At 39.0% G+C, this 1,123,603-nt stretch overlaps 1 protein-coding gene and 1 long non-coding RNA gene across 2 annotated transcripts; one reads left to right on the top strand and one right to left on the bottom strand.

The window, feature by feature from the left end:
• Window positions 1-183,215: 183,215 nt before the first annotated feature.
• On the top strand, window positions 183,216-1,042,398 carry PLCB1 (phospholipase C beta 1). Its single transcript, XM_081559124.1, has 32 exons — window positions 183,216-183,771; window positions 206,752-206,829; window positions 461,825-461,893; window positions 756,018-756,155; window positions 788,736-788,815; window positions 790,830-790,883; window positions 791,937-792,012; window positions 801,723-801,823; window positions 803,041-803,207; window positions 834,482-834,628; window positions 849,684-849,841; window positions 861,527-861,609; window positions 869,180-869,264; window positions 870,856-871,033; window positions 875,281-875,348; window positions 877,748-877,844; window positions 880,186-880,270; window positions 882,123-882,247; window positions 887,347-887,501; window positions 891,935-892,099; window positions 893,667-893,766; window positions 894,551-894,655; window positions 895,662-895,771; window positions 910,004-910,136; window positions 912,001-912,054; window positions 915,256-915,475; window positions 919,950-920,130; window positions 941,493-941,569; window positions 941,674-941,763; window positions 942,175-942,232; window positions 943,027-943,113; window positions 1,039,141-1,042,398. Exons 1-32 carry the CDS (start codon window positions 183,673-183,675, stop codon window positions 1,039,366-1,039,368), a joined length of 3,651 nt encoding a protein of 1,216 aa, XP_081415250.1. The 5' UTR covers window positions 183,216-183,672; the 3' UTR covers window positions 1,039,369-1,042,398.
• LOC145531198 (uncharacterized) lies at window positions 706,099-708,571 on the bottom strand. Its single transcript, XR_014072269.1, has 2 exons — window positions 706,945-708,571; window positions 706,099-706,551 (listed from the first exon to the last, which is right to left on the bottom strand). It is a non-coding gene; the product is annotated as an uncharacterized LOC145531198 (long non-coding RNA).
• Window positions 1,042,399-1,123,603: the final 81,205 nt, after the last annotated feature.

Here is a 1,123,603-nt window from a genome sequence, read left to right as displayed (position 1 = left end):
GTTTTACTGTAATGAAAAAAGAAGGGATGCGTTGGGCATCCCTTACTGAAAAGGAGAGGAAATTTTAAGTACTCTTTGCATGTGTATAATGAAGTAGCACTGCCTAGTAGTAAATAATGAAACCAGACCGTGCAGTTTTAATTTTTACAAAAATGAATTTGATTTCACAAAAAATTGTTTAAAGCATGGATACTGACAGATAAAATGAATCAGTTTATAGAAATAGTGCCAGTTGCAATAAAATGGACCTCGAGCTCCTCTTGGCTACACATTTGTCAGACCTAAAGTTGGAGTAACCTTTAATTCTTTCCAAATCTCTTTCCAGATACACGTTTGATGCATCCGTACCTTGAGATTACCACACCCAAGAATGTATGACAATTACCACTAGAGGCCGGGTGTGCTTTTACAAAGTGTGGTTTAAAAGAATTTATTGCATATGTAAAGCATAAAACTAAGTAGTGTGGTCCATTTATTATGAAAAACGGTAATTTCTGTCCTGGGCTTAAAGACAACTATACAACTAAGAGTATTGCAACGAACACGAGATCAATATCCAATCTGTACTTACAGGTGAGAAAGAGAAAGGTGAATTTTGCCTGCAGAGACAATCATACATTAGTTCAGTTCAGTTCAGTCGTTCAGTTGTGTCTGACTCTTTGCGACCCCACGGACTGCAGCATACCAGGCTTCCCTGTCCATCACCACTTCCTGGAGCTTGCCCAAACTCATGTCCATCGAGTCAGTGATGTCATCCAACCATCTCATTCCCTGTCATCCCCTTCTCCTCCTGACTTCAATCTTTCCCAGCATCAGAATCTTTTCCAATGAGTGAGTTGTTCACATTAGGTGGACAAAGTACTGGAGCTTCAGCATCAGTCTTTACAATGAATATTCAGGACTGATTTCCTTTAGGATTGACTGGTCGGATCTCCTTGTGGTCCAAGGGACTCTCAAGAGTCTTCCCCAAAAACAGTTCAAAAGCATCCATTCTTCAGTGCTTAGCTTTCTTTATAGTCCAACTCTCATATCCATGCTTGACTACTGGAAAAACCAAAGCTTTGACTAGACAGACCTTTGTTGGTAAAGTAATGTCTCTTTTTTTAATATGCTGTCTAGGTTGGTCATAGCTTTTCTTCCAAGGAGCAAGTGTCTTCTAATTTCATGGCTGCAGTCACCATCTGCAGTGATTTTGGAGCCCAAGAAATAAAGTCTGTCACTGTTTCTGTTGTTTCCCCATCTATTTGCCATGAAGTGATGGGACCGGATGCCACGATCTTCATTTTTTGAATGTTGAGTTTTAAGCCAGCTTTTTCACTCTCCTGTTTCACTTTTCATCAAGATGCTCTTCAGTTCCTCTTCACTTTCTGCCATAAGGGGGGTGTCATCTTCATGTATGAGATTATTGACATTTTTCCCGAAAATCTTGATTCTAGCTTGTGGTTCATCCAGCCCAGCGTTTCTCATGATGTACCCTGCATATAAATTAAATAGGCAGGGTGACTGATAGGGCCCACATGGGGTCTCATTGATAAGATGGCTCGTTATGTCAACCTTGCAAACAAAGAGTAAATCACAGTGTTCTGTGAGACTGACCAAATTGCCCAAATGGCATCCTGTTATCTCACTGACGCCTAACTTCTCAAAGCTGCAAGACCACCAGATTCCAGACCTCCGGCTATGTGATCATCCCTTCAGAGAATTTTTCATTGGTGGGGTATAAGAAGGACTCCGTCAGAAAGGGAGAACGCTGGTTCTCCTTAAGAGGAAATCACCCTCTTTTTTCCCTCTAAAAAATTTCGTTTTCTTGCCCGACTGCCCGGCTCACTCTCTTTTTCTCTGCACTCACCTTACAGTGACAATACAGCCTTGATGTATTTCTTTCTCAATTTGGAACCAGTCCACTGTTCCATGTCTGGTTCTAACTGTTGTTTCTTGACCTGCATACAGATTTCTCAGGAGGCAGGTAAGGCGGTCTGGTATTCCCATCTTTTGAAGAATTTTCCACAGTTTGTTGTGATCCACACAGTCAAAGACTTTGGTGTAGTCAGTGAAGCAGAAGTAGATGTTTTTCTGCAATTCTCTTGCTTTTTCGATAATCCAGTGGATGTTGGCAATTTGATCTCTGGTTCTTCTGCTTTTTCTAAATCCAGCTTGAACATTGGGAAGTTTTTGGTTCACAGATTTTTGAGGCCTCACTTGGAGAATTTTGAGTATTAGTTTGCTATCATGTGAGATTGTTGCAGAACCAGAACTCGAGAAACCAAGCCCTACACTCGGAGAGTTGGAGAACTCAGGTTTATTACACTGGCGGGCCCAGAGAAGTTAACACTCCAAGATCTGAACCCCAAACAAAGGAGTTACAGAGTTTTGACACATGGACAGGCATAATTAAGCAGGTTTGTGGGCTGGGTGATTGCAAAGAGCAGGACAAGGGTGAGTGAAATAAGCTCTAGTTCCTAGTATTGTGAGTCCCCATTTTCTGAGACCTACATGATCCAGGCTTTGCAAGGAGAAAGCTGAATTATAGAGGCAGAAGCAGCAGGAGATTATGTAAAATTTTAATTTTTCTTCTTCAAGATGAGTGCAATTGTATGGTACTTTGAACATTCTTTGGCATTGCACTTCTTTGGGATTGGAACGAAAACTGACCTTTTCCAGTTCTGTGGGCACTGCTGAGTTTTCCAAATTTGCTGGCATATTGAGTGTAGCACTTGTACAGCATCATCTTTTAGGATTTGAAAGAGCTCAACTGGAATTCCATCCCCTCCACTAACTTTGCTCCTAGTGATGCTTCCTAAGGCTTCAGACTCCAGGATGTCTGGCTTTAGGTAAGTGATCACACCATTGTGGTTATCTGGGTTATTTGGCCTCAGGCCAAGGAACAGGGAGGAAACACAGCCCCATCCATCAAAGAAATTTGGATTAAAGATTTACTGAGCATGACCCGGCCCATCAGAAGCAGACCCAGTTTCTCCCACAGTCAGTCTCTCTCATTAGGGAGCTTCCATAAGCCTCTTACCCTTATTCATTAGAGGGCAGAAAGAATGAAAACCACAATCACAGAAAACTAACCAAACTGATCACATGTACCAGAGCCTTGTCTAACTCAATGAAACTATGAGTCGTGCTGTGTAGGGCCACCCAGTACAGACGGGTCATGGTGGAGAGTTCTGACAAAACGTGGTCCACTGGAGAAGGGAATGGCAAACCACTTCAGTATTCTTGCCTTGAGAGCACCAGGAACAGTATGAAAAGGCAAGAAGATAGGAAACTGAAAGATGAACTCCCCAAGTCGGCAAGTGCCAATATGTTACTGGAGAAGGGTGGAGAAATAACTCCAGAAAGAATGAAGAGATGGAATCAAAGTGAAAACAACACCCAGTTGTGGATGTGACTGGTGATGGAAGCAAGGTCAGATGCTGTAAAGAACAATATTGCATAGGGACCTGGAATGTTAGGTTCATGGATCAAGGTAAATTAAAAGAGGTCAAACAGGAGATGGCAAGAGCGAACATCAACATTTTAGGAATCAGTGAACTCAAATGAACTGGAATGGGCAAATTTAATTCAGATGACCATTATATCTACTACTATGGGCAAAAATCCCTTAGAAGAAATGGAGTAGCCCTTATAGTCAACAAAAGAGTCCAAAATGCAGTACTTGGGTGCAATCTCAAAAATGACAGAATGATCTCTCTTCGTTTCCAAGGCAAACCATCAACATCACAGTAATCCAAGTCCATGCCCCAACCACTAATGCTGAAGAAGCTGAAATTAATCGTTCTGTGAAGACCCACAAGACCTTCTAGAATTAACACCAAAGAAGTGATGTCCTTTTCATCATAGGGGACTGGAATGCAAAAGTAGGAAGTCAAGAGATCATACCTGAATTAGGTGTTAATTGTAGTTGCCCAATTCTATGTGGAATCAGTCCTCATCCTCAAAATATAGGATCCTAATTTACCAACCATTGTAAATTTGGACGAAGTCCTTGAAATAAATGTTACCAAAAATCAGCTATTTCATACAGATCTATCCTATAAACTCAGTGGAAAACATTTTGTTTTTAAAAGAAATAGCATACACAGAAATTCTATCATTCTTTTCAGTGTACCTTATCTATGTAAGAGGCTTCACTGGTGTCTCAGATGGTAAAGAGTCTGCCTGCAGTGTGGGAGACCCAGGTTCAATCCCTGGGTTGGGAAGATCCCCTGGATAAGGAAATGGCAACCCACTCCAGTATTCTTGCTGTAAAATCCACAAGATGGAGGAGCCTGGCAGGCTATTGTCCATGGGGTCGTAAAGAGTCAGACATGGGTGAATGATTTCACTTTCTTTCTTTTGTATATGTATATGATTGGCAAAATAATTTTTTTCTTAAAACTATGATCTGATATTAGGGAATTATTATTAATTTTGTTGGATGTGATAATAGTGTTATGACTATATTTTCTAAAGTCTTTATTAGTTACAGATAGTGAATTATTTATGAGTGAAATGATATGATATCTAGAATTCACTTTAAAATACTCCAGAAATAAAATTTTGGGGGTTGGAAGAAAGATGCATGAAACAAAAGTGACACCACATCAATCAAAGCTGAATCTAAGTTCATTTTTGCTATTCTCTCTACCTTTGTGTAGGCTGGAAAATTTGCAAAGTGACAGAGAGTATCATGGCTGAAGCTCTTCCTTATTTCTAACACAAATGGCCTTCAGACTAGAGTCAGCAGGAAGGTGTCTAGCAAGAATGTGTGGGCAAGTAAATGCAGTGGGTTGGCATAGATGAGGGATGGCACTGGCCTGACACTTCTTACCTTTGTGACTTGGGGCTAAAATCGTTTAACACCAATTTTCTGTTAAAATGCAGATAATAATAGAGCCTACTTCAGATGGTGGCTGTAAGATTAAATGAGATAAATAAAATACCAGTGTTCAATCCTTTTTTATGTTTAAAGCGTGGGATCACAGTTTATAGAAGATTGTTACATGGTAACAGGAAAAAGAGTTTTTGTCCCTAGGATAGTTTCCAATGTTGGCACTATGAGGCAGCTATGGTTATACAGAAACACATGGTTCCTAATAGGAAAGGAAAGTGAGTTATCAAATAGTCTAATGGTAGAAAGTTTAAATACATGGTAATGAACAAAGACCTTGGTAAAAGGTAAAATTGGTAATGTAGGGCTTAGTATTACAAAGATAATCAACAAGGGTTGAGGAGATTGTATTCAGATTGTAAACTCTGTAATAATAGGGCATAGAAGTAATTCACAATGGTTTTCCTAAGAGGATGGGGAAACTGGTATGGAAATATTAAATAAGCTACACAGTGCTGTAAAAATTAGTCCATAAAGTAATAATAGTACAGGAATTTAATTACACAAACAGATTTGCTAAATGTCTTATAGGAACAAGAGGGAGAATTATTAAATAGGACACTTCCTAGAACAGATGGTAGAAGAAACCATACATGATTCGAATAAACTGAGTTGTCCCAAGCTAGTGACTAGAAATGAATCCATAAGGAGCCTTGATAGGCCTCTAAGAAACAGCAGCTGTTTCTTAGAGATGACCTTTTGGGAAAATCAATTAATATTTTTCAGAACTAATAAGTGAGTTCAGGGAAAGCTGCATACAACAGAAATAGACACAGATCAATTCTCTTCTTCTCTACCAGCAAGAATTAGTTTTAAAAATGTAATATGGACAAACATCTCATCAACAAAATCTATAAAACTACCTAAAGAAAGAAAGAAAGAAACATGCAAGACATATGAAGAAAGCTAGAGGATTTTGTATGGTGATGTCAATTTTCCCAAGTTAATCTATAAATCCAATGCAATAGGATTCAAAATGCAACCAAGTTCTTTTACATAGCATTCTAAAAATTTATCTTAAAAAGCAAATGCTTAAGTCAAGCTAACAGAATTTTGAAAAAATAGTGATGTAGGTCTTGCCTGAGTATTAAGTCTGCTATAAAGTTACAGTAAAGCAGGGAGGTATTGGTATAAGAAGAAGCAAATAGATAAATGGATTAGAGTAAAGACTCAAGAAATGAAACTATATGTATATGGATATTTATATATTGTAAAGGTGGTATAGTTGACAGGATAAGGTAGACTTAGGTTGCGTAAACAAATAACAAGCCTCCCAAATTTCAGAGGTTTGACTCAAAAAGCTCCTTTCTGTGTCGTGTAAAATCCATTTCTGTCTAAGAGACTCTGGGGAAGCTGAACATTACGCAAGCTCCACACAATCCAAGCTGCTTCACTCTCACAGCTCTGCCATCTCAATATAAGGCCTCTCCGTGATTATAACAGGGAAAGGGAAAAGAAAGACTGCAAGGAGCTTCTGGCTTCCTTAGTCCAGAAGTAGCACATCCTTGTTCAGCTCATGATTCACTGGCCAGAATTAATTATGACTGCCTCACTTATAGGATGGGCTTCCCAAGTGGTGCTAGTGGTAAAGAACCTGCCTGCCAATGCAAGACATTTGAGAGATTGCAAGTTCGATCTCTGGGTAGGGAAGATATCCTGGAGGAGGGCATGGTAATCCATTCCAGTATTCTTGCCTGAGGAATCCCATGGACAGAGGAGCCTGGTGGGCTACAGTCCCTAGGGTCACATAGAGTCAGACATGACTGAAGCATCTTAGCATGCACTTATACTAAGGGTGGTCATGCATGAGACTTGAATATTGATGCACACTAATAATGTCCAGAAATGGCATTTCAAATCTGTGGGAGCAATTGGATGAATCCACAATAGTGTTAGGAAAATTTCCTCTCCTTCTAGAAAAAAATAAATACCTCTGACTCAATCTATATACTACAATAATTTTCAGATCCACTAGTAAAAAAGTATACTATAATAAATGCTCTTGGAAAAGTTTTGGCAGGATACTTTTATGATCATCTGATGGGGAAAGCCTTCCTGAGTAACAAAAAAAACCCCGCTGAATCCATAAAGGGATTCTGGTAAATTTGCTATCCAGTTAGACAATTTTAATTAAAGCCAAACTGTAAAATGACCTGAAATATTTACAATACATAAAGGTTTAGTATCCCTGAAATTCAACAAATTCTACAAATAATTAAGAAAAAGATATATAGCCCAATAAGGAAAATAGAAAAGAATATAAATACAGAGAAGAAATCCAAATGCCAGATGAATATGAGAAACTGTAGATACATACTGCAGGTCAGAAAAAGGACATTTTATAGTTGCAAATACAGTTTATTTGATGATTCCCTGTGATTTCCCTTGGAATCCAAACTGCTATGATTAAAACCAGCCACCCCAAAATTATAAAAAATCTTCAATGAACTCTAAATACAATAGCTCCCTTTCTATAACTACTTGTCCCCTCACTGTTTGACTATATTCTCTGATTACATGATATTTGGGAACCTGGCAAGCATGTGTCAGTTTTAAAGTAGGATTAAGTGGAAACTGGAAAAGAGAGGGGCATAAATTTTATTCAAAGCAATTGTGTGTTACAGATCTGGCAAATTGTACATGAAAAAGAAAAACAAAACTGTCATGAATCAAATTTAGATATTATGTGTGATGTTGGGTAGTCTCTAATAATAATCAGGCCCCAGATATTGGAGTACACCAGCTGATGTCTTCATTTCAGTCAACAAATTTTGTGGAGCATGTATTGTGTGCAGGCCTTGTGCTAGGTTCCATGAGATCAATAAAAGTGTGTCTCCACTCTTAAGGAGCAAGGCATTAATAACGTTAAATGGTAACAATTGAAATAATGCTCAGAAAACACTAAATATTCAATGGTCTAAAGCATTTTGGGTATATCTTTCCTTTTCTCTTTGCCTTTAGTGTTTCCTCTTTTCTCAGCTATTTGCAAGTCCTCCTCAGACAACCAGTTTGCCTTTTTGCATTTCGTTTTCTTGAAGATAGTCGTGATCACTGCCTCCTATACAATGTCACAAACCTCCATCCATAGTTCTTCAGGCATTCTATCAGATCTTATCCCTTGAATCTATTTGTCACTTCCACTGTATCATACCTAGTGGCCTAGTGCTTTCCTTTATTCCTTCAATTTAAGTCTGAATTTGGCAATAAGGAGTTCATGATCTGAGCCGCAGTCAGTTCCCAGTCTTGTTTTTGCTGACTCAATATAAACTTCTCCGTCTTCAGATGCAAATATAATCAATCTGATTTTGGTATTGACCATCTGGTGACATACATATGTAAAGTCATTTCTTGTTTTGCTGGAAGAGGGTGTTTGCTATGACCAATGCCTTCTCTTGGAAAAACTCTGTTAGCCTTTGCCTTGCTTCATATTGTTCTCTAAGGCCAAACTTGCCTGTTACTCCAGGTATCGCTTGACTTCTACTTTTTGCATTTCAGTCCCCTGTGATGAAAAAGACATCTTTTTTGGGTATTAGTTCTAGAAGGTCTTGTAGGTCATCATAGAACCATTCAACTTCAGCTTCTTCACCATTAGTGGTTGGGGCATAGAATTGGATTACTCTGATATTGAATAGTTTGCCTTGGAAACGAACAGGGATCATTCTGTAGTTTTTGAGATTGCACCCAAGTACTGCATTTTGGACTCTTTTGTTGACTGTGAGGGCTACTCCATTTCTTCTAAGGGATTCTTGCCCACAGTAGTAGATATAATGGTCATCTGAATTAAATTCGCCCATTCCAGTTCGTTTGAGTTCACTGATTCCTAAAATGTTGATGTTCACTCTTGCCATCTTCTGATTGACCACGTCCAATTTACTTTGATTCATGGACCTAACATTCCAGGTTCCTATGCAGTATTGCTCTTTACGGCATTGGACGTTACTTCCATCATCAGTCACATCCACAACTGGGTGTTGTTTTCACTTTGATTCCACCTCTTCATTCTTTCTGGAGTTATTTCTCCACACTTCTCCAGCAGCATATTGGCACTTGACGACTTGGGGAGTTCATCTTTCAGTGTCCTATCTTTTTGCTTTTTCATAATGTTCCTAGTGTTCTCAAGGCAAGAATACTGAAGTGGTTTGCCATTCCCTTCTCCAGTGGACCATGTTTTGTCAGAACTCTCCACCATGACCTGTCCGTACTGGGTGGCCCTACATGGCATGACTCATAGTTTCATTGAGTTAGAGAAGGCTGTGATCCATGTGATCAGTTTGGTTAGTTTTCTGTGATTGTGGTTTTCATTCTGTCTGCTCTCTGATGTATAAGGACAAGAGACTTATGGAAGCTTCTTGATGAGAGAGACTGACTGTAGGGGTCTTGTTCTGATATGTGATGCCATGCTCAGTAAATCTTTAATCCAATATTCTGTTGATGGGAGTCGGGGGAGTACTGTGTTTCTCTCTGTTGTTTGTCCTGAGGCCTAACTATTGCAGGGTTAATGTCGATAATGGCAATCTCCTTCAAATGGACTTATCCATGCACTGTTGTATTCAGTGACCCTGACCCCACAGGAGGCCACTCTTGACCCATGCCTCCACCGGAGACTCCTGGAGTCTGGCTCACAGACAATTCTGGCTCAGTCTTTTGTGGGGACATTGCTCCTTTCTCCCAGCTCCTGGTGCACACAAGATTTTCTTTGTGCCCTCCAAGAGTCTGTTTCTCCAGTCCTGTCTAAGTTCTGCAATCAAATCCCACTGGCCTCCAAAGTCAAGTCCCTGGAGGTTCTCAGTCGCTTTGCTAGATCCCTGGGTAGGGAAATCTGTTGTGGGTCCTAGAAATTTCTGAACAGTGTGAGAATCTCTTTGGTATAATTGTTCAGCAGTTTGTGGGTCATCTGCTCAGTGGCTCTGTGGAGGGGCTAGTGGCAACCTCCTGCAAGAAGGTTTATGCCACACTCTGCATGTAACAGGTCTGCTACAGCTAGAGCCTCTGTCCCTGCGGCAGGCCATTGTTGATCCATGCCTCTGCAGAAGACATTCAAACACTCAAAGGCAGGTCTGGCACAGTCTCTTTGGAGTCTCTGGGTCCTGGTGCACACAAGGTTTTTTTTAAGCCCTCAGAGCATCTCTGGAGGGAATGGGGTTTGATACTAAAGGTGATTTTGCCCCTCCTGCCATCTTGTTGGGGCTTCTCCTTTGCCCTTGGATATGGGGTATCTTTATTTGGTGGGACCAAACTTTCTCCTGTCAATGGTTGTTCAGCTGAAATTTTGGAGTTCTCCCAGGAGAAGATGAGCACACATCCTTCTGCTCAGAAACGGAATGAACCTAAAAGAAGCAGAAGATATTAAGAAAAGGTGTAAGAATAAACAGATTAATTATACAAAAAAGATCTTATCAGTTCAGTCACTCAGTTGTGTCAGACTCTTTGAAACCCCATGGGCTGTGACACACCAGCCTCCCCTGTCCATCATCAACCCCAAGAGCTTACTCAAACTCATGTCCATCAACTCAGCGATGTCATCTAATCATCTTATCCTCTGCTAAACAAACTTCTCCTCCTGCCTTCAATTTTTCCCAGCATCGGGGTCTTTTCCAATAACTCAGTTCTTCACATCAGGTGGCCAAATTATTGGAGCTTCAACTTCAACATCAGTCCCTCCAGTGAATATTCAGGACTGATTTTCTTTAGGATTGACTGGTTGGATCTCTTTGCAGTCCAAGGGACTCTAAAGAGTCTTCTTCAACACCACAGGTCAAAGGCATAAATTCTTCAGAGCTCAGCTTTCTTTATAGTCCAACTATCCCTTCCATACATGGCTACTGGAAAAACCATGGCTTTGACTAGACAGACAATTGTTGGCACAGTAGCCTCTTTGCTTTTTAATATGCTGTCTACATTGAGCATAACTTTTCATCCAAGGAGGAAGCATCTTTTCATTTCATGGCTGCAGTCACCATCTACAATGATTATGGATCCCAAGAAAATAAAGGCTGTCACAGTTTCCATCATTTCCCCATCTATTTGCCATGAAGTGATGGGACCAGATGTCGTGAGCTTTGTTTTTTGAATTTTGAGTTTTAAGCCAACTTTTTCACTCTCTTCTCTGATGACCCAGATAATCATGATGGTGTGATTCCTCACCTAGAGCCAGACATCCTGGAATATAAGGTCAAATTGGCCTTTAGGAAGCATCAATACAAACAAAGCTAGTGGAGGTGATGGAATTCCAATTGAGCTATTTAAAATCCTAAAAGATGCTGCTGTGAAAGTGTTGCGCTTCAGTACGTCATCAAATTTGGAAAACTCAGCAGTGGCCACAGGACTAGAAAAGGTCAGTTTTCCTTCCAATCTCAAAGAAAGGCGATGCCAAAGAATGTTCAAACTACCACACAAGTGCACTCATCTCACATGCTAGCAAAGTAATGTTCAAAATTCTCCATGCAAGGCTTCAACAGTATGTGAGCCAAGAACTTCCAGATGTTCAAGTTGGACTTAGAAAAGGCAGAGGAACCAGAGATCAAATTGCCACCATCTGTTCGATCATCGAAAAAGCAAGAAAGTTCCAGAAAAACATCCACTTCTGCTTTATTGACTATGTCAAAGCCTTTGACTATGTAGATCACAACAAACTGTGGAAAATTCTGAAAGAGATGGGAATACCAGACCACCTTACCTGCCTCCTGAGAAATCTGTATGGAGGTCAAGAGGCAACAGTTAGAACCAGACATGGAATAATGGACTGGTTCCAAATTGGGAAAGGAGTACATCAAATCTGTATATTGCCACTCTGCTTTTTAATTCTATGCAGAACACATCATGCGAACTGCTGGGCTGGATGAAGCACAAACTGGAATTGAGATTGCCAGGAGAAATATCAATAACCTAAAATACGCAGATGACACCACCCTTATGGTAGAAAGCAAAGAGGAACTGAAAAGCATGTTGATGAAAGTGAAAAAAGAGAGTGAGAAAGCTAGCATAAAACTTAACATTCAAGAAACGAACATCATATCATCTTCTCCCATCACTTCATGGCTAATAGATACAGAAACAATGGAAACAGTGAGAAACATTGTTGGGGGGGGGCTCCAAAATCACTGTAGATGGTGACTGCAGCCATGAAATTAAAAGACACTTGCTCCTTGGAGGAAAAGCTATGACCAACCTAGACAGCATATTAAAAAGCAAAGCCGTTACTTGGCCGACAAAGGACCGTGTAGTCAAAGCTATGGTTTTTCCAGTAGTCATGAATAGATGTGAGAGTTGGACCATGAAGAAGGCTGTGCCAAAGAATTGGTGCTCTTAAACTATGTTTTTGGAAAAGACTCTTGAAAGTCCCTTGCACTGCAAGGAGATCCAACCAGTCAATCCTAAAGGAAATAAGTCCTGAATGTTCATTGGAAAGACCGATGCTGTAGGTGAAACTGCAATACTTTGGCCACCTCATGAGAATAACTGACAATGAGTTGGGAAAGACCCTGATGCTAGGAAAGATGGAAGGCAGGAAGAGAAGGGGACGACAGAGGATGAGATCGTTGGATGTCATCACCAACCCAATTAACATGAGTTTGAGCAAGCTCTGGGAATTGGTGATGGACAGGGAAACCTGGGGTGCTGCAGTACATGGGGTCACAAAGAGTCAGAAATGACTGAGCAGCTGAACTGAACTGAACTGGGAGCATTTTGTAATAGGCAGACTTAAGAATATGCCATATTGCACTTTAGAGCTACTTGGATATGGAGATAGGAATAGAACAGATAAAGAAGAGAAACAGAAAATTCCAGACGGTGATAATGCCTTGATAAAAAGAAAATATTAGAACTTCCAAACTCTCAAAGTAAAAAGCAAAAAACTAAGCCAAGTTTATTATAAACAAGTATCTGTTGTCTTTTGTATTTGAAACCTGGGAAATCAGGAACTAATTGGATGTATGCACTTAACACAGTTATTCAAGATATGTTTTTATTCTAAAGAAGAAATTGGAAAGCAGCAAAGATGTCCTTTGAGTTTATTGTTCGACTCCAAGGCAAGAAAACCTGCTAACTAAATCATCAGTTCTTGGTATCTATACAAGAATTTACTTTACAGATCTCATTTTGGTAAATATTCTTGATATTTGAACCATATATTTCCCAAAGACTTAATTTATGTATTTAAAAAGTATTTCCTTTTGTTTTGTTTACATTTCAGTGAAGGTAAAGAGACAACCGTTCACCATTTAATAAACTTTATATTCCTAAGCATAATTTTTGCCCATATTTAAAACTCCTCTCCCTCTGTCATTATGTACAATTTCAAAATCCAAAATTAGAAACAGACAGGGACTTTCCTGGTCATCTAGTGGCCAAGAAAATGCAGGAGTCCAGGTTCAGTCCCTGGTCAGGGAAAGAGATCCCACATGCCACAACTAAGATCAGGTGCAGCTAAATAAACTACTAAATATTTTTTAAAAATTAGATACAGATAGGCATTAAAATATTAGATAATGCAGGCCAGGTGTTGAATGTTTTGTTTTTTTACCTAACAAAATAATCTAGGATATTTGAAAGATGATAGTGAAAGACACTCAGTCATGTCCAACTCTTTGCAACCCCATGGAATATACAGTCCATGGAATTCTCCAGGCCAGAATACTGGAGTGGGTAGCCTTTCCCCTCTCTGGGGGAACTTCCCGACCTAGGAATCCAACTGGGGTCTCCTGCACTGCAGAATCTTTACCAACTGAGCTATCAGGGAAGCCCCTAGGATATTTACTATGCAGTAATTTATATGTTACTGATAAGAGTTGAGAAAACAGAGTACATTATATAGGAGAAAATACAAATAAAATTTGACTGAAACAAAAGTTGACATTTCACAAAAATTAGTAGTAGTACCACTAAAGAATTAACATAAAGAAAGAAAGTGAAGTCGCTCAGTCGTGTCCGATTCTTTCCGACCCCATGGACTGTAGCCTGCCAGGCTTCACTATCCATGGAATTTTCCAGGCAAGGAAAGGGTTTCCATTTCCTTCTCCAGGGGATCTTCCCGACCGAGGGATCGCATTGCAGGCAGACTCTTTACTGTCTGAGCCACCAGGGAAGTACAAAAAAGGTCCTAATGACCCAGATAACCATGGTGGTGTGATCACTCACCTAGAGCCAGACATCCTGGAATGCGAAGTCAAGCAGGCCTTAGGAAGCATCACTATGAACAAAGCCAGTGGAGGTGATGGAATTTCAGTTGAGCTATTTCAAATCCTAAAAGATGATGCTGTTAAAGTGCTGTACTCAATATGCCAGCAAATTTGGAAAACTCAGCAGTGGCCACAGGACTGGAAAAGGTCAGTTTTCTTTCCAATCCCAAAGAAGGGCAATGCCAAAGAATGTTCTAAGTACCATAGAATTGCACTCATCTCACACGCTAGCAAAGTAGTGCTCAAAATTCTTCAAGCCAGCCTTCAACAGTATGTGAACTTTGAATTTCCAGATATTCAAGCTGGATTTAGAAAAGGCAGAGGAACCAGAGATCAAATTGCCACCATCTGTTGGATCATCGAGAAAGCAAGAAAGTTCCAGAAAAACATCTACTTCAGCTTTATTGACTATGCCAAAGCCTTTGACTATGTAGATCACAACAAACTGGAAAATTCTGAAAGAGATGGGAATGCTAGACCACCTGACCTGCCTCCTGAGAAATCTGTATGCAGGTCAAGAAGCAACAGCTTGAACCAGACATGAAACAATGGACTGGTTCCAAATTGGGAAAGGAGTACATCAAGTCTGTACATTACTACTCTGCTTTTTTAATTCTATGCAGAACACATCATGTGACCTGCTGGGCTGGATGAAGCACAAACTGGAATCAAGATTTCCAGGAGAAATGTCAATAACCTCAGATATGCAGATGACACCACCCTTATGGCAGAAAGTGAAGAGGAACTAAAGAGCCTCTTGATGAAAGTGAAAGATAAGAGGCAAAAACTGGCTTAAAACTCAACATTCAAAAAACGAAGATCATGGTATCTGTTCCCATCACTCCATGGCAAGTAGATGGAGAAACAATGGAAACAGTGACAGATTTTATTTTCTTAGGCTCCAAAATCACTGCAGACGGTGACTACAGCCATGAAATTAAAAGACGCTTGCTCCTTGGAAGAAAAGTTATGACAAAACTAGACAGCATATTAAAAAACAGAGACATTGCTTTGTTGACAGAGGTCTGCTGTAGCCAAAGGTATGGTTTTTCCAGTAGTCATGTATGGATGGGAGAGCTGGACTATAAAGAATCCTGAGCCCCGAAGAATTGATGCTTTTCAACTATGGTGTTGGGAGAAGACTCTTGAGAGTCCCTTGGACTGCAGCAAGATCAAACCAGTCAATCCTAAAGGAAATGAGTACTGAATATTCATCAGAAAGACTGATGCTGAAGCTGAAACTCCAATACTTTGGCCAGCTGATGGGAAGAAGTGACTCACTGGAAAAGACTCTGAAGCTGGGAAAGATTGAAGCCAGGAGGAGAAGGGAACAACTGATAATGAGATGGTTGGATGGCATCACCAACTCAATGGACATGAGATTGAGCAAGGTACAGGAGCTGGTGATGGACAGGGAAGCCTGGAGTGCTGCAGTCCATAGAATCACAAAGAGTTGGACCGAATGAGTGACTGAACTGATACAGTAGACTATTAGCTATAAAAAAGGAACAAAATAATACCATTTGTAGCAACAAGGATGGACCTAGAGATTGTCATGCAGAGTGAAGTAACTCAAACAGAGAAAGACAAATAGCATGTGATATCACTTATATGTCAAATCTGAATTGAATACATCTATGCGGTGCTGGGAGCCATTGCAGTTTGTTGGAGAAGATAGGGCTGACACAAAGGCACCTCCCGTCCAAGACAGAGTCAGGCCGGATGGTGCCCACACCAATCCTCAAATCAAACTCTGTGCAGTGGGCACAGTGCTTCCCAACTCCCCAACCTTGGCTTGCCAGCGTTCAGATGTTCCCCACCAGCGAGCAGGAGGGAGATACTTCAAAATTACAGACGTGGTAGGATAGATTCTGTGTAACACCATTTAGCCCAATTGTCTGTGATTTGCTGGATCACTGACACTGCTAATCACTTGTGGGATCAACAACCAACGTCTCTGAGGCTGAGAAGCTCAGATTAGTTGAGTTTGCCAATTTCTGTGTGGTAAGTATTCCCACATGATTGATTTCAAACTGCCAACTTGATGTTCACCAACTAGTAGCATTTCTGAATACTGATCAATTGGCTCTTACAATCTCATGCAAGATGCCTCCAGAAGCCCACTATAAGCACTGATAATACCATGCTACCACTTAATACAATGCTTACCCTTTGTTGTTTTGAATACTAAAGAGGTGGATTTAAAAACTTTAAAATACTTTATATGAATATAGGTGTGTCAACGTGAGAACACATGAATATATGTTTTGCAGATTTGTGAACTTAAAATACTACACAGGATTCAAGTCTGTGTTTTGGGGCACTTATTAAATTTTTTTTTTCAGTTATTTTAAAACATAACTAAAGAACACATGTTTTTCAGTGAACTCTTAAAACTCTTTTAAAAAATTACAAACAGATTTTGACTTACTGTTCAAATCTGTTGCAGCACACACACACACACACACACCACTAAATTTTTAAATAACTCAATTTAGTACAGGTGGCTGGGCCATGGCAAAGACCCTGTTTCCAACATAACTAAATGATGCTTTTCCTATGTTACATGACAGATTTGTGATGCTGTCTGAACCCTAAGGAATTACAACAGTTTTTTTTTCTCAAAATGCATTTACATAAAAAACAACATGTACTTTAAAACATCTGTTATATACAACATGCACTGTGTTGTCAAGTTTTCAGCTTCAGCCTTAGTGAAAGTCGCTCAGTCGTGTCTGACTCTTTGCAACCCCATTGACTATACGATCGGAGAAGGCACTGGCAACCCACTCCAGTCCTCTTGCCTGGAGAATCCCATGGCCGGAGAAGCCTGGTAGGCTGCAGTCCACGGGGTCGCTAAGAGTCGGACATGACTGAGCGACTTTACTTTCACTTTTCACTTTCATACATTGGAGAAGGAAATGGCAACCCACTCCAATGTTCTTGCTGGAGAATATCAGGGACGGGGGAGCCTGGTGGCTGCCGTCTATGGGGTCGCACAGAGTCGGACACGACTGAAGCGACTTAGCAGCAAGAGCAGCAGACTATACAATCCATGGAACTCTCTAGGCCAGAATACTGGAGTGGGTAGCCTTTCCTTTCTCCAGGGGATCTTTCCAACCCAGGGATTGAACCTAGGTCTCCTGCATTTTAGGCAGATTGTTTACCAGCTGAGCCACCAGGAAGCCCATTCAACCTTATTGACCAATAAAAATGAAAATAAGCAACACTTTAAAATACTTATTTTTTCCACACCAAAGGGCTAAAATATTATCTGAGATTTATTTTCAGATGCTTAAATTGAAAGTATAAGCAATTTCTTCATTGGTCTTATTCTATGCTGTACAATGGGGAATTTCCATCACATCATTGAAGGTGATTAAAAAGTCTTCTTCTAAAAATTCTGTCCATTAAAACTCTTGCAAGATAAAGATAAGCTAGAAACAAACTCAGATTCAGGATTTAGATGAGCAAAAGAAAATATTCCTCTTAAAAGAAGGTACACAAATGCTCTACCATTTTTTACATACATTAAAAAGTGGTAAGTTCAAGTGAAAATTCATGTTGGTTATTTTGAACAGTAACCACCATTCTTGTATTCACAGAGAGTTCCATTGGAAAACTACTATATCAATGCTCCTTGGTGGATTTGAGGGTGACGTTGTCCCCTAGGGAACATTCAGCCATGTCTGGAGCCATTTTGGTTGTAACCACTTGAAAGGACATTACTTGCATCTAGTGGGTAAAGATGAAGGATACCGCTAAATATCTCACAATGTAGATGGCAGTTTCCCAAGCATTTACACACCTGGACATTTACACACAGGTGAAGAAATGGAAACTCACCAACACTAACAAAGCCCTTCATGACCTTTCTTATCACAACAACCTTCATCCTTTCTGCTGGTGACTTCAATCTTAAAGTATGTGGCAATCATTGCCTTGCCTATCTTCATAGTTTTTCTATCTACAAATGTATCACTAAACTTTAGGGATGAGTTTTGTTTGTTTTGAATTTTATATGAACACACTTCATACCTTCATCAGCTAGTCTTTTGCATCTTCTCTCATCCACCATTCTTTCTGTGAAGTTTATGTATTTTGTTGAATGTGGCTATAGTGTCTTCCTTTAACTGCTGCATATAATTACACTGTATGAACAAAACATGATTTAATTATTCAATTTAATATGGATTGATATTTCCATTGTTTCACCACAGACAATGCTGCTATGACTAATCTTACACATGAAGCCTGAGACACATTTATACCATCTTGGAATATTAAATCCCAGAATATGTGTGTTTTCAATTCTCCTAGAAGTAAAAAGTTCTTTTTCAAAATATTTGTACCATTAGATGCCATTGTACCATTGTATGCCTCTGTATTCTCATTCAGGAGTTTATGAGCATATGTGTTAAATAACATCTTCCCCAGTATTTGCTATTGTCAAACCTTATAATTCTACCACTCTTGTGGGTATGTAATGATATCTCACTGAGATTTCAATTTCTACTTATTTGACTGACAACAAAATTGAGACCCTTAACAGATATCCATGGGGTGACATATTCTGGAAATTGGTCCTTTACCAGTTACATATCTATAGTTAGCTTTTCATTAATTTTATTCTGTTACTTTGACTAGTAAAATATTTTCAAGTTTAAAAAAATTGTGTTTACCTATATATTTTTTCTTGTTAGTGTTTTTTATGGCCTATTTAAGAGATTTTCTCCAAATGTAAGACCATACAGCTATTTGAGATCTATTTCTGTTATTGTTTAGTTGCTAAATCCTGTTTGACTCTTTAGGACCCCATAGATTTTAGGCTCCTCTGTCCATGGGATTTCTAGGCAAGAATACTAGAGTGGGTTCCCATTTCCTTCTCCAGGGGATCTTCGTGATCCAGTGACTGAACTTGATCTCTTGCATTGGCAGATGGATTCTCTACCACTGAATCACCCTAGAAGCCCCTTTCAGCCTATATTATCCTCTAAATATTTTTCAGGTGTACCTTTAATATTTAGGTCTTTACACATCTTAAAATTATTTTTGGATATGATCTGAGAGTGAAGTCTGATTGTTTTTCATGTAAGTCCCCAAATATTCCAAAACCATGTATTGGTTGTCTTAACTTTCCCTAGGGATCTTTCATGCCACTATGTTGGTCATAGAGCAAGTATATGTAGTTCTATTTCTAACCTGTCCATTTTGTTTCACTGATCTATTTATCTTCCTTGCACTAATCCTATATTACTTCGATTAGTATATCTAATATATACATCAGAGTTATATCAAGAACCTCAGATATGAAGATGACATCACCCTTATGGCAGAAAGCAAAGAACTAAAGAGCCTCTTGATGAAAGTGAAAGAGGAGAGTGAAAAAGTTGGCTTCAAACTCAACATTCAGAAAGCTAAGGTCATGGCATCTGGTCCCATCACTTCATGGCAAGTAGATGGGGAAACAATGGAAACAGTGACAGACTTTATTTTGGGGGGCTCCAAAATTACTGCAGATGGTAACTTCAGCCATGAAATTAAAAGACACTTGCTCCTTGAAAGAAAAACTATGACCAACCTAGACAGCATATTAAAAAGCAGAGACATTACTTTGCCAGCGAAGGTCCAGTCTAGTCAAAGCTATGGTTTCTCCAGTAGTCATGTATGGATGTGAGAGTTAGATTATAAAGAAAGCTGAGTGCCAAAGAGTTGATGCTTTTGAACTGTGGTGTTGGAGAAGACCCTTGAGACCCCCTTGGACTGCAAGGAGATCCAACCAGTCCATCCTAAAGGAAATCAGTCCTGAATATTCATTGGAAGAACTGATGCCAAAGCTGAAACTCCAATACTTTGGCCACCTGATGTGAAAAACCAACTCATTGGAAAAGACCCTGTTGCTGGGAAAGATTGAAGGTGGGAAGAGAAGGGGACGACAGAGGATGAGATGACTGGATGGCATCACTGACTCAATAGATATGAGAGTAAACTCCGGGAGTTGTTGGCCTGGTGTGCTGCGTTCACGGGGTCACAAAGTGTCAGACACGACTGAGTGACTGAACTGAACAGAACGATATCTTATAACACATCTTGATATCTGGTGTATCAAGAAAATTGTATGCCTTTGTTGATGTTTTTCATGAGTTTCTTGGATAGTCTTATTTCTTGATTTTTCCGTATATATTTTAGAATCAGTTGATTTCAGTTCAGTTCAGTTGCTCAGTCGTGTTCGACTCTTTGTAACTCCATGCACTGCAGCACGCCAGGCCTTTCTGTACATCACCAACTCCTAGAGTTTACTCAAACTCATGTCCATTGAGTCCATGATGCCATCCAACCATCTCATCCTCTGTCATCCCCTTCTGCTCACACCTTCAATCATTCCCAGCATCAGGGTCTTTTCAAATGAGTCAGTTCTTCGCATCAGGTGGCCAAAGTATTGGAGTTTCAGCTTCAGCATCAGTCCTTCCAATGAATATTCAGGACTGATTTCCTTTAGGATGGACTGGCTTGATCTCCTTGCAGTCCAAGGGACTCTCAAGAGTCTTCTCCAATACCACAGTTCAAAAGCATCAGTTCTTCGGTTGTCAGCTTTCTTTATACTCCAACTCTCACATCAATACATGACTGAAAAACCATAGCTTTGACTAGATGGACTTTTGTTTCAAAGTAATGTCTCTGCTTTTTAATATGCTGTCTAGGTGGGTTATAAATTTTTTTCCAAGGAGCAAGTGTCCTTTAATTTCATGGCTGTGGTCACCATCAGCAGTGATTTTGGACCCCCCCAAAATTAAGTCTGTCACTTTTTCCACTGTTTCCCTATCTATTTGCCATGAAGTGATGAGACCAGATACCATGATCTTAGTTTTCTGAATGTTGAGTTTGAAGCCAATTTTTTCACTCTCCTCTTTCACTTTCATCAAGAGTCTCTTTAGTTCTTCTCTGCTTTCTGCCATAAGGGTGGAGTCATCTGCATATCTGAAATTATTGATATTTCTCCCGGCAATATTGATTCCAGCTTGTGCTTCATCCAGTCCAGCATTTCTCATGATGTACTCTGCATATAAGTTAAATAAACAGGGTGGCAATATATAGCCTTGAGGTATTCCTTTCCTGATTTGGAACCAGTCTGTTGTTCAACGTCCAGTTCTCACTGTTGCTTCTTTACCTGCATACAGGTTTCTCAGGAGGCAGGTCAGGTGGTCTGGTATTCCCATCTCTTTAAGAATTTTCCACAGTTTGTTTTGATCCACACAGTCAAAGGCTTTGGCATAGTCAGTAAAGCAGGAGTAGATGTTTTTCTGGAACTCTCTTGCTTTTTCGATGATCCAAAAGATGTTGGATGATTTGGACAAACCCTAAAAACAAAGTAACTAAAACTCCTGAGATTTTTCTGTGAGTGTGAGATTATACTGGTATATAAATCTGTTTACAAAACTTAACATTTTAACAATATCAAGTTTTCCAATCTATCAATGAGGTATAACATTCCTTTATGTCTTAGTTAATGTTTGTCATTGAAGTTTTATGATTTTCTCCATAGATAGCATACAATTTTTTGTAAAATATACCACTAATTACTCAATTTTAAAGTGCTATTTTAAGTGAGGTTTCTTATTCCCCCACCGCAACTCTGTTGCTGGGATGTATGTCTACAAATTATTTTAAATATAAATTTAATATGCACTTAATTGTTAAGCTCACTACTTTTGGAAAATAAATTGAAGCTTTATGACAGAAAAAATTTTAAGGTGGCCTCTGGTGTACATACTTTCTGAATAAGCCCTCCCTTTGAGTGTGGGCAGGGTCTATAAATATAGTATGACCCCATAATTAAGTCTGGTTACATGGCAAGGATGAAGGAACTTTGCAGATGTCATTAAAGTCTCCAATCAGTTGGTTTTGAGTTAATCAAAATGGAATTTACTCTAGGTGGGCCTGATCTAATCACTTGAAAGATCTCAGAAAAGGGATTGTCTTAAGGAAGAACACACTCCCACTGGCTTTGGTGAAAGCGGCAGCCATATTGTGAGCTGCCTGTGGAGAGGTCTGGTCTCGAGCAGCTGAGAGCCTCTTTTCCACAACTGTAAGAAACTGAAATCTATCAACTACCTGAATAAGCTTAGAAAAAGACCATGCTTTAGTGATGAAAACACTGAGGTCAATGTGATTTCAGACATGAGAGAATATCAGAGAAGAGTTCTGATGGGTCTTTCTGGTCTCATGGTATACACAAAAAGTGAGATAATAAATATGTGCTTCTTAAGCCATTCAGTTCAGTTCAGTCACTCAATCGTGTCAGACTCTTTGCGACCCCATGAACCGCAGCATGCCATTATGTTTTGGTAATTTGTCACACAAACTTATAGCCTCTCTATCAGATCAAGTAACTCCTGTTTAATCTCTAGTTTAAGAAACTTTTTTAAAAATAGAGGTTGACAGAGGGAGGGCCCGGAGAGCTGAAACAAGTGCACACAATCCCCGTGACACAGGTGAGCTCAGGGGTCTGATGGAAGCCCACATGAGTCTCTGCGGCACAGCGGGCATGATCGGGGAGCCAAGAAAAGACCCCCTCGAGCCCATACCTACAAGCTTTGGCCAGCAGTGCAGGGCGGGACAGGGGAACAGAAGCACTGGCAGTGATCCCAGGGACAAGTAGGAGGCTGGTGGCAGTAAAGATATGCTGAGAGGGCCACTTTGAAGTGGCTGTGGAAATAAATGTGTCCAACACTGCCAAAGCCAGAAGGACTGCCCAAAGACATACTGAACCCATTGATACCCCAAAACCTACTACTGGACACTACACTGCCCTTCAGAGAGATGAGATCCAGCTCCATCAACCAGAATACAGGCACAAACTTCCCCAATCAGGAAAACATCATAGGACACCAACCCAGCCGCATCCAAGGGGAAGACTCCACTATCAAGAACTATGACCTTAAGAACTTATTTTTCCCTCTTTTCTTATAAATCATACTGTTTATTCCCCCTACATGTTCCCACTTCCACATTAGCCTTTTGTGGTGCTGTGGAGCTTTCCTCTTTGTTTTTCTTATTTAAAAAGATTCACTTTACGATTTTTTTTTTTTTGCTTTTTATCTTTTTTCACACCCATTTTTTATGAGTTTTTGTTTGTTTGTTTGTTTTGTTTTTGATATATTCAACTACTTTTCCTACAGTTCTTTACTGGGTGTTGCTATTCCTGAATATATATACATCTTTTTACATCATCTGTTTATCTTTCTTTTTATATTTTTTCTTTTCTCTCTTTTTTTAACCCGTTTTAACCTTCTTTTCCATCCTCTGCTTCTCCTTCTCCTCCCTTATCCTCTTTTTTCTTCTCTCTTATTTTTTCTTCTCCCCCTTTTCATTCACTTTTTCTTTTCTCACCAAATAAGTTAAATTGCTGAGCTCCTTTTGCCATACTCCCCAGTTGGCACTCTGCTCATGCTCACCTTTCCAAAATGAGCATTAGCTAGCTCTGCTTTTAATTAGTCAATATGACTTTTGGTTTCCCTTGTTCACCAAGTCAATCTTCTGTACAGTTTTCTTTAGAATACTTTGATTATAACTGCATGTGTGGAAGTGTGTGTATATGTCACATTATTTCTGTAATTACCTGATTGATCTCCTTCCACTATAGCACAGGAACTAGTCACCCCTAACAAGAAATCAACACAAACCACTTAACCAACCAGTGGCAACAGGACTAGAAAAGGTCACTTTTCATTCCAATCCTAAAGAAAGGCAATGCCAAAGAATGTTCAAACTACCTCATAATTGCACTCTTCTCACATGCAAAAAGTAATGCCCAAAATTCTCCAAGCAAGGCTTCAACAGTATGTGAGCTGAGAGGTTCCTGATGTTCTAGCTGGATTTAGAAAAGGCAGAAGAACCAGAGATCAAATTGCCAACATCCATTAGATCATAGAGAAAGCACAAGAGAATACCAGAAAAACATCTACTTCTGTTTTATTGGATCACAACAAATTGTGGAAAATTCTTCAAGAGATGGGAATACCAGACCACCTGACCTGCCTCCTGAGAAATCTGTATGCAGGTGAAGAAACAACAGTTAGAACCAGACATGGAACAACAGACAGGTTCCAAATTGGGAAAGGAATACATCAAGGCTGTATATTGTCACCCTGCTTATTTAACTTATAGGCAGAGTACATCATGCAAAATGCCAGGCTGGACGAAGCACAAGCTGGAACCAAGGTTGCTGAGTGAAATATCAATAACCTCAGAAATGAATATGACACCACCCTTATGGCAGAAAGTGAAGAACTAAAGAGCCTCTTGATGAAAGTGAAAGATGAGAGTGAAAAAGCTTGCTTAAAACTCAACATTCAAAAAAAAACCCCAAAAAACCTAAGATCAAAGCATCTGGTCCCATCACTTCATGACAAATAGATGGGGAAACAATGGAAACAGTTATAGACTTTATTTTCTGGAGCTCCAAAATCACTGAGGACGGTGACTGCAGCCATGAAATTAAATGACACTTGCTCCTTGGAAAAAAGCAATGATAAACCTAGACAGCAGAGACATTACTTTGCTGATAAAGGTCCATCTAGTCAAAGCTATGGTTTTTCCAGTAGTCATGTATGGATGTGAGAGTTGGATCACAAAGAAAGCTGAGCATTGAAGAAGAGATGCTTTTGAACTGTGGTGTTGGAGAAGACTCTTGAGAGTCCCTTGGACTGCAAGGAGATCCAACCAGTCAATCCTAAAGGGAATCAGTCCTGAATATTCATTGGAAGGACTAATGCTGAAGCTGAAGCTCCAATATTTTGGCCAGCTCATGTGAAGAAGTGACTCATTAGAAAAACCCTGATGCTGGGAAAGATTGAAGGTGTGAGGAGAAGGGGATGACAGAGGATGAGATGGTTGGATGGCATCGCTGACTTGATGGACATGAGTTTGAGCAAACTCTGGGGGTTGGTGATGGACAGGGAAGCCTGATATGCTGCAGTCCATGGGGTCACAAAGAGTTGGACACCACTGAGCAATGAACTGAACAGAACTCAACCAACTTTTCCCTCTAAGGACAAAAGCCAAAAGGTAGAAGGAGTACAATCCTAAAACCTGGGAAAAGGAGAACTCAAGTGGAGCAAGTTAGAAAAGAAATGATGAAAAGACAGAGAAACATAGCACAAATGAAAGAACAAGGTGGAAACTCACAAGACCAAATAAACGAAGACGAAATAAACAATCTACCTGAAAGACAACTCAGAATAATGATAGTAAAGATGTTCCAAAGGCTTGAAAATAGAATGAAGAGAATACAAGAAACATTTAACACAGCTAATACAATCACCAAGGACATAGAAGAAATAAAGAATAAGGAAATAGTGAAGAATAACACAATTACTGAAATTAAAAATACTCTAGGAGGAACCAATAGCAGATTAGCTGAGGCAGAGGAACGGATAAGTGAGCTGGAAGATAGAATGGTGGAAGTAACTGCTGAAGAACAGAATAAAGGGAAAAGAATGAAAAGAGTTGAATAGCCTCAGAGACCTTTGGGACCATATTCAACACACCAGCATTAGAGTTTTAGGGGTCTCAGAGGATAAATTTTAAAAAAAGGCACTGAAAATTTTTGAAGAAATTATAGTTGAAAACTTCCCCAAGGTGGGAAAGGAAATAGTCAACCAAGTCCAAGAAGTGCAGAGAGTCCCTTACAGGATAAACCCCAGGAGAAACACACCAAGATACATATTAATCAAACTAACAAAGACTAAACACAAAGAAAGAATATTAAAAGCAGCAAGGGAAAAGCAACAAGTAACATATAAGGGAAAACCCATATGATTAACAGTGAATTTTTCAGCAGAAACTACAGGCCAGAAGGGAATGGCAGGATATATTTAAAGAACTGAGAGAAAGAAAATCTAGAACCAAGATTACTATACCCAGCAAAGATCTCATTAAAAATCGATGGAGAAATCAAAAATTTTATAGATAAGCAGAAGTTAAGAGAATTTAGCACTACCAAACCAGCCTTGCAACATACACTAAAGGGATTTATATAGCTAGTAAACACAAGACAAAGGAAAGACCTACAAAAACAAACCCAAAACAATCAAGAAAATGCCAATAAGAACATATGTATCGGCTGAGAGAAGATGGCGGAGGAATAGGACGGGGAGACCACTCTCTCCTCCACAAATTTATCGAAAGAACATCTGAACGCTGACCAAACTTCACAAAACTACTTCTGAAGGCTGGCTGAGGACGTGAGGCTTCCACAAAAACTGCGCATTATCTTCAAAAGAGTCCTCTATTACACCTTTAACTTTCATTTTCATAACCCACTATTAACTTGCAAAAAAAAAAAAACCCTATTTTTGAAGCAAACTACATACATATATCTTATACCTTTTGTGTTTTCTTTTTTTTTTTTTAATGTTTTTTTCCTGTTCTACATTTTTTTACTGTTTCTTTTTTTACTGTTTTACTGTTTTTTTTTCTTTTTACACTGTTTCCTTTTTTCTTTTCTTTTTTTTTTTTTAGATTGTAAGTTTTATAAGAGTCTAACCTCTACTCTAGATTTTTAATCTTTGTTTTACATATTTGATATCAACTTTGTACATTTAAGAACCCAATCTTTAGGACCCATTTTTACTCAGGAGTGTGATCACTGGCCTGATCACTCTCTCCCCCTATTGATGCTCTTTCTTCTCCCTCAGGGAACCTCTATCTCCCACCCTCCACCTTCTCTTCTCAACCCAATTCTGTGAATCTCTGAGGGTGTTCTGGGTACCGGAGAACACTTCAGGAGCAGGATACTGCCCAGATCTCTCTCTCTCGTCTTGATTCCTCCCTTTCTACTCATGCTCACCTCTATTACCTTCCTCCCCCCTCTCTATGTATCTCTGTGAACCACTCTGAGGGTTCCAAACTGTGGAAAGCACAGAGGGAAGTGCTTACTGGCTAGATTGCTCTCTCCACATTTGAATTCCCCTCTTCCCCTCCTGGTCACCTCAACCCCCCACCCCCCTCATCTCTCCATGTAACTCAGTGAACCTTTCTGGGTATCCCTCACTGTGGAGAATCTTTTCACCATTAACCTAAAAGTTTTATTATTGAGGCTGTACGGAAGGAGAAGTCTTGAGGCTACTGCAAGAATAAGACTGAAAGCCAGGGGAAACATTAATTAATAAGAGAACATCCAATAGCCTCCATAAATTCACTGAAACCAAGCTCCACCCAAGAGACAATAAGTTCCAGAGCAAGACATACCACGCAAATTCTCCAGCAACGCAGGAACATAGACCTGAGCATCAATATACAGGCTGCCCAGAGGCACACCAAATCCATAGAGATCTCAAAAATTAATACTGGTCACTCCATTACACTCTAGAGAGCAGAAATCCAGCTCCACCCACCAGAACACCGACACAAGCTCCCCCAACCAGGAAACCTTGACAAGCCACCTGTCCAACCCCAACCGCAGTGAGGAACCTCCACAACAAAGAGGAACTTCATACTACCAGAATACAGAAGGGCCACGCCTAACACAGCAATCTAAACAAGATGAAAAGGCAGAGAAATACTCAGCAAGTAAAGGAAAATGAGAAATGCCCACAAAGCCAAACAAAAGAGGAGGAGATAGGGAATCTATCTGAAAAAGAATTTAGAATAAGGATAATAAAAATGATCCAAAATCTTGAAAGCAAAATGGAGTTACAGATAAATAGCCTGGAGACAAGGATTGAGAAGATGCAAGAAATGTTTATCAAGGACTTAGAAGAAATAAAAAGGAATCAATATAGAATGAATAATGAAATAAAGGAGATAAAAGACACTCTGGAGGGAACCAACAGTAGAATAACGGAGGCAGAAGATAGGATAAGTGAGGTAGAAGATAGAATGATGGAAATAAACGAAGCAGAGAGGAAAAAAGAAAAAAGAATCAAAAGAAATGAGGAAAACCTCCGGGACCTCTGGGACAATATGAAACGCCCCAACATTCGAATCATAGGAGTCCCAGAAGAAGAAGATAAAAGGAAAGGCCATGAAAAAATACTCGAGGAGATAATAATTGAGAATTTCCCTAAATTGAGGAAAGAAATAGTCACAGAAGTCCAAGAAACCCAGAGAGTTCCAAACAGGATAAACCCAAGGCGAAACACCCCAAGACACATATTAATCAAATTAACAAAGATCAAACACAAAGAACAAATATTAAAAGCAGCAAGGGAAAAACAACAAATCACACACAAGGGGATCCCCATAAGGATAACAGCTGATCTTTCAATAGAAACCCTTCAGGATAGAAGGGAATGGCAGGACATACTTAAAGTAATGAAAGAGAATAATCTACAACCCAGATTACTGTACCCAGCAAGGATCTCATTCAGATATGAAGGAGAATTCAAAAGCTTTACAGACAAGCAAGAGCTGAGGGAATTCAGCACCACCAAACCAGCTCTCCAGCAAATGCTAAAGGATCTTCTCTAAACAGGAAACACAGAAAGGATGTTTCAACACGAACTCAAAACAACAAAGTAAATGGCAACGGGATCATACTTATCAATAATTACCTTAAATGTAAATGGGTTGAATGCCCCAACCAAAAGACAAAGGGTTGCTGAATGGATACAAAAACAAGACCCCTATATATGCTGTCTACAAGAGACCCACCTCAAAACTAGAGACACACACAGGCTGAAAGTGAAAGGATGGAAAAGCATATTCCATGCAAACGGAGACCAAAAGAAAGCAGGAGTCGCAATACTCATTTCAGATAAAATAGACTTTAAAATAAAGGATGTGAAAAGGGACAAAGAAGGACACTACATAAAGATCAAAGGTTCAATCCAAGAAGAAGACGTAACAATCATAAATATATATGCACCCAACATAGGAGCACCACAATATATAAGGCAAATACTAACAAGTATGAAAGGGGAAATTAACAATGTCACAATAATAGTGGGAGACTTTAATACTCCACTCACGCATATGGATAGATCAACTAAACAGAAAATTAACAAGGAAACACAAACTTTAAATGATACAATAGACAAATTAGATTTAATTGATATTTACAGGACTTTCCACCCCAAAACAATCAATTTTACCTTTTTCTCAAGTGCACATGGAACTTTCTTCAGGATAGATCACATCCTGGGCCATAAATCTAGCCTTGGTAAATTCAAAAAAATTGAAATCATCCCAGCCATCTTCTCTGACCACAATGCAGTAAGATTAGACCTCAATTACAGGAAAAAAACTATTAAAAGTTCCAACATATGGAGGCTAAACAACACGCTTCTGAATAACCAACAAATCACAGAAGAAATCAAAAAAGAAATCAAATTATGCATAGAAACGAATGAAAATGAAAACACAACAACCCAAAACCTATGGGACACTGTAAAAGCAATACTAAGGGGAAGATTCATAGCAATACAGGCGTACCTCAAGAAACAAGAAAAAAATCAAATAAATCAACTAACTCTACACCTAAAGCAACTAGAGAAGGAAGAAATGAAAAACCCCAGGGTCAGTAGAAGGAAAGAAATCTTAAAAATTAGGGCAGAAATAAATGCAAAAGAAACAAAAGAGACCATAGCAAAAATCAACAAAACTAAAAGCTGGTTTTTCGAGAAGATAAACAAAATTGATAAGCCATTAGCCAGACTCATCAAGAAACAAAGGGAGAAGAATCAGATCAACAAAATTAGAAATGAAAATGGAGAGATCACAACAGACTCCACAGAAATACAAAGGATCATAAGAGACTACTACCAACAGCTATATGCCAATAAAATGGACAACTTGGAAGAAATGGACAAATTCTTAGAAAAGTATAACTTTCCAAAACTGAACCAGGAAGAAATAGAAGATCTTAACAGACCCATCACAAGCACGGAAATCGAAACTGTAATCAGAAATCTTCCAGCAAACAAAAGCCCAGGACCAGACGGCTTCACAGCGGAATTCTACCAAAAATTTAGAGAAGAGCTAACACCTATCCTACTCAAACTCTTCCAGAAAATTGCAGAAGATGGTAAACTTCCAAACTCATTCTATGAGGCCACCATCACCCTAATTCCAAAACCAGACAAAGATGTCACAAAAAAGGAAAACTACAGGCCAATATCACTGATGAACATAGATGCAAAAATCCTTAATAAAATTCTAGCAAACAGAATCCAACATCATATTAAAAAGATCATACATCATGACCAAGTGGGCTTTATCCCAGGAATGCAAGGTTTTTTTAACATCCGCAAATCAATCAATGTAATACACCACATTAACAAATTGAAAGAAAAAAACCATATGGTTATCTCAATAGATGCAGAAAAAGCCTTTGACAAAATTCAGCATCCATTTATGATTAAAACCCTCCAGAAAGCAGGAATAGAAGGAACATATCTCAACATAATAAAAGCTATATATGACAAACCCACAGCAAACATTATCCTCAATGGTGAAAAATTGAAAGCATTTCCCCTAAAGTCAGGAACAAGGCAAGGATGCCCACTTTCACCACTACTATTCAACATAGTTTTGGAAGTTTTGGCCACAGCAATCAGAGCTGAAAAAGAAATAAAAGGAATACAGATAGGAAAAGAAGAAGTAAAACTCTCACTGTTTGCAGATGACATGATCCTCTACATAGAAAACCCTAAAGACTCTACTAGAAAATTACTAGAGTTGATCAATGAATATAGTAAAGTTGCAGGATATAAAATTAACACACAGAAATCCCTTGCATTCCTATACTCCAATATTGAGAAAACAGAAAGAGAAATTAAGGAAACAATACCATTCACCATTGCATCAAAAAGAATAAAATACTTAGGAATATATCTACCTAAAGAAACAAAAGACTTATATATAGAAAACTATAAAACACTGATGAAAGAAATCAAAGAGGACACAAACAGATGGAGAAATATACCGTGTTCATGGCTTGGAAGAATTAATATGGTGAAAATGAGTATACTACCCAAAGCAATCTATAGATTCAATGCAATCCCTATCAAGCTACCAATGGTATTTTTCACAGAACTAGAACAAATCATCTCACAATTTGTATGGAAATATAAGAAACCTCGAATAGCCAAAGCAATCTTGAGGAAGAAGAATGGAACTGGAGGAATCAACCTGCCTGACTTCAGGCTCTACTACAAAGCCACAGTCATCAAGACAGTATGGTACTGGCACAAAGATAGAAATATAGATCAATGGAACAAAATAGAAAGCCCAGAGATAAACCCACGCACATATGGACACCTTATCTTCGACAAAGGAGGCAAGAATATACAATGGAGAAAAGACAATCTCTTTAACAAGTGGTGCTGGGAAAACTGGTCAACCACTTGTAAAAGAATGAAACTAGAACACTTCCTAACACCGTACACAAAAATAAACTCAAAATGGATTAAAGATCTAAACGTAAGACCAGAAACTATAAAACTCCTAGAGGAAAACATAGGCAAAACACTCTCCGACATAAATCACAGCAGGATCCTCCATGACCCACCTCCCAGAATATTGGAAATAAAAGCAAAAATAAACAAATGGGACCTAATTAAAATTAAAAGCTTTTGCACAACAAAGGAAACTATAAACAAGGTGAAAAGACAGCCTTCAGAATGGGAGAAAATAATAGCAAATGAAGCAACAGACAAACAATTAATATCAAAAATATACAAGCAACTTCTGCAGCTGAATTCCAGAAAAATAAACGACCCAATCAAAAAATGGGCCAAAGAACTAAACAGACATTTCTCCAAAGAAGACATACAGATGGCTAACAAACACATGAAAAGATGCTCAACATCACACATTATTAGAGAAATGCAAATCAAAACCACAATGAGGTATCATTTCACACCAGTCAGAATGGCTGCTATCCAAAAGTCTACAAGCAATAAATGCTGGAGAGGGTGTGGAGAAAAGGGAACCCTCTTACACTGTTGGTGGGAATGCAAACTAGTACAGCCACTATGGAGAACAGTGTGGAGATTCCTTAAAAAACTGGGAATAGAACTGCCATATGACCCAGCAATCCCACTGCTGGGCATATACACCGAGGAAACCAGAATTGAAAGAGACGCGTGTACCCCAATGTTCATCGCAGCACTGTTTACAATAGCCAGGACATGGAAGCAACCTAGATGTCCATCAGCAGACGAATGGATAAGGAAGCTGTGGTACATATACACAATGGAATATTACTCAGCCATTAAAAAAAATACATTTGAGTCGGTTCTACTGAGATGGATGAAACTGGAACCCATTATACAGAGTGAAGTAAGCCAGAAAGAAAAACAACAATACAGTATACTAATGCATATATATGGAATTTGAAAGATGGTAACGATAAACCTATATGCGAGACAGAATAAGAGACACAGCATGGAACAATTTTATGGACTCTGAGGGAGAAGGTGAGGGTGGGACGTTCTGGGAGAATAGCATTGAAACATGTATATTATCATATGTGAAACAGAACACCATTCCATGTTCGATGCATGTGACAAGGGCTCAGGGCCGGGGCAATGGGATGATCCAGAAGGATGGGATGGGGAGGGAGGTGGGTGGGGGGTCCAGGAAGGGGAACACATGTAAACCCATGGCTGATTCATGTCAATGTATGGCAAAAACTATAACAATATTGTAAAGTAATTAGCCCCCAACTAAAATAAATAAATTTATAAACATTAAAAAAAAAAAAAGAACATATGTATCACTAATTACCTTAAATGTAAATGAATTAAATGCATCAACCAAAAGATACAGACTGACTGAATGGATACAGAAACAATACCCATATATATGCTGCTTACAAGAGACCCATTTCAGACCTAGAGACAAATACAGACTGAAAGTAAAAGGATGGAAAAAGTTATTCCATGAGAGTAGAAACTAAAAGAAAGCTGGTGTGGCAACTGTTATTTCAGATAAAATAGACTTTAAAATAAAGAATATTAAAAGAGGCGAAGAAGGACACTACATAATGATCAAGGGATCAATCCAAGAAGACATATAACAATTGTAAATATTTACGCACTTAACACAGGAGCATCTCAGTACCTAAGCAACCACTAGCAGGTATAAGAGGGAAAATTAACAGTGACACAATAATAGTATGGGACTTTAACACCCCACTTACACTAATGGACAGATAATCAAAACAGAGAATCAATAAGGAAGCACAAACATTAAATGAAACATTAGACCAAATGGACCTAATTGATATCTTCAGGACTTTCCACACAAATGCAGAAGAATACACTTTATTCTCAAGTGGACATGGAAAATTTTCCAGGATAGACCACATCTTGAGCCATAAATCAAGCCTCAGTAAGTTTAAGAAAATTGAAATTGTATCAGGTATCTTCTCTGACCACAATGGTATGAGACTAGATATCAACTACAGGAAAAAAAAAGCACTGCAAAAAAACTCAAACTCCTGAAAATTAAACAATACTTTACTAAATAACAAAGATGTTACTGAAGAAATAAGAAGGGAAATCAAAAGATTCCTAGAAACAAATGACAACAAAAACATGATGACCCAAAACCTATGGCATTCAGCAAAAGCAGTTCTAAGAGGGAAATTTATAGTAATACAATCATACCTCAAGAAACAAGAAAAGCATCGAATAGACAACCTAAGTCTACATTGCTGGAAAAAGAACAAAAACCCCCAAAGTCAGCAGAAGGAAAGAAATCAAATGATCAGAGCAGAAATAATTGAAAAAGAAATGAAGTAAACAGTAGCAAATATTAATAAAACTAAAAGTTGTTTCTTTGAGAAGATAAACAAAATTGACAAACCACTAGCCAGACTCATCAAAAATAAGGGAGAGGGGATCAGATCAACAAAATTACAAATGAAAAAGGAGAAGTTATAACAGATAATACAGACTTACAAAGGTTCATAAGAGAATATTATGAACACCTATATGCTACTGAAATGGACAACCTAGAGGAAATGGACAGATTCTTAGAAAAGTTCAAATTCCAAAAACTGAACCAGTAAGAAATAGAAATTATGAACAACCCAAGTGCAAACAGTGAAATCAAAACTGTGATCAAATATCTCCCCCAAAACAAAAGTCCAGGGCCAAATGGTTTCACAGGGGGATTAGATCAAAAATTTAGAGAAGAGCTAATGCCTATTTTTCTTTAACTCTTCCAAAAAATTGCAGAGCAAGAAACACTTCCAATCTCATTCTATGAGGCCACAATCACCCTAATACCAAAACTAGGCAAAAACAACACACACACACACACAAAAGTACAGACGAATACCATTGATGAACATAGATGCAAAAATCCTCAACAAAATTCTAGCAAGCAGAATTCAGCAACACATTAAAAAGCTCATACACCATGATCAAGTCGGGTTTATTCCAGGGATGCAAGAATTCTTCAATATATGCAAAAAAAATCAATGTGATAAACCATATTAACAAATTGAAAGATAAAAGCCACGTGATCATCTTAATAGATGCAGAAAATGCCTTTGACAAAATTCAGCACCCATTTACGATAAAAACACTTCAAACAATAGGTATAGAAGGAACCTACCTCAACATAGTAAAGACCGTATAAGATAAGCCCACAGCAAACATTAATCTCAATGGTGAAAAACTGAAAGCATTTCCTCTAAGATCAGGAACAAGAAAAGTGTGTCCACTTTCACCACTATTATTCAACATAGTTTTGAAAGTCCTACCTATGGCAATTAGAGAAGAAGAAGAAATAAAAGGAATCCATATTGGAAAAGAAGAAATAAAACTCTTGCTGTTTACACATGGCATGATACTATACATAGAAAAGCCAAAAGAAATTATCAGAAAATTACTAGAGCTAGTCAGTGAATTCAATAAAGTTCACAGGATACAAGGTCAATACACAGAAATCACTTGCATTTCTATATACTAACAATGAAAAATCAGAAAGAGAAGTTAAGGATCAATCCCATTTACCATTGCAACAAAAAGAGCAAAATATCTAGGACTAAACCTACCTAAGGAGAAAAAAGACCTGTAAACAGAAAATTGTAAGACACTGATGAAAGAAATCAAAGATGACATAAATGGAGAGATATTCCACGTTCCTGGATAGGAAGAATCAATATTGTGGAAATGACTATACTACCAAATGCAATCTACAAATTCAATTCAATCCCTATCAAACTATGAATGGCATTTTTCACAGAACTAGCAAAAAAATTTTCACTATTCGTATGGAAGCACAAAAGTCCCCAAATAGCCAAAGCAGTCTTGAGAAAGAATGGAACTGGAGGAATCAACCTTCCTGACTCAGACTATACTACAAAGCTACAGTCATCAAGAAAGTATGGTAGTGGCACAAAAACAGAAATATAGACCAATGGAACAAGATAGAGAACCCACAGATAAACACATGAGCCTATGGGTACCTTATTTCTGACAAAGGAGGCAAGAATATACAATGGGGAAAAGATAGCCTTGTCAATAAGTTGTACTGGGAAAACTGGACAGCTACATGCAAAATAATGAAATTAGAACACCTCCTAATGCCACACACAAAGATAAACTCAAAATGGATTAAAGATTTAAGTTTAAGACCAGAAACTATAAAACTCTTAGAGGAAAATATAAGCAGAACAATGCATGTCATAAATCATAGCAAGATCTTCTAAGACCCACCTTCTAGAGAAATGGAAATTAAAAAAAAAAACAATAGGGAACTAATTAAACTTAAAAGCTTTTGCACAGCAAAGGAAACTACAAACAAGGTGAAAAGACAACCCTCAGAATGGGAGAAAATAATAGCAAATAAAATAACTGACAAAGAATTAATTTCCAAAATATACAAGCAGCTCATACAACTCAATAACAGAGAAACAAACAGCCCAATCAAAAAGTGGGATGAAGATCTAAAAAGACATTTCTCCAAAGAAGACATACAGATGGCTAAGAAACACATGAAAAGATGCTCAACATCACTCATTGTTAGAGAAATACAAATCAAAACTTCAATGAGATACTACCTCCCACCTCAGAATGGCCATCATCAAAAAGTCTACACAAAATAAATGCTGGAGAGGGTGGGGAAAAGAGGGAATCTTCTTGCATTGCTGGTGGGAATGTAAACTGATACAGCCACCATAGAAGATGGTATGTAGATTCCTTAAAAATCTAGGAATAAAACCACCATCTGACTCAGCAGCTTTCCTGATAGCTCAGTTGGTAAAGACTCTTCCTGCAATGCAGGAGACCCCAGTTTGATTCCTGGGTCAGGAAGCTCCACTGGTGAAGGGATAGGCTATCCACTTCAGTATTCTTGGGCTTCCCTTGTGGTTCAGATGGTAAAGAATCCACCTGCAATGTGGGAGATCTGGATTCGACCCCTGGGTTGTGAAGATCCCCTGGAGAAGAAAAAGGCAACCCACTTCAGTAATCTGGCCTGGAGAATTCCATGGACTGTGTAATACCTGGGGTCGCAAATAGTCTGACATGACTGACTTTCACTTTCACTTCACAGACCAAGCAATCCCATTCCCAGGCATATACCCTCAGTTCAGTCCAGCTCAGTTCAGTTCGGTTCAGTTCAGTTGTTCAGTTGTGTCCGACTCTTTGTGACCCCATGAACTGCAGCACGCCAGGACACCCAGTTCATCACCAACTCCTGGAGTCCACCGAAACCCATGTACATCGAGTCGATGATGCCAACCAGCCATCTCATCCTGCCCTCAATCTTTCCCAGCATAAGGGTCTTTTCCAATGAGTCAGCTCTTCACATCAGTTGGCCCAAGTAATGGAGTTTCAGCTTCAATATCAGTCCTTCCAATGAACACCCAGGACTGAGATCCTTTAGGATGGACTGGTTGGATCTCCTTGCAGTCCAAGGGACTCTCAAGAGTCTTCTCTAGCACCACAGTTCAAAAGCATCAATTCTTTGGCGCTCAGCTTTCTTCACCATCCAACTCTCACATCCATACATAACCACTGGAAAAACCATAGCCTTGACTAGACGGACCTTTGTTGGCAAAATAATGTCTCTGCTTTTTAATATGCTCTATAGGTTGGTCATAAGTTTGCTTCCAAGGAGTAAGTGTCTTTTAATTTCATTGCTGCAATCACCATCTGCAGTGATTTTGGAGTCCCCCAAAATAAAGTCACCCTCTGTTTCCACTGTTTCCCCATCTATCTGTCATGAAGTGATGGGACCAGATGCCATGATCTTAGTTTTCTGAACGTTGAGCTTTAAGCCAATTTTTTCACTGTCCTCTTTCACTTTCAAGAAGCTCTTTAGTTCTTCTTCACTTTCTGCCGTAAGGGTGGTGTCATCTGCATATCTGAGGTTATTGATATATCTCCTGGCAATCTTGATTCCAGCATGTGCTTCATCCAGCCCAGCGTTTCTCATGATGTACTCTGCATAAAAGTTAAATAAGCAGGGTGACAATATACAGCCTTGAAGTACTCTTTTTCCTATTAGGAACCAGTCTTTTGTTCCATGTCCAGTTCTAACTATTGCTTTCTGACCTGCATAAAGGTTTCTCAAAAGGCAGGTCAGGTGGTCTGGTATTCCCATCTCTTTCAGAATTTTCCATAGTTTATTGTGATCCACACAGTCAAAGGCTTTGGCACAGTCAATAAAGCAGAAATAGATGTTTTTCTGGAACTCTCTTGCTTTTTCGATGATCCACCAGATGTTGGCAATCGGATCTCTGGTTCCTCTGCCTTTTATAAAACCAGCTTGAACATCTGGAAGTTCAGGTTTCACGTATTGCTGAAGCCTGGCTTGGAGAATTTTGAGCATTATTTTATGAGCGTGTGAGATGAGTGCAATTGTACAGTAGTTTGAGCATTCTTCGGCATTGCCTTTCTTTGGGATTGGATGAAAACTGACCTTTTCCAGTCCTGTGGCCACTGCTGAGTTTTCCATATTTGTTGGGATATTGAGTGCAGCACTTTCACAGCATCATCTTTCAGGATTTGAAATAGCTCAACTGGAATTCCATCACATCCACTAGCTTTGTTCGTAGTGATTCCTCCTAAGGCCCACATAACTTCACATTCCAGGATGTCTGGCTCTAGGTGATTGATCACATCACTGTGATTATCTGGGTCTTGAAGATCTTTTTTGTACAGTTCTTCTGTGTATTCTTGCCACCTCTTCTTAATATCTTCTGCTTCTGTTAGGTCCCTACCATTTCTGTCCTTTATTGAGCCCATCTTCACGTGAACTATTCCCTTGGTATCTCTAATTTTCTTGAAGAGATCTCTAGTCTTTCCCATTCTATTGTTTTCCTCTATTTCTTTGCATTGATCGCTGAGGAAGACTTTCTTATCTCTCCTTGCTATTCTTTGGCACTCTGCATTCAAGTGGGTATATCTTTCCTTTTCTCCTTTGCTTTTTGCTTCCCGTCTTTTCCCAGCTATTTGTAAGGCCTCCTCAGACAGCCATTTTGCTTTTTTGCATTTCTTTTTCTTGGGGATGATCTTGATTCCTGTCTCCTGTACAATATCACGAACCTCCATCCATAGTTCATCAGGCACTCTATCAGATCTAGTCCTTTAAATCTCTTCTCACTTCCACTGTGTAGTCATAAGGGATTTGATTTAGGTCATACCTGAATGGTCTAGTGGTTTTCTCCAATTTCTTCAATTTCAGTCTGAATTTGGCAATAAGAAGTTCATGATCTGAGCCACAGTCAGCTCCCAGTCTTATTTATGCTGACTGTGTAGAGCTTTTCCATCTTTGGCTGCAAAGAATATAATCAATCTGATTTTGGTGTCGACCATCTGGTGATGTCCATGTGTAGCGTCTTCTCTTGTGTTGTTGGAAGAGGATGTTTGCTATGACCAGTGCATTGTCTTGGAAGAACTCTATTAGCCTTTGCCCTGTTTCATTCTGTACTCCAAGGCCAAATTTGCCTGTTACTCCAGGTGTTTCTTGACTTCCTACTTTTGCATGCCAGTCCCCTATAATGAAAAGGACATCTTTTAGGGGTGTTAGTTCTAGAAGGTCTTGTAGGTCTTCATAGAACTGTTCAACTTCAGCCTCTTTGGTGTTACTGGTCAGGGCATAGACTTGAATTACTGTGATATTGAATGGTTTGCCTTGGAAACAAACAGAGATCATTCTGTCGTTTTTGAGACTGTATCCAAGTAGTGCATTTCGGACTCTTCTGTTGACTATGATGGCTACTCCATTTCTTCCAAGGGATTCCTGCCCACAATAGTAGATATAATGGTCATCTGTGTTAAATTCACACATTCCAGTCCATCTTAGTTCACTGATTCCTAGAATGTCGATGTTCACTCTTGTCATCTCCTGTTTGACCACTTCCAGTTTGCCTTGATCCTTGGACCCAAGATTCCAGGTTCCTATGCAACCCTCAGGAAGCCAAAATTGAAAAAGACACATGTACCGTGATGTTCATTGCAGCAATATTTGCAATAGCTAAAACATGGAAGCAACCTAGATGTCCATCAACAGAAGAATGGATAATGAAGCTGTGGTACATATATACAATGGAATACCTGTCAACCATAGAAAGAACACATCTCAGTCAGCTCTAATGAGGTGGGTGAACCTAGAGGCTATTATACAGAGTGAAGTAAGTCAGAAAGAGAAATATAAATATCATATATTTACACATATATGTGAAATCTAAAAAGATGGTACTGATGAATTTGTTTCAGGGCAGCAGTGGAGAAACAGACATAGAGAACACACTTATGGACACAAGGGGTGGGGAGGAAGGAGAGGGTGAGAGGTATTGAGAGAGTAACATGGAAATTTACAATACCATATGCAAAATAGATAGCCAATGGGTATTTACTGTATGACTTAAGGGTCTCAAACAGGGTTTTTGTGACAATCTAGAAGGGTGGAGTGGGGAAGGAGATTGGAGGGAGGTTCGGGAGGGAGGGGAAGTGGGTGTACCTGTGGCTGATTCTTGTCTATGTATGACAGAAAACCACAAAGTTCTGTAAAGCAATTATCTTTAAATTAAAAAATAAAAAGAAAACTAAAAAAAAATAGAGGTTGAATTTTATCAAACACCTTTTAAAAATATCATGGAATTTTTTTCCTCAAAAATTATCGTATTGCATTGTATTAACTGACATGTGAATATAAAAGCAACCTTTCATTCTTCGGGAGAGCTATCTTATATTTAGGCCTCCTATTCCTCTCTTCCTTCAACAAGGGCCCCTATAGTTACAGACTCAGTCAAAGATGAGAAAGAAAGTGAGACTGGAGGAGACATGGCTGACTTCACAGCATCACAAAAAGGAGAGAAAAATAGAAAGTCAGTGATAAGCTGTGGGCTGCCTGATATGCGTTGAGAGACTCTGCCATTTATAAAAGCCAATGACAATCTGATAACAAGAGCAACTATATGTACAGATGTAGTAATTTTCATGTACATTTTTGAAATTTTCTAAGAAAAATTTTCCTATGTTTGATTTGTTTTCTTTCAGGGTACACTTATCAGTTTTCTATGGAATACTGTTCCCAAGAAACAAAATTTTTACAAAATATACTGGTTTTTAAAGTATCATTTACTGGATTGAATGCCCCAACCAAAAGACAAAGACTGGCTGAATGCATAAAAAAAACAAGACCCCTATATATGCTATCTACAAGAGACCCACCTCAAAACAAGGGACACATAGAGACTGAAAGTGAAGGGCTGGAAAAAAATATTTCATGTAAACACAGACCAAAAGAAAGCAGGAGTTGCAATACTCATATCAGATAAAATAGACTTAAAATAAAGGCTGTGAAAAGAGACAAAAAAGGACACTACATAATGATCGAAGGATCAATCCAAGAAGAAGATATAACAATTATAAATATATATGCACCCAGCAGAGGAGCACCAAAATATGTAAGGCAAATGCTAACAAGTATGAAAGGGGAAATTAACAATAACACAATAATTGTGGGAGACTTTAATACCTCACTCACACCTATGGATAGATCAACTAAACAGAAAATTAACAAGGAAACACAAACTTTAAATGACACAATGGACTAGTTAGACCTAATTGATATCTATAGGACATTTCACTCCAAAACAATCAATTTCACCTTTTCCTCAAGTGCACACAGAACCTTCTCCAGGATAGATCACATCCTGTGACACAAATCTAGCCTTGGTAAATTCAAAAAAATTGAAATCATTCCAATCATCTTTTCTGACCACAATGCAGTAAGATTAGACCTCAATTACAGGAAAAAAAAACTATTAAATATTGTAACATATGGAGGCTAAACAACACACTTCTGAATAACCAATAAACCATAGAAGAAATAAAAAAAGGAATCAAAATATGCATAGAAACGAATGAAAATGAAGACACAACAACCCAAAACCTATGAGACACTGTAAAAGCAGTGCTAAGGGGAAGGTTCATAGCAATACAGGCTTACCTCAAGAAATAAGAAAAAAGTCAAATAAATAACCAAACTCTACACCTAAAGTAACTAGAGAAGGAAGAAATGAAACATCCCAGGGTTAGTAGAAGGAAAGAAATCTTAAAAGTTATGGCAGAAAGAAATGCAAAAGAAACAAAAGAGACCATAGCAAAAATCAACAAAGCTAAAAGCTGGTTCTTTGCAAAGATAAATAAAATTGACAAACTGTTAGCCAGACTCATCAAGAAACAAAGGGAGAAGAATCAAATCAACAAAATTAGAAATGAAAATGGGGAGATCACAACAGACAACACAGAAATACAAAGGACCATAAGAGACTATTGTCAGTAGCTATATGCCAAAAAAACGGACAACTTGGAAGAAATGGACAAATTCTTAGAAAAGTATAACTTTCCAAAACTGAACCAGGAAGAAATGGAAGACCCATCACAAGCACAGAAATCGAAACTGTAATCAGAGATCTTCCAGCAAACAAAAGCCCAGGGCCAGATGGCTTCACAGCTGAATTCTACCAAAAATTTAGAGAAGAGCTAACATCTATCTTACTCAAATTCTTCCAGAAAATTGCAGAAGAAGGTAAACTTCCAAACTCATTCTATGAGGCCACCATCACCCTATTAACAAAAACAGACAAAGATGCCACCAAACAAAGAAAACTACAGGCCAATATCACTGATGAACGTAGATGCAAAAATCCTTAACAAAATTCTAGCACACAGAATCTAACAACATATTTAAAAGATCATACATAATGACCAAGTGGGCTTTATCCCAGGAATGCAAGGATTCTTTAACATCCGCAAATCAGTAAATGTAATACACCACATTAACAAATTGAAAGACAAAAACCATATGATTATCTCAATATATGCAGAGAAAGCTTTTGACAAAATTCAACATCCATTTATGATAAAAACTCTCCAAAAGCAGGAATAGAAGGAACATACCTCAACATAATAAAAGCTATATATGACAAACCCACAGCAAACATTTTCCTCAATGGTGAAAAATTGAAAGCATTTCCCCTAAAGTCAGGAACAAAATAAGGGTGCCCACTCTCACCACTACTATTCAACATAGTTTTGGAAGTTTTGGCCACAGCAATCAGAGCAGAAAAAGAAATAAAAGGAATCCAGATAGGAAAAGAAGAAGTAAAACTCTCACTGTTTGCAGATGACATGATCCTCTACATAGAAAACCCTAAAAACTCTACCAGAAAATTACTAGAGCTAATCAATGAATATAGTAAAGTAGCAGGATATACAATTAACATACAGAAATCCCTTGCATTCCTATACACTAACAATGAGAAAACAGAAAGAGAAATTAGGGAAACAATACCATTCACCATTGCAACGAAAAGAATAAAATAATTAGTAATATATCTACCTAAAGAAACAAAAGACCTATATATAGAAAACTATAAAACACTGATGAAAGAAATGAAGGAGAACACAAATAGATGGAGAAATATTCCATGTTCATGAATTGGAAGAATCAATATAGTGAAAATAAGTATACTACTGAAAGCAATCTATAGATTCAATGCAATCCCTATCAAGCTACCATCGGTATTTTTCACAGATCTAGAACAAATAATTTCACAGTTTGTATGGAAATACAAAAAACCAAGCAATCTCGAGAAAGAAGAATGGAACTGGAGGAATCAACCTGCTTGACTTCAGGCTCTACTACAAAGCCACAGTCATCAAGACAGTATGGTACTGGCACAAAGACAGAAATATAGATCAATGGAACAAAATAGAAAGCCCAGAGATAAATCCACGCACCTATGGACATTTATCTTTGACAAAGGAGGCAAGAATATACAATGGAGAAAAGACAATCTCTTTACCAAGTGGTGCTGGGAAAATTGGTCAACCGCTTGTAAAAGAATGAAACTAGAACACTTTCTAACACCATACACAGAAACAAACTCAAAATGGATTAAAGATCTAAACGTAAGACCAGAAACTATAAAACTCCTAGAGGAAAACATAGGCAAAATACTCTCTGACATAAATCACAGCAGGATCCTCTATGACCCACCTCCCAGAATATTGGAAATAAAAGCAAAAATAAACAAATGGGACCTAATTAAAATTAAAAGCTTTTGCACAACAAAGGAAACTATAAATAGGGTGAAAAGACAGCCTTCAGAATGGGAGAAAATAATAGCAAACAAAGCAACAGACAAACAATTAATCTCAAAAATATACAAGCAACTCCTGCAGCTCAATTCCAGAAAAATAAACGACCCAATCGAAAAATGGGCCAAAGAACTAAACAGACATTTCTCTAAAGAAGACATACAGATGGCTAACAAACACATGAAAAGATGCTCAACATCACTCATTAGAGAAATGCAAATCAAAACCACAATGAGGTACCATTTCATGCCAGTCAGAATGGCTGCTATCCAAAAGCCGGCAAGCGATAAATGCTGGAGAGGGTGTGGAGGAAAGGGAACCCTCTTACACTGTTTGTGGGAATGCAAACTAGTACAGCCACTATGGAGAACAGGGTGGAGATTCCTTGAGAAAACTGGAAATAGAACTGCCATATGACCGAACAATTCCACTGCTGGGCATACACACTGAGGAAACCAGAAATGAAAGAGACACGTTTACCTCAGGGTTCATCACAGCACTGTAATAGCCAGGACATGGAAGCAACCTAGATGCTCACCAACAGACGAATGGATAAGAAAGCTGTGGTACATATACACAATGGAATATTACTCAGCCATTAAAAAGAATACATTTGAATCAGTTCTAATGAGGTGGATGAAACTGGAACCCATTATACAGAGTTCAGTTCAGTTCAGTTCAGTCGCTCAGTCGTGTCCGACTCTCTGCGACCCCATGAATTGCAGCACGCCAGGCCTCCCTGTCCATCACCAACTCCCGGAGTCCACCCAAACCCATGTTCATCGAGTTGGTGATGCCATCCAACCATCTCATCCTCTGTCGTCCCCTTCTCCTCCCGCCCCCAATCCTACCCAGCATTAGGGTCTTTTCCAATGAGTCAACCCTTCGCATGAGGTGGCCAAAGTATTGGAGTTTCAGCCTCAACATCAGACCTTCCAATGAACACCCAGGATTGATCTCTTTTAGGATGGATTGATTGGATCTCCTTGCAGTCCAAGGGACTCTCAAGAGTCTTTTCCAACACCACAGTTCAAAAGTATCAATTCTTCGGCGCTCAGCTTTCTTCACCGTCCAACTCTCACATCCATACATGACCACTGGAAAAACCATAGCCTTGACTAGACGGACTTTTTTGTTGGCAAAGTAACGTCTCTGCTTTTAAATATGCTATCTAGGTTGGCCATAACCTTCCTTCCAAGGAGTAAGCGTCTTTTAATTTCATGGCTGCAGTCACCATCAGCAGTGATTCTGGAGCCCCAAAAAATAGTCTGACACTGTTTCCACTGTTTCCCCATCTATTTCCCATGGAGTGATGGGACCAGATGCCATGATCTTAGTTTTCTGAACGTTGAGCTTTAAGCCAACTTTTTCACTCTCCTCTTTCACCTTCATCAAGAGGCTCTTTAGTTCTTCTTCACTCTCTGCCATAAGGGTGGTGTCATACGCATATCTGAGGTTATTGATATTTCTTCCGGCAATCTTGATTCCAGCTTGTGCCAGAAAGAAAAACAATACAGTATACTACCGCATATATTTGGAATTTAGAAGGATGATAATGATAATCTTATATGCGAGACAGAAAAAGAGACACAGATGTACGAAACAGTCTTTTGGACTCTGTGGGAGAAGGCAAGAGTGGGATGATATGAGAGAAGAGCATTGAAACATGTATATTATCATATGTGAAACCAATTGTCAGTCCAGGTTCAATGCATGAGACAAATGCTCAGGGCTGGTGCACTGGGATGACCCAGAGGGATGGAATGGGGAGGGAGGTGGGAGTGGGGTTCAGGATGGGAAATACATGTAAACCCATGGCTGATTCATATCAATGTATGGCAAAAACCACTACAATATTGTAAAGTAATTAGCCTCCAACTAAAATAAATGAATTAATTTAAAAAATAAAATAAATAGTTTATTTAGTATTTAAATACCTTACTAATAATTTTTTTTTGAATCACTGCCTTTGAGTGACTTATAGATGTCCTTGCCTGTTGTTGTTGTTGATCAGAGGCCAAGTCCTGTTTGACTCCTTGTGACTGACTCCATGGACAGCAGCACCCCAGGCTTCCCTGTCCACCATCCTCCAGAGTTTGCTAAAACTCATGTCCATTGAGTTGGTGATATCATCCAATCATCTCATCCTCTGTCATCCACTTCTCCTCTTGCCCTCAATCTTTTCCAGTATCAGGGTCTTTTCCAATCAGTCAGCTCTTTGCAAAAGGTGGCCAAAGTATTGGAACTTCAGCTTCAGCATCAGTCCTTTCAATGAATATTTAGGGTTGATTTCCTTTAGGATTGACTGGTTTGAACTCCTTGTAGTCCAAGGGACTCTCAAGAGTTTTCTCCAGCACTACAATTCGAAGGCATCAATTCTTTGGCACTCACCCTCCTTTATGGTCCAACTTTCACATCCTTACATGACTACTGGGAAAACAATAGCTTTGACTATATGTAACTTTGTCAGGAAAGTGATATCTCTGCTCTTTAATACTCCGTCTAGGTGTGTCATAGCTTTTCTTCCAAAGAGCAAGTGTCTTTTAATTTCATGGCTGCAGTCACTGTCTGCAGTGATTTTGGAGCCCAAGAAAATAATCTGTCACTGCTTCCACTTTTTCCTCACCTATTTGCCATGAAATGATGGGACTGGATGCCATGATCTTAGTTTTTCAACATTGAGCTTTAAGGCAGCTTTTTCACTCTCCTCTTTCACCCTCATCAAGAGGTTCTTTAGTTCCTCTTCACTTTCTGCTATTAGAGTGTTATCATCTGCATATCTGAGGTTATTGATATTTCTCCTGGCAATGTTGATTCCAGTTGATGATTCAGCCAGCCCATCATTTGTCATGATGGACTCTGCATATAAGTTTAATAAACAAGGTGACAATATACAGCCATGTCGTACTCCTTTCCCAATTTTGAATCAGTCCATTGTTCCATGTAAGATTCCCACTGTTGTTTCTTGACCCACATACAGGTTTCTCAGGAGACAGGTAAGTTGGTCGGTTATTCCCATGTCTTTAATAATTTTCCACAGTTTGCTGTGATCCACACAGTCAAAGGCTTTAGTTTAGTCAATGAAGCAGAAGTAGATGTGTTTCTGGAATTCCCTTGCTTTCTCTATTATCCGACAAATGTTGGCAATTTGATTTCTGGTTCCTCTGCTTTTTCTAAATCCAACTTGAACATCTGGAAGTTTCAGTTCATGAAGTGCTAAAGCCTGCCTTGAAGGGATTTGACCATAATCTTACTAGCATGCAAAATGATAGCAACTATACGGGTAGTTTGAATATTCTTTGGCATTGCTCGTCTTTGGTACTGGAACGAAAACTGAAGTTTTCTAGTCCTGTGGCCACATTTGAGTTTTCCAAATTTGCTGAAATATTGAGTGCAAAACCTTAACAGCATCATCTTTTAGGATTTGAAAAAGATCAGCTGGAATTACATCACCTCCATTAGGCTTGGAGCTATTACTACTTCCTAAGGCCCTCTTGACTTCAGACTGCAGGCTGCCAAGCTTTAGGTGAGTGATCACACCATCATGATTATCTGGGTCATTAAGATCTTTTTTGTATTGTTCTTTTGTGTATTCTTGACACTTCTTTTTAATTTCTCTGCTTCAGTTAGGTCCTTACTCTCCTCTATCATGCTCATCTTTGCATGAAATATTCTCTTGGTATCTCCAATTTTCTTGAATAGATCTCTAGATTTTCCCATTCTATTATTTTCCACTATTTCTTTGCACTGTTTGCTTAAGAAGGCCTTCTTATCTCTCCTTGCTGTCTCTGGAACTCTGCATTCAATTTGGGTATAGCTTTACCTTTCTCCCTTGCTTTTTGCTTCTCTTCTTTCCTCAGCTATTTGTAAAGCTGCCTCAGACAACCACTTGTATTTCTTTTTCGTTGGCATGGTTTTCATCACTGACTTCTGTATAATGTTATGAACCTCTGTCCATATTTCTTCAGGTACTCTATCAGGTCTAATATCTCGAATCTATTTGTCACTTCTACTCTATAATCATAAGGGCTTTTATTTAGGTCATACTTGAATGATCTAGTGATTTTGCCTACTTTCTTCAACTTAAGCCTGAATTTTGCAATAAGGAGTTCATGCTCTGAGCCACAGTCAGCTCTGGGTCTTGATTTTGCTAACTGTATAGAGCTTCTTCATCTTCAGCTACAAAGAATATAATCAATCTGATTTTAATATTGACCATTTGGTGATGTTCATGTGTACAGTAGTCTCTTGTGTTGTTGGAAAATGGTGTTTGCTGTAACCTGTATGTTCTCATGACAAAACTCTTTGCCCTGAGTCATTTTGTACTCCAAGGTCAAACCTGCCTATTATTCCAGGTATCCCTGGACTTCCTTCTTTTCCATTCCAGTCTCCTCTGATGAAAAGGACATCTATTTTTGGTGTTAGTTCTAGAAGATCTTGTAGGTCTCCATAGAATCATTCAACTTCAGCTTCTTCAGCATCAGTGGTTAGGGTATCAGTCAGTTCAGTCGCTCAGTCGTGCCCGACGCTTTGCGACCCCATGAATCGCAGCACGCCAGGCCTCCCTGTCCATCACCAACTCTCGGAGTTTACCCAAACCCATGTCCATCTAGTCGGTGATGCCATCCAACCGTCTCATCCTCTGTCGTCCCCTTCTCCTCCTGCCCCCAATCCTTCCCAGCATCAGGGTCTTTCCCAATAAGTCAACACTTTGCATGTGGTGGCCAAAGTATTGGAGTTTCAGCTTCAACATCAGTCCTTCCAATGAACACTCAGGACTGATCTCCTTTAGGATAGACTGGTTGGATCTTCTTGTAGTCCAAGGGACTCTCAAGAGTCTTCTCCAACACCACATTTCAAAAGCATCAATTCTTTGGTGCTCAGCTTTCTTCACCATCCAACTCTCACATCCATACATGACCACTGGAAAAACCATAGCCTTGACTAGATGGACCTTTGTTGGCAAAGTGATGTCTCTGCTTTTAAATATGCTATCTAGGTTGGCCATAACCTTCCTTCCAAGGAGTAAGCGTCTTTTAATTTCATGGCTGCAGTCACCATCAGCAGTGATTCTGGAGCCCAAAAAAGTAAAGTCTGACACTGTTTCCACTGTCTCCCCATATATTTCCCACGGAGTGATGGGACCAGATGCCATGATCTTAGTTTTCTGAACGTTGAGCTTTAAGCCAACTTTTTCACTCTCCTCCTTCACCTTCATCAAGAGGCTCTTTAGTTCTTCTTCACTTTCTGCCATAAGGGTGGTGTCATCCGCATATCTGAGGTTATTGATATTTCTCCCGGCAATCTTCATTCCAGCTTGTGTTTCTTCCAGCCCAGCGTTTCTCATGATGTACTCTGCATATAAGTTAAATAAGTAGGGTGACAATATACAGCCTTGACGTACTCCTTTTCCTATTTGGAACCAGTCTGTTTTTCCATGTCCAGTTCTAACTGTAGCTTCCTGACCTGCATACAGGTTTCACAAGAGACAGGTAAGATGGTGTGGTATTCCCATCTCTTTCAGAATTTTCCACAGTTTATTGTGATCCACACAGTCAAAGGCTTTGGCAAAGTCAATAAAGCAGAGATAGATATTTTTCTGGAACTCTCTTGATTTTTCAGTGATCCACTGGATGTTGGCAATTTGATCTCTGGTTCTTCTGCTTTTTCTAAAACCAGCTTGAACATCTGGAAGTTCACGGTTCATGTATTGCTGAAGTCTGGCTTGGAGAATTTTGAGCCTTACTTTACTAGGGTGTGAGATGAGTGCAATTGTGCGGTGGTTTGAGCATTCTTTGGCATTGCCTTTCTTTGGGATTGGAATGAAAACTGACCTTTTCCAGTCCTGTGGCCACTGCTGAGTTTTCCAGATTTGTCGGCATATTGAGTGCAGCACTTTCACAGCATCATCTTTGAGGATTTGAAATAGTTCAACTGGAATTCCATCACCTCCACTAGCTTTGTTCGTAGTGATAGCCCAATTGACTTCACATTCCAGGATGTCTGGCTCTAGGTGAGTGATCACACCATTGTGATTATCTGGGTCATGAAGATCTTTTTTGTACAGTCCTTCTGTGTATTCTTGCCACCTCTTCTTAGTATCTTCTGCTTCTGTTAGGTCCATACCATTTCTGTCCTTTAACGAGCCCATCTTTGCATGAAATGTTCCCTTGGTGTCTCTAATTTTCTTGAAGAGGTCTCTAGTCTTTCCCATTCTGTTGTTTCCTCTATTTACATTGATCACTGAGGAAGGCTTTCTTATCTCTCCTTGCTATTCTTTGGAACTCTGCATTCAGATCGGAATATCTTTCCTTTTCTCCTTTGCTTTTTACTTCTCTTCTCTTCCCAGCTATTTTTAAGGCCTCCTCAGACAGCCATTTTGCTTTTTTTGCACTTCTTTTCCATGGGGATGGTCTTGATCCCTGTCTCCTGTACAATGTCACGAACCTCTGTCCATAGTTCATCAGGCACTCTGTCTATCAGATCTAGTCCCTTAAATCTATTCGTCACTTCCACTGTATAATCATAAGGGCTTTGATTTAGGTCATACCTGAATGGTGTAGTGGTTTTCCCTACTTTCTTCATTTTAAGTCTGAATTTGGCAATAAGGAGTTCATGATCTGAGCCACAGTCTGCTCCTGGCCTTGTTTTTGCTGACTTTATAGAGCTTCTCCATCTTTGGCTGCAAAGAATATGATCAATCTGATTTTGGTGTTGACTATCTGATGATGTCCCTGTGTAGAGTCTTCTCTTGTGTTGTTGGAAGAGGGTGTTTGCTATGACCAGTGCGTTCTCTTGGCAAGACTCTGTTAGCCTTTGCCCTGTTTCGTTCTGTACTTCAAGGCCAAATTTGCCTGTTATGCCAGGTGTTTCCTGACTTCCTACTTTCGCATTCCAGTCCCCTATAATGAAAAGGACATCTTTTTTGGGTGTTAGTTCTAAAAGGTCTTGTAGGTCTTCATAGAACCGTTCAACTTCATCTTCTTCAGTGTTACTGGTTGGGGCATAGGCTTGGATTACCGTGATATTGAATGGTTTGCCTTGGAAACGAACAGAGATCATTCTGTCGTCTTTGAGATTGCATCCAAGTACTGCATTTCAGACTCTTGTTGACCATGATGGCTACTCCACTTCTTCTAAGGGATTTCTGTCCACAGTAGTAGATATAATGGTCATCTGAGTTAAATTCACCCATTCCAGTCCATCTTAGTTCGCTGATTCCTAGAATGTCGACGTTCACGCTTGCCATCTCCTGTTTGACCACTTCCAATTTGCCTTGATTCATGGACCTAACATTCCAGGTTCCTATGCAATATGGCTCTTTACAGCATCGGACTTTGCTTCTATCACCAGTCACATCCACAGCTGGGTGTTGTTTTTGCTTGGGCTCCACCCCGTCATTCTTTCTGAAGTTATTTCTCCACTGATCTCCAGTAGCATATCGGGCACCTACTGACGTGGGGAGTTCATCTTTCAGTGTCCTATCTTTTTGCCTTTTCATACTGTTCATGGGGTTCTCAAGGCAAGAATAATGAAGTGGTTTGCCATGCCCTTCTCCAGTGGACCACATTCTGTCAGATCTCTCCACCATGACCCAACCCTCTTGGGTGGCCCCACACAGCATAGCTTAGTTTGATTGGGGTATATACTTGGGTTATTGTGATGTTGAATGGTTTGCCTTGGAAACCAACTACGATCCTTCTATCATTTTTGAAATTGCACCTAAGTAGTGCATTTCAGACTCTTTTGTTGAGTATAAGAGCTTCTTCATTTCTTCCTAAGGATTCTTGCCCACAGTAGTAGGTATAATGGCCATCTGAATTAAATTCTCCCCTTCCTGTTCCTTTTAGTTCACTGATTCCTATGATGTTGATGTTCATTCTTGCCATCTCCTGCTTGGCCATGTCCAATTTACCTTTATTCATGGAGCTAACATTCCAGGTTCCTGTGAAATACTGTTCTTTACAGCATCAGACTTTACTTTCACCACCAGAAACATCCACAACTGAGCGTTGTTTCCGCTTTGGCCCAGCAGCTTCATTTTTCTGGAGCTATTAGTAGCTGCCCTCAGCTCTTCCTCAGTAGCATGTTAGACACTTTTGGACCTGAAAGGTAGATCTTCTGGTGCCATATATTTTTGCCTTATCATACTTTCATGGGGTTCTCAAAGGCAAGAATGCTGGAGTGATTTTCCATTCCCTTCCCCAGTGGACAGCATTGTGTCAGAACCGTTTAACTATGACCCACCCATCTTGGGTGGCTCTGCAAGGCATGGCTCATAGTTTCATTGAGTTATGCAAACCTCTTTGCCATGACAAGACTCTGTTCCATGAAGGGCATGTTCTTGTTTAAACTGTACTAAATACTAAAATCAGTAGGTGTGACATATAGCCTGTTGTCAACCATCTGAAAGATACTTAGAAACAGTTTGTGGCTTTAATTTATTAGAGGCTGTTGTTGCATTGAGCCATGTGCATCTATAGAATAGTTTCAACCTCACACGTATTACATTATAAACGCGTCACAAGCTCAGATTTGTAAGTTAGCAGCTGATGTTTTGGTAAGAAGAACATAGTGAAGTAATTTTCAGTTAATTTGTCATCAGAAAGTTATCCCTGACCCTATATTACAGATGGGAAATATTTTGAAATACTTAAAATACAAAATTTGTAATATATACAAATACTTCTATTTGTTAAAATGGGATTTTATTCCAAAATGACCAACTGTGAATTCATAAGCAAGTCAGGAGAGAGGATGTAGAGATTGCCATAGCTTTTGTAAAGTGAGTTTGTTCATTTTGTGACAATTCATTGGATTATACACTTCTGTTTCATGTGCTTTTTTAAAAATATATATGTAATGTTTAATGTTTATTAAGTATCTACTTGCATTTTCTGCCCCCTTTATTTTTTCATGGCATTTTTTGTTGTTTGTGTTTTATTTATTTATTTATTTATTTTTAGGCCATGCCATGTGGCATGCAGGATCTTAATTTCCTGACCAGGAATCAAATTCATCTTCCTGCATTGGAAATGCAGAATATTAACCACTGGACCTCCAGGGAAGTCCCTGTGTACTTTTTTATATGCATGTGTTACTGTACCTGAAGTATTGGAAATTTTCATATTCTTGAGTTTGTTTATCATATGACAATGTTGATCATGTTGGAAAATCAATACATTAGATAGGTGATAAAATACCACAGCGAGTCTATCTATAGAAGAGTTTCCTAGAAATAGAATTGCTGACTTAAGGATATATGCATTTGTATCTTTAACAGGCATGGCCCAATGGTCTTTCAAAGAGATAGTTTCAATTTTATGCTACCATAAGTGATACACAGAAGTATCTGTTTCCACATCACACTATGTATGAAAGTACTTTCCTGTCAATGCCATTAGTTTGTATTCTGTTCCTCACTCCCCAAAATTTGCTTAACACAGAGAATATTAAAGCTACACAACAAATAAATACTTTGGATGGTATTATAAATGATCACCTACCCCCCATTTTTTGCTTTGCTTTTTTTCTTGGATTTTCAAATTAACAAGAAAAATATCAAGCTATGGAAGAGTATGCATAATATACCACCATGTGTATAAAAATATTAGAAAAACGATATTAGTGTGTATTTATGTATGTTCAGAGAAGTTCTCTAGAATTTGAAATAGCTCATAAATTCACATTAATCAAAGAGTTATTTCCCAGTCCTGAGCTTTGTTTAGTATGTCAAGGGTCTATACAACCAAAATGCTGAGATGAAGCAGACAGGGGCCTGTGAAGTTACAGAGCCTCCCCTTCTACCCCATATCAGCTGGAGCTTCATTCTCACTGTGAGATCCCCTTCCACAGTGGGAGCATTTAATTAGAAAGCATCTCCATTCTATACCTTGATATAGCCCACCTGGCATTCTCCCTAAATGCCCACCTCTATGAAACTGGGTTCCATTTACTATAGGCTTTCGTTAGCCAGGACCATCCCCCAAGGGCCTTTAAGAAACAGTGCCTCTGCCTCCCAATAGGAATCAGTAACTCTGCTTACCTGGAGGTCCGGGAAAGGAGGTCCCTTACCTGCCTTTCCCATGAGGGCAAATCCTCTATAAAGGCATGAGCAGATCTCAAGCAACTGATTTAACTCTTTCTTCCTGAAGTTTACAATACCATGCCTTAAAAAGTTGAATAGCTGGGAATGGGGTGAGATGGCGGTTTTAAACTGAGTATCTTTTTTGTCCATGTAAATGTATTACTTATTAAAATATCATAGAAATACAAATAGCAAAAATAGTAAATTAGAAACATCCAGTTTATAACCATGAGAATATGATATTTCTGGATCTTTATTTTGTCTGTACTCACGGAAAATATTTCTGTGCTATGTTTAAACATCACTAATTTAATTCTGGTAATGGAATATTTGGCACAGGAAAATTGGAGAATGAAAGAAAGTGTAACAAGATTAAACTCTTTTGGCTAAGAACAGTACAGATCCTTGTGTTTGGATTTGAAGCTTTGCCTAATAATAGTCTATTTTTTCATCCTAAACTATATTAGTGGATTTTATGGGTGCTCTGGTAGATTAATGACATTTCAATTTTTAGGGGTGACCATTGTATTTTATTGTGCTTTCTTAAGTAATGGTGAGGCTTCACAACATTGTACTAGCCCTGTCCTTGTCACTTTATTGCCTTAGCAAGGCATAGCTTTTTTGTCTTAGTTGCAGATGTAATATGTTACAGACATAGAACTTGGGCCACTTCTTATTTATATGACTTCAAAGTTATTCAGCTTCTACAAATTTCACTAATAGTCTTCCCATCTGTAAAATGAGGAAGTCAATAACAGCTGTTTCAGCCCAGATCCCTAGAAAACAGAGCCTGAGGCCATATTGAAAGCAATGATGCTTAATGTGAGGAGTGCATGAAAGTCTGAGGCAGTATAGAGTCAGGAGGTACAGAGTCATGGTCATTAGCAGATGTATCCACCTGGCACAAATATCCTGAATAACAGAAAAAAGTATCCTTGCACCAGGTCAGTTCTTCAGAAGGAGGAAAAAGAGGGAATGCTTTGGTTAGGTGTCACATATTTCCTCTTTCCCACTGGAAAAAGTTCTCATCAAATGGACTTCAACCCCCTTCACTGCCAAGTGGCATCATTTGGCCTTTTCTGCTGCCTCTTGGGATGCTGTAGCCCACGTCCTGTGGTGTAATATTTTATCAAAATCCTCAAGTGTCTGGAGGAATCAGAACTTTAGATGGCCTGCCTGGCTACAAATTATATATTTGATCACAGGTTATATTTTTTGGAGATATCTATTCTCAATTCTCATACATCAAGTCAGATAAGATATGAAATTCAATGTTTTTTGAGAGAAATATTATTTGATTATGTCAAAAAACCCTACAGCTTTACCATCATAATTATGCCCAATATCTATACATTTTTCACAGCTTAGTTGTGTTCTATTAAAATAAGCTATTAATAATGAAAATGAATATCTCTTTCAAGTTTTTCTGTAGGCCTTTGATGTAATTCTTTAAATTATTTGTCTATCCATTAACTTAGTTACCTCTGAAGAATAAGAAATGTCTGCTATGATTTATTTTAAAGTATTAAAATCATTTAAAAATAATAATTCTCAACAGTTCATAAATGTTTTACTATATTTTCAAGCTATTTTAAAATAGCTGATTGGATACACATTTTTCTTGTTTCTCTAAAATAGATTCATCCTATTAGAATGCTGAAAAGTTCAATCTCTCTGTCTCTAAATATATATATATATATATATATATATATATGTATACATATCATTTATGTATACACATAGCATTTCTTTCTAAACATATGAGGTAGACCAAGTCATATAGCTATGTTTCAAGACTAATTCAGCACAAGAACAGTGAGAAAAGATGAAGAGGAAGTAATATTTTTAAAAGGTTTAAATGCAATAATAAGGCCAAGCCCATTCAATAGAAGAAAGAAAATCTTTTAAACAAATGACACTGGGAAAAGTGGATCCATAACATGCAAGGGAATGAAGTTGGACTCTTACCTTACACTGTTTTTTAACTCAAAACAAATTAAAAAGAACTAAACATAGGGATGAAACTATTAAAGCCTTAAAAGAATACAGGGACAGCTTTATGATAGTGGATTTAGCAATGATATCTTGAATATGATACCAAAAGCATAGTCAACAAAAGAAAAAAACTGGACTACGTCAAAATTTAAAATTTGTGCACAAAGGACACAATCAATAGAGTGAAAAGATAACCAATAGGATGGGAGAAAAATATTTACAAGTCATATATTTGGTAAGGGATTAATGTCAAAAATATATAACCAATCCCTACAACTTAATGACAACAAAATCAACCCAACTGAAAAATGAACTTTAATAGACATTTGTACAATGAAGATATACAAGTGAACAATAAGCATGGAAAAGATGCTTGACATCATTAGTCATTCAGTTCAGGTGTTCAGTGACTCAGGGTCTTTGTGATCCCATGGACTGCAGCATGCCAGGCCTCCCTGTCCATCACCAACTCCTAGAGCTTGGTAAAACTCATGTTCATCAAGTCAGTGATGCCATCCAAGCATCTCGTCCTTTGTCATCCCCTTCTCTTCTTGCCTTCAATCTTTCCCAGCATCGGGGTCTTTTCCATTGAGTCAGTTCTTCGCATCAGGTGGCCAAAGTATTGGAGTTTCAGCTTCAGCATCAGTCCTTCCAATGAATATTCAGGACTGATTTCCTTTAGCATTTACTGGTTGGAACTCCTTTCAGTACAAGGGACTCTCAAGAGTCTTCTCCAACACCACAGTTCAAAAGCATCAATTCTTTGGTGCTCAGCTTTCTTTATAGTTCAACCCTCACATCCATACATGACTACTGGAAAAACCATAGCCTTGACTAGACGGACCTTTATCAGCAAAGTAATGTCTCTGCTTTTTAATATGCTATCTAGGTTGGTCATAGCTTTTCTTCCAAGGAGCAAGTGTCTTTTAATTTCGTTCCTGCAGTCACCAACTGCAGTGATTTTGGAGCTCCCCAAAATAAAATCTCTCACTGTTTCCATTGTTTCCCCATCTATTTGCCATGAAGTGATCATTAATCATTAGGGGGAGGCAAATCAAAACTATAAGGAGATAGCATCTCATTCCTTTAGGATGGACTACTGTCAAAGAAAACAAAATAATAAGTGTTGAAAGTATGCAGAAACATGGGAACTTTAAGCACTATTTGTGGGAATGTGAAAGATGCAGACGCTGTGTAAAAAAGTGTGTAGCCCCTTAAAAAACTAAAGAGGAACTAAAGAGCATCTTGATGAAGGGGAAAGAGGAGAATGAAAAAGCTAGCTTAAAACTTAACATTCAAAAATGAAGATCACAGCATTTGGTCCCATTATTTCATGGCAAATAGATGGGGAAAAAGTAGAAATAGTGACAGATTTTATTTTCTTGGGCTCCAAAATCACTGCAGACAGTGACTGAAGTCATGAAATTAAATGACGCTTGTTCCTTGGAAGAAAAACTATGACAAACCTAGACAGCATATTAAAAAGTAGAGACATCACTTGGCTGACAGAGGTCCATATAGTCAAAGCTATGGTTTCTCAAGTAGTCATGTACAAATGTGAGAGTTGCACCATAAAGGAGTCTGAGCGCCAAGGAATTGATGCTTTCTAATTGTGCTGCTGGATGAGACTCTTGAGAGTCCCCTGGACCTCGAGGAGATCAAGCTAGTCAATCCTAAAGGAAATCAACCCTGAATATTCATTGCAAAGACTGATGCTGAAGCTGAAGCTCCAATATTTTTGGCCATCTGATGTGAAGGGCCAACTCTTTGGAAAAGACTCTGATGCTGGGAAAGATTGAAGGCAGGAGAAGGGGTCGACAGAGGATGAGATGATCAGATAGCATCACCAACTCAGTAGGCATGAATATGAGCAAATTCTAGGAGATAATGAAGGATAGAGCAACCCACTCCAGTACTCTTGCCTGGAAAATCCCATGGACGGAGGAGCCTGGTAGGCTGCAGTCCATGGGGTCGCTAAGAGTCGGACATGACTGAGCAGCTTCACTTTCACTTTTCACTTTCACGCATTGGAGAAGGAAATGGCAACCCACTCCAGTGTTCTTGCCTGGAGAATCCCAGGGACGGGGGAACCTAGTGGGCGGCCGTCTATGGGGTCGCACAGAGTCGGACACGACTGAAGCAACTTAGCAGCAGCAGCAGCAGCAGCAGCAGCAGCAGAGGAACCTTGCATGCTGCAGTCCATGGGGTCACAAAGAGTCAGACAAGACTTAGTAACTGAACAACAACAAAGTACTAAAAATAGAATTATCATATGATCCAGTAATTTCATTTCCAGCTCTATATCCAAAATATTTGAGAGCAAGGTCTTAAAAAATATTTGTAAACTCGTGTTCATAGCATCATTATTCACAATAGCCAAGAGGTGGCAACAACCCAAGTGTCCATCAACTGGATAAATGGATAAACATAATATGTTGTAAGTAACATAATATGTATGTTGTAAGCATAATGAAATATTATTCAGCCTTAAATGACAAGGAAATTCTGACAAAAGATGCAGCATGGGTGAAGCTTGAGGATATTATACTAAGTGAAATAAGCTAGTCATAAAAAGGCAAATTAGTATGATTCTAGTTATATGAGGTACCTAGAGCAGAAAAATTCATAGAGTAAGAAAGTTAGAATGGTGACTGTCCATGCTAGGGGGAGAATGAAAAAGGAGGCTATTGTTTAAGGGTACATAGTTTCAGTTTTGCAAGATGAAAATTCTCTACTTAGTGCACAGGACTGCACACTTGAAATTTTTAAATGATGACTTTTATGTTCTATGTATTTTATTACAATTTAAATAATTAGATGAAATAAATACAAATGCAGTTTCTAAGAAATTGGAACACATGTACATTGTGGTTGAGAATGTAAAATAATGCAGTTGCTGTGAGAAACAGTTGGGTGGTTTCTCAGTAACCTAAATATAAAATTATCAGATGACTCAATTACACTCATAGGTATATACTCAAAAGATTTTAAAACAGGGACTAAAATAAATATGTAAATTATCACAAAAACATTCAAATAATCAACAGATGGGAACATCTCAACTGTCCATCAACAGATGAATAGATAATCAAAAAATGGCATTTACATACCATAGAATACTCTCCAGCCATAAAAGGAATGCAGTTCTGTGAACTTTAAAAGCAATAAACTTCTCAAGTGGCTCAGTGGTAAAAAAAAAAAAAAAAAAATCTGTCTGCCGATGCACCAGATGCAAGAGATGGTGGTTGGATCCCTGTGTCAGGAAGATCTCCAGAAGAAGGAAATGGCAACCCACTCCAGTATTCTTGCCTGGAAAATCCCAGGGACAGAAGAGCCTGGCAGGGTACACTAAATGGTGTTGCAAAGAGTCAGACATGATTGAGCAACGGAGCATGGATACACAAGTGAAAGAACTCAGACACAAAAGGACAAATATTGTAAGATTTCACTTTTATGAAATATCTACGTGGGCAAATTCATAAGGACAGAAATGATTAGCATTTACCAGAAGCACAGGAGAAAGGAAGGGAGTTATTGTTTAATGGGTTGTTGTTGTTTTTCAGTCACTCAGTCATGTCTGACTCTTTGCAACCCCACAGATTGCAGAATTCCAGGCTTCCCTGTCCTTCACCATCTCTCAAAGAAGGCTCAAATTCATGTCCATTGAGTCAGTTATGCCATCCAACCATCTTGTAATCTATCGTCCCCTTCTCTTCCTGCCTTCTATCTTTCCCAGCATCAGCGTCTTTTCCAATGAGTCGACTCTCCACATAAGGTGGCCAAAGTATTGAAGCTTCAGCTTCAGCAACAGTCCTAACAATGAATATTCAGGGTTGATTTCCTTTAGGACTGACTGGATTTGATCTTGCCGTTCAAGGGACTCTCAAGAGTTTTCTCCAACACCACAGTTCAAAAGCATTAATTCTTCGGCGCTTACCTTCTGAGGTTCAGTTCTCACATCCATACATGACTACTGGAAAAACAATAGCTTTGACTAGACGGACCTTTGTTGGCAAAGTAATGTCTCTGCTTTTTAATAAACTGTCTAAGTTTGTCATCAGGCTTCCCTGGTGGCTCAGCTTGTAATGAATCTGCCTGCATTGTGGGAGACCTGGGTTCAATTCCTGGGTTGGGAAGATCCCCTGGAGAAGGGAAAGGCTACCCACTTCAGTATTTTAGCCTGGAGAATTCCATGGATTGTATAGTCCATGAGGTTGCAAATAGTCGGACATGACTGAGTGACTTTCACTCCTAGGTTTGTCATAGCTTTTCTTCCAAGGAGGAAGCATCCTTTAATTTTGTGACTGCAGTCACCATCCTCAGTGATTTTGGAGCCCAAGAAAATAAAATCTGTCACTGTTCTCATTGTTTCCCATCTATAAGCCATGAAGTGATCGAACTGGGTGCCATGATCTTAGTCTTTGAATGTTGAGGTTTTTATTAAATTTTAATTAATTAATTTTTTATTGAAGGATAATCGCTTTACAGAATTTTGTTGTTTTCTGTCAAACCTCAACATGAATCAGCCATAGGTATGCATATATCCCCTCCCTTTTGAACCTCCTTCCCATCTCCCTCCCCATCCCACTCCTAGGTTGATACAGAGCCCATTTGAGTTTCCTGAGCCATATGGAAAATTCCTGTTGGCTATTTATTTTACATATGGTAATGTAAAATAGATTTCCATGTTTCCAAAAATTTCCATGTTACTCTTTCCATACATCTCACCCTCTCCTCCCCTCTCCCCATGTCCATAAGTCTGTTCTCTATGTCTGTTTCTCCATTACTGCCCTGAAAATAAATTCTTCAGTACCATTTTTCTAGATTCTGTATGTATGTGTTAGAATATATTTATCTTTCTCTTTCTGATTTACTTCACTTTGTATAATAGGTTCTAGGTTCATTCACCTCATTAGAACTGACTCAAATGTATTCCTTTTTATGGCTGAGTAATATTCCATTATGTATATGTACCACAACTTCTTTATCCATTCATCTGTCGATGGACATCTAGATTGCTTCCATGTTCTAGCTATTGCAAGTAGTGCTGCAATGAACAATGGGATACATGTGTCTTTTTCAATTTTGGTTTCCTCAGGGTATGCCTAGGAGTGGGATTGCTGGGTCATATGGTGGTTTTTATTCCTAGTTTTTTAAGGAATCTCCATACCGTCTTCCATAGTGGCTGTATAAATTTACATTCCCACCAACAGTGCAAGAGCATTCCTTTCTCTCTACACCCTCTCCAGCATTTACTGTTTGTAGACTTTTTGATGATGGCCATTCTTACCACTGTGGGGTGATATCTCATTGTAGTTTTGATTTGCATTTCTCTAATAATGAGCGATATTGAGCATCTTTTCCTGTGTTTGTTAACCATCTGTATGTCTTTGAAGAATGTTTGTTTAGGTGTTTTTCCCACTTTTTGATTGGGTTTTCTGTTTTTCTGGCATTGAGCTGTATGAGCTGCTTGTATATTTTGGAAATTAATTCTTAGTTGTTTTATTTGCTATTATTTTCTTCCCTTCTGAGGGTTGTCTTTTCACCTTGCTTGCAGTTTCCTTTGCTGTGTGAAAGCTTTATGTTTAATCAGGTCCTACAATAAACTGTGGAAAATTCTGAAAGAAATGGGAATACCAGACCACCTGACCTGCCTCTTGAGAAACCTGTATGCAGGTCAGGAAGCTACAGTTAGAACTGGACATGGAACAACAGACTGGTTCCAAATAGGAAAAGGAGTACGTCAAGGCTGTATATTGTCACCTTGCTTATTTAACTTATATGCAGAGTACATCATGAGAAACGATGGGTGGGATGAAGCACAAGCTGAAATCAAGATTGCTGGGAGAAATATCAATAACCTCAGATATGCAGATGACACCACACTTATGGCAGAAAATGAAGAACTAAAGAGCCTCTTGATGAAGGTGAAGGAGGAGAGTGAAAAAGTTGGCTTAAAGCTCAACGTTCAGAAAACTAAGATCATGGCATCTGGTCCCATCACTTCATGGCAAATAGATGGGCAAACAGTGGAAACAGGGGCTGACTTTATTTTTCTGGGCTCCAAAATCACTGCAGATGATGACTGCAGCCATGAAATTAAAAGACGCTTACTCCTTGGAAGGAAAGTTTGACCAACCTAGATAGCATATTTAAAAGCAGAGACATTACTTTGCCAACAAAGGTCCATCTAGTCAAGGCTATGGTTTTTCCAGTAGTCAGGTATGGATGTGAGAGTTGGACTATAAAGAAAGCTGAGTGCTGAAGAATTGATGCTTTTGAACTATGATGCTGGAGAAGACTGTTGAGAGTCCCTTGGACTGCAAGGAGATCAACCAGTCTATACTAAAGCAGATCAGTCCTGGGTGTTCATTGGAAGAACTGATGTTGAAGCTGAAACTCCAATACTTTGGCCATCTTATGTGAAGAGCTGACTCATTGGAAAAGACACTGATGCTGGGAAAGATTGAGGGCAGGAGGAGAAGGGGACGACAGAGGATGAGATGGCTGGATGGCATCATCGACTCGATGGACAGGAATTTGGGTGGACTCAGGGAGTTGGTGATGGACAGGGAGACCTGGCATGCTGTGGTTCATGGGGTCGCAAAGAGTCGGACCGACTGAGAGACTGAACTGAACTGAAAGTCCCACTTGTTTAATTTTGCTTTTGTTTCCATTACTCTAGGAGGTGGGTCATAGAGGATGTTGCTTTAATTTATGTCATCGAATGTTCTGCCTATGTTTTCCTTTAAGAGTTTTATAGTTTCTGGTCTTACATTTAGGTCTTTAATCCATTTTGTGTTTATCTTTGTGTATGGTGTTAGGAAGTGTTCTAATTTCATTCTTTTATATGTAGCTGTCCAGTTTTCCCATCACCATTTATTGAAGAGGCTGTCTTTGCCCCATTGCATATTCTTGCCTCCTTTGTCAAAAATAAGGTACCCATGGTGCATGGGTTTATTTCTGGACATTCTATTTTTTTCCATTCGTCTATATTTCTGTTTTTGTGCCAGTACCATACTGTCTTGATGACTGTAGCTTTGTAGTATAATCTGAAGTCAGGAAGTTTCATTCCTCCAGCTCCATTATTCTTTCTCAAAACTGCTTTGGCTATTCAGGGTCTTCGTGTTTCCAAAAGAATGGTGAAATTTTTTGTTCCAGTTCTGTGAAAAATGCCATTGGCAGTTTGATAGGGATCACATTGAATCTGTAGACTGCATTTGGTAGTGTAGTCATTTTCACAATATTGATTCTTCCTACCCAGGAATATGGAATATCTCTTCATCTGTTTATGTCATTTTTTTATTTCTTTCATTAGTGTCTTATAATTTTCTGTGTACAGTTCTTTTGTCTCTTTAGGTAAGTTTATTCCTAGATATTTAATTCTTTTTGTTGCAATGGTGAATGGGATTGATTCCTTAATTTCTCTCTCTTTCTGGGTTTTTTTTGTTGTTGTTGTTCATAATTTCTATTTAATCTTGGTTCAGTCTTGGAAGATTGAACTTTTCTAAGAATCTGTCCATTTCTTCCAGGTTATCTATTTTATTGCCATATAGTTGTTCATAATAGTTTGACATAATCCTTTGTATTTCTACATTGCCTGTTGTAACCTCTCCCTTTTCATTCTAATTTTGTTGATTTGATTGATTCTCTCATTTTTTCTTGATGAGTCTGGCTATTTGTTTGTCATTTTGTTTATCTTCTCAAAGAAACAGCTTTTAGTTTTATTAATCTTTACTATTGTTTCTTTAATTTCTTTTTCATTATTTTTGCTTGGATCTTTATGATTTCTTTACTTCTATTAATTTTAGGGAATTTTGTTCTTTTTCCAATTGTTTTAGGTGTAAAGTTAGGTTGTCTATCTGTTGTTTTTTTTTGTTTCTTGAGGTAGGATTTTATTGCTATAAACTTCCCTCTTAGAACTACTTTTGCAGCATCCCATAGGTTTTGAGTTGTTGTGTTTTTGTTGTCATTTGTTTCTAGAAATTTTTTTCTTTCCCTTTTGATTTCTTCAGTAACCTGCTGGTTATTTAGAAATGTGTTGCTTAATCCCCATGTGTTTGTGATTTTTACAGTTTTTTTCTAGTAATTGATATCTAGTCTCATAGCACTGTTGTCAGAGAAGATGCTTGATACGATTTCAATTTTCTTAAATTTACTGAGGTTTGATTTGTGACCCAAGATGTTGTCTATCCTGGAGAATGTCCCATGTGCACTTGAGAAGAAAGTGTATTCTTCTGCATTTGGATGGAATGTCCTGAAGATATCAATGAGATCCATCTCATTTAATGTATCATGTAAGACTTGTGCTTCTTTATTAATTTTCTGTTTTGATGATCTGCCCATTGGTGTGAGTGGGGTGTTAAAGTCTCCTACTATTGTTGTGTTACTGTCAGTTTCTCCTTTTATGTCTGTTAGTGTTTGTCTTATGTATTGAGGTGATCCTACGTAGGGTGCATAGATATTGACAATTGTTACGTCTTCCTCTTGGATTGATCCCTTAATCATTATGTAATGTCCTTCCTTATCTCTTGTAGTATTCTTTACTTTTAGGTCTATTTTGTCTGATGTGAGGATTGCTACTCCAGCTTTCTTTTGCTTCCCACTTGCATGGAATGTATCTTTCCATCCTCTCAGCTTCAGTCTGTGTCTCTAGGTCTGAAGTGGGTTTCTTTAGACAGCACATACATGGGTCTTGTTTTTGCATCAATTCAGCCAGTCTGTGTCTTTTGGTTGGAGCATTTAATCCACTTACATTTAAAAAAAATAAAGTAATTATTGATATATATGTTCCTATTGCCATTTTCTTAGTTGCTTGGGGTTGATTTTGTAAATAGTTTTTCTTCTCTTGTATTTCTTGACTATATAAGTCCCTTTAACATTTGTTATAAAGCTGGTTTGGTGGTACTGAATTCTCTTAACTTTTGCTTATCAGAAAAGTTTTTTTATTTCTCCATCAACTTTGAATGAGGTCCTTGCCAGGTACAGTAATATTGTTTGCAGATTTTTCCCTTTCAGCACTTTAAATATATCCTGCCATTCCCTTCTGGCCTGCAGAGTTTCTGATGAAAGATCAGCTGTTAAGCATATGGGGTTTCCCTTGTATGTTACTTGTTGCTTCTCCCTTGTTGTTTTTAATATTCTTTCTTTGTGTTTAGTCTTTGTTAGTTTGATCAGTATCTGTCTTGGTGTGATTCTCCTTGGGTTTATCCTGTATGGGACTCTTTGTGCCTCTTGGACTTGATTAACTATTTCCTTTTCCATGCTGGGGAAATTTTCAAATATAATCTCTTCAAAAATTTTCTCATACCCTTTCTTTTTCTTTTCGTCTTCTGAAAGTGAAAGGGAAGTGAAAGTTGCTCAGTTGTGTCTGACTCTTTGTGACCCCATGGACTATACAGTCCATGTAATTCTCTAGACCATAATACCAGAGTGGGTAGTCTTTCCCTTCTCCAGGGGAACTTCCCAACCCAGTGATCAAACCCAGATCTCCCACATTGCAGGCAGATTTTTTACCATCTGAGCCACAAGAGAAGCCCTATAATTTGGATGTTGGTGCCCTTGATATTGTCCAGAGGTCTCTGAGACTATCCTCAGTTCTTTTCATTCTTTTTACTTTATTCTGCTCTTCAGAAGTCATTTCCACCCTTTTATCTTCCAGCTCACTGATTCATTCTTCTGCTTCAGATATTCTGCTATTGATTCCTTCTAGAGTATTTTTAATTTTAGTAATTGTGTTGCTTGTATGTTTATTCTTTAATTCTTCTAGATCTTTGTTAATTGATTCTTGCATTTTCTCCATTTTGTTTTCAAGGTTTTTAATCATCTTTACTATCTTTATTCTGAGTCCTTTTCCAGGTAGTTTGCCTATTTCCTCTTCATTTATTTGGACTTCTTTGTTTTTAGTTTGTGTCTTCATTTGTGTAGTATTTCTCTGCCTTTTTATCTTTTTTAACTTTTCGTGTTTGAGGTGTCCTTTTCCCAGGCTTCAAGAAAAGTTGAGTTCTTTCCTTGAAGGAGGTTGGATTCTTTCTTCCTTTTGGTTTCTGCCTTCCTACAGTTGGTCCAGTGGTTTGTGTAAGCTTTGTATATGGTGAGATCTGTGCTGAGTTTTTGTTTGTTTGTTTTTCCTCTGATGGGCAAGGCTGAGTGAGGTGGTAATCATGTCTTCTGATGACTGGACTTGTATTTTTGTTTTGTTTGTTGTTTAGGTGAGGCATCCTGCACAGGGTGCTACTGGTGGTTGGGTGATGCTGGGTTTTGTATTCAAGTGGTTTCCTTTGTGTGAGTTCTCACTATTTGATACACCCTAAGGTTAGTTCTCTGGTAGTCTAGGGTCTTGGAGTCAGTGCTCCCACTCCAAAGGCTCAGGGCTTGATCTCTGATCAACAATGAAGATTCTGCAAGTGGTTTGTTATGGCATTAAGTGAGACTAAAGCAAACATCTAAAAACAAGAAACCAAAGATGAACCCCAGACAAATAGCAGTTAAAAAATCAGGCAAATAATAATTAAAATAATGGAATATACACATATACATATACACCAATGAGCAAAGTAAAAACAGTCCAACAAAAATAAAGTACAGTAGATTGACTCAGCGAACAAAGGAAATCAATAATTATATTTACCAGTTAGGAACAAAACTAACTAAAGCACAAATGGGAAAACAAAACTATAGCAAAGTACCAAGTTGGGTATAAAGCACTGAAAACAAACCTAACAAATATGTTGAGAGGAAAGGAAAAAAGAAAGAAAGAGTAGATACACAAAGTTAAATAGAGGTAGATAAAGAAGATTTATATCCATTAAAAATTAACTGCAAGGGGAAAATAACAGTAGGAAAAGCATACAAAGGAATAAATGTAGAAAAAAATAATAGATTTTAAAAAATTAAAAATTAAAATTATAAAAAGGAGAAAAGAAAAAAAAGGAAAATGCCACAGATCTATAAAAGCCCAATGTAGAAGCAGAGGTTTATAACTAGAATAGAAAATGTGACTGAATATACACATATACATATACACCCATAAGCAAAATCAAAACAGTCCAATAAAAATAAAGTACAATAGATTGACCCAGGGAACAAAGGAAATCAAAAATTATACCCACCAGAACAAGAATAAATAAAGCACAAACTGGAAAAGAAAACTAAAGGAAGGTGCTAATAAGGTAATGAAGATAAAGCTAACAAATATGTTGAGAGGAAAGGAAACAAAGAAAGAAAGAATAGATATGCAAAGTTAAATAGAGGTAAATAAAGATTTACATCCATCAAAAATTAACTGCAAGGGGAAAAGAACAGTAGGAAAAGCAAACATAGGAATAAATGTAGAAAAAATAGTAATAGGTTAAAAAAATTAAAGTTAAAAGAAAAAAAGAAAAGAAAAAACACAGAACTGCAAAAGTCCAGTGTAGAGGCAGAGGTTTATAACAACAATAAAAAAATGTGACTGAGGAAAAAAAAAAGAGCTTAAAAGCTTAATTGGATTTCATGCTGCTGCTGCTGCTAAGTTGCTTCAGTCGTGTCCGACTCTGTGCGACCCCATAGATGGCAGCCCACCAGGCTCCTCCATCCCTGGGATTCTCCAGGCAAGAACACTGGAGTGGGTTGCCATTTCCTTCTCCAATGCATGAAAGTGAAGAGTGAAAGTGAAGCCGCTCAGTCGTGTCCGACCCTTCACGACCCCATGGACTGCATCCTACCAGGTACCTCCGTCCATGGGATTTTCCAGGCAAGAGTACTGGAGTGGGTTGCCATTGCCTTCTCCCTTGGATTTCGTAGTGCCAATAAAATCGACAACTACAACAGAGGGGGAATAAAAGAGGGGAAAAAAAGGAAAAAAATGCAAAAGAATATACAGAACAAGTCAAAACATAAGAATAATAAATGTTTTTCTTGAGTCACTGCTGTCAGAGTCCTTTTCCTCACTGGGAGTCATAGTCCACCTTACCTCCCTAGGATGCCCTCCAACACTGTACTAATCTCTAGACCTGCTGTGGGGGCAGCTCATATTCTAATCTGGTCCTACTCCTGTGTGTCTTGCCTCCAAGGTCCACAGCTATCAGAACTAGTGCGTTTTCTTTTGTGGGAGCTCTCAATGACCTTTTATATATTCCATAGACACAGAGTCTGCCTAGTTGATCATGCGGATTTAATCTGCAGCTTGTGCAGCTGGTGGGAAAGTTTTGGGTCTTCTTCCTTAGCCACACTCTGCGACGGCTGGGAAGGCCGGCGGGGAAGGTGGCTCCAGGGGCCCCCGTCATCCCCTCGCCCCTCTCTCTCTCTCTGGAGGGGCAGGGGGCAGGGGACCGTGGCGGCGGGCCCACACCCCCAGTGTTACAGCCAACCCCACCCCTCCACGCAGAGCTCATCGAATCCCGGGCTGAGGGAGCCAAACCTGTTGCTGCGCTCTTCCCCCTCCTGGTGCCCACCCCCGCAGGGTCGCTCCCATGAGGGGGTGTCCCCTGGCCTCGGCCAGGTTTGGGGGGCCGGGCCGCCCCTCCCATGGCACAACCGTGGGAGTGGGTTTCAATTGTGGTTTTATTTCCACCTCTGCATGTGGGTTGTCCACTGGGATTTGTTCCTGAGGCTGCCCTGGAGGGCTTGGGTTGGCCCCTGTGAGAGCCAGGTGTGGAGGTGGTGCAGCTGCTTGGGTCACAGGGGTTCTGGCAGTACCAAGTACTCAGGGGAGTTGGCGGCAAGGGCAGCAGGAAATATAGTGCTCTAGAAGGGTATAGCAACCAGTATTGGCCAATACACTCCAGTATTCTTGCCTGGAGAACCCCCCTCCCTGCCAGAGAAGACTGCCAGGCCACAGTCGACAGGGTTGCAAAGAGTCCAACATGACTGAAGTGACCCTGTGCACAAAGATGCAAGACATTTTTTTGCCTGTGGCAGCTCTGCCCCAGTGAGGGTTGGGTGTGAAGGTGGCCCAGATGCTTGGCTTGTGGAGACCCTGGTGGTGTCAAGTATGCAGGGACACGGACTGCCTTCGCTACAGGAGTTATGGCCCTTTCAGAGTCTTTTTTCGAGCCTCTAGTAGCTGGCGATCAGAAGGCCTCTTTGGCCAGTCTTTCTCCATAGCTCTGCCATTTAGAGCACTTAGAGGGCTCCCTTGCCTGGGGTCCATCTCTGGTGTTCACTCCATTGGGAACATAGAGGCTTGCCCCTTGGGTTGGGTCCTACCCTTCAGATCGATGCATCAGTCACTTAAAGGAACACCCTGGGTGGGGTTCTACTCTGTGGTTCAGTGCTCAGGCGTTTGATGGGCCAGCCTCTCTATTGTTCAGCTGCCAATGCTGGAGTGTGGGGAGAGAGAGGCTCTGGTGATGGCTCCACCCCCTATACGTGACTCAGCAGTATCGCCTTGCTTCCATGGCTGCCTGGCTTTCCTCCACAGGCATTTCCCACCATGATCTCCTCCCTCACATCCCCTTGATCCGTCTCTCCACAGTCCACAGCAGGCCTCGCCCTGGGATTGCTCCACAATCCCCAAACTCCAGCTCCCAGCCTCTGCGTCTTCCAGGGGACCCACATCCCTGTCTGGGGTATGTATGGCTGCGGCAAGGACTGTCTGATTCTCATTCCATTTAGGGTGCCACAGATCAGCTGTTTCACTCTCAGCCTTAAATGTTTCTCCTCTGACTTAGACAGTTGCCCCAATATGGGGATCGGACCCCTGCTTCAGTTCCCCCACCTGTACAGGGCAGATCCAGTCCTACTAACACTTGTTTTTCCCCCTAGTTCCTTCATCCTACTGAGTTTTGTGTGATTCTATGTATTATTTTCCACTGGTCAGGTATTCCTGTCTGCTCTCAGCTGGTGTTCTGCATGCACTTCTGTGCCTGAAGGTGTATTCCTGATTTATCTGTGGAGAAAGATGTACTCAAAGTCCACCTACTCCTTCACCATCTTGTTCCCCCTGAATGTTGAGTTTTAAGCCAGCTTTTCCACTCTCCTTTTTCACCTTCATCAAGAGGCTCTTTAATTCCTCTTCATGTTCTGCCATAAGGGTGGTGTTATCTGTATATCTGAGGTTATTGAGATTTCTCCTGGCAATCTTGATTCCAGCTTGTGCTTCACACAGCCCAGCATTTCACATGATGTACTCTGCTTATAAGTAAAATAAACAGGTTGACAATATACATCCTTGATGCACTCCTTTCCCAGTTTTGAATCAGTCTATTGTGGTTATGTTCAGTTCTAACTGTTGCTTCTTGAGCTGCATACAGGTTTCTCAAGAGGCAGGTAAGGTGGTCTGGTAGTCTCATCTCTTTAAGAATTTTCCACATTTTGCTGTGATCCACACAGTCAAAGGCTTTAGTGTAGTCAATGAAGCAGCAGTGGATGTTTTCTGGAATTCCCTTGCTTTTTCTATGATCCAACAGATGTTGGCAATTTGATCTCTGGTTCCTCTGCCTTTTCTAAATCCAGCTTGTACATCTGGAAGTTCTCGGTTCATGTACTATTGAAGCTTAGCTTGGAGGATTTTGTACATAACCTTCTGTTTAATGGGTAGAGTTTCTATTTCTGATGATGAAAGCTTTGGAAATAGATGATGGTAGTGATTGTACAACATTGTGGGTGTTACTAATGGCATAGAATTATACACTTTAAAACAATTAAAGTAGAAAATTTTTTAAATATATTTTATCATAATTTAAAAATATATTAAAAAACAAAAAAGTATTAATACTGTTCTTAAAATTGGCTTTTAGGAAGTGAATGAAGGGAAGGAATTGGTGATCACCCTAAGATTTTGTGGGATATGAGGCTACTCACGCTTTAAAAACTGAACCCATAGAAAGAAGAGGGATGGGATTGTGAAAATGAGAGTGAATCTGGCAATTTGATGATGCTGAATTTGAGATGATACATTAGAGAAATGAATATTTGGAAATCATTATCATTTAGTGGTAGCTGAGAAAAATAGCATATGATAATTAAAATGTGAGACAATTTCAGGAAAATTTAAGCCTCTCTTCTAGTCTAATAAGTATTATTACATTTTACTGAAAAAAAAAACTAATAGAAAACAGCTTCCTTCTTAATGGCAATCATAATTGTTTTCTTGACTGTTCTCAGAATGGAAAAAATCAGAGCGAATATTATTATACTACTTATCGCAACAATCTAATTTGATTTTCTTTTGATTACTGCCAAAAAATTTAATTAGATACATAATCCACGATCATTAATAGTTAGTCTATTTATTCTAGGACACCATGGGCTTTTGGAGGTTGATTCTGAGAACTATCTTACTTAGATACCCCCGTGCCCTCTGTGGTGGTATAGACTGTTGCTAAGACCCCCTAGATATATGAATTTGGACATTGCCAGCAAAGATTAATGGACTCGATCCTGGAATGACTTCACATTATAAAACGCTGAAGCCAAGATTCAAGTGGTGTAATGTGTGAAATGGAGAAGGAAATGGCAACCCACTCCAGTATTCTTGCCTAGAGAATCCGTGGACAGAGGAGCCTGGTGGGCTGCTGTCCATAGGGTCGCACAGAGTCGGACACGACTGAAGCGACTTAGCATGCATGCATGCCTTGGAGAAGGAAATGGCAACCCACTTCACTATTCTTGTCTGGAGAATCCCAGGGACGGAGGAGCCTGGTGGGCTGCCATCTATGGGATCGCACAGAGTCGGATACGACTGAAGCGACTTAGCAGCAGCAGCAGCAATGTGTGAAAAAAATCTTGAGCTAGTTTAAAGTTCTGTATAAAAATTATTCATTATTATTATTATTATGGTACAATAAGGCTGAGTAGTCTATCAGCTTACATCATTAGTATAAACATGTTAAGAAGAAAGCAGTATGATGATTTTTTTTTCACATGTGTAAAACTAGCTGGGTTTATGACTTAAGAACTCTGATTTGGTACCTAAAGCAGTTCCTTAAAAAAACACACACATTTAGTATATTCAACAGTATTGACATTTTGGACCAGACAATTCTTTTTTTTTTGCGGGGGACGAGGAGGGGGCAGGGTTGACCTGTGCACTGTAGATCATTTAGCAGCATCCACGGCCTCTATCCGCCAGATGCTGGTACCATCTCCCCCAGGGCTGTCAGTCATCAATACTTCCCAATTTGCCAAATGTTCCCTGGGAGCCAAAATTGCTTTTGCTTGAGAACCCCTGCTTGTATATACAGATATTTACATCTTAACACATTTATAATAATAAATCTACATAGTATTCAAAATAGAGCTCTCATCATTACATAATTGAACTACTGCCTTTTTTTTTAATAAATTTATTTATTTTAGTTGGGGGCTAATTACTTTACAATATTGTAATAGTTTTTGCCATACATTGACATGAATCAGCCATGGGTTTACATGTGTTCCCCTTCCTGGACCCCCCACCCACCTCCCTCCCCGTCCCATCCCTCTGGGTCATCCCATTGCCCTGGCCCTGAGCCCTTGTCTCATGCATCGAACATGGAATGGTGTTCTGTTTCACATATGATAATATACATGTTTCAATGCTATTCTCCCAGAACGTTCCCACCCTCACCTTCTCCCTCAGAGTCCATAAAATTGTTCTATGCATCTGTGTCTCTTATTCTGTCTCGCATATAGGGTTATCGTTACCATCTTTCAAATTCCATATATATGCATTAGTATACTGTATTGGTGTTTGAGAAATGCTAAGGAGAAATACTTAACTACTGGGAGCAAAGGAGTTATCCTAAGTGCAGCAGTAGATACCAGGTGCCTGACAACATAGATAGCCTTTGGAGCAACCAAGCAGAGCCACTGAATAGTGATTAGGTGAAGATTTTCCCCCCTCCCTGGAGGCTTTTGTCCACTAATTTCTAGCTTCACTTTCTTAGTCCCATCCCTCTCCCATCATAGCCACCAACACAACAGTACCACCATCACAGAATAAATCACCTTGGGAAGAGAATGCAGTTTGCCCTGCTCAGGGAGAGATGAGTAATTTCTTTCATTATTTTTCTTATCAGTTTCTGAGAAATCAATAGAATATCAAGGCAGTCATAAAAATTCTAAACAATAATCTCTTGGTTCTCTGGTGTAAGCAAGAAAACATACTGTGCATTTATGGATAATATATAAGCTATTTAGAAAGTCTCGGTGTTTTGTTGCTGTTGTTTTAGTACAAATGTGGAGTTCAGCTTAAGGTACATAGAAAACTGAGGAGTTTTCTTTTTAGTAAGTAAAAATAATATGAGCTAACAAGAGCACAGAATGTGAGTCCAAGAAAGGGAAAACTAGTGTTTAACACAGACACATATGCATAGTACATCAAAATGTATAGATTTTAATTTTGAAATGATTTTAGATTTGCAGAAAAATTAAAAAAGAACACAGTTCCCATTCACCACTTACCCAGATTTCCCTGATGTTAACACCTAACAGTGATCAAACTTGTGTGTTAGTCACTCAGTCATGTCTGACTCCTTGTGACCCCATGGACTGTAGCCTGCATTGCAGGCAGATTCTTTACCATCTGAGCTACCAGGGAAGGCCCTTGGATGGAACTTGGTTAGGAGACAATTCTTTTCTGCAGCTGAGCTGTGGGAAGGAGGGAAGGAATCTAAAGGTTCTGGGCTCCCCTGAGAAGGAGGCCACTCCAGGAGAGCTGACCCAGAGGTGGAGGGGGGCACTGAGCCTGATAACATCCCTGAGCTCCCAGACCTGAACAGGTCCTCCCACCCCCGGGCTTTTCATATGCGAAGCCCATCATAGACGATTCTGTCCTCACCACCTCAAGAGCTGACGGGACTCCAGATACCCTGACTTTGGCAGCGTCCAGACTAGGGGCTGGACACTTGTGGATGTGGGAGGCAAGCAAGCTTTCCCCTGGGCCTCTGTCAAAACCAGGATATAAACAATTGGTACAATATTATTTGCTATGTTGCTTTATTTGAAGTTCACCACTTTCCCCACTTATGTCCATTTTTCTGTTCTAAGATCTAATTCAAAACACTAGAATATATTTATTTAGCTGCCATGTCTGCTTGTTCTCCAATCTGTAACCGTACTGCAGTCTCTCCTTGTTTTTCATGACGCTGGCAAGCAGAATATTCCTTGATTTGGGTTGACTTGGTATTTTCTCAGGATTATCTTGAAGTTCTGCATCTGTGGCTAGAACACCACACAAGAGATGCTGTACCCTGCTCAGGGCATCTTATCAGGAGGGTAAAATGAAAATATGTCTTATTATCAATTATCCCTGTTCTCTTGGTTGAGGTGTTGTCTGCTAGGTTTCTGCTCCATAAAGTTACCATTTCCTTTTAAAATTAATATCCTGGGGAAGACTCTTTGAAACTATGCACAAAGCCTGCTTCTCAAACTTTGCCTACTACTTTCAGAATTTATGTTGGTGACTCTTGCCTGCAAAAATTATTTCTCTGGTGTTTGCCTTGTCATGATCTATTCCCTCATTTTTTCTATATTAGAGTCTTTCTATAGATAGAGCTTTCTGTTCTCTCCCACATATTTATTTATTTAGCTATTTGTTCTATCAGTAGGAATACATGGATATTTCCTTTATTCTGTGGGTTAGAAGCCAAACATATTCTCATTATTTATTTTTTTGCTCAAAATGGTGCAACTTTTGGCCTCTTCCAGTTGAAGCCTAGGTCCTCTCAACATGTCCACATCCTTTTCTGATCATTTTCTAACTTTTTGGCACCAAAGGAGATTCTCAGCCCATTTTGTAATTTCGTAATTTTAAAATGAGAACTTCTCCTTCGTTTGATTTAAAATAAGAACAATTTTCATGCAGTTAATAAAAATGACTGGCAAAAGCCAAATAATTATCTTGGAAGAAAAGTGATTTAATCTCCATACAGAAGAAAGATGGTAAGTTATACGAGAAAAGGAAGGAAGGAAGATACGGAAGAGCAATGTAAATGATACATTAAGAAAACAGATAAACTTGAGAAGAGAAACAAGGTGAGTAGAAAAAAGAGAAAGAGTTTTTAAAAAGTTTAAATGACTCTAAAGCACAGTAAATGGGGAGAAAGTAATGAAAACGAGAGGTGTAATGATGATTAAAAAAAAGTAATTTGCATTTGACTTTATATAACATTTGGTCACTTTATAATATTAAAATTAAATACTTTATGTAAAATTCTTATGAAAATTTAGGAAACTAAGTTTCCAGTCTTTTATTGCTCAAATTCTTTTGGTATAGGATTTATTAAATTTGTGGATAGTTTCTTCTCTGAGATAGAATATACTTTGGTTCCTTTTTTAACTTTTTAAATTTTATCATAAAAACATGGTGGAGGGGACAAAATTTCTTCCTTATCAATTGCAACATGGTTAGCTGCCACCCTCCCCCTATTTCTCTTTCAGTCTCTCCTTCAAGTTCTAGTTCTAGGCTCTAGAGCTGGTATTGATCCCCTGTCACCAGGAACTGATGGCACAGGTGTTGACATTCTCTTCCCAGCCTTGGGAACTGACACATATAAATGATTATGTTGATATGGTGTATGAGTGAGAATTTGCTATACTAGCCATATGTCAAACTTCAAAAAGGATCCCATTCTAGACCAAAGGTCTCCCAAGGGCTAGGACTCTGGTCTGTGAGCAAAATGCTGTTTCACCAGAAATGAAGAAATGTTACAAAACCATTGTACTAAAGGCAAAATTCTAGAACCATTTAGAAAAGTTAGAAAACAAACACATGTGTATATGGAAACTTAGCATAATATAGAGGTGACACTTCTAATCAGTAGGGAAATGATGACTTGTTTACTAGAAGGTGTAGTGTTGAGAAAACTGGATAAACAAATAAAAATAAACCTTCCTCATACTATACCTGCAACAAGTGTTGTGGTGGGTAAAAATGTCTTAAAAAACACTCTAAAAAAACACAAATCATAAGGCAAAACTACGGATGGATTAGCCTTACAAACACAGTTCAGAATTCCTGTTCAGTGTAGGAATCAGAGACAAAGTCTGGGGGAAGTGAAATGCACTAAAATCTATAAGTTATTAATATCAATAATATGCAAGGACATTAAAAATAAAAAAAGGGCAACCCATAGAAAAATAGGCAAAAAATATGACTGAGCCATTCTTAGTAGAAAAAAATGACTAGAAAGACTATGAGGAAATAATTTATCACCCTAGAGATCAGATTAATAGAATGTTACAATAATGACCCTATCTTTTTGAAAAAAAGAAAAAAATACACCAGTGATATACCAAGTGATAGCAAAGCTACAGGAAAATGTGTATCATATTGGACTTCAGGTACGGCTTTGGACAGTGCAACATTCAGCTTTGGACAGTGCAACATTCAGAAGAAAAATAATTATTTTCTGAAATTATTCTTGCAAAATCCTTATAAAATACCTTTGTGAATATAAATCAGAGAAAAACCTGCATAAAGGTCATATGAAAGGATGCTTATCTAAGGTCTCAGCAATGCCTTACTTGTGGTACCAAGCATAGAGACAATCCTATTGGCTACCATTAGAAACACAGGGAGACAAAAAAGTGATGGATACTGTGTAATTAGACGCAAAGAGCTAGAGCAGAAACAGCTAAAGGAGGATTTTAAAAAGAGCTTGGGGGTGAAAAGAAGAACTGAATGATATCTGGAGCACAATACTTGTGGTGCGAGGAGAGAGGAAAGTAAAATAAAATGAGAAAGAAGTTTTGCATGAAATGATGATAGCATCCTAAGAACTGTGTGCTTGTGCAACTAGCTAAGCAAGAGCAAACATTTCTGAAGTTTTCTCCACTGCAGATATGTAACCTATCCTATTTCATCCACTGTCTACATGATAAATAACAAGCTTCTCTGGGGCTCAGTTGGTTTAAGAATCTGCCTGCAATGCAGGAGACTTGGGATCAATCCTAGGATTGGAAAGGTATCCTGGAGAAGGAAATGGCAACCCACTCCAGTATCCTTGCTTAGGAAATCCCATGGATAGAGGAGCCTGGCAGGCTACAGTCCATGGGACATGACTTATAGTCGTGTCCAAGAGCCGGACGTGAATTGGAAGTAAATCACCACCACCACATGATAGATAAACATTAAAGCCATAGCCCAACCCAAATAAGTTTATATCTTATACATCTCCTGTTTTTACACTCAGAAAAAAATTTTAAACCATTTTTACTATAATCATTGATCCAAGTTCTTGTCATTTTTACATAAATTAGGAAACCCAGGTTGGGACATATTTATTCAGTCACACACATGGCCCTTCCCCCAAGGTCAAGTTATGGGTCTTCCAAAGCTTAATTGGTTTGTTTTCTTAATACAATGCTACACTAACCTTTTAAACAAAGAGTTTACCTTTATTTTTTCAGGTTGATCATTTCCCTAAATCTGATTATCATCTGTTATCAAAATCAGGAAAACAAAGTTTAGAAAAAAGTCGTACCTTCAAACAGTTTAAATAAATATCATTGATAATTCTTATATCTTTATTTAAAAGAAAATACTATAAGCACTATTTCTGAAGCCACATGTACCTTTCATACGAGAGGAAAAAATCAAAATTTTCCTAAAATGATAACTTAGTTTTTATGCTAAGTGAAATGGTGCAAACATGTTTTGTATTCCACTGATACAACTTCCTTCTGAACCATTCTTTTAGAATCTAAAAAAGGAACCTACAGCTAGCTCATATGGTAACTCTCCAAACCTGCATACTGGCTGGGAACAAAATAGATCACATTTTAGGACATTTGGTTCTTGAGAACAATGCCCTGTGCTCCTAGGCAGATGGGAATCTGACTATTCTGTGAATTGGTTCTAGCTAGCTTTTAAGATTTGCACCACAAGATGGCAATAAAGTCTATAAGTACACAGTCCTTTCTTGGCTGCTGTGGGATCTTTACAATGCTCCATTATTCGTGCATTTGATTTATTTATTTTAGATTATTCTTTATTATACAAACATAATTGTTACTCAGATACTTGAATTTCTAGATGACAGAAGCCTTGTCTCTATAGCTTTGTGTAAACTTTAATACTTCACCTCAGTAGTATATATTTTTTTAAATAACACATATTTAGTAGGAATCCATTAGAAGAAATGGAGTAGCTCTCATAGTCAACAAAAGAGTCCAAAATGCAGCACATGGGTGCAGTCTTAAAAACAACAGAATGATCTCAGTTTGCTTCCAAGGCAAACCATTCAACATCAGTGTAATACAAGTCTATGTTCCAACTGCTAATGCTGAAGAAGCTGAAATTGAATAGTTCTATGAAGACCTACAGGAGCGTCTGGAACTAACAGCAAAAAGAGACGTCCTTTTCATCTTAGGGGACTGGAATGTAGGAAGTCAAGTGATACCTGGAGTAACAGGCAAATTTGGCCTTGGAGAACAAAATGAAGCAGGGCAAAGACTAACAGAATTTTGCCAAGAGAACACACTGGTCACAGTAAGTACCCTTTTCCGACAACACAAGAGATGACTCTACTTATGAACATTACCAGATGCTCAGTACCAAAATTAGATTGATGAGTCAGCTGGCCAAGGTATTGGAGCTTCAGTCTCAGCATCGTCCCTCCAATGAATATTCAGGATTGATTTTCTTTAGGATTAACTGGTTTGATCTCCTCGCAGTCCAACTCAATGGACATGAGTTTGAGCAAGTTCCAGGAGATGGGGAAGGACAGGGAAGCCTGGTATGCTTCAGTCCATGGCTCCACGACGAGTCGGATATGACTGAGCAGCTGAATGACAATATTTACTATAGGCTTTCCTGGTGGCTCAGGAGTAAAGAATCCAGCTCCAATGCAGAAGATTTGGGTTCCATCCCTGGTCCAGGAAGATTTCCTTGGAGAAAGAAATGGCAACCCACTCCAATAATCTTGCATGGGAAATCCCATAGACAAAGGAGCCTGGTGGGCTACATACAGTCCATTGAGTTGCAAAGAGTCAGACATAACTGTGTGATTAAACAAAACAAAATATTTAGTATGTAAATTATATATGCCATCTATTATATAAATGTATAAACTGTAACATAAAGGCAGGTGTTAAATAGCAATATATGCTCCTTTGTTGTGTTGTTTTAGTTGTAAGTCATGTCCAACCCTTTTGTGACCCCATGGACTGTAGTCCACCAGGCTTCTCTGTCCATGGCATTTCCTATGGAAAAATACTGGAGTGGGTTGCCATTTCCTTCTCCAAGGGATCTTCCTGACACAGAGATCAAACCCACCTCTCCTGCATTGGCAGACGGATTCTTTACCACTGAGCAACCAGAGAAGCCCACGCTCCTTTGTTACTGTCATATAAATAAGGACTTGCTGGCTTTCATATTTAAGGAAGAAATTTTTTTGTTCACACTATTTATTCAGTCGAAAACAGCAAGAACCTAATAAATATTTATCGAATGAATGAATGTAGTCACTTGGCCCTCATCTTCTTCATTCTACCTAAACTAATAAATATCACTTCAAAAATATGCTATTTTTTTAAAATCACAATTAAATGACTATTGAATTTGACAATGGACAGTTACTACACTGAAACAACAGTACGTTGCATCTCCTAAAAGAATCGTGTTTTCCTATACTTATTTTAAAAGTTTCCCTGTTACAGTAATCAAAACACAGGGAGAGGGAAAAAAAACCCAAAACTATCCTTCTATGAGTGTCTAAAATCAAATGCAGCTGAAACAGACCATGTGACTATAAATGAAAGGCAGAGTGAATTCCACATCTGCTTGGCTTTTCCTGTGTAACTTTGAAAAGTCACTCCACATCACATAATAGCTATATAATAGAATAGGTCCACTTACTCAGATGAGAGACTTACAGAATGTTCAGTCAATGGCTATATTTTCCCTACATTGTCTTCCCCTCCCCAAAGACTAGGTCATTTCTGATCCAGTCCTGAATTTTAGAGTGAACTTTACTATGCACCCAAGTTTTTCTCACTCTCTGGGGATCCTCCTCTGAGCCCAGAGACCCCACCACCAGCTGCCCTGTTCCTCCAAACAAGTCTGGGTGGCAGGCCCACAGGATCCCTCCTCCAAGTCCAATTCACCAGCATCTTCTATGCAGACATCCGAGGTTCAGGTCCACAGAACCCCTTCTTTAAATGTCTAGTTTTGATTAGTCCAACACTTTCCCTTTTCTTAGCCCTATGAGTGCTAGTTGTTTCCTGCAATTTTCAGTTGAGTAACAGTTTTTTTCTTTTCTCTCTCTTTTTGGTATTCTTTCTTCACTGCTGCATTAATCATTCTTTGTATTGAATTCTCAGTGTCAACAAAACTGGCATGGTTTCTGTCCCCTGAATAGACACTGACCAATAACCCTTTTGTCAGTTGGAAGCATATTTCAAATCTTCCCTGTTGAAAATTTGGTAAATTTATCATCCAGGGTAATGAGATATGAATTAACACATAGCGAACTTTCATCTGTATTCTAAAATGAAGATAAGAGATATTGCTTATGACAATATAGAAAAAAATCCAAAAAGGCATCTAGCAAAGATGCTATTTTTGCAAAGTATATGCTTGGATTCTACACGAAAAGCATCTTTGAAAATGCAATTATTACTTAAACTGACTGGAAAATTACAGTTCAACAACTTCAAAAATGGGAAAGACACTTTGACCCTGAAACAGAAGCATCAGTATCCATAAAACAGTAAAAGAAAACTGGATATGTTTGTAATTCTGGCTTTTACATTGTCTGTACAGTTACCTCAACCCATTGTGTTTTATACATCTTCTTGCTTCTCAGAGTCAAAAGAAATCATTCAGATATTTCATTTTCATTCAACAGTATGCCTTTCTCAAAGGGCTGCTGCTGCTGCTGCTAAGTCACTTCAGTCGTGTCCGACTCTCTGCGACCCCATAGACAGCAGCCCACCAGGCTCCCCCATTCCTGGGATTTTCCAGGCAAGAACACTGGAGTGGGCTGCCATTTCCTTCTCCAATGCTGGGAAGTGAAAAGTGAAAGTGAAGTCGCACAGTCGTGTCCGATTCCTAGCGATCCCATGGACGACAGCCTACTAGGCTCCTCCATCCACGGGATTTCCCAGGCAAGAGTACCGGAGTGGGTTGCCATTGCTTTCCCTCAAAGGGCAGCCCCAGTTTAATTGGGAAGGAATTCTATCAAAGGAAAGTTAAATGAGCTGAGATTAAGATGCAAGGATTATGATTTCTTATCTGTTTTGATAGCTTCTGTTTATCTGTAACATTTCCCAGATAATGGACTAGGAGAGGTAGCTCAGATTTGTTTAGTTTTCTTAATGAGATGTCCTGGCTTGCTTTTCTTATTACAGTATGTGTTACCATGGCTACTAGATTTTTGAAGATTTGAGTTTTTTCTCAAGCAGATACCTTTATTGAGCTTTCCCCCCAGATTATGTAAATAATGCTTGCTTTAGAAAAATTCAATACATACATCAAATCACATGGAGAAAAGTAAAGATCATCTGAAATCTCACGACTCTGCCTCATTATTAATTTTCATACTTTTAAGTGAAATCTATGATAAAAACTTTTAAAATACCACTTTATAAAATTTTGTCATTATCTTGTAAACCTAAGCATATGCATATCCTGGCAATTCAAGCCTTAGGTATATACATGATGGGGAAATTCAGCAGACATAGACTGGGATGATCGTAATAGACTCCCAAAGAGAGAAAGCAGCACACTTTTTTATCACTATTTTCTCCAACTGACCTAATTTTATACAAAGGCACACATTAGAAGGTTTAGTATTCTTTAAAAACTATGATGGCATCACATATAATTCTATTCATTTGCTTCTGCCACTTAAGATAGTGTGGCTCTGGCTCCAAGTCCACCTTAGAGATTTAACTTGTTATTTTAATGGATGCACAACATTTGCTGGCATAGATGTCCCTCAGTTGATCAGTTGCTCCTGTTATGGGAATTTTTGTTTTCAGTCATTTTGCATTTCAAAGAGTGCTGCGATAAAAATATTTGTATATACAATGCACATTGTATATACATAGATGTACCAAACTTTTTATTTCAATGGGATATATTTTTAAAGGGCTTCAGAAAGTATGAACATGCATATTTTGAATTTGAACAAGTATTGCAGATTGCATTCGAAAAGTCCCTTATACAGTACACATTCTCATCGGCCAGGGGAGATGATACCCTTCTTCCACAACTATGCCAGAAGCAGGTGTAGTGATTCTTTTCCAATCTGAAAGATATAAAGTTTCATCTGCTGTTACTGATAATTCTACTCTCTAAGGGACTGGGGAAAATGAGCATTATTTCCATATGTTTATTGCTTATTTGTATTTTTTCTTCTATAGACTGACTTTTTATATCAATAGTCTAATTTTCCTATAATTCTTTAATTTGTTATAGCTCTTTGAGTATTATGTAGCATAACTAGATACATTTTATTTTTTTATTTAAAGTGTGGTTGATTCACAATATTATGTTAGTTTCAGGTGTATAACATGGTGATTCAATATTTTTATAGGTTATACTCCATTTAAAGTTATTATAAAATATTGGCTATATTCCCTGTGGTATACAATAAATCTTTGTATCTTATTTTATTTTATTAAAATTTTGTTTTTTGTAACACAAATACATTTTGTATTGGGATATAGCCAATTAACAACGTTGTGATAGTTTCAGGTGAACAGTGAAGGGATTCAGCTATACATACACATGCATCCATTCTCCCCTAAACACCCCTCCCATCCAGGCTGGCACATAACATTGACCTGAGTTCCATGTGCTATATAATAGGCTCTTGTTGGTTGTCCATTTTAAATATAGCAGTGTACATGATCTTCCCAGAGTCCTTAGCTATCCCTGCCCCCCAGCAAACCATGAGTTCGTTTTCTAAGTCTGTGTGTCTCTTTCTGTTTTATAAGTAAGTTCATTTGTATTATTTCTTTTTAGATTCTGATGTCATGTGATATTTCTCCATCTCTGTCTGACTTACTTCATTCTGTGACACTCTCTAGGTCCATCCATGTTGCTGCAAATGGCCTTATTTCATTCTTTCTAATGGCTGAGTAATATTTCATGTACATATATACCGCATCTTCTTTATCCATTCTTCTGTCAATAGATGTTTAAGTTGTTTCCATGTCCAATGTTTCCAACGTTTAGTTGCTGCCATTGTAAACAGTACTGCAATGAACATTGGGCTGCATGTATCTTTTCAGGCCATGTTTTCTCTGCCCAGGAGTGGGTCTGCAGGGTCATATGGTAGCTCTATTTTTAGTTTTTTAAGTAACCTCCATACTGTTCTCCATAGTGAGTATACCAATTTACCTTACACCAGTGCAGGAGGGTTCCATTCTCTCAACACCTTCTGCAGCATTTACTGTTTGTGGATTTTTTTATGATAGCAATTCTGACCAGTGTGAGGTGATATCTCATTGTAGTTTTGATTTGAATTTCTCTAATAACTAGTGATGTTGAACATCTTTCTAAGTGCTTTTTGGCCATCTGTATGTTCTCTTTAGAGAAATGTCTAAATAGGAAAAGAAAAATGTTACCCTTCATGCTTAAAGCCTCAAGTTAGATGGCTTTTTAAAATTTATTTTCAGTCCTTTTCACTTTATAATACTTCTTTGCTTTAAGGAGTTTCAATCAAAAAACTAAAATGAGTCTCAACTTAGATTTACCTGTCATCCATCTGTTTTCTGTTTTTCTCTCCCAGCTAGTTCCCACTGATACTGTCTCAGTAACTCTCATCAGCAGTGTGCTGGTTATAAGTGACTAGACATTCAGAGTTATCCACAGATACTTCAACAAGGGACCACAAAATATACACTTATTTGTCTACAGTGTTCATTTTTTAATTGGAATATAATTGCTTTACAATGTTGTGTTAGTTTCTGCTGTACAAGAAAGTGAATCAACCATATGCATACACATACCCTCCCTCCTGACCTTCCCTCTCCCTCCCCAGGCCATCTCTCTAGGTCAAAACAGCACTGAGATGAACTTCCTGTGTTTTATAGAAGCTTCCCACTGGCTATCTATTTTACACATGTTATACACTGTTCATTTTTGCACAATGGGAATGAAAGCAGATTCTATTATTTTCATCATCCATTAGACTGGTATTTATAAATAAGTACTTAACCAAATGTACTGCTTCATGGATCACAGTCTTGTCATGGTGAAGGGTTTTGCATAACTCAAGGAAGATATGAGCCATGACATGCAAGGCCACCCAAGACAGACAAGGTCATAGTGAAGAGTTCCGACAAAACATGGTCTACTGGAGGAGGGAAAGGAAAACCACTCTAGTATTCTTGCCACAGAACTCCATGAAAAGACAAAAATATATGACACCAGAAGATGACCCCCATAGGTTAGAAGGTGTCCAATATGCTAGTGAGGAAGAGTAAAGGACAATTGCAAATAGCTCCAGAAAGATGAAGCAGCTGGGCCAAAGTGGAAATGATGTTTGGTTGTTGATGTGTCTGGTGGTGAAAGTAAAGCCTGATGCTGAAAAGAACAATATTGGATAGGAACTTAGAATATTAGGTCCATGAATCAAGGTAAATTGGACATGATCAAGCAGGAGATAGCAAGAATGAACATCAACATCATAGGAATCAGTGAACTAAAATGGACAGGAATGGATAAATTTAATTCAGATGACCATTACATCTACTACTATGGACAAGAATCCCTTGGAAAAAATGGAGTAGCCATTATTGTTAACAAAAGAGTCCAAAGTGCAGCACTTTGGTGCAATCTCAAAAATGACAGAATGATCTCAGATCCTTTCCAAGGCAAACCATTCAGCATCACAGTAATCCAAGTCTATGCCCCAACCACTAATGCCGAAGGCTGATGTTGATTGCTTCTATGAAGATTTACAAGGCCTGCTAGAACTAACGGAGAAGGCAATGGCACCCCACTCCAGTACTCTTGCCTGGGAAACCACATTGACAGAGGAGCCTGGTAGGTTGCAACCCATGGGGTCGCGAAGAGTCGGACACGACTGAGCAACTTCACTTTCACTTTCATGCGCTGGAGGAGGAAATGGCAACCCACTCCAGTATTCTTGCCTGGAGAATCCCAGGGATGGAGGAGCCTAGTGGGCTGCTGTCTATGGGGTCGCACAGAGTCAGACACGACTGACGCGACTTAGCAGCAGCTAGAACTAACACCAAAAAAGATGTACTTTTCATCACAGGATATGAATTCAAAGTAGGAAATCAAAAGATACATGGAGTAACAGGCAAGTTTGGTTTAGGAGCACAAAATGAAGCAAAATGAAGGGCAAAGGCTAACAGTATTGTCAAGAGAACACACTGGTCATAGCAAACATCCTTTTTCAACACAAGAAAAGACTATACATGGACATTACCAGATGGTCAATACCAGAATCAGATTGATAATATTCTTTGCAGCCAAAGATGGGAAATCTCTATACAGTCAGCAAAAACAAGGCCTGGAGTTGATGGTATCTCAGACCATGAGCTCCTTATTGAAAAATTCAGGCTTAAGCTGAAGAAAGTTGGGAAAACCACTAGGAAAATCATGTAAGACCTGAATCAAAACCTTTATGATTATATAGTGTAGGTGATGAATAGATTCAAAGGATTCGGCCTGGTAGACAGCGTGACTAAAGAACTATGGATGGAGGTTCATAGCACTGTACAGGAGGCAGTGATCAAAACCATCTCAAAGAAAAAGAAACGTCAGAAGGCAAAGCAGTTGTCTGAGGAGGCTTTCCTGAGAAAAGTGAAGTGAAAAGCAAGGGAAAAAGGGAAAGATAAACACAACTGAGTGCAGAGTTACAGAGAATAGCAAGGAGAGATAAGAAGGCCTTCTTAAATGAACAAAGAAATAGTGCAAAGAAATAGAGGAAAACAATAGAATGGGAAAGACTAGAGATCTCTTCAAGAAAATTGGAGATATCAAGAGAATATTTCCTGCAAGGGTGGGCATGATAAAGGACAGAAATTGTAAGGACCTAACAGACACAGAAGAGATTAAGAAGAGGTGGCAAGAATACACAGAAGAGCTATACATAAAAAGTCTTAATGACCTGGATAACCAGGATGGTGTGGTCACTCACCTAGAGCCAGACATACTAGAGTGTGAAGTCAACTGGGCCTTAGGAAGCATGACTACCAGCAAAGCTAGTGGAGGTGATGGAATTCCAGTTGAGCTACTTAAAATCCTAAAAGATGATGCTGTTAAAATGCTGCACTCAATATACCAGCAAATTTGGAAAACTCAGCAGTGGCTACAGGACTAGAAAAGGTCAGTTTTCATTCCAATCCCAAAGAAGGGTAATGCCAAAGAATGTTCAAACTACCATACAATTGTTCTATTTTCACATGCTAGCAAAGTTTTGCTCAAAATCCTTCAAGCCAGGCTTCAATAGTACATGAACTGAGAACTTCCAGATGTACCAGCAGGGTTTAGAAAAGGCAGAGGAATCAGAGATCAAACTGTTAACATTTGTTGGCTCATAGCAAAAGAAAGGGAATTCCAAAAAAACTTCCGCTTCATTGACTATGCTAAAGCCTTTGACTGTGTGAATCACAGAAAACTGTGGAAAATTCTTAAAGAGATGAGAATATCAGACCACCATATCTGAAGGTCAAGAAGCAACAGTTAGAACTGGACATGGAACAACTCACTGGTTCCAAATTGGGAAAGAGTACAACAAAGCTGTATATTGTCATCTGCTTATTTAACTTCTATGAGGAGTATGTCATTCATAATGCCAGGCTGGATGAATCACAGGCTGGAATCAAGATTGCCAGGAGAAATATCAACAACCTCAGATATGCAGTTGATACCACTCTAATGGCAGACAGAAAAGAGGAGCTAAAGAGCCTCTTGATGAGGGTGAAAGGGGAGAGTGAAAAAGCTGGCTTAAAGCTCAACATTGAAAAAACAAAGATCATGGCATCTGGTTCCATCACTTGACGGCAAATAGATATGGAAAAAGTACAAGGAAATCAAACCTGTCGATCTTTAAAGGAAACCAACCCTGAATATTCATTGGAAGGACTGATGCTGAAGCTGAAACTCCAAAAGTTTGAACACCTGATGGGAAGAGCCAACTCATTGGAAAAATCCCTGATCCTGGGAAAGATTGAGGGCAGGAGGAGAAGGGGTGACAGAGGATGAGAGGGTTGGATGGCATCACCGACTCAATGCACATGAATTTGAGCAATCTGAGAGATAGTGAAAGGCAGAGGAGCCTGTCAAACAATGGGGTCACAAAGAGTCACTCATAACTTAGCAACTGAACAGCAACTACCACTAATTGTGTATAAGTGAAAGTGAAAGTTTTCGTCGCTCAATTTTGTCCACCTCTTTGTGCTCCATGGACTGTAGGCTGCAAGGCTCCTCTGTTCATTGTATTTTCTAAGCAAGAATACTAGAGTGGGTTGCCATTTTATATTCCAGGGGATCTTCCCAACCAAGGGATCGAACCTGGGTCTCCTGCACTGCAGGCAGATTCCTTACCATCTGAGCTTCCACGGAAGCCCAATTGTGTATAATTATATAAATATGTATCTATATTTATGAAATGTTTATCTAATGAATATACAGATGTACAGGCATACATATGTGTATGTATAATGCATAATGTCTATATAACTTTTGACTTGAATGTAAGCTTGTGGGATTCCCATAATGGAACCTTCAGTGACTCATGGCACCTGCAGGTCTCTGACATCGTCCCTTCCTTTCCTTCGCTGGCTTACTTCACTTTGACCTGCAGGCCTCTTAGCTTCTTAAACATATCAAACTAATTCCTTCATTCTTCTCTTTGTCCTGGATGTCCTCCACCTCAGGAAGCTCTTCCTCTGATGCAAGCAGCATCAACCCCCTCATGTCTTGAATATTTCAGCTGAGCATCACACACTGAAAACGACTTTTCTTTGCCAACTGAACAGAGCTATCCATTCATTCTAGTTCTTCTTTGTTTCTCTTGAATTTTTCTTTCTTCCTAAACATACTGCCAGTCCTCTGCAGCAGGGGTGGGCCCTCTAATTTCTCCTCCTTCCCATGTCTTCCGATTTGTGGGATTCCCACTCCAAGAACCCGATCTTTTCAGTCTGGATCTTCCTCTGGCTACAAATCATGCTCAGCATGCACAAAGGAGCTGGCCAAAGTGCCAGTGTGTTCATGTCCTATGAGCAGCTCTCAACCAATGATGGCTGAAAGCTGATGGGCCATGGGGTGGGACCTCTCTGAGCTGTACTTTGTGACAGCTTAGAAAGACAGAGCAGCACTGAGCCCCAGTTGCCCAGAGCACTAACAGCTCTTCAATATACTCTTGCCTGCTTTCCTTCCCACCTATCATCTTTCACGTAGGCCATTCATCCCATGTACTTGTTTCAGGTCTATTTCTGAGACATCCAGCCTAAGACATTCCCTAAAGCAGAATGTAAACCTCACTAAAAGCAGGAAACATCTGAAACTATTTATCATTATATTCACACCCCACACCCCTCACCCTGCCCCATCTCACACACAAGATAGATATTTGTTGAATGATAAGGGATTACATTTGTATGCACGTCTATGCAGTAGGGCATGATTTGTATATTAAGAGGCTTTGCTGTTGACCCTAGGGTCTGCCTATCTTCCAATATAAGAAAGTTCTTTATTGCCTGGGGCCTAAGTATTGGGGCTTCCTTCATAGCTCAGTCGATAAAGAATCTGCCTGCAATGCAGGAGACCTGGGTTTGATCCCTGGGTCGGGGAAGATTCCCTGGAGAAGGAAATGGCAACCCACTCCAGTATCCTTGCCTGGAAAATCTCATGGACAGAGGAGCCTGGTGGGCGGCAGTCCATGTGGTCGCAAAGAGTCGGGCACGACTGAGCAACTAACACTAACACTTAAGTATTGAAGAGAAAGCAAAAGCATACAGAGGAAATGAAAGGACAATGGGGAATTTGCTGCTGCTGCTGCTGCTGCTGCTAAGTCGCTTCAGTCGTGTCCGACTCTGTGCAACCCCATAGACGGCAGCCCACCGGGCTCCTCTGTCCACGGATTCTCTAGGCAAGAAGACGAGTGGGTTGCCATTTCCTTCTCCAATTTAGGGGATTCTAAATTGATATTTAACATGTGTCTGAAAAGTTGATTTGATTTTTCAGAGGAGGATATTTTTTTTGAGAGAGAAGAGGCCGTTTGAACATTCACCTTATAAGAGAGGTCCAGCTACATGGCCTGGAGTGAGGACCATGGGTCAGGGGACCTAGGAACTTCCCATTCCACCATCATCCTGTGCTATTTCTCCACCAAACTTTTTCTGCTTCAACTTAGAGAGGAAAAGGGGCAATTGGATACCTGGAGATAATCAGTGGCTTTAATAACGTCGTATGTTACTATCATTCACTCAGAAATAATTATCATGGACTTCCCTGGTGGTTAAGAATCCACCTGCCAGTGCAAGAGACACAGGTTTGATTCCTGGTCCGGGAAGATTCCATATGCCAAGGAGCAATTAAGCCTGCGCACCACAGCTATGTGCTCTAGATCCTGTGCTCCACAACAAGAGAAACCACTGTAATGAGAAGCCCATGCATGGCAAATAGAGAGTAGCCCCCACTCACCGCAACTAGAGAAAGCCTACTCATAGCATGAAGACCCAGCATAGCCAAAAATAAATAAATAGTTTTTTAAAAATAAATAATAGTTATCATAGACCTATTGTATATTTCCAGGAAATGTTTTAGGCGCTGAGGTTATTGCCATGAACCAACAGCAAAAAACTCTTTGTCTGATAGAGTTTAGGTTTGAGTGGGCAGAGGCAGTTCAATGAGCAACATTTTAAACAGCATAGATAAGAATTTCAGTGATGAAAATAAATGTAAGAGAGTAGGGAGGAATGTTGTGTTTTACATGTGGGGGTGAGGGCAGGTCATTCTGATGAGACGATATTTGAGCAGAAGCATAGAGGAAGTGAGGAAACAAGCTCTGCAGATACCTCTGAGGGACAGCTCCAGGCAGAAACCATGCAGCTCAGGGCAGAAATCATGCCTCCTATTTGGCAAGTTTAAGCAGCTGCCAGAAGACTTGAGTCTGGGGGGATGGAGAGTGAGATGCTGGGGGACAAGAGACAGAGCAAAGATCCTCTGGTGTGGAATGAAACTCTCCATTGTTTTCAAATTTACCTTTATTTGACCTCAAGTCAATTAACTCAACAATCGTGCGTTAATTGAGGAGTGAATGTAGGATGAAGTTGCTTCATGGTCACAAAGTGGCTGCTCTCCTCTAGCCTCAGGCCACAAACTTAGGAAAAACAGCAAATGTTTACTTTTTTGCATAAAATTTCAGTTGAAAACTGACAAGCATGTTAAAAAGTGCAAAGATCATGTTTGCAAATAGATGAATTTTCATGAACTGAACACATCCATGCAATAAACATCCAGTGGTGGTGGTCAGTTGCTTAGTTGTGTTAGGCTCCTCTGTTCTTGGGATTTCCCAGGCAAGAATATTGGAATGGTTTGCCATTTCCTTCTCTGAGGAATCTTCCTGACCCAGGGATTGAACCCAGGTCTCCTGCATTGCAGGCAATTTCCTGCATTGCAAGCAGATTCTTTTTACCAACTGAGCCACCCGAAGAAATAAAATGTGACTCAACTTCCCAAGGGTAGCCCTTATTCTAACTTCTAGCATTATCCATTGTTTATCTCTTTTGAACTCTCTATAAATGGGATAAATAATATGTATTCTTTAGTATCTGATATGTTTTGATCAACATTATGCTGTAAGATTCATCTGTGTTGTTGTATGTAGTTGTATTTTGTTCTTTTTTTTTTTGCTGTGTGTGAATTATTTGAGTTGAACACACTATAATTCATTTATCCATTCTGATATTTGTGGGCGTTAGTAGTTTTTAGTTTGGACTACTACAAATAGTGCTGCTATGAATATCTTTATATCTTTTTGGTACACATTTTTGTGTCTACTAAACTAGGAGTTGAATTGCTAGGTTAAAGAAAAGGCATCATTTTTTAGCTTTAGTAGATTTTGCCACATGGTTTTCCAGAGTGATGGAACAATATTTTTTTTCTCCCTTAAGCAATGTGTTAGAATTTCTATGGATTCATATCAGACAACTGATAATGTCTTTTTCTTTAATTGGGGAATTGGAGTATAGTTGCTTTACAGTGTTGTGTTAGTTTCAGCTGTGCAAGGAAGTAAATCAGCTATACGTATATCTCCTCCCTCTTAAACCTCATTTTAGCCATTTTATGTCAAAGTATTGAACTGTAGTTTTCATTTCTATTCCCTTGGTGATTAATGAAGTTAGCACTTTACATTTCTGTTGGCAATTAAATGTTTGTTTTAAAGGCTGCTAATAATTCATCCTACAAGTAGTTATGGGAATTATAAATGAAGATAATAATAGTATCTACACCACAAGGTGGGCGATAATTGCATGAAAGTATCCATGTTTAAACACTCAATATGACACCTGGCAGAGAGTAAGAGCACAATTAACATTATATATTAATATCAGTATTTTATTTGATAAACAAAGAATAACCTAAAAATGTGATGATCTTTGCTACTAAATATTCCACTTGAAGATGAAATCCAGAGGCACTACTGAGTGAAAAAAAAAAAGATGAATCACTTTCACGGAGCCAGTAAAAATGAACGGGCACTGGAACAGAAATAAACTAATCAAAGTCACTTCAGACACTGCACTATTTTTGTTTCAATGATAAATATAATCTTAAATGTCAAAGTGAGGGTCAAAGTAATGACAATATAAGGTTTTATCTTTGACAGCATAAATGTACTGTAATTTGATTTTTGACATATTTCATTGACCTAGATATTTTTATTTTTGGTCTGTGAATGAATGATCTTTTAATATCTATAAGGTACATTGGTAATACTCAGCACAATTAATCTTAGGCTTATTTACATATTTTGATATCAGTTGAACCATTAAGTGGAGTCTGGACTACACTAATCTACTGCATAGGAAGATGAAACAGAAATCGACATGGAGGAACTTTAATACTGAACTGGCATCTGATTTAAACCTTAAAGGATGAGTAGGATTTATTGGAGTTGAAGGCAAAAAGAACATATCAAGTCATTAAAAAATAACAACGGATAAACTGACAAAATATTGTACATGTAATGTTCAGAGGATCATAAGGTCTGGAAACACTGGTACACAAAAGGTAGTATAGGCATGCAGGCTGCAAAGATTATGATGGATCTTGACTGTCTTTCTGGGTTTTGTTTTGTAGCCTTTAGGGATTTGGGAAATGATTTTGAATTGAAAAAAGATATTCATATAATCTGGTAAGGTAACTTTAGAAACCTTGAAAAGAATGGATGAAATCACATTAAGTTTGGTAGCAAGAAAACCAGAAAGACTTTTGCTAGAGAAGAGTAGGTATATGATGTGAGCCTGACCATAGGTGGTGAGAGAGAAAAGGTGAAAGTGTTGATTCATTTGAAGTATATTTTTGAAACAAGCTTGATTAAACTTGATGATCTGTTGAATGAAGAGAATGGAAGAGTGGTTTAAAATTACACTGAGGGTTTCAGGTTACTGCCGGTACTTTCTAATTTTACGAAGTCCTAATAGGATTGGATGATACAAATTTGGGATGAATATAATGAGTTTACTGTGAGATGTTTTAATCTGATAATTTAATTCCTTTGAATTTATTAATGTAATGAGAATACTGATGAAAACAAATGTAAAACCAAAGATCAGAGCATTTGTGGGGGAAATAATAAAATAGAGAAAGAAACAGAAAAGTAAACAGAAAATATGGGGTAAATTTGGCTTTGGCTCATTTCTCTTCTTTACTTCCACTGTTTAAGTGTGGATCTTATTCTAAGTGTTCTCCTTTGCAAAAATATAAAAGGCATATTTTGTTTGCTTGTTTGTTTGAGAGGAGAATAGAATTTATTAGAGTGAGAGATGGGAAAGCAGACCCCTTTTGAGGGCTAGCAGCCTGTTTCAGTGGTAAAGAATCTGCCAACCAATGCAGGAGACACACCCCTGGTTCAAGAAAATACCCTGGAGTATAAAATGGCAACCTTCTCCAGTATTTTGCCTGGAAAATTCCATGGACAGAGGAGCCTAGCAGGCGACAGTCCATGGGTCACAAAGAGTCAGACTCCACTGAGTGACTGAACACAGACAAACACACAGCCAATTTTATAGCCTTAAGACAGAGAAAGTTCCTACTAGAAGGATGTCATTAGGTGATTGGTTAGGATGCTATACTTTAAATAAACTGCACTGATGCTTTTTACTATTATTTCCCCTTTGAATTTGATTCTGGACTTCTACATAGTTAAGTCATAAAATACAAGGCACTGAGGACACTTCATCACTGTGAGAAATCCCCATATACAATGTTGACTCACACTATTAAAACTGGCTGATGCTTAGTCCTGGAAAAGTTCCCAGGATTTGAAAGTAAATATATACTTTCTTCAATTGTCACTAAAAATCAAAACATTTATCACCAGGATGTTAGTAAATACTTATTTTAAAATCATATTCATACACAATTTTATCCTAGTTGAACTATGGCCTCTGTGTGTTATAAATCTTGCTTTGAAATTCATTATCATTGCTACTTTTATTTGGCTGCTTTGATTAACATAGTTCAAGGCTCACAGATGTACAAGTTGCCTAAAATACTAAAATGTAACCAAAATAAGACAAAACATTTCAAAATGGCCATCTGAAAGAAATCCAGAATTTAAGAAGATATTCTCACCTTGAATGAGCACTATTTTAGAGTAAAAAGATTCTGTTCATTGTATTTATAGATTTCACAGATGTCTTGAAATATGTGTTTTTCCTCTTAGAGAATATAAAGAAAGCTAAATATCTACCAGAAGTCTTGAAAAAGTAAGTAAAAAAACTATGTGAAGATGTTAAAAAAAATAAATAAAAGTGATGAGTAGATTTTTATTTTTCTTAATGCCAACTAGTTTCTCTTGAAAAGGTTCCAGCAGGGGAAATCATAAAATAAAACTATAAATAAGGTAGCTTGCTAAATTTATTTTGCATGAAAAGCTTCCTCTATGTGTGTTAGTCATACATTAACTACATAATCTATTCCTTGTCACTATGTAATCCACAATCTTCAGATTAGATCTTGAATCTTTTTATACATTATACCTCCAAGATTTTATTTGAAGTATTGGCTTAATTTTTCAAAACACTTGATTAAGTCGGCTTGTATGCACTTTTATTTTTAACACCACACTAAGTATATCTTTAGAAGCTTAGATGTGATTGTTGCATGAAAAATACTGACCGGTTTTGATTAAAGGAACACATGCAGAGTTTCTCTCTCTTTACTGGAGTTCAAAGTTTATTTCTCACCTTACTGAAGTTATGAGTTTATTTGTCACTCTACTGAAGACTGAAAGATATAAACAAATCTTTAAAAAAAATTAACTGCCAAGAGTGCAGTGGAGATGAGCAACGTTTTGGTATTTCTTTGAGCAAAAGTCGATCATGTGAATAGAACTTCCATAGTCTTCAAAAACAAGTGGCTTTCATGTGTTGTTCGAAATAGCTGAAAAATATTGAGGCACATACCTTTTGGCCATGACTTGGGATTTTAATAGTGAGCTAAAACCATCCTTTTAGCTTCCCTGGTGGCTCAGACAGTAAAGCATCTCTCTGCCTGCAAGGCTGGAGACCCCGGTTCGATCCCTGGATCGGGAAGATCTCTTGGAGAAGGAAATGGCAAACCACCCCAATACTCTTGCCTGGAAAACTACATGGACGGAGGAGCCTGGTAGGCTGTACAGTCCATGGGGTCGCAAAGGGTCGTACACGACTGAGATACTTCACTTTCACTTTTAAAACTATCCTAGTCTTGTCAACAATCAGATTGGTCGACCAAGCTGCCAGGAAGGTGTTCCTTAGTTTACGGCTTCTGCAAGATCACCATATTTTGAGGCTTTAGGACCTAGATCAGTAGCAATCCAGTTACTCATTTCCATAGTTTGCATCAATGGAGAAGGTAACAGGCTTTCAGCTGGGCATGGGAGGTGGTGGCAGGGAAAAGTCACTGTTTCTTTCTGAGAAAACTGAGATGTATAACAATTGACAAAAACTCTCAAACTTGCTTTTTACCAAGGCAATAGAAACATTTTCAGTTTTTAAATGGCAACATAGGTAAAATTCAGTGAATGGTCATAGATGCATTATTTTAGAAGCTTTTGATAAATATTGCATAGCTCAAAAATACATTTCTGCATTCTTAATTTTTAAAAATTATTTTTTCTAATAGAACTACTTATTGTTCATTTTATATTGGCTTTCTTCTTCTTTTCTAAGGACCCCAACTCTTTTTATTAAAATTAAAGGCAAGTAAATTTGTAATTCTTAGGTGTTAAACTTTGGGAACCGTCCATTTCCTTTATTTACAGCAAGATAAGCAAAGTATTTTTGGATGTCCACTAAGTGTTAGGTACTGGGATGTAGATATATACATCAAGATGTGAGAAAATGGGTGCATAAATGTATAAATAATATTACAAAGGAAAACATGGCTATTGCTAATAACTGGTACAGACAATAACTGGACAATAACTACCTGGATTTAAGGGAGACAGATTTCTTGATGTTAGGCAGTCAGAGAAGGTTTTATGGGATGAGAGAGAAAGCAGAAACTAAAGAGAAAGTAAATAATTAAAACATGTTGTGACAATTTTCTGTGATAGAGACATATAAGAGTTTTGGCATCACTGATAAGAGAGGTCTTGTAGGATCACATCTTTAGTGAATCACATTATTTCTCATTTGTATTTATTCTAGGACATCCTGAGACACAACTGGATTGTGGAGTAGATGTCACCAGTACCCTGTTACACAACTGGATTGTGGAGTAGATGTCACCAGTACCCTGTTACTTCCAAATATACTTCTTGCACTCAAATCTTTGTAATAGAGTCTGCTAATGCAGGAACCCAGATGAAGAGAGATGGGATTGGTTATGTTTAATTGACTTAGTGTTATCTGATGGAGTCATGTTTGAGTAGTGCCAAAAACTATGCATGCATATACATATAAGTGATATAAATTGCTAAAGAACAACTTACTGAAATGCAATCACTTTTATTAATTTTCTCTCTTAAGATGCTAAGTGCTCTGCTCTATCTTCACCAATAAATTTAGAATAATATTATATTTTGTGGGACAATGGTATTTCATTTTATCTCATTATCTTAAAATTGAAGCTTACTAAAAGTGATTTTAAAATGTAAAAAGATATAATCTGAAAAAATATACAATTCATATTGTATTGCTTTTTTTTTTTGGTCCAGACATTACAAGCTTAAGGTGGAACACGATGACAGAAGGATAATACTATTGGTGATAATATTCTGTGGTGAGAGAGCCATTAACATGAGGGAAAGGCCGTTTCCCATGTGTATGACTTGTTTCGTAGTCTTTTTCTTTTAGCCAGTGGATTTCCAGATAATCACAAATTTTATTTTATAAGACTGATCTCAGATTCCACTTAGTAACACTATTAGGTTTACATATTTTTGGTGAAATTTTAGTAATTCTCTCATCTCATGTTAAAGTTAGAAGAAAGGAAGTAGAATCAGACAGAAGCTATTACAGGGGCTGACCTGAGAAGGCATAGATATAACCTAGGGATTATAGATTACACAACAGGTAGAAAATGGACTTTTAGTTCAAGAATTAGACCCATCAAATTATATTCTTAAATTATATTTACTTACCTAGTAAAGCTCATATTCATTGCAAGTCACTTTATTACCTGCACTTTGTAGCTCCCTTGACATTAGCACACACAGAAGCAGGATACAGTGAACAGACCAAGTGCTGGCAAACAAATCACTCATCAAAATGACCAAGATGACCAAAAAGTAGACTGTGACTTCTGCCCTCAAAAAAAGAAAGGAGGAGAAAGATGATCTATAAAAAGTGTGATGACTTCACTCTTATCTTGGAATATACTCCTGTCAAAAACTGGATTGATTTCCTCCTTAGCTGTAAAATGTAATGCCTGCCTCAAATCAAATTGTAAAGAAACAATTTGTAAATATTAGTGACTCTTACATAACATAACCTAATTAAACAAATTACCTTTAGAAGTGAGCTGAGTCTGTCAGAGGTCCAATTTTTACAGAAAATGAAATTAAGAAACTCTCCCAAAATCTCAAAGCTGATAAATCTGTCTCTAGAAATTGCCCTTTACCATTATGGGATGGCTAAGGAGAAATAGGATCCAGGACAAATGTAAGTGATATAAGTTCTGTTCATTTGAAAAACTGGAGATTGAGAACTTGAGGTTCTCCCCTCATAAGCAGCTGCAACAGTTTTGAACAAAGAAGAAACTAGTGTTAAATTCATTAGAATATTCATAATTTATGTACTGTTCTCCAATCTACAAAAAGAATAAAAATTCAAAACAGACATTGTTATTAGACTTTGAGAATATAAGTATTTTTACTTCCTTTGCTGTGTCTTTGTTCTGGAGTCAATCACATATATTTTCTGGGAAACACAAACAAGTGAAGGGAATCTCATTCCAGAAACTCTGCTCAGTTCTTTTTCAACATTTCATTACTTAGGTCAATCTTGAAAGGAAAATCTCATATGGTAGTTTCTCTGTTAATGAATTAATTTACTGTGATGATATCTAAATAGTCATCAAAAGGGACTATAGCTCATATTTTTATTTAGTTCCCATTTTTCTTCTGTTTACTTGGCTATGTCTTTGAAATATGAGTAACTGGGAAGGAACAAGCCATGAATGGATTCTTAATCTTTTAGTGATATTACATAGTTCTTGTGTAAAGCAATTTTTGTAGTAAAATTGTGCCAAATCTACTGATTAAGCTATATCAAAATTTTCATAAGTTCAGGTAACTTTGTTCAGCAGGAGCTGCACACGTGTCAAAGAAAGAAGCATATTAAAATCATTCCAAGTAGGAACAATTATGTAAGTCCTCTCCTAGTAACTTTCTTCCCCCTAGTGACGGGAAGACTAGTCACAAAGATCCTTGTATCTCTACTCAGGAGTGTGTCTCAAATTGCCCATGGTATCAACAAATGACAGAGGGCCAAAAACTGAGCCCTGGGACTGAAACAAATTAGGTAATGACACTTGACTTAGTGCCTTTGTCACTATGTCACATTAAGAGAAAAAATACATAATCATTTTAATAGTTGTAGAAAATAAGCACTTACAAAATATATGCCCACAGTCCATGGGGTTGCTAAGAGTCGGACACGACTGAGTGACTTCACTTTCACTTTTCACTTTCATGCATTGGAGAAGGAAATGGCAACCCACTCCAGTGTTCTTGCCTGGAGAATCCCAGGGACAGGGGAGCCTGGTGGGCTGCCGTCTTTGGGGTCGCACAGAGTCGGACACGACTAAAGCGACTTAGCAGCAGCAGCAGCAGCAGCAGCAGCAGCATGTTTTTTAAAGGAAACAATTCACCAAAACTGGAGTAGAAGACAATTTTAAGTTCTGCCAAAAATTAAAAAACAAAATCTAAAACTAGATGAAACATCATTCTACATGAAGCAACATTTAAAATACCCTCTTAAAATTAATTATAATGATCTCTGGCATCATTACTTTTACATATTATATTGGAGGTCTTGTCTAGTGCAGTAAGAGAAGAAAAAGGAATGTGACACATTAAGGATTTGAAAGTTAAGAATTGCATTTTTCACTATTTACATGGGATATTTGTTTCACTATTTGCATGGGCCACAGAAACCACAAAAAAATCACAAACATATTATTAGATGTAATAGAGTTGCAGCTCAGCTAGTAAAGAATCTGCCTGCAATGTAGCAGACCCCAGTTCAATTTCAGGTCTCCTGCATTGCAGGCTGATTCTTTACTGTCTGAGCTATAAGAGGATCCCTTAAATACCTAGGAAATGTAATTAAAGAAAAAGATAACATACACAACAATATCAGAGAATATCAAGGACCTAGGAATAAATCAAACAGAGGATATGCATGACCACCACAGAGAAAATTGTAAAATTGCACTGAAATAAACCAAAGAAGTTATAAATAAAGGGAGAGATTTTTATGATTAAAATGTTGTTATAAATATTCTAATCTGTCCCCTACTCCAATTACCTATAGAGTTATTGCAATTCCAATTAAGATCTTTACATAGCTTTTCCTGGAAACAGATAAGATAAAGCTTCAATTTACATGGAAGTATAATAGGCTGGGAATACTCAGGACTTGTTTGAAAAATCCTTCTGAAGCAGAAAGAGCGGGCTTGCTGTACCAGGAATCCACATATATTTTGAAGCTATGGAATTTAAAACAAGGAGGTAATGACACAGGAAGAGAAATATTAAATGATGAAATTTAACAAAAATGCAGAAAGAGGCCTCAGTAAGCAATGAACTTTGGTCTATAACAGGAGAGAAATGGATGGATTGTTCAATAATATAACCAGGCAAAGTGGTTGGTTATTTGGAAAATAATGAAGTTGAATTTCTTTCTCATATCATACTAAAAAAATGAACTCATGCTGGATTAAAGTCTTGAATGTTTTAAAAAGTTTGAAAGTTTGAAAACCATCAGTAACTATGTTTTAAATATTGGGCCAGGGAGAGGAAATCAAAAGAAATTATGAACATAGGATTCAGGATAATAGTTATCTATGGCAATGAGAGGCAAAGGTGGGAAGGGAAGGGATCCTATTTAGATAGGTTATGATCAAAAGTTTAGCTTTTGGACTTCTTGGTGGTCCAGGGGTTAAGAATCTATCTGCCAATGCAGGGGAGATGAGTTCGATCCCTGGTCTGAGAAGATTCCACATATTGCAGGGCAACTAAGGTAGGGCAACTAACAACTACTGAGGTCATGTTCTAGAGCCCACGAGCTGCAAATCCTGAGCCCATGGGCAACAACTCCTGAAGCCTGTGCCCCAGAACCTGCACTCTGTAACAAGAGAAGTCACCACAGTGAGAACCCCGAGAAGTGCAACCAGAGAGTAGTCCCTGCTCAGCACAACTAGAGCAGGCCTGTGCATAGCAACAAAGGCCCAATGGAATCATAAGCAAATAAGCAAAATTTTTGTAAGTTTAGCTTTGGTTTTGGTGTGTGTGTTAATCCTCAGTCGTGTCTGACTCTTTGTGACCTCATGGACTGTAGCCCACCAGACTCCTCTGTCCGTGGAATTCTCCAGGCAAGAATACTGGAGTGGGTTGTCATTTCCTTCTCCAGGGGATCTTCTGGACCCAGGGATTGGACCCAGGTCTCCTGTGTTTCAGGCAGATTCTTTGCCATCTGAGCCACCAGGGAAACGCCACTTTTTTTGTTAGTTGGCTAATTTATTATTAAGTAAACAATATAGCCACAAGGGTAAGCTGTACATGAGAGTGTCACAAACCAGGGTTTGTGATTAATCCAATTCTAAATAATCAAGGTCTTAATACAAAAAATAATACATTGTCATTTTAAATATTTTTATGCTTTATAATTCAGAGTATATGAGCAAAGGAAACATTATAATCATACAATGCTTATAAGCATGGACTTCAAAGTCAAGAAGACATTCTGATTTTACCATTTCAACCTAGGATGCTAGTTTGTTACCAATTTTAAAGCCTCAGTTTCCTCATCTGGAAAATGGGTATCCAGAATTTTGCCTTATGTTAGTTTGCGATTTAAAACAGGAATATGAGATCACTGATGCCACTAATTCCCAAATATTTCATAAAAGTTTTCCAAATAGAAAAGGACAGAGAATGGTTATCTCTGGGTAGAAGAAAAAGCACCTTCCACAAGCATATGTTTTCTTGGGACTGTGGTCTATTACCTCTAAAATTTCATCTAATTTTGACTATTTTAGGTCCTCTTTATAAAATGTTTTAAATTACTTATCATTAGCAATAATAGGGAAAAATAAAATTGTGATAGAAGACCCAGCAAGAACTCAATTTATGAATGTGTGTGTGTATGTATGTGTGTGCAGGGATCAAACCTGCATCTCCTGCATTGGCAGGTGGATTTTTTACCACTGAGCCACCTGGAAAGTCCCAAGAGGTAGGTACATGATGCAGGTTGAATCCTTGGAGACCTAACTTAAGAGATCCTATCATCAATCTGAACATGGGAAGAATATGGTATAAGCCTTTGCAGGACCAAGAGAATCTCAGCACAACGTAGCTCAGTGGATTGGTGCATTTTCCACTAAGAACAAACACCAGCTAGAACCAAATTAGAGTTTAAGGTCCCATTATTCCTACCCACACAGGAGAAGAAGTTTGAGCTCCATAGCTCTGTAATGTTCATGAAGCCACAAGGATTTGATTCTATAGCTTCATTAGAGAGGGCCTGACACACATTCTAATTTAATTTTAAGCAATAAATTAAAATGAGACTCCTTGTACTTACATTTTCATGGAATAATTCTTATCTGTTTCTGTCCAGTTAATAAGAGAAATTATGCTGACTCAGTCTTCACATGCCAGAAAACTGGGTCAAACTGAAGAGAGCAGATACCTTATGCAGGCAATGAGTTTTTTCCATTTTTGTAAACTAATATTGTGAAAACCCAGATTTACTCAAACAGAAGATTCAGATTACATATATATGTGTGTGTATGTGTGTATAAATATATATATACATAATCTAAGTAAAAGATAATTCAAAATGGTAACAAAAATTACTAGGTATCTAAATAGATTTGAATAAATAATCTGAAACAAAAGCTATATAAGCCTTTTTTGAAGAAAAGTTGTTTTAAAAAATTAAAAAACCAAAAGAAAGACCTTATGAAATGGTGAAATATATCCTGGATGAAATAATCCAAAATAAGATTTCCATTCTTTTTGTTTCTAGCCATAACAGAGAATATAGTCAATTACAATAAACAGTAAACACAATTTATCAAATAACTTGACAAACTTATTTTAACATGTATAGAAGAGAAAAGTAATGGAATAACTAAGATCATTTTGAAAAAGTAGAAGAAAGATGACTTGCCTACCAATTATCAAGATGCATGATAAAGATACCATAACTAAGATAATTAAAAAAAAAAAAGCATAGTAGTGGTACTTAAATAAACTGAACGAAACAAAAGGAAACAAAATCATGCATGGGACATTGATATGAGAAAAAGTAAGGATTTAAAATTCTGAGTGGCAGGATGAATTAGCATATTTGGTTTCCTATATGGAAAATGTAATCCAAAATTCATATCATAAAATATGCTAAGTGGGTAAAGACAAACTTTGAAAAAAATGAATCTATAACAGTATTATCTTTCTTACCTCAGAATATGGAATGATTTTTGAATATAGAGTTAAAGGAAAATTTAAAACCTTAAACAAGTTATTATCAAAAATAATAGATTGACAGTTTGAATTACATCATAATTAAAAACTTCTGTACAAATAAGGCACTGAAGTAGGTAATTTCTAACATGGTCTCCAAATATTCATTTACCTTGGTATTCATGACTTTGGGTAATCTGCTCCCCTGTAGTAGCTTGTTTCTAACCAGCAGTAAGCCCCAACATACAGGCAATTCATTTCTATGATTGGATTACAAAAGGTTCTGACAACTTATCTTACAGGTACCTTCTCTCCCTTGATTGCTTTGATGAAACAAGTTGCCATGTTGTCTTTTCAACAGCCAGAAAAGAAGTTAGTCCCTTAGTCCAGCCCAAAGGGAACTGCATATTGGCAAAAATCATATCAGTGGGCAGAGTCTTCTTCAGCCGGTCCTTCAAATACGACCCTGACCCTGTGTGACATCTTGATTGTAACTTTGTAAGAAGCTCTGTATTAAGGCACATCTAAATTGCTGACCCATGAAAACTGTAAGATAAAACACATGTGTAGTTTTAACCTAGGTTTGTGGTCATTTGTTTTACAGTAATGGACAACTAATACAGATACCATGAACAAACAGACATGAGTCAGAGTGAGACAAGACATTGTAACACACATAACAGTCAAAGATTTATTACAGTATTCAGAAAGCGTAGTACATATGAAAATTATATCAATTAACATAAAAAGGATCACTCATAATGGGCAAATGAAATGATCAGGTACTTCACAGAATAGAAACCTGCATTGATAGTAAACAAATGAAACAGTGGTTATTTTCACTAACATTCAGGGAAATAAATGAAACTTAAAGAACAAGTAATATCTTATACCTATTTGATTGACACAATCTTTACAAGTGTGATAAGGTCAAGTATGGCCTGAGTATGTGAAAATGAGAATTCATATGCACTGTTGGTAAAAGTGTAAGTTATCACAACTTCTCTGAAAATCAATTTAGCACCATTTTGTAAAAATTAAAAGATGCATAGCTAAGAAACAGGATTGCCATTTCTAGGCATATTCTCAAGAAAATATAAACAAAGATACATATTTTGGGCTTTTCTGCAATAATGAAAAGAGAAAACAGCCCAAATGTCCATCAGTAGCCAAATGTTATAGTTATGCTTTGAAATTATATGTTAAAACACCAAAAATAATGAGATAAATAAAAATATATAATAGTAATTCTTTATTATTATTATTTGAAAAATGACCAAAAATATACACCAAATTCATGATAACCATCACCTTGCAAAGAAGAGAAGAAAGTGATTCCAGGAGAAACCAATAAAAATTTTATTGTTTTATTTTTAGGCCTATTTTTATTATTTCTTTAAACAAATTATTATTAATATAAAACATAATCATGCTTAAATGTGGGGTGAATGATATAAACATTTTTGTTATCCTTCTATTTTTATATTATTTTTCAAAATTAAAAATAGAAATGACTCTGTGTGGCAATTGTTTACTCTGTGAATAATGTTTGCCCAAGAGAGTAACTGGGGCTTCCTAGTGGCTCAGTTGATAAAGAATCTGCCTGCAATTCAGGGGACCCAGATTTGATCCCTGGGTCAGGAATATCCCCTGGAGAAGGGAATGACAACCCATTCCAGTATTCTTGCCTGGAGAATTCCACAGACAGGAGTCTGGAGGGCTACTGTCCATGGGTTGCAAAGAATCAGACATGACTGAGTGACTAACACTTTCACTTTCTTTCAAGAGAGTAACAAAGATTTTCAGAAAACTGCCTAAATTAATATACATGACAACATTTCTCACTGCTGTCAGTAAAAATGTCTATGATGAAATCTCTTTCCTTTGAAGTCTTATCACTTGTCACATCTCAGGCTGTAAAGGTGATGTGAGTTGGACTATTTGTTGCAAAGAGTTAGACACAATTGAGCCACTAACACTTTCTACTTTTCTTCACATATAAATAAACGAAGAGACTCAAAGACATATAATCCCCACTATCAGCTTTTTTAATTTAACTCATAGCTTTCTAGTTCATTGTTGTAATCTGATCACATGTAATATCACAAATTCCTGGTTAACAAATCACTCCAAATCTTAGTGGTTTAAAACAATAACCACTTGTTACTTTGTATGGATGTAGCACTCATCTTAGTAGGTCTGCTGATCTTGGCCAGGCTCACTTATGTGTCTGATGTCAACTTCTGTGTTAGCTGAGTACTGGATGATGCAACATGGCTTTGTGGGACAGCTCAGGTCTAGCCACATGTCTCATCCTCTGAAGCTTAATCCACACATGTTCTTGAGGTTGTGCATGGGTCCAAAAAAGAAAGTGAAATACCTAAGTGCTTTTTCAAAGCTCTGTTTGGGAGGGTTGGTGTTCTTTTAGCTCCTTATTCAAACATTTTCTCCAGGTCTCGTTAGACTCAGAATATTGAAGAGAGACTTGCTGTTGGATGCTCTTTGATGAAGACACTAGGAGACCCGACTGAGAGTAAGCACATGGATAACTTATGTGCAACTCACAAATCCACCATGGTTTGTAGGCCTGCAAGGATTCTTTAAATAATTGTTTCAGGACAGAATTTATCAGAAGCAGCCTTATTGCATACTTGGAAGAGATAACCAAGGTTAGTCAGCTCTTGGCTTTTACATTTGATGTAATTCAGATGACTGATTTTGCCAAAGTTATAAATAAAGAACAGAACCTTGAAACACATTTTATGATGAAGTGTAAGTTTTGTATCTTCTACTTTGGTAAATTTTACAAATGCCAACTAGAAGCAGCCATTAGGGAGAAAACCCATGGACCCAAATAACTTTTTCTCCCTACTCTTTTGAGTGACCCTTTATATACGGACAAAAAAACCTTTACCATTATTTTAAAGGACTGAAGTGCAGCAGTCAGTCCTTTAAAAGCGTATACAAATACTTCTAGAAAACATGAGACATTACACAAGAATGCAACTCAAAGCAGAATTAGTTCCCAATATTTAAGGAATTGATTTCAACATGTAAAGAATTGTGAACCAGTATAAATTTGTCCCCAGTAATTGATAATACACTTGGCAAAAATTATTTTTAAAAAATAAAAAGAGAAAAAGGCTGAGATCAGCCAACCGCTGGAAAATTTATATGGTCAGAAAAAGCAGTAACTCTTAGGATGCCTAATAGTGAATCAGGCTTGCATTTTTAAAATAATTTTATGTGTTTATTTACTTTTGGGTGAGCTTCATCTTGGTTGCTGTGAGGGCTTTTCTCTAGTTGTGGTGAGCGGAGCCTTCTCTCTGGTTGTGGCATGAGGGCTTCTCCCTGTGGTGGCTTCTCTTGCTATGGAGCACGGGCTTTAGGGCACGCAGTCTTCAGTAGTTGCAGTGCCATGGGCTCGGTTGTGGTTTTCAGAAGCACAGGCTCAATAGTGTATTGCACGGGCTTAGTTGATCTGAGGCATATGGGATCTTTCAGGATCAAGGATGGAACTGTGTTTCTTGCATTGGCACACAGATTCTTTACCGCTGAGCTACCAGGAAGACCTGGCTTGCATTTTTAGAGGCATTTTTGAACACATGGTTTGATATTTCACATTAAAGGTCTTTAAAAATGAATATGGTAATTTTCCAGGAGGAAAATTTTGTTTTGTTTTGAGATGTTTATTCTAGCAAGCAATAGGAAAATTGGGAATTACTTCATTCAATTCAGTTCAGTTCAGTTCAGTCGCTCAGTCGTGTCCGACTCTTTGCGACCCCATGGACTGCAGCACGCCAGGCTTCCCAGTTCTTCACCATCTTCCGGAGCTTGTTCAAACTCATGTCCATTGGGTCAGTGATGCCATCCAACCATCTCACCTTCTGTCATCCCCTTCTCCTCCTGACTGCAATCTTTCCCAGGTTCAGGATCTTTTTTAATGAGATAGCTCTTCACATCAGGTGGCCAATTATTGGAGCTTCGGCTTCAGCAGCAGCCCTTCCAATGAATATTCAGCACTGGTTTCCTTTAGGATGGATTGGTTGGATCTCCTTGCAGTCCAAGGGACTCTCAAGAGCACTTTGAGTAATCACCAATACTAGCATTCTCGCCATATATATACCCTCTCATCCTTTTTGTGATGTTTGTATGTGGGCGCATAAGAGTGTGTGGATGTTTGTGAATACATTCAGACCCTTATAGAAATATAGAAAACAAGTGCAGTTGAGTATATTTTCCCCATACTGGCCATTTGCATTTCCTTATGTATGGATTTCCCATTTCCTATGAAATTCAAAGGAAGACCTTATAGAAATATAAATATATGGGGATTTTTGATATATGAATAATTTAATATACTTGTATCTCTATCTGGGTTAATTAGAAATGCCTCAGAGTTCTTTCCTTGTCAGAACATAAAGAACTATTAATATCGTTTTAACCGCCACGTATAGTTGTTTCGGAGAAGAGATTGGAATGTTTTATTTAACTGTTCCTTTGTATTTTATGAAAGTAGTTTCTTGTCTAATTCTAAAAGTCATTTATATATCCTGAATATCTATTTAATTTGTGTGATATATTGTTTCCCCTATTTTCTGACTTGTCTTTTAACTTTAATCATCATATATTTTATAATTATTTTAATAATTAACTTTAAAGTTGTATGATTAAAATTCATCAAATTTTCTCTGCATAGCATTTTCAGCACTTTGCCAAAGTCTTAAACATATTCTGTCACTTTTACTGGGTTTTGTTTATATATTTAGATTTTAACCCATATGGAAATAATTTTTGTGAGTAGGAGGTAGGGTTCAAGCTTAATTTTTTCCAGATGACAAATCTATTTCCCAATATCATTTAGTTACTACTTCAGTTCCTCACTGATGAGAGATACCACCTAATTAATTCATGAAATTCTCATTTGCATGCATGCATGCTCAGTCACTTCAGTCATGTCCAACTCTGTGACCCCATGGATTGTAGCCCGTCAGGCTCCTCTGTCCATGGGATTTCCCAGGCAAGAATACTGGAGTGGGTTGCCATGCCCTCCTCCAGGGATCAAACCCACAGAAGGATTAGGAATTTAATTATGATTGGCAACGATTATGTTCTTTGTTCATTTATCAGAGTTTACTGAGTGCCTATTATTTGCCAGTCACCCTCTCCTATGCCCTGGGAGAAAGCAGTGAATGAAACAGGCCAAATCCCTGCACTCTGGCTCCAGCGCTCTGTGTGGGTCAGGGTGCCCAAAGATGCCACACAGCCAATGGCTGATGACACAGCAGATCTGCAAGATGTCAAGCTTAAAAAGTGGTGACCTTCTCTTAGGTAGTGTTTAACAATATAGATCCATTTTAGCTACACCAAAGTCTATGTAAGGTATTTGTTTGTTTGTTTGTTTTAATGACCCCACATCTAAACTTCACATCAGGAACAATCAATATGCAAAACTCTAAGACTACAAAAAAAAAAAAAAAAAAGCCATGGCAAGTTCTTGGCCCCCAAACAACTTAAACTCTATCTGGAGAAATGAGATATAAACAAGAAAAATGATATGACATAAATAGAAAAAAGTTAATAATAAATGAGGGGCTTCAAGACAGCACAGCATTAATTTTCAAATAAATAGAATAAGCCATGAAAACCATGTCTGTTTGGGGAAGCACATTATTGTGCTGTTGAAAGATTGAGCTAGACTCTGAACTCTGAAAGTAGCTATGGAAAGGCAAGTATGTGGACACAATGGGCATGCGGTTCCTGATCAGGGGAATTCCTCAATTCCTTGTGTCAGTTTATCTGAAACAGAATAAATGGAGGATGTGTAATTAGAGAATAGACTGAAAAAACAGTGTATATAGATAGAGTTTTAAACAGCTAAGGACTTTCTTGGGGGTCCAGTGGTTAAGACTTCTATGCTGCCAATCCAGGAGACATGGGTTTGATCCCTATTTAGGATACTAACATCCCACATGTCATGTGGCGTGGCCAAAAGTTTTTAAAAATAAAAAATAAATATTTAAAAAATTTTTAAAGTAAATAAAGAACTAAGAAGTTGGTCATATGTTATATGCATCAAGGGAAACCAGGAGAAAACTTTTAAGCAGAAGGAGAACTTGATCCCCTTGTGATTTCATAGACCTGACATACTTGGAAATCTTGAAATCAGGACTGTCCAAGACAGAAGACTGTCTTTACTCATCTTTCGTTTGAGAAAGTTGAGATCCTTTCTTCTCCTCAATGTGCTCTATGTTACTGGGCCAACCTTTTCTCCTGTTCAGTGGCCTTCCATATTTTGATTCCTCTAGAAATACTAACTATTCTCTGCTTTTCAACCCTAAAGAAAAGCAAAATGGCCTCTGTCACAGGTATAATGAACCTAAAGATATCTGTCCTCCTGACTTCTCATGTCTGCTCCTGAAAGTAACTCTCCTGTAAAACACACTGCATTTCATATAATTTGGGGATCAAGAGATAGAAAACCCTTTCCTAGAAAGTATGTGACAATATCAGCTTCTGGGACAGCCTGGGAGAAGAGATGCTTTAGTCTTAGGGGAATTTCAGGTCCTGCAGGAGCCTCTAGCATGGCTCCTGATGACTACTCCCTCTGGAGTTTCATGACTGATGTAATCATTCTTTTGAGTGTGGGCCAGGCCCAGTGACTTGCTTGCAGCTAACTGGATGTGGCAAAAGTGACAGGATATCACTTCTGAGATTAAGCTACAAAAGATTAATTTTCAACTTGCTTATCCATTCTGGCTTTCTCTTGCTCATTAGCAAGCCAATGCCATGTTGTCAGCTGCCCTAGAAAGAGGCCTGAGTGAAGAAGAACTCAAGAAATACTCTGTCCAACAACCTGGGACAGAATCCTATCAGCAACCATGCAAGCAAATTCTCCCAAAATGGAGCTCTGACTCATAACAGGATTGTAGTCCTGTGAGAAACCTTAAGATAGAAGACCAATTAAGTCACACACAGATTCCTGACCCACAGAATCTGTGAGATAATAAAGGTTTATTGCCTTAAGACTTATTACCTAAATTGCGGGTAATTTGTTATGCAGCATAGATAACCAATACAGGCCACCTCACAATGGAAAATTGTGTGGGTAGTGTAAAGTATCCAGAATCTTGGGATAGGAAGAGACTTTAAAATCAACTAGCTCCATGCCCCATTAAATGTTTGAGACTCTCTATAAAATTTCTGCTAATGATGGCTAAAGCACACTTGAATACCTCCCTTGTTCTGAACATTTTAGTATGAATTTCAGTTGGGTTTGGAAATTCCCCTGTAATCAGTTCAGTTCAGTTCAGTTCAGTAGCTCAGTCATGTCCGACTCTCTGCGACCCCATGAATTGCAGCACGCCAGGCCTCTCTGTCCATCACCAACTCCCGGAGTCTACCCAAACCCATGTTCATCGAGTCGGTGATGCCATCAAACCATCTCATCCTCTGTCATCCCCTTCTCCTCCCGCCCCCAATCCTACCCAGCATTAGGGTCTTTTCCAATGAGTCAACCCTTCTCATGAGGTGGCCAAAGTATTGGAGCTTCAGCTTCAACATCATACCTTCCAATGAACACCCAGGATTGATCTCTTTTAGGATGGATTGATTGGATCTCCTTGCAGTCCAAGGGACTCTCAAGAGTCTTCTCCAACACCACAGTTCAAAAGCATCAATTCCGTGGCGCTCAGCTTTCTTCACCGTCCAACTCTCACATGCATACGTGACCACTGGAAAAACCATAGTTGCTTGATAATGATAAAATTTCATAACTCTGTGATCAACTGTTATTGGGATAAAGCAAATTATATTACTGATTAAAGCTGATAGAAAAAGTATGTTATTTAGGAGAAAGTTATGCATATTTGGTCTAATGAGTTTTTCTGTAGTCATGTTTCCTGTGTAAAACATGTCACTTCCAGAAGATGGAAATGGAAAATGGTAACATTTTCGTGCTCTGAAAAACATGATAGAGAGTAAAAAATGAATTATCAACAGAGTGGTAATAAATACCCACAACTATTTTTTAAAATAGATAAAACACATGTGATAAGTTTGTCTAGACATGTCAATGATTTGGCTTCTTTAGGATGAAAATTTATACAATAATAATCCAGATCAGACTATTCAATGAACTAGTCCTTGTTAATAACAAGCCTCAGATAGCTGCAATGTATCTTGGAATCCTACAGCTTTCCCCAACTACATTACTAACCAATTGAAGTCATATGCCCAAATGTGGTGAAGCAATTCATCTAATAGCAGCTGGAAAAGATTGGTATCTTAAATAGACTCTAAAGATAATTTAACTGGGAAGGACACTTGAAGGAAGGCCACGTTCCTGCTTGATTTATGTAGCTGAGGCTGTTAAGAGCCTGCTTTTTCTCCCATGGGACTCAACTCTACACTAGGAAAGCTGTTTAGTGCAAACACCTGCTGCTCTCTGCCTGTTAGCTTTCATTCTGGCCCATGCTCTTGGCAAGCCAGAAATGCCAGAGGGAGGATAATGTTCTGGATGCAAGGTCCAACTGATGTTGGCACAGAGATTGGAAGACAGATGCACAATCTCCCTTGCCGCTCTGTTGGCATAATTCTAATATGTATTCTACAGTGTCTCCAAGAGTTCCCCAACTACACTGAAGAAGCAGTTACCCACAGTGGTAACTTATTTGATGATGTAAACTTTATTACCTGATTTCCCCACTCTGTGTCAGTTCCCTATTCCACTATCAGTGTTTCCTGAGATAACATCTAATAAAAATCAGCGTTCCTGGGGCCATCCATATCTGGACTCAACTCCACGTCTCAGGTTCAGTTGCTGGTTGGATTTGAATCACGTCTCAGGAATCCAATTTGACATCTTATTTGGCAATTTTGCACATTTAAATCAGATTCTACATTCTGAAAGAATTTGGGGTAGTTTTAAACCCACTGAAATGTTTTAAAATAGGACATAAAAAAGCAGTAAGTTTTCTTCATTTAGGAGCCAAATTCAGACTTGGGATGTCACTTTGATGTATTTATTAATTTTTGGTACATTTTCTCTTTCCTATCTTTAATTTTGAGGTGATCCCAGAAGGCCACCTGTTTTTCCTTCAGCAGAGATTACCAACATAGTCTCTAAACTTGCATGTAACTGGGGGTAAATATACAATTATTCAACCCAAGAGAATTGTGGATTGACCAAAACATGGTTCACAACACAAAAAAAAATCTAACTTACTGAAAACTTACATGAGTCAGGAAATATGCTAAGTGCTTTATATATGATTACCTATTCTATGGCTAATAAATCTTGAACTCTAGATACTGTTCTTACTGCGCTTTTTTGTGTTGTTTTTTTTAATATAAATTCACTGTTTACATGAAAACTGCACATATTTACAATGTGCAGATTTTAAGTTTGTATCTATCCATGAAACCATTACTACCATCCAGATATCCACACCCTTAGAAGTTTCTTCATGACTTTTTGTAAGGATTATTTAAAAATCCTTTTCTATAAGGATTATTTCCTTCTCTATTCCTTACCTCTTCTCTTCCTCAGAAAAGAGTCACTATAGATTAGTTTGCACTTATTAGAATCTTACATAAATGAAATAATACAGAATATATTCTTTTACTACATGGTTTCTTTCACTTAAGGCTATTTGGGGATGCATTCATATAATTGTATATATCTATAATTCATTCCTTTCCACGGCTGAGCTTAATCCATTATGTGACTATCTTACAATATTTTTGTCCATCCATTATTGAAAGATACCTGAGCTCTTTCCAGCTTTAGATATTCAGTTACGTTTGGTTCAGTCCCTCAGTCATGTCCAACTCTTTGCGACCCCATGGACTGCAGCACGCCAGGCCTCCCCGTCCATCACCAACTCCCAGAGTTTACTCAAATTCATGTCCATTGAGTCGGTGATGCCATCCAACCATTTCATCTTCTGTCATCTCCTTCTTCTCCCACTTTCAATCTTTCCCGGCATCAGGGTCTTTTCCAACGAGTTAGAAAGTATTGGAGTTTCAACGTCAGCATCAGTCCTTCCAATGAATATTCAGGACTGATTTCCTTTAGGAAGGACTGGTTGGATCTCCCTGAAACCCAAGGGACTCTCAAGAGTCTTCTCCAACACCACAGTTCAAAAGCATCAGTTCTTCAGTGTTCAGCTTTCTTTATAGTCCAACTCTCACATCCATACATGACCACTGGAAAAACCAGAGCTTGGACTAGATAGACCTTTGTTAGCACATTTGTTAGATATTACAAATGTGAGCATTTATGTTGTTGTTCAGTCACACAGTCGTGCCTGACTCTTTGTGACCCCATGGACTGAAGCATGCCAGTCCTTCCCTGTCTATGACTAACTCCCCGAGTTTACTCAAACTCATGTCCATTGGGTCAGTGATGCCATCCAACCATCTGGTACTCTGTTGTCCCCTTCTCCTCCTGCCTTCAATATAGGGTCTTTTCCAATGAGTCAACCCTTCGAATCAGGTGGCCGAGGTACTGAAGCTTCAGCCTCAGCCTCAGTCCCTGCAATGAATATTCAGGATGATTTCCTTTAGGATTGACTGGTTTGGTCTCTTCGCCGTCCAAGGGACTCTCAAGAGTCTTTTCCAACACCACAGTTCAAAAGCATCAATTCTTCAGTGCTCAGACTCCTTTAGGGTCCAACTGTCACATCCATGCATGATTACAGGAAAAACCATAGCTTTGACTATAGAGACTTTTGTTAGCAACATAATGTCTCTGTTTTTTAACATGCTCTCTAGTTTGTCATAGGTTTTTTTCCCAAAGAGCAAGCATCTTTTAATTTCATGGCTGCAGTCACCATCTGCAGTGATTTTGAAGCCCAAGAAAATAAAGCCTGTCACTGTTTACATTGGTTTCCCATATTTGCCATGAAGTGATGGAATTGAATGCCATGATGTTATTTTTCGAATGTTGAGTTTTAAACTGGCTTTTCCACTTTCAGCTTTCACCTTCATCAAGAAGCTCATTAGTTCCCTTTTACTTTCTGCCATAAAGGTCATGTCATCTGCATATCTGATGTTATTTATATTTCTCCTGGCAATATTGATTGCAGCTTGTGCTTCATCCAGCCCAGTATTTCACATGATGTACTCTGCATATAAGTTTAATAAGCAAGTACAATCTTGATATACTCCTTTCCCAATTTTGAACCAGTTCGTCATTCTATGTCCTGTTCTAACTGTTGCTTCTTGGCCTAAAACAGGTTTCTCAGGAGGCAGGTAAAGTGTTCTGCTATGCCCATCTCTTTAAGAATTTTCCGCAGTTTTTTTGTGATTCAAACAGTCAAAGGCTTTAGTGTAGTCAATGAAGCAGACGTTTTTCTGGAATCCATTGCTTTTTCTATGATACAATAGATGTTAGCAATATGATCTCTGCTTCCTCTGTCTTTTCTAAATCCAGCTTATATATCTAGAAGTTCTTGGTTCACACACCGTTGAAGTCTAGGTTGAAGAAATTGAACATTACCTTGCTAGCATGTGAAATGAGCACAACTGTACAGTAGTTTGAACATTCTTTGGCATTGTCCTTCTTTAGCATTGGAATGAAAATTGACCTTTTCTAGTCCATTAGCCACTGCTGAGTTTTCCAGATTTGCTGGCATATAGAGTGCGAAACTTTAACAACATCATTTTTTAGAATCTGAAATAGCTCAGCTGGAATTCCATCAATTCCTCTAGCTTTGTTGGTAGTAATGCTTCCTAAGGCCTAGATGATTTCACTCTCCAGGATGCCTGGCTCTAGGATAGTGACCACACCACTGTGATTATCTGGGTCATTAGAACCTTTTTTGTACAGTTCTTCTATGTATTCTTGCCACCTCTTCTTAATCTTTCTGCTTCTGTTAGGTCCTTACCATTTCTATCCCTTATGTGCCCATCATTACATGAAATTTTTCCATTCTGTAGTTTTCTGCTATTTCTTTGCATTGCTCACTTAGGAAGCCTTTCTTATCTCTCCTTGCTATTCTTTGGAACTCTGCACTCAGATGGGTATATCTTTCCTTTTCTCCTTTGCCTTTCAGTTTTCATCTTTTCTCAGCTTTTGTAAGACATCCTCAGACAACCATTTTGCCCCTTTACCTTTCTTTTTCTTGGGGATGGTTTTGATCACCGCCTCCTGTGCAATGTTGTGAACCTCCGTTCATAGTTCTTCAGGCACTCTGTCTATCAGATCTAATCCCTTGAGTCTATTTGTCACTTTCACACTATAATTTTGATTTAGGTCATACCTGAGTGGCCTTGTGGTTTTCCCTACTTTCTTCAATTTATGTCTGAATTTGGCAATCAGTAGTTCATTATCTAAGCCAAAGTCAGCTCCCAGTCTTTATTATGCTAACTGTATAGAGCTTCTCCATCTTCAGCTGCAAATAATATAATAATTCGGTATTGACCATCTGGTGATGTCCATGTGTAGAGTCTTCTTGTGTTGTTGGAAGAGGGTGCTTGCTATGACTAGTGGAATTCTCTTGGCAAAACTCTGTTAACCTTTGCCCGGCTTCATTTTGTACTCCAAGGCCAAACTTGCCTCTTACTCCAGTTATCTCTTGACTTTCTACTTTTGCATTCCAGTCCCCTATGATAAAAAGGACACCTTTTTTGTTGTTGTTAGTTCTAGATGGTCTTGTATGTCTTCACAGAACTGTTCAGCTTCACCTTCTTTGGCATTAACAGTTGGGGCATAGACTTGGATTACAGTGATGTTGAATGGTTTGCCTTGGAAGCAAACTGAGATCATTCTATTGTTTTTGAGATTGCACCCAAGCACTGCATTTTGGACTCTTGTTGGCTATGAGGGCTACTCCATTTATCCTATGGGATTCTTGCCCATAGTAGTAGATATAATGGTCATCTGAATTAAATTCACCCATTCTGGTCCATTTTAGTTCACTGATTCCTAAAATGTCAATGTTCACTCTTGACATCTCCTGTTTGACCACTCCCAATTTACCTTGGTTCATGGATCTGACATTCCAGGTTCCTGTGCAGTATTGTTCTTTACAGCACTGGACTTTACTTTCACCACCAGACACATCCAAAACTGGACGTTGTTTCTGCTTTGACTCAGCCTCTTCATTCTTTCTGGAACTATTTCTCCACTCTTCTCCAGTAGCATATTGGGCACCTACCGCCCTGGGGAGTTCATCTTTCAGTGTCATATCTTGTTGCCTTTTCATACTGTTCATCAGGTTCTTGAGACAAGAATGCCGAAGTGGTTTGCCATTCCTTTCTCCAGTGGACCATGTTTTGTCAGAACTCTCCATCATGACCCATCCGTCTTAGCTGGCACTACACAGCATGGCTCATAGTTTCATTAATGTTAGACAAGGCTGTGATCCATGTGATCCGTTTGGTTCATTTGCTGTGATTGTGCTTTTCATTCTGTCTGCCCTCTGATTCATGAGGATAAGAGGCTTGTGGAAACTTCCTGATGGGAGGGACTGGCTTTGGGGAAAACTGGGTCTTGCTCTGGTGGGGATAGCCATGCTCAGGAGATCATTAATCCAATTATCTGCTGATGGGTAGGGCTGTGTTTCCTCATAGCCTTTAGTTAAGGCTGAAAACTAGCTAATCTGATCACACGGACCACAGCCTTGTCTATCTCAATGAAACTAAGCCATGCCATGTGGGGCCACCCAAGATGGATGGGTCAGGGTGGAGAGGTCTGACAGAATGTGGTCCACTGGAGAAGGGCATGGCAAACCACTTCAGTATTCTTGCCTTGAGAACCCCATGAACAGTATGAAAAGGCAAAAAGATAGGACACTGAAAGATGAACTCCCCAGGTCGGTAGGTGCCCAATATGCTACTGGAGATAAGTGGAGAAATAACTCCAGAAAGAATGATGGGATGGAGCCAAAGCAAAAACAACACCCAGCTGTGGATGTGACTGGTGATAGACGCAAGGTCCGATGCTGTAAAGAGCCAATTGCATAGGAACCTGGAATGTTAGGTCCATGAATCAAGGCAAATTGGAAGTGGTCAAACAGGAGATGGCAAGAGTGAACGTCAACATTCTAGGAATCAGTGAACTAAGATGGACTGGAATGGGTGAATTTAACTCAGATGACAATTGTATCTAATACTGGGCAAGAATACCTTAGAAGAACTGGAGTAGCCATCATGGTCAACAAGAGTATGAAATGCAGTACTTGGGTGCAATCTCAAAAACGACAGAATGATCTCTGTTCGTTTCCAAGGCAAACCATTCAATATCACGGTAATCCAAGTCTATGCCCCAACCAGTAACGTTGAAGAAGCTGAACTTGAACGGTTCTATGAAGACCTACAAGACCTTTTAGAACTAACACCCAAAAAAGATGTCCTTTTCATTATAGGGGACTGGAATGCAAAAGTAGGAAACACCTGGCATAACAGGCAATTTTGGCCTTGGAGTACAGAATGAAGCAGGGCAAAGGCTAACAGAGTTTTGCCAAGAGAACGCACTGGTCATAGCAAACACCCTCTTCCAACAACACAAGAGAAGACTCTACACATGGACATCACCAGATGGTCAACACCGAAATCAGATTGATCATATTCTTTGCAACCAAAAATGGAGAAGCTCTATAAAGTCAGCAAAAACAAGACCAGGAGCAGACTGTGGCTCAGATCACGAACTCCTTATTGCCAAATTCAGACTTAAATTGAAGAAAGTAGGGAAAACCACTACACCATTCAGGTATGACCTAAATCAAAGCCCTTATGATTATACAGTGGAAGTGACAAATAGATTTAAGGGACTAGACATGATAGACAGAGGGCCTGATGAAATATGGACAGAGGTTCGTGACATTGTACAGGAGACAGGGATCAAGACCATCCCCTTGGAAAAGAAATGCAAAAAAGCAAAATGGCTGTCTGAGGAGGCCTTACAAATAGCTGTGGAAAGAATAGAAGTGAAAAGCAAGGGAGGAAAGGAAAGATATTCCCATCTGAATGCAGAGTTCCAAAGAACAGCAAGGAGAGATAAGAAAGCCTTCCTCAGTGATCTATGCAAAGAAATAGAGGAAACAACAGAATGGGAAAGACTAGAGATCTCTTCAAGAAAATTAGAGACACCAAGGGAACATTTCATGCAAAGATGGGCTCGATAAAGGACAGAAATGGTAGGGACCTAACAGAAGCAGAAGATACTAAGAAGAGGTGGCAAGAATACACAGAAGGACTGTACAAAAAAGATCTTCACGACCCAGATAATCACGATGGTGTGATCACTCACCTAGAGCCAGACATCCTGGAATGTGAAGTCAAGTGGGCCTCAGAAAGCGTCACTATGAACAAATCTAGTGGAGGTGATGGAATTCCAGTTGAGCTATTTCAAATCCTGAAAGATGATGCTGTGAAAGTGCTGCACTCGATATGCCAGCAAATCTGGAAAACTCCGCAGTGGCAACAGGACAGGAAATGGTCAGTTTTCATCCCAATCCCAAAGAAAGGCAATGCCAAAGAATGCTCAAACTACTGCACAATTGCACTCATTTCACATGTTAGTAAAGTAATGCTCAAAATTCTCCAAGCCAGGCTTCAGCAATACATGAACCGTGAACTTACAGATGTTCAAGCTGGTTTTAGAAAAGGCAGAGGATTCAGAGATTAAATTGCCAACATCTGCTGGATCATCGAAAAAGCAAGAGATTTCCAGAAAAACATCTATTTCTGCTTTATGTCAATAAAAAGGCTTTATGCCAAAGCCTTTGACTGTGTGGATCACAATAAACGGTGGAAAATTCTGAAAGAGATGGGAATACCAGACCACCTGACCTGTCTCTTGAGAAACCTGTATGCAGGTCAGGAAGCAACAGTTAGAACTGGACATGGAACAATAGACTGGTTCCAAATAGGAAAAGGAGTATGTCAAAGCTGTGTATTGTCACCCTGCTTATTTAACTTATATGCAGAGTACATCATGAGAAATGCTGGGCTGGAAGAAACACAAGCTGGAATCAAGATTGCCGGGAGAAATATCAATAACCTCAGATATGCAGATGACACCACCCTTATGGCAGAAAGTGAAGAAGAACAAAAGAGCTTCTTGATGAAAGTGAAAGAGGAGAGTGAAAAAGTTGGCTTAAAGCTCAACGTTCAGAAAACTAAGATCATGGCATCTGGTCCCATCACTTCATGGGAAATAGGTGGGGAAACAGTGTCAGACTTTATTTTTTTGGGCTCCAAAATCACTGCTGATGGTGACTGCAGCCATGAAATTAAAAGACGCTTACTCCTTGGAGGGAAGGTTATGGCCAACCTAGATAGCATATTTAAAAGCAGAGACATTACTTTGCCAACAAAGGTCTGTCTAGTCAAGGCTATGGTTTTTCCAGTGATCATGTATGGTTGTGAGAGTTGGACAGTGAAGAAAGCTGAGAGCCGAAGAATTGATGCTTTTGAGCTGTGGTGTTGGAGAAGATTCTTGAGAGTTCCTTGAACTTCAAGGAGATCCAATCAATCCATCCTAAAGGAGATCAATCCTGGGTGTTCATTGGAAGGACTGATGTTGAAGCTGAAACTCCAATACTTTGGCCACCTCATGCGAAGAGTTGACTCATTGGAAAAGGCCCTAATGCTGGGAAGGATTGGGGGCAGGAGGAGAAGGGGATGACAGAGGATGAGATGGTTGGATGGCATCACTGACTCAATGGACATGGGTTTGGGTAGACTCCAGGAGTTGGTGATGGACAGGGAGGCCTGGCGTGCTGCAATTCATAGGGTCACAAAGAGTCGGACACGACTGAGCGACTGAACTGAACTGAACTTTGAGCATCTCTGGGAGGTATGAAATTTGATTTTAAATGCAGTTGTGCTCCTACCATCTTCTTGGGGCTTCTGCTTTGCCCTTGGGCATGGGGTATCTTTCTTTGATGGGATCCAACAATCTCATTCTCCTGTTGATGGTTATTCAGCAGCTAGTTGCAATTTTGGTGTTTTTTTTTTTTTTAATTTTGGTGTTTTTACAGGAGAAGACAAGCACATGTCCTTCTACTCTGCCATCATCTGAGTGTCCTTCTACTCCGCCATCATCTGAGACACTGCGAACTTTGATATACAATATCTTTTATGCATTTATACTTTCATTTCTCTTGGGAAAATACTCAGGATTGGAATAAGTGTATTGTATGACAAATGAATGTGTTATAGTTTAATAAATGGTCATTTTATGTTTTATATTCCACCAGCAATGTATGAGCATTCTAGTTTTTTCACATTCTCACCCGTACTTTGTATAATTAGACTTTTTATTTCCAGCAATTCTTGCACGTATGCTGTGCTAACCTATTAATTTGCCTTTCTCTAATGACCAATGATGTTGAGCATCTTTCCATATGCTTATTTCATATGCCTTCTGTGTATCTTCTGTGATGAGGTGTCTGTTCAAATAATTTGCCCACTTTAATTTGGTTGGGTGTTTTATAGTTTGGGTTTCAGGGTCATTTACTTATTCTAGATACAAATCCTTTATCAGATATATGATTGGCAAACATTTTCTCACAGCCTGTGGTTTATCTTTTTATTCTTTTAAAACTGTCCTTTGGGAGGCGGGGCTAAGATGGCAGAGGAATAGGACGGGGAGACCACTCTCTCCTCCACAAATTTATCGAAAGAACATCTGAACGCTGAGCAAACTTCACAAAACTACTTCTGAATGCTGGCAGAGGACATCAGGAATCCACAAAGACAGCGCATTATCTTCAAAACAGGGCGGAAATTAGATACTGAAGAGACCTCCAAACAGAAGCCAAATAAACAGAGGGAAGCGCCTTGGAAATGACAGGCCAACAGATTAAAATCCCTCTAATTAATACCGACTGCATTGAAAGGGGCCTATAGATCTTGAAAAGTATAAGCAGGAACAAGGATCTATATGAAACTGAGCAGACCCCACACTGCTCACAACAGCTCCAGAGAAAGTCCGGGATATACATATATATTTTTTTACTATTATTATTATTTTTTATTTTTTATTTTTTTTCTCTTCTTTCCTTTTTCTTCAAGTCCTCTATTACACCTTTAACTTTCATTTTCATAACCCACTATTAACTCGCAAAAAAAAAAAAACCCCTATTTTTAAAGCAAACTGCATACATATATATTATACCTTTTGTGTTTTCTTTTGTTACTGTTTTTTTCCTGTTTTACTTTTTTTACTGTTTCTTTTTTTACTGTTTTACTGTTTTTTTTCTTTTTACACTGTTTCCTTTTCCTTTTTTTTTCTTTTTTTTATATTGTAAGTTTTATAAGAGTCTAACCTCTACTCTAGATTTTTAATCTTTGTTTTACATATTTGATATCAATTTTGTACATTTAAGAACCCAATCTTTAGGACCCATTTTTACTCAGGAGTGTGATCACTGGCCTGATTACTCTCTCCCCCTATTGATGCTCTTTCTTCTCCCCCAGGGAACCTCCATCTCCCACCCTCCTCCTTCTCTTCTCAACCCAATTCTGTGAATCTCTGAGGGTGTTCTGGGTACCGGAGAACACTTCAGGAACAGAATATTGCCCAGATCTCTCTCTCCCCTCTTGATTCCTCCCTTTCTACTCATGCTCATCTCTATTACCTTCCTCTCCCCTCTCTATGTATCTCTGTGAACCACTCTGAGGGTTCCAGACTGTGGAAAGCGCAGAGGGAAGTGCTTACTGGCTAGATTGCTCTCTCCACATTTGAATTCCCCTCTTCCCCTCCTGGTCACCTCAACCCCCTCCCCCCCCCCACTTCATCTCTCCATGTAACTCAGTGAACCTTTCTGGGTATCCCTCACTGTGGAGAATCTTTTCACCATTAACCTAAAAGTTTTATTATTGATGCTGTATGGATGGAGAAGTCTTGAGGCTACTGCAAGAATAAGACTGAAAGCCAGGGGAAACATTAATTAATAAGAGGCCATCCAATAGCCTCCACATATACACTGAAACCAAGCCCCACCCAAGAGCCAATAAGTTCCAGAGCAAGACATACCACGCAAATTCTCCAGCAACGCAGGAACATAGCCCTGAGCATCAATATACAGGCTTCCCAGAGGCACACCAAATCCATACACATCTCAAAACTCAATACTGGTCACTCCATTGCACTCTAGACAGCAGAAATCCAGCACCACCCACCAGAACACCAACACAAGCTCCCCCAACCAGGAAGCCTTGACAAGCCACCTGTCCAACACCATCCACAGTGAGGAACCTCCACAATAAAGAGGAACTTCAAACTACCAAAATACAGAAAGGCCACGCCTAACACAGCAATCTAAACAAGATGAAAAGGCAGAGAAATACTCAGCAAGTAAAGGAAAAAGAGAAATGCCCACCAAACCAAACAAAAGAGGAGGAGATAGGGAATCTATCTGAAAAAGAATTTGGAATAATGATAATAAAAATGATCCAAAATCTTGAAAGCAAAATGGAGTTACAGATAAATAGCCTGGAGACAAGGATTGAGAAGATGCAAGAAATGTTTATCAAGGACCTAGAAGAAATAAAAAGGAGTCAATATATAATGAATAATGAAATAAAAGAGATAAAAGACACTCTGGAGGGAACCAACAGTAGAATAACGGAGGCAGAAGATAGGATAAGTGAGGTAGAAGATAGAATGATGGAAATAAACGAAGCAGAGAGGAAAAAAGAAAAAAGAATCAAAAGAAATGAGGAAAACCTCAGGGACCTCTGGGACAATATGAAACGCCCCAACATTCGAATCATAGGAGTCCCAGAAGAAGAAGATAAAAGGAAAGGCCATGAAAAAATACTCGAGGAGATAACAGTTGAAAATTTCCCTAAAATGAGGAAGGAAATAGTCACAGAAGTCCAAGAAACCCAGAGAGTTCCAAACAGGATAAACCCAAGGCGAAACACCACAAGACACATATTAATCAAATTAACAAAGATCAAACACAAAGAACAAATATTAAAAGCAGCAAGGGAAAAACAACAAATAACACACAAGGGGATCCCCATAAGGATAACAGCTGATCTTTCAATAGAAACCCTTCAGGCTAGAAGGGAATGGCAGGACATACTTAAAGTAATGAAAGAGAATAATCTACAACCCAGATTACTGTACCCAGCAAGGATCTCATTCAGATATGAAGGAGAATTCAAAAGCTTTACAGACAAGCAAGAGCTGAGGGAATTCAGCACCACCAAACCAGCTCTCCAACAAATGCTAAAGGATCTTCTCTAAACAGGAAACACAGAAAGGATGTTTAAACACAAACTTAAAACAACAAAGTAAATGGCAACGGTATCATACTTATCAATAATTATCTTAAATGTAAATGGGTTGAATGCCCCAACCAAAAGACAAAGGCTGGCTGAATGGATACAAAAACAAGACCCCTATATATGCTGTCTACAAGAGACCCACCTCAAAGCTAGGGACACACACAGACTGAAAGTGAAGGAATGGAAAAACATATTTCATGCAAACGGAGACCAAAAGAAAGCAGGAGTCGCAATACTCATTTCAGATAAAATAGACTTTAAAATAAAGGCTGTGAAAAGGGACAAAGAAGGACACTACATCATGATCAAAGGATCAATCCAAGAAGATATAACAATTATAAATATATATGCACCCAACATAGGAGCACCACAATATATAAGGCAAATACTAACAAGTATGAAAGGGGAAATTAACAATAACACAATAATAGTGGGAGACTTTAACGCTCCACTCACACATATGGATAGATCAACTAAACAGAAAATTAACAAGGAAACGCAAACTTTAAATGATACAATAGACAAATTAGATTTAATTGATATTTACAGGACTTTCCACCCCAAAACAATCAATTTCACCTTTTTCTCAAGTGCACATGGAACTTTCTCCAGGATAGATCACATCCTGGGCCATAAATCTAGCCTTGGTAAATTCAAAAAATTGAAATTATCCCAGCCATCTTCTCTGACCACAATGCAGTAAGATTAGACCTCAATTACAGGAAAAAAACTATTAAAAGTTCCAACATATGGAGGCTAAACAACACGCTTCTGAATAACCAACAAATCACAGAAGAAATCAAAAAAGAAATCAAATTATGCATAGAAACGAATGAAAATGAAAACACAACAACCCAAAACCTATGGGACACTGTAAAAGCAATACTAAGGGGAAGGTTCATAGCAATACAGGCGTACCTCAAGAAACAAGAAAAAAATCAAATAAATCAACTAACTCTACACCTAAAGCAACTAGAGAAGGAAGAAATGAAGAACCCCAGGGTCAGTAGAAGGAAAGAAATCTTAAAAATTAGGGCAGAAATAAATGCAAAAGAAACAAAAGAGACCATAGCAAAAATCAACAAAACTAAAAGCTGGTTTTTCGAGAAGATAAACAAAATTGACAAGCCATTAGCCAGACTCAACAAGAAACAAAGGGAGAAGAATCAGATCAACAAAATTAGAAATGAAAATGGAGAGATCACAACAGACTCCACAGAAATACAAAGGATCATAAGAGACTACTGCCAACAGCTATATGCCAATAAAATGGACAACTTGGAAGAGATGGACAAATTCTTAGAAAAGCATAACTTTCCAAAACTGAACCAGGAAGAAATAGAAGATCTTAACAGACCCATCACAAGCACGGAAATCGAAACTGTAATCAGAAATCTTCCAGCAAACAAAAGCCCAGGACCAGACGGCTTCACAGCGGAATTCTACCAAAAATTTAGAGAAGAGCTAACACCTATCCTACTCAAACTCTTCCAGAAAATTGCAGAAGATGGTAAACTTCCAAACTCATTCTATGAGGCCACGATCACCCTAACTCCAAAACCAGACAAAGATGCCACAAAAAAAGAAAACTACAGGCCAATATCACTGATGAACATAGATGCAAAAATCCTTCATAAAATTCTAGCAAACAGAATCCAACATCATATTAAAAAGATCATACATCATGACCAAGTGGGCTTTATCCCAGGAATGCAAGGTTTTTTTAACATCTACAAATCAATCAATGTAATACACCACATTAACAAATTGAAAGAAAAAAACCATATGGTTATCTCAATAGGTGCAGAAAAAGCCTTTGACAAAATTCGGCATCCATTTATGATAAAAACCCTCCAGAAAACAGGAATAGAAGGAACATACCTCAACATAATAAAAGCTATATATGACAAACCCACAGCAAACATTATCCTCAATGGTGAAAAATTGAAAGCATTTCCCCTAAAGTCAGGAACAAGGCAAGGATGCCCACTTTCACCACTACTATTCAACATAGTTTTGGAAGTTTTGGCCACAGCAATCAGAGCTGAAAAAGAAATAAAAGGAATACAGATAGGAAAAGAAGAAGTAAAACTCTCACTGTTTGCAGATGACATGATCCTCTACATAGAAAACCCTAAAGACTTTACTAGAAAATTACTAGAGCTAATCAATGAATATAGTCAAGTTGCAGGATATAAAATTAACACACAGAAATCCCTTGCATTCCTATACTCCAATAATGAGAAAACAGAAAGAGAAATTAAGGAAACAATACCATTCACCATTGCAACAAAAAGAATAAAATACTTCGGAATATATCTACCTAAAGAAACAAAAGACTTATATATAGAAAACTATAAAACACTGATGAAAGAAATCAAAGAGGACACAAACAGATGGAGAAATATACCGTGTTCATGGATTGGAAGAATTAATATAGTGAAAATGAGTATACTACCCAAAGCAATCTATAGATTCAATGCAATCCCTATTAAGCTACCAATGGTATTTTTCACAGAACTAGAACAAATCATCTCACAATTTGTATGGAAATATAAGAAACCTCGAAAAGCCAAAGCAATCTTGAGGAAGAAGAATGGAACTGGAGGAATCAACCTGCCTGACTTCAGGCTCTACTACAAAGCCACAGTCATCAAGACAGTATGGTACTGGCACAAAGATAGAAATATAGATCAATGGAACAAAATAGAAAGCCCAGAGATAAACCCACGCACCTATGGACACCTTATCTTCGACAAAGGAGGCAAGAATATACAATGGAGAAAAGACAATCTCTTTAACAAGTGGTGCTGGGAAAACTGGTCAACCACTTGTAAAAGAATGAAACTAGAACACTTCCTAACACCATACACAAAAATAAACTCAAAATGGATTAAAGATCTAAACGTAAGACCAGAAACTATAAAACTCCTAGAGGAAAACATTGGCAAAACACTCTCCGACATAAATCACAGCAGGATCCTCCATGACCCACCTCCCAGAATATTGGAAATAAAAGCAAAAATAAACAAATGGGACCTAATTAAAATTAAAAGCTTTTGCACAACAAAGGAAACTATAAGCAAGGTGAAAAGACAGCCTTCAGAATGGGAGAAAATAATAGCAAACGAAGCAACAGAAAAACAATTAATCTCAAAAATATACAAGCAACTTCTGCAGCTGAATTCCAGAAAAATAAACGACCCAATCAAAAAATGGGCCAAAGAATTAAACAGACATTTCTCCAAAGAAGACATACAGATGGATAACAAACACATGAAAAGATGCTCAACATCACTCATTATTAGAGAAATGCAAATCAAAACCACGATAAGGTACCATTTCACACCAGTCAGAATGGCTGCTATCCAAAAGTCTATAAGCAATAAATGCTGGAGAGGGTGTAGAGAAAAGGAAACCCTCTTACACTGTTGGTGGGAATGCAAAATAGTACAGCCACTATGGAGAACAGTGTGGAGATTCCTTAAAAAACTGGGAATAGAACTGCCATATGACCCAGCAATCCCACTGCTGGGCATACACACCAAGGAAACCAGAATTGAAAGAGACACATGTACCCCAATGTTCATCGCAGCACTGTTTATAATAGCCAGGACTTGGAAGCAACCTAGATGCCCTTCATCAGACGAATGAATAAAGAAGCTGTGGTACATATACACAATGGAATATTACTCAGCCATTAAAAAAAATACATTTGAATCAGTTCTACTGAGATGGATGAAACTGGAGCCCATTATACAGAGTGAAGTAAGCCAGAAAGAAAAACACCAATACAGTATACTAATGCATATATATGGAATTTGAAAGATGGTAATGATAACTTTATATGCGAGACAGAATAAGAGACACAGATGCATAGAACAATCTTATGGACTCTGAGGGAGAAGGTGAGGGTGGGACGTTCTGGGAGAATAGCATTGAAACATGTATATTGTCATATGTGAAACAGAACACCATTCCATGTTCGATGCATGAGACAAATGCTCAGGGCCGGGGCAATGGGATGACCCAGGGGGATGGGATGGGGAGGGAGGTGGGTGGGGGTCCAGGGAGGGGAACACATGTAAACCCATGGCTGATTCATGTCAATGTATGGCAAAAACTATTACAATATTGTAAAGTAATTAGCCCCCAACTAAAATAAATAAATTTATCAAAAAAAAAAAAACTGTCCTTTGAAGACAAAAAATTTTAATTTTGGTGAAGTTCAATTTATAATTTTATAGATTATTCTTTAGGCATATTATTTAAGAACTCATTGTCTACCCTAAAGTCATAAAGATTTCCTCCTAAGTTTCTCTTAAAAATTTAAAATTTTTAAGTTTATTATTGCAGTCTACAGTTCATTTTGTGTTTATTTTTATATGTGGTAAGAGATATGAATCAAAGTTTAGTGTTTGCATATCAAATTGAGCCAGTACTGTTTGTTAAAAAAAAAGTTTCTCCACTGATTTGTTTTTTCCCTTGTTCCTAAAATCAGTTGTCAATATGTGTATGGATATCTTTATGCACTTTTTATTCCAATGTATTTATCTAACACAAAACACTGTCAACTATTATAGCTTTATGAGTATTAAAATAGAGTTAGTCCTTAATTTTGCTAACGTTTCTCCATTATTTTGACTATTCTACACCTTCTCATATGAATTTTAAAGACACTTTGTCAATTTCTCCAAAGAAGTCTGCTATATTTTATTGGTACTGCATTGAATCCATTGATCAAATTAGAAAAAAAAATTATCTTAACGATATTGAGTCTTCTGATCCATGAACATGGGATATCTGTTTTTCCATATATTTAGGTCTTTTTAATTTCACTTAGGAATATATTCTAATTAAGTCTAGTTTTCAGTGATTAGGATTTCTGCATGCTTTGTCAGTCTTATCCCCAAGAATTTAATATTTTGATGCTATTGTAAATGGTGTTATTTAATTTCAATTTCTGATTATTAATTACTAGTATCTTAGTCTTAGTCACTCAGTAATGTCTGACTCTTTGCCACCCAATGGACTGTAGAATGCCAGGTTCCTCTGTCATCACTCACCTAGAGCCAGACATCCTGGAGTGTGAGTTCACCTGGGCCTTAAGAAGCATTACTACAAACAAAGCTAATGGAGATGATGGATTTCCAGCTGAGCTATTCAACTACTAAAAGATGGGGCTGTTAAAGTGCTGAACTCAATATGTCAGCAAATTTGGAAAACTCAGCAGTGGCCGCAAGACTGGAACAGGTCAATTTTCATTCAAATCCCAAAGAAAAGCAATGCCAAAGAATGCTCAAACTACTGTACACTTGCACTCAGTTCACATGATAGCAAAGTAATGCTCAAAACTCTAGCTCAAGCTAGGCTTCAACAGTACATGAACCAAGAACTTCCAGATGTTCAAGCTGGATTTAGAAAAGGTAGAGGAACCAGAAATCAAATTGCCAACTCTACTGGATCGTACAGAAAGCAAGGTAATTCCAGAAATACATCTACTTCTGCCTTATTGACTATGTCAAAGCCTTTGACTGTGTAGATCACAACAAACTGGAAAATTCTGAAAGAGATGGAAATATCAGACCATCTTACCTGCCTCCTGAGAAACCTCTATGCAGGTCCAAAGCAACAGAACTGAACATGAAACAATGGACTGGTTCAAATTTGGGAAAGTAGTGCATTAAGGCTATATATTGTCACCCTGCTTGTTTAACTTCTATGCAGAGTATATCATGAAAAATATCAAGTTGGATGAATCACAGCTGGAATCAAAATTCCTGGGAGAAATGTCAATAACCTCAGATATTCAGATTACCCCATCCTTATGGCGGACAGTGAAGAAGAACTAAACAGTCTCTTGATGAAAGTGAAAAAGGAGAGTGAAAAAATTGGCTTAAAACTCAATATTCAGAAAACTAAGATCATGGATGGCATCCAGTCCCAACACATATGGCAAATAGTTGGGGAAAAAATGGAAGTGGTGGCAGATTTTATTTTGGAGCTTGGGCTCCAAAAACACTGTGGATAGTGACCGCAGCCATGAAATTAAAAGACACTTGCCCCTTGGAAGAAAAGCCATGGCAAACATAGACAGTGTACTAGAAAGCAGAGACATCACTTTGCTGACAATGTTCCGTACAGTCAAAGCTATGGTTTTTCCAGTAGTCATGTACAGATGTGAGAGTTGGATCACAAAGAAGGCTGAGTGCTGAAGAACTGATATTTTCAAACCCTGGTGCTGTTGAAGACTCTTGAGAATCCCTTGGACAGCAAGGAGATCAAACCAGTCAGTCCTAAAGAAAATCAACTCTGAATAGTCTTGGGTAGGATTGATGTTGAATCTGAAGCTGAAATACTTTGGCCGCCTGATACAAAGAGCTTACTCATTGGAAAAGACCCTTATGCTGGGAAAGATTTAGGGCAGGAGAAGAAGGGAGCAACAGAGCAAGAGATGGTTTGATGGCACCACTGATCGATGGACATGAGTTTGAGCAAACTTTGGGAGACATTGAAATACAGGGAATCCTGGCATGCTGCAGCCCATGAGGTCACAAAGAGTCAGACATGACTTAGAAACTAAACAACAACCAAAAGTCTCCTCTGTCCATGGAATTCTCCAGGCAAGAATACTGGAGTGGGTAGTCATTCCCTTTTCCAGGAGGTCTTCCCAACCCAAGAATTGAACCCAGGTCTCCTGCATTGCAGGCAGATTCTTCACCCTCTGAGCCACCAGGGAAGCCCCTATTACTAGTATATAGAAATATGATTAATTTTTATGTTGATCTTATATCCTGCAGCTTTGTTAAACTCATTTAGTTTGAGAAGTTTTTTTATAGATTCTTTTGGGTTTTCAAAACAGATTAGCTGATGTTCTCTGAATGAAGGCAATTTTGCTTCATTCTGTCTAATTTGGATGACTTAAACTTGTTTATCTTGCTTTATTCAGTAGATAGAATCTTCAATGCAGTGTTGAATATAAGTGATGAGAGTATACATCTTTGTCTTGCTCCTAAAGGGAGAAAGAATTCAGTCTTCACCATTAATTATGATGTTAGCTATAGTTTTGTCATAAATGTTCTTTACTGGGTTAGGAAACTTACCTTTTATTCCTAGTTTCCTGATTTATATTTTATCTAATAAAAATTTATTGTGGTCCACACAGTCAAAAGCTTTGACATAGTCAATAAAGCAGAAGTAGATAGTTTTCTGGAACTCTCTTGCTTTTTCAATGATCCAATGGATGTTGGCAATTTGATCTGTGGTTCCTCTACCTTTTCTAAATCCAGCTTGAACGTCTGGAAATTCATGGTTCATGTACTGTTGAAGCCTGGCTTGGAGAATTTTGAGCATTACTTTGCTAGCACGTGAGATGAGTGCAATTGTGCAGTAGTTTGAACATTCTTTGGCATTGCCTTTCTTTGGGGTTGGAATGAAAACTGACCTTTTCCAGTCCTGTGGCCCCTGCTCAGTTTTCCAAATTTGCTGGCATATTGAGTGTAGCACTTTCACAACATCATCTTTTAGGATTTGAAACACCTCAGCCGGAATTCCATCACCTCCACTAGCTTTGTTCATAGACATGCTTCTTAAGGCTCACTTAACTTCGCATTCTAGGATGCGGGATGCTGGGATGAGGCTGGGAAAGACTGAAGGCGGGAGGAGAAGGGGATGATAGAGGATGAGATTGTTGGATTGCATCACCGACACAATGGACATGATTTTGAGTAAACCCCGGGAGTTGACAATGGACAGGGGGGCCTGGGATGCTGGAGTCCATGGAAAGTTGTGGACCATGAAAGAGTTGAACATGACTGAGAGACTGAACTGAACTGAACATGAATTTACATAATTTATCAATGCTTTTTCTCCCTCTATAGAGAAGACAATGGAGCTCTTCTTTTTTAGTCTATTAATATTGATAGATTTTTTAAAAATTTATTTATTTTAGTTTGAGGCTAATTACCTTACAATATTGTAGTGGTTTTTGCCATACATTGACTGAATCAGCCATGGGTGTACATGTATTCCCCATCCTGAAACCCCTCCCACCTCCCTCCCCATCCCATCCCTCAGGGTTGTCGCAGTGCCCCGGCTTTGAGTGCCATGTTTCATGCATCGAACTTGCACTGGTGATCTATTTCACATATGATAATATATATGTTTCAATACTATTCTCTCAAATCATCCCACCCTTGCCTTCTCCCACAGAGTCCAAAAGACTGTTATTTATATCTGTGTCTCTTTTTCTGTCTCGCATATAGGGTCATCATTACCATCTTTCTAAATTCCATGTGTATGTGTTAGTATACTGTATTGGTGTTTTTCTTTCTGACTTACTTCACTTTGTATAATAGGTTCCAGTTTTATCCACCTCATTAAAACTGATTCAAATGCATTCTTTTTAATAGCTGAGTAATATTCCATTGTATATAGGTATCACAACTTTCTTATCCATTCATCTGCTGATGGACATCAAGGTTGCTTCCATGTCCTGGCTATTGTAAACAGTGCTGTGATGAACACTGGGGTACACATGTCTCTTTCAATTCTGGTTTCCTCCGTGTGGATGCCCAGCTGTGGGATTGCTGTGTCATGTGGCAGTTCCATTTCCAGTTTTTTAAGGAATCTCCACACTGTTCTTCATAGTGGCTGTACTATTTTGCATTCCCACCAACAGTGTAAGAGGGTTCCCTTTTCTCCTCACCCTCTCCAGCATTTATTGTTTGTAGACTTTTTGATAGCAGCTGTTCTGACTCATGTGAGATGATACTTCATTGTGGTTTTGATTTGCATTTCTCTGATAATGAGTGATGCTGAGCAACTTTTCATGTGTTTGTTAGCCATCTGTATGTCTTCTTTGGAGAAATATCTGTTTAGTTCTTTAGCCCATGTTTTGATAAGGTCGTTTGTTTTTCTGATATTGAGCTGCATAAGCTGCTTGTATATTTTTGAGATTAATTCTTTGTCAGTTGCTATTGTTTTCTCCCATTCTGAAGAATGTGAAAAAAGAAATTTCATTTACTATTGGTGGGAATGTAAATTGGCACAGCCATTGTAAAAAAATAATATGGAATTTTCTTCAAAAACTAAAAATAGAACTACCATATGGCCTAGCACTTCTAATCCTGTATATATATCCGAAAAAAAAAAACTAATTCAAAAAGACATATGAACCCCAGTGCCAGTGTTTACAGCAGCATTATTTACAATTGTCAAGGTATGGAAGCAGTCTGTCTATATCCATCAGTGAATGAATGGATAGAGAAGAAGTGGTGGAATACTACTCAGCCATAAAAAAAATGAAAAAATTTTCATTTGCAGCAATGTGGATAGACCTGAAAGGTATTATGCTAAGTGAAATAAGTCAGACAGAGAAACACAAATATTGTATGATATTATTTATTTGTGTTTTGTAAAAAACACAGCTAACTAATGAATATAATGAAAAAGAAGCATACTCACAAATACAGAGAACAAGCTAGTGGTTACCAGTAGGAAACAGGAAAGGAGAACAGTATAGTGGTAGGGGATTAAGAGGCACAAACTATCAGGTATAAAATAAGCTGTAAATATATATTATACAACAGCGTATAGTGTTTTACAGCAATTATAAATGGAGCATAACCTTTAAAAATAGAGAATCACTATATTGTACAACTGTAACATATAATCTTGTGCATCAATTATAATTCAATAAAAAGAAAAATAAAATAAATTTTAAGGGAAAACACAGTAAAAGTTCTTGCTTATAGAAGAGAAAAAAGGTGTTTAAATCAATAAGAAAGATAATCACTGTATAGTTACACATGTAGTTACCATTTCCAGGATACTTCATTCTTTTCTATAGATTTACATTTCTGTCTGTAGTCATTTTTTATTTGCCTAAAGGAATTTCATTAAGATTTCTTATAGTATGGATTAGTTGCAAGAGATTTTTTTTTAGTTTTTGCTTATTTGAAAAAATATCACTATTTTACCTTCATCATTGAAAGACATTTTCCTTATGCACAAAATTCTAGGTTGATAGGATTTTTCTTTCCTTTTCTTTTTCCTTTTCTGGCATGGGGATTGGGGTGGATAGGGAGGCTTCAGTATTTTCAAGATGTTGTGTCTTTGTCTTCCCATTTATGTTGTTTCTGACAAGACATCTGCTAAGTTAATTTAGTTTCCTTACACAGAACATGTTCTTTTTCTTTTTCTTTTCCTCTTGCTGCTTTTAAGGTTTTACCTTTATTACTTATTTAGAGCAATTTGATTATGCTGTACCTAGGTATACTTTTAAAAATGTTTCTTGAACTTGTTCACTGAACTAATTGGATTTGTTTTGTTTAATATTCATCAAGTTGGGAAAAATGTCAACTTTTCTGTCTTTGAATAGCCTCACCCTCTTTGGAGTCTATTTACACATACAAGTAGGGCAACTGACTTTGTTCCATGGCTCACTGATGCTACTTTCAAGTTTGTTTTTCTTTCCTCTCTTGGTATTTCATTGTGGATAATTTCCATTGCTATATCTTTGAGTCTCTAATATTTTATTCTGCAGTGTTCAATCTGCTGTTAATCTCATCCAGTATATTTTTCATCTCAGACACTATAGTTTTTATTACTGGATTTTTAATTTAATCTTTTATTTTTCTACTTACCTTTTCAAATGTATGGGAACTATGTTGATGTCCTTCTCTGCTAATTCTAACACTTGTATCAGTTCTAGATCCATTTCAATGGGTTAATTTTTCTTCTTATGATGAATATTACTTTCCTGATTATTTTCCTACTTAGGAATTTTTATTGCATGCTTCTTGCTGATTTCAATTTTACCTTTTTGGAAATGCTAAAATTTTGTATATTACTAGAAATATATTTGAATTTTATTCTGGAAGAAAGTTACTTGAAAACAGTTGGATTTTTTTTTTTTTTAGGGTCTTGCTTTTATAATTTGGTGCATTCATGGGATTCTTAGTCTAGGGCTAAGTATTCCCGCCTACTAAGGCCTAATACTGAGTACCTTCTAAGTACTGAATCCAGTGTCTTGTCCTGTGAAGCGGGAGGTAGTTGTTACAGCTACTATAACCAGTCCTGAATGAATGCCAAACAATGTTAATGTTAACACTTTCATATGATTCTTTTCCTGACCTTGGGTAATTCCTTTCTATGCACATACTGATCGATGCTCTGCTGAATATTCGAGGGAGGTCCTCTACATATCTCCAGGGTTCTCTTTCTGTTCAGCTCCCCCCTTTACAGTGCTCTCTCAAGAGATGTGAAGCCAACTTATTCTCCTTAGACTCAGCTATGTAGCCAATTCATGGAATCTGTTGGATCCTCCTGGACTTCTCCTTCCCTGTGCCAGAATATGGAAATTCTCCCAAGGCTGTAAACTGGGCCCATTTTAAGGCTCATCCCTTTCTGTTTCATGTCTCTTGAGGATTACGATTGCCAACAATATTACCATTGTTGGCAATGGTAATACTGATGCCCACTGTCTTGAAAACCATTACTTATCTACTTTTTCCAGTTGTTTTATTATTTCAGATGGAAAGGTAAATCTAGTCCCTTTTATTTCATCTTTGCTAGAAGCAGAATAAGGGATGAGTAATTTCTTATTATAATTTACCAAATGAATAAACTGAAACAAAGGGAGTAATTTCCTCAAGTGGTAAAGCTAGAATTCAAACATAGATTTTCAGACTCTAGAGCATTAATTCTTGACCCCTACTCCCTACAAATTATGTAAATAGTCTTCCAGAGCTTGCCACTTAGATAGAACTCAACAAGTAGTCCTTATTTTAATATAATAACAAAACTATTACATTGAAGTAAAAAAATTTAACGGAACCAGAAATATGATTGTAAGAATCAGATTAGTTACACACAGGCAAGGGATTCTAGATCTTATAAACAAATTATATGGAATTTGTGAGAAAGTAATTCAAGTGTAGACTTTAAAAAATTGTTTTGAAATAGCTAAGTTTGACCAAGAAGAAATAGATCTAAATCCTAGCACAAGGTATTCAGATTAAACTTTCAGAGGCTTTTATTTTTGAACATTTAAGAACTCTTGGGTTACTGAAAGTTGTGAATCCAGGATCTCTCTCTCTATATATATATGTGTGCATTTATATATAGAGAGAGATCCAAAATGGATTTCTCCAATGAGTTTTCCACTGAAAGCCACTTGTTTTTAATCTTATCAGAACTGATTTATGAGAAATGGGCTAAAATTTCTGATTAGTTCAGTTTTGGGAAATATGTGAGTGAGAGGCCCAGGTGATTATCAGAGTTAAGAGGAAAAAGAAGGTAGACTTCACCAATAATCTATTGTCACATATTTTTTATTTTTAAAAATGGGCATCTTTTATCATTTTGTTTTTGAAGCATGTATATAAAAGTTTGTACTGAATTAGTACATACATTTCCCAAACCCCAAAAGGCTGATAAACCTAGAAGTGGCATCTTAAAATCTTTTCTAGCCCTATGCTTCTGATTAATTCTAACCATTTCTCATGACTTGCTGTAGCTGACAGCTAATACTTTGCATTTGGCAGCTGATAAAGTGATGTTTATTGCAAACCTTGAAGTAGAAAAATACATGAAATAGCTCCACTTTTTCATCCCTTGTTGCCTCCATATAGCTAGAGAAACTTGCCTAGTGCCTGGTACAGAGTAGGTGCCTAATATTTGGCCCACTATGTTTCTATAAATGGACATTTGAGGGGATAAAAATATTATTGGAGGAGAGTATAATGTGAAATTTGAGAGAAAGGAAAAGAGTAAGGGAGGAACGTGTACTATGGCATTCAGAATAATTTAGTATTCACTCAGAAACAGGAAAACAGGCAGAAGGTATAGATAAAACAGTGGAGAATATAAGGAACCTGTTTTTCTTTTGGATCAAGTTAACAACTTATCCAAAAACCCTAAACGGAAGGAAATATTTAATGAGCATGGTTAACCACCATATCGACTGACACATGGGACAACCTTTATTTTCAAACTACTTTGGAGGATACTGAATCAGGAAAAGAAATGTAAGACTGAAGATTTCAACAGGATTGAGGAGCATGAAGGAGAGATGAAAGTGGAAGTGTTAGTCGCTCAGTTGTGTCCAGCTCTTCGTGATCCCATGGACCTCCAGATTCCTGTCCATGGAATTCTCCAGGCAAGAATACTGGAGTGGGTTGCCATTCCTTTCTCCAGGGGATCTTCCTGACCCAGGGATCAAACCCAGGTCTCCCGCATTGCAGGCAGATTCTTTACTGTCTGAGTTACCAGGGAAGCTCTGAAGGAGATATTTCTAGATAAATGATAGGTCAGGCTTGGACAACAGATGCCTTTCCCATCTTTGGTGATTCTATGTCACTCCAATGTTTTTTTTTTTTTTCCTAATTTACTTACTAATGCTTCAAAATTAAAGAAAAAAATGTTTTGCCTATTTAACATCACTGAAACAGAAATTGAGTATGTAAAATACTCCAAATATTTAAAGAACTATCTACATATTTTATCAGACAATTTTATGCAGTGAGCATAAACCTTCTATTACTTTTTCCTTTTCTTTAAAAAAAGAACTACTTTCAAATGTTTCATATCAACATCTCATGATTCTTCAGATGAGATTCACTCTTTCTTTGGGAATTTATTACTAGTTTTGTTTGCAAGCTCACTGTATTGAGTGGATTTTAACTCACATCTGTAATTCCTTTGTGTTCTTTTTCACCTTTTCAGGAAATAGAAATATGATTTTTGCAGGCAATGGTTTTGTTATCTGTAACTCCCAGAAGACACAGTTCCTTAGATATTTTAAGTATTTCATCACAGTCCCAACCAATGCACATTTAGGAGTGAACCGAGTGTCCACTTGAGCAAGATATTTCTGTGGTAGCAAAAATTATTCTAGAGAAATTACATTTTCCTCCTCCTTCTTATCATTTAATAGCATGCTATGAAGTGCATACACTTTAAGGGGAGATACGCTCTCTGTCCAATGGGGTTATTGCTGAAAGGGCCCCCACTGACCTTTTTCCATCAAACCGACATCAACTCTTTTTCTAAACTCATTTTTTTTTTTTAAAGAAAGAAATCATAGATGTATTTAACTCTGTATTGGAAAATAAATGGTATCCAGGGCTGAGTGACTTAGCAAACAAATGGTGCATGGAAATTGCAAAGCCATCTACTCTCTTGAATTGTCTCACAAAATTGGTTTAATGGGAAGGAGATGACAGCTAACTTTTTCCAATTATTTCGCTAATTCAACATTTGGTTGCTGAGTGTCAAAGGGAGCACCACAAATCATTCAGGGATCAACAATTAAACTCCATGACTAGAGTTTTAATGATCTCAATTTCTCTTTTTAAAATGAATTTGATAATCTTTTAACGTGCCTACTTCTTTTTTAAAATATCAGGGCTGTGGGCAGTGCCTCTCATTTATTCCAAAAACACAAGGGAAAGATAGCTTTAAATCCTGGGGCTTCAAAGAACTCTTATATCTTTGTCGAGACGAGAACAACCGCTGTTTGAGAACACGGCATTTGAGATCAAGAAAAACTAGATCTGAGTCTCAGCTCTTTCCATCCTAGATGTGACATAATAGGCAAGTTGCATAGTCTCTGGTTCCTCCATTCTCTAGAGATGCAATGAGGATTAGATGAACATGTAAAGTGCCTGAGAATGAATACATTAACACATGTAGTGTTTGAGAATGAATATCAATTCCTTCAGTTTTCATGATAAAGCACATACTGTGAGTTTGAATCATGTTAACTGTCAATGGTGGAAGAATCAGGGAAGTATCAATACATACCTTCCCAGATTTATGACTTAAAGTGATGTATGGGCTAATTTAATATTACAAGGAGTACTGTCCTCTCTTAGTAGATGTTTTACCAAGTAACTTGTATAATTCATCTTAGTATTTCTCACCTATCACAATCCTAAAAGCAACTAACTGCTGTGGTACATATACAAAAACTGGAAAAAAAAATCTATTCCTTGATCTAGAGCTTAACAGATCCTTTGAATCTTGCTAGGCTATGTAGAAGCATGCTCTGATTTAACTCTAGGAGGCCGTAAAACCATACCTTATCCTCAAAATTTGTGGTATCCAACATTTTGATCCCCAAATCAGTAAAACAATTTGTGCATACCATCTTTAAAGTAAACTTATTTATAAATGACATATATGCACTTCCACACTAATGCAGTGCACGCACTTTAAAACATAGATAAAAAACAAGTAAAGTGGAAGTGCTATGGGGAAACACTAACTGAAACCACCCATCCTAGCCAGATACCACAGTAACCATTTGTGTGTTACTTTACAACAGGAGATCCTGGTTAGGAACACAGAATGACAAGCCACCACTAACTGGAAGAATTTGGAAAAGATTAAAAGGAGATGCCAGTTCACATTTTCTATCAATTCATCTTTACTGAGCAGTGCTTGGTCCTTGGAAGGAAAGTTATGACAAACCTAGACAGCATATTAAAAAGCAGAGACATTAGTTAACCAACAAAGGTCCGTCTAGTCAAGGGTATGGTTTTTCCAGTGGTCATGTATGGATGTGAGAGTTGGACAATGAAGTGCTGAGTGCTGAAGGGCCACTGAGTGCTGAAGAACTGATGCTTTTGAACTGTGGTGTTGGAGAAGACTCTTGAGAGTCCCTTGGATAGTAAGGAGATCAAATCAGTCCATCCTAAAGGAAATCAGTCCTGAATATTCATTGAAAGGACTGATGCTGGCCAGTACTTTGGCCACCTGATGTGAAGAACTGACTCACTGGAAAAGATCCTGATGATGGGCAACACTGAAGGGGGGAGGAGAAGGGGCCGACAGAGGATGAGATGGTTGGATGGCACCACTGACTCGATGGACATGAGTTTGAGTAAACTCTGGGAGTTGGTGATGGACAGGGAAGCCTGGCATGCTACAGTCCATGGGGTTGCAAAGAATTGGACATGACTGAGTGACTGAACTGTACTGAACTGAGCTTGCACACACTACCAGGAAGAACCCTGTGTCAGAATGATTGGCCAGAGACAACCTAGAAACTAATCCTATCACCAAAACACCCAAGATGGTGCGCCACGTGACAGAGCAGCCCTCCTGATCTCCCTTACCCTGCTGCTCCCCTCCCAGGTGCCCTTCCCAATAAAGCCTCTTGCTCTGTCAGCACTTGTTTCTCCTCAGACAGTTCATTTCCAAGTGTTAGAGGAGAGCCCGTTCTCAGGCGCTAGAAGGGGTCCCTCTTCCCGCGACAAGAGTTCAAGTCTTTTCTTGCCAAGTTCCAATAGATCACCCTGTACTCTCCTTGGTGTGCCTTCCGTGTAGCTTGAGACCTTTTGCTTTTTCTGTTGAAACTTGTCCCATGGTGGAGCATGCATGAGGCAGGGCAGTGGATGCTGGAGACGAGCGTTGCTTTCTATCGGCCATATCTGCAGCATGGCAGCTTCTCCTGACTTCATCTTACAGGCAGCTGAATCAGGTTCCTTTACTTTGTCAACAAAGACGGGAGGAAACTGGACTCTTGGCCCAGGACCAGCCAACTCTTTTGTTGACTTTATAGTTTTCTAATCAAACATTACATCGTGTCCTTTGAGATTTACAAAACTGGCTTGAATTCCCACTACGAGTCTTGTGTAAATGTTCTTTCCCTCCCTAAGATTTCCACAAGTTTCCAGGGAGGGTTTATATTCTCACAGTTAGCTCTCCTGCCACTTTCTTGCTGCTGCTGCTGCTAAGTCACCTCAGTCGTGTCTGACTCTATGCGACCCCATAGACGGCAGCCCACCAGGCTCTGCCGTCCCTGGGATTCTCCAGGCAAGAACACTGGAGTGGGTTGCCATTTCCTTCTCCAATGCATAAAAGTGAAAAGTGAAAGTGAAGTCGCTCAGTCGTGTCCGACTCTTAGCAACCCCATGGACTGCAGCCTACCAGGCTCCTCCGTCCATGGGATTTTCCAGGCAAGAGTACTGGAGTGGGGTGCCATTGCCTTCTCCACCACTTTCTTATTCTTGCGAAATTCTCTATCTTAGAGTCTACTTTTGCCACTCAGCGGGGGTTCTCTTCTCTCACCTTGTGCCCCTCAGGGGAGGACAGGGGTCACTAGGATGGGACATGATTGTAACAACTGAAGAGGCTGTTACATCACAGCACAGAAGAGCAATATTTATAATTAAATATTGCCATCCTGTGATCTTTATTTTTAGATTCCCTTTGTCCTTATCTAAGGACTGAATGTCTTAGATATTTAGAGCTGAATTTCCTCTTAGATGTCTCTGGCTTTTCACTAAAATGATATGTCTGTCTCTCAAGATTATCCATCCACCAACCACTATCTTGGGTAAATTTTTCAGAGGTGGATTACAGGATAAGGTGGAGGGGCAAGACCAGACATACGTTGCAATACTTGATATAACAACTGTTTATCCTTGTGTCCTTGATTGATGCTTTTGAACTGTGGTGTTCAAAATTCTGTGGTGTTAGAGAAGACTCTTGAGAGTCCCTTGGACGGCAAGGAGATCCTAAAGGAAATCAGTCCTGAATATTCATTGCAAGGACTGATGATGAAGCTGAAACTCCAATATTTTGGCCACCTGATGTGAAGAACCAACTCATTCGAAAAGACCCTGATGCTGGGAAAGAGGGCAGGAGAAGAAAGGGACAACAGAGGATGAGATGGTTGGATGACATCACCGACTCGATGGACACGAGTTTGAGTGGATTCCGGGAGTTGGTGATGGACAGGGAGGCCTGGAGTGCTGCAGCCCATGGGGTCACAAAGAGTCAGACACGACTGACTGACTGAACTGAACTGCTCCTTGTGTCACTATATTGAGGTGTCACAGTCTATTGTGAAGTGAGAGCAAGTAATTTCTTACTATTGTACTGTGAATAATATTTATTATCAAGTGAGGATGGATTCAAGATTACTTCTGCAAAAAATGTCATTCTTATTTATTTGCATTGTAATATAAATTCTAGAGTGGTAGAGAGAGGGGTAGAGTTGCAAGTATGTTGGGAAGTGTGTATAAAAGCGGTACATCCATGAGAGTGTGCTCCTTATGTGAACATCAGTATTATTAAGGCTTCAACAGACAAGTGTTCTCGCTTATTTAGACCAGTGCATCTCCAATGTGGGGTCTGTACCCAAAGAAATGAGCAAGATGATTCAGTGGGGCAAAAAGAAAATATTACAGCTTATGTTGATATTTATTTTTATCTCATGGTTTTTAAATCTGTTTTTTGAGTGTATGTAATGTCACATGCAGAAAGGTTAAAGAAAAACCAGAAGTGCTTTGACATTTTTCCTATGAAGAGATGAGTCCTTGTCCCTCCTCTGAATTTGAATTTACTTTACATTAATAGAGTCTGGCAGAGGGAAGACTATGTAACTCCCAGGCTAGGTCACAAAAGGCCGTGCAGCTTGTATATTGTTTGCTGGAACATTTGCCCTGGCAAACCTGAGCCACTGTGGAAACCACTATGCTGTGAGGGAGCCCAAGCTATAAACACCCTGATCTTTCAAAAGTATCAGCTGAGCTCAGACAAGGCACCAGACATGTGATTAAAGAAGTCTTCTGATGATTCCAGACATGGGCAATTGAATTTCCCAATTGAAACTCCAAACATTACAGAGCAAAGAAAGACCATCATTCCCCATCCAAGTTTCTGATCCACGGGGTATAAGAGCATAAGAAAATGCTGTTTTATATTATTAGGTTTTGTGACAGTTTTTAATGCAATAAGTGATCTGAATAAAAATGTATAAATATATTAGTACATAGACAGATATGTTGTGATGGTGTATGAAAACAAACAAACAATTTTTACTGATGGAGTGCAAAGCCAAAATATTTGAAGATTACTGAAGCTAGACATTGGATAGTGATCATGGGCATACAGAAACTAAAGATAAGAAGTTTGCATAACCAGATAGTCTAGTTTGATACAACTATAGAGCTGAATGCTGCTGCTGCTAAGTCCCTTCAGTCGTGCCCGACTTTGTGCGACCCCATAGACGGCAGCCCACCAGGATCCGCGGTCCCTGGGATTCTCCAGGTAAGAATACTGGAGTTGGTTGCCATTTCCTTCTCCAGTGCATGAAAGAGAAAAGTGAAAGTGAAGTCGCTCAGTCGTGTCCAACTCTTAGCAACCCCATGGACTGCAGCCTACCAGGCTCCTCCGTCCATGGGATTTTCCAGGCAAGAGTACTGGAGTGGGGTGCCATTGCCTTCTCCGATAGAGCTGAATAGCAGAAAGAAAATACAGTAATTGGTCAAATAACTAGTCAGAAATCAAACTGGACAAATGTAAGAATCAAAGTCTCCACAGAGATTAGATAAATGCAATATATAGGTGAAGTAGGCAAAATACTTCAGATAATTTGCGGTGACATGGAGACCTAGAGCGGAGAAGGCAATGGCACCCCACTCCAGTACTCTTGCTTGAAAAATTCCATGGATGGAGGAGCCTGGTAGGCTGCAGCCCATGGGGTCGCTAAGAGTCGGACAAGACTGAGCGACTTCACTTTCACTTTTCACTTTCATGCATTGGAGAAGGAAATGGCAACCCACTCCAGTGTTCTTGCGTGGAGAATCCCAGGGACGGGGGAGCATTGTGGGCTGCTGTCTATGGGGTCACACAGAGTCGGACACGACTGAAGCGACTTAGCAGCAGCAGCAGCAGCAGGAGACCTAGAGGAAAATTTCAGTTCCATTAAGAGCTCCCATGAAATGTCTGTTAGGGTAGAAATGTAGAAATAAATATCAGGCCAGTGAGGAAGTGGAAATCAGTAGTGAATTCACCAAACTGGAAATGAGGACTGAGAGGCAGCACTAAGTTAGGATTTTCTTGATCAGAAGAGACCTGTTACTTTCTCCTCTGACTCTGCACATTTCCCTCAAAGTATTAAGACAATTCACCCACCATAAAGTTTACCCATTAAAAGTGTACAATTCGATGGTTTTCTGTATATTCACAAGTTGTACAATTGTTACCACTATTTGATTCCAAAATATTTTCATCATACCCTGCCCCCAACCCACAAAAAAACCCTTTGAAAATATTAAAGTGGGAGGAATTGGAATTGATCTGTTTGGTTTTAAAATTTTTATTGACAGAATAGATGTATAGATCAATGAAACAGAATAGAGATACAGTATGACTTTGATTTTGACAAATTTGTAAAAGCAATTCAGTGGAAGAAGGTAACTCTTTTCAACAAATGTTGTTAAAGCCATAGGCAAAACATTCATAAGCAAAAAAATAAAATGATATAAGAACCTTAGGTTAAACTTCACATTTTATTATAAAATTGCATCAAAACTGATCACAGACAAATATAAAATGTAAATCTATGAAATTTTAGATAAAACTTATGAGAGAATCTTTGGGATCTAGGGTTAAGCAAAGAGTTCTTAGACCAAAAAAAAAAAAAAATCATAAATTTGACTTTATTAAACACTGAAAAACAGTGTTAAGAAAATATAAAGTTAAGTTACAAGATGGCAGAAAATATCTGTAAATTGTACTTGTTAGTCCATTCAGGCTGCTATAATAAGAAAAACACAGACTATATGGCTTATAAAAAGCTGAAATTTACTGCTCATAATCTTGGAGGCTGAAAGTCTGAGTACCAGTACAGTACCAGTGTAGTATAGCCAGGTCACATATCAAAGGACTAGTTAGTATCTAGAACATATCTCATCTCAGTTGCTCAGTCATGTCCGACACTTTGTAACCCCATGGACTATAGCACGAAAGGCCTCCCTGTCCATCACCAGCTCCTAGAGTTTACTCAAACTCATGTCCATGGAGTTGGTGATGTCCTCCAACAATCTCATCCTCAGGAATGCATATTAATACTTACACCACCATCTAGCGATGTATAAATTAGTGACTGGGAGCTAGAGTTACAGGTTAGAAGATGAAAAAGAATGCAGAATTAGAGAGTATTCGATACAGCCCCCATTTTGTGCCTGTGATTTAGGATCTTGATTTCTCACAAATCCACAAGGGTAAAACACATGCCAATCTGTGCACAAGTCTTTTAAGTTTTTCTCAAGACTTTAGCTTTCCCAAAGGATCATCAGGACACTTAGAGGATTATCTTCTCATCTTGGGCTACTGTGTAAAGCAAATTTTTGCTTATTAAGTCTTGTATTCTCTAGGAGACATCAACAATTCTGCTTGCTTGAACTTGCTTAGTTGGATAGTTAAAATAATATACTCTCTATCCATTTTCATTATATATATGTAAAGGTTAACTCAGCTCCCAACAGAACAATGTGAATAATTTTCAAAGGTTTTGAGCTTCATCAAAGTCCTGAAGGTATCACAACCTACATTGCCAAGAGTAATGACTGCTACAGAGAGTTAAGAGAACAGGGAAAAGGACAAACAGAAGAGTAGGAGGGAAAGTAGGTGCAACACAGCAGGACTAGTGGTCAGCAAGTTGGAGATCTTGCCTTTCAAAGCTTTGTTCTGTGGGACCAGCCCAAGCGTCTTGCTGTTGTTTGTTTGTTTGTTTTAATTGGGGTATAATGGCTTTAAAATATTGTGTTAGTTTCTGCTGTGCAACGAAGTGAATCAGACATATGTATACATATATCCTCTCCTCAGAACTACCTCCCAGTCCAAGCTCCCATCTTACCCATCTAGGTCAGAAAAGGCACCAAGCTGGGCTTCCTGTGCTTTATATCAGGTTCCCGCTAGCTATCTATTTAACTCATGACAGTGCATATACATCAATCCAATCTCCCAACCCACCCCAATCCCTCTGCCCCCACCATGTCCACACATCTGTTCTCTACATCTGTGTCTCTGTTTCTGCCCTTCAAATGTGTTCACCTGTACCATTTTTCTAGATGCCACATATATGTGTTAATATACTATATTTGTGTTTCTCTTTCTTACTTACTTCGCTCAGTATGACAGACTATAGGTCCATCAATGTCTCTACAAATAACCCAGTTCCATTTCTTTTTTATGGCTGAGTAATACTCCACCGTATGCATGTACAACATCTTCTTTATTCATTTGTTTATGGATGTTTCAGTTGCTTCCATGTCCTGGCTGTTGTAAAGTGTGCTGCAGTGAATATTGAGGTCTATGTGTCATTTTGAATTATGGTTTTAAAAAATTACTATGGCTCTAAAACAATTGAAGATTTCCATCTACTCCCAAGGCTGCAAAGATATCTGAGGAGTATCTCCTCAGGGCCGCCCCTCCTGTCCTTGAACGTGGAGTAGCTCCTCTCCGCCCTCCTGCGCCTGGGCAGCTGCCGCTCCTTGGACGTGGGGTTGCTCCTCTCGGCCACTGCCCCTGACCTCCGACATGGGGTAGCTCCTCCTAGAATATATATAAAGAACACTAAAAATTCAAAAATAAAAGACCAAGAAATCCAATTAGAACATAGTCTAAAGATATGAAGAAACATTAGTACTTTGCAGCCTTGGGAGTTTACTCAGTGAAATTTGAATCTGGCTCCTTTTCTAGGAGGTCAAAGAGAAGAGACAGACTACTCTAGATTGGTAGATGTCAGGGTTTGGGGATTTTTTTAAAACAATTTTTTTAGTTGAAGTATAATTCATTTACAATGTTGTGTTAGTTTCATGTATACAGCAAAGTGATTCAGTTATACATATATATACACACATGTGTGTGTGCTAGTACACATATGTATTCTTTTTCAGATTCTTTTGCATTATAGGCTACTATAAGATATTCAGTATAATTTTGTGTGCTATACAGTTCAGTTCAGTTGCTCAGTCATGTCCGACTCTTTGTGACCCTATGGACTCCAGCATGGCAGGCCTCCCCATCCATCACCAACTCCTGGAGTTTACTTAAACTCATGTCCATTGAGTCTGTGATGCCATCCAACCATCTCATCCTCTGTCGTCCCCTTCTCCTCTGGCTTTCAATATTTCCCAGCATCTGGGTCTTTTCCAATGAGTCAGTTCTTCGTATCAGGTGGCCAAAGTATTGGAGTTTCAGCTTCAGCATCAGTCCTTCCAATTAACACTCAGGACTCATCTCCTTTAGGATGGACTGGTTGGATCTCCTTGCAGTCCAAGGGACTCTCAAGAGTCTTCTCCAGCACCACAGTTCAAAAGCATCAGTTCTTTGACACTCAGCTTTCTTGATAGTCCAACTCTCACATCCATACATGACTATTGGAAAAACCATAGCTTTGACTACATGGACCTTTGTTGGTAAAGTAATGTCTCTGATTTTTAATATGCTGTCTAGGTTGGTCATAGCTTTTCTTCCAAGGAGCAAGTGTCTTTTAATTTCATGGCTGCAGTCACCATCTGCAGTGATTTGGGAGCCCCCCAAAATAGTCTCTCACTGTTTCCATTGCTTCCCCATTTATTTGCCATGAAGTGATGGGACTGGATGCCATGATCTTAGTTTTCTGAATGTTGAGTTTGAAGCCAACTTTCTCACTCTCCTCTTTCACTTTCATCAAGAGGCTCTTTAGTTCTTTGCTTTCTGCCATAAGGGTGGTGTCATCTGCATATCTGAGGTGCTATACAGTAGGTCCTTATTGTTTACCTATTTTATAGATAGTAATGTGTGTATGTTAATCCAAAACCCCTAATTTAGCTCTCTCTCCCTCCCTCAGCTATTCCCTTTGGTAACCATAAGTTTATTTTCTGTCTTTGAGTTTATTTGTATTTTATAAATACGTTCGTTTGTATCATTTTTAAGATCCCACATATAAATTGATATTTTATGATATTTGTCTTTCTCTGTCTTACTTCACTTAATATGATAACCTCCAGACCCATCCATGTTGCTGCAAATGGCATTCTTTCATTCATTTTTTGGCTGAGTAATATTCCATTGTGTGTGCGTGTATACCTGCACACACACACACACCAAACTCATCTGTTGATGGACACTTAGGTTGCTTCATGTCTTCGATATTGTAAATAGCCTTTCTATGAACACTGGGGTGCCTGTATCTTTTTGAATTAGGCTTTTCACCTTTTCCAGATATACACCCAGAAGTGGGATTGTATGATCATATTATAGCTCCATTTTTAGTTTTCCAAGGAATCTCCATACTGTTTTCCATAGTGGTGGCTGTGTTAATTTACATTCCCATGAACAGTATAAGAGGGTTCTTTTACCCTCAACACTCTCCAAGTAGGTGTTTGTGTTTAATAAGCAAAGAACTTACACATGAAGCTTTTCTTGGGCCATCACAAGATAAGTAGGTCTGCACCTGCCTGCCAGAATCTTAAGAATTTATGTAGGTGCCTTAACTGAGTTCAATCATGTATCTAGACTAAATGGTCTCAATGACACGTTTGTCTCTTAAGGTTGTGACCTTGAAGTGGCTTCTAGTGCAGAAATGGTGGGTGAAACTACACTATAAGCATAAAGGAGGGAGTAAGCAGCCAGGTCCAGTGTGAGTTTGACCCAACAGTCATGTTCTCTCAGTGACCTCCTCCAACAGGCATTGAATTAAAAAGATATACAGATGGCAAACAGGCACATAAAAAGATGTTCAACATCACTAGCCATTAGGAAAATACAAATTAAAAATCCACATGTAAACCCATGGCTGATTCATGTCAATGTATGGCAAAAACTATTACAATATTGTAAAGTAATTAGCCCCCAACTAAAATAAATAAATTTATAAAAAAAAAAATCCAAAGGACTATCACTAGAGTGCTGTCACAATGGCTAAAATAAAAAATATTGATAACACCAAATGCTGTTAATAATGGAAAGAAGTTAGATCACTCAGCTGTTGCTGAATGGAAGGAAAATAGTATATCTACTCCTGGAAAGAGTTTGTTAGTTTCATAAAAAAACAAACATGCAACAACTATACAATCCTGCAATTTTATTCTTTGGTATTTGTCCCGGAAAAGTAACGACTTATGTGTATACAAAAACCTGTACACAAATGTATATAGAAACTTTATTCATAATAGCATTACACAAGGCAGATTTTCAACAGGTGAATGGCTATATACTTTGTTATGTATCCACACTATGAAATGTTGCTCAACAATTAAACTATTGATACATGCAGCCTTCCCAAGTGTCTCAGTGGTAAAGAATCTGCCTGCAATGCAGGAGATGTGCGTTTGATCCCTGCTTACGGAAGACCCTGTAGAAGGGAATGAAAACCCACTCCAGTATTCTTTTCTGAAAAATCCTGTGGACAGAGGAGCCTGCCAGGTTGTAGTCCACAGGGTTGCAAAGAGTCAGACACAACTGAGCCCGTAAGAACACACTGATGCATGTCATGACCTGGTGGACCTCCATGATGTCATGCTGAAGGGAAACAGTCAATCCCCAAAAGCTTTATATGATATGATTCTACTATATAGCATTCTTGAAAAGAATTTATAGAAATGGAGTACAGATTAGTGGTTGCCTGGGTTAAGGAAATGGTGGAGTTAGGAGGTAAGCAGATGTGTCTATAGCAAGACAACTTGAGGGATTCTTGTGGTGATAGAAGTGCTCTATATCTTCCTTGTATCAGTGTCAGTATTCTTGTTGTGATACTGCATTATTGTTTTCCAAGATTTTACCTTTGGGGAGAATTGGGTAAAATGTACAAAGGGTTTCTTTATACTATTCTTAAAACTGGATGTAAATCTTCAAAGGTGTCAAAATAAAAAGTTAAATTAAAAAAAATATAAAGATGGAACTGACACTCTTAGTTGAAGAATTGCAGGACACTTTAGCCTGGATTTGATCATGATAGCGTCAGGATGACATGATGCTTGTCAACTTGTCATTATACAATTCATTAAGCAAAGGAGGAAAAAGAACTAAACTTTCAGCCTCACAGGTGCAAAGCTTTTGTGTGAACAAAACAGATTTTTTTCCTCTAATGATGTAACCCACCGGGACACTTAGCTTGGCAAGGAGAAAACAGAGTAGATTTTAGTCCCCAATAGCTAACCACACAAGGGCAACAAAAGCCCTTCTGATCTTAAATGACAGGGATGAGACACATAACAGAAAGAGTGATCATTTTCAGTCAAAGAGAATGGCCAATCAGAAAAGTGCTGCAAAGGAAGCATGAAATTTCAGGGGGGTGGGGTTCTTTAGGATGCCATTAGTAGAAGACAATTTTCAAGGACAATTGAACTAGCATACCATGTTAAAAGTTCCTTCACTACGCAGTGCACACAGGCTGTTGGGGTTTTGCTTCTCTGTGACCCCATGGACTGTAGCCTGTCAGGTTCCTCTTTTCATGATTTTAGGGTGGAGTTCAGTGAAAAAAATTAGAAAATGTTTTTAACAACATTCACACTCCAGATACTCATGTGGTATTCATATCTTGTTTTTTCTATTTTAGTAAATTTATTTCTAAGCCCAGTCTTCCTCATCTGTAAAATGCCTATAAAGTATTTGGAAAAATGGAAAACATGAAGAAATTCTCTCTGAACAAGGATTTATTCCTGTTCTTATATATCTATTATATCTTACATATCTATATCCTTATCTTCTCTATTCCTGATTTTCTTAGTACTCAATAATGTTTGGAGTTATTCTCAGTGAAATTATCTTCTACAACTAACTGTGACAAGTATATGTTGGAGTATTGTGTGTATCTTTTAAACCTGTGTTGTTTTAGTTGCAAACTCATAGACTAATTATAGAATTAAAGTTTTGTTATTAGTTCAAATAACTAGTTATTTCCGCCCTGATTGCCTATTATATTCTATACTGCAACTTGACTTGGGAGAAAGTTTAAAAATTGCCTTTTTCATAGACAGACTTTTCTATTTGTGTTCCACTATAACAGATAACATTTCTGGTATTTATGAGTGGCTATCACATTCATACATTAGATATTGCACATTACCCGTGAAAGTTTTTTTGGCTATCTTTTCAAGACATTCTACTTAATTCTTTAAGTCTCAATGAAAATGAGAAACAGAAACCAAAAATTTAAATTTTGTTAATTTCTTATAAAAATAATATATACATACAGAAACAAAGTGTGAGTGTTAAGTCACTCAGTTGTGTCCGACTCATTGTGACCCTATGAACTGTAGCCCACCAGGCTCCTCTGTCCATGGAATTCTTTAGGCAAGAGTACTGGAGTGGGTTTCCATTTCCTTCTCCAGGGGATCTTCCCGACCCAGGGATTGAACCTGGGTCTCCCGCATTGTGGGGAGATGCTTTACCATCTGAGACACCACGGAAGCCCTACAGAAACAAAAGTTTAAATAAAATGATACAGTGCAAATGAAAAGTAATTATTGCTAAGAATAATGGAAACAAAAGCAAAAATAAACAAATGGGACTTCCTTAAAATTCAGAAACAAAGGGAGAAGAATCAGATCAACAAAATTAGAAATGAAAATGGAGAGATCACAACAGATTACACAGAAATACAAAGGATCATAAGAGACTACTACCAACAGCTATATGCCAATAAAATGGACAACTTGGAAGAAATGGACAAATTCTTAGAAAAGCATAACTTTCCAAAACTGAACCAGGAAGAAATAGAAGATCTTAACAGACCCATCACAAGCACGGAAATCAAAACGGTAATCAGAAATCTTCCAGCAAACAAAAGCCCAGGACCAGACGGCTTCACAGCGGAATTCTACCAAAAATTTAGAGAAGAGCTAACACCTATCCTACTCAAACTCTTCCAGAAAATTGCAGAAGATGGTAAACTTCCAAACTCATTCTATGAGGCCACCAGCACCCTCATCCCAAAACCAGACAAAGATGCCACAAAAAAAGAAAACTACAGGCCAGTATCACTGATGAATATAGACGCAAAAATCCTTCATAAAATTCTAGCAAACAGAATCCAACATCATATTAAAAAGATCATACATCATGACCAAGTGGGCTTTATCCCAGGAATGCAAGGTTTCTTTAACATCCGCAAATCAATCAATGTAATACACCACATTAACAAATTGAAAGATAAAAACCATATGATTATCTCAATAGATGCAGAAAAAGCCTTTGACAAAATTCAACATCCATTTATGATAAAAACCCTCCGGAAAGCAGGAATAGAAGGAGCATACCTCAACGTAATAAAAGCTATATATGACAAACCCACAGCAAACATTATCCTCAATGGTGAAAAATTGAAAGCATTTCCCCTAAAGTCAGAAACAAGGCAAGGGTTCCCACTTTCACCACTACTATTCAACATAGTTTTGGAAGTTTTGGCCACAGCAATCAGAGCTGAAAAAGAAATAAAAGGAATACAGATAGGAAAAGAAGAAGTAAAACTCTCACTGTTTGCAGATGACATGATCCTCTACATAGAAAACCCTAAAGACTTTACTAGAAAATTACTAGAGCTAATCAATGAATATAGTCAAGTTGCAGGATATAAAATTAACACACAGAAATCCCTTGCATTCCTATACTCCAATAATGAGAAAACAGAAAGAGAAATTAAGGAAACAATACCATTCACCATTGCAACAAAAAGAATAAAATACTTCGGAATATATCTACCTAAAGAAACAAAAGACTTATATATAGAAAACTATAAAACACTGATGAAAGAAATCAAAGAGGACACAAACAGATGGAGAAATATACCGTGTTCATGGATTGGAAGAATTAATATAGTGAAAATGAGTATACTACCCAAAGCAATCTGTAGATTCAATGCAATCCCTATTAAGCTACCAATGGTATTTTTCACAGAACTAGAACAAATCATTTCACAATTTGTATGGAAATATAAGAAACCTCAAATAGCCAAAGCAATCTTGAGAAAGAAGAATGGAACTGGAGGAATCAACCTGCCTGACTTCAGGCTCTACTACAAAGCCACAGTCATCAAGACAGTAGGGTACTGGCACAAAGATAGAAATATAGATCAATGGAACAAAATAGAAAGCCCAGAGATAAATCCATGCACCTATGGACACCTTATCTTTGACAAAGGAGGCAAGAATATACAATGGAGAAAAGACAATCTCTTTAACAAGTGGTGCTGGGAAAACTGGTCAACCACTTGTAAAAGAATGAAACCAGAACACTTTCTATCACCATACACAAAAATAAACTCAAAATGGATTAAAGATCTAAACGTAAGACCAGAAACTATAAAACTCCAGAGGAAAACATTGGCAAAACACTCTCCGACATAAATCACAGCAGGATCCTCCACGACCCACCTCCCAGAATATTGGAAATAAAAGCAAAAATAAACAAATGGGACTTAATTAAAATTAAAAGCTTTTGCACAACAAAGAAAACTATAAGCAAGGTGAAAAGATAGCCTTCAGAATGGGAGAAAATAATAGCAAACGAAGCAACAGACAAACAATTAATCTCAAAAATATACAAGCAACTCTTGCAGCTGAATTCCAGAAAAATAAACGACCCAATCAAAAAGTGGGCCAAAGAACTAAACAGACATTTCTCCAAAGAAGACACACAGATGGCTGACAAACACATGAAAAGATGCTCAACATCACTCATTATTGGAGAAATGCAAATCAAAACCACAATGAGGTACCATTTCACGCCAGTCAGAATGGCTGCTATCCAAAAGTCTACAAGCAATAAAAGCTGGAGAGGGTGTGCAGAAAAGGGAACCCTCTTACACTGTTGGTGGGAATGCAAACTAGTACAGCCACTATGGAGAACAGTGTGGAGATTCCTTAAAAAACTGGGAATAGAACTGCCATGTGACCCAGCAATCCCACTGCTGGGCATACACACCTAGGAAACCAGAATTGAAAGAGACGCTTGTACCCCAATGTTCATCGCAGCACTGTTTACAATAGCCAGGACATGGAATCAACCTAGATATCCTTCAGCAGACGAATGGATAAGGAAGCCGTGATACATATACACAATGGAATATTACTCAGCCATTAAAAAAATACATTTGAATCGGTTCTATTGAGATGGATGAAACTGGAGCCCATTATACCGAGTGAGGTAAGTCAGAAAGAAAAACACCAATACAGTATACTAATGCATGTATATGGAATTTGAAAGATGGTAACAATAATCCTATATGCGAGACAGAATAAGAGACACAGATGCACAGAACAGTCTCATGGACTCTGAGGGAGAAGGTGAGGGTGGGACGTTCTGGGAGAATAGCATTGAAACATGTATATTATCATTTGTGAAACAGAACACCATTCCAGATTCGATGCATGAGACTAATGCTCAGGGCTGGGGCAATGGGATGACCCAGAGGGATGGGATGGGGAGGGAGGTGGGAGGGGGGTTCAGGATGGGGAACACATGTAAACCCATGGCTGATTCATGTCAATGTATGGCAAAAACCACTACAATATTGTAAAGTAATTAGCCCCCAACTAAAATAAATAAATTTATTAAAAAAAAAAACTCAGATGCTTTTGCACAGCAAAGGAAACAATAAACAAAACAAAAAGACAACCCACAGATTGGGAGAAAATATTTGCAAATGATGTGACTGATAAGGGATAAGTCTCCAAAATTTACAAACAGCTTACAACACTTGATAGCATCAGAAAAAAACAAAAAATGGGCAGAAGACCTGAATAAACATTTCTTTAAAGAGGACATACAAATGGTCAAGAGGCACATGAAAAGATTTGCAACGTCACTAGTTATTAGAGAAATGCAAATCAAAACTACAATGAGATATCACCTCACACTCATTAGAATGGCCATCATCAAAAAATCCACAAACAACAAATGCTGGAGAGGGTGTAGAGAGAAGGGAACCATCCTGCACTGTTGGAGGGAATGTAAATTGGTACACTCACTATGGAGAACAGTATGGAGGTTTCTTAAAACACTAAAAATAGAGCTACGGTATGTCCCTGCAATCCCAGTCCCAATCCAGAGAAAACATGGCCCCAAAAGATACATGCACCCCAGTGTTCATTGCAGCACTGTTTACAATGGCCAAGACGTGGAAACAACCTTAATGTACATCGACATAGGAATGGATAAAGAAGATGTGGCACATATACACAATGGAATATTATTGAGCTATTAAAAGGAATGAAATAAGACTATTTCCAGCAACCTAGTGAAGTGAGTGAAGTAAATGAAGTAAGTGAAGTAACAGTGAAGTCAGACAGAGAAGGAGAAATATCATATGACATCCCTTATATGTGGAATCTAAAAAGAAATGATACAAATGAACTTACAAGACAGAAAGAGACTCACAGACTTAGAAAACAAACTCTTAGTGCTGTGGGGGAAGGGATAGTTATGGACTGTGGGAAGGTCATGTACACACTAGTATATTTAAAATGGATAACCAACAAAAACCAATCCTATAGCACGTGGAACTCTGCTCAATGTTATGTGTCAGCCTGGTTTAGGGGAGAATGGATATATGAATATGTATGGCTCAGTCCCTTCACTGTTCACCTGAAGCTATCACAACATTGTTAATTGGCTATGCTGCTGCTGCTGCTAAGTCGGGTCAGTCATGTCCGACTCTGTGCGACCCCATAGACGGCAGCCCACCAGGCTCCTCTGTCCCTCGGATTCTCCAGGCAAGAATACTAGAGTGGGTTGCCATTTCCTTCTCCAGTGCATGAAAGTGAAAAGTGAAAGTGAAGTCGCTCAGTCGTGTCCGACTCTTTGCGACCCCATGGGCTGCAGCCTACCAGGCTCCTCCGTCCATGGAGTTTCCCAGGCAAGAGTACTGGAGTGGGGTGCCATTGCCTTCTCCATAATTGGCTATACCCCAATACAAAATATTTTTGGTGTTAAAAATTTTTTTAAAACTTGATTTCAGCTATTAATCTTTTCCATTTATCCAAATCGCCATGGTGCTTCCAGGTAGAAGACTTGTGTTTTCATTTGGCATTGAGAAGTTTTTGCTATGATTATTTATTTACCCTGAGGTTTTTCATCTTCAATTTCTGTTTTCTTTTTTTGGGAACGTCTACTATGTAGATGTTATATTTCCTAAACTGAACTTTGATGCTTTTAACTGTGCTTTAAAATAATTTTTCCACTTTACATTCATATTAGCATTTTATCCAATACAGTAGCCAGAGTGAACTAGGCTTAATGTAAGTCAGGTCATGATGTTCTTACTCAAACCCTGCAGTGGGTCCCCATTTCTCTGAAAGCAAGCACAGTCAATCACAGTTCAGTTCAGTCACTCAGTCATGTCCGACTCTTTGTGACTCCATGGACTGCAGCAAGCCAGGCTTCCCTGTCTATCACCAACTCCCGGAGCTTGTTCAAACTAATGTCCATTGAGTCAGTGATGCCATCCAACCAACTCGTCCTCTGTCATCCCCTTCTCCTACCACAATCTTTCCCAACATCAGGGTCTCTTCCAGTGAGTCAGTTCTTTGCATCAGGCGGCCAAAGTATTGGAGCTTCAGCTTCAGTATCAGTCCTTGGAATGAATATTCAGGACTGATTTTCTTTAGGATGGACTGGTTTGATTTCCTTGCAGTCCAAGGGACTTTCAAGAGTCTTCTCCAACACCACAGTTCAAAAGCATCAATTCTTTGGTGTTCGCTCTTCTTTATGGTCCAACTCTCACATCCATACATGACTACTGGAAAAACAACAGCTTTGACTAGAAGGACCTTTGTCGACAAAGTAATGTCTCTGCTTTTTAACATGCTCTCTAGGTTGGTCATAGCTTTTCTTCCAAGGAGCAAGTGTCTTCTAATTTCATGGTTGCAGTCACCATATGCCGTGGTTTTGGAGTCCAAGAAAATACTGTGTCATTGTTTCTATTGTTTTCCCATCTATTTGATATGAAGTGATGGGACTAGATGCCATGATCTTCATTTTTTGAATGTGAGTTTTAAGCCAGCTTTTTCACTCTCCTCTTTCACTTTCATCATGAGACTCTTTGGCTCCTCTTCACTTTGTGCCAAAAGGGTGGTGTCTGAGGTTATTAATATTTCTCCTGGCAATCTTGATTCCAGCTTGTGCTTCATCCAGTTGGGCATTTTGCATGATGTACTCTGCATATAATTTAACAAGCAAGGTGACAATATACAGCCTTGACATACTCCTTTTCCAATTTGGAACCAGTCTGTCGTTCCATGTCTGGTTCTAACTGTTGCTTCTTGACCTGCATACAGATTTCTCAGGAGGCAGGTCAGGTGGTCTGGTATTCCCATCTCTTGAAGAATTTTCCACAGTTAGTTGTGATCCACACAGTTAAAGGCTTTGGCATAGTCAATAAAGCAGAAGTAGATGTATGTCTGGTTGCTTTTTCTATGATGGCAATTTTATCTCTGGTTCTTCTGCCTTTTATAAATCAGGCTTGAACATATGGAAGTTCTTGGTTCACACACTGTTGAAGCCTGGCTTGGAGAATTTTGAGCATTACTTTGCTAGCATGTGAGATGAGTGCAATTGTACAGTAGTTTAATATTCTTTGGCATTGCCTTTATTTGGGATTGGAATGAAAACTGATCTTTTCCAGTCCTGTGGCCACTGCTGAATTTTCCAAATTTGCTGGCATATTGATGCAGCACTTTTATAGCATCACCTTTTAGGGTTTGAAATAACTCAACTGGAATTCTATCACCTTCACTAGCTTTGTTCGTAGTGATGCTTTCACCGTCGTGGTTATCTGCATCGTTAAGACCTTTTTTTGTATAGTTCTTCTGTGTATTCTTGCCACCTCTTCTTAATAGCTTCTGCTTCTGTCAGGTCCATACCATTTCTGTCCTTTTTTGTGTTCATCTTTGTATGGAATGTTCCCTTGGTATCTCTAATTTTCTTGAAGAGATCTCTAGTCTTTCCCATTCTATTGTTTTCCTCTATTTTTTGCATTGATCAGTGAGGAAGGCTTTCTTATCTCTCCTTGCTATTCTCTGGAAATCTGCATTCAGATGGGTATATCTTTCCCTTTCTCCTTTGCCTTTCACGTCTCTTCTCTTCACAGCTATTTGTAAGGCCTCCTCAGACAGCCATTTTGTCTTTTTGCCTTTCTTTTTCTTGGAAATGGTCTTGATCACTGCCTCCTGGAACACCGACAGAGTGTCTGAGAAACTATGAATGGAGGTTTGTGACATTTGGAAGAGGCAGTGATCATTGGAGTCAATAATAGCCAATAAAATCTTACATGATCTTCCTCTGGTATCCGGCTTCACATGTTGCTACTTTTACCCGTTCATCCTAATCCAGCTACGTAGCCTGTTTGCTCTGTCTCTACCCTCCAAGGCACACTCCTGCCTTAGAGACTTTGTGCAAGCTCTTCCCTCTACCTGGAACTCCCATTTCCCCCGGATACTCACTTGCCCCGCTCTCTACACTCTCTCAAGTTTTTGCTTACATCTTAATTACACAGTAAGCTGAGCCCAGTGGTCCTGTTTAAGTTGCAAAAACTTCCCCCCTCCCATAGTATTCCCAAGTTTTTTTTTATGCTCTTGAAAGTGAAAGTCACTCAGCTATGTCCAACTTTTTGTGACCCCATGGACTGTATAGTCCATGAATTCTCCAGGCCCGAATACTGGAGTGGGTAGCCGTTCCCTTCTCCAGCGAATCTTCCTGACCGAGGAAATGAACCAGAGTTTCCTGCATTGCAGGTGGATTCTTTACCAGCTGAGCTACCAGGGAAGCCCTTCCATGCTCTTATTTGTTGCCTAAAACTCTGATGTTTATCTATTTATTATGTTTATATTTATTGTCTTTCTCCAGCAGCTAAAAGGTCAGTTCTGAAGGAAAGTGATCTGTGTCTGCTTCCACTAGTATAACTGAAGAACCTAATATATCCTATCAGAATGAGGCACATAGTAGATATTTAATTAATACTCATTGACTGAATGTGTCTTAGAAAATTAAATTTTTTTTCTTCCAGTTCCTCAATGAAACATTTCATTCAGTAGTTCTATTTTTAATTTACATGGATCCTTTCTTTTTCTCAAATTATTCATTGATCATAGTTTCCTATGATTGTTTGACAATTGCAAAATCATCTCATATTGCTTTGAAAATAGTAATTAGAATATTTCAAAGTTCTTTTTTCTTCAAAGTTTCTTAAGGAAAAAGGTGGATCTTAATTTCCAATTAATTCAGTTATTTTCATTTTAAGTTATATGGTGATATGCAATAATCAAGACTTGATGGTCACTGCCAGATATGTAAATCAAATTAGCTTAAGCAAAGAAAGGATTTTTCTCCTCTTCCTGCTGATATAATTGAAAAAGTCCATGTGTTTATTTGGCTTAATTTATGTATGAATCATCTATCTCACTCTCCATCTTCTGAACACTCTCTATTCATGGGAGCAAGATGCCTGGGGTACATGGGAGTCTTTCCAAGTAATCGCAGCAGAATCGTTTCAGTGAAGATTTGATTGTCTTGCCTTGGGTCACATGACAAATCTTAAGCCAAACTTTGTGGCTATGCATTTGAGATTCTCTGATTCTCTAGACAGAGTGCCTGACGAACTATGGACAGAGGTTCGTGACATTGTACAGGAGACAGGGATCAAGAAAATCCCCATGGAAAAGAAATGCAAGAAAGCAAAATGGATGTCTGAGGAGGCCTTGCAGATAGCTGGGAAGAGAAGAGTAGCAAAAAGCAAAGGAGAAAAGGAAAGATATTCCCATCTCAATGCAGAGTTCCAAAGAATAGCAAGGAGAGATAAGAAAGCCTTCCTCAGTGATCAGTGCAAAGAAATGGAGGAAAACAACAGATGGGGAAAGACTAGAGATCTCTTCAAGAAAATTAGAGACACCAAAGGAACATTTCATGCAAAGATGGGCTCGATAAAGGCAAGAAATGGTATGGACCTAACAGAAGCAGAAGATATTAAGAAGAGATGGCAAGGATACACAGAAGAACTGTACAAAAAAGATCTTCACGACACAGATAATCACGATGGTGTGATCACTCACCTAGAGCCAGACATCCTGGAATGTGAAGTCAAGTGGGCCTTGGAAAGCATCACTATGAACAAAGCTAGTGGAGGTGATGGAATTCCAGTTGAGCTATTTCAAATCCTCAAAGGTGATGCTGTGAAAGTGCTGCACTCGATATGCCAGCAAATTTGGAAAACTCAGCAGGGGCCACAGGACTGGAAAAGGTCAGTTTTCGTTCCAATCCCAAAGAAAGGCAATGCCAAAGAATGCTCAAACTACCGCACAATTGCACTCATCTCACATGCTAGTAAAGTAATGCTCAAAATTCTCCAAGCCAGGCTTCAGCAATACGTGAACCGTGAACTTCCAGATGTTCAAGCTGGTTTTAGAAAAGGCAGAGGAACCAGAGATCAAACTGCCAATATCCGCTGGATCATTGAAAAAGCAAGAGAGTTCCAGAAAAACATCTATTTCTGCTTTATTGACTATGCCAAAGCCTTTGACTGTGTGGATCACAATAAACGGTGGAAAATTCTGAAAGAGATGGGAATACCAGACCACCTGACCTGTCTCTTGAGAAACCTGTATGCAGGTGAGGAAGCAACAGTTAGAACTGGACATGGAACAACAGACTGGTTCCAAATAGGAAAAGGAGTACATCAAGGCTGTATATTGTCACCCTACTTATTTAACTTATATGCAGAGTACATCATGAGAAACGCTGGGCTGGAAGAAACACAAGCTGGAATCAAGATTGCCGGGAGAAATATCAATAACCTCAGATATGCGGATGACACCATCCTTATGGCAGAGAGTGAAGAAGAACTAAAGAGCCTCTTGATGAAGGTGAAGGAGGAGAGTGAAAAAGTTGGCTTAAAGCTCAACATTCAGAAAACTAAGATCATGGCATCTGGTCCCATCACTCCATGGGAAACAGATGGGGAAACAGTGGAAACAGTGTCAGACTTTATTTTTTTGGGCTCCAGAATCACTGCTGATGGTGACTGCAGCCATGAAATTAAGAGACGCTTACTCCTTGGAAGGAAGGTTATGGCCAACCTAGATAGCATATTTAAAAGCAGAGACATTACTTTGCCAACAAAAGTCCGTCTAGTCAAGGCTATGGTTTTTCCAGTGGTCATGTATGGATGTGAGAGTTGGACGGTGAAGAAAGCTGAGCGCCGCAGAATTGATGCTTTTGAGCTGTGGTGTTGGAGAAGAGTCTTGAGAGTCCCTTGGACTGCAAGGAGATCCAATCAATCCATCCTAAAAGAGATCAATCCTGGGTGTTCATTGGAAGTCTCATGTTGAAGCTGAAACTCCAATACTTTGGGCACCTCATGCGAAGGGTTGACTCATTGGAAAAGACCCTGATGCTGGGTAGGATTGGGGGTGGGAGGAGAAGGGGACGACAGAGGATGAGATGGTTGGATGGCATCACCAACTGGATGAACATGGGTTTGGGTAGACTCCGGGAGTTGGTGATGGACAGAGAGGCCTGGCGTGCTGCAATTCATGGGGTCGCAAAGAGTCGGACACGACTGAGCGACTGAACTGAACTGATTCTTTTAGACCTGGATCATGTGTTCCCAGGTGAAAAGAGGTAAAAGATAAGCACCCTAACCTAAACTATGTGAATAAAGTTGTCTCAAAGAGATACTAATATTGCTTTAAGAAAGGGAAGACCAAAGTTGTGCATCAGACATAACATCTGTATATTTTGAGGAAAACAACTGACTCTTAATTTTTTTTGTCAGATACTTCTGCTAGAAGTTTAAAGTTACAGAAGATCTCTTATCTTCATGGAAACCCAGCTGAGTACAACCAGCAAACTATTTTATTAATTACTTTCTAAATGAGTTGAAGCAATGTCTTCAACTCCTATCTGGGCAGATTTATTTGTGGCTCAGTAGGATTCCATTTACTTTGTGAGGTGTTATTTATCATCTATCATAAATACTGCTCGCTGAAAATGAGACTAAATTCATAAGGTTAGCTGTTTAAAATGTTTATTCTTACTTCTTTAAATTCATGCTAGTCAAAATTTTCCTGCAGAGAAGTAATATCTAAGTTTCTGATAAAGATGGGGAGGAACGAACACTATAATTATTTCATTTTAAAAGGATATGGCTTCCCTGATCGCTCAGCAGTAAGAATCTGCCTGCAATACAGGAGGTACAGCAGAGGTGTGAGTTTGATCCCTGGGTCAGGAAGATCAAGATGAAGTAGGAAATGATGACTCACTCCAGTATTCTTGTCTGGAAAATCTTCTGGACAGAGGAGCCTGGTGGATTACAGTACAGGAGGTCATAAAATGTCATAAAAGGATAAGGAGTAAAGCAAGTAACATAGTGATAACATGACAGTAATACTTCTACTAATAACTTCACTTTTGAATATTCTTAAATTTTTCAAGGTGTTTTCACCCATAGTACCAAATAACTTGTTTTCCCATCTCATGAAATCAGCAGGACAGATATCATTGTGTTCATTTACTGAACAAGGATACCGAAGGTCACGTTGGTAAACATAACACTTATACAAACCATCACACAATTTGCTCATACTGTATTCAAGATCTTTATGTCTATACCTCACCTGTTTGGATTATGAGCTTCACAGGGGTGGATATTTGCATTATTTATTTTTGTATTCCCAGATCCTGGCCAGTGCCTGCCATATGTCAGATGGCTAGAAAAAAGTTTTCAAAGTAGAATTTAATTGCCTGTGGTCACAAAACTAAGTCACAAAAGACTGGGATGAAAACCAAGTTTTTGTGCTTGTCTGTACAGCATGTAAATGGCTCATTAAATTGCAATCAATGTGTCACATGTGTTTCAAAATAAATGAACACAATAACCTTGAGTGGGTCTAGTGAGATGCCATCCAACAAAGAGTGAGTCAGGGGTCCCAGCTGGAAGTAGATGACACACTCAAGCTGAGTAAATGGGGAACGCTGATAAGAGGACTATTACATTACTATTATAAAGGTCAAGGAAGAAGACAAGGGAGAGTGCAGGACACTGGACCCAGTGATCAGAACTGGGAGTTTCTACCACTCCTAGACCTGGAGAGATAAAAAGGAGCTCCTGGAACCCATGGGGAGAGCATCACATAAGAGCAGCTTAGCAGGAGTGGGGTCTTCAGGAGACGGAACCAGCTAACTCACAGAGATCTAGGAGGCAGGGGACAGGAGAATAAACACCCTGACTTCACCTCCCTTTCTTCCTCGCATTGCATCCTGGTGTATATCACGGCAGAAGCCCACAAAACGAAGAGAAAGGTATTTCTGTTGATAAATCCGTCCAGATTAACACCCCGAGGTCCGGGGCAGAGGGCAGGAAGGAGGGTGGAGAGTGGGCCCGAGGGGGTCTACAGAAGACAGACAGCACGTAACACTTGTCACCCCCAGCCTTCAGCGACAGAAGTACTCAGACTCTGCCTGCTGGAGACTGGGCAAGCCAATGTACTTGGAAGGGTGTGCTGTGCTAACGAGGCTGCTGCCAGTCTTTGGAAGAGTGACTTGTTTTTGTCGAGGAACACAAACAGATGGGGTCCGCGGTTTAACTCACCACTTCCATGGTGTGCAGCTGTCAGTTGCAGCTACAGTCCCGGGTTCCAGAGAGTTGCAGACCGTAATCTGCATCGCAGATCTTCCAAAGAACAACGGGCATACTCTTTGCCCAGTAAGTACAGGCACAATCTAGCCACACTGCTAGTATCAAAGGATATTCTTCATTAATTGAATATGACAGTGCATTTACCCCTCCTTTTTTAAAAGAACAAAATACTTATTCAAAGATTGTTCTGACTATGAACTCCAAACAACACACAACACAGAAGCCAATTAATCAGTTTGGTCTATTTCTTCATGAATAGATTCTTCTGTGTGGTGTGTCCAAGTGAGTACAAGCTTGAAAATTCTCAACACTGCTCACCCAGCAGTAGTCTCCCCTTTAACTTACTTGGCATGACTTTTCCTCTTGGGCCATGATGATCTCAGCTGTGTTGGTGTGCAACTTGTACACACAGAATATTAAGGAAATGACCTGAATAAATCTCTTTCAAGCAAAGGATCAGACTCAAGCTTCTGGTAACAATGTCTAAAAACTGGGATGAAATACATCTGGTTCCACCACTGTGTGACCCTGTGAACTTGTTACCTCTGCAAAGTTTGGTATTTCCATCTATGGATAGGAGACATTTATTTTCCCTTCCTGCATCCTCAGGGTTTGGAAGTCTCTGAAGTGCTACCTAATTATAACACAATATAATCGCATAATACATAATTATTAAATAATCTATACTTATCAAACATAAATTTTAAATATTTGAAAGAGTTTACATTTGCCTTTTGTTTTCTCCAGAATAGGGCCTGGGGCTCATGAAGTAGCAATGTCTTAATTAAAATAGAGGATATGTGCTTTTATTTTAACCAGTCATGAAAAGTTGCATGATAAAGGAAAAATTACTTTTAAGATTTAGACTTTCTTTCTATGTGAGAAATAAGGGTAATTGGAATTTATTTCCTGAATTTTCTCTGGAACCAGAAGTGCTTTTGAAAAAATGAAATGTCATAAAAATGAAAGTTACTTTTTAGGTTAGTGCAGATGATGAGTCATAATATTTGAAACGTCAGTTTATTTTCATGTTGTGTAAATACTGTTGTGTTACTCTTGATCAATATTAAAGTCAGGATTCTAAACGGTGAAAATGGAATCTTTCAGGATTTCTAAAAAGGAAATATGAAAGTCATGACCTAAGCGACTTTGGTCAAGTGGAAGAAACCTGGATTTGCAAAGAGAAAGAATACTAAAGACATATATATATATATATATATATGTGTGTGTTTTTAAGTTTTTAATAAGTTTAGCAAAATTTTGGTTTTCAAGCTAGGGGTATGTGTACTCACAATTTATCTATTGCTGCTACAATTGTGTGTTATAAACCACTTCAAAACCCAGTGGTTTAAAAAAGCAGACATTTATGATTGCTTTGGGATATGGGGTCAGCTGGATTGGCTGGACACACTCATGTCTGCAGTCAGCTATGGGTTGAGAGGCAACTGTGTTGACCTTGGCAGGGTTCTAATGCATGTTTGGATGTGGACTGGCTCTAAGCTGATTTGGATAGGTTCAGCTGGAATTAATAAGCTTTTCTTCATTGGTTTCTTCCATGCATCTAGCAGGCTAACTGGGGCTTATTTTCATCATCGCTAGACAGGATTGAGGCTTGGGGTCAAAAGTGGTCTACTGCTACTTCTGCATATTTTTTTTCTGGGCAAAGCAAGTTATAATGCCAGGCTAGATTTGAGGGGTAGACAAAGACTCCACTGCTGGATGGGAGAAGCTCCAAAATCACACTGCCGTGTACGGACACAGAGGGAGTGAGAGAATTAGGGCCATTTGACATTCAGCCTTCCATACTACTCTACGTAAATTGTCTTGTGAGCAATAAGCAAAGGCTTATAAACATCTGGAAGGCTTCAGAATTTGGACATTGCTATGCCAACATGCCACTGCAACAAGCAGTCTGCATACAGCAAGCCAAATTTGTACTTAGAGGGATAAGACATGTCATCTATTTTTATGGATGTACAAGTTTGGCTGACTTACATTTTCTAACATCTGGAATATTTCACTTGTGCAAACTAAGCAATCAAATCAGATGCAGTAACTGGTGGTGTGACACCTTTCTCTGCCACATGTATGACAGGATAATTCTTAAGACTCCTATTTATTTTATGAATTGGATTTAATTTTCAGAATAAACATGTCATTTTCTGAAAACTTCCATCTTATTTGCTTATTTTTTAGAGGGAGGAAAGTTATCTTTACTTAATCATATTTGGAAATGCAGGCCTTTGTACAAAGGGCGGTTATATAGTGCAGTCATAACTTAACACTAAAAGATGTGTGTGTGGATGGGATTATTTGCTGGTGGATGTGCTGGTGAATTATTTGCAAGCCTTTGCTTCTGCAGTGTAGATACTTTCTTCATTTAAACATGGAGCTTCAAAGAGGAATTTAGATCAATAATATTGTTTTGCTTGGCCTTTGTTAATAACAAAGAAAAAAAATTGAAAATATTATTAGGGTAAAGAAGCTGTGGTACATATATACAATGGAATATTACTCAGCCATAAAAAGAAACACATTCAAGTCAGTTCTAATGAGGTGGGTGAACCTAGAGCCTATTATACAGAGTGAAGTAAGTCAGAAAGAGAAATATAAATGTCATATACTGAGGCATACATATGGAATCTAGAAAGATAGAATGCACTGGTCAAAGCAAACACCCTCTTCCAACAGCACAAGAGAAGACTTTACACATGGACATCACCAGATGGCCAACACCAAAATCAGATTGATTACATTATTTGCAGCCAAAGATGGAAAAGCTCTATACAGTCAGCAAAAACAACACCAGGAGCTGACTGTGGATCAGATTATGAACTCCTTATTGCTAAACTCAGACTGAAATTGAAGAAAGTGGGGAAAAACACTAAACCATTCAGTAAATCAAATCCCTTATGATTATACAGTGGAAGTGACAAATAGATTTAAGGGACTAGATCTGATAGACAGAGTGCCTGATGAACTATGGACAGAGGTTCATGACATTGTACAGGAGACAGGGATCAAGACCATCCCCAGGAAAAAGAAATGCAAAAAAGAAAAAGGGCTGTCTGAGGAGGCCTTACAAATAGCTGTGAAGAGAAGAGAAGCAAAAAAGCAAAGGAGAAAAGGAAAGATATTCCCATCTGAACGCAAAGAATAGCAAGGAGAGATAAGAAAGCCTTCCTCAGCAATCAATGCAAAGAAATAGAGGAAAACAATAGAATGGGAAAGACTATAGATCTCTTCAAGAAAATTAGAGATACCAAGGGAACATTTCATGTAAAGATGGGCTCAATAAAGGACAGAAATGGTATGGACCTGACAGAAGCAGAAGATATTAAGAAGAGGTGGCAAGAATACACAGAAGAAATGTACAAAAAAGACCTTCACGACCCAGTTAATCACAATGATGTGATCACTCACCTAGAGCCAGACATCCTGGAATGTGAAGTCAAGTGGGCCTTAGAAAGCATCTCTACGAACAAAGCTAGTGGAGGTGATGGAATTCAAGTTGAGCTATTTCAAATCCTGAAAGATGATGTTGTGAAAGTGCTGCACTCAATATGTCAGCAAATTTGGAAAACTCAGCAGTGGCCACAGGACTGGAAAAGATCGGTTTTCATTCCAACCCCAAAGAAAGGAAATGCCAAAGAATTTTCAAACTCCCACACAATTGCACTCATCTCACATGCTAGTAAAGTAATGCTCAAAATTCTCCAAGCCAAGCTTCAGCAATAAGTGAACAGTGAACTTCCAGATGTTCATGCTGGTTTTAGAAAAGGTAGAGGAACCAGAGATCAAACTGCAAACATCTGCTAGATCATCAAAAAAGCAAGAGAGTTCCAGAAAAATATCTATTTCTTCTTTATTGACTATGCCAAAGCCTTTGACTGTGTGGATCACAATAAACTGTGGAAAATTCTGAAAGAGATGGGAATACCAGACCACCTGACCTGCCTCTTGAGAAATCTGTATGCAGGTCAGGAAGCAACAGTTCGAACTGGACATGGAACAACAGACTGGTTCCAAATAGGAAAAGGAGTATGTCAAGGCTGTATATTGTCACTCTGCTTATTTAACTTATATGCAGAGTACATCATGAGAAACACTGGGCTGGAAGAAGCACAAGCTGGAATCAAGATTCCCAGGAGAAATATCAATAACCTCAGATACGCAGATGACACCACCCTTATGGCAGAAAGCAAAGAGGAACTAAAGAGTCTCTTGATGAAAGTGAAAGAGGAGAGTGAAAAAGTTGGCTTAAAGCTCAACATTCAGAAAACTAAGATCATGGCATCTGGTCCCATCATTTCATGGCAAATAGATGGGCAAACAGTGGAAATAGTGAGAGACTTTATTTTTGGGGGCTCCAAAATCACTGAAGCTGGTGATTGCAGCAATGAAATTAAAAGACACTTACTCCTTGGAAGGAAGGTTATGACCAACCTAGATAGCATATTGAAAAGCAGAGACATTACTTTGCTGACAAAGGTCCGTCTCGTCAAGGCTATGGTTTTTCCAGTAGCCATGTATGGGTGTGAGAGTAGGACTATAAAGAAAGCTGAGCACCGAAGAATTGTTGCTTGTGGTGAATTGATGCTTTGAACAATGGTGTTGGAGAAGACTCTTGAGAGTCCCTTGGACTACAAGGAGATCCAGCCAGTCCATCCTAAAGGAGATCAGTCCTTGGTGTTCAGTGGAAGGTCTGATGTTGAAGCTGAAACTCCAACACTCTGGCCACCTGATGCGAAGAGCTGACTCGATGGAGAAGACCTTGATGCTGAGAAAGATTGAGAGCAGGAGGAGAAGGGGACGACAGAGGATGTGATGGTTGGATGGCATCACTGACTCAATGGACATGAGTTTGGGTGGGCTCCAGGAGTTGATGTTGGACAGGGAGGTCTGGCGTGCTGCAGTTCATGGGGTCACAAAGAGTCGGACATGACTGAGCGACTGAACTGAACTGAACTGATGAATTTATTTTCAGTGCAGCAGTGGAGAAACAGACAAAAAGAAAAGACCAACGGACACGAGGAGAGGGGAGGAGGGAGAGGGTGAGATGTACGGGGAGAGTAACATGGAAATTTACAATACCATATGGAAAATAGATAGCCCATGAGAACTTGCTGTATGACTCAGGGAACTCAAACAGGGTTTTTGTGACAATCTAGAGGGGTGGGATGGGGAGGGAGATGGGTGGGAGGCTCAGGAGGGAGGGGACATGGGTGTACCTATGGCTGATTCTTATTGATGTTTGACAGAAAACAACACAATTCTGTAAAGCTATTATCCTTCAATTAAAAAATAAAGTGGCAAAACTATTATTAGGAAAGTAAAACTAGATGATTATAATAAATTCACTTAAATCAGATGGATAAACAACATCCTATTATATATAGGATGGATAAACAACAAAGTCTTATTGTATTGCACAGGGAACTATGTCTAACATCTTGTGATAAACCATAATTGAAAAAGAATATGAAAAAATACATATATATAAAACTGAGTCTCTTTACTCTATAGCAGAAATTAAACACAACATTTTCAATCAACTATACTTCAATGAAATTAAAAAAATAAATCAAAACAGAAAATTTTAAATTATATAATTGAGAAACCAGTGACTATAACCCCACTGATGGTTTTAGATATTTCAGAATACAGCCTGTCCATGGTCATTCCTAAGAGAAAGTTTGAAATTATAATAAAATATAACAGCCATAAAGTAGGAAAAAATCTTTCATGTTATTCTGCAACCTATAGGGCTTTTACTCATTCTAGTCAGGATTAAAAATGTCAGATAATGTATATATCATATTCTTAGTGGGTTATATGAGGAAACTACTGTTACTCTAATATTTCACTGTCTAAAGTTCTAACTAGAATTCTTGTTTCTCTCAAATTTTCCATCTCTTCAGCTTGTTGAACTGCCTTTGAACTCAAAGGCCTGTGACAATCTACTGGCTATGTTTGGAGATTAAAATCTTGTGTAGCCTTTTGTTTCAGAGTTCTGTTTGGCTTTTATTTACTGAACATTAACTGATTGTCTATTGTAACTTTTTGTTCATTGAATTCATGTATTGAGTGAGATATTTTTAACATTTTAAAATAATAATAATGTTTAAGGATGCAGAGGAGAAAGCTGAGTTTAAGAGTTAAGTCTTAGCGCCTATGCTGCTAATTTGATGACACTGATAAGGGGGTGAGCTTCCCTGGTGATTCAGTTCAGTTCAGTCGCTCAGTTGTGTCCGACTTTTAGCAACCCCATGAACCACAGCACGCCAGGCCTCTCTGTCCATCACCAACTCCTGGAGTCCACCCAAACCCATGTCCATCGAGTCGATGATGCCATCCAGCAATCTCATCCTCTGTTGTCCCCTTCTCCTCCTGGCCTCAATCCTTCCCAGCATCAGGGTCTTCTCCACTGAGTCAGCTCTTCGCATCAGGTGGCCAAAGTATTGGAGTTTCAGCTTCAACATCAGCCTTCCAGTGAACACCCAGGACTGATCTCCTTTAGGATGGATGGGTTGGATCTCCTTGCAGTCCAAGGGACTCTCAAGAGTCTTCTCCAACAGCACAGTTCAAAAGCATCAATTCTTCGGCACTCAGCTTTCTTGATAGTCCAACTCTCACATCCATACATGACCCCTGGAAAAACCATACGGACCTTTGCTGGCAAAGTAATGTCTCTGCTTTTTTAATATGCTGTCTAGGTTGGTCATAACCTTCCTTCCAAGGAGTAAGCGTCTTTTAATTTCATGGCTGCAGTCACCATCAGCAGTGATTTTGGAGCCCAGAAAAATAAAGTCAGCCACTGTTTCCATTCTTTCCCCATCTATTTCCCATGAAGTGATGGGACCAGATGCCATGATTTAGTTTTCTGAACGTTGAGCTTTAAGCCAACTTTTTCACTCTCCTCTTTCACTTTCATCAAGAGGCTCTTTAGTTCTTCTTCACTTTCTTCCATAAGGGTGATATCATCTGCATATCTGAGGTTTTTGATATTTCTCCTGGCAATCTTGATTCCAGCTTGTGTTTCTTCCAGCCCAGTATTTCTCATGATGTACTCTGCATATAAGTTAAATAAGCAGGGTGACGATATACAGCCTTGACGTACTCCTTTTCCTATTTGGAACCAGTCTGTTGTTCCATGTCCAGTTCTACCTGTTGCTTCCTGACCTGCATACAGATTTCTCAAGAGGCAGGTCAGGTGGTCTGGTATTCCCATCTCTTTCAGAATTTTCCACAGTTTATTGTGATCCACACAGTCAAAGGCTTTGGCATAGTCAATAAAGCAGAAATAGATGTTTTTCTGGAACTCTTTGCTTTTTTGAAAGAATCCACCTGCAATGCAGGAAACCCAGGTTTGATCTCAGGGTCAGGACGATCCCCTGAAGAAGGGAATGGCAACCCACTCCAGTATTCTTGCCTAGAGAATCCCAAGGACAGAGGAGCTTGGTGGGCAATAGTCCATGGACTCACAAAGAGTCAGACACCACTAAGTGAGTAAGCATGAAAATACAATAAGGGATTAGTTCACTTTCTAAACTTCATCTCTCAAGTTTAAATTGGGGATAGTAATGTTACTTATTTAATATGATTATTGTAATAATACATGAAGTAATATACATAAAGTCAAGTCATAGTGAGCTTTCAATAAATGACGATATCTAGAAGTTATGCTTTGTTTAAAATATACTGATAGTAACTTATGGAGAAATTTTTCTGAGAAATCTGACTAACATCAAAGGAAAGGTTAAAAATATTGATACTGAAGTTACACAAGGAAATATTCCAGTCTGATCACCCTACAGGGCAAGCCACATTTCCTAAGCTCTGCCCATGACTTTGGAAGTCTTAATTAGTTTTTATTTTTCTTTGCTGCTGCTGTCATTGTTCAGTTGCTAAGTCATGTCCAACTCTTTGTGACTCCATGAACTGCAGTAAGCCAGGCTCCCCTGTCCTCCACTGTGTCCCAGAGTTTGCTCAAACTCATGTCCATTGAGTTGGTGATGCCATTCAACCATCTCACCCTCTGTTGCCCCCTTCCTCCTCCTGCCTTCAATCTTTCCTAGAATCAGGGTCTTTTTCAATCAGTGAGCTCTTTGCATCAGGTGGCCAAAGTACTGGAGCTTCAGCATCAGCCCTTCCAATGAATATTCAGGTTTGACTTCCTTTAGGATGACTGGTGTGATCTCCCTGCAGTTCAAGGGACTCTCAAGAGTCTTCTACAGCACCACAATTCAAACGCATAAATTCTTTGTTGTTCAGCCTACTTTAATGGTTCAACTCTCACACCCATTCACCACTACTGAAAAAAAAACATACGGACCTTTGTTGGCAAAGTGATTTCTCTGCTTTTTAATACACTGTCTAGGTTTCTCATAGCTTTCTTTCCAAGGAGCAAGCATTTTTTAACTTCATGGCTGCAGTCACCATCCACAGTGATTTTGGAGCCCAAGAAAATAAAATCTGTCACTGCTTCCACTTTTTGTTCTACTCTTTTAAACAGACCAGCAGCCAGAAATCACCAGATATTTGTGGGAAGTTTCTGTTATGAAAGATAGACACAAAGCAAGCAGGAGAAATAATCAGGCAGGAACAAAGACCAGCCACCAGAAGACTTTAGAAATAAAAAGTCAGTTAATATCCTGGATGGAATTGGAAATGAAACCAAGATGTTATAAAAATGATTATTCAGAGGAAAAAAAAGAGTTCTTTAAAAGTCACAACATGATAGCAAGAGGAAAACTGAAACAGAAGAGAAAGGGAAGGTAAAGTTAGAAAATACCACAGAGTATAAAACAAAAGATAGAACAGGCAGAGAGAAAAGATAAGAAAATTACACAAACAACCCAGAAAGTCCAATATTCAAGTCAGGAGGTGTTTCAGAAGGAGAGAAATTGAGACCTGGAAGTAATAAATAAAAAATTTAGAACATTTCTCAGAATTACAACACTGGTTTTTAAATTGAAAGAACTCAATGGATGCCCAGTGTAGTGAATAAAAATAGCCCAAACCAAAGTCCAAAATTCCTGTAAATTTAGAACATTGAGGGCAGAGAGAAAGTCCAACAAATTTTAAGAAAGAAAAAAAAATATTCATAAGGAAAATCAAGAAAGAGAACTTTTAATGCTGGAAGCTAAAAGACAAAGCCTTCCAGATTTTGAGAGGAAATAATTTCTAAATTAGAATTTTCTGTTCAGCCCAAATATCAATTAAGTTTGAAGGGTTGAATGAAAATATCAATATGTTTATACAAATCAGGTCGCAAATAATATATCTCTCTTCCATACTTTCTCAGGAAGTGCATGAAGATAAAATTCTTGAAACCAAAGGGTTAAGCAAAAATGATGAAGAAAAGAATTGGAAGTTCCAAAACAGTAACAAGACAAAGGTAATCCACTCTCAACCTTCTCAAGAAAAAGCCTGAGAAGATAGTGGAACAAAGATCTGGACAGAGGATTCAGATTGGAGATGGTCAGAAGTACCAGGGAAGACATCTTTATGAAAAAGATTGAGAGACTATCGACATGTTTCCACATGTCATGAGGTGTCAGCAACTGAGGCTTGTAACTATATGGAATTAGCAATAAATAAAAAAACAATCTGACCAAATGATAAAACAAGGTATAGGGAAAATAATATTGTGCAGGAAATGTAAAGTAATTATGACAGTTGCTTGACTCAGCTATGATTATAATATATATATATATGCATACATATGTACATACATATATGTATGATTAGTACTGACAACATAAATATGAAATATAAAGCTAACCAAAGTTTAGATATACTTACAGTTATAGTGGGATAATGAGGGCAGAGGAAAGATGAGGAAAGGATGATGATAAAATGCAAATTCCTTATCTTCCATATTGAGAAGTCAACAGATAAGGGACAGAATGAATCAATTAGTCGTGATCAAAATGTATTGTTCAATGATATGTAGCTAACTGTCAAAAGAATCAGATGACACAATTAAAAGTACTTAAATTTGAAGATCGGGAAATTAGGTAGGGTTGGAACAGGAAGTTGCACCTATGAGAGGCTTTATAAATTCATTTGGCACTTAAAAACAGAATTTGTATAATTCGATGAACATAAAATCTAAATAAAAGCAATGTATCCACGACATTGATTTTATTGGGAAATGAAGACAAATATTTCCCTAAATAAGCAGGTTTTTGAGAGCTTTTAAACATGAACATTCTCTGTCTCTCTCTCTCACACACAGATAGTCATCACTATCACCAAGCAGTTACTAATATTTTCTAGTCATGAAACATATATTCTCCCCATGTGTGAGTATTACAGTTCTTTGTCTAACTTTTATCTGTAGATTTAATCCCACACTCTTGAGAACCCAAACGTGCCAAGCAACTTTTAGCTAAGGCTAGTCCACAAGAAGCAGTGACCAATCTTCTTCTGTCCCTTTCTCTGAAATAAAAAACAATTATGCAAATATAAAACATATTTTATTATTTAAAAACTGCTTCCAAAAATGAAACAAGATAATAATTGAGCTCATCAAAATATATATGTCTTTGCCCTAAATGAGGGATCAGAAATTAAACACATACAAAGGAGACAAATCCTTACGTAAACAGAAAATCTCAACACTTAAAAATTCAAATATCAACTATTAGCAGGTAGTGCATTGTTTTGAGTAGCACTGGTTATTTTACTATCAGAAAAAAGTCAATATTCCCAATGCTCAGGGATGAAAAAGAGAGATTGCATCAAGACAAATAAATCTCTGAGTATAGAAATTATGCAGCATGTTAGCTTTCTCATGTGGTGCAACTTTAGTTTTCCACAACAGCACCATTAAACATATCTTAATATCTGTAACCAGCCAGTTGGTATGTTGCCCATGGAGTGTGGAGTCAACATGGATATGTTGCTCAACTTTAACAGTCCATCCAAGTTTAAAATGTGACATTATATGAAGTTGACTTCAGCTATTCTGTAAAGAACACATATCTCAGGAAGTGAGACTAAAGATGTTTGCCTGGAAGGTGCTATGATTATTTAATATTTTATGTATAATAAAATAGATTCTCTTCAATGCCAAGATATTCCTGGGGAAGAAATTGGTTACTCAGGAAGTTGGAATCAGGGCTCCAGGACACTGGACAATCACTTGCCTATGACACTGATAGACTACAGAGGCACTTCACATGTCCCGTATGCATACCAATCCCTTGGGCTTTTGGATAAAAGCACACTATGATACAGTGGCTTGAGGTGGGGCCCAAGATTCTGTATTTCTAAAAAGTGCCCCAAGGCTGTTGCTGGTCTCTAGAGTACAAATTGATTAGTTAGGTGCTAAATGATATCATAAGATTCTCATCGACAAGATATCTAAGTTTCCTATTTTGGCATAAGAAAGAGAAAAATAAGTATAGAGTTTAAGAGTTTAATAGATTACACACAGTAGGAACTCAGTTTACATCTTTTGAGAGACTGTGCTTTCCTTGCGTAAGTATGGAGTTGAAGAGAAACCCCAGAGAACATATGTTAGCCATATTTAGTGAGAACTGAACTCTGTATCTCTACATGCTGGGTGCAGTCTTATATTTCATTTATTCAAATAACACTGAGAAGTGCTATTTTAACAACTGAATTTCTCACACATTTGCAAGAAGGGTTAATCTGAATAATTACAAATTAGATATACCAAACATTATTTTATGGGCAACACAATTTTGCAAGATGATTTCCTTAGATTTTCATTATTGCAGGTTTTGCTATTGCCAGTCTGTTTTTGTTGATAGGGGTTGTTATGGGCCACATTTTATATTCACTTATATTTACCTAGTTCAGACAGTTGCTTGTCTTCATGTATAAAATATATTTTGTTTTTGATCTGCTATATCATGTGGGCTTACTTCTTTATAGTTTACTAGTAGAATTTATTGTAGCTACACATTCCATGCCACAGAGAAATAAATGGGACATTTATGATGCAATAAATGCTCAATTACTTTTAAGGAAAGGTTCAAGAAGTCTTGAATATTTTTCTTCCTATAGAACAGGAGTTTGCAGACTACAACCTATGGGCCAAATCCAGCCTGCCACCTGTTTTGTAAATAAAGTTTTATTGGAACACAGACACACCCTTTTATGTACATACTGTCTATAGCTATTTTCAGTCTAAAGGGATGGAGTTGAATAGTGATAAGATCATGTGACCCACAAAGCCTAAAATATTTACTCTCTGACCTTAAAATATTTGCCCATCAATCCTGCCATACAACTAAAGACTAGTCTTCCTAATAAATTAATTTGAATAGGTGACAGGAGAGAATATTACTATCTTCAGTTGGTAAGATTAGAATTAGAATACAAGGTGATTGCAAATCTTACCTTGTTTCATCCTTTGGAAGGTGCAGTGGCAACAACATAGCTCAAATAACAAAATATGCATTTTATTTGAAAGGGGGAAGTTCCCTCCATTGTCTATTTGCAAATTAATTTTTCTTTTAACTGTTTCCCCAAACAAAAGTGACCACTTCTTTTTAGGGCATTTTCATTTTTTTTCTCTGTAGTCAAGTAAAGGGGGTGTTTTGCATCTTCAAATTTATAATCTGAATTTTTTTTACTACAATTTTAAGTAAAACATTTTCCAAGTTATTTTTCTTTTAAAATTTTTGACATAATCACTGCCATCTGTTCCTTGGCTGAGCTGTTCTCTACTCTTTGTACACATTTGTATAAGGGAATCTGATATTTAATGCATACCAGTGGAGGTAATCTATATTAGGGAAATGCATATATATTTATAAAATATCTGCATTTACCCAATAAATACATGTACAATTTGACTCAATTTTTTATCTGCCTTAAAGTGCTAACCTGGTGCTAATTTTGTGAATATAAAATTTCAGCTCAACATTATTCTTAATCTATGGTTCAGTTTGGCATTACAAAGCTGGATCAACAAAGATGTGGGATTATTTATTTATTTATGTCTTTAAAATTAAAAGGAAGCTGAAATGTATTTCTTTCCTTTCAGTCATGCTATTTAGTATGATAAAGAATGAAACCCTTATTCAGTCAATTCCCTGTATGTGTGCTCAGTCGCATCCAACTCTTTGCAACTCTGTGGACTCTAGTCTGCCAGACTCCTCTGTCCATGGAATTTTCCAGGCAAGAATACTGGAGTGGGTTGTTATGCCCTCCTGCAGGGGATCGTTCCAACCCAGGGATCGAACTCGTGTTTCTTGTGTCTCCTGCATTGCAGGTAGATTCTTTACTGCTGAGCCACCCAGGAAGCCCTGTCAAATCCGTGGCATATTATAATGTCAGCGTTAAAATAAAAGATGGCATGCAAGTTAGAAAAAGCACAAGTTCACAGTCTCTGTAAATCATCATAGATTGACATACATGGTGACACCCATCTCTAATTATGTAGCTGCTATAGTAGCATTGGGACTTATTTTTAATAAAATACATCACTATGCCATCCCTCTTATTACTTAACTTCACAAATCAGTTCAGTTCAGTCGCTCAGTCTTGTCCGACTCTTTGCGACCCCATGAATCGCAGCACGCCAGGCCTCCCTGTCCATCACCAACTCCTGGAGTCCACCCAAACTCATGTCCATTGAGTCGGTGATGCCATCCAGCCATCTCATCCTCTGTCGTCCCCTTCTCCTCCTGTCCCCAATCCTTTCCAGCATCAGGGTCTTTTCCAATGAGTCAGCTCTTCGCATAAGATGGCCAAAGTATTGGAGTTTCAGCTTCAACATCAGTCTTTCCAATGAACACCCAGGACTGATCTCCTTTAGGATGGACTGGTTTGATCTCTCTGCAGTCTAAGGGACTCTCGAGAGTCTTCTCCAACACCACAGTTCAAAAGCATCAGTTTTTCAGTGCTCAGCTTTCTTCACCATCCAACTCTCACATCCATACATGACTACTCTAAAAACCATAGCCTTGACTAGACGGACCTTTGTTGGCAAAGTAACGTCTCTGCTTTTAAATATGTTATCTAGGTTGGTCGTAACCTTCCTTCCAAGGAGTAAGTGTCTTTTAATTTCATGGCTGCAATCACCATCTGCAGTGATTTTGGAGCCCCCCCAAAAATAAAGTCTGACACTGTTTCCACTGTTTCCCCATCTATTTCCCATGAAGTGATGGGACCAGATGCCATGATCTTAGTTTTCTGAATGTTGAGCTTTAAGCCAACTTTTTCACTCTCCTCTTTCACTTTCATCAAGAGGCTCTTTAGTTCTTCTTCGCTTTGAGTATAATTCTTTTCCATGAAAACCAGTGTTTCTACCCTCATCCTGAATTGGTGGAATGACTGAAAACCAGCAATTTCTTCTGGAACAGAAACCTCGAGGAAATACATGAGAAAACAAAAGATATTTTTCAGAACATGTTGGCACAGAGCACTGAAAGTCATTTAGAGAACTGATGAGGAACAAAACTACAGCATCAGAAGCCACTAGAGTGTTCATGTTTGCTTCTGTATCAGTCAGGGCTGTTTGTGACTGCAGAGGTGGAAACCCATGCCCCCACCCCCAAATTGTAGGGATTTAAACAAGATAGAATTTTTTTTTTCTGAGTTAATATCTTGGTAGTCTTGGTGATGTGATTGTTGGAAGACCCAAGTACTTTCATCTTTCAGATCTACCTGTCTAGCTTCTGACTTCCAATCTCAAGGTCACCTCGTGGCTGCAAGTTCAGCCCTCAAGTAGGCATTCAGCGCAGCAAGAATCAGAAAGGAGGGCAGTGAGCAAAGCACACAGCCATCCCTGATTTGACTGGAGTCTGTTGCACGAGGTCATCAAGAAGATGTGACCTCTTTACTCACAAGCCAAATCTGAGCAATAGGAGACTCTTGACCTGTCCTGTCTCCTCTCCCTGAAATGCACATTCTGCCCAACGTTTCACAGCAGGAGCAGTCAGTTGTCAAGAATGCAGCCCCGGAAGGACTGAGTTGTTGAGACCATCTGGATGGGCCATATGACTGAATCCCGTTAAGTATAAAGTTTACGATTCTGGTGGGCCTGTGGGGAGATTCTACTTGTCTTCTAGTGCTGGAGACAAACCAGATATATGTTGGATTGGACAAAAATTTTGTTTGGTTAGTGAATATGTTGGTCAATAAAGTTCTTGGTGAAAAAAAATGTCTGTTACTTAAAACCAAATGAATTTTTGGCCAATCCAATAGGTTCCCTTGCTTTTTAACCTGCCACCTACCAATCTGGAGTATCCACCTCTTTCTTTGGTCTCTTCCTGCCCTCCGGTTTCAAATCCTACCCCCCAACCCCCCTCACCAGAAACTTTTGAAGTTTGGAGCCTAAAGAATCCTGCTACTTTTGATCTCTAGGAGAATGGATACTGGATAGGCAACCAGACTCTCTCTAACAGAGACTCCCTGAGGAGCATCTTTCCCCACTGCTTTTGTATGTTTTACATAATTGTATGATTGATTATAATGGAAACAGTTGCTCTTAGACCCCTAAGGTGGAGCAACCATAGTGAAATGAGAGAATGCAGAAAAGAGAAGTCCGGATGGGAACCAAAGTCATGTACTTGTTTGTTAAGACTGGGAAAATACGAAAAGATGGTTATCCATATTTTATGTATGTCAGTGTACCAGTAAATGGTGATCAAAATCTTTCCATAAGAAGAGGCTCAAAATTAGAGAATTTAACTTCAGTTTAATTAGGTGGAGAATTATTATCTGAAACTAGTCAGTAGGCCAAAATATTTTTTAATGTGAATTAATTCATTCATATGTTCAAAAGCTCAAAGTAACAAATTTCCTTTAAATTCTGGTGAGATATCCCCAGGGACCTAAAGACTGGTGGTTATGTTGATATTTGAAGTAAGAAAGAATTAAGGGGGTTCTGACATTACTTTATACAACAGAGAAGATAAAATGATTCATGAAGATTATATCTTGACCTGGGTGTCTCACCACTCTATCGGGGGCTCTGGAGATGGCAGGAGAGAAGGTGGGGTGCAGTGGTCCTTCTTTGATGCTTCCTGTCCTGAGGCATTGCTTCCGTGGACTATGCACCCTAGCACCTGCATCTTCTGTGAAACTAAATTCTTAGGCTGTCTCTTTAGACATTTTTGGATCTGTGCTTCTAAATCTTTTCCCCCAAAATGCTGTTTAAGATGATCAGACAGATTTCAATGAAAGCTTTTACTTTAAATGAAGGATAAAATAGAGTGTAAATGAATATCAGATCATTTTTCTTGTTTTCCAAGAAGGAAAAAAACCTACCATTTTTGTAACATAACTAAAGCAATTTGAAAGCTTTTTTTCTTTTGTGTGATAGAATTTAGAGAAAATGCATTGTGCTACTAAGAAAGGGTTCAAGCGAGAGCCTCCGGGGAAGGAAAAGCACAGCTTTTCTCCAGGCACTGGTGATAATTTTAAGTTGTCTTTTTTTTTGAGTCCTTGCCCATCTCAGGGTTTTACTTGATGATAGAACTCACTGAGTCAGAACTTGGCAATTTCATCACAATGCCCATTCTTACTTACCATCTAAGATGTACAAATCTTATTTCACATTGATGTGAAATTTAATAATGGTAATAATGATGGGAATGACATTTACTTCTTAGCTTGAGTACTCTAAAAGTTTAACTCTTATTTACAGAATTTTACTGTGCAAGTGGTTGCATGATCTTCATCCTGTGGTCCTTCAGGGACCTAGGCTGACTGAGGCTCTGTTTCTTCAACACGTGATCCTCAAGGTCACCGTGGGGATCATCTTCATTCCAGACAGTCAGGCAGGGGGAGGGGATGGAGCAGCACAGATGGAAGTTTTTATGTACCAAAGGCCACTTAATGTAACCCAGATATGATTATGAGAAAGTTGGTTCTGGCTACTTTTTCCTCCATATCTCTGCTTTATTTCCAAAAAGATAGAGGAACCCAATGAAGAGCTGACTCATTGGAAAAGACCCTGATGCTGGGAAAGATTGAAGGCAGGAGGAGAAGGGGATGACAGAGGATGAGATGGTTGGATGGCATCACCGACTTGATGGACATGAGTTTGAGCAAGCTCTCGGAGTTGGTGATGGACAGGGAAGCCTGATGTGCTGCATGCAGTCCATGGGGTCATAAACAGTCAGACATGACTTAGCGACTGAACTGAGCTGAGAGGAACCCTGATGCTTGGATGCAATTAGAACTCATTTATTGGTAATGGAAAAGAATTTTTGAATTCTAGAAGGTTAGATATGAAAATGGATATGATTAAAGTTTATAGAATCAGTGCAGGGAGAAAGAAGTTGACTAAATCACAGACCACAGAATTAGGGTGCTATCTTTGAATAATGCTCATGAAAAGTTATTCTAGGGCACATAAAGGCAATATAGTACAATTTTAGAATAATTATAAGTGCATAAACTATTATTGATTAGCACTATGTGATAGAGACTAGCATACATGATTTCATTTGATATTCACAATAACTCTTCAAGATAGCATAGTGTGGTATTTAAATGTGTCTCCTCCAGGGCCAAGTCACCTGGGATTTATTTCTGGTTCTTCCACTTACTAGCTGGAAAAATCTTGTACATGTATTTAATCCTTCTATGATTCAATTTTCCCTACTATAAAATGGAGATGATAATGATAACCTAGTTCCTGGGATTAATGTGAAGATTAATGCATTAAAAGTGTAAAACTTTAGAAGAGTGCCTGGCACATAGTAGGCTTTCATCACCATTATTAATTACCTATTAATATGTAAGGCTTCTGTGTTTCAGAAGGGGGTAGATATTTTCCCATTGTCACACAGCTAGTCATTGGTAGAGCTGGCTCTTAGAAAATATGTCTGTTTAAATCAAAACACCCTTCCTTCCCATGGCGGCATGCCTTGAGTGAGTGATGAACTGCTGAGAGACTGGGCTACATACTACAGTGTTCTAGAAGAATTGGGATTATTCACTGCAGTTCAATAAGGGAAAACTACTCAGATCTGAGTTGTTAGTTCTACAGGTGCCTAGCATGGTGGTTAAGAGTTAAGTTCTCAAGTCAGATATCATAGATCTCAAACCTGGTTCCAAGTTGGGTAACCTTAAGCAGGTTAACTCACTTCTCCAAGTCTCAATTTTATAATAGTAAAATGATCCCAGGCTTAAGCAATAAAGACACTTATTGCCTCATTTATCAGGAATTCTAGAGATGTTGAAAGGGTTAAGAATATCATGAAGGACTGATCAGGCTCTTTGCCTGTTTCTAGTTGGCTGTCCTCTTTACAGGGTGATGGAGACAGAGAGAGAGAGAGTCAGGGAGAGGAACATACTCTATCTCCCTTAATCTGCTAGGCATACTAGGGTCTCCTAATGGCCTTCTAAACCAATCATAGAGAAGGAGAAATGCGATTCTATAATTGGTTTAGACCAACAGACCTATCAGAGTTCATTTCCTAGGGAGAGGAGGAGCTCCCTCCCCTGAACACATTGCTACCTGACCAAATCATGGTTTGCTTAACAAGGAAAAGAGGGTGGGAGGGTGCTTTTGAACAGTAAGAGTTATGCTATTGAGTATCCGGGAAGTGCTTAGCCTAGTGCCCTGGTATATGGAGAATGCTCAATAATGGTTAGCTTTGCCAACTCCCCAAGGCGAACATTCCCGAGGGCAATTCTGTGCTCTCACATAAAACAGACCTTTCCCTGGTTTTAAAAACAGAACAGAGCACTGAACTTGATAGATCACAGGCCTGGCTCACACACTTTTGGATGTTCTTACCGAGCCTTTTTCATGGCAAAAATCCCCACCATTAGAACTACTTCTGTCTTGTATCTTAACCAGAGGTGTGGAAAATGAGAGAGTTGAAACAAGTTGCCTCAAGCCTTATCTTACATGTTGAAGAAGGTTATCCCACAGCTCTCCTGGATGAAACTACATCCTTCTGCTGGCAGAAGAAGCTCCCACAGTCCATGTCTGTCGTGAAGCCAAACACTGTTCAGAATTCTACAGCTTTACTTTCCTTACATTCACAGCAACAAGCAATAGCTGGGAAAGATCAGGAATGCTAGCTGGATGACTCAACCAGCTACTTCCACAGTAACGATGCATAACAAATGATCCCCTAGTTCCTGGCCAGCTCGGTAGACTCAACGATGAGCATATACTGTTATGCTCACAAGTCTACAGGTGGCTGGGTTTGGCAGACCTAAGATGGATTCTGCTGGATTTGCCTCCACGTCGGGCCTACATCTGCCCCATATGGCTCTTTGAGACACATTATGTCATGGCAACAATCAGAAACCCAAGAGGGCAAGTGTACTTCAGCTCATCCTCACGAGTATATTTCAAACCTTTTCTTGGGTCACGTCTTCTAACATCTCATTGGCCAGTATCAGTGGTGTGATACACAGGTCACTATAAGGTCACATGACAAAATGTGTGGATATACAGAGGGGCAGGGAACACAGAGATGACGCAATCTGTCACCACAAAGAGGCTGAGTTTATCTTCTCACTTAGCCCAGAGTCTATTTCTGATCCTCCAAACTCCTCTTCTAGAGGGCATATTTCTGATCTGTCTTACTTTCCTATGTCACTCTGGTGTAAAGCCTAATAGACCACTAATCTTTTCAGTAGATAACTGAGAAATTGTGGCAGTCAGTGGAGGAATAACAAATGGAAAAGAGAAAAGAACAAGCCTGGAAGGATGAGTTATAAGCACAATTGAGAAGGGCAGGAATGCTGCAAGTGGAGTTGTGTTGCTCTTCCTAGAGTAGAGAGGAGCCATGTGAGAATGTGATGGGGCTTTCTGCGTGTAGCAAGCCAAGGCCACTGATAGAGGGTCTTTGGACAATATACTCAGGTTTCAGTTTAGGGACATATGATCAAAATGAAACAAGTCCGTCTTTAAAGAGATTCTTTGTAGCAAGCGGCTTCCAAGAATCAGCCAAAACCCCCAAAAGAGAGCAGGAGTCAGGATGGTCACCAGGTTAACCTTGGTGATTATCACAGCGTCTAGCATACAGCTGCTAATCAATACATAGTTTTTGAATGCATTGACATATTTAATAGCAAATTTCCCCATCATATTTTGGGTAATATTTTGACCGAGTTTGTAAACACTGGGCCTTGGAAACCTTAGGGGCAGAGAAAGAAAGAACAAACGCTTAAAGAGAAAAGACTGTTTCTCTCCTTCTTTGTTCATATTCTGTTTCTTGTTTTTTAAAATTAACTGTATTGAGATATAATTTACCTACAATAAAAAGTACTCACTTTAGGTACACAGTTCTACAATTCTGTATTGTGTACACACACGATATGGAACATTTCCATAACCCTCACAAGTCCCCTGGTTTCCCTTCCCTGTCAGTCTCCACTCACTCCTAGCCACAGGCAGCCTCTCTGTGTCAACACAGACAGAGTGCCTGTTCTAGAATTCCTCAAATAGAACCATACTGTATGTAGATTACTGTGTTCAGCTTCTCTCACTAGGCTTAGAGTCTGTGTGATTTGTCTGTGTGGTTGTATGCCCATTCCTTTTTTTTTTATTACTGAGTACTATTTCACGGTTGGACATACCACATTTTGTTTATCCATTTACTTGTTGACTGACATTTGTAATTTCCAGTTCTAGGGTATGATGAAGAAAGCTAGCTAGGAGCATTACTGAACAAGTCTGTGTGAAGATACATTTTCATTTATCATGGGCAAATGCCTAGAAGTGGAACTTCTGGGTTTTGTGATAAGTAACAAGGTTACTTGTTTTGTTTAACTTCATAAGAAATTGTTTTTCCAAGTGGATTTACCATTTTATATTCTCTGCAGCAATGGATGAAATCGCCAGTTGTTCCTCACCCTCTCAACCACTGGTATTACATGTCTTTTAAATCTGATCTGTTCTGAAGGGGGTATCTCTTTCTTTGTTTTAAAAGAAATGAGCAGTGTTTGTTGAATGAGTGCAAAAAGCATCTTTACCCCTGTGTTCCTAAATGAGCAAGTTTCTATCTGTAAGACACCTCTCTTTCTTCCGCTGTCTGTCTCTCTCTCTCTCTCACACACACACACACTCACACTCACACTCACTCGGGGCCTTCTGCCATCCTGGGAAATAAAAGCATTGTTTCTCTTAGAACGGGCTTGCTTTCTCAGAAGCACAACTTAACCGCATGCCGGGGCTTCAAGACTAGGGCGCTGCAAACTCTCAGGCGCAGCGAGCTTTCCCCAAAGAGCTCTCACTCCAAGCCTCTCAACTGCTCCCTTCTCTACTAATAAATAATAATTGTCTTTTCAAAAAAGCTGGTTTGTGGCCAGCGCTGGAGAGCTCCAGCTCGAGAGGAACGCTGTGGGTTGCCTCTCCGCTCCCTCCCCATGGTTCCATTTTCCACCCTGTTTGGACCCTGAGACACTGAGGGCTCTGGCGCCCGCTCCTCAGCAAGTCCCCGGGAACCCGGAGCCCCTGACCCCCGGCAGCGCGGGCACCGCGCCACCGGGCACCGGGCATGCTCAGAGGGCGGCGGCGCAGGCGGCGGCTGCAGTGGGGCCCGGGCGCCGGGAGGTGCCGCTGCGTCCCCGCTTCCCGGCGCCTGACCCAGCGCGCAAAGTTGGGCTGGAAGCCGCCGGGGGAAGGAGGGACAGAGCGAGCGCGGCGGCGGGGAAGGGGGGCGGGAGGCACAGGGGAAGGAGCCGGCGGGGGGGCGCCGGGCGTGTGTCACTCGCGCGCTCCCTCCGAGTCGGGAGGATGTGCTGAGCGCGGCGCCGGGAGGCGGCGGGGACCCAGGAGCCGTACCCGGCGGGGGCCGAGGAGCCATTCCCGGAGGCAGCTGGCAGCCTGGGCTGCCGCTCGGCGGCTCTCCGCCCTCCGAGGCTCCACATCCCGCGTCCCGCTCGGGCATGGCCGGGCGCCTCGCCCCCGCGCGCCCCGGCTGCTGAGTCTCGCGGGAGGCGGTGCGGAGGCCGGGAGGCCGGGAGGCCGGGGAGGCCGGCGCCGAGCAGAGGCGAGCGCCCCCGGAGCCGGACAGGAGCCCGCGCCCCGCGCCCCGTCCCTGCCGCGCGCGCCCGGGTCTCCCGGAGCCCCGATGAGCCCTGATGGCCGGGGCTCAGCCTGGAGTGCACGCGCTGCAACTCAAGCCCGTGTGCGTGTCCGACAGCCTCAAGAAGGGCACCAAATTCGTCAAGTGGGAGGATGTAAGTGCGAGCGGCCGGCGGGGGCGGGGCGGGGGCCAGTTACGCAACGGGAGCCCCGGGCGGGCGCGGGGCCTCGGGGCGCGAGACGGCGGCGCTGGGCACCCGCTCCTGGGCCCTCGGGTCGGCAGTGGGCGTCCGGGCTGGGTCTGACCAGCGCACCCTAAGGGTCTAGGATCTTGGGGCCAGTGGAGCAGAAGCGCAGGAGGGGCCGGCGTTGCCGGGTGATGGGTCCTGAGAGTTTGGAAAGTGGGGAGGGTGAAGTTGGCACCCGCCGGAAATCGCTGGGATGTGAACAAGTAGCGCCCCGCCGGCAGATGCACCCCGCCTCCCCTCCCCCCCCACACCAGCACCTCCTTTGGCCCCTTTCCAGAAGGAGCTGCCCCGGAGTCTGAACTGTTGAGTGGTGGCTCACCACTTAGCGCTTTTCTGGGTGCCCACGCGGCAGAGGCAAGAGGACACGGCGGCCCAGCCGACAGGTGGTCAGTGATGCCAAACTTCAGCTCTGGGCTCTGCAGGGAAGGGCCCCAAGAAGGGCCGGGAGGACGCACCGGGGGAGAACTAGAGGGCACAGGGGGTCACTGAGGGGTCAGCGGGGGCTCGGTGGGCCTGCAGGCTACGGGAAGGCGAGTTTCTGAGAACTGAGCTGGCTGAGTCTTCAGTTCCAAATATACATAGAACACGAGACATTCCTTCGATTTACCTTCATCTTTTGCCAGGGTGGGCAAAAGCCCAGCCCCGGATCTCCAGTGACTGACATGAACCCTGGGTCCTAGGACTTAAAGTGAATCCCCCCATTGCTTTCAAACATTTAAATTAATAATGTTGTTGTATGCATGGGGATCTTCAGATGGAGAACAATAAGTTATGAATTTATGTCTTGGATGTCATTCAAGGTGTCAGTCCTTAGGTCCTTGAGCTGCTGGGTCTAAGGATATTTAGGTCCAAATGACTAAGGCATCTCTTAAACAGGAGAAATTATAGGAGAATCTTTTCTTGTTGAAAAGATTTTCCACCTAGTAAATTATAGTCTGTTATTCTCCAGGGTATTTTCCTTTAATCTCCTTAAGACATTTTCCAGTGTCTGAAAACAATTTAAATATTCCAGGTAGCAAATCCAATTACTTAGTAGAGTGGATCTGTGTCTATATTTTATCCATTTGGAAGTGCCAACGGGACTTAGAGGCTGAGTCCACAGGTTTCCTGAAAGCTTATACCAATTATTAAATGCTGTAGGCATCCTTTTACTATGGACTTTACACCTTTCTCCTCTGTCCTAGTCTAATGACTGGATGTTTTGTGTAAATGGAATATAGTAGAATCTAAATAATAAGTTCAGACACAGAGATGAAAGGCTTTATTTTTGTCAAGGAGAAACAAAGACAATGCAGTTCAACAACAAATAAAACAGTCTTGCCCTTCTTGAGATCCTTAGATAGAGAGCTAATGTGATGATGAGTTTACTGAGAAAAAGAATGAAGAGTGGAAGGAAAAGAGAGAAGAGAGACTTTGCAGGATAAAGAAGGATATTCCAGTATAAGTTCTGGATTTATTCACAGTCATGATTTTAAATTGCTTTTTAAATAATGATCCAGAATGTCTTGTTTGGAAGAAAATATGAGTGTCACTGAAAGTGAAGTTCTTCCCTAAAAACACATTTTGATACATCCAGGTAGATAATTTTTATTATGTGCATTTATGTCACACATAGTTCTTTCTTACCTACTAATGCCAGGCCCTGGACTAGAGCCTGGTGAGATATAGAAAGCAGTAACCCTTCTGCTGTTATAGATCTTATAGCCTAGGTGAAGGAGAAAAAATGTTTTCGAGAAGCCCCGTGATGTAGAGAGTATGAGGGATGCAGGGAGAGTGTTGGAGAGCCTGCTAGTTGAACACCGCCTGGAGAAGTTAAGAAGGGCTCCCCCTGAGCATTGAACAGTGAGTTTCTGGGACAGCCCTGAAGGAGGAATGTGGAGACTAAGGAGAGGGCCAGTGGAATCTCAGATTTTTCAAAGGCGAGAACTCAGGTTGCACCCAGGAGTCGAGTTATCTAGAATGCAGTGATGTCTAGGCAAGTTATCTAGAATGCAGTGATGTCTAGGCAAGTTCTCTAGAATGCAGTGATGTCTAGTCAAGTTATCTAGAATGCAGTGATGTCTAGCCAAGTTATCTAGAATGCAGTGATGTCTAGCCAAGTTATCTAGAATGCAGTGATGTCTAGTCAAGTATCTAGAATGCAGTGAAGTCTAGTCAAGTTATCTAGAATGCAATTCAAGTTCCTTGTTTGGTCTTCTTGGTCTCCATGGTGATCTGTGGAGTGAGATAACCCAGACTTTCTTAGGATGGTTTTTTCCTTCCCTAGATGTCACCCTTCTCCTCTTCCCAGTTCATATTTGTTCTTCTGGGATCAAACCAGTTTTGATTATCTGGCTAATTATATTGCATTTTAGCAAGACTGTGTGTTGAAGACGACAGAGAACTATATTTTTCAGTCCATGTGTACCTTCTGATTCTTTTACCAGTCAGCTGTGTGACTTTAGCTTAATCACTTAACCTCTCTGAATCTTTTCTGTCTTGCACAGAGTGAGAGTGCTACATTTCCTACCTGTTTCATCTAAAAGTTGGCAATAGCTGATAGTGCACTTCTCACACTTGAGCATGCTTCAGAAATGTCTGAGGGGCTTTATAAGATTCAGATCACTGGGACCCACCCTCAAGTTCTGACTCAGAAGGTCTGAAGTGAGCCTGGGAATCTGCATTTCTCATAGGATCTTGAGAATAGAATCATTTCTCACCAGATCTTGAGATATGATGCAACTGGTTTGGGGAACCACACTTTGAAACTACTGAGATAAGATTTGTGGGAAAAAACAACTAAAACTTGGAAAGTATGGTAGAGAGCATAATCTTGTTGGCTTGCATATATTTTCACTGGTTTGTTGATTTCATTTTATCTCTGTGTTTGCATTTTGAGAATTCTTCCACTGTTACCTTTCTGCCTACCTAAGAGGTAGAAAAACCTCAGTAACATAATCATGGATAATCTTTTTAGATCTTCTGGGATATTTTAGGAAAGGTCTCTGATGCCCAGGCTGACTGAACTCACATTCATGCATTTCTTTTGAATTTCTTACAGTCAGTGAAACATTTTCAGCATTTTCATCTGCTTCTAGTGGGAGTGTTAGAAAAGGAAAGGAAGCAGAGAAGCGTTCTCAGAGGCTGTCTAGTCTGACTTCCTGCCTTTGACGGGAGGCTGCTGTGTTTTTCCTTTTGGCTCTGACTTTGGGAAATACCTGCTGCCCCCTTGCCCCAAGGGTGTGCCCCATCTGCTAATGAGGAAAAGTAAATGCTGGAAATAATTTAAAATACCTCAAATATCTGACCTCACTTAAAAATTGTAAATCCTCCTCTCTGATCTTTAAGAGTAAGGATGGGCAACTCAGAACAGATTTTCGATAACCCATTAGAAAGTTTAATGGTACATTTGAAAATGATGCATTTGGGGCTATTTAGAATTGTGAAGAGATTCTCTCTTGTTCCTTGAGTGGCAGAAGCACCATAGTCACCAGCCCTACTGTCCTGACTTCCAAATAGAACAGAAGATGTCACCCAGAGGGTGCAGTGCCCTGCATAGTCTGTTGGCTACCTACCAATGTCATGGTTAGGCTGTGGACACTTTAAGAGTGGTAGTCAAAAGCTTTGACACTGACATTAACCAGTCACAGCAGACAGAAGGTGGGCAGTGGAGCTGGAGCGAGGTCCTGGAGACATTCTGTTCCATTAGGGCCAGGTATTAACCTTTCTTTTGCCCAATCATGGGAAGGCCTGGGGGTCCCTGGTGTCTCCAGGGGCAAATGGAAATACTTCCATTTTTGAACAACTGTTCTTGTTCAGTCTCTAAGTCGTGTTCGACTCTCTGTGACCACATGGACTGCAGCATGCCAGGCTTCCCTGTCCATCATCAACTCCTAGAAGTTGCTCAAACTCATGTCCATTGAGTTAGTGATGCCATCCAACCATCTCATTCTCTGTCATCCCCTTCTCCTCCTGCCTTCAATCAGGGTCTTTTCTAATGAGTTGGCTCTTCACATCAGGTGGCCAAAGTATTGGAGCTTCAGCTTCAGCATAAGTCCTGCCAATGAATATTCAGGACTGATTTCCTTTAGGATGGACTGGTTTTATCTCCTTGTGGTCAAAGGGACTCTCAAGAATCTTCTCCAACACCACAGTTCAAAAGCATCAATTCTTTGGTGTCCAGCTTTCTTTATGGTCCAACTTTCACATCCATACATGACTACTGGAAAAAGCGTAGCTTTGAATATACAGGCGTTTGTCAGCAAAGTGATGTCGCTCTCTAGGGTTGTCATAATTTTTCTTCCAAGAGCAAGCATCTTAATTTCATAGCTGCAGTCACCATCCACAGTAATTTTGGAGCCCAAGAAAATAAAATCTTTCATTGTTTCCATTTTTTCCCCATATATTTGCCATGAAATGATGGGACCAGATGCCATGATCTTAGTTTTTTGAATGTTGAATTTTAGGACCTTTTTCCACTCCCCTCTTTCACCTTCATCAAGAGGCTCGTTAGTTCCTCCTTGCTTTCTGCCATAAGGGTGGTGTCATCTGCATATCTGAGGTTGTTGATATTTTTCCTGGCAATCTTTATTACAACCTGTGATTCATCCAGCCTGGCATTTCACATGATGTACTCTGCATATAAAGTGAATAAGCAGGGTGACAATATACAGCCTTGACGTACTCCTTTCCCGATTTTGAACCAGTCTGTTGTTCCATGTCCGATTCTAACTGTTGCTTCCTGACCTGCATACAGGTTTCTCAAGAGGCAGGTCAGGTGGTCTGGTATTCCCATCTCTTAATGAATTTTCCTCAGTTTATTGTGATCTACACAGTCAAAGGCTTTAGCATAGTCAGTGAAGCAGAAGTAGATGTTTTTCTGGAATTCTCTTGCTTTTTCTATGATCCAGCGGATGTTGGCAGTTTGATCTCTGGTTCTTCTGCCTTTTAAAAATCCAGCTTATACATCTGGAAGTTCTCGGCTCATATACTGTTGAAGCCTGGCTTGAAGGATTTTGAGCGTTACTTTGCTAGCATGCGAAATGAATGCAATGTACAGGAGTTTGAGCATTCTTTGGCATTGCTCTTCTTTGGGATTGGAATGAAAACTGACCTGTTCCAGTCCTGAGACCACTACTGAATTTTGCAAATTTGCTGGTATATTGACTACAGCACTTTATTTATTTATTTTTTTTATAAATTTATTTATTTTAGTTGGGGGCTAATTACTTTACAATATTGTAATAGTTTTTGCCATACATTGACATGAATCAGCCATGGGTTTACATGTGTTCCCCTTCCTGGACCCCCCACCCACCTCCCTCCCCATCCCATCCCTCTGGGTCATCCCATTGCCCCGGCCCTGAGCCCTTGTCTCATGCATCGAACATGGAATGGTGTTGTCTTTCACATATGATAATATACATGTTTCAATGCTATTCTCCCAGAACGTCCCACCCTCACCTTCTCCCTCAGAGTCCACAAAATTGTTCTATGCACAGCACTTTAACAGCATCATCTTTTAGGATTTTAAATAGCTCAGCTGAACAACGAATAATGGTGTATAGGTATATATATAGTCTGAACATCAAGGCCAAGTCTGGCTGTCCAGAGCTTGGCCAGTAGATAAGGAACTAACCTACTGTGGCTACTTGTTTCATCAGTGTTTTGAAAGGATGTACCTTGGTTTTATTTTGCATTTGTATCTGATCAGACTCTGGTGGTAGGAGGTGTGTGTACAGGACTGGGCATTTGGGAGAGGTCTGTGAGATATGAGTTACTTTCTCCATCACGGCTAGGGAGTTTGGGAGATTATGAGCTTGACCCCTCTCATTTCTCCATGTTGGAGAGGATGTGGAGGGAAAGACAAAGGTTTCCCAGCCCTAGATTTGCCCCAAACTCATCATTTTCAAGTGGTTTCTAATGGGTCATTGGAAATCTGTTTTCTAAGTTTGCGCATTCTTCCTCTTAAAGATCTGTGTCTTTGTTCCACAAACTTTGGAGCATGGAGGGCTGCTCATTTGATTGTTTCCTTTCTCTACTCTCACCCTCCAAATTCAGAGCTCAGCTGTGGATGAATAGCTTAATGCATTGCAACCTCATTTTCCTCATGTGTAATGTGAGGCTTGTAGTATCTCTGCTGCACAGAGTAGCTGGTACCATTAAAAGAGCAAAGGCGCATGCACTGCTCTGTGTGGTGCCTGACACACAAGAATCAATAAAGTATGTTTTAATTTCATTTTATATATTTTTTTATTAATTTTTGTTGGAATATAGTTGCTTTACAACTTTGTGTTTTTTCTGCTGTACAGCAAAGTGAATCAGCTTTATGTTTACATATGTCGTTGTTGTTGTTCAGTCGCCCAGTTATGTCCAATTCTGCGACCCCATGGACTGCAGCACGTCAGGCCTCCCTGTCCCTCGCCATCTCTCGGAGTTTGCCCAAGTTCACGTTCATTGCATTGGTGACGCTGTCCAGCCCTCTGAAACCCTCTTCTTCTGCTCTCTATCTTTCCCAGCATCAGGGACTTTTCCAATGATTTCCCCTCCTTTTTTGATTTCCTTCTCATTTAGGTCATCACAGAACTTTGAGTACAGTTCCCTGTGCTATATAGTAGGTTCATAAACTATCTTTTTAAAGTGATGCATGCATACTAAGTTACTTCAGTTGTGTCCGACTTTGTAACCCTGTGGACTGTAGCCCGCCAGGCTTCTCTCTCCCTGGAATTTTCCAGGCAAGATTCAGGAATTCTCCAGGCAACTCTCCACTGGAGAGTTCTCCACAACTCTCCATGTCCTGCTTCAGAAATCTTCCCAACCCAGGAGTCAAACCCACATCTCTGGTGTCTCCTGCATTGTCAGGCAAGTTCTTTACCACTCGCGCCACCTGGGAAAAGTGGTGGTCTCCCAATAATCAGAGGGCCGTGAACTTTATCAAGGTGGTCAGTATGTGTTGGATGACAGTTTTATTCTCCAAGTGGGAGGAGCTACACCTTCTTTCCATTCCCTTTGATGTATATTTTGATTCTCATGCTTTATAATTTGAAAAGGAAAAAAAAAATCAATTTTTTACCCTGTTAAAAAATGTAAGTATTTCAGAGAAAATCCATTGAAAAATCAGCACTCTTTCTCTTTAGAGCAAGTCAATTTCCAAAGTGTTCTAAAGTTTTATTTCCACTTAAAAACCTTAAATATACCCCCACACACCCACACACAGAATAAGTACACAGGTTTGATGCCCAGAAGGAAGAAGAAACAGTTAACAAAATCCTTGTGATTTAGCAAGAAAAAAGTTATATATTAATAGATACATGTAAATCTCACATTTTACATTGTATCTCACAAGAGTAATCTTACATCTGAAAGTCATAATTGCTAGACTGGGTACGTTGTTTGGGAAAAAGGCTGAGGAACTGAAACAAGTAACTCCCTCTCCTCTCTACACCACTCTGCCCTCCACAGCAGAGAACCCGGCAGCTAAGACAGGTAATAATAACAAAAAACACATTAGTATATTGCGCATTTCCCAACATCCTACACAAAAGCTCAGTTAGAACTTTTGGATTATGTAGAATCTGCAGTTGCAGTTTCCAAAGTGATGACAAGATGACACTGAGGTATTATGAGGAAGAAGAGGGGAAGGTTTCTGAGGTGGGCAGTCAGCAGCATTCATTTTGAACAAGCTACGTGAGAGAAAGGGGAGAAACAGTGCTGGTAGGTAGATGGTAGATCCCAAGGTAGCCCCCAGAGGTCTGGCAGGTGCCCTTTCAGTGAAAGTTGCTCAGTTGTGTCCAACTCTTTGTGACCCCATGAAAAGTCCATGGAACCCTCCAGGCCAGAATACTGAAGTGGACAGCCTTTCCCTTCTCCAGGATCTTCCCAACCCAAGGATCGAGCCCAGGTCTCCCACATTGTGGGCAGATCTTTTACCAGCTGAGCCACCAGGGGCGCCCTCTAAGGCTAAGGTTAAATATGCCCAGATAGATCAGCTTTTCATTTCCAAAGAGCTTTTGTGAATTTCTCATTGACAGTGATTACTGCAGTCTAAGTGTAAGAGTATCACTTTTCCAAAGTGAGCCAATAAAACTGTTTTAAGCTGTTGATCAGAGTGTAACATTCATGAAGTGAAACTTGCAAATCTTGTGTCCAGCTGGATCAGTTTTCACCAAATGAACGCTGTGATCAGCACTAGATTGAGATAAACTGCTTTGCCAGCTCTCCCCTATGACCTCCTGAGCGTTCCCTTCCAGCCCCCCTATACCGCTCTTCTGACTTATAGCTGTATGGGTTGGTGTTGCCTCTCTTTGATCTAAGAAAGCTATTTTCCTTTTATTTTCAATGAAAACAAAAACCTAAAGCACTTTTATTACTGCTTTAGGACTTGCTTCAGAAATAACAAAAATGACTTATCCTGGGTTTAGATGGACCTTAATTAGGTCCTTATCTGTCCTAAAGCCTGGGAAGTGAAGCAGGTAAATGCCCCCGAGCAGAAAACAGTTAAACAAAACTCTGGTAATTGAGCAAGGAAATATAATGCCCACAGGCTTTTATTGGCATAGCAAAGCAGAGTAGTAGAGTGCTGTTTTTGGAATGTGTTTTTCTCTAGTAGTTTTTCTCTCTTATCTTGCCTGACCGCTATTCCCATCTATGGTACATTAGGATAATTTACTCTGGCTATTAGCATATCTCCAATCCTTCCCAGGAAAATTTTATCCTATCAGTAAATACCTTCAAATGATGTTTACCTGCAATGACTGTTTAAATGGGCCAGGAACATTTTGCTTTTTTTATATCAAGCTTTGTTGTCTTTGTTGTGTTTCTTATCAGGATCATTTCATTTTATCATGAACAAGGAGTTCTGTAGCAAATGGAATGGGATTGATTGTGAATTGTTAACTATCGCTCTGGGTCTCCACCTAAATGACAAATCTTTTGTAACTGAAGACCTTAGTTTTCCTGTTACTGGAGCTAATAGAAGGTCTGTTCAGCCTTTCTGGATCCTATCATAAATTCCATCTGCTCAGACAGATTTCATAATGCTCCCCTTTCCCCATCTATTTCTTATCAGACCCCACAATCAGAGCCAGTGCCCCTATATTGCACTAAGGCAAGGAACTAGGACATGTTTCTGAGATTTACACATGAGACTCTAAGGATGCCATCAATTTCTGTAATAAAAATAAAAAGTAAATAAAATAGAATATAAAGAAAGCTAGACTCTTGGAGAATTCTTCAGGTTCCCCTCTGACCACTTTGTGCTCTGAGATTTGATTATTTTCTTCACATGTTATTTTTTCAATTTGGGGAAATTTTTATTTTAGTTTTGTTCTGAAAAATTCTTAGGTAATGCTGAAATGCAATTGATGTTGACTAAATCTATGTGCATTTATCAAGAAACACAATTATTATCAATGGAGAAACATTATTATATAAAATTTTGAAAAATTTAGTGTTAAAGGGCAATTAAAAGCATCCTACATACGGTTTTCATTTCAAGGACTCTTTTTTTTTTTTCTTAATTCCAAATGTGTGTGTGTGTGTATTAAGTCACTTCAGTCATGTCTGACTCTTTGTGATCCTATGGACTGTAGCTTGCCAGGCTCCTCCGTCCATTGGATTCTCCAGACAAGAATAATGGAGTGGATTGCCATTTCCTTCTCCAGGGGATCTTCCTGACCAGGATTGAACCTGTGTCTCTTATGTCTGCTGCATTGGCAGGCGGGTTCTTTACCACTAGCACCACCTGGGAAGCCCAATTCCAAGTATGCTTTTATTTGTTTACTGTTATTTTTAAATTGGAATATAAGTGCTTTACAATGTTGTGTTTTTGTTGTGTTTTTGTATAACAACGTGAAGCAGATACACATATATCCCCTCCCTCTTGAGCAAGGACTTTTTTAGTTCACAATATTTGCTCTTTTTTTTTTTTTCCTTTTCATCACAGTGAAGTTTTATGAACAAGCTCAAGGAGAACAAATTAGTTAGCAAAGCGCTTTTACCTAAACTAGTCATGGTGGCTTAAAATATATAACATTGATGCACAGATTAAGAAATTATTTTGCTGTTAAAAATCAATTTTTCTTTGAAACTTGTTTACAAAATAGGTAAAGTTAATTTGATTCGTTTTGTAGTAGAGGCCAAATAAGCTGAAAAAGAAAGACCCCAGAGAAAGTCAGCAAGTGTCCAGTAGATTAAAAAATGATGAAGGATGCTGACCAGGATTCTTTGTCAGGTGTGCTGTTTGGTTGAGTGTCACTTTGCATCCATCCCCTTATCCTCTTTGTGGGACTTTTTATTTATTTATTTTTTTAATAAATTTATTTATTTTAGTTGGGGGCTAATTACTTTACAATATTGTAATAGTTTTTGCCATACATTGACATGAATCAGCCATGGGTTTACATGTGTTCCCCTTCCTGGACCCCCCACCCACCTCCCTCCCCATCCCATCCCTCTGGGTCATCCCATTGCCCCGGTCCTGAGCATTTGTCTCATGCATCGAACATGGAATGGTGTTCTGTTTCACATATGATAATATACATGTTTCAATGCTATTCTCCCAGAATGTCCCACCCTCACCTTCTCCCTCATAGTGCATAAGACTGTTCTATGCATCTGTGTCTCTTATTCTGTCTCGCATATAGGGTTATCGTTACCATCTTTCAAATTCCATATATATGCATTAGTGGGACTTTTTATAATACAGAGTCTGGGAATCTAAAGCCGTATTTACTAGACTTCCTTGACGTATCTAATATTCTGGCTGTAAATTCAGCCCCACTAGTATGAGATGCACTTATATGAGATGTGGAAGGCTGATATGTGAAGGAGGCCACTTCTCTGCCTTCTTTGAGCTGTTTCTGCAGACACGTGGGTTGTTGCAGGAAGATGTGTTGTCTTCTGTAGTCCTTTTCCTTTGTCTGATTGTAAAGAGGTGGTGGCCATCATGGCTGCTCCCTGTTCTCGGATTACTCTTCCTTTGTCTTCAGCTAAGCTTCTGTGTGTGTGACTTCAGGAGTTTCGTCTTGATTTCTCACCTTTCTGAATGGAGTGGAGGCAGCAGTTCCACTCCAGGGTCAGTGTATCACGTCCTGGGGTCATTCACAGAGGCCCAACCTGAAGCCTACTTCTCCGGTCCTTTTAATGATGCTGTCAAGTACCTGTGATTAAACTCAATTATGTACAAAGCTTCCAGAGAGGCTTCTGTTTCCTTCATTAACACCTGCCCAACATGGCCTTTTACAGTTCTAGGATTCCATGACTTTCAGTCCTGATATGCAATAACCATCCACACAGCCTATGTGATTTTCTCCTCCTATGTGATTTTCTCCTTCAATATTACATTTGAGTATAATGAGTTTTGCTATAATACTGCCTCTCAAGTTCAGTGTTGACAGTGAGTCCTAATAACATATTTATAAACCACTATCATTTATTTATGTGTTCTAAGTCGTCTCAGTTGTGTCTAGCTCTTTGTGACCCCAAGGACTGTAGCCTGCCAGGCTCCTCTGTCCGTGGGATTCTCCAGGCAAGAATACTGGAGTGGGCAGCCATTTCTCCAGGGGATCTTCCCAACCCAGGGTTTGAACCCACTGTTTCTTATGTCTCCTGCATTAGCAGGTGGATTCTTTACCATTGTGCCATTGGGAAGGCCCTTATTTATTTATAGTCATGACCATTCAGTCATCAAGACTACCTCGAGTGGTAGGGAAAGATCAAGTGTTACTATTCCCATTTTACTTAGATGTCAGCTGGGGCAAGTGGGTGGTGGGTTGCCCAAGTTGCCCACAACTAGTTAGAGGAAAGTCAGGTCTTCAGGTTAAATTATGGGCCTCTTCCAGTCTCTGGAGAAGGAAATGGCAACCCACTCTGGTATTCTAAACTGGAAAATCCCATGGACAGAGGAGTGTGGCCGGCTTACAGTACATGGGGTCGTGAAGAGTCAGACACGACTCAGCGACTTCACCTTCCAGTTTACTGTGGCAAACAGGTTCCAAACAGGAACCTTTGGGTAACAAAAGGCTTTTAATAGAATTCAAATAAGTACAAGTTGAAAGTGATTCACTGACTTTTCCAAAGAATCCCTCTGATTTTAGGATTCATACAAATGAGGCTGAGATCCTTGCAAACTCATCCCTCTTTGCTAGTGTCTTCATAAACAGCTGCAATAATTTTATAATGTATATACAAAGTCCATTTTTGTTGTACAACATAGGACTTGGAAATGTAGGAAAACTTCATTGCTGCCTTGAGGCACAAAGACATTCTAGTCTACAAATATTCTACATTAGTTAATATAAAACATGCTTATGGAAAGATATTTAAGAATGGTGTTTAAAACAAAGGTCATTTTTTTCATTACCTAATAAGTGACACTTTTGTATCTAACAAGACTCATTACATGTGCTTTTCCATCTTTTTCTCTTCCTAACATACTTGCAAATGTTGTCTTTTGTTGAATTCCCCTAAGACTGATCCCATGGCTTCCTATAGGAAATTTTTGATCTTGGAAGATGGAAGATAAGGTGGGCATGAGGGAAGTGTAGAAGTTGGCCCTCGACCCCAGGCAAGAGGCAGAATGACTTGGAATTCAAGGTGGTGTCAACTGAGAGGTCAGATGTAAACTGCTAGGACAGGAAGGTGCATCCAGGGAGGTGGTGATACCTTAACTGGACCGGGGCTTCTGTGTTATTCATCTTCTTTCCCTAGGACAAAGCAGAGGCTTGGCACTGACTTGGTGCTCAGGGAATGTTTGTAGAATAAAGGAATTATCTAGTGTGTGTCTCCCTCACAGTGGGCTCATGGGAAGAGAGGCAGGCGGTCTTAGGGAGACTTGGAGGGCAGTCACGCTCCCAAGACCCCTTCGTGCCATGTCGCGTGTGGAGCTGGGTCCACCCTTCCGTTCCCTCTGAAATCTCCCGGAGTCTGAGGGGCTCTGTGGCCTTCTTAACTTTGGTTTCTCCATGTGAGTTCGAGAAGCAAAACATTTACTGTCAACACATAGTTGATTGCTGTCACAGCACACATTTCCTGTGAGGGCTAAATATGGCTTAAGGTTGAGTGTGCACTCAATTGTGGTTCAATATTGTTTGAAAATTACGATGCTTAGTGTATTTACATCTCTTATTCTGAATGTTACCTGTGGCTTCTGTTTTCTGAAGAAGATACACATTTACCCAGATTTTGCAGGGAAAATTGCCCTTAAAGAAACTCGGAAGTGTTGGGAGTGATGAACAAAAGACTGACTGTTGTGAAAACATCCTCTCTATCAGGATAATGATTCACAAGGAGAAAAATGAATATGTGAGTTTTATTGCCAAAATGAGAAAAATATCAAGTAAAAGACATATAGTTTTAAAATATTATTTATACTAAAAATTCCACCTCCACTGTTTCTTCTGTATGGAGGGAATGGAGGTTACCAGGACAGTATTAATGCTGTGTGCCCTTCCCCACTCCTAGTTCAAGGTACTGGGATCTCCACCATGCTCCTGCCTGCTCTTCTGTTCCTGGGGAAGCAGCGTACCTGCTCCATGTCCAGGGGCCCATGACTGCTGGTTTCTCTGGATCCTAGATTCATAATTATCCTCCCCTTTGACAGTGTCTGTGAAAGATTATTCTCTGCTGAATCTCTTCTAAGAACATGGAAATACACCTTGTAGTCCTACAAATGCCAGCCTAGACTCCAGCACACAGTCCTCCGCCCACCTTCCTCTGCAGGGAGATGCCGCTCCTCCCCACCCTCTCGTCTCATCCCACCTGCCCTCCAGAGCCTTGTTCTGCCTTTGCCACTGCTTTGAAGCCTCTCTTGCCAGTGCTATTGGCAGCTGATATTTGCCAGCTGATATTTTTCAGAATTGACCTTGCTTCTTTTTTTTCAGTTTCCCCCCATCCACCCTTTTGTTCAGAGTTCCTACTATGTGTATTGATGTGTATTGATGCCTCTTATAAGCTGGACATTTTGCTAGTGTTGTGGACTGATGATGATAAATGATTTGGTTCCTGCCTTCATGGCATTGATATTATGCTAGGGGAGATAGATGTTCAACAAATAGAGGTAAGGAATGTCACTCTAATTGTGCTAAGTACTATAGAATAAAGTGAAAAAATACAAATGAGTGTAAGAAGCTTGGAAGGAGTCCCTAGAGAAATTCTATGTAGGGAAAGACCTGAGTTATAAGTGGTTCTTCAGCTAACAAGAGGATGGGAAGTGTGTGAGGTCGAAGGAACAGCACTTGTGAGCATCGCAAAGAGGGAAGGCACAGGGGACTTTGAAGGACAGAGAAGACTAAGCAAATGGGGAGCTCAGAGGCTTGGATAATGAGGAGAGAGGGCAAGGGGTTGCATATATGCTGCTTAGGCCGTTGCAGGATTTTATCATGAAGGCTATGAGAAGCCACTAAGTTGTGTTTCTCAACCTTGGCACTATTGACATTTGATGCCAGACGGTTATTTGTTAAAGAGGTTGGCCTGTGCACTGTAGGATGTTCAGCAGCATCCCTGGTGTCTGTTTACTAGATGCCAGTAAAAAAGTGCCAGTGTAACAACCAAGATTGTTTCTGGGCATGACCAGCATTTCCCTGGAGAGCAAAACTGCACTGGTTCACAATCCTTGATTAAAATGTAAACCACTGATTTAAATCTTAACTGATTAACTGTTGAGCCAGGATGGCCCTGATGGTTCAGTGGTTAAAGCCTTGTGCTGCCATTGCAGGGCCAGGTTTGATCCCTGGTCGGGGAACCAAGATCCCACATGCTGCATGGCACGGGCAAAGAGAGAGAGAGGGAGAGACAGAGACGGAGAGAGAGAAAGGGAAAGAGGACATTATCATATACAAAAAAATATTGGGCCACTATATGTGCATGCGCATGCACATGGCTAGTAGGCACATGAAAAGATGTTCAACATAATTTGTCATTAGTCATCAGGGAAATGCATTAATAAGATAAAACCACAGTGAGATGCCACCTTACACCCACCAGACCTATATCTATATCTTCCTGAAATGATTGGTTTACTCATCTGATGCCCCCACTAAACAATGAGCACTTTGGGTGATGGAGGATCTGAACGTTCATTTGAATCCCTAGTACAGACCTGCAGTACCTTGTATGATATTTGAAGGAGAATGCTTTCAATTTTTTGTTGTATTTTGTTAAAAGAGATATTTATACTTGTCAGTAAATGGCAGTTATTTTAATGGCGCTTCTCTCCACTGTTTGCCTGTTCCATCCTGGACTTTCTTCCCTCTTCTGCTTTCCTGTTCTTCTGGAAATTTCAAACTGGACAGACCCCGGGAAAAAGCTTCTCATGCATGCTGTTGCACCTAGAAGGTTTACTTCACTGATCCTAGTCTCATACTCAAACATCTAAGACCACCTTTGTTTTGTGTGTGTCTGTGTGTGTTTGTGTGGGTATTTCATAGTCAGGGATGCACTGCTGACATTTGTTGGGCATCACATCTGATTTTCTGTTACCCTAGGAATTCTTTTTCCCTCACACGACTCTCCCCCATCATATATGTATTTTCCACCTTTGGCTCTGCTGCTTGTCTCAGGCAAATCTTGGGTAATCCCTGTAGAGCACAGCTGGTTCTTTTCTCTTGTTGACTCTGAAACATTGGTTAGTTGAGAAGCACACATCTCTTGGACCGCAAGGAGATCCAACCAGTCTATCCTAAAGGAGATCAGCCCTGGGTGTTCATTGGAAGGACTGATGTTGAAGCTGAAGCTCCAATACTTTGGCCACCTCATGCGAAGAGCTGACTCATTTGAAAAGACCCTGATGCTGGGAAAGATTGAGGGCAGGAGGAGAAGGGGATGACAGAGGATGAGATGGTTGGATGGCATCACCGACTCGATGGACATGGGTTTGGGTAAACTCCGGGAGTTGGTGATGGACAGGGAGGCCTGGCGTGCTGTGGTTCATGGGGTTGCTCAGAGTCGGACACGACTGAGTGACTGAACTGAACTGAACTGACTGAGCACATCTCTTGCCGCTGTGTTCTCTTGCTCAATAGCACGAGGACATAGAATCACCGTGGAGTCAGGACCGTGGTCAACCTTGGTTGGTGCGTGGACTTTCTGACATTGTGGGCTGTGGGGCTGTGGGCTGGCCCTCGACAATAATGGTAATGGGTTACAGCCTTCAGGTTATAGCTTATATCAGTTTTCTGAGGTGTCCATAAAGTAGCATGGACTGAGAGGCTTAAACTACAGAAATGCATTTTCTCATTGTTTTGGAGGCTGCCGGTCTGAGATAAGGTGTTGACAGGGTTGGCTCCTCCTGAGGACCCTGAGGGAAGGACTTGTTGCCTCTCTTCTCAGCTTGTAGGTGGCTGACCGCTCCCTGGGTCTCACGTCATTTTCCCTCTGTATGTGTCTGTGTCTGAATTTCTTCCTTTTATAAGGACACCAATCCTATTGGATTACGGCCCACCTTTAATGAATTCTTTTGACTGAATCACCTCTGTGAAGATTGTCTCTAGATACGGTTGCACTCTGAAGCACTGCATAGCTCTTGAACATATGAGTTTGGAGAGGGACACAGTTCGGTTCATTGTGTGCCCGCCTGGTAGAGGAGAGCTCAGAGGGCAGCAGGGTATTGGCTCTATTCAGATACTTGAAGAATTGACTCTTGGAGAAGCAACTAGATTTTGGACTACTTAGATGTTAAAACTAAATGATAGCTGCATATGTAGAAAAAAAGTACTGAAACTTTCTAGCTAGAATTATCTGACCAAGTTTACTTGTGAAAAAGATTTCCCTATTAAAGAGAATACTTACTGTGAGCTGCACTGCCCAGTAGAAATATAAAATAAGTCACACTGCAAATTTAAAATTTTCTAGTGCCTTATTAAACCAAGTAAAAAGAAACAGGTGAAGTTAATTTTAGCAATATACTTTATTTAACCCAATACATTGATTTTCATGGGCTTCCCAGGCAGCTCAGGACAGTAAAGAATCTGGCTGCAGTGCAGGAGACCCTGGTTCGATTCCTGGGTTGGGAAGATCCCCTGGAGGAGGGCATGGCAACCCACTCCAGTATTCTTTCCTGGAGAATTCCATGGGCATAGGAGCCTGGCGGGCTATAGTCTGTGGGGTCACAAAGAGTCTGACATGACTGAGTGACTAATGCTTTCCCACTTTTATTGATTTAAGTGTATAATCAATATAATAACACATCTTAGCCAAGCTTGTCACATTTCAAATGCTTTGTGGTCTCAGGTGAGCCCATATTCAGCAGCATAGGTAGAGAGCATGCCTTCTCAATTGGGACCAAATCATCTCCAAAGAAATGAAAAATGGTCCTTGAGGGATAAAAACTTACTCTTTTTATTTTATATAAAGCACAGTATACACACAACATCTAAATAGATATTCAGGACATCTGTGATGTTAACATTTCATGGAGGATGATTAGAAAAATAGATGTCAAAAAAAGCTCTCAGCAGGTCAATAATGAAATAGCACTGAGTGGCAGTGGTGTAGAGTCTGTCCTAAAGGTTTAATCCCAGTACTACCCTTACTAGCTTGGACAAGTTAGTTAAATTAAGCCTTATTCTATTTATCTGTAAAATGGGGATAATAATAGTGTCTACCTCTTAAAACTTAATAAATACCAAAAGAGAAAATCCATTTAAAGTTTAAACTGCAGCTCAGACAAAAATGTTTAGGATGTGTCTGTTATTATTTGGTCAGGGAGTTTTGTAAAGAATATTCTGGTATCAGGAGGGAGTTTGGACTATTTTGTCACTGCTTACCAGTTTCTTTAGGACATTTTATTTATTTATTATTAAAATATAGTTGATTTATTATGTTAGTTTCAGGTGTACAGCATATTGATTCAGTGTTTTTATAGATCATACCCCAGGATATATAATTTATTTTATAGTCTCATTTTCACATTTCATCATTTTAGTGAGATGTAATTGTCGTATAACATTGTATTAGCACATGTTATTGATTTATATCAGCACTTGTTGTTTAGTCGTTAAGTCATGTCTGACTCTTTTGTGACCACATGGCCTGTAGCCCACCAGGCTCCTCTGTCCATGGGATTTTCCAGGAAAGAGTACTGGAGTGGGTTGCCATTTCCTTCTCCAGGAGATCTTCCCAAACCAGGGATTGAACCCATGTCTCCTGCTTTGGCAGTTGAATTCTTTACCACTTAGCCACCTGAGAAGCCCTTATATCAGCATACTGATGAGCAAATCATGAGCAAATAAAGATGTCGTAGGATTTTGTTGATTTTAGTATTGATTCCAGTGACTTTTTCTTGTTGTACTATCTTTCATTTTTTTCCCCTTTATATTGAGGTTTTATGGAGGCCTTTTACTTTGTTCCTTGACTGTCTTTTATTTGATCTAAAATCTTTTTCGGGAACTCATGTAAACAGCAAAACAGCAGCTTCTTATGTCATTATAATACATTTCACTTTTGAGGTGATAGGGTTGAGAGTGAAATGGTTTCTATCAAGGAAAGAGAGGTACATAGAAGTTTACTGTACATTATCCACAATTACTAACTTAAGACAGTGTGTTTATTAATGTTCTTTTCAAGGTGGAAGTTTATTGGAAAAAATACCTTATAACTTTAAATAAGCAAATTAAAGTTGAATTCCTAGATATAAGCCATTTACTTACAAGAAACAGTGATGTCTACATTTTAAGCTCACTGGTGTTTCTTGGCATTTGCATCATTGTATTCCTGACATCACTGAAAACTTAAGTTGAAATGCAGATTCTCAAACTCTATTCCAGTTTGAGAATATCCCCTAAATGAGAAACTTCAGAGAAAGGGCTCAGGAGTCTGTGTTTTAACAAGTCCTCCCTGTAAATCTGATGCACCAAAAGTTTGAAAACCACTGTCCTATGGAATAGACATATAGATATTGATGGGGAGAGAGAGAATAAAAACTAGACCATATAAGAGTTATCTCCATTATTCTGCAGTGAAATGCTGCAGTTGCCTTGGAAATGAAGGATGGCCATGTATTTCAAACTTCAAACTAGAGCAGATATTCTGACAATTAAGGATATTTGATCTCTGTGTCTGGTGTCTCTATTTCTGTTTTGCCAATAAGATAATTTATACCGTTTCTTCTAGGTTCAACATATATGCAATAATATACAGTCTTTGTTTTTCTCTTTGTGACTTACTTCACTCTGTATGACACTCTCCCGGTTCATCCACATCTCTACAAACGACACAATTTCATTCCATTTAATGGCTGAGTAATATTCCACTGTATATATGTACCGCAACCTTTTTATCCATTCCTCTGTTGCTAGACATTTAGGTTGCTTCCTAAATTGGCTATTGTAAATAGTGATGTTGTGGACATTGGGATGCATGTGTCTTTTTGAATTATGCTTTTCTCTGGGTATAAGCCCAGTAATGGGATCACTGGGTCATATGATCGTTCTATTTTTAATTTTTAAAGGAACTTCCATACTGTTTTCTGTAGTGGCTGTATCAGTTTACACTCCCACCAATAGTGCAGGAGGGTTCCATTTGCTCCATACTCTCTCCAGAACGTACTGTTTGTAGACATTTTGATGATGGCCATTCTGAAAATGGTGAGGTGATTTCTTATTTTAGTTTTGATTTCCATTTCTCTAATAATGAGCAATGTTGAGCATCTTTTCATGTGAAGCTTTTCACGTGTTCATTGGCCACCTATATGTCTTCTTTGGAGAAATGGCTACATATGCCATAGCACAGGGAACTCTATTTAATGTATTGTGTTGACCTGAATGGAAAAGAAATCCAAAGGGGAGGAGTTATATGTATACATTGACTTCCCAGGTGGCTCAGTGGTAAAGAATCTGTCTGCAATGCAGAAGATGCTGGAGACATGGGTTTGATCCCTGGGTCAGGAAGATCCCTTGTAGGAGGAAATGACAACCCACTCCAGTATTTTTGCCTGGAAAATTCCACAGGCAGAGGAGCCTAGAGGGCTACAGTCCATGAGATTGCGAAGAGTCAGTCATGACTGAGCAGCTGAGCATATATGTATATACATATAGCTGATTCATTTTGCTGTACAGTAGAAACTAACACAACATTGTAAAGCAACTATGTGCCAATAAAAATTAATTTAAAAAAGGAATACTTGAGGTCTGGGTTGAGTGGCTACTTCGGTGCGGGGAGAAAATAGACCCTTGCTGCTATGTGGGAGGTGCAAAAAAACCAGGTGGAATTGAAAATGGATATTCTTGTATTTCTGGGTTAGATCCTGCTTTGCATGGCAAGAATGCCAAGTCCTACCTGATCTTGGAATGTTAGAGGTGATTCTGGAGGAAGCAGGCAGGGAGCCGAGATAAATGATCATTTAGCAGAAGAACTGTGGCAGGAAGAGTAGGGTCAAAAAATATTGAACAAAGGAACTTTAATTTTGAAGGAGGAGAAGGAATAAGCTAGAAATAGCAGTATCTGAAGCAATGAGGCAGCCTAACACAATGTTCCAACATATGCATTTGAGCAGTTTTCCTCTGCTAACTTTAAGTATCTGGTGGTCTGGGATCCTGGCAGTGAACTGTCACCAAGATTTTGATTAGAATCTTATCAAATACTCTTGTCAGATACTCTGATAAGAAAAGGAACTGACATGAGAATGACAAGTTACATCTACAGGTTAATTGCAAATTTACCTGGAAATGGGGTTGTGTGTTCTGTGAAGCCTGATGGTAACTTTTATTTTGCCAAACTCTGGAAGAGTAGGTGATATAATGGAACGGAAAATATTGCTATGATTTATTGTAAATATTGCTCTGAACTTTTATGCATGTAATCTCATAGGAGAAGCCTAAAATGTTTTAAAATTATTCTTCCATTATAATATCACATTTGTTTCCAAATGTCTTTTTTTTTTACATTTAGAAATAATTTTGGAATTTTAAAATTCCAGCTGAAGTTCTATGCAACAGCACAAGCCTTGTAAAGGATATTTTCAGACTGCATGTTAAGCATGAATCTTAAGAATATCAGGATAAAACATAATGGCAGTTCCTCAGAAAATTAAATATAGAACTATCATATGATCCAGTTATTCCACTTCTGAGTATATATGGGAAAGAATTAAAAGCAGGGATGCAAACAGTTATTTGTATACCATTTTCATAGCAACATAGTTAACAATAACAGAAGGTTGGAAACAACTCAAATGTCCATCGATGGATGAGTGAATAAACAAAACGATATATACATATAATTGAATATTATTCAGTCTTAAAAAGGAAGCGCATTTTGACACTTACTGTGACATGGATGAAGCTTGAGCACATTATACTGAATGAAATCGACCAGATACAAAAGGAAAAATACTTGTATGATTCTACTTATGTGTGTGTGTTAGTTGCTTAGTCGTGTTTGACTCTCTGCAACCCCATAGACTGTAGCCCACCAGGCTACTTATACGAGTTTTCAAAGAGTAGTCTGATTCACAGATATAGAAATGGTGATTGTCACGGCCTGGGGCAAGGAGGGAATGGTGAGTTAGTGTTTATTGAGTGTGGAGTTTGAGTTTGGGAAGATGAAAAGTTCTGGGGATGGGTGTTGGGGATGGGTGTTGGTCATGGTTGCATAGCAGTGTGGAAGTACATTAAGTACTTTGCTTAATGAACTTAATGAGCCTTACACTTAAAAATGTTGAATTTTATATTATATATATATATATATATATATATCCCAATAAAAAGCATACTGTGATAATTATTTAATATTTTAATAAATCAACTTTTAAAAGTTACTACAATAATCTACTACAATAATAATAAATATTTTTATATGCCAAGAATTGGTCCAGGTGCTTTACCCAAATTACCCTATTTAATTCTAACTAAAAAACTCTGAGGGAGGTATAATTATTATCTTATTTTTTTTCCCAGTTGTTGTTGTGTAAATTGAGGCACAGGGAGGGCACAGGCAGTGATTTGAGCCCAAGGGGTTGGCCTCCAGTTACAAGTTGACCTGACTTTTAGAATAAAGCTTACCATGTGCACAAAGCCTTAGATCTGCTCTACCCATCAGGAAGATAACCCCAAATTCCAACATTATCTCTACAAGTTCTAAATTTATTACAGATCTTTTTGATCAAGAGGATATGACATACCACAGTTATAATGTGTATGAAAAAGTTGGAATAAACTGGTTATTTATGTCTCTTTAAAAAAAATGCAATTCCTGCAAAGACCTCAGTGTTTCAGTATAAAAATCCATATCCAGTGACATGTGTTTTTTTGTGCAGATGGTATGCCTCTCTGAAAATTGCCAAAAGAAAAGAACACATATTTTAGAAATGTTAAATATTGTAATTACAATGCAGGCAGTTTTTGCTTTGTAATATGCATGCTTTAAACTCAGAAGACTGTCTATGATGTTTTATTTTATTGTGTGAAATTTAAATTTGAAACAATTTTGTGTATAAGATGGCCTTATTTACTGTTACCTTGGAAATAGCAATACCTAAATGCTGTGTTAACTCTCTTTAGTACAATTAAGATCATTTTATAGAGCAAATGTAATTTAAAATAATATCCTCAAGCATGGATTTTAATTAATTTTAGTCATATAAAGTATGTAATGTTTAGTGTTATATTTGGAAAACTAAATATAGCTTTTTAATAGAAAACATGCCAATGCCTTTAAAAACGTGCCTCAATCAATAAATACGCGTATCACTGACCTTTTCCTTTTTAAATAATATTCTAATTATGAGTAGAGCATCTCCAGTTATGTAATTAATAATCCTATGATGTTAAAGATATCATGTTTAGTTTTTTGAAAGTTTTACTAATAATTGATGATCTTGGAGAAACTCTTAATTATTAACTTGTTAAGTCATTCCCAGATAAGACTTTCTACTGTGGCACATGTTGATATACACGTATTTTCTTACACTTCTAGGACTCTACTATTGTTACTCCGATTATTTTGAGGACTGACCCTCAGGGATTTTTCTTTTACTGGACAGATCAAAACAAGGTAAGAAGTGAGATATGTCTCTCTTACATTTTCCAGTGAGTTGTTGATTTGCAAAGTATTCAGGTTTCTATTTGTTTCATGGATGACTCTTTGTAATTTATTTAAAGATTCTACTTAAAAAGAACGCCTAAAATGGAAATGTCTGGAGAGTTTCCAAGGACTGTAGCCTGAAGTATTAGATGTGCTAAATCCTAGAACATTTGGCACTTTTCAGGACAAGAGCATGGAACTGTGAATTGCATTTGTTGTAGAGGGAAATTCGTTGGTATTGCTGCTCTAAGTCTCCCCCCAGCTCTATCCATAGGGAATGAAGAAAATGGATGCGAAAGCCCCTGTGACCCCATGACTGTAACTGTGACTTTCCCTTTCTCTTCCTTCTGCCATTTGTTGCTTATTAGGGTTCTCCCAGCCTCGGCAGGAGTTTGGCCTTGATAATTGGTTCAAATTAGAAAATCAGGAATAAAATTCCTTTAGACTATATCTTTCCATTTTCAGGAATTTTTTCCTGTTTTAGCTTTCTGTCCACCATATCATAAATTTAGAATCTCATTTATTATAGAACCAATTGAGCTGATTCCATATTGAATTATTAAAAAGTAGAATGTCTATAGATCATAAAATTTATTTGGAGTTTAACAGGCAGTTAGAACAGAATATTCATAGAAAGTGGTTATTATTTCAGTAGACAATGCTCTGGTTCTGCACTTGAACCTCCAAGGCCACCAACCACAGAATATTTTGTCCTGTAAGTTCTGATATTTGGAAAGATGGGGCAGCTTTTATTGAGAGTGCCAAAGTAATACTGAAATGATAAAATACCTGGACCAAATTATCAACCTTTTCACATCCTGGTGTTACTCCTCTATATCCAGGGTTACTGGTTGTCAGCCTAGCTTTCTGCCTTTGGGGGCAACCTGGACTTCAGTGAGTAATGGTATAGGGACTGCTCTGTACAGTGGCTCGTTTGGGATCAGGCTGGAGCCTGGGGAAATTCTTAGGGGGCTGGAAAGTAATATACGGCCCCCAGGGTCAGTCCTGAATGTGTCTCTTAAACATATCTTCCAAAGGACAGATTTTACCTTTGTTGTCCTGGAGTTACTTTCTGAATATGGGTGCCCTATAGTCACCTCTGGTGATAGACCACAGACATAAACCCCAAGCTAATGTCAAAAACCGGGTTTGAGTAAGATTTCGTACTGACTGTTCATGTTTATTACTGGGTGTGTTAATCACTTTGGCTTTGACATTCTGTTTGGTTTCCTGCTGTTATGTATAAAACAATGGCTTGAAAAGGTTTTTTTTTTCCTCCTAAAGGCTATTTTTAGAACTGTTGAAGCTATATTCATGAAAGATATATTTATAATGCCTAGAGCATTTTTAAAGTTGGGTATTTGTACAAGAGACTGGACTGTCAGTTTGATTTTTCAGCTTGTAAATCAAGCTTCTATAAAAGCAGCAGAAGATATTTTGGGTATTTTAAATAATTCATAGCAACTCAGTTAAGCTCCCCTTCAAAACCAATCATAAATATTTCTTTGTTTAAGAAAGAGAAAGTGTTTAGGACCAGAAGCTCTTTGATGTACATCTCTTGTTCCATGAACCCAGTATTTTGACTCATGCTTATTTTCAAATGTAGGAAAAAACACAGTTTTTGAATACAGACCATTTACTCTTGGTTGTATTGCAGTTTATGACCAGTTGAAACAGATGTTGTGGTAGCAATACTTCTGTCTTTTTATTACTTTTCTTTTCGTGATTATCAATCTTTCAGTTCTAGCCAAGAGATGGTAGTTTCATTTTTCACTTTCTAAGTCAACCATCAGTCATATATCAGAGTTTGGAGGTTTGTTTTTTTAATGATCATATATTAATATCTAAAAGATGAGGTGATTTAAGAAAAAAATGAAACTTTACATGATTCCAAGTTTGTAATCTTCTTCTGGCTTTAAGCCCAGTTCTAGAGCCAGAGCAAGTGATGAATCCACTTCTAGGAGATGGACCCCTGTGAGTGATGTATTGGCAGCTTAAATTCATGTGAGCAGAAACGGTGCTTATAGATGAGTGGTGGCAAGCAAACTTGAAGTCCATGTTTTTGCATAACATTATTTGAAGGGATGGGCTGAATGTTGCAATCATGATATTGCTTAGAGGCCCACTTTCTTTAAAATATTTTAATTGACAGTTAGTCTTGGTGATGTGAATCTATCACACGTACTACAGAGTTTACATCTCAGAGAAAAAATATGATACTTTTTAAAGTTTATCCCCTGATTCCCTCCTCGCCTCTGCTTGAAAGCTTGCATTGGTATCTGTGTGATTCACCTCTTCTCCCTGGAGCTTCTTCTTTCGTCTTTGTCCATGTTTCTCCTTGGTCCATGAAGCCTGTGCCAAAGTCCTTTGTTTTTTTAAATTTTTATTTATTTTTAATTGGAGGATAATTGCTTTACAATGTTGTATTGGTTTCTGCTGTACAACAACGTGACTCACCTTTAAGTATACATAGACCCCTCCCTCCAGAGCCTCCTCCCACCTCCCCCCTGTCTAAGTTATCACGGAGCACTGAGCTGAGCTCCCTGTTTTATAAAGCTCTTTAATTAGTGATCAGGTGAAGCCTAGTCTGCTCAGAGGTGAGCTGAGTGGCTTAAGAAATAAAGAATATTGTTACAGGATTTTCTTTTTATAGCCCTGGGGGAGAATCCTCACATTTGATGGGTTCTTATCCAGGTCCTCTCTCTGGTCCTGATCACACTGTACCATGGACCACTGATTTGAAGCCATTGGTTTCGCTCTCTGTGATCCTTGACACATGTCCTGTAACCCAGCCTTTGATTTGCCACCATAGAATTGATAGGTGGCAAAGAAGATTGATAGCCCAGATAACAGATTGAAGAACTTAAAAACCAGAGCTGGCAAGTAACTTTTAGGTAGCAGAAATGTGCTTTTGATGAAATATTGAAGGCATGTTTGGGGTTTGGTGGGGAGCAGATTAATATGAACATCATCTTAAGGGAAATGTTCATACTTGGTACCAGCCCTGGGCTTATTCTAATCATTCTTTCCCTTTTAATGTTGGCTCTGTAAATTTTATTGACTGTAATTAACAGAAATGAGTTTCTGAATATGACTGTCTTAAGCGTGGGTGTTTTTCTTATGTCAGTGTGTGTCATGTGAAGAGGATCAGTTTATTTGTAATCACGAGTGAGAAGGGGCCCTTGTACAGGCTGGGCATGGAAGAGGTTTCCTTCATTAAATTATGACTTTTCTTTGGAGCTATGCCATGTCAGGACCAGAAACCAATGTAGGAAGGGTTATCCATGAAAAACATGTGAACTCCAAGAGGAATCTGTATGGGAGCCAAAGAAGAAAAGTGGGGTCCATGTAAAAGGTGAACCCAAACATAGTCTGTTAGAATATGAAACAAAGTGGACCTCAGCCTTGCAACCTGAGGCCCTACTCCTGGGCCAAGATTGGTGTAAAAATAAAACTGGACCACCAGTTCAGATCCAAGAAGTTCAATATAGCTTAGTAAACTCTTCCCTGTACCCCTAAAACAGGAGCTTGGTGAAGGGGAAAGAGGACCACATGATTACATTAAAAAGGAAGAGGAGGAGAGATACACATTTTAAAGGAAGAATTCCTACTACTTGATCTTTTTCTGTTATAGATATTTATTTTTGTTTTTGTGGATAACCTACAAATATTAATAGGCTCTTTTTGTAAGAGAGTAAGGCAATGTTGATGTCCTCGACTCCTCCCCACCATTGACCACAATGTTAGTCTTGTCCAAAGTCAGCTGCTGGTGGGACTTGCCTGGTGGTCCAGTGGTTAAGACTCTGTGCTCTCACTGCTGAGGACCCAGGTTTGATCCCTGAACAGGCAACTAAAACCCCACCAACTGTTCAGTGCAGCGTGAAGTCAACTGCTGGTAACAGCTTCATGGTATCTTTTCAGGTCTCTTTTTAATGAATTTGTGTGTATATTAACTATGGAAATATTTTGTTTTGTTTATATCCATCTGTATCCTAAATAACATTGTTCTATTTTTACTTTTCCACAAACTTGATTTTCACTTTACAATATGTCTTACAGAACTTTTCATGTAAGTACATGTGTATCCATTTTATTTTTCTTATACCTCTATCATATCCCCTGGAATGGCTGTGTGTTTAGTCACTCAATCATGTCCAACTTTCTGCAACCCCATAGACTGTAACACACCAGGCTCCTCTGTCCAGGGAATGTTCCAGACAACAGTACTGGAGTGGGTTGCCATTCCCTACTCCAGGGGATATTCCTGACCCAAGGATTGAACCTTAGTCTCTTGCGTCTCCTGCATTGACAGGTGGATTTTTTGCCACTGTGTCACCTGAGAGGCCCAGGGAATGGCTGACCAAATTTTATTTAACAATAAAATATTCTCATTGGTGGGCTCTTGGTATTTGTTTCTAGTTTGGGGCTACAGGAAAACAATCTTGTACTTTGGAGTAATACTTCGTCTTATGTATCTCTCTCTGAGTATATGGGTCAGGCGTCCCTGAGGTAAATTTTGAGAAGTACAGTTGCTGATTGAAGGCTATATATATCCTAAATTTTAGTTAATGGTTGTGTCATTTTATAACTTTGCCAGTCTTGTGTGAGAGGAACTGTTTCCTCAATCCCCACCAACACTAAGAAACATTTTAATTTTTGTCAATTTGATGCAACCATTGTATCTCTGCTTTAATTTGCTGTTGCTTGCTTTGCTAGTGAGCTGTGTACATTTTCCAGCATTATGGGCAATTTCTGTTTCTTCTTACATCAGTAACCTGCTTAAATTCTTTGCTTTGTGTTGAGAGTTGTCCATTTATTCTGGATGTTAATCCTTTAGCTGTTAGGGATATTTCAAACACTTTCTTCCTGTCTGTGGCTTGTCTTTGAACTTCTTAACTTTTATGCGTGACAAAAGATGACTTGACATTTTCAAATTTGATATATTCACATTCCAACATTTTTTTTTGCTTTTTGCTTTATTCAAGATTTTTCTTATTCATCATCCTCTTATCCATCATTATTACTAGTTTATATTTTTAATTCATGTAAAATTGTCTTAGTCCGTTTGGGTGGCTATAACAAAACACTGTAGAATGCGTAGTTCATAAGTGATATATTTCTCACAGTTCAGGAGGCTGGAAGTCCAAGACCAGGGTATCATCATGGTCCAGAGAGACCCCTCTTCTGTGCCGCAGATTTCTCGTGTCCTCATGTGCTGGAAGGGGCTAAGGGTCTCTGTATTGGTGCTCAGTCGCTCAGTCGTGTCCAACTCTTTGCGGCCCCATAGAGTGTAGCCTGCCAGGCTCCTCTGTCCATGGGATTTCCCAGGCAAGAATACTGGTGTGGGTTGCTATTTCTTCCTCCAGGGGATCTTCCCGACCCAGGGATTGAACCCAGGTCTCCTGCATTTCAGGCAGATTCTTTACCACTGAGCCACCAGGGAAGCCTGAGGATCTAATCCCATCAAGGAGGACTCTGCCCTTAGGACTTAATCACCTCCCAAAGGCCCCATCTCCTAATACCATCCTTGGGCATTAGGTGTTCAACATAAGGATTTGGCATGGAGTGTGGGGACGTAAACATTCAGACTATAGCAATCATATCATGTATTTTGAGGACTGGTGTTCTCAGAAATCTAATTTCTTCAAATGGTTAGTCCGGTCTTTGGGTGGTCCCTGTTTTTTCTGGTTGGAGCTGGCTCTGATATCACTATCTCCCATGTAATCTTCTTCTGGCTGGGGTGTGGAGCATATGGGAAGTGTGAACTATGATGGCAGGTTGTCCTGATTAGATGGTCTCACTTTACTCCCAATGCTGACACCTCACCACCTGGTTTGGGTGGTCCAGATCTATTCCTGTTTTAATGCTTGTGAGTTTCTGGGGTGTCACCTCCTACTTTATTTTTATTCCATTTATCTTCTGTCTTCCATGCTTTCTGATTCAAGAAATACAACCCCTTCTGTTTACCCATGATCCTAGATTATAGACATATGTTTGTTTACACCTGTGTAGTCAGTCACTTCTAGGGAACAGAACATGGGGAGGACTCCACCATCTGCTCCCTCTGTTGTCTTGTTTTGGCCTATGATTTTGCATGAGACACCCATTGGGAATCCTTGCAAAGCGGTAAGTTTCTATTAATGAAAACTATAGACTGCCTCCTCTTTTAGTAACCTTATATTTCTAGACCGAGTTCAAATGCAAAGTTCAAAAATTAAATATTTACGTGTTACACAGTGATATTTTTCAGCAAAGAAGTCCAGAGTTTGTAAATATTTAAGCTGTTGTGTTATAAACCTCTATAATAAAAACTAGTAATATCATGTTAAAAAATAGTCTGGGCTCCATAAAGAACCACCAGGCACCACAGATTTTATTAATCATTGTTTATCAATAGCACTTCGTCTTTCACACACACTTCTCTAGAATATCCCAGAAACATCAATTTTGAACTTTCTTGTCTTTGGTAATTGGGGTAGGACACTCAGCCATCTATTGAGTGCAACGATGTGATTGTATGTAAATTAAAGGATCAAATCTACCCACTTTTATTTGATAGCTTCCCCTGAACCCTGAAACAACAGCTGATTTATCTCAGAAAACAGTGCAGAGCTGTGAGTGTCACTGCTGGAAGGCTGGTGTCATCACTAGGTCTGCAGCAGAGCGCCAGTCATTGCCAACAAGCAGCAGCATCTGTGGATTAAGTCTTTTCCTTCACCTTCCCCAGATTTCCTTCCCATAAAGAAGTTAATAGAAGCAATACAGCCCAAAATCTAAACCCAAGTCCTTACTGCTCTTGTGGCTGAGAGTTGGACCCCAGTGGCCAGCATTTGCATTCCTTTGCTTTTTCTGACCTCTGAAGCTCATAACACTGCCTGGGAGCTGACACCCATACAAGAGACAACTCTACACATGGACATCACCAGATGGTCAATACTGAAATCAGATTGATTATATTCTTTGTAGCTGAAGCTGGAGAAGTGCTATACGGTCAGCAAATCAAGACTGGGAGCTGACTGTGGCTCAGATGATGAACTCCTTATTGCAAAATTCAGACTTAAATTGAAGAAAGCAGGGAAAACCACTAGACCATTCAGGTGTGACCTAAATCAAATCCCTTATGATGATACAGTGGAAGTGACAAATAGATTCAAGGGATTAGATCTGATAGACAGAGTGCCTGAAGAACTATGAACAGAGGTTCATGACATTGTAGAGGAGGCAGTGATCAAGACCATCCCCAAGAAAAAAAAATGCTAAAAGGCAAAATGGTTGTCTGAGGAGGCCTTACGAATAGCTGAGAAAAGAAGACAAGTGAAAGGAGAAAAGGAAAGATATACCCATTTGAATGCAGAGTTCCAAAGAATAGCAAGGAGAGGTAAGAAAGCCTTCCTCAGTGATCAAGGCAAAGAAATAGAGGGAAACAATAGAATGGGAAAGACTAGAGATCTCTTTAAGAAGATTAGAGATACCAAGGGAACATTTCATGCAAAGATGGGTACAATAAAGGACAGAAACGGTATGGACCTAAGAGCAGAAGCAGAAGCTATTAGGAAGAGGTGGCAAGAATACACAGAACTATATAAAAAAGATCTTAATGACCCAGATAACCGCAATGGTGTGATCACTCAGCTAGAACCAGACATCCTGGAATGCGAAATCAAGTGGGCCTTAGGAAGCATCACTACCAACAAAGCTAGTGGAGGTGATGGAATTCCAGCTGAGCTGTTTCAATTCATAAAATATGATGCTGTGAAAGTGCTGCACTCAATATGCCAGCAAACTTGGAAAACTCAGCAGTGGCCACAGGACTAGAAAAGGTCAGTTTTCATTTTAATCCTAAAGAAAGGAAATGCCAAAGAATGTTCAAACTACCGCACAGTTGCACTCATCTCACATGCTAGAAAACTAATGCTCAAAATTTTGAATATTCTTTGGCATTATTTTCCTGGATCTCTTGCTTTTTCTGTGAGCCAATGGATGTTGGCAATTTGATTTCTGGTTCAAAAAGCAAGAGAGTTCCAGAAAAACATCAACTTCTGCTTTGTTAATTACATCAAAGCCTTTGACTGAGTGCATCAGAACAAACTGTGGGAAATTCTTCAAGAAATGGGAATACCAGACCACCTTACCTGCCTCCTGAGAAATCTGTATGCAGGTCAAGAAGCAACAGTTAGAACTGAACATGAACAACAGACTGGTTCCAAATCAGGAAAGACATCAAGGCTGCATATTGTCACCCTGCTTCTTTAACTTATGTGCAGAGTACATCATGCAAAATGCCGGGCTGGTTGAAGCACAAGCTGGAATCAAGATTGTTGGGAGAAATGTCAGTGACCTCAGATATGCAGATGATACCACCCTTGTTTCAGAAAGTGAAGAGGAACCAAAGAGCCTTCTGATGAAAGTGAAAGAGGAGAGTGAAAAAGCTGGGTTAAAACTCAATGTTCAAAAAACAAAGATCATGGCATCCGGTCCCATTACTTCATGGCAAATAGATGGGGAAACAATGGATACAGTGACAAGCTTTATTTTCTTGGGCTCCAAAATCACTGCATGTAGTGGCTGCAGCCATGAAATTAAAAGACACTTGCTTCTTTTAAAAATAGCTATGACCAACCTAGACAGCATACTAAAAAGCAGAGATATTGCTTTGCTGACAAAGGTGCGTCTAGTCAAAGCTATGGTTTTTCCAGCAGTCATGTATGGATGTGAGAGCTGGATCATAAAGAAAGCTGAGTGCTAAAGAATTGATGCTTTTGCACTGTGGTGTTGGAGATGATTCTTGAGAGTCCCTTGGACTGTAAGGAGATCAAACCAGTCAGTCCTAAAGGAAATCAGTCCTGAATATTCATTGCAAGGACTGATGCTGAAGCTGAAGCTCCACTACTTTGGCCACCTGATGCGAAGAGTCAACTCATTAGAAAAGACCCTGATGCTGGGAAACATTGAAGGCAGAAGGAGAAGGGGACAACAGAGGATGAGATGGTTGGATGGCATCACCTACTTGATGGACATGACTTTGAGCAAGCTCTGGGATTTAGTGATGGACAGGGAAGCCTGGCATGCTGCAGTCCATGGTGTTGCAAAGAGTCAGACATGCCTGAGTGGCTGAACTAACTACCTGACCAAACCACCTGACCAAACAAGTTTGATGGGCAAATACCACAAACTTCTGGATGGCATAACTCAAAGGTGCAAGCTTTCTGTTTTTTCCTAGTGCACTCCAGGGGCAATAGGCCCCTTTACCCTCAGAACACACTCTTCATGGGCTTCCTTCCTTTCCTGTCTATTCCACATGTGTCCTGGAGCCACCTCTAAAATAAACTCATTTTACTAGATTCCTCGTTTAGGAACTGCCTAACATGGATCCTTAATGTCTAACAACTTAATGCTCCATAATTAAGGGAATTAAAAAGATTTCTTAGTAAGAGGCACCATAACTAGAACCTGTTAGGTAAATTCTTTGTTTTAAGCTGGGAGGTTTTTTAGATGAGTCTTGATTTGGGAGGCCAGAACTTGAATCCTGACTGATGTGGATTGAAGTTCTAGTTCTACCTCATGTCCATTGAGTCATATCTGGTGAATCTCTTCAACCATCTGAGCCTCCATTTCCTCACCTGTAAGACTGAGTATTAACTTTCTCAGAGTTGCTATTAAATATGATACATGAAGTGTGTAGCACAATGCTTTGTTGTTGTTTAGTTGCTCAAGTCATGTCTTACTGTTTGTGACCCCATGGACTGTAGCCTACCAGGCTCCTCTGTTCAAGAACAATGTATGCTGAACATTGTCCAATAACAATGTTTACTGCTTTGTAGACTCAGTCTTTGTGGTGGCTTTTTTAAGATTTAATTTTTAAATTAAATCAAAACTTAAAATGTAAGTTTTTCCTTAAGTATGGTTGACAAATAAACTTGTAAGATACTTAAAGTGTGCCTTGTGGTGATTTAAAAAAAATAAAAGTAAAGAAATTAATATACATATCCATTGTGAAAGGATTTCCCGCATCCAGTTAGTTAGCACGTCCATCACCTCCATCACCTACCTCACTTATTTTCTTCTTTTTTTTTGTATGTGTGAGAACATGTAGGTTCTATTTTCTGCAAATTTCATTCATATAATACAGTATTATCAACTATATTCACCATATTACACATTAGATTCTCAGCCCTTTTTCATTTTATAGTTGAAAATTCATAGCTTTTTCCCAACCTCTTCCTAGTTCCCGTGGCTTCCCAGGTAGTCAGTGGTAAAGAATCTGCCTGCCAAAGAGGAAGACACGGATTCGTTCCCTGGGTCAGGAAGGTCTCCTAGAGAAGGAAATGGCAACCCAGTCCAGAGTTCTTGCCTGGGAAATCCCGTGGACAGAGGAGCCTGGGTGGCTGTAGTCTGTGTGGTGTCAGTCAGACACGGCTCAGTGACTGAACCACCATTGCCCTGGTCCCATTGTACCCCCACCCCAGCACCCACTTTTCTACTCTCTGTCTCTGTGAGTCTGACACCTCCCTACCTTTGAAGGTTTCACATGTATGTGATGCCATGTCATATTCATCTCTCTCTATTTGGCTTTATTTCACTTGACATAATGCCCTCAAGGTCCATTGTGGTAGTTTCTATTATTGGTATATAATTAACAGTTAGTCTCTGACTAAACAATTAGTCCCTAACTAATTTTTAGGGACTACAAACATTCTGTTTTGAAAGCCAAGTGACTGTCTGTTTACATATATTTTTTCTTCTTCTTCAAGGTAATAGTGGTTGTTTCCTGTTTAGACTCTGTTGTGGTCTTTGATCTAAAGTATTGAGCCTTAGGTCTGTTTGAGCAAACAAGGTGTTTATGTATTTCATAACATTTCAGGAGCAGAACTATGGAAGGCAAAAGAAGGGATTTATTGTTGAGAAGACTTTCCCGCTGAGGGTAATCCACTAATAAATAATGCATCATAGGTGAAAGGTTTTTGACCCTCAGGAATTGGAAGCATCTTGTGGAATGAGCTTAAAGATGATTTAAAAGTCTTGGGCAGGAGAAATGCTATTATTCACAAGCAGAATTGGTTTCCACCATGCTTGTCTGTGTCTTTTTTCCTAAGATAATCACTTTGGGATTTTTCACTGCTGTATTGGCACCAGGCAGCTCCTCCTTCTCCATTCCAATAAGATCCTGAGAGAGTAAGCTTGCAGTTATTTGTGAGTATAATTTAGATAGTGGTTTGTTGGATTACTGAGGAACAAGCCACTTTTCATCAATTTTGCTTCCAGATTAAGCTTTATTTATTTCCAACCTTTCCTTCACTGCTGCAAGTCCCAGAGTTTTTGCCTCAATGAGCTCGAGCTAGTGTAGGACAGCCAGATGCTATGATTGCTTAGCCTCTATGTAGATGCAACAGAAGAACAAGTTGTTAAAATGGAAGTCTTTACCAGGTTGTGATTCATGGTCTTTTAGTAAATGTATTTTAAAAGCAAGCTGATTATTATGAAATGGCATCATTGTACTTTCTTTAGAATCGTTTTTAGGCTGTTAGTGAATTAATCTGATTTTCGTGTCTCTATCACAGCACTTCATCAGGCCGATAACAACAGCAGTGCTCATTTTAATATGTTGTAACTAGAGTTTAGAAATATATAGCACCCTGCCTTTAATTCAAACTTCATTACCCCTAATATAATTTAATTACAGAATGATGCCTCAGTTTTACATGTTGCTTATATTTAGCTCTTCCTAGTCTTGTAGTAGCAATTAAATTGGATGCTTTCCATGCTATGAAGTTATTATGATGGGTTATTTCTACCTTTTGGTACAAAATTAGTTTGAGACACTGGATTAAAGGAATGTGTAGAGGAAGTACATCTGTATTGTTCATAATTCTATTTCTTGTTATGTGGAAAACCCATTTGCCCTTATTGTGAATAAAATTCCCAGACACTTGGTATTGACCCAATGTCCTGCTTCTTTGCTTTAATTATAGATGTTGTAGATAGAGTGAGCATATTTGGTTGTCCTCTAGTTCATTTTCTTGCCAATGCAAAATTGTTTGATTCTACTGATGGGGTTCTTGTCAACTCTTTCCATATTTAATCAGCATGACAAGCCTCTTTTTTCCATCTGCTAAAATAAATAAAGGTGGAAAATTGAGTCATTTAAGTATTTACCAAAAATAGACCAAAATAAAAATTTTCCATTTTTCACATTTTATCTTTACTTTGTTTAAATAACTTTAAAAGGTTAAACAATCTAATTATTAGGAACTTGGTGTCACATAAATCTCTTTTCATATGCACTAGTTCAATTTGCACACACCTTTTATCTATTGTTATTATTACTGTTATCATCATCACCAATAATAGCAATCACATATATGGGGTTTTCTGCATGGGGTTTTCTGCACACCAGTCACTGCTGTGGTATATGTGTGCATGTGCATGCCGGTGTATGTGTGTGTGCACACACATACACATTCAGTCATTTCCACGAACCTATGAGGCCAGGCCTCTTATCACTCCCATTTCCAGGTGAGGACATTAACATGTACACAGAGTGATGACCCTCGTTATACAGTTCATGAATAGAGATGGGAATAGAATCCAGGTAGCCTGGCTGTGTGTCCTGGCCCTTAACTTCTTGCTTTTTAAAGATCTTGTTTAATTTGTAAAGTTATTTTTCTCAGATTTTTTTCCCCCTTAGATCTGTCTGAAAAGAAATCTCAATAGGCATATTGCATGTGCAAGGAAAAGGCAAACAATGTGAAGTGGTTCTCAACTTGGGCTGCTCAGGGAAACATTAAAATCACTGCGGGAGCCTCAAAAATTGTTGCTGCCTGGGTCCCATCCCCAGAGAATCTGATTTAATTGCTCTGGGGTGCAGTCAGGACCTTGGATTTTTTTTTTTTTAAACGCTCCTCGTTTGATTCTAACGTGCAGCCAAGGTGAACACTGATAGGAAGCAAACTGACATCGCACATCAATTCAGTGAAGTTCCTGAGGGGTTTTGCTCACTCTGCCTTTCCTTCTGTGGCCTCATTTCTATCAAAAGTCAGACTCAGCTTAAGCACCCAGAGGCCCTACAAGACTCTGAATTATTTAGCAACAATTGAATAATATTCCCTATACTGTACTTAGAAAGGCAGGAAATTACTAACATTTTTTAGAAAGAATCTTAGTATCCAAGATTGAATCAAAATAGATACTTTTGTTATATTCAGTTGATTAAAATTCATTTAATTTTCCATTCCCTGGATGTTCTAAGTAATAGGTATTCATTTTATTTTTGCTGACCATGTCAGCATTCATGCCTGTTTATTAACCTTTATGTTTTTCTAGATCTTCTGTTAAACCAAGTTGCTATTTGAACATTTATTAAACTAGCTATACTTTTTTAAAATTTTTTAATTAATTAATTAACTTATTTATTTAATTTGTTTTGCCATACATTGACATGAATCCACCATGGGTGTACGTTTTCCCCTTCCAGAACCCCGCTTCCACCTCCCTCCCCATCCCATCCCTCTGGGTCAAACTAGCTATACTTTTGAATAAGCAAATGTGGTTTTAAAAATGACTTTATATAATTATATTATATCTCGAACTTGTTTTGTTAATACAAAGCAGATATCATCTTGGTAAATTATGACATCATGTCATTTCTTCTTAATTTGTAGAAATTATTTCTTTATTGACACATTAGCCCAGCAGGGAAACCAGAGACAATGAGGTCATATACAGGTGTGATAGGAAGCTGTGATATAATCAGTTCTAAATAATATATTTAAGTGGTAAAAATCCATGTTTCTCCCATAAGAATTTTTGGTTTTTACTTCAGTCTTCAATATGCAGTTATGAGAAAGATTTTGCATGAGACTTCTCTTTAGTGTTGTGCATGGTGAACAATGCACCTGGTGAAGTGAATGCCTCAATGAAAAGTTTTATGGGGCAGAACCAGTTGCTATACTAAGAAACTAAGTGTTGTGCTTATATACATAATGGATTCTATTTTTAGATGAACATATGTTCCTATAGCCTGGCTTCCTTATGTAAGAGGCCAGCAGTTTCAGCCCCACATTGTGAATATTGAGACTTAGATGATCAGAGGAGATGGGGCTTTAGGTTGTGAAATTTTCATCTATTTTAGCCCTAACATATTTCATGACTGGGGGAAAAATTAAAAACAAAAAAAACAGATTAACATATACACACTACTATATATAAAATAGATAACGAACAAGGACCTACTGTATAGCACATGGAGCTATATTCAATATTCTCTAATAACCTATAAGGACGAAGATTCTGAAAAAAATATATATGTATAACTTAATCACTTTGCTGTACACCTGAAACTAACGCAACATTGTAAATCAACTGTGCTTCAATAAACAAAACAAAAACCTAAACAAACAAAATTCTAAAACATTTTCAGCTTTTTGGTGTTTGTAGGGTGAGTTCTTCCAGAAGCTGACCTCAAAACAAAGATTAAAGTTCAAGTAGTTTATTTGGAAAGTGAGCTCCCAAAGCATGGACAGAGCAGTGGGGAAGTGAGACAGGCAAAGGAAGGCAGCGATAGAGGGTGAATTATCAGACACCCATTAACACTCTGGGCAACTAAAACTCCATCCCACTGGGAGCTCTGGGCATGGAGCACACCCCAGAATTATCTTGATTGAGGTAAGAGAGCTTGATATCTACCACCAGTTCCCACTTGTCTCATTTGAAGGCAGCTTTGCCCAGGGCTGTTCTGTCCGCCAACACCTCTGCCAGCTCCTCTCTGTGGCCAAGGAGCCTGCAGACCAGTGGCCCCAGACTTTGAGAAAGCTCTCAGACAAAGTTGCCTTTGGAAGCTGTCAGTGGGCCTGCATGGATACACGTGGCCACGAGCAGCAGCGACTACTCTGAAGGCTTTGATTTTAAGTGAGACTTAAAAACATCTCTACCACGAGTGCAGACAGAAGAGTTAACCAATTCACAGGCAGAGATCTTGCTTTGTTTGCATAACATATTAAAATGTAAAAGCCAGCATTTAAAAATCTGGAGAGTTCATATGCAAATCTGAATTTCTCAGAAAATCAGAAGGCTTGGCAACTTTTGTTGCCATACCACCATGGCCACGTGTGGCTACCTGCATCAGATAGGGCCTGTGGGATCCAGCCTCTTTCATTTCAGCTTTTGAGTGTAGAATATCAGGTGTCTATGGCAATATCCTTTACTGGAAGCTTCAATAAGCTAATGATTATGAAGGCTCCTGTGGAATGCAGTCAGTTCTGCTACAGTGGGCTTGTTGGATTACTGTGGCATAAAGACTGATTTTACAGTAGAAAATGGCTGAAGGTCAGCAAATCCAGGCCTTACTCTTAACTGCCAGAGCAAAGTAATTGATGCCCCAAGCCCATTTCTTCTCTATGAGATATGGATTTGAAGTGTGTGAGCTCTGAGGTCACTCTGAGCTTTAAAAGGTTATTATTCTAAAATGACTTTCACATGGCATTGTGCTGTGTTAGATTTATCAGTATGACTCCTTGGCAAAGGATTTCATGTTGAATTGGGCCATTAATCTATAGGAAATAAAAATGGTGGGCTCTGGGACACCAAGCAGAATGACTTTCCTTTGTGGAATGAATGGGGGTTGACTACATCACCAGCTCAAGGCAGTGGGCGCTGACTCGCTTAGTCAGCTAAACCCACCCTTTCCCCGCTGTAGATCTGCACTGTCCCATAAAGTGGCATGTTGAGTTTTACACTTGAATTATAATTAATTAAAATATGAAATGCGTTTCCTCAGCCGCACTTGGCCACATTCCAAGTGCTCCATAGCCACCTGTGGGCAGGTAAAGTTAAAGAACCTTTCCATCACTAACAGAAAGTTCTGTTGGGTATCACTGCATAGAGATTGGATCAGGAATGGTCTAGTCAAAGCCAGTGAAAAGTGAATGTTTCCTTGAATTTATGGGGAAAGACATTTCTTCTCTTGTGTTGAATCATGTCCTGTAAAGATGTTTTGTGGACCTGACTTTCATATTTTGTTCCCTTGGATGAAGATGTTCGGGTGCTTCAGATACCACTTTGGGAGCCTAACAGGTAGGCTGATCCCACAGAAGACAAACAAGTGAAGGACCAGATCCTCAGTGATGTCATTTGAGATGTAAATCATACCGTCTCAAATCCATGAGAGAATGAATCTCCTTCATTGTCTAAGCTGGTTTCAGATGGGACGTTGTCCCTTTTCAGTCAAGATTGCTAACTGAATCATAGGACATTCATGTATTTGAAGGAAGGCAGGGACTCGGATATCTAGGATCCAGCGCATCTGGCCCATAAATGTGAAAGAGGGAACAGAAGACAACGCTTCTGCATTTTCTCTACAATTCCCTGTGTGAGACATCTTTGTATGTTGTTTTGTGCATTTTTCTGTGTGGAACTGTAGCTCTCAGGAATGGTTGTAGTACATAATTAGAGAAGAACATATATTGAGAAACAAGGAGAGGGTGAAAATTTGTGCAGCAAATGGAAGTTTGTATATTGTATATTGAACTTTGAATACTGTATACTGTATATTGTATATTGTCTAATATACAAATTGGATTTCATAATTGGTCTCAATTGTACCAGAAGGACTTCTAGGGAAGGAAAGGAGAGCTTATTGGTAAACCACTGTATTGCACGCATCATGCCCATGTGCCTTCTGTAGACTGTGTTGTTAATTACTCTGTTGGTTTTCCCCATTTTGCACTGGGAAGCCGAGGCTGTGGCAGGGTAGCTGCCCCCAGAAGGCTTCCCACCCTGCCAGTCTAGAACTGGGCCCTTCCTCTGCCCCCCTGGCATGCCTCATGCTCACCTTCAGCTTAGCTCTCATCATGCTCTGCTGATTGTGTCTCATTCATTATGCTTGCCTAATGCCTCAGGAAGTCTTTGAATTCAAGTGCTTTATCCAGTATGGTTGGCATGTCTAGTCCACTGCTAGTATACCATGATTGCTCAATCACTGCTGATCAAATGAACAAGGTTTAGCCAGCCTGTGCCACTCACCTAGGACCACAGGCTGCCAGGGGGTGGGAAGCCAAGTCTGTCAGGACCCAGAGCCAGTGGTTTTCCTGACTCTTTCTCATTTATTAACACCTTCTCCAGCTGCCTCACCCCCAGTAGATTTTGTGACCGACTTCAACTTCGTGGAGGAGAGAGGGAGTGTGGCGGCGGGGGGTGGGCGAGGGGGAGTCTCGCTAGCTGCTTCCTGCTGTGAGTCCCCGAAACCCACCTTCACCTTCATCTGCTCTCTCCTCCCATTGCCCTCCTCCTTTCCCAGGCAGTTCCTACCTCTTTGGTCCTAGACCCTGACTTCCCAAAGATTTTGAACTAATATTTATCCCTTTTATTTCATGTATTATCAATATTCCCCCTTTCACCAGATCCATACAATCTGTCTTAAGCATGACAAGCCTGTCCCACCTCTAAAGAAAGCTTTAGGCACTCTCTTGACCCCAACTGGCTGCTTTCTTTTCTTTCTCCTTGTCATTCAATAAGCATCTTTAAAGACTTGCCTGTATTCTCTGCTTATCTTTCACTACCTCCTCTGTCCATAGCAATCTGGATTCTGCACCCATTACTCCAAACTGTTCTTTCTAAAGCCACCAATGACCTTTATGTCAGCATATATTGGCCAATTTTAGCTCTTTGTGCTTGAACTTTTATCAGAGTATTATTAGTATTGTTGATTGCCACATTTCTGTGAAACATTTTATTTTCTTGACTTCTTTGCTTTCATATAGGTTCCTCTCCCCCACCCAGTTTTCATGGTTGGCTCTAGGTTGCCGTTCTTCTCTACTCCCAGAATCACATCTGTACTTGCAGCTTCATTTACCATCTGGACATAAAGACTTGCAGATTTATGTCACCATCCAATATCTTGCCCCCTTGGGACCCAGAAGACAGAATTTCTGAGGCAGGTATTGATCTCTTCCTCCCTCCACCCTTGACCTGGTCCTGCTGCCTTACTGAAGGCACCACCCCTTTAGACCTGCACCGTCTGGATCCTGGAGAGCTTCCTTTCCCCTTCCTTCTCCACCTTCCATTCAAGCTCTTGGCCTCTTGCTTTCTGTGCTTCCATCACACTAGCCATACTAACAAGGCTACACCTTCCCACTTCCTTCCACCTGAAGCCTTCACAGTACTTCCCCTCTGCTTGCAGGATTGTTGTTGCTGTTTGCATCACTCCCTGCCTTGCTTTGCCACACTCCTCACAGCTGTCATAAAATATCTTGCACAAAGTTATGCAGTGTCTAGCATCCCTGTTAGAATATTGACTCAATGAGAGAAGTGTCCAGTGTCGTCCTGGTAAATGTTTTAACAACTGGCTCTCCTGCTGGGAAAAATGATTTGTTGGCATTTGCTGATTTCCATGGTGTAAATTTTTCCACTGTGTCTGATTTTAAGCTACCACTACATCAGCACAATGCAAATTTGGGAAGAGAAGGACACAGTTGCCTCTCATAAGCTTAGAAGAAAATTCTAGCATAGAACTAGGATATGGCCATCCTCTTCACTGCTGTATATATCATCATGACTTGGGGCTGTGCGGGGCACCTTGAAGATAGTGACTCTTAATTGGAGGGTTAAATGCAGTGTCTTTATGTCATCATAGAAATGTAGTGGTAAAAATGCTAATATTTCAGACAAAACGGCATAAAATCTTTCATTTTAGAATTGGACCTGGCCTTAATTAAGCTATCACAGCTAATCCCATCATTTTTCTCACTTGTAATTGAGGGTCAGGGAATGGAATCTGGCACAATCATGTAACTAGCTGGTAAAGTAACCCAAGTTAAAGTGCACATCTCTTAATTACCAATGCACATTTCTTTCAAAAGAAGTAAAATTTTGTAATACAAGTGATTTAATTCAGGTCATGTTATTATATAGTGGTGGGGTTGAACATATCATAAATAAACCACTTTACAAAAGAAAAGGCACTGTTTGATCATTCTTATTAAATTTTAAGTTGTCTGTTAAGAGAGATTTCCCCTTTATCATTCTCCCTTAATTATTTCTTGTAGTTATATACATATTAAATATATTAGTTAGCTTTTGCTGTGCGGCAAACCACTCCAAAATATATTGGCCTTTATTTCAGTTACTCCTGTGTGGGCTGACAGTGTGGTATAGGCTCAAGCAGACCCCTTTTCTGGTTTACCCAGGCTTCTCTGGCAACTGAAGGGAGCTAGGGATGGGTATGAAACTGTTGATCATGGCTGCCTCATGTCTGAGGCTGCAGCTAGGATGGCTGCTGACTTGGATCTGATCCAGGTGGTCCCTGATCCTTCATCTTGTTTTTTGGTGGATTGGCAGAATTCTGAGAGAGAATGGAAGTTATAAGACCCTAGAGTCAAAATTGCTATATAGGTACTTCTGCCCCAATTTATGTATGAAATAAAATCATTCATAGGGTGAGGAAATAGTTGCCAGCTCTTGATATCAAGGTCTGCAAAGCCATACTGCAAAGAGGCCTTGAAACACAGAAGGGAGTGATTTGCAATGGTTTTTGTAGTCAAGTACAGAAAAGGAATCTTTTCCTCAAATCATAGGAGACTCTAATAGTGAAGTGTCCCAGTGGGCAGAACTGACGTATGGCTTTGGAGGCTTCCTGAAATATTGAGGAAATGCTAAATATCCTAGCCAGACCATTGTGTTGACTGCATGCATGCAGCACTGAACCTTATACTGCTGTGAGGTAGGAGTCTCTCTTCATACCCTAGACTTGGGGCCTGCCATTGATGTTTGGAGGTGAAGGGATCCCTGTGAGGTGATGGGGAAGTGGAGCCAAATTTCAGCCCGTGATGACTTGGGAAGCACCCAGTTAGTGATAGCTCTCAAAATCTAGAAGAACACTGGGGAAGTGGAAATTAAACCTTAGGATTCTTTACTGCTGGAAAATGATTGTGGGGAAATTTCCATAGTGGAGAGGTGGAAATCTTTCCAGATCTCTTCTGTCCTAGGCCGCAAATGCATTTTTCTGGGATGAGAAACACATGAGTTTGACTGAGGGCGAGTTAGTCGGTTTTGTCAATGAAGCATAAGAAGGGATCAGTCTGAGCTCATCTTTTTTAAAGCTGAGCGTGCTCTGGGAAGACGCAGACATCAGCATATTTGTATCCAACTGAGCCAACAGAGCCTGCAGTGAAAGGCAAGGAAGGCCATTATCCAGTGAGTGTATATTGGGCTGGGAGCCACTGAGGTTAAAACATTCACTTTATTGCCATCTCTTTATCTGTACTTTATAAAATTAGTTCACAATCTCCCTAATTGTTCTTTGGAGTAAGATCTTTGGAATTGTTCTTTGGAAAAGATGCCCTGAGTAAGATGATGGACTCTGAAATCCAACCCCCTGGGTTCAAAACCCACCTCAACATTGTATGTGTCTCTGAGGAAGCTATTTAACCACTCTGAGCTTCAGTTTCCTCTTCTCTACAAGGAGAATAATATAGCTGCTTCGTAAGAATCTGATGAGGATTAAATGAGATCACACACCTGAAATGCTTGGTATAGCACACAGAGTAAATGCTCAATGCTTCAGTTCAGTTCAGTTCAGTCGAGTTCGACTATTTGTGACCCCATGGACTGCAGCAAGCCAGGCTTCCCTGTTCATCACCAACTCCCGGAGTTTGCTCAAACTCATGTTCATCAAGTCAGTGATGCCATCCAACAATCTCATCCTCTTTTGGTCCTTTCTGCTCCGCCTTCAGTCTTTCCCACTATCAGGGTCTTTTCTAATGAGTCAGTTTGTTGCATTAGGTGGCGGAAGTGTTGAAGCTTCAGCTTCAGCATCAGTCCCTGCAGTGAATATTCAGGACTGATTTCCTTTAGGATTGACTGGCTTGATCGCCTTGCAGTCCAAGGGACTCTAGAGAGTCTTCTCCAACACCACAGTTCAAAAACATTAATTTTTCGATGCTCAGCTTTATGGTCCAACTCTCACATCCATACATGACCACTGAAAAAACCATAGCTTTGACTATACAGACCTTTGTCAGCAAAGTGATGTCTCTGCTTTTTAATATGCTGTCTATGTTGCTCATAGCTTTTCTTCCAAGAAGCAAGTGTCTTTTAATTTCATGGTTGCAGTCACCATCTGCAGAGATTTTGGAACCCAAGAAAATAAAGTCTGTCACTGTTTACACTGTTTCCCCCATCTATTTGCCTTGAAGTGATGGGATCGGATGCCATGATTTGGTTTTTGAATGTTGAGTTTTAAGCCAGCTTTTTCACTCTCCCCTTTCACTTTCATCAAGGGGCTCTTTGGTTCCTCTTCACTTTCTGCCACAAGGGTGGTATCATCTGCATATCTGAGGTCATTGATATTTCTCCCGGCAATCTTGATTCCAGCTTGTGCTTCTTCCAGGCCAGCATTTCACATGATGTACTCTGCATGTAAGTTAAATAAGCAGGGTGACAATATACAGCCTTAACGTACTCCTTTCCCGATTTGGAACCAGTCCGTTGTTCCATGTTCAGTTCTAACTGTTGCTTCTTGACCTACATACAGATTTCTTGGGAGGCAGATCAGGTGGTCTGGTATTCCCATCTCTTTCAGAATTTTCCACAGTTTATTGTGATCCACACAGTCAAAGGCTTTGGCATAGTCAATAAAGCAGAAATAGATGTTTTTCTGGAACTCTCTTGCTTTTTCTGTGATCCAATGGGTATTGGCAATCTGATCTCTGGTTCCTCTGCCTTTTCTCAATCTACCTTAAACATGCGGAAGTTCACCATTCACGTATTATTGAAGCCTGGCTTGGAGAATTTTGAGCATTACTTTGCTAGCCTGTGCCTGTGAGATGAGTGCAATTGTGCGGTAGTTTGAACATTCTTTGGCATTGCCTTTCTTTGGGATTGGAATGAAAAGTGACCTTTTCCAGTCCTGTGGCCACTGCTCAGTTTTCCAAATTTGCTGGCATATTGAGTGTAGCACTTTAACAGCATCATCTTTTAAGTTTTGAAATAGCTCACCTGGAATTCCGTCACCTCCACTAGCTTTGTTTGTAGTGATGCTTCCCAAGGCCCTCTTGACTTCGCATTCCAGGATGTCTGGCTCTAGGTGAGTGATCACACCATCATAGTTATCTGGGTCATGAAGATCTTTTTTGTATAGTTCTTCTGTGTATTCTTGCCAATTCTTCTTAATATCTTCTGCTTCTGGAAGGAACATGGGAATTCCTTCCATGGAAGGAATATAGGAATATGGGCAGAATTATTTTATTTCTTATGCGTTTCATATTCAGACTTTCTTATGATGACTTTGTATTACTTGTGAAAACAGAAACTAATGCAATAAATAGGGTTTTCTTTTAAAGGAAAATGTCAGAGCAAACAGAAAACTAGGATATGCAAAAAAAAAAACAAAACAGATGAATTTGGAGGTATAGCTGGTACGCCAGAAAGCACAATAACTCAAAGAAATTTACAGTTTTACAGTTTACTTCATTTCCAAGCAGGACATATGAAGATTCTCAGTGTTGATTAAAGCAAATAGACTGGCCATTCAGAAGCTTTATGGTGACTGTAGCTAATAATACAGCTGCCATTGATACGGACTTTTTCCACGTCAGTGGAGAAAAGTGTTTTCTTCAAGTGTGTCCCTATAAAGAAGATCATGCCATCTCTTTTTTAGTGATTGATACCTGCAGTGAAATCTCTGTAAGACACAGAAGCAGTAGTATTCACAGTAGTATTCAGTCACAGTGAATATGAGTATTCACTCATATCTTTCTGAAATGTAGGACAAAAACTACTCAGCACTAGCAGTTCTCCAAGAAATAAAGCATGTGACCCATGTGTATAACAGCTACACTCTTATGGAGGATATGTAGCCTCAAATTTTCCCTTGTCTTCACACTTCTTTGTAATTTCATTTTGTTGGTTCTCCCATTAAAAAAGTGGAGATTATTCCCTCACCTCTTGGATTTTGGCTAGCACTGTGACTCTCTTTGTCCAATGGAATGTGATAGAAGTGATGCAGTGTTATATCTGAGCCTAGACTGCAAGGGTTCTTTTGTGCTTCTGCTTCTTTGTTTGTCAAGAGAACAAGCTCAGGCCAGCCTGATAGAAGCCTTAGAGCATGTGGAACAAAGGTAACCATATGTCGGCTAACCATATGACTTGCTAGTTGATTGCATGTGTGTGAGCAAGACAGCTGAGCTCAGCTGAGGCTGTCCCAGATCAGCAGGTCCATTCATCTACCCTTATGAACAAAGTTAGATATATATTCTGTTGCCTTGAGTTTTTATGGTTGTTTCTCATGCAGCATTATTGCAGATAACAGATACAGCTGGCTTTATCCATTACAGACAAAGAAATGGACTGTATAGCCTTTGGGGTTCTAGTTCTCCATTTAACTAGATATTTGACTTTCAGCAAATATTTTAATATCTCTGATTAGCATATGTAAAATGGGAAAAAAGGTTTATCTAGCTCACAAAATTGCTAGTGTGAAATAAAGAATATGTCAAAGAGTTTAGTAGCTGTGAATTACAATTCAAATTTAGGTTAACTTGAAACTCTCTAGTCTACACTTATATGTACACCATGTTTAAATTTTTTCCAATGCAGTTGATCTTTCATCTGATAAATAAAACAAACAAGCATAAAGAGTATTTTAAGGCCATGTCAATCAGTTTCAAATTAATGCAGGTATGTTCTGATATCTTGTTATCAAATATGAAGTTAGTTAGAGAAGAAAAATTTTGTAGTTTTTGTAAATATGGCTCACAGAAGGGGCCTCTTAAATAAAATAAAACAAAATAAGCTTTGATTTACTTTTCAGTTCAGGATGTGAAATATGACTATCAGGCTCCAGGTACATTAGGGTAAAATTTGCATGCTCTAGTCAGGTAATAGCATGTGCAAAGAGAGAATTAATTGTAAATTGGCTTTTTAAAAATACATTTTAGTTTTTTTACTTCATGGGTCACTGTATGATTTTGAAGTATAGGAATAATTTCTCAAATTAAATCTAAACAATATTCAGTTGTTTCATTTGTAGCCACATAGATAAAAGTGACTCTTGGTATCTGATTTATTTAATTTATTTTAAATAAAAATTAAATAAAAATTTAAAATAAATTTTTATTCTAATTAATTTATTTATTAGTATAACCAAAAAAATTACTGTTTTATCCTTATCTTTCCAAGAAAGGAAGATGGTTTTCTTGGTTTGACTGTAAATTACATATTTTGCATATATCACCTTGAAAGTTCTGACTACTTCTAGTTTTTAAATAACAGCTTTTTTTGAATAATGGTATAAAATCATTATAAAATTTAAAATAATAATAAAATTTTCTTCAGATATCTTCACCCAGAAACACATTAACTTTTGGAGAATATAATTCAGATATTGACCTGTGCATTTATACATATAGAAAAGTAACACATAAATAGGAATTCTTTTAGGACAAATGGAACATATGATAATTATAATTCAATTAACCTGTTAGATTTCATTTTACATCAAATTAGCATGAAAAATAACCTGAATATAACCTAAAGGGTTGAACTCCAGATAACAATTTCACTGCAAAGTAAGTTGTTTCTAAAGGATCCCTCTAAAATTAAAGAAGAAATGTTATGAAAGAAATTGAAGTTCAAATCAGTACTTATATAAACAAAATTTTGCCCTTTAACTGAATGTAATTATTGCCGTGAAAGATTAAGATACTAGGTAAATGTTGCATCTTTTTCACTTTACTCTCACAATCCTTAAGTGTATTAGTTATAATATTAATTATAAGAATTATAATAAAATATAAATAAATATAAAATATAAGATTTTTATAATATTAATTATAAAATATTAATTATAAATTTAATATTTAATAATTTAATATTAATTATAAATAAATATAAAATATAAGATTTTTATAATATTAATTATAAGAATTATAATAAAATATAAATAAATATAAAATATAAGATTTTTAAAGCTTCTACCATGTCACGGTACTCTGTGGTCATTAGTCCTGAAATTATTTAAAATTAATTTAAAAACCAGCAATCAAATTAAGATGGGAAATGCAAAAAGTGCTTAGGTATGACAAAGAAAACCCAAACATATTCATAATAGTAGAAATGCAAATTGTAACCAGAGTGAGTTTCCATTTTTTACCAATTGTCAATAATGGTAGTTGTCAACAATCAAGATTGTCAATAATTGTGAAGTCTGACATAGGCCTTGTATTGCTGGGAAAAGTGCAATTAAGTGCCACTCTTACAGACTGTAATTCAGTAGTATCTACCAGAACTATGAGTGCGTTTATCTTTCAATCCAGTAATTTCTCTTCTAGGTGTTTACCTTTTTTTGTATATCTCTGGTGTGTATGTGTTCTCAGTCACTCAGGTTTGTCCACCTCTTTGAGACCCATGGACTGTAGCCCACCAGGCTCCTCTGTCCATGGGCTTTTCCAGGCAAGAACACTGGAGTGGGTTGCCATGCCCTCCTCCAGGGGATCTTCCCAACCCAGGGATCAAACCTGTGTCTCTTGTTTCTTGTGAGTTGGCAGGTGGATTCTTTACCACTGCACCACCTGGGAAGCCATGTGTATCTGTACGTGTACAAAATGACATGTGTACAAGGTTGTTCATCTCAGAGTTGCTTAACAAGTCTATCTTAAAACATCGTAAGTGTTCATCCATAAGGGACTAGTTGACATAATTTATTCTTTCATATTTTGCAGCTAAGGTGGAAATGGGACAAGGAGGGGAAAGAAGCAAGGAGAGCTCTTTGTATTTACGTAGAAAGATCTCTGAGATATGCTAATCAGTAAAATGTTCATGTTCAGAAAGTGTGCAATAAACAGAGATGATAAGAATATTCCTTGTCTGTATTTGCATGTAGACAGTTCCATATGGCATTAGTGAAAATATTTGCCTGGTGTGTGAAGGGCTGGGTAGAACAGGCACTAGTGGACTCTAGGTCTTCAAAATCATTGTGACTTGTTAGTCAGTGACCATTAGTTATTCCAAAAAGAAAATTAAAGCGTTAGCTGAATGGATTCAATTCTCAGCATCACTTCTTTTGTCTCAGACTCTCCTTTCCTGACTTCTATCATTTGGTTTATTTTTTGGTTAGCTGTATTTTTGTCATGCAGCTAATTTAGGAGGATTCATGAGGATTCTATGTCCTCAATTGCTGCATGAATGAGAATATCTACCTATCACAATTTTTTTTTGTGAATCCTTACTTGAAAACACTTAAAATCCTCCAGTTTCGGTTGTTTCTACCTAAAATGTTGTTAGCATCATTTCACTTTCTTCTGGAATGGGATTGTGGTGTCTTTACCGAACTGGATTTTTTTTTTTTAATTAGTTTATTTTCTATTTTTTAACTTTACAATATTGTATTTGTTTTGCCATACATTGACATGAATCCACCATGAGTGTACATGTTTTCCCCTTCCAGAACCCCCCTTCCACCTCCCTCCCGATCCCATCCCTCTGGGTCATCCCGCACTGTTTATAATAGCCAGGACATGGAAGCAGCCTAGATGCCCATCAGCAGACGAATGGATAAGGAAGCTGTGGTACATATACACAATGGAATATTACTCAGCCATTAAAAGGAATACATTCGAATCAGTTCTAATGAGGTGGATGAAACTGGAGCCTATTATACAGAGTGAAGTAAGCCAGAAAGAAAAACACCAATACAGTATACTAACACGTATATATGGTATTTAGTCAATCGAACTGGATTTTTTTTTTTTCTTTTAACTTTCTACTTTTCTTCTGTTGTTGTAGTTTTGGAGACTTTTTTTAAGATGAAAAAATTCACTAAAAATGGCTCATATCCTTTAATTTTACCCAGAAGTTTGGATTTCTTTTTTAGGGTGTCTAGTATTGTTTCTTTATTTTGTGAATCTTAGTTTTAACTTTTGAGTATGAAATTTATTCACGAAGGAATTTTAGTTCTCAAGTGGTTTAATTACTATATTCTTCCAGAAATTATACACACACACACACACATATATATATATATGTATTCTCCATGAGTATGTGAGTGAACTACAAGAATAATCTGAGTTTTTGTGCTTGTTTGTATTGCATTATCATGAAACTGATGCTAATAGGCTTAACTCTTTACCAAACTGTTTTGAATTGTAGGAATGCTCTTTAATAGAGAGCTATGTTACTTAATAACTTTATTCTTTATTGACTGTGATATAAGCATTGTAGATAAATTTTTTCTATGTGCAGAAGGTACAAAATGTCTTGCAAACCTCTTTGCCTGTGTGATGCTAAAATAGTCTGATTGAAACAACAAGGGGAGGAAAGTCACCTGGGTGCCACATGTGCCTGCAGTAACCCAAATGATCTGAGAAGCAGATGCCAAGATGGGATTAAACCTGAAAAGGTTTAATTAGGGGAAACACCTCTGTGAGTGAAACTTGCAGAAAGCTGGGGAGGTTGGGAGACCCTTCACCCTGCGATGTAAGTTTGACACTGAGTGAAAGAGAGAGGGAGAAGGGGTTGGTTGGAAGTATCTTATACTGGCATGGCTTTTAAGGAAGGTACATCAAACTTGAAGGAGTCAAAGTCAACTGTCAGTGGAGTTTCCTCTCCTAGGAAAGGGTCTGCATCCATCTCTCTCTAGGGGTCAGGTATTGGTTGGGAGCACCAGCTGGGGCCGTGGCCACAGCATAAGTGTGGATGGCTTTCAGAGGAGCTAAGCACTCTGAGTCCATCTGTCCCAGGCTTACTCTGGGCCTCTTCCTTTTGTGTTTGTTCTTGGATGACCTCTTCCATTCCTAGCACATGGGCTGTCATTAGTTAGTCTCAGTCTGTAGTTTTAATCACGTGCCAAATTTATTTTCCAGTTGCCTTTTGTATATCTCCACTTTGCTGCCTTGCAGGCCCTCCAAACTCAACACCCCACAATGAACTCATATTCCTTCACCCCTCCCCTGTTCTGTGTCCCTATATCCCTGTTTCAGTTTATTACATTATCTTATTCTCCTTCCCAAGTTAAAACCTTGGAGTTATCTTCACCTTTTCCTCCTCTTCATCTCAACTATCCAACCAGCTGTCTGGACCTTTTTTGTCATGACCAAAATTCTAGATTTTGGTTCCTCCTTCCATTTATACTGTAACAGTGCTGATGTAGTCTACAAGTTTCTCTTCATAGTTAAAAAGATTTAACTTAATTTAATTTCAGTAATTTGATTCACATTTTGGTAAGCTAGACTTTTGTCATATAGCTAATTTTAAAGGAGGATTTATGAATGCTTCATTTCCTAAAAAATTGCAAAAGTGAATAGAATTGAATGGATAGGGCTTGCCATTCCATTTCTTTTATTTGTTTGGAATATAATTGTTTTACAATGTTGTGTAAATTTCTGCTGTGCAATAAAGTGAATCAGCTATATACATATATCCCCTTTCTCCTGACTCACTCTCCCACCTCCCCATCACACCCCTCTAGGTCATCACAGAATACTGAGCTGAGCTCCCTGTTTTATACAGCAGCTTCCAACTAGCTATCCATTTTACACATGGTAATGTATGTTTGTTTTTGTTCAGTTGCTTTGTCCTGTCTGACTCTTTGTGACCCCATGAACTGCAGCACACCAGGCTTCCCTGTGTTTCACCATCTCCCAGAGCTTGCTCAAACTCATACCCATCGAGTTGGTGATGCCATCCAACCATCTCAGCCACTGTTGTCCCCTTCTTCTCCTGCCTTTAATCTTTCCCAGCATCAGGGTCTTCTCCAGTGAGTCAGATCTTGGCATCAGGTGGCCAAAATATTGGAGCTTCAGCCTCAGCATCAATCCCCCCAGTGAAAATTCAGGACTGATTTCCATTAGGATTGATGGGTTTGATCTCCTTGCAGTCCAAGGGACTCTCAAAAGTCTTCTCCAACATCACAGTTCAAAAGCGTGAATTCTTCGGCTCTCAGCCTTCCTTATGGTCAAACTGTCACATGCATACATGACTATTGGAAAACTATTGCTTTGACTATACAGACCTTTGTTAGCAAAGTAATGTATCTGTTTTTTAATATGCTATCTAGGTTGGTCATAGCTTTTCTTCCAAGGAGCAAGCATCTTTTAATTTCATGGCTGCAGTCACCATCTGCAGTGATTTTGGAGCCCCCAAAAATAAAGTCTGTCACTATTTCCACTGTTTCCCCATCTATTTCCCATGAAGTGATGGGACCAGATGCCATGATCTTGGTTTTTGAATGTTGAGTTTTAACCCAGCTTTTTCACTCTCCTCTTTCACTTTTATTAAGGGGCTATTTGGTTCCTCTTTGCTTTCTGCCACAAGGGTGGAGTCATCTGCGTCTCTGTGGTTATAGATATTTCTCCCAGCAATCTTGATTCCAGCTTGTAATTCATCCACCCTGGTATTTCACATGATTTAATTTGCATATAAGTTAAATAAGCAGGGTGACAATATACAACCTTGGTGTATTCCTTTCCTAATTTGGAATCAGTCCGCTGTTCCATGTTCGATTCTAACTGTTGCTTCTTAACCTGCATACAGATTTCTCAGGAGGCAGGTAAGGTGGTCTGGTATTCCCCTCTCTTTAAGAATTTTCCACAGTTTGCTGTGATCCACACAGTCCAAGGCTTTAGTGTAGTCAATGAAGCAGAAGTAGATGTTTTCTTGGAACTCTCTTGCTTTTTCGATGATAAAATGGAAGTTGGCAACTTGATCTCTGGTTCCTCTGCCTTTTCTAAATCCAACTTGAACATCTGGAAGTTCTTGGTTCATGTACTGTTGAAGCCTAGCTTGGAGAATTTTGAGTATTACTTTGCTAGTATGTGAAATGAGTGCAATTTTGCAGTAGTTTGAACATTCCTTGGCATTGCCTTTCTTTAGAATTGTAATGAAAAGACCTTTTCCAGTCCTGTGGCCACTGCTGAATTTTGCAAATTTGCTGGTGTATTGACTGCAGCACTTTAGTGTATATATGTCCATCCTAATCTCCCAATTTGTTCCACTGTCCCCTTTCCCTCCCCTGTGCCCACATGTCTGGTCTCTCCATCTGTGTCTTTATTCCTAACCTGGAAATAAATTCATCTGTCCCATTTTTCTAGTTTCCACATATATGTGTTAATATCTGGTATTTGTTTTTCTCTTTCTGACTACTTCACTCTCTATGACAGACTCTAGGTCAATCCACATCTTTATTAATGATCTCATTTTGTTATTTTTTATGGCTGAATAATATTCCATTGTATACATGTACTGCATATTCTTTATGCCTTCCTCTGTTGTTGGATATTTAGGTTTTTTCCATCTCCTGGCTATTGTAAATAGTAGCATCTTTCCTCTTCCTAGAATTCTATAGCTGATCAGCTCCTTTTTGACAGTTCTTCAGCACTTATGTTTGTAATAAAGGCCAAAATCTACAATGATGAATGTGGCAGAGTTGTGGCAGATTTTGTACCTCTTTCATGTTGTTGTTGTGAATGATAATTTTTGTGTATCATGGGAAAGTTCCAGGTGCTAGAGCTGACAGTGCCTAATCCATATGTAGAAATACAGAAAATATCAAAAGTAGGTAACTAAATCAGTAAATGTATAATACTGTTACACATTTTATGGTGCCCGTGGTACTGTGCCTGTGTATAAATATATGGACAAGATAAAGCATTACATAATTGATTACTGTATTAATGAGGTATTTATGTAACAAACAACAACAGATTCTTTGTTGCAGACAATTACGATCAATGTTTCTAGCTCTCGTCTGTCGGTTGCTGGAGTTTAGCAGATTTAGGCTTGACTCAGCTAGGCTTGACTTCAAGTCCACTCCTGGGGCTTCCCTGATAGCTCAGTTGGTAAAGAGTCCACCTATGATGTGAGAGACCCCGGTTCGATTCCTATGTCGGGAAGATCCTCTGGAGAAGGGATAGGCTACCCACTCAGTCTTCTTGGGCTTCCTTTGTGGCTTAGCTGGTAAAGAATCTGTCTGCAATGTGGGAGACCTGGGTTCAATCCCTGGGTTGGGAAGATCCCCTGGGTTGGGAAGATCCCCAGAATACCCACTCCAGTATTCGGGCCTGGAGAATTCCGTGGACTGTGTAGTCCATGGGGTCGTAAAGAGTTGGACACGACTGTGTGACATTCACACACACTCACTGTGAGGCTTGACTTCAAGTCCACTCCAGCTCTGGCTGTGGGTTAGGCTCTGGTCTTTCCTACATGTTTTCACTGTGGAGCCCAAGCTCCGGAGCCAAGCCCACAGCTGTCTAAAGAAGGCTCTTCTCTTGGAGAAGGAACTGGCAACCCACTCCAGTACTCTTGCCTTGAAAATCTCATGGATGGAGAAGCCTGGTAGGCTACAGCCCATGGGATTGCAAAAAGTCAGACACGACTGAGCGACTTCACTTTCACTTTATACTTAAAAAGAATTTCTCCAGATATTCAGCAGCTTGAAAGTTATAGAGTTGTGCTGAAATAAACTAAATGATAAAGGTTTGTGGAAAGTGGACCCCAGGAAAAGGGTTTTGCGGATAGTCAGTATTGACTAATATTAGACTAAGTTTAATTGAGTAAATTAATTTTAAAAGCAAACTAATGCAAAAGTTGAATTCAGCTTTTATCTCTGTTTAAGAAGACAAATATACTTAAAATGTTGAACTGCATTTGATAACAGATTTTAAGTTTCTCTACATTTTAAGTGATCCATTATGAATTTTCCTTTGAAATCTTTTATTGTTACTTTGGCTAAGTGGATAGCAGTCACCATTCCATGGTAACCTATGATCCTATCAGACTGTATGTTCTAAACCCTTTAAATATTTTTCTGACAAACTGCTCAAATATAAAATTTTAATTACAGTTCTTTGGCTCTCCAACTAACTTTGAGATGCTTTAAATGGCCCATGAGGCATCTCAAAGAGAAATATTTAATTAAAATATTAAATTACATGGATTGTATTTTTACACATGTGATAAACACTTTAAAATAGACTATGTGGATAATTGTTATTAAAATGGACATTCTATAAATTATGTAAAATTCCTTAAATTCTAGTATGTCCTAGAAAATGTCATCAGTCATAATTCTAATTATTTCAAAATGTTGTATGTCAAAAAGTAGCCATGTTTCTTTGTCAATTGCATTGTAATCAGAGTTTTAACATGCCTTAAGTCCTTTGTTATTATACGCAATTGTGGTTTCACTCTAACGCCTTTGCAAAATGTTTCTTCTTCAATAAGATTTATAGAAAGAACCTTTGGATAAATAAAAGCATCTGACTTTCAGAGCAAAAAAAAAAAAGAAGGCTCTTCTCAGGGTGAAAGCACAACCCACTGAACAAGTACATTTGCAGTCTCTCCTTATGTCATGTCCAAGAACATTCCTTTGGCCAAAGCACATTACATGACAAACCCAAACTAGAGGGTCCAGTGAGAGGAAGTGCAAAGGAAATAGACAGGGAGGAGTGAAGTACAGGAAACAATAATGCAGTCTAACACAATTATAATTATTGCCTTCCATAAAAAGAAAACAGTTATAAAAACCCTGGACTCTGTTGTTTGTACATGCCTTTCATGCTAAATGTTTAATCTCGTTAGGAGAAGAGATTCATTTTCCTGTGAAAATTAAATTGAAAACTAAAAGAATGTCATTTAGGTTTTTATACAATAGATTTATGGCATTATTACATGCTAATTCTCTGATAAGAATAGCCACTGAATGACAAACTAGTTTCACAGTTCTTGTGGAAACTTCCTGGGAATCATTCATTTTCATTCACATTTGTAATCCCAGACCAATTCAAAGATTGAATTGATTGATAATATGATGTTTTTCACTTTTCAAACTAGTCTCAGCCAGTTATGTTAATGTCTCAGAAAATGAGATAAATAGTCAAACATTAACACATAAGCGTTGGATATTGATTCCCAGGAAATGGATTCTCAGAAGGTGAACTCATAATTCTTTAAGTATTATGTGGTTAACTGTTACAGTTAGTATATGACTAGTGTGATTGTGATTTGATTGGTAATTAAAATATTTTGTTAAGTGTTTCAGAGAAAAACTCTGCAAATCAAATGATTTAGAAATTAAAATGTGATGTGTCCCAAGAGGTGAGTCGTTGTAATATTTAAAAATAAGGTTGCCTAAATGAGCATGATTTAAGTTTCCTATTATTAGTATTAGGAAGAATTTTAATTTTCTTTGTAGGCAAAAAACACTTTCATTTGCATTTTATGTAGAAGGAAAGACATTACACATAGAAAGTGTCTCTTCCTTCTATACCAGAAGTGTTGGCAGGTATATTTTTATCCAGTCATAGGAAACACAATGAACTTGTGGTTGAATGTGCTAGAATTTTCTTTTAAGTTATGAAATTTGTCAGAATTGCAGTACGTTTTCATCAGTGCCTACTTATGAAACATGGATATGATAATGTCTTTAATTTTCAGTCACTCAGATTTTCTTCAGTCATATTATTCGTGGTGAAATTCATTCAATAAACTTATCTTTTTTAAATGAGAAGGATTCAAGAAGTGACAACTTCACACCTCTTTGATATTTGTCATTCTCCTCTTCCCTTAGCCGCACTATGTAACTGTTTACTGTGCTTTCATGGAATGTTTTATTAGGAAAAGAATTGTACAAATGTGGAATAAAAGAAAATATAAATTTGATCGTATATTTAAGAAAGGGGTCATGATGTGAAAACCAGGTAGCATGTCCTTCGCATGTCCTGAATTAATAATGAAGAAATGGCTTCACTGATCTTTTCCCTATATATGGATATATAAATATATGTAAAATATAGACCCCATACCAAGCAGTAAAGTCAGATTACTTATGTAGGTTAGTTTTTTTTAATACTGAATTCTGAATGGCAGCTGACACTAGTACCTCTGTGTTCTTGAAGTGTGGTCTGCATTCCCCATTTTGTTCATAACACATATTCCTAATCCCTTTTTGTGAAACCTAGTTAATTATTAAATAGTGTACACACTACTTGAAAGTCTCAGATAAATCATTTCTTAATATTTCTTTTGTATTTACTGTTTAAAAAAATTAGCAGTTTTTGCTTGATTCTGTGAAACTGTTCACTTTTACACTTTCTTTTTGAACTAATTGTTCCTGATTACTAATATTATAATTTTGAAGTTTGAAACACCATGGGCCTCCCTGTCATGTACAAATTCTGTGCTCAATGAGCTCAATACCCACATATAGCTCTGTGTTTATGAAGGCACAGCAAAGTGAAGATTTCAGACAATCATCTTGACAGTCAGCCCTCTGGGCTGGTGGCTGCTATGTTTATAGGCAAAGCAAAGTGGACACTGGGCTACCTACAAACATCCTGTTAAGTACAGAAACTCCGATGGCTTTCTCTTCTCAGTGCCCGAGTCCCTGGCTGGTGTAAGTTGGATATTTAAGGGTGAGCATTAACTCTCCAGGGTCACCGCAGAACCATTTAATAAGTAACCAGAGACCTGGAGATGTTCATGTAGTTCTTTAAATACCCAGGTTTTGTTAAGGTGCATTTCACTGAAGGTCATTCCACAGTTTCAAATATTTAATGTTCTTTCCCAAGGGAGTGACCTATGTCTGGTAGACAAGCTGGTTGATTGCTTATTTGTAGCTGGCCAGTACATAGTCAGCAAATCAAGTTGATGACTATAATAATTTGGCAAGGAAAAGCTGATCATTGGATGAAATAGAAGCTCAGAGAGGCTGAAATAAATCTAAGGTATAATATAGCAAACTCATTAGATCAGAGTGTATATACACATAAGAATTTTTGAACTGAATATCTTTTGAAGGAATACCTTTTGAGCTGAATATCTTTTTGGGTAACCTTTAATTCTGATGTATTTCAAACTTACAGAAAGTTTGCAAGACTAAAACAAGGAACAGCTCTATATCCTTCATACATATTCAATGATGTTTTATAATTTTTCCCACTGGTTTCATCATTCTATCTACCAAGCTATCAATCCACATATTTTTGTTTTCTGAACCATTTAGAGGTAAGGTGAAGACACAATACCTCTTGACCGCTAAATGATTCCATTTATACACACACACACACATATGTGTGTATATATATTTACATTACTAGAGAGTACAATTTTCAAAATCAGGAAATTTAATGATACATATCTAATTGTGTTTTTTAAATAAATTATATGACATATAGAGAAACAAGAAAATGCAAGTTAATGGCTTCAATTCTGACATTAGTTGCACTGGGGCAAACTGTTACGCTACATCACTGTGAAATAAAGTGAACTTAATTATTTAATGGTCACATACTAGGCTAAATTTCAGTTATAAACTTGCTAAATGGTCCAAAAGCTGATTAAATGAGAGTCGCTTATTCAATAACTCCTTTGCTTCTCTTAGTCACTTAGAAGTTTTCTCTTTTTTCCCAATGATTTGCCAGGGAAATGATTATTGGCACTTAGTCAAGCACAGTTTTTATACTGCATTTGTAAAGCAGGTTTGAATTAAAGATCAAGGAAGATTGACTTTGACCTTAATATCCAGCCATAACTGTTGTACCTCTTTGAAGCTGAATTTTCAGGTGAACTTCATTGCCAGTATCCTGGAATTTGATCACCATATTGGATTTCTAATTTTAAGTATGGAATTTAGCATAAATACAATTAAGATACAATAAAAGGTTGGCAAAATCTATCTAAAATAAAGAACACTCCTAATTTAACAATACAACCCGTGGGAGAGTCAGTGTAGCAATATTAAGTAATACAAACTAACTTTTAGGAAATCAGATTTTTTAAAATGTCACAAGTGTATTTAGACTTTCTAATGTAGCACTATTTTAGTAATAATAAAGAAGATTAAATCCTTCTACCTGATGACTTTAGGGAGATGCCTGCCCATTGGAATCATCTGTTTCTACTTGACTCTCTCATGTTCCTTTTTTAAGTCTGTGTTTCAAGAAATGGTATTATGCCAAGTGGAGTTCTTTTGCCTTAGAAACTAATTTAAAAAAAAAAACATATGACTGAAGTGTAGACGCCAAGTGGTGGGGTTACGATGAACACTGAAGAATCCCATAAAGGGCAGGTATAGCCAGGAGGACTGGTTTGATCCCTGGGTTGGGAAGATCCCCTGGAGGAGGGCATGGCAACCCACTCCAGTATTCTTGCCTGGAGAATCCCATGGACAGAGGAGCCTAGTGGGCTACAGTCCATGGGTCGCAGAGAGTCGCACACGACTGAGCAACTAAGCACAGCACAGCCAGGAGGATTACCCACCTGTGAGGATGGGTTAGAGGCACAGGAGGCGGGCTCATCATCAGCTGTATACCTCCAGAGTAATTAACATGAAAGCCTCTTAGTTGGCCCTCGGAGTTTTTGAAAAACAAGTGTAGCATCACCTGGATGATCAGGTGGGTTATGACGATATGACATGCATCAGTCCCAAGGCAAGTATGAAAGCAGAACTCATATCATGGACTGGAGGAAATGCCACCTGCCTAGCACCAGTGCAGTAACTAAGGGTTCAGGGGGTGAAGAGAGTGTCTTAGAGACAAACTGAGAAGACTTGGGAGGAATTGGACATGGAAAAAGGTGGGAAGAAAACTTTCTAAGAAACAGTGTAAATAAAATGATATAGCTATAAAGAAGCAACTAGCTACTGAGTCTAGCCAAACATGATGGGAACTAGGCATGAATGTGTATGTTGGAGATCTCCAGTTTGCTGTCAGTTCTAATGAAAATAAGGTGGAAAAGGAGGTGGTCGCTAACATTCCATAAGTATAATAGATTGTCCCTAATGGGTGAGTGACTTCCAAATATCCATTTTTAGTACCTTATGTATATACATTTTATTCCATCTATAACTCTGCTAAGATTTTTGTTCATGCCCATTACCAAAGCGAGGTCCAGCCTGGGAATTTCTGCCTTTGCATATAGAATTTATGATATAATACCAGGATACAGTAAGATGCTGACAAAAACTATCCAGGATAAAGGGGACTGTTAATTTGACACATATTTTGTAGAAAAGGCTGTGGGAAAATAGACACACTCACATGTTGCTAGTGGGAGTGAACCATAATGAAACATGTGGAGAATACCTTGGTGATATCCACCAGAATTACAAATATGCCCTTTGTGCTGGAAGTCTAGCTTCTATAAATTTTTTCTTGCAGATTCACTTATGCACAGGGTAGAAAAACTGCACTTGTAGTCCATTGTAACAGAAAAAGATAGCAGCTCAAACTAAGTGAAAGTTTGAAAATGGGGACTGGACAAATCAACCCTGGTAGATCCAGCCATGTAATTCTATGAGGTTGTAAAAGAAAAATTTAAAAGGGAAGGAATGAAGACATGTATTATGTACTGATTTTGAAATAGCTCCTAGAGGGAAGGCTGGGATAATCTCATTTGCATGTGCTTGCATGAAGAAGCTGGAAGTAAATATGAAAAATGAATAAAAGTGTTGTATGGTAGGTGGAAACTGGCAGATGGAGCCAGGGGTGGGTGTGAAAGTCTCCACTGTGTAAACCTTTTTATACTTTCAAATTTTTAAACTGTGTTCACACACTAGTTATTGAGAAAAATTAAAAAGAGGACTATTGGTTTCTTATAGGAATGGCAGAAACTGCTGATTTTCCATCCAAACATCTATTCTGATTGTTTTGATTTTAAACCAGAACATTGCCCTCTAGGGAATGTTTTCCCAGCTTCCCTTGCAGCTAGGTGTGGTTCTGTGACTAGTAAGATATCATTAGAATTGCTGTGTACATGTTAGTATTTTTACATGGATCTATTCATCCATGAGGGAGAGTCTTTCTCCCTTGCCTTTTTCTTCCTAAATATAAGTTTGATGTCCAGAGCCTCAACAGACATCTTGGACAGTGAAATGACCTTGAAATTAGAAACCATATGCTAAGGCAGCAGAGCAGAAAGATAGAATCATGAATCCCTGTGGGCACTGTGGGGCCAACAGAATATTAGCTGCTTCCTGTTTTATGTTACATGCAAAAGAAAAAAGCATCAAAACTAAAAACTAACTTGTATCTTGTGTGCATCACTCTTAACTTTGACCATTATGTTGTGGAGTATACAATCTAATCCAGTATTCACCCTCAATGTAGGAAAATCATGTTTGCCTTAAGATCTTTTCTTTTGTGAACTTCATTGGGGCACTCTCAGTCTCTGCCCTTGTTCCTTTTTCACATTTAGTCCTTCTTTGGGTTGAAATAATATGGTTTGTAATAGATCTTTCCAGAGAGTCATGAGATGTGACTCTTTTTTTAAAAATTTTTTTATTGAAGGGTAATTGCTTTACAGAATTTTGTTGTTTTCTGTCAAACCTCAACATGAATCAGCCATAGGTATACATATATCCCCTCCCTTTTGAACCTCCCTCCCATCTCCCGCCCCATCCTACCCCTCTAGGTTGATACAGAGCCCCTGTTTGAGTTTCCTGAGACATACAGCAAATTCCATTGGCTATCTATTTTACCTATGGTAATGTAAGTTTCCATGTTACTCTTTTGTACATCTCACCCTCTCCTATCTATCATTGTGTTCTACAGTCTGAAGTGCTGATCTTGGAAAAATTCCCATAAGTGCATCATGTCATTTTCTTAAATATAGATATACAGCTGCATTTTTAATATTTAATGGCAGTTAAAATAACCATACTTGCCATGTCAGAATAAATGTTCAGATTCTCAATCATGGACTTAAGGATGTGGAAATACATTGATTTTTGGAAAGGGACATGTCTGTGTTATTGTATACCTATAATTCAAGCAAAAAGTATAGTGAATGATAAAGAAAAAAGCATGGAGACATGGATGAAATTTATTTCTTAGATTCATGGGATATTTGTTTGATGGTGGGAAGGACTGATGTATTTTCACCAAGACATCTGTTAATGAGACTAAATATCTACTAAGTAAATATTAACTTTTTTTTTTTTAAGGTATATTGCTATCTCATTGCTGGAAAACTCATAGATTTTTTCATATCAGAAGGGACAGGCAGTTCTATCAGTGGTTACACAGTACCATTTGTCTAAATCAACTTCTGCTCACTAAAAAGTGTTGCAATAACTTCACTAAAGAGAAATCTAATAGATTGAAGAAGTAAACAAATTCAATTGGTATTTCATAATTTCTAATTTTCCTTAGACCTTGAGTGACTTCTTTTGGGGCCCTTATACTGATTCTAATTTGTACACACAATTTAGAAGCCACTTTTTCTGCTTTAAGTTGAAAGAAATATTCTACAACACATTTTTACATAATTGTTGTACATTATGGAGATGGGCTTTCCCACATGCTATTAAGTAAAAAATATTTTAGGCAAGTAAAGAAGAAACTATGCAGAAAGAAAATAGTTTTTGGGAAAGAAGCTTAGAAGATATAGAAATCATTTGTCTTTATATCATTGAAGATAGGGCTTCTTTTCATAACACAATAACTTAAACAGATAGAGATGATATGATATTTATACCAAGTATATTCTTTATTCATTCATTTCTGTACTCATTATTCTGAAGATACTTACTGATCACCTACTGTGTGCCAGAACCTTGGAGCTGGAGATAATAAAGTTGGTCCCTGATGTCATTAGAGATATGTAAAGGAGTCTTTATCATTCAGTGATAAAGTCATTCATTCAGTGAATGAATTCCTCAATAAATACTGGTGATTATAGACTGAGATAGGTGTTAGGGATGATAGACTATACTATAAGAGTGCATGACGAAGGAACCTGAGTTTGTGGGCTCAGAAAGTGTTGAGCAGGTGGGAGCTGCAGTCTAGGGAAAATGTGGCTAGAGGTGGGCTGCACCTCGTGTTCTAGGCAAATGAGTCCTTTGCTCGTCTGCTTTGCTTTGCTTTGTAGGGAAGCTTTACTCTTCCCGCACGTAGAGCTTTACAATGTGAGGCCAATGAGGCTAGAGCTTAGAGAGCAAGAGGAGAAACAAATGAGGTAAAGAGGGAGAGAGACTGAGCTTTAAAGACTTCCTTCTTTATCCTAAAACCCTATATATTTTGTAACCTTTTACTTGGACATAGTTTTAGATCTATGTAAAAGTTGCAAAGATAGTACAACCTCCTCTCATGTTACATCTCACATCATCATAGTATAATTTTAAAAGCTAGGAAATTAACATTGATTCAATACTATTAACTAATCTACAGACCTAATTTGAACATCACCAGTATTTCAACTGTTTTTTGTTGTTGTTCTTGTTGCAGAATCCAATCCAACATTCTGTGTTGCACTTGGTTATCTTCCTTAGCTTCCTGAAATCGGTGACAGTTCTTCAGTCCTCCCTTGTCTTTCAGGTCCTTGACACTTTCGAAAAGTATGGGTCAGTTATTTTGTAGACTGTATCTCCATTTGATTTTGGAGATTTGGGATGTGTTCTCTTGATTAGACGGAAGTTATGTGTTTTTGACAAGAATATCACAGAAGTGATCACGTGCCCTTCTCATCATAATCAGGGAGAAAATGACCTTTTGCAGTATCATTTGACAAGGGGCTGTTTGACCAATTTGCCTCTAATTCAAGTTCTGCATCATTATTGAGCAAGCTTGTGGTGACCTGTAATTTTAGCTGCCTACTCTCTATTTTACTCACAAATGCATAGAATAAGGGGGGAAAGATGGAATTACAATTTAGCATTTTAGTCTGATATTTTTTCCTATACATGTTGAAATAGGAAATTAAAATTTCATACCCAAATATTGCAAAGTATTCTTATAAGCTAGGGTAAGAGGAGGGGATAAAGACAGTTGCTCTGAAGTGGGCTTGGGGAAGGGGGTGCCTCTCAAGTGCACCTTCTAGGTGTTTTTAAAGTCTTCTTGTGACAGAAAATGAACTCATTTTGTTTTTCACTTTTCTAAATGTGTTATTCTAGTGTGTAGGAAATGCTATAAAGTCTTAGAATGTTGCTTTACTAACCTTGATCAATTGTCTTTTGCATTCTAATATTTTTTTCTGAATAATTTCTTGGATTTTCTATGTAGGAAAGTAATAAGTATATAATCTATACAAAGCGACGTTTTTCTTTCCAAACCTTTTTACCATATAATTTTTTTCTTGTCTTCTCAACTTGGGTCTCTGGCATAGTACTGAATAAAGGCAGAGCTGCCTGGATCTGTGTTTTCCTTCACCTTAGAGGAACTGCTTCTCAAGGTTACTGTTAAGCATGATGTCTTCTTTAGATTTTTAGGAGATACTCCTTAACAAGTTAAAGAAATTCCCTTTTATATCTGATTTGCTAAGGGCTTTAGAACAGTCATAAATATGTGTTAATTTTTGTCAGAGACTTCTCTGCATATATTCAAATCAATCTTTCTAATATGTTAGGATAAACTCTACTGCCCACTGCTAAAGTCTGCTTGCTAATATTTTGCTTCTATATTCACAAGTGAGACAGACATAGAATTATTCTTTTTTGTACTGTCCTTTTCCAATATCAAGATAACATAGCTTCATAAAATGTTTGAAATATTTTCTTATTGGTTTGTTTCTTTATTCATTGTTTACTTTTTTTTTTTTTTAATATTTCCAAATCTTCTCAGTTATTTACTTTTTAGCCCCTGGTTTGAGTGTTATTAAGAAAGAGCTCCCTTGCCAACATAATAAAGAGTCACCTCCCTTTTTCTTATATTTTGGATACTGTATTTCATTGTTAACCTTCGAAAGAAAGCGCAAGTTGCTCAGTCGTGTCCAACTCTTTGTGGCTCCATGGACTATACAGTCCATGGAACTCTCCAGGCCAGAATACTGGAGTGGGTAGCCTTTCCCTTCTCCAGGGAATCTTCCCAACCCAGGGATTGAACCCAGGTCTCCCGCATTGCAGGCAGGTTCTTTACCAACTGAGCCACCAGGGAAGCGTGTTAACCTTTAAATTTTAAGTAATAAGCTTTACTTCTTATCTGTTATAGGATTTCCTTCTTTATATACATGACCAAGATGAGGTTATGCAATTTTTATTTTAAAACCAGAGAAAAAGTTCAAAGCCATTTTTAGCAGAAGCCTCAAATATATTCTTCATGGCACCAGCTGGGATACCCAAGAGAATTGCTATAGTTTCAGGCTTAAAATAAATCTAGGTGTCTACCTAATTCAACAACATGATTCCATACTTAACACAGCCTTCATCTCAAAATATATTAAAAACAGACAAGAAAATTTGCTTCAGGAATCTTCCTAACTCATACAGACTATTACTCAGGTAGAGCTAAAGATTACTTTGCAAGCGGTTAGATTTCCCAAGTATACAGAAGCAAGGTGAATAGCTCAAAAAATGTGATGTTTTGCACATCTAGGGCAGCATTTTCTTTCAAGGATTTGCAAGCGATGATACCAATGAGATTATTTTAGATTAATGTTGAATAAATTGAAAATTGTAACAAAAAAAATGAGCAGATGCGTGAGAAATATAGTTTACCTACAGCATGAATAAAAACTCAGTTTTACCTGCACTGGGTTTTATAGGTCCTTCTTTTTTTTAATTAATTTATTTTTTAATTGAAGGATAATTGCTTTATAGAATTTTGCTGCTTTCTGTCAAACCTCAGCGTGAATCAGCCATAGGTATACACGTATCCCCTCCCTTTTGAACCTTCCTCCTATCTCCCTCTCCATCCTACCCCTCTAAGTTGATACAGAGCCCCTGTTTGGGTTTCCTGAGCCATACAGCAAATTCCCGTTGGCTGTCTAGTTACATATGGTAATGTAAGTTTCCATGTTACTCTCTCCATACATCTCACCCTCTCCTCCCCTCTCTCCACGTCCATAAGTCTATTCTCTATGTCTGTTTCTCCATTGCTGCCCTGTAAATAAATTCTTCAGTACCATTTTTCTAGATCCCATATATATGAGTTAGAATACGATATTTATCTTTCTCTTTCTGACTTACTTCACTCTGTATAATAGGTTCTAGGTTCATCCACCTCATTAGAACTGACTCAAATGTATTGTTTCTTATAGCTGAGTAATATTCCATTGTGTATATGTACCACAACTTCTTTATCCATTCATCTGTTGATGGATATCTAGGTTGCTTCCATGTTCTAGCTATTGTTAAGTAGTGCTGCAATGAACAATGGGATACATGTGTCCTTTTCAGTTTTGGTTTCCTCAGGGTATATGCCTAGGAGTGGGATTGTGCTGGGTCATATGGTGGTTTTATTCCTAGTTTTTAAGGAATCTGCAACCGTCTTGCATAGTGGCTGTATCAATTTACATTCCCACCAACAGTACAAGAGCATTCCCTTTTCTCCACACCCTCTCCAGCATTTATTAGTTGTAGACTTTTTGATGATGGCCATTCTGACTGGTGTGAGGTGATATCTCATTGTAGTTTTGATTTGCATTTCTCTAATAATGAGCGATGCTTTTGATCTGTGGTGTTGGAGAAGACGCTTGAGAGTCCCGTGGAGTGCAAAGAGCTCCAACTAATCAATCCTAAAGAATATTCATTGGAAGGACTGATGCTGAAGCTGAAACTCCAATGCTTTGGCCACCTGATGCAAAGAAGACCCTGGAAAAGACCCTGATGCTGGAAAAAATTGAAGGTGGGAGGAGAAGGGGACAACAGCAGATGAGATGGTCGAATGGCATCACTGACTCGATGGACATGAGTTTGAGTAGGCTCCAGGGGTTGGTGAGGAACAGGGAAGCCTGGCATGCTGCAGTCCATGGGGTCACAAAGAGTCAGTAATGACTGAGTGACTGAACTGAACTGAATAGTGAGCGATATTGAGCATCTTTTGATATGTTTGTTAGTCACCTGTATGTCTTCTTTGGAGAAATGTCTGTTTAGGTGTGTTTCCCACTTTTTGATTGGGTTGTTTGTTTTTCTGGTATTGAGTTGTATGAGCTGCTTGTATATTTTGGAAATTAATTCTTTGTCAGTTGTTTCACTTGCTATATTTTTCTCCCATTCTGAGGGTTGTCTTTCACCTTGCTTATAGTTTTCTTTGCTGTGTAAAAGCTTTTAAGTTTAATCAGGTCCCACTTGTTTACTTTTGTCTTTATTTCCATTACTCTAGCAGGTGGGTCATAGAGGATCTTACTTTGATTTATGTCATTGAGTGTTCTGCCTATGTTTTCCTCTAAGAATTTTATAGTTTCTGGTCTTACATTTAGGTCTTTAATCCATTTTGAGTTTATCTTTGTGTATGGTGTTAGGAAGTGTTCTAATTTCATTCTTTTATATGTAGCTGTCCAGTTTTCCCATCACTATTTATTGAAAAGGCTGTCTTTGCCCCATTGTATATTCTTGCCTCCTTTGTCAAAAATTAAGGTATCCATAGGTGCATGGGTTTATTTCTGGGCTTTCTATCTTGTTCCATTGGTCTATATTTCTGTTTTTGTGCTAGTACCATTCTGTCTTGATGACTGTAGATTTGTAGTATAATCCAAAGTAAGGAAAGTTCATTCCTCCAGCTCCATTATTCTTTCTCAAAACTGCTTTGGCTATTCTGAGTCTTTTGTGTTTCCATATGAATTATGAAATGTTGTGTTCTAGTTCTGTGAAAAATGCTGTTGGTAATTTGATAGAAATTGCATTGAATCTGTAGATTGCATTTGATAGTATAGTCATTTCCACAATATTGATTCTTCCAACTCAGGAACATGTAATAAATCTCCATCTGTTTATGTGTCTTATAATTTTCTGTGTACAGTTCTTTTGTCTCCTTAGGTAGGTTTATTCCTAGGTATTTAATTCTTTTTATTGCAATGGTGAGTGGAATTGATTCCTTAATTTCTCTGATTTTTCATTGTTAGTGTATAGAAATGCAAGTGATTTCTGTGTATTGATTCTGTATCCTGAAACTTTGCTAAATTCACTAATTAGCTCCAGTAGTTTTCTGATACTATCTTTAGGGTTTTCTATGGGCAATATCATGTCATCTGCAAACAAGAAGAGCTTTACTTCTTCTTTTCTGATCTGTATTCTGTTTATTTCTTTTTCTTCTCTGATTGCTGTAGCTAGGACTTCCAGAGCTATGTTGAATAATAGTGGTGAAAGTGGACATCCTTGAATTGTTCCTGATCTTAGGGGGAATGCTTTCAGTTTTTCACCATTGAGAATAATGGTAAATTATTAATAATGGTAAATTATTCTCAATGGTAAAAAACTGAAATTATTCTATAGGTGCTTCTTGATTCTTCCCAGTATTTAATACATATATTAGAATGAAAGTTTCCAACATGGTTGATCTTAACTTTATTTCTCAACTAGTATATTCAGAAAGGCAGTATTTTGGAATGTTTTTCTTTATTTCTTGGTATTTGGTTAGTTATTTTTTACTCTTGTTAATGCTTAGAACTTCAGCCATTGTTTACCTGCATAATGCTCACATTATTACAAAATCTATTTCTACAGTGATATGTATCTGTCTGTGGATATTTGCAACATATATGCAGACATTCAAATGCAGAAGATGTTTAGCTTTTTGGATGAAATTATTCTGATATCATACATAGGAGGTTGTTTGTCTATTTAATTCAGTAACACATATTGAGAGAACATTGTGTGTGAGGCAATGCATCGTGTTCTGAGGTTTCACATACAAATAAAAGGTTTATAATAGAGAGAGGAGATTGTTTACAACAACAATCACATCAGATAATATGATGACTGGCAATCTAGTATCATGAAAAATGTGTTTAAATAGCACAGGAGAGAAATCAGTCAGTTTTTCAAAGGTTTGGTGGTGGATGTCAGAGCAGATATGAGGAAAGACATACAGAGAAAGTAGAATTTGGTCTAGGCGTGGAAGGGAGGTATCATTCAGGTAGAAGGGGAGGAAAGCATTGAATCATGGACACTCTTTGCTTCTTTGGGGAATGACAGATTATATAGGGGTATGTGGAGTGCAGTGACATCAATTATGGACCACAGAAGTTTAGGCTCAAAGGGTTTATTGTGTTTTTTTCTGTATAGATTGATCTGGTAGTCATATGGAGAATCATGTACAATCTGGAAGAAGTTAAAAATTACTACCTAGTTGAGAATGCAGTTCAAAGTTTGAACAATGGAATACTAGGAATGTGGGAGACAGATGAAATTGATGGCACATTTAATGTGGAGAATAAGGAAGAGAAAAAATCAGAGATGATCTAGAGGTTTCTGGAGGAGGGAAATTGATGTCATAACTGGAATGGAGAATTGGGAAGAAAAAAAAAATTTATTCTTTTAAGTGATTTCCAGCGTGGTGATGAAGAGTAAAAATAATAGTGAATTCGGTTTTGAATAGGAGCTTGTCTATTTAGGTGAAGATGCCAGTGTGCAATGGAGACAGTGAGTTTGGAGCTCAGAAGAGTGAGCTGTACCTATCAGCAGGACATGGGTGACGGCTCTAGCAAAGGGAGAACAGGAACTTGTCCAGAGAGAGATGCACAAAGAGACCAGCTATCTGATCAACAGAAACTTTAAAAGCTTATAATGAGAAGGAGCCAGCTAGCCTCTTGCTAAAGAACAGTCAATGAGATGGAGAAAAGTTGGAGAATATTTTCTTGAAAATTGAAGAACAAGTGTTTCCAAGGGGAATAGCCAAGAGGATTGTGGATGGTAGTTGCTTAATAAATCCCCCAGTTCTTTGCCCTTCCTTTGGTACAACACTAAAGCAAATTCCACAGAGTCTTCAAGTATTCTCCTGCAAGATTCAGCCCCAGTAAATCAATTGTTCATTAGAACTCACCTTTCGTTACCTTCCTCCCTTCCATGACTCACTTCTCAACTCCCCTCCCTGTGGTCACCTCCGGATAACCAAGTTGCAGTCAAATCCTTGAGTTAAAGTCTATTTCTGGAAAGAAACAAACCTAAAACAAAATGGAAATAAGGGTTTTTTCCTCCTAAAAGTGAAAGGCTGGAACGGGTCACACTTGAGGTGTGGAGGTGTGATCATTCTTTTTTGAGGGGTAGGGCATGCTGCATGTAGCCTGTGGGATCTTAGTTTCCTGACCAGGGATTGAACCCTAGTGTTGGACAGTGAAAGCGCAGAGTTCTGATCACTGGACCAGCAAAGAATTCCTGAGGTGTGGTCATTCTTGATCATTTATTCTATTATTTCCTACAGAAAGAGACAGACTTGTGTATTGAATATACTCCAGGATAGTCTATTCATCCTTTGTGTATGATTATTATTCATTCAACAAATATTATTTATAAAGCACATACTATGTGACACACTTGTGATTTTCTGGCTTAAGAGACAGGTTCCCTTTCCATCTTTTTTCTTTTCTTTATCATTTATCTGATAGCACTGGTTGCTTCTACTTTTATGACACTGAACTCAGTTCAACTTTCTCTACTTTTACCACCTATGATAATAAAGTATTATCTTAGAAATATGTTTTGCATTTAAATTGAATATCCATCTTGGAATTCCCTGTAAATTCTTTGTAGTAAAATCCATTGATCATAATAATCAGGAAAGACAAAACTAAAAAATTAAATTATTTAAAACAGTTGATTTAGAAGTGTTGCTGTGAAATATAGAAGGACCATAGAAGGTATTAATATTCTAAAATTTGCCAGAATAAAGAAAAATGAATGTTTTTCTTATCTGATTTTCTTATCTGGTTCTTCTCTGACTTCTAACTTTATTAGCATACACATATTACCTTTTTATAACTAAAGGACATGTTGATACACCCTTTGAAGTAGTCTTGCCAAAAAAAAAAAAAATCAAACCTGACATTTATAACACCTCTAGGTCCAACTATTGATTCTTTGGAAATACTAAGAGGAGAAGCATGTGACTAGTCCATGGGGGATACAAAGGCACAATATAAACTACAGAATATAGGAAACTCATTAGGACAATCAGCCTGGTTTAGTGAACAAATAAATTGCAAGAAGAAAGATGACAGAAAGAAAAATTACAGGTTAAAGTACTTAAAGGAAAGTAAAGGAAAGTGAAGTTGCTCAGTAGTGTCCAACTCTTTGCGAGCCTATGGACTATAGCCTACTAGGCTCCTCTGTATGCATAGCTTTTATTTAGATTGTAGTTTAAAAAGAGAATTATGACATTTATGAGGTAATTTGGACATGGAATACTTGATGGTATATAGGAATTATTGCTAATTTGATGGTGTTTTATTATATTAAAAGATAGAGTCCATTGCAAACATTATCCTCAATAGTGAAAAACTGAAAGCATTTCCTCTAAAATCAGGAGCAAGACAAGAGTGCCTGCTCTCACCACTACTATTCAACATTGGTTTGAAGTCCTAGCCATAGCAATCAGAGAAGAAAAGGAAATAGAAGGAATCCAGATTGGAAAATAAGTAAAACGCTCACTGTTTGCAGATGACATGATCCTCTACATGGAAAACCCTAAAGATACCACCAGAAAATCACTAGAGCTAATCAATGCATATAGTAAAGTTGCAGGATATAAAATTAATACACAGAAATCCCTTGCATTACTATACACTAACAATGAAAAAATAGAAAGAGAAATTAAGGAAACAATCCCATTCACCATTACAATGAAAAGAATAAAATAGTTAGGAATAAATTTACCTAAAGAAACAAAAGACCTATACATAGAAAACTATAAAACACTGATGAAAGAAATCAAAGATGACACAAATAGATGGAGAAATATACCATGTTCGTGAATTGGAAGAATCAATATAGTGAAAATGAGTATACTACCCAAAGAAATCTATAGATTTAATGCAATCTCTATCAAGCTACCAATGGTAATTTTTTTAAATAAATTTATTTGTTTTAGTTGGGGGCTAATTACTTTACAATATTGTAGTGGTTTTTGCCATATCAAGCTACCAATGGTATTTTAGTTGGGGGCTAATTACTTTACAATATTGTAGTGGTTTGTGCCATATCAAGCTACCAATGGTATTTTTCACAGAACTAGAACAAATAATTTCACAATTTGTATGGAAATTCAAAAAACCTCGAATAACCAAAGCAGTCTTGAGAAAGAAGAATGGAACTGGAGGAATCAACCTTCCTCACTTCAGACTATACTACAAAGCTACAGTCATCAAGACAGTATGGTACTGGTACAAAGACAGATATATAGATCAGTGGAACAAAAGAGAAAGCCCAGAGATAAATCCATGCACCTATGGACACCTTATCTTTGACAAAGGAGACAAAAATATACAATGGAGAAAAGACAATGTCTTTAACAAGTGGTGCTGGGAAAACTGGTCAACCACCTGTAGAAGAATGAAGCTAGAACACATTCTAACAACATACACAAGAATAAACTCAAAATGGATTAAAGATCTAAATGTAAGACCAGAAACTATAAAACTCGTAGAGGAAAACACAGGCAGAACTCTCTCTGACATAAATCACAGGATCCTCTATGACCCACCTCCCAGAGTAATGGAAATAAAAACAAAAATAAACAAATGGGGCCTAATTAAACTTACAAGCTTTTTCACAATGATGGAAACTATAAGCAAGGTGAAAAGGCAGTCTTCCGAATGGGAGAAAATAATAGCAAATGAAACAATTGACAAATAATTAATCTCCAAAATATGGAAGCAGCTCATGCAGCTCAATACAAGAAAAATGAACAACCCAATCAAAAAGTGGGCCAAGGAACTAAACAGACATTTCTCCAAAGAAGACATACAGATGGCTAATAAATACATGAAAAGATGCTCAACATCACTCATTATTAGAGAAATGCAAATCAAAACCACAATGAGGTATCAGCTCATGCCAGTCAGAATGGCTGCCATCAAAAAGTGTATAAACATAATGGAATATTACTCAGCTATCAAAAAGAAAAAGAACACATTTGAGTCAGTTCTAATGAAGTGGATGAAACTGGAGCCTGTTATACAGAGTGAAGTAAGTCAGAAAGAAGTACACCAATACAGTATATTAACACATATATATGGAATTTAGAAAGATGGTAATGATGACCCTATATGCAAGACAGCAAAAGAGACACAGATATAAAGAACAGACTTTTGGACTCTGTGGGAGAAGGCAAGGGTGGGATGATTTGACAGAATAGCATTAAAACACATGAATTAACATATATGAAATAGATGACCAGTCCAAGTTTGATGCATGAAACAGGGCACTCAAAGCTGGAGCACTGGGATGACCCTAAGGGATGGGATGGGGAGAGAGGTGGGAGGGAGGTTCAGGATGGGGGACATATGTACACCCATGGCTGATTCATGTCAATGTATGGCAAAAACCACCACAATATTGTATAGTAATTAGCCTCCAATTAAAATAAATAAATAAATATTTTTTAAAAAGTGTACAAACAATAAATGCTGGAGAGGGTGTGGAGGAAAGGGAACCCTCTTACACTGTTGGTGGGAATGAAAACTGGTACAGCCACTATGGAGAGCTGTGTGGAGATTCCTTATAAAACTGGAAATAGAACTGCCATATGACCCAGAAAGATGGTAACAACAATCCTATATGCAAGACAGCAAAAGAGACACAGATATAAAGAACAGACTTTTGGACTATGTGGAAGAAGGTGAGGGTGGGATGATTTGAGAGAATAACATTGAAACATGTATATTACCATATGTAAAACAGATCACCAGTGTAAGTTCAATGCATGAATCAGGACACACAAAGCCGGTGCTCTGGGACAACCCAGAGGGATGGGGTGGGGAGGGAGGTGGGGGTGTTCAGGATGGGGGGACACATGTGCACCTGTGGCTGATTCATGCTGATATATGGCAAAACCCACAATATTGTAAAGTAATTATCCTCCAATTAAAATACATTAATTTTAAAAAACTAAAAAGAAAAAAAAGAAGCTGGAAATAAACGTATACTTGTGTTAAAAAAAAGATAGAGTCCACACCTTTGGAGATGCATCTTTAGTTATTTACAGATAAAATGACATGATATTTGGGATATAATTAAAACAGAATAGAGTAGTGGGGGAGAGGATGGTCTGTATATATGGTGCAGATGGGCCGTGCTTGGTAATTTGAGGATGGTTTATGGTTCTGAGTGTTCCTTATACTCTTCTGTGTACTTCTATGTATGTTGAAAATTATAACATGAAAATTAAATTAATTCTATAAGAATAAATCACCTTTGATGTATGAAAAGAACATGAGTTATATTTCTATGAAAAATGTCTGATTATATGATACCATGGATTTTTAAATTCATCTGTTTGATAGAAATAATTTTAAGTAGTTCAAGAATCAATTAAAATCATACTATGATGTTTCATTGCAAATGCAACTTTGACCTTTGTTCACAGAAGAAAAGAATACGAAAAGAACACATCGGTACATGTTCTTTCCCCTACTCATGGCTTGTATAGATATTAGCACAGTGTTATTTATTTATTTATTTTTTTGACTGAAGGCATTTCATCCCTCTCCCATCTTCCTGTTATCTTTCTTTATATTTTAATCATTACTATATATTGCCTGTATTTTGAATAAGATGTTTAAATCTTATGTATTGTCCCTCCATTAAATTTGCCTAGTTTTAGAATCGCTGAGTTCAATGAAATGAGGTAGAAATGTTGGATGTTGGGTGGTTTAATAATAGAATGTAGAAATCTTTGTTACATTTGTAAAGGAAATGTCCATAACTTGAGTTGGAAATTGTTACAGTCGCTTGTGTAATAGAGCAATTTGGCAAAATTCATATAATTTATTTTTGGAGCTGCATCTAGATTTTGCTTCTACCTAAAATATGAGATACAAAATCAATAATGCATTGTACTATGTCTTCACTAATACACTGTTTTAAATTATTTTTAGCCCTAAGAATGGTAAGCATGCAAAATTGTCAGAATTGCTATGCTGAATCATATAAATGTATCCCAAGAAAATATTTCAAAAAAGAAAAAATGTAAATACACATGAAGATCGTCACTATAGTATTTTCAAGACCAAAATAATTGGATATGAGTTGAATAATAAAAAGTTGCAGAAAGCAAAAGTAATTCATGGTATTTCAGCAAAATTAATTAGTGAACTACTCTGAGAAATATATTTTTAAAATGAAGCAATATGGAAATATTTAGATATGAAATGAGGGGAAAAGACAAACAGAAGAAATATTGTGCTTTCACCCTGATAATAAATACATGAAATATGTTCATTTATAGATAAAGACTGGGAGGGTATATTTACTAATGAAGCCAGCTTTTGCATTAGAGCTGTGGTATTAAGAATGATTTATTTTTTTCTTTACAATTCCCTTCTGTTGTCATAATGAAAAAAAGTTAAAGTGAAAAAAATGTGCATAAAACAAAAATTTCTACCATGAAAATCTCTAATTTTTGCAAATAAAGTTCTAAAGGGAAGAAAATGGAAGATTAATTTTAAGTTAGCACTAAGAAATACAATACACAAATTGCAATGGACGGGCACAGATTTTAAATCTAGTTTGTATTAAACGAGACAATGCAGGACTTATAATACATGGCTCCGGCCTTAAATAGAAAGGGAAACGCTCAGCAAATTTTGTACTCTCAATGAATCACTGCATCAATATAAAGATGAACTTGATCCATTTTCCCTTCTGCAGTGACCCAGTACAACACCTGGCCCCAGGAGGGCACTTGAACACTAGTGGGGAGGTTGAAAGCATGGTTTTGAGGCCTTGCATCTCAGAGTCAGTGCTTCCCAGAAGCAGTATTTTCTTCAACAATGTCATATTTTATTTTTCTTTAAAATTGCATTCCTTTTTCAGTAACTGCCTTCTTTCTCCATCTACATTACAACTTTGGAATTGTAGATAACTTTTTCAAGTGCTAGCATTTGAGTCCTACTCTCCCCATAGTCTTGAGGGGTATTTGCATTGCTGATGGATGGAAGAGGTTGGGGAGGGATTTGGCTTTTTGTTGGGGTTTATTGCACTCCTGGCATTTACAGAACATTTGGTGGTTTGTTTCCCATTGTCAGGATCCCAAAGAGTAGACAGACATTTGAACCAAACTGTGGAAAACTATTTTTCTTTTTGTCTTTCTTTCTTTTTCCCTCTGAGACACTGTAGGTGCTGTTCTAAGATCCAGTGGCTTGTTCTATTGACTGAAAGAAATTCTTGGAATGTAGGATCATAAGGCAAGATCATGTTTTGGAGTTAGCTAATACCTTTGCTGCTAAGTCGTTTCAGTTGTGTCCGACTCTGTGCGACCCCATAGACGGCAGCCCACCAGGCTCCACCATCCCTGGGATTCTCCAGGCAAGAATACTGGAGTGGGTTGCCATTTCCTTCTCCAGTGCATGAAAGGGAAAAGTGAAAGTGAAGTCGCTCAGTCGTGTCCGACTCTTAGCGACCCCGTGGACTGTAGCCTACCAGGCTCCTCCATCCATGGGATTTTCCAGGCAAGAGTACTGGAGTGGGGTGCCATTGCTAATACCTTTAGCTAATACCTTTTTTGAAAAATTAATTTATTTTTTAATTGAAAGATAATTGCTTTACAGAATTTTGTTGTCATCTAACAAACTTCAACAGGAATCAGCCATAGGTATACATATCAGTGCAGTTCAGTTGCTCAGTCGCGTCTGACCCTTTGCGACCCCATGAACCACAGCATGCCAGGCCTCCTGTCCATCATCAACTCCCTGAGTCCACCCAAACCCATGTCCATCTAGTCGGTGATGCCATCCAGCCATCTCACGCTCTGTCGTCCCCTTCTCCTCCTGCCCTCAATCTTTCCCAGCATCAGGGTCTTTTCCAATGAGTCAGCTCCTCGCATGAGGTGGCCAAAGTATTGGAGTTTCAGCTTCAACATCAGTCGTTCCAATGAACACCCAGGACTGATCTCCTTTAGGATGGACTGGTTGGATCTCCTTGCAGTCCAAGGAACTCTCAAGAGTCTTCTCCAACACCACAGTTGAAAAACATCAATTCTTCGGCGCTCAGCTTTCTTCACCGTCCAACTCTCACATCCATACATGACCACTGGAAAAACTATAGGCTTGACTAGACGGACCTTTGTTGGCAAAGTAATGTCTCTGCTTTTAAATATGCTATCTAGGTTGGTCATAACTTTCCTTCCAAGGAGTAAGCATCTGCAGTGATTTTGGAGCCCCTCAAAATAAAGTCAGCCTCTGTTTCCACTGTTTCCCCATCTATCTGACATGAAGTGATGGGACCGGATGCCATGATATTAGTTTTCTGAATGTTGAGCTTTAAGCCAACTTTTTCACTCTCCTCTTTCACTTTCATCAAGAGGCTCTTTAGTTCTTCTTTACTTTCTGCCATAAGGGTGGTGTCATCTGCATATCTGAGGTTATTGATATTTCTCCTGGCAACCTTGATTCCAGCTTGCCCTTCCTCCAGCCCAGCATTTCTCATGATGTACTCTGCATATAAGTTAAATAAGCAGGATGGCAATATACAGCCTTGACGTACTCCTTTTCCTATTTGGAACCAGTCTGTTGTTCCATGTCCAGTTCTACCTGTTGCTTCCTGACCTGTACACAGGTTTCTCAAGAGACAGGTCAGATGGTCTGGTATTCCCATCTCTTTCAGAATTTTCCACAGTTTATTGTGATCCACACAGTCAAAGGCTTTGGCATAGTCAATAAAGCAGAAATAGATGTTTTTCTGGTACTCTGTTGCTTTTTTGATGATCCATTGGATGTTGGCAATTTGATCTCTGGTTCCTCTGCCTTTTCTAAAACCAGCTTGAACACCTGGAAGTTCACGGTTCATGTATTGCTGAAACCTGGCTTGGAGAATTTTAAGCATTACTTTACTAGCATGTGAGATGAGTGCAATTGTGCGGTAGTTTGAGCATTCTTTGGCATTGCCTTTCTTTGGGATTGGAATGAAAACTGACCTTTTCCAATCCTGTGGCCACTGCTGAGTTTTCCTGGCATATTGAGTGCAGAACTTTCACAGCGTCATCTTTCTGGATTTGAAATAGCTCAACTGAATTCCATCACCTCCACTAGCTTTGTTCCTAGTGATGCTTCCCAAGACCCACTTGACTTCACATTCCAGGATGTCGGGCTCTAGGTGAGTGATCACACCATCGTGATTGTCTGGGTCGTGAAGAACTTTTTTGTACAATTCTTCTGTGTATTCTTGCCACCTCTTCTTAATATCTTCTGCTTCTGTTAGGTCCCTACCATTTCTGTCCTTTATTGAGCCCATCTTTGCATGAAATATTCCGTTGGTATCTCTAGTTTTCTTGAAAATATCCCATTCTATTGTTTTCCTCTATTTCTTTGCATTGATCTCTGAGGTATTCATATATCCCCTCCCTTTTGAAACTCCCTCCCATCTCCCTCCTCATCCCATCCCTCTAGGTTTGTACAAAGCCCCTGTTTGAATTTCATGAGCCATAGAGCAAATTCCCCTGGTTATCTATTTTACGTATGATAATGTAAGTTTCCATGTTACTCTCTCCATACATCTTAGCCTCTCCCCCTGCTCCCCATGTCCATTTAGCTAATTCCTTTTTACTGTACAATTAATTTAAAATTAGAAGTTCTGTAAAACCAGCTGAATTTTAAATGAAAATTATGGATACAACCTTTGATAAGGGTTGGCAGTGGAAGGGGAAGGGAGTAGGTGTCATTTTCCCACATATTAGCAAACACAGACATGCTTGGTTCATTCTACCACTCACATATTGCTGCTAGGAAGCAAATATTTCCCTGTCTCTTGTTTATGTAGTGCATTTTAAAAAAGTTAGTGAAAGGATTTAACAGACATTATTTCGCTAATATACAGGAAGGGCTTCCCAGGTGGCCCAGTGGTAAAGAATCCATCTGCCCATGTAGGAGACACAAGAGACTCTGGTTTAATCCCTGGGTCAAGAAGATTCCCTGGAGAGGGAAATGGCAACCCACTCCAGTATTGTTGCCTGGACAGTTCCATGGACAGAGGAACTTGGTGGGCTACAGTCCACAGATTCTCAAAGAATTAGACACAACTGAGTGAGCCCACTTACACACAGAAGTCTTAATAAAACATAGACCTAATATCATTATATCCATTTTAGGGTGTACTTTTCTTCGAGTATAAAAATATGGTCTCTGTCCCAAGGAGTTCATATGTATTTTTTGATATGGTTGTTGTATAGATATGAAATAATAGAAATTTGGAAATCAAATTAGCAATGAGGACTAAAGCAATGTTTTTCATTTATTTCATGGGATTGTTGAAAATAATAAAAAATGAAATACTGTTTCAGATAAGTTAGTGTACAAAATAAACATTTTTATCCATGAACTTAATTTATTTAATCAAATCCACTGATCAATTAAGTAAAATAGAGCATGCAAGAGATTTTGGTCCTGCTTGATATGAACATTTTCCTCAGCTTGTCTTGGCTTTTTCAGTGAAGATTATGATCAGGTAGTCAAGATTGAATTTATCTGTTTGTTTCTAAAAATGCTTTGCTGGCGGTTATCTTTGAAGAGGATGATTAATACTGGCAGAGATAATATTAAAGAAAAATTGGTTCTATGGACTGTATAGATGGTCTTTGAGGAACAGCTGCCCTGACTATAGGAACTTTGATTGCTATCTTAGTTAAACTTGGAGGGCAGAAAAAAAGAACCTTTAAAAAAAATAGTATTGAGGTTACACAATGTGTTTAACCTTGAGGTTTGTCAACAGTTGTAGAATAAAATGAACAGTTCACAGGAACCGGTATGCAGTTTTTCAGTTCAGCAACCAAATGACTTTTCTATTGTAAATAAAAGTAGGAAAGAACTTTCCTTGGCAAATGTAGCATTTGTTCTCAGAGGAGTTAAATATTGTCTTAAGACAATGGGTGTATGTAAAATATAATTTTGGAAAAGAAAAGGGATGTGTCATTTTATGGTAATTTTACTGTGATGTATTGTATTTTTTTTTTTTACTTCTATAAGCTTAAAAATGTGTTTTTGTCATTTTTTTAAAATTACAAATGTAGCACTTGCCTAATAAAAGTAGTTGATGATAGTCAAACTCCAAAGTCAAAATCTCTGTTGGAAAAGAAAAACCAAATGTATCTATATATGATATAAAAGTATAGTTTGTCTTCATTTCCTGACCTTCCCAGAAGATATGTTTGGGATCAGTTTGGTGTGTTGCTATACAGAATATTTTATTCTAAGTAAGAGGAAAACTTAGAAATATATATAATCATTGTATTTAACAGTGATGAGTGTTTACCCTAGCCCTGCCTCTACTTGAATGCTTTTGTAAACATTTATCATTTAAATTTTACAATCTTTTATGATATAGGTACTATTACAAGCCTCCATAATATACAGGGGAAAACAAAACAGGGAGAAATTAAAAGTAATTTGTGCAAACTCACCCGGTAAAATGCTGAATTGGAATTTGAACCCCGAGTATGTATACCAAGTCAGAATGCTTAACAATGACACATAACCCCCAAAATTAAACTGAATAACTATGTATGTCCAGTTGTATAATATTTGTTTTTGTAAAAAAAATAATACGGTCATTAAGTGCATCGGCTGCATCTTCCTTTTTTTATTTTACAATAAATCAAGCCCAACTTTCTGATGTTTGTATATATGGCTCTATTTGTATTGTTCCTAAAAGTTTTATGACTTTTTAATAGTTCCATAGTTGATATACACTATAATTTGTTTTAGAGATCTGCTCTTTTTTTAAGACATTTAGGTTGTTTCTCTTTGAGTTCTATTAAAAAAGTATGGGCTCTTTTTTTTTAATATACATCCTGGTGCTCAAGTTGGACCATAAAGAATGCTGAATGCTGAAGAATTGATGGTTTTCAACTGTGATGTTGAAGAAGACTCTTGAGAGTCCCTTGGACTGCAAGAAGATCCAACCAGTCCATCCTAAAGGAGATCAGTCCTGGGTGTTCATTGGAAGGACTGATGTTGAAGCTGAAACTCCAATACTTTGGCCACCTCATGAGAAGAGTTGACTCATTGGAAAAGACCCTGATGCTGGGAAAGACTGAAAGCAGGAGAAGGGAGTGACAGAGGATGAGATGGTTGGATGGCATCACCGACTCGATGGACATGAGTTTGAGTAAGCTCCAGGAATTGGTGATGGACAGGGAAGTGTGCTGCTGTCTATGGGGTTGCAAAGATTCGGACATGACAGAGCAACTGAACAACTACAACCACACTTGAAAATAATTTTGATAACCTATTTGTCTCTTCATAAGTGTTTAAGGTAATGTCTACATTTTAAAATCTGAGCTTAAGTAGCTGCAAAAGGTAAAAATTCCACCTTTGTTATAAATACTAAAAAAATTATCTCCCCAAAATTGACCCACCTGTTGTCTCCCATGGAATCCAAAAACATTTTTTTTTTATGCCAACATTATCCAACTGGAAAACACTTAAGCTGGGACTTCTCTGGTGGTCCAGTGGCTAAAACTCTATGCTCCCAGTGCAGAGGGCCCAGGTTCGATCCTTGGTCAGGGAACTATATACCACATGCCACAACTAAATATCCCACCTGCCTACAGTGACGATCAAAGATCCCATGTGCTGTAACTAAGACCTGGTGCAACCACATAGATAAATAAGTAATACTAAAAAATGGAAAACATCTAAGTCCCCTTCTAATAAGAGATTTATGATTGGTTTTTGCTTTAACTTGAACTTCTATACCACTCCTGTAGAATTTTAATCTAAGATATTTATATTTGAAATGCTTGTACTGATTATTTTATTATTTTTTTTGCAGCAGAAGTATATATGTATGTGGATATTTGTATGTGAATTTAAAAAATTCTGTGAACATAGTCTCCAAGTGTTGAAAACATTATACTGAATGGAATATTTTAATTATTATTAGTTATAATTGACAAACAGCTATTTCTTGATAAATGATGATTAAATATCTATAATTTATATATTATAATAATTCTAAAATAAAAAGTAAAACTTTATTGGAATTATATCTATTAGTGAGACAAACAAGGCTATCTTTAAAAAATTCATGCATCTGGGGTGAAAATTATGATTGCTAAAATGAAATAAGCTTCAACATCAAAAGTATTCCTTTTATTAACATACATACTGATAAGTATGCTCATAGATGGATGCTAATAGAAATACTTTTCTTATAGCAATGCCCCTCAAGTCTTTGGACTCCTATGCTATATATCAAAAAATGTTACTGATACATCACTAAAAGTCACTTTATTATTCTCTTTACTGACAGACAGTTAATAAGACCCTCTCTAAATTTTTTTAAATTATTGCAAACAGTTTTACTTGTAAAATGATTTATTTGCCAATTTTAAGGCCTTTTTACTTTCTGAATTTAAGGGAAAGACATCAAGAGATAATTTTCTACCGGTTAGTCTTTCACTTAGAGGCAGCAAGTGTAACCTTTGCAGGTTTTGGAAAATCAGCATGTTGGTAATCTCAATACACTTTGAATATATAATATTTTCTGAGAAAAGCTTTTATCATAATTTTATTTCTACCCAAAGCTTGGTACTACAGTCTTAACTGATTCAATTTATGGGAAATGTTCATCATGTAATCTAATTCAGAAACCTGGCCATCATTGTCAAAAAAAGTCTGATTTAATTTTACAATTCAAATAAACATGTTAATACAAATTGCCATGATATGCATCTAATTTTTGAATTCTCAGTGGGAGACAGAAGAGGCATAAAGCTTTGCTGTGCATTTTTGCCTTGGTGAAGGAGCCCTATGCTGCTGTTTACACGTATTTCCACTTTGTTTCCATTTGTTCTCATGGGATGCCCCCTCAGGATAGGTGCATTTATTCTCTCAGGTAGGGGATGGGAGAGACACGTGTGTTAAATGAATACTGTAGCCCTCAAATTGCCTTACTTGACAACATATCTGAGCTTAGAGTGTACTCATAACGAATGGTTCAAAGCACCGTTACAAGCTTATGAATGATGTCTTGGATGCAGGAGCCTGTTATCATCTCTTTATTTGGGTGCCCATGGGATAATACCTGTTAGTAAGATTCTGAGTGTATGAGGAGCAAGCTTTGCTTGGTAAAGAGTGTGTTTCTCTTGGAAAATGTGGATGTGCTCACACATCTCCATTTAAGCAACAGCATTCTAGATCACATGTCAGGAAGAGTTGGTTATTAAGAGGAAAATGCCAGTGATGAGCCTTAATATATTTTCTTGAAGTTGAATTTTCAGATTCCCTTCACATAATTATATTCAAATGAAATTGTCAGGGGTGTGTACTGGTTTATAGAAGTCTCCAAAAAAGGAAAAGATGCAGAACTGTGAATATTAACAATGAAATAAATTAGGAAAATATTGATCAAATTGTCTTTGGTTGCTGAAATTCTTTAAGTTTTTCTTAAGTTTGTATTTTATACTGGTACATATGTTTATTCCAATTCTTACTGAAATCTATTGCAGTTCTTCCATGAATTATGATTGGGAAACATTGCAAAATCTCTTGTATCAGTTTTCCTAAAATAAATTATTCAAAGCAGTTCATTATCTATAATTCTGTCCTGAGTTAAAATAAAAATCTGCTTTCTAGGTCAATCTTCATTAAGCTATTAATATCCTTTTCATATTATAAGACTTTTTGATTTCCTTTATTAGCAACTAAAAGCTGCTGAAATACAAATGTCATTGCTTTGAACATTAACTGATATCTGAATTCTCTTCAGCAGTTTTGCTCTGATGTTAGCAGCCTTCAGTCTGGTACACACAGGTACAAGATTTTTATTTATTGAACCATGGTTATGCTTTTATTTAACTTCTGATGATAGATGTGCCTCTTTTGTATAATTTGCATGACAGCAAGATTTAGGATTGTTACAAAGACACTTAATTAAGGGTACATTAGAAAAAGCTGCAATTTTATTACCCTACTTTATGTTCAAGAACATCAAAACCTTGAGCATAAATAAATGAGAAGCAACTTACAAAGTTTAAAACAGCATCTGAGTTTTTGGCTCACTATATTAATTGATAGGTTCAGTTCAGCTCAGTTCAGTCGCTCAGTCGTGTCTGACTCTTTGCGACCTCATGAATCGCAGCACGCCAGGCCTCCCTGTCCATCACCACCTCTCGGAGTCTACCCAAACCCATGTCCATCGAGTCAGTGATGCCATCCAGCCATCTCATCCTCTGTCGTCCCCTTCTCCTCCTGCCTCCAATCCTTCCCTGCATTAGGGTCTTTTCCAATGAGTCAATTCTTCGCATGAGGTGGCCAAGGTATTGGAGTTTCAGCTTCAACATCAGTCCATCCAATGAACACCCAGGACTGATCTCCTTTAGGTGAGACTGGTTGGATCTCCTTGCAGTCCAAGGGACTCTCAAGAGTCTTCTCCAACACCACAGTTCAAAAGCATCAATCCTTCGGCACTCAGCTTTCTTCACCGTCCAACTCTCACATCCATACATGACCACTGGAAAAACCATAGCCTTGACTAGACAGACCTTTGTTGGCAAAGTAATGTCTCTGCTTTTCAATATGCTATCTAGGTTGGTCATAACCTTCCTTCCAAGGAGTAAGCATCTTTTCATTTCATGGCTGCAATCACCATCAGCAGTGATTTTGGAGCCCCCCAAAATAAAGTCTGACACTGTTTCCACTGTTTCCCCATCTATTTCCCATGAAGTGATGGGACCAGATGCCATGATCTTAGTTTTCTGAATGTTGAGCTTTAAGCCAACTTTTTCACTACCCTCTTTCACTTTCATAGAAGAGCTCTTTAGTTCTTCGCTTTCTGCCATAAGGGTGGTGTCATCCGCATATCTGAGGTTATTGATATTTCTCCCGGCAATCTTGATTCCAGCTTGTGTTTCTTCCAGCCCAGCGTTTCTCATGATGTACTCTGCATATAAGTTAAATAAGCAGGGTGACAATATACAGCCTTGATGTACTCTTTTTCCTGTTTGGAACCAGTCTGTTGTTCCATGTCCAGTTCTACCTGTTGCTTCCTGACCTGTATACAGGTTTCTCAAGAGACAGGTCAGATGGTCTGGTATTCCCATCTCTTTCAGAATTTTCCACAGTTTATTGTGATCCACACAGTCAAAGGCTTTGGCATAGTCTATAAAGTAGAAATAGATGTTTTTCTGGTACTCTCTTGCTTTTTTGATGATCCATTGGATGTTGGCAATTTGATCTCTGGTTCCTCTGCCTTTTCTAAGTATAGCTTGAACATCTGGAAGTTCACGGTTCATGTATTGCTGAAACCTGGCTTAGAGAATTTTGAGCATTACTTTACTAGCATGTGAGATGAGTGCAATTGTGTGGTAGTTTGAGCATTCTTTGGCATTGCTTCTCTTTGAGATTGGAATGAAAACTGACCTTTTCCAGTCCTGTGGCCACTGCTGAGTTTTCCAGATTTGCTGGCATATTGAGTGCAGAACTTTCACAGCATCATCTTTCGGGACTTGAAATAGCTCAACTGGAATTCCATCACCTCCACTAGCTTTGTTCGCCCTGATGCTTTCTAAGGCCCACTTGACTTCACATTCCAGGATGTCTGGCTCTAGGTGAGTGATCACACCATCGTGATTGTCTGGGTCGTGAAGAGCTTTTTTGTACAGTTCTTCTGTGTATTCTTGCCACCTCTTCTTAATATCTTCTGCTTCTGTTAGGTCCATACCATTTCTGTCCTTTATCGAGCCTATCTTTGCGTGAAATGTTCCCTTGGTATCTCTAATTTTCTTGAAGAGATCTCTAGTCTTCCCATTCTGTTGTTTTCCTCTAATTCTTTACATTGATCGCTGAGGAAGGCTTTCTTATCTCTCCTTGCTATTCTTTGGAACTCTGCATTCAGATGGGAATATCTTTCCTTTTCTCCTTTGCTTTTCTCTTCTCTTCTTTTCACAGCTATTTGTAAGGCCTCCTCAGACAACCATTTTGCTTTTTTGCATTTCTTTTCCATGGGGATGGTCTTGATCCCTGTCTCCTGTACAGTGTCACAAACCTCTGTCCATAGTTCATCAGGCACTCTGTCTATCAGATCTAGTCCCTTAAATCTATTTGTCACTTCCACTGTATAATCATAAGGGATTTGATTTATGTCATACCTGAATGGTCAAGTGGTTTTCCCTATTTTCTTCAGTTTAAGTCTGAATTTGGCAATAAGGAGTTCATGATATGTAATTTCTTCAAAAAGAATATCTATATATTTTAAATATATTTTATTCTAAACAAAATTTATATCAAGGAAATATGATTGGTGTAAAGAGCACTGGAGTGAGAGTCCAGCTTTTCTTTCAGTTTTGTGTCCTTGCCCAACAAATCCATCTCTATGTCTGTTTGTTGAGTCTCTTTGCCTCAATTTATAAAACGAAATGATTGAATGATGGTAATTATTCTTATTCCAACCTCTGTATTTTAGGATCTCATGGAGTAGCAATTTTAATCATTATTGTGTCTTAGGCTTATAAGGAGAAGGCAATGGCACCCCACTCCAGTACTCTTGCCTGGAAAATCCCATGGACGGAGGAGCCTGGTAGGCTACAGTCCATGGGGTCACTGAGAGTCGGACATGACTGAGCGACTTCACTTTCACTTTTCCCTTTCATGCACTGGAGAAGGAAATGGCAACCCACTCCAGTATTCTTGCCTGGAGAATCCCAGGGATGGCGGAGCCTGGTGGGCTGCGGTCTATGGGGTCGCACAGAGTCGGACACGACTGAAGCGACTTAGCAGCAGCAGCAGGCTTATAAGTTCATTTCAGTCGCTCAGTCGTGTCTGACTCTTTGTGACCCCATGGACTGCAGCACGCCAGGCTTCCCTGTCCAACACCAACTCCCAGAGCTTGCTCAAACTCGTGTCCATTAAGTCGGTGATGCCGTCCAACAACCATCAAATTCTCTGTTGTCCCCTTCTCCTCCCACCTTGAATCTTTCCCAGCATCAGGGTCTTTTCTAATGAATCAGTTCTTTGCATCAGGTGGCCAAAATATTAGAGTTTCAGCTTCAGCATCAGTCCTTCCAATGAACATTCAGGACTGATTTCCTTTAGGATGGACTGGTTATATCTCCTTGCAGTCCAAGGAACTCTCAAGAGTCTTCTTCAACACCACAGTTCAAAAGCATCAATTCTTCAGGCTCAGCATTCTTTATAGTCCAACTCTCACATCTATACATAGGATTATATTTAGGATTATAAAAGTGATATCAAGTAGAAAGCACAAACCATATAGATAATATAACACAAAAGGCAAAATATATCCACAGTTTCCAACCTTGGATAAAAGGTTGTTCACTGTTTGCTTATGACAGATAGATGTGCCCTTACATGAACACACCATTGCTTATTTACCTAAGAAAAGTCATTTAGAGCACTTTTAAGTTTCAATTACACCCCACATGCAGCGATTCCTAAAGAATATTCTTTTATATTGTTTGGAGTTCTTATGTGAATTTTTTTCTCAGAGTATGTGAGAATTTAATTTTTTACTTGTGCTGCCACAAAAGCCATTCTAAAAACCAACATTATGAACTTTTCATTGTTTGCAAATTTGAAAATTGTAAAGCAAATCACTTCTTGTGTCCCTTCCCCCACTCTCTAAGGCTCTCCAGCTGCCCTTCAGATACCATGTTTCTTGCTGACATGTAAAGAATCTATATTGTCTTAAAACTGGATAGTGATCCAAGCTATATTCAATAATTCACCCAAGAATTTATCGGGTCCAGAATTGCACTGGAGGCTGAAGCCACAACGGTAAGCAAAAGCAGTATCTTCCCTAGCTTCCTTTATAAAACTTACAGTCCAGGTGGTCAGGGACACAGATGGTATAGAGATAATTGTAGAAATGCATGTGTATTTCTTATCTGTGGGAAGAGGCCTGGGATTACAGAAGGAGCTGGCTCAGTCTGATGCTGGTGGCTGGTGGGGAAGGGCTCACTGGGGACAGATCCTACTTCTGAAGATGCCTTAACAGAGAATTGCCCATCATGGTGGGGGGAGTAAGTGGTCTGGGAAGAGCTCTGTAATCAAAGAAGACTGAATGTGCAAAGGCTTTGTAGCAGGAGGCAGCCAAGTGAGTTTGAGGAGCTGAAAGCATGTTTGGGACTGAGCTCAGAACACCAGGTGAAGGTTGATGCAAGGTCAAGCCAGAACAGGGGCTAGAATAAAGACTGCCTGGTTGGCCAGGTTTATTTCTTCAGTGCAGTAGGAAACCAGTGAAGAATGTAAGCAAAGGTGGAAGTCAAGGTGGGGTTGATGCATGTATGTGTGTGTTTTCATAAGCAAGTAACATGATTAGATATATATTAACATATAAATTGTAATAAAATATGAAAATAATGCTTAAAGTTTAAAAAATTACTATCTTGCTCACCTTGTCCCAGTTACCCATGTTAGCTGATAGTTCATTATTCTTTTGGAACTAGTTCTTTTCAGTTCAGTTCAGTTCAGTTCAGTCACTCAGTCGCGTCCGACTCTTTGTGACCCCATGAATTGCAGCACGCCAGGCCTCTCTGTCCTGAATAGAAATAATACTAACATCAATTTCTTACTGGGCAGAGAGTCCCAGTCCAATTTAGTGTCCACAACTAACAGTGTCAATATAATTTAATCCTTAAGTACTTGACCAAAGGCAGGACATTGGTAACCGTATTTTTAAAATCCTCCTCATTAAGGCTGCTAGAAAGCACAAGTTAAGCAAAGGTGGTGGGAGGAAAGTACCATTTTGGATGGAATGTTTCAGCTTTGTGAACAATATACAAATAATATTGGTAGAAATAGGTACAGTATATGCTGATGAAAGTAGCTGTGTCTTTACTCATTAAAGGGCTCCTGAAATGTACCTTGTACTTCATTTTGCAGTATTGCTTTCCCCCCATTTAGGACTAATGTCCTTTGTTTTTAAGGACTAAAGTAGCCTCATTGCTATCTTATGTGATAATATTCTCTGATGTGGCCTTTGTGTTGACAATTAGGTGATTGTGGGGTTTGGATGGTGGTTTGGGGATAATGTGCTATTTAACTTGTCTTTTATTTTCTCAGATAAAAAGGGCCCAGGCACCGCTCCTGAATTATTTTGGAGACTCTTTGCACTTTCTTGCTTGAGGGTTGTGTCTGTGGAGTTGCTAAGCCTCTTAAAAAAAAAATGGAGCTAATTTGAAAATGGTGCAGTTATGGATGAAATATGTCTCTCATCATCTAATTTGTTTGTGTGCTACTAGCTAATAAAGGGAGAAGGCAATGGCAACCTACTCCAGTACTCTTGCCTGGAGAATCCCATGGACAGAGGAGCCTGGTAGGCTGCAGTCCATGGTGTCACTAAGAGTCGGAAACGACTCAGCAGCTTCACTTTCACTTTTCACTTTCATGCACTGGAGAAGGAAAAGGCAGCCCACTCCAGTGTTCTTGCCTGGATAATCCCAGGGACAGGGGAGCCTGGTGGGCTGCCGTCTCTGGGGTCACACAGAGTCGGACACGACTGAAGTGACTTAGCAGCAGCAGCTAATAAAGTCTTTTGTGTCTCCAACTGCACTTCAACTTCTTTATGACTGATTTACATCTAATCTACTAGGCCTAACGCAGGAGCTAGGGCTTCCCTGGTGGCTCCGTGGTAAAGAATCCGCCTGCGATGCAGAAGATGCAGGAGACATGGATTCAATCCCTGGGTCAGGAAGATCCTCTGGAGGAGGGCATGGCAACCCACTCTATTATTCTTGCCTGCGAAATCCCATGGACAGAGGAGCCTGGGAGGCTACAGTCCATAAGGTTGCAAAGAGTTGGACATGACTGAAGTGACTGAGCACACACTCAATGCAGAAACTGTGTGCTTGCCATGTGCATTTAAGGCCACTTAGAAGGCTGCTTTGTTTTTGTGATCTCTTGAACCCAGAAAGCTCCCTGGGTTAGGAAGATCCTCTGGAGGAGGGCATGGCAACCCACTCTATTATTCTTGCCTGCGAAATCCCATGGACAGAGGAGCCTGGGAGGCTACAGTCCATAAGGTTGCAAAGAGTTGGACATGACTGAAGTGACTGAGCACACACTCAATGCAGAAACTGTTTGCTTGCCATGTGCATTTAAGGCCACTTAGAAGGCTGCTTTGTTTTTGTGATCTCTTGAACCCAGAAAGCTCCCACCACCCTTTTTTCCTCCCACCTACTGCCACCAGATTATTAGCAGAAGCCAGCCCATAGACTTTCTACATTTATGAATCTTGTGAATCTCAAAAGGCCAAAAAAATCTGAAAACTTCAACAGCTAACAGAAAAAGGAAAGCTAAATTCCTGGATGACTTTGAAGCTAGGATGTTTGGGGAACATCATTGTCATTTGTTGAGGGCTTAAAGGTGGCAGGGTCCTGTCACTGAGCAGGACATACAGTCCCTTTGAATTACAGCCATACTCTGTTTTGTAAGGTGGTGAAGTTCAGTTTTTTCCCCCTTCAAATAGCTGACATTTCACTGCCTCTGTCCCCCTTGGAGCACTAGATTATGCAATCTGTTTGGAATTCTCCTTCAGCAGTCCTACTTTGAGGCTTAGGCAGGCTTGTGAACACTGAGAGATTTGGGTCTGTCTTGACAAACTTGAATTTGCTGGATGCTCTGTCTCTGTCAGCCTTGTTTTGATTATATAGACCAAGTGCTCTGGGCACAGATCCAAAACTTGCACAAAATGATCAACCCTGGAAACAAGTTTGAAAATCTTTGAGAAGGACTTAAATGGGGCAAAATATTGAATAGTCTGCCATATTTTAAATTTTATATATAGTATATGCTTACATAGATATATTTACATTTATATAAGGGAGCAATACACACACCATGAATATAAGAGAAATATCTATGTATGGTTAATATGATGATACTCTAAGCACTCAATAATTCAGTGAGTTATATCTTTTATTCTTCTCATTTAAACAGCTATTTACATGATTTTGAAGAATTTGTTCAAATTAGCTGATATTTTAAGATCCTCTGACATTTTGCATAATTCTAGAACGTGGGGACATAAGTTCAGAGAAGCTGGAAGGCTCCCACAGTCACAGAGCTGCCGTATTTGGGAGTTCTTGGCAAAGTGTTATGTAAACTGTATGTTTTTGACCCAGGGAGTCTTTATAACGGAGCTAAGTCCATATTTTGTACATAGATTTCTAGCCAGAGGATGAATATAGAAAATCTATTGGGGAAGATAGAATTTGAGGTTAGAGAAAGAGAACACTGTGCAGACCTAAGGGTGTGGTGTGTCTCAAGCTCAGCATCAGGCTGTAAGACTTTTTCTTGGCACTTGAAACAGATAGGAACCTGGGGCTACACTGGAATGGTGAAATTGTCTTCCAAAGAGCCAAAGCAGAGTTTATTGTGTTCTGTTTTGGTCTCTACAGTTTGAGAGGTATTTCTAAAACTGGGTTAGGGTTCAGAGATACATCTGAGTTTCAAAAGAAAATTTGGAGAAAACATAGGAAGTGTGTATATTTAAGTGGGAATAGAAATCTGATCAAAATTTATGGTGTACACTCTGCTCAAGATAGATTTCTGGGAAGTAGAAAATCTTTGTCATCAAAGAGGTCAATGTATACTATAGAACCATGCATGCAAAAGATATAGCATATAAGAGGGAAATTGAGATGATTCCCCTCGTTATACATGAACACAAAAATATCTGTTATCTATTATGAGTATAAAGATATGCACATACTTGGAGTTCTGTCTGCTACTGGAACATTCAGAAGCCAGAACAAAATGAAATTATGATAAAGTCAACCAGTTTCTCTGACCTGGCACGCTTAGGAATCAAACCTCCGTGTCCTCCTCCCTCCGCAGAGACATTCTTCATGACGTGTCACCGGTACACAACTTGCCTCCAATGCGGTTTGCCTCACTCCCTTTCTCTACATAATCCCTCTATATCATGTCTACATGATGGTGAGCAACTGCTGTGCAGCCTTGGTCTACTTCTCCTAAACCTTGTTTTAAATACACTGTACTTTACTAAAGGTGACATTATTCCCAGTCATTCCCGGACCACATCCCTTATCCTCATCTCCTTTTTACAGTAGTTGGGACCTTGACCCAGAAGCTAAAGTATGTTCTGTAATTCTGAGTAAAGACCCCTTATGATGCAAGGGGGCTAGGATTAGTATTAGCAGAGGGTCTCTACTGCAAGTTGGGGTGAAGAGACAGGGTTATGGTGTTCAGAGATGGAAAGAGTTGACAAACAGTAAGCTGACTGATCAGTTGACAGGGAAGAAAGCTCAGAGGAGACTGAAGGGATGTGGTTCTCAAAGGATAACAGTGGAAAGAAGCTGGGTGGAAAGAGAGCAGCACAGAGGGACCCACAGTTGGGGGAGTGGGTGGAGCTGTGCCGTAACCTGGAGCCCATAGGAAGGATTTGTGGGCTTTTGATGTCAATGACTGCAAGCTTCTTACTAAAGTAAGAGATGAAGACATGTGACAAGAGCATAAGTCATAAAACAGGATTCTGAGGAAAGTTGGAAAGAGCTGGATTAATTGTTGAGAGAGATGAACTTCTTCCCATTTACTCACCCATCCATTAAGCAGTATTTAGATTGCTCATTGTATGGCCAAGGCTCAGAGGGGCTCATGTGGTGAACAAGGCAGGTGTGTGTAGTCTTTGCTGACATCAGTGGGGAATGTGGTGTGGTACCTTGTTATTCCAAGTCTAATGAACAGATGAGCAGCATCTGCTTCCCTGGGATGATGTAAAAGATGGGCAGTTTAATGAACGTTAAAAGTGGGCAGCACTGGTGCAGAGTATTGATTCTAGGTTTAAATCTCAGCTTCCGCTTCTTACTAGTTCTGTGGTTTTGGTCAGGTTTCTAAATCTTTATTTTCCCTTACCTAAACTGGCAATAACAATACTTACTTCATAGAGTTTTGAAGATTAAATGAATTAGTATTGATATTTATAAAAATATCTTGGCACATAGTAAGCACAATGTAAGTATTGGTAAATAACAATAGGTCATTAGCTAGACAAAATCCGGAAAATAATAGAGGACACAGAGTATGAATTAGTGGGTCTGAGATAGTACCATGTTCTAGAATGTGTTTCAGAAGTTTGTGGGAGGTGGCTGTTCTATTGCTTGGGGGATATGATGGGAAAGGGCTAGCATATCCTGTACAATTTTCAAGTTTCCTAGCAGACATGCAAGTAGGTGAAAAAAAAAGCTTAGAATGTTCTGAAGTTACGTATAACTCCATCTTACATATAATTGCAAGAGTAAGGTGTTACGGAGTTTTATTATACACTGAACTTTCCAGGACTGCAACTGCCTTGTGAATTGAGGGATGATCATACTTTATTTGGTTCAGAACATTACCAAGAGTTATTCACCATTTCAGAATGTCACTAATGCAACATCAATCCCAGCATATGAATCCCGACGCAAGGCAGCCCCATCAGCTTGAAGCACTCGGTGTGGATCTCCTTATTTGTACAAAAATCCAAAGACTTCCCATGTCTTCTAGTGAAGCTGTGCCAAGCACTGATATGTTGAAATGCATGTAAGTTTCAGAGTAACTTACTTTCTTTTTATTTCTTTGTTCTTAAGCCATTTGTAAGTGGATGGCTAGATAATGGTTACATTCTAAACAAATTTTATTTTATTGCCAATATTTGTTAGATGGTGGCAGAACTGGGACTTATATGGGTGGGATCCACTGGTATAAGCAAGTGCCCTGGGGAAGTGTCTGTGAGAGGTGTGGAGCCTGGGCAATTGTTGGAGGCTGGACGGTGGCCTCTGTCCATGAGGAAGGTATTTGTTAAATGGGCACAAATTGTCCCATGAGGGATTTAATATAATCTTAGCTTGCCAAGCTCTGTTTATTTGAGGATGATGTTGATAATTCTCTCTGAACTTTCATATAAAAGGTAGAGGTTAATGTCTGGTGGAGAATAGGCACTTCACCTAAAGCAGGCTTGAATTTGTGTCTGAACCCATTCACACACTCACGCACTTCTGTACTTAAGCTCAGTTGCTAACACAAGATTGTTTCCCTAGATACTTTCCTTCTGCCTATGAGTCTGACATTAGACAGATAGAAAAGAATTTGAATTGTTGTATGTTAGAAACTTACTCTTTCACAAATGTAATACATTGTTACTTCTAATAAGTATATATGGTCAGCTTAAACAATCTGGATTTCACAAGTGATTTTTTTTTTTTTTTTTTTGGTCTAGATTGCAAGCTGTTTGCAGACAAGGAGTCAGTTTTGAATATCATTGTGCACCTTGTGATTAAAACAGTGCCTGAGGTAGAATAAGAATGTAGTTTCTTCTTTGAGGAGTGGATGAACCCTTGTGTGGGACACTGGTGGGCTTGGGAAGGTAAACTCAGTTGGAATCATGTATTATAGGTATCACTTCCAGATATGTCACTGAACTGAGTTTTGGGCTTTGAGTGACTTAAAATTTTGTTTTCATCATCCAAAAGCTGAAGCATATATATTTAAATATATTTCTTGTGTAGTTTATGTATAACATTTTTAAAATCAAAAGAGAGAAAAAAAATAAAAAAAAAAAGAGAGAAATCAGATAAACCATAAAGTCCTAACCTAACTTGAAAACCATGAAGTCCTAACCAAACTTTCAGTTAAGTTCAGTTGCTCAGTCGTGTCCGACTCTTTGTGACCCCATGGACTGCAGCATGCCAGGCCTCCCTGTCTATTACCAACTCCCAGAGTTTACTCAAACTCATGTCCATCGAGTCGGTGATGCCAGCCAACCATCTCATCTTCTGTCATCTCCTTCTCCTCCTGCCTTCAATCTTTCTCAGCATCAGGGTCTTTCCCAATGAGTCACTTCTTCTCATCAAGTGGTCAAAGTATTGGAGCTTCAGCTTCAGCATCAGTCCCTCCAATGAAAATTCAGTACTGATTTCCTTTAGGATGGACTGGGTCGATCTCCTTGCAGCCCGAGGAACTCTCAGGAGTCTTCTCCAACACCACAGGTCAAAAGCATCAATTCTTCGATGCTCAGCCTTCTTTACAGTCCAACTCTCACATCCATACATGAGTACTGGAAAAACCATAGCCTTGACTAGACGGACCTTTGTCGGGAAAGTGATGGCTCTGTTTTTTAATATGCTGTCTAGGTTGGTCATAGCTTTTCTTCCAAAGAGGAAGCGTCTTTTAATTTCATGGCTTTAGTCACCATCTGCAGTGATTTTGGAGCCCCCCAAAATAATCTCTCACTGTTTTCATTGTTCCCCCATCTATTTGCCATGAAATAGATGAGATAGGATGCCATGATCTTAGTATTTTGAACGCTGAGTTTTAAGCCAGCTTTTTCACTCTCTTCTTTCACTTTCATCAAGAAATTCTTTAGTTCCTCTTCGCTTTCTGCCATAAAGGTGGTGTCCTCTGAGGTTATTGAGGTGTATCTGAGGTTATTGATATCTCTCCCAGCAATCTTAATTCCAGCTTGTGCTTCATCCAGCCCAGCATTTTGCATGATTTACTCTGCATATAAGTTTGACATACTCCTTTCCCAATTTGGAACCAGTCTATTGTTCCATGTCCAGTTCTAACTACTGCTTCTTAACCTGCATATAGATTTCTCATGAGACAGGTAAGGTGGTCTAACCAAACATAAGGTTTAATAATTCCCACAGAAAGTAAGGAATTGAATTTGGGTTTATTGACAGAGGAATGGTGCATTCATAAGGAGTGTAGTGGGCTTAATAGTGTACAAAATTCACACATGCCTGTAACCTCAGACTCTAATGTTATATAGAAATATTATTGGTTTTTTGCAGGTTAATTAATTAAGATGAGGTCATCCCGGATTAAGATGGGCTCTAAATCCAATGACTGGTGTCCTTATAAAGAGAAGGGTGAGCAAACAGGGAAGAGTCCCATATAAAGACATTATAGAGATTGGCATGATTCAGCTACAAGACAGAGAATGCCAAAGTTGTCATTGACCTCCAGAAGCTAGGATGACTTCCTCTCTAATGCCTTCATAGGAGCATGGCCCTACTGACACCTTGACTTTGGGCCACTAGCTTTCAGAACTGTGAAAAGTCACTCAGTGTGTAGTACTCTGTGAAGGCAACTCTAGGAAACTGATACAAGGTGTTGTTGTTTTTTCTTCCTGTGAAGAATGGGGCAGGATCAGAGGTGACCTCATGCTTCTGGAAGTTTGCCTAGCGTCTTCGGCACCATTATCATTAACCAGACATTTGTGGAAAGAGAAGCAGTAAGCATAAGATTTAAAAGCATGAGCATTTGAGACTGACATAGATGGGATCTCGGTTCTACCACTGGCAATGCTATGGGAGCTTGGGTATACTCCACCTCTCAGGTATAAAATACAGGTGGTAATAGCTGTATCCTATTAAATGATCTGAAGATTAAATGAGGCTTGGAAGGTATGTGTACATGTCATTTGGAGTATTTTTTGAAGATTGCTGCTTATTTACTATACTGGGTAACTTGAGACAAAAATGAAAGTGAAAGTTGCTCAGTCATGTCCGACTCTTTGCGACCCCATAGACTAGTCCATGGGATTCTCCAGGCTAGAATATAGGAGTGGGTAGCCTTTCCCTTCTCCAGGGGATCTTCCCAACCCAGGGATCGAACCTAGGTCTCCCGCATTGCAGGCAGATTCTTTACCAGCTGAGCTACCAGGGAAGCCCAATAGTCCAATTCCATATATTTCTTTTCTACCAAGGTATCAAAAAAGAACTTAAACAAATGACATTTTCCATTTTGATTTCAGCGTTCTTGATCACCTTGCCTTCAAAGCATCAGAATATGCCTTTGTTGTGAGGATGATAGCCCAAACTGGTCAATTAAACTCATTTGACTGACTTCCATTTCAATTCTGGATGTCTTTTCATTACATTTTTAAAGTAATTGCAATAGCCTTTTGCCATTATTGAATAGGAGCCCAGGAATAGAAAGTTAGGAGGAATTTGAAAAAGTCCTTGACCTTGCAGTTGCTTTGAAGTCTTGGTTTATGTTTCAAAATAAAAGCAAGATTTTAAATGTCAACTCCCAGAGTGGCTTTTTGCAGCATTTTTGATTGAGAGAGGAGCAAGCCAGACCCTCCTCACGCACTCTCACTACCTTCTGTGAGTCAGGCCAGGTTCTCCTGTCCCTCTGTCAATGAATTGTTCTCAAACAGCGGTAAAGTCTCAAATAGCAACCTAAGACTTATTTACAAAATAAGTATTATGAGAAACTTATAGAGGAGATCAAAGTCAATGTTCAGATTCACAAAAAGTTTCAATATTTAAAGAGACCTGAAAATTCCATATTCCATAAGCTTGTATATTTAGCAATACTTCTGAAACATCTGTTTGCTTGGTTTGTTAGACTGAAGTGAAAAGATCAAACATCTGGAAATTTAGGCTTAGCTTAAATTTTTTTTCATTATTTTAATATTGTGCCATGTTGTATAGACACCATGCAACCCTATAGGCTCATTCATGTGGTTCTTGGTTCCCTAGTATTAATATAGTTGTGTGCTAATTACATCTACATGCATTCTGATCCCAACAGGATAATGCTATAATTTTTCTTGAGCAGTATTATATATTTTAAAGAAATTTGGAGAAAAACTATCTTTAAAAGAATTTACCCCCATATTTACCACTTCCAATGCTCATTATTTGTTCCTGAAGATTCAGGTTTACATTTTGTGCCACATCCCCTCACTCTGAAGAGCTTCCTTTAGGATTTGTCCTCAAAACATCAGAATTAGCCTTTGTCATATTGACAATAACAAGAAGTGGTCAATTAAACCTCATTTGACTAACTTTCCATTTCAATTCTAGATGTTTTTTCATTACATTTTTAAAGTAAGATCTGAAGAAAAAAATCTCAGTGTTTTTACTTTGGAATGTCTTATTTTCCTTTCATTCTTGAATAATACTTTTTTTGAATATAGAATTCTAGGGTGACATTTATTTTTTTCCTTTCAACACTTTAAAGGTGTTTGTCCAACTCTTGTCCCCATGATAGTAATTCAAATCATTGTTCATCTGTAGGTAGTATCTTGTTTTACTCTTTTAGCTTCAAGGTTTTTTTTCCCTGTATCTCTGCTTTTCAGCTTTTTGAAAATGAAGAGTCTAGGTGTATCTTTTTTTGTGTTAATTCTACTGAGGTTTTGTTGAATGTCTTTAACTGCAAATTCATAACTTTCACCAAATTTGGCAAATTTTAGCCATTATTATTATTATTTTTGATATTTTGATATTGATTCTTTCTTCTCTCTCTCTCCTTTCCTTTTGGGGCTCCAACTGAATGTATGTTAGACTTTTTTTTATATTGCCCCACTTTACATTATTTTAAGTATTTTTTTAACTTGTATCTTCAATATTGTAATCAGATACAAAAAAAATGGTCTTTCTCAACCTTGGTTACTCTGGCCTTCTTGGTGAAATAAATTCAATGCTTTCACTATATTCTTTTCATGTTGGGTTATTATTTCTTTGTTTTAAAAATACTGTTCGACTGTCCAACAAGTATGTGTGACCAGTCATTTATATAAATCAGCTAAATTACCGCTTTACTCATGAGCAATATATATAAGTCAATATTTATTGACTTTCTCAAACAGCTTCACTCAATTACATGATCAAGCTTCACTAATAGGTAAATGTTCCAATCTTACTGAAGCACTGAGCTGTGGTTCTTTTAAGTAGAGTTCTCTTCGACTCCATCTTCATTAAGCTTTCTTGTTTATGTTCCATATACAGACTTAGTTGCATTTCTACTGTAGAAAACATAGGGCAATTCTCAGGAGACTTACCCTTTTAGGATACTTGTCAGTCAAGTAAAATGTCTTCTTTGAACATTTATATTGTCTCACAGCTCTGTTTAGAAGGAGGCTATTAGACTTCTCTGTCCTGAACAAGACTTAAAGATTCATTCTTACCATCACATTGGCAAATACCCTGGAAGCCAGCCATTTGGGGGAACCTGAGTTTAGCATTCAAGCCTGAAGGCTTGGTAAAGTCCCGACACTGACCTTTCAGTCTGTCTTTCTTTTCTTAAGAAAATAGAAGAATGACTGCTTACGATTGATTATAAATAATGTGTATCAACTTTTAAAATTCAGCAGTTGAGCATTAAACTTGTTTTACTGTGCACATTTGCTTTTGTTGAATTAAGTCCAGGTCTCTTCATTTCCCAGGGCATAAAATCTTGGTTAAATTCCATGGGAAAGGATTAAGTTCTGGATATATAAACATCCAGTCAAATACTTGTAAAATTCGAAAAGAGCATACATTCTTAACAGTGACTCAATTCAAACACATGCATGTAGATTAAACTTCCTTTTCAAAAAGGCATATTGTGTTAATAGTTTTGAAAGTGACTTTTCCAAGTCTGATTCAAAGAACTCCCATCCTTGAGAATAAAATGCATGTTCAGTTCAGGTGAGGGAACTAGCATCACCCCTGAAGTACTCGCTTGAAGAGAGATAATTTTAGAAATCACAAGAGGCATAGAATCAGTACATGAATTTGTGAGACTCAGCATGTGTGATTTAGCATGTGTGAGGTTGATGGAATTTTTAAAACGAAACTATTGCTTACAGTTTCAAATTATTTTCATTTTGAGTTATTTCACTTAAAAACAGAAACCCACATTTAAGCAAACATTCTGCTTAATGTAAAATAAACATGTAACTTAATTTTCACATTTGATGGATGCTTGTTTTGGAAATCATTGTGGTGAAATGGAAATAGTCACATAGTTTTCTGAGCCAGGTAAGTGTGGGTTTGAATTCTGGATGACTAGCTCTGCGGCTTTGATCATGTCGCTTAACTCCTTTGAGTCACAAATTCCTTTTCTATACATCAAAAATGATGCTCACTTCTTAGGGTGGATTGAGGGGTTAGAAATTCAACCAGCACCCAATGGGTCTCCAATAAATGCTATCATGATTGGGAATAGACAAGACCAGAACATGAAAGCATTTTGTTTATGACTAATACTTTTTAAGTTATTTTGTTTATATAGTGATGATGTTAGGTTGAAACAACTGAGACTATATATTAAAATCTCTTAGTGAACTTTGTGCATGCTAAGTTGCTTCAGTGGTGTCTGACTCTGTGACCCTATGGACTGTACCCCTCCAGGCTCCTCTGTCCATGGAGTTCTCCAGGCAAGTGTACTGGAGTGGGTTGCCATTTCCTCCAGAGGATCTTCCCAACCCAAGGATCAAACCTGCGTCTCTTATGTCTCCACATTGGCTGGTGGGCTCTTTTCATCTAGTGCTGCCAGCAAGCCCACATAAATCATAAATGTATGTTTATGAATTGAATGGTAGCCAATACTCAGTGTTTCAGCTTTTTGAGGAAATTTTAAAATGTTTTAATGGAGTTCTACATACAGAAGAGTATATGGGTAATGAATACACAATTCAAGATAATTTTCACAAAATGAACAAATCCTATTACCATTGTCCAGATCAAGAAATACGACATTCTCAGCACCAACCATAATCCCTGTCTGCTCTCTCCATTCCATCTTCTCCTCACCATGAGTATTGTGACTTCTGTTACATAAGATTAGTTTTTCCTGTTTTTCAACTTTCTATGTGTGGAATCATATCATGTGTACTCTCTGATGTCTGGCTTTTTTAGCTCGGTATCATACGTTTCTGATATATATTTATTCAAAAATTTTTTTATTGAAGTATAGTTCATTTACAATGTTCTATTAACCTCTGCTGTATAGCCAAGTGATTCAGTTATATATATATTTTTCATATTTTTCATTATAGTTTATTGCAGAATATTGAATATAGTTCCCTGTGCTGTACCATAAGACCTTGTTGTTTATCCATTCTCTGATATTTATTTTAAAAGACTTATTTATTATGGAAAGTTTCAATGTACCCAAATAAAGAGAAGCACAACAAACTCTAACATGTTCACTACCTTTTAAAACCCAAACTTCAGTGATAAATACTTTGTTTCATCAGAACAGCCACCTAATTTCTGCTGCCCCAAAGCACTAGATGACTTCATTGAACTACCCTATCATTTCATCCATAAGTATTTCAGTATGAGTCACAAGAAGAGGATTTTTTTTTGTCACACCTAAAAATGTAACAGTAATTACATTATATCAGTATCCTGTTAGGAATCAAATATTTCCCCATTGTCTCAGAAGTGATTATTTTTTTCCAGTTGGATTTTTCACAACAGGGTCTGAATAAAGTATGCATAAACCTTTTTTTAAAATGCCCAGTGTAAGGTTTCCAATTGTGTTTTATTTATATACACTGAATATTTGAGTGGTTGTATGGTTCTTTTTGACACATATGAAGAGAGAAAAATTCTTAATATATTCAGATTAGATCAGTTACTGGGGTTTACAATAGCTTGGAGTCCTAAAAATTGAGCAAGTCCTTAATTTCCTGACATCTTATGTCTTTGCATACTTTAGATACCTCTTCAGCTTTGGAGGTGAGCTTTTTTGCATGTTTTTTTGCCTTTGGTATTATGGAGTCCTTTTTTTTTTTTTTTTCTGCTGTTTTACTCCTTTGATTTACCTACAAAGTGATAAGTACAATGGGCTATTTTAGCTCCACTTGTCTGAAGAGATTCCTCACTGATCCCTGAGAAGGTTCCTTGAAAGGAGCTCTGTAGAGAAAGCCAATGTGTTCTCACCTCAAGTTCTCACTTCTGCAAGTGGGGCTGGAATTTAAAAGTAAACCTGATTAAATTTTATCTTATTTTCAAGCTGTTAATATTCTTGAACACAGAAAACATTTGAAGTTTCCAATTAAATATCTCTCAGTTTTTTTCCAGTTTAAACTTCAGCTCACTCACTCATTGGTCTTTTTAAGTTTCTACTTCATCACCTGTCATTTGTGTGAGAATTTGCCTTTTTGTCCCTTCCATCACAAGATGCACTTGGGTGCACAGGGAGGGGCATCTTGCCCTTAACAATGGTCACAGGTTGATGGAGGGCTCTCAACTTGTTTGATGTGGAGCCAAGTCTTCTGTGGTCACTGAGAATTCAGTATCTTTTGGAGGTCACCCTGGACACATTGTTAATGACCTTCTCCATTGCCTCTACTCACAAGCTCCCCTCCTACTCTGGTCTTCCCCAACCCCAGTCCTTCATCTGTGCACTGATCCTTGGAACTTGTGTGCTCTTGGCTGCTGTCTCCTTTCCCTGTTTGGTATGCTGGGCTCTGTGAGGTCACCCTTTGGCTCAGTCATCTCTCTCACCTTTGCATTAGATTGTGCCTGGTTCATGCTGAGAACACTGTCATGGGGATGGCTTGTTTCTGTTGTTCAGTTGCTCGGTCGTGTCCAACTCTTTGCAATGCCATGGACTGCAGCACACCAGGCTTCCCTGTCCTTTGCCAACTCCCCGAGCTTGCCCAAACTCATGTCCATTGAGTCGGTGATGCCATCCAACCATCTCATCCTCTGTCATCCCCTTCTCCTCCTGCCTTCAACATTTCCCAGCATCAGGGTCTTTTCTAATGAGTTGACTCTTTGCATCAGGTGGCCAAAGTATTGGAGTTTCAGCTTCAACATCAGTCCTTCCAGTGAATATTCAGGACTGATTTCCTTTAGGATGGACTGGTTTGATCTCCTCACCATCCTAGGGACTCTCAAGAGTCTTCTCCAACACCACAGTTCAAAAGCATCAATTCTTCAGTGCACAGTTTTCTTTGAGGTCCACCTCTCTCATCCATACATTCAGTTCAGTTCAGTCTCTCAGTCATATCTGACTCTTTGCAACCTCATAAACTGTAGCACATGTGCACATCCAATCATGACTACTGGAAAAACCATAGCTTTGACTAGATGGACCTTTGTTGGTAAAGTAATATCTTTGTTTTTTAATATGCTGTCTAGGTTGGTCATAGCTTTTCTTCCAAGGAGTAAGCGTCTTTTAATTTCATGGCTGCAGTCACCATCTGCAGTGATTTTGGAGCCCCCCAAAATAAAGTTTCTCACTGTTTCCATTGTTTCCCCATCTATTTGTTGTTAAGTGATGGGACTGGATGCCATGATATTAGTTTGTTGAATGTTGAGGTTTAAGCCAGCTTTTTCACTTTCCTCTTTCACTTTCATCAAGAGGCTCTTCAGTTCCTCCTCACTTTCTGCTAAAGGGTGATATCATCTGTGTATCTGAGGTTATTGATATTTCTCCTTGCAATCTTGATTCTGGCTTGTGCTTCATTCAGCCTGGTGTTTCTCATGATGTACTCTGCCTATAAGTTAAATAAGCAGGGTGAAAATATACAGCCTTGATGTACTCCTTTCCCAATTTTGAACCAGTTTGTTGCTCCCTGTCCTGTTTTAACTGTTGCTTCTTGACCTGCATACGGGTTTTTCAGGAGGCACATAAGGTGGTCTGGTATTCCCATCTCTTGAAGAATTTTCCACAGTTTTTTGTGATCCACAGTGTCAAAGGCTTCAGCGTAGTCAATGAAGCAGAATTAGATGGGGATGACTAAGCTTAGATTATACACATATGGGGAAGCAGGCAACCAATAGCAATCAACCATAATCGAGTGCTTCTCTCACATCTTCTAGGTTATACTTGGAGAAATTTCCAGGACTCTTTGAGCTCTTTCCTCTTTATCTTCTTTACATTACAGCCTCCTACTTCTTTCTCCAGGGTTTGCTGTTAAACTCTGTGCTTTTCAGTCTTTCAGGATTGATTTGGTGCTTTCCTTAATTTTACATGTGCTTGCGAAGTTGCTCCAATTGTGTCTGACTGCTTCCCTACAGACTGTGGCCCACCAGGCTCCTCTGTTCATGCACTTCTTCAGACAAGAATACTGGCATGGGTTTCCATGCCCTTCTCCAGGGAATCTTCCTGATCCAGGGATTGAACCCATATCTTCTGTGTCTCGTGCACTGGCAGGTGGGTTCTTCACCACTAGTGCCACCAAGTTACATAGGTAATATTAAATATTCTTGTTGCTGCATTAAGAAAAAATAAAAGGAAATAAATGAAACTAATGTAAAAATATTTTTGATTCAACTGCATATCTAAAGTATTAATAATTTTAGCATGTAAATAATATAAAAAATAATTGAAGTATTCTACATTTCTTTGAACAGAGTCTTTGAATTCTAATGTGTATGTTTTACACATATGACATGTCAATTTGAACCAGCAGCATTCAGGACTAGTGGCCACCATATTGGACAGCCAAGGTTTAGATGACCCAAGTTCCCCTAGAAAATCTCCAGATAACTTAAAAGTAAAGCAAACAATAGATAAACTAAACAATTAGAATAGTGCTGTTTTCACTGCCTAACTTGACTTCTGAATGAGTACATTTTAGTTTTTTAACCCTAGATTCCTAATTCTGTACCTTCCCTTTTTTTGGTTTAAGGTTCATACAGCCACACTTGGAGAAGATTTCATTATGCAGCGTTTGGGAGTTAATATAGAGAACTTGAAGTTGTGCAATAAAAGTGGAAATTTTAGGATTCGAATGAAGAGTGCCTCAAGGATGTGGGAGTCAGAAGAGGTCACTTAACTACATATAAACCAGATAACTAGTTAGAACCTAGCGTGTAGCACAAGGAACTCTACCCAATGCACCGTGGTGACCTGAATGGGAAGAAAGTCCAAAAGGGAGGGATTGTATGTATATGTATGGCTGCTTCATTTTGCTGTACAGTAGAAACTAATACAACATTGTAAAGCAACAAAACTCTACTAAAACAATTAAAAAAATAAATAGTCACTAACTTTAACACTCACAGAAATTCAAGTAAAATATACGGTAGTAGCAAACTTTCTTGAACAACTTACTCAAATGATGATTTATCAGTAGAAGGATGAGACTATATTAACTCTAAACCTTATCTAAAAGTAAGTCTAATGTATGATGATGTATGAAAGTGATAATTCTAATTAAGTGTATTTCAATAAGACTGAGCTACTTTTACTCCACTAAGTAAGTCAGCTACATCTGGTGGTGGTGGTTAGTTGCTAAGTCTTGTCCGACTCTTTGCGACCCCATGACTATAGTCTTCCAGGCTCCTCTGTCCATCAGATTTTCCAGACAAGAATACTGGAGTTGGTTGCCATTTCCTTCTCTTCCACACTTGGGGATTGAATCTGGGTCTCCTGTGTTGCAGGTGGATTCTTTGCTGACTGAGCTAGCAGGGAAACCCCACGTCTCTTATGAGTGAGATATTACTCTAATTACAAAAAAGATTCTGCCCCTGTAGAGGATGCTGGGCTCAGTGACCATACAAGCACATGCCCTCCACCCACACTCATGTACTCAGTCACCAAATCTTGGAGATTATTCCCCTTCCATTCCTCTTGGAACTGCACTTGCTTCTCTATTCTCACTGTCCACCTGGATTTCTGGAATGCCTTCTAAAATTCTCTTTGACTTCTGTTTACATCCCTTCCTCCATGTTTGTCCTCAGGGCTAGTGATTTGCAAATGCTCACTGGAGAAGACCAATCTGTGGAGGAAACTTTGATTGGACAATGCTGATCTAGTCTCTAGTTTCAGCATCCAGAGGTCAGCATCATCTATCCCCTGCCTAACTCTCAAGCTTCAAATCCTGCAGTGCCCCAGGTTGACCTTCTCTCTGACATGAATGATTGTGCATCAATAGTTGAGTTCTCATGTGTCTTCATACCTGCTGATTCTTTGTCTTGAACATAATTGTTTCCTTCACTTCTCTCTACCAAAGTCCCCATATTCTTCAACTAACCTGTATGTTCATCTCATGAGTAAACTGCTCCCTTTTTGGAGCTTTTCTAGAAGCCATCTATATATCCCCCACCCCTACCCACATGCACAATTTAGATTATCCCATTTCATTTCTTAGGTATAAGGCATATATGCATATATTACATTCTTTGTTGTGGTTGATTTATTCTCTCCATTTAGATAAGCATATCTCAATCTTAATACTTTAAACATTTGGGGTCAAATACTTCTTTGCTGGGAAAGTAGGGAGCTGCTCTGTGCATTGTGCGATGTTTAGCAGTGTCTTTGACCTCTACTCACCATGTGCCGGGTAATATCCTCAGTTGCAGCCATCAAAAATGTCTCCAAACATTGTTGTCTGTTTCCTGAGTGACAAAATTAGCAATGATTGAGAAGCACTACTTAGATCTATAAACTCTATAAAGGGAGTTTCTCAAGGTGTATGTGATACTTTGAATCCATAACACTTGTTTCTGCACACGGCTGGTGCTATGTTGGTACAAATATTGAATGAATGATTGTCTGGAAAATCTATCATCAGATCTTTCTTTGCTTTCTTCCTCTGTTCCCTTCTTCCTTTTCCTTTTATTCCATTGTTTACACAGTAAGCAATGTATTCTCATGTCTATAATTTGATATCCTGAGTGAACTCACCAACCCAGAGGGAGGGTCCCACAGAAAGGATAGTCTCTGGTCAGATGTATCTCCTAAAGTCAGTTAGTTTGGTTGGCTGATCCACAGTAGAAGGATGGACAATCATTAGTCTCCTAAACTGAAGACATAGCCTGAAAGTGAATCAGAGGTGACAGTCCCCCTGTGATCCTCAGTTTTATTGTTTTGACTATGATCCAGAGTTGGCATATCTGTTAGCTTTTTAAGCAGCTCTAAGCTAAAGAATTTAGAATTTGGAGGAACCTCAAAGATCATGCCGGAGAAGGCAATGGCACCTCACTCCAGTACTCTTGCCTGGAAAATCCCATGGACGGAGGAGCCTGGTAGGCTACAGTCCATGGGGTCGCTAAGAGTCGGACACGACTGAGCGACTTCACTTTCACTTTTCCCTTTCATGCACTGGAGAAGGAAATGGCAACCCACTCCAGTATTCTTGCCTGGAGAATCCCAGGGAGGGCGGAGCCTGGTGGGCTGCCGTCTATGGGGTCGCACAGAGTTGGACACGACTGAAGCGACTTAGCAGCAGCAGCAGCAAAGATCATGCATTCCAGTCTTCTCATTTTATCTGTGGATGTATGGATGTTTTGTTAGGTCCTACTCTGGTCACCAATAGCATCCTAGATGAACACAGAGTTTTGTGGCTCCATCATTTATAGCCAACTAATACAAAGTTATAGGACAGTGAAATTCATGATCTGAAAGTCCCAAGCTTTGTATTCTGCTGCTGTTCTGCTCTCCAGGAAGGGCCCTAGCACTGGAGAAGGGTTATGGGATGGTGACCCAGCTTAGCTCTCTGCTATTGCTCCAGCCAAGCAGAAAGGACCCAGAAGTTATATCCCAAGTCTCCACCATCGCTGGGGTCTTTTTTTCTGCTTTGCTCTTCTTTCTAGAATTCTCTGAGAAGACTGAATCAGCCCTTCTCAACGTTCTGAAAACCTGGGCTTCATAATGTCTGTCCTTCAGGCTGGGCACTATTTCTGCCCAGAGGTTTCCCATGTCTTTATGCCAGGCTCTGATGGTCAAGACATTGCTGTTCTCTTGTTCTGGACTGTTGGGAAGATGATGAAGTCCTCTTCCCATCTTAGTTCATCACTTTTGCCACTGCCTCACGACTTGATCATGTTTGATCCCAGCAGACTCTGGGATCACCTTGCTGCAGCTTAGGTTAGCATCTCACTCTGACATTGCCTTGATGCTATGGTCAGAGCTCTAAATGGAAATGTGTCAACATTTCTTTTTCATGTATGGTGGGTAAAATACACATACTGTACAACTTACTATCTTTATCCTCAGTTCAGTGGTATTGTTGTTCAGTTGCTGCCCTGTTTGACTCTTTGCAACACCATAGACTGCAGCATGCCAGGCTTCCCTGTCCTTCCCTAATTCCCAGAGCTTGCTCAAACTCATGTCCACTGAGTCAATGATGCCATCCAGCCATTTCACACTCTGGTGCCCCCTTCTCCTCCTGCCCTCAACCTTTCCCAGCATCAAGGTCTTTTCCAAAGAGTCAGCTCTCTGCATCACATGGCCAAAGTATATTGGAGCTTCAGCTTTAGCATCAGTCCTTCCAATGAATCTTCAGAGTTGATTTCCTTTAGGATGCACTGGTTTGATCTCTTTGATGCCCAAGAGGCTCTCAAGAGTCTTCTCCAGCACCACAGTTGAAAGCATCAATTTTGGGGCTCTCAGCCTTCTTTATGGTCCAACTCTCACATCTGAAAATGACTACTGGGAAACCATAACTTTGACGATATGGATTTTTGTCGCCAAAGTGATGTCTCTGCTTTTTAATATGGTGTCTAGGATTGTCATAGCATTTCTTCCAAAGAGCAAGTGTCTTTTAATTTTATGGCTACAGTCCCCATCTGCAATGATTTTGGAGCCTAGGAAAATAAAATCTGCCACTATTTCCAGTTTTCCCCATCTATTTGCATGAAGTGATGGGACCAGATGCTGTGATCTTATTTATTTATTTTTTTGAATGTTGAGGTCCAAGCTAGCTTTTTCACTCTCTTCTTTCACCTTCATCAAGAGACTCTAGTTCCTCTTCACTTTCTGCCATTGAATTGCTGTCATCTGAATATCTGAGGTTGTTGATATTTCTCCTGGTGGTCTTGATTCCAACTTGCAATTCATCCAGCCCAACATTTTACATGATGTACTCTACATATAAGTTAAATAAGCAGGGTGACAATATACAGCTTTGATGTACTCATTTCCCAATTTTGAACCAGTCCATTTTTCCATGTCCAGTTCTAACTGTTGCTTCTTGACCTGCATATAGGTTTCTCAGGAGACAGATTAGGTGGTCTGGTATTCCCATATTTTAAGAATTTTTCAGTTTGTTGTGATCCACACAGTGAAAAGCTTTAGTGTAGTCAATGAAGCTTCTGATAAATCACCATTCTACTTTCTGTTTCTTCATATTTAACTCTTTTTTTTTTTTAATGATTTCACACGTAAGTGAGATCAGACAGTATTTGTCTCTCTCTGTTTGGCTTATTTCACCTAGTAGAATATCCTCCCGGTCCATCCACATTATTTTAAATGGCAGAATTTCCTTCTTCTTCTTTTTTTTTTTTTTTTAAGACTGAATAATGTTACACTGTGTTTGTGTGTGTGTGTGTGTGCGTGTGTGTGTGTGTGTATTCTTTACCCATTCATCTGTCAATGGACATTTAGGTTGTTTCTGTATCTTGGTTATTGTGAAGATGGCAATGAATATGACAGTGCACATACTGCTTTGAGATCCAAAGGAAATAAAATCCAAGGGAAAGTGAACTCCATCTCCAACCCAGGACATACCTTTCTCAGCCTGAGCACACTCTCATTTCTGGATGGCAATTTTTGCTTCCTTTGTAACTCAACCACATGGGCAGTTAAATGGACTGAGAGAATGACTCACATGTCACCTGGGACCTGCTAAGCAGTCCTGGAGCTTTGTTACAGACTTTCATTCTATCCCATCAAATACCCACTCTGTTCTAGCCCCTGTGGGTACAGTTAAGATGTTGTCCTGTGCTTCAAGCTGCTGATCATCTAGTGGGAATGGAAATGAAGCAAAAACATGATTACAGGACAGTGGCAAATAATTATACAAAGTGATATAAAACACAGATAAGGTGCGAGTTAGAGAAGGATAAGAATAAATACACTTTGGAGGGTCAGTCTTTATGCCAGGGTCTGTACTAGTCATCTTATGCAATATTTACACTTCTGTTTAAAGTCTCACAATCTTATGGTAGGTGGACAGGTGTCTGAGATAGGGGAAACCCCCTAGAGAAATTGATACCTGTCTGAGCTTTCTTCTTTCTTTCTTTCTTGTATATATTTTATTGAGATACAAAATACAGTTAGAAAAGTACACAGTTCCTGAACTTTTACAACCTGAGTACGTCCATGTAATCTGCACCCTGAGAAATTAAGATTAAGATTAAGAAATCTTATTCACCCAGATTAAGAAACAGAACATTCCCAGCATCCCAGAAGTCCTCGCTTACTCCCGATCTAACCCTCAGTACCCCCGCCCTCCTTAACCTGCTCTCTTCCAGATGCTACTGCCCCTCCCCACAAGGGTCACCTCCTGCCTTGAACAGCATAGATTAACTGCGTCTGCTTCATACTCTATATCAATGGAAACATGAGGCAGGGCCTCTTTTGTGCTGGGTTCTTTCACTCAACATACTGTCTGTAAGCCTAATCCATATTGTCATACGCAATTTTAATTCTCATTGCTGAAAAGTGTTCCACTGTGTGATTGATCCAATATTCATCTGTCCATTGTAAAGTTACGAGCATTTGGCTAGATCTCGTTTGGAGCTGTTGTTAATAATATTAGAGTGGATTTCCTAGTGCATGTCTGTGTTGCAGATGTGAAGAAAGCATGTCTTCTGGGCATGTCTGTAACTCAGAGTGAAATTACTGAGTTATAAGCTGTCGTGTACTCAAACGTAGAATGGAGAGGACATGTGTACAGTGTGCTCATGAGCTGGTGGATGCCAGCTTGCACACCGCTAATAAACAGACACTGCATATGTATAGTTTCAGTAAATATTAACAGTTTTCAAAAGTGGTTTTACCCAGTGCTCAGTTTCAAGATGCAACTAAGAGCCATAGGGTTAAAAAGAAAACAGGAAAGAGGTTTCCAGCAATGTGCAGTGTATGATTGTCAAAATTGGTTGTTACTGGTTTAGCCATGTGCATGAATTTGAAATCCTGCCATGAGTTTGCCTTGCTTATTCTTGCCTGAAAGTTCCAGCCATAATGCAATGTAATACTTTACCCTTTTTGAACTTCTTCCTTCTCAACACAGTACTACATTAAAGGTCAACTGTAAAATTTCCACATCCTATTAAATCCTGTTCCTGGAGCCTGATATAATACTTCACAATGCTACTCCATTCAAAGACATACACATACTCATTGTCATGGAAGGATCTAGTGAATGTGAAATTTTTTGTTTGAAAATCCAGGGTTTTTTGGGCCTCTGTTGTTATTGCTTTGACTTTGTGGATCTGGCAACAACTGGTAAAGTTTTTTGGAGTAGCGGTTTATTAGGTTGAAAACACTATTTTACTAAAAATAGACCTCTTGGCTGATTCTCAGTGTCTCAAGAGACAATGTGAGTGAGTGTCTGTTTCTGTTTACCACAATGTTAAGAATCACCGGGAACATAATGCTGACAGCTTAACCCCTTTTTGTCTATGATATCATGGTTAGAATTTATTTTTCTCTTTGTTAGAATATATCTTTGGGAGGTTCAGAATTATCTAGTGAATGTGTCAGGTGAATAATGATTTCTGATGTAGTCATTTAAAAAAGAAGTAATTTCCCCTAGAAGGAAGCCCTCCTTTAGTGCTATTTCACCAAGTCCAGTTTGTGTAACTTCTTTTGGGGTTAAGAGACTAGTTATTGGACATTTCTGAATATGTACTTTATTTATGATTTTCTTGGAAATCATTACCTATGATAATTTTATAGCCTTTGTTCCAAAAATGTTGAAATATATGTGAAGCATTGAGGAAATGAAAATATTACCTTCATTACTTCCTATTCATTCATATAATGGATTTCATTTATAAACCATGATGCAGAATTAGTCTGTTAGGTGAATAAGATTGAATGTGTCTATACATACAATTTAGCAGGATAAGAAGAATATGACATAATAAAGTAGAGAATGATCCTGAAATGTAAGAATATTCTAGTATTGGAAAAAGTATCCATATTAACACTACCTCAACTGACAAAAGGAGGAAAACCATGAGATCACGCTGTGCTGTGTGTGTGTGCTTAGTCGCTCAGTCGTGTCTGACTCTCTGCGACCCCATGGACTGTAATGTAGCCCGCCAGGCTCCTCTGTCCATGGGATTCTCCAGGCAAGAATACTGGAGTGGGTTGCCATGCCCTCACTGAGGGGATCTTCTCAACCTAGGGATTGAACCCAGGTCATACTGATAAAGTGACAAAAAGATGGAATAAAATTCAACATCTACTCCTGATAATCTTTAAGAGATCTTACAAATTAAGAATGGTAAGATTCTATGTCAAACTAGCAACCAACATCATATGTGATAGTAACATTCTGGAGACGTATTCCCATTAAATTGATAAGGAGACAAGTTTTTCACTGTCATTCATATTAGTGAACATTGGCCAATAAAATGAAATTGAAAACTATAAATGTTAGAAAAAAATGTATTTTATAATTTGCATATAGTATGTTTGTCTTCTCTAAGAATACAGGAACAACTAAAAAGATTAATGCTAATGAAGAATTCAGTAAAGAGAATATTTCCAGAATAAATTTATGAAATGAGAAGCTTCCTTATGTTTGGTAATGAAGAGTTTGTGAAGATGATAGTCAAAACAGCAACCCAACCCAAAAAATAAAATACCTACATTAAAAAAAAATCTTATGGAGTGGATGGAATCTATACATTAAAAAAAGAAACAAACAAACAAAAAACTAAAACATTTTCAAAGAAATAAAAAACAGTTTTAAATAGAGATACTATATTTATAGATATAATAAAATGTTAAAGATACACACCGTTCCCAAATTAAATGAATGCAAATTCAAAGTTAAAAAGTTATTTTATAAATTTGGAAAACAACTCAAGTGAACATGCAATTTTGTGGAGAAGCTACTTGAGAAACACTAAGAGGGTATGTTGCTGATTAAATTTTCAAACACAGTGTAAGACAGCTAATGCAGCATTTTATTGACAATGGAAATCAACACATCAGTAAAACAAAACGGAAAGTTCATAAACACACCTAACAACTATAAAACAAATAGACAAACAAAACTAACATGTAATAAAGATACTAAATCAGTTGCTTAATAGTAGATTATTCAATAAAAGGTAGAATCTACAAAAATAAAGTTAAATTTGACAGCATTATTAAAAAATACTTCCACATAAAGCAATCCATAAATTAGAAAACAAAATGCAAAGCCAATTTTTTTAAAAAAAGCAGACTGAAAGTAATTTTTGCAAAATAAATGACATTTAGAAGCTTTAAATCCTTATTAAGTATCTAGAATATAAGAAAAACAGAAAAATGGACAAAGACTATAAATGGGCAATTAATGAAAAAAAGAAAAAGAAAGGAAGAAGGAAACAATGCAAATATAGATAAGTATAAGAAAATTGTTAGTTTCACTCCTAACCAAAGAAATACAAATTATACAAATAATAATTATTTTCACCCATAGTTTCCTTTTTTCCAAAACTAAAAGAGCCAGTGGTTAGCAATGATGAGATTACATACAACTCTAAGCTATTTGCAGAGAATTTAAATTGATTCAGCTTTTCTGGGTAGTTTTGATATATTTATCAAAAGCATAAAAATCCTCAAATCCTTTGATGCAACAGTTTCACTTTTAATTCATTATTCTAAGGAAATTATCATAAAAGTGGGTAGAAATTATAGAGGTTAATCATGATATTGATCAATAGCATAATAAATTGGAAAATAAGCTATAAATATTCAACAAAAGGAAATCAGTTAAATTAGGATGATTAAAAATAAGGTTGCCAAATTAAATAATATATAAAAATGTTTTGTTCTAATGTCAAGAGAAATTTGCAGACCACAAAGGAAAATGAACAAAAAGATCTAATTTTTTGAAAAAGAGAAAATACCTAATAGCTATATGGATAAACACCAAAATAACAGTGGTTTTCTCTGGCTAGTGGGATTATGAATGATTTTAATTTATTTATTTGTATTTGTCTCACATTTGCAACTTTTTCTAAAGTGACTATACATAACTTTCACAGTTTATTATAATAAAATCATATTTTACTTTATAAGGGATGTGTTTTTGTTTTACAAAATTGAAACCAAGAGTTTAATGATTAGAGCTAGTTATTAAATTCAGAGTTTGAAAGTAGAATCTTTATTCACTGGTTTCTCCATTACTACTTTTTTTTTTTTTTGATAAATTGGCTTTTTCATTAGCTTCAGTGTTGACACAAATAGAAATCACAGTATGATCTAGGCACCAACCATAGAATTAATTAACTAAGTAGTCAAGTGAACTGAATCCCAATTTCAACGATCATGCTTATGCAAAGTATGGCTTTTTCTTTGCAAAACTAGTGAAGTACCAACTTGTAAAATGAATTCTGTTAACTTGTTATAAAAAGCTTGTGTAATGTCCTGAGGAAAGACTTAGGATGTACAAGTTGAAGATGACCTTTGAATAATAGGTAGATTTGAATTCAATATTTACTCCTTCTCTGAGGACATAAAATCTTTCTCAAAAAGAAAGCGAATGGTCCAAAGACTTGACAAAATACTTTCTGAGTTATGCCCTCAGGATGGCCCTGGTAGGAGTGAGTTGAATGAAGTGAATAAGTGATGATTTGTACTCTTGAGAAATTTATTGGAAAGAAAGGTGACTTCAAGTGTGTAGGTGGGATTAAGTGATGTAAGATTGGGATTTCAGTTAAGTTGATTTGAGGAGCTGGCAGACTACCCAGGTGGAAATATCCAGCAGGCATTTGGGATTATGGAACTGGCTCTTGAATCAGAAGTAACAGGGCGATGATCTTGGTGTGGGAACCAGTTGCCAAAAGTGATAGTGGACGCACTGGGAAAGCAGGGGTTCCAGGTGGGTTCAGAGACCCCTGATTGCACAAGTCCAAGGACAGCCCTTCTCATTCTGTTCTCTGAAGATATGCTCGAGGGCAAGCCACTCACATAAGCTATAGTAAGATCAGTGTCGCTTTATGCCTTCATCATGCCAGATGGCACATACTAGACGAGTTCTATCAACAGAGCAAGACAGAAGATGTATTAGGACTCTCACATTACATGTAAGATGAGAGAGGGGGAAACAGGAGTCAGTGAGCTGGGAAGGAAATGGGGCAAATTTCAGGGAGTGTTAGGACTGTGATGTCAAATGATCTTAAGCAGTAAGGACTGAGACAGGCCACTGGGCCTAAAGTATAAAGAAATGGACAGTCTTGGAGATAGTGGAGTCTACGGAGTAACAGGAAAGAAGACATCAAGGCACCCGGGAGCAGAAGCCAGTCCCTGGGGAAGGAGGAGGACGCTGTGTTCAGAGGGGAGTATCCTTGATTGAAGGGCCTTTATTTCTATTTAGAGAAGCCTGAGTGTTTCCATGTAGAACAAAAGGAATCAGGGGAAAGGGGAAATTGGAGGTGCAAGAGAAAGAAAGGAAGTTTCGTAATTAGAGTCCTGAGGAAAGCGGGATGGGATTGGATTATTATGTCAAGCTCAGGACTGAACCTAGAAAAGAGAAGAGACTCTCCTTTCTCAGGATGGGACTGAGAGGGACAAGGAGCTAACTTCTTCCAAAAGAGAAATCTGTTAGGTTAGGGAATCCAACTTGAAATCTAGTTGGAATGTGAAATAAAGTCAAGAACAAGGTCTCTAACGAGTTCTCAGACACTTAAATTTCTTGTGGTAGATGCAGACATACTTTTAAGCTGGTGCTTGCAGTGCTAATAATACTCTCATATGTCACCATCATTGGGTGTAAGGCCCCGGGGAACAAATTTAGAGAGTTTTGCGAATGGGCTAGGAATGTGCATGGAGACATTGGAGATTGTGCCAAAGGTAGTTTGCTAAAGTCTTACATTTTGCCTCCAGTAAGTTGTATTGTTGGAGAAGGAAATGGCAACCCACTCCAGTACTCTTGCCTGGGGAATCCCATGGACAGAGGAACCTGGAAGGCTATAGTCATGGGGTCGCAGAGTCGGACACGACTGAGCGACTTCACTTCACTTCACTTCACTTCAAGTTGTATTTAGTTTTACTAAATAGTGCTTCAGTGTTTTCTATAATTGTGTTTCCTCTCTCTAATACTTGGGGAAGAAAGAGAAAGTCAATTTAGGTATATTCTGAGATAAATCTTGAGAAAAGAATATTGAATGGATTACTGAGTTGATTGGTTTACACTTGAGAAAGATATGATGCTTTATAGCAGTCTTTTTTATTAAACACAAAATAGCATTTCATTCTGTGTGTCAGTAATTTGTGATAGAATCAGCAACATCAGTGTACTTTGAGCTCTTTCAGTCCAGGAGAGCCCAACACTGTAGCCACTAATATGCTATAAAGTGGGTCCTTTGTTGATGCTGACTTGGAAACTGTTAAATACCCTGCCCAAGGCTCTAAGAATTTGATTACAAATCTATAAAACTATTTCACATTTATGTCACTTCCTTTTGAAACGATAAGTAATTTGCAGCTGTTTGCTTATAAATCAGATATGGTTTTACAAAATACTAGACTCACAGATATTAAAGATTAGTTAAGTTTGGTGTTAGTTGCTTAGTTGTGTCTGACTCTTTGTGACCTCATGGACTGTAGCCCACCAGGCTCCTCCATCCATGGGATTTCCCAGGCAAAAATACTGGAATGGGTAGCTGTTTGCTTCTCCAGGGGATCTTTCCGACTCAGGGATCAAACCCAAGTCCTTGCATAGCAGGCAGATTCTTTACCATCTGAGCAACAAGGGAAATTTAGGTATGTTAAGATGTGAGATATAAGATTTCCAACTAAGAAATCATCCATACTTTCTCAACAACATGGAACTTAAAAAGGGCTTTGAGATTGTCTAGACTGAGACTTCAATTTTTTAAAAAATTATTTGTAATTATACATGGAATCTATGAATGCCTTCTTTGTCTAAAAACCGAAAGCAACAAAATGAAGTCATTGTCCACTTTGGCACTTCTCAGCTTCCCAAACAAGCACCAGCTAACTATGTGATCAGTCCACTCTGCAACCTTCTGAACTTGTCTTGAACATTGAGATACAAATAAATGTATCTACAGGAAATATGTATTATCATTTAGTGTATGTGCAATAAATAGCACCATGTTTTATGTAACTTGCTTTTTATATTTAATGATATGCCTTAGAGACCTCTGCCTATTAACAGACATAGAGCTATTTGACATGTTTTATCAGATGTGGTAACACCTGTTACCACATGTTTTAACACCATATTTCATCATATGGATGCCCCATAGTTTGCATCATGTCATTCTCTCAGATGGATATTTGGTTTGTTTCAGAATTTTCCCTGTTACACATAGTGCTGGAATGCACAAGCTTCCTTGCACTGGCCTTTTTAGGACACCAAAGAGAAGGGAAATGCTGATATTAAAATGTAAGAAGTTTATATGCATTTTACATTTTAATAGACATTGCCCAATTATCTTTTAAAGGGCTTCCCTGATAGCTCAGTTGGTAAAGGATCCACCTGCAATGCAGGAAATCCGGTTCAATTCCTGGGTCGGGAAGATCCAGTGAAGAAATAGGCTACCCACTCCAGTATTCTGGGACTTCCCTTGTGGCTCAGTTGGTAAAGAATCTGCCTGCTAATTTTCTCTCCCACCAACAATCTTTTAATTTTAGGAATGAGGAAAATGAGGCACAGAAATTATATAACTTGGCAAATATCCTAAGAATCTAAAGAATAGGAATCAGGTGTCCTATCTCCCTGATAGATTTTTAATGCCTGCACCAGCAAAAGGAAGTGAAAGTGACAGTCGCTCAGTTGTGCCTGCTCTTTGTGACCCCATGGACTGTAGACTGCCAGGATCCTCTGTCCATGGAACTCTCCAGGCAAGAATACTGGAATGGGTTGCCATTCCCTTCTCCAGGGGATCTTCCCAACCCAGGGATTGAACCCAGGTCTGCCACATTGTGGGCAGATTCTTTACCATCTGAACCACTAAGTAAGTGCATCAAACTGCCTCCAAATTTATAAAAGAGGAAATGTATGTGTGAAATTATTACAGGAATGTATGTAGGAAATTATTAACATAAATGTATGTTCAGTTCAGTTGCTCAGTCGTGTCTGACTCTTTGTGACCCCATGAACTGCAGCACGCCAGGCCTCCCTGTCCATCACCAACTCCCGGAGCTTGCTCAAATTCATATGCATTGAGTCAGTGATACCATCCAACCATCTCATACTCTGCTGTCCCTTCTCCTCCCAACCTTCAATCTTTCCCAGCATCAGGGTCTTTTCCAGTGACTCAGTTCTTCACATCAGGTGGCCAGAGTACTGGAGTTTCAGCTTCAGTGTCACTCTTTCCAATGAATATTCAGGACTGATCTCCTTTAGGATGGACTGGTTGGATCTCCTTGCAGTCCAAGGGACTCTCAAGAGTCTTCTCTAACACTACAGTTCGAAATCATCAATTCTTCTATAAAAGAGGAAATGTATGTTTGAAATTATTATAGGAATGTACATAGGAAATTATTAACGTTTGTAGGAAATGTATGTAGGAAATTATTAATATGTATTAAGCTGCTGCTGCTGCTAAGTTGCTTCAGTTGTGCCTGACTCTGTGCGACCCCATAGATGGCAGCCCACCAGGCTCCTCTGTCCATGGGATTCTCCAGGCAAGAATACTGGAGTGGGTTGCCATTTCCTTCTCCAATGTATTAAGCTAGCCTCCTTGAAACTTTGCTCTATAGTTCTCTTATTGTTTGCTAACTTGCAAAACCATTTCTGATTGGTCATTTAAATCAACAAGTTGAGGAATAATATAATTATAGTTTTCAATTTAGGAGTTATGGGAAACTATTAAAAACACAAGATTCTTTACTTATTGGTTTCATATTTTCCAGGTTGTGTGATCCTGTAATCTTGTATCTACTAAAATTTTCATGGTTGGAGTATTTCCTAATGTAATTGAAATTCTTCTGGTTTAGAAATTTCATTTTCATATACTTATCGACCAAGTCATCTTTATTTTTTCACTTCATGTGTTTCCAAGTGTAAGAAAATCTGCAGAGTGAGTTGATGGGAAAAATACAGACAAGTAATATACTTGAAAAATAAAACCTTAAGCTTCTAGAAAAAAAAATCATTTTAATGGAGTGGGGATTTACTTTCTAGAAGTCCTTTCATATCCTGGGGTTAGGATGGGTCATAGACACCTAGTGATCCAGGGTGGGCATTCAGTCAACCTCACTTGGGTTCTCTTTACTTTTTGATGTGGAAGAACATATCACTTGAGCTTTCCAATACTGGAAGAAAATTGGGCCCAATTCCTACATATTTCTGAAGAACTGCTTTGTCTTTGTTGCTGCCTAGTGGCAGCTTGATGTTGAAGCAAAAGTTCTATAGGAACCAAAAAATGCAAGAAATACAATGAACTTTCCAGTAGACCCTGAATGGAACCAGGAACTGACTAGGCATTTTCATGTATGTTGTCTAATGTAGGCTCACAAGAGACTCATGTAGGGAATTTTATTTTATTCAAGTTCTGTATTAGGAAATAGAGTCTGAGAGAAGGAAGGGATATATAACAAGTAAATAAAAAAGTTCTTAAGCCTTTTCTCCTTCTTTCTACCACCTTGCCTCCCATCTCAACAGAAATCAGTGAAAGCTGGAGCAAAGAGAACCTCTAGGAAGAAGTGGAGTGGAGCTTGAGTTAAGTCTGAAAAGACGCTGTTAAGAGTCTGATGAAGAGGGGTGGGTAGCAGTTAAGGCAGAGGAGGAGTCTTTACAAAGATACACAGCTGCAAGCAGATATGGTGTCAAACATGGCTTACTCAAATTATCAGTGAGGATCAGAACCCTGTGCGCCTGGCTTTGGGCAGCATGATTTTGGAGGATAAAGGGCTTTGAGGAGAAACCCAGTGGGGACTGATGAGAAATAGCAGCCAGAAATGCGGAGGTCAGAGCTCAGAAGACTACCTGTGTCTCCCAAGGGAAGTTAGTGTCTCTTCCCTCCTTCTTCAGACCTTCCTGCTACTTTCTACTTTGTCTCTCTAGAAGAGCTCGTTTGCTTTGCCCTGAGTATGGCTGCCCCCCTGCAGCAGAGGTGCCCTAGCATCGGTGGGCCTCGGTGCCAGATTCCAGGGGCCAGAGGTCCACCTCTGGTGCAGTCAGCTGGGGTGAGGGAAATGGCTTCCAGTGCTCATTTCCCTTGGCCTGGGAGCAGGATCTTGTATAACATGGCACAGGCAGCTTCTCTAAGAAGGAATGACTGGCATTTGAACTACACGAGTGAGAGAGATGGGAGGTCAGTGTGGTCAGACTTATGGAGTGTCTTCAAAGCCAGTGAAAACACATGCAAGTGCTTCTCTAACTGAGAGAGGAAAGTGTGCAAGGTGAAGGGGTTTGGTGAAAGGTAAGGTGGAAGAGCAAGAGACTGTCACAGAGATGAGCTAAGAGATAACAGAACAAGGCATGGCAACTAGATTTGGAGAGTTGGGAGAGGAGCGGGGACGGCAAAGTGGATGGAAGCTACTTGGAAAGGACAAGCAGGATTTATTGACTGGTTATAAACAAAAGGCAGCTTTCAGCTCCAAGTATAGACAAAGTTGGCCTTTGGGAGATAAAGGAGGAGAAGGAATATAATTTTGAGGAGAGGGAGAATGCATCTGTTTAGGGGAATGTGGTCTCAGATCTGTCTGTGGTGGGTGAACACTGGCCATACGCTACAAGGGCAGTGGGCAAAGGAAATTTGATGGAGTGGGAAGCCACGATAATTTGAAGTTAAAGAAATGAGATGGGGGATGGGTTTTAGAGGACAATGAGGAACTGAATCAGTGGCCAATTGCCTTCCATCCAAATTTGCTTCATTGTGCTGTCTCTGCGTTTGTTGATTGAGCTTCCAGGTGGATGGGTTAGTCTTGAAACACCTGAAAAATATCATGACCTAATATTGTACTGAAACAGTGGTGATAAATGAGGTCCCTCCAGTAGGGAAAAATCTAGAAGCAAGTCCAATGTTACTGTGAATAAGACCGAGGGGTGGGATGGTAGGGAAGTGAGGCAAGCTCAAGAGGGAGGAGATATATGTATACTTATAACTGATTCTTATTGTTGTACGACAGAAACCAACACAGTGTGGTAAAGCAGTTACCCTCCAGTTACAATAAAAAAGACTGATGCTGGAATCTGCTTTCATGCCTGTGCTAAGGCTGATGGCCAGTGGTTCCCAAACTGTGTCTTAGACTACAAAGGCAAACAGGAGATGGTTAAATTTTCCAATACAGGGCTAAACATTTCTTCTACTTCTACTAGTGGGACTTAGCTTACTGCAGATAACATTGGTCTCAAAAAATGATTGTGTTTTGGCCAAGACACGAACTCCTTTTTGAGATTCTGCCAGTTCCTGGTGGAAGCCAGGAAATGTATTTTTAGGTCTCTATAACTTGAGCTAAGAGAACTATGTACTGCTTAATGGTTGTCATCCGATGTATATAAATAGAACCTTTACGGAGACAAGCCATATGCTTTGTAGTGGTTACCTTATTTAACTACAGATCTGATTTACAATCACTTTCATTCCTAAAGCCACTCAATTTTATTCATTAAGATAGGAATGCTTTGTAATTTGGCTGTGAAATTAGAAACTAAGAATATTTTCCTCCTCAAACTTGTAATAAGGTCAAACACTAAAGGCTTGTAATAATAATTGTTTTTAGCTGTTCTCTTAGAATTGAAAACAAATGTCGTCTAGTTTCCAAAGAGTAGTGTATTGATAATCATTTATTTGTATAATATAGTTTCAAGTTCTTCATCATTTTTATGCATTATCTCAAAATTCAATGTGGCAAATGCTTTAGTTCTCTAATTTTTGAAGAATTAAAACAGTTGTCTTTTACTGATTAAGATCAGATTTATGCTTTGTATCTGAGATTTGTATGGATTTTGTGTGGTAAAAATTAATATAGCAAACTAATAATGATATACACTTTTAACCAGTATAAAGGTATGCTGCATGCCCACCAAAATGACAAAAAAGTTGAAAATACCAACAGTACCAAGTTTTGCAAAGATGTGGATAATTGGAACTCTCATGCATTGCTAGTGGGAGTGTGAATTGGTTAGGACCACACTGGAAAACTTTTTATTAGTATTTGTTAAAGGAAAGCACGTGTCTACCAGATGAATTTAAGACAAATGAACATATGTGTTCTTAAGGAGACAGTTATTAGAATGTTCATAACATTTTTTATTTGTAATAATCCCAAACTGCAAACACCCAATCGTCTATCAACAAGAGAAAGGATAAACACATTGTTAGAATGAACTATTAATATGTGTTATATTATGAATGAAATCTCATAAATGTCATATTGAATGAAAGAAGCCAGATGCAAAAGATACATAAGATTCCTTTTATATGAACCTCAAGAAGAGGCAAAACTAATCTCTGGTGATAGAGATAAGAATAGTGATTTACTTTCCTCCTGGGGAAGATAATGTTGGAAAGTGGCACCTGAGCAATTGGGAGTGATATAGAGATGCTGCAGATCTCAGTTCAGATGGTGTCTCCATGAGTGTAAACATATGTAAACATTCATCCAGCTGTGCCTTAGAGAACTTCACCGCAGGCATATTATACCTCAGTAAATGTATGGAATTCATGATGCATTTTCCTCTTTCCAATTTCAGTGAGCATGGACAAGCTAATTCTAATGCAGAAGGTTGCTACTTGGCTAAATTGAGGAGGAGATGGATGCAAATGAAGTATTGAGACAAATACAGGAGGCTTTAACTTCCTTGTATTTATTGCAAAGAAGTACATTGGTTCTACCGGGAAAGTAGCAAAATGATATGGCTTTGGAGAGATTATAATTTTTTTGGCCTGTAGAACAAGTAATAATATTTTTATATTTTATACCATATCACATACATTCAATAAAAGAATATTTTCAATTTCAGCATATTTTTACTTAAATTTTTTATATCTATGTATCCATATGTGAATGGGATCATATGCATACTTGTAGGATTTTTTTTAGTGCAGTTTTTTTGAGGTGGTTCTTCTCCCCATGTCACTTCCTCATTTGGTATCACAATCTACCATCTGTCTACAATGAGGGAGACCTGGGTTCGATCCCTGGGTAGGGAAGATTCCCTGGAGAAAGAAATGGCAACCCACTCCAGTACTCTTGCTTAGAAAATCCCATGGAAGGAGGAGCCTGGTGTCCATGGGGTCGCAAAGAGTCAGACACGACTGAGCGACTTCACTTTCTCTTTCTTTCTACTAATCTCTTTCTATCTTACCTAATTTTTGTATGCTCATATGGTAAGGCACATTTATTTTATATATATACTTAGATGTGTATATGTATGTATACGTATATGACCATAGGTACAAATTTCTTTGTCCTTGTGCTGCAAAAATAGTATAATATCATATACATTTTCCTACATCTTGCTTTAATCCTCCCAATAAAACTCCATGAAAATGCCAGCAAATCAAGTGATATGTCATGGTGCCTAATTGTCCATGGGGTGGATATGCCATAATTTACTCAAACAATCCTGTGTGCATGGGATTTGGTTGGGCAAGGTCTTTTGTGCACTGTGGTGAGAAAGTCTTGAACTCAAAAGCGTTGAGTAGGATCACTTACATTGTCTGAGCCTGTCTCTTCATCCATCAAAGGGGGATACATTTATATCTGCCCCCCCTACAATACAGGGAAGCTAAAAGAATAAAAAACATGATATATAGGAATATACATGTTTGATGTGATGGGAAGAGCTTTGTCATTGTTAACATCCCAATACACAGCACCAAGTGAGGTGCTGTGTGTTATTATTTTTCACATTTTCCAGATGAAAAAAGTTGGGGTAACTTATACAAGGTCAACAGGAGATGTCAAATTAGAATTGTGCATGTCCCATTTTGAGAGCTTATGATTTTAGCTACCATGCAACACTGCCTCGCAAATGTAATGTTCACTAGACATTTTATTTTATACATAAATATCCACAGAAAACATAAAATAGAACGGTTCTCAAAAAAACGTTGGAATTGCATTGTCAATTGTCAATGTTCAAAACAAAAGCAGAGGTGTGTATCAGATAACTATTTATGTGTAGGAAATCATCCAAAATTCGGTGGCTTAAAACAACAGCCATTTATATTGGTCATGATTCTGTGAGTCAGCAATCTGGGCTGGGCTTAGTTGGATGGTTCTTCTGGCTTAATCTGGGATCACTCAAGAATCTGTGTTAGCTGCTGGGTCCACTGAGCAGTGCAGCCTGGATATTTCCTGACTGTAACTGGGACTGTGGGGACAACTGGACCACGGGTGTCAGACTTTGTCAGGCGTATGCAAACAGTTACAGTGTAGTTTCAAGAGGGAGAATGGAAACGCAAACAAACTCTTGACCTACGCTTAGAACTGTATCACCATAGTTTTTTCCACATTCTCTGAATCAGAGAAAGTCACAAGCCTATCCCAGATCCAACCACTTGATGGGAATTACTACCAACTCCCAAGGCAGGGAGACTAAGATCTAGGGTGATGAAAAATTTCTCTCATCCAACATGGGGGAAAAAAGGAAAAAAAAAAAAGTCTTATTCCTTTTATCCCATGGAACTCGGCACTGATTTCTTATCAGTGCTGTGTTTGTGTTTCTGCTGAAAATCAGGTGTGTATTCTTTGGCTTGTAAACAGCTGGTTTTCTTTTGGCTCACTCTGTCTGTCTAAGCTGAATCAAATCTCTCAGCTTTAGAGGCGTCCTCATGTTCTTGACTGAAGTCCCTCCATCTTGAATGATTTTAATCTCTGTTTCTCAGGCAGCCAGAGGATGTGACATTATTTATGGCTTTTCAAAGGAATGGGACTATTTGGCTTCATGATCATTGTATCACAACTAAATTCTCTAATTCATGCGGCTTATAATGTATGTAAGTTGTGCATTTTCCAAAGAGCACTGTTATGCTTTCTTTGCAAGACAGGCACCCTTCCTACATCTTCAGTACCCTCTCATAATACTCTCAGTTCCCAACATCCTTGCCCCACTGTGCTAAAGAAGGGCATGCATTTAACAGTTAAATAACCTGAGGCACAGGAAAATACCTGTCAGTTTCATACAGCATTCATTGACCGAGATGCAAGATTTTCTCACTTCTTGGTTGTTGGTCATATACACTGTCTAATTTGATTTTCAGGTTGTTTGAGGATTTTCTAGGAACCAACTCTCTTTTTCTTTTGGAAGCTTAAAATGAGATATTTGTTAACTCACCCTTTCAACATGATATTTCTACTAGCTGCAGTGAAATGATGGAGGTATAGAAAACCATGTAAAATTTGTTGTTTTATTAAATGTTCCTTTTCTGTTTTAGTCACATGGCATAGTAGATGAAGGTATGGACTCAGGAATTGACCAGTCTGAGATTCATATTACAGATTTTCCACTTATAAGATGTGTGACATTAGGCAATGCACACACATATTAGTCTGCCACATTGTGGTAAAAAAAAAATCAGTAAGTGTTTATTATTATTACTCTTTCTTATTGAGGAATAGTTAATGTTATTCATTATAATATATAACACTATGTTAGTTATTTATATATATATAGCATTATGTTAGTTTCAGTATACAATATAATGATAAAATATTTGTATTTACTAAGAAATGATCACTATAGTAAGTCGTCCTTCACCATATATAGTTAACAATTTTTTCTTGTGGTAAAAACTTTTACAGTTTACTCTGTTCATTTCAGTTCAGTTCAGTCCCTCAGTCGTGTCTGACTCTTTACAACCCCATGAACTGCAGCATGCCAGGCCTCTCTGTCCATCACCAACTCCTGGAGTCTACCCAAACCCATGTCCATCGAGTCAGTGATGCCATCCAATCATCTCATCCTCTGTCATCCCCTTCTCCTCCTGCCCCCAATCCTACCCAGCATTAGGGTCTTTTCCAATGAGTCAACTCTTCGCATGAGGTGGCCAAAGTATTGGAGTTTCAGCTTCAACATCAGTCCTTCCAATGAACACCCAGGATTGATCTCCTTTAGGATGGATTGATTGGATCTCCTTGCAGTCCAAGGGACTCTCAAGAGTCTTCTCCAACACCACAGTTCAAAAGCATCAATTCTTCGGCGCTCAGCTTTCTTCACTGTCCAACTCTCACATCCATACATGACCACTGAAAAAACCGTAGCCTTGACTAGACGGACTTTTGTTGGCAAAGTAATGTCTCTGCTTTTAAATATGCTATTTAGGTTGGCCATAACCTTCCTTCCAAGGAGTAAGCATCTTTTAATTTCATGGCTGCAATCACCATCAGCAGTGATTCTGGAGCCCCCCAAAATAAAGTCTGACACTGTTTCCACTGTTTCCCCATCTATTTCCCATGAAGTGATGGGACCGGATGCCATGATCTTAGTTTTCTGAATGTTGAGCTTTAAGCCAACTTTTCCACTCTCCTCTTTCACCTTCATCAAGAGGCTCTTTAGTTCTTCTTCACTTTCTGCCATAAGGGTGGTGTCATCTGCATATCTGAGATTATTGATATTTCTCCCAGTTTACTGTGAGCAACTTTCAAATGTGCAGTGAAGTTTTAACTATATTAACCATGATATACATTACATCCTATGACTTTTATAACTGGAAGTTTGTACCTTTTCACTCCCTTCACCCATTTTCCCCACTCCCTGCCCACTGCATCTGGCAAAGAGCAATCTGTTCCCTGTATGTATGAGCTATTTTTGTTTTTCAGAGCAAAAATATGTTAGAGTGTATTGTATTACTTTGTCTGACTTATTTCACTTAGCACAACACCCTCCTAGGTCCATCCATGTTTTCACAAAGGGCAAGATTTCCTTTTTTATGGCTGGATAATATTCCATTGTATATCAGTGCCATATTTTCTTTATCTATTCATCCATCAGCCCACACTTAGGCTGTTTCCCATATCTTGTCTATTGTAGATAATGCTGCAATAAACATGGGGTGTGTATAGCTATTTGAGTTAGTGGATTTTTTTGACTTCAGATAAATATTTAGAAGTGACGTTACTGGATCAAATGGTGGTTCCATTTTTAATTTTTTTGTGAAAGTTCCATACTGTTTTCCATGGTAGCTATACCAATTTATATTACCAATAGGGCAGGAGGGTTCTCTTTTCTCCACACTCTCACCAACATTTGTTGTTTGTTGTATGTTTGATGATAGCCATTCTAACAGGTATGAGATGATCTCTCATTGTGGTTCTGATTTGCATTTCCCTCATGATTAGTGACTTTGAGCATCTTTTCATGTACCTATTGTCCATCTGTATATCTTTCTTAGTCTTACTCCTGAAAACAAGGAGCAGAATAGATGTAAGCCCTTCAGATGTGGAGGCTACAGGACAGTGGATCACTTGTGCAGATTTTCTTGTGCTTCTCTGTCTTAGGTTTAGAGTTTTCTTTTAAGTGTCCAGACAATCCATACATCATATTTTGGTAAGATCCAATGAAATAATGCATATAAAGTACCTAGTGCGGGGTCTATAAATATTGACTGTCTTTCTCTTTTACTCCTTCTGCTCCTGGCAACTGAACAGCCCTTACAACAGCCTTTTGTATTAGTTTGGGTTCCCCAGATTCAGACTCCAAGGTGCGGGTTTTGTGCAGGGGAATATCAGGGAAGCATCCCAGGAAAGAATGCAAAAGTGTGGTGGCAACAGGCCAGGGATGGGGACTAAGCCAAATAAAGCCTTCATTTCAGGGGTAGTTTCAGCCTCAGCATGATCTGTGGGGTGCTCTAGAGCGTAAATGTGTCTTGGAATTTGTCCTGCCTAGAGGCAAGAGAGCCTTCTTTTAAAAGTCCTGCACCAGTCTCTACTGGTCATGGGTCATCCTGGTGTAACCTCCAGGCCCTTTCAGCTCTCCATACTTCATGGGCAGCCCTAGTGGCCCCTCGCAAACCCCTGAAGAAGGTTATGGGCGCAAGTATTTAGAAACAGAGCAGATAGAAGCTGGAGGCAGGTGCATGGAAGTTACAGAAACGATGAAGGTGGCAGATCTCGGTGGGCAACAGCAGTGTTCACTGCACCCTCTCTAGGGAACAGGAAGACAAATCTCTTGTTAGATGGTGGCCCTCCAGTGGCAAAGGTAAGGCTATTGCTTAGGTCAAAGTCACGTATTATTCTGGGGAGCAGCAACTAAAGCAATATCAATCAGTAGGAACAGGTCCATCTCTGAATATCAAACACCCAGAAAGGCAGTGTCAAGCTTCAGTCTCCCCTGTTAATTTTCTGGCAGGTGTGATCTGAGTGTGGCTAAGGGTATTTGATGAGGGAATTAGTGATGAAGGAAGATCGTGTTCAAGAATCAGCTTTCTTTCTATTCCTTTTAAGGAAATAACTGGTGATTAGTTTTCAGGTCATATTGGGCTCTTCCTCCTAAAAGAATGGCTAACCTGAGAGATTTACTTCTAACAGAGTGAACTTTTAACTAGAGCTTTTAGGAATGGGCAACTTAGAAAGCAAAGAAAGTTTTAGGATTGAGAAGGAATTCTAAAATTCCTCTTTTGGAAAATGAAATATTAAGTTTCATGAATATTTGTTAAAATAAAATGAAATATTCTAGCTACAGAAATTTTCCAGTCCTTTAGATGAGAAAATGAAATAATAAAAATATCTGAGGGCTTGATTTAAATAAGAGAACTATTAGAAATGGGAAATTTCCAAAAAGTTGCTCATGGTGTTTGACATATTTAAATAGGTACTTATATTTGTGAAAAATGAGCTATTTAAGGTATAATTATTTCTAATGTTCCTTATGTTTGGGTCTCATGAGAAATTAGAAATTGCCAATAACCAATTTTGAGAATCTGAAGATAAATTAATAAAACACATTATCTGTGACTCATGGCTTTTGGTCCATAAAGAAGGCTGAGCACCAAAGAATTGATGCTTGCCAATTGTGGTGCTGGAGAAGACTCTTGAGAGTCTTGACAGCAAGATCAAACCAGTCTATTCTACGGGAAATCAACCCTGAATATTCATTAGAAGTACTGTTAATGAAGATGAAGCTCCAATACTTTGGCCACCTGATGTGAAGAGCTGACTCACTGGAAAAGACCCTGATGCGGGGAAAGATGGAAGGCAAAAGCAGAAATGGGCAGCAGAGGCTGAGATGGTTAGATAGCATCACCGACTCAATGAGTTTGAGCAAACTCCGGGAAATAGTGAAGGACACGGAGGACTGGCATGCTGCAGTCCATGCGGTTGCAGAGTCAAACATGACTTAGCAACTAAACAACAACAACATGATTTTTATTTCTCTTACATTATTCTTGTCTGAATTAAGGACTGGTCTATCACTGGAAGCAGCTGGAAAGAAAACTTTGTCTAAAGCTGCTTCACAACTGGAATCAGAATCTTAAATGGTGAATGGTGGCAAGATTCCAAAATTAATTATGAAGGCTGTTGAAATGATGTGGCATTTTCAACCTATTTTGATCGACAAAAGGTATCATAAATGGAGAGCTCATTTTCCATTTCCCCTTGCTTTGTGATTTTGGATCTCAGTTCAGTTCAGTTGCTCAGTCGTGTCTGACTCTTTGCGACCCCATGAATTGCAGCACGCCAGGCCTCTCTGTCCATCACCAACTCCCGGAGTCCACCCAAACCCATGTCCATCGAGTCAGTGATGCCATCCAACCATCTCATCCTCTGCCGTCCCCTTCTCCTCCCGCCCCCAATCCTACCCAGCATTAGGGGCTTTTCCGATGAGTCAACCCTTCGCATGAGGTGGCCAAAGTATTGGAGTTTCAACTTCAACATCAGACCTTCCAATGAACACTCAGGATCGATCTCTTTTAGGATGGATTGATTGGATCTCCTTGCAGTCCAAGAGACTCTCAAGAGTCTTCTCCAACACCACAGTTCAAAAGCATCAATTCTTCAGCGCTCAGCTTTCTTCACCGTCCAACTCTCACATCCATACATGACCACTGAGAAAACCATAGCCTTGACTAGACGGACTTTTGTTGGCAAAGTAATGTCTCTGCTTTTAAATATGCTATCTAGGTTGGCCATAACCTTCCTTCCAAGGAGTAAGCGTCTTTTAATTTCATGGCTGCAGTCACCATCAGCAGTGATTCTGGAGCCCCCAAAAATAAAGTCTGACACTGTTTCCACTGTTTCCTCATCTATTTCCCATGAAGTGATGGGACCGGATGCCATGATCTTAGTTTTCTGAACGTTGAGCTTTAAGCCAACTTTTTCACTCTCCTCTTTCACCTTCATCAAGAGGCTCTTTAGTTCTTCTTCACTTTCTGCCATAAGGGTGATATCATCTGCATATCTGAGGTTATTGATATTTCTCCCGGCAATCTTGATTCCAGCTTGTGTTTCTTCCAGCCCAGCGTTTCTCATGATATACTCTGCATATAAGTTAAATAAGCAAGGTGACAATATACAGCCTTGACATACTCCTTTTCCTATTTGGAACCAGTCTGTTGTTCCATGTCCAGTTCTAACTGTTGCTTCCTCACCTGCATACAGGTTTCTCAAGAGACAGGTCAGATGGTCTGGTATTCCCATCTCTTTCAGAATTTTCCACAGTTTATTGTGATCCACACAGTCAAAGGCTTTGGCATAGTCAATAAAGCAGAAATAGATATTTTTCTGGAACTCTCTTGCTTTTTCGATGATCCAGCAGATATTGGCAATTTGATCTCTGGTTCCTCTGCCTTTTCTAAGTACAGCTTGAACATCTGGAAGTTCACAGTTCACGTATTGCTGAAGCCTGGCTTGGAGAATTTTGAGCATTACTTTACTAGCATGTGAGATGAGTGCAATTGTGCAGTAATTTGAGCATTCTTTGGCGTTGCCTTTCTTTGGGATTGGAACGAAAACTGACCTTTTCCAGTCCTGTGGCCACTGCTGAGTTTTCCAAATTTGCTGGCATATCGAGTGCAGCACTTTCACAGCATCACCTTTGAGGATTTGAAATAGTTCAACTGGAATTCCATCACCTCCACTAGCTTTGTTCGTAGTGATGCTTTCTAAGGCCACTTGACTTCACATTCCAGGATGTCTGGCTCTAGGTGAGTGATCACACCATCGTGATTATCTGGGTCTTGAAGGTCTTTTCTGTACAGTTCTTCTGTGTATTCTTGCCACCTCTTCTTAATATCTTCTGCTTCTGTTAGGTCCATGCCATTTCTGTCCTTTATCGAGCTTTTCAATCTCACCCACTCTGAAATCTGAGCCTCCATGGAAGCTACGTCTTCATGTATGTCAGTCTGAAACACCAGTGATGAGATGGCTTGTCTATGTATCTGATTCCATCAATTCTCATAATCTGAAGGCTGCTGCTGCTGCTGCTGCTAAGTCGCTTTAGTCGTGGCCGACTCTGTGCGACACCATAGACGGCAGCCCACCAGACTCCACCGTCTCTGGGATTCTCTAGGCAAGAATACTGGAGTGGGTTGCCATTTCCTTCTCCAGTGCATGAAAGGGAAAAGTGAAAGTGAAGTTGCTCAGTCGTGTCTGACTCTTAGCGACCCCATGGACTGTAGCCTACCAGGCTCCTCCGTCCATGGGATTTTCCAGGCAAGAGTACTGGAGTGGGGTGCCATTGCCTTCTCTGATTCTGAAGGCCTTAAGCTCCAATTTGTTTCTTTTGATTATTGGCAGATTGCTGCCTGTGCCATGTCTCTGATGTGACTGCTTGAGCATATTAGCTATGCCCTCCCTAATTATTCATGCTTCCGGTGTTACCCATTCAAAATTTATGACAATGAGGACAGTGGATTAGAAGCCTGAAGAATTGAGGCTTAAGTCTGCTGCCAGAGAGTTATCATCATTGTTTTAGGTGCAGAGTATTAACAAACAGGTGAAATTACTCCAGTTTCTAGCTTGGTACGTTTAGTGTAGAATTATCTAAGAAAGAGTGCATTTTCTCTGATACACCAGAAAATCAAACAAATCGGGAATTGATGAAAACTAGGATTGAGGTCTAAGCCTATTATTCTGTATCCGATGGGCATCACCCTGTATATGTAAGAATCTGAAGCTAGGGATGTGACATGCAGGCTTTGACAGATGCTTTCAAGGTTTGTCTCAAAGGCTGTCTCACTCCTTTGTATTCCCTATTTAATACTTGGCAATTATTCATTAGTTGATTAAAAAGAAAATTAATGACTAATCACACAGCATCAGTTCCGTTCAGTCGCTTAGTTGTGTCTGACTCTTTGCAACCCCATGGACTGCAGCACACCAGGCTTCCTGGCCCATCACCAACTCCTGAAGCTTTCTCAAACTCATGTCCATTGAATCAGGGATGTCATTCAACCACGTTGTCCCCTGTTATCCCCTTTTCCTCCTTCCCTCAATCTTTTTCAGTCAGCATCAGAGTCTTTTCTAAGAGTTGGCTGTTCACGTCAGGTGGCAAAAGTATTAGAGCTTCAGCTTCAGAATCACTCCTTCCAATGAATGTTCAGGATTGATTTCCTTTAGGATTGACTGGGTTGATCTCCGTGCAGTCCAAGGGACTCTCAAGAGTCTTCTCCATCGACACAGTTCAAAAGCATCAATTCTTTGACGCTCAGCTTTCTTTATGGTCCACCTCTCACATCCATACACGACTACTGGAAAAACCATAGCCTTGACTAGATGGACCTTTGTCAGCAAACTAATGTCTCTGCTTTTTATTTTTATTTTTTTATAAATTTATTTATTTTAGTTGGGGGCTAATTACTTTACAATATTGTAATAGTTTTTGCCATACATTGACATGAATCAGCCATGGGTTTACATGTGTTCCCCTTCCTGGACCCCCCACCCACCTCCCTCCCCATCCCATCCCTCTGGGTCATCCCACTGCCCCGGCCCTGAGCCCTTGTCTCATGCATCGAACATGGAATGGCGTTCTGTTTCACATATGATAATATACATGTTTCAATGCTATTCTCCCAGAACGTCCCACCCTCACCTTCTCGCTCAGAGTCCATAAAATTGTTCTATGCATCTGTGTCTCTTATTCTGTCTTGCATATAGAGTTATCGTTACCATCTTTCAAATTCCATATATATGCATTAGTATACTGTATTGTTGTTTTTCTTTCTGGCTTACTTCACTCTGTATAATGGGCTCCAGTTTCATCCATCTCAGTAGAACCGATTCAAATGTATTTTTTTTTAATGGCTGAGTAATATTCCATTGTGTATATGTACCACAGCTTCCTTATCCATTCGTCTGATGATGGACATCTAGGTTGCTTCCATGTCCTGGCTATTGTAAACAGTGCTGCGATGAATATTGGGGTACATGCATCTCTTTCAATTCTAGTCTGCTTTTTAATATGCTGTCTGGCATATAGCATAAATTGCCACTATAAATACAGTCTTATTTATTTTACTTTATTATTGTATTTATCAAGATTGCCGGGAGAAATATCAACAATCTCACACGTGCAGATGACACCACCCTTATGGCACAAAGTGAAGAAGAACTAAAGAGCCTCTTGATGAAAGTGAAAGAGGAGAGTGAAAAAGAGAGTTGGCTTAAAACTCAACATTCAGAAAACTAAGATCATGGCATCCAGTCCCATCACTTCATGACAAATAGATGGGGACACAATGGAAACAATGGCTGACTTTATTTTCTTGGGCTCCAAGTCACTGCAGATGGTGACTGCAGCCATGAAATTAACAGACACTTACTCTTTGGAAGAAAAGCTATGACCAACCTAGACAGCATATTAAAAAGCAGAGACATTACTTTACCAACAAAGGGCTGTCTGGTCAAAGCTGTGGTTTTTCCAGTAGTCATGTATGGATGTGAGAGTTGGACTATAAAGAAAGCTGAGTGCTTGAAGAATTGATGCCTTTGAACTGTGGTGTTGGGGAAAACTCTTGAGAGTCCCTTGGACTGCAAGTAGATCCACCCAGTTCATCCTAAAGGAAATCAGTCCTGAATATTCATTGGAAGGACTGATGCTGAAGCTGAAACTTGAATACTTTGACCACCTGATACAAAGAACCTACTCATTGGAAAAGACCCTGATGCTGGGAAAGATAGAGGGCAGAAGGAGAAGGGGACAACAGAGGATGAGGTGTTTGAATGGCATCACCTACATGATGGACATGAGTTTGAGTAAGCTCCCAGAGTTAGTGATGGACAGGGAAGCCTGGTGTGCTACAGTTCATGGGGTTGCAAAGAGTCAGACATGACTGAGCGACTGAACTGAGCTGATTGTGATCTATTGGCTTTTGTATCCTAGTGCTCCAACTGCCTTTGCATCTATAACATTCTTAGTAATTAGATACTCTTCATTGTACCTTTTGCAATCTTTGAAATGGCTTTTTAATCCTTTTTTAAAAAATCCCTTAATCTGTAGTCTATGCAAACTAGGAAAAACTACCTATAAAATATACTTGCAGAAGTTCCATTAAAATTTTTTTAGTGAACTGATCAATTTAATCTTCCTTTCTCTGTGTCAGTCAACAAATGTTTATTGAGCCCAACAATATACTGGAGGCATTGATGGACACTGATACATTTCATCTTACTTTGGGGTTGTCATTCTTCAAATATTTATTGAGCCCTAACATATGCCAGGGACTTTGTTAGGTGCTGGGGATTCAGAGCTTGAAAGACACAGTTCCCTTTAGTCACTTATAGCAGAGACAAAAATAAAACAATATAGACTTAAGGTATATACTCTGATGAAGGGCTAGGCCAAGTACAGTGAAATTCTCATGGAGGAGGGTTTATATCTGTCAGGGAGAGTAGGAAGATAGGCTTGGAGCTGAGACTTAGTAGATGTAGAGGAGTTCACTGGGTAGATAAGAGCGTGGGGGGCATTTCAGGTAGGGAAGCAACACCAGGTCAAAAGAACAAAGCCCTCCAGAGCCACCATAGCTACCAGTGACTCTGCTTTATTGGAGAATGAAATGTAAGTCAAGGAGCAGCTCCAAAATAAGAAAAGAAAAGAAAAGTTAAGCAAAAATAAAAATAAAAAAGAGTAGCTGCAGTAGACGGTGGGTGGAGCTCAGATCATAAAGAGCTATAAATGCTGTTCAAAGTGGTTCCTACCTTCACTGCCTGGCAGATATTGAAAGGATGTGTCTCCTTCTGGAAGGCATCTGTTATGGTTCAGACAGGAAAGAGAATGAACCAGTAGCAGAACTTACATACTTGTGACTTATACTCAAACCCAGATCTTCTTTCCCCCTAAACCGTTAGAGGTGGAACAGATTTTGTGATGATGAAGTTTGAGCTCATTTGTTTGTCTCAGTAGCAATGATTGGATTTGAGAATGGCCATAAATGAATGATATTTATTGCCCTAGATGTAGGAATTTTGGTATGCGTGCTTTCTCATGGTTGGGTCAACATTGACAACTGCTCTTTGTAAGCCCTTTGCTCTTTGTAAGCCCTTTGAAAAGGCAGGAAGTTTTGAAGGGCCTGGATGATGTTGTTTGAGGGCTCAATTAGAGATCACTATTCAAGGCTAGAGAAGAAGGTAGTCCTCAAAATATTGACGATGAGAGAATAAGAGTAGAGTGATACATCCACCGTAGACTGGAAAGGGAAAAAAGAAACCTAAAGAGAACATGGGGCCTCCATATATAGCTGCTCAAAACACATGGAGATGCTGTCCTTGGCCAAGCTTAACTCCCAAGGTACAATGCTTGGAATCAGGCATCTGGCGGTCCTATGTCCAGTGGGAACACAGTTCTTCCAGTTTGTAAGGAGTGATATCCAGGTCTTGCAGATGGCATGAAATGACTGGCTTCACTTGGGAAAAACTATGTCTAATTCAACACAAGTGTTAGGGTTACTAACACCAAGAACACCTTATATGGTGCACGCATGCACATGCAGTTGCTCAGTTGTGTCTGACTCTTTGTGACTCCATAGACTGTAGCCCACTAGGCTCCTCTGTCCATGGGGTTATCCAGACAATAATACTGGAGTGGGTTACCATTTTCTCCTCCATCTTATATGGTACCTCCTTTCTATTATGCCTGAAGAGTGTTGAGGAAAATAGGATGAGAAGTGGGTCTTACAAATCTGTGATGGCTAATTCTGATCTCTTGATCTCATGTATCGATAGAGTAAATATGAGCTTCATTTTGAAGACATTTCAGATTTATTGAATAGCTGTTTTCATGCATAAGCAATACAGCTGGACTGCACTATTCCTAAGATTGCTTTTAATAATACCTCATTAACACACCAAGGCAAATTGAATTCTCACTTGATTAACTCTCCCACCATCCCTCATTTAACTCTGCAGTACAAAGCTCTGAGTATAGAATTCCACTAGCCAGTCCACTGAGTATTTGATGGAGAAGTGCATGAAGGGAATGACCTTTGTCTACAACCTGTCTTCCTGTCAAGGCTAAAATTAGTATCAATTCAATAGATGTGAGGTAAAACAGTATCTATGGTGCCATTATAGTTTTTGTTTGACTTTTTTGTATTTGTTTGTATTTCAGCTCAGTTCATTTGCTCAGTCATGTCTGACTCTTTGCGACCCCATGAATTGCAGCATGCCAGGCCTCCCTGTCCATCACCAACTTCCAGAGTTTACCCAAACCCATGTCCATCGAGTTGGTGATGCCATCCAACCATCTCATCCTCTGTCTTCCCCTTCTCCTCCTGCCCCCAATCCTTCCCAGCATTAGGGTCTTTTCCAAGGAGTCAATCTTTGCATGGGGTGACCAAAGTATTTGAGTTTCAGCCTCAACATCAGTCCTTCCAATGAACACCCAGGACTGATCTCCTTGAGGATGGACTGGTTGGATCTCCTTGCAGTCCAAGGGACTCTCAAGAGTCTTCTCCAACACCACAGTTCAAAAGCATCGATTCTTCGGCGTTCAGCTTTCTTCACCATCCAACTCTCATATCCATACATGACAGCTGGAAAAACCATAGCCTTGACTAGACGGACCTTTGTTGGCAAAGTAATATCTCTGCTTTTAAATATGCTATCTGCTGCTGCTGCTGCTGCTAAGTCGCTTCAGTCATGTCCGACTCTGTGAGACCCCATAGATGGCAGCCCACCAGGCTCCCCCGTCCCCAGGATTCTCCAGGCAAGGACGATGGAGTGGGTTTCCATTTCCTTTTCCAATGGATTGGTCATAACCTTCCTTCCAAGGAATAATGGTATTTTAATTTCATGGCTGCAATCACCAGCTGCAGTGATTTTGGAGCCCAAAAAAATAAAGTCTGACACTCTTTCCACTGTTTCCCCATCTACTTCCCATGAAGTGATGGGGCCAGATGCCATGATTTTAGTTTTCTGAACGTTGAGCTTTAAGCCAACTTCTTCACTCTCCTCTTTCACTTTCATCAAGAGGCTCTTTAGTTCTTCACTTTCTGCCATAAGGGTAGTGTCATCTGCATATCTGAGGTTATTGATATTTCTCCCAGCAATCTTGATTCCAGCTTGTGTTTCCTCCAGCCCAGTGTTTCTCATGATGTACTCTGCATATCAGTTAAATAAGCAGGATGACAATATACAGCCTTGATGTACTCCTTTTCCTATTTGGAACCAGTCTGTTGTTCCATGTCCAGCTCTAACTGTTGCTTCCTGACCTGCATACAGGTTTCTCAAGAGACAGGTCAGATGATCTGGTATTTCCGTCTCTTTCAGAATTTTCCCCAGTTTATTGTGATCCACACAGTCAAAGGCTTTGGCATGGTCAATAAAGCAGAAATAGATGTTTTTCTGGAACTCTCTTGCTTTTTTGATGATCCATTGGATGTTGGCAATTTGATCTCTGGTTCCTCTGCCTTTTCTAAGTACAGCTTGAACATCTGGAAGTTCACGGTTCACTTATTGCTGAAGCCTGGCTTGGAGAATTTTGAGCATTACTTTGCTAGCGTGTGAGATGAGTGCAATTGTGTGGTAGTTTGAGCATTCACCAAGTAGGGATATTGAATTGACAGATAACAATGACTGCTAAATATATATTTAAATCATAGGTTGTATTTAAGAAACTTTTTTTTTATGTATAATACTTTTATTCATTTCATAGAACCTCCCCCACCCCCCAAATATTCACATGACTTTTGGAAACATTTCTTTTAAGCCACTGGAGCATCTTTTGGAGTCCTCTAATTGAGTTTTGAGCTTCCCAGGTGATTCAGTGGTAAGGAATCCACCTGTGAGTGCAGGAGCTGCTAGAGATGCAGCTTCGATCCCTGGGTCAGGAAGATCCCTTGGAGGAGGAAATGGCAACCCACTTCAGTATTCCTGCGAGGGTAATCCTATGGACAGAGGAGTCTAGAGGACTACAATCTGTAGTGTTACAGAGTCAGACACAACTGAGTGGTTGAGCACACACACCGGCAATCGAGTTTGCCAGGATAAATCTATCCAGTTCTTTTTATATTATTTGAAATACAGCAATTTTTGAAACCCCAAATGATACAGCCACTGGATATTTTAGCCCAAGCCAAAAATATCATTTGCAAAAATTAGGATAGATGTTTTTGGCCATTAATCCTGCATATATTAGAGGAGATCTGTGAAACTACTTTCTGTGTTTGTTTTTAACATGATCCAGAAAAGGTCCCTTTAAATTATGTACAATATTTGCAATTGTCACATCATGCCCACCTAGGAATAATCTTACTTTCTGTTATACTAGTTCTATTTACAGAAACCTCTAAAGGTATCAAAACTGGATTAATAAGAAGCAATTTCAGGCTAAGTTATCATTCCCATATAGTGTCCTATTATTCAAATTAAAGTAATTAAGAAACCATGGTAACATTAGTGACTTTATTCAGTTCAGTTCAGTTCAGTTGTTCAGTTGTGACCGACACTTTGTGACCCCATGAACTGCAGCATGCCAGGCCTCCCTGTCCATCACCAGCTCCCAGAGTTTACCCAAACTCATGTCCATTGAGCCGGTGATGCCATCCAGCCATCTCATCCTCTGTTGTCCCCTTCTCCTCCTGCCCTCAACCTTTCCCAGCATCAGGGTCTTTTCAAATGAGTCAGTCCTTCACATCAGGTGGCCAAAGTATTGTAGTTTCAGCTTCAACATCAGTCCTTCCAATGAACAACCAGGACTGAGCTCCTTTAGGATGGACTGGTTGGATCCCCTTGAAGTCCAAGGGACTCTCAAGAGTCTTCTCCAACACCACAGTTCAAAAGCATCAATTCTTCAGTGCTCAGCTTTCTTTACAGTCCAACTCTCATATCCATACATGACTACTGGAAAAACCATAGCCTTGACTAGATGGACCTTTGTTGAAAAAGTAATGTCTCTGCTTTTTAATGTGCTGTCTTGGTTGGTCATAACTTTCTTTCCAAGGAGTGTCTTTTAATTCCATGGCTGCAATCACCATCTGCAGTGATTTGGAGCCCCCCAAAATAAAGTCTGACACTGTTTCCACTGTTTCCCCATCTACTTGCCATGATGTGATGGGACCAGATGCCATGATCTTAGTTTTCTGAATGTTGAGTTTGAAGCCAACTTGTTCACTTGCTGTATTTCAAATAGTATAAAAAGAACTGGATAGATTCATCCTGGCAAACTTGATTGCCTGTGTGTGTGCTCAACTGCTCAGTTGTGTCTGACTCTGCAGCACCACAGATTGTCGTCCTCCAGGCTCCTCTGTCCATAGGATTACCCTCGCAGGAGTACTGGAGTGGGTTTCCATTTCCTCCTCCAAGGGATCTTCCTGACCCAGGGATTGAAGCTGCATCTTCAGCAGCTCCTCTTTTACTTTCATCAAGGGGCTCTTTAGTTCTTCTTTGCTTTCAGCCATAAGGGTGGTGTCATCTGCATATCTGAGGTTATTGATATTTCTCCTGGTAATCTTGGTTCCAGCTTGTGCTTCTTCCAGCCCAGCATTTCTCATGATGTACTCTGCATATAAGTTAAATAAATAGGGTGACAATATACAGCCTTGAAGTACACTTTTCCCTATTTGGAACCAGTCTGTTCTTCCATGTCTAGTTCTAACTGTTGCTTCCTGACCTGCATACAGGTTTCTCAAGAGGCAGGTCAGATGGTCTGGTATTCCCATCTCTTTCAGAATTTTCCATAGTTTATTAAGACTTGACTATAAAGCAGGCCCTTTGTTTCTGAGGGACACTTGTTAAGAAAAAATTGCCACTTATATCTAGGCTTATTAATTGTTTTCTAACTACAGACTTATTTTGTAATTGGAAAATTGTTTCACAATGTTGTATTTGTTTCCACTGTACAACAATGCAAATTAGTCATAATTATATATATATAGGTATATATATATATAGATATAGATATATATCCCCTCCTTCATGAGTCTCCCCCCACCAATGTTCATTGCAGATGTTTTTAAAAATCTTTATTGAAATATAGTTGATTTACAGTGTTGTGTTAATATCTACTGTACAGCAAAGTGATTCAAGTTTGTTCACTGAAAAATTATTTTCTTATTTTTTCTACTATGGTTTATCACAGATTGTTGAATATAGTTCCTGTGCTACACAGTAGGATCTTGTTGTTTATATATCCTTTATGTAGTAGTTCACATCTGCTAATCCCAAACCTAATCCTTCCCTCCCTTTTCCCCCTCCACGTTGGTAAGCACAGCCTGCGACTATAGATCTTTAACTTTGAGAATTCTTTTGACCATGGTTCAAAGTAGTAATTTCTAAACAATTTTATAATTGCAGTCTAACATGGTTGACTTATTTTATATGGCTATGAGAAGCAGAAAGTGAAGAAGAACTAAAGAGCCTCTTGATGAAAGTGAGAGGAGAATCCAAAAGTTGGCTTAAAGCTCAACATTCTGAAAACTAAGATCATGGCATCTGGTCCCATCACTTCAAGGCAAATAGATGAGGAAACAATGGAAAACGTGACGGACTTTATTTTTGAGGGGCTCCAAAATCACTACAGATGGTGACTACAGCCATGAAATTAAGACTCTTGCTCCTTGGAAGAAAAGCTATGACCAACCTAGACAGCATATTAAAAAGCAGAGACATTACTTTGCTAACAAAGGTCCGTCTAGTCAAGACTATGGTTTTTCTAGTAGTCATGTATGGATGTGAGAGTTGGACTATAAAGAAAGCTGAGTGCCGAAGAATTGATGCTTTTGAACTGTGGTGTTGGAGAAGACTCTTGAGAGTCCCTTGGACTGCATGGAGTTCCAACCAGTCCATCCTAAAGGAAATCAGTCCTGAATATTCATTGGAAGAACTGATGTTGAAGCTGAAACTCCAATACTTTAGCCACCTGATGTGAAGAACTGACTCTTTTGAAAAGACCCTGATGCTGGGAAAGATTGAAGGCGGGAGGGGAAGGGGACGACAGAGGATGAGATGGTTGGATGGCATCACCGACTGACTCAATGGACATGAGTTTGAGCAAGCTCCAGGAGTTGGTGATGGACAGGGAGGCCTGGCGTGCTGCAGTCCACAGGGTCGCAAAGAGTCCGACACGATTGAGTGACTGAACTGAAATGATGAGAAGGGTTTTGGTTCCGAGACTGTATATTTCTTTTAGAAAATCCCTGTGCATGGCACATTCAAAACTAAATTACTATGACATGTGAAAATGGTATGAGATGTCTTACTTGCTGAAGGTTCACTTTATCTTGAATAATAAAATTACAGATCTACCACAATTAAACTTAATGGCACAATATTGTGTTTCATTTGCCAATTAACCCAATCAAGGTTTGGAGTAATATATATGAAAATGCTTTGTAATCTCAGAATCACTAGGCAGTTGTTAATCGTTGTCATTACTGTATTGATAAAACTGCCAGTGGCCACTCAGAGTAGAGAAAAAGTCTTAATTGTGAGCAAAGAACAGCTCAACCCTTAGGCAAGTACTTTATCATGAAAACATTTTCCAATGACTTTGATTCACAGCAGATGGAAACTAACTCCTAAGACAGTGTTTTTCAAACTAGAGGTCTTGAGTAGGTTGTAAAATCAGTTTATTGGTTAGAGGCCAGCATTAAAAGAAAAAAAAACAACAACTGTAGAATAGAATACATATATAACAGAGAATGTAAGTATAGATATTGTTTTGAGAAATATACACATATTTTTACATATATTTATTTTTATCTCACAGAAGAAACCAAATTATCATTTTACATATAGTGTATAGGGGGGCTTCTCAGGTGGCACTAGTGGTCAAGAACCCTCCTGCCAATGCAGGAAACATAAAAGACATATCTATGTAAATATATATAGATTGTATAAATATATATATATTTACTCAAACACTGGATGGAAATTAAAATATTCTTATTGAAAATCACTGCTCAAAAACAGCAAAATAAATCCAATAACAATGAATACAATTGCCTTAATTTTCATTTAAAAATTTTTAGTTTTAGACAATTATTTTATTAAATGTAAGTTGTGACAAAAAATCTTAAGGTATTTGTATGTCATAAGCCTATTATTTCTGAATCCAGAGTAAAGGTTATTTTCTTTCTTTTTTGTACCTTTTTAAAATTTATTTTTAATTAAAGAGTAATTGATTTGTAATATTTTGTTGATTTCTGCCATATATCAACATGCTTCCCTGGTGGCTCAGATGTTAAAGCTCCTGTCTGCAGTGTAGGAGACCCGGGTTTGATCCCTGGGTTTGGAAGATCCCCTGGAGAAGGAAATGGCAGCCTACTCCAGTAGTCTTGCTTGGAAAATCCCATGGACAGAGGAGCCTGGTAGGCTACAGTCCATGGGGTCACAAAGAGTCGGACACAACTGAGTGACTCCACTTTCACTTTCACTTTCATTTTTCATAAATCATTGAGTGATTGACAATCAGATATCCAGTTCAGTTCAGCACATTTATTGAAAATTAAGTATATATAAAAGTTAAATCAAGCCAAAGAAATTGAGATTATATAATTGTTTTCATGCCAAGTCGCTTCAGTTGTGTCCGGCTCTTTGTGACCCTATGGACTGTAGCCTGCCAAGGTCTCTGTCCATGGAATTCTCCAGGCAAGAATACTAGAGTCAGTTGCCTAGCCCTCCTCCAGGGGATCTTACCAACCCAGGGATCAATCCTGCATTTTTTATGTCTCCTGCATTGGCAGGCAGTTTCTTTACCACTAGTGCCACCTGGGAAGCCCCCCTATATACTATATGTAAAATGATAATTTAGCTTCTTCTGTGAGATATAAATATCTCATAACTAGATGATTTTAAAAGGCTGTTACAGATTTTAAAATATATTTGAATTATTTTTACATGTATTTTCCTGTGTCAGTTATTACTGTGTAACAAACCATCCCCAAACAAGCAACTGAACAACAGCCATTTATTTAGTATCAGCTCAGCAGGGCCATGCTTTAATCTTGGCTATCTTGGGCTGCTATGGTCTTGATTGGCTCCCTTGTGTGTATGGTCAGCCCTGAGCCTGCTAAGCTGCTCTGGTTCTCAGGGTTGGCTGGCTGTTGACTGGGGTGCTTCAGCTCCTACCCACCCCAGTTGCCTCTCATCCTCAAGAGAGTAGTCTGTTCAGAAGTCAGAGACAGGGCTGTGAATGAGAGAGAAAGAAAGAGGAACATAAATAATAGAAAGCATGCTGAGGCTAAACTGGACCTAGAATAGTATTCCTTTTACTACATCCTGCTGGCTAAAGCAAGTCACAGTTCAGCCAGTTTTAAGGGGAGAGCAAATAGACTCTACCTCCTGATAAGAGAAATGGCAAAGTAGTCACAGGGCAAAGGACAGAGATACAGAACGTCATTAATTGGAACCATCAGTGCAATCAACCTAACATTATTTTTCTCTTGCTATGCTGTTCTTTGGAGCAATATAAACGGATTTTCAGATAAATGTCCATAAGGACCATCTTTCCTGCTTCTGTCTGAACTTCTAGTAAAAAGAAGATAAATATGGAAATTAATGCAATTGATGCATTAATAAGTAGAATATTTACTTAAACTGGTCAATTTTCCTGTCAGTTTGATCATAATAAATATTATGCTTTAAAAGTCCTACTATTTCTAATGGAAGGACTGTGTTTGTTCTCAGAACATTATAAAGTGTGCCTTACTGAGTAAATGCTTTCCTAAAAGAGTGTGGGTAAATAGGCTTGTAAGTCAAACCAGATTTTGTATATTGAGGCTAAAATTTAAAGAGATCATTTTACGTATGTTCTCTTTCCATAGATGTCTCTGGAAGTCCTAGTTTTTGCAATGACACATTCTCCAAAGTGACCTTCACCTGTTGAACATAATTGCTATATTTAGCCCCAAACTTGGGCCAGAAGGGCTAATGTGTCATTTAAAACTTGCGGATAAAATGAATATAATCTGCTGAGAATAGTTTCATCAACTAAGTCTAGAAATAACTAGGTACTCGAGCGATTTTTACATAATCATTTGTTTCATTTTGAACAAATTAGAAAGAAAATTAGAGGCAACTAGAAGGGAAATTAGAAAGGGTGGTGCTAAATGCCTATTTATATGGCAATAATTTTATAAGGAAAACTTAAGCAAAATATGGCATTTGTGTATACCTGTCTTGCCTGTGAATGTTGTATGTAGTCTAATATAATTAGCAAGTTAGTATTATAAAGTAGAGGAAGGTGACTGATTCCAAAGACAGACTGCTTGGATTTGAATTTGAATTCTATCACGTGTTACCTGTGTGTCCCACATTATCTTATACACCTCCCAGTAGAATGGGGATTATACTCGTACCTGATTTATAAGTTATTGTGAAGATTCAATAAGGAATAGTGCAGTGATCATGTGTGGTAAACATTCAATAAATGTTAGTTCTCACTATCAATACTTCTAGTTCATTTTTATTTCAACCTTCATGCATTTTCACTGATTCATTCCCGACTTGCTTGAACTCTTGTGTTCTGTCCTGTATCAGGAGTCTGAGAGACAGAAACATAAAACAAAGGTATTCCGCCAAGTAGCTGGAAGCATTAGATGAGTGCCCCCACCCCCAACACAGGGGCATGCATGGTGTTGCCACCCACAAAGGGGATATTAAACTTGAAGGTCATTGAGAATGTCCATGAAACTTGTTTCTTTTTTAAAAAAAGATTTCACACATACAGTTCTCTGAACCAAGGTGCATGCTCTTAGCTGTTAACTAAACTATATTGAATTAGCTGGATTTACTGAAGTTTACACTCAGCCTCTATATTTCTCAGAAATATACATAAAGTATATTATTATATTATTAAATATTATATTATTAAGTATCTTAAATCATTATAGAGAAATGTCCCAATATTATATAAGGCATGCTTTTTACATAGACTATATTAAGCCTTGGACATGTGACTCATTCTTCACTCTTGCAGTGTTTAAGGACTTTAATCTTCATTTGGTGGTTTCTAATTATCCCCTGAAAATGACCCCTCCATGCCAAATTTAATATTGACTGAACTCTGCCACAAAGAAAAGGAAGTGATTATAATTCTCTTCATAGATCCTTGGACCCCATAAAATGCATTGGTTGGTTGTGGAGCTGGCCTGGATAACAGGTTATGTTAATACCATAAAATTTTTACTACTGACTTTGCTGCTCTTGATTTGGTTCCACCCCCTTCCCTGCTGTGGATTTGTTTTGAGAGTGGTGAGCTATGTGGTAGGAAAAATTGTGGAGCATGACTTTCATTTGCTGTTTGAAGAAATGGGTCTCGAGGTCAGTCCTTTCCTGCCAAATGCCCAGTCCCTGGGTCAGTCCCCAAAAAGTAGAGCCGACAAAGACCTCCTGTACCCCATGCCTGTGGAGAAATCAAAAGATGTGTTGACTTTGGCTTTTATCTGCTCCTGGTCCATGAGAACAGCATGCAGTGTCTGAACAACTTCCTTGTCAAAGAGGTATAGTGAAACAGATATTTAGATGGGATTGATTTTTTGGCGGGCTACTTTAAATGTTTTTTCAATAAATACTCCAACAATCTGATATGCAATGGATTAGGATTAATTAATTTTGAAGAAATATTCATTATAGATTAAAAGTAATTTTTGAGGACCCAGTGTTTTGGAATTTCTCTTAGAATTCAAGATTCTGATGCTCACAAATTAAAAACGGGCAGAGATTCTTAAGGCTATAATAAATAAATGAATTATGTTTTTTACTTTAATTATGTTATTTTTTGCATATATAACATTTTATTGGTAAACTGTGCATTATTTTTAAAAATTTAGGTATAATTTGCATAGAGTTAGATTTACATCTATAAGTCTACATTTCTATATTTCATTTATGTCTTAAAATACTAAATGTTAAGGTCTTGGAACTGTCACCACAACCAAGATATTGAACAGTTTTGTCATCCCTCTCTCCAAATTCCCATGGACCCATTACCAATTAACCCTTTCCCCCCAGCCCTTGGCAAAAACCGGTCTGTTTTCCTTCCCCATAATTTTACCTTTTCCAAAATTAGTATAAGTGGAAGCATACAGTATGCAGCCTTTTGAATCTGCCTCCTTTCATAAAGTATAAGGCTTTTGAGATTCATCTATATCGTTGCTTTTGTCAGTAACTCATTCCTTTTATTGCTGAGTAGTATTTCATTGTATGAATCCAGCACAGTTGGTTCATTCATTTTCCCATTTGAGGGACATTTGTTATTTGTTTCTAGTTTCTGCTAATAACAATTATGTTTTTACTCATTTGGGGAACAGTGAAATAAGATGGTAAAAGAAGTACTAATACTTTTTGTGAGGGGAGTGAGGGTTAGGGTGAGGAAGTGTCAGTCCAAAGGTGTTATAAGAACAGTATCTATTGCCAGCTGGTATAATCAGGTGCGTCAACAGTTCTCAAACTGTGCTCAACAATCACCACTGCTCCATTGTTGCTTAAGTTCAAAATTTGCTTCTCTTTTTCTGATTTTCACAATGTACTTAATATATTGCATTTTCAAAATCTTAAGTTTATCTCTAATGAATGGAGTGAAATACTTTTGTATTTCACAGTACATAAAATGATATCAGGTTTGACACAAAATCATTACATTGATTTTCTTGCAATTGCATCAAGTAATTTGGGAGTATACCACATAATCATGTAACTGCCAGGTGCTCTGTCCCTCAAAAAGAGGATGTCATATGGAAAATATTCTAAATTAGTTTATTAGGATGTTAAAATAGGACTCTTCCTGTGCCCTCTGATGGATAAGGATAAGAGGCTTATGGAAGCTTCCTGATGAGAGAGACTGACTGTGGGGAAGACTGGGTCTTGTTCTGATAGGCTGGGCTGTGTTCCCGCCCTGTAATTTGACCTGAGGCCAAACTATGGTGGAGGTAATGAAGATAATGGCACCTCCTTCAAAAGGCCCCATGCACGCACTGCCACACTCAGTGCACTCATCCTGCAGAGACCACCGTTGACCCACATCTCCCTTGGAAACTCCTCAACACTCATGGGCAAGTCTGGCTCAGTCTTTTGTAGGGTCAGTGCTCCTTTCTCTTGGGTCCTAGTGCACACAAGGTTTTGTATGTGCAAGAGTCTGTTTCCCCAGTCCTGTGCAAGTTCTGGCAGCTCTATGGGGGGGCGGGGTTAATGGTGACCTCCTCCAAGAGGGCTTGTGCCATATCCAGGTCTGCTGCACCCATAGCCTCTGCCCCTATGGCAGGCCACTGCTGACCCATACCTCCACAGGAGACACTCAAAGGCTGGTCTGTCTCAGTCTCTGTGGGATCTCCTGGTGTGTACAAGGTTTTGTCTGAGCCCTCTGAGTGTCTCTGGTGGATATGAGATTTGATTCTAAACATAATTTCACCCCTCCTACCATCTTGCTGGGCTTTCTCCTTTGCCCTTGGATGTGGGGTATCTTTTTTTGGTGGGATCCAACATTCTCCTGTCAATGGTTGTTCAGCAGCAAGTTGTAATTTTGTAGTTCTCACAGGAGATGAGCACACATTCTTCTGCTCTGCCATCTTGTAGTTCAGCCTTGTCTAACTCAATGAAACTATGAGCCATGCCCTGTAGGGCCACCCAAGACCAACAGGTCATGGTGGAGTGTTCTGACAAAGCATGGTCCACTGGAGAAGGGAATGGCAAACCACTTCAGTATTCTTGCCTTGAGAACCCCATGAACACTATGAAAAGGCAAAAAGATAGGACACTGAATGATGAACTCCCCAGGTTGGTAGGTGCCCAATAAGCTACAGGAGAACAGTGGAGAAATAACTCCAGAAAAAAGGAAGAGATGGAGCCAAAGCAAAATCAACACCCAGTTTCTGATGTGACTGGTCCAATGCTGTAAAGAACGATATTGCATAGGAACCTGGAATGTTAGATCCATGAATCAAAGTAAATTGGAAGGGCTCAAACAGACGGCAAGAGTGAACATTGACATTTTAGGAATCAGTGAACTAAAATGGAAAGAATGGGTGAATTTAAATCAGATAACCATTGTATCTACTACTGTGGGCAAGAACCCCTTAGAAGAAATGGAGTAGTGATCATAGTGAACAAAAGAGTCCACATGCAGTACTTGTGTGCAATCTTAAAAATGACAGAATGATCTCTGTTCATTTCCAAGGCAAGCCATTCAATATCACAGTAATCCAACTCTATACCCCAACCAGTAATGCTGAAGAAGCTGAAGTTGAATGGTTCTATGAAGACCTGCAAGACATTCGAGAACTAACACCCAAAAAAGATGTCCTTTTCATTATAGGGGACTGGAAGGCAAAAGTGGAAAGTCAAGCAATACCTGGAGTGACAGGCAGATTTGGCCTTGGAATACAGAATGAAGCAGGGCAAAGGCTAACCGAGTTTTGCTAAGAGAACGCACTGGACATAACAAAACCGTCTTCCAACAACACAAGAGAAGACTACACATGGACATCAACAGATGGTCAATACTGAAATCCGATTGATTATATTCCTTATAGCCAAAGATGGAGAAGCTCTATACAGTCAGCAAAAACAAGACCGGGAGCTGACTGTGGCTCAGATGATGAAATCCTTATTGCCAAATTCAGACTTAAATTTAAGAAAGTAGGGAAAATCACTAGACCATTCTTTCAAGTATGAACTAAATCAAATCCCTTACGATTATACAGTGGAAGTGACACATAGATTCAAGGGATTAGATCTGATAGACAGAGTGCCTGGAGAACTATGGATGGAGTTTCGTGACATTGTACAGGAGGCAGTGATCAAGACCATGCCCAAGAAAAATGCAAAAGGGCAAAATGGCTGTCTGAGAAGGCCTTACAAATAGCTTTGAAAAGAAGAGAGCCAAAAGGCAAAGGAGGAATGGAAAGATATACCCATTTGAATGCAGAGTTCCAAAGAATAGCAAGGAGAGATAAGAAAGCCTTCCTCAGTGACAAATGCAAAAAAATAGAGGAAAACAATAGAATGGTAAAGACTAGAGATGTCCTCAAGAAAATTAGAGATACCAAGGGAACTTTCATGCAAAGAAGGGCTCAATAAGGACAGAAATGGTAGGGACCTAACAGAAGCAGAAGATATTAAGAAGAGGTGGCAAGAATACACAAAAGAACTATACAAAAAATCTTAATGATGCAGAAAACTACGATGGTGTGATCATACACCTAGAGCTAGACATCCTGGAATGTGAAGTTAAGTGAGCGCTAAGAAGCATCACTACAAACAAAGCTAGTGGAGGTGATGGAATTCCAATTGAGCTGTTTCAAATCCTTAAAAGAGGATGCTGTGAAAGTGCTGCACTCAATATGCCAGCAAATTCAGAAAACTCAGCAGTGGCTACAGAACTGGAAAAGATCCGTTTTCATTCCAATCCCAAAGAAAGGCAATGCCAAAGAATGTTCAAACTATCACACAATTGCACTCATCTCACACGCTAGCAAAATAGTGCTCAAAATTCTCCAAACCAGGCTTCCAAAGTATGTGAACTGTGAACTTCCAGATGTTCAAGCTGAATTTAGAAAAGGCAGAGGAACCAGAGATCAAATTGCCAACATCTGCAGGATCATCGAAAAAGCAAGAGAGTTCCAGAGAAACATGTACTTCTGCCTTACTGACCACGCCAAAGTCTTTGACTGTGTGGATCACAACAAACTGTGGAAAATTTTTAAGGAGATGGGAATACCAGATCACCTTACCTACCTTCTGAGAAATCTGCAATCTGGTCAAGAAGCAACAGTTAGAACTGGACATGGAACAGACTGATTCCAAATTGGGAAAGGAGTACGTCAAGGCTGTATATTGTCACCCTGCTTATTTAACTTATATGCAGAGTACATCATGCAAAATGCTGGGCTGAATGAAGCACAAGTTGGAATCAAGATTGCCAAGAGAAATATCAATAACCTCAGATATGTAGATGACACCAACCTTATGGCAGAAAGCGAAGAAGAACTTAAGAGCCTCTTGATGAAAGTGAAAGAGGAGAGTGAACAAGTTGGCTTAAAACTCAACATTCAGAAAACTAAGATCATGGCATCTGGTCCCATCACTTCATGGCAAATAGATTGGGAAACAATGGAAACAGTGAGAGACTTTATTTTGGGGGGCTCCAAAATTACTGCAGATGGTGACTTCAGCCATGAAATTAAAAGATGCTTGCTCCTTGGAAGAAAAAAATGTAAAGTGAAGTCGCTCAGTTGTGTCCAACTCTTTGTGACCCCATGGACTGTGGCCTACCAGGCTTCTCTGTCCATGGGATTTTCCAGGCATGAGTACTGGAGTGGGTTGCCTTTTCCTTCTCCAGGGGATCTTCCTGACCCAGCAATTGAACCCAGGTTTCCCACATTGTAGGTGGATGCTTTACCCTCTGAGCCATCAGGGAAGTCCTTGGAAGAAAAGCTATGACAAACCTAGACAGTATCAAAAGCTGAGACATTACTTTGCCAACAAAGGTCCATCTAGTCAAAGCTATGGTTTTTCCAGTAGTCATGTATGGATGTGAGAATTGGACCATAAATAAAGCTGAGCGCTGAAGAATTGATGCCTTTGAACTGTGGTGTTGGAGAACACTCTTAAGAGTCCTTTGGACTGCAAGGAGATCCAACCAGTCCATCCTAAAGGAAATCAGTCCTGAATATTCATTGGAAGGACTGATGCTGAAGCTGAAACTCCAAAAATTTGGCTATCTGATGGGAAGAATTGACTCAATGGAAAAGACCCTGATGCTGGGAAAGATTGAAGATAGGAGGCCAAGGGAAAGACATTTCCTGCAAAGAGGATGAGATAGTTGGATGACATCAGGGACACAATGGGCATGAGTTTGAGCAAGCTCCCAGAGTTGGTGATGGACAGGGAAGCCTGGTGTGCTGCAGTCCATGGGGTCTGCAAAAAGTAGGACATGACTGAATTACTGACTTCTTGTGCCAGGTTTAGTCAAGGTGTAAAAACAATGGCTGTTACATTGCTTCATGAAGATCACCAGGAACAGCTGAGATGCTTGGAAAGGGTGAGAAAGTAGAGACTAGAGCTTGGAAGAAGATTTGTGTGAGAGCTCTTAATGTTCTCTGATTACAATCATACATGTCTAGTGTCATGAGACAGGGTTCAGTTGGGCTATTTTCAGAACAATCTGTGGCTAACATGGGGTCTCTCTCTATCTTTTCCATGGGGTTGTCAGGAGGGGCAATTGGAGCCTAGCAGAAAAGAGCTATCATTATCTATGCTTAGGGACTTCTCTGGTGGCTCATACAGTAACGAATCTGCCTGCAATACAGGAGAGTGGGTTTGATTCCTGGGTTGGGAAGATTCCCTAGAGGAGGGCATGGCAACCCACTCCAGTGTTCTTGCTGGAGAATCCCCATGGACAGAGGAGCCTGGCAGGCTACAGTCCATACGGTGACAAAAAGTCGGACTTGACTGAAGAACTAAGTACAGCACAGCGTGTCAATGCTTAATGTCAAGGAGGGAATAGAAAATGAGCTGCTAAAAAAAAAGAAAAGAAAAAAGAAAATGAGCTGCTAGATAATATATCGTGCCCATCAATAGAGTTGCAGGTAGAAGGGCTCTTGGGCAGGGGAGAGAGGTTGGCATGTGATAGTGCTCTATCCTCATCTTTACCTGAGAGGGTGCATGCATTGGCAGGCAACTGTGGGTACCAGCTGCTAACAATTCACAGTTGCTCTTATGCTCTGAAGGACCGCCCTGGTTGACAGGAGCCTCCTCGCCCAGAAGTGCCTTGTGGTTTATGGCTCCCATCAATCTGGAGGCTGCCCATGGCCATTGACTGAAAAATACCTAAGTTTAAAAACTCAGCATCTTTGCCTCAAGGCATTAGAGCCATGCTCCAGAGCTCTCCAGGGACCAGGCTGATAATAAACTTCAGCTGAAACAAGCTCTTTACCAACCTCCTCCTTCTTCTGTCTCATCTTACTCTTAGTTTTTATAGGTTTCTTTTGAGAGCTCTCCCTCGAAAATCATGTGTACAAGCTCAGGCTCTACATCTAGAACACCTAACCTACAATAGGGATCTCTGAAGAATCCACAAGAGCATGAGAGAGAAAGTGAGAATGAGAGAGAGAGACAGAGATGTGGATTGTGCGTTTTGAACATGTGCAGAGTTTACAGAAGTTAATTTCACCTTACTACTATAGCAGTTAGGGAAGAGCTGTCCTTCCTCCCCCAACTCGTCACAGTTTCTCAGTCGTCAGGAACCATGATGGAAAGGCAAGAAGGCAGTTCCTAACCAAGCTGCTCAGGGAAAGAGAGCATAACAAACCTTTCCTTCCTCCAAGATGCCAGTTTTGTCACTGGCCTTGTGCCATAGGAGGAGCCTTGACATGAAATCAGCATGACATTTTTATGATCCAAGGTACTGATTGGGGGCCCTTGGAAAGTGTAACTGAAAAATCCATGGAGTCTGCCTTAGTTTTCATCTAAGAGTGAGAGCATAACCAACTCACTCTGTTCACTTACGGAGGTAGTGGGGAAAAGTGAATCTTGACCATTTGGTTACTTGTTACCCTGGAATAATTGAAAGGACAAAGCCTAATGAATTGTTGAACCCTGACAGATGAAGGCAGACAACTTGCTTTCCTTTGTAAGCAGAGGGTATGCATATTCTAATTAGTACTAAAGTTAATTCTCAGTGAGATATATTCTATCAAACACACAAGTCTCTATGCCTTGGTCATCCTGGCAGACCCAGAGACCTCTGACAGGGAACTCTGTGGGTGTGGGAGAATGCTTGGGATCTACCCAGCACCCTTCAAGTGTACAGTGATGAATTATTAATTACAGCCACTGACAGGGCACTCTTGGTTGCTCTCTTCTTGATAGCAGCTGGATCTTTTCCTTCTGATAAGAATATCAGAAGAAATACCCAGAAACCTGGAGGAAAGAAAGAGTGGGGAATGCATAACCATGAGGCCCTTGTTTTATGAAAACCTCAGTGAAGGAAACAGGAAGACAGTTTGGAGAACAGAACTGAGCAAAATCAAATTTAGAATTGCCTTCAGTCATTGGAAAACACTTGGTGTAACTGATGTTCTTAGATACGTAGAAGCCCAGTTTCATTTTGTGAATTTCTTATGTTCCCCTGTATTTCTGGTTCTAATGCAGTATAGAAATAATAGAGTCAGCATTCCAATAATATACATCATACAGTCTTAAATTGACTACCTGAGGACCTTGAACAAGTTAATCTCTCTAACTTGATTCTATCGTCTGTTAAATGGGGAAGAATTAGCTAATGTCTACAGCAACTAAAATTGTGTCTGACACATGCTAAACATTCAATATTATTGTTATTTAGTCACTGAGTTGTGTCTGACTCTTTTGTGACCCTACGGACTGAAGCCCTCCAGGCTCCTTTGTCCATGGGATTTCCCAGGCAAGAATACTAGGGTGGGTTGCCATTTCATTATCCTGGGGATCTTTCTGACCCAGGGATTGAACCTGCATCTCCAGTGGCTCCTGCATTGGCAGGCGAATTCTTCACCACCAAGCCACTGTGGAAGCCCTGTTGTTAGCTTAGATTAAACCCTGGAGTAGTTAACTGAGAAATATTAATAACAATTATTTCATTTATAAGGAAATGCTGGACATCATATTGTCAACAAAATATTCAGTTGATCTAATATTTCAAATTGTGACATTAAATATCCTGAGATTGTTTCCTTAAATATGACATCAGTTGACTCAATAAATTCAGAAGAACTTTGACTGCCTACACTATGTAACTCAAAGTTGAGAATTCTATTCTCGTTTTACATTTATAAATATATAATATGTACATATATATATATATTTCTTCAGTTCAGTCGCTCAGTCACATCTGACTCTTTGCAACCCCATGGACTGCAGCACGCCAGGCTTCCCTGTCCATTACCAACTCCTGGAGTTTACTCAAACTTATGTCCATTGAGTCAGTAATGCCATCCAACCATCTCATCCTCCGTTGTCCCCTTCTCCTCCTGCCTTCAGTCTTTCCTAGCATCAGGGTCTTTTCCAACGAGTCAGCTCTTCACATCATGTGGCCAAAGTATTGGAGTTTCAGCTTCAGCATCAGTCCTTCCAATGAATATTCAGGACTGATTTCCTTTAGGATTGATTGGTTGGATCTCCTTGCAGTCCAAGGGACTCTCAAGAGTCTTCTCCAACAACACCGTTCAAAAGCATCAATTCTTCTGTGCTCAGCTTTCTTTATAGTCCAACTCTCACATCCATACATGACTACCAGAAAAACCATAGCTTTGACTAGATGGACTTTTGTTGGCAAATTTGTGAATTTGTCTCTGTTTTTTAATATGCTGTCTAGGTTGGTCATAACTTTTCTTCCAAGGAGTAAGCATCTTTTAACTTCATGGCTGCAGTCTCCATCTGAAGTGATTTTCGAGCCCCCGAAAATAAAGTCTGTCACTATTTCCACTGTTTCGCCATCTATTTGCCATGAAGTGATGGGACCAGATGCTATGATCTTAGTTTTCTGAATGTTGAGTTTGAAGCCAACTTTTTCACTCTCTTTCACTTTCATCAAGAGGCTCTTTAGTTCTTTGCTTTCTGCCATAAGGGTGTTGTCATCTGTATATCTGAGGTTATTGATATTTCTCCCGGCAATCTTGATTCCAGCTTGTGTTTCCTCTAGCCCAGTGTTTCTCATGATGTACTCTGCATAAAAGTTAAATAAACTGGGTGACAATATACAGCCTTGACATATTCCTTTCCCAATTTGAAACCAGTCTGTTGTTCCATGTCCAGTTCTAGCTGTTACTTCCTGACCTGCATACAGGTTTCTCAGGAGGCAGGTCAGGTGGTCTGGTTATTCCCATCTCTTTCAGAATTTTCCACAGTTTGTTGTGATCCACACAGTGAAAGGCTTTGGCGTGGTCAGTAAAGCAGAAGTACATGTTTCTCTGGAACTCTCTTGCTTTTCCAATGATCCAGAAGATGTTGGCAATTTGATCTCTGGTTTCTCTGCCTTTTTAAAATCCAGCTTGAACATCTGGAAGTTCATGGTTTACTATACAGAAGGTTAATATTTATTGGCATCAAAGCATGTTTCATCTTAGCAGGAGTCAGATACGAAGTCTCAAGCTAAAGATTTTTGGTACTTCCTTCGTATTTCCCTAGGAAAACCTAGCAATTCTGCATGAGTCACCAAGATCTATGATTGGGATGCATTATGAGAAATGATTAATAGGGAAGCCTTGAAACGTGGATACAGATTCTCCAACTCCTTGAGCAGAAACTCTTCATAAGGCCAGTACCTAGCCATGCCAAGAATAACTTATCGTTTCTCTAACTTTATACATAATTCTGAATGTTTAAGAGCAAACCTACTTGAGTTCAATCCTACCAGTCATTAGCTGTGTGATTTTGGACAGTGTCAGTTTTCTCATCCATAAAATGGGAATAGCAGTGTCTATCCTATAGGACAGTTGTGAAAATTAAAAGAGTAATGCATATAGAACAATTGGTCCTGAATCTGACATATGGTGGGACTAGAGTAGTTATTGTTGGAATTATCTAATTCAAAACATTTTCGTCTTAAAAGGGAATGACTAAATATCATTTGAGACTTGCCAAAGGGTGGGAGAGCTGTTTAATATCCAAGTAATGATATCACTGATAATTTCTAAGTTGAGGTCATTCCATAATTTTTAATACCAGGGATCTTTGATGGAATGTAGAGCTAGCTCTTTCATAAGTATTTTCATCCTTTCATCTATGCTTTCAAAAATATTTTTAGAGCACCTATTATTGTGGGTAAATCCCAGGTTTACATCTTAATGTTATTTTGTACTTAAACTTCTTTTGTTCTGTACTGCCTATACTTTAGTAATTTCTAAAATAGAGAATTGTGGAGCATAAATACATGTATTCATTTTCAATTATGTTGCTATGTCATCACAATATTATTAACAAAATCATAAACTTTTCACCATAACAGTGAATTAATAGGATGAGCATGTGCCAAGACAGAAGTAAGAGGTTTTAGTGATTTTTGAACCACTATTTTATTTTTTTTCCACAGTCACCATTAGGAAACCATGTGAGTGTTGTGGTAAAAATAAGTCATTAAGATTAGAGTGGAGAATTAATTTTTTAATTGTAAAAATAGCAGTATTGACCTGGATGTTTATGTAGTGTTTAAGTAAGATTGTCTAACTTTTAAAATTCCTTACTTTATTAAATGCTGTGTTAACATGCTGCCAAACCTCTGAATTCTCCTTGGTCAGCCAATGGCAATGCTGAGGCTTTGTGTGTTGGCAACTGAATTGTGTATCAGTTTGCTATTGCCTCAGTAATGCTGTGTAACAAGCTACCCCAAAACTCAGGGCTTAAAACAACAACTACTTGTTGCTTCTTGCAGTCCAAATGTGGTGGTCCTGCTGATTTGAGCATGTCTCAACAGCATACATGCAAGTATCTGCAGTCAGCTGTAGGTTAGCTCTTAACATGTGGTGTCATTGAACTTGGCTAGACATTCACATGGCCTAGCCTGACTGGAGAGGATTAGGCTTTGTTCCACATGGAGACTCATCCTCCAGCAGGCAATCTCTGCCTTTTTCTCAGGCTAGCCTGGTTATATTTTAATGGCAGTCACATAGCAGCAAAAGAGAAATAGAAATATTCAGACTTGGTACTGACACCTGAAAACATAGGCAGATCATTTGACTTGAGTTTTGATATCTTCATATGCAAAATAGGAATACTTTCCTATTGTGAGAGATAATGTTGAAAATTGTTATTTGTGATAATACATGTCAAAGGACTTTGTTGAGGGGCAACAGAGATGTTACTTCTATTTGTAGAGCACCACTAAGATAGAGTAATGGAGTAATAACGAAAACTGATTTTCTGCTTACTTTTTTTTTTTTTAAGTGGATTTTGTTGCTTACTATTTTTTTTTTTCCTAACGATGATTTTGTTGCTTACTAGTTCTATCATTCATGACTGAGCGACTTCACTTTCACTTTTCCCTTTCATGCACTGGAGAAGGAAATGGCAACCCACTCTAGTATTCTTGCCTGGAGAATCCTAGGGACGGCGGAGCCTGGTGGGCTGCCATCTATGGGGTCGCACAGAGTCGGACACGACTGAAGCGACTTAGCAGCAGCAGTTCTATCATTTAGTTGAAATTGAAAACATACATTTTGTATCTCTATCCAGGGGATATGAAGACAGATTTTTGGCTTTCATCACATCAGCTCAGTAAAATAAAGAAATGTTCATTTTATTTTAACATTATATTTTGACTTCCTCTCCTAAATGCTACTGCAAGTGTATGACAAAATAAACTTTCAAAATTAGTAAGCTTTGAGGAATAAATAATGATTTAAACATTCTTTTTGTGTGAAATGTAGAGACTTTTCTAAAAACAAGTCAGTGAGCTTTATTTTATTCTACTGAGCTGTAATAATTCTTGGATATTAAGGTTGGCAGAGTGTAGATTCAAGTTGAAAATGATACTTTTCTTGGTACCACATCAGTGGTAAAATTTATGTGTATTTTGAATCAAAGTAGGGTTAAATTGAACATAATCTTTAGGGTTGTGGCCAGGATGATTGGCAAACAATCTACAAAACCAACTGTTTCTTCTTAATGAAAATCAAATGCTAATGGGGATTTTTCAAAACACTGTGCACCAAATTCACATACTCAGATTGTCTGCAAGCAGATCTCCTCTTAAAATCACTTGTCTAATCACATTGTGTTGACTTATTCATTCTTTCTTTTTCCTCCCTTTTATTTGGTGAAATACACACTGTATGTCCTTTCTTAAATACCTTTTGTGTTCAGAAATAGTTTTTCAGGAATTTGAAAAGTTCAAGAGAAGGGAAAAGTGTTAGCAGACTTCGATTCCAAAAAAAGGTTGACACTGATTATGACATAATGGTGGATATATAATAAATGGGCTTGACAATCTCCAAGATTGTTGATACTGGCTAATATTTTGGGGTCTTTGGTCACAATTGTCCACATGTAGTACTGCATCTTCATTTAATGAGGGAAAAATACATGTTTAGGTCAAGCAATAGATTGCTTAATCTGGGGAAAAACAAGAGAATGGAATTTTGCAAAGAAAACCTTGGATTGAGAATTATTAAGATTTTAAAATTCTCTTTCCTTGAATCTGCTCTCTGGTGTGTGCTAATCTTGATGTCTATGACTAAAACCCAACGTTGCTCTTCTTCTTTTTGAAAATAAATACTGGTGGAAGAGCTTTGTTTCTTTGTCAATAATGTTTGGAATAAGTCATCTGTTTTTGGATGAAATGCCTCAGTCATTTAAAATTTATAGAACTGCTCTTGTATAACTGACTTCAGTCTCATCTTGTACCACTTCTGCTGATAGAGCAAAATGAACCTACGCAAATATGGAAGAAATTATCCACAGCGGACACCAACCCCTGTGCTACACAATAGAATGCATTGTTGTACCTAAACTCAAAATGAGAATATTGAACATTCTTCAGCCAGGACCATGTGTTACTTGCCATGCCATTGTGTTTTGTTTGCTATTTAATTTTTTTCTTTACAATAAGTTTCACTGAAGGTGGTAGAAATCATTCCCTTCAAAGCTTTGGTTTGCCCAGAAGAAATGTCAGAAAAAAAAAGAGAGAGAGAGAGAGATGGAAATAATAACATTCTGGCTAACTCCCATTTCCCCTCTGGGATTTGGTCTAATCTCCTCATCATTTTTTGTTGATTGTATAACATTAACATTTAAGGCATTCAATAGCAGGTTATATGATTGAAATTTCTGGCCATCTGTTGCATATATCTTGAGCTTTCATGAAGATTTTGCTACATCCCTCCCCAGTATAATCACAAAATCACATTGTTTTATTGCCACCCTTGAGACAATTAACCATATTCTAAAATTAATTAAAACTTGAAACTTAGGTTAAATTATTTTAAAGAAAACAATGCATGTTGCTTTAAACCATGGTTAGTCCTTGTTTCTTACATTGTTATTACTTTCTGACTCATTTGATCTAAGGTAGAGACATTTCTGCATAAGATTATTTAAGAACTATAGTATATAAAATAGCTGGGGCATAAGACAGCTTGGCTTGTGAATTTTTTGATTAATAGAAAAAGAGGCAGGGCAGAGTGTCTTGTATTCAAAGAAAGTTGTACTTAAACGTGTAAAATTAGAGCTTGAAAACCTTGGAATCAAAGGACAGAAATAAAACTAATATTAATGTAGGTGTATGGGCTTAAGTAGATCTTCCCTGGTGGCTCAGATGGTAAAGAATCCACCAGCAATGCAGGAGACCTGGGTTTGATCCCTGGGTTGGGAAGATCCTCTGGAGAAGGGAATGGCAATCCACTGCAGTATTCTTGCCTGGAGAATCCCATGGACAGAGGAGACTGGCGGGCTACAGTTTGTGGGGTTGCAAAGAGTCAGACATGACTGAGTGACTAACACTGCTGCCACTGCTATGGGCTTAAGTATCCTACAACCTGATTACATAACAGGGAGGAAATGAGGTGACTCTGGTATAACATCTTGTAAAAGAAGAACTGTAGTTATATAATTAGTCTACATTTATCAAGCAGCCCATTCCACCTAGCTAAGCTCTGAAGATGGAGGAGGTGGATAGAGAAGGATTTCTAAGGAATGATGACTAAGAACAGTTTGTTATGTGCATTGGTTTCACCCTTTCAAACTTTTTTTTTTTTTGGAATCCTGCATAATATTACTCAGTTGCCTGGTGATCTACAGTTTTATTCTTTAAAGTCCTTGATCAAGACAGCCTTTGAAACAAAAAAAAAGTGAGCTCAGTGATTTGAGAAACAGCCAATACTTGCCATTTAAGATCTGAGTCTAAGGAAGAAAAGCAAGAATCTCTACCTAAGAATGTATTTTATTTGGATAGATTGATTTTTGTTTTGGGCAGGAGAGGTACTAGGTATATGGAGAGCACGTTATTGTGCCTTGGGATGTGTGAGCTAGAAAACTGGACTAATATATTATTAGCAGAGTTAAAAATAATGCAGATAATGGTGTATGTTTTGTTAGTCAGCATCTTGGGAAGATAGAAAAGAGAGGAAAAAAAAGAAGATGATAATAAGAGGCTTTATTATAAGAATCAATGGTCCTGGTTCTAAGGGGCAATTGGTATAGCAGAATCATTCCAACTACCATGATTATTATTCTCCTATTCAGTAGCAGTCTTAATAAGACTTTTCTCTCTCCTGTGCTGTTAAATTGGAAACAACAGTAATTCCTGATGAAGATATGTTTTCCTAATAGTCCTTGAATACACTCAAATTGGAAAAATCTGAACCACTTTCCAGATTTTTTTCTACTATTTTCTCCAAAGTTAGAGTTTGTTGACAGTGATGAACCATCTAGAAATATGTCCCAATACCATTTCTGTCAGATACCAGGAGTTTAGTGCCTTTTGTTTGCCTCAAATTTTGGGTGACAATTTTAGTTTAAGAAATAAAAAATTAAAGTGTCTGATGAGTTAAATGTAATTGCTGAAATTGACAGCATTGTAATTCATACATAGCCATTTTACTACCTTCTACATTTGTGCTCCTCTGAATGCCAAACATCGGGTGATGAAGATACAATGCATCTGTGACTTCCCTGTTTTCAAGGGAATTATTCACTCAGTGATAGAATTTTGAAACTCAACAGAGAACAAATAAGAGTTAAGCAGTGACAATAAACACGTGAAAACAGTTCCTGAAACCAGCTAAAGAGGTAGTAATAAATAGAAAATAAAATGAAAAGATGCTCAACATCACTCATTATTAGAGAAATGCAAATCAAAACCACAATGAGGTATCATTTCACACCAGTCAGAATGGCTGCTATCCAAAAGTCTACAAGCAATAAATGCTGGAGAGGGTGTGGAGAAAAGGGAACCCTCTTACACTGTTGGTGGGAATGCAAACTAGTACAGCCACTATGGAGAACAGTGTGGAGATTCCTTAAAAAACTGGGAATATAACTGCCATATGACCCAGCAATCCCACTGCTGGCATATACACCGAGGAAACCAGAATTGAAAGAGACGCGTGTACCTCAATGTTCATCGCAGCACTGTTTACAATAGCCAGGACATGGAAGCAACCTAGATGTCCATCAGCAGACGAATGGATAAGGAAGCTGTGGTACATATACACAATGGAATATTACTCAGCCATTAAAAAAAATACATTTGAATCGGTTCTACTGAGATGGATGAAACTGGAGCCCATTATACAGAGTGAAGTAAGCCAGAAAGAAAAACAACAATACAGTATACTAATGCATATATATGGAATTTGAAAGATGGTAACGATAACCCTATATGCGAGACAGAATAAGAGACACAGATGCATAGAACAATTTTATGGACTCTGAGGGAGAAGGTGAGGGTGGGACATTCTGGAAGAATAGCATTGAAACATGTATATTATCATATGTGAAAGACAACACCATTCCATGTTCGATGCATGAGACAAGGGCTCAGGGCCGGGGCAATGGGATGACCCAGAGGGATGGGATGGGGAGGGAGGTGGGTGGGGGGTCCAGGAAGGGGAACACATGTAAACCCATGGCTGATTCATGTCAATGTATGGCAAAAACTATTACAATATTGTAAAGTAATTAGCCCCCAACTAAAATAAATAAATTTATAAAAAATAAATAAATAAATAAAATGTGTATTGTTTGGAGAATAAAATAAATAAATAAATAAATAAATAAATAGAAAATAAAGATGGTCAAACAGGTAAGAAAAATTGCCTCAATTTCTACCCTTTAGAAATTACCATCATTAATGTTGAATCAACTAAATTTTAACAAGGGAGGTTGGCAAATAACCAAATTCATATTTAAAGATATTTGGTGGGTAATATAATAATTTCATAGTATTTATCTCTCATTTTATTACTTGGCTTTTTATTTCATTAATATTAATGAACAGCTACTTACTTTTGGCTCCAATGGACTTCAATCTGAATGTCTCAGAAATTGAAACTGGCAAGAATGAATTGCTTTTTAAACTCATTTCTGATTGTTAATTTGACTCATTTCAAAATGGAGACTATATTTTCCATATATGCCATTTGGCAACAGTAATTTGCTTCTAAACTTTCACAGTGGAAAATAAATTACCAACTTGGTAGTAATACAGGGAGGCCCTGAATCAGTGAAATGCTCCCACTCTGCTGCTTCAAAGCATCCAGACTGAGAATGTTTGTTATTGTTGTTGAGTTGCTAAGTCATGTCCGACTCTTTTCTGAGCCCATGAACTGTCGCTTGTCAGGCTCCTCTGTCCATGGGATCTTCTTGGCAAGAATACTGGAGTGGGTTGCCATTTCCTTCTCCAGGGGATCTTCCTGATGCAGGGTTCAAATCCTTGTCTCCTGCATTGTCTGGTGGATTCTTTACCACTGAACCACCTGGGAAACCCTAAGAATGTTTATAAGCAGGCAAACTGACTGGTGGCTGAACCGAGGTAAAGAATTGCCTCCCTTCTATATGAATTTTTCAAAGCTCCTTCAAAATGTTGGATTTTATGAATATTAAAATTTTCCATTTATTTCATGAATTTGATTTTCAGTAGATTTCAAAGGTGTTAGTTTTCTACATGGATTCATTTAAAAAAATAGAGTAAGATAATAAATTGTTTCTAAAATGATATGGTATAAACACCATGGGCTGAGACAGATCTGGGTTTTGACGTCACTTCTTCTGTATAAGATGTACTTGGACAGACCTGTTTCCTGATCTGTGACATTCAGATAACAACAGTTCAAGGGGTAACAACATAGAAGATATAAAGATATCTCCATATATAAACACTGTTGAAAGTAACAGAAAAGGGAATACAGGACAAAAAATCCTATATTAATAGATGTGATGAGTGAAAACAGGAGAAACTGATTGAGATTTTTAATATAAAAACTTATTTTAGATGATAAATAGCCAGCATTAACAACATTCCACAATAACCTCAGATACACAGATGACACCACCCTTACGGCAGAAAGTGAAGAACTAAAGAGGCTCTTGATGAAAGTGAAGGAGAGTGAAAAAGTTGGCTTCAAACTCAACATTCAGAAAACTAAGATCATGGCATCTGGTCCCATCTCTTCATGGCAAATAGATGGGGACGCAATGGAAACAGTGAGAGACTTTACTTTTGGGGGCTCCAAAATCACTGCAGATGGTGACTGCAGCCATGAAATTAAAAGACACTTGTTCCTTGGAAGAAAAGCTATGACCAACCTAGTCAGCGTATTAAAAAGCAGAGACATTACTTTACCAGCAAAGGTCCATCTAGTCAAAAGTATGGTTTTCCAGTAGTCACATATGGATGTGAGCATTGGACTATAAAGAAAGCTGAGCGCCAAAGAATTGATGCTTTTGAACTGTGTTGTTGGAGAAGACTCTTGAGACCCCCTTGGACCGCAAGGAGATCCAACCAGTCCATCCTAAAGGAGATCAGTCCTGAATATTCATTGGAAGGACTGATGCTGAAGCTGAAACTCCAATACTTTGGCCACCTGATACGAAGAGCTGACTCATTGGAAAAGACCCTGATGGTGGGAAAGATTGAAGGCAGGAGGAGAAGGGGATGACAGAGGATGAGATGGTTGGATGGCATCACCGACTCAATGGATGTGAGTTTGGGTAAACTCCGGGAGTTGGTGATAGACAGGGAGGCCTGGCGTGCTGCAGTCCATGGAGTCCCAAAGAGTCGGACACAACTGAGTGACTGAACTGATACTTGTTTGGGTAAACTCCGGGAGTTGGTGATAGACAGGGAGGCCTGGCGTGCTGCAGTCCATGGAGTCCCAAAGAGTCGGACACAACTGAGTGACTGAACTGATACTTACTGTCAGTCCTTATTTAAAACATGGCATTATTTTTGTATTGCGCACATACGTATTCATTATGTATATATGTATATGTATGTCAGATAATAAAATAGGATAAAATTTAAATTTAAAAAATCACCTGAAATCCTAACACCCAGAAATAGCCATCATTAATAGTAGGTTAATGTCATTCCACATATACTTCTAAGCATATATATCTATATATAGATATAGATATAGATAGATAAAAATACAGCTAGAAGGATTAAAAATAGTTGTATAAAAATAGGATCATTTTGAAGAAACTGTTTTAGCGTGGAGTCTTAAAATTTCGATCTTGTACTGAATGCCTGTCTATGAAGCATGGAAACATTCACCCCCAGTGTGTCTCTCCCTTTCCACCTGGTCCCATGTCCCCGTATTTGTTACTTGTTACATGTTTACATTAAAACAATCAGATTTTTAAAAAATCACATTGTCCTAGGACTATAATTTCCATGTTTGATTAGTTTTAACCCTATATTTCAACGAAATCAACATTCTCCATCCATCATTCACCATGGCTTTGCATTTCTAAACTGTTTACTGTCCTCTCTAAATTGACTCTTTCATGGTCAAAGTCTATGTAAAGATATTTTTCAGAAGGGTTCAGAAGTGGATGTGTTTCATGAGGGCTTCCTTTTTTGCCAGTGTCACTCTTTTATGTTAAACTACACCTTGATGCGAAATTCTTGGGTCACATTTGTAGCCATTATTCCAGCATCTTCTAGCACTAGATGTTGCCTGGCAAAAAGTCTAAAGAGAACCTGATCTTCCCTGGCAAAAGGATCCAGTATTTGTTTTTGATGCCCAGATGTTTTAAACATTCTTTTCTTTATTTACCTCTAGCCTGGGATATTTTGCATTGTTGCTTTGCTCTTGCTTGAATGGTCTTTTTCAGACATTCTGGTTTTTTCCTAATAAAGTATTGGTGACGTCTGGACTTCCTTCCTTTATCTGAGACCAGAGTGTTTTCCTGTCGCAAGCTATGGTTTGAGAGCTGAGATTTCTGAGTTCTTTCTGTTTTTCTTCAAAAACAAGACTTGAGGGAGTACTGATGGGCCTATACATTCTTTCTTTGAATTCTAGGGTTTATTTTCCCTTCTGACATTTTGGTGAATGTCCTGTATCAAGGACAAGGGGTGCCTCCCTTTCCTATAGGCAGACATCCTCAGTCTTGAGATAGCTTTCTCAATTCATTCTGCAACACTGGATGGATTCCTTATTTCAGGGAGAATTATTCTCTATCATGTTCCTCACCCAGAGGCATGTCTGTATTTCTCAGACAAGGGAAACTATAAGGAAAACTTGTTCAGCCTATTTCTTTCGTGATTTGTGGGTATGGACACGAATTCCCAGTAAGTTTGGACTCCACCATTGACTTGTGGGAGGGATTGGTGTTTGAAGTTTAACAGTGACTCACAGCAATGCTCTGCACCAGAAATTTCTCTTATTTTCTTAGCTGTCTGAGCTATTGCACGGGGTCAAGCTTCATTTCTTGTTTATTTGCTTTGGTTGTATTTTGTGTTTATCTGTTTTTGCTCTTTTTAAAAAATGTGTTCTGCAAAGCAGCTTTCATCCTTCATCTTAACCTGAAAATCAGTGCAGGATTTTGACCTAAGCCCAGAAAGCTGCTTCTCTGGCCTTTGAAGGTGGTGTGTTGTCCCTGTGGGGAGGCGGTCTGGAGGAGTAGAGTCTCCTGTGTGAACTAAGCTTCTGAGAAGGATATTTAACTGAACAGCCTCTTTCATATTTTTACTCTTAACTCTTGCCAGTGTCAAGGGTCTCATATCTTTCCCAATTTTTTTTTTTATTGTTGTAACCACTAAGAAGCTGGATAAGAAAGAAAATTCACACCTCCTTGACTTTTCTGTGGTTGGAAATTCTTATTTTTTCCTCTTGGTTTATTTTTCTTTGCTGTGAGATTTATAAACCTAAAGGGAAATGGTAAGCAGTCAGATAAGCCATATTATCAAGATTGTTTAAAACTCCAGCATCTTTAATGCTTTGAAAGCAAAACTTTAAAAAAGAAGTAGCTAAAATAAAGTATGTCTAAAATTGGAAGATCTTTTTCTTTCTGAAATGTATTCTGCAGGAATTCTCACTGATTTGAAAGGCAGAATGACATTGGATTAGTATCTCCAGGTAAAGAGCTAGGACTTTCTGTACTTTCAAATGCTAATTGATTTTTTTTTTCCCTTGAGTATCCATCTTGTTCACGTGTGAGAATAACAGGGTATAGTTAGATTTTCTTCTCTTTTTTTCACTCTGTGTAGAGCACTGCTTGAGAAACCTGCCTCATACTGCAGCTATGAGAGTGAAGTGAGCAAATATATAGAATGCACTTGGTAAGTGCTTGATGAGTAGTATCTGCAGCAGCAACAACTGAAGTTTCCTCATTTGGCTTTGTTATAATAAAAACATTCTCTTTGAGGAGTTTTGACCTTCAATAAGATTTTGCATAATATTTAAAGTGTAAACTCTATAGATTTTCCAGTTGAACTTTTGTCTGGAACATGTTGGTTTCACTGGTTAAAACATGATGCAAGTAAAGTCAATGGATTCTGTTGGGGACAGACCTCAGATGCACTTTTTATCAATACAATGGTCCCCAGGAACAGGTTTAGTTTTCTCAACCTGTGTCCAGGTCCAGGGCAGTAAGGCAATCCCATATGTGACCACACACCCATGGCCCTTCCATGAAAAGTTGCTAGAGTTGAAGATTTGGGTTGCTATCTCCTTGACTTGATCTCAACCTCACTTAAGCATAGCTCACTGTTCATTATGTTGCATTTCTCCAATAGGTTTATTCCCTTTGTGCACACGGAAATTATACATGGAGTCATTTTTTTATGAGGATGCCATTGTACTTAGCTACATAAAATGAGAAGGTATTTTGAGTGTTGTCTTCCCTGGTTTGGGAAGAGCCCCTGGAGAAGGAAATGGCAACCGGCTCTAATATTCTTACCTGGGAAATCCCAGGACAGAGGAGCCTGGGGGGGAGGGGGCTACAGTCCCTGGGGTCACAAAAGAATTAGACATGATTTAGTGACTAAACAACAAAATTTTGAGTGCAGCATCTTAAATCTGGATTATTTTAAATGAATGACTGTTTTACGTGATTTGCTGTGAATTTCTTCTCTAGGTTGTTTGGAATGCATTGTACCATCCATGCTACTCAGGCGGGCACTTGGATCTGCAGTGTTAGCACTTCCTGACAGTGTGTCAGGAATACAGAAGCTCACGCCCCAGCCTAGATATTCTGAATCAGAATTTTCATTTTTCCAAGATTCACATGAAATTCATATGCACATTAATGTTCAATATTATATTTCCCGTGTATCGAGACCTTCTTTGATAAGGGAAGTCGCATCACTCAAAAGAAACCTGGATATAAAATGCTTAAATCTATGACATAGAAGCTCATAATGATAATGAATTGTATACTTAAAATGGTTAAAATAGTGTTATAGTGTGTATGTTTTTACCATAAGAAAACACGTTACAATCTATTCATGGAAAAGAACAGAGATGAAAATAAAGGTGTTACAGCTACACTCAGTATGATGAATCTCTCAAATCCAGTGTTGCATACAGAGAACTCTACAGAACATAATGCATAACATTAAATGTACATAGTCCATTTATATCAATGACAAAATAGGCAAAGCTAAACTACAGAGTGTAGGGGTGTAAGTGAAGTGATGAGTGTAGAGCAAGCTCTGCAGAAATTACAGCAGCAGGCAGGGTGGAGGCTGCGTTTTGTGAGGGAATAGGGTCAGGACAAATGAGGGGTCCTCTGAGGTGCTGCCAGTGCTCCGTTTCTCCAGGCATTCACTTTATAAAATTTTAAGTGTGCATTTTGAATACAGTTTTCTGTGTGTGTTATATATCACAATAATTTTTTTTACAATAATAAAAGTGGTTATGTGGTAAAGATAGTAGTGGAAGAACTGGGTGGAGTGAGTATGATTTTCTTAATGTTATGCCATTCTATTTAATATTTTAACTATGTGATTATTACATTCACTTTTTAAAAATTTAAATAGTATATCAATAAGCTGTCAGTAACCTGAATTAGATAACCACACACACAAAAAGATTCTTGATTTTACATATTAAATCTCTATCACTTTCCAGAAAATATAAAGACTTGTGCAAATTGTATCTCAACTATAAATATTTTATTTCTATTCAGAATCTAACTTTCTGTATTAAGTTCCCTTTGGAAACCCTTCTTGACCTAGGTCATTAAACACTAGGCATTTAATTATTACAAATAAAAAAAAAAACTGTGAAGGAAGATGGATTTCTTTGTCTCTTTTTCAGACTGAACACTGTTTGGCCAGGGCCTGAACCAGAGTAGCAGTTCTCCTCACAGAGAGAGAGGCCTCACAGCAAGCCAAATTGATTTCTTTGTTTGGATCACATGTTAAATTTCTGAATAAAGTCATTTTCCCTACTTAAAATGTCTCATTTTGCAGTAAGAGGGCATTGAAAGTTGAATTAAAAAATCAGGGTAAACAATGTTAGCATGTTTCTTTTGAAAATATACATTTAGCTCTGAAAGCAACATTCTGTTGGAAATCTACAGAACAGCTTATCAAGGACAGTCAGTTTAAGAAGAGGTGCAGTACTTTAGGAAGCTCAAGGATTATATTTAGGCAGCCATTCTTAAAATCACTGGGAATTTTTATTTATGTTTTTAAAAATATCATGTAAGTAAACCTAGGATTCTTTTTTTTTTTTCTTTTTTAAGTGTAGTTGATTTACAGTGTTTCAGGTAAAATGATTCAGGTTTATATACATATTCTTTTTCAAATTCTCTTCCCTTATAGATTATTACAAGACATTGAATATCGTTCCCCATGCTATGCAGTAGGTCCTTGTTGTTTATCTGTTCTATATATATATATATATATATATATATATATATATATATATATATATATAAGTACATGTCTATTAATCCCAAACTCCTAGTTTAGCCCCTCCCACTCTTCCTCTTTGGTAACCATAAGTTTATTTTCTCTGTAGCAATCGTTTAAAAGCAATTTATTCCTGTTTTTCTCCTGTGCTATGTGTTTGATTAAACTATTTTTGAAAATCATTTTGTTGTAGACACCATGAACCCTAGTCAGTAAAGAATTCTGCAGCAAAGATCAGATTTTTAAATGTGCATGTGAAGTGACGATGTTTGTTTACTGGATAACTTTAAACTGTTAGACTCATTTTACCAATAAATCTTCACACAGCAAAAATTAAATACCTACACGGAGATTTCAATTAGGTAACCCTTCTTTTTTCCCCTTAATTCATTTCTAAATTGACTTTGTGTCTTTGGCCTTAAAAATTCTCAAAAATATAGGTAGAATTTGGATAAAGATGTTGCCTGCTGTTATTTTCTTTTGTTTGGTTGGCTTTTTTTTTTTTTTTTTTTTGGTGGTATGGTTGTTTTAAATTATTCCCTTTTACTTCTGTCCTACTTTTCTTTTAAGTTAACAAATAATAACTGATATGCTTATCTCCATTTAGAATTCTCTCTTCCTTTTATCCTTTACCATTCTAGTTGTGAAAGGTATTGCATATATATTACTGTAACAGGCAGTATTCTAAATGCTGTCTACTTAGTAATTCAGAATTTAGAGATGTTTGATTTTTCATTTTATTTTTGTGTTTTTCTAGTGTGTTTGTTTCACAGCCACTAATTATTTTCATTAAAAAGAAAATTTTAGATAAACTATCATAGTAAAATCTAACCTGGAACTTTTAAAAAGTCTTTTAAAAATTTTGTGTTTAAATGGTCAGGTTTTCATTTCATATTTAATACCTTGTAACTATTATGTACATTGGTTTGCATTTGATGTGGGTTTCTGTGATCTCCTATCAGAATGTATCATTTTTATGCAATGCAGTTTCTCTGGCAGCATAGATAATAACTACTGTGGGAATCAGCTGTATGTCAAGCATTAATGTTGTCCTTCCTGCTGTTTTTAGTTATAATAAAAGAGGGAAGAGGATAAAGATGAAACAGAAGCAATCTAAAGTGTGTAAATCATGCTTTCTCCCTTATGATCCTAATCTTGGTTTTTATTGCCTCTTATGGGGACAAGGTTTTATAGATATATCCAGGCTATTTGACCTAGTTAGGTCAGCTAGCCATGTTGGGTAAAAGAGCTCTTTGGCTCTCAGCTTTAAAGTCATCTGATGTTTTAAATTTGCATTGAGAGACAGTCAAGAAGTATAACTCATATTCTCTTTTCCTTCTTCAGCAGGAAGCTGTTTTGTCAACTGTTTTTTTAGATATTTGGTTATCAATGAAATAATCTTCATTTTCTGCTACACCCAGCAAAGAAAATGACAGCAGTGATATGGAGGCAGGATGTAGATAGATTTTATTACCTCAAATCTACTTATTTAAGAAATAAACAAGCAAAGTAAGGAAAAATAATCTACCAAAAATTCATAATTTGCTTTATTTTTTGACTGTGTGCATCCAAGTTGTCAGACAAGCTGCTTTCAATTAAACCTCCATTTCTCTTTATTTTGATGCTATTTTTTCTCCCATAAAATTAATAAGGTAGAAATTTTGAAAAGCATGAATGTTGGTTAGAATATCATCTAGTTTCTGTAACAGAGATTCAAGTGTCTTATGATTAGAGTTTATTTCTGTCCCACATTACTCTGAGATAAACAGTCAAGAGCTGATGTGGTGCCCTGTGGTACGGAGAACCTGAACTCCTTCCATGTATTATGTTGCCCTCCTCAAACATTGCTTTTGCCTCATGATCTAACATGGCTGTTTCCACTCCAGCCTTCACGGTTACCTTTCAACGAGGAGCAGAAAAGAGAGAATATTCTGGACATTCTTAGAAGTCTTATACATCATTTCCATTTAAATTTCATTAGTATATGCTCAGTCACACAACAGAAACTGGAAAATTTAGTCTTAATTTCAGATAGTCATGTACTTAGGTACAGTTAGTGGTTCTATTACTACGAGAACAGCTGGTGATCTTTGCCACCATACATAAAAGACCATACATAAAAGTATAAAGAAGAAAATAAGTATCTCTCATAAACTCACCACCTAAACATAATCTTGCCCTTAACTTTTGGAACATTTCCTTTCATTACTTCAATGCATTCAATATTGTAAAACAGAATCGTACTACATGTTAAAATATACTGTGTTCATTTTTTTTGTAATAGCTTACTGTGAACACCTCTCCCCAAATTTAATGAACTTCACTATATTCTCTTAATGGCTGCATGATATTTACATACAGATTTGATAAATATATACCATATATTTAAATGAAATCAGACTTTTGAATATTTAGATTTTTCTAAGTCATCCATGTTTATAAATCTTTTCATGTCAAAATCATTAACTTAGGATGAAATGACCATTTTAAAATTAGTAATAGTTTCAGAATTGTGATACAAAGTTAGACTCTCACAGTTATATCTAAGAGTACATATTGTACCAAGTGTTTCCTACTACTTACTAGTATAATTTTTTAAGATTGAAAGCTAATAAGTGATCTCTTATTATTGTTTAATTTCAAATTCCTTGATAGTGAACAACAAAATTTAAAAAATTTTCTTGTCAATTTGAGAATATAGTTTAAATTTCCTCTTTATGGCCCATATCTCTTTTCATACTTATTAAATTATGAAAGTTCTTTGTATAGTAAGGATATTAACATGTCTTTCAGTTCAGTTCAGTTGAGTCATTCAGTTGTGTCCGACTCTTTGCGACTCCATGAATCGTGGCACGCCAGGCCTCCCTGTCCATCACCAACTCCCGGAGTCTACCCAAACTCATGTCCATCGAGTCGGTGATACCATCCAGCCATCTCATCCTCTGTCGTCCCCTTCTCCTCCTGCCCCCAATCCTTCCCAGCATCAGGGTCTTTTCCAATGAGTCAACTCTTCGCATGAGGTGGCCAAAGTATTGGAGTTTCAGCCTCAACATCAGTCTTTCCAATAAACACCCAGGACTGATCTCCTTTAGGATGGACTGGCTGGATCTCCTTGCAGTCCAAGGAACTCTCAAGAGTCTTCTCCTACACCACAGTTCAAAAGCATCAATTCTTCGGCACTCAGCTTTCTTCACCGTCCAACTCTCACATCCATACATGACCACTGGAAACACCATAACCTTGACTAGACGGACCTTTGTTGGCAAAGTAATGTCTCTGCTTTTAAATATGCTATCTAGGTTGGTCATAACCTTCCTTCCAAGGAGTAAGTGTCTTTTAATTTCATGGCTGCAATCACCATCAGCAGTGATTTTGGAACCCAAAAAACTAAAGTCTGACACTGTTTCCACTGTTTCTCCATTTCCCATTAAGTGATGGGACCAGATGCCATGATCTTAGTTTTCTGAATGTTGAGCTTTAAGCCAACATTTTCACTCTCCTCTTTCACTTTCATCAAGGGGCTTTTTAGTTCCTCTTCTCTTTTTGCCATAAGGGTGGTGTCATCTGCATATCTGAGGTTATTGATATTTCTCCCGGCAATCTTGATTCCAGCTTGTGCTTCCTCCAGCCCAGCCTTTCTCATGATGTACTCTGCATATAAGTTAAATAAGCAGGGTGACAATGTACAGCCTTGACGTACTCCTTTTCCTATTTGGAACCGGTCTGTTGTTCCATGTCCAGTTCTAATCGTTGCTTCCTGATCGGCATACAGGTTTCTCAAGAAGCAGGTCAGGTGGTCTGGTATTCCCATTTCTTTCAGAATTTTCCACAGTTTATTGTGATCCACACAGTCAAGGGCTTTGGCATAGTCAATAAAGCAGAAATAGATGTTTTTCTGGAACTCTCTTGCTTTTTCAATGATCCAGCAGATGTTGGCAATTTGATCTCTGGTTCCTTTGCCTTTTCTAAAACCAGCTTGAACATCTGGAAGTTCACAGTTCATGTATTCCTGAAGCCTGGCTTGGAGAGTTTTGAGCATTGCTTTACTAGTGTGTGAGATGAGTGCAATAGTGCAGTAGTTTGAGCATTCTTTGGCATTGCCTTTCTTTGGGATTTGAATGAAAACTGACCTTTTCCAGTCCTGTGGCCACTGCTGAGTTTTCCAAACTTGCTGGCATATTGAGTGCAGCACTTTCACAGCATCATCTTTCAGGATTTGAAATAGCTCAACTGGAATTCCATCACCTCCACTAGCTTTGTCTGTCGTGATGCTTTCTAAGGCGCGCTTGACTTCAGATTCCAGGGTGTCTGGCTCTTGGTGAGTGATCACACCATTGTGATTATCTGGGTTGTGAAGATCTTTTTTTACAGTCCTTCTGTGTATTCTTGCCACCTCTTCTTAATTATGTTCAAATAATTTCCCAGTTTCAGTTACTCTTTTGTTTCATGTATTTATATTCTTTGAAATGTGTTTTGTTACCATATTTACAAGTCTTTATTCACATTTAGTAAGCAATTAATAAATGTTTATTTAGAAATAATGCCATTTGCAGAAACATGGGGGACCTGAGATTATTATACTAGGCAAAGTAAGTCAGGAAGAGAAAGAGAAATACCATATATCACTTATATGTGAAATCTAAAATACAATGTGGATCACCATATATGAAAAAAAACAGACTCACAGATACAGAGAACAGACTTGTGTTTGCCAAAGTGACGGGGTGGTGGGGAAGGCCAAGGTTAAGAGCTTGGAATTAGATGTAAACTATTATGTATAGGATGGATAAAAAACAAGTTCCTACTCTATAGCTCAGGGAACTGTATCCAATATCCTATGATAAGCCACAATATGGAAGAATATGAAAAAGAATACATATATATTATATATATGAGTAATATATGTATAATATATATATGTGAAAGTTGCTCAGTCGTGTCTGACCCTTTGTGACACCATGGACTATATAGTACATGGAATTCTCCAGGCCAGAATACTGGAGTGGGTAGCCCTTCCCTTCTCTAAGGGATCAAACCCAGGATTAATCTGCCTGCAATGTACAAGACCTAGATTTGCTCCCTGGGTTGGGAAGATCCCCTGGAGAAGGGAAGTATTCTGGCCTGGAGAGTCCCGTGAACAGAGGAGCCTGGCAGGCTATAGTCCATGGGGTCACAAAGAGTCAGACATGACTGAGCAACTAACACTAGTATATATATATGTATATTTCACTTTGGCAGTAGAATCAAGTTACATAAAATCTGATAATAAATCTAATTGCTTACTCTTTCAGCCTTTCATTAAATGAACATTTATATTTTAAAATCTTATTCAATATAGTTGATTTATAAGGTTGTGTTAAATTTCTGCTTTACAGCAGTTTTTCATCTTTTTATCAGAATTCCCCCATTCTGAAGCTTTAATTTTGACTTGTATCTAGTTGACTAGAATATACATTTTAGTGATACTTTTGAGAAATATTTCATATATATTAAGCTTGATGTTCTCATGCATATCAAAATATCATTCTATTAATTTTACCCAAGTACTTGGATAATTGTATAGACTCCTTCATTATAGACATTTCTCTCTGAAACTCTGTGGACCTGGTATGTGATAAAAGAAGTGCAGGTATTCTGATTTTTATTTCTTTGTAAGAAATTCTTGCTGCTTTTATCTTCCTGAAAGTTCTAAGGACTTTTTTTAATCCCCTTGAAGTATTTTTGTAAAAATCAAGTCATTATCATATGTACTGACATTGACAATATTTTATAACTGTCACTTGGAATCTCAGGAATTATTTTAGATGGACAGATTTGGAAACGTTTCCTTCTGCTTTGTCTTTAATTCTTAATCATGCTGGATTTATCTGGCCTTAGCCTCTGGAGTATCGGTTTGCACTATTTGAGTGTACTTTTCATATGTGTTACCTTCTTTCTCATTGATTGTATCTTTTTAAAATAAAAACACTCTGAGTTTAAAAGATTTTTTTTTTCTGTATTAGTGATTCAATTTTTCTACTCTGACAATTAGGTACCCTATTTCTAACAAAGACTAATTTGCTGTGGTATTTTTCTTTCTTGATGTTGTCTTCTGTCTTCTTTGGCTCTTCAGCTCTGATATTGTTTCTGCCTGTGTCTTAGCTCTTGTTTTATCTCATCCTCTGGCCTTGTCTTTTCATTATTTATATACTTCTAGTTTCAAGGAATTTTATTGATCCCATAAAGCAGATGCTTCACTTGTTTTGCTCTGTTAATGTTTCCCCAAATATATGTTCCTTCTCTTTGTTTTATATGTATACATACATACATACATGCATTATCTTTAGGGATCAAACCTTTAAAACATTTTTATTTGTTTTAATATTTCTCCATCTTTGAACAAAGAGTCATCTGGATGTAGACACGACATTTGTCTGTAACACTGAAGTAATGATGGTTGGATCCTTTCCTGTGTTAACAGTAAAAAAGTTTTAATTTTTAAAAAAAGAATCCTTTTCTGGGTATTATATTAATATATTTATATTGCTAGTTCAGTGACTTAGCTACTTGAAGGTGTATTGCTGATCCTGTTCATAATTCCAATTGTCTTGCTGTTCACACTGTCCGCACTGTTTGCTGAGCCCAGGATAGGCAAGGCTTGAGCTAAGAGGCTGGAAAAAGATGCGAAGAGCCATAGGAACTGCAGACACGTTTATTCTCTCCTGGCTGGCACGACGGCCATGACACAGCCTCTCTCCTGCTGACTCAGCAGCTGTAGCAAACCATAACATAGCCATAACATAGCCTCACAAAACATAACCATGGTGCCGCTCCAACGTAGCCGCAGTGCAGCAGCAAAGCTTTCCAAGAGGGTGCCCATATAGGCGTACTGCACAAAGTAGCCCGCAACCAAGTGAGCACTTCGGGACGTGCTTGTGTAGTGCCATAAGCAAGCTCAGCTGTTGCACAACTGTGCACAGTCATTGCTTATAGAACATGGGGTGAGAGGGTGTGAGATCCTGGGGTGAGAGGGCCTGACTGACACAGTCTTGTTAATTTCCACACAAAGGACATGGTGGTTTTCTGTATTTAATTTTTCTCTTGGACTAGTCTCCTTGTCAGGCACACAATGGGTACAGACATGACATTCTGCTTGCTGCATCATCGAAATATACTGCAAGTTAGGAAGATGATCAAAATTTTGTTTGAGTAGACGATTCATAACACTGGGGAAGCTCCACTGGGGTAGGCTGCTCTTGCGGTGTCCTCACTTGTATTCACCATTTCTAGGATCACTTTCAATTATGTTGTGTTTGTTTCTCAAGATGGAAACATGCAAGGTAGCCCTTTGTGTTTTCCTTCAATTTCCCTTACCTTTATGTGTAGTGTAAGTTTAATTTTGAATATTGTTGGTATTTTTTCAGGGCTGATCTATTATTCCCTGCCTGTTATAGTCCATTGGTGATTTTAGATGGGATCTGAGAGACACAGCATAAGATAATAAAGTGTATTTTCTCAGGTTACCATCTTATATGTGTCATTTACTTAGACTATAAATATATTTATGGCCTGCATAGTATACAATGACCATGTGAAAAGTGAAAGTGTTAATTGCTCAGTCATGTCCAACTTTTTGTACCCATGGACTGTAGCCCACCAGGCACCTCTGTCCATGGGATTTCCCAGGCAAGAATACAGGAGTAGGTAGCCATTTCATTCTCTAGGAGATCTTCTTGACCCAGGGATCAATCCAGGGGCTCCCTCATTGCCGGCAGATTCTTTACCATCTGAGTCACTAGGGAAGCCCTATAATGACCATATTTCTATATTATTTGGTATTCTGGCAAAAATTATTTTAATGATTTCTTTCTAGTCTATGAAAGTATCATACATTGTTTTTCTACCTCCTCCTGTTGCCTGGACATCTTCCACCCAAAAGAGTCACTGACTAGCTGAGGTTCTGTTGGTTCTGGGTGAGGCAGCTCCCATTTGGTTGAAGGCAATTTTCAGAAAGGGCCACTAGGAGCTGTTAGCAGGCAACATTAAAGAGCTGGGTGATGGGGATCAGCATCACCTCCCCTGTAAACTGTATGTGTGTGCTCTTTACCCATTTCCCTGTTTGTTAGTTAAGTGTTAATTATTGAAAAAATAAGTATATGTTAGAGATCTTGAATATTCCTAAGAGATTTACTTTAGTGCAACTCCAGAGATCCAGAGCTCTTTATATTGAGAGGATCTCTTCACAATAATAATAATCCTTTTATCTGTTAGACTTGTAGTGAAATATCTTCCTAACTTCCTATTTTCTTTTTACGACATATGATGGTTTAGCCTAAAGAATTTGAAAAATCTTTTCCTGTTGAAATTATCTGTGGCTTTCTTTATAATTCTTCCATTTGTATTATGTATGAAAAAATATTCAAATGACCTATAAGACTGATATGTACCCAGATCCGTATTTTTCATCTTTTGTTTTAACAGTTACCTTTAAAAAAGTTCTATAGGATCTTATTGAATTTTTGTGATGAGTGAGATTCAGATGAATGTATTTTCTTCGGAAATCAGTAGCCAATTTTTACTGTGCTATTTCTTTTTTTTTTCTACCTGTTCATACAGTGTGACTTTCTTTATCCTGTACTCCAAAGGATCACACTTCAATATTTTATATATATATATATATATATATTTATATTTATGTATGCATATATTTCTGGAGAAGTCCATGGACAGAGGAGCCTCATGGGCTACTGTTCATGGAGTTTCAAAGAGTAGGACACAACTGAGCAACCAACACTATACACTATGCATGTATTTGTATATTGTTTATAATACTGGCATATAATACATCTATGATATAATATTATTTGATGTAATGTGAACATAAATTTATAAATTTGTGTATATATATTTAGCATTGTGTTGCAGGTGTCAGGAATGTTTAATAATAGAAAATTTGTGATGTGAATAAAGAAGGAGATAGGGTGTCCCTAGCTTATTGACGAGCACTGCCACCCAAAATGCTTCAGCTGTCCCGGGAGGCTTGCTGGGCATGTGGGGAGGTCAGGGAGCCAGACGGCGCCTGTGGTTCCATGCTGCTGATCCCTATGGGGTGGGGAGCAATCACTCAGCACTGGTCCCCTGGGAAGCTGCCGGCAAGGTGATCATATTCCCTGCATGCATCTCCACCAGGTGTAATAAGCCAACAGAATCATAGCATCTGCTTGATGGATGTACGGAAAATCAGCATGGACCCTCTCAACCTGTTCATCATCTCAGGATCACCTATACAGACTGGTAATTGCTCAAGGAATTTATCACATTTACATGTGACCATGAATTTTGACTCCCAACTGCTTGAGAAACCTAAAGTACTCTGGACAGTTAAAAACTTGTTAGTGACCAGTGAAGCTTAAGCATTAAAGGTTGAGATCTTCTCATCCTTCGAGAAGAGGACCATAGGTATGTGCTGCCTTTGGCATTTTGATACATATAATTGGCACCTATCTGTGTTAGCGCACTGTAAGCTAGAGGATTCCTCTCTTCACACTGTAGTCGTCAGTTGTGTGTCTCTCCATGACTCAGGCTGGTCACCAGTAAGCTGGACAGCAGGGTACCCGCCCAACCAGGACACTGAGAATTCTTGGCAGACCTTGAGGTCTGTCTTTTAGGTCTGCCTTTGTCCACTCCTGCCTTTCCATCAGGAGGCCAGTGCAAGTGGAAATGAGGCCTTTTGCTACCCTGATTCCTCTCCTGGAGGGCCTGGAGGCCATGAGGAAATGAGAGCAGTGGCTGCTCATTTACGGTTGGGACTCTTGCCCTGGGATGTGTAGGGAAAGAGAATTCTGGGGAGAAAAGAAGTGGCTGTCTTATGTCGGGTCCCCTGGAAGCAGAGTGGGATTCCCCCACAAGCTGTGTATTGAGGGGATCCTCTAAGGGGAAAGAGAGTGAGGGAATCTGAACAAAGTAGGGCTGGAAGGAAGAGAGGAAGGCGCGAGAGGAGTCTCGCCTCAGCCTGGTCCCTCAGCAAGCTCTGGAGTAGGAGTTGTCCTGCATGGACTCCAGCCCATCCTTGGCTCCCAGCAGCCTCTCTGACCCAGGGGTGGGTTCCAGCTGCCTCCAGCTAGAGTGGTGCTGTTCTGCCAAGGCGGTACTCCTCAGAAAGGGACAATTCTCCCCAGCAGAGTGTGGGTGGGGCTGGTAGCAAAAACTTGCCACATCTGTGGAGTTGAGGCTCCTGTCCAGCAGAGGGGATCTGCGTGGGGTGCTGAAGTTCCAATGCAGTTACCAGCTTCACTTCCTCTCCCTGGCCCAGAAGTCTGTCTATTACTCTGCATATACAATCTTAGCAGGTATCAGTGGCAGGAAGTATCTTGTATATCTGTGTGTTTACTGCTTATTATTGTCTGTCTGTTTTCCACTAGATTTCATAAGCCCCATATTTTATCACTACTCTATCACCAGTTCCTAAAACAGTACCTGGCACTTAGTAGATAATCGGAACATAATTTGTTGACTGCATGAATGAGTGCCTGGGTGTGGGGTGAGGTAGGGTGTCAAAGGGGCCCATTTGGGACCATCCAACGTCTGGGTAGTGCCTGGCTGTATTGGACTGTATCAGCTTCATGCCCAGATGGTCTTGGGTCCCTGCTTCTTGGTCCTGGGTTCCCATCCCCCTCCTTTCACATGCTTCACTCCCAACACCTGCTCCCTTTTCAGAAGACAGCCCTTGACTCCTCTTCAGAGGTGCCAGGAGTGCCTGGGAGTTTCCTTCTGGGGACGTTGTTGGCCAGCAGTTGACTGGAGTGTGAGGATGAATGTTCAGCTTCCTCTCCTCAAGGCTAGAAACACTGATGTAATCTACACTCTGATCCTATAGGATCAGGCAGAGGCAAAGGCTTTTGAAATCATAACTCAACTTGGCTTCCATATCCTGTATTTCTCCCTCCACTATCTGTTTCTCCTTCAAGTCAACAAATCACATGTCTAAGTACCTTCCCCTCAAGGATCTCCTTTTAGGAAATTGGATCTGTGACACCAGCTAATAAGTTAATGAGAAAGATGTGAATCAAGTAACTATGGAAAATATGTAAAAGGGTGACTGCAGCATGTGCCATGAAAGAATGGTTTCATAGAAGCACTTACATAGTTTTTGGAGATCACTAAAGACTTTCCTAGGGTAGCATCTCATTAGCTGAGATAATAATAGTAAAAATTGGGCACTTTTAGCCTGTCGAGCTCTGCTTCAAGCACTTGACATGTGTTAAGTCAGTGCTTCTCAAGCTTTAATGTGCACACAGTCCCCTCATGATCGTAAAATGCATCCTCTGGTGTAGGCAGTCTGGTGTGGGGCTTGAGGAATTGTATTTCTATCCAACTCTCTAGTGCCAATGCTGCTGGATGTAGCTCAACTCATTAATCTTTATAACAGCTCCATGATGTAGATTCTATTATTATTTCCATTTTATAGATGAGAAAAGTGAGGCACAGAGAGATTAAGTAGTTTGCTCAAAATTACACAGCTGGTTAGAGGTGGAACCAGGGTTTGAACCCAGGCATATTGACTCCTAAATATGCCATCTTAAATGCGATTAAAAGGAAGGTCTCTGCTGAAAGATGAAGTTCTGAGTAGGGTTGATCAGGCCAATAAATGAAGCCTATGTGTCTGATCTCAAGATGAATGAAGCCTTGATACTGCCCCAGAAAGCTCCGAGTCATTGAATAAGTGTGTGACTCAAAGAAAGAATTCCCAGCACTGTATCTTCCAACCTCCATGACTCGAACCCATTAGGTGCTGGGTTCTGACAGTGTTTCCCAGCTGCTTAAAAGGAACTAATGAGTGAGTGCCAGTGCCTAATAGAGGTGAATGATAACAGTTATAAATAAGTTCTCCAAGATCATTTGATTTGTCTTTTGTGGTATTTCAACATGTAATGTTAAACACAGGCAACTGGAGAGTTATAACCCGGTTCACTCTAATTGATTTCTTGGCTTCCTTGGGTCTCATTAACTTTTTCTGTGTACCTAAAATGGTGCAGTAGGCTTCCTGAAAGCTGTTAGAAGGCAGCTATATAACAGTTATGAAAAATTGAGACTTGCCTTTTATTTGATAGGTAAATAGAAATTGATTTTACTGTTGAGGTACAGACAGAAAAGAAGAAAATTGACTTCAAAACCTCAACAGAGCACCCTGGATCATCCCTGTCCTGGTTTGAGTTCCTCCGGCGGGGTGGAGGGGGAGGAGATTCTGAGATAAGGATCTTTGTGCATGTAGTTTTTTTGGAAGGCAATGCCAGGAAACCCCTGTAAGTAATGGAAGGAGAGAAAGGGAAAGAAGATTCTATAACACTCATTAACGTTGGGTTCATTGTCAAACTAGTTACCACTATGGGAGCTCCATCTCTGGGCTTCTCTGAGAGACAGCATAGATCTTCCACTTTAGAGTGATTCCAACTAAGGAACAAGTCTGCTAGGATATTAATTCACCCCTCCCACCAGCCATGTGTGGAGGGCTAGGCCTTGAGGGAAAGGTGTGAACCCCCAGCACTTCTGGGCATAGGCCTGGCAAGCTAAGGCAGCCAGACAAAACCATCAATCGAAGAGATGGAAGTGCTTTGGCACTTAGAGCAGTGGTCTTGGGCCTATGTGAGAATGGTCAGTGTTGAGGGGATGTGGGCAGGGCACCTTCAGCATCTGTTAGTGTCCATGTATCAAGGGCTTTGATCTTGTTTTGTGTACCAGCAATGCTCCACCTCCTACCAGTCCCTAGTCTCTTGCACCTAACCTTGCATAGTACCCAGAGTCTAGACTGTCACTGACTCGGAGACATTTAACTAGGGTTGTTACTTATCTTACATTTAATAATACAGCTCCCAGTCTAGAATAATAGAATTAGACTCCATCTATGGATGAGATTATACAGACTATAAAGTGCTCTGGGATTTTTTTTTTCATCAGTTTATTCAGAAAGCCATCATGATGGCAGCTTGGCTTCAAGTGGACCCTTGATAAAACAAAGTATTTCCAGCCAAACTGAAAATTGAATAGAAGCTTCTATGTTGTAATATTTTTAATGGGTTTAAAAATTAATCTCGCAAATGCAACATTTATGTTTAGCACTGTCAGAGGAGAAGGAGGAAGAACAAAGTACATTCCAGGCCAAGGAGAAATAAATTCAGCTCATTCCTAGGGACTGCCAGCTCTGCGGTGTCATGACCGGCTCTCCTGATGGGCACCACTTGGGCAGTCTTGCCACCTCTCCGACCCAGCTTCTGTTTGCCCACCTGTGTGCTTTGTCCTGTCCACAGGAAGAAAATAACAGAAGCAGTATGGTCTGACACCAGCCTCAAGGTTTGGGAAAGTCTCTCCCCTCTGACTTTATTGTCCCCACTGTGAAGCTACTCAGAGAGGCCAGGGAGCACTCACTGTTGACCTGTATGCTCAGCCACCTCCTAAGAACACGTGCCTGATGGGCCCTATGGACCGGAAGGATTCATGATCTCTCTCTGATTTACTCTGAGATATGGGAAATGAATGTTCATTTTTGTGTGCTTCATTGTGTAATTCAGTAACACAATTTCATTTTCATTACATTTTAATCAATAAAGCACAATTGCTCACCATATGCCAGACAAATATCCCAAGCATTTGTCAAATTATCCTCATTTCATCTTCATCACTTTGCCATGACGTAGGTGCTGTTTTTACCCCCGTTTTACAGTCATGGAAATTGAAGCACTAAGAAGTTAGCACTCTGGTATTCTCATGAAAACAGCATTATGACTGATGAAATGTATGTTTTAAATAATTCTGTTGTTGTTGTTTAGTCTCTAAGTCGAACCCAACTCTTTGTGGACTGTAGCCCACCAGTCTCCTCTGCCAATGGGATTTCCCAGGCAAGAATACTGGAGTGAGTTGCCATTTCCTCCTCCAGGGATTTTCCTGACCCAGGGATCGAACCCATGTCTCTACACTGGCAAGCAGATTCTTTACCGCTGAGCTGCCAGGGAAGCCCTTAACTCATTTTGACTCCTAGGTTAATCCTTCTGTCCCTCCTTACTGCCACCCCACAAGGCTTCAGCAGTGGTTTTTTTGCTATAGATATTAGAGGGTTTTTCTGTGTTCTCTCTGGATTATTGTAAGAGAACAAATGTTGCTCTGATTTAGTTATAGTGAAGGATGATTGTAAAATCAGTCCATAGGGGAGAAAATGCCACAGAGTCAAAATTGCCCTTGAACATGCTTCCAAATGTCTCCAAGCCATTTCTACATAATTTTAAGTGCACAACCCTCTGCAGTAATTTTAGGACATGCTGAAGCTCTAAAACAACAGAGCTCGACTAAAGAAAGGAACAAAAAGAAAATCTAGAGAGACTTTTGCGATCCCAGATCAGCAAATTTTAAGATAACCATCAAATCCCTAAGTATCAATGAAGGTTGGATGAATGAATCAACAAAGGTTTTGCTTGCCTGCCAAGTTAATTCCTTTCTATTTTCACATCAAGCTTCTCAAATCTTAATAACTGGTAATTGGTTTATTTGTCATTTCTGAGAATGTAAACCCAAGCACAATTGGACTTTACAAGAAAGTATAGCCTAATGGTTAACAAAAGGATCTCAAGGGGTAGAAGGGCTGAATTTAACGCTCATCTTCTTCTTAGGTATTTAACACTGACAAATTACATAAAGTTTTTTATTTTTTTAGTTAACTTCGTTTTTTTTTTTTTATATATAAATTTATTTATTTTAGTTGGGGGCCAATCACTTCACAACATTGCAATAGTTTTTGCCATACATTGACATGAATCAGCCATGGGTTTACATGTGTTCCCCCTCCTGGACCCCCCACCCACCTCCCTCCCCATCCCATCCTTCTGGATCATCCCATTGCCCCGGCCCTGAGCCCTTGTCTCATGCATCGAACATGGAATGGTGTTGTCTTTCACATATGATAATATACATGTTTCAATGCTATTCTCCCAGAACGTCCCACCCTCACCTTCTCCCTCAGAGTCCATAAAATTGTTCCATGCATCTGTGTCTCTTATTCTGTCTCGCATATAGGGTTATCGTTACCATCTTTCAAATTCCATATATATGCATTAGTATACTGTATTGTTGTTTTTCTTTCTGGCTTACTTCACTCTGTATAATGGGCTCCAGTTTCATCCATCTCAGTAGAACCGATTCAAATGTATTTTTTTTAATGGCTGAGTAATATTCCATTGTGTATATGTACCACAGCTTCCTTATCCATTCGTCTGCTGATGGACATCTAGGTTACTTCCATGTCCTGGCTATTGTAAACAGTGCTGCGATGAACATTGGGGTACACGCGTCTCTTTCAATTCTGGTTTCCTCGGTGTATATGCCCAGCAGTGGGATTGCTGGGTCATATGGCAGTTCTATTCCCAGTTTTTTAAGGAATCTCCACACTGTTCTCCATAGTGGCTGTACTAGTTTGCATTCCCACCAACAGTGTAAGAGGGTTCCCTTTTCTCCACACCCTCTCCAGCATTTATTGCTTGTAGACTTTTGGATAGCAGCCATTCTGACTGGTGTGAAATGATACCTCATTGTGGTTTTGATTTGCATTTCTCTAATAATGAGTGATGTTGAGCATCTTTTCATGTGTTTGTTAGCCATCTGTATGTCTTCTTTGGAGAAATGTCTGTTTAGTTCTTTGGCCCATTTTTTGATTGGGTCGTTTATTTTTCGGGAATTCAGCTGCAGAAGTTGCTTGTATATTTTTGATATTAATTGTTTGTCTGTTGCTTCATTTGCTATTATTTTCTCCCATTCTGAAGGCTGTCTTTTCACCTTGTTTATAGTTTCCTTTGTTGTGCAAAAGCTTTTAATTTTAATTAGGTCCCATTTGTTTATTTTTGCTTTTATTTCCAATATTCTAGGAGGTGGGTCATGGAGGATCCTGCTGTGATTTATGTCGGAGAGTGTTTTGCCTATGTTTTCCTCTAGGAGTTTTATTGTTTCTGGTCTTACGTTTAGATCTTTAATCCATTTTGAGTTTATTTTTGTGTACGGTGTTAGGAAATGTTCTAGTTTCATTCTTTTACAAGTGGTTGACCAGTTTTCCCAGCACCACTTGTTAAAGAGATTGTCTTTTCTCCATTGAATATTCTTGCCTCCTTTGTCGAAGATAAGGTGTCCATAGGTGCGTGGGTTTATCTCTGGACTTTCTATTTTGTTCCATTGATCTATATTTCTATCTTTGTGCCAGTACCATACTGTCTTGATGACTGTGGCTTTGTAGTAGAGCCTGAAGTCAGGCAGGTTGATTCCTCCAGTTCCATTCTTCTTCCTCAAGATTGCTTTGGCTATTCGAGGTTTCTTATATTTCCATACAAATTGTGAGATGATTTGTTCTAGTTCTGTGAAAAATACCATTGGTAGCTTGATAGGGATTGCATTGAATCTATAGATTGCTTTGGGTAGTATACTCATTTTCACTATATTAATTCTTCCAATCCATGAACACGGTATATTTCTCCATCTGTTTGTGTCCTCTTTGATTTCTTTCATCAGTGTTTTATAGTTTTCTATATATAAGTCTTTTGTTTCTTTAGGTAGATATATTCCTAAGTATTTTATTCTTTTTGATGCAATGGTGAATGGTATTGTTTCCTTAATTTCTCTTTCTGTTTTCTCATTATTGGAGTATAGGAATGCAAGGGATTTCTGTGTGTTAATTTTATATCCTGCAACTTTACTATATTCATTGATCAACTCTAGTAATTTTCTAGTAGAGTCTTTAGGGTTTTCTACGTAGAGAATCATGTCGTCTGCAAACAGTGAGAGTTTTACTTCTTCTTTTCCTATCTGTATTCCTTTTATTTCTTTTTCAGCTCTGATTGCTGTGGCCAAAACTTCCAAAACTATGTTGAATAGTAGTGGTGAAAGTGGGCATCCTTGCCTTGTTCCTGACTTTAGGGGAAATGCTTTCAATTTTTCACCATTGAGGATAATGTTTGCTGTGGGTTTGTCATATATAGCTTTTATTATGTTGAGATATGTTCCTTCTATTCCTGCTTTCTGGAGGGTTTTAATCATAAATGGATGCTGAATTTTGTCAAAGGCTTTTTCTGCATCTATTGAGATAACCATATGGTTTTTTTCTTTCAATTTGTTAATGTGGTGTATTACATTGATTGATTTGCGGATGTTAAAAAAACCTTGCATTCCTGGGATAAAGCCCACTTGGTCATGATGTATGATCTTTTTAATATGATGTTGGATTCTGTTTGCTAGAATTTTATTAAGGATTTTTGCATCTATGTTCATCAGTGATATTGGCCTGTAGTTTTCCTTTTTTGTGACATCTTTGTCTGGTTTTGGAATTAGGGTGATGGTGGCCTCATAGAATGAGTTTGGCAGTTTACCATCTTCTGCAATTTTCTGGAAGAGTTTGAGTAGGATAGGTGTTAGCTCTTCTCTAAATTTTTGGTAGAATTCCGCTGTGAAGCCGTCTGGTCCTGGGCTTTTGTTTGCTGGAAGATTTCTGATTACAGTTTCAATTTCCGTGCTTGTGATGGGTCTGTTAAGATCTTCTATTTCTTCATGGTTCAGTTTTGGAAAGTTATACTTTTCTAAGATTTTGTCCATTTCTTCCACGTTGTCCATTTTATTGGCATATAGCTGTTGGTAGTAGTCTCTTATGATCCTTTGTATTTCTGTGGAGTCTGTTGTGATCTCTCCATTTTCATTTCTAATTTTGTTGATCTGATTCTTCTCCCTTTGTTTCTTGATGAGTCTGGCTAATGGCTTATCAATTTTGTTTATCTTCTTGAAAAACCAGCTTTTAGTTTTGTTGATTTTTGCTATGGTCTCTTTTGTTTCTTTTGCATTTATTTCTGCCCTAATTTTTAAGATTTCTTTCCTTCTACTGACCCTAGGGTTTTTCATTTCTTCCTTCTCTAGTTGCTTTAGGTGTAGAGTTAGTTGATTTATTTGATTTTTTTCTTGTTTCTTGAGGTACGCCTGTATTGCTATGAACCTTCCCCTTAGTATTGCTTTTACAGTGTCCCATAGGTTTTGGGTTGTTGTGTTTTCATTTTCATTCGTTTCCATGCATAATTTTATTTCTTTTTTGATTTCTTCTGTGATTTGTTGGTTATTCAGAAGCGTGTTGTTTAGCCTCCATATGTTGGAACTTTTAATAGTTTTTTTCCTGTAATTGAGGTCTAATCTTACTGCATTGTGGTCAGAGAAGATGGCTGGGATGATTTCAATTTTTTTGAATTTACCAAGGCTAGATTTATGGCCCAGGATGTGATCTATCCTGGAGAAAGTTCCATGTGCACTTGAGAAAAAGGTAAAATTGATTGTTTTGGGGTGGAAACTCCTGTAAATATCAATTAAATCTAATTTGTCTATTGTATCATTTAAAGTTTGTGTTTCCTTGTTCATTTTCTGTTTAGTTGATCTATCCATATGCGTGAGTGGAGTATTAAAGTCTCCCACTATTATTGTGTTATTGTTAATTTCCCCTTTCATACTTGTTAGTATTTGCCTTATATATTGTGGTGCTCCTATGTTGGGTGCATATATATTTATGATTGTTACGTCTTCTTCTTGAATTGATCCTTTGATCTTTATGTAGTGTCCTTCTTTGTCCCTTTTCACATCCTTTATTTTAAAGTCTATTTTATCTGAAATGAGTATTGCGACTCCTGCTTTCTTTTGGTCTCCGTTTGCATGGAATATGTTTTTCCATCCTTTCACTTTCAGCCGGTGTGTGTCTCTAGTTTTGAGGTGGGTCTCTTGTAGACAGCATATATAGGGGTCTTGTTTTTGTATCCATTCAGCAACCCTTTGTCTTTTGGTTGGGGCATTCAACCCATTTACATTTAAGGTAATTATTGATAAGTATGATCCCGTTGCCATTTACTTTGTTGTTTTGAGTTCGTGTTGAAACATCCTTTCTGTGTTTCCTGTTTAGAGAAGATCCTTTAGCATTTGCTGGAGAGCTGGTTTGGTGGTGCTGAATTCCCTCAGCTCTTGCTTGTCTGTAAAGCTTTTGAATTCTCCTTCATATCTGAATGAAATCCTTGCTGGGTACAGTAATCTGGGTTGTAGATTATTCTCTTTCATTACTTTAAGTATGTCCTGCCATTCCCTTCTAGCCTGAAGGGTTTCTATTGAAAGATCAGCTGTTATCCTTATGGGGATCCCCTTGTGTGTTATTTGTTGTTTTTCCCTTGCTGCTTTTAATATTTGTTCTTTGTGTTTGATCTTTGTTAATTTGATTAATATGTGTCTTGGGGTGTTTCGCCTTGGGTTTATCCTGTTTGGAACTCTCTGGGTTTCTTGGACTTCTGTGACTATTTCTTTCCTCAATTTAGGGAAATTCTCAACTATTATCTCCTCGAGTATTTTTTCATGGCCTTTCCTTTTATCTTCTTCTTCTGGGACTCCTATGATTCGAATGTTGGGGCGTTTCATATTGTCCCAGAGGTCCCGGAGGTTTTCCTCATTTCTTTTGATTCTTTTTTCTTTTTTCCTCTCTGCTTCGTTTATTTCCATCATTCTATCTTCTACCTCACTTATCCTATCTTCTGCCTCCGTTATTCTACTGTTGGTTCCCTCCAGAGTGTCTTTTATCTCCTTTATTTCATTATTCATTCTATATTGATTCCTTTTTATTTCTTCTAAGTCCTTGATAAACATTTCTTGCATCTTCTCAATCTTTGTCTCCAGGCTATTTATCTGTAACTCCATTTTGCTTTCAAGATTTTGGATCATTTTTATTATCCTTATTCTAAATTCTTTTTCAGATAGATTCCCTATCTCCTCCTCTTTTGTTTGGCTTTGTGGGCATTTCTCATTGTCCTTTACTTGCTGAATATTTCTCTGTCTTTTCATCTTGTTTAGATTGCTGTGTTAGGCGTGGCCCTTCTGTATTCTGGTAGTATGAAGTTCCTCTTTGTTGTGGAGGTTCCTCACTGCGGTTGGGGTTGGACAGGTGGCTTGTCAAGGCTTCCTGGTTGGGGGAGCTTGTGTCGGTGTTCTGGTGGGTGGAGCTGGATTTCTGCTCTCTAGAGTGTAATGGAGTGACCAGTATTAATTTTTGAGATGTCTATGGATTTGGTGTGCCTCTGGGCAGCCTGTATATTGATGCTCAGGTCTATGTTCCTGCGTTGCTGGAGAATTTGCGTGGTATGTCTTGCTCTGGAACTTATTGTCTCTTGGGTGGAGCTTGATTTCATTGAATTTATGGAGGCTATTGGATGGTCTCTTATTAATTAATGTTTCCCCTGGCTTTCAGTCTTATTCTTGCAGTAGCCTCAAGACTTCTCCTTCCATACAGCCTCAATAATAAAACTTTTAGGTTAATGGTGAAAAGATTCTCCACAGTGAGGGATACCCAGAAAGGTTCACTGAGTTACATGGAGAGATGAGGTGGGGGGGGTGGGTTGAGGTGACCAGGAGGGGAAGAGGGGAATTCAAATGTGGAGAGAGCAATCTAGCCAGTAAGCACTTCCCTCTGCGCTTTCCACAGTTTGGAACCCTCAGAGTGATTCACAGAGATACATAGAGAGGGGGGAGGAAGGTAACAGAGGTGAGCATGAGTAGAAAGGGAGGAATCAAGAGGGGAGAGAGAGATCTGGGCAGTATCCTGTTCCTGAAGTGTTCTCCGGTACCCAGAACACCCTCAGAGATTCACAGAATTGGGTTGAGAAGAGAAGGAGGAGGGTGGGAGATAGAGGTTCCCTGAGGGAGAAGAAAGAGCATCAATAGGTGGAGAGAGTGATCAGGCCAGTGATCACACTCCTGAGTAAAAGTGGGTCCTAAAGATTGGGTTCTTAAATGTACAAAGTTGATATCAAATATGTAAAACAAAGATTAAAAATCTAAAGTAGAGGTTAGACTCTTATAAAACTTACAATCTAAAAAAAAAAAAAAAGAAAAAAGGAAACAATGTAAAAAGAAAAAAAAACAGTAAAACAGTAAAAAAATGTAGAACAGGAAAAAAACATTAAAAAAAGAAAACACAAAAGGTATAAGATATATGTATGTAGTTTGCTTCAAAAATAGGGTTTTTTTTTTTTTTTGCAAGTTAATAGTGGGTTATGAAAATGAAAGTTAAAGGTGTAATAGAGGACTTGAAGAAAAAGGAAAGAAGAGAAAAAAAAAATTTTTTTTTTAATTAAAAAAAAAAAATAGTAAAAAATATATATATCCCGGACTTTCTCTGGAGCTGTTGTGAGTAGTGTGGGATCTGCTCAGTTTTAGATAGATCCTTATTCCTGCTTATACTTTTCAAGATCTATAGGTCCTTTTCAATGCAGTCGGTATTAACTACAGGGATCTTAATCTGTTGGCCTGTCCCTTCCAAAGCGCTTCCCTCTGTTTATTTGGCTTCTGTTTGGAGATCTCTTCAGTATCTAATTTCCGCCCTGCAACAAAACGGTGGAGGTGATCTCTTTAGGTTCGCTTGTTCAATCGTGCTGTGGGGAGGAAGGAACACTGCAATTCTGGCGTGCGTGTGGTAAGCTCGCAGTGTCTCGGCCGCACTGGGTTCGCCCCCGCTCACGGCGTGTGTGCTTTCCCCGTCTACCCTGCTCAGGCTTCAGGTTACACGGCCGGGGAGCGGGCCCTGAGCTGCGTGCACTTCCCAGGTCTAAGCCGCTCAGGTTCAGGCTCCCGGTTACTCCACAAAGGCGCAGACTCGGTTTCGCCCGCGGCTTGTGCCGTTCCCGGTCGGAGCTGCCCCGGCGGCCAGGAGTTTGGCGAGCGCGGTCTCCCCTGTTGGGGCGGTGCGGCTTATCACCTCCCTGGTCCCCGCCTCGGTTTACGGGCGTGCCCGGCTCCGGTGTGCTTTGTGTCGGTTCTGGGGAGCTGGTCTCTGGCTGCGACCCTCCCGGCGGCTGTCGACCCTCCGGGATCTCAGGCAGTCTTTGCTTAGAAACTGGGAGCCTGTTTGCAGTTTGGTAGGGGGTGCCCTCTCTGGAGCCGAGTTTGCCCCTTTCCGGCTCTGGCGGGCCCCGCCTGCCCGCTGTGTCCGGCGGGGGATGGGGCGGTCCGCAGCCGGCTAGCTCTCCTCTGGTATCGCTCAGTCCTTTGTTCTGTGAGCGGGCCGGCAGTGCCTTAGAGTTGGGCTTTTCGCGGGATAGTTCTTTCTCTCTCGCTGTCCCACAGTTTAGGTTACTATCTCACGTTAGCTCCCTCAGATTGCCCTCGGGGCACTCGGGCCCGGTCCTTACCCTAGGCAATGCCGCCCGCTCCTCTCCGTTCAGCCCCCACTTGCTGGTGGCGGATGATGCGAGCGTCTGGGGTTCTTTGCTGGGAGTTGCTTTAGGCACGTAATCTGTGGATTTTATTTATTTTTTCCTCCCAGTTACGTTGCCCTCCGAGATAAAAAATCCTCCCCCACACCCGCCGGTGAGAGGGTTTCCTGGTGCTTGGAAATTCCTCCTCTTTTACGACTCCCTCCCCGGGACGGGTCTCCGTCCCTAACTCTTTTGTCTCTCTTTTTATCTTTTATAATTTCTCCTACCTCTTTTGAAGATAATGCGCAGTTTTTGTGGAAGCCTGAAGTCCTCAGCCAGCCTTCAGAAGTAGTTTTGTGAAGTTTGGTCAGCGTTTAGATGTTCTTTCGATACATTTGTGGAGGAGAGAGTGGTCTCCCCGTCCTATTCCTCCGCCATCTTATCCCCCATCCTACATAAATTTTTAAACCTCAGTTTCTTCACCTGAGCTATCAGGGCTCCCCTGATAGCTCAGTTGGTAAGGAATCCATTTGCAATGCAGGAGACCCTGGTTCTACTCCTGGGTTAGGAAGATCTGCTGGAGAAGGGATGGGCTACCCACTCCAGTATTCCTGGACTTTGCTTGTGGCTCAGCTGGTAAAGAATCCGCCTGCAAAGCAGGAGACCTGGGTTTGATCCCTGGGTTGGGAAGATCCCCTGGAGAAGGGAAAGGCTATCCACTCCAGTATTCTGGCCTGGAGAATTCATGGGCTGTATAGTCCATGGGGGTGCAAAGAGTCGGACATGGCTGAGCAACTTTCACTTTCACTTTTCACTTTCGCTTCATCTGTAAAATGGGCACATAATCTGCACTTAACTTCCTAGGATTAACTTCCATGAAGCTGTTTAAAGGGTGCCTAGAACTTACTAAGGATGCTCTGAATGTTTGATGTTATTGTTTTTCTAAAGTCAGAGGGTAATTTAAAGCATTTGTAGTGAGATTAAACTGTATCATATTGTCCTAAATAATAGTACTATGATGAATAGACTTAATAAGCTCTTATTTCCATTCCTTGCAAGCTTGTGACCTAATCAAGATACTCAACCTCCCTATGGCTCATTTTCCCCAACTGTAAAATGAGGTCATTAATACTGCTTTTCTCGTAACATTATTTTAAGCATTAACTTAATTAATATGTAAAGAATTTCTTTGAGGTATCTGGAATTTTTGTCTTTTTGGTATTACTAATCTATATCATAACCTAGCCCAGAGTAGGTGCTCAATAATGAATGGATGGTCAGTAGCCACAGTAGAGATGAACTTTTCATATTGAAGTATATTCTTTGGTTGTTGCCATAGTTCCCAGGACATATTATTTGGTCCTAGCATGAACTGATTTCATATATCAACCCATTCATTAACATTATTACTACCACTGATCTCATCAGAAAAGTGTATACACACTGAAAGCTGTGAAGCTCATGGTGATGGATACAAGTTTTTCAAAATAATTTTTGTTTAGAAGCTTGCATTTTATCTCTGGCAACAAATACTGTCAGTTATTTACCTCGAAGTGACAGACTCCATTCATTTTCAGGAAAATGTCTGCTATGTCCCCAAGTCTGAATAAGCATGATTTGCCTATCAGGCATTTTTTCAAGTAAAAGCAAGGTTTCACATGGGAAGAACAGCTTTATTTTGCAATTCAATCAACCCCATTATGCTTCAATATCCTACAGGAGTAATACTTCTGCATTCTTCCTGTTTGCCACACAAAATATTTTTTAAAACATGCTTTAAAGAGTCAAGTTTTAATAAAATTGATAATTTTCACTACTTCAAGAAGGACATATTTTCTAACAGTGTGTGAGAAAGAAGAATCCAGTGACTTCTGGTACCCTAGAAGCTGGTACCATCATCTTGATTCATGTGAAGTTACCAGCAGTATTACCCACTGTTGCTTTTGTATAAAAAGTGTGACTGTCAACATATTGAACAAAAGAAATGACTTCTTGGGATCCTTATGAAATATTTTTGACCTCAGGGATGCTCCAAAAGGATCTTAGGATAACCCAGTGTCTATGGACCATGCTTTGAGACTCACTGAGCTACAGACACAGTCAGGAGGTAAAACTGTCAGGATTCTACCTTTAATGAATGGTATAACAGAGTCAAGGTTATATGAAAGGTATACGAAAGGCATGAAAGGTATAACAGAGTCAAGGGTGACTTAGTGTTCCATTCTGAGAATGTGGGTCAGCACAGACAGCACCGCAGAGAAAGCAAAGGCTAGAGGAAGAGGTGGCTTGGGGTAGAAAAGATCATTTCCACTTTGGAGCGTGAGTTGGTTGGAAGATATCCTTTTTGAGTTGCTCATCTTAGGGCATCTTATGCAACTGTTCATTCATGAAAGATTTCATGATAGAGCAGCCACTGGTGCTAGGGACAATAAGAATGTACTTCATTCTGAACTTTGTTCATGCAGGAGTCATTTTCTTAGTGAGATTGTAAGCTTCCTTAGAGGATGACCTAAGTTATATATTTAGAAAAAAAAATTATTACCTGATCATGGTGCAAGGCAATGACAAGGTATTCCGGTTTGCCAAAGACAACATTCTCCTCCCTACCTCCCCACAGTGATGTAAATTTTTCCTCCCTCTCTGTCTCTAACCAGATCAATATATAGTCATTCTAATCTCATCATTAGTCAGAGAAATGCAAGTATCCCACGAAATGCTGTCTACTCAATAGATTGGTGAAAATGTAAAAAGTGGTCAGTCCCAAGGGTTGAAGATGGTGTGCATTATCAAGACTGCTTTTAGTCTTCCAGTTCGGTGAAGGGTTCACTCTTGCAATTTGGAAAACAGTTTCACAACATTTTGGAAATTGAACATTATATTCTGTACAATCCACAAAATCCACCAGGGATAGACTACCAGGGATAGCCTGGCACAGGTTCACCAAGATAACTACAAGAAAATGGATAATAGCATGCTCATGATGGCAACAGAAAAAAAGATGGTAGAAATCTAAAAGACCCTCAGTTAGAGATTAGTGATATAGTCCTACACCAGGATACTACACTACAGAGAAAACGAATGAACTGCTAAATGCAATAATATCTGTAAATCGAAGAAATACAAACTTGAAAAAAAGAAAATTCTAGAAAACTACATACTGTAGATACACTTTTTATAAAGTTCAAAGCAAACAAAACTTAGGTATGCTATTTATGGATATGTACCTATTCGATAAAACTGTACAAGAAATAACACCAGCCTGCAATCAACCCAGAATTTTAAGGAAATATTTTCTTCTGGCAGTTGTGTAAACAGAAAGATGTGATATGGAAGGCAAATATAGGTCATGAAATGGTATTGGTAGTCTACATTTTCAATTGGGGAGGTGGATAAATGGGTGTTTATTTTAATTATTTAGAGTATATGCATATATATAATATATATATTTATAACAAAACATATACAAATTTTATACATATATATTTGTAACACACTATTACATCATGTTGGAGAAGGAAATGGCAACCCTCTCTAGTATTCTTGCCTGGAGAATTCCATTGAGAGAGGAGCCTGGCAGGCTACAGTCCATGGGGTTGCAAGAGTTGGACTCAGCTTAGCAGCTAAACCACCATTATATCATGTAACATGTCATTTCAAATAAATATATATTTAGTAACAAAATAGTATTAACATGTAAAAAAAGAAAAGTTTCCTTATTAAGGTTGTCCCTCACTATTCAGTCATTTCGTGTTTTTTTCATTGTATTGTGAATTTGAGTTTATCTGCAAGTTTCCTGATGATTTCCAGAGCTTCCAGGGCAAAGACCTTATTTTAGTCGTGTTTATATTCTGCCTTAAAATAAAAAAGAAAAAAAAATTAGGATATATAAAGCACCAAATCTGTTTGTAACCAAAAATAATTAATACAGTATACATAAATACATAAATGCATAAATAAATAAATCTAATACATTTTCTGGGTTGATCTGTAAGGAAGAAATTCACTGATTTTTCAATTATGTCTTTGACCTAAAGATATTAGCTATCATATGGCTGTATTCAGAATATATATAAAATCCTCAATTATTTTTCCCATATAGGATTTCAGATAAATATTCTGTGGGTTATATTTTACATGCATTCACATAAGAAGGAATGTCTCTTTGTCTTTGGTTTAATACTATCAAATAGTTGTTCAACCTACTGAGACAATGAATAAATTTTAACATTTTTTTTAAAATAGAAATATTGCTGAACTGATTTTGACTGTTTACTGAGTAAGTTTGCCTTGACCAACTAAGTCAGGGAATTGACATCTATGCTAAGATAGTTACTACAGTTGTTTTCATGGTAAGACCATCCATCAGAACAATGCCATATTTTACAAACAAATATGTGTTACTAGTAACCAGCCATTGAATATGTCAGTCTAATTGTATCAGCTAAGCCTTCGTGTGGCTTGACATGAGAAATACACAGGTTTATTTAGTGCAATGCTGTATCTTAAATAATGTGTGTATATGTGTAGCATGTCCAACTATCTGGCAAAATTATCTGCAGTCATTCCCTGTAGCCCATCAGTGTTGTTTGGGCATCATAAGGATTATCACTGTCCTCATTTCTCTGTGTCCTGCCCTCTTAACCTTCATATAGTAAGGACAGTGGGACATAGAAACAAATACACACTCACCAAGAACCAGGAGTTCTCTACATCTTGTCCAGCTGAGGCAATAACACAAGCTTATTTGCCTAGCAAAGTTCTTCTAGGTCCCTTTTCCCATTAAACTTCAGTGTTATAAATACCAGTCTTGAGGTTAGGAGGAAGGGTGACTTGAGGAAACAAAGGAAGGGATGGAGGGAAGACATGAACAGTCATTTTCTCCTGTTTTGTGTTCCTTACTCTGGAAATTCTGTTAAGTCAGCCAAGGTGTGTCCAGCCTTTTATTACCCTGTTCTTCTCCCACCAATCATGGCACACATGGAAGGTCTCTGGAGTAGTTAGGTCTCTTCATAAAGTGTGGGGTAGGTGCAGAGAGAGGTGGTAAGAGTGTGTGGTAACTGCATGTGCTATGGCTTCATCCAGACATGAGCTGTAGGTGATGAAAGTATCATATGTTTGAGTAGCCATTTATGTAGAAAATGAGAGGGTTTTAATGTTTACTTTTTTTGTATATAAGTTCTATTGATTTCGGAACCAGTTAGAAGTGTCCTATTCTTTTAATTTTATGATTGTTGTCTCTTGGGTTGACTTCCCCTACCCCCAGATTTATTAAGGTATAATTGACAAGTAAAAATTGTGCATATTTAATAAAAATGTATGTATTTAATTATATATATTTAGTTGTGTGATAATTTAATATATGTATAAATCATTAAATGATTACCACAATCAAGCTAATTAACATAGCTATCACGTTATTGGTTCCCATTTGTGGAAACGTTTACTTTTTTGATACAAAATAATTTTTATTCAGATATAGCCTGTGTTATATTAGTGTACCAACTTTTCCCTTACTTTGAAAGGACATGGGTAAGTTTATTTATCTACATGTAAAATCAAGGATTAGATGGCCCTGGTATTGAACTATATCACTTGAGGATTTTTTCCTTATATTGAAAACTATCAGCCTTTTGCCTTATCTGCAAGGAAAGATGAAGCTAACTTCAAAAAAGGATAATAGCCATGTGAGTGGTAATAATGTCCAATATACAGAGATCAAATGAGTATATTGATGTTCAAGATTGTCAATACCAAGTAGTATAGAAAAAAGTATGCTAAATAATGTGTTCTCTTTAATTGTTTATTGATAAAAAAATTCCAAAGAGAAATGGGAGAAAATGGGGAAGAGCAATTTAAAGGCAAATCATAACAATGATGACCACTGAGGGATGGCTGAGAGAGGATGCTATTGATTGGCCAAAAAAAGCTTTCTTGGGACTCAGGATGTCAGTATCATTAGTACATGACCATGGGGAAGGATTTTTGACATTGTTCAGGAAGGTCTGAGGCATTCTGGTCAGTAAAGAGCTGTTAATTTCAATGCATTCTGCTGATGTTATATGAGCAGCTCTCATATGGGGCCACCTTTGATTTTTAACTTCCACGTGCGTTTGCTGTCTCACTACCCTAGGGGTGTCCTTTTTCATTTTGTTGCCCAAAGCTTCTCTGTGTGATATGGCAGGCTCTCACAGTCTTCATTTGTCATTTTGAATCACAATCCCACCAAACGCCTGTTTTCTTTAATAAGGTGAAGTAAGAATTTGAATCAAGATTGTAAAGCTGAAAACACAGAAGAGTCACTAATAGCTTCTGTTCTCCATTCAGCAGTCCTTGAAGCTCACAGGTACTGAGGAAAAAGTACATATTGTTTTCCTGTTCCTGAAAATTTTCATTATTTTAAGAGATAAGACTCAGTCTTAGTTATAATATTTGTTGTTTAAACTGATATACTTTAAAGTACTGAGAAAGGCTTTATTCAGTGACTGAACAGGGACTTTCATTTAGAAGTGTGGAATCTGGGTTTCTTTTTTCCCCATTGCATGAACCAGTATGAAGCACTGATTCTTTATTTGAGTATTTGAATTTTGTTCTTTTTACTCTTTGTATGTGTTATAATTTTTTGCTCAGAAAAATAAATCAGTTCAGTTCAGTTCAGTTGCTCAGTCATGTCCGACTCTGTGATCCCATGGACTGCAGCACACCAGGCTCCTCTGTCCATCACCAACTCCGGGAGCTTGCTCAAACTCATGCCCATTGAGTCGGTGATGCCATCCAACCATCTCATCTGCTTTGCATGAAATCTCTTTCCCTTTGCCTGCTGCCTTCAATATTTTCCAGCATCAGGGTCTTTTTAAATGAGTCAGTTCTTCGCATCAGGTGGCCAAAGTATTAGAGTTTCAATTTCAGCATCAGTCCTTCCAGTGAATATTCCCTTTAGGATTGATAGGTTTAATCTCCTTGCAGTCCAAGGGACTCTCAAGCATCTTCTACAGCACCACAGTTCAAAAGCACCAATTCTTGAGCACTCAGCTTTCTTTATGGTCCAACTCTCACATGCATGCATGACTACTGGAACCATAGCTTTGACTGGAGGACTTTGTTGGCAAAGTAATGTCTCTGCTTTTTAATATGTTCTCTAGGTTGGTCATAGGTTTTCTTCCAAGGAGCAAGTGTCTTTTAATTTCATGGCTGCAGTCACCATCTGCAGTGATTTTGGAGCCCAAGAAAATAAAGTCTGTCACCGTTTCCATTTCCCCATCTATTTGCCATGAAATGATGGGACAGGGTGCCATCATGTCTTACTTTTTGAATGTTGAGTTTTAAGCTGGCTTTTTCACTCTTCTCTTTCACATTCATCAAAAGGCCCTTTAGTACCTCTTCACTTTCTGCCATAAGGGTGGTGTCATGTGAGTATATGGGGTTATTGATTCCAATCTTGATTCCCACTTGTGATTCATTCTGCCCGACATTTCCCATGATGTGCTCTGCATATAAGTTAAATAAGCAGGGTGGCAATATACAGCCTTGACGTACTCCTTTTCCTATTTGGAACCAGTCTGTTGTTCCATGTCCAGTTCTAACTGTTGCTTCTTGAAATGCATACAGATTTCTCAGGAGGCAGGGAAGGTGGTCTGGTATTTCCATCTCCTGAAGAATTTTCCACAGTTTGTTGTGATCCACACAGTCAAAGCCTTTGGTGTAATCAATAAAGCAGAAGTAGATGTTTTTCTGGAACTATCTTGCTTTTTCTGTGTTCCAACAGATGCTGGAAATTTGATCTCTGATTCCTCTGCCTTTTCTAAATCCAGCTTGAACATCTGGAAGTTCACGGTTCACTTACTGTTGAAGCCTGGCTTGGAGAATTTTGAGCATTACTTTGCTAGCATGTGAGATGAGTGCAATTGTGCAGTGGTTTGAACATTCTTGGGTATTGCCTTTCTTTGGGATTGGAATGAAAACTGACATTTTCCAGTCCTGTGGCCACTTCTGAGTTTTCCAAATTTGTTGGCATATTGAGTGCAGCACTTTCACAGCATCATCTTTTAGGATTTGAAATAGCTCAACTGGAATTCCATCACCTCCACTAGCTTTGTTTGTAATGATGCTTCCTAAGGCCCACCTGACTTCACATTCCAGGATGTCTGGCTCTTCTAGGTGAGTGTCAGTGATCTCACCTTTGTGATTATCTGAGTCATGAAGAGCTTTTTTGTACAGTTCTTCTGTGTATTCTTGCCACCTCTTAATATCTTCTGCTTCTGTTTGATCCAGACAGTTTCCGTCCTTTATTGAGCCCATCTTTGCATGAAATATTCCCTTGGTATCTCTAATTTTCTTGAAGAGATCTCTAGTCTTCCCATTCTATTGTTTTCCTCTATTTCTTTGCACTGATCACTGAGGAAGGCTTTCTTATCTCTCCTTGCTACTCTTTGGAACTCTGCATTCAAATGAGTATGTCTTTCCTTTTCTCGTTTGCCTTTCACCTCTCTTCTTTTCTCAGCTATTTGTAAGGCCTCCTTAGACAACCATTTTGCCTTTTTGCGTTTCTTTTTCTCGGGGAATGGTCTTGATCAGTGCCTTCTGTACAATGTCACGAACCTTTGTCCATAGTTCTTCAGGCACTCTATCAGAAAAATAAATAATTGCATGTAAAACCATCTCTTCTTTAATTTCAGAAGTATTTATTCAGCACTAATTGTATTCCAAGCTTAGATGATATTACACAACACATGGAAATTTCAAGGCAGTGGAGCACCCCAAAGGGCCCAACAGATGCATGGGACATATGTTCTGCTAAAAGAGATATCTGAAGTACCACTCTAACTATAAACATGCTTCATTACAATTAGAGAAATGCTGGGAGGGAGAAAGAATAAAAAGAGAGAGCGAAGGAGGGAGGGAAGAAGGGAAGGCGAGGGGAGGGTAGAAAAACTGCATTTATTCATTAACTTTTACTGAAGAAATAGCAAAAGAGAGACTGTAAAACTTCCTCAGTTATCTTAGACAAAGTACCAGTGTTACAGCAGCTGTTCTTCCCATGATTCATTCCCACCACCACTGCTCTCTAGATCTGTTTTCTTCCAGGAGTGTCTCCATAACTTTTCTGAAAGAAATCTGTTTGGGCTCTTTTCATAGACTATGTTTTGCATTATGCTGACCAACTGTAATGGCTAGGAGCCAAGCAACCCAATAACTGTGCCTTAGAATGGTGTCTTTGAGTTTTTGGGTTTTGTTTCTGATTGAAGTCACAATAAAACATATTCCTCAACGTACCTCAATGTACAAATGAACAACAACAATGTGCTCACACGGGCGCACACACACACTCTTCTTTCAGGCCCAGACCTCCATTTATTTTCAACCAGCAGTCTTTCTCAGAGGCTTATCATTCAGTCTCACAGGTGGAGATAGACCTGCTGTCCTCTTGCAACCACACTTGTAGCGCTGTTCATTCTCATGCCCCTCCTGATCCTGAGGCTCTGACACTGCCGCTTGCTTGTCTGTCTCACTCCCTGGTTCCTCGTCTACCGCTGAACCCGTAGTCTCCACACACCCCAAAAGGCTGTTCCTCAATCCTCCTTGTAGCAAATGCCATAACTGTCTACTGAGTGGCCTACCCTGGATACACAGGGTCATCCCTGGGTGCCTCTTGTACTCTTATCTTCCACTACCTGATCTGTCACAACGTCCTGCTGATTTTATGTCCAATATCCATCTAGAATCCACACACGACCCTCCATTTGAACTTTCTCTCAAGGCCAAGGACTTCCAGTGGATTTTCTTGGCTGCCCCTTCCTTAGAGGTCAGCACCAATGTAACTTTGTATATCAGTGATCTCTTGCCACTTAACGCAGTTTTGTAACCATGAAGCCTCCCTGGCATGCAGTACCACAGTGGGCATTTGTTGTTCATGTATTTTGGGTGTGGTGTTTGCCCTGCTTACTCTGCCAGGCTTAGCTGAGCTCACTCGCCCGTCTGGTGCCCGGTGATGTGTTAGCTGATCTAGGATGGCGTCGGCTAGGAGGCTGAGATGTCTGGTCCTATGCCATGTCTCATCTTCCAGCAGTGCAGCTGGAGAATATTCTCCATGTGGGTAGCAGAGCACAAGTAGAGACCCCAAATCTGTTACTCTGGGTTATCACATCTCCTAGCATCCTACTCCTTAAAGCAAATCACATGTTTGAATTTGGGATCAAAGGGCAGGGTATCAGACTTTACTTCCTGTGTAAAAACCTGCAGATTCCACGGCGAGAGGCATGGATGGAGGGAGGAGGATGAAATGGGCCCATTAAAACAGTAAATCTGTCATACCAAAGTCAGAGATGCCCTTTCCCCCAAACTAGAGTCTTACCTCTCTAGGGCACCCTTTCAATTACATCATAGCCATATGTTTGGAAGTGGTTATTTTAAAATACCTGTTTACTACTTATATTTATTATCCCTGTGATAACGGGGAGAAATGAGCTTCCTTTTGTTTCTTCCATCTCAGAGTCTAGCACAATGTCTAGTTCATGGTAAGTGCTTGTTGATGTAGAATATATGACAGGACAGAATCAGCAGTGAGGGATAGGTCTCAATGTGCCCCATAGTAGGGTGCTGTTACACCCACAGGTAGAGATAAGGACTTCAGGCCCATGGTGAATTGGCCCAACTACCATGAGACCCTTCATCATGAGCCTTTGAGAAATGCCCCACTTCTTGTGGCTATAACTGTGATGTCTTTTCTCCCTGGACCAGAGATGCAGGCAGGAATCAGTACTATAATATTGAACTCAGAGGAGTCTTCCCCGTCTATTTTTGCCTGTTACACTCCTAGCTAAAATCACAAGAACCAGTCAAGGGAGCTGGAGAAACCCTACTGTTCCTGGAAATTCAACTCTCCTTCCAGGGAATGTATCCTAAGGAATGTACACCCTGCTAATGGTGAGTGAGGCAGTAGCATCTTCCATTGAAAGGGCAGCATTTTTGTTAGTAAAACTTTCTTGCAGTTCAAAAGCAAGCCATTTCCAAGAGCTCAGTTTGGTAACCCACAATTTAATAGTTAAGTCATCCTCTGTCTATTGTAAAGGGCTTTCAGAAGAATTCATTAAGAACTAAGAAGCCCTTGAAAGATCCATAATAATTTTTTTTTTAACAAATAACCAATGCAAACTTCACAAGTACAATTGAGCAGTTGCATGGATTCAAGAGGAATCTAAATCCTTTGAGAAAAAAGGCATTGAGAAACCTGATACTTGAGCCCCATCCACTGCTCTGCCAACCAGCCACTACGCATCCCATTCCACCCTCCGTACACTGAGCAAATGAAGCGCCTATTGCTGCTGGATCCTGAGCCCCATCATCCTGCTGCTCACACTGTTTCCACCATCTGGAATACCCTCTGCCTCCCTTCCTAGTCTATGCAACAGGAAGCACCAGATATTATGGAAATTTTGTGCATATGCTTTGGCCCAGTGGATTTGTTTTGAAGGATAGAATTGAGTCTGTTGCTTTGACATTCCATGGTAAGACTCCAGAACATCAGCAGTTTTTCTGTCATTTCCAGAGTGGAAATCTGTCAACCAGGGATGTGACTTTGACATCAGATTTCCTGGGTTCAAATCCTGGCTCTGCTATTGGCTGGCTGTATGACCTTGGCCAGATCACTTAACTTTTTTACCCCAAGTATCTTATACTTAAAATGAAGTTAATATTAGCACCTTCCTCCCAGGAGTAGTTGGGAAGATTTGACGTGTCAGTAAACGTGATATACTTTGAATGGTGCCTGGCACACAATAAGAAACTTTGCACATGTTAATACTTATTGTTTTCAGATATGTTTTCATTATTTGTGGATCTTTTTACTTTTTTTTCTTGCTGCAGTTGCTACTACTAACAGAATTACATCCTACTTTTTGTATTCTCTGAAACATTTTACCTGGGGCTTTGGCTAGTATAGATGTTATACAAATAATTCTTAATTTGTCAAGAAAAATAATGAAGGTCTAAAATTAAACTAATTTCTCTTAGAGGAATGCATGCCAACTCTCTAATTTGAGGAAACTACTTCTCTTTTTTTTGAATGGTCCTATGAAGACCTACAAGACCTTCTAGAACTAACACAAAAAATGATGTCCTTTTCATCATAGGGTACTAGAATGCAAAATAGGAAGTCAAGAGATACCTGAGTAACAGGCAAGTTGGGCCTTGGAGTACAAAATGAAGCACGGCAATGACTAAGAGAATTTTGCCAAGAGAACTCACTGGTCATAGCAAACACACACTTCCAACAATATAAGAGGTGACTTTACACAGACATCACCAGATGATCAATATGCAAATCAAATTGATTATATTCTTTGCAGCCGAAGATGGAGAAGCCCTATACAGTAGCAAAAACAAGACCGGGAGCTGACTGTGGCTCAAATCATGAATTCCTTATTGCAAAATTCAGAATTAAATTGAAGAAAGTGGTTTTTCTCTGAAGGCAGTAGGTCATTCCCTACAGACCATTCAGGATTAACCTAAATCAACTCTCTTAGGATTATACAGTGGAAGTGACAAATAGATTCAAGGGATTAGATCTGTTAGATAGAGTGCCTGAAGAACTGTGGATGGAGGTTCATAACATTGTATAGGAGGCAGTGATCAAAATAATCCCCAAGAAGAAGAAATGCAAAATAGTTGTCTGAGGAAGCCTTACAAATAGCTGAGTAAAGAAGAGAAGCGAATGGCAAAGGAGAAAAGGAAAGATATACCCATCTGAACGCAGAGTTCCAAAGAATAACAAAGAGAGATAAGAAAGCCTTCTTAAGGGATCAATGCAAAGAAATAGAGGAAAACAATAGAATGGGAAAGACTAGAGATCTCTTTAAGAAAATTAGAGATACCAAGGGAATATTTCATGCAAAGATAGGCACAATAAAGGACAGAAACGGTACGGACCTAACAAAAGCAGAAGATATTAAGAAGAGATGGCAAGAATACACAGAAGAACTATACAAAAAAAGATCTTAGTGACCCAGATAATCACGATGGTGTGACCACTCACCTAGAGCCAGACATCTTGGAATGTGAAGTCAAGTGGGCCTTAGGAAGCATTACTACCAACAAAGCTACTGGAGGTGATGGATCCAGTTGAGCTATTTCAAATCCTAAAAGATGATGCTGTGAAAGTGCTGCACTCAATATGCCAACAAATTTGGAAAACTCAGCAGTGGCCCCAGGACTGGAAAAGGTCAGTTTTCATTCCAATCCCAAAAAAGGCAATACCCAAGAATGTTCAAACCACTGTACAATTGCACTCATCTCACATGCTAGCAAAGTAATGCTCAAAATTCTCCAAGCTAGGCTTCTTGGTTAACATCTGGAAGTGAACTGAGAACTTCCAGATGTTCAAGCTGGATTTAGAAAAGACAGAGGAACTAGAGGTCAAACTGCCAACATCCATTGGAGCATAGAAAAGAGAGTTCCAGAAAAACATCTACTTTGGCTCTATTGACTCTGCCAAAGCCTTTAACTGTGTGGATCACAACAAACTGTGGAAAATTCTTCAAGAGATGGGAATACCAGACCACCTGACCTGCCTCCTGAGAAATCTGTATGCAGGTCAGGAAGCAATAGTTAGAACAGAATATGAAACAATGAACTGGTTACAAATTGGGAAAGGAGTATGTCAAGATTGTATATTGTCACCTTGCTTATTTAACTTATATGCAGAGTACATCATGAGAAATGCCAGACTGGATGAAGCAAAAGTTGGAAATAAGTTTGCAGAGAGAAATATTAATGACCTCAGATATGTAGGTTATACCATTCTAATTGCAGAAAGCAAAGAAGAACTAAAGAGCCTCTTGATGAAAGTGAAAGAGTGAAAAAGCTGGCTTAAAACTTAACATTCAAAAAACGAAGATCATGGCATTATGTCCGATACTTTATGGCCAATAGGTGGGAAAACAATGGAAACAGTAACAGACTTTATTTTCTTAGGCTCCAAAATCACTGCAGATGGTGACTTCAGCCATGAAATTAAAAGACACTTGCTCCTTGGAAAAAAAGCTATGACCAACCTAGATAGCATATTAAAAAGCAGAAACATTACTTTTCCGACAAAGGTCCGTCTAGTCAAAGCTATGGTTTTCCCAGTAGTCATGTATGGATGTGAGAGTTGGACTATAAAGAAAGCTGAGCGCCAAAGAATTGATGCTTTTGAACTGTAGTGTTGGAGAAGACTCTTGAGAGTCCCTTGGACTGCAAGGAGATCCAACCAGCCCATCCTAAAGGAAATCAGTCCTGAATATTCACTGGAAGGACTGATGCTGAAGCTGAAACTCCAATACTTTGGCCACCTGATGGAAAGAACTGACTCATTTGAAAAGACCCTGATGCTGGGAAAGATTGAAGGGGACAACAGAGGATGAAATGGTTGGATGGCACACCAACTCAAAGGACATGAGTTTGAGCAAGCTCCGGGAATTGGTGATGGATGGGGAGGCCTGGCATACTGCAATCCGTGGGGTTGCAAGGAGTCAGACACAACTAAGTGACTGAACTGAACTGAACTTCTCTTTTATGATAGCATCTGAATATTTTGTGACAGTTTTTCAAGGCCCTGGTGACTTGAAATTAGGCCCAGATAAATGGTCAATTTAAATAAGCTATTAGTCAATTTAAACTGGCTAGGTTGTCAAAATTAGCCTTTTAATTATACTGAATCTAACATCAGAAGTCAGTGTTGCACTTTATATATTTGAAACTTTGGCTTTCCATGAGAAATGTAATAGTAATGCATTGTATCTTCTCATTGCATGTGCAGAATATAGCTTTTTAGTTTTTTTCCTCCTTCCATTAAAGAACATTCAAATCACAGCTGCTGGCAGAAGTTGCTAGTTGCATGCTCTAATGCCTCTTTCAATTTCAATTTTCATTTCATTTCATAAACTCTTGTTTATTCCTATAGAGGATTGGTGCTATATGGGCCATACATATACAGAATGTCTTCCAGAAAAACCCAAACTTATGGCCAACCAAATATGAACTCTTTTCAAGACAAATTGTTTCTGTCTTCTCTTTCAGGGAAAACCTAGGGTCTTTTTTTTTTCCCCCAAGCAACAATTTCATTCATCAAATACCATATTATGTCATTAATATTGTATCTGGACAAAGGGGTAGAGGTTTGAAAGTGGTAGGAGACAGTCCTGGTATGAAAAGATGAAAAGGATAAACAGATATATAGAAATATAACAGATTATTTGGATTGCACCATTATGATGTGAGGTGGGTACACATGGCTTGGTAGACGTGGAGAGAGTCAATGGTCTCTACTAGGAGAACAAATAGAGGATATTCTTTCCTGGACCAGGCATGATTAACCCATCTCAGTATCCTGTGTATATGCCTGAAGTGGAAGGTCTGCTTCCATAGACACCCCCTGAAAATAGAAGAGTGTCTGGGCTGAAAGAAGGGTTCTTGTTCCCTTTATGTTACATTACTCTTTATATAGATCTGGGATTTCAGAGGAAAGATCATGATTTTATTTCCTGGGTTGTTTTGTCTCTTGGTCAGTTTGTCTTTACAGCAAAGGGAGCTGCTGCTTCCTGACCCTGCCAGGAGGGCTGGGCTTCTCCTCCTGAGCAGATGGACATAAACTTTAAAAGGGGTTTGGGAGAGAAATGAGGGAAATTCAAAGCAGATAAATCATTAACTTTTTACTACCCCTTCTTATACATGGTACATTACTTCTTTCATGAAAGAACTAGAGAAGCACAATATTAAGAGGGTCATTTTAAAATTTGCAAATGGGGAGTTCTCATATTTTTTCCTCCAAATTGGCCTTTTATGTCCAGTCTTAGGTAGACTTTTTTTTTTGGCAAAAGCAGCAGGGACTTCCAGGTGGCTAAAATCCACCCTGTGCATTGTCGCTGAGGACATTTATAGCACATTGTTCGGAACAGAATAGCTGAGAGCGACAGGGGCTCTTGAAATGCCTCTTTGAGCCCTAAATTGGAGACATGTTTTTGTCATTTCAAACTTTCAATGGTGGGGTCTAGTATTCAAAGCAAATACCACTCCTGTGGAACACCAGCTTTAATTAATTTCCAGCAGGAGATGAGCGATTGCCAATAAGCCATGAATTAAAATGAAATGGTGCACCAAAGGCCAGGTTCTCATCTCAAATGAATAGCATTTCTTGCTGTTTTCTTGAAATATCATCTCAGACAGAGAGGTGAGCAAGCTTCCATGCCAGCTCCCCAACTCTGAGGGGTGAGCAGTACCAACAAACACAAAGAAGCAGGTTTTGGTTCCAGCAGGAAAGGGGGAACAAATCTGATGGGCTCAAAGTTTTTTTGTCAGTGTCCCCAACATTAATAGCTGGGGTATTTATGGAGCATCTACGTTCCTGGACTCATTATTTCTTATATCGTCAGTCATAAACCTCAGGCTTGGGAGGATTCCTGAAGGTTGTCTATTCCCATCACTCTGTTGAGGCTTGCAGGGACCACTTCTGCCAAAGGCATGTCCAGTGCTGCTTGAATTCTCCTGTGACCTGAAACCTCCCCACTCCAGGAGCAGCCTGTTTCATCTCTGAGTGGCTAGGCCAGTTTACTTTTTTTTTTTTTTTTCCTTAAACTGGAGCCAAAATGAATCCCCTGCTGCTTTAATCCACTGAGGCTGATTTATCCCTGAGGGCCAAACACAATGAATCAAAACCCTTGTTATGCCCAATAGCTCTTTAATAAAAGAGAAGGCATGTCTCACACTCTCTCTCTTCTATGGGCAAAACATCCCTGAATCTTTCAAACAGGTTTCATGGGGCATGATTGTGTGTGTGTGTGTGTGTGTGTGTGTGTGTGTGTGTGTGTGTGTGTCCACCTGGTCTTGTGCAAATGATGATAATTATTATTATCATAAATGGTGCATACAGTAGGCCAGGCAGTGTTCTAAGAGCTCATATAAATCCCTACAGCAATCTTCTGAACTGATTACTAGGATTATCCCATTTTACAGATGAGGAAAAATGAGACAAGGAGAGCTTAAGTAACTTGCCACCAGGATTTGAATCCGGAATGCACACATTTCAACCTTTCCTGTGCTCTTATTTGTCTGTTTCAACCATACCTTTTTGGAAGACAGAAGCCATTTACAATTTCCTGTGGGAAACTCATGTTTCTAAATTTGTTCCACATGAACATGTGCTTGCAACTTGAAATGTGTTGTCCTGATTAAGCCTCTCAACACTCAGCAAACACTATCAGCCCTGTCTGTCCTGCTGAGAAATAGACTCAAAGTGGTTAAAGAATAACAATTTAGTAGAATCAAGATTTGAATCAGGCACTTCTGGGTCAAAACCGCAGAGGTTGCATTCTACTGAGGTTTGCCCTGGGCTCCAGCTACCTGTGGTGAATGAATAAGGAGCCCCTTTCTACAATGCAGAGCCAGGCCCCCCATGACTAGTGACCCCTAGCGGTATGAGAATGGGGCAAGGGGCTTTCTGGTTTATGGTTGGCTCTCAGGCATTCAGAGGCAAAATCACCCCCCAAACTGTTTCCTTAAACCTCCTTCAGCCTTGCTATTTATCTTTTCCTTAATCCTGAGGTCCTCACCTCACATGCACTGCCATGTAGATTCAGCCTTTAGAAACTGTCCAGATTATTTACTGCAATGCTCATTTCTATATCAGCGCAATGACTAGCTTTGATTTTTATAGAGCTGCATACAAAGAGAAAATCTGAATGTAGGAATCTTGATTTGTGGGTTGCTAAAGTAGCTTGGGTCTATGCATGTGGTCCCCTAATGATGAGGGCCCAGAAGTGGTAGGCAGGGATGCTCCCTGGAGTGAACCCCAGGAGTCTAAGTGAGGACCTATTCTTCCATGTCTACCATCAACAGGTTGGTTAAGGGTTTGTTGAGATTAACACATTTCTCTTTTGAAGTGTAAACACTCTCAGAGGATATAAAGCAAGTGGATAAATCTCATAGAATAAATTGCTTTATTGGGTTGCAGTTTACAGAGACTGACTGCAGGGAATAAGTGATTTGTTGGAAAAGGAGGAATCAGAAAGGGTGGAAAGATCAAACGGTAAGTGTCTCAGGCTTGTCTTCTCTTGTCTTTCTCCAGCTCTTTCCTGTCCATTCTAAATATAAATCATTAGGTCTAGAAGGTCCCACTTGGATTCCTGGACACATTCAGGTCCAGGTCACTGGTCACTGGTCATGCCAACCTGTGGAATCTTGTACATAAGGCAAGTGTAAGAAAGACACTCATTATCTTTTGATCAAATTTACCCAAGTGTTGGATTGAATGCTATGTCAGTTTCTCACTTTGGGCAAATTCTTCAGTGTCTGCAGTCCACAGTGTTTTCTTCTGAAAGTGAAGCTAATATTACTGACTTTTTGAGACTTGGGAATTGGGCTAATGTCTTGCATTGTCAGAGACAGAGTAATGCTTGACACATGGTAGATGCTCAGTAAAATACAATACCATTAAAATCATTGTTGTTTGAATATTAGATTGTGTATTTATTTGAAAGTGAATGAAGAGTTCTCCTTTTACATAGTTTTCTTTTCAATTTAAATAAACATTTGATTTGGAAACAGAGAATCCTTAAAAATTACATTGAAATGATACATCAGAGAACTGCCCCTGCAGTTTACAAGCATAAACCAAATCCTCAAGAATTAAGCTAGAACTGAGTGGTTTCTTAGCAAGGAAGTCTGGAGTTTTCAGACATATCTTTTTTCTTTTACCTCATTTGCAAATACTTATCTCTGATTTAAATCATTCAAATGACTTCAGAAACACAATAGAAGCAGAGCAGAACTAAGTGTTTCCAACTGTCAGGTCTAGTGAGGGATGATGTAAAATGGGACCTTTAGCTGGCATCCTGCAATGGTCTGTAAATAGAATAAACAAAGCATCCACATTTAGTGGTTAAAAATAGTGTTTCTTGTAAATGCACTGTGCCTGGAGACCTCAGAGTTGACGTGGGTGCCCGTGGGTCTGGGCAAATGTCCTTGCAGGCAGGGGCACTCCGATGGGTCAGGTAAAAGGTTCTTAGACTCTGGGTTCAACTTTAATTGGATAAAATGAAGTAAAACTGGCCTTTCTTCTTTCTCTGATGTCATCTTCAAATGAATTATGGACTGAATCTGCAGAGGTAAATCTAGTGGAAGAATTGAACAATCCATTGATTTACTACCAATTATCAATTGAAACAGTCCACTGAAGACCTGACTACAAAGGCAAGAGTACTCCCCTTTATCCTTCACAATATTCAGTGTTAATAAGGTTTTGCTTTTGTGTGTGTGTGTGTTTAGCAGATTCCCCTCACTGTCCTGTTAATCGTTAATTATGTTGTTAGTTAAGAACACATGTAGTCAACTCATGGTGCTTTATTTCTTTTCTACAAATTATATAGTAGAGCTATTTATTGTCTGTTTTACAGGGAGCTTTAAATATTAAAGTGGTTAATCCAGCAACTTTTGCTTTGATTGAACAAGCAAAATACATTACTACTTTATGCATGAGACCTTTCAATAAGGGGACAGTGTTTCACAGCCAACAATGAAAAGCCACATGAGATAGGAAGGCCATATCAATTTTTTTTTCCTGAGTAAAACATTTGCTTTTAATTTATTATTCCATGCATGTATATATAGCACTTACCATCTTCCGTGTAATCTCTATTCTTTGCAAATATCATTTAATCTGCATAATGATTAAATGAATGAAGCACTGTCAACTTTTCTATTTCACAGATGGGAAAACAAAAACACAGTGAAGCTGAGTAACTTGTCCAAAACTGTATAGGTAATAAGTGGAAGAAGTGGGATTTGAACCCAGACAGTATTCATGAGCTCAATCAGCACTCTGTCAGTACCTTTGTTCACACCTCTTAATTTAGTGTAATAAAAACTATAATAATCACAGTAATAAAGCCTGCCAATGTAAGCATTGTCACTCTTGTGCCTTTATAATGCTGTTCATTTTGAATCTCATATACAAATTCTCATCTATGCTTTCTTTTTGCTATGAAAATAGTATCATATTTGGTGATTTTAAATAAACATCCAAATAGGAAATTTTGAAAAGGTGGATCTAAAAGCAAGTAGTATTGGGAGAAAACATTGTAGACTTAGAACTGAGTGTTATTGGGAAAAGCTTTATGTTTTGATCTGTAGGGAAAGAACAGATTGGCCAAGATGGCCGTGGTCAGGCTCTCTCAACCCATGTTTTGTAAATACATGGTAATGTGACAGCTGAGATCACTTATTGCACTGCACATGCACATCACATGTACCTTTGCTCTATAAACATATATAAGCTCCACCTGAAAAGCCCTTGTGGCTACATTATGGCCGCATTATGGCTGTATTGTGGCTATGTGTACGATGGGTCAACCGTGAGAGAATATAGCATCTCTGCTTCTACTACAGCTACTGTGCCAGCCTGGAGAAAATAAACATGTCTGAGGTCCTATGACTCCTTGGGTTTTCTTGCAGCTTCCCCACTCATGCCTTGCCTACCCAGAGTTCTGTAAACAGTGAGATACAGCGAGACATGGTCAACAGTGTGGTCCTTGGGATCATCACCTGATGGGGCTGAAGGGTCAGTATTTTTTTTATCTTTATTTTTGGAGGTGAAGAGCCTGAAGTAGGGAAGGGGGAGTGACTGAACCAGAGTCATACATCCCACTAGTGACAGAGCTCCATCTGGACACATGAATTCCAGCTGCTAAACCAGCTTTTCTGTTGGACCATTCTCCTGAAATAGCTTCAGACATCACAGCCCAGAAGACAGGTCAAAGACATGCTGAAGTCTGAATCCAACAGATGCCCATGGTCTTTTCTATATTCTCCAAGCAGTTTAACAGTTTTTCCATAGGATCTAGAACAATATGTGTGCAAGGTGCACAGGTTGTCTGGCCCATCAGTCAATTCAGTTCAGTTGCTCAGTTGTGTCCGACTCTTTGCGACCCCATGGACTGCAGTACGTCAGGCCTCCCTGTCCATCACCAACTCCTGGAGCTTGCTCAAACTCAGCATCAGTTCTTCCAATGAATATTCAGGACTGATCTCCTTTAGGATTGACTGGTTTGATCTCCTTGCTGTCCAGGGGACTCTCAAGCATCTTCTTCAACATCACAGTTCAAAAGTATCAATATTTCAGTGCTCAGCCTTCTTTATGGTCTAGCTCTCACATCCATTCTCACAGGCTTCCCTTGTGGCTTAGCTGGTAAAGAATCTTCCTGCAGTGCGGAAGACCTGTGTTTGATCCCTGGGTTGGGAAGATCCCCTGGAGAAGGAAAAGGCTACCCACTCCAGTATTCTGGCCTGGAGAATCCCATGGACTCCATGGGGTCACAAAAAGTCAGACATGACTGAGTGATTTTTGCCTCACTCACATCCATACAAGACTACTGGAAAAACTGTAGCTTTGATTATACAGACCTTTGTCTGTAAAGTAATGTCTCTGCTTTTTAATATGCTGTCTAAGTTTTTAGAGAGTCAATTCTTAGGTAGATTGATAAGAAGTCTTGGGTCCCCGAGGAGGAGAAAGGGGTCTGGTGCTCTCAGGGAGGAAACTCTTGCCTGGAAAATCCTATGGACAGAGGAGCCTGGTAGGCTGCAGTCCATGGGTTCGCTAAGGGTCGGACACGACTGAGCGACTTCACTTTCACTTTTCCCTTTCATGCATTGGAGAAGGAAATGGCAACCCACTCCAGTGTTCTTGCCTGGAGAATCCCAGGGAAGGGGGGGGGGGGCCTGGTGGGCTGCCCTCTGTGGGGTCGCACAGAGTCGGACACGACTGAAGTGACTCAGGGAGGAGAACAGGACAAACATTTTTTCTACATTGCTTTGTCTTAATCAATATAGCAATGTATCTTGCTCAAGGACATGTTTCTCCTTCTTTACAGGAACCTTCTGACTAATCTTGTTATTTTAAGACTATGTTGTGAGAATGGGTCTGGTAAAACCTTTCTATTGCTAATTCTAATCTTGTTAACTTAGGATGTATGTTGTGGGAGTGGGTCTGGTAAAAGTGTATAAATAAGGCCTTGATAAGACTAGTGAGGGGGCACTCTCTGCTCCCCTTCTGATGTCTGTGTCAGAAGCTTTCTCTGTCCCTTTTTATACTTTAATAAAACTCTGCTACAAAGAAGGTCTTGAGTGATCAAGCCTGATCCTTGGTCCCAAAGCTAAATCTTTTTCTTCAGAGATTACGAATCCGACACCCTTCACCGTAAGCTATCATTTGTCTTAGCTTTTTACCCAAGAAGCATGAGTCTTTTAATTTCATGACTGCAATCACCATCTGCAGTGATTTTGGAGCCCAAGAAAATAAAGTCTCTCACTGTTTCCATTGGTTTCCCATCTATTTGCCATGAAGTAATAGGACTGGATGCCATCATCTTCATTTTTTTAATGTTGAGTTTTAAGCTACCTTTTCCACTCTTCTCTTTCACTTTCATCAAGAGGCTCTTTAGTTCTTCACTTTCTGCAATAAGTGTGGTGATGAGTTTTTTAAGGTGGTTCAGTTTCAGTTTCCTCAACTATCAATGATGTTGGATGAACTTCTAGAGTGAACCTGACTGGTACTTGATTTTGAAAAACCAGAGTGAAGATACCCTTTGGTGGAACACAATGATCATTGTCCCTTACCATTTTTCAGAGGTGGGAAGATTATTGCAGCATTGAGGGCTCCACTGCGCCAGGGCTCAGTGTAGGATGTCACTTGCCTTAGCTGGAGGGAGGATTTTCTCTCAATCCACCGTGGCTTTGTAAGGTGTCCAAGTATCCTATCCCATCTGTCTTGGGCTGGGGAGCGTGTGAAACACTGAGTCTGAAGAGGGTCTTGGGCTGTGGCTGAAGATTGTTCACACGGGATGGGCTAACCAGATGGGGGCCTGGAGAGACTCTCTGAACAGAGCTGTGGGTGCTTACACTGGGTCATTTATGAGATCTGGGCTCATTATGAATGATGAGTGGCAACTCAAGGGCCAGTTTGATGCTGATTTGCCTTTCCTGCAGCTCCAAGACACTGCTGGGAGATCAGGGGTTGTTAACCTCTTCTGAGTTGTTGGCCCCTTTGATGAAGCCCCTGGAATAATATTGTTGTTGTCAGCATTTTATTGAGGTAAATGTTCCTATTGTAAAATGAACATATGTTATGTGCAGTTGTGACAAATACATGCGTAATCACCTCGCTACCCTAGAGGCAATCACTGTTGATTTCTTCCACCAAAGATAGTTGAGAACTGCATGCTATCTGCAGTCTTTTGTGTGTAGCTTTTTTCCCTCCTTATAGTGTTTTTGGGCTTCTTCATGTTATTGTGCGTATAACTGTTGTTTTTATTACTGCATAATATAATAATATTTTTTTAAATAAGATTTTTAAATATGTAATTTTTTACATGAACAGGAAACTATTCTGAAATACAGTTGTCAGCATATTTTTGGAAAATATTAATTATGTAATATTTGGTAATTATGCCTCTTTCCTAATGCATTTGGTATGTATGCCTCTTTATTAATGCATTAATAATAAGCTCTAGCCATGGGTCTAATAGTCGAGTAACTACTGTAATCGTGAAGTAGCCCTGAGCATATGTGATGGACATCTGGCATATGTGTAATACCATATGAAAACATCTGTCATGTTTTTATTGGTGGCAAAATAACAAATATTACCAATATTAAAGTGGTTTATTATCTACACCCTTAATTAAAGAAATTACTTTGTTAGAGGATAGTTTAAAAAAAAGCTGTTTTGCCCTCATGAACATGGGCACCCTGACTTCCGTGGACAGCATGCTGTAAACCCTGGTGATTCATGGTTGTTACATGCGCTGGTTCTCTTGGCTGCACCATTTCTTTCACTGTGGTTTTGGCCTTTGAAATCTCTAATACAGTCTTTGGGGGCTGGACAACTGTCTTCATTAACTCTTCTCTTACATGTGGAACGGAGCTTTTAGTCAAAAGGTCTGTTCAGGTCTCTGGTTTCATAGGGCAGTAAGATGCCCACGGCGGTCTATGTGAGTGGACTCAGGGAGGCACTAGGGATGAGAGAAATACTTCTGTGAACAAGAGGATCACATACGGTTTTCTAAGAGAGCAATGATTAGTCCTTGGAAATATTCCTTCATGAGACATTAAGAGAGAAATTCTCTCTGCCCCCAGAAGAACGCCCAAGACATTCTTAGACCACAAGGGTCATGCCAGTAGAACCAAGGACAAGAGAATTCCTGTTGCCCACATAACAGTTGACATGGGAAAGCATTTATTTTATTTTTTGAATGCAAAATATAACAGTAGATTTCTATAAATATATTCCTTAGATCTGGAAATAGTAACTAAAATAATGTCACATCTGTATTCTAAATGACTAAGAATTTTGTCAGCTGAGGCTACAAATGAGAAATAGAGGCCCCATGATGATCTAGTCCACTGAAGTGTCAAGTTTAAGTTTCCTAGTTCAGAATTAAAGAGAGCCACAGGGTGAGAAGCAATCTGTGTCCCTAATCCTGTTGACAGCACTTTTCTTCAGGCTCTGATTCAGAGCTCATCTGCTCCCTGCAGATAGCCCTGAGCTCAGCATTGCCAGGCTGGTTTCCATGGTGCTGATTTGCATACCAAACCAAGACTTGTATTTTTGTGTTTGCCTCACACATTTCCAGTGCTAAGTGTTCTTCTAAGAAAGGGATTAGCGTGCTAGCCAATTAAGAGAGTATGCCAGAAATAAAGCACCCAGGGAATTATTCTTCAAGTTATATTACTGCCATTATGCCCAAGAATAGAAAAATGGTCAGTTGGCTTTCTTAGGCCAGCCCTGAGTCTTAAAGATAAAATGTCTCTCGTGAGATCTGGAGTGGCGTTTTTTCTTACTATATGTGTTAAGCCATTTTCAAATGATTAAAACAGATTTTGTGTGTGTGTGTGTGTGATCTTAATGTGGAGCAGGAGTGGACTTCTGGAAGGTTAACTTTCAAGATTTTGTTTGTTTTTGTGGCTGTGGGTCTCTCTAGTGGAGACATATTGCCCCATTCACTTTGAAATATTTTCTTAAAAGACAACACGTTTTTTAGAAATTACCCAAATTCTTTGCATCAGCATTTTTAATCAGCTTTAATCATCAGAACTATAGCTGGAAAATGTTTGGTTCTAGAATGTCTCCATTGAATACTACTTAGCAACGCAAAAGATGAAGTTATGATACAAACACATGGATGAATCTCAAAAACATGGTGCTGAGTGAAAGAAGCCTTTGACAAAAGAGTATATACTGTTTGATTCCATTTAAGTGAAGTTCTAGAACAAGGAAAATTAGCTGATAGTTAAAAAAAAGGAACAGTAATTGCTTTTCAGTGATGGGGCAAGGATTGGGTTGATAAATACATTTCATATTTTGATGGGGTTTGAGTTACCTGTGTGTACATTCAAAAGTCAGAAAGGTGTAGTTAAGATTTGTATGTTTCACTCTATATACATTTTATCTCAAAAGTATGCTTCTCTCATAGCTCAGTTGGTAAAGAACCTGCCTGCAATGCAGGAGACCCAGGTTCAATTCCTGTGTTGGGATGATCCCCCGGAGAAGGAAATGGCAATCCACTCCAGTGTTCTTGCCTGGGAAATCCCATGGACAGAGGAGCCTGGCAGGTTATAGTCTGTGGGGTTGCAAAGAGTCAGACATGACTTAGCGACTAAACCACCACCATGAAATAATAAACTATTTCATTGCAAAATCTGAGGTTATTGTATCAGATATTTAGAAAAACTAAGAGCTCCATGGTACAGTTGGTTAGCATGCAGTACTTACACACAAAAACTGGACTTTGAACTAAAGTAGCATAATTAGTGGCAGTTCAATCAACAGTACTTGGAAATTATGTGTGGATATGTTCATTCTGTTACTTCAGATGTTTACCTGAATCTCTAGATCTCTGTAGAAAGGTGTCTGCTTCCAGAAACACTACCTTGGTTTATAATTTTTATGTGCTCAACCATGATTTGATTGGATTGGAAAGTGGACCATTTGGCCTTCATTTTGATCCATCTTCCTTTTTAGGTATGAGAGGAAAGGTATCTGTGACAATGTCTTTGATTGCGTGGCATTTGATAACCCTGTTTCTCAGGGAAAGCTTAGTTTTTAATCTCTGTAAAATGCATCAGTTCTCAGACAGTGAGCTGACTGATGGTTCAGAAAATCTTTGCTTTCTAAAATGCTACTATAACTCTGGAGTGATCTTTCGCTTTTATCAATGTTTTGGCTTAGAAAAAAGCCACTTGAACTTGGCAAGGAACCTGAGGAAGTGGGACGTGAGGCAGATGGGTCTGATGGAAGTTGGCTCTGAGTTCTTGCCTTGAAGTTACAGTCGGTCTGTATTACACAGTTGACAGAAACATGGATGCACAGATGTGGGCTAGGAAAGTGAGCAACGGAGCACACCTTAAGTAATGTCTAGGTGCAGAGAGAAGGACTCCTTGCCCTCCGTCTCCTTGGCGGATCTTCTCCTCTGCTGATTCCTCTCTCTCCTCTGACTCCATGCTGCTGGAGAAATCACAGGGTAGCTCACCCACGCTCCCTACACAAGGCTGTGCATTTCCATCCCAGCTGTGATGCTTTCTGAGGCTTCCTCCCTCTGCAGAGAATTACCCTTGTCTGATGGAGCTGTCTTGTCAGAGAAATACAGATCCACCTCCAACACACACACACACCCCTCTCCCCTCAGCCAACAGGCCTGTTCTGTTGCCACAGGTAGTTCAGCTCCAGAGTTTCCTTGGAGATCAGGGCAAAGGGTGTGCTCAGACACTTGCCTTCCTATGTGTCTTCCCCATGAGAATGGTGACGGGCCTCAATGGAACTCTAAGGGAACTGATACTAATCAGGCTTCTTGGCCTTCTCCAGTCAATAAGTTGATTAGAGGCCAGTCAGGAACTTCAGGCAGGGCTTTACTGGGGCCACTGCACCCACAGGAGGGAGTAAAAATAAGCCAAGTTTCCTTTCCTAGCTACCCTAGGTGGGCATGGGAGAGCTCCTTACACGGGGTGAGGTAGGGGTGTGTCCAGGGGTCAGATCGGGGAGGGGGTGCTTGGGTGGTTTGCCCAGCTCTGTGGTGGTGGTGAGTGCAAGGGGCATGTGCAGACCCTGCTTTTGCTCCCAGCACCCTGTTTTTGCTCCTAGCTCTTCAGAAGTGGCAGTTGGTCTTTTTGGGTCCTTTCGTATTTTATTGTCCATAATTTGTCCCAAATGAACATGCACACAGTAATTTTTAGTCCCTTGTAGTTTCTTTGTATTTTGTTGCTTGAGGAGATGTTTTTCCAGGTGCAGGCACTGCAGCCAAGGGTCCCAGGTCCCAGCCTGACTCAGGAGCAAGGGACCCACCTTAAGGCAGCAGCACTGACTGCCTCTAATATGAATTTACATGTGGTACTTAGATCCGTGTAATTAGGTATTGGCCATTTTCATGTTTTTCCTGTCCTGAAACCAGCTGCATCTTATCCTTGGGGAGAGTGACTCTTCTTGTACGAAACAGAACCAAGAATAATCACCCTCCCACATATTATTAATAATATGGGAGAGAAAAACAGGAAAAGCATGTTTTCAACATTTTACTTATCTTGCTTCCTTACACCATCTGAAAAGGCTTCATTTATACTCATTCCATCTGTAGAACTTTCAACAGGAGGGACACATACAGAAGTATGAATCCTTGAGTCATTAGCATATTCATTCAGACACTTTGTAACTCCTGGGAGCCAAGAGCCTCTATGTTTTCTTTCTGGGGAAAAATGACTTCATTCTTCAGTCACCTCTTCTATGTCTGAAAGGGCCACCATTTCTTGCAAAGTGACTGTTCTTTTCAAAACAACTGTGATGATAGAGTCATGGAAAAATTTTAACTGTTTACTCTGCTTACTTACTTTACATTGAAAATGATGTTTATGCTTATTTGCATTTTAATGAAATGTGAAAGGAAGGGAAATCCATTTCTTTCTCTCTAGAGGAAAAGTTGGGGTGCCCTGGAGGGCTTCTCAGCCTACTTGCAGCATGAATTTTATTTAAAGCAGAAATCCCTAGCAGTTTCTTTTTTTAAGTAAGGAGAATCGACAACAACAGTAAAATGTTTCAAGCTACAGAAAAGTGCTGTGTGATGATTCAGGCGTCTGCGTTGCCCCCGGAGGGACGAGGCTCTACTGGCAGTTCTTCTGGTCCCGGCAGGCTTACTTGTGTGCCTGGTGGTCAGCTGGTTATTGTTTGGAGCCACAGGGACAGCTGAACCCCGCCCCCCCCCCCCCCCATTTGCCAGCAGCCAGCCTGATCATGTTCTCCTGAAAAACAAGAATGAGAGCAAGCAAGTTCACTACCCACTCTTCATGCCTCTGCCTGGGTCACATTTGCTGAGATCTCACTGGTCAAACTATGTAACATTATCAGGCCCAGGGTTACTGTAGGACAACCTGCAAGATTAGTGGGCAAAGGTGTGAATACTGGGAGGGACTAAGAATTATAGGCATTGATGCATCAGGTTTACACAACTCTGTAATTTTATCAAGTGAAATACAAATCTCCCTAGTTGGAACCCTAAAGCTCCAATTTTAACTTCAAATTTTCTTTCAGTTTTTTTTTCCTATCCAGACACCTGGTTCCTACTCATTTTGATCTTTTTCATTTACCATTAGAAATTTTACACAAATCATTTCTCTTCTTGGAATATCTTTTTCCCCTCTTCTGTTTATCTATTCAAGCCCCAAGTGCTTCTCAAAACCCAGGTCAAATTCACACTTGCCTGGAAACCAAATGTTGGTATCATTGCCCAACACTGACATACTACCTGATATTAATGATCATTTTTATGTGTGTAAATGTCTTATTACTTCAATATAAGTTCCAGTAAGTTTCTTAAATTCAGGGTCCATGTCTTATAATTATTTGTGTCCCCAAAATGTGTTTATTCTATATTGTTCAGTCACTCGGTCGTATCCGACTCTTTGTGACCCCATGGACTAAAGCACAACAGGATTCCCTGTCCTTCACCATCTCCGGGAGCTTGCTCAAACTCTCTTGCTCTCTTGCTCAAGCTCTTATAAGTAAGAGCTTAATAAGTATATTGATTAACTGGAGGTCTATTCTCCACATTCAGTGCCGATTCCCTCTTCCTTGTCTCTACCAACATTATATTCCTTCTCTGTCTAAGTTAGCTTCTTGAGTATCACTTTCAGTCAGTACCAGCTGCCTTAGCTATGATATTGAGAACAGCTCTACAGTTATACCCAGAGTACATCATGTGAAATGCCAGGCTGGCTGAAGCACAAGCTGAAATCAAGATTGCCAGGATAAATATCAATAACCTCAGATACGCAGATGACACCATGCTTATGGCAGAAAGTGAAGAACTAAAGAGCCTCTTGATGAAAGTGAAAGAGGAGAGTGAAAATATTGGCTTAAAGCTCAACATTCAGAAAACTACGATCATGGCATCCAGTCCCATCACTTCATGGCAAGTAGACGGGGAAACAATGGAAACTGTGACAGACTTTATTTTCTTGGGCTCCAAAATCACTGCAGATGGTGACTGCAACCATGGAATTAAAAGATGCTTGCCCTTGAAAGAAAAGCTATGACCAATCTAGACAGCATATTAAAAAACAGAGACATTACTTTGCCATCAAAGGTCCATATAGTCAAAGCCAAGGTTTTTCCAGTAGTCATGTATGGATGTGAGAGTTGGACTATAAAGAAAGCTGAGTGCTGAAGAATTGATGCCTTTGAACTGTGATGCTGGAGAAGACTCTTGAGAGTCCCTTGGACTGCAAGGAGATCCAACCAGTCGATCCTAAAGGAAATCAGTCCTGAATGTTCATTGGAAGATTTGATGCTGAGGCTGAAGCTCCAATACTTTAGCCACCTGATGCGAAGAACTGATTCATTGGCAAAAACCCTGATGCTGGGAAAGACTGAAGGCAAGAGGAGAAGGGGAAGACAGATGATGAGATGGTTAGATGGCATCACCAACTCAATGGACATGAGTTTGAGTAAATTCTGGGAGTTGGTCATGGACAGGGAAGCCTGGAATGCTCCAGTCCATGGGGTTGCAAAGAGTTGGACACAACTGAATGATTGAAATGAACTACAGTCTTAACCAGAAAGAGCTGGAATGAGCATCATCATTGATTAGTAATGTCCGTCATGGATGCAAGAAGGGGATGAGCCATTCGTGTTTGGTACCAAAGCAATTTTTAGTTCTTTGAGTGGCTTCATATTTTCTAAGCTCTGAAGGAAAGTAGTGATGACAATCATTAAAAAAAAAAAATTCATTCATGCAAGATATCTTCATAAGAGGCAGTAAAGTGCTAAGGGTGGGGCCTCAGTCGACCAATCCGACTATAGATTCTGGGTTTGCTGATTTCTAACTCTGTGTCTTTGGAAAAGCTATATAACCTTAGGTTTCCTGAGTTTCCTCATGTACTAAGAGATAACACTATATGACACAAAACGATTAGGGTTGTTCTTGGTCCCTAGAAGGCACTGAATAAATAAATACTAATTTATTATTAAGGAGCAGAAAAATTTTCAAATTAGTAAAATATACATTTAAAATGAAAATAAATACAACTCTTAAGTTGGAAGTCTTAGATGGTGGTAGTTGATGAGAAGAATGGAAGATCATTGAGTCTGGGTCTAACGGCATGTAAACCACTTGCAAGATACCAGGAACTACTTTGAGCAATGATTCCATCAGTACCTTATTTCAGTCAAGTTTAATTTCAGATGGAACACCACTAACTCAGATTTGTTATAGGGATTTATAGCAATTGTAACTTAGACAATTGTGGGGGCTACTACACAGTGTCTGTCAGTCCATCATTTGCATATCTGAAGCTGGAACTTGAAACCTACAAGGAAGGGAAGATGAGTGTAACATGGGGGAGAACAGTACAGGCTGGAACTCATGACCAGGAATGGGATGGATGCCACCAAAACAGACTGAACCTGTAACAATTCTCACTTCCTCTGACCTTGACGGGCAGGTATCCAGGAGAAGCCTCTTCATGGAGCCAGACACATAACTGACCAGGAGGCATGGAATGTAAGAGCAGAAAAAGGCAGAGTCATTGCCTGTCCATTAAGGGATCCATCAAATAAGTGGCAATGGACTTGAACTAGAAAACATGGTGTGTGTGACCTTCTGAGTATGAGGAACAGTATGGTTGCCGCTTATTTCTTCTTCCAGCTTCTGCACTGCATCTCTTGTGACCCACCCTCATCAGAAATATGCAGCGAAGGAAACTGGGGACTTTTGTTCAGCTCAGCTAAGGTGACGCATGACAGAGTGGCTGCTAGTGACTATGTCCTACAATAGGAAGAGAACCAGCCTTCAGCTTAGGAGATCTGTCTGTGTGACCTTAGGTACAACCACATAACCTCTCTCTCTTGGTTTTAGGTCTTAATTCTCTCATGTGTAATAGGGAATGCAGGGGTGACTTTTTCAACCCTCAAGGCCCCTTCCAGTTCTAAGTCTATACTTTTGTCATCCTGCCTTTGTTCCATTTCTTGTGTCTGTCAGTCTTGCTTCCACATTTACTGCAATTCTGTGAGCTCAGCCAGAGGGAAAGCCAGACAAGAACAATGGAAGGAGCCGGTGTGTTTGTCTAAGCTCCCAGAGCCGCCGAGGTAAATGCTGGAGGCAGAGGGCAATTGTCAGTGCTAGAATTAAATATTTACTGTGTTAACCATGACCATTCATGGATTTCCAGGGAAACTGACCATATTGGCTGAGGCGTTCAACTCCAGTTTTTCTAGTGATATGCAATCTTGACTCAGTTTGCCAGCTCTCGGGGGACTGCATGGTATTCATCTCCATTAATTTCTTCGCCTCTCTCCAGTTACAAGCAATTATCATCTTGGCAGTTTTACTCCTTGAGTAAGCACTGGCACACCTCTTGACATCTGGCAGGGCTGGAGCCCTCCGTGCAGATGCTCACTTAGGTTCTGACATGAACTCAACAGAGTGCTCCCACAGCAGAACCACACTGTGGGGTGTTCTGGGGGAAGATCCTATCATGGCATACTCTGGAACAGAAGATTCCAGGAAAGCTGAAGGGAACTGTTTTGGGGGCTTTTACTTAACATCTTTACCCTCTCACCCCAAACTGGTGAATTAACCAGTCCTAGTTACTGGTTCACAGTCTCCCCCTGGCAGTCCCCTGTCCAGGAATTAGTATTGTCCAGAGAGAGCTGTCTTGCCCATCATTACATCCTTTCCTGCTGCAGACATCCAGTCAGTGTTGATTCCAGTATATGAGGCCCCACCCCACCCCCCTCCAGTTCAGGACAACTCGGTAGGGTTATATCAGTTCATGGCTCCAGTAGGATTGGTTGAGACTTCTTTAGCGACTGCACCACAGACTAAGTTCTCCTTCCTGGAGCTGCTTCCTTCCCTTCCTTCCTACTTTTTCTCTTTTCCCCTCCCTTCTATAGGTGCTGATCCCATAGGTATCCCATAATAAATGCTTGTGTAAAAATCTCTATCTCAGTGTCTGTTTTCCAAGTAAGCAAAGCTGCATCTGCTGTAGCATGGACAGACATCAAAGTTTGGGAGGCAGAGACACATGGGATGAAGCTACCTAGTAACTCCTGGTTCATGGATGTTGAGTTTCTTTCCCCATTTATAAATTGGCTTTGTTGAGAGGATTAAAGGCCACTTGCTTACTATAGATCTCTCTAGTTCCTATTTGGAATATAAACACTCTCCTTTTAGCCCCTCACAACACTGGCCACGTAATGCGAAGAGCTGACTCATTTGAAAAGACCCTGATGCTGGGAAAGATTGAGGGCGGGAGGAGAAGGGGACAGTAGAGGATGAGATGGTTGGATGGCATCACTGACTCGATGGACATGAGTTTGAGTAAGCTCCGGGAGTTGGTGATGGACAGGGAGTCCTGGCGTGCTGCAGTCCATGGGGTTGCAAAGAGTCGGACATGACTGAGCGACTGAACTGAATACTTATCACCTTCCAGCCTATCTAATTTGCTCAAGTATTGGACAAGGATCTTTGTTTTGTTTGTTAATGTGTTACAAACACATAGTAGGTGTCAATAAATACTGAATGAGTAAATGAGTAAAAAGACAGACGCAGTGAGAGACTGCGATAGTAAAACAGGGGAGAGGCCACAGAGGCTGAATGACACAAGAGAATGGAAATGAGAAAAAGCAGAAAGTCTCTAAGGATTTGGAGGAAGTGCAACACACAGAGGGCTTCCCAGTCGGCACTGGTGAAGGAACCCAGCTGCCAGTGCAGGAGACATAGGAGACATGGGCTGGATCCCTGGGTTGGGAAGATCCCCTGGAGGAGGGCATGGCAACCCACTCCAGTGTTCTTTCCTGGAGAATCCCATGGACAGAGAAGCCTGGTGGGCTACAGTCCATAGGGTCGCAAAGAGTCAGATGTGACCGAAGCGACTAAGCAAGCAGCACACATGCAGAGGACACAGAAGAGCTTTAAAAACAACCTCAGTTTCTCAACCTTAAGGTGCATCCAGATTCCTCTGGAGGGCTTGCTGGGACCCACCCCGGAGGGTCTGATTCCAGAGGTCTGGGTAGAGCCTGATGATTTGCGTTTCTTGTGCATTTCCAGGTGAGGTTACTGTGCTGGTCTGAATTCACACCGGCTGAGAGCTGGCCTCTGGCTTCCCCCACGGTTTCCAGCCTTATCTTCTGCTCTTGTCCGCTGTGCTGACCCCACTCCACTCACTAAAGTCTCCGTCCGGTTCCTTGGACTTGTCAGTGTTCTCACTTGGCAGAGGTTGCGTCTTCTAATCTTCCTTTGGCTTTGAGACCTTCCTACCTTTGAGATCTCAGCTCACTTGGGGAGTTCTTGGGGAAGCCTTCTTGAGCCTCTCAGACTAGAATAGACCTGTGAGTCACTGCAATAGGCATTCTGTACTCACGACCTCATTTGAATAATGATGTCTTTAAGGAACATCCACCATCATGGAATAAGAGCTCCGTGGTGGGGGGGGGGCTGTCATGCTTACCACACTCTGTCTACTCTTACCTACTGGAATGCTGGGTGTAAGTATTCACTGAATGAGCAGTTTTACCACCCCTCCCCCCAAACCCATGCAAGTATGTGAAATTAGAGAAATTGCAAATCCTTTGTATCACAAAATTAAAATAACAGTTCTTATACCCCATTTGTTACCAGGATTGATATATAAGAGCTAAAAACCAACCCAGATGATTGTTAAAGCTGTACAAAAGAGAGGATCCTCAGCCTCTTCTGGTACCTGGTTTTTCTGTTAATTGTTTTACCCATCTTGGTTCAGTTTAATTTTGGTTATTTTGTTTATTGAAGACGTAAAGCATAAAATGTTAGTATTCACCTTGTAACAATAAAATTATAGTTTTAAAGATAATTATTAATAACTCATTCATTTGTTCTCTTTCAATCTATTTGAAACTCTCATTTCTTATTTCCTCTCAAGCATTATTAGCATTATTTTAATTCCAAGGAGAATACATTAAGAGTTATTTCTTTTTTTTCTTAATTTAGCATCTCAACTTCTATATCAGAATGCACAGGCCAATAGTGAACTTGGAATTCATAAATAAAATGGCAGTTATAACCAGGCATTATCTCACTAAAGCCTGAGCTCTGTCATAATATATCCTAGTATTCATTCTAGGACTTTAATAAAAAAAAATTTTTTGTACAGTTTATATGACCTTCAGGATTTTTATAAAATTCTTTAATCACATCAAAGATAAGTATTTGTATTTTCTTTTCTGGCCTTATAGTAACTCAGGGGAAAATTTTTACTGAATACAGTGCACCTGAATTCAGACCATTTTGACTAGTCAAAAGCAGATCTTCTGAACCTTTCATTTTGGAATATTTTTAAGGTACTAGGCTAGATGTTATTCTTTAGAAACTCTCCATTCTTTTTTTTAAAGTAACTTCTATGTTGCTACTCAGTTACACAGAAAAATCAGGAAAGGACTAAGGCTGCTTTTTTCATCCCTGGGTTAGCACAGTGCCTTCCACATGGTAAATGCACAGTGAATGTTTGACGATTGCCATTAACAAAGTTTTATTATTATTGCTTTACCCAAGGGCACTGTATTTTCTTACGTGTGTATTTTGTGGGTTTGCATGACAATATTATGTTCCTTGAAGAGCAGATAAGAAAAAGTTAGGAAAACATGACATTTTGGTGAACCAATAAAATGCTTATCTTTGTATATAATTCTGTGGTCTGATTTTCAAATAATATTGAGAGTCAAATAGTAAAATCCTTAAATATAATGCTTTATAATCTGTTAAGTACTGAAAGTGAGAGCTATGCTCTCTCGTTTTTAAAAAACTGTCACTTATTTTTTGTTTGGCCAAAGTGATATGTTTTTATTCTCCTTCCCACAGCTAATCCACCCCACTTAAAGTAGGTTTTGTTTAGTTGTACTGTAGTTTATTTATGTCTGCATGTGTGTTGAGTTGCTTAGTCGTGTCCGACTCTTTGCAACCCCATGGACTATAGCCTGCCAGGCTCCGCTGTCCATGCGAATTCTCCAGGCAAGAACACTGAGGTGGTTGTCATGCCGTCCACCAGGGGATCTTCTCTACCCAGGCATTGAACCCATGTCTCCTATGGTTCCTGCACTGCAGGTGGATTCTTTACCGCTGAGCCACTGGGGAAGCCATTATCTGTGTCTACTCAATATATATTTTTGTAATGTAATGTATTTTATATATACATACATGAACACATATTTTAATTATGCAGTGACTACTTTTGTACAGCTTCAAGGACATAGGTCTTGGAGTTATAAAAGCTACTATTGGAATCTTACCTTCACTATTGTATCAGTTATCTATTGCCAAATAATGCTGCATAACAAATTATTCCAAAACTTGGTTGCTTTAAACAATGAGCATTTACTTAGCTCCTGTATGTGTGTGTTGGAATGGGCAGAGATCAGCTGGGTAGTTCTGGTCTTCTGGTGTGGTTGCCTGTGTGTCTGGCTGTTGTCATCTCTATGTCACCAGTTGGTTGACTACAGTGACAGGGGTGAGTGAGTCACGGGTCTCCTCCTTCAGCAGGTTGGTCCAGGAATGTTCACACATTGGCTAGGCTGGACTCTGAGAGAGAGACAGAGACAGAGACACAGAGATAGAGGAAAATTGCAGGTCTAGGCTCCACATGACACGCTGTACCTTCTGGTGCATTCTCATGACCAAAGAACATCACAAGGCCAGCCAGATTCAAGAACTGTTGGAAAGAGACCCAACTTCTTGCTGTCCAACGGTGTGGGTACAGAGAGGCTGCTGACCTGGGGCCATGCGTGCGGTCTTCCAAGCTGTTCACGAGCCAGTGTGGAGCAATGTTCTCACATCTCATCTGGGTAAGGAGGAATGGTTAATGCTTTTCTTTTCCATATAGTAGTGCATTTCTGTCATGGTGATGCATTACTTTGATGAAATAAAGACCCTTCTCACTCACAACTAAGGCACAGAGTGAGCCCCATGCCCATGGTCACTGCCCATGCGATGTGATGAGGGGAGGAGCAGCTTATTGAAAGTATTAGCACCAAGTTTGCAGTGACAGGGTGACATGCGTGACTTGGTGTTTTGGCTGCTTGTGTACACCTGGATTTAGATCAGTACATGGAACTTTTTTTTTCAGAAGTATACAATGCATGAATGAATGTGCTTCTCTTTATATTATTATTGTGTTGTTATTAATACAGTAAATAAGTTTTCACTTTAGGATCTTTCAGAGGAACATGGACATACATACATACAAAACTGGGGATTGTAGGAATCAACTACAAATATCTGAAAGTCCATACCACAGCAGTTAATGCTTATGGAGTATCTGTTATATGCCAGGCTCTGTTCTAGGAACTCCCTGTATTATGACATTTGAGTTTTAGAAGATACATATCAGGCATCATGAACGTCCCCTTTTTGCAGATGAGGAAACTGAAGTTCATAGACATCGTGATGTTCCAAGTTACACAGCTCATAAATGGCAGTGGCGAGATTTGCTCTCAGACAGGATCATTCCAGGCTCAGAGCCCGAAGCCATTGCTCCAGTGAGGACTGCTATACATGGTCCCCTCGCTGTTCTGACTGCTTTCCTTTAAGTCACCTCTCAGGGAAACCCAGCCACGACTGGCAGATGATTCCCTGGGCACTGTTCGCCCAGCTCTGACTCTGCCCTGTTATCCACTCAGTGCCTAACCAATAAGACTTTCCTTTGCCATCCATTCACGTTATCAAGAAATGGAAAAGGTTTTTATTGAGAAATAGTTTCTTTCACCTTTACTGATTTGTGAGTGACAAAAATTAAATATACTTAGTGTACAGCATGATGTTTTGATATACAAAGAAGTGTTTACCATAATCAAGCTAATTAATAAATCCATCACCTCATATAATTGCCTTTTTTATGGTGAAAACATTTGAAATCTACTTTCTTTACAAGTTCACGTGTACGTTAGTATTGACTAGAGTCACCATGCATGCAGTAGGTCACAAGAATTTAATTGTCTTGGAGCTGAAAGTTTATATCTTCTGATCAATACTTTCTCTTTTTCCCTGCTTCCTAGTTTCTGGTATTCTCCATTAAAAAGAAATAAAGGAAAGAAATAAGGAAAAAAGGAAGAAAATAAAAATAAAAGGACAGAAGGATAGGAAGAGATGGAGGCAGAGGAAAAGACAAGAGAAGAAAAGCAAATAGAGTAGATTTCAGTATTTTTCTATTATCCTCAGTTTGGGGTTCATCTAGCCATCACTCTGAGCTTCTCTAAAAGCACACATCATTGAAATAAATTATTTAGGTAGTAAACTAGTTTTCCATGTTCGAAAGAAGATGGTATAGGTCTTGCAACTTGCGAAAGTATTCTCCTTGGTTTATTTTGTTTTTATGGTTCTGTGCTTGTTTCACTTTATAACAGGATGTAAACACATGTGAGAAAAATTCTAATTTAAAACAGATTTAAAATCAGGCAGCCCTTTGCCTGCTCCCAGTTGTTACTCATCAAACCCCTTATTGTTATTCTCTAAGTACTTCATAAATTTGTTTTTCAGTCCTCTGTTTTCCTCTTATAAACTTTCATGTTCTGCTGCCTGTGTGTTTGGCATATTTGTTAGTAAAAATAAACTTCTTCAATAAGCAGTTTTGCTGCCCTGGAGGTTAGGAGAGACTTTGAAGCAATTGGAGGGGTGATATGGGTCCTGGGATAGAAACAGTAGGCTTCTGATAATAAGCCAAAAGGGCAAGGGGTCCTTTAAATATTTTTATCAATACTCCATGGTTTTTAGAATATCACGTAAAATATATCTGTTGGTACTGGATTAACAATAAAATTAGACTGACTTTGGTAGCAATAGAGCTGTGTTAACCAAATCATCAAGATGTCTCTATGGAAGTGAAAATTCCTGGTTAACAATCACCACCATACTTCTGGTCTACCTTGCATATGGTGTTGGGGAGGAGATGCGTTGCTGCAGCAGAGGTGTTGGTTCCCCCACCCGTGGTTCCTTGGCAGTGTCTCTGCTTCTTGCTGTAGGTACTTGTGACTTCCTAGCTAAGAGATCTCTCGGGCCTCCGGAATGTTCTCAGCAGGTGCTGGGCAGGCTGAAAGTGTAGAGTTAAAGCACCTGGAAGCTGCCCTCTGCCAGTTATGGATGGGTTTGGTAGAAGCCCAAGTCCCCAGGCTCTCAGCTGGACAAACCCGTGGTGCTTTCTCCACAGCAGGATGGAGACCCATCACCAGTAACAGTCACCTGTTAAATAAGCACCGGCTTCTGGCTCCCTTCACCTTCCTGCCCCGCAGCCCCACTTTCCTAGACAAACTCCTGGCACTTCAGCCTTTATCTCAGGTGTGTTTCATAGGGAGCCTTACTGAAGACATCTACCATAAGATTCCAACAATTAAATGACTAAACCATCCTAATTTTTCAATTAATTTTTCTATCATTTTTTTCCCTCTGTCAACCCTTCTCCCTTTCTCCATTTCCCTTGCATTCTAAGATTATATAGCCTCATCCTATAAGGTAAAGATCATTGGGATAATGTGTAAGAACACTACCAGTGAAGGAATAATGTATAAATTAAGAGAGTAGGCAGATAGAATACAATGCTGTATGTAGAATGTGACACTGGAATCTTAATAATTCTTGTGGATGATGCCCTTAATAAAAAAGACAACTCATTAAATTATAAGATGGTTATAAAAATAGAATAAATAGATAGGAGATATTCTGTAAGCATTTCTTAAATTACTTTTAAAGAGCGTTTATGTCATTAGACATAAAGTAGAAAAACACTTACACTTAAAATCAACACATGGTATTTCTTGGAAAGTGGAAGTGCCCATAAATTTACTTCCAGTGTTTTGAATGAAAAATGACAGATGAAAGAGAACATTCAGGAAGGCTTCCTCAGAATTCTCCTACACTAAGTAGGGTGGGCAGCCTCCATGGTCTGTCAGAGGAAAGGGAGTCACTGCTACTGACCAGACAGATGTTGAATTGTTTGGGGCTGGACTGCATGTCAAAGTACGACAGACCTGACATTAAAAAACATACCTTGTGATGTGTCAGAATTGAAAGGAACTGTTTGTGTTCATTAGAGAAGTGAAGCTTTTCTGAAAAATTTTCTTGCTGCAGTCAAATATCTATCCCACCGAGTGAAAAGAGTTTCCAGTCCAGATCAAATCACCAAATGCTTCGGAAACTCAGTCCCAAGATGGACTCAATGCCAGAATTAACTTTGTTACACATGCATTTGAAAAATCTGGCCATTCTTTTCTTTCTGATATTTGGCATCCTTTCTAAAATACAGTCATAGGTACTTTAAAGTAGGACAATTTATTTACAGGTACACAATGTGACTCTTAAAGGAAATAAACCCTGGATAGTCATTGGAAGGACTGATGCTAAAGTTGAAGCTCCAATACTTTGGCCACCTGATGTGAAGAGCCAACTTGTTGAAAAAGACCCTGATGCTGGAAAAGGTTGAAGGCAAAAGAAGGGAGCAGCAGAGGATGAGGTGGTTAGATAGCGTCACTGATTCAATGGAAATAAACCTGGGCAAATTCTGGGAGATAGTGAAAGACAGAAAAGCCTGGCATGCTACAGTCCATGGGGTCACAAAGAATTGGAAACAACTTAGCCACTGAACAACAACACATAATGTAACAGTTATCTATGGGTATATAATTGTTGTTGTATTGTATATGGATATATAACATATCAACTCAAATTTAGTTCTGTAAAATAGCAACAGTTATTTGTTACTATTATTTATTATGATTCCAGGTCCCAGTAGGTAGTAATCATAGGAAATCTCTAAGGAATCCTCACTCAAAAGGTGCCAGGGGTCAGAATTACCTCAAAGGCCTCCTTTTCCACTCATACATTTTTCATGCCCCTTTTTTATTTTCTTTATTATTATTTATCTTTAAAAAGTTTTTACTTTTTGTCTGTGTCATACAGCATGTAGGATCTTAGTTCCCTGTCTAGGTATTGAACCTGTGTACCCTGCATTGGAAGCTGGGAGTCTTAACCACTGGACAGCCAGAGCAGTCCCTCCACTCAAACATTGGTTGTCTGGCGGGGAAGATGCCAACAGCTGGCGTGTGGAGCAGCTGGGGCTCCTGGGCGTGAGCATCTCTGTGTCTGTTCTTTCCATGTGGTCTTTGAGCAGTGTGGATTCAGGAGAGCTGGGCTTCTCACGCGGGGCCCTAGTGTTCCAAAGGGGCAACGTCAAGAGAGAAAAAGAGAGAGAGAGAACCAGGCAACCAGCTGATTTATGACCTCGGCTTTTGTCAGAAGCAAATCATTAAAGCTCATGTGTAAGGGAGAGACTCCACTTCTTTTTTTAAAAAATAATCATGTATTTACTTTTGGGGGTGCTGAGTCTTTGTTGCTGCTTGGGCTTTCCCTCTAGTTGCCAAGGGTGGGGGCTCCTCTCCAGTTGTCCTGCACAGGCTTCTCACTGCGGTGGCTTCTCTTGTGCAGGGCACAGGCTCCGGGGCCTTTGGGCTTCAGCGCTTGGGGCATGTGGGTTCAATAGTGGCAGCTCCCAGGCTCCGCAGAACAAGCTCAGTAGCTGTGGCACACAGCTTAGTTGTTCCATGGTATGTGGAATCTTCCAGGATCGGGGATTAAACCTGCATCCCCTGCGTTGGCAGGCAGATTCTTTACCCCTGAGTCACCAGGGAAGCCTGAGACTCCACATCTTGAGGGAAGGATTATCAAAGAATTTTAAGACTCTCAAAACCATGTGTGCAGTGCTCTTTCATCATTACAGGGCCTTATCAGTTTTGCAATCCCATTGCCTCTGGCCTAACACTGTGCTTGGTCATTGCTGAAAAAAATGGCTAATTTATCAAAATTATTATACAGCAATACTTTTGCTAATATGAATGTGGTGTCTAGTTGTTCTTTTAAATATATTTATCTAGAGGACAGTGTTAAACAGAAAAACTGGAGATTCAAAAGTAAGGTGTTGACTTCTAAATCAAGAAGAAACACATACTCTTGCTTTCTCCCTTGAATTCAGCTGACATCTTCAGTGGCTGCTACAAGCATAACACTGTGCTAGACTGCTGTGATGAAGACAGCTATCTAACACTGTAAATCAATACTGAAATAATTTTTTAACTTAAAGACCATTTATAATATAGAGGAGCTAAACACAAAGGAATGCTGGTGAGGACTAGGGAAACAGAAAGAACAAATAAAAATAAAATAAAATTATGAATAAAAGTAGTCCAGGGTCTTTCAGGAGCTCACAGTTGTTTGTCAGCTCATTAACAAAGATTATTTACTCATCACTGCAGAAGTCACACTAACAGAATATTACAGAAAAATGGATCTTAATATCCTGTAGAAGCACCAGGGAAAAGTTCCCAACATTCTCTCAAATCCATAATCAACCCAAAGGATGCTCTAAACAATAGACTTTGTTAGAGAGAGTACAAAAAAGGCTGATCACATCAGCCAATAATTACTTGGCTGATATTTTTCTGTCCTGTAAATTATAATTTATGTATCGCAAATGTTTGCTGAATGAGTGAAACTTTGCCTAGTATTATTGGACAAAACCTGCCATTGACAGGTCTACCTGGGGATCAAGGAATCCTGAGATCTCTTGAGAGAGAAGTGTTGAAAGAGAATAAGAGCACTGATTTCCTCTCACTTTGTTTTATTAAAGTGTATTTGATGTGAAGAGGCATTTTCTTATTGGTCTTCAGTGTTATTTTGGTCTTAAGAGTGGGTAGGCATCAGTATCCCAATCCATTTCCGGAGTCACTTTCTCAACGAGCAGACACGGGTTGTGTTTATTTCTTAGGTTCTTTCTCCTAATTATTTAAGTGCTTTTCCTTTTGGAGCTTATAAATGGACAGAGGATTGACTAGGCATAGTGGATGCCATCAGCACCCGCTCCCTTTCCCCTCAAACCTTTCAGTGTGCTCAGTCCCTTTCCAGCTGCTCGGATCTACAATGTATGTCTGAATTCTGCTCCTTTCATTTTTTCTCAAAATTCTGAATTGCTCTGCTAGAATGTGTAGCAGCTGGATGTGCCATTGAGTGTTGATAACCACAGGGAGAGGCCTCAAGCAGGAACTTTTGTGAATCGATGTGCAGGTGCCTGGCTCCCTCCAGCCTGGGGCGTGACAATTTGACACATGTTCTACTCTGGCTCTGAGAGTTCTAATGAGATCTTTCCAAAGGTCTGCAGAACCAGTCTTTCTTGATATCACACGTTTATTGGCTTTCAGTCCCTCCCTCCCTCTCTCTCTTCACATTCCAAGAAAAAATGACTGTGCTCAAATCCTTGTCACAATCACTGCTTCTAGAAGAAAACCCAAACTGTGATGCTATGACTGGGGTGCTAGGTATTTGCCAGGTCTCCTAGGGACTATCTATATGAGAAGAATTTTCTAAATGATTTTCAGAGAGTGAAAATACTAATTTTTTTAATAATATTAGACACTGACACAATAAGGAGACATGCTTTCAGTTACTTTTCTTGTGAAACATTGCCTTAAACAGAAGTTTTTCATGTAACAATCATGATACTAGCAGTTAGAAGGCACTAAGTATTCACTAACTTCATAGAAGTGGAAGTAATGGGAGTTAACAGGTGAGGCCAAAGAGAAGAGAGAGTTCAGATTTTCTCTGTAATAAGTAAATGACTTAAAACTACTACAACTTAATGTCTTGGTTAGCTATGTTAATGCTTTAAAGATATATTCTTTAAAGCAGTGTTTTAGATTTTAAGTCACAGGTCTTCAAAGGAAGGACAGACATTCTGAGCTAAGATTTTGCATTTTAGACCATCCTTCTGGAATCTACTCTTGAGATAATTTTGTTGGGTTGTGGCCATCCCAGAGTTTCATGGAGTTATGTTTCCACTGGGAAAGTTTTAAATATTTGAACAGCAATACTTGTTTGTAAGATTCATATCATCCTTGAAGCTAGCTTGCTATAGTGTTAATCTACCTTTAAGTTGTTTTTAGGCATTTGTGAAATCAGGAACTGATTTGAAAAAAACACTTATATGGCACTTACTATGTGCCAGTAATTTGTCTGAGAAATTTATTATTAATTCATTTAATCCTCAGACTTGCTTGCCAATTTAATAATGTCACCTGTTTTAGAGATCAGGCTCTGGAAGGTAAGGTAACATGCCTAAAGTCACATGCGTATGACTTGATGGAGCTAGGATTTGAATGCTGGTTGTCTTAAAAGTCCATGCTCTTGAACATCTAGAGCTTTTTTCAAGAAGTTCCTAGTTAAACGGGATGGTGGTGGACAAACAAATAATTACAAAATTAAGTGGTATAGCATAATGTTCAGAAAGTGCTTGAAAATGCAGAGGATGGAAGGCTGACTTTGCCTGGGGATTTGTGAGCTCCAGGAAGGACAGCACTCTTGACCTGAATTGCAAAGGACACACCATTTGCAGTGATTTTGGAGCCCAAAAAAATAAAGTCTGTCACTGTTTCCATTGTTTCCCCACCTATTTGGCAGGAAGTAATGCATATAAGTTAAATAAGCAGGGTGATAATATGTGTTGGATCATAGAAAAAGCAAGAGAGTTCCAGAAAAAACAACTACTGCTTTATTGACTACACCAAAGCCTTTGACTGTGTGAATCACAAAAAACTGTGAAAGATTCTTAAAGAGATGGGAATACCAGACCACCTTACCTGCCTCCTGAGAAATCTGTATGCAGGTCAAGGAGCAACAGTTAGAAATGGACTTGGAACAACAGACTGGTTCCAAATCGGGAAAGGAGTATGTCAAGGCTGTATATTGTCACCCTGCTTATTTAACTTATATGCAGAGTACATCAAGCAAAATGCTGGGCAGGATAAAGTACACGCTGGAATCAAGATTGCAGAGAGAAATATCAATAAACTCAGATACGCAGATGACACCACCCTTATGGCAGAAAGCAAGGAAGAACTAAAGAGCCTCTTGATGAAAGTGAAAGAGGAGGGTGAAAATGTTGGCTTAAAACTCAACATTCAGAAAACTAAGATCATGGCATCCAGTCCTATCACTTCATGGCAAATAGATAGGGAAAGAATGGAAACAGTGACAGACTATTTTTTTGGGCTCCCAAATCACTGCAGATGGTGACTGTAGCCATGAAATTAAAAGACGCTTGCTCCTTGGAAGAAAAGCTATGATCAACCTAGACAGCTTATTAAAAAGCTGAGACATTACTTTGCCAACAAAGTCTAGTCAAAGGTATGGTTTTTCCAGTAGTCATGTATGGATTGTGAGAGTTGGACTATAAAGAAAGCTGAGTGCTGAAGAATTGATGCTTTTGAACTGTGGTGTTGGAGGAGACTCTTGAGAGTCCCTTGGACTGCAAGGAGATCCAACCAGCCCATCCTTAAAGAAATCAGTCCTGACTATTCATTGGAAGGACTGATGCTGAGGCTGAAGCTCCAATACTTTGGCCACCTGATGTGAAGAACTGACTCGTTAGAAAAGACCTTGATGCTGGGAAAGATTGAAGGCGGGAGGAGAAGGGGATGACAGAGGATGAGATGGTTAGATGGCATCACCGACTCGATGGACATGGGTTTGGGTGGACTCAGGGAGTTGGTGATGGACAGAGAGGCCTGGCATGCTGCAGTCCATGGGGTCGCAAAGAGTCGGACACAAGTGAGCGACTGAACTGAACTAAGCAATTTATTAAAGAAGCTGTTTTTTCCAGGGAGCAAATCATTTTAGAATATATTGAAAATCTGTATGGAGCTATAAAGTATTTCTACTCACTTTTGTACTCTAGTTAAGAGTAATTAAAAGTTCATTCTTTTCAAAGAGATTTACCTTTTGGGATAGTGTAAGTAAATATTTTGCTCTCTGTTACGTGTTCCTACTTGGAAGTGTAAATATCTCTGCATGTGTTTACATGGGCCTCTCTAACTTCAGAAAGATTCCTAACCTATTTTCTTAAAACTCTTGACACTAAGAATTAATTCTCTGGGAAATGGTGGAGTAAATATTGACCTCTATGTATTAGATTTTCAATACAAAGCAATTTATGTGGTTTTATTTTGTATTGTTGCTCATTTGTCAGCTTATAAATGTTCACCCGTGTACCAAGAATAAGACTCCAGTGCTGGAAGATTTGCATTCCAGACCAGCTCCTGAAGCAGAGCAGAATGATAACCAGAGCTGGTAATTTACAAGTGTTCTAAGGCTTTCTAGGACTGATAGCTTATGGCTTTCCTTGGCCTATGATTTAACCAGTCTTTAAAAATACATTTCTTTCTCATGATTCAGAAAATTTTTCTTGGTGTAGGCTGTTTACTTCAAATTTCTACTCTGACTTAATTCAGGTACTAAACAATGGCATTTTGAAGCCACAGAGTACCTGTTACTAGACATATCTTCTGTCCAGGTAACCCTCAATGTCTTCTCCTTTTAAAAACAAATTTTAAAAAATCAAGAACAAGGTCACATCTTGTTTTTATTTGCTTCTGTGCCTTTCCAGAAGTTCCTCAAGTATACTGGATTATCAAGCCTGAAACATACACTGAAGCAAAAGTTAATATTTGATATTAAGTAAACATTGAATGTTGCCATGGTTACTTTCATGTGACCCAAACAAAATATGTAAACAAGATGGAAGGTTTCTTTCTTTTCCATGTTCTTTCCCATGTATGAAGCTATGGGCAGTTGAAGGTGACGCTGCCCCAAGTAGTTGTACAGATATGCTGCGTTCTTTTATCAGGATTCTGCCGTATGTGTGCTGGAGTAGTTATGTGGCCGAATGTGGGTCACAGCACCATATGCTTGTTCCAGCTGTGGGAAGGGAGAAGAAAGTGGAGGACAAGTGGTTGTCTTTTAAAGGCATGATTTAGAGTGTTAATAGATCATGGTGTTCACATACTCTCAGCCAGAATAGAGTCAAATGACCAGGCTTAGCTGCAAGGAAAGATGGGAAATGCAGTCTCTAGCTCAACGGCCAAGAGTCCAAGCAGCACTAGATATGCACTTACCGAAAGGAAGAAAAGCAGCCTGCGTATTGGAGACCAGTTAGCAGTCTCCACCAGAGAAAGCTTTCCCATCATAGTTTAGGTTGGTGGATAAAAGGGTTTTCCTAATTTGGCTTCATGCACAATTCTATATTCCAATTTTGACATGATCTTGTGGAATACTTAGGCCTCCAGATACTTTTCTGAGGCTTTTCTGTGGGCTTCCCTCTTGGTTCAGAGGTAAAGAACCTGCCTGCCAATGCAGTAGATGTGGGTTCAATCCCTAGGTTGGGAATATCCCCCAGAGAAGGAAATGGCAATCCACTCCAGTTTTCTTGCCTGGGAAATCTCATGGACAGAGGCAGGCTACAGTCCATGGGGTCGCAAAAGAGTCAGACGTGACTTAGCGGCTAAACAACAGCAAATTATTTAATAGATAGTTGAAAAGGTTATTGTCTTCTAGTTTTCACCATATAAAACCAGTTATCTTTAATTCATTTCACTAATACGTATTGTATATAATACATAAATGCTGGTATATATGTGCATATGTGGTAATACACTTGCATGCACACATAAACACACACATGAGAACATAATTAGGGGTAATTTTTCTTATATTGTTCACCGAAACCCTGTTCCTCTCATTGCTTTTGCTGAACTTCTTTGTCATAGCTAAAATTTGAATTCTGCTGCTTATGCAGAGTGCTCAAAATGGAAAGAGGAGGCAGATGCAGGAATTGCTGGTGTCTGCAGCCAGCCTTTCTTGCCACTGTGTTGACTTTTGTTATCTTAATTTTTAAGCATATGACTCGTGTTTCTTTCTTTCTTTTTTTTTTTTTTGGTGCATTGCTTGATAGTGGTCCTAGCCATTCCATTTTAATTTTTGTTGTTCTGCATCATTTCTGTTGGTTTGCTTTATTTATTATGTCTTTATTCTAGGAGGACATCTATTTTGTGCCTAGTGCCCAGTCATGTTCGACCGTTCATGACCCTGTGGACTGTAGGGCACCAGGCTCCTCTGTCCATGGCATTTCCCAGGTGAGAGTAGTGGAGCGGGTTACCATTTCCTCTTCCAGGGGATCCTCCTGACCGAAGGATCAAACTTGCACCTCTTGTGTCTTCTACATTGGCAAGCAGATTCTTTACCACTGGGCCACCGAGGAAGGTGTATATATTTAGGCATTATTATATAGGAATTATATAATTTATGAATTAAATACATAGACATGTAAAACCACAGCTTACTACAATTTTACTGCTTTGGTACCTTGGGCATGTTAAAGTTGATGCTATTTTGAGTTGTGATATGCTCTGAGATAGACTTCCCAAAATAAAATATCTCAAGAGAGTTCTTGCTGCTCCAGGGTTTCTAGAAGACTCCCTGGGGAAGGAGCAGGGAGATTGCTTAGAAAGAAAAATGATCCATACGCATAATATTATGCTATGATATCACCAGCTAATAATGGACATCTATTCAACTAATTTGGCTTCCCAGGTGGCAGTAGTGGTAAAGAACACACCTACCAATGCAGGAGATGTAAGAGAAGCGGGTTTGATCCCTGGGTTGGGAAAATCCCCTGGAGGAGGGCATGGAAACCCCCTCCAGTATCCTTGCTTGGACAACTTCATGAATAGAGCAGCCTGGTGGGCTACAGTCATGAGGTTGCAAAGAGTCAGTCATGATTGAAACGACTTAGCACACAAGCACACATTCAACTAACTAACTAGATACAAATAACTCAGCCTTGAGTGCAAAATCAGGAAATGCATTCAACCTTCAGTTCAGTTCAGTTCAGTCTCTCAGTCGTGTCTGATTCTTTGCAACCCCATGGACTGCAGCATGCCAGGCCTCCCTGTCCATCACCAACTCCTGGAGTTCACCCAAACTCATGTCCATTGAGTCGGTGATGCCATCCAACCATCTCATCCTCTGTCACACCCTTCTCCTCCCACCTTCAATCTTTCCCAGCATCAGGGTCTTTTCAAATGAGTCAGTTCTTTGCATCAGGTGGCCAAAGTATTGCAGTTTCAGCTTCAACATCAGTCCTTCCAATGAACATTCAGGACTGATTTCCTTTAGGATGGATTGGTTGCATCTTCTTGCAGTCCAAGGGACTCTCAAGAGTCTTTTCCAACACCACAGTTCAAAAGCATCAATTCTTTGGTGCTCAGCTTTCTTTATAGTCCAACTCTCACAATCCATACATGACTACTGGAAAAACCATAGCCTTGACTAGATGGACCTTTGTTGGCAAAGTAATGTCTCAGCTTTTTAATATGCTTCTAGGTTGATCGTGACTTTTCCTCCAAGGAGCAAGCGTCTTTTAATTTCATGGCTGCAGTCACCATCTGCAGTGATTTTGGAGCCCCCCAAAATAAAGTCTGCTGCTGTTTCCACTGTTTCCCCATCTATTTGCCAGGAAGTGATGGGATCAGATGCCATGATCTTAGTTTTCTGAATACTGAGCTTTAAGCCAACTTTTTCACTGTCTTCTTTCACTTTCATCAATAGGCTCTTTACTTCTTCACTTTCTGCCATAATGGTGGTATCATCTGCATATCTGAGGTTATTCACCTTTCTCTCAGCAATCTTGATTCCAGCTTGTGCTTCATCCAGCTCAGCGTTTCTCATGATGTACTCTGCATATAAATTAAATAAGCACAGTGACAGTATACAGCCTTGACATACTCCTTTCCCTATTTGGAACCAGTCTGTTGTTCCATGTCCAGTTCTAGCTGTTACTTCCTGGCCTGCATGCACATTTCTCAAGAGGTGGGTCAGGTGGTGTAGTATTCCCATCTCTTTCAGAATTTTCCACAGTTTATTGTGATCCACACAGTCAACCTTGAATGGCTCCAATATTTTCAAAATCCAGAGTCAAATAAGAATGGAAGATTCAAGTGATATCCTCACTCTATACTACTGCTCAGTTGAATAGCTTTGGGAGGTCTTAAATAACATTTAATTCTGTGTTCCTGCTCTTATAGCCAGTGTGCTATAAAGGGAGACATTTGATTTTACATGTGTTCCTGTTAATCTCAGCCTCTTTCAGAGATGACTTCTAGAATGTTTACTTGCCTTTCTACTAGATATTTTTGGAAATGATTGAAAATCTCTCAACTAGAGCTGCCAGATCTTTGAGGTCAGACAGAATTTTGTTCTACCAGCCTAAAATAAAGACTCATTTCTATCAGCCACATTTGCAGCCATTGTTTTCTTTCCACCTTGCATGCAGACAACAGGACCATTCCCTTCTTTCAACTGCAAGAAAAATCTCAGTGATCCAGCTTCCTCTTGAAGCTACCATATTTTGTCCTATATGCAATGATAAGACCACCAATGGCAATTACATCTTTCTCTGCTGGTGTAGCCCAAATCTAGATTTACAATGAGACTGTTTAGCGTCGTTCTTTTGTGAAAATCACCATTTGATTGGGTTGTGGTTCACTCATAGAGTTTGCCTCAGACGTGACCTGTACAATTCTCAGAGCTGTGTCCCAGCATGTACATTAGAGTTAGATCTGTTTAACTCTAGACTGGCTTACCATAGTGCCAAATCATTAGAACCCTACATTATGAATTTCATGATCTCTGACAGCAGAAACAGGCATTAAAATAAGCATTACTTCAGTGTTTGTAAAGGAACTGTGTTTCAGATTTCTTTTTTGTCATTACATGCTTTTTTTTGTATTTAAAATAGAAAAATAGGTAGGTGACAAGGTCTTCAGGAATAATTATTTCTTGGTTGCAAAACCCACTTAGTTAAAAACCCTCTCTCACTTCTGCTTAAAAAAAAAAAAATGTAGGATTCAATTTGGGGCCTTAGAATGAATGGAAATAGTGATATTAAATCATCAATAATAGCTATCATTTATCAATTGCTTATCCTGTGTTGGGCTATGTTCTTAGAACTTTACACTGTATTAACTCACTTCATCATTGAAGCAACTAGAGGGGGCAGACCTTATTCTCGTTTTCAGTTTTAGATGGGAAACTGGAGAAAGGAGAGACTAAGTAACTTGCACCAAGTCGCACAGCTACAATTATGAAGCTGATATTTGAGCCCAGACAGTCCAATTCCTGAGCCTATATGCTTAACAAGGACATAGTTCTTTCTTGTTGCATGTAAATAGTCAAGAGGATGAACTTTATAGCCATAGAAGAGCCATGATGCCTTAGTAAAGAGGGTTCATCAGAAGCCTCTCGAGTGTTAACGCTAGGTGACTGGATGGGGTTAACCAACCTCCTTTCATTGGCTCACTTGCATCAGACCAGTGCTCATATCTTATATCCACTGATTAGCTCTCAGTTCTGATTCTGATGAACATGTCATTGTTTAGAGCTTTCCTGTTTCTGTAGAAGAGACTGGTTCAGATTTCTATTTTCTCAATAGCATTCAAAGTTTCCTGCAGTCAGCAGAGTATTCTGTAGGCCTACTTTAAGGATAAGCTCATTGTCATGTAACAGATTCTGAAAGCCTGTGTTTGGTCATTTTGATAGCATTTGTTATTGGTTGAGTTGGAGGAATATTATCTGGATCTATGATAAAAACCTCTAAGTTCTTTGTGTGTCATAAAGGATGGATATAAAATAGAATGAACTATGGAGGAGAGAAGTAGAAAGTATGATGTCATATTCTTCTAGGGCATGAAGTAGGTTTTCAGTGCACATTGCATTTTTCATATATATTAGGCATTTCTTGAATATGTGGGGTTGAGCCCTAAGAAATAGCCATTTTTGTAATTCAAAAACAGTGGACTAGCAGAAATTTCACTCACACATGCACACATAGACACAGACCCACATGTACATACACATCAAAAGATATTTATACTGTAAATTCAGTCAATAAAACAAATAAACAAAGCTCAAATATACCTAGTGGGATTTTGTTTGACTTCCAGATGACATTAAAATCTTGCAGAGCTGAAATTAGGAATTGGCCCCGGGAACCAATTCTTAGGGTTTTATCTGAAAAGAATGTTTTTGACACTGAGACTTGCTTTTGGAATGTTTTGGTTGCTATCATATTCTCAAGGCCAGATTTATACCCTAAAAGAATCAGACTCAATCCATGTGAAATTTTTTCTTATTAAAATCAATAGAAGCATATTACCCAGAGCTGACATTTGAGATTTTTTTTTTTTTTTTACACTATTCTGCTGAAGACGAAGCCTCTGCTCTTGGCAGGCTGATGGCTGTTCATGAGCTTTTGTGGTTGGGGGAATGTGTTTGCCAAAGCTGTTTTTCATCCTTTTGACAGAAGTTACTGAGGTGTGACGTACACATCCACCAAACCATTTCATCTTTCGTTATCAAGCCTCCAATGGAAAGAGGGGCTTTGGAGTATTTTGATCCTTAACGAAGAGTTGTTATTGGAGTAAAGTTGCTGGTTTCTGTTTTGTTTTGTTTTTATTAAAGAAACAAGGTCAAATGCTCACAGAAGGTGGGGACTCACTATCAATTTGGGGAAAATATCTCTTAAACTGGAAGATATGTTTGTGTATGGGAAAAATTGACAGCTTCTGCAAAGTCACTGGGTAGACTTCTGTATTTGCCTCATGTGGCTTAATATAACTTCCCTCTGTAGAACGTGGAATATAAAGTAGCATAGATATGAAAGCAGCATAGATAAAGCAATTGGCCCAAGAATTAGCAAATGTGAGTTTGGGATTCTTGTCTCTTATTTAACCACTGTTCTGGCTGGGCCTTTGTTTCCTCATCTGCAAAACAAGATAATTCAAAACCATGAACTGGAAAGCGAGGTTGGGTGTGGGGTTTCTGTTCTCGGCCCTAGAGTTTCTGGCCAACGAATTGGCAGAAGAACACGTAGAGCATTTTACCTTGCTTGCATCTTTCATAATGCTTAGTTCTGCCCTTGGTATTTAAATGAACATGATTCTACTGCCTTGCCATTAGTGGGGCTTGCACTCTGGGTTGCATTCCAGTGGGGGGAGTGGATTTGCATTTATTCATCTGCACTTTCTTTCCCAGTTGCCTCCTCTCCTGGTTTATACTATAACTAGCAACTCTGCCAAAGTCAATGAGCCTTTACTTGTTCTTTGTAAATGTGGGCGAACCTGAAAAGTAAAAGGGAAAGTCGCTCAGTTGTGTCCGACTCCTTCTGACCCCATGGGTATACAGTCCATGGAATTCTCCAGGCCACAATACTAGAGTGGGTAGCTGTTACCCTTCTCCAACGGATCTTCCCAACCCAGGGATTGAACCCAGGTCTCCCATATTGCGGGAGGATTCTTTACCAGCTGAGCCACCAGGAAGCCCAAGAATACTGGAGTGGGCAGCCTATCCTTTCCCCCTGGGATCTTCCCGACCCAGGAATTGAATTGGGGTCTCTTGTATTGCAGGCAGATTTTTACCAGCTGAGCTACAAGAGAAGCCTTGTGGGCAAACCTAAATAAACTTCTAAATTCATAGAACTAATGTGTGATGTGCATTGGCCAGACAATTCTGTAAATTTATACATCATATATTATTTCTTGTGGCATAAAATCAATAGCCAAAATTTTGGACATTGTATTAAGTACTTTCTATATATCATCTCATTTAAAGTTCATCTCCACCTCTGTGATTATCCCCAGATGTGGAAATGGAAGTCTGAGGGACTGAATTACTTGTCTGATGGCACATGGAGCCGTTAATGGCACAGACAAGTCAGACTGCAGTGACAATGCTTGTAACGCCATTCCTTTTTTTAGCTAATGTCACGCTTTGTTACTCTTAATACACATCACCTGTCCTGTAGTTGTAAGCCCTCCACTGAGATTCTGGGGTTCTGTCTCTATGATATCACCCTCAAGTCACGGGAACTACCCATGTCTAAACTTCACCATATATAAAATGGAGAAATAAGACATATACAAGTGCAATCATATTTGTCTAACTTACAGGGTTCTTATTAGGCTGGAGTATTTATGTAGCTGCCTTTGGAAAATACAGAATTGTGGCACAGATGGCTAGGAAAACACTAAGAATACATATGCCTTTTCACAATGTTGGAAAAAGTTTTCTCAGTGCAGGACTGCCTGACCATTTTTCCCCTAAAGATGTGAGGGACTATGTGGATGCTTCCTGGTTGATGTGGTTACAGAGGATGTACCCTCCTCCCCATTCCCCACTCACTCTCACTGGCCACATAGAATGGAGGGGATTCCAGTCATGCGTTAAAGATGATGGAACCAAAGACCTCAGAAGATGGTGGTCCTGAGTGAGCACCTGGAGGAAAGCCATCTGACAGGCACACCTGCATTGGATTATAAGGATGAATCTTGCAATGAGTTAAGATACTGAGATTTTGTCTGTTATAGCAGCTGGAGTCACTTAGTCTATCTTCTATGAAGGCCCAGGACAAGGGTGCTGTTGCCTTAATCTAGGTCCAGAGTAAAGAACCAATGATTCTATTATTGTCCACCTTTTAAATTGCTGAGCAAGTCATTGAATTTAGCAGTGCCTTATGTCACTCTTTGTAGAGAAGGGGCTTCCCTGGTGGCTCAAACAGTAAAGAATCTACCCGTAATGCAGAAGACTCAAGTTCCATCTCTGGGTCGAGAAGATCCCCGGAGAAGGAAGTGGCAACCCTCTCCAGTATTCTTGCCTGGAGAATTCCACGGATGGAGGCTGGTGGGATACAGTCCGAGGGGTCACAAAGAGTAGGACACCACTGAGTGACCAACACTTCTGCTTACATTACTCTTCAATAAAGAAAATGTTTGTTTCGTGGCTTCAGGGCAGTGTTTCTCAAATCAGAGCAATTTTGCCCTCTCCTTCCCTCTGCAGGAGGCATTTGGCAATGTCTGGAGACATTTTTTGTTGTCACAACTTGAGGGAGGGCATGTCATGGGAGCCAAGGATACTGCCCAACACCCCACAGTACATGTGACAGCCCCTTACAACAGAGAGATCATACAGCCCCAAAGGTCAATAGTGCTGAGACTGAGACATTTTAGAAGCATATTTGGAGCCTCAGCTGTTAACACTGTTACTGTGCTCTGATGACGTGAAGTTCACAAGTACTAGAGATTCTGTCCAGTCCCTCCTCTGTCGGAGTCCTGTTTTCTAGGTCTGTCCCTCGGGGCATAAACACTGGGTGGGCTGAAAGACTTTGACTTTAAAGCTAGATCTTTCTGCTAATAACTGTATGATCTTGGGCAGGTTAATAATCCTCCTTAAGCTTCACTTCTTTCGTCTGTAAATGGGAATAATCTCATAGTTAATAAGCATTAAGTGGAATGATACATACTAAAACATTTGTTATAATCTCTGACATATAACAAGTATTCAGTGTCAATATTCATTTCCTTCCTTAGACTTTATAAATGTAAGAAAACTAACTTGTTAACAATATATGAAACCACACAGTGATATAAATCAGAAATGATTTAATGAACAGCAACCCCTATGTTTATATATTGTCACTTTACTGGTTGAATAAACAACTTGTTTCCAAAGGAAAACTAAGAAAAACTAAATTAAACTTAATATTCAGCTGCAACTCATATGGTTCCAGTTTTCATTCTAGGCCCTTGACAAAGAAGTAGGAAACCCTCTATCAGCAGTGACTTGGAAAAATGTTGCTATCCTGCCCTGTGGTCATTCTCGTTCTTTGTGGGCTTTTTGCTCTTTTGTTTCTCTTTCACATCCTAAGCTAGTCTGTGCCCATGCATCGCTCTGCTCCATGCTTTTCCATGTATGGCTGCTCCTGTTCTTATATGATGGTTGGTAAGCCCGTGCCGACTGTGCTCAGGTGCTCTTTGCAAGGGCTCCAAGTTCAGACACTGGGTTAGAATCCTCATCTACTTCCCACAGCCGTTGCTATTTCCGAACCCGGTGGTGTCAGCCCAGATTAACACAGTACTAGGAATCTTTCCTGGCAGCTCAGATGGTAAAGAATCCATCTGTAATGTGGGAGACCCGGGTTTCATCCCTGGGTCAGGAAGATCCCCTGGAGAAGGAAATGGCAACTCACTCCAGTATTCTTGCCTGGGAAATCCCATGGGCAGAGGAGGCTGGCGGGCTACAGTCCACGGGGTCGCAAAGAGTCAAACACGACTGAGTGACTAACACAGGCTTAATGAACAAGAGTCTACCCATCAAAGCTTGCACTATAAATGTGTCTTTCTGTTGCTTGGGGAATATTTTCTTTGCTCCACTGCTATGATATATGTTTTCAAAATAGCCATGAAAGTTGACAGGAAAAAAAAAATATCTTTTTGTACCAGGGTTTCTGAATAAATATTTTTGTGGGGGGAGGTGGATCAACATACATAGGAAAAATATAATGTGTCTGCAATTCCCTTGGTGCTAGAGGTGACCAGCTGGGGTCTTCAGCTGACCAGGCCTCACCCAGTTATGCCAAGAAGCAGACCTGTCACAGCCCATCTGTGTCACGCTGACTTGTTCTAGATTTCCTTGACATTGAATTAAGAAAAGACAGTTTCACACAAAGTTCTACATACCCACTTCTAACCCTTGGCCGCCTATTTCCTATTAAAGCTTTTTTCTTGGTTTATATTTTCTAGGCTGTTACATCAGTTGTCACCTTATTTGTAGGAACTCAATTAAATGTTCTCGACTGTTCCTGTTGGCTAACCTTGCATATGACCAGATCTCCCCCATGGCACCCCAATTCTTGCTCTCTTCCTATCTTGAAAATTGCAATATGCCCCTATATTGTCTTCCTTCAAGGACTGTACACAGGATAGTTATTCTTTTGCTTCCATTCCATGCAATTAATGTGTTCTAGGGCTCGTCCTAGCATTGCCAATACATTTGGAGCATCTCAAACGAAAATGACTCTAACCATTTATGTGATTTAGTACTAATTTCTATCATGGCTTTTAAAAATGACATTTCAAAATGAAGAAGTTATTAGCTGAGAAGAAAGCACTCCTGGAGATAAACTGATTGCTAGTGCTTGTGAACAAGACCTGGGTTCTGGTGTTGCTTCTAAGAGACCTGTTTTCAGCATGGAGGGATCTAGAATGGGGAGGTAAGGATGCTGCAACAGCAGGAGCCACTGGGAACATTTGGAATCTTTAGCTTGGAGAGAAGAAGTCCAAGGGGAAGCAGGGAGTTATTTCAGCTCTCTGAGGAAGAATTAATAGACAATTGATCTTGAGTTTTCCATTGAATAAGAACTAAGAGTAAAGGGTAAAAAAAAAAAAAAATGTAGTCACAGTCAGAGATTCAAAGAGCATATTTAAAAATTACTTACTGGTAGAAACAGTTGGGTGATATCTTTCTAGAAGTTTTTTTTTTGTTTTTTGTTTTTTTTTAACATAAACCTACATCTGCTGCGGCTGCTTCTAAGTCGCTTCAGTCGTGTCGGACGCTATGAGACCCCATATACGGCAGCCCACCAGGCTCCGCCGTCCCTGGGATTCTCCAGGCAAGAACACTGGAGTGGGTTGCCATTTCCTTCTCCAATGCATGAAAGTGAAAAGTGAAAGTGAAGTCACTCAGTTGTGTCCAACTCTTCACGACCCCATGGACTGTAGCCCACCAGGCTCCTCCATCCACGGGATTTTCCAGGCAAGAGTACTGAAGTGGGGTGCCATTGCCTTCTCCTAAAACTACATCTACACACACACACACACACACATATATATATATATATATTAACCTGATGTATGGATCTGTGAAATACACACTATTATCCCATTTTATAGCAAAATAAAGTGAGGTAGAGGGAAATTAATAATTTGCCCAAGGTCACCCAACTCTAAGTGGCAGAATTAGAATTTGAACCCAAGAAAGCTAGCTCTGCAGTTGGTGATCTCAACTATTATAGCCACATTGGGATAATTCATTAGGATGATCTGAAACAAGATAGTAATTTAAACTTGTATTATAGTGTGGGTTTTCATTTTATTATCAATAGAGTATATTCTTGTGTTACTTAGTCTTTTAAATATACTTTGCTTAGCCTTTAAGAGATCTGTGATGTGTTTTGTAAAATCTGATTTATTGGTGAAAAGGTCTTGAATGTATGGAATCTTTGCTGATATTTGCATCTCAGCATTGGTTTGAGTAATTTAATTTTTTTTTTTTTTTGCAAAATTACACATAATGCCTGAAGTATTCCATATCATCTTTAAGAAAGAAGTTAATTCAGATATGCATTTTTTTTCCCAAAGAGGCTTATTTTCTTAGTAAGTTAACTATGCTTAAAACTTAGTATTCACTCTTTAAGGTTTTTTTTTGTTTTGTTTTTTCCTGTAAGCAAGTTGAAAAGGAGTAATTAAATAAGAGTGAGTTCCTGGTATCATAGGGCTTCCCAGGTGGCTCAGTGGTAAAGAATCCGCCTGCCATTACAGGAGATGCAGGTTTGATCCCTGGGTTGGAAAGATCCCCTGGAGTAGGAAATGACAACCCATTCCGGTATTCTTGCCTGGAAAATTCCATGGATAGAAGAGCCTGGTATACTACAGTCCATGGGGTTGCAAAGAGTTGGACATACCTAAGCGACCAAGCACACACCCTTGGTATCTTAAGCCACAAATGTGTCCATAGCAAGGAAGTATACCCATTTCAACACATTGTGGCCACTGCTAAAAGTTGGAGAGAAAGATGAGAAGTGGAATAAGGCCAATGCCCCAAAGGTGCCCATGACGAAGATTCTGATGCTCAACAGTGTTGTTGACATGGGGACATTGGTGTTCCTTGTGAAGTGATTCATAGTTCTAGGAATTAGCAGGGGCTGTTTGTTTCTATTTTCCAAATACTTAAGTTTATTAAATTTTAATAACAGATAATACATTCCCATGATTCCAAAACCATTTAAGGCAAGATTTTAACAATGACAGGCATGTTGATTGTTCATAGAGCTCAGCACATTCTCAGGAAAGCTCAAGCACTGTCCTGTTTCTCTGAAGGAGGATAACCTGCCAATGGAGCCCCAACATGATAAATCTTTTGTTAATGTTAATGGTACATACGCATTTTTATCAATACCATCATATGGGGAAAAACTGATAAAATGATCCAGTGCAAGATTAGTTGTTGAGTTGCTCTGGTGCATGTGCTCTGAGCGTTGGTTTCGTTTGCATTTTGTGATGTGTGATGATGCTATGAACTTGATTAGCAGACCTGAAAAAGGGTTATAAAGTCACCAGGGAAGTCACTTAAAAGTCACCAGGGACGAGGTTTTCTTTCCCCAGTTCTCTGAACAAGGACAGTTTTTAATATTTTTATTTTACATGCTAGTGGTCCTTCTTTGAGACATAATTTATATCTAGCACAATGCACAAATCTCACATATGTCACTGAATTTTGACAAATGTATACACCTGTGTAACCATAGAGTAGCTCAAGATAGAAGACTATCTTGACCCCAGAAATTTCTATCTTGCCCTTTCCAGGCAGTGTCTCTCCTGCTGCTCCCACACATTCCTAATGACTCAGAGGCAACGATTGTCCAACCAGCCAGCTTAGTTTTACCGATTCTTAACCCTTTTTCTAAATGGAATCACACAGCATGCTTTTATGTGTCTGGCTTCTTTCACTCCACACATTGTTTTTGAGATTCATCCATGTAGCTGCCTGTTCTGTTGCTCATATTTATTGCTGTGTCATATTCCTTTGCGTAATTTTACCACAGTTTGTCCATTCTCCAGTGGATGGATGTTTGGTTTGTTTCCAGTTTTGAGCTATTATAAGGAAATTTGCTATAAACAATATTTACATACTTTTTGTGAAATATGTTTTCACTTCTTTTGGGTAGGGTACTTGTTAAGTCATAGGGTGGGTGTCTATTTAACTTTATGAGAAACTCCTAGTTTTCCAAAGAGTCTGTGTCACCTGTACTCTCACCAGTAGCGTGTGAACATACAAGGATGGTCCTGATCACAGTGATAAGCTTCCTTTGCTCCTAGTGTGGGCAGCTCCTCAGCCTTATGTAGCCCTGAGCTGGAGAGAGTAGGAAAGAGAGAAGGCGGGGGATGGGAGACCTGGAATAGAGTTAGTGCCCAGGAGAGGTAGCTGCTCTTCCCTGTCAGCAGGACAAGCTTGTTTGCTTCCATAATCTCTTCACAGCCCAGTGATGCCTGCCAGCCTTCCATTAAAAATGACACCATTGGCAGCCTGGCTGTGTTACAGAATTAATTCTGGGACTGGTTTCCATCCCACTTGCACCTTGACCTCATCTCTGCTTGTTCTCTCTCCACACCCACATTGCATTCTTTCAGCTTCACAAAATCCCTGTCCTTCTATTTTTGGTGATCAAGTTCATTGGCCCTGTTAACCCTGAAGCATTGGAGTCACACATTCACAGAAGCGTGTAATTTTGGGCGAGTCACTGACCATCTCAGTGATTCTGTGCCTCACCTGTGAGGCAGGGATGAGGATGCTGTGAGTGATGGACAGTGGGCCCAGGGGTGCTGCACAGGCCCTGGTGACACAGCCTCTGCTCAGTAAGTGCTGAAGGTGCTGATCCCTGCTCGACCCCTGCTGCTGTACATCTTATGTATGGCCTCTCCAGTCCCCGGGGTCTCCTTAATGATCATTCTTGTCAAAAGCCCTCCTTGGAACTGCTTTATGAATGCTTATCCAGGTCCCTCCCCTTTTCAAGGCTCAGCCAGAAACTTACTCTGAGAAATAAGACAAAACAGGAACCGTTTCCACTGCAGACTTTAAAGTTCCTGCCCATTTGATCTGGGGCCCTTCAGAGTTTCTCTTCCCTATTTCCCAGGATAAGGATTAAGTTTTAAGCACCTTAGGCTAAATATAGATCCCTCTTTTGCATTTTCTAGGATTTTAATATATTGGTTCACTCTGTTCTTGACATGTAAAGAGTACCCCCCCTTTAAAACTTATTAGCACATGCTGAGCACATGCACACGGTTACCCTACATTATCATCATCCTAGGATCACACAGATGCCAAGGCTGCCTTTCAGATGATGACAGAGGGGACTTGGTGAGTCCTGGGGACAGAGAGGTCATGGTTTTTATGTTGAACTCTGCCATCTAATAGCTACTCACTTATCCAAGCTCTTCATCTTACAGTGTTCAGGCAAGAGGCCCGTCCCCAGTTTGGCTCACGTGCTCACCCCCTGCTGCCTCCTCCTTCGGCTCTCCTGAGCCTGCGCGTGGACCTCTCTCCCTCCCTGTGATCCCCCACTCCACCCCACCCCCACCCCCTGGGAATGTGTCCGGCCCTGCGATTCTCGTCTCCGTGCCTAGGTCGCCTCACCTGCTTCTGGTTAGTGCTTCCTTCTCAGCGTCTTGGAGTCAGCTGACTTGCCCTATCCTTCACGAAAGGACTCCAGTGTGCCCGTATCTCACCCTTTCTACTCGCTCCCCTTCTGTTTCCCTCCCAACTCTGCTGGAAAAGGCCGTTTCACAATCACCCTTTCCCACGCCTTGTCACCTGTTTTCATCTCACTTGACGCCTTAACATCACTTGACGTGGGACGTAGCTCAGGGACCATTTCTTCCATGAAATTCTCTTTTCTTTATCATTTCTGTGGCACGATCCTTGCCACTTTTTCTTCCCGAATGCTCTTCTCCCAGATGGTCATGGCGATGTTACTTCTCGTGGATTTAACCTGCTTGCAGAGGCTTTCTTAGTTCTGGACTATCCTTACCAAAGCAGCTTCTGTTGTTCCTTTGCCTTACTTTCTACCTTTAAAAAAACAGCATTTATCTGTACTTGACACTTTCATTAATTGATATGCATGTTAACATTTCATGGCACAGTTTCTGTCAAATTGCATATCTGGCAATACTGATAGGTGACATTTATGACCTGCTGCATGCTGGTTACTGTTCTTAACACTTTGCATACATTCATCTGTTTCATATTCACAATGACCTTGGGAAGTAAGAACTATTATCTTCATTTTATATATGTGGAAACCGAGGTACAGAGAACAGAGGTACTTGTTGTCAATAACTGTAGATGTCAGAGCAAAGATTCCCATCTCGTCATTCTGACTCCAGGATCTGTCAGCAGAGTTGCTGCACTGAAAATCCCTTCATCACCCTGCTTCCTCGTGCTTTCTGAGAGGACGGAGAAGACTTGGTGGGTTAGAACATCTTCTGTGACAGCAACTGGGGAGAACCAACATTTTATGTTTCCTTGGGAGTGAGCGCTGAGATTTTCAAGGTTTGGCTTTATAGTGACTCAAGAAGAAATATATCAGACACCGAGAGGCATTCATCTCATTTTGCACTGAGTGTAGCAAAGAATCATTACATGATGAGGCAGTGCATTATAAGTCCTGTAACAAGTTTTCAAGTAAGAATATACATCTCTGAAACTTGTAGTTTGTAAATAACAAGATATATATTAGTTTACTTGTTAATGAATCAATAATCTAGGATGAATTGGAACTAGATTTTAATTAAAACAAAGTGAGAAAGATGAGCCGATCTCGGTTTTCTTCCCTCTGACTCTAGTTAATCATGAAATCCATGCTCTCCGTGAATTACTGGCATGGAGCAGCTGGCTGCAAGGCACTCTGTGGTGAGAGAGAGCAGGTGTTTACCCCCGTCGGGTTCTGTCTCCCAGGCTGGACTTTGCCTTCTCTACCTGAATCTGCAGCACACTCCCCTGGCTTGTTCGTGCTCCTGTGAACTGTTGACCTGTGGCTGGCAAGCGAAGGTAGCTCTGAGTCATGGCTCAGAGCTCTGAGCTGGCACCCAAAAACCTCAAACTGGGGCTCACCTGATCATAGCAAATTCCATCTCTGCCTCTCTGGTCACTCCACATGGCACCCTCCCCTTCTGCCTGCACTCCCCAAAAAAGAGATGAAAAACTCAGCAGATGTGTTGTATTAATGAATTCATATGTAACTCCCCCCAACCCCAAAATGTTTGCATTTGAGGCAAAGAGGACAATGACAAGGCTGATTGTGAATCCCACAGGAGGAAAAATCGCTGTCATTCAGCTCTGGTAGACCCTGGGGACCCTCAAGCCTCAACAGGCCAGCAAAGCCAGTCCCCATGGGTATCTGAGGGGTAGTTTTATATTTTGTATTAGACAAGATTATAAATGAAACATCAGTGCTGTTCACTAACCTCCCAAGACATTCTTTCAATCTGCAAGTCTTCTCCACACTCACAGTGACTCCTTCTAGGATCTTATTTACCACCTAGTCCAGGTTTTCAAACTAATAGACCAACCAAGCACCTGGACTCTGGATAAGACAGAGATGATAACTCAGCAGGTGTGGGGTAGGGCCTGACAGTCCCCGTTTCTAACCATCTTGCTGACTGGAGCCCACACATTGAGAACCACTGCCCTCAATTATTGTAGCAGCCCCTGACTTGTCTCTATGCCCCCTCTACTTCCTTTATCAAATCACCAGAGTTCTCCTTAAAATCCTAAAAATGAGGGTTTTTCTCACCTTGTTTATATAACTGCCAATGAAACTCAGTGGGCCATTGAATGCATTTCTAGACACTTCAGCATGATGTCACATATGGCTGGAGACAAGCATCCTGAGACAGGATTTTGTCAGAAGCCTGCCTCTTGGGCTATCTACTGGCAGGCATAGCCACTGTCTGCTTGGCATTCATGTCTGTATGTATCAGGGCCTCAGGCGATTCTTTATTTCAGGGACTTCTGCAGACAACAGAAGACTTTGTTGAGGATGAATAAACATACAGTAAAGAATGATGTCTGTAAACTTTTTAGTAATCTGTAATAAAAACAATACCAATGATGGGCTCATCAGACCATACATCAGAATTCTACTGTCAACCCTGAGTCCAATGTCTTGGGAAACTGACAAGTGTCAGCAAGAGACACTTTATCCCTCTCTCCTGACCTGAGCTGTTCTATGCTCTGCAGTAGTTTTGCCAGTTCTCTCCTGTGACACCCAAGGCATTTCTTTTCCAGACTGCTAGATGTGAGGCTTGTTTGTTGCTGCTGCTACTGCTTGTTTTGTTGTGTGGATCTTGGTCCTAATTCCTTTTCTTTGAACCTGTAAATACTCCAAGTGCAGCCCATAAAGAGGCTTGACAGGCCTCCAGAATGCACTGCCAGATGCAGGCTTCCAGCTTTCCAGCTTTCCTGACCTACCGGAGAGCTGGATTCCGTGGGTTTGTTTGGTCTTGCCGTCTGTGCCAACTGGGCACCCCGTCCTCGGTCCACCTTCTACTATGCACACAAGTAAAAGGGAACATGTTATTCTTTCCTGTGGGTGGAAACAGTCCCTTTATTTATGGAGTCATAATAAAATTTGATTTCCCGATGGCCTAATGCTCTGGCTTTGTCTGTGTCAAGTGACCTTCTTTCCTATGTTTCCATTTCATGGCCAAGTTCTTCTAGGCTTCTGAGAGCATCTGAGCCCTTGGTGGCCCTGGTCTTCCTCCAGCCCCTGGCACTGGGGTTCTGCTACCTGGGACCCCAGAGATGTCACAAACTGATACCCTCCTTGCCTCTGCTCTGGCTCCCACCCCAACCTGGTGACGCCCACATGTGCAGGCCTCAGACAGGACACTGGTCTTTCTAAGCCCGTTGGAAATCATGTGGTTTACCCCAAAAGGCAATAACCTCTAACGTGTACCTGTTTTTCTTTTGTCTGGTTTTCCTGGGAATGTGGGAGGGAGGGAGGAGGTATTTGCTGCAGGCGAATGTTTGACCATCCAGCAGACTGAGGGGAGCAGGATGTCAGGCTCTGTCACTGTGGGCACAGCTGACGCAGTCTTGGCATTCTGAAAGGAATGTTTGCCCCTTAATGATCTCCATGCTCTGTTTGTAAGACTTAAGGCAATTAAAAGTGGGAAACTGCTCTAACCAAACTGACGTTTATTTTTCAGTATATGTGGTACACTGTATACTCATTCTCCATATTTTGTAGAGTTTTTGAAAAGTAAAAACTTGCAAACTGTCAGAGCTGACTCTCCCTTTACTCTTCACTGGGCCTTAGAACAAAAAAGGACAGAGCTGGGCTGTATGTTCTGGGTTTTTTACGCGTTGACACAGATGCAATTGAAAGATTTGAAATGAATTGCAGGTTGAAATTTGAGTTTCTTTTACTCTTTATGTTCTTTTGTGTATTCACCCATCAGTACCCTTGTTGTCATACAGTCTTTCAGTCGTGTCTGACTCTGCAACCCCGTGGACTACTGCACGTCAGGCTCCTCAGTCTTCCACTGTCTCCCGGAATTTGCTCAGATTCATGTCCATAGAGTCAATGATGCCATCCAACCATCTCATCCTCTGCCGTCCCCTTCTCCTTTGCCTTCAATCTTTCCGAGCATCAGGGTCTTTTCCAATGAGTCAATTCTTCACATCACATGGCCAAAGTATTGGAGCTTCAGCCTCAGCATCAGTCAGTCCTTCCAATGAATATTCAGGACTGATTTCCTTTAGGATGGACTGGTTGGATCTCCTTGCAGTCCAAGGAACTCTCAAGAGTCTTGTCCAGTACCACAATTTGAAAGTATTGGTACCCTTGATTGATATTATATATTGTTCATGTCAGGGAACAGACTACGTGCTTAGGACTTTGATGCTTTTGGTGAATAAAGCAGAATGACCTTACCCCTAAAGGGAGCTAAAAATCATCACATCTGAGGTTTTGAGATAGTATTTTTTAAATTATGGACATATTAATGAGTAGTATCTTCATTCTTTAGGACTATAAATTTGGAAGCCTTGAGAAGCTGATGACATCAGTCTCCTGACCAGACCCCTTTGGGGTCAGTGCACTATCCCTCAGCTGGTACAGGTTCTGGCCTGGGCATTTGAGGAAGAGCAGCATTACCCATGTCCTTTACCCAGAGATGCCACTAGCTTGCTACCACAGTGGTAACCAAACTGTCTCCAGGCTTTGCTAAATGCCCAGAGCTTGAGGTAGGGGAGCGGTAGCAGCAAAACTGTTCCCTATGGACAACCACTGGAGAAGGAAATGGCACCGCTCCAGTACTCTTGCCTGGAGAATCCCATGGACAGAGGGTCCTGGTGGGCTATAGTCCACAGGGTCGCGAGAGTTGGACACGATTTAGTGACTAAACCACCACCACCATGGAGAACCATTGGTCTACTGAGAATCTAAAAGTGAGCTGGACAAAAGCCAGGTCTTTCCCTAGAATTTTTCTAAGAATGAAGGACAGTAGAGATAGTCTACAATTTCTGTCCTTTTCAATTTTAACCAAACTTTTACAATGATGATTTCCTCAAACATTCAAAATGACTGAAGAGAGAAGATGAGATACTTTCTACTTTGATGAGTGTAAAGATGTTAAAAATGGTCCTGATATAAAGTAGGGAGGCCAAGAATGTTCATGTTTTACGTTAGATTGTGGCAGGATACAAAATTTTAAAAGAGCTTTAATAGTGTCACAGACTTCTACAATATTTTCTGAAAGAAAAGAACTTACTAAATATAACTGCCTGGTATTATAAAGATGGAGACACACTATTCAATATGTTACCCCCAAATCTTGGGCCTGAATAAACTAATCTTAACCTTTTCCTGCTGATCAATTTCACCCTTCCATGTTCTTCCTTGGTTTTTATCTGCCTCTTCAACTCAATCCTTCACATTTATCCTGATGGAAGGCCTATACATGGTAGGGATAATTAAGCCAATCTGATTTTCAAGGCTTGAATAATTAATTACTATGAATTTGACATTTTAAGACTGTAATGTTGACCTTGTACTTTGCCCAGTAATGAAAATTAAATGTAAGAGATATGCATCAGAGCAAGGCCCTTCGCATAATAAAGATTCAGTTTATATTATTTCCTAGTGTTCTCTTCTTTTTGGTTTACACTGCCCACATTGTGCCTTTTCCCAAGGTAATCATTAGTTATTATTTGAACTGTTAACACACACCTCTGTCATTTTGTATTATGTTGTTACATTAATCAAGGCAGTAACAAGCAAAATTTTGTCCCCAAATCCTAACCTGCTTTAAAATAAAACTGACATTCACTTTTTAAATGAGCCATTAAACATATCCACTGATTTGGGGGGTGAAAAGTATTCTATCTTGGGAGCTCAAATTGCACTTGACAGTTGCCTTTGGAATGTGTTCCTTCTCCCAATGAGACAAACAACAGTAGGAATCGTGTCCTTGGAACACTTCTTGAGTTCCAAAAGGCAATTTCTGTCCTCTCCAGAGAGAAATCAAGGAGCAAAGGCAAGAATCATCTGGAAGAGAATTCAAAAAGGAAATGCACAGTAGAAAGCTGACCAGTGGGAGAGACAGAGGGAAGATACAGGATTATGAGAGAAAAGGGAATTTTCAAGTGTTTGTAGGGTGGAGAAAAGATAACTATAAACAAAGCCAAGACTCTAAATATAGAAACTATGGAAATAAATAGCCTATGCTCCCTGGATAGTCTTAGCTTTGATGTTAAGCAGTAAAAAACTCTGAATGGGTTCCTGTGTAAAGCTACAAATAGGAAAGGTTTAAGAATATGCTGATTAAGAAAAACAAATATATCTTACCTGTGAATTTTGCTATTTATTAAATAAAAGGCAAGAACGTCCAAGCAAGCGTTTTTGTATAATTAAAATTCTAGTGTATGGAGGGGGAAAAGCATACTGTCCATTGTCTTGAAATGTCTATTACGCAATTTGTTGCAAAAGAGTAGGTGTCTTATTTGAATTATCTGTGCTGACCAGGAAAGAAACCATGGCTGTGAACTCTGAGGAGCAGGGCTGAAACCAAATCCGCAGATAGAGCTGGACTAACGGCAGAATCTAACTGGAGCTAGATGACGAATCTGAAGTACATGTCATGCGTGCTTTTTTATTGCCTTGGATTGGTTTTCATGGAAATTTTCATTTGTTGGATGATACTGGGTACATGATGGATACAGGCACTTCTTTATTTACTGTTAGTTGAGAATGTGGCTATTTTAAGGGCTGTTGGAATGGTTGAAAAATAAATAGAACAACTCATCAAAATATTGTTACACTTACTGTTTCTTTTAGAGCTACTTCCAATGTTTATCACAGTGTTACTCTTACAAGGGACTGACTTAGACCTTAGAGTTAAGACAAAGCATAAGGATGATGAATTTTTTTTAAGTTAAATTTCCACTTAATTCTATGATGAGAGATGTATGAAATCTCAAGTTTCCTTTAGTTTCAAGTAGTTCGAAGACAGAAAAGTCACAGGTCCTTAAGAAACCAGGTGCTAAGATGGTAAATTTTTCCCCTAAGAGAAAGATTGGGAGTACTCTGGGGGGAGATGTGGCTGTAGGCACATTACAAGTTTCTGTTGGCAAAGAGGTGTTTGCAGTCATCTCTGAGAGATCATATTCTTGAGAAGTTCATAGGGCAATCCCAGAGAAAGGGGGGATTGTTCATGCAGTGACTCTATCGTCTTTTAGCAAATGCTTATTTCATTACTGTTGAACACACTGTATTAATACACACATGTGCAGAAATGTGCACACATTTCCAGATAGAGGAAATCAGCTAGTAACTGAGCTATATACATTCCCCCTTCACACTTCCAATGTCCCTTGCAGCTAGTGTGTGCCTGTGAGAGTAAGTTCTGGCTAAGAGGTGTAAGCAGAAGCCTGTGAGCCTTCGCGGATATTTTCTTAGAAGAGAGGGCATATGCTGTTTAACCCTCCCTCTTTGCTGAAGTGGGAGGGTTGAAAACTCCATCACATATTGGCTGAAGTGTTGCCAATATAAGTTGTGTTTGAGCAGTTATCTCTACCATGAGGTCTGTGTCACAAGCTGAGGATTGAGACACTGTCAGATAGAAAAGGAGGGACACCAGCCACCTTGCAGTGCAGCCCTCCCAGACTCTGCTCCTATCTGCAGGACTTCTTTTGCCTGAGAAAGAAGAGAGTCTCTAGCTTGTCTAAGCTACTGTTATTTTCACCAGTTTTTTAATTTATCGCTGAACATACATTCACTATGATTATAAGTAGGACTAAAGGACATTTATATTCAGAAATTTACATGATTTTCCCAGTTCATGCTAAAATTAGGGCAGCATCTTTTCTTAGAAACAGATACTAATCAATTAAATGTATTTGTATATGGATTGAAAAGAAGTGTGAAATGGAATTTTGGCCTTTAAGAGATTTTCTTTAAGATGAAAAAGCACTGAAAAATGTGCATGCACACACATACACACACACACTCACACACAAAGCAGTGGAAAACATCCCATTGTGTAACAATTCAATCCAATAGAACCAGTGGAGACAAGAGCAGAAGATTAGCACAGGAAATGAAATCCTCAGCAGTTCAGAGGAAACAGCTGAAAAAGACTGAAAGAGACCAGGGAATTTGGGCAGAGAACTAGATTTTGAAGATTAGAAGGAAAGATTAGATAGGTGACAAAAAGAGGAAATGGGATACAGTGAATATATTGTCAACAGAATGAAGGGATTTTAGATGTTTATCTTAGTATGACATGTTTTCCGCCGACATCCTGGTAAAGGATCTTTTGCTAATGCTCATTTCCTTCAGCTGGTCTTGATGGAGTGTCACGCTGCCATGATAGACCACGCAGTTCCCCTGGTAGTATTTTCAGGAAAATTTTGCAATTGGTGTCTGGATTCTTTCTATGAACAAACCTTACTGTTTCCATTTCAACTTGCAATTCTGTGGTCAAAGAAATGAGTGGATGATTGCAGTGTGATGACTGTATCTGCAAAGGAGAAAAATGAAGCAGGGTGCTTTGGTGGTGGTTGGCAGAATTTCTCATGGAAATTGGAAAGCTGGGGCATTTAAAATGATCAAGTGAGAGGAATAAAGTAATATGGAGAAATGTGACAAGCTGGTTTGATGGGACCAGGTGGAGAGACAGTACTCTGAGGAGAAATATGAGGTTGATGGGGATGTGGGAAAAATACCATTCAAGTTTTGGCTGTGTGTTGATATCTTTTAAAAAATGGTTTCTGGATTTTTAGTTGGGACTACATTAAATCTGTAGTTTAGTTGGGAAGAACTGTCATCTTTACTATATTGAATTTTCCCATTCATGAGCATGAAATATTTCCCAGTTTATTTAGAACTTCTTTGATTTCATTCATCAGTATTTTGTAGTTTTTCACATGTAAGATCCTTGACATAGATTGTTAGACTTAACCTGAAGTGTTTCAATTTTTGGTGTGATTATAAATTATGTGTATATGTATATATATATATATATATATGTATATACATATATATATTTTTAAACTTCCAATTTTCATTGCTGGGATATAGAAAAGCGATTGACTTCTTATACATTGATTTATATGCTACAATTTTACTGGCGTCCTTATCCAGATGTAGTTTTTTCATAGCTTCTTTGGGGGTGCCTATATAAAATATCTTGTCATTTGTGAGTAAAGACAATCTGAGTTCTTTATTTAATTTTTTTTTAATTCACCAGTTTTTTTTTTCCTCAGTTGGGCCATCATTGGTACTGTTTCCAGGCCCTTAGAGGATTTAGTGATACCCAGCCACATGGGGAGGGCAATGTGCTTCTCTCAGCCTGTGTGTGTTAGTTGCTCAGTCATGTCCAACTCTTTGCGACCCTATGGACTGGCGCCCACCACGCTCCTCTGTCTGTGGATGTTCCAGGCAAGAGTACCAGAGTGGATGGCCATTCTCTTCTCCAGGAGATCTTGCTGACCCAGGAATTAAACCTGGATCTCCCACATTGCAGGCAGACTCTTTATTGTCTGAGACTCTAGGTCAGCCTACTGATTCTAATCCTCATGTCATTTCAGAAATACCCTCACAGATGTTTGGCCAATATCCAGGTACTCCATGGCCTGGTCAAGTTGACAGCACATACGATTAAAATGACAATATGTCTCTGATGTTTTATGATCTGAAATGGTTGGGATTGTCTTTTATTATTTTTAGATAGAAAAGTTCATATAAGCTTTATATACCTGGAATATCCCAACTATTCAGTTCAGTTCAGTTCAGTTGTTCAGTCGTGTCTGACTCTTTGCAACCCCATGGACGGCAGTATGCCAGGTTTCCTTATCCATCACCAACTCTCAGAGCTTGCTCAACTCATCGAGTCAGTGATGCCATCCAACCATCTCATCCTCTGTCATCCCCTTCTCCTCCCACCTTCAATCTTTCCCAGCATCAGAGTCTTTTCAAATGAGTTAGTTCTTCGCATTAGGTGGCCAAAGTATTGGAGTTTCAACTTCAGCATCAGTCCTTCCAATGAATATTCAGGACTGATTTCCTTAAGGATTGACTGGTTGGATCTCCTTGCAGTCCAAGGGACTCTCAAGAGTCTTCTCCAACACCACAGTTCAAAAGCATCAATTCTTCAGTGCTCAGCTTTCTTTATAGGCCAACTCTCACATCCATACTTGACTACTGGAAAAAACATAGCTTTGACTAGATGAACTTTGTTGGCAAAGTAATGTCTCTGCTTTTTAATATGCTGTCTAGGTTGGTCATAGCTTTTCTTCCAAGGAGAAAGTGACTTTTAATTTCATGGCTGCAGTCACCATCTGCAGTGACTTTGGAGCCCCCCAAAATAAAGTCTCTCACTGTTTCTATTGTTTCCCCATCTATTTGCAATGAAGTGATGGGACCGGATGCTATGATCTTAGTTTTCCAAATGTTGAGTTTTACACCAACTTTTTCACTCACCTCTTTCATCAAGAGGCTCTTTAGTTCTTCTTTTTAGTTCTTCTTCACTTTCTGCCATAAAGGTGGTGTTGTCTGCGTATCTAAGGTTATTGATATTTCTCCTGGCAATCTTGATTCCAGTTTGTGCTTCATCTGGCCTGGCATTGCACATGATGTACTCTGCATATAAGTTAATTAAGCAGGGTGAAAATATACAGCCTTGACGTATTCCTTTCCCAATTTGAATCCAGTCTGTGGTTCCATGTCCGGTTCTAACTGTTGCTTCTTGACCTGCATACAGATTTCTCAGGAGGCAGGTCAGGTGGTCTGATATTCCCATCTCTTGAAGAATTTTCCACAGTTTTTTGTGATACACACAGTCAAAGGCTTTGGTGTAATCAATAAAGCAGAAGTAGATGTTTTTCTGGAACTCTCTTGCTTTTTTGATGATCCAACGGATATGGGCATTTTGATGTCTGGTTCCTCTGCCTTTTCTAAATCCAGCTTGAACATCTGGAATTTCATGGTTCACGTACTGTTGAAGCCTGGCTTGGAGAATTTTGAGCATTACTTTTCTAGCATGTGAGATGAGTGCAATTGTGCAGTAGTTTGAACATTCTTTGGCATTGCCTTTCTTTGGGATTGGAATGAAAACTGACTTTTTCTAGTTCTGTGGGCACTGCTGAGTTTTCCAAATTTGCTGGAATATTGAGTGCAGCACTTTAATAGCATCATCTTTTAGGACTTGAAATAGCTCAACTGGAATTCTATCACCTCCACTAGCTTTGTTCATAGTGATGCTTCTTAAGGCCCACTTGACTTCACACTCCAAGATATCTGGCTTTAGGTGAGTGATCACACCATCATGGTTATCTGGGTCATGAAGATCTTTTTTGTATAGTTCTTCTGTGTGTTCTTGCCACCTCTTCTTAATATCTTCTGCTTCTGTTAGCTTGATTGTGCTCATGTTTGCATGAAATGTTCCCTTGGTATTTCTAATTTTCTTGAAGAGATCTCTAGTCTTTCCCATTGTGTTATTTTCCTCTATTTCTTTGCACTGATCACTGAGGAAGGCTTTCTTATCTCTCTTTGCTATTCTTTGGAACTCTGCATTCAAATGGATATATCTTTCCGTTTCTCCTTTGCCTTTAGCTTCTCATCTTTTCTCAGCTATATGTAAGGCCTCCTCAGACAACTATTTTGCCTTTTTGCATTTCTTTTTCTTGAGGATGGTCTTGATCACTGCCTCCTATACAATGTCATGAGCTTCCATCAATAATTTTTCAGCCACTCTGTTTATCAGATCTAATCCCTTGACTCTATTTGTCACTGCCACTGTATAATCATAAGTGATTTGATTTAGGTCATACCTGAATGGTCTAGTGGTTTTCCCTACTCTCTTCAGTTTAAGTCTGAATTTGGCAGTGAGGAGTTCATGATCTGAGCCATAGTCAGCTCCCGGTCTTGTTTTTGCTGACTGTATAGAGCTTCTCCATCTTTGGGTGGATGTTTGGGTACTATTATAAAAGATAAAATCTAGAATGTCAAAGTATTAATGTAAGTATTCAACTGTTTCTCATTCACTTCAGAGTTCAGTGTCAGTATATCTGGTCTAAGGATGCCTATTCTCTATCGATGATCCAGGGACATAGGCTGTATTTGATCTTGTGGTTCCAGTATCTCTTGGGATCTCTTTGACCTCTGTGTAATGTAAGAAGGGGGACGAAAGGTTCAGAAATGATCCTCATCCCTTCCATTTATGTTCTGCTTATGAAAACTACTCATGTGACCCTCCTTAAATTAAAAGGATGCTCCAAAATGTGATTTATGATTAGATGGTGAAATTTCTGCAATTCCTTGCAATTTGTAAGTCAAAGTGCAGACTTTCAGTGGACAGTTATCCATGCTGCCATAGAGCCTGCTCTGCCCATTAATGCTGATCTTCAGGAGCCTACCCACCTGGGTACAGGGAGTAGTCAGTGCTATGAGAACACAGTCCTTCAGAAATCGCCAAGTGGCATGGTCCAGTTAACCCTTTAGTTCTGTGCCCTGTAAATGACTTAATAATAATTCTATCAGAAAGTGTTGTTACAGCTCTTCGGAATGCTTTCATATTACTAAAATAATCTTAAGGAAATCACTCACTCCAGTCTAAGCATCAAATGATATTTTATGTAACAAAGAACCTCTTCATGCTGTATTTTTCTTTTTTTCATACAGGCTTGCAGAATGAATATGAGATAAATGAGGACTGTCATGTCTGTAACATACTTGCCTTTGTGCTTGCACTGGTAGATTCTCTTCCTTCTCTCTCTCTCTCGCTTCCTCTCTTCCTTGGCATCTCAATTTTCGATTACTCACATATTTTTATTTTAAAATCGCATCTGATCATTATTAACATCAATGATTTTCTTTAAAGAAGGTGAGGTACTTTTTCTGTGCACTTTAATTTGAATATGAGCTTTTATACGTGAGGAAATTACAAGCGAGAAAGCCTGTCATATCCACATGCTATTTGTTTCCAATTTATGTGTGTCCATGTCAGTGTTTCTAAAACTTGAGAGTATATCAGGATCATCTGGAGGGTTTGTTAGAACATAGATTTCTGGATCCCGCTGCCGGAGTTTCCTCTTCAGTGAGTCTGGGATGGGACCCACAGATTTCCTTTTCTAGCAAGTTCCCAAGTGGTCCTGCTGCTGCTGCTGGCCTAGGGACAGTACTTTGAGAAAAATGATCTTTCTATCAAGTAATACCAAAGAGGGAGTGATAAAGTTATTGAATTTATGCAGTTTCTTTAAGGTTGGAATATTTGATATGTCCCAGCTTTTGTACTAAAAATAATAATAGTAATAATGCCGAAAGACATACAGTGCTTAAGACTCAAGTTAATTTAATTCCATAATCGTAAGGTAGAACAGTACCAAATTCAGTACATGGAGACTTCTGTACTTAATTTTGACTGACCCACATAGAACAAGTGTGATTTATCTGACTTAAAATTGAAAACCCAAATAAGCTAGGTTGGGAAACACAATATATTTTTATTATTGGGCCAAAAAGGAGACAAATTGGTTATTAAAACTGTAAGAGTGATTGGGCCAAAGTACAGGTTAGTAAGTTGCTCAGACATTAAGCAGAATAATCAGAAAATTATGCAAATTTTATGAACAAGCAAGGTAGAATATTTTCAATAAGCATGAGTCCAGGGTCTGAGCTATACAGATTTAAGAATTTTCTCCTAGGCATTTACTTTCTTAAGTAATTCTGAAGAAAATTTATTTTTAAGGCTTACTTTCACCTAAGCAAGAATAAATCTATTGTACAATAATGAAAAAAGAAAAAGAGCTCTATTCTTTGGATGTTCAACAGTTCTGTTAAGGATTCATAAGTTATTTATTTGGAAAATCATATACTCAGGGGCATTGAACCTGGTCCAGGTGGTGCTTGTGGGAAAGAACCTGCCTGTCAATGCAGGAGACATGAGGTTGGTTGGACCCCTGGGTCAGGAAGGTCCCCTGGAGGAGGGTACGACATCCCACTCCAGTATTCTTGTCTGGAGAATCCCATGGACAGAGGAGCCTGGCAGGTTATATTCCATGGGGTTGCAAAGAGTTAGATATGACTGAAGTGACTTAGCATGCATGCATAGAAGATTATAAAATTCAATTGTTCTATACTCTAGAGAATAGAGTAGTTTAACCTAACATGAAAAACTGTGGAATGACAGAATAAGAATTACATTGGGTTGCTTTTTTAAGTATGGAACCTGCCTAGAGTCAGCATATAGGACTCTCTTCAAAAGGTGACCAGTGATGACGATCACATGTGATTCTTTAAGGAGATGATCTGGAACAAAAAGACAATTTACACACCAGGAAGGTAATATTCAAGCAGCCAAGGACAATCAGAATATTTCTTCTTTTTTCTTTCATAAAAAAATGAAAAATTTTATGTAATTATTTTCTCTCAATTATATTTACAAAAGAGGCATTAGCAAGGAAAATGTCTTGATTTGAAGGAAGGAAAGGATACAAAGAAATTCTGCCCTGCCTTTTGCCAGTTTTATTTGGGATCTATTCCATTCTCCCTTGCTTCTTCTTTTATCACCTGATTTAACATTTCAGAAAAGTTATCCCAGGAAGGGTTTTTATGGTTGTTTTTCTTGGCACGACTCTACACTTCCTCTGTGTATTCAGAGTGTTCTGCCTTGAGGAGGGGGAGTTCATGCCTAAGCATGGACAGAAACCCAGGATCCAGTGCCCCTCCATGCCTCAGAGTCAGTTTTCAGGGAGTCATGTTGGCAAACTTGCTGTCAACTGTCATCACTCAGAGAGCTTGTCCTGGGACCCCTGCTTCTTTCCTCCTTCCCGATCTTAGTCTTGGGTTTGCCCATTCTGCTGTGACTCTGCCCAGTAATGGCCAGCCTGGGAGCTGACCCCAGCATATCTGATCTCCTGAGATGAAACGTCACATGAATTTCATGTAAAGGTCAAGACAAGGATGGGTTCGAAAAAGACAGTATCTTCTGTTAATTTTCATTCTGTCTTGTTTCTACCTGCTGTTCGGAAGCTGTAATTGGAGTAAACATTAGGCCTTGTGAAAGAAATTTTACAAAGTAGGAAGGAGTACCTCTTTTATGTTACGGAGTGCAAATGTGGAGGATATAGGTGTGTTGCTCCAAGCTGAAAAGGTTCAGCAAGTTCATTTACTCAAGCTTCCTTTGAACAAGTAGCCTACTTCCCACCTCCCAATTCTGTCCACATGTTACTCTGGTAATTTAAAGTTCTATAATCCCTCCTTAAAACATTTTAATGTTTAATGACCTTTCAGAGTTCATTACCTTTTGTTTAATAGAATTCCCTCCTTTCCATGTTAGCCACTAAAGTCTGATTCCTACAAATGTGTAAATCCCAATTTTATCTCTCTCTTCTAAATCTGTGCTATCTCCATGTTATCCCCAAATTCCTGTTGGATAAACTTCATGCAGCCACTTGCCTTCTTCTTGATCTTTATCCTTGTCTGACCCCTTAATGGTGGTCAGGTCTTTTCTTTCCCCTCTTCCTATAGGGTCTCCCCTCAAGAGCTGCAAGCTTTCAGTTTCACAGTCTCCCCTACATCGTCTTTCAGATCTGTCCCACACTAGGTCTTACTGTGCTTGCTTTTCATTTACTCCCTCACCATTTATAGAGAAGTAGTAATATCAAAATAATAGGATTTGTGAAAAATACCTAGAAAAGTGATGTTGTTCATAGAAATGTTTTTTAAAAAGTCATCTTTATTCACATTTAAAGTTTTGATAAAATCATGAAATGAATTATTTTTATTCACCTTTGGAGTAAAGTTTGTATGTTCTCCCTAGGGATATAGTTTTTAAAGAAAGGAAACCAGAGTAGGTAGTTGAAAATAGAATAAATCTTTATCAAAAAGAAAATGACCTAAAATATAGTGGGTATGAACATATTTATTTTCAGCCCTAAATATGACAAAAGGGAACTCTAGTTTGGAAATTAGGTAAGCTGATGTTTTTTATAATCTTTTTCTCACTAGGAAAAAGAGAAAACTATTTACACATTAGATTAGAAGATATATACTCATATAGCTATTTCCAGGAAATAATCAAAATATTTTAACACTGGATTAAGGGTGATACAAGATAAAATACACTGTACAGTGACCAAGAACTCACTGTTTCAAAAAATGCTCATTTCAGTAGATGTATCATGATAGTTCAGCCTGTTTTCAAAGAAAATTTAAGAATTCCAAAAGTACACAGAATATATCAAAAGCCAAAGACAATAATAAATATAAAAATGTGATTTAACAATTTGTATGCACATGAATCAGAATGCTTTTGAGTTTAACATTAATTTCTAAGTTGATTATTCACAAATGATAGCCAATTTGGATCATGTTCTCCAAACAGACCCAAATACAAGTGGTAGTGAGCAAGAGATTTTTTAAGATAGGGCCTCCCCGAGACAACAGGAAGAGAGAGGGAAACAGGACAGTGAAAGAGCAGACGCCGACCCAAGGGGAGCTTTGGGAGCAGTCCCGGCCTTGGCCTGGGAATATGCTCCACCCCAAGGCAAGGTGGCTGGGCTGTGATGCATCCGTCCCTCCTGAGCTCTTGCCCTCTGCTGCAATGGCTCCCAGGCTCTTCCAAGTCTCTGAACAAGTGGATCAAGTGCTCCAGGAGCCCAAAGACAGTCAAGGTCAGTGCTTAAGGAGAGACTCATGCAGGCACTGGGGAATGGTGTCCCCAGTAAGGGGAACTGGCAAGCATCAGGGTGGGCATCAATCAAGTTTCCTACAGGAAGTTTACTAGAATTTCCTGGTAAGTGGAAAATGACCCTGGATTTAGTGAACTTTTTCTGTTATTTACAGTTCTTGATATGAATAGCTGGCTTCTTTATGTGTACTTGCATTAGATTGATCAACAGTCAAATAAAAACGAGTTTACCTCTGATGAAATTAGAGCACACAGTCAAAACCTTAGGAATGATGTGTTCACTGACTCAGTGACTATTCTTCTTCTAGGGACAATTCATTAAGCATGTTACTCTTCATGTTACTCTTCATAAGGACATATCCAGTCCTTATCCCTACACATGAACATTGGAAAGAGCTTTGTTGGCTTCCTTTTGTCTTGCCACAAAATGAAAAGTGATCTTAAGAAGGAAGTCTTCTTTGAAAAGAAAATGACATGCTATTGTATACTTGTCAACTTCAAATATCTCATTTTAGAAGCTACATTAACTCCTTGCATGTTCAGGGTGTCACGTGAGATTAAAAGATCATCAAAACCCTAGGGTTGTTGCTTTTCCCACATCCCATACCTCCTGATATATTGTGTTTTCCTTCTGTTTGTTTTAAGATATTGTCTATCTTCACTTGATTTCCTCTTTGATTAAATTGTTGCTCAAAAGTGTGTTGTTTAATTTCCATGAATCACAGGTTTAAAAAAGCTTTAGAATGTCCTTCATGAAGCCATAAAAATTTTATTAAATCAAAAAAACAAATGTGTGGTTGCCAGAACACTGGGAGAGTCATGGCAAGATAAAAGCAAACTTTTGGAAAGAAACATTTGTGATAATGTGTTGGGATGAATAGCTGAGGCAGAAAAAAATGAGACTATCTGGTTAGATATTGTTAATACAGTGTGACTCCTAGGGAAAGCAAGGACAAATGACATTTTTGTATACTTCAGAAAATTTAAAAGTCATCATATACGCCATGACTGTGTGATTGAAAAGAAAAGGAAGTACCTCAGTTACCAACCCGGCTACAGGGCTGAATCACAACATCTGGCAATAGGCCAAGCATGTTTAGAACCTGTCCTTGACTTTGTCCAGGCTCTAGGGCACGATAAGGAAATCACTGCTTTAATCTATAATGATATTGATGCTACTGATAAACTCAGTAGTCTGAAGACTTTTCTCAAACAGTCTTATTATCAGTTCTCTCATTGCTTTTGGGACTCTCATGCAGTTATTTCATATTACATGGATATAGGCAATTTGTCCAGCATTCTACAGAATGTTTTACAAGTTCTAGCCCTGGTGAAGTAGCCTTCTCTATGGGCAGCTGTTGTCTCCATTTAATATCTAGGACAGAGGTTCTCAAACTTAAGATTGCTTCTGAATCACCCCAAAGCTTAATTAAAATACAGGTTTCTCGGCCCCACCTCAGAGGTTCAGATTCAGTAGGTCTAGGGTGGGACCTTAGAATTTGCATTTTGCACATATTCCAATGTGATGTTGATGCTGATCCTTCTGGTCCAGGAACCACATTTTAAGAACTACTGGTTCAGGGAAATGAAAGAGTTTAAGTCATGGAAGCAGATAAATGGTATACTCAAATATTCTAGTAGGGTAAGATTAAGAGACTAGAAGCAACTTGAACTACCAGATAAAAAAGCTTGGCTGGCTGTTCAGCCATAGGGAAATAGGTGTAGACCAGAGGTAACATTTTAAATGATTTAAGGGGAAAATCTGACTATGTTTAAATTGTCTGGACTTTTCAAGTGGAAACAGCTTGTTTGCCTGATTAATCTATATCACTTCCATATTTCTTTTTAAGAGACATTTTATGGAGATTGGATTTATGCTCACCTAAATATCCATAGAGATAGTTTTCTACATTTATGTAACTATTTGCCGAATGATAAATGCTGTTTCTAGTTCATCTGATTAGCCTGAAATTAGGACTTTTGCTGAGAAAAGGCATAATAGAAAAATTTCACAATGCAATCTTTATTACCGTAATACAATTTTAAAAAATCCCTGAGTCTTTAGCCAATGCAATATCATTATTTGTCCATAAAAATGCCATGAATCCCTCCTAGGGATGCCTGTTAATAGATATGAGCTAGGAAAATAAAACATATTTTTGTAAACTTTCATTATACTCCTGAATATATCTTTAGTATATGTATAGATTTTCCCTGTTGATTACAGTCTTTTTCTCAGTCTTTAAAATGATAATCAAATAAGTTTAAAGTAAATCCGGTTACTATCCATTTAAGTCTCTTCAGTTTTTCATTCATTATTTTTAAAAATTGCTAAGATATATTTCCTAATATGATATACTCTAGCTCTCTTTTCTCCCATAGTCTTATACGCATGGAGTTATAAACGTGTATGCTGTTAGAATTAAGTTTTATTAATGTTATATCTTAATAAAAGGTTTGGTGCTATGGATAAAATTTTATGTTCAGTTGCATTAACTTTCAACTTAAGCAGCTTTTTTATTATTAGATGAATATATCAAAGTTTTTCAGAGAGTTGAAGAAGGAAGTTAGAAGGAGGAAATTTGGCTGTTGCATAACAAGGGGCTGAACTATCTCTCCGGTTATGTACAAAGGAAAAGTTAAATAGGTATTTGCCAATATACTTCACATATTGTGACCTAGTTTCACAACCTCTTTAAACTTCTGTTACATTATATTTATCATGATTCTTTTTTTGTACATGAATAACGACACATGTTCATTTTCTACTTGTATTATTCTGTTAATATTCCTGCTATTTTTTAATACTGAAAAAGATTTATTTAATGAAAAAAACTAGGTCTGGGGGAAAATGAATTCTTTTCCTATCCTGTATTCAGTCTCAGTGATCTTTGGCAATGGATATATTTTTCTCTGGAACTCAGTTTCCTCACCTGTGATCTCCTCCAGTACCAGAAGTCTATGGTTACATTACAGTCATTGTTTCCTGTTGGATGTATTAAGAAAGGTGACAGCTTTACAGTCATTTTTATGCTGGGGAGAGTGCCAAGATATGTAAAGTCATTTACATTTTAATTAAATGCCTTAGAACGTGGAAACAATGGGATAGTGTATTAGTTATCCACTGCTGCATAGCAAATGACCACAAACTTAGTGGCTTGAAGCAACCCACATTTATTAATATTATCTCAAAGTTTCAAGTGGGTCAGGGTCTCATCTGCTTAGGGTCTCACAGGCTGCAATAAAAGTGTCTACTGGGCTGTGTTTCCATTTGGAGCTAGAGTTCCTTTACCAAACTCATTCATGCTGTTGCCACAGCTGACAAAGTTCTGTGGTTCTTTGTCACCATAGGACTGAGGCCCTTAGCTCTTAGAGGCCGTCCCTTTCCAGAGACAATACAGGACAGAGCCAGCACGTGAGCATCTCTACTGCTTCGAGTCTATCACTGCCGGTCACTCCTGAAGGACTCACCCAGGATGTCTTTGTTTTAGTTAAATTTAAGTAATCTGTTCAGAGATTTCATGACACCTGCAAGATTCCTTCACATTTGCCCCATAAGGTAACATAATTGTGGGAGGGAAGAATAGCCTTTGCTGTATTCTGTTGCCTTGAAGCAAGTTGTAGATCCTGACCACAGTCAGTGGGAGAGGTTTTCACAGAGGCATAGATGTCAGGGGCAGGAGTCCTGGTGGTCAGCTTGGAATTCGGCTCGCTACAGGTGGGCCAAAAGTTGAGATTCGTGATGCAGTTATTCAACTGATGAGCAATAGTCACTGAAGGTTTACGTTAGTTCTCCCGTCTTCAAAGTAGAGGAACATGATACTGATGTTACAGTGGTGCAGTCAAGACTAATGAGATAATATGTACAAATTTCCTTACAATTCTTGGCACATTGTCAGTTCTCTATTACTAGTTAAAATTATTATTATTGTTGTCATATTAATTATATTACTTGATTTTGGTTCCTTTTGTCTTATTCAATAATTTTTCAGTTTTATTTGATTGGCTAAAAACTATGTCAATACTTATAATACAATTCATAAGACATGCTAGTTCACATGTTCTCCATTTCAAATATTAATTTTATTTTGCATTTAACTGTGACACTGAAAGTAAAACCAACTTCCTTTCCAAGTTGACTCAACGTATAACGAAATATCTCAAGTACTAGATTTTCATTTTTGTTTGTTTTCTTGTTTGCTTTCTGTGCTTTTCTTCTAGGTGCTTTACTTACACTTTACTGGCTTTTCTCCTGGGGTCTCTTCCCTTTCACTTGGCATGGCAACTATTGCCAGCATAAGAATTTATGTGGATGCAGGAGTCCCTGCTAGCTAAGTGAAGATCTCAGTTTAATATCTCAGTAGATTAAACAACAGCCCACTGAGAAAGGTATTGATAGCACTGGCGTCTCTGTTTGACACACAAGGATTCAAGAACAGGCATCTATAGTAACTGACTTAATAGTACACAGATTCACAGCTTAAGTGTTCTGCCTTCTAGTTCTATGAAATTTGCACGATATTAAACCAAGAATTTTTTAAATAAAGAAATCCAGATGTGTCATCTTTCTCTTTCCTCTGCTGTGGCTGGTCTTGGTGACCTGGGCGTCTCATTTCCTTGTGTGTTTCCTGCACTGAGGCTCCAGTTCAGACTGTGGGGGGAAAGACAACTGAGGCTAGGGAGCAAAGAAAGCGAGAGACCAGGTGAAGGTGGGTGTGGGGGATTTTTTGTTGAGAGGTATGCTAAACAGATTTTCACTCCCTCAGGAGTGAAATCAAGTTAAAGAACACAGAGTCTATTTTATCTGCTTCTCTTTAAATTAAAACACTTCATTAAATGATGCTCAAGTTGCTTTATTTAAACATTGGACATTTTAGGGGGTTGGCAGCCAATAAAACATATTAATGTCTTCTACTTTTGGTAAATCAAGGTTGAACAACTTAATGAATATAACACATGGGGAAGTATACATACCCAGCCATTAATATCTTCCCTGTGTAATGTTTATGACTGTAATTGCTGCTCTGATTATATATTGTGTGAACTTGAAGCACATTATTGTATTTGATGACTAATAGAATTTGGTGGCAATGCATAGAAATTGGTATTCTGGAAGAGGGCTGAGTTTTAAATTGCATTCTTTTCCTGAGTTTGCAGTACATTTCATGACTCATCTACCTCACAGTGTGTTGGTGGCTGATGAATTGAAGTCCTTTTGCTGAATAGTAAACATCAGAGACAGTTTGGTCTTCTCCTAGCTTTTCTGTCTCGGTTTTCTCATCACTCATTCAAAGTATCAAAAATAAATCATTGATTACTGTTAATTGACTTTTGTCCATACTGACCTAGAGAGAAGGCACGTTTGTCCATATGTCAGTGTATGTACCGGGGGTGCTAGGAATGTGATCTCTAAGCTCTGCAGAGGCCATTGTGTGCCTTGGAAATAAAAGGGGGTCTATTAGTTCATTCTTCATTTACTGTTGCAGGTAGATCACAGGTCTTTGGGCACCCCAACCCTCTTTCCTTGTTGGGTGGGCTTAGAGGTGAGAGAGAAGGACACATTTTCTTCTTTTACTTTGCTAAATGTCTTTAATGTTACAAAGTGTAACACAAAAGTTGTGTAGTGTAGCAATTTTCATCAAAAATCAATGATTGCTTAAATTTACAAACAGGGACATTTGATCTATGGAGTAAAATCTAACGGTAAGGACACATTAGAATAGAAGTTAGTGGCTTTTGTCATTCAATAGTTTATCTTCAATAAATAAAATCTGAGCCTAAGTTATTCACCATTAGTCACACTTTTGCTTTTAATAGATGTAAATTCTTATTTGCCCATTCTGTATATAAAGAAGTGACCATTTTAAATTTTTCATGTAACATAATATAACATATAATGCATAGTTTTATCTCTCATGTTCACCTAAAAAGCCTTTTAATAGCAATTCTGTGAATTAGTATATCAGCATTTTTCATTATGGTCCATGGAACAGCATCACAGGAGAGAGCATGATAGAGATGTGGATTTTTAGGTGTACCTAAGTGCTGCTGAACTAGAAATGCTGATGAATGGTGCTCAACTGGTCTATGTTTTACAAGTGTTCTAGGTGACTCCAATGTAGTCTTTGAGAACCACTGATGAAGCAAATAGTATCATACTCATTGTATAGATGATACAGTTGATGCTCACTGTGGTCTGATGATTGCACAAATACATGGCTAGTTCATTTTAGGGCCCTTCCTCAAACCCAAGTATTAAAAATCATGGAGCCTCCCTCTCTTAAAGAAAATAATAAAGAAATAGACCTGGAAAATGGTCACTCTAAAATGAGTTGAGAAAGGGGCCATTTCCTTGCTTTCTCATCATGAAAGTGGGTTGTTAAAACTATGAACACTAGAAAATTAACCCAGAAAGAGTTTTAATGACACAAGTAACATTTTTGCAGTCCCTCCATTGTGTTCCTCATTTTCTTTTTAGTGGAGTGCAAATAGGATGTAGTTAAATCCCCGAGGGGTGGCTGTTGCATGTTAATAGAAGTGGGAGACTATTTTAATCATGTCTTCCTAGCCCAATGAGTCTGTGGATAGATTTCCACCAGGGTCTTTCGCATACCACATTACCCATGCTCAGAGTGCCCTGTGGTGGTTTTCCTGCACGCACAATTTTACACACGCTGCAGAGAAGTTTCTTAGTTGTGGTATCAAAATGAATGTTAACTACCCCTCTGTGACTTGGGAAATGAATGTTTCCTCTTGAGCTGAAAGCAGAAAACAGTGTTCATTATCTGTAATAGAAAAGTCTATAGAATGATGCCTGGTAAGGTCTATTTCTTTGTGAACTCAATTTGGGCTTTGTCTGTAAAACAAATAAGTAAAGTTAAGTCTATTGTTTATTCAACTAGGAGGAATTTCCTTGAATAGAAGACGTTAGTGTGCAATTAGATAAATGTACCATGTATTTGTGTATGATTTTTATTCTGCATACATATATATATATATAAAATATGATGCTACATTTATGGGGAAAAAAGCCTGAAAAACATGTCAGTATTTTATGAATAATTACAAAGAGAACATGCAGGTAGCAACTGCTAAGTTCGGAAGTGATTGGTAACTCTCCATGCACTTCTGCTCTATCCAGAGTGACTTGTTTTCTGCTCAGGACTCCTGCCTTTTGCATTTGCAACTGCTGTTTCCTCTCCCTGGAGCCCTTCCCACAAAACACAGAATTATAAGGCTGGCAAACTCCTTTTCATCCTTATGTGTTGGCTGAAAAGGTGCCATAGCCCTTTGTGGTCCATGTCTGCAGTGCACTTTGAAATGTCTCCTTTAGAGTATAATCATTAGCTTTGTGCATGAGTGTCTCTTTATATTTTGAGGTGTCATTCCTCAGTATCTAGTCTGTACCTGATACATTGCAGCATTCAATAAATAATGCTTCTGTGAATTAATGACGGGCATTTCCAAATGGATAAAGTCCTCAAACCAGCGTCTCCTCTATGCACTGTCATTTTGCCCAAACTTCCGAGTCCCAGTGAGGAAGCTGGAATCCCTAGAGCTGTCAATGCCTTCTCTCTTTACTTTAGTCAGTTCTACCTCCTATCATCAGTTCAGTTCAGTTCAGTCCCTTGGTCGTGTCTGACTCTTTGCGACCCCATGGACTGCAGCATGCCAGGCCTCCCTGTCCATCACCAACTCTCAGAGCTTGCTCAAACTCATGTCCATCGAGTTGGTGACGCCATCCAACCATCTCATCCTCTGTCTTCTTTATTCCTAACACCTTGACCTTCATCTGGTCTCTGTCTCTCAACATTCCACTCAGTTCTTGTCTTTTAGATTCAGTTTCTTCAAGCTAGGTTTTCTTCCTGTTTCTCCTCTTTGAGTAAATGTTTTGGCTGCTGTTGCCATGAAGATGAAGAAACCTGGGCCAGATGCCCCACCTCCTATCTCCTGAATCCTTTGTATGCCTTTGCCTGGGTGAAGTCTTAAGTCCCACATTTGATAGCTGTTTGTTCCTAACTTTCACCAGGTGACCTTCGATACTGTGGACAGTGCATCCTTGGGGGAAGCATGATGCCCACTACCCCATCCTGCAAGATCCTTGTTGGTTTTGCTATCTGTCACACACCAGGTTTTGGGAGGGTTTCCACAGAGTCACGCACAGTAATGGGTTAAGGAATTCACTAAAATGGAAAGCAAATTGTGAAGGCCAGTGTGAGCAAAAGAAGAAAAGGCATTGTTTGCTGTGCTCCCTTCTGCTTGTGGAGAGCTGTGCAGGGCCCGGGGTTCTGTTGGACCTGCTGTGGGGTTTGCACCCCAGTCCATCACATCTTTGACCCTTATTGTCCTGAAATCAAGAAATCAACCTTAGACTCAGGAAAATAATCAGACCATTTTGCACCAAATGTTTGGAGTTGGGAATGGCTGTTTGAAGGGATTGGTTGGGAATCCCAGGTGCTGGTCCTTGTAAAAGTTGGGGCCTATGAGAAATTATCGCCCCTCCTGTGAGGGTGCAACACCTTCCACTGGGATAAGGGGCTCAGAGGCCTGCACCCCAATGGCTCCTTGTCTAGCAAACAGCTTGGATGTCTCTGCTCACTGCACCAGTCTCATCTGGCTGGTGGCAGAGTTCTCTGTGTAACTCGGTGATGTGCACATCCCAGACTTCATGGCTCAGTGTCCCTCGCCAGACTTTTAGGGTTTCTATGCTTTTACCCAAATCCATTTCTGGTCTTCTCTCTCCCTTTTCTTCATATATTCTGTGCCCACAATGGAATTCTGCATGCCACCCGTGTGCGCCCCTCCCGCACTGCCATTGTGCCTTCCTTTGGGCTTTTCCTCACTCACTCTTTTTTTTTTTAATTAATTAATTTACGTTTTTTAATTGAAGGATGATTACTTTATGGAATTTCGTTGTTTGCTGTCAAACCTCAACATGAATCGGCCGTAGGTGTACACAGTTCCCCACCCATCCCTCTCTCCTGATGCCTGCCTTTGCCCTCCCCCTCCCTCCTGCTTCCCACATGCTGTCCTCCTCCTTCCCACACGCTGTCCTCCTCCTCTGAGCAACTAAGAGCCACAGAGGCCTCGAGGTTCTGCTCAAACCTCTGGTCCTCTCTTGGCTGAATGTTTGCCCATGTGGGACCTCCAGCTGGGGGAGACCTTTATCTTCTCACTTCTCTTCTCCAGTCTCAATGACTCCTCCACAGAATTTTTTTTCTGAGCCTCTAGGGGATAAGTAATCTTTTCTTTTTAACCCCCCTCCGTCATAGCAGTTAACTTTAAAGTTGGCATTAAGACACTCTCCCTTGTCTTATGTGTATATATATTTCTTTACTTTGCAAGTCCCTTCAGAGCAGCTGCCATATCTTATGTGTCTTGTATCCTGGAGTAACTTGAATATTATAGGCATTCAATAATATATAATGAATAAATGAAAAGATAGGCCCAAGCGGTGTGTGCAAAAGGCTTGGGGTGCAGGTATGGGAGGCATACCCATCGCTTTAGCTTGGCCACATGGGCTGGGTATGCTGTGAGCTGGGGGTGGCACCTCCTTCCACCCCCCACGCTAACCCCTCACCCCACTCACAAATCCTCCAAACACTCAGTGACTCTCAGGATTGTATTTCAACAAGGGAACAGGAAGGCCTGACTCATCATGACTTAGGAATGGCTTATAGGATAGACTGGGGACCCAAACCATTATACTTTCAAAATGTATTATGATATATGAAGCTGAGAACTAGCAGGTAGCTGTCTTTTCATTTCCATTCCCATTCCATTGACAGGCAGTGCATGTAAGAGGAGAAAAATATTTCAATCGCAGGGCAATTTTCAGGCAAGTCTCATGATAATATTATTTTTAAAGTGATGTCAATGCTATGAAACAAAAGAAAAAAGATCTGTGTGGATGCTTAACGATCTCACACTTTTGCCTTCCAGGAGACGGAGCTGTTAGATCTCAGCCTTGTCAAAGATGCCAGATGTGGGAAACATGCCAAGGCGCCCAAGGTAGGAAGTGGAGCATGGCATACACACCAGATGCTGCCTTGATTATTGAGCTGTGTCATGGTATCAATTAATTGCCCCAATTAAAAGTTTCTCTGTTGTAGATGTTGTAAAATGCAATAAAACAGCCAGTCCTTCCAGAAGCCAATATGTCCAAACAGTACCATTTTTGATAAAAGAGGGGAGCAATGAGCAAATATAGAATCAGTGGACATAGGACTTGCTTTATGCCCTTGGATCTTTTTTTTTTTTTGAAAAAAAAAATTATACAAAAGTTACTGGGTAATTCTAAATGCTCAAAATGTGCTTTAAAGTATTTGAAAAATTCCCTGAGCCTTATAAGCATACGTGAACCCACCTTTTAGACAGATAAACAGGATCTTTTAGCTCAAATGTTTTGTGGTTGGAGTCATTTCATCCCTGAAGCCAGAGTGTCAAATCTTTTTGCAAATGTTCCTAGTGAACATCCACAGACATTGGGATCAGTTATGTGCAATGTCAACTTACTTGGGTTTGAAAAACTTACTGAAGAAACATCTAAAGCAGTGTTTGCAATTTATTTAGTGTTGGGAGATTGTTTTAAAATGTTGAATATAGGACTTCCCTGGTGGTCCGGTGATTGAGACTCCATGCTTCCACTGAATAGGGCACAGACTTGATCCCTGATCAGGGAACTAAGATTCCACATGTCATGTGGTGTGGCCCCCAAAAATGTTGAATAAAACATTATGTATATTTTTAAATTTTAGATTATCTTGTAGGATATACTGACTTGTTAAGCAGGATGTACTAAGCAGGATGTACTGACTTGTTATCAAACTGGGAAACTATGCTTTAGCGTATTTAAATTTTAATACTTTAAGGACTTCTTCTGTAGCACAGAGAGAATGTTGGCAAATAGGGAAGTACAGGTGCCATTTAGGGACTCGCCTCCTTCCATAACTGATATAAAACCAGCAATTTTCTATTTGAGTATCTACCTGCAACTTTTGTTTTATTCCTTAAAAGTCAAAACACGTACTTTGACATCAAAAATTATCTGTTGCTGTGGAGATGTGGCAAGGAAAGTCACCTAGAGTGATTATCTTCAGATACCTAACAGTGTGGTAGTTGCTGGCAAATTTTGTCATAGAGCAAACAGCCAAATACTGCTTTATTGCTGAAGAGGTTAAAATGACCTACAGGAAAATGTGGTAAATGAAAAGAAAGAAAAATCAGAATTATTTTCAGAAAGGTTTCTGTGTTTCACCTGAAAATGGTCCATTATTTGAATCAATCACTTAGAAATATGCCTGCAATGCAGAAGACCTGTATTTGATCCCTGGGTTGGGAAGATCCTCTGGAGAAGAGAAAGGCTACCACCTACTGCAGTATTCTAGCCTGGAGAATTCCATGGACTGTATAGTCCATAGGGTCACAAAGAGTCGGACTTGACTGAGCAACTTTCACTCACCCTCTCACTCACTTAGGAATACAATGGTATTTCAATAGTTTGGTCTTTCATTTTTGTATCAAGTGTATTGTCTTTAATGTTTTGTTGATGATTCAGAATTGTTCAGTTTTCTTGATGATTCAGAATTGTTCAGTTTTCAGGGTAGACATTTTATTCTTCTCCCAAGATTTTAGACAGGTTTCACATAGGCCTATTAGTTCTAAGAACTATATTGATAACAATTACAAATGTTGCCTTTTAATGCAAATTCATTGGCCTAATTTGAAGTTTCATGGTCATTATTGGCTAAAGTCAGTTGCCTACGCTCTATCGGACCCTTTTTGTTTCCAGGCTTTGGGAGTTCAAGTCAGTTCCTCTGGCATACGGAGACCTTCTTTTAGGTTTGACTCTTTTACTGCAGTCCACAGCCTACTTAAGTTACATATTTCATATATGGACACAGTTTGATAAATGTCTACTGAATGTTGAGAAATGAACAGCACTAGGATATGTATTCTGCTTGGTTGAAAAACCACTATTAGATCCTAAAATGCTATCCTTCAGGACAGATTTCAACCTCAGAGTACTCTGGCTTTTAACGTTTGTTCAACCTAGGTTTGCGTTCTCTATTTTTTCAATCCACATTCTTGATTTTTTTTTTACTTTACATTCTTTGCTGGAGTTCAAGAAACTCAATATACTTTAACATTTCCAAAGCCAGTTTTTTTGCATGTTGTTGTATTTGTTCAGTCACTCAGTCATGTCCAACTCTTTGCAACCACATGGACTGCACCACGCCAGGCTTCCCTATCCTTCACCATCTCCGGAAGCTTGCTCAAATTCATGTCCATTGAGACAATGATGCCATCCAACCATCTCGTCCTCTGTCATTCCATTCTCCTCCTGCCTTCAATCTTTCCCACAATCAGAGCATTTTCTAATGAGTCGGCTCTTTGCATCAGATGCCCAAGCACTGGAGCTTCAGCATCAGTCCTTCCAATGAACATTCAGAACTGATTTCCCTTAGGATTGACTGGTTTGATCTCCTTGCAGTCCAAGGGACTCTCAGGAGTCTTATCCAGCACCAAAGTTCAAAAGCATCAATTCTTAGGCACTCAGCCTTCTTTATGGTCCAACTCTCACATCCATACATGACTACTGGAAAAACCATAGCTTTGACTATACAGACTTTTGTTGGCAAAGTAATGTCTCTGCTTTTTAATATGCTGTCTAGGTTGGTCATAGCTTTTCTTCCAAGGAGCAAGCGTCTTTTAATTTCATGGCTGTAGTCACCATCTGCAGTGATTTTGGAGCCCCCCAAAATAAAGTCTGTCACTGTTTCCATTGTTTCCCCATCTATTTACTAGGAAGTGATGGGACTGGATGCCATAATCTTCATTTTTTGAATGTTGAGTTTGAGGCAAATTTTCACTCTCCTCTTTCTCCTTCATCAAGAGGCTCTTTAGTTTTTCTTTGCTTTCTGCCATAAGGGTGGTGTTATCTGCATATCTGAGGTTATTGGTATTTCTCCCAGCAATCTTGATTAAAGCTTTTGCTTCATCCAACCCAGCATTTCACATGATGTATTCTGCATATAAGTTAAATAAGCAGGATGACAATATACAGCCTTGACGTACTCCTTTCCCAATTTTGAAACAGTCCATTGTTGCATATCTGGTCTGACACTTGCTTCTTGACCTACATACAGGTTTCTCAGGATGCAAATAAGATGGTCTGGTATTCCCATCTCTTAAAGAATTTTCCACAGTTTTTTTGTGATTCACACAGTCAAAGGCTTTAGCATAGTCAATGAAGCAGTAGTAGATGTTCTTCTGAAATTCTCTTGCTTTTTTGATGATACAATGGGTGTTGGCAATTTGATCTCTGGTTCCTCTACATTTTCTAAATCTAGCTTGAACATATAGAATTTCATGGTTCACATACTGTTGAAGCCTGTTTTGGAGAATTTTGAGCATTACTTTGCTAGTATGTGAAATGAGTCCTATTGTGCGGTAGCTTGAACATTCTTGGCCATTGACTTTCTTTGGGATTGGAATGAAAACTGACCTTTTCCAGCCCTGTGGCCATTGCCGAGCTTTCCAAATTTGCTGGCATGTTGAGTGCAGCAACTTAACAGCATTATATTTTAGGATTTTAAGTAGCTCAGCTGGAATTCCATCACCTCCACTAGCTTTGTTCTTAGTGATGCTTCCTAAGGCCCACTTGACTTCACCTTCCAGGATGTCTGGCTTTAAGTGAGTGATCACAGTATCATGGTTATCTGGGTCATCAAGATCTTTTAATAATTCTTCTGTGTATTCTTGCCACCACTTCTTAATAGCTTCTGCTTCTGGTTGATGCATACCATTTCTGTCCTTTATTGTGCCCATCTTTGCATGAAATGTTCCCTTGGTATCTCTAATTTTCTTGAAGAGATCTCTAGTCTTTCCCATTTTTTGTTTTCCTCTATTTCTTTGCACTGATCACTGAGGAAGGCTTTCTTACCCTTCTTGCTATTCTTTGGAACTCTGCATTCAAATGGGTATATCTTTCCTTTTTTCCTTTGCCTTTCACTTCTCTTCTTTTCTCAGCTCTTTGTAAGGCCTCCTCAGACAACCATCTTGCCTTTTTGCATTTCTTTTTCTTGGGGATGGTTTTGATCACCACCTCCTGTATAATGTTATAAACCTCCTTCCATAGTTCTTCATGCACTCTGTCTATCAGATCTAATCCGTTGAATCTATTTCTCACTTCCACTGTATAATTGTAAGGGATTTGATTTAGGTCATACCTGATGGTCTAGTGGTTTTCCCTACTTTCTTCAACTTAAGTCTGAATTTTACAGTAAGTAGTTCATGATCTGATCCACAGTCAGCTCCCAGTCTTGTTTCTGCTGACTGTATAGAGCTTCCCCATCTTTGGCTGTAAAGAACATAATTAATATGATTTCAGTATTGACCTTCTCATGATGTCCATGTGTGGAGTCTTCTCTTGTGTTGTTGGAAGAGGGTGTTTGCTATGACCAGTGTGCTCTCTTGGCAAAACTTTGTTAGCCTTCCCCTGCTTCATTCTGTACTCCAAGGCCAAACTTGCCTGTTACTCCAGGTATCTCTTGACTTCCTACTTTTGCATTCCAGTCCCCTGTGATGAAAAGGACATTTGCATAGAACCATTCAACTTCAGCTTCTTCAGCATTAGTGGTTGGGGCATAGAGTTGGATTACTCTGATATTTAATGGGTTGCCTTGGAAACGAACTGAGATCATCCTGTCATTTTTGAGATTGTACCCAGGTACTGCATTTCAGACTCTTCATTGACTATGAAGGCTACTCCATTTCTTCTAAAGGATTCTTGCCCATAGTAGTAGATATAATGGTCATCTGAATTAAATTAGCCATTCCTGTCCATTTCAGTTAACTGATTCCTAAAATGTCAGTGTTCACTCTTCTCATCTCCTGTTTGACCACTTCCAATTTACCTTGATTCATGGACCTGACTTTCCAGGTTCCTGTGCAATATTGCTCTCTACAGCCTCAGACTTTACCTTCACTACCAGCACATCCACAACTGAGCATTATTTCTTAGATACTAGATAATAATAATAAAATGAATACTTCATATCATTGTTGTAAGGGTTAAATCAAATAATTCACTAGCAAACCACTAGCACCAGAGAAGTTCTCAAATTTAAGTGCTTGTAGAATTCCTGGAGAGTTTTAAAAAATGCTGATCCTTGTTTTCTACTCCCAGAGATGCTACAAGAATCTAGTTAATATTTGTAGTGTGGACATTGGGTTTTGAAAAGTAAATTTGTCACAAAATTTGAACACCACTGCCTGAACTTATCACTACTATATAATAAGCACTCATTAAATAGTAACTGCTATCATTGCTATTATCATAGTTATTTTTTATTCATCATTATTTAAATTTCAAATTTACAGAAATCAGTTTCATTTCACTCAAACTGGGAAAGCTTATGTTGTAAAAACAGTTTGGAGCAGAGGCTTGGCTAAAAGGGACTTGGTGGATGGACAGGCCAGAAAGAAGTAGGTTATTAATACCAGATTTAAGATATTTAAATTGCAAAAGAAAATCTCATCTTGAACTGGATAAATGAAAAGTTAATTTATTAAAAATGATTAGAATGTGTTGAACAATTCAATGAAATTTCTGAGTTTGCATCAAGTCTCATCCAGCTGTTCAAGACTGTTACCAAGGAATAGATGTCTTTTTCTTTCGCCAGACTGGCTTCCAAAGTGCTAGAAGGAATTCCCCTTTCCTCCTCAGGATCCCCATGGTGGCCATCTCTGCACACCACCCCTGGCAGCACCTGGCTTTCCACACTGTAGCAATTCTGTGTAGCAGTCACCAAAAGAGAGGTTAGCTTCCTACAGAGTATTCCAGAAAGACTGAAGCATAACCGCCTCATAAAAGGAGGCGTCTGGTCCGGAGAAGGAAGCCTCAGTAGGAGGGGACCATTGTGTTGGTGAGACCAGACTCAGCAGGATGATGATTAGTGAGAAAAGTTGGGAAGTTTAGGATAAGAAGGCGATGCAACATGGAGACAGACTGAGTGGAAGACTTTCTGTGGGGACTTATGATCAGAGAAGAAGGCAGAACATGTGTGGAGCAGATACTGTTTATCAAAATATGCAGGCACCCCACAAATCTTTATCTACATATTCCTATTATTTTTGTTTTCCACAGCATCTCATTATAGAAAAATTCACAATCTAGTTGAAGATGAACAATTTCTATGCCTGCTGTGATTTGAAATAACATTTATAGGAAATGAAAGAGCATCTATGTGTTGCCCTGTTAATGAATTTTAAATGTCGACTCCTGATACAATGCATACAATTCCAGATGTGCTTTGCTGTATACAGCTTTTGTTCACTTTAGCAGGTCTGCAATTTCTCATTGGAGAGAAATCAGGAAACTTTTATTCAAATAGAAAAGCTAAACTAAAAGTACCTTATTTTTTGAGATATAAAATATATTTCTGCTTCCCTTTTTGTACTCTCCTTCCCCTCCCTTTCGCCTTCCCTCCCATCCCCTGCACCCCCAGATTTATGAAGTGCATGTAAGAGAAAGAGTCTACGTTACATGCATCTTATATATGCCATATACACACACTCACTGGATCTTCATTTCAAAAGGAGCTTTAATTTTTAAAGGAGTGTGTATCTCTGTAGTTTCTGATCTATTAGTGGTATAGCATTAATTAAATAAAATAGGCCTGACTAGAATGAAAAAGATCAGTGTCTTGCACAGAGCAAATTTTGTGATCCTTTTTTGTGTGTGTGGGTGTATGCTCTGGAACAGAATAAAAAGTATATTTTTTGTATGGGCGACCCCAAATCCTCATTGCATGCATGTTCAGTAGTGTCCAACTCTTTGCGATCCTGTGGATTATAGCCCGCCAGGCTCCTCTGTCCCTGGGATTTCCCAGGCAAGAATACTGGAGTGGGTTGCCATTTTCTTCTCCAGGGATCTTCCCAACCCAGGTATTGAACCTGCGTCTTTCTTTACTTGTCCCAGAAAGGTTTCAGAAATGCTGCTAAAAAGGTAATTCCTTTACCTCTTAGAAAGTATCTCATCCTTAGGAGTGTTGAAAAGTAGATGGGTCTAGGGAAGTGGAGATGATTTAGGTGCCTGCCCTGCCGTGAATGAGCTCAGGTTGTTCCATGCCTCTGCTTTCTTATGGATGAAATCAGTGTCGGGGAGCACATGATTTTATGCATGTAAGCTTTGTTATCTGCTTATTCCAACGTTTAAGGGCAGTTAATCAAACCAAGACACTCCATCTTACAGATTATAAAACTGAGGTGAAACTTCCTACCCTGGTCATAGCAAGTCATGTGAACTTAAGAAAGACATGTCAAATTTTGCACGTGTCTCCTTGAAAGCAGTTCTAAGATTGCTCTGGGCTCCAGGAGGAGCAACACCACAGTTACACGCTCCCAGGTTTATTCAGACCTCCCTCATGATATATATGCAGCAGTATCACTGACAAGGATTTCTATCCTACTCTTGAACTGTGTTTTAAGCAAAGAAAACTGCTTCTCTTGCTCAACGGACAATTACCCAGGAGATGTAAGAGATGCGGGTTTGATCCCTGGTTGCGAAAGATCCCTTGGAGAAGGAAATGACAACCCACTCACTTTCTTGCCTGAAAATGTCATGGACAGAGGAGCCTGGCGGACTACAGTCCATGGGGTTGCAAAGAGTTGGACACGACTGAGCACAGCATGACAGAACCTTGTATATATCCAGGTCACAGTGAAGTTCTAAGTGCCTGTACTGCAGTCCAGTGGTATAGCCCGGCAGCACAGCCCAGCAGCACAGTGCAGGGGCCCAGCAGTAGGCCACAGTGGCATAGGAACATAGCACAGCGGTGACGTGGTGCGGGACAGCGTCACAGTGGGACAGTACGGTACAGCAGTATAGGTACCCCATGCTTTTCCAAAGTTCAGTGTACACCACTGCATTTTATGAAAGACCTACATTAGTACCTGCTTTGGCTCAGTGGAAGAAATCTGAAGAGGATTTTCACTTTTACAAAAAAGAAAAAAAGCAAAAAGTGGAAGAATGACATTCAGCACTTGTTTGCATCAGAGGAGCCCTTACAGAGGCGGTATACTGTGAGCTTTGAGAGGGCACCACCAAGCTCCTTCCCTAGGAACTGTCCTCAGCAACTCAGCAAGCTTTGCACTGCCTCTGTGAGCACCTGTGCTTTATCTCGATTTATTTTGTGCCTGGCTTAGCAAGATGTGTCTGAAGGCCACTGCTTCTCCACTTTGTGCCATTTCATCTTATGGAAACTTTCACAGCAATGCTCTACTTTTGGATAATGTGGGGAACCTGTGTATATATCACCACAATCACATAAGGGAGGTTAGAGTAAAACTAAATATAAAAAGCTGATTGGGTTTTGTTTTTCTAATCCTTATATCAGAAAGATGACTTTTCAATTTCATTATTGTTTTGACACACGGCCATTGAGTATCTACTGCCAGGCACTGTTCTGGGCACTAGGAAAATAGCAATGAACCCAGAAGACAAACAACTCTGTTCTCACATAACATTCTTTTTAGAAGTAGGAAACAGGTGGTGGTGGTAAACTGGCTTTCCAGAAAAAAAACAAAAGAAAGAAAGACAGGGAGGGAGAGAGAGAGAAGGAGGGAAGGGGGAAGATAAAAGAAGGAAAGAAGGGAGGAAGGGGGAAGGAAATCCCTGATCTGCTGTGTTTCTTGATTTCCTTTGGGTGAATATTCCAAACCTGGAGGGTTTCAAACCACATGCTGCCATCACCTAGAGCTGGAAAGCAATATGAACCACAGCCTAGAGCCCTGTGAGCAGGCTCCCTCCAGCACCCCTTGGGGTGGGGAAACAGATGGCAGATAAGTCCCACTGAAGTGAATCAAGCAAGGATAAGAGGCCACAGATCATGAGTGGCAGAGATGGTTGCTGTCTTTTTGAGCCCTAGCAGAGTAAGCTCTCTTGCTGAGATCAGATGAGCAGAGACATGAGTGAAGGGAAGGTGAAGCATTCCAGGCAGAGGGTACAATAAGAGCAAAGACCCTGAGGTAGGAACAAGCTTGGCATATTTGAGGAACCAACTCTGTGGCCAGCGTGTCTACAGTGAAGTACAGCAAAGAAAAGCAGAAGTCAGATGGTTGGCTGTAGGTGGCTGGGGGCCACATATTTTGGGCTTCATACGCCATGCTAATGATTTTGGCTTTTCCTCTGAGAGACGTGAGCAAGGATCTGAATGTTCTGAGCAGAGGAGTGACAAAGATCTGACCTAGCTTTTAAAAGTATCACTGGCCACAGCCTTGAGAACAGACCACAGAGGACAAAGGAAGAAGGATACTAACCAAATGGCTGTTGCCAGTGCCCAGGCGGTGTTGATGATGATTTTTGACCAAAAGGTGTAGAAAAACGCCAGAATCTGAATATGTTTTAAAGGCAAAAGGTTTTGCCAATGCCTTGGGTGTAAGGGATGGGGTGAAAAAAGGATTCAAGAACAACTTTTAGTGTTTTGACTAGGGAAAGTGCAGGAATTGGGTTGCCATGCAGATGGGAAGGAAGAAGCACATTTAAACAGAAAAATTCAGTTTGGTTTTTGGATATTTAAAGCTTGAGATGCTTATCAGACTTCCACCTGGTATCATATTTGAATCTACAAATCTGGAGGTGGTAAAATGTTGGCCATGGAGTTAATAACTTTGATTCTTCAAAACTCAAAGTCAAGGGAGGTCTTTTAAGAAATATAGGTATAAAGGAAACTTCTGATATCTCAACCATGCTATCTCCAGCATTGAGGCTTCAAGGGGATGAGGAGGAGCAGTGAAAGAGACTGAAACTGGTATATTCCCCAAGGAATGGAAAGCAGGAACTGTAAAGATATTTGTATACCAGTGTCCATGGTGACATTACTTACAAAAGGTGGAAAAACCCAAAGGTCCATCAGTAGATGAATGGATATACAAAATGCCCTAGACACACACAAGGGAATAGTATTCAGCCTTGAAAAGGAATGGCATTTTAACTGCCACAGTAAGGATAACCCTAGGAAAAAGCATGCCAAGTGCAATAAGCCAGATGCAGAATGACAAACATCATGTGATTCCTCTCAGAAGAGGCGCCTAGAATAGTCGAACTCATAAGAGTCCAGAAGTAGCATGGGCAGTTTCCAGGGGCTGGATTGAGGGAGAATGGGGAGTTCCTGTTTAACGAGGACCGAGTTTCAGTTTGAGAAGATGAAAGATTCTGCAGATGAATGATGGTGATAGTGTATACCAATGTAAATTTGTTTAATGTCACTAAACTGCAACACTTGACAATCATTAAAATAATAAATTTTATGGTATGTGTATTTTGCTACAATAATAAAAATAGAGACTAAGAAGGAAGGAGAATTAGAAGAAAGTATACCTTGGAAGCCTCAAAGGGTGTTTAAAAGGAGGAAGGAGTCATCATTTGAATAAAATGGTAGTTTCCTGCTAGTCTTTTTCTTTTTACTTTTGCCTACTTGTAACTTTATTGAGGATAAAATTTTATATACATTTTAATATTTTCCCTATATTAGCATTCCTTGCTAATATTCAAAGAGAGATTAGCATTCCTTGCTAATATTCAAAGTAGGCTGTTTATTTAAGGGCTGTCAAATCTTAAATAGCTCATCATAGAATCTGGATGCCAATATATAAAATCTCATAATGAGCTGTTATTTGGATGTTATACAACAGTGGTTTTAATGAATCATCCTTGAGGCCTGGAATTGTGCTTTCTTTATTGTCTCCCTTTGGTGATTACAAGCTATTTCCCTGATTTTGAAGATTCCACCATTATGTGAAGCCACAGTCACAATTTGATGTAGATATTTGAGGTTTACTAAAGAATAAGAAAACCCTTTATACAACAAGATAAAGGTTTCTCTCTTTCCACTCAATTGCTGAGGAGATTTACCTTTGGCCCATAATCTTGGTTCCAACTGTTTCCTAACTTACCTGACATGGTGCCACAGCTGATTGGGGTAAGAGGAGTACAGGATTTTCTTCTGTAAACAAACATTTACCTAAATGTTTATTCACATCTTTATCAAAAGGAGAAAAAAAGGGTTAAAAATTCACAGAATTATCAATGTGTATGTAATCATTTTGATAGCTATTCACATTTATCTCCAGATGTAAATTATATGGAATAGCTCCTTTTTCATGTTCATTAAATTCCATAGATGTCAGTGGTTTCCTTGGAAACAAAAACCTTTATGTAACTAGCTGGAGATTTAGTAGCAGAAATATCAGGATGCTAAGGAGAGTAAGGAATGGTTCCTTTGGTAGATCTTTGTGTTTAAAACTTTTCGGTCTTTTCCACCTGTCCCTCAACCTCATGGACATTCTATAATGAATAAGTGAAGACTTTTAAAGCTACCATTAAATTATAGAATATCTTCTCTAATGGTTACAAGTTTTTAACTTCTTCATAACCAATCACAGATAGGCTAAGTCTCTTCTGGGATGTTGGTATAAATCACTAAATTTGCCAAGGGACTGGTGTGTCTCTTATCAACAATTAAATTTGAATATTTGAGTGATGCCTCCATTACTCGGTGTATATATGTATGTGTCCGTCTCTAAAACATGGTGAACTAAATATGTGTATGGCTGAGTAAAGATTCTATTTTTAAAAAATAATAGCAAGCCTCTATCTTAGTATCTACTGCCAAAGAGTTCAAAGGCCCCTGAAGAGTTGTTGAAGGGCCAGGAAGAGATCACAGTTCTGGCAAAGGCTAATAGTAGGTGAAAGACGTGACAGGTAAGAGCGTTCTCATTATGGCTAGGGTGGACCTCCTGTTGAAGGCAGGGTGACAGCATTAGTACTATGAGTTAACTAAACTTCAGGACTTTTTAGAAGGTTCTGACTCATTCTATCATTGCTTCTGTCTTGTATAACTTCAACCTAAATGCAGTTTGTTTTAGAAGCGATGGTACAGAGTCTCATTTTGGAAACATTTCTCAATTTTAATTCTTTCAAATGCCATAATACGCCACCTTGTGGATATATCTGATACTTTAATTCTACACAGTGACTTTCTCTCTAAACCAGGGTTTTCAAACTTTGATTGTAATATAAAGATATGAGAAACACTGGGGGAGGTTTGTTTTTTTTTTAATAAATTTATTTATTTTAAAAATCTCAAATGTCCAGGCCACACCCAGATAAATTAAATCAGAATATCTTATGTGGGGCTCCAGCGCTGATAGTTTCTTTAACGCTCTGCAGAGATTCCCATGTTTAAATTTCCTTGGTTAAAGTCTGCACTATTCTCATTAAAAAAAAAAAAAATCAGCTTAAGTAGATGTTTCTCTTTTTAAAATAAGGACTTTACACAGTGAACTCTCCTATAATATTCCCTCATAAAAAGTCTGGTTTTCAGTCTAGTCCTCCCTCAACTTTCCCAGCTGTACTTAACATAAAAAGGAGTGTGCTTCTTGTAGGAGTGTTTTCCAGCTGCCTGACGAAGTTCCAAAAATGGGGAGAATTAAACAATGGAAATTGGTATTCTCATTATTCTGGAGGCTTGAAGTCTGAGATCAGGTGCGGACAGGCACGGTTTCTTCTGAAGCCTCTCTTTTCGGCTTGTAGATGTCTGGCTGTTCCCTCTGTCTTCACATGGGCCTCTCCCTGTACTTACCTGTGTCCTGATCCTCTTCTTATAAGGACTCCAGTGTATTGGACTAGGGCCCACCCTAATGACCTCATTTTATCATGATTACCTTGAAGGATTAAGGACTTTATCCTTAAATAAAGTCACACATTGGTGTGGGTGGTTAGGAATCTAACCTATGAATACAGGGGAAAAGTGGGAGACACAATTCAGCCCATAACAGTATTTTCTCACTACATACAAAGGATTATTTCACAATAGATCTAATATAAAAAAGTAGATTTTTTTCTTTATAATCAGTTTGATTGTTAAAGTGGATAGAGATGTATAGTTGGAATTATTTCAGAAAAAGCCATTATTTATTGCTTTTGCAGAGGATCCGTACTGCAGCGTATGTTGTTTTTGTGTCATCATTACATCTGTGCCCTTCTTCTGTGCTCCAGGCCCCCGACATGTGTCTTTGCACATCTAAGTGCCTACGACAGTGTACTCATTACTGTACAAGTTTTTGGGTCAAATGGTCAAGCCTCAAATCCAATTACTAGCTATATATAACCCAGGAAGTGATTCCACATCTCTGAGATTTAATTGCCCCGTATGAATTATGGAAATAATCTCTATGTTTATCTTATTTGGTTGCTGTAAAGACTCAGTGGTAAAATGCATCTAAAGCACTTAACACAACTCTCATGTCCATTGTGTACGTTAAATACATTTTAGCTTTCACCCTTAATGACTTTTAGTAAGTAAAATGTATAATTGATGCTCATGCCATGTATTGTAGCAGGCAAAAGCAAATTAGTTACCTATTTACAGTAGAATTCAGGTACTGCTAAGGCTTACTCCACATGAGAGATTTATACTTTTGTAGCTCTACTTAAACCTATCTGTAAACATGTAGTTTTATATATTAACTGTAGAAAAATGAACTCGAAGCATACTTATCCTTGCAGCCAAACACGTGTCTGCAGTGGACCATCACAGCAACTCATTGTGCTAAGACTTAAAATTCTTATTTAGAAAACTGCCTAGATTTGTAAAGAGTTAAATAGATTTTCTCAACAATCAAAATAATATTCAGTTCAGTTCAGCTGCTCAGTTGTGTCCGACTCTTTGGGACCCCATGAACTGCAGCACGCCAGGCCTCCTTGTCCATCACCAACTCCCAGAGGTTACTCAAATTCATGTCCATTTGAGTCAGTGATGCCATCCAACCATCTCATCCTCTGTCGTCCCCTTCTCCTCCTGCCTTCAATCTTTCCCAGTATCAGGATCTTTTCAAATGAGTAAGTTCTCCACATCATGTGGCCAAAATATTGGAGTTTCAGCTACAACATCAGTCCTTCCAATGAACACCCAGGACTGATCTCCTTTAGGATGGACTGGTTGCATCTCCTTGCAGCCCAAGGGACTCTCAAGAGTCTTCTTCAACACCACAGTTCAAAAGCATCAATTCTTCAGTGCTCAGCTTTCTTTATAATCCAACTCTCACATCCATACATGACCACTGGAAAAACCATAGCCTTGACTAGACAGAACTTTGTTGGCAAAGTAATGTCTCTGCTTTTTTAATGTGCTATCTAGGTTGGTCATAAGTTTCCTTTCCTTTAAACGTCTTTTAATTTCATGGCTGCAGTCATGATATTAGAGCATTTTCAGTTAAGAACAGTTAAGAGTATGTTGGTATCTTTTTCTGCACTTTGAAACCATTGAAGTAAAATTGGAAGCGCTGTTTGGAAAGGGAAGACCAAAGTTAGTTAAAGAGACCCAGACTCAAATCCAAGTGCATATCTTAACTGAGAGATCCCAGGAAGGTTTCTTAGTTTCTCTGTGAGAATAATACTGGTTAGATATAAGGTTGTCTGGTGAGTTGAATTATCGTTGGTAACAAGACACACATCCTAATGTTGGATACACTTTAGGAGTGTACTCCTTGTGACTTAACTGCCTACCTGCCTTGGGTTCAATGTTGGTTTATTCTTCTTCATTCTCAGTGAATCTGATGGGTAATTAAGCACATATATTATTTGAATTACCTTCTTGTTGGAGATCAGCTTCTAATGTACTTTTCATGTAATTTAATATGTGCACAAACAGGGTGAAAATGTGGAATGTAATTTGACCCATGGTGTAAGAGAAGAAAAAGTTGGGGGGAGTGAAAGTAATGTTTATGACTACCACAGAGTCATTGTGAGAATTAAATGATGCATATACCTGAAATGACTTTGCCAGCCACAGTCATGAGTAGCTTGGTATAATGGAAGGAATTTGAAAATATGTACAAGATAGATAAACAAGGTCTTATTGTATAGCACAGAAAATTATATTCAATATCCTATGATAAACCATAATGGAAAATTGCTATATTTAAAATTGATGACCAACAAGGAACTCCCTATGTATAGGATAGGGAACTTTGCTCAATATCATGTAAAAACCTAATGGGGAAATAATTTGAAAAAGAATATATACATGTATATGTATAACTGAATTACTTGGCTGTACACCTGAAGCTAACACAACATTGTTAACCAACTATACTGCAGTATAAAATAAAAATTTTTAAGAAAGTCATCCTGAAGTTTAAAGAAAGAATGTATATAAATGTATAACTGAATCACTTTCCTGCACAGCAGAAATTAAGACAACATTGTAAATCTGCTATATTTCAATAAAAATAAATACAAATAAAGACTATATAGTAGAAATTCATTTGTATCACCCTTCATTGGAAAATGACTGAAAATTCCTTAATTCCTTTTACCTACCACAAAAGCACGAAATCCTAGATTGCAGATTTTTTAAAATTTATTATTTTAATGGGAGGATAATTATTTTACAATACTGTGATGGATTTTGTCATATATCCACATGAATCGGCCATAGGTATACATGTGTCCTCCCCTTCCTGAGAATGTGTCCTCCCCTACCTGACACAAAGGTATTTTCAGGGATGAAAGAATGTTTTCGCTGTAGTTTCCTCTTGTTCCTCAATGTGAACATGATTAACATTCTTGCTGTCTAAAATATAAAATTTCAAGTACCGGAAGAAATAGCCTTGATTTTGTGTAAAAAGTGACATTTAAAAGTCAAAATAACATAGCAAACTATTTGCTACTTAACAGATCATTGTCAATGGCAGAAATGAGGTTTCCAGAGGCTACTGAAAGTAACATCCATAGAGGTTTATGGAAGATAGAATAGCCTAACTAATTAAGCAAAATATTTGTTGTTTACCTGTGAAACAGGACCATTGGCCCTAAGAGGTCAGGAAATTTACCTTTTATTCTCACACCAGCACATCCTCTCAGTGCCATTTAATGTTTCAGCATCCAGATGTTTCCTGACACTGTAAGTTGTACCCAATCTTTACAGATTTTAGGAAGACCAGTGTAGCTGAAGAACTTGTTGATCACTGTTGGCCATGAATGGATAGATGTAACTTTGTGAAGTTGATGCACTCTATATTTTCTTAGAGAGAAAATTAAAAAAAAAAAAAAAAGGACAGTATTTGTCCAAGTGAGTTCTGGAATACTAGCAGTTGTTATGAGTAAAAACATCAGATAAACTTCATAAATGTTGAGTTTCTTTATTACAGGACTTCTCAGAGCCTTTGACGTGTTGGACATGGATTGGGGCCATTATCCTTTTTTGTTTTGTCTTGTTTTGAAACGGGCTTCTTTGTCAAGCATATCTCACAGGAGTAGTGTTCTTGCTGAATTAGCTTTGTTGAATGTTTTGATAGTTGGTTTTTATGAAGTTAATCACACTCCGTTTTGGGGCTGGAGCACCAGTTTAAGGGTGGTGTTTATTCCTATTCAGTAATGCAGATACCTAATTAGAGATGTTTAAAGATCAAGTTTTTGAGTGATCTAAACCAGTTAAGTCTTTCTATAGGTAAATATCCCTTGATGATATGCAGTTGAATTTTATCTTATACTATATCATGTATTATTTTTGATTTTAAACTTTATTAACATTATCCTCCTGGTTTTTAAAAAAAATGTAGACCTTGGCTTATGATAAAAGGTCATCAGTGGGGCTTCCCTTGTATCTCAGTGGTAAAGAATCCACCTGCAGTTGCAGGAGACACAGACTTCGAGCCCTGATCCAGGAAGGTCCCATGAGCCCCACTAAGCCTATGTGCCACAATTACTGGGCCTGTGTCCCAGAGCCCAGGAGTTGCAAACACTGCGCCCATGCACCGCAACTCCTGGAGCCCGTGTGCTTAGAGCCCCTGCTCCACAAGAGAGAAGCCAGCACAGTGAGAAGCCTGTGCACCACAGCTGGAGTAGCCCCAGCTCCTGCGACTAGAGAGAGCCTGAGCACAGCAGCAAAAACCCAGAACAGCCAAAAATAAAATTAAAGAAAAAAGTCATCAGCATTGCTAGTATTCAAATTGACAAAAGAATTCATTTATTTCCACGGTATTAGGGATGTGGTTTGGCATTTAGACAAATGCTTGTGTACTGCTAAGGGGATATTCCAGATCTACTGATAATTCTGTGTGTACTGCTAGTGGGTATTCCAGGTCTACTGATAATTCTGGAGATCAGTTTCCTACAGCTTTATATCTTATCACTTGCTTAAAATTGATACCCCTACCTAAGATTTTTGGAAGGATGTGAAGTCAAGATAAAGCTTGAATTGAGGTCAAAGTAAAAGTAAGTTAAGAATTACTTGGGGACCAATAATTTTTCAAATCATCTCTTTTTCTGGTTCCCTTATAGGGGTGTGTGTACGTGTGTGTGTGTGTGTGTCTGTCTGTCTGTCTATGTGTGAGATGACTATATAGTCACATAAGTTGACTTTAATGCTTTGAAGTGAGACTTTAATTCTGTTAACCTCCTGTTAAAGGGACAGCAGTGATTCAGAGCTCCAGCCAGTGTTATCTTTGCGTCTACAGTCAGAAATCAATTTCTCTGTATCTTGACTTCCTTATTAATAAAATGAAGTTCATAATACTATTTTTCAGTGTTGTTGTGAGGATTAAAGAACATGATGTGTGTTTCACAGTTGGGACTCTGTAACTGTAGCTGTTCTGATTCCAAAAGCTAAAGGTCTTTAGCACATACATTTAATAGACTTGAAGTCAGGGTCATTATTTGACAAATTAGACTCCTTGCTTGATCACCTATAGTTTCAATATGTTCCTTTAGATACTTGCATTTGCCATCCATATTATACAGGCTTTCCCCTCTCTAGCATTTTTTGTTTTAATCATATCTTGGACAACATGTTTTAAAAATAATTTTCTCTCATTATTCGTATTTTAAATATTTAATTTTTAAATTAAACATGTACTTACAAGAAGTTTTCAGAATTTGTAACATCTGGTCAAACATTGCCAAGCACAGGGCCTTCCCATGCAGTACAGTGGTTGAGACTCTGCTCTTGTCCACGTGTGCTCAGTTGCTCCGTCATGTCCAACCTTGTGACCTGGAGACTGTCATACTGAATGAAGTAAGTCCGACAGAGAAGCAAAACATTGTATGACATCCCTTATATGTGGAATCTAAAAAGATATGACGCAAACAAACTTATTCACAAAACAGAAATAGACTCACATACTTAAAGGACAAACTTACGGATGTTGTGGGGAAGGATGGCAGAAAGGGGTAGTCAGGGAGTTTGGAATGGACAGGTACACATTGCTGTGTTTAAGATGGATAACCAATCAGACCTTACTGTATACACAGGGAGCTGCTCCAGCCATGTGGGAGCCGGGATGGAAGGGAGTGTGGGGAGAATGTATTCATACATAGGCATAGCTGCATGCCTTTGCCGTCCACCTGAAACTATCACATTATTAATTAGCTATACTCCAAAACAAAAAAAAAAGTTTAATAAAAAAGAAAAAAACTGCTAAGCATAAATTTTATTTTTACAAATGTTAACTAAAAATTGAAATTCACCACTTTTAGTAGAAATTGTCATTTTCTATCTGTGCATGAACTACATTTGCTTTCATTATTGGAATACCTTAATGTGAATTTAATAAAGAAGTTTCCTGGATTAAGACACATACGATGATCTGAGAAATTAATCAATTATTGACTTGATTATTTTTCAGTGCAGTTCAGTCCAGTCACTCAGTCGTGTCTGACTCTTTGTGACCAGATGAACTGCAGCACACCAGGCCTCCCTGTCAGTCACCGATTACCAGAGCTTATCCAAATTCATGTCCATCGGGTCGGTGATGCCATCCAACCATCTCATCCTCTGTAATACCCTTCTCCTCCTGCCTTCAACCTTTCCCAGCATCAGAGACTTTTCAAATGAGTCAGCTCTTCGCATCAGGTGGCCTAAGTATTGGAGTTTGAGCTTCAACATCAGTCCTTCCAATGAATATTCAGGACTGATCTCCTTTAGGATGGACTGGTTGGATCTCCTTGCAGTCCAAGGAACTCTCAAGAGTCTTCTCCAACACCACAGTTCAAAAGCATCAATTCTTTGGCACTCAGCTTTCTTTATAGTCCAACTCTCACATCCATACATGACTACTGGAAAAACCATAGCTTTGACTAAACGGATCTTTGTTGGCAAAGTAATGTCTCTACTTTTTAATATGCTGACTAGGTTGGTAATAGCTTTTCTTCCAAGGAGCAAGTGTCTTTAATTTCATGGCTGCAGACACCATCTGCACTAATTTTTGAGTCCCCAAAAATAAAGTCTCTCACTGTTTCCATTGTCTCCCCATCTATTTGCCATGAAGTGATGGACCCGGATGCCATGATTGTAGTTTTCTGAAAGTTTAGCTTTAAGCTAAATTTTTCACTCTCCTCTTTCACTTTCATCAAGAGGCTCGTTAGTTCTTCTTTGCTTTCTGCAATAAAGGCAGTGTCATCTGCAAATCTGAGATAATTGATATTTCTCCCAGTAATCTTGATTCCAGCTTTTGATTGATCCAGCCCAGCATTTCACATGATGTACTCTGCATATAAGTTAAATAAGCAGGGTGGCAATATACAGTCTTGATGTACTCCTTTCCCAATTTGGAGCCAATCTGTTGTTCCATGTCCAGTTTTAACTGTTCCCTCTTGACCTGCATACATATTTCTCAGGAGGCACGTCGGGTGGTCTCCTATTCCCATCTCTTGGAAAATTTTGAAGTTTGTTGTGATCCACACAGACAAAGGCTTTGGCTTAGTCAATAAAACAGAAGTATATGATTTTCTGGACCTCTCTTGCTTTTTCGATGATCCAGCAGAAGTTGGCAATTTGATCTCTGGTTCCTTTGCCTTTTCTAAAACCAGCTTGAACATCTAGAAGTTCACAGTTGACTTAGGTTGAAGCCTGGCTTGGAGAATTTTGAGCATTACATTGCTAGCATGTGAGATGAGTGCAGTTTGAGCATTCTTTGGCATTGCCTTTCATTGAGATTGGAATGAAAACTAACCTTTTCCAGTCCTGGGGCCACAGCTGAGTTTTCCAAATTTGCTGGCATTTTGAGTGCAGCACTTTCACAGCATCATCTTTTAGGATTTGAAATAGCTCAACTGAAATCCATCACCTCCACTAGCTTTGTTCATAGTAATGCTTCCTAAGACCCACTTGACTTCATACTTCAGGATGTCTTGCTCAAGGTGAGTGATCACACCATCGTGGTTATCTGGGTCATGAAGATCTTTTTTGTATAGTTCTTCTGTGTATTCTTGCCATCTCTTCTTAATATCTTCTGCTTCTGTTAGGTCCACACCATTTCTGTCCTTTATTGAGCCCATCTTTGCATGAAATGTTCCCTTGGTATCTGTAATTTTCTTTGAGAGATATCTAGTCTTTCCCATTCTATGGTTTCCTCTTTTTCTTTTCATTAATCAGGGGGGAAGTCTGTCTTATCTCTCCTTGCTATTTTTTAGAACTCTTCATTCAAGTGGGTATATCTTTCCTTTTCTCCTTTACCGTTCACTTCTCTTCTGTTCTCAGCTATTTGTAAGGCCTCCTCAGACAACCATTTTGCCCTTTTGCATTTCTTCTTCTTGGGGATTTTCTTGATCACTGCCTCCTGTACAATGTCATGAACCTCTGTCCATAGTTCTTCAGGCACTCTATCAGATCTAATCCCTTAAATCTATTTGTCACTTTCACTGTATCAACATAAGGAATTTGATTTAGATCAAACCTGAATGGTCTAGTGGTTTTCCCTAATTTCTTCAATTATTATGATTATTATTCTTCAATTACAATGATTATCTTTGCCATAGGCAAACCCTGTTGTCTAAAATAGGAATTGAAAGAAGTTTATTTTTTGTTGAAGACTCTGAAAGCACTTCCACTGTATAGTCATAAGGGATTTGATTTAGGTCATATGTGAATGGTCTAGTGGTTTTCCCTATTTTCTTCAATTTAAGTCTGAATTTGGCAATAAGGAATTCAATACAAATAGCTGTGGGAAGAAGAGAAGCGAAAAGCAAAGGAGAAAAGGAAAGATATTCCCATTTGAATGCAGAGTTCCAAAGAATAGCACAGAGAGATAAGAAAGTCTTCCTCAGTGATCAGTGCAGAGAAATAGAGGAAAACAATAGAATGGGAAAGACTAGAGATTTCTTCAAGAAAATTATAGATACCAGGGGGATATTTCATGCAAAGATGGGCACAATAAAGGACAGAAATGTTATGGACCTAACAGAAGCAGATGATATTAAGAAGAGGTGGCAAGAATACACAGAAGAACTGTACAAAAAAGATCTTCACGACCCAGATAATCACGATGATGTGATCACTCACCTAGAGCCAGACATCCTGTAATGAGAAGTCAAGTGGGCCTTAGAGAGCATCACTATGAACAAAGCTAGTGGAGGTGATGGAATTCCAGCTGAGCTATTTCAAATCCTAAAAGATGATACTGTGAAAGTGCTGGACTCAGTATGCCAGGAAATTTGGAAAACTCAGCCATGGCCACAGGAGTGGAAAAGGTTAGTTTTCATTCCAATCCCAAAGAAAGGCAATGCAAAGAATGTTCAAACTACCACACGATTGCACTCATCCATCACCCTAGCAAAGTAATGCTCAAAATTCCCCAAGCTAGGCTTCAACAGTGCATGAACTGAGACCTTCCAGACGTTCAAGCTGTACTTAGAAAAGGCCGAGGAACCAGAGATCAAACTGCCAACATCCGTTGGATCATAAAAAAAGCAAGAGAATTCCAGAAAATCATCTACTTCTGCTTTATGGACTATACCAAAGCCTTTGACTGTGTAAATTGCAACAAACTGGAAAATTCTTCAAGAGATGGGAATACCAGACCACTTGACCTGCCTCTTGAGAAATCTGTATGCAGGTCAGGAAGCAACAGTTAGAACTGGACATGGAACAACAGACTGGTTCCAAATAGGGAAAGGAGTACGTCAAGGCTGTATATTGTCACCCTGCTTATTTAACTTATATGCAGAGTTCATCATGAGAAACACTAGGCTGGATAAATCACAAGCTGGAATCAAGATTACTGGGAGAAATATCAATAATCTCAGATATGCAGACACACCACCCTTATGGCAGAAAGCAAAGAAGAACTAAAGAGCCTCTTAATGAAAGTGAAAGAGGAGAGTGAAAAAGTTGACTTAAAACTCAACATTCAGAAAACTAAGATCACGGCATTCGGTCCCATCACTCCATGGCAAATTGATGGGGAAACAATGGAAACAGTGACAGACTTTATTTTGGGGGGCTTCAAAATCAGTGCAGATGGTGCCTGCAGCCGTGAAATTAAAAGGCTCTTGCTCTGTGGAAGAAAAGCTATGACCAACCTAGACAGCATATTAAAAATAGAGACATTATTTTGGCAACAAAGGTCTGTCTTGTCAAAGCTATGGTTTTTCCAGTGGTCATGTATGGATGTCAGAGTTGGGCAGTGAAAAAAGCTGAGTGCCCAAGAATTGATGCTTTTGAACTGTGGTGTTGAAGAAGGCTCTTGAGAGTCCCTTGGACTGGAAGGAGATCCAACTAGTCCATCCTAAAGGAAATTGGTCCTGAATATTCATTGGAAGGACTGATGCTGAAGCTGAAACTCCAATACTTTGGCCACCTGATTTGATGAACTGACTCATTTGAAAAGACCTTGATGCCAGGAAAGATTGAAGGTGGGAGGAGAAGGGTATGACAGAGCATGAAATGGTTGGATGGCATCACCAACCCGATGGACATGAGTTTGAGTAATCTTCCATAGTTGGTGATGGACAGGGAGACCTGGAGTGCTGCGGTTCATGGGGTCACAAATAGTCATACACGACTGAGCAACTGAACTGAACTGTACTGAAAACACACATCTATATTAATCTAGTTCTATCCATGTAATTTTATTTGAAGATTAAAGATTCTTTAGAAGTCATTGTCTACATATTTTTGCTTACAAATATGGATACCAGATGAAAATCTAAGTAAAATTAAGATCACATGTTAGTTTTGTCTCACCCATACACCTAAAAATGTGGAATAGCTGAACGATGAAAGAAAATTTCTTTCTTTACACATTTTAATAGTCAGTAATGCTTTCAAATAAATTATCAGTGCACAATATTGAAAGAGAAAAAGTTTCACATATGATAATTTACATGCTTCAATGGCATTCTCCCATATCATCCCTCCCTCTCCCTCTCCCACAGAGTCCATAATACTGTTCTATATATCTGTGTCTCTTTTGCTGTCTCGCATACAGGGTTATCTTTACCGATTTACTAAATTCCGTAGTCCAGGTTCGATGCATGATACAGGGTGCTTGGGGCTGGTGCACCGGGATGACCCAGAGTGATGGGATGGGGAGGGAGGTGGGAGGGAGGTTCTGGAAGGGGAACACATGTACACCCATCGTGGATTCATGTCAATGTATGGCAAAACAAATACAATAATGTAAAGTTAAAAAATAGATAAATAAACTAATTAAAAAAAAAAAGAAAAAGTTCTTAAAACATCAAGAAAGATGATTGCGTGAGACATTTCAGGAATTAATGATTGATGTGTATTTTGGAAAGAATGTTAAAGAATAAATTGTGTCAATAATAGCAAACTAGATTGGATATCTAATTTTATGGCTAGCTGCTCAAAATTTCATGTTTCTAGTTGATAATTCTTTGTCATATAATTTGTTTGAAGGATACTGTAGAGCATTTTAAATACTGGAGATGTACAACAAGAGCTCTTATTTTTTTCCATGAAAAAAAAGCAGAATAAATTATTATTCCAGTGCATGAAAGTGAAAGTGAAGTCTCTCAGTCATGTCCGACTCTTTGAGACCCCATGGACTGTAGTCTACCAGACTCCTCCGTCCATGCGATTTTCCAGGCAAGAATACTGGAGTGGGTTGCCGTTTCCTTCTCCAAGAGATCTTTCCAACCCAGGAATTGAACCCCAGTCTCCCGCATTGTAGGCAGACGCTTTACCATCTGAGCCACCAGGGAAGTCCCTGGTGCATAAATTACAAGAAATCATATAGAATGATTCTCTGCTCTGTAAATCTTTTGACTGATACTTAGCTTTGCTACATTACCCTAAATTATTTAGGTAAATTTTCAGAAATGCTCCAAGAACTGATAAATTTATCAAGCTTCTTTTAATTAGATTTTTAAATGTTCTGGTTTTAATTTACCAATTTGAGATTATGAATTGAGAAACTATGAAGTTGCAAGAGAAAAGTAGTATGTTGGAAGTTATAATTTTTTTATCAACCCATATGTCTGCTGAATTTTACTCTCAATATTATTCTCTCCTTTACTCTAAACTTCTCATAGAAAAATTATTTTGCCCTAATGCAATTCTTGTTTGTTTTATGTATTTTATGTAGTTATGACATGACTTTGCTAATTTTAAAAAGTTTAATTTTTTAATTTTATTTTTTTGAATCCCTAGAAAACAAAACAACATTATTATCAGATAAGCAATTGATATTGACATCTTGTAAATTTAACCATGAAATCCAGGAAATAAAAACAAGAGAACATATGTGGTTTTCTGCCTTACAATTTTGACTTTTAGAAAACTATGCCATCCTCGAGTTGTCCTTTCTATAATTCTTGAGCACATTTTATGTAAAAATAACTCCTGTGCATTATTCATGTTAGCAGGCCCTTTAAATAGCCATAAAACATGTGGGAGCAGATTAATGCTGCATCTGCCCTGTGCTTTTTAAGTCTGTCAATTTTATGGAATACAAATCTTGCATAAAGTCTTTTTTACATGTCCTTTTGCTTGTGGTGGCCCAGGGAAATACTGGAGCTGCATATGTGGATGAAAATGTCACATTTTCTGACTGGATTTTCATCTAAGGAAGGTGAGAGCCATCAGTTTCCCTTTCTAACTGTTAAAATGATGTTCCAGGTTGACTAAGTTTTCTTTTTAAAGAATAATAGGAGTAGCAAGTGTCTGTGACCTGTCTATTTGAGTCAGAATTTTTCTTAACAGTGATCATCAGGAACATAACCATTCTTACCTTTCATAACCTTTGAGGTGTGAGCATTCAAATGATATTAGTCATTTGAATAACAGTAGAATTGGTCTAGCTTAACATATTTAAATTGTTTTTATTTTTGGAAAAAAGCAATACACGTATCTAACTAAAAAAAAAAAATTCTAACAATGTTAAAGGTTATCATTAAAAAGTATACATTCTACCCTTATTTCTTCTGTTCCCTTCCCAGAAGCAACAAAATTCATACTTATTTCCTTCCCGACCACCCCTGCACAGGAAATCTATGCATCTACCAGCCCAATTAAAAACATTAAACTCTATATAAATGATGGCATACTATCAAATGTTATTTAACTCCAACAATATGTCTCAGAAATTATGCCATATATCTACTTCATTCATTTTTTAGAAACTCTATTTTATTTTATAGATGTACCAGCATTTATTTTTTGAGTTACTTCGTAATAAGTATTTCATTATTTCTAGTTTTTTGCTGCTCCAAATAATGCTTCAATATGGATTTGTTAAATATATTTTGGGATATAACATGAGTACATTTGAATTTCCTACAACTGAAAATCTTGTATCCACATGTATTTTAAATTATAAAATATATTACAAATTTGCTTTAGAAATTGGATCAATTTATACTTCCATCAATAACATTCAAAATTACCTATTTATTCACATTGTTGATAGTATTTTACTAACCTTTTTTGATTTTTGTAAATATGATAGATGAAACATTGAGAGCTCTTTATTATTTAAATTTGTGTTTCTCCCATGATGAGTGGAGAACTTTTTCTTCTATGCAGTATATTTGTATTTCTTCTTATAACCTTTGCCCAACTCTATGGACATGAGTTTGAGTAAGCTCCTGGAGTTGGTGATAGACAGGGAAGCCTGGCGTGCTGCAGTCCATGGGGTTGCAAATAGTTGGACACGACTGAGCGACTGAACTGAACTGAACCTTTGCCCATTTTCCAATGGATTATTTACTTTTTTTATTGCTTTATAGATATGTTGCTTTATAGATATGCTTTATTGATATGTTAAGAGTTGTCTGTCATGTGTTATTTCCAACTTTTTAATTTGATGTTGTGGAATTTTTGCTTTCCAGATTTCTTTGGTCATCAGATTTGTCAATCATTTTCTTTATGAGTTTCCAATTTGGAGTGCTACTTGTAAGAGTTATGCATTCTAAAATAATAAAGATAATTTTGTGATTTCTTCTGATTTTTTTATGTTTTAATTTTTTATGATTGTATCTTTAAGCCATCTGGACCTTATTTTATGACAGTGACAAAGGGATCTTCATTAGTCAAGATAGGCTAAGGTAGTCCCTGATAATAGGCAACTGCTCAATGTCAGTGGAATAGCACATCAGAAATTTCTCTCTTCCTCTGCTTGCTAGAGGTCTGAAACCTTCCAAACTACCCTCAGCAATATAGGATACTTCTATTTTGAGCTCTGCCATCTCAACAGAAGGCCTTTGCTTTTGCTGAGTAAGGAGATGAGAAGCAGCTGTCAAATCAAGAGGGACTTTTCAATGGGTCAACCCAGAAGTGACCCATCTTCCCTCTACTCATATTCCAGATCTAGTCATATGGTCCAGCTCAACTGCGTGGGGACTGGGAAATATAGTTTCCAATATGCCCAGAGAAGAAAGGAAGACCAAATATAGTAAGTCCACTATGTACAAACCTTCAAGTTGCTAACTTTCAAAGATCTGACCTTGTGTTTGCATGTCCAATCACGTAAGTTAGCCCATGCATCTCACACAAAACATCACGTGCATGCATCCTGTACAAGTGGTTGTGCTTTCATATACTTTGCAGTACTGTATATGACACAGTGGTACAGTGTCTTTATTTCAAGCCCAGGATGTCCAGAAGCAAGCATAAATACAGTGGTGATGTAACTGGTACTGCTAAGAACTGCAATATGTGTACCTATGGCTGATTCATGTTGAGGCTTGACAGAAAACAGAAAAATTATGTAAAGCAATTATCATTCAATAAAAAATAATATAAAAAAGTGAAAATAATTGAGAGATTGAAGTGAGGCAAAAAGATGATAGGCTTTACTTGTTCTCATAACATAAATCTTTCAACCATTGACATGATTCTAAAGAACAGGGACAAGATCATGGAACATGTGAAGTTTTCTGTGCTGCTTATGTCAGTAATAATACTGAAGAATAATGGAGAATGATGGAGGAGATGGAGAAACTTCTCAGTGTGTGGAGGCAGGATCAGCATCACCGTTGATTATTGCTCAACTTAATGCTGATTCAAGAGAAAGCTAAAAGCCTTTACAAAGACTTGAAGAAGAAACATGGTGAAGAATCAGAGTGTGCATCTTTTAATACGAACCATGCAGGTTTCATCAGTTCAAGGCTGTAACCAAACTTAATTATGTAAAAGTAAATGGCAAGGCAGCAGGTGCAGATATGGTAGCTGCATAGGAATTTCCTGAAATGCTTCAAGAAATTTTTGATGAAGGCATGTATTTACCCAAGCATATTTTTAAGGTGGTGAGACAAGACTGTACTGAAAGAGGATGCCAGACTAAAGTTATTATATATCAGTAAGGAGGACAGGTTGATGGAGGCTATGAAGCAGCAAAGGATAGGCTCAATCTGCTGTTTGGTGGCAGTGCTTCTGGCAATGTAAAACTGAAGCCTGTCTTAGTTTATTGTTCAGAGAACCCAAGAACCCTTAAAAATGTAGCCATGGGCTATCTTCCTATTGTGTGGAAGAGTAACCCCAAAGCCTAGGTTACATAGGCCATTTTCCAGGACTGGTTTTTCCATCACTTTATCCCAGAGATAGAGAAATATTGCCTGGAATAGAGCATCCTATTCAACATTCTTTTGCTGCCCGACAAATGGGCCAAACACCCTACACATGGCCTACTTTCATCCCAATGTCAAAGTAGTGCATCTAACACCCAATGCTACATTGCTCTGCCAACCTATGGATCAAGGAATTATAGTGACTTTTGAGAAATATTATTTATGTCACACTTTTCATCAGTCAGTAAAGGTAAGTGAAAGATCAGGAATAACCTTGCAACGATTTTGGAAGGACTATAACATCTACAAAGCTATAAAAAACATGGGCTTTGCTTGGTGTGAAGTTAAGGCCATCACCGTGATTGGAGTTTGTAAGAAACTTTGCCTGCAGTTTGTTCATGAATTTCAAGAATTTGCCAAGATGGATGAGGAGTCCAAAGAAGTCTTCAGCAGCTTAGTGACCCCCAGTGAGAAGCTGGAGCTGGACCTCCAACAGGACAACTTCACTGTACTCCTTGTTCAACAAGAGGAGCTTACGAATAAAGACCTGATGGAATTGGATCCCAGAGAAAGGAAGAAGAGAGACAAGAGGGAGAAGTAACTGAAGCACTGAAGAGATTCACAGTGCAGGAAATGGCAAGGGGATTTTCTTTATTTGAGGAGGCATTGTTAGATTTTGTGGCACAGGACCCAAACTTAGAACAACACACAAAGGTTGCAGCAGCCATTCAGAATGCAGTCCGCTGCTACTGTGTCATCTATGACAAGAAGAAAAAAGAGCTGCTACCTCAACATCACTGGATTATTGTTTCAAAGGGGTAGATGCAACTGAATCCAGCAGGGAACTAGAACCCATGTCGTCAGCATCAGGTGTGAGTGAAATCCCAGCTTACTTCGTGTCCTGTTGCTGCTGATCTCTCAGCTCCACCATCTCCCGCCTCCTCCCCCTCCTCTGGGCAGAAACTCTTCCTGCCTGTTCGCTCAGTGCCAGCCCCTGTATGCCAGCTGTTGTACTTTGCAAGGCACTGTACTGTAAAGTTAAAAATGCTTTCTTTGTTCTTGTGTTTGTTTTTTATGTATTATTTGTGTGAAAATTATTATAAACCTGTTACAGTACAGAACTATATAGACAATTGTGTTAGTTGGGTACCTAAGCTGACTTTGTTGGACTTACAAGCAAACTGAAACAGAATTCATTTGTATAATCTGTAGGGAACTTACTATATTACTGACCTCATAATGTCTACTACAATATCAATATTATTGAACTCTACATGGCTACCTTGTTGGCCAGCATTAATTATTGCATAATCTATTTTTTCTCACTGGTTTTAAATGCTATCCTGATTATATTCTGAAAGCCCTTCTATATTCTGATATCTTTGAACTTTCTATGTAGTTTAGACTAATACTGAAGTGTTTTAACTTTTATAGCTTTATAATACATGTTATTATTTAATGGAGATAGTCGTACTTCCTTAAGTTTTTTTTTTCACTTATTTTTATTTTCATATGAGTTTCAAGATCAATTTATATTAGTTTCCTAAAATTCCTATTGATTATTTAATCTGGTCTAGTCTGCATCTGTACTCAGTCATGTCCAACTCTTTTGCGACCCCATGAACTGTATGTAGTCCACCAGACTCCTTTGTTCATGGAATTTTTTAGGCAAGAATACTGGAGTGGGTTGCCATTTCCTTCTCCAGTGGATCTTCCTGACCCAGAGATTGAACCTGAGTCTCCTGTATTCCAGGCAGATTCTTTATCACTTAAGCCATCAGTAAAGATTATTTATTGGTATTACTTAAATGTTTAGATTAATATAGTAACAGTTTATATATTTAGCATACTGTTTCCATTCAAGTAGAGTATGTCTTTATTTTTATTCAAGTTGTCTTTTACATACCTTCTTAATGTTTTCAAGGCTTCATTCAGTGGTCTCCAATCTTTCTGGCACCAGGGACTGGTTTTGTAGAAGACAATTTTTCCGCAGATGAGGAGTGGTGGTTTCAGGATGATTCAGGTGCATTACACTTATTTTGTAGTTTATTTCTATTATTATTATATCAATTCTACCTCAAATCTTCAGGCATTAGATCCCAGAGGTTGGGGGCCCCATAGAACATACACATTTAAGTTGTTTTCTTGGATACTGCATCACTTTGATGCTGTTCTAAGTAGAGCTTTCATTCATATTTCTAAGTGCCTTGTATTTAATGAAGAAAAACTGATTTGGGGTATATTATTGTATATCCAGGAATTTCACCGAACTCTTTTTCACTTGATGTTTTTCTTTCTAACATGTATATAGCCATACCATATGTAACGGATGATAATGTTGTCTCCTCATTTTCAAATTTTATATCTATTTTTCTTTATATTTGAACTTAAGTATGCATTTTGATGATTTGATGAAATTCTCCTCCCTTTATTGCTGGGAAAAAATTTAATCAATGTTGTATCCAATATTTTACTAGATTCTAAACTCCTTTTGAATTAGAGCTGTCTAATTCAATAAAGGGCTTCTCTGGTGGCTCAGGTGGTAAAGAATCCACCTGCAATGCAAGAGACCCAGATTGGATCCCTTGGTCAAGAAGATCTCCAGAAGAAGGGAATGGCTACCCACTCAAGTATTCTTGCTTGGAGAATTCCATGGACAGAGAAGCCTGGTGAGCTACAGTCCATGGGATCTCAAAGAGTGGGACATGACTGAGCAACTAACACACACACACACACATACACAATTCAATAAAAATTTTAAACATCTTCCACTGGAAAATCTCTGTGATTTGTCCCAAATGATATAAAAAGAGAAATGAAACAAAGTTCTTCTCTCATGGTTCTTATACTTGAAACAAGAAAGCAGCAGGTAGTATGCAGATGTATATAATTCAAATTCAGATGTGGAAAATGATAAAATAGGAAGGCAAAGAAAGCATTCAGGGATAACACAATTTTAATTTTGTCCTTTTGGGCTGGGAACTGAGATGGCAGGAACGGGAGAAATCGGGCAAGTCTGCACTGCAAACATAGCATTTAAATGGAATCTCAATAGATGTTTGAAAAGGAGACAGGGGGTGCGTTGCTCCAGTGGCCAGTCTAGGTCCAGAGGTCAATCAGGACTCATTTTTGAAGGATAATTTTATTCAGCACCTAGAAACAGTCTGCCGGTGCACATTCAGGATCATTTGAAGACTGCATCTCTGTGGGGATGCTCACTAGTAGCTCATTTTTCTTAATTTGGATGTCCATTCTATTGGAAATTAGAATAATTTCTTTTTCATTAATTGAAAACCAGAGATTGTCTATAATTTCATTTACTGTTCATAATTTATCCTGAACTTTGACTTGTAAATCAGGCTGTTTTTGGTCTCACAGATGTTTATGTATGAACAGGAGTTTTCTACTTTTTACCTGTTTTTAATAAGTGAAAAGGGCAACATTCATTTTGTATGAGTAAAATTATTGTTTTCTTTGCAGACAAATTTTACTTTAAGGAATATTGCCAGCCTACCTTCATTAAAAGCAATGAGTTTTATGATTTTATGGGAAGAATACTCTGTGCTAAGAGTTCATTGACGTAAGTTTTTATTTTGGGGAAGTATCTGTGGGCATGAAACCAGTTGCCATCAGTTTCCTATTGTGTTCTATTAAGATATGGAATCATAACATTCCTAGGTTTCTTCTCTCCTGAGTGGTTTTAACCAACCCCAATTTTGCCTTGTACGTCCAATGTTTGATATTTCTCTATGCAGAGAAGTGCATAGAGAAGTTCTGGTGCTGACCTAAATATAAGAGATGGAAAAGTACCTTGTACAAAGGGCAAAAAGACAATTCCCAGGATTATTTTCTGTTATTGTCCTTCTTTGCTTTTTACCTTACTCCTCCCAGAAGCAAGGTATTAAGCTCTTTGGGAAGTTAAAATGTTTTGACAAATTATTAAACCTTCAGTTTATCATACACATGACAATCTTCTCCACAGCACTTGTATCTCTTAGTACTTCCTTTTTTTTTTTTAATTGGGGTATAGTTGCTTTATAGTGTGTGTTATTTTCTGTTGTACAATGAAGTGAATCAGTTTTTTGTATACGTATACACCCTTCCTCTTGGACTTCCCTTCCACCCCCAATACCATCCATTTAAGTCTCTTAGTGTTGTTCGAGACATACTTTGCCTTTCCATGAAAATGTCTTAGCAAGACAATGCATAACAATCTGCAAAGATACAATCATAGAAGGGAGCTTGAGTATTCTAAGACTTTGCTGTTAGATATTTGAATTTATTCCTCATCACACTGTTTATTTCAAAGCTTAAGACATCTAATCTTCTTTGAGATCAATTAAAATCACTTGTTACTTATTTCCCTTTCTGTTTGAATACTCTGCACGATAAGAAAATGTGTATTGTAGGAAGAAAATCTAAGGAGTCTTACTCTTCAAAAATCATACCATATTAAGAAAGAATGGATGAGGCATTTTCTTTTATTATGTCATTTTTACTACTAATGAGGGAAATGGTGCATTCTGAACTAACATATAACCCAGAATTCGCATATCTGGATATATACCCTGAGAAAATCATAATTCAAAAAGAGATGTGAACCCCACCATTCACTGCAGCCCTGTTTACAATAGCCAGGTCACGTGTGGTTCATGTGCTCAGTTGTGTCTGACTCTTGGCAACCCCATGGACTGTAGCCCACCAAGCTACTTTGTCCATGGAATTTTCCAGGCAAGAATACTGGAGTGGGTTGCCATTCCCTACTCCAGGGGATCTTCCTGACCCAAAGATTGAACCCACATCCTTGTGCCTCCTGCATTGGAGACAGATTCTTTACCACTGAGTGACCTGGGAAGCCCCAAGCCAGGACACAGAAGCAACTATATATATATATATACATATACACACACACACACACACACACACACACACACACACACATGTATATATATACACACATATACACACACACACACACACACACACACACATACACAGTAAAATGTTACTCCAGCATAAAAGGAATGAAACTGGATCATTTGTAGAGACATGGATGTACCTAGAATCTGTCATATGAGTGAAGTAAGTCAGAAAGGGAAAAACAAATATGGTATATTAATGCATATAAGTGGAATCTAGAAAAATGGTAGAGATGAACCTCTGTAGGGCAAGAATAGAGATGCAGACATAGGAAATGGGCATTTGGACATGGGGAGGGGGCATGATGAATTGGGAGATTGGGATTGGTGTACACTGCCATGTGTAAAACAGCTAGTGGGAACCTGCTGCATAGCACAGGGCATTCAGTTCAGTGTTCTGTGGCAACCTAAATGGTTGGGGACAAGGGTGAGGTGGGAGGGAGGTCTGAGAAGGAGGGGAAATATATATATGCTTAGAGCTGTTTCACTTCATTGTTCAGCAGAAACTAACACAACATTGTAAAGCAGCTATACCCCAATTTAAAAAATATATATCCTTTTAATTACCCTTCCCCTGAAATACTAGTATTTACTAATGGTGTTTCTTAAAGAGCAGGTTTTAGTTTTCATGAGCTTTAAATTATATCAACTTTAAAGAAAATGCATTACCTTGAAAAAAGGTAAATTTACTAAATAAAAAAAGGTAAAATTATTAAATACCCCTACCAAGTCCTGCTTATTTTTATTATTATCTATGCTCTCAATGTTATTTACAATTATAATATCTAGATAGTGGAAATGCCATATAATGTATCACTATTGCATATCACTACCCAAATCTGTAGAGATAGAGACCATCATGTTGATGGCTTGAAATTGGCCACAGAAATACTTACAGCTCTGGAATTGACAGACACTACTAATCAGGGCCCTTTTTTTTGATATATACTTTTTAACATTTACCAACACATCGGTGACTGTAAGTGTGATGGAAGATTTGGAGGCTTAAGTCAAGTCTTTCATTTGTAGCATGACTTACAAATTCACCTTATCTATTTTTTTGTTTAAATTGAGATATAATTGATATAAACATATTAGTTTAATATTTGTATGTATTGTGAAATGATCATCGCAATAAGTCTTTTTAACATTCATCGGCACATGTAGCTGTAGAATATTTTTCTTGTTATGAGAACTTTTAAGAGATAATCTCTTACGAACTTTCAAATGTGCAATACAACACTATTAACTATCCTCTGCAGTAACCCCATGACTTAGTTATTTTATAACTGGAAGTTTGTACATTTTGATCCCCTTTACCCATGTCATCCACCTCCCAGCACCACCACCCACCTCTGGTAAGCACACGTCTGATCACTTTTTCTAAGTCCGGCTTTTGTTTTGTTGTTGTTGTTTTAGACTACAAATACAAGGGAGATAAAATACAGTGCTTGACTTTCTGTCTGATTTACTTTACTTAGCATAATACCTTCAAGGTTCACCCATGTTGCCACAAATTCACTTTATTTATTCTTATATGTTCTATTGCTTCAATTTAAGAAAGCAAAAATACAGAGTAATTGCAGAAACTACATCTCCTAAATGTGCAGTTTAAAATCAATGAGGACCATAGTGGGAAAAACTGCTTTTGTCTTTCTTTGGTGAACTCTAAGGTTTAGAAATGAAAACATAAATTAATTCAAGTTACTAAGGTACAAGCCTAACATTAAGGTTGTATAGAGGAATAAGGTGGCATTATTTCACATGATGGCCACCATCATAGCATAGGGTATGTATGCACTTGCAGGAGAAAATTGCCTTATATTAAGTGTTTTCAACACATTACTTTAGGATGAGTTTTATGCCTTAAGATCAACAAAAGGCAAGTTATTATGTTTTATCTCTTTGTAAATAGAGACCAGGTCTTACTTATTTTCCCAAGTCAGATGGGTTGACATTTGCCTTCCAGTATTCCTACACGGCAAAAGGTCATTCCATCTACACAAAGCCTGTCAAGCAGAAAGCCTTTTTAGAAAGAAAACTCACTGAAGAAGCACTAGAAAATAGATGAAATACAAAAAGTAAGGCTACTCAAATCCTATACTTTGGTTGTATCAACTTCATTGTGAATTCCCAGAAAAAGAAAGAATTGTAGCAGTTCTGTGTGAGGATCAGCTTCACTGGGCTATTCATTCTTTTAAAAAATCCTTTTATTAGGAGTGCTTTGATGAATTGTTGGACTATGGTATTGCATGGTGAGAACTTAGGATAAATGATATGATGTTTTAGAGTGGGAAAATATAGACTGGTAACTAAGTAAAGAATCAAGATTCAGTTTCTAGCCTCTAATAGCTCTTAAGAAGGTCATTTTCTTAACTTTCAGTCCATTGGATCGCATGTGTTTGCTCAGTCGTATCCGACTCTTTGCAACCTTATGAACTGTAGACCACCAGACTCCTCTGTCCATGGATTATCCAGGCAAGAATACTGGAGAGGGTTATCATTTCCTTCTCCAGGGGATCTTCCTGACCCAGGGATCAAACTTGCATCTCCTGTGTCCCCTGCATTGCAAGCAGATTCTTTACCATTGAGCCATTAACTTTCAGTCCATAATCTTCTGATATTTTAATTGTTACTATAGCCAAGGGTGCAAGGTAGAATGAATCTTGTGATACTAGAATGAGACATCGGTATGAATCCATGTTTACCTTAATATAGATACATATGATTAATAGGTAAATAATTATAGATATGTGTACATAAACAATTTTGTTTATATATATGTGTGTGTGTGTGTGTGTGTGTGTGTGTGTGGTGTGTGTGTGTGTGTATATATATATATGAGTGTTTTATATATATGTAAGTTGGGAAGTTCCTCTGGAGAAGGAAATGGCAACCCACTCCAGTACTCTTGCCTGAAAAATCCCATTGATGGAGGAGCCTGGTAGGCTACAGTCCATGGGGTCGCAATGAGTTGGACACAACTGAGCGACTTCACTTTCACAGAAGTCTATATATATACATATGTGTGTGTGGTAAAGAATCCACCTGCCATTGCAGGAGACCTGGGTTTGATCCCTGGGTTGGGAAGATCCCCTAGAGAAGGAAATGGCAACCCACTCCAGTATTCCTGCCTGGGAAATTCCATGGACAGAGGAGCCTGATGGGCTACAGTCCATGTGGTTGCAAAGAGTCAGGCACAACTTAGTGACTAAATAACCACCACAACAACACATATGTATTTATATGTATACACATACACACATATATTCTCAAGCTCTGCCCACTAACAAAACTTAGGAGAAATAATACCCCCCAGAAGCAATAAGAACATCAAGTTCCCAGAACTTGGTTTCTAATACCATTCTCTAATAAAAAGAACAGGGCTCCTTGGAGAAGTAGCTGATCCTGGAGCTGTGACAGAGAATTTACATGATAAGCTTGGCTCATTTCTGGGTCCATAAAGTAAGTAGTCAAAAAAGTAAACAATGAGCGTGTATCAAAGGAACACCAGAGCAATCTGAAATAGCTCCCAATGGTCATGCTGGAACCATCTGAGCAAGAAAATAAATACTGTAATATTGGCTTATAACCCAATGTATTAAATAAATTTCCATGAGTATATAACAATATGATTGAATAAAATTTTAAAATGGGAAATAATAGATAATAATAGAAAATTCTCCCATAGAGAAGATTCAAAATAATTGATGTAAATAATGATCCCTTAATATGGTAGAATATTAAGACTTTAAGTGTGGATTCACATGGTGCCTGCATTCCAAAGAGAAAACTATGGAAAGGGAGAGAAAGAGAAACTTTACGTTAGGGCAACCCACCAACCACTGCCTCAAAGTAGTCAGGGTCAGCATATCAGCACTGAATCAGGTTGATGACTGCTGTTCTTCAGTCACTCAGCTGCGTCTGACTCTTTGAGACCCCCCTGGACTGCAGCATGCCAGGTTTCCCTGTTCTTCACTATCTCCCAGAGTTTGCTCAAACTCATGTCTTTTTGAGTCGGTGATGCCATCCAACCATCTTATCCTCTATCCCCTTTCTCCTCCTGCCCTCAAGCTTTCCCAGCATGACGGTCTTTTCTGATGAGTTGGCTGTTCGCATCAGGTGGCCAAAGAAGCATAAGTCCTTCCAATGAATACTCAGGATTTATTTCTTTAAGGATTGACTGGTTTGATCTCCTCACTGTCCAAGGGACTCTCAAAAGTTCTCTGCAGCACCAGTGTTTGAAAACATCAATTCTTCAGTGCTCAGCCTGCTTTATGGTCCAAATCTCACATCTGTACATGGCTCCTGGAAAAACCATAGCTTTGACTATACAGACTTTCATTGCTGAAGTGATGTCTCTGCTTTTTAATATGCTGTCTAGGTTTGTCATAGCTTTTCTTTTTTTTTTTTTTTTCTCTTCCAAGGAGCAAGTGTCCTCTTTTAATTTCATGGCTACAATCACCATCTGCAGTGATTTTGGAGCCCAAGAAAATAACATCTGTCATTATTTCCATTTTTTCCCCATCTATTTGCCATGAAGTGATGGGACCAGATGCCATGATCTTAGTTTTTAGAATGTTGAGTTTTAAGCCAGCTTTTTCACTCTCCTCTTTCACCTTCATCAAGAGGCTCTTTAGTTCCTCTTCACTTTCTGACATATGTAACCTTTATATGATGTCATAAAGGTGACACTTTAGCTAGTTGTCTTTCTCCTTAAAGTTGACAATTTCAGTCCAGTCATGAGCAAAACATCAACAAAACATATTTTTCAAAATGCCTGAACAGTACTCTAAACTGTGAAAGTCATCAACAGAAAGGAAAATCTAAGAAACAGTCAGAAGAGTACACTATGGAGACTTAGAGGCTAAAGATAATGTAGTATCCTGGGTGGAATCCTGGAACAGATTAAAAAAAGTAGATAAAAATTAAGAAGATTTTATTGAAGTATGCACATTAGTTCAAAAAATGCATCAGTATTTGTTCTTTGTGTCTGTGTGTGTGTCATTCGCTTAACTGTGTCCAAGTCTTTGTGATCCCATGAACTGTAGTTCGCCAGGCTCTTCTGTCCATGGAATTCTCCAGGAAAGAATACTGGAGTGGGTTGCCATGCCCTTCTGCAAGGGATCTTCCTGACCCAGGGATCGAACATAGATCTCCCACACGGCAGGCAGATTCTTTACCATTTGAGCCATTTTTTTAATTAGTTTATTTTTTATTTTTTATTTAATTAGTTTATTTTTTATTTCTTAACTTTACAATATTATATTTGTTTTGCCATACATTGACATGAATCCATCATAGGTGTACATGTTTTCCCCTTCCAGAAACCCCCTTCCACCTCCCTCCCCATCCCATCCCTCCGGGTCATCCCATTGGTTCTTTATTTGTAACAAATGTATCATGCACTTATAAGATAGTAACAACTGGGGAAACTTGATGTGGGGTATAGTAAGATTTTCTCTACCATCTTGGCAACAGTTTTTGTATGTCTGTTGACAGAAATCTGACATAGTTGCTATAAAAATATGCCAAATTGGAAATTTTTTATTTTATTGACATATAATTGACATATAACATGTCATTAGTATTAGGTGTATAGCATAATTGTTTGAAATATCTATAAATTATGAAGGAAATTTTATTAAAAAATTACAATGATATATGGGACTTCCATGGTGTTCAGTGGTTAGGAATCCACCATGCAGTATAGGGAACACAGGTTCAATCCATGGTCAGGGAACTAAGATCCTGCATGATGTGGGGCAGCTAAGCCTGAGCGACAACTTAGAGGCCCACATGCAGCAACTGTGACTCAACCAAAGAAAATAAATATTTTTTAAAAATTGCCGTGATAGAACATCTTTAAAATATAAGAACATTTGGTAATGCTAGGCTTCCATTACCAAATGTTCTTATATTTTAAAGAAGATGTTTGGATATATTATCTTGTTCAGTTTTAAAGTTAAGTGTAGTGTAAATCTGTAGGTAGTAGATGATAAGACACACTCAGTACAATGATGCTTAAATTGGGGAAGCTTTACACCTTGAAGCATATCAGCACTTTAATCTAAGTAGCTGAAATCACACTGTAAAAAAGACAGCTGTGTTACAGTCTATTTCTAGCTGTGCCACTACCAAGCATGGCAGCTGAGACAGATTTCTTAGTCTCATACTCATCAGCTTTTCTGCTCATGTTCTTGTTGTTCAGTCGCTCAGTCATATCTGACTCTTTGCGACCCCATGGACTGCAGCCCACCAGGCTTCCCTGTTCTTCACCAACTCCCGGAGTTTACTCCAACTCATGTCTATTGACTCGGTGATGCCATCCAACCATCACATCCTCTGTCGTCCCCTTCTCCTCCTGCCCTCAATCTTTCCCAGCATCAGGGTCTTTTCAGATGAGTCAGCTCTTCTCATCAGGTGGCCAAACTATTGGAGTTTCAGCTTCAACATCAGTTCTTCCAATGAACACCCAGAACTGATCTCCTTTAGGATGGACTGGTTGGATCTCCTTGCAGTTCAAGGGACTCTCAAGAGTCTTCTCCAACACCACAGCTCAACAGCATCAATTCTTCAGCGCCAATTCATAGTTCAAAAGCATCAATTATAAGATTGATAATTGTATGGAAATAGCTATTGTCAGTCTTTCCCAGCATCAGGGTCTTGTCTAATGAGCCAGCTCTTTGCGTTAGGTGGACAAAGTATTGGAGCTTCAGCTTCAGGTTCAGTCCTTCCAATGAACACTCAAGACTGATTTCCTTTAGGATTGGCTGGTTGGATCTCCTTGCAGTACAAGGGATTCTCAGGAGTCTTCTCCAACACCACACTTCAAAAGCATCAATTCTTTGGTGCTCAGCTTTCTTTATGGTCCAAATCTCACATCCGTACATGACTACTGGAGAAACCATAGCTTTGACTATATGGATCTTTGTTGGTGAAGTGATATCTCTGCTTTTTGATACGCTATACTTGTCATAGTTTTTCTTCCAAGGAGCAAGCAAGTATCTTTTAATTTTGTGGCTGCAGTCACCATCTGCAGTGATTTTGGAGACGAAGAAAATAATAATAGTCTGTGAAGCAGTGGTAGATTATTTTTGGAATTCCCTTGCTTTTTCTATGATCCAACGGATGTTGGCAATTTGATCTCTGCTTCCTCTGCCTTTTCTAAATCTATCTTACATATCTGGAAGTTCTCATTCACATACTGCTAAAGCCTAGCTTGAAGGACTTTGAGCATTACCTCACTAGCATATGAATTGAGCTTAAAACTCGACATTCAGAAAAATAAGATCTCGGCATCTGGTCCCATCACGTCCTGGCAAATAGATGGGGAAACAATGGAAACAGTGGGAGACTTTATTTTTGGAGGCTCCAAAATCACTGCAGATGGTGACTGCAGCCATGAAATTAAAAGACGCTTGCCCCTTGGAAGAAAAGCTATGACCAACCTAGACAGCATATTAAAAAGCAGAGGCATTACTTTGCTAACAAACATCCATCTAATCAAAGGTATGGTTTTTCCAGTAGTCATGTATGGATGTGAGAGTTGGACTATAAGGAAAGCTGAGCACTGAAGAATTGATGCTTTTGACCTGTGGTGTTGGAGAAGACTCTTGAGAGTCCTTTGGACTGCAAGGAGATCCAACCAGCCCATCCTAAAGGAAATCAGTCCTGAATATTCATTGGAAGGACTGAAGCTGAAGCTGAAACTTCAATACTTTGGCCATGAAGAACTGACTCATTTGAAAAGACCGTGAGCTGGGAAAGATTGAAGGTGGGAGAAGGGGATGACAGAGGATAGGATGACTGGATGACATCACCGACTTGATGGACATGAGTTTGAACAAGCTCCAGGAGCTGATGATGGACAGGGAAGCCTGGCGTGTGGCAGAACATGGGGTAGCAAAGAATCAGACACGACTGAGCGACTAAACTGAACTGAACTGTATGGTAGTCTGAACATTCTTAGGCATTGCCTTTCTTAGGAATTGGAATGAAAACTGACCTTTTCCAGTCCTGTGGCCACTGCTGAATTTTCCAAATTTGCTGGCATATTGAGTGCAACACTTTCACAGCATCATCTTTTAGGATTTGAAATAGCTCAGCTGGAATTCCATCACCTCCACTAGCTTTATTTGTAGTGATGCTTCCTAAGGCCCACTTGACTTTGCAGTCCAGGATGTCTGGCTCTAGGTGAGTGACCACACCGTCACGGTTATCCAGGTTGTTAAGATCTTTTTTGTATAGTTCTTCTGTGTATTCTTGCCACCTCTACTTAATCTCTTCTGCTTTTGTTAGTTCCTTGCCATTTCTGCCCTTTATTTTGCCCATCTTTGTATGAAATGTTCCCTTGGAGAATGCTGCTGCTGCTGCTGCTAAGTCGCTTCAGTCATGTCCGACTCTGTGAGACCCCATAGACGGCAGCCCACCCGGCTCCTCTGTCCCTGGGATTCTCCAGGCAAGAATACTGGAGTGGGTTGCCATTTCCTTCTCCAGTGCATGAAAGGGAAAAGTGAAAGTGAAGTCGCTCAGTCGTGTCCGACTCTTAGCGACCCCATGGACTGTATCCTACCAGGCTCCTCTGTCCATGGGATTTTCCAGGCAAGAGTACTGGAGTGGGGTGCCATTGCCTTCTCCGCCCTTGGAGAATACAGACCCATTATTTAACAGCTTCTGCTTCCTCATCTTTCAAACAGAGATAACACCGTGCCTGTCTTATAAAGTTATCAGGAAGATTCATGTGGTTAGACCTATGAGGAATGTGCACAGCACCTGACACAAAGATTATAGCTCTTGTCTGCATCTGTTTCCTTGTCCACTTAGCTAATTAGTTTGCCCTTAATTTAAAATAATGAAATATATGTATATGTTTATGAACTTTTCAAAGAAAACCAATACAGAAGAAATACACTAGGATGTTAATAGTTCCTATATTTGAGTTTTGCCATAATGATTTTTTTTTAATTTTTATGAATTTATGTAGTTTAAAATATTTCCACAGTGATCTGTATACATTTTAACAGATAATTTACCCAGTTTATTGAATCACATAGGGAAATTCCAGCTCCAATATTGTTTGTTTCCTAAAGAATTTCACCAAATTATGTAGATAATCATGCAAATATTGAAGCCTGTTTTGTTTTCATAGGTTGGATTCTCTAGAAAACTTTTATTATGTACATATATATATGTGAATTTGATTTCTAATAATTGATTCAAAGTTTATTTTATATTACATCTTTTCAACTCTGTAACCAGTAATATCATCCATTTCTTTCTTGTTTTACCCTCTTGTTTAAAATGGTCCAGGATTACTTGGTTTCCTCTATTGGGCAAAGATGGGTATACTGCCACAGTAAATCTTTATTATAAGTAGATTCTCTCAGCTTTGTTTTAACTGTTAAAATTTAAAAGCAGTAACATAGAACAGTGAACAGCCTGGGTTTTTCTGTTTTTCAAGTTGTCAGTATAAATAAATTAGGACCTTTGAAAATATGAGGTTCTGCTTCCACTACCAGTCTTCGTAATTAACGTGCAGGAGGTTTGTCAAACACTTGAAATAGGCTGAGTATTTTGCTGAATTCGCTCTAGATCTTGGAGTCGAGTTGATGCCTACTTGCTACTTTTCACAGGCTCTTTCAAAGTACTCTAACTAAATATGAAAGGACTAACATTAGAAGGTTCCCATCACTGCTGTTTGACCATGAAGGTTAAAGACAACCAGGAGACAGCCCAGTTCTAGATCCTTCTCTATTTGCAGGATCAGAAATATGTTCTAAATTTTTTTATTTTTTGAAACCTTTCCTGTCTCAAATTTGATTTTAAAACTCAAGAGCTAGAAGGATTGAACTGGTGCCATTTCTAGCACCTTCCATAGAAGAGTTGCTTACAGCATATTCTGCCATCTGTTGTAGTTTTCTAAATCTAAGTGCTTTTCATTGAATCAGCCAATTCATGCTGCATTTGAACTTTGGGTGTATCTTTATCTTCTAGAAAAATTGTTATCCAACAGCCAATCCTAACTTTTTGAGACATTAACAGATTAACCAAGAAACAAACAAGTATATTTCTGAAGCATTTTCAGCTATTAGAGAGATAAATTACAGTATGAGTCAATTAAAAGTATCATCTTTATGAAAAGGTAGTTTGAGAGAGTACTATCAGGACAAAGGCAGAAATCTTTCTTTTTTTATTAGAAGTGCTCTATTTTCTCAGTCTTGACACTAAGACATGAATGACTTGTGCAAATATTGTATTTTGGTTAATAAAACTGAGAAAGATTATTGCTGTGGCTAGTATTCTGAGGACAGTTAAGCCATATCAAATTTAATGTGTTTGCCCCAAACTGTCTAACTGAATATGTCATTCACTAAATCTTAAAAAAAAAAAAAAAAAACAGACTAGAAATAAGATAGTTATGGAGGGTCCATTGTCTAGATGGCCTGTGGAGTTTCAACAAATTCTTTGAGAAGAAATGTATTCAGAGAATGCCTGTGAGTCCCACATTGCAGAATTCTTATGAAAGTGTAAAAAACAAGAACAAAGACTCCACAGACAGTGTAGAGAACTGGAGGGGAGCAGGGAGTGGGGAAGGTAGGAAAGAAAGATTAAAAGAGTGATAAACAAAAGACATCTGAGAACATCTTTCCAATGTTTAAAGTAATGTATCCGATGAACTTTTTGCACAGCTGGAAATGTTCTCTGTACTCTCTAGTGTGGAAGGGCCACTTAGCCTCATGTGGCTATTGAACACTTAAAACATAACTAATGTGGTGGGATGATTGAGAGAATAGCATTGAAGCATGTATATTACCATATGTGAAACAGATCGCCAGTCCAGGTTTCACTGGACTGCATGAGACAGGGTGCTCAGGGCACTGGGATGCATGAGACAGGGTGCTCAGGGCACTGGGATGACCCTGAGGGATTGGATGGGGAGGGAGGTGGGAGGGTGGGGGGACACATCCTGAACAATCCGTACATCTTTGGCAGATTCATGTCAATGTATGGCAAAACCACTACAATATTGTAAAGTAATTAGCCTCCAATTAAAATAAATTAATTAAAAAAATAACTAATGTGACTGAGGAAAATGAATTTTTAATTTATTTAATTTCTAATTTAAATAAGCGCATGTAGCTAGTGGCTGCCTTAGGGGAAGGCACAGGTTCACAGCTTTACAGCTCAATGTGTGGTCTTTGCATCAGAAGCATAACATCTGGGAGCTTATTAGAAATGCAGAATCTTGGCTCCCACTCAGACCTACTGATCCAGAATATGCATTTTAACAGCATCCTAAGGCAAGTAGTATGAAAGCTTGAAAGGCTCTGCCCTGGAGCAATTTTCACTTTGCTATAATCACCCATTCAGAAAGAAACTGGGAATTCTATATTTTACCATGGGCTAAGACACACTAGGAACATGCTCATTTTACCCATAGGAGAGTGACGCAGTAGGGATGAGCTGTAATAGTACTGGAACTGCTTACTTTAAATCTTTTCCAAACGTGAACAAAATGTGCCCCCTTGAATGATCCGTTGATTAATCCGTTTATGAGAGAAACACAAAGTCTTTATATAGGAGGTGCTGATATTTATTGAGCATCTTCAGTTAAATCTGAGTGTGTTCTTTATTTCTCTGCAGTGAAGGGAAAGGGGGGAGAGAATAAACACGTTACCAGTTTCATTCTTAGGACTGAGATTTTCAAGTTATCATTAAAAAATTCAAAGTAAGAAAATGTCCTAAGAGCTGGAATTGGAGAATGATGTTGGTTAAACAGTTTATTGTATTTGAGCCCTTACTATGTGTCTTACTTTGATTTCCACTAAATCTGACTCTGAGACAAGAACTTGGGGACGTCTGTTTGACAGTGATCCCGAGAACCACAATGAGTGCAGTGGTGGGAGTGAAGCAGGGATAGGAAGGAGGGCAGTGCAGGGCACACTGCTGCCTGGGTCACAGATGTGGGCAACTGGGGTTCAGTCCCTCTGGGGGACATCTGAGAGGCTGTGGGTGTTTGAGGGAGGAAGACGCCAGCATATCTGGGAACTGTCTGCCTCAGATTTGGGTGACTTCCTAAGTGGTGATGATGGTGGGGAGGGGCACTGCAGAGTCTTGACCATAGTGGACATTGCTTCTGTAACAGGCTGTTACCCTGCAGAAAGATGATGAGAGCTACTGGGGAGTGAGGGCTAAGAACCAGAACATTTGAATCTCACTTAGGTCTCCTAGTCTTTAATTATTTGGCTTAGGTATGTTTCTGTGGACCCCAGAGTACAGCAGGTTTTGTAACCCTAGAGAGTATTCCCTGGCTCTAATGTAGCTATTCTTCTGTACCCTTTCTCATCAATATCTGTGTTATCTGTTATCTGAGATATCTGTTATCTGAGATAACCGTTATCTGAGATAACCTTCAGTATCAGTTATCTCTATTTTACTGAGACTAACCCTTTCCATCTCTTCCCCTACTCCTCCAGAGAACACAAAACAACCTATATGCTAATGAATGTCAAAAAGCATAGGTATGATTTGCTTGAAGTTGCATTTGGCCTGTGTGTATTTAGGCACTTCTAAGTTCAAGATACTGTGTTTGAATTATACCTGCAGAATCAAGAGAATGGATCTGCATGCTATGGTAAAGGAGTTCTTTATTCCTTGTGTGCCTTCATTTATATTTATCTCAAAAATTACTGAAAACCATTTACATAAGTGCCTAGTACAATACGTTCTGGACGGGTAGAAAATAAGGGCAAGTATTTATGGAAAAAAAGTCCTTTAGATTTAAAAATATTGCATAAAGTCAAATGTTGTTATATATTATCAGGTTGACTTTGCTACATATAACACAATTCTGAAGGCTCAACAATAAAACCCAGGACAAGTAGTCCTACTAATTGCAAAGGATGCAAAGATACATTCACTTCCTTTAAGCATTCTGTTGTCCCTTTGGGAGGTAAGATATTAATATATCCCTAAGAAGAAGAAACATGACCTTTAAGTGAATATATTTCACCCACAATCACATGAGTAGGACCAGAAGGAGATTCCGTGGCTATTTGGGAGTATGTGTGTGTGAGCAAGCCCAGGGGAGCAACAGGCCTATCTTTCAGCATCCTCAGCAAGGACTTTTCTGGACATGGGAGTGTTTGAACCAGTGCTTGAAGAATTAGATATAGAGAGTTCCAGGAGGATCATGCAAACCGAGCTGGGTTTGATTATGTCGGGTTTAGAAGGCTGTGTGTAGATAGCCTGACTGAAGGAGACTATTTGGCAGAAAAGGCAAAGTTGAACATGCCATGGGGAGCATGAGCACCAGGAGTAGAACTTGAGTGCTGTAATCCTTGGAGCCTCTTGCGCAGCTGAAAGGACCCGATTCTCTATACATATAGTTTTTGCAATGTGGACTTGATCGTGGTAATAGGACGTTATTGTCCCAATAGTTCTTATTTTTTTGGTCGTGTATAAGACCAGTGTGTGGGGGTTATTCATTAAAGATTTCATCCATTTATTTACTTTTGTTGAGTCCTTGAACTAGAGCTGCAACACTGAACAGAAGAGCTCACCCTACAGGTTGACAAATGATTTCAGTTCAATGCAATAAACCTAAATAAAAAGTGTCCATGAAACTGTATACAGCCTAATTAGATTCTCTAATTGATTTGTTATTTAATTCCTGTTTTCAATGGAGTCCCATATACTTTGCAACAAGACAGAATGTCTGAGCAGAAAATCTTACAAGAGAAAATCCAGTTTATCAGATACTAAAAGCCCATTTTTATTCTTTCATAATATTTCTTCTAGAAGGATATTCTGAGGCATGCTTAAATAGCCTGCAGACCTACCTCTAGGAAAGCCAAGCTGCCCACGAGCATTATACATGGGATGTCACTAGTCTGCAGTTGCCCAGTTGGAATGGGCAGCAACCTGCTGTCCTTGAACTCTGGCTGGATTCTTTTCATCATGTTCATGCCTGAAGCTCATGGGTGTCCCTGTGAGGGATGCTGGGGTCTTCTGCAGGTCCACTGAATGTAAGGTTGAAGGTGCTGGGGGTCAGACATAGATTCCTGGTTGCCCTCACTGTCTCCTACTTCATTCCCATCTGTCTTTCCAAGTTGCCTGATGTACAGCTGTGTGGGTCCCAACCAGTAAATGCAAAAGCACCAATCTTTCAGAGATCCCTTCCCCAGCTCCCACAGTTTTGTGAGATGGACTTGCTCTAGTAACCCTGCTTCTCTGTCACTCTGAGTGGCTCTGCCTCCTGGATCTTGTGCCAGCTGCATTAGAATCTGTTCCCTCCACCCCACTCGTCAGGCCTCCTCCAAGCCTTAAAGCATCACGTGATCAGGGACGCTTACGAAGTCACAGACCAACTCTGGATTGAATATCTTCAGAACATGTAGATCATGGCTTCTGTTCACATGCCCTAAAAAGAACTTAGAAAAGATCATATGCAAGTTCTTATTTTGTTGAAATCTATAGTGAGTGATGAAAGGCAGTCTCTTATCTATCAATGGAACACCTTCTAAAGCTTTCTTTGTTCTTTCAAAGATGATCGTTGGGTTTTGAAAAAGTAGGCTATAATGAGAAAATAAAAATCTTTACATTTTAGAAAAAGGATAACTACTTTGTGACCTTCTTCTCTAATTATAGTTGAATTTTCATACAATGACTAAATATTTTTGATGTCTGGGTTGACTCAAACACACTGATGACTCTGATTATCTTAACCCAGCCATCCTGGAGAGAGACTGGAAGAAATGGTTTTGGGTTTCCCCAAAACCCCCGAAGCCACCTTGCCTACACAGATAGGAGGGAACAATAATGAGCTTTCTAAGGGTCCCACGAACCTTAAAATCCCCATCAGTATAAAATACTTTTAGGGTGTTTCCATTAGCTCATTAATATAATTTTCACATGGTAATTGCAGTTAAGCTCATTAGTGTAATTTTCACATGATTATTGCAGCTATTGTTTATGTAAGCATCCCTGATCATGTGGAAAATTAAAGATGTTAAAATATTGACACTGATGATAGTAAGTAGTGGTTGTTTATAAGATGTCTAAGTTTTGACAGCTTTTTTATGTAATCTTTAAAAATCAAAGTTAACTTGTCTTTGGTGTATAAAATTAAACTTGTGACACTTATTTTGAACTTCACACAATGTTTAGCAGCTTCTGTAATACTTTTTTCTTTTTTTTAAGTTGAACTACAGTTGATTTACAGTGTTGTGTTAGTTTATGTATGCAACAAAGTTATTCAGTTACATATATGTATATATACATATATACATATATACACATATATATGTACTTTTTTCAGATTCTTTTCCATTACAGATTATTACAAGATATTGAATATATTAAATAGCTCTCTGTGCTGTACAGTAGGCCCTTGTTGTTTATCTGTTTTATATATAGTAGTGTGTGTCTGCTAATCCCAAACTTCTAATTTATGCCTCCCCCTTTCACCCATTTGGTAACTGTAAGTTTGCTTTCTATGTCTGTGAATCTGTTTCTGTTTTGTAAATAACTTAATTTGTATCATTTTTTGATTCTGCATGTAAGAGATATCATATAATATTCATTTTCTTTCTTTGCTTTACTTAGTATGATCATGTCTAGGTTCATCCAGTTCAGTTCAGTTCAGTACCTTTCAGTCGTTCAGTTGTGTCCGACCCTTTGCGACCCCATGGACTGCAGCATGCCAGGCCTCCCCGTCTATCACCAGTTCCCAGAGTTTACTCAAACTCACGTCCATTGAGTCGGTGATGCCATCCAACCATCTCATCCTCTGTCATCCCCTTCTCTTCCCACCTTCAATCTTTCTCAGCATCAGGTCTTTTCCAATGAGTCAGTTCTTCGCATCAAGTGGCCCAAGTATTGGAGTTTCAGCTTCAGCATCAGTCCTTCCAATGAGTATTCAGGACTGATTTCCTTTAGGATGGACTGATTGGATCTCCTTGCAGTCCAAGGGACTCTCAAGAGTCTTCTCCAACACCACAGTTCAAAAGCATCAATTCTTCAGCACTCAGATTTCTTTATAGTCCAACTCTCACATCCATACATGATTACTGGAAAAACCATACCTTTCACTAGACTTTGTTGTCAAAGTAATGTCTCTGCTTTTTAATAAGCTGTCTAGGCTGGTCATAACTTTTCTTCTAAGGAGCAAGTGTCTTTTAATTTCATGGCTGAAGTCACCATCTGCAGTGATTTTGGAGCCCCCAAGTTGAATTTTAAGCCAACTTTTTCACTCTCCTCTTTCACTTTCATCAAGAGACTCTTTAGTTCTTTGCTTTCTGCCATAAGGGTGGTGTCATCTGCATATCTGAGATTATTGATATTTCTCCCAGCAATCTTGATTCCAGCTTGTGCTTCATCCACTCCGGCATGTCTCATGATGTACTCTGCATATAAATTAAGTATGGTGTTAAAATAAGTTCATCCATGTAGCTGCAAATCGCACTATTTCATTCTTTTCATGGCTGAGTAATATTCCATTGTGGGCTTCCCTGGTAGCTCAGCTGGTAAAGAATCTGCCTGCAGTGCAGGAGACTTGGGTTAGATCCCTGGGTTGGGAAGATACCCTGGAGGAGGGCATGGCAACCAACCCTAGTATTCTTGCCTGGAGAATCTCCATGGACAGTGGAGCCTGGCAGGTTATAGTCCATGGGGTCACAAAGAGTCACACATGACAGACCAACTAAGCACAGCACAGCACAGTATTCCATTGTATATATCTACATCTTCTTTATCCATTCCTCTGTTGTTGCACATTTAGGTTGCTTCCTTGTCTTGGCTATTGTAAATAATGCTGCTATGAAGTTGGGATGCATATATCTTTTCAAATTAGATTTTTCATCTTTTCCACATATATGCCAGGAGTGGGATTGCTGGATCATATAATAACTCTATTTCAGCTGTTTAAGGAACCTCAATACTGTTTTCCATGGTAGCTTCACCAATTTATATTTCCACCAGCAGGGTAAGAGGTTTCCCTTTGTTTCACACCCTCACCAGCATTTTTTATTTGTAAACTTTTCAATGATGGCCATTCTGGCCAGTGTGAGGTGATACCTCATTGTAGTTTTGAAGTGTGTTTCTCTAATAGTGATCTTCAGTACCTTTTCATGAGCCTGTTGGTGCTTCTGTAACACCTTTATGTGGCTTTTGTGTTTGTCATGAGAAACGTCTTTTTACTAAGTAAGCTTGTATTTTAAGAAATGTGACTTAAATAGGCCTGGGACAGTGCTTGGCTTATAAAAACCATCCAAAAGCGTTAGTGATTATTAGGGTAATTTCACAGGGAAGTAATAGGAAATTGGACTATTTGTTCAAAAGTACAGTTTATTTCTAACTCAGATATTTATGTATCCAGTTTGCTTATAATGTTTGAAAATTCTGAGATAACTATTCTCTTAACACTGTGGTAGGTTTGTCACTGTCTTTGATTTGTAGGCCTTGGGTATCTACGTGAGCATCAGTTTGTATCTGAAATTATTATGAATGTATTTGCATATTATAAATGAGCCTGTCAAAGTTCCATTATTTAATAAGGTCATAGCAGTAATTCTGATTAATGGAGCTGATTCTTGACAACTCTGAGGATACTTCTAAGACATTATAAATATACATTTTCATAACAGAAAATGCCCTTCATTTTCTTGCCTGTAAAAAATGGGTAATAACATCTACCTTATGGATAATAATGAAAATGAGAGAGGTTCCTGAATTAGCTCAATGAGAACAAGTGAGCAGAGCTGAGCTGCAGGTACTGGGCCATCAGCTGGTCACTTTCACTGGTCTACATGTCCTGTTCCTTCCCCTGATCCTTGCAGAGGACATGACTCCAGTTTATAATTTTTAAATATTCTGTGAACCCCTCAGGTTTGTTTGGGAGTATTTGAAATATAAATATGAAATCTTAGAGTAACCAGAGTTTACTGAATAGCTTTAGTGATGTTTTTAATGTTATCTTCAGTAAATACAATTTTGAAAGCCTGTGCATTAAATCAGTGCACCTAGGTAGCTAAAACAAGAATGTCATAAGACAATGCAAGGCTGTACTTCAGAAATTCCAAGTGTGTCTGTGAGAGTAATAGAAAGATTCCAATCAGAAAGAAAAATTTGCCATCACAATTCTGAATTTCTTAAGCTTACTAGAAGTGCATATTTTTAAAGTCTGGTTTGTGTTTTATATACCTCAATAAGACAGACCAGTTTGACACTCTAAAAGAAATTTAAAAACTCAGCTGTCAGACAAATATCATTTCCCTAGTAAGAGACATACTGAGGGAAAGTCATTATTTAGAGAAATGACACAGGACCAAGTTTCCCAGTTAAGCTAGTGAGAGGAATGTATAGAATTGTTACAATGTGAAAAAAATGAATCCTCTAAGCTAACCATTATTTGTGAAGCTCATTTTTTATTTATTTATTTTTTATTAATTTATTTATTTTAATTGAAGGCTTATTACTTTACAATATTGTAGTGGTTTTTGCCATACACTGATATGAATCAGCCATGGGTTTACATGTGTTCCTCATCTTGAACCCCTCTTCCACCTCCCTCCCCATTCTGTCCCTCTGGGTCATCCCATTGCCCCAGCCCTGAGCACTTGTCTCATGCATCGAACTTGGACTGGAGTTCTGTTTCACATATGATAATACACATGTTTCAATGCTATTCTCTCAGATCGTCCCACCCTCACTTTCTCCAACAGAGTCCATAAGACTATTCTATGGATCTGTGCCTCTTTTTCTGTCTTGCATATAAGGTTATTGTTACCATCTTTCTAAATTCCATATATATGCGTTAGTATACTGTATTGGTGTTTTTCTTTCTGGCTTACTTCACTCTGCATAATGGGCTCCAGTTTCATCCACCTCATTAGAACTGATTCAAATGTATTCTTTTTAATGGCTAAGTAATATTCCATTGTGTATATGTACCATAGCTTCCTGATTCATTCATCTGGTGATGGACATCTAGGTTGCTTCCATGTCCTGGCTATTATAAACAGTGCTGCGATGAACATTGGGGTACACGTGTCTCTTTCAATTCTGCTTTCCTCGGTGTGTATGCCCAGTGTGTGCTTGCTGGGTCATATGGCAGTTCTATTTCCAGTTTTTTAAGCAATCTCCACACTGTTCTCCATAGTGGCTGTACTAGTTTGCATTCCCACCAACAGTGTAAGAGGGTTCCTTCCCTTTTTTCCATACCCTCTCCAGCATTTATTGCTTGTAGGCTTTTGGATAGCAACCATTCTCATGGGGATGAAATGGTACCTCATTGTGGTTTTGATTTGCATTTCTCTGATAATGAGTGATGTTGATTATATTTTCATGTGTTTCTTAGCCATCTGTATGTCTTCTTTGGAGAAATGTCTGTTTAGTTCTTTGGCCCACTATTTGATTGGGTCGTTTATTTTTCTGGAATTGAGCTGTAGGAGTTGCTTGTATATTTTTGAGATTAATTGTTTGTCCGTTGCTTCGTTTGCTATTATTTTCTCCCATTCTGAAGGCTGTCTTTTCACCTTGCTTATAGTTTTCTTTGTTGTGCAAAAGCTTTTAATTAGGTCCCATTTGTTTATTTTTGCTTTTATTTCCAATATTCTGGGAGGTGGGTCATGGAGGATCCTGCTGTGATTTATGTCGTAGAGTGTTTTGCCTATGTTTTCCTCTAGGAATTTTAAGGTTTCTGGTCTTACGTTTAGATCTTTAATCCATTTTGAGTTTATTTTTGCGTATGGTGTTAGAAAGTGTTCTAGTTTCATTCTTTTACAAGTGGTTGACCAGTTTTCCCAGCCCCACTTGGTAAAGAGATTATCTTTTCTCCATTGTATATTCTTGCCTCCTTTGTGGAAGATAAGGTGTCCATATGTGCGTGGGTTTATCTCTGGGCTTTCTATTTTGTTCCATTGATCTTTATTTCTGTCTTTGTGCCAGCCCCATACTGTCTTGCTGACTGTGGCTTTGTAGTAGAGCCTGAAGTCAGGCAGGTTGATTCCTCCAGTTCCATTCTTCTTTCTCAAGATTGCTTTGGTTATTCGAGGTTTTTTGTATTTCCATACAAATTGTGGAACTATTTGTTCTAGTTTTGTGAAAAATACCATTGGTAGCTTGATAGGGATTGCATTGAATCTATATATTGTTTTGAATAGTATACTCATTTTCACTATATTGATTCTTCCAATCCATGAACACGGTATATTTTTCCATCTGTTTGTGTCCTCTTTGATTTCTTTCATCAGTGTTTTATAGTTTTCTATATATAGGTCTTTTGTTTCTTAAGGTAAATTTATTCCTAAATATTTTATTCTTTTCATTGCAATGGTGAATGGTATTGTTTCCTTAATTTCTCTTTCTGTTTTCTCATTGTTAGTGTATAGGAATGCAAGGGATTTCTGTGTGTTGATTTTATATTCTGCAACTTTACTATATTCATTGATTAGCTCTATTAATTTTCTGGTAGAATCTTTAGGGTTTCCTATGTAGAGGATCATGTCATCTGCAAACAGTGAGAGTTTTCCTTCTTCTTTTCCAATCTGGATTCCTTTTATTTCTTTTTCTACTCTGATTGCTGCGGCCAAAACTTCCAAAACTATGTTGAATGGTAGTGGTGAGAGTGGGCACCCTTGCCGTGTTCCTGACATTAGGGGAAATGCTTTCAATTTTTCACCATTGAGGATAATGTTTGCTGTAGGTTTATCATATATAGCTTTTATTATGTTGAGGTATGTTCCTTCTATTCCTGGTTTCTGGAGGGTTTTTATCATAAATGGATGTTGAATTTTGTCAAGGGCTTTCTCCGCATCTATTGAGATAATCATATGTTTTTTATCTTTCTATTTGTTAATGTGGTGTATTACATTGATTGATTTGCAGATATTAAAGAATCCTTGCATTCCTGGGATAAAACCCACTCGGTCATGATGTATGATCTTTTTAATATGTTGTTGGATTCTGTTTGCTAGAATTTTGTTAAGGATTTTTGCATCTATGTTCATCAGTGATATTGGCCTGTAGTTTTCTTTTTTTGTGGCATCTTTGTCGGGTTTTGGAATGAGGGTGATGGTGGCCTCATAGAATGAGTTTGGAAGTTTACTTTCTTCTACAACTTTCTGAAAGAGTTTGAGTAAGATAGGTGTTAGCTCTTCTCTAAATTTTTGATAGAATTCAGCTGTGAAGCCATCTGGTCCTGGGCTTTTGTTTGCTGGAGGATTTCTGATTACAGTTTTGATTTCCGTGCTTGTGATGGGTCTGTTAAGATCTTCCATTTCTTCCTGGTTCAATTTTGGAAAGTTATACTTTCCTAAGAATTTGTCCATTTCTTCCAAGTTGTCCATTTCATTGGCATATAACTATTGGTAGTAGTCTCTTATGATCCTTTGTATTTCTGTGTAATCTGTTGTGATCTCTCCATTTTCATTTCTAATTTTGTTGATTTGATTCTTCTCCCTTTGTTTCTTAATGAGTCTGGCTAATGGTTTGTCAATTTTATTTGTCTTCTCAAAAAACCAGCTTTTAGCTTTGTTGATTTTTGCTATGTTCTCTTTTGTTTCTTTTGCATTTATTTCTGCCCTAATTTTTAAGATTTCTTTCCTTCTACTAACCTTGGGGTGCTTCATTTCTTCCTTCTCTAGTTGCTTTAGGTGTAGAGTTAGGTTATTTATTTGGCTTTTTTCTTGTTTCTTGAGGTACGCCTGTATTGCTATGAACCTTCCCCGTAGCACTGCTTTTACAGTGTCCCATAGGTTTGGGGTTGTTGTGTTTTCATTTTCATTCATTTCTATACATATTTTTTTTCCTTTTTTAATTTCTTCTGTGATTTGTTGGTTATTCAGAAACGTGTTGTTTAGCCTCCATATGTTGAAATTTTTAATAGTTTTTTTTTCTCCTGTAATTGAGGTCTAATCTTACTGCATTGTGGTCATAGAAGGTGATTGGAATGATTTCAATTTTTTGAAATTACCAAGGCTAGATTTATGGCCCAGGATGTGATCTATCCCGGAAGATTCCGTGTGCACTTGAGAAAAAGGTGAAATTGATTGTTTTGGGGTGCAATGTCCTATAGATATCAATTAGGTCTAGCTGATCCATTGTGTCATTTAAAGTTTGTGTTTCCATGTTAATTTTTTGTTTAATTGATCTATCCATAGGTGTGAGTGGGGTATTAAAGTCTCCCACTATTATTGTGTTATTGTTAATTTCCCCTTTCATACTTGTTAGCATTTGCCTTACATATTGTGGTGCTCCTATGTTGGGTGCATATATATTTATAATTGTTATATCTTCTTGGGTTGATCCTTTGATCATGATGTAGTATCCTTCTTTGTCTCTTTTCACAGCCTTTATCTTAAAGTCTATTTTATCTGAAATGAGTATTGTGACTCCTGCTTTCTTTTGGTCTCCGTTTGCAGGAAATATTTTTTTCCAGCCCTTCACTTTCGGTCTGTATGTGTCCTTTGTTTTGAGGTGGGTCTCTTGTAGACAGCATATATAGGGATCTTGCTTTTGTATCCATTCAGCCAGTCTTTGTCTTTTGGTTGGGGCATTCAACCCACTTACATTTAAGGTAATTATTGATAAGTATGGTCCCGTTGCCATTTACTTTGTTGTTTGGGGTTTGAGTTTATGCACCCTTTCTGTGTTTCCTGTCTAGAGAAGATCCTTTAGCATTTGTTGAAGAGCTGGTTTGGTGGAACTGAATTCTCTCAGCTTTTGCTTATCTTTAAAGCTTTTGATTTCTCCTTCATATCTGAATGAGATCCTTGCTGGGTACAGTAATCTGGGTTGTAGGTTATTCTCTTTCATTACTTTAAGTATGTCCTGCCATTCCCTTCTAGCCTGAAGAGTTTCTATTGAAAGATCAGCTGTTATCCTTATGGGAATCCCATTGTGTGTGATTTGTTGTTTTTCACTTGCTGCTTTTAATATTTGTTCTTTGTGTTTGATCTTTGTTAATTTGATTACTATGTGTCTTGGGGTGTTTCGCCTTGGGTTTATCCTGTTTGGGACTCTCTGGGTTTCTTGGACTTCTGTGACTATTTCCTTCCCCATTTTAGGGAAATTTTCAACTATTATCTCCTCGAGTATTTTTTTATGTCCTTTCCTTTTATCTTCTTCTTCTGGGACTCCTATGATTCTAATGTTGAGAAGTTTCATATTGTCCCAGAGGTCCCTGAGGTTTTCCTCATTTCCTTTGATTCTTTTTGCTTTTTTCCTTTCTGCTTCATTTATTTCCGCCATTCTATCTTCTACCTCACTTATACTATCTTCTGCCTCCATTATTCTACTGTTGGTTCCCTCCAGAGTGTTTTTGATCTCATTTATTGCTTTGTTAATTATATATTGACTCTTTTCTATTTCTTCTAGGTCCTTGTTACATATTTCTTGCATCTTCTCAATCCTTGTCTCCAGGCTATTTATCTTTAACTCCATTTGTTTTCAGGATTTTGGATCATTTTTATTATAATTATTCTAAATTCTTTTTCAGGTAGATTTCCTATCTCCTCCTCTTTTGTTTGGTTTGGTCGGGATTTATCATTTTCCTTTACCTGCTGAGTATTTCTTTGCCTTTTCATCTTGTTTAGATTGCTGTGTTTGGGGTGGCCTTTCTGTATTCTGGTGGTTTGAAATTCCTCTTTATTGTGGAGGTTCCTCCCTGTGTGTGGGGTTGGATGATTGACTTGTCAACGTTTCCTGGATAGGGAAACTTGTGTTGGTGTTCTGGTGGGTGGAGCTGGATTTCTTCTCTCTGGAGTGCAATGAAGTGTCCAGTAGTGAGTTTTTAGATGTCTATGGGTTTGGCGTGACTTTGGGCAGCCTGTATATTGATGCTCAAAGCTATGTTCCTGCGTTGCTGGAGAATTTGCATGGTATGTCTTGCTCTGGAACTTGTTGGCTCTTGGGTGGAACTTGGTTTCAGTGTAGGTATGGAGGCTTTTGGATGAGCTCTTATTGAATAATGTTCCCTGGAGTCAGGAGTTCTCTGGTGTTCTCAGGTTTTGGGTTTAAGCCTCCTGCCTCTGGTTTTCAGTCTTATTCTTGCAGTAGCCTCAAGACTTCTCCATCCATACAGCACTGATAATAAAACCTCTAGATTAATGGTGAAAAGATTCTCCACAGTGAGGGGTACCCAGAGTGGTTCACCAAGTTACATGGAGAAGAGAAGAGGGAGGAGGGAGATAGAGGTGACCAGGAGGAGAAGAGGGGGACTCAAATGGGGAGAAAGCAATCTAGCCAGTAAACAATTCCCTATGTGCTCTCCACAGTCTGGAACCCTTAGAGAGGTTCATGTAGTTACATAGAGAAGAGAAGAGGCAGGGAGGAGATAGAGGTGAGCAGGAGGAGAAAGGGGGAAATCAAGAGGAGAGAGAGAGATCTGTGCAGTACTCTGTTCCCTAAGTGTTCTGTACTGCCCAGAACACCCACAGAGATTCACAAAATTGGGTTGAGAAGAGGAGGAGGGGGGAGATAGAGGTGCCCTTGGGGAGAAGAAAGAGAGTCATAAGGGGGAGAGAGTAATCAAACCAGTAATCACACTCCTGAGTAAAAATGGGTACTGAAGATTAGATTCTTAAATGTACAAAACTGATATCAAATACTATAAAACAAAGATTAAAAATCTAGAGTAGGGGTTAGACTCTTAAAAAATACAATATTAAAAGAAAACAAAATCACAAAAAATATAAGAAATATATATGCAGTTTTCTTTAAAAATAGGGTCTTTTTTTTGGCAGGGTAATAGTGGGTTATAAAAATGAAAATTAAAGGAGTAATAGAGTACTTAAAAAAAAAGAAAAAATTTAAAAAATTAAAAAAAAATGATAATAGTAAAAATATATCCAGGACTTTTTCTAGACCTGTTGCAGGCAATGTGGGATCAGTTCAGTTTCAGATAGTTCCTTGTTCCTGCTTATACTTTTCAAGGTCTATAGGCCTCTTTCAGTGTAGTCGGTGTTAACTACAGGGATTTTAATCTGTTGCACCTGTCACTTTCAAAGTGGTTCCCTCTGTTTATTTGGCTTCTGTTTGCAGGCGTCTTCAGTGTCTAGTTTCCGCCCTTACACAAGGGGGCAGAGGTGGTCTCTTGAGGTTCACTCGTTCAGTTGTGCTGTGGGAAGGGAGGAACACTGCAAACTAATATCACTGGCGTGTGTGTGGAGAACTCACAGTGTCTCAGCCACACTGGGTTTGCCCCTGCTCAAGGTGTGTGTGCTTTCCCAGTCTACCTTGCTCAGGCTTCAGGTTATTCTGCTGGGGAGCAGGCCCTGAGAGGCGTGCACTTCCCAGGTCTAAGCCACTCAGGTTCAGGTTCTCGGGTACTCCACAAAGGTTCAGACTCAATTGGGCCCGTAGTTTGTGCCTTTCCCCAGATCGGAGCAGCTCAGGCAGCTAGGTATTTGGTGACTGCACTCTCTTCAGGTGCAGTGCGTCTTATCACCTCCCCGGTCCCAGCCTCGGTTTCTGGGTGCACCCGTCTCTGGTGTGCCTTCTGTCTCTTCTGGGGAGCTGATCTCTGGCTGCGACCCTCCCGGCGGATGTCAACTATCCAGAATCTCAGGAAGTCTTTGCTTAGAAACTGGAAGGCTGTTCACAGTTTGATAGGGGATGCCCTCTCTGGGGCTGAGTTTGCCCCTTTCCGGCTCTGACTGGCCCCGCCTGCCCGCTGCGTCTGGTGGGGGATGGGGCGGTCCGCAGCCAGCTAGCTCTTCTCTGGTATTGCTCAGTCCTTTGTTCTGTGAGCGGGCCTGCAGTGCCTTAGATTTGGGCTTTTCGCGGGTTAGTTCTCTCTCTCTCTCTCTCTGGCTATCCCACAGTTTAGGTTGCTATCTCACGTTAGCTCCCTCAGATTGCCCTCAGGGGAGTCAGGCCTGGTCCTTACCCTAAGCAATGCTGCACGCTCCTCTCCGTTCAGCCCCCACTTGCTGGTGGCAGATATGAGCCTCTGAGGTACTTCTCTGCTAGGAGTTGCCTTTAGGCACGTAATCTGTGGGTTTTATTTATTTATTTTTCCTCCTGGTTATGTTGCCCTCCAAGATTCGAAAACTTCCCCCAAACCCGCCGGTGAGAGGGATTCCTGGTGTTTGGAAACTTCTCCTATTTTACGACTCCCTCCTCAGGATGGTCTCCATTGCTAACTCTTTTGTCTCTCTTTCTATCTTTTATATTTTGTCCTACCTCCTTTCGAAGACAGTGGGCTGCTCTTCTGGGTTCCTGATGTCCTCTGCCAGCGTTCAGAAGTTGTTTTGTGAAGTTTGCTCAGCGTTCAAATGTTCTTTTGATGAATTTGTGGAGGAGAAAGTGGTCCCCCCATCCTATTCTTCTGCCATCTTTGGACCATCCCCCTGTGAAGCTCATTGATGCCAATAATTTACTTTCATAGGTTATATGTTACACAGCTTTCTAGGTACCCACTTTTCTTTGTTTTTAGGCATTAAGTTGCCAAAAATGTAGAATGTTAGCCTTCTGGCTCTGAAAGTTTGTGGAATCTGTAATTTCAAAAAGGCAGAAACAGAAATAAGGAATATGGAACAATGGGAAGTTTTGTGTTTTATTTACTTTGTCAAGATAATCAAATCCTTGAGAGAGCTTCCTTAGAAATAATAGAAGTTTAGGTTCAGAAGGATCTACAAGTTCTCTTCACCCTACTGGATAGACAGTGGACCCATCAGATGTTCTTCAAGAAAAGTGCTACTTGATCTAATAAACATGGAAAACTTCATATACCATAAGTAACAATTTGCATTAGCATGTTATGGGTTCTATGAGTCCTATATTAAAGAAACCATTTTAAATTTAACCCAATAACCCTTAAATTTATTTTAGCAGAGTCCCTTTTATGCCCTAGAACTTTGGCACATTGGTAAATGTTTATTTAATCTGACCTTAAATTTGTCCTGAGTACTCAACTTGTGGTCTTTGGACTACTAGCATCAGCATCACCCAGAACTTTTTAGAAATTCAATCACAGGCCCAGCCCCCTACCTGCTAAATGATAATTTGCATTTTAACAAGATGCTCAGATAGTCCATAGGCACGTTCAAGTTTGAGAAGCACAAGCCTATTTTCATTCTGATTTACCACCTTCACTTGGCATCTGGTCCCATCACGTCATGGGAAATAGATGGGGAAATAGTGGAAACAGTGTCAGACTTAATTTTTTTTGGCTCCAAAATCACTGCAGATAGTGATTGCAGCCGTGAAATTAAAAGATGCTTACTCCTTGGAAGGAAAGTTATGACCAATCTAGACAGCATATTAAAAAGCAGAGACATTACTTTGTCAACAAAGGTCCGTCTAGTCAAGGCTATGGTTTTTCCAGTGGTCATGGATGGATGTGAGAGTTGGACTGTAAAGAAAGCTGAGCACTGAAGAATTGATGCTTTTGAACTGTGGCATTGGAGAAGACTCTTGAGAGTCCCTAAAGGAGATCTGTCCTGGGTTTTCATTGGAAGGACTGATGTTGAAGCTGAAACTCCAATACTTGGGCCACCTGATGCGGAGAGTTGACTCATTTGAAAAGACCCTGATGCTGGGAAAGACTAAGGGCAGGAGGAGAACGGGACAACAGAGGATGAGATGGCTAGATGGCATCACTGACTCGATGGACATGAGTTTGGGTAAACTCCGGGAGTTAGTGATGGACAGGGAGGCCTGGCATACTGTGGTTCACGGGGTCGCAGAGAGTCAGACACAACTGAGTGACTGAACTGAACTGAACTGAACTGAACTTCGATGAGTTAGAGATCTGCTGAGAAAATACCTCCTGTGCAGATTTTAAATAGTTTGGGAACTTCAGGGAAGGTGTGGAACCCAAGTAGTATCTGCATGTGCTTTCTCTCTAGATTTTAGGATGGTAGGACGCATTTTCAGAGATCTGCTCCATGTTCAGTGGGTTTTGTGTGATGAGTCTCTAGATTACAAACATTGGCCAGTGGAGTCCAAATCTTTGCCCAAGCACTGTGTCAGCAGGTAGAGTGTGTGGAAACCGATGTATTGAACCAAAATCAAAGCACAACTAACACTTAAAAAGAAGACATGCATATGAATAGTATGAAAAGGCAAAAAGATATGACACTGAAAGATGAATTTCCCAGGTTGGTAGGTGCCCAATACGTTATGGGAGAAGAGTAGAGAAATAACACCAGAAAGAATGAAGAGACGGAGGCAAAGCGAAAACAATGCCCAGTTGTGGATGTGACTGATGATGGAGGTAAAGTCGCTGTTGTACAGAGCAATATTGCCTAGGAACCAGGAAAGTTAGGTCCATGAATCAAGACAAATTAGGAGATGGCAAGACTGAACATTGACATTTTAGGAATCAGTGAAATAAAATGGACTGGAACAGGTGAATTTAAGTCAGATGATCATTATATCTACTACTATGGGCAAGAATCCCTCAAGATAAATGGAATAGCTATCATAGTAAAGAAAATAGTCCAAAATGCAGTACTTAGGTGCAATCTCAAAAATGACAGAATCATCTCTCTTCGTTTTCAAGGCAAACAATTCAATATCACAGTAATCCAAGTTTATGCCCCAACCGGTAATGCTAAAGAAGCTGATGTTGAATGGTTCTATGAAGACCTACAAGGTCTTCTAGAACTGACACCCAAAAAAGATGTCCTCTTCATGGTAGGGGACTGGAATGCAAAAGTAGGAAGTCAAGAGCTACCTGGAGTAACAGGCAAATTTGACCTGGGGGTACAAAATGAAGCAAGTCAAAGGCTAACAGAGTTTTGCCAAGAGAATGCACTGATCATCACAAACACCCCCTTCCAACAACGTAAGAGAAGACTCTTCACATGGACACCACCAGATGGTCAATACCAAAATCAGACTGATTATAGTCTTTGCATCCAAAGATGGAAAAGCACTATGCCATCAGCAAAAATAAGACCAGGAGATGACTGTGGCTCACATCATGAACACCTTTTTGCCAAATCCAGACTTAAATTGAAGAAAGTAGGGAAAATCACTTCACCATTCAGGTATGATCTAAATCAAATCCCTTACGATTATACAGTGGAAGTGACAAATAGATTCAAGGGTTTAGATCTGATAGAGTGTCTGAAGAATTATGGATGGAGATTTGTGACATTGTACAGGAGGCAGTGAACAAGACCATCCCCCAAAAAAAGAAATTCAAAAAGGCAAAATGGCTGTCTGAGGAGGGCTTACAAATAGCTGAGAAAAGAGAAGACATGAAAGGCAAAGGAGAAGAGGAAAGATATACACATTTGAATGCAGAGTTCCAAAGAACAGCAAGGAGGATAAGAAAGCCTTCCTCAGTGATCATTACAAAGAAATAGAAGAAAACAATAAAATGGAAATAGAGATCTCTTCAAGAAAATTAGAGACACCAAGGGAATATTTCATGCAAAGATGGGCACAATAAAGGACAGAAATAGTTCAGACCTAACAGAAGGAGAAGATATTAAGAAGAGGTGGCAAGAATACGCAGAACTATACAAAAAAGATCTTCATGACCTAGATAACCACAATGATATGATGGCTCACCTAGAGCCAGATATCCTGAAATGTGAAGTCAAATGGTCCTTAGGAACCATCACTATGAGCAAAGCTAGCAGAGGTGATGGAATTCCAGTTGAGCTATTTCAAATCCTAAAAGATGATGCTGTGAAAGTGTTGCACTCAATATGCCAGCAAATTTGGAAAACTCAGCAGTGGCCACAGGACTGGAAAAGGTTAGTTTTCATTCCAATCCCAAAGAAAGGCAATGCCTAAGAATGTTCACGTTACCACACAATTGCACTCATCTCATACACTAGCAAAGTAACGCTCAAAATTCTCCAAGCCAGGCTTCAACAGTACGTGAACTATGAACTTCCAGATATTAAAGCTCGTTTTAGAAAAGGCAGAGGAACCAGAGATCAAATTGCTAACATCCGTTAGATCATCGAAAAAGCAACAGAGTTCCAGTAAAAATCTACTTCTGCTTTATTGACTACACCAAAGCCTTTGACGGTGTGGATCACAACAAACTAAATATTTTGTTATATTTTAATTACCCTTCAATAAAAAAGTAAAAGATTTTGTCTTATGAAATTTAAATACAGTTGATTTTAGATGCAGTGATCCATTTTCCCTTGAAAATGTGCATTTGGTAATGCCCTTTACTTGGTATAGGGAAAGTATTTCATTGGAGGGCATAGTCACATGGGTTGTGTAGGCTGGTTTATGTTAATGTTTTAGGCAGGCCAAGTGGGATGCCAGATCTCCAGGGAAGCCATGCCTGGGTGTTAGAGTTCATGTATAAAATGGCAGTGATAAATGTATATTTTGGTAGTCATATTTTCAAGAATGAATAATTTAATATTTTTAAAGAACTTAGAGTAGTCCTTGTTATTGTTGTTCAGTAGCCAAGTTGTGTCCGACTGTTTGCGATCCCATGAACTCTAGTATGTCAGGCTTCCCTGTCCTTCACTATCTCCCTGAGTTTGCTCAAACTCATGTCCAGTGAATCAGTGATGCCATCCAACCATCTCATCCTCTGTCACTCTGTCTCCTCTTGCCCTCATTCTTGTCCATCATAAGGGTCTTTTCCAGTGAACTGGCTCTTTGCATCAGGTGGCCGAAGTATTGGAGTTTCAGCTTCAGCATCAGCCCTTCCAATGAATTCCAATTCAGAGTTGATTTCCTTTAGATTGACTGGTTTGATCTCCTTCTTGTCCAAGGGACTCTCAGGAATCTTCTCCAATACCACAATTCGCAAGTTTCAATTCTTTGGTGCTCAGCCTTCTTTATGGTCCACCTCTCACATCCGTACATGACTACTGGAAAAACTATAGCTTGACTGTACAGACCTTTGTCAGTAAAGTGATATCTCTGCTCTTAAATACCCTGTCTAGGTTTGTTATAGCTTTTCTTCCAAGGAGCAAGAGTAATCCTCAGTCAGTTCAGTCGCTCAGTCGTGTCCGACTCTCTGCGACCCCGTGAATTGCAGCACGCCAGGCCTCTCGGTCCATCACCAACTCCCGGAGTCTACCCAAACCCATGTTCATCGAGTCGGTGATGCCATCCAACCATCTCATCCTCTGTCGTCCCCTTCTCCTCCCGCCCCCAATCCTACCCAGCATTAGGGTCTTTTCCAATGAGTCAACCCTTCGCATGAGGTGGCCAAAGTATTGGAGCTTCAGCTTCAACATCAGACCTTCCAATGAACACCCAGGATTGATCTCTTTTAGGATGGATTGATTGGATCTCCTTGCAGTCCAAGAAACTCTCAAGAGTCTTCTCCAACACCACAGTTCAAAAGCATCAATTCTTCGGCGCTCAGCTTTCTTCACCGTCCAACTCTCACATCCATACATGACCACTGGAAAAACCATAGTCTTGACTAGACGGACTTTTGTTGGCAAAGTAATGTCTCTGCTTTTAAACATGCTATCTAGGTTGGCCATAACCTTCCTTCCAAGTAGTAAGCGTCTTTTAATTTCATGGCTGCAGTCACCATCAGCAGTGATTCTGGAGCCCAAAAAAGTAAAGTCTGACACTGTTTCCACTGTTTCCCCATCTATTTCCCATAGAGTGATGGGACCAGATGCCATGATCTTAGTTTTCTGAACGTTGAGCTTTAAGCCAACTTTTTCACTCTCCTCCTTCACCTTCATCAAGAGGCTCTTTAGTTCTTCTTCACTTTCTGCCATAAGGGTGGTGTCATCCGCATATCTGAGGTTATTGATATTTCTCCCGGCAATCTTGATTCCAGCTTGTGTTTCTTCCAGCCCAGCGTTTCTCATGATGTACTCTGCATATAAGTTAAATAAGCAGGGTGACAATATACAGCCTTGACGTACTCCTTTTCCTATTTGGAACCAGTCTGTCGTTCCATGTCCAGTTCTGACTGTTGCTTCCTGACCTGCATACAGCTTTCTCAAGAGACAGGTCAGATGGTCTGGTATTCCCATCTCTTTCAGAATTTTCCACAGTTTATTGTGATCCACACAGTCAAAGGCTTTGGCATAGTCAATAAAGCAGAAATAGATGTTTTTCTGGAACTCTCTTGCTTTTTCGATGATCCAGCGGATATTGGCAATTTGATCTCTGGTTCCTCTGCCTTTTCTAAAACCAGCTTGAACATCTGGAAGTTCACGGTTCATGTATTGCTGAAGCCTGGTTTGGAGAATTTTGAGCATTACTTTACTAGCATGCTCTTTAATACACTGTCTAGGTTTGTTATAGCTTTTCTTCCAAGGAGCAAGAGTAATCCTAGCACATAGCAAAGGTTATATATGTTAGGTAAGTAAAATGGCTCGAGTAAAGTAGCTACTATAACCACCATTTCTCTCATCTTCACCAGTTTTATTTTCTTAATAGCACTTTTCACTATTTAAAATGATCCTTTTGTGAACTTTTTTGCATGTTTATTGTCAGGTATGCACCCAGCTATTCCGTGAGCCTCATGATATAATGAACCAATCTTACTGTTCACCATCCCCATCCACTAATACCACAACTCAGCACAGAAGAATGCCTGACACATAGTAAATGCTAAATATCATATTAAGTAAATGAATATGTGAATAAAGTTTAAACCAAAACAGCTCTTAAAGAAGTTAATTCTGAGATATAATCTCATTTTCTTCAATACTGAATAAATTATTATGGACCTATCACATGTACTTAGTGATAATAGCTTCCTGAAGCTGAGGAGTCTGTTTTGATAGAATTAAGAAAGTATCATTAATGGAAGAGGCAACATTTGGAAAAGCCAAGAAATGAGCATTTCAGGTAGAGGGAAATGCCATTGCCAAGCCCTGAATCTCCAATGGTAGTAGCTCATTCCAGAATCTGAAGAAATTGTGTTTATCAATATTTAGAATAAGATTTTATTTGTCTCAGAGAAACAAAAACTTCTGCTTTTCCGAATACATAAAAGCTTATCTAAGACATTTATTATAGCATCTAGTTATGCTATATTTACCTTTTTCCCCTTTAAGATAATACATCATCTAAGATTAGGTGGTTTATATTATGATTGGCAGTAAAGCCAAACTAACAACAGAAAAGTTTTGACCTTCAAATTTGGCAAGTGCTATATTTCCATTAATCTCTGCACCTGGCTTCAGACTCCAAGAGTCATTCCTCTGTGTACTTTTTAGAAGCTTCCCAAAGTACTTTGTACATCATAAACACAATTAATATATAATGAATGTATATGAATTAAATTTGAAAATGTAGACCACAGGCCCAAGAGCTTGAGACCCAGGATTTACAAAGAAAGATTTAGTGTTTTACTAAGATTATGTCTACTGGGAGGACAGAGGGGTCACCCCACAATACAGGAATTAGACCCACTCCTTATAGCTTACAATTTTCTTATTGACCCTGCTTCACCTGTAGATTATCCCCCTACTCTCAAAACACCAATCAAACATCGTAATGAGCATGGATTTGCTTCCATGACTATGAGTTATAAGATATGCTGCTAGAGGCAAGAGTTTACAACACGGCAGAATATATTGTGAAGATCTTTGTTTGAGTCAAAGAACAGGAACTCAAACATTTATTTCCACGGAGCTCAGATAACACACTTATGTTTGAAAAACAACAAGATATTTGTTCCATAACACATTTATTATTTTGTTGAGACAAACTTAATATCTCTGATTTCCACTGTGATAGCATCGTTTTAATACAGGAGGTGTAGCGGGGCTCTTTTCAGCATTTGTGGAATGTTTTAGGAAAAAAAATACTTGAAATAAGACCAGCTGAGTGTTTCTCCCTTTTGACTCTCTCCCCTGACCTGAATTTCTGAATATTTTTATGGTATGAATACATTAACCCTCTAGGCTGTCTTCCAGCTTCACCAATATCATTTTTAATAGCCTGAATTAAGCAAAGATGGTTTAGTTTAGCAAAGCTCTTCCACCTCTATACTTACCAACACTTAGAGAGACCCCATCTAGTCAGCTAGGACAACTACAAAGTGTATCCAGCTACTCAAGCTATAAAGTGCATCCAGATCCCCTGGAGAGCCTTTTAAAAGGTCCTTCTGCTTCCACAAGTCTGGGCTAGACCTGAGATTCTGTATCTCTAGGAAGGTCCCAGGTGATGACATGGACCACACTCTGAATGCAAAGGTGTAGAAGGAAATACATCTGTCACTCATCTGGAACTGATCCCTTTTTCTTTTTTGTTTTTTAAAGAAATCTCATCTTCATCCTTGAAACATCATTGCATATCCTTTGCCTCTGAAATGGAAGCATATAAAAATCCTAGGCAATGTGTGCAAAAGTCTTACACACCATCAGCAGCTATGTCCAGAAGAGCTTAGCCCTTAATTTCTGGACTTTCCATTTCACTGAGCGGTGTGTTATGTCTACACTACACAAGTTTAGGGGGAAAAGAATAGTTTTTGCAAGTTTTTCAAGAGAGAGCCCTTCTGTGCTGTTTTTAAAACTTCGTTCTCATTTTTCTGGTATCTTCCAGCAGGCAGTGGGGAAACCTGCTTAAGCTCATCCCTCTTTCACTTTGAATTTCATGGTGACACTTTTCTGGCACCACTGTCAGCAGATCCTGCTTTTATGCAAAATTGAAAAGACCATGGGAAGTACTGCTTCTTCTCTATCTGGAAAAACATGGGACTTGGTGACAATGTGATTTCTTTCTCTGAAATATGGAAGGATGATTGGAGAAAATGAAACACAGCACAGAGATCGTTCTTCACTGGGGACCAAATCCATGAGCTATGCACTACTTTAACTTTCAGTAGTTTCTGGACAAGGTTTAAAATAAATCATAATACTAAGGAAGGAAGAGTTCTATTTCTTTCCAGTGGTATTTAAGAAAATAGGAAATCTATGCAATTTGATTTTCACTCCATTCATGAAAACCAAAGAAGTTAACTAGTTTCCTTTGTACACACAAGCTTGTATATGTACACACACACACACACACACACACACACACACACCAAATTTGAAGCTCAAAAAAGAAATGAGGAAAATGGAATTTAAATGTAAGCCCATTTACAGTCTAAGCTTCAGACTGTCACATAGGCTGAGACGTTCAGAACACAGAGGAAAATAATAAGGATGAGAAAGTGCCCAAAGTGGAAAAAATGATTATTATCACAAGAGAATAATGAAGACCAGGAACTTTGATATACCCAGACTCTCGGTGTAGACTCATGAAAGATGAAAGTCCAGTCTGTTCTTCCAACTAGAGGGTCTAAAGGAAACCTGGTGTCTGAGCACCTTGAAATTTGATTTGCTAATCATAATTGATCTTCACTGAGTTAGAGAATAAAGGGGGACAGGGATCAGATGGAGCTTGAGTGGGAGTGAGGGGTTCTCAGAGAGCTGTCTGAAGAGGGAGGAGTTTAAAAACTGTTTGAATAGGCAGAACACTCGATGACATAAATCAAAATAAACATAAAGCAAAATCTTCTATGGCCTACCTCCTAAAATAATGGAAATAAAAACAAAAATAAACAAGTGGGACCTAATTAAACTTAAAAGCTTTTGCACAGCAAAGGAAACTACAAACAAGGTGAAAAGACAACCCTCAGAATGGGAGAAAATAATAGCAAATGAAACAACTGACAAAGAATTCATTTCCAGAATATACAAACAGCTCATACAACCCAATACCAGAAAACAACAAAAAAAAAAACAAAAAAAACCCAGCCCAATCAAAAAGTGGGAAAAAGACCTAAAAAAAGACATTTCTCCGAAGAAGACATACTGATTCTTGTTGATATATGACAGAAAATCACAAAATTCTGTAAAGCAATTATCCTTCAGTTAAAAATATATATATACATATATAGTGGCAAAAAAAGCAACAAGTTCCAAGAAAAAAGAAAAAAAAAACTGTTTGAAATAAAATGGAGGAAGGAAGATAAGACCAGAGACGGGCCTAGATGGACATACTCAGCTGAAGCTTTCATGTCCTGAGTCTCAAAAAGTAAATCTGACATCAGTGGTAAAGGTTTTTTATGACTATGTTTAAATTTTTTTTAAAAAGAAAGAAATTGCACAGTAAAAAAAATGTGTAGTGTCAATAGAATGTGCAGTGGGATTATCCACCTCTGGTTTGTATTCTGTATCCTCCCAAGACACTTTTAAATTGCAAAGACATACTGAGCATTATGAAGTAGGAAGTGTGACACATTCAATAATACAGATGAGTTCAGAAATCTTAGTGAAGTGGTGACTGTGGACTCAGGCAGTCCAGATTGTCTTTGAGAAATCATGGAGAATAAAAGTGTGTCAGAAGTTAGGAGCTTCTTTGACTTCCATCTAGAATTTTGTTTGGCATCTTTGTCAAATAGTTCTCAAAAATATCAGAATTAAAGTGGGAAAAGTTTTCATTCTGTGCCATGGAAGTTAATAAAGAATTTGTATATGGTGGGTTAGATTTGTGATTCAGCCATCAGGGGCTCCTAAAAGAGAAACCTTCATAAAAAGCCGCCAGGACATGACACCCAGTAAGAAAAGAGGATGTTCCGTGTCTATACGAGCATTGTCTATGGATCAAAGTTGTAAACAACTTTACTCATTTATTTTCTATCCTCTTCTGACCTAGGAACATGCTTCAGGTAGGAGATGTCTGCATACTTTCCTGTTTGTCTTCAACATTTTAGGTGTGTGCTAGGAACATCGAGTAGCTACCCAGTTATTATTCATTCAATTTTAATTTCCAGAGGAGGAACAACTGTCTTGGATTTTTTAAACTTTCTAAACTCTTTAATAACTACATGAAATAACTCACGGTTTGAAGACAAGTGGATTTCCTGTAGCTTTTCTGAAGCAGCACTCATAGATTTCAGTGCCATCTATGTCTATGGTGAGGCAATGGCACCCCACTCAAGTACTCTTGCCTGGAAAATCCCATGGACGGAGGAGCCTGGTAGGCTGCAGTCCATGGGGTCGCTAAGAGTCGGACATGACTGAGCGGCTTCACTTTCACTTTTCCCTTTCATGCATTGGAGAAGGAAATGGCAACCCACTCCAGTGTTCTTGCCTGGAGAATCCCAGGGACGGCGGAGCCTGGTGGGCTGCCGTTTATGGGGTCGCACAGAGTCGGACACGACTGAAGCGACTTAGCAGCAGCAGCATGTCTATGGTGATACAATGAGGTCAGTGCTTTTCAGATCCTGACCTATCTGTGGGTTAAGGATTCAATTGTGAGGGTTGTCTTTTAAAAAATGAAATAGAATACAATGAGTATAATATAGTAGAAAATAACACAGTGTAACACAGCTAATAGGGTTAAGTGCTAGTTTGTGTATGTTTCAGGTACATATATATCTATACGTATCAGTGTACTCAGTGCTGATGTGCATTATGACTGAGGGGGATGATCAGAAAAATGTAAAAGCATTGACAAACATCAACATATTTCAGTTGGGAGGATTTTTAAATGATGCTCTTTAGAGTAAAAGGAAAGAACACTAAAAATGGGAGGATCTTCTCTACAGTCCTTTTAACCTCTACTCTCTAATCCTCTTAACCTGTGATTATTAGGTATTATAAAACCTAATAAATACTAAATGGACTGGAATGGGTGAAGTTAACTCAGATAGCCGTTGTATCTACTACTGTGGGCAAGAATCACATAGAAGAAATGGAATAGCCATCATATTCAACAAAAAGAGTCTGAAATGCAGTACTTGGATGCAATGTCAAAAGCAACAGAATGATCTCTGTTCATTTCCAAGGCAAACCATTCAATATAACAGTAATCCAAGCCTATGCCCCAACCAGTAATGCTGAAGAAGCTGATGTTGAATGGTTCTATGAAGACCTATAAGACCTTCTGGAACAAACACCTAAAAAAAGATATCCCTTTCATTATAGGGGACTGGAATGCAAAAGTAGGAAGTCAAGAGCTACCTGGAGTAATAGGCAAATTTGACCTGGGAGTACAAAGCGAAGCAAGTCAAAGGCTAACAGAGTTTTGCCAAGAGAGCACACCGGTCATCACAAACACCCTCTCCCAAGAAAACAAGAGAAGACTCTACACATATACATCACCAGATGGTCAGTACCGAAATCAGATTGATTATATTCTTTACAGCCAAAGATGGAGAAGCTCTGTGAAGTCAGCAAAAACAAGACTGGCTGCTGACTGTGGCTCAGATCATGAACACCTTTTTGCCAAACTCAGACTTAAATTGAAGAAAGTAGGGAAAATCACTAGACCATTCAGGTATGACCTAAATCAAATCCCCTACGATTATATAGTCAAAGTGACAAATAGATTCAAAGGTTTAGATCTGATAGAGTGCCTGAAGAACTATGGATGGAGATTCGACGTTGTATAGGAGGCAGTGATCAAGACCATCCCCAAGAAAAGAAATGAAAAAAGGCAAAATGGTTGTATGAGGAGGCCTTACAAATAGCTGAGAAAAGAAGAGAAGCTAAAGGAAAGGAGAAAAGGAAATATATACCCACCTGAATGCAGAGTTCCAAAGAATAGCAAGGAGAGATAAGAAAGCCTTCCTCAGTGATCAATGCAAAGAAATAGAAGAAAGCAATAGAATGGGAAAGACTAGAGATAAGTTCAAGAAAATTAGAGATACCAAAGGAACATTTCATGCAAAGATGGGCACAATAAAGGACAGAAATGGTGTGGTCCTAACAGAAGCAGAAGATATTAAGAAGAGTTGGCAAGAATACACAGAAGAACTATATAGAAAAGATCTTTATGACCCAGACAACCACGATGGTGTGATCAGCCACCTAGAACCAGACATCCTGGAATGTGAAGTCAAGTGGGCCTTAGGAAACATCACTATGAGCAAAGCTAGTGGAGGTGATGGAATTCCAGTTGAGCTATTTCAAATCCTAAAAGATGATGCCGTGAAAATGTTGCACTCAATATGCCAGCAAATTTGGAAAACTCAACAATGGCCACAGGACTAGAAAAGGTGAATTTTTCATTCCAATACTGAATAAAGGCAATGCCCAGGAATTTTCAAACTACTGCATAATTGCACTCATCTCACATGTTAGCAAAGTAATGCTCAAAATTCTCCAAGCCAGGCTTCAACAGTACGTGAACCGTGAATTTCCAGATGTTTAAGCTGGATTTAGAAGAGGCAGAGGAACCAGAGATCAAAGTGCCAACATCCGTTGGATCATCAAAAAAGCGAAAGAATTTCAGAAAAACATCTACTTCTGCTTTATTGCCTATACCGAATCTTTTGACTGTGTGGATCACAACAAACTGTGGAAAATTCTTAAAGTGATGAGAATACCAGACCACCTTCCCTGCTGTTTGAGAAATCTGTATTCGTGTCAAGAAGCAACAGTTAGAACTGGACATGGAACAACAGACTGGTTCCAAATTGGGAAAGGAATACATCAAGGATGTATATTGTCACCCTGCTATTTAACTTATATGCAGAGTACATCATGTGAAATGCCAGGCTGGATGAAGCACAAGCTAGAATCAAGATTGCCGAGAGAAATATCAATAACCTCAGATATGCAGATGACACCACCCTTATGGCAGAAAGCGAAGAACTAAAGAGGCTCTTGATGAATATGAAAGAGGAGAGTGAAAAAGTTGGCTTCAAACTCAACATTCAGAAAACTAAGATCATAGCATCTGGTCCCATCACCTCATGGCAAATAGATGGGGAAACAATGGAAGCAGTGACAGATTTTATTTTGGGGGGTTCAAAAATCACTGCAGATGGTGACTGCAGCCACGAAATTAAAAGTCACTTTCTCCTTGGAAGAAAAGCTATGACCAACCTAGACAGCATATTAAAAAGCAGAGGCATTACTTTGCCAGTAAAAGTCCATCTAGTCAAAGCTATGGTTTTTCCAGTAGTCACACGTGGATGTGACTGTTAGACTATAAAGAAATCTGAGCACCGAAGAACTGATGCTTTCGAACTGTGGTGTTGGAGAAGACTCTTGAGAGTCCCTTGGGCCACAAGGAGATCCAACCAGTCCATCCTAAAGGAAATCAGTCCTGAATATTCATTGGAAGGCCTGATGCTCCAATACTTTGGCCACCTGGTGCGAAGAGCTGACTCATTGGAAAAGACCCTGATGCTGGGAAAGACTGAAGGCAGGAGAAGGGGATGACAGAGAATGAGATGTTTGGATGTCATCACCCACTCGATGAACATGAGTTTGAGCAAGCTCTGGGAGTTGGTGATGGACAGGGAGGCGTGATGTGCTGCAGTCCATGGGGTCACAAAGAGTAGGACACAACTGGGCGCTGAACTGAACTGAACTCATTAGGTATTGTTTTACTACATTTATGGGTGAACCCTTAATGGCTTATAAAGGTGAATTAATATCTGTGGCTTAAAAAACTATGTTAACTTTAGTCTTTTTAGTTGCTTGTGTCAGAGCCTGAATTCGAACACGGATCTGCATTAGCTGCAGTAAATGGGTTGTTAGAGTTCAAGATTGAGCAAGAGATGCACAGATCAGATTGAGAAACTGGAAGCATATGATGAGGGCTGAGAGTCTGAAACCTGGAGTAAAGCCAAGGGTTATTTACTTTGTGATTGGGCAGTTAAAAGTGTGAATCTGAAGACAGGTCTAAACTAGAAGGTTAGTCCATGGGAGAAGCAGAAAAATGTGCCATGTGTTTTCAGTTAAATTTGCAAAAGAGCAAAGTTGAGTTCAAGATGGAAGAATTTCTGAAGTAGAGAGGGTAGAGGTGATCAGCAAAGGTTTAGGTCACTTGAGAGAGGCTGCAGGTGATTTGAAAATCAGACATAGTTAGAGGCAAAGGAAACAGGAGGTTTTTCCAGGTCACTCTTAAGGCTGAGGTTATACTTCTCAGGAAAACGGGGCACATGGCTGGAGCAGGCTGAGGTGGTGCTCCTGTGAACAGTAACCTCAGGACCAACTTGCCAGGGAACAGAATGGACACAGAGCTGGGCTAAGAATGCAAGTTGCAGGTAACATGTTTGATGAAGCTAACTGAGAGCATTAGGGCACCAAGGATATTAGGACTCAAACTGGCTCTGATGTAAGAATTTCCTTTTCACAAACTAAGCTAACAGAACTATAGCAGTGCTGATGATGGACATTTCTATTTTACTTTTTCATCAAAAGTAAGATGAAACAGAGGAAGTTAGGAAAAAAATATTTTCCCACAACTTCTCATTGGTTATTGATTGCTGTTGTTGTTTAGTTGCTCAGTTGTGCCTGACTCTTTGAAACCCCATGAACTGCAGCACACCAGGCTTCCCTGTCCTTCACTATTTCCCGGAGTTTACTCAAACTCACATCCTTTGAGTCGGTGATACCATCCAACCATCTCATCCTCTGTCATCCTCTTCTCCTCCTTCCCTCAATCTTTTCTAGCATCAGACTCTTTTAAAATGAGTTGGCTGTTAGCATCAGGTGGCCAAAGTATTGGAGCTTCAGCTTCAGCATCAGTCCTTCCCATGAGTATTCAGGGTTGATTTCCTTTACATTTAAGGAATGATTGGTTTAACCTCCTTGCTGTCCATGGACTCTCAAGAGTATTCTCTAGGCCCACAGTTCAAAAACATCAATTCTTTGGCCCTCAGCTTTCTTTATGGTCCAACTCTCACATCCATACATGACTACCGGAAAAACCATAGCTTTGACTAGATGGACTTTCTTGGCCAAGTAATGTCTCTGTTTTTTAATATGCTGTCTAGGTTGGTCATAGCTTTTCTTCCAAGGAACAAGCATCTCTTAATTTCATGGCTGAAGTCACCATCTGCAGTGATTTTGGAGCCCAAAAATCTAAAGTCAGTCACTGTTGCTGTTGTTTCTCCACCTATTTGCATGAAGTGATGGGACCAGATGCCATGATCTTCGTTTTTTGATTGTTGATTTTTAAGCCAGCTTGTTCACTCTCTTCTTTCTCTTTCATCAAGAGGTTCTTTAGTTCTTCTTCACTTTCTGTCATTAGGGTGGTGTCATCTGCATATCTGAAGTTATTGATATTTCTCTTGCTTCCAACTTGTGCTTCATCCAGCCGGCATTTTGCACGATGTACTCTGCATATAAGTAAAAGAAGCAAGGTGAAAATATACAGCCCTGACATATTCCTTTCCCATTTTTGAACCAGTCTGTTGTTGCATGTCTGGTTCTAACTGTTGCTTCTTGACCTGCATACAGACCTCTCAGGAGGCAGATAAGGTGGTCTGGTATTCCCATCTCTGTAGAATTTTCCAGTCTATTGTGATCCACACAGTCAAAGGCTGTAGTATAGTCAATGAAGCAGAAGTAGATATTTTTCTGGAATCCCCTTACTTTTTCTATGATCCAGTGGATATTTGCAATTTGAACTCAGATTCCTCTACCTTTTCTAAATCCAGCTTGTACATCTGGAAGTTCTCAGTTCACATTCGGTTGAAGCCTAGCTTGAAGGATTTTGAGCATTACTAGCATTGCAAGCATGGTAGATTGCTTGCTAGTTTATTGGGTAAAAATATTTTAAAAAATTATTGTGATTGATACATATTATGTATTGTTGTTGTTCAGTCTCTTAATCATGTCTGACTCTTTGTGACCCTATGGACTGCAGCATGCCAGGCTTTCCTATCCTTCACCATCTTCTGGAGCTTGCTGAAACTCATGGACATTGAGTTGGTGATGGTTTCCAACCATCTCATCCTCTGTTTTCCTCTTCTCCTCCTGCCTTCAATCTTTCCCAGTTTCAGGGTCTTTTCTAATGAGTTGGCTCTTCACATCAGGTGGCCAAAGCACTGGAGCTTCAGTTTCAGCATCAATCCTCCCAATGAATATTCAGGGTTAATTTCCCTTAGGATGGACTGGTTGGATCTTCTTGCAGTCCAAGGGACTCTCATGAGTCTCTTCCAACACCACAGTTCAAAAGCATCAATTTTTTGGTGCTCAGCCTTCTTTATGGTACAACTCTCACATCCATATATGACTACTGGAAAAATTATAGCTTTGACTAGACAGACTTTGTCAGTAAAGTAATGTCTCTGCTTTTTGGTATGCTATCTAGGTTTGTCATAGCTTTTCTTCCAAGAAGCAAATGTCTCAATTTCATTGCTTCAGTTACCATCTGCAGTGATTTTGGAGCCCAAGAAAATAAAGTCTCTCACTGTTTCCATTGTTTCCCTATCTATTTGTCATGAAGTGATGGGACTGGATGCCATGATCTTAGTTTTTTCAATGTTGAATTTTAAATCAGTTTATATAATTGTATATTGATTTAATATGTATTGTTTTTATTATGTGTTAAGCTTATATATTTTTAATTTACTTAATTCTGTGTTTCAAATGAGGTGGAAAATAAAACCAATCAAAGAACCTACTCAGTTTGAAGCACTCTTCCAAATGTTTAAGTTCTTTATGTGAATAACAAAACCTCTAAGATTATCATTAGGCTATTTTCACTGTCATCAGGTAGACATGAACACTGGGTTATTAGCATCATCAAAATGCTACACTGGAAGAATGTTTACCTAAGTGGGAGTGTCACTCTTTTTTACTGTTAGAAAGAGAAACAGTGGAAAAGCAGATGGAGAGGGAGGAGAAAAAAGAAAAATTTTTTCCAACAAAATGCAACAGATGTATGGAGCCAAGTGTGATTTTTAAGTACCATAAATTATTTTTCATTCTTTCTTGATAAGTTTTGCCACCAAGTGAATTTACTGAAAACTCATGGCCATATTTGTGGTTTTCAGATATTTTAGAATTTCCAAATTTTAAGTGGGGGACTTTAGATCTGTATTTGGTATGCACAATGTGGGGAGGGCTTCAGTGTGATGTCCCCTTTCTGGGTTTTTCTCTGTGTTGGCATATTCTGCACAATGGTATAAAGATCTCCTGATAACTTAGTGTCAGGAAAGATTACTTTGGAGTTCAAATTTGCATGTGAAGGTTTTGGAAAGAACAAATTCTTAGATGAAGTTTAATTTAACAGTTTGATTTGAAAGGGCTTGGATGCTGTTATTAGTCTGCTTGGGCTGCCATAATGAAATACCAGAGGATGGAAGATTTAAAAAAAGAAATTCATTTCTCATATTCTGAAGGCTGGGAAATCCAAATTCAAGGTGCCAGCAAGGTGAAGTTCATTTGCAGGCTCCTTACCTTGACTGGCAGATGGCCACCATCCCCCCGTGTGTGCATTGTGAGTATTGTGAGTACAGAGAAAGAAAGCAGGCCTTCTCTGGTGTCTCTTCACTAAGACTACTAGTCCGACAGCCCCGGCACTGCACTCTTATAGTTGTTTGATTTTCATTACTCCCCTGTTTATAGTCATGTTGGTGGTTAGGCCTTCAATGTGTGACTTCGGGGAGTCACAGTTCAGTCTGTAGGGTATGCTAAAATTCAGAAGTGGCTTTCACTGTTTGTCAGATGATTAGGGGCTGTGGTTAATGTTAGTCTTTTTAAAATCCTATTTTCTTTCAATTCCATGTTTGCTTCTTTTCTAAGAAATTCTTTCCTGCATGATCAGAGAGACAGGAACCTAGAAGTGTCATTTGAAGTTGCCAACATTAAACCTTTGATAGATGGTACCTAGCTGCCTGTAGAAAAAGGAGGAAAGATATCACTCAGTCATCTAGAGTCACAGCACAGAGGCACAGAAATTCAGTTGGCATGGAGAATATTCCCTGTCCTGAGTTAAATTTAGTACTGAACCCACCATTTCTGACTGATTTCTCCCAATGGTGTCCATAGGGGTGTGCAGTGTCACTCCCTTTGCCTGTGCCATCTGCAGGCTTTTCTCATCACACATGGGATCCATTCACCAGCCCTGGCTAGAACAAGTTTCCTGGAATGATTGGATTCAGCATCATGGGTACAGTCAGCTGAGGTTAACCAAACTTCTAATTAGACCCAGAATGGTTTATTAACACAATTAACTTTCTGGAGGACAGTTACAATAGGAAGTAAATTCCTTGCAACATACTCTCCTTTTTTTACACAATATTAGTTGATCAAGAGAGAAAACCTCAGGCCTCAGAATCAGGAGTGTAATTGTTAACATCTGGGAACTTAACTTTCTAATAACTGTAAAATTTTAACTATAAACTTTCTAGTAACTGTAAAGGAAAATCTAACTTTCTAAGAACTGTGGAGCAAGAATGGATTCTAGAAAAATTTCCTAGAAATTAATTGTTAAAATACTGATGGTTTTAAATTTGGGGAGAATATGATTATTTTGATTTGCAACATGGAAGACATTTTTGCCTATGCTTTCTGAAGGTCTCTCGAAACGAGAGGACCTATGAATTGCGAAGTCAAGCACAGGTGGTGTGGAGTGACTTTGCTGGTGTCATATTCAGACATCTGTGTGAACTTTGGCAAGTTTTCTAATCACCTGTGCCTCCATTTCCTAACTTTTAAATGCAAGTAGTAAAAGCAACTGTCTCCCAGGATTGTTGCAAGGATTAAATGAGAAAATATACAAAGAACATAGAGGAGGAGTTGGCACTAAGTGAGTGTTCGGTAAATGATGAATACACCATCATCATCATCATCATCATCATCATCATCTTCTGTATCATCAGCATTATTATAATAGGTAGGTTTTATCAGATGATAATGGTTTTATCCATCTTATAATGTTCCACTGCTTATTGTCCCAGGAAATAGTGTGAAAGAAGCCTGTATATAGATGCTAAAAGTGTTTAATTCTAACACTATGAATCTAGGATAATTGTGGGTGGCACCAGGGTATAAGCTGATTCTCTGGAATAATAGCAGACTTCCTTCTATTGAAAAAGATGTATTAGTCAGCCCATCATGTTTTTTGTTCTTGCCCTTATTACCAGAAAATTACAAGATGATCTTCAATCACAGTGACTATTAGTTTCTGTGATTAACATGTTTATTTCTTTTCCTTCTTATGAATTTGATTTTCTATTCATAAACTAAAAAGCACACACATTCTAAAATGTATGTCCCTGGAAAAGACAGAAAGTTAGTTGACAATTTTTTAATTTCTGAATTTATTCCAGTTAATTAGTGTCTGCACTTCCTTCTGAAATTTAAACAATTTTGAAAGCATGGTCTCTTTTTTTTTCATTTTTCATTCATATGAAACTTGGATGAATGTGTCCAAAACACTAGACACTAAGGTTGCACAGTAACGAAGTACCAAGCCTCTATCTTTAATGGTATAGCATATAGTAGAGGACACAGTTAAAAAATAATAGTAATAATATCTATACTCTCTGTATGAACATGTAGGATCAGGACAGTGGGCATTTCTTTCTTATTAACTGCTTTATCTCTACTCCTGAAACAGTGCCTTGAATAGATACAATGCTCAATTAATATTTCTTGAATAAATTACTATGCCAAGCATTTGCATATATTAAAAATATAAGAGCTAACGTTTATTGTGCAATTCATATTTATACATGATGCACTGTATTTGGCATTTCAGCAATACTATGACTCAAAAGCCATTATTAATGTTATAAAACAGAAGTGAACATCAAGGTCTTGAGAGGTTGTATAGTTCATGCATGATCATACAGCTCATAAGAGCCAGAGATCACTGACTGGTTCCAGAATCCATAGCCTTAACCATTACTGCCATCTTTCACACTGTCTTACCTTGATACCACAGAGGTGGAGGGACTGTCCCCTTCCCTTTATGGGTAATGTAGCTGAGACTTCCTAAGGCAGGACTGTTTAGTGGAAAGGATGTTCACACTGACAGTGTCAGGACTCCAAATATGCACTCTTTCCACTCTATCTACCTAGCCTCATGGACACTAGACACACACACACATTCTAGTGAAACTCTGTACACATTGTACTGGGACATTGTCATGTAGTCACAGCTCTTGATCCTATGACATGTGACATGTCTGCAGTAGGATACCTGTTGAATTAAGCTACACCATTAACCCATTGGGGATGGAATTTGGCGTGAAACTTACAAGCTACCTGCTGATTTGAATTGGCCACCCTTTGCTACTCTGCTTAGTTCTTGCGTAGTTATCCTCTAAAGAGTAAGACAGTTTGTATTCTTATACAAAACTGTAGAACATAGATGTGGTAGGTGGAATTCTAGATGGCCCCCTGGCCTCCACTCTCTGTTTCCAAATCTTCCATAATTTCTTCCCACCCCCCGGAGGGTGGGCAGAATTAAGGACTTGGTTGTAGAATATGACAAAGATGAAGAGATTCTGAAGACATAATTAAAGTCCCAAATCAGCTGACTTAGAGTGATTTAAAAGGGAGATCACACTGGGTGGACTTGACTTGAGTGGAAACCCTTAAGAAAGAGACTGGGCCATCCCTAAGTTCATAGACTGTCCTTAGAGACTTGATGAAGATTGTTGCCATGTTGTAGGAGGTCCATATGGTGAGGGCAGGGCAGATTCTAGGAACCATGGGCAGCCTCTGGGATCTATGGAAGCCAGAAAAAATCCAGGGCCTTCAAGCACACAGGTGATGAAATTGAACCTGACCAACAACCTGAATGATCGTGGAACAGAGTTACTCCCCAATAAAGCCTCTTCTTGATAATTCAGCCTGGCTGATACTTTAGTTGCAGCCTTGTGAGAGTCTGACAGAGGATTCAGCAAAGTTTTTGCCCATGCTCAGACATGGAAACAGAGGAAACGCGTGTTGTTGTAAGCTGCAAAATTTGTGGTAATTTCTTACACAGCAATGGAAAGCTAATACTTGTGCTTTAGTGACACATCAGTTGTAATCCCCTATGGTTAGCCAATATCACCATTATGTCACTGGTTTTATTCTTGTGGTTCCATTTCTCACAGGTAAGCTTTTGGATTCAGTGAGAAGTTAATATCCCATTTCCCCCTATCAGATAGACTAAAATTCAAACAGGTTTTTCCAGAGAAGCCTTGTACTTGTTTTTCTTTTTAATTAATTAATTTATTTTAATTGGAGGCTAATTACTTTACAGTATTGTAGTAGGTTTTGGCATACATGGACGTGAATCAGCCACAGGTATACATGTGTCCCACATCCTGAATCCTCCTCCCACCTCCCACCCCACCCCATCCCTCTGGGTTGTCCCAGAGCACCAGCTTTGAGTGCCCTGCTTCATGCATCAAATTTGCACTGGTCATCTATTTTACTTATGGTAAAGTACATGTCTCGATGCTATTCTCTCAAATCATCCCACCCTTGCCTTCTCCCACAGAGTCCAAAAGTCTGTTCTTTATATCTGTGTCTCTTTTGCTGTCTCGCATATAGGGACATCGTTACCATCTTTCTAAATTCCATGTATATGCATTAATGTACTGTATTGGTGTTTCTCTTTCTGACTTACTTCACTCTGTATAATAGGCTCCAGTTTCAACCACCTCATTAGAACTGACTCAAACGTGTTATTTTTTATAGCTGAGTAATATTCCATTGTGTATATGTACCACAACTTCCTTAAGCATTTGTCTGCTTATGGGCATTTAGGTTGCTAGATGATGCTAGATGATCACTAGATGAGTTGGGTTAAATTTCATTTCCATATGAGAAAGATAATGATGTGTTTCTCTACTCCTTTTGAAAGCTCCTTCATTAAGAATATTGAATATGTGAGTACATTAATTTTTTTTGATCAATGCCTATTTCTGCTTCACTAAATCTAGAAGCCTCACTTTACATTCAGAGAAACAAGCAAGCAAGCACTTCAAGGCAATGGTTTTGCTTTGTTATTACATGGGAAGAGGTTTGTAATTTTAAAAAAAATCTGTTATCATCTGTTATGTTTCTGTTCCTTCTCTCCTTCTTCTCTCTCCCCTCCCCCATCATCTCTCAGATCTTAATATCTGTTAGTTCCCCTCCATGCAGTCTTCCCCAATTCTAGACTTATATACTTCTAGCTCCAAATTCAAGAAAGAGCCCTGGTTCCTTTTGCTCTAACAAGAACCCTGGTGTACCTTTCCTTGGACCATCTTATATCATGGGCCAACCCTTGACCTAGTCACTCTGGCCATGGGCTTCGATGATCTGGTAGCCTGGCTTGAAATCCAATCCTTTCCTTGATTAATCCTTTGATTAAGCAAAGTTGCTTAATCAAAACCATGTGGACTGGAGTTCTGTTTTCAAATAAAGGGAAATGAATGAAAAATTTCTTTTACTGAAAAGACTTCAAAAAATAGAAGTTTTTTCAAGGAGTGGAAGTTGAAAAACATATTTAGAATCATTTGAAGGTTCTGAGGAAGTTAGGGTTAGAAGAAACAACATTCCAAAGAGCCTATTTACTAAAATATTAATATCACTCACTAGTATAGGAAGAGAAAACTAGATTAGTGGAGTAGAAGAGATTAGAAACTATTCGGATAGGCATGACTCATTTAGAATGGCTGCATTGAATGCTAATTCATTGTAAACTATTGGCTTAGAAATGTTTTTAATAAACTATATACACACACATGAACACACATCTTATTGTCCTTAGTGCATTTAATATATATTTCTCAAATAGCCAGTCATCTAGTAGAGTGAAAGCCTATTGAGTTCACATCAATTTATTCTCTCTGATGTGGTGTCTATTTCTAGTAGTATTTTGTATTATCATGAACATTTCTGAGCCAAGATGGCTAGTAAAAACGTGCATATGTTAGCTGTGGCAATGTGCACAAAAATGGAAAAGACAAATATCCAATTTGATGTTAAATACCACTTTTACTGGGCCTTTGGGCACTCTCAAGATGATTATCAAAAATATTAGGTAAAATTACAGTTACATAGTTATTAGGTATTAGGGAAAACTTTGAGAACTTAGTAGGTCATATACACATTTTTGCAACCCTAGAGGATTGACAGCTGGAGGAAAAGAAATTACCCATAAGTGATACTGAGATCGCATCTCTTTACAGACTATACAAACTATGCAATGTTTGAATGTCATGCATTCAAACATAAGTAAATTACATGAATAATTTTATACACTTTAAATATTTATAAATATATTTTATTTAATATATTTATTTATTATTTATAGAATTATTTTATTTATGTATTTTATATCTCTATATTACATTTTATTTTGTATAGATTAGTATTTTATATATATATGCATGGAGAAGGAAATGGCAACCCACTCCGGTATTCTTGCCTAGAAAATCCCATGGATGGAGGAACGTGGTGGGCTACCTTCCATGGGGTCACAAAGAGTCGGACACAACTGAATGACTAACACAACATATGTATGCATAATTTCATATATGTTTAGTTTTGGTAATTAAGCATGAGATGGTTGGATGGCATCACTGATTCAATGGACATGAGTTTGAGCAAACTCTGGGAGACAGTGAAGGACAGGAAGCCTGGTGTGCTATAGTCTATGGGGTTGCAAAGAGTTGGACATAACTGAGCAACTGAACAATGACAACATAAGTGACATTTCCAGTTAATTGGGAAATTGTATCTTCTGTTAGGGTTTTGGGCAAAACCTTTATATTTTGTTATGTTTATATGTAATGCAATTAATTTTGGCACCCTGCCTTACACTATGTAAATAAATAAGTTCCAGAAGGAATGAATGTCTAAAACATTGAGGGAAATCCAAAATTACTAGAATATGTAGAAAATATGCTTTATATTTGTGGAGGGGGAGAAGACATTTCTAGACATAATATAAAACTCAGAAATCAGAAAGGAAAACACAGGGAGGTTGTCTGCTTAGCATTGTTGAATGTTTAGCCAGTCACGCTCAGGCGTGTGCTCAGTTGTGTCCGACTATTTGTGGCCCCGTGGACTGCAGCCCGCCAGACTTCTCTGTCCATGGAGTTTTACAGGCAAGAATACAGAAGTGGATTGACATTTCCTATTTCAAGGAATCTTCCTGACTCAGAGATCAAACCCACATCCCAGCCCAGAGATTGTCTCCTGCATTGACAGGCAGGTTGTTTACCAATGAGCCACCTGGGAAGCCCAAAGATGGAGCAGACACAGGTAAAAGATAAGTTATAGATTGAAATAAAACCTTATGAGATATATAGATAGATACAGATGTATATGGGTCAAATCAACATGAAAGGAGGTTCTTTGGCATCTCAGGGAAAGCCTCACTGTCTCCTGGCCACAAGGTCTTTCAGGAATCAGTTCCTTTTGCCTCTGGCTGGATGCTCTGAGGTCTGCCTTTCTATGGCTTCTGTACAGGAATTCTTCCCAGAGGATCCTTGGGACCCAGCTCATCCCCTTGCTTCTTAAGCAGCCACAAAATTCTCAGTCCTCACCCCAAACAACAAGGAGAGTGTCTGCTTACTCAGTGATCACTGGCTGTCTCATCTGGCCCTGAGGTGAAGGAAACCAAATCCCCTGCTCTTCCTAAGGAACTTGGCATAGCACTCCTGATCTTACATGTGCCCTCCAGACACTGGCTGTTTACTTCACTCCAGAAAGAAAACTGGGGAGAAAAGAGGGTCAGAACACACTCTCAGAAGACCATGTTCTTCAGATCCCCCCTCTCAACAGTAATTTCTGAGCATTTCTTGAGAGCCTGTAAGGTTCCCTTAAACTACCTTAGCATCCCCAGTGCTTTGCATAGAGCCAACATGCAGTCAATATTTTGGCAAGGCTGAGCAAACAATTTAACCTTTAACAGAGAGCAAATTGCCGGCTCCCTCTGTCTTTTTCATCCACAGGATTCAGAGTCAGTGGCTGAAGTAGTTGGAGTAGAGATGTCGGGCTTTGAGGTGGACATTAGTGCACTAGTGTGTTTTTTATGACTAAGGAATTCTTTTACTGAACCTTTCCAAACAATACCTAAAACAAAAAGGTCTTCTTTTAAAGCCTTCAAGAGATGGCAGGATGTAATTTTTCCCTAAATACATAAATACAATCAACATAAGCTTACTATTTCAGAAGAAAAACTGTGCTACATAAATACTCAGATACTTAACCAAGGAAGTTGGATTTTCTGTCAGAAATTTTTTTCGAAGGCGTATATGGCTCATACTATTCAGATCACATCCCAAGCAGACCTTTATTACTCTTTAAAGTCACAACTTGGCATTTGGATATTTAGAATTATGACATTTAGATATTTAGGTAGATGATATGTGGATAGGAGATCTGTAAATAAAACTTGAATCTTTTCTGATATTATCCTCTTCTACTATGTTTTCTAAATTCTGCCTTAAATTTGATTTAAATCTTTTCCCACTTCTTTTGACTGGCTAGATTTTTTTCTTTTCTTTTTTACTTATCATGTACCAAAGTTCTTAAAGTTTTAAAAATTTACTTTGACTAAATCATCTGTTGTTCACTTTTGAAACTATCATGACCTTTACTTTCTATTTTATTTTGAAGTGTCTTAGAGATTTGCTAGTTTATTTGTGGGGACATATATATTATCTTGTTAAGTGTATAGGACTGATTCGTATAAAGGATTATGTTAGTTTCAAAGCATGTAGTGCGAAAGAACCGATGGGATCCTGAAAAGCAGAATTTCACATATTCAGAGCTTTCATTAGAGCATTTGAAATATAAGCTGATCACATCAAGGTCACCATGAAATGGGATGATTTAAATTAGCTGTATTTGGACAGAAATGCCTTGTACTTGAAAGCCAGCAATCAGTGACTGGAAAACATACCTCTAAAGATGGAAAATCATTTTAATGGTAAACAATATTTTGCTGGTAAAAAAAGCCTTAAACATTTGAGAATCCCATAGTTAATATTGTTATAGATGATGATAAATAAGGATTTATCATTTTTATTGTTGTTTTCATTCTTCAAAAAACTTTGAACTATTTTATTCACATTTTATTGTCCAAGAAAGCTGCTTAACTGTTATAGCTGGTACACTGAAAAGAGAAGGAAAACACAAAGCAAAGGAGTCCCTGGAGAGTCCTCGTTTTCTGGACTTTCCACAGGAATTGATTGCTGTATGTTGTTTCTTCTCGCCCTTTTAACCAGTAAAATACTTGTCTCTTCAAGGCTTACTTATGTTTCCAAATATCTGGGAAGTCTGTGTATTACAACTAGCACACAGCTAAAAAATTAACACAGTTGCACTATTTTATAGTAGAGAGACTTTAAACAGGACAAATTCAAAAGTCTTTGCTGTCATTCAATAGTCTTTACAAAAAGAGCATCTGATACAAGAAATCTGATTGTATCTGTGCAAATAAACAGCTACATCTCTTGATTATCATGTTCCAATTATTATTATTGTACACAGTTCAGTTCAGTCACTCAGTTGTGTTCAACTCTTGCAACCCCATGGACTGCAGCATGCCAGGCTTCCCTGTCCATCACCAACTCCTGGAGCTTACTCAAACTCATGTCCATCAAATCAGTGATGCCATCCAACCATCTCATCCTCTGGAGTCCCCTTCTCCTCCTGCCTTCAGTCTTTCCCAGCATCAAGGTATTTTCTAGTGAGTCAGTTCTTCGCATCAGGTGGCCAAAGTATTGGAGTTTCAGCTTCAGTATCGGTCCTTCCAATGAATATTCAGGACTGATTTCCTGATTGACTGGTTGGATCTCCTTGCAGTCCAAGAGACTCTCAGGAGTCTTCTCCAACACCACAGTTCAAAAGCATCAATTCTTCAGTGCTCAGCTTTCTTTATAGTTCAACTCTCACATCCATACATGACTACTGGAAAAACCATAGCTTTGACTAGATGGACTTGTTGGCAAAGTAATGTCTCTGCTTTTTAATATGCTGTCCAGTTTGGTTATAGCTTTACTTCCAAGGAGCAAGCGTCTTTTAATTTCATGGCTGCAGTCACCATCTGCAGTGATTGTAGAGCCCAAGAAAATGTTTCCCCATCTATTTACCATGAAGTGATGGGACCGGATGCCATGATCTTAGTTTTCTGAATGTTGAGTTTTAAACCAAAGGTAAGTCATTGTTTCTAACTGTTAATGATGCAATTAAGGCAGTATCACCTTTTGTTCATTGACTTCGAGCATGGTTAGTTCTGCCGAATTTGAGTGAAAATTTTTACCCATGTGATTCTCTTTAATAAAAAGAATAAATTCAGAATTAGATGGTAGTAGTTGAAATCTATAGGAAAGTATCAATTTCAAGCTTACACACCATAATAGGATACTTACAGAAGAGCCTGATAATAAAGGCCATCAACCGAAGACTTCCTGAATATGACATAAATTTCTAAAGGGTAGAGAGATTGGCTAAAAGAGAGAATTGCTTTGAGTGCATTTTCCAACCAAGACTTTTGATACCTTGCAGTGTACTGGTTGCAAGATAATCTGATCACAGAGTAAGGAATTTAATCAGTGTAATTCCAACTCATGTTAATAGGAAATAATAAATACTCCTTAATCTGGAGGTTTGCTGCGTAACTTAACATTTCTCTAAATGTAGATGGTTATGCATGAACACTTGGAAGTATGTTTCCTTACTAATGAACCAAGCAGATATGAAACATGAGCAGTGACCAAACAGGACAGAAGATGGCTCTGAAAATATTCATGTTTCCAGTGGGAGTAAGAATTCCTAAAGGGGAGGTGGGGGATGGGATCGTCTTCAAATTCTGGTTAGGAAGAAGGACCACTCCCCTTGGCTTGCTCAACTATGAAGCTCTTTGTATTGGAAACTTTTCTTAAACCAATTTAATTATCAGTACAGGGGGATTTACTGAGCAGTAGCAATAAGGTACCTTATCTTTACCTGTTATATAATTAATATAAGAAAGCACTGTATCAAGACAAATGAATGTGGAAAAAAATAAAAATTTGGTTTTAAGAAATACACTTTGTTCTAGTTCTGATTTCATGTAGAAGAAAATAAGATAAGACACACTGAGTATAACTGAATTTTATTTTGGGAGTTTTCTAAAGAAGTCTGTATGTATCTTAAATACTTAATTTTCCTCTTTATTTTTAAAATAATTTTCTGATTTTTTAAAAAAATTAAAGTCTAGTTCAACAAATAGCTATATTAAAAGTTTAGTGGAAACTCAAATCAAAATTATCTTCTTTTACAACTAATTCAGTAGATTTTTCTTGACATCAGTTATCAAGATATATAATATTATCTATTCAATTCTTCTTGGTTTTATTGATGAAACCCAGGAGATTCAAGTACTTCTGCCTTGCTGTAGAAAAACTAGTAAAACAGCCAAAATAAAAAACCAAGCATGCTGGGATAATACTATTTAATTATGAAATAGCTACTGAGTCATCTTTATTTTCTTGAACATTAGTACAACCTAAAAAGACTCAGGAAAGCTGCTTTCCAGAGGACAGGAAAAAATTGCGTTTGACATTTTGATTCTAAAAGTGCATTGTGAAGTTTAATGCAAATAGCACTTGATGGTGGGTCCTGGCCTTGGCTTATATTTTTCTCTAGAAGTGTTGGCTGGTGTGGAAGAGGCCAATTCGTGCATCTCAATGGGATGAGACCCCTGATTTTTACCTGGTAATGGAAGAGGATGTCATTCAATATCAATTTAAAAATCACATTTACCAAAGTGATAAAGAAATTGGCAAGAAAGTTTTTGACCATTAACCAAACTGTAGAAGGGAGAGATGCTGATTTTTCACTCTTTGCTGCCTCCCACTCATTTCGCTTGCCCTGAAGTCAAGTCTCCACCATTGTCGTCTCGGCTGCTCGCTCTGGGACGGTGACTCTTGAGGAAAGTTTGAGTTTGGCCAGGAGGAAACCCATCAGGCTATTGGAGGGCAGAGGGACGGAAACGCAGGGTGCTTATCCTCCACTTCTCTCCACTTCAGCACCACATTTCTGCCACTGGTGAAATATCTCCTCACCTATATCTCCCCAAAGGTAGCCCGTCTTTTATGGCTCCAGCTCTAACCACATACAGTCCCTCTTTTCCCATCATACCTCTCCTTCCACTTCACCCCATCTGTTCAGACCCAGCTCCCCACAGGGGCTCATCCTGCCTATACCACCTTCCCTTATTGGCTGTCCTAACCTGCCTAGAACACTGAGTTATATATCTTCATTAAAGTCTCTTCAGTTCAGTTCAGCTCAGTTCAGTCGCTCAGTCGTGTCCGACTCTTTGCGACCCCATGAATTGCAGCACGCCAGGCCTCTCTGTCCATCACCAACTCCCGGAGTCCACCCAAACCCATGTCCATCGAGTCGGTGATGCCATCCAACCATCTCATCCTCTGTTGTCCCCTTCTCCTTCTGCCCCCAATCCTACCCAGCATTAGGGTCTTTTCCAATGAGTCAACCCTTCGCATGAGGTGGCCAAAGTATTGGAGTTTCAGCTTCAACATCAGACCTTCCAATGAACACCCAGGATTGACCCCTTTTAGGATGGATTGATTGGATCTCCTTGCAGTCCAAGAAACTCTCAAGAGTCTTCTCCAACACCACAGTTCAAAAGCATTAATTCTTCGATGCTCAGCTTTCTTCACCATCCAACTCTCACATCCATACATGACCACTGGAAAAACCATAGCCTTGACTAGACGGACTTTTGTTGGCAAAGTAACGTCTCTGCTTTTAAATATGCTATCTAGGTTGGCCATAACCTTCCTTCCAAGGAGTAAGCGTCTTTTAATTTCATGGCTGTAAACACCATCAGCAGTGATTCTGGAGCCCCCCAAAATAAAGTCTGACACTGTTTCCACTGTTTCCCCATCTATTTCCCATGAAGTGATGGGACCAGATGCCATGATCTTAGTTTTCTGAATATTGAGCTTTAAGCCAACTTTTTCACTCTCCTCTTTCACTTTCATCAAGAGGCTCTTTAGTTCTTCTTCACTTTCTGCCATAAAGGTGGTGTCGTCTGCATATCTGAGGTGATTGATATTTCTCCCGGCAATCTTGATTCCAGCTTGTGTTTCTTCCAGCTCAGCATTTCTCATGATGTACTCTGCATATAAGCTAAATAAGCAGGGTGACAATATACAGTCTTGACGTACTCCTTTTCCTATTTGGAACCAGTCTGTTGTTCCATGTCCAGTTCTAACTGTTGCTTCCTGACCTGCATACAGGTTTCTCAAGAAACAGGTCAGATGATCTGGTATTCCCATCTCTTTCAGAATTTTCCACAGTTTATTGTGATCCACACAGTCAAAGGCTTTGGCATAGTCAATAAAGCAGAAATAGATGTTTTTCTGGAACTCTCTTGCTTCATATATATTCTGATTAAAATCAGGAGGGGCACATGAGGGGCTGGGATCTTGACTGATATGGGGTTTTTAAGTCCCTTTTTTGGGAATACTTAGACAAGAACACAGAGAAGGCAATGGCACCCCACTCCAGTACTCTTGCCTGGAAAATCCCACGGACGGAGAAGCCTGGTAGGCTGCAGTCCATGGGGTTGCTGAGAGTCGGACACGACTAAGCGACTTCACTTTCATGCATTGGAGAAGGAAATGGCAACCCACTCCAGTGTTCTTGCCTAGAGAATCCCAGGGACTGGGGAGCCTGGTGGGCTTCCGTCTATGGGGTTGCACAGAGTCAGCCATGACTGAAGCGACTTAGCAGCAGCAGCAGCAGCAGACAAGAACAAGATGAGCATAAAGAGACTGCAAGAGTAGGTCATTTAGCCAAGTAAATTAGTATCTCTTTGTATAGTCATCCCTAATGAATGGGTGTTTATGATGGCTTATATCTCAGGAGTATAACCTTCTTCTTCTTCTGATCAATTATTTTTACCAAGAAAGTCTATGAAGACATCATGGAAGATGTTATTTTCAAATGTTATGTGATACACAATTTTGGAGATGCAGTTAATTCAATGAAGATTCAAAGAGGTCTCAATGATCTAGAATCCTGGATATATAAAGTTGGAGTTGCATTGAAACTGGACACAAATTACAGTGTGCATATATGAATGTCAACATACTGAGTGAACTGTTTTGATCATAAATCCAGTGTGAAGTAACTGTGATTTGGCTGTTTAGAAGTATTCATCACATTCTAAGCATCATTAAAAGAAATCAAAAGCCAGCTATACTGAGTACCAACCAGACCACAGCTGGAGACATATTTCTAGTTTGGCACACTCCCATGAACAGGTAAACAAACAAGAAAGCTGTAAAGCAAATTGTTCCAAGCAGAGAATTTGAGTGCTGGATTTTAGTGGCCTAAGTTTTACTCTCAGCTCCCTCACTTACTGGCTGTGAAATTTGGGACAGAAGGATACCTCATATTCTTCTTCTCTGAAGATCCCAAGACATAATGATTATTTACTGAGAAAAAAATTAGATAAAGCTGTGCTGACCACATATTCTACAAATACTCTACAAATTATACCAAGAATACTACTGATAATCACTAGGGTGTGAATGGTCTGCAAACCAAGTTACATGAGAAACAGTCCAGGATACTGGGGAGAGTTTTGTTTCTGGTTGAAAAGACATACTGAGGAGTGAAGTTGGCTTTATGAAAATGTGAAAGATTGTTCAATAGGAAAGATGTTCTAGAGAGTCAGAAGGAGTCACAGTGGAAATTACAGGAATGTCATTTTGCCCATCATCACAAATACCTTTCTAGTTTACTGATGTCCAACAAGAAACAGACTAATGAAAGTCTTTTTGTCATTGTCAGTAAAACTGGATAATTACTATGTGGAATATGATTTTAGCAGGAAATCCTATAATAAAGATAGGACACAGAAAGATGAACACCACAGGTTGGTAGGTGCACAATATTCTACTTGAGATCAGTGGAGAAATAACTCCAGAAAGAATGAGGAAATGGAGCCAAAACAAAAACGGTAACCAATTGTGGATGTCACAAGTAATAGAAGTAAAGTCTGCTGCTGTAAAGAGCAATATTGCATAGAAACCTGGAATGTTAGGTCCATGAATCAAGGCAAATTGAAAGTGGTCAAACAGGAGATGGCAAGAGTGAACATAAATATTTTAAGAATCAGTGAGCTAAAATGGACTAGAATGGGTAAATTTAACTCAGATGACCATTATATCTACTACTATGGGCAAGAATCCCTTAGAAGAAATGGAGTAGCCCTCATAGTCAACAAAAGAGTCCAAAATGCAGTACTCGGGTGCAATCTCAAAAACAAAAAAATGATCTCTGTTTGTTTCCAAGGCAAACCATTCAATATCTCAGTAATCCAAGTCTATGCCCCAACCAGTAATGCTGAAGAAGCTGAAGTTGAACAGTTCTATGAAGACCTACAAGACCTTCTAGAAATAACACCCAAAAAAGATGTCCTTTTCATTATAGGGGACTGGAATGCAAAAGTAGAAAGTCAAGAGCTACCTGGAGTAACAGGCAAATTTAGCTTTGGAGTACAAAATGAAGCAGGTCAAAGGCTAACAGAGTTTTGCCAAGAGAACGCACTAGTCATAGCAAACACCTTCTCTCAACAACACAAGAGAAGACTCTACATATGGACATCACCAGATGGTCAATATTGAAATCAGATTGATTATATTCTTTGCAGCCAAATATGGAAAAGCTCTATACAGTGAGCAAAAACAAGACTGGGAACTGACTGTGGCTCAGATCATGAACTCCTTATTGCCAAATTCAGATTTAAAATGAAGAAAACGGGGAAAACCCCTAGACCATTCAAGTACGACCTAAATCAAACCCTTTATGATTATTCAGTGGAAGTGGCAAATGGATTCAAGGGATTAGATCTGATAGACAGAGTGCCTGAAGAGCTATGGACAGAGGTTTGTGACATCGTACAGGAGGCAGTGATCAAGACCATCCCCAAGAAAACAAAATGCAAAAAGGCGAAATGGTTGTCTGAGGAGGCCTTACAAATAGCTGAGGAAAGAAAAGACATGAAACGCAAAGGAGAAAAGGAAAGCTATACCCATTTGAATGCAGAGTTCCAAAGAATAGCAAGGAGAGATGAGAAAGCCTTCCTCGGTGATCAGTTGAAAGAAATAGAGGCAAACAATAGAATGGGAAGCACTAGAGATCTCTTCAAGAAAATTAGAGATACCAAGGGAACATTTAACGAAAAGATGAGTACAATAAAGGACAGAAATGGTATGGACCTAACAGAAGCAGAAAATATTAAGAAGAGGTGGAAAGAATACGCAGAAGAACTACACAAAAAGATCTTCACAACCCAGATAACCACGATGGTGTGATCACTCACCTGCAGCCAGACATCATTCCAGGATGTGAAGTCAAGTGGGCCTTAGGAAGCATCACTAGGAACAAACCTAGTGGAGTGATGGAATTCCAGCAGAGCTATTTCAAATCCTAAAAGATGATGCTATGAAAGTTCTGCACTCCATATACCACCAAATTTGAGAAACTCAGCAGTGGCCACAGGACTGGAAAAGGTCAGTTTTCATTCCAATCCCAAAGAAAGGCAATGCCCAAGACTGTTCAAACTACCACAGAATTGCACTCACCTCACATGCTAGCAAAGTAATGCTCAAAATTCTCCAAGCCAGGCTTCAATAGTATGTGAACTGTGAAATTCCAGATATTCAAGCTGTACTTAGAAAAGGCAGAGGAACCAGAGATCAAATTGCCAACATCCGTTGGTTCATTGAAAAAGCAAGAGAGTTCCAGAAAAACATCTACTTCTGCTTTATTGACTATGCCAAAGTCTTTGGCTGTGTGGATCACAACAAACTGTCGAAAATTCTTCAAGAGATGGGAATACCATACCACCTTACCTACTTCCTGAGAAATCTGTATACAGGTCAAGAAGCAACAGTTAGAACTGGACATGAAACAACAGACTGCTTCCAAATCAGGAAAGGAGTACATCAAGGCTGTATATTGTCACCCTGCTTATTTTATTTATATGCAGAGCACATCATGAGAAATGCTAGGCTGGATGAAGCACAAGCTGGAATCAAGATTGCCGGGAGAAATATCAATCACCTCAGATATGCAGATGACACCACCCTTATGGCAGAAAGCAAAGAAGAACTAAAGAACCTCTTGATGAAAATGAAAGAGGAGAGTGAAAAAGTTGACTTAAAACTCAACATTCAGAAAACTAAGATCATGTCATCCGGTCCCATCACCTCATGGCAAATAGATGGGGAAACAAAGCAAACAGTGGGGGACTCCAAAATCAGTGCAGATTGTGCCTGCAGCCATGAAATTAAAAGATGCTTGCTCCTTGAAAGAAAAGCTATGACCAACCTAGACAGCATATTAAAAAGCAGAGACATTACTTTGCCAACAAAGGTCCAACTAGTGGTCTTTCCAGTAGTCATGTATGGATGTGAGAGTTGGACTATAAAGAAATCTGAGCGCCAAAGAATTGATGGTTTTGAACTGTGATGTTGGAGAAGACTCTTGAGAGTCCCTCGGACTGCGAGAAGATCCAACCAGTCCATCCTAAAGGAAATCAGTCCTGAATATTCACTGGAAGGACTGATGTTGAAGCTGAATCTCTAATACTTTGGCCACGTGATGGGAAGAACTGACTCATTAGAAAAGACCCTGATGCTGGGAAGTATTGAAGGCAGGAGGAGAAGGGGACGACAGAGGATGAGATGGTTGGATGGCATCACCGACTCAATGGACATGAGTTTGGGTAAACTCTGGGAGTTGGTGATGGACAGGGAAGCCTTGCGTGCTGCAGTCTATGGGGACACAAAGAGTTGGACATGACTGAACGGCTGAACTGAACTGTACCTGTAATCAAGGCTGGCATGGGGGAGGGGCATGACAGAAGGAAAAGGTGACAAGATGACCTTTAATTTCCTCTTGGGACTCTGTGGTTTACGAGTCTAGTGTGTTGGACAGAATATCAGGAAAATGGCTGCAAGCTTTGTTTGTATTCATGTTGCCTTCTTCACATCAGCCCTTTGGCAGTTGTCCTGAGGCATGTTGTCCCATCAAGACCTGACAATCCCAGTTATATTTTCCCATGAAGAGGATTTTGCCTGCTGGACTTTGCCTTTGGGTGGCACACAATGGCTTCTGTGTCACCAGCTTTGCAGACTTATTCAAGAAACTGTTTTGGGGGCTAGTATCTCACTCACTTGGAATAAACCCCTTTGAAAAGGGATTTCTTTTCTTGACCAGAATGAAAAACGTATTGAGTGGGAAAAACACCTCACAGTGTTTGTGTTTTCCTTTTGCCCTCACCAGGTATTTTTACCCTGACGGAGCAACCTCTGGAAACCTGCAGCACACGCCAGTCTTGCATCTATTTCTGTTTTTTCCATTACGAATTGATAATTACAGCTTTTCAAAGATACTCAGCACATGACATATTTTTGGTGAAAGCAGAGCTTTTGTGTGGATAAGTGGCGAATATACTTTCAAGTAAAGCTGTAGATGTGTTATGTTCAGGAGGCAGCAGTAGAGATCTGAACTGGCAGAGTAATTGCTGTGCTAGGGCACCACTGAAGACAAATAGTGCACCCAAGACCGTGAAAACCCTGTCTTATATAAACTTGTTTCATCATCAGGATGGAAATAGCATGTCTACCATTTCTGATCAAATCTGGAGAAAATGTCAATGTAATATCTCAAGGATAATTCATTTTTGAAAAATGAATGTCCTTTCTACTGACTACATTTTGGAGGAACATTTTTAGCTTTTCAAACTGCGGTTTGCTGCCCAGTCTGGATTTTAGCTGTTTATATGAGTGGTGATGAAAACAAAGTAAAGAAATGGCTCTCACACAAATCAGTCTCAATTACTGAGGTCAACAGGCTGCTAGTTAAGAAAGGAATTTTCATCTGTGGAGAGGCAGGGCACAAGCCTCTGGTTGGGCTGGAGTTGGAGCTCCCTTTCTTTCCTAATCTTTTCTGACTCCATAGCATAGCAACTTCCAGGGAATGTGACATTTCATAACCCATCAATAGGCTATTTCAAATGCCGACTAAAGGGAAAAGGAGCGTAGAATAGACTTCAGGGAAAATTAAAGTAAAAAGACTAAAAGAAATTGGATACATTTTCTTGGCTTGGTGAACATTTCTGGTGATCAAAAAAGATGTTTAGAAATGTTTCTATAGGAAAATGAAAGCAATTCATTTCTCTTGAATGCTTCCTACATGCCAGGTCCTCTATCAGACATTTTATATGCATAGTAGACTCTATTATTATCACCATTTTATTGATGAGGAAACTGAAAATTATAGATAATCTGTAACAGTGTCATGGAATTGACACTAAACAAACACTATTTCAGCTACTATTTCATCCTTCATCTCTATAACTGATGGTAGTGATTCACTATGCATTCGTGGCCCCTAGATATTGGAGGAAATGTCACAGACAGTTCATTGCATATCACCAGCACCTCACCTCTAGTACATGTGGAAGGAGATTTAGAGACCAGTCAGTGGGCAGGTGCAACATAGAATACAGGAAAGTTAACATCCGCAAGGGACAGCCTTCAACCAGTGGAATGATAGGGGATATTTTTTGGATAAACTCACAGGCGGTCTATCCCCTAAGAGAATACTTCTTAGGCACAGTTTCTGAGAATGTTACCAGTAGTACTAAGCCACCAGTCAATGCACAGTGGTAATAAACTCATTCTTGTATCCTTCATCAATAATTTTTCTTTCCCTATCTTATTGTCCACAGCCCTCTTTTCTACTTCTGAGATCACCTCCCAAATAAACTTCCTGCACTCACATGCTTGTGAAGATCCTATTCTGGGTAAAAAACTAAGGCATACCTTGATTACATGTGACTGCTATATTTGTCACAGCCATAGCCCCACTAATGGACTACAATGTCCATTGCACCGTGGCGTCGACTTCACAAAACCTTAGTTAATGGGGGATTATTTCTATGGCATCAAGTCTCTAATCACATAATAGAAGTTAATATATTGAATTTTGCTCTTTGGAATTCAATTGTTCAATAAAATAAAAGAGAATCTTTACCCTTTGAAATCTTCAAAAAGCCTAATGATTTGGCAGGGATATTTCAAGATCATTTTTCTAGGCTTCCCACCAGCCCCTTCCCGAAAGTGTCTGGAGTTTATTTCCTTCGTGGTCTTAGATGAGTCAGAGATTGTAGGTGAAATGATTGTGTTCTCATTTCTTTGAAAAATTGCATGCCAAATCTCTTTCCACATACTTCAAACCTAATATTTAGATCTAATGGATTAAAACAGCTACAAAAAGTTTTATTGAAAGTAGTGAACAAAATCTCACATATATTTTTCTTTCAATTTCTTGTCAATCTCTGAAATTAATGAACAGGTAGAAGCATCCATTGGGACCATTTATTTTCTTTTAAGTTTCTGGGCTCTGTGTTATCTTCCATTGCATTCGGACCATTTTTAAATGTGTTTTTTTTTCTTACATGAAAAATGTACAATTCTGGAGTGATAAAGCTTGTCCACAATTGTCACATCAGAATTCTACAAATGTACCACTATTTTCATCTTTTATTTCTTTAGTCTCTGCTTCTCTGGTATCTGGTGACTTTGCTTTATGCTTCAAGAAGAGTACTGGATTATGTATACCTTTTTCCCTTAGACTTTAGAAAGCATGCTTCTTTTTAAGGACTCTGTTTTTAGTAAAGCAGCCACTAGAGATTCTACATTTTGTGCCAACTGTGAATCTAGCTGGAAGATTTTCTTTGAGAAATTCTACCATCTTCCACTAATCCTCCACTAATGACTCAGTGAAAGTGAAAGTGTTAGTCACTCAGTCATGTCCTACTTTTTGTGACCCCATGGACTGTAGTTTGTCAGGCTCCTCTGTCCATGGGATTCTCCAGGCAAGAATACTGGAGTGGGTAAAAATAAGAACTGGTTCCTGGTATCTATGCTATCTCAGACAGTTGACAAACATTTTGTGAAGGAACTGTGGTACTAGAATACCCCCCAACTTGTAGAAGCCCCCACACTAGACTTCTTCACTTCACTGCTAAGTTGTAAAGAGAGACTTTGTACCTAAAGGAAATACTTCACAGATTTGGACGCGATGCCCGTGGGAGATGTGTACCAAAGGGCGAGGTGAGATAAGGTCCTCATGCTGCCGTGCTCTAGACCTATCCCAGCAGTTGGATGAATGCTAAACTTTGCAATAATACAGAAACCATAAGCTTGCTTCATACCAATGACAACACAGTCTTCATTTTTGAAACACGGTATTCATTCATGGATTCTGTTTTCAGCTATATCTTTTTGTGTTCATATCAAGCGTTATTTTCCTTTTAATAATGCACTCTAACCTTGTGATAAGAAATAAAAGAGTTAGTTACAAGAAACAATTGCAATTTGTATTTAGATACAAATTTTAAGTGGACTTGCTTATTTCTGACTCATCCTATAAACCTGCAAGAGCTTACCTTCTTTAAAAAAAAAAGCATATACTTCTTATGAGCAATTTCTTTCCTTTCCTCTTTACTTATTTCTTTCCCTAATCTAAAAAAAAAAAAATCCTGTGATATAGATGTTTGGGGGAATTGATATCCTCTGCAAAGTTCCTTGCGAATTCTGTTTTAAAATTTCTACCAAGTATAATGAGATCTATTAGGAAAATTTGAAACAATTTCAATGGTGAATTTTTGCTTAAATGGTAATATTTATGAAACAACTGTACTTCAGATCATTATTAATTTTCAAAACATCATTCCATGTAACTTTAACTCTCTTTCTTATGCCTCTGCTAGGAAATAAATATTCTCTGGTAGAAAGAGATTATTCTTTCTTAAGTTTTCTTTTCTAAAGATGATTTTCACTCAACTCTTAACCTTCTTTGCCAGAGCCAGAAGTTCAAGGTGAAAGGTTAGTAGGGCCCTCCTGGGAATTTATTAGCCCTGTGAGAATATATGCTGAAATGACTTTAAAAGATGCAATATAGCCTACTGGAAAAACATTGAAATTTTAGGAAGAGGAATTAGATTCATCTCCCAGCTCTGCTATTAGTTAATTATCTTGGGCAAGTATCACGATTCTCATTTGGAAATTGAAGTTCAATTTCCAAACACTTATGGTGTTTCTCAAAAGTGCTAAGCATATGTTGGCATGCTGAAGATGTAAGTTGAATTAACATATAGGTGGTGTATTTCAGGAATATCACAGAAGAGAGTCTGAGCTAAAACAAATAATGGTTTATGTGCCAGAACAGAGCCAGCTTCTACAGTGGGAAGCTCTGTTAACACAGTTCAGTGAACCCTGGAAGAGTAGCATTTGTTTCTGCACAAAGATGAAGAGGCAGAAAAAACCAAAGAGAATAAATATTTCTAAGCCCGCAGTGTCCACTTCTGGTTGAAATTATCTCAGACCTGTAACTCTTAGTTCTGTGGCTCTGTGGGTATGTGGTGGGGAAGAAAGTGGTGAGGGAAGTGCTGTGGATCGTCTTTATCCTTGGGTAGCCCCCACTCACCACCATCATGCAGATGGATGCTTATGCAGATTGCCTGCTTCCTTCATAGGCACTCATCCTTGTGCTGAGTATTAATTCTCATCTGTGTTCAAGGATTGTAATCAAGCCAGGACAGTTATCAAAAATGATGTGTACAGCAAAATCAAGGCTTTTTATATCAAAATCAAAATTGCATGGTAAATTAGAGGAATACATATTATGGTTTAATCAACGACTCTGATCTTGCTTTCACGATTGATGCAGAAGAAACCAAAGATTAGGTTTTAAAGTGGCCAAGAGGAAAGTATTAAGAATTTATCTCATAATCTTAGCTTATTAAGACTGGTTTTTAAGAAAGAAAGATTTTGCTGTATGTCTTACCATACTATCCTTCTCCTTTGAAACATGGGGACCCCCCAAAAAATCCATAAAACAAAAAATTTTTAGTATCTATCTTTACTTAGTGTCTTACAGAATGATCTGCACCCTCAAGGCAGAAAAAGTTGTTTACAAGTGAAATGATACAGGCATGAGATAAAAATGGCTAATATGCTTATTCAGAGTGTTAAGTAGATTCTTGTCTTTGCTGTGCTTTTTGAGCAAAAGATTTGAGGTGAATTTTTTGTTTCTTTCTGGTAAGTGACAGTGTTGATAGTTTGGTGCCAGTGCCTTATCTTCACAAGTTGCATTGTTGATTTTCTTTTTACCTGATCACCCCTTTGGCAGTAGCAGTTAAGGAAAAGGTTTTTCTGTTTTTAAAAGCATGTACTTCACCTAGGGAAAATTAAATAAATTCTAATATGAAAGAAAAGAATTAACATGCATAGAAGGGAAAGGGAAACATCTTACTATCTTTATATATGGTGCATTTTATCCAGAATTATCTTCCTTGGACTTGGTAGAGATCATTAGATTTCTTAACCAATTATTCTTTTATACAAGGACATGTATTTATGTATATATCATCTCCACCAGCAAAGGGAAAGAGAGTTCAAGTGTAGTGCACTGTCCATTGTCATTCAGCATCTAAGTCTACCTGGGATGTAGCCTGTTCAGGGGTGATGTGAGCTTTCCAGGCTTCCATCATTTGGACCTTGTGTCCCATCTCCACCACTTAGCAGATGTTCTTAGTTATCGTTGGGATTTACTTCCTAAGCTTTTATTCTCTATGAGCACGTGGACTAGAAACCTGGAGTAATTCTCGGTTTTCTTGGGTCCACTCTACACCGTGACAGTTGTGTGGCTGTAACTTAAGTATCATCTCTCTCATTCTGTTCTCATTTCTATCACTACTGCCAATGTTTAGGTCTTTACTATCTGTCATCTGGACCACCGTGATGATCTCCTAGGCATGCTCACCCCATGGATTCCCTGCCATCCATCCATCCTCCGTCCTGTTGCTAGAGTAACACTTTATAAATTCAAGTTAAATCCCATTAGTTCCTATTTAAATGTTTTCACTCTTCCTATAATTAGAGGATAAATGTATAGACTTGCAAGTTTGTCATTAAAGTCCTTCATGATCTTCCTGGCTTCTTTGTTCAAAGTCATCTCATGCTTATACTCTCAAGCACACATACACACACACACCTACACACCTCTTTACCCTCCAGATACACTCAGCTATCAGTGCTGTCCTTAGCATGCCATCACGTGTATCACTCTGAGTGCCTTCCCTCTTTGCAAAATCACTCTCTTCATTCACTGTCAGGATCACTTTATAAAGTTGTTTTAAATATGTGTTTGTGGAAATAAATGAACACCATGCAAATGTGAATAAACAAAACTATTCATTTAGACCTTGCAAGGGTGTCAGCAACAATTACTTGTATTTGGCAGAGACTCAAAGGCAGGCAGAAGAATAGGAAGCCTTTACAGTAAAACAAAGAAGTTTTCAGGTAGGGTTTTCTAGAAGGATTTGGGCATGGGGAAGCTGGAGTTCAGCTGACTAGAAGTGGGCATCTGATGTGCTTGAGAAAGCATACTTGGCTTCCTCTGATAGTTAAGTATGCTTTTACGAAATAGGTGTGTGATAGTTTAATTAGTTTATTTTCTATTTTTTAACTTTACAATATTGTATTTGTTTTGCCATACATTGACATGAATCCACCATGGGTGTACATGTTTTCTTCTTCCAGAACCCCCCTTTTCACCTCCCTCCCCATCCCATCCCTCAGGGTCATCCCAGTGCACCAGCCCCGAGCACCCTATATCATGCATTGAACCTGGACTGGCGATTTGTTTCACATATAATTTACATGCTTCCATGCCATTCTCCCATATCATCCCGCCCTCGCCCTCTCCCATACAGTCCATAATACTGTTCTATTTATCTGTGTCTCTTCTGATGTCTCGCATACAGGGTTATCTTTAGCAATTGACTAAATACCATATATATGTGTTAGTATACTATATTGGTGTTTTTCTTTCTGGCTTACTTCACTCTGTATAATAGGCTCCAGTTTCATCCACCTCATTAGAACTGATTCAAATGTATTCTTTTTAATGGCTGAGTAATATTCCACTGTGTATATGTACCACAACTTCCTTATCCATTCATCTGCTGATGGGCATCCATGTCCTGGCTATTATAAACAGTACTGTGATGAACGTTGGGGTACACGTGTCTCTTTCAAGCCTGGTTTCCTCAGTGTGTATGCCCAGCAGTGGGATTGCTGGGTCACATGGCAGTTCTATTTCCAGTTTTTTGAGGAATCTCCACACTGTTCTCCATAGTGGCTGTACTAGTTTGCATTCCCACCAAGAGTGTAAGAGAGTTCCCTTTTCTCCACACCCTCTCCAGCATTTATTGCATGTAGTCTTTTGGATAGCAGCCATTCTGACGGGCGTGAAATGGTACCTCATTGTGGTTTTGATTTGCATTTCTCTGATAATGAGTAATGTTGAGCATCTTTTCATGTGTTTCTTAGCCATCTGTATGTCTTCTTTGGAGAAGTGTCTGTTTAGTTCTTTGGCCCACTCTGTGACTGGGTCGTTTATTTTTCTGGATTTGAGCTCTAGGAGTTGCTTGTATATTTTTGAGATAATTGTTTGTCTGTTGCTTCATTTACTATTATTTTCTCCCATTCCGAGGGCTGTCTTTTCACCTTGATTATAGTTTCCTTTGTTGTACAAAAGCTTTTAAGTTTAATTAGGTCCTATTTGTTTATTTTTGCTTTTATTTCCAATATTCTGAGAAGTGGGTCATAGAGGATCCTGCTGTGGTTTATGTCGGAGAGTGTTTTGCCTATGTTTTCCTCTAGGAGTTTTATAGTGTCTGGTCTTATGTTTAGATCTTTAATGCATGTTGAGTTTATTTTTGTGTATGGTGTTAAAAAGTGTTCTAGTTTCATTCTTTTACAAGTGGTTGACCAGTTTTCCCAGCCCCACTTGGTAAAGAGATTGTCTTTTCTCCATTGTATATTCTTGCCTCCTTTGTCAAAGATAAGGTGTCCATAGGTGCGTGGATTTATCTCTGGGCTTTCTATTTTGTTCCATTGATCTATATTTCTGTCCTTGTGCCAGTACCATACTATCTTGATGACTGTGGCTTTGTAGTAGAGCCTGAGGTCAGGCAGGTTGATTCCTCCAGTTCCATTCTTCTTTCTCAAGATTGCTTTGGCTATTCGAGGTTTTTTGTATTTCCATACAAATTGTGAAATTATTTGTTCTAGTTCTCTGAAGAATACCGTTGGATGCTTGATAGGGATTGCATTGAATCTATAGATTGTTTTGGGTAGTATACTCATTTTCACTATATTGATTATTCCGATCCATGAACACGGTATATTTCTCCATCTATTTGTGTCCTCTTTGATTTCTTTCACCAGTGTTTTATAGTTTTCTGTATATAGGTCTTTTGATTCTTTAGGTAGATATATTCCTAAATATTTTATTCTTTTCGTTGCGATAGTGAATGGAATTGTTTCCTTAACTTCTCTTTCTGTTTTCTCATTGTTGGTGTATAGGAATGCAAGGGATTTCTGTGTGTTAATTTTATATCCTGCAACTTTACTATATTCGATGATTAGCTCTAATAATTTTCTGGTAGAGTCTTTAGGGTTTTCTATGTGGAGGATCATGTCATCTGCAAACATTGAGAGTTTTACTTCTTCTTTTCCAATCTGGATTCCTTTTATTTCTTTTTCAGCTCTGATTACTCTGGCCAAAACTTCCAAAACTATGTCAAATAGTAGTGGTGAGATTGGGCACCCTTGTCTTGTTCCTGATTTTAGAGGAAATGCTTTCAGCTTTGTAAAACACCCCATTTAAGATTTTAAGGTTCATAGGAATCACTGGGGGCTTTTGCAGTTGTTCTGATTCAGTAGGTTTGGTTTGGGGCCTGAGATTCTTCATGACTAACCAGCTCCCAGGTGATGAGATGATGCTGACAGCAACCCATAAGTCTCAAGCCCCTCAAGCAGTGCCTTTTCATAGAACTTTCTGCAGCAATTAAAATATTCCATATCCGCATTTTCCAAAGCAGTGACCACTGCCCCATGTGAGTACTGAGCACTTGAAATGGGGCTAGTGTAACTGGGAAAATGAAATTTTATTTTACTGAATTTTAATTAGTCTGTATTTTAATGCTGCCCACAATATTTGAGTATATCAGAGGACTTACAATAAGGTCTTTATAGTTCATTGGTTTTCCCCAGTCTCAAGAAGCATGATCTCAAGATTGAGAGCTTTTTATTAATATTTGTCTCTGAACTTCCAGAATCTTGCATAGGGCTAAGAACATTATGTGTCCATATAAACAGCATCCCTCATGAGAGATCTATCTCCATTTATGAAAGCATATTCATAGAACTGTCATACAACAAAAAATTATTTCACTTTAAAGCTACATGGCATAGCGTGTAGGTAGTTCTGCCTCCACCAATTACAAGATAATTTCTGATGAGTCACTTAATCCCTCTAAGCATCAATTTACTCATCTCAAAATAGTAATCATGATTATGGTAATACCTATCACATAGAGTTGCTATTCACAGGTGTTATTCACATGGAATTATTGCCAAATCACTTTTTCAAGTGGTATTTGTTCTGGAAATGCTAGTTTTTGTTGTCATATTAGCATGTGTTCTTTCCCTCCCCTAACCGGATGGCAGTCTTAATTAAGAAGTGAAATGATACCACAAACTCATGTGCAGTTTGTATATTTCTTCATGTGGAGAAAACAGTTCAGATGGTCAAGGAGGAAGGCTTTGACAAGTTTCTCTCACTGTATGGCATTGCATTGCTTTTTTTATGGAAATGGATGTAGTATTTTTGTTTGGGGATTGTGTGCTCTTTGATTTAATTAGCTAATAAATATGGGTCATAAATGTCTTGCTAAGTGTAATTGGAATTGTATGAATCCATTTCATCTTAAATATACCCCACTCTAACTTGCCAAAAACCTAATGTCCCACTTGTTTATAGTGATGAAAAGAACAACAGACTTATTTTCTTGAGCAGATTGGCTTTGGAATAGCCTTTTTTTTCACATCCTTTTTTGATAAAGCATTGTTTGCTTCATGAGCATAAGAAAAATCACAATAGCTAACATTGAGCAAGTGTGCAGACTATTCTAAACACTTTACACATATGAACACATTGAGTTGCCATTGAGACTGAATAAACTTTTTAAGCTCTTTTTTTTGTTTGCAGATGTGTTGAGTTCTGAAAATATTGATGGCCTTCTTATTACTGGTGGTGGCAAGGAGCAGCCATCCAGTGACCTTTGTACAATCATGATTTATAAATGCGTTGAACTGAGAGCTTCATCAGAATGATTTAAGAATGATTGATTAAGACAAATCAAGGCATATCTGAAATAGGATGGATTGATTTTATGTTTCTCAGTTAAAGTGTTTATAGCTTGTAATGCAACTGTCTGATTTTATATATTCTTAAACAAGCTCCATGAAAGTGAAAGTAAAAGTTGCTCTTTGTGACCCCATGGACTATACAGTCCATGGAATTTTCTAGGCCCGAATACTGGAGTGGGTAACCCTTCCCTTCTCCAGGGGTTCTTCCCAATGCAGGGATCAAACCCAGGTCTCCCACATTGCAGGCAGATTCTTTACCAGCTGAGCCACAAGGGAAGCCCATAGACCTTATTAAATAATTTAAGTATTTTGTTTAAAACTCAATATTGCAAGTGAATTCATCTTCCTCTTTGCATTCATCAGTGTTTCTTTATAGACATTTTGCCTTCACTGTGCATTACATTTTAAAGTAAATCAGCGAGTCTGGATAAAGGTAAAAACCAAAATGGTGTGTTAACTGTTAACAATTTCTCAAGACTGAATCAATCCTGGCTTTGGTCTGAGTTTTATGGCAGGAAAAATGACCTAAACTCTGACTCTCTCATCATCACTGCAGTATGTTTTCTTCCCCACCTCCCTCCACAGTAAGACTTGGATGAAAAATAGTTTATTTTCCTAATTATGTCTCAAATGTGATAAGCAGAAAACACGGGAGAACTTCCTTCCATGAATGAAAAAACAAAGAATTCTGAGAATACCTTTCTGTGTTATTCCAATCTCATTTAAATGAAAAATGGAGGTCTGGTAACCATCTTGTGATCATGGAGACAAAATCCACAGTGTGAAAATATCAGAGCAGAAAAACCTAAAGAACCCAGAACCCTAAACAGCTGTAACAGCCCTACAAACCTGCAGACATTGTTATGTAAGAAAAAGAAAACCTTATATGTTTGCTGTTTTTTCTGCGTCAAGCATCCATAATTAGGAGTTCCACTATCAAAGAGAAAACCAGAGAATTGCAGGCTATTGTAGATATTGTAGAAATATCGTGTGAAAAATGACCATATGGGTGTAAAACGTGACCATAAAAATGTAAAATATAGTTCTGGACAGCCTCCGAAAGCCTGATACCTGTAAAGCAAGAGAGATGTTTCCATGAAGTATAAAGTGACCCAAAGGGAAATTTTCACATCTGAAGATTGGCTACGCATGCATGCATGCTAGATCGCTCCAGTCATTTCCAATCTTTGCAACCCCATGGACTATAGCCCTCCAGGCTCCTCTGTCCATGGCATTCTCCAGGCAAGAATACTAGAATGAGTTGTCATGCTTATCTCCAGGAGATCTTCCTGACCCAGGGATCAAACCCGCATTTCTTACATCTCCTGCATTTGCAGACGGGTTCTTTACCACTAGTGCCACCTGGGAAGCCCGAACGTTGATTATGTGCTCAGTCTCTCAGTCGTGGCCGACTCTTTGAGACCCCATGGACTGTAGCCGCCAGGCTCCTCTGTCCGTGGAATTCTCCAGGCAAGAACTGTGGAGTGGATTGCCCTTTCCTTCTCCAAAGACTGAGTATAAGATGTTTCAAAAGTTATCTAACATCAAAAATCCCATAAGAAGGCTAAATTTTTCCTTATGCAAATATTTTAACTCTTCCTGAGTTGCCAAATTTCAGCTCTGGACCATGTCTGAGATAGAGAGCAGAATGTCTGCCCTTTAATAAACCTGAATCTATATGACTTCATAAATTGCCATGGATCAATACTAACTTTTTCCATGGATCCATCTAACCAGTTGACTACTAAAAGCACCCAAATGCTATAAAAAGCATCCTGAAGCCATTTAACTTCTCCATTCTTTGATGGAAAAACTGCCATTAGTTCATTTAATATTTCCAGTGCCCTCTGATTTCTAGACACCTCCCTGTCATGATGACTTTTATTTTTTCAGATTGTGTTCATTTGTCTCCTTAAACTAAGGTTTCTACAAATAAAGGCATTTTTCCAGGAGCAATCTGACCTGGCACAGAGCAGCATATTAGTGTGTGTGTCTGTGTGTTTGTACTTGCACACACATGCTTTTAATTGTGTATTGAATATATACTGAAATGTTTATAATACATATAAAATATTCAAAGAATGATGATAAAATGGGGCTTCCCAAGTGGTGCAGGGTAAAGAATCCACATGCAGTGCAGGAGATGCAGGAGATGTGGATTCAATCCCTGGGTTGGGAAGATCCCCTGAAGAAGGAAGTGGCAATCCACTCCAGTATATTTGTCTGGAAAATTCCATGGACAGAGGAGCCTGGCAGGCTACAGTCCATGGGGTCACAGAGTTGGAAACGACTGAGCTACTAAGCACACCAGCTTGCCCTGTTTTGGAAGCTGTCTGTGTATCCCACCCCTTCTCCAGCTTTTCTTCTCCAGCAATAACCGCTGTTGTGAATTCCATGCTTGTTTTTCCCATCCTTCTCTTTATAGTTGTACTACACACCAAAAAGCTCTAAAAATATGTTGTTTAATTTTACATGTTTTAGGAGCCTTTGACAAAAAAATCACACTGAATATAAATGAAATCATATTGTATACATTCCTGAGAAACTTGATTTTTCATTCAGTATTGCTACTTGCGATTTATTTATATTGATGCAATTAGCTACAATCATTCATGTTTCATGCTCTATATTTGTCTCAGTTTTTCCAGGTATATTCTTTTTCTTTTACCTGTTGAGTTAGTTTGAATTTGCATATTGTAATCTTTTCTCTAATCTCTTGGTTATCCTGGAAATTTTAACCAAATACTTAATTCTTATTTAATCAACATCTTTATATTTGTCTTAAATACTAAAAATGTTAAGCATTCAAATTTCAGCTATTATCCAATATTTATTTATTTTTATCTTCTTCCAGCTCAGTTCAGTCGCTCAGTCGTGTCTGACTCTTTGCCACCCCATGAATCGCAGCACTCCAGGCCTCCCTGTCCATCACCAACTCCTGGAGTCTATCCAAACTCATGTACATCGAGTCGGTGATGCCATCCAACCATCTCATCCTCTGTCGTCCCATTCTCCTCCTGCCCCCAATCCTTCCCAGCATCAGGGTCTTTCCAAATGAGTCAGCTCTTCACATGAGGTGGCCAAAGTATTGGAGCTTCAGCTTCAACATCAGTCCTTCCAATGAACACCCAGGACTGATCTCCTTTAGGATGGACTGGTTGGATCTCCTTGCAGTCCAAGAGACTCTCAAGAGTCTTCTCCAACACCATAGTTCAAAAGCATCAATTCTTCGGTGCTCAGCTTTCTTCACAGTCCAACTTTCACATCCATACATGACCACTGGAAAAACCATAGCCTTGACTAGATGAACCTTTGTTGGCAAAGTAATGTCTCTGCTTTTTAATATGCTGTCTAGGTTGGTCTTAACTTTCCTTCCAAGGAGTAAGCGTCTTTAATTTCATAGCTGCAAACACCATCTGCAGTGATTTTGGAGCCCCTCAAAATAAAGTCAGCCACTCTTTCCACTGCTTCCCCATCTATTTCCCATGAAGTGATGGGACCAGATACCGTGATCTTAGTTTTCTGAATGTTGAGCTTTAGGCCAACTTTTTCACTCTCCTCTTTCACTTTAATCAAGAGGTTTTTTAGTTCCTCTTCACTTTCTGCCATAAGGGTGGTGTCATCTGCATATCTGAGGTTATTGATGTTTCTCCCGGCAATCTTGATTCCAGCTTGTGTTTCTTCCAGCCCAGCGTTTCTCATGATGTACTCTGTATATAAGTTAAATAAGCAGAGTGACAATATACAGCCTTGACGTACTCCTTTTCCTATTTGGAATCGGTCTGTTGTTCCATGTCCAGTTCTAACTGTTGCTTCCTGTCCTGCATACAGATATATCAGGAGGCAGGTCAGGTGGTCTGGTATTCCCATCTCTTGAAGAATTTTCCACAGTTTATTGTGATCCACACAGTCAAAGGCTTTGGCTTAGTCAATAAAGCAGAAATAGATGTTTTTCTGAAACTCTCTTGCTTTTTCGATGATCCAGCGGATGTTGGCAATTTGATCTCTGGTTCCTCTGCCTTTTCTAAAACCAGCTTGAACATCTGGAAGTTCAGGGTTCACTGTGAGCTGTTATCTTCTTTAGTGATACAAATAGATATTTTAATATAATCAATGCTTATTTAAACTCACTCGTATGTTTATTAGTTTCTTAGTTTGCCTCTCTATGTGTCTCTGACTTTGCATTTGCATTTGGAATTATTTTCCTTCTGCCTGGGGCATTCTGTACAAATTTCTCTAGGTAGGATCTGTTGTTAAACATTTACCTTTTTTTTTTTTAATGAAAATAACTTAATTTTATCCTTTATACTGAAAGTTAGATTCACTGGGCTCTGGTTCTTGGTTGACACTGATTACCTCTTGGCACTATGACAAGAGTGCCACAGTCTGGGACCCACTGAAGCTGTTGACAAGTTGGTTGTCAGTCCAGTTGCTCTACCTGAAGTTACCTTTTCTTCTGGTTGCTCCTTAGGAGAAAAGCTATGACAAATCTAGGCAACATATTAAAAAGCAGAGACATCGCTTACCGACAAAGGTCTGTATAGTCAAAGCTTTGGTTTTTCCAATAGTCATGGATAGATGTGAAAGTTGGACCCTAAAGAAGGCTGAGCGATGAGGAATTTATGCTTTTGAACTGTCCTGATGGAGAAGAATCCCTTGGACAGAAAGGACATCAAACAAGTCAATCTTAAAGGAAATCAATCCTGAATATTCTTTGGAAGAACTGATGCTGAAGCTGAAGCTCCAATGTTTTGGCCACCTGATGTGGTGAGCCAACTCATTGGCAAAAACACTGATCCTGGGAAAGATTGAGGGCAGGAGGAGAAGGGGGCGACAGAGGATTAGATGGTTGGATGGAATCATCAATCCAATGGGCATGAGTTTCAGCAAACTCCAGGAGATAGCAAAGGACAGGGAAGCCTGGTGTGCTGCAGTCCATGGGGTCACAAAGAGCTGGACACAACTTAGTGACTGAAAAACAACATTTTCACGGTGTCTTGCTTGTTCTGCAGTTTCACTGTTATGTCTCCAGATGTGGGTTTTCTTTTAGGTATCTCTCAGGATTTGTTCACCTTCCTAAAATAAGGATGGCTCAATCAGTACTGAAGCATTTACATCTGTGATGTCTTTGCTGCCTCTCTCCCATGTCATTTTTCCCTGCTATATACCAAGGAATGTGTCATATGGTAACTCTGTGTTTAAATTTTAAGGAAGCTCCAGATTGTGTACAGAAAGAGTTACATTTTTTAAGTTCTTATCAGCAGTCAGTGGGGTGACAAAGAGTCAGACATGACTGAGTGACTAACAGACACACACATTAGCAGAGCATTACAATTCCAGTTTCTCCCTATCCTCAGTCACACCTGTGACTATTTGTCTTTTTGTTTATAACCATTATACTAGATATGAGTTGATGTCTCCTTTGCATTTACCTAACCTCAGATATGCAGATGACACCACTCTTATGGCAGAATGTGAAGAAGAACTAAAGAGCCTCTTGATGAAAGTGAAAGAGGAGAGTCAAAAAGATGGCCTAAAGCTCGACATTTAGAAAACTAAGATCATGGCATCTGGTCCCATCACTTCATGGGAAATAGATGGGGAAACGGTGGAAAGAGTAGCTGACTTTATTTTGAGGGGCTCCAAAATCACTGCAGATGGTGATTGCAGCCATGAAATTAAAAGACGCTTACTCCTTGGAAGGAAAGTTGTGACCAACTTAGACAACATATTAAAAAGCAGAGACATTACTTTGCCAACAAAGGTTCATCTAGTCAAGGCTATGGTTTTTCCGGTGGTCATGTATGGATGTGAGAGTTGGACTATAAAGAAAGCTGAGTGCCAAAGAATTGATGCTTTTGAACTGTGGTGTTGAAGAAGACTCTTGAGAGTCCCGTGGGCTGCGAGGAGATCCAACCAATCTATCCTAAAGGAAGTCAGTCCTGAATATTCATTGGAAGGCCTGATGCTGAGGCTGAAACTCCAATACTCTGGCCACCTGATGCGAAGAGCTGACTCATTTGAAAAGACCCTGATGCTGGGAAGGATTAGGGGCAGGAGGAGAAGGGGACAACAGAAGATGAGATGGTTGGATGGCATCACCGACTCAATGGACATGGGTTTGGGTGGAATCTGGGAGTTGGTGATGGACAGGGAGGCCTGGCGTGCTATGGTTCATGGGGTTGCAAAGAGTCGAACATGACTGAGCGACTGAACTGAACTGAATCTTAGAAATGGTGAGCATCTTTACATGTGCTTATTGGTCATTTCTGTTTCTCATTTTGGAGATTATTTATTCAGATCCTTTTCTTATTTTTTTTTTTTTTAGAACTAGGTTATGTATCTTTATAATTGAGTTGGAAAAACTGAATCATGATTTTTGTAGGTTTGTTTACTTTGCTCTGGTTAACCATTTGCTTTTGTTTGAAAGTGAGTAATTAATGAAATGATCACAGTGAAAGAATAAAGAAAGGGGTAAGGGGAGGGGAGGGTTTTCCCTTGTATCTCAGCCAGTAAAGACTCTGCCTACAAGACAGGAGACATGGGTTTGATTCCTGGGTTGGGAAGATACCCTGGAGAAGGAAATGGCAACCCACTCCAGTATTCTTGCCTGTAGAATCCCATGGACAGAGGAGCCTGGCAGGCTACAGTCTATCAGGTCACAAGAGTTGGACACGACTTAGCAACTAAACCAACACCACCAAGGGGAGAGGAGAGAGACCTAAATAGTACGGAACACGTGCAAACATGATAATTTTGTTGCTGTTCTGTTGCTAACTTATGTCCAACTCTTTGAGACCCATGGACTACAGCACATCAGGCTTCTCTGTCCTCCACTGTCTTCTGAAGTTTCCTCAAATTCAAGTCCATTTAGTAAGTGGTGCGATCTAATGGTCTCATCCTCTGCTGCCCCATTCTCCTTTTGCCTTCAGTCTTTCCCAGAGTCAAGGTCTTTTCCAGTGATTTGTCTCTTTGCATGAGGTGGCCAAAGTACTGAAGCTTTAGCCTCAGCATGAGTCCTTCCAATGAATATTCAGGACTGATTTCCTTTAGGATCGACTGGTTTGATCACCTTGCAATCCAGGGGACTCACAAGAATCTTCTCCAGCACCACAACTTGAAAGGATCAATTCTTCGGCACTCAGCCTTCTTTATAGTCCAACTCTCACATCTGTGCATGACTACTGGAAAAACCATAGCTTTGACTATACAAACTTTTGTCAGCAAAGCAAAGTCTCTACTTTTTAATATGCTATCTAGGTTTGGGGCTTCCCAAGTGGCACTAGTGGTAAAGAACCTGTTTCCCAATGCAGGAGACACAAGAGACATAGATTCGATCCCTGGGTCAGGAAGATCCCCTGGAGGAGAGCATGGCATCCCACTCCAGTATTCTTGCCTAGAGAATTCCATGAACATAGGAGCCTGGTGGGCTATGGTCCAAGGTTGCAAAGAGTCAGATATGACTGAAGTGACTTAACATACACACAGGTTTGTCATAGCTTTCCTTCCAAGGACCATAATCTTTTAATTTCATGGATACAGTCTACAATGATTTTGGAGCTCAAGAAAATAAAATCTGTCTACTGTTTCCCCTTCAATTTGCCATGAAGTGATGGAACTGGGTGCCACAATCTTAGCTTTTTGAATGTTGAGTTCAAGCCACCTTTTTCACTCTTCTCTTTCACCCTCATCTAGAGACTCTTTAGTTTCTCCTCATTTTCTATCATTTGAGTGGTATCATCTACATACCTGAAGTTGTTGATATTTCTCCCATCCGTCTAGATCCCAGCTTGTGATTCATCCAGCCTGGCAGTTCATTTCATATAATCTGCGTGTAAGTTAAATAAGTAGGGTGACAGTATACAGGGTTGTCGTACTACTCTCCTGATTTTGAACCAGTAAGCTGTTCCATGTCCAGTTCTAACAGTTGCTTCTTGACCCACATACAGGTTTCTCAGGATACAGGTAGGGTAGTCTGATACTCCTGTTTCTTTAAGAATTTTCCACCATTTGTTGTGTTCCACACAAAGACTTTCAGTTCAGTTCGGTTCAGTTGCTTAGTTGTGTCCTACTCTTTGCTACCCCATGGACTATAGCACACTAGCCTTCCCTGTCCATCACCAACTCCCAGAGCCTACTCAAACTCATGTCCATTGAGTCGGTGATGCCATCCAACCATGTCATCCTCTGTCATCCCCTTCTCCTCCTGCCTTCAATCTTTCCCAGCATCAGGGTCTTTTCCAATGGGTCACTTCTTCACATCAGGTGCTCAAAATATGGAAGTTTCAGCTTCAGCATCAGTCCTTCCAATGAATATTCAGGATTGATTTCCTTTAGAATTTACTGATTTGATCGCCTTGCAGTCCAAGAGACTCTCAAGAGTCTTCTCCAACACCACACCTCAAAAACATCAATTCTTCAGTGCTCAGCTTTCTTTATAGTCCAACTCTCACACCCATACGTGACCAGTGGGAAAACCATCACTTTGACTAAACGGACCTTTGTTGGCAAAGTAATGACTCTGCTTTTTAATATTCTGTCTAGGTTGGTCATAGCTTTTCTTCCAGGGAACAAGCATCTTTTAATTTCATGGCTGCAATCACCATCTGCAGTGATTTTGGAGCCCAAGAAAAATAAAATCTGTCAGTATTTCCATTGCTTTTCCATCTATTTGCCATTAAGTGATGGGACCAGATGCCATGATCTTAGTTTTCTGAATGTTGAGTTTTAAACCAACTTTTTCAGTCTCCTGTTTCACTTTCATCAACAGGCTCTTAAGTTCTTCATCGCTTTCTATTATAAGGGTGGTGTCATTTGCATATCTGAGGTTATTGATCTTTCTCCCACAAAAACTTTAGTCAATGAAGCAGAAGTAGATGTTTTTCCGAAATGCCCTTGCTTTTTCCAGGATCCAATCAATGTAGGCAATTTGATCTCTGGTTTCTCTGCCATTTCTAAATCCAGCTTGTAAATTTAGAAGTCCTCAGTTCCTGTACTGCTGAGCATAGCTTGAAGGATTTTGGAGCATAACCTTGCTAGCATGTGAAATGACCGCAATTGTATGGTAGTTTGAACATTTTTGGCATTGCTCTTCTTTGGGACTGGACTGAAAACTGACTTTGCCAGTCTTGTTGCCACTGCTGAGTTTTCCAAATTTGCTGACACACTGAGTGCAGCATTTTAATAACATCATCTTTTAGGATTTTAAATAGTTCACCTGGGATGCTATCACCTCCACTAGCTTCATTTGTAGTAATGTTTCCTAAGGCCCACTTGACTGCAGACTCCAGGATGTCAGGTTCTAGGTGAATGACCATACCATTGTGGTTATCCAGGTTATTAAGATCTTTTGTGTATAATCTTCTGTGCATTCTTGTCACCTCTTCTTAATCTTAATCATGATAACTAAGATTTGCCAATTAGTAACAATAGGTCGATATTTGGTTTACTAGAGTAGGGGAGGAAAGCGTTTTCTTTGACCTGCTCAGAGTCCCTGGCTAGATCTGAAAATTAAAGTGATAGAGACAGATTAACAGGAGAAAAGCATACAAATTTATTTAATGTAAGTTTTACATGATGCAAGAACCTGCATAGGAAAAAAACAAGACCCAAAGAAATAGCTGATTAGTATTTAATGCTAGATTTGCTGAAGAGTGACAGGTGTAGAGACATATGATAGATCCAGGAGTACAGGTAAGTGTTATAAACTGGGGCAAACTTAGGAAGGCCTGTTTGTTCAGAATCTTCTGGACATCTCTTTATCTTTGGATATAAGGATGCTCCTCTCCTCCAGGAGGAGGGCACTTCCCTCTGGGGGGTTCTATAACCTGTTGCAGGGAAGAAGAGCAGAGGAGAAGTCAGAATTACCTTCCTGTTTATGCTACTTTACAAACTCCTTTCATTTAAAATATTTAGTATGTCATGGTCCCATATTTGGTGTGTCCTGAGCACCAGTATTAATTAGAAAGATATCATGTGCAACCTCCATATTAGTTTTAATATAATAATTAATACATATCTTCCATCGTATTTTTGATATCAACATTTCCCAAATTGTTTAATTGAATGTTGTTGTTGTTCAGTCCCTCGGTTGTGTCTGACTCTGTGTGAACCCATGGACTGCAGCACACCAGGCTTCCTTGTCCTTCACCAACTCCTGGACCTTGATCAACCTTATGTCCATTGTGTCAGTAATGCCATCCAACCATCTCATCCTCTGTCAATCCCTTCTCCTCCTGCCCTCAATCTTTTATTTTTTTTCACTTTTATGCTATATTCAGGACAACATGAATATGACCTACTGTTTAACACATGACAGTTTTTTCATTTTCATAGTTGTAGTCTTGGAATGTTTGAACTGGGAACTTTTTTATAGTTACTCTTGCAGTGTTTAAACTTCCACTTAGGTAATATCACAGCAACAGTTCCAAAGAAGCAGGTTTTACTTAATGTCATTACCTAGAAAGGGAAATAAATATTCCATAGATTTTATTTTTAATCATCCCCAAATAAGCAGCTTGTGATTTTTGTCCAAAACTTCCTTCATGAGTCTTTAGAACTTCTGCAAGAATTTAAATAAAGGGACAAAATAGGTAGAAAAATTCCATAATATAAATAGTTTAGATTTTGATAACTTCTACTCATGCCCTAAACACTTGATAATGATTCTGGAGACAATGGGATTGATTGTTGTTGTTATTCAGTCTCTCAGTTGTGTTGGACTCCTTGGAACACCATGGACTGCAGCTCACCAGGCTTCCCTGTCCTTCAGCATCTTCCAGAGCTTGCTCAAACTCACATCCACTGAGTCAGTGATGCCATCCAACCATCTTGTCCTCTGTTGTCTCCTTCTCCTGCTTTCAATCTTTCCCAGCATCAAGGTCTTTTCCAGTGAGTCAGTTCTTCTCATCAGGTGGCCAAAGTGTGGGAGCTTCAACTTCAGCATCAGTCATTCTAATGAATATTCAGGACTGATTTCCTTTAGGATTGACTGGTTTGATCTCCTTGCAGTCCAAGGGACTCTCAAGAATCTTCTCCAACACCACAGCTCAACAGCATCAATTCTTCAGCGTTAATTCATAGTTCAAAAGCATCGATTATAAGATTGATAATTGTATGAAAATAGCTATTGTCAGTCTTTCCCAGCATCAGGGTCTTGTCTAATGAACCAGCTCTTTGTATCATGGGGCAGAGTATTGGAGTTTCAGTTTCAGCATCAGTCTTTCCAATGAACACTCAGGACTGATTTCCTTTATGATATCAATAACCTCAGATAAGCAAATGACAGAAAGTGAAGAAGAACTAAAGGGCCTCTTGATGAAAGTGAAAGAGGAGAGAGAAAAAGTTGGCTTAAAGCTCAACATTCAAAAAACTAAGATCATGGCATCCGGTCCCATCACTTCATGGGAAATAGATGGGGAAACAGTGGCTGACTTTATTTTTCTGGCATCCAAAATCACCGCATATGGTGATTGCAGCCATGAAATTAAAAGATGCTTACTCCTTGGAAGGAAAGTTATGATCAACCTAGACAGCATATTAAAAAGCAGAGACGTTACTTTGCCAACAAAGGTCTGTCTAGTCAAGGCTATGGTTTTTCCAATGGTCATGTATGAATGTGAGAGTTGGACTATAAAGAAAGCTGAGCATTGAAGAATCGATGTTTAACTGTGGTGTTGGAGAAGACTCTTGAGAGTTCCTTGGACTCCAAGGAGATCCAAACAGTCCATCCTAAAGGAGATCAGTCCTGGGTGTTGATTGGAAGGACTGATGCTAAAGCTGAAACTCCAATACTTTGGCCACCTGATATAAAGAGCTGACTCATTTGAAAAGACCCTGATGCTGGGAAAGATTGAGGGCAGGAGGAGAAGGGGACTACAGAGGGTGAGATGGTTGGATGGCATCACCGACTCAATGACATGGGTTTGGGTGGACTCCGGGAGTTGGTGATGGACAGGGAGGGCTGGTATGCTACGGTTCATAGGGTCGCAGAGTTGGACATGACTGAGTGACTGAACTGAACTGAGACGTTTTTCTGGAATTCTCTGGCTTTTCTGTGATCCAACAGATGTTAGTAATTTGATCTCTGGTTCCTCTGCTTTTTCTAAATGCAGCTTGTACATATGAAAGTTCTTGGTTCACACATTGTTGAAGCCTGGACTGTAGAATTTTGAGCATTTCTTTACTAGCGTGGAGATGAGTGCAATTGTGTAGTAGTCTGAGCATTCTTTGGCATTGCCTTTCTTTAGGATTGGAATGAAAACTGACCTTTTCTAGGCCTGTGGCCACTGCTGGGTTTCCAAATGTGCTGGCATATTGAGTGTAGCACTTTCATAGCATCATCTTTTAGGATTGGAAATAGCTCAACTGGAATTCCATCATCTCCACTAGCTTTGTTCGTAGTGATGATTCCTAAGACCACTTGACTTAACACTGGAAGATGTCTGCCTCTAGGTGAGTGATCATACCATCATGGTTATTTGGTCATTAAGATATTTTTTATAGTTCTTCTGTGTATTCTTGTCACCTCTTCTTAAAATCATCTGCTTCTGTTAGGTCCATACCTTTCCTGTCCTTTTTTGTGCTCATCCTTGCATGAAATATTCCCTTGTTATCTCTAATTTTCTTGAAGAAATCTCTAGTCTTTCCCATTCTATTGTTTTCCTCTATTTCTTTGTATTGTTCACTTAGGAAAGCTTTCATATCTCTCCTTGCTATTCTTTGGAACTCTGCATTCAGATGGGTATATCAGAATGAATGTTACTGTTGTTAATAGCCATTCTGTAGCTTGAAAGTCTGTAGAACCTTAGATTCAATAAATAGAATTCAGTGTCTTAGTTAAAAGCTTCCTAGAAACTTTAATATGTAAATGAGCATCATAAGTGTTTTGGGTGGGGGTTGGACTTGAGTCTACAATAGTCTTCCCTTATCCTCGGGGAATATGTTCCAAGATCCCCAAAGATACCTGAAACTTATATATATTCTTTTTTCCTATATATATACATATTATAGTTGTTAGTCTCTTATGATGTCTTATTTATAAATTATACTATATGTATAATTTCTTACTGTAGATCTTAGCAACCTCACCATACATTTTTTTTCCCTTTCTTTAGGAAGTCAAGAACTTTTATTAATTCCTTTGCATGTAAAGGTAGCACTTTACCATATAATTTATATATAAATTATACCACAAATATAAATATACCTGTGGTATAATTTATAAATAATACATTATAAGAGACTAACAACAATAACTAATAATAAAATATGACAATTAAAGCAATATATTGTGAAATAATATATTGTAATGAAAGTTATGAGAATGCAGTCTTTCTCACAAAATATCTCATTGTCCGAATTTAATCCCTTTTCTCTTTTAACTATGCACTGACCAAGCACTGTGGCTATTACTGTTGCATTGTTACAGCAAAATTAGCACAGATTCCTTTTTCCTTCTTCACAATTTCACAGGTAGCATATATCTTCCTGAAACCTGAAACTGCTAGTCGCTAGTCGTGTCCGACTCTTTGTGACCCCATAAACTGTAGCCTGCCAGTCTCCTCTGTCCATGAGATTTCCCAGGCAAGAATACTGGAGTGGGTTGACATTTCCTTCTCCAGGGGATCTTCCCAACCCAAGGATAGAACCCAGGTCTCCTGCATTGTAGGCAGATTCTTTACCATCTGAGCCACCAGGGCAGCCCTTAAAGATACTAGATTCTGTGAAAGAAAGGGACTTGCTATTGGGAGCTCTGATGGTGATCATAGGACAGGGATGACAGCCAGGTGGAGAAGCAGCAACTGATAAGTTGCCTGTTACATTATTATAATTAATATTGGAAGGAGCCTGAGATTTTACCAAATGAAAGTTAGTATTAATTAAGCAGAAATGAAAATAACTGGGAATTTTTGAGACAAATAGTTTGTGATTCCTCTCTGTTAGCTGCCATGTTGATTTTTCACTAAAGTTTGTGATTGACCTCCTGGTAAGTGAATTGGAATTTGCAGGCCATCTTTGTTTGGTATTTCAAAGAGCTTGAAATTCAATACATGCTGATTTTCCAGGTGTGAGCTTTACCAACCCTCTACTTATGGGCTGTAGTATAGCTGGGAAAGTTTCTCTGTCTCCATTAAATTAGACCAAAAACTTCTTTTTAATGAAGCCAATGTAATTCTGGGAAATATCATTTACATAATATTTTGGTGAACCTGAAATTTTCTCATAAATGTGTAGGGAATAGAGCTATTTCTGGAAATAGGAATTGAGAGTTTATTTGTTCCTGACTCTCCTATTGCCCTCACCCAAAGCACAAAAAATAGCTTTTGCCAGTTACTGTTGCTTCGGGTTGAAGATATAAAAGATTTTTAAATGATCCCATGTTCATAATACATGCAAAAATGATCATTTAACAGATTTCCCCTAAGGATACTAGTGATGAGCTCTTTAGGAAATGTGGCTTTTATTTTTTGTTTTATTTTTGGCAAAGTAGTTGAATTTTTGTTTCAAGGCAAATTAACCACAGATAACTTGATTCTAAAGATATTATTGTTTGGAAACCTCTGTGGAATTTATTTTTGGCCAAAATAAACCACTACATATAACTCAGAAAAGTTTTTTTTTTCTCTTGTTGTTATTTTATTTCATTTAACTTTAACATTTTGCCTATTTCATGTATAATTCATTTTATTTTTGTGCCCGTGGTACTAGTGATGGTGTTCTGGTGATTAGTTTTATTATTAAGTAGAAGGTAGATGTTGTGTAAACCAAGCTCTGATATAATAGTTAAAGCCATCTCAACCAGCTACACTGATCCCATGTATACCATCATTTTGTAGAATGACTCTTTCTGGAATAAAAAAGTTATCTTAACCATTGAGATTTGTTGATTGAAAAAAAATTGCACAACCTAAAATTTGAGAATCTGGACTTTCTGAGGACTTTAAGCCCTGGAGACAACTTCTCAGAATAGCTCTGAGAGACTGCTCCAAAGATGTAAGAGGGGAACCAGAATATGTAGGGGGTTTTGCATCAAATACCAGGTAGCTGGAACATCAAAACATTAAGATTAAAGAAAACCAGACATCTCAAGATGATGAATTTAACACTTTTCTGTGTTTGGGAAGATGCAAGTGTCTGGGCTTCTTGAAATCATTCCTTTGATCTGCACCTCAGCTGTCTGGGGCTAGTATCTTGTTCTTTCTCATTCTGAATCCCCCAGGGTGTACTAGTGGGGGTGGGTGGCCTGGCTGAGGGCTTGGCAGCTGGCAGCCCATTTGTCTCCATCCTGAGTCCCCTCAGGGCTCACTCTGGGGGAAACTGTAGTGACTTGATGGCTGTGACATTCTTTGTTTACTGATATGGCAGGCAACAGTTTTCATTTACAGATCTTATAGTGATCACTCAATTATTCTAGATGATTAAAGAATGACATCAAAGCAGGGAGTCCATTGTCCTCTCTGATGCCAGATGCTAGAAAACATGAACCTCCAAATCTCAGGAACTTGACTCTACATGTGTTGTTTACAAAATGCTCCAGATGGTGGATTGTTCTTTTCAGGCCATGACTGACAGACCCAGTATTCTTACATTTTGTAGCTCATTGTCTTCAAATAGAGACTTCTAGTTGAAGTCTTATTCAACTGGAATAAGGGTTGAATAAGCAGGCCAAAAGGGAAAGGAACATGGGGGATCATCAACGGAAGTTGGTTGTGAGCACACACTTTAGCTCTTATTCCACTAGCTAGAGGTCGGTCACTTGACCACATCTTCCCTCTGGAGTATGTACCCCATGGGGATTCCTAAAAGAGGAAATGCAACTGTGTTTGCCATAACTCTCTCTGGATATTTGCTTTTTTGTATTTTTTCATGGTGTTGAAATTAATTTGAGTTATAAAAAAGAGTTAGTTATCTACAAAGGAAATAAAACATACACATTAATTACACATTTAAAATCAGCCTAATAATTAATATATACCATTTTAAGTAATTTCCTAAATAAGTTTTTTCCAAATTGCTTCAAAGATTTTTTTTTTTTTTTTTTGGCACTCCAGGTAAGGCAAATTTTATTGAGCAAAGGATCTAGTTTCAATTTACAAACAAATAACTAGCTCCTTTTTGTATCTCTGGAATCCCTTACAACATCAGACTGAGTAGCTGAGCATCACACCTGGCTAGAGAAAGGATTTTGACAGCCCGGACTTGTTATGATCATTCAAGCCGTTCAAGCCACCTGCCATATCTCCAGTATGCTAATGGAAGTAAAGACCTACCCAAGCACCCTGGCCTCCTTTCTGAAATAGAAAATGATGTCATGTAATTGGTTTTGTCTGAACAGCCCAGTGGCTGAAAATGTGATTCTGAGGAGTTAAGGCATGATGTCATTATTCCCAAAGCAGATTCTCAGGGAGGCTGGGCACTCAGCAGCCTGATTCTTGGAGCCAGAAGCAGTACATAAACCTGGTGAAGAACTTTAATCTCTTTTGTACAATGTAGTGACTTTTTTCTCAAGCGGAAATGTTACCGAATCCACATTTTGTCTGCTCACCACACGACTGGCCAATAATCAGATGAGGTGTTGAGGCAGGGAATAGTAACTTTATTCAGAAAGTCAGATATTCCAGAAGATGATGGACTAGTGTCCTAGGTCACCATCTTACCGGGCTTTGGATGACAGTTTGTTTCATAGACAGAGAGGGTGAGGAGGTGAGACTGTAAAGTAAAAAGGCCATAAATTTTGCAAAACGTCTCCTGGCTTGGCTAGCATTGGGGGAAGGGGTATGCTAATTTCTTCTTTTCTGCAGCCATTCACAGGTGAGCAGGGTCAGAACGTCTCTCTGTAAGCTGGACAAAGGCACTTTAGCTTAACATTCAGGCAGAGGGGCAGGGTTCCTGAGGCATGCCATTATATGCTTACAGCTATAGACAGAATCCTTTTGGTGACTGTATTAACAAAAGCAATGAAAAGCAAAGGTTAAAGTAAAGGAAACAGATCAAACATGTAGTCAGATTTTGTTCCTCCCTATTACAGGAACATGGTGGGTTATTTTTAAACACAGGAAATGTGCTCCAGAGCACCACTGATGCCTCTAAGAGAATTTGTTGGACTGAAAAATTATCTATTATGATGCTGACTCTGGTCAGTGTCTCACCTGAGCACACATTGGAGACTAGGTAGGCATATCATGACAGCCTTCATCTCATTCCAAACCCAAGTGGCAAAGAAGGACAGAATATGGAGTCGGTTTTTAGTTACATATTTAGCAATAATGACCACCTGCTCTGTGTCTGATAGTAACCTAAGTGCTGGAGATTGAGTAGTGAATAAAATAAAATCTCTCTTCTTATGGATAATAAGCAAATAAAGCTGTTGTCTAATGCCAGGTAGGAGGTACATGACAGGAAGAAAGATCAGTGGAGTGCTCACTAGCACTAGTGTGGTGTGGAAAAAGTGGTCTGAGAGTATGACACTGAGGCAGAGAGACCCAAGGAAGTGAGGGGAAAATTATGTGGAAATCTAGGGGGAGAAGGTTGTAGGTGGTGGGAACAGCTGGAAGACAACTCCGTGGGCTGTCAGTGTGCTTAACAAGTTTATAGATCAGCAACAGGGAAGGACAGAGAGAGGGGTCGGGAGTCTGCTTGGGTAAGGCAGGACACGAACAAAGCCTGTAGGTGCTGCTACGCGAACAAAGCCTGTAGGTGCTGCTGTTGACCACCGTGAAGACCCACAATGCTGCCGCACTGAGGCTTCTCTTTCATGACTGAATACCAGGAGTGATGATAATTTGTGCTGACCTAGCTGAGGACTTGGCTGAGGACTGCAGTTTGTCATTTCTGGACCTTGGATGATTGGAGAAGGTAGAGAGGGCTTGGATTCAGGCAATAAGGACATACATCGTCCATGAAGAATTTAAAACAATTATAAGTGGTCTTAGAGTTGGTCTGCTCTTTATTATCATAATGCTTGAACAATTCCAGGAATAAAATACTCTTCCCCTCAAAGCCAGACCACTGCCATCTCCCTGCGTCCTTTGGTATATCACTGCTTTCTCCTGAAGATTCCTGTCATAATCAAACATTGACTAAACAAAAGCCTCCAGACATCTAGCAACAATATATAGTTGTTTAAACAAAGAAGACTATATGCACACACACATACACACACAAACACATACACATATATTCTTTAGCATATGTAGCAAGGACAAATCATGAAGTATTAATATAGAAATTTAAAATGAAATTTAAAATATTTGGAATCAAAATATTGTACATGGAAAATGTGAAATTATTAAGATAAACTAATATTTACTCAGTACCTAGGATGTGCTAGGCAGGCTTTTTCCTTACATTTTGATTTGTTCAAGAACCATTTTGTGACCTGTGGACATGGGAAGAGGGCAAGAGGGAGAGGGTGCGATGTATGGAGAGAGTAGCATGGAGACTTGCAATCCCACATGTGAAATAGACAGCCAACGGGAACTCGCTGTATGGTTCAAAGAATGCATACAGGGCCTCTGTGACCATCCAGAAGGGTGAGCCGGGGAGTGAGGTGGGAGGGAGGGGGCATGGGTGTACCTATGGCTGATTCTTGCTGATGTTTGACTGAAAACCACAAAATTATGTAAAACAATTATTCTTCAACTAAAAAAATAAAAGTGGTGAAAAAGGAAACCATTTTGTGGAACTTACCTGAGTTTCTGAAGAAATAAAGAACAAAAGCAAGGTGCTTGTATCACACCACAAAGTATGGCTTGATGATTCCAATTTTACAAACGAGAAAACTGAGATTTGGAGGACTTCAATCTGTACTCAATCCACAGAGCTGATAGAGTTGGACCTCAAATGCTATTTTTTCTACATGTTTTCTTCTGAAAATAAAACAGAAAAACAAAGTTCAGATACTTGCACTAATTTTAATTTTTTGCGATAATTGGCATTGTGAAATATCACTATCCATATAGAATGGGTGTATATTTGGATGGGTGTATAACATCTAAGAAGATATAATTAACATCCATTTGGGAGCATTGTTTATATGCAGTATAAAAACATATAGGATAATCCAATACAAGTAGAATCAGCTCACACAGAATTAATTAATACTGGGATATATGGCAAAGCATACATGATTTTTTTCTTTAAGAACAAGTCTTCATCCCCCTGTGATACCTTCTATTAATTCTGTGACTCAATCATACATATGGCTGCTTCACCACACCTCTACCTGGACAGTATCTAACACTATATCATGTACCACTGCTTCTCAAATTTTAAAATATTTGTGACTCTCTTAGGGATCTTGTTAAACTGCAGATTCTGATTCATAGGACTCAGCTGGGGCCTGAGATTCTGAATTTCTAACAAGTTCCCAGGTGACACAGACACACTGGTCTGGACACTTTGAGTTAAGGTGGTTACAATCATTTCTGGCACCAACCAGAAACTCTATCTGGGTCCGCATCTCCTCCACTGGTCACTTTTGCAAGAGTGTTTACTGGGCAGACTGTTGGGTAGAGCAACTTCCAAGATTTGAAGAGAGTATAGAGTAATGGGAAAGCGATAAAAGAAAAGGTGTAAGTGTACAAAAGGAAGCTAGACCTCACTCCTGAAGCAACCACACCCCAGTCATTTACTTCTTGTTAGGACAGTCAGCACAGCTGATCTGAAGACATATGCCCTTAGGTAGTAAAGCTGTGTGTAACCTTGAGGAATGAATATTCTGCTCTTTGCTGTCACCTCAGTTTTATTTTGCTGAAGCAAGACAAGAAGCAGCCAACAGTGCATTCCCTCATATTACTCATTCTGGCTGGATGCTAAAGTTAATTTTCTTAAGTGCTTTGGCCCCTATATTAAAATCATCCCATTTGTGAAATAGATTAATGTGAATCATTTGAAAACATGCAAGAGAATTTCTTCATTTGAACACTGTTTCTGAAATTTTAATGAGCAAACCTATCACCTTAGAATCTGGTTAAAAATATAAATTTTGATTCATTGGGTTTGAGGTGGAGATTGAAATCTTGCATTTCTTAGAAGCTCCTAGGTAAGGCTATTCTTGGGTCACTATGAGAAGAGAGGCCTTACTTGACCTTGTCTTGCATTAAAATGGCTCTTGTATCTATGAATGTGTATGTGTGAGGTATTCAAAGTGGTGAGGAAGTTATATACTGACAAATAGTTTGAAATGTTGGAAAGGAGGCATCCTCCTTATCACACAGAGCAATGATCAAAAGTTTCACAATCACATTATTTTCTTACCATGAAAGACTGTTCAAATACTAGTGTTACAAAAAAAGATTTTTGTTAGTAAGATGAAAGTACATTCCAGTTTTTCTCAGTTCAAGATCTTCTTTAGATCACTCAGCATGTTCTAAGAGCATAGATACTCAGGGCCCCCCCAGACCACTAACTCAGAATCTTTGGGGCTGGATCTAAGAAGTCATCTCTAGACCCACAGCAGTGATACCTCTAAGCTTATTACGCATAAAGACTCACACCCCATCCAGATCTACTGAACATGAATCTACAGTTCAAAAAGTCCCCCAAGCATTCTAATCCACGTTCAATTTCCAGAGACACTACTGAGTGGGAGGCAAACCTGGATAGTTGCCACACAACATAAATGTAAGGTATTCAGTTCAGTTCAGTTCAATCACTCAGTCATGTCCAACTCTTTGTGACCCCATGAATCACAGTACGCCAGGCCTCCCTGTCCATCACCAACTCCCGGAGTCTACCCAAACCCATGTCCGTTGAGTCGGTGATGCCATCCAGCCATCTCATCCTCTGTCATTCCCTTCTCCTCCTGCCCCCAATCCTTTCCAGCATTAAGGTCTTTTCCAATGAGTCAACTCTTCGCATGAGGTGGCCAAAGTATTGGAGTTTCAGCTTCAACATCAGTCCTTCCAGTGAACACCCAGGACTGATCTCCTTTAGGATGGACTGGTTGGATCTTCCTGAAGTCCAAGGGACTCTCAAGAGTCTTCTCAAACACCATAGTTCAAAAGCATCAATTATTTGGCACTCAGCTTTCTTCACCGTCCAACTCTCACATCCATACATGACTACTGGAAAAACCATAGCCTTGACTAGACGGACCTTTGTTGGCAAAGTAATGTCTCTGCTTTAAAATATGCTTTCTAGGTTGGTCATAACTTTCCTTCCAAGGAGCAAGCGTCTTTTAATTTCGTGGCTGCAGTCACCATCTGCAGTGATTTTGGAGCCCAAAAAACTAAAGTCTGACACTGTTTCCCCATCTATTTCCCATGAAGTGATGGGACCAGATGTCATGATTTTAGTTTTCCGAATGTTGAGCTTTAAGCCAACTTTTTCACTCTCCTCTTTCACTTTCATCAAGAGGCTCTTTAATTCTTCTTCGCTTTCTGCCATAAGGGTGGTGTTATCTGCATATCTGAGGTTACTGATATTTCTCCCAGCAATCTTGATTCCAGCTTGTATTTCTTCCAGCCCAGCGTTTCTCATGATGTACTCTGCATATAAGTTAAATAAGCAGGTTGACTATATACAGTCTTGACATACTCCTTTTCCTATTTGGAACCAATCTGTTGTTCCATGTCCAGTTCTAACTGTTGCTTCCTGACCTGGATACAGGTTTCTCAAGAGACAGGTCAGGTGGTCTGGTATTCCCATCTCTTTCAGAATTTTCCACAGTTTATTGTGATCCACACAGCCAAAGCCTTTGGCACAGTCATTAAAGCAAAAATAGATGTTTTTCTGGAACTCTCTTGTTTTTTCGATGATCCAGTGGATGTTGGCAATTTGATCTCTGGTTCCTCTGCCCTTTCTAAAACCAGGTTGAACATCTGGAAGTTCATGGTTCACGTATTGCTGAAGCCTGTAAGGTATTAAATACCTCCTTTCCTGTCTGATAGTTTGGGCCTCTGCCTCATACTAAGACTAAAAGAAGACAGACAAACATAATGGTACTTTGAACGTGAAACCTCTGGGATGGTGTAAAATAATGGGGAGAAGATACAGAAAGTGTACCTAGGTCACTGTAACTAGTGTCTCTTTTTAGCTCTTGTTTTTCATGGTTTTTCCTCAACTTTTTCACAGATATTTTCATCACTTGCTTTCAGCTTCAAATCTACTGAGTAGAAGGTAATCCAAAGGAAACTGAATAGACAGTTGAAGCCTGAAATTTCTTGTCCATAAAGACAGCTATGCTCATATTCTTGCTACTTTGCAGGGAGGCAGTTCCTGTCACTGGGCTAAAACCCAGGAGAGGCAAGGAGTGATCAAGCATTTGCTGAGCAACTTCTTTGTGCCTGGCATCATGCTAAAGATGATAGAGACGAATGGGAATAGTCACCTGCTTGAAACTTGTTGAAGTCATGAGTATTTAACTAACAAACAATATGTAAATAGTGCATTATTAAGTTCTGAAGTATTGAAAAAACATCAAGGAAAGGCTTAACAGCAGAGCATAGATAGTCTGAGCAAAAAAATAAATAAATTAGAGAAAGGCAATGTCAGGTTTTTTGTTTTTATTTTAAAATTTTTGGCTGCTTTGGGTCTTCTCATTGCAGTGACTTCTCTCTTGTTGCCGAGTACAGTCTCCAGGGTGCATGGGCTCAGTAGTTGTGGCTCAACTGCCCATGGCCTGTGTAATCTTCCAGGGACCCCAGATCAAACCCATGTCCCCTGTACTGGCAGATGGATTCTTAACCACTGGACCACCAGGGAAGTCCAAGGTGATGTCAGTTTGAGCTGAGCTGGTGGGCCTTGACTTCAGTAGATACACGGTAGAGGAAATTCCGTTTAGAGGCAACAGTTTTAACAAAGGCAAAAGAGTTAAACTTCCCTGGTGGTTTCCCTGGTGAATCAGAGGTTAAAGCATCTACTTGCAATGTGGGAGACCCGGGTTCGATCCTTGGGTTGGGAAGATCCCCTGGAGAAGGAAATGGCAACCCACTCCAGTACTCTTGCCTGGAAAATCCCATAGAGAGAGGAGCCTGGTAGGCTACAGTCCACAGGGTCACAAAGAGTTGGACACGACTGAGGGACTTCACTCACTCAAAGAGTTAAACAGCACATGATGGTAGGGAACAAATAGTATGAGAAATTGCTCTTAAACACGTAACATTATTTTATAGCTCACATTTTTAATTGTGGGTGTAGAATTTTACACATATTGGGAAAATTGTAGCTGTTTTTCTAATTTTTATTAAGGAAGGGAGTTATTTCTGAAATTAAGCATATTTTCAGTAGTTATAACTTTCATTATCTTTTCCTCAAGGGTATGGGTTATGGTGTTTCCTGGTAATTTTTGCTAACTTCAAAATGGAAAATATAAAGATTCAATGAAATATTAATTTTTTTTAAAGTTTTCCTCTAGTAATGATCTAAAAAAAAGCAAATATTAATTTGAGTAGGTTCTTTATATAAATTAAAATTGCTCAATATTGCTTGGATGTTATGGACTGATAGTTCATGAACTTCATTCTGTTATACTTGTAAAATCTTCACTATGTTGTTTATAGAGGCAATTTTGCAGTCTGGCACTCATGCCTAATTCTTTAGATAAATGCTATTTGGAATTTCTGTTGTCATCAACTCTTCCATGTAGAAAATGGGATTTATAATTCCAATCTAAATAAGTATTCTCTATTTTGGGGTAATAATGTGTTAATAAGAAGTGCATGTATTCAAAATAGTACAGAATGATATGCCCAATAAATTCACATGTTTGTTTCATATCTTTTCTTTTTTATTATCAACTGTTCTTATTTTACCTTATCTACTTTAGAATGCTAACAGTAACAAAGTATACTATTTATAGAATAGATGTAGGCCACCAAATTGTGTATTTATATGCAACCATTTTTATTTAGGCTGTAGATTAGATAAATGCAGTGTGGAGAAGGAAATGTCAGCCCACTCCAGTATTCTTGCCCGGAGAATCCCACAGACAGAGGAGGCTGGCGGGCTGCAGTCCATAGGGTTGCACAGGGTCAGACACAACAAACGACTTAGCACTCACGCAAATGCAGTGTATTCTCAACAATACGATAGTGCTGAAACGTATTTCAGGAGATACAGGATTACTAAAATTCACAAGAACTTGTAAAATACTGGCTTACATGAAATAATTTCTATGTTGTACCAGCTTTGATCTTATAAAATCTGTGACTATAAACTGACAGTGGGAAGTTGTAGGAGGAAAATGGCTGTGTGCTGTATCTCTGCCTCCACTAACAGAAGATGCTACAGAACGCACACAGTGGCTCACTAGACTGCAGGCTTGTTGACAACAGACTTGTTTATACGCTTCTTACTCTCACAGCCTGAACACCCATGTAAACAGCATCATGAGTTCTCAACTCTTTTGCTCCCTATCTCTGCTGTGGTTGGGTGGGTGGAATAAACAGTAGCGGATCCCACTATAGTATAGGTCCTGCAGACACCAGTCTATACCCAAAAGCACCTGCATGCTGTCATAATTCTGGGATTTCTGTGAACGGGCATCCCCTAAGCTGAGCTCTAGCATGTGATGCTGGTAAGGAAATACCTAAATATTGGTTTCTAGAGGTTTTATGAGTAGTGAGACAGTCACCAAGAAACAGAGGAGAAATTGGCCAGGCCAGCAGCCTTCTCCATCTCTGGGGCTCCAAAGTAGCTCAGTGATACAAAGGGAAAACGTTGAGGTCAAGCACTTTCTACCAGAAGATTCCACAAGCTGTGAATTGGTGCCTGAGTGGGTGGCAAGTCAGAGTCCCTGTCCAATGCCCAAGCTGGGCCAGGGGTAAAAACTCAGGGATGCCATCAAGCTCATATGCAGCAGTGCAAAATGAACAGAAAAATACCAATGTAAGTTTAGCTGACAGTTGGTAGTTCAAGGGGTAAGGAACAAACTTAAAGCACTGGGAGAAGGTTAGTCCAGAAACTGGAGGTGGAGGAGGTGGAGAGGAGCTGTTCCAAAGGAGATTACTGAGAAAGGCATGTTTATCCTTGAAGGAGTCCTCTGGGGCCTGCCTGCAATTTTACAGTAGTTTTGGTGTGGACAGATTACAGTCTTTGTGTACAACCTGTGTCACAAATGGAAAGGGGAAGGTTCCACATCTACTGATAACTGCTATAGAAGAGGGGTTTCCTATAGTCCTCCAAATTCTACCTGGACAATGATCCCGGGGAATCGGACAGTGGCTGGGTGGAGGGAAGCTTCTGAAGATAGCTGAGAACCACAACAGGAACTGTGTTAAGGTTGGCTTTAAAAGGTAAAACCAGGGAACTCTGCTCAATACCATGTAACCACCTAAATGGGAAAAGAATTTGAAAGAGAATAGATACTTATGTACATATAACTGAATCACTTTGCTGTATACCTGAAACTAACATAACATTGATAATCAACTATAGTCCAATATAAAATAAAAAGTTAAAAAAAAAAGAGTAATCTGTGAGAATACAATAGGAGACTTATCAAACTGTCTGCATTTGGGGAATTGAAATTGAAAGTTTACTTTTACATACAGTAGAATTTCAAATGCATTTGTTATTTGAAAATTTTAAATTGTAGTGCATTAAGGTTTTGTACATGTTACCACCAGGAAGACAACAAAAATATCCACACATATTACTTTCAAAGAGTCTTGTGGCATCTTCTGATATTAATTGATAATAAATTCCTAGTGAAATTGAACTAACTTGAAAATACTAAAAACTGTGAATTTTTGGATGAATTCTGAAACATATATTTTATTTTGAAAGTATTGTTTTCTTTCCTTTGTTAATGTTAATAATACTAACACTCAATATTCATCTTATCTTTCATTTATAGCTGATTACGGCATGCTGTTTGCCTTGTACTTAAAAGGTCATGCTTTAGGAAGCCCAGTTGCTGCTAGTGGGGGTTGCATTTAGTCTGACCAAACTGAATCCTTAGTAAACTTTTACATTGTTCTTTCTTGGCTGTGCAATGAATTTAGTTCATTTTTGTTAATTTTCTCAAATGGAATCATAGACTACCTTATAAGTGCATGCATGCTAAGTCTCTTCTGTCGTGTCTGACTCTTTGCGACCCTATGAACTGTAGCCTGCCAGGCTCCCCTATCCACGGGATTCTCCAGGCAAGAATACTGGAGTGGGTTGCCATGCCCTCCTCCAGGGATTGAACCAATGTCTCTTACTTCTCCTGCATTGGCAGACACATTCTTTACCACTAGCAACACTGGGAAGCCCACCTTATATGTAATAGTCCTTAATTACTATTTTGGATGGAACTATTTTTTTTATTCTATTTCTTTTTTCCCCACTAGATTGTGCCTTATTTGTCCTTTTTCATCCTTTATTTTGATAATATTATTTTGAATGTTGTAGGCACTAAACAAATAAATAATTTGAATTGGTTCCTTGATCTGAAATTCACAGATAATAAAAGCAACTGAAAGCCAGTACTTTTGTGAATAATATTTTACTTTAGTAAAGTAAGAGTTAGTGTCTACTTCTCTTATGAAAGAGGAAAAATTAAATATCAGGAAATATTTCTGGCTTAGAATTAAAAGAAAAAAATAAAGCTTAATAGTAATATGAATTTTCATGAACAGCCATAGCTAAGAAATTATCTACATATGTCATTTATTCACAGGTCAATAAAAACTGTTTTTCTGCAGCTCAATTGATTTTGTGCTTGAAGGAAATGATTTTAAAACTGTGATTCTGTAAGCCTAGGGTGAAATGTGTGTCTTTTGTCAAGCTTCACAAAGCAGTATACCCATTAACCTATAGCAGTGAATTTTAAAAAGTTATTTCTCAATATATTTATATAACATACAATTTGTTATACATACTATAACATACTATTTGTATAACATACTAACATCCCCCTAATTGAAAGTGATAAGAGCAATATTTTCAAAATTATTTAGCTCTCCAGTCAACCACATATAGTCTTGATTGTAGAGAAATGTTTGAGAATACTGCCTGCAGATCTCATTTACACTCAGAAAACCAGAAAACAATTTAATTACAAAGGACTTGACTTTATATATTGGAATATATATATTTCAATATATATATGTGCTGCTGCTGCTGCTGCTAAGTCGCGTCAGTCGTGTCCGACTCTGTGCGACCCCATAGACGGCAGCTCACCAGGCTCTGCCGTCCCTGGGATTCTCCAGGCAAGAATACTGGAGTGGGTTGCCATTTCCTTCTCCAGTGCATGAAAGGGAAAAGTGAAAGTGAAGTCGCTCAGTCGTGTCCGACGCTTAGCGACCCCATGGACTGTAGCCTACCAGGCTCCTCCGTCCATGGGATTTTCCAGGCAAGAGTACTGGAGTGGGGTGCCATTGCCTTCTCCGATGTATATGTGACTGCTTGCCAAATGGCACTGTACATAATAAAGTGGGTTTTAGAAACTTATGTTCAAAACATAATCAGAAAGTCACAGAGTGTGAAACGGTTATAAATGGCAAATAGATATTTGGCCGATGTAAACAGAGCAGGAAGTTTAACTTTCTTTTACCTCTTTTTCTAAATGTTCTCTACTGAACTGAGTTAAGTTATCTAGGGCTAAGGAAATGGTGGTGGAAACAGTGTGAGAGAAGCTTTCTCTCCACTTATCTGAAACCTATAACATCACACTATTCATCTACACAAACAAAGACAAGTAAGACTGGCTAAATCAAACCTTAGTTGATTAACCAGACCAGTATTCTTTGAGGGCACAATCTTCTGCACCAGCCTTCTTTTTTCATCTAATATACACTAAATTCAAACACATAAAAACATATTTATTCTCTTTCTAATTCTGCTGTAAGCTCGAGATAAAAAGTCTTCTACTTTGTCCTCTTGACCAACAGCTGATACAATATTTTATCCACAGAAAATCCTCCAGAAATACTTTCTGTTGTGATTATTGATCTTACTTTTCCTAAATGTGTAGTTCTGAGCATTTAACCAGCCTCACACCTCAGTCTGTTCAACTGTAGAATGAGGATAATACATGTCACCTGCAGTTAGCATTGCAGATAATGGGTGCAAAGTAACTGGTATATAGGAGGGCTCCATGACTGATGGACCCTCGGTCTCAGCGTAAAGTTTCCTGATTATTCTTGTTCCATCCTTTCCCACTGTTTCATCTTCCCTGCTCCATAATGTGGCACTCACACAAACGTTATATAAATGCACATATAATTTATTTTTAAAATTTTATTGTATCAAAGTATAGTTGATTTACAATGTTGTGTTGATTTCTACTATACAGCAATGTGTTATTTGATGCTTTATTATGCAAAGTGATTCAGTTTATATATATAATATATATATATGTATGTATATATATATACACACACACATTCTTTACCTTTATAGATTATAATAGGATATTGAGTATAATTCCCTGTGCTATACAGTAGGACCTTGTTTATTCATCCTATATATAATAGTTTGTATCTGCTAATCCCAAACTCCCAACCCATCCATTCCCCCAACCTTTTCCCTTTGGTAACCATAAGTGTGTTTTCTATATCTCTGTCTGTTTCTGTTTCCAAAATAAGTTCACTTGTGTCATATTTTAGCATCCACATATAAGTGATATCATACACATATATTTTCATAGTTTCATTAATTGCATGCCACATGCTAATATAGCAGCTTAAATTTTTCATTAACTTGTTAAAGTTAACATTAGTGATATGAAGTTGGTCCTCAAAAATATGGAACATATTTTTTTCCAGTGATTTACTGTCCAAGATTATCCTCCCAAATTCCTTCCAAGTGATTCACCTGATCAAAGCACTTGAACAAATAGTTCTTTGAGGTCTTCCTGATTAAAATTATTGAGTTAGTACCGGTCAGTTTCCCAGATCTTTTGATCGCTCCTTTATGTGCCATGTGTCTCTTTTGAGATACCAGTTTCTCAGAAATGGTGTCACTGACCACCTTGTCCGCATAAGCTTTTCAGTCACCTTTGTCACCTCCCTTTGCTTTATGTTCTTTGGAGCATTCATCAAAATCAAGTAATTTCTTGTTCACATGTGTGTTTATGTGTTGTTATGATTCTTCCCCAGTTGAAATACAAACTGCAGGAGAGCAAGGGTCTTGCTCACTATTGTATACTCCAACTTTGAAAAATGTGCCCAGTACAAGAGGACTCTATAAATAATGTTAAGTGAAGGAATGTTCTTATGAGCTGCCATGTGGCCCTAAGCTTTCTGGAAGTCAAAACTGAGAGAAGGATGCTTCCCAGAGCTCCTATTGCATAGGAACCCATTCAGGGGGAACTGACTGAGGCAGTTATATTTCTACAGTAAACATGGAAACAGAAGCCTCCCAGCTATTTCTTAAGGTTTCTTCAAATAAAAAATAAAAGGAATGTGAAAGGCATAACTGTCACATATACATGATCTGCATCTGAAACTTTCTGCTAGGCTGGCTTTGTCTGAACATAGAACTTGGATTAAAGGAGTAAATAATTGCATATTCCTCAGCTAACCCTCCACAAATCTCATTTCTCACTACTAAAATTGTGACAGAAGCTGGAGGAAAAACAAACAATAACAACTGAAACAAAAGAAAGGCTATTTAATATTTAACTTTTTGAAGTTTCCTTTTCTTCTTGCAATCATGATTCATTTTAATGCCTCAAATAAATTGAGGCATTGTATAGCAGAAACTATAGCATATTTTATATTTCTTCTTATTCCTAGGACATAAAATAGTCCCTATAGTTGACCAGTATTAATTGAGAATCATGGTTTGCTTTAGCTATTATATGGATTCATTAGTCATATAGAAATCCATTATGTGCATAAGCAAATTTTATTATCTGTACCTTTTCAAGCCAAGTTCTAAGAAACAACGTGAACCAGGGTGGGGCCCAGAACTTCAGAGCCAGAGGGCTTCAGCCAATGAATTTGGACCTGAACAAGCACAACTAATTATTGACAGAGGCTCATTCTTCTATTCCAGTGTTAAAAGACAAGCTGGAACATATTTAAAAAGTTAAGATTTTATGAGCAAAAATCAATTTGAATCAGCAGCATCAGTTGGAAATGGTTAGGAGTACTCTACTAACAGGAGCTGGGGCAAAGACTTTTATAAAGAAGACGTGGAAGCGAAGTGAGGAAATTATTTGATTGGCTGTAGTGTGAGTGGTTGCCTTATTTGGGAAAGTCTATTTGGTGTTTGTCATGGGTTATAATTAGGTTTCAGTTTCCTAACTTTGAGGCATTACAGGTTTAGGTTTTTGGTTTGCTGCTAAGGCATTAAGGTCACCTCAATCTAATACCCTTATTGTTTAATTAACTTAATACCAGTGATTCTTTAAAGTTAATGTACATCTAAGTTACAGAAGGAAAGCATTAAAAATGTAGATGTCTGGACTCTACTCCATATTCACAGATGCAGGATGTACAGAGATAGCCTTTAAATTCTCTCCAGATCTTGGAGGAATACACTGCAATTCAAAAAAAAATAGATAAAGTATCTGGGAAAAGTAGAGAAACTTAGATAGAAGGATCTAATTAGCTACTGCACATAAAAAACTACTCCAAAACTTAAAGACTTGAAACAACTGTTTTATTATTGTTATTGCCACGGCTGTGGGCAGAGTATTGTGGGCAGAGACTTGTCATAGCTCCGCAGTGTCTGTTCCGTCCTGAGCCAGAGAGTGGAAGCAGCTGGGAATGGTTAGCATCTCTGTTTTCCTGGAGGCTAAGACCTCTCTAGATGTTTCTCAGGTGACACTCCCTCCCAGCATGGTAACTTCAGGTTGTCTGACTTCCCTTGGCTCAGGGTGTTCTGAGACAGGAAGAGGAAACTGTCAATCACCTAAAGCTTGGTCTCAGAAACTAGCACAGTATCGCTTCCACTGCATTCTGTTGGTCAAAGCAGAGCCCACTGAGAACTGTGGGTGGGAGTGAGAAACAGAAACATCTCCTCTCCTTGGGGGAGGTGTCAAAGATTTCCTGGTCTTCAGTCCACCACAGATATCTTCAACAAGTACAACTACCTTAGTTCGACTTCACAATTTTAAGAGTACATTTGTTTTTCCACCTCACTGAATCAAGAGCAAGAGTTGAAAAAGTTTCTAACAATACAAAATATTGCTTTTACGCCATAAACCTTAAAGTATGTGGGACTTTAAACACTTTTAAAGTTAGACTTAAAACATTTGTTAAATTTTTTTGAATGTATATAATATAGGATTAGTAGAATGATTAGTCCTATTTTCATTTATTATAGATTAATTTTTTATTTGACTTTGTAGCACAGAAAGGAACATTTAAATGATAGATAAAATGTTTCAGTGTTGTGTTAGGAAATAGAGGTTTTGTTAAAGCAGCTATTTTAGGAGTTTTTTCAGTTGTTCAAGCCCAAAAAATGTTACATTGTTATGAGGAAAGAAAATATAGAAATTAAACTTTACTGAATTGAATGCAAATGTCAACACATTCAGTGTTTATAGTATAAGTGTCAAGTGGGAAAATAATCTGGGTGGAGTTAGAAAATTTAATTTCAGTGTAGGCATAAAAAATCTGGAATATTTTATGCTGAAAATAAAATGCCAAAACATTTCAAGGCCAATGAGAATGTTATTGTTGCTTGCCTGTGTCTTCTGTTCTACCCAGTCCCCTCCCTGTACCTTAAATTCAGAGTTTTCACAAGCCTGAATAATCATTTATTGTCTTAAACTTGCAGGGTACTTTTAACTCAGCAAGATGTTTTACTAGGGATGGTTCCCTGGCCATTGCACTTTAGGTAACTTTAGTCCACTTTCTCACACTTTAATCTCTTATCAGATTAGTCATCTGTAATGGGGAGATTTTTGTTTCGATTTTTGGTGTTGATATTTCAGTTCTTTCATTAAGAACATGTTTTAGAGCACCCTTAAATTCCCAATTAAGTGCCTGACTCACCACTTTCATACCTCTCCTGTCTTTAACTGTAGGTGACTGGTATGGTGCATTGTTGTTTTGTTTTGTTTTGAATTAATGTTAGTTTTATAACTGGCATAGGCTCCCTGTGTGGTTTTGAGATTAGAAATGAGATAAAAAAACACTGAAGTAGATTATGTGGGTTAGACAAAAACAATCATTGCTTCCATTGGAAATGCAATAGTTGTAGACTTTTATGAGAAGTTTCTGTGTACTGTTTAAAAGTGGCTAAACACTAGCTCCAAATTCTCATCATTTGGAAATAAATGATGTGCTACTTGGTAATGCAGATGGCTTTTTAAATGAGGACATATGACTTGGATTTAGGAAGAGTCAGTGTGAACTGACTCACTGTGGAGTAGATGCCAAATACAGTAAGATCTTGGTTGTTCCATATTGGAGCTCAAATTATTGCCATTATCTGTAACACATTCATTTTCTCTAGCTGACTTCCCCATTTTATCCAAAATCCTTTGCATCATATATTTCTCTATCAGTTACTTTGTAATAACCAAGTAAACATTTATTATTCACCCTTATGGCATAAACTAAACATGTTCTTGAAAGATGTACTATTCTCCCAGATGGTAACCGATGGAGATCAATCACATCTAATTTGCTGATCAAACCATACAATGAGCACTTAATAGTCAATCAGATTATATTTATTAAAGTCCTGTCAAAGACCTTCCCTCTGAAACACTAAAGGAACTATAGGCTTTTAGTTCTGGAGTTTGTTGTTAGTGGCATATTTAGAAGGATCTTTCTTTTGATGAATAATAAAAGATAAATTTCCATACAAATCAATAAACGAGAAGTAGCTTGATGTTGTTTGTATACCCATTACTTTGAGTTTCTGAATATTTTCTGGAAATACAGAAATTTGTTATGAAATTAAATAAATAGTCAAACCTGTTTTGAACAAGCCAGTGCACGTACATTCCAGAAAAGCAAGATGGTGGGGAGCGGCAGGTTTCCACTGTGGCGTCTCAAGAATCTAAACAAATGCCTAGCACATAAGTGCCCACTGTCTGTTGGACGAATGACACTCAGTGTCCTGGCAGTGGCAAAATCTGGGTGTTGCTATTCTAACTCTATAATTTAGCTATGATACGAGGAAGCACATTTGTTGATCGAGCTTTTCTTGTCCACTAATTTAAAAGAATCTTAATCTATTCAGGAAAGGTAAAGCAGACAAAAGGCAAACTCCAACCGAGTATCTCAGATGTCTGTGATTCTAATCCATCCAAATCTATACCTTTGTTCAACGCCGTAGTTACTTTCCTAGTTTAGACTTTCAAGGCGAAAAAAAAAATTGAGATTCAGAAAGATAAAATCGCCATATAGCAAATGCATTTTTCATTTTTTCTTCTCAATTGTTTCTATTCTAAAATCTCCAGAGTTGCTGACACCTGTGAAGGTATATGTTAATAAAAGAGAAATGATATCTGTTTATGAACATTCTCTTTCAAAGTGCCTTCTAGAGCACTTCTGTAATTGTGATAGGAACAGTAGAAATAGATCATTGCATCCTAGTCAGGACTGGATGCAAGTGACATTGGGTTTGCTATTTCATATAATCCTTGCCCTCTAAAGGAAAATCCCATGGACGGAGGTGCCTGGTAGGCTGCAGTCCATGGGGTCGCTAGAGTCTGACATGACTGAGCGGCTTCACTTTCACTTTTCACTTTCATGCATTGGAGAAGGCAATGGCAACCCACTCCAGTGTTCTTGCCTGGAGAATCCCAGGGGCGGGGGAGCCTGGTGGGCTGCCGTCTATGGGGTCGCACAGAGTTGGACACGACTGAAGCGACTTAGCAGCAGCAGCAAACTCTACATGGAAAGAAATCTTGTTGCATATGCAGCAGTAGATGTCTTTACAGAAATGTGAGCATTTCAACTGCTTTATGTTCACAAGTCCTTCCTAATACTTCTCTTTCATATTAAAAAAATGAGCCATGTGACTTTGTGTGCATGTGGATACATTTGCATGTGCACACGTGTGTGTGTGTGTGTGTGTGAATTCAAAATCTTACCCAGTTACAAGATATTAATAGAATCAGAAGATGGACTCCTTGCTATTCTCAGGTTATTTTTTTCTTTGTTAATATATATTTTTAAAATTTAAGTAGAAATACTTATGCAACACATGTTAGAGATATTTTGTGAATAAATCCCCAAAATTGCAAAATAGGTCCAGCACGACATTTTTTTTCCCCTTTGGGTACTGGTTTGGCCATATCTGATTGGATTTCTGGAAGAAAAGAGTGGAGGATTTCCAGCTACACCTTTATTAGTGCTTCCAGAAGACATAGCAAAGACTCCAGATACTCTCATCCTGGACTTCTCCAGGAGAACAGCACTTGCCCTGCATCATCCGTGTTGATGACCCAGATTCAGAAGGGTTTAAAGAACTACTTTGTAAGATGAGATTGGCTGTCTTCTACTTCCCCTGGGGTGACTGGCATTTTTCAACATAGGACAGGCACCAAATCTTTCTTAATGGGTTTGATCATATGCAAGGGGGATGAGCAGACATACGGAACTTCCAAGCTGGAACTCTTCTTACATTCCGCAGAGAATTTCTACAGCAACCCATGGCCCATCTCTTTGGACAAAGGAGACATGTTGATGAAATTATCTGTTTCAATAGATGACCCATTTCAGAGGTTGGCCTGGAAAGGTGGAGTAGTTTTTAAAGATAACCATTTATTTGTTTACCAGCTTTCTTAAGGTATAATTTAGACACGTTTTTGTAAAAACATTTGAAGACTGAAGACGAAGGACCTATTCATTATAGAAAATTTGAAAAGTACAAACAAATATAAACTCACAATTCTCAGATAATCCCCTTTTAAAAATTTGGTTATTAACACCATTTTTTTTCTCTATCAAACTGTGTGTGTGTGTATACACACACACAAACACATTAAAAGTTATTGGGATAGTATTTTATATAGATTTTTGTAATCTGAGTTTTCATTTAAAACATTAAAAGTTTAACAGTTCATCATAAATTCTTCAAAAATCTTGCATTAATGTTTATGATGAAAACATTCAGCTTGACATTTTCTCCAGAATAATCAGAGAAGGGGAGTGAGGCCAATGAAACAGGGCTAGAGAAAACTGTCTAGCACTTGGTTGATATTTATTGAGTGGTAAGTACTCGTGGGATCTTTATGTGCTTCTTCTGTACACTTGTAGGCTTCCCTGGTGACTCAGATGGCGAAGAATCTACCAGCAATGCAGGAGACCTGGTTTCAATTCATGGGTTGGGAAGATCCCCTGGAGAAGGGAATGGCTACCCACTCCAGTATTCTTGCCTGGAGAATCCCATGGACAGAGGAGCCTGGTGGGCTACAGTCCATTGGGCTGCAAAGAGTCAGACATGACTGAGCAACTAACACTATCACCTTTCTGTACACTTGCATAAGTTTGATATTTTCTATAATAAAACAATATAAAGCCTTGTTTTGAGTAGCTATGCTATACTTCAATTTGGATGTTTATTAGAGATTTAGATTGTTGATAGTTCCTTACTATTGAAAACATCACTATCATAAACACACATGTTTTTTAAAAAGCAGCAAATGTGTTAGTGTCCAGCCCACATCCCTTTCACTAGGCTGTTGCTCCCAGCTCTCAATTAGACCCCTTGGATCTTTTAAAACTTCACGGTTCTGTAAGTAACCAATGGACATTTTTACAGTTTCTCTGTCTTCTCATCATAACATAGTGTCAAGATTTATTGAACTGCATTTGGTAGCTATATTTTTGGTGTTAAACACAGTAAACCTCCAAATAAAGGAATTCAGTGAATCTATGTAAATTTCCTAGATTTAATGACTCTGGTTTCAACAGTGTTGTCATTGATACGAACGTTTAATTGATAGCTCATATAATGAAAAATGCAACATGGCAAAGACTCATAGTCCTGTTTAATCTCAGCAGTGGCATGTTAAGAAGACAGATGGAGATTAGGAAACATTTTCCTAAATAAAATACCTCATTTTACATGGTTCTGATAAGCAGTGTTTACAACATTAAATAATTTAGTGCTCATATATTTATTGAATACCTTAAAAGTATGTACACTCTGGTAAGGGCTGGGGGAAACGAGAAGAAGTAGAATATGGATCTTCCTCCCAAGAAGATAAAACACACAGTCTGCTGGGGGAGGGGGGGGTGGTTGAGGATGATCTCAGATCTGTAAATAATTTATAAGTAAACATCTGTACATCAGACTTGTCTATAGCATGGCAAAACAGAGAATATGAGCAAAGTACAAAAGGAACTCAGAGGAAAGTTCTGCTAGGAACTGAATATTATTTTTCTCAAGATCAGTATTACATAACTAAAATATTTCAGCTGAATGACCTAGAAAGATAAATAGTCATGGGAAATGAAAACGTCTTCATATCTTTACATAGCTGCTCATTTTGTAAAACACATAACTTGGCACACCTTTTCTATTTACCCTCTTCCTCCAATAAATTCGTGGAGTTCAAAAGCTATCTTTGATTTAGTAGGTTTTTCAAAATGTTGATATTGTATCAAGTTATGGATTGGGTCAGGGAGGTGGTAAAAACCATAACCGCCTCCAGAAATCAGGTAGGCCCAAGCCGTGGACTGGTGGGGTTCTGGGTGAACTGAGGTTGGACGGAGCACAGGCGCAAGGCAGTGGATCATATTAACAGCACCAGGGTAGCTCCAAAAAGCTCTCGCTTTGGGGAAGTACTGGTTTGAAAGAGAATTTTGTAGAGTTATCATGTTCACCCTGGAACCTTCCATATCTGAATCTAAAGAGGAACCCTTTCTTCTCTGCAGATTTGGAACTCTCAGATGGGGCTACAGGAGTTCCACTGGGGTAATCCAGTTCAGTTCAGTCGCTCAGTCATGTCCAACTCTTTGCGACCCCATGAACCACAGCACACCAGGCCTCCCTGTCCATCACCAACTCCCTGAGTCCACCCAAACTCATGTCCATTGAGTCGGTGATGCCATCCAACCATCTCATCCTCTGTCATCCCCTTCTCCTCCTGCCCTCAATCTCTCCCAGCATCAGGGTCTTTTCAAATGAGTCAGCTCTTTTGAGTCAAATGAGTCAGCTCAAATGAGTCTACCCCAGTGGTGATGCTACCATTGGGGTAGATATTTGGCTTATTTGATTAAGAGTCTTGCCTCCTTGCTGGCATCTGAGGACTCATTCACAGTGATCCAGTCACCTCTGGAGGTAAAATAGAAGGAATCCAGGGAGAACACTATAGAAAATGCCTTGAACCAGGCAAGAGAGGATTCCAGTACTGTAGTGAGTTACATTATTGTCAGATATTTGCTGCTCCTTCCATCTGTCGTCCCTGTTGAGTCCCTCCATTTTAAAGGACTATTCTTCATGCCCCATTGCTGTAAGGATGGGACGCATGTCTTGCTTTGAACTCTGATATGTAGGAGAAGCAGCATAAACCATTTTCTCGCAAAAGTTTTAAGAGGCAATTAGTGATTCAGCTGTGCAATTCCATTGGTCATGGATTTTGATTGGGATTGTGCTAACTATATAGATGAATTTAAAGAAAATTTACAATTTAAAAAATATTGAGTTACCTGACCCATGAACATGGTATGTCTTTCCATTGATTTGGTTCTTCTTTTTCAAAAAAATATTTATTTATTTTTGGCTGTGCTGGGTTTGTTGCTGCACTAGCTTTTTTCCAGTTGCGGAAAGCGGGGGCAACTCTGTGGCTGCGGTGTGCAGGCTTCTCGTTGCGGTGGCCTTTCTTACGGTAGGGCTCTGACTCCAGGGCTCTCAGGCCTCAGCAGTTGTGGCCTGTGGGCTCGGTAGTTGCATCTCACAGGCTCCAGACAGAGGCTCAGTAGTTGTGGCACACTGGCTTGGTTGCTCCGCGGCATGTGGGATCTTCCCAGATGAGGGATTGAAAGCTTGTCTCTTGCATGGGCAGGTGGTTTCTTTGCTATTGAATCACTAGGGAAGTCCCTATTTAGTTTTTCTTTAATTTCTTTCAATGGTGTTTTTTAGTTTTCAGTATGTACATTTTTGCACCCTTTTTTTTCAAAGTTATCACTGAAAATTACATGCTTTTATGCTTTTGCTTTTTTCATTTCAATTATATGTTCCCATATACAGAAAAAAAAATTATAGAAATAAAATTGATTTTTATGTTGTTCGTGAGTACTCCAATTATGCTAAACTTATTTGTTATAATAGTTTTTAATAGATTCCAGTAAATTTTCTACAATCTTGTCATTCTTTCTTTCTAATCCAATTACCTTGCCTTATTGCATTGGCTAGAATATCCAGGACAATGCTAAATAGTAGTGGCACGAATGGTGATGTTTATCTTGTTCTTGATCTTAAAGGGAGAGTATTTAGATTTTCATGATTAAATATTGATATTACCTGTAGATGCTCTTTATTTAAGAGATAAAAATCCTTATTTTTCTGAGGGTTTTTTTGTTTTTATCAAGAATGTATGTTGGATTTTATCAAATTTTTGCATCTATTGAGGTGAGCATATGATTTTTCTTTTTAGTTTGTTATTATGATTAATTACATTGATTAATAAGTCCACCTTTGCATTGCTAGAATAAAGCCCTCATTTGATCATTCACTATTGTTTTTTGCATGTATTATTAGATTTAATTTGCTAATATTTTGCTTCCAAATTGGCATCTGTACTGATAAAGCATATTGAACTATGATTTTCTTTTCTCATGATTTTGTCTGATTTTGGCACTAGGGTAAAGCTGGCCTCTTGAAATGAGTTGGGATGTTTAATTTTCTTTTCATGTTCTATAAGAGTTTGTAAATAATCAGTGTTATTCATTTTTTGAATGTTTGATAGAATTCACCAGTAAAGCCATCTGGGCTTCAAGTGTCATTTGCAAGAAGATTTCTCATCTCACATAGTGTAATTTTCTTTCTAGAAGTTTGACTGGGTCTTTTTTTTTTAATTTATATATTTTTAAATTGAAAGATAATTGCTTTATATAATTTTGTTGTTTTCTATAAAACCTCAACATGAATCAGCCATAGATATACATATATCCCCTCCCTTTTGAACCTCCTTCTCATCTCCCTCCCCATCCCACACTTCTAGGTTGATACAGAGCCCCTGTTTGAGTTTCCTGAGCCATACAACAAATTCCCGTTAGCTATCTGTTTTACATATGGTAATGTAAGTGTCCATGCTACTCTCTCCATACATTCAGCCTCTCATCCTCTCTCCCCATGTCCATAAGTCTGTTCTCTATGGGTGTTTCTCCATTGCTGCCCTGTTAATGAATTCTTCAGTACCACCTTTCTAAATCTATATATATGCATTAGTATACAATATTTATCTTTCTCTTTCTGGCTTATTTCAGTCTGTATAATAGGCTCTAGGTTCATGCACCTCATTATGACTGACTCAAATGCATTATTTTTTATGGCTGAGTAATATTCCATTGTGTATATGTACTACAATTTCTTTATCCATTCATCTGTTGATAGACATCTAGGTTGTTTCCATGTTCTAGCTATTGTAAGTAGTGCTACAATGAACAATGGGATACATGCATGTTTCTCAGTTTTGGTTTCCTCAGGGTATATGCCTAGGAGTGGGATTGTGCTGGGTCATATAGTAGTTTTATTCCTAGTTTTTTAAGGAATCTCCATATCATCTTCCATAGTGGCTGTATCAATTTACATTCCCACCAAGAGTGCAAGAGCGTTCCCTTTTCTCCACACCCTCTCCAGCATTTATTGTTTGTAGACTTTTTGATGATGGCCATTCTGACTGGTGTGAGGTGATATTTCAGTTGAGGTGATATTGTAGTTTTGATTTGCATTTCTCTAACAATGAGCGATGTTGAGCACCTTTTCATGTGTTTGTTAGCCATCTGTATGTCTTCTTTGAAGAAATATCTGTATAGATCTTTTTCCTAGTTTTTGATTGGGTTGTTTGTTTTTCTGGTATTGAGTTGTATGAGCTGTTTGTATATTCTGGAAATCAATTCTTTGTCGGTTGTTTCATTTGCTATTATTTTCTCCCATTCTGAGAGTTGTCTTTTTTTAACCTTGCTTATAGTTTCCTTTGCTGTGCAAAAGCTTTTAAATTTAATCAGGTCCCACTTGTTGACTTTTGCTTTTATTTCCGTTACTCTAGGAGATGGATCATAGAAGATATTGCTTTGATTTATGTCATCGAGTATTCTGCCTATGTTTTCCTCTAAGAGTTTTATAGTTTCTGGTCTTACATTTATATCTTTAATGCATTTTGAGTTTATCTTTGTGTATGGTGTTGTGTATGGGTCTTTATCTTCCATGTCTCTACTTGAGTGGCTCAGTGGTAAGGAATCTTCCTGCAAAGCAGGAGACACAGGTTCAATTGCTAGGTCAGGAATATCCCCTGGAGAAGGAAATGGCAACCCACTCCAGTATTATTTTAGCCTGGGAAATCCCATGGACAGAGGAACCTGGCAGGATACAACAGTTCATGGGGTCGCAAAAGAGTTGGACACAACTTAGCGACTCAACAATATGTCTCTACTTAACATTTTGCACATGTTGTAATACAGTCATGAATGCTGTTTAATATGTCCTTGTATGCTAATTCTAACATTTGTATATGGTCTGAGTCAGTTTCAATTGCTTGATTTTTCTCCTCTTTATGTATTTTATGTTTCTACTTATTTGAAAATCTGGCAAGGTTTAATTTGATTTCAGACATTGTGAATTTTACATTGTTAGGTGCTGGAAATTTTTCTATTCCAATGGCTATGGCTTTGTTCTAGACACAATTAAGTTACTAAGAAACTACCTTGCAGGTATTGCACTTAAGATATTTTAGACCACAGGAGTAGTCATTCAACCTACTGCTAGGTATTACTTATTATTAAGACAAAAACCTTTTTGCTTTGTTTCTCTCTGCAGCTCTCCTTTCTCCAGTCCTCTTGACTTAGTCTGGCTAGTTACTCAGCTCTTTGTCCTCAATTAAGAGAATCCCTGGAATCTGCGTAGGTCCCTTCTCCTTACACCACAGACTGCCAGCTCTCTCTAGATGATAGCTGGGTTATACTAAGACTTGCCTCATTTGTTTACCATCACCCAGATACCACTGTTTTTATTTGATTTTCTGTGTCTTAGAAAGAGTGGCTTCATGCATTTTGACTGTTGTTGTTTCAGGTAGGAGGGTTACTCTGATCTCTGTTACTCCATTCTGCTTAGAAGTAGAGATAACTAAATTGATTAGTTTTATTTTTTTAACACCAAAAATATTTTGTATTAGTGTATCACCAATTAACAATGTTGTGATAGTTTCAGATGAACAGCGAAGGGACTCAGCCATATATACATATATACATGTATGGTGGGCGAAAGATAGGGTCAAATTGTATTATTTATCTTAGCCACACCATTTACTAGCAAATCTCATTTTTAATGAATAATTGCTTTGCCAACCATTTTTATCCATCCAGCACTTCTCGATTTGTTTTTCTTTTAAAAACTTGTTGGCAACTTCCTGCTGACTTACATACAGCTCCATTATTTAGAATTCTGAAAATAGTCTTTCTGTCGTGTAAAGAACGTATTTGACTGCATGTGTGAGTTACTCAATTTTGTGTAGTTTGGATAACCAACTGCATCTTCCAAATGGTGATTCCAAATAGAATTCTGGTGATGTTGATAAACTGTTCAAATAAATCTTTTTAAAGTTTGCGTCAAAGGAAGTTTTATAGACATATTTGGCATAACTGTCTTTTGTTACCTTTTAAAAAATAGCGTGGCATAATGGTAAATAATTTAAGCAGGAAATTTTCTTTTTTAGTCAGATTTCCTCCTGTACCAATGTTAAGGAATAATTTTAGCAGCGTATAGTTTCAGTGTTATAAAAAGGAGGAAAATGATGCATTTCCTCTGGGCTCAAATTATAACGTAGACATAAGTCAGGATCTAAGAATATCTGCTTTGCCATACATGATAGGATTAAATTTAAGCACAGATATTCCCAGAGGTAGATTTTTTTCATGTAATGACTTAGTCTTAAGTTGGGACTTTGTTTTCATGCCTTAATTTCCATAATACAAAGGTTATTTTATATGTGCTCATTTTTCTGTTTATTTCTTGAATTACATTTTTGACTACATATGTACATGAGTAATAATAGCATTCTCATTGTAAAAAAGTCAAAAAATTCAGATAAAATAAAATTCCCTTGTATCTTCTTATCTCCAATATCTTTCTTTCCCAGGAAGTCATCATTGAAATGAGTTTGATGTGAATAACTCCCAGTGGCAGTCCCCAAATCCCATTCTTCATCCATACCTGCCACCTTTGAGGTGTGAATTCTCATGGGCAGCTCTCTTCTTTTGTAAAAGTCTGTTCCTGCATTATGATTTTTTGTTTCAATCAGTTCTATATGTCATTCATCTTTCACTGATTTATTGATGTTTCTGATCATCAAGGGCCCTACATGTTCTATTGCTTGGAAGAGAAAGTGGCAAAAACGGAACACAAAGTTGGATTATTACAAAAGCAAGTTTTGAATTTAGAATGAAAGTAAATATATCATTGATTAAATCTTGTCTTTAAGTTGTACAATGAATTTAATTTTTATCTAATCCAAAGATTATGCATCACTAGAGTTTAATTAATGTTTTGATTTTATGACAGTTTCCAATTGTGGCACAGTTTAGGATAGATGAAGGACTCTGGTTTATTCTGGGTGTCTGGATAAGTTCTTAAATCTCTGTATGACTTTCAGGACCTAGCAAATAGCAAGCTTTTGATAGTTCATTTCTCGTACAGTTTTCAGAGTGCTGCATGTTTTGGCATGATTAAAAGGTGAACATCAGGTAGTCCTTACCTTGGTCTGCCTTTCCACTTTAGAAGATTCTGAAAATGAATTAACAATGTCTTGAGCATTTGACACACTGGAAAATAATAGCATTTTGGAAAACTGTTTTCCTTCTAATTTTTAAACGTTTCTATTCTGTTTTCTCTAGATTTTTCAGTATATATTCAGCAGTATTTTGGTTTGAACTATTATATGTTTCAGGAATTTTAAGATGATAATTATCAGGAAATTAACTCAAATTATATAAGAATGAATTCGAGACAAGATAGGTCTTGTATTGTTGTAGTAGGGGAAATGCCAGGATCCATCAAAACATGTTAAAATTAGTAATGTATTTTAAGTACTTGAATATTTTCTTTCATCTCAGAAGCTAGCTTGCTCTTAAATCAGAAAACAAAGGCCAGTTGCCACAGTGAAGGAAGTACTTTATGAACTAAAAGAGGATATAAAATAGACCTTTCTCAGGCTGTGATTCTGGGTGTTGCTTCAATGTGTCAAAATGCTCCCCTTGCTGATTTTTTATGTGAATTTCTACTTCTTTCTTTATTAGGCAGCTTTCAGTAATGCTTCTCCCCCAGAACAAGTGGCTTTCTGGCCCTCCCTTCCTCCTGTCTCCCTCCCTCTCTCTTTCTCACTTTCCTCCTCCCTTCCTCCCTCATTTCTTTCATTCTTTCTCTTTCCTTCTTTCCTCCCTCCCTTCCTTCCTTCTCTACCTCCTGTGGTTTACAGACCAGCTCTACTACTAGATTCTTTTGGAGCTTGAACAGTAACTTAACTTTTCACTTTCAGCCTCCTGATCTGTAAAATGCAGATGATAATTTTCTATGTCAGAAATTTCTTATGATAATGACTGAGCCACAGTAATTGAGAAAGCCCAACATGATATTTAGTACCTAATACTGTGATCACTCACCTAGAGCCAGACATCCTGAAATGTGAAGTCAAGTAGGCCTTAGAAAGCATCACTACGAACAAAGCTAGTGGAGGTGATGGAATTCCAGTTGAGCTATTTCAAATCCTGAAAGATGATGCTGTTAAAGTGCTGCACCCAATTTGCCAGCATATTTGGAAAACTCAGCAGTGGCCACAGGACTGGAAAAGGTCAGTTTTCATCCCAGTCCCAAAGAAAGGCAATGCCAAAGAATGCTCAAACTACCACACAATTTCACTCATCTCACATGCTAGTAAAGTAATGCTCAAAATTCTCCAAGCCAGGCTTCAGCAATATGTGAACCGTGAACTTCCAGATGTTCAAGCTGGATTTATAAAAGGCAGAGGAACCAGAGATCAAATTGCCAACATCCTCTGGATCATTGAAAAAGCAAGAGAGTTCCAGAAAAACATCTATTTCTGCTTTATTGACTATGCCAAAACCTTTGACTGTGTGGATCACAATAAACTGTGGAAAATTCTGAAAGAGATGGGAATACCAAACCACCTGACCTGTCTCTTAAGAAACCTGTATGCAGGTCAGAAAGCAACAGTTAGAACTGGACATGGAACAACAGACTGGTTCCAAATAGGAAAAGGAATATGTCAAGGCTATATACTGTCACCCTGCTTATTTAACTTATATGCAGAGTACATCATGAGAAATGCTGGGCTGGAAGAAGCACAGCTGGAATCAAGATTGCCGGGAGAAATATCAATAACCTCAGATATGCAGATGACACCACCATTATGGCAGAAAGTGATGAAGAACTAAAGAGTCTCTTGATGAAAGTGAAAGAAGAGAGTGAAAAAGTTGGCTTAAAGCTCAACATTCAGAAAACTAAGATCATGGCATCTGGTCCCATCACTTCATGGGAAATAGATGGGGAAACAGTGGAAACAGTGGCTGACTTTATTTTGGGGGTCTCCAAAATCACTTCAGATGGTGACTGCAGCCATGAAATTAAAAAATGCTTACTCTTTGGAAGGAAAGTTAAGACCAACCTAGATAGCATATTAAAAAGCAGAGACATTACTTTGCCAACAAAGGTCCGCCTAGTCAAGGCTATGGTTTTTCCAGTAGTCATGTATGGATGTGAGAGTTGGACTGTGAAGAAAGCTGAGCGCCGAAGAAATGATGCTTTTGAACTGTGGTGTTGGAGAAGACTCTTGAGAGTCCCTTAGACTGTAAGGAGATCCATCCAGTTCATCCTAAAGGAGATCAGTCCTGGGTGTTCATTGGCGGGACTGATGCTGAAGTTGAAACTCCAATACTTTGGCCACCTCATGTGAAGAGTTGACTCATTGGAAAAGACCCTGATGCTGGGAAGGACTGAGGGCAGGAGGAGAAGGGGACGACAGAGGATGAGATGGCTGGATGGCATCACCGACTCGATGTACATGAGTTTGGGTAGACTCCAGGAGTTGGTGATGGACAGGGAGGCCTGGCGTGCTGTGATTCATGGGGTCACAAAGAGTCAGACACGACTAAGTGACTGAACTGAACTCAATAAACACTATTTTTCCTTTTCCTTTCTCTCTCTCTCTCTTTTTTTTTTTTTTTTAACTCTACTCTGAGATTTTTTCCCCCTCATCTGAGATTAGTTCAAAATCTTTAAAAAAAGGTTATGGAAAAAAAAAAGGTATGAAACCATGAACAGAAGGAAAAGAATAGCACCAGCCGCTGAGAATTGAACACTGGCTCACCATTTTAAGCCCTTCACTTGCAAAAATTCATTTTATCGTTGTCTGTTTTATACTGAAGGAAACAAGATCTTAGGGAGGATAAGCCAGTAGCTAGTGGAGTCAAATGTGACATTTTGGTCTCAGACCCTACAGTCTCAGCTCAGCTGAGCTTGGGTAGAATTGATATCTCTACAATGTGCTCATGCTCTACTCGGCCAGGCCTTGCCTGCCTTTCTTATCAGTCATGCCACTGACCTGCACTGGCCTCAAAATCCAACTTCTTTCCTGCCTCAGAGCTTTTGTATATGCTATTTGATTCTCACCACAAATTTTCCAGATCTTCGCAGCTCAGCAAAATATTATTTTCCCAAAAAGCTTTCTGTGATCACTCTCTTCAAAGTAATAGAGTCTCTTCCCAGCAACCACTCTGATGTTTCCATGGTTTGCTTTATTCAGAATACTTATCACAGTAAGATATTATCATCTGTGTTTACTAGATTTTCTTCCTTGTCTTCTGTCTGCCCTCTGAAGGAGGGTGTAACAGAGTATGGATTTTGCTTTTTTGCCTCCTGCTTTATTTTCAGTGCCAAGTATTATCCCTGGCATATAATAAATGTCTGTTGCTGCTGCTGCTTCTGCTAAGTCGCTTCAGTCATGTCCAACTCTGTGCGACCCCATAGACGGCAGCCCACCAGGCTCCTCTGTCCCTGGGATTCTCCAGGCAAGAACACTGGAGTGGGTTGCCATTGCCTTCTCCAATGCATACATGCATGCTAAGTTGCTTCAGTCATGTCCGACTCTGTGTGACCCTATGGACAGCAGCCCACCAGGCTCCTCTGACCACAGGATTTTCTAGGCAAGAATACTGGAGTCGATTGCCATTTCCTTCTCCAAATAAATGCCTACTGTGAATGAAAAACTGAGAGGCTTGTATTTTACACTTCAGTGATGATTTGTCCTAGACTTAAAACATTTAAGGAGAATTTACTCTTAAAAATATGGGGTCGTTTATATGTATCACAACTTTACCATAATTAATAACTAGAGATTTCCTCAGTTCGATCTTTGTTCTGGGCCTTTTAAAGAGAAACTGATAAGCAGTGTCAACAGACAGCTTAAGGCCACTTATAGAAGTAGATTTTCTTCCAGGGTTACTTTTTGGCACAGAGTTGGCTAAGGGCATTTTTAAATGTTATCTACATTGATGTAACTTGGAAACTGGTCAATGAAAGCCTGTGGTAGAGTGGACCCTAAGTAAAAGAAGGAACACCACAACATATAGTCTTTTGTTCATACCAAACTTTCATTCTCAAATGGATGCCTCAAAAATTATCCTTCATTTTTGAGAATAATGCTGAAGATTAAGCTAGAGATTGAAGGCAAAAGGGGAATGGGGCAACAGAGGATGAGATGGTTAGATAGAATCACTGACTCAATGGACATGAATTTGAAAACACTCCTGGAGCTAGGGGAGAAGAGAGGAGTCTGGCGTGCTGCAGTCCAGGGGGTTGCAAAGAGTTCAGGCACAACTTAGAGATGAAACAACAATAATAGAGACACAATGTAGAGAACAGAAGTATGGACATGGGCAGAGTGAGAGGGGTGGGTGAATTGAGAGACTGAGACTGACGTATGTTCTCTGCCATGAGTAAAAAAATATATAGCTAGTGGGAACCTGCTGTAGAGTGCAAGAGGCTCAGCTCAGTGCTCTGTGATGGCCTAGATGGTTGGGGTCGGGGGTTTGGGGAGGGACGTTCTCAAGGGAGAGGATGTATGGATACATATAGCTGATTGACTGTTGTACAGCAGAAACTAACACAACATTGTAAAGCAACCATACCCCAACTGGAAAAAGAACAGTGCCTGGCACAAAGCAAAAGGTACATAAATGTTAGCTCTTTAAAAAAAGAAAAAAAAAATGCTAGCCTGTACGAGATCTCTGTGTACTAGGTGTGAACTATTTTGAAGATATTAGAAGCTTGCTTGACATAAGGTTGTAAAGGACCATTCTATTTCCAGGGATATTATATATAATATATATGTCTCTGAGGAATCTGATACCTAATTATACATTAGATGTGCTAATGAATTTAATTGCTTGGAAATGAAGGAAAAGATCTACAAACTTGATTTAATCTCATGCATTTTATGTAGAAAAAACATTTAATTTTGGAAGCAAATAGAAAATCTGCATATTACTTTGTATATACCTGCTGCTCCAATGTTAACAGCAAAATATTTTAACTTATTAAATGCATTATCAGATATTTGAAATAGCCATATATTTGTTACTGAACTTAAAAATGATATGTAAGGATTAATGTAAATGCTGTCTGTCCAAAAGTAATTTTGGAAAGTAATTTAGAAGATAATATTTTGAATACAGTTCTGGCAACAGTTACTAAATACGTTTTGAGGAGAAAATTACTATCCAAATTATCCATCTTATCCTTGGCCTTTTCTGAAAAGCAAGACGATTTTTTTTCCCCATTTTGGAAGGTTGCTCACAGCAGTAACAAGTCAATTAATTATAAATGATTCAGCCGTGCACTTGACCATAAAATGGATTGGTTGTGACTGCTGGATTATACTTTTAGATGATTTTATGAAGATCTGAGCATTACTTTGACTTCCTGATGATTATGATGATTATCTGTGCGTGCCTACTCAGTCACTGAGTTGTGTCCGACTCTTTGTGACCCCCTGAACTGTAGCCCACGAGGATCCTCTGTCTGTGGGATTTTTCAGGCAAGAATACTTGAGTGGGTTGCTGTTTCCTTCTCCAGGGGATCTTCCTGACACAAGGATCAAACCCATGTCTACTACATTGGCAGGCAAATTCCTTACCATTGAGCCACTTGGGAAGCCCAATTATCTGTACGAATGGTCAAAAAAACCCAGTAAGATTAATAAGATATTTTTCTTGGTAAACAAACTATGTTTGAATAAATAAAGTTAAATGAATAAGGCATGGAAAATATCTAAGCTCTTTATGAATTTTTAAAATTAGTTAATAAATAGTAAACAGGCGAGAAGATCATTAACTACAGACATTTAGTCATTCCTTAGGGAGTGTTTCTCTTTAATCACTGCATTCATTTGCTCATCTAGGGCATTGTATTTTTCACAAACATGTAAGTTCTGTCTGCATTTGTCTTTTTATGTGATAGGGACTGTCTTGTGTGTGTGTGTGTTTCCCCCCACCCCTTGGTCACTAGTTATCTTTTAGGAAGATCATGAAGTCTATAACAAAAATCTATTCTTATAGTAAGCTAAATGCCAAGAATTGAAATGTTCATTTTATAGGTTATTTCTTTTAACCTTCAAAATAATTCTATGAAATAGATACATTTTTTTCACTCCACAAATGTTTATTGAGCTACTAATAATTATGAACTCTTTTAAGACTTTGGGGCACATGGTAAAATAAGGTTACCAAGGGCCTCTGTCCTTATAGAAATTATGTTCTGAAGGGAAGAAACATCCAGTACAGAGGATAGTTAGGACATATGACCCTGTAATAGTCACCAATGCAGGTATGCTTTATTGCATCACAAGCTGTCTCAAAATTTAGTGACTTAGGACAGCCCTTCATTTAGGCTCATTTCAGCTGGTTGCAGTGTGGCTAGGCTTAGCTGTCTGGCTCTGCTGATCGAGGCTGGGCTAAGTTGATCTCAGCTGGAGCAACTTCTGAGTGCTGTCAGTTTCCAAATCAGCTGGAGACTGGCCAAGAGTATCTTCAACTGAAATGGTTCATGTCTGCTTCTGATGGTCTCTCCTGTTAGGTTTTTCACATAATGGTGGTTAAAGGGGTTTCAAGTGCAGCAGAGATCCTTGGGAAGGATAACATTCTTGCCTTGGTTTCATTCTTCTGAGTGTATGCTGAATAAAAGCAATCAGGTTATCCACAAATCTTCCTGTTTCATTTGTCAGGGTTGAAAACCCATGAGAAAAATAAGACTCATTCTGCTGATGGAGTGGTAGAAGTGAACTTTTGAAATCTACCCTTGTGCCAAGATATATATTTGTTGAACTTCAAACCAGTATGTGATTTTCATTTAGAGAAAAACTATTTTACTATGACCACTCCAAAGAGTCAAGTCTATAATAACAGAGACTTATGTGATATTCCAGGTAGGGGTTAAAAAAATAATTAGGGGAAAATACAGATACTGCTTTTTTATAATGTTCTCCTATGTATTTCTCTTGTACATGTCTCAGTGAGGTGCTTTCTCATCTATCCACCTGGCCTGTCAAACACTGATGCAATATTAAAAACACAACATTGAGCAGGAGTTACATTGGGGGAAATCCAAAAACTATGCAATTTTTATTATCATAGGGAAGCAAGAAAGATACACAGATATCCTTAGAGATACTGCAGATTTGCTTCCAGACCACCACAATAAAGAAAATTCAAAATAAAGTGAATCACACAAAAATTTTGGTCTCCCAGTGCATGTAAAACTTATGTTTAAACTATACTGTATTCTACTAAGTGTGCAATATCATTATATCCAGAAAACAATCTACATAACTTAATTTTAAAATATTCTGTGCCAAAATATGATAACTATCTTCCTGAGCGTTCAGTGAGTCATAATCTTTTTGCAATCAGAGATCACTGATCACAAATCATTATAACAGATACAATCAAAATGAAAAATTTAGAATAATGATGAGAATTACTGAAGTGCAAAACAGAGACACGAGGTGAACAAATGCTGTTGAAAAATAGTCCTGAAAGAAATTGCTTGACAGACCATCTCAAACTTGCAATGTGTAAAAAGGCAGTAAAGTGAGATACAAGGAGGTATGCCTGTACAAAATCAGTGCCAGACACTTCATATCAGGTGTTCAGTGAAGAGAAGGTACAGAAGATCATCATATAGGGAAGAATCATATCTCCACTCTAGAAAATTTAGAGTTGTTTTGATCCTTATTTGAATTCATATAACATATAAAATAAAATATTTTATTGTGTGGAAATGCTATAAGGTGGAAAATACTGTAACGTTACATTGGAATTAGAAGTATCAATATTCACTCATGTATAACAAAATTACTTCTTAGTTCTGTCAAATAATCATCATATTCCAGCAGCAACATCATGCCTAGCATCCAGATCTTGATTTCTCATATAGCCACTTGTAAATCTTCCATTGTGAAATGTCTGCTCAAATCTTTTCCCTGTTTTTATTAGATTGTTCCTGTTTCTTATGATGGAGTTTAAGGACTTCTTTCTGTATTCTAGATATGGGTTCATTATCACATTTATATTTGGGAAATATTTTCTTGATGAGCACTTCTTAATTATGATGAAGTCCAATGCACTTTTTAAAAATTTTCTTTGTTGTTCAGTCGCTCAGTCGTGTCTGACTCTTTGTGACCCTATGAACTGCAGCACCCAGGCTTCCCTGTCCTTCACAATCTCCCAGAGCTTGCTCAAACTCGTGTTCATTGAGTCGGTGATGCCATCCAACCATCTCATCCTCTGTTGCCCTCTTCTCCTCTTGCCCTCCATCTTTCCCAGAATCAGAGTTTTTTCCAGTGAGCTGGCTCTTCGCAGAAGATGGTCAAAGTGTTAGAACTTCAGCTTCAGCATCACTCTTGCAATGAATATTCAAGGTTGACTTTCTTTAGGATTGACTGGTTTGACCTCCTTGCTGTTCAAGGAACTCTCAAGAGTCTTCTCCAGCACCACAATTCGAAAGCGTTAGTTCTTTGGCATTTAGGCTTCTTTATGGTTTAACACTCACATTTGTATATGACTACTGGAAAAACCATGGCTTCGATTGTATGAACCTTTGTCAGCAAAATAATATCTCTGCTTTTTAATTTGCTGTCTAGGTGGCTACAGTCACCACAGTGATTTTGAAACTCAAGAAAATAAAATTTGTCACTGCTTCCACTTTTTCTCCTTCTATTTGCCATGAAATAATGGGACCGGGTGCCATGATCTTAGTTTTCTGAATGCTGAGTTTTAAGCCGGCTTTTTCACTTTCTTCTTTCATCCTCAATCAAGAGGCTCTTTAGTTCCTCTTCACTGTCTGCGATTAGAATGGTATCATTTGCATATCAGTGGCTGTTGATGATTCTCCCAGCAGCTTGATTCCAGCTTGTGACTCATTCAGCCTGGTATTTCACATGATGTACTCTGCATATAAGTTAAATAAGCAAGATGACAATATACAGGCCTGGTGTACCCTTTTCCCAGTTTTGAACCAGCCCATTGTTCTTTGTCTATTTCTAACTGTTGCTTCTTGACCAGCATACAGGTTTCTCAGGAGACAGGAAAGGTCTAGTATCGACATCTTTTTAAGAATTTTCCATAGTTTGTTGTGATCTACACAGTCAAAGGCTTTAGCATAGTCAATGAAGCAGAAGTAGATATTTTTTCTGGGATTCCCTCACATTTTCTATGACTGATGAATGTTGGGCAATTTGATTTCTGGTTTCTCTGCCTTTCTAAACCCAGCTTGTATATCTGGAAGTTCTTGGTTCACTACTGCTGATGTCTAGTTTGGAGGATTTTGACCATTACCTTGCTCAATGTGAAGTAAGTGCAGTTGTACCATAGTTTGAACATTCTTTGGCATTGCCTTTCTTTGGAATTGGAGTGATAACTGGCCTTTTCCAGTCCTGTGGCCACTGCTGAGTTTTTCAAATTTGCTGGCATATTGAATGCAGCACTTTCACAGCATCATATTTTAGGATTTTAAATAGATCATCTTGGATGCCATCACCTCTACTAGAGCTTTTTTCATAGTAATGCTTCCTAAGGCCCACTTGACTTCACACTCCAGGATATCTGGCTTTTGGTGAGTGACCACACTATCATTGCTTTCTGAATCATTAAGACCTGTTTTGTATAGTTCTTCTGTGTATTCTTGCCACTTCTTCTTAGTCTCTTCTGTGTCTGTTAGGTCCTTACCGTTTCTGTCCTTTATCATGCCCACCCTTGCATGAAATGTTCCTTTCATATCTCCAATTTTCCTGATGAGATCTCTAGTCTTTCCCATTCTTTTGTTTTTCTCTATTTCTTTCCATTGTTCATTTAAAAAGGCCTTCTTATCTCTCCTTGCTATTCTCTGAAACTCTGCTTTAAGTTGAGTATATCTTTCCCTTTCTCACTTACTTTTCGCAGCTCTTCTTTTTGCAGCTGTTTGTAAAGCCTCTTCAGATAACCACTTTGCCTTCTGGCAATTCTTTTTCTTTGTCATTATTTTGGTCATTGCCTCTTGTATAGTGTTATTAACTTTAGGCCATAGTTCTTCAGGCACTCAGTCTACCAGATCTAATCCCTTGAATCTATTTGTCACCGCCACTGTATAATCATAAGGGATTTGATTTAGGTCATACCTGAATGGCCTAGTGCTTTCCTCTACTTTCTTCAATTTAAGCCTGAATTTTGCAATAAGGAGCTCATGATCTGAGCCACAGTCAGTTCCAGGTCTTATTTTTGCTGACTGTATAGAGCTTCTCCATCTTTGGCTACAAAGACTATAATCAATCTGATTTCAGTATTGACTATCTGGTGATGTCCATGTGTAGAGTCTTCTCTTGTGTTGTTGGAAGAGGGTGTTTGCTATGACCAGTGTGTTCTCTTGGCAAAACTCTGTTAGCCTTTCCCCTGCTTCATTTTGTACTCCAAGGCCAAATTTGCCTGGTTACTCCAGGTATCTCTTGACTTCCTACTTTTGCATTCCAATCCCCTATTCTAGAACATCTTGTAGGTCTTCACAGAAGTGATCGGCATCAGCTTCTTTGGCTTTCATGGTGGGAGTTCTCAAGGCAAGAATACTGGAGTGGTTTGCCATTCCCTCCTCCAGGGGACTACATTTTGTCAGAACTCTCCACTATGACCTATCCATCTTCGGTAGCCCTGCATGGTATGCCTCATAACTTCATTGAGTTATGCAAGTCCCTTTGCCATGACAAGGCTGTAATCCATGAAGGGGTGTCCTTTTATAGTTATTGCCTTTCTGTATTCTGCACAAAACTCTTTGCCTACCAATCAGTTACAGATATTCTTCTTATGTTTTATTCTAAAAGCTTTATAGTTTTTCTTTTCATGTATAAGTCTACAATCTATCTAAAATAAGTTTTGAATGTATTTCTTTTATTAAATACCATCAAGTGCTTAATCAAAAACATAATAAATTCTTATAATCTTATATTCTTGTTATGTGTTCCAACATCTCTCCTTTAAAGTCTACTGTATTAAAGTATTTCAAAGAATGCAACTATCCTATACTTGTAATAAGTGAATAGTTATATAAATTTGCTGTGGTTTAACAAAAATAGAAATACACATAAAAGTAAACATTTGTGGAGATTTTTATGTGATTCACAAAGATTTTCTCTTTACTCATATTTTTCATTAATTAACAAATATGTGGTAAATGTTTATTATATGCTTAGCATTGTTTTAGGTGCTAGGAACACATTGATAAATGAGGCAGAAAATGTTCCTGTTCCCTTTAGCTTACATTAGTTGGATATTAAGTGGATGACTCAGATTTTCTATTTTTTAAAAACAAGGTACTGATATTTTTTAACAAAAATCATCATATAAGAAATTTACCAAGGAATTCAGAAAATATTGCATGAAAGTTGAGCTGAATCGAGTATTCCAGTGCTTTTTTAAAAGTAGTTTATTCATTTAGGAAAAGGTCACTTTGATCTGAAACATCTATTAAAATCAGGCCATGAGCTATAAAGAAGCTAAAGAAAAAGAAGCAGAGTCTAAGCATTTACACAGAACATGTTAGAGATTTTGCAGTTTTCTTTCTTACCATACAAATTGTTCTCTCGAGAGTTCAAAAATTCAGATATTTTAACCACCAATACAGCAAATGTTTGGGTATGGGTTCTATATACTCTTCTAGGCTTTAGGATTTAAAGACATTTAAGATATATGAAAGACCAGTCCTGTTGACATCTAGAACTTTGCACGATCCCTTGTCCCATGAGCAGTAATGGTACCTGCATGCCAAGTCACTTCAGTCGTGTCCAACTCTTTGCGACCCCATGCACTGTAGCCCGCCAGCGTCCTCTGTCCATGGGATTTTCCAGGCAAGAATACTGGAGAGGGTTGCCATGCTCTCCTCCAGGGGGATCTTCTGAACTAGGCGGGTTGTTTACCACCAGTACCACCGGGGAAGCCCAAGGAGTGATGGTAGAAATACAAAATGACAAGGATCATGGAAGTCATACTTAGAATTCTCTATGTGCACAAAGAGTTCATAGTCTTTAAGTACTGTTTTTTTTCTGGCAATTTAGGATAGTAAACTTCCACCAAATCCTTTATTCCTTTATTATATATCTCTTATTAGTGATTACAAGCCCATGTGCAGATCAGATGTTCTTTTTGCCTGAATCCAAGTTTTGGGGTCACTTTGACTATTATTACCACCTTGGGCAAGTGGCTTAACCTCCCTAAGACTTAGCTTCCTCCTCTGTAACATGGAATTCATAGGGTTGACTCTGACTTGCTGGTAGAGTGATTTTGAGGCTTAAAGGAGATCATGCCTGAAATAGTTTACAACAGTGCCAGGAGCATCACAAGGTGAAACTAACACGACACTGTAAATTAACTATATCTCAACTTAAAAAATTTCAAGATATCCTAACCTTCAGATCCAGACAACACATTGATACCTCAGGCTGATCCCAGTCCCTTCCCCCTTTCTCACACTGCCAGCTGCTCTGAGAGAAACGTAACGTGGACCAGCCAGCCAGAGGGCATATTCCCTTAATGCCTTTTCCATGGCAGAGACCAACCTCTGCCAAACCAAATCACTTGGCATAATTTCCAACTCAAAATTCACTTCTTCACCGATTTGCTCAAGAACTCCCTTCTGGGCAGTCAGACAGCCTGGGAGAGACAGTGAATGTGCCGTGCACACAGCAGGTCCACGACGAAGTGCCCTCTGCGGTCGGACACAGTGTGCTATTCAGGCCACCTCCACTGCGCCCCCTGCGAAGGCCTCTGGATGCTGCCTGCCTTCGGGGCTCACTCTGCAGAGAAGGCTGGGCCAGCCTGCTGCACAGCCCTTCCTGAGCTTCTAGACGTGAACCCCAGCCCTACAAGACTTTCAGGCTGAGCCAAGTGGAATGTCAATCTGTGGTCATGTCCCTGCTGTGCTCCTAGGCTGCTGCATGAGTCTTCTGTGGAGTCGAGTTTCCCATAAATGAATGCTTTTTGCTTGGTAGTGGACATGCTTAAGGTCTTAACAAGTATTTCCAGACAGTCTCCTTTCTAAAAGATATTTAAAAAGTACAGCAGTGTTTGTCATATGCTACTATTTGCAGGACAAGTTATATATATATATATATATATATATATATATACTCTGGGTTTGTCTTACTTCTATAATGCCTGTGTTTTACCTCTTCTAAGGTTGGTACTGTCTTCTAAGGCATGAAGAATACAATTCAAAAATAAATAAACAATCAAACATAAAAGGATATAAAATTTGTAGTCAATGACTTCCCTTCCTTTGTTGAATGAATTTAACATTTATCTTCTTTATTACTGATTGTTCTCTTATTTTAATATACATAATGACTACTGCATAGAAATACCATTATATAAGCTAAAATTAACAATGCTTATGCTAAAGATAGCATAACTATGAATACATATATATTTAAAGTATTCCAAAAAGGAAAAATACTTGACATGCACTGTTCTGACATTTAAATCTTTTCTTACTCCTGTCAGCTCTGTCATGGTGAATGACAAAGGTAGTATTAATAGCCATAAATTTTTCTTAAAATTAATTTCCTAACATATTTCTAACATTTTCTAATTTTCTAACATTGACAAGGCAGATGTATATGTTTACACTTTGAAAATCTTTAATTTACAGTTATATATCATATTTTACATACATATGTGCCCTTATTTAGAGGAAATAAAATGTTTATTTATTTTTTGGCACACTGATTTGCATTTAATTAAGTTAATTTTTCCATATCTAAGTGCATTTATCCATTGAACATTTTCAAGTTCTTGTTATTCTTTGAACAACTGCATTCTCATAGATTATAAAATTTGCAAAGTTTTGGTTAATATTAACTCTGTTGTTTGTTGTGAGTAGTTTTTCAAGTGCTAGTCTCCAGACCTTGGAGAAAATATTTTGTTCTGTGTGCATTTTGCAAATTTCTTGGAATATTTCCTGGTGAGTGTGTACAGATCCCAATCCAAGACAATATTTTGCCATTTTGTTGGTAATTATTAGAATATGTTCACAAAACTATTTAATTTTATTTTATTACCATGTCTCATGTTTTCCTATTTCCTTTCCCCGAGTTACAGAAAACCCATAAACCTTGGGCATATTCAATGTCCTCTACTACTCAATTTCAGTCAGTCGCTACACTTCCACAGTCCTGGGCGGGGCTAAACAAGAAGGAGTGTGTGACCCTCTACTGACCAACTATGTGCTGGGAAATCTTGGTACCTGAGCTGACCATTATCTGAACAATGACAAAATGAGATCCACCTTAGAGCTTAATATTAAGATCAAATTAGTTAATAGAGAAGAGGATACATTGGACACTTAACCATGAAAGCCACCAACAGTAAAGGAATACTAAGAAGTAATCTTTCCAACCTCCAGTTGATGAAATGTTTCCTCCGACACACCTCCAACAGTACAATGTGTCCAGACTCCTTAGAACAACATCCAGCTCTCTAACCGTGGTGGTAGCTGCTCAGATCAGCTATTTGTTTTATTTCTAAGAGATGCTGCCTATGATTCTTCCTTTCCCTGGGATTCCTGGCAAGATGCTTCTGTCCAACTCCTACATGTAGTTCAATCCCATCCCCTCCTTGACATCACTTCTTGCCTCCAACTCGGTTAATTTCTCTCTTACCTGAAGGGTCAGTAGACAGTCTATCTGCTACATCAATGTACATGAAAAATACTTCACAGACCAAACCTTAAGAATATCAGTAAGCCAGAAAGAAAAACAACAATACAGTATACTAATGCATATATATGGAATTTGAAAGATGGTAACGATAACCCTATATGCGAGGCAGAATAAGAGACACAGATGCATAGAACAATTTTATGGACTCTGAGGGAGAAGATGAGGGTGGGACGTTCTGGGAGAATAGCATTGAAACATGTATATTATCATATGTGAAACAGAACACCATTCCATGTTCGATGCATGAGACAAGGGCTCAGGGCCGGGGCAATGGGATGACCCAGAGGGATGGGATTGGGAGGGAGGTGGGTGGGGGGGGTCCAGGAAGGGGAACACATGTAAACCCATGGCTGATTCATGTCAATGTATGGCAAAAACTACTACAATATTGTAAAGTAATTAGCCCCCAACTAAAATAAATAAATTTATAAAAAAAAAAAAAAAAAGAATATCAGTTTTTGTCCCTTCTCTTTTCTTACCTAATGGACAGCTTTTTGGATGAATATGGAGAGAAAGAAAGCTACTTCATTTCTTATCTCATGAGCTTTTAATCAAATTCTAATGGTTTATTTTCCTTTTTTCCTCATAAGTTATAATGATTTAGGTTGCTATCACATATTTACAAATAGTCTCTCTTAAAAAAGATATTTAATATGACAGTGTATGGGGTCTCCTTCATTGCAGACGGATTCTTTGCCTTCTGAGCTATCAGGGAAGCCCTGATACTACCACAGACATAAAAAGTAAAAGTCTCTGAAAGGATACATGTGTATATTTAAAACAAACAAACAAACAAATGAACAAGGACTTCCCCGGTGGTTAAGACTTCACTTTCCAAGGCAGGAGGCGTAGATTTGATCCCTAATTGGGAAACTAAGATCCCACATGCCTCCTGACCAAAAAACCAAAACATAAAACAGGAGCAATATTGTAACAAATTCAATAAAGATTTTAAAAACAAATAAAAAATAATTGAGAGTTAGGATTGGGCTGATAGAATCAGGGCTTGGAAAAAGACTTCACTGTTTACATTTTTAAAATTTTCAATGATGGGAGTGTATTTCTCATTTAAATATTAAATAATGAACATTTAACATAAAGTTTTTTTTTTTTTATTTTTTTTTATTTTTTTTTATAAATTTATTTATTTTAGTTGGGGGCCAATCACTTCACAACATTGCAATAGTTTTTGCCATACATTGACATGAATCAGCCATGGGTTTACATGTGTTCCCCCTCCTGGACCCCCCACCCACCTCCCTCCCCATCCCATCCTTCTGGATCATCCCATTGCCCCGGCCCTGAGCCCTTGTCTCATGCATCGAACATGGAATGGTGTTCTGTTTCACATATGATAATATACATGTTTCAATGCTATTCTCCCAGAACGTCCCACCCTCGCCTTCTCCCTCAGAGTCCATAAAATTGTTCCCTGCAAAAGAAACAAAAGAGACCATAGCAAAAATCAACAAAACTAAAAGCTGGTTTTTCGAGAAGATAAACAAAATTGATAAGCCATTAGCCAGACTCATCAAGAAACAAAGGGAGAAGAATCAGATCAACAAAATTAGAAATGAAAATGGAGAGATCACAACAGACTCCACAGAAATACAAAGGATCATAAGAGACTACTACCAACAGCTATATGCCAATAAAATGGACAACTTGGAAGAAATGGACAAATTCTTAGAAAAGTATAACTTTCCAAAACTGAACCAGGAAGAAATAGAAGATCTTAACAGACCCAGCACAAGCACGGAAATCGAAACTGTAATCAGAAATCTTCCAGCAAACAAAAGCCCAGGACCAGACGGCTTCACAGCGGAATTCTACCAAAAATTTAGAGAAGAGCTAACACCTATCCTACTCAAACTCTTCCAGAAAATTGCAGAAGATGGTAAACTTCCAAACTCATTCTATGAGGCCACCATCACCCTAATTCCAAAACCAGACAAAGATGTCACAAAAAAGGAAAACTACAGGCCAATATCACTGATGAACATAGATGCAAAAATCCTTAATAAAATTCTAGCAAACAGAATCCAACATCATATTAAAAAGATCATACATCATGACCAAGTGGGCTTTATCCCAGGAATGCAAGGTTTTTTTAACATCCGCAAATCAATCAATGTAATACACCACATTAACAAATTGAAAGAAAAAAAACCATATGGTTATCTCAATAGATGCAGAAAAAGCCTTTGACAAAATTCAGCATCCATTTATGATAAAAACCCTCCAGAAAGCAGGAATAGAAGGAACATATCTCAACATAATAAAAGCTATATATGACAAACCCACAGCAAACATTATCCTCAATGGTGAAAAATTGAAAGCATTTCCCCTAAAGTCAGGAACAAGGCAAGGATGCCCACTTTCACCACTACTATTCAACATAGTTTTGGAAGTTTTGGCCACAGCAATCAGAGCTGAAAAAGAAATAAAAGGAATCCAGATAGGAAAAGAAGAAGTAAAACTCTCACTGTTTGCAGACGACATGATTCTCTACATAGAAAACCCTAAAGACTCTACTAGAAAATTACTAGAGTTGATCAATGAATATAGTAAAGTTGCAGGATATAAAATTAACACACAGAAATCCCTTGCATTCCTATACTCCAATAATGAGAAAACAGAAAGAGAAATTAAGGAAACAATACCATTCACCATTGCATCAAAAAGAATAAAATACTTAGGAATATATCTACCTAAAGAAACAAAAGACTTATATATAGAAAACTATAAAACACTGATGAAAGAAATCAAAGAGGACACAAACAGATGGAGAAATATACCGTGTTCATGGATTGGAAGAATTAATATAGTGAAAATGAGTATACTACCCAAAGCAATCTATAGATTCAATGCAATCCCTATCAAGCTACCAATGGTATTTTTCACAGAACTAGAACAAATCATCTCACAATTTGTATGGAAATATAACATAAAGTTTTAAAAGTCCAGGGGAGTCTAATATAAAACTCTTTTTGAAATTCATTCAAAAAGCCTGTAAATTCCCTAACTCATAAGTTTGCAGGAGAGAAGACAATGTAGCTGGTTTTGTCCCTGTTTCCACCCTTGTCTATTTTCCCTACATTACGCAGGATGACACTCTGACATCTCTAAAGGGCTGGAGCTGGGACAAGGAGAGAAATAAGGGACATGAAGCTTTACTTCAAAGGCATAGTTTTAATTGCATGTTTGACAGAAGAATTTAGTACAAAGCATATTTCTCAGTCAAGCTGCACTGCAGTCAGGTTCTGCCTGTAGACAGGCAGGTGCTGTGCCATCTGCACTCTGAGGACCCTGTGACAGAGCAGCCACCATTCTTTGCATCAAATTACTCTGCCAGTTACTGTAGCAGAAGGAAAGGGCCAGTGACAAATCATGTCGTAGTTCTTAAGTGTCCACTCAGAAGTGACCCTGGCCACTCCAGTTGACATACCTTGATCCAAGTGGGTGGAGACTTGCAGTTCTTCCATGTGTCCAGAAATATCAAATTGATGGCAAACACACTGATAAATATTTTCTTAGAAATATCAATCAAAAGTAGAAGTCCTTTTAAGTACTAATTTAGTTGTTTCCTGAGCCCCAATATTTTGGGGGTTTCATATGAAATTCACATAACTGAAAAATAATATGCCTGTGCCGCAGCCCCTGCTCCAAACTCTCTCCTCTGCCTCTGTTCTTGTTCTCCTTCTTTTGAGTTTCTCATATCTTTTTCTTTGACCTCACCCTAAAAACAGTTTTTCCCATAACTCACCAAGAAAACAATAAACAACATAAAATGATACTATCTGGAGGCTCTCTAAAATCTGAATTGTCCAATATTGCCAGAACAGCATTGAGACCTGAGGAGCTGTGCTCTTTTGTAGCTTTTCTCTCCAGAAGAAGGATACAGGGTAGTTCCTACTATGAAAATGAAGCTACAAGCCTTTACTCAAGGAGGACCAGTGGCAATTATTTTTGCCCTATGCTTTTTCTTCCACTGTTTCCCCATCCATTTGCCATGAAGTGATGGGACCAGATGCCATGATCTTAGTTTTCTGAATGTTGAGCTTTAAGCCAACTTTTTCACTCTCCTCTTTCACTTTCACCAAGAGGCCCTTTAGTTCTTCTTCACTTTCTGCCATAAAGGTGGTGTCATCTGCATATCTGAGGTTATTGATATTTCTACCAGCAATCTCGATTCCAGCTTGTGCTTCCTCCAGCCCAGCGTTTCTCATGATGTAGTCTGCATATAAGTTAAATAAGCGGAGTGACAATATACAGCTTTGACATACTCCTTTTCCTATTTGGAACCAGTCTGTTGTTCCATGTCCAGTTCTAACTGTTGCTTCCTGACCTGCATACAGGTTTCTCAAGAGACAGGTCAGGTGGTCTGGTATTCCCATCTCTTTCAGAATTTTCCACAGTTTATTGTGGTCCACACAGTCAAAGGCTTTGGCATAGTCAATAAAGCAGAAATAGATGTGTTTCTGGAACTCTCTTGCTTTTTCAATGATCCAGCAGATGTTGACAATTTGATCTCTGGTGCCTCTGCCTTTTCTAAAACCAGCTTGAACATCTGGAAGTTCCCAGTTCACGTATTACTGAAGCCTGGCTTGGAGAATTTTGAGCATTACTTTACTAGCATGTGAGATGAGTGCAATTGTGCGGTAGTTTGAGCATTCTTTGGCATTTCCTTTCTTTGGGACTGGAATGAAAACTGACCTTTTCCAGTCCTGTGGCCACTGCTGAGTTTTCCAAGTTTGCTGACATACTGAGTGCAACACTTTCACAGCATCATCTTTTAGGATTTCCAAAATCACTGCAGATGGTGATTGCAGCCACAAAATTAAAAGACACTTACTCCTTGGAAGGAAAGTTATGACCAACCTAGACAGCATATTAAACAGCAGAGACATCACTTTGTCAACAAAGGTCCATCTAGTCAAGGCTATGGTTTTTCCAGTAGTCATGTATGGATGTGAGAGTTGGACTATAAAGAAAGCTCACCACCGAAGAATTGATGCTTTTGAACTGTGGTGTTGGAGAAGACTCTTGAGAGTCCCTTGGACTGCAAAGAGATCCAACCAGTCCATCCTAAGGGAGATCAGTCCTGGGTGTTCATTGGACGGACTGATGTTGAAGCTGAAACTCCAATACTTTGGCCACCTGATGCGAAGAGCTGACTCATTTGAAAAGACCCTGATGCTGGGAAAGATTGAAGGCATGAGGAGAAGGGAACGACAGAGGATGAGGTGGTTGGATGGCATCACTGACTCATTGGACATGGGTTTGGGTGGACTCTGGGAGTTGGTGATGGACAGGGAGGCCTGGCATGCTGCGGTTCATGGGGTCACAAAGAGTTGGACACAACTGAGTGACTGAACTGACTATGCTTTCTTCCAGGGTTATTTCTTTTTCTTGTATCTGTTGCCTCTTCTCTAAGTGAGGAGAAGACACTCTTGAGACTCAGTAGCTTGCTCTATGTCAACCCTCTGTGACTATGAGGGAAACATGGGCTGGGATGTATGGAATGGATATTGGTTTTAGTTATCCCACTGGAGACATTTTGAATTAATGCAGTTGGTGAATAAAATAGCAATCAAAGGTTTTTGTCCTTTTCCAATTAGTGGAAGAAAGGAGTAGAAAGAATAAAGAAATAGAACCTTATAGTTTGTTTGGTGTGTTTCAGATATAAATTTAAAAGCCTATAAAGTCTTTACAATGACGAATTTCTCATTGCTGGGATATCAAGTGAAAAGCTCTTTAAATATATCCTGTTTTGCTAGATTTGATGGAGACAGTTTTCTGAAACTGTCAAATTGCTCAGTGAGATTAACTCTTCTCCAAGAAACCATGGAAATGTTAGCATCTAAAAGAGAGAGGAAGCGAAATACAGTGGGCTCAGCTGAGAAGCAATCTTTTGGAGCTGGTAATTATGTCACATCTGTTTGGAGATACAAGTTGGCCTTTAAGAGAGTGAATGGGATAACAACTTAATTAAAGATGGGTTAGATTACATACAAATTACTTGCTATTATTACTGGAGAAATCTGTTAAAACAGACAACTGGGAAAGCACTGTTTTTCATTTTTCTTGAGGGAATAACTCAACACAGCAGGAAAATTTAACTTGCTTTCCTGGATATAAGTTTTAACTCTGGTGTGTGGATGGATATCATCTGCATATCTGAGGTTGTTGATATTTCTCCTGGCAATCTTGATTCCAGTTTGTATTTCATCCAGCCTGGCATTTCGCATGATGTACTCTACATGTAAGTTAAATGAACAGGATAACAATATACAGCTTTATCATAATACTTTCCCAATTTTGAACCAGTCAGTCATTCCCTGTAAGTCTTTAACTGTTGCTTTTTGACCTACCTACGGTTTCCCAGGAGACAGATAAGGTGGTCTGGTATTCCCATCTCTAAGAATTTTCCACAGTTTATTGTGATCTACACAGTCAATGGCTTTCACATAGTCAATGAAGCAGATGTTTCAGTGGAATTCCCTTGCTTTCTCTATATTCCAACAAATACTGGCAATTTGATCTCTGGTTCTTCTGCTTTTTCTGAATCCAGCTTGTACATCTGGAAGTTCCCAGTTCATGTACTGCTGAAGCCTAGTTTGAAGGATTTTCAGCATAAACTTACTAGCCTGTAAAATGAGCTAGTAAGGTAGTTTGAACATTCTTTATCATTTCCCTTCTTTGGTATTGGAATAAAAACTGACCTTTCCAGTACTGTGGTCACTGCTGAGTTTTCCAAATTTGCTGATATACTGAGTGCAGCACTTTAACAGCATCATTTTAAATAGGATGCTATTATTGAAATTTTATCTTTAAAATAGCTTCAATACAGCTGTTATATATGGCTATTAATAGAATAAATCCTACTCCTTAATCAAAATCCTTTTAGTCTCACAAGTGTCATGGTTTGAACAATAAATTATAAGATCATGGTCATACTAGGTAGAAATTTGTTGACCTCAGTAAATTTGAGGTTACTTCATGGCTGATCTGAGAAAGTAACAGTTGTCAAAATCATAGTAAGTAATATGTTGCAAACCCTTTGGGATAGTGAAAATGTTAAGGAGTATGTTTTCCCACATGCTGCAATCCACAGTAAGCAATTATTAAAGTCAAGGTAGAATGAGAATATATAGTTAAATAAATATTATGACCACATTATTGAACACTATTCACCATCATTTATGGCTATGATTATAAATTCAGACCCACAGTTGAGAACTGCATAATGCTTTGATTGACTAATTAATGTAGAGCTTATGGGTAATAAAGAGCAACGAGTCTGAGAAGATTATCTAGGAATGTAAAAGTCATCATTTTGTCACTATGTTGAGAACCAAATAAATACATACAGTTCTATATATAGAGAGAGAATTGTATTTCATATGTGTATTATGAAAATTCAGCAGTAAGGTCAGCAATTGTTTGAGCCAACAGAGTTTTCTTTTGCTGGGGAAGGGGGGAGGTGAGAGGGAAGTATTTTATCACTGACTTTGTTAAGAATTGCCAGGAAAGGATGACAGTAATAATGAAAAAACTTGTAGTTATAGATGTTTAGAAGTTCTTAAAGATAATCCATTCCTCCATTATCTGCTCCTGGGGAAGACAACTTCCTCCAATTCACCCTTGTCTACATGACTGCCTATATATTTATATTTTAGTATTTTCTTTAATGTCAGTTAAAAATTATAATTAATTGACTATCAAAGTTTTGTACTTTTTCAGTAGTAGCAATTCAGTGTTTAAGCTTCACTGGTTATTACTAATGTTTGGGGTCTTCATGCTGTATTGTAGCAGAAACATCATAGGAATCCTCTGCTTGGGTCTGGGTAGACAATGACAGTGGTACCTTGCTTCAGAGTGCCTCCAAACACATATTACAAGAACAAGCACTAATCCTTGTAAGACAACTGGAAATGAAGTCATCATTTTGAGCTGAAAGCAGGGAGGTTATTGAACGCATTTGCCATGTGCTTTGTAAATAAACACAAATTCAAATGAAAAATCCTTCAGTGAGGTCTAATCAAAGGCAGTTGATGGTTACCATTTTGCTTATATTCTAACAGAAAGCTAGTTAATGCTATTCATTGAACTATATTATTCTTTCTGCTTATAAAATATTATGAAGAAAAAGTGACAGTGGCTGTAGAGTTAATTAACATTAAGTTGGTTTAGTTTTTAGACAGTGGCATCCTCTACTAAAGACACTGGCATGAGAAAAACCATTAGAAATATTGGATGTCAGTTAAAAAAAAAAAAGTTGTTTTGTCAGTATTTAGACTGTTGAGGTGACTTCAATCTAGCTTTGCTTCTGAAGACCCAGGAGTAAATATACATTTTCAAGTGAAGGCTTGGGATACCGTTGCTCCATTAAGCCACTTAAGGGCTGGTCGAGGCATGAAAAAGCATTGCCATCTGCTTTGTTGCTCATCTCCTTGTTTATATTTCTGCTTTCTTTTGAGGAACTACATTAGGGAACACTTACTCACCATCATTTCTGGCAGTGACTATAATTTTATGATCCACAGTGCAGGACTGAATAATGCTTGGCTAATTGACTAATACAAATTTTGTGGATAACAAGGGACAAAGAGTCTGAGAAGATTTTCTGGGTATGTAGAAATCATCATTTTGTCTACTACGTCTGAGCCGTAAAGATTTGGTGATATCAGAGGGAGTTTAGTGTCAAGTATAATGAGGATCTTGTTTGTTCTAGTAACCAAATGATTTCAGAACTGGGACAGGTTGCTTCCAAGTGAGAAATTTCCAGTAGCCAAAATGAATCCTCTATATTCATAACAAAATTAATTGTGTGAATTATATCTGGGGGGATAATACTGATCTTTTTTAATATGTAATTTTTAAATTTACTCTTCTCACAGAAGAAGTGAATTAATTTTTAATTACTATTCTGCAGAAGTTAATTAAACTTCAGCTGGACTACTTCTAAAGGAGAGGATTTTTACCATGTTCTCACCTAATTTTTTTCAGATAGGACAACCATTATTTTAAGTAGAAACAGAAAAAATGTTTTGTATTCTAAAATTTCAGTCCATATGATTTAAATTTTATTGGATTTGTGGTTAAGTAATTTTGGAATTAAAAGAATGATGAAGTTCTAATCACAAAACTATAAAGTGTGCAATCATCATTTTTAAAATATTTTTTATTCATTGAGATAGTATGCACATTTACAGAAAAATATGTAAATAAACTATAAATAAGTTACTGTTTCATAACAAAAATCACAATTTAGACATGGGTGATATAGTTGCAATTTGTTGTTTATTCAGTTGCCGGGTCATGTCCAAATCTTTGTGATTCTACGGACTGCAGCCAGGCCTCCCTGCCCCTCACCATCTCTCGGAATATGCCCAAGTTCATATCCATTAAATCAGTGATGCAATCCAACATCCTCTGTCGCCTTCTTCTTCTGCCTTCAATCTCCCGGCATCAGGGTCTTTTTAAGTTCTTTTAATCATTTCATAGAATTTAGTATTACTAAATAATTTCTTTTCTTCACTGTGGTTGTGTTCGGGGAAAGTATTGAAGCTGTCTAAATATAAACCTACTACAACTTCTCCAAAATATTCTTTAAATGATTGTTTTAGATTTTTGAAGAATTTATATCAACTTTTCTCCCCTTTTTTATTTTGTGGCTTCTTTCTTTAAATGTTGAAACAAAAGGGTTCAATATATAAATCTGACCTAAACAAGTCCGTATAGTCACAGCTATGGTTTTTCCAGTAGTCATGTATGGATGTGAGAGTTGAACCATAAAGAAGGCTGAGCATGAAGAATTGATGCTTGCAAACTGTGGTGTTGGAGAAGACTCTTGAGAGTCCCTTGGACTGGAAGGAGATCAAACCAGTTAATCCTAAAGGAAATCAACCCTGAATATTCATTGGAAGGACTGATGCTGAAGCTGAAGCTCCAATACTTTGGCCACCTGATGAGAAGAGACAAATCATTGGAAAATACCCTGATGCTGGGAAAGGTTGAAGTCAGGAAGAGAAGGGGATAACAGAGGATGAGATGGTTGAATGGCATCACCAACTCAAGGCACGTGAGTTTGAGCAAGCTCCGGGAGATGGTAAAGGACATAGAAGCCTGGCGTGCCGCAGTCCATGGGGTCACAGAGCCAAACATGACTGAGTGACTGAAATGAACTGAACTGTATTATTCTATGTATGTGATGGACGAGAACAGGCAAAATTAATCAAAAAGAAGAGACCAGAGGAAAACTTCAGGAGTAGTGGAGATTTTTTTTTTTTTATCTAAGAGAAGGTCACATGAGCTATAGATGGGGACAAATTTCTTAAGCCATGAACTCAGTTTTAGAGCCTCTGGCAGTAATGAAGGGTATACACGTATACTCGCTCATTTATTCCAGGAAAAGTAATCTATTAAATGACAGTAGGGTGTAGAATGTGTTTCATGTTAAGTTTCAGTAAGACAAATTACATTTTATTATAATATAAACAGTTATCTTTGTTTTAATGCACTAAGTGTGTTAGAATGTCCTGAACAATTCAAAACGTTTGAATTGAACTATACTTACAGCAAGTGCTGAAAACAAGAGTTAAATACTCATTAAAGTCTTGTAAAAATTCTATTCCCCCTACTGCCAGTTGCTGTCATTAAATAGGATAATGTTTCCTAAAACTTACTGGGTGAGGATAGGGCCAAAGTAATTAATAGTTTCAGATGAATGTAAAGGATACAAGAGGTGAAAAAGCAAAATCATTTTAAATTTCATTATTAAAAAGAAAGATAAAAATAAGAAATCTTATCCCTAAGCAATATTGTGCCTATTTTCCCACATGTTGTTTCTGCCCTGACAAAGAAAACTATGTTAAACATTAAAACAGTAAATTTTAGTTTATTCATGCTATAGCCCATATAGTATGGATGAATGAATATTCCTATAGTATTATATTTTGCTTCAGATGTAAAGAAATTCTTTAGAAAGGAAACACAAAGCTCAGCTTCTCAAACTGTAATATTCATACAAATCACCTGAATATCTTGTTAAACCTGAGATTATTCCACAGTCCTGTAGGGATGGGCTGAAGCTGGGTTCCTAACAATTCCCAGGTGATGCTAAAACTGCTACATAGACCACATTGTTACTATTGACTTTGATTCACTTATATAGAAATGACCCCTGGATTTTACCATGCAACTTTGGATATTAGATTTTAATACATTTTTGTGATAAGAAGGAGCTATTTTTACAGCAGTTTTGCATATTTTAATGTGCATATGAATCTTGCTGTAGTCAGATTCTGGTTCTGCAATTCTGGGTTGGGACCTAGAGATCACATAGCTAGGTCTTAGGTTAAAAGATACTTCCACTTACTGACATGAATTAACATAACAGTCAGGGATGGCGGTGAGGGAGAACCAAAGACAAATGTTAGTCAAGACAGAAAATGCAGTTGACCTTTGAATAACATGAGTTTGAACTGCTTGGGGTCCACTTATGTGCAGACTTTTTTTCAATTAATGAATAGCCACTACAACTTCACATCCTTCGTTCCTTGAATCTGTGAATGCAGAAACACAAATGGGTGCCACTAACCCCCACACTGGTCAGTAGTTAACTGTATTGCTATGTAAAAACTGGTAGATATTTAAATATACTCCGCCCTAGAGAAACAATCCCACATTTTTAATAGTACTACCACTTGTTTAATGTTCCTGTTTTAAGGTGATTGTAATAATAGCCCTTCAATTAAAAAACTGTTTCAGTAATAGCATCTGCTTTATTAGAGCAGTGATTTTATTAAACTAATAACTGTTAGCATGAAGACACCATTACTGTAATTGTATTTGTAATTATGACAGTAAATATACTCAAGTCGTATATAATTATTAGAAATGTTACCCTAATCATTTATCTCTCCCACAACTTTTTTCCTGTCATACATTCTGAATTTGTGCCAATGTTGGCCAGCTTTCAAATGTAGCTGTTTTCCTGTTTCCCATAGAGTTATGCAAATTGATGCATGCTCTGTCCAGAAACTTATATCACCCCTTCAGAGAGTAGTTAATTAAAACTTCTTTCCCAATTTCTACTTCCCCCAGTGTGGATCAGGTCAGTGTTTAGGGCCTCAATCAGAAATAATTTGCTGTCTAGCTGGGCATGACTTTGGCTTTGAGGGAGGCACCATATAAAGAAACGTCTTTATAGAAAATGCACATATTAAGTGTTAATGTGTAACAAACACCCCTAAGTGCAGCGGTGTAAACCAAAAACATTTATTCTCACTTCGTCAGATCAGCTGGGCAGGTCGGTGGGGAAATTGGGGCGTTTGGGTGGAGGGGGGGTGGTCCTGCTCCTCATGCGTCTCCTCTGAGCCTTGCCCTAGTGATGGCTGGTCCATAGAAGAGCACTTCCAACCCCAGAGGCACATTGGAAGCCGCCTCCGCATCACGTCTGCTAGTATTATTACATTGGTCAAAGCCAGGCTCACAGTTCAGCCCAGTGTCTAATTCCTCTGCTCCTGATGAGGTTAAACCAAGTAACATGACCAAGCCCAGATTATACGGAGCGGAGAGATGTCATCCTTCCATGGGATTGAAGGGTAATGAGTGATCCTTTCAGGACAACAATCTAACCCACCAGAGGCAGTTTTCCTTTTACATGTGTAAGTACAAGTCATGTCTAAAGTCTGTGAGTCAGTTAATTTTATAATATACCAAATAATCATAGCTATATTTAGCCAACTTAGAAATACTAGGATTGCCTTGTTTCTTTAAGAATCTCAGGGTTTTTTTCTGGAATTCAGCTGCAGGAGTTGCTTGTATATTTTTGAGATTAATTGTTTGTCTGTTGCTTCGTTTGCTATTATTTTCTCCCATTCTGAAGGCTGTCTTTTTACCTTGCTTATAGTTTCCTTTGTTGTGCAAAAGCTTTTAATTTTAATTAGGTCCCATTTGTTTATTTTTGCTTTTATTTCCAGTGTCAATGTATGGCAAAAACTACTACAATATTGTAAGGTAATTAGCCCCCAACTAAAATAAATAAATTTATTTAATAAAAATATATATATATATATATAAAAGGTAAAAAAAAAAAAAAAGAATCTCAGGTTTGTATAGGCAGAAAGAAATTAAGGCCCTAACAGCCATTTATGCATTCTTTTTTAGTTTAATTTCCTATATTACTAGTTACAAATAAGAGTTTTACATTTCAAAATTCTGGTGACTAAAATCTCAGGCAAGATAGATGTAATAGTCAAGTCATAGTCAAGGTGGCAGGTCATTCATTCAACCAAGAAACCATTCATCAAAACTTTTCTACGTCCCCTTTTTATGGCCACAGAGAGGAATTCAACACAGTTCCAGGCTTCACAGTTCTTACAGTTACAGATGAATGAATGACACATTCAGTAAAAGGTGACAGGTCCTATATACTGTGTGTATGCCACTTATCACAGAGAGTGAGTTTAACCCCTGAAAGGTGGGGACTGGATCTGAATCTTGAAGCGGAAGAAAAAAATCCATCAGGAAGTTAGAGGAGTTAGGCATTTTGCATAGAGATGATAGCATCACACTCCATTCAGGAAACTGCAAGAAATGGATCAGGAGTATTTTGTTAGGACTAACAGTCCCCAGCCTTATTGGCACCAGGGACAGGTTTCATGGAAGACGATTTTCCCACGGACTAGGGTGGGGTGGGAAGATTGTTTGGGGATGATTCTCATAAGGAGAACGCAGCCTAGATTGGTCGTATGCTCTGTTCACCGTAGGGTTCAGGCTTCTAAGAGAATCTTGTGAACCCGCTGAGCTCAGGCAGTGATGTGAGTGATAAAGTGGCTGTAAATGCAGATAAAGTGCCTCTCCCTGGCCCACCACTCACCGCCTTCTGTGGGGCCGGGTCCCTAACAGGTCACGGACCTGTACCGGGGGCTGGGGACCCCTGAGATACTTTCTCCCTGGCCTCTTGTCCCGAGGGTGTCAGACCCTGAAGGGACCTGTGTCAGAAGCCTGCAGCCTAGGATTGCCAGAACATGGGAAGACTTGAAACAGAGGTAGATCCTCTCAGAGGCACCGTTTACATTTGGAACTGAAACCAGTGCCAGGCTGATGAGACCACAGGGTTACCGGTCAGAGCCATGGGGTCTGACAACCAGTAAGAGTTCCCCTTTCTATCAGTGGTGTTAGTCCAATTCAGGATGGAGAGCAGTGAAGTTAGACGACCCGGTGACTCCTGTGTTGCAGACATAGTTTCAGCAGCTCCAGCAGCACTCACATCCTTCTCTCTTCTTCCCAGGCACACATTAAGCTGCATTTCAGGCCTGCCAAGTAGTTATGGCTGTTGTCCAGTCACTATGTCGTGTCTATTTGCGACCCCATGGACTGCAGCACACCAGGCTTCCCTGTCCATCACCATCTCCCAGAGCTTGCTCAAACTCTGTGGCCTACTGACTTCACACTCCAGGATGTCTGGCTCTGGGTTAGTGATCAAACATCATTGTTAATCTCAGACTACTGATTTATCCCTCCCTCCTTTCTGCATTTGGTAACCATGTTTGTTTTCTATGTCTGTGAGTCTGTTCTGCACACAATATTTCTATTTCATTTAGTATGATAATGTCTAGGTTCATTCATGTTGCTGCAAATGTCATTATTTCATTCCTTTTTGTTTCTAAGTAGTATTCCATTGTGTGTGTGTGTGTGTATACCATATTTTCTTCATCCATTCATCTGTCAATTAAAGGAACTATTAGAAAAACCATCTGGGTTCCTGTATTCATTCATAGAAATGAAGTTTTACACAGACCTGAAATTTTATTTAAGTATTGGCTGCTTCATTTTAATTGATTATGTAATGTTTTCTAGATGCATGCATTTTTATCAAATGCACTCTAACATTTTTTTCCGTTTTTTTTTTTTTTAAACTGGGACCTTGTTTCTGTAATACAAAACCTGTTTGCAATTTCCAATATATTATACAAATTAATATCATCTTACCATTTGGGATTAGAAAATCTCTTGGTTTAAATGGTGCCCCAAACTTCCAGCTACCTTCACCTGTAAGCCTTAGCTCTGATTTATCTTTGTATCATCCATTCCTGGGCAATGAACATCTTTATTGTCCTCCAATATGGTGAAATAGTGTGAGAGTTGTCTTTACTGAAAGTATACTTTTGAGTCCACGCTGCTCTTCCAGGATTGGATACTCAATTCATTACATTCTGTATAATTTTGTATACTGATGTCTTGGGGACACTAGTTACATTTTAATGAAAAATGGCCCCAGTTAGCAGTAATATGATAAGCTGTGTTAACATTCACCCGCTGTTTCAGTTTTCTAGTAAAGCTTGTGGTGACTGAAGAAAATAGTCAATTCTGAAAATCATGCCTGGCAATTATATCTGTCATTAAATTGGCTTCTGATTCTTCATCTCTGGTGCCGTGTCTTTAGCTTTTATTGAAGAGTGTTGAAAACCAGGGCTAGTGCAAGCATCCTCTGAAAATTGTTTAGATTTTTACCTGGTGCTCAAGTATTTGCAGTTCTAAAGGACTGGTCTCAGGTAATTGTTAAGGCATGGACAGGGATATCAGAAACAGCTGCTGCTGCTGGGGCTGCTAAGCTGCTTCAGTCGTGTCCGACTCTGTGCGACCCCATGGACGGCAGCCCACCAGGCTCCCCCGTCCCTGGGATTATCCAGGCAAGAACACTGGAGTGAGTTGCCATTTTCTTCTCCAATGCATGAAAGTGAAAAGTGAAAGTGAAGTTGCTCAGTCGTGTCCAACTCTTAGCGACCCCATGGACTGCAACCTACCTGGCTCCTCCGTCCATGGGATTTTCCAGGCAAGAGTACTGGAGTGGGTTGCCATTACCTTCTCCGCAGAAACAGCTAGATGATGTCAGATACACCTGGGTATGCTTTGTTGATGAGTCACATAGTAGCCTTGTGAGATGTGCAATCTAGTTTCCACTCAGCCTCAGATTTATTATCAGAAAATGGGCATAACTGTACCTTTTTTATTGGGTTATTGAAAAGATCAAATGAGATTAAGGATGTAAATTTCTTAGACAGCACCAAGTGTACAGCCCTGAGCTCAACAAATGGTGACCATTATCTTTATGAAATACTATACGGTAGCTCATTCCAATCAAATTAAAAATTAAGCTCTACTTTGTCTTTTAAACCTTGCATATGAGAATAAATAGGTATAAATAGTATGATTTAACTTTTACAAAGTTTAAAAAGAAGCACAGTCATTTTATGGGATCAGTGTCAGAGTAGCAGTTGTCTCTGCGAGCCCTGGTATAGCCTATGAGAGATGTAGTTTATAAGGTGCTAAAAACATTCTTTCTTGATCTAGGCCATAGCTAGTGAATTTTATATTTGTAAAAAATTCATTGACCTGTATACTTCAGCTCTATCCTTGTTAAAACTCATTAAAATAGAAAGAAATGACTTAAAAACAATAGATTTCTCAAATTTTGAGGTAGTGTAAATTACTGCAGATTTTTGAAAGTAAAAAGTCATGATAATACACTAACTCTTCCCCTGTTATCTCAAATAAATATTCCAACAGCAGAAATATTCCAGCAACAGATAAAAATTAATTGCACAACGGCATTAATTGCAATATTTTCTATTTGTTTTAAGAAAATAGTATTGAAAACAATATAAATTAATTGTCCAACAGTATAGAAAAATTACATATTTGATGATGAATCAATTCCAGAATTGAAAGTGAAAGTGAAAGTGAAGTCGCTCAGTCGTGTCCGACTCTTTGCAACCCCATGGACTGTAGCCTACCAGGCTCCTCCATCCATGGGATTCTCCAGACAAGAATACTGGAGTGGGTTGCCATTTCCTTCTCCAGGGAATCTTCCCAACCCAGGGATCGAACCCGGGTCTCCCGCGTCAGAGGCAGACGCTTAACCTCTGAGCCACCAGGGAGGCCTTAATTCCAGAATTATGCAGTCATCAAAAATAACTGCAAAATAGTGCTGTAGCCATTTTAGAAGACTCCTTAGCAATATTTTGTAAACCTAAACATACATTGGCCCTATGACCCAACAATTCCACTTCTGGATTTTTACCCAATAGATATATGAGTGCACACAAAGACTTATGCATGAATGTTCATAGCAATCTTATTCACAGTAGCACAAAGCTGGACACAATCCAAATACCCATCCATAGGAGAATGGATAAAGAAATTGTAGTATATTCATATCATGCAATACTATTCAGCAATTACTGTAATGTGAATGAATCTCCAAAAAAGTTAAAGAAACCGAATATAAAAGATTACATACTGTGTGATTCCATTTATATGAGATCCAGAAGAGGCAAAGTTAGTCTGTAGTAATAGATACTAGAACAGTGGTTGCCTGTAATTGGAAAGTGCGGAATTGCCTGATGATGCAAATAGTCTTTATCTTGTTTGGCAGAATCTGCAGCAGCCATATTGTGACCTTGACGGTCTGCCCAGCATAATTATAAAGACACCAGTCCTGAAACTGTTAAGCTGGTAAACCGATGACAGAATCCATATACTTTCATACTTCTCATGTAAAAGAAGATAAAGTCCTATTTGTTTAATCATTGTAGCTGATAACATCCTATAAGAGAAGACTCAAGGAAATGCTGTTTTGATTTGTGTCAGTGTAAAAAGGAGTTATTAATGAGAGTTGCAGGAATTCTAGAAGCCTCTAGCGGTCACTCTGGCATTATAGAATAATAGACATAGAAGGGACATTATCATTTACAGAAAATGACACGAAACCCCAGAGAGGTTATGTGTCTTCCTCGTGGACACATATGGCCAAGATTAGATCATATAGTATTCAATTCTCAATCTCCCGAATGAGAAAAAAGGAGATTAAAAACTGTGAAAATTCCTATAGAAACTGAAAGGGCATTTCCTATATAACTCTAAAAGATCACAACAGATAAGAGAAAAAAAGTTTGAGGAGATTCTGCTTAAGTTGTGACGGTTTGGCACTGAAAATAGAGCTCCACACACCAGCCTCTTAATGATTTCTCATTGTGGAGGCACAGGTAGGTCCACGTGTGGATATTTGCATGTCCAGTCTCTTTAATAATAGATTTTTATCATATCTCAAGCTCACATCAGTTCAGTTCAGTCTCTCAGTTGTGTCTGACTCTTTGCGACCCCATGGACTGCAGCACACCAGGCTTCCCTGGCCATCACCAACTCCCGGAGTTTACTCAAACTCATGTCCATCGAGTCAGTGATGCCTCCAACCATCTCATCCTCTGTCAACCCCTTCTTCTCCTGCCCTCAATCTTTCCCAGCATCAAGGTCTTTTCAGATGAGTCAGTTCTTCACATCAGGTGGCCAAAGTATTGGAGTTTCAGTATTGGAGTTTCAGCTTCAGTATCAGTCCTTCCAATGAATATTCAGGTCTGTCTCTCCCATGAGGAAACGTACATAAGCCTCTTATCCTTCTCCATCAGAGGGCAGACAGGATGGAAACCACAATCACAGAAAACTAACCAATCTGATCACATGGACCACAGCCTTGTCTAACTCAATTAAACTATGAGCCATGCTGTGTAGGGTCACCCAGGACGGATGGGCCATGGTGGGGCGTTTTGACAAAATGTGATCCACTGGAGAAGGGGATGGCAAACCACTTCAGTATTCCTGCCTTGAGAACCCTGTGAACAAACTCACATACTTGATGTTTTTACTTTTCACTGATTTATTTTGCCTGTTTTTTCTTGTTCTATTTTAAGAAGTGTTGATAAATTTTAAATTGTGTTCTCATCAAGAAATTTATGAAAATCTGTAGTAATTTCATGATTGTATTTAATTATGTCTCCATTTATCATTTTTCAAAAGACTAAAGTATACACAAATGTGCCCCTCTGTGTTCTTTATGGTATTATTAACAGTTTCTTGTATCTTTGAGAAAAAGATAATTTCAATTTTCTCTCCAGTTATTTTAAATATATTTTACTCCTCCTCTAAGACACTATGAACAACAATGCGTCCCGCACAACTTCTGACATATGGCCAGGGAACATTTGTAGGGGTTTTCAGTAACCCTATAGCTTCTTGTGATATGCTTTTATAGATCAGGAAAAGCTCCATCTTTTAAGGAAGTGCCATTTCTATGGTATTTGGCTAATCATTGAGTTTTTTTTGGTTCAGTCTCTTAACAGAGTCCTAGTGAATGAGAACTGGATGGCTTTATTTTTATTTTTTACTGGTCTTTTATTTTATCAGAAGTTCATATTAGTGTTGTATTGCAGTCACAAAATTCAAAAGGAACAAATAAATGATGAATGATAAAAAGAATGTGAGTCTCTCTCACACCCTTCTCCAGTCCATTCTGTTTTCTTCTCCAGAAATAACATTTTCAAATAGTTCAACATCTGTTTGTTGTCTACCTGAAGCTATCACAACACTGTTAATTGGCTGTATTCCAATATAAAGTGAAATGTTTTTTACAAAAAGAAAAATGTATAAAATGATGCAGAATAAAAAGTTCACTCTTACCTGTTTCCCATCCACCCTGTTATTTTCCCATCAAACAATGATCTTGATTTTTCACATACTTTAAAATAATTTTAAATTTAAAAAATATATATATTTTCATCCTATTTTATGCATATGTTGTTGACATATTATATACAATGCTTTAAATCTTTTGTTAACAGTGTCTTTGAAGTCTTCATGCACTAAGTCATAAAGCACTTGAGCTATCTTTTGTATGGCCCCACTGTATTTCATTGCACGGATGAACCATAACTGAATCAACCAGCCCTCTAATGATACAATTTAGAATGTTTCCAGTATTTTACTATTACAAATAGGGCTGCAGTGAATTACCTTAGATGTACATTATTATGTACGTGTGGGGTTATTTTTGCAGTACTTATTTTTATAAGAGTATGTGCTTTGGCAACTTTAGTAGATATTAGCTTGTTCCATGGATTGGGAAGATCCCCTGGAGGAGGAAATGGCAACCCACTCCAGTATTCTTGCCCAAGAAATCCATGAACAGAGGAAACTGGTGGGCTACAGTCCATGGGTCACAAAGAGTCGGACACGACTGAGTGATTGCGCTCAGGCATCTTGCTCTCTGTAGGGTGATTCTGGGCTATCAAAGAATGTCCCTGGAACCCTAGACACTCCTCGCAGGCCCCTCCAAAAACCCATCCCGATGCTGCTCCCACCTCCAGGAGACATAGGCACTATCCTGAATTTGAATTTATGATCCCCTGTTTTTTCTTTATATTTTTACCGCTTCTATGTATGTGTATATTTACAAGTAGCATAGTGTAATGTTAGTCACTCAATCATGTCTGACTCTTTGTGACCCCATGGACCGTAGCCCACCAGGCTTCTCTGTCCATGGAATTCACCAGGCAGGAATACTGGAGTGGGTTGCCATTCCCTTCTCCAGAATAAGTAGAGTAGGTATACATATATATATATATATTCATTCATTTGAATGAATATACATATACATATACATACATACATACATATATAGTTTCCTAAATAATGTATTATTTTAAAATATAGGTACCTAAATGGAACCATTCAGTATAAATTCTTCTGCAATTTGCTTCTTCCTCAGAACATTATATTTTTGAGATCATTCATATTGATCCGTATATGAGTAGTTCTTTTGTCTTTGCTTATATGATGTTCCATTGTAAGAACACACTGCAGTTCGTTTATCCATTCTAGTAGTAGATGTTTTTGTACCAATCAACATTTTTACTATTTCTGTATTGCTATGAATCTTCTTGTCAACGTCTTCCATTGTACATGTTTTCAAAAATTCTGTAACTTTTGGAGTATAACTAAGAGTGAAATTTCTGCATTATGTACTATGAGCGTTTTCAACCTAGCTATGTTATTATTAACTTTTCCAAACAGGTGGTCTAATTTATCTTACCATCGGGAGTGGGTGAGAGTTGTTGTGGAACCATATCCTTGCTAGTACTTAAAGGTTAAGCTTTTCAGTTGAGTGAATGAAATCGTATCACTTGTCAGTTATATTTTTTAAATCTCTAAATTGGATGTAGCACTTCTTAATTTCAAGCCTATTTTATTCTCTAATGTAAATATATAAGACTAGTTAATTTTTCTTGAAGTGTTATTTTGTCTCAGTCTTACAAACCTTAATGCTTGGTACGTCTGTAATTCATCTCTTCATTCATATAGTCTACTTCCCATTAATATTTCCGCTTTGACTCATGAACTGTTTAGAAGTGTGTTTTTGTACCTATAAAAAAAGTGGGGCATTTCTTGTAATTTAAATAAAATTAAATTGCATGTAGTCAGAGAATGTGTTCAATATGATACTAATACTTTGAAATTTGATAACATTAGCTTTATTGCTAATATGTGATCATTTTTCAAAAATGCCTACATATGCTTGAAGACAATGTATGAAAAGGGCTTCCCTGGTGGCTCAGATGGTAAAGAATCTGCCTGCAATGTAGGAGACTTGGGTTTGATCCCTGGGTCGGGAAGATCCCCTGGAGAAGGAAATGGCAACCCACTCCAGTATTCTTGCCTGAAGAATTCCATGCACAGAGGAACCTGGTGGGCTACGGTCAATGGGGTCACAAAGAGTCAGACATGACTGAGTGACTCACACTTTCACTTTTGTAAACACAATGTATATTTTCCTCTAAATCAAACTTTAAGATTGTACTTTTAAACTATTCTACATCTTTACTGTTAGACCAATTATTAAAATGTCTTATCTGTCTGTTATTAGCATAACTAATGCTTTCAGGTTTTATATACAAACACATTTGGTTGTTCTGGGTTTATTATGATATGAAGTGTGAGTTTGAGATCCAACTTTTGTTCCAGATACTAATAATGATAATAACTTTTGTAATATATATATTTATATGTAGAAAATATAAACAGTTATTTAATATATTTTATGTATAAATAATATATGCATATAATAAATAATATTTTATAAAGTATATTTATGCAATAGTGGAATAATTCATCATCTCCACTTCCTACTTGTTATGTCAACTTTATTATGTACAAAATAATTGTGTTTTTGGTTTGCTGGTGAATTTCTATTCTTTTCTACTGATCTATTAATCTTTTTGATTAGATGACAGTCAGCAGTAAAAATTAAAACTGAGCTTTGATGGAATGATACACTGAAGGGCTAAGGATGGACAAGTGAAGTAGAGACTATAGAAAGATAGGTAGAACCATAATCTTTTTGCCTAAAGAGGAGTGAACCAAGAATGAATGAAAATGCAAGTTTAATCAGAGGAAAGTACATACTGTTAGCAATTTATTTAAACTGTATAACAAAGGACTCTGCAATGCTTTCCTCTTTAAAAAGCATGATGTTAGGGAGATCATAATAAATTACACTTGAAGCACATATTTATGTCTCCAGAAAAACGGTGAATAAGGTTAATGCATGTTTTATGCTGTTTTGACTCTAGTATAAACCAATTAAAGAAATTTACTTATTGGACAAAAATGGCAAGACATAGTAGCTGCAATTAGAATGTGATGTTGAAGTTAGTGTACCTGTAATCCTCATTCCTAGAACACAGTTCAGTTCAGTCACTCAGTCATGTCTGACTCTTTTCAACCCCATGAATCACAGCACCCCAGGCCTCCCTGTCCATCATTAACTCCAGGAGTCTACCCAAACCCATGTCCATTGAGTCGATGATGCCATCCAGCCATCTCATCCTCTGTCGTCCCCTTCTCCTCCTGCCCCTAATCCTTCCCAGCATTAGGGTCTTTTCCCATGAGTCAACTCTTCGCATGAGGTGGCCAAAGTATTGGAGTTTCAGCTTCAACATCAGTCCTTCCAATGAACACCCAGGACTGATCTCCTTTAAGATAGACTGGTTGGATCTTCTTGCAGTCCAAGGGGCTCTCAAGAGTCTTCTTCAACACCACAGTTCAAAAGCATCAATTCTGCGCTCAGCTTTCTTCACCGTCCAACTCTCACGTCCATACATGACTACTGGAAAAACCATAGCCTTGACTAAATGGACCTTTGTTGGCAAAGTAATGTCTCTGCTTTTCAATATGCTATGTAGGTTGGTCATAACCTTCCTTCCAAGGAGTAAGCGTCTTTTAATTTCATGGCTGCAGTCACCATCTGCAGTGATTTTGGAGCCCAAAAAACTGAAGTCTGACACTGTTTCCACTGTTTCCCCATCTATTCCCAATGAAGTGATGGGACCAGATGCCATGATCTTAGTTTTCCGAACGTTGAGCTTTAAGCCAACTTTTTCACTCTCCTCTTTCACTTTCATCAAGAGGCTCTTTAGTTCTTCTTCGCTTTCTACCATAAGGGTGGTATCATCTGCATATCTGAGGTTATTGATATTTCTCCCGGCAATCTTGATTCCAGCTTGTGATTCTTCAAGCCCAGCATTTCTCATGATGTCCTCTGCATATAAGTTAAATAAGCAGGGTGACAGTATACACCCTTGACATGCTCCTTTTCCTATTTGGAACCAGTCTGTCGTTCCATGTCCAGTTCTAACTGTTGCTTCCTGACCTGCACACAGGTTTCTCAAGAGATAGGTCAGATGGTCTGGTATTCCCATCTCTTTCAGAATTTTCCATGGTTTATTGTGATCCACACAGTCAAAGGCTTTGGCATAGTCAATAAAGCAGGAATAGATGTTTTTCTGGAACTCTCTTGCTTTTTTGAGAACACACCCTCCTAGTAAATGAGGCCGACATTCCACATTTGTATTTATAATCTATTCTCTAGGATGTGTGGAGCTCATGTAAAATTAACGCTCACTTATGTAATTTCATCAAGGCTTCTTATACCTCTATTTCTCCCCTCATACATTAAAAGAATTCATCCTGACCACCCCAGTAGGGGCTTCCCTGGTGGCTCAGTTGGTAAAGAAGCCGCCTGCAATGCGGGAGACCTAGATTCAATCCTTGGACTGGGAAGACTCACTGGAGGAGGGCATGGCAACCCACTCTAGTATTCTTGCCTGGAGAATCCCATGGACAGAGGAACCTGGTGGGCTTCGGTCCATGGGGCCGCAAAGAGTCAGACAGGACTGAGTGACTGAACACACACACACAGCACCACCTGGGTATGGCTGAATCCCTCCGTTGTTCACCTGAAGCTAGCATAGCACCTGAGTAGACTGTGGATAGAAGGGCAAAAGATATAGAAAAAGTGGTTCACCAAGATTTTATAAAATTTTCTAGACTAAAAAATATATATCTTGAAAATGTGATGATGTTATATCAAAAACAAAATCATTACCACTTATCCAAGATTTTAGGACCCATGAAACTGTGAAAGCATAAGTCATTTTTAAAAAAACTTTTAGTTTAATTTCATTTGACTGTATTTTTAAAAACTAGAAATTAAAAATAATATATATAGCAATGTTCAAATAATAGTGGATTTAATGGTAAAGTCTGATCTACTGGGCTCTGCTTAACCTGTAAGTTGGGGTATAGAGAGACCCATTATGTTTTCTGAGACATTATTATTTTGTTTCCTTTCTTAGTCTAGAAAGTGCCTTATTTGCCAATCTAATATATTTTATGAACCAACTTTGTGTTGCCTACATTTATTTCTATTTAAATAAAACAAAATGAGCATCTAAACTGGAAACTTAGTGAGTTCTTCTGAGCTATTGGTAATATTAGATTCTTCAGCAAGAAAGCTGTTTTATCAGTTACTAAATACACAGACACTATATAATCTTGCCCATTAAAAGGCAGATAAGGTACACGTTTTGGTTGCTAGGCATCTGTAGGAGAAGCAGGTCCTCCCAGACCCGTGGCTCACAGGCCTGCCCTTCACACCAGGCTTCCCAAACTTGCCAGAGAGTCGCTAGTGAGGTCCTGGTGTCCCTTCCTTTGTTTGTCATTTCCCTGGCATAGACACGCCAATTGTGTGTCAGCTTTTGTCAAGGACATTCCTGGGTGAATTTACATGGTAAATTTATATTAACTGATTATGAAGATTCACAGTGAACAGAAATAGAATAATGCCATAAAGCCATTTGTGGAATTTGAGAGTATGGATGAGAATATATTAAGATTTAAAGACAATCTATGTTTCAGTTCTATTTTCATGAAATTTGGCAAAAAGTCCTTAGAAGAAAAGGAAAAAATGGGGCAGTGAAGGGGAGAGAAGAAAACAAAAGAAAAGAGGGATTTGGGGAAAGAAGAAAGGAAATGCAGGAGGGAGGAAGGCAGGGGAGATGGAAGGACAAAATGCACCCTGATAAGTCCTATATGTGAACGTGAACGGTCGTGGAACATTCTTACGTGCAGACTTTTATGCTGCTTGTCTACCTGTACTATGTCAGTTCCTTTTTTCAAAACACATTAAAAGCCATTCAGTTTTTTTAATAAACATACATTAATTTCACATATAGTCTAAATAAAATCTTTCACAATCCACTGTATGATCCTCAATCAAAATTCAGATCACAGGAATTCAGAATCATTCTTGTTCTTCTGACACAATAATCTGAGAATTGTGAATTTTATGGTTTACATAACAGAGGCTAATCGTTAAGCAAATTTGGAAGTGTACATTAACTTTGTGATCTCTTAGGGGAGGATTACCTATATTTTTCTTGGATATCTGTGAATATGTCTTTATTTCAACAATGTTAACTAATATTCATGACTTCTATCTATTGCTTCTATGAGTATTTGTCAGAAATTTGATGAACAGTCATCTTTTCATCTTAAAAAGTAAATAACACACTCTAAAAATTTAAACAGATCCTCTGTGTGCAGGCTGCAGTCCATAGGGTCACACAGAGTCGGACACAGCTGGTGACTTAGAGTTGGACACAGCTGGTGACTTAGCACGCATGCACAGCCTTACTTTAATACAGAGACTGATTCCTTGAACTCTTACCTAATATTCACCTATAGGAATATTTTAGATCAATCACAGACATCATCTCCGCTTAGCTTTTCACCGGACACCCCACCTACCCAGTGGCTGAGGGCTTTGGCCCTCATAGCTGAGCAGCAGTGGAGTGAGGAAGGCAGGCCTCTGGGAGGGGCTTGTGGCCTCCTTAGAGACAAATCCCATTGGGGCAGGCAGCTGAGAGAGGCGTGTCCCGCTCCTTAAACATTGGGAAACTGGAGTAAAGCAACAGGAGGTAATGTTTCCAACATCTGGGAAAGAGAGTCAGGCTTGAGAGCTTTCTGTCAGACACAGATGTTCACAGCAGGCATCAGAATGAGCAAAAAAGCCAAGTTTTAGATGCTCTTCCTGACACTTAAAGAGTGAAATTATGGACTCTGAGGGAGAAGGTGAGGGTGGGACGTTCTGAGAGAAGAGCATTGAAACATGTATATTATCATATGTGAAAGAGAACACCATTCCAGGTTCAATGCATGAGACAAATGCTCAGGGCTGGGGCAATGGGATGACCCAGAGGGATGGGATGGGGAGGGAGGTGGGAGGGGGGTTCAGGATGGGGAACACATGTAAACCGATGGCCGATTCATGTCAATGTATGGCAAAAACCACTACAATATTGTAAAGTAATTACTCCCAACTAAAATAAATAAATTTATAAAAAAAAAAACAATTAAAACAAAGGAAATTATAAAAAAAAATAAAAAAAGAATGAAATCTTTGTTGATCTGTGGGGTTGGGGGTGCAGGGGGACCGCAGAGCTGCAGATCATTTCCACCTTGAGGTGGAGACCCAGGCTGGGGAGCCTGCTCTCTCTTTCCTTGCAGGGAGCGAGCGGAGCAAGAAGCCTACAGTGTCCCCACACCAGCAGGCCCGCCACCCTGGAACAGCGTTCCTACTTGCTTTCTGAATTCACATACGGGCTTTCCTTGCGAAGAGCTAAACTGAGCAGCTAGTGAGGAAAACAACAAACTAGAATGGTATTTTCAAGTCCCTTCTCCTGGTTGACAGAAATAGAACAATTCTGTTCCAAAATATAATTTTTTTTACTTTTAAAGTAGGAAAAAGGGGAAGAGTCAATTCAGAATTTCTTTGCTGAACATTCTATAGGAGGGTAGATTCTCAGACAATAGTTAGAATTTATTAGCAAGATAACTGACTTAAATGTAATCATATAACTATATTGTATTGCTTAAACATAGTATTTTGTTATTCATTATAATATATAATTATATGATGAACCTACATATATACTAACTTGTGTTTCCCTATAATTAAGATAATGGGAAGGGAATTTGACACTATACATCAAAAGCCATGTTAGTGCCATTCTCTTTAACATAATAATTCCATTTCTAAGAGTTTAACTTAAAAAGTTAAAACTTGAACAAAATTATATTCATGAAAATGCTTCAATTATAATGGAAAAAAACAAAATAATATAAGTAACCAGAGTAGGAGTTTTATTAGGGCAGTGGCTCTCAAAGGGAGGGGCAGTTTTGCCCCTGAGGAGACATTTGGTAATGCACAGGACTGTCCACCTCAACAAAGAATTACCCACCCCCAAATGTAAACATCAATAGTTTCAAGGTTCAAACATTCTGCCTCAGGGCAAGTAGAGGACAGTAACTCAAAAGGAAAATATGCAATCTTTAAAGCTCATATCATAAAGGTTAGGCTTTGACATGGAAAATTATTTTGATATATACTATGAGAGAAAATAAAATATAAATGTATGTATGTATTCATTGTGTGCATGCATGCTAAGTCACTTCAGTCCTGTCCTACTCTTTGCAGCCCTGTGGACCCAGGCTTCTCTGCCCATATGCTTCTCCAGGCAAGAATAATGGAATGTGTTGGTAAGAATCCACCTGTCAGTGCAGGAGCCATAGAAGAGGCAGGTTCTATCCCTGGGTCAGGAAGATCCTCTGGAGAAGGAAATGGCCATCCACTCCAGTATTCTTGCTGGGTAATTCCATGGACAGAGGAGCCTGGTGGGCTACCGTTCATGAAGTTGCAAAGAGTCAGGCAGACTGAGACACTGAGCACACGGCACTAGTGTAAGCTAAGCTACAGGGCCTTTCATTTACACAAGCCCCTCCAAAAGCTCTGAGAGACTTTGTAGCAATGTGTTTCATATGGTTATATATTTTTGGAAAGAAAATTTTCAAGTAAAAGTATTTAAACTTCCTCTAGAACTAAGATTTTTCTTTCCCCCCATCCAGATTACATTATAAAAGTTTCAGGCACCACTAACCTAGATCCACCCTTGATTACAATGCTAATATCACAAAATGCACATGATCAAGGAAAAAAAAAATACTGATGGTAATTTCCCAAAATAGCTAACTGCAATGATGTAAGCCTGGTGGGATTAGGAGAATGCTTTTTTCTTTTCCAGTTTCCAAGTGTGTTGCTAAACTGTTGTATTAGTTTATGATGGAAGAAATTATTTTTAAAAGAAAGATAATGTATAGATATATAAAAAGAAAAATGTGGAGGAAAATCACCATTTTAAGCCCCTAATAATTTTTTTTAAGGTTTAAATCATCAGCTTCTCATGCTGTCCCTTCTGGCTTATAGTTTACCTTGGTCTCCATCAGTCATACTAGTGCTCAACTATTTCTCTAAAAAGGCACGTGGTCCAAGTTACCTATTGCTATATGGCAAAGCACCCCACAGTCTATGAGGTTTGACTACTTTGAGCTTCCTTGGTGACTCAGACAGTAATGAATCTGCCTGCAAAGAACGAGACCCAGGTTCAATCCCTGGGTCTGGAAGACCCCCTGGAGAAGGGACTGGCAACCCATCTTTGAACATCAGCTGCCACTTCCTGGAATTGCCACAAAATAGACAGGGATCTGCAAGCATCTTCCTTACAGTAAGGATGTGATGAAAATGCTTATTACCATACGGTGATATCCTCATGCCCATGAAATTCAAAACTTTTCTTCCTACATCCAGAAACTTTGCTTAAGAAAAATATTTAGGATTGGCAATAACCTCAACAGATGTCAGATTCCCTTGTTTCTCAATAAATTTGGGTGTATTTATTTAAAATTTGATTTACTTGAAATACCTCTCTTGTTTGAGCAAGAGATTCTTTACTGTCTGAGCCACCAGGGAGCCATAGCAATCCTACGTATATCCACTTCTTTCTCAGAGTCAGGCATCCATATCAGGAAATGACTTCCACAGCTGGGCACTACTTTTCCTTGTACTCATGCCTGCCCCTTGTGGCTCAGCTAGTAAAGAATCCGCCTGCAATTCAGGAGACCTGGGTTCAATCCCTGGGTTGGGAAGATCTCCTGGAGAAGGGAAAGGCAACCCACTCCAATATACTCACCTGGAGAATTTCATGGACTGTATAGTTTGTGGGGTCACAAAGAGTCAGACACAACTAAGCAACTTTCACTTTTCATGCCAGTTCTAAAGATTCTGTTCTTAAGCCTGTGTTATACTGTCATCAAATATGAGAATATCTTTAGAAGTCAGTTGATTTATGAGAAGAAAAAATGAGAGAGTCTTACACTGAAGTTCACAGTTCCCTTCTTCCTCAAGTGTTTGTGTGCCACGGTGTGAGGAATTTTGATTAATGGGTATTGCAGATCCTCCTGGGCATTCAGAGTGAATAATAAATTATATGTAGAACTGAATTGCATTCTCAAAAGAAAAAAAAATAGTGTCAAGATATGCATGGGAGGGGAGTTTGTGGGAGAATGGATACATGTATGTGCATGCGTGCTAATTCACTTCAATCGTGTCCAACTCTTTGCAACCCTATGGACTATAGTCTGCCAGGTAGTCTGCCAGGCTCCTGTGTTGAGATTCTCCAGGCAAGAATACTAGAGTGCGTTGCCATGTCCTCTTCCAGGGGATCTTCTTAACCCAGGGATCAAACCCACATCTCTTACGTCTCCTCCTGTTTTTTCAGATGGTAAAGAGACCGCCTGAAATTCAAGAGACCCAGTTTCTATCCCTGGGTCGGGAAGATCCCCTGGAGAAGGAGATGACAACTGACTCCAGTATTCTTGCCTGGAGAATCCCATGAACAGAGTAGTCAGGTGGGAGGCAGTCCATGGGGTCACAAAGAGTCAGACATGACCGAGTGACTGAACACACACACACAGCACCTCCTGGCATGGCTGAATCCCTTCATTGTTCACCTGAAACTATCACAACATTATTAATTGGCTATACTCCAATACAAAATAAAACGTTTTCAAAAAGACATATCCATACTTCAGTTCAGTTCAGTTCAGTTGCTCAGTCGTGTCTGACTCTTTGCAACCCCATGCACACCAGGCTTCCCTGTCCATCAACAACTCCCAGAGCTTACTCAAACTCATGTCCATCGAGTTGGTGATGCCATCCAACCATCTCATCCTCTGTCATCCCCTTCTCCTCCTACCTTCAATCTTTCCCAGCATCAGGGTCTTTTCCAATGAATCAGTTCTTCTCATCATGTGGCCAAAGTATTGGAGTTTCAGCTTCAGCATCAGTCCTTCCAATGAATGTTCAGGACTGATTTCCTTTAGGATTGACTGGTTGGATCTCCTTGCTGTCCAAGGGACTCTCAAGAGTCTTCTCCAACACCATAGTTCAAAAGCATCAATTCTTCGGCACTCAGCTTTCTTTATAGTCCAACTCTCACATCCATACATGACTACTGGAAAAACCATCACTTTGACTAGACAGACCTTTTTCAGCAAAGTAATGTCTCTGCTTTTCAATATGCTGTCTAGGTTGATCATAGCTTTTCTTCCAAGGAGCAAGCGTCTTTAATTTCATGGCTGCATTCACCATCTGCAGTGATTTTGGAACCCAAGAAAATAAAGTCTCTCACTGTTTCCATTGTTTCCCCATCTATTTTCCATGAAGTGATGGGACCAGATGCCATGATCTTAGTTTTCTGAATGTTGAGTTTTAAGCCAACTTTTTCACTCCCCTCTTTCACTTTCACCAAGAGACTCTTTAGTTCCTCTTCTTTTTCTGCCATAAGGTGTCATCTGCATATCTGAGGTTATTGATATTTCTACCAGCCATCTTGATTCCAGCTTGTGCTTCATCCAGCCCAGTATTTCACATGATGTACTCTGCATATAAGTTAAATAAGCAGGATGACTTAATGCATACTTAAAACATTCATAGTTAAACACACAGAATATCTGACCATCAACTATAGAAAGTGAAAACTCTTAAGCAGCATTTTGCCAAGTAGAAGGCTCTTATAAAAGGACCTTCCTGACATCCTTCAGTATAATTTTAAATTATGGAAATTAATCACAGTAGAGGAATAGCATTTAGCTTAAATTTTTAAATATTTACTTATAATAACACACACATATAGTTAAATGGATAGCAAACTAATATTTGGATTGGAAATTTTTGAAAGAGAAGATACAAATTATTTTCTACTGAAGATAAGTTTCTCAACCTTAAAAGCATTGTCTTTCTGTGATTGTGGTGTGCCTGTAGAATAAGTGAGGAAGCAGAGCTCACTAAAGGCCACCTGCATCAGCACTGAATCAATCAAGATTAGTGACTAGTGTTACTCTTTGCTGGATCACTGGAAATTTGTATTATGTTTCTAAATGTATGAGTACATGGTATTTTGTTTGCATTTGGGATTGATATTCCATGGATTCAGTTAGTCTTAGTTGTAATTAATGAGCAAATAGTTAATTAAAATATGTACATGTGGTGAAACAGACAATTTGCAAGTATCAACACAGAAGGACAAACACAATCCACTTATTAGAAGCATGCTAGTACACCACAAATTAACCAGCACTTAGCTGTATTTTCCTTTCTTTGTATCATATTTCATGCGACATCTGACATTTTGTCAAAGCTCTCCAACAATCCTGTTTCTTGATATCAAAGGCCAGTGCCTCAATTCTGGGACTGTAAGAGAATAAATTTAAAATATCTTACTTTTACCAGTCCCCCATTTCATTTCATGGCTAGCTTCTTAACCACCTCACCCTAAAAAAAGTCATCAAATATTTTTAATTCATTAAATAATTTTAATCAAAAGTTTTTAATTTAATTTATATTCTTCAGATTCTCTTAATTCTCACAGCTGAAGCAGAAGTGCCATTTACAAAGAACAGACAACTATTTCTTTAGTCAATTTTATGGCAAAAGAAACCATTTAGTAAAGTGCTAGGCCTGATGTCATGAAAACTCTAAAGAAATGCTTCCGGAAAAATAATTTGAAATCATATTTCTCTGATTTTGGATGCATTTCAAATAAACCTGTGAAATATGTTTTCCCAGTCTTTACCATACCAGTTCATGTTCATTTATTCAAGGACCAAATCAGGGACCCACTGAACATAATTTAGTAACTATCTTAGGTGCAATGCTGATGCTGAGGATAAATAGAACTAAAGACGATAAATTACAATCTCTCCATTGGAGAACAGGAAAAGACTCACCTGTCTTGTTTGCTGTTATATTGCCAGTGTCTGAGATTATACATGACACAGAGCAGATGCTCACAATAGTCTTTTCTTCCTCTCTCTCTTCCTTTCCATCTTTCTCACTTTCCTTCTGTTTGTCCCTTTTTCTTTTTGTTGTTTAATTGAGTGACATTTTAAAGACACAAACACCAATGGAAATACACAGAGATAAGAATGTAATAAGCTTATCAGACTGAGAGTTGACCAAATGGTCTTCGATATCTTAGCAGCCCTGATGAAGTTGAGGTCATGTCACTCTTATTCCCTACTGAACCTCCAGCGTTACCCCAGTGCCTTGAAAAAGAAGTAATCAATTAATAATTGATAGTAAAAGGAATGATTCAATATATTTTCCATCTGGGACAGCATACTCATGGATGCTCATAGAATGATATTAGTTTATTTTTTAACATGTTAAGTGCTCTTTATACTGTACTCAAGGCAAAAAAAAAAAAAGGTTTACAGATTTTTTTCATTCATCTGAAAAATTCATTTATACTGAAGCTCTTATTTAGCTTTGGTGTCCAATGAATGAGCAATTCCTTGATATTCTCTTTCTCTGTCAATAACCATCTCATCCAGAGAGCAGAGTGGGATTTTTCATCTCTCTAGCTTTCTTGATGTGGTGAAGCTTCTGTCAAAACATGTTATCTCACTGGGAACACACGCCACAGTTTGCAGAGGCCCACAGGTGGTTGAAACCTAACCCAGTTGTAAATCACAACATGGAAAAAGTCTTGCATATTTTAGAAGACAGAAAAGGAAATAACTTTTCAGCCAGCAATTAGAAGCACATTGTGTCTCAGAAAGCCTGTGCCTTGTACCTGTCAGGCTAAATGGCTCCTTTCACACAAATCTTCCTCCTGATTCATTTGGAACCTCCAAACAACTCCCTCACTCTCCTCTCTCAAGTTACCCCTGAAGTCTTAATGACTCCACAAGCCTGTTTTCCTTTAAAATGTTTCCAAACCACTGGAGCGCACCCGGTCATAAACCCCCATTGATGAAAACTGGGATGGAGGTTGTGTCAGATACACTAATGACTGGAATTATTCCCACCTTCTCCACATTGTTGACAGACAGTGAATAAAGGCAGCATTGTTACACCTTCAATTGAGCTATTGAAGTTAGTATTTGTCTTTGGCTCATGAAAATACCACTTTTTTCCAGGGCTGTTACAAGCCAATGATTTAGAACCCTGATTCCTTATACTTATTTGTTTTTTTTTTTTTAATAATTCTTATACTGCTCATGCAATGAGGCATGCTATTATTATTAGGACTACCTGGCTTTGGACAGTGCACGTGTGTCATATGTGCAAACACATGACAAGAAAAGGCACTACAGATCCTGCATTCATATTGAAAAGCAAAGTACACCAACATTGTTTTTGTTCTGTCTCTTCTATTTTAAGTAATGGGGTTCTTGCCTCAGTTGGGTAGTCGCTCAGTCGTGTAGTCGCTCAGTCGTGTTCGACCCTTTTTGACCCCGTGGACTGTAGCCTGCCAGGCTGTCCGTCTCTGTCTGTGGAATTCTTCAGGCAAGAATATAGGAGTGGGTTGCCATTCCCTTCTCCAGGGGATCTTCCTGACCCGGCAATCAAACCCAGGTCTCCTGCATTACAGGCAGATTCTTTACCATCTGAGCCACTTTAATGGATCCCTTATCTCAGTTAAGCACTTCTAGATTAAACACAGATTGTATGATAAGCTGTATGATTAGAAATTAGTTGTTAAGGCTTTAGAACCAACCCCGTGAGGAATGGTATCTGGGCGCCATCATTTAGTAGTGATGTGACTTCTGGCAAACTGCTAACTCTCTTCAAACCTTGAGGGACGTTTTGAAGGTCATGCCAAGATGTTTAGACTTTCTTGAGGGCTGAGCCTTTGGCGGTCATGGGGCAGAAGTGTAACATGCTAGGAGGGAAGACTTGTGATGACTTGCAAAGGGGAGATGTCAATACCAGGGTCACTAAGCCCCATTCTTCTGGACACACAAGCGTGCTCTATGTCTGGCACTGTGATCTTACTCATTGTATAAACAAACAAATAAAAAGTGCTGTAAATGGCTGTGATGATTGAATAATTAATCAACAAATCCAAGTGAAGAAAGAAAGATGATGAAATGAGGGTGTGTACTGATGAGCATTCAGGACAAGGTCTATAATCTACTGTTCTTTTGGATGATTTATATTCATTTTTTGAGAAGTAGCTGAGTAAAAACATACTTTGCTCCATGCCTCATGTAATGGTTTAAGAATCCAGTACTGAATCAACACTGACCTTTAAGCAGTGTCTCAAATCCAGAAGCCACAAAGACTTCTGAGATGTAATTTTCCCTTCAAATTTCCCTCCCTTTATATTTGCATAAGATTTTGAAATAGCAGTACAGTTCAGATCAGATAAATAGGAATGAGGTGGCTTCGGCTAGCTACTGAACACAGATGTGACTTTGTTACCCAGCTGTGAGTAATTTCCCTCCCAATCAGAGGTAGAATTTTAAAAAGACTGAAAGCACGTTCTGTAGCAGGAGCACTGCACGCAAGATGCCCTGTCAATGCAGGCACTCATTTATTTAACTCATATAGTAGTCTCAGATGGTCCCCCTTCCTCTTCTTTCTGCCATGCTGAACATGGATATGAATGGCCAGGTCAGCATTTCAGAAGTGAATGGTCTCCAGGCTTCTATGTTTGCATGACATTTTCTTTCATAGACAAGAATTTGACCATGTGACAATCCATTTGTGCCTCAGGTATTCACCTAATCTTTGCCTAAATGGAAAGGGTATATTTCTTAAACCCCAGCAAGCAAAACACAAAAGCAAGCATCAGTGGGAATACTGACAATGAGCTGGTGAAACTGGCAGCCACTTTTGATAGTTTTGAGCACAATAGATGTGTTCTTCCCACATTTTCCACATTCATGGATCACTCTTGTCAAATGTCTCACTGGGTGTTATGTAGATTTGCCTAAATATCCTTGTGGCTGTGAATATGGTCTGGGACTTTTTCTTTTTAAAATCTTCAGCAGACACCTGTTCTGAAATCACATGATGGAAGCTTTTGACCAGAAATAGTGGAGTACAGGGGAAAGAACAACAGAATAGAAGGACTTCAGTGCCATGAGCAAAATTGCCTTCCTTTCTGATTTGATTGGAAAATTATTATTCAGATTCTAGGGAGTTATTGGTCTCATATACTTCATATAATAACATACTTTGAACCAGAAAGGTCCTTAGAGGTGATGTTCAGTGTCTTTTGCACAGATCATGACATTGAGACCCAAAGCTAATTGACCTGCCCTACAGTTGTAAATGCAAAGCACAGCTTCAAATGTTAGGCAGACAGACAGAGAATCAGTGGTGGCCTGGAAATGGGACACAGGCTACAAAGGGTGATGGAAACAGTCTATATCTTGTAACTATGGTAGAAACACACATATCCATTTGTCAAAACCCATCTATGCATCCATAGAATGAATGCATTCTATGAAAATTATCCCCAAAAGTTAAAAATAAAAAAATGTCAGGCACATCCTACCAAGGATAAATTTAAATTATGTAAAATAAAGCAGTGAGATAAAACCTTTTACAAAGTGTTACAGTTGAAGCCACACTTCCCTCCAAACTTGGGCAGAAACAGCATGCGTGGCATGTATAAGATTGTATGCTGCAAAAAATCATTCCTGGATCCCCAAAAGCTTAGGAGTTGGCAGAATAAAAGAAGAGAGAATCCAATGAGATACTCAAATGAAGAAACACCTAATCAGCATCTAGAAGACAGATTCTATTTCTGTTTTCACTTCTATTATTTCCCAGCTTTGTGACCTTGGGTGAGTCACCTCTCCTTGGGAAGGGACTTTCTCCTCTCTCAAGTAGTGTTCAGAACCCCTGTTCCCACTTTGCTGCTTAAGGGTCAAGTGTAGCATAAGAACTGGGAAAGTGCTTGAAAGTTCAAAGTAACCATATACATATGAGTGATTACTAACATTTCCTTCCCTGTTTACATTCATGTCAATGAGACCAAGAAGCTGGAAATGACTCCAAATATAGGGTACTAGTGACACTGACACAATTTCAGGCTGTGAAATTTCAGCTTTTATTGATGTTCATGCACATGTGCTAAAGTGTTCCCATACTAGATCCAGCATACCCACTTCTAATACACATTTTAGGTAGATTCTTCCAACAAAATAAAAAAATGGTGAAAGGCAAAAAGGTGTTTAGTAAAGAAAGGACACATGTAACAAATTTGAAAGTCACAGAGTAGACTTGAAATAGATATTTACGTTCATGTATTCAATGGCATTTTTTGAACATCTAGCATGAGCAAGGCCTGGAATTATGTACAAAAATGAATCAAACACAGTCAAGGAAAAGATAAATAAAACACAGATTCAGTGTCATCTGGAAGGATGGATCATATATGTCTAAAAGTAATTTGAATGCAAAACCATATGTGAAAAATATCATAAGATAAAACTTAGTACAATGAAGTTGGAAAAGGGATAAACACTTGTTTCTTGGAAGACTTCATGAGAGAGGTGGTGTTTGAAGTGAGCATTAAGGAGTGAGTAGGGATCCCCTGAGAACAGGAAAGGAAGCTCTGGTGGAAGAGTAGATTGAGCTAGGTCATGGAGTCCAAAAAATACAAGGCATTTTAGAATGGTGTTCAGAGAGTACTAGAGCGGGAGACCAGGCTGAAGAAGGGGAATTGAGGACAGGACCCTGGAAGGTTTTATGTGCCAGCCTTTGTTGGCTGGAAATGAGAAACCACTGGAGATTTCTGAGCAGAAGTAGGACTTGAAGTGTGCCAGTGGAAAGTGAATTTGGCAACTTTGCTGTGTGTGCACTCGTGTTGGGAGAGACCAGTGCTAGGGAGGCCAACTAGGAAACTAATTTAATGATCAAGGGGAGAGAAAGTGAAGCTTGGAACTAGTATAGTAGGTAGGGAGAGGAATGTAAGTGTTGCAGGAAACTGAGGTGCAAGAGGAGGGTCAAGTCCCAGGTCGCAGGTGAGTCCCTGGCATGGGCCACCACATGAGGGTCCTTGGTTTCGTGCAGGAAAGAATTCAACAGTGAGTCATAAGAAAGTGAAAGCAAGTTTACTCAGGAAGATACATACTCCACAGACAGTGCGGGCCATCTCAGCAGGAGAGAACGGTCCCAAGGTGAAGGGTGGTTGGATTGCATGGGCAGGGTTGTTTCATAGGCTAAAGAGTGGGGGGAATATTCCAACTGCTATGGGGAAGGGGCGGGGATTTCCAGGAGTTGGACCACCATCCACTTTTTTGGCCTTTATGATTAGCCTGGGGATAATCATAGCCCCTGTGGATGCATCATTTAGATTCTAATGTATTACAGTGAGCATATAATGAGGCAAAGGTCTCCTGGAAATCAAATCTTCTGCCATCTTGGGCCTAGTAAGTTCTAACTGGTTTTTGTGGTATTCTGTTTTTCTTAGTGGTTGTGTAATATTTTTTAATGGTTGTGCCCTGCCCATTTCCTGTCTCATAAGCACAAATACTAGTAATATTGATATTAAAAAGGGGCTGGACTTTAAAACTTCCTGGGTGTGGGAGGTAAACAAGAAGTATCAAAGAAGATGCTCAGATTTCCAGCCAAAATGAAAATCCTTGGAAGAATGCATTGGATGAAAGATAGTGTATTTATTTTTAACATGTACCAAGTTAGTTGTGCCAGTGGGACAGCTAATATTATTGTGTATTTTTTCTATACTGAATACATATGCATCTGTTATCTTATTTAATCTTCAAGATGGCTTTGTGAAAAGAGTAAGGTCATGTCAGTTGTACAGATAGAGGGATTTAAGCTGAAGAGTTAAAGTAACCTACCTAAGGTGGAAAATTATCAAAAAAAGAAATCTAAATGTTGCATTATTTGCATCTCACCATTGCAGAAAATCTAGCAGACAGCTGTATGTGGAATCCACATGGTGGCTTTACTGGAAATTATTGAGAAAATGCAGTTTTCTCCTTCCTGACACAGTGCAGAACACTAGAAAATCTATTCAATACATCTGCATAGTCTTACAAAATCTAGAACGTAGAGATGATTTCCTGGTCCAGTGATCACTTCAGATGGATATCAAAGATCATTCCAGTGAATTTCTAAGTTGTATTTTGTTAACATATGATACATTTACAAATTAGTTCCTAAATTGTGTTTTGAGAGAACACTGTGATTCAGGACATTCTTATAATGCCAAGAATGCCACTCTGATTCTACACACAAACTCATATCATATACTTAAGATGTGGGGGAAAGAGAATATAATGCAACCTGTGTATCAAAGCTCAATCACCCCCTAAGCAGACCTTACCACAAAAATAAGTATATTCAGAACACAGATGACAAATCTCAGATCTGTGGCTGAAATTAGCAGTTGATGATATTTTAATAAACATCATTACCATTGTTGTGGGCTGGCTGCTTCTTATTCAAGTTGTGTGTTTGTAGGAAATGACTAGTACCATAAAGCTTCCTGACAAAAATCACATTTCTATTTTGCAAATAAGAGGTTTTTATTTTTTTAATGCCGCAGCAAATGAGTTCTTCTTTGAAATTTGGCTGTGCTTTTCTTAATATTATCTGCTGGCAGTGGCTTTGCATACTTCACTGTTTCCACAGAACATATTTTGCTATATGTATCTGAAGCTGTATAATTGCACCTCCTGGTTGTAAATCAAGAGTTGGCATTAATTAACAGTTACTGCTGTAATGCCCCACTGAAAAAAACAAATGTACCCATTTCTTCTCTGAAGAATCGGAAGGGGCAGGCTGTCACTTCACAGAACTTCCTCATTTCCCTGAACTTGTGGTACCCCCAGCACAGTGTCTCTCCAGGCTGCTCAGCATCCAGCAGCTTGTGTTCTGTGCTCATTCCGTGTCTACTCTCACACTTCTGTTTACTGAAGCTCTATAGCTGATTTCAGGATCACTTTTTAAAAATAAACAATTACAGTACTTTCGAATTTTGGGTTTTACCCAAAAGAGCATCTAATTATCCATCACAGATTTGGACCAGACATTTACTCCTTATGAAACCTAAGGTCGATTCAAAAGAAGTTGTTTCTGCATGGGGACATGTGTCAAGTGCATTATAACAGCACTGCCTCCTTGGTTTATATGGTCTCCCCTCCTTTCATCCAGTTTTGTAGGCTGGGGATTTAAGCATCATCTTTTATACTTTGTCCTTCCAGTCCATTTCCAGACCATTCAGTGTTCTTGAATATCACCTCTGAAATCTATTCTAGCATGTCCTGGATGCACTCATTTTTCTCTTTTCCAACCATCCCCGCTTTGTCAGTTATTGTTTCACAGTGACTTCCTAACTTGTCTCCCCGCCATTCACTTGTGCTCTTGTCTAGCATTCTCTCCACATTATAACCAAAGTGATATTTTCAGATTAACTAGTATATCAAGTGAGGCCCAGATTTATACCCCTTCAATAGCTTTCGTTACTCTAAATAAATACCAAGACCAAAGTCCTTATTGTGACCTTGAAAGTCCTGTGTGTTCTAGACCCACTTACTTCTCCAGACAATCTGTTACTATTCTCCTCTTCTCTGAGAGAAGGCAAGCCCCTCCATCAAGACTGCATTTTCTCTCCTATCTCTTCTCTTGGTTCATTCTTTTCCTTCACCTTTATATCTCAAGTGCCAGTTTCTTAGAGAAGTCTGTGTAACCACCCAGACTCTGCCTCTAGGATCAATCTTTATCTGTGTGTCTGTCTGTCTATTTATCTATCCCCTATTTATCCTATATGCACATGTTCAGTAGGACTGCCTCTGGGAGCAGTCTTTATCTGTGTGTCTGTCTGTCTGTCTATTTATCTATCACCTATTTATCCTATATGCACATATTCAGTAGACTGACTCATTGTACTTCAGAGCCTTTATTTCCATTTGTAAATTTATGTTTATTTGTGTCCACAATCTCTACCACTAGACTGTAAATTCCATAAAAACACTGGTTGTATCTATTTAACTTTATATATTCAATATCTAATTCAATATCTGGCCCAGGTGGGTTCTCATGAATATTTGTAGAATAAGTTAAAGTGTTTTGCTGTGCTTTGAATGTTGATCAAGAAGACTTAATGACTGGAAAAATATTGGATTCCAAGAAAGTGAAGTATTTTACCATTTCTCAGCAAATAGTCTTCAGTGATGCAGAGAGGAAAAGGAAGACATATTTCTTGAAGATCAAAAGAAATTAAAAGGGGTGTGAGGAATAAATTAAGCACATAAAAATTAAATCCTTCCTTTAGCTACTCTTATATTTGCGAGAAAGTGGAATTGAAGAAGAAAATCTAGGACCAGTTGTCAGTGGTTGCTTTTATGTATTCTTACTTATTTTAAGCCAATTAGTAATTAAAAACAACTTAGGAGCAGTTCAGGACCCACTAGAAAGTCCAGATGGCAAAGTGACATTTGACTTTTTAAATTTATTTTATTGAAGTATAATTGATTTACAATGTTGTGTTAATTGTGTAATCTGTGTAAAGCAAAGTGATTCCATTATACATACCATTTGGCTCTGATTATTAAAGTAAGCCCTAGCTCATACTCTTCCCAAACCTCCCTGCATTCTCTGGACCATCACAGTGCTTTGAGTTATTGTTAGTGTCAAACTTTAAACCAATGGTTTGCTTTTAAGTTTTTTCTATGGTTTCTGGTGCACCTTTAATGAAATTCATGATGTATAATGAATTAAAAGAATAACCCTGAGCAGTTAAGATGTTGGAGAATCCCAGCTTACAGCTTATCCATTCTTTCTCCCTCTCTTTCTTCCTCTGAATGATGAAATTTTTTACCAGGACTAGACTAAGAGCTATACCAATTTAGATTCTATGACAGAGAAGTGGAGTGGACAAAGAACAGACATTAAGACTTTGCATTAAATAAGATCTGGGCTGATTAACAGGAATAATTTGAATTGAGTGTAATATCAAAATTATCTTGAGTGTAAAATATTAGTGACTGCATTTCACCACAAATCACTCATGAATTCCTCTCTTGCTAAATTGGGATTTTTTTAGTTTTATACTACTAAAGGGTAGAAATTTTACCTTTAAGTTGGCTATAACAAACACTACAAAAAAATCTTTATATGAGAAGAGATCTACTGTAATATTTTTTTTCATGAGTAGATCAGAGCAGTAAATATCTGGTTTAAAGAGAGTAAATATCCTCAGACTCTTATTCTAATTTATAAGAAACATTTTTTGTATTTCTAAACACTTGGTCACTTTTCTTGGTTCCAGCTAAAATGTATACTCAGCTTTCCTCTTCCATGGGCCTCATGTCTTCAAAAGGCCTGATGGAGGTGTTCTGGGGGATGACCTTTCCTGTCTGATCTGCACTCCCTGCTGTCTTCTGGCCCTGTAACTGGACGTTTTTGCCCCAGGGCTTTCTCTGATGGACAGTGCATTTGGGTGCTGAGGGTGAGCACTCCTAGAGCAGCCTGCAAGCAGTGCTCTCCGGGAGGTAACACTGGGTTCCTCAGCCCCAGGTGGGCCCCTCATGATGCAGGTCCATCGTCCGCTGCTCTCACTGCTGCACACCATTGTCTTACTGTCCCCCTTCCCTTCTCACTTCCATTGCCCACCAGTATTTTCTGAATAAATTACTTATGTTAGAATCCTTGTCTTGGGCTTTAGATTTTTCTATGAAAGGGAATGACTTTGGATTTCTGTAAGAAGGTCTACTTCTGAAAGAACAATCCAAACTGAGAGAGAGGGCTTGGTATTCTTGAAAAGCTGAGATTAAATTGAGATTTGAGGCTTAAGGTCAGGCTTTTTTCTTTTTCTTTTTTTTTTTTAAGGTCAGGCTTATAAGACAATTCTGTCCACCTAATTATTAAAATATTGAAGTACTTTTATATCAGTTAGTAAAGAGCTGCTTCTTCAGAGTCTCTATAGGACTTGGCCACTGCCCTGGTACCAGTTCCTACCCCTGATTCTACAAATAAGGGTCAACAAAGGCCATGACAGGAGATTCCAAGACCCTCGTCTGGTGTTATAGACACCAACTGTTCCAGGTGATCTGCTTGCCTGCCGTGTGGGTTACCAAATATTTTAATATTATTTGTGATTAATTTGGCATCTGCCCAACCCAGATTCAAAGTAAATTTCTTCTGAGGACTTCTCTTGTGGTACAGTGGCTCAGACTCAGTGGTGCCAATGCAGGAGCCCCAGGAACTCAATCCTCACCTGTCACAACTAAGAGTCCTCATGCTACGACTAAAAAATAAATACAGAAATAAAATCCCATGTGCCACAAGGAAGATCTGTGTGCCACACCAAAGACCTGGTGCCACCAAATAAATAAATAATCAGTAAAATAACTATTAAAAATGTAAATGCAGTTAAAAAAATAAAAGTAGATTTCTTCCTTTGCTTACTGTGTAGAGAAGACTTTGAAGTTCTATTTCCCTAACTCAATATTTATTACTTCTCTGAATAGACATCTTTGGCTCTTGGTGTTCCACCATATTTGCTAGATTTTTAGGGATGTGGATAGAGGAGAGAAACAGGAGAATGAAGGATGGGGAAAACAATCAATACCTGATTAACTTCTGGGAAATTGTGTCAGCATTTCAGGTTGAACTACCCTTACAAAAAACAGGATGCTGACTACAATACAATGGATTGGACTTTGCGGGGATTACATTTCTGCCTCTGCTTTGCTTTCTAAATTAAAAAAGTTCATGAGGAAAGAAATATAAGGCCAACTCCCCCGCACCACACACATACATGTGCAATTCCATAGTGAATACTTGCTCTTTGACCAGATAAGTGTAGTGAACTAAATTCCAAGTGCATAGCCAGATGCCAGAGCCACTGCCTGCATCACCACCCCCAGGCAGCAGACATTTCACATCTGGCCCAGCACTCCCAGTTCCCCGTCCAGGTTGTAAGTTTTATAGCTGGAAAAGCATTTTCAAGCTGATTTCATAGTGATTATGTATTAATCACCTTGGGGAGTTACTAAGAATCCAGGATAATCTTAGGTTGATAAGCAAGGAACATGTGTCTTCCTGAGCTGCACACTCATAGATGCAATACCCCCCAAAAACAGTCCTATTTGCATCCATAGCTGCCTTCTGTGGTGTGGGGCTGAAGCTTCAGAGATGAGTTTTGTTTCAAATTCCCAAGTGTAGGCCATAGTTATGTCAGATATTAGGACCAGGGTGATTTTATAACCTGTGTGTATTAAATAGTTTCTCATGACACACACAGTAATCACAAAACTCAAAAGGCATACTCGTTACAAGTACAAAAAAGGCAATTTCAGGGTTCCTTTGGGTTTTTGCTGTTGTAATGCAGAATGTGGACAGTTTCTCACTGTTTAGATTTGCCACTGAAGTTTTAGTGGAATGCCAAAAATCTCAGTTAGCGAATGTTGGTAAATGACGGCAACACAACTGAAAGTTCAAAGTGAAGTAACTTCTTGAAATAAAACAAGAATTTGATGCCTAGAAATCTTGTTTTAAGATCCACAAAGTTCTCAATCTTTGAATGCTCTTTATTAAAATAACAGGACAACCAGACTTCCCTATGACTCTGCTGTCCCACTGCAGGTGTTGCAGGCTCAATCCCTGGTCTGGGAACTAGGATCTTGCAGGCCTAGAGGTGCAGCCAAAAAAGAAAAAAATACAGATCAACCCCCCTAAAAACACCAACTCCAGATTCTTATACATATAGAGGTATACTTTCTGCCGTGTACCTGTTTCTAATAGTTGTACACATAAACAATGAAATGTTTGTTTTTCTAATCTTGTGTGCATAATCTTTTTCTTATTCTTGTGTGCAAATGTTGATAGCATTTGGGATGTGGAAATGTTTTAAAAAACAAAAAAATAAGCAAATGAATCTAGAGAAAAATAGGAGCCTTAATAAAATCATTTATTGACCCCCCAAAAAACTATTCTACAACTATATATTCACTAAAGTGGCTTACATTTTTAAAGATACTCACAAGATTCAGTTCAGTCGCTCAGTCGTGTCTGACTCTTTGTGACCCCATGGACTGCAGTATGCCAGGCCTCCCCATCCATCACCAACTGCTGGAGTCTACCCAAACCCATGTCTATTGAGTCAGTGATGCCATCCAACCATCTCATCCTCTGTCGTCCCTTCTCCTGCCCTCAATCTTTCCCAGCATCAGGGTCTTTTCAAATGAGTCAGCTCTTCACATCAGGTGGCCCAAGTACTGGAGTTTCAGCTTCAACATCAGTCCTTCCAATAACATCCAGGACTGATTTCCTTTAGGAGGGACTGGTTGGAACTCCTTGCAGTCCAAGGGACTCTCAAGAGACTTCTCCAACACCACAATTCAAAAGCATCGATTCTTCGGTGCTCAGCTTTCTTCACCGTCCAACTCTCACATCCATACATGACCACTGGAAAAACCATAGCCTTGACTAGACGGACCTTTGTTGGCAAAGTAATGTCTCTGCTTTTAAATACGTTATCTAGGTTGGTCATAACCTTCCTTCCAAGGAGTAAGCGTCTTTTAATTTCATGGCTGCAAACACCATCAGCAGTGATTTTGGAGCCCCCAAAATAAAGTCTGACACTGTTTCCACTGTTTCCCCATCTACTTCCCATGATGTGATGGGACCAGATGCTATGATCTTAGTTTTCTGAATGTTGAGCTTTAAGCCGACTTTTTCACTCTCCTCTTTCACTTTCATCAAGAGGCGCTTTAGTTCTTCACTTTCTGCCATAAGGGTGATGTCATAGTGATAGCTTAATTGACTCTGGAGTATAGGACAGTTGATTGGAAAAGAGCATGAGGAAAATTTTCTGGAGAAATGAAATGATATAAAACATTTATATCTTCATTTATATCTCCTTGTGCTTCATTTATATCTCCATTTATATCTTCATCCAGATTATGATTATATGTCCTCTACAATTGCCAAATTACTGATATGTATGCTTAAGGTGTACATTCAGTTCTGTTCAATTCAGTCACTCAGTCGTGTCCAACTCTTTGCAACCCCATGGACTGCAGCACACCAGGCCTCCCTGTCCATCACCAACTCCCAGAATTTGCTCAAACTCATGTCCATTGAGTCAGTGATGTCATCCAACCATCTCATCCTCTATCATTCCCTTCTTTTCCTGTCTTCAATCCTTCCCAGCATCAGAGTCTTTGCCAATGAGTCAGTTCTTCTCAACACGTGGCCAGATTTCTGGAGTTTCAGCTTTAGCATCAGTCCTTCCAATGAATTTTCAGGACTGATTTCCTTTAGGATGGACTGGTTGGATCTCCTTGCAGTCCAAAGTACTCTCAAGAGTTTTGTCCAACACCACAGTTCAAAAGCATCAATTCTTCAGTGCTCAGCTTTCTTTATATTCCAATTGTCACATCCATACATGACTACTGGAAAAACCATTGCTTTGACTAGACAGACCTTTGTCAGCAAATTAACATCTCTGTCTTTTAATATGCTGTCTAGTTTGGTCATAGCTTTTCTTTTAAGGAGCAAGCGTCTTTTAATTTCACCACTGCAGTCACCTTCTGCAGTGATATTGGAGCCCAAGAAAATAAAGTCTGTCACTGTTTCCATTGTTACCCCATCTATTTGCCATGAAGTGATGGGACTGGATGCCATGATCTTCATTTTTTTAATGTTGAGTTTTAAACCAAATTTTTCACTCTCCTCTTTCACGTTCATCAAGAGGTTCATTAGTTCTTCTTTGCTTTGTGCCATAAATGTGGTGTCATCGGCATATCTGAGGTTATTGATATTTCTCCTGGCAATCTTGATTCCAGCTTGTGGTTCATCCAGCCCTGCGTTTCTCATGATGTACTCTGGCATATTAGTTAACTAATCAGAGTGACAATATACAGCCTTGATGTACTCCTTTCCCAATTTGGAACCAGTCTCTTGTTCCATGTCCAGTTCCAACTGTTGCTTCTTCACCTACCTACATAATTCTCAGGAGGCAGGTAAGGTGATCTGGTATACCCATCTCTTGAAGAAATTTCCAGTTTGTTGTGATCTACACAGTACATTATCTGTATATCAATCACATCTCAATAAAGGACTGCTAACATTAACTAAAGATATTGCCCAGCTTCTGAGTTCCTGATTGACAATACTGATATTATCTGTTTGTTTTTTTCTACTTTAGCTTGGAGGCTAAATTCAAATTCAGCCTATGGTATAATCTAATTCATGTGAAGTTACTGGGATCAGTACTGTTCCATTTAAGGAAACTCTCCAGAAAATTGAAACTTCCCCTGTCAATGGCCAAGTTAAAAAAAAAAAAATTAATCAGTTTCTTGGTAAAATCTGTAATTGCTTTTGTTTTGTTCCCTTTTAAAGTAAGGCCTCATATTGAATATCTAAAGTTGCATTGAGAAAAATTTTCCCACATTTTAATATCCTTCAAAGTAGCCAGACAAGTAAGTTCTACACAGTAAGACATGTCATACATTAGAAAGATTTTCAGTATGTGGAATATACCATAATTCCCTTTGTGTCTTTCTCTCGTCCTATTGTCCTATTGCTTAATGTTAATGAATAGGCTGAAGTGTTTGTGATTTGAAAAAAGCAAAATGATTAAACTGGAAGAAGAGAGATGGATGTGATCACAGGGTCAGGTTGAAGGAAGCTGACAGATACCCAGAGATTAGACACATTAACTAAAATAATTTTTCTTCTTTTTTCTTTAAAAAAATAAACCTTATTGAAGTATAGTTGATTTATAATATAGTGTTAATTTCAAGTGTACAGCAAAATGATTCACTTATTTATATACATATATCCACTCATTTTTAGACTCCTCCCCCATATAGGCAATTACAGTGTTGAGTAGAGTTCCCTGTGCTATAATTAGATTCTTGCATGCATGCCTGCTAAGTTGCTTCAGTTGCACCCCACTCTTTGCAACCCTATGGACTATAGCTTACCAGGCTCCTCTGTCCATGGGAGTCTCCAGGCGAGAAAACTGGAGTGGGTTGCCATGCCCTCCTCCAGAGGATTTTTCCAGACTCAGGATCGAACCTGAGTCTCCTGCAATTCCTGCATTGTAGACAGATTCTTGAGCCACCAGGGAAGCCCAGCAGATCCTTATTAGTTATCTCTTATATATAGTACTGTGTATAAGTCAATCCCAGTCTTTCAGTTTTTCCCTCTCCTGTTTACCTCCTGTAACCATAAGTTTGTTTTCTACATGTGTAACTCTATTTCTGTTTTGTAGATATGTTCATTTGTACTCTTTTCTTAGATTCCACATATAAGCAATATTATATGATACTTATGTTTCTCTGTCTGACATACTTCACTCAGTATGACAATCTCTAGGACCATCCATGTTACTACAAATGGCATTACTTAGTTCTTTTTTATGGCTGAGTAATAGTCCATTGTATATGTGTACCAAATCTTCTTTATCCATCCCTCAGTTGGTGGGCATTTAGGCTGCTTTCATGTCCTGGCTATTGTAAATACTGCTGCAATGAACACTGGGGTGCATGTACCTTTTCCAATTATACTTTTCTCCAGATACATGCCCAGGATTAGATTGCTGGATCATATGGTAGCTCTATTTTTGGTTTTTTAAGTAACTTCTATACTGTTCTCCATAGTAGCTGTACCAGTTTACATTCTGAGCAACAATGTAGGAAGGTTCCCTTTTCTCTACACCCTCTCCAGCATTTATTGTTTGTAGATTATGTGATGATGGCCATTCTGACCAGTGTGAGGTGATACCTCATGTACTTTAGATATGCATTTCCCTAGTAGCATCTTTTCATGTGTTTTTTAGCCATCTGTATGTCTTCTTTGGAGAAATGTCTGTTTAGATCTTCTGCCCGGTTTTGATTGGTTTGTTTGTTTTTTAATATTGAGCTGCATGAGCTATTTATATGTATTGGAAATTAATCCCTTTTTGGTTGCCTTGTTTGCAAATATTTTCTCCCATTCAGAGGGTTGTCTTTTCATTTTATGATTTCCTTTGCTGTGCAAAAGCTTTCATGTTTAATTAGGTCCCATTTTCTTACTTTTATTTTTATTTTCATTAACAATCTCTTCAATACATGGTGCTCAGTAAACTAGACAGCTACATGTAAAAGAATGAAATTTACTCCCTAATACCACACACACACACAAAAAGCTCAAAATAGATCAAAGACCTAAATGTAAGGCCAGATACTATAAAACTCTTAGAGAAAACATAGGCAAAACACTCTTTGACATAAATCACAGCAAGATCTTTAATTCAAAGAATTTTTCAATCATAACATTAACCTAGATGTTTTGGTTATTATCAGATAGACCTTTGATCCTGCAAAGATGGGCTGCTCAGCATATCCACAGACACTCATGGTCACTGGTTAAATTTCTCTTTATTTAAAATTCATTCTTATGACTGACTCACTGTTCTTTCATGTAATTTTGGTTGGGTCTATAAATTACTCAAAAAATTCTTTCTGAAAATAATATGCTAATTTTTGATGGAATAGAGAAAATTGGATTTATCTTTATTGGCAAAAATTGTCTGAGTTGTCAGTAACTGATTATTTGGGGCAGATACGGAAATTATAGTCTATTCCCCTCCAACTTAAGCAATTTTTCTGTTGCTTGTGATGAAGCCCTAACAACCAATAGCTCCTGTAGCATTTATGATGACAGCACGCACTATAACCTACCCTTATATACACACTGGATCCAAACTTACCATTAAAGCAAATTGTTTCTACTTGCTTTATACTTATCACATTTGAGAGAAACACTTAAGAATTAAAAGACAGCCAGAAATGTATAGAAAATGCAAGTGCATGACCTTTCCCAAGAAGTCTTAAAACCAACTAGAAGGGAGAAAGTATGTCTTAGAAGTACTTACATCATAAAAGCTGCCTCAAATAGCTCAAGCTAAGTTCTTACATTCAGTGAGGTGCCACCCTCCAGGTGGTGTGGATGGTCTTAGACTGTGAGTTAGTGTTTATCTTGTGCTTCTGAATTATATGATGTAAGTTGGGATGAAGGGAAAAAGGGAGGGGATGCATGTCCAGATTGTATCAGAGCTGCCTCTTTTACTTCAAAGCTCATACGACTGGCTTGACATCATGATCCTTTGCTTGACCTGATGTTTGAATCCCATTCAACACTATTAAAAAGGTTAAAACCAACTGGAAAAGGTCAGTTTTCATTTCAATCCCAAAGAAAGGCAATGCCAAAGACTGCTCAGACTACCACACAATTGCATTCATCTCACATGCTAGCAAAGTAATGCTCAAAATTCTCCAAGCTAGGCTTCAACAGTGCATGAACCGTGAACTTCCAGATGTTCAAGCTGGATTTAGAAAAGGCGGAGGAACCAGAGATCAAATTGCCAACATCTGTTGGATCATCTAAAAAGGAAGAGAGTTCCAGGAAAACATCTACTTCTGCTTTATTGACTACGCCAAAGCCTTTGACTGTGTGGATCACAGTAAACAGTGGAAAATTCTTCAAGAGATGGAAATACCAGACCACCTGACCTGCCTCCTGAGAAATCTGTATGCAGGTCAAGAAGCAACAGTTAGAACTGGACGTGGAACAACAGACTGGTTCCAAATTGGAAAAGGAGTACGTCAAGGCTGTATATTGTCCCCCTGACTATTTAACTTATATGCAGAGTACATCATGAGAAATGCAGGGCTGGATGAAGCACAAGCTGGAATCAAGATTGCCTAGAGAAATATCAATAACCTCAGATATGCAGACGACACCACACTTATGGCAGAAAGTGAAGAAGAACTAAAGAGCCTCTTGATGAAAGTGAAAGAGGAGAGTGAAAAAGTTGGCTTAAAACTCAACATCAGTGTGAGAATATTAAAAAGCGGAGACATTACTTTGCCAACAAGGGTCTGTCTAGTCAAAGCTATGGTTTTTCCAGTAGTCATGTATGGACGTGAGAGTTGGACTATAAAGAAAGCTGAGTGCCAAAGCATCAATGCTTTTGAACTGTGGTGTTGGAGAAGGCTCTTGAGAGTCCCTTGGACTGCAAGGAGATCCAACCAGTCCATCCTAAAAGAAATCAGTCCTGAATATTCATTGGCAGGACTGATGCTAAAGCTGAAACTCCAAAACTTTGGCCAGGTGATGCAAAGAACTGACAAATTTGAAAAGACCCTGATGCTGGGAAAGATTGAAGGCGGGAAGAGAAGGGGACGACAGAGGATGAGATGGTTGGATGGCATCACCAACTCAATGGACACAAGTCTGAGTAAGCTCCGGGAGGTGGTGATGGACGGGGGGTGTGGGGGTTGGGGGGGCGTGCTGTAGTCCATGGGGTCGCAAAGTCAGAGACGACTGAGAGACTGAATTGAACTGAACTGAACAACCCTATTAAAAGCATAAAGTTATGACTGTGAGGTTTAGTGGTAAAGTCAGAAAAAATAGTAGATTGGGAACTTCAAGGGTCCATTCCTCCACAGAAACACCAATAAAACTAGTAAAACTTATCATAACCAAATCTGAAAAATGATCAAAGATTTAAAGGAACCAAGCAAAAGGTAAATCAAGGCAAAGGCCTCTTAAACACTATATGAGAGCTCTGTGACATTTAACCTAGCCTTGCCACATACCCCTCCTCAGCATGGTGGCAGTGGTAAAGATAGCAGCCCATTTCTCAATATGGGTTTCTGATTCTAGAAGGAACAAGTGATTTTGTTATCAGGGAGTTATGCTTTTCTATTTTGATATGTCTGGAAGTTTCCTGAAGGAATGACACAAGGTGTCTGCCTATTTTTGCATAATTTGGGGTTCTCTCAGGACAAAAAGGAAGTTATGCAGGGGACATTCCTCAAAAATACTGAAAGGCAAATGAACAAGCTGCTGCCACCAGGGGCAGAAGATTCAGTTGGGGAAAACAGTAGCCATGTCTAAAGCCTGGGGGGAAACCCTGCAGAGAGAGTTACTCTGAGAAATGATAGTTTAAGAAATACCCCAACATAACAAGAAATCTAAGAAGCCATGCAGATACCCAGGGTAGGATACATGCTCAGAAAAGATTCAAGAAGATTCCATAACTTTCACCTCCAACTGATCTTTAGGTTCCATGCCAGCAGGAAGTCATAGCTGCGATAGAGTTATATTTACCTATCCAAATATTGAAAAAGTGTCTCAAAGGACTTGAACAGAACTTTCTCAAGAAGAAAATATACAAATGGCCCATAAGCACATAAGAAGATGTTCAACATCACTTATGTGAGGGTACCTCACTTATGTGAGGTAGCACTTTACACCCATAAGAATGACTACTGTAATCAAACAGAAACAAAAAATAACAAGTGTTGGTAAGGATGCAGAGAAATGGAAACCCTTGCACATTGCTGGTGAGAATGTAAAATGTTGCAATCACTATAGAAATAGCATAGCTGTTTCAGAAAAAGATAAACATAGAATCACCATATGATCCAACATTTCACCTTCTGGCATATACCCAGAAGTGTTGAAAGTTGGAAATATAACAGATATTTGTACAGTCATGTTTACAGCAGCATTATTCACAGTAGTCAAAAGGTGGAAGTAACCCAAGTGTCCACTGATGGATGAATGGATAAACAAAATATAGTGTGTAAATACAATGGAATATTATTCAACATAAAAAGGAAGGAAATTTTTACTTGCTACAACATGGATAATTATGCTATGTGAAATTAGCCGGACACAAATTCCACTTATATGAGGCAAATATAGTCAAATTCATAGAAGCTGTGGACTTAAAATATATTCACAACCCAGAAGTTGGGAATTATATTTTCTTCAGTGGGAATTTTTAGGACTTCAAGCCTAGGAGACAGCATCTCAAGTAACCCTGAGAGAACTGCTCCAAGGAGGCAAGGGGGGAAGCCAGATATAAAATCAGATGTAAAAGAACTTTTACAACAAAGGACAGGTGTTCCAAACTTCAAAAGGTTATTGTTAATTAAAGAAAACCAGATATCCCAAATTAAGGAATTTAGCACTTTCCTATGTATGTGAAGATACAAGAGCCTGAGCTCATTGAAGTCACTCCTTTCACCGGTACCTCAGCTATCTGGTTCCAGTATCCTGTGTTTTCACATCCTGAGTTTCCTCATGGCTCACCATAGGGAGTGGTTGCAGTCTGATGGCTGCTGGCCAGCAGGTATTCTTTCCTTCCTGAGTTCCCTTAGGGCTCACCAGCTCACCATCTGTGATGGCTGCAATTGCTGATGACTGTGCCATCTTTGGTTTACTGATATGGCAGGCAATATGCCATTTCTCAAGGCAAAAAGTAGAGTGGTAGTTTCCATGGGCTGTTGAGGAGAATGAGGAGTTATTGATTAATGAGGACAGAGTTTTGGTTTGCGAAAATAAAAACAGCCTGGAGATGATGATAGTGATGATAGCACAGCACAACAGTATGACTTAACTTAATACCACTGGACTATATACTTTAAAATGGTTAAAATGGGAAATTTTAATATGTATATTTTACCACAATACAAATAGTTTATAAAATTCACTAAACAAAAAAACAATTCCAACCCATAACAAGCAGCAACAATAAACACTGAGAAGGGGAAAGAATCTGATTTTCAGAGTCATCACGTAATAATATTCAAAATGTTTAGTTTTCAACAAAGAGTTATGAGGGAGGCATGCAAGGAAACAAGAACATCTGACCATTCACAGGAAAAAAACAAATTAACTGAAATTCTTCCCGAGGAAGAGCAGATATTGAACTTATTAGAAAAAGACTTTAAATCAACTCTTAAATATGCTGAAAAATATTAAAGTAACCATGATCAAAAAAAGAGCAAACTAATCATACACTTTTTTCCACCCAATCTTTGGCCATATGCGTATGTTTTATCCAGATCATACATGTTGCAATTTCAAATTCTATGAGAATATCTGTAAGTAAGCCACAGGATGATCTTCTTTTCACCATGTTCATTGAGGGATGACAATAATAATAAACTCTCGTATCAGCAGGATAATTAGGGTTTTTCACTAGAAAGAGTTTAATGGTCAGTAGAGTTAAACTGTCCAAGAGATGAATGTGCTGATTAATCAAGTTATGGAAGACATGAGCAGAGTCCTGTCTAAGAGGCCAAGTGATGGGGAAATTCCCATGGAGACATGACCTGGGATTTGTCGATGATGGTTTCAGGTAGAGTGTTGAACACTATGGGTAGAAATTATTTGCCTATTCATATATCTTTTAGTTAGATAGCTTTCTGTGTGTACTTTACAATCTTGTTGTGGTGGGTGGCTATATCTTCTAGCCTAAGGTAATGGAACTAGATTTACATTTTCTATTGTAAAATTTGGTATCTTTAACTTAGAACATAATATAGTTGTGACATGTAAATAAGATTTGTAGTTTTGAGCAGAGGAATGATGTTTAATTCTAGAACCCTCATTCTTAGTCTGTACTTCTAAGACAGTTGGGACATAAGCAGTTTGAAAATATGTTTATTAGTTAGCTCAGGATGGCACCAAGCCCCCAAAACACTGGAGACTTGAAATGTAGTAGGTTTGACATTTCAGGTAGATGTCTAAAACCACTTTCTGTTCTGTCATATTTAAATAACTGCTAAGGCTTAATTCTGTCAGTAAAAGTAAAGTGTTTTGTTTTTTTTTTAAATTTTTTCCTCTCCTCATTACCTTTCATCATTTGTGTTCATAAACTTGTTTCAGTGCCTCAATTTACACAAAGATTAACTTTCTTTCTTTTTTTTTTAAATAAATTTATTTATTTTAGTTGGGGGCTAATTACTTTACAATATTGTAGTGGTTTTTGCCATACATTGACATGAATCGGCCATGGGTTTACATGTGTTCCCCATCCTGAACCCCCCTCCCACCTCCTTCCCCATCCCATCCCTCTGGGTCATCCCATTGCCCCAGCCCTGAGCATTTGTCTCATGCATCGAACCTGGAATGGTGTTCTGTTTCACATATGATAATATACATGTTTCAATGCTATTCTCCCAGAACGTCCCACCCTCACGTTCTCCCTCAGAGTCCATAAGACTGTTCTATGCATCTGTGTCTCTTATTCTGTCTCACATATAGGGTTATCGTTACCATCTTTCAAATTCAATATATATGCATTAGTATACTGTATTGGTGTTTTTCTTTCTGGCTTACTTCACTCTGTATTGTAGAACTGATTCAAATATATTCTTTTTAATGGCTGAGTAATATTCCATTGTGTATATGTACCACAGCTTCCTTATCCATTCGTCTGATGATGGACATCTAGGTTGCTTCCATGTCCTGGCTATTGTAAACAGTGCTGTGATGAACATTGGGGTACACGTGTCTCTTTCAAGTCTGGTTTCCTCAGTGTGTATGACCAGCAGTGGGATTGCTGGGTCGTATGGCAGTTCTATTCCCAGTTTTTTAAGGAATCTCCACACTGTTCTCCATAGTGGCTGTACTAGTTTGCATTCCCACCAACAGTGTAAGAGGGTTCCCTTTTCTCCACACCCTCTCCAGCATTTATTGCTTGTAGACTTTTGGATAGCAGCCATTCTGACTGGTGTGAAATGGTACCTCATTGTGGTTTTGATTTGCATTTCTCTAATAATGAGTGATGTTGAGCATCTTTTCACGTGTTTGTTAGCCATCTGTATGTCTTCTTTGGAGAAATGTCTGTTTAGTTCTTTGGTCCATTTTTTGATTGGGTCGTTTATTTTTCTGGAATTCAGCTGCAGGAGTTGCTTGTATATTTTTGAGATTAATTGTTTGTCTGTTGCTTCGTTTGCTATTATTTTCTCCCATTCTGAAGGCTGTCTTTTCACCTTGCTTATACTTTCCTTTGTTGTGCAAAAGCTTTTAATTTTAATTTAAAGATTAACTTTCATTAACAGATGCAATTAGAGAGTGTAATTTATAGAATAAACATGCTTTATATTGTAACCAAATCGACATCCAGATCATCAATGCAATTGATCAAAAATCTCTTAAAGAAAGTCAAGTCTACAGTTAATGGAATTTTTTCTATAAAATGAAGAATATTCACTACAATCAACATACATGAACTAATATGTCACCCCTCCCACACACACTGCATCACTTGAAATTATAGAGCTAGGTCAATTTGATATCCTTGCAGCAAGAAATTCTCCCTGGTTTGAGATAAAACAAAGTGTGCTTCAGCATGCTTTCTGATTTCCTTTTAGCAGATTTTCCCCTGGGTGAAGAAAGACGGAGGGGAGGGAGAGATCTTTGCTCAGTTAGCTCTTAGCCTGTTTAACCACACTTCATCGTAGCTAAGTAAGGAAGGGCTGCCTGAGTGGGAAGCAAAAATTAAACCCACATTCTACACACATCTTGAACCTTGTCCTTTTATAGCAGTGGTGCTCAACCATGGCTGCACATTGGAATCACGTTGGGTGCCTTAAAAGTTTTAATGTCCAACCCCACTCCAAGATCTTGATGTATTTGGGATGGAGTGAAATCCAGGGACTAGGAATCTGAAAAGCTATTCAGTGATCCAAATGTATGGTCATCTTTGAGAACTTCTGCTTTATAGAAAGCAGTGCTTTATCTGTGGCCTGGTAAAGCAAGAGTGTACCTGAGAATTTGGGAAAGGAAAGGCGATTGTTTCAATAAGAGCAAAAAAGCAGACTAAGTGTCCCTGCTCATTGAAATATTTTTTGCTTTTGCTGCATATTTAAGTAAAGACCGTGCCAAAGCAATCTAGTTTGCTCTGGCTGCAATAATTTGTGTGAAGCCAACTCTCCCAACAGAATGGTATGCAGTCTTTTAGCCAAATGGTACACCGACTCCTCTGTGGACAGGAAATAGCTCTTCAAAGAAATGGGTGGCATTTTTAATAAGCATAACATGGATTTAAATTAGGCAACATTGGGGGTAATCTTAATATTAGAAATCCCTGAAATGAAGTAATTTCTAAAATATTTCTAATCTCAAATTACTAACTTTGGGTGGCACTCTATTTTTACTAACTAGAATAAACTCTAAATCAGGAAAAGTACATCATGGAGATCTGGATTGTTAAAGTAAACATCCTTTCACCTTTATGAGAGACACATTGCTGGCCAATCTGTGGACCATTAATGACATTACCTCTCCCACTTGCCTGAAACTGCACCTTCCTGCTGGCTTATAATGTAGACCTCTGAGGCTGACAGCCAAAAAAAAAAAGGAGTGTAATAATATATTAAACCAAAGGTAGAAAAGTAGACAATTTGTAAATGATGTTCGTTTGTAACCATCCTTCTGTAAATTGGAAAATAAGACTTGCATTCACATAATGAATTGAAAGTTTGCTTAAGAATTAGAAAGCAACTACTTGATTTTCTTAAAATGGTGTGGGGAGGGGGAGTATAACTTTATCAAAGGAAGAAGACAAATCAAGTTAAAAGATCTCATTTGAAGAAGACTATTCCTAGTGATGTAACATAAATTTAGTGCACAATTAGCTATGATACATGACTATATAGTACTCAAGGGTGCTGGAGCCTGTTTTAGAGTTTCTGGACTTCAAGTACCTAGCTTGAGCTATCTTCAGAGTATAATTCACTTCTGATTTTTAAAAACCACACATCCAGGAAACATAGCATCTATATAGAAGATCGTTTCTGTGATCCAGTCAGAATACGCTGTACTCCAGCTTTGATAATGTCATTTGTACTTGGGGATTCCTCAGATTACTCTGCAATAGACAGTTTAGAATTGCTGGGAGAGCTGGAGCAGGAACAACAGCACTTGTGACTCTGGCTCTGCATCGGATTACTTGATCAGTCCACATCTAGTTTTTCACAATGAGGATATTATTGGTATTTGGAGCCATTGTGTGATATGGACCTAGGAATTTGCCTCATAAACATTGGAAAGGAGTAGACTTTTCAGCCAGCTAAGCTGCTATAGGTTTCCAGGGAGCCTCTTGATTGATGTGTTCTTAATCTTGAGCTCCGATTAGGATGGGCCAAACCTGGAGTCAAGTATTTCAGGTACAATATAAACAGAAAGACTATTAAAACAGCAAATCTGGTGGAGGTCTGTGGTGATTTCATTCAGTCTCCCCCTCTCTCTTGAACCCTTTCACTCAATTATACTAACAGCTTTTAGCTTAAATTATCTGGACATCCCAATCTTTACACCTCATTTTGGCCTTGTAGAAAGCCTGAGTCTTGAGCATATGATGTTCATAAGTGCAATATTCTACAACAATGTTAAAATCTTGATGGTACATCTCTCTAAATTATAATGACAAAATCTTCCTTACACGTTTCATACATTTTGAGTGAGTATTATGATGTCTATAAACCTGTAACTTCACTAGTATACATCAGAAACAATTTCATTATGCTTTAAAATAAGTTAATCAATAATCATTGTTAGTAGGTGGTACATGCTCCTATTCGCCTTAAAAGCAACCAGTGCTGAAATGCCCATTGAAGTTGTAAAAATTTCTTTAAAAATATTATTTAGAAGTTGTGGCTTAGCAATCAAAGACATGACTTTGGAGTAAATGTGTACTTTAAAGGGAATTTATGATCAGTTGAATTATGGATCTCATACTGAAATATCCGAAGAAGTTAGAAGTTCTACAATGTAGTAGTTGGAAAGGATATGCATGTATACCCATGATATTGTCTTAGCAACAAACCCTCTTTTGAAAGAAGAATTTCTTTTTATGTTATGAATCCTTAGAACAGGAGGTCATATATACTTGGAAAACAGGCTCTCCTTAAAATCTGTAAAACACCATCTAAATTCCAGGTGAACTTTAAATAGCACAAACCAAACATATTCTGGAAAAAGTGTATTGTGGTTGTTGGAAAACTTTAAAATATGAAAAGTTCCCAGTATTACTCTTGCTATTTTACTTCTGAGGATTTCCTAGCCAAAGCTCTGTTTGAACTGAGGTCAAAAATCAGTTACTGTGTGGGCTTTTCTCACAGGATAAATTTAATGAAAGGGCCTAGTTATTGCAACAGATGCTGCCTTCATTTCAAAAGATTTCCTTAAAGCATGATGATTAAAGCCTAGGGAGAAAGAAATTTGTACTTATCAAAAACTCTAAGAATTCCCCCAGAGTGGGGGAAAAAAAACAATTAAACTCCAAAGTTATGATATAATAAACAAATACTCCTTTTAGATGAAAAATCATAACAAATCATTAGTTATTTTTACTTTTTATTCTTGAATGTGTTTTAAGAATTTTTAAAAGCTGATGTACATTGTACAAGCACTTCTGTTTATTTCTAAAGAAAAGTGAACTGCTTTATTTTGAACTTGTGGAGTTCTAATGTCAAGTAGGGAAGGTTTCATATTCTCTGTAAGCATTAAGTTATTATACTATAGTAAATCTCACGTGATGTGTGTCTTAAGTTGGATACTCTAGAGAGAGAGACTGGGAGAAGAAGGTTTTGAGTACAGAATTTATTTGGAATGTGATGTCAATAAGCACCAATATAGGAGTGAGAAATGACACAGGAAAGGGAAGGCAGCCAACATAATGTGAATCATCAAGCAAACTAACAATGTAGACAACTGGAACTTAATCCCACGGAGGTGCTCTGAGCGAGATGTAACGACAAGGCCTTCCTGTTTTCCACACGAGGGAGAGGAACCTGGGGTATTTATATGCCAGTTCCTATCAGGTTTTGAATGATGGATGCTTCTGCTTTGTGTAAGGGCACTTGAGTCAAGTACTTCATGCTCGTCCCATTCTTGGATCAAGTGAGCACCAGTGACAAATCTCTTAGGCAAAGAGCTTCTGTTGTTTTCTGTGAAATTCATTTATCTGGTACATGGGAGTGATGAGAACTCGGAAGATATTGCTAAGATACTGATAGCATCGGCTACAGTGAGTCTGAAAAGCTGACTATAAATTCCAACTATAAAGTAACAAATGTTTCCCAAAAGAATAAATATCAATAACAAAATATATATGAGAAATTATCCAAACACTAATAATCAGAGAAAATTCAAATTAAAATGTACAAGAAATCAATTACTAAATGCATTTAAATTTTTGTAAAAAGTAAAATTGTGACAAAGTCCAATACAGGCAGAATGCTGATAGTATTAAATATTTAAATCATTTTAAAAAGCAATTTGGCATTGTCTTTCAAGAAGAAAACCAATTTCCATACATTATAACCTAATAATTAAATTTCTGAGAAATGAGCATTAAAGAAATTAAATTCAGTTCAGTTCAGTCACTCAGTCATGTCCAACTCTTTGCAACCCATGGACTGCAGCATACCAGGCTTCCCTGTCCATCACCAGCTCCCGGAATTTACTCAAACTCATGTCCATCGAGTCAGAGATGCCATCCAACCATCTCATCCTCTGTTGTCCCCTTCTCTTCCTGCCTTCAATCTTTCCCAGCATCAGGGTCTTTTCCAATGAGTCAGTTCTTCACATCAGGTGGCCAAAGTATTGGAGTTTCAGCTTCAGCATCAGTCCTTCCAATGAATATTCGGGACTGATTTCCTTGAGGATTGACTTGTTGGATCTCCTTGCAGTCCAAGGGACTCTCAAGAGTCTTCTCGAACACCACAGTCCAAAAGCATCAGTTTTTCAGTGCTCAGCTTTCGTTATACTCCAACTCTCACACCGTACATGACTACTGGAAAAACCATAGCTTTGACTAGATGGACCTTTGTTGGCAAAGTAGTGTCTCCTTTTTAATATGCTGTTTAGGTTGGTCATAGCTTTTCTTTCAAGGAGAAAGCGTCTTTTAATTTCACCACTGCAGTCACCATCTGCAGTGATTTTGGAGCCCCCCCCCAAAAAAAAAGTCTGTAACTGTTTCCATTGTTTCCCCATCTATTTGCCATTAAATGATGGGACCGGATACTGTGATCTTAGTTTTCTGAATGTTGAGTTTTAGGCCAATATTTTCACTCTACTCTTTCACTTTCATCAAGAGGATCTTTAGATCCTCTTCACTTTCTGCCATAATGGAGGTGTCATCTGCGTATCTGAGGTTACTGACATTGCTCCTGGCAATCTTGATTTCAGCTTGTGCTTCATCCAGCCCAGCATTTTGCATGATGTATTCTGCATATAATTTAAATAAGCAGGGTGACAACATACAGCCTTGACATACTTCTTTCCTGATTTGGAAACAGTCTATTGTTCCATGTCCAGTTCTAACTGTTGCTTCTTGACCTGCATACAGATTTCTCAGGAGGCAGGTAAGGTGGTTTGGTGTTCCCATCTTTTTTTTTTTTTTTATGTTTTTAATTTATTGTTACTGGTTCCAAATAGGAAAAGGAGTACGTCAAGGCTGTATATTGTCACCCTGCTTATTTAACTTATATGCGGAGTACATCATGAGAAACGTTGGGCTGGAAGAAACACAAGCTGGAATCAAGATTGCCGGGAGAAATATCAATAACCTCAGATATGCAGATGACACCACCCTTATGGCAGAAAGCGAAAAAGAACTAAAGAGCCTCTTGATAAAATTGAAAGAGGAGAGTGAAAAAGTTGGCTTAAAGCTCAACATTCGGAAAACTAAGATCATGGCATCTGGTCCCATCACTTCATGGCAAATAGATGGAGAAACAGTGGAAACAGTGTCAGACTTTAGTTTTTTGGGCTCCAAAATCACTGCTGATGGTGACTGCAGCCATGAAATTAAAAGACGCTTACTCCTTGGAAGGAAGGTTATGACCAACCTAGATAGCATATTTAAAAGCAGAGACATTACTCTGCCAACAAAAGTCTGTGTAGTCAAGGCTATGGTTTTTCCAGTGGTCCTGTATGGATGTGAGAGTTGGATGGTGAAGAAAGCTGAGCACTGAAGAATTGATGCTTTTGAACTGTCGTGTTGGAGAAGACACTTGAGAGTCCCTTGAACTGCAAGAAGATCCAACCAGTCCATCCTAAAGGAGATCAGTCCTGGGTGTTCATTGGAAGAACTGATGTTGAAGCTGAAACTCCAATACTTTGGCCACCTCATGCGAGGAGTTGACTCATTGAAAAAGACCCTAATGCTGGGAAAGATTGGGAGCGGGAGGAGAAGGGGACAACAGAGGATGACATGGCTGGATGGCATCACCGACTTGATGGACATGAGTTTGGGTAGACTCTAGGAGTTGGTGATGGACAGGGAGGCCTGGCGTGTGCAATTCATGGGGTCGCAAAGAGTCGGACACGACTGAGCAACTGAACTGAACTGAACTTTACAATATTTGTATTGGTTTTGCCATACATTGACACGAATATGCCATGGGTGTACATGTGTCTCCCTTCCAGAACCCCCGTCCCACCTCCCTCCCCATCCCATCCTTCTGGGTCATTCTGGTGCACCAGCCCTGTGCACCCTGTATCATGCATCAAACCTGGACTGGTGATTCGTTTCACATATGATAATTTACATGCTTCAGTGCCATTCTCCCATATCATCCTGCCCTTGCCCTCTCCCATAGAGTCCAAAAGACTGTTCTACACATCTGTGTCTCTTTTGCTGTCTTGCGTATAGGGTTATCTTTACCAACTTTCTAAATTCCATATATATGTGTTAGTATACTGTATCGGTGTTTTTCTTTCTGGCTTACTTCACTCTGTATAATAGGCTCCAGTTCCATCCACTTCATTAGAACTGATTTTAATGTATTCTTTTTAAAGGCTGAGTAATATTCCATTGTGTATATGTACCACAGCTTCCTTATCCATTCGTCAGCTGATGGACATCTAGGATGCTTCCATGTCCTGGCTATTATAAACAGTGCTGCGATGAACATTGGGGTACACGTGTCTCTTTGAATTTGGTTCCCTTGGTGTGTATGCCCAGCATGGGATTGCTGGGTCATATGGCAGTTCTATTTCCAGTGTTTTGAGGAATCTCCCTAGTGGTTGTACTAGTTTGCATTCCCACCAACAGTGTAAGGGGATTCCCTTTTCTCCACACCCTCTCCAGCATTTATTGCTTGTAGACTTTTGGATAGCAGCCATTCTGACTGGCATGCAATGGTACCTCATTGTGGTTTTGATTTGCATTTCTCTGATAATGAGTGATGTTGAGTATCTCCATGTGTTTGTTAGCCATCTGTATGTCTTCTTTGGAGAAATGTCTGTTTAGTTCTTTGGCCCACTTTTTGATTGGGTCGTTTATTTTTCTGGAATTCAGCTGCAGGTGTAGCTTGTATATTTTTGAGATTAATTCTTTGTCCATTGCTTCATTTGCTATTATTTTCTCCCATTCTGAAGGCTGTCTTTTTTCCTTGCTTATAGTTTCCTTCATTGTGCAGAAGCTTTTAATTTTAATTAGGTCCCATTTGTTTATTTTTGCTTTTATTTCCAATATTCTGGGAGGTGGGTCATAGGAGATCCTGCTGTGATTTATGTCGGAGAGTGTTTTGCCTATGTTTTCCTCTAGGAGTTTTATAGTTTCTGGTCTTATGTTTAGATCTTTAATCCATGTTGAGTTTATTTTTGTGTATGGTGTTAGAAAGTGTTCTAGTTTCATTCTTTTACAAGTGGTTGACCAGTTTTCCCAGCACCACTTGGTAAAGAGATTGTCTTTTCTCCATTGTATATTCTTGCCTCCTTTGTCAAAGATAAGGTGTCCATAGGTGTGTGGATTTATCTCTGGGTTTTCTGTTTTGTTCCATTGATCTTTATTTCTGTCTTTGTGCCAGTTCCATACTGTCTTGATGACTGTAGCTTTGTAGTAGGGACTGAAGTCAAGCAGGTTGATTCCTCCAGTTCCATTCTTCTTTCTCAAGATTGCTTTGGCTATTCGAGGTTTTTTGTATTTCCATACAAATTGTGAAATCATTTGTTCTAGTTCTCTGAAAAATACCGTTGGTGTTCCCATCTTTTTAAGAGTTTCCCACAGCTTGTTGTGGCCCACACAATAATAGGCTTTGGCATAGTCAATAAAGCAGAAGTAGATGTTTTTCTGAAACTCTCTTGCTTTTTTGATAATCCAACAGATGTTGGCAATTTGATCTCTGGTTCCTCTGCCTTTTCTAAATCCAGCTTGAACATCTGGAAATTCATGATTCATGTACTGTTGAAGCCTGGCTTGGAGAATTTTGAGAAGAAATTAAAGCATCAGTGATAATACCTTTTGTGTCTGAAAACTGACAAATGGTTAAGTTATAGTACAGGCAATCAGTGGATATTTATATAACCAACAAGACTATGGTTGTTAAGCTAAGAATTAGCACAAAAGTCAATACTTATACTATAACAATAATTAGAAGAAAATTATACGAAGCTATATGTGCCTTCTGGTACAACTATCTTACCTTTTAACAGCTTTAAAATTTACTGGAAGAAAATATACCAAAAATGCTAACAGTAATTAGAATTTAGTGCCATTGTCAAGTACAGTGTTTTATTTGCAAGTAATAGAAAATCCAATTTGTACTTGCTTGAGCAGTGAATGAATGGATCCAATGCCCTGTGTAACTGGAAAGCTCATGGTTGGGCTTCAGGCTTGATCCAGCATGTCAGTCAGGTTGTTGAATCTAATTGGTTACTTTCTCTTCACTCTGCCTTCCGGAATGTCTGCTTCACATGCAAGCAGGCTCTTCTCTTGGCTGTGACTTTGATACCAGCAGAAACTAGAACTAGGTGCTGCTTTGGTCATGCTGAGGCTCAGAATAGGACTTCTCTTCCTCAAGCACTGAACAAAATCCCGAAGTTCTGAGTTATATGCACACCACTGAGTTATATGTGAGAGTTGAACCATAAAGAAGGCTAAGCATCAAAGAACTGATGCTTTCAAACTGTGGTGTTGGAGAATACTCTTGAGAGTCCCTTGGACTACAGGGAGATCCAACCAGTCCATCCTAAAGGAAATCAACCCTGAATATTCATTGGAAGGACTGATGCTAAACCTGAAACTCCAACACTTTGCCCACCTGATGCAAAGAGCTGACTCATTGGAAGAAACCCTGATGCTGGGAAAGGCTGAGTTCAGGAGGAGAAAGGGATGACAGAGGATGAGATGGTTGGATGGCATCATCGACTCAAATGGACATGAATTTGAGCAAACTCTTGGAGATGGTGAAGGACGGGGAAGCCTGCTGTGCTGCAGTCCATGGGGTTGCAGTCAGACTGAGAGACTGAACAACAACATGACCATCACTGAATCAAAAATATGGTCAGATGATAAGACTGACATTAAGGCGATCAGGACACTGCTCTACAACTGTAGGTAGGTTGATTCCATTCTAAATCAGTGGCTATTGCACAGTGAGCATAAGTGCTGAGGAAACAATGCCAATATCTACTATGGTATGCAAATATACATGTATACATGTAGGTACATATATGCACAGATATAGACACACATACACACCCATCTCCAGAGGAAGCACAACTGAGCCACCAAGCTGATTCATTTGTTCATACACATTTACTATAGACATATTCACTAAGTACCAATCTGATTCCAGATACTATTCTAGCCACTACATACACAGCATTAGATGAGACAAGTAAGGTCCCTGATCTCAGGGAGCTGATATCTCCGTGGGAGAAAACCGACAATAAACAAATAAATGAATAAACAAGAAACATGATGTGAAGGAGTTAAAGAAAGATGCCTGTTGGAGTAACAAGACGAATTTTTTCTGTTTGGAGACGTTGGTTAAAGGACTCTTTGAGGAGAAAACATGTAAGTTGAGATCTGTATGAAAAGAAGAGTTTCCCAGGCAAACAAAGGTCATGGTATAGATCAAGAAGGTCCATTAGTATATTTTTTAACTTTTTTTTGTATTGGGTTATAGACGATTAACAATTTTGCTATAGTTTCAGGTGTACAGCAAAGCGACTCAGCCATACATATACATGTATCCATTCTCCCCCAAACTCCCCACCCATCCAGGCCACACATAACATTCCAGCAAGTTCCCTGTGCACAGGGACCTTGTTGGTTATCCGTTTTAAATATAGCAGGGAGAAGGCAATGGCACCCCACTCCAGTACTCTTGCCTGGAAAATCCCATGGACGGAGGAGCCTGGTAGGCTGCAATCCATGGGGTCGCTAAGAGTCAGAAACGACTGAGCGACTTCCCTTTCACTTTTCGCTTTCATGCATTGGAGAAGGAAATGGCAACCCACTCCAGTGTTCTTGCCTGGAGAATCCCAGGGACGGGGGAGCCTGGTAGGCTGCCGTCTATGGGGTTGCACAGAGTCGGACATGACTGAAGCGACTTAGCAGCAGCTGCAGCAGTGTAAAAAGGTCCATTAGCATAAGAGGCCTGGCTTCCCTGGTGGCTCAGACGGTAGTGGTAGAGAATCTAACTGCAGTGCAGCAGACCCTGAGTTCGATCCCTGGGTTGGGAAGGGATCCCCTGGAGAATGGGATGGCTACCCACTCCAGTATTCCTGCATGGAGAGTTCCACGGAGAGAGGAGTCTGGCAAGCTATAGTCCATGGAGTTGCAAAGTGTCGAACACAACTGAGCAACTCTATCTTATCTGATCTCTTATCTAAAAGTGCAGAAGAAACACAGATGTAAAGAACAGTCTTTTGGACTCTGTGGGAGAAGGTGAGGGTAGGATGATTTGAGAGAATAGCATTGAAACATGTATATTACCATATGTGAAATAGATCACAAGTCCAGGTTCAATGCATGAGACAGGGTGCTCAGGGCTGGAGCACTGGGATGACCCTGAGGGATGGGATGGGGAGGGAGGTGGGAGGAGGTTCAGGATGGGGAACACATGTACACCCATGGCTGATTCATGTCAGTGTATGACAAAAACCACCACAATATTGTAGAGTAATTAGCCTCCAATTAAAATAAAAAAATAAACAAAAGTGCAAAGGATCCTGAGATTCTGGAGAAACAACAGTCCTGTGAAACAAAGATATGGGGTATGAAAAAGAGTGTGGGCTGAGAAGAGTTTGGAGCAGTTCATAGATACCAGGTTATGTAGAACTTTGGAAACCATAGTAATTTCATCTGAGTTTCATGCAAAGAACAATGAGACACACTGGAGTATATTTAGCAGCGAAGGGCAAATCTCTGTGTATGTCTTTAAAAGATCTCTTGAACCTACTGCAAATTGTATATATCTTTTCTAAACCATTGGACATTTGGAGTATTTCTAAATATATTTTTTCTATTTTAAACAAATATGTGTATGGATGCTTACACATACATCTGTTTTTCAAAGTGGTTGTACCAGTTTACACTTCCATTCTAATTTATGAGTGTTAGACTATGGCCACTTAATCCTTATGATCCCTCTGTAAAAAGATCAACATCTAAATGGTTTCACTTTGAGTTTCATGTCAATCTCTGCTAATCAAGCCTTGCTCCAAGCTCCCAAAAGTATGAGTTCTTTTTTTATTTTTTAACTTTTGTTTATTGTTTCTGTCTGAGTGGAACTCTGGAGTATCAGTGGGTGATTACAGCAATATTTTCTGTCATGACTTTCAGGGAATGATCATAGATGAAGCAAAAAGCCAATAATTCCACTCCTTTTTAAGCCTATTTTTTCATGATAATTGAGCACTTACATTTTTCTGTCTGTAGTTGATGATCATCATTTTGTGGGCAAAAGAAAAGTAAGATAAATGTGGATTTTTTAAAATTCCCTCTAAGACTTTGTTTTTATAGTCTGATTCATGTTTGAAGCATATATTAATAGATCTCAGAAAGTCATAGCAATCAGTGTAACACAGCAAATAAGAAGAGAGCCAGAGTTGAGGAGCAATCTTATTTAAAATGCTAAGGTTAAGACTAGGGAATCTTCAGATCATAGAATGTCAGAGTCAATGGAAAATAGAAAAATAAAGATTTATGATTCTGAATTATTTTCACTGCAAAACACTTACTGGTGGAAAGTATCTTAGTTTGTTGCAGGTCCTAAGTGAAGGATTTGAATGGAAATAGTTTATTCTGAAGGAATTCTCAAGAAATAGCACTGGAGGTTTGGGGAAGTGAGACAAGGAAGGAATATAGTCAATAAAGGATGTTTTATTGAGGTAGTTACCACCGTGGGCAACCAGAATCAATCCCACTGGAAACTGGGAATTGGGATTGAGTACAAAGCTCAGGTTTCCCCACCTGAGATGCAAGGGAGCTAGAGTATTTATCCACCAACTTCCTTCAGTCACTAGTTGAGGGCATTTCTAGGGGATACTAATTCTGTGGCACTTCCAGGCTGCTAGAAACTAAGCAGTCTCTGGACACAGAAAAATCACTCCAGCCGAAAAGATACAAAGGCTGGCAGTTGAGGTCAAGTCTAAAAACACAATAAAATGGTGACGGGGGAATGACCAGGAGGCCAGCAGAGGTTTGGTGGAAGGAGACACGTGGAAGCTAAAGCAGAGCTCCTCCAGTGCTCATTGCTAATAGTGCAGATGAGGCCTCCCACGGCCCCACTGGAAATCAGCCACTGAGGAACTTCCTTGGTGGTGCAGTGACTGAAAATCCACCTACCAGTGTAGGGGACACAGGTTCAATCCTTGGTCACGGGACAGGATCCCTCATGCCACAAGGCAACCAGGCCTGTGCGCTACAAACGGAGAGCCCATGCCGCAGCTACTGAGCCCACAGGTTACAACTAGGGAGACTCATACACCACAGCAAGAGAGAGCTCACACACTGCAATGAAGACCCAGTACAGGGGAAAAAAATCAGCCATTGAGTCTAAACCACTGATCAACATATTGAGGTCATAGTGACACTTAGTGACTTGCTCCAAGATGCACAAATGTGACAGAGAAATAAGACATCACGATTTTTAATATATGAGTCTTATGACAATCAGTGAATTGTGTGTCTTCAAATATTTAGAGAAGAAGAAAATAGCTGTCTTGGACTTTCAAGTAAAGCATTCAAGGTGGGAACTCTTAACTTATATTTAGTCCCAACCAGAGTCAGAAGCAGATGCAGAGACCTGAGTAGACAGCATCAGGACCCCATGGGGGGTTCTCAGTCCTCCTCTTACCATGAAAGCTGATTATTGTGCCCACAGAATGTGTCTGGGGATAGATAGATTTTCTGTGACTGCCATATTTTTGTTCTTGACTCTGACATAAATTGGGCAAAGACAAGTTATAAGAAGTGGGGCTAATATTCCTTTGGTCCTTTGAACTAGACCTGAACCAAGTGGCAACCCCATCTTAGCACTTTATCTGGAAATAAATTCTCCTGGATTGGTGTTTTGGTCATCTCTTTGGTGGACAGAACTGATTCACTATAAGTGGGGAAACTCTTGGTTGTTTCTCAACTCACCTGAGTGCTCACAGAGGGGGTCATGTTCACCTGCACATGAGGATTTCAGTTTGAAATTTTGAAATTACAAAGTAAGACTGGATTTCAGGTGGAATTCTGACCTGTAATCATCTTGGTTTGATCTGCCTTTCCTCCAACATTGTATGAAAGTTGATATTCAACCCATCTTCAGAAATGGTCCATGCTGCTTGTTTTATCTCTTTATTTTACAGCAATATCAAGTTTAGAGATATACATCAAACACCATTTGAAACAATTGTTCAAATTGAGTGGAGAACAAATCTTCCTGCTTCATGGGGGATACCCATACTTCAAACATATGCATATTAACTAAGTCATTAACAAAGTAGACTAATTTATACAATACAATAAAAATATCATCCCAGTTAAAATCATATATGCTCACATATATTCAGGGGCAGAATGCTTTAAAAAAAATTGTTTAGGAAATATAATTTCTTTAATTTTATAAATGACTTCCCAATTGTAATATTTAAAAACATCTGATTGTTGGTGGGGATTTCTATCTAATTTTCATGAAAGGCAAGTAGCTTAGCTTGTCCTCCTGAAGCACTTAACCTGATTTCATATCTTAATTTTTAAAAATGCTATTTAGGAGTTCAAAGACTGTGCCAGACTGCTAAAGGCATTCCTATGAGCCTATTTTCATTATTGATGCAATTCCTCCAGTCTGGGATGAGCAGAGTATAAAGCAATAAGACACCAAGGAGAATAAAAGAACTCCCTCTGGCTAGATATTCTTAATTTTAAAACAGAGATTAAGAATCTCTTTTTTCAGTTTTAGCAAAAGGTTTGTAAACAACATAACACTGACATACTTTCAAACAGTATTTCCAGACAATAATTTAAATTTATGATTTTCCAGTTTTTCATGTAATTATATGTATATTTACTTTCATAAGTATATACACATAGACACATATATGTATATACATATATATACACACTTAAATAATGGACACTCATTTTAGAAATATTTGTATAATTTGGATCTATAAGGATCAGAAAGAATTCATTACTCATATTTCTTAGTAATATTTTTAGGCATTCATTCATTTTTCACTTTATCTAGCCAAACTAAAATGGAATGTGGGATCATATTTCCTGCCATTTCTTGTTTCAATTTTTTAAGTGGTAGTCATCAATGAACTACATAATATTCTATACATCTTCTAAATTTCTGAGATTTTAAAAGCTATGTGTGATGGTGAATGATACCTCTAGTTGAGATGAAGACCAAACAGAGGTCACAATAGGAAGTAAATAATATTGCAGAATTGATCTTAATTCTATAAGACCAAGTCATGGAAAGAAAGTAGAGAACCCCATCAGAGGAGATGGGGATAAAGAATGAATGGTAAAATAAATTTGGTTAAGGAAATACCAGCAATCAAATCATGTATTATCTGTAGATGTATCACAGATAAATATTTTTCAGTCTTGAAGACAACACAGTCAATCATAAGATCGTTTCATGTATTCTTTGATGAACTTCTAGCAAAAGAAAAAATTAATTAAAAATTATCTTATGATATAGTGTTCTAGTTTAGTATCTAAAGAGTCTGGTGAGAGCTAGTATTTTAAAATGAAGCTTAAAAGATAAATTTAAAAGACTAAAAGTAAACACATATACAGAAAAGCATAATTCTCTTCTCTAAACTAATTTATAGGTTATTAATTTTGTTTTCAAAGTTAAAATGCCAAGGAGCTCATTATTGCTAACTGTATTTAACTGTCCTGTGAAAACTACTTGTGCTTTTATATATACCAGATTTTCATTACAACTAGGTCCATGCAGTCTGGGCTGTGGGGCCTCCGCCTTTGTGATCACTTCTTGAAAACTTGCTCCAGCAACTAATAAACCTGGTCCTTTAGGCCATAGAGAGCTCTTTCATCTCTTTATTCTAATAAAACTTACTAACAACTGTAATCTTAACCTTTGTAATCCTTTGTAATTTACTTTGGTGTACTCATTTCTTTGTCTTCACTGATGAGTAGCTTAGTCAGGGCAAGGACAATGCCAACACTGTGCGTGTGTGTGTTGTGTTTTCCAGAGGCCAATCCAGTGCTTGGTATATATGATATCTGCCATTAATATTTTTGCTGAATGAACCAACTTTCTTTGGATGGATATGAGACAGTCACTTCTATAAATACCTTTTTCTCTGCAGGATGATTAAAGCAATATTTTGGTGAAGGTTATACATGATCAGAACTGAACAGTCTTCAATCTGTTGAAGCACAGTGAGTGAAGGGAACAAAGATATTGACCCCAAAAAATTAATTAACAAGAAATGCTGCTGCTGCTGCTGCTGCTAAGTCGCGTCAGTTGTGTCCGACTCTGTGCGACACCATAAACGGCAGCCCACCAGGCTCTGCCGTCCCTGGGATTCTCCAGGCAAGAATACTGGAGTGGGTTGCCATTTCCTTCTCCAGCGCATGAAAGGGAAAAGTGAAAGCGAAGTCGCTCAGTCGTGTCTGACTCTTAGCGACCCCATGGACTGTAGCCTACCAGGCTCCTCTGTCCATGGGATTTTCCAGGCAAGAGTACTGGAGTGGGGTGCCATTGCCTTCTCCGTAACAAGAAATAACCTCTCCTAAATAAGCAATGGAACACAAAGGCTGTGTTAACTGGTCGAAAGGACCATGATTAGAAGTTATGACAGAGAACATATCTAAGTTATTTGTAAGAGGAGTAAATATATTACAAAGTTCTATGCAAATTTGTCCCAACCAGTATTGTTTAAAGGACTATCCAGAGTGTAGAAATGAGATTAAATTCTTAGGTAAACTAGCCCTTCCTTACTCTTCAGTTTTCTCTAGGTTTTTAAACACTATACTTTTCTTCTATGTCCATTACCACTCACGGTCATCTAAAAAAGAACTCAACTGTGACCTGGATTCCTGAGAAATAAATCACAATTTCATGCAATGATGCTCTTGATTCAAACTCTTCTTTAAGCAATGATTCAAGCTCTCTTTAAGCCTCTTATATATAATCACAAGAGAGTAGATCAATAATAAGATGGAGCAGTTACAACATCTTGATAGGAATAAATATTAGTTCAGTGGAATTAATTTAATAAATATAAGTCTGTATTCCCAAGCACTCATGAAAGATGGTAGAATATTAATCTAGTTTGTTTTCAGAGCACCTATTTTCCTTTAGATATTCTTGCTGCTGTTTGCTCTGTTGGGAGATTGATTGCTTTCCTGGCCGCAGCTCTCCACTGTCATGCCCTCCCTCCCCCTATAGCCATGCCCTTAGACATGTAACTTTATAATTGCCTTCTGCTCTGACTTTGAGCTCAACCAATGTGATTCACAGTGGCAAATAAAATGCTGGCTAATGTGAGATTCACAGACATGAATTCACAGTGCAGTCAGGTTTATTCTTAGAGTTGCCCTCTGATGCGATGAGAACTTGCCCAGGCTAACTTGCTTGAAGAGGAAACACATGGAGTGGAGCTGGTACCCACAGCTGTCTCAGCCAAGACCAGCCTCAGTCAGCTGACAGCACTTCTACCTGCAGGCACATGAGCATGCCAGGTCGGGACCAGCAGAACCACACAACACATCTACAGAAGTGAGAGCCAAAGAGCTGCCTGTTGTTTTAAGCCATTATTTGCTGGGGCGGTTTGTTACATAGTATTAATACGATAATTCCTACCGATGCAATTTGATTTCTCAATATGAAAATATAGAATTAATTGTCACTTGTTAATTATAAGTATAAAAGCACCTGGGCAATGAACAGAGATTCTTCAAATATGCCCATGATTCTATTTTAAGGATATGGTATCAAATTAAAGTAAAAAATACAATAGATTTTTTTTAAAGTTCTGAGAATGTTCAAACTATGATCTCTTCATTTTTTTCCCATAACAAGAATTGAGCAACTACAGAGGAAAGCACCTGGCCTGCCTCTTGAGTTCTCTAGAATTATATGCAGTGTTTCCAATTGCTAGTATGACTGTAGACTTAACAATGCTCTGGAAGGCAGTCTCCTCAGCTGCATGTAATAGAATGGGACAATAAATGCTTATTATTTCTCACTATTCTACAGATTGACAAGGCAGATCTAATCTGAGGTAGCATCTTGACAGGCAACAGTGACCTCACTCACATGTCTAGGCTCTCAGCTAGGATAGCTGAGACCTCTTGCCAAGAAATCTTTATCTTCCAGTGGGCTGACTTGAGTTTGTTCAGATGGTAGCAGAAGCATTCCCAGCAGCAAGGGAGGGTACGACCAATGGGCAGAAGGTTTTAAAACCTCTGTTAGCATCACATTCACTGCTGTCCCATTAGCCAAACCCAGAGTTAGTTGTTGGGGCGGGAGAGACTGGCATGAGGGAAGGAAACCTTGCAACGGCCTTGTTACAGAGAGCAGAATCATGACAGCCATTTTGCAGATTATCTACCTCTTATATCACGCCTGTATCTTCTTGATGGGGGACTAGAACCCTACATGTCCTACATGCCTGTAAGTCCTTCCTACATTCTGGCCCATGGAAGATGATCCCACCCCTGTTTGACAATGTAGGTTTTACTATTATTAGTTATGGTGAGACCAACAGTTGGAAGACAACTGCCACTGGAAAGAGAGTTTGCTACTCATAGTGCCCGAAAGGAGGGCACATGCCATGCCACAGTGGGCCTTATGGAGCAACAGCGGGGTCAGTCAGGAGGAGAAGACGGAAAAGGAAAAATATAGACAAGAACCATTACTGTGGCTTCTGCTGGAAGGAATGGGTGAGGTGTGGGGTAAGCAGGCCAAGAATTGGCTGGTTTGAATAATTTCAGTGGGATCAGGGGTGAAAGCGTTAGCTCTGGGTGATCAGGGCAGGGAGTAGAAGGACCCAACAGAGGAAGTGGGGTGGGCTGGGGGTGTGGCTCTGAATTGGTTGGTTTGTATATGGACCTTCAGCATGAACTGTTTACTGTTCTAGGCCTGCAAGGGGCCAGGAAGTTAGGCTGGGAAGTTAGCCCTGGAAGGGGCACTCCCTTCAGTGCCATCAAGGTCTGAGGAGATGTCGAACATCAGAAAAGTAGAAAATAAAAAGGCATGGTTAATATAACCCCCATTCAGTTCAATTGAGTTCAGTCGCTCAGTCGTGTCCGACTCTTTGCAACCCCATGAATTGCAGCACGCCAGGCCTCTCTGTCCATCACCAACTCCCGGAGTCCACCCAAACCCATGTCCATCGAGTCGGTGATGCCATCCAACCATCTCATCCTCTGTCGTCCCCTTCTCTTCCCGCCCCAAATCCTACTCAGCATTAGGGTCTTTTCCAATGAGTCAACTCTTCGCATGAGGTGGCCAAAGTATTGGAGTTTCAGCTTCAACATCAGACCTTCCAATGAACACCCAGAATTGATCTCTTTTAGGATGGATCGATTGGATCTCCTTGCAGTCCAAGGGACTCTCAAGAGTCTTCTCCAACACCACAGTTCAAAAGCATCAATTCTTCGGCCAGGAAAATTATATTCCTAAACCAATAATACATTACTGTCCTGAGAAAGTTCAGTAAGTCTCAACTTTATTTCATAAAATCATGTAAACTGGCCCTGCTGGTACTACAATGACCACGGCATTCTCAAAATATTTTTAAAGGATTTCTCAGTCCCATTTGACTTCTGGCTATCCTGTCTTTTTTCTGGGATTTTCTTTCTGGTGTTCAACATTAACGCAGGACCATCTTAGCATTCTGCTAAATGTGTGTGAAAAATATATGACATACTCTCTGAATGGACCAGGGGAAGCTACCTCAGATAAGTAGAAGGCAGTGTCAGCTAAATACACTTTAATGATGATTTATTTAGTACCTGCTATGTGCCAGGCACTGTGATAAATGCTGTGGGATTTTAATCAAATGGCACTTAGACTCTCAAGGGGCTCACAATTTACTGAGCACAAATTATAGGAAAACAAATGATTGAGCTACAGTTAGAAGTCAACTCTGTTGAAATGAGTCACAAACAGCTTTGGATAGACCTTCAAGATGGACCTTCAAGGATGAATTTGACACTTGAGTGTGGGTAATATCTCAGGCAGTGGGAACTGTATGTTCAATGGCACAGAAGTAGAAATTAGTGTGTCATAAGGAGCTGGAAACCCTTCCTGTATGACCAGAACCTGGGATACCTATGGAAAAGTGGTGAGAAATTAGGCTAAGCAGGAAGTTCACAATCAAGGAGGGTCTTAAATGCTGTACTAAGGAATTTACTCCACCAACAATAACGGACAATTTATGAGTTTTAATTGGAAAAATAATATGAAAAAGCTTCATTTTTGAAAGGTTTTGGGGGCTCTACTATAGAGGACCCTATACTCCCTGAGGGTAGGGATTCTATCTGTCTTTTTCCCATCTGTTCCCCAGCACCTAGTGCAGGGCCTGGTCCTTAGTACACACTCATGCAGTTGAAACCACTGTGCTAATTACATGTCCCACACGCTTTCCCGCATTTCCCAGTTTTCCTTGCAGTTAAATTGGAGCCGTGTAATTAGCTCTGGCCAATGACTGTTAACAGAAGTGATTCGGTGACCATTTGGATATGGAATGTGAAGATCTCAAAATCTTGCTTGGATCATTAAGAAATGATTATAAGGAATAAGTTTGGGGATAAAGATAATTGGCTCAATTTTGGATATCTTGAGTTCAAATGACTATGAGATGAACTTTTCATCAGAATAGAACTAAATGTTTCAATGCATAATATAGACAGTTACTGTGGGCAATCAGAAAGAACAATATTAAAACATATAGCACTTTATGGGGAATGCTAGATTGGCCCACCAGCCAAGGTTGCCTGTCCAGGATTGAGTTTCCCTTGGATGCAAGAGAAAATTTCTGTGCCAAAACTGAGATAGCCCAGGTAAACAAGGATGGCTGGTCACCCTTAGGTCTGCTTTGCTATACCACCTGCAAAGACATGGTTAACGAGTTGTTCTCCTCTGAATTCAGAAATCTGGATTAGAGAGATCTAGACTCTTCCAAACTTCTGTATCTCAGCTACCATTCAGTTCCAAAGACTGTGAATCTTGATTTGGCAGGATAAGGAATAAAATGTGAATGCTGTAAGCCAGAGTCATGCTGGTAGCAACTCGCATCAGCTCACAAGAGCTAATTCTGCTCGTTTCTTCCCAGCTCCATATTTAGGGAGTTAGGCTGACAGGTCAGAATTGGCTATGCTGGTAGAATTCCTATGCTAGAAATTGGCAAGTAGTACTACAAATCGGGGCCACCCCAGAACTGGGTTTTAAACGTTTACGAGGACACCACTGCCCAAAGCTGAGTTGAAAAAGTGTAACAGACATTGCTTCATGGGCCCAGTCAATGGAGGTTCAGTTGTTGCTCTACACCATACCTTTTCTACGGTGGTGCATCTATCCTCCAGATGCTGTGTGTCCTGGCTGCTAACAACTCTTAGCCATCCCCTTCAGCTGAGAAGTGTCCTCAGCTGATGGGAGCTGCCTTGTCTGGAAAGGCCTGGATGGTAATATCCTGTACCCAGTGGTGGCCTGTAGCCAATGACTGACTCACAGGAGTAGCATCCAAGGTCAGCTCTCCTGCCACAAGCTGGGACAACACTGTGATACCCTGTGTGTCCAGTACTCCCTCTGGGATCATGCTGAAACTAGTCACAGATGAAATCACGTCCTTGCCCACCTGCTTCCCCTTCCCCATCTTGCTTCTCTTATGTCTTTATGTGTTTTTTCCTAAGAGTCTCTTTTAAAAAATCATTGGCATTTATTTCTGCCCTAATTTTTAAGATTTTTTTCCTTCTACTAACCCTGGGGTTCTTCATTTCTTCCTTTTCTAGTTGCTTTAGGTGTAGAGTTAGGTTATTTATTTGGCTTTTTTCTTGTTTCTTGAGGTGAGCCTGTATTGCTGTGAATCTTCCCCTTAGCACTGCTTGTACAGTGTTCCATAGATTTGGGGTTGTTATGTTTTCATTTTCATTCGTTTCTATGCATATTTTGATTTCTTTTTTGATTTCTTCTGTGATTTGTTGGTTATTCAGAAGCGTGTTCTTTAGCCTCCATATGTTGGAATTTTTAATAGTTTTTTTTCCTGTAATTGAGGTCTAATCTTACTGCATTGTGGTCAGAGAAGATGATTGGGATGATTTCAATTTTTTTGAATTTACCAAGGCTAGATTTATGGCCCAGGATGTGATCTAACCTGGAGAAAGTTCTGTGTGCACTTGAGAAAAAGGTGAAATTGATTGTTTTGGGGTGGAATGTCCTGTAAATATCAATTAAATCTAACTTGTCTATTGGATAATTTAAAGTTTGTGTTTCCTTGTTAATTTTCTGTTTAGTTGATCTATCCATATGTGTGAGTGGAGTATTTAAGTCTCTTACTATTATTGTGTTATTGTTAATTTCCCCTTTCATACTTGTTAGTATTTCCCTTACATATTGTGGTGCCCCTATGTTGGGTGCATGTATATTTATAATTGTTATATCTTCTTCTTAGATTGATCCTTTGATCATTATGTAGTATCCTTCTTTGTCTCTTTTCACAGCCTTTATTTTAAAGTCTATTTTATCTGAAAGGAGTATTGCGACTCCTGCTTTCTTTTGGTCTCCGTTTGCATGAAATATCTTTTTCCAGCCCTTCACTTTCAGTCTACATGTGTCCCTTGTTTTGAGGTGGGTCTCTTGTACACAGCATAGATAGGGGTCTTGTTTCTGTATCCATTCAGCCAGTCTTTGTCTTTTGGTTGGGGCATTCAAACCATTTACATTTCAGGTAATTATTGATAAGTATGATCCCATTGCCATTTACTTTGTTGTTTTGAGTTCGTGTTTAAACATCCTTTCTGTGTTTCCTGTTTAGAGAAGATCCTTTAGCATTTGTTGGAGAGTTGGTTTAGTGGTGCTGAATTCCCTCAGCTCTTGCTTGTCTGTAAAGCTTTTGAATTCTCCTTCATATCTGAATGAGATCCTTGCTGGGTACAGTAATCTGGGTTGTAGATCATTCTCTTTCATTACTTTAAGTATGTCCTGCCATTCCCTTCTAGCCTGAAGGGTTTCTATTGAAAGATCAGCGGTTATCTTTATGGGGATCCCCTTGTGTGTGATTTGTTGTTTTTCCCTTGCTGTTTTTAATATTTGCTCAACATAATAAAAGCTATATATGACCATTGCAACAAAAAGAATAAAATACTTAGGAATATATCTACCTAAAGAAACAAAAGACTTATATACAGGAAACTATGAAACACTGATGAAAGAAATCAAAGAGGACACAAACAGATGGAGAAATATACCGTGTTCATGGATTGGAAGAATTAATATAGTGAAAATGAGTATGCTACCCAAAGCAATCTATAGATTCAATGCAATCCCTATCAAGCTACCAATGGTATTTTTCACAGAACTAGAACAAATCATTTCACAGTTTGTATGGAAATATAAGAAACCTCGAATAGCCAAAGCAATCTTGAGAAAGAAGAATGGAACTGGAGGAATCAACCTGCCTGACTTCAGGCTCTACTACAAAGCCACAGTCATCAAGACAGGATGGTACTGGCACAAAGATAGAAATATAGATCAATTGAACAAAATAGAAAGCCCAGAGATAAATCCACGCACCTATGGACACCTTATCTTTGACAAAGTTGGCAAGAATATACAATGGAGAAAAGACAATCTCTTTACCAAGTGGTGCTGGGAAAACTGGTCAACCACTTGTAAAAGAATGAAACTAGAACACTTTCTAACACCATACACAAAAATAAACTCAACATGGATTAAAGATCTAAACATAAGACCTGACACTATAAAACTCCTAGAGGAAAACATAGGCAAAACACACTCCGACATAAACCACAGCAGGATCCTCTATGACCCACCTCCCAGAATATTGGAAATAAAAGCAAAAATAAACAAATTGGACCTAATTAAACTTAAAAGCTTTTGTACAAAAAAGGAAACTATAAGCAAGGTGAAAAGACAGCCCTCGGAATGGGAGAAAATAATAGTAAATGAAGCAACAGACAAACAATTAATCTCAAAAATATACAAGCAACTCCTACAGCTCAATTCCAGAAAAATAAACGACCCAATCAAAAAATGGGCCAAAGAACTAAACAGACATTTCTCCAAAGAAGACATACAGATGGCTAACAAACACATGAAAATGTGCTCAATATCACTCATTATTAGAGAAATGCAAATCAAAACCAGAATGAGGTACCATTTCACGCCAATCAGAATGGCTGCTATCCAAAAGTCTACAAGCAATAAATGCTGGAAAGGGTGTGGAGAAAAGGGAACCCTCTTACACTGTTGGTGGGAATGCAAACTAGTACAGCCACTATGGAGAACAGTGTGGAGATTCCTTAAAAAACTGGGAATAGAACTGCCATATGATCCAGCATTCCCACTGCTGGGCATACACACCGAAGAAACCAGAATTGAAAGAGACGCGTGCACCCCAATGTTCATCACAGCACTGTTTACAATAGCCAGGACATGGAAGCAACCTAGATGTCCATCATCAGACGAATGGATAAGGAAGCTGTGGTACATATACACAATGGAATATTACTCAGCCATTAAAAAAAAATACATTTGAATCGGTTCTACTGAGATGGATGAAACTGGAGCCCATTATACAGAGTGAAGTAAGCCAGAAAGAAAAACAACAATACAGTATACTAATGCATATATATGGAATTTGAAAGATGGTAATGATAACCCTATATGCAAGACAGAATAAGAGACACAGATGCATAGAACAATTTTATGGACTCTGAGGGAGAAGGTGAGGGTGGGACGTTCTGAGAGAATAGCATTGAAACATGTATATTATCATATGTGAAACAGAACACCATTCCAGGTTCAATGCATGAGACAAATGCTCAGGGCTGGGGCAATGGGATGACCCAGAGGGATGGGATGCAGAGGGAGGTGGGAGGGGGGTTCAGGATGGGGAACACATGTAAACCCATGGCTGATTCATGTCAATGTATGGCAAAAACCACTACAGTATTGTAAAGTAATTAGCACCCAACTAAAATAAATAAATTTATTAAAAAAAAAAATCATTGGCTTAAGAGCTCCCATCTTGACCTGGAGATTTTCATACTCAGTGAAGTAAGCCAGACTGAGAAAGACAAATATCATATGATATCATTTATATATAAAATCTTTAAAAAAAGATACGAATGAACTCATTTACAAAACAGAAATAGAGCCACAGACATAGAAAACAAACTTACAGTTACCAAAGGGGAAAGAGGCAGGGAATAAATTAGGAGTCTGGGATTAACATATGTACACCCCTATATATAAAACAGATAACCAACAAGGACCTACTATATAGCACAGAGAACTCTATAATAACCTATAAGGGAAAAGAATCTGAAAAACAGCATAAGAGACTCCCCATTTTAGGCTCTGCTTTTGGGAACATGACTTATCATACCCATTCCAGAATAACCTCCGTTGAATGAACAAAGGATCCCTGGTTTATCTCATGTACTAATTAAGGAATTGTTGAGAGAACTTTTGATCTTCATCCTTCCTCTGAGCAAAGAGCATCCTTTTGATTCTTGAGCTTTCTGGAATCTCATTTGTAATCCTCCCTCCTTCCTTTGTACATATCTAGTAGTAACCTCAAAATGTTTTTGAGGGGAGTTTTCAATTTTGCATTTTGAACTTTGGATCCTCCTTTATTTAACTAAGTTGAGAGAAGGAGAAATGAAACTCCAGTGTATTCGCATGACATTTAAGGTAGAGCAATTTAGTGGCAGTAGGCAATCACGTGGAGCAGCCATTAAGGGCTGAATTATACCATCTGTAGCTACTTAACATGCTGAACCATTCTTCTTAACATGCTGAACCATTCTTCTCCATCTAGAAAAATCATAATAAGGGGCCCGTCAGCACTCTGAGTCACTGCTAAGAAGCTTATGCATCCTCACACCTGCATTTAAATGAGTGTTTCCGGGGCAAAACACAAAGACCTTAGACAAATGAAATGAAGCACTTTAGCAGTGAAAAATAATATTAGTTTCTATTTGCATTTGTAAGTTGACTGCAGGAAGAACACTTCTGAAATTAGTTTATTAATAAGAATCATTTTGAATAACTATTTAAAAAATAACACAAATTTTTAAAACATGGACAGATCATATAAGAAGGATTATAAACAAGTGGCAATATTTGATGATATCCAAAATATGAAGGAATAGTAACTAGTAGGATGCATTGTTCCATTCCAAATAGGAATTCTATAGATATGGAAACACATAAATCATATCAGCAGTAGGATTCAGAACCAGAAATTGTGAATATCTCATCTTTAGTTTCCTCTTTCTTAAATTTTGGACGGAGGAATCTGGTAGGTGACACTCCATGGGGTCGCAAAGAGTTGGACATGACTGAGCAACTTCACCTTCTTAAATTTTATTAGGGTATAACTTACATTGAGTATAGTGACTAAATCTTAGGTGTATGTCTTGATAAATTTATAGACACATGCACACACACAATCATCACTTATATAGAGATAGAACATTTCTAGTACTCCAGAAAGCTCCCTCAATTATCTCCCCATTAAAAGTAACCACCATCTGACCTTACACTATAGATTTTCCTAGATTGTAATTTATCTGTGGAATAATTTTTTCCCTTAATACTATGCCTAGTAAGTCATAGTACCTTTCATTGCCTATTTTAAACATCTCTTTCATCCACCATTATCTCAAGACTCATTACCTTTTGCTACTTGGAAGAGCTCACCCTCTCATCATCCCCACTGGGCACTCTTACCCAGGTGATAGTCACAGTCTCAATGTGATACTTGGAGATTTTGCCCACTTTCTGGAGCAAAACACATCCCAAACTCTTAGCACTTCTGTTCTGGATGAATATCTGCAAATTCTAGGACCAAAATCTAGATCCTTTCGGGATCTCTTAGCTGCCAGAAGTAAGTCACAACTCAAGCCAGTGCCACCATGCCATCATATGAGCGAGGGCCATAAGGGGTGGACTCCATTGCCACTCCTCAAGTTTACTAACTTAAATACGCACGCCTTAGAAGATGTCACTGTTTGACTCATCCTTAGACCAGCCTCTTGCAGAATTGTTCAGGATGAGATGGAGTGGGAAAAAACTACAACCTCTTCTCTTTGCATGGTGCTGTATACACATTTTACTCCGTTACAACCCAACAGTGTCTAATTTCTGGTATACCATGTTGGTTCATGTCTCCACACCTTTAATCATATTCATACATCTTTTTAGAACTACCAAGTTTTTACCTTTCTTGACTTCAATTCTTTTCCTTTCCCTCAAGTCTTGGGTGAATTGTCACAACCTAGAATGCCAAGTTTCTTCCTTTTCATACTGTTCCCGGGGTTCTCAAGGCAAGAATACTGAAATGGTTTGCCATTCCCTTCTCCAGTGGACCACATTTAGTCAGAACTCTCCACCATGACCCGTCTGTCTTGGGTGGCCCTACATGGCATGGCTCATAGTTTCACTGAGTTAGACAAGGCTGTGGTACATGTGATCAGATTGGTTAGTTTCCTGTGATTGTGGTTTTCAGTCTGTCTGCCCTCTGATGGAGAAGGATAAGAGGCTTCTGGAAGCTTCCTGATGGGAGAGACTGACTGAGGGGGAAACTGGGTATCATTGTGATGGGCGGGGCCATGTTTAGTAAATCTTTAATCCAATTTTCTGTTGATGAGCGGGGCTATGTTCCCTCCCTGTTGCTTGACCTAAGGCCAAACTATGGCGGAGGTAATGAAAATAATGGTGACCTCCCCCAAGAGGTCCCATGCATGCATTGCTGCACTCAGTGCCCCTGACCCTGCAGCAGGCCACCACTGACCCACGCCTCTGCCAGAGACTCCTGGGCAAGTCTGGGTCAGTTTCTTGTGTGGTCACTGCTCCTTTCTCCTGGGTCCTGGTGTGCACAAGGTTTTGTTTGTGCCCTCCAAGAGTCTATTTCCCCAGTCCTGTGTAAGTTCTCGTGGCTCTATGGTGGGGTTAATAGCAACCTCCTCCAAGAGGGTTCTTGCCATACCCATGCAGGTCTGTTGTACCCAGAGCCTCTGCGGCAGGCCACTGCTGACCCATACCTCCACAGGAGGCACTCAGACACACTTCTGGCTCAGTCTCTGTGGGTTGAGTGTGCATTTTGTGCCTTCCCAGCTCTGAGCAGCTCAGGCGACCAGGTGCTTGGTGAGCGCACTGTCCCAGGTGGGCTGTGTGTCTTAATCACTTCCCTGGTCCTGGCTGCTCAGTTTCCCAGTGTGCCGCGAAAGCACCATCTCAGGTGTGCTGTATGTCTCCTCTGGGGAGCTGATCTCAGGCTGCTAACCTCCTGGAGGACATCAACCATCCAGGATCTCAGGAAGGCATAGATAGCAGCTGGGAGCCTGCTCACAGTTTGGTGGAAGATGCCATCTCTGAGGCTGAGATTGTAGCAGTCCCTTGCCTTCTGACTCTGGCTATCACAAGCCTGCCTCTCTGTGGAGAGGGCCGATACCCAGCCAGGTAGCTCTCCTTTGGTAGTCACTCAATCCTTTGTTCTGTGAGTGTGCCAGGCTGCCCATTAGGTTTTTAGGTTAGAATCTTTCATGGGAAAGTTCTCTTTTCTGCATTTGTGGTTAGCTGTGTATTATGTGGGTTTTTTGTGTTTTCTCCCAGTTATGTTGCCTTCTGAGATCCCAAAACTCCCCACAGACCCGTCAGTTAGAGGGTTTCCGACTGTGTGGAAACTTCTCCTTCATGACTCCCTCCCCAGGACAGGTCTCTATCCATAAGTCTTTTGTCTCTCTTTTTGTCTTTTATATTTTTTCCTACCTCCTTTCGAAGAGAATGGGCTGCCTTTCTGGGTGTCTGGTGTCCTCTGTAAGTGTTCAGAAGTTGTTTTGTGGAAGTTGCTCAGCATTCAAATGATCTTTTGATGAATTTGTGGAGGAGACAGTACTCTCCCCATCCTATTCCTCCACCCTCTTGGTATGAAAAGGTAAAAAGGTATGACACTGAAAGATGAACTCCCTTGGTCTGTAGGGGCTCAATATACTGCTAGAGAAAAGTGGGGAAATAACTCCAAAAAGAATGAAAAGAAGGAGCCAAAGCTAAATCAATACCCACTTGTGGATGTGACAGGTGATGGAAGTAAAGTCCAATGCTGTAAAGAGCAATACTGCATAGGAAACTGGAATGTTAGGTCCATGAATCAAGGCAAGTTGGAAGTGGTCAAACAGGAGATGGCAAGAGTAAACATGGACATTTTAAGAATCAGTGAACTAAAATGGACTGGAATGGGTGGCTTGAACTCAGATGACCATTATATCTTCTACTGTGGGCAGGAATCCATTAGAAGAAATGGAGTAGCCATCCTAGTCAACAAAAGAGTCCAAAATATAATACTTGTATGAAATCTCAAAAATGACAGAATGATCTCTGTTCAATTCCAAGGCAAACCATTCAATATCTCAGTAATCCAAGTCTACACCCCAACCAGTAATGCTGAAGAAGCTGAAGCTGAACAGTTCTATGAAGACATACAAAACCTTCTAGAAACACCACCCCCAAAAGATATTCTCTTCATTATAGGGGACTGGAATGCAAAAGTAGGAAGTGAAGAGCTACCTGGAGTAACAGGCAAATTTGGCCTTGGAGTAAAAAACGAAGCAGGGCAAAGGCTAACAGAGCATTGCCAAGAGAATGCCCTGGTCATAGCAAACACCCTCTTCCAACAACACAAGAGAAGACTTTACACATCGACATCACTAGATGGTCAATACTGAAATCAGATTGATTATATTCTTTGCACCCAAAGATGGAGAAGCTCTATACAGCCAGCAAAAACAAGACCAGGACCTGACTGTGGCTCAGATCATGAACTCCTTATTGCCAAATTCAGAATTAAATTGAAGAAAGTAGGGAAAATCACTAGACCATTCAGGCATGGCCCAAATCAAATCCCTTACAATGGAAGTGACAAATATATTGAAGGGATTAGATCTGATAGACAGAGTGCCTGATGAACTATGGATGGAGGTTTGTGGCATTGTACAGGAGGCAGTGATCAAGACCATCCCCAAGAAAATGAAATGCAAAAAAAGGCAAAATACTTGAATGACGAGGCCTTACAAATAGCTGAGAAAAGAAGAGAAGCTAAAGGCAAAGGAGAAAAGAAAAGATATACCCATTTGAAGGCAGAGTTACAAAGGACAGCACAGAGAGATAAGAAAGCATTCCACAGTGATCAATGCAAGGAAATAGAGTAAAACATTAGAATGGGAAAGACTAGAGATCTCTTCAAGAAAATTAGAGATACCAAGGGAACATTTCATGCAAAGATGAGCACAATAAAGGGCAGAAATGGTATGGACCTAACAGAAGCAGAAGATATTAAGAAGAGGTGGCAAGAATACACAGAAGAACTACCCTACATGCGAGACAGAATAAGAGACACAGATGCATAGAACAGTCTTATGGACTCTGAGGGAGAAGGTGAGGGTGGGATGTTCTGAGAGAATAGCATTGGAACATGTATATTATCATATGTGAAACAGAACACCATTCCAGGTTCGATGCATGAGACAAATGCTCAGGACTGGGGCAATGGGTTGACCCAGAGGGATGGGATGGAGAGGGAGGTGGGAGGGGGGTTCAGGATGGGGAACACATGTAAACCCATGGCTGATTCATGTCAATGTATGGCAAAAACTGCTACAGTATTGTAAAGTAATTAGCCCCCAACTAAAATAAAAAAAAGAAAAGAAAAAAAGAAATGGAGATAGAATGACAAAAAGAAAAAAAAAGAAGAACTATACCGAAAAGATCTTAACAACCCAGATAACCACAATGGAGTGATCACTCACCTAGTCAGACATCGTAGAACGTGAAGTCAAGTGGGCCTTAGGAAACATCACTATGAACAAAGCTAGTAGAGGTGACGGAATTCCAGTTGAGTTATTTCAAATCTTAAAAGATGATGCTGTGAAAGGGCTGTTCTCAATATGCCCCCAAATCTGGAAAACTCATCGGTGGCCACAGGACTGGAAAAGGTCAGTTTTCATTCCAATCCCAAAGAAAGGCAATGCCCAAGAATGGTCAAACTACCACACAATTGCATTCATCACATAGGCTAGTAAAGTAATGCTCAAAATCCTCCAAGCCAGGCTTCAATAGTATGTGAACTGTGAACTTCCAGATGTTCAAGCTGTACTTAGATAAGGCAGAGGAACCAGAGATCAAATTGCCAACATATGTTGCATCATCAAAAAAGAAAGAGTTCCAGAAAAACATCTTCTTCTGCTTTATTAACTATACCAAAGGCTTTGACTGCATGAATCACAACAAACTGTGGAAAATTCTTCAAGAGATGGAAATACCAGACCACCTGACCTGCATCTTGAGAAATCTTTTTGCAGATCAAGAAGCAACAGTTAGAATTGGACGTGGAACAACAGACTGGTTCCAAATCGGGAAAGAAGTACATCAAGGCAGTATACTGTCACTCTGATTATTTAACTTATATTCAGAGTACATCATGAGAAATGCTGGGCTGGAGGAAGCACGAGCTGGTATCAAGATTGCCAGGAGAAATATCAATAACCTCAGATATGCAGATGATGTCACACTTATGGCAGAAAGCAAAGAAGAACTAAAGAGCCTCTTGATGAAAGTGAAAGAGGAGAGTGAAAAAGTCGGCTTAAACCTAAACGTTCAGAAAGCTAAGATCATGGCATCCAGTCCCATCACTTCATGGCAAATAGATGAAGAAACAGTGGAAACAGTGACAGACTTTATTTTCTTGGGCTCCAAAATCACTGCAGATGGTGACTGCAATGGTGAAATTAAAAGATGCTTACTCCTTGAAAGAAAAGCTATGACCAACCTAGACAGCATATTAAAAAGCAGAGACATTACTTTACCAACAAAGGTCCATCTAGTCAAAGCGATGGTTTTTCCAGTAGTCATGTATGGATGTGAGAGTTGGACTATTAAGAAAGCTGAGCACTGAAGAATTGATGCATTTGAACTTCGTGTTGGAAAAGACTTTTGATAGTCCCCTGGACTACAAGGATATCCAGTCACTACAGTTACTCCTAAAGGAAATTAGTCCTGAATATTCATTGGAAGGACAGATGCTGAAGCTGAACCCCTAATACCTTGGCCACCTGATGTGAAGAACCAACTCATTGGAAAAGATCCTGATGCTGGGAAAGATTGAAGCTGGAAGGAGAAGGGACGACAGAGGATGAGATGGTTTGATGGCATCACCGACTAGATGGACATGAGTTTGTATAAGCTCCGGGAGTTGGTGATGGACAGGGAGGCCTGTCGTGCTGCAGTCTATGGGGTCACAAAGAGTCAGACACAAGTGAGCAAGTGAGCTGAACTGACCTGAGAATGCCAAGCTAAGTCCTTATCCTCTGAGTCCTCATGCGATTTTTTTTAAGTATTACTTCCACTGTTTCCCAAACTTGAGGCAACCCCTGTTCATTAACAGCTCCTGCTCCTTGAAGCTCCATGTGTTCAATATTCTCCATTCTTTAAATTCAAATTTGGACACTACCTCTTATTTCCAGTTCTTCTCGAATGAAATTTATTGCTTCCTCTCTATACAAATTTGACAGTTTATTAATACCTCTTCATGGTTTTCACATTTTATATTTCCTGCCAAATTGTAAAAATTCCTTGAGAGAAGGAACCATGTCTTATTCAATATTGTATTTCAATTCACTCTAGCACCCAGCTCAGCACCCCCAGATTCAATTAACACCCCCTGAATGCATGCAGACCTAGTGAGTAAACATGCCTCATTGATTAATCACATCAATTAAACTGGGTCAAAGACATTTTATGATATTGTTTCCACTGTCTGACTTTTGGAAAATCAGTATGATTTACAGAGTTGACATGTCCTTGATACCACATAAGATGTGTCTGAAGAGTCAATTTTCTGGATCATTTCACCAATCTCAGTCTTAGGCTTTTATTCTAGGCACATTTTTCACAAAGAAAACATGTTAAACAACTAAATGTGATGTTGGAAGATTTCTTATCAACATGATACAGAGTAGAAAAGGAAATTTGCCTTTAAAAGCAGATGCCGGGCCAGTGGCTAGGCAAGGCTTGCTAATTTCCCTACTCCCTGATGGCCTTGGATAGTCTAATACTCACCATGACAAATCCCAATGTGCCATAGACCCTAGTGATCACTCTCAAATAGGAAAAACTTGTTATATTAAATTTGCAGGTTCAATAGGTCTCCTTTTCACATTTGTTGCAATATTTGTTTTGATGAAAATTAGATTAAGAGCAATTTAAGTTTCCCTCTATACCTTTTAAGCAAACAGCACTCACAAATTTAATTTGTGAGTCCAGAAATCCAGAACCATGATATTAACTCAAAAGTCTGAGCTATAAAAACTGAGACCCTTATATAAACACACTGTGGAATCTTTGAGACATATGTCTGCAGCATCACATGGTATGTTTTAGTTTAGGAGTTCATAAAAGTGTAGAGGATGAGCTTTCAGAAGTTACATAATCATGATATTTTTATTAAATTTGCAGGCCTAAAAATATCTTTTAGTAGACGAAAGTATTTTTACTTAGCAGAAGCATTATATAGTTTGTAAAACTGTGCCAAAATTTTAAGAACAAAAAGTGATCTGCTTTCTTTACTATTTTAGAAGACTAATGTCAAAGATATCAAATATAAAAACTGTTGGGAACTCCAAAAGGGGATTGATGAAAGATCCACTGAGCTCTGAGCATTACCAATAGAGAATTCTCCTAGGGCTTATACTAAATGAGTTGGGTTATTATTAATTGGTAGAAACTAAAACAATGATCTGATCATGCACAGCACTGTTCTTACTGTGCACCCTGCCCAGGGACTCTCTCGAGAGGGAGTGTGGTAGTTTAATTCTATTCTTTCTTATATAATAATATCATTATGGTTCAAGTAAGGGGGAATTCCATCAAGAATATATTGCAGGGACTTCCCTGGAGGTCCAATGGTTAAGACTCCACACTTCCAATATAGGGGGTATGGATTTGATTGCTGGTTATGGAAATAATATCTTGTGTGACTGAAAAAAATACATACATCACAGCCCATCCAAGGGAGAACTCCATGACATTCCAAGGAGTTAGAAAAAACAAAACATTAGGTAGCAAAATAAATCTGAGAGCAGAAACACCCCTTATTGAACACCTCAGGAGTCTTTTGTTTTTCTATTTTCTAATTTTTCTTTCTATTTTTGAGAGTACTTGCATTCATCCTGCAAGCTTGCATGGGGAAGAAATAACATAGTTGTACATTTTCACCATTGTGTCCCCATGGTGTGCTGCAGTCCATAGGGTTGGAAAGAGTGGGACACAACTGGGCGACTGAACAACAATAACGACATTTTTCACCATTGTGTCCCAGTTAGTAACACTCTTACCTGAGGCTGTAAATTTTTCAAACCAGTGGAGTATTAATACAGAATTGCTTATACTGGCATTTGTGTATGTAGCATAATAATTAAAACCCAAGAAACAAGTCGCACATGAAGTCAGAGGTCCTGGGTTCTTTTTTTTTTTTTTTTTTTACTTTACAATATTGTAGTAGTTTTTGCCATACATTGACATGAATCAGCCATGGGTTTACATGTGTTCCCCATCCTGGACCCCCCTCCCACCTCCCTCCCCATCCCATCCCTCTGGGTCATCCCACTGCCCCAGCCCTGAGCATTTGTCTCATGCATAGAACATGGAATGGTGTTCTCTTTCACATATGATAATATACATGTTTCAATGCTATTTTCCCAGAACGTCCTACCCTCACCTTCTCCCTCAGAGTCCATAAGACTGTTCTATGCATCTGTGTCTCTTATTCTGTCTCGCATATAGGGTTATCATTACCATTTTTCAAATTCCATATATATGCATTAGTATACTGTATTGGTGTTTTTCTTTCTGGCTTACTTCTCTCTGTATTATGGGCTCCAGTTTCATCCATCTCAATAGAACTGATTCAAATGTAATTTTTTTAATGGCTGAGTAATATTCCATTGTGTATATGTACCACAGCTTCCTTATCCATTCGTCTGCTGATAGACATCTAGGTTGCTTCCATGTCCTGGCTATGGTAAACAGTGCTGCGATGAACATTGGGGTACATGTGTCTCTTTCAATTCTGGTTTCCTCAGTGTGTATGACCAGCAGTGGGATTGCTGGGTCATATGGCAGTTCTATTCCCAGTTTTTTAAGGAATCTCCACACTGTTCTCCATAGTAGCTGTACTAGTTTGCATTCCCACCAACAGTGTAAGAGGGTTCCCTTTTCTCCACACCCTCTCCAGCATTTATTGCTTGTAGACTTTTGGATAGCAGCCATTCTGACTGGTGTGAAATGATACCTCATTGTGGTTTTGATTTGCATTTCTCTAATAATGAGTGATGTTGAGCATCTTTTCATGTGTTTGTTAGCCATCTGTATGTCTTCTTTGGAGAAATGTCTGTTTAGTTCTTTGGCCCATTTTTTGATTGGGTCGTTTATTTTTCTGGAATTCAGCTGCAGGAGTTGCTTGTATATTTTTGAGATTAATTGTTTGTCTGTTGCTTCATTTACTATTATTTTCTCCCATTCTGAAGGCTGTCTTTTCACCTTGCTTATAGTTTCCTTTGTTGTGCAAAAGCTTTTAATTTTAATTAGGTCCCATTTGTTTATTTTTGCTTTTATTTCCAATATTCTGGGAGGTGGGTCATGGAGGATCCTGCTGTGATTTATGTCGGAGAGTGTTTTGCCTATGTTTTCCTCTAGGAGTTTTATAGTTTCTGGTCTTACGATTAGATCTTTCATCCATTTTGAGTTTATTTTGGTGTATGGTGTTAGGGAGTGTTCTAGTTTCATTCTTTTACAAGTGGTTGACCAGTTTTCCCAGCCCCACTTGGTAAAGAGATTGTCTTTTCTCCATTGTATATTCTTGCCAACTTTGTCAAAGATAAGGTGTCCATAGGTGCGTGGATTTATCTCGGGCTTTCTATTTTGTTCCATTGATCTATATTTCTATCTTTTTGCCAGTACCATCCTGTCTTGATGACTGTGGCTTTGTAGTAGAGCCTGAAGTCAGGCAGGTTGATTCCTCCAGTTCCATTCTTCTTTCTCAAGATTGCTTTGGCTATTCGAGGTTTCTTATATTTCCATACAAACTGTGAAATGATTTGTTCTAGTTCTGTGAAAAATACCATTGGTAGCTTGATAGGGATTGCATTGAATCTATAGATTGCTTTGGGTAGTATACTCATTTTCACTATATTAATTCTTCCAATCCCTGAACACGGTATATTTCTCCATCTGTTTGTGTCCTCTTTGATTTCTTTCATCAGTGTTTTATAGTTTTCTATATATAAGTCTTTTGTTTCTTTAGGTAGATATATTCCTAAGTATTTTATTCTTTTTGATGCAATGGTGAATGGTATTGTTTCCTTAATTTCTCTTTCTGTTTTCTCAATATTGGAGTATAGGAATGCAAGGGATTTCTGTGTGTTAATTTTATATCCTGCAACTTTACTATATTCATTGATCAACTCTAGTAATTTTCTAGTAGAGTCTTTAGGGTTTTCTATGTAGAGGATCATGTCATCTGCAAACAGTGAGAGTTTTACTTCTTCTTTTCCTATCTGGATTCCTTTTATTTCTTTTTCAGCTCTGATTGCTGTGGCCAAAACTTCCAAAACTATGTTGAATAGTAGTGGTGAGAGTGGGCATCCTTGCCTTGTTCCTGACTTTAGGGGAAATGCTTTCAATTTTTCACCATTGAGGATAATGTTTGCTGTGGGTTTGTCATATATAGCTTTTATTATGTTGAGATATGTTCCTTCTATTCCTGCTTTCTGGAGGGTTTTAATCATAAATGGATGCTGAATTTTGTCAAAGGCTTTTTCTGCATCTATTGAGATAACCATATGGTTTTTTTCTTTCAATTTGTTAATGTGGTGTATTACATTGATTGATTTGCGGATGTTAAAAAAACCTTGCATTCCTGGGATAAAGCCCACTTGGTCATGATGTATGATCTTTTTAATATGATGTTGGATTCTGTTTGCTAGAATTTTATTAAGGATTTTTGCATCTATGTTCATCAGTGATATTGGCCTGTAGTTTTCCTTTTTTGTGACATCTTTGTCTGGTTTTGGAATTAGGGTGATGGTGGCCTCATAGAATGAGTTTGGAAGTTTACCATCTTCTGCAATTTTCTGGAAGAGTTTGAGTAGGATAGGTGTTAGCTCTTCTCTAAATTTTTGGTAGAATTCCGCTGTGAAGCCGTCTGGTCCTGGGCTTTTGTTTGCTGGAAGATTTCTGATTACGGTTTCGATTTCCGTGCTTGTGATGGGTCTGTTAAGATCTTCTATTTCTTCCTGGTTCAGTTTTGGAAAGTTATACTTTTCTAAGAATTTGTCCATTTCTTCCAAGTTGTCCATTTTATTGGCATATAGCTGTTGGTAGTAGTCTCTTATGATCCTTTGTATTTCTGTGGAGTCTGTTGTGATCTCTCCATTTTCATTTCTAATTTTGTTGATCTGATTCTTCTCCCTTTGTTTCTTGATGAGTCTGGCTAATGGCTTGTCAATTTTGTTTATCTTCTCGAAAAACCAGCTTTTAGTTTTGTTGATTTTTGCTATGGTCTCTTTTGTTTCTTTTGCATTTATTTCTGCCCTAATTTTTAAGATGTCTTTCCTTCTACTGACCCTGGGGTTCTTCATTTCTTCCTTCTCTAGTTGCTTTAGGTGTAGAGTTAGTTTATTTATTTGATTTTTTTCTTGTTTCTTGAGGTAAGCCTGTATTGCTATGAACCTTCCCTGTAGCACTGCTTTTACAGTGTCTCGTAGGTTTTGGGTTGTTGTGTTTTCATTTTCATTCATTTCTATGCATAATTTGATTTCTTTTTTGATTTCTTCTGTGATTTTTTGGTTATTCAGAAGCGTGTTGTTTAGCCTCTATATGTTGGAATTTTTAATAGTTTTTCTCCTGTAATTGAGGTCTAATCTTACTGCATTGTGGTCAGAGAAGATGACTGGGATGATTTCAATTTTTCGGAATTTACCAAGGCTAGATTTATGGCCCAGGATGTGATCTATCCTGGAGAAAGTTCCGTGTGCACTTGAGAAAAAGCTGAAATTGGTTGTTTTGGGGTGGAAAGTCCTGTAAATATCAATTAAATCTAATTTGTCTATTGTATCATTTAAAGTTTGTATTTCCTTGTTAATTTTCTGTTTATTTGATCTATCCATATGTGTGAGTGGAGTATTAAAGTCTCCCACTATTATTGTGTTATTGTTAATTTCCCCTTTCATACTTGTTAGTATTTGCCTTATATATTGTGGTGCTCCTATGTTGGGTGCATATATATTTATAATTGTTACATCTTCTTCTTGGATTGATCCTTTGATCATTATGTAGTGTCCTTCTTTGTCTCTTTTCACAGCCTTTATTTTAAAGTCTATTTTATCTGAAAGGAGTATTGTGACTCCTCTTTCTTTTGGTCTCTGTTTGCATGAAATATCTTTTTCCAGCCCTTCACTTTGAGTCTGTATGTGTCCCTTGTTTTGAGGTGGGTCTCTTGTAGACAGCATATATAGGGGTCTCGTTTTTGTATCCATTCAGCCAGTCTTTGTCTTTTGGTTGGGGCATTCAACCCATTTACATTTAAGTTAATTATTGATAAGTATGATCCCGTTGCCATTTACTTTGTTGTTTTGAGTTCGTGTTTAAACATCCTTTCTGTGTTTCCTGTTTAGAGAAGATCCTTTAGCATTTATTGGAGAGCTGGTTTAGTGGTGCTGAATTCCCTCAGCTCTTGCTTGTCTGTAAAGCTTTTGAATTCTCCTTCATATCTGAATGAGATCCTTGCTGGGTATAGTAATCTGGGTTGTAGATTATTCTCTTTCATTACTTTAAGTATGTCCTGCCATTCCCTTCTAGCCTGAAGAGTTTCTATTGAAAGATCAGCTGTTATCCTTATGGGGATCCCCTTGTGTGTTATTTGTTGTTTTTCCCTTGCTGCTTTTAATATTTGTTCTTTGTGTTTGATCTTTGTTAATTTGATTAATATGTGTCTTGGGGTGTTTCGCCTTGGGTTTATCCTGTTTGGGACTATCTGGGTTTCTTGGACTTCTGTGACTATTTCCTTCCTCATTTTCGGGAAATTTTCAACTATTATCTCCTCAAGTATTTTTTCATGGCCTTTCCTTTTATCTTCTTCTTCTGGGACTCCTATGATTCGAATGTTGGGGCGTTTCATATTGTCCCAGAGGTCCCTGAGGTTTTCCTCATTTCTTTTGATTCTTTTTTCTTTTTTCCTCTCTGCTTCGTTTATTTCCACCGTTCTATCTTCTACCTCACTTATCCTATCTTCTGCCTCCATTATTCTACTGTTGGCTCCCTCCAGAGAGTCTTTTATCTCCTTTATTTCATTATTCATTATATATTGACTCCTTTTTATTTCTTCTAGGTCCTTGATAAACATTTCTTGCATCTTCTCGATCCTTGTCTCCAGGCTATTTATCTGTAACTCCATTTTGCTTTCAAGATTTTGGGTCATTTTTATTATCATTATTCTAAATTCTTTTTCAGATAGATTCCCTATCTCCTCCTCTTTTGTTTGGTTTGGTGGGCATTTCTCATTTTCCTTTACTTGCTGAGTATTTCTCTGCCTTTTCATCTTGTTTAGATTGCTGTGTTAGGCGTGGCCTTTCTGTATTCTGTTAGTTTGAAGTTCCTCTTTATTGTGGAGGTTCCTCACCGTGGGTGGGGTTGGACGGGTGGCTTGTCAAGGTTTTCTGGATGAGGGAGCTTGTGTCGGTGTTCTGGTGGGTGGAGCTAGATTTCTTCTCTCTGCTTTCGAAGATAATGTGCTGTCTTTCTGGATGCCTGACGTCCTCTGACAGCGTTCAGTAGTTTTGTGAAGTTTGCTCAGCGTTCAGATGTTCTTTCTATAAATTTGTGGAGGAGAGAGTGGTCTCCCCATCCTATTCCTCCGCCATCTTAGCCCCCTCCTCCTGGATTCTTGTTTTCCTGCGCTAAGTGGCCATGGACTAATTATTAAACATTTCTGAATGTTCCAGTCCATGACTGTAAAACAGAAATGTTGAATCAGGTGACTTTTCAAGTCACTTTTTAAATTGTAAAATTTCACATAACCACTTCGATCTCCACCAAAAAAAAAAAAAAAAGATTGAAACCAAGCTTGCTTGTCCTTTTGGACAAAGTTCCTTCTAGTCAAAGCTATGGTTTTTCTAGTAGTCAAGTATGGATGTGAGAGTTGGACCATAAAGAAGGCTAAGTACAAAAGAATTGAAGCTTTTAAACTGTGGTGTTGGAGAAGACTCTTGAGAGTCCCTTGGAGAGCAAAGAGATCCAACAAGTCAATCCTAAAGGAAATCAATCCTGAATATTCATTAGAAAGACGGATGCTGAACCTGAAGCTCCAATACTTTGGCCACCTAATGTGAAGAACTGACTCACTGGAAAAGACCCTGATGCTGGGAAAAATTAAAGGCAGGAGGAGAAGGGGATGACAGAGGTCGAGATGGTTGGATGGCATCACTGACTCAATGGACATGAGTTTGAGCAAGCTCCAGGAGATGGTGAAGGACAGGGAAGCCTGGTGTGCTACATTCCATGGGTTCATAAAGTGTCAGACACGACTGAGCAACTGAACAACAACAATGGGGCAAAGCCAAACTCACCCAGGGGGTCATTTCTAAACCAGATGACTCTGAGCTAGTTTCCTTTGTATCAGAATAAAGTGGAGGAATCCATATTTGTTGGAAAGCTTTTAGATGTTGATGGAGAGCCAAGTTTGAAATGACAAGTCATCTAAACCTCCTTATGTTAACTGGTGTGATCTCCCCTTACTTTGAGACAAGGTTTGTTCTGAACAATGTGTTACTTTCATGGTTCTATTTATATCTCTCACCCTCCTTCCCTTTTTCCAGCTCTACCACCATTGCTACTACTATTTAATCTCCTACGATTGTATAAGTTCAACTTTAAGGAGACCTGAAGTTCATCTAATTTCACATTCTCAAAAACACATTTTAGGGAATTCCCTGCCAGTCCAGTGGTTAAGACATTCCCTTCTAATGCAAGGTGTGTGTGTTCATTCCCTGGTCAAGGAACTAAGATCCCATATGCATCACAGCCAAAACAAATAAACAGAAAAAAATAGAAGCAGTATTGTAACAAATTCAATTAAGATTTAAAAAATGGTCCACATTAAAAAAAAATTTTTAATTGTAAACACATTTTCAAGTGGGGCATCACCTTTTCTAAGATAAAAATTCAATTTGTCTGATGACACTGGTTTGAAAACTGATCATAGAAGACAAAGCACAGCTTTCTAATATCCATATGGATGTTCTATATAAAGGACAGTGTTTGACACCAAGTTTTGAGGCTTTTTTATTTTTTTGATTAGACAAACACAAGTTTGACTCTGGCAAATCCCAGAAGAAGGCTTCTTAAAACAGACCTCAAACAGCCTTAATTTAAAGCAGGTATGTAAACTACAAAATGGCGTTTAAAGAGGGTTAGAGATACTAATTAAAATGGGTTTACTGAAATGCCAGGAATATCATCACTTCTGAAAATTGAATTAAACACTGAATGTCAATGGTGAATTAACATGAATAGACTTATCTATCCCTGTCCAAAAGTACTTTATCCACAAAATGTGTAATACACAACCATTAATCAGAGGTCATGGATTCTACCTGAAACCAAATCAAAGTTTTTAGAATTCTAATAGAGGAAAGCATTCAGGTCAAAGAATATTAACAGAAAAGTTTCCATTGCTGAAAGGGCAAACAGAGGAAGTCTTTAAAGAATCTTAGAAATTATGCTTAATTGTTCTCTTGATCTATTGTTCTTGATGATTTAGAAAACCTGTGTGCTGTGAGTTACACTACATTAATTACAGTAGTGTCAAATATGTAGGCCTTTCTTTTTTAAAAAAGAGCTTAATTTCTGTGGCTTCTAAAAGTGAACTGAAGGCACAGTTTAAAGCTGTTATCTCAGCTGAGATTTTTCCTTGCTCTTCCCAAGTAGTAGAATTTTTCTAAAGGCTTGCCTATTGGAGAACCGGGCTCCAAAAGCAGTTAAATCCCCAGTTACAGGTCCAGCATATAGCTTTTGTTTTGTTTTTGTCCACAGCACACCTTGGCTTCAAAAACCCCAGATATATAAAACTCACTGTTAAAGCACTACATTGTTTGTATTATAGGATCATTTGAACTGTATTAAGAACTCTGAAATGATAAAGAATGAAAAGATTTTATTGTCTATGGAAAACAGGATAAGTGCTCTAGCAAGAAAGAAATTTTAATTTTCACGTATTTTGAAAAACTGAAATATTCCAGATGCTTTTGTTTATTTTTTATTATTTTTGCTCGTTGACTTAACTCACTACAAAAGGAACTTGTCACTAAAAATACATTTCAAGAATCAAGTGCCCTTTTTTTGTGTGTGCATTCCTCTAAATCCATGACTAAGCCCAATGTTTAAGGTTTTCAAAATGGCTCAAATCCAAAATCAAGTTAACATTTGCACTTTCCCTGAAGTGGAACTCCCAAGATAGTTTTTTGAGCTATCCCTGATGGTGGGTTTTCGCATCACCAACTGGCTCCGATTGGGCCATTTGCTCTCTCTACGAAGAGCCTGCTGCTGCTAAGTTGCTTCAGTCGTGTCTGACTCTGTGTGATCCCATAGACGGCAGCCCACCAGGCTCCTCTGTCCATGGGATTTTCCAGGCAAGAGTACTGGAGTGTGTTGCCATTTCCTTCTCCAATGCATGAAAGTGAAAAGTGAAAGTGAAGTCGCTCAGTCGTGTCCGACTCTTAGCGACCCCATGGACTGCAGCCCACCAGGCTCCTGCGTCCATGGGATTTTCCAGGCAAGAGTACTGGAGTGGGTTGCCATTGCCTTCTCCGCTCTACAAAGAGGAGGGAGTCTTAAACACTGAAACAAGAGTCAAAGTTTGTCAGTTCAACTGTTTCTGAATTCATAGATTAGTGGTTATCAAATTTTGGTCCCAAGACCAGCATCCTCTAGGAACTCTTAGAAATGCAAGATCTCAGGTCTCACATTGAAACAACACTGCTGGGATGGAGATTAGCAATGTGTATTAACAAACCCTGTAAGTGATTCTGATGCACATATAAGTTTGAGAGCCACTTTTGTAGTAACAGATACTTGTTTCAACTTGATACTAACCAATAATTCCATCGTTTGGAATTAGCAGCTTTCACTTTTGCTATTTTTTTAATTTTAATATTTTATTTAACCCAGCATATCCAAAATATCATTTCAGCATGTAACTACTTTTTAAATAATTACTGGGTATTTTATATTCTTTATTACAGTGTTTTCAAAATCCAATGTGTACTTTTTTAATTTATTTTTTATTGAAGGATAATTTCTTTACTGAATTTTGCTGTTTCCTGTCAAACCTCAACATGAATCAGCCATAGATATACATATATCCCCTCCCTTTTGAACCTCCTTCCCATCTCCCTCCCCATCCCACCCCTCTAGGTTGATACAGAGCCCCTGTTTGAGTTTCCTGTACCATACAGCAAATTCCCGTTGGCTATCTATTTTACATATGGTAATGTAAGTTTCCATGTTACTCTCTCCATACACCTCACCCTCTCCTCCCCTCTCCCCATGTCCATATATTTATTCCCTATTTCTGTTTCTCCATTGCTGCCCTGTAAATAAATACTTCAGTACCATTTTTCTAGATTCTGCATATATGCATTAGAATACAATATTTATTTTTCTCTTTCTGACTTACTTCACTCTGTATAATAGGTTCTAGGTTCATCCCTCTCATTAGAACGGACTCAAATGTGTTCCTTTTTATGGCTGAGTAGTATTCCATTGTGTGTATGTACCACAACTTCTTTATCCATTCATCTGTCAATGGACATTTAGGTTGCTACCATGTTCTAGCTATTGTAAACAGTGCTGCAGTGAACAATGGGGTTCATGTGTCTCTTTCAGTTTTGGTTTCCTCAGGACCATTTATGTCGTATAAGTAAAAGTGACCAATTTCAGCTACTTAGAACACCAGGTTTTATTCTGGGGTGCTGAAAATGTTTTAGAGCTAATTAGAGATTCAGTCAGTCACTCAGTCATGTCCTACTTTGCAACCCCATGAATCACAGCAGGCCAGGCCTCCCTGTCCATCACCAACTCCCGGAGTTTAACCAAACCCACGTCCATCGAGTCGGTGATGCCGTCCAGCCATCTCATTCTCTGTCGTCCCATTCTCCTCCTGCCCCCAATCCTTCCCAGCATCAAGGTCTTTTCCAGTGAATCAACTCTTTACATGAGGTGGCCAAAGTATTGGAGTTTCAGCTTCAACATCAGTCCTTCCAATGAACACCCAGGGCTGATCTCCTTTAGGATGGACTGGTTGCATCTCCTTGCAGGCCAAGGGACTCTCAAGAGTCTTCTCCAACACCACAGTTCAAAAGCATCAGCTTTCTTCACCGTCCAACTCTCACATCCATACATGACTACTGGAAAAACCATAGCCTTGACTAGACACACCTTTGTTGGCAAAGTAATATCTCTGCTTTTTAATATGCTATCTAGGTTGGTCATAACCTTCCTTCCAAGGAGTAAGCATCTTTTAATTTCATGGCTGCAATCACCATCTGCAGTGATTTTGGAGCCCCCCAAAATAAAGTCTGACACTGTTTCCCCATCTATTTCCCATGAAGTGATGGGACCAGATGCCATGATCTTGATTTTCCAAATGTTGAGCTTTAAGCCAACTTTTTCACTCTCCTCTCTCACTTTCATCAACAGGCTTTTTAGTTCCTCTTCACTTTCTACCATAAGGGTGGTGTCATCTGCATATCTGAGGTTATTGATATTTCTCCTGGCAATCTTGATTCCAGCTTGTGCTTCTTCTAGCCCAGCGTTTCTCATGATGTATTCTGCATATAAGTTAAATAAGCAGGGTGACAATATACAGCTTTGACGTACTCCTTTTCCTATTTGGAACCAGTCTGTTGTTCCATGTCCAGTTCTAACTGTTGCTTCCTGACCTGCATACAGGTTTCTCAAGAGGCAGGTCAGGTGGTCTGGTATTCCCATCTCTTGAAGAATTTTCCACAGTTTATTGTGATCCACACAGTCAAAGGCTTTGGCATAGTCAATAAAGCAGAGGTAGTTGTTTTTCTGGAACTCTCTTGCTTTTTCAATGATCCAGCGGATGTTGACAATTTGATCTCTGGTTCCTCTGCCTTTTCTAAAACCAGCTTGAACATCTGGAAGTTCACGGTTCATGTATTGCTGAAGCCTGGCTTGGAGAATTTTGAGCATTACTTTACTAGCATGTGAGATGAGTGCAATTGTGTGGTAGTTTGAGCATTCTTTGGCATTACCTTTCTTTTGGATTGGGATGAAAACTGACCTTTTCCAGTTGCATAACATTGCAAATGTACTAAATATCACTGGATTCTTCAACTCAAAAAATGGTTAATTTTGTTATGTGAATCTTACCACAGTTTTTAAAAGATACAATATAAATGAAAGCACTTTGAAATGCAACTGCTTAGTTATACCAATCTAGACCATAAACCTAGAGATTAAAAAATTCTCTAACTCATAATCATTTGATATGGGATACACTGTAATTTTAATATTTTTTCTAGACACATGTGATACAGTTCAATTGCATGATTTTTAAAGTTTTCTGAGTATACAGTAGAACACAGAGTATTCGTAAAACTGATTTGAGTGCTGGCCATGGAAATTTTCTTACTAGAATTTCTTCATGAGTCAAACAATATTTTGAACTATAAACAGAACAAGGGAAATTTTTTGTTGCTTATCATCATTAGCATGAGGATTAGAAAAGAGGCAGAAAGGATAAAAATGGGGCTTTAAAAGTTAAATTTCAGAAAATGTTCTACAGGACCCCCCCTTCTGATACTGTAAAACAATTATATAAACATTATATATATTCCATGATTAGAGTTTTATTCCTTATGGAATCTACTTGTTTTAATTTTTAATATTCTTTTCCATAGTGATTTATCACAGCATGCTGAATATAGTTCATTCACTGTGCTGTAGAGTAGGACTTTGTTGTTTTTTCTCTTTAAGGACTCTAACATAGATGTTATCTTTTATGATATGCTCTCAGAGTATCCCCTGCAGTTATGCATCATAAAATTCTTGAAGTGTTGTCTTTTGTGGGTAAAGGATTTGTTAGCTACTGAACATATTTCAGTTTCATTAGGAGATTTTTTTCAGTAAATAAAAAAAATCTTATGAAGATTCCCTTAAAGTGAAAAACAAAGATCAATTAAGGCTTAAATTAACATTTTATTATATGAACCTCCCAACTTTCTATTTATTTATATATCTCTGATATAAAAACATATTTTATATTAGAAATATGATAATTTATATATTAGAAATATTATAGAGACAAATATAAAAAATAGAAAAAAATTTTCCTGAATCTTCACAACTGATAAATAACATCTGCTGTGTCTTGTGAGCACAGAGCACACATGCACGCACAGACTGTTAATAATACACAACATATTCAGTTTGAAACCTGTTTTCCCCTTAGCATATCATATTTCCCTTGATAGGAAGTGTTCTTATGTATTATCAATACCACTTTAAAGGCTGCCTAGTATTCCAGCCTATAGATTTAATTTACTGGATTAATTGATTGCTGCTAAGTCACTTCAGTCATGTCTGACTCTGTGCAACCCCATGGACAGCAGCCCACCAGACCCCCCTGTCCCCAGGATTCTCCAGGCAAGAATACTGGAGTGGGTTGCCATTTCCTTCTCCATATATAATCTTCATACTTTAATTAATTGATTAATTCTTTAATTGATTAATTAAAAGGATTAATTGATTAATCCTTCACAAATGAACATAATCATTGTATCATTGTGAACTAACATCTTTAGTTGTCGTTGTTCAGTTGCTAAGTCATGTCCAACTCTTTGTGACCCCCATAGGCTACAGCATGCCAGTCTACTGTGTCCTCCACTATCTCCTGGAATTTGTTCAAATTCATGTGCATTGAGTCAGTAATGTTATCTAACCATCTCTTTGTCTGCCACCACTTTCTCCTTCTGTCCTCAGTCTTTCCCAGCATCAAGGTCTTTTCCAGTGAGTCAGCTCTTCACATCAGGTGGCCAAAATGTTGGAGCTTCAGCTTCAGCAATAGCTCTTCCAATGACTATTCAGAGTTGATTTCCTTTAGGACTGACTGGTTTGATCTCCTTGTTGTCCAAGGGACTCTCAAGATTCTTCTCCGGCACCACAGTTCGAAAGCATCAATTCTTAGGCACTCAGCCTTCTTTATGGTCCAGCTCTCACATCCCTTACATGACTACTGGAAAAACCATAGCTTTGACTATAAGGACCTTTGTTGGCAAAATGATGTGTCTGCTTTTTAACACAGTGTCTAGCTGTATAGGTTTGTCATAGCATCCTTATACTTATGTTTTTGTGCTTTTACTGATTATTTTTCCACTATATTGATATGTAAATTCTCTGTTTACTCTAAAAATATGAACCTTTCTCTTTATCTATCAAATATTTTTTCCAATTTGTTCCAATATTCTTTTTAATATTGTCTTCCTATCTGAATATTATATTAAAAATATGTCTGATGCAGAATAAACACTTGATCAGCATTAGATTACCACTACTGCTATGAGAAGTAATATTTAATTATTATTGCCCTCTCCAGCTTAAAATGCTACTATTTTTTCTAGGACATTTATATATATATATATATTCAGAAGTCAGTGGTCTGTTTTTTGTTTATGTTAGCTTTGTCAGGCTTTTAATAAGGAACTTGGTAATTTCATTTTTATTTCTAATTATTAATGTAAAATTGATTATACATTACATTTGTATTTCATTTACATTACAATTGACAGAATTCCTCTCAAACTTGTATGAGCCCTGAACCTTTCTTTAAGAAGTTGAAAACCATTTCAGGGTTTTCTTTGATTTGGAGTTCTGTTAAAAATTTTCTCTTCTTTTAGATCAGCTTTGGTAAGTAAGATTTTTGTCTAAAATGAATTGCTAGAAACATGCCCAAAGGTAGACATCACTAAGGAAGTTTTCCTAACAGTCTATTCAGGTGATATTGGTCCTGTCTCCTAAATTCATCCTTTTTTGTAATGTCAGTCTCAGTAAATGGCAACACCTTCATCCCTATTAGAAGACTCCCTGGAAACCTCCCTAATTCCTTCCTTTCTTCAGTGCCACCTGCCACTATGAGTATATCCCATCCCTCAAAGGCCTGTTGCCTCTTGTCCAGATCACATCCAAAATGACTCCACTGCCATCTCTATTGATTCCACGTTAATCCAACCACCATGAAATAGACTGAAATAGCTTCCTAACTGGCCCTCCTGTTTCCAGCTTTTCACATGGCAAAGTGAATTTCCAAAAATGTAAATCAAATCATGTCGACCCACTGCATTAAGCTTAACAGCTTTCCTGTGTTTCAAATAAAAATCCAAACTCCATCCCAACAAGAACCCACATGATGGCCCAGCCCAATTCACCTCACCACAGGTCACTGTGACCTTCTCCTGCTGTATTCCAGCCTTTTTGATCTTTATGTTCCTTGGGTAAGCCAATGTTTTCCCACCTCAGAGCACCGCCACTGCCTGGAACATCCTTTTCCAGACTTTTGTGTGGCTCCTCCTTCTGCAGTCTGGGCTTTGCTATGGATCTCTCACTTGTCACCCCATCTAAAATTGGCCCTGTAACCCCAATCTACTTGCTATTTCACCTTGTCTCACTTTAGTTTCTTCATAGAGTTATCTCTTCCTGGAATTTTCTTATTCATTATAGTTGTTTGTCTATTGCTCTTCTAAACTATAAACGTTATATGTGTTGTTTACATGTCTCTGGCACATATTTGCCTTCAATAAATATGCACTGAATGAATGAGTGAATGAATGAATGCAGTCAGGATGATAAAACATGAGTGAATTTGAGAGACTGAAGAATGAGAATATTTTAAAAATAGATATAAATGTGACTAGAAAATATGTATATCAAGCTCAACACTTAAAATTAATGCACTCTGTACTCTTTAATGTGTGTAGGTTATCTCTTAAAATAAATTCATGAATGTTTCCTTAAAATAGTTAGAGAAAGCACGAAATGTAAGTAGCATGCCTAACTCAGAAGATTCCATATTCACATGCTTTAGGACCTAATAGCCTCCTGTACAATGTCACAAACCTCCTTCCATAGTTCTTCAGGCACTCTGTCTATCAGATCTAGTCCTTTGAATCTATTTGTCACTTCCACTGTAAGGGATTTGATTTAGATGATACCTGAATGGTCTGGTGGCTTTTCCTACTTTCTTCAATTTAAGTATGAATTTGGCAATAAGGAGTTCCTGATCTCAGCCACAGTCAGCTCCTGGTCTTGTTTTTGTTGATGGTTTAGAGTTTCTCCATCTTTGGCTGCAAAGAATTTCATCAATCGGATTTCCATATTTACCATCTGGTGATGTCCATGGTTGAGTCTTCTCTTGTGTTGTTAGAAGAGGGTGTTTGCTATGACCAATGAGTTATCTTGGCAAAACTCTGTTAGCCTTTGCCCTGCTTCATTCTGTACTCCAACGCCAAACTTAACTGTTACTCCAGGTAGCTCTTGACTTCCTCCTTTTGCATTCCATTCCCCTATAATGAAAGGACATCTTTTTTGGATATTAGTTCTAGAAGATCTTTTAGGTCCTCATAGAACTGTTCAACTTCACCTTCTTCAGCATTACTGGCAGAGGCATAGACTTAGATTACTGTGATATTGAATGGTTTGCCTTGGAAACAAACAGAGGTCATTCTGTTGTTTTTGAGATTGCACCCAAGTTCTGCATTTTGGACTCTTTTGTTGACTATGAGGCTACTCCATTTCTTCTAAGGGATTCTTGCCCACAGTAGTAGATATAATGGTCATCTGAGTTAAATTCACCCATTCCAGTCCACTTTAGGTCGCTGATTCCTAAAATGCCAATGTTCACTCTTGCCATCTCCTGTTTGACCACTTCCAGTTTATCTTGATTCATGGACCTAACATTCCAGGTTCCTATGCAATATCGCTCTTTACAGCCTTGGACTTTACTTCCATTACCAGTCACATCAACAACTGGGTGTTGTTTTTACTTTGGCTCTGTCTCTTCATTCTCTCTGGATTTTTCAAACCTTCCCCAAGGTAAGGAAATACACAAGGGCAAAATGGTTGTCTGATGAGGCATTACAAATAGCTGAGGAAAGAAGAGAAGCTAAAGGCAAAGGAGAAAAGGAAAGATATACCCATTTGAATGCAGAGTTCTAAATAATAGCAAGGAGAGATAGAAAGCTTTCTTCAGTGATCAGTGCAAAGAAATAGAGGAAAGCAATAGGATAGGAAAGACTAGAGATCTCTTCAAGAAAATTAGAGATATCAAGGGAACGTTTCATGCAAAGATGGGCACAATAAAATACAGAAATGATATGGACCTAACAGAAGCAGAAGATATTAAGAAGAGGGGGAAAAAATACACAGAAGAACTATACAAAAAAAGATCTTCATGACCTAGATAATCACGATGATGTGGTCACTCACCTAGAATCAGATATCCTGGAAGGCAAAGTCAAGTGGGCCTTAGGAAACATCACTAAGAACAAAGCTGGTGGAGGTGATGGAATTCCAGTTGAGCTATTTCAAATCCTCAAAGATGATGCTGTGAAAGTGCTGCGCTCAAGATGCCAGCAAATATGGAAAGCTCAACTGTGGCCACAGGACTGGAAAAGGTCAGTATTCATTCCAATCCCAAAGAAAGGCAATGCCAAAGAATGCTCAAACTACCACACAATTGCACTCATCTCACACGCTAGCAAAGTAATGCTCAAAATTCTCCAAGCCAGGCTTCAACAGTACATGAACTGTGAACTTCCAGATGTTGAGCTAGATTTATAAAAGGCAAAGGAACCAGAGATAAAATTGCCACCATCCACTGGATCATCGAAAAAGGAAGAGAGTTCCAGAAAAACATCTACTTCTGCTAAAGCCTTTGACTGTGTGGATCACAACAAATGGTGGAAAATTCTTCAAGAGATGGGAATACCAGACCACCTGACCTGCCTCCTGAGAAATCTGTATGCAGGTCAGGAAGCAACTGTTAGAACCAGGCATGAAACAACAGATAGGTTCCAAATTGGGAAAGGAGAATGTCAAGGCTGTATATTGTCACATCTGCTTATTTAACTTATATGCAGAATACATCATGCAAAATGCTGGGCTGGATGAAACACAAGCTGGAATGAAGATTTTTGGGAGTTAGTAACATCAATAACCTTGGATATGCAGATGTCACCACCCTTATGGCAGAAAGCGAAGAAGAACTAAAGAGCCTCTTGATGAAAGTGAAAAAACAGAGTGAAAACGTTGGCTTAAAACTCAACATTCGGAAAACTAAGATCATGGCATCTGGTCCCATCACTTCATGTAAAATAGATGGGGAAACATTGGAAACAGTGACAGACTTTATTTGGGGGTTCTCCAAAATCACTGCAGATAGTGACTGATCCATTAAATTAAAAGACGCTTGTTCCTTGGAAGAAAAGCTATGATCAACCTAGACAGCATATTAAAAAGCAGAGACATTGCTTTGCCAACAAAGGTGCATCTAGTCAAGGCTATGATCTTTCCCGTAGTCGTGTATGAATGTAAGAGTTGGACTATAAAGAAAGCTGAGCACCAAAGAATTGATGCTTTTGAACTATGGTGTTGGAGAAGACTCTTGAGAGTCCCTTGACCTACAAGGATATCCAACCAGTCAATCCTAAAGGGTATCAGTCCTAAATATTCATTGGACTGATGCTAAAGTTGAAACTCCAACCCTTTGGCCACCTGATGCGCAGAACTGACTCAATAGAAAAGACCCTGATGCTGGGAAAGATTGAAGGTGGGAGGAGAAGGGGACCACAGAGGATGAGATGGTTGGATGGCATTACCAACTCAACGGGCATGAGTTTGAGTAAGCTCCAGGAGTTGGTGATGGACAGGGAAGTCTGGCGTGCTGCAGTCCATGGGGTCACAAAGAGTCAGACACGCCTTAGTGACTGAACTGAACTGAAGACCTAATAGCACATACAAATTAAATATTTTTTTGAGAATAAACCTGGGGATTTTGTGAAGATTTTGGATTCTACCATAAGGTTGATAAACAAAATTCCTCACCTTACTCAAGGTAGTAAATGGGCCTCAAAATGTAATCATCTCTAGCTTAAAATGAAAGGATATACCCACAGGACAAACTTGTTTCAGCCCCAAAAGGACTTTATCATGCTCACCTTAAATTAGATAGCTCTACATTACCATGTGATATTTGCTAAATATCCAAGTGAAATATTTTCCTGATGTTTAGAAAATTATACTTCTATTAGTAGAGTGGTTTGTTGCATGAGACACTAATGCTTTTCATATGATGCTTCAAAAACACATTTTATAAAAACATAAATATGAGTCATTTGGCATAGAGAAATGCACACTGTAGAAACTCAAATATTTTCTGAATAAATAAGTAAGTGAAGATAATTTTTTTTAAAACTAGAGGTAGTTATTTGGGGTTCCAAACAAAGCTTTGTTTTATTTAAAGATTCAAATATTTGAATGAATTCAATTTTCACTTAATCATAATTGGAAGACTGCCACAATTGTTGATCAATTGTACAACAGTGGTGAACTGTGTACTTTAGTATATTTGTTCCTAAAATGTTTTGAAACATAAATAGACACCCTAGTCTTTTAAATATACCCTAAAGACCTGACCTCAGCATTCCTAGGACTTTTAAGTTTAGGGAAAGTTAAATACTTTTCTCTGATTCCCTTCCCAATGAGAGAAACTTTATTGGTTGGTAAGTGTTCTTTTCCTCCAAATTTTTGCATTTTTTCACTCATTTACAGAGCAGGCTGGTCAGTAGAACAAAAACAATGTTGGTTACTGGGAATTAGATTCCCAGTAGATAGACATTGGCAGTGACTGTATATTTCCCAAAGAAGTTAGTCCTAGTTTGAGCATTTTTACCTGTGGCTTAGAGCTTAAGAATGAGGAGATTGACAGTTTAGAAGCTCCTCAGCATTTGGAAGAAGTGGGAATGGTGAGGATCAGCCTAAGGGAGTTAAGTCATTGAGCTAGGCTAACAGTATCCATCAAAAGCTGTGGTTGTTCTAAATGCTGACCCAAGACATCTTCCTAGTTAGCCTCCATTGTTTTAAGCATCTTCTTCCCCTTCAATTTACAGTCCAAGAAAACTCTTCACTTATCAAAAATAACAATATTTTGATGCTTTCTCCAAAAACACTAAATTCCATATTTACTCATGTCTTCTGTCTGAGACATAGAGCCAATCTTTTCACAGCACCATGGGGGTACACAGATACTTTATGGGGCACTTGGGTGAACATTTGTATTCTCATACCAATTAACTCACCCAAGAATATTCTCACCACTATAAAAAGAAAATCTGTGCTCATGAACAATCACACCCTTTCCTGCCTCCAACCAGACCCTGATAATTATTAATCTACTTTCTTTCACTGTAGATTTGACTGTTCTAGAGATTTAATATAAACAGGATCATACAATACGTGGTCTTTCATGATTTGATTCTTTAGCTTAGCATATTATTTTCAAGATTCACCCATGCTGTGGTGTGTAAAATACGTTGTTGCTGTTCATTGCAGTATACTATTTCACTGTGGAGACAGACCACATTTTACCACCAGATGGACATTTACTTTGTTTCTACTTCTTAGCTGTTTTGAATGATGCTACTATGAGCTTTCATGTACAAGATTTTGTTTGGACATGTTTTTATTTCACTTGGATGAGTACGTAGGAGTGGAATTGCAGGATCACATGATCATGCTATGTTTAACACCTTGAGAAACTGCAAACCTATTTTCCAAAGTGACTACAGGATTTTCCATGGCCCCCAGCAGTGTATCTATTAAATTTCTTACCATATATAATTTAAAATATTTTCTTTCTGTCTATCTGTTATCTTTTTACTTTTACATAGTGTTCTTTGAAGCACAAAGTTTCAGCTCTGATGAAATTCAAATTATCTCTTTTTTCTTTTTTGTTGTTTGTGCTCTCAGTGCCTAAGAAACCAGTGCTGAATCAAGGATCACATAGATTTTTCTTCTAAGATTTTTGTAGCTTTATCTTTTACATTTCAGTCCAGTTCAGTCACTCAGCCATGTCCAACTCTTTGCAAACCGACGGACTGCAGCACACCAGGCTTCCTTGTCCATCACCAACTCCTACAGCTTACTCAAACTCATGTCCATTGAGTCAGTGATGCCACCCAACCATCTCATACTCTGTCCTCCCCTTCTACTCCTGTGTTCAGTCTTTCCCAGACTCACTGAGTCTTTTCCAGTGAGTCAGTTCTTTGCATCAGGTGGCCAAAGTATTGGAGTTTCAGCTACAGCATCAGTCCTTCCAGTGAATATTCAGGACTAATACCCTTTAGGATGGAATGGTTGGATCTCCTTGCAGTCCAAGGGACTCTCAAGAGTCTTCTCCCACACCAGAGTTCAAAAGCACCAATTATTTCGCGCTCAGCTTTCTTTATAGTCCAACTCTCACATCCATACATGAATACTGGAAAGACCATAGCTTTGACTAGATGAACCTTTGCTGGCAAAGTAATATCTCTGCTTTTTAGTATGCTGTCTAGGTTGATCATAGCTTTCTTTCCAATAAGCAACTGTCTTTTAATTTCATGGCTACAGTCACCATCTGCAGTGATTTTGGATTTAGTGATTTTACATTTAGATCTCTGATTTATTTTGAGTTAATATTTTTTATATAGTGTAAGTTTTAGGTCCAACTTCATTATGAGCATGTTAAGAAGTTTCATTTAAGATACTGGATTTTAATTTAAGAAATTTGACAACCAAAAAAAAACCTTAAATGAAAGCTAAACTATAAGTGTCTAAGACATATATGATATTTTTTAAGCTTTATAGAAAAATCAATCTATGTTCCATATTACTGAGGGAATTTATACTTAAATTTTTACTTTATTTTTATTTTAATTTATAGAGGGTTATGGTGGAATAGAGAAGTATATGTACATATATATACATGTGTGAAGCTCTGTGTTAATGCATAATTTTATTTTAAAGTAAAAGCCCTTGTGTTTTAAAGGTTAGGAGAACATGTATGCAAGATGGCCTCATCAGGCTCCATCTTCTTGAGTTATTAGTTCAGTTCAGTTCAGTTCAGTCGCTCAGTCGTGTCCGACTCTCTGCGACGCCATGAATTGCAGCACGCCAGGCCTCTCTGTCCATCACCAACTCCCGGAGACTACCCAAACCCATGTTCATCGAGTCGGTGATGCCATCCAACCATCTCATCCTCTGTCGTCCCCTTCTCCTCCCGCCCCCAATCCTACCCAGCATTAGGGTCTTTTCCAATGAGTCAACCCTTCGCATGAGGTGGCCAAAGTATTGGAGTTTCAGCTTCAACATCAGACCTTCCAATGAACACCCAGGATTGATCTCTTTTAGGATGGATTGATTGAATCTCCTTGCAGTCCAAGTGACTCTCAAGAGTCTTCTCCAACACCACAGTTCAAAAGCATCAATTCTTCAGCGCTCAGCTTTCTTCACCGTCCAACTCTCACATCCATACATGACCACTGGAAAAACCATAGCCTTGACTAGACGGACTTTTGTTGGCAAAGTAATGTCTCTGCTTTTACATATGCTATCTAGGTTGGCCATAAGCTTCCTTCCAAGGAGTAAGCGTCTTTTAATTTCATGGCTGCATTAGTTATGAAATAAAGAAAGAATTCCATTGTACTCATTTCATTCACATCAAGTTACCTTGTTGTCTATCTGCAAATGTTAGAAGCCTCTATTAAGGCTTTATTTTAATGATAAATAAACTTATGATTTCCTCAATTCCTAAAAACATGATTTCCGTATGTTTTTCACTTGTAGAAGCTATAAAACAACTTTTTAATGAGGCCTAGGATTACTGTGAGAGCGAATAACATGAACTGGAAGTAATTTTATTGGTCAAATACAGTTTAAAGAGTTTTATAGGCTGAGTGTGCAGAAAGCACTGACTCTTTGATCAGCGTTCCAAGTATTTCTACTGGTATTTTCAGAACAGTTACTTAACATTATTCATGTGTCTGCAAACTCTTAAGAGCTACAGTCTTGAGACAACTTTTTTATGTTGATAAACCAGCCAGCTTTATTAGAGACACCGATGTAGAGAACAAATATATGGACATCAAGGGAGAAATGGGGCGATGGGAGGAATTGGGGGATTGGGATTGACACAGATACACCACTACGGATAAAATAGATATGAGAACCGGCCGTACCGCAAGGGGGCGCTACTCAGTGCGCTGTGGTGACCTGAATAGGACAGAGGTCCAGAAGGGAGGGTGTGTGCACACATAGTTGGTTCATTCTGCTGAACAATAGAAATGCATACAACACTGTAAAGTGACCATACTCTAATAAAAATTAACTTAAAAAAAAGAAAAACCAACCAGCTTTAAAGCTGATTTTAACTTCCTTAAATACAGTTGGTGGCCTTCTTCAGTGCTCCCGAAACATTTCTCCCGTTATACACTAAGCATCCATGTACGTTTCTCCTCTACTTGATTATTAGAACCTTGAGAGCAAAGAGTATGCCTTGATACTAACATAGCACTAATACAGAGCAAACTCTGGGAGATAGTGAAGAAAGGGAAGTCTGGGGTGCTGCAGTCCCTGGGGTCGCAAAGAGTTGGACATGACTGAGTGACTGAACAACAAAAGTATAGAGAAGGGAAATGCAAGCATAAAGTTTGTTTAATGGAGAGAGTGCAACTGAAAGAATACCTCAAAAAAGTATTTTTGTGATTATTTTAAAGCTCTCAGAATATTGATTTGTACATAGGTGAATCAATTCTTATACTAAAGGTCACCAGAAGTAAATATTCACAGTTTTCTTGGGATTCTGTAATATAAAGATACAAAAAGCAGTTTTGAAGGAGGCTGATCCGAAGGCCTCATCTTTATTGCTCATTGGATGGGCACGGTAGAGAAAAGGTGATGTGTAAACCAGAGCTAGCTGACCCTCCTCAACCCAGTACCCTATACATTCCAGGTCCTGTCTTCTCGTGGCCTTATTTTCCTGTAGCCGAGAGCTCTCTCCTCTACCATGGCCAAGCGGAGTTCTAGAGTTGGAGGAGGGCCATCACCCTCTGCTTATAGATCATGGAGGCATTACATGGAGCACCCTGTGTTCCTTGAGTGCCCTGGGTTATCATGGATCCACTGAATACCGCAGCTCTGCAGGTTACTACTGACCCCTCTGCCCCAGTTACAGCTGGGTGTCATGTCTCTGCATCTGTGGACCCCTGTAGCCTGTCCTGTGAGCTTTAACCCCCTTCCTGGCAGAGCTTCATTATGCAAAAATGAAACTACCAACTCAATTAATGAAAAAGCCACTTTCTTCTGAACAAAGAGCATTTTCTAAGATGATCTGGAGAAAGTTACCTTCTGTTAACGACCTTCCAGGAAGAATGTTTGGGTCCTACATGGATGGTGCATTCATGTGTGTCTCCCAGACAAGTCAGGGCTTCACAGAGAAGCCAAACAGAAGTGAATCTGGATGTGAGGTGGCTGCATGCAAGCCCATTCTATTTGCTTTCTTTTTAACCACAAAGCAATGAAGCTTGAAACTGTGAATATTGGTTTCACAGTATTGGCTCTACTGTATGTATTAAATGTCTAAATATGAGTCTCTTTATTTCTCTAAAAGACAAAAGATGTTTAAAGGTCTTCAAGGTATGTCCAATACTATGTTGAATTTGTAATTTCCCCTGTGCATTATAAAGCTGTGTGCCACACACATAGGAAAAACAGCAGTCATATAAAATGACCACTATCAAGTATTTTTTTTCAGCAACCCATCTAATGCTTAAAAGCTGTGTATGCGCATACATGTATACACTTCAAGTACTCAGGTATTAGAGCATGATCATTGCAGAGCCACTTCAAGGACTTCTAGAAGCAATATATTCAGCAATGATGACATTTGGGTACTGACTTCAGGGACATTAGCTGTATTCATTAAGCATCCCTATGGGTATTGCAGTAACCTCAAAGGGGAAATTCAGAATATATGTTCACAGACTGCTCCCTTCTATACTAATATGTAACCTTCAGTCAATAGCATAAGATTCTCTTACAAAGTCTAACATTTGTAAATCCTCATCTATCAATGGAAAAGAAAATGGTAGCACAAGTTCCCATTTAAAATAAAACTTGATTTTTAGTTTTTTTAAAAAAGCATTTTCCTCATTATATTTTTCTTGTTATTACAGTAATGTATTAAGAATGCATGATTCTTGTAAACATTTTCAAATTACAGAAAGGAGAGAGAAAAATAAATTCTTATAAACTGATTATTTCTGTAATATCAAATTAAGGAAGCCTTTTCACACATGACAGTATATCAGAAAATAAGTAAAAAGACTGATAGATATGAATATCAGAATCTGAAAATTTTCTATCAAGGAAAAATGCATCATGACAAGCATTTACAACAAATGGCACATTTGGAAAAAAACATTGCAACATACATACCAGACAAAGTGTCAGTAAAAGCAAAATCTTCTTATAAATTAATGAGAAAGAGAAATATCCTACTAGAATGAGGAGATAACAGCCTGGACAAATAGTTCATACTATAAAAGACATCTGAATAGCCAATAAATAGATAGATACTTATCCTAACAAATTATTTTTAAAAACCAAACAATAACAATATATTGTCTTTCTCTGGGAAACTATCAAAGATGAAATTGCCAACAACCCATGTTTGAGATCTCATCAGGCATTTTTGGAGCTATAAACTAGTAAAGACTTTAGAGGGCATCTAGCAATATGCATCACAGTACAGATCATGTATTGCCAATACCCGTGACCCTGCCTGAGAACTTACCTCAAGCAGATCTTCAGTCAAATACATGATAATGTAGATATAAAGATGTTTGTTAAAGTATTGTTTATAATAGTAAAACCTATCCAGTGATGAAAGATATATTAAATAAATTTGGTACATTTATATAATGGAATATTGTGCGATCACTTCCTCAGTGGCTCACTGGTAAAGAGCTCACCTGCAATGCAGGAATTCTAGAATTCTCCAGGCAAGAATTCTAGAGTGGGTTCCCATACCCTCTTCCTGGGGATCTTCCCAACCCAGGGATCAAACCCGGGTTTCCTGCATTGCAGGCAGATTCTTTACTGACTGCCAGGGAAGGCCCAAGTATTCAGTACTTGAATACTAATTGTGGCTAATGGCCACCATACTGGACAGCACAGATACAGAACAGTGCCATCAACACAGAAAGTTCTATTAGGCAACACTGATCTAGAAAGGTGCTTTCCGACATATTTTTAGTGGCTGCTTCAGGCTGGTGGAATTTACAGTTAATTTAATTTCATAACCCTTTTCTGAATTACTTGAATTTTTATGAGTATGCAACATCTTCACATTCAAAAATTATTTTCATCTGAAAAAAATAGCATCTCACAATGTAGGCATGAGCACTGCTGATATTGGGTTTGCCAAAAAGTTCATTAAAGTTTTTCTGTGACACCTAATGGAAAAGCCCAAACAAACTTCTTGGCCAACCCAATAGTTGGTTATAATTCCTTTGAGTCTGTGCTTTCTGTAATCTCAGTTGCACAGAATTAACATCATGTGTATAACTTCTTAGAGTTGCTTTTACATATAATATTGAATCATAAATATGACTTTTAAAAGCTGCATAAAATTCCATTCTATGTGCTTAAGTGATTTTTGTTTTATATGTTTCCTTGAAATACTACTAAAATGCTTAAGAGTTTTGCAAATCAATTGGATTTTGGAAAATCAAATTCATAATAAAGACACTAATTCATAGTTCTTTTGTTATAGTTACATAAACTTCTAATATATCACACTTTGAAGATGCTTTGTTTATTCTAAATCACTATTCAAAATGACCCTCATAAAACATAATGCCCTTAGAAATCAGTATGTTTGATGAAGTGCTTTATAATTCAATCATCCACTTCACTACTAAATGTAACAATGCACAGAAATCTTTGTTAACATCTATCTTGTGTGGAAACTTATTCAAAATGTGTCACCTCTCATTAAGTCACTTAAAAATTGTTCTTTAAATGTATATACTTCATTTGGCTTCCTTAGGCTACATTTTTATAAATATAAAATGCTTTTAATGATATGAACCAAAGGAAAAAAATATCTGAAGGATTAAACAACAATGACCTGAAATCTATGGAAGAGGAGAAAGTGTAACAAATCCATTTGACATCTTGCTCTGCAGGTTGTTTTGCTGTATTTAGAATCTAATCCAGGGTAAACCTGAAATCAGGGGCTTTCTTTCTGTAGCCATTCTCTGGTAGAGATGACTCTGGCAATCAGATTCCTTCACAAGGAGGAATGATCTCCAAGGCACTGCAGACTTATGTACTAAAAACCCAGTTCGTGACCTTACCATCTACTCCCCCCAAACCTATATTTGTTACTGGTTATTAAACATAGCCATTATCATAAATTTAAAAAGATGAATTTACAAGTAAAGAAATTATATTAAAAACAAAGGTAATAAATACTCAAAACATTGCTTTCTATTTTTTGTTGTATTTTATGATTATCTGTGATCTTGAGGCGATTTATAGCTCTTATATCTGTACAGTGAAATATTATATAGTAGTATGCTGCTGTACATCTCTTTCCACTTCTGAATTCAGTGATGTTATTCACACAGCTCACATTTGGCTGTAGTGATAGTATTCGCACTATGAAAAGCAGGAAACGCTACAACTCAGGGCTGCGGGGGCTTTGTTCTTGTTTGTTTGCTTGGGTTTTGTTTTGTTTTTGTTTCTTTTTTCCTTTGAAACCCTTAAACGCATACCATGAGAGGCAACCTATTCCTGCATGTGTGTGTGTTAAGTTGTTTCTGTCGTGTCCACTCTTTCTGACCCTATGGACTGTAGCCCACCAGGCTCCTCTGTCCGTGGAATTATCCAGGCAAGAATACTGAAGTGGGTTGCCATGCCCTACTCCAGGGGATCTTCCCAACCTGGGGATTGAACAAGCATCTCTTATGTCTCCTGGATTGGCAGGCGGGTTCTTTACCACTAGCACCACCTGGGAAGTCCAACCTATTCATGGTTCAGTGTAATCCATTTTTGTCCTTGATTGTTGAAATTTGCCAACAATGCTAGGAAATCACTAGACTGAAATGAAACTCTGAAGAAATCTTCCAGTATTGTCTAAAGCATATTTTGGAAAAAAAAAAAAAAATTGAATGGGAATCATTAAAGAAATAAAAAGGAAAGTGCATCAATCAATCCTCTTGATTCTATTTTATATACTGCTCTATTTTTGAGCCCCCAAGTCAGTTTGTTATGAATTAATCATAAAGCAAATATTTGAATGAATTAATTAGAGAACTCAAGAAGTGGAATAATTTGAGCTAATCCTTGACAATAAGATGGTTTCTCTTGATATGAAACTGGGTTACTTTAAAATTCATCCTAAAACAGTCCATGCATTAAATGTTAATCTTCTTAAGATGATGTCAAAACATTTAGTTTGCCAATTTCCAAAGGATTTAAAAAAATCCCCCCAGGGCCTACTTTGATAAAGAAGAGAAAAGATGACTGAAAAGAGTGGGAAGGAGCAGAAAAGATGAAAAAGAGGGTAAGTAATATTTGAGAACAAAGTTAAAGTAAATTACTTTAAAATTGATCAAGTGGTGCTGGGAAAACTGGTCAACCACCTGTAAAAGAATGGAATTAGAACACTTTTTAACACTATACACAAAAATAAACTCAAAATGGATTAAAGATCTAAATGTAAGACCAGAAACTATAAAACTCCTAGAGGAAAACATAGGCGAAACACTCTCTGACATAAATCACAGCAGGATCCTCTATGACCCACCTCCCAGAGTAATGGAAATAAAAGCAAAATTAAACAAATAGGACCTAATTAAACTTAAAAGCTTTTGCACAATGAAGGAAACTATAAGCAAGGTGAAAAGACAGCCTTCAGAATGGGAGAACATAATAGCAACGAAGCAACCGACAAAGAATTAATCTCAAAAATATACAAACAGCTCATGCAGCTCAATACCAGAGAAATAAATGACCCAATCAAAAAATGGGCCAAAGAACTCAACAGACATTTCTCTAAAGAAGACATACAGATGGCTAACAAACACATGAAGAAATGCTCAGCATCACTCATTATCAGAGAAATGCAAATCAAAACCACAATGAGGTACCATCTCACACCAGTCAAAATAGCTGCTATCACAAAGTCTACAAACAATAAATGCTGGAGAGGGTGTGGAGAAAAGGGAACTCTCTTACACTGTTGGTGGGAATGCAAACTAGTACAGCCACTATGGAGAACAGTGTGGAGATTACTTAAAAAACTGAAAATATATCTGCCATACAACCCAGCAATCCTACACTGGGCACACACACCGAGGAAACCAGAACTGAACAAGACACGTGTACCCCAATGTTCATCGCAGCACTGTTTACAATAACTAGGACATGGAAGCATCCTAGATGTCCATCGACAAATAAATGGATCAGAAAGTTGTGGTACATATACACAATGGACTATTATCCAGCCATTAAAAGAATGCATTTGAATCAGTTCTAATGAGGTGGATGAAACTGGAGCCTATTATACAGAGTGAAGTAAGCCGGAAAGAAAAACACCAATACAGTATATTAACGCATATGTACAGAATTTAGAAAGATGGTAATGATGACCCTATATGCAAGCCAGCAAAAGAGACACAGATGTAAAGAACAGACTTTTGGACTCTAGGAGAAGGCGAGGGTGGGATGATTTGAGAGAATAGCACTGAAACTTGTACATTACCATATGTGAAATAGATCACCAGTCCAGATTCGATGCATGAGACAGGGTGCTAAGGGCTGGTGCACTGGGATGACCCTGAGGGATGGGATGGGGGGGAGGTGGGAGGGGGGTTCCGGATGAGGAACACATGTACACCTGTGGCTGATTCATGTCAATGTATGACAAAAACCACCACAATATTGTAAAGTAATTAGCCTCCAATTAAAATAAATTAATTAATTTTTAAAAATTGAGTACAAGTGGACAAGTAAAATGCAAAGAACTGGCAAATAATGTCCTGGGAATACTTAATTGCTTTTTTGTACAATTTTTGTAAAGTTTTGAGAGCTTCAAACTCATTGAATTCTCTTTTCATTCCTGTTTAGAAATGTACTAACAATCTTGGTGATATCATAATGGCATGGAGATATTATTGACCTGCCTAATTTTACTGGCTAGAAACATTCAAATAACTCTCAAGATAATTGTTTTCTCATTGAAAGTTGTAGTCTTAGAGATGACAACTTTGGGCTTCAGGTAAAATGTTGGATTATTTTGAAGGATATATAGCAAAGAGCTTTAGAAAACATTTTCTTACTTTCAAAGAGAAGCATGTCTAATACAGGACTTATTTAGATGCTATTAGTTGTTTTTTATAAAAGTAGGCATCAAACCTCCTCCAGACTTTGAATTATAAAGAGCTTTATAGTTCTATGTTCCTGAATGAATAATACATTACTGATCTTTATTCATTATGGAATATAGTTAATTTATCTAGAATAATGGAAAAGAGAAGAGATATGAATAAAACTAGGATGTAAATTTGAAATATTTTTAGAATCTTTAATAAACACATATTCACATCTATTGGATTGGCCAAAAAGTTCATTTGAGTTTTTCTATAAGGTGCCATGGAAAAATCTGAATAAACATTTTGGCCAACCCAATATAGTTGTGTTCTAGATAAATTATCCAGTTTACTTCAAACTCCTTCAGTTTCCTATAACAAATTGACAGGAAAATTTCTCTCCTATAAACTTCTATGTGTGCATGCTAAGGTGCTTCAGTCATGTCTGACTCTGTGCTACCCTGTGGACTGTAGCCTGCCAGGCTCCCCTGTCCAGGGAATTCTCCAGGCAAGAATACTGGAGTGGGTTGCCATGCCCTCCACTAGGGGATCTTCCCCACCCAGGGATCGAACCCTCATCTCTTATGTCTCCTGCACTAGTGCCACCTGGCAAGCCCCTAAGCTTCCTACTCCTTTATAATTTTAATAAAGAGAGATAAGGAGATAAGCAGCTTACAGTCTTTTCACTGCTATTTTTCATGTGATACTTAAAATAAGTTTATTATGTCAGTCATCACAAGAAATATATGAATTATTTCTTTACATGTGACACAGTACAGTTGCAGATTTAATTTTGATCACCACACTAATACTTTCAGGTGAGTAGGCATCATTATCAAGCATAATGAGTAAAAATTAAGCTGAAGCTCAGAAAAAATAAGTTAAAGCTGGTTAAACATAGGAGTCAGAAACATAAAAGTTGTAGAAGTGTCTTTTAGCACTCTTTAAATTATGCTTCCTGTGGAAGAGCAAGTTAAGGAAAATATAAAAGTTAAGTGTGTGTGTGTTTAAAATATAGGTAGAAGCTGTAAATGTATAAATATAAATACAAATATATGTCTTTCTTGGTAAGTCACAAAGTAGGTAAATATATATATATATATATATATATATATATATATATATATATATATATATATATTAATATGTTCTGGTGCCCATGAGAAATTAAATTATCCAGTAGATGCCCCCATATTGTATTTCATTTTCAGGCTGTTGATTTCTTTTTCAAGTACTCACAGCTTGTTATGTGCTGCCCTGAGCACTTAACATATAATTATTCATTTATTCCTGTAACAAAGAAACTGAATCACAGAAGGGTTAAGAAAACTCAGGAAGTTGCATTACTTTTAACTGGCCCACCCAAAACTCAGTCAGTGAAACAGGATACAATTTCCAGGGTCTCCCTCCCACTGTCAGAAGTCCTTAGCATCTATGCTATGCACCCGGATTTTCCAGAAATGGCAAAGGGAGCATTGTTTGTGTTTGTCATTAGTAGGGAATTGTTGGACCTTTTTTTTGTATATATGCTTAATTTCAACTTACATTCTGAGGTGTCAGAAACCTCTTGGGTGCCCTCTGTGTCAAATACCATATAAGGAGGCAGATCCCATAACAAAATAGGAGAAAAAAAAAGTCTCACCAATAAAGGACTCATGGCCTAGAGACAACTTAGTAAATGTTATCTGCATTCTTTTAACAAACAGGCCTCATTATTCTAAAACTTGGGCACAGTGATAAGGAAACTTACCCAGAAGGAAACTTACCCAGAAGCAGCTCACACACACAAAGCTGAAGGGGACTGTAATGCATGTCCCCTTTCTATGGTGGAATTTAAACAGGAAGGAAGATACGGGGGCTAGTTGCCTGATTTGCACAGACCACTAGCCCTCAGGACATGTGGCTCTTTATTGGAGTGGAAATGACTGTGCACATGAATTTAGCTGACAGTTAGGTGGTGGTTGTATGTGTCAAAGAAGGCCATGGAGAGAGTTTGAAAAATGAATGACAAGCTATCTATACTTAAGAATTTTTAAGTTTGATAAATACTGGCTAGATGAGGAAGAGGAAGCTCACTACTTTTCCCACTGACTTTTCAAAAAAAAAAACAACTGCTATGTATTTCATGCACTTTGACATTCCATAAAGATGATTGTACTAACAATGACTGAACTTGTTTAGCTTCCATTCTTTCCAAGCAAGACAAGAGGTGCCGTTAGACCATATTTCTTTCCTATTTTAATTTCACTTTTGGATTATTTTGTATTTTAAGGAGCTGCCTAAAATATCACTATGAAACATGACTTGAATGGATGCCAGTTTATTTGAGCTTATTCTTCCATTTGAACTATTTGCTCAATTTTTATATCAACTCCATCAAATTGTATTTATATTTATATTTCAACAGTTTGTTAGTTTTTAGCTCAATAAACTAATATCTGGCATCTTCAAGGCACTTTATTTTGGATGGAGATGCATAGCCGGGCCAACTAAACTTTCTCTTCACCACTGAAAGATTTCTTTACTCATACATGGAAATTTCCCATGTGCAGTAGAGATTGTATGCAACTTCATCACTGCTATATCCAAACAAGCATAAGGATTCTAGTTATGATAATGCCTCTGTAAGATAAGAAGGTCGTACCGGTCTTTTTCTTTCTAGTATTTGCTGATAGTTACTTTCCTTTGCTGTGCTGCTAAGTCACTTCAGTCGTGTCCGACTCTGTGCGACCCCGACTCTGTGTGACCCCATAGATGGCAGCCCACCAGGCTCCGCCGTCCCTGGGATTCTCCAGGCAAGAATACTGGAGTGGGTTGCCATATCCTTTGCTATAGTCAGTCTATTATCACTTAATTCTTCCTTCCATCTAAAAGAATGGCTGAAAATATTCAAGCTCCCCCATTGTCACTTACAGGATAAAATGGATAAACAACATTCACCTGGGCTTTCCAGGTGGTGCTAGTGGTAAAGAACCCACCTGCCAATGCAGGAGACATAAGAGATGCAGATTCAATCCCTGGGTCAGGAAGATCCCCTGGAGGAGGGCATGGCAACCCACTCCAGTATTCTTGCCTGGAGAATCCTATGGGCAGAGGAGCCTGGCGGTCTACAGTCCATAAGGTTGCAAAGAGTCAGCCTCACTGAAGCAACTTAGCGTGCACGCACAGCTTGCACATACTCCAAGTCTTCCCCTTTGTGTAGGAGAGTGTCCATGGCACTGCATTTCAGTGTTACAGTCCATGCAAGTGGTAAGTGTTTTATCCAAAAAGGCTTGCTGGCTGTGTAAGCTGTCTAAACTACTGGTACATCCTGAAGAAGAGAATGGTATTCCTCGTGACATTTGTAAAAAAGAGAGCAAAACCTTACAGTGAGAATAAGTACTGATTCCAAGGGGAATTATTCACCTATTTTTTTATTTTCCAAAAGTCAAAAATTAAATTCAAGACTTTGATGGAAAACCATCTGGGACATAAGTTTATATCTTTCCTTCACAACAGATTTAAATAAAGCATAAACATACTAACGTCACTTTAGTTTAATACCTAATCTATCTCTTTCATTTCCGATTGCTGTACTGAGTTTTAATAGACTTTTATATACCTGGCTTTTATGTAAATGATGGATTAAAGTTACATCCATTTAACTGTAATTCAGATTGAAAATGCTGTTTTAAGTGATAGGAATGAAATTAACCTAATATGCAAATTGCCTCCATAAGCCTAACATCCAGTCAAGATGTATTTTATGGGGATAAAAAATAAGTGAGATATGTTTTCTGCACCAAGAATGTTTTCTTGTGTCAAAATGAAATCTAAAGGTATTGAAAAGATTTTTTATTTTGTGAATATCTGAACTACAAATAGTTTTTCTTTAAAAGTCATATAAATCAAAGAATGAATGTTGAAACTGGAATTTGACTCTTTTAAAAATCATCCTTTAGCTTGTGATGCTCTCTTTTATTAATTTCAACCATGTTGAATGATATAATTATAGTAACACACACTATCTCAGGTGTAGACTAGTCTTGACTTCTTCAGTTGCCTTTTACCTGGAAATGGGAATCATTAATCTGAGCAATTTAGCTTTCTTTGCAGTAGAACTAAAGTAATTTAATCATGAATTCTGATGATTGAGAGAAAATGAGTTTATTTAGTCAGACAGTCTCTATTTTATAACTTTTATGGCAATAGCACTTAACTTTAAAAGTACACTTAACTTATAGCTGCCAGGAGTCTTTGTTGGTCTGGCTAATTCCAGCTGTGGACACATGTGGGGGCTGTTCTCTGGAGAGAGTAGGCCTGAGTGACAGATTACTGAAACTAGAAATTGCAAGTTCACCTCACCTGATTTTTTTCTGAGCTATACTCTTTCAGGCTCTGCAACAGAGAAATTTACCATTTTTATAGAGCTGCGGAGATAGCTTGCTTTTTTTCTTTGTAAAAATTTCAAAGAATGTTTATCATTTCAGGGACTAAGACATATGTTTGAATCTAATAGTAACCCATGTAAGTAAATCCTTTTCTGAAAACTGGTCAGGAGATTCCATCAATGAGAAGCAGATATAAATTTCCTTAATAGAATAGGTTTTGGGGAGGGGTTTTATGCAAATTGTCTGTAGGTTTTTGTTATTGTTACAGCATAGTTCTATTTTGTTTGTTTTTGAAATGTAGCCACTCATACCCCCAGATCTGAGAAACAGTCCCCCAGAGACAACCATAGTTTAGACATGCTTATTTTATTTTTTGTTTGTTTTTGTTTATTTGTTTGTTGGCTGTGCTATGCGGATCTTTGTTCCCAGACCAGGGATTGAAACTGGCTGCAGTGAAAACAGCCAGTTCTAGCCACTGGACTGCCAGGGAACTCCTTAGACATGTCTACTTGCAATCCCTTCCACTTAAAATTTTCTGCAAGCATTGGGTGCCTTTGCTATTTATCCTTCCAGATAATTTCCCCCCTTTGCCTATTCTCTGAGGTTTTCCTCTGCAGAAAACAACTGAAGGCAACTTTTGGTACTTGAAAGAATTGATATCTTTTTCGAGAATATCCTTCACATATCAATCTGCTCAGGAATGAAGAATGAGACTTGAAACCACCACATCAGCTTGGACTGTTCTGTTCAAAATGAGAAAACTTAGAGTTTAGGGAAAAAGAAAAGTGAAGTCGTGTCTTCAAGAAGGCATTTCTAATATAACCAGGTGTGGTGTTGATAAAAGTGAAATAGATGAAGAAAAGGGTCAGTTTTAAAGAGAAATAAAATGATTAATGATGAAAAAGAAAGATACAGTTTAAAAATTTGGATCCATCACCAAGAAAGGGTATTAAAAAGGAAGCTGCTTCTTATATATTTAAATGATTTCTCTGTTTACTTTCAGAACTACATAACTCTAAACTAGTGTGGTTTCCCTTGAAAAAATAGTTCCAAAATGTCTTACTTCTCCAGTTCATGCTCAATAATCATTTTTTAATTTATTGTATAATTGTTAACTGGCTTCCCTGGTGGCTCAGCTGGTAAAGAATCAACCTGCAACGTAGGAGACCTGTATTCTATCCCTGGGTTGGGAAGATTCCCTGGAGAAGGGAATAGCTACCCACTCTAGAATTCTGGCTTGGAGAATTCCATGGACTGTATAGTCCATGGGGTTGTAAAAAGTCATACATGACTGAGCGACTTCACTTTCATCTCAGATACGTAGAGTAATACATCCTCAAATAACTACCCCTCATATTCAATCATCACTGTCATTTGCCAGCCTGCATTATCCTCCCAATCCTAGATATCACTTCTAAATACTTCATTACAAATTTTTAGTTACATAAAACCACTAGTTTTTTAAAATATATATGAACAGTCATTAGTGGGAAAACTTATGGAAATTCCACAGAGTCATCTTTCTTATAAATTCTGTACCTAAAAGTGTTGTTAGGGAGAGTGGGAATTCTAGAAGTCTTTTTCCAGAATGATTTTTTTCTGGGCACATTCTCTGCATGCTTTCTACTTGCCTATTTCTCAAGGGAAATTCAAATGAATCCATGAATCAATCAACTATTGATTGATATAATCAATATTCAACTACTGATTTAATAAGTGGGCAAAAGTATTTTTAATGGACATGTGAGTCAGGCAGGAAAGTGTATAGAAGGAAGAGGAAATACTTGAGAGAGAAAAGAGCCAGAGGATGGATCACGTGGCTCTCACTGGAAGGAAGGAAAGGTACAAAGTACAGAGCCCTTTCATTTCCCCAAATTGTCCCATTCAGTGTAGAAATAAGGATATCAATGAACTCTACAATCACTGGTTTAACACTAGAGATTTATGACTACAAGCTTCAGGTGGTTTCTGAAGATTATAATTTTCTTCACTTCAGTTCAGTCGCTCAGTCGTGTCCGACTCTTTGCGACCCCATGAATTGCAGCACGCCAGGCCTCTCTGTCCATCACCAACTCCCGGAGTCCACCCAAACCCATGTCCATCGAGTCGGTGATGCCATCCAACCATCTCGTCCTCTGTCGTCCCCTTCTCCTCCCGCCCCCAATCCTACCCAGCATTAGGGTCTTTTCCAATGAGTCAACCCTTCGCATGAGGTGGCCAAAGTATTGGAGTTTCAGCTTCAACATCAGACCTTCCAATGAACACCCAGGATTGATCTCTTTTAGGATGGATCGATTGGATCTCCTTGCAGTCCAAGGGACTCTCAAGAGTCTTCTCCAACACCACAGTTCAAAAGCATCAATTCTGCGGCGCTCAGCTTTCTTCACCGTCCAACTCTCACATCCATACATGACCACTGGAAAAACCATAGCCTTGACCAGACGGACTTTTGTTGGCAAAGTAATGTCTCTGCTTTTAAATATGCTATCTAGGTTGGTCATAACCTTCCTTCCAAGGAGTAAGCGTCTTTTAATTTCATGGCTGCAGTCACCATCAGCAGTGATTCTGGAGCCCCAAAAAATAAAGTCTGACACTGTTTCCCCATCTATTTCCCATGAAGTGATGGGACCAGATGCCATGATCTTAGTTTTCTGAACGTTGAGCTTTAAGCCAACTTTTTCACTCTCCTCTTTCACCTTCTTCAAGAGGCTCTTTAGTTCTTCTTCACTTGCTGCCATAAGGGTGGTGTCATCCGCATATCTGAGGTAATTGATATTTCTCCTGGCAATCTTGATTCCAGCTTGTGTTTCTTCCAGCCCAGCGTTTCTCATGATGTATTCTGCATATAAGTTAAATAGGCAGGGTGACAATATACAGCTTTGACGTACTGCTTTTCCTATTTGGAACCAGTCTGTTGTTCCATGTCCAGTTCTAACTGTTGCTTCCTGACCTGCATACAGGTTTCTCAAGAGACAGGTCAGATGGTCTGGTATTCCCATCTCTTGAAGAATTGTCCACAGTTTATTGTGATCCACACAGTCAAAGGCTTTGGCATAGTCAATAAAGCAGAGGTAGATGTTTTTCTGGAACTCTCTTGCTATTTCGATGATCCAGCGGATTTTGGCAATTTGATATCTGGTTCCTCTGCCTTTTCTAAAACCAGCTTGAACATCTGGAAGTTCATGGTTCACGTATTGCTGAAGCCTGGCTTGGAGAATTTTGAGCATTACTTTGCTAGCATGTGAAATGAGTGCAATTGTGTGGTAGTTTGATCATTCTTTGGCATTGCCTTTCTTTGGAATTGGAACAAAGACTGACCTCTTCCAGTCCTGTGGCCACTGATGAGTTTTCCAAATTTGCTGGCATATCGAGTGCAGCATTTTCACAGCATCACCTTTGAGGATTTGAAATAGCTCAACTGAAATTCCATCACCTCTACTAGCTTTGTTCGTAGTGATGCTTTCTAAGGCCCACTTGACTTCACATTCCAGGATGTCTGGCTCTAGGTGAGTGATCACACCATTGGATTATCTGGGTCGTGAAGATCTTTCTTGTACAGTTCTTCTGTGTATTCTTGCCACCTCTTCTTAATATCTTCTGCTTCTGTTAGGTCCATACCATTTCTGTCCTTTATCGAGCCTATCCTTGCACGAAATGTTCCTTTGGTATCTCTAATTTTCTTGAAGAGATCTCTACTCTTTCCCAATCTGTTGTTTTCCTCTATTTCTTTGCACTGATCGCTGAGGAAGGCTTTCTTATCGCTCCTTGCTATTCTTTGGAACTCTGCATTCAGATGGGAATATCTTTCCTTTTCTCCTTTGCTTTTCACTTCTCTTCTCTTCCCAGCTATCTGTAAGGCCTCCTCAAACAGCCATTTAGCTTTTTTGCATTTCTTTTCCATGGGGATTTTCTTGATCCCTGTCTCCTGTACAATGTCACGAACCTCTGTCCGTAGTTCATCAGGCACTCTGTCTATCAGGTCTAGTCCCTTAAATCTATTTGTCACTTCCACTGTATACTCATAGGGGATTTGATCTAGGTCATACCTGAATGGTCGAGTGGTTTTCCCTACTTCCTTCAATTTAAGTCTGAATTTGGCAATAAGCAGTTCATGATCCGAGCCACAGTCTGCTCCTGGTCTTGTTTTTGCTGACTGTATAGAGCTTCTCCATCTTTGGCTGCAAAGAATATAATCAATCTGATTTCGGTGTTGACCATCTGGTGATGTCCACGTGTAGAGTCTTCTCTTGTGTTGTTGGAATAGAGTGTTTGCTATTACCAGTGCGTTCTCGTGGCAAAACTCTATTAGCCTTTGCCCTGCTTCATTCTGTACTCCAAGGCCAAACTTGCCTGTTACACCAGGTGTTTCCTGACTTCCTACTTTTGCGTTCCAGTCCCGTATAATGAAAAGGACATCTTTTTGGGGTGTTAGTTCTAGGAGGTCTTGTAGGTCTTCATAGAACTGTTCAACTTCAGCTTCTTCAGCGTTACTGGTCGGGGCATAGACTTGGATTACCGTGATATTGAATGGTTTGCCTTGGAAATGAACAGAGATCATTCTATCATTTTTGAGATTGCATCCAAGTACTGCATTTTGGGCTCTTTTGTTGACCATGATGGCTACTCCATTTCTTCTAAGGGATTCTTGCCCACAGTAGTAGATATAATGGTCATCTGAGTTAAATTTACCCATTCCAGTCCATCTTAGTTCGCTGATTCCTAGAATGTCGACGTTCACTCTTGCCATCTCCTGTTTGACCACTTCCAATTTGCCTTGATTCATGGACGTAACATTCCAGGTTCCTATGCAATATTGCTCTTACAGCATCGGACTTTGCGTCTATCACCAGTCACATCCACATTTGGGTATCATTTTTGCTTTGGCTCCATCCCATCATTCTTTCTGGAGTTATTTCTCTACTGATCTCCATTAGCATATTGGGCACCTACTGACCTGGGGAGTTCATCTTTCAGTGTCCTATCTTTTTGCCTTTTCATACTGTTCATGGGGTTCTCAAGGCAAAAATACTGAAGTGGTTTGCCATGCCCTTCTCCAGTGGACCACAATCTGTCAGACCTCTCCACCATGACCCATCCGTCTTGGGTGGCCCCACATGGCATGGCTTAGTTTCATTGAGATAGACAAGGCTGTGGTCAGTACACACAAAAAAATTTTAAGTACTGATCAATTTGTTTTCTCTTTGAACCTTGCCTCAATGGTGTTCAAAACCTAGGATGCAGTTAACTGTCTCACAAAACAGCTGGTATCATTCTTTAATTAGCCTTCAGAAAAAGTTCATTCTTTCTGAACATTTTTCTTTAATCTTTCATTAATGGTAAAATGAAAAATATTTCCCTTTTTGCTATGATTGTTTGTTTAGTATTTTTTTTTTTACTGTATTCCTTTCCTTTTCTAGGTCATGCAAATTTTGTTTTTCTGATAGTGTTTGATCTTTCAGAGAGGCCTGATGTTCTTGATAAATTATCAACGGGTTAGTCAAGTTGAAGTTTCTATTATATTGAGTGCAGCTTTGAAATGGGATTTTCTCTCTTCATAACTTACCTGAAAGGGTTCCTCTTCATGCAGCCAAACAGAGGAGAAAGTTTATTAAGTAAAGGGAGAATTAATGTCACCAAATAAAATAACTCAGCTGGAAAGATATTGCTTTCTTTTTGTTTGTTTTTCTAGTTCTCTATTTCTTTACAAGAGTGCTGTGTATAAAAGCCTCAGAAGGAAGATCAGAATAACCAGCCTAAGTCATTAAGCTGTGTGGCCCAGCATGTAGCTAAATAAATAAGAATGTAAGTTATTCCTTGCTCAGAAGCTGGCTGCAAATTTGCTAAGCGATTCATTTGAGGCTAATTTTCTGCATGACCCTCTCATTTTCTTCAGGACCTGTCTTATGAAAGGAAAATAAATTCAGCCAAACCAACAGAGCCCTATGGTAGATTTTATTATGAATTCAGAAACTTTGGAAACATTCTTTTCCCAGCAGGTTTCGGTCTCCAAGAGATACATGCTTCTGATGTCCTAAAGAACACCTGCTCTGAAAAGACTGAGAATTTCTCTGTGTCCAAATCCCAGTATTTTTGAGGCTAGAATAGAGATACCAAGGGAACATTTCATGCAAAGATGGATGCAATAAAGGAAAGAAATAGTATGGACCTAACAGATGCAGAAGATATTAAGAAGAGGTGGCAAGAATACACAGAAGAACTGTACAAAAAAGTTCTTCATGACCCAGACAATCACGATGGTGTGATCACTCACCTAGAGCCAGACATCCTGGAATGTGAAGTCAAGTGGCCCTTAGGAAGCATGACTACGAACAAAGCTAGTGGAGGTGATGGAATTCCAGCTGAGCTATTTCAAATCCAAAAAGATGATACTGTTAAAGTGCTGCACTCAGTATGGCAGCAAACTTGGAACACTCAGCAGGGGCCACAGGACTAGAAAATGTCAATTTTCATTCCAACCCCAAAGAAGAGCAATGCCAAATAATGTTCAAACCACCATACAATTGCAGTCATCTCACATGCTAGCAAAGTAATGCTCAAAATTCTCCAAGCTAGGCTTCAACAGTATGTGAGTCAAGAATTTCCAGATGTTCAAGCCAGATTTAGAAAAGGCAAAGGAATCAGAGATCAAATTGCCAACATCCGTTGGATCATAGAAGAAGCAAGAGAATTCCAGAAAAAACATCTTCTTCTGCTTCACTGACTATACTAAAGCCTTTGACTACATGAATCACAACAAGCTGTGGAAAATTCTTGAAGAGTTGGAAATACCAGACCACCTCACCTGTCTCCTGAAAAACTTGTATGCAGGTCAAGAAGCAACAGTTAGAACTGGACATGGAACAGCAGACTGGTTCCAAGTTGGGAAAGGAGTACGTCAAGACTGTATATTGTCACATTGCTTATTTAATGTATATTCAGAGTATATCATGCAAAATGCCAGGCTGGATATGTACAAGCTGGAGTCATGATGGCCGGGAGAAATATCAATAACCTCAGATATGCAGATGATACTACCCTTATGACAGAAAGCAAAGAGGAACTAAAGAGCCTCTTGATGAAAGTGAAAGAAAAGAATGAAAAAGCTGGCTTAAAACTCAACATTCAGAAAACGAAGATCATGGCATCTGGTCTCATCACTTCATGGCAAATAGATGGGGAAACAATGACATACTTTACTTTTTTGTGCTCTAAAATCACTGCAGATGGTGACTGAAGCCATGAAATCAAAAGACACTTGCTCCTTGGAAGAAAAGCTCTGACAAACCTAGAGAGAGTATTAAAATGCAGAGACATTACTTCGCCAACAAAGGTCCATCTAGTCAAAGCTATGGTTTATGGATTTGAGAGTTGGACCATAAAGTAGCCTGAGAATCGAAGAATTGATGCTTTTGAACTGTGGTGTTGGAGAAGACTCTAGAAAGTCCCTTGGGCTGCAAGGAAATCAAACCAGCCCATCATAAAAGAAATCAATCCTGAAAATTCATTGGAAGGACTGATGCTGAGGCTGAAGCTCCAATACTTTGGCCACCTGATGTGAAGAGCCGACTCACTAGAAAAGACCCTGATGCTTGGAAAGATTGAAGGCAGGAGGAGAAGGAGATGACAGAGGATGAGATGGTTGGATGGCATCACTGACTCAATGGACATGAGTTTGAGCAAGCTCCAGGAGATGGTGAAGGATAGGGAAGCCTGGCGTGCTGCAGTCCACGGGGTCGCAAACAGTCAGGCACGACTGAGTGACTGAACAGCAACAATCGCCTGTGTTGCTATTTTGGTGAATCTAACAGCCTCTCTTTCTCTCATTGCTGAATGTTGGAGAAGGCCCATGCTGTGCCCTCAGTTAGGTTTCTGCCCCAGCCCTAGATGGCATTGCTGTGATTCTGCCAGAACCACGATTTTCATTTAAAATGTTTTTATGAGGAGACAGATGAGATTTTTGCATTTCAATTCATGGGATGATTGGAGGAAATAGAGGGAGAATTGTGACACATAAAAATGTGTTACTGAATGACAGTATGATCTTGACTGAGGACGTCTTTGTTCCAGTTCTATTGAGATATAACTGACATAACCTTGTGTAAATTTAGGTGCATAGCATGTTGGTTTGTTACACTTATATACTGCAAAATGGTTACCAGCTGTGTGTTAGGTAACACCTCCATCCCCTCACATACTTATAATTTCTTTTCTTGTGGTGAGAGCATTTAAGATCTACTCCCCTCCTATTTTTCAAGTATGTAATACAATATTATCAACTATAACCACATGCTGGACAATAGATGCTCAGACCTTTTATCTGGAAATTTATACCCTTTGACCAACATCTTCCCATTTTTTTCCCATCCTCCAGTTCCTGTTAACCACCACTCTATAATCTCTGTTACTATGATTTCAGAACTTTTAGATTACAGGTAAGTGATATCATGTAGTATTTGTCTTTCTCTTTCCGACTTATTTCACTTACTATGCTACTGTGAGGATCATAAATCTTGATCCAGAAATCCTTTATCCACAACCTTTGGGCAAGTTATTTCACCTCTGTGGACTTTTTGGGGTGAGAGACTTCAAGTCATACCAATTTCTGTTAAGAATAAAAGGAAACTTTGTCCTGAGATTATCATACTAAGTGAAGTAAGCCATACAGAGAAAGATAAATATCATATGATATTGCTTATATGTGGAATCTAAAAATAAGATACAAATGAACTTATTTACAACACAGTCATAGAAAACATTTCATGCATTGGAGAAGGAAATGGCAACCCACTCCAGTGTTCTTGCCTGGAGAATCCCAGGGACGGTGGAGGCTAGTGGGCTACCATCTGTGGGGTCGCACAGAGTCGGACACGACTGAAGCAATTTAGCAGCAGCAGTGGCATAGAAAACAAACATGGTTACCAAAGAAGAAAGGAAGGAGGAAGGATAAATTAGGAGCTTGGGATTAACATATACACACTAGATATAAAATAGATAACGAACAAAGACCTACTGTGTATCATAGGGAATTCTACTCAATATTCTGTCATAACCTATGAGGGAAAAAAAAAATCTAGAAAAGAATATATATGTACATGAAAAGTGAAAGTGTTAGTCACTCAGATATGTCTGACTGTTTGCAACCCATGGAGCCCTGTCAGGCTCCTCTGTCCTTGGAATGCTCCAGGCAAGAATACTGGAGTAGATAGCCATTTCCTTCTCCAGGGGATCATCCCAACCCAGGGATCAAACCTGGGTCTTCTGCATTGCAGGCAGATTCTTTACTGTCCAAGCCACCAGGGAAACTTTATATATATATATATATATATACCAAATCACTTTACTATACACCTGAAACTAACGCAGCATTGTCAATCAACTATACTTCAATAAAAATTTTAAAATTCAAAAAAATCAAAGAATAAAAGGAAACTTTGTTTTGAGGGCATCCTAGCTCTAATTCTTCTGAAATTATGCTGCCATGTTGGAATCTCTAGCTGACTAATTTTTTCAATCTTTGTTTATTATCCAGGACCCTAAATTACGTGAACTTCTGGATGTGGGGAACATTGGGCGCCTGGAACATCGCATGATAACAGTGGTGTATGGGCCTGACTTAGTTAACATCTCCCATTTGAACCTCGTGGCTTTCCAAGAAGAAGTGGCCAAGGTATGGTGGATTGAAACCTCTGAAGCTGATCACCTCAATCTGAATTTGTATGATATTATCCTGATTCGTTTGAAAGACTTTGAGTTTTAATCATATTTATCTTGTGTTAAAATTCCATCAAAAATCAACTCGCTGCCAATTAGAAGTGTGATTCAAACACTTTCAAATAATGGCGTTGACTTAAAATTATGGATTTTTTCCTTAGAAATTAGGCATTTGATATCATTTCTTTTCAAAAGAAAATATAGATGAAACCACATTGCATGTCACCTAAACATCTTATCCCAACTCATTTTCTCTTAACCTTACCATCTTCTTTCCATCTGTCTCCTGGAAGGTAGACATTTTCAATACTTATTCAATTTCTTTTACAATGGGCAGCACCTAATCCATGATTATGTACATAGTAACTGCTCAATTAATATGAGAAAGGATGAAAAATTGTTAAAAATTTAAATAAAAATATTAAATAATAAAAAATATTTATTCAGCCATGTACTAGAAAGATGAATTAGATATGGATTTTTCATTAAAGAGTTGCTAATTTACTACGATAGTGGGCCTTTCAGACGAATACAGAAATAATCAGAAGAAAGGCAGGGTATATCAAACAAGAAGCTATGAACTTCTGGGCAACTTGGAGTCAAGTAATTTGATGCTTTCTCTAAAACTGTTCAATTGCCATTAAAAGAGCTTGAAATGAACATATTGAAAGGAAAGATTTATTTTTCCATGATTACAGTTTGTAAGATACTAATGATGGTCCTGGGGCTTCCCTGATAGCTCAGCTGACAAAGAATCTGCCTGCAATGCAGGAGACCCCAGATTGATTCCTGGGTTGGGAAGGAAGATCCGCTGGGGAAGGGATAGGCTAGCCACTCCAGTATTCTTGGGCTTCCTTTGTGGCTCAGCTGGTAAAGAATCCACCTGCAATGTGGGAGACCTGGGTTCAATCCCTGGGTTGGGGAGATCCCCTGGAGAAGAGAAAGGCTATCCACTCCAGTGTTCTGACCTGGAGAAGTCCATGGACCATATAGTCCATGGGGTCACAAAGAGTTGGACACGACTGACTATGCCAAAGCCTTTGACTGTGTGGATCACAATAAACTGTGGAAAATTCTTCAAGAGATGGGAATACCAGACCATCTGACCTGTTTCTTGAGAAACCTGTATGCAGGTCAGGAAGCAACAGTTAGAACTGGACATGGAACAACAGACTGGTTCCAAATAGGGAAAGCAGTATGTCAAGGCTGTATATTGTCACCCTGCCTATTTAACTTATATGCGGAGTACATCATGAGAAACGCTGGGCTGGAATCAAGATTGCCAGGAGAAATATCAATTACCTCAGATATGCGGATGACACCACCCTTATGGCAGCAAGTGAAGAAGAACTAAAGAGCCTCTTGATGAAGGTGAAAGAGGAGAGTGAAAAAGTTGGCTTAAAGCTCAACGTTCAGAAGACTAAGATCATGGCATCTGGTCCCATCACTTCATGGGAAATAGATGGGGAAACAGTGTCAGACTTTATTTTTTGGGGCTCCAGAATCACTGCTGATGGTGACTGCAGCCATGAAATTAAAAGACGCTTACTCCTTGGAAGGAAGGTTATGACCAACCTAGATAGCATATTTAAAAGCAGAGACATTACTTTGCCAACAAAAGTCCGTCTAGTCAAGGCTATGGTTTTTCCAGTGGTCATGTATGGATGTGAGAGTTGGACGGTGAAGAAAGCTGATCGCCGCAGAATTGATGCTTTTGAACTGTGGTGTTGGAGAAGACTCTTGAGAGTCCCTTGGACTGCAAGGAGATCCAATCGATCCATCCTAAAAGAGATCAATCCTGGGTGTTCATTGGAAGGTCTGATGTTGAAGCTGAAACTCCAATACTTTGGCCACCTCATGCGAAGGGTTGACTCATTGGAAAAGACCCTAATGCTGGGTAGGATTGGGGGCGGGAGGAGAAGGGGAAGACAGAGGACGAGATGGTTGGATGGCATCACCGACTCGATGGACATGGGTTTGGGTGGACTCCGGGAGTTGGTGATGGACAGTCATATCTGTAGCCTTATATAGCTTCTCACATCATGGATGACAACTATGGGGTCATATCAGGCCAGTGTTCATTGTCTGAGCATTATGATCTATAATTTTTTGACCTTCAGTGCTCTGACATTTTTCTGAGCTACATACACCAAATAATATATCCCGACCTCTAATTTATTAGTGATTACTTGTTGTTGTTCAGTCGCTCAGTCATGTCCAACTCTTTGCAACCCCATCCCCATGGACTGCAGCATGCCAGGCTTCCCTGTCCTTCACCATCTCCCAGAGTTTGCTCAGGCTAATGTCCATTGAGTCGGTGATGCCATCCAACCATCTCATCCTTGTCATCCTCTTCTTCTCCTGCCTTCAATCTTTCTCAGCATCAGGATTTTTTTAATGAGTCAGCACTTTGCATCAGGTGGCCAAAGTAATGGAGCTTCAGCTTCAACATCAGTCCTTCCAATGGATATTCAGAGTTGATTTCCTTTGCGTTTGATTGGTTTGATCTCCTTCCAGTCCAAGGGACTCTCAAGAGTCTCTTCCAATGCCACAGTTCTAAAGCATCAATTAGTGATTATGGTAGAGGTTTATTTCCAAAAGTTGCAACTTCAATTCTTACAATGGAATAAATAAAATACTACCTAGTTTTGATACTCTGAAGTCTTGAGAAGCTACTTTTTAAGGCTGTTTTACAAACTCAATCTATTTTATATCTTCAAGAACTAAGTCACCCATTTACGTCTATGGTATAATTTGCACTTGGAGAGACTTCAGTGCAGTGAAACACTGTCTGTGTGGCTGCATTGTACTTGCTTTGCAATCATTCTTATTCCGGTACCGGCTGATAATCTGTTGAGTGTATACACTTCACTTCTCAGTATATGTATGGATGATTGGATGGATGAATGAACATAGATAAATAAATACTAAATATTTCTACAATAATTTTAAAATATCACTGCTAGAATACAATCATATTCAGTTCTTAGTAAAATGACCAATTTATAATATTCATTAACTCTCAGAAGGATTTACTAAATGACAGTAACTTACAAGGAGGCTTTTACTATGAGTGAATATAGATTTTATATTACAAACCAAACTGCATATTTTATGTTGCATTAAACCTTTGTGCACTTGTGTTCTAAAAATTTTGATTTTCTCCTCTCTGTGGTCTTCTGCTCACTAATTTCCTTTAGAGATTGTTATTACCAAGCCCTGTAGTATTCCTGTCAGAACTGCATCTATAGACATTTTTCCAGCAGCTACTTGCCTGGTATAATTAATGAAGCTACAGAATATGTTTTGCCTTCCCTGACTGTGATATTCTGTAGGGTATTTTTCCCCCATTGAAATTGCTGATCCAGAAGGTTTAGATTTGCAAACACCATGTGCTCTGAAAACTTAATTTCCACCCTTCTAATTGTCCGTACTGTCTCATAACATCACACCTTCTATTTATTCTCGGGAGCCAGCATACGTAGTACCTTGTGTAGTGCCCGCACCGAAGGAGACAGTTTGCCTCATTATGTAGAATGCCCAACAGGAACCTGAGCTTCTCTGAAAGTCAAATGTCTCTGGAAGAAATTGTTTACAAAGGGATTCAGACTCATTCATTCATTCAACACACATTTGTCAGATGCCTTCTCTGTGCCAGTGTCAGGGACACAGCATTCTATAGAAAATAGATACATCATGACGATGAAGCACACTGATTGTGGGTCAGATGGAGGTCTGTGTTGAGGGATAAAGCAGAAGAAGAGTGTGTAAGAGTGGAGGAAGGGAATTATTTCTTGATGGAGTGCTCAGAGAAGGCAAAAATCTGAAGGAAGTTGCTCAACTGCAACAGTATCATAGATTTCTGAGAAATCTCTTGAGTTAATTAATTTTTTTTTGTCAGAACCAGGACTTCAACTTCCCTAAATATGTTTTTCAAGATTTGCATGCTTTCTTTCTTGCATAAATCACTTGAGATTGAATTTTTTATTTATTCTTTTAGACAAGTGACTCCTTTCAAAGGTGGATTGGGGAGTAAACTATGTCTTTCAATTTTTTCCCTCTGTAGTTGGACTACAAAAGTGGTATCTTTTGCAGTTAGACAATAGTATTCTTCTTGATATGCAGCACAATTTGCCAACCCTGTGTGTCCTAAGGATCAGATCCTTCTGCTCCCTCAAGGGATACCTCCCTTTTATAGACTTGGAAAATAGGAGGTTTGTTTCACATTTGTCCTCTGAGTCTTCTTCCTGCATCTCCTACTGCTTGAGGACCAACAAGCACATCCATGTTTGTTACCCCTGGACTTCAGTCCCCCTTTCTGGGATGCCCTGATTCCTCCTCAGAGCTACAGAGAGAGGGAGGGTATCATCATCCTTCCATTTACCCTCCACTGTTAACTCCCAACAGTCCTCCACACACAGGTATTAATACAGGACTCCTGGCAAAGTGGAAGGTACCAGCAAAGGAAATTAGCAAAGGCAATAGAAGTTGATTTCTTGTTTTGTGGTGTAGGCTTTTGAAGGACTTTGGCTTTTATTTTGAGGGATATGGAAGCCACTGGAGAGTTTGGAGCAGGTGATAGACATGATCTGACTTAACTCTTCAGTCAATGATTGACAGCAAGGGAAGAGGCAATAATGGAAGCAGGGAGATCAATTAAGAAACTATAGAAATATTTTAATTGGATTGTTAGTGTCTTGAAGGAAGAGGGAGTTTGTAGAGATAAGAAGGGAATCTGAGCATCTCTATCTACATCTACTTAAGGGTATCATCAAGAGCATGAACAATTGTGATTGTACGTTGCATGTAAGAGAAAGAGAAGAATCAAGAATGATGTTAGAGTTTTGACCCAACAGACAGGAAGGTTGGAAGTACCACATACTCCATAGGGAGAACTTAAAGTAGAGCACATTTGGTGGTGTACAGCAAGGGTTCAGTTTTGATTATGTTTGGTTTGAGATTATTATTAGATACCCAGGCAGATATGTTGAGTAGGCAGTTAAATATATGAGTCTAGCATTGAATGCCAAATATAATGCATCAATTTGGAAGTCATCAGGTTATAGACAGTATTTAATGAGCCAGAATGAGATCAGCCAGGAAGCAGCTGTAGATAGAGAAAATGTTCAAGGCCTGAGTCATTTATACTCCAACTTGAAGAGACTGAGGGGATAAGAAAGGATCAGAAGAAGCAGTCTGACAAGCAGTGGTCAGTGACCTGGCAGTGAGGCAAGTATGTGAGTTGGGAAGTCAGGGGAAGAAAGCATTTCAAGATGAGAGTGATCAACAGGGTCAGATGTTGCTCTCAGGTCAAATAAGATGAAGGTTAATAATTGACTGTTGGATTCAAGGATATGGAGGTCATTGGTGACCTTGATTAGAGCAACTTCTTGGAATAGTGGGATCAAAAGTCTATTGGAGTGGGCTCTGGGGAATCAGTGGAGAGAAATGAAGAAGACAAAAGAGATTGTTCTTGTGGGACATTTTGATGTAAAATGCAGGGGAAAGATGAGAAGATTGCTGAAGAGGGAAGCAAGATCAAGAGATAGTTTTAAGATGGGAGAAACCACAACATGCATGTATGCTGGTGGCAATGATCCTGTGGAGGGTAAACAATGCTAGAGAGTTGGAGAACTGCTGGAGCATGTCCTTAAGTAGGCAAGCGTGGCAGAATCTAGTAGAGGATTCAGGAAAGTACAGCCTTAGGCCAAGCCTGACCTATCACTTGTTTTTATACAGTTGTATTGAAACACAACAAACCCATTTATTTACATATTGTCTATGGCTGCTTTCTCTAGACATAGTTGAGTCATTATGACATAAACCATATGGAGTACAAAGCCTAAAATATTTACTCTCTGGTCCTTTGTTAAAAAAAAAAAAAATGGTGGAATCTGTCTTAGTTCACAAATAGAGGGACCGGGCTCAGACAGGAGCAAGGACGCTTAATTGATAAGAGGAGGAAAAGTGGAGTCCATCAGTAGAGATGCTGGTAGGTGGTCCATGTGGTAGAGGGAATGATAGAGGTTTTCTGGTTGCCTCTGTTTTCTCAGTGACAAAAGGAATAGAAGTCAGTAGCTAAGCATGAGTAAGTAAGTAACCTAAGTAACTTTTAAATCCTCAAGGATTTTTCTGCACCAGTTAGTGAATTTCTTTAAAGATCTGACTCGTGAGGACTTTGCTGGTAGTCCAGTGGTTAAGACCCCATGCTTTGAGTGCAGGGGATCTGGGTTCAATCCTTGGTCAGAGAACTAAAATCTCACATCCTGCAGAGTAACTAAGCCCATGGGTCACATCTGCTGAGCCTGCATGCTCAGCTAGAGAAGCCAGGTGCTGCAATGAAGACCCAGTGCAACCAAAATAAATAATTGAAATAAAATTATATGTAAAAACGATCTTACTGGTAAGGTTAACATGGACTGCAAAAGACAGATCATTTACATCAACCCAAAAATCTATATCATGTGAACAAGTTAACAATTTATCAGGTCAATGCAAATTTTTCTATTGGTCAAGGAGTCTAAAGATAAAATAATTTTCTTCTTCCTGTCCAATTCTAGTGCCTCTTTCTAATATTCTGCTTTCCTTTCAGGTGGGAGGTGACACAGAGGCATCTAGTTGTGCTACTTCTTCCTGCAGTCATGCAGCTTAAACACCATTGTGTGGGTTGGGAAACAGGGGCAGGATTCACATGATTGCATTACGTTGGTGTTTGCTGTCAAGTCTAAGGGATCCAGTGGGAAACCTCTCTTCATCAAAAAAATTTCAATAAGAAATGGAATCCATCTCATGATTAGTGAAGAAGAATCTCTGTGTGCAAAGGCAGCAGAGGTGGACCCTTCCCTATCTGGATTAAGAAACCTAAAATTATTTTCTGCATGTCTTCCTCTGGGTTCAGGTCCCTTTCCATGGCTGGGTTCCTGGATGCTCATCCACCTGCCCAGTTCCTATCCCAGATCCTTGTTCAATGCACTATAATAGCGAGATAGCCCATCACCCCCAAGAGACAGGATTCAGCTTTGGCATGAATACTGGAATGGGTAACCATTCCCTTCTCCAGGGGATTTTCTCAACTCAGTGATGGAACCCAGATCTCCTGCACTGCAGGCAGATTCTTTACCATCTGAGCCACCAGGGAAGCCCAAAGCTTAGATGGATATTGTCAATTTTCCAAACTATTTGAGTCATTTAGTTTTTAAAATGTTAACTCACTCATGCAGAAAAAAAAATTTTTTTAATAGAGGATCTCTGTTAAATTATTAGCTATTGAAGTAGCTGTCACAAAATAAATGAGCACTCCAAAAATATGTTTTATATACTGACATCAGCCTTCAGGGGATATTTTAGAATTTGGGGGTAACATCTGTTACTTCAGCAGGTATGAATATCATAGAGAGTCTAGTTCACTCATTTGGGGAGTGTGATCTGGAAGCTTGACTTAACTTCGTCCACACCAGTTGGTTACCCTCCATCCAAATATGTTGCAAGCTCTCTGAATTTCCTAATTAGCTCCCACATCTCTTTCCTCATCCTGCTACCCTCTCCCATCTTGTTCAAGTCCATGACAGATCTTCTCTGTAACTACATTCTACCTCCTTTTCTAGAATTCCCTCCTTGTTCTCCAACTCTGCGTGTCTATCTGCTAGCAATGATCCTTAAAAACCCTCAAACCTGATCAGACTTCAAATCATTTCAGTGACATTATTACCTACAAAATGAAGTTTTCTGTCTGTTTCATTATCATTCATTTAGTGAATAAATATTCTTTGAAGGTCTAGTATGTGCCAAGCACTAGGGATTTCCCAGTGGTGAAAACAAACAGCCTCTGCCCTTCGGTGCTGCTGAATCACCACCTGGACCCCAGCACCATTCTGCCTCAGCAGTTCCTAACCACTTGCGATTCCTCCTGCCTTTATAATCTGAGTGCCTTCGGACTTACGTGCTTTCCTAGACGTCCTTTCTCCACTCTGTCCATCATCAGAATTTCCAAGCCTCCTTTAGGGACTCACCATATATACAACTCACCTGTCTCCCCTCTGTCCCATGATTTTCATGAATAACTGACAGTTTCTTCCTTTTCTTTGATCATCCCATGCCTATTTTCTATTGCATTTATCACACTATAATTATCTATCTGTATGTCTGACACCCTATCCTGGATTTGTGAGCAGCTCAAAGTCAGAAAATATAGTTTAGTCATTTGTGTTCTCAAGATCTATATTAGTCTCAACTGATAATAGGTACCCAATAAATGTGTGTTCTGCGGGGGCAGAGGAGGACGTTTAAAAAAGGAAAGAGGAAAGGAAAACAGGACAGAGTGCAGGAACAGAAGGACCAAGAAAGGAAGAAAAAAGCTTATAGGCCCTTGAAAACAGTTAATAGCTCATGGAATATTATAGAGCTCCAGAGACTTTAAACATCATGTGCTCTAATCTCCTTGTTTTTGAGTTGAAAATATTGAAGCCCTTGAGCTAGTTGTTCCAGATTTCTCCCTCTGAACATGGGCCTCTTCCCAAGGTCTGCCAGGACGCTCAATGGCTTCCACTTTCTTCATCCTTCCAAGCACAACTCAGAGTCATTGTTATTGTCATCCTCCTCCTCTACCCATCAGTTGCCACATTTTTCTGAAGAAAAGGAAAAATATCTTCAACTGGCCAAATAGTTGAGATGGTTCAGGGAAAGGAATAAGAGATTGTGCCACAAAAGGGGGGCTTTTTAAGAAAAAGGAATTATAGTCTACTAAGTGAAATAGAAAAGGGAAAGAGGGACTAGTGAATGGTCCTGCTTCAGTCCCCTGACCACTCCTGATATAGAACTTGAGTCCTCAAAAACTTTCCACTTTTCTTAGACTTCCCTCCAAATTAATAGTATAGATATTTAAAAATAACCTCAAGAGACATGAAGTTCATATATTTCTTTTTATTCTGGGGACATATATGTTGAGATAAGAATTTTCAAACACTAACAGGTTTTCTGTACATAATTAAGTTTATCTCACTTTCTTTTTGAATTTAGCACCAACTTATGGTGGATGAGCAGTGGCTATAAGTTTGACTTTTTAAACAAAAAATGATGAAGAAAAAGAGAATAAGGTACCATATAGTCTTTTCGGCAATATACTTTGGGACATAATGGAAAACTGCTGATCTCCTTCGGGGTAGAATATACATGCCAAAAATATTACTGTATTGAATATACATTGCTTTTTACACATGTGAAAGGTTGGCCCTCTTGGTTATTGTGTTTTATGAGATCTTCATTCACTGGCATTCTTGACTTTCTCATATTAATAAGACATACCTATGTCATCTTAGGATATTCCTCCATCCAATCATAAATAAGGCCCAAGTTCTTACCAGGTCCGTATATTGCTCTGTTAGTCTTAGGGTTTGATAGTCGTGGGTGTTCTTTGTTGGAAAACGACATTCACCCCACCTTCTGCGGTTGAGATTCAGATGATTATGGGGCAGATAAAGGACATATATTTTAAATTTTGAAAATGTCACCTGTCTGGAATATCTATATAAAGGTTAAAGTTCAAAGTCACCCCCCCCCCAAAATTCATTTTAAAAAAGGAGGGAGAAAAAAAGGCAATTCAGAAGTTAATCTCTTCTTACATCCAAATAAGAACAACCAATTGCTGTTCTGTTGACCATGGAAGAAATCATACCTACCCACCTTCCCCAGTGGCTTTCCTGATTCCTTAAACGAGAGCTTCTTTGGAGCCAGGCAGGTTTCAAGAGTGCCACAAAGAGGAATCAAGGCCCAACTTAAGGGAGGATACATATGCCAATACTCAGAAATAATCATGATTTCAGGCTGTGGGCTACAGTTAGTGCAAGTCTGCGTTTCCCCAGGAAAAAAGTCAGAAAAATGATTAAGCAGCAGCATCTTCCCTTTTTTCCCAGCCACCCAATAACACAGAAATAAGCTGCATCCTCCTCATTCCTCTGCCTCTCTGGCAGCTGAGAAGGCCCTGATTGTATTTCCTGTGTATCTAGTCTTAAAGAAGACACAACAATACTTTTTAAAAAACTATAACTTTTGGAAAGGAAGAAGAAATCTAAGAAAATTTGGCTCCCATGCTTAATTACTATAGAAAAATACCTGACAGCCTTTGAAAGTGTCAGGTTGATCTGTTTCATCTACTGCCTTAATATCAGTTGTGATGTTTATGTTTCCAATGCATCAGTGCTCCCAAGGAATAAGCTGCCCTTAAGAATAATTTTTTTAATTACATTTTAATGTATTGGCTATATAATAATAATCATTCTCTCATTCACTCAACAAATACTTCATTGCCTACTCTGTACCAGCCACAGTTTTGAGTGCTGGGGATAAAATAAATAGACAAGAATGATTGTCTTCATGAAGCTTACTTAATGGTGGGGTAGGGTGATGATAAACAAAATAAATAAGATGGTAATAGGAGCTAGGAAGGAATATAGCAGAGAAGGGAGATAGGAAGCATTTGGGAAATACATATTCCAATTTTAAATCAGTTGGTCAGATACAGTCACACTAAGATATGATGATATATGAGGGGAACCTTGCAGGTGGTGGAGTGGGTCAAGTGGTCATCAGAGGAGGTGGTGCTGAGGCAGGTGTGACCTGGCACATTGGTGGAGGGAGTGATGAGCAGGGAGAGAGGAGAGGCTGGGCATGGTGGCAAGTGACCCAAATAGCGGTAGGTGGCCACTGTGAGAATTTGATTTTACTCTCAATGACACAAGTATCTATTACATTGTTTTGAGCAAGGTATGGATTTGGGGTGACGTATTTTGACAATATTGTTCTGGTTGCTCTGTTGAAAAGCTGTAAGTAAGGGTATAGAAACAGAGATAGGGAGAGCAGAGTGCCTGGAATAGAGGTGGTGAGAAATGGTTAGGTTCCTGATACATTTGAATGTGAAGCCAAAAGATTTACTGAATGAACCAGATACATTACATGAGAGAGACAGAGCTAAGGATGATCTCAGAGGTTCTTTGAATTTAATTTGTTGAAATAAAAAAACCCAGATATTCCTAGCTGGGAAGATCAGAAATTTGGTTTTGGACACAAATTTTAAAATAGCATTAGCCCAAAACAGCAAAACAGGCACAGGTATGACATCTTATCTCTCTTGAGGTACTGTGAAAATAATGATAAAGGAACATAACTACACAATGATGAAGAGAACAAGATAGGTCACTATGACATGACATATTTCACTAAGTTTGCAGGGGGAAAAAAATGAAGAGATGTCACAGTGGAGAAAACCAGAGTCTAGGTTATATAGAGAGTAACAGATGAGTAAGTCCCTGACCTGCTCAGAAACAATCAAGAGATACTCCAGGCTTGAGTTCTATCAGCCCAGCAGAACATGGAGTAAGAAGTGGGAGTAAAAAAAACAGCCTTTCATTCCCTACTCCTTATCCTCATATAGAATAATCAATAATCAATTACTTCCTGTGTCAAAAATTTGAGTGGTGTGTCTTTTATGAAATTGAATAAATGATTGAAAAGTATCATTGTGGGTAGCACTGGAGTTCAGGGTCCAGAGTAAAGTTCTTCTCATTCTAACATTGTGGATACCACACCATGGTGGCTGGAACCCACATGCTCACTGGAAATAAGTCTGCTAGCTGGTCAACCCCACTCCCATACTCAGAGCTCCTAGCCAGCACTTCTCTTACCCCATCTAAGATGGGAACTGACAATAAAATATCCACAAGCTATTGAAAAAAGCTACAATACTGATTGATAAGAGCTGCAAAGATGAGCAAGAAATAGAGGTAATAATAAAGACTAGAATAATTAAGTAAACAGTTTTTTAAAAAATCTAGGAAGTGTCTTCAGAGAGAATTTTAAATATATTTTACCCTTAAGAAAAGAACAAGATGCCATGAAAAATGGGTAACAAAAATAAGAAAGTTCTCTTAGAAATAAAAAATAATATAATGGAACAATAATAAAAATTCTACTGAACTACTAAAAGAGGAGGTGAAGGAAATCTCTCAGAATGCAGAACCAAGCAAAACAACAATGAAGGCAGCAAACAAACAACTAGAGATTGAAAGATTAAAAAAAAAAGGATAAGAAAAGTGAAAATATAAGAAAAATAGGTGTAATCAGTCTAGCTAGGGTGGCAGCCAATGAAAAGAGAAAGCAGAAGAGAGGAAAATATGAAAAACATAATACAAGAAAAGCTAAAGGAAGGTGCTGGTCTTGAAGCTGAAATAGAAAGTGTAGGATTGGAATAGGTTCAGGAAATATGAGTAGGAAGCTAGAAGATATAAGATAAATGCAAATGACATGCAGAAATCCCTTGCATTCTTATACACTAACAATGAGAAAACAGAAAGAGAAATTAAGGAAACAATTCCATTCACCATCACAATGAAAAGAATAAAATACTTAGGAATATATCTACCTAAAGAAACAAAAGACCTATATACAGAAAACTATAAAACACTGGTGAAAGAAATAAAAGAGGACACAAATAGATGGAGAAATATACCGTGTTCATGGATCGGAAGAATCAATATAGTGAAAATGAGTATACTACCCAAAGCAATCTATAGATTCAATGCAATACCTATCAAGCTACCAATGGTATTCTTCAGAGAACTAGAACAAATAATTTCACAATTTGTATGGAAATACAAAAAACCTCAAATAGCCAAAGCAATCCTGAGAAAGAAGAATGGAACTGGAGTAATCAACCTGCCTGACTTCAGGCTCTACTACAAAGCCACAGTCATCAAGACAGTATGGTACTGGCACAAAGACAGAAATATAGATCAATGGAACAAAATAGAAAGCCCAGAGATAAATCCACGCACCTATGAACACCTTATCTTTGACAAAGGAGGCAAGAATATACAATGGAGAAAAGACAATCTCTTTACCAAGTGGTGCTGGGAAAACTGGTCAACCACTTGTAAAAGAATGAAACTAGAACACTTTCTAACACCGTACACAAAAATAAACTCAAAATGGATTAAAGATCTAAACCTAAGGCCAAGAAACTATAAAACTCCTAGAAGAAAACATAGGCAAAACACTCTCCGACATAAACCACAGCAGGATCCTCCATAGCCCACCTCCCAGAATATTGGAAATAAAAGCAAAAATAAACAAATGGGACCTAATTAAAATTAAAAGCTTTTGCACAACAAAGAAAACTAAGCAAGGTGAAAAGACAGCCTTCAGAGTGGGAGAAAATAATAGCAAACGAAGTAATGGACAAACAATTAATCTCAAAAATATACAAGCAACTCCTGCAGCTCAATTCCAGAAAAATTAACGACCCAATCAAAAAGTGGGCCAAAGAACTAAACAGATATTTCTCCAAGGAAGACATACAGATGGCTAACAAACACATGAAAAGACGCTCAACATCACTCATTATCAGAGAAATCCAAATCAAAACCACAATGAGGTACCATTTCATGCCAGTCAGAATGGCTGCTATCCAAAAGACTACACACAATAAATGCTGGAGAGGGTGTGGAGAAAAGGGAACCCTCTTACACTGTTGGTGGGAATGCAAACTAGTACAGCCACTATGGAGAAGAGTGTGGAGATTCCTCAAAAAACTGGGAATAGAACTGCCATATGACCCAGCAATCCCACTGCTGGGCATACACACTGAGGAAACCAGACTTGAAAGAGACACGTGTACCCCAATGTTCATCACAGCACTGTTCATAATAGCCAGGACACGGAAGCAGCCTAGATGCCCATCAGCAGACAAATGGATAAGAAAGCCGTGGTACATATGCACAATGGAATATTACTCAGCCATTAAAAAGAATACATTCGAATCAGTTCTAATGAGGTGGATGAAACTGGAGCCTATTATACAGAGTGAAGTAAGCCAGAAAGAAAAACACCAGTACAGTATACTAACACATATATATGGTATTTAGTTAATTAGTAAAGATAACCCTGTATGCAAGACATCAAAAGAGACACAGATAAATAGAACAATATTATGGACTCTATGGGAGAGGGTGAGGGCAGGATGATATGGGAGAATGGCATGGAAGCATGTAAATTTTCATATGTGAAATGAATCGCCAGTCCAGGTTTGATGCATGATACAGGGCACTCGAGGCTGGTGCACCAGGATGACCCAGACGGATGGGATGGGGAGGGAGGTGGGAGGGGGATTCTGGAAGGGGAAAACATGTACACCCATGGTTGATTCATGTCAATGTATGGCAAAACAAATACAATATTGTAAAGTTAAAAAATAGATAAATAAACTAATTTAGAAAATGCAAATGGCTTAAGTTTCTTCTCCCTAAAAGAAAATTAAGGTTGAAAAAGAGGTAAATGTATAAGAAATGCATTATCTAAACTCATACCATGCTGAAAATATACAGGATTTTCAACAATACAAGGAGCAGTCAAAAAAGATCCATATTGCCTTGATATTAGGAATGTTCTCTTTTGAAATTCATGTAGTTCATGGTGTTGTAACTGCAGCAAGTAAAATAATCAAAGTCTAATATCTGGCCCAATAGAAAATTATATTTGCTTTTTATATAGTCATGTAAATTTTTATTTTTATTAGTTTTAAACTTTTAGAATCAATCTATATGAAAAATATTAAAGTCAATTATGGATACTGGATAAGACAAACATATTTCAAATTTGACAAGTTAGAAAGTAAATTTAAACAAGAATCAGAGGTGAAAAGATTTGCAGGTAAATGTCCTCCTTCCACAGACGGAGAAGCCAAATGATACTATCTTTAATTGGTGGATTATGAAGTGGTTTGAGTATGTTGCTTGAAGTTATACTGATGGGGAAAAACAAACTAGTGATAGCAGTTCTATCAGGAGGAAGGAGAAAGGGGAGATGTGAGATATGGTAACAGATTTAAAACCTCATCAACCTCATCAGTGCAGAGTGAAGTCAAAGAGAGAAAGACAAATGCTATATATGAACACATATATATGGAATCTAGAAAGGTGATACCAATGATCCTACACACAGGGCAGCAAAGGAGACATGGATGTAAAGAACAGACTTTTGGACTCAGTGAGAGAAGGAGAGGGTGGGATGATCTGAGAGAATAGCACTGAAATATATACATTACTATACGTAAAATAGATGACCAGTGGGAGTCCGATGCACGAAGCAGGGCACCCAAAGCCTGTGCTCCATGACAGTGTAGAGGGATGGGGTGGGAAGAGAGGAGGGTTCAGGGTGGAGGGGACATGTATACCTATGGCTGATTCATGCTGATACGTGGCAAAAATCATCACAGTGTTGTAAAGTAATTACCCTCCAATTAAATAAATTAAGAAACCTTCATCAACCAGAGTGAAAATCAATCAGTCAGTCAGTTTAGTCACTCAGTCATGTCCGACTCTTTACGACCACATGAATCTCAGCAGGCCAGTCCTCCCTGTCCATCACCAACTCCCAGAGTCTACCCAAACCCATGTCCATCGAGTCAGTGATGCCATCCAACCATCTCAATCTCTGTCGTCCCCTACTCCTCCTGCCCCCAATCCTTCCCAGCATTAGGGTCTTTTCCAATGAGTCAACTCTTCACATGAGGTGGCCAAAGGTTTGGAGTTTCAGCTTCAACATCAATCCTTCCAATGAACACCCAGGACTGATCTCCTTTAGGATGGACTGGTTGCATCTTCTTGCAGTCCAAGGGACTCTCAAGAGTCTTCTCCAACACCACAGTTCAAAAGCATCAATTCTTCGGCGCTCAGCTTTCTTCACCATCCAACTCTCACATCCATACACGACCACTGGAAAAACCATAGCCTTGACTAGACGGATCTTTGTTGGTAGAGTAATGTCTCTGCTTTTAAATATGCTATCTAGGTTGGTCATAACCTTCCTTCCAAGGAGTAAGCGTCTTTTAATTTCATGGCTGCAATCACCATCTGCAGTGATTTTGGAGACCCCCAAAATAAAGTCTGACACTGTTTCCACTGTTTCCCCATCTATTTCCCATGAGGTGATGGGACCAGATATCATGATCTTAGTTTTCTGAATGTTGAGCTTTAAGCCAACTTTTTCACTCTCCTCTTTCACCTTCATCAAGAGGCTCTTTAGTTCTTCTTCACTTTCTGCCATAAGGGTGGTGTCACCTGCATATCTGAGGTTATTGATATTTCTCCCAGCAATCTTGATTCCAGCTTGTGCTTCTTCCAGCCCAGCGTTTCTCATGATGTACTCTGCATATAAGTTAAATAAGCAGGGTGACAATATACAGCTTTGACGTACTCCTTTTCCTATTTGGAACCAGTCTGTTGTTCCATGTCCAGTTCTAACTGTTGCTTCCTGACCTGCATACAGGTTTCTCAAGAGGCAGGTCAGGTGGTCTGGTAGTCCCATCTCTTTCAGAATTTTCCACGGTTTACTGTGATCCACACAGTCAAAGGCTTTGGCATAGTCAATAAAGCAGAAATAGATGTTTTTCTGGAACTCTCTTGCTTTTTTCATGATCCAGCAGATGTTGGCAATTTGATCTCTGGTTCCTCTGCCTTTTCTAAAACCAGCTTGAACATCTGGAAGTTCATGGTTCACATATTGCTGAAGCCTGGCTTGGAGAATTTTGAGCATTACAGTTCTAAAACCAGTCAATTAAGAAAAAGCACTGCAAATATATTGTTTATAAATATGAAAGACACCCCGCAAAATTTAAGAAGAGGAATGCCTCTGCCACTCCAGCATTCATTTGTGTTCCCAGCAGCAAAAAGATAGGACCCCTACATCAGTAACCACACTTTCCCAGAGCCTCCCAGTAGACTCCTGACGGCACGAGACTCACCATGTGTCACCTTGCCAGTCTCACTGCTAGAGATGTTGGAAACAAGTAGGTTTTTCAGTTATATTTTCTGGCCTGAATGTCAGATTTCGTTCAGGACAGAAGGAGAAAATGGAAATTAGGTACCTCTTAGCAGGGGGTTCCACAGCTAGACAGTGGCAGAGTAGGGTTCTGAAACCCAATGAAATATATGTTTAGATAAACTAGTAAAAGCATAAACAATATAAGAATCAATGAGAAGCATTAAATAAACAGGTGTCAGTATTGTAAATTTAAATCAAAAGACAAGCACAGATTGTGTTTAAGACTCACCCTTCCTTTGCCTTCATAGGCAGTGAGAATTGACCGAAGGTGAGGCAATCAGAACCAAGGACAAAGACTAGTTATCAGAGAGAAAGGACTAACAGGTGGAGTCAATTACCAGGGGCCAAATACTCCTTCATTTAAAAAAGAAGAATCTGGCTTGAAAAAAGTTTTAAAATAAACGTGGAGGTGGGCATAATTAAGTTTATTTAAAACAAATTGGTTTCCAATTGAGAAAATTATATTTTAAAATTATGTATACTAAGTTTTAATGAGCAAGTACATGCGTGCAGTTACTAATCAGTTTCATGGAATGCAGTTTTGATTTAGTCAAACAAATTCCATTTAACGAAAAGCAGCACCACTTAACCCCCAAGAAATTGTGATTGCTCCTCTTTTTTCAGCCTTGATATGCATCTTACTAAAGAAATTAGCTGTTGTTGTTTTTTTCTTTTAAATTTTTTTCATTTGATCTCCTCAAATAGACTTGCTTAAAAAACAGTATCAATTATAATTTCAGAACCTGCTTACATACATTTTTATTGTCTATAATACATAATACCTTGGTAAATGCAATCAAAGTAGTAATTGGCATGGATAATGCTAGGCTTAGAGTTCATAATAGCAAGTGTTTTTGTAAAAGTGAGATGAGCGTTTTGGACAGAACCACTTCAAGAATATGGTGGAGTGACATGAACGCCATGGAAACAAAGCTTTGGAAATTTCATCTGCGGCATTTGATGGACATTTTCTCAGGTATACAAATAAGCAATGACTCAGGAACTAGCTGGAGAGAGAGGTGGATGTTTCCTCAGCTAATGCTCAAAAATACATGAGACTCACAGTGATACAGCTGAAAATCTCTCATCATGAAAACATAACCAAAGCAAACATTTTTCTCTGTTCTTCCACTCTGTACCAAGTCTGTTGCTCTTTTGGGTTTTTTTTTTCCCCCTTTGAAGAATTCTCTTAAGATTTTTTTCAATTTGCTGTTACCACATTAAGCTTTTCCCATTGCTCAGGAGAATGTCAAAAGGAATAAGAGCAGGATTAGGAATATACTAGACTGTTAACTCTCAAAGTGTGGATTCTTATATCCATATCTTGAACACTGCACTTGAACACTGAACTCTTCCTTAGACCATCAGGGTACCATTTATTACAGCAGTGCTTCACTTATCCAGGGAAAAATAATTGAGGAACAAGTCTTCAGAAAACAGCCCCAAACAGAACAAAGCATAAAGCATATCTATAAAGCTAATGTAGATGCTCTAAGCCCTAAAACTAAAGCTTCTGTACTTTATTAATTGGAAATTGCTACACAAAGGATTCTGAGTTCTTATAACCTATTCTAGCACAGTTCAAATTACAATAGGAAATGTGTGAAGCTATTATTCAACACACCAAAGTAAACCATGGTGGTTTAATACTTATAACAAGGGAGACATAAAAATTAACTTCACGAAGCATAAATTATATAGCATGGATGTAATTCCCTTTCATTTAAACATTCATTCACTCATGCAGTCAACTCAGGTCATCAAGTGCATAGCTATTTCTTGGGATATAAAAAGAATGGTTACAGAACTATGAGATCCCACACAGGTTGTGGGATAACGCATATCCTTTTTTTCTACCTGCTTTTTCATATACTCCCATGAATGGCTATATGCAGTGTTTTCCATATTCTTCATGCTTCCACTCACTGCTTCTCCTCCAGGTCCAATGATCTGGTTCTCACGGACATCCAGATGGATTGTTCTAGAGGTAGAGCAACCAGTCAGAGACCTTTCCCAGGATTTTTCATTCTGGGAGTAGGAAATCAGTCAGACTCCCTCTAGTGATGAGACGAGCCATATGTGACAATTCTTAGTGCAATTGGTGACCATAGAGAAGAAGCTGGACAATCAGGAAGAAAGTAATGATATCAGGAAGAGAGAGAAGTGAAAAAGCAATGAAGAAAGTCTTTCTGCCATTCAGGCCCCTGGTTCCTTATGATCTTATAAATACACAGTTTTTTGCTGCAGTTTGTCAAATGTTTCCTCCAGTTACCGGAATGATCCAGTGTCCTTGGCAAATTCTCATATTTCCTAGGCTAATTTGAGTTGTGGTTTTGGCAACTATAGACCAAAGATATTTGCATCACATGGTCTGAAAATAACTATGCACCTTTCCTTGATATTATGTCATTTGAGTAATATTATTTTCTAGTGTCCCACCTCTGATAATATTGGGTTGTTATATGCTTCCTGGCTTTTGTTTTGTTTTGGTAATTATATTTGTATGAGGTGAACATTTTGAATATAAGGTATAAGATCATCACTGCCACCTAAAACAGGGGAACTGTATCAGAAATTTTGCCAAAATTCTAAATACTCAGTATAGACCCATAAACTCAGTTACTACTCAGACAGTTTTTTCTGCTTTTAATGAAAGTCTTTGCAGCTCATACACCATCTTTCATGATGAAAACATTCTTTACTGTGCCATTAAGACAAATGCATGGCAAGATGAATTCTGGTGCCTGCCAGCAGGTAAGAGAAACATGCTCAGCCAGGCAATGCAACCCTGAATGAGCCATGCATTGTTCTTTCTTACTCAAATCCCAACCTGCTGCCTACTGATGAGCAGAAGTAATAGAAATGACACCATTATCAATGATGGCAATAGGAGTTTGCCAACAAACTAAAAAATAATGGAAAGCTATTAAAATTGTTAGGACTTTCATATATCTCACAAATATTAAAATATTCCATTTTAAATTATTATTTATTCCAAGAATCTTTTATTAAAAAAAAAAAACCCATAGATTGAGGTTTCCAAATCAGGTACTTTGAAAATACTTGCTTTTAGATTATCATTTGTGACTCCTTTTATTTCATTAGGGTAACCATTGGCTCATAATTGGTTATATTCAATATATACAGAGAGATCGATTCAGTATTCCTTTAGAATATTTTTATTTCCCCAAAGAACTCACTGAACAAATACATGCTTCTGAGGACAGAGTTCACACTCTGCCTTTTCTTTGTGACTCCAGCTGCTTGATATCAGGTCACAGCCGTAAACTGGGTACCTGGCATGACACAATCATAGGTGGCATTTACAGGATAGTCACTATGTGTCTTTTTGTCAATAAGACTGAGACTATCACCCTGTGTTTGAGCACAAACATCAAACAAACAAAACTTTCTTCTTTTTAAAGACAACAAGCACAAATAGCCAAAAGAAAAATGAATATTAACAGGAAATTTGCAGAAAAGATTAGGTGGAACAGCCCTGACAGGTATTAAACAAAGCCAACCAGACAGGTAAATCAGTGATGACAATTAAGGCCAATCCAAGGTCCCACATTACATCTATCAGATTTGCAAAAATTTTCTGAAAGGCTGATAATAGCAAGTGTTTTTTAAAATGTAGGAAAATACAAGCTCTCCTACACTGCCAAGAGGAATATAGAAGGTCCTTACTGCTTTGGTGAGCAAGCGGCGGCATCTAGTACTGCTGAAGCTGCTGCATCCAAAGAAAACATCACGATAGTAGTTACCCGAGAGAAACTTCTGGATGTGGCTTGAGGCAGCAGGAAGTTGGTTTGTGCAAATAAACCATGCATGTCCATCAACAAAAGAAAGGATTAATAAATTGTATATTCTTATATATATAAGAATATATAAGAAGCAACTGGGGGGCTTTCCAGGTGGCTCAGTGGGTAAAGAACCTGCCTGCAAGGCAGGAGATGCCGGAGATATGGGTTCAATTCCTAGGTTGGGAAGATCCCCTGGAGAGGGGTACAGCAACCCACTCCAGTATTTTTGCCTGGAGAATCCCATGGACAGAGGAGCCTCCCATGGGGTCGCAGAGTCAGACTTAACTGAAGTGACCTGAGCACACATTCTTATAGTGGAATAGTTTAGTAGTTAAAATTAATAACTTTGATCTAAATGAGAAGTAGGGACATGTTTTAAAGACATAATGTTGATTGCAAATAGCAGCTGGCCAAAGAATGCATACAGTTTGATTTATGTAATACTTTATATAGCCATATAGGAGTCCATACCAGGACTGGCAAATTTTTTTTTCTGTTAAGGGCCAGTCAGTAACTACTTTGCACTTTGGGAGTCTCTGTTGCAACTATTCAACTTGGCCCTTGTAGAATAAAAGCAGCCATAGACAATATGTAAATGAATGAGCATGGCTGTGTTGCAGTAAAACTTTATTTACAAAAACAGATGGCAGGCTGGATTTAGCCTTCAGGGGTTTGTTGAACTCTGATAAAGACCATTGTCCTCACAATATCATATGAAAATAGATATGCTTTAATGTCTACTTTTCAAAATAGAGCTTGCTCCTGGGAAAGCAAGAAGAATGGAATCAAGCAGAAAAGCAATAGAGAAAGAGTCTATACCACAGTGTCTTAAGTATATAATAGTTAAAAAGCGCTAAAGCAAATATCGCAAAATGGTAACATTTGTTAAATTTGGATATGTGTTAGTTACACTATTCTCTGCATTTTCAGGTATGACAGAGATATGTAATGCTGAAAAAAGGAAAGATTAAAAATACATTAAAAATAGCATGCATCAGAACAATGGGAAGCAGAAATATCTGTATTTCAAACAGAAGTATTAGCTTGTGTTCATAAGTTGAGCCAAAAAGTTAAGAAGTGTGAACTGCCAACAGGAGAAATGTCTCTCTGGTCTCAGAACTATGAACACTTGTAGAACAACAGCATGACTAGATCCAGAAGTTTGGACTGAATCTCTTTCTTCACATTAGTTCAGTCAAGTTCGAGTTGAATCTGTGACTTCCACTATCAAAGTTCTAAGACTTTTGACTGACATTTTGTGATCAACCTCACCCCTCTCTTCCTCTTATCATGTCCCCTCTACCATCATTATCATAACATAGTGGTAAGATATTTATCAACTTTGCAGTTTGTTTCATCATTGTAACATAGTGGTAAAGTGTTCAGTCTCCGGAGACAAACTTCTTGGTTTCAAATCTCAGGTGTGCCTGTAACTAGATGTGGGACTTTATACTTGAATTGAATGCCTCTGTGTCTCAGCTCTCTCATTGGTAAAAATGAAGTTATAATAACATTATATATCTCACTGTGTGATTGTGAGGATTAAATGAGTTAGTTGTTTGCAAAATGCTTAGAACAGTGCCTAGCCCACAGCAACTGCTAAATCGGTGTTTTAAATACAGTAAAGTGGACTATCTTTTTTTATCTTGTTCAACTGTATGTTCAGCTACCCTAAAATTATCTAGGACAAAATGATAAAAAGCATAGTATCTAAGAGTATAGGATTTGGATCCTAAGAAACCAGTGATCTAACCCCAGACTTGTTATATTAGCTCTGAGGATATAAATAAGTTTTATAAGAGCTTTGAAACCTTAAATTTTCATCTGTAAAATGAGGCTAATAACAATACCTGCCTCCAAGAGAATTACTATGAGAATTAAGTTGTTGGATGCAAGGTATCTACTAAATAGTAAATAGTAGGTGCCTCAGTACCTAGTAAATACTTAAACAATACCAATGAGAGTAACTGAACATCGTGAAACAATTGTTAGTAATATTAAGCAAACACATAAATCCTGTGGCAAGAATGACAGAACTGAAATAACTTTAGAAATAAAGGTATAGTAACTTTGTGAAGCAAAAGACAAGGAAGAGAGGGAAAGGTGTACCAAACTGAAAGAGTTCCAAAGAGTAGCAAGGAGAGATAAGAGAGCCTTCCTAAGTGAATACTGCAAAGAAATAGAGGGAACCCATAAAATGATAAAGAGTAAAAATCCCTTCAAGAAAATTGGAGATACCACGGGAATATTTCATGCAAGGATGGGCACAGTATAGGACAGAAACAGTAAAGAGCTAACAGAATCAGAAGACATTAAGAAGAGGTGGCAAGAATACACAGAAGAATTATGTAGAAAAGGTCTTAATGACCCAGATAACCACAATGGTGTGGTCATCCACCTAGTGCAAGACATCCCAAAGTGTGAAATCAAGTGGCCTTAGGAAGCATGACTACAACTCATTGTAAAAGACCCTGATGCTTAGAAAGATTGAAGGCAAAAGGAGAAAAGGGCAGCAGAGGATGAGATGGTCATATAGCATCACCGATTCAATGGACAGGAATCTGAACAAACTCTGGGAGACAGTGGAGGACAGAGGAGTCTGGCATGCTGCAGTCTATGTGGCAAAGAGTCAGATGTGACTGATCAACTGAACAACAACAACTTTGTGACAGGTTTGGAAAACATAATAGTGTCAAGACTGGGATCTCAGTAACGACCCCAGGGTGAGGGAATTGCAGAAGTCATCTTACAGAATACATGCATTTAAACTCCAGATGAAATTCCATGACAGGTGATCTTTAGATTTGTTTTCTCTACTTCAGGCCTCTGTAGTCCTCATCAGGAAAAGAGATTGATCATAAGGCAGAAAATTTAACTTAAAGAGCTTCAAGATTTAGACAGCAGGGGCTGAACCCAGCTTAATGGTAATCATCAGAACTTTGCCTTTGAAAGTTGAAATACAAATCCTCCAGATAAAATAAGAAGCCATCTTTCCAATGCTATACTAACTAGGACCCAGCAATGGATTTATTAGAACACTACCAGAGTAGGATCCATCTACCCTGAAGCAAAGCCTGTGTCATAATCTCATGATAAGCCAAGGCTGTTCTAAGCTGCTTTGGCCACATTTCTTAGTCACATTGTTCTTAATACAGCTGTAAGGGCTTTTTGGTTATTCTAAAACTAATAGCCAAAATAATTTCCTTCTTTGCTTGGGAAGCAAGTAGACAAAGATTAGACTAATGCTTCCTAAGTCAGGTCCTGGACCAGGTTGCTCCTCAAAGTGCTGCCCCTGTCCCAGAAGAATGCTTAAACTTTAACATGCATGAAATATATAAAGGCTTTTTGGGAAAATGCAGAGTTTGAGTCAGATGATTCAGTGTGGAGCTTAAAGTCCAACATTTCTATCAAGTTGTTGGTCAGGGCTGTAAATCCTCCTACATCCAGCACGGCATTCTGATGGAATGTGGATTCTCTGCTGCCCAGTCCCCAGCATCCACATCAGCATCTATCTACACAGCAACAAAAATGATTGTTTAAGTGATCTGTATGCACATGAAAGTCTGAGAAGCCTGGTTTGAGAACCTGTGTGAACCAGTTCTCTGATCCTGTGGTTACCCATCTCCCATTTACACAATGTAGTTACTTCTGGTACACATACCTCCTGGAATTTGTTATCCTGCTGCCCACAGCAGTGCTCTGCCCAGATCCCCTCCAACCGGTTCACCAATTTCACACACAACACCTCTGTGGGGATTGGCTTTAACTTTCAACAACCTGCACCCATGTCTCTTTGTTGGCTGTGCCCTCTGGATGCCAGAACCCCCTTTGCTATCAAGGAAAGCAGAAAAGGCCTAGGGATTGCCATCCCCTTCAGCAGCCCTGACCCAAGACTGACAGGCACAGTTCAGTTCAGTTCAGTTGCTCAGTTGTGTCCAACTCTGCGGCTCCAAGGACTGCAGCACACCAGGCCTCCCTGTCCATCACCAACTCCCAGATCGTGCTCAAACTCATGTCCATCGAGTCAGTGATGCCATCCAACCACCTCATCCTCTGTCGTCCCCTTCTCTTCCTGCCCTCAATCTTTCCCATCATCAGGGTCTTTTCCAGTGAGTCAGTTCTTCCCATCAGGTAGCCAAAGTATTGGAGTTTCAGCTTCATCATCAGTCCTTCCAATCAATATTCAGGACTGATTTCCTTTAGGATTGACTGGTTGGATCTCCTCGCAGTCCAAGGGACTCTCAAGAGTCTTCTCCAACACCACAGTTCAAAAAAATCAATTCTTTGACGCTCAGTTTTCTTTATAGCCCAACTCTCACATCTATTCATGACTACTGGAAAAACCATAGCTTTGACTAGACGGACCTTTGCTGGCCAAGCAATATCTCTACTTTTTAATATGCTGTCTACGTTGATCATAGCTTTTCTTCCAAGAAGCAAGTGTCTTTTAATTTCATGGCTGCAGTCAACATCTGAAGTGATTTGGAGCCCCCCCAAAATAAAGTCTGTCACTGTTTACATTATCTCCCCATCTATTTGCCATGAAGTGATGGGACCAGATGCCATGATCTTAGTTTTTTGAATGTTGAGTTTTAGTCCAACTTTTTCACTCTCCTCTTTCACTTTCATCAAGAGGCTCTTTAGTTTCTCTTCACTTTCTGCCATAAGGGTGGTGTCATCTGCATATCTGAGGTTATTGATGTTACTCTTGGCAATCTTGATTCCAGCTTGTGCTTCATCCAGCCCAGCATTTCTCATGATGTACACTGCATATAAGTTAAATAAGCAGGGTGAAAATATACAGCCTTGACACACTCTATTCCCTATTGGGAACTAGTCTGTTGTTCCATGTCCAGTTCTAACTCTTGCATCTTGACTTGCATACAGATTTCTCAGGAGGCAGGTCAAGTGGTCTGGTATTCCCATCTCTTGAAGAATTTTCCACAGTTTGTTGTGATCCACACATTCAAAGACTTTGGCGCAGTCAATAAAGCAGAAGCAGATGTTTTTATGGAACTCTCTTGCTCTTTCAATGATCCAGTGGATGTTGGCAATTTGATCTCTAGTTCCTCTGCCTTGTCTAAATCCAGCTTAAACATCTGGAAGTCCACCGTCCATGTACTGTTAAAGCTTGGCTTGGAGAATTTTGAGCATTACTTTGCTAGCGTGTGGGATGAGTGCAATTGTGTGGTAGTTTGAGCATTCTTTGGCATTGCCTTTCTTAGGGATTGGAATGAATGCTGACCTTTTCCAGTCCTGTGGCCACAGTTGAGCTGTCCAGATTTGCTGGCATCTTGAGTGCAGCGCTTTCACAGCATTATTTTTTAGGGTTTGAAATAGTTCAACTGGAATTCCATCATATTCACTAGCTTTGTTCTTAGTGATGTTTCCTAAGGCCCACTTGACTGCGCATTCCAGGATGTCTGGCTCTAGGTGAGTGATCACACCATCGTGATTATCTGGGTTGTGAAGATCTTTTTGTATAGTTCTTCTGTGTATTCTTGCCACCTCTTCTTAATATCTTCTGCTTCTGTTAGGTCCATACCATTTCTGTCTTTTATCGAGCTCATCTTTGCATGAAATGTTCTCTTGGTATCTCTAATTTTCTTGAAGAGATCTCTAGTCTTTCCCATTCTATTGTTTCTTCTATTTCTTTGCATTGATCAGTGAGGAAGGCTTTCTTGTCTCTCCTTGCTGTTCTTTGGAACTCTGCATTCAAATGGGTATATTTTTCCTTTTCTCCTTTGCCTTTCACTTCTCTTCTTTTTACAGCTATTTGTAAGGCCTCCTCAGACAATCATTTTGCCTTTTTGCATTTCTTTTTCTTGGGGATGGTCTTGATTACTGCCTCCTTACAATGTCACAAACCTCCGTTCATAGGTCCTCAGGCACTCTATCAGATCTATTCCCTTGAATCGATTTGTCACCTCCACTGTATAATCATAATCATAAGGGATGATTTAGGTCATACCTGAATGGTCTAGTGGTTTTCCCTAGTTTCCTTAATTTAAGTCTGAATTTGGCTCATGATCTGAGCCACAGTCAGCTCCTGGTCTTGTTTTTGCTGACTGTATAGAGTTGCTCCATCTTTGGCTGCAAAATATATAATCAATCTGATTTCAGTGTTGACCACCTGGTGATGTCCATGGTTGAGTCTTCGCTTGTGTTGTTGGAAGAGGGTTTTGCTATGACCAGTGCGTTCTCTTGGCAAAATTCTGTTAGCCTTTGTCCTGCTTCATTTTGTATTCCAAGGCCAAATTTTCCTGTTACTCCATTATTTCTTGACTTCCTACCTTTCAATCCAGTTCCCTATGATGAAAAGGACATCTTTTGGGGGTATTAGTCTAGTAGGTCTTGTAGGTCTTCATAGAACCGTTCAACTTTAGCTTCTTCAGAGTTACTGGTCAGGGTGTAGTCTTGGATTGCTGTGATATTGAATGGTTTGCCTTGGAAACGAACAGAGATCATTCTGTCATTTTTGAATTGCATCCAAGCACTGCATTTTGGACTCTTGTTGACTATGAAGGCTACTCTATTTCTTCTACAGGATTCTTGCACCAAATAGTAGATAAAACGGTCATCTGAGTTAAATTCACCCATTCCAGTCCATTTTAGTTCATTGATTCCTAAAATGTCAATGTTCACTCTTGCCATCTCCTGTTTGACCACTTCCAATTTGCCTTGATTCATGGACCTAACATTCCAGGTTCCTATGCAATATTGCTGTTTACAGCATTGGACCTTGCTTACATCACCAGTCACTTCCACACCTGGGTGTTGTTTCTGCTTTGGCTCCATCTCTTCATTCTTTCTGGAGTTATTTCTCCACCCTTCTCCAGTAGCATTTTGGGCACCTATCGACCTGGGGAGTTCATCTTTCATTGTCTTATCTTTTTGCCTTTTCATACTGTTCATAGGGTTCTCAAGGCAAGAATACTGAAGTAGTTTGCCATCCCCTTCTCTAGTGGACCATGTTATGTCAAAACTCTCCACCATGGCCCGTCTGTCTTGGGTGGTCCTACACAGCATGGCTCATAGTTTCACTGAGTTAGACAAGGCTGTGGTCCATGTGATCAGATTGGTTAGTTTTCTGTGATTGTGGTTTTCAGTCTGTCTGCCCTCTGATGGAGAAGGATAAGAGGCTTATGGAAGCTTCCTGATGGGAGAGATTGACTGAGGGGGAAACTGGGTGTTGTTCTGATGGGCAGGGCCATGCTCAGTAAATCTTTAATCCAACTTGCTGTTGATGGGAGGGGCTGTGTTCCCTCCCTGTTGCCTGACCTGAGGCCAAACTGTGGAGGAGGTAATGAAGATAACGGCACCTCCTTCAACAGGTCCCAGGCATACATTGCTGCACTCAGTGCCCCTGACCCTGCAGCAGGCCACCACTGACCCACGCCTCTGCCAGAGACTTCCCCACGGGGAAGTCTGGGTCAGTCTCTTATAGGGTCACTGCTCCTTTCCACTGGGTCCTGGTGCACACCAGGTTTTGTTTGTGCCCTCCAAGAGGGTTAGGCACAGGGATCGTCAAACTCCAGCTCCCTTTCTGCTCATTGGAAAATTCAAGTTTGGATAGTTTTCTACATAGGGAAGGATTACACCAAAGTTACCATCTGCAGAGTTTCCTTGGTGCCTCACCCTTCTGCCTTCTTCCTTTCCCAGTCCTGCTCACTTCCTGATAATGTTGCCTGAGAACACTTCATTATAAACGCATTTCTCTTAAATCTTGTCTCAGGGACTTGGGAGCTCAAAGTAAGCATGCTGTTTTTTTGTTGTTCCGTCACTAAGTCATGTCCAACTCTTTGTGACCCCCTGGACTGCAACATATCATGCTGTTTTAGCTCCATATAATATGGACTGACACCAGTACCTAATCAAGGATTGTGTTGTTTCTAAAGTTGTCTTGGTCACTGCTTGAGACCCTGAGTCTTTGATTCAGGCTGGATCAGATCTTCTGTGTACCTCAAAAGGCTACAGGAAATCAGTGGATTCTAGGAATTCCATACTTGGATATTTAGATACTCACATTCTGAGAATGTGATGAAATAAATTATGCCTTACTTTCTGAATGAGCTGCGGCTGTGCAGTGAATGTGGTAATGATGCAGTCCTTCAACTGGCTTTATAAAGGACCCATAGAAAGAGCAGGATCTAGAAGACATGTGCTGACCAATAATGCAGCCACAACTCCCAACTATGTGTGGCTGTTGAGCCCTTGAAAGGTTGCCAGTGCAAATTAAGATGGGCTGTAAGTGCAGAATGCATACCTCATTTCAAAGATCAAGTGTATAAGAAGAAAAGAAAATAGCCCAATAATCTTCTGTTGATTATATGGCAAATAATATGTTTGAAATATTGGGTTAAATAAAATGTATTATTCAATTCATTTCACCTGTTTATTTCTACCTTTTAAAAAAGTGGCTACTGGAAATTTTAAAGTATTTGTGTACCTCCCATTAAATTTTTATTGAACTGAATGTAATAGAGGTCTTAGCTTTCAACCTTAAATGTCAGACCAAATTAAATCTCCCCAGGTCTTCATAATACCTTCTCTGTACCTATTTCTGGTGTGCAATTGGCCACCAGTAAATATACAAAATGGTACACTGCCCTTAATTATAAATAATTTTACCAATGCATAAGGTTGCCATGGACTTCCTTGGTGGCTCAGATGGTGAAAAAGAATCTGCCTGCAATGTGGGAGACCTGGGTTTGATCCTTCATTGGGAAGATCCCCTGGAGAAGGAAATGGCAACCCACTCTAGTATTCTTGCCTGGATAATTCCATGGACAGAGGAGCTGGCAGGCTACAGTCCATGGGGTTGCAAAGAGTTGGACATGACTGAGCAGCTAGCACACACACACACACAAGGTTGCCTTGGAGTTGGAAAAGTCTACAGTTTGACCCCTAACCTGGAAAATATTGAGTATTATACCAGAAACACATTTTGAAAATCAGTGCCAGTAATTATTACTCTTAGTTTAAAATAATCTAATATGAGGACATTTAATTTTAAAGCTATTAATAGTTATCCCAAAGTTTTTGTCTGTGTCCTTCAAGTTTACTTCACTAACAGCTCTTCTGTACTGCCTTCTCCAAGCCCTCCACCAACAATCTATTATAGAGTATCAATACTTCTCACCTGGACTGTGACAGCTTAATAATTAAGCCCCCTCTGTCTCATTTCTCAGCCTCAAATCCACCTGCATTGGCTGCCAGATAACCTCGTTAACCCACTGTCTAGCCCTGACTCTCCCTACCTTCACCCTAAAAGAAAGGCCTTCAATGATATTATACTTTTTGCCAAATTCTCTCCAAAACACTAAACAGACATTAAATGCCTTCTATACTCTCATGCCAACTCTACTTTTTTTTTTTTTTTTGACTGCACCCCACAGCATGCAGAATCTTAGTTCCTAGCCCAAGGATAGAACCCACACCTCCTGCAGTAAAAGCATGGAGTCTGAACCAATAGACCACCAAAGAAGTCCTCAAACTCTACTTTTCTTTTCTTTTTTTTTAAATTTATTTTTCCCCCAACTCTACTTTTCTTGTTACAACTTCCCTTCTTTTTTCCAATTCATTTTAGGCTACTCTCTATTCTCACTAAATCCTGCCAGTAAGTTATAACCCACAGAATAATGTGAATCTTTTTACAGCACATATAGTATTGTTATCTGAGATTTTTCTTTGCAGTCCAAGTATTTCAGGTGATAATTTAAGTGACTTAATCACATTTATTTGTGCAAAATTGATCTGTGTTTAATGTGAATGTTTTGTGATTAATTTTATACAACCTCAGAATTTAAAAGTCTTCAAGGAAAATTCAGTTCAGCTCAGTTGCTCAGTCATGCTCAACTCTTGGACTACAGCACACCAGGCTTCCCTGTCCATCACCAATTCCCAGAGCTTGTTCAAACTCATGTCCATTGAGTCGGTGACGCCATCCAATCATCTCATCCTCTGTCATTCCTTCTCCTCCTTCTGTCAATCTTTCTCAGCATCTTTTCCAATCAGTCAGTTCCTCACATCAAGGGGCCAAAGTATTGGAACTTCAGCTTCAGCATCAGTCCCTTCAATGAATATTCAGGACTGATTTACTTTAGGATTGACTGGTTAGATCTCCTTGCAGTCCAGGGAACTCTCAAGAGTCTTCTCCAATGCCACAGATGAAAAGCATCAATTCTTTGGTCCTCAGCTTTCTTTATAGTCAAGGAAAATTCAGTTCAGTTCAGTCATTCAGTTGTGTCTGACTCTTTGGGACTCCATGGACTGCAGCACAGCAGGCCTCCCTGTCCATTGGCAACTCCCAATTTACTCAAACTCATGTCCATTTAGTCGGTAATGCCATCCAACCATCTCATCCTCTGGAGTCCCCTTCTCCTCCTGCCTTCAATCTTTCCCAGCATCAGGGTCTTTTCAAATGAGTCAGTTCTTCACATCAGACAGCCAAAGTACTGGAGTTTCAGCTTTAACATCAGTCCTTCCAATGAATATTCAGGACTGATTTCCTTTAGGATGGAATGGTTTGATCTCCTTGCAGTCCGAGGGACTCTCAAGAAAATTAAAGCTCTTTAATTTAAGGAGTTACATATCTATACTTGAATGGATAGGAGTATCTGTCATTGATAACTATTTGTGTGGCAGTTTTTACTGTGCTGATTTTTTTAAATAAACTCAATATTTAAAAATAAAAACAAACACACAAAACTCTGCTTAGAGTGTCCCTTTCCCTCTCCCATCACTTGGTGCCCAAGTTTTACCTCATTTGTTTCTGTGTTACATGATGGCATATTATTTGCATATGATCATAAAACAGGAGGCAAAACACAAAATAACAATAAAAACTATAGTAGAAATAACAAAATTAGATGGAAAAGCTGTTGAACATTGAAGAGGGAGCCAAGTCAACTACAACATCAGATGATTACATTACTTAGCTCTTATCTCATCTTCTCTTAGAGACATTTTTTTCCAGCCCAGAAGGTTAATTGAGTGTTCAAAATCATCACCCAGAATGGAACTTCAACTTTTTTGGTAGATGTGTTCTTTTCTGGTTTTTTTTTTTTGGATGCCAGGAGCAATCAGAGGTGGATCGTGTGGGGTAGGGACTGGGATTAGGGCAGCAGCAAGGAATGGATAGAGCTGGGGGGAGGGAACGGTACTGAGTATTTTGTGACACTGGGACTGCAGCTAGTTGAGAGGCTTCTAGAGCTGTAATTAACATTTAAAGACTTCCTGGTGTAGCTGTTTTGACTTGAGCAGTAAAATAGGAAAATCTTATTTGCAGATGTGTTGAAAATATGCATATGTGCCAAGTCACTTCAGCTATATCTGACTCTTTGCTACCCTATGGACTGTATAGCCTGCCAGCTTCCTCTGTCCATGGGATTCTCCAGGCAAGAATACTGGAGTGGGGTGCCATTTCCTCTTCCAGGGGATCTTCCCAACCCAAGGATCAAACCTGCATAGGCAGGTGGGTTCTTTACTACTAAAACCACCTGGGAAGCCCCGTTGGAAATATAATTGACTACATTTTAAAATTCTTTATGTGTTTATAATGCAAGGAAAAGAGTGAGACATACTTGGTTATTAAAGGCAATATATCAGTTCTCTATTTGTAAGTATTTTAAAAAACAGATAAAATTTTGTTTATGGGTAAAGAACATTTCCTTAGGAAAAGAGTAGTCGTTCAGGGATTTGAATTTAATTATGTCATTTTAACAGGGGGGAAAAAAAGGGAAAAAAACCCTTAGGCATACAAATTGAACTAATTTGTCTTCCTAGTAGCCTCACTAAAAACGTATGTCTAATGACTGCACAGTATTTAACCTAATGAAAGTGTGATTCACATTTTTCAGGAATGGACAAATGAGGTTTTCAGTTTGGCAACAAACCTGCTGGCCCAAAACATGTCCAGGGACGCATTTCTGGAAAAGGCGTAAGTAGCTCTAATTTTATTGCAGAGGGTGTTGCTTCATCTGAGTCAGTTTCCTTTCTCCTTTGTGAGTCTTTTGTTTATGCTGCACTGGCTTCTCACATTGATAAACACAAATTTCCCTCTAGGACTTGTTAGAGAACTGATACGTTCACTGCTTGGAATTGGAAGACTTCCAGTAAAGATTGCTCTTTCCTCTGAGCCCTACATCTGTGTTACACTGAGCTTGCCTGAATGTCAATGCCTTTGACACGCAGTAAGGAGACACTTCTAAATCCTGGCAACTATGCCCAGAATCAAAAATTATTCACCTCAGAGAGTCTTCAGCCCTACATCTGCCTGCTACTGCTAAGTCACTTCAGTCGTGTCCGACTCTGTGCGGCCCCATAGACGGCAGTCCACCAGGCTCCCCCGTCCCTGGGATTCTCCAGGCAAGAATACTGGAGTGGGTTGCCATTTCCTTCTCCAGTGTATGAAAGGGAAAAGGGAAAGTGAAGTCGCTCAGTCGTGTCCGACTCTTAGCGACCCCATGTACTGTAGCCTACCAGGCTCCTCCGTCCATGGGATTTTCCAGGCAAGAGTACTGGAGTGGGGTGCCATTGTCTTCTCCGTTGTATCAATTATTAATCTGAGGAAGAGAACGAACAACATGTGGGACTCAATTCTCCAGAGTCTAAGATCTCTGATAGATGCAACTTAAATCAGTAAGCTGCTGTCCTGATTCCTGTCCTTCTAGACAATCACAGCAACTGTTAGTAAGAAAAGAGAAAAAGAATGTAAAGGAAAAAGCAGAATGAAAAGGAAAAGAAAAAAAGCAAGTCAGGAGTACCCAATCACTCTTGAATTACCTAGTCTTTCTGAAATTTATTTGACTGAGGAAAATAATGATTTCTGCCAGATGAGCAAGTAGGAAAGCTGGTTGTGATCAGTTTCGACACTGGATGTTCAGGAGATTGGAAAGCCTTGAAATCAAAACCACAAATGGAAACATTACTAGGTGGTCCTCTGTTTTGATTTAATAACTTTCTGTCTTCCCTCTTCTGTAAGACATACCCATCATTCCAAACCAAAGACTCCAGTCCACATTTCTTTCATACTCTTCCATGAATGTCTTTTGCTGTTAGCCAGGACTTCGTGGGTTTACTCAAATGCTCTTTTGTGTCATCCTCTCATCTCATTACTTTGTCACCTTCAGGACCCTTCCTACATGACTTGCCCTCTCCTCCTCCCTTTATTCCGCTTTTTTGTTGTTGTTGTTGTTTCAATTGTCTTCTTACCATTCTTCATCTAACAGACTTTCTGGAAATTCTGCTGTGCAACACAGAATGTTCGTGGAAAGTGACACCTAGACATAGCACTTTACAGCTAGTAAAACAGCTAGTTGGCTCATCATACCTATTGCAAATGTTCACTTCCACCAGGCATCTCCCTATGAATAGCTGCTATGGTCATTCTAGAGCATGACTTTTGGGGAACACACTGTAAGCATTTCTGTTGCATCTACACCTAGGAATGGAATTGTTTGCATGAGCGAGTGGTGGTCCCAGTTTATATACCCATCAATAGAGTTTGTAAGCTCTCCTGTGCCTTCTCTTTGTCCACACGCCCAAAAGCAGTGGAAGAGATAAGTGTAGTTTTATTTTCACACAATGGCATACCATACAGCAATGAGAGTGAAAGATTCACAGTGAAATGCAAATATATGAATGGATCTTGAAAACACTTTTGAGTGAAAGAAGCCGTAAAAGAGTATGCAAAATTAATCTGAATGTTTAAAGTCAGGATAATGGTTTGCTCTTGGGGGACCAGCTCTGGAAGGGGCATGAGATGGGCTTCTGGGATTCTGTTAAAATAAGAATATTCTTTTTCTTGATCTGGTTGCTGATTGCAGAAACTTGGACAATAGATGAAAATTCAGCCAACTGTACATATGAAAGAGCCTTTTTCTATGCATTTTATTCTTCAATAAAAAGCTTTTTTTTAAAAAATTAAACACTGTTTTCTTCTTCTCCAACAGGTATACTAAACTTAAGCTGCAAGTCACTCCAGAAGGACGCATTCCTCTCAAAAAGTAAGCTGTGTGAGCAATTCCCATTATTGTTTATTTTTGTTTCCTCCAAGATCTGAATCTGTGCCGTAGCTCTGCTTTGGTCCACGGGAGCCTGGAGGTGCGTGGTAGCCCAGTCCCCCCACGTGCACCGTGTGCACATCACCTCAGCTGGTTTCCTCATACAGGTTTCTTGGGCTTCCTCCTTCCCTGTGGCATCACTTCCAAGAAACACTAAAGCAGGAAGGGGGTGGAAGGGATGGGAGACCTTTGCTGGTAAAGCTAAAAGAACATCTGAGACTCAGATCTAGTCTAGGAGTGGAAATTAGGCAAGCTCGATGCCTCTTTCTTCCAAGATGACACTAGCCTTGAAGCAAGGGTTGCAAACTCAAATGTCAATAGAAGTTAGGCAGGGAACATCCATAACAAAGCAAGCCAGGGGCAAGAAGGAAAACTGAAGAATGAACTCTGTCTCAAAGAGACAAGGATAACTCAGGTCTACCAGATTCCCCATGGGGCTGGTGGTTTCCAGGTGATAGATTTCCTAATGTTTCAATAGAACCCATAAATCCAAATTATTAAACTGTCCGTTATTTAAGTTATATATTTTAAAGCAAAATCACTGACCAAAAAAAGTGCAGTTCTAGACCATATTCAGTCAAAAGCCTTCAACTTTTGACAGCTACCAGTGAGCTTCTGCTCATAAAAAGTTATTTATTAATAATAATATTACCAATGTACACTTTCAGAGCAGTGGGTAGCAGCAAGGAGACAAAATTGTTAAGATATTTATTTCAAAACTTAATGCTAGAAGCATTTTTAATGCAATGTTTTTTAACTGGGTCATCATCATTGTCTCAAAATATTGATTTTCTATTAGACACTTTGATTTTGAAAAGCACACACATAGATCTTTCAGAGCACACATGCTGATGCTGGAGCGATTGTTATGTTGTCATTCTTTAGGGATGAGGGGTGACGAGCTTTGAGAGAGTGGGGTGTTGCGGCTGGCATCATCTGCAGTGTGACCCACAGGCCTTCACAGCCTCTCTCTGGCATGCTTTCTTTCCTCCACAGCATATACCGCTTGTTCTCAGCAGACCGGAAGCGAGTCGAGACAGCTTTAGAGGCTTGCAGTCTTCCATCTTCACGGGTGAGCGTGATGCCTTCCTAAAATTAGCACTGCTTAATAGTTCTGGATAATCATACTAAAATATATCATGTCCCAATATTATGCAAACATTTTTAAAATTAAGAATATGACTTATTTGTTAATATTTACAATATATGGGTCACTATATATCTTTTTCAATCCCGTCATTCCAGTGTTTTCAATAAGAAAGCCCCTTGTTGTTTGTAAATTTAAAAAAAAATAACCAACTAATGCCAAAAATGTATTGGCCAAAAAATATTAATGTTGTCAAGAATTTAAGCTGCTCATTAATGACAAATCCTTTCTTGATGTTCCTTGAGATATTAACTGATGATTAAGAATTATGATTAGGAGGATGTTAAAATATTAATTTCATTTTATCCCCCTTTTAAAAGTCTAGGTTTAAGACTGATAAGTTAATAAAGAGAATGGCAGTACATTTTTATAAATAAATGTTATTTATGTACTATGTAGTTTAGTGCTCAAAAGGCTTTGTCTGGGAAGGGTGAAGGATCAAAACATTTTGGATATTGCCTACTTTGCACCTAAGTGACAGATAGATGAGAGGACAAGGATGTGAGATGCTTTTGATTTTTCGCCTAGTGCATTTGAGGCACTTAGTATACATTAACCTCCTAAAAAAATTAATTTGCCTTCATTTCAGTGCATTTCTACATACCTGGTTCTAAAACAATTTACTGTTGTTTCTGGGGTAACTGGGTATATTGCATAAAACCTTTTTCTTGTCCTCTCTATGCAGAACACTCCTTTCTGTTACGAATTATTTTTATCCTGGTATCTAAGCAACAAGTAAGCAAAAATAACACTTACACCCAAGGAAGAACCTCTGAGTCTCTTGAAACATACTGGCAACATTGAAGTTGCACTGAATGAAGTTGAGAAAACATTCTTAAATTGTGAATAAGTTATGAAAAGTGTCAAGAGTTGCGTTGGCCAGTTCTTCTTGAGAATATTTTTGAAAAAATGAAATGTATTAAAGACTTTTGTAGGTAACAGAACAGAGAAGGCAATGGCACCCCACTCCAGTGCTCTTGCCTGGAAAATCCCATGGACAGAAGAGCCTGGTAGGCTGCAGTCCGTGGGGTTGCGAAGAGTCGGACATGACTGAGCGAATTCACTTTCACTTTTCACTTTCATGCATTGGAGAAGGAAATGGCAACCCACTCCAGTGTTCTTGCCTGGAGAATCCCAGGGACGGGAGAGCCTGGTGGGCTGCCATCTATGGGGTCGCACAGAGTCAGACACGACTGAAGCGACTTAGCTGCAGGTAAAAGAAAAGAAAAGAGTGACTGCTGTCAGTTTCTTGCTGTCTGTGGAAAAAGTTGCTGATGCTGCAAACACTGGACAGAACTATGGAAGGGCTCCCCAAACATTTAAGCTTCACTTTGATCAGCAAAAGAAAATGATCAAGCTTGTTATTATTGGTCTTTTGTTTCATGCTTTGGAGCCAGAAAGATGTAACAGTTAAGATCCTGTCCTTAACTAAACAAATTTTTTTTTAAATTTGACCTGTAGTATTTTTTCTTATTTTTTTAATTGAAAAATCATTGATTTATGTGTGTTGACTTATGCTCTACAGCAAAGTGATTCTGCTATGAATATAGTTTTTTCCTATGCTATACAGTAGAACCTTGTTATTTATTTATCCTATATATTAATATAATAGTTAGCATCTGCTAATCCCAAACCACTAATCCACCCCTCCCCCATCTCCTCCTCACCTCACCTTTTCCCTTTGGTAACCCTAAATTTGTTTTCTATGTCTCTGAATCTGTTTCTGTTTCGTAGGTAGATTCATTTGTGCCATATTTTATATTCCACATATAAGTAATATCATATAGTATTCTTTCTCTGTTCTATTTCACTTAGCATAATGCTCTCCAAGTCTATCCATGTTGCTGCAAATAACATTATTTCATTCTTTTTTAAGGATGAATGGTATCCCACTATATATATATATGTATATATATATATGTATGTATGTATGTGTGTATGTATATATACCACATATATTCCACTATATTTTTATCCACACCTTCTTTATCCATTCAGACTCAAAGAATATCTCTTGAGCTCTTACTGTGTGCCCTCCATCCCTGAGAATATGGTAGAGGAAAAAATGAAGTTCCAGTCCCAGGATTCAAGGACTATACATTCTCTGGGGGTGCTAGTTAAATACTTCAACTGACATATGTAAATTGGGGGAAATGCCATGAACAAATGGAATGGAGCATTGCTATTGAGAATGAGAGAAATTCATTCCAGAAAAAGAAAACTGTGTGCAGTACCCTGAGGCTGGAAAAAGTTTCCCAGTTTGAGTAACTGTAAAAAGATCACTGTATTTAAGCATGAAAAAAAAAAGTGTGAAACATGAATTTAGAAAGATGTGCAAAGAATTTGTTTCCTCTGCAGTTGCTCCTGATTTGACCTAACATCTTATTGGGGAGTGGGGAGGGGGAGGGGGAGATAAACAATGTTAACTTGTTACTATAAATCCAGCTAAGGGAAAGAAGGAATAGAAAAGGCTGAATAGAAAATCAAATCCATCAATCAGTTCTCTGTAAATTACAACTTTCTAAACAATTGGATTCTGAGGATTCAGTCAATAAATACAAATTGAGCCTTTATAATCCACTGAGTCTTTTATTTATAGGTTCACACTTTCAAACCAGTGTCAACTGGAGACATTTTTAAAGGAAAATGAGATTCAAATAGCAGGAGTTGGGTTTAAATTGAAACAACATTTATCTTTAGTAAATTAAATGTTATGACAATTCTCTGAAAACAAATTGGAGATTTAAAAAAAATCAACCTCCGTCATAAAGTTTTGAAAGCTCATTATTCACTGTAAACTATACTCTACTTGGAGGAGTGGTAGAATTAGAATGCTGTAAAAAGATCTATAAACCAAAGTCAGTTTCAGAGCTAGGAAATACATGTTTCCTGGAACTGGCTATATATTTTGAATCTTTGCTGTAATTTCATACCTATAGAACAGTGGCTCTGGAAAATATCCACTAATTACCAAAGGTATACTGACAAGAGGTGTTTTAAACACTTCACAGAAGAAAAGGTTACACAAATGGTAGATTGTATTAATTACAGTACATATTGGGGAGCCTCATATAGCCAGTGGTTGTGCAAACTCATTTGAAAGGACCCAGATGCTGGGAAAGGTTGAAGGCAGGAGGAGAAGGGGATGAGATGGTTGGATGGCATCACCATCTCAATGAACATGAGTTTAAGTAAACTCTGGGAGTTGGCGATGGACAGGGAGGCCTGGCGTGCTGCAGTCCATGGGGTGGCAGAGTCAGACATGACTGAGTGACTGAACTGAACTGAACTGTTCAACTAGGTTTAATTGTGTTCTGTAAATAGATACATTACCAGAAATACTGTGGACATCCTGTTGTGATTTTTTAAACATTATCTTCGTGCACATTGTTAGGGATAATTAATGTGCTTGAACTCATATCCTGACCAACATGAGCCACTGAAATAACACATTCCTGAATGGGTACTCCTTTAGCTATTTCAATTGCTTGTTAAAGTTACCTTAATTGTTAAAAAGTAGTACTGTATGTAAAAAGAGAGGTAAAACAATGACTGTCTTCTATTAATAATCCAAATATATATTTCAGTGAGAACTTTGAGACCTTTCCATATTCATAAAACTGCTACGTTGCCAACAAGCTTTCTGAGAACAGAAAATAATTTACTTGCACCAAATTCCCTTTGATTTAAGGCTTTTTTAACTTTAAGAAAAACTCAGTGACATTTGGAATCACATTATAATCTTGGCATAGCACTGGCCTTTTAATGAAGAAGATAGAAATAAATCTATATATTTTTTTCAATAATGAATTTTACTATAGGTATCAACATACATGTAATACTCCCCCCCCTCCAAAGTGATTATTTTGGATTTACAGAATTTGATCACCTAGGGCCAGACATCCTGCAATGTGAAGTCAAGTGGGCCTTAGAAAGCATCACTAGGAACAAAGCTAGTGGAGGTGATGGAATTCCAGCTGAGCCATTTCAAATCCTGAAAGATGATGCTGTGAAAGTGCTGCACTTGATATGCCAGCAAATTTGGAAAACTCAGCAGTGGCCACAGGACTGGAAAAGGTCAGTTTTCATTCCAATCCCAAAGAAAGGCAATGCCAAAGAATGCTCAAACTACCGCACAATTTCACTCATCTAACACACTAGTCAAGTAATGCTCAAAATTCTCCAAGCCAGGCTTCAGCAATACGTGAACCGTGAACTTCCAGATGTTCAAGCTGGATTTAGAAAAGGCAGAGGAACCAGAGATCAAATTGCCAACATCCGCTGGATCATTGAAAAAGCAAGAGTTCCAGAAAAACATCTATTTCTGCTTTATTGACTATGCCAAAGCCTTTGACTGTGTGGATCACAATAAACTGTGGAAAATTCTGAAGGGGATAGGAATACCAGACCACCTGACCTGCCTCTTGAGAAACCTGTATGCAGGTGAGGAAGCAACAGTTAGAACTGGACATGGAACAACAGACTGGTTCCAAATAGGAAAAGGAGTACGTCAAAGCTGTATATTGTCACCCTGCTTATTTAACTTGTATGCAGAGTACATCATGAGAAATGCTGGGCTGGAAGAAGCACAAGCTGGAATCAAGATTGCCAGGAGAAATATCAATAACCTCCGATATGCAGATGACACCACCCTTATGGCAGAAAGTGAAGAAGAACTAAAGAGCCTCTTGATGAAAGTGAAAGAGGAGAGTGAAAAAGTTGGCTTAAAGCTCAACGTTCAGAAACCTAAGATCGTGGCATCTGGTCCCATCACTTCATGGGAAATAGATGGGAAAACAGTGGAAACAGTGTCAGACTTTATTTTTTGGGGATCCAAAATCACTGCAGATGGTGATTGCAGCCATGAAATTAAAAGACGCTTACTCCTTGGAAGGAAGGTTATGGCCAACCTAGACAGCATATTTAAAAGCAGAGACATTACTTTGCCAACAAAGGTCCATCTAGTCAAGGCTATGGTTTTTCCAGTGGTCATGTATGGATGTGAGAGTTGGACGGTGAAGAAAGCTGAGCACCGCAGAATTGATGCTTTTGAACTGTGGTGTTGGAGAAGACTCTTGAGAGTCCCTTGGACTGCAAGAAGATCCAACCAGTCCATCCTAAAGGAGATCAGTCCTGGGTGTTCATTGGAAGGACTGATGTTGAAGCTGAAACTCCAATACTGTGGCCACCTCATGCGAAGAGTTGACTCATTGGAAAAGACCCTAATGTTGGGAAGGATTGGGGGCAGGAGGAGACGGGGACGACAGAGGATAAGATTGTTGGATGGCATCACAGACTTGATGGACATGGGTTTGGGCATACTCCGGGAGTTGGTGATGGACAGGGAGGCCTGGCGTGCTGCAATTCATGGGGTCGCAAAGAGTCGGACACGACTGAGCGACTGAACTGAACTGAGTAAAGAATACTATGAATGAAATTTACAAAAGAACTTCTCTCAGGATAACTGCAATATGTTGCCTTTCTCCTATAGATTATACCCAGAATGTAAATCAGAAATATAGTTTATTCAGCTGTGAATCTTAAAATCACTAATACACAGTTTCATTTTAGAACTACATTTAAGTATTCGGTTCATTATCAGTAGCTTATGTGTAATTATTTCATGTCCTTTCTGGCTATAACTTTTGTTTTATCTCTTTAGAACAAAAATATTAAGAGTATTAATATAAAAAAAACAAAATATTAAAAATAAAAAATATTAATATTTCAATTAATATTGAAATCCTGAATTTGCTGGAAAATGATTCATTGATTAGTCAAGATAAAATCTGCATGTGGACTCCTTATTCATTAGAGTACACTGAGATAAATTAATATCTTTTAGAATAACATTTCTGAATGTTAAATACTTGTTTATTACAGAGTTTTTTAAATCTATAAATGTATAAAGAAGAAAATACAAACAATACCCAAAAACTGGCATGAAATTTAGTTTTCTGGATTACAGCATAGTTGAGGAATCAAGAAACCTTAATTTAAAACATAGCAAACCTGCCCCCACCAACTTGATGCCACAGACAAGTTTTGTAAACTCCCATCTCCTTAGTGTTTGTATGTGTAAAAGGGATCACTAACCATTCCAACCTCATAGAGCTGACAAGGAGTTAAATGAAAGCATTCAAGTAAAGCTCCTGGAACTATATGCTCGGCATATAGTAAGTGCTCAATAAATATTTATTCTTATTATCCTCTGAGAATTATTTATATGCATATACATGACTTTCTCTTTTTTATGTACATATATTTTTTCCAGATTCTTTTTTTCCCTTATAGATCATCATGAAATATTGAGTACAGTTGCTTGTGCTATGCAGTAGGTCCTTGTTGGTTATCTATTTTACATACAGAAGTGTGTGTATATTAATCCCAAACTCCTAGTTTACCCCTCCTCGCCTTTCTCCTTTGGTGACCGTAAGTTTGTTTTCTATGCCTCCAGGTCTATTTCTGTTTTGTATATAAGTTCGTTAGTATCATTTGTTAAGATTCTACATATAAATAATATAACATTTGTCTTTGTCTGGCTTACTTTACTTTGTTATTTTTAATTCAGCATGTAGATATTTCATAACCTGTTTTTTGAATCTGGAAATGTAAACACCACCAGTACTACCTTCAAGTTGTAGTGAAGGTAGATTATTTATATTCAACCATAGCATTGAAGCAACTTCATTTTTAATGAAAATACTTTGTAGTTTCTGGAATAAATGGGCCTGATTCAGACTGTATTGGCCTTCTTAATTCTTCCTCCAAAAAATTTTGATAATAATGGCAACAAACAATCATTGATAATCTGCTTTGTGTTGGAGGCATGTTGAGGTAAATGAAGTCCTGGACCACAAGACAGATCTAAGGTCTGATGCCATATCCTGAGTGAATTCAACAAACATTCATTAGGTGTATATTATATGCCAGGCATTATTCTGGAGACACAAAGGAATTAAATAAGAGATAGTGCGCTTTATTCAAAAACACACAGTTTAGTCGATGATCAGAAATATAAAAACTAAAGGAAAATTGTGTGGTGGATGCTATAAAGAAGGTATATGAAGGTGGATTGCAGACACACAAAAAAAGAATGTGTCATCTCTACCTGGTTGGTTAAGAAGTGTTCACAGAAGAGTATTTGACGTTTTGGTATGCTCTTGAGCATCGTCCCTGGGTTTCGTCCTGCTTAAACATGGCACAATGAGTCTGTTCTATCCACTTTAACAAATCATGAGATCTAGGAAAATCAAATATGTGAATGAGCTTTGCACATTTCAGCCTTATTTAAAATGTAAGGGATTACTGACCATAGCTTTTCCCTCAATATCTCCTCCATATTCTTTCACTTTAGCTTTCAGTGATGCTCATTTCAACTACTTATTTCTCCAAAATGTCCTTCCCTCATTTTCACCCACTGACCCCAAAGGATATCCTCATCAGTCAAGTTGGACAAGAGAAAAATGAAACTGTATTAAAACATTTTCCATTTTCTAGGTACTAACATCCAACTGGTAATAGAAGTAATATTGTGTTTATTCAGATTATTTCATCAATGTGTCCCCTCTAATGAGAAGTTCTAGTTTATAGCTGGTAAATAAAAAATAGTTTTAGTAAAGCATGTCATTTTATGAAATGATGTGTATGGACTCTTTTGTAAATGGCTTTAGTTGTATCTGATGTCTTATGGGAAGCATATTTGCTATCAGCTTCCACCTTTTTCATAAATTACATTCATTTGTTTAGTAAATATTTATGTGGACCTGCTATATGTTACAGAGACTGAGCAGTTAAGAAGCAACACACAAGTCCTAGCTTGTGTCAGTCTGCAGGTTAGCAAGTAACACAGAAGCACAAAACAGTTAAGTAAGACCGAAACAGGAGACAAACATGGTGTTATAGTAGCACAGAATGGAAATTAAAACCTGGTGTAGGAGGAAGAGGTTTTAAGCTAAGACAAGAAGGGAGGAAAATAAAGGAAGTTGGATAAAAAAGGAAGACAATGATTGATATCCTTAGACAAAATCTGCTTGTATGCTTTTAGTGAGATCGGGAGGAGGGGAAGTAGAGTGAGCTGTAAATAGTAACTAGACAGTGGGGAGTATAAGAGAACAAATTTGGGGTTCATCAACGCCAATAAAGTCTGATGCTTGAGTTGGCCAAACAAGGCACTTAGTATTTCCTTGAGATTTGTTTTTAAATCTCTCTTCCCTGTATCTCTCAGCCAGAAAATACAATAGCAATGCTCATTTTTGGCTATTTTCAAAGCTACTTATATGAGACATGGGTGTCTAACTCAGAGAATGTGGCAATCAAAAAAGTGTACATCTCCAGTCAAAAGGATTTCTCTCACTTTGTAAATTAAATGGAATTTTGGAAATCTGTTCATAGGTTAAACTTTTCCCCATTTTATGAATGGCAAAACATGAAACAATATGTTGGAATTTCCTTCTGGGAACTGGCTGCTTGTACTCATGATTTCAAAGTTAGTATCCAGTGAGCTTAACTGTTTAATGCTTCTTGCTACATATAAATGATATTTGTTGTTTGGTTGTCTCAAAATGCTATTTTGCAAAATGGATTTTTTTTCCTGCTCTATAAATCAATTTAGTAAAGAAAATGTTATTTTATTTGTTCATGTGTCAAATATAGGACTCCTGCTGTTGCCAAGTGGTGAGCTAAGTTTTCTTATCTGTTAGCAAGCAGTGTAGTCTCAGACCATAATTCAGACAATAATCGTTAGATACTTCTATAAAGTTATATTTACAAAAATATGAATATGGTAAAAGGAAGGATGTTTTCTTTGATTTAAGGGCTTAAAAATAAAAATAATCATATAAACACATACCCGAAATAGGAAAAATGGCATGAAGAATGTCCTTCCTGTTAACAAACGCTTGAATACATGCTTCCGGTTTCCATGGCAGCCCCACTAAACAGAAAATTAAGTCACAGAAGTCAGTTTTTATCAGTGACTTGCTTTCTAAACAATAGGACTAAGAGGAATCAGTGACAAGTAATGACTGGTGTCCTACTTACGAAAACTGTGTTGCAACTTATCAGTTTACTTAAAAAAGAAAGAACACTGTTTGAGAAAAAAAAAAAGGACACAAAATTGGAATCTTATGTTTTCATTTTGAAAATGTCTCGCTCCAGGTTCTTGAAAGAAAATTGCATTCATTTAAAAGTCTGCTAAACAGCACATAAACAATGGGAATGCTCTTCATGCCGCTGATTTGTACACTTAAAAGTGGTGAAAATGATGTTTATGTTGTGTATATTTTATCACAATTAAAAATGAGATTAAAGTCACCAGGAAAAGCAACCTAAAGAAAAAAATTGCTGAACAGACCATGTTTTCACTAGGTCTAACTTACTTTAGAAATTGCCTTTAGAAGGAGAAAACTCTTAAGCTTAAAATATAATGAGAAAACAGAAAAGGAGCTTATGATACCTCAAAAACTAGTGTCCTTATAGTGCTAGCCTCGTAGATGCTTTCTGAATGCTTACCCTGAGCTCTTAAAAGAAAACAAAGAGGAAAGAAGGAGGGAAGGAGGAAAGAGAGAGACAAAACAGGGAGGAAGATAATGAAGAAAAAGACCCTTTACTGACCCTCTTATTTTATTCCCCAGAATGATTCGATACCTCAAGAAGATTTCACTCCTGAAGTGTACAGAGTTTTCCTGAACAACCTTTGTCCTCGACCTGAAATTGATAACATCTTTTCTGAATTGTAAGAGAATACATTTTAACCCATTTGTTCCTGCTTACAGTAGTACTCAGTGTGGCTGTCGCAGCATTTTGAGTGGTAGAGGGAGATGTCAGAATCTCTTTGTACAATGAGTAACAGCAGTGCTTCTGCGTCATTTGTTGGAAACAATCACGCACTCCTACCTCTGAGATTCAATCACTGCTTGTAATGAGTGAAATTTGCTGTGACTTGTTGCAGGGTGTCATTGTCTTAATATTCTCGGGGGTCTCTGCATGGTTTGAAGACTGTGGCTAGAACTGAGAGGCAAGAGTCTTTGCAGAAATAGACTCATGTTGAAGAAAGAACGCTGAACTGGGAACCCATCATCATACTTCTCTGCATTGCATCAGTGAAATGAGAATTTCAGATCACTAAGAACTCTCCTAGCTGAAAATTATTTGCTTTTATATTAGAAATTAAACAAACATTACTTTTTTAAAATGAATTTTTTTTTAAAAAAGAAACAAAACACCAAGGCAAATATGGGGAAGTAGCAGTTTAACTTTCTTGACATACTGAAATCTACATGTGACAGACCAATCCAAAATTGATAAGCTAAATAAAGATTTTTTTTGTCATATGGAAATCAAGCACAGTACTTTGCTGAGTTCATTGCCATTAGTTATTGATAGAACATCTGCAACATCTGTACCATTGAACTTGTCTTTGAGTTGTCAACAGGATTGAAATGGGCAGTTTGAATCACACTTCATTGCAGAGTTATAGACTCTTGCTGAAGCATAATTTTAATGAAAAGGAAAATGTGCCCAATCATATTGGTTCTTTTTAGTAATGAGTAATAAATACATCTTTAGGATGATTAAGCAGAATATGAGAATCTGATGACTAAACCAGTTTAGCATCATAATCAATAAAGCAACCCATAACCTGTGTTCCCTTTAGAGTGCTGCACCTTCACACACAAAATGCATGTTCCATGCTGTGGTTTTCTTTTGCATCTGGTATAGTTCAAGGGCATTGGGATTTGGTGGCAGTCATTGCAAAGTGTTTGCATCCCATAGAGATACAGCAGTTGTGATGGAGCACCTCAATGTGTTTAGGGCAAGATAGGAATTCCAATATAGCATGTTCTTGCCAGGTATGGCAGGAGTTTATTTCTACAGAGCTGCTAAATGCAAACACATGAATGAGACTTGACAGAAAAACCTGCTAATTTCCTGGTGTTTAACTGTTTTTAGTGGTGCCAAAAGCAAACCATACCTTACAGTTGATCAGATGATGGATTTTATCAACCTCAAGCAGCGAGACCCCCGGCTAAATGAAATACTTTACCCACCTTTAAAGCAAGAGCAAGTCCAAGTGTTGATTGAGAAGTATGAACCTAACAACAGCCTCGCCAAAAAAGGTCAGTTCACTTTTTCCCACATCATCAGTTCTTCCTTTATCACTAGTGACCAAGTCTCATCTGGATTGAAATACCTTCACTGAGAAAATTAGTATGTTATTATTGATGTTATTGTAAATTGCCTAGATATTGTCCAACTTGGACAATATTCCGTAGGGAGTAAAGAAAATAAAGTGCAATTAAATAATTATTAAGAAGAAATAGATTGCCTGTTAATATGCAAGTAATTCATAAGTAACAGACAGCTCTGGCAAGCTTATGGTCATTAATAAGAATAGTTATCATAAAAGTAGATTAAAAAGTTTTTTTAACATATTGCATTTTTTCTGGAACTAGTCCTCTAAATGAGAAAGGGAAGTATTTATTAATATCAAAGTAATATCTTATCATTAATTCTATTCTACGTGTTATTAGTTGGGAATTTAGAGATGATTTACTTTAGTTTTTATTGTTATTATTTTACATATTTTCATTCTAGTCTAAGTTTCTTTGTCAGGTACTTTGCCTTTGTGTAGCATCATTCTTATTGTTGCTGACATCAAAAGAAACAACTGGCCCAACAGCACATGTTGGTGTTACCAGGCCAGCACTCCAACCTCCTCGGATCTGATGCTCTTTCTTCCCTGGTGCCATAGAGTTGGGATTTCTCCTTATCATTAAACCAGAGACTCCTTGGAAATTTCTCATGGATAGCTTGACAGTTCCCTTCTGAAATCCAAACTTTGCCAAAAATAACTAACAGTATTTTAACAAGTCCGACAAGACTTCTAAAAGCAGCCCATGACACAAAGGAAGCAAAAACCAATGAGGCACTTCAGAATCTAAACTGTGTCCTTTTCTCATCCCCTCACACCACATTGCTGATGTTCCATACTTCATCTAGTGTGTGACACCCCCATACATGACTCAGACAAAGTAGAGGATACAAAGGAAAATATTCTGATAGGTTATTGTAAAACTTCTTTCATCCTAGAATAACCAATTTTGATTCTAATGGAAATTAAGATTAGACTTTTGCAGATGCAAGAGTGTTTAGTGCCGTTTTACAGCCATACTAGATATAAATTCCATAATCATGCAGACATATGTAATTCAGGTATATTTAATACAGCAACTCTGGGGATTTACCTGGTGGTCCAGTGGTTAAGACTCCATGCTTTCACTGCAGGGGGTTTGTGTTCAATCTCTGGTCAAGGAATTAAGATCTCACAAAACAAAACCAATAAATACATAAATAAAATTTAAGAAATAAAATAGCAATTTAATTTATTTTTCTACAACTTTATTTTTTCTGCACCTTAATATGGTAATTGACTGTGAAGTCCCCAGGTCAGCCTTGATGTGATTCTTTTTAACCACAGTGTTCATTTCTCAATCCCAAAACTTCAGTAGGAAGATGAACTTGTAATGTCTCACACCGAGTCATTTTGTTTGCTGTTTTGGCTCTGTTTATGTGAACAACAAAGATTAGAGAAGATTGTTTTGTTTTTCTAGCAACTGTTGTAACATTGTCAAAAGGATAACAATTTTGAAATATGTGTTTGTAGGAATAAGAAATAGTTGGATTAGAGTAAAATTTAATTTTTTAGTAACCAAGACTTTGAGATATTTTTCCCAAACTTTTTCAAAGTTTAATTTGACTTTGCAGTTCATATTATTTGATGTTTGACTTTAACATATTTTTAGGAACTCCTTAAACAACTCCTTTGTTGGACTATGTCCAACAAAGTACAATTTAATAAAGTATTTATTATATGGCTTCATTGATTGACATGCAAGGAAATTAGCTTTCATTTATTATGTGACTTTCAAAATATACATGATCATTTCTCAAAGAAGGAAGCCAAGTCTTCGAGATCGAATGACTTACTTAAGATCTCATACCAAGATATTCTTCAAAAAAGCCATTTTTAATTTTCAGTCAATGACCTAATATCTTTTTTTAATTAATTTATTTTTTATTGAAGGATAATTGCTTTACAGAATTTTGTTGTTTTCTGTCAAACCTCAACATGAATCAACCATAGGTATACATATATCCCCTCCCTTTTGAACCTCCCTCCCATCTCCCGCCCCATCCCACCCCTCTAGGTTGATACAGAGCCCCTGTTTGAGTTTCCTGAGACATACAGCAAATTCCCATTGGCTATCTATTTTACATGTGGTAATGTAAGTTTCCATTTTAATCAATAAACACCTAAGAAAATAAGTAGTGAAGTTTAATATTATATTTTTTTCTGTTGTACTTTACATTTTGCCTAGTTCTTCAAATGTGTTCAAGCATTAATTAAAATGATCCCCCAAACTCAGTCTCATTAATCTGAGAAAAACACTTCCATATTGCCTATATTTGATATAAAATGATGGGAATAAGATACATACAGAATATACAATGCATGCATGCTAAGTTGCTTCAGTCGTGTCTGACTCTGTGACTCTGTGGACTGCAGCCCATCATGCTCCTCTGTCCATGGGATTCTCCAGGCAAGAATACTGGAGTGGGCTGCCATGCCCTCCTCCAGGGGATTTTCCCCACCCAGTGATCGAACCCACATCTCCTGCGAATCTTGCATTGGCAGGTGGGTTCTTTACCACTAGCACCACCTGAGAAGCCAGAATATACATATGTAATAACAAAAATATACTCTCTGAAATCAAGAAATGTATTTTAAAGTTAGATGTAAAACAAATAGACAACACACAAACTTGACCTATGCTAATGTTTAGTATTATGTGCATTTTATATAATTTCAACATAGAAGGTAATTTTCATTTAAATGAAAAATTTTAAATGTAGCTAAAAGCCTAACAGCTAAGACTGAGCATAGGTAAGCTGGCTGATGGCACAGCACATGGAAGTATGAAATGAAAACCCGGAAGAGCTGACCATCGGTGATGTTCTGTGAGACTGCTGTCATCAGTATGGTATCTACATTCCACACTGGAATTTCTGTTTCTGTAGATATACATTGGTTATAAATAATTGGAAGGTTTCTGTGCTAAGGCCAAATGTTCATGTGTTTGGGTTGCACAGAGCTGGAATCTTGTTGCAGAAGCTACTGTTCTCAAGAAGGGAGTTAGATTTATTTTTACAATTTAAAATCACACACTAAAAAATTCATGCAGCCCCAAGTCACCAATGTTTCTTCCTTACCATGTTGTTTGCACTTTAGGCCTAACTATGCTTAACATAGGGCTACACAATGACCACTGCCTCTATTGAACGGTCATGAATGTAAGTTTGAAGACTAATGTTTCTTAAACTGTTAATTTTTTTTATCACTTAAACTCTTTAGAAGGAAGGCAGTGAGTAAAATTCACATGAAAAATGAAATATTTGATTTGGTGCCTTAGGTAACAGACTACAGACCTCTAGATTCATCAGTTATGTCTGTGAAAGAAGACCAAATACTGCTTAAACTGCCAAACCAAAAGAAAACAGTTTAATTTGTTCATACTTTTATTCTTCTGTGAAAAGCAGGTGTTCGTAAGTATTTGTTAAACAATTGAATTAATATAATAGGTTATAATATTAGCAAATGTTTCAAGGTAATTTTCTTTTTTAACGTGTTCTTTCCCTTAAATTTTTACAAGGTGTGGCATATGAAAGCTTCCCTGCTTTGTTGCAATTAAATTATTAAAATACTGTGTTAATAGTTTAATAGGTGAACTCATAATGAATAATAGCAGAGCTATTTTGTTTTAAACCAAGCAAATAGAAGTTCAGGTATAGCAAGCATTTTTGTTCCAAATCCACCTACACTAATAATGATTTGCATCACTAGAAATAACCCCATTGTATTTTCAATATCATTTTAAGAAACTCCTGCAAGTGAACTATTGTGTCATTATTATCAGCAGCAAGAAGCACTCAGAGTGTGCTAGATTGGGCACTGGATTTGGGAGTCTTGCAGCCTGTAGTATTAGGTGGAACTCCTTCAGTTGAAAAATGACAAACTTAACTGAAACTGAAGCACAGAAAGGAATTGATGCACGTAAGCATATATGCTTATAATTGGTGCATAAAGGCAAAAAGCGAGGCTATTAATGACTTGCCGCATAACTATATCCAGGGGCTCAAATGATGTCCTCAAGACCCGTCTTTCATCTCCCAATGACATTCTCTGTTTACTGACTGTAATTCTTGGGCAGACTCTCCTGGTAAGAAAGCCACCAGCAGCTCCAGGCCTGCCAGTCTCAGTATGCAGAAACTCCTCTTACTCATAGTTCCATCAAAATACCAGAAACCAGAGCATGGTAAAAGCCACCCAGGACCACTCCTGAACTAGGATCCCTGTGGCCTGGAGGATGGAATATACCAATTGAACAAACATTGGTCACATGACTCTCCCTAGAGCCAATAAAGAGTCAGTTACCTAAACTACTTGGACTGAGACTGGGAGAGAGGTGGTTCCCTGAAATTCAGCCTGGGTGTGCTACCTGGAAAAAAAACTAGTCACCAGGCAGATAAAACAGCAGGTCTCACTAAAACTGGTCAGAAATCAACAACTTATCATCACTGTTTATCCACCTATTATGATACCTTATGAAGCCATTAAACCCTTTGACCATTTCCACCCCTTAGTTTGCTCATCTTTGAAAATATTCTGAGAGATTTACCGGAAGAATTAAATAAGTTGCTCACGATAAGAATGTTGCATATATTAACTGTTTCCCATTGATTTCTTGTTGATCTGAACTAATGAAAAATAAGAATTAGTATTTATGCCAAATAATTTCAACCCATTTATGGGTCTGAAAGTGAGATTCAGAGCACTGGGCAAGACTTTCCTGAATGCTGCTGTGTCTTGGCTAACAGGCTTATTTAACTTATTGCAATTAATAATAAATTAAACTCATTTGATGATGAAACCTGAAAAAATATGGCAAGTCGTTTCTGTGCAGAAATGTTCATTTCTGACTCAATAAATACTTTATTTATATTTTTATTGAAGTTTAATTATAATTACATTTTAAAGTATAAAGATTTATACTGGAATCTTACTGTTTACTTTAACACTTAATTTTCCTACTAGAGTTTTAAAAATCATTATTTTCCCAGCGCCGTTTCTCTTTACTAGGTAGAATTATCAAAATGATGATTATTTTTATAAATGTGTATTATGTATCCTCAAGAGTGAAACATGCCATAATTTACAAAAGAACCTGGTGTTGTGTTATGGTTAAGCCAGTTAAGTGACTTTGACTTGTCTTGTTGAACTTCAGGTTCCTCATCTATAAAATGGGATGATACCAACACTAGTAAACATCAGTGCTTATCCCATATCCCTTGGCATTCACAGTTCCAATTTAGTCAACAGCATCTTCTGCAACTCTCCAGGTCTTTCTCTCAACCCAACTATAGCCAGCCTACAAGTGCTCAGGACTTCATGACCCCAGGAGTAAATTTCCCTCAGGAGGCAGTACCTCTCTTCCTTGCTCACTGTGTGGGACAGTTGAATAAGTATTCTCCATATCCTTCCAAAGCTCTCAAGTAGGTTTGAACCCCAGTTGCCAACAACTGTAACCTACTTTATAACATTCCCTTTATTAGCTGCCTTTTCTTCCCTTCTCGTGTCTCCACTCCCCTAACTGTTAGTTCCTAGGTTACCTTCCACTATGTGCACTCAAATTCTTATCTCAAAGCCTACTTTTAGAAGAACCTAAATTAAGACAAACACTTTTCTACAAATAACCTTAACAGAATCTAAAGTGAAAGATGGGTAAGGTCAGTGTAGCTGAACACTCAGAGTTAAAAAATAAAGGGCTGTGCTCATGGGTCATCCTTTCTAACCTGTCACTAACCTTTTAGCTGTTATCACTCCTGAAGTCTGGCTGGAAGCCTCAAAATCACGGGATCTCTTGTCTACAAGCAACTTATCCATTTAGCCCCAACTCACAGGTCGTAGAAGAGGCAGCTCAGGAAGTGACAATGTTGAGAGTAGAACTGTATTTTCTATGTCCCAGTGCAGAGTTCTCTGCACTGCTCTGGACTCCACGTGGAGCCCTCTGTTAAGACCTACTCAGAAAAGGCAGTGTCATCTATTTAGAAGTTAGCAATTTGCATCCATAGCAGCAGTTTTCAGACTGCCGTTGACACAGCATACTTTTATTTGTGTCTGTTTCTTCTAACAATGTCTCACTGGATTGGTCAACGTGTAAGAAAAACGTTTTGGTTTTTCCAACCAGTAGAAGCACTATTTGGTTCAATTGGGGACCATGCCTTGTAGCTGATGACAGCTGCCCTACTCCTGTTTCCTCTTCTCCATACCTTCCTCTGAAGGCACTTCTGCCAAACCCCAGGATATTCAAGATGCTCAGTTTAAAACCACTCATCTGGAGGAGATATTGACTAGCCTAATGATCTGTCTCACCATTAAGGTGGCATTCACTTAAATATTTTTATATGGATGATCTGTGTAGCAATATAAGAAATAAAAGAACAGAAATGAATGAACAGAGTCAACTCAAATAAGATAGGTTTTCTTCCCAAAAGACAGACAGATAAAAGCTGTGTGATAAAGCCAGTTCTTTTCATGCCTTAATTAAGTTACTATGCTGAGAAAGCTGCTGAAAAGGCACTGTAGTATTTTACTGATTATGATCCCATTTAAATCCCACCTATTGACTTTCTAGCCTCTGTGGAAGGTCATAGAAGAGTGACATTAGCTTCTGTGAGTATATTCCAAGCTCCTCTTAACTCTGTGTTTCATTTGTCCATAGACTTCTCTTAAATATTTGAGATTGGCAGAAATGAAAAAATATATATATTATTTTCAAGAGAGCCATTATGAGTCCATTGTTTGTTAGTTCACTTGGTAACTTCCTTGGATTTCCTTTTTTGATTGCATTTCCTCGTTTCCCAGGAGGCAGGAAGTGGGCTTGAGGAAGGCAAATGCCTGGCCCAGGAGTCCTGGTCTTTTTCTCTCAGTAACCTCAGTGTCTGCTAAGAATCACAACTCTAGCCAGAAAGCCACAACTGGGTTCATTCACAGCTGAAATGGCCTCTGTTCAGAAAACAACCAGTCTGGTTGTTTATATGATAAAAGACAAAAACAAATGCAAGTTTTAAGAGGTGGGGAAGGGAATTGGTAGCGTATTCCACCCTAGTCTGCCAAGTCTTTTTAAAACCTCTTTCCCTCATCAGACTATGCCTTCCAAAGATGTGTTGCCATTGCGTGTGAGAACTATTGGGACAAAGCAGATAATGGCTATTTTCCTCTAAATCTCTAGACCTCCCATCACAAAAAAGCATTAGCAATCAGTATTACACCATTTCCCTTCTCAGCAGGGGTAGGGATGGAGGCCAATGACTCAGAAGAAACAGCTTAGCAGTTGCACCCTGCTGTAGAAAAGCCTTGAAGCCACAGGCACTTGGCCCCAAAGTGTGCCAGAGCTGAGTTTGGCGGATAGTTGATTTTATACCAAATAAGTGGGAAGGAAACTGAATGCAAAGGGAATCAACTTCATGGAAAATATATGATGACCACAAGGAAGCCAGATGAAGTGAGGTGTGGGCTGTCTACCCTAATGCTTAACAAGAAAGCTGAAATATATGCCATGGCAAGGGGTGAATTAATGTCAGGAAGCTGAGACTGACCAATAATTTCATTCATTCATTGTAGAGATGGCAGGAGTCCTGTCTCTCCGAACCAGTGCCATCTGTAGGACTCCAGTTCCAGAAGCAAAATTACCTGCAGAGTAGGGATAGCACAATTTTAAGAGGAAGACAACTGAGGATGTTTGAAAAAATCAAACTCCTCACTTAACACTCTACCTTACATGTAGAAAAGGAGCCTAAAATGCTTCTTATTCATGTTACTACTTCTCTTTGTTTAGATTCTTCCAGAAGCCAACTCTGGGAGAAGAATCGACAAGAGTTTATTTGAGATGTGATCCCAGATAGCACAAACAGAGTAATTTAGGAAGTGAGAATGAGGAGAGTAGGCAGCCATTAATATTGCATCATCTCAGTTCAGTTCAGTTCAGTCCCTCAGTCGTGTCCGACTCTTTGCAACCCCATGAACCGCAGCACGCCAGACCTCCCTGTCCATCACCAACTCCTGGAGTTTATCCAAACCCATGTCCATTGAGTCGGTGATGCCATCCAACCATCTCATCCTCTGTCATCCCCTTCTCCTCCTGCCCCCAATCCTTCCCAGCATTAGGGTATTTTCCAATGAGTCAACTCTTCGCATCAGGTGGCCAAAGTATTGGAGTTTCAGCTTCAACATCAGTCCTTCCAATGAACACCTTTAGGATGGACTGGTTGGATCTCCTTGCAGTCCAAGGGACTCTCAAGAGTCTTCTCCAACACCACAGTTCAAAAGCATCAATTCTTTGGTGCTCAGCTTTCTTCACCGTCCAACTCTCACATCCATACATGACCACTGGAAAAACCATAGCCTTGACTAGACGGACCTTCATTGGCAAAGTAATGTCTCTGCTTTTAAGTATGCTATCTAGGTTGGTCATAACCTTCCTTCCAAGGAGTAAGCGTCGTTTAATTTCATGGCTGCAATCACCATCTGCAGTGATTTTGGATCCCCAAAAAATAAAGTCTAACACTGTTTCCACTGTTTCCCCATCTATTTCCCATGAAGTAATGGGACCAGATGCCATGATCTTGGTTTTCTGAACGTTGAGCTTTAAGCCAACTTTTTCACTCTCCTCTTTCACTTTCATCAAGAGGCTCTTTAGTTCTTCTTCACTTTCTGCCATAAAGGTGGTGTCATCTGCATATCTGAGGTTATTGATCTCAGTCCTGGGCAAAGCCAATGTCCATCTTAACCAAGGAACATGACATTCTGGTGGAGGATCTAGAACATTTTGGGTTCCTTTGTGTTATTGTCAGTGGGCTTCCCTGGTGGCTCAGATGGTAAAGAATTTGCCTGCAATGCAGGAGATCCAGGCTCGACCCCTGAGTTGGGAAGATCCCTTAGAGAAGGGAACAGCTACCCATTCCAGTATTCTTGCCTGAAGAATCCCGTGGACGGAGGAGCCTGGCAGGCTACAGTCCATGGAGTTGCAAAGAGTTGGACATGACTGAGATCCACTGTGAAAGGTCTCCTCTGATGGAGCAATGTGATGGTGTACTAATAAAATGCGATAGACTGGTTCCCTACCCTCTGTGAACCTCTAGCTTTAAATGATCAATCAGCCCTTACATAAATTTAGTAAAAAAAAAAAAAAAAAATCCACTCCAAACCCATGTTTAAGAATGTGGAGTTTTAATCTGGATTTTGTTCTTATCTAATCATGTCAACTTAAAAGAACTGTTTAATCTCACTCTGTCAAAGTTTATCTTTCGTGTTAAATAATAAAATGTCATCTTACCTACCAAGTAGAACAGTGAGATGCAAAGAAATTGCACATGTGAGAATACTTAGAAAAAGGGAAAGTGCTAATTCAAAGTGAGGTGTTATTATTAAGAACTTTCATACAAACCACATTAACAAGTTCAACTGAATGCAGGTAGAACTACATAGAGGGGCAAAGAAGCCATGACAGCTGGGTCATGAGGTTGATCTGCAGAACACATATCCATTTAGTGGATATTATTATGTGGTATCTTGGGCTTGTATTTATATATAGTTATGGTTATAGAGAGAAGGAAATGACAACCTGCTCCAGTATTTTTGCCTGGAGAATCCATGGACAGGGGAGCCTGGCGGGCTACAGTCCATGGGGTCGCAAGAGTCGGACACGACTGAGCGACTAAAGAGAGACAGAGCAGTTTTTGCCATCAAGATAGATGAAGAATGCATGACACTTTCCAGCCTAAGATAAAATAATAATGCATGAGGACATTAGTAGAGTATACTAACTCCAGGAGTGGAAAGAAATGGGTAAAATAGACAAAGAAGCCAGCAAAGTTCACATACTACACAAAAACACAGCTAGTTGGCAAACATAATAGGAAAGTTTGTGCCTGAGAAAAGATAATTAAAAAGGGAGCAGTTAATAGATTATTTCTGAAATCAGGCAAGTAGATTTTGGTGAGCCCTGGGATATTGAACCATCTGCACTTACTTTCTCCTAGCTGATCTAGCAGAACACGCATCACAGTCACAGCACTGAGAACCAATATGAGCCAAGGAAATCACTTCTCAGGGCTCTGCTTGGAAGTGGTTTTAGGAGGTACTAAGCCATTGGACCAGTAACTTTCCAACATGCTCTGGTATCATTACAGTAAGAGCATGGATTGAATGATGATGAATGGCATTTCAACCGCCTAATCCCAGTGACATCCAAACATGTGAGTGCCAGAGCCTGCCTAATTGGCATTTGACTCAAAAAAGTGAGGCTGGTGGCCACGTTAGCTGGCAGACATATTGTCCAGTTTGCCCATCTCAACTGTGTGATGACTCGATGAGGATTCTTAGGCCATCTGTCTTCCAAAGCGTACTTTGTAGAGATTTCTCTGTGCTTCCAGCCTTGAAAGATAATATTTGCATGCATTTGGCTATTCCTTTTAAAAGGTAACCTGCATATTTTTTTTCAAAACCCGCAAAGCATTATCACAGCTTCTGTTTAGCACTTCTGCTGTCCTTACCTTGGTACAACATGTTTTTGTTGTGTTTTGTTTTTCTTTCTAAGAGTTAGACTCATGAGTGGGAGAATAAAAATGCTAGCGGGTGCCTCTAAATTACTTGCAGAGAATAGAATGTAAATTAAGTCTGGAAAAGAATTTTAGACCTTGAGAGACAAAGCCAAATCAAAGAGCTAATCCTTCCTTATGCCTCTGCCAGATGGGTCATTTGTCCTGCCTGAGTCCAGCTTCTTTTAACAGAAAGATTAAAGTCACACGTTTTGGAGAGATAAGTAAATCATGGGAAAAAATGCTCCCTTAGTCACATTCTGGGCTATTTTTAGGACTAATCTGTGGTGCCCAGATTGAAGCCAACTGCTACAGAGGCAGAGTTTTCTCCTTTTCACCATCCTTGTTTCTCATCCAGGCCAGTGCTGGGAAAGTTATGGAGATTAAACATCGTCAGTCACACTCACTACCATCTGCCTTTCTGTTGCCCTGGCACTGCCTCCAGCACTCACAACTGAGTACCCCTGTGGCCTTAGACAAGTTGCTAACCTCTCTAAGCCTCAGTTTGCTCAACTGAAAATGGGAATTAAAAAGTGCCTTTCTTATAGGATTTCTGTGCCTGGCACATGATCACTGCCCAGGTAATGCTAGCCCTCCCTGTTGGGATGATGATGATGGTGATAGTTTATTGATGACTTTTTCCAGTACTAGAGTATTGCTCTACAGCAGGATAGCATAGTAGTTAATGGCATGGAACATGAAACCCGGCTTTGCATTCAAATCCCATTTTATCCATTTGTAAGCCATGTGACCTTGAGCAAGCTACTTGCCTGGAGTTTCTCATTCATAAAATAAGCATAAAAATAGTACCCACTTCATAGAGTTACTGTGAAAATGGAATGAATATTTGCTTATAGTAAACAGTATATGGGCTTCCCTGGTAGCTCAGACTGCAAAGAATCTGCTGGAAATGCAGAAGAACTGGATTCAGTCCCTGGGTCAGGAAAATCCCCTGGAGAAGGGAATGGCAATCCACTCCAGTATTCTTGCCTGGAGAATTCCATGGACAGAGGAGCCTAGCAAGCTACAAATCCATGGGGTCGCAAAGAGCTGGACACGACTAAGCGACTAAGCACACAAACAGCATATAAAGATTTGTTAAGTAATATGCAGGAAATAGACTAAATTCACTAAACTCTTCAAAAGCTGGTTCTCTTTTTCTTTACCATCTTGCTTGTATATATATATATATAGTATATTTCCTTTCAAGTCAGAATACATTTTTTTTTTTTAACATGGCCATATCTTCTTTCTTTGGCCCTCCACAGTATTATCATTGTTTTTTACTTTAGCACTGTGCCACTGTTGCCTTATGTCTGCTTTCAGGATGAACTCAGCAGCAGTTCCATGATGAGGTCATTTCCAAGGTAACCATCCCAGTAACACACATACACTGAACAGAAAAGAGCCTGACTGGGAACTTTCGAAACAAGGCACCTTAGTGATAAATCATGAATTCTGTTTAGAGATTAGCTTACAACCATTCCATGCTGTCCTTTTCCCTCCTGGTCAGAGAGCCCATATAAAGTATCATGAGTGAGTCTGGTGCTACGGACTTGCCATCAGCCTCCTCATCAGTTCAAGGAGGACCATCAGCTTTTGTTATCTAACCTCACTGAAAGTCACTTTTATAAGCTTCTGGGTAGAAGGCAAGGGCCTATGGGTTTTTCAAATAAACTTCTTACTTGTGAATTTCAAAAAAAAATTCTAGCAATGCTGAACAAAGAAGTTAGGAGGAGAAAGTATTAATAGAGCAGGTAACTTATGTCAGTGTCAGGCAGGACAGTCAACTCTTTTATTGTTTGAGGATTGACTTACTCTATTGTGAATTATTTTAGTCCCCTGCTCCTATTTTCATGGTTTTAGACATTTAATGCTGTCTGATTAGTGCTTCCACCAGGGGCTAGGCAGAGGGAAAGAATAAAGATAAAACTTTCCCTGTGGTCCAGTGGTTAAGACTCTATACTTCCAGTACAGGGGGTGCAGGTTCGATCTCTGCTCTGGGAACTAGGTCACTGCAATGCCAAAGGGCCAAAAAATAAAAAAAGTAAAACAAAATAAAACTCTTCTGCTTTTCCAGCTGCTGGGGAACATGAGGGCTTGGAAATTTCTGGAGCATCTCTGGGGAAAGGAGCCACAGGCTTCTCTCTTCAGGACTTGGGATGTCCCCTAGACTTGGGGACAAGGAACCCAATAGAGTATCCTCAGAACCAAATAGAAAAGATATTCTTTAGTTTTCCTTCTCCTCTGTCCTTCCATTCCCTGAGACAAAGTTATTATGCTTTGTTGCTGCCTGTATTAGAGAAGGGTAAGAGGGTCTTAGAAGAAAAGAAATCTCTCGCCTGTTAAATACTCCCACCTGATAAGCACCTGGGAGCTCAAGCTGCCTTTATGACTGACATACTACCTGGGAAAAGATACAGCATGGAAAATATGGCTGACAAATTATTCATACAATGCTGTCTGTGGTGATATGAATCACTGCATACTTTTCACCAAAAATATATGAATTAAAGAAAACCAAGGAGATTCATCATGAACCCCTGGCCAGGCAAAGCAGATCTATGACAGAAAGCCTTCAGTTTCTCTCATTTGATTTATTTTTGCCTAAAAATAGTAGGATTAAAGAACAAAGCATATGAAATCTAACTTTTTAAACTTAATTAGTAAAATTTTGCAGTCTGGTGTAGTAGAAAAATCATGGAACATCAGGATAAATAGAATGGTCTAGACATATTCATATAATTAAATTCTCTCTTAAAACTACATGAAAATTGCATTAAAAGAGATATTTTAAGGCATAATTGAGCAAAGGTGGAAATAATAATAGGATGATAGACAATAACCTCATAATTTTGGGAGCTACATATAGGTTTATAGCTATATCATATCTGAGAAAACTGATCATAGCTTACTGTATGAGACTTTGGGAACCAACCTAAGTTATTTTGTCAAAGCCTTAAAAGTCTCAGAAATTGATCATGTTAATTTCCTCTGACGTGGGTTTAGAGCCACAGTCTAAAATAAGGAGAATCTGTTGACAGCTGTTTAAGGAATAATCAGAACTCCCTGAACTTGCTTGAAAAATTCCATGGACAGAGAAACCTGGCAGGCTACAGTCCATGGGGTCTCAAAGAGTCAGATAAAACTGAATGACAAAGCATGCACATGCACGTGCTTGTGCGCGCGTGCGCACGCACAAGCACACACACACACACACACACACACACACACACACACACACACACACACACACACAACTCCCACCTGGGAGGAGACTAAAGGTTCACTTATTGGAGACAAGAAAACAGAGGGTCTGGGGAAGACAAAGCTCCAGGTGAAAGCAGAGCTACCTATCATTTGAAAGCAAAGCAATATAAGGATCATAAACATACTGGCTACCTCTTCCCACATTTGTCTCTGGAAGGCTGGCATCCAGGCTTTTATTCTCCCTGCAAGTAATTAAACAGATTTCTCAGGACTTGATCAGCTCAAGAAGAAAAACCTAAAGGTATTGACATTAGGGGTTACTCCAAAGAGACAAAGACTGATGATCCCTATGCAATAATGCCTTATTAGCTCTCATACTTTAAAGATTCACATTCAGATATATTAATGCTTTGAAAATCCCAATTAACTTTTTAGTCCACCAATTTGAAATATGAACAGACAATTAAAAATCACTAGATATATAAGGAAAACTTCCTTAAAAAGTAGAATTAAGTAGGAATAAAACTACCTTGGGGAAAACAATGAATATGTAGTGAGAAGAAAGCTCCATATATACATATATCATTAATATCCTTAGAATGATAACAGAATATATTGAGCCATTGGGAAAAATGCTATTTTTAAAGGAAATGTCAGAGAACATAAACTGACTTTTAGATATTAAATAGAGGGTAACAGAAACAAAACACTCAAAGAAGAATTGGAAATAAAGTTGTGGAATGCTCCTAGAGAGTAAAGCAAGGAAATAAAAAGAAAACTTGAAGGGAAATGTATAATAATGTAAATTTTGATCAAATATTCCAGAAGAGAGAGAACAGAAATAAGTACAGAGATAATTTATAAAAATATTTCAAATAGGAAAATAGCTTTCCAACTCCAAAGGCTCCAAGAATATCCAGCACTAGGGATAAACTGATAACAAAGCACATCATTGTGAATTTTAAGAATATGGGACTGAATAAGATATTTGAAATTTCCAAAGAGACAAAGTAAACAAACAAGAAAGCAGGGCATATATGTTTTTAGGATGATCAATCAATAAGTCTTTAAATATTTTAATAGCCATACTAGAAGTTAAAAGACAATGAAGCAAATTTTCTGTCAAAAATCTAAAAGAAAATTTTCTCCAACCTACAATATTTTACCCAACTAAACTATCAGTAAAGGATACAAAAGTCATGAAGCAATTTTTAAACATCCAAGGCTCAAAAAATTTAAAAGTCAGGAACCCTTTCTCAGGAAGCTACTGACAAATGTGCTCACAGTAAAATGAAAAGACTAACTATGAAGGAGGAAGACATGGTCTAGAAAAAGTGAAAGAGATTCAACAAAGAATAGAAGTGGGAAAAAAGTGACTGAAAATGAAACTGGGAGAACATTCATTGTGTTTGAACAAATTGCAAAGAGGTTTAGATAACTGTGTCTTCTTGCTAGAGAGACTTAAGCTGAAATATCTTTTCTTAGATGCCTGGAACAGGAAGTCAAGCTGGAAAGTTCTGTGGGAAGTAGGTTTCTAGAAGTTAATAGATAATGAGGGTCAGGACTTGAGAAAATGAGAAAACAAGTCCACAAAGCTCTTTAGGTTGTTCACTCTGTTCTTCAGAGCTCCCTTTTCTGGACACAGATCTTCCTATTCTTAATTGTTCCCAAGGTCTACAGGATGCTTCCAGGTTTAAAGAAGGCAATGGAATAGCTTGTTTACCAGTATATATTTAAAGGCCTTGGCATGCACTTGTAAACATCAAATGCATCCAGCTGAATGTCTTAGATTTACTGTAAGATATAAAACTTCTGTTGTGGTCCAGTGGTTAATAATCTGCCATCCAATGCAGAGGACATGGGTTCAATCCCTGGTCCAGAAACTAAGATCTCACATATCATGGCTCAACTGAGCTCATGTGCCACAACTGCTGAGCCCACACACTACACCTACTGAAGCCCGTGCCCTAGAGCCTGTGCTCTGCAATGAGAAGCCACTGCCCTATAAAAAGCCCTGCAGCTAGAGAATAGCTGTGCTTGCTGAAACTAGAGAAAGCCCTAGAACAGCAACAAGGACCCTGTGCACCCCAACGAAGACCCAGCAGAGCCAAAAAAAAAAACACTTTTTTTAATTAAAAAAAATAAAAGCATCCCTGGAAGGTCTCCTTTTGTCACAACAGAATTTCAAATTTCTCTCTTCCTGGCATGTTCAGGAAGACCCCAGTGGAGCTTCAGTCACTATCTACAAGGGGACAGAGAGAGGTCAAAGGAGGCAGAGGTCCATTTCCTGGCCATGGCATTTGACATTCCAAAACCACCTGACATTTGACAGTTTCTTTGCAGTAAAGATATTGCTGAGAAATGACAGGTCGTATAAATGGCCATCAGGGACCATCATTTTGTCATTCCACTTTCCTCTCGTATCCCTTTATAAGATGGTCCCTCCCCATTGAAATCAGATCTTTTGACTTTTGATCACCAGCCTTTTTTTTTCAATATACATGAGAACTTCTTTTGAAAAAAAAGCTTTGTAGAGCATTGTTTCCCCATTCTGTGAGAGACATATTTTTCCTACTTTGGTTCTAAGAAGTTCCAATAATGTATATGCTTATAAAGATCTTTAGGTGCCATTATATGACTGGCATGTCCACTTGGAAGCATATCAATCTTTTATTAAGAAAATATGTAAAGGGATTTATTTTTAGCCTTTGCCAGCTGGCATTATCCTTCTTAACTTAACTACTTTTCCTGTTGATTTTATTCCAGAAAATCATCACATTGCTTTCAATTTTAGTTTGATGTTTCATAATCTCATTCTAATACATGACATTTTGTTTTATCTGATAATTATCCCTAATATATTTAACCACTTGAATTCATAGAATTTTAGAACTGAAAGAAACGTATGAGCCCATCTAGTTTTCTCTCCTGTAGTTGAAGAATTTGTCACTGATCAGTTACTGCTGGCTGGAAAAGAAGCCACATGTCTTGTACTGTTACTAATTTTGACAAATTTGTTTAGAAAAACACTGTTTTTCCCATCTTAATTCGCAAGGCTTTTCTTTTGTCTGCATGCCTCAGTGGACCTGAAAGAAACAATTGTAAGCAGCTTTGCAAAAACAGTAAGACATTGGTGGAAAAGTACTAGTGCATTTAAGTCAACAGCAATAGCAATATTCCAGCTGTCGGTTATATTCAAGAAAAGAAAATCCTCTAAGAGTGTGTTTTCTTCTGAAAGCCTTTACTAGTCAGAACTTTATTTTTAGGCTAATTCATTATGCCAAACACATCTACAATTTTGCAAATGAGCTTTTGACCCCTTTAGCTGATGCCTTGTAACTTACAAACCTCCAAATTCCTGTCTTTACTTTTTCATTGGCTTTTCTTGATTTCAACATATCCCTGTCTAATCATTTGACACATTAAAAGTCTTGCATATTTGCTCCCTTAGTTAGCAAGGCAAAGCTTTGGGGTTGAAAAGTTACTCCCAGGTGTCCGCCTACTTGCAGTCTGCAATCATGTTCTGAACTGTCCTCCAAACTCACATGTCCTTATTCAATGAAGGCAAATTCCTTCACGGTGGATTTTTAAATTATTTGATATAATTAATTGTAAATAATCCTTACAAACACTGACTCACTTAACTCTGTTTTTTACTAATGTCTATCTATGCTAAAAATTATGTTAAAATCTTCGATTTCCAGGAAATAATAAAGGTAGAGTAGATAACCCAAAGGATACATTTAATTAACCTATATTTTAACCAGGTTTACATTGAATTTAGCAATATTTTATAAGTTTGTTTGTCTGTTTGTTTGAGGGGGTGCTGACATACATATATGTATGTGTCAATATTTCATAGTCTCTATTGAAATGGATTTGTCATGTTCCTGATTTCCTCATTAATGAATTAAATAAAATTTTGACACGTGTTCTTTGGCATGTTTCAGAGCACAAATTGACCATAATTTTAATATACTCATTTGGGAATAACTTTTCTATCCTGTACCCATGACTGACATCAAAATTAATCACAAGCATGGTTCAGAACCTTTCTCAACATAAGGTACTAGAGGCAATATATAGAAATTGAGGCTAAAAAGTTAAAATTAACTTATTACCCGTACCATATTGGCGTACAGTTTGTTTTAACTGCTTTTACAAGTTGCTGATAAGATCAAAGGATGTTTATTCTAAAGATATCAGACGTAAACACAACCTCAGGGTCCACTGCAGCATCATAAAAAGTGATATTTCTGTCACACCATATTTGCATGCCTTTAGAAGGAGTGTACACTTGTGAATTTTCCTTGGGGCACACTTTATTCCAGGAGTCATACTTTCCTTCGTTGGCCCCAAAGACACTTGCATTTACTGTGTGCTTTGAGGAATAGCAGTAGAGATTGAGTTGTATGAAACTGTCATTTATGTAGGTTAAAAATGCCAGATTTTAACAATTTCGTATGATTCAACCTAAGCAGATAAAAGAATCAAAATTATGCCATCCTTGGTAATCTTCCAGTTTCAAAACCATTTCTCTTCTATTTTGAATCACTAATCATCAAAGTAAGTGCTGACTTTGTACCAACTGTGCACAGAGGATTGTGGTAGTTCCCAAGGATGACAAAGAGACATGCACATCCTGCTCTGGAGTAGTGCATGCCTGCTGTTCCAGGGGTGAAGGGTCTTATTTTCTGTTACATTATGATCTATTTGAAGGCAGAGGCTTTGCTCTGCTTTATGTTTCTGTGTATTCATTACACTGCAGAGGTTCAATAAATGTTAAGTGAGTGGAAGGTAAGCAGACAGAGGAGAAGGACGAGATGAGGGAGGGAGAAATGCAAACTCATTTGAGAAGAAGCTGGCAAAATGGCATTAATCAGAGTGAAATGATTATTGTACACAATGCAGATGAAGGATCACCCCAAACTTCAAATGACAAACTGAAAATCACTTTACAAAAAAATAAGTAAAAATAACACCCATTTTTTCTATTTTAAAAAGTCCCAGTGAGGCAGAGCATGCAAAGACCCAGGACCTGGCGCCCCAGTAGCCCTAGTCTTAGCAAGGCTGTTTCACCCTAGGTTCTAAAGCTTAATTTAAGCATCCCAGATCTTCATCTTTTGTACTCCTGCTATATGATCTTTGTTCCTACTAATAAAAGGGATGAAACGGAAAACTAGGAAGAGATTCAATTTTTTTTTAATGTTTTACCTTTACATGTTTTAAGTTTCAAAATATTGTTGAAAACTACCTACTGAAATAACTTTGGCCATAAGTGGCATTGACTTTGGTTTGCTTTCAAAAATTGAAACCAGTCTGAAAGAATATAGGCATTCCACTGTAAATAAATTTCAAAGGAAGGCTTCAAAGGTAGTAACTGAAGAGTACTCATCAATCAGCGTGATTGAAATGATCACCTTGGTAGGTGATGGTTATTTGAAGATATAAACTATTGCCTCTATTAGAAATTGGTCACACAAATATACCAGTGTGAGGATTTTTCTGTCACATTTCTCATTTCTAATGCAAGAGAAACAATCTTAGCACTTTTTCCTTCTGTAATTATTGATATTAATCAAGGTACATGTTAGAGTAGATTTTTCAAGGAATTTGTAGTGCAGATAATTTTTCCTGTGTAAGATTTCCATTTAAATAGCTCCACTCATTCAAAGCCAATAACCACATTTCTTCTTTTCATTTATTTATTAATTCCTGGAAAATATAAAAGACAACTTAACTATAATGTTTCCAGAATTAGGGAATGTACTCATCAGCTATTTTGAGAAATTTATTGGATATAAAAAGCTTTACACTGTGAGTAAACAGTTTTTCCATTTACAGGTGATGTATCTCTTACCATTCAAGGGAAAATAATGCTCAAATCAATAAAAATAAGAATTACTTGCTATCATGCTTTTTTTCCAAAAAAAAAATTTAATGAGTGGAATTTGTTTATAATTTTGTTCGTCTCTTTAATTTGTAATATTTTATAATCTGGATTCTTACTTCTGCTTCTTTCCTCTTTTTTTTTAATTAATTAATTTATTTTACTTGGAGGCTAATTACTTTACAATATTGTAGTGGTTTTTGCCATACATTGACATGAATCAGCCATGGGTGTACATGTGTCCCACATCCTGAACCCCCCTCCCACCTCCCTCCCTCCCTATCCCATCCCTCAGGGTCATCCCAGTGCGCCAGCACTGAGTGCCCTGTCTCATGCATCAAACCTGGACTGGCGATCTACTTCACATATGGTAATAAACATGCTTCACTTCTATTCTCTCAAATCATCACACCCTCGCCTTCTCCCACAAAGTCCAAAAGTCTGTTCTTTACATCTGTGTCTCTTTTGCTGTCTCGCATATAGGGTCATCATTACCATCTTTCTAAATTCCATACATATGCATTAATATACTGTATTGGTGTTTTTCTTTCTGACTTACTTCACTCTGTAAAATAGGCTCCAGTTTCATCTATCTCATTAGAACTGATTCAAATGCATTCTTTTTAATAGCTGAGTAATAGTCCATTGTGTATATGTACCACACTTTCTCATCCATTTGTCTGCTGATGGACATCTAGGTTGTTTCCATGTCCTAGCTATTGTAAACAGTGCTGCGATGAACACTGGGGTTGATGTGTCTCTTTCAATTCTGGTTTCCTTGGTGTGTATGCCCAGCAGCGGAATTGCTGGGTGGTATGGCGGTTCTATTTCCAGTTTTTTAAGGAATCTCCACACTGTTCTCCATAATGGCTGTACTCATTTGCATTCCCACCAACACTGTAAGAGGGTTTTTTCTCTGCACCCTCTCAAGCATTTATTGTTTTGATAGCAGTCATTCCAACTGCTATGAGATGGAACCTCATTGTGGTTTTGATTTGCATTTCTCTGATAACGAGTGATGTTGAGCATCTTTTCATGTGTTTGTTAGCCATCTGTATGTCTGCTTTGGAGAAATGTCTGTTTAGTTCTTTGGCCCATTTTTTGACTGGCTTGGTTATTTTTCTGGTGTTGAGCTGCATGAGCTGCTTGTATATTTTTGAGATTAATCCTTTGTCAGTTGCTTCGTTTGCTATTGTTTTCGCCCATTCTGAAGACTGTCTTTTCACCTTGCTTATAGTTTCCTTCATTGTGCAAAAGCTTTTAAGTTTAATTAGGTCCCATTTTTTTAATTTTTGCTTTTTTCCCCCCATTACTCTGGGAGGTGGGTCATAGAGGATCCTGCTATGATTTATGTCAGAGAGTGTTTTGCCTATGTTTTCCTCTAGGAGTTTTATAGTTTCTGGTCTTACATTCAGATCTTTAATCCATTTTTGAGTTTATTTTTGTGTATATTGTTAGAAAGTGTTCTAGTTTCATTCTTTTACAAGTGGTTGACTAGTTTCCCCAGTACCACTTGTTAAAGCGATTGTCTTTTCTCCATTGTATATTCTTGCCTCATTTGTCAAAGATAAGGTGTCCATACGGGAATGGATTTATCTCTGGGCTTTCTATTTTGTTTCGTTCATCTATATTTCTGTCTTTGTGCCAGTACCATACTGTCTTAATGACTGTAGCTTTTTAGTATAGTCAGAAGTCAGGAAGGTTGATTCGTCCAGTTCCATTCTTCTTTCTCAAGATTGCTTTCACTATTCAATGTTTTTTGTATTTCCATACAAATTGTGAAATTATTTGTTCTAGTTCTGTGAAAATTACCGTTGGTAGCTTGATAGGGATTGCATTGAATCTATAGATTGCTTTGAGTAATATACTCATTTTCACTATATTGATTCTTCTGATCCATGAACTTGGTATATTTCTCTATCTATTTGTGTCATCTTTGATTTCTTTCATCAGTGTTTCATAGTTTTCTATTTATAGGTCTTTTGTTTCTTTAGGTAGATATATTCCTAAGTATTTTATTCTTTTCTTTGCAATGGTGAATGGAATTGTTCCCTTAATTTCTCTTTCTGTTTTCTCATTGTTAGTGTATAGGAATACAAGGGATTTCTGTGTGTTAATTTTATATCCTACAACTTTACTATATTCATTGATTAGCTCTAGTAATTTTCTGGTGATGTCTTTAGGGTTTTCTATGTAGAGGATCATGCATCTGCAAACAGTGAGAGTTTTAGTTCTTCTTTTCCAATCTGGATTCCTTTTATTTCTTTTTCTTCTCTGATTCCTGTGGCTAAGACTTCCAAAACTAAAAATTATGTTGAATAGTAGTGGTGAGAGTGGGCACCCTTGTGTTCCTGACATTAGGGGAAATGCTTTCAGTTTTTCACCATTGAGGATAATGTTTGCTGTGGGTTTATCATATATGGCGTTTATTATGTTGTGGAATGTTCCTTCTATGCCTGCTTTCTGGAGGGTTTTTTTTTATTATCATAAATGGATGTTGGATTTTGTCAAAAGCTTTCTCTGAATATATTGAGATAATCGTATGGTTTTTGTCTTTCAATGTGTTAATGTGATGTATCACATTGATTGATTTGCGAATATTGAAGAATCCTTGCATCCCTGGGACAAAGCCCACTTGGTCATGATGTATGATCTTTTTAATATGTTGTTGGATTCTGTTTGCTAGAATTTTGTTAAGGATTTTTGCATCTGTGTTCATCAGTAATATCGGCCTGTAGTTTTCTTTTTTTGTGGCATCTTTGTCTGGTTTTGGTATTAGGGTGATGGTGGCCTTGTAGAATGAGTTTGGAAGTTTACCTTCTTCTGCAATTTTCTGGAACAGTTTGAGTAAGATAGGTGTTAGCTCTTCTCTAAATTTTTGGTAGAATTCAGCTATGAAGCCATCAGGTCCTGGACTTTTGTTTGTTGGAAAATTTTTGATTACAGTTTCAATTTCGGTGCTTGTGATGGGTCTGTTAAGATTTTCTATTTCTTCCTGGTTCAGTTTTGTAAGGTTTTACTTTTCTAAGAATTTGTCCATTTCTTCCAAGTTGTCCATTTTACTGGCATGTAGTTGCTGATAGTAGTCTCTTATGATCCTTTGTATTTCTGTGTTGTCTGTTATGATTTCTCCATTATCATTTCTAATTTTGTTGATTTGATTCTTCTCCCTTTTTTCTTGATTAGTCTGGCTAATGATTTGTTTATTTTATTTATCTTCTCAAAGAACCTGCTTTCAGTTTTGTTGGTTTTTGCTATTGTCTCCTTTGTTTCTTTTTCAATTATTTCTGCCCTTATTTTTATGATTTCTTTCCTTCTACTAACCCTGGGGTCCTTCATTTCTTCTTTTTCTACTTGCTTTAGGTGTAAGGTTATTTATTTTATTTTTCTCTTGTTTCTTGAGGTAAGCTTGTACTGTTATTAACCTTCCCCTTAACACTGCTTTTAGTGAATCTCACAGGTATTGGATCGTTGTGTTTTCACTTTTACTCATTTCTATGCATATTTTTATTTCTTTTTTTATTGCTTCTGTGATTTGTTGGTTATTCAGAAATGTGTTTTTTAGCCTCCATATGTTTGTATTTTTAATAGATTTTTTCCTGTAGTTGACATCTAATCTTGCTTCATTGTGATCAGATAAGATGCTTGAAATGATTTCAATTTTTATGAATTTACCAAGGCTGGATTTATGGACCAGAATGTGATCTATCATGGAGAATGTTCCATGTGCTCTTGACAAAAAGGTGAAATTCATTGTTTTGAGGTGAAATGTCCTATAGATATCAATTAGGTCTAACTGATCCATTGCATCATTTAAAGTTGTGTTTCCTTGCTAATTTTCTGTTTAGTTGATCTATCCATAGGTGTTAAAGTGAACGTGAAGTCACTCAGCTGTGTCTGACTTTGTGACCCCGTGGACTGTGGCCTACCAGGCTCCTCCATTGATGGGATTTTCCAGGCAAGGGTACTGGAGTGGGTTGCCATTTCCTTCTCCAGGGGATCTTCACGACCTAGGGATTGAACCTAGATCTCCCACATTGCAGGCAGACACTTTACCATCTGAGCCACCAAGGAAGCTGGTTTATCCATAGGTGTGAGTGGGGTATTAAAGTCTCCCACTATTATTGTGTTACTGTGAATTTCCCCTTTCATACTTCTTAGCATTTGCCTTACATATTTGCAGTGCTCTTATGTTGGGTGCACATATATTTGTAATGGTAATATCTTCTTCTTGGATTGATCCTTTGATCATTAGGTAGTCCTTCTTTGTCTCTTTTCACGGCCTTTATTTCAAAGTCTATTTTATCTAATATGAGTATTGCTACTCCTGCTTTCTCCTGGTCTTCATTTGCATTAAATATCTTATTTCAGCCCTTCACTTTCAGTCTGTGTGTGTGTCCCTTGTTTTGAGGTAGGTCTCTTGTAGACAGCTTATATAGGGGTCTTGTTTTTGTATCTATTCAGGCAGTCTTTGTCTTTTGGTTGGGGCATTCAACCCATTTACATTTAAGGTAATTATTGATAAGTATGATCCCATTGCCATTTACTTTGTTGTTTTGGGCTCGAGTTTATAAACCTTTTCTGTGTTTCCTGTCTAGAGAAGATCCTTTAGCATTTGTTGAACAGCTGCTTTGGTGTTTCTGAATTCTCTCAGCTTTTGATTTCTCCTTTATATTTGAATGAGATCCTTCCTGAGTACAGTAATCTGGGTTGTAGGTTTTTCTCTTTCATCACTTTAAGTATGTTCTGCCATTCCCTTCTGGCTTGAAGAGTTTCTATTGAAAGATCAGCTGTTATCCTTATGGGGATCCCCTTGTGAGTTATTTGTTGTTTCTCCCTTGCTGATTTTAATATTTTTTCTTTGTGTTAGATCTTCATGAATTTGATTAATATGTGTCTTGGGGTGTTTTGCCTTGGGTTTATCCTGTTTGGTACTCTGGGTTTCTTGGACTTGGGTGGCTATTTCCTTCCCCATTTTAGGGAAGTTTTCACTATTATCTCCTTGAGTATTTTCTCATGGACTTTCTTTTTGTCTTCTTCTTCTGGGACTCCTATGATTCAAATGTTGGGGCATTTAACATTGTCCCAGAGGTCTCTGAGATTGTTCCCATTTCTTTTCATCCTTTTTTCTTTTTTTCTTCTCTGCTTCACTTATTTCCACCATTCTATCTTCTACCTCACTTATCCTATCTTCTGCCCCCATTATTCTACTGTTGGTTCCCTCCAGAGTGCTTTTGATCTCAGTTATTGCATTATTCATTATTGATTAATGCTTTCTTATTTTTTCTAAGTCTTTGTTAAACAGTTTTTGCATCTTCTCAATCCTTATCTCTATTCTATTTATCTGTAACTCTATTTTGTTTTCAAGATTTTGAATCATCTTTACTATCAATATTCTGAATTCTTTTTCAGGTAGACTCCCTATCTCCTCCTCTTTTGTTTGGTTTGGTGGGCATTTATCATGTTTCTTTACCTGCTGAGTATTTCTCTGCCTTTTCATTTTGTTTAGATTGGTGTGTTTGGGATGGCGTTTCTGTATGCTTGAAGTTTGTGGTTCCTCTTTATTGTGGAGTTTGCTCCCTGTGGGTGGGGTTGGACTAGTGGCTTGACAAGGTTTCCTGGTTAAGGAAGCCTGCATCAGTGTTCTGATGGATGGAGCTGCATCTCTTCTCTCTGGAGTGCAATGAAGTGTCCAGTAGTGAGTTTTGAGGTGACTATGGGTTTGGTGTGACTTTGGGCAGCCTGTATTTTAATTCTCAGGGCTATGTTCCTGCATTGCTGGAGAATTAATGTGGTGTATCTTGCTCTAGAACTTGTTGGCTCTTGGGTAGAGCTTGGTTTCAGTGTAGGTATGAAGGCTTTTGGATGAGCTCTTGTCAATTAATGTTCGCTGGAGTCAGGAGTTTCCTGGTATTCTCAAGTTTTGGATTTAAGCCTCCTGCCTCTGGTTTTGTCTAATTCTTACAGTAGCCTCAAGACTTCTCCATCCATACAGCACAGATGACAAAATATCTAGGTTAATGGTGAAAAGATTCCCCACAGTGAGGGACACCCAGAAAGGTTGGCAGAGTTACATGGAGAAGAGAAGAAGTAGGAGGGAGATAGAGGTGACCAGGAGGAGAAGAGGGTGAATCAAAAGGGGAGAGAGCAATCTAGCCAGTAATCAATTCCCTATTTGCTCTCCACAGTCTGGGACACTCAGAGAGGTTCACGGAGATACATAGAGAAGAGAAGAGGGGGAAGACAACAGAGGTGACCAGGAGGAGAGGAGGGGGAGTCAAAAGGAGAGAGATCTAGCCAGTAATCAGCTCCCTAAATGTTCTCCACAGCCCGGAACACCCAGAGAGATTCAGAGTTAAAAAGAGAAGAGAAGGAGGAGGGAGGAGATAGAGGTGACCTGAGGAGAATAGGGAGAGCCAAAAGGGGAGAGAGCAATCAAGCCAGTAATCACACCCCAAAGTAAAAATGGGTACTGAAGAATTAGATTCTTAAAGGTACAAAATTGATAACAAATACCCAAAAGCAAAGATTAAAAACTAGAGTAGATGTTAGACTCTCAAAAATACAATATTAAGAATACAAAATGAAATCAATCACAAAAATTATAAATATATATATATATGAAATTTGCTTTAAAAATATGGTCTTTTTTTGCGAGGTAATAGTAGGTTATAAAATTGAATATTAAAGGAGTAATAAAGAACTTAAAAAATTTGAAAAATGATAATTCAAAAAATATATCTAGGAATTTCTCTGGAGCTGTTGAGGGCAGTGAGGAGTCAGTTCAAATTCAGATAGTTCCTTGTTCCAGCTTATACTTCTTCTCAAGGTGTATAGGCCCCTTCCAATGGTCAGTTCAGTTCAGTTCAGTCGCTCAGTCGTGTCCGACTCTTTGTGACCTCATGAATCGCAGCACGTCAGGCCTGCCTGTCCATCACCAATTTCTGGAGTTTACCCAAACCCATGTCCATCGAGTCAGTGATGCCATCCAGCCATCTCATCCTCTGTCGTCCCCTTCTCCTCCTGCTCCAAATCCTTCCCAGCATTAGGGTCTTTTCCAATGAGTCAACTCTTTGCATCAGGTGGCCAAAGTATTGGAGTTTCAGCTTCAACATCAGTCCTTCCAATGAACAACCAGGACTGATCTCCTTTAGGATGGACTGGTTGGATCTTCTTGCAGTCCAAGGGACTCTCAAGAGTCTTCTCCATTACCACAGTTCAAAAGCATCAATTCTTCGGCGCTCAGCTTTCTTCACAGTCCAACTCTCACATCCATACAGGACCACTGGAAAAACCATACCCTTGACTAGACGGACCTCTGTTGGCAAAGTAATGTCTCTGCTTTTAAGTATGCTATCTAGGTTGGTCATAACCTTCCTTCCAAGGAGTAAGCGTCTTTTAATTTCATGGCTGCAATCACCATCAGCAGTGATTTTGGAGCCCCCCAAAATAAAGTCTGACACTGTTTACACTGTTTCCCCATCTATTTGCCATGAAGTGATGGGACCAGATGCCATGATCTTAGTTTTCTGAACGCTGAGCTTTAAGCCAACTTTTTCACTCTCCTCTTTCACTTTCATCAAGAGGCTCTTTAGTTCTTCACTTTCTGCCATAAGGGTGGTGTCATCTCCATATCTGAGGTTATTGATATTTCTCCCGGCAATCTTGATTCCAGCTTGTGTTTCTTCCAGCCCAGCGTTTCTCATGATGTACTCTGCATAGAAGTTAAATAAGCAGGGTGACAATACACAGCCTTGACGTACTCCTTTTCCTATTTGGAAGCAGTCTGTTGTTCCATGTCCAGTTCTAACTGTTGCTTCCTGACCTGCATACAGATTTCTCAAGAGACAGGTCAGATGGTCTTGTATCCCATCTCTTTCAGATTTTTCCATAGTTTATTGTGATCCACACAGTCAAAGGCTTTGTCATAGTCAATAAAGCAGAAATAGATGATTTTCTGGAACTCTCTTGCTTTTTCGATGATCCAGCGGATGTTGGCAATTTGATCTCTGGTTCCTCTGCCTTTTCTAAAACCAGCTTGAACATCTGGAAGTTCACGGTTCACGTATTGCTGAAGCCTGGCTTGGAGAATTTTGAGCATACTTTACTAGCATGTGAGATGAGTGCAATTGTGTGGTAGTTTGAGCATTCTTTGGCATTGCCTTTCTTTGGGATTGGAACAAAAACTGACCTTTTCCAGTCCTGTGGCCACTGCTGAGTTTTCCAGTTTTGCTTGCATATCGAGTGCAGCACTTTCACAGCATCATCTTTCAGGGTTTGAAATACCTCAACTGGAATCCCATCACCTCCACTAGCTTTGTTCGTAGTGATGCTTTCTAAGGCCCACTTGACTTCACATTCCAAGATGTCTGGCCCTAGGTGAGTGATCACACCATCGTGATTATCTGGGTCTTGCAGATCTTTTTTGTACAGTTCTTCTGTGTATTCTTGCCACCTCTTCTTAATATTGTCTGCTTCTGTTAGGTCCATACCATTTCTGTCCTTTATCGAGCCCATCTTTGCATGAAACGTTCCCTTGGTATCTCTACTTTTCTTGAAGAGATCGCTAGTCTTTTGCAATCGGTTGTTTTCCTCTATTTCTTTGCATTGATTGCTGAGGAAGGCTTTCTTATCTCTCCTTGCTGTTCTTTGGAATGTAGTCTTCCAATGTAGTCAGTGCTAACTACAGGGTTTTAATCTGTTGCACTTGTTACTTCCAGAGTGGTTCCCTCTTCTTTGTTTATTTTGGCTTCCTCTGTTTGCAAGTCTCTTCAGTGTCTAATTTCCACCCTGACACAAGGAGGCGAAGGTGGTCACCTATTTAGGCTCACTTGTTCTTTTGTGCTGTGGGAAGGGAGGAACATTGCAAACAAATATCACTGGCGTGTGTGGGGAGTGCTCACAGTGTCTGGGCCACACTGGGTTTGCCCTCACTCACTGCGTGTGTACTTTCCCGATATACACTGCTCAGGCTCCACGTTGCTCTGCAGGGGAACTGTCCAAAGCAGGCTTTGGATTGCATGCACTTCCCAGGTCTAAGCTTTTCAGGTTCAGGTTCTCAGGTACTCCACAAAAGCACAGACTCGGTTGGGCCTGCGATTTGTCCCCTTCCCAGGTCCGAGCAGCACCAGTGACCAGGTGCTTGGTGACCCCACTCTCCCAGGTGGTCTGTGCATCTTAATCACCTCCACGGCCCCAGCTTCTTGGTTTCCTGGGTGCACTGGGAGAGTGCTGTCTCAGGTGTGCCCTGTGTCTCCTCTGAGGAGCTGATCTCTGACTGCGACCCTCCTGATGGATGTCAACTGCCCAAAATCCAAGGAAGCCGTGGTTAGCAACTGGAAGCCTGCTTGCCGTTTGGTGGAGGATGCCATCTCTGGGGCCGAGATTGCCCCTCACCTTCCGGCTCTGGCTGTCGCCCACCTGCCTCTCTGCCTCTGGAGGGGGATGTGCCGGTCCTCAGCTGGATAGCTCTCCTCTGGTGATGGCTCAGACCTTTGTTCTGTGAGCGGGCCAGGCTGTGCCTTAGATTTGAGCTTTTCGCGAGAAAATTCTCTCTTTTTTCTCTCTCTCTGGCTACCCCACAGTTTGGGTTGCTATCTCACGTTAGCTCTCTAAGATTGTTCTCAGGGCATTCAGGCCCAGTCTCCCTGTTCAGCCCCTGGTCTCTGGTGGTGGACACGAGCGTCTGGGCTACTTCTCCGCTGGGAGTTGCAGTTAGGCATGTAGTCTGTGGGTTTTTTTTTTCCCCCTCCCAGTTATGATGCCCTCTGAGATTCCAAAACTCCCCACAGACCTGCCAGTGAGAGGGTTTCCTGGTGTTTGGAAACTTCTCCTTCATGTCTCCCTCCCCAGGACAGGTCTCCATCCCTAACTCTTTTGTCCCTCTTTTTATCTTTTATGTTTTGTCCTACCTGCTTTCGAAGAGAATGAGCTGCCTTTCTGGGTGCCTGGTGTCCTCTGCCAGCATCCAGAAGTTGTTTTGTGGAAGTTGCTCAGCATTCGAATGATCTTTTGATCAATTTCTGGGGGAGAAAGTGGTCTCCCCATCCTATTCCTCTGCCATCTTAGGACTGCCCCCCTGCTATCATGTTTTTACTTCTGAGTTTGACATCAGGATGAAGAGAAGGCAAACTATTGGTGAAAGAGTAAATTGCTAGAACTTTTAATAGAAAGCAATTTGGTTATGTATACTAAAAGTCTGAAAAATATGCAGTCTTTGAACCAGCAATTATATTGCAGAGAACTCATTCTGAGGAAAAAGTTTGTACAAAGATTCAACTACCAGAGTATTCAATACAATATTATCTATACTAGTGAAAAATGAGAACTCCAAAGATAATGGAATATTAGTTAGTCATGTTATAGCTCTATATATTTTATAATATATAAAATAAAAATATTAATATTATATGATTATCATAATTTATTTTTCAGTTAATATATACATATATATATATATATGGTTGCATCTTCATAAAAGAACTATACATACACATACATACACACATTTCTTCTTCTGGAAATGCATATACTAGGATTTTAATAGTAATTCTCTCTGAAGGAAGAGTTAGGCATGTTCAGAAATTTTTCAGTTTTCTTCCCTCTCTGCTCATGTCATTTCCTAATTTTTCTTCCATAAACATATACTACTTTTATATTAATACAAAACTTTTTCAACAAGGAAAAAGAAATACTGTCCTCTAGCATTTACCAGAAAGATCTTCACTATTCACAAATGCACTGGTGGTTGTGTTTTGTTTCTTGGTTGGTTGGTTGGTTTTTGAGGCTTTGATTGTTAAGATTTAAGAAACAAACTATGATGATGAACCAAAATCATGAAAATGGCTCTCTCCATGTATTATATAAAAATTACTTTAGTAACGGTAAAGAATTATCTCAATATTTAGTATTAGTCACCTCAGAAAGATTACAACAAAAGAAAAATGCTGAACAGAATCTGAGTAAACTAAACTGTGAGTCACATTTCTTTCATTTGAAGTAAAGCCATTCTAAATCAGAAATGTTAAGGACCTTCATTTTTATGAACATTCAGATTTTTATTCCTCAGTTATGGTCATATTTATTTTCTTTTCAGAGGAAAAAGATTATCATTTGAAAATATTTTCACTTTATTTTAAATAATAAAACCATGTGTGAATAAGTCTTTTGATTATAAAAGTAACATGTTTTTATGAGAGAACATTGGGAAATGTACCCTTAACTTTACTACTCAGAGATAAGCACTAAAAACATTTTGGTGTCCATGCATGGAATTGTAACCATTCTTATATTTTAAAAACAGTTGATCCATGTTTAGATATTTAAATTCTCAGAAAGTCTGTGAGACTCATGTAATTACATTTTTCTCTATTATTTCTAGCATTTGGGGATAAATATAGTAAAGCAGCATGACCCTAGACTACTACTGTTTATCCACATCAAATTGCAATTGGGGCTAATGTCGTCCATCTTGGCTACTACCAGAGTTTTCTGCAAAATAGTAATAATAATATAATATCAGAAACCCATAAAAATAATACATTCACATTACTCTTAACTCTTCATTTCCTCTAGGACAGATATCAGTGGATGGATTTATGCGCTATCTGAGTGGAGAAGAAAATGGAGTCGTTTCACCTGAGAAACTGGATTTGAATGAAGATATGTCTCAGCCCCTTTCTCACTATTTCATTAATTCCTCACACAACACCTACCTCACAGGTATGAGTTTATAGTTCTTTGACAATTATTGTAGCCAGTCTCACCAAATGTCACCAACCTCTGCTTTCTGTTGTTCAGAAGTACAGGTGGATTTCCTTTCACTTCCTGTGAAAATCTTCTGAGAACTGGGGGTTCCATGACTAGAGGCTCTTCCCAAAAGTAACAATATCACTTATTCACATGTCCTTCTTGCCTGGAAATCACCATGGACAGAGGAGCCTGGCAGGCTACAGTCCATGGGGTCGCAAAGAGTCAGACACGACTGAGCAACTAATACTGTAACACACTTCCTATGTTTTCAACTCATCTAAAATGTATCTATGGCTGATACCTTCAGTTCAGTTCAGTCGCTCAGTCGTGTCCGACTCTTTGCGACCCCATGAATTGCAGCACGCCAGGCCTCTCTGTCCATCACCAACTCCCGGAGTCTACCCAAACCCATGTTCATCCAGTTGGTGATGCCATCCAACCATCTCATCCTCTGTCGTCCCCTTCTCCTCCCGCCCCCAATCCTACCCAGCATTAGGGTCTTTTCCAATGAGTCAACCCTTCGCATGAGGTGGCCAAAGTATTGGAGCTTCAGCTTCAACATCAGACCTTCCAATGAACACCCAGGATTGATCTCTTTTAGGATGGATTGATTGGATCTCCTTGCAGTCCAAGAAACTCTCAAGAGTCTTCTCCAACACCACAGTTCAAAAGCATCAATTCTGCGGCGCTCAGCTTTCTTCACCGTCCAACTCTCACATCCATACATGACCACTGGAAAAACCATAGTCCTGACCAGACGGACTTTTGTTGGCAAAGTAATGTCTCTGCTTTTAAACATGCTATCTAGGTTGGCCATAACCTTCCTTCCAAGTAGTAAGCGTCTTTTAATATCATGACTGCAGTCACCATCAGCAGTGATTCTGGAGCCCAAAAAAGTAAAGTCTGACACTGTTTCCACTGTTTCCCCATCTATTTCCCATGGAGTGATGGGACCAGATGCCATGATCTTAGTTTTCTGAACGTTGAGCTTTAAGCCAACTTTTTCACTCTCCTCCTTCACCTTCTGATATCTTCAGACCAATGGAATTTTTATGTAACTGAATTCATTCTTCAATGGACTTCAATCCATTTGTTATCCTGTCTAGTTCTCTGGACTGTTTTCATCTACAGAAAAATTCCAAAACCCTAACTTCGGCTTTAAGGTGAATTAATAATTTTGCTCAATGTGGACAGTGCTTTATTATTGCTGTTGTTTAGCTGCTAAGTTGTGTCTGACTTTTGTAACCCCATGGACTGTATCACAGCAGTCCCTTCTGTCCACGGAATTTCTCAGGCAAGAATACTGGAGTGGGTTAGTGGGTTCTCCATTTCCTTCTCCCAGGATCTTCCCAACCCAGGATCTTCCCAACCCAGGATCTTCCCAACCCAGGATCAAACCCGCATCTCCTGCTTGGCAGGCAGATTCTTTACCACTGAGCCACCAGGAAAGGTACAGGGTTTTAGACATAAACAAATTTCTTGTGAGCAACAAATTATACTTTGTTTTAAATATTATAATAAAGAAAGAAAAAAGCAACACTATATTTCCTAACTTGGCCCTAAATTGAGGATTGTCAGTTTAGTAGATTGACAATCTAGTTTTTAGTAGATTGTTAAATAGAAAAAAACATTAAAACATATATATATATATTATCTCTACATAGTTTAGAATTAAAAGTTTAATAAATACCAATTTCTATAAGCTAAAAATGTTTTTATAATCAAAATATATTTCTTGCAGAATACTCTCCGATTACTAGTTTTGGAAAGACTTTATTAAAAAAGATCTACTGGTTTTGAAAAAAAAGAGAGACTTTTAAAAACATTATCATGCTCTTGCTTCACATAATCCATTATCCAAATGAATATAAGATAGTCAGACCTTAAGACCCGTAATGCAAACAAAGTAAAGTCTGGGGTCTCATTTGGTATCTGTAAGTGGTAACTGCTCGCCATGCATTAGGTGCATTTATGGCTTATTGCCTGGGGGCATGTGGTTTGTGTAGCAAGACAGACCAGCAATGCCATGCACGTATTGGCAGTGAGATCCAGGCACTAAATATGTGTGGGGTTTTCACAGGGTTCAGCCATCTGACAAATAAGCAGTTCTTTCTTTAAATTCCTTAAAGGAATCCATTCCTCTAGACACAAATGTATGTTGTGCTGGCATCAAATCCAGCATTGGTCTGATAGCCCATACTTGGTGAAAATAGCTTAGAGTAGAAGTGCCTCTTAGACAGATATGTGGCCCCTGGACAGCTGGAATGGGCACTCTCAGGATGGTTCTATATGATCCTAGACCATCTAGTCGGAATCATACACTGAGTTCTACCATCAGTTGAACTGCAACAGCATGATTTTCTTGAAAATTGGATGGCTCTCAGACTACTTGTGGCCTGTTTTGTTTCAACCACATTACCTGCTAAGAGAGATTCATGGTATAAAACTAATTTGATTCGTGTTTGGCTCATCATAAACCCATTCTGGTCATCTCTTCTTGTATAACCAATCACATCAAAGCTCATGGGCATAAAAGAGCCACCATTTTATTTTGGTCCATATCCTATAGGTCAAGAACTCAGACAAGGCACAGAGCAGATGGTTTTTTTCTGTTCTCTGTCATCTTGGGCTCCAGCTGGGAAGCCAATGCCTGGGGTGATGCAAACACCTTGGTTGTGGAAATCATCTGGAAACTTCTCCACAAGCATGTCTGGCACTTGGGCCAGCAACACAATAGCTTGTCTTAGTTAGGACTGCTGACCTAATTGCCTATAAGCCATCCCCATGTGGCTTGGACTTCCTCCGGTTAGGTGGGCATCTTACATGGAAGCTTATAGCTGCCAAAACAAGTGTCCCAAAGAACACGGAGGAAACTTAATTGTCTTTGTGCACTTAGCCTCTGAAGTTCCACACTGTCACTGCTTTATTTGTCAAAAAAGTCACAAGCCTACCCAGTTTCAAGGTAGGGGACATAAACCACAGCCCTCAATGGGAGGAATGTTAGAATATTTTTAGTCTTCTTTTAAAATTACTACAGGTTTCATAGCTTCATGAAGAGAGTCTCCACTTAGCCCACTTTCTTGGATTCAGTTTCCTAGGCTTATTACAAAAGTTTTGCAGCTCCCACTCAAATTGTTAAGATTTTGTAAAGGATTTTTTTCCTTCTCAGAGATCCTTAATCTTATTTGGTGTCATTGATGTATATGGCACTCTGTTGAAGCCTATGAACCCTTCTTAGGATGTTAAATGCATAAATGAATGTACATAAAATTAAAGAGGAAATAAATTCCATTGAAATGTTTTTATCAAATATCAAAAAACAAATTTGTGATACAATTGTGTATCTTTTATTAACACAATTTAAATCATATGTATTTTATTAACACAATTTTTAAAAATCATAAATAATGCATATGATATTTGTAACAGTTGAAGTATGATATGAAAATGTCTGTGATTTCTAGTAGTTACAAAGTCACAGTCCCACTAATACTACAGTGATTTGTGACCTACATTCATAACTGAAGAGAATGTTAAATTGCACATGGTGGTTTGAGTTGAAGATGTAATCATTTTTCTCATTTAAGTTTGAGGAGGTCTATAGAAGCTCAAGAATTGGCCTGCAATGTAGGAGACCCCGGTTTGATTCCTGGGCCAGGAAGATCCACTGAAGAAGGGATAGGCTACCCACTTCAGTATTCTTGGGCTTCCCTGGTGGCTCAGACGCTAAAGAATCCGCCTGCAATGTGGGAGACTTGGGTTCAATCCCTGGGTTGGGAAGATCCCCTGGAGAAGGGAACGGCTCTATCCACTCCAGTATTCTGGCCGAGAGAATTCCATGGACTGTATAGTCCATGGGGTCACAAAGAGTCGGACACGACTGACTGACTTTCACTTTCACTTTTATGGAAGCTCAAGTTAAGAGTCTAGATCTTTGACTTAATAGGATACTAAGAAATGTAACTGTGAAGACTTTGCCACATGATTGAATCTTGCATTCATCATATACTTAGGACCACAAAACTCATAAAAATGTATGTTCAGGTGAATTCTAGATGTTGTTTCATCTAGAAGTCACAATATGCAGTAATTTTACAAATAGTCCCTTTTAAGTCCAAAAATGAATATATTTACATCCAGTAGTATCTATATTATTTGCCATATAATAAAAGAGGCAATGGTACCAAAATAATTGACTAGCAAGATTGACTGGGTGTGTGTGTGTATATATATATATCATTATGGACTTAAAGTTTTCAGAGTTTGTGTAGGTTCATTCAACCACAGCCTCTATTCTCCTTTTGATGTCAGATTGTCTCAGCTGTGGTCAGTGGGAACATTTTTTAGGTTGGCTGCTCTCTCTTCAAAACATGATCCATTGATCTTTGAAAATGTCCTTATTTTCTGGCACATAGAGATCTTCCAGACTCACCTTCTTCCTTCCTGCACCATGCATGGAATGAGACTATTCCCTCAATGAGCCCTTGTTGCTTTTAGTGTGAAAAATATGTGTATGGGTAACAGCAATTTGAACCCTGTGCTATGGAATGTTGTTTCTGGACCATTTCAGTGAACAAAGCAAGAAAAGATACTTTTTGTTTTCTTGTGAAGGCACAAGAGTTCACTTAATGATTTCTATTCCTTCCAATTTAAATTCTTGATTCTATAGCTGTGCTTCCTTTATCAGTCTTGATACCTTGCAAATTATGCATAATCACTCATTTTCTTTACTGGCAACACAATAATAACAGTAAGAAAACTGTTCAATATCAATGCAAACAATAAAACGACAAAACACTGTTAAATTTTTCTCAGCAGCTCTGTTTTTTTAACTGCTTTTTACTAAGTATTTTTAATCCAATTAATTTCTTCATTTGCCCACCCTCTGATTAACTTGTTTAAGCACATATGAGATAAAGAACTTGGCTCCTTTGTGTCAGTTGGGTTTGGGATGTTAGCATATTAATGGCCAATAGTTTTCAGAAAGTGGGTCTTTCAGCTACTAAAAAAGTGAAGGATCCACTCTATTTTTCATTGAAGAAAGAACTCCAACAGCTATCTCCAAATTTCTGAACAATGATTTCATATCACCACCATCTGATATACATGATTTCTGACCAAGTATACCAACTTTCCCCAATTTTTAACTTTCTAGTAGTATTAGAATTCACATATTTTTAAATATTCAATTTTTAAAACTGTTACCTACATTAGATCATGTTCTGATCTTTAAGGTTGTTTTTAAACTCACCTTCTTCACTTTTCAGAGCCATGTATTGTCATACTAAAGTTTGCATTATGTAAATTTCCATGCTTAAAACATTACTTTGTCCCAATACCAGTCAAAATTTCTTTATTTTCCTGCTGGGGAATTAAGGAGAATTCCATATTATTAATTTTAAAAACGACATATAAATTCTAATATAGGATCTTGAGATTTTGACTGAAATCTTCTTTTGAAGTAAATTTTGGTTTTACTTTGTATGCTATTCATATGATATTATTAGTGTCCTTGTTTTAAATATAGATAAACCTCATGTAGAACTCACCTTTCAGAAATCTTTGGGTAAATATGAACATCTGTAATATAGAAATTCAAACTTCCAAAAGCGAGTCATGAATATTATAAAATTTTAATAACACCATAGAATCCAGTTAAATGTTAAAATCAGTATCTAGAAAATGAGTTAGATTTTATACTTTACAAGCAGTTCCAGAACAAGTAAAAACACTTTCTATAGAAACATTATTTCATAGAAGGTGTATTTGGTGGAAAAAGAAAAGTTTTTCTATTCAAATGAGCCTTTAAAATTCTAGGCACAAAGAAAGATTGGCACCTACTGCTGCTACTGCTGCTGCTGCTAAGTCGCTTCAGTCGTGTCCGACTCTGTGCAACCCCATAGATGGCAGCCCACCAGGTTCCCCTGTCCCTGGGATTGTCCAGGCAAGAACACTGGAGTGGGTTGCCATTTCCTTCTCCAATGCATGAAAGTGAAAAGGGAAAGTGAAGTCGCTCAGTCGTGTCCAACTCCTAGCGACCCCATGGACTGCAGCCTAGCAGGCTCTTCTTCGTCCATGGGATTTTCCAGGCAGGAGTCCTGGAGTGGGTTGCCATTGCCTTCTCCCGGCACCTACTGCAGTATGTTTCAAATACAGGAAAAAAGACTGACAGAGACACTCTCACTAAGGTTAAGATCAATCCTCCCCACCTAGTCATGACCACATTACTTATTTCTTTGGAGCATTTTAAGAACTTATCTCCTTGGAGTATTTCCTGAGAAATGCCAGTCTAAATTCAAAGGAGAATTTCAATATTTCAAATGTTTTCTTTTGAGCATTCAAAGGGACTGTAAAAATTAAATATGCAGTATAAAACCCAATCCATTTAGCAGTGCATTATTATTAGTATGTCTATTTCCCTGCTCATTATTGCCCCTTTGTTGACTATCAAGACACCCAAAAGGAAAAACAAAATCGGATCATGGAAAGAAATACACACACAGAATAAGTAGATTTTTAATTACGATGGTCATTTTCTAGGGTTTTAGATAGACTTGGCAGTATATCAAGTAGTGACTATGGTTTAAATTATTGTTTTTCCTTGAGGAATTTACCCTTATGACTCAAAACAAGATTGTCTCAGGACTGAACAGTGTCCATTCATTTCAACCTAAAGTTTTTCAGCTCTAAGTAAATCTTTCCATACTCCAAACAGTTTGGGAGATGTTGTTGTTCAGTTGCTAAGTCATATCTGACTTTTTGAGGCCACAAGGGCTGCACCCGAGACTTCCTTGTCCTTCACTATCACCCTGAGTTTGCTCAAACTCATGTCCACTGAGTTGGTGATGCCATCCAACCATCTCATCTTGTCACCCCCTTCTCCTCTTGCCCTCAATCTTTCCCAGCATCAGAGTCCTTTTCAGTGAGTCAGCTCTTTGCTCAGTTGGCCAAAGTATTGGAGCTTCAGCTTCAGCATCAGTGCTTTCAATGAATATTCAGGGTTGATTTCCTTTAGGATTGACTGGTTGGATCTCCTTGCAGTCCAAGGAACTCTTGAATCTTCACCAGCGCCACAATTCAAAAGCATCAATTTTTTGGTGCTCAACCTTCTTTATGCTCCAGCTCTCACACCCATACATGATTACTAGAAGAACCATAGCTTTGACTATACGGACCTTTGTCAGCAACATGATGTCTCTGCTTTTTAATACACTGTCTATATTTATCATAACTTTACTTCCAAAGAGCAAGCATCTTTTCATTTCATGGCTGCAGTCACTGTCCACAGTGATTTTGAAGCCCAAGAAAATAAGATCTGTCACTGTTTCCATTTTATCCCCATCTATTTGCCATAAAGTGATGGTGGCAGATGCCATGATCTTAATTTTTGGAATGTTGAATTTCAAGTCAGCTTTTTCACTGTCCTCTTTCACCCTCATCAAGAGGCTCTTTAGTTCCTCTTCACTTTCTACCATTAGAGTGGTATCATCTGCATATCTGAGGTTATTGATATTTCTCCCAGTAATCTTGATTCCAGCTTGTGGGAGGTAATGGCTCCATATACTCAGGAAAAGCAAAGTGAGGTTATCTCTGAATAATTAACATTTTTATTCAGCTTAGGAAATAAAGCATTACATTGGAGGTTTTAGCTATCACTCTAATGAATTAAGCTATCTGATTATTCAACTCCTAAGATGTATGTTCTTGACTGCAGAAAAGCTCTAAAAATATACCTATACCCTTTAAGGTAGTTTCACTCTTGTCAGTATCAGTCATTCCAACCTCGGTTGGTTGTCAGTCACTACCAACCCTGGCTTACTGTCACTCCCTCTCTTCATCTCTTCTACTCATTTAGTCCTTGGCATATGCAAACTTTCATAATTTATTTTTTGTTTAAAGAACACATATGTCAATTGAAAAAATGCACAAGATGGAAGTTGTGAATTAAGTTTTATTGGGGGCAAAATCAGGACGATTGCCTGGGAAACAACATTTCAGATAGCTCTGAGAAATTGCTCCAAAGAGAGAGGGAAGATAGTATTATTTATGATTTTAGTGAAAACGGGTATGTGTGGTCAGAGGCTTACGAGGCTTTGACAGAGGCTTGCTGCTAGTCACAGGAGCTGATTCCACTGTTAGACATTTTAGTGCTTTTCTAGGGATGAGAAGATGCAACAATTGGGCTCATAAGATCTTCTCCTGAAGATATCTAACTATCTGAAGACTAGTTCTGCCAGTTTTTTCCCAGAGCATAGAGTCATCTCCACCCTGAACTCCTTTTAGTGTGTATTGAAGGTCTACAGTGACTAGTAACCTAATTCTTGTATAGGCAGATAGCAAGTGCCAATTTTTAGTTAGCACACAGACCAATGAAAGTTGGGTGGTAGAATGTAAAGAGGAGCTTGGCAAATAAACAGACCAAGTTTAATTTTTGTCTTTAAGTAAATGAACTCTTCTAAACTTTAACTTCTTCATTTAGAAAATGAAAGGAAGTTGAAACAGCCAGTATGTTTTGGGCTATGAGTGTGTGCATGTGTGCCAAGTCACTTCAGCCATGTCTGATTCTTCGTGACCTGATGGACTGAGGCTCACCTGTCCATCCCATGGGATTCTCCAGCCAACATTACTGGAGTGTGTTGCTATGCCCTCCTCCAGGGGATCTTCCCAACCCAGGGATGAAACCCATGTCTCTTATGTCTCCTACACTGGCAGGTGGCTTCTTTTCCACTGGTGCCACCTGGTCATGTAAAAGGAAACTATTACTCAGTGGTTTAAACATTAAGGAATTTATTACCTCATACAACAAGAAATCCAGAAGCAGAGTGATTGAGGGTTGATTAAATCAGGAATTGCTGGTGTCATAAGAGACCCAGATGCTTTCCATCTTTTTGCTCCTCTTACAGTTTCAAGACAGCTGTGTACCCTGGGCATCACCTCCTAAGAAATAAGCTCCATGTGTGGCCCAGGGACATCTCTGTCTTATGGCCCTTTGTGTGAGTGAGGTTCCCCACACCCCACCCAGTAGACTTTCCTTTATTCCCTATTGGATGTAGACCAGAGTTACACCACACAGCAATGACCTACAAATAGCATTAGCAGGGGCCACAGAACAACTGTGACTGGCTGAGAAGAATAAAGATTTACCCTAGACCTGGGAAGGAGACCCTAAACCTTATCAGAACCTAAACAGATTATTCTGTTGGCAAGGAAAAAGAGAAAGAAATGACAACCAGAAGTGTGATAGTGGGGTGAGGGTTTAAATTCCCTAACACATAAGAATGTTCTCCTTTCTTTATACAATACTTACCTCCCTGCCTAAATGGTAAGGGTAAGTAAAATGTCTTGTGTCATTTTTGTATCCTAAGCCACCAGTATTTACCTCCCATGGAGAATGTTTGAGAATGTGCATAGACCCTAGTGGTGAGGCTCCTATAGTCAATAAGGCATAGGCCTAAAGTTGTTTTCCCACTTGCCTAAGCCATCCCATGACAATTGGATCTATTTCAAAAGAGCTTCATGGTGATAAACCATAACGGGAAAGAATGTAAAAAAGTATATACACACACATTATGTGTGTGTGTGTATAACTGAATCACTTAGCTGTACCATTAACATGGCATGATAAATCAACTATACTTCAGTTTAAGTATAAGTTGGCAGATAGATAATATGGAAGAGAGAGATCAGATCAAACCAATGGTCCTAGAGATGGTCAGGATAAACAACACATCCTCTGTATTTTGAATAGTTTTCTCAAGTGTAGCTGTTGGTTTCACAGAATTCAAAGCAAGGAGAAATGGTCCCATCTCCATTTTTTGAAGGAGACAGTGTTTATTGAAGAAAGCCACTGAATTAACAAATGCATCACATTCTATAACCTTCTTTCCCTGAGGTTGAAGAGAAGACAATAAATAATAGTAAATATAAATATAGGCAATCAATCATCACAGTCCACAAGATGAAAAATTTCTCAGAAGACTGTGTTAATGGAGGAATTGTTATTTTCAATTTTCTTGTCTCTTCCATCTATGGATGCCTTGGATAATCTGAGACAAAGCTCAAGTGAATGGAACCAGCTGCCCAAAATGAATGCTGTCAAGTGAGAAGTTGCAGAGCTATGACTCCAGGCGGTATTATGAATTAATCTGAGATAGAGTTTCAGCTCCAAAGTTCAATCATGGGCTTGGAATGTACTCCAAAATATGTTCACAGCCAGGCAGAGATGATGTCAGATACTAGTTTCAGAAACAACAAGGGTTGAGTGACTCATGACATATCATTAATCCCAACCCACAGCAATCCCCTGGCCCCAGAAGGTCTATTTATTGGATCTAATCAAATGAAAATATAATGAGTGGATGGACTATAATAATGAGGAGTTAGAAATGTTAGAGAAGAACAATAAACCAGCTTTGAGGCTTTAAGCAGAAATGAAGTAGTGGAGAATGTCAGTAATAATTCATATATTTGGAAAAAAAGCTCCATAAATGAAGGAAAACACAGAGAACTAAATATGCATTCCAAGCAATAAGACAATTATGGATTGGTTTTTAATGCTTTCTTTGAGAGATTCCCATTTCATATACAGATTGTTCATTTTGAGAATGAACCAAATTACCTTAGAGAAAGTTTGGGAGTTTTAGATATTGAACAGTAAACACCACACAGACACACACACTCACAGACAAACACATATACACTCTCCCCCTTCCCTTTATTTGTTTTGATTTGTTTTTCTTTTCAGAATCTTTCCATCTCACAAACTCAACTCCATGCCTTACCATGTCTTTCAAAATATTAACTGATCAAAATTCAAAACGTATATCAAATCCCTTCTATTTGAATGATAAAAAATATATATGCAGCAAGCAAATCCAAAAAAAAGAAACTGTTTTGGAAACATTTTGAATCTTTTATGACAAACACTCTGCTGTGGGTTAAGTAATATATACCTTCAGTGTGAAACCATGCAACTCAGATTGTAATATGAACCCACAGTCTTTTAACTGAGATCACCCACCTGGTCTCAAGACTTAATGAAGTTCTGGTTCTTGATGTCTCATTGTAGAAAGAATTCAGTGACAGACAAAGTGATAGGTAAGAAGTGGACTTATTTAGAGAGAATTACACTTCACAGACAAAGTGTAGACCATCTCAGGAGGCAAGAGCAGCCCTGAAATGTAGTATGGTTAATTTTTATGGGCTGGGTAATTTCATGGGCTAATGAGTGGTAAGATTATTCCAACTATATGGGAGAAAGGGCAGAGATTTCCAGAAATTGGGCCACTGCCCAGTTTTTTGTCTCTGATGGTCAGCCTTGGATTATATCATGCAAAATGCCAGGCTGGATGAAGCACAAGCTAGAATCAAGATTGTGGAGAGAAATATCAACAACCTCTAATATGCAGATGACAACATGCCTATGGTAGAAAGGGAAAAGGAACTAAAGAGCCTCTTAATGAAAGTGAAAGAAGAGAGTGAAAAAGCTAGCTTAAAACTCGACATTCAAAAAAAGAAGATCATGGCCTCTGGTCCCGTAACTTTATGGCAAATAGACGGGGAAACAATGGAAACAGTGAGAGACTTTATATTCTTTGGCTCCAAAATTACTGTGGATGGTTACTGCAGCCATGAAATGAAAGGACACTTGCTCCTTGGAAGAAAAGCTATGACAAATCTAGAGACATGGACTTCCCTGGTGGTCCAATGGTTAAGAATTGGCCTGCCAATGCAGGGGACATGGGTTTGATCCTTGGTCCAGGAGGATCCCACATGCCGTGGAGCAACTAAGCCCCAACTACTGAACTCATTCTCTAGAGCCTATCCTCTGCAACAAGACAACAAATGAGAAGGCTGTGCACCACAACTAGACAGTAGCCCCCCTCACCACAACTAAAGAAAGCCAACACACAGCATCAAAGACCCATGCAGCCAAAAATAAATAAATAAAATTAAAAAAAAATCGGAGACATAACTTTGCTGACAAAGGTCTGTATAGTTCAAGCTATGACTTTTCCAGTAGTCATGTAAGGATGTGAGAGTTGGACCATAAAGACGGCTGAATGCCCAAGAATTGATGCTTTTGAACTATGGTGTTGGAGAAGACTCTTGAGAGTCCCTTGGACTGCAAGGAGATCCTAAAGTAAATCAATCTTGGATATTCATTGGAAGGACTGATCCTGAAACTCCAATACTTTGGCCACCTGATATAAGGAGCTGACTCATTGGAAAAGACCCTGATGCTGGGAAAGATTGAAGACAGGATGAGAAGGTGACCAAAGAGGACAAGATGGTTGGGTGGCATCACCAACTCAAGGGACATGAGTTTGAGCAAACTCTGGGAGATAGTGAAGGACAGAGAAACCTGGTGTGCTGCAGTCCATGGGGTCACAAATAGTCGGACATAACTGAGTGACTGAACAACTTCTTGGAGCTGTCATGGTGCCTGTGGGTGTGTCATTTAACTTGCTGATGTGTTACAATGAGTGTATTCTGAGGTTTGAGGTATAGTGGAAGTGGACTTTTCTACCATCTTGGACGTGAACTGGTTCTAATCAGTTTATGTCATGTCCTTGGGCTATGTCATTCTTCTAAAGGTTGTTTCCTGCCAACAACTTCCTTACCGAAGTTAGTAACACTTAACAAAATATTAATGAAATTGAACATTATGTAACAGTATTGGATATAGTCAGTAATATACTTAAAGAATATCCTAGGTAGTACACAAGAAAATCTGCTCTACTCTTGAATAGCTGTGCAATTGTCTGCAGGAGCTAGCATTTTTAATGAGTTAACCTGATTAATTATTTGAATTCTTCACATCTTTAGCTAAAGTAGCCCTCCCTTAAGTTTGAGAATAACATATAAATGACCATCATTTCTCCTTCACTCCCACACTCCCTTTTTCATTTATGCAGCAAAGACCTTTATTACAACAAACTTTGAAGCTATTATAAATGGCAAATTAATTATCTAGCATCAGAAACTTTCTAGCTTATTTTGTTAGCATTTCTGCTTTTGCAAATATTTGTGTATTTAAAATGCCCTATCTTTTCCAGTAAAGAAAAGTGATTTTGCAAACCTACTTAATCAGCCTTTCCATGCATTTACTAGGGCTCTACAGAACTGAAAAATGTCACCCTATTGCTGTGCTGATACTGGATGTTGTGAGATGCATATAAAACTAAAATTAAGCCAATAGGTTTAATCCCATTTTCTCTGTACTGTGTGTCTCCACTGAGCAGATCTTGTCCATCTCAAAATCATTTTGACAGTTTTCATTGATATATAAGTTTTAAATGACTGCTTAAAAAATGGAGGCTTATAGAATATAACTCACAGGAAATCTTTAATGTGGAAAGCGAAAAACTTCCATTTGTGTGTTGATGGTAGGCTTGTCTCAAAACTTATTTATTATTAATCTTTAAAAAATATTTATCAAGGAAATTTCCTGGCAATCCAACGGTTAGGACTTGGAGCTGTAACTGCCATGAACCAAGTTCAATGCCTGGTCAGGGAACCAAGATCCTGCAATCTGCAAGGTGCAACCATAAATAAATAAATAATTTATCAAGAAATTACAACCTTCTGTTGACTTCTTAAGTGAAATGGAAATAGTTGGGCTTCTACTCCTGCCCACAGATTTCTCAAGTGCTTGTTGACTACAACTCATATCACTTTACTAGAGAATTTCAGTTCTGCTTCCAAGGGTTTTTAATTTTGGTAAATTTTGTCCATTTTCTTTCTTTGCTATTTGTACTTTTGTGTCATATCTATGAAACAATTGCCTAATCTAAGTCACAAAATTTACCTCTACATTCTCTGTTTAGAGTTTTATAATTTTAGCCCATACAGTTAGGAGCTTGATTGATTGTGTGTATGTGTGTGTGTTGTGTATGATATAATAGGAATCCAACTTCACTATTTTCCATATGGCAATCCAGCTGTCCTAGCACCAATTCTTTAAAAGGTGATTTTCTAAAGTGAATTGTTTTAGAACCCTAGCTGGCAGTAAGTTTAACATAATTGTGAGGGCTTATCTCTGGAGTCTCAATTTTATTCCATTGACCTATGTGTCTAATCTTATGCCAGTATCACTCTGCCTTGATCACTGGAGTTTGTAGTTAAGTTTGAAGCTGGGAAGTCTTTCAACTTTGTCCTTATTTTTCACAATCATTTTTGCTATTCTGGGTCTTTTAAACTTCCATATGAATTTTGGGATCAATTTGTACAAAAAAGACAGATGATTTTTATGGGAATTTAATTTGTAAATCAACTTGAGAAGTAGTGCCACCTTAACAATTTTAAGTCTTCTGATCCATGAACATGGGATGTCTTTCCATTTATCTAGGTCTTGTTTAATTTTGTTAAACAGTGTCTTATAATTATTAGAGTACAAATTTTACACTTCATTTGTCAAGTTAAATTTATTTCTACAAAGTTATTTCCATTTTGCAAAGATAATGTTTAGCTATGCTAAGTATTTGTGCCTTGGACAAAACTGACAGAAGGTTTGACTTGTATAATACAATAGCCTGTCAACCATACTTCTTCATAGGGAGGGTCAGAATGAAAAGACTGAGTTTTGAAGTCATAATCCTGATCTTCCACTTACCAGCTTTAGGAACTTGGACAAATAAAATGTCCTATGCCATTTTTATTATCTGAAAATAGACATTTAAAAACAAAGATGTTTACATTAGGCAGATTTTTTTGAAGATTTATGTAGTAATATATATAAAGTTCAAAGAATTATAACTGGCATGTGGTTAGCAGTTAATAAACATGAGTTGCTATTATTGTTACATATCCTTCTAGTCTCTCTTCTCCAAACCACTGCTAGGGGGCCACATTTCCATTTAGGATTATGTTACTACCTTCTGGTATGTTGAGACAGAAGAGAGGCTGAGCACTACTCAAGGTCTTGAACTCTTTGTTTTTCCATTGTTGAAGATCTCTTCTAGGAACCATCAGTGTGTTCCTCGGTTTGTGCGAGTCTGAGGTTCATTTTGTTGACATTTTACAGCTGGCCAGCTGGCTGGAAACTCCTCTGTTGAGATGTATCGCCAAGTGCTCCTGTCTGGTTGTCGCTGTGTGGAGTTGGACTGCTGGAAGGGACGAACTGCAGAAGAGGAGCCAGTCATCACCCATGGGTTCACCATGACCACAGAAATATCCTTCAAGGTAGAGTGAATGAATATTACTAAGAGAAGAAGCTAGTGAGACCTGACCCCCTTTTTGGGTAAAACCTGCTTTGGCAGGTTTAGCAGTATAAGGGTCACAGTTAAGTCCATAGGCTTATTTAAAATAATTTAAAGTAATCATATTTGCAATTTCTGAGGCTAAAATTTAGCAGTTTTTACCTGAGTGATTGGCATCAGGTGAACTGATCACCAAAATCTAAAGAAACTGTCTTATAAAAGGAAATATCAATTTATTTGCCTATTTAGCACATTCTTTTTTTTAAATTGTATTTTGTCATTGTGAAATACAACATATATAAAGAATGTGCTGTGCTAAATCGCTTCAGCCATGTCTGACTCTTTGCAACCCCATAAACTATAGCCCACTAGGCTTCTCTGTCCATGGGATTCTCCAGGCAAGAATACTGGAGTGGGTTGCCATTTCCTTCTCTATAGGAGTAGCATTGGGAGCAAAAAATTTCCAATACCCAGCTTTTAGCCCTGGAATACTTGGGATGTGATAAAATGAGCATCTATCATTTGAGAAGGCAGCAAAAAGAACCAAGATTTTCAAGGGACAGCCAGGATTCAGTTTAGACAAATGGATTTCCTGATATTTTACTTGACAGCAAAATATATATATATGTTCAGAAGGAATATTTACACCTTCAAATGTATTTACTATGTTGTGAAATAGACTTGTCATGATTTCTGAAACTTCAGTTCAGTCACTCAGTTGTGTCTGACTCTTTGTGACCCCATGGACTGCAGCACGCCAAGCTTCCCTGTCCATCACCAACTCCTGGAGCTTGCTCAAACTCATGTCCATTTAGTCGGTGATGCCATCCAACCATCTCATCCTCTGTCCTCCCTTTCTCCTGCCTTCAATCTTTCCCAGCATCAGGGTCTTTTCCAATGAGTCAGTTCTTCACATCAGGTCGCCAGAGTATTCTGAAACTTAGGTTACTATATAGCAATTACCCACTCCAGCATTCTGGCCTGGAGAATTCCATGGACTGTATAGTCCATGGGGTCGCAAAGAGTCAGACACGACTGAGCGACTTTCACTTTCACTATATTTTACAACAATGTTTAATATGGGGTTGACCTTAATTCTGATGAAAATCTTCAGAAGTTTTATCTGCTCTTGAAGTTGAGCACTCTTTTTTTTTTTTTTGGTATCTCACTGATCAGAATTTATTGAGCTGGTAATCAAAGAAAAGCAATAGAAAACTATTCAATTCTGTCTCACTGTGGAGCAATGAATTTGGGCATCAACAGAGCTAAGTTTGAATCTTGCCTTTGCTTTTATCAGTTGGGTGTCCTTAGACAAATTATGTTAATTGTTCTGTAAATTAACTTTTCATCTGTAAAACTGATACAATATTACCTTCACCAGGTCATTCACGGAGTGAGCACTCAATGCCTTTTGGTTTTTCTTTAATGGAAAATCCACGTGTTTTTGTTCCATTTCTGTAGTCCCCCACCTTCCCATCTCCTGCCATGGTCCCTTGTCAGCTAAGATACCAGCCCTAACCTGTTGGGCTCTTTTTAAAAAGTGGGGGACACATAACTGTTGTGTGGAGTGGATGCAATTTGGGCTCATCCATCTGTTGATGGATGGAGAGGATCATGCAATGGGGGACAGCACATCCAGATGGAACCCTTGTGAGCAAGGGGACCGATGGACTTGTGCATATACCCACTGCCAAGAGGGCCATTCACAGCCCTGCCCACCACCCTCTCATGAGTCCATGTGAGGAGCAATTATATTTTCTTAAACATTTATAATCCTCAAGATTGTTTGAGTTCCTTTAGGGGTAAGGGGGACTATAGGGGGAATATAAACACCAAGCACATTCTAAGGCATATTTATTTTATGTGAAGCTTTTGCTTCTTGCCTCAGCCATCAAGTCAGCTTAGAATGACTCTCTCTGTTCACTTGAACTTACAAGTGGTCCTTCAATCACATTTGTGATCCCAGAGTCACAGGCTGGTGAGCATCTATTCCTGGGCTCCAGAAGCACAAATTTTCAACCACATGCACACACTTGTTGACAGACTTAGAGACTAAAAAACTAAATCTAGCTCAGAATTCTGCTTCCTCTCTCTGCCTACTGCAGTTGAGGGTGAGGTGCAGCCAAAAAAGAGCAGGAAACTCGTTATTCTGGCGGTTGGTTCTGCTTCCTGCTATTGTGTGTTTGCAGGATAGATAATTCTGTCAGAGATGTGAGTGAGTGTGTGGTGGTGGTGCTGGGTGGGGATGAGTGTGAGGAATAGAAATGCCAGCCTGTTTTGTAGAAACAGAGCAGGAATTCTCTGCATCAGGATTAGGACTAAAGAGAGGTGAGTGAAGTGTCTTACATCCAAAATTTATGGAGGTGTCTATTCTCACTGGTGTGTAAACGCAGACGTGGCACCTGAGATTGAGCATCTCTTTAAATTTTGCACTTAGGCACCTCATCTGCCTCACCCAAGTCCCAGCCCCACTCTGCCTGATTATCAGCATGCAGCCTGCTTTTCCAGAACCCACTGTGTACAGTGACTTTTTCATAAAGGGTAAGAAGAGAAATGGGGCCAAGGCCCTGTGTGCCCTCTCATCCTCAGTACCCCTGCCTGTGACTCCCCTAGGCTGCAGCTCCACTGGCCTCTGTGCTATTTCCCGACCAAGCTAGGCAGGTATACCTCACAGCCTTTGCCAGTTTGCACCTCTGCCTGAGACAGTCTTCCCCCAATTATCTGCATGGCTCACCTCTTAATCCCTTGAAAGTGTTAGTCGCTCAGTCATGTCCGACTCTTTGCAACTCCATGGACTATAGCCTGCCAGGCTCCTCTGTCCTTGGAATTCTCCAGGCAAGAATACTAGGGTGGGTTGCCATTCCCTCCTCCAGGGCATTTTCTGACCCAGGGATCAAACCTGGGTTTTTTGCATTACAAAAAGATTCTTTACCATCTGAGCCACCAGGGAACTCCTTGAAGCCTTTCTCAAATGCCACCTTCTCAAGGAGGCCTCCTGGGACCTATTTAATACTGTGACCAGCCATCACACCCACTCCCACCTTCCTGGTCTGCTCCCCATCACTTTATTTCTTCCATTTACCAAATGGCACTTATCACCTCTAACACTCTGCTTAATTTACTCAATTATTTATTGAGATCCTTCTTTATTGGCTGTGTGTGTATGTGTGTGTGTGTGTGTGTTCACTCAGTCATGTCCAACTCTCTGTGACCCATGGACCGTAGCCCACCAGGCTCCTCTGTCCTTGGAATTTTCCAGCCCAGAATACTGAAGTATGTTGCCATTTCCTTCACCAGGGGATCTTTACAACCCAGGTATCGAACTTGTGTCTCTTACATCACCTGCATGGGCAGGCAGATTTTTTACCATTAGCACCATTAGCTGTGTCCTTCTAATAGCACTTAGCACCATAAAAATAGGGATCTTTGTTTTGTTTTCTAATCTGTCACAAGCACTTTAAAAAGAATCTGGCATAGGGCCTTCCCTGGCAGCCCGGTGGCTGAGACTTTGCCTTCCAATGCAGGGGATGTGGATTCGATCCTTGGTTGGGGAGCTAAGAGACCACATGCTCATGGCCAAACACCAAAACATGAATAGAAGCAATATTGTAATAAATTCAATAAAGACTTTTAAATGGTCCATAAAAAAGTCTTTTAAAAAAATTTTTAAAAGAACTGGCATATAATAGGTGCTGGTGAAGGGAAGCCTGGCATGCCACAGTGGGGTCACAAAGAGTCAGACACGACTGAGCAGCTGATCAACAATGAATTTTTTAAATTAATTTATTTTTTATTGAAGAATAATTGCTTTACAGAATTTTGCCACTTTTTCCATCCCTGGTGGCTCAGACCAATCTGCTTTCAATGTGGGAGACCTGGGTTCGATCCTTGGTTTAGGAAGATACCCTGGAGAAGGGAAAGGCTACCCACTGCAGTATTCTGGCCTGGAGAATCCCATGGACTGAGGAGCTTGGTGAGCTACAGTCCATGAGGTCTCAAAGAATCAGACATAACTGAATAACTGACACTTTCTCACTTTATTTCCACCCCCAAGCAAATAGACAAATTATAGTGAAGACTTCATTTTTAGTCTTTCTTGCCTCTGTTCATCAGGTAGATGAATTTTGTCTTTTCCATTTTTGCTGTAAAACTCCATATGTTGATAGGTGGTGAAAAAATTCTCTCAATGTTTGCCTGCATGGGCTATCCTGCATATTTGGACCTGATTTGCATGGTGTAATTAGACTATATTCTATAGCCACAGTGTGTATTGCAGCAGCAAAATAAACCAAGTGCAAAAGTCCATCATTTTTATGTCGCACAGTTTATCTGCTCTCAGTCTATGTGATCTGGAAAGCTTTGTGAGGTCTATGATATATCCCCACAGCAAAAGTTCCTATTGGCATTTACCACCTATTTATTGTTGGGGCAAAATAAAAAGGTGTGTTCTGAGAAAAGTGGACATGCTGTATTTCAGCCTCTTTATGAAGGACTTTTTATTTTGTACTCTGGATTTATTTATTACACACCCCATATATCTACCCATTGGTGTCTTTGCCTCACTGCCTTATTCTCTCCAATGGTTATGACATAGTAATTCGCCATTTGGTCTGCATTCTCTCTGCTCCTGAGAAGTCTCCTTCCTCTCACACTGGATGCCCACCTGCCTCCTCCACCCCCAAGCTGCTCCTTCTGCCCTACCCCAGGTAGCTCCTTTGTAACCAGCAATTATATAAGATGGAAAACAGAGTAAAGTGATAAAATATATAATGAAAATATATTAAATTTGAGTATGTGGTTAAATGGAGCATTTCTGGAAATAAAGCATCATTCTCTGAGAGAAGTAATAATAATTTAGGATGCAATTTAACTGCTACATAAATGCTCACATAAAATGGATATCCAAATACACCCTGTTATTGTCTGTCAAGGATAAAGGATTTCAAGGGCAATTTTTCCCACTGGAAGCTAGTAATTGAGCCATATAGTGCATAGATTATTGGATCCAGTATTAGAAATCTATGAAAAAAATGATTTTGGCTTAATAAGGGGCAATCAAGCAGTAAGGTACTTTCAGGCCCATGGTCCACTAAGGACAGCTTATGTGAAAGAACCAAACTTAAAAATTATGACTAGTCTCGTCCTCAGCAATCAGATGCTCCATTAAAGTATTCCAAAGGTATGAAAAACCAAAAGCCCTCTAAGGGAACTTGTTTTTTAAGTTCTCTCAAGTAAAATTGTTAGGGTTTCCCAGGTGACTTAGGAATAAAGAATCTTTCTGCCATGCAGGAAATGCAGGTTCAATCCCTGGGTCAAGAAGATCCCCTAGAGAAGGAAATGGCAACCCACTCCCAAAAGGAAAATCCCATGGACAGAGGAGCCTGTCAGGCTACAGTCCCTAGGGTTAAAAGAAGAGTCAGACACAAGTTAACGACTAAACAACAACTAGTAAAATTGTAAGATGAAATTCAGTAAATGTTTAAAGGTTCAAAAAGGTTTCCAGGGCTAGAGTTATGGTAGAGATGGGGAGAGGGAGGAGGGCGAGGCTGGGAGGAAGAGAGCAAGGAGAATGTTGAGGTTCAGAATGCAGTTCTGGAGCTGCCAGCCGGGGTTCCGGCACTGACTGGCTGCACTACCAGGGGAATCTCCTTACAGATCCAGCCTCTTTCTCAGGAGCATATGAGGGTGATAACAGTGCTTACCTCCTAGAGGTGTGCTGAGCATTCAGTGCTGTGTTTAGTCGTTCAGTCGTGACTGACTCTTTGCGACCCCATAGACTGTAGCCCACCAGGCTCCTCTGTCCATGGGATTCTCCAGGCCAGAATCCTGGAGTGGGTTGCCATGCCCTCCTCCAGAGGATCTTCCCAACCCAGGGATCGAACCCAGGTCTCCCACATTGCAGGTGGATTCTTTACCAACTGAGCCATCAGGGAAGAATTCAGTGACCCTACTTAATATACAACATGGCTTAAAATGATGCATGGTACATAGTGAGTACTCTATAAATGTTAGATACTTACATTATAATTGAAATTTTTTAAGCCACACTTTTAAATAGTAGCAGTATTAAATATGCAAGAAGTTATTAAGTTGGGGTGAAGGTGGGGGGTTGAATGAAGTCATTTGTAAAGCTGTCATGATAGAGGATGTGGGGAGTGCCCAGACACAACGTTCGGCCTCCACTTCACCTCTAGGAAGAGGCCAGAAGGCCGCACCACATGGCAAGTGAAACACAGCCCAGTCTTGGTAAGAGGCCCAGCGGGAACTGAGAAGGGTGTGACTGGTGGGTTTGGAGGCTTCAATGCGAACATGGGGCCCTCATTCAAATGCAAAGATGAAATGTGTACAATATCAGGACCAGGAAAGGGGGAGGCAGGATACATGAGGGGCTTCCCCGGTGGATCAGATGGTAAAGAATCCACCTCCAGTGCAGGGTGAATCCCTGTATGGGGAAGATCACTTGGAGAAGGGAATGGCTATCCACTCCAGTATTCCTGCATGGAGAATTCCATGGACAGAAAAGCCTAGTGGGCTACAGTTCATGGGGTCATGAAGAGTTGGACACGATTGAGTGACTAACACTTGCACTTTCTTCAGGGTAAATGAGTCAAGAAGGTCTAGGCAACCTAGAATTCAACAACATTTCAGGGCACACCAGAATCTTACTGTGGAAGTAGAGAGAATGCCACCCAGAGAATGAGAAAGACAGATGGGGACACGGACTCGCTACAAATGTGTGTGAGAGCAGGCCCCGAAAAAGACACGGGCATTTCATTGGTCAAACACAAAGAGAGATAGCCCCTTGGGCTTTCACTCACCTTCAGGCCTCTCATTGGCCTAAATGGTAATAGAGCAGGTCTAGAATTCAGTTCAGCTCAGTCGCTCAGTCGTGTCTGACACTTTGCAACCCCATGGACTGCAACACGGCAGGCTACCCTGTCTTTCACCAACTCCCAGAGCTTGCTCAAACTCATGTACATCAAGGCAGTGATGCCATCCAACCACCTCATCCTTTGTCATCCCCTTCTCCTCCTGTCTTCAATCCTTCCCAGCATCAGGGTCTTTCTAGTGAGTCAGTTCTTTGCATCAGGTGGCCAAAGTATTGGAGTTTCAGCTTCAGCATCAGTCCTTCCAATGAATACTCAGGACTTATTTTCTTTAGGAGGGACTGGTTGGATCTCCTTGCAATCCAAGGGACTCTCAAGAGTCTTCTCCAACACCACAGTTCAAAAGCATCAATTCTTTGGCTCTCAGCTTTCTTTATAATCCAACACTCACATCCATACATGACTACTGGAAAAACCACAGCTTTGACTGGAGCTTTGTTGGCAAGGTAATAACGTCTCTGCTTTTTTACATGCTATCTAGGTTGATCATAGCTTTTCTTCCAAGGAGCAAGCGTCTTTTTATTTCATGCTGGCAGCCACCGTCTACAGTGATTTTAGAGCCCCCCAAAATTAAGTCTCTCACTGTTTCCATTGTTTCCCCATCTATTTGCCATGAAGTGATGGGACCGGATGCCATGATCTTAGTTTTCTGAATGTTGAGTTTTAAGCCAACTTTTTCACTCTCCTCTTTCACTTTCACCAGGAGGCTCTTCAGTTCTTCGCTTTCTGCCATAAGGGTGATGTCATTTGAGCATCTCCCAGCAATCTTGATTAAAGCTTGTGCTTCATCCAGCCCAGCATTTCTCATGATGTACTCTGCATATAAGTTAAATAAGCAGGGTGACGATATACAGCCTTGACGTACCCCTTTCCTGATTTGGAACCAGTCTGTTGTTCCATGTCCAGTTCTAACTGTTGCTTCTTGACCTGCATACAGATTTCTCAGGAGGCAGGTCAGGTGGTCTGATATTCCCATCTCTTTCAGAATTTTCCACATTTTGTTGTGATCCACACAGTGAAAGGCTTTGGTGTAGTCAATAAAGCAGAAGTAGATTTTTTTCTGGAACTCTCTTGCTTTTTTGATGATCCAACAGATGTTGGCAATTTGATCTCTGGTTCCTCTGCCTTTTCTAAATCCAGCTGGAACATCTGGAAGTTCACGGTTCATGTACTTTTGAAGCCTGGCTTGGAAAATTTTGAGCATTACTTTGCTAGCGTGTGAGCCGAGTGCAATTGTGCGGTAGTTTGAACATTCTTTGCCATAACCTTTCTTTGGGATTGGAATGAAAACTGATCTTTTCCAGTCCTGTGGCCACTGCTGCGTTTTCCAAATTTGCTGGCATATTGAGTGTAGCACTTTCACAGCATCATCTTTCAGGATTTGAAATAGCTCAACTGGAATTCCATCACCTCCTCTAGCTTTGTCCGTAGTGACTTCCTAAGGCCCACTTGACTCTGCACTCCAGGATGTCTGGCCCTAGGTGAGTGATCACACCATCGTGGTTATCTGGGTCATGAAGATCTTTTTTGTGTAGGTCTTCTGTGTATTTTTTGCCACCTGTTCTTAATACCTTCTGCTTCTGTTAGGTCCATACCATTTCTCTCCTTTATTATGCCCATCTTTGCATGAAATATTCCCTTGGTATCTCTAATTTTCTTGAAGAGATCTCTAGTCTTTCCCATTCTGTTGTTTTCCTCTATTACTTTGCATTGATCACTGAGGAAGGCTTTCTTATCTCTCCTTGCTCTTATCTGTAGTCCATACAGAAAAAGCAGCTCCAACCTGAGATATCACCAGGCTCCTTGCAATCAGAAAAGAAAAATGCCAAAAACCAAGATGGCTCTTTTAAGACCTCGTTCAACAAAACCATGTGTCATTTTCACACGCATTTCAGCAATCAAAACAAAACACAAGGCCATGCCCACTATCAACAGATATCACAGCAAGGGGAGTGAATATATGGGGATGATGACAAAATATACACCAGCAGTTATTACAAGGATTTTTGGACCAGAATGATAGAGGTAGAGGTGCTAATATTTGGTTATATTCCAAATATATATTTGGACATGATTACAGATGAATTAAAAGATGTGATAGAAAGAGGAATCAAGAGTGGCTCTCATGTGCTTTGCCTGTGGCCAATAAAACAGTGCCAAATTTAGAAAATAAACAAAACCTAGCCCCTTTTTTCCCCCATACTTGATACCCACTTCCCTTATGACACCTATTTGCAATTCTTTTTTTTATTATTGAAGTATAGTTGATTTACAGTGTTTTGCCAATCTCTATTATACAATATGACTCAGTAATATACATATATACATTCTTTTTTTAGATTCTTTCCCATTATGGCATATCCCAGGAGATTAGATACAGTTCCTGTGCTATACAGTAGGATCTTGTTGTTTATCCATTCTATAAGTAATAGTTTGCATCTACCAACCCCAAATTCTCCATCCACCCCTCTCTCTCTCTCTTCTCCCCTTTGGCAGCCACAAGTTTGATCTCTATGTCTGTGAGTCTGTTTCTGTTTCATAGATAGGTTCATTTGTGCCATATTTTAGACTCTCTATATAAAGTGATATCATATGGTATTTGTCTTTTTCTGATTTACTTAGTACTATAACCTCTAGTTGCATGCATGTTGCTGCAAAAGACATTATTTTGTTCTTTTTATGGCTGAGTAATATTCCATTGTATATACATACCACATCTTCTTTATCCATTCATCTGTCAACAGACATTTAGGTTTTTTCCATGTCTTGGCTGTTGTGACTAGTGCCGTGCAATTCTTTTGATGGCTTTGATCTTAGCTGGCTAAGGTCATTAGCTTCATGGGAGTTACCAAAATAGTTAAGAGCACAAACTCTACAGTCAGACAGACTTTCATGGGTTTCTTGGACTCTCTTCTCTGTGACCTTGGGCATATTGATTAATATCTCTGAGTTTTCATTTTATAATCTGTAAGATGAGGGCTAGTATTTTCCTTAGGGACTGTTTATGGCATGAGATAAGATCTTTGTCTGGCATGTAACTGCTTATCTAATGGCAGCTATGTTTGTATTAGTTGGGTTTAGGGTGAATGGAGAGGGAGGCATCAGCAAGGTGAGTAACCTCGGTTCCCTTGAGATTATCTGCCCATCACGAGCTGCATCCTTTACCTCCTCTCTCTGCATCCTCACAACAAGGTTGTGGAATGAGGCTTATTACTCCCACTTTGCAGGCCAGCAAGCTAAATGTACAGAGGTATTAAGTGATTTTTCTCAAGGTCACACAGCTTGTAAGTCTAAGAAGAAGGATTCAAATACAAGCCTGTTTGAATCCAAAACCTACACTCAAATAAATCAAATAAAGAGTTTAAAATCTGACCATTGCTTGCTATTTATAGTACACTTATTTTTGATGGTATCAACTAAAATAATGTATGAAAGGCAATCTGTGAATTCACTCTTAAGAAACAGTGAGTGATTCTTTTGCTCCATGCAGTCAATTCCTTCTTAGAGGATATATGCAAATGCAGTCCAGAATTAGAAATCCTTATTTATACTCTGCAGCCAGAGAAATAGCTTTCTGGCATGGATAGCAAGCAAGCTATGATTTCTTTAAGGAAGGTAGAGAAGATAATGGAAAGGCCTCAGGTATAAGAAATCAGAGTGAAAATTCCCACTTGGAAGAAGAAGATGTGAAGAATAAATGCAATCAAAATTAAAAAAAAAAAAAAGGATGTGAAGCCACAAGAGTATTGACAGTGATAAAATTAAAAATAAATGAGATCCATCCTTTAATACCTACTCAATAAGGAAGACATTTTGAAAAAAATAATGTCCAAAGTTTGTGAATATGCATTGAAAGCTGATCTATTATTCTAGGCAGTCTAAGATGAAAAGTAATTTGGAGAAACACAGGAGACTGGAAAAAATTCCTATTTTTAATTTAATAATTCCCCTTCTGAGAACTCATTCTTTAAAAATAATTCAAAATTTAAGGGAAAAAATGAAGAGGTTCTTTGGAGACCTATTTGAATGATAGCTCTTAAAATATGCCTGCCCAACAATTGGGTAATGGTTAAATAAATTATGATATTGCCACTCCCTAAAACTCTATACAGATAGTAAAGCTGTGACCTATACATTAAAAAAAAAAATAGATTGAAAAATGAAGTACTGACACATATTACAGAATGGATGAACCCTGAGAGTAGGCTCAATGATAAAAATGTGGCTCAATGATTTGGTGATAAAAATGTCTTAACTTAGATTGGGGTAATGATTGCAAAGTGTGAATATTAAAAATTTTCAGCTGTATATTTTGGATGAATTATGTCTCATAACAATATTAAAATACAAATAAAATATTTACTATAATTAAAAAATAAGTTATGCAAATACATGAGAAACAAACATAGAAATAAATATAACAAAATGCCTGCAGTGAATTTATGGGTGAAAAATTTTGCCTTCTCTTTGTCCAAAATACTTATAATGAGATTAGATTCCTTTCATTATTTTTTTAAAAAAATGTAATTAACAAAGAGGAGAACAATTCCTCTTCACAATTATGACTCCCCTCCACCCAAATCCAGTTTTCTTTCTTTTATCTTGCTAAGATAAGAGTAATAAAATTTACAATCCAGCAGCCTGCAAACCCCCTCTAGCCATTTTAGGCCATTTGATACAATTCAATGAATGAAAAAGACAATGGTATTAAAGGGTATAACTTAAAAAAAATAGACACATTAAACTTCTGGCTTATTGAATATATATGTTCTCATTTTCAGGAAGTGATCGAAGCCATTGCTGAATGTGCATTTAAGACTTCACCTTTTCCAATTCTGCTTTCATTTGAGAACCATGTGGATTCGTAAGTATTCAGCACATTCAATAGGGGGTCTTTTCTCCAAATAGAGCATGTTTAATCATTGTTAATCAGGTTTAAGATATTTGCCATTATTAATGGTATTCCCCAGTTAAGCTGTATATTAAGTGGCACATGTTCACCTGTATATGATGGGATTCATTGGTTTAAATTTTATTAACATTAGAATGATCCATTGGACTTGTAGAATCTATTTTCTTGCCAGGATAGGATTTTAAATTAAGGACTCCTCTTTTTACAGTGAAATGAAACCCATTTCCTTATATAATACATGTCTCTATTTCAGTAGCTGCTCTTATAACCCTCCTTCATTAGCTCTTTCTACTGTGTGCAAATTTATAGTTAGTTTTGCCACCCTAACATGGCTGGTTCTGTACACACTAGAGCTGATGGAGGGTGAGTTAAATATATTAATTATATTTTGCCACTTTGGACTTACACAGAACTCAGACCACTAAATTCTCCCTCCTTCCTATTTTTGTTGGTTTCCCATTTGCTAATATTTGTAAATATTTTATTTCAAAACAACGTGAGTTTTTTGCTGAGCCACATAAAAAATAGGTAATTTTTACTTACCTCTTTCATTCATTACAAAGGATCACAGTTAGGCACCTTTACATCAGATATATGCATATTAATTTATCATACAGTTACTCAATCTAAAGAGCCTCAACATGAAAGATTCTCATCTACATTGAGTCAAAATTCAAGAAACTAAAATACTAGTCTTTGGAATTAATGTCTGAAGGCTAGTCAGACACTATGGTCACTAGTAGTGACCATCACTGCCCAAAAGAGCATTTGGGAAGCTCTCTGTTTCATTCAACCACCTAAGCTATCACCTAAGCCAATTTTCTCCACTAAAAGCCTACAACACCTATCCCAAGTTGGCCCACAGATTTCTTAGATCCCTTTTGATCCTCCATGCAGTAGAAAATCTTTTCCCGGCCACTGATTCCCTTTGTCCCACTGATTTGCAAAACAGGCTTCAATTCACTAATTCTTAAAGAATTCACTAAACCTTAAAGAACCAGTTCAGTTCAGTCGCTCAGTCATGTCCAACTCTTTACAACCCCATGAACTGCAGAACTCCAGGCCTCCCTGTCCATCACCAACTCCCTGAGTCCACCCAAACCTATGTCCATCGAGTCAATGAAGCCATCCAACCATCTCATCTTCTGTCATCCCCTTCTCCTCCTGTCTTCAGTCTTTCCCAGCATCAGGGTCTTTTCAAATGAGTCAGCTCTTCGCATCAGGTGGCCCAAGTATTGGAGTTTCAGCTTCAACATCAGTCCTTCCAATGAACACCCAGGACTGATTTCCTTTAGGATGGATGGGTTGGATCTCCTTGCAGTCCAAGGGACTCTCAAGAGTCTTCTCCAATGCCACAGTTCAAAAGCATCAATTCTTTGGCACTCAGCTTTCTTTATAGTCCAACTCTCACATCCATACATGACCACTGGAAAAACCATAGCCTTGACTAGACGGACCTTTGTTGGCAAAGTAATGTCTCTGCTTTTCAATATGCTGTCTAGGTTGGTCATAACTTTCCTTCCAAGGAGTAAGTGTCTTTTAATTTCATGGCTGCAATCACCATCTGCAGTGATTTTGGAGCCCAGAAAAATAAAGTCAGCCACTGTTTCCACTGTTTCCCCATCAATCTGCCATGAAGCAATGGGACCGTTAGGTAGTGACCAAATTTCAGCTTCAGCAATTTCAGAGTAGTTAAATCATTGTGTATATATGTGGAGAGAGATCTTATTTAGAAGTAACCAAATTATAATTATCTGTATTTCTAGTTTGCCCTCGGGAAATCCATACTACATTTACCAGCTCATGACTCTATTTCATTAGCAAACAACCATCCAGTGAATAATGTAATCATTTGGCACATAGTTTTTCTAGCACCCCTGCATTCCTGAGGGGCAACTGGAGAGAAAAGCATTTATCCTGTTTCATTGCAATTTCTTTTCTAATAAAAGGAGAACCTCTCTAGTTGTATTTAGTACTTTACTTGCTGTGACAACTCTGATGTGCATGTGACTTTCCTCATCACAGCCCATCTATTTGTTCAGTTCAGTTCAGGTCAGTTGCTCAGTTGTGTCCGACTCTTTGCAACCCCATGAACCGCAGCATGCCAGGCCTCGCTGTCCATCACCAACTCCCTGAGTCCACCCAGGGCCATGTCCGTTGAGTTGGTGATGCCATCCAACCATCTCTTCCTCTGTCATCCCCTTCTCCTCCTGCCCTCAATCCTTCCCAGCATCAGGGTCTTTTCATATGAGTCAGCTCTTTGCATCAGGTGGCCCAAGTATTGGAGTTTCAGCTTCAACATCAGTCCTTCCAATGAACACCCAGGACTGATTTCCTTCAGGATGGACTGGTTGGATCTCCTTGCAGTCCAAGGGACTCTCAAGAGTCTTCTCCAACACCACAGTTCAAAAGCATCAATTCTTTGGCGCTCAGCTTTCTTTATAGTCCAACTCTCACAACGATACATGAACACTGGAAAAACCATAGCTTTGACTAGATGGACCTTTGATGACAAAGTAATGTCTCTGCTTTTTAATATGCTGTCTAGGTTGGTCATAACTGTCCTTCCAAGGAATAAGCATCTTTTCATTTCATGGCTGCAATCACCATCTGCAGTGATTTGTAATTGGGCTATTTTTAACTGGGCTCTAACAATGCCTTAGCACCTTTTTTTCAAGAACCGTACTTCCTGGAAAGATTGATGTGTCATTTCCTTTTTGCAGAAATATCTCTAAGTCTAGTGCATTCATTTTCTTCAAGAAACATTTCTATATAAACTAGACAAAATGAAAAGTTCTGGTACCATCCTTGAATGTCATACCCTTGAGTGTCCACCCTCAAGTGTCACTGGGCTTTGCCATGTAGCCAGAGAGGCATCAACAACCACCAGCACCACAAACAAAACAACAGCTAATATTTATTGACTATATGTTATGTGCCAAGCAAGGTTCCAAGCATTAGCTCATGTAAACTCACCACAAACCCAGGTGCTCCTAGGAATAAATATTTTATCATTATCCATATTTTACAAGTGATGAAACTGAATCCCAAAGAGGCTGAGTACCTTGCCCAAGGCCATGCAGCTACAATGTGAGAGTGGGGATTTAAATTTGGTTAATGTGGCTTCAAAACTCATCTGTTTAAGCAACACCACCCCCAAGCCTAAACCAAAGGATCGTGAGCATTCCAAACATGGATAAAGACAAGCAGAGTATCCCACAAAGCAACAGCCTGCAAGTGGTCACGTATTTGTGGCTCATGACCTTAACCACAGCATATTTAAGTCTTCAACCCCAATCATACAGAGAGCCAAACTGAGCATGAAAACTAAATCTACATTGGACATAAAATAAAAAAGATTGTCCCCTAATACAGCCCTTTCAGGTTGAAAAAAATGAGAAATTGAGCTGCTAAAAGTTCATTAATAATGAATGAATAACAAAAGAAATCAGGAAAACAGCCTTCCTAGGATGCTATGATATTGATCCCAAACCACTGAGATGATGGAATGGTAGTGAAATCCTGAGATGCTGAATTCTATTGTGGGAGGAAGTTTTCTGCTTCCTATTTCCATTGTCCTTGAGCCTCACACACATATCAACATCATTCAGCTACAATTCTTTCCTGGGAGGACTGTCACACACCCAGAGAAAATTGAACATCTGAAACCTATATGCCATCTCTAGCAACAGTTATTTTTTTCTCCTTTGTGCTGTGTATACAAAATGCCAGAATCAGAACCCTGGACCCAGCTCACTTGAGCCATGTCTTCAAAACAAACCCACATTGGAAAAAAGAAGGTAACCTTTGAATTTTTTTGGTTTTCTCTCCCAATATTTGAAACTACCTATCAATGAGCAACAAGGAGAAATCTGCCATGAGCAGCTGACAACTTGTCTTCCACCTGCTATATCACAGTCCCATAAAATGCAGAATTCTTGAGCTTCACCTCCACACCTGTATTTGAATTTGTATAAGTGAGACTTTGAATCATATTTTTTTACAAGTCCCAGTTAATTGATGGGCCACCTAATTTGTAATTTGTAAACTAGCATTTTCACTAAAAGAATTCTCCACTACACTCAAGTGAAGAAATCACCACATCTGGTTCAGCCACAGAGAATGTGAGATTTTGGATGAAGTCCTTAATTGGCAGCAGTTGTAAATCCTTCATATATAGGAAGTATTTGTAAATCCTTCATACATATTTCATATATAGAGAAGGAGGTTGGTTTAGTTCAACTTGGATGATGTGGGCTTGCTCCTTTGTCAGAAAACTGATCACCTTGCTGATGTTTTAACATATCCATATGGGTCTGGTGTGGCCTGAACCTCAAAATGTATTTGTGGATATTTCCTCTCCCTTTATCTCCATGGTAGCCAGTGTTGATGTTCTAAATGCTTTAAGATTTTTTTTTTTTTTTTTGGCTCTCTCATGGCAAATGTAATGTCTTGTTTCTGCAATTATGACCCACAATTAAAGTTGCTTTGTCCTCCTCTGAATTCTTCTGCTCAGTTTGCTTTCTGTTCCAGTTAGGTTCCCTGCCAGATGGGCATGTGTGTTTGATCTTCAAACACATCAAACACATTTTCCTTTATCCTTGGATACCTGCCTCTTGTTCTCCCCATCTTGGCTTATGGTGAAGCAGCTTTTAGAGTTTAGGTCAGACACAGATCCTTGCTCTCCAAAGTGTGGTTGATCCATAGACCAGCAGCATCTACATGATCAGGGAGCTTGTTAGAAATGCAGGATCTCAGCCCCCGCCCCCAGTCTTTGCCTTGGAATCTTCATTTTCTTAAGACCCCAGGTGATTTGGTGAAGTGTTAGAGCACATCTCTAAATACCAAGGTTCATTAACCTGCAGGCTTATTACAAATGCAAGTTCCAAGGCTCTACTGCCAGCTCAGTGAATCAGGGGCCTGGGGACAGGGCTCTGGCACCTGAAGCATTAAAAGCCCAGGTGGAATCAAGTAAGATTTTGGTTTAGCAAAATCCTCCCCAGGGTCTGATTTAGGGACTGCATGACAGAGGACAGAGTCTACCTGCCACCTGTTTAGGGACACCTGGAACATCACCCCAAAGTTCCTCTAAGATTGAGAATACAGCTCCACTAGAAATCCCAAAAGCAGGCTGTTAGGGAATAAATCCTTCCTTTTCACTCTAGGCTTCTGAGCGAAGGAACTTGGGGTTCTCAAGTTCCAACCCTCAAGGAAAGTGACATCCTTGAGGAACCTGGTGAGTTAGTTCACCCATCACAGTGGTTCTCCAACTTGAGTGTATATGAGAATCCTCCAGAGGGGTCCTCTTGAGACCCCAGAGCCCTGCTCCCTTCTTTCCCTCCTTTCTGACTCAGAACCTGAGATTCCAACATGGAACTTTCCTGTCTTCCCAAGAGGCCTTGAATCTGCTTTTCTAACCAGCTCCAAGCCGTATTGATGCTGCTGATCTGTGGACCACACTTGGAACAGCAAAACTCCACTTAATAGCATCATTCCATGAAAGTGAAGTGGAAGGGTTGGACAGTTTCTTTTGTGCAGCCTGGAAAGTATAGTTGTCGTTGTTATTCATGTTGTTATTGTTCATGGACCACAGCCTTGCTGTAGTGTAGGGGCTTGTGTAACTCAATGAAGCTGGGAGCCACGCAGCGCAGGGCCACCCAAGACAGACGAGTCATAGTGAAAAGTTCTAACAAACTGTGGTTCACTGAAGGAGGGGATGGCAACCCATTCCACTCACCTGGACAACCCCAGGGCAGCATGGAACATGTAGGCCCAGACTCAATGGGCTTGTCTCATCTACAGCTGCAGAGCCCGCTGGCTTGGTGGAGCCCTGGGACCAGCTGTCTTTTGGGCAAAGGTGTCTGAACTGTGAATGCCTAGGGATGCTCTGCCAAATCAGCCACTTTTCTGCTTGTCCCTCAACTATAACACGTTATCCTTTAACAACCACTCCCCGTGCTTTTTAGGATCAGTTCTTCAGTTGGCAGGGTTTCCTCCATCGGTGATACTGCTGGGAGAACTGCAGGATATTCCAAAGGCTGCGTGAGTCGCACAGGATAATCCCCAACTGGCCAAAACGGGTGTGATGAGAATTTGGGAGTTGTCATGTAGAGTTTTGCAAGTTCTGTGAAGCTCTGCTTTGCCTTCCCTTGCAGTCCAAGAAGGTAGTGAACTTGAGCTTGAATGTGAAGCCCAGAGAACTCATTTAACACCTCCTCCAAATACATGCTTTTTAGAAAGGGGATATGAAGAGTGCTTTCCCTATGGATCCACTGCAATATGATTTGAAACCCCAAAACATCCCCCTTCCCAGGAAAAAGCACAGTCCATGATCCAGGTATAATAGTCATGGTAAAAGGAATGAAAATTAGAATTACATTTGTTAATCAATTTGAACTGTAGTAAAGAAGTTTTATCACTTACTTATTCTTACTACAGCCCCAGTTCTGCTAAAATGTATTAACATTGCAGCAGGTAGAAACAACTATTGGAAATCAAGTCCAACAGCCTGTAGATCAAAATCACAGTCCATAAAACCTGATGGAATTGGATACCTTTATAATGATATTTAACATCCTACAGAATGAGAATGGCTTTTTAAAAGGTCAAGGGAAGCAGTTTTGAAAGATTATGGATGTTCCCTCCTATCAACTCTGTTTATACATGAGCAGGCTCTCATTCATCCGGTCTAGCTGGCAGAGGCTGCCTTGCAGCACTGGGATCATCTTCCACTTCAAAGGTGTTTGCATCTATTACTTCACTTCATCACCTCAGCATCCTCTGCCCCTTTCCAAGAACAATTATTTTCCTCTACTTTTTATAGATCCTGAGAGGTTGAGAGCCTGGAACTCAGCTCAACCAACTCAACAGCTCCAGCCTTTTCCCATCAGACCGAGTTCTCCCTGGCACCTCATCAGGCTGACACCACCTTTGCTCCCCTCTTGTGCACAAAAGGGCTGCAGACACCCTTCCCCAAGATGCCTGCTTCTCTTGTCTTTCCTTCAGTGCCCTTTCCCAAGTGGACACACTTCTGCCTGTCAGCCTTTTCGCTTCTGCATTTTTAGATTCTCTCTTTTTCTCTGTCTGCCTTCCTCCCTCTCCTCTGTTTCTTCACCTCCTTGTAAATACTTCTTTGCAGTGCAGCTCTGTCTGTTAGACAAATCTCACCCAAAAATTCACAAGAGTCATGAATGAGTTCTACCCCCGAGTATCTGGCAGACTTAGAATTGGGAAGTTAACCAAAAGGGACTGAGTCTCTGACACTGAGACATTCAAGCATCCCGGAAGAGGCAGGTGACCTGCTGTCCCCTCCATCTGTGTCCACGGTGGAAGAGCCTCCTCTCTCCACCTGCCTGTGGCATTCAAGTCCACACAAGTGGGAATTGCAAGCAGGGATTTAGAAAGATGAAAGCCGTCCCGGCGGGTAAGGGGAAGAAATGCCGTCTGTCTGTGACTGGTACCGTGCAGCCATGCTGACGCGCCTCTTTGCATCACCCGCCCGCTTCTGCCTCTCTCCCCTCAGGCCGAAGCAGCAGGCCAAGATGGCGGAGTACTGCAGACTCATCTTCGGCGACGCCCTTCTCATGGAGCCGCTGGACAAGTACCCGGTAAGCGTTCTGAGCTCATCCAGCAGGAGCGCATGCCTCCCTATGACTGGGTTAGGGGGCTCCCTTAGCCCGCTCCGTGTGTCTGTCTCTTGCTGTGAGTCACGCAGTTGACCGTGAGCGCTCTGGCCAGGGAGGCTGGCAGGGAGCCCTTGAGGGGGGCAGACCCCCGTCTGACTCCTCCACTGCCCTCACCCTCCTCCACTCCCTGCCCCTCGAGAGCCAGCTGGGCCTGCAAAATCCCCACCACACCATCCGCCCACAGAGGGAGACCCAGGGCGCAGGCTCTGACCTCCAGGAACGTCACCGTGCCCCTGTGAAAGACGCGGGCCAGATAAACAGGAGTTGAAGGCGGTGCAGGGACATTCCAGCCTGCCCCTGCTGGCCACGCTTCTCTTTCTTGCATGTGCCCAGCAGAATCCAGGCTCTCTGTTGCTGTGGTCGTATCCCTGCTTCGGGAAGGAAAGCAGCAGAAAGATGGTCTCGTAGCCTCTTCCCTCCTCAGCCCCTTCCCCAGTCTCCACCCATCTCTCCTGTTTTCACACCAGTCCCCAGACTGGTTGCAAGTGAAGAATCGAGGACCCTCTTACAGGAGCTCATAGACTTTCTAAAAATAACCTGTCTTGAGACTTGCACACATGATCTCTGGTATAATATATAATAACCTTCTCATGGGAAATTGATTTTTCTCATTAGATGTACAAGCTGAATACACTAGAAAGAAGGCTTGCAAACAGCTTGAATCTCAGGGCAGTTGGTAAATCTGAAGCCACCCAGTCCACTTCTGCTGAGGCCAAGAAGATGTGCCACTTAACAGTCTCATGCCAGGATGGGGACTTTTCTGCTTTTAAACTGCATCATGTGAAAAGTGGGTTCTGATGAATTTCCCAGAAGCTCCTGCCTGTCTTTGCCATCTTCCTGGCAGGAGTCACACTGTAACTGGTTGCCATCCTTTGATAATCCAAGCCAAGGCCTTCCAATCTGTTCTAAATCAAAATAGTTGGATTCATGCTGCTAAGTCGCTTCAGTCGTGTCTGACTCTGTGCGACCCCATAGATGGCAGCCCACCAGGCTCCGCCGTCCCTGGGATTCTCCAGGCAAGAATACTGGAGTGGGTTGCCATTTCCTTCTCCAGTGCAAGAAAGGGAGAAGTGAAAGTGAAGTCACTTAGTCGTGTCCGACTCTTAGCGACCCCATGGACTGTAGCCTGCCAGGCTCCTCTGTCTATGGGATTTTCCAGGCAAGGGTACTGGAGTGGGGTGCCATTGCCTTCTCCGATTGGATTCATAGGGTCCATCAGAAAACTCATGAAACTTTAGGCTAGCAGGCCAAGTCACCCAATACATGTCTATGGCTGTATTCGTGTAGATTTCGTATGGAAAAATAAAGGGCACAGTATTTAAAATATACCTTTCATGTGAAAAAAGGAAGAGCTATGAACCAGCCCCTACATAAGATATTTTAATGAGCTGTGTTGAAGGTAGTAAAGAACAATCTAGAAGCTTGTGGTAGCTAATGCAGTCCTTGGGTTGGGGGAGAGAATCTGAAAGGAAAGGCCAGTGTTTTTAAAAGAATGTGCGTTTCTTTCTGTTAGTTGGAGTCTGGAGTTCCCCTTCCAAGTCCTATGGATTTAATGTACAAAATTTTGGTGAAAAATAAGAAGAAATCACACAAGACGTCAGAAGGAAGTGGCAAAAAGAAGCTCTCAGAACAAGCTTCCAACACATACAGCGACTCCTCCAGTGTGTTTGAGCCCTCATCCCCAGGAGCCGGTGAGGGGCTGGTAGACTCTCATTTCTCTGTTATGTGTGGGTTTAAGAACTGCTGCTCTGGAGGTAACTTAGAAGGACTTTTAACATTTCTGCCTGGGCACAGTAAACTGTGTTGGTTTTCTATTTCTGTTTTAAAGCCAGTGGTTTAAAACTGCACAAACATATGCGTCCCCAGTTCTGAGAGGCAGAGGCCCACGTGACCTCACCAGGCTAAATTCCAGGCATTAGCAGGGCTGCCTCTCTTTCTGGAGCTTGAGGGAATCTTATTCCTTGCACTTTCAGCTGCCAGAGGCCACCCACATCCATTGGCTCATGCCCCCCTTCCTCCACGTTCAAAGCCAGCAAGGTCCTATCTCACTTCTGTCACCATGTCTCCCTAGGACCACAGTTGGAAAAGGTCCTCTGCTTTTAAGAACTCACTTTACGGTTGGGCCTATCCAGATAATCCGGAATAATTTCTCCTGCTTCAATGTCCTTAACCTAATCTCATCTGCAAAGTCCCCCAGGCCGTGTATTCACAGGACACAGGAGATGTTCACGGACATGGGCATTTAGGGGAGGTCGCCATATAAGCCAAATAATCTCTGGAGGAGCCAGGTGATTTTAAGCTTCTCAGGACAGTGATCCCTTGACATTAACTACAGATCTGGACACAAGATGTTCACCAAATGCATTCTCATTGTTGAAGAGTTCTGAGTCATTCAGTTCATCCATATTTTCCAGAACTCTTTTAAAATGTAAATGGTAAGGTTACTTGAATTATCTACCAGAGCTACTAGATGATGTTTAGTATCATTTATTTTCATATTAGAATTAAGTTGAAATAGACTTTTGTGATTGATGAAAAAAGAATTCAAAGCAGTCATCCATTTCCTTTGCATTATTTGTCATTTAGTCTAAGCTCTTTTCCAGTTCTAGTCAGAATCTTGGCAGTCTGAAAAGATCTGAAGTGATGGCATTATGAAGATCTCCTGATTGCAGGCTGAATATGTGAAGCAAACTTTAAGCTTGAATCTAGAAAGTTCTTCAATAAAAATTTAGCTAACATTGGGACAATGGCTTTGGAAAAGTGTTTGGCAGCATCTACAGAAGCTAAACTGAACAGATGCATATGAAGCCCCTGTGCCCCAGAGAATTCCATTCCTAGGTATATAGCCAACAAAAATGCATGTAGACGTTCACCAAGAAATATGGACAAGAACTGCTTAACACAGCACTATTCAGAATAGCACATCAGCAGATAAATACGTTGGGCAATATTCACCTCATGGAATAATGTGTAGCAGTCACACATTAACATGTGCACACAACAACATAGATGAGTCTCACTTAGAAATATATTTAGAAATATAATGTTGAGGAAAAGAAGTCAAATGCAAAAGTAAGTATCTACTGTCTGATCCCATTTATATAAAGTACAAAGATGGCAGAACTAACCAGGACTTTTAGAGGTCAAGAGAGGGTTACTCCTGGTGAAGGAGTGGCTGGAAGGGACCCCAGGAGGCTTCTGAACACTGGTTATATTTTGTTTGCTGATCTGGGTTCCATTTCCTAAGCTCTATTTATGTGCTGTACACATGTGGTATGCATACTTCTCTGTATATCTATCATATGTCAATTAAAAGATCTAAAAATAATTTTAAAAAATTAAAATATAAACTCTAGGTAAATCAGGAAAGAAAAAGATTGATCAAGAGCCCGATTTATCTTTTCTTCTATTTTTCCATCATAGTTACCAATTACTTTTATTGTTTACATTAAAATCCTTGTCCACAGACATTATGTAATTCCTAGAAAGATTTTTTTTTTTTGGTAGTTTTAAAAAATGTGTTTAAAACATAACTACACAATTCTGATTCTTTTTTGAAAAATAACTTCTATTCTCAGTGAGAATGTTCTTTTTGAAGTTTTGGAAAGCAAGTCACTAACAGGCCACCGATTTCCCAGCATGATTCTATCCCTTGAGTAAACCAAGTAAACCAAGTCTTCCCTTGTGTGTGGGAGCTTGTTGTTTTACCATCTGCCTTCGCCAGTTCTCTCCCTGTTATTAACTGGATGCATAACACAAATGACGATTTTTACAGGCGATGAACATTATTGCTTAATTCAGAGAAAGAGCCACAATTTGTTAGTAATTCAGTGGATTTCCTAAACTAGCCCCATATTCTGTTGTGCAATCTTTATTTATTGTGATGGAAATTTTTTGACATTTATATACATGGGTAGACCCCTGAATAAAGACCACTACTAATTTGCCATTTGGCTTGTAGATGTGCTCAGTATTGGGAACTCAAGTAACTTGAAAAACTTGAAATATTTCTTATACCAAAGCTAATCTACTTTTCTTAGCACCTATTGGCGAGACCTTTCCTCAAGAGATCCAGCCCTTTGCCTGTATGCTTGTCTTAAAGAACTAGGATAATTTATTATAACTATTGCACAACAGGATTCCTCCAAGTTCCCTCCAAAAACTAAGGGAGAAACCAGGGCCTTGCTCATAGAGTAAAGGATGACAAATTCTTTCTTTCCCACATAAACCAGAGAATGGCATGATCATTTGAAATTCTGGTGTGTTGTACCATGAAGCACACTTAAATTACTTAATAAAAAGAACCTCTTCTTTAATTTAAAAAAAAAAAAGTAGTTACCAAAACTTGAGACAATAAATTTGACTATAAGAAATTTTGCGTCAACCTCTTAAAAGAGTGTATCTCTATAGAATAAGCAATGTTTTCTATTCAAAGTGGAATTGATTCACCTTTATTAACTAACATAATATTAGCTTCATAAAACAGTTATATGTGGCTTTCTTTAACAAACAAGCTGTAAATAATAAACCATGTTGGTCCCAGACAACTTTTTCCTCTAAAGATTATTTCATGAATACTTTGCCCACTGCTCTGGTTGTCAGCCAAATGAAATCATTAATAAGCTTCTTGGAGGCACTGGCAGTGTCCTTTACAGAGCCGGAGCGGGGGAGTTCACTTACGATGGCAGGAAGGGGAGGTACTGGCCCATGTAAGCTGCCTCATTGTTGAGCCAAGATTGCCCTCTACTGGGCTTATTATGCTATTGCACTGTCTGGACACGACGTCAAATCAAACAATTTAGAAGTATGCTTTCATTACTTTTTACTTGAAAATCTTGCTATGTAACTGATATCACTGGGTCTAACTGAATCCCAGAGCTGTGAAGAACATAATGCTGCATGCCAATATGACTCTTTAAGTATGTAATGATGATTAAGGATGTAAATATCCACCTAAACTTTGGAGAGAAAAACAATCTACTGAAATGACAGCATATTGGCTAAATATGAAACTGCATGGGATCTGATTGAGGGAGGTTCCCATGCATAATTATTTTAAGAGTTCACCCATTTTATTTTGCCCTTTTAAATAGAATATGCCATTTGTAAACATACATGGACGGTTTAGACAACATGCCTGTGTGCCTGCTAAGTTGCTTCCGTCGTGTCCAACTCTTTGTGACCCCGTGGACTGTAGACCACCAGACTCCTCTGTCCGAGGGATCCTCCAGGCAAGACTATTAGAGTGGGTTGCCATGCCCTCCTCCAGGGATCTTCCCAACCCAGGGATCGAACCTGCATCTCACATCTCCTGCATCAGCAGGCAGGTTCTTTACCATTAGTGCCACCTGGGAAGCCCTTAGACAACAATGCCTCCATCAAATAAGCCTGCAAGCAAATCACAGGATACAGTTGGTACCTTACAGTTCTAGAGAATCGGGTTGCTGCTATAGCCCCCGTTCCTGTCCCAGCTCTTGTCCTCTACTTCTACTTCCGTGAGGCCCTCTCTGGCCAAGGTCCCTGAGCGCTAGCCAAGAATCACATGAAGAGTTAGGGCTGAGAAGAAGAGGGAAAGATGGAAAAGTGATAGCTTATCTGTTTTAGGGTCATAGAGACCCTGAAAGAGGATGTATACATCAAGATGGGATATGTGCCCCAGAGAGAGCTAACTGTATAAGATGCCATATGCTTTGCAAAACATAGATAAAAATGCTAAGACAAGCATCTTTTATAGAGTTTGGAGATTTCACACATCAAATTTAGAAAAAAAATTCAAACCCAGTATAACCCTCTATAATTAATACAATTTAAATATCCAAAAGGATAATTTTATTGAAAGGCCAACTTTCAAGGAAATGTTTGATAAATGCACATGTCACAAGTGCTTCAAACCTGTAATTGCTTCTTTACTTCATGATCTGTTATTAAAATTTGACAGGAGAAGCTGATACAGAGAGTGACGATGATGACGATGATGATGACTGTAAAAAGTCTTCAATGGATGAGGTAGGTTTCTAGGGCTTGACTTCTGATCTCAGAGACTTTCCACCAACTTGCCATTCCAGTCCGCTCGCTCTGAATGTAGTTCCTGGTCACCTTCTGCCATCTAGTGGTAAAAATAGTTTAAAACTGAAAATGCAAAATTGATCACTAAACCAAGTATTGTGTTAAGCAAAGTTCTCTCTAAGGAACAGTTTTGCTGAGAGTGTCTTTCATCAAATGTAGTATCTTGAGGGTGAATTCAAAATTTGTAATCTCCATCTTCCCACTTCAGTGTTTGAGGCAGTTAAATGGATTGTCAATGGTCCAAAGTCCAGAGAAGACATGAGGTTTGGAGAAATGTTTGTAAATATGACATTAATTTCCTCGTGGTGATTTTGACCTTTGTTTGGCTGCCTTGGCTTGTAGGATCTTAGTTTCCTGACTAGGGGTTGAATCCAAGCCTCGACAGTAGAAGCCTGGGGTCTAACCCCTGGACCTTCATGGAATTCCCCATTCTTATAATTTTGGAACCACTAGAGATTTCTGCTGAATATTTGGGTATATTTAATATTTAGAAGCTCAAGTTTCCCCAAATAACTTCATCAGCTCAGAAATATTAATTGCACAGACTCTAGAAGCAAATCAAGGATAGGTCAACTGAAATTTTAAAACTTTTAGCAGGAGTCCTGTTCAAAAAATTTATACTGAATCTGCTTTCAAACATATTGAAAAGTATGTCTCGGTAGTTGTAGCTTTACGATTTAATTAATAAAGATAAATAACAAATAATAAGCTGTTCTGACATGATGTTCTTCCTCTTCTAATTATTTCCTTTAATGTAGTCTAAATTCTTAATTATGTTTCCCCCACTAAATTTCAACTTAATACCCAGAAGGAAAACTATTACAAAGTAGCTTTTCCTGAGAATTATTTCAATTGTGTAAACTTTTTATCAGTAACTTTTGATCATTTTAAAACTATCTTACTAATTGGATGACCATTTACAAATGGATATTTCCTAATTAGCATTTAATCTGAGTCTTGCTACAGAAGTTTTCAAAAGAAACCTTATCTCCATTGTATTCTGCCTTCTAAAAGTGGGAGAAAATGTTAAATCAGCCTACAGAGGTCTGCCCATATCGGTACTGCAGTATAGGCTTTCTTCTTTATTAAAAGCTTTATCAAAATGGTATTAATATAATAGCTAATATTAGCTAAAGTAACATGAGGCTTTAATATGCCAGGCACTGTTCTGAGCTCTTTCACATAAATTGACACACTTAATAATCACAAGAATTCTATATGTTATTGAGACTAATTTTTTCCTGATTTTATAGGTGAGCAAACTGAGGCACAGAGCAGTTAAGTAACTTGCCCAAGACTGCAGAATTTCTAAGTGGTGGGCTTGGGATTTTAAATCAGACATTCTGGCTCTAGAACCGAGCACCTGACCTTCTATATATTGTTATGTAGTCACTAATTCGTGTCCGACTCTTTGTGACCCCATGGACTGTAGCCCACCAGGCTCTTCTGTCCATGGGATTTCCCAGGCAAGAATACTGGAGTGGGTTGCCATTTCCTTCTCCAGGGGCTTTTCCCAACCCAGGGATCTAACCTATCTTCTCCCACATTGCAGCCGGATTCTTTACCACTGAGCCACCAGGGAAGATGCATTGTGCTGCTTGCTTAATAGGCACCCAAGAGCTAGGAAGGGAGGTTGTCCTCCCCAACCCACTTTCACTGGTGGCCCTTTTTAATAACAATTTTCCATTCATCCAGTGGTCACCTACATACTCATTTTCGTATTGTATGATGACTTCTTTTTTAACTATTTTATTGATTTGTTTGGCTGTGTCAGGTCTCAGTTGTGGCCTGCAGGATCTTGGTTGTGTCAGAGGGAGTATTTCCTGGCAGCGGACAGACTTTCTAGTTGCAATTCAGGAGCTCCAGGGTGAGCGGGCTTCAGCAGTTGCGGGGAATGGGCACAGTGACCCCTGGCATGTGTTGTACAATGAATTCTTGATATATTAACTTCAAACATCACCTGCAGACTCCCTGCTTTGACAGATGAGACACAGCTCAAGGCTTCTTCGGCTTTGCTGTGCATGTGAGTCACCTTAGTAAATTACAGATTCTGGTTCAGGAGGGTTGAGAGGCTGCTCTCTCGTGAGCTTTCCGGTGGTACTGATGCTGCTGGTACTGGGTGCTCGGGGAGCCGCCCAGAGACCTTCCTCCTCCCACCCCTCACTGTGAGGTGCTGCTTTTCCTTTCTCCTCTAATCCATTTTCTGTTGGAAATAATTGTTTTCAGAAAAGGAGTGATCCTTTTCTGCCCTCATGGGTCATTTGATCATTGCCCTGGGAAAACAACCCTCACTAACATAATGCTGACTCTGGGAACATTATTTTTACTCCTGCTTCCAGGGGACCGCAGGGAGCGAGGCCATGGCCACAGAAGAGATGTCTAATCTGGTGAACTATATCCAGCCAGTCAAGTTCGAGACATTTGAAATTTCAAAAAGTAAGTTTTCCCTGGAGAAAAACCCCTAGTGTAGTATATAACGAGTATATTATACACACAAGATAATTAGACCAAAAAAAATTACCCTTATTAGAACTATTCTATGAGGTTTTTAATATATGCATGTCTTTACTATCTGATTTTTATATATCTAAATAAACATACATGGTAAGTAGCTTCATCATGTCCAACTCTTTGAGACCGTATGGACTGAAGCCCGCAAGGCTCTTTTGTCCATGAGATTCTCCAGGCAAGAATACTGGAGTGGGTTTCCATGCCCTTCTCCAGGGGATCTTTCTGACCCAGGGATCAAACCAGAGTCTCTTAAGTCTCCTGCATTGGCAGGCAGGTTTTTTTTACCACTAGGGCCACCTGGGAAGCCCCAAATATACATAAGTATATATTTATATATATTGTATACATCCATATAACCATATGAGAACATATTCCATGATATTATCCCCAAATTCTTAATAGACCTACAGGCTATACATGATTATCTAAAAGATACTAGACCAGAGTACAGTTAATTAAGGATTTTACATTGTTTTTCATTCATGACCACACAGTGCAATTATATAAATGACATGTTGAAATAAACTATTTAGCCATCCTTTAAAAGGAAGCAGAGACTTCATGGATCCTGATAAATAGAAATGGAACCAAATCAACTGACCCACATTTCATTTGTTCAGCCTATGCTTTATATACTTAGGGGAATATATAATTAACTTACAATCACTTGATGTTTTACTTCATCCAACAACCCATCTATATTGGATGCAAATTATATATATATACATCAACTTTCCACCACCTAGAGAAAGGAGCCCTTTTATCAAAGTGCTCAGTCATGTCTGACACTTTTTGCAGCTCCGTGGACTACAGTCCACTGGGCTCCTCTGTTCATTGAATTCTCCAGGCAAGAATAGTGAAGTGGATAGCCAGTTCCCTTCTCCAGGGATTGAACTGGGGTCTCTTGCATTGCAGGAAGATTCTTTACTGTCTGACTTGCCAGAGAAGCCTGACTTCCAATAAGATTTAGACATAAAAATTTCAACAGTTTTTTTTGATGTTATAATTACTAGTCTTCTTACCACAAGCTGTGAAACATCCTATAAAGTAGTTATTTTTGTATTACTATAACTGTCTTTGGCTGTTAAATGTTTGCTTGATTCATGATTCAAAAGCTCCCAGGCAAGTAGCCAAACTGAGAAGGAACTGGTACATTTAGGACCTTAAGAACCTGATAACAACAGCACCAGCCAAAGATTTACAAACGAGTACTTTCTCCTTGTATTTTATATCATTTTCTCACTTTTTTTTCCAAAGAACACTGCACATAGTTTACAAAGAACCTATTAAAGTGACTTAATTTTAATTAACAGCTGTGCTTGAAATATTCATATGAAAGTAGAATTTTGATGGACCAAAATAAGAGAAGCAAGTGTTTCCTTTAGAGTTGATTAAATTGGGGAAGGTGAAGAGGTGGATAAAGGAGGAATGTGGGAATGACTAGGAAGAAAAATGAGGCTTTAATTATGGAAAATGGGCATCAAAGAGGGAACAATGCCTAACGGTAACTCAGTTTAAATCACTGAGCTCCAAATGACATGTCTTTATATGTAGCAGTATGATTTCTAGTTGGAAAGAGGTCAGAGAAGCTGTTTGGCTCTTTGCCTTTCTAAAGTAAGATGACTTCTTTTGGTTTCTCTCACTCTAATTGGAAGCTTGGCTTTCGCTTTCAAGATGTTGCTCTGTGTCCAAGAATATTGAGACCTTCTAGGACATTCACCTCTGTGGCCCCCAACATGTAATCTAAAAATGAGGCCATCTGACTGGAAAATGTTCAAGGATCCTTCTGCTTTAAAATAACAAAATTCCAAGGTCACATTAGTTGTTTCAACCAAAAGGGTACCTGCAAGCTTGAGGTGATGACAATATGGAGTCGAGTGAAGATAGTCAGCGTCTGGCAGGAATGTACATGTGGTCGTGGTCTGTATTGTTATTTCTCAGTGATGGCTTCAAGAAACCAGTCTGAATGGATTTAGAACAAAAGGTCCTCTTTTGACAAATTAGCTTACCTGGCCACACTCTCCACATCTAAAATTCATTTTCCAACACTGAGGACACTGTGTCCCTAACTTGCACAACACCTAACCAGGTAGCAAATATTAGAATACACAACTAAGACTGAAAATTAAAATTAAAACAAAATTAAATATAAAGGTTATTTGAGGGTCTTTGCCCTCAGTTTCATGGGACATTTGCCTACTTCTTATGTGCTATTATTTATAACACTGAATTTTATTTCTCACTTTTTTTGTTGTCATTAACACAGAAAGAAATAGAAGCTTCGAAATGTCTTCCTTTGTGGAAACCAAAGGTCTTGAGCAACTTACAAAGTCTCCGGTGGAATTTGTTGAGTATCCTTGATTTGACGGACGTGTGCCGAATTGACATTAATGAAGTCTTGTGCTATTGGTTTAATTTTTGTTTTTAATAAGGAAAAGGTGCATGAAATGGCTAAAGTCTGTCACTTGGGAGTGATAAATAGTTTCAGGTTTCATATGCAATGGTGAGAGGGATAGTCTGGCCCATGGAAGAGAACTGGCCTTGGAGTAAAGGAAGATTTCAAGGTTACCTTCACACTATCAAGCTCTTTATCCCTTGGAAATTCCAAGTCTTCTCACCTGTAAAACGGAAATGATGATACCAGCTTTGTGGCTTGCTGTTTGGGTTAGGGATCACATATATAAAATGTGTGTGTGTACTTTATACATAGGTAAAATATGATGTACATAAAGTGTATATTATATATATAATAGAGACACCTTTCTGGTGTCTCACATGCTTACATGTAATAGACGTCCAATCAAAAAAATAGTTGGGATGATGAGGATATAAATATATATTACTAATAATATAATAATATATAATATATATAATTAATATATATTACTAATAATGGCTTTGTTGAGACTCCTGATGGCAATTTTTTATTTTATTCCTTAATTAAAATAAAATGGCACAAACATTTGAATTTTTTTCATAAAATTAGTATTAAATGTCCTAGTTATATAAAAGAAAAAAACTCATCTTTAAAGTTCATTAACAATAGGAAAGGAAACAGATGTAAACTCTATAAACAAAGTGACGATAGACATAATCATTAGTAATCAATAAGTACTAACTACATGATAGACCTTTGTTATGTCTTAGTGTAATCCTCACAACAGCCCTATGATGTAGGAATCATATATCTTTTATAGATGAAGAAACTGAGGCACAGAAAAGGGAAATAACTTGTCCTAGATCATACAGCTAACAAGTTTCAGAATTAAATTTCAAACCCTCTTTGGCCTAAGTCCCCTGTCAAGCCCAGAACCTGAGCTAACCTCTACCAAACTTGGTAGTGTGTGTGTGTGTGTGTGTGTGTGTGTGTGTGTGTGTGTGTGCGCGCACGCACGCTCAGTTGCTCAGTCATGTCTGATTCTTTGCAATCCCATGGACTGTAGCCTGTCAGGCTCCTATGTCCATGGGATTTTCCAGGCAAGAATACTGGAGCAGGTTGCATTTCCCACTGCAGGGGATCTCCCCAACCCAGAGATCTAACCGATGTTTCTTGCATTTCTTGCATTGGCAGGAGGATTCTTTAAAGCTTGGTAATAGCAATAGTTAATTGTGTTTTAAAGACATAGCATCATTCAGTAACTAAAAGGTTCTCAGGATGGAAAACTGATAATGGTAGGAATCAAAATATGAGTCAAAATCTTCTGTGCTGTATTAACCTTGTTATCAATCATAAAGAGTACCATAGTTTTGGCAAAGAGCATTCCCTGAGAAGGTTAAGAAAATGAGCAGAGAGCATTTCAAAAATAGCTGTACAGGTCATGTTATCTGCTTCTGCCAAGCACAATATCATCCTGTCCTGTGATTCGCTACATTCGGATTTCCTTTTATGTCCTTAACCACTAAGCCAGTCCTTAATGATCTCCAAAAAATTGCATTGACTCAACCATTTTTGCTGCTTCATTAGTTTTTGTCCACAAGGCTCTGCAAAGATGATGCTCCATTTGTATTATAAAAGCACATTTATTCTGTTTGTTCAGAAAGCTTTTTACATATTTCACTCACTAGTTCAATGAGATTATCCATCTTTAATTCATTTCCCCCTCAGAGAAAGATGGGAAGCAGCTTCTCTGATGGGAAGCAGCAGTTAATATTATTGGCTAATTCTTTTTGTAATTGTATTCACTACTTAACATGATGGTCCAGATATAACAAAATGCAGCTTAGCAGGATATATCCAAAGGGAACACGCGTGGATTCATCCAACTATATGCCTCAGCTCTTCTGGAATGCAGGCTGCCAAATGGTTGCCCTTAATTTCCAAACAGTGGGTAAGTCGCACAGTTAGTATTCATTTCTATCCTATAAAAGCCACATTTCCAAGTGTCTGAAAACCATCCCAAGGAGGAGAAAGACTGCCAGACTGGATTGAAAGAACAAACAAATCACATTTTCGTAAAGAAAATATGATTACAAAAAAAGTCAAATTTTGAATATTGAGGAATTATCTCTGATAGTTTATTGATGTCTTTATTTTGATTTTACTTATTTTCAAACAAATTTTTACACTTTTAAAAGTAATACACATTTATTCTAAAAAATATTATAAATTAAAATAAGTATAAAGAAAATAATAAAACTTCCAGGAATGTTACCACTCAGAGATTCTCTCAACATTAACAATATGCATGCTTTTTCACTTAATACCTTGTTAAAATATATATCTTCATATATATTTAAATATTATGTGGATACATGAATTTTAATGGCTGTATATTAAGTACACCTCAGAATTAACTAAAGCACATTTCCTATCACTGAACTTTAGGACATTTTTTTTTTCTGCTATAAATAATGCCCTGAGAACAGGCTGAAATATAAATTGTCAAGTTTATCTCTTAATGTTCTTTTGGAAAAGTTCCTAAAATAGAATTAAAAGAAGTGAAAGTTTTAAGAACCTTTGTACAGGGCCAAATTGTACATCAAAAATGTGGCACGAGATTTCTTCTCAATCAGCAATGTAGGATATGTTTTTCCTTCACATTTGTGATCTTGGTTAAGTATTATTATTAAATAATAGTAATACTCAGACAAATATCTCCTTGTTCTTTTTCATTTCATTTCTTTGAGTGTTGAAGTTGAACATTGTAAGTTTGTGTTTTTATTTTTATTGTTGTTAAGTCGCTAAGTCTGTGCAACTCTTTGCAACCCCATGGACTGCAGTACCCCAGGCTGTCCTCCACTCTCCTCACTGTCCACTGTCCTCTGTTATCTCCTGGAGTTTCTCAAATTCATGTTTGACTTACACTATTTCCTGGAGTTTGCTCAAATTCAAATTCATCATAGTCTGTGATGCTATCTAACCATCTCCTCCTCTGCTCCCCTTCTTCTTTTGCCTTCAGTCTTTCCCAGCATCAGGGTCTTTTGCATTGAGTCAGCTCCTCCATCAGGTGGCCAAAGTACTGGAGCTTCAGCTTCAGCATCAGTCCTTCCAATTAATATTCAGGACTGATTTCCTTTAGGATTGACTAGTTTGGTGTCCTTGCAGTCCAAAGGACTCTCAGTTCTTTGGCACTCAGCCTTCTTTATGGTCCAACTCTCACATCCATACATGACTACTGGAAAAACCATAACTTTGACTATATGGACCTTTGTCAGCAAAGTTATGTCTCTGCTTTTTAATATGCTGTCTAGGTTTGTCATGGTTTTCCTTCCAAGGAGCAAGTATCTTTCAATTTCATGGCTGCAGTCACCATCTGTAGTGATATTGGAGCCCAAGAAAAGCAAATATGTCACTGTTTCCACTTTTTCCCCTCTATGTGCCATGAAGTGATGGGACTGGATGCCATGACCTTAGTGTTTCAATGTTGAGCTTCAAGCCAGACTTTTCAGTCTTCTCTTTCACTTTCATCAAGAGGCTCTTTAGTTCCTCTTCACTTTTTGCCAGTAGAGTGGTACCATCTGCATATCTGAGGTTGTTGATATTTCTCCCAGCAGTTCTGACTCCAGCTTGTGATTCATCCAGCCTGACATTTCACATGATGTACTCTGCATATACTTTAAATAAGCAGGATGACAATATATAGCTTTGTCATACTTCTTTCCCAAATTTGAAGCAGTGAGTTTCCATGACTGGTTCTAACTGTTGCTTCTTGACATACATACAGGTTTCTCAAGAGATAAGATGGTCTGGTACTGCCATCTCTTTAAGAATTTTCCATAGTTTGTTGTGATCCACACAGTCTAAGGCTTCAGCATAGTCAATGAAGCAGAAGTAGATTTTTTTTTTTGGAATTCTCTTGCTTTCTCTATGATCCAATGAATGTTGACAGTTTGATCTCTGGTTCCTCTGCCTTTTCTAAACTCAGCTGGTACATATGAAAGTTCTCAGTTCACATACTGCTGAAGCCTAGCTTGAAGGATTTTGAGCATAAACTGACTAGCATGTGAAATGAGCACAATAGTACAGTAGTTTGAACATTCTTTGGCATTGCCTTTCTTTGGGGTTGAAATGAAAACTGACCTTTTGTAGTCCTCTGGCCACTGCTTAGTTTTCCATATTTGTTGGCAGATTGAGTGCAACACTTTAACAGCATCCTTTTTTAGAATTTGAAATAGCTTACCTGGGATGCCATTACCACCACTAGCTTTGTTCATAGTAATGCTTCCTAAGGCCCACTTGACTTCACACTCTAGGATATCTGGCTCTAGGTGAATGATCACACTATCATGGTTTTCCGGGTCATTAAGACTTGTTTTGTACAGTCCTTCTGTGTATTCTTGGCACCTCTTCTTAATCTCTTCTGCTTCTCTTAGGTCCTTACCATTTCTGTCCTTTATTGTGCCCATCCTTGCATGAAATATTCCCATGATATTTCCAATTTTCTTGAAGAGATCTCTAGTCTTACTCATTCTATTGTTTTCCTCTGTTTCTTTGCATACTTCATTCAAGAAGGCCTTCTTATCTCTCCTTGCCATTGTCTGGAACTTGCCTTTCAGTTGGGTATATTTTTCCCTTTCTCCTTTGTCTGTTGCTTCACTTCTTGTCAGCTGTTTGTAAAGCCTCCTAGACAACCAGTTTGCCTTCTTGCATTTCTTTTTCTTTGGGATGGTTTTGGTCACTGCCTCCTGTATAGTGTTATGAACTACTGTCCATAGTCCTTCAGGCACTCTGTCTACCAGATCTAATCCCTTGAATCTATTCATCCTCTCCACTGTATAACCATAAGGGATTTGATTTAGGTCATACCTGAATGGCCTCATGGTTTTCCCTATACTTTTCAATTTAAGTCTGAATTTTGCAATAAGGAACTGATGATCTGAGCCCCAGTCAGCTCCAGGTCTTGTTTTTGTTGACGGTATAGAGCTTCTGCGTCTTTGGCTGCAAAGTATACCATCAGTCTGATTTCTGTATAGACCATCTAGTGATGTCCATATGTAGAGTCCTCTTGTATTGTTGGAAGAGGGTGTTTGCTATGATCAGTGCATTGTCTTGGCAAAACTCTTTTAGCCTTTGCCGTTTTCCTTTTGTACTCCAAAGCCAAACTTGCCTGTTACTCCAGGTATCTCTTGACTTCCTACTTCTGCACTGCAATCCCCTATGATGGAATGATATGATTTTTATTTTTGCATTTCTGCTTTTATTCAGGACTGCTGTCAATTTTTCTGTTCATTTATAACAGTACTTTTTATATAAAAGTCATGTTGTCCTATTTTGTGGAACAGATGAGATCGGATTGATTAATGTTTTATTTTATGGAATCTTAGTTTACTCTCACAATTACAAGCTCCACATCTGAGAATCAATCCATGCTATACTAGAGGTTTCCTTTTTCATTGTTAATTTGGGTCCATTTTTTCAATTTATAAGTCTTCTCCATTAATACATTTTTCTCCTTCCTGGAGCCAATAACTTTGTTATTATTATAATGTTTCATAATACGGTTTAATATGTGGAAGAGGAAATTCTCCTTTTCTATTACTGTTCAGTGTTTCTTTGGTTTGGACTGACTGTTCTAAAATAATATTATCTAATAGTATTAAGAGTGGGCACTTCATCTTGACACTAATGAGAATTTTACATCATGATGCCAATGAGTAGATGCTGGTTGTGACTTTGAGACAGACAGTCTTTTATACACTAAAGGAATCTACACTTGGCCTAAATGACAACACTGATTTTAGGAATTTATGTTGAATATTATTAAATGTCTCTTTGACATCTATTGGGATGATATGTTCATTTCTTCTTTGTGAGAAAATGTGATAAATTTTATTTATATATCTCCTAATATGTAAGTATCCTTTTGTTCCTGAGAAAAATTCTACTTGCTTATGTATTATTTTTTAGAAAATATGACTTACAATTAATTTTTAGGCATTTGAAGTTAATTTTTTTCAAGCATGATTTTAGTAGTTTATCCAATTTTGGTATCACAGTCATAATAACTTATAAAATGATAGATAAAAATTTACTTATTTTTCCCTGCTCTAAAAATGATTTGTTACATGAAACTTTGAAATAATTCTACTATCACTTCTTTATTGTCTGTCTAAATAGAGATGAGTTGTAACTCAGGCAATCTGAAACAAATTGATAGCTTCCCAAATTCATTATGACTTTAAAGCTTGTTTGTTTAACTCTAGCAATTGCAAATAATGTAGACATTTATTTCATATATTGATCAAGTCTTAGCAAACTTTGACCAGGAATCTTTGTCTGTTAGAAACAAGTCAATGTGTGATTAGATATTGGTAGTAAGTAATCAAACAAATAAAAAAATTTAAAAGAAAATCTTTTTCCTATAAATTAAAAAAAGAATTATAGTATCCACTGTTGGTTAAGTATGAAGAAGTCCATCCTCAAAAACATGGATTGGAGGTTTAAACTTTCTGAAGAGCATCTTAGTAAGAATTACCAAAAGGCTTTTCCAATAAACATATTTTCTGACCTAGAAAATTCACTCCTAAGAGGGTCATTAGTGATGTCTTCAAAGATTTCACCACAACAGTGTGGTAAAATCAAAACATTATATATAAATGATAAAAGTTTGGAAGAGACAAAAATATGTCCAGAGTGGAGCCTGGCATAGTCCATGTATTCAGGTATATCTATTCAAAAGTACTTTTTACAGTTGTTAAAATTAAAGCAGATGAATAATGAAATGGACATACTGCATACAATTTATATATTCAAATATATGAATATGTTTTAAATAGAAAAACAGAATATACACCAACCTGTTGGCAATGGGTTACCTCTGGATTTGAAGATGACAGCTCAGTTTTTTTTTCTTGTCTGTTTCCTAAGTTTCTATAATGATTAAGTCCTTTTTCTTAAAGAGGGAGCAGAAGTGTACTGTAATACAATCTTAGGTTCTTGCTCCAAATGTAAATACAGTCTCAATAAGGTTTTGTCTTTTATATACAGACCTGGCTATGCAGATAAACATGGGGATGTATGAATACAATGGGAAGAGTGGCTACAGGCTGAAGCCAGAGTTCATGAGGAGACCTGACAAGCACTTTGATCCATTCACAGAAGGCATCGTGGATGGCATAGTGGCCAACACTTTATCTGTTAAGGTATGTTCATCCCATCACACAGCTGTACCCAGCAAAAGTCTTCAACAGTACCTATTTTGTGTAAAGTAGTTTAGTCATTAAGCATTTACTTCCCAGTAAAGTCTTCACTTCCTTTGTATATTTTTTTATTTAAAGACTGAATTCATATTAAAAGTTTTCAAAAGCTATATGCACAAGATAGAGCAACTAAGCCTCACTTTTTAATAGACTAAAAATCAGATCCAAAAATCAATGAAGCAAGTTGCTGAGATTCACCATGGCTAGTCCTTTCCACTGGTGCAAAGATCCTACAGAGAAATGTACCACGAAAATTGTGTGTGTGTGTGTGTGTGCGCTTAGTTACTCAGTCGTGTCCACCTCTTTGCAAACTCATGGACTGTAGGCTGCCAGGCTCCTCTGTCTATGAGTTTCTCCAGGCAAGAATATGGACAGGCGATTCCCTTCTCCAGGGGATCTTCCCGACTCAGGATCAAACCCAGATCTCCTGCATTGCAGGTGTATTTTCTACTGTCTGAGCCAGCAGGAAAGCCAAAATCACAAAAATTAGTGACTCATGTTGGAGAAATCTGGTCTTCCCTCCCACCGTTAGTTTTAGAAAAATAGCCACACTGAGCAAAATGAGAGAAAATAAAGGTATTCTCTCAATAAATTATTAAATATTGAATAAAAGTTCTCCAGCTACCATAGCATGGCTTTTGAAAATCTATCAGAGTATTCAGGAATTTATAACACATAGTGAGTAATGATATTAAGGGCTTTCCTGGTGGCTTAAATACAAGAATCATATCATCAAACATACATCTGACCCTCAAAAAATTAATTGCAAATGATTTCTGCAGTCTTTGAAATTGATTTCACAGGAGATACAAGGTATTTTTTTTAGCTGTGAAAAAATATTTTTAATACTATAAATGGGAAATCATTTTTATAAAAAACTTTTTTATATGAACCCTATAAGCCATTGGTTGTTGTAGCTAAGTTTCATTTACTTTTTAGAAGTTCCATTTCTTTTCTGTTTAACTGGATAATTGCAGCACTAAGAAAACTTTTTAATAAAGCATAAATGCAATTTTCCAGTTGACCCTAAACCAAAAGCATATAAAAAACTGTGTAAAAAAAGTACTCTATACAGTCCATGAGGTCACGAAGAGATATGACTAGTGACTGAACAATAACAATAACAATTTCACTAATTTATATCTATTCTAAGCTTGTTGAACCCATTTTTACTTTAAAATTTATGTCATTTACACCAAAGATTAAAAATAAAGTTGCACTGGAGTGTCTCTCAATGATATCATTTGAAATTATTTCACCCCATATATCTGCCAAGTGGAGTTGGCAGAATTAGAACTTCAAGATTATATTTAGTTTAGGAAATTGTTTTCAGCAAAGGATGTTTAATTCCTGTCAAGTTTGATTAAGATAAACTCAAGCATCACTCACAGATAAAATGATATTTTACAACTGTAGTTGTAGTCAGGTCAAACTGATAGTAATATTTTATCAAAATAATCTTTTGTCCTTGTTTGCCACTCATCTCATTTTATATGTTTGCTTTGTTGTTTATTCTTTCTTGAAAATTCTACCATGACAGTGTAAGTGATTATAAACAATCACATAGAGAAACTGGGGGAAACAGTTGAGTCCCAGACAGGTGTACAGTGCTGCCCAAGTCCAGAGTGGAGACACTGCTCTGGAGATGTCAGTGTCCTCTGAATGAACAGGCCATGATGCCTCAGAGACCCTGCAACAGAATCCTGCCTTCACCATGACGGCTGGAGCCAAAATGCAGCTCACATCCCCCCAGTATTGCCTTTGTTTTGATCCCCTAACATATCCTTTATAATGCCAGAATGGACCTCTGAGTTCTGGTGGTGTTCCATGATCCTATTTTGCTGATGAGAACATTGAGGCTCAGTGTTATTAATTTAGTTAAGGACTCTGTTTTAATCAGAATCTTAAGCATATTGGCACTTCCCTGGAGGTCCAGTGGTTAAGATGCCACACTGCCAATGCAGGGGGCACGGGTTCAATCACTGGGTGGGGAAATAAGATCCACGTGCTGGGCAGAAAAAGATAAAAAAAGGAAAATAAAAAATTTAAAACAATTTACTCATTAAAAAAAAAAATCTTAAGCACACACCATCTTTGATGTGTTTGAATTCCCAGCATGGCTCACTTAACTTGGAAGTTTCAAACATGCTATAAAATGTCTGCTAAGTTGTTCTCATGTAGAGCCTCAAAGGAAACAGACTGTTACTCGCAGGTGTCATGCACTCAGGCACAGAGAACATTCAGGAGAAATGCGCTTCCCAGGGGTAAATGCGAACAGCCTCCTCCTCATAACTTTCTAACTTGTGTGGCATCTCTGACCACATCAGCGTGCAGCTGCCTTTGGTCTCCCCAGTCGCCATGGCCATCCCCAGGCTGCCATTGTGTCCGTTTCTGGCCCGGACATCATTTTGCTGATTCTGTCTCCTTTCACCGACTAGAGCTTGGAAAGTGAAGCTTTGTCAATCAGATAACACAAATCACTGAGTCCGTTCCACCAACACTTGCTTTCCAGGTTTCCCTCTCTGTTGTTAAAGCAGAAGGACATTGTGTCTGTCTCCATTAACTTTTATAACATCTGAGAACCCCTCATATTCTGAAAATTATGAACGTGTAGTTTTAAAACCTCATTTAATTCCACAATATTCATTAGCTTTATAGCTAGGCAAAGAATACCCACAATCATGTGGATCATTAACCAGTGTGGTTAGGAGTGATGATAAACTGACTTTAATAGTTTGAAGTTGGTATTTGTTTTTAGTATTTTTATCATTATTGTCGCTTTTTATTAAAGTGTAACAACTTTGAGAATTGGAGTAGCATGGTATTATAACTACTCTTTCAAGTTGAATTTTATGAACAAGAAGATTTTTTTAAATGCTAGACTTTCTACTATGCTATGTGTTAAATTTGTACTCCTAAGCAACCTTTTAATTTCATCTACAATCATGCTTCAACATCAGTCCTTCCAATGAATATTCAGGACTGATTTCTTTTAGGATGGACTGGTTGGATCTCCTTGCAGTCCAAGGGACTCTCAAGAGTCTTCGCCAACACCACAGTTCAAAAGCATCAATTCTTCGGTGCTCAGCTTTCTTTATAGTCCAACTCTTACATCCATACACGACTGCTGGAAAAACCATAGCCTTGACTAGACGGACCTTTGTTGGCAAAGTAATGTCTCTGCTTTTTAATATGCTATCTAGGTTGGTCATAACTTTCCTTCCAAGGAGTAAGTGTCTTTCAATTTATTTTAATTTTCAATTTAATTTTCATTTTGGAGCCCCCAAAAATAAAGTCTGCCACTGTTTCCATTGTTTCCCCATCTATTTGCCATGAAGTGATGGGACCAGATGCCATGATCTTAGTTTTCTGAATGTTGAGTTTTAAGTCAACTTTTTCACTCTCCTCATTCACTTTCCTCAAGAGGCTCTTTAGTTCTTCTCTTTCTGCCATAAGGGTGCTGTCATCTGCCTATCTGAGGTTATTGATATTTCTCCCGGCAATCTTGATTCCAGCTTGTGCTTCTTCCAGCCCAGCGTTTCTCGTGATGTACTCTGCATATAAGCTAAATAAGCAGGGTGACAATATACAGCCTTGACGTACTCCTTTTTCTATTTGGAACCAGTCTGTTGTTCCATGTCCAGTTCTAACTCTTGCTTCCTGACCTGCATACAGATTTCTCAAGAGGCAGGTCAGGTGATCTGGACTCATGTTGAAGGACTGAGAGTCAAAGCTGAAACCCCAATACTTTGGCCACCTGATGCGAAGAGCTGACTCATTTGAAAAGACCCTGATGCTGGGAAAGATTGAAGGCGGGAGGAGAAGGGGACGACAGAGGATGAGATGGTTGGATGGCATCACTGATTCAATGGACATGAATTTGAGTAAACTCTGGGAGTTCTTGATGGACAGGGAAGCTTGGCGTGCTGCAGTCCATGGGGTCACAAAGAGTCAGACACGACTGAGCGACTAAACTGAACTGAACAATCATGCTAAAATGAGAATTTTTTTCTCTTATGAAGTGTTAAAGTATTAGAAAATTCTTTATATTCAGTTGGCTCTAAAAATCAACCTTTAGCTTCTAATAGATAGTATCTCTCAAATATAAAAGCCATAATCTCATCAAACTTTTTATGGTTGTTCATGTATTTCATCCTATACAACTTTGTCTTATTAATTAACTCCTAACCCTGGCATTATCATTATTCTTCTAACAATTCTTTAACCAGAAAAGAAATATTTGTACTGTTGTTTCTGTTTTACTTTGATTATGGCTCCACATTCATCATTAGCATTTGTCCCTCCCTAAAGTTTTCTCTTGTATAATTGTTTTTTATTTTTTAAGAGTTGTTTTTTTAATTTCAAAAACTTTCTAGATTATTTCAGGTCAGTTTCTCTCTGATAAGAAAGTCGGGACTTATGTGGAAGTGGATATGTTTGGTTTGCCTGTGGACACAAGGAGGAAGGCATTTAAGACCAAAACATCACAAGGAAATGCTGTAAATCCCATCTGGGAAGAAGAACCAATTGTATTCAAAAAGGTTGGTCTTGTGTCCTTCACGTCAGATGTTAATGCATCTTCTAGGTGTTTTATGACTTCTCTGGTGGCTCAGACGGTAAAGCGTTGCCTACAATGCGGGCGACCTGGGTTCAGTCCCTGGGCTGGGAAGATCTCCTGGAGAAGGAAATGGCAACCCACTCCAGTATTCTTGCCTGGAGAATCCCATGGACAGAGGAGCCTGGTAGGCTACAGTCCATGGAGTTGCAAAGAGTCACTTTCAGGTGTTTTATACTGGAAAAAAAATGTAATGAGGAATTACTTGTTGTTTCATTTGGGAATTTACACATTAATAATATAATAGCATTTTCAAAACTATCTTGAAAACTATTCAAGATTTCTGTGAATTGCTTGTTTGGATTTTTCATAATTGTGAATCAATTAATTCTAGGATACCTCATTTGGAAGACCAGAATAACATGTAATTTTAACTCATAGCCTCTCATAGTAAAAGTGATAAATGATATGTCTTCACTATAATTCGAATGAAGTAGAGTGGTAAATAGGGAGTAATATGGTAGCCAAGAGAAAGGAAGTCCACGCTCCCTTTAAAAAGCATAGCAATTAAACTCCCTAGAATTTCCAACCACTGGTGTTGGTCTTTGTAACTTGTCTAGATTCTATATGATACGATCGACTTGTCTTTCTCTCTGCTTTCACCAGAAAACAGATCTTTTTCACACATTGTTTACACAAAAAGGAAGACATTAAGTGCAGTAGAAAGTAGAGTGCACTCTTATCACTTTGCTTTTATCTGGCCAAAATATCTACAAAGGCAGTCTTCTGCAAAGAGAGTATGTGGTAAAGATCTCTGCACTCCAGCTTTTTTTTTTTCTTATGTTAATTGGATCTAGTAATACTGTCTACTTCATAGCATTCTTATATGAGTATTTCCTAATATACCAAAAACATTTAGAAAATATCTAACCCATTGAAAGTAGTCAATAAATGTTAGTTTTCTTATGTTTCAAAGAAATACATATTTAAGGTATAATTGGCCTCATGGTCTTCACATGTTGATATAGTATAGCTGCATATGTACCCCAGACATTTTACACTGAGAGAAAAAAAGTAAGCAATTACTTATGGCTGATTTGGGAATTTACAAATAAATAAAACAATCTCATTTTGAAAGCTATCCTTGAAAGCTACTTTATAATTTTTGCTTTTACTCCGAAGTACAAAGGTAGTTTGCTTTGAAAGTATAATAGTGAATGCTCAAACTGTGTTAAACCATTAACTCACAGTATTTAAACATAGAACTTTTGCCATTTCTGCCTTGAGAATGTTCATGTCAGAAGAAAATGGTCTATTTGTTGAAGATTCCTCATTTTGAAAAGATGATACAACACAGATGAAGCCATATCTCTGGTAATCCTTCTCTTTTTGAAAATCTAGATTATAGAGCAGTAACTTAACTTTTTATCAATTTGCTCAGCAGAAACTTCTACTTGGGTTTGGAAAAGTAGGGCCTGTTTGAATAATATCTTTCTAATTCTTTCTGGGAGTCACTCCTTCTTGTAACCACATGTATTCTTAATGTCCAATAGGTGGTTCTTCCTTCGCTAGCCTGTTTGAGGATAGCAGTTTATGAAGAAGGAGGTAAATTTATTGGTCACCGAATCTTGCCAGTACAAGCAATTCGACCAGGTATGGATAGCACTGTGGTAAACCTTTTATCAAAGTTGTGAAGAAAATCATCACTGCCTTATAAAATTATTTAAGAATGATGTAGGAAGCTGTTTGTTGTTTTGGCGTTTCGCTCTGTGAAAAGGATTATAAGATTATATATTTAAATCTGGCAATATGTTTTTGTGATGCACTGTGACTACTAGGCCAGTCAACTCTTGCCAGATATTATGTGTAACAAACTGCCTGAAAATTAAAAGGCTTATAAAATGTGTTTCATCTTCGTGCTCACAGGTCTGTAGAGTAGTAGGGCTTGGAGAGGTTTGGCTGTGTAGCTGTGCTCGAGGCTGTGGGCTTCCCACACCTGCTCACTCAGGGGCTGCAGGTGAAGAAGCAGTTGCACTCCCAGGCATCTCACGGCAGCCCAGTGGGATGCATGCCTGTATCTGAAAGTGCATGTGAAGCCTCTGCTTGTCACTAACGTCCCATTGTCCAAACAGGCTAACCCCCAAACCAAGAAATCATATACAGGGCACAAATTTGGACTGATAATTCAATCTATGACACATGGTTTCAAATTCTCTCTTGTGGGGAAAAACATGGCTGGAAAGGGGGAAAAAATCAGAGTCAACACTATTTTCCTGTTTGATGAGAAAAATAATACCCTATCACTCAAGACCATATGATTAAAATGAGGTAGAAGTAAGCTGTTGGTCATCCAGAGTCACCTGAAGTAAATACTTCGATCGAATAGATGTTTCGCGTTATAAGAAACTGTGATGCACAGTATCATGTCACCCTCCAGGCTATCACTACATCTGTCTGAGGAATGAGAGGAACCAGCCTCTGATGCTGCCAGCGCTCTTTGTCTACATAGAGGTGAAGGACTATGTCCCAGACACATATGCAGGTAAACCACCTAACCCGAAAGGATATCTCCATCTGGGGTCATCCATATTTTTGTGACTCAATGGAAAGAAAACTGGACTAAACAAAGGCAAGAGAGTGTGACCTCAGTATCACCTCTATGTGTGTATGCATGTTTAGAAGTAAATTCATCAAACCTTTGTGAATAAATTTTAGTTTAAATCTCAATAAATTATTCAGCATTTTTATCCATTGGTAATATTATTCTCATGAGTTCAGTACTTTCTAACCAATGCTACCTGCTACTACACAGTCTGTCTAGGTCTGTGCAATGAATTTGCCTTCACCCAGTTTTAGAATCCTGACCCTTTCTATGAGTGAAATCTTAAACTATAGAAATTAACTTATGATGTCAGCCTGGAATCATGTATTTAAATGCTTGTAGTACCAAGTGACCTGAGTGGAAGATCCTGGGAAGTGGTAGAGACTGTGGCAGTCTTGGAGCGTGTGTCCAATCTGAAGACGGCAGCCATAACTCATCCAGCTAGACAGCATCATGTTCAAATGATACCCATATTGCCAAATCACTGGGTTGTTTCAACAGTCTGTAAAGCAGCCTTTTTATGTGAAATGTCTCCCCTATGAATCACCAGTGTGGGAAGCAGGACAAATTTGTGGGCCACTGCTGAACTGGATGAAATGCTCAAATAAAACTTAAAAATTTGGAGCACTGACACATCCTGAGTTGAAGCTTGTCCAGTTTGACACAGAGATGACCTTTTAGTTCTGTCTTCCTGAGGTTCAGCCAGTGGACTCTTGTCCATTTCCAAAGTGTTGGCTGGATAAGTAGATAGTTATATGAGTAGATGGAAAGATGGAAGATGGATGGTGAATCAGTAAATGGATGGAGGAGCGGAGAGATGATGAACAAATACATAGATGGATGGGTGATTGGATGGATGGATGGAGGGATGGATGGATAGATTGATGGATGGTGGATAATCAGTATCTCCAGGACCATCAATCTAAAATGTCTCTTTCCTATTTAGACGTGATTGAAGCTTTGTCAAATCCAATCCGATATGTGAATCTGATGGAGCAGAGAGCTAAACAACTGGCTGCTTTGACACTGGAAGATGAAGAAGAAGTAAAGAAAGAGGTGAGAGGGTTGTTCTAGTTTTGTGCTTGGCATGAAGCATGATTTCCAAATCTTGTTGCTAGCTTTTCCTACATAACATCACCGTCAGGAAAGGAAAAGAGAACACTGGAAAACCACTTTGATGGAGTTCAGCCTCATCTCCCAAAACATCTAGATGCCCTGAAGTTTTCATATTTCATTCTCTTTTGGCATTCTGTGGCCACCACCAGCATCTTCATTTGTGACCACGTTAAACAGTAGACATGCTGTTTCAGGGGAAATTTTCTAGATCATTTCATGATGATTAAAGGTGAATAAAACATGTAGAAAAGAAGATGATCATCAAGTCATTTGTTGTTTTCTTTTGTCTTTAAAGTACAGGGTTTTCAAAGTGCTTTTGTGATTTCTTACAGCACACAAGGTACTTAACGCAGTACCTGTTGTGTAGTGTAGGCCACGTGGCCTACACTACACAACAGGTACTGCGTTAAGTACCTTGTGTGCTGTAAGAATCATAATGACTTCCCTGGTGGCTCAGACGGTAAAAGTGTCTGCCTACAATGCAGGAGACCTGGGTTCGAATCCTGGGTCAGGAAGATCCCCTGGAGAAGGAAATGGCAACCCACTCCAGTACTCTTGCCTGGAAAATCCCATGGACGGAGGAGCCTGGTGGGCTACAGTCCATGGGGTCGCAAAGAGTCGGACACGACTGAGCGGCTTCACTACTACTAATGTATTATAATACATATTCCCAAAATAATTGGTGTATTATTCTAAATTAGATGTCACAATGCAAAGAATAATTAAGAAAGGGTCTAGAAGTGAAGTTTAAAACATGAAGTTTCCTCAAAATCCTGGTGAATTTGCCTCGTCATCTGATTGATTTAGTCATTAATCAACAAGTTGAATAAAATCTTTGACAGGTGTTTATTTAAAAAAAAAATATGAAGTTTCCATGTAGACTGAAATAGAATTTCATGATTATTGGAGATGACATAAACATTACAAACAGTGATAAAAACTAGCTATTCTCATACTTCATTTGAATATTCAGAGGATAGATTCAGGGAAACAGATAAGAAAATTGGAGAATTAGCAGTATAAAAAAAAAACCTTGAAAATTGTCTGGCTGACTTTAATAGCAAGTCCATTCAAGTTGATATTGTTAAATCATCTTTTCCTTATTCCAAAAGAATAAAGAAACCTAGGCTTATCATAGAAAATTTTTTAAATGAAAATGAGAAAAGAAAATCCCAAATACGTCCCCTTTAATCCAAACACCCAAGCCACACAGAGATAACACTGCACATGCGTGCGTGCATGTGTGCTAAATCACTTCAGTCATGTCTGACTCTTTGCAACCCTATGGACTGTAGCCCTGCCAGGTTCCTCTGTCCCTGAGATTCTCCAGACAAGATTACTGGAGTGGGTAGCCGTTTCCTCCTCTTAGGGATCTTCCCAACCCAGGGATTGAACCCACGTCTCTTATGTCTCTTGCATTGGCAGGTGGGTTCTTTACCATTATTGGCACCTGGGACACCCAACGCTGTACATGTGGGGTATACATGCAGCTGGTCTTTTTATGCACAATTAGTACTTTTTCATAAAATGGGATAATATTCACAATCTGTGTCTTAACCTTTTATTTTCACCTAATGCAAACAGTTCCATGTCATAAAATAGTCTATGACATGACTTTTAATAACTTTGTAATCTTCCATTACATAGCTGCACATTAATTTTCTAATCTCTATTATTGGATATTTTGAATACTTCAGTATTTTAAATAGATCTTCAGTGAACATCATGTAAGTATGTTTTTGAGCACATTTATGATTATTTCCTTGTTTTTTTGTATGGAATTTTAGAAATTTGTGATCTAAGATGTTGAATTAGTTGAACATGAGAGAAAATGAAATGAGAAAAAGAAAAATATGGTTTTCCCCATTACTCCAGTGGTTGAGAATCTGCCTTGCAATGCAAGGGACACAAGTTCATCTCTGGTCAGAAAGCTAAGATCCCACATGTCTGAGGAGCAGTTAAGTCTGTGTGCCACAACTAGAGAGCCCATGTGCTACAGTGAAAGATCTTGCATGTCACAATGAAGATCCTGCATGTCAAATAAATAAATATTCTTTAAAAAAGAAAAATATCTAATGTCAAAGTAAAATTTTTCAGGCTCTTATTTACACTGCAAGCATCATATCCTATAGAACCAATAAATATATTGTCGTGTTTGATGAAATTTAAAGTTAGCCTGGAAAGTTTCATAAATAATATTTTTCTTTGTATGCAGAAAATGGAGTTATAGGGAAATTTTACACTCCTGGAAAAGTACACCGGACAGTAGACATGAATTACTTCCAACGTTATGTCTTTGACACCTATGCTTAGCGTATGTTTCTTTTTCATACGTTAAAAACCACTTAGCGTTTGCTTGTCTGTAAAGCTTTTCCTTATATACCTGTGGCCAATTCATGTTGTTGCTGCGCTGTGCTTAGTCGCTCAGTCGTGTCCAACTCTTTGCAACCCCATGGACTGTAGCCTGCCAAGCGCCTCTGTGCATGGGGATTCCCCAGGCAAGAATACTGGAGTAGTTTGTTAGGCCCTGCTCCAGGGCATCTTCGCAACTCAGGGATCAAATCCACGTCTCCCACATTGCAGGTGGATTCTTTACTGTCTGAGCCACCACGGAAGCTCAAGAGTGGGTTGCCTATCCCTTCTCCAGGGATCTTCACAATCCAGGAATCGAACCAGAGTCTCTTGCTTTGCAGACAGATTCTTTATCACCTGAGCTACCAGGGAAGCCCAATTCATGTTGATGTATGGCAAAAACCATCACAATATTGTAAAGTAATTATCCTGCAATTAAAATAAATAAATAAATAAAATTTTAAAAATAACTGAAAATAAAAACACTACTTAAAAAAAAAAACACCACCACTTATGCCTACTGCTTGAATTTGAGCTGTTAGTCTGAGCACTCACTGCTTGGCTGGCCTAGAGGGCACAGAGAGAGCAAGCATGTCATCCATGCTCTAAGCAGATTTTGCTGGTACCAGCCCAGAGTTCCTTTTCAGGGCTGCTGCAGGGTAGGCTGCAAACAGCTCACAGCCGTACACTTCTCCAGAAGACTGGCCTAGGCTGATAGGAACTGCCTTGCTTGGGGATGTCTAGCAGATTCTTCTGTTAAGGAGGTGACTGTGTCCTGCGACTGTCAGATACAGAATAACAGCCCAGGTCTCTCGCTTCTGGATGGGCACCTTCAATGCTGCAGTTCAAGCTCCCATGGCCCACCCCACCCCCCATGCTCTAGGATCAGGCTAAGGCTAGACTCCAGCTGAAACCACTCTGGGTTTATCTTGTTTCCCTGTCTTAGCCTGTTTTCCCCACTTCCCTGCAGTTCTCTCCTGAAAACATCCTCTCAATTTATCTTGCAGGCAAGAATCCCAACTACAATTCTGCTAATAAGGAATCCCACAATGCTAAATCGCTGCTGTTTTAGAATTAAAGATTGAATGCCATTTCTGAGGGTTTTGTTTGTTTGGGAACTAGAATTTAAATGTTTGACAATAGTTACATCTTTAATTTCAGTGTTTCTTCAGAGATAATATTTTTTTTTTTAATTTGGAATGGCCTTTGAAAAGATTAATACTAGAGATTTCAGTGAATTTCTTGTTTTGCTCATACAAACACCGATATGAAATTAAAGGCTCTCCTTAGATATCAATGGGTTTCCAAGCTCTGAAACTCTTTTCTCTTCTACTGACTTTAACTTAATAACATATTTCATAAAATATAATTCACGGTAAAGATAATTTATGGAGATATAATTAGACCACTATTAAGCCTTCTCTAGAAAACAGGAATCTCTTTAATCAACTGGATGCAATTTTTTTCCTAAAAAAAATAGGTGTTCAAAGAAAGCATTTTCAGATAAAATTATGTTTTGGTACTATTTCAAAACAATACTTTCTATATCATCAACTTGTACCTAGATGTTGGCCATGTTCTCCAAGGAGTAAGCTCTGACTTGAAGAGATTTCAAGACACCACCAATTTCAGCTTATATAATCTAGCAATAGAGGTAAAAGCCTTGTAATGAAACAGGGACCATTTCTCTAATGAGAAAAATGTCACTTTGCAGAGTTGAAGACCTAAGGCCTTTGAGACTGCAGATCTTTTACGTCACTGTCCTTTCAAAGCACCAGATATCACATATCAAAAACCTGTTTGGAGTCGATGTGTATGTGATGTCATGTGATATTTGTTTTTCTCTGTCTTACTTAACTAAAAAGTGATACAAATGAACTTATTCACAAAACAGAAATAAACCCACAGACGTAGAAAACAAACTTATGGTTACCAAAGGGGAAGGGAGAAGGGACAAATTAGGAGTTTAGGATTAACAGATACACATGACTATATATAAAACAGATAATCAACACACATAGCACAGAGAAGTGTAATGGCCTATAATGTAAAAGAATCTGAAATATATATATATATATATATAAAATTGAATACTTTACTGTAATGTAAATCAACTATACTTTAATTTTTTGAAAAAATAAAAACTTTTTGTGGAGAATGTAACAATAATGGATATAAAAATACAGAAGTAGAATTTTAGGTCAACATTACTTTTGTTTCTCCTCTAAAATGTTGGTCATAAGGATTTTCAGTAAATGTATAATGTTGGTTACACTCAAATAATATTTGAACATTTTCAGTTTTAGAAATAATTTTAGAAGCATTGAATTGCATAAATTTCATATTGAATCACATAAATTTTACATGGTCCTGTAGAGAAAATACATTTATTTTTTCCTTTGAAATGTCTAAACCCTTAACTGACCTCATTTCTAATGCTCAAGAAGAAAAAATTATTTGCCCTTACCATGTAATGCTGTGAGAAAAATGACATTTCACACCTTTGAACACCAGCATGCCCTTTATCTTGTCTAATAATGTAAGTTTGTTTGAATGAGGCCACTGAAAAGAAGTAACTATGGTTTTCTCAAAAGAAAATTCTATCTAGGACATGGCAGACACTGGAGACACTATTTTAGCAGCAAAGACTTTTTTAGTATAATCCTTTTAACTTGGTAGTTATAAAGGTCATTTCTATTTGAAAATGAAAGACATCATTGAACTACAAAATATTCCCAGAATTGTAATAGTCTAATAAATTATCTTTGTAAGTAATTGGCAAACCAAAAAAGTAGGAAATTTAAAAACTCCCCCATGCTTTGAACAATAGACATTTGTTTCAGAGCATGTGAAACAATATAGATAGATATATAGTTACATATATATATATAATTCCAGTATATAATTGGAAATTAAGGAATAATAGATTTGAGTTGCTGAATTTATGTTGTCTCTTTTAAAGTCATAAATCAGGATTGTGGGTTAGTAAAGTCATAGAAAGTTACCTAATCTGAGTCATTACTAAGGCTTTATAATATTTTTAGTTAATTCCCCAAATAAAATGGTGTATAAAAATTTTAAAACATAATAAAGAAACAAAACGACCTCTCAGTAATCTTGCAGATCAGGCTAACACTTTCGGTGGTTATCATTCTAGCATGTTTTCTGTGAGTATATAGTATTCCTTTACAAAAGTTCTTACTTAAAAATAAATTTCCACAGCTCTACTAGTTTAATGTGGTTATTAGAGATGACTAATGAGATACCAGTAGCACTTTCAGTTTCTGTTTTTCAAAATAAACCTCTAAAGAGAATAAAGTAAATATCCAGTGGCTTGACTGCAAAATAGTATGTCATACTCCAAATGCAATATTTGAACATGACTTCTCTTTAGCGCATCAAGGAATTAAGAAATATTTTACTGAGTGTTTACTGTGAACTTTGCACCACTCTGAGCCTTTTCATGTATTAACACACGTTAAGTCCTAAAATGTCCATATTTCTTAACAATTATTGTTATTCCCATTTAACAGATGAAGAAACTGAGGCACTGAGTGACTCTATTCCTTGCCCAGTGCCACACAAATACTAAGGAGCAGAACTGAGATTGAAATCCAAGCAATCTGGCTCCAGAACTCATGTTCTACATCAACATTGCTGGAAGTTTAATGTGCAGGCCAGGGCATCATGACAACATGCTGACCCTGATTCACTGTGTCTGGGCTAGGACTTCAGCCTCAGCATCTCTGACAAGCCCCAACTGGTGGGATAGCATCGTTGCATGGCTCACATCTTCAGTAGCAAAGGTCAACACTACACCACATTGCACTACCTCAATAACAAAACTGTAATTTTCTACTAACCTTTAATAAGGATGTCTTTCTGGCCCCTTTAGCAGGTCACCTGGAAGACTGAGCACAGAATATAAGACTTTTACCTTAAATAGTAATACTTTGAATTCAGTTTTCTGTTGAATCAAATGTCAAGATTTCTTCTTTTAAATCACTGGATATTATTAGCTAACTCTTCAAAGAATTAGGTTTATATATGTGGGATCTGTTTGGTTAACTTGTACACTGCCTGCTAGCCCTCTGTCATCTGTGTGTGCATGATACAGGTGAAGTGTGTGAGTGGTCTTCACGTCCTTCTAACGTTGAAAGAGAAAGCTATTTGCTAATACTAAAATTTCAGTTATTCCAAGAGGCCTACTTTTTTAGTTTTCTGACCCATGCTCTTATAAGAAGTGAGCTGAAATTTATCTAAAATAATTTACTTCTTAGTTCTGTGTGTGGCACAGTGGGCATCTTCAATGGGTTTAATTATTCAAGATGAAAAATATCCTATGGTCTGGTGTGAATTTCAGCAGTAAAATAATCCAATAGCAAAAAGTCCAAGGTGGTGCTCTCAAAAAGTTATAGTGTTTAAGCTCAATAAGGCATTGGATGTCATATAAGTTTTCCAAGATGGGAGCTTGACACTTTATCCACTATTTAAGAATTTGGCACTAATTAAAAAAAAAAAATGACAATTTTTCACTCTGCTTTAGAGCAAGACTTCTCAAATTTTAATCTGCATACAGATCTTGCTATCATGCAAATTCAGATTTAATAGGTCTGGCTGCTGCTGCTGCTGCTGCTAAGTCACTTCAGTCGTGTCGGACTCTGCGACCCCATAGACGGCAATCCACCAGGCTCCCCCGTCCCTGGGATTCTCCAGGCAAGAATATTGGAGTGGGTTGCCATTTCCTTCTCCAAATAGGTCTGGAGCAGGGCACAAAATTATGCATTTCTAACAAGCTTCCAGATGATGCCAGTGCTGCTGTGGATCATACTTTGAGTAGCAGAGCTCTCAGACTTTAGTATTATTGTGAATTGGGATCACCTGGATGGCTCCTAGAAACACAGATTACTGGGCCCACCCCCAGAGTTTCTGGTTCAGCAGATCTGGGATGGACCAAGAACTGGCATTCTGACAAGTTTGCAGCAATGCTAATGCTGCCAGTCCAGGGACCACACATTGAGAACCATTGGCTTGGAGCCCTACATCTGTCTCTCATAAGCACGCAGCTCTCCCCACATGGAATCAAAATGAAATTAAGAAATCAAGAATTCTATGCATTCTCAACTGTCATCTGGAAACCGGGAAGGGTGGCAGGAGAAACTCTTCTTGGGGAATTGTCCATAATCTGTTCTTTTTTTTTAATTGGAGGATAATTGTTTCACAGTGCTGTGTTGGCTTCTGCCATACAACAATGTGAATCAGCCACAAGCATACACATGTCTCCCTTCCATGCACCCCGTCCCACCCTCTATGTCATCATGGAACCAGAATATGTTCTGTGAGTGATAGGCCATAGTCATTGCCAAATGATTTGGCTTAATTAATATGAACGACACAAAAAAAATGAATGTGAAGGGTGGTTGGTCCATGACTTCTTTAAAGGAGAAATCCATGATTTCTGCCTGACTCAAAGAGTTTGTTTCTGCTGATTTCTTTGGAGACTATATCAAAATATTTCCAATAAATTAAATTTGGTAAAAATAGTAACATATGCAACACAAAATACTCAGCAGAGCTATGTCCTGTCACCATTTAATCCCCTTCTAAATAAATTATTGCAACTATGAATTAAATGCAGATTCTCTAACCACAGACAACAGGAAGAGCAGCATCTTCATATTTTTCACCCGTTGATTCATTCATTCAAAAAATATCTTTTTATCATAACATTTAAGTGGTTCTCTAATTCCAGGACTCTGTCACGAATACTTCATTTATTGATTATACATGAGGAGGAAACAAACTGGATTTCTTCATGCATTCATTTTAATAAAAGTTTTTTTTTTAAACACACTGTGTCAGTTTCCATACTGGGCAATATAGAGATATAATGATTAGAAAAATCAGATGCTTTTATAGTCCTTACAGTCTGGAGAAAGAAACTGACTTTAATTAAAATTCACACATATGCATGTAACTTGCAGCTGTCACTGAGGCTTCAACAAAGAGATACCTCATGATGCTGATGATTTCTTTGTATGATGATGACACATGATGGCAAGAATTGAAGTCAACAAATGAATTTACTCAGCTCTTTAAAGCTGTCTTTTGCTTCTAACTCACTCTGATGAACTCTTAAAAAGATAGAGGCTTTGTCATAATGTATTATAAAAATTTTCAAACAAGCACTAATGTTGAAAGAATTATACAAAGAGCACCCATATATCAATCACCTGGATTCCACAATTCCAATTTTGATGCATTTTCTTTATCACATATATATCCATCTATATGTGGATATATAGATCACATGTATAACCCCTCTATTATTTCATTATTCCATCTGATTTTTGATGCATTTAAAGGTAGGCTGCAAATATTAGCATACATCATCCCTCACAGTGCTTTAGAACACATACATTAGGATACAGGTTTTAAAAATGTTCTGAATTTTTTAGAAATATGGGGCAGATACATAATCTAATTTCACTCAGGTAATATAAATTTAAGGTCCCATTTGTACAGCTATTTAAGAAAGCTCTTTGTTAAGAGAAAGGCTGGTTTTGATGTAGCCACTTCCACTGCCTAAATTAATCCTGAGTGGACTAGATCTCTACATGGTGAAATTATGAGCCTTGCCCTCAATATTCTGGAGACACTAATGACTTGGCCCTTGCCCTCACCCATCTGGTCTCTGAGTGAAGATAGTATTATCCTAACAACATGGAAGACACTGTATTTTTTACAAAAAAAAATATTTTAATTAATTGATTTATTTTAATTGGAGGCTAATTACTTTTGTATTTTTAGATGACTCAGGCAGAACACCAACACCACCAATAGCCCAGTCACACATCTGGTATTTGGAAAACCTTTTACTTTACTATACTAACCTCCTCACTAAATTCCCTAAATCCTAGTTCTCTATTGCTTCATCATCAGACCCAATTTTTAATGCCTGGGACTGAAGTCTTTTTAGCTAGCATTCCATGTAGCCTTTCCTCCTTTTCTAAAACTTGTGAAAATGGTCTTTCTAGTTATATTTTTTACTGATTCACTTATGTTATATTTTAAGGTTTTTCTGTTCATACTGGAAATAGGAAGGATATAAATATTTTTTATAAAATCTTGGCTTTAAAAACATCTACTATTTCATGTTTTGAAAGAAAAATAGTGTAATGCTTCCATTTGGCCACTGGAGAGTAGTGAACTATTTCTGCTGTAACTCATTTTTCTCTACTCACCTAAGCAAAATTTAGTGCAAGTGAAATAAACTTCTGAAACTTCTTTCCTTGAAAATTTGTTTAATTGGATCCCAAGAGTCTTGCCATTAAATTGAGAAAATATTTCTAGTTCTTTTGTTTCTATTGTAACTTCCAGTGCAATGAGAAAGGATTGCAGGCTTATTTTATTCTAACTCATGAAAAAGAATATTTGGACTGGGGAGAAACATAGTTACAAGTATTGCCTTCCACTTATGCTTGTGAGTGGGGCAAGGAATCTGGTTTTTGCATTTCATCTCATGTGAATTATTCAACCTTTCAATTATATTAGAAATTATAGTATTGGACTCCCCGCCCCCAATTCTTGTGTTTAGCTGCTTTAACTCATTTTTAATGCAGGAATGCTTTTTTAGTGCAACAGAGTAAGGTCTTTGAGAATAATGTATACATTTATACATCTCTGTATCTCATCAGTAAAGTAAGTTACTATTGTGGTTGCTTAAGTTGCTCTTATCAGAATAGAGGGTGAACTAATGCGGTAGAAAAACCTAGACTTTAGACTGTAACATATATTCAAACATTAATGCCCCTGTTAACAGTGTGGCTTCCAGCAAGTTACTAATGACTTTTAACAAAGTCTTTAGTAAAGACACTTACTAATGCCCCTGATGGTCTGAGCAAGCTCTGGGAGATGGTGAAGGACAGGGAAGCCTGCGTGCTTCAGCCCGTGGGATCGCAGAGTCGGACACTACTGAGCGACTGAACAACTAATCTCTGCCGTCTGATGGAGTTGAGTGACTGCCTTCCCTTCTGGCTGAGATGAAGCTGGCATGTGTGGCAGCGTCTGGCACATGGTGATCTACAGTCGCTTCTATGCTCAGTCTTCAGCAGGGAGATGCCAATTCAAATCTGTATATACTGCCCTTCGTTAGCAACATATTTTAAGCATCAGTCTGATGGATATGCCACTATAAATTTTTACTAAGCTTATAATCAGTTTCCAGGAAATCATAAGAGGTCTCTAACAAGGGTCAGTCTACACAAGTGGCCCCGAGTCCTTAGCGTTCAGTGTTCTGCCCACCTTTGCGGGCCCCGGTGAGGAAAGTGGGCGGGGACCGCAGATAGGTGGCCCCGCCCACTCGGTTTCCAGCCGTCGGATGCGCGCACTGCAGACCCCGACAGACTGAAATCCCGGGAAGCTCTCTCCTCCGAGCGAAGGGCCCAGGTGCGCAGCTTCTGGGACAAATGCGCTCTGAAGATGAGCTTTGTTTGGCTTCTCAGTGGTTTTAAAATGGGAGACACCTGACAAAAATGCAGTTTTCCAACTTTTCCTGGAAGCCCGGGCTGAAACGCAGTCGCCGCTCTCAGGGGCTCCTTCTCCAGGTCTGGGCACAGCCTCGCTTCGTCCTGTGGCATTACATCTCGTCTGCTTTGCTCATTTCTATCAGCTGCTTGTTACAGTGCGAGAGGCTCCACGTGACCCTGGGATTATGTATGCGATGCAGCCTGCCCTGCCTGGAGCTGGACCCCCGGACCAAGCATTTATCCAAAGCTTGCCCCAAATCCAGCTCCAGGCTTTGAAGATCTCTTGATCCTCAGTTGTAACTACAAAATTTTTGCCAGTTGTATTTCCTCAACGTTAATCTGCTTAAAAAAAAAAAATCCGTTTATTTTTCAGCTGTGCTGAGTCTTCCTTGCTGCACACGGGCTTTCTCTAGTTGCAGGGGGTGGGGACTTCGCTTCGTTGTCCTGTGTCTGCGACCCACTGCGGTGGCTTCTCCAGAGCTCCAGCTCCTGGGCGCGTGGGCTCAGCAGCTGCGGTGCACAGGCTTAGTTGTTCCAAGGAATATGAAATCTTGCTAGATCGGGGATCCAACCGGTGTCCCTTCCATTGCAAGGTGGATTCTTAAAGGAAAGCCAACATGTATCTGCTTTTTAAAAAATGTCTGAATTCATACATCAATTATCAATTTCTGGAATGTAAGGGCTTTGTCTTACACACCCTTGATAAGCAGAGGTTTCTATTTCCTGCATCTCGACTAGAGTTAATGATTGAACTTGATGTCCCAAGGGAACACATCTCCATGGAACACCTGCAAACTGGATACAGGTGAAATAACCTTCTGCGTTCATTTTGAACATGCCTCCAGCGTGAGTGCCCTGACACTCCTAATTGCCAAAAAGAAACCACACATTATTGCCTTCATGGAAACTGAGTTTCCACCACCTCCATTCTTTCCTCCATCAAAATTTTCCTCTTCCCTGTCCTCCTCCAGATGGCTAGTATCAGCCAGCTGTCATACCGGGAAGAATCTGGTTTATTCCCCACATGGTTCCAGAAACCTGCGTGGATATAAATGGGTTCCAGATTGCTTGCCCATGCAACAGAATACCTTCTGTTCCTACTTCCCAGGTGGCTGAGTTTGATGACAGTGGAGACCCCCTACAACTGGGAGGCAGGAAATTTACCCTCACAGTATTCAAGCCAGAGGACAAAGCTGGGGGTAACTTTGCTGATGACCCAGTCTTCTTTTCAACGCTCCCTTTACTTCAGCTCCCTTCTGTGCAATGTAAATACACTTTCTTTAGGAATTTTGTGGTCAAACATCTATGACAGTTCACTCTTCTCAAGTGTCTCCTGCAAACCCAATACCTACAGGACAGAGGCAGGTAAATGAGTAAGATGGAAGTGTGCTAAAGGTGCAGAAATCCCTCTGTTCTCATCCAGAGTGAGAATGCAGGTCCAGTGGTGCCCTGTATGATTCTTCAAGTGAAGTAAGAAATCCATTTTGTTAAGGTAAAATCTCCTTCATTTTAAAATCTGGCAACACTTAGTGAGCGTTTCCATGTACTCTAGTTGAACCATAAGGCTTCAGGTTGCAGTCTCATGCTGAACAAAAAATACGCAATCTCCTCCTGGGCATCATGATTCTAAGGAGAATTTTCCTGATGGATGTAAGTGAATAACACAAACACACGAGAACTTCCCCATTTGCAGCAGCCGTTTTTCAGAAGACAGAGTTCTGTATCATGAGTTCCACAGGCCTAGGTTCTTGCCTCCCACCCCCCCCCCATCGACCCCAGCTCATCTCTTGCGTCTCAGTGTCACAGTTCTGAGCAGAGCAGGCTGTGTTAGGTAAACAGGGATTATTTGTTGAATTAAAGTAAATTTGCCATCCATCACCAAAAGCAGTGTTGGAACATGTGTTTTAAAGATGCTTTGGGGGACTTTAAAAGCCACTTGTATGGCAAAAACCACTACAATATTGTAAAGTAATTAGCCTCCAATTAAAATAAATTTTTTAAAAAAGCCACTGTGACAATGAGAGTAATTATTTTCATTCTCACCTTACATTTTCTAAAAATGCTATTGTAAGACAACCTGCTTTCTGTAATTACATGACAAAATGTCACAACATTGGGCTCCAAATGACTTCTGGCCATTTCCTAATGTGTATTTTTAATGTACTACAAAGTAGAGCATTGGGGTAGCCTCATCATCAGAAAAATCTGCCCTGAACTCAGAAGGTAGTTCTGAGAAGAATTGCAGACCCCAGAAAGCACCACTGAGATGGTATATAATTATGGAGGCAACTGTTTTATTAAGATCAACATTTATTCATCATATATTAAATGTTTGCTCTGCACAGTGCGTAGCAGACTAGCTGCCATAGGGAATGCAGTAGAGATTTCATAGGTGTCAATGTATCTGTTACTATTATTCATTGGTAGTGTTATACAAGCTTAAATGTTTTGTCTCTTTAACATGCACATATTTTCTCTGTGCCAGGAATTATTCTAAGCACTTTATAAATAGTAACTTATTTGATTCTCTAAACAACATTACAATGTAGATAATATTATGATCCCCAGTACATATCAAGTTGGCCAAAAAGTTTGAGTGTTTTTTGTAAGGTGTTTCAAAAAATGCAAATGAACTTTTTGGTCAGCCCAATACATATCCTCATCAATAAAGATGAGAAAAGTGAGTGGCAGTTAAGTGACTTGCTTAATATCACACCATTAATAAGTGTCAGGGCGTTATAGCCCAGATAAGTCTGACTCTAAAATCTACGCTTATAATCACTGTCAATTGGCTACTGCTGCATAACAAATAGTCCTCCAATTTAGTGGCTTACAACACACTCAAGTTTCCATGGTCAGCTTGGGGCTGCCTGGTCCAGGATGTCCTTGCCTATGTGACTCAGCTCGCCTCCACGTGGATTCTCATGCTCCATGGCTATAGCAGGGGTCTGAGAAAGAGAAGAAACATTTGCACATGGCTTTTCAATCCATTGCTTACATTAAGTTTGCTACTCTTTCATATGACCAAAGCAAATCACATGCTCAATTCCACTGTCAGTGTGGCATGACGCACTGAAGGGTCAGGAACACAGGAAGGCATAGATATAGGGCATTTAATACAATTAACCTACCACAATCATGGTTCAATACCATGCTGTTTTTACCCTGCTTTCCACATAGTTTCAGAGTCCAAATGAGTTGTGGAAATGGCATCAAATGTAACTGTGGGTTTCAGAAGGTAACAAAAGAACAGTAAGAAGTGTGGAAAATGAAAGGATGTCTATGATTTTAGGCTGATCCTGGGGAAACACCATCGGAAGCTCCAAGTGAAGCCAGGCCAACTCCAGCAGAAAACGGGGTGAATCACACTGCGTCCCTGACACCCAAACCACCCTCCCAGGCTCTCCACAGCCAGCCAGCTCCAGGTAAACATTCCGAGGAAAGAGCTGTACTACATACATAACCAGCAGTCTCTAGTGTGTCCATACTAAGAGGGGGCAGCATGATTGAGTTAGCATCATCAGGCGAGGGAAGACACATGGACTTAGGAGGCGGCCCAGAAATGTTTGCTGAGAGATGAATAACAGAAGGAAGGAAGGGAGGGAGGAAAGAAAGAAGGACTCATAAGTCCATTTTATGAGACTCATAAGTGCTCATCTGGCTCTGCTAATAACTTATGAAACCAAAACAAAATATCACCTAGCTTCCGCATGTCTTTATTTAGTGATGGATTTTGGTCCATCTGCTGGCAGGGTGTGTGAAGGGTTCTTCAAACACCTTATACTTTATGCTTTAGAAGTACATTCTTAGTTCTACTTCACTAAGTTAAGTCTCTACCAAGAATTCCTTCTCGTCTTTCTCCAACTTGCTTTTCGCTAATTTTGAGTGCCAACCACATGCTTAGCATGCTCAGCCCTTCACATGGATTATCTCATTTCACTCTCAGACCAGGCCTCTGAGGGCTGATTCCACCATTGTCCCCATAGTACAGATGAATATATTGCAGTTTTAAATTGCAGAAATAAGTTACTTCTCGAAGGTTACATTGCTAATGTAGAGTGAAGGCAAGACTGACACCATTCTCCATGATCCTAAAATTCTTCCCTTTACCTTCTCTGCTCCTACTGAGGCTACTTAAGAAAGGCGATTGTTGAGATTAATAATATTAAGGAGTGACTTAAGTATAAACAAGAAGTGATATTTTCAAATGAAGAGTTTATGTACCAAATACAAACATTCTGTGTCTTTCTAGACTATGAATAAGTCATTTAAATAACGAATAACCTTGTGCTTTAGAGAGCAAGAGAAAACTTAGCATTTTAGCATCTGATTTTTTTAGCTGGGTGTTTTAGAATCATTTGACTTACAGAATCATTTTTAAAATAACACAGAATACATTACAAAAATGGACTCCTCTTCTCTGGTGTTAACATTGGTCAGAGTCAGACCAGGAAATTAACATTGGCACAATGCCTTGAATTAAACCATAGACTTTGAGCTTCACCTACCTTCCACTAATGTCTTTACTGTTCCAGGTTCCAACTCAGGATCCCACACTGTATTAATTGTCATGTGTCCTTAGCCTCTTTGAATCTGCAATAGTCCCTCAGTCTGTTCATTTTTCCATGCCCTGTGCACTTTTAGAGTACTGGTCAGTTATTTTGTAGACGGTCCCTCAGTTTGGATTGGCCTGATGTTTTCTCACAATTAGATTGAAGGTATGCATTTTTGACAGGAACACCTGATGTTGCTGTACCTCATGTTGGGTCACTTGATTAAGGTGCCATCTGCCTGATTCCTCCACTTAAAGTTGTACTTTTCCCCATTAGAGTTAATAAATAACTTGGGGGAGAGACTTCAAGACCATGAGACTATCCTGTTTCTCCTTAAACTTTTGACCAGTGACTTTGGCACCCGATAGGTCTTGCCTGCAACTTTGTTCCTGCCCGCTGACCTACCAGTGGTCTTTGTAAAAGACCACATGTCATTCCTGATTTTGCCAGAAGGTGGCAGTAGCATTGTCAAAACTGAATTTGTTGACAAGAGTTTTGATTCAAAGTAGAGAGATGTCCTTTCTCTCTATAAATGGAGCATATAGATTCACATTTAATTTGTTTGACCCAAAATTACAAAATGAAGACATTTCTTAGAATGTTTTTAGGATAATTTTCTTCAGGAATTTGTAATCTGTAATAAAGAAACTTAGAGACCAGAGCCAAATGTTGTTTTACAGGAAGAAGATAATTTTTAAAGTTATAGGAGGCTATTTATTTTGTCTTTTCATTTTAGGTTCTGTAAAGGCACCTGCCAAAACAGAAGATCTTATTCAGAGTGTTTTAACAGGTAAATACCATCTTCCCCCCTATGGATTTAGGCACCTGAATATTATACAGTGTAAGTATTTAGAGGGGAGGACATTTTATCTTTGAAATACAACATGATTGGTATTTCTTTTCTAAAACTATCTACAGATATATCCTGGTTCAACCCATGTTACATAATGTAATCACAGAGAAGTAACCATACTTGGCAGATAGGACCTTATTGATATAAAGAATAACATACTTTCATATATTTTGGAATCAAGGAATAGTTTTATATTGGAAATGTGACCCAATGAACAGGAACGCAGTCTTCCCGAAGTACCCACAATAAAGCATGTTTTAAAAATGCAGAATATGGACTATTTGTGACCATAGAATACACAGTGTTTAAGAATGATGATACAGTTTAGAACTATTTTATAGTCAGTAAGTTTCTTAAACTAGTAGTACTAAAATTGGTATGAGCTTTCTTTAATAAAGCGAGCAGTGTATAGCAGTATGTAGCATGTTGGCCCCAATATACAACAGAAATGTACACCAAAAGCAGAACTATGGGTCAGAAGCCCAAACTGTAAACAACCCAAATATCCATAACCAGTAGAGTGGATAAATAAATTGTGGTATAGTGACAGAATAAAATAGGATTCATCTGTAGATATAAACTACAATTACACAGAACTACATGGATAAAATTTATAAGCATAATGTTGAAGAAAGGAGGACAGGCACAAAAGAGTACATTCTTTATGATTCCAGCCACATAAAGTTCAAAAACAGGTAAACGTAATTTGTGTTCTTAGAAACAAGGATTTGGATTCTACGTAGAGGGTGGGTGCGAGGGCAGGAATCACGAAGAGGCCTCTGGGGTTCTGATAATATCCTGATTTTGGTCCAAGTGGTGGCTATAGAAGCCTGTTCACTTTGTTAAAATTGAAAGGAATGTGTATTTATGATTTCGCCAAAATAACACATAAAATATGCATCAAAAATTATTTTAGGAATGTATGAAAAGAAAACATGTGTTTATAGACTTCATCCCATGAGAAACAATAAAATGTTCACACATAAAACAAGAGAAAAAATTAAATCAGAGCATGATTGCAATATTATTTAAAAATACACAAATGCATAGATGAAAAGTAGGTATTTGTGTTGATACATTAGCAGTGATTATATCAGGGTGGTTTGTTTATGAGTGCTATCTATTTCCTTATATAAATGGACATTTTCATTATGCTTAAGGACATATTCAAAAATTAGCCTTTTATCCACAGATTTTTTAAAAAGTAGTACTTTCAGTGGAATTATTTTTAATCATAAGTTGGAACGCCTGGAACCTTGTTCCTAAACTTGCCACAGCTGACATATTGCACATCATTTTTAAAGAAGTGGGGTTGAATATGTCACCAAAACAGCAGTGGTTCCTTAGGATTATAAATTTTAACATAATAAGTCATTATGCAACCATGAGTCCACTTGGGCCTGAGGGAAACTGTTAAACAAATGGACCTGTTTCTCTCCCCGGCCTCCTTCTCAAAAGGAATTGAATGTCAGGAGAATAGATCCATTATTAAAAAGGGAAGCATGTTTCAATTGCTTAAAGACCTTAGCATTTAAGAACATAAATTATTACTCTGATATCAATGTTTATCCACTAGACATTTCATTTTCTATTTAGGTATTGTTATTCATGGCATATATTATCTCTAAATCTCTTGACAGTGCTAAATATTTATAATAACTTATTTTTGTTCCCAGAAGTAGAAAGTTCACATCAAAGGATTGGAAACATGTGAACCATGACTTAATCCAGGTCTAAATAAATGATAATTCATTGAATTTAAGGCACCATCCATTTTAAGGTACCCCACTACTCATGGACTGCCAAGAAGGAAAAGCACCAACAAATTGTGACTATCCATATGATGCATCTTAGTTTTAGAAATGTTAACATATTTTTAAATGCATATTCTAAAATTGATTAAATAAATCAATAAAATGCAGACTGTTTTTAAGATCAAGCTCTGCCACATTAAGTGTTTTCTTAGCATTAAATTAAACACTATATAGTCATGTAAGCTACCACTAACCTCATGGTGCCTTTGGGCAAATTACAGTAAGGACCTTCCTTCATCTTACTGATTTATACTGGAGCAATGTTGTGATAAACATACAAACCTACGATATCCATACTATGAATAGTGCCCCTGAGAAATGATGCTCAAGAACCTTTGCAAACATGTGTTAAGCCAGAAACTGTTAAAAACTGTATTAATTCTTTCATTTCATCATCACCATAACAACCTTAAGAAATAGAAATTGTGTGATCCTTAAAGTGAATCCTTTTGGTGCCCACCCAAGTTGCCTCCACCATCTGGTGCACCCAGCTCCCAGCTGTAGTGAACGTTGGTTGCTAACAGTTCAGAACTTCCTCTGCTTTTGAAAACTGCCTTCATGGAAGGCACACTGATGGTGAAGAGGGATTTCTCATCTGAGAAATATCTAGCTGCTGTGTCAGGTACTCGATCCTGCAGCATGTCTCATTATATCCCTTTGAGCTGCTTGTTACACAGCTGTGTCTCTGACAACACCCTAATGCATTTGATGTTCTAGGCATCAACGATTTGTATAAAAGCAGGTGAAGTGCTATTTGCAAACATTAGCAAACCACAGGGAGAGCTGAAGATTGTGTAGGAGATCTTTCATTAAAAAAAAGAAAATTGCCCCCAGCTGAAAGGAAGCCCCCTCTCCAGGGAGCTTATGCCTTTCCCACTGATATTGCCGAGTATGTTGCTTCTAGGTGAAACTGACTCTGTAGTACAGTTCACAGCTCCAGAGCGCCCCCTGGGGCCAGGCAGAAGCCAGACCACGAGCCGAGACCACATCCTTGCTCAGCGGCTGATGCTCTGTACCCGCTGCCCTCATACCCCTCCTGAGTGCCCCGCGGTAGATCACACATGTCTGAATCCCTCCTTTGGGCTCTGCTTCTAGGGAACTCAAACGTTTAAAAAAATTACCAGTAAAGAAACTGAGTCTTTGAGAAATTTGGTAACATAGTCACAAAGTTAGCAAGCAATGGCACCAGCTTGGTGCACCGTCTAACCTCCAAGCTCTGCTCCCGAGCCCGGTGGGCCAGGATCAGACAGACAACTACTCAGCAGCAGCGGTTCTGCCCTCCCAACCCTCCACGCCTCTCAGCTCTCATACTCATTTGTTGCAGAAGTAGAAGCACAGACGATTGAAGAGCTAAAGCAGCAGAAGTCGTTTGTGAAACTTCAAAAGAAGCACTACAAGGAAATGAAAGACCTGGTTAAGAGACACCACAAGAAAACCACCGACCTCATCAAAGAGCACACTACAAAATATAATGAAATCCAGAACGACTACTTGAGAAGAAGAGCAGCTTTGGAAAAGACAGCCAAAAAGGACAATAAGAAAAAGTAAGTAGAATGGGTATTTTTTGTTTGTTTTGTAGTATAAAGGAAGAGAGTCATTTGCGTGAATTTTCAATGTTTTTTTAATGAACAAACTACAATTTATCTAAATGATTTTCTATTATTGAACATAAGGGTTGTTTTTTATTATTTGCTATGGCAAGAAATGTAGTGATAATTATGTACGGATAAATCTTTCACATATTCTTAATTATTTTCTTAAAATTCTAGAAATGAGATCCCTAGATCAATTTAAAGACTTTTCTGTTTCAGTTTGTAGCTATCAGCAAGATACGAAAGTGCAAACTGATGGAGGAAAGAGTGATGCTTTTAGTATCTTAATCTGCACTTCTTTGTTAAGTTGAATTTTTAACATATATATCGTTAATTTATATTTCTTCCTTTGCAAACTGTCATATTGCGGTCTTTACTGGATTTTTTTAAATTGAAATATAGTTGATGAATTTTCAGTGTTTTGTACCATGTTTTGGATCTATACCACTGCAAGAAGGAAAGCTACCCAACCCCCTCCTCTCTCTACAGCTCTGGTGTCCCCTCAGTTCACTTTTGGTTGTGAATTTCTTTATCTGACCAGATTTTGAGACTATTAGATACACAGGAAGTTCTACCCTTGAGTTCTAGCCTGTAGGCCCAAGACCAGCTGGTTGACTAGCCATATTGCAGCTGATATACAATGCAGGAGACACAAGTTCCATCCCTGGGTCAGCAAGACCCCCTGGAGGAGAGCGCGGCAACCCACTTCAGTATTCTTGCTGGGAAAATCCCAGGGACAGAGGAACCTGATGGGTTACATATGGTCCATGCATGGTTTGATTTGAACATGACTGAAGATTTGAACATGACTGAAGCAACTGAGCATACAACACGCAACCTGGGGGCTATGACATTTTGCTGTGGACTAGAACCTCACTGAAGAGGCAACTCGTCTTATGGAAAAGAGAATCTCTACTACCCTTTGCTGTCCTATCTGAAACCCACAAAACTCTGTCCAGATAATGCTTTTTCAGGGCCTAAGCCTCGGGGAGAAGCATCTCTCACACATTCATTCAACCAATGGAGACGTAGCAATGAACATGACCTATTCAGTTATCACCCCGGTGTGCCTAATGTGGTAATGTGGGAAAATATGAGAGCATAGAAATGGAGTCAGGCGTGCTGTACCATGCCTTCCTTTTACTTCCTCACTCAGTATTCCAATCCTGATGCCGGGTTTGAGAGAGGCAAGAGGCCTTTCCAGATGCATCTTGTGACGTGTGTTTTAACTGTTCTCAACTTTAAAATAATCAAATCTAGGACATGAGCTTCTAAAATCTGAAAAATCATCATTTTTTAGACCTGGAGCAGCCTTAGAAGCCATCTAGGTGAACTGTTGTCAATTCTTCAAGGAGGAATCTGAAAACTAAAGGCTTAATATTTACCCACAGTTACAAGCAGTTCAGGCAAAGCTTGGCCTAAAACTTCTCCTGAATTTCTATTTTAGTGCTATGTATTTAGTCATCTGTTTATTCCTGTATTTATTTACTTATAAGCCATGTCCTGCAAACTTCCAATAGAATCCTGAAGTAACTTATCATAGAAGACATAAAAAAAAATCCTATAAAAGTAGGAAAAAACCCCAAAACGTACACACATACACATGCACACAGACTGTCTACCAGTTACCAGACCTACTGTCTAGTGCATGAGTCACTAGCCACAAACAGTGACACACTGTAATTAAAATGTTTTTCAAGTACAAGATACACACCAGAATTCAAAAACTTCTCTCAAAAAAACTCATGTTTTTAAATTAACATATATTGATTTTACTTTAATTCTATACTGAAATGATCAGGCTATGCAAAATATATTACTAAAATTTATTTTACTCATTTCTTTTTTCTTAAGATAGCTATGTCAAAAAAATCAAATACATGGCCCATATTATATTTCAACTGGACAGCACTAACCATTTAATGTAATTTCTGTCCTTGAACCCTGAAGTTAGCTCTTAGCTTCTGAGAAAAGGAAATATGGGTTATATAATTCTCCTTATCTGGTTAAAGGAAACTTGGTTTCTTTTCTAAGAGGAACAAGCATTTTCCTGGTATTACTAATAAATTACAAAGAAAAAGATTCAATGCATCTCTTGGATCATATGCAGGCAACATTAGGCAACAGGGAATAATGTCTTCAACCTTGTTTTTGAAGAAGACGCAGAAACATCATCCCTTTGTTATTTTTCTATACTTTCCATCAACAAACAAACAAAGATTCTTAAGCATCTAGCATCAGAACATACATCAGGAGAAACTTTTTTTCCAAGAGGCAAAGCCACTGAGATCTGATTATGTTTGTCCATCTCCCTATGATACTTGTAAAAATCCTGAGAACACCTCAGAGTAATAAATGGACATAATGTCCATAAAATGACTTTCTTTTTGTTTAGAAAGTATGGTTATTTTTCACAAAATATATTAATATGTGTGCTGTGCTTAGTCACTCAGTCGTGTCTGACTCTTTGCGACCCCGCCAGGCTCCTCTGTCCATGGGGGCTCTCCAGGCAAGAACACTGGAGTGGGTTGCCATGCCCTCTTCCAGGGGATCTTCCCAACCCAGGGATTGAACCCAGGTTTCCCACAGTGCAGGCAACTCTTTACCATCTGAGCCATCAGGAAAGATCAGGGAATTAATACATATTAATATGTAGTGGGGTTGTTCTTTTCAAATGAATTAATAAATACATTTTTAGATTTATTTTTTATTGAGGTAACATTGGTTTGTAAGTTTCATGTGTGAAATATTATATTATATTAGTTTCTTATTCAAATACCCATCATCTCAGCTGAGCTTTCACCTAATGCAAAGAGCAGATCATTCAAAGACAGTTTCTGTCAGACACTGTGTTGTTCCTAGAGCATAGACTTTGCAGTTTCTAGATGGCTGTCCTATGGTAAGCAGCACTGCCGCTCCCTCATTCTGTGTCCTCAGGAAAATTGTCTCACTGGACCTCAGTTTCCTCAAATGCAAACTGGAGGTGGTCGTACCTTCTAGTTGGATTATTGTGAAAGCCAGAAGCCAAGCAGAGCATCCCTGTTACCTGCTGAGTGGTCAGGAAATGTTACCCCGGTGCCTCTGCTGTGGTGGCTGTCACTCATTCAAGCATTATCTTTCTGTTCTGGCTGCACCAACTTCCTGCTACAGAAGATGACAAATGTATCTCATGTTCATGCCAAGACGGAGGTCTCCCCACCAACACTCCTCCTCTTTGATACTGATAAATAAACTTATATTCACGCAGAACAGAGGGCCACTTCAATGCTGCCATGCGATTCTGATGTTTAGATCTTTGAGGGAATTCAGAATGCCTTATTTGACAAATTAGGATCTTAACACTAGTTTCTACCAACTGCTTCTCCATATGGCACTGCTGTGTTGGCCTAATTCAAAGAGAAAGCAAGAGGAATTTGTACCAGCTGATCCAAGAAACCTCTTCTGCTTGGTCACAAGTGAAAGCACAGAGACAGAATCTGATATTCTGGGTGGTTCTTCCTCAAGAGGTTTCTATGTAAACAAAAAGAACAGACCTGCTCTTAGTACTGTTTCCAACACCGTCTCGCTTTCCATTTGACCTAAAGAAATAAGAGCACAAAATTTGAAGGAACCATACTATATACTTTGGCACAAAAAGTTAGTGAGAATTGCTTTGTTTTGTTTCAATATTATTCCTAAACTTCTAAATATCTGTGTATTTCTCTATGAATAACTCAAAGGAACTCCCCTTGCACAGAGTGAACTCTTGATAAATATATTATAATGAACTCAATTTCATCCTCCTTTCTCTTGGAACCAAAGTGCCATTTTGGGTGGAGATATCAATGAAGTTCGTTCAGCTCCCAGAGAAAAAATATGTTAATGACAAATCTTTCCTATTAAAAGATGTCAAGAAACAGAACATGTCAGGTGGGAGTGTTGCCATGCCGTCTGCATATGCTCTCTGTTGTCAATCTACATCATCTGGAAGCAAAATTCAGCACCTTTTTAACTTCCCCTACAGCATTATCAGTGCTGAGTGTATGGGAGAATTGTATAGGAAATGTATAGAAGAGATGTAGCTGGGAATTGCGTTATACATTCTATGATAAAAAAAAAACAAAAGCCTCAAGAAGTCCTTATTAGACACTGTTTTTCCCAAGGGAGGTTTATCCTTTTCGGCACCACCGTGAGGAGCCCTAGCTGCCTGGCTTTCCTTTTCGGCCCCTACCTCTTTGTAGAGCAACACAGATTCCATCCACTTTCCGTGTTTGGAGACCCTCTGTTGCTAAGCTTGTCCTTGGGGTATCAGCCTCTGTCTCAAGTGGTTTATTGACTATTTATTTCCAAACACATTCCTCTCTCTAGGAAGGACTTTGGTGAGCAGCCCTCTCTCTACCTTGCTCTGGACTGCACGTTTTGTGAGCCGAGCTCTTTGTCTCTGCAGATCAGAACCCAGCAGCCCTGACCATGTCTCTTCAACAATTGAGCAAGACCTTGCTGCCCTGGATGCCGAAATGACCCAAAAGTTAGTAGATCTGAAGGACAAACAACAGCAGCAGCTGCTTAATCTTCGACAAGAGCAGTATTATAGCGAAAAATACCAGAAGCGAGAACACATCAAACTGGTAAGCCTGAAAAATGTGATTTATGTGTCTATACCCAAACCTTTTTTTCTATAAAGAATATTGTTAAAATTAATTAATTTATTTTAATTGAAGGGATAATTACTTTACAATATTGTGATGGTTTTCGCCATACATGGATTGGCCGTAGGTATACATGTTTGATGCCCTTGGATAATGTAACAGGAGGCAGCAGCAAGTTTGGCTGGCACTTTCATTTTGTTTCCTAATTGAATAATCTTATTTTGTTGCCAGGTTATAGAGAGAGGTAAGATGCGTTTCTCAGATCCATATTATGACATATGGTTTAACACATGCTTGACATAAAAGCGTGATCAAAACTCAGGAGCTGGATTTTAAAAAGCAACAAAGTCATCATTTCTTAGATATGGAAATTACATGAGCCAAATAGCATCCACCATACTAATATTTTGTAAATTCCACTATTCCAACATCTTTTCCGAACTCCTCTCTATTCTCCAATGAGGCTATGTTTTATTTTTATTTTTACTAATTCATTTTTTGGCTATAATCATTTGGGGGGTATTTTGAAAATCTTACAAGGAATTGGAAAACACTTATATTTAAGAAAATTAATAACATACTGCAAATAAAGGTTCACTTTTTATGCAGTAGTGTAGCTTTGCAGTGGTACAAAAAGAGCATAAAAGTTTATACAATCCACTTGCCTAGATTTAGAAAAGATAATATTTAAGTGGCCAGTATGGGATGTTTTCCACTCAGTTTCTGAGGCTCCCTATGAAAGGAAATGCCACCATTTCCATGAATGATCAGTTTTGTCCTCCAATATTTTTCTCAGTAATTGTGACACTCCATTTTTTTTTTAATGAAAGTGAAAGTTAGTTGCTTGGTCATGTCTGACTTTGCAACCCCATGGACTATAGCCTGCTGGGCTCCTTTGTCCATGGAATAATGGACAAGAACAGTGGAGTGGGTTGCCATTCCCTTCTCCAGGAGATCTTCTCAACCCAGGGATGGAACCTGGGTCTCCAGCATTGTGGGTAGATTCTTTACCATCTGAGCCACCAGGGAAGCCCTTGATTGAAATATAGTTGATTTAAGATGTTGTATTAATTTCTGCTATACAGCAAAGTGATTCCATTATATATCATTCAGTTCAGTCCAGTTGCTCGGTCATGTCCGACTCTTTGCGACCCCATGGACTGCAGCACACCAGGCTACCCTGTCCGTCACCAACTCCCAGAGCCTGCTCAAACTCATGTCCATTGAGTCAGTGATGCCATCCAACCATCTTATCCTCTGTCGTCCCCTCCTCCTCCTGCCTTCAATCTTTCCCAGCATCAGGTCTTTTCAAATGAGTCAGTTATTCACATCAGGTGGCCAAAGTATTGGAGCTTCAGCATCAGTCCTTGCAATGAATATTCAGGACTGATTTCCTTTAGAATTTAATGGTTTGATCTCCTTGCAGTCCAAGGGACTCTCAAGAGTCTTCTCCAACACCATAGTTCAAAAGCATCAATTACATATATACATACATGTTTTAAAAACTCTTCTATTATGGCCTATCACAGGATGTTAAATATAGTTTCCTGTGCTATACAGTAGCACTTGGTTGTTTATCCATCATCTATATACTTTGCATCTACTAATGTTAAACTCACAATCTGTCCCTCTCCCACCTCTTCTTGGCAAACACAAGTCTGTTCTCTGTGTCTGTGAGTCTGTTTCTTAGATAGGTTCATTTGTGTCATATTTTAGATTCCATATATAAGTGATATCATATGGTATTTGTCTTTCTCTGACTTAACTTCAATCTTTCCCAGCATCAGGCTGGGAAATCTCTAAGTCTATCTACGTCTATCTAAATCTCTAAGTCTATCTAAGTCTACGGTAATCTCTAAGTCTATCCATTTTGCTGCAAATGGCGTTAATTCACTTCTTTATGGCTGAGTAACATTCCATTGTATATGTGTACCGCATCTTTACCCACTCATCTGTAGACAGACATTTAGGTTGCTTCCCTGTCTTGGCTATTGTCAATAGCCAATGTGCTGCTGCTGTGCTGTGCTCAGTCATCTCCAACTCTTTGCGACCTCCTGGACTATAGCCCACCAGACTCCTCTGTCCATGGAATTTTCCAGGCAAGCATATTGGAGTGAGTTGCCATTTCCTACTCCATGGGGTCTTCCTGACTCAGGTATTGAACCCACATTTCTTGTGTCTTCTGCATTGGGAGGCAGATTCTTTACCACCATGCCATCTGAGAAGCCCCAGTAGCCAGTAGCCATTGGCTATGAACACATGGTTGCATGTATTTTTTGAATTATACTTTTGTCCAGATATATGCCCAGGAGTGGTATTGCTGGATCACATGGCAAGTCTACTTTTACTTTTTTGAGCAACCGCCAGACAGTTTTCCATAGTGACTGCACCAACTTGCATTTCATTGTTGTTGATGGCTTGACACATAATAGGGACATGATAAATGTTTGGTGACAGATAAATAAAATGAATCAAGCAATAAAGTAGCCTTGAAAATAAGTTTATGCCAAAAATAAAACAAATGAGTAAGCATAATAGAAATTAGCATACCTAGGGTAAATGGATTCTAAGAGGTGTTTATATTATTTGTTCATTTCATTGCTGGAGGCCTCTCCATGTAAGACAATTCTGAAGCTTTCTCTGATGGTAGGTTGCAAATAGTGGATGATTTAGTCATGACTGTGTATTAGATGGTTCAGGGTAATGCTCTTGTTCTAGTACTGGTCTGGCTTGCAATGATAGTATGCAAAAGAGCAGGTCAAAAGCACGAGAGGAGCTTGTCAAAAATCAGATTCCACTTGGTCAGTTAGTGTTAACCTGAGCAGGCATCAGAATCACCTGGAGGGTGGTTAAATCACAGATTGTTGGACCCTACGCTGAATTTTCAATTCAGCAAGCCTAGTGTGGGGCTGGCAATGCTGACGCTTCTGGTCCCAGGCCCACCTTTTGAGACCCACTGCTCTAAACCTAAACGTTGGGCTCAACGATTTATTTTTAAAAGCTCCACATGCTGTTGAGGGGCTGCCTTATTTTTGAACTATTGAAATAAGATCAAGCAGTGAAATTACAGTTGGGTAGAGGTCAGGTTTCCTATAAGCTAGAGATTGCCTTGCCGGACCTGAGAAAGTACAGGAGAGAATGGCTTTGGGAGCTACAGTCTACTACAGTAGAGCTACAGTCTACTACCATTGGTCTTCTCAGTCCCCCATATCTAGGACTCCAGAAACAATAACAATCATAAAAATTAAAGTAGCAACTGTGTATTGAACACTCCCCATTGGACCATACGCTGTGCTAAGTCATTTACAGAAATTATCCAATTTAATCTTCACAACACTACCAGCCCATTTTGCAGATTAAAAACTTAAGAGAAATGTAGTGACTTTCCCAAGTTTCCACGATGAACTAAAGTAGTTAGTTTTTGAACCACAAAGACTAAGCAATCCAGGCATAATCATTTGGAGTTTCCTCAGAGCACCAGTCCACAGCAGGATCCATTCCCCAAGGAAAGAAACATGGCTATTTAGAAGAGATATGGTGGAATAAGAAGGAATCCCAGGATTGATAGCAGATTCCTGAAATAGGAATCTATTAGGGGTGTGAATGGAAACAGAAACCCTAACATTCTAGAAAGACCTCCTAGGGACAAGGAGACTTGAGTTTCAGAAATGAGGTGCAGAAATCCCAAGAAACAGCTACACAAGCTCAAAGTCCCAGGGGTAATTTTACATGAGTGTTGACACCACATCAAATACCACCAGATGGGGCATAGAAAGCTGCTGGACAGATTTTCCCCTGAAGGAGAAGGTTGGCAGGGAACTAGAGAAGACCAAGCTGAACTTATAGGTGGGAAAACCCACCGGAAGGGCCACTGGAGCAGGAGAGCTGGGCAAACTCCTAGTGTAGGGGACAATCCCAGAACATGTGCTTCTGCCTCCTTCTCCCTAGGAAGGAATGAGTGAGTCCATAATGAAAGCTTTAAAGGGTTTTCAGAAAAACAAATGCATATGTCCAAGCCAGTCTTCCCTTTCAGGCCAAATGTATGGAACCTACATGAAATGCTCCCTCTTTCACCACTGTGATTGTGGATCTGGGGTTAGAGAATGCCCCAGTGCCTTTGAACACACTTGTATGGGCCCTTATTAAGAAGGCTAAGATCCAAACATCTTGGATTTAGAACAACACAGAGTTTATTTTAAAGTCATTTCAGGGCATTCTCAATTTATATGACATGTCTTTAGCTGACATGTGGATCAGAACTTTCTATCAACCCCATTTGTAATAACTAGAAATTGTTCTACCAGGAAGTCTTTTGATTGAAAGACACCTGGAAGTGTCAATTCTATCTTTGGTTATGGTTCTGAATTAAAAATGGCCTTTTAGGCTAAATGAGACAAATGGAAGTGTAATTAAAAAGCAAGTAGGCCGCAGGTAAAAAGGAGTATTTGGGTGATGAGGAAAATTAAGCAGAAGATATTTTATCTCCTAAAATTGCTTTGGGAATTAAATGCAAATGTAAAGCTACAGTTCAAGGATTGAGGAAGAAACCACATCATCTATAAACTCCCTGCCAAATATTCATTACAACTTAATATCTGCCAAACCCTCTGATAGACACTGGAGATACAGATGAGAAAGGCGTAATCAGCACACACGCAGGGAACATGTACTCCAGTCATGATACCACGTGAGAAGTGAAACCACAGAGATGTCAGCAGACTGATACAGAGACACAGGTGTGGGAACAATTTGCCTCACCATAAAAATTGATAAACACCAAAAGAATATTTTTGAGGTGACTGTTCATGTTATCGTAGGAGGCACACCAAGCTTGATACACTCTGTAGCTTCAAAGGACTTGTTCTACTGTCCAAATAAGAATCATTAGCCTTAAAATTCTATGTCCAAACAGCTCTGTGGCCTAATTATTCAAAGTGTAATCCCCCAATTACCTGGAAGCCATCCTCTTAGACATGCAGAGTCTCAGGTCCCAGCCCAGACCTGCTAAATCACAATTTGCATTTTGATAAGAAGCCCAGGTGACTTGTTATACATTAAAGTTACAGAAACACGTTTTAGAGCCTTTGCTCAAAACACACTTTAGAATAAGCATAAGGTTCTTGGTTGAAATGGAAAATATGTCTCTACTCCTCACACCTTGACCATCAAGCTGAATGGTTATCTGTTGGTCATAAAGGGAACAGATCCTATGGAAATCCCCTCTGTGATTTCCTGCCTGTGTTCATGATAGAAGCAAACACTTTCAGTTGGGCGTAAGTGAAAGTAAAGATGTCAGTTCCCTGACCCCATTCAAGTGTTTGTACCCCCTGAAAACTCTTCATAAATATCTTGGGGGTTTGTGGAGCCCCATGAAGGCTCTGTGTTCCAGGAAAGAACTCTTATGTTTGGAGAATCTGCTCTAACCTACCTGTTTTTCATCAGCTGCCATAGGCTGACCCTGATACCATTAGGGTAAGGTCTTAATTTTAAATGTGAGTTTGGTAAGGAATAGAAATTCTTAGGGGTCCCTCTGAGGGTTCTTGATTACTCTCAGAATCAGCCCCAGCATCACATTCAAGGCAAAACACCCATAGCTCAAGGAGAAGAGGTTTTATGCTGGTATCCGTGGGCTCGCCTCTCGGTTGCCACAGGGCCCGTCTCCCCTCCTCTCTCTCCCTGGCAGGGCCACCCTCTCTCACAGCACCATTCTCTTTGTCCTCTGCAGAGGCATAATGTGCTTCACCCCTACCTTTCCTCCTCTTTCCCATACTCTGTCTCCCATGTGCTTGAAGCCATTCATTTCTCCTTCCTTCACATGGGTCTCAATGGTTGGGATTGTTCTCATATACCCTACTGTCTGTCCCATCAGCAAGCAGTCTCGGGCCTCAAACCCACAGTAGCACCTGCTGAGTGTTCACTGATTGCCCCAGTTCCCTGTCAATTCTGGGGAATGAAAGTTACGTCTCACAGTGAAAGCTCTGGGGGAATACTGACCAGCTGCTAATGGAACGGCCCATCAAGATGTAAGTAGTGGTGAGTGAGGGTGTGGGATCAAATGTCATCATTTCTGGCCACCGCTCCCCCACCGAGTAGCTATGTGACCACTCAGGGCTTCTGTTTTCTCATCTGTCCAGTGAAGATAAGAATAATCCTCACTTTATTGAACTGTAAGAAAAAATAGTGAGATAATGTGCACAAGTCACTGCTTTTAGTAAAAGCCACCCCCCCCCTTTTTTTTTACAATACATGGATTGGCTAGGAATTCTTGAATTCAAATATAAACTTGTATTGCAATTTTTGATGTCCTGTTATAGACTGAGGGAGCTCACCATCTTCTTTTTTGATGATTTCTATCAGCACTATTTGCTGCTGCAGCCTTTCTGGAAGCCAATCTTGAATTTTCTGCTGTCTCTGGTTCTATATGTGCCAGGAGTAACTTCAGTGTCAGGAAGTAACTAATCTACTGTGGTTGTGGTGGTGTGATCTGTCTTCTTCCAATATTCTGACTGTAATGTAGGTCATTTTTCTTGAGAAATAGATGATCTAGCTTTTCTGAAAACTTTACTTTCTCTACCAAAAAAGAAATGACAAATAAATAAAAGGCTTTAGTAGTGAAATAAAGAATGAAATAATTGTCAAAATGTGTTCTTATTTGTCAGTCTTCCTGATCATCATTGCATAATTCATTGAATGGATGTTGTTCTAGATTAGATAGACAGAGTGAGTGAGTGAGTGAGTGCATGCTAAGAATACTGGAGTGGGTTGCCATGCCCTCCTCCAAGGGATCTTCCCAAGCCAGGGATTGAATCTGAGTCTCTATGTCTCCTGCATTGGCAGGCAGGTTCTTTAACTCTAGTGCCACCTGTGAAGCTCAGATAGATAGATAGATATGGATAAATATAAGAAATGATATTTATTGTCATTTCTATTGATTTAATTATGATAAAAATGAACATATTTCCATGTGTGTGTTGCCCATTTGTATTTCTTTTTTCTACAAACAATTTATATCCATTGCCTACTTTTTTGTTGGACTGTCTTATTCTTTTGACCTACAGAGTCTATGCTATGTCTTTTAATTTATTATTTTGGGAGGTTGGGCTAGAGAGTGTAAAATATGCTTATATTAATCATATAAGCTATAGTTATTGAAGGCCTACCACAGCTCTTATACTGGTGGGGGGATTCCTGTGGCCCCAGCCTAAAAGTAGTTCCTACCCTCAGGGGCTCACCATGGTTAAGAACACAGTTGCGAAGACAGACGAACCTTCTAGTAGTATGCCTATATGTATTTGTTAGCTTTGTTGCATAATAAACACCTCAAAACTTAAAACCTTAAAACAACAACTATTTATTTAGCTCATGTTTCTTTGTGTAGCAATTTGAACTTGACTCGACTGGAAGGATCTTCTAGTCTTGGCTGAGCTCATTGATATGTCTGTGGTTCAGTTGCCAGTTACCTCGAGGCTCTGCTCCTGAAGTTTGGCTGGACTGTCAGCTGGTCCAGGCAGGTGACTGACACACATCTCTCATCATCCAGCAAGGCTAACCTGGGCTTCTTTGTATGGAAGTTGGAAAGGATTCTAATTGAGAGCAAGCAGGAGAAGGCAATGGCAACCCACTCCAGTACTCTTACCTGGAAAATCCCATGGACGGAGGAGCGTGGTAGGCTGCAGTCTATGGGGTCACTAAGAGTCGGACACGACTGAGCGACTTCACTTTCACTTTTCACTTTCATGCATTGGAGAAGGAAATGGCAACCCACTCCAGTATTCTTGCCTGGAGAATCCCAGGGACGAGGGAGCCTGGTGGGCTGCCGTCTGTGGGGTCGCACAGAGTCGGACACAACTGAAGCGACTTAGCAGCAGCAGAAGGGGGCAAGTTCTTGACTGGTCTTACAACGTCTTCCTCCAAGCAAGTCGTAAGGTTCACCCAGATACAAGGGGTAGGGAAATAGACTGTATCTCTTGTTCAGGGGACCTGCAAGTCATTGCAAAGAGTGAATACAGGGAATGGTGGAGAACTAGGCCCAATTTTCTTTGCAAAAATCAACACATAGCCCTCATAGTTTGGATGTGAGAATCAATAAAATAATCCACGGAAAACTTAACACCGTGCCTAGAACATAGTCACCATTCTTTATCAAAGGACAATTTGCACAAGATTTACAGTGAGAAGACATGGTTTCCATTTTTAGTTATGCAACTTGAGCTAAAACATTTTACCATTTTAAGTGTCTGTATCCTTGTTTCTAAAAGAAAATGTTTGTATAAGAATACTGGTTAAGTTTCCCTCTGACTTCTAGTTTCCCTCTGACTTCTATAGACTGCAGAGATAATTCAACTCTCATATCTATTAAAATGATAATTAGGGATTTCAGTTTAAAGCAATAAGCAAACGTTGTTGTTGTGTGTGTGTGTGTGTGTGTGTGCACAGTATGTCTTAGTGTATTTTTTGTGTTAATTGATAACTATTTAGGTAAGATGAAAGGAAAAGAGTCAGTAAACAGAACCCATCCCCAAAAGCAAAGAAAATAATAGTCTTGTCTTGCACCAACTTAAAGGAGCTTAGAGAACAGAAGAAATTTTGCTGAAAGGATAATTCAAAAATAGAATCCACAAGTCTGATAATTTAGTTTGTGCCCTCTGGATTTACAAAACTCATTGCACTCCATCTGGTAAGTGAGAGATGGTTGAAATGATATATTTTGCATTAAGGAAAAAAGGAGCTGACAGGCTGTGCTGTTTATCTTCATGGGCAGATCTTCTGGGTCTAGCTTTCAAATGGAATACTGAAATATTAAGGGCTTCCCAGGAAGTACAGTGTTAAAGAATTCCCCTGATAATACAGAAGACTCCAGAGACGTGGGTTCAACCCCTGGATCGGGAAGATGCCCTAGAGTAGGAAATGGCTACCCACTCCAGTATTCCTGCCTGGAAAATTCCACAGACAGAGGAGCCTGGCAGGCTACAGTCCATGAGGTCACAGAGTCAGACACAACTGAGCGACTGAATCCACGCATGGAAATATTAAGCCCTTGATTTATTGGATTATTTCAATTATGATCCATAGGACAAATCATGCCTCTTCTAGGCATGTCTGCTTTGCTAATTATTTGAAAACCTCCAGTTTGAAAGGTTATTGCTGTTTTCCCACATCTAACTGATTAGCAATGTTTGTTTATTTCATTTATTCTAAATTAAATGGTCTTGACATCTTTCAGAATTATGAAGCCTTATCCTAAAATTTTGGTGGTTTGGATTTTTGTTTCCAATTGGTTTAACCAGATATAATGATTTCAACTGATTTGATCCTATGCAATCTTTTTCTTTCAATTAAATCAAAAATAGTTGTATCACCAACTTTTCAAAACTCTTTCAAGTAAGTTCATTAGTTTTTTATAATTACAAAAGGATAAATCTTTGCTTGTTATAAATTTTTACTTAAAGCTATATATGAATCATTTTTAATGAAACTTCTTTTATCATAAAATAAATTCCCTTTATCATTAAAATAAATATTTCATGGCCATAAATATCTACTTTTATTGTTTTAGGACATTTTAAAATCATCATTGAATTCTAAAAAAATATTGGTAATGATAGAATAACATAATTTTTTAATTTATCAAAGGAATCTTAGAGATCATTTAGATGCCATATTTTACTGATAAGGAAACAACACTCAAGAGTTAAGACAGCATCATCTATGGTGATAAAACATCTCAACTTCGTTTGGAGTTTCGTTTACCAAATTTCTTGATTTTTTTAAGTTTGAAAACATTTCCAGTTGATAGCCTTATAAAAGAATACCAGAAATATCATTCAAGGGAGTATGCTACAATGACCCATTTACATTTCCCAGAAAGCTAAGAAACTAACATTTACTTTGGTATATTTCAAAAGTGAAAAATAATTTTAAATGTTATAGATTCATTAGGCCAACTTATTGCCATTGATTAGGAGTTGCAGTCAGATTTTCATTTTCATTTTTTGCTTTGCCCAGCAAGTAAAAAAGAAAATTTCATGGATTCTTTAAACTTTTAGATTCAAATAAGCAGCTCCAAAATCTGTTTAGCTATGGAAATGTAAAATGAAGTTAATTTCATAGGTATGACAGACTGCCTCAGAAATGATCAAGATAGTTGCTCATTTAGTCCAATATTTTCTCTTTCTTTGGAGAAGAGAAGGGAGCTGGTGGGGAATATGAGCTCCAGCTGGACAGGACTTGTCTGCCATCTCCTAGTTGGAGCATCAGTACAGTCTCCAGCACATCATAGGTGCTCAGAAAATATGAGTGGAATGAATAAATGAATATTTCTCAATTTGAAAAGCCAGTATACATCCCAGTATAAACATTCTCCTTGTTTTTAAATTATCAATAATGTGTTTAATACATAGATTGTTAATTAGTTTAGAAGCAACATAAATTAATTCTTCATAGAAGGAAAAAAAAAGTTATGGTGAAACTCAGAATGGATGCTTTGACTAGCACAAAAGAAAGTGCTCTCCAGGGAGGTCTGCTCAGTGTTATGTGGTGGCCTGGTCAGGAAGGGAGTTTGGGGGAGAATAGATACATGTGTATGTATGGCTGGGTCAGTCTGCTGTGTGCCTGGAGCTATCACAACTTTGTTAGTCAGCTATACTTCAATATAAAATAAAAAGTTTCGCAAGAGTAGGTGCTCTCTTTTCCAGCTGTGAGTGGAAGGAGAAGGGAAATGAGTTTGCCTGAAGGTTGAACATTCTATCAGGCTTCCCAGATGGTGCAGTGGTAAAGAATCCACCTGTGATGCAAGAGACACAAGAGATGTGGGTTCGATCCCTGGGTTGGGGAAACCTCTGGAAATGGCAAGCTGCTCAAATATTCTTGTGTTAAATTCCATGGACAGAGGAGCCTTGTGGGCTGAAGTCCATGGCCCACAAAGAGTTGGACACAACCAAGCTCAATCATGAACATTCTATAGTTGGTTCTTTGTCCACTTCCCCAAATTGTCCTTCTTAGAAGAATTTCCAAGCATGGCAATTTCTGTCCACATACTTTTTTTTTTTATCCCTTTCAAGTTAGAGTTAAAGAATTATTATTCTCCTTGGAAACCATTCTTTCACCCTCAAATGACTAAACCAAGTGAAATTCAGCATGGAGCTGAGAATAAGCATGAAATTATATTCCCCAGGGCTTTTCTTTTTCATTCCTTAGAAGGTTTGGAATATTTAACTAGGAGAGTTGTCATGAGTGGTAAATAAATAAGCAAAATAATTTAAATGTGTCTATTCCTTTGGGTCAGAAAAAAATCATATTAAAAGTTAAAATTAAATGTTATTTACTACATTTCAGTTTACTATGTACTCTCCTGATTTTTCTCCCCTAGATTTCTAAACTAATCTTCTGCTCTTTTCTATCTTTGGTGAGTTTTGTGACTAATATATGATGTAACGGCTCTTTGAGTAGATCCTGTCTGCTTAAAAATGCATCGAAATGAGGGCACCCTTAGCTTAGTTAAAAAGCACTTCAATTATTGTGTGAAAAATCCTTCTGGGTTCAGTCTTCATGCCTCATGCCATAGAAATCCTAGGCCCAATACTCAGGGATTCTTTCATCTTATTTGGGGTTTAAGAGGTGAAATTTTTATGTATTTATTTACGTTTGTCAAGATTCTCTTGGTTTCAAATGTTGGAAACCTCTATTGGACTTGGACAAGATGAGTATATACTATAAAATTACACAGAGTAGATCACGTGAGAAAGGACTGACCATTCACAAGGGAGAAGGGAAGGAGTGGACAGACACTTGCCAGAAATCCCTCACAGTCCATCTGCCTATCTACCCCTCTCTCTCCTGATTTTCTCTGTATATTAATATTATTGTTGCTGTTGTTTAGTCACTCAGTTGTGTCCGATTTTTTGCAACCCCATGGATTGTAGCCCGTCAGTCTCCCCTCTTCATGGGATTTCCCTGCAAGAATACTGGAGTGGTTTGCCCCTTCCCTCTCCAGAGGATCTTCCTGACCCAGGGAACTAACTTGCTTCTCCAGCATTACAGGTGGATTCTTTACTGCTGAGCCACCACGGAAGCCTGTATATTAGTATTATTCCTTTCCAAAGCAGCACACAGGCTTCCCCTTACCAGAAAATATATGCATAGATGTAATCTCATTGTCAGTGTAATGTGAGTCTGACGATGATGTGCTATTGAGTCACTCAGTCATGTCTGAATCTTTGTGACCCCATGGACTGCAGCACGCCAGGCTTCCCTGTCCATCACCAACTCCTGGAGCTTGCTTAAACTCATGGCCATTGAGTCAGTGATGCCATCCAACCATCTCATCCTCTGTCGTCCCCTTCTCCTCCTGCCTTCAGTCTTTCCCAGCGTCAGGGCTCTTCGCATCAGGTGGGTAAAGTATTGGAGTTTCATCTTCAGCATCAGTCCTTCCAATGAATATTCAGGATGTATTTCCTTTAGGATTGACTGGTTTGATCTCCTTGCAGTCCAAAGGACTCTCAAGAGTCTTCTCCAACACAACAGTTCAAAAGTATCATTTCATCAGCACTCAGCTTTCTTTACAGTCTAACTCTCACATCCATACATGACTACTGGAAAACCAGTATTATTAACAAATTTATAATATTAATCACTCTGCCTCCTGGACTTTAAGTAGAAGAAGTTTACATGAAAACAGTAAATGCTATAAGGGCAGAATTATAGTAAGAATTTTTAAAAACAGCTGGAAAAGGCAGAATGTTACAGGGAAGGGCCTGTAGTATGGGAGAGTTGGGGAGGCACAGGGGAACTGAGCAGAGTGGAAGGACATTTGTCATATTAAACATACATATTATCCTTTTTAAAACACATTTTTGGGATGCTAGGGAAATACTATTTTCATTAGTTGCATACAAAAGCCACGTTAAAAAAAAAAAAACACATGCCTGGATTTCAGAATAAGGCATTTGTTCCTAAAGGAACAAAGCTTAGCTTGTTAAATATCAAAATCATGTAGTTATATGCTAGTAAAGTAATGCTCAAAATTCTCCAAGCCAGACTTCAGCAATACGTGAACCATGAACTTCCAGATGTTCAAGCTGGTTTTAGAAAAGGCAGAGGAACCAGAAATCAAATTGCCAACATTTGCTGGATCATCGAAAAAGCAAGAGAGTTCCAGAAAAACATCTATTTCTGCTTTATTGACTATGCCAAAGCCTTTGACTGTGCAGATCACAATAAACTATGGAAAATTCTGAAAGAGATGGGAATACCAGACCACCTGATCTGCCTCTTAAGGAACCTGTATGCAGGTCAGGAAGCAACAGTTAGAACTGGACATGGAACAACAGACTGGTTCCAAACAGGAAAAGGAGTACATCAAGGCTGTATATTGTCATCCTGCTTATTTAACTTATATGCAGAGTGCATCATGCAAAATGCTGGGTTGGATGAAGAAGAAGCTGGAATCAAGATTTCTGGGAGAAATATCAGTCACCTCAGATATGCAGATGACACCACCCTTATGGCAGAAAGTGAAGAAGAACTAAAGAGCCTCTTGATGAAAGTGAAAGAGGAGAGTGAAAAAGTTGGCTTAAAGCTCGACATTCAGAAAACTAAGATCATGGCATCTGATCCCATAACTTCATGGCAAATAGATGGGAAACAGTGGAAACAGTGGCTGACTTTATTTTGGGGGGCTCCAAAATCACTGCAGATGGTGATTGCAGCCATGAAATTAAAAGACGCTTACCCCTTGGAAGGAAAGGTATGACCAACCTATACAGAAGAGACATTACTGTGCCAACAAAGGGCCGTCTAGTCAAGACTATGGTTTTTCCAGTAGTCATGTATGGATGTGAGAGTTGAACTATAAAGAAAGCTGAGCGCTGAAGAATTGATGCTTTTAAACTGTGGTGTTGGAGAAGACTCTTGAGAGTCCCTTGGACTGCAAGGAGATCCAACCAGTCGATCCTAAAGGAAATCAGTCCTGGGTGTTCATTAGAAGGACTGATGTTGAAGCTGAAACTCTAATATTTTGGTCACCTGATGTGAAGAGCTGACTCATTTGAAAAGCCCCTTATGTTGGGAAAGATTGAAGGCAGGAGGAGAAGGGGACGACAGAGGATGAGATGGTTAGATGGCATCACCGACTCAATGGACATGAGTTTGGGTAAACTCTGGGAGTTGGTGATGGACAGGGAGGCCTGGTGTGCTGCAGTTCATGGGGTTGCAAAGAGTCAGACACAACTGAGCGAGTGAACTGACTGAGAAGTATTTTCAATAAGACATACCATGGCTTGGACATGATGCACCAGAGTTATCACCAACATCAGATTGATTATATTCTTTGCAGCCAAAGATGGAGAAGCTCTATACAGTCAGCAAAAATAAGACCAGGAGCTGACTGTGGCTCAGATCATGAATTCCTTATTGCAAAATTCAGGCTTATATTGAAGAAACTAGAGAAAAATCACTCGGCAGTTAAGGAATGACTAAATCAAAACCCTTATGATTATACAGTGGAAGCGACAAACAGATTCAAGGAATTAGATCTGATAGAGTGCCTGAAGGACTGTGGATGGAGGTTCATGACATCAAAACCATCCCCAAGGAAACGAAACTCAAAAAGACAAAATGGCTGTCTGAGAAGGCCTTACAAATATGTGAGAAAAGAAGAGAAGTGAAAGGAAAAGGAGAAAAAGAAAGATATACCCATCTGAATGCAGAGTTCCAAAGAATAACAAGGAGAGATAAGAAAGCCTTCCTAGGTGAACAATGCAAAGAAATAGATGAAAACAATAGAATGGAAAAGACAAGAGATATCTACAAGAAAATTAAAGATACCAAGGGAACATCTCATACAAAGATGGGCACAAAAGGACAGAAACGGTTTGGACCTAACAGAAGCCAAAGATATAAAGAATAGGCGGCAAGAATACATAGAAAAACTATACAACAAAGATCTTAATGACCCAGATCACCACAATGGTGTGATCACTCACCTAGAACCAGACATCTTGCAGTGCAAAGTCAAATGGGCCTTAGGAAGCATCAATACGAACAAAGCTAGTGGAAGTGATGGAATTCCAGCTGAGCTATTTCAAATCCTAAAAGATGATGCTGTAAAAGTGCCTCACTTAATATGCCAGCAAATTTGGAAAACTCAGCAGTGGCCACAGGACTGGAAAAAGTCAGTTTTCTTTCCAATTCCAAAGAAGGGCAGTGCCAAAAAATGTTCAAACTACTGCACAATTGCACTCATTTCACAGGCTAGCAAAGTAATGCTCAAAATTCTCCAAGCCAGGCTTCAACAATACTTGAACCAAGAACTTCCAGATGTTCAAACTGAATTTAGAAAAGGCACAGGAACCAGAGATCAAATTGCCAATGTCTATTGGATGATAGAAAAAGCAAGAGAATTCCAGAAAAACAGCTACTTCTCTTTCATTGACTACGCTAAAGCCTTTGACTGTGTGGATCACAACAAACTGTGGAAAATTCCTAAAGAGATGGTAATACCAGAACACCTTACCTGCCTCCTGAGAAAGCTGTATGCAGGTCAAGAAGCAACCATTAGAACTGATCACAGAACAACGGTCTGGTTCAAAATTGGGAAAGCAGTACTATAAAGCCGTATATTGTCACTCCGCTTATTTAACTTGGGCTTCTCTTGTGGCTCAGCTAGTAAAAGAATCTGCCTGCAATGCGGGAGACCTGGGTTCGATCCCTGGGTTGGGAAGATCCCCTGGAGAAGAGAAAAGCTACCTGCTCCAGTATTCTGGCCTGGAGAATTCCATGGGCTATATAGTCCTTAGGGTCGCAGAGTCAGACATTACTGAGCAACTTTCACGTTTCACTTTCACTTTATTTAACTTATATGCAGACTACATCATGTGAAATGCTGACTGTATGAAACACATACTGGAATCAAGATTGCCGGGAGAAATATCAATAACCTCAGATAGATGACACTACTCTAATGGCAGAAAGCGAAGAGGAACTAAAGAGCCTCTTATGAAGGTGAAAGAGGAGAGTAAAAAAGCTGGCTTAAAACCCACCATTCAAAAAACAGATCACAGCATCCAGTCCCATCACTTCATGGAAAATAGATGGGGAAACAATGGAAACAGTGACAGATTTTTTTGGGGGGGCTCCAAAATCAATGCAGATGGTGACTGCAGCCACAAAATTAAAAAGTGTTTGCTCCTTGGAAGAAGAGCTATGACAAACCTGGACCACGTATTAAAAAGCAGAGACATTACTTTGCCGACAAAGGTCTGTCTAGTAAAACTAGGGTTTTTCCAGTAGTCATGTATGGAGGTGAGAGTTGGACCATAAAGAAAGCTGAACACCGAAAAATTGATGCTTTGAACTATGGTATTGGAGAGGACTCTTGAGAGTCCCTTGGACTGCAAGGAGATCAAACTTGTCAATCCTGAAAAAAATCAATCCTGAATATTCATTGGAAGGACTGATGGTGAAGCTGAAGCTCCAATACTTTGGCCACCTGATGCAAAGAGCCGACTCCTTAAAAAGACCCTGATGCTGGGAAAGATTGAAGTAGGAGGAGAAGGGGACGACGGAGGATGAGATGGTTGGATGATATCACTGACTCAATGGATATAAGTTTGAGCAAGCTCTAGGAGATGGTGAAGGACAGGGACAGCTGGCCTGCTGCAGTCCATGGGTCACAAAGAGTCAGATGCTACTAAGCGACTGAACAACAACAACAAATAACATATTTGAGGATAGATAGCCACTTAAGGCTCTGGGACATATGTAAAATGCTATTTGATGTGGAGTAGAAAAATGCAGAAGAGACTGAAGGCAAAGAGGGAATGCTTGCCAAGTCCAGACAGGATTAATGAGAATCTGCACAGAGTGTTGTGAACACAAAGCTAAGAGATACATGATGACAAGATAAATGAACAAATTCCCATCACTCACTAGATGGGGACATCACTCAAGGGGTCAGTCAAATGTAATGTACACTTTTGAAACTGAGTGATGATACCTAATGGGAAAATATGATGACTTGTCTTCTATGAGAGTCATTGAGATGCTGGGGAGCCATCCTCAGCTAGAGGTGCTCAAAGGCTGTTGACACAGAAATGTACTGAGGCACTTAAAAGAGTCAGAGAAGACTGATGTGGGAACTGTTGAAGATCCTGTAAATGAAGGGAAGAGAGATTCTTATGAGAGTGGTTGGCAGCTGACATACTATCAAGAAGATAAAGTCATGATTCCCAAACCGTGTGCCATGGCACCATGAGATACCATGTTGAACTCACAAGGACATTGTGGGATGTTTCGTGTTTTCAAAAGAAACAGAGCAGCATCTATTGGAATCTGTTCAAAGCACTTCTATTAAGTTATTTGAACCTAATCTTTCAATAAATAAATGGAACTGTTCCTTTGTTTATTTTGGCTTAGGGGTGCCTTGAAAAAATTACTGAGATCTTAAGGATACTGTGAACTAAAAAAAACTTGTGGATCTCTAGAATAATAAAAAGTTCACTACCAACACTTGGTCAATGAGTTCAGTAACAAAAGGGTTTTTGTAATCTTAAAGCAAAATCAGGTAAATGCCAATGGTTGGAGTGGAAGCGAAATGGTGGGGTTGAAGGGTGTGGGGTGGGGCATTACAGTTGTGGAAGCACCCGGTCTTCCATTTTAGGCACAGAAAGAAGAGGAAGGTCAAAGATGGAACAAAAGTTCAGCGCTCTGGAGGATAAGAAAATAGAGATGTGTTTTTAGGCAAAAGGAAAGAATGTGTCCAATCTGAAGAAAGTTTGAGAGAAGAAAGTGAAATGGTGATCCTCCTGCAGGAGGGAGAAGATGGAAAACAATGCAAGCGGAGAACCTTTTTCAGGGAAGGTGGGGTAAGGAAACAGCCAGGAACCTGTGCCGTGGTTCATGTTAAATCGCATGTTAAATCTGTCTCCAGCTTTCACAACCACTCAAGGAAGAAAGCATTATCCCTGTCTCAGAGGTGAGGAAGCTGAGTTTGGGGTAATGAAGACAATGAAGATCAAGTTTCACAGCTCTTTTGAGACAGAGAAGAGGGAATTTGAAAGGATGCCTTAGAGCCTGGGTGGCTTAAACAATGAACATTTATTTTTCACAGTTGTGAAGGCTGAGAAGTCCAACATTAAGAGGCCAGCAGACTTAGTGTTTGGAGAGAGCCCACTTCCTGGATCATAGAGAGCTTTATTCTGTGTCCAGATGTGGTGGATTGGGGTGTTTTATAATTATGGGCACTAATCCCATTCACGAAGGCTCCCAATCACCCAAAGTTCCCACCTCTTACATCGAGGGTCAGGATTTCAATATATTTATTGATATTGGGAAGGGACACAACATTCAGTCCATAAGAGTTTCTACACTGTTTCCATCTTCTTCAATAAAGTGCACATGAATCTCCTGGGAATATTATTAAAATGCAGATCTTTATTTAATCCTAAGTGGGAGGGGCTGAGAACTTGCATTTTTTGTTGCATTCTCTGGCAATACCAATGCTGATGAATCCTGTCCCACACTTCAAGTAGCAGGATCTAGAAAGCCAATGCATTGCTCAGAGTTTCTAGAATAATGCCAGGTATTAAGTAGGCATTTGACAAATATTTGCTGAATTGTGGCTGATTTGAATAGTTTAGATGAATATGTGTATTCTGGGAGCACAGGAGGTAGGAAGTAGCTCTGAGAAGAATAAGCAGAAAGTGCAGATGGTCCAAGGGAGGGGCAAGGAGGAAGGCCAGGGTGTGCAGCACATGGGAAATTTCTGCGGAACCATGAGGGAGGTTGGTGCTGGCAGTTGTGGGGGCGCTGAACACAAATGGAAGTAAAACTCAGAACTGAGAGAGCTGAAGGGCTGAGAGATCTCAGGCTCAGTGGCTTCACTGCCTGGATGTTGATGTTGCTGAGAAAGAGGGTGGGAGGGAGCTATAAATGTGAACAGGTGCTGGCAAAATCAAGAAATGATCCTGGACTAGGCTGAACGTTGGAGATGAGAACATGGAAATAGAAGCATGGATATCACTGAATTCAGAAGCACTGCTGAGAGACTTAGCAGTGGCCATAAAAAGAGAAACCACTGAGACCCCCTGTATCTGGCAAAGAATCCAAAATCAACAGAGGAGACTATGAAAACACTGACTCCCTGGCCCTGGCCCTCTCCCTAAACATGTAGAGGCCACAGGCCTAGGAATAGGCCCTGGAATCTGTATTTTCAAGAAGTTGCTCACAAGAGATTCTGATGTTGCCACCAAGGTTGGGGATCCCTAGATTACCCTCTGTAATTCCTTGGGCTGAACTGGGGAGGAGGAAGGTCCCCTGGAGAGGAAAGCCCTGTGGGTATCTCTCAGTTAGAATAGAGGTGCTGTGAGAATCCTCAAGGAAATGGCAAGAGTCTTTGTACAGCAGAATTTTACATCTAATTCATTTGATGAATAGCATTAGCGGGATGTAATATTTCTTGATTTCTTTAATTGTGACAGTCATGATCAGGTACTGCCTTTTGAATGATCAAATACGTTTTCTGCTGCCCCAAGCTCCAGTTAATATTTGTTCAGATTTAATCTGCCTCACAGATGAGTGCATTGAATTTCATGTTAATGTCAAGTTAACGTGGATTCTTTATGGCAATTCTGTAAGAGAATTTCTCCCTCAGCTTCTTTTATTCTCTCAGATAAGAAGAGGTTATTAAAGAAAATTTCTAAAATCATAACGAAAAGGTAGCTTGGGAAAGTGGTGAAGACCACAAGCTGGGGAGCCTAATTCATCTGGGTTTATACCAAGTTCTGGTCTTCCCAGGTGGTTGTTCTGATGGTAAAGAACCTACCTGCTAGGAGACATAATGAGACACAGGTTTGATCCCTGGGTCTGGACTATTCCCTGGAGGAAGGCACAGCTACCCACTCCAGTATTCCTGCCTGGAGAATCCCAAGGACAGAGGAGCCTGATGGGCTATAGTCCATAAGGTCTCAAAGAGTTGGACACAACTGAAGTGACTTAGCATGCATGCACACACACACACCCAGTTCTGCCAAGTCTCTGTGGCCCTGAGCCCCAAATTTGAGTCTCATGTGTCAATATGACCTCATAGGACAACTCTTAGGATTGAATAAGTTAAATATTATAAGTTACTACATTTAAAACTTATTACACTGTGCCTGGCATGTGTAAATTATCAATTAAAGTTTGCTAGTGTTATGATTATATTCCCTTGGTACTGTTGTAGCTACCACATATATATAAGTGGCTGCTGTATATGAGAATCTCCATCTCTGGGGAACAGAGTGAACGTTCAATAGGGAGTTCACACTGTCTATTTGGTGCACCAGTAAGAAGGCTTAAGTCCAGTTGCTACTGCTGCCTAAGCAATGGCAGAAGGTTCCGTAGGTTCTTCATGTAGAATAAAGAAAGAAAAGTGCTTGGAAGGCACAATTACACTCCCATAATTGACAAGCATTTATTGAGCATCTACTGAAAGCTAGAAATTGTGAAAGGCTGGGGATTTGAAAACATAGTCACTGCCCACTTGAAGCTTAGTCTGATAAGCAGATAAATGCAAGACAAAATACTTGCTATCATAGCAACATATTCAAAATGGTAGCACAGAAGAGAATTTCCAGTGCTCTTTGGAAGTTACCCACACAGAATACAAACATCAGTTTCCAGGATGGGTAACTCGTGTCATCCTTGAAGCAATTAAGCAATGAATGATAACTGGAAACCAAGAATTATAAATCACAGTTGATTATAACTTACATTTGTATCACACTCATTTTTATTTTAAACTTCATAGTACCTCCAAGATAGAAAGGCATTGATTATCTCATTTATAACGAAGAAAATGTAGGTTCAGGAAATGTAGGCTCTATGACCAAAATCATAGTTTTAGTAAGTCATAGAGTGGAAATTGGTACCTGGGTCCACACTGTTAGCTATCATTGCACTTGGCAAAAGCAAGCCCAATAATCTAAGAAATCCTGTTTAATTAGAAAGATATAGTAGGAATTATGTATTAAAACCTAGATAATGTATGATCTAAAATTATGTCCTTATTACCTATGTATTGTAAAATGTCTGACGACTTTACTATTGCTAACCTGGAGAAGGAAATGGCAACCCACTTGTGTTCTTGCCTGGAGAATCCCATGAGCAGAATAGCTTGGTGAGCTACTTTCCATAGGGTCTTGAAGAGTCAGAAATGACTGAAGCGACTTAGAACATATAGCACACAAACATCAATCACAGATTTTTCTAACCTCAGATACTGTTTGATGTGGGGTGGGGGAGAGAAAGGGTGCTTTGCTTGTGATCATGTAAAATAGCCACCTGGCATTTTTTTTTTCCCCCAGCTTATTCAAAAATTGACCGATGTTGCTGAAGAATGTCAGAATAATCAGTTAAAGAAGCTCAAAGAAATTTGTGAGAAGTAAGCCTCCATTCTCTTACAATGGATTTGTACATGTAAATATATTAAGTACAAATTGCTATTGGATTGACCATTTTTCCCTTTTGCTTCCATTTTGCCTTCAGAGAGAAGAAGGAATTAAAGAAGAAAATGGATAAAAAGAGGCAGGAGAAGATAACAGAAGCTAAATCCAAAGACAAAAGCCAGATGGAGGAGTAAGTAGAAAGAACCTTCTTCTCCCACCTTTTACCCCGGGATTGTCCTATACAGAATAACAGCCGCTCAACCGTACAAAGACCTATCTGCGAAATTTCTCCTCAAATTAATCTTTCCAAAGACCACTTTGTAAGGGTTCTCAGTGAAGCACTGAGATGCCCATAGGCCCTAAGGAAAAGGCTCTATCTTCTCTTCTGATATTGTCAGACAGCCTTCCTGCCGTTTAGTGAAAACAGAGCTTGTGTCTTGGATGGAACCTGATCTTTGTCAGAGCTGACAAATTGTATCTTCCTTGCAGCAGTAAGAAGAAAGTTGAGAGTTCTGTAAACTTTCACCTGGAAGCTTTCGGTTCTCATGTTTGTTGATGATGAATGAGTTCATATAATGATTTCTTTGTCATTTACTTTCAGGGAGAAGACAGAGATGATCCGGTCGTACATCCAGGAGGTGGTACAGTACATCAAGAGGGTATGTCATGTTCATGAATCCCTCTCTCTTTTGCAAACCATGTTTGATGAGTACTGTGTGAGTCTCTGCAGGGAAATGCCATGCTTCACGGTAATTCTTTATCACCAGCCCCCAGCCGTGCAACTTCCCAGAGCAGCCAGTCTGTAATCAGTGTTTCTGCAAGTTTAATTGCAAACCTCTGTATAAGTCAAGAATCTTTTCTAGAGTCAGGAACCTAGAAACATGATGTCAAGGGGACCTCCCTGAAAAGAACATTTTGTTGCTGCTGTTGTTAAGTTGCTAAGTCATGTCCGACTCTTTTGCGACCCCACAAGCTGTAACCCACCAGGCTCTTCTGTCCATGGGATTTCCCATGCAAAGATACTGCAATAGGTTGCCATTTCCTTCTCCAGGGCATCTTCCCATATCAGGGATCAGACCCACATCTCCTGCATTGGCAGGCAGATTCTTTACCACTGAACCAGCAGGAAAGCCCCGAAGAAACTTTAGTTGTCACCAACAGTAGATGACAACTTCTAAAGGTTTTTAATTAATTTTAACTGGTATTATGGACATTTTCAGACATTAACAAAACTGTGAGAATGGTATAATCCAGTGATCATATCACTCCCACGCCTGTGTACCCATCACCCAGCTTCAACAGTTACATGTCTCGTATACTTATAACGACATTTCTTGACCAGGATGTGAAATAGTTAAATGCACGCCATAGATCCAAAAAAAAAATTTTTTTTTCCGAAAACATTCACTTGAATGTTTAGATGAAAATGACTTTCTCTGTAACTTTCTTACAGTTAGAAGAGGCACAAAGTAAACGGCAAGAAAAACTCGTAGAGAAACACAAAGAAATCCGCCAGCAGATCCTGGATGAAAAGCCCAAGGTAAACTGAACCAAATAATAATACACAGTAACTTCATTTTCTTTCCATTTAATTAGAATAAAACTTCCCTAGTTCATATCCCTCTCACACAATCTCAGACCAGTTCTTGCATATGAAAGTCATGTAACTTTCTCAATGAGGGAAAAAAATCTTGACAGCAATATTCAGTAAGCATTTATCATCACTGGTCAGCTTTAAAAACTGCAAATGGGGGCATGTAGCTCAGAGGGTAAAGTGTCTGCCTACAATGTGGGAGACCCGCGTCTGATCCCTGGGTCAGGAAGATCCCCTGGAGAAGGAAATGGCACCCCACTCCAGTACTCTTGCCTGGAAAATCCCATGGGCGGAGAAGCCTGGTAGGCTAGAGTCCATGAGGTCGCAAAGAGTCAGACACGACTGAGCGACTTCAATTTCTTTCAGCTTTAAAAACTGCAAATACATGGAACTCAGATCCTGAAGTTTGATTTTAGTTAGTCTGGGATGTAGCTCAGGCATAGATATTTTTAAAGCACACCTTCCCCCTCCACCCCCTCAGCCTTTACCTCCCTTCCAGGAAAGAAAAGAGAAGTTAGCTAAGCTTCTTTAGCTCTAAACAGATGATGTAATATTGTAATGTCAGGCTCTGTCCAGCAGAGGATGTCTTGTACCAAAATCACCCTGGTATTTAATCTAACAAAATATTCTCATAAACCAAAACAAAAAAAAAAGAAAGAAAATCATTTTTTCCCCATAATAATAGTTTATTGGGGCTCCACTTTAAAATTACCTTATGTTTATTTGGTGAAAATTATTTCATGAATATTAACTTTAAATGAACTATATATATATATATATAAATCAAATACTCTCAGGTTACCAAAACCTCAGTTTTAGATCATTCCATTAATTTTGATTTGTCATTGACTATTGTTCTGTTTGTTAAAAGTGTGCTTTTCAGTTTTCCTGTTCTTCCATCTACAGTTTAAAATACCTACTTTAACAGGCTCTGCTATTAAGTACCTGCAAAGATCAAGTGTCACTTTTGTTTCGTTGTATAGTCCATTCATCAATCTACTTCTTAAAGGTTTCTTGTGGCTAATTTAAAATATTAATACATTTTTGTGGTTGTTTCTGCTCTTACCCTTTCATACTTGTTGGACTTTTATTTAATGTTGCTAATTCAAAGTTTTTTGGCTTGGGAATGTAGATTCTCTAACTGTGAGGAAAATCCAAGAATTAATCATTACTGCGGCATGCTGTTAATTTTTATATTTTTATATAAATACACAATTTAATATATGTTTCAGGCAACAAGGATTGAAAATGTATGTATTTGAATATATCACTGGGGAATCATTATTGTTAAGGTGTTTCTGAAATTTCAGTCAAACCTGGATCTCTTGCTCCAAACATTTGAGCATTTAAAAAATAAAATCAATCCTAGACAGAGAGCATTGCAATGTCTAAAATTATGTTAAAATGTATTCCACCTTACTAATGGATAATCAACTTGAGACGGTGGCTAAGAATATTTAAATTATGTTTTTGTTCATTGCTAAGGTGTGTCCGACTCCTTGCAACCCCATGAACTGCAAGTGTTTGGAACAAGAGATCAAAGTTCAGCTGAAATTTCAGAAATGCCTTAACAATAATGAGTCCCCTGTGATATATTCAAATACATACATTTTCAATCCATGTTGTCTGAATTCCAATTTGTCATTGCTTTCTACACTGGTAGGATATACTTAGCTTAAGATTGATATTTCACTAGCCAATTTTTATATTTCTAAAAAATCTCTCTTGGAAAACATTGTTATTCCCACACAGTTTTGCTTCATTTTCATTTTTTTCCAAAAATGTCAACTACTTTACTTGTAGTGTGTGTGTGTGTGTGTGTGTGTGTGTGCTCAGTCATGTCCAACTCTTTGTACACCTCTGCCCATGGAATTTTCCAGGCAAGAATACTGGAGTGGGTTTCCATTTCATACTCTAGGGGATCTCTCTGATCCAGGGATCAAATCCATGTCTCTTGTGCCTCCTGCATGGACAGGCAAATTCTTTACCACCAGTACCACTTCAGAAGCCCACTTTACTCATAAATAAAATGCAATCACAAATGTGTTTAAGTTACATAAATCTCAGTATAAATAACCCTACAAAGGTTTTATGTTACTGCTCTGGTTCACCATGATTGAAATCAACTTCAGAAGTAAATGTCTTCATTAATATAACCAAACATTAGACCAAATAACTGTTGGGTAATATATCAGTCAGTGTGCATACAGCAGCAACTTTATAGAAAACCCAATTAAAACTGAATTAAGCAATAATGTTTAGTAAATCACATTACTGGTAGTTCAAAGGTAGTAAAAGTTCAAGAATAGTTAATTTAGTGGTTGAATAACCTCATCAAGAATCAGAGTATTTTCAGAATTTTCACTGTGTTATCTTATATTGTTGCCTTTCATCCCCAGGCTGCAAACCCACAGTTACAAGATAGCTGCCATAGCTCCATGCATTACAACCTTACATAAAATTATTCAAAGGCAGTAGTCTTCATCTTGTAACTGATTATAGGTTTGAGGAAAACTTCCTAAATCCCCTCAATAGGCCTCCCCTCATTGGCTAGACCTGTGTCATATGCCCATTCCTAAACTAATTATAAGCAGGAGAGTATAATTTTCATGATTGGCTTAAAGTAATTAGGACTTACCCAGAAGGGGAGAGGAAGTTCACTTTCTCCTCAGTTCCACACTCACCAGGCTCCTGAACAAAACTGATGTTTTCTTGTCAAGAGGAGAGACACCAATTGGGTAGGTAATTAACTGTGTGTGCCCTACCACATGTACAGCAAGTTTCCATTTCTTTGTTGGCCCCTTAGAAAGAGATCTGAAGTGCTTATGACTATTTAGTCATTCTGTTGCCTTTATTTTTTATTGCAAATAGGTACCATAATGGTTTCTCTTTGCTTTTCACCCATGAGGTTGCTCTTAATGATCATCCTATTGTGTCTGGATTTGAAGGTTGCCCTCGAAGATCATTGGTTCTATGTCAAACTAAAGCATTTATTGAGAAGTGTTCTTCAGGGCCTAAAAATTTTGTGCTTTGGAACCATGACATGTGCTTTGGAACCATACTGTAATAAGAAACCATGATTGTTAGTTAATATTGTAGGACACAGTGACTGATAAAGGGAAATGACCATGACCAGAAGGAGCACTAATAAACAGTGGAATAAAACAATAAGATCAAGTGCCTGTCAAATGGTGGACCAAAACACAGGATGGCAAACTGAGCAAGGGAAAGGCCAGGCCAGAAGAGCAGCCCTCCTTGCTCGTGTAACTACTGGATGTGGACCAAAAATAGAATAGCACTGGCTTTGAAATAATCCCTCTTCACATCCAGTATTGGAATGGCCTTTAAAATCTGACATAGATATGAGGGAAACTAACAAAAGCAGAAACAAAATAGAAAGAGGGGCAACTCAAGGAAATGAAACTGACTAACAGTGTCTAAGAGAAACGTTAATTGAGTGAGTTCCATTCAGTCAGAAAGATGAGAAGACAGGGTAATTTTATGACATGTAGAAATTTATAAACTGTTTCATCACTCAATGTTGGACAAGGAAATTGAGTTGACAATGTAGTAGGTAATATTAAGATAGCTGCAATTTTATGAATCCAACTTGATGAACATGAGTTTGAGCAAGCTTCAGGAGTTGGTGATGGCCAGGGAAGCCTGGCGTGCTGCAGTCCATGGGGTCACAAAGAGTCGGACACAACTGAGCGACTGAACTGAACTGAATTGAATTTTATGAAGAGGAAGGATAACAAACTTTGCCAGAAGTTGCCGGAGAGAATAAAGTTCCTCCTTTAAGTGTTTTTTTTCAGGTGGGATAAGCAATTTTTAATTAGAAACCAAAAAAAGCCAATATCTCACTTACAGCAAAAGCATACACTACATGGCATCATATTTCTTCCCATTCATTAGTGTCTTTTGCCATACTGTTGATTATAATCATTTTCTTCCTCTTCATCCACTTATTCTCATGATTGTGCTCATGTACTTTCTGTTCTTAACCTCCACCTAAACAAGGAAGATGCTCTTTTGCCATTCCTATTTTTCCCCTAGTGTCACTATTTGCAGTTTTCCTGAACCACAATCACAATCTGTATGATTTTCCAAGTGTTTGGTAACCAAACAGTTCCTTTAAAAGTGAACTAACATTGACTCATTGTAAAAGACCCTGATGCTAGGAAGGATTGGGGGCAGGAGGAGAAGGGGACGACAGAGGCTGAGATGGCTGGATGGCATCACCAACTTGATGGACATGGGTTTGGGTAGGTTCTGGGAGTCGGTGATGGACAGGGAGGCCTGGCGTGCTGCGGTTCATGGGGTCGCAAAGAGTCAGACACGACTGAGCGACTGAACTGAACTGAACTGAACAAGTATTAAATATTTTTTTAACCAAAGAAATTTGAAAATCCAGTTGCTCAAAGACAACCATTCCTCAGAGGCTAGGAATTCTGGCTAGATTTAGAGCTAGTTAACAGATGTAAGTAAATTAATTGAAAATATAGCCTTTTATTCAACCATGTACTTACAATCTCGAAGGATCAACTCAAGTTCCAAACATTTTTACCATTGCCCAACAGAACAGAATAAGGTGTCTCAGTCAAAACCAGGTTAAAAATCCATTTCATTTCCCCTCATGGGCAAGAACTTTCATCCTGCTGATATGTATTTGGTAGGGGACCAAATTTAGCAAACTCCCCCTGCCCCTGCCTAGTGTGAAAGCTTATGTGTAGAATCCATTTTTCACATTTGAAAGGAGAGTCAATAAGTCTGTTTCTTTTGTATGTAATTTTTTAGGGAGCTGAGGAAATTGGAAGTAGATGATCCCTAGAGGGAACTTATACAATAGATAAACATTTTGGCCCTCAATTGGGAATAACATTACATTGTACATTCCTGTACATAAATCCCACGGAAATTTATTAAGTTCTTAGGAGAGAATACTCAGCTCCTTTTCAATAGAGTTCTAAATTCTGGAGAAATGCTCAACTGCATGTTTATTTGCAGCCAGGTATTTGATTCAGTCTTTGAATGTCTGCTGTTTTCAGATTTATTCAAAGTGTCTCTTTTTGAAATCTATACCTTCAGAATTCTTAAGATGAATTCAATAAACCCTAACCAGTCTTTCAACTTGGTGACATAATTGGTTTCCTTGGGATTTCCATACTTGGGTTTGCCAGAGTCAGCAGGAAAGGGCTTATGTGTACAAACAGTGTTAGAAACAACTCAAAGACCCAACTGCCAGTGCAAAGAAATAACGCCTTTTGTGGCTGTGTGTGACTCAGAATTGATTCATTCCAAAAAAGACGTCTGCCTTTTTCTTGAACACTTCAAAGAGATTTAGTTTAACATGTTGAGGCATCATTAATCAGGAGTTGCCCTGAATCTGCTGTGATTCTTCCAATGTCTATTGATCATTTTGCAGCTATGGGCTATCATTATGAGAAGAATCATCTTTTCAGGGGACTTTTTAATGAACCATCTCCATAACCTCATAAAAGTCAATAAATGTGTGATTTGCTTTTGCTCTGACACTTAATTTGTCTTTGATGCTTCTTAGAACACAGGTTTTCTGTTTTAATTTAGTTCATCAGCAAGAGAGAATTCCAGGAAGCTTTAGGGCATTTTAATTTCTACCCAAAGAACATTTCATCATGTAGCTACTGTTGTTTGTTTTGTTTTGTTTTCCCCCTTCACTAGGGGAATATAGACTGATTTTCCTCATTTCTCCTCTGACATCTTTGTAACAGGGTGAGTGACTCATCCCTCTGGGTGAAGTTAGTCTTGTCAGACCCACCACTGGGCCCTGAGGTAGAATCCTACACACAGTTATTTCAGTCTGCCTTCCCAGTGTTCAGAGAGAGACCAATTTAGGGACTAAAGTAGATGCTTCTATATTCCATGATTCATTTGTGCCTTCTCTGATCCTCTGGAGAAATGTGCATTCTCTCTGCCAGCGTTCATTGGTCCCTCTCATAAAAGCCAGACCAAAGAGTGCAAACTGGCTGCTTACCAGTTTTACTTTTTGTCAAGTGCTAGATGATCCATCCAGTGGTTTGGTTTTTTGATTTTTCTGTGTGGAAGAAATTTCCTTTTCATTTTTATCAATGTGAAGAATTGCTTTTTAAAAATATATATAGTTATTCATTATTTTCTTTAAAGTAAAGCTGAATCATGCTTTACTTCCTTTGGGTAATATTCAAACATTAAAACAGTTTTTTAAACTCCATTCGTTTCTTCTTGATTTATTTTTGAAATTTAATTCTATAGATTTCTAAACCACAAGACATTATTATTTTGTGTTATATAGGCAGCATTCATTTAGATTTATCTTTATATTCACAAACTTCTTAGCCAGATACTTGTGTCTCAGATCATCCATTTGGGATCATTATCTGCTATATCCTTTAGAAGTTCCTTTCATAACGTCTACTCATGGTAAACTCCTTGGTTTTTTTGTTTGTTTGTTTGTTTTCATTTCTGTGTGTAAGTGTCTTTATTTTACCTTCATTCTGGAATTTTCACTGGGTATATAATTTTCACTGGGTATAAAACTTTAAGTTGGCAGTTATTTTCTTTTACCAAATTGAAAATAAGAGTCCTCCAGTTGCTCCTGTTACTGAGAAGTTAACTATAAATTTTAGTGTAATTCTTTTGCTGATAACCTGTATTTTTCCTCCTTTGCATGCATTTAGATATTTTTCATGTTTTATGTAATTTTCTTTATATTTTATGCACATTCCTTTCAGTTCGGTTCGGTTCAGTTGCTCAGTCGTGTCTGACTCTTTGCAACTCCATGAATCGCAGCATGCCAGGCCTCCCTGTCCATCACCAACTCCCGGAACCTACCCAAACTCATGTCCATTGAGTCGGTGATGCCATCCAGCCATCTCATCCTCTGTCGTCCCCTTCTCCTCTTGCCCCCAATCCTTCCCAGCATCAGAGTCTTTCCCAATGAGTCAACTCTTCACATGAGGTGGCCAAAGTATTGGAGTTTCAGCTTCAACATCAGTCCTTCCAATGAACACCCAGGACTAACTTCCTTTAGGATGGACTGGTTGGATCTCCTTGCAGTCCAAGGGACTCTCAAGAGTCTTCTCCAACACCACAGTTTAAAAGCATCAATTCTTCGGTGCTCAGCTTTCTTTATAGTCCAACTCTCACATGCATACGTGACTACTGGAAAAACCATAGCCTTGACTAGACAGATCTTCGTTGGCAAAGTAATGTCTCTGCTTTTTAATATGCTATCTAGGTTGGTCATAACTTTCCTTCCAAGGAATAAGCGTCTTTTAATTTCAAGGCTGCAAACACCATCTGCAGTGATTTTGGAACCCCCCAAAATTAAGTCTGACACTGTTTCCACTGCTTCCCCATCTATTTCCCGTGAAGTGATGGGACCAGATGCCACGATCTTAGTTTTCCTAATGTTGAGCTTTAAGCCAACTTTTTCACTCTCCTCTCTTTCATCAAGAGGCTCTTTAGTTCTTCACTTTCTGCCATAAGGGTGGTGTCATCTGCATATCTGAGGTTATTGATATTTCTCCTGGCAATCTTGATTCCAGCTTGTGCTTCATCCAGCCCAGTGTTTCTCATGATGTACTCTGCAAAGAAGTTAAATAAGCAGGGTGACAATATACAGCCTTGACGTAATCCTTTTCCTATTTGGAACCAGTCTGTTGTTCCATGTCCAGTTCTAACTGTTGCTTCCTGACCTGCATACAGGTCTCTCAAGAGGCAGGTCAGGTGGTATGGTATTCCCATCTCTTGAAGAATTTTCCACAGTTTATTGTGATCCACGCATTCCTTTAATGTATCTATATAAGCATTTGAGGTGACTGGATGGGTAGCTTTCACTAGTCCTGTAAAAGCTCGGCTATTATGTCAGTAAAATGATTTCTAATACATATTCTAAAAAATTCCTTCCATCACATTATTTACATATAAGATAAAATGGACCTTCTTATTCCATCTCCTTTTTTTAACTCTTTGTAGTATTTTCCATCCTTTGTCTCTCTGGGTATAAAATTTTATCCCTAGTCCTTTTTCTAATTCCCTAATTCTTTGTTTATGCTGCTGTTTCACTCATCCACTCCATTAATTATAGCTTTTGTATTTTATTTAATTCTAGAAATTCTGTTTGGTTTATTTTCAAATCTATGATTTGTGTGTCTGGCTGATTGTAGGAAAGGTTTCCTGTGAGATTCCTCATTCCTGCAAGCCATAGGCTTTCTTTGTATTTTGTCCTTATCCTATAAGGCTATCAAAAGATGAACTCAAAATTTCCAACATTAGCAAAAGCCCTTTAGGAAAAAAGCAAGTTTCCTGCTAATTACCTGTGTAGGTTTGACATCCCTTGGAGTTTGGGCCCGATCATTCCTTAAATTTTTGTGATCCTTAGTTTCTTTAAAGAATATAGTTTTAATATCAAATTCAGCTTTTCTGGTTGTTTTCCAATGAGAATAATGGTCCAAATAACTTAATCATTACCAGAAATAGAAGTTTCCCACATAGTGTTTCTAAAATGCATCAGGTTTAGCATCAGTTTGGACATCATGTGAGCATCTGTATCAGTTGGGGTTCAACTAGAGAAGCAGAGCCAGTAGGAGGTTATGTGTATGTGTTACAGGGGATTGGCTCATGAAATTGTGGGGGCTGGCTGTGCAGTCTCCACAAGGCCGTCTCTCAATCTAATGTTGGACCCTGGCTGGCAGGAAGTCTGGAAGAGAAGACCACAGTGGGGCTTGGCCACCAGGATAACCTGCAGAAGCTGAAATTCTGTCACAGGGTTGAATACACACATGCACACACACACCTAGCTAGCCTAGGAGTCAGAACAACTAAAGCAAGACCCAAGCAGGAGGGAAAGTGGTTACAGGCCCAGTTGCTGCTTCATCCCCAGACAAGTCAACAGATCAGCAACAAGACATGTGTGTTGTAAAGTGGCTGTTGCCTTTCTAATCAGCCCTCCAACACACTCTAACTGGGAACATACAGACAGGAAACCTTGGCATATGTCCAGCCTAGCCAGGTTGAAGCCAGGATGAAACCATCTCACTGTTATTTTTAAATCAGCACTTTTCTTATTCAATTTTTCTCTCTTCAAAAATTGGATTATATGATTACAGGGATCCAACATGGAAACACATTTCTAGAACTGAAAGGAAGCTGCTCCTCAGACCTGCAGGGCATTCCTCAGGCTGCTGCATGCATCTCTGTTATCTGTTGGCCCCTGCAAGACGACTGACTTTGAGATTTAAACAGATTTGGAACTGAGATTCTCCTGGGCACCATTGATTACTCCCCTTTTCCTCCACCCTATTAACTTTCTTTTCCCTTCCTTTGTCCTTATTTTCCTTTCCTAAGTATGAGAAAATGTGTGGGAGTGTGGTGATGGGTGTAATGGACGGAGGAAAATGGATCCAAAGACAACACTCAACACCTGCTAGAATAGATAACATTTATATTGGTGGGGTTGAGTCTTCCCAACAGGCACTGAGTTTAGCATCAGGAACAGGATGAGATGGACTTCAACCCCACTGACTTTCATTTACCCACCTGCCATAAACCAGAAGTCCAAAAACATGGATGGCCCACAAAACCTTTTGGATTTACTTTTATTTCTACACTGTGTGTCTATCACTGTGCATGATTTATATGAATTTTGCCAACAGTCATTAGATGTTTTGTTCCTAATTTAGCTCCAGTTTGTTTTTAAAGCCCTGCTCTGATATAACCAGCATAGTAAAGATAATCAAACGCACTATTAAATGTAAAATTTAATTGATCTCAGGACACCAATATCTGATTTTTTCTATGACCTTCAACATTTTCAAGGGGAGAATGGCCAAATTCAATCCAAGAGAAATATTTACTTGTAGAAGTTCCAAAAGGAAATATGTTAGTGCTTTGAAATATTTGATGAAGTAGTATGTGGAAACTAGAGAAAAGGCTAGTGCAAAAGGGCACATGCTGAAGAAAGTTTCCGTTCAGATAGGAAAGCAATTTCTCACAACAAAAGTCACTCTCTCTATTTTCCACATCTGAAGGCCAAATTAATGTAACAAATCTACCTACCAGTTAGAGTCCTGCTTATACATTTCCTGACAACAAAAATCAATTGACACACCTCCTGCATTTATTATAATCATTTGCTGAGAATAATCTTTGAATTTGACAAGATCTTTGATTTTGTAATTGAAACCAAGACAAATAATATTTTATATTTCAAAGAATTTTATCAATAGAATTGGTTTTAACTTTTTCTGACTTTACAATAGAATAGTTAAACAGTTTATCATGTTTCTGAAAGTTTGGATGGATTTTCCGCTATGTACTCTTTATGGCCATTTCTCACACACATATACAATTTGATGCCCTTAGGGGGAAGCTTAGTGTGCTTAATCATTTGGGCATCAAAACAGATTTTGACCTAGCTAATTATGCTAATATATGGAAAAATCATATCTAAGATAGTAGTCACAGCATATAAATATGTTGTCTTCTAGCTTTGGTTGAAAAGGATTTCACTAGGTTTGGGGGAATACATAATAAACTGTTTCAAGTCTTAAATTTTTATGGAGTCTCTGTTTTTGATGGAATGAAAATAACCCTAGGACTTGAAAAATATTATAAAAGCAGTTAGGACGTGTTTATAATCATTAAGCTGCCAACTGCACATCAACCATCCAGTGCAAAGTCACTGCCATCTCTCACTAGGATTTCTTAATAACTTCCTAAGGGGACTTCCTGCTTCTGTGTGTGCCCAGTCACAGTCAGTTCCCAGCACAGCTGCCAGAGTCACCCTCTGGGAACATAAACCAGACCACTCTTCAAGATCCTTGCATGGCTCCCTTTATTTCTCAGAATCAGAGTCAACAAGGTGTGACGTGATCTGACCCCACTTAGCTGCAGCCCTACTTCTCCTCACTGACCTCCTCTCTGCTCAGACCATCCTGGGCTCATCGCTGGGCTCCAACAAGCCAGGCCAATTTCACTTTGGACTACTACACAGGTTCTTTCTGCCAAGAATATTCATTTCTCACATGTCTGCTTGGGCAACTGTCTCCTGTCTTTCAAGTCTTGACTCAAATCTGTCTTTTCAAAGAGGCCTTCCATGACCACTTGAGGTTTACACTGCCTGCCCACTCTCCCATCCCTGGCCTCTCCTCTCTCCTTTATTCTGCTGCGCTTTCTGGTTTTTATAGCATTTATTAGGTCTCTCTTTAGGTCACCAACTTCTTTCTTAAATGTGTTACTCAGTATGAGTTTCTCCCCATTAGAAAGTAAACTCCATGATGGCAGGGATTTGACTCACTGATGCTCTTGAGTTCTAGGCATCTAGGAACAATGCCTGGCTCACAGCTGGTGCTCAATATATAATTTTTTAATTCAACTTATGCTGGCAGGTAACAAAACTAATTTTGTGTGTTAAAAAATAGTTCTATCTTTTCCAGAGGAAAGTATAGTCCCTAAAAGTACAGCTGTTAAGCTAAGACTCATTGGACTGTGTTGTTCAACTACTGTCTGTGACTCAGTGCAGTCTTTTCTCAGTAGTGGGCTTTCGTGGAGAATTTCTCAAAAGCAGTAGTTGTGATCATATTTAATATCTAATTCCTACAAAAGAAGGGAAGAACCAAAGAAAACTCCATTGCCAATTCCATTGCATCTGTGACAGAAGTATTGAAGCAGATAAAGGCACTGGAGGTTTTAAATCTCCATTCTAGAAGGCACTCCAACAGAGCTCCCAGACAGAGAATTTGAAACAGCAGATGACTCAGAAATCAGTTTCAATGTCACAAAAAATGACAGCCTCGCTTTTTTTCCACACAGGGGGACGGTTCCTCCTCATTCTTGTCGGAAACTTGCCATGAGGATCCCTCTGTTTCCCCCAACTTTACTCCCCCCAACCCTCAAGCTCTCAAGTGATGACCAGTGAGACCGGTGTCCTTCCGGCCAGGTAGGACAGGATGGGAGGGGGCACTTTTAAGAGAAGGAGGGCGTGTGGCCGTCCGGGTTACAGGCACTGTGCATGGCCCTGCACCTCTGTTCTGCACTCTCTACACTCTCACCATTTTCCTGCTGTGGTCGGGGTGATTGATGTCTATCATCTTCACCTGTCTTTCTTGGGTGTTTCCTGCTTCCTCACTGTTCTCTCTTCTGTCGTAAATTCCCTTCTTCCATATTGCTGTCTTCTGTCATCTTTTTGTTTTTCTCTTTGAAATACTGGCTTCCCCTTTGTCCTTGATCTTTCCTACGCTCACACTATTATTTCCACTTTTGAAACACGTTTTAAATTCCTCCTTCTCAAAGCACTGGTTTCCAATCTTATGACCTTAAAATCCAATGGCGTTAAATTAACTCTCAGGAAATCTTCTTGACTCACTCCACTCAATTCATCACACCTCTCCTTTTAAAACTCCAGTAAAAGTCGTTGTATCCCTGCATGGTACTTTGAGTTAAGGGGATATCTCAGGATTTACTGATTCTCTAGAATCAAGAACTCTTGTAAATATCTCACAAATAGGGAGCTTGGGCCAGGGACTTCTAGTTGGAACAAACTGAAGCTTGAAAATTAAAGAGGACTTTAACTTGCTAGAGGAAATACATAATGATATCTATTTGCTAATAGGAAAATGAACTATGCCATTGCAATGGATGTGCATTTCAGGGATAAAAGAGGCTTTGTTATGATTACAAAGAAAGCAAACTTCTATTCTGATGCATTGAAAATAGATTTGTAGTGAGATTTATAATGGTTTTGTCTTCAAGTACTTGTTGATCTGTGAAGCAGTGCAGTTTAGAAACATGTTGAGGAATTAGTGAGAAACAGCTATTTTACTGAGAAAGAGGTATAAGTTTTTTTGTCATCCTCTATATCAATTGCCACATACAGTGATGCTGTAGCTCAGAGCATCATGAATTACCTGGAGGTCCTAAAAAAATGCAGATTCTGATTCAGGAGGTCTGGATGGGATCTGAGATCTGTATTTCTGACTCACTCCCATTGGTATCCTGGCTGCTGCATCTCCAGGGACCACATTTGAATAGCAGGGATCTAATGCTCCTGGCTGAAGCACCTGGAGGAAAAGCTTTAAGCTGCCTTCATGATGTTTTATTGTGTTTTGATTTTTTGGCCGAATCAAGAGTCTGACCCTTTGATATCTTTTTATTTTGTACTATTGACTATGACTGTGTAAATATCAATAACTTCAGATACGCAGATGACACCACCCTTATGGCAAAAAGTGAAGAAGAACTAAAGAGCCTCTTGATGAAAGTGAAAGAGGAGAGTGAAAAAGTTGGCTTAAAGCTCAACTTTCAGAAAACAAAGATCATGGCATCCGGTCCCATAAGTTCATGGCAAATAGATGGAAAAACAGTGGCAGACTTTATTTTTTGGGGCTCCAAAATCACTGCAGATGGTGATTGCAGCCATGAAATTAAAAGACACTTACTCCTTGGAAGGAAAGCTATGACGAACCTAGACAGCATATTAAAAAGCAGAGACATTACTTTGCCAACAAAGGTCCGTCTAGTCAAGGCTATGATTTTTCCAGTGGTCATGTATGGATGTGAGAGTTGGACGGTGAAGAAAGCTGAGGGCCGAAGAATTGATGCTTTTGAACTGTGGTGTTGGAGAAGACTGTTGAGAGTCCCTTGGACTGCAACCAGTCCATCCTAAAGGAGATCAGTCCTAGGTGTTCATTGGAATGACCGATATTGAAGCTGAAACTCCAATACTTTGGCCACCTCATACGAAGAGTTGACTCATTGGAAAAGACTCTGATGCTGGGAAGGATTGGGGGTAGGAGGAGAAGGGGACGACAGGATGAGATGGCTGGATGGCATCACCGACTCGATGGACATGAGTTTGAGTAAACTCTGGGAGCTGGTGATGGACAGGGAGGCCTGGTTGCTGCAGTCCATGGGGTTGCAAAAGAGTCAGACATGACTCAGCAACTGAACTGACTGACTGTGACACTAGAAAGAGAGGCAGAGAATGTTATTTGAGAGTCAAACCACAGCATGGCTGTGAATTCTGTCCATGTCCTCCCAGCAGTGACAATCTTGTCCCTGTAGTGACCTTGTGATAAAGCTCACATTGGAAGATGGAGTGGAGGAGGGGTGAATAGATTTCCCCAGGAAGATGTCAGGGAAAGCTTGAAGATGTCTTCCTCATTGGGTTATCAATGTTTAGGCTGCCTTGAAAGTCATTTATCATAAGCATTGGATTGCTTTTTTGTTGCACTTGCTGTTCCTGGTATTTTTGAGTTTATTGTGAAACATTTAATACCCCAGGTAGAGTATTGAATTCTCTCAGAATGACAGTGAAACACAGACACATGACTTGGGTTTTGTCTTTCCAAACAAATGCAATAGAGACTTAAAGGTTACATTTTTGTCACTGTGCTCCATCAGACTTGTAATGGCTGGTTCACAATTTGATTTCCCTTCAGAATGTAAGTGAGCTTCCTGCTTAGCAACAATAATTACTTTCAAAAGAGAGAGAGATTCCCACAATACCTGGACATTAAAAAATTATCTAATCACATAGTTAGTTTGACCCCTTTAGCTTCCCACATATAAAAAGGCAACATAAAAATAAGCCAATTGCACACTTTCCATGGAAAAATAGATCTCATTGCTAAAATTTTTTAAAATTACACTTTTTCTATTTGAAAAAGAACAAAATTTTCTTCTTTTATAGCAGTATATGGAAAGTATATTCTGTACTGATAGCTTACAGTGAAGGATATCAGATTCATGCTCTCCGAAGAAGATTTAACTTTAGGATCAGGGACCAGGCTTGACCTCTCAGAGCTTTTGTGTGGCAGAAGTTTTATTACAGTGAAAGAGGACAGAGGAAGCTTCCGACACAGACATCAGAGGGCGGTGGAGAGTGCCCTGTCGCTAGTCTTAGCAAGGGAGTTCTATACTTTTTCTATTGGTTATTAACAATAAATCAAAAGAATATCTCAAGTTTGTAAAGGTCTTACCAGACCTACTCCTACAATTTACATTTTAAGATGACAGGATTAGTCAGAAGGTTCTTAAGAAGGAGAAACATGTCCTCAAGCAGAATGTATTGTTGTTATATAATCTTTGGTACAGAGTTTAGGGAAAAACATACCCTTGAGCAAGATGAGTTGTTTTGTTGTGTAATCATTAGCCTGCAATGTGGGAGACCCGGGTTCAATCCCTGGGTCGGGAAGATCCCCTGGACAAAGAAATGGGAACCCACTCCGGTATTCTTGCCTGGAGAATCCCATGGACGGAGGAGCTTAGTAGTCTACAGTCCATGGGGTCGCAAAGAGTGTGACACAACTGAGCGACTTCACTTTCTTTTCACTTAAAGAAAAAAAAAATGTCATATGTGACTAAGGTGCATGAATGTAGAAAAAAAGTTTGTCCTTTTCTCTTCCTTGAGAGCCCCAGACCCCTTTCTCCTTGGACTTCTTATCAACCTAGCTAAGTCTCTCAGGACCAAGTTTACTATATCCCTAAATATTCCTTCTTCACCTTAAATGTATCTCCATTGATAGACTAAAGTTAAAAACAAAATGAATAATGAAAAGTAATAGTACCTGAAACTATCACACATTTGCTGGAAAGGAATGAGTTTTTTGCTATGAAATTGATCCCAAGAATATTTGTCATATAAACACTTGAAATTTCACATTTTTTAATTTGTGAATGCAAACCTTCAGGGATAAAAAATATATTTCTTGTTACCAACTAAAGACTAATAGGTGAAGCTGATCAGGTTAATCATTTTTTTTAACTCTGTTAACTATTTTATAGTAAATATAAATCACTATAGAGCAAGATTAAAAACAAAAAAGGATGTTTTCTCATTGTATGTATGCATTAACCTTTAGGTAGAGTTATAGAATGATCAATTTAAATAATAATAATAAAAACAAAAAATAAATAAGTAAATAAAATGTCCAATTTCTAAAAATGACAATGATAAACCTTTGGAAAACCATAAATTTGCATCAAATATTAAGTGCCTGCTTTATGCCTATTTTAATAGGGAGTACAAAAACCACAGTTCTTACACACTCTTTTTAAAAAAAAAAAAGAGCAATTCAAGGCCATAGAAGCACATTAACATTTTTTCCTGACACTTAAATAATGAAAACATGAACAACCAGCATTTACTGAGCACTTACTATGTTGCCAACACCTTCAAAGTCTATCACATGTGTCATCTTATTCTTGCCATTACACAGTTGAGTCTATCACATGTGTCATCTTATTCTTGCCATTACACAGTTGAGTAAAGTTTGGAAAGTTTAATTACTTTATTAAAGTCATACAAGAAGTGTTAAGTCTTGGAGACCCCATGTTTTGAATCTTTCAGCCTCCCCAATGAATATCAGAAACTATGATTTTGTGATCTAGATGTCGGGGTGTGATATCACTTTCTAACATCTCATGGACAGGCAAGCAATAAAGACACACCATCTGTGCCTCAGTATACTCATCTGTAAAATGGAGAGACCCCAGCCTCTCTGCTGCAGGAAGCAGGTGTCTGGGTGTTTAGAAGGGCCAGACACCAGTCACATGTCACAAAGCCTGTTTTGTTTGCTGGTGGCACACCCCAGCCTCTACAAGATCACTACCAAATGTTGCCAGGGGTTTAGTCCCCAAACTGGTCACAACAGCAAGAGGAACTGGCAGGACATTAAGTTTCTCAAAGTCACTTGTTATTAACAAATGTCTTGGAGAAGAACCTCTCCCAGGATTAGATGTTAGAAAACTTCCAGCCCAGTGAAAACAGGCCTCATCTCTAGGAAACCTGTCCTTGAGGTATGGGTAGCTGTTTTCTGTGTCTGATGCATCCAGTGAGAATGGTAGGGGGGGTTACGGGAGGGAATCAGACATGGTGGGGCTTGCATGAGTGCGTTCAAAGGATCCATGCTTGCTGAACACCCCCCACCCAGCTCCTTAAAGCACTGAGATTGAGGTCAGACATCCTCACCTCCTCCCAATCTTGTCTTTCCTCCTCCTCCCCATGTCTCCACTCACAGTCACCCAGCTTATGTGTGTTGATGCTGAGACCAACCAGAGACCGAGGGTGATTGCTTCCCTTGAGAATACCTTTCTTCTCATCTCTTCACACTCTCTCTTAAACCCTTCTCTTTCCTCAGCTCTAGAAGAGCATCTTTGTTAACTTACCTACTTCTCCCACTTGGAAAGTCACATCCTGGATTATGAGAAAGGATTTGGGGTCCAGATAGGGCTCTGCTCTGTGGTCTATTTGTATTTGTTAAAGAATTATTTTTATGGCTTTCAGTTTTTCATTCAAATAATATTTCTAATCAGTCCTAGAATTTACCCTGAGATTACTAGGAAATCCAAAGCAACATCTTAGAAGAGCAATATCTCCTTTTAGATTATTTGGGTTGGCCAGAAAGTTCCCAAATGAACTTTTTGGTCAGTCCAATACTTATGTCTGAGTGAAAGCACAGAAAGGGGTTTTTCCAGAGCATGTGACAGAGAGCCCTGTTTTCCTTTTGCCCTGGAGTTAGAGTGAGGAGAGCTGCTTTGGGCTAAATTATGAAAGATTTAAGCAAGAAAGAAAAGTTTCTGAGAGGTAGACTAAATACCCAAAGAGATTCCCAAGGGTTATTCCGTGTCTTTTTGGAGATCTTTAACTGTGGCAGCAAAGAGATTGTCTGCAAGTTGTGACTGCAGTCACTTGTGTCTGCAAGTTGTCTGCAACTGCGTGACTTTTTATGATCTCCGTTAGCTCAGACGGTAAAGCATCTGCCTGTAATGCGAGAGATCTGGGTTCGATCCCTGGGTTGGGAAGATCCCCTGGAGAAGGAAATGGCAGCCCACTCCAGTACTCTTGCCTGGAAAATTCCGTGGATGGAGGAGCCTGGTAGGCTACAGTCCATGGGGCCGCAAAGAGTCGGACACGACTGAGCAACTTCACTGGTTTTTTTCACTTGGTCCATGAAGAATACAGTTAATTAAACTCAGAAGTTTGCCACTAAAATAATAGGTATGAGATCCAGAGAATTCAAGGTGTTGGAGGACTCATTAAATAGGTTTGCATAAATATCGTGCAGAAAGATTTAATGAGTCCGTAGGGTCAGTTATAGAACAATGGAGCATAGATGACCTAGAAAAATGAAATTAGAATCGATATTGGGCTTCTGAGTTAACAGCTATAGATTGCTATATGAACACCTGAGAGAGGAATTCTGTAATTATGTCTTATGCTGCATATAGGTGTTCTCATCCCAGGGAAAATGAAGTTGCTTAGTTTTTATTTACTTGTCAGTAATAAAAATAAATGTTTATATGTGTGTTCATTTCCCTGGTCTCTAGGAACCATGAATGCTTAAGGAGCTACAACTATGTAAATAGCATAAATTTTTTCTTTTAATTCAATTATTTATTGAATGCTACTGCATAGCAGGCACTGGGCCACATACTGGTAAAATAAAATGATGTAATAAGATTGCAGCCTTACCACACACACACCCACTGGCCCCACCACAAATTGCTTACAGTCTAGTGCAACCCTGTCCAATAGAACTGTCTGCAGTGATGGAAATGTTCCATGTCTCAGAGTTCAGTGCAGTAGCCACAGGTGTTAATTAATGTTTAAAATGTGATTAGTGTAACTGAGATATTGAATGTTTAATTTTATTTAAATTTAGTCATAAACAGCTGCATGCTGCTATTGGCTAACATATGGACAGCCCAGAAAGGTAACATGCTGAATCTGGATTTCTAATGTATACTCTACCATTCTACAAAGGATTTGTGTTGGGACCAGACTCTTATTATCGTTATAATAGAGCTGTTTATAGCGGAGGAAGGGCTGACTCTTCCTGGGGAAACCTAGGAAAGTTTCCCAGAGCTGGTAATCCCTGACCTACCGGATGAAGTCAGAGTTTATCCAGCAGAGGAGCAGATGGTAAGGAACTCCTCTGACACTATGAAAAAGCCTGTGGTGCAAGGATCATGTAACTGCTGTGGAGTTGCACATAGTTTCATAATTTAATGTTGTATTAGTTAGCTTAAGCTGCCATAACAAAATATTTCCAACAGGGTGGCCTAAACAAGAGAAAATTATTTTCTCACAGTTCTGCAGTCTGAAGTCCAAGGTCAAGGTACCAGCAGGGATGGCTTCTGTGAGGCCTTGTAGGCGGTGCCTTCTTGCTGTGTCCTTACCCAGCCTTTGACCTGAACTTGAGAGAGAGAGAGAAACTCTGTACATCTTCCTCTTTTTATAAGGACACCAGTTCTGTCAGGTTAGGGCCCTATCCTTATGACCTCATTTAACCTTTGTGGCTTCCCTTGTGGCTTAGACGGTAAAGCGTCTGCCTGCAATGCAGGAGACCCGGGTTCGATTCCTGGGTCAGGAAGCTCCCCTGGAGCAGGAAATGGCAACCCACTCCAGTATTCTTGCCTGAAAATTCCATGGACCAAGGAGCCTGGCAGGCTACAGTCCATTGGGTCGCAAAGAATCAGACACGACTGAGCAACTTCACTTCACTTCACTTAGCTTCCTCAATGGCTCCATTTCTAAATACAGTCACTATGTTGGAGGCTTCAACATATGAATTTTGAGAGGACACAGTTCAGTTCATAAAACACATCATTCAATAAACAAATTATCTTTTTTCTGTTTTTTTTCCCCCCTGAGAGGAGATACATACATCACACTCAGTTAATATATGTATGCAGAAAACTATCACCTACTGATCTAGCAACCCATGATTTTAATTCCTGTATTTTATTGGTCTATTAACATATAATATAGAGTTCTGGAAAATTAACAAGTTAAAAAAAAATCTAAAGCAAAGTGTCCACCTCTCATAACTTGAATGCAATTAAATATTGCTTAATCAAATATTAATATTAATTTTCCTTTTTCTCTGAGGACAAACCATCGGTGAGCTAGAGTTGGTTATACTAGCTCACAGGAACTCATTTAAAATATTTCCAGTGATTCTGTGAGCTGGTTGTTAAACACAAACACTATTAAAAAGTAAATTATATAAATTTACAGTTAAACAAATCATACTAAAAACAAAGGGATCTATAAGGGAAAAGATTCTGAAAAAGAATATATATATATATACACACACATATATATAAATCACTTTGCTGTACACCTAACATGATATTGTAAACTAACACAATGTTGTACTTCAATTTATAAAAAATAGAAAAAAAGGAAAAGGAGAAAAAGCAACAGAAATAAATATCCCAAAGTCACCATTACTAATTAGTTAAGACATTTCATTATCGTCTGTGCTCTGGAGGTAAGTGACATCTATGGTGGCTGTAGTGTCACTGCAAAGGATTCCTACCACACTCCTCTTCCTAACTCTCAGTTCAGGATCATCATGTTGGAAACTTGAAATAGGCTACAGGGGGTATATTTACACCACAGAAATCAACAAATGCTACAAATCAGGCTATTTTTCCCCCAGGAAAATGGCCTATTAATATTGACCAGCATACCACTGGCACAAATTGTAACTGATTTATGGCATAAGTTTTTGTCAGAATTATGTAGAATTCCTTTTGCAAACATTCTTACTCATCCTTTGTAAACTAAACTTTCTACTAAAATGTAATACTGATATTGTTGTTGCTGTTCAGTTGCTCAGTCGTGTCCAACTCTTTGCCACCCGATGGACTGCAGCACACTAGGTTTCCCTGTCCTTCACCATCTCCCAGAGTTTGCTCAAACTCATGTCCATTGAGTTGATGATGCCATCCAACCATCTTATCCTCTGTTATCCCCTTCTCTTCCTGCCTTCAATCTTTCCCAGCATCAGGGTCTTTTCTAATGAGTTGGCCCTTTGTATCAAGTGGCCAAAGTATTGGAGCTTCAGCTTCAGCATCAGTCCTTCTGATGAATATTCAGGGTTGACTTCCTTTAGAATTGACTGGTTTGATCTCTTTGCTTTCTAAAGGACTCTGAAGTGTCTTCTCCACACCACAGTTTGAAAGCATCAATTCTTTGGCACTCAGCCTTCTTTTTATATATTGATATATTACCTTTTAAAACCTTTTTTTCTATGTTTCCTCCACCAGAGTCAATGCTGCTTTCTGACCTGTGAACTCTCAGGCTCTGCACATATAAAAAATTTGGAGAGCAACAGAAAAGTACCCTCGAAACTAAGCCAAGCATTGACAAAATTTTTCTAACCCACTTAGCAATGTCTTCCACTGGAAAACTGCCTCAGCTATAACGTAATATCCTTCCCACTGCTAATACTACCCCATAGCAAATACTGAGCCAACACTGTCCTCGTTCATTTTAAAGAGACCATTTTTGTCTCTACTAACAGTTTTAAGTAACAATGAATGAAATAAAATAGAAAACTACTGGCAGAAATAACAGTTTTCAGATGAAGTTTTATTTTTTGTAGGAAACATTTCACTCCAAAGTTACCCTTTTTTTCCAAGCCAGTAAGAAGTAGCTCAGACTTTGAAAATGAAATGTCACTTGGCACAATTCTCATTCAAACTTTTATTAAAACTAAAAATAAGTCACACCTGTGGCCTCTAAACTCTGCAGCCCAGGAGGTAAAAGTGGTTTGTCCAAGTCACAGAGGAACAGTACTCATTGCCTACCCACGTCTTTCACTCCAAATTAACACCCCAGGACATCTTGTTTTCTGACTACAACCCTGTTCATTTACAATCTCTTTTATCATCAGCATATTATATGAGGCTATCATGAGGGTGATGAGAGAAGAAGGCATTCAAGCAGGAAAGATTAAGTGACTTGAAGTTTTCACCCTTTCTCCAGATATACCCTTCATGTGCAAACGTTTGAGAATTATGAATCCAGGTTGAACTGAAGAATAGGATGGATAAGATCCTTGGCATTGAGAGGGAAAAGAGAAAATATCCTAGGACTTTGGTTCCAGACAACTCTCCATTTTAAGAAGTTTGGTAGAGGAGAAAAAGCCTGAAAGGGACAGAAAAGGTACATCCTGTGAGTTGGGAAGGAAACCAAGAGAAATAAAAGGTCTCCCTATGAAGGGAGTCACCCATAGTGTTTACGGAACTGAGTAGACGCTACTTCAGTGACCAGGTGTCACCTGAGTTTAGTGACCAGATGGTTATTGGTGCCCTGGGTTTGAGTGAGGGATCACAGGAAAGGTGAGAGTGAAGTGAAACAAGACTGGGATGAGCCGGAGGCAAGGAACAGTAGACAGCTTGTCTAGCCCTCTTCTCAAAGCCCAGACTTGAAGGAACCCAGAAATCTGGAATAGTAATGAGAGATGTCAGGAATCAAGGGAAGACACATGAGAAGAGATGAATGAGCACGTGTAACCTAGGATCCAGGCTAGTTTATCATGACGTTACTAAATAAATGACTGCCAGGGAAGTGCTTGGCAGGGTTATGTTTTCCTCTGATGAATTAATATTCAGCTGAAGAAGGATATCTTAATGAGTCTGCAGCATCAATTCAGTTCAGTTCAGTTCAGTTGCTCAGTCGTGTCTGACTCTTTGCGATCCCATGGACTGCAGGAGGCCAGGCCTCCCTGTCCATCACCATCTCCCGGAGCTTATTCAAACTCATGTTCATCGAGTTGCTGATGCCATCCAGCCATCTCATCTTCTGTCGTCCCCTTCTCCTCCTGCCTTCAGTCTTTCTCAGCATCAGGGTCTTTTCCAATGAGTCAGTTCTTCGCATCATAATTGGATGCAAACTATTGGAGTTTCAGCTTCAGCATCAGTCCTTCCAATGAATATTCAGGACTGATTTCCTTTAGGATGGACTGGTTGGATCTCCTTGCAGTCCAAGGGACTCTCGAGAGTCTTCTCCATCACCACAGTTCAAAAGCATCAATGCTTTGGCTCTCAGCTTTCTTTATAGTCCAACTTTCACATCCATCCATGACTACTGGAAAAACCATAGCCTTGACTAGACAGACATTTGTTGGCAAAGTAATGACTCTGCTTTTTAATATGCTGTCTAGGTTGGTCATAGCTTTACTTCCAAGGAGCAAGAGTCTTTTAATTTCATGGCTGCAGTCACCATCTGCAGTGATTTTTGAGCCCCTTAAAATAAAGTCTGTCACTGTTTCCATTGTTTCCCCATCTATTTGCCATGAAGTGATGGGACCAGATGCCAGCAAAGAAGAAGACCCTAATTAACAGGGCAGAAATCTTGCAAAAGAGAGATTGCAAGAGAGAAAGGAATTTCTCCAAATTCCTTTAGTTTCTTTTAACTCCTGGCCTGAAGGCTAGAGCCTTACTGACCACCCACCCTAGGACTCAGGATATGACACAGGAAGAGGAGGGTCTGCCTTTTCCAACTCCAGGAATTATGGGGAAGAAAAGGGGAGTGAGGATAGAATGGGAGGTGAGATGTGTATGTACCTCTCTGATTTCCTCTCTCTGGGCCAAAATCTGGAAGATTCTGGGCAAGGCTCCTGGCTCCCATATCATGTGTGCCGTGCGAGGGACTGCAATGTCTCTGAATGCCCCAGTGATGGGAAATGGTGGTGGTGGGAGTGGCCGGTAGAAGCTTAAGAACAAGACAAAGAGGCTCCCCCAGGTCAGTTGGTCCAGACCATGGACTAAAGAAGCAGCCACCAATCAATCATCCCAAATGGGCAGTAGCCATTAGTCCATGGAAAAATCTAGAACAGCCCCTTCACAGCAGAGACCTGTGGGGATGTAAGGGAAGCCTAGTGGGTCTCAGCCACCACCAACTCTTCTCCCACTTTGAAGACCCAGAGATTTATAGAGATTTAGCCATCATCTTGGAGAACTGAAAGTAGGAAGAAAATCTTGAAAGACTGCACTTTAGCTAAAGAGAGTGATACATGCAAGAGACAAGACTAACCCTATAGGGAACTGGAATTTTGAAGCAACTCTAAGGAAACTGACATTTCCTTTAATAGAAAGGCTAGCACAGTTCCCCTCACTGTCATTGGAAGAACAGCTCTGACACCTTCAGGGAGAGTGGATTGGGGAAGTGCTTCCACCGTGACTTAAATGACAGCCACTTCACAGGCGGGGAGCTCAGGGACTGTGCTGGGCAGTGCCAGCCGCTCAGAGGCATTTGAAAAGGAAAAGGTCACCTGGGAGTTTTCTAACCTGATTGCAGTTTTCCTGGACATCATGTCCTCTCCTGACCCAGCACCTGCTGTGACAGAGAGATGTTTGTAGTGAGGTGAATAACAGACAGTTTCATGAAGGTTAGGTCACACAGGAACAAAAGGCACTGTTGCCTGGGTGGCATGAGCCTTTCCCTGTTCTCGCCCATCAACTTCTCTACCAAATTGAACTCTGCTCAAATGCCTCAGCAAGATTTTTAGTCAAAACCTTTAAATGCTCATTTTTAGAAGAAGAAATGTTTGCTGTTTTGGGGCTGAAACTTATGCTCAGTTCTGCTGAATTATAAGCAGAAATTAATTTTTAATGCCCATTTCATATGTAAGAGCTCAGAATATCCTTCTGTTAAGAGCAGCTCTAAAATTAAATATTCCTAATTGATTAATTAGTTGGCTCTGGAGAGCCACTTCTTTGCTGTTATTTCAATGGATTGATCCTGTAGGTACATCCATAGGTGAAGGTGTGTCCCAGAAAGGGCACAAAGCCAGCAAAGCTTTCGGTCTGACCTGCCAGTCTCCTCTCCATGCTGACATAACCCCCAGAACTGGGGCTCAGCTGCAATTTTCAGAAATAGTCACTTCCTTTTTTTAAACTTTGTACCTAAATATACAAAGGGTGGTTTGGCCAGAGTTTTATCATGATCATTTACATACTTACACTCCTGCACATTTAAATACTCTTGGCAAACTAACATGTGTAAAAGCTATTATGTGAGATTTTATAAGAGCCGAAGATGAAGAATAAAGACACTTAAGATGGTCCTCAATGCCCTTCTATCATTGTGTTACCAGGATTCTGGCTTTCAGGAACATTCTCTCTAAGGATTAGAGCTAATTTAGTTGAAAAACCTAGAAATTGTATATTGAGAACTGTTTTATCATATAGATTTCTAATCTAGAAATTATAGTACTCACATGTCAAGGAGTAAAATAGAAAATAGGCTTTCTTTTTAATGTTTTTTTAATCTCTTGAAACTGGAGGGCAGTGGGTTTGAAAGCAGACTCCATCCTTTCATCTGTCCATTTGTCCATCCATCCATGATACATACTTATACATATATATTTATTTAAATATGTTATATATATTTAAAATATTTTCTTACATATATTGCATGTATTAATATATGTAAGCAGAAGCAGACTTACTCATTGTTTGGCTTCTTCTAATCTAAAGAAGCCTGTATTGGAACTTAGTAACCTATTATCAGTGAAATTGTATTATAATACAATGAGGGTATGAGTGCCCCTAAATAACCTCTTATTCACTTTGAGTTTTGTACCAGGTATATTACCTATCTCTTAAACTGGTTAATCCATTCATTTTTTTAAAACATGTGTAAATGTTACTATACATATACTTCTACTATGACATCAGCAAACATGTTCTAAAATGAGCACATCTTGCTGTGTCCTGCTACACAGCTGTATCTACCCTGATTATCCAGATATAATGTCCACTACTTTAAAAATCCAACTCCCTTTGATTTCAGATCACATACTTCCCTTCGCTGTTGTGCAGATGTCAGATAAATGTGATTTCTGCTCTATTTCATTGTTTGTTCCATTCTTCTTTCTTCTGTGTTCTTTTCTTTATTCATTCTCAGCTACTATTAATTTATACACAATTAAAAGGACAGGGAAGCTTATTAATTGAAAAATTGATTATATAACCTTGAAGACTTGCCTGCAGTGTCCAGGAACAGCATTTTCCCTGATTTATTTATCTGCCCTGACTTAATAGAGGATTTTCCATCAATCTGACAACATCTTGTGTTCAGGCTATGGTATCATGCTCTGCTGTTTTCATTATTCATGCAAAAATGTGTTGATGGACTGTGGGCAAGTTGAATTTATAATCATCCAAAGGTGGGATAACAGAGCTATTGCTAACTCTGGTGATCCTAAGGTAGAAAATTTTAGAAAATTACATAGACAGCAAGTGCAAGGGGTTTTGAAATAACACCTGACACCTTCACTTAGCAGATGTAAAAAGAGGCCCAGAGGGTCCACTTATAGGTAGTGAAGGGACCAGGCCAGAAATCAGTCTCCTGCTTCTTTACTTTGTCTTCCTGAGCCCACTCATTTCTTCTCCCAATCACAATCTTAGTGAGTTATAGTGAGATCCAAGGAAAGAAATAAGACCTATGCATTTTGAATATTAAATTATCTGTTGATCAGAGGACAACCAAAAACTTATATAAGAAAAAATATTATTAGACACTGGATGCAATTTAAATATTAAAAGTCAACAACTTTCTTCTATAGTAGCAATAATCACATACACATATGTACATACATATAATAATCATGTAAAATATTAAACAGCAGAAGCCATAAGATATGGTTTTACACACATGTTTATATAAACTATGTATAGATATTCTTAAGGAGGCTTGTATATTTCTGTGGGACAGATTCCTAGAAATGACGTTTTAAGTGGTTTCTCATAAAATGATAGTGAAAAAAAAGTTGAAGAATACAAAGGAGGAGATAATGGTGTTTAGAAGATCAATATACATTGGAAGGTAGAAGGCAAATAGAAGGGAGGTAACTGATTTTGCAGGAAAAAAGAGGGAGAAAACTAAGTGCCCAGAGCATAGGACCCCCCCCCCTTGTGAAAGGGAAACCAAAAAGAAAACCAAGGGAAGCAAATTATCAAAGAAATATGATAGGAAAAATTTTCACAATTGAAGGACATTAGTTACCAGATTGAAGGGCTCAGCAACAAGAAAGGAAAAATCTACAGTAAGTTCCAAAGCTGAGAAGTTTTGGAGCACCAAAAACGAAGAGAAATTTCTGTTTCCAGAAAGAAAACTATAAGTCACAAGTTGAAGGTCAGAATGGGATCAGGCTTCTCTAAGAAAATGTGGAAGTTTGGAGGGAGTGAAGCAAAGTCTCCATTAAGTGGTTTAAAGCAGAATTATATATCTGGAGTATTAAGCAAGAGAGTAGAATTTTAAAATATGTTGAGATACCACCTATATATTTTTTTAAATGCAGAACAAACTCTGTATTTCTTTCTGTGTATATGTATATATATGACTATGAAGACTAGATACAGAAGTTCTGGATATTTACACACCAAACTTTTAAACTGTGGTTAACTTGAAGAAGGGGCTGAGATTGGAGAAGGTGGTCAGGGTGCTATATGCTCTTTATATTATGTATTTGCATGCGTTTCTTGAAATAATGTACATCTATATATTATGTGGGTGATCAAAAATATTCTGAATTTTAATGTGAAAGACTCCATTACTGGTAAAAGTTAGTTCTAAATAGGAGACTGTTTGAAATTTTAAGCTTTTCTATAAGTGTTCATCTGGATCCACTTCTTTGTAGTGCCCTCTTTGTTTCATTTTGTAGCTTTAAAAAAGCCAGTTTAGGCCAAAAGAAGCCATTATGGTTTCTGGATACCACTGCATTTCTGATAATAAGCCCTTGAAACTTGATTGGTTTTTAGTAGAATTACAGTGATTCTGAAGCAATCCTGAAGTCACCTGTTTTCTTCTGCCGTATAAAAAACCCACATCTTCTGCTGATAGGATCTAAAATGTAAAAACATCAAAAAGCAGTTGGAGAGTCCTGAGTTTCCAACGAAAACAAAGACTCTGTATAACTTTAAAAATATGTTTAAATAAGTCAGTGAATGGAAAAGAAATCAAGGAGTGCTCAAAGAACATGTTCCTAGTGAAAGCAGGTACCCAGAGAGGTAGACAGAGCAGTAAAGCTGCCTTTCATCTTGAAATTATCTGACAATTATTGATCTTAGACTTTTCATAATGCATGAGGAATGGGAAAACAGGAAATGAAGCCAAAGTGAGAAGTCCAGTAATAGACTCACCACGTAAACCTGGGACTGCAAGAAGCCACATAATCTCGGGGAAGGCATGAATAAAGAAGCAATGATCTCAAAGAACTGCAAGAAAATTGTTACTCTCACAACTAGGTTTTGAACAGAGGTAGAAAAAATCCTTCCTAAGAATTTGTGATTAAAAGCTCTCCCTCATGTGACTTGAAGCCTAAATTCAATTCACACCACCTGACAAATTCAGAGTTTAGTATAAATCTGTCTCATCTTGGAAATCCTCTGGTCTCCTGGCATAACTAATCAGTTTGTCTACAAAAGAGGCTGTTTTCAAATCAGGCTTTAAGCTATTACTACCTTTAAAGTTCCAAGAAATATCAACTCATCAAAGCAATTACAATGAATATAGAGAAAGTCCATGAATGAGAATCACAGCAGAAACAAAAGATTGTAGAACGAGCCCTACAAAAACTTGGTATTTTGGTATTATGAGAACAGGATGTTAAACAAGTACTTTTAAGACTGACAATATGAGTGAAGATCAATTGACTAAAAACAATGATGTATATTTGCAAACAAATTGAATTTCTATAATTGAATAGATAATTACATTTAAAATTTAATGCATCATTCCAGCAATAGAGAGAAAAGTAGTAAATTTAAAAAAAGGTGTATAATATTATGCAAGAATATAGCAGAATGTCAAAGAGAAAATAAAATAGAGAGATTAAGAGGCATGAAAGATAGAGTGAGAAGGAGGTGAGAAAAATGAGGATAGTAAAATACTTAAAATATGTTGTGGACAGAATTGATGAAAGACCCAAATTCATAGATTCAGAAATTCTAATCAAGAAGCATTTTAAACATTTCTTTATCTAAATACATCACATTGATATTTCAGAAGGGAAAGGAAAAAGTTTAAAATCTTAAAGGAAATATCTTAAAAACAACTAAAGAGAAATGAAAATTAGATAATTGATTTCTTGGCAGTAACAATGGAAGAACAAAAAAACAGTGGGATGATATCGTCAATGTGCTGAAGGAAAATATTTGCTAATCTAGCAATTTATATCCAGGGAAAGTATCACTTAGAGTGAAAGCAATAAATGCACCTTCAACCCAACTCAAGATGACTATAGATGTTTAGGTGAGAGTATGGCAGGACGGACTGAGTGTTTGCCACAAGACGACCTTCACTAAAGGAAATCATTAATCTATATACTAGTTAGAGGAATTAAATAAATATGTCTGCTAAATTTTTCCATTTATAAACATAAAAGATTTTCAGCTCAGCTTTTTTGTTATATTATTGTTGTTGTTGTTATTTTTAGTCAGTTCTTTTGTTTAATAAGAACATAGCTGAAGAATGAGGGCTAGGAAAGGAAAAGAAAAAATATACCAGGAAAATGCTAATCTAAAGAAACCTGCTTGGGCTATGTTCGTATCAAATAAAATGAATTTTAAGGCAAAAAGAAACAGGGCTGTTATGTCATGGTAAAGTTTTCAGTTCTCTAACAGACTATAACAATTTTAAACTTCTGTGCACAAAATAATGTACTCTTATAATGGATAAAGCAAAAATATTGGCAATATTGAATCTACCTCTCTAGTAGAAAATATTCATATTTCTTTCAGCAATCAATATTTCAAGCAGACCCCTCCAAAAATATCATTAAAGTATACAAAATTCAGATAAAACAACACAATTAGAAACTTTAATAATGTTTTTATGTACATATGCATATGTACAAGACAAAACTCAAATACAAGGGAAATTTCATAATTAAAATATTCCTCTTAGATAAAGATGCCCACTGTTATTCCCTTCTGTCAAAGAAAAAAAAAGTGATGTAACAATTAGACATTATGTGAAGAAAAATATAATTTGCAATTGCTATGACTCTCTGTTAAAAAGGATTTCCATATAAACTATTTTAATCAATAAGAGTTTAGCAAATTTACTGAGTATAAAATCAATATACAAAAATCAGTTGCATATCTGTAAGTAAGCAATAGACAGCTAGCATAATTTTAAAATTTCCAATACTGTAGCAGATATACAGTACTCAATAATAACTTTAGTAACATGTATTAAAGATCATGGAAAAATATATAACACTCTATTGAAAAACATCAAAGAAGACCTATTATAATATGCTAATGAATTAGAAGAGTCAATAGCATAAAAAATGGGTTCTTCCAAATTGATCTATAGATTAAACGCAATGTCAAAAAAGAAGTCCCCTCAACATTTGTAGAATTGGACAAACTGATTCCAAAATTTACATGGAGAAGCAAAAGCCCAGAAGTTGCTGAGACTCTCCTAAAGGGAACAAAGTAAAAGTATAAAGACTTATCATACATAGTCATCATGAAATATAGTAATTAAGATATTGATGGAGTATTGGCAAGTTGAACATTGATGCAAATAGGTGGTCTATAAACAAATGTACTGAGATGTGAAAATTTGACTTATAAAATTGGCACTCAAAATTTTATCTAAGAAATTAAGGCTTTTTGAGAAATGCTGGCAGGGCTATTGGTTATTGATATGCAAAGAAACAAAATTGGATCCTTACCTCACATCATACACAAAAATCAAGTCCAAATGCATTTAAGACTTAAATATGAAATATAAAACTATTAATCTTTAGAAGATAATGGAGAGTACGTTTGTGAACTGGGGAAAGGGAAGTCTTTCTCTAACAATATTAAGAAAAAAACAAGACATAAAAGGAAATATTGATAATTTGGCCTAAATTAAAGGATATTTTGTTCATCAAAATACTCTGGAGGGCTTCCCTGGTGACTTGGTTGTGAAAAATCCACCTGCCATTATAAGTAGACATGGGCTCTATCCCTGGTCTGTGAAGATCTCACAAATCTTCAGAGCAAAACTAAGCCTATGCACCACAACTATTGAGCCTGTGCTCCAGAGCCCAGGAACTGCAGATACTGAGCCTAGCACTCCAGCTCCTGAAGCCCACGTAACCTAGAGTCCACGCTCCACAAGATAAGACTCTGCAGTGAGGAGCCCACACACCACACCTAGCGAGTAGCCCCCACTTTCTGAAATGAGAGAAAAGCCCACGCAGCAGCGAAGACCCAACAAAACCACAAATAAATAAGTAAAATTATGTATATGTATATATATATATATATAAAACTCTTTAAAGAAAGTGGAAAAATGTAACAGCAACACATATAACATCAAAAATTAATGTCCAGGGATAAAGCCCACTTGCATATACACCGAGGAAACCAGAATTGAAAGAGACGCGTGTACCCCAATGTTCATCGCAGCACTGTTTACAATAGCCAGGACATGGAAGCAACCTAGATGTCCATCAGCAGACGAATGGATAAGGAAGCTGTGGTACATATACACAATGGAATATTACTCAGCCATTAAAAAAAATACATTTGAATTGGTTCTACTGAGATGGATGAAACTGGAGCCCATTATACAGAGTGAAGTAAGCCAGAAAGAAAAACAATACAGTATACTAATGCATATATATGGAATTTGAAAGATGGTAACGATAACCCTATATGTGAGACAGAATAAGAGACACAGATGCATAGAACAATTTTATGGACTCTGAGGGAGAAGGTGAGGGTGGGACGTTCTGGGAGAATAGCATTGAAACATGTACATTATCATATGTGAAACAGAACACCATTCCATGTTCGATGCATGAGACAACGGCTCAGGGCCAGGGCAATGGGATGACCCAGAGGGATGGGATGGGGAGGGATGTGGGTGGGGGGTCCAGGAAGGGGAACACATGTAAACCCATGGCTGATTCATGTCAATGTATGGCAAAAACTATTACAATATTGTAAAGTAATTAGCCCCCAACTAAAATAAATAAATTTATAAAAAAAAATTAATGTCCATAGGATATATAAGATTTCTATAGATTAAGAAAAATTATGTCAATTACACTTCAAAAATAAATAAATTATAAAATTAAAATATAATTACTATTGAAAAAATTATGTCAGTTACATAATACTTCAAAATTTAAAAATAAAAATATAAACTTAATTTCTATTAAAAAATGAAAAAGACAAACAATTGGAATATGTGCAAGAACGTCGATGCTTCTTCTATTGAGAAGCACAAATGGCCAATAACATAAGTGGGCTGAACTTGATTGGTAATTGTGCTGTGCTGAGTTTCTCAGTTGTGTCTGACTCTTGTGCCCCCATGGACTGTAGCCCACCAGGCTCCTCTGTCCATGTGAATTCTCCAGGCAAGAACACTGGAGTGGGTTGCCATGCCCTCCTCCAGGGTATCTTCCCAACCCAGGGATCAAACCCAGGACTCCCACACTGCAGGCAGATTCTTTACCATCTGAGCCACCAAAGAAATCGTTATTGGTACTTAAGGAAATGCAAATTTAAGTGGTAATGTTATATTACTTATTATATTATTTAAGTGGTAATTATATACTGTCAGATTGACAAAAGTTTTATGTCTGGTGATGTCAGGTGATTTTCAAGAAAATGGTGCACCTAGGACAGTTCTAGATTGCTATCACTAGCAATGTAAACTGGTCCAAATGCACTGGAGAGCAACTTGACACAATCTAGGAAAGTTGAAGATAATACATTCCCAGGACCAGAAATTCCTTGCCAAGGTAGAAACTCCCTACAGAATTTCCCACTCATATGCATCTGAAGAACTGGGCAAGAATTCATAGCAATACTCTTTATACTAACAAAACATTGGAAATAACTATACTTCAAGAGTAGAATGAAGAAATTTTAATAGTGTGTACACAAGAATATTACATGGCAACAAAATAAATATGAAGGGCTCCCCTGATGGCTCAGTTAGTAAAGAATCTGCCGGCAATGCAGCAGACCACCTGCAGTGCAAGAGACACAGGTTCAATCCCTGGGTCAGGAAGTTCCCCTGGAGGAGGAAATGGCAGCTCATTCCTATATTCTTGCCTGGGAAATCCCAAGGACAGAGGATCCTGGGGGGATACAGTCCATGGGGTAGCAACAGTTGGACACAACTAAGCAACTGAACCACCACCACCAAATAAACTTGACTTAGAGCCACAGACAGCAACCGGGATAAACATCTGCACCACAGTATTTAGTGGAAAGCACGTGGCCAGAGAATGTGCTTCCATGTTTATGAGTTTAAAAACCTGCAAAGTGGATCAGTATGTTGCTTAGGAATGCAAACTTGGTAAAATGCTTTTTAAGTGTAGGAATCATAAGCAAACAAACAACAAAACCCTAGACTGCTTTTCCTTCTGAGCTGTCAGAGAGGAGATGGGATTGTGGAGAGGCATAGTAAGAACTTGAAGCCCAGTATTTCATAAACTGGTCAGTGGGTATTTATTAGTAATGAACTGTTCTTGATATCTTATGAGTGTTTTACCCACTTTTATATTTATTTAATATTTAAGAAACACCAGTTTTAAATAAAAAGGAAGAAAGAGAGTAGTCATGATGTTTTGGTGCACTAAATTCAATTTGACAGGTGGGATTCTTCATATGCTGCCATCTTTAGTATTTTTCCTAGGACTGAAATGATTTGCCATGATTACATGTCAGTTCAGTTCAGTCGCTCAGTCGTGTCGGACTCTTTGTGACCCCATGAATTGCAGCACGCCAGGCCTCTCTGTCCATCACCAACTCCCGAAGTCTACCCAAACCCATGTCCATCTAGTCAGTGATGTCATCCAACCATCTCATCCTCTGTCGTCCCCTTCTCCTGCCCCCAGTCCTACCCAGAATTAGGGTCTTTTCCAATGAGTCAACTCTTCGTATGAGGTGACCAAAGTATTGGAGTTTCAGCTTCAACATCAGTCCTTCCAATGAACACCCAGGATTGATCTCCTTTAGGATGGATTGATTGGATCTCCTTGCAGTCCAAGGGACTCTCAAGAGTCTTCTCCAACACCACAGTTCAAAAGCATCAATTCTGCGGCGCTCAGCTTTCTTCACTGTCCAACTCTCACATCCATACATGACCACTGGAAAAACCATAGCCTTGACTAGATGGACTTTTGTTGGCAAAGTAGTAGTGTCTCTGCTTTTAAATATGCTATCTAGGTTGGCCATAACCTTCCTTCCAAGGAGTAAGCGTCTTTTAATTTCATGATTACATGTAGAAAGTGAAAAATAAACTCACTCAGATCAAGTCGCTACTTTGCTTAACGCCCTGTAGATATGTCCGAAAGTATTGAACGAAGTCCGCCTGCTCAGCAGGCTTCTCCACGACCTTGTACCCACTCCAGCCTGCTCCCCTCCCTCATGCTGTGCCACTCAGTCCAGCGTGCCAGCCCTCTCTGTGCCTCCAACAAGACTATGCTTTTGCTTTTTCTGCTGTCAGCCACCATACCTCCAGATTTCCCTGTGGCTCTTTCCTTTTTCTTCAGTCCTCAGTTCAAATATCAATTCCATACAGAGAACTTCTCAGACTACATAATAGACTCTCATTGCCTCTGTCTGTTTCCTTTTATTTGTGGCACTATTCCCTATCATGTTCATGTAGTTACGTGTTTGTTACTTGCCTTACTTCTGCACAGGGGCTGCATCTCTTTTATTCTTGCCTAAGTACTTGGTGGATTCCCGAGTACCTCAAAAGGTAAAGAGTCTGCCTACAATGTGGGAGACTTGGGTCGGGAAGATCTCTGGAGGAGGACATGGCAACCCACTCCAGTATTCTTGCCTGGAAAATTCCATGAACAGAGGAGCCTGGCATGCTACAGTCCCTGGGGTTGCAAAGAGTCTGACACCATTGAGCAGCTTTCAGTTTCACTAAGGTTGGCATATAGATTGTCAATGAAAAATAAAAGGGACTTCCCTGGTGGTCCAGTGGCTAAGACTCCATGCTCCCAATGCAGGGGGCCTGGATTCGATCCCTGGTCAGGGAACTGGATCCCACATGCTCCAACTGAAGATCCCTAAGACACAGCACAGCCAGATAAATAAATAAATACTTCCAAAAAATAATGGCATTAATTAATATTTTTGCTAAATATTTAGGGCAAAAAACTTAGCACTTTTTATTTTTATTGGAGTATATTGATTTACAATATTGTGTTAGTTTCTGCTGTACAGCTAAGTTATACATGTATCTACTCTTTCTTAGATTCTTTTCCCATAAAGATCATTATAGAGTATTGAGTAGAGTTTCCTATGCTATACAGTAGGTTCTTATAGATATCTGTTTCATATATAGCAATGTGTATATATGAATACCTATCTCCCAATTTACCCCTACCCTTTCTTCCCTCTTTTGGTAACTGTAAGTTTTTTCTCTACATCTGTGACTCTATTTCTGTCTTGTAAATAAGGTCATTTGTACCATGTTTTTAGATTCTACATATAAGAAATAATATATGACATTTTTCTGTCTCTGGATAATTTTTTTTTTAATTTGGGAAACAATAAATTTCAAAGAGCCATTTTAGGGGTATTTCCATAGTGATTCCTCAAGACATCATGAAGATTAAAGGATGAGAATATCAGAGGTAATGAAAGCTTTAGGATAGAAAGACCATCATAGCACCAAATGCCAGAGTTTCCACCAGAAAGCAAAAAATAAGAGGCAACAAAACATGAGTCACTGCATCAGTTTCTGAAATAATTGTCCTACATCTCTCTAAACATTTCCTCATAAATGTCATTGAAAAACCCAGCTGAGAAAACCCTTCTGAATTCCAAGACTGATTAGTGAAATCATGCTTTTACTTTTGGTCTGTTGCAAGAAAGATGAGAAATGACCTGGGAGAACAGAGAAGTTGCTGCAATATTCCCTGATACAATGCTATATTAGCTTCCTAGTCAATACACTGTACCCAGTTTATATCATACTAAAATATTAATATTTGATTTGACATATTTGTGTCCAGTTTTGAACAAGGCCATTTTGAACCAGTTATGTCTTAATGTAGGGACACTTGCCCCAACTGTATCTTTGTTTTTATGGGATGCTCTAATTCCATTCATATTCTTTTTATTCACACCCCTTCCAACAGAGAACATGCTCAAAGCAAGAGGGCTCTCTATATAAAGGGTGCAGTTACCCTCTACAATCTCTGTGAGATAGTCCAGAAATTCCTTGAGGAATTTGTGCTCTCTAACTACCGTAGGACACTTCTGACCATGCCATAAGGTTATCACAATTGTCTGCTAGTAACCTTTTGTTCCTTAGGTGCTAAAATGTGCACTCTTGGTTCTCATTGATTTTTGTTACTACCAGACTAGATTGGTAATGACACCTACCAGCACATCTCATCACCCATCCTTGGGGAATTAGTTTTGCATCTTATCTCCTTGCTTATTGAAACCGATACATTCAAGATTCAGACTATTCATGCTGAGTATAAGATAATCAACAAACCATTCTGCATTTTTAACTCAAAAGCTCAATTCTTTTATTTAATATTAAATCAGAGATTGTTGAACTTCTAAGTGGGTCACACATTGTGTTAAGTGATCCAGCTCTGTCCTCTGCCATCTGGCCACATGAATCAATGTCAGACGGATGCAAATATATCTCTCAGTGGGAACCTTGAGAAAGAGTGCTGATATACAAAGTATAGACCCTAGGACATTTACCCACTCCCAGAAGAATGCACTGAAGGTAAATCCAAAGATCACAGCATAGGTTTAAATACTGGCTGTATGATTTCACTATTATTTTCATTGGATGCTATGAGTCTGAGTAAGTCTTATCTCCACTTCATTTACCTTAATTTTATTGCCTGCCCAGAAATTCAGGGGCATTTGAGGACAGCAGGGAGCAGATGAGAAAGAGTGTGTGATAAAAACTACAGGTAGCCTCAAAGACAAAAATAATAATAATAATGATACTAAGACAGAGAGGCTGTGTATCCAACTGGCTACTGGATTTTCATGTGACCATCAGAACTGGTTCCCAATTTGAACTTCAGAGCTTTACTGGTACAGTAAAGATTGAGATTAATAAGTATAATTATAAATGTTATTTTATAAAAAGGTTCCAATAAGATGGAATACAGATTAAAATAGTGTGTTCAGAATAGAAAGATAAAAATCAATAGAAAATAAATGAGGGAAATAAGATGAAGGGAAAATAAGAAAAGTAACTTAGAGGCAAGAAGGACTGAGTTAGTAAACCGTACGCAAGAGCACACACCATAATAACCTGTATATTAATTGGTGTTGGGCCACAGAATCCACAGGTCAAAACTAGCTATAGAGGAGAAAACCCCCTGAAGTAGTTTGGGCTTTCAAAGAAGGTTAATGTTCTACACTTTCCCATACCCATAGCCCTCCGTGCACTCACTCACACTGTCTCCAGGTCTTCATTGCTGTACTCACTCATCCACTCAAACATTTCTTAAATGTATTAACGTGTCAGCACCATGTCAGTTTCTTGGAAAACCATGGTTTGTAAAAGTAGACATGATCCCTGCTCTAGTGGAGCTTCAGAGAAGTGACAGATAGACAAAAAGCTGCTGCTGCTGCTGCTAAGTCGCTTCAGTCGTGTCCGACTCTGTGTGACCCCATAGACGGCAGCCCACCAGGCTCCACCATCCCTGGGATTCTCCAGGCAAGAATACTGCAGATAATCACAAAAATGTATGAGACAAAATAATCACATAAATGAATGAGACACTGTCTCTGTAGGAAAGAAACATGGTTCTAAGAAGAAAAATACAGAATGATCTAATAGAAAGATAAAGATTAGGGAGAATTTCTTGGAGCAAGTAATGTTTGAACTGAGAGCTGAAGCTCAGTAGGACATAACTGAGTAAATGTTGTAGGGTCCATGGAGTGAGGGGGAGTGTATGGATGAAGGGAGGCCCTTGTTGTTGTTCAGTCACTCAGTCGTGTCCTACTCTTTGTGACCCCATGGACTGCAGCACGCTAGGCTTCCCTGTCCATCACCATCTCCCAGAGCTTGCTCAAACTCATGTCCATTGAGTAGATGATGCCATCCAACAATCTCATCCTCTGTCGTCCCCTTCTCCTCCTGCCTTCAATCTTTCCCAGCATCAGGGTCTTTCAAATGAGTCAGCTCTTCACCAAAGTGATGAAGAAAGGTGGCCAAAGTCAGTTCTTCGCCAAAGGTGGACAAAGTATTGGAGCTTGAGCTTCAGCACCAGTCCTTCCAATGAATATTCAGATCTAATTTCCTTTAGGATTGACTGGTTTGATCTCTTTGCAATCCAAAGGACTCTCAAGAGTCTTCTCCAACACCACAGTTCAAAAGCATTGATTCTTCTATGCTCAGCTTTCCTTATACTCCAACTCTCACATCCAAACATGATTACTGGAAAAACCACAGCTTTGAGTAGATGGACCTTTGTTGGCAAAGTAATGTCTCTGCTTTTTAATATGCTGTCTAGGTTGGTCATAGCTTTTCTTCCAAGGAGCAATCATTTTTTAATTTCATGGCTACAGTCACCATCTAATTTAATTTAGATTTCATGGCTGCAGTGATTTTGGAGCTCAAGAATTCACTTAATTTTAAGGGTCAATTACTCTCTCCTTGATCTATCTGTGAGATCAGCATGAGGTGCTACCTAGTACCCAGAGATGCTCTGAGATTTTATTTGAGATGACCTGGAGTTTTCAATGTCATTTACTTAGAAATGATCCCTTTGCATATTTTAGAAGAGGACACCCATTCAGTCAGTTTTGCAAGTTCATTATTTTGCAAAGTATAGCTAAAGAAAGTATAGAATTTTGTAGCAGATAATTGAAGAAACCAACAGAAAAGCTTAAGTTCATGCTATACAATAGTTTTCATTGTCCAATATTGTATTTCCATAGTAGGCAGTGTGTGAAATGGAAAGATCCTTATTGATAAGCATGGTTTTCTTTCCATGATTATTTATTCACTGAACTTGGTAGTAATGTCATGCCAAGAAAGAGCTGCATTGTGTTCATGAGTACATGTGTGCACTGTGGATATTCACATGTTCTCTGTGTGTTTGCCCATGTTTACTATGTAATGGAAACCAAAACACCAACCTGTGATATCCCTAGAAGGAGCACTAACTATATAACTTAAGCAGCAAGTAAGATTCCTTTTTTTTTCTTCTCTGCTGTTCATTTTAATATAGGTAAGAGGAAATAATGTTTTTTCAAGATAGTAGGAAAGAATATAATGGAACTGCATGTCCAACATGGAAGCCACAAATCCACAAATAGTGATTTAATTTTAAATTAATTAAAATTAAAAATTAAGTTATTCCATAATACTGGCCACAATTCAATAGTATCTACAGTATTGGACAGTGCCAATATCCAATTTTCCCAGCATTGCAGAAAGTTCTATGAAACAGCTCTGAACTGAAGAAAGAATCAGATCCAGGCTGCTGCCAATTTTTGCAGAGCCCACAAACTAAGAATGATTTTACATTTTGAAATGATCGAAAAACAATCAAAGGAAGAAACTTTTATTTTTTAAATATGTATTTTCTTACTTTGGCTGTACTTGGTTGCAGCAGGGATCTTTGATCGTCCTTGCGTGGCATGCAGGCAGGATCTTTAGTTGTGGCGTGGGATCTAGTCCCCTGACCAGGGATCAAGCCCAGATCCCCTGCATTGGGAGCAGAGTCTGAACCACCAGACCGCATGGAAAGCCATTTGAAATTCAGAGTTGAGTGTCATTAAATAAAGTTTTGTTGAACACAGCTGCACCCCATCCTGTTCATTCTGTTTATGACATTTCCCCTGGCAGCAGCCCCATTGGGTAGCCATGATAGAAACTTTAAAGCCTGCAACATCTAAAATATTTACTCTGGCTCTTCAGAAAAATTTGCCCACCTTTGAGTTAAAGGAGGGAGGGTAATAGTGTTGTTACCAAGTCCATACTCACTCTGCTCACCACAGGACAGGCCAGTTCACTGGAGATGAGGTATTGAGACAAGGAATAATGACTTTATTTGGAAAGCAGGCAGACTGAGAAGATGGTAGAATAATCATCTCAAAATCACCACTTTATTGGGGTCTGGATGCCAGGTTATTTTATAGAACGAGGCGGGGGAGGAAGTGGGACAGTAAAGTAGAAAGGTCACAAGTCTTGCAAACATCTCCTGGAATGGCCAGCCTCAGGAAAGAGACATGTTAATTTCTTATTTCCTGTATCCATTCACAGGAGTACACAGTCAAGATGTTTCCCTAAACAAAGGCATTTTGATTTAACATTCAGGCAGAAGTGCAGGGTTCCCTAAGACAGGCCATTTTGTATAGACAGTGTCTTTGCAATGAACAGAAGCAATGAGTAGAAAAGGTGAAAGTAAAAGAAACAGATCCAACATGTAGTCAGATTTTGTTCTTCCCTGTAACAGTGTCACAGTCCACTTTACTAAAGAGTGACCTGTGTGATTTGAAAAAGGAAATCAGAGGAAGAGAACATGTGTGCAGAACCTGTGTCTTGACTTGATTGCTATAGGACACCACTCTGGCTATTAGGATTTGACTAAAGTGTTAAGCATCCAGAAATACTGGGAGGTCACCTTAACATGAATCCAAAGGGCTTCATCAAACCCCCGGCTTTCTCAGTGTCTTTTTGTAATTTTTAAAAAATACCGTCTAAAGCTCACTTCTCTCTGTGGTCCACTATCCTCCTCATTGTCAAAAGGGAAATTATATTCTCTCAAAGGCTTGACAATATGAAACAAGGAAATTCACTTACCCTCTTGACAGCAATGCCAATTATCTTTTTAACCTTCTCTTAGGCTAATGGCTAAGACTATGAAAAATTAGTTTGCAGTGGGACCTGAGCCAACTCGGTATCCTTCAGCTCTTATTCTAGCCTCTCTTCCCACCTCTTGAGAATACGTTCACTAAGACGAATTTGTAGTCTCTTATTAGGCCAGGCTTAAATCCATGCAAGAACTTCATGAAGGCATTCTCTATTAGAAATGCCACAAGGCTATCGAGAATTTCTGCAGGAGTAGGATTGTATCTTCCATACCTACTGAGTTGACTGGTCTGTTACAAAGCACCCTAGGGAACCCAGCCTACACATTTGATATATTACTGGACAAGATTGTATCTGAGGGGTGGGGGAAATCCTCAGCAAATGTATTTCTTGTTTAAACCTCTAATTCTTCAGCATTAGCTTTAAGACTAACTGACTTAAAAGGAATAAATCATTAAGAAAAGTCCATGACCCCAAAGATTGCTGTCTAGGTTTTCCTGGGCATGACTCAAGTTCAGGAATGAGTACAAGTCTCCCCTTAGAAATGTGTGCCCACTGACCTCTCATGTGGGTACCTGTCATTGGCTGCTGGAGGGAATTCAGGTTAAGAACATGAACACTTATACTTTAGTCTCTAAGATTTCAGAGCCTGATTCCTGTATACCTACCTTAGTTTGCATTTTCTATATATCCTCCTGCCAGTAGATATATCCAGTGTCCCTGATTCATTAGAATGTTAAGAAGAGCACTCCTGGAAGGAATCATTGATCCAACATTTCCATAGTAAAAGGAAAGTTGTAAATATCATCCATTTTGACATTTAAATTTCCCACTGACATGCATCTGATTTATTTAATTTGATTAAATATTAAAGAATGGGGAGAGTAGAACAAATGCATAAGCTATTTGGCTTTATTTTAGCCATGTGGTTTTTAAATTAAAAAACAAAACAAAAACCTTAGACTAAAACTTTTTATCACTGAAAGCATTTTGAAATTATTATTGAGATCCCTGGAGCACAGAGTATGGACATAACAGGACGTAACAGAAGCAGAAGATATTAAGAAGAGGTGGCAAGCATACACAGAAGAACTATACAAAAAAGATCTTCATGACCCAGATAACCACGATGGTGTGATCACTCACCTAGAGCTAGACATCCTGGAATGTGAAGTCAAGTGGGCTTTAGGAAGCATCACTACAAAGCTAGTGGAGGTGATGGAATTGCAACTGAGCTATTTCAAATCCTAAAAGATGATGCTGTGAAAGTGCTGCACTCGATATGCCAGAAAATTTGGAAAACTCAGCAGTGGCCACAGGACTGGAAGAGGTCATTATTCATTCCAATCTCAAAGAAAGGCAATGCCAAAGAATGGTCAAACTACCACACAATTGCACTCATCTCACACACTAGCAAAATAATGCTCAAAATTCTCCAAGCCAGACTTCAACAGTTCATGAACCATAAACTTCCAGATGTTCAAGGTGGATTTAGAAAAGGCAGAGGAAGCAGAGATCAAATTGCCAACATCTGTCGGATCATCAAAAAAGCAAGAGAGTTCCAGAAAAACATCTACTTCTGCATTATTGACAATGCCAAAGCCTTTGACTGTGTGGATCACAACAAACTGTGGAAAATACTTCAAGAGATGGAAATACCAGACCACCTGACCTGCCTCTTGAGAAATCTATATGCAGGTCAAGAAGCAACAGTTAGAACTGGACATGGAACAACAGACTGGTTCCAAATGGGCAAAGGAGTAAGTCAAGGCTGTATATTGTCACCGTGCATATTTAACTTATATGCAGAGTACTTCATGCAAAATGCCGGGCTGGATGAAGCACAATCTGGAATCAAGATTGCCGGGAGAAATATCAATAACCTCAGATACACAGATGACATCACCCTTCTGGCAGAAAGTGAAGAAGAACTAAAGAGACTCTTGATGAAAGTGAAAGAGGAGAGTAAAAACTTGGCTTAAAACTCAACATTTAATAAACGAAGATCATAGCATTTGGTCCCATCGCTTCATGGCAAATAGATGGGACAACAATGAAAACAGTGAGAGACTTTGTTTTTGGGGGGGCTCAAAAATCACTGCAGATGGTGACTGCAGACATGAAATTAAAAGACGCTTGCTCCTTGAAATAAAAGCTATGACCAACCTAGACAGCATATTAAAGAGCAGAGACGTTACTTTGCTGACAGAGGTCCATCTAGTCAAAGCTCTGGTTTTCCAGGAGTCATGTATGGATATGAGAGTTGGACTATAAAGAAGGCTGAGCACTGAAGAATTGATGCTTTTGAACTGTGGTGTTGGAGAAGACTCTTGAGAGTCCCTTGGACTGCAAGGAGATCCAACCAGTCCATTCTCAAGAATATCAGTCCTGAATATTCGTTGGAAGGACTCATGCTGAAGCTGAAATTCTGATACTTTGGCCACCTGATGTGAAGAACTGACTCATTGGAAGAGACCCTGATGCTGGGAAAGATTGAAGGCAGGAGGAGAAGGAGATGACAGAGGGTAAGATGGTTGGATGGCATTACTGACTTGATGTGTCCATCAAACTCCGTGATGAATTTGAGCAAGCTCTGGGAGATGGTGATAGACAGGGAATCCTGGTGTGCTGAGGTCCATGGGATCACAAAGAGTCAGACACAACTGAGCGACTGAACTGAACTGAACTGGAGCACAGAATGGCAGTTTTGGAAGCACTAGGTCTTTTTTCACCACGTACAGTACCTGAGACCAGACAGATTGATGGCTTTGTCAGAAAATATCATGAAGCCAAACTGTCTTTCATAATTATTTCAAATTGTCTATGTTTATAATGCTAAGTCTCTTTTTAAGTGGTTTTTGGACCAGTGGTCTTTGATATCTAACTACTGTACCAAAAAATAACTGTACACCCATGGTGGAGTCATGTCAATGTACAGCAAAACAAATAAAAATAAATAAATAAATAAATAACTTGTTAATATTAGTAATAAAACAGAGTCTTAGCTTCACCATGTGTCATTTCCAGAGGATGTGAATGCTGAGGCACTAGCAGGAGTGAGTAAGAGTGAGGACTATAGAAGTTGTGAGAAGAGGTTCCAGGTAGAGGGAGAGCAGGTATGGCTGCCCAGAGGCGAGAGGACCACTGGTGGAAATGAAAGAAGTCCATTAGTAAAGGGATGAGGCTGAGGAGGAACATGGAGCCAGAACAGGCAGATCATTGTAAGAAGCAATAAGGGCTTTGGAGTTTTACTCAGAGAACAATAGCAGCCATTGAAGACACATGGTCCAATTTCCATTTTAGTAGAAAAGAGAACCAGGAGACTAATTAGAAGGCTATTCGTGAAATTCTGTGTCTGTACCCTTGAGAAGAAAGCAGAAGTAAGGGGCACCCAATATATGTTTTGTAGTGTAAGACTATTCCACAACCAATGATGAAGAAAGATAAAGAACACATTGCTGCTGCTGCTAAGTCACGTCAGTCGTGTCCAACTCTGTGTGACCCCATAGATGGCAGCCCAGCAGGCTCCTCTGTCCCTGGGATTCTCCAGGCAAGAAAAGAACACATTAGGGGACTGCTAACTCATTACTTCAGCTTCTTCGGCATTACTGGTTGGGGCATAGACTTGGATTACCATGATATTGAATGGTTTGCCTTGGAAACGAACAGAGATCATTCTATCGTTTTTGAGATTGCATCCAAGTACTGCATTTCGGACTCTTTTGTTGACCATGATGGCTTCTCCATTTCTTCTAAGGGATTCTTGCCCACAGTAGTAGATATAATGGTCATCTGAGTTAAATTCACCCATTCCAGTCCATCTTAGTTCGCTGATTTCTAGAATGTCGACGTTCATTCTTGCCATCTTCTGTTTTACCACTTCCAATTTGCCCTGATTCATGGACCTAACATTCCAGGTTCCTATGCAATATTGCTCTTTACAGCATCGGACTTTGCATCTGTCACCAGTCACATCCACAGCTGGGTATTGTTTTGGCTTTGGCTCCATCCCATCATTCTTTCTGGAGTTATTTCTCCACTGATCTCCATTAGTATATTGGGCATCTACTGACCTGAGGAGTTCATCTTTCAGTGTCCTATATTTTTGCCTTTTCATACTGTTAACGGGGTTCTCAAGGCAAGAATACTGAAGTGGTTTGCCATGCCCTTCTCCAGTGGACCATAATCTGTCAGACCTCTCCACCATGACCCATCCGTCTTGGGTGGCCCCACATGGCATGGCTTAGTTTCATTGAGATAGACAAGAGGCTGTGGTCCATGTGATCAGATTAGCTAGTTTTCCCTGTCGGCCGCCACCCCCGGCCCCTGGGCCCCGGCCCGGCCTAGGCCCTGTAGGCCCCCGCCCCCGGCCCCCGGCCCGGCCTAGGCTCTGCCGGTCTTCGCCCCCGGCCCCCGGCCCCCGGCCCAGCCTAGCCCCTGTAGGCCGCCGCCCCCAGCTCCCGGCCCGCCCTAGCCCCTTACTTTGCCAACAAAAGTACGTCTAGTCAAGGCTATGGTTTTTCCAGTGGTCATGTATGGATGTGAGAGTTGGACGGTGAAGAAAGCTGAGCGCCGCAGAATTGATGCTTTTGAACTGTGGTGTTGGAGAAGACTCTTGAGAGTCCCTTGGACTGCAAGGAGATCCAATCAATCCATCCTAAAAGAGGTCAATCCTGGGTGTTCATTGGAAGGTCTGATGTTGAAGCTGAAACTCCAATACTTTGGGCACCTCATGCGAAGGGTTGACTCATTGGAAAAGACCCTAATGCTGGGTAGGATTGGGGGCGGGAGGAGAAGGGGATGACAGAGGATGAGATGGTTGGATGGCATCACCGACTCGATGGACATGGGTTTGGGTAGACTCCGGGAGTTGGTGACGGACAGAGAGGCCTGGCGTGCTGCAATTCATGGGGTCGCAAAGAGTCGGACACGACTGAGCGACTGAACTGAACTGACCTGAACTCATTACTTCTATGTTCCTTTATGTGACAGAACAACCACTGTTTCTAAATGAAACAAAACTGTATCATTGCTTTTTAAAAATATTTGAGTCTTATGGTTACCTCTTAAATGTGAATCTCCATGTGTTATTGCAATCAAATGTATCCAAAGCCTTGCATCAGTGTATCTAGGCAGAAGGTATATTCTAGCCCAGATTTCACAGGGATGACCTTGAGACCAGATGCAACCTTTAGAAGCAATGCTGTTCTCCACAGGTGGGGCCCCACCACGCTCAGAGTGTATGACATCTGCTCAAGTTCAGGGCAGCCTGCGCAGGGAGAGGGCGGCCCAGCTTTGTCACTGGCTCACACACCTGTCTGCCACATGATAAGCCATCCCACCAGGTCTCATCCGGATGTTGACCATAGGCTAACCAGTGACCTTTCCTCTTCTCCAGACTTATTTAGACACTCCCTGCTGTTTATCCAAATCACTGCATGATTTGACCTTGGCTTCCAGTGCCTTCGGGTTATCAGCATGAAGGTCAGGTCACTATAAAAGAGTGAAGTCCATCACTAATGACCTCAGGACATACCTTAGATATTAGGATGTTGAATAAATCTCACTAGTTCCTTTTATTATAATGTGCCTCTTTTTCTTAAAAGCTAAGCCCTGAAATAAAAGAGTTTAAATGGGAATTTATTTTTTGCTAAATGAATCTTGTGAAGTAAATTTCACAAATACTTCCCCATTCTTCCAGTTAAAATGTAATTTTCATGGGGTTTTGAAAATTAAGTTCACACTAATGAATTAACTTGGTAGCTATTACTTGCCGTTTGTATATGACCTTGTAATAGACATGTTATTGACCTAGGGATGATGAAGACTAAGACTTAGGTGGTTCCATTTCTAATAGCAGAATAAAAACTAATTATTGGCTGCAATAAAATTAAGTGATCTTAAAATTTAAATAGAACAGTTGTTCATACTTGATCAGAGAAACGGAGAGTTATATAGGATACTTAAATAAATTGTGGAACACTTGGTCCTAAAAAGTGTCCGTTATAATACTTTAAAAAAATTAAATTTTATTTAAAAGTTTCGGGTCTCCTGAATGTCAGGGGAAGGTGAAAATGCAGTCAGGAGATATAAAGGCTAGCACCAGGAAATACAGCCAGAAATTCTGAACTTGGATTTCTTTGCATGTCCTTGTACGGTAACATGGCTTGAAAGATGATCTTGATGACTACTGACATTTTATAAACTTGAGTAGAAAGTGCAATGTATTCCTTTTCCATGGACTGAAGCACATGATAGCTCTTGAGCCAGATTATAAGAATCCCTATCATAAGATTATGGGAAATGAGAGGAAAGAATCCGGATCGAAAGCCTGACCTGCACTTGACTCCTTGTTTCAAGAAAAACATTTGATATTGCTTTCAACACATGGCTTCCTGAGCAGAGATCTTCAATAAGTAGTTGTTTAAAATTTAACCACGTGAATTAATCTGAGTCCTTAGGGAAATCCAAGCAGATGTGGACAAAGACTCACATCCCTCAGAAAGCACCCCATATTGGCAGCTGTAAACAATCAAGAATTGTTGTATAATCATAGCAAACCCCAATTCTTTTCAAAACTATGGTGGGTTGAAGGGTGGTCCTCTAAAAGAAATATGTCTAATTCCATGAACCTATGAATATTACCTTATTGGAGAAAAAGACCCTTGGAAAATGTAATTAAGTGAAGAATTTTGTGATGAAGAGATCATCCTAGATTTCCCAAGTGGGACCTAAATCCAATAGTACATGTACTTATAAGAGTGAGGCAAAAAAAAAAAAAAAAGAGTGAGGCAAGGATAGGCTTGACACACAGAAAAGAGGAGGAGGCAATGTGACCACAGAGGCTGAGACTGGAGTGGTGAATGCCCAAGTCAAAGAAAGCTGGCAGCCACAAGAAATTGGAAGAATCAAGGAACCAGTTCTCCCCAAGAGCCTTTGGAAGGGGTGTGGTCTTTCCAACACCTTGATTGCAGACTTCTGGCCTCCAGAACCGCAAAATTCTCTTACGAGAATAATCCACTTAATGTATGGTAATTTGTTACAGTCCCCACAAGAAACTAATATGCTATCAGGGGATGCTACCCTCTACCCTTTAGGAGGTCAAAGGGAAGTCGCTCAGTCGTGTCCGACTCTTTGCGACCCCGTGGACTCTAGCCTACCAGGCTCCTTCGTCCATGGGATTCTCCAGGCAAGAATACTGGAGTGGTTTGCCATTTCCTTCTCCAGGGGATCTTCCCGACCCAGGGATCGAACCCAGGTCTCCCGCATTGGAGGCAGACGCTTTAACCTCTGAGCCACCAGGGAAGTCCCTCTCCTAATGTCTGCTTTTCTGGGTGAGATATCTTGAACATCTTTTTCCTTGCCTGCACTTGCACATCCTTATCTGGAATATTCTCTGTGGCAATAGTCTAACCCATTACAACCTCATTTCTTATAAATTGTATGTGTGAAATCTCTAGAGCTCAAAAAGCAGTATTTGGCACAAAGCAACTCTTGTACTTTTTTCTCAAGTTCATTCATTAAACAGATATTTGTTGAGCGTCTGCTGTGTGCCAGGCATTGTTCTATGTGGTGGGGATACAGCGGGGAAGAAAACGGACAAAAACGTCTGTTTCCATAAAGTGTTCATAAGCAAGTAATAAGTAAAATAATGAAGCAAAATATATAACATGATGGGTGGAAACAAAAACTACAGAGAAAATTAAAGGGAGAGAAGGGATAGGGAGTGGAAGTTCTCCATTCTTACTAGGATGGGTTATTGTTGTTCTTATTCTCTAAGTCATGTCCAGCTCTGCAACCCCATGGACTGTAGCTTTCCAGGCTCCTCTGTCCATTGAGTTTCTCAGATATACTGGAGTGTGCTGCCATTTCCTTCTCTAGGAGATCTTCCTGGAAAAAGGATTGAACCTGCGTCTCCCACATTGGCAGGCAGATTATTTACTGCTGATCCACCTGGGAAGCCTGACTACTAGGATGGTTGGGGAAGGCATAACCAAGAGGGTGACCTGGTGGAGGTGGCTCTCCAGAGAAACTGAACCAATAGGAGATATAAAAGGATTTATTATAAGGAATTGGTTCACATACTTATGGAAGCTGGTAAGTCCAAAATCTGCAGAGTAGGTGTCCTAGTTCAAATTCAAAAGCCAGAAGTTGCTGTAGAACCAGGAAGATGCTTCAGTTTAAAGACCATTAGGCAGGAGAATTCTGTCTTACTTGGAGGAGGGTCAGCCTTCAATGGATGATCCAGTGGGATCTGGATTTAACATTATGTGTCATGTCCCAGTAAATCCAGGAAATAGATATTATCACAGCCACACACACATACACACACACACACACACACACACCATGAAGAAACAAAGAGCTCAAACCAGCTAAGTGGCTGATCTTACAACACACAGGTAGTAGGACAAGACATCATACATAATTATCAGTTCAGTTCAGTCACTCAGTTGTGTCCGACTCTTTGCAACCCCACGAATCGCAGCATGCCAGGCCTCCTTGTCCATCACCAACTCCCGGAGTTTACCCAAACCCATGTCCATCGAGTCAGTAATGCCATCCAACCATCTCATCCTCTGTCGTCCCCTTCTCCTCCTGCCCCTAATCCTTCCCAGCATTAGGGTCTTTTCCAATGAGTCAACTCTTTGCATGAGGTGGCCAAAGTATTGGAGTTTCAGCTTCAACATCAGTCCTTCCAATGAACACCCAGGACTGATCTCCTTTAGGATGGACTGGTTGGATCTCCTTGCAGTCCAAGGGACTCTCAAGAGAATAATGAAAAGAAAGTAGGCTTTGGAGTCTGCTATAATTATATATATTATTATACATAATTATAGCAGACTCCAAAGCCTACTTTCTTTTCATTATTCTATTAGTTTTTTCTTTTTTTTAAGTACTTCTAAAAGAAACTGCTAGAGCTGTGGACTCCAAAACACTCAAGGCTGATGTGTGTGTTGTTTTTCTTACATACTTTGCCAAGTGTTTTGTTCTCATTTCACTGCTGAGAATTCTTCAGCATTTGTGGTGCTGCCATAGGGCCCAAAAGTATCTCGCAGACTGTACTGAAGTGGCACTAACAGGCCTTCTCCTATCTGAGCCCATGCACAGCCCTGCACTTCAATCAGCCAATCCAAAAATAGTGTGAGTATCTAAAGACAAAGGATCTGGTCCCTGCTTTCAGTTGGCTGGTAATCTCACTATGGTGATATAACAAAGTGAAGTGATGAGAAGAGATAAGGGCCAGGCTATGTGACTCTGACCTTAGGTAGACAAAAATTTAACAACAGCAAAAGAAAGAGTGATTAGTCTGTGGAAGCTGCACAGGAGAAAGGGCATTGCGAGTTGAGTGGAGAAGGATATTGGAAATATCTAGGGAAGGTGGGAAGTCTTCAAAGGCAATGGGAAGTTGAGTGAATTATCTCAGAGCAAAGCACAGACTCTGTCTTTTAAACTTCCAGGCTTTCAAAACTTCCCAGTAACTTTGTTCAGTATGCTTTTTTTTTGTTTTTTGGAGGCAATAAATTCACAAATGCTGTAAGAGAAAATTGAACATGAAACCCTCCGTTGATTTTATTTTCTTTTTTAATTTAGTAGAGACCTCTTCAGAATGAATCTCATCAAGAATAATGTGACCTGAGCCACCCGTTGTACTGAATGACTTCCGCTTCTTTTTAAAATTGAAATCAGTTTTTATTTTATATGCAGGCATAGCATCCACAATTATAAGTAAAAAAAAAAAAAGAAGAAGAAGAAAGCAACTAATAAAAACCTTTCCATCAGCATTTCTAGGATTGCAATCTATATGCAGAAGTAGCCTGGTGTTAACTCATGAGGCAGTTTCCTTCAAATAAGTGAGTAATGGCAATTAAGTCACTATATGGAGTGATTTCTCAAACAATACACTCTGTCATGTTACCTTAATTACCTTAAGCTGTTTCTGTATTTTAAAGAAACGAACCTCTTCTCATGACTGTTATAAATACAGACAAGTTGTTTCTCCCCTTGTGGGAATCATGAGGCTAATGTTCTTGCCTTTTTCCTTCTAAAACCAATCTTGATTTTTTTAAAAATCAGAGCAATCATAATAACTGTGATCAGCAGTTCTGTCGATTCTGTGTTCAGGAGAATCCCGAGTGTTTTCCACCTTCCTAATTCTGTTCTTCCATAAGACAAATCCTTTTTCTGGTAAGGGTTTTTCAGCAAGCACTTGAGTAAACGTGTGCAGGCAACTCCTGATTTGTAATTTCCATTCTTAACACCTGTGCCAGTATATATTAAGACCAGAATTCCAGGGTAAATGTCACCAAAGGAAATAAATCTGAACTATGCAGGTCTTGATATCTGTTGGTTGTATATATGTGTGGAGGGCTCTGAGGTTCTGCAGTTTCAAATTCAGTTTCTCCACTGACTGAGCTCATGCCCTTGAATGTGTGATTCATACTTGTAACATCTTGGAATCATTTTATAGGGATGTTGGACTTGCATGGAGCAGCTTTGACTGGATTCTTTTGCTTGGTGCCAAGAGCTAGTTATTTGATGTGGTGTCTGTTTCAGAGTAACAAGGGGGTAAATGTAAATAAGACATTAGTGTCGTCCAACCTTTCTCGTAGCTGGAATGAATACCCTTTGTCAGTAGTTTTAAACACCTTGGCTTGTGTGGCCACTGTTGCCAATTGTAATAAAATTAGGATAAAACAAGGAAATGGCATCAATGTAAAATAGAATGAAATTTGACCACTGGAAATACCATACTTTACAACATCCTGAAAGCCTGAATAAAATGACCAGGACCAGCTTCCTCATGTCTGAGTAATATTCCATCGTGCGTGTGTGTATATATATACATGTGTATAGACATACATATACACACATATATATGTATAAAAAAAGAAGAAACTTAATACTTTAAGCATCCATCTCAAGAAAGTAAAAAGGAAAGAGCACCTTAAACCCAGAGAAAGTAAAAAGAAGGAAATACAAGAAAATGAAACTAGGAATTAACAAAATAGAAAATAAGCATTATTCAAGAAAGTCCACAAGGCTAAAGGGTTGGTTCATTATTATAACATGCTTAATAAAATTGATAAACACACCACTCCAAGACTGATATCTCTCTAATGAACTTAATTGCATTTGTTGCCCAGATACCAAGAAGTTTACTTTGAAATTGTAGTTTGCTAAACTTCCATCCAAGTCAACTCTCTTTCCATTATGCCAGGCTTTTGAAAGCCTGTTTTTCATCAGTTAAGTTGAATCATAATGATAAGAGCATGATCTGGATAGCAAAGGTGCTGAGAGTGGGAAGAATGCTCGGGAAATAAAGTGAACATGAACTGTGAACATGCTGAGGGCAGGGAGCGGGACGTTTAAAACAAATCTAGGGGCCTCAATGGACAGTGCAGGGAAGGAAGAACAACTAAATGTGAATGTTTTAAAGATGAAAAAGAGCTTCTCTTACATTTCACCTTTCAGATAAGTAGGAGAGCAACATGAGCAACAGACCACAAATATTGGTTTGAACAGTGGAGACAGAGCAGAGCTGTAAGAACTGTCTGATGCCAAGTCTCCTCCCAGGGCAGGTACTGACTGTTGAAGTCACACAGCAGGAGGTATACAATTGTACAACTGGGAAACTCAGGCACTCTGGTGGCACATAAAGGAAGCACTCCTACAGTTTGGTCTTTGCTGTCACCATACTGTTTAACCTGCTAATCACTGTTTCTCAAACTTTAATACGCATGCAAATCACCTGGGGAATCCTATTAAAATGCAGGCTCTAATTTAGTAGGTCTGTGTAGCTGCTGCTGCTGCTAAGTCGTTTCAGTCATGTCCGACTCTGTGCAACCCCATAGATGGCAGCCCACCAGGCTCCTCTGTCCCTGGGCTTCTCCAGGCAAGAATATTGGAGTGGGTTGCCATTTCCTTCTCCAATGCATGCATGCATGCTAAGTCGCTTCAGTCGTGTCTGACTCTGTGCAACCCCATAGACAGCAGCCCACCAGGTTCCTCTGTCCACAGGATTCTCTAGGCAAGAATACTGGAGTGGGTTGCCATTTCCTTCTCCAACGTCTGTGTAGACTTTATAACAAGTCTACCTTTATAGTCTGACTTTATAACAAGCTTCCAGGTGAAACCGATGCTACTGTTCGGACCACACTGTGAGCAGGAAGACTCTAACTCAAGACACCCAAACACCAAATCATGACAGTAGCTGTTTCACTACTGCTGTGTAGAATTAGCTACTAACATACACAAAGTGTGAAATCGCATGTAAGCACCTGGAGCTTCCCTTGAAAATTGGAACGAGCTGGCCAGAGCAAGCCTTCTTCCTCTGGGCCTCAGCCAGCTGGAGCTAGGGGGAGGCTGCCATGTTAGGGATGCCGTGATTTACCCTCTAAAATAATCCCCAGCTCTGACACACTGATCCCCTGCCCACGATCCATCTAATCTTACTAACCTCAAGGGCTCTCACCCTTAGCTAAATACTGCAATCACAGGCAAGTTTTGAGAAGGGCTGATGCCTGGGCCCCACCCACTAAGAGCCTCATGTCATTGGCGTGGAATAAGGCCTGGTCATTTTGAAAGCTTCCAGATGAGTCTAATGTGCAGCCAAGTTTAAGTACTTCTGTTTAAATCAATTTAGCAACCACTCCAGCAAGGTTCTCAGCCACCATCCTTAGATTCTGATTCAGAATGTCAAGACCACCCATTTCATAATATTTGCAGGACCCAAGACTCTGAACCCATGGCCTTCTCCCTTCCCTACCAATGCCTCACCACCCACTCAATTCATTTTCTTGTATCCAAGAGGATCTTCTGTCCACAGGAGGGGGCACTCCAGCACATGTGTCCAAGATCCGTCCTTACTCTCATCAAGTATCCTCCCTTGGTGATGCCCTAGACTTAGGTATATGCAAAATGGCAACAAGATCTGCCCTCAGGAGGACTGACTAAGGGAAGAAGACTGTGTGGGCCTGGAAAGGGCGCCCAGGGCCACTTGGGAAGGAAAGCCTGGTATCCCAGTGATGTGTTTCATGACACCAAGCAATTTTCTGAGAGCAGCTGGGGTCCTCCCATTCAATTCTGACACTAACTTCTCCAAGTTAGCACAGACTCCACAGCTTAAGGTTTCACTAACTTCTCCAAGTTAGCACAGACTCCACAGCTTAAGGTTTCAGTCCACTAGTCTGCTCTAACTTGAGATGCTCATCACAAGTCTTGAGTTCCCCTACTTCTGACCAGTTCAGTTCAGTCGCTCAGTCGTGTCTGACTCTTCGTGACCCCATGAATTGCAGCACGCCAGGCCTCTCTGTCCATCACCAACTCCCGGAGTTTACCCAAACCCATGTCCATCAAGTCGGTAATGCCATCCAACCATCTCATCCTCTGTCGTCCCCTTCTCCTCCCGCCCCCAATTCTACCCAGCATTAGGGTCTTTTCCAATGAGTCAACCCTTCGCGTGAGGTGCCCGAAGTATTGGAGTTTCAGCTTCAACATCAGACCTTCCAATGAACACCCAGGATTGACCTCTTTTAGGATGGATTGATTGGATCTCCTTGCAGTCCAAGGGACGCTCAAGAGTCTTCTCCAACACCACAGTTCAAAAGCATCAATTCTGCGGCGCTCAGCTTTCTTCACCGTCCAACTCTCACATCCATACATGACCACTGGAAAAACCATAGCCTTGACTAGACAGACTTTTGTTGGCAAAGTAATGTCTCTGCTTTTAAATATGCTATCTAGGTTGGCCATAACCTTCCTTCCAAGGAGTAAGCATCTTTTAATTTCATGGCTGCAATCACCATCAGCAGTGATTCTGGAGCCCAAAAAAATAAAGTCTGACACTGTTTCCCCTGTTTCCCCATCTATTTCCCATGAAGTGATGGGACCAGTTGCCATGATCTTAGTTTTCTGAACGTTGAGCTTTAAGCCAACTTTTTCACTCTCCTCTTTCACCTTCATCAAGAGGCTCTTTAGTTCTTCTTCACTTTCTGCCATAAGGGTGGTGTCATCTGCATATCTGAGGTTATTGATATTTCTCCCGGCAATCTTGATTCCAGCTTGTGTTTCTTCCAGCCCAGCGTTTCTCATGATGTACTCTGCATAGAAGTTAAATAAGCAGGGTGACAATATACAGCCTTGACATACTCCTTTTCCTATTTGGAACCAGTCTGTTGTTCCATGTCCAGTTCTAACTGTTGCTTCCTGACCTGCATACAGGTTTCTCAAGAGACAGGTCAGATGGTCTGGTATTCCCATCTCTTTCAGAATTTTCCACAGTTTATTGTGATCCACACAGTCAAAGGCTTTGTCATAGTCAATAAAGCAGAAATAGGTGTTTTTCTGGAACTCTCTTGCTTTTTTGATGATCCAGCGGATATTGGCAATTTGATCTCTGGTTCCTCTGCCTTTTCTAAAACCAGCTTGAACATCTGGAAGTTCACGGTTCACGTATTGCTGAATCCTGGCTTGGAGAATTTTGAGCATTCCTTTACTAGCATGTGAGATGAGTGCAATTGTGCGGTAGTTTGAGCATTCTTTGGCATTGTCTTTCTTTGGGATTGGAACGAAAACTGGCCTTTTCTAGTCCTGTGGCCACTGCTGAGTTTTCCAAATTTGCTGGCATATCGAGTGCAGCACTTTCACAGCATCACCTTTGAGGATTTGAAATAGCTCAACTGGAATTCCATCACCTCCACTAGCTTTGTTCGTAGTGATGCTTTCTAAGGCCCACTTGACTTCACATTCCAGGATGTCTGGCTCTAGGTGAGTTATCACACCATTGTGATTATCTGGGTCATGAAGATCTTTTTTGTGCTTCTGACCAATGAGCTATAAATTGGGAGTTTCCTCTTCAGGTTTGACAATTTGCTAGAATAGCTTATAGAATTCAGAAAGTCATGTCACTTTTGTTAAACAGTTTGTTTAAAAGGGTACAGATGAACAATGTATAACGAGGCACACAGGGCAAGGTCTGGAAGCATCGAGACTGCAGGACCTTCTGTCCCCAGGAGCTGGAGTGTACCCTCCACCCAGCAAGGTTCCTCCGATGCAGAAACTTTCTGAACACTGTTGTTTGAAAGTTTTTATAAACCATTCTCCAGCTAACTCCTTCCTTCCCTGGTGATTGGTACTAGGGGCTGAAGGTTCCAACTCTGCCATCACTTGGTCCTTCTTTTGATTAGTCTCATTCTGAGATTACCCAGGGGCCCTACTCTAGTTAACTCATCAGCGTTAACTCAGATATAAAGACACTCCAGTCACTTAGGAAATTCCAAGTGTTTTAAGAGCTCTGTGTAAGAACCAAAGACCCACTATATTTCTTATGACACACCACCTGAGTGTTCTAACATTGAGGAGGCCACATTTGGAATGGCAGACTAGTATTCATCATGCTTTTTGCAGATGTGTCATGTTTAGGGGGCTTGGTAGCCAAAGAGCTAGAGTTTCCAAACTGTTTATCTGAGGAGAGTGGCCACAGGCTTTGAGAAAATTAGAGATTTAGGCTGGCTACATCCTCAGCTTATGAGAGCTCTTTCTGCTAGAATGCTGTTATCACGTGTGACTTAGAGAGACAGGAAAAGCCAAACAGTCAAGTGGGCACTGCCTTCATCTGGATGTTCCCCTGGAAAGTAAAGCCCACCTTGGCTTCAGGATTTTGAATAAAGAGGGCTTATTTGAATGAGTTCTTTCTAGGAGCTTAAGCACTGAGACTTCTCCTGTGACCTTCCACTCAGTCTGTGGGGCTGATTCAGCATCTTCATGTTATGCACAGAAACTGAGACCGAGACTCAGAGACTGGCCACTGGCCCAAGCTTCTGCAGCTCCTCACTGGCAGAGGTGAGATGTGAGTCAAGGCACCTGGAACCTGAAGTCCTTCTCAAAACCATTCCCCTCCACGACCTCCCAGAACTTACATGTGCAGTAAATGTGCTGCTGTTTTCAACAGGGAGCTGTGTGACTCCCAGCAGAGTTTCTGTCCCTTGAGACCAAAGGAGGTGACACTGTGAATGTTAATGTTTGTCACAGAAAGAGCAGACCCTGTAGCTTCAGGGTTAACCAAGTTGCTCAAAAATACCCACAAGACACATTTTCTACCTGTGCTTATAGAGCCAAGAAATGTGCTTGGCATTTAAGAGGCTATAGTTATACCAATAACCCTCGTGAATCATGGATGAGGCAAATATTCCTTAGAAACAAGGCTAGGCTCCCTTTACTTGGTTAGGAAGAGATAAAAGGCTAAACTTCCCAGGACAATTGATAGGTGAGTCTCATCCCAAGTATCTGAAGAAATTGGACTAAAACTTACCCAGCCTGCTGTCGGAGATTGTCTCTGAAAATCCTATTTCAAGCGAAGTCCATGAGCCAGATGTTGCAGACAGACAACCAGGCTGAAATAACCAGCAGAAACAATTTAGCTGACTCACCATTGTCACAGTACTTTTTCTTTACTATAATTTTCTCTTTGAATTGGTTTCTAACTTCTAAAAATCAAGGGATTTCTTATTTTTAAATGTTTTCTGACTTCTTTTGAAATATTGGAGGTCATAGTTGCATTGAATCAGCTGGACCAGAGCAGTGGGTTCCCACTTTAGATGAGCATATGTGCTCCCTGTAGCCCAAATCACCATCTTTCATTGTTGCCTTACAAACACATACCACCACCACCATCACCACTGCTTTATACTCCAAACTTTACATCTCCTCCTTCTATAGGTATTTACAGTTAATAACTTCAAGTTTCCTGTTGTTCAAGATCCCTTGTCATTTATGATATGAGTATTTCCTTATATATGAACCGCGCTTCAACAGGTCACACTAGCTTAAGAGATAGTCATTACTTGGTCACTGCTACACTGGGTGGCAAATAACCCCAAGTGCCCATCCAACTTTTTGTACCCAGGTGTCTTATCCTGATGGCATGGTTTCTTTCTCCTTGTCACCTCCAGCATACAGTGGTAGACCTCTGGTACTTTATGTTGATAAGGATTCCATGGCTATCCAGAATCACCCAGAAAGACTGCCACAGTTGATTAGTAATGTCTGCCATGATCACCACAGCTGTACTATCAGAACCATCAGCTCTTTGCACTTTTTCTTGATTTTGTGCTTCTTCTCTGCCTCTTAATTATTCTGTCACTTCAGCCACACCTGCGATTACCAAGTGTCATTTCTAAATAGTAACTACTGGCATCTTCTCTGTAGGTGTCCCAAAAGAAAGGTTGATTATTTTTCTAACCGCTAATTGAAGAACTTGAGCAAACTGCCCCCTCACAGACTGTACCTCTTCATCGACAACAGAGCCATCCTCCAGGCCAGAACCCGGAAACCCTCACCCCCTCTAACCAGGAAGAGTCTGCTGCCGGCCTGGCCTCGGCTGCTCCCCGGAAGTGACTCCAGCTCTCCTGTCCGCTTGTTCCATCGCCTCTTTCCCCTTCCTCTGGAGCCAACATCAGGCCCGCGGCCCGAGAAGTGGGGACCCTCACCCACGCAGGCGCAGCTGGCTGAATCTCAGAGGCCTCAGGGTGGGCCCATGGGTCCTCACCTTTCCCTTGCTCTCAGAAAGCACATCATCAAAGGGTCGGTCCTAGATAGATAACGAACCGCAAGTTAAGGGGCATTTCTTGTTCTGGGATTGATTGGCTAAGTGTGAAAAGGGTTACTTTTAGAGCCTAAGATGGGAAAGGGCCAGAAGTCCTCACAAACCTGCAGAAGCATTGTTTTCTTTCTGATTTCCTCCACTCTTTCCTCTCTGTGTAATGTTTGTTGTTTTCTTATACTCTTTGCCTGTCGTTTCTACCTCGCTAGTGCCAGATATCCCAGACAGAGGACGCTTAATATACCAGCACGACATCCAAGCAGCCCCTGGACCGCCCCAGTGTCCAGGAAGTGAGCTCTGGTTTTAGCATGGCCCCTGGGTGGTGGCTGGAAGTCACACTGTCCTTTACAGTGCGACAGTCCATAGACCAGTGGGGAGATGACCAGGGAGGAGAGATGAGCTTCCCTCAGCAGGTGAGTGGGAAGTAGCCCTCATCATCACTTCCACCAACCACATGCATTTCAAGATGGCACAAAAATATGTATACATTTTGAAGTTTCTGAAAAGTAGCTCATCCAGGAAAAAGCATTTCAAATAAATGACCGCCATATAAGAAGTAAAATAAATTATTTCCATTTCCACCTATTTCCATAGGGAATAAACATGGGAAAAAACATTAAATGTCCAGGTCATAAGTGAACAGCTTGACAAAATTTTTAAAAGGTAATTAAATTGCCGCCTATATCAATAAACAGAATATTATCAGTGTCCTAGAAGCCTCCCTTATGCTCAGCTCCAATCAATACTACCTCCATAGTGAAGAAACCATTCCAACTTAAGTGATTTTTTTTTTTGAAGTTTTGAAACTCTACATTAGAAGACTCATGCAGTCCGTGAAAGTGATAGTCGCTCAGTTGTGTTTGACTCTTTTATGACCCCATGGACTGTAGCCCATGAGGCTCCTTTGTCCATGGAATTCTCTAGGCAAGAATACTGGAGTGGGTAGCCATTCTTTTCTCCAGAGGATCTTCTCGACCCAGAGATAGAACCTGGATCTCCTGCACTGTAGTTATATTCTTTACCATCCGAGCCACCAGGGAGGTCCATGAAGTTTGTAGTCTTCTGCATCTGGCATCATTTATTTGTTGTATGTAGCCACAGTTGGGTGTATTTGAATACGTCACAATTTATTTACCCATTTCACTCTTGATAGACTATTATAAGTAGTGCTGCTCTGAACACTTCACGGCAGAGAAAAATGTAAAGACTTAAGGATAACTGCTTCTAAGTTATAAATTCAATACAAGCAAGGGTGTGAAATTTCCCTGGAATAATTCTGTTACTTCTGTGTGAATCTCCTAAACAATGACAGCCAGAATGGGATGTTTTCTGCCCCTTCAGCAATAGGCTGTGCTGAGACATAGTATGATTGGGTGGGCTTTGGCCAAAGCGTTCTTTTACAAAGAAAATGCTAACATTACTTGTCATAAACTGTTTCTAGTACAGGATCCCCCGCTTTTCCAAACTTCACTTTATGCAACTACACTTTTATGAAAGACCTACATTAAGACCTGTTTGGCTAACCGAAAGAAATCCAAAGAGGATTTTCACTTTGAAAAAAGGGGAGAATAGTGTCCAGCATCTGTTTTGCAGCAGAACCCAACTCAGGAAAGGGGGTACCACCAAGCCACTTCCCGGAACTACACTCAGCATCTAAACACTAGATGTGTGAACTGGGTCTGTGAGTGTCTGTACTCCATCTCGGTTTATTTTGTGCCTCAGTTAGCAAGATGTGTCCTAAAGTAATTGCTTCTTCCTTCTCTGTATGCCGTTTCTGCTTACAGAGATCTCATAGGATCTCTTTCCTTTCAGGATAACCGTGAGACCTGCACTTTAAGGTACCCTTTCACCACTAGAGGGCGAGAACGACTCCGCAGCACTTCCTTTGCCAGACCTGAAGTCAAAATGATTTATCACAAAACAAGGCAAAAACAAGAAGTCAGAGAGGAAAGGGGAGAGCACTTGAAGGCAAAATATACACCCATACACTGAAACTTTTTTGGGGGGGGGTACGAAAAAATTCACCTGTGAGTCACTTTCTAACTTTCTGTCTTTCCTTCCATCCTCCTTTTTAAAAATCGATGCCATAATTCTTAGTTGTTGAAACTACAGTTCAGTAAGGTGGGACTGAGTCGGACAGATCTCAGCGGGCATTTTTCAGCTCAACTTAGAGCCTTAATGAGGGTCAGAGGGAAGTTTATGAAACTCCCAAAGCGCCAGGGGTTTCAGCCAGCTACAGGGAATCCTGCCACCTCCTCTTCTTAATAAGTGATATTTCTTCCAATAAAGCCAGTGTTTACTAAAATCGAGGCACTGATGGGTAAGGCTGCCGGCTGTCACACCTCTCCTCTCTCCATCCTCTTTACCTCCTGCAAAGTTAACCAAGATCACAGCCCAAGATGTATTGTTTTTGCAGTGGGAGGAGAGGTTGGGAAATTCATTATGAAGGCGAGTTGCCTTGAGACTATTTATAATAAATTTCTACTAGAAAAGGACATTTGGCTGACAACCGTTTTCTTCTGCCTTCGCATGACCAAATACAGTAAGAATTCAAAATGAGAACGGTAAAGCAAGGAAGAGGAGTCTACAGCTGGAGCAGTTTTCACATCTCACGCTGGCGAACGACAAGCTCGGAAAGGAGCCCCCTGTGTATTCCCTGTCCCCGTTAGCTCTCTCTGCTCCTCCGAAGGGCTAAGACGCCTTCTCTGTTAGCCAAGACTCCTTTGTGCTACAGCTTAATTTTCCTGGCATAATTTTAAATACAGATCATGTCTACAGTGCAGCAATTAATGGATAGCCTAAAGACTTATTATTTCAAACTAATTGATATGTAGGAAAAGTTTAAATAACCTAACAGGGAGGGGGGGATTTTAAATGATATGTGCATGGTGAAATTTAGAATTTCTCTCTGCTTTGGAAGTAGCAAAAACATCAGATTAAGAAGGGAATGTGACCGAAGTGTAAAATTGATCTGGAAATCTTTCTCTATTGACATTCTTGAGCTTGTGATTAGAAGAGAGAAAGATTCAGACATTTCAGAAAAGGGAGGATGAGAGGCCTGGTCCTCCCTGAAACTCACCCCTGCAAATTCTAGGGGATTGTCTGATAAGAGAAATGAAGGCCAGAGTATACTTTGAGTTGTGCTCTTAGGTAAGCAATAAGTAATGGGAAAACGACGCCAGTTTTCCCTTGAAATTCTGTGGCCAAATCCTCCTCTTGATTTAAACTTGAAGAGGGAGGTCTATAAAGGCCAAGTTTGTCCAGCTGCAACAGAACTTACCCCAAATCATCAGTGCTTCCCCAGGCAGGATTGCCTCCAACTTCTAAGAAATGTAAGAAATGTGATGCAATTAATGATATTACTTGCAAAACAGAACAAAAAGCCCACTTTTGTAATTTCCTCATTCTGTATTCTAGCAAGTTCAGTAGGAAAGTTCAGAAAATTTACCTGAGGAAATAATACACTTCAAATGGAAGAAAGCAGGAATATTTTATTTTAAGAAGCAATTGAGTCCTCCGATGCTAGATTATGTTGGCAACATTTTCAACATCAGAACTTGGCATTTGTAAGGAAACAGAATTCATGCCATGCATAAACCATAGAGGAAGAAAACCAAACTCTTTACAATGTTTTCTCACAATGGATTAATGTCATGAAAAATATCTGAATGACTTTGGCCAAGCCATTTAAACTTCATGGTCTTCAATCTTTTCAAATATAAAATTGCCACAAAGATTGGTGACTTTTGGGGAGCATTCTGATCTACCTGTATCCTTCATTTAGGTACCTCTACACATTTTTAAATTGATACTACATCAGGTGTACAGAATTGCGTACCCCTGATAATAATCCTTAGTTCATGACACACCCTTCTCAGTGGTTCATACAAGACCGTACTGGTCTATTTGTTGTTTTTGTTTTTAGCTGCCAAGTCATGTCTGACTCTTTAGTGACCACATGGAGAGGCAGCCCAACAAGCTCCTTTGTCCATGGGATTCTCCAGGCAAGAGTACTGGGGTGGGCTGCCATTTCCTTCTCCAGGGGATATTCCCGACCCAGGGATCTAACCGCATCTCTTGCATTGCCAAGCAGGTTCTTTACCACTGAGCCACCAGGGAAGGTCCATTGGTGTGTTCATACTATAATAAATATGTACGTGCAGAAATGTGCACATATAGTGATCAGAAGACAAATACAAGAATGTTTATGGCTGTACTGTTTGTAATAGTCCAAAATTGGAATCAGCCTGATGTCCATCAAGTGTTACTTGGATAAATAGAGTGGAATATATTCACGCCACTGAATACTGTACAGCCATGAGACTGGATAGTCCGCAATGGCACAGAACATAATGAATGCTTTTTACAAGTGATATATCATGTGAAAAGAGCCAGATACAAAAGCATACACAATATTATTACATTTAGATGAAGTTAAAAGTATAGTTGGGACTTCCCTGGTGGCTCAGAGGGTAAAGCGTCCTCTTGCAATGCGGGAGACCTGGGTTTGATCCCTGGGTCAGGAAGATCCCCTGGAGAAGGAAATGGCAACCCACTCCAGTACTCTTGCCTGGAAAATCCCATGGACAGAGAAGCCTGGTAGGCTACAGTCCATGGGGTCGCAAAGAGTCGGACACGACTGAGCGACTTCACATTCACTCAAAAGTATAGTTACTTTGGGTGGGGGACAGGTGACTAGCAATTGGAAGGTGGTAAAAGGGAAACTTCTCAAATGCTGTTCTTGTTCTTCTCCTGATCTGGGCACTGGTTAAATGAGTGTGCTTACTTTATGAAAGAAAAAGCACAAATCTGTTCACTTATTGTATCATCTGTGGTTGCATAACAAATACCAGTCAAAAACTCAGTGCCTAAGTAATAAGCATTTAGCGTTAGTCACAAGTTTTGGAGTTGGGACTCTTCTGGTCTTTCTCGATGTCTCTCATGTGTCAGCTGAACTCTGCTGATCTTGGCTGGACCCTCTTCCAGGTTTGGGAGTCAGTTTGCTCTAGGCCGGTCCAGGATGGATTCAGGGAGCTCAGGGTCTCCCCACCTGTTGTCTCATCTGACAACAGGCAAGCCCAAGCTTATTCATATGCTGGTGATGGTGTTCAAAGAGCAAGAATGGAAGCACGGGAGGCCTTTTGAGAAATAGAACTAGTACAGTGTCACTTCTGTCATCTTCTATTGACAAAAAATAAAATGCACAGGTGGAGAATGAAAAAGTGTGGCCTTTTAAAGTATCAATCTATCACACTTATGATATATGTACTTTTCTCTGTGCATACTATTACCTCACTGGCTCAATGGACATAAGTTTGAGCAAACTCTGGGAGATGGTGAAGGACAGGGAAGCCTGGCATGCTGCAGTCCATGGGTCACAAAGAGTTGGACACTACTGAGTGACTGAACAACAACTATGCATAATAATAAGAATTTTTAATAAAATTAATTAGATCTGTATATGTTTATTTGTGCTGTTGGATGTGGCTCTGGTTTGTTTTGCAGTCTAACATTTTACTCCATGAATATGTTGCAGTTTATCCAACTCTCCTATTGAGGGGCATTTTAGGGATTTTTTAGTTAATTACTGTGATACACAGATCTGCTATAAACGTTCCTGCACGTGTACCCTAATATAAGTTTTTCTTTTTATATACGTATTTATTTGAGCATATCAGATCTTAGTTGCAGTGTGTGTAGGATCCATGTGTGTGTAGGATCCATCATTGCAAATCTCAGACTCTAGCTACCACATGTGGGCTTGGGCTTAGTTGCTCCGCAGCATGTGGGATCATAGCTCCTGGAACAGGGATTGAACCCACATCCCCTGCACTGCAAGGCAGACTCTTAATCCCAGGGTCACCAGGGAAGTCCCAAGAGTTTTTCTTGATTGTATACCAACCTGTGAAATTGCTATGTCATAGGGAATATGAATCTTCAGTTTTACAAGACAAAGCCAAATGTCTTCCAAAGTAACTCTATCATTTTACACTTCCCTAAGCAGTACATAAGGGACCTTGATCCAGGCACTTGCCAACAGTCAATATTCAAGTCGGATTTCTTAAGAGTTCCCATTAAGGTGGGAGTACAATGACATCTCATGAAGGTGTTTGCCTTACTCTGATGAGTTAAGAGAATGATCATATTCTCATTTCTATTTCTTTGCTGTAACTCTGGTTTTGGGTAGATGTATTTCTTAAGTAAAGTGCCTTTCTTATGCTCATTTAAAAAATTGGGTTATTTTTTCTTATCTTATTGCTTTATAGGAAGTTTTATATATTCTCAATACTACATCTTTGTCAGGTGTGTGTTGTGAACATCTTTGCCAAATTTATAACTTGTTTCATACTTTGTTGACAGTGTCATTTGATTAATAGATTTCTTAATTTTAAGTGTTAAAATTTTTGTTTTAATGCTTTGTGTTAGCTATTGAGGCTTGTTTAAGCAATCCTTAACTACCCCCAAGGTCTGAATTATGTTTGTTTATATTGTCTTCTAAACGATGTACTTATGTATCAATTCCTCTTTTTCCCAATGATCTGTCATGTCACCATGTTCATATATCAAAGTTGTATACATACACGGGCCAGTTTCCTAACTACCTGTCCCATTCCATTGGTTAACTTGTCTATCCGTGTGTCTGCACTGATCTCTTGGTTACCATAACTCCATAATACCCTGTGTCTGGTAAGATACCCCTTCCTATTCCTAGTTGGTTCATCCACTTCTAAGGCCAGCACTTAGAAAGAAAGGGTTCATTCTTAACTGGCTCAATACCTTGAATTTATCTCAAAGAAACACTGTATTTGTAACTTTCTTATAAATAACATCTGTTGAAAAATAGAAAATATTTCAAAACAGCACAACTTAAACATTTTTCAGTTTAACCCTTCATATCCATATTTTTAAAATAATTTTTAAATAATAAAATAAGTTTCTCAAACTTTTGTGTACATATGAATTACCTAGAGATCTTGTTCAGAATGAAAATTCTGATTCTCTTGGTCTGGGTTAAGCTTGATAAGATACTTTGAGTAGCAATGTACTTTGAGTACAAGCAAAAAAGTACTTTGAGTAGCAATGCTTTATAAGGTTATTGTATCCCACATAGCTGAGTTGGAGAACTTTTCCTTCTAGAGATAGCATTCTGGCTATCTGTGAAAAACCTCTTGAATTTTTTACCTCAGACCTATATTAATTCAGAACCTGCTTTTTTTTCTTAATCTGTCTGGTTATTTGCAGAATATCTAATTCTGAGGCATTGGTCAGATATTTCTTACTGAAGTCTTTTTTCCAGTGTAGACTCCAAGTTGAAGTCTGTTAGACCATGTAAAATATTTTCAAAGATTATGGACTGTTCAGCAGAATAAATATCTACTTGAATGTGGTAAGACCTGGATTAACACAGTGGGAACAGGAGAGGGAAGAGAAAAGAATATAATATCCTGTTCTCCAGTCCACCTACCATGATAGCATATATCAGTTTTGCCTTTGTTCTTCCTCCATTCTATAAAAAAGCTTCTACCAACTTTCTGCTTTAGTGAATCATTGAGTGACTACAAATATATGGCTTCTTGCTAACGCCTAATAGAAGAGAAGGTTATTATAAGAGAAACTGTAGTGTAATAATAACAGAGTTTGAATTCTGACTTCATTATTTACCAGCTGTGTGACATAGCCACTAAATGATAGTAGTATTTACCTCATAGAGTAATATAAGAATTAAAAGAAGTAATACATGCAGATAATTCATGTTAGTCATTTAACCAGTACCCAGCATATAATAAAAGCTTCATAAATATTCATAGTAAGTCATTGTTATTTGACAATATTACAGGAAAATCACTAAAGGCCTAGTGGAAGAAAACTTCTCTGTGCTTAAGACACTGGTGATTAGTTCATTTTCATGGTAACTAGGAGCTTTAATTTCATGGATTAGCTCAGAGGCAGGTCTCCCCACAGTGACTCACAATTCCCAAATCAATAAAACATTCTGAACAGGCAGTTCATCTTGTATGAATAGCGCATGTTATTTTGTAACTTTGACTTGGCTCACCAATTATATTTTAAGTTTCTAATCCTTAAGAGACAACTGTGAAACACCATTCTGGATTCCTCAAGCCAACTACCACAGAGCTAACCATTTACATTAGTAGTTGCTCAATAAATATTCATTAGCAATTCAATTATTAACTGAAACAATTCAGACACTTCAACGGGGACACAAGTGGAAAAAGCAGGAAAAACATCTGCTTGAATATAATGCACTTCAAGACCAGTTAGATATGTGTAGATTCAGAAAAGAATGGCTGCTTTTCAGTCTAAATCTAGGCATTGGATGATTTATGGTAGATCTTCAGCTCAAGTAGTTTATAAGCAAGTCAAATAATATCAGTGTGCATTAGACATCGGGGCACATCAACCTCAAAATTATAATAAACCCCCTGTGATTTTTTATATGTTGTTGTTTAGTCACTGAGTCATGTCCAACTCTTTGCAACCCCATGGACTGTAGCCCATCAGGCTCCTCTGTCCATGGGATTTCCCAGGCAAGAATACTGGAGTGGGTTGCCATTTCCTTCTCCAGGGGATCTTCCTGACCCAGGGATCGAACTTGCATCTCCTGCATTGATGGGCATATTCTTTACCTCTGAGCCACCAAGGAAGCCTACCTAATATATGCCAGCTAGTAATTCAAAAGCTAAGCTAATGTCTTAGTTTGGGTACCCCCAGAGGCAAATCCTGAGACAAGGACTTATTAAGTACATGTAGTGATTCTGAGAAGTGATTCCAGGAAACTAGTGGAATGTAGGAAAGGGAGGTCGGAAAAGGAAGGCAGCATTATAGGGTGTGTGTTTGTTAGCAAATTAGACATCCTAGACAACGATGGAGTTGCATAATGAAAAGGATATGGCTATCTAAGTCTCCTTGTGGAAGCATGCTGTCTACCAACTGGAAACACTCACACTGAACTGTTATATGACAAAGAAATAGAATTCTACTGTATTTTGGTGCAATTTGTTACAGCAGCCAGTGTTATGCTAACTGATACATTCTCACATACATAATTTGTGTTGCATGATTTATGTTAAGGTTAAGGGAATATGTGTAGATTGTGGTCCACTGGAGAAGGGCATGGCAAACCACTTCAGTATTCTTGCCTTGAGAACCCCATGAACAGTACAAAAAGGCAAAAAGATAGGACACTGAAAGATGAACTCCCCAGGTCAGTAGGTGCCCAATATGCTACTGGAGATGGTTGGATGGCATCACTGACTCGATGGACATGGGTTTGGGTAAACTCCAGGAGTTGGTGATGGACAGGGAGGCCTGGCGTGCTGCAATTCATGGGGTCACAAAGAGTCGGACACGACTGAGTGACTGAACTGAACTGAACTGATGACAAATGTTTCTTCTAGTTATGATTCATATTTATTAGGCAATTTTATACTATAAAGATACCCTCTTAAAGTTGCTTCGGAAATATTTCATTATTCTGCATTTAAAGTAAAATTAGAGAATAATCCTAACAATAAATCTTGAGTACTTTATATTCTTACTTTACAGGTATAAGAAAGAGCTGATGTTATGAATCCCAAGGGCATATCACTTTCCATCAATCTTTATTTCTCTTCTACAAGGAAATTATGGGGGTGAAAAAGTCTTTATTTTCTTCCATTGTTATCACTGGATTAAAATGTATACATAACATACAGTCTATGGCTATCATGAAGCTATGCTTGTAAGAACAGAACTGGGTGACTTCCCAATTAAGTATTATTGGTGCAAACCGATGTTAAAACATTATTCCTTTTTTTCTGCTTGGAAAACAAGCAGAGCTAATTTACTAAATCTTACTTTCTGCTTCCACCTTCCCATTAGCTAACCATCTCCTGGTGTGTATAACCCTGAGGCTACTTTCAAAATCCTGGATGATTTCTTCAAATTACCCAATCGAGGGGATTAAAAGCCCTTCTGATGGGTCATGGGCATCTTTATTTATGCAGGAATAAACGGCTTTAGGGAAAGCTACTTGGTTCTACCAACCCAGTTCTAGTTCTCAGTTGACCTTGCTAGCCAGCAAGCCATCTTAATCCCAAATTATGTTGCACAAAATTCAGAACTGGGGCTGAGGTGGGGCCCTGGCCAGCTCAGCCCCCACCCTAGACTGAACTAAGGAGCTGTGGCTCAGACCCAACCAAGAGTCAGGGGCAATCTACTCCAAAGGTTTCTATAATCACTTCTACAGTTATCCATACTTCTGAATAGAATGAGAAGCGTCCCTGCCATCCAAGATTATAATGCCACAGCCTCCATAATCCAGATTCCAATGGTATTGTATCTGGTACTTTATATCTGACATTGTACCCTGACAACAGTCAAATGTGTTTAGGTTTACAAAATTGTTTCCAAATCTGATGCTACTTTCTTGGCAAGACTTAATCATTAAATATATCAATGATTCTCAACAATAGTAGACAGCCTGCTTCCACATGGTAATTTAGAGAACCATATCCTTTTCATTATGTAGCTCCATTATTGTCTAGGACTTTGCTGGAAAAGGGAAAGAGACAGTAGAGATGCCCCTATATGCCTGGAAGAAGCTAGTCCTGATATTTCATTTGCAAGAGCAGGTCAAGTGCCTCCCCCCCATCCTAAGGGCAAAGATGGTAAGGAGGGCCTGTAAAGGTTGTCCCTGTCTAGGCAGCTGCTATCCAGGCACAGCAGACACTTCGGAAGGGTGACTGTAAGTTCAGGGGATGGCTGGTCATTTTCTATGATGTAGACCAAGCTCCACTCTGAAATAACTGCCACTCATGTAAGGGCTTCCCTGGTGGCTCAGACAGTAAAGAATTTGCCTGTAATGCTGCTGCTGCTGCTGCTAAGTCACTTCAGTCGTGTCCGACTCTGTGCGACCCCATAGACGGCAGCCCACCAGGTTCCGCCGTCCCTGGGATTCTCCAGGCAAGAACGCTGGAGTGGGTTGCCATTTCCTTCTCCAATGCATGAAAGGGAAAAGTGAAAGTGAAGTCGCTCAGTCGTGTCTGACTCTTAGTGACCCCATGGACTGTAAGCCTACCAGGCTCCTCCGTCCATGGGATTTTCCAGGCAAGAGTACTGGAGTGGGGTGCCATTGCCTTCTCCCTTGCCTGTAATGAGGGAGACCCATATTCAATCCCTGGGTCAGCAAGATCCCCTGGAGAAGGAAATGGCTACCCTCTCCAGCATTCTTGTCTGGAGAATTCCATGGACAGAGGAGTCTGGTTGGCTGCATACAGTCCATGGGGTCACAAAGAGTCGGACATGACTGAGTGACTCTCATTTTCAGTTTCTGCTTTTCATGTAAGACCCCAAGGGTAAAGTCAGCAGAATAACAACTTTGTGTTCCAAATCACCTCTGTAGACCTCATGAACAACAACAAAAAAAAAACAAGAAAGAGATCCATCAGAGAAAGAATCTGGCCTTGAAGACTTTAAAAAGAGCATTTCTATAAAAACATCTTTTATCAGATTACATATTCCAAACCCTATGGGTTTAGTAATCATTCACCAGCTCTTGAAAAAGGAGGAAATAGATGGAAAATAGACATCGAATTATTTAACAAGTTCCATCTGGAGGAGCTGCCTAGAATAGGGTCAAAAGCTTATCTCATATATAAGGATCTTCTTTTTCCCAGTGATGAGCATCCTGCCACAGATTCAGGACACCAGCACAATATGGTTATGTCTCCATTCATGCAACAAAGAGGATGGTAGCCAGTTCCTGAGTGCGGAGGCCTTGGTAGACTTCTGGGTAGTTACCTATCAAGTCCAAAGACATACCCACAGAATATATTACCCAGATAGTCTAGAAGTTGCAAATTGGCCTACAAGGTGTTTTTTAAATTTCTAATATAGATGCTAACACTGACAAACCAGAAGATTTAACAGGAAGATCCAGATTGCTAGCTTTCTTTGAAAAATCAGATGTGCTGACTTTGAGCAAACATGTAGCAATCTAGATGGCAAGATTGCGTGGCTCCTCTTTGTAACCAAGGACCTGAGCACCACTGTCTATGATCATAGCCTGGTCCCAGTGTCTTATTTACCTTTCTTCCCAGCCTTGTTTCAGTTTTCTGTCTCTAAGAAAATTCATCATAGTTTCCAACTTGACCTTGGGTAGAGAATTCAGGAGTGACAACCAGACTTCTCCAAACCCCTCTGAGGCCAAGAGATCAAATGTCTTGTTTCCTCTCAGATCAAGTTATAAATGGTCAACCTAAAACCACAGCATTTTAGGCAGAAGACATAAACATCGTATTTAGAAGGCCTAACTGTCTAGAAAACACTCACTCCCTAAACATCAAAATCAATTATCCTGATAAAATCCAAGTACAGCCAACCACTTGTGAAATACACATTTATAAAAAGAAAAACCAAAACTAATTTTAGGTGATCAGGAGAAGAGCATTCTCCAGGGATGTGGCTGAGTTCATTCAAGGACGCTTGACACATTCTGCCTCTTGCTTTTTAAATGCACAGGCTTTAAGTCAAGAGAGAGCATTTTTAGCTGGAGATCAAGTGGGGCTAATTATGAATTAAAAGAAGTTAAGACAGAAGTGTGTACAGGTGAGGACACTGATCCCAAGAGAGGCCCATCAGGGCAGGACCTCCTTCAGAAAAAGTCTTGGGAGGCCACTCTGGCAGGTCTTAAGGGCTCCCATCCCAAGACTTTGCCAGGAGGACAAGTCCCTGGGACTCCCACTTATCTGAAATGATTACAGCACCATCTGTACTATAGACATTTCTTTTTCATATGACTCAGCATAGGAATTGAAATCATAATGCAAGTTCAATTCTTCCCTGCTGGTGGCATTCCACTTGATGGAGAAAATGTACACACTTCATCTAAAAATAATTAGCCGTTGAATGGCCTTATATTTCCATTGACCTGAGGCTTCTTCTTGATTCTTTCAGGGTTTCTGTGGTTGAGAGAATGAGATTCTTCTGGTGATGTCTTCTTAGGATCCCTCCAGTGGACATAAAACACCCTTTGTTGTCATGCCCTTGCTCTTTATAGAGCAGCTAAATCAGAAGCCACAAAATGCAGACTAAATTGAGCCTTCTATTGGGCTTTTGGTACATGTTACCATTTTTTAATTTGAGTATTTTACACATGAAATACAATTCCATTTGGCCACAGGTGTTGGTATTTCTCTATTGCCATATACCAAACTGAATTCATAGCTTTATGTTGTTTCTGAATTTAGAGATTTTGAAATTTATGTTCCTGTATTAAATTAATTCATACATGAAAAGTCCTAAGAACAGTGCATGACAAACAGTAAACACACTAAAATTGCAATTACTACTTTCACTGTGTTACCATCATTATTTTTGTGGTTCCCTATTTTATTGCAATTTACTGGATAGGTTCTATCCCAAGAGATCTTTATTTTCTCTTTTAAACTAGATTTTTTCATTATTCCAGTTTTCCATTTGCTTATCTTTTCTTGGAGTAGCTGACTCTTTACAGAAATAGTCTGATTAAATTAGACTGCACTTAGTGGCAAACAGGAAAATAGCCAGCTGACCAAATAAACAGATCCTAAACTGAAAAATTGCATAGAGGGAGTGAGCAGCCAGTGTCTTCCAAGCATGACAGACACAAACAGAAAAGCCCAGTGAAGGTTTAGAAATAAATCAGACTAATTGCAGCCAGATTGGAGCCGTTATTGTTTTCCATGAATCCATACAGGCATACCTTGTTTTATTGCACATCACCTTATCACTCTTTGCAGATAGCGATTTTTTATTTTTATATTTTTTACAGATTGAGAATTTGTGGCAGTCCTGTTTCAAGCAAGCCTATCAGTACCATTTTTCTAACAGCATTTGCTCACTTTGTGTTTTTGTGTCACATTTTGGTAATTCTCATAATATTTCAAACCCGCCACCAGCAAAAAGATTCTGATTCATGGAAGATTCAGATGACTGCTAGCATTTTTAGCAATAAAGTATTTTTAACTAGGGCATCTACATTGTTGTTTAGATACAATACTTTGTATACTTAGTAGACTACAGTATTGTATGAATGTAACTTTTATATATGCTGGGAAACAAAAAGTTGATGCCACCTGCATTGTTGCAATATTTACTTCATTGTGGCAGTCAGAAACTGAAACCACAGTATCTCCAAAGTATGCCCATACTCGGTTATTATAATTTTTTTAACTTTTTATTTTCTACTGGGGTATAGCCAATTAACAATGTTGTCGTAGTTTCAGGTGAACAGTGAAGGGACTCAGACATACATGTACCAGTATCCATTCTCCCCAATGTACTCTATTACTAAGAGAGCATGTCAGTTAGACCCTATACTATGAAACCCCTCCTCAGCATCACTTTTCAGTAAAAGACACTTCCCAGTTATTTGTGACAGCAACTTTAAAATCCTGACACATAAGAAAAATATGCTGAAGTTATTTGTTATACTTCTCTCAACATGCAGAATATTAAAATCTTCACAAACCCTGTTTTTACAGAGGGAGGAGGTTGGCCTGGAATGGTAGGATGGAGCCTGGGTTAGAAGGCAAGAATTTGATGTTTAGACCTTGAATCTCCCCTAGATCACTTGGATGGTAGGCTTCAGTTTCCTTATTTAAAAAATAATGTTTAACAATGTACAGAATGTGTATTCATTCAGGTTGCTTAGCTTCCATAGCCTGGAGCACAGGTCTTCAAAGATTTAGACCATCTTTTGGTATTTTAAGTACAATAGCATCTTTCAGTTTGACACAGTGTCTCTGGACCATGATTAATCATTTTGTTAAAATCAAAATTGTTTTTCTCTTTCACAGTCATTTTTGTTCCCAGCTGTGATAGCCCCCAGTTGAGTCTTCCTGCAGAAAGCAACAAACTAAAAATACAAAATTCCTAGTGTTACCAAGCAACTTTGATCTACTTGCTTGCTGCACAGCAAAGCCAATCTATTAGCACAGGATTGTACTGAAGGAAAGTACAACATTTATTTGCAGGGCACCAAACAAGGAGAATGTGCAGCTCAAGCTGAAAAGACCCAAACTTCCCAAACGTCCCAATGGCTTTCACGGAAGGGTTTTTTAAGACAGTATTTGAGGTGAGGGTTGCAGGTTGAGTGACTTTCTTCTGCTTGGTTGGTGGTGAGGTAACAGGGATCTTAACAGGAATCTTAATCATGAGTCTTTTAGTTCCAATCAGTCTGGAGTCTCTGTGCTTGTGATCAGCATATAGTCACCCTCCTCCACCTGGGTGAGGGTATCTTACTTTTTACAGAACAACTCAGAGGTGTGTATCAAACTGTGTATATCTCTTGAGGAGAAACTAGGACTCTGTTTTATCACTGACTATTGTTTAAACAATCATTTCTTTTCTTGCTTAAATGTATTTCCTTTATTTCTGCATTCCTTCACTTCTCTAATTAGTAACTCCTTGTGCCTGCTCTTTAGAACTCAGGAAGATATAGGAAACTAAAGGCTTTTTCTGCAAACAAGAAACAGGGGGTACAGAGGGGCTTTTATACCCAGGAGATCCCAGCAGGGTCCTGCTCAGTTTCAATCTCCCCTTTTCTTTGATACTCCTCAGTCTTAAAGGGAACCAGGGTGGACAAGAAATGGAATAAAGTTTTGAATAGAGATATTACTTATAAACTCAGCAGGGGAACTCTGTTTTAGGAAGAGTCAATTTCACTAGGCTTTAAGAGCAGGCATCCATAAGGCAAGAGTATCAAAGAATGTTCAAACTACTGTACACTTGTGGTCATTTCATGTGCTAGCAAGTTTATGTTCAAAATCCTTCAAACTAGGCTTCAGCAGTACATGAACCAAGAACTTCCAGATGTACAAGCTGGGTTTCAAAGAGGCAGAGGAACCAGAGATCAAATTGCCAACATTCATTGCACCATGGAGAAAGCAAAACAGAATTCCAGAAAAACATCTACTTCTGCATCACTGATTATGCTAAACCCTTGGATTGTGTGGATCACGGAAAACTGTGGAAAATTCTAAAAGAGATGGGAGTACCAGACCACCTTACTTGTCTCCTGAGAAACCTGTATGCAGATCAATAAGCGACAGTTAGAACCAGACATGGAACAACAGCCTGGTCCAAAACTGGGAAAGGAGTACTGTTGTACTTATATGCAGAATACGTCATGTGAAATGCTGGGCAGGATGAATCACAAACTGGAATCAAGATTGCTGGGAAAAATATCAACAACCTCAGATATGCAGATAATACCACTGTAATGGCAAAAAGCAAAGTGAAACTAAAGAGCCTTTTGATTAAAGTGAAAGAGGAGAGCAAATGGGCTGGCTTAAAACTCAACATTAAAAAAATTAAGATCATGGCAGCTGGTCCCATCACTTCATGGCAAATAGACAGGGGAAAATTGGAAACAGTGACGGATTTTATTTTCTTGGTCTCCAAAATCACTGTGGACAGTGACTACAGCCATGAAATTAAAAGACACTTGCTCCTTGGAAGGAAAGCTGTTACAAACCTAAACAGCATATTAAAAAGCAGAGACATCACTTTGCTGACAAAAGTCCATCTAGTCAAAGCTGTGGTTTTGCCAGTTGTCATGTACAGACATGAGAGTTCAACCATAAAGAAGGCTGAGCACTGAATAATTGATATTTTCAAGCTGGTGCTGGAGAAGACTCTTGAAAATCCCTTAGACTGCAAGGAGATCAAACGGGCCAAACCTAAAGGAAATCAACCCTGAATATTCATTGGAAGGACTGTTGCTGAAGCTGAAGCTCCAATACTTTTGCCACCTGATGTGAAGAGCCAATTCATTGGAAAACACACTGATTCTTGGAAAGACTGAAGGCAAAAGGAGAAGGTGGGGACAGAGGACGAAATGATTATATAGCATCACTGACTCAATGGATATGAGTTTGAGAAAACTCCAGATGCTGGAGAACAGAGGAGCCTGGCATGCTACAGTCCATGGGGTCACAAAGAGTCAGACACGACTTAGAGACTGAACTGCAAAAACAACTCCAATTCTAACAGAAAAACATCAAGGTCTAGAATGCACAGGTTAGCTGGGATGAAGTGGCTTACCAAATGGTAAGCCATTATTGCCTTACATCCATGTGTTCCATACCTGTGGAGTCAACCAACTTCAAATTGAAAATCTTTGGGAAAAACTATTACAATATTGTAAAGTAATTAGCCCCCAACTAAAATAAATAAATTTATAAAAAAAAAAAAAAAAAGAAAAGAAAATCTTTGGGAAAAAATTCCAGAAATTTCCAAAAAGCAACACTTGAATTTGCCGTATGCCAGAGACTATTAGAATTTACATAGCATTTACATTGAATTTACAGCTATTTACATAGAAATGACATTGTATTAAGTGTTCAAAGTAATCTAGAGGTGATTTAAAGGATATGGGAGAATGCTCATATGTTATATGCATCATTTTACATAAGGAACTTAAACATCCTCAGATTTTGGTATCCTTCACCACAGAGTTTCATGAACACTTTTGAGAGAAATTATGAGGGTCAGGGGGAAATGCTACAATAACCACTACATAACAAACCACAAATCTTCACTGACATGCAATATTTATTTAATTCATGACTTTGCAGAGTTCAACTGATCTGGGCTGAACACAGGTGATCTTAGTTTGGCTTGTTCAACATCTATGATTTATTAAGTAGGTCATGTAGTTGACTCCACTGATCTCAGCTAGACTTGTTCACATTTCTGGGTACCAGTCAACTGCTCTTTGATCTTTGGGCTGTGTGACTGGGATGGTTGGGGTGACTAAGCTCTGTTCCATAGGCCTCATCCTCTACTAGACTAGTCCCGGAATGCTTCCATGACCATGGCAGAATAACGGGAGTGAAAACTGAAGTGTGCATGTGCTTTTCCAAGTGTCTGCTTGGGTGGTTTCTGCTAACATCCTATTGGCCAAAAACGATGTTTGACCACCTCATATTCAAGTAGTAGAGAAATAGACTCTACCTCCTTCCTAAGAGAAACTTAGATTTATAAGGCAAAGACTATGGGTGGAAACAGGGAGAGGTTAAGTATCAGGCCATTAATCCAGTCAATCTATTGTAGAGGAGAATCAACTAGGTTCTGGTCCTGCTTTTGCTATTAGCAAACTATGTCCTTGAGAAAACCACTTAACTTCTTTCAGTCCCAGCTTTGTACTAAGGGGAAGAAAAGGTTTGACTGTATAATTTCTAAAATTCCTTTCCAATACTACTGCATCTTGGAAGAGCTGACTATATAATTGCTAATGTCCCTTTCAAAGGTTTCTACAATAATCTCTAGACACCTATAAGTTGCTTACAAAAGAAACTGTGAAATACATTTTAAGAATCAGAAAAGGTATAAATTACAGGTTAAGTTGGGAAATTGCAGCATTTCAAGAGACGTTTATTTCAGAAAGGGCAGTGAAGAAGAAATGGGGTTGGAGCTAGGAAAAAAGTCAAAGGAATCTGATTTTCTTTGATGTATGAAGAGCCACTTTTCTCAATGGGCAGTTTCATGGAGTATATGTATGTGTAGAGGATTTTACACATAAAAGCATCACCAACTCAATGGACATGAGTTTGAGCAAATTCCAGGAGACAGTGAAGGACAGGGAACCCTGTTGGAAATGACTCAGTGACTGAACAACAGCAACACATAAAGGCTATGCATTTAGCTTTTGGTTTGAAATAAAATTTAGAATGCAAATACATGTTAGGAACTATGCTTAGTAAACCACAGGATCTCTAGCTTCTGTCTTTCCTCTTTTATTGATTTAGTGTTTGAATCTACTGCTTGATTCAGTTTTGTTGGTGGTGGTTTTTTGGGGGGGAGGTGGAGCAGGGAGGTGGTTGGCCATGCCACACAGCATGTGAGATCTGGGTTCCCTGACCAGGAGTCAAACCCATGCCTCTGGCAGTGGAAGCACAGTGTCTTAACCACTGGACCTTCAGTGAATCAAGGAAGCCCCTGATTCAGAACTCGGATCTGTTGCTTACTTTGTCCTTGATCCCTCCATCTTTCCTTTCTATCAACTGGAAAATCCTCATTCTGCCTTTATTCAATAGCCACCAACAAATACTTTGAATCCAAATCTGAACACTGGCCAACCTCAGAGATTCAGAGGTATGAAATTTACAAAGAGTTTTTTTTTTTAATAAACCCAGATCCTGAAATAATATTTGAAGAGGGAAACCCAAAAAGAGCACTTTATTGGACATCCTTTGTCTAAAGTGGTGCTATTCAAACAATGGTCCTTAGACCAGAAACATGAGCACCACCCCAGAACTCATTAGAAATGCAGAATCTCAATGCCTCCACCCCAGATCTACTGAATCAGAATCTGCATTTCAAAAAATCATCAGGTGCTTTTTATGTACATTAACTTTTGAGAGGCACTGACCTGAAACTTGCTTATCATGTCACTTCTAACATGCAGCCATATTTTTAAAAAGTGTTCTCAACCACAGACTATAAGGCTCCTCCATTGTAATCTGTGGCTAATTACACACTAAAGAAATTTGGTAAAGATTTAATTTATATATTAGAGCAGATTCAAAGATATAGATATATATAGAGAGATATCTACTTACAGATGTATCCATATATAGATATACCTGTACTTATACAAGAGAAGTTATAGCTAGAGAGCTCCAGGCCCCCACCCTGCAAATTTCACCTATTATATGCCCCCTGGGGAGAACTTTGAAAGCTTCTGCCCCAGGATAATGATAATACCAACTGTATTAGCAGACTCCATAAAGCCCAACAATTTAAGCCCCACTTCGCTTGTGGCTCAGCTGGCAAAGAATCTGCCAGACCTGTGTTCTATCCCTGGATTGGAAAGATCCCCTGGAGAAGGGAAAGAATACCCACTCCAGTATTCTGGCCTGCAGAATTCCATGGACTGTATAGCCTATGGGGTCACGAAGAGTCGGACACGACTGAGCAACTTTCACTTTCACTTCCTTCATAAAGTATTTCTCGGGTCACTTCAAGGCTCTGATCCACTCTTCATGTTTAACACCCATAGCACATCATGGCAGCCATTCAGCCTGACTTACGTGGCCATCCACATCGCTTGTCTCTCTGGAAAGATTCTAAGTTTTTCATTCTTCACAGCATGAAACACATGACCTTGCACGAATCAGGGTGTTCAAAAATATTATTTGTGGATAAATGCTTCAAAATCAACAGCAACCCGGAACAGAGTACAAAACGAGATTTAACAAGTACCATAATTATCTTGCATGGACCAAATAATGACTCAAATGATATAAATGGAAAGAACAAAGACCACTTAGTAGACAGGGTACCAGATGTTTTCATCTGTGAGTTCTTTTCTCTCTCTTCAGAGATAAAGTTACACAAAATTAATTAACAAGCAAGCACAATATGCTAGTTATTTTACATGCATGATCTTATTTAAACATTCCATAATGGCCTTGTCTATGGAAACTGATATTATTATTCCCATTTTATATATGAGACTATTTAAATTCCAAGAGATTAAATAAATTGCCCAAGGTCAATGGTAAAATGCAAGCACCCTATGTGGCCAGAGAATCTTGTCTATCCCTCCATGAAGAATCCACTTGTGTTGATCTACAACAGTTCAATTTGTTGTTGCTTTCCTTGCCCTTTGCTACAGGCTCTATTGTTTGTTGGCATTTGTTCAAAAGATGAAAATTCATTTTAACATCATTTTCAAGAAGATGTAATTACTTAGGAAAAATCTGCCAAAAATATAGGCATGCACCACAGTCCAGCACTTGATTAAAAGCATCAGGAATGTACACCCATTATGAATTAATTGTATTCTTCAACATTAGCATGAACTATTCCATTTATTTCTCTGTTGGTCTGGAGTACTTTCCATTTTGACCTAGAAATAAATGGATCACCATTTACTCATTTCTTTAGATTTCAGTTGCTGAAATTCTTTATCTACAGGGGTTATTCCTATCTTGGGTTGTAGAGAATCCAAATAGTCCGAACTTGCTGTGCCTCTGCTCTGAGACTCTTGGGCTTTATTAATTTTTGAACAGTTTTTTAAAATATTTTATTTATTTATTTGGCTGTGTTGGGTCTTAGTTGCAACATGCAAGATACAGTTCCCTGACCAGAGATGGAGTCCAGGCCCCCTGCATTAAGAGCGCAGGGTCTTCGCCAATGGACCACCAGAGAATTCTCAATTTTTGAACAGTTATTTGTTTGCTTTACTGACACTGAGTACCCTTGCACCGGGATAATGTGAATTTGGAAACTTCTCTTACTACTGTGCTGGTCTGGGTTATTGATTCCTTGTTGTTGACATTTTTCCTCCAATGAGCCCCATGAATCACTAGCTTCTTCAACTTATCCCCAAGATTACAGATTGTGTTTTCTGAGTCCCCATTTCAAGTGTGGAGATTCCAGGCTTTCCGCGGGGATTTCAGTTTCAGCACTTCAACATCCCAAATTCTTAGGCCTTCTCCCCATCGCCTTAGAACATGAAACCACCCAAAATGGACAATCTACTTTGCCATCCATGGGCCTTTTGGTTTTGAGTTCCTCTGTATCCCCATGACTTCGGGGTTTCCTTTTCTCATATTAGAAATCAGTTACAAATTTAAATAAATGAATATATTCTGTTTCATTTAGCATTTCCCTGTGTTTGGAGCAGAAGAAGGAATTGCTCAGCCATTTTTACTCAAAGTCACATTGTAATTTATTCTATAAAAATTTAGAGGAAAACAAATAAACACAACTGAGAATGATTGGAATATATAATGTAGTCCCATTTTCCCATATCCCATTTTCTAACTATCCTCTGATAACCTGACTGACCTCACTCTAATATTTATGTGATCCTGTTATTTCTATTCTTGGTCAAAGTACAAATTCATGAGATTATTCTAAAAATAAGACAAAACTTTACAAGGTTGTTCAGATTGATTTTGAAACCATCCACTCTGAGTATGTACTTTTTGATGCTTTTGTTTTTGATAGTCTCTTAGCTAATTAATTGATGATGTTAAGGTTAAAATACCATAGTCTCTGTAATAATTTTTCATCGGGTTTTCCTGTTCACTCATCCACATCCAGCATTTTGTGTTTTTCTATTTTGTATTTTTAAATATATATTAAATTTCGTTTTCCCTTTATGTTATTTTTGTGCTAAAAATAAATACTCACATTATCATAAAATGAGAAGTAAAAAATAAAAATATTCATAATCCCACCACAGTTTATATTTCAGGATTTCTTTTCAAAATCATTCTATATTCTTAGAATATATTCTCATAACCACAGTACATATACTCCTGTATGTCAACTTTCTTCATTTATCACAGTAACATAATTATATATCCATGTTTTCAGGAAAATTTATTGGTTTACATTTATTGGATGAATTACATTTCTTTAAGTGGAAGCCTTCTGTTGTATTTTACACACATTCTAAGTTTCACTGATTTTTATTTGTGTGTTTACTTGTTTTATCATTTTCTTAATTTTTAGCATTAAATTTCAAAATACTTTGAGCAAGATAATTATAGTACCATATTTCCATATCTATTTCCTAAAGGCCAGAGATATTTTTAAAAAGTAAAAAGGCTATGAGCACTTACATGTTTAAAATATAGCAGATGCTCTCAGAGAAAGAAAAAAGTGAAGTAATCTAAAATGTCTAATGAGAAAACAAACTAAAATGATGACCTTATGTGTGTATCAAAGCAACATAACTGTGCAAAGAATATAATTCTTTCAAGTGAATTTAGGAGTAATGTAATTGTACATCTTTAATAGGATGTATTCTGTGAAAAAAAAAGAACTTCAAAAAAGTCACAAGTTTCACTTGGTCATTTTATTGATAGATCATAATTTTCAAACTATTTCAGTGCATTGCATGCAAATAAAATAAGTAAATAGGTTAATGTTATCAGAATGCCATAATATACAAATGAAGTACAAAATTTAAAAACCACAAATAAAAATCAAAGTTAAGAAAAAACTCTATCATGTAACATTTAAATTTGAAATATATACTAATGATTTTTTCAAAATACACATTCTGTCCACTGAGATGGCCTAAACACAGTGACAATCCAGTTGCAGTAAATGTTTAGCACCCAGAGCTTGGCTTACCTTCTGCACAGGCTCCTTGGAAAAGTGCCTGATATCAGGTCTGAGGCAAGGAAAATACACACAGTGTCCGAGGTACCTTGTTAAACCTCAAAAATCAAGCAAGTGCTCAAAAACTAAGAAGGGAGGGTGCATGTCAAAAGCACCCAGAAGGCTGCCTGAAAGGAGCCCCCTGACCACATGTGGCAGAATATGAGCTTCAAAAAGAATGATGGCTGCAACTGATTTGGACAACAGGAATTAAAAATTAAAATATCATCTCCTGTTATTTTCAAAGGAAGAATAGAAAAAGAAAACTCAATTGCCATCTTTTGAAATAATTACTGTCCCAACTCCTTAACCACAATATTTGTAATTATAAATCATTAAAAGATTGTCCTGTCTCTTGAGGAGGAATTCTAGTTCATCTTCACATCTTCCTTACAGAAAAATACCAGCTAAATAAGGAAGAGTTTACCTCCAAAGAGATAAGCAAGACTCATCACCTTCATTAGAGGGTGCCAAGGAAATTTTACACGGATGCAGAGTTTTACCCCTCAGAATAACTGTTGATTTCAAAAGAAAAAACATTAGACAAAATTGAGGTCTGTTAGTTACCACTTTTAGCCAAGTGATCAGTCTTAAAATCAGATAATGCAACCACCTGGCACTCGGTGCCCTGAGGCAATGCGAGATGTTAGGCTGGCCAAAAAGTTCATCCAACTGTATCTAAAACAGATAGCTAGTGGAGCCTGCTGTATAACACAGGGAGCCCGGCCTGGCCCTCTGTGATGACCTGGCGGGGTGGGGACGGGAGGGGGTTAGCCAGAAGGCTCAAGAGGGAGGCTTGATGTGGCTACAACTGATTTGCTTTGTTTTACCCCAGAGGCCAACACATTTATGAAGCAATTACCATCCAATTAAAAAAATATTTTTTTTAATAAATTCTTTTAGGCTTTTCTGTCTGAATGAACTTTTTGGCCAACCCCAAAAAGAGTTCCTACTGATTATTCTTGCCCAAGCAAATGTTTAATCTCCGTCTAACCAAGCCTAGTTTCTTAACTTCCAGTTTACAGAGAATTTAGGGTTTCTAGGATCAACTTAAATGACACCATAAGGCAATAATCAGACAAATTCAGAATGTGGCAATTCCACAAGGAAGTTGAACAGGGCTCTTCAAAGAAATCTAAAGTCATAAAAAATGTAAAACAATAAATAATTCAAGTGTTAAGAATGAGAAAGGCATAACAGTCAAATGTAAAAATGATCTTTGAATTCTAGTCAAAAAAAAAAAAAACCCAGAAAAAACTGGGAAGAGTAATAATGGGGAACTTTGAACATGGATGGGTGTTAGCTAATATTAAGGAATTGTTAATTTCTTTAAATGATTATGATATTGCCACTAGGTGGGAAAATTGTCCTTATTTTTAAGGGTGGAGTGCCTTGATGTCTGAAATTTATTTTCAAATGATTCACTCCAAAATATAATGATAAACAATGACAATACATAGGTGGCAAAAGATTAAAATCAATTAAGGATTTTTTTCTGGGTGTTCATTGCTGTTATTTTAGCTGTTATTTTGTTTTTCAGTTTTTGGCTCTACAAACAGTGCTGCAGTAAGTATGTTAGTGTTTCCATCCTTACATGTTAGTATTTTTATTTCTCTGGGCCAGATTCCCAAATATGGAGTGCTGAGTCGAGAGCTATGTACCTTTTCCTCTTTATAAATATAATCAGATTATTGTCTAATGTTTGAAAGTGTCAGTTACCCACTAGATGTTATTGCTTCTCTCCAAAAAAATTTTTTTTTACCAATATAATGCCCTTTAAAAAGGCATTGGGCTATTGCACATCCCTGATTGCTAGTGAGAGTGAACGTCTTCTCATATATATATTGAATATTTGCTTTTCTTCTCCTAAGAACTGCTTGGGTTTTGCCCATTTTCACCAGAAAGGGTTATTTTCACTTAGATAAATATACCTATACTACTTGTAGCTTATGACTTTTCTCTCTTGCTTAAAATGTCTCTATGTGTGCATGCGTGCTAAGTTGCTTCAGTCATGTCTGACTCTTTGCAACACTATGGACTGTAGTCCCCCAGGATCCTCTGCCCTTGGGATTCTCCAGGCAAGAATACTGGAGTGGTTTTCATGCCCTCCTCCAGGGGATTTTCCTGACCCAGGGATTGAACCCATGTCTCCTGTAGCTCCTGATTTGCAGGCAGATTCTTTACTACTGAGCCACTTGTGAAGCCCCATGGTTATACAATTATTTCCCTAAGTTTTCTCTGCAAAATCTTATTGCTGTATGTTTTATGTTAAGGTCTTTGATATACTTCATTGGGTAAAATGACTTGAGTTGGACTTGAGGTCAAATTGTGACTATCTTCTTAATATCTGTGCATTGTTTGTAGCATTTTTTTAAGCTTCAGGAGTTCTTCTGTCTTCATTATCCCACTGTAGGTTATTAGTCTCTGATTTTGATTTGTTTCCTTAAAAAATTGGTTTTGATTATATCACTTTAATAACTCAGTCATCTGGCTTATTTTTTATTTATAACACACTTATGCTATACTGAGTGTTTGAATTCATTTGTAAACGAATCTTTAAGAGTAACTTTGTCAAGAGCCCCCAGGGACAGCACCCTTCCATCCCGAGCGGAGATGTGCTGCTGAGGAATGGTAGTGACATGACTCCACATCAGCGGCGTTTCTCTGCTCCGTGGACAAAGCCACAGCCGCAAGTATCTTTTGCAAATGGCGCTGCCAGCTGCAGCTTCAATGGATCTGGTCTCATGCCTATGGATCAATACCCACTGTCCCTGACCGGGGGCCTCTCTGTTCAGCCTGGCGATCTGTGGCATTTCACTCCCCTCGCCAGCCCCGGCTTCCCAGAGCCTGGCTACCCTCATGCTTTTTCCACTGGGCACTTTGTTCCGGAGCCCCAGCCTGAGGGGAGGTATGAGCCCCTCCTAAGTCTCCTCCAGCCAGAGAGATGCCTAACCCATCCTCAGGAATCTGCCTTGTGGGAGGATGGCAACTCTGCCCAGATGGCCGGAAGCACAGGATTGTTCTTCAACCTGCCTCCCAGCTCAGCCCACTTTAAGAGAATCTATTTCCCCTTGATGGTGGACCTGCTGGTGCCAGCTTTGCAGTTGAAAGAAGCCAGTCTTCAGAGAGGAGAAGGCAATGGCACCCCACTCCAGTACTCTTGTCTGGAAGTGTGGTCAAGACTCAAACCTGGGTTCCTTGGGCACCAAGCCAGCTCCTACCTCATCAAGCTTATTCTATTTTTCAGGAAGCCAGTCTTCAGAGAGGAGAAGGCAATGGCACCCCACTCCAGTACTCTTGCCTGGAAAATCCCATGGACGGAGGAGCCTGGTAGGCTACAGTCCATGGGGTCGCACAGAGTCGGACACGACTGAGCGACTTCACTTTCACTTTTCCCTTTCATGCACTGGAGAAAGAAATGGCAACCCACTCCAGTGTTCTTGTCTGGAGAATCCTAGGGACGGCGGAGCCTGGTGAGCTGCCGTCTATGGGGTCGCACAGAGTCGGACACGACTGAAGCGACTTAGCATAGCATAGCATAGCATAGCATTGCTTTCTCCTTGGTTTTCACTTATCTAAAAACCTTTCATGTATCTAAAAACCTTGCTTAACTAGATCAGATCTCTATTTCTTAAGGCAGCTGAAAAAAATATCAGAGACAGAAGAGCTCCGAGTTAAAAACTGTTGGACAATATAATCAGGCAGCACTGAGCACATTTGAGCTTGACTGTCTTGCCTTTTGCTGCTTAACTTTCCAGAGTTCACAGAAGCAATGAGTGGGCAACATCTTTTGAAAATCAAGTTAACTAAGAAATTTAGAAATTGAGTCTGGCTAGTCAAATGGGAGAACTCAGTCTATAAAACAAACTCTGGCTATGTTTTTATGTATTAATATCTAAGTATAATGTAACAATTTGCCTTAAAATTGGAGGTTAAATTTAACAGTGTTCTTCCCTCTTTTTTCCCATTTTCTAAGAATAGATCTTATAAACCTAAAGTCAAAGGAGCTCATGTTTACTAATACAGACAAGCTCCAAGGTATATCCTGCAGAATCAACCTTCTCATGAAGATGTATCTGTTCTGTGGTGATTTTTCCCCCAACAATGTGTTTAGATTTAGAGGTCATAGCAATAAAAAGATGGCACCAACTGGATTAAATTATGTATGACTCATGGATTCCCCCCGCTATATGTTATTGTCATAATACTGTTGATCTAACAAATAACCATGAAACTTTAAGTGTCATGAAACAAGCATTTCTTGAGCTCATGAGTCTGTGAACTGGCACAGCAGTTCTAATCTGGGCCACGTTCAGCTGATCCCAGTAGCCTGGCTCTAGTCTGTGTTTGGCTGGGGGATCAGTTAAGGGCTGGTTGGTTTATAATAGCTCCACTTTTATGTCTGGTGTTTGAAGTGATGGAAAAGAATATAACTGGGCCATGTGTCTCCTCCTCCAGCAGGATAGCTTGCGCTTCTTCACACAACACCTGAATAAGCTTCCAACAGTGAGAGTGGAAACACACAAGGCTTTTTGAGGTCTAGGCTCAGAACTGCTTACTGTGTCTCTGGCATATTCTACTGGACAAAGAAAATCACAAAGCCTCCCCAGACTCAGGAAAATTAAATATACGCCCCACTTTTGGTGGGAAGAGCTGCAAAGGTTATGGCTACAAGGAGGGGTGAAGAATCGCTGCCCATTTGTACAGTCCATCTATGCAGAACACAAAGCTTGAGTTGCACAGAATTGAAACTCGGCGTATTTGAGTACATGAACCATAAGGTGGCAATTAGATGGGAGATCATCCCCCTGAACATGAGCAGAGGGTGATCAAGAGCAAATGGTGGTGGTCAGTGGAGCTCACGATTGCAGGGAGAAAAAATGAAGAGGGATCCAAACTGAAATTCCACAGTGGGACCCAAACTCTCAGGTCCTCTGATCTCAGCCACATTTAAGTCTGTGAGGAGAGAAGTGAGAAACTCTCCACAATAGGACTCATGAGAGTGAACTGAATTGATTGCCAATAATAAAAACTCAGAAGATCTTACATGAAAATTTGCATGTCTGACTTCTCTTGAAAATAAGAATCTGGCAAGCTTCTGACTGAGCTGAGGCCCTGGCACCTCTGTTAGACCTTTTAGACTGGCATACCCTCCCCAATGCCCACTTCCTTGCACACAGCCCACTTCTCTTGTTTTCCCGACTTGCCTTTTCCCCCTGAACACCTGAGTTTGCAACCCTTGGACTAGAATAGCTCTAGATTCCTAATCAATGGGGCTTTTAGGAAACAGAGCCAGATCTTGCACTGCATAGTTTTCATGTTTTCTTACAATGAAGAAGTGTTCCATTTACAAGAATAATAAACATAAAAAGAAAAGCTCTCAGTTGAAATTCAACAACAAATGCACTTTTGTAATTCACTAATGCATAAAAAGACTTTTTAAAGAGTGAAATATATGGCATTTAATGTACATATAATTTAGTTTGTAAATTAATCATTTTAATTTATTAAAATAGTTTAGAGCATAATAAAATCTACTACTAACCCATGATAAAAGGAGAAATCTACCAAAATTATAGTTTAGCCACAATTGGATCAATTTTTAAATTTAAAAAATTATTAAAATTAGATTATTATTGTTATTATCATGATATTGTGATTTATAATAAAGAATATGCATTTGGTCTTCATCCCAGTTCCTGGCACAGAACTCCTGAAATCCTTGGAATTCCTAAGTATTAACAGCAATAAAGGTGTCTCTGTTATGTTAGTGAGGTGATTTAGTGGAAGCACCTAAGGATGGGACCGGTTATAGGGGGAACCATTCTAGTGATTGGAGGGTTGATACTTTCAGGTACTTCCTCCTGACCTGTGGAGAGAGAAGAGGGTCTGGAGATGGAGTTCAATCACCAAAGGCAAGGAATGACATCAGTCATGACTCCACAGAAAACCTCCACAAACCCCTCAAAGGACTGGGTTCAGAGCTCTTCCAGGTTGGTGAACAGGTGGAGACTAGGCTGAGGGGTCCACCTGGAAAGGTCATGCAAGTTCTCTGCCTTTTTCCCATACCTTGTTCTGTACATCTGGCTGTTCTTGAGTTCTATCATTTTATAATAAACCGATGATCTGGTAAGTAAAATGTTTCTCTAAGTTCTCAAGGAAACTGATCCCAGCGAGGGGCTTCTGAGAGCCTCCAAACTAGAGCAGAAGTACAGGCGGCAACCTGGACTCAAGATCGGCATTAAAGTTAGGTGGGGGTGAGGGTCTTGTAGACTGAGCCCCTAAACTGTGTGATCTGATGCTATCTCCAGGTAAATCATGTCAGAATTGAGTTTACCTGTAGGACACCCAGCTGGTCACAGAGACTTGCTTGGTGGTATGGGAAAAAATATCCACATATCTGAATTGGGTGCAAAATCATAATTATTAAAATTAGATTATTAAAGTATTATTAGAAAATGTTAGTTTAAGTATTTACTTGGCATTTACTCGTATTTCGTTTTTTTTTCATAAATTAAAAAAAGTAACAGCCTACCAGGCACCATGGGGTCTTGTCTACAAATCATCTAAGAGAAATTGGTTGCTAGGTCAGGTATAATATATTTATAGCTGAAGGCTGCCCAAACTAACCTAAATGAAATCTGCTGTTTCTTAAATACAGGGCTCCATGCTTTTCTCCCTTTCCCTACATTCCTTGGAAGCAAAATTTTAATTGTCCATGTTGCTGAAATAAAACTGAAGCAAATCCATGATGAGGTCAGGATGGAGGTAAATGGAAAACATCAGACACCACACTGAGATTTCACTTATGCCGGAGTGTGACAGTGTAAAAACTCCAGCCTGGGGAGGAACTGGCCATGGTCTTCTCGCATCTGATCCTCCCAGGATTTGTCCCCTGACCCTGAGGGTGGAGCTGTGTATGAAGGTGACTTGACCCATCATGGCAATGTGAATCTCAAAGGCATGTGGGTATCACTGTCATAGCATGTTTCCTTCCTGGCTTATTAGAATTCATATGCCAGCAAAACATATTCATAAATGCCCAACATTTGATATTTGGGGAGAATAGGGAACTTTCAATACTCAGGCCAAGCAATTTTATTAAGCACTTTTTGATAGAAAAAAAAAAGGTCATTTAAACATATCCACAATTCATTATTAAAGTCTCTTGGGGCCTCTTGTTTTTCAAAATTCATAAATTTGCTGATTTTAGAAAGAGAATATGATGCATATACCATAAGCATTATATACCCCAAGGGGGCCTGCGTCACCCTCAACATCAAGCAAATTAATATATATACAGTACCATGTGTGGATATTCACATGAAGTGGATATTCACAGTGATTATAAATAGCTTTATGATTATAAATACCCTTACGATTATAAAGTGGAAGTGATGAATAGAATCAAGGAATTAGATATGATAGAGTGTCTGAAGAACTATGAATGGAGTTTCGTGGAATCAAACAGGAGGTGGTGATCAAAACCACCCCCAAGAAAAGACATGCAAAAAGGCAAAATGTTTGTCTGAGGAGGCCTTACAAATAGCTGAGAAAAGAACAGAAGCAAAAGTCTAAGGAGAAAAGGAAAGATATACACATCTGAATGCAGAGTTCTAAAGAATAGCAAAGAGAGATAAGAAAGCCTTCCTCAGTGATCAATGCAAAGAAATAGAGGAAAACAACAGAATGGGAAAGACTAGAGATCACCTCAAGAAAATTAGAGATACCAAGGGAACTTTTCATACAAAAATGGGCACAATAAAAGACAGAAATGGATGGACCTAACAGAAGCAGAAGATATTAAGAAGAGGTGGAAAGTATAAACAGAACTACACTAAATAAGATCTTCATGATCCAGATAACTATGATGGTGTGAACACTTATGTAGAGCCAGACATCCTGGAGTTCGAAGTCAAGTGAGTCTTAGGAAGCATCACTACAAACAAAGCTACTGGAGGTGATGGAATTCCAGCTGAATAATTTCAAATCCTAAAAGATGATTCTGTGAAAGTGCTACACTCAGTTCAGTTCAGTTCAGTTGCTCAGTAGTGTCTGACTTTTTGCAACCTCTTGAACTGCAGCACGCCAGGCTTTCCTGTCCATCACCAATGCCCGGAGCTTGCTCAAACTCATGTCCATCTAGTCGATGATGCCATTCAACCACCTCGTCCTCTGTCATCCCCTTCTCCTCCCACCTTCAATGTTTCCTAGCATCAAGGTCTTTTTCCAATGAGTCAGTTATTTGCATCAGGTGGCCAAACTATTGGAGCTTCAGCTTCAGCATCAGTCTTCTCAATGAATATTCAGGACTGATTTCCTTTAGGATTGACAGATTTGATCTCCTGGCAGTCCAAGGGACTCTCAAAAGTCTTCTCCAACATGACAGTTAAAAGCATCAATTCCTTGGCATTCAGCTTTCTTTACAGTCCAACTCTCACATCCATACATAATTACTGGAAAAACCATAGCTTTGACTAGATAGACCTTTGTCGGCAAAGTAATGTCTCTGCTTTTTAATATGCTCTCTAGGTTGCTCACAGCTTTTCTTGCAAGCAGAAAGCATCTTTTAATTTCATGGCTGCAGTTACCATCTACAGTGCTTTTGGAGCCCAAGAAAATAAAGTCTGTCACTGTTTCCATTGTTTCTCCAATATTTGCCATGAAGTGATGGAACCAGATGCCATGATCTTCGTTTTTTGAATGTGGAGTTTTAAGCCAGCTTTTTCACTCTCCTCTTCCACTTTCATCAAGAGGCTCTTTAGGTCTTCTTCACTTTCTGCCGTAAGGGTGGTGTCATCTGTATATCTGAGGTTATTGATATTTCTCCGGGCAATCTTGATTCCAGCTTGTGCTACATCCAGCCCAGCATTTCTCATGATGTACTCTGCATATAAGTTAATAAACAGGGTGACAATATACAGCTTTGTCGTACTCCTTTCCCAATTTGTAACCAGTCTGTTGTTCCATGTCCAGTTCTAACTGTTGCTTCTTGACCTGCATACAGGTTTCCCAAGAGGCAGGTCAGGTGGTCTGGTATTCCCATCTCTTTTAGAATTTTCCACAGTTTGTTGTGATCCACACAGTCAATGGCTTTGACATAGTCAATAAAGCACAAGTAGATATTTTTCTGGAATTCTCTTGCTTTCTCGATGATACAACGGATGCTGGCAATTTGATCTCTGGATCCTCTACATTTTCTAAATCCAGCTTGAACATCTGGAAGTTCTTGGTTCCTGTACCATTGAAGCCTCATTTGGAGAATTTTAAGCACTACTATACTAGCGTGTGAGATGAGCGCAATTGTGTGGTAGTTTGAACATTCTTTGGCACTGGCTTTCTTTGGGATTGGAATGAAATTGACCTTTTCCAGTCCTGTGGCCACTGCTGAGTTTTCCAAATTTGCTGGCATATTGAGCACAGCACTTTCACAGCATCTTTTTTTAGGACTTAAAATAGCTCAACTGGAATTCCATCACCTCTATTAGCTTTGTTTGTAGTGATGCTTCCTGAGGCCCACTTGACCTCAGTCTCTAGAATGTCTGGCTCTAGGTAAGTGATCACACCATCGTGATTATCTGGGTCATGAAGATCTTTTTTGTACAGTTCTTCTATGTATTCTTGCCACCTCTTCTTAAAATCTTTTGCTTCTGTTAGGTCCATACCAGTTCTGCCCTTTATTGTGCCCATCTTTGCATGAAATATTCCTTTGGTATTTCTAATTTTCTTGGAGAGTCTCTAGTCTTTCCCATTCTACTGTTTCCTTTTATTTCTTTACATTGATCACTGAGGAAGGCTTTCTGCTCTCTCCTTGCTATTTTTTCGGAACTCTGAATTCAGATGGATATATCTTTCCTTTTCTCCTTAGCCTTTTGCTTCTCTTCTCTTCTCAGCTATTTGTAAGGCCTCCTCAAACAACCATTTTGTCTTTTTGCATTTCTTTTCTTGGGGATGGTCTTGATCCCTGCCTCCTGTACAATGTCATGAACCTCCATCCATAGTTCTTCAGGCACTCTATCAGATCTAATCCCTTGAATCTATTTGTCACTTCCATTGTATAATCGTAAGGGATTTGATTTAGGCCATACCTGAATGCACTCAATATTGCAGCAAATTTGAAAAACTCAGCAATGGCTACAGGACTGGAGAGGTCAGTTTTCATTTCAGTCCCAAAGAAAGGCAATGCCAAAAAATGTTCAAACTGCCACACAATTGCACTCATCTCACAAGCTAGGGGTCGCAAAGAGTCAGACACGACTGAGAGACTAACACATGCTTCACACGTTGGCAAAGTAATGCTCAAAATTCTCTAATCCAGCCTTCAACAGTACATGAACCATGAACTTCCAGATGTTCAAACTGGATTTAGAAAAGGCAGAAGAACCAGAGATCAAACTGCCAACATCTGTTGGATCATCAAAAAAGCAAGAGAATTCCAGAAAAATATCTACTTCTGCTTTATTGACTACGCCAAAGCCTTTGACTGTGTGGATTACAACAAATTGTGGAAAATTCTAAAAGAGATGGGAATACCAGACCACCTTACCTGCCTCCTGAAAAATCTGTGTGCAGACCAAGAAGCAACAGTTAGAACTGGACATGGAACAATAGACTGGTTCCAAATTGGGAAAGACATATGACAAGGCTGTATAATGTCATCCTGCTTACTTAACTTATATTCAGAGTACATCATGTGAAATTCTGGGCTGGATGAAGCACAAGCTGGAATCAAAATTGCTGGGAGAAATATCAGAAACCTCAGATATACAGATGATACCACCCTTATGGCAGAAAGCAAAGACCTAAAGAGCCTCTTGATGAAAGTGAAAGAGGAAAATGAAAAAACTGGCTTAAAATTCAACATTCAAAAAATGAAGATCATGGCATCTGGTCTCATCACTTCGTGGCAAATAGATGGGGAAACAATGGAAACAGTGACAGACTTTATTTCCCTGGGCTCCAAAATCACTGCAAATGGTGACTGCAGCCACGAAATTAAAAGATGCTTGCTCCTTGTAAGAAAAGCTATGACTAACCTAGACAGCATATTAAAAAGCAAAGACATTACTTTGCCAACAAAGGACCATCTAGTCAAGTCTATGGTTCTTCCAGTAGTCATGATTGGATGTGCAGGTGTGCTGCAGTTTATGGGGTCACAAAGAGTCAGACACAACTGAGCAACTGAACTGAACTGAATGTATGGATGTGAGTAGTGTACCTTAAAGAAAACTGTACACCGAAGAATTGATACTTTTGAACTGTGGTGTTGGAGAAGACTATTTGAGAGTCCCTTGGATTGCAAGGAGATGAAACCAGTCAATACTAAAGGAAATCAGTCCTAAATATTCTTGGAAGGACTGATGCTGAAGCTGAAGCTCTGATACTTTGGCCACCTGATGCGAAGAGCCAACTCATTGGAAAAGACCCTGATGCTGGGAAAGTTGAAGACAAGAGGAGAAGGGGACCACAGAGGATGAGATGGTTGGATGGCATCACCAATTTGATGAACATGAGTTTGAGCAAGCTCTGGGTATTGGTGATGGACAGGGAAGCCTGGCATGCTGTAGTCCATGGAGTTGCAAAGAGTCAGACATGCCTGAGTGACTGAACTGATTAATAGCCTTATATCAATTAATGTCACAAAGACCATTTTATGACAGATTTTTGTTTGTTTGTTTTGAATAAACTTTATTTTTTTAAATTTAATTTAATTGGAGGCTAATTACTTTACAATATTGTGGTAGTTTTTGCCATACATTGACATGAATCAGCCATGGGTGTACATGCGTTCCCCTTCCTGAATCCCCCTCGCACCTCCCTCCCCATCCCATCCCTCAGGGTCATCCCAGTGTACCAGCCCTGAGCGCCCTATCTCATGCATCGAACCTGGACTGGCAATCTGTTTCACATATGATAATACACATGTTTCAATGCTATTCTCTCAGATCATCCCACCCTTGCCTTCTCCCACAGAGTCCAAAAGACTGTTCTATACATCTGTGTCTCTTTTGCTGTCTCGCATATAGGGTCATCATTACCATCTTTCTAAACTCCATATATATGCGTTAGTATACTGTATTGGTGTTTTTCTTTCTGACTTACTTCACTCTGTATAATAGGCTCCAGTTTCATCCACCTCATTAGAACTGATTCAAATGTATTCTTTTTAATGGCTGAGTAATATTCCATTGTGTATATCTACCACAGCTTTCAGAACCTTGGAGATTTTAGAATTGCCGATAATGGATTACTGATCAGTATTAAATAACAAAGTTTGGCCATACTTCCCTGGCATAGAAGCAAGAACAAAAAGGAATTGAGCTAAAGGGGTTGTTTTCAAGCTGCTGGCGCTGTCCAGAATGTGGGTGAGAAAAGGGAATTGGAACATGGTGGGGTAGGTGCCCTGAGGACTGTCTATACCCTCAGCTTTACAGGGTTCAGACTGCCCTGAAGTTGCAGATGGAAGACACACAGCCAAGTCAAGACCAAAACAAAAGTGGGAGCTCAGAGTAGAACCAGGACAGGAAGATCATCAGGGTGTCTGAATCAGGGGTCAATCAGCCACATACACATTGGAATTACCCGTGAGTTGCTGAGAAATGCAAGATCTTGGGCATTTAGAAAAAGCATTTGGTCTCACACGCTGCTTCTAAGATTAAGCCCCCTGCTTACCATTCAATAAACAAAGAGAATTTTATTCAAGATTCTGGGTTTCAATCGAACTCTGCTCAGCAGAGCTTTCCAGCAGGCAGCACCTGCCCCCCTCACCCTACTTCAGCCAGACTCCAAGTTTTTACCTGTTTTATGGCTGAGGCCACCGTACGTCTGCATTTGAAGAAAGGTTCTATAATTTTGAAATACTGAAAATTCTCCAGAACATTAAACAGATAAATTTGAAGGCAGTTTAAAATGCAACAGAAACAGTTTATGAGGCAAATAAAAGTTAGAATTAAAAAAGGAATCGGAATAAAGAGATGATAAAAGACGTCACTTTAGAAGTTCAAGTTGGTTACCTAACTATGCCGGGTTTGTGAAGTGCGTTGAACTCCTGTTTAGAAGTATTGCCTCCCCAGCCTGTGGGTGAGGCTGTATGTCATAAAGCCCACTCCTTGACCATCTGTCCACTCCAGCGGACTTCTTGGCTCTGGCAGCCTGACTTCTGGCTGACTTTGCACCCCCAGCTATCAGTAGTTGACAGTCTCTAAGAACTTCACATCATGGCATATTACTTCTGTAAACTTTTTCAACAGACCCACCTCTGCATGTATGTATTTATATTAAATAAATGGCCTTTAGCTTTATTTTGCCACACATAACTCAGACTTGACTTTTAGGTAAGGACAAATGACACGTCCAACTCACCTCGGTTTTACATCTTCTCTATAGGTGACCAGTTGTTATTGTTGTTGTTCAGTTGCTAAGTTGTGACCAGCTCTTTGTGACCCCATGGACTGTAGTGTGACAGGCTTCCCTGTCCTTCACTATCTCCCGGAATTTGCTCGAATTCATGTCCATCGAATCAGTGATTTCATCCGACTATCTCACCCTCTGTCACCCACTTCTCCTCCTGCCATCAATCTTTCCCAGCATCAGGGTCTTTTCCAATGAGTTGGATCTTCACATCAAGTAGCCAAAGTATTGGAGTTTCAGCTTCAGCATCAGTGCTTCCAGTGAATATTCAGGACTGATTTCCTTTAGGATTAACTGGTTGGATCTCCTTGCAGTCCAAGGGACTCTCAAGAGTCTTCTCCAACACCACTGTTTGAAAGCATCAATTCTTCATCGCTCAGCTTTCTTTATGGTCCATCTTTCACATCCATACATGACTACTGGGTAAACCATAGTTTTGACTATACAGACCTTTGTCAGCAAAGTGATGTATCTGCTTTTTAATATACTATCTAGGTTTGTCATAGCTTTTCTTGCAAGGAACAAGCATCTTTTAATTTCATGGCTGCAGTCATTAATTTCATGGCTGCAGTCATCATCTGCAGTGATTTTGGAGCCCAAGAAAATAAAATCTGTTACTGTTCTCACTTTTTCCTCTTCTATTTTCAGTGAAGTGATGGGACTGGTTGCCATGATCTTCATTTTTTGAATGTTGAATTTTAAGCCAGCTTTTTCACCCTCTTCTTGCACCCTCATCAAGAAGCTCTTTAGTTCATCTTCACTTTCTGCCATTAAAGTGGTATCATCTGCATATCTGAGGTTGTTGATATTTCTTCCTGGAAATCTTAATTCCAGCTTGTGATTCATCCAGTCCAGCATTTCACATGCTATACTCTACGTAGAAGTTAGATAAGCAGAGTGACACTACAAAGCCATGACATACTCCTTTCCCAATTTTGAACCAGGCCATTGTTCCATGTCTGATTCTAACTGTTGCCTCTTGCCCTGCATACAGGTTTCTCAGGAGACAGGCAAGGTGATCTGGTATTCCCATCTCTTGAAGAATTTTCCACAGTAGGGAACCAGTGGATGACATTAAAATTAATTGATTCCTCCCCAGTCTTTGTCCATCTCTCAAGGAGCTCCTCCATGGGTGTTCATAGAAACCTAAATGACGTAAAATCACCCTCTCTCTCTTGCTGTCTCCCAGCTACAGGTGGAACTGGAGCAGGAATATCAAGACAAGTTCAAAAGGCTGCCCCTGGAGATTTTGGAATTCGTGCAAGAAGCCATGAAAGGGAAGATTAGTGAAGACAGCAATCACAGCTCTGCCCCTCCCCTGATGACCTCAGACTCTGGAAAACTAAACCAGAAGCCTCCTTCCGGTGAAGAATTGGAAGGAGAAAACCCAGGAAAAGAGTTTGTTACCCCTCTGTGATCATTCCTGCCAGGACTTCAGAACACGCATTTTCGCTCCAGCTCCATCAAACTCTCTTCTTACAAAGATCACTGCCCAGGAGCATCTTCCTGAGAAGCATCCCTTAGATTAAAATCCACCCTGGAGGGAGAGTTCCAGAAGGATCCATGCAGCTTCCCTGTGCCCAAGCTTCATGTGTCATGTGGAAACTACTGCAGATCTGCTAGTAAAGAGTGCATGTATGTGGGCTTCTGGTTTTCTTTCTAATAGTACATTCAGAACAAGCAACTTCCAGGCTCCATGGAACATTTAATGAAGGATAGTGTCTTCTTTGAAGAAAAGCAAGCTTGTGTTTTTATTTGAAGCTCCGGTGTAAAGTATGTCAAAGTAATAGAAATAGTTGAGAAATGCATACCATTATTTAACACTATTGCACAGCCAACTTTGAGCATTTTTTTCCCTAACTGCCCCTCAACTACCATATCTTTGGGTTAACATGCATATTAAATTGTTTCATCCTTTGGTTTGCAAGCACTGGTGGCTTGCTGTTTGCTGATTTATTTATAATAGAGGCATCAATGTACTTGTTGCTGACAAGGCTTTATTGGATACCACAGTGACTTAGTAAGCTGGCTTTCTGCCTTGATGGTCCAATGAAGCCATCTCCAGACTCGACAACATAGCTTGTACATTTGGCTGCATGAGCAAAGTAGCCGCGCACTTCCGGGCAATGTGCTATCTGAGTCAACTGTTTGCACTCAGAGTCTGGGGATTCATTGGTCCTTGGCCTAAAATCATTAAAAAACTGCAAAGATCTGTTCAATTGAATAAAAATCATTGAGCCAATGTCTGTTGAGCAGAGATTCAATCAGAGTGAACAGGTTATTTTGCTGTCTGACTTCTTTATGGTTCCTTTATTTTAACACAGAGATGATTGAATATTTATCTAGAGACTACACAGACCCACATATAAATGATACATGTTAATCTCCATGTATATACATATATGCATTCAGCCATATAAGTGCATACACATACACAACACACACACACATTCATATGAGTGTAGATATGAGTTTCTTAATTGGCAATGACCCAAATCTCTTCCACAAGACTTAAAACCAAATTCAACATAGAGAAGAAAATGGTCAAACATACAGGTTATATGGATATTAAATTATATCGAAATTCTAAGAAACAGTTGACGGAGCCTTTGATGCAAGTTGAGATAGATTGAAAACTTAGAATATGATTTTGATGTGTATTTTGCAAGATCAAAAACTGGATTTTAAGTATTTTAAGCTTGTTTTAATGGTAAGAATATACAAAAATATATAGGACAGCAATATGGAAATGTATTAATATTTTCCATAATTTTTAAGTCTGACAGATTTCAATTTATTTCTCACATTAAAAAAATCTTTCATTATATATTTGCTATGTACATTTAATTCACTTAACTGTTTTTTAATTAAGTTCCTATGTTAAGTGGTGTAAGAGAAACAAATTATAATAAAATGGATCAAAAACATTATTGAAAGGTCTTAAGTAAGAGAGAATAATTATATAGAGGCAAATATAATTAAGAGAGTAACACAAGGAACATTGAAGTTAAAGCCCTGAAGCAAGATGCTCAGTTTTATTTTACTTTAAAAAAACCTGCGTGATTGTAGCTTAGCAAAACATTTTAAAACACAAAAGCTAGTTGTGTCCTGAAAATTGTGTTTTAAGAATTTCATATTTTTATGAAAATTATTCTATTTAACTTTAAGCAATAACTAGGGATCACAATTAAGTTTTAATCAAAATGAAGACTTAGTTCAAACATTAGGAAAGAGTATTTGATTAAAAAAACACATCTAGGGAGACACAAGGGGAAAAAAATCCCATCCCCTTTGGAGATGATTATATTTTGATCTAAAGGATTTGGGGTGTTAATTAGACACTTAATAAAGCTTCACTTCTACTGAATGAGACCACTTTTGTAAATCATTCAACTTTTGCACTTTGAAAGAAAGGCATTAATCATAAGGAAGCAAGAATGGTCAAAATAGAATGCTGCATTTTTATAAACAAAATTACGGACTGTATAAAATTGCAGAAGAATGAACTAACAATAGCATTAATAACCAAAACACACAATGGTGATTATTACAGAACATTGTATCACATTTTAGTCCAGAGATAGACTGAAGTTGAATAACCTTGACTTACACAAAACTGTTTTAGTAGTTGGATTTCATTATCTTAGTGACTGTAATCATTTTGCAATACGTTTATATTTGGCCATTTCCTGTAATCACATTTTTAAATCTGTACAATAACACTTTTTGCAGTTGTGGGGGTAGTGTGTAACACTGTCCATCTTGCATCATTGAAACTACTACAGTGATACTATCATTTAATAATATTAATATTACTTGAAATAGAGTAAGATAAAGAAAAAGGGTCTATATGGTGTGCAGTTTTGTGCCTTTCTGTATTTGCCTTGTTCCTTGTTGAATGTGTGAAATTCTGTACTGTGGTTTTCCTATAATAGAGAGTAGAACTGTGTATTAAATTAGGCTGTGCCCCTCTGATCCTTTACACTACTGAGAATAGCGTGGTTTTGGCAGTGTAAACCAATTTTCAAAGTTCTAATGACATGCCATGTGGTTTTGGTTTTTAACAGTTCATTATAACATTTCAGTATCACCATACATTAATTAATACTCCTGTGATAGATAAGCAGTCATTAAATAATTCCAAAAGAAAGGACCATTGCTTGCATTACTTTGAATTTAATGTTGCACTTGTGTAGTGTACAAGTATTGTTTGTGATGGATTGGATGTTGTGACTTTTGCCTTTTCAGAAGAAAAAAAACGATAGGACAAAATATTTGAAGCTCTTAAAATGTACATATTTTGGTTCTATCTCAAATTATTTAAAATGCATAATTCACATTTTTGTAATAATTCTATGCAATTTTGTGGCATGACGTTTCTTCCACTCGTAATTTTATGTGCTTTCATCACAAATCCAAAGGAAACAATAAAAATTTCTTAACACAACCCAGCTATTATTTCATGGTGTTGGGGGCAAGCTTCTTTTGATGGGCAGGAAGGTGGGAGCAGCTGTGATGCCAGTTTTTAGGGCCATAATGCCCACCCTCATGGAGTGCTTTAGTGCTTGTGCAGGAATCCACAGGCTGCAATGCCTGTGCTCAAGGGCCCAGTTGTCGGCACTCCGTCGGTCCATCCCCTCCATCCAGAGTGGCGTTGAACTTGCCGGTTGCTCCTATATTCAGGACTCTCTCTTACTTCCTTCCTTCCTCCACCAAAGGTAAAGAAGGCGAAACTGCCAAAGGATTTTTTAACAAATAATGGATGTGACAAACACTGACAGGATATTTGATGTACGTTTTCTTATATAAAAGATAAAAAAAGAGTCTGCCACATTGATCTTTGGAAAAGAAATATACGTATGAGTTATGAGAATGTCTCATAGACCTCCAAATGCTTCCCAGGTGGCTCAGTGGTAAAGAATCCACCTGCCAGTGCAGGAGACGCAAGAGATGTGAATTCAGTCCCTGGATTGGAAAGATCCCTAGAGGAGGAAATGTCAACTTGCTCCAGTATTTTGCCTGGAAAATTCCATGAACAGAGGAGCCTGGCGGGCAACAGTCCAGGGGCCACAAAAAGTCAGACTGAGCATGTGCACACATGCGTGCACGCGCGCGCACACACACACACACCCATTTCACTTTGGGAGCAATGTCGCTCACACTGAAGTACATGAAAATATGTGCACGGCCATCTATGGAAAATTCAACCTGCCACATACCGTATGCACCAAACCGAATTTCTTTACACTCAAACCTGCTCTATATCCTTTGTTTTCTACATCAAAGAATAAAACCATTATCAATTCAGCTGCCCAAGACAAAAGGTGGACATCATCCCTGACAGTCCCCTCTCCCTCACCCCCTTTCCAATAGTTCACCAACCTGGGTCAATTCTGACCCTGTGGAATAGCCTGCGGATTCATTCTCTTTCTATCTCCTCTGCTAATGCTAGTTTCAGCCTCCGTCTCCTCCCACCTGTCAAGGTTCTAAATGGTTTGCAGCCTCTACTTCTAAATTATGAACCATTTCTACATTTTGGAGCCAGACTGATCATACAAAAACGAAACTGAGATTAATAGCCTTTAATGAACCCCAGTTGTCTTCAGGATAAAGTCTAAATCCCATAATAAATGTTCAAGATCTTACATGATTTGGTTTGTTGTACAAACTCTCCACTCCTGCCTTATGGACAATCACCTTCTGGGCTTTTTAAATACTATTCTCTCAACTGCTTAGATCCTTACTTTCTGTTTCTCTTTTCCTTGAACCCTCCTGAAAACACACTTATACACACATTCAAGTTCTCTCTTTTCTGTAACACTAATTCAACTTCAGGTTTATAGAATAATTGTCACTTCTTCTAGGAAACTTTCTTTGATCTGCCTAAGCTCCCCCTCATCTGAGCTTTATCAGTTATCTCTTGCTGCATAACAAACACCTGCAACACTCAGTGTTATATAAAAAAATAAATAAATAAAAATGTCCTATTGATTGTGAGTCTACAGATAAGTACCTGGTTCTACTCACCTGGGCTGGGCTAGGCTGATCTCATCTGGGCTCATCTGTAAACCTGCAGTTAACTATGAGTTGCCTGGTGGTTAACCCTGGCTGGGCTATTTTACATGTCTGGAATGTTGGCTGGAACAACTAGACTGATTTGGCTCTTCTCTATGTGATTTTTTTCACCCTTCAGCAGACTAGCAATGGGTTTTTCACATGTCCAAGACAGCAACCAGAGAACAAGCAAAACTATTCAAGGCTTCTTGAAGTCTAAACTCAGAACTAGCACACCATTATTCCCAACACATTCTATTGGTGAACATAAGCCACAAGACCAGTCCTGTTTAAGATTAAAAGAATACTGTGGTGCTATGGAGAAAAGGATGCGGACACAGAGTGGCCACTGACACAATAAATCCATCAAAACCATATAATTTCTTTCACATACAGAGTATGTACCAACTGCAATGTACTGACCCATCCTCCATTGACAACCCTTGATATCAGAAGTCACATCTCACCCCCAAATGCACCATAATTAAATCCCTCAGTAAATATTGCATTTATTGTGAATAAATTTGTTTACTTATCCAGTTATTAGTGCTAATGTAGAAAAAGATTAACAATTTATATATGAAGAATAAGAGTTACTAACTCAAAGCTCCAGTATTATTTATTCACAGCTCTCTGATAATATGGCTAGACCACACAGAACCACCTTTACTTGCAGTATCAACCCCAAAATACAACACTGCTAGAGACAGATGAAAGTACATCAGTCACCAAATAGTAGATTCTGGAACACAGATGGAGAAAGCTAGTCTCACTTTGCATTCCAGTGCATATACCAACAGCCCCATTTTGCCCACAATTGTGAACTCAGTAGCCATTCTTTGTCCCCTGGAATCCATGTACAGTTCAGTTGTCTCTTTGGGCATTCTGCATATATTTTTAGTTGTCTCTTTGGGCATTCTGCATATATTTTTAATTGCAGTTTTTTTTTTTTTTAATTTTTTTTTATTTTATCCATTTTTTTAAAATAAATTTATTTATTTTAGTTGGGGGCTAATTACTTTACAATATTGTAATAGTTTTTGCCATACATTGACATGAATCAGCCATGAGTTTACATGTGTTCCCCTTCCTGGACCCCCCACCCACCTCCCTCCCCATCCCATCCCTCTGGGTCATCCCATTGCCCCGGCCCTGAGCCCTTGTCTCATGCATCGAACATGGAATGGTGTTCTGTTTCACATATGATAATATACATGTTTCAATGCTATTCTCCCAGAACGTCCCACCCTCACCTTCTCCCTCAGAGTCCATAAAATTGTTCTATGCATCTGTGTCTCTTATTCTGTCTCGCATATAGGGTTATCGTTACCATCTTTCAAATTCCATATATATGCATTAGTATACTGTATTGTTGTTTTTCTTTCTGGCTTACTTCACTCTGTATAATGGGCTCCAGTTTCATCCATCTCAGTAGAACCGATTCAAATGTATTTTTTTTTAATGGCTGAGTAATATTCCATTGTGTATATGTACCACAGCTTCCTTATGCTAATTGCAGTTTTATTAAGTAGTTTATTCACATACACAAAGTTCATCTTTTGAAAGTACACCTTTCAATATCTTTTAGTATAGTCAAAAGTTATTCATCAATCACCACTCTAATTTCAGAACAATTTCATCTCCCCAAAAGGAAACCCCATCTTCATCAGCAGTCACTTTCCACACTTCCTTTTCCCTACCTCCTTTCTTTAATCCCCAGAAATCATTAGGCTATCTTCTATTTCTGTGGATTTATCTACTTAGGACATTTTAAATTATCAGATTTATATAATTTGTGGCCTTTTGTGTCTGGCCTGTTCCATTGCACAAAAATTTTAAGGTTCAAGTTACAACATGAATCAGTAGTTCATTCCTCTTAATAGCTGAATAATGCACCATTTTATAGACATTTCATTCATTCATTCATCACTTGATGGACATCTTAATTGTTTCTACTTTTTGATTATTATAAATAATGACTGTTATAAATAACAATCATGTACAAGTTTTTGAATGGAAATGTTTTCAGTTCTCTTGGGTATATACCTAGAAGTAGAATTGCTCATTTGTATATTAACTCCATTTGACTTTTTGAGGAACAGCCAGATAGTTTTCCAAACTGGCTGCACCATTATACAAACCTAGCAATGTATGAAGATTCCAATCTCTCCTCATCCTTGCCAATACATGTTATTCTCTGTCATTTTGACTATTGCCATTCTAGTAGATGTGAAAATTGTTTCATTGCAGATTTGATTTGCATTTTCCTGATGACCAGTGATGTTGTGTGTCTTGACCATATGCATATCTTTTCTGGAGAAATGTCTATTTAAAAACTTTGTGAATTTTTAATTGGGTAAATATTTTAAAATCTGGGTCCTCTTTCTTGATTTTTGTCCTCCAATCCCTTTTGTGCCGATCTATCCCAAAGCTTTGTCTAAGAAGCCTCTCTCAGTTATCATTCCTCCCTTGGTTACTGAATATCTGGAGTTAATTTGGAATATGGTTCTGGTTATTTTCTATGTGAAGCCAAAAAGTAATTTGTCTGCTTATTTTTTTCACTAAATCTCATATATTTGTCTATTTTCCAAGATTTGACTCTTTCTTTCAAGAACAAACTAAAAACTAATTATCATAAATATGGGTTGAATTCACTTGGATTCAGTGAATTTTTTATGGAAGGAAATTTATTAAGGACTAGTGAAAGTTTGAATATCGCTATGGAAATATTTACCACATAACCTTTGAGAATTGAAGCTATCAAACTTATGCTATCAAAAATCTCAATGTGTTAATAAGAAATATATCAATAATCTAGAAAAATCTCGCCAATGAAACAATGACTCTTCATCAAACATAAAGCACACCTCAACTTCAGAAAGCTAATAGTAAAAGTGTATCCCAGCATACGACTAAAGAAAATCATCAAACTATAGCAAAAGAAATAAAAAGAAGAAGAAATGAACAGAGAACTATAAAAACAAAGAGAAAACAATAAAATGCCAAAAGTACATATTTCAGTTCAGTTCAGTTCAGTCGTTCAGTCGTGTCCGACTCTTTGCGACCCCATGAACCGCAGGACACCAGGCCTCCCTGTCCATCACCAACTCCCGGAGTCCACCCAAACCCATGTCCATCAAGTCGACGATGCCATCCACCCATCTCATCCTTTGTTGTCCCCTTCTCCTCCTGCCCTCAATCTTTCCCAGCATCAGGGTCCTTTCCAATGAGTCAGCTCTTCACATCAGGTGGCCAAAGTATTGGAGTTTCAGCTTCAACATCAGTCCTTGCAATGAACGCCAAGGACTGATTTCCTTTAGGATGGACTGGTTGGATCTCCTTGCAGTCCAAGGGACTCTCAAGAGTCTCTTCCAACACCACAGTTCAAAAGCATCAATTCTGTGCTCAGCTTTCTTTATAGTCCAACTCTCACATCCATACATGACTGCTGGAAAAACCATAGCCTTAACTAGACGGACCTTTGTTGGCAAAGTAATATCTCTGCTTTTAATATGCTTTTTAGGTTGGTCATAACTTTCCTTCCAGGGAGTAGGTGTCTTTTAATTTCATGGCTGCAGTCATTTCATCTGCAGTGATCTTGGAGCCCAGAAAAATAAAGTCAGCCACTGTTTCCACTGTTGCCCCATCTATCTGCCATGAAGTGATGGGACTGGGTGCCCATTTGATATACCCATCTGAATGCAGAGTTTCAAAGAATAGCAAGGAGAGATAAGAAAGCCTTCCTCAGCAATCAGTGCAAAGAAATAGAGGAAAACAATAGAATGGGAAAGACTAGAGATCTCTTCTAGAAAATTAGAGATACCAAGGGAACATTTCATGCAAAGATGAGCACAATAAAGGACACAAGTGGTAAGGACCTAACAGAAGCAGAAGAAATTAAGAAGAGATGGCAAGAGTACACAGAAGAACTGTACAAAAAAGACCTTCACGACCCAGATAATCATGATGGTGTGATCACTCACCTAGAGCCAGACATCCTGGAATGTGAAGTCAAGTGGGCCTTAGGAAGCATCACTATGAACAAAGCTAGTACAGGTGATGGAATTCCAGTTGAGCTATTTCAAATCCTGAAAGATAAAGCTTTGAAAATGCTACACTCAATATGCCAGCAAATATGGAAAACTCAGCAGTGGCCACAGGACTGGAAAAGGTCAGTTTCCATTCCAATCCCAAAGAAAGGCAATGCCAAAGATTGCTCAAACTACCGCACAATTGCACTTATCTCACATGCTAGTAAAGTAATGCTTAAAATTCTCCAAGCTAGGCTTCAGCAATACGTGAACCATGAACATCCAGATGTTCAAGCTGGTTTTAGAAAAGGCAGAGGAACCAGAGATCAAATTACCAACATCCACTGGATCATCAAAAAAGCAAGAGAGCTCCAGAGAAAACATCTATTTCTGCTTTATTGACTATGCCAAAGCCTTTGACTGTGTGGATCACAATAAACTGTGGAAAATTCTGAAAGAGATGGACATACCAGACCACCTAACCTGCCTCTTGAGAAACGTGTATGCAGGTCAGGAAGCATCAGTTAGAACTGGACATGGAACAACAGACTGGTTCCAAATAGGAAAAGGAGTATGTCAAGGCTGTATATTGTCACCCTGCTTATTTAACGTCTATGCAGAGTACATCATGAGAAACATTGGGCTGGAGGAAGCACAAGCTGGACTCAAGATTGCTGGGAGAAATATCAATAATCTCAGATATGCAGATGCCACCACCCTTATGGCAGAAAGTGAAGAAGAACTAAAGGGCCTCTTGATGAAAGTGAAAGAGGAGTGTGAAAAAGTTGGCTTAAAGCTCAACATTCAGAAAAGTACATATTTATTAATCCTTTAAGTGTGAATGAAATAAACATCCTAATCAAAAGACAAAGGGTGGCTTATTGGTTTAAAAAAAAAAAAACCAGGCCCATCAATATGCTGGCTATAGGAGACTAATTTCAGAGCTAAAGACACACACAGAATGAAAATGAGGAGATGGAAAAGATATTTCAAGCAAATGGAATTTATTAGAAAGTAGAGGTAGAACTAAAGAGAACTAAAAAGCCTCTTGAGGAAAGTGAAAGAGGAGAGTGAAAAAATTGCCTTAAAACCAACATTCAAAAAACTAAGATCATGGCATCCAATCCCATCACTTCCTGGCAAAAGATGAGGAAACAATGGAAACAGTGACAGACTATTTTCTTGGGCTGCAAAATACTGTGGATGGTGACTGCCACTATGAAATTAAAAGACCCTGCTCCTTGGAAGAAAAGTTATGACAAACCTTAACAACATATTAAAAAGCAGAAACATTACTTTGCAACAAAGGTCCATATAGTCAAAGCTATGATCTTGAGAGATGGACCATAAAGAAGGCTGAGTGCCAAAGAACTAATGCTTTTCAACTGTGGTGCTGGATAAGACTTTTCAGAGTCCTTGGACTTCAAGGAGATCAAACCCAGCAAATGCTAAAGGAAATAAACCCTGAATATTCACTGAAAGGACTGAAGCTGAAGCTGAAGCTTCAATACTTTTGCCACTTGTTGGGAAGAGCTGACTCACTGGAAAAGACCATGATGCTGGGAAAGATTGAAGGCAGGAGGAGAAAGGAATGACAGAGAATGAAATGGTTGATGGCATCATCGACTCAATGTAAATGAGTTTGAGCAAACTCTGGGAAATGGTGAAGGACAGGGAAACCTGGCATGCTGCAGTCCATGGGGCTGCAGAGTCAGACACAAACGAGCCACTGAACAACAGCAAGCAAAATTGGTCATAGCTTTCTGGGCTTCCCTCATAGCTCAGCTGGTAAAGAATCCACCTGCAATGCAGGAGAGCTGGGTTCGATCCCTGGGTTGGGAAGATCACCTGGAGAAGGGAAAGGCTTCAGTATTCTGACCTGGAGAATTCCATGGACTATACAGTCCATGGTGTCGCAAAGAGTCGGACAAAACCGAGTGACTTTCACTTTCTTTACAAAGAGCAAGTGCTTTTTAATTTCATGGCTGCAGTCACCATCTGCAGTGATTTTGGAGCCCAAAAAAATAAATCCTGTCACTCTTTCCACTTTTTTCCCTTTTATTTGCCATTAAGTAATGGGACAAGATGCCATCATCTTAGTTTTTTGAATGTTGAGTTTTAAGCCTTCTTTTTCACTCTCTTCTTTCACCCTCATCAAGAGGCTCTTTCATACCTGCATTTCTGAGGTTGTTATTTCTTCTGGAAATCTTGATTCCAGCTTGGGATTCATCCAGCCAAGCATTTCACACGATGTCCTCTACATAGAAGTTAAATAAGCAGGGTGACACTATATAACCTTGACACACTCCTTTTTCAATTTTGAACAAGTCCATTGTTCCATTGTTTTGTTTCATCATCATGTCCAATTTTTGTGACCCCGTAGACTATAAGTTGCCAAGCTCCTCCGTTCATGGGATTTTCCAGGCAAGAATACTGGAGTCAGTTGCCATTTCCTCCTCCATGGAATCCTCCCAATCCAGGGTACAAACCTGCATCTCTGTGTCTCCTGCATTGTAGGCAGATTCTTTACCCACTGAGCATTGGTTATAATTGTTGCTTCTTGACCCACATACAGGTTCTCAAGAGGCAGGTACGGTGATCTAGTATTCCAATCTCTTTAAGAAATGTCCACAGTTTGTTGTGATCCACACGGTCAAAAGCTTTAGTGTAGTCAATGAAGCAGAAGTAGATATTTTTCTGGAATTCCCTTGATTTTTCTATGATTCAATGGATGTTGGCAATTTGATCTCTGGCTTCTCTGCCTTTTCTAAATGCAGCTTGTACATCTGAAATTTCTCAATTCACATACTGCTGAAGCCTAATTTGAAGGATCTTGAGCATTACCTTGCTAGCATGTGAGATGAGCACAATTGTACACTAGTTCGAACATTTCGAACATTTTGGCTTTGCCTTTCTTTGGGTTTAGAATGAACACTGACCTTTTCCAGTTCTGTGGCCATTGCTGAAGTTTCCAAATTTGCTATCATATTGCAGCATTTTAACATCATCTTTTAAGATTTTATATAGCTCAACTGGAATTCTATCACCTCCACTAGCTTTGTTCACAGTAATGCTTCCTAAGGCCCACTTGATTTCACACTCCAGGCTGTCTGGCTCTAGGTGAGTGACCACACCATCATGGTTCTCTGGGTCATTAAGACCTTTTTTGTACAGTTCTTCTATGTATTCTTGCCACCTCTTCCTAATCTCTTCTGCTTCTGTTAGATCCTTGCCATTTCTGCCCTTTCAGTTCAGTCGCTCAGTCGTGTCTAACTCTTTGTGACCCCATGGACTGCAGCACGCCAGGCTTCCCTGTCCATCACCAACTCCCAGAGCTTACTCAAACTTATGTCCATTGAGTTGATGATGCCATCCAACCATCTCATCTTCTGTTGTCCCCTTCTCCTCCCGCCTTCAATCTTTCCCAGCATCAGGGTCTTTTCCAATGAGTCAGTTCTTCACATCAGGTGGCCAAAGTATTGGAGTTTCAACTTTATTATCAGTCCTTCCAATGAATATTCAGGACTGATTTCCTTTAGGATGGACTGGTTTGATCTCCTTGCAGTGAAAGGGACTCTCAAGAGTCTTCTCCAATGTGGGAGATCTGGGTTTGATCCCTGGGTTGAGAAGATCCCTTGGAGAAGGGAAAATCTACCCACTACAGTATTCTGGCCTGGAAAATTAATTACAGTCCATGGGGCCACAAAGAGTCAGACACGACTGAATGACTTTCACTTCTGTCCTTTACTGTGCCCATTTTTGCATGAAATTTTCCTTTAGTATCTCCAATTTTCTTGAAGAAATCTCTAGTCTTTCCCATTCTATTGTTTTCCTCTATTTCTTTGTATTGTTCACTTAAGAAGACTTTCTTACCTCTCTCCTTGCTATTCTCTGGAACTCTGCCTTCTGTTGGGTATATCTTTCCCTTTCTCCTTTGCCCGTTACTTCTTTTCTTTTCTCAACTATCTGTAAGGCCTCCTTAGACAACCACTTTGTCTTCTTACATTTCTTTTTCTTTGGGAGGGTTTTGGTTACTGCCTCCTGTACAATGCTATAAACATCTGTCCAAAGTTCTTCAAGCAATGTGTCTACCAGATGTAATCCCTTGAATCTATTCATCACCTCCAGTGTACAATGTTAATCCCTTATGACTATAAGGGATTTAAGTCATACCTGAATGGCCTAGTGGTTTTCCATACTTTCTTCAATTTAAGCCTGAATTTTGCGGTAAGGCACTGATGGTCTAAGCCACAGCCAGCTCCAGATCTTGTTTTTGCCAAATGTATAGAGCTTTTCCACCTTATGATCTACAATATGATCCCTGTCATACAATCTACCATATTATCAACACTTTTACTCCTGGGTATATAACCAGAAAACAACAAAAAGCACTAATTCAAAAAAATGCATGCTCTCCAATGTTCATAACATCCTTATTTACAATAGCCAAGACTTAGAAGCAACCTAAGTCTTCTCAACAGATGAATAGGAAAAGAAGATGTGGCATGTTACTCAGTCATAGAAAGAATGAAATTCTGCTGTTTGCAACAATGTGGATAGACCTAGAGAATATTATGCTGGTGAAGTAAGTCAGACAGAGAAAGGCAAATATTCTATGATATCACTTATTCTTGGAATCTAAAAATAAAGCAAACAAATGCATATAGCATAACAGAAACAGACTCACAGATATTGAAACCAAACTAGTGGTTACCAGTGGGGAGAGGAAAGGGAGGTGGGGCTAAATAGGGCTATGGACAAGGAGATACAAACTACTATGTATAGAGATAGGTAACCAACAAGGATATATTGTACAGTACAGAGAATTATCTACATTACTTTGTAATAACTTTAAAAATTTATTTATTTTTTATTGAAGGATAATTGCTTTACAGAATTTTGTTGTTTTCTGTCAAACCTCAACATGAATCAGCCATAGGTATACATATATCCCCTCCCTTTTGAACCTCCCTCCCACTTCCCTCCCATCTCACCCCTCTAGGTTGATACAGAGCCTCTGTTTGAGTTTCCTGTGCCATACAGCAAATTCCTGTTGGCTATCTATTTTACATATGGTAATGTAAGTTTCCATGTTACTGTTTCCATACTTCTCACCCTCTCCTCCCCTCTCCCCTTGTCCATAAGTCTTCTCTATGTCTGTTTCTCCACTGTGCCCTGTAAATAAATTCTTCAGTACCATTTTTCTAGATTCAGTATATATGTGTTAGAATATGATATTTAGCTTTCTCTTTCTGACTCACTTCACTGTATATAATAGGTTCTAGGTTCATTCGCCTCATTAGAACTGATTCAAATGCATTCCTTTTTATGGCTGAGTAATATCATATTGTGTATATGTACCACGACTTCCTTATCCATTCATCTGTTGATGGACATTTAGGTTGCTTCCATGTTCTAGCTACTGTAAATAGTGCTGCAATGAACAATGGAATACATACGTCTTCAGTTTTGGTTTCCTCAGAGTATATGCCTAGGAATGGGATTGTTAGGTCTTATAGTGGTTTTATTCCTAGTTTTTTAAAGCAATCTCCATACTGTCTTCCACTGTGGCTGTATCAATTTACATTCCCAGCAACAGTGCAGAAGCATTCCCTTTTCTCCACACCCTCTCCAGCATTTGTTTGTAGACATTTTGATGATGGCCATTCTGACCAGTGTGAGGTGATATTTCATTGTAGTTTTGATTTGCATTTCTCTTATAATGAGCAGTGTTGATCATCTTTTCATGGGTTTGTCAGCCATCTGTATGTCTTCTTTGGAGAAATGTCTGTTTAAGTCTTTTTCTCACTTTTTGATTGGGTTGTTTGTTTTTCTGGTATTGAATTGTATGAAGTGTTTGTATAGTTTGGAAATTAATCTTTTGTCAGTTGTTTAATTTGCTATTATTTTCTCCCGCTCTGAGGGTTGTCTTTTCACCTTGATAATAGTTTCCTTTGCTGTGCAAAAGCTTTTAAGTTTAATCAGTCCCCACTTGTTTATTTTTGCTTTTATTTCCATTATTCTAGGAGGTGGGTCATAGAGGATCTTGCTTTGATTTATGTCATCGAGTGTTCTGCCTATGTTTTCCTCTAAGAATTTTATAGTTTCTGGTCTTACATTTAGGTCTTTAATCCATTTTGAGTTTATCTTTGTGTATGTTGTTAGGAAGAGTTCTAATTTCATTCTTTTACATGTAGCTGTCCAGTTTTCCCAGCATCATTTATCAAAGAAGCCGTCTTTGCCCCATTGTATATTCTTGCCTCCTTTTTCAAAAATAAGGTACCCATAGGTGCATGGGTTTATTTCTGGGCTTTCTATCTTGTTCCATTGGTCTAGATTTCTGTTTTGTGCCAGTGCCATACTGTCTTGATGACTGTAGCTTTGTAGTATAACTTGAAGTCAGGAAGGTTGTTTCCTCCAGCTCCATTCTTCTTTCTCAAGCTTGCTTTGGCTACTTGGGGTCTTTTGTGTTTTGATACGAATTGTGAAATTTTTTGTTCTAGTTCTGTGAAAAATATCATTGGCAATTTGATAGGGACTGCATTGAACCTGTAAATTGCATTTGGTAGTATAGTCATTTTCACAATATTGATTTTTCTACCCAGGAACATGGAATATCTCTCCATCTGTTTATGTTATCTTTGATTTCTTTCATTAGTGTCTTATAATTTTCTGTGTACAGTTCTTTTGTCTCCTTAGGTAAATTTATTCCTAGGTATTTAATTCTTTTTGTTGCAGTGATGAATGGGATTGATTCCTTAATTTCTCTTTCTGATTTTTCATTGTTAGTATATAGAAATGCAAGTGATTTCTGTGCATTGATTTTGTATCCTGCAACTTTGCTAAATTCACTGATTAGCCCTAATAATTTTCTGATATTATCTTTAGAGTTTTCTATGTACAGTATCATGTCATCTGCAGACAATAAGAGCTTTACTTCTTCTCTTCTGATCTGGATTCCTTTTATTTCTTTTTCTTCTCTGATTGCTGTAGCTAGGGCTTCCAGACTTATGTTGAATAATAGTGGTAAAAGTGGACACCCTTGTCTTGTTCCTGATCTTAGGGGGAATGCTTTCACTTTTTCACCATTGAGAATAATGTTTGCTGTAGGCTTATCATATATGCCCTTTACTATGTTGAGGTAGGTTCCTTCTATGCCCGTTTTCTGAAGAGTTTTAATCATAAATGGGTGCTAAATTTTGTCAAAGGTTTTTTCTGCATCTATTGAGATGATCATACATTTTTTATCTTTCAATTTGTTAATATGGTGTATCACATTGATTGATTTATGTATACCAAAGAATCCTTGCATCCCTGGAACAAACCCAACTTAATCATGGTGTATGAGATTTTTGATGTGTTGCTGAATTCTGTTTGCTAAAATTTTGTTGAGGAGTTTTGCATCTATGTTCATCAGTGATACTGGCCTATAGTTTTCTTTTTTTGTGTTGTCTTCATCTGGTTTTGGTATCAGGGTGATAGTGGCCTTGTAGAATGAGTTTGGAAGTGTTCCTTCCTCTGCAACTTTTTGAAAGAGTTTTAGAAGAATAGACATTAGCTCTTCTCTAAATATTTGATAGAATTCTCCTGTGAAGCCATCTGGTTCTGGACTTTTGTTTTTTGGGAGATTTTTGATCACAGCTTCAATTTCAGTGCTTGTAATTGGATTGTTCATAATTTCTGTTTCTTCCTGGTTCAGTCTTGGAAGATTGAACTTTTCTAAGAATCTGTCCATTTCTTCCAGGTTATCCATTTTACTGCCATATAGTTGTTCATAATAGTCTCTTATAATTCTTTATATTTCTGCATTGTCTGTTTTAACCTCTCCTTTTTCATTTCTAATATTGTTGATTTGATTCTTCTCTCTTTTTTTCTTGATGAGTCTGGCTAAAGTTTGTCAATTTTGTTTATCTTCTCAATGAACCAGCCTTTAGTTTTATTAATCTTTACTACCAATTCTTTCCTTTCTTTTTTATTTATTTCTGCTCTGGTTTATTTCCTTCTACTAATTTGGGGGGTTTTTTTGTTCCTCTTTTTCCAGTTGTTTGAGGTGTAAAGTTAGGTTATCTGTTTGATGTTTTTCTTGTTTCTTGAGGTAGGATTGTATTGCTATAAACTTCCCTCTTAGAACTGCTTTTGTTGCATCCCATAGGCTTTGAGTTTTCATGTTTTCATTGTAGTTTGTTTCTAGAAAATTTTTGACTTCCCTTTTGATTTCTTCAGTAATCTGTTGGTTATTTAGAAATGTATTATTTAATCTCCATGTGTCTGTGTTTCTTACAGTTTTTTTTTCTTGTAATTGATATCTAGTTCATAGTGTTGTGGTTGGAGAAGATGCTTGATATGATTTATTTTCTTAAATTTACTAAGGTTTGATTTGTGACCCAAGATGTGGTCTATCCCGGAGAAAGTTCCATGTGCACTTGAGAAGAAGGTGTGTTCTTCTGAATTTGGATGGAATGTCCTGAAGTTATCAATGATATCCATCCCATCTAATGTATCATGTAAGACTTACGTTTCCTTATTAATTTTCTGTTTTGATGATCTGTCCATTGGTGTGAATGGGGTGTTAAAGTCTCCTACTCTTATTGTCAATTTCTCCTTTTATGTCTGTTAGTGTTTGTCTTATGTATTGAGGTGTTCCTATGTTGGATGCATAGATATTTACAATTGCTTTGTCTTCCTCTTGGATTGATCCCTTGATCATTATGTAGTGTCCTTCCTTATCTCTTTTAACATTCTTTGTTTCAAGGTCTATTTTATCTGATATGAGGATTGCTACTCCAGCTTTCTTTTGCTTCCATTTGCATGGAATATATTTTTCCATCCTCTCACTTTCAGTCTATATGTGTTTTTAGGTCTAAAGTGAGTTTCTTGCAGACAACAAATATATGGGTCTTGTTTTGGTATCCATTCAGCCAGTCTGTGTCTTTTGCTTGAAGCATTTAATCCACTTACATTTAAAGTAATTATTGATAAATATGTTCTTATTGCCATTTTCTTAATTGTTTTGGATTGATTTTGTAGATTATTTTTTTTCTCTTGTATTTCTTGACTATATAAGTCCCTTTAACAAAGCTGGTTTGGTGGTACTGAATTCTCTTAACTTTTGCTTGTCTGAAAATCTTTTTATTTCTTCATCAATTTCGAATGAGATCCTTGCTGGGTAGAGTAACCTTGGTTGTAGATTTTTCCCTTTCAGTACTTTAAATATATCCTACCATTCCCTTCTGGCCTGCAGAGTTTCTGCTGAAAGATCAGCTGTTAAACGTATGGGGTCTCCCTTGTGTGTTACTTGTGGCTTCTCCCTTGTTGCTTTTAATATTCTTTCTTTGTGTTTAGTCTTTTTTAGTTTGATTAGTATGTGTCTTGTCATGTTTCTCATTGGGTTTATCTTGTAAGGGACTCTTTGTGCCTCTTGGACTTGATTGACTCTTTCCTTTTCCATGTTGGGGGAGTTCTCAACTATAATCTCTTCAAAAATTTTCTCATACCCTTTCTTTTTCTCTTCTTCTTCTGGGATCCCTATAATTTGGATGTTGCTGCATTTGATATTGTCCCAGAGGTCTCTGAGACTATTCTCAGTTCTTTTCATTCTTTTTACTTTTTTCTGCTCTTCAGAAGTCATTTCCACCATTTTATCTTGCAGCTCACTGATTCGTTCTTCTGCTTCAGATATTCTGCTATTGATTCTTTCTAGAGTATTTTTAATTTCAGAAATTGTGTTGTTTGTCTCTGTATGTTTATTCTTTAATTCTTCTAGGTCTTTGTAAATTGATTCTTGCATTTTCTCCATTCTGTTTTCAAGGTTTTTGATCATCTTTACTATCATTATTCTGAATTCTTTTTCAGTTAGTTTGCCTATTTCATCATCATTTATTTGGACTTCTGTGTTTCTAGTTTGTTCCTTAATTTGTGTAGTATTACTCTGCTTTTTCATTATTTTTTTTTTTTAGCTTATTGTGTTTGAGGTCTCCTTTTCCCAGGCTTCAAGCTTGAATTCTTTCTTCCTTTTGGTTTCTGCCCTCCTAAGGTTGGTCCAGTGGTTTGTGTAAGCTTCTTACAGAGTGAGGTTTGTGCTGAGTTTTTGTTTGTTCATTTGTTTGTTTGTTTTCCTTCTGATGGGCATGGCTGAATGAGGTGGTAATCCTGTCTCCTGATGATTTGGTTTGTATTTTTGTTTTGTTTGTTCTTTAGATGAGGTGTCCTGCACAGGGTACTACTGGTGGTTGGGTGATGCTGGGTCTTGTATTCAAGTGGTTTCCTCTGTTTGAGTTCTCACTATTCAATATTCCCTAGGGTTAGTACTCTGGTAGTCTAGGGTATTAGAGTCAGTGCTCCCACTCCAAAGGCTCAGGGCTTGAACTCTGGTTAGGAACGAATATTTCACAAGTGGTTTGTTATGGCATTAAGTGAGATTAAAACAAATACCCAAAAATGAGAAACCAAAGATGAACCCCAGACAAATGGCAGTTACAAAATCAGGCAAATAATAATTAAAATAATGGAATATATATGTATACATATACACCCATGAGCAAAGTGAAAACAGTCCAACAAAAATAAAGTACAGTAGATTGACCTGGTGAACAAAGGAAATCAAAAATTATATTTACCAGTTAAGAACAAAACTAGCTAAAGCACAAACTGGAGAAAAAAAAACAAACGAACTAAAGCAAGGTGCCAAGTGGGGAATAAAGCAATGAAAGCAAAACTAATGAACATGTTGAGAGGAAAGGAAAGAAAGAAAGAATAGATATGCAAAGTTAAATAGAGGTAGATGAAAAAGATATATATACATTAAAGATTAACTGCAAGGGGCAAATAACAGCAGTAAAAGCAAACAAGGAATAAATGTAGAAAAAATTAATGATAGATATAAAAAATTATAAATTAAAAAAAGAGAGAGAGAAAAAAAAGAAAACTCCACAGCACTGCAAAAGCCCAAGGCAGAGACAGGTTTATAGCAAAGATAAAAGAAAACAAAAAATTTGACTGAGGGGATAAAAAAGATCAAAAACTTAATTAGATTTCAAGGTGCCAATAAAATCAACAACTGCAACAGAGGAGGGAAAGGAGGGAAAAAAGAGAAAGAAAATCCAAAAGAATCTACAGAACAAGTCAAAGCATCAGAATAATAAATGTTTTTCTTGAGTCACTGCTGTCAGAGTCCTTTCCCTCACTGAGAGTCACAGGCCACCTCACCTCCCTAGGATGCCTTCCCACGCTGTACTGGTCTCTGGACCTACTATGGGGGCAGCTCAGATTCTAATCTGGTCCTATTCCTCTGTGTTCTTGCCTCCAATGTCCACAGCTATCAGAATTAGTGTGTTTTCTTTTGTGGGAGCTCTCAATGGCCTTTTATATAATCCATAGACAGAGTCTGCCTAGTTGATCATGTGAATTTAATCTTCAGTTTGTATAGCTCGTGGGAAGGTTTTGGATCTTCTTCCTTTGCCACACTGCCCCTGGGTTTCAATTGTGGTTTTATTTCCAACTCTTCATGTGGGTTGTCCACTGGGGTTTGCTCCTGAGGCTGCCCTGGAGGACTTGGGTTGCCCTGTGAGGGCCAGGTGTGGAGGTGGTGCAGCTGCTTGGGTCACAGGGGTTCTGGCAACACCAGGTACTTGGGGGAGTTGGCAGCTAGGGCAGCAGGAAATATAGTGCTCTAGAAGGGTGTGGCAACCAGTATTGGCCAATACGCTCCAGTATTCTTGCCTGGAGGACCCCCCAACAGAGAAGCCAGGAAGGCCACAGTCTACAGGGTCACAGAGAGTTGAGACACGACCGAAGCGGCCCTGCGCTCATAGACACAAGACTTTTTTTGCCTGTGGCAGCTCTGCCCCGGTTAGGGTTGAGTATGAAGGTGGTGCAGCTGCTGGGCTTGCTGGGACCCTGATGGCATCAAGTGTGTAGGGACACGGACTGCCTCCACCACAGGAGTTACAGCCCTATCAGGGTCTTTCTTTGAGCCTCTTGTAGCTGGCGATCAGAAGGCCTCTTTGGCCGGTCTTTCTCCATAGCTCCACCCATTCAGGCACTGAGAGGCTCCCTTGCCTGGGGTCCTTCTCTATTGTTCAGTGCATCAGACACATAGAGGAGCCCCTCTAGCTGAGGTCCTACTCTGTAGATTGGCGCGTAAGTCACTTAAAGGAGCACCCGGTGGAGGGTGGGGGTGTGGGGAGGCATCCTACTCTGTAGGTCAGTGTGTCAGGCATTTGCTGGGCCAGCCTCTCTATTGTTCAGCTCCTGATGCTGGTGTATGGGGAGAGAGAGGCTATGGTGATGGCTCCACTCTCTATGCATGACTCAGCAGTATCGCCTTGCTTCCAAGGCTGCCTAGCTTTCCTCCACAGGCATTTCCCACCACAGTCTCCTCCCGCACATCCCCTTGATCCATCTCTCCACCGTCAACAGCAGCCCTCACCCTGGGATTGCTCCACAATCCCCAAACTCCAGCTCCTAGCCACTGCACCTTCCAGGGGACCAGTGTTCCTGTCCTGGGTACTATGGCTGTGGCAAGGACTGTCTGATTTTCATTCCATTTAGGCTGCCACAGATCAGCTGTTTCACTCTCAGCCTTAAATGTTTCTCCTCTGATTCAGACAATTGCCCAAAGTGAGGATCAGATCCCTGCTTCAGTTCCCCACCCGAGGAAGGCAGGTCCAGTCCTACTAACACTCCTATTTTTACCCCTAGTTCCTTCATCCTATCAAGTTTTGCGTGGTTCTATATATTGTTTTCTGCTGGTCAGGTAATCCTGTCCTCTCTCAGCTGGTGTTCTGCATGCACTTCTGTGTCTGAAGGTGTATTCCTGATGTACCCATGGAGAGAGATGTACTCCACTTCCACCTATTCCTCTGCCATCTTGTTCTCTGTAATAACTTTTGATGGAGTGTAATCTAAAAAATACTGAATCAATGTGCTGCATACCTGAAAGCAATATAATATTGTAAGTCAACTAGACTTCAATTAAAAATTTTAACAAATTTTTAAAAAGTAAAGCTGTGTTCTAGAATCAATAAGATATCATAATTTCTTTTCTTTCACTTTATTCCAAAGAAATTTCTGCTTCATAAAAACCTACAGTTGTACATTTCATTTACTTAAAATTGCTAGAAAGCTCAGTCTCCAGAGAGCACTGCATTCAAAGCAGCACCAGTCCAAGTTCCAAAAAATAGCTGCAAAGGAAATAAGTTTGCTCTGAAATATCTATAAAATGTACTAAAATAGGACTTGGTTCATAACACACTACAAAGTCTCTTAAAACTGGTTTACCCATTTCTTTTTGTCTCTCTGTATATGGTTGCCAGGTATAAAGAATCTTTGGGAGTTCCCTGGTGGTCCAGTGGTTAGGACTCAGTGTTTTCACTGCTATGGCCAGAGTTCAAACTCTAGTCAGGGAACTAAGATCCTGCAGGCAGCATGGCACTGCTTAAAAATTGAATAAATAACTACATACATACATATATATGTACATAAATTTAAATTGAAAAAGAAAAAGCATTTCTCCCCAAATTTAAAACATCAGTTTGTGCAAACTCTTGCCTTCTCTCCCCCAGACTTTCATCTCTGGATTTATCCTATTTTCTTTAACCTTCTGAGTAATCCTTTAACCTTCCCAATGTAAATTATCTTGTCCTTCTTGAATGCTCCAGTCTTGTTTAATTCAGCCCCCAAAAGACTTATAAGTGAAGTGGGCAAAAATAGAATTATTCTTATATTGGGAGAGGCTTTAAATACTCCAGTATCAACATTTTTCATACATTCAGTTAATACAACTTAATAAACACCTACTATGTTCCCAGGAACCAGTTCTGCCCCATACTCAACTGGGTTGGAAGATCAGTTTTTTTCTTGATTATAATTGTTCCCAGAAAAGTATATCTTGAAGGTCATCTCCTAAAAATGAATCATATTGCATGGCTGTACCCCAGTATAGCTAAAAAGCGAAGGTTTACTTCCCTTTTATCATGAGGGTGGCTCACACATGCATATGCACTCACACTCACCCAGACCAGGACAGAGGGTCTTCAGCATCAAATGGTATTTAATGCCTTTTGATCCTGCAAGAGTTGCTTCGCTAAGTGGTTCCCCAGTTACCTACAGCAAAGGGCAGACCCAGACCTGGGCACACCTGAATTTTCTCCTGAATATGCTTGATACTATACTTTGCTTTTTCTTTTCCAATAGCTGTAGACTTTGGCAAAACGTAAATAACGTGTAAAGCAATTTGTTCTGATTAAGGAATCAAATTTATTGAATTTTGAATTACTGAAAGTTAAGACAACAGGTATGAACAGAAATAAAAGAGTATATTCTTTTCATAGAAAAAAATTTCAGTATATTGAATTATTCTTTCTTATTATGTGCTAGATTCTAATTCTGAGGTTATATGGTTATGCTTTTTGTTGTCTGTCTTATTTATTACCTCCCTTGGCTCCACATAGTCCAGTTCGGTCGCTCAATCATGGCCAACTCTTTGCAACCCCATGGACTGCAGCACACCAGGCTCTCCTGTCCATCATGAACTCGTGGAGCTTGCTCAAACTCATGTCCATTGAATCGGTGATGCCATCCAACCATCTCATCCTCTGTCATCCCCTTCTCCTCCTGCCTTCAATCTTTCCCAGCATCAGAGTCTTTTCCAATGAGTCAGTTCTTCACATCAAGTGGCCAAAGTGTTGGAGTTTCAGCATCAGTGCTTCCAATGAATATTCAGGACTGATTTCCTTTACGATGGACTGGTTGGATCTCTATGCAGTCCAAGGGACTCTCAAGAGTCTTCTCCAACACCACAGCTCTAAAGCATCAATTCTTCAGCACTCAGCTTTCTTTATAGTCCAACTCTCACATCCATACATGACTACTGGAAAAACCATAGCTTTGACTAGATGGACCTTTGTTGGCAAAGTAATGTTTCTGCTTTTTAATACGCTGTCTAGGTTAGTCATAGCTTTTCTTCCAAGGAGCAAGTGTCTTTGAATTTCATGGCTACAGTCACCATCTGCAGTGATTTTGGAGCCCAAAAAATAAAGTCTGTCACTGTTTCCCTATCCGTTTGCCATAAAGTTTGGGGACTGGATGCCATGATCTTAATTTTTTGAATGTTGAGTTTTAAGCCAACTTTTTCACTCTCCTCTTTCACTTTCATCAAGAGGCTCTTTAGTTCTTCTTCACTTTCTGCCATAAGAGTGATGTCACCTGCATATGTGAGATTATTGATATTTCTCCTGGCAATCTTGATTCCAGCTTGTGCTTCATCCAGCCTGGCATTTCTCATGATGTATTCTGCATATAAGTTAAATAAGCAGGATGACAATATACAGCCTTGGCGTACTCCTTTCTGAATTTCTTCATTTCCCAATCTCCTCATTACCTGTAAGCAAATATTTTGGTTTCTACTTTATCTAACATTTTAGTTGTTCTCTGCAGGTAACTCAGTTTCTATTGGGCATATTTTGAAAATCTTAAGCTATTTGCCTAAAGAACATCTTTGATTCTGCCTAGGCCAGGTTTTACATCTGGATAACATGAAAATATTGCTACCAATAATCTGTCAGTATTAGTCAATCAGAGTCTAAAAGTTAAGTGGCTCATTTGTTGTTCTACAGTCTCCCTTATACATCTCACCTGAAACAGCAATTACATAGTGAAATATCAAATAGAAATGCCAAAAACTCTCCATATAATCTAAAGACCTTCAGATTGTCAAATGTATCTATGATATCCCTGGAAGCTAAATTTAGCATTTAGGGCTCCAATTTCTCCCTGAGATGTGTAAAAACTCATCTAGCCTGACAGTTCCCTGTTGGCTGCACCTCTGAGAAGTCAATTAGTCTCACTAAAGTCAATTTTAATTTATGCACACTAAATTACTCCTGAATTTTTTGTGTGATTTTTAATAGAAGGTGTAATATCAAATTTAAGGACTAAAGACTTTCAGGACAGTGATTACAAAAAAACAAACAAAACTGATCCTGAGTTACCAAATTACCTAAAAAAACAAATGATTTGGTTATATGATATTTTTGGCTAAGAAATAAGTAGAAGATTGATTTTATTCTTTATTATATCCCTAATGATTATTGTAGCATTAAGCCAGACATAATCAATAAAGTATAACAGAAGACAATGAAGTTTGAATGAATTAATTAAGCTATGGTAGATTGATCGAAGGGCTTCCCAGGTGGCTCAGATGGTAAAGAATCTGCCTGCATTGCAAGAGACAGAGGTTCAGCTCCTGGGTGGGGAAGATCCCCTGGAGAAGGGAATGCAACCCACTCCAGTATTCTTGCCTGGAGAATTCCATGGACAGAGGAGCCTGGTGTGCTATAGTTCATGGGTCTCAAAGAGTCTGACATGACTGAGTGATAAACACACACACACAAATTGATTGAAAACAAATGGCACTAATTTTTTACAGCTTCTCTATGTTTTTGTATTGTGACTTAGTAGATTCTGCCCTCAAGGGGGTGATGTCTCATCTTCAACCATCAATCTGGGTAGGCCTTAAGATGGGCTTTGGATAATTGAGAGAGATGATTCCAATAATCCATTTCACAGACTAGATTCTACCTTTTGGAACCCTGAGAAAACCATGAGAAAAGGTCTGTTTAGCCTGCTGGAAAATAGAACCTCATGAAGCAGAGGTGACCTCATTTTCCCAGCTGAAGCACCAGATGTGACATTATATCAGATAATGTGTGATAGATCCCAACCAAGACTGGCTAAGCCACTGAGCCAACCAATCACTGAACATGGACCTGTAGTGAGCCCAGTTAAAGAGGCAGAGATAGCCCAACGCAGCAGAACCTTTCAGCCAACCTGCATACTTGCAAACATTAATAAATGATTTTGTTTTCAGCTGCTTAATTTTTAGGTGGTTTGTTACACAGCAAATAGCTAATTGATACAAAATCTTTGTTACAAACCTTCCTGAGGTATTTTAGAGGAGAGGGTACCACACTGAGAATAAGAAGTCTTCAGTTTCAGTTCAGTCTCTGCCATAAGCTTGCTAATCTTGTAAAACACTTCACCCTCTCTAAGTCTCAGATTTGTAATTTCTTTAAGTTCTAATGTTCTGGAATCTAAGTTCTATTGTCTGGAATCTCCCAAAATATTTTACTCTACATTTTGCCTAAATAGCAATAAAACAGTGAGAAAAGTTGGTTTTTTGAAATAGTTGAGCATTTATCACCTCCAAGGAAACGGCTTATACATCAAGTATTGGAAATTGTAGAAACCTGAGCTGAATGCGGTCTTATTCTAAGCCACTCTTACCCCAGAAAGGGTATTTTTAGAACAAATCTTTATTGGAAGCTGTCTGTGATTTTTGTTTTCTTTTGATTTTGCCATTCTATTCTCAAAGTAAAAGTTAAACAAAAAATCTATTAAAATAAACTTTCTTGTTAATGAAGGCTTGTTCTTGAGCTTGAGGATTGTTTCCACCATGTGAATCTGCATATCCCCAGAAGAGATACTACAAATTCACTTCCTATAGATGCAACCATTGTACAGACACGTGGCATAGGACCAACCATTCAGGTACAAATGTATGAAGCATTTGGAAGCAGGGATGTCACAGATTCATTCTAGCTAGGACAAAGGCAAAGATGGTGAGCTTTCAGAAACAGCATGGGTAGAGGTCCTGGCACTGTGCTCCGTGGAAGCTGGTGAGGTGTGGTGAGTTCATCCAAGAGCAGAGGCAGGAGTTCTTCCCCAGAGCAGTCTGAGGTGTAATGCTGGAGTTGTTCCTAGCTGTGTAGCTTCCAAGCCTAGTTCTCAGACCCTTTTAAGGATGTGATAGGCTATCTAAACCCTTTGATAAAGTCTTAAACTATGTCTATAACAGAGAGCTCTGACTGTTCCACACATAAAAAACAACTTTTGCACATAATTCCAATATCTTGTAAGACCTTTAGAAGACCATTCTTGGCTTACCTCTCAGAATACATAGGTGCTCACACTTTAATAATATAATATATGTAATAGTGTAATGAGAGTGGAAAAATCAAAAGTGAAATGGAGAATGGAGACAGATAGGGCTTCTTGGAGTGAAAGAATGCACCTCAGGTGGAATAACAGATTTGGCTCTCGTTACTAACTGCCTAGTCATTTAGCACTGGGTGGTATCTAAGTCCCATTCCCTGAATCTGGGTGATATCATGACCAACAGAACGAGATGATAGTAATTGCATGTCACTACCAAGGCTAGTTCAAGCTAAATGTTACAGCCTCTGCTTTGAGCCACCATGTAAGACTTTGAACAATCAGAGACCATCATGCTGTGAGCAAAAGACTGAATGAACAGGCATGTGAGGTGCATCTGAGGTACTAAAAGCCACTGTCACCTGCCAGATGGGCCTCCATAGCTCTTCATGCAAACCGATAAATTAACCCTGAACAATAGACATGGACTGTCCTGGGCAAGATTGATGTAGGGTCACCCTACTGAGAATCTCCTCTGAGCTAAACACCAGGGTCTTTATTTACCTCTGTAGAGTTCCTTAATAGGAAGAGAGGGTTGTTGAGTTAGGAGATTACACAATCCCCAATTCCCGGTCCTTAAGGATAAGACAAGCAGCTGAATCACACTAGACAGCTGAAAATGAGTAACAGAACACAGCAGGGACTTCACAAGCCGAAAAGCATAACTAAAGAGAACGACTCAGCTCCCACATTTGTTATCGGCAAGAAATGTGAGCTCACCATTTTCTGGCATTCTGATTTTTTTTTTTAAGAGATGCTAGAGATTTTAAAATTTAAGTTAAATTTTCAACTTAAATTTGACTTAAGTTAAAATTTTCAACTTAAGTTCACACTTTAGACATTTTTTAAGGTAGTCTGTATGGGCCAGAGGAGTTTGATGAATTTTTCAGGCTTATGGACCAAATTAACTTAAATGCTCTGCTACCACCTTTCAGTGTCTGCTAACCCTGGCTCTCTGTGGACTCACTTCGGGGCAACTGGTGTTTGTGTTAGAGTGTGGCCCGCTGTGTGACAAGCCTCTGCTTTCTTTGGTCTCAGAATTCTATATTGAAGCCAATTGAAGCTCCCTTCTGTACCTTGCGTGAAAGGAGTTTTAACTCTATCATAGTAGTCTACATAAATGTCCACCTCCATGCAGAAAAGGAAATAGAAATTATTAGCTCCATGTATTAGCCATCTACTGTTATCATAATGCTATGTAATAAACATCCTAACAGATCACAGATCTGGGCTGGGTTCAGCTGGATGGTTCTGCATTATTGCATTAGGCTGTGGGTCCACTAGACTATGCATTTCAAATTTGCTCTTCATAGGAGAGGCAGCTACCTAAAAGAAGCTCTTCTGAAAAATCACCAGGATGAAAGCCACGCTGAACTGCACAAGTTCAGTTAAGGCCTCTGTCTGCCTCCTACCTGTTAGCATTTTATAAACTAAGTAAGTTACATGGCCAATCCCAAAATTAAAAGAGCAAAAAAGAATCCTCTGCCCACAACAGAAAGGGGAGAGAAGTGAATACTTCCTGAAATAGAATCCAAATTCTAACACCCAAGAGGTCTTTTTCAAAAGCTCCTTTTCTTTCTAAATAATTCCCCAGAACAAGCTCTCTCCTAGGCTTTGCTCGCTCCCTGCGGAGCTCATGAACCCTGAGACTTCACCACCAGCCGACTCTGGCCTCTGCAAAGCACGCGGTGGGCGGCAGCGGATGCCGGGGGCTTGGACGCTCCCAGTACAAGTGCTCTAAATTAGGAACAAAGCATTCCTCGGACTACGTCAAACTTTAAAAATAAGACTTTGCTCCATACACAGCTAATGACCTTGGTGAGGACATTCAACTGCCTCATATGAGATGTTCAAGTAGTTACTTACGAGCAGTTTCCATAAGGTTTTCCCATCCCATCTGTCCCTGCCTCCGAGGTCTCTCACCCTCCTTTTGTCTTGGGCTCTGTTCCCAGGCAGGCTATTCTGCAGAGAACGTGATCCTTGGCCAGTTTCACAGATGTAATCTGTGCAGGCAAACTTCTTAGGCACATCAAGATATGCCCTCCTATTGGAAGAAATCTGAAAGTAGGTTCTTTGATATGAATATTGCTTACTTATTCTACTGTCATGGTGCATTCTAAGGAGAAAAGTCAGCCACTTTCATGATGTCACTTCTCTAAGGCATAGCCTCAAGGGACTAGGGGATAGGACACAAACTTCTTTAAAATACCTTTTTCTGAGGAAATTGTGGAGCAAGGTGAACTTATTGCGAATTCAAGCCTGAGCAGAAGTGACCCCCCCACACACACATTCCCTAATGTTTCATTGCAAACCCTGGAAGCAAGCTGCACAATAAAACCTTGAAGCAAATATTACAGCGGATTGACAGACAGGATGGACCTCCTCAGCGACTCTATTCACTGTAGATCCCAGAGGTAACTGGACGACCGTGGCCGGCTATCAGTCAATGTACATGATCACATTCCAAAGAAATACAAGTCCCTCCTTTTTTTTTTAGAAAAAGTTAAATGAATTTAAATCTTCCAAGAAGATGTAAATGGTGTCAAGGTAGAGTTAAATATTATCGCATAACATGAGACAGTTTTCTCCCCATCACCAGCTTCTTGAAGTCTCAGAAATTATTTAACCATATTTGTTTCTTTCAATTCTATTTCTCTAAAAATCACACACACACACAAGACCAAGAATCTAAGCGGACAAACGAGATTTCTTGGGAGGTACAGAGGCAACGGATACACATCGGTGAAATGTATGTCCTGGTCACACTTGCTCTAGTCAATTTCTACACTTCAGGCCAGTGTTGTTTTTTGCACTGGGCCCTAAACCCCTTTGGTCAAGCATCATATCCAAAGTCACACTGTGTGTTATATGAAATAGATAATCAACAAGGACCTACCACATAGCACAGGGAACTCTACTCAATCCTCTGTTATAACCTACATAGGAAAAGAACCTGAAAAAGAATATCATATGTATATGTATAACTAAATCACTCTGCTGTATGTACCCCTGAAGCTAACACAACAGTGTAAGTCAATTATACCCCAATATAAAATTTTTAAAAACTTTAAGCCATGTTTGTGATTAAGAAAATAAAAATGCAACCTGAAGACCTTGGGTGAAAACTCAGTCCCATCACTTAACTAACTGTTTGAATTTGTACAGGTTCCTTTGTTTTTGTTAACTTCTTTCCTAAACTACAAAACAGGGATAAAAGTTCCTACTTCACAGTGTCATGGCCGAGATTAAATGATACACGGACTTCTCCAGTGGTCCAGGGGGTTAATACTACATCTACCAGTGCAGGGGCAAGGGTTCGATCCCTTGTCAGGGAATTAAGATCCCACATGCTGTGGGGTGTGGCCAACAATTTTAAATAAGTAGATAAACAAAAGTGGATCTACCATTAAAAAGTAACAAAAAATTAAATGATATAGTGAACATGAAATCTGGAGACAAATGGGCACCCTACAAACCTGTGCCAATCCTGAGAGACAGTCCAGGTGGGAAATATTACCTAGATAAATTGTTTCTTGAACTTGCTCCCTCACTTTCCTCCCGACACTTAAGAAATATTAAAGCTCCCTGAGAAAAGGGCTTCCCAAGTGTCTCAGTGGTAAAGAATCTGCCTGCCAATGCAGACAACGCATGAGACACAGGTTCAGTCTCTGGGCTGGGAAGATCCCCTGGAGGAGCAAGTGGCAACCCACTCCAGTATTCTTGCCTGGAAAATCCCATGGACAGGGGAGCCTGGGGGACTATAATCCACGGGGTCACAAAGAGTCAGATAGGACTTAGGGACTAAGCATGCACACACAACTTCTATAGGCTAGACATCCATTGTTGAGAGTTCTTCCCCATGTATTAGTACAGTTAGAGTTAAAAAAGATGGTGGGAGATGAGTTAGACTCCCTGGATCATCACTGACAGAAGGGAAAATTCCAAGGAGCTGTTTGAATCTCTCCATATACCCATTCAGTCCCACTTGGAGGTTTGCTCTGTTGGTGGCCCTTGTAAACATCATTGAGCTTCAGTTTGTCTTTCCCGTCTTTATATGGCTATCAAAACCATGCCTGAAATGTCTGGTCCTTAGAGAGCATTAACCAAGCTATCTGGATTTTATAACAGATTGCCATTTATCCAACTTGGTGTCAAACCCAAGAGGAGGTTTTCTGAATTGAGGAAATCAGGACAGCTGCATGAGCATATGGAATCTGTGGACCCAATGAAGGGGTGCTGGAGGATGAAATGAAGCCTTGAGTCATAACTGCAGCAGAAGGGATGTTGTTTTCATAACTCGATGCCTGTATTTTTAAATTACTCTCACAGAAGTTCTGCAGGAGCTGGCCACACTTCTGGAGAGTTTGATAAACCTTCTGGTCACTAATCTGAGAATACTAAAGAAAGGCTGAAAGTTAGGTCTTCTTAGAGGAAAGAAGTTACTATGTGGACATGATCCATAATTGTTCTCAGGGCTTTTCATAGAAGTCATTACCTACCAAGGAGAGAGAAAGCTTAGCTAATGGCCATAGACTAAACTCACATATTGAGTAGAGGGCCTCAAAAAAAAAAAAAGTATGTCATTTCAAAACAACAAACAGTTTTCACAGGAGAGTCAATCTGGCAGGTTGTCAAGAATTTGTGATTTCGTTTCATTCACTTAAGCTTCTGACGTTTTCTCACTGTTAGACAGTTTCCTCTACTAAGAAAACAGTCATCTGTTGGAGCCATATGCTTTCTAGGATAAGAATTCTTTCTCATTTTGCACCTGCTTTGTTGAAAGGTTCAATAACAAGTTTGTAAACAGAAATGTCTTCTCAGACATATGGAGAGAGAACTTCAGTGGAGCTATCTGTTATGAAATTACCACTCTATTTAGAAACGGGTATCTGTCTCTTGCACAAGACTCTGAATCACCATCCCCCGCCCCAAAGGTAAGGACGTTATCTTACTTGGCTTCCAATGCTTGAGACACAATAGACACCCAATCCATTCTTGCTGATGTCATAAATGAAGGGACTAAAGTGATGCAATTAGTTTGCATTGTCTTTCTTTTCAAAGCCCACTGTGGAACTTGTTCTACATTAAACAGGAAAGTATAAAAGGCACATTCTTTTTTTAATTTATTTATTTTTAATTGAAGGATAAATGCTCTACATTATTGTGTTGATTTCTGCCAAACATCAACATGAATCAGCCATAGGTATGCAAATGTCCCCTCCCTCTTGAAACTCCTTCCCACCTCCCTCCCCATCCCACCCTTCTAGATTGTTACAGAGTCCCAGTTTGAGTTCCCTGAGTCACACAGCAAATTCCCATTAGCTGTCTAGTTTACATATGGTAGTGTATATGTTTCCATGTCACTCTCTCCATACATCCCACCCTCTCCTTCCTCCCCACCCCAGCGTCCATAAGTCTGTGCTCTATGTCTGTGTCTCCACTGCTGCCTGCGTAAAGGTTCATCAGTACCATCTTTCTAGATTCCTAAATGGCACATTCTTGATGGGTGAAAAAAGTTTTATATTTACACATATATGTGTGTTTGCTTTAGTATATTAAATATTATGTAGTATATTCTTTATATATATACATGTATGCATAGAGTCAGGCTCTGGCTCAGATAGTAAAGAATCTGCCTGCAATGCAGGAGTATATACAGAACCTCTTCCATTTTTTTTCAATCTGCACTTATAACTTGTAATTAACCTTGTCTAGCTACCAGTAAGTATTAGAAAATAGATGGAATTTGTCACTGTTTCCAATTGATGAGCCAGAAATTCCCAAGTACTCCCTTTCTTGTCCAGGTAGTTGTAACCTGGTGAATCAATGCATTCAAACACTCTACGGATGTCTCTCTAAACCCTTTCTGCCCAAGGGTGGTCTTTGGACATCATCTGGGGGCTTATTATAAATATGGGACTTTGTCTCTACCCTACACTTACTGAATCAGGATCTGCTTTTTAACAATATTTAGGCTGGCAGGCCATGGTTGCAGCGAAGTTTACAGGACTCTGTGATGGACTGCCCCACTATACCCAGAGAGATAGCTTAGGCCTAAGAAAAGGAAGCTGAACTTCTAACAAAGAGGAGACTCCCATAGCCCAGCACAGATCTTCCATCTCTCTTCTTGGGTTTGAAATCAACGCAAGGATGGTCACTCCCAGACCCATTCCCCTCTCTTAGAACTGTTGACTGGGGAAATTAAGTACTTTGGATAGAATAGATTAAAAAATATTATTAACTCTATGAATTTGGGAAATTATTTTCCCCTATGTTTTGTTTTTTGCGCCTTGTCAGCCTGGGCTGTTTTCTCTTTGAATGAAGTAATTGTTTACTTACTCTCTATTTGATCTTGCATGGAGCTTATGAAAATGCAGGTTTAGGTTTTTAGTGTTTCTAAAGATGATTACAATGGCGATGATGATAGTGATGGTAATGCTATTTGGAGAGTACTTCAAAAGCTCCCTCCTAATCATTCTCATCCATCTGCTCAGAATTCTAAGGAACCCATAATTTTCAAATCAAGTTCTGTGGAGCCCTGGGTCTTACGGTCACACAGAGGAAGAGGAAGAGACAGAGGGAGACAGACAGTGGGAGAGGAGGCAGCTGGACAGCTTGGCAAACCCCACAGAATGAGGCTACTATCCAGAGGATGAGGATGAGTGAGCATCTTTGCAGTGATCAGTTTTCTATATTAAAGACTGACTGTTTCTTTGCAAACAAGTTTTATTTGGACATAGATTCTTCTCTTAAAGTAAGTCATTGGCCTCAACTACTGTAGTGGTTGTATGGTTAGTAGATCTTGGAATATCGAGTATTAATGTTAGAGGAAACGCTGACTGAAACCGCCCACCCTGATCGGGCACCGTAGTAACCACTGGCGTGAGTTATTTTACAGCAGGTGGTCCTGGTAAGGAACATGGAATTAACAAGCCACACCAACTGGAAGAATTCAGAAAACATCAAAAGGAGACACCACATGTCCTACCAAACTCCCAGAAGCCTACTTGCTGGAATCCCTTTTGGCTGGGCAATGCATGAGCCACCAGGAAGGACCCTGGGTCAGAATGATTGGCAGAGACAACCCAGAAACTAACCCATTACTGTAAAACCTGAGACTGTGAGCCGTGTGGTGGAGCAGTTCTCCTGGGTTCCCTCACCCTGCTGCTTTCTACCCGGGGAACCCCTTCTCAATACAGCCTCTTTGTCAGCATGTGTGTTTCCTTAGACAATTCATCCCCAAGCATTAGACAAGAGCCCACTCTCCAGCCCTGGAAGGGGTCCCCCTTCCTGAAACAGTAAGATATTTCTGGAAAAGAAAGAGAAACATTTAAGAGAATGAAAAGCTACCTTTTGGTTTGGAGCAGATTTTTCACCCCATGGATATTGATAGAATCTGCTTGCATATTTCAGATTCAGACCTAAGTTGCAATGATACCATGAGATGTAATGGTGAGGGAAATATAAACACTGATAGCATTTTAAAAATTTTAAAGGTTTCAAATTCTTTAATAAACCTGTAACACACTATCAAAAAATTCTATAGAGTCTCCGTGCATTCCAGACAGGGTGATTTTTAAATCTCTCCTTGAGACATGTTACACTTGGTTTTGTCTGGAGTTAAGAGAATGTGCTAGATATTCCCTAATAACCTGCTTTACCTCAGCACTTCTATCATTCTGAATTTACTTTTCTATTACTGAGGTGGAAAGCTATATCAGTCCAGAATCTTAAATCTGGTTAAATCCTTATGGCAACAAATTCATATGTCTGATCTCTCCTTTTGTTGTCCATTCATTTTGCCCTCATTCTGGTTCATGTTCTTATCAATTCTTAGAAATACACCAAAAAAAGAGAAGAAACAGGAATTACCTCTATTTTTGAATTGTTATTACTATAGGTGTGTAGCAGATGGAATTTTTCAAAGATGGCCACCAAATCCCATCCCATATGTTCTTCTCACAGTGTGATGGTGGCATCCATTCCATCAAGTCATGAGGCTGTTTCCTTTCCCCTTGAACCTGGACAGATGTTTTGTGATTGCCTTTACCAACAGAACAGAAAGGAGTAACACTGTAAGACTTCTAAGACTGTATCGTAAGTAAGGCACTTACTTCTGCCTTGGTCTCTTGGGAAACTTGCTTTTGGAACCTAGCCACCAGGCTGTGAGGAAGTCCATACCACAAGGGAAGACCATGTGTAGTTGTTTCAGCTGACATGTCAACCGAGCTCCCAGTCGCTGATCACCAGACATATGCCAAGGAAGTCTTCAGAGGACATCAGCCTCAGTGACAACATGACAGCAGCCCTGTGAGATACCCTGCCAAGCTGAACCCACTGAACCCTCAGAATCATGAACAATAGCAAGAAAATCTTTACAGTTGTTTTAAGCCACCAATGTTGGGTTATATATTACACAGCAACAGATCAAACACTCAACATCCTATGTTTATTAGAACAGAAGAAGCTGTGATCTGCGCTCAACTGAATTTTCTGTCCGGAATAAGTGATTCATCATTAGAAATGGAGGCTATTAATTTTAGGCTTATGCTTATAAACCAAGCATCACTCTACCCTCATAACTAATTTAACTAATTTCTCCACTTTCATCATGACAAACCATTCAGTTGTCAAGGTCTTCAGATACTTGATATTTGCAATGTCTTCCAAATATTCTCACGCTAAAATTTCTCCAGCCCCTTAGCCTCCTGTCCCCATATTCCCAGTTCAACACACCACTACCAGACTTTTTAAAAATTACATTTATTTTGTCATTCTGTTGCCCCCAAATCCCCTCAAGATACATACACTATTTATACTAGAGTTGCAAACTCAGATGAATGTAGAGATGAAAGACCAAGAGAGTCCTGACAGTGTTCAGGTCTCCACTTCAGCCTCCTTCCCATACCTTAGTTCAGACAAAACAAAAAACAAAAAAAAAATCTCTTTTGTTTTCATCTACAGCAGTCCAAGTTGAGTTTCTTTCACTTGCAAGTAGAGAAGTCCTGACAATACATTAGGAGCCTTCCTCAGAATCCAGCATAGTCCTAGGCCCATACTAGGTTAATAGGAAGGAATACAATGTGATATTATACAACTGAAAAGACTGACTAAATTTTAAATAGACAAATAAGACCAATGTTGGCAAAGATGTGGAGAAACTGAGACTCTCCTACAGTGCCATGAAAATGAAAATTAGCTTAATCATTTTTGAAACCTATTTGACATTACTGAGTAAAACTGAATATGTAGGTATATCCTGGAAACCAGCAATGCCAACTCTAAGTACAGATGCAATAGAAATGTAAAAGTTGCTGTTGTTTAGTTGCTAAGTCATATCCAACTATTTGCAGCCTCATGGACCGTAGCATACCAGGCTCCTCTGTCTTCCACTATCTCCCAGAGTTTGCTCAAATTCATGTCTGTATAGTCAAAGCTATGGATTTTCCAGTAGTCATGTACAGATATGAGAGTTGGATCATAAAAAAGCCGAGTGTCGAAGAACTGATGCTTTTGAACTGTGGTGTTGGAAAAGACTCTTGAGAGTCCCTTGGACTGCAAGGAGATCAAATCAGTCAATTCTAAAGGAAATCAACTGTAAATATTCACTGGAAGGACTGTTCCTGAAGCTAAGGCTCCAATATTCTGGCTACCTGATGTGAAGAAAAAGACCCTGATGCTGGGAAAGATTCAAGGTAAAAGGAGAAGGGGGTGGCAGAAATGTAAGTAGAATTCACAAAAGACATACAAGAAACCACTCTCTTCTTAGTAGCCTCAAGCTAGAAACAATTCAAGTGTCCTATAGTAGAATGGACAAATAAGTTATAGTGTATTTATGCAAGGAGATATTATACAGCAATGAGGATTGATAAACATCAGTTAATGTAACAACATAGATAAGTCTCACAAATGCAATGTTGAGCATAAGAAGTCAAATACAGAAGTGTACATATTGCATAATTTTATTAATAAAATACAAAACAGGAGAAACTAATTTTCACTGTTAGAAATAAGGAAAAGCATTAGCCTTATGGAGGAGTTTTAATGGGAAGGGGACCTCAGGGGCTAATATATGGACTCCAGTGTGTGTAAACTCATGGTCTGTAGCACTTTTATAAACTTTTATGAAAAATGTATTTACAAAATCGGAGTAGAAATGGTATTGTGGTTCCCTGACAGTGACGTGCCAGCCAGCTTCCTCAGTGCCCTCTGGCACATCCTTTCTCTGCAGCAGACAGAGGAGGAGATGAGAACTGTGAGAAGCACAGCTATGCCCATAAAGGAGCAAAGCCATCAAGAGAAAGCACTTCTGTGACAAGGGAAGAACACGTTCTCCGATTTTCCCATCTGTCACACCATATGCAGCAACATCTATCAACACCAAATTTTCTGTATGTAGTTAAGGGCACTTCTTCCGTGTAGGAGAATAACTTGCCTCAATTAGATCTTAAGATTAACATTTTTGAAGTTTGATGTTCTGTGAGTCATTATCATTTCAAGTAGCCTCAAGTCAACAGAATTGGATCCTGGACTTATCAAACTCAGAACTCCACATCTACAATCCAAAATCCCAGTAACACCATCTCAGTCCACAATCTTTCAATTTTCCTTCCTTTTCATCACTTTTCTATACTTATTTTTTATTTTTAAACCTTGACCCACAGGCTGTTCAACTCTCAGGCATTAACCTTCTACGCATGGTAGTTCCCCTGACCCATCCTCAGGGGGTTAGTAATTCCTACTAGTCTGATTACTAACTTTTATTCTTTTGTTCTTTTGATCTTCAATAACATATACCTAGAAAAACCTCAGTCCTACTATTCAGGTTGTTTAAAGCCCTATAACTAATCTTTTGAAATCCAACAGTGAAAAGTCACAACCATATTCCTACAAAGTCAGGTTCTCTGACAAATGCTGGGCTTTTATCTCTGCCCAGTAACTCTCTTTCAAGTCCATAGTCAGTATGATCTCCAAGTCCCCTGAAGGACAATTCCAAATTTCCACACATTCCCTCATTTCAGCTACTCCAGTGCCTCCTCTTTCTTCCCATTTCCATGAGAAAATCCATCCAGTGAGATCTCCGTCCTTCAGTCTGGTTTCATGGTGTTCAGCCCATGCAGTCACACAAAGACCAGGCTTGGTTTAGTACTCTGCTGACACTGTCTTAAAATTCTTAATAACTTTTATACAGGCTCCCACACTTTCATTTTGCCCTGAACCTCACAAGTCATGTAGCAGGTACTGCCCTCCTTCCATGTACTGAACTCTAACTTCCTGTGTGATGGTTTTTGGAGATGAAGAGGTCACAAGGGTGGAGTCTTCACAACTGGAATAAGTGCCTCTATAAGAACAGGCCACAGAACTAGCTTGCTCTCTTTCAGCCATGTGAGTATACAGTGAGAATTAAATAGTTTCTAAAACCTAGAAGAGAGTTCCCACCAGAACTCAACTAAGCTTGCATCCTGATCTCAGACTTCCAGCCTCCAAAGCTGTAAGAAATGCTTTTCTGTTGTTTATAAGCCATCTAGTGTGGTACTTTGTAACAGCAGCCAAACTGACTAAAACACTAGTACCATGAATGGCATTTAGTACACACTCAACTAATGGCTGATTAATCACTTTCAGAAGTTCCATATGATTCTGTGGTTATTTTAGCTGATTCTTAAGGAATTTTATATAGGAAGCAACAAAACATATCCAATGGGTTATATGGAAAGAAACAGATCTTATAAACTTAACTGGTTTTTGGTCATTGACGTCTTTAAGAATCTGATTAAATCTGAACTCTGTCCCTAAAGAAATGGTCATACAAATTCAGGGGGTTGAATAAAACTCTGTTAACTTACTAAAATTCATCCATAGTCTCTAACTTGAATTACACTCTCTCCCATGTATTTCTTGCCCTGAGAAACACAAGCTCTAGCTTTAAGCTGGGCAACAGAGAATTAGGTACCACCAACATTTCTGACCCAGAATCATGCCAGCTTTGCCAGCAAGGATGGGATCAGCCTTCACTAGAGAAATTCAGTGCACAACCCAGCCGCAACCCTGTTCCTGAATAACCTAGGGAGCCCTCCATGCATCCTGGCCCATCTCTCCAACTCTGGGTTCAACCCAAGGAGCCTCAGTCAGCTTGGCCAAGAGCTGTCTGCACTGTTTCCCCCAGCTGAGATGTGGGCCACTGTCACAGTTGCTGTAATACTCTGGAGTCACACTGGGGCCAATATGGAAGCAAAACCCCTTCCCATACCCCAAATTACCTCCCCTGTAATGACCCAGCAAGGACAGCTTCTGCACTGCAAACACGTGTCCTCCAGCATAAACTGAATACTGAGATGACATGAAGGCAGGAGATAGGATTTCTCACAATCGAAGCTGTAAGGGTATAGTGATCCCTGGGCAGACCCTATGGAGGCGCAGAACCTTGGAGGAGGAGTCAGGTGGCCACTATCCTATCTACTAGGGCATTTTGAGGTTTGACAGGAAGGTAGGACATTTTTCTAAAAACAGCAAAAATTTTCAGTTTTGTGGGCTTTATGATATCTGTCACAACTGCTCAACTTTCCCTTTGTAGCAGAGAGCAGCCCTAAACCCTCCTTAAAGGCATGGGCACGGCTGGGCTTGGCCTCCTAGGTATACTTTGCCAACCCCTGGGAGTGAGCGCTGCTTTCTGGGAAACTGCTTCCAGGCACCACTGTAGGTGCTGGACCACACAGGGACGTCCCATCCTTCCAGCAATGTAGCCCCCAGTCCTGTTTACAGGGAGAAAGTGAAACCATGTACATTGAAGTAAAAGACTGACCCAAGAGTTAATGGCTGGGAAATGTGAAAATGTAGAAATAAAATAGCTCTTGGGCTGGGAAACTGCTAACAGTTTAGATCATAATTCTGCCACGTAGCCGAATCACCAAACTCTCAGTTTCCGGAACAATATAGATAAAGGCCACACACACATTCCTAAGTTGTTTTCATAGGAAGCAGACCTTCTCTGGATGAACACTGCTGACCACAAGAACATTGACCCGAGACTGGTTGGAACCAGGAGGTTGATAATGCTTGAAACTTCAGCTTGATGCCAACTAATCCTAGAACTGTTCACAAGCTGACCACACCCTGCTCCCTGAACACTGTAAAACTCACTACCCACTCCAGGGTGGGTCATGTAGTCTTGAGGGCATTAGCCCACTGTGGCCCCCTTTGTAGGGCAAAGCAATAAAAGCCACTCTTTTCTACTTCACTCAAAACTGTCTCCACGTTTCTATTCAGCACCAGTGAATAGAGGCCAAGTTTTGGCTAAAAAGGAGATGTTCAGATTTCTGTACCTCTTAAACTAGCAAATTTGGCTATGCTAAGTCCAACCCTGGGTGAGTGGATTCATTTGCACTGGAGATCTCACGGTCATTTTAAATTCTCCAAAGTAACAAATACCTCGCATTCAATACCTCTTGGGAGTGGCTGGAATTTACTTCTTTGTTAGAAGTGTAGAATTGCCAATAATATCTATTCACCTTCTTGTTAAGGTGTAGAATGTGGAGACAGGAGATGAGATAGTAGGACTCACGTGATACAGTGCTGAATCTCAGCCCAGTCTCTAAAGTTTTAGGAACCATTTGGTCTCTCATCTTCAACCAGGTATTAGGGAACATGCCCCCAGCATCCCACAGAGCATCGCAAGACTTGAGTAAGAGCACAGGGGAAATGCTCTGCAGAAGGGGGAATCCCGACTCTTAGTACCGAGGGACTCAGGATGCACAATACCCTCTGCTATTTCATCTTTAACATAGAGAGTGCGTGCTCCCCACTGAATTATGATGAGGACTAAACAAGGAAACCACGTGAAGGCTGCAACATAGTCTCTGGCACATTCTGAAACCAAGACTAGCTTACAGCCAGTCAACCAGCAGCCAGCTGCTTGGCCTGTTCTAGATGAAACCACCACAGCCCCACCCATCAGAGCATTCCCTAGATGAGCTAAATTTGAAAAAACAAAATCAAACCTCTGTACTACCTTCTGAGCCATCTAGGTTAGGAGGCAGAAACTTAGAGTTCTTTCATTGCTTCATTTGGCCTCAAAAAGAATTTTTAATTGTTTATTATTGTCTGCTATTTCCATGGGACCAACAATATCCTCTAAAGCATAATCTGCTGTTTAAGCCTATGGAGGGTCTAAGGATGAATTTTTTTTTCTTTAATTTTAAATAGGAACTGCCATTTCCTACTTATCTTTAATTCTCACTTCAATACTTAAGTATCTCCTCCTTCATTCATTCATTACCTCATTCACAGTAGGTATCTGAGCACCTACTGTGTGCAAGACCATTCATAGCAGTGAATGGACCTTGCATTATAATGTAGCGAAGAGATAATAAATAAAAATGTCAAGTGTAAAGTATTCAGATGCTGGTAAAGTGCAGTAGAGGAAAAGCAAACAGAGAAAAGGGGGCAGGAAAGCTAGGATGGGGGAAGTCTGGCTACTTTATGCAAGGTGGCTGAGGAGGGCTGCCCCAGGAGATGTGAAAGAACAAGGTGTGCAGATAGAGGCAGGAAAGGTGATTCCAGCAAATGTGAAAAGGGAACTTCAGAGTGGCTTGTTACCACATTAAAGGTTAAGGAAGTCAGTGTGGATGGAGCAGAGTAAGCAGCAGCAAAGTGTTGAGGTCACAGAGGAGAAAGCAAGGGGCCATTATGCAGTGCTTTGGGAAACTACGATGATTCTAAGTAGAACAACACCCTCTCTTCATAGGATGGCTGCTGGTTGGGAGACAAACAGAAAGACAGAAGTAGACAAGGAGTCTACTGACAAATCCAGGGAGAAGAGATGGAGCTTGAGAATAGGGTGATAGCAGTGGAGGAGGTGAAAGAGTGTTAGATTTTGAATGTATTTGAAGCAACAGTTGCCAGAATTTGCTGATGGCTTGGGTTCCAGGTATGACAGAAGGAAAGGAGTTTAGGATGACTCTAAGATACACAAAGTTAAGGTGAGCAGACATACACCACTCTGGAGCAGCGCTCCTCCAACGTGAATGTGCCCCCAAAGGAGAGAGACAGGCTCCAGGTTGGACATATACAATCAGTCAGTCTCCTCTTTGCATTTCCTAAGACAAGAGACAGCTGGGCTCCAGTTGAGGAATTTACAACCAGTCTCCTGTTTGCCATCTGAAATGGAAGTAACAGCAAAAACAGGGTAAATAGCCACTCTTTGTCTCATAAACATCTCAAGAATATAATCATGGCAAGGACAGAGAGGCAAAACCCTGTCTGAGCAAAGGATTAAGGGATCTCCGCTTCCCCTTTCTAGGATATGGGAGACAAAACACGTGTGCAGAAAGGCTCCTTGGAGTCAAAAGTCAGAGGATAATTCCAGGCCATAAGGAGTCTTGCTCCTCCCAGAAGCCTTCACTTCAAGATCAATCTTGGCTAAGGGGTGAGTGCACACCCCAGGGGAGGGTCCTAAGGCAAATTAACCATGGGAGGGGACAAAACAAGACGAGGGACCTGAGTGAAGGCAAGTCCCGAAAGCTGCCCCTTTTAAAGAATTTAAACTTCCCAAAGGTGTGACTCTCTCTCAGCTTGCCCATGCACCTTTCTGCATGTATTTTTCAAAAACTTACTTTACTCTTTACCTTGTACCTCCTCACCTGAATTCATTCTTGACTAGGCAGGCAAGAACTAGGGACACTAGCCCTAACTGCCGCCCCCTCTGGTCCAGTGGTTAGGACTTCCTGTCTGGGAAACTAAGACCTGCTTTCAGCTACTGCTCACTCCGGCTTGCTGCAAGCTGCCATTTACTGCTGTGCACGTCCAAAATCAAAATCACCTGGGGTTAAAATGCAGGGGTTAAACAGCTTTTGGAAGGGCCTGAGATTCCTCATCTCTAACAAGCTCCCAGGTGCTACTGGTGATGCAGGTCCATGGAGCAAACTTTGCCCACTGTTAAAGGATGCCATTCATCTTAGTCCAGGTAAAAACCTGAACTCTGGAGCCAAAATACCTAGTAGGTTCATGTCCTGGTGACACTCCTAACAATGTCACCATGGACAAGCTGCTGCCCTTCTCACATTTCAGTTTCCTCATCTGTTAAGATAAGAAATCACTGTGAGAATATAATGGGTTAGAAATATAAAGTACTTAGAACAGTGCCTAGCTCACAGTAAACACATAAGTTGTATTGTTTGTTACTATTGTCACCACTATTATCCTTATTTCCTTTTGGCCAGACAGAGTTTGCCCTTTCCTCAATCCTTTGGTTTGTACTGTGTTTGTCTTAGAAAGGTTGGGAAGATTCCACTGGGAACCAAGAAGTATTCTAGAAGACAAATTATCTACAGATGACCTGTGTCTTTGGAAGTTCTAAGTCAATAGATTCTGTGAAAGTCTAGAATGATCGTGACCAGGGTTTATCAAGATAGAAGGAAACCAAATTCTTCAAAGCACTCCTAATATGGTGGCAACTAAGATCTAGAAGTTAGTGAAAGGCAGGTAGGTTTTCAGCTCTGTGCCTGGCTGTATCTGGAAATTTTCTAAACCCAAACTCCTTGGCATTGTGGTGATATTTTCTAACAACATCTAAGTAAGCAAGGAGAGATGTGGATGGACCTAGAGACTGTCAGAGTGAAGTAAGTCAGAAAGAAAAACAAATTTTGTATACTAACGCACATATGTGGAATCTAGAAAAATGATAGAGATGAGCCTATTTGTAAAGCACAGGTGTAGGAAACAAATGTATGAACACCAAAGGGTGAAGAGGAGGCAGAATGAATTGGGAGATCGGGACTGATATGTATACACTACTGTGTACAAAATAGTACACTACCAAGGACCTACTGTATGATACCTACTGTATGATAGAGGGAACTCTACTCAGTGATCTTCCTGACCCAGGGACTGAACCTGCATCTCCTGCATCTCTTGCAATGCAGGCAGATTCTTTACCCACTGAGCCACCTGGGAAGCCTATCATAACCCAATAGTGTTCCCCTAAAAATCATATGTTGAAGCCCTAATCCCTAATGTGATAATATTTGAAGATGGAGACTTTGGGAGATAATTAGAGTTTAATTAGATCATGAGGCCTCAAGATGGGATTAGTACCCTTCTAAGAAATGGAAGAACAAGAGGTGTGTCTGTGTGAGGATGCAGAAAGAAGGTGACCATCTCTAAACTAGAAAGAGCACCCTCCCTGAGGAACTGAACCAGCCAGCACCTCGATCTTGAAGTCCCCAGCCTCCAAAACTGTGAAAAAATATACTTCTGTTGCTTAAGAATCTATGATATTTTGTTATAGTAGCTTGAACAGACTAATACATGGGTCATGATATAAGTTTCATATCTCTCAGTCTGCATTTTTATAAAACAGGAATAGATTTTTTAAATGTCAGAGTGGATTGCATATAGTAATGTTAAGCATTGTTTCATGAAATTTGGTTTGTGTGTATGTATTGTATATGTAAAATTGTATGTAAAATGTATTTCTTTTTAGGGTCTTGATAAAAAGGTTAAAAATCATTTACTATAAACACTAAGGGCTTCCCAGGTGGCGCTAGTGGTAAAAAAAAAACTCACCTGCCCATGCAGGAAACATAAGAGGTGTGGGTTCGATCCCTGGGTCAGGAAAATCCCCTGAAGGAGGGCATGGCAACCCACTCCAGTATTCTTGCCTGGAGAATTCCATGGACAGAGGAGCCTGGTGAGCTACAGTTCATAGGGTCACAAAGAATTGGACACGACTGAAGCAACTTAGCATGCACATACATGCCCAAACACTAAACAAAAGTGATTTTCAGAGACTCATCTGGTGCATAATGCCAGCACCTATAAGATTGAGATCAGCATCAGCGGGCAGTGTTCAAGGAGCTGTGTTTAGCAATGACATCTCATGATAGCAGATAAAAGCCTTAAACTGACCAAGTCCTCTGGACCCCTTTCTGCCTGGTCATGGGAAATAATGACCCTTTGACCTGAGCTAGTGACCCATCTACACTGGAATTCTAGACAATTTAGGAAGGAGAGAGGAGCCTCAAGAGGTTTATTACTTGGTGAGACTGTGGCAAACATGGTATACTGTAAGTCTCCTGCATACAAACCTTCAGGCTGTAAACTTACAAAGATGTGAATGGCATGGACATGTCTGATCATGTCAGGTGTGAGTGAAACTGCAGCTTGCCCTCCATCTCCTATTGCTGATGTTCCTTCAGCTCTGCCATCTCCACCTCCTCTCCCTCCTCAATGCCAACCCCTGTATGCTAGCTGGTACTGTACTACTATACTTTTTAAGGTACTGTAATGTAAGATTAAAAATGTTTTCTTTATTTTTTGTGTTTGTTCTGTATCATTTGTGTGAAACATATTATAAGCCTATTACAGTACAGTACTATACAGCTGATTGTGTTAGTTGGGTACCTAGGCTAACTTTGCTGTACTTATTGGACTTACAAACATGCTCTCAGAATAGAACTTGTTCATATGTAGGGAATATACTGTAATATTAAATAATATCTCTACCCCCAATGAGGTCAAAATGTTATATTAGTAATAAAAGATTTTCTTAAATAAAAAAACAAACCCTCAAAATTTCATCAGAGAATGTCTTATTTCCCAGGAAATTCCTTCCAGAGTAGAAGGCATCAGGTGGATGTGAGAAAGTTTACACTTAGAAACTAAAAAAATTTATAGGTAGAAATAGATTGACTCGGTGAATATACCTCAGAGGTGTTTTTTGTATTATGACAAGCATGTGACACCTGCTGTCCTTAATAACTGTTAAGTTCTCTGCTCTTAATTTTATACTAGTTCAAAGAGTAAATATGCTCACTTGGGTTTTGATTGGCAAATCTGAACAAGAAAGCTCTTGTTTCAGCAGGGCAAAATTTCCCCTTTTCCAAAATGCTACAAGTATCAGTGCCAGTACTGGCTGTGACAGCATAGGCTTCTGTCCCAAATAGCTATTAAGAAGCTTGGTATCAAGTGGAATAACTAGAGAAATTATTGCTTCAATTGGCTTTGCAGAAACTGTAGAAGGAGAGAGAGCGGAGGAGGCTATCTTGGTGTAGATTCAAATTCCAGTCCTGTCTGAATATGGCCTCAGCCTTCTCTTCTGTAATAGGTTCCCTAAACAGTCATATAAACCTTGGGAGACCAGATACCACCTGAAAAATCTCTCTTTCAGATTATGATTGTGGTAGTTTTAAAACATGACCCTAAATTCTTTGGGACCCTTCCCAATAAAAGGTGAGTTCTATGTCTCCTCCACTTGAATCTGAGCCAACTATGGTGACTTGATTAAAATCAATAAAATACTGCTTCCAAAGCTGTGTCAGGAAAGGTTACTTAGCTTCTGCTGCCTCTCTTATGGCACTTGTTCTGGGAAAGAGAGTTATTATACAAGAAACACAACTTCTCTGAGACTACCATGCTGGCAAGGCCATATGGAACTGCTCCCATCATCAACCGAGATGAGCTTCTGGCTGACAGTCGCATGAGCCACCATAGACCTCAGACCCATCAGTCATCAAACATCAGTCAGGCCATCAGATGACTCTTGCCCCAGATATTTGACTTCAACCACATAAGAAGGCCCAAGAGAACCCTGTCCAATTTCTGAGCCACAAGATTGTGAGCAAAAATTAAGTGACTGTTTTAGGCTGCCACATTTTGTGGTAACTTATTCATGAATTATTGAAACAAAATAGTGATTATGGGGAACAAGCTAACAGTTGCCAGAATGACTGTCGGCACTGCAAGCAAACAGCTCTGCCAGACTGTAAGCTCTCTGAGGGCAAAGCCACACCTACTCTGCTCCCCCTTGTATCTTCGGAGTCAAGCCCACAGCAGATGTCCATAAGAAATTGGGAAAATGTTTTATTGCTCTTGTACTTTAAAATAAATTAGCTTTGGTTATCTTTTTAAATCACAGAAATAAATAAATGTTTACTAAGATTCCCTAACTGACTTCAGGTGGTAATTTTCTGGTTATAGCTGAAATAGGCATTATAAATTAGGGCTTTGCCTAACTGCAGAGACCTTAGAACATAAACCTATATACAAGAATAAACTGGGGTTAATTTCTCAAACATTGACCTAACCTTGCTGATTAGTCATGTGTACACTCCAGCTCTCAGCTGTAGTCATTTGTTTATTATGAGAGCACACTCCATTTGGTATAGATATAAGGTCAGCGTGTAACTCTTCACATCCCACACTGAGATACACACACACTCACACAACTGAAATTAGCCTCAACACTTACAAAGTAGCCTGAGGCAGTTTGAAAAATGAAGCAAATTATCAAATAGCAGAAGCCACTTTAAAGGAGCAAAGGCTGAAATTCCTAGATACAGCAGATGGGCTAATCGCCATCCTTAGTCAAGGACTTGACCCTGAGGTTACTGGCTGTGAGGAAGAAAAATGTGTCCATTTCATGACCTGATCTCATATTCGCCTCTTCAGGCAAGCTCCTCCTAGGAACCAAACCCTACTTTTGTCTGCATATTTACAGCCAGGACAGTGTCTCCAGCCACAGCTTTGCATAAGCATAGAAATATGTCACTTAGATGAGTCATTCTTGCTCATTTAGAATGACTGAGAGGATAGCCAATGAGCCAGACATCCACGGCAGAGAGGATATCTTCACAGATGCTCCCCTGATGGGTTAGTGGTCCGAATGCTGACTCCTGGTCGGGCATCCTTGAAGTTGTTTCTAGGGCACAGGTCCCTGGCAGGAAGAGGCTCTGCCCCAGGGGAGCTCATCAAACACCCCTTCACCTCCCCATCACCACCTCCCACAGTGCACTTCACAATCTCCTTCCGCTGTGGTCCCTCTGCCATCTGAGTGTTCAGAGTAATGGAAAGATGGCTCCAGACCAGGCTCCCACTGGGCAAATGACCCAAACTCAAAAACTCAAAACCTTCTCTGTGCCCAAAGTACAGGTGGGGCTGCTCTACTTCCCCTCCATGTCTTGCCAATTACCTTCACTTGTGCAAAGTGTCAGTGATCAGAACTACACATGGACGGAGCTGTCAGGCACAGCGAGCAAGTCTCTCTTGCTTCCAGGTAACAAGTCTCGTAGGCCCTTCTTACCTGGCTGTGGGGAGGAAAGAATATCCCCTTCCCACATCTCATAGGAGGGAGTAGTTTTCCACCGAAAACTCAATTCTCGCGTCTCCAACAAATCCCACTAAGACTGTTTAGGCTGGCAATAGGGGAGGGATAAGAAGATGGTTGAAGCAAAGTTGGTCCTGACCCTAAGATGTGTCTGCCAGCTCTTCAGTGTCTATGTAGTATCTACCTCCTCCATCTGCCATTCAAAGACAACAGGAAAAGTCCTGGATACTATTCTGCTTGTTGTAAATGCCCTGGTTTACTCTCTGTATGGGTCTAGTTGTTTGTTTCCACTTCTAGACTGTTACCTCCTTGAAGACAGGCATTGTATCTTACTGTCCAGCATCTAACATATTGATAAATATTTCAGTGAACAGATACCAGTTAAGATTGGGGTTTCATTTACCTTGAAACCTTTACTTCCAGCTTTTATTTTAGCAGAGTTTTGATGATGCACGTTCTAGTTCTACCTTTCTACGTCTGTAGGTATTTCTGAACTTGTCTGGGGAAGGAAATGGCAACTCACTCCAGTATTCTTACCTGGAAAATCCCATGGACAGTAGTGTCTGGTGGGCTAGACTCCTTTTGTCATTTTGAAATGGGATCAATAAAAACCTTAGTGTGAGCAGAGAGAAGTCTACCTGACTGTGGGGATCTGGGTGTATGTGGTCCCATAGTGACCACAAATGTCATCCCCAGGGGTTGGATTGGCCAGAAGTAGATCTGGAAAGTACCAAGGAGCTCTGGTCCTTTAGCAACAGGCTCAAAAAGGATCCAGGCACCATTTTTAAATCCACATGGAAACATGTGCCAACTGGTACATGTTTCTAGAGAAGAATTTGAAAACTGATACAATGAGAACCTGGAAGTATGCACTTTAGATCCAGCAATTTTACTTCTAGGAATCATTCATAAAGAAATTATCAGGAATAAGACACAGATGTGTGTAAAACGATGCTCATCAACGTGTATTAATTAAATTACTACATTAATACAATGGGATATTATGCAGTTGTTAGAAGCCACATTGTAGTTAATAAAACATGGGAATGTTCATGATACATTAAGTGAAAAAAGCCAGCATGAAATAGTACTACGGTATGATCTAGTTCTATGGAGGATATGCAGAAGAAGATAGGAAAAAAATATTAACAGGCATTATCTCTCAGATACAGAGAGATTTTGGATGGTTTTACTTTATTTCCTATACTTTTCTGTTTCCCATATTTTTTTTCAGTAAATGTATACTACTTTTACAATCAGAAGAAAACAAAAAGTAATATTTTAAACAAGAAGAAATAAAATACAGATGAGCAATTAATTTATCATTTATAGCTGAAGGCATTAAGATTGAAGGAGATTTGGCCCAGAAGGGATTTGTAGGGGGGATAGAAGGATTACCAAAAGGGATTACTTTGTTTTGATGATAAGGACATTCTTCTGTCATCTGGAGTTAGCTCAAGCAACATTCCAATTGTGTGTGTGTTCACAGGAGAATTATGAAAAGGAAAAAGATGAGAAGGAGGAATTTCCTGGGATTTAACATGGCAATAATATTGATAGCTGCAGCTCCAGGCTAACCTCATGGTAACCCAGAATTATGTTTAACAGTCAATATTTATCCATGGATCACAGAGGTTAAGAGCTTGATCTCTTTTTTTTTTTTAATTTATTTATTTTAGTTAAGGCTAATTACTTTAAAATATTGTAGTGGTTTTTACCATACATTGACATGAATCAGCCATGGGTTTACATGTGTTCCCCATCCTGAACCCTCCTCTCACCTCCCTCCCTATCCCATCCCTCTGGGTCATCCCGTTGCACCAGCCCTGAGCACTTGTCTCATGCATCAGACCTGGACTGGCGTTCTGTTTCACATATGATAATATACATGTTTCAATGCTATTCTCTCAGATCGTCCCACCCTCGCCTTCTCCCACAGAGTCCAAAAGACTGTTCTATGCATCTGTGTCTCTTTTTCTGTCTCACATATAGGGTTATCGTTACCATCTTTCAAATTCCATATATATGCATTAGTATACTGTATTGGTGGTTTTCTTTCTGGCTTACTTCACTCTGTATAATAGGCTCCAGTTTCATCCACCTCATTAGAACTGATTCAAATGTATTCTTTTTAATGGCTGAGTAATATTCCATTGTGTATACGTACCACAGCTTTCTTATCCATTCGCCAGCTGATGGACATCAAGGTTGCTTCCACATCCTGGCTATTATAAACAGTGCTGTGATGAACATTGGGGTACATGTGTCTCTTTCAATTCTGGTTTCCTCAGTGTGTATGCCCAGCAGTGGGATTGCTGGGTCAGATGGCAGTTTATTTCCAGTTTTTTAAGGAATCTCCACACTGTTCTCCATAGTGGCTGTACTAGTTTGCATTCCCACCAACAGTATAAGAGGGTTCCCTTTTCTCCACACCCTCTCCAGCATTTGAAGACATACAGATGGCTAACAAACCCATGAAAAGATGCTCAACATCACTCACTACTAGAGCAATGCAAGTCAAAACCACAACGAGGTACTATTTCATGCCAGTCAGAAAGGCTGCTATCCAAAAGAGCTTGATCTCTTAATTGAGTTTGAATTGCAGTTCTTTTACTATCTACGATGTGACCTTGGAAAATTGTTTAATCTCTCCCAGTCACTACTTCAGCAAATAACAACAACAATAATAACATCTACTACATATGATTGTTTTGAATATTCAGTGAGTTAAAACATATAAAACATTGAGAACATGGTCTTGCATATAATACAAGTCTAGTAAAAGTTACCTGTTACAACAATTATTATGGCAAATAAGTCCCTCTAACACACTGCAGTGGAAAACAGCAGCATAAGTGTCAAAAAGTCTGAGCTCGAGGACAGATCCCACCACTTCTGAAGAGTGTGACCTAGATCAAGCACTGACATTTTCAGAACCCCCTTCTCCAAGATGGGCATAGTGGTATCTGTCTTCCCTTTTCTATAACACCAATGAGGAGTAGGGGGGAGGTACAATTATTGAAAATGCTGATGAATAGAAGTAGGCTGGAGAGTTCCCACTCATCTTTTCCTGTGAATATAGGTTTTCAGACTTCCCTGTGTAGAGGACTTCAGGCTGGCTTTGTCAGGATAAATCGAAGGTCTGGGATAATAATCAGGTGTCTGGTTTAATAGCTTTTAAACTCTATCCCCTGAACAGTGGAAACATTGAATGCAATGACAATAACTCATCTGTAAGAACTGGTTGCAGAAATATGACATTCAGAATGTTCTCCTTCATTTATGAACATGACAAACCAGAAAATATCTAAGTGCTCAACAAAAGACTTGGTTAAATGAATTTCTGTCCATATGTGCAAAGGGATGTTGTGTTAGGACATTATAGACAGAAATTTAATGGAGAGGGAAATTGCTCATTATTATATAGTCAACAAAGCAAGGTTATAAAAATATAGTTTTATATATAACATGGGTGGAGTATGTATGGGAAAAAAGATGAAGTTAAGTTTTAAAGTTAACCTATTGAAGTCTTGCTGTACAGAAAGGGATTTAGGGAGTGGGTTATTGTTAAAAGAAATTCTCATACATTGAAGTAAAGTGAAGTCATTCTGGCTTACACACGAGTTAACTGAATTTTATACTGACTAGAACAATCTGTTTGTGGCCTAGCAAACATATATTGTACACCTTCTTTAACTATTAAACAAAAGGGCACATTGACCAGAAGGAAAGAATGTCCATGTTAAAAATAAAGATTAAATGCCTCCCTTCTTGGGAAGAATTTCTGGCACTTCTTTGATAATAAGAGTCCCTTCTCAGGTGCCAAGGCCATACTAACTCTCTGTGTATGTGCTAGTATGGCTTTTCAGTTTTTTTTTTTGAATCTTCAAGGAACATACCCTTAGCTTATTTAATGTTCTTTGTTCTTTTTTAAAACTAACTTTTATTTCAGTACAGTTGCTTTACAATCTTGAGTTCGTTTCTACTGTATAGCAAAGTGAATCAGGTATACACATAACAAATCTCCCCTCATTGTTGAATTTGCTTCCCACTTAGGTCACCACAGAGCCCTGAGCTCTCTGAGCTGACAGTAGGTACTCACCAGTTATCTATTTTATGTATAATATCAAAGAAGAGAAAGATGATCAGTCATGTCTGGCTTTTTGCAACCCCATAGACTGTAGCCCACCAGTCCTCTGGAGCCCAACAGTCTCCTCTGTCTGTGGGATTCCCCAGGCAAGAATACAAGAGGGCATAGCCATTTCCTTCTCCAGGGGATATATATATGTATATATATATATATATATATATCCCCAGTGGCTCAGATGTAAAGAATCAGCCTGCAATGAAGAAGACACAGGAGATGCGGGTTCAATCCCTGGGTCTCAAAGATCCCCTGGAGGAGGGCATGGCAATCCACTCCAGGATTCTTGACTGGAGAATCCCATGGACAGAGGAGCCTGGTGGGCTTCAGTACATAGGGTCACAAAGAGTCAGACATGACTGAAGCAGCTGAACACACCCATAAATATATGTGTGTGTGTGTGAGTTCCAATATAACTCATCCCACTCCCTCTTCCTCCCTTGGTTTTCATACATTTTTTCTCCACATCTGTGTCTCTATTTCTGCTCTGCAAATAAGATCATCAATACCATTTTTCTAGATTCCACATATATTCATTAATATACAATATTTGTTTTTCTCTTTCTAACTTACTTCACTCTGTATGACAGTCTCTAAGTCCATCCATGTCTACACAAATGACCTAATTTTGTTCCTTTTTATGGCTGCATTGGGCTTCCCTTGTGGCTCAGCAGGTAAAGAATGTCCCTGCAATGCAGGAGACCTGGGTTCAGTCCCTGGGTTGGGAAGACCCCCTGGAGAAGGGAAAGGCTACCCACTCCAGTATTCGGGCCTGGAGAATTCCATGGACTGTATAATCCATGGGGTCGCAAAGAGTCAGACACAACTGAGCAACTTTCACTTTGATGGCTGCATAATATTCCATTGTATATATATGTGTCCCATCTTCTTTATCCATTCCTCTGTTGATGGCTGCTTTGGTTGCTTCTATTGTCCTGGTTATTGTAAATACTGCTGCTATGAACACTGGTACGCATGTATCTTTTTGAATTATGATTTTCTCTGGGTATCAGTAGTGGGGTTGCTGGGTCATTGTAGTTCTATTTTTAATTTTTAGGGAACCTCCATACTGGTCTTCAAAGGGGCTGCATCAATTTTAATGTTCTTTGTTCTGACAAGATAAAAACTGTACTGAAAACCATGCTTCTCTGGAGCAATTTCTCAGAGTAATCTGAGGATAATCTGGCTTCTAGGTTATAGTCCTCAGTTTGGCTCAGATAAAACTCTTTTCTATTATTACTGATTGCTTATTGATTTCTTTTAGTGACATTATAAACCAACACTAGTCACCTACAGACCTCAAAACAATTAGGAAAATCAGATGAAGTGTAACAAAAACTTAACAATGAATCCCAGAACAGGTAGGAGACAAATGCTCTTTCTGCAAACAGCATCAGAGAAATTTGTTCATTGGGAGGAAAAAAAGTCATAGTTATATTACTAGAAGGATTACAGATAGACCAGATGGAGATTTCAGATCGAAATCAGTCTTGTAATGTGGGGTGTGTTTTACTTCAGATACTCTGTTAGAGGACAAATAGGAGTCCAGAGTGGAAGTGCCTCATTGCTTCTTCCATTATCCCATGATCTTGGAGCTCACCTAATCTCATAATGTCTTTGGAGCCAGCATAATGGAGAAGGGTCAGAAAGTGAGCAAGTCCACTAGAATACCCAGGGCATGCTCACTAGTCCCTGAGACAGTATAGGAAGGAGCTTCTTAACTGTCCTAGATACTATACTAATGGAATTTCTGCCTGGCCCTCTGAATATAAATGCTTTAAGTTTATTTAGAAACAAGAGAATGACTTTTCTTTCACTGGGAGAAATGATGGAGTGAGATATACATTGGTAATTTAGTCATTGTGAATTTTTTGGCAGTAAGGGACAGTCTCCAGTTAGATGAGTGGGACTTTCTCCACTGAGAGGTGTCTACCCTCTTTTCCCCTTTCCAAAGGTAGTTAGAAATTCACCCTATGGAATGGAAAAGGCAGAGGCTAAATGAGTTAACTTCTAGAACTAACACCCAAAAAAGATGTCCTTTTCATTATAGGGGACTGGAATGCAAAAGTAGGAAGTCAAGAAACACCTGGCGTAACAGGCAAGTTTGGCCTTGGAGTACAGAATGAAGCAGGGCAAAGGCTAATAGAGTTTTGCCACGGGAACACACTGGTAATAGCAAACACCCTGTTCCAACAACACAAGAGAAGACTCTACACGTGGACATCACCAGATGGTCAACACTGAAATCAGATTGATTATATTCTTTGCAGCGAAAGATGGAGAAGCTCTATACAGTCAGCAAAAACAAGACCGGGAGCAGACTGTGGCTCAGATCATGAACTTCTTATTGCCAAATTCAGACTTAAATTGAAGAAAGTAGGGAAAACCACTAGTCCATTCAGGTATGACCTAGATCAAATCCCTTATGAGTATACCGTAGAAGTGACAAATAGATTTAAGGGACTAGATCTGATAGACAGAGGGCCTGATGAACTATGGACAGAGGTTCGTGACATTGTACAGGAGACAGGGATCAAGAAAATCCCCATGGAAAAGAAATGCAAAAAAGCAAACTGGCTGTCTGAGGAGGCCTTACAGAGAGCAAGGAGGAGAAGAGAAGCGAAAAGCAAAGGAGAGAAGGAAAGATATTCCCATCTGAATGCAGAGTTCCAAAGAATAGCAAGGAGAGATAAGAAAGCCTTCCTCAGCGATCAGTGCAAAGAAATAGAGGAAAACAACAGATTGGGAAAGACTAGAGATCTCTTCAAGAAAATTAGAGATACCAAAGGAACATTTCATGCAAAGATAGGCTCGATAAAGGACAGAAATGGTATGGACCTAACAGAAGCAGAAGACATTAAGAAGAGGTGGCAAGAATACACAGAAGAACTGTACAAAAAAGATCTTCATGACCCAGACAATCACGAAGGTGGGATCACTCACCTAGAGCCAGGCATCCTGGAATGTGAAGTCAAGTGGGCCTTAGAAAGCATCACTACGAACAAAGCTAGTGGAGGTGATGGAATTCCAGTTTAGCTATTTCAAATCCTCAAAGATGATGCTGTGAAAGTGCTGCACTCGATATGCCAGCAAATTTGGAAAACTCAGCAGTGGCCACAGGACTGGAAAAGGTCAGTGTTCGTTCCAATCCCAAAGAAAGGGAATGCCAAAGAATGCTCAAACTACCGCACAATTGCACTCATCTCACATGCTAGTAAAGTAATGCTCAAAATTCTCCAAGCCAGGCTTCACCAATACGTGAACCGTGAACTTCCAGATGTTCAAGCTGGTTTTAGAAAAGACAGAGAAACCAGAGATCAAATTGCCAATATCCGCTGGATCATCGAAAAAGCAAGAGAGTTCCAGAAAAACATCTATTTCTGCTTTATTGACTATGCCAAAGCCTTTGACTGTGTGGATCACAATAAACTGTGGAAAATTCTGAAAGAGATGGGAATACCAGACCATCTGACCTGTCTCTTGAGAAACCTATATGCAGGTCAGGAAGCAACAGTTAGAACTGGACATGGAACAACAGACTGGTTCCAAACAGGACAAGGAGTACGTCAAGGCTGTATATTGTCACCCTGCTTATTTAACTTCTATGCAGAGTACATCATGAGAAACGCTGGGCTGGAAGAAACACAAGCTGGAATCAAGATTGCCGGGAGAAATATCAATAACCTCAGATACGTAGATGATACACCCTTATGGCCGAAAGTGAAGAAGAACTAAAGAGCCTCTTGATGAAGGTGAAGGAGGAGAGTGAAAAAGTTGGCTTAAAGCTCAACGTTCAGAAAACTAAGATCATGGCATCTGGTCCCATCACTTCATGGGAAATAGATGGGGAAACAGTGGAAACAGTGTCAAACTTTATTTTTTTGGGCTCCAGAATCACTGCTGATGGTGACTACAGCCATGAAATTAAAAGACGCTTACTCCTTGGAAGGAAGGTTATGGCCAACCTAGATAGCATATTTAAAAGCAGAGACATTACTTTGCCAACAAAAGTCCGTCTAGTCAAGGCTATGGTTTTTCCAGTGGTCATGTATGGATGTGAGAGTTGGACGGTGAAGAAAGCTGAGCGCCGCAGAATTGATGCTTTTGAACCGTGGTGTTGGAGAAGACTCTTGAGAGTCCCTTGGACTGCAAGGAGATCCAATCAATCCATCCTAAAAGAGGTCAATCCTGGGTGTTCATTGGAAGGTCTGATGTTGAAGCTGAAACTCCAATACTTTGGCCACTTCATGAGAAGGATTGACTCATTGGAAAAGACCCTAATGCTGGGTAGGATTGGGGGCGGGAGGAGAAGGGGACGACAGAGGATGAGATGGCTGGATGGCATCACCGACTCAATGAACATGGGTTTGGGTAAACTCCGGGAGTTGGTGATGGACAGAGAGGCCTGGCATGCTGCAATTCATGGGGTCGCAAAGAGTCGGACACGACTGAGCGACTGAACTGAACTGAACTGAACTGAAATGAGTTAATGAAATTAATTCCAGAATGACTGTCACATGGATTCCAAGTTTTTAGTGTGCCCAAATGCCCGTCGGATTGAACTAAACTTTATTGATCACTACAGAAAATGTTGTGTTAATGGCCCAATTGTTTTTTTCTCTCTAAAAACAAGCCCTTGACCTTGTGAATTGCCATTCTATTCCTTGTGCTAAAGAAATAGAGTCAATATCCCCAGTCTTTAAACTTGGACTAGGCTGTATGACATGCTTCAGTTAGCAGAATGTAGTAGAAACAATGTTGTGCTACTTCTGAGCCTTGGCTCAAGAGAATTTTCTTGTTTCTGTTACCCTCTGTGCTTTTGTTCTCACCATAATGACATTTTCAGGCTAACCTGCTAGGATGAGATATAAATGGAACAGAAGCAAATCCCAGCCAAGGCCAGCCTAGATCAGCTGACAGCCAGCCTAACCCCAGATACATAAATGAGTCCAATCAAGAGCAGAGCTGCTCACCTGAATCCCATCTGACCCAAGATATGTAAGCAGTCAGTTTATTGTTGTATGTCACTGTGGCTGTGTGGTTGTCTGTGTGGTTGTCACTGTTATATATTGTTGCAACCACAGACACCCGACATAATTGCCTTAACTCACCACCTGGGAGAGATAATGGCAACCCCTCCAGTATTCTTGCCTAAAAAATCCCATAGATGGAGGAGCCAGGTGGGCTACAGTTCATGGGGTCAAAAAGAGTTGGACACAACTGAACATGCATGCACGTACAACCATTTAAACCTTCCAGTGAGCAGTAAGAGATGCATCATTATTTCTAGTCTGCAGATGAGGGAACTGAGACATAGTAAGACTAAGTGATTTCCCCAAAATAACAAATATACTAAGACAAAGACTTTTCATATTCCAAGTCCAGGAATCTCTCTTAGGAACTGCAGATGAATTGGGAAAAAGCAACATATTATACATATTTTTAAAATACATGTGAATGCAGATTGACTGTCCAGGTTAAAATTCTGGACCTCTTGGGAGGGAGTAAAAGGCTTGTGCATGGATGTGTCTGCGAATACCTGAAGGCTGTCTACCTCAGAAGACAGAAGCAAGACCAGCTTACTAGAAAGCAGCACTCAGCTAAAACCTCACAAAGCCCAGAACTACAGAAAGAAGGCATTGTGGGTCTCCTGGTTCTCCATTATCATCACACTGGCCCTGGTGGTGGCTGCCTTTATCTTAAAAGGTTGAAGCTACAGGTGGAAGAAGATGGTGGAGGAGTAAGACAGGGAGATCACCAGCTTCCCCATAAATATGTCAAAATTTCATCAAGATATGGAACAACTCCTACAAAGCAACCTCTAGGCAACAGCAGAAGACCCCAGGCCTCTAGGGGGACAGGTTAAGTTCCCAGAAATGAGAACATGGGCACAAGTCACCCCTAACAAGAAATCAACACAAACCACTCAACCAACCTTTCCCTCCAAGGGCAAAAATCAAAAGGAAGAAGGAATATAAGCCTAAAGCCTGGATAAAGGAGACTTCAAGTGGATCAAGTTAGAAAAAAATGATGAAAGGACAGAGAAATATAGCACAAATGAAAGAACAAGGCAGAAACTCAGAAGACCAAATAAGTAAAGAGGAAATAAGCAATCTACCTGAAAGAGAACTCAGAATAATGATAATAAAGATGTTCCAAAGACTTGAAAATAGAATGAAGAAAATGCAAGAAACATTTAACACAGTTAATACAATCACCAAGGACATAGAAGAAACAAAGAATAAACAAACAGAGGTGAATAACACAATTACTGAAATTAAAAATACTCTAGGAGGAACCAAGAGCAGAATAATTGAGATAGAGTAATAGATAAGTGAACTGCAAGAGAGAATGGTGGAAATAACTGCTGAAGAACAGAATAAAGGGAAAAGAATGTAAAGAATTGAGGACATCTTTGGGACATATATTAAATGCACCAACATTCAAGTTATAGGGGTCCCAGAGGAAGAAGAAAAAAAGAAAGGCACTGAGAAAATTTTTGAAGAAACTATAGTTGAAAACTTCCCCAACATGGGAAAGGAAGTAGTCAATCAAGTCCAAGAAGCACAGAGAGTCCCTTACAGGATAAACCCAAGGAAAAACACATCAAGACATATTAATCAAGCTAAGAGAGATTAAGCATAAAGAAAGAATATTAAAAGCAGCAAGGGAAAAGCAACAAGTAACATACAAGGGAAACCCCACAGGATTTACAGTAGATCATTCAGCAGAAACTCTACAGGCCAGAAGGGAATGGCAAGACATAAAAAGTACTGAAAGAGAAAAATCTACAACCAAAATTACAATACCCGGCAAAGATCTCATTCAAAATTGATGGAGAAATCAAAAGCGTTATGGACAAGTAGAAATGAAGAGAATTTAGCACCACCAAACCAGTCTTGAAATAATACTGAAGGGACTTATGTAGCCAGTAAACACAATGAAAAGGAAAGACCTACAAAAACAAACACAAAACAATCAAGAAAATGTCAATAGGAGCATATGTATCAATAATTACCTTAAATGTAAATGGATTAAATGCATCAACCAAAAGATACAAACTGACTGAATGGATACAAAAACAAGACCCATATATATATATGCTGCCTACAAGAGACCCACTTCAGATCTAGAGACATATATAGACTGAAAGTAAAAGGATGGAAAAAGATATCCCATGTGAACGGAAACCAAAAGAAAGCCAGAGAGACAATCCTTATTTCAGACAAAATAGACTTTAAAATAAAGAATATTATAAGAGACAAGGGACACTACATACTGATCAAGGAATCAATCCAAGAAGAAGACATTACAATTATAAATATTTATGCATACAACATAGCAGCACCTCAATACATAAGGCAAACACTAACAGGCATAAGAGAGGAAATTGACAGTAACACAATAATAGTGGGGGACTCCAACACCCCAGTTACACCAGTGGACAGATCATCAGAACAGAATCAATAAGGAAACACAAACCTTAAATGAAACATTAGTCCAAATGGACCTAATTGATATCTTCAGGACTTTCTATCCAAATGCAGAAAAACACACTTTCTTCTCAAGTGCACATGGAACTTTCTCCAAGATAGGCCACATCTTGGGCCACAAGTCAAGCCTCAGTAAATTTAAGAAAACTAAAACTGTTTCAAGTATCTTCTCTGACCACAAAGCTATGAGACTAGATATCAACTACAGGAAAAAAAAAAAACACTGAAAAAACCCTAAGTCATGGATATTAAACATTACATTACTAAATAATGAAGATGTTACTGAATAAATAAGATGGGAAATCAAAAGATTCCTAGAAACAAATGACAATGAAGATACAACAACCAAAAATCTATGGAATTCAGCAAAAGCAGTTCTAAGAGGGAAGTTTAAAGTGATACGATCATACCTCAAGAAACAGGAAAAGCATCGAATAGAGCAACTTAACTCTACATCTAAAGCAGCTGGAAAAAGAAGAACAAAAAAAATCCCGAAGTCAGCAGAAGGAAAGAAATCATAAAGATCAGAGCAGAAAAAAGTGAAAAAGAAATGAAGGAGACACTCAGTTCAGTTCAGTTGCTCAGTTGTGTCCGACTCTTTGTGACCCCATGAACCGCGGCATGCCAGGCCTCCCTGTCCATCATCAACTCCCTGAGTCCACCCAAACTCATGTCCATTGAGTCGGTGATGCCATCCAACCACCTCATCCTCTGTCATCACCTTCTCCTCCTGCCCTCAATCTTTCCCAGCATCAGGGTCCTTTCCAATGAGTCAGCTCTTCACATCAGGTGGCCAAAGTATTAGAGTTTCAGCCTCAACATTAGTCCTTCCAATGAACACCCAGGACTGATCTCCTTTAGGATAGACTGGTTAGATCTCCTTGCAGTCCAAGGGACTCTCAAGAGTCTTCTCCAACACCACAGTTCAAAAGCATCAATTCTTCTGCACTCAGCTTTCTTTATAGTCCAACTCTCACATCCATGCATGACCACTGGAAAAACCATAGCCTTGACTAGACGGACCTCTGTTGACAAAGTAATGCCTCTGATTTTCAATAGCAAAAATTAATATAACTAAAAGCTGGTTCTTTGAGAAGATAAACAAAATTGACAAACCACTAGCCAGACTCATCAAGAAAAAAAGGGAGAAAAATCAAATCAACAAAATTAGAAACGAAAAAGGAGAGGTTACAACAGACAACACAGACATTTAAAGGATCATAATGAATATTATGAGCAACTATATACTAACAAAATGGACAACCTAGAGGAAATGGACAGATTCTTAGAATAAGTTCAACCACCCAAGACTGAACCAGGAAGAAATAGAAATCATGAACAACTCAATTACAAACACTGAAATAGAAACTGTGATCAAAAATCTCCCAAAAAACAAAAGCCTAGGGCCAGATGACTTTACAGGGGAATTCTAGCAAACATTTAGAGAAGAATTAATGCCTATTTTTCTGAAACTCTTCCAAAAAATTGCAGAAGAAGGAACACTTCCATGGAGAAGGCAATGGCACCCCACCCCAGTACTCTCGCCTGGAAAACCCCATGGACAGAGGAGCCTGGTGGGCTGCAGTCCATGGGGTTGCTAAGAGTCAGATATGACTGAGCGACTTCACTTTCACTCTTCACTTTCATGCATTGGAGAAGGAAACGGCAATTCTCCAGTGTTCTTGCCTGGAGAATCCCAGGGATGGGGGAGCCTGGTGGGCTGCTGTCTATGGGGTCACACAGAGTCGGACACGACTGAAGCAACTTAGCAGCAGCAGCAGCAGAACACTTCCAAACTCATTCTATGAGGCCACAACCACCCTGATACCAAAACCAGGTAAAGATAACACATACAAAAAGAAAATTACAACTGATGAACGTAGACGCAAAAATCCTCAACAAAATTCTAGCAAACAGAATTCATTAAAAAGCTGATTGAGTCAGGTTTATTCCAGGGATGCAAGGATTCCTCAATATACTCAATCAATCAATCAGTGTGATAGACCAGATAACAAATTGAAAGATAAAAACCATATGATATCTCAATACATGCAGAAAAGCCTTTGACAAAATTCAGCACCAATTTATGATAAAAACTCTTCAAAAAATTGGCATAGAAGGAACCTACCTCAATATAGTAAAGGCCATAAATGATAAGCCCACAGCAAACATTATTCTTAACAGTGAAAAATTAAAAGCATTCCCTCTAAGATCAGGAACAAGACAAGGGTGTCCATTCTCATCACTATTATTCAACATAGTTTTAGAAGTCCTAGCTATGGCAATTACAGAAGAAAAAGAAATAGAAGGAATTCAGATCAGAAAAGGAGTAAAACTCTCACTGCTTGCAGATGACATGATACTATATATAGAAAACCCAAAAGAAACTATCAGAAAATTGCTACAGCTAATCAGTGAATTCAGCAAAGTCACAGGATACAAGGTCAATACACAGAAATCACTTGCATTCATATATAATAACAATGAAAAATCAGAAAGAGAAATTAAGGAATCAATCCCATTCACCATTGCAACAAAAAGAATTAAATATCTAGGAATAAACCTAAGGAGACAAAAGACCTGTATATGGAAAATTATAAGACACTGATGAAAGAAAGCAAAGATGACATAAACAAATGCAAAGATATTCCATGGTCCTCGGTAGGAAGAATCAATATTGTGAAAATGACTATACTACCAAAAGCAATCTAAAGATTCAATGTGACCCCTATCAAATTACCAATGGCATTTTTCACAGAACTAGAACAAAAAATTTCACAATTCATATTGAAATGAAAAAGACCCTGAATAGCCAAAGCAGTCTTGAGAAAAAATAATGGAGCTGGAGGAATCAACCTTCCTGATTTCAGACTATATTACAAAGCTACAGTCATCAAGACAGTAGGGTACTGGCACAAAAACAGAAATATAGACCAATGGAACAAGATAGAGAACCCAGAGATAAACCCATGTGCCTATGGGTACCTTATTTTTGAAAAAGGAGGCAAGAATATACAATGGACAAAGTTAGCCTCTTCAATAAGTGGTGCTGGGAAAACTGGACAGCTATGTGCAAAAGAATGAAGTTAGAATGAAATGAAACACTTCCTAATGCCATTGACAAAGATAAACTCAAAATGGATTAAAGACCTAAATGTAAGACCAGAAACTATAAAAAGCTTAGAGGAAAGCATAGGCAGAACACTTGATGACATAAATCAAAGCAAGATCTTCCATGACTCACCTCCTAGAGTAATGGAAATAAAAACAAAAATAAAGTGGGGCCTAAGCTTTTGCACAGCAAAGGAAACTACAAACAAGGTGAAAAGAGAAACCTCAGAATGGGAGAAAATAATAGCAAATGAAACAACTGACTAATAATTAATTTCCAAAATATACAAGCAGCTCATACAGCTCAATATCAGAAGAACAAACAACCCAACAAACAACCCAATCAAAAAGTGAGAAAAGGACCTAAAAATACATTTCTCCAAAGAAGACATACAGATGGCTAATAAATACATGAAAAATGCTCAACATCCCTCATTATTATTAGAGAAATGCAAATAAAACTTCAGTGAGATACCAGCTCACACCATTCAGAATGGCCATCATCAAAAAGTCTACAAACAATAAATGCTGGAGAGGGTGTGGAGAAAAGGGAACACTCTTACACTGTTGGTGGGAATATAAATTGATTCAGCCACTATGGAAGACAGTACGGAGATTCCTTAAAAAGTTAGGAATAAAACCACCATATGACCCCGCAATCCCACTCCTAGGCATATACCCTGAAGAAAACTTCAATTGAAAAAGACGCATGTACCCCAATGTTCACTGCAGCACTATTTACAACAGCTAGAACACTGAAGCAACCTAGACCTTGTCCATCGACAGATGAATGGATAAAGAAGATGTGGAACATATATACAACGTAATATTACTCAGCCATAAAAAGGAACACATGTGAGTCAGTTCTAAAGAGGTTGATGAACCTAGAGCCTATTATACAGAGTGAAGTAAGTCAGAAAGAGAAATATAAATATCATATACCAACACATATATATGGAATCTAAAAAGATGGCACTGATGAACTTATTTTCAAGGGAGCAATGGAGAAACAGACATAGAGAACAGACCTGTGGACATGGGGGGAGGGGAGGAGGGTGAGATGTATGGAGAGTGTAACATGGAAATTTACAATACCATATGTAAAATAGATAGCTAATGAGAATTTTCTATATGACTCAGGGAACTCAAACAGTGGCTCTGTGACAATCTAGAAGGGTGGGTTGGGGAGGGAGATGGGAGGGAGGTTCAGGAGGGAAGGGACATGGTTGCACCTATGGATGATTCTTGTTGATGTATGACAGAAAACCACAAAGTTCTGTAAAGCAATTATCCTTCAATTTAAAAAATAAATTAAAAAAATTCTGGACCTCTAATTTACTAGTTTTAGATTTTTTTTTTTTTTTACAGATTTCTTAGTGTTATGAAGTCACAGAATTCATTTCTGTAAAATGGGAATTGTATGATCTGTCTTGAAAGTAATTCATTCCCCACATATTAATGACTGATGACTAGGTCCCAAATACTATTTTTAAGTCCTGGATATTCATTATTAACGGAAAGCGCAAAGGTCCAAAGGCAATACTATAGTTGGCAAGTTTGAAGAACAATTAAACTTCAGGAAAAAAGAGAGGATCTTGGTTTACATAGAACATTTTGGCCAGAAACTTGAAAGAAGAAGGATTTTTCTCACTAAGATTTCTAACTAAATTCCTCTATTTGGAATTTGGATTAGGAGATTAGTGCTTGAGAGCATTCTGGGATCTCAGCACAAAGAGGAACAGAACCCCATCTCTTCAACATTTCTTTTCTAAGAGATTCGTTTGTGGGAAAACCCATGAAAATTCCTATGCTCTGAGAAGAGCTAAACTTTCTGCTATAGAGGACATTTTTCAAAGACCTATGTCAACAGATGAATCAATGATAATATTCCTGCCCTGCTCCCCAACATAATGGTAACTCATTCTAGAATGCTAGAATAAATTAGAATTCTAGAATGATAGAATTTTTCCAAAAATAATACCTTGGATAGCTGCCCCCCACCCCAAATTAAATGACTGTGCTATACTAGAGGCATAGAGCTTCAAAATGTAAGTTATTTTGAATTATAAAAAGTAAAATTATATAGTTTTGCACACCCATTTTTTTTTAATTTATTTATTTTTTAATTATAGGATAATTGCTTTACAGAATTTTGTTGTTTTCTGTCAAACTTCAACTCGCACACCCAGTTTTGAAGTCTTAGATCTTATACTTTACTTCAAACCCACGTTGGCTTTTATAATTGTTTCCTTATAAAATAAGGTAAAATGTACTATCCCATCCTTTCTATAGAAGAGATGGATAGCTCTCCACAAAATTTGTGCTCCCTACTCTGTGATATTGTGCTTAACTGAAAAGCAGCTGCCCACAAAGAGACTATATTTCCTAGATTCCTTTGCATCTCACCAGGGTCAGATGATTAGTTCCCGCCTGTGGATGGAGGCGATGTATGTCCTTCCAGACTCAGTTATCTTCCCTATTTTTCTCTCTGTTTGCTTCCTAAATTGCAAAGGTCTCTAAACTTCTCCCTCTCTGGGGAGGGAGAAGCACAGAGTGGGACTCCTGGATGTCACCTTCAAGGCTACCTGCTGACCAAGGATACTTGCATTATACTACTATGTGGGCAAGAAATAAATGTCTATTATATGAACCACTGATATTTGGGGCTTATTTGAAATAGCAGTTAATATTCCCTCAGTTAATACAAAATCACCCCCAGCAAATCACAAAATGACCCAAGCCAAAGAGCAATATCTAGGTTTTAAGAAACTAACTTTAGGAAAAATGGATTCACGTTGTGGCAACATGCAGAATTAATGCTAAATTAATTAGAGGGTGTAGAAGTAGAATCCTTCCTAAAATAGCATTGCATAAAAGTGTGCAAAAGGAGTCTAAGTAAAGAGAATCTTTAGGTTTGACACAATGTTTCCTAGTTTTATACAAAAGAAGACTCAACTAGTCAGATAAGGGTCTACATTGTAGGGAGACATCATAGCCTGTTTCTGTCCCATACCCTTGTTGATCCTGAAAGATCTCCTTTGTTTATCACAGTCATCATTGCTGTTGGAAACTGTTATTGAGCTTGATTTTTTTTCTAACAGGTGTGAATTGCATGAATTCTATTTCCTAATATGAATGTAGTGTCATTTGATATTTTCACATAAAGAGAGTTACTACACAGCATGGCTTCAGAAGCTAACATTAACTTGTTCTTCATGAGTCCACTAACACTGTAAATTGCAATCAAAACTTTGCTTTGGTTGCTCCTGTGAAGCCTTATGAGTTCAAAGATTTTCTTAGTTCAATGTTCTTCTTTCCATAAACTTACCCTCAACAGAAAGCCTAGACATTTTTAGAGCTGTATGCTAATGGATGCTGGGTCCAAAGGATTTCCGTGACTCAACCAGGATCATTAACATGGCACACAAAGAGCCAGCTCGGCATCTTTTGCCATTAAAAAAAAAATCATCGAAGACAATGGTTGCCATTCAGAAATTCTCCATGGTGGGAGATCAACAATAAGATCACAGTGAGCCCATATTCCAAAAACTATCACATTGGATGTTTAAGATCTTCAGTGCACTTACTCCAGCTAAAGCTGAAAATTCTTCATTAAGCTGAATGAAATATTATAAACCCATTGAGGCCATCAATAGAAGAATGGGTAAGTAAATTATGGTATTATATATCAGCATACTGGTGTACCATACTGCAATGAGAATTCACAAAATTCAGTTGCATCTGACCACACATACAAATTTCACAAACATAATACTGAGTAAAAGAAGCCCAGACAAAACAATGCATAATATATGACATTTTTATATGATGTTCAAAAACAAGACAAATTAATTTATTGTGTTAAATTTTAGAACAGTGGTTACCTCTCAAGTCAGGTAGAAACTGGAGGAAGATATAGATAGACTTCTAGGGAAATGGCAATGTTCTGTTTTCAGACCTAGGCTCTCATTTCCTAGGAGTGTCGAGCAGTAAAAAAAAATCACTGAACCATATTTAGTAAATTTATATATATATATATATATACATATATGTTATACTTCAATAAAGTGTTTACTTAAAAATCAAACAATGCGAGACTGAGGGGGCGGGGCTAAGATGGCGGAGGAATAGGACGGAGAGACCACTCTCTCCTCTACAAATTTATCGAAAGAACATCTGAACGCTGACCAAACTTCACAAAACTACTTCTGAAGGCTGGCTGAGGACGTCAGGCTTTCACAAAAACTGCGCATTATCTTCAAAAGAGGTAGGAGAAATTATAAAAGATAAAAAGAGAGACAAAAGAGTTAGGGACGGAGACCCGTCCCGGGGAGGGAGTCGTAAAAGAGGAGGAATTTCCAAGCACCAGGAAACCCTCTCACCGGCGGGTGTGGGGGAGGATTTTTTATCTCGGAGGGCAACGTAACTGGGAGGAAAAAATAAATAAAATCCACAGATTACGTGCCTAAAGCAACTCCCAGCAATGAACCCCAGACGCTCGCATCATCCGCCACCAGCAAGTGGGGGCTGAACGGAGAGGAGCGGGCGGCATTGCCTAGGGTAAGGACCGGGCCCGAGTGCCCCGAGGGCGATCTGAGGGAGCTAACGTGAGATAGTAACCTAAACTGTGGGACAGCGAGAGAGAGAGAGAACTATCCCGCGAAAAGCCCAACTCTAAGGCACTGCCGGCCCGCTCACAGAACAAAGGACTGAGCGATACCAGAGGAGAGCTAGCCGGCTGCGGACCGCCCCATCCCCCGCCGGACACAGCGGGCAGGCGGGGCCCGCCAGAGCCGGAAAGGGGCAAACTCGGCTCCAGAGAGGGCACCCCCTACCAAACTGCAAACAGGCTCCCAGTTTCTAAGCAAAGACTGCCTGAGATCCCGGAGGGTCGACAGCCGCCGGGAGGGTAGCAGCCAGAGACCAGCTCCCCAGAACCGACACAAAGCACACCGGAGCCGGGCGCGCCCGTAAACCGAGGCGGGGACCAGGGTGGTGATAAGCCGCACCGCCCCAACAGGGGACAGCGCCCTCGCCACACTTCTGGCCGCCTGGGCAGCTCCGACCGGAAACGGCACAAGCCGCGGGCGAAACCAAGTCTGCGCCTTTGTGGAGTAACCGGGAGCCTGAACCTGAGCGGCTTAGACCTGGGAAGTGCACGCAGCTCAGGGCCCGCTCCCCGGCCGAGTAACCTGAAGCCTGAGCAGGGTAGACGGGGAAAGCACACACGCCGTGAGCGGGGGCGAACCCAGTACGGCCGAGACACTGCGAGCTTACCACACACACGCCAGAATTGCAGTGTTCCTTCCTCCCCACAGCACGATTGAACAAGCGAACCTAAAGAGATCACCTCCACCGCTTTGTTGCAGGGCGGAAATTAGATACTGAAGAGATCTCCAAACAGAAGCCAAATAAACAGAGGGAAGCGCTTTGGAAGGGACAGGCCAACAGATTAAGATCCCTGTAGTTAATACCGACTGCATTAAAAAGGACCTATAGATCTTGAAAAGTATAAGCAGGAATAAGGATCTATCTAAAACTGAGCAGATCCCACACTGCTCACAACAGCTCCAGAGAAAGTCCGGGATATATATATTTTTTACTATTATTATTTTTTTTTTTAAATTTTTTTTTTTTAATTAAAAAAAAATTTTTTTTTCTCTTCTTTCCTTTTTCTTCAAGTCCTCTATTACACCTTTAACTTTCATTTTCATAACCCACTATTAACTTGCAAAAAAAAAAAACCCTATTTTTGAAGCAAACTACATACATATATCTTATACCTTTTGTGTTTTCTTTTTTTAATGTTTTTTTTCCTGTTCTACATTTTTTTACTGTTTCTTTTTTTACTGTTTTACTGTTTTTTTTCTTTTTACACTGTTTCCTTTTTTCTTTTTTTTTTTTAGATTGTAAGTTTTATAAGAGTCTAACCTCTACTCTAGATTTTTAATCTTTGTTTTACATATTTGATATCAACTTTGTACATTTAAGAACCCAATCTTTAGGACCCATTTTTACTCAGGAGTGTGATCACTGGCCTGATCACTCTCTCCCCCTATTGATGCTCTTTCTTCTCCCCCAGGGAACCTCTATCTCCCACCCTCCTCCTTCTCTTCTCAACCCAATTCTGTGAATCTCTGAGGGTGTTCTGGGTACCGGAGAACACTTCAGGAACAGGATACTGCCCAGATCTCTCTCTCCCCTCTTAATTCCTCCCTTTCTACTCATGCTCACCTCTATTACCTTCCTCCCCCCTCTCTATGTATCTCTGTGAATCACTCTGAGGGTTCCAAACTGTGGAAAGCACAGAGGGAAGCGCTTACTGGCTAGATTGCTCTCTCCACATTTGAATTCCCCTCTTCCCCTCCTGGTCACCTCAACCCACCCCCCCCACCTCATCTCTCCATGTAACTCAGTGAACCTTTCTGGGTATCCCTCACTGTGGAGAATCTTTTCACCATTAACCTAAAAGTTTTATTATTGAGGTTGTATGGAAGGAGAAGTCTTGAGGCTACTGCAAGAATAAGACTGAAAGCCAGGGGAAACATTAATTAATAAGAGACCATCCAATAGCTTCCATAAATTCACTGAAACCAAGCTCCACCCAAGAGACAATAAGTTCCAGAGCAAGACATACCACACAAATTCTCCAGCAACGAAGGAACATAGACCTGAGCATCAATATACAGGCTGCCCAGAGGCACACCAAATCCATAGACATCTCAAAAATTAATACTGGTCACTCCATTACACTCTAGAGAGCAGAAATCCAGCTCCACCCACCAGAACACCGACACAAGCTCCCCCAACCAGGAAACCTTGACAAGCCACCTGTCCAACCCCAGCCGCAGTGAGGAACCTCCACAACAAAGAGGAACTTCATACTACCAGAATACAGAAGGGCCACGCCTAACACAGCAATCTAAACAAGATGAAAAGGCAGAGAAATACTCAGCAAGTAAAGGAAAATGAGAAATGCCCACAAAGCCAAACAAAAGAGGAGGAGATAGGGAATCTATCTGAAAAAGAATTTAGAATAAGGATAATAAAAATGATCCAAAATCTTGAAAGCAAAATGGAGTTACAGATAAATAGCCTGGAGACAAAGATTGAGAAGATGCAAGAAATGTTTATCAAGGACTTAGAAGAAATAAAAAGGAATCAATATAGAATGAATAATGAAATAAAGGAGATAAAAGACACTCTGGAGGGAACCAACAGTAGAATAACGGAGGCAGAAGATAGGATAAGTGAGGTAGAAGATAGAATGATGGAAATAAACGAAGCAGAGAGGAAAAAAGAAAAAAGAATCAAAAGAAATGAGGAAAACCTCCGGGACCTCTGGGACAATATGAAACGCCCCAACATTCGAATCATAGGAGTCCCAGAAGAAGAAGATAAAAGGAAAGGCCATGAAAAAATACTCGAGGAGATAATAGTTGAGAATTTCCCTAAATTGAGGAAAGAAATAGTCACAGAAGTCCAAGAAACCCAGAGAGTTCCAAACAGGATAAACCCAAGGCGAAACACCCCAAGACACATATTAATCAAATTAACAAAGATCAAACACAAAGAACAAATATTAAAAGCAGCAAGGGAAAAACAACAAATAACACACAAGGGGATCCCCATAAGGATAACAGCTGATCTTTCAATAGAAACCCTTCAGGCTAGAAGGGAATGGCAGGACATACTTAAAGTAATGAAAGAGAATAATCTACAACCCAGATTACTCTACCCAGCAAGGATCTCATTCAGATATGAAGGAGAATTCAAAAGCTTTACAGACAAGCAAGAGCTGAGGGAATTCAGCACCACCAAACCAGCTCTCCAGCAAATGCTAAAGGATCTTCTCTAAACAGGAAACACAGAAAGGATGTTTCCACACGAACTCAAAACAACAAAGTAAATGGCAACGGGATCATACTTATCAATAATTACCTTAAATGTAAATGGGTTGAATGCCCCAACCAAAAGACAAAGGGTTGCTGAATGGATACAAAAACAAGACCCCTATATATGCTGTCTACAAGAGACCCACCTCAAAACTAGGGACACACACAGGCTGAAAGTGAAAGGATGGAAAAACATATTCCATGCAAACGGAGACCAAAAGAAAGCAGGAGTCGCAATACTCATTTCAGATAAAATAGACTTTAAAATAAAGGATGTGAAAAGGGACAAAGAAGGACACTACATAAAGATCAAAGGATCAATTCAAGAAGAAGACGTAACAATCATAAATATATATGCACCCAACATAGGAGCACCACAATATATAAGGCAAATACTAACAAGTATGAAAGGAGAAATTAACAACAACACAATAATAGTGGGAGACTTTAATACTCCACTCACGCATATGGATAGATCAACTAAACAGAAAATTAACAAGGAAACACAAACTTTAAATGATACAATAGACAAATTAGATTTAATTGATATTTACAGGAGTTTCCACCCCAAAACAATCAATTTTACCTTTTTCTCAAGTGCACATGGAACTTTCTCCAGGATAGACCACATCCTGGGCCATAAATCTAGCCTTGGTAAATTCAAAAAAATTGAAATCATCCCAGCCATCTTCTCTGACCACAATGCAGTAAGATTAGACCTCAATTACAGGAATAAAACTATTAAAAGTTCCAACATATGGAGGCTAAACAACACGCTTCTGAATAACCAACAAATCACAGAAGAAATCAAAAAAGAAATAAAATTATGCATAGAAACGAATGAAAATGAAAGCACAACAACCCAAAACCTATGGGACACTGTAAAAGCAATACTAAGGGGAAGGTTCATAGCAATACAGGCGTACCTCAAGAAACAAGAAAAAAATCAAATAAATCAACTAACTCTACACCTAAAGCAACTAGAGAAGGAAGAAATGAAAAACCCCAGGGTCAGTAGAAGGAAAGAAATCTTAAAAATTAGGGCAGAAATAAATGCAAAAGAAACAAAAGAGACCATAGCAAAAATCAACAAAACTAAAAGCTGGTTTTTCGAGAAGATAAACAAAATTGATAAGCCATTAGCCAGACTCATCAAGAAACAAAGGGAGAAGAATCAGATCAACAAAATTAGAAATGAAAATGGAGAGATCACAACAGACTCCACAGAAATACAAAGGATCATAAGAGACTACTACCAACAGCTATATGCCAATAAAATGGACAACTTGGAAGAAATGGACAAATTCTTAGAAAAGTATAACTTTCCAAAACTGAACCAGGAAGAAATAGAAGATCTTAACAGACCCATCACAAGCACGGAAATCGAAACTGTAATCAGAAATCTTCCAGCAAACAAAAGCCCAGGACCAGACGGCTTCACAGCGGAATTCTACCAAAAATTTAGAGAAGAGCTAACACCTATCCTACTCAAACTCTTCCAGAAAATTGCAGAAGATGGTAAACTTCCAAACTCATTCTATGAGGCCACCATCACCCTAATTCCAAAACCAGACAAAGATGTCACAAAAAAGGAAAACTACAGGCCAATATCACTGATGAACATAGATGCAAAAATCCTTAATAAAATTCTAGCAAACAGAATCCAACATCATATTAAAACGATCATACATCATGACCAAGTGGGCTTTATCCCAGGAATGCAAGGTTTTTTTAACATCCGCAAATCAATCAATGTAATACACCACATTAACAAATTGAAAGAAAAAAACCATATGGTTATCTCAATAGATGCAGAAAAAGCCTTTGACAAAATTCAGCATCCATTTATGATTAAAACCCTCCAGAAAGCAGGAATAGAAGGAACATATCTCAACATAATAAAAGCTATATATGACAAACCCACAGCAAACATTATCCTCAATGGTGAAAAATTGAAAGCATTTCCCCTAAAGTCAGGAACAAGGCAAGGATGCCCACTTTCACCACTACTATTCAACATAGTTTTGGAAGTTTTGGCCACAGCAATCAGAGCGGAAAAAGAAATAAAAGGAATACAGATAGGAAAAGAAGAAGTAAAACTCTCACTGTTTGCAGATGACATGATCCTCTACATAGAAAACCCTAAAGACTCTACTAGAAAATTACTAGAGTTGATCAATGAATATAGTAAAGTTGCAGGATATAAAATTAACACACAGAAATCCCTTGCATTCCTATACTCCAATATTGAGAAAACAGAAAGAGAAATTAAGGAAACAATACCATTCACCACTGCATCAAAAAGAATAAAATACTTAGGAATATATCTACCTAAAGAAACAAAAGACTTATATATAGAAAACTATAAAACACTGATGAAAGAAATCAAAGAGGACACAAACAGATGGAGAAATATACCGTGTTCATGGATTGGAAGAATTAATATAGTGAAAATGAGTATTCTACCCAAAGCAATCTACAGATTCAATGCAATCCCTATCAAGCTACCAATGGTATTTTTCACAGAACTAGAACAAATCATCTCACAATTTGTATGGAAATATAAGAAACCTCGAATAGCCAAAGCAATCTTGAGGAAGAAGAATGGAACTGGAGGAATCAACCTGCCTGACTTCAGACTCTACTACAAAGCCACAGTCATCAAGACAGTATGGTACTGGCACAAAGATAGAAATATAGATCAATGGAACAAAATAGAAAGCCCAGAGATAAACCCACGCACTTATGGACACCTTATCTTCGACAAAGGAGGCAAGAATATACAATGGAGAAAAGACAATCTCTTTAGCAAGTGGTGCTGGGAAAACTGGTCAACCACTTGTAAAAGAATGAAACTAGAACACTTCCTAACACCGTACACAAAAATAAACTCAAAATGGATTAAAGATCTAAACGTAAGACCAGAAACAATAAAACTCCTAGAGGAAAACATAGGCAAAACACTCTCCGACATAAATCACAGCAGGATCCTCCATGACCCACCTCCCAGAATATTGGAAATAAAAGCAAAAATAAACAAATGGGACCTAATTAAAATTAAAAGCTTTTGCACAACAAAGGAAACTATAAACAAGGTGAAAAGACAGCCTTCAGAATGGGAGAAAATAATAGCAAATGAAGCAACAGACAAACAATTAATCTCAAAAATATACAAGCAACTTCTGCAGCTGAATTCCCGAAAAATAAATGACCCAATCAAAAAATGGGCCAAAGAACTAAACAGACATTTCTCCAAAGAAGACATACAGATGGCTAACAAACACATGAAAAGATGCTCAACATCACTCATTATTAGAGAAATGCAAATCAAAACCACAATGAGGTATCATTTCACACCAGTCAGAATGGCTGCTATCCAAAAGTCTACAAGCAATAAATGCTGGAGAGGGTGTGGAGAAAAGGGAACCCTCTTACACTGTTGGTGGGAATGCAAACTAGTACAGCCACTATGGAGAACAGTGTGGAGATTCCTTAAAAAACTGGGAATAGAACTGCCATATGACCCAGCAATCCCACTGCTGGGCATATACACCGAGGAAACCAGAATTGAAAGAGACGCGTGTACCCCAATGTTCATCGCAGCACTGTTTACAATAGCCAGGACATGGAAGCAACCTAGATGTCCATCAGCAGATGAATGGATAAGGAAGCTGTGGTACATATACACAATGGAATATTACTCAGCCATTAAAAAAAATACATTTGAACCGGTTCTACTGAGATGGATGAAACTGGAGCCCATTATACAGAGTGAAGTAAGCCAGAAAGAAAAACAACAATACAGTATACTAATGCATATATATGGAATCTGAAAGATGGTAACGATAACCCTATATGCGGGACAGAATGAGAGACACAGATGCATGGAACAATTTTATGGACTCTGAGGGAGAAGGTGAGGGTGGGTCGTTCTGGGAGAATGGCATTGAGACATGTGTATTGTCATATGTGAAACAGAGCACCATTCCATGTTCGATGCATGTGACAAGGGCTCGGGGCCGGGGCAGTGGGATAATCCAGAGGGATGGGAGGGGGAGGGAGGTGGGTGGGGGGTTCGGGAAGGGGAACACATGTAAACCCATGGCTGATTCTTGTCAATGTATGGCAAAAACTATTACAATATTGTAAAGTAATTAGCCCCCAAGTAAAATAAATAAATTTATAAAAAAAAAAAAAAGAAAAACCCCAGGGTCAGTAGAAGGAAAGAAATCTTAAAAATTAGGGCAGAAATAAATGCAAAAGAAACAAAAGAGACCATAGCAAAAATCAACAAAACTAAAAGCTGGTTTTTCGAGAAGATAAACAAAATTGATAAGCCATTAGCCAGACTCATCAAGAAACAAAGGGAGAAGAATCAGATCAACAAAATTAGAAATGAAAATGGAGAGATCACAACAGACTCCACAGAAATACAAAGGATCATAAGAGACTACTACCAACAGCTATATGCCAATAAAATGGACAACTTGGAAGAAATGGACAAATTCTTAGAAAAGTATAACTTTCCAAAACTGAACCAGGAAGAAATAGAAGATCTTAACAGACCCATCACAAGCACGGAAATCGAAACTGTAATCAGAAATCTTCCAGCAAACAAAAGCCCAGGACCAGACGGCTTCACAGCGGAATTCTACCAAAAATTTAGAGAAGAGCTAACACCTATCCTACTCAAACTCTTCCAGAAAATTGCAGAAGATGGTAAACTTCCAAACTCATTCTATGAGGCCACCATCACCCTAATTCCAAAACCAGACAAAGATGTCACAAAAAAGGAAAACTACAGGCCAATATCACTGATGAACATAGATGCAAAAATCCTTAATAAAATTCTAGCAAACAGAATCCAACATCATATTAAAACGATCATACATCATGACCAAGTGGGCTTTATCCCAGGAATGCAAGGTTTTTTTAACATCCGCAAATCAATCAATGTAATACACCACATTAACAAATTGAAAGAAAAAAACCATATGGTTATCTCAATAGATGCAGAAAAAGCCTTTGACAAAATTCAGCATCCATTTATGATTAAAACCCTCCAGAAAGCAGGAATAGAAGGAACATATCTCAACATAATAAAAGCTATATATGACAAACCCACAGCAAACATTATCCTCAATGGTGAAAAATTGAAAGCATTTCCCCTAAAGTCAGGAACAAGGCAAGGATGCCCACTTTCACCACTACTATTCAACATAGTTTTGGAAGTTTTGGCCACAGCAATCAGAGCGGAAAAAGAAATAAAAGGAATACAGATAGGAAAAGAAGAAGTAAAACTCTCACTGTTTGCAGATGACATGATCCTCTACATAGAAAACCCTAAAGACTCTACTAGAAAATTACTAGAGTTGATCAATGAATATAGTAAAGTTGCAGGATATAAAATTAACACACAGAAATCCCTTGCATTCCTATACTCCAATATTGAGAAAACAGAAAGAGAAATTAAGGAAACAATACCATTCACCACTGCATCAAAAAGAATAAAATACTTAGGAATATATCTACCTAAAGAAACAAAAGACTTATATATAGAAAACTATAAAACACTGATGAAAGAAATCAAAGAGGACACAAACAGATGGAGAAATATACCGTGTTCATGGATTGGAAGAATTAATATAGTGAAAATGAGTATTCTACCCAAAGCAATCTACAGATTCAATGCAATCCCTATCAAGCTACCAATGGTATTTTTCACAGAACTAGAACAAATCATCTCACAATTTGTATGGAAATATAAGAAACCTCGAATAGCCAAAGCAATCTTGAGGAAGAAGAATGGAACTGGAGGAATCAACCTGCCTGACTTCAGGCTCTACTACAAAGCCACAGTCATCAAGACAGTATGGTATTGGCACAAAGATAGAAATATAGATCAATGGAACAAAATAGAAAGCCCAGAGATAAACCCACGCACATATGGACACCTTATCTTCGACAAAGGAGGCAAGAATATACAATGGAGAAAAGACAATCTCTTTAGCAAGTGGTGCTGGGAAAACTGGTCAACCACTTGTAAAAGAATGAAACTAGAACACTTCCTAACACCGTACACAAAAATAAACTCAAAATGGATTAAAGATCTAAACGTAAGACCAGAAACAATAAAACTCCTAGAGGAAAACATAGGCAAAACACTCTCTGACATAAATCACAGCAGGATCCTCCATGACCCACCTCCCAGAATATTGGAAATAAAAGCAAAAATAAACAAATGGGACCTAATTAAAATTAAAAGCTTTTGCACAACAAAGGAAACTATAAACAAGGTGGAAAGACAGCCTTCAGAATGGGAGAAAATAATAGGAAATGAAGCAACAGACAAACAGTTAATCTCAAAAATATACAAGCAACTTCTGCAGCTGTATTCCCGAAAAATAAACGACCCGATCAAAAAATGGGCCAAAGAACTAAACAGACATTTCTCCAAAGAAGACATACAGATGGCTAACAAACACATGAAAAGATGCTCAACATCACTCATTATTAGAGAAATGCAAATCAAAACCACAATGAGGTATCATTTCACACCAGTCAGAATGGCTGCTATCCAAAAGTCTACAAGCAATAAATGCTGGAGAGGGTGTGGAGAAAAGGGAACCCTCTTACACTGTTGGTGGGAATGCAAACTAGTACAGCCACTATGGAGAACAGTGTGGAGATTCCTTAAAAAACTGGGAATAGAACTGCCATATGACCCAGCAATCCCACTGCTGGGCATATACACCGAGGAAACCAGAATTGAAAGAGACGCGTGTACCCCAATGTTCATCGCAGCACTGTTTACAATAGCCAGGACATGGAAGCAACCTAGATGTCCATCAGCAGACGAATGGATAAGGAAGCTGTGGTACATATACACAATGGAATATTACTCAGCCATTAAAAAAAATACATTTGAATCGGTTCTACTGAGATGGATGAAACTGGAGCCCATTATACAGAGTGAAGTAAGCCAGAAAGAAAAACAACAATACAGTATACTAATGCATATATATGGAATTTGAAAGATGGTAACGATAACCCTATATGCGAGACAGAATAAGAGACACAGATGCATGGAACAATTTTATGGACTCTAAGGGAGAAGGTGAGGGTGGGACGTTCTGGGAGAATGGCATTGAGACATGTGTATTGTCATATGTGAAACAGAGCACCATTCCATGTTCGATGCATGTGACAAGGGCTCAGGGCCGGGGCAATGGGATGATCCAGAAGGATGGGATGGGGAGGGAGGTGGGTGGGGGGTCCGGGAAGGGGAACACATGTCAACCCATGGCTGATTCATGTCAATGTATGGCAAAAACTATTACAATAATGTAAAGTAATTAGCCCCCAACTAAAATAAATAAATTTATAAAAAAAAAAAAAATCAAACAATGCACTTAATGACCCTTGTAGAGATCTCTCAAAGTTTAGAGATCTCAGGTAATGAATCAGGTCCCAGGTAATAGATCTCAGGTACTCCCCATATACTTTTGAAAAAAATTGCATCTTGAGTTTTGTTATATGTCATCTTTACATTCAACCAGGTTAAAACCATTTTACAAAAATGGAGTTTACACAAATGTTTTTGAAATTGGACTCTACTTCCTTCACATCTATTGCAGTTTTCTTTTGTTTTGTAAGCAAACATCACATTTTAAAGTGGTTACTAAAGTTCAAAATGGTCTATGTTTCATAGATAATATATGGAAGTAAAACCAGTCCTTGCTTGACAGTATGAAGCAGTCATGACATTTACAAGCTCAAAGAAGTCCACACTGCAATTAAAATATTATCTCTAACACCCCAGTGGGGATGGGAGGCCACCAAGGCTTGGCTCTCAACCCAGTGCTTCTGCCATGCTTTTTGTTTGAGTTTACCCTAGTGATACAACTGAGTCACAATCAGCAACTGTAAATGTAACATGTTAAAGCTATGTTATTTCACTGTCACTTCCAGCATCTTCACCAACCATCCTGGTATGGTTACAGTCATATCCATATGGTATTGTTACTGCACTTTTGGTTTTTACTGCTGGCAGTATTGCTACATAACAAGTTACCCCTCAAACATAGCAGCTTTAGTTTTTTTGCTTTTGGTTTTGTGGATCAGGAATTCAGGAATAGCTCAGGTGGGAAGTTATTTCTTAGGGTCTCTCAGGCAGTTGCAATCAGGTATAGCTGGGTTACAGTCATCTGAAAGTTCAACGGAGCTGGATATCCAAGATGGTTCACTCAAATGGCTGGCCAGCGGGACATGCTGTCAGCTAGGCTCAGCTAGGGCTGATAACCAGAGCACTTACATGTGCTTCCTCAGCATGATGGTCTCTGGGTACAGTAAGTCTCCTACATAAAAACCTTCAAGTTGAGAACTTATGAAGATGCAAATGTGTGTTCACATGTCCAATTACATAAGCTGGAGTTAGATATGCAAGAGGACAACCTCATTGAACTCCTTGCTGTGGAACACGAGGAGCTTACTAATGAAGATCTGATGGAATTGGACCCCAGAGAAAGGACAAAGAGAGACAAGAGGAAGAAGTAACCAAGGAGATTCATGATGCAGGAAATGGCAATGGGATTTTCTTTATTTGAGGAGGCACTGTTGGTTTTTGAGGCTTAGGACCCAAACATAGAAGGGTACATGAAGTTTGCAGCAGTTGTTCAGAATGCAGTATAGTGCTACCATGTCATCTATGATGAGAAAAAAAGAGCTACTACCCAGACATCACTGGGACATTTTTTTCAAGAGAGTAGATAGAATTGAACCCAGCAAGGAACCAGAATCTATGCCATCAATGTCAGGCATGAGTAAAAGGGCAGCTCGCCCTCTGCCTCCTATTGCTGATGGTCTGTCAGCATTATCATCTCCCACCTTCTCTCCTGCCTCCAGCCAGTAACTCTTCTTGCCTGTTCACTCAATGCCAACCCCCTGTATGCCAGCTGTAGTACTGTATTACTGTACTTTCCAAGGTACTATACTATAAGATTAAAAATATTATCTTTATTTTTTGTATTTGTTTTTTATATATTATTTGTGTGAAAAGTATTGTAAGTCATTACAGAGCAGTACAGTACTATACAGAAAATTGTATTAGTTGGGTACCTAAGCTAACTTTGTTGGGCTTAGGAATGCGCTCTTAGAATTGAAGTCTTTCATATACAGGGGACTTACTCTGTTTCCTTGATTTTCTTTCTTTTAAAAATTAATTAATTTATTTTAATTTGAGGATAATTTCTTTATAATATTATGGTGATTTTTGCCATACATGGACATGAATCGCCCATGGGTTCAGATGTGTCTCCCCATCCTAAACCCCCCTCCCACCTCTCTACCCCATCTGTCTGGGTTGTCCCAGATCACCAGCTTTGAGTGCACTGCTTCATGCATTGAACTTGCACTGGTCATCTATTTTACATATGGTAATATTCATGATTCAATGCTGTTGTCTCAAATCATTCCACCCTCCCCTTCTCCCACATAGTTCAAAGTCTGTTCTTTACATCTGTGTCTCTTTTGCTGCCTTTCATACAGGATCATCATTATCATCTTTCTAAATTCCATATATATGTGTTAATATACTGCATTGGTGTTTCTCTTTCTGACTTACTTCACTCTGTATAATAGGCTCCAGTTTTGTCCACCTCATTAGAACTGACACAAACGCATTCATTTTTATAGCCGAGTAGTATTCCATTGTGTATATGTACCACAACTTCCTCATCCTTTCATCTCCCAGTGGACATCTATGCTGCTTCCATGTCCTAGTTATTGTAAATAGTGCTGCAATGAACATTGGGATACATGTGTCTCTTTCAATTCTGGTTTCGTCGGAGTGTATACTCAGCAGTGGGATTGCTGGGACATATGGCAGTTCTATTTCCAGTTTTTTAAGGAATTGCCACACTGTTCTCCATAGTGGCTGTACCAGTTTGCATTCCCACCAGCAATGCAAAAGGGTTAACTTTTCTCTGCACCCTCTCCAGCATTTATGGTTTGTAGACTTTTTAATGGTGGCTATTCTGACCAGCATGAGATAATACTTCATTGTGGTTTTGATTTGCATTTCTCTGATAATGAGTGATGTTGAGCATCTTTGCATGTGTTTATTAGCCATCTGTATGTCTTCTTTGGAGAAATGCCTGTTTAGTTCTTTGGCCCACTTTTTTATTAGGTTGTTTGTTTTTCTGGTATTGAGCTGCATGAGGTGCTTGTATATTTTGGAGATTCTTTGTCAGTTGCTTAATTTGCTATTATTTTCTCCCAATCTGAAAGCTGCCTTTTCACCCTGCTTATAGATTCTTTCATTCTCCAAAACTTTTAAGTTCAATTACATCCCATTTGTTTATTTTTGTTTTTATTTTCATTACTTTGAGGGGTGGGTCATAGAGGATTTTGCTGTGATTTATGTCAGAGAGTGTTTTGCCTATGTTTTCTTCTAAGAGTTTTATAGTTTCTGGTCTTACATTTAGATCTTTAATCCGTTTTGAGTTGATTTTTTGTGTATGATGTTAGAAAGTGTTCTAGTTTCATTCTTTTACAGGTGGTTGACCAGTTTTCCCAGCACCAGTTGTTTAAGAGATTGTCTTTTCTCCATTGTCTATTTTTGCCTCCTTTGTGAAAGATAAGGTGCTCTTTGGTGCATGGATTTATCTTTGGGCTTCTATTTTGTTCCATTCATCTATATTTCTGTCTTTGTGCCAGTACCATACTGTCTTGATGACTGTAGCTTTGTAGTATAGTCTGAAGTCAGGAAGGTTGATTCCTCCAGTTCCAGTCTTCTTTCTCAAAATGGCTTTGGCTATTTGAGATTTTTTTGTGTTTCCATACAAATTGTGAAATTATTTGTTATAGTTCTGTGAAAATTACCATTGGTAGCTTGATAGGAATTGCACTGAATCTATAAATGGCTTTGAGTAGTATACTTATTTTCACTATATTGATTCTTCCAATCCACGAACATGGTATATGTCTCCATCTATTTGTGTCACCTTTGATTTCTTTCATCAGTGCTTTAGTTTTCTATACATAGGTCTTTTGTTTCTTTAGGTAGATATATTCCTAAGTATTTTATTCTTTTCATTGCAATGGTGAATGGAATTTTTCCTTAATTTCTCTTTCTGTTTTCTCATTGTTCATGTATAGGAATGCAAGGGATTTCTCTGTGTTAATTGTATGTCCTGAAACTTTACTATATTCATTGATTAGCTCTAGTAATTTTCTGGTGGTATCTTTAGGTTTTCTATGTAGAGGATAATGTCATCTAAAAACAGTGAGCATTTTACTTCTTCTTTTCCAGTCTGGTTCCTTTTATTTCTTTTTCTGCTCTGATTGCTGTGGCTAGGACTTCCAAAACTATGTTGAATAGTAGCGGTGAGAGTGAGCACCTTTGTCTTGTTCCTGATTTTAGAGGAAATGCTTTCAATTTTTCACCATTGAGGATAATGTTTGCTGTGGGTTTGTCATATATGGCTTTTATTGTGTTGAGGTATGTTCCTTCTATACCTGCTATCTGGAGAGTTTTTATCATAAGTGGGTGCTGAGTTTTTTCAAAATCTTTCTCTGCATCTATTGAGATAATCATATGGTTTTTATCTTTCAATTTGTTAATATGGTGTATCACATTGATTGATTTGAGAATATTGAAGAATCCTTGCATCTCTGGAATAAAGCCCACTTCGTCATGATGTATGATCTTTTTAATATGTTGCTGGATTCTGTTTGCTAGAATTTTGTTGAGGATTTTTTCATCTATGTTCATCAGTGTTATTGACCAGTAGTTTTCTTTTTTTGTGTGGCATTTTTGTCTGGTTTTGGTATTAGGATGATGGTAGCCTCATAGAATGAGTTTGGAAGTTTACCTTCCTTGGCAATTTCTGGAAAAGTTTGAGTAGGATAAGCATTAGCTCTTCTCTAAATTTTTGGTAGAATCCACCTGTGAAGCCATCTGGTCCTAGACTTCTGTTTGTTGGAAGATTTTTTATTACAGTTTAAATTTCCATGCTTCTGATGGGTCTGTTAAGATTTTCTATTTCTTCCTGGTTCAGTTTTGGAAGGTTATACTTTTCTAGGAATTTGTCCATTTCTTCCAAGTTGTCCATTTTATTCTCATATAATTGCTCATAGTAGTCCCTTATGATCTTTTGTGTTTCTGCATTGTCTGTTGGAATTTCTCCATTTTCATTTCTAATTTTATTGATTTGATTCTTCTCCCTTTTTTTCTTGATGAGTCTGGCTAATGATTCCTCTATTTTATTTATCTTCTCAAAGAACCAGGTTTTAGTTTTGTTGTTCTTTGCTATAGTCTCTTTCGTTTCTTTTTTCATTTATCTCTGCTCTGATGTTTATGATTTCTTTCCTTGTACTTTGGGGTTCTTCTGTTCTTCTTTTTCTAGTTGCTTTAGGTGTAAAGTTATGTTGTTTATGTGATGTTTGTCTTTTTTCTTGAGGTAGGCTTGTATTGCCATGAATCTCCCTCTTAGCACTGCTTTTACTAAATCCCATAGGTTTTAGGTTGTGTTTTAATTTTCATTTGTTTCTATGCACATTTTTATTTACTTTTTGATTTATTCTGTGATATTTTGGTTTTTCAGGAGTGTGCTGTTTAGCCTCCATATGTTTGTGTGGTTTATAGTTTTTTTTCCCTGTAGTTGACATCTAATCTTGCCTCACTGTGATCAGAAAAGATGCTTGAAATTATTTCAATTTTTTAAAATTTACCAAGGCTAGATTTATGGCCCAGGATATGATCTATCCTGGAGAATGTTCCGTGTGCACTTGAGAAAAATGTGAAATCCACTGTTTTGGGGTGAAATGCCCTGTAGATATCAATTAGATATAACTGATCCATTGTATCATTAAAACTTGTGTTTCCTTGCTAATTTTCTGTTTGGTTGATCTATCCATAGATGTGAGAGGAGTATTAAAGTCCCCCATTATTATTGTGTTACTGTTAGTTTCCCCTTTCATACTTGTTAGCGTTTGTCTTATGTATTGAGGTGTTCCTATGTTGGGTGCATATATATTTATAATTATTGTATCTTCTTGTGTTGATCCTTTGATCATCATGTAGTGTCCATCTTTGTCTCTTATCATTGTCTTTATTTCAAAGTCTACTTTATCTGATATGAGTATTGCTACTCCTGCTTTCTTTTGGTCCCCATTTGCATGAAATATCTTTTTCCAGCCCCTCACTTTCAGTCTGTATGTATCCCTATGTTTGAGGTGGGTCTCTTGTAAACAGCATATATAGGAGTCTTGTTTATGTATCCATTTGGCCAGTCTTTGTCCTTTGGTTAGAGTATGTAACCCATTTACATTTAACATAGTTATAGATAAGTATGATCCCGTTACCATTTACTTTGTTGTTTTGGGTTCGTTTTTATAAACCTTTTCTATATTTCCCATCTAGAGAAGATCCTTTAGCATTTGTTAAACAGCTGGTTTGTTGATGCTGAATTCTCTCAGCTTTTGCTTGTCTGCAAAGCATTGATTTCTCCTTCATATCTGAATGAGATCCTTGCTGGGTAGAGTAATCTTGGTTGTAGGTGTTTCTCTTTCATGGTATGTCCTGACATTCCCTTCTGGCCTGTGAAGAGTTTCTATTGAAAGATCAACTGTTACCCTTATGGGGATCCCTTTGTGTGTTATTTGTTACTTTCCCTTGCTGTTTTTAATATTTGCTCTTTGTGTTTAATTTTTGTCAGTTTGATTAATATGTGTCTTGGGGTATTTTGCCTTGGGTTTATCCTGTTTGGGACTCTCTGGGTTTCTTGGACTTGAGTCTCTATTTTCTTCCCCGCTTTAGGGAAGTTTTCGACT

The sequence above is a fragment of the Giraffa tippelskirchi genome, chromosome 13 (genome assembly GCF_054371585.1).
Source record: "Giraffa tippelskirchi isolate mGirTip1 chromosome 13, T2T-mGirTip1v1.2.pri, whole genome shotgun sequence".
NCBI lineage: Eukaryota > Metazoa > Chordata > Mammalia > Artiodactyla > Giraffidae > Giraffa > Giraffa tippelskirchi.
Note: the sequence above shows the minus strand (reverse complement) of the source record. Positions and strands in the feature narration are given on the sequence as shown.

Coding starts and splice junctions, on each gene's coding strand:
- PLCB1 (XM_081559124.1), top strand. CDS start 183,673: ATGGCCGGGGCTCAGCCTGGAGTGCACGCGCTGCAACTCAAGCCCGTG. Junction 756,156..788,735: donor TCCAAGAAGAAGTGGCCAAG/GTATGGTGGATT, acceptor CACATTTTTCAG/GAATGGACAAATGAGGTTTT. Junction 893,767..894,550: donor AGTACAAGCAATTCGACCAG/GTATGGATAGCA, acceptor GTCACCCTCCAG/GCTATCACTACATCTGTCTG.